This window comes from Sus scrofa, chromosome 14, assembly GCF_054392235.1.
Source record: "Sus scrofa isolate SSC_HxYL_T2T_F1_AM1 chromosome 14, Sscrofa_HxYL_maternal_Yorkshire_Landrace_v2.0, whole genome shotgun sequence".
NCBI lineage: Eukaryota > Metazoa > Chordata > Mammalia > Artiodactyla > Suidae > Sus > Sus scrofa.
Window position 1 is genome coordinate 114,710,310 of NC_139396.1, and position 1,000,467 is coordinate 115,710,776.

At 35.8% G+C, this 1,000,467-nt stretch overlaps 1 protein-coding gene and 2 pseudogenes across 9 annotated transcripts; 1 reads left to right on the forward strand and 2 right to left on the reverse strand.

Moving 5' to 3' along the window:
- Positions 1-76,654: 76,654 nt before the first annotated feature.
- LOC146396952 (small ribosomal subunit protein uS2B pseudogene) lies at positions 76,655-77,443 on the reverse strand (annotated as a pseudogene).
- LOC146396953 (uncharacterized) lies at positions 77,197-943,944 on the forward strand. 9 transcript variants are annotated; one of them, XM_084996669.1, is made up of 5 exons: positions 77,197-77,712; positions 115,663-115,735; positions 740,309-740,379; positions 839,116-839,165; positions 940,539-942,599. In XM_084996669.1, the coding sequence occupies exons 1-5, from the start codon at positions 77,571-77,573 to the stop codon at positions 940,698-940,700; spliced, it is 498 nt and encodes a 165-aa protein (XP_084852795.1). In that variant the 5' UTR covers positions 77,197-77,570; the 3' UTR covers positions 940,701-942,599. The 9 variants fall into 9 exon arrangements, 2 of the variants coding, with proteins under 2 accessions (XP_084852795.1, XP_084852796.1); XR_014827582.1 differs by lacking the exons at positions 77,197-77,712; positions 740,309-740,379; positions 839,116-839,165; positions 940,539-942,599 and adding exons at positions 84,155-84,973; positions 117,620-117,752; positions 171,471-171,516; positions 319,371-320,618; XM_084996670.1 differs by lacking the exon at positions 839,116-839,165 and having other exon boundaries at positions 940,539-943,944.
- Positions 745,064-745,614, reverse strand: LOC100154981 (nucleophosmin pseudogene; annotated as a pseudogene).
- Positions 943,945-1,000,467: the final 56,523 nt, after the last annotated feature.

Sequence of the window (1,000,467 nt, forward strand, 5' to 3'; positions counted from 1 at the left end):
GTGTGCAATGTAATGATTTGATATACATATATTTTGTGAAATGATCACTGCAGTAATGTTAATTAACATCTCCCATAGTTACCTCTTTTTTTCTGGTAGTGAGAACATTTAATATCTATTCATAGCAAATTTCAAGTATACAATACAGTTTTTTTTTTTCTTTTTAAGGCCACACATGTGGCATATGGAAGTTCCCAGGCTAGGGGTCAAATTGGAGTTGCAGCTGCTGGCCTATGCCACAGCCATAACACAATGTCCAATCCTATACCGCAGCTCATGGCAACACCAGATACATAACCCACTGAGCAAGGTCAGAGATCAAACCTGCACCTTCATGGATACTAGTCAGGTTTGTTACCGCTGAGCCACCATAAGAACTCCAATACAGTATTATTAACAGTAATTTATAGTTAAAAATGAAAGTGGAAGAACTAAAAGCAGTGAAAAACAATGCAGTGGTTATTGTTGTGGGAAACTCGTGAAGTTAAAACTATACTCAGATGCCTAGTGAGAGACTGCTATGTAGAATTATGATTTTCAGTAAATTTTTGTAAACTGTGGCATAGGAATACCAAATTCTGTAATGGCAACAGACCTGTGGTGCTCTTGCCATGTCTGCTCAGAACCTCTCGTATCCTTTGTACATTCCTTCCCTGGCTTTTGTGTGCTTGCTTCTGTTGCCCACACCTGTGATTCTCTTTGGAGGGGCTGTGCCTTGCTTGCAGAAATGCCTGGGAATCAAAATGCATACGGGGTGAGCTTTAGCCAGTGACTGACTGGGTGCCCAGTCAGTACCAAAGCCTGGCAAGCTTACCTCGAATCAGTACAAAGTCTGGGACATAACTTATGCTTCTGAGTTCAGCATCAGGCTGAAGCTACCTTCTGGGGCGCTTTGCCTGAAATCTCTTCCTTGCTTGTCTTCTACTTTCCTGTTCTACTTCTCCCATTCCCTTACTGGTTACTGTTGGAAAAACTTCCTAAATGAGTATTTGCACACAAGTTCTTCTCAGTTCAGGGTCAGCTTTGAAGGAAACTAATTGAGGACCTTTTTGTAGCTGACCTAGCAGGCTACAAGCAAGTGTCCTGTGGTTTTCTATAAAAATGAAAACTTGTACTTTGCTATAGAAGCTCTCACAGATATCCTGAGACTATGAACCATAACATATGCCATTAACTGCCTTGATTTAAAAGCAAATGAGTAGTAAGTGAATCCATGTTTTTTTTCCTTGGGGCTTATGATCTCTAGCAGGCACCTCAGGCTGTTTGAAACTGAGCATAAATCCTAGGCATTCAGTGCTCCATCAACCCCAGATAAAGGTTTTAATTTGCTCCTTTAGGGTTATGCACTCATTTGTGACATTTGCTTTTCTTTGAGTGTCTGCTTATGATATTGGTTAAATATAAGATTGTGAAATTAGTTCTCTAAAGTCAAATTAAAAAACATTTCAAGGTTTTATTTTCTAGAAAGTGAGTTTTGATAGAACAACATCTCAGACAAATGAAGTCCAGTTGCACTGTCAGGCCATTCTTCTTCCAGATTCTCCTCATATTTCTTTGAAAAGCAATGGACCCAGCATAATGAAGTTTCACGAGACTCCTAAAATAACCTTTCCCCTGAGCCTTATGCATCTAGGCATCCAAGTAATGCAGTGTTTCCACACTGTGGAGAATCTTCCACACTTTGAGTGATGTTGCCATTTGTTGGAGTTCTCAGCAGTGCAGCTCTTCCACCCAGTTGCACCCAATTTCACTGATCAGTAGCTCTGGCTTAGCTTCACACTCATATATTCAATAATTCAGTTGGCAGGTGCAGAGCAGACACATCTACAAAGGAATTGCAACATCTTGGAAGAAGGAGGAAAATACATACTGTTTACTCTCTTGAATTCTGACATTTAATTTGGATACAGAGGATCAAGAGTTCCAGCATATTCTGGCACCAGAAATATTTATTTTTTGAAAAGATGAGTTTGTTTTTTGTGCTTTTGCTTGCAAAATGGTTTTAATCTGTAGATTCCTCTAAAATACCAGGGCTATCTGTAAGTTGTTCAGATGTGGCCAGTCACTGGGCCATGGAGTAGGGCTGATCAAACATGGGAACAGACCAGAATTTGAAAACAAGTGAGCATGTCTCCTCAAAGAAGCATCTTTCTGAAATGGCACTCATGCTTGGCAGCTGTGATCATGCAGAAACGGGTTCTTTGAAATGTATTTTGAGAAAAATTGTAAAGATAGTGCAGAGAGTTCCCCTTCACTCAGCTTCTCCTAATGTGAACACCTTGTATAACCAACTATATTTGTCAAAACTAAGATATTAACATGGGTAAAATACTTATAACTAAATGTAGACTTTATTTGGATTTCCTCCTTTTCTGTGATGGTTCCGAGATCTAATCTAGGATCCCACACTGCATTTGATCATTTTGTCTCCTTAGTCCATACAGATATTTAAAAAAATTGGCTTTTCAGAAGATGTACTTGTAAAGCTGTACATTTGTGGAGCCAGACTGCCTGGTTCCAGTCATGGTTCTGCTATTAAGTAGCTGGGTAATTTTTAAGCAAGTTATCACACTTGTTGTGCCTGATCTGTAGCTTGGAGATATTTGTAATACACATCTGTATCTGAGGACACTGATCTTATTAACGTCATACGATATTGTGGGAACTGATCAAGTGAGATCATGCAAAAGAGCTTAAAAGAGTGCCAAGGTGTTCCTGTTGCAGCTCAGTGGGTTAAGAACCCAACCAGTATCCATGAGGATGCAGGTTCAATCCCTCGCCTTGCTCAGTGGATTAAGGATCTGCTGTTGCCAAAAGCTGTGGCGTTGGCTTCAGGTGCAGCTCTGATTCAACCCCTGGCCTGGGAACTTCCATATGCTGCAGGTACAGTCCTAAAAAGAAAACAAAAACAAAAACAGTGCCAAGCCCATGGTAAGTGCTCAGTACACTGTAATTGTTATTTTTATGGTTATTAGTCTCATCCTAAGTACACACCTATGTAAACAAAATTAATATATTAATTCTTTCCTTGTGTGGTCACGGATTATTCTTTTAAAAATATTTTCTTGGATAATACATGCACATAGTCAACAATATTCCACCAATACTCGAGGATGTAGCATAAAACTCTCCTTCTTATCCTTGTTTCCATCCCGCCCCCTCTACCCTCTGCTGCCCTACCAGATAATAACTGTTATAACTTCTTGTGCACCTTCCAGAGATGTTCTATATATAGAGATATATTTGTTTGAATGCATCTAGAACTTTGAAAAATGCGGCGAATACTAAAGGCTGCCGATTAGCCAAAGGGAAAAATTAGGTTTAGTCTCATTTGTATTTTGACTACACATTATATTAGTTGTACTTTACTGAGCACTTGCTGGGTGGTGGGCATTCTGCTGTTTCTTTACTCTCTATCAATGTATTACTTCGCTTAATGCCACAAAAATAAAATTAGTACCTGTGTAGCATCCGCATTTTATAGATGAAGAAATTGAGGGCTAGGAAAGATGACCAGCTTCCTCAAAGTAGCTCAGCTAATAAGTAGAAATTTAGAGGGCAGGTAAGAAAGTTTTAGGAAAAAAATTAGAACCCAAATACATTGAATTTTTTCCTTTGAATTCCTTCTTTTATTTGTTTATTTTTGTATTTTTAGGGCCGTGCCCTTAGCATATGGAGGTTCCCAGGCTAGGGTTCAATCGGAGCTGTAGCTTCTGGCCTACACCACAGCCCCAGCAACGCCAGATCCGAGCTGTGTCTGTGCCCTCCACCACAGCTCATGGCAACATGGGATCCTTAACCCACTGAGCAAGGCCAGGGATTGAACCTGCAATCGCATGGATGCTAGTCAGATTCATTTCCTCTGAGCCACGACGGGAACTCTTGAATTCCTTCTTTTATTTTACCTTTCCTTCCCGTCCCTCTTTACATGCCACCATCTTCATCTGCTGGAAACAAGTCAGAGTCTGAACTCTTTGCCTAGGCTCCACTTCAGTTCACCCTGCACCCGCTTCCGTGTTTTGCTCTTTCTAAAATTCATTTTCATCAACCACTTGTTTGCTCAAAAAGCCTCATTAGCTCCACACCTCCTAGACAATCCATGTGTCTTGGCTTACTAAGGCCTGCCTTTATCTGGAGTTACTCGAGCCATCTGGTTTCATTGCCCATTGTGAGCCTAGTCATGCAGAGTAGTCCTCAATAACGCCCATAGAATTGAGTAATTGATAAGCCTAACTTCTAAAAGCTAGTCAGTAATTTCTTTAGGGACACATCTTGAAATAAAAACAACTTAAAAAATTGTCCTTCATAGAGAATGAGGGATTTTCTTTTTTAACAATTTCAATTTCCAATGTTTGTGATTTGAATAGTGCAAAATTACATTTTCTGTGACCTATATTCTTTGGAACTACAGGTTAATTATTGGCTGAAAATTTGGGAAGGTGAAAAGGCAGTTATAAATTTTAATTTCTTTTTCCAGGGAGCCAGAGTTTGAGACACAGCAGTATTCCTAGTCAGACAATACAAAGCTTTGTTTAAACTGGAACACACTCCAATACCTTGAGCTTGCCTTGGAAGAAAGGGCCTGGCATGAAGGTACAATTACTTGATAGTCTAGAGAATGGAAACGCATCATAAAGCCAATTTGTAGGATTTGCAAAGGACTCGCTGCTGATACAGACTTTAAATGTTGCCCTACTCCAGAGGAATCATGACACCGCTTGGCTATGGCATTGCCTGTTGAGATACTGGCAAGGGGTGTTAGCATAATTTGGCAGAATGCAGTGCATTGTGGGAAGAACAGATTGCCTTGGCCTGGCGAGTTGTCTCCTGTCCAACAAGCTGCTGTGCTCTGCTTGCTAATAATAAGGCCCGCCCAGGCCATTTCTATGAGAGTGAGCGAAGGCCCTAGAAAGCTGCTGTATGTCTTGCTTATCTATTTATCCCCAGTGCCAACCACATTTCCTGGCACAGAGTAGGCACTGAGGAAATGTTTGTTTGGTGAATAGGTGATGCAGGTACTATTTGTCCATGAAGGGGCCTTTGGATATCAGCTTTTTCCAAGCCTAATGGACTTGGCTCATGGACTGCTGCAAATTTTCTAGCAATAGAGAATTTCTATTCTCTATTGTACATTGGGAGTTTCTGATCCATGAAGCTCCTTAATGACATCCAGAGACCTATGGGATTAGAAATAATAACACAGGACATGCTAGTGATGTACACGAAAGTATGTTTGAGCACGTGCTATTACCTGCATGTCATGGATCTGTCATTGAAAGGATACTTCTGAGCAGAAGGCCCAATAAACTTCATGCCTACTTTAATCTCTGACATTTTCTTTTTGTCCTCCTGAACTTGTTGGGAAAACCGAGGCAGTATGGCCTCTTGTAAGAAATGTTAATAACATTTCTTACTTGTTGTCTTGAGGTCAGGCTTGAATATTCAGGACCTAGGAGAAACTACTGACAGTTAATACTGAGAGGACTTCAAATGAGTAGAGAAATACATTAGTAGAGTGGGGCTACATAGAGGTGGGGGTAGTTTGTGTTTAGCAGTGATCTTTGTTTTCCCTGTTCTGCTAGCCTCAGTGGTATTTGTAGTAAATATTGCAGTGTACCCCCCAGGATGCCCTTTATTTATTTTAAAAACTTTATTGCACTATAGTTGATTTACAACATTCTGTTAGTTTTCAGGTGTACAGCAAAGCAAATCAGTCATATACATATATATGTGTGTATATATATATACACACACACACATATATATCTCCACTCTTTTTCAGATTCTTTTCCTGTCTAGGTTATTATAGGCTGTTGAGTAGAGTTCCCTATGCTATATAGTAGGTCCTTGTTACTTATCTATTCTATATATAGTAATGTGTATATGTCAACCCAAAACTCCCAATTTATCTGCCCCCCTCACATTTCCACCTTGACAAACGTAAGTTTGACTTTAAGATCTGTGAGTCTGTTGCTGTTTTGTAAATAAGTTATTTTGTATCATTTAAAAAATTAGATTCCACATGTAAGTGATATCTTATGACAGTTGTCTTTCTCTATCTAACTCACTTCACTTATTATGATCATATCTAGCTTCATCTGTGTTGCTGCAAAGGGCATTATTTAATTTTTTTATGAATGACATTCCATTGTACATATGTGTCACATCTTCTTTATCCATTCCTTTGTCAGTGGACATCTAGGTTGCTTCCATGTCTTGGCTAAATTCTGCTGCACATTGAGGTGCACGTATCTTTTCAAATTAAGGTTTTCTCCAGATATATGCACAGGAATGGGATTTCTAGATGGTATAGTAGTTCTATATTTAGTTTTTTTGAGGACCCTCCATAATGTTTTCCACAGTGGTTATACCAATTTACTTTCCCACCAACAGTATAAGGGTTCCATTTTCTCCACACCTTCTCCAGCATTTACTATTTATAGACTTTTTGATGATAGCCATTCTGACGGGTGTGAGGTGATACTTCACTGTAGTTTTGATTTGCATTTCTCTAATAATTAGAATTATTATGAGGATCTTTTCATGTGCTTTTTGTCCATCCCTCTGTCTTTGGAGAAATGTCTATTTAGATGTTCTGCCCATTTTTTGATTGGGTTGTTGACATGTTTATATATTTTGGAAATTAATCCCTTGTTGATCACTTCATTTGCAAATATTTTCTCCCATCATATGAGTTTTCTTTTCTTTTCTTTCTTTTTTTTTTTTTATTTTCCCACTGTACAGCAAGGGGGTCAGGTTATCCTTACATGTATACATTACAATTACATTTTTCCCCCCACCCTTTCTTCTGTTGTAACATGAGTATCTAGACAAAGTTCTCAATGCTATTCAGCAGGATCTCCTTGTAAATCTATTCTAAGTTGTGTCTGATAAGCCGAAGCTCCCGATCCCTCCCACTCCCTCTCCCTCCCATCAGGCAGCCACAAGTCTCTTCTCCAAGTCCATGATTTTCTTTTCTGAGGAGATGTTCATTTGTGCTGGATATTAGATTCCAGTTAAAAGTGATATTCTTTTCTTTTTGTTTGTGGTTTTCTTTGCTGTGTAAAAGTTTTTAAGTTTAATTATGTCCCATTTATTTATTTTGTTTTTATTTTCATTACTTAAAAGGTGGATTGAAACAGATATTACTATCTCAGAGAGTTTTCTGCCTATGTTTTCCTGTAAGAGTTTTATAGAATCTGGCCTTACATTTGTGTCTTCATCCATTTTTGAGTTTAATTTTGTGTATGGTGTCAGAGAATGCTCTAATTTAATTCTTTTACATGCAGCTGTCCAGTTATTTCCAGCACTACTTATTGAAGAGACTGTCTTTTCTCCATTCTCCCTTGTATATTCTTGCCTCCTTTGTTATAAATTAGTTAGCCATAGGTGCATGGGTTTATCTCTGGAGTTTCTTTTCTTTTCTTTTTGTCTTTTTATGACTGCACACACAGCATATGGAGGTTCCCAGGGTAGGGGTCGAATTGGAGCTGTAGCCTTCACCTTATGTCGCAGCCATAGCAATGCCAGATCTGAGCTGCATCTGTGACCTACATGTTACAGCAATGCCAGATCCTTAACCCCCTGAGCAAGGCTAGGGATTGAACCTGCATCCTCATGGATTCCATTCAGATTCATTTCTGCTAAGCCATGAGGGGAACTCCCTATCTCAGGACTTTCTATCCTGTTTTGTTGATCTATATTTCTGTTTTTGTGATAGTACCATATTGTTTGTTGAGTGTAGCTCTGTAGTATAGTCTGAAGTCAGGGAGTCTGATTCCTTTAGTTCCATTTTTCTTTTTCAAGATTGCTCTGGGTATTCAGGGTCTTTTGTGTTTCTATACAAATTTAATTTTTTCTCTGTCTGGGAAAAGCATCTTAAGACCTGGAAACCAGCGATTTCAGAACAGTCCATGAGCCATTCTACCGATCCCAGCTAATCCGGATTCAGACCGGCCCCCATCTTGAATCGGTTCTTTCCAATCCTGTTGCTGTTGGTCCTGAAGTCTTGTTTTTTATAAGCGGACAAGACTGGTGTCTTATCTGAGGTCAGCAACCAAGGGCTGGACTCCTGAGACTCCAGCTTTTACCCTGCAGGGCGTGTCCCCATACAGAGATAGTTACACGACCCCTTAAATTTTGCTGGTATGTTGTGCTGTTTGACCTTACACTCTTAAACCTCTCAGAATTTACCAATGTCAGTGAATTTAATAAAAATAGTGTTCTACCCATAAAAAAAATTTAATTTTTTTTTCTAGTTCTGTGAAAAATGCCATTGGTAATTTGGTAGAGATTGCATTGACTCAGTAGGTTGCCTTGGGTAGTATGGTCATTTTGACAATATTGAGTCTTCAAATCTAAGAACATGGCATATCTTTCTAGAACCCTCTTTATGACAGAGGCATTTATGCCCATTCACTGATGGCTCGTAGCTGAGTCCTTCTCTGAAAATTGCCCTTAGGTGAAGAAAGCTGCCTTGCCAAGTTCACAACCCCTCACGCCTAGAGGCAGCTTCAATCAGTGACTGTTTGAAGCTGGATACAAAAGCCTGGTCCTTTAGCGTTGGTTGTAAGGCTAATGCCTCTGTTGCAACTGCATTGCTGTTTATGCTACCTCTGTCCAATCTTGCCTTTCTCATCCTGTTTTTGAAGACAATCTTTATAATCCTCTTGCATGCCAATTTCAGAGTTGAAGAGGCTGTTTTCTGGAGAACCTGGGAGAAGTGCTCATTTCCTTCCCTTTGATACCCTGGTATAGGATGCATTTCCATTTTTTTTCTGTATCAAAACTTGTCTTTAGAATACAGTCCAATAATTTCTTCATGCTAAAAAGTAAATTTAAATGTAATAATCCACTCCTTCTTCATTTTAAGGGATGCCTGACACTTAGGACAAAGGAGTAAATGGACCTTTATGGGATTTCAGGCAACTGAGTCGGGGACTATTTCCAGGTGCCTAAAAGAAGGCACCACTCAAGTGCCTCTGAAATGCTAGCCCACAGGTAGGCTCTTGGTGGTGAGGCTGCTTCCTTTTGGAGCCAGCAGCTCACTGTGGCCCTGCATTTGGCTCTCTGCATCTCAGAACAACAGCCCTATCCTTGGCACATTAGAAGAGAGAAACTCAGTTTTTTTTTTTTTTTCCCTATCAGCAGTCCCTTGACCTTCACCTGGGCACTGTCCAAATTTCCTGCCTCTAAATTTGAGTATTTTCAAGGAAGCAAAAAGCAAATAGTTCAAGTTAACCAATATATCTTGAACAGCTCAACCATTTCTTTTATTGGGTCAGCTTCCAGATTTCCCACGCATTATTCATTACTTTTTCTTTTTCAGTGGCACTCTGAAGTGCTTCATGCTCTCTATTCTCACAGTTAAAAGTTATCCATTAGTGATTCATTAGCATTATGTGATAGGGGCTGTGTCACTGTCACTTCTCCATCCCTGGTTCCCGGCCATTATGCTGGCATAGAAGCAGTTGTTCCGTAGCGGTTTGAACAGTTAAGTAAATCAATGAGCACCTCCTAGTGCAAGACACTCTAAAATACAACAGGGGATAAAAGTGATACAAATAGCTAAGACTCCTGACGTACTAATTTAGCTGTAACCTTGAACAAGCATGACAGATGCGAGGCAATTATAAAGGACCTTGACTTTTGCTTTTCTCTATCCCTCTAAGTCATTGGTTATGCTTAGGTAAGACAAGTAATTAAACTATCCATTCCTTATTATTGTAAAACTGGTGAGCTTGATTTAACATTGAGGCTTCTCTTGCCCCAGCTCAGGGATGACAGAGAGGGGAAATTTGCAGTTAGAGAAGGATGTGTGGTGGCTCCCTCTCATTCCTCATCTAACGCTTTTCTTTTTCCTTCAGCCATCTTGCTAGCCACAGTTTTTGAATCTCCAGTGTTGGCATGTCCAGAAGAGAAAGGGGAACAAGATGTTTTTACTGGAACAATATTTAGCAGGAATTGTGCATTTGGGTAAAGCAGGTGAGTAATTTGACTCTTTGTAGACTAATTTCCTGCCAACCTTTGGCTCCCTGTCCTACCTCCAAGAACTGGGACCTCCTGTCTATAGTTCCCTTGTTGTGGGGGGGGGGTGTGTTCTGTTTAGCCTGTTGCTAATCCTTCCTAGACTTGGCCATTTAATGGTACTTTCAGCTTCTCTCTGCTGAGGTCTATTTATCATTCCAGGTGACTGTCTAAGACAATCCAGTATTGGTTGGTTCTCTGGTTCTCTCTCTTGACTCACTTCTCATTCAAGAAAACTCCCTTTTATACCCACAAAGACCCTGAAACTCTGACAGACACAACCTCCTTTCCTTTGATGCATCTGTCATCAGCTCCTGGCAAGTCCAGATGCTAGGGCTCATAGTTCTCAGATGAGTGGCTTACACTGTCCACGGTGTTCTCCAAATGTGGGGCACACAGCGTCTCTCTGCATGGTCTCCCTGAAGCCTTCCACAGCTATCTTGAGGGAACAAGACAGGCACCCTGTTTCTTTCCCTTGACATGCCAACTATCCATTCCCCAAACTCTCTGTACTCATTGCCTTCCTTTTAATTTCTCCGAACATGTTAATAGCTGGAGATGGATGGTCAGCCGAGTGCTGCAAACTGATTTTCTTCCAGCTCCTTTTTGTAATTCCTGTGTGGTGTTTTTAACTTTGGAACATGGCCTCTACTATCTTTATGTATCAACCCAAACTGAGAAAGAGAAATGCCATTTTTAATCCCGTTTTAATAGTCTGTTTTTCTATGTGCCAGGTACTGACCTCAGATTTCCATGCATTAATTCTTTCAAATACAGAAAATCTACGTATGAAGAAATAAGGGATAAGGAAGGTAAGTAATCTGCCAAATTTCACCCAACTAGCAAGTAGCAGAGCCAAAATTTAAACCTGACCACTTGAATCTGAAGCTGCTGCTGTGAATCACTGTCCCGCCTCCTCTCATAAATGAAGCTCAGAGCAGACCCTTGGGAAATGTACAGGCTGGTGGGGAGGAGGTGAAGAAGAATTAAATAATTGTAGGACATGACATAACAAAATAGCCTAGAAAGAAAATTCTAGGCAGGTTCAAAGGAGAAAAATAACGCATCCAATTTGGGAAATAAGTCTTCATGGAGGACATAGGCCTTTAAAAGTGAACAGATACACCTGAAACTAGCACAAAATTGTAAATCAATTATACCTCTATACAATAGTGAATAGAACTCTGCTACTGGTTGAAATGGCAGGAAAAGGATTTCTGGCCATGGCCAAATGAGAATAAAGCAGGAAGTAGCTGTGGGACCAGTGAGAACCTAGTTTGACTGAAGATACAGAAAATGGCTAGGGGAGCTAGGGACAATGAGATGAAAAACTTTGCAGCTGGAATGTCAGGGTGATGATTTTATCTCATTTAAAGGGTCATGGGGAGTAAGCAAAGGGAGGTGGGAAGAGATGCAAGAGACATTGTAGAAACAGGTGAGAGGACTAGGCATTTGATGGGATGTAGGAGAGACGGGAGAGGAGGATTCGAAACGCTGGGTAACTGGGCAAGTGAGTTATCCTGAGGGAAATGGAGATGGAAGGAGGAGGGCCCCCCTTCCTCCTTTTTTAAATTTTGTAAAACATGTTGAATTGAGATTTTGGATGAAGCTAATGGTGCATATATGCTAAGCAGAGTATGAAACATGTATGATTTCATTTAATCCTACAAACAAAATCTTATCATGCAGATCTTATCAGAAGATCTGCTTTTTTTCCCTCATTTTGTCTTTCTCACCCATCAGATTCCCTGAAAGAGGCACTTTCTTAACATTCAGCCTGAGACTCTAGCCCAATGTCAGGCACATGATATGTCCTTAATAAACATCAAAACAAATGAACATCTGAAGTTATAATTTCTGGAAATATACTGTGTGCTCTACTCCCCTCAATTCCCCCCCTCATCCTGGGAACATACAAAGGTGAGTGAGTTATTTGGGCAGCAGCCCCACTGGGAGAAACACAGTTGACTCACTTCTGGTGGCACCTGTGTTAGTAGGAACTGCTAAGCTTCAGACAGAATGATAAGCCTTAGAAGAAGGACATCTTTTGATCTGGCCAGTCATTATTAGAGCTGCCGCTTTGGCAGGGAGATCATAATCACGGGTCACATGGAGAGGAGGGGGACTCAACTGTCCTGAAATTATCTAGAGCACCCAGGTATTGCTGAGGGTGTCCTGGGTGAGAATCTGACAAAAATGGATCCATTTTCCATGAGGCTTCCTGAAAGTTGTCTGTGTTCACCCAGAGGCTGTAGAAAGTTAGTTTATTGGGATTTGTCTGTTTGTTGAGTTTTCTTTTAGTTCCTTGCAGTCTAGAGAACTGGGGCTAACCTACCTGGATATGATCTAGGTTGATTTTTTTGGGTAGCCTCTGTATATGGACTCGTAGGTTTTTCTGAGCAGTGTACTATCATTACTGTAGAAAAATCTTCTAAGCCCTGAGCATATTGATGGCACTGATGGGTTGCCACAGATCCATCTGCACAGTCTCACTTGTCTTTCCCACAACCGTCAGTCCTTATTTTACGAGATGTGCTGGGAGTCAATGGTGCAGTCCAAGCCAGGGTACAGAATTTTATTTATACTGTTCCAGAATTAAATTATACTGAGATTCACCCAGGTTGTTCCAACTTAGTAACTGACAGTACAATTCCTTTAATTGTTCAGATTAAAAACTTTGGAGTTGTCCTTGCCTCCCCTCTTTATCTTACCTTACTTACGTTAAGCCCTTTGGCAAATCCTATTAGCTCTTCTTCAGAGTATGTTCATAATCTTGCCATCTCTAACCTACTGCAACCTATGATTGACCCTTGCTTGAATCGTTCCAGTGTCTTCTCAGTTGCTGTCCCATTTTCCATATGGATTGTACTGTTTGGGTTGTTTTCCACACAAACTCCAGAGAGATCCTTTTATTTTTCATTTTATTAAAAATTTATTATAGTTGATTTACAATGTTCTATCAATTTCTGCTCTACAGCAAAATAAGCCAGTTTTCATATATATGTTTGAAAAATATATACATATATATGTATATAACACACATATACACATTCTTTTTCTCATATTATTTTCTATCATATTCTATCACAAATTATTGAATATAGTTCCCTGTGCTATACAGCAGAACCAGAGATATCCTTTTAATATTCAGTTAAATCATTTTGTTAATTTATTCTAAATCTCCCGAGGGCTTCCCATCCCCCTTAGTTCGCCATGTGTATGGCTATTGTGACCAAGTGATTTGACCACTCTAGGATGAGAATGAACAATTGTGCCTTGGCATCCTGCCTGGCTTTTTGCTGGGGAAAAAAAAGTCAGTAGATCCTGGGAGTTCCTGTTATGGCTCAGTGGTTAACAAACTTGACTAGTATCCATAAGGACTTGGGTTCCATCCCTGGCCTTGCTCAGTGGGTTAAGGATCTGGCGTTGCTGTGAGTTGTGGTGTGGGCTGCAAACGTGGCTCGGATCCCATGTTGCTGTGGCTGTGGTGTAGGCTGGCAGCTACAGCTCTGATTGGACTGTTAGCCTGGGAACCTCCATATGCCACAGAAACGGCCCTAGAAAAGGCAACAAGACCAAAAAAAAAAAAAAAAAAAATGTAGAACTGGAGGCTGTCATTTCAATGTTGGGACCCTAGATGGCACTCTGGGACCATGCAAGATTTTCCCTGACTTGCTGCTTTTGTGGGGCACAGATATTGCAAGTCATTTCAGGTTGAAACCTTTCAGTAAGTAGCCTGGACTAAAACTGACTAAGAAGACTGAATTTTGTTAAGAATTTTAAAAATATATCTTTTAAGGGAACAAACTATAGCTTGGAAAAAATAAACTGGATAAGTTCTGAATTCTCTAAGAGAAACGCTGACATTTCTATTTGAGAGTATAGGAAGCTGGGGGTGTCAGGGATGGGTGTGGTGGGAGAAGTATCTGGGGGCTCAGACTCCAAGTAGGGGCTTGTGTGCACAGCTGAGGGGTGTCTGAGTAGAGGCTTTGGTATTTGAGAAAAGAGTCTGAAAAGTTTTATCTAAATAGGTCATATTTACAAAATGTCTTATTCTTTCTTTTGAGGCTGAAGACAAGAGCTCATTAACTAAGAATTCAGATATTGGAGGTAGTGGTCAGAAGATTGCATGTGTTTAGGTGAATTTTAAGGGTGGAAGAAGCCAGTTTTTCCCCGTCAGGTTGTGGGAGTTAAATTTTGTGTGTGTATGTGCGTGTGTGAGAGAGAGAGAGAGGGAGAGGGAGAGGGAGAGGGAAAGGTTTTCTTATGATTCCAGGTGTAGCAGGAATAAGGAGAGCAGGTCCAGCTATTCCTGGAAGGTACCCCACCCCAGCCCTCACTTAAGGGGGTAGCTGTTTCCTGAAGGATCCCTTTGGGCTTCTCCTGGGACTGATGTTCTGGGTAGCAGAGTCAGAGGAGAAGGCTGCCACATTGAAAGCTCTGGGAAGACCCAGCAAGGAGTTATTTATTTATTTTTTTTAGTCTTTTTTTTTTTTTTTTTTTTCCTTTTAGGGCTGCACCCATGGCATATGGAGGGTTCCAGGCTAGGGGTCCAGTCAGAGCTGTATCTGCTGGCCTATACCACAGCCACAGCAATGCCAGATCTGAGCCACATCTGTGACCTACACCCGGCTGGCGGCAACACCCGATTCTTAACCCACTGAGTGAGGCCAGGGATTGAACCCACATCCTCATGGATACTAGTTGGGTTCGTTAACCACTGAGTCATGATGGGAACTCCCCAGCAAGGAGTTATGACAGTGTATCCTCATGGTCTATGTTCTTCCTGATCTGCACATGGCATTGCTGGCTATTGGAGCCTAGAGGGGCAGGTGAAATCGTAGTTTCTTATCATGCACTGAAGAGTATCCAGGGGACTCAGGATAGAAACAGAGCCTGAGAGGGAAGGCTCAGAAAGTTCCCTCTGGGGCATCCCCTTTTCCCTTACTGAAATAAGGATTGGGTTCCAGCTCCACAGCTCAGGGGGTGACACTGGGCAAGTTAAGGAGCTTTATACAGCTCAGTCTCTTCATCGGAACAAATCTGAAAAAATCTGAAAAAGCTGAAGAAATGCACTGAACAGCGTTAAACAGGGAAGGAAGACTTAGTTTGAGGCTATGGCAATAGAGGAGAACTCCACTGTCCTGAGACAAAATGCAGGCTGAGCTAATGGAAAAGTACAAGAATATGATAAGGGCAGGCTGGTCCAGGTGACTGAGCCATCTCATCTGTGTTTACTAATTGGTGCTTATAGAAATTAGGCTCCTACCCTCCCACAGAGGCTGGGAGATGAGGGTGCTTTGATTACATTTCACGGGGATGATTCCCAGGTCCTTGAGAGGTGACTGACCTCTCAGAGGGGAGAAAAAGACTCTATAATGAAAAATTTTCTAAAATAAACCTCAGAAAAGAGGTTAGGGGCCTAGAGGAAAGAAGAAACCTGTTTCAGGTTTCCTCAAACTCAGGGGATGTTGAGGTCATCTTGGTCTGCACAATAGGTGTAATAATAGTATATTATATAATAATAACATACCAATCTCATAGGCATTTTGTAGGGATTAAACAGGATGAGGCTTGCAATGCATGGACGGAGGACCTGCCTGGTAGGGCAAATGGAAGCTGTTACGCTGATAGTTATTAGGATTTTGAGTGACAGAATTGCTTACTTTAGTTCTTCTGAAGACCTTTTCCATACATAATTTGTAAAAGAAAGTACCAAAAAAAAAAAAACTTTGTTTTCTAAAAGCTACTGTACATAAATAAGATATTTTATATGTGTATGCATTCATGAAAAAAAAAGCTAGAGATTATTTTGGAACTAAAAGACAGACGAACCTCTTTTTAGAGCCCAAATTCTACAACAGTGAAGGCCAACACTTTTATATACAATCTGCTACATAAGAGAGTAACATCTGAGGACCTATTTATTTTTTACTAGCTTGTCTTCTGTCCAGAAGGTCAAAACCCATAAAATAAACGAAGTCAGTCTCTTGACTCATTGCTCTGCATGACTTGCTGAGATTTCAAAGCTGCAGTTTTGCTTGTAGAGTCCCTACTTTCTTAAAAGTTAGGGGACATTTCTTGTTTTATCTTGGACTTGCAAGAGAGAAGTTCTTTCTAAACAGTGTTTGACAAGAGCTACTAACTGTGCAGAAACCATGTACCTAATCCTTTTTTCCACCATTAGAAGGAGACCAAAATGATTTAGTATCTGTGTTGATATCTTTTAAAGGGGCTCCCTTGGAATTGAGGGTTTCAGAAGCCAAGGACCAGCACTTTTTGGGTTGTTCTGTAATATGACAGAGGAGAGTCTGGGTGAAGGACCTCTGAGAGGTCACAGTACAACTCAGACATCTGGAGAGAGGCTCTGAATCTTCCTAAAAGTGATCTTTTTTTCTAATAAAAATGTGAGGGTGTTTGGCTCTTTTTAATGGAAGAAAAAGATGTCAGATTAAAAAATGTTTAAGTCTAAATTCTTCTAATTTCTTTCCCTCCCTTGAGTTAAATCCACCTGCTTTCTACCATAAATCCGAAGCACTGATATAATGTACTTACTCTGATTCCAAATGAATAAACACAAATTTTATTGCTGTAAGTAATCTCTTTTGGTTTTCAAAATCCTCTCAGAAGAAAAATATCATTTAGGCTTGCTGTACCTTTTAATCCTTATTTTACAGAGAACTGCTCAGGTCATGCGTTTATTTGTATACGGATCTTAGGACCACATAGGCAGTCTAAGTACCCTGGTGCCATTCTAACGTCTTCTGAATGGCTCCAGATCAGAAGAATTTAGTCCTGTTCATCCTAATGTAGACCATCCTTCCTGACAGCATCTTTGTGGGCTCCCTGCCTCCTCCTAAGCAAGCAATGTGATGGATGCCAGGTGATGCCTCAACGTCCTTCAGTTTGCTCTTCAAATTATATGGCCCTGACCTTCTTTATGTGACTATGTAACTTTTAGTTTTGGGACATTTTATATTGTGCCAGTCTTGCAAAAGAACAGAGACTTTTTTTCTTTTTACAGCTGCACCCCCAGCATAAGGAAGTTCTCAGGGCTAGGGGTCAAATGAGAGCTACAGCTGCCTATGCTACAGCCACAGCAACACTGGATCTGAGCTGCCCCTGCAAACTATGCAACAGCTTGGGGCAACACCGGATCCTTAACCTACTGAGTGGGGTCAGGGATTAAACCTGCCTCCTCAAAGAGATGTCAGATCCTTAACCCACTGAACCACAGTGGGAACTCAGACTCCTTAAATAGGGGTCTTGGGCACAGAATTTCTTTCTGAAAGAAGTAAATGTACATAGACAATTTGAGTCTCCCTGAAGAAAGTAAAAATGTGAGAAAGATAAACACTCTGGTAATAGTAGCTAGTTCCTATTTTAAGTAAAGCAACTTTTATTGTATTATGTTAGCTCAGACTGAGAACTGCTACAGTGGACCAAAACCCATGTTCCATTGAACCCAGCCCTGAAACCCAAGTATTCATGGACACATTTTGGGGAAGTCTACCTTTTTAAGCAAATTTAACGGGAGGTTAAGTTATGGCTCTGAAGATGGCACTCAAGCCCATGGATTTGAAATCTCAAGTATTAAAAGGAGGTAGCAAGATAGGAACTAATAGCACAGCCAAGAAGTGACAAGAGGTAGGAGCGGCGAGAGGTTTCTGGAGTCTGGATGATGAGGCAGGTTGGTGACCTGAAATAAATAGGCAGCCAGATATTTCTCCAGCAAAGATGGGTTTATTTGGGATCAGCATAATATTGCAGTCAGCAGGGATCTGCAACCATGGAGACCAAGTGGAAGTTCCCACTTTGTAAGGAAAGGAGGATGCTTTCCTAGAGGGGAGAAGGAAGCTGGGAGGACTGTAGTAGACAAAGAATCTGTGGCTTTTCTTTTGCCGAGTTTTTGTCAGAAAGCAGCCTTCTTCCTCCTGGGTTCTCCGCCATTGCAGGGTGCGAGAGCTCCCCCTTCTGGTCTCCATACTTTAGTTAATTAAGATTCCGGTTTAATATTTTTTTTACAGACATCACCAAGTTCAGTTTGAAATGGAGCCCTCAGGGACCAGTTTGCACTTAGCAGCGCTTGTTCCTCAGGCTATTATGAAATACCAGCCTGTCTGCTGATGTCATGAATTTCAGCAGGTGACACCCTGGCCCTATATTTTACCAACAACATTTAGACTTGAGGCATCCCCACTCTATCCCTGTACTGCTGCTCCATTCCTCTGTGTTGCATTCTGGGAAATCCCTTTAGCTCTGTCTTCCAGAAGCATTAATTTTCTCTTAAAACCTGTCTAGCCCACTATTTAACCATTACATTAACTTAAAAAAAATTCAATGACTCATTTCTAGAATTTCTTTCTCCCTCCTACAAATACATTTAGAAAAAAATAATGTTATGCTTTTAGCTTTTGAATGTATTCCTTTGCTTCTTTAGATTGTTCTGTATTTGCCACATCAGGTGTGAATTCTCCCATTTATTGTACAGTTGGCTGTCTTTTGTGCTGGTAGATTTCCTCTTGTTCTTTTTAGTGTTTATGAGCCCATCTTCAGAGGGAATTTTCTTTTGCAAGAGTCCAATGGGTACTTTGGATGGATGGTAGAGATCATTTTTACATTAGTTTCTCCACTTGGGTTTTCATACTTTGTGGGCAGCAAAAAGGTGGTGAGAATTTGGGCTCCACTCCTACACACAGGGCCAATTTGGTGTTTTGCATTCTCAGGATTTACTCTTCATCAAAAGCTTAGGAAGCTCCACTTAAGACCTTGAACTGGGGACAGATTGTTTTAGTTACTGGTCTGTGGAGGGATAATTCCTTTTTAACTCCCTAGTTTCTTCAGGAAGCAATTTCAGCTCCTCACCAAGAATGGGCCTGTAATTTTTAAAAACAGTCCTTAACTGGTGGCTAAAACACTAGTTCGTAGAGAGTCTGTCAGTTGATATTGAATGTTAAGAGTGAAATTCTAAGAATTCTCATTAACAAAAAAAGGTCTTTTTCCTCCCGATGAGAAGAATTTGCTTCTGGGTGAGGTAGTCAAGGCCCATGGAAGCAAGAGGAATCGTCAAGGTGCATGAGGGGTCTGCCTGACCTGCCTGGGCTCTCACCACATGCTCATTTTCCTTGTGCTGTTAACGTCTGATTCCTCTGCGACTGAGGGGATCATTAATAAAGCTACCACAGCCCCAGACTCCCAGTGCTCCATGCCACCTGTGAAGTTTTAAAGTAGAAAACGAGGCCCTGCTATCCTAGTAGAATGGTGCTGGGACACCAGTGGGCAGTTGGAGAAATCTGACTGTGCTTTGTCACAAGAAAGATGGCCTTCCTGGAGACCCAACTTATGCAGAGGCACACAATTAGCTGGCTAATTTTGAGTCCATGGTTCTTGTTATTAGACCTGCCTTTTTGGACACTTACAGGACTAATTTTCTCAAGAATGGAAAAACTTGGCAGGCAATGACATAGGATAGCATATCTGCTTTTCTTTCTTGACTCTCAACTCACTCCAGGAAGAAAATGTGTTGATGTTAAAGGTAAATTTTTCTGCATAAGGATGTTCCCTATTATTAAAAGGCTTCTGAGGGGGATAAATCACAATAATTCACATTTCTGTTAAATCAAGAATTGCCAATTTAGGAGTTCCTGTCATAGCACAGTGGGAACGAATATGACTTGGAATCGTGAGGTTGTGGGTTCGAGTCCTAGCCTTGCTCAGTGCATTAAGAATCTGGTGTTGCCATGAGCCGTGGTGTAGGTCACAGATGCAGCTCAGATCCCGTGTTGCTGTGTCTGTACCATAGGCCGGTAGCTAAGCTCCAATTCGACCCCTAGCCTGGGAACCTCCATATGCTGCAGGTTCAGCCCTAAAAAGACAAAAAAAAGAATTGCCAATTTAGATAAGCTATTCCTTAGCCGTGTGACCCTCTCCAATTAAAACTGTATCTGTCTGGGTAGGGCTAAAACTTCCCAAAACTTAATTTATTGATAAAAATTAACAAAATGAATGGTCGTAATTTAATCTAAGTTAATAAATTAATCTAATTTTGCATGATGCTTTTAATGACCATAAGCAATGACTTGTTATTTGGGGGTTAAAGTTGATGAGGCAAATATTTTCTAAGTTCTTACTGACTATTAAAATCACATTATAATATTAATGTAACTTGTTTATTTCATTTCTTCTTGGCATAAATATACAGTTAATTTTGTTAACTGTGTTCTAAAAACTATGCTAATACATGTAAAAGTTCCCAATTTATTTACTATAATTATTTTATAGATATTTACTTGGAAACACTTTCCCATTTTGTAGGTAGTGGCAAACACATTTCTCTGGGCCAAGGGAGGTAGAAATAATAATTTGTAGGGGCTCAAAATCAACTCTTTGTGAAACACAGCATTTTTTCATGGAAAGGCTTTGCTTCCGGTAAATCGTATTAGGATTGTCAAGAGCAAACATTTACTGGAAGCACATTAATAAAGCATGTCATTCACAACTGCAGTAGAATTTTAATTGAGTTCTGCAGCATTCGAGAAGGGAGGTATTTGGCCAAACCACTGCACCTCTCCACTTTATTCTCCCACTGATGTCCTCATCCTCCACTAATAAGTCTTTTATCTTCTATAGTCATTCAGGACAAATCATTTGCACAATTAACCCAAACCCACTTAATTAATGTCTGTGTGGTACAGCCTTTTTTCCTAAGCCGTCTTTGGAAACTCTTTTAGAGGTCTATAAGTGTGGTTTTGATAATATATGAGTAAAGTCATTTCTTTTTCTGCCTTTGCTTTTGTAGCTGAAGAAATAGATGTTAGTGCATTAGATGGCTGAAGATCTTGACAGAATGGCATTTATTAATAATACTTATTAAATTATTTGCTGCACAGTGATCTGATAGACCAGTTCCTGACTATTTTTACAGTAAAATAAATTTTCTACCCCAAGGACAAATCCTTACTATAAACTTAGATTAAATTCACTTGAGGAGGTAGGAAAATCATGCTCTGTGTCCCTCTATAAAGGTGATGTTCAAAAATTCTATTAAATTTATAGAACTTATTAAAATGCGGATTCTAGGAAAGAGATTCAATAAATCTAGGATGGAGCCAGAGAATCTGTATTTGAAAAAGAAAGAAGAATCTGTGGTGATTCTTATGTAGATGGTCCTTAGAACTTAATAAAAGAAGCACCATATCTAAAATTTCCTGATTTTATAGTGGATTTTTGTCAATAGGCAAGTTGTTTAACTTGTTGCCTTTGATGAATTTTAATATTACTTATTAAATCTGGTCATTTGATCCTGATCTTTTTTCTGAGTCTCAGTGTTTTTTTTAAAAAATATCAGGTTTTAATCACTCAGACCCCCAAATTCCCAAGTTGTAGTTGCTGCTATATAATTGCGTAATTAAAAACAGAAACAAAAAAACAAACTTACTAGATACAGTAGAGTGAGTCCTGTCTGTTTTAAAGTTGGTTAAGAAATGATATTCAGGAAAACAAAAAAGTTTCAATATAGCTGGTGGGAAGAGGCGGACATGCTGAAAAACAAACCCAGCCTGCTAATTATGCATTAAGTGAGAGCCTCCAATCCACAGTGCACATGTAACATCAAAGTTCTCAACTAAAATGGTTTCTTATTAGCATTTAAGTAAGATTTTTATCTAGTTCTATCACAGTCAGAGGCTGAAACCAAAGCAGTTTAATAAGCACCTCATCACTGAAGGTCAGACCCCTAACAGAGCCTTAATTAGCATGTGGAATATCTTACCATTTGAAGAGGATATGCCAAAGGAAAACCCCCTCCCCCCCAACGTGCCCTTTCTTTCTCTTTTTGATACCAGTTTGCTCATGTGCCCGAAAGAGGGCATTAAATATCTTGCAACTGAAACAACATACATTGGCTTCCTGTAATTTTTAGATGTTTTCTTTGTTCACAGTTTCTCTGCTCTTAGAATTGTGTCATGGTGGGAATGATGACAAGAGAAGCCACTACTACCATGAAAGTGAAACCAATTTCAGATTTCTCCTGGCAGCCGTATATAGTAACTGCACTTAGAAAGCCTAAGGAAATTATGTGAGTTTGTAGGCACATGTTGGTTTTAAGTCACAAGGTTCAACAAATGGACTGGAGACGGCAAAGGCTATTTTGAGTGTCTTTTATTTCTGAAAGCTCATTTTAATAATCTGGCATAGCTTTGCTTGATTTAATTTTCAGGGTCCTTTTGGTTGTTCACGGTTGACTTCAAATGTTATTGGAGGGGTCCTGAAATTGCTCTGATCCAAGACATTTCACAAGTGGCCTGTCAAGGGCCCTGAAACCCTTCAATTATCAGATGAGCTGACCTCTTCATCTTTCACAGATGTTTGCAGATAGAAGGCCCCTGGTGGTACTGCTAATAGTTACCTGTTTGATATTAGACAAGCTACTTAACTTCTCTGGCTTTCATTCTTTCCATGAATAAAATAAATGGATTGGATTTAAGGCTCTCTAGGATCCTTTCAACTCAAACAATCTATTTATCTTGGAGTTTTAAATTTTTTATTTAATGTGTCTTGTTGAATTTTCTAATTTTTTCCCTTACCTTGAACTCAGATGCAATTATTTGATAATTTCAATTTAACAAATTCAATTCAAAGTAGGAGAATTTAATCATAGAGCTACAATGTACAGGAAAAATAAACAAATATCCCTAGAGATCAGCTCAATATTCTATAAGGTTTTTATATCAATTATAATCATTCTCCTTGGGTCTTCATGGATAGTCCTGATTTCTAATATACTACTCCATTGCTCATATAAACTGAGGGCTAAGAACTAATGGGCTGTGGCCATAAGCAGATATTTTATGTGTTTTGTTTGTCCCATAAAATGTTTACAATTTCAGTTATGAGTTAGGGCAAATGGTCTCCAGTTTGCCAAGATCCTGTCTTTATTGTTTCTATCAAGTCAATTTCATTCATTTATTTGCTTCCCTGGCATCATGAAAACATTTAAATTTTCAGCCTCTGTTAAACTACAGAAAAACTCTATCTTATGGACTAGTACTTTTCAGTAGAACTTACTGGATTGATGAAGATGTGTTATATCTTTGTTGTTTAATACAGTAGCCATCAGCCATATGTGGGCTTTGAGCATTCAAAATGTGGCTAGTGTGACTGAAGACTAAAATCTTTAATGTTATTTAATTTGAACTGATTTAAATTTCCGTTTAAATAGGCACATTAAAAAGACTTGCATGTGAGTATTAGACAATGCCATACCTATACTTGTTGTTCAGATTATCTACTTCTGTGCAAGAAACCACCCACGCTTATTTTGATCATGGATTCAGTGGGTCAGGAATTCAGATAGGGCAGCACAGATGGCTCGTTGAAGCTGGGAAGTTGCAAATGATGGGCGACTCAGCTTGGGCTGGAATCATCTGGAAATTGGTTTTCTAGTATCTGGTGCATAAGCTGGGGTGACTTGCAGTCTTGGGTTCAGCTTGGACTTTCAACCACATCATAGTGCCTAGATTTTAAGAGGAAGTGTCCAGGCAACAAGTGTTCCTTGAGAAAAACGGGGAAGCTATGTGGCCTTTTCCGCCTAGTTTCAGGAGTCTTTCAATGTCCCCTCTGTCTGCCTCATTCTATTGCTTATGAGCAAGGAGCCAAGGTCAGCCAGGACTTAATGGGAGAAGGGAGGACTCCACCATTTTTTTTTTTTGAATTCCACCTCTTGATGCAAGAGTGACGAGATCACAATACAGAAGAGCACCTGGGTTGGGTGGATAATGTGACCATCTCTGAAAATACAGTCTGCCTCTATCTGCCCTGAAGTTACAACAGTGCACATCCCTCCCACATTTAAAACACAATTGTCCTTCCCCAAACTCTGGTGTTTCTTCCTATTATGGCATAGCTCAAAGTCTGGGACTTTATTATCTAAATCAGCTCAGGTGCATGTGTGACTCCTTGGTATTCCTAGTACTGCTTCTGTGGCTTTTGGCTCCCTGCCCCAGTCTCTTAGTTTTGCCTTTTGAGTCATCCGATTTTCTCTATAAAAATTAAGCTGTGTTTGTAGCCGAAATGTTTTCTCAGCCTGATTGCTTCCTACAGAATTTTTTGGGTTCAGAAATCTCTCCTTGTTTTGCACTATCCCCGTATCATTCATTTTGAGCTATGGTGCTTATATGCATACACATCTTAAAAATTTTGTGGATTCTATGACTTTATGGGAATTCATTAAAAGCCATAACTGGCCTTGCTCTGTTGGTTAAGGGTCATTGCCGTGAGCTGTGGTATAGGTCGAAGTTTTGGTTCAGATCCTGTGTTGCTGTGGTTGTGGTGGAGGCCAGCTGCTGTAGGTCTGATTTGACTCCTAGCTTGGGAATTTCCATATGCCACAAGTGCGGCCTTAAAAAAGGCAAAACAAACAAACAAACAAACCCCCCCCCCATAAATTCCATAGGCCAAAAATTTGTATAGGGCACAGTGAGCATGGTTTGTCTCTTCTCTGTGATGTCCAGGGTCTCAGCCAGGCAGACTTGAAATGGCTAGAGTCCGGAATCACTTTAGAGGCATCTGTGTTTACATGTTTTGGCACTTAGGCTGAGTGGGCTTGAAGGCAGGACTCAGCTGAATCTATGAACTGTAGTACAGAACATTGGCTCTCCATGTAGCTTGGGATTTTACAACAGGGCTGCTAAATTATGAGACAATGTGTCCAGGGATGGATCATCCAGAGAGCTAATGCTACAAGAGAATTGGGTGGTAGTTGCATGAACTTTTTGAAACAGACTGAAAAGTCACCCAGCATTACCTCCGTGCATTTTACTGATAACTGGTGAGTGAGTAAAACCAGCCCATGTTCAAGGAGAGGGAGATGAGATTTTACTTTGGAATAAAGGAATAGCAAGTTCACATTGCAGAAGAGCATATAAGAGAAAAAATATTGTTGAGCCATCTTTTGGGAAAAATAGCAATCCATACTGTGTAAAATCCTTTATCAAATGATGTATGGAAAGGAGAGTTTTCTGAAAACTTCTGTCATGATAATTTCAGCTTAGGACAGCAAACACTTTGGACATAGGACCTTTGAGTTATTGCTGTTTAGCTAGTTATATGAGGAAACCCATCAGCCAGAGACCACCAGGGACTCACCTGTGGTCAAACAAAATTAGGTTTGTTTAACTTACTGCAGCCAGGAAGAGGCATATAGAGGAACTGTTGGGCATAAGAAGGAGTTGAGAGGAATGTCTCGAATGTGGGCTTGTGCTAGGTAATTTTAAGTCAGATTTAAGGGAAGTGGCTGCCGTCAGGGAGTGAGAGAGTATTTTGGTAGGCTTTATCTGGAGGTGGAGGGAGTAAAGTGCTGTCACTGTTCATTGTTGAAGAAGCAGCAGTCACCCTTGTGAACAGCACAAGGGATGTTCAGAGATTTGTGACTTCAGGGAGTCCTTCTCTGTCAGGTTTCAGACACAATCACAGGGAAGCCTTAGCTCTGTCTTGTTGGACTGCCTCACTCACTGTGTAGTCTTGCCCAATTTTTGTTTATATTCTGCAAAACTTGTTTGTTTTCTTGGGAACATTAAGGTCTAGCTATCATGTACTGGGGCTATTTTTTACTTTCTCACAAGAGAAAGTGATCTTTAAATGAATAGCCTGAGGTATAAATAAACCAATTAGAAATTACTCTCTAGTTGTAATTAATTCACTTTGGTGAAGATGAACCAAGAAGCAGTGGGATCACTTTCTATCATTATACATTATGTAACCCATAAATCAAATTGCTTTCCATTTTCTGAGCCTGGGTGTTGAGTGCCTATTTTTCCTTCGATTTCTTGTGTGTTAGTTAGGGAGGAGAACAAATGAACTTGCTACTGCTAAAAGAGTTAAGTATTTTGGGGAAGTTGAAACCTGGTACAGGATTTTAGGCTATGGTGAGATGCTGCAGGGAGTCCAAAGCTGTGCCATCTTTTCGGTCCTTTAGAAACTGAGGGATGATAGAAGAATTCTGGAGTATTACTGCATCAGATTTACTGGACAGGGGTTAAATCTTAGAAAATAAGAACATATAGCAAACCTTGCTGGGAGTCTAGTAGGCTTGCTTGCCTTCTCAGGATGTGGTCTGTACAGCAAACGCTTTCACTCTTTTGATCCTTCTCATATTTGTGGTTGGAACATTAAAGTTACTACCCAAGAACTAGGATCCCATATGAAAAAAATTATGCATCAATTAAAAATAGGAGTTCCTGTTGTGGCTCAGTATGCCTTGTGAGAATGTGGGTTCGATCCCTGGCCTCTCTCGGTGGGTGGGTTAAGGATCTGGTGTAGCCACAAGCTGTGGTGTAGGTTGAAAATGCGGATAGGGATCCAGCATTTCTGTTGCTATGGTGTAGGCCAGCAGTTGTAGCTCTGATTCAAACCCTAGCCTGAGAATGTCCATATACTGCAATTGTGGCCCTAAAAAGAAAAAAAGATGACATTTAGGTCCTCAAAGGAATGCTCGTTCATCACACTGCAGAGCCTATTTTCAGATAGTGCTGTGAACATGGGGTTGATTTGAGACTGAATGAGGTCAGCCTGACACAGCAGAAATTCCTAGGAGCCCAAGGGCAAAGGATGTGCTAACACTAGCCTGCTGCCTTGTGGGAATACCGGTTGTTGCTCTAATGTTGCCTGGAAACAAAACTCCTGTTTGCTTCCCAATTCCCATTTCTCAGTACAGAGCTGGCTCTGTATGGATAGAAAAAACAGTGGTGAGGAAGGAAGTAAATCACTGCTTCCCATTTCCCTTGTCGCCTGCAAATCTCCCCAGTATCAGCTCTCTCAGTCCCTCTTTCATCGATTTCCTTGTTCCTTCCGCAGGACCCAGGCCTGCTGTTCCTCTGATCTAACTGTGGCTTAAGAAGCCCGGGATACCTGAAGTCTTATTTTCCTTTGATATGTAAATTAACCTGCTTCTCAACTACCTGCAGATCCGCTGTTAGTACCCATGTGCTCAGAATTGAAAAGAAGGAAGAGCGTGGGAGGATCCACAGGAAGAATATTTCTTTCTCCTCATATAGTCTTATACAGCTGTGCAGTAATCAGAAAGTTGGGTGCTTCTTAGAGCAAAAGATAAGAGAAGGCAGGGCAGAAACTGATCAGAGGCACCAAACTGCACTGAAGGAGAAGAGAGTGGTCCCCAGGTATACAGAATATGATGGTAGGGATGGGGAGATGGGATGAGCTCCAACTGCTGCTCTCTGCCATCTACTCCCTAGATCGCTTGTTTCACTCCCAGACACAACTCACTAGCCTCACCAAGCCCCGTCACTAGGCCACAGCATAACTTGGAGGTAGGAAAATACCAGGATGGGCAAGAGTGGTGGGGTGGGGCAGTTGATTTCGAGTATCCCTGGTAAGGAATCCTAAGGCTCTGATAAGAGCCTGTGGCCAGCCTCTCACTGCCTAGAAGTTTAGCTTCAGAAGATTAGCACACTGTCCCAAGTAGGTAGAAGTCTCAAGATGCCTTCTCTTTGCCCTTATCCCCCTCCCAAGGATTTCTGTTGCCTGGCTAGTCAGTCTAACATTAACCTAAGTACAGCTGTGGAAAGATTTTCCAGATGTAATTACAGTTCCGAATTTTTTGACCTCAAAAATAGGGAGAAAATCCAGGCAGGCCAGGTTTTTTTTTTTTTTTTTGGTCTTTTCTAGGGATGCGCCTGTGGCATATGGAGGTTTCCAGGCTAGGGGTCTAATTGGAGCTGTAGCTGCTGGCCTACAGCAACACGTCTATGGCCTACATCACAGCTCACAGCAACGCCGGATCCTTAATCCACTGAGTGAGGCCGGGGATCGAACCCGCAAACTCATCATTCCTAGTCGGATTCGTTAATCACTGAGCCATGATGGGAACTCCAGGGCCAGTTCTAATTACACAGGTCCTTTAGAAGAAGGGGAAGTCAAAGAAATTCCAAATCAAGAAGAGTTTGATTTGGTGCTGATAGAGAATGGAAGGGGCCATGTGAGAGGAATGTGGGCAGCTTCTGGAATTTGAAAATGGCTCTGACACTGGTCAAGGAAAAGAGGACCTCAGTCCTACAACTGCTAGGAGCAGAATTCTACCAAAAACCTGAACGAGCTTGGAAGCAGGTTCTTGTCCAGAGTCTCTGGAAAGGCATGCAGCTCTGTGATACCTTGGTTTCAGCCCTGTGAGACTCTGAGCAGAGATTCCAGTCATATGGCGCCTGACTTCCGATTGACAGAGCTGTGAGCTATTTTTGTTGCTTTAACCTGCTACATCTGTAATAACTTTTTACACAGCAATAGAAAACTAATATAAGACCTGATATTTACAGTGACTTTCCTATAATACACAAGGGGATTGTAAAAAGGCAGAATTGAGGAAAACATGGTTTCTTTTAAAGGTATGTACTCTCCTTGTTGGCAATGGTTTAAATTCAATATTTAACACCAATGAAGTGTCTCTCACACACACGCACACAAAAAACAAATAGAGAAAACCCTACTTCTCTGTAAAATATGTTGAATTACATGTTTACACTGCTCTGCCCATGTTGTTAAGGCAACAAGAACATTGTCCCTGTTTTTAAGCAGATTCTTAATAGAATTCTTTTATTCATACAGAGAAACTCTAGTAGAAGGGAGTGGTTAGGAGCTCAGGTGCACTAGGATTGGTACCATCTTATAGAGGTATGGTGAGAATTAAAGGACATAGTGAGTTCTAAATAAATATTACCTGTCATCATCATGGCATCATCATCCTGAGTCTCTATGGCCAGAGGAAATGCAAAATTTAGAAGAATCCCTGGAGTTCCCGTCATGACTCAGTGGTTAACGAATCCAAATAGGAACCATGAGGTTGCGGGTTCGGTCCCTGGCCTTGTTCAGTGGGTTAAGGATCCAGTGTTGCCGTGAGCTGTGGTGTAGGTCGCAGATGCGGCTTGGATCCCGAGTTGCTATGGCTCTGGTGTAGGCCAGTGGCTACAGCTCCGATTCGACCCCTAGCCTGGGAACCTCCATGTGCCGCAGGAGCAGCCGTAGAAAAGGCAAAAAGAAAAAAGAAAAAAAAAAAAAAGAAAGAAAAATCCCTGACTAAATATCAGAAGGGGAGACCTTCTTTTTCTTGTCAGACCCCAAATCAAATAATGTTTCTTTCTGTAAATTAGTATTCAAAGGGAGACCTCAGTCAAAGGAGGTTTTCAAAATTAATTAGTAATCACACATAAACTCAATTATTTTGTTAGATCTTTAATTGTAAGGTTTTGTTCCTTGAAATATTTCCTTTTTTAAAAAATCAATATATAGTTGATTTACAGTATTAGTTTCGGGTTGTAACATAGTCTTTCAAAAGGTCAAACTTATCTCCATCCTCTATCCCTTTACCCCTAAACTTAACTTTTTTTTGTGTAACCTGGTCACTGCTTCTCTGGGGCCAAGGATTACCTGACTCCTGGTTTTATACCCAAGATGACTGCTATTTAGCTACAACTGTTTATCTCTCACTATATGCACTGAGGGGCAGGCTTAATAGAATGTTGCAAAGCAGCAAAAAGTAAAAAAAAAAAAAATTCTCATAATACGGCACATGTGTAAAGAATAAAGAACTTTTGATCATTTCATTCTCTTTTAATTTATTTATATTATCTCTGGGAAAGGACCAGCCTAAGCCCTGTATTCTTGGTGACAGTTTATCAGGCACATATAATTTCCGGGTGAAGGAAGGATTGTCACATAGAAAATGGCAAGTCTCTTTTTGCAGAGACAAGACTGCCCAAGCTTTCCTGGGATACCAAGGAAAGTCAAATCCAAAGTAGATGAACTTTGACCTTATTTTCCAAGGATTTGTACAAATTCCCATGGTTTCTGGTTTGCTTTTGTAGTTGAAAGTTTATTTTATAATCTCCAGTGGACATTGTTTGTTACTGTCCCATGTACATTCAACTGGACATTAGCCAAAGGGTGGAACAATTAATTATCCATACCCCTGCAGTGTCACTCTAGGCAAAACGTGATGTCAGGTACTTTCGAGTTAATGAAGGAAGCTAGAGATGAGGCCCTGCCTTCAATCCGTCGGTCCGCAGATATTTATCAACCACCTTTCTGCCTAACAGACAAGGTTAAAGTTGTTTTTTCTCATGAAGCTTACAGTTAAGCAGGGTCAAGACAGATATTAAGCAATGATGTGATGTGGGAGAGTGTTGTGATTCTTTTTTTTTTTGTCTTTTTTTTTTTGCTATTTCTTGGGCCGCTCCCACAGCATATGGAGGTTCCCAGGCTAGGGGTAGAATCGGAGCTGTAGCTGCCAGCCTACACCAGAGCCACAGCAACTCAGGACCCGAGCTGCGTCTGCAACCTACACCACAGCTCACGGCAACGCCAGATCATTAACCCACTGAGCAAGGCCAGGGATCGAACCCGCAACCTCATGGTTCCTAGTCGGATTCGTTAACCACTGCGCCACGACGGGAACTCCAGAGTGTTGTGATTCTTCAGGAGAGTTCAGGGAACCTTTCAGCATCCCTCATTCCCCTAGGAAGAGCAAGAATATTTATTTTTTTTTCAATTTTATTTTCCTTATAGTTGATTTACAATGTTGTGTCAATTTCTGCTTTTCAGCAAAGTGACCCAGGCATATATATATATATTCTTCTTCTCCTATTATCTTCCATGATGTCCTATCCCAAGTGACTGGATATAGTTCCCTGTGCTATACAGTAGGACCTCGTTGCTTATCCATTCTAACTGTAATAGTTTGCATCTACTAACCCTGAACTCCCATTCCATCCATCTCCCTTGCTCCCACCCCCTTAGCAACCACAAGTCTGTTCCCCACGTCTGTGAGTCTGTTTCTGTTTTGTGGATAGCTTCATTTGTGTCATCCTTTATATTCCACACATAAGTGATATCACACGGTGTTTGTCTTTCTCTTTCTGACTTTCTTTAAAGCAGAGATTGTGATTGCTGACACCAAAGCTGATTTTTGCCAGCATATAGGTGCTGTTGGATCCACGCTGTTTGCCTGTACAGGATTTTAAGTTTGATTTAGTTAATAATTTTTTAAAATGCAAACATTCATGTAACATTCCAGATTTCTACTTCCACTTGAAAAAATGGAATTTCTGGGCAGCACTGGGCCTGCTTTCCTACTATTTTCCTATTGTTAGAGCTGTGTAATGCCCTACAAATGCTTCCTGTGCTCTCCATTGTGCCATAGTCCTGCCAATCACTATTGTGTTTCTAATGCTGAAGCTGAGGGTCCTGTGCCATTTATCATCTCACACCTGGGTGATACATTCACTCATTTACATGACTGGCCTGGCTCCCATGTTCATTTGGCTTTGCCCAAACCTGACTGCCACAGGAAAATTTTATCCTGTGTAAAGTTTATAGTACATACTCAATGAGCTTTAATGGAACAGAAGTGTCTGGGAATCAGAGTAAACAAAGCAGTGGTAGAAATGAGTTACATTTTGGATAATTTCACAGAAGAAATGATGTTGTTTAATAGCATTTCAGATGAGGCTTGTGCCTGGCTTCTTAAGATGAGAGGATAAACTGCTCTTTATGAAAGGTTATTTGTTCAAAATCTCAGGGTTGTCAGTTGAATACAAGTCATATTTATGGTTAACTAGAAGTTAACTAGAAGAGGTTTTTCAAGATGTGTATGTCCAGCAAATGCCTCCTGAGATTTTTTTTCTTTCTTTCTTGAGATTTGGATTCATCTGGTCTGGAATGAAGACACCAAATTAGTATTGGGTGAGAGTATTCTCATGTGTACTGGACTCCTGCTTTGAAAACTAAGGTAGAGCATCCTAGGAGATCAAAGTAAGCAGAGGGGAAGGTTAAGACTTTGAAATTCATGGGTTAGCCTGTGAAATTCATGGGTAGCATGTTGAACTAAAAACGACAACAAACCCCCAGCAGCAACAACCACTATAGTTACTGTGTGCCAGGGATTCTTCCAAATCTCCACATATAAGAAGCTCATTTAGTCTTTACCATAACCCTATAGTGGTTGAGTAAATTTCTTAGGTCAGAAAGCTGAGGCAGGATTCAGCCCAGGCAGTCTGGTTCCTGAGTCTTTCCTGACCATTATGCTGTCCTGAGTTCATGGATAAGGTGTAACAGGATCTGAAGACAATGGCCAAGTGTGAAGATGAGGGAGTTACCTCTGTCTGTGGGACTGTCGGATGGCTTACAGTGAGGAAGACTGAAGAGGCAGTAAGATTTAATGTGGTCCTTTGGGTTAGGTCTTACCATCTTGCCACCTTGCCACCTGGGACTTAACCATAACCTTTTGAGGGTTTGGCAATCACCTACCAAACTGCTCATTGTTTAATAATAAATGAGCATGACTTTAAAGTATATTTCCTGTGCTCATCTATGTCATGGAGATCATTAATTGCCTTTAATTATGCTTATAATGAATTATCTTAAAATAAGACCATCAGTCACTTCTGATTTTAACAACTTACTCCAAACCCACTTTAAGATGAATATTGACTTGGAGTTACTGTTGTGGCGCAGTGGTTAATGAATCTGACTAGGAACCATGGGGTTGCGGGTTTGATCCCTGGCCTTGCTCAGTGGGTTAAGGATCTGGCATTGCCGTGAGCTGTGGTGTAGGTTGCAGATGCTGCTCAGATCCTGCGTTGCTGTGGCTCTGGCGTAGGCCGGCGGCTACAGCTCCAATTAGACCCCTAGCCTGGGAACCTCCATATGCTGCAGGAGCAGCCCTAGAAAAGGCAAAAAGACAAAAAAAAAAAAAAAAAAAAAAAAGGTGACTATTGACTTGAAGGAAATCTTCCATGGCCTCATCTTTCAACTTTCTTTCTTTATTGTTGGAAATGTACACCACTGAAAATTTCTTACTTTACTTGGCAAGGGTGGAGTTGGCTGAGGGTTCCCTTTCTGCCTTCAGATTCTTCTCACTGGGCAGAGTGGTTCATAGTTATAGGTCATCTCTGAATCAAGGCTAGCCCCTAATTTCTCCCCCAGCATCCTCCATTGAAACAGCTACTTAGCCAGCCGAGTTTCAGAGCTCCTTTTTGCTTGATTGTTTCTGGTGCCTGAAGCTATTAATCATCAGGGGGAAAATGTCAATTTCATTAGAGAAAACAGTTCTACAACAGCAATATTCTGGTCTCAAAGCAGTAAATACAATGCATTTGGGTGTATTCGTGTGAAAATATTTCAAACCAAATTGATCATAGGTTTTGCAAAGAATTTTCAGGATATTCTCTCTTGCCATAGAATAAGGTACAGGGATAGATTTTAAAATAAAGATACATATTATTCTTTTCATAAGTAGAGCCCTGGGGACTGTTCTTGCCAAAGGATCTCTTTTCAGTTTAAAGAGCCAAAGTAGTAACACCAGATGGGAATACTTCCCTCTCTGATTTTCCTATTTCAACTCTACTTTAAAGTAACAGTGACTGAGACTGTTACTGGGGAGTTACACTAAATGATCTACCTGCATGAAATGCAGCCAAATTGGGAGTTCTTTTGTGATGCAGCAGTTCAAGGATTCGGCATTGTCACTGCAGTGGCTTGGGTCACTGCTGGGGTGTGAGTTCAATCCCTGGTCTGGGAATTTCCATATGCCATGAGCAAGGCCAAAAAAAAAAAATTGACATGACTAATTCCCAGCCTCTTATTATTTTCCCTCTATTTCCCCTACCCCTTGAAATGAAAATGAAGCCATGAAGTAAATTGATAGAGGGGAATTTTGATCCCTGTTCTCATTTCTCCATTCAACATGACTATGCATTATAAAAAATAACTACATTAATAATGTGAATAAGATGGTAAGAGTTTTTTTTTTTCACTTTTATGGAGGTGTACTTGACAAATAAAATTTCAATATGTTTAACGTGTACATACAATGTAATGATTTGATAGACATATACATTGTGAAAGGATTCCCACAATTAAGAAAATTAATATATCTGTCACCTCACATATTTGCTTTTGTTTTAGGGGGCTGTAAGAATACTTAAGTGCTACTTTCTTAGCAAATTTCGGTTACACACGGTAGTGTTATAAACTATGGTCACCATGTCATATATTAGATCCTCAGACCTTATTTATCTTATAACTGAAAGTTTGTACCCTTTGACCAACTTCTTCCCATTCCCCTCATCCCCTCATTTCCCTTATCCTCCAATCCCTGACAATCACCATTCTACTCTGTTCTGTGAGTTTGCTTTTTTTTTTTTTTTGGCCATCCTGTGGCATATGGAGTTCCCAGGCCAGGGACCATATCCTACCTGCACCTGCAACCAAAGCTGCAGCTGCGGCAACACTGGATCCTCAACCCTTAATGCTGGGCTGGGGATCAAACCTATGTCTCAGTGCTCCCAAGATGCCACTGATCCCATTGCTCCATAGTAGGATCTCTGAATTCACTTTTTTGATTCCGCATAATGGTGACACCATGCAGTATTTTTCTTTAAGAGAACAATTAAAATTATTTTTCCATCCCATATTTACTGGATAACTGTACTTGCCAAGTGTTGTGCTAACACAGATATAACCATAGTGTGGAAGGACTAATATTTACTTACGAATTTTTTTCGTAATTCCCTGTATTCTTATTAAAGGGCCATAAAGTACAGTGTTTAATCTTTTGGGTTTAGTGGTCCTATCTACACTGGAATCGTAGCTATGACACTTAGTTTTTGTGACCTTAGGCAAGTCACTTGACTGTTAAGTCTCTATAAAATGAGGATCTGAGGATTTTAAAAGAAACTAGGATATAGAGTTGTTATGAACATTGAGTAAAACGATGCACCTAAAGTGTTTAGTTCTGTGCTTGGTGTTTACTAAATACTTTATAAATGAGAGTTATTAGTATAACATTTTTCTACTACCAGTAACACTGTACCCACAGCTGCTTCTCTGAGTGGGTATAACAAAAAAGTGCACAGCAAATTCCATTAGTTAATGGGAGTTAATTAATGGAGAAGTATTGCAGCTAAATTAACAAAGAAATTTGTAACTTTTAAGAAAGAAGTATAGATTTGTATCTTTAAAATTCTCATGTTGGCCAGAAATGTGCTAACGCAATCTTTTAAGAGAGTTTCTGTTCTAAGAGTAGGTAACAATAATGAAAATTAGTATGTCAAAGCCAATTAAAGAGTATTCTTTCTACTTACTGAGACCCATGCATAGTATGAGAACTATGAATAATAGAAAAAACTACCATTCAGACTCTTGGAAGTAAATCTCTGACCAGGAATCTGGATAGAACAATAGCAAAGGTTTACCCATAAGTGGAGTTTCCACTGTAGCTCAGTAGGTTAAGCCCAACTGGTATCCATGAGAGTGTGGGTTCTATCCCTGGCCTCACTCAGTGGGTTAAGGATCTGGCATTGCTGCAAGCTGAGCGTAGGTCACAGATGTGGCTTGGATCTGGTGTTGCTGTGGCTGTGGCTGTGGCTGGCAACTGCAACTCTGACTTGACCTTAACCTGGGAACTTCCATATACTGTGAATGTGGCTGTAAAAAGAAAAAAAAGTTTACCCATAAGAAATCAAAGCCCTCTGGAGTTCCCGTTGTGGCGCAGTGGTTAACGAATCCGACTAGGAACCATGAGGTTGCGGGTTTGATCCCTGGCCTCGCTCAGTGGGTTAAGGATCTGGCATTGTTGTGAGCTGTGGTGTAGGTCGCAGATGAGGCTCGGATCCTGCATTGCGGTGGCTCTGGTGTAGGCTGGCAGCTACAGCTCCGATTAGACCCCTAGCCTGGGAATCTCCATATGCCGCGGGAGCAGCCCAAGAAATGGCAAAAAGACAAGAGCAAGTTGAGTCTTGCTGATAGTATTAATTTACTTATTTTTAATTTTTATTTTTCATAGATAGCACTAAGGTAAATGTTGCCCAGGCTTTTATGAATTATAAATTTGGATTTTGTGAGGCAAATAAATAGATATTAGAAAAGAAGGTGTAGTGAGGAAGTGTAATAATAAAATGTGTAAATCACATGCCAAAATTATGTAACAAGTAAATACAGTAATGTGAGTTATACCTGTGTAAGTACATGTGTTTAAGCTGATTTATTTGCTCAACATTTTAGCTTTTATAATCTAAAAATTAGATTTTACTTTTTTATGCTTTCTTGTTTATATATTTATGTTTATTTCATAAATATTTGTTTTCTTAAGAAAATAATATATAAATGTTTACTCAAACATCCAGCACAAAATATATCACTTTAAACAAAATATTTGCACATTATTGAATTTAAATTGGCAAATATTTCAGAGCTAACTATTAATGTCATGATAATATTTATTTTGATGTCACATAAATTTCAGTCTGTAACTCAGTGTAAAATTGGTTAGTATTTTAATGCTAACCAGTTTTGTCATAAGTGTTTTTGTATGAATACCCTATACCCTGTTTGTTTATTAATATTAGGCAATCATTCTCAAAATACATGCAAGACTCAAGGCTTCAGGAATAATGGCAAAAACAAATACACATCATCTAGTATATAAAGGCAGAGGATTCTAGATACTTAGAAATTTCACTGATTATGCAGAAAGAGTTAATTGGCAGGCCTGACTAGTATCCTTTTAAAGGCCTGTTTACAGTGTTGACTCTTGGTTGGTAACTGGGAACTTTGATTTTGAGAGGGTTCCCATCACCCTAATGAAGTGGCTCACTGTGATTAAACTGTGAAAACAACAGGGTTTATGTCAAACATCTGCTTTTCTCTGGGAGTCTGAAATTTTGGGTATGTGCTTGGCAGTGGGTGCCTATGCAATCAGCCTCCAGTAAAAACCTTGGCACTGAGGAGTTCCTATTGTGGCTCAGTGGTAATGAACCTGACTAATATCCATGAGGATGCAGGTTTGATCCCTGGCCTCGCTCAGTGGGTCGGGGATCTGGCGTTGCTGTAGACTGTGGTGTAGGTAGTAGACGAGGCTCGGATCCTGTGTTGCTGTGGCTGTGGTGTAGGCCGGCAGCTGCAGCACCGATTTGACCTCTGGCTTGGGAACTTCCATATGCCTCAGATATGGCCCTACAAAGAGAAAAAAAAAAAAAAAAAAAATCCCTTGGCATTGAGTCTCTAATGAGCATCCTTGGCAGTCAATGTTCCACATGTTTTTCTCCAAATAACTGTTGAAGGATTAGGCATATCCGAATGACTTCACTAGGAGGAGGCCCTTGGGAGCTTGAAAACTTGGAACTAATTTTCTCTGAACTTTCTCCCGTGTACCTTTTCCCTTTGCTGATTTTGCTTTGGGTCCTCTCAGTCATAAATCTTAGCTATATGTTTGACTCTGTACTCTGTTTTGTGAGGCTTCCTAGTAAATTCTTGAAACTGGGGTAGTCTTGGGGGACCTCTGATGCTATGCTTTTTAGGGCTGCACTCATGGCATATGGAAATTACCAGGCTAGGGGTCCAATCGGAGCTGCAACTGTGGGCCTACATCACAGCCACAACAACACGGGATCTGAGCCTTGTCTGTGAACTACACTACAGCTCACGGCAATGTCAGATCCTTGACCCACTGAGCGAAGCCAGGGATTGAACCCACATCTTCATGGATACTAGTTGGATTCATTTCCACTGTGCCACAATGGGAATTCCTGATTCAATATATTTTTTAATGCAATTGAATCTGGTCCTTCAATGTTATGTCTTTATCATGCAACAAAAATACAATATTTACTTAATATTCAGTTAGTTTCATTTTTTAGTTAATAAAACCTAAAATTTAGGCTTAAACTGGGCTCTGACATGTACCTGTGGTTATGCTGGAATAGGTATGACCCCAGAGTTGGTTCAGCCACTCCTTTTTTTTTTTCTTTTTAAAGCCACATCTGATGCATGTGAAGGTTCTTGGGCTAGGGGTCAAATTGCAGCTACAGCTGAAGATGCCACAGCTACAGCAACACCAGATCCAAGACACATCTTTGACCTACACCACACCTTGTGGCCATGCTGGATCCTTAACTCACTGGGTGAGGCCCCAGGGACTGAACCCACATCCCCATGGATACTATGTTGGGTTCTTTACCCACTGAGCCACAATTGGAGCTCCAGCTCTTGATGTATGTTAAGACAGAAAGGAAAGTTTAGGATTTCTGCAATGCAAGTTTTATACAAACTAGTGTATATTCAAATCTTTAAGCAAGTTATAAAACTGAAGCCTTTCAGTACTCTTTTTGTTGTACTAAATGATGAATCTACAAACATTTCTTTGCAGTTTCCATTTATTCTGTTTTCCCTTAAACTGTTGTGTTCACTCATTTATTCATTCATTCTCTCCCTCAACAAAAATTGATTAGACAGACACCTATTTGGAATAGGCACTGTCCTTGGCACTGATGGTTCATGGTGAACAGAACAGAACACAGGTTGCTAGTGGAGAAGAAAAGTGTACGATGAATATGTGAATGTTACAGAATTTGAAAAATAATCAATGTTTTGGCAGAGTTTAGTCTCAAGAAAGTGCAGGATTCCCAGAGAAGTTAATCAGTATAGAAATGGTGGTTACCCTGTGTGGTGGGCTAAATGCCAGCCCCCTAAATGGTTGGATATACTATGTTTATGGCCAAGATTCAACATTTTAAAATGTGATCTTGAGAGTTCCCGTCGTGGCGCAGTGGTTAATGAATCTGACTAGGAACCATGAGTTTGCGGGTTCGATCCCTGCCCTTGCTCAGTGGGTTAACGATCCAGCATTGCTGTGAGCTGTGGTGTAGGTCACAGACGTGGCTCGGATCCCGCGTTGCTGTGGCTCTGGCGTAGGCTGGCAGCTACAGCTCCGATTAGGTCCCTGGCCTGGGAACCTCCCATATGCCGCAGGAGCGGCCCAAGAAATGGCAAAAAGACAAAAAGACAAAAAAAAAAAAAAATGTGGTCTTTCCTCCTAGACAATTTTATGCTATATCTAGAAAGAAAGTTGAGTGTGTGTTGGGTGGTATTTTAAGTATTTTAAATTAAAAAATAGAGGAGTTCCTGTGGTGGCGCAGTGGTTAATGAATCCGACTAGGAACCTTGAGGTTTCAGGTTCGGTCCCTGCCCTTGCTCAGTGGGTTAACGATCCGGCATTGCCGTGAGCTGTGGTGTAGGTTGCAGACGCGGCTCGGATCCCGCATTGCTGTGGCTCTGGCGTAGGCCAGTGGCTACAGCTCCGATTGGACCCCTAGCCTGGGAACCTCCATATGCCATGGGAGCAGCCCAAGAAATAGCAAAAAGACAAAAAAAAAAAAAAAAAAAAAAAAAAAGACAAAAAATAGAGGGAGTTCCCTTTGTGGCTCAGTGGTGACCAACCCAACTAGTATCCATGAGGATACTGGTTCAATCTCTGGCCTCACAGTGGGTTAAGGGTCTGGCATTGGCGTGGCTGTGGCGTAGGACTGCAGCTGCCACTCTGATTGGATCCTTAGCCTGGGAGCTTCCATATGCTGCACGTGTAGCAACACCCCCACCCCCCCAACCAAAAGTAAAAGACAAAATACATTCTGATACTGCACAAACAACAATCCTTAACCATTTTTCTTTAGCCAAAATCTCAATCTGAGTAGATTATAATGAGTTTTAATAGGTTGTAAAAAATTCTCTCTATGTACTAAAATGTTACAGTTTTAAAAGCATATAAATAGGAAAAATAGCCATAAAATATATAAAAAATGTTTATCCTTACTTATAATCAGAGGAATGAAAATGAGAACATGAATTACCCTACCTTCCTAATCGGCATATTGAGCAGTTGATAATATGGGCTGAATAGATCTTTTCTGTAGTAATAGAGTTGGAAAATCCTTTCATACACTGTTGGTTTGAATGAAAATTATTACAACATTTTTGGAGGGTCCTTTGAAAGTTTTAAATAAAATCAATACTGATATACCTTTTGATCTAGATATTTCTGCTGTTTGTACTCCCTCCCACTCCACCAAAATGGTTTACCATTCTTTTTTCTGCCAAGCTTCATTCTGTGCTTACTGTATGGTAGATTGTATTATTGTATTGTTATATAGTAGTAATATATTATTGTTGTATTATATGCTGTCTTCACTCTAAGAGGATTTTATATCCTCATTGGTTACTAAGTGATTTGCTGTGCTTTTCTCAATAGGAAAAAAAAAATGTGTACTTGCTACCCCAGGCATGGCAGGGGTATATGACTTGGTTTAGCCATTGTGATATGGATGGAAGTAATAAATGCCATGACCGAGCAGATGCTTCAAGAGTCATTGTGCGGTTTCATTATTTCTATTACTTCTCTGTGCCAGCAGATGAAAATGAGGCTGTTCCTTTAGTCTGAGTCCTTGTAAAGAAGGCATGGAGCAGAACTAAAGCCAACTCTCAGGTATCATGCCTCTGAACCAAAATAAATGTGAGGTAAGCCATTGAAAATTTTGGTTAATTGTTCACCATAGCATTGTAATCTAGCAGAAACAAATAGGAGCTCCATATTCACTTCTTCCACAAAGTGTTTAGTTGTTTTCCCTGGCTTGTGTTTGTTTTTCCTTTTCCAAAGTCTGCAAAGAATTTAAAATCTACAATACAAGTCTTTTAAAGTGTGCATTTTTCTGATATTGATTTACAATTAGTCATTGCTTTTCCCAGGTATACCATAAATTCTTTGAAACCCTGTGCCATGTCTTATACTTTTGCTTTTTCTGGTTCTGGGAACATAGTAGTTACTGAATAAACACTCTTCAGCCAGCTCATCTACAGATGGTTATTGAGGGCCTATACTATGCCAGCCACTGTTGCTTTATCAACTGCTACAAATGATAATTAAGGACATTTTTTCTGTCCATGCTGGCAAAGAATATTCATCTGTCCCCCTAAGGGAGTAGTTGTTTTCAGAAAGATTTTGCTTCCTGGATGATTAGTTCACAGAGGCCCTTGTAATGACTGACATCTCTACATAACTCATGTTCTCACCCATGAAGGGCCTGAGGAAAGCCTTTAAAAATTACTCAACTCAAAGTGGTTTCATTGCCACTAGAGATAGATGAAGATGTGGCCCTCTTAAGCTTAGACCAGCAACAAGATTGTTTATCCTTACAGTGAAGTATAAGACAATTATTTGCTATGTTTAGATGTTCCTGAGTAAGAGATTACTTTATAAGAAATTGCTAGTTTAAAGTGAAGAGAGCAGAGGCAAGAAGGCAGAAAAACAATGATTATTAGTTCAAACTTTCTGAAAACAACTCGTGTGTTCCCTGCAGCATCAGTGTCTAGCTTGCCTCTCAGGCATAGGGTTTATTTATAGATTTAAATGATTTCTTAACAAGGAATACATTAAGCTATTGTAATGTAATGTATTGTAATGCATTTGTGCTACTTATTTGAGCTCTAGAGTATATATTATCTACTTATTTGAGATCCAGTTTCTTATATATATATTTTCTTTTTTGTCTACATCCATGGCATAATGGAAGTTCCCAGGCCAGTGATCAAATCTGAGCTGCATCTGCGACCTATGCTGCAACTTCGGCAATGCCAGATCTTTGACCCACTGTGCCAGGCCAGGGATCGAATCCGCTATGTCACAGAGACAACACTTGGTCCTTAACCCTCTGTGCCACAGTGGGAACTCCACATTTTGCTTTCTTATATGGTGAAGTAAAACTAATGTCATCTCTCTCATATTGAAAGGAAGGGAGCTCCTTGAAACCCATAAAACAGCTTCTGATGACTTAATATTGGAGGCCCTTCTGGAATATTGTGTGACTGTCAGGCAGGATCCTAGTAAAGGAGGAGGGGCACCACTGTCACCTCCTTGAAATGAGATTGAATGGCATTAATCTGAGAACAGTGGTTGTCTAGGATAAATACACCACACAAGAGTAGGCAGAAAAATACAGCTATAAATTTTCTATTTTTGCTGAATAGCTATAACAAGTGTATGACATCTGTATTATTTCTGTACTGGCATCTCATAGTATTTTGATCTTTAGATAAATGTCATTGAATTATTGCAGTTAACCTTGTGAGGTTTTTTGAGGCTAACAGGCCAAAGTAATGTGCATTGATAGGTGGCATTAGCCAAGGTTAAACAGTTATTACTGTTAGGTGGCATGTGGACCATTGTAATATTTGGCAAAAGTAGGAAGTGCTAATTTTCTAGAGGGAATGTCAGTGGGGTGGAAGTCTTCCCAATTCCATAATGGACTATGTAAAACAATTCTGGAAAAGCTTTTCATCTCTTCATACTCAGTGTCTTTGTCATCACACATTGGTATAGTTCTATCTGGGAAGTTTTTCATTTTTAGGTGAAAATGTCTAGCAAAATTCAGAGAATCTCACACTTCTAAGGTTATAATGGACTAGAAGATTGCTGCTCCAACCATTATTTTATTTTTATTTTTATTTTTTATTTTTTGTCTTTTGTCTTTACAGGGCCGCACCCGTGGCATATGGAGGTTCCCAAGGTAGGGGTCTAATTGGAGCTGTTGTTGCTGGCCTACACCAGAGCCGCAGCAGTGCCAGATCCGAGCTGCATCTGAGACCTACACTACAGCTCATGGCAATGCCAGATCCTTAACCCACTGAGTGAGGCCAGCGATCAACCTGCAACCTCATGATTCCTAGTTGGATTCGTTTCTACTGCGCCACAATGGGAACTCCCATTTTTTTTATTCATGAAAAAATATTTCCTGGAGTCATTAAGTACTTTATCTGAATTTAGATTTGGTGTAAAAGTTGTGATTAAAATATTAATATTGAAGTTCTTGTGGTGGCGCACTGGTAACAAATCTGACAAGTATCCATGGGGATGCAGTATTTTTTTTTTTTTTTTTGTCTTTTTGCCTTTTCTATGGCTGCTCTTGCGGCACACGGAGGTTCCCAGGCTAGGGGTCTAATCAGAGCTGTAGCCGCTGGCCTACACCAGAGCCACAGCAACTCGGGATCCAAGCCGCATCTGCGACCTACACCACAGCTCACAGCAACCCCGGATCCTTAACCCACTGAGCAAGGGCAGGGACCGAACCCTCAACCTCATGGTTCCTAGTCGGATTCGTTAACCACTGCGCCACGACGGGAACTCCATGAAGAGTCTTTATCAAGGAATGGAGGTCATTACCAAACCAAGGATCAGACACTGTCTTTTTACCTTTTATGTTCAGGCTGCTAGTACAATGTTTCTTAATATTCAGGTGAGTGAATCCTGTGAATCACCTGATTTAGGAACACATCCTCCTTGTCCCTTCTTGACAACCTTGCACAAACTTCTCATGGCCTGTTTTATTTGAGTCTTAAAATGAGTGTGAAGTGATATTTCCAAGAAAATGAATCTGGAGTTACTAGATGTTGGCCACTCCCATTTATATGACAAGTTAAGAAAATGAGAATCAGTGCTTTATAAAACAGGTCATGGCCCTCTGCTAGAGTTACAAACACCTTGCATGATGCTGCAGTGGTTTCTTTGCCTAGAAATGTGAAATAATGGGCTCCTGGAAAAGGAGGTATAGCAATCCCCTCTTATTCATGGTTTTGCTTTCTGTGGTTTCGGTTATCTGTGGCCAACCATGGTCAAAAAATATTAAATGGAAGTTTCTGTTGTGGCTCAGCAGTAATGAACCTGACTAGTATCCATGAGGATGAGGGTTTGATCTCTGGGCTTGCTCAGTGGGTTAAGGATCTGGCATTGCTGTGAGTTGTGGTATAGTTTGCCGATGCAGCTCATATTCTGTGTGGCTATGGCTGTGGCTATGACTGTGGTGTAGCCCGACAACTGCAGCTCCGATTTCACCCCTAGCCTGAGAACTTCCATATGCCACAGGTGTGGCCCTGAGGGCAAAAAAAAAAAAAAAATTCCACTATATATGTATATGAAAATTCCACTATATATGTATAATGATTAAATTCCATAAATAAATAAATAATTCATAAGTTTTAAATTGCACTTTAAATGCACTTTAAGTTTGAAAGTTCTAAGTAGTATGATGAAATCTCTCATCATCCCTCTCTGTCCTGTCTTGGATCCCCAACCATAGACATCATCTGCCATTGGCATCCAGCTGTGGACATCATCATGACTCAGTGATCCAGGACCACCCCAAGCAGATGATCCTCCCTCTGACATATTATCAGAAGGTTGGTAGTAGCCTAATGCTATATTCCAATGCCTACATCATTCAGCTCACCTCGTCTCATCACCTAGGCCTTTTATCTCAAATCATTACAAGGAGGGTGAGAACAGTATAATGAGATATTTTGAGAGAGAGACCACATTCACGTAACTTTTATTATAGTATATTTTTGTAATTGTTCTATTTTATTATTATTGTTAATCTCTTCCTATGTTTACATATTTATATATTATGTATTATATATATTTGTGTGTATGTAATTATAATCTACTTTATAAATTAAACTTATCATATATATATGGATGTATAAGAAAAGACGCAGTATTGTCCATGGTTTTGGGCATCTAGTGGGGGTCTTGGAGCATATCCCCCTGAGGATAAGGGGGGGATTACTATGATTTACTCGAATTTAAATTCTCTATTGTTTATCTCTGGAAATAATCACAATGGAATCAAATTCAGTTGGGCTGTGTTACTTGTGGGTGAAATAACACCCTTGTTTAAAGGAAATTATGATAAATTCTATTAGCGAGTGTATTGGATATTGTGGATTAAAGATAAATGGAGAATGAATATTTGCATCAGAAAAAGTATGGCATTAATGCATGGTTGCCAGAGCATAAGTCTGTCTTTCTGAAAACAGTCAACTTACCATTTGGAGAAGTGTGCTCTTAGACACATATCTCACATATCTCATTCTCTCTCAATATTCTCATTTTAAAAATGAAAGTGATGATTTTACCTGTGCTGTTCTCTTATTGTCAAGATTAAATGAACATATATATGTAGAACAAGTAACGGATTGATATATAGTAAAGAATTGATCAATATTAGCCCTTTTTTAGTTCTTATTATAAGTGCCCACTTTGGTCTGCTTGGTGCCGTGGTGGTAGAAATAGTATTAAATTGTGAATTGCTGGGGCTGGCTTCCCGTCCTTGTTCTACCACTAAAATGCTGTGTTGCTGTCAGCAAATCACTTGCCCTGCTTGGACCTTGATTAGGTTTTGTCTTGTTTTGTTTTTGCATGAGTAAATAGATATCTAAATTTATTCTCTAATTTTTTCCAGCTATAAATTTTTTGATTTTATATAACCCAACATTGTGATTGCGAGGACAACTTCATATATATTCCCTACTGACTTTGAATATTGAAGACTACACATTATGACAAAGAGCATAGATCAGTTAAGAGCAGTGCTTAGAACAGTGCTTTTCATACTTTGAATCAGCTAGGGGAATTCTAGGGGATTGTTACAATGTAGATTCCTGTTTTATAGGCCTAGGGTCAGTGGGTCCATGACTGCATTTCTATGTTCCCAGATAACTTGAGAAAGGATAAAGGTCATAGGTCTTCTCCCTTTGGCTTCTATGTTTGAACATCAAGCTCTCCTGTGAAATTGAACTTTAATGTTCTCCTATTCATATCTATTTGTGGCCAGAACAGTTTGGAAGAAAATATAGGAAAAATAATTGAGGAGTTCCCTGTGGCTCAATTGGTTAAAGATCTGGCATTGTTACTGATGTAATTCTGGTTACAGCTGTGGCTTGGGTTTGACCCCTGGCCCAGGAACTTTTTCATGCTGCAGGTGCATCCAAAAAAAAAAAAAAAGGGAAAAACAATTGAGATAAATCAATATGTTATAATATGTTCGTAGTATAATACCAGTTCATAACATCCATTCGAAAAGTAAAACAGCAGCTCTGGAGGAGCTACTTGACAAATGATGACATTTTTAGAACTAAAATCAGATAAAAATTATTGGATAGATGTTAGAGTCCCAGTTTCCTTTTTTTCCTCCCCTTTGGGTCTTAAGGATCAAAATATCTGTGTAATGGACAAGTGAAATTATCTTGAATATAAATGAGCACCAAAAGATTATAGGACCGGAGCAATTGAACTGTCTTAATTTATTTCTCACTAAAAGTATTTTTGCTGCCAGCTTTAACCCCGGCAAAGTTTTATGATCAGACATTGTCATAAAATTCACTTTTCAGTTAAGAACTGTGGATAATTTTGCCCTAGAAAGAATTTTGCACAAAACTTATTTTCTTTAAACTGTCAATGTGAGTGTCATGGAGAAGAAAAAGGCTTGGGGGATAAAATGAAATTAAACTTCTCATAACTCTCTGGCTCTCAAGTTTCAGAGGGCTGGAGATGAGCCAATGTGAGGTGGGCAGAAAGGAGGAGACATCTCACAAAATACCAGATTGTAAATGGAGAAGATCCCCATCTGCTTCGGGTTAGGAATTTCCTTTTCATTTTTCAGATCCTTTGACTTCTCCAAGTTCTTAGTATCTTTTATGATGGGGTATGGAGAATGCATGTTGATAACTAAAAGCATCAGCCAGTTGTCTTTCTCTTTCTGTTGGTCAGACTTTGAAGTTGTGAAGAATAAGATAGTAAAAACTAGCTTGGAGAAAAATGCTGGATTAGGTGTTCATAACAGCTGGTAGCTGATGATCTATTGGTTGAGAAACTGAGCTTTCTACAATTAGGCAGATAAAGCTTTCAAAGGAAAAGTTGAACAACAAAAATGAGTGGGAGGTTTTGCTGTCTTTAATTCCAAATGTCCATAGCTATGGAAACTGTGTGGGGAAATATCTGAAAAAAAAGTACTGTATCTGACTATATATATTTATGTATTTTAAATGAATTTTATATTTATAAATATACTTATATATTTATAGAATATTTATATGTATTTGTATATTTATAGAATATTTATAGTCAAAGAATATAGAACACAGAGGTCTTCTTGAAATGCACTTCATTTTTTTGCATGTAAATTTTTACTTTAGAAAGCACTTCCTTTATAAATCCTCTGATATAACTAGGAATTCTTTTATCTCACACACACACACACACACACACACACACACACACACACACACACGTCAATGAGATTGATTATTTTAATACTTGCTTTCCTTGCAGGAGGAAATACCTGTTCTTGATATTTTCTACTTTTCTTGGAAATTGATGACTTTTTGAACAGTGACCTGAGTCCAAGTATCAGTAGGGGAGTTTAATCTCAAGCTCTTGATATTTTGCAATGGTTGTTAGCTTGGCCTTAATGTTAAAAATTCGTAGATTATGATACTCAGATATATTCAGCTCTGATAGTGTTTTTGCTAATGTCTTACTGCTGGATTTAGCAGGTAAATGCCTAAGATGAGAACACTAGTTTCTACTTCATTCTCTTTCCTTTCTCACCAGGTTTTAAAGTCTTGGTTAGCCAACACTCTCAATCCTTCAACTCCACCAGGTTGTTTTGGTTTTAACTCTGTCTTGGGAATGCCATCAGGCTTAGATAGATAAATCAAGGTTTTTTTTTTTTTCCAATTGGAATGGCTGAAAATGATTTGACTGAATCCCTTTAGAAAGCTGGGCTTGCTCTGTGGGTCATCTGGAGGTATATGTCCACTTGAGGTTAAGTCAAGGGTCCTGTTACTTAAAGGGCTGATGGTTACTTTGGACATGACCCAGAGTGGATGTAACTTCTGTGGATGCTTTGAACTAGCTCTGACCTCTGACCTAGATACAGTTTTAGGATTGTGCTGACATAGAAAAAATAGTTCTGAATCACCTAGGCCACAACAGGCCAATTTGCTGCCCTGTTCAGCAAGAGCACATTCTTCAGTTCCTGTCCCCTGGTTGTGACTTCAAGGGCCTTATTACTTCTCTACATCTTATGTTAATACAGTGAGTTCTTATTGATGGGGGAGGGGGTGTAGGGGTGGTCTTAGCAATATTCAGAGTGTTGGAATACTAGTTAGTAAGGAATTGATAAAAGTGTAGCAAGTTTTCATATATTTCATATTAATTCTTGAATGCATTATTTTGGAGATGTTCATAGGGAGTAGAATCATAGAGTCTAAAGGATTTCTTGTGTAGCTTCTCATCTAGTCACAGAATATCTTCTCTTGCATTCCCGTTGAAAGATAAGTGGTTGTTAGTGAAAGGAAAACCATCCCACTCTTACATACAAATTATTGAGCATAGAGTTAGACCACCATCTAACAAGTGCCATCTCTGTGCCAGATGTTGTGTTAGGTACTGGTAATGTCTAAATGAATCAGACTTTTTTCCTATCCTCAAGAGATTACTTTTTTGGTGTGTGTTTTAGTGCTTTAAAATTCCTTTCAGGGAACCCATAAAATTTAGGGTTGCCCATATGTTTCTTTGCTACATGTTTGTAAATTTGTCCTAAGTTATGCAATAAATAAGTTTCCAACTAGACTATTGGTCAGTACTGTTTACTTCTTGTGTACCAGCTCAATATTACTGGTTATAATTTCAGAAAGAGGTATGTGGTATTTTTTTTTCTTTTTCTATCTATACCAGAAGCCCACATGTTGAACATAAAGGGTGTACTTTTTTGGCTTATACTTCACTTCCAGTACATTTGAACTAACACTGAAAAAAATTCAGGAAAGTTGGATTGTGGTGATGATTATACAACTCTATGAATGTATCTGTAAAGATAATTTAAGTGGATGGATTGTATATTATATGAATTATATTCAATAAACCTCTTACGTATCTACATTTACTGTTTCTCTTGAAAAATCCAAACTCTCTGGCAATCCTGGACCTTAATGCTGACATGGTGACCAGCAGCAGGAACCAAGCAGCTTCTGCTTTTTTTTTTTTTTTTTTTTTTTTTCGGTCTAAAGTCAGGAATGAATTATCCCTTTACCGATCACACCCAGGAATACAACTGCATCTAATGGTAGAATTCAGTGGGTGTTCCTGGAGTAAATCAATGAATGAGGTTTGATTCTCCTGCCTCCATCATTCTTTCTCTTTCTTCAGCAGTTTCTGCTTTTTAGGTGCAACATGAATTCCCTCATGCAGACCAACTATTCTACTAGCCCCACAAAAAATAGTTGAATCTTGGATTCTCTTAAGTGACCAATAATTCTCAATGCAAAGCAGCTTTGCCATGATCCTTGCAGCCAGAAGAGGAGAGGGTCTGGGACCCTAAAAATTAGCTTATGCAATCTAGGGTCCTTCCAGCAAAGATTAAGCTCATTGAGTTCCCTTGCCAAGAGCAGTTCTCAGGAATACATACAACAATGGGAGAGGTGGAGGCGTCCCTTTCTGCTGGGTCTGTTGTCTGACATTTGACTACCCACAACTGACCACTCAGCAGAATATGTAGGCCAGGCAGCTCCATTCAGAACGAATTGGCACCACATGTTGAATGGCATGCCATGGGGTGGTCCCTATTGGTTTCATCCTCAATCCTCATGAATTTGATTCGGTCCTTTAGAGAAGTACTTTCAAAACTGTTCCCCTCAGAACTTTAGAGTCTTTTTTTTTTTGTCTTTTTGCCATTTCTAGGGCCGCTCCCGTGGCATATGGAAGTTCCCAGGCTAGGGGTCGAATTGGAGCTGTAGCCGCCAGCCTACACCACAGCCACAGTAACACGGGATCCGAGCAGAGTCTGCGACCTACACCATAGCTCATGGCAATGCCAGATCCTTAACCCACTGAGCAAAGCCAGGGATCAAACCCACAACTTCATGGTTCCTAGTTGGATTCATTAACCACTGAGCCACGACAGGAACTCCAGAACTTTAGAGTCTTAAGAAAAAAATTTTCCATGGTTACATGTTTTGGAGGAATGCTGGGAACAATATTCACTCTCCATATTAGCAAAACACATTAGCGTATCAATGGCCTTCAGAATGTTGTCAGTAAAAGGATCTATTTCATTTTGTTCTTTCCCAACTAAGACTGATCTGGGAAGTTTACCCAGTAATCCTAGCCCCAGTCTCCTAGGTCACATAATCTTGTGAAAGATTGATGGATCATGCTCTACAACATTGCCACAGAATGTTGTTTGGATATTGATTAGATGTACAGTGTTTTAGTCATCGACCACTATCCAACTGAGGTTAGCCTGGGAATGAAGGCAGAGGTAAGGTTTGGGGAGATAACAGGTTCATCATCATTTATGAAGCTTTTAAAAGAGAGAGAAAAATCTCTTTTCAGTAGGACTTTAAGTCACTGTGATTGGAGGTAAAGCCATAACAGGATATGATTTCTCACATGAGCATTATGGTGGTCAAAATCTTTTTTTTGGTTCTTTGAGAATAGAGAACATACTTTCTCTCTCAGAACTTCTACAAGAGTCCAAGTGCAGATTTTCTGTACAGGGAACATTTAAGAAAAGTATTTTTTGGGGGGGGGGACCTAGTTTGAACCTGCCAGTTTGGTAGAAAGGTAGAGAAAGAGATAGTGGGAGATTTGGAGACTGATAAGAGAGGAATAACTTTTAAGACACCTCCACTGTAGTTGTTTTACATATATATATATTCATATATATAATCATTTCTTTGTGGAAAATTCAGAAAAACATAAAGAAGAAAGAAAAAAATGACAGAGGCAACCAGTAAATAACACTTTGATGCATTTCCTTTCCAATATATATTGAGCATAATGTAAAACAAGTTCTGGCCTAGCTCTGCTTGCTGTTGTGAGCATTTCTCTGTCAATAAAAATCCTTCATGAACATAATTTTTTTTTTGTCTTTTTAGGCCACACCAGCAGCATGTGGAGGTTCCCAAGGTAGGGGTTGAATCGGAGCTGTAGCTGCTGGCCTATACCACAGCCAATGCGGAATCTGAGCTGCATCTGTGAGCTACACCACAGCTCATGGCAACGCCAGACCCTTAACCCAGTGAGCAAAACCAGGGATCAAACCTGTGTCCTTGCAGATGCTAGTCAGATTTGTTTCCTCTGAACCACTGTGGGAAGTCTGCCAAGACCAGCTCAGCAGGTGAGGGCTGAAGAACGGGTGCTGTGAAACTTAAGAAAAGGTTAACATAAAACAAGACACAGAGACATTTAACTTAGTCAAAAGTGGGAATGAGGAAACTCAAGGTCTCAGGGGCCAAGAGCCCCACCTCAAGAAACCACACTGCTTTTATTGTGCTCTTTAGGATTACCTCAAGTGAGGAGGGGGCTGCAGGTGCAGAATTTTTTAAGTCATGTAGCTGGTAGCTGGTTAAGCTTTTACTCTGACCTTTAGGCATTTAACAATCATTAGCATTGAGGAAGCCTGGTGTCAGCTATCTATGCATAGCAACTAGAGAATTACCATTGTGCTTCTGCAGGTTGTGTGCCTATCTTTGGCAACCCTGCCTGCCTAGGTTTGCACCTTGTTCTCCTTGCTGATGCATATCCTGCTAACGACCCCTCATAAACCCCTTGGGGCCATGAGGTTCATCTTCCTCTTATTCTTAACAGGACGTATCATGCTGTGCAAACGGCATGCCATCTGCACAGGTCCAGCATGCCTAGATCAACACATTATGTCCTCATTCAGCTGATTACATAAATAACTTATGCCTTTTGGTCTTTGTTCTTAAGCTTAAGTTATTTACCAGCACTGTGACTGTTTTTCAAGCAGGAATATAGGGTAAAAGTAAAGCAGGACAAGATGGAGTTTTCAGCATAGAAAATATAAGCAGAGAGGCTAAGAAAAATTGTAGAAACATGTCTCTCAACAGAACTCCGTGAACATATTTTTTAATGGCTACATTATATTCTATCTTTCAGATCTATTACAATTTTTAAAAATTTTTATTTAGATTATTCAATTAAAATATCCATATGTTTCTGGAAAGAACTCTAACCCAAGATATTAGTGGAAAAAAATGTCAAAATAGATCATATGAGATTGCATGGATGCAGAAGGGTAAATGGCCTGCTTAAGTTTCCACCAGAGCTAAAAGCAGAACCAAAGTCTCTTGTTCTGTGTCTGGTGCTCAGCTCAGTGTCCTCAGCTCCAACCCCTGCTGCTAACACCCTATCCTATACATCTGAGACTGTCATTTGGGGACTATTGTTTGATGGGTGATCTAGCCTGCAGCAAGGGGAGCATAAATGAGAAAATTGCTGTCAAAATGGAGCCTGTCCCTGGGGTGTTGCTTTCCCTGCTTTGAACCCTGGGAGACATGGTGGAGACCACAGGCAGGGAGGTCATGCTGCTAGCCTCTCTCAGTGAGAAATGAAGAGGCGGAAAAAAGGCCCTGGAACAATTACCACTCTTAATTGCTTTGAAATGGACAAAAAGCTTTTCGCGGGGTGATCCACAACCGAAAACCATCCATTTAGTTTATAAATGAAACAGAGGAAGATAGACATTCCCATTTCTTAGGTAATCAGTGAAGATTGCTTTCAGGAGGGTAAAGTAAACTGCTGAGCAATGGGATAGAATGGGAGGCTCAACCCTGACCAGAAGCGAGAGTGACAGATTTGTGCCGTGATGACATAATCCTTTTTCTTTCCAGGGTTATCATCTGCATCTTTCCCTCTTTCGAAACCAATCATGACTCAGCAAGATGTGGTTTTGGAGGCCAAAAGAACACAGAAAATAGTGATTGGTTTATTATTTGTCTGTTATCTATTCATTTGTCTTTATCTCCTTTCAGGAGAAAAAAAATATACAGCTCGTTACAAAAATTAAGAGAACTCTTCCATGGTGGCCAATTTATCCCTTATTAGAATTTTTGAGATTTGAATCATTTCCTCATTGATCAGGATGATAAAATGATGGTTTTTGAAAATTCTGTGTCCTGAGAGAAAAAATAGACTTCAAACTATAGTAAAATTTGTCTTTATGACTGCCAATATTCATATAAAAGAACATCTGTATGTATGGAAACTGTGTTAAGTTATACCCACAAAGCCCACCAGAGATGCAGGTTGGACTTGCCTTGAAGTCTCTTTGGATTGTCCCAGATCCAAGAGTGAGCACTTGAATGTTGATTAGGCTTTATGGGAAGGGGCCTCTTTTTGACAGGGCTCTTTCAAAGGCTGCTGTAGGAACTGAAGGTATTCTTTTCGTAAAAGCAGAGAGGCAATACCCTTGAGGCCATCACAGAGCTTGATTTCTGTGTATCATCCTTGGTGGGCTTGGGGGATGCTCACGTTGCTCACGTTGTGTGCCAGTGCCTGGGCTGTCTCCAGAGCCTGAGTAATGCTTTCTTTTATGTCCCATGTGAAAGCTTGTCCTGAGGGGGAAACAGTGCATCATTATCATCTATATCTTCTCTGTTCTCATGACCATCGCTGATATTACCGTCATTGTTAGTTATCTATACTTCGTCAAAGTGTAATTCTTAAAACATTAGAATCTCATACAGAAGGTAAGCATAGATCAACTTTTATTTACTGCATTAATGAAGATAGTAGTAGCATGACGGAATGGCTTCAAAAGAAAAATCAGAGAAACCAAGGTTTTATTTTTGGTTTTTTAGCTGGTAGAAATGAAAAAAGAATGCCAAGATCAGAATGCCAAATTAGAAACAAAACTGCTTCATGTCTCACAGGGGAATAAAACCATAAGCGCTGGCATTTTCTTCTCTACTAAACAGAAAGTAAGATAATCAGATGTAGTTTCCTGTGGCTGCCGTAACAAATTACCACAAACATGGCTTCGAACAGCAGAAACTTATCATGATAGTTCTTGAGGTTAGAAGTCTGAAATCAAGGTGTTGGCTAAGCCATGCTCCCTCCAAAGGGTCTAGGGAAGCATCCTTTCTTGCCTTTTCCTGGGCAAGGCAAGTTAGTGCTTGACTCTAGGAGCAATCCTTGCTATTCCTTGGCTTGCGATAACATAATTCCAATTTCTGCATCATTTGCACATAGCCTCTTCCCTCTTTATCTCTGCGTCATCTCCTCTTGGAAAAACACTAGTCACTCTAAATCCAGGATGACTTAGTCTTGGGATCCTTAACTAATAACATCTGCAAGGAACTTATTTCCCAATAAGGTCACATTCTGATGTTCCAAGTAGACATGAATTTTGGGGGGAACACTATTCAACCAACTACGCATACCTTAACAGTTTTTTTAAGTTGTGAGATACTTGCATGCTGGTTATGCCAATGTACTTACAGTTGCCTACAAAGTCAGATGACTCTGAGGCTGATGCATTTCAACATGCCCCTAAAAGGAGAGTAGAAGTTCACATAATTATCTTTTAATCCTCCCTCCCCCTAAGTTTGGAGAATTTTTCTAAATTCTAATTTCTTTTTTTTTTGTTTTTTTAAGTTTTTAATTTTTAAATTTTTTGTTATTATTATTTTTTAATAGTTATTTCACCAATACAATTTTTTCCCTACTGTACAGCATGGTGACCCAGTTACTCATACATGTACACATTCTATTTTCTCATATTATCATGCTCCATCATAAGTGACTAGACATAGTTCCCAGTGCTACACAGCAGGATCTCATTGCTAATCCATTCCAAAAGCAATAGTTTACATCTATATCCCCAAGCTCCCAATCCATCCCACTCCCTTCCCCTCCCCCTTGGCAACCACAAGTCTATTCTCCAAGGCCATGATTTTCTTTTCTGTAGAAAGGTTCATTTGTGCCTTATATCAGGTTCCAGATATAAGTGATATCATATGGTATTTGTCTTTCTTGTTTTGACTTACTTCACTCAGGATGAGAATCTCTAGTTTCATCCATGTTGCTGCAAATGGCATTATTTCCTTCTTTTTTATGGCTGAGTAGTATTCCATTGTGTATATATACCACATCTTCCTAATCCAATCATCTGTTGATGGACATTTGGGTTGTTTCTGTGTTTTGGCTATTGTGAATAGAGCTGTAGGGAGTTCCCGTTGTGGCGCAGTGGGTAACGAATCCAACTAGGAACCATGAGGTTGCAGGTTTGATCCCTGGCCTTGCTCAGTGGGTTAACGATCTGGTGTTGCCATGAGCTGTGGTGTAGGTTGCAGATGTGGCTCGGATCCCTCATTGCTGTGGCTCTGGCATAGGCTGGCACTACAGCTCTGATTAGACCCCTAGCCTGGGAACCTCCATATGCCACGGGAGCAGCCCAAGAAATGGCAAAAAAAAAAAAAAAAAAAAATAGAGCTGTAATGAACATGTGGGTGCATGTGTCTTTTTTAAGGAAAGTTTTGTCTGGAATATATGCCCAAGAGTGGGATTGCTGGGTCATATGGTAGTTCTATGTATAGATTTCTAAGGTACCTCCATACTGTTCTCCTTAGTGGTTGTACCAGCTTACATTCCCACCAACAATGCAGGAGGGTTCCCTTTTCTCCACACCCCCTCCAGCATTTGTTATTTGTGGATTTACTAATGATGGCCATTCTGACAGATATGAGGTGGAACTTTTATAAAAAATGTCTACCCTGTGCCAAACACTATCATGCATGATATCTATATATTATCTCATTTGATCCTCATACTTTCCCAAGTAGGTTATGGTATTTGCATTTTCACAGATGAAGATAACTGAGGCACAGAGAAGTCAAGTTACCTGCTTCAGGCTAGTAAATGACAGTTTTAAAAATTTGAACAACCCTAGAGCCTATTACTCTTTTAGCTACTTGTTCCTTCTTTAAGTCAGGTTAAATAAAATTTAACATCTTCTGCCTCTCATAGAAGGCAAATGACTATAAATGATTAGTAAATCCTCCTGAAGTGTGATGTTATTTCTGAGATAACATCTCATTGAAAGTTATCAGAGTGCATGACTCTTTGAAAATACTTTCCTTAGATCAAGGCAGTTCCAAGAATACCCCAAAGAAATATTAATTGAATTGCTTTCGCTTTTATTGCCTTTAAAAAATATGCAGATAATACTGAACTAACAGAGTTTTTTTCTGAAGATTATTTAATAACTGCTATTTGCTCCAGCCACATTTAAGTAACACACAATAATAGAAAGCCATACATGTGATATTCATTTGGATAATAATGCATCCTGATCTGTAAGGATAATGCACATTTTAGTATGTGTTTTAATTTGGAAGATTAAATTTGCATTATCTTCAGAATGTGTTTTTTATTGGTAGCCTCGGTGAGGACATTTTTCTTATCTTTTGTAAAGATGAGCTCACTGAAAATCAGTGATAGCTTAAATTGTAGTTTAGGTTGAAATAAGAAGTTAATTAGGATGGTAGCTCCTTGGGAGAGTAATAATAAAGTGTTAGTACTAGAGCAAATAATAACTCCAGGAAATCACAGACTTCACTTCAATAATTGTGGGAAAACTACAAAAGACAATGGTGTAGGGGAAAGGACAGTGAAACAGGAGCTGTGCTATGCCAGAAACTACCTATGTGACCTTGGCAAAGCACTCATATTTTCTGAGGCTCACTCCTCTTTAAACACAATGTGAATGACCAGGTTTTTAAGCTATGCTGAATATATTCCCATTGAACTGTATCCATTATGTTTTGAAGTGTGTACAGACGTAAACATTTGCCCACTTGCAAGGATGTTTATTTTTCTATTTCTTTTCTTTTGTTGGGTCTTTTTATGGAGGTTCCCTGGCTAGGGGTCAAATTGGAGCTGTAACTGCTGGCCTAAGCCACAGCCATAGCAACATCAGAGCTGAGATGCATCTCGATCTACACCACAGCTCATGGCAGCGCTGGATCCTTAACCCACTGAGCGAGGCCAGGTATCAAACCTGCATCTTCATGGACACTCGTCAGATTCGTTTCTGCCGAGCAGCAACAGGAAGTCCACAACTACTCCATGGAGTAGTTTGAATTACTGTTCTTTCTTAGAAATCCAAATTTGTTCATGTTAACTCCTTTGTTTTCATATTATGCATGTGATCTACATGGATTTGCTTACATTTTAACACAGGTAGGAACTGAAAGATAGTAGCTGCCAAAAAGGGCACTGGTTTTATTGGTGAAGAGTAGAGACATCTTAGAGACTTCCTCCAGTAATATACACTGCAGCTTATTGTATAGTCACCTGAAAGGTAGGTCACTCCACCCTTTTACAGCTGAGGTAAGTTTGAGTGCAGCAAATGCTCTTTGTGCCCTGCTCACTTGCTCTTGGTTGTTATCCTTGCAGGCAGGCTGGACCTCAGTTACCGGCAGCATCTGTATCTCATTGCTTGAAGACTTTTCCTAGCAGGTATAGGCTACGGATCTGTGTAATGGCAATCCAAAATTGCCTAAGAAGTAATGTCTTGGAGTTCCCGTTGTGGCTCAGTGGTTAATGAACCCAACTACCTTGCTCAGTGGGTTAAGGATACAGTGTTGCCGTAAACTGTGGTGTAGGTTGCAGACACAGCTGGGATCCTGTGTTGCTGTGGCTGTGGCATAGGCTGGCAGCTATAAGTTCTGGTTTGACCCCTAGCCTAGGAACCTCCATATGGACCTAGAAAATGACAAAAAAAAAAAAAAAAAAAAAAAAAAAGTAGTGTCTCCCAGGTATGGCCTTCACCCAAAGACTGTTGGAAGTTGGTATAGAAATACTGCAGCTCTCCTATCCCCCAGCTCTCCTATCCCCCATGTGGGCAACTTAAGGCACCTCTTCTGCAGAGGCTTTTAGAGTACCCCTATGGTATAAGCTATAATTACCAACTGTGGGTGACTTCCCTTGTCACTGCTCCACTCACCTACCATTATTTCTTTTTTTCTTAAATTTAGTAAATCTATTTTCTTTTCTTTTCTTTTTTTAAAAAATTTAATTTCTTTTTGGCTGTGCCTGAGGCATGTGGAAGTTCCTGGGCCAGGGATCAAACCCAAACCACAGCATGACAACACAGAATTCTTAACTGCTAGGCCACCAGGGAACTCCTGTGATTTTTATTTTATATTGGGAGTGTACTTGATTCACAATGTTGTGTTCATTTCAGGTGTACAGTGAAGTGATTCAGTTATACATATACACAAGTCCATTCTTTTTTCAGATTCTTTTCCCATGTAGGTTATTAAAGAATATTGAGCAGAGTTCCCTGTGCTGTATGGTAGTCCTTGTTGATTATAAGTTTTACATATAGCAATGTGTATATGCTAATCCCAAACTCCTAATTTATCCCCCCATCCCATGCTTTCCCTTTGGTAACCATAACTTTGTTTTCAAAGTCTGTGAGTCTGTTTCTGTTTCCTAAATAAGTTCATTTGCAACATTTTTTTAGATTCCACATATAAGTGACATCATATGACATTTGTCTTTCTCTGTCTGACTTACTTCACTTAGTATGATAATTGCTAGGTCCATCGAAGTTGCTGAAAATGGCATTATTTCATTCTTTTTTTCATTGCTGAGTAATTTTCAACAGCATATGTGTGTGTGTGTATATATATATACCACATCATTTTATCCTTTCCTCTGTTGATGGACATTGAGGTTGCTTCCATGTCTTGGCTCTTGTAAATAGTGCTATTGTAAATAGTGTTGCAGTGAACATTAGGATGCCTTTGAATTATGGTTTTCTCTGCATATATGCCGAGGAGTGGGATTGCTGGGTCACACGTTAGTTCCAGTTTTAGTTTTTTAAGGAACATGCATACTGTTCTCCATAGTGGTTGTACCAATTTACATTCCTACCAATTGTGTAGGAGGGTTCCCTTCTCCCCATACCCTATTCAACATTTATTGTTTGTAGACTTTTTGATGATGGCCATTCTGACAGGTGTGAGGTGATACTTGATTGTGGTTTTTTTTTTTTCCTTTTTCTTTTTAGGGCTGCACCTCCAGCACGTGGAAGTTCCCAGGCTAGGGGTCGAATCAGAGCTGCAGCCACCAGCCTATGCTGCAGCCACAGTGAAGCAAGATCTGAGCTGCATCTGTGCCCAATGTTGCAACTCATGGCAAATGACAGATCCTTAACCCACTGATCGAGGCTATGGATAGAACCCACATCCTCATGGGTACTAGTCAGGTTCTTAACCTGCTGAGCCACAATGGGAACTCCTCTTCATTGTAGTTTTGATTTGCATTTCTCTAATAATTACTGATTTTGATCATCTTTTCATGTGTTTTTTTGGCCATCTATTTGTCATCTTCAGAGAAATGTCTATTTAGATCTTTGGCCCACTTTTTTATTAGGTTTGTCTTTTTTTGGTATAGAGCTAAATGAGCTATTTGTATATTTTGGAGCTTAATCCCTTGGCTTTATTTGCAAATATTTTCTCCTATTCTATAGGTTGGCTTTTTGTCTTGTTTATAGTTTCTTTGCTGTGCAAAAGTTTTCAAGTTTCTTAGGTTCCATTTGTTTATTTTTAATTTTCATTACTCTAAGATGTAGGACAAAAGTGTTCTGCCTATGTTTTCCTCTAAGAGTTTTATAATATCCAGCCTTCAGTTAGATCTTTAATCCATTCTGAGTTTATTTTTGTGTATGGTGTTAGAGAATGTTCAAATCTCATTCTTTTACTTGTAGTTGTCCAGTTTTCCCAGCACCACTCATTGAAGATACTGTCTTTTCTCCATTGTATATTCTTTGTCATAGATTAATTGACTGTAAGTTTGTGGATTTATTTCTGGGCTTTCCATCTCGTTCAGTTGATTTCTGTTTCTGTTTCTGTGCCAGTACCATATCGTTTTGATGAGCATAGCTTTTTCATATAGTCTGAAGACAGGGAGCCTGATTCCTTCAGCTCCTTTTTTATTTCCCAGGATTGCTTTGGCTATTTGGGGTCTTTTTTATTTCCATACAAATTAAAAAAATTTTTGTTCTAATTCTGTGAAAAATGTCATTGGTAATTTGATAGAGATTGCACTGAATCTGTAGATTGCCTTGCCTACTGCTGTTTCATGAGATTTTCTTCCAAATGAACTACTTGCTCAGAGTCTACTTTTGAGGAAACTTAGACAAAGACGTAGAGGCTCAGAGAGCTAAAATACCAGGTGAAGGTCACACAACTGGTTGGCAGAGTTGGGATCCAAACACAAGTCTGTTGTGCTTAATTCCTTGTGAATGATTGCTTATTTTATTCTATATAAAATAAAACATTATCTTCTGATTTCCAGTGGCACCATAGATGTTACATCTATAGCACATGTAGGTATAATTTCTTTCACATAGTTTACATATAATATAAACATATAAGTTTATATGTAAGTATTGGTCTTATAGAAGGAAGTTGAGTGTAGAGTTTAGGACCCTGAACTCTGCCATCTAATGGCTGTTGTTTGCATTCTGCTCAGCATTTAACAAACTCATTTTGCACTAGTGAATCTCTGTATGCCTCTACTTTTCCTCATGGGTAAAATGGGAATAAAAATTAGAAGGTTACTGGGAAGATTAATTAAAGTATTCATTATGCTCTACCAATGCCCTACCAGGAATGTTCAGCACAGTCCTTGGCACATCCTAAATCCACCAGAACTGTTAGCTACTGCTAATCCTATCATTGTAATTATACTAATCATCCTGCTTTATCTTCAAGCTCTCCTGAGTAATAGTGTATATGTTATCATTCCCTTTGTCTAGAAGGGGAAACTGAGATTAAAATAAATCAAGAAGTTTAAGTGAGAGGGTAGATTGTAGAGCAGTTATTGAGATACTTCTTAACTAGTCATTTTAATAGGCTCATACTTTTGACATCTGTTTCTTTTCAATTAATAAGACTATTTTGAATCTGAACATGGATAAAGCTAGTAGAAATTTGAGCTAAACAAATGATGAAGTGAATAACCTGAAGCAAATCTCAAGATTTTGGGGCCATATTTGCCTTTGAATAGCTACCAGTGGTTCTACCTGGAGGTGTCCATCTAAACTCCTATAGTTCCTATCTTAAGAATCTATGGACAGTCCCCAGCAACTCCCTTGTAATGGACTGAATATGTCCCTCAAAAGCCATACATTGAAATCCTACCCCTGGTGTGATGGTTCTGGCATCCTTGGATGCCTTTAAGGTTAGATGAAATCAGGAGAGTGGAGCCCTTGTGAATGGAATTAGCACCCTTATAACAGTCACCTGAGTGCTTGCTTCCTTTTTCTGCTCTCCACTCTGTGAGGACACATCAACAGGTTGGTAGCCTGCAATCCGAAAGAGGGTCCTTACTGTGCAGACACTTCCTATCTCCAAAATTGTGAGAAATAAATTTCTGTTGTTTATAAGCCACCCAGTTTATGGTCTTTTGTTATAGCAGCCTGAGCTGACAAGACATTCCCCCAAAGCAGGAAACTCCCTGATACAAAGGTTCTTAATCTGGGGCTTATCGGTTCACTGAGAAATTATAAGGAATTATAAACTTTATTCTCATGAGAGACATTGTAGCTTTCCTCAGCTTCTTAAAGGGTTCTGCGATCTCCCCAAGGTTAAGAAAAACTGCTTTAGGCTATGATGCTTTATTGGAATTGGCACAAAACTGTTATCCTCATGGTAGATTGTGATGACCAACCTTGTTTTTATCCATGTTTCTCATATTCCACAGTATCAGACAAGTCAGGGAATATTAGAGCTGGAGTGACCACTGATACCATCTCAACCCCAAATCTATCACATTAAAAAGCAGGAGACTATGGCCCCAAATTACTATAAGACAATCTGAATATAATGGTTTATTTTATTTTAAAAAAATGTCATTTTTTTTTTTTTTTTTTTTAGCTTTAGTTACAGTTCAAGTCTATCCGATCACAGTGTGACTGTCATTTCAGTCCACTGGGTTCTGTTGAATTGTAGACTTAAAATTATATTCTAAACTTTTTTAGTCCAAATGCAAACTCTTCTGCCCCAAATAAAATTTACTCCGTACTTTTCACGTAAGATTTTAGGACTTTGAACATTTTTCATTTAGCCAAAAATGGTCATGTTTCTTCCATTTAGATATTTGTTTTAGAAAAGTTTACAGGCCTAAAAAAAAGGTAAAAGTCACATTTTTGAATTCTTCTTCCTCTTCGTTGTCCCCAGCAAATTTACATATTATAATCAAAGCCAAGATGATGAAGGGAATTTGAATGAAGAACATTGCTTTACAAGAAACTGTTTCAAGAATACACCATTTTCACAGAGTTAAAAACATTTTTAAATGTACATAATTAAAACATGCTTGTTCTTATTAAATGAACAACATGTTTTGTCCAAGTTATCTGTAATTCACACTAAAACTGTGCAATGTGGGCTTTATTTTTTCCATTTTATAAATAGTGAAACTGGCTGCACTTAAGCAACTTGGCAAGGTTAATGAGTTATAAATGCCAGAGGTAGGATTTGAACCCAGGCATGACTGCTCCTTCTACTCTATCACACTGCTTTCTTCCCCTCAGGAAGGAAGGAAAGGGCTGTTTCCAGAGGTTGCTATATGAGATTTTCCTAACAGAAGTTAGGCTTTACTGAGAAATTACTTATCCTAAGTTTTATTACCTCTTTGAGATACATCAGTTATTTTTTCAGATGCAGATTGAATTGAATTCATTTAAATGATCAAAATGTATTATAGTGAAACAATGATACTATAATTTGTGAAGATTGGAAAATTCAATTTAGACACATAAAAAATTCAAACACTGATGGTAATTTAATGTAAAGACAAATATAAAGCAAAGAGAAAATTTTAGAACCTGAATTTCCTGTGAGGTAGGGCATATTTGAAAGTGAAATAAGAACAGTCTGAATTTAAGAGACATGGATGAGGTCCCCACACTTAGTAGGCTGTATGAGGTCAGTGAGATCAACTGTCAAATAAAAATGAAAATACCAATCAATTGTTTTATATAAACATTTAACCAAAATGGAATTATGATTGGGTGAGTCACAGGGTTTTACATATTCAATCAACAAATGTTCATTACTACTCTGTACTAGCCTCTGAGGATTTCGTGGTAAATAGGAGAGAAGGAGCGACACTGTGCTCATTGAGAACTTCCGTTCCTGGGTGGGGATACCAGTGGCTGGATAATGAGGTACAGTCCTGTGTGCTATGTATTAATGACAGCAGAGTGTTGTATGCCATGGAAATAGATGGGAGGCTATTGAATCCAGATTGGTTAAGTTGGGAAGTCAGTCAGGTGAATAGGGGCCAAATGTGTAAAGGAATCATCCAATGAGAAGGAATGGCATTGATTAGTCCTCTAGAAAAAAAATATAGCATGACATATTAAAGTACAAAAAGAGGGGCAGTATGGCTAGACTGAAGAGCGAGAGTAGGATAGGGTATCTTTGTCGGAAAAGCGGCAACATATCAGGGCAATTTTAAGACATTTGTGTCCCTAGGCACTTTTACCTTTTACCTCGAAGATCTTATTTCACACTATATCGGCACATATCCCATGTTAACTATATTTCATCAAAAAGTCATAAGCATTGTATTGAATAACAATTGAATAGTTGACAAAATGTGCTGGGAGCCGAATTTCAAGAATGGAATCCACCTGATGACAAAGTCCAGGGGACTCTGAAGAATGTTATGTTCTGTGGAAATTTCATGAAATATTTGCTAAATTTGATATCAATTCTGTTATATATATATATATATTTTTTTTTTTCTTTTTTTCTTTTTGCCATTTCTTGAGCCACTCCCGCAGCATATGGAGGTTCCCAGGCTAGGGGTCTAATCGGAGCTATAGCCGCCAGCCTATGCCGGAGCCATAGCAACGTGGGATCTGAATCGCGTCTGTGACCTACACCACAACTCATGGCAACACCAGATCTTTAACCCACTGAGCAAGGGCAGGGATCGAACCCGCATCCTCCTGGTTCCTAGTCGGATTCATTAACCACTGAGCCATGACAGGAACTCCCTGTTTTATATTTTGAAGCCAGCTTTCTATTCAGCTTTTAAACCTTTCCACAGAAACTTAAGGAAATTGGGGATTCCAGGTACCACATCCATTGGAGCCATTGGATGGAACCATATGACTGACGAAGGACCAGAAAGAAAAAGTCTTGCAATGATGTTAAACCATTTTTGTCATGGGGCAATGGGAAACCACATCAAGCTTTCAGCAGTGGAGAAACATTTCAGAATTGCAGTTTAGAAACAGCATTCTGGCTGCAGTTATAGAGTGCGTTGAAGGGGAGTACAAGGAATGTATCAGAGTGGGGATCGGAATGAGGATGTTGGAAGCTTGCTGCAAAGCTTGCTTGCTTGAAGTTATGAGAAAGAGCAGAATTTTAACTCTGCAGGATAGCAGTCAGATGAGGTACTAGTGATTTAGACTGAAAAGAAAGCTTTTCTTTGGTCCTCGAACAAAAGTCCTTATCATCGGACTTTTTGGTGGGGTCATGCATTAGACCTGATACACCTTGTAAATGTCAGAATGAGATGAATAAAAAAAGCTGACTGAACAATGGTTTGCAGCTCTATGGCCAGTGGACCCATGGGTCCATTTGAATGTGTCTGTAGGCAGATGATTGCCTTCAGGACTTCAGAAGTGCATTAATGGAGATCACTTAGTGGGGATCTGAATCCTAAAATGTCCATGTTTATTAAGAGGTAAATGCTTTTTCTTTTCATTCTTCTATTGTAACCTAACATAACAGGTAACATCCCAGGCACACGGCTATAGTGCATGGCACTCTCTCACCTGTGTTAATGCTCCCTGCTCATTTATGTGACTCTGCCAGGAGGCTGTTTGTCTTTGTGGCAGGCCCAAAAGAGCTGCTTTCCTCTTTCTTTCTTTCTTTCTTTCTTTCTTTCTTTCTTTCTTTCTTTCTTTCTTTCTTTCTTTCTTTCTTAGATCAAATCTATCTGGAATTTAAGAGTCACAAGAGAGCTTGTGTGCCTTGCTTTTTACTTTGTGTAAATGGGTGTTGGTTATGAAGGATGGCAGTGTATGCCACCCCCAAATTTGCCACTTTGGCATAAGGATTATTTTGAGCTAAAGGCATTTAAAAAAAAATAGCAGAAGTAAAAAGGGCATTCTAATTGCTCCTTTTATTCCTACAAATAGGACAAATAAACTCCTGAGTGAAAGATCTCCTCCTTGAACAGAAGAAATAAACATTCTTTGATGGGGTCAAATCTCTGAGAATTCTGTACAAACAATCATTTAAAATAATTCTTATCTTCATTTGGCCTCTGCATAAATTTTAGTTACTTTTCCATGATTGCTTTTCTTTGTTCGACCTGATATAAAATATGTAGGGTTCACTATTCTTTGGATCTTCTTTTCAGTCTGAGGGCTTTTATGTCACATAAAATTTGTATAAATGTGTATTTTTCCTCCTGTTAATCTGTTTTACGTCAGATTAATTCTCAGGCTCAGCCGAAAAAACCCTGAGCGTGTAGAGGTAAAAACTTGCTTCTCCTACAGTTACATACTATGTTTATATTTTTTATTTCCAATTTTTCAGGAAATAACAACTTCTAGGATGCAAATAATTATATAACTGCCTGAGACTCAGAGGAAATTGTAACCAAACTCATTTCAAGATGTGTTTATTGAGTGCGTAGCCCTATGTTTCAAACAATATTAGAAAAAAAATAATTTCATAACTTGCTCCCTGCCCTATTGACAATTTTGATTTGGGAGAAGTTGAGAGTTAGACCTAAAAAAGAGAAAAATTGATAAATATTTTATTAACAACCTTGACACTGAAGAGCTTTTGGAAATAGGTTTTTGTTTTTGTTTTTTCTGAAAGTAGAAGTTTATTTGGTAGCATCTATTTATTGTAACAATACTTTTTTTTATATGTGATTAATGAAAATAGTGAATTTTATTTTATTTTATTTTTATTTATTTATTTATTTTTTGTCTTTGTACCCGCAGCATATGGAGGTTCCCAGGCTAGGGGTCTAATCAGAGCTGTAGCCGCCGGCTTACGCCAGAGCCACAGCAATGCAGGATCCGAGCCGCATCTGCAACCTACACCACAGCTCATGGCAACGCTGGATCCTTAACCCACTGATCAAGGGCAGGGATCGAACCTGCAACCTCATGGTTCCTAGTCAGATTTGTTAACCACTAAGACATGACGGGAACTCCAAAAATAGTGAATTTTAAATTATCCCTAAATTGTATTTAATTTTTAGGAAAATGGAAAATATATATAAGAAAATGGGTATAATACATATGCATACCAAGTATTTCCAAACAAATATACAAACCATCCCAACAAACAAAAGCACGGAAAAACAGTATACCACTTTTTGTGGTTAGTATACATATTGAGCTCAACTTCCTGTGTACCCTTATGTGTGAAGGTGACCCAGAGCAAGTTAAATGGTTATTCTGGGAGGTTTAGTTTTGTTATTCGTAAAACAGGAGCAACATATCTTAATGCTCCTTTTAACTCTGTGATTGGAAATACAATCCCAATGATCCTGTCAGTCACTAGAGTAGAAAAAAGGAAATGCTCTTATGTTATCTATTACTTAATAAGGCAGGAAAATATTCTCCACATTTAAGAGAAAATTTAAGTAACTGGGGTTAAAATAGCCCAAGCCCCCCAATCATATGTTTAGTGCTTATGATCCAGGAAATTCAACTAAGCAATTTGATATATTGATATTTTTACTGAATTTATCATAAAATCAATTCCTTCTGGACTTTCTTTCTTATCTTAAATAACTTATATAAGTCAGATAATCAGAAATAGTCAGCCATCATTTCTTGAAGTGTCTCCTTATCCACTTGCCTAGAAGGTAGAGTGTGGGAAGCTGTGGGAAATTAAATTGGAAAAGAAATTTCAGGCCATTTTATGAAGGGTAAGAAAGTGTAGGTAAGAATTTTATTCTGTAGGCAATGGGGAGTCTTTGAAGGTTTCTTAGCAGGACAGTAACTTGTTCTGAACTCTAGAAGATTAATTTGACATTGGTGTCTACAATTCACTGGATGGGGAAGAGACAGGAGTTGGATATTTACGTTAATAGTCCAGATGCAAGGCAATAAGTATCTGAACAAGGATGGTGGCTGTGGGAAAGGAGAGGAGGGAAGGTAGCAGGAAACATCACATGGGGTGATTGAATAGGGTGGATTCGCTAATTAGATATGAGAAATATAGGAGGGACAGGAGTCAGTCGTTACCTGGCTAGGGACATAAAAATGGCGTCTACACTGGAAAGGGAACAGGAAATAGTCAGGAGATTTAAAAACTCTGTGAAACTAGAAGCTTTAAGAAAAAAGTATTTTCCTAACTTAACTTCTATTAGCAGGTCCAGAAAAGTTATATCTCAGGGTAATAATAATAACAACAATGAACTGTCAGGGAAATGCCGTGTCGGGTGAGTATACAGCGTATCATGTATGAGTCTTACAACGTCTTGTGAAAGTAGAGATGGTTATTTTAATTTTACAGATTAAGAAGCAAAGCTCTAAGATGTAAAGAAAATTTCCCTAGCATTATCCAGCTTATTAGTGACTAAACAATAACTAAAATGCAGATCTGTCTGATTTAAAGATCAGTACTCTTTCCATATGCTATGTGGCCTCTCTTGTGCTTGAAAAAACTTATGGATTCATTACCTCTAGTTTAAAAAAAATTGTGCTGATGGAGTGATCTATGCTAAATTAGCATTTTTCTCATATTATGACAAATTCTGCTAAGTCACTCATATTAAAAATGGTATAGCATATATTACATAGACTTATTTTAATGTTTTGCCATATTTGTCTCAGATTTTTTTTTCCTTAAGAATTAGATCCGAGAGTAGGACAAGATGGTGGAAGAGTAGGGGGACACGCTCGCCCTCTCCCACAAACACAACAAAAAAAACACATCTACAGGATAAATGACTCGCACAGAACAGCAACCAATTGCTGGCAGAAGAACCTAAACTCCAATAACGGCAAGAAGTTCATGACATTACTAGGTAAAACAAGAAAAAAGAGGAGAGTGAGAGAAGATGAATCCAAGCTGGACGGGTGCTCCTGAAAGGGAACTGTGGAGGAGAAAGGGATCCTGCACCCTGGAAAGTCACCTACTCGGGGGAAAGATCAAACGAACTGGAGGCATCTCCAGATGCAGAGAAGAATGTAGCAGTAAGTTGGAGTTCTGAGAATCAGATCGAGAACCGAACGGACCATCTGAACTACGGGCACAGTCACCAAAAATTGAGACACCTGGGTGGGGCCCGGGCACCAACACCTCGGCTTTGGAGGTTAGTCCCTGGGAAAGGGCTGGGGGGGGGGGCGGGGTGGAGCAGAGACTGCTTGGGAGGTCTAGAAACTGGTCTGTCAAGTTTGATGGGGCAGAGACTGCCTGGGAGACTAGAAAACAAAGCTGTCACAGAGGAAGGGAGAAATACTCTAGGGGCGGGGAAGTGGAAAGACACATCAGAGGGAACCTGGGAGAAGAGCCTAGTCTGCGCCCATGCTGGGGAGGGGAGAGAAGAAGGGGTGGGTCCCCATAGAATACTCCCCATGCCACAGCAAGCTTACTGGCCCACTAGCTAGCAGAAAGCTGTGCATCCCAGTGCATCCCCTCCCCCCACCCCCACCCCATACCCACTCGCCAGACCTGGGGCTGCCTGCCACCCAGAAGGGCTGGCCTCAACAATTGCCTGAAGCCTACCACCGCAGGGGCTGTCCCTGCACAGGTCTGCTTGCTCTTTGGAGGGGCTACATCCCCGCAGAGCAGCACCAAACACCACCAGCCCCCGAGAAAAAGCCTGAAGCCCAGAAAAGCTAGAACAAGCCTAGCCAGGCTGTGAAAAGATCTGCCAAATTCTCGGACAGTCTTTTAGAGTTGGCCTGCCCTGGGGAAGAGACTTTTGGGTTGGCAGTGGCCCAGCTATCTACCAAAGCCCTCAGGGGGTGCTGAGCTCTGGCGGATCAGCTGCATAGGACTGCCAGCTCCAGGCAGGACACCCTGCAGCCCAGAAAAGCTACAACAAGCCTGGCCAGACTGTGAAAAGATCTGCCTACATTCTCAGGCCGTCCTTCTGAGTTGGGCTGCCCTAGGGAAGAGCCTCCTGGGTTCTCAGTGACCCAGATAGCTGCTCCAGCCCTCAGGGGGTGCTGCACTCCTGAGGAACAGCTGCCCAACACCGCCAAACCCCTGCAAGAACCCCACAGCCTAAAAACACCAGAGCAAGCTCTGCATGACCAAGTGAAATCTGCTACCATCGTGGTGTGCACCTGCCAGTCCTGTTTGCCCTCAGGAAGTCCTCCTTTGCTTCAAAGAAACACTGTTAGCCCCATCAACACTCCAGAAAAGCCACACTGCCTCAAAAAAGATTGACCAACAATGCCAGCCCTCAGGAAATATTCCACGGCAGTGACAAGGCAAACACTGCCCGATCACGGAGAGTACAACTCCCTTAGGAGAAAGAAAACAACAAGCAAGATGAAGAAGCTGAGAAACCACCCCCAGTCAAACCAACAGGAGAACTCACCTAAAACAGTCAACAATGAAACAGATCTCTGCAGTCAGACAGACCTGGAGTTCAAAAGAGAAATAGTGAAGATACTGAAGGAATTAAGAGAAGATATGAACAGTAATACAGATACCCTCAGAAAGGAACTAGAAAATATAAGAAGGAGCCAAGAAAAACTAGAAAATTCATTTGCAGAAATACAAACAGAACTAAGGGCAGTAAAAACCAGAATGAACAATGCAGAAGAATGAATCAGTGATATGGAAGATAGAATAATGGAAATCACCCAATCAGGTCAGCAGACAGAAAACCAAATCAAAAAACTGGAAAGCAATATAAGAGACCTATGGGATAATATAAAGTGGGCCAATCTATGCATAATAGGAATTCCAGAAGGAGTAGAAAAAGATAAGGGGATGGAAAATATATTTGAAGAAATTATTGCTGGAAACTTCCCAAATCTAAAGGATACTGAGTTCAAGACACAGGAAGCACAGAGGGCCACAAACAAGTTGAACCCAAATAGACCCACACCAAGACACATCATAATAAAAATGGCAAAAGTTAGTGATAAAGAGAGGATCCTCAAGGCAGCAAGAGAAAAGCAGAATGTTACCTACAAGGGAACCCCCATAAGAATATCAGCTGATTTCTCTACAGAAACACTACAGGCCAGGAGGGAATGGCAAGAGATATTTAAAGTGCTAAAAGGAAAAAATATGCAACCTAGAATACTCTATCCAGCAAGAATATCATTTAAAATAGAAGGGGAAATAAAATTTTTTTCCAACAAACAAAACCTAAAAGAATACAGCAACACAAAACCCAGGTTAAAGAAATATTGAAAGGGCTTCTCTAAACCAAAAAGAAAGGAAGGAAAGGGAAGAAAAAAGAAAAGAAAAAAAAAAAGAAGAAGAGGAAGAACTAGGACTGAAGAAAACACAATCAGAGAGCAGTCACTCAAATAAGCCAGCATACAGATTTAATCATGAACATGCTTCAAACAAAATAAAATTAAAAAGAAAAAATAAAAAAGAGTCATCAAAATCATAAAATGTGGGCAAGGGATATTAGGAAATAAATAACCATTTTTGTTTGTTTGTTTGTATGTTTCTCTTCTTAATTTTAATATAGTAATGAAGTGTTTGAACCTACAGGTCCATCAGGCTGAAACACGCAATTATAGGAAGGGGTTAGCATACTTAAAAAATAGCGCAACCACAAGCCAAAAGCAAATATTGCATTTGCAAAAAATGAAAAAAAAAACAAACAAAAAAAAAACAAACAAACCAAAACACTCAAGCAGATAATAACAGGAGACCATCCAACCAAAAAAAAAAAAAAAAAAAAAAAAAGGAAGAATGGAGAACCATAGAATCAACTGGAACACGAAGTTCAAAATGGCAATAAGTAACCTATCACTTATCACCTTAAATGTCAATGGACTGAATGCCCCAATCAAAAGACACAGAGTGGCTGAGTGGATAAAAAGGCAAAAATCTTCAATATGCTGCCTACAAGAAACTCACCTTAGGACAAAGGATACATATAGATTGAAAGTGAAAGGGTGGGGAAAAATATTTCACGCCAATAGACATGACAGAAAAGCAGGAGTCACAACAATCATATCAGACAAAATAGACTTTAAAACAAAAGACATAAAGAAAGACAAAGAAGGACACTATTTAATGATTAAGGGATCCATCCAAGGAGAGGATGTTACTATCATCAACATATATGCCCCAAATATAGGAGCACACAGATACATACAACAAATATTAACAGACATAAAGGGAGATATTGATGAGAATACAATCATAGTAGGAGACCTAAATACCCCCCTCACATCAATGGACAGATCCTCTAGACAGAAAACCAATAAAGCAACAGAGATCCTAAAGGAAACAATAGAAAAGTCAGACTTAATTGATATCTTCAGGACACTACATCCAAAAAAAGCAGAATATACATTCTTCTCAAATGCTCATGGAACATTCTCAAGAATCGACCACATATTGGGACACAAAGCTAACCTCAATAAATTTAGGAGCATAGAAATTATCTCAAGTATCTTCTCTGACCACAATGCCATGAAATTAGAAACCAACCATGGGAAAAGGAAAGAGAAAAAACCTACTACATGGAGACTAAACAACATGCTACTAAAAAACCAATGGGTCAATGAGGAAATCAAGAAGGAAATTAAAAACTACCTTGAAACAAATGATAATGAAGACACAACCTCTCAAAATCCATGGGATGCTGCGAAAGCAGTGCTCAGAGGGAAATTTATAGCAATCCAGGCCTTTCTCAAAAAAAGGAGAAAGATCCCAAATTGACAACTTAACCCTCCACCTAAATGAATTAGAAAAAGAAGAACAAAAAAGACCTAAAGTCAGCAGAAGGAAGGAAATTATAAAGATCAAAGAAGAAATCAATAAAATAGAGACTCAAAAAACAATAGAGAAAATTAATAAAACCAAGAGCTGGTTCTTTGAAAAGGTGAACAAAATTGACAAACCCCTGGCCAGACTCACTAAAAGGAGGAGAGAATGAACCCAAATAAACAAAATTAGAAATGAAAAAGGAGAAATCACAACGGATACTGCAGAAATACAAAAAACCATAAGAGAATACTATGAACAACTATATGGCAACAAGTTTGACAATCTGGAAGAAATGGACAATTTTCTAGAATCTTACAGCCTGCCAAAACTGAATCAAGTAGAAACAGACCAACTGAACAGACCGATCACTAGAAATGAAATTGAAGAGGTCATAAAATCACTCCCTACAAATAAAAGTCCAGGACCAGATGGCTTCACAGCTGAATTCTATCAAACATATAAAGAGGAATTGGTGCCCATCCTCCTTAAACTCTTTCAAAAGGTTGAAGAAGAAAGAATACTCCCAAAGACATTCTATGAGGCCACCATCACCCTCATTCCAAAACCAGGCAGAGATACCACCAAAAAAGAAAACTATCGCCCAATATCATTGATGAATATAGATGCAAAAATTCTCAACAAAATCTTAGCCAACCGAATCCAACAACATACCAAAAAAATTATACACCATGACCAGGTAGGGTTCATCCCAGGTTCACAAGGATGGTTCAACATACGCAAATCAATCAACATCATACACCACATTAACAAAAAAAAAGTCAAAAATCATATGATCATCTCAACAGATGCAGAAAAGGCATTTGACAAAGTCCAACATCCATTCATGATCAAGACCCTCGCCAAAGTGGGTATAGAGGGAACATTCCTGAAGATAATCAAAGCCATTTATGATAAACCCACAGCAAATATAATCCTCAATGGGGAAAAACTGAAAGCCTTCTCACTCAAATCTGGAACAAGACAGGGATGCCCACTCTCACCACTGCTCTTCAACATCGTTTTGGAAGTCTTAGCCACAGCAATTAGACAAACAAAAGAAATAAAAGGCATCCATATAGGAAGAGAAGAGAGAAAACTGTTACTGTATGCAGATGACATGATACTATACATAGAAAACCCTAAGGACTCAACCCCAAAACTCCTTGAACTGATTAATAAATTCAGCAAAGTGGCAGGATATAAGATTAACATTCAGAAGTCAGTTGCATTTCTGTATACTAAAAATGAAATATTACAAAAGGAATACAAAAAGATGATACCTTTTAAAATTGTACCTCACAAAATCAAATACCTTGGAATGCACCTTACCAAGGAGGTAAAGGACCTACATGCTGAGAACTATAAAACTTTAATCAAAGAAATCAAAGAAGAGGTAAAGAAATGGAAAGATATTCCATGTTCCTGGATTGGAAAAATCAATATGGTAAAAATGGCCATACTACCCAAAGCAATCTACAGATTCAATGCAATCCCTATCAAATTACCCTTGACATTTTTCACAGAACTAGAACAAACAATCCAAACATTTATATGGAACCACAAAAGACTCAGAATCACCAAAGCAATCCTGAGAGACAAAAACCAAGCAGGAGGCATAACTCTCCCAGACTTCAAGAAATACTACAAAGCCACAGTCATCAAAACAGCATGGTACTGGTACCAAAACAGACAGACAGACCAATGGAATAGAATAGAGAACCCAGAAATAAACCCTGACACCTATGGTCAGATAATCTTTGACAAGGGAGGCAAGAACATAAAATGGGAAAAAGAAAGTCTATTCAGCAAGCATTGCTGGGGAACCTGGACAGCTGCATGCAAAGCAATGAAACTAGAACACACCCTCACACCATGCACAAAAATAAACTCCAAATGGCTGAAAGACTTAAATATACGACAGGACACCATCAAACTCCTAGAAGAAAACATAAGCAAAACACTCTCGGACGTCAACATCATGAATATTTTCTCAGGGCAGTCTCCCAAAGCAATAGAAATTAGAGCAAAAATAAACCCATGGGACCTCATCAAACTGAAAAGCTTTTGCACAGCAAAGGAAACCAAAAAGAAAACAAAAAGACAACTTACAGAATGGGAGAAAACAGTTTCAAATGATGCAACTGACAAGGGCTTAATCTCTAGAATATATAAACAACTTATACAACTCAACAGCAAAACAGCCAATCAATGAATGGAAAAATGGGCAAAAGACCTGAATAGACTGTTCTCCAAGGAAGATATACAGATGGCCAGCAAACACATGAAAAAATGCTCAACATCGCTGATTATAAGAGAAATGCAAATCAAAACTACCATGAGATACCACCTCACACCAGTCAGAATGGCCATCATTCGTAAGTCCAGAAATAACAAGTGCTGGAGGGGCTGTGGAGAAAAGGGAACCCTCTTGAACTGTTGGTGGCAATGTAAACTGGTACAGCAACTATGGAGAACAGTTTGGAGATACCTTAGAAATCTATACATAGAACTTCCATATGACCCTGCAATCCCACTCTTGGGCATCTATCCGGACAAAGCTCTACTTAAAAGAGACATATGCACCCGCATGTTCATTGCAGCACTATTCACAATAGCCAGGACATGGAAACAACCCAAATGTCCATCAACGGATGACTGGATTTGGAAGAAGTGGTATATATACACAATGGAATACTACTCAGCCATAAAAAGGAATGACATAATGCCATTTGCAGCAACATGGATGGAACTAGAGAATCTCATACCGAGTGAAATGAGCCAGAAAGACAAAGACAAATACCATATGATATAACTGGAATCTAATATCCAGCACAAATGAACATCTCCTCAGAAAAGAAAATCATGGATTTGGAGAAGAGACTTGTGGCTGCCTGATGGGAGGGGGAGGGAGTGGGAGGGATCGGGCGCTTGGGGTTATCAGACACAACTTAGAATAGATTTACAAAGAGATCCTGCTGAGTAGCATTGAGAACTTTGTCTAGATACTCATGTTGCAACAGAACAAAGGGAGGGGAAAAAAAAGTAATGGTAATGTATACATGTAAGTATAACTTGATCCCCTTGCTGTACAGTGGGAAAATAAAAATAAAATAAATTAAAAAAAAATTAGATCCAACATAAGTCTTTCAGTCTGGTTTTTCAGTTTTTCCTTGCAAATACCCAGCAAATAGTTTCATTATTCTTAGTTTACTGTGACAATACTGAAGCTCTAGTGATAAAGTAACTTGCTCAAAGCCAGAGCTGGTTTGGCACAAAAGGGCATCTTTTTTATACTACCCCAAACTGTTTTGGAAATCTATTAAAAGCCTAGAAATGAATAAATATTTCACATTTCAAAGAGGAAAATTTGGATCCAGAAACTAAAGCATGTAAGCTTATGTTGATCCAGACATTTAAATTGATTATTCAATTGTTTATGAAAAGCTATAAAAGAAAGAACCATTAAAAGTCAACATCGGCTTCTTAAAGGTATTGCTAAACCTAATTTCATAAAGTCAGTGTCATAGGTTGGTTAAAGAGATAAATACTGTAGATATACTTTGATTACATATTATACAATTATGGACAAGATAATAACATACAGATTTACTTTGGATAGAATTGACTTAATTTATACTCAGACAGCATAGCAATTAAAGTTCAGTGTCTTCCTAAAAGAAGTGAAGATGGATCCATCTCTAGTGCTGGATCCCATAAGTCTAGTCTGGTTCTCTTTACAACTTTAATATATATTAGTAATTCTCAATGTTTTTATACTTGCGGCACACTTTCAAATCTAGAATTTTTGATAGTGTGATTTAAATAATTGACAGCCAGTAGTTATTGGGCTTTTTCTTGATCACTCTTTTCTCCTAGTTCCTGGTTAGAGTAGACTTATTGAATAGAACTGTTGTTGAATATTTGGGCTGCTTTTCACTTTCATATGCATACAGGAGGCAACATTTTTGTATGTTTTGGTTCGCTGGTGCTTGCTTGATATTCCTTATGTTTGAGTGCTACTTGAAAAAGTGTATGTGCTTTATCAGTTCTGACCTCTTAGCTCAGTGCTCCATATGACAGATAGGTATACAGAACTACTTTTTTCAGCCTGTTAATTGCAAAAGCAAATTTTTAGTGACCAACATTTTTGGTAGCACACTTACGAAAACTTCATAGTACGTTGTAGCAAAACTCATTGATTGAGAACTACTGACCTATGAAGTGGTGAAAGTCACAGAATAGTTTTGTGCATTTATAGATAGCAGAAGATAACAGGACTACTTAAAATTCTTTAGTGAGAGGAGCAAATTCTGTTTTTTGTTTTTTTGTTTTTGTCTTTTGTCTTTTTAGGGCCACACCCTTGGCATAGGGAGGTTCCCAGGCTAGGGGTCTAATCAGAGCTGTAGCTGCTGGCCTACACCACAGCCACAGCAATGCCAGATCTGAGCTGCGTCTGTGACCTACACCACAGCTTACAGCAATGCAGGATCCTCAACCCACCGAGCGAGGTAAGGGATTGAAACTGCAACCTCGTGGTTCCTAGTCGGATTCATTTCTACTGAGCCACAACGGGAACTCTGAATTCTGGGTTCTCATAAGATGCATACACACATACACACACCGAGCAAAATTTAAATAATTTAGATACTGTCTGGGTTATAAGCTAGTTATGTGAAAAAATTGCCTATTAAAATATAGTGTGGTATAAATTTCTATTATTGGAGGAAGTCTCAATCAAGTGATAAAGAAATCTCATGTGCTGTAAGGATAACCTGACCCCTTGCTGTACAGTGGGAAAATAAAAAAAAAAAAAAGAAATCTCATATGCCATAGGGTTTGCTCTTGGGCATGCACTTTCTTTGAAATTTCAGGAAGCCGAAGATACATCTGGATGAAAGAGCCACAAATGCAAGCCACATATGTGGTTTTAAATTTTCTAGCAACCATATTAAAAAAAGTAAAGAGATGAAATGAACTTTAATAATGTATTTTACTTAATGTAATATATTCAAAATACTATTTCAACATGTAATCCATTAAAATATTAATGAGATATTTTACAAATTTTGTACTAAGTGTTCCAAATCTGGGTGATTTTTTTTTTTTTAAGAAACTTTATTTTCCATCAACCTGTTTCCATTTTAAGATTTTGTGGAAGAATAGCTTAAAACAACTCAGTGGTTCCTACCCATTCAGTGGCCTGAGCAGTGGGAGCTACAGACTAGTTTTCAGTGGCAGGCTGAGCACTCCAGTCTTCAGTAGGGAACTGCTGGATGGGCACAGAGGGCACTTGCATGCCTTTGGACCAGTCTGCTGCTTTAGGTTGAGTAGTGGTGAACTCATGAGATGGAGTAGTCCGTTTACCCTGAAGTTCCTCCTCAGCTGCTGCATGCTCTTCCTTTTCAGTCTCTTTAGGATATCTGCAGCAGTAGAGATCAGGCATGACCTCCTGTGGTGTTCATAGGAGATGGTGCCATGCAAGTGCAGATCTTCCTGGGCCAGCACCCACCACATCAGACCCACTGAGTGAGTTCCCTTGTTGTTGCATTAGATGGCAATGTCCACATAATACAGAGGAGAGTCTGTATTACACAGAGCAGTTGGGGGTAGGTTAATATAAGAGGCCTCTGTGAGAGGCTGGTAATCAGCCCTGAGATCAGTAAACACCAGAAGTCTTGGCTCCCAGAATGCTACCCGGATCTGGTTAGTGAAGTTTCCGGGAGTGAAATGGCCAGCAATAGAAGTGGCTCTAGTGGCAGTAGCAAACTTCAGCACAGCTTGGTGGCTAGTATTCCTTGAAGATATGACACTGACATCAGCTGGGTTTTCAATGACAACAATGGCACGAACTGCCAACAGAAGGTTCTCCCAGGTTCTCTTCAGATTTATGATGTAGATGCCATCACTTTTCCTTTTGTAGCTGTATTGTTCCATTTGGAAGTCTAGGTTGGTGCCACCTAAGTGGGTTCCTGCTGCAAGGAATTTGAGGACATCCTCCTACTTCATTTGCAGGACCTCAAACATCCGGACATTGTGAAAGTTTCTCTTTAAGTTACAGTGGGAATCCAGAACAACACTGTATGGACCTGTCAAGGAAAGCCTGGAAAGTTGGTGTGCATTTAATACTTACAGGACATCTCAATTTTGACCAGTTATATTTTAAGTATTCAGTAACTATCTTGAAGCCAGTGCAGACTGTCAACAGAAAGAAAAATGCACAAGGTAAGAGCTTTGAGTTTCACTTTTATTCAGGGAGCTTACTGAGGACCATAGCCTGGGAAGAAGCTGGCTCTGATAGCTCTGAGGAACTGTTCTGAAGAGGTAAGGAAGGGGCCAGTTATATGAGATTATTATGGCTGTGTCAACTTAAAAAAATGCACAACCTGAAAGCTGAGAAATAAGTTTTATTTGGGGCAAAATTAGGTCTTAAACTGGGAGACAGCATCTCAGTTAGCCCTGAGAAACTGCTCTGAGGAGATGAGGGGTGAGCTAGGATATATAGGAATTTTTGCAACAAAGGGAGGGTAGTAAGACCAAAAGATATATACAAAACCAGATTTACAGAAAACCGATTTCTATGGGAAGATGTAAAGGTCTGGGCTTATTGGAATCACTCCTTTGATATGCACCTCACCTACCCAGCCAGTATTCTTTGTTTCTTTCCTGTGTTCCCTCGGGACTCATCTTTGAGAGTGACTGCACTCACAGATGACTGTGACATCTTTTTGTTTATAAAAAGAATAGCCCAGGCAGAGGTATTTCAGAGGCAGGGGAAAATAATACCGGTGTATATGTGGTAAAGGTGAAGGGGGAGGCACGTGCAGCCATGCACATATTTTACAAAGTTTGCTGCTGGTCTCATGAAGGTTACTACTAGCCGTGACGACCAGATATCACCATGAGGGGTTTTAGTGTTTTTCTAGCTATGAAGAGATGCAAGAAGTGTGCTCATAAAATATTCTTCTAAAAACATCTATCTGAAGACCTGTTCTTCCAGTTTTCCCAGAGCAGAGAGTGCCTCACTCCTGGTCTGCACCCTGAGATCTGCTCGGGGGTGCTGTGGGTTGGCAGCAGCTCATGCTTTAATCTATATAGAGGCTGATAGCAAGTGTCAAACTTCAGTTCACAGCTAGGAAATACATATAGTCAAGCATACATCTTGATAAAAAATGATTGCTAATCACAAAGAATAGATCTCTCAAGGTAATGATTTTAGTGCTTTTCTATTTATGGGAAGATGCAAGAATTTGAGGTCATCGAAATTCTTCGTGAAATATGCCTCTTAATTATCTAGGGGCCTGTTTATCCAAAGCACAGGAAACATCCTATTTTTCCACTTTGGTTTCCCCTCAAGGTGCATTGACATAGGCTACTGCAGTAGCTTATGACTTAACCCTAACATAGTTGGATGAAGCAACTTTGTTTTTTTCTATCCACACTGCTGTACTGAACAGAATGTTTGAATGGTTGTCATATGGAAAGGAAATCTCTTTCTTGAAATCTCTCCTTATTTAGGAGAACTGACATCAATGGATAAAAATTTGGGAAAACAAATTTGACTCAATTTTCAATATGAGCTGAGTTGGGTAAAAATGAATGGCTCAGTGTGTGGCATTGAGTTCTGGTTGAACTTGGCTGAAGCAAAGACTCTCTCAAGAGTATGTCAGAGGGGATTCCTACAGTGGATAGAATATTAGAAAAGATGAATTTAAAGTAGGATAAAATGGAGTTCCCATTGTGGCACAGTGGAAATGAATCTGACTAGTAACCATGAGGTTGTGGGTTTGATCCCTGGCCTCGCTCAGTGGGTTAAGGATATGGTGTTGCTGTGACCTGTGGTATAGGTCGCTGATGTGGCCAGAATCCTATGTTGCTGTGGCTGTGGTGTAGGTCAGCAGCTGTAGCTCCAATTCGACCCCTAGCCTGGAACCTCCATAAGCCTTGCGTTCAGCCCTAAAAAGCAAAAAAAAAAAAAAAAAAAAAAAAAAAGTAGGATAAAATCATGACTCTCATGCAAATATAAAATGGACATGTCAAAATTTTCACCTACCACTTAATTATTGAGGGAATTTATAATACTATAAGTTGTTCAGTACTGCATATTTATAGTCAAGTTAGGAATACTGAAATAAATTAACAAATGGATACGAAACTTACAAAACTGGTTAGTATCTAGATAGTGACAATTGCATCCCACCAGATACTATTTGCATTTCTGAAGAGAGGAATTATTTTCATTACTCTCAGTTTTCTGCAATTAACCTCTATTTCCCCAGAATTATAAAATAGCCCATAGAGTGACAAAATAGTCCATAAGAGGCAGAGATAATTCAAATGGAAGAATTAGGCAGGCAACTACTAACTTTCACTATTTTTTCTTACAGAAAGAGTGATATGAAAAGTGGTGGTGGTCTGAAAGGTGGTAGCTAATGTAGGGGTGGGTAAAGAAAGCATGACAAACTACATCCTAATGTAGACTGATAGAGTTCATATGAATTTGAATCAGATTTCTGTCTGCTTCTTCCATGTATAGTATGATGTGTTTTTTCTATGATTCAAAGTGAAATATTTAGAACCCGAACTTCTCCTACTCATTGGAGAGTGCTATGATCTTCTTTCCTTACAGCTCTACTTTACGTAGATCAAGATTTGAGAGTGAAGGGGTGTAGGATTTGCTGCCCCCAAATATGCCTTTTTGGTATAAGGACTATTTTAAACTGTTACTTTAAGGAAGCAGCAGACATTGGAGAAGCTCTGAAAACTGAGTCTAAGAGGCACATACATTTATGGAGTTTCTCTTGTGGCGCAGTGGGTTAAGGATCTAGCATTGTCCCTGGCCCAGGAATTTCTACATGCTGTGGGCATGGGTGAGAGAGAGAGAGAGAGAGAGAGAGAGAGAGAGAGAGAGAGAGAGAGAGATGTTTATAAGGGAAATCTCTATGGCTAAGGATGTCTCCCTCACTGTACCACAAACCTCTAGAATCTCTTACCCATGGGGAAGGCACTGACTTAAATCTACAGAACAACTATACCCTTGTTACCTGTTACTGTGCTTTTCCTGGTAACCTCCCATTAATAGATCTTCCCCCACCCTCCCAACATCTTTATTAGGGTGGCTTGGGCTAGTCAGTTTTTCTGGGCATCTCCCAAGTATACAGGAGGCATACATGTTATTAAACTTGAGTTGTATTTTGGGAGACGAGGTAAATAAACATATAAGTCTTAATCAGCTCAAAATTTCTCAAATCAAGAATTGTACAAGTTTCAGAAGAAAGTGAGGAATAGAAACACAAAGAACAAACTGCTCATTAATAATAAATGTTTATAAATCGCCCACCCAGATCACAAGGCCAAGCAACTAGGGAATAGAACTGCAGATATTCTGTAGGATAAATGAGTATAAGAAGAACAAAGAAAGCAGAATAAGTAAAAAATTTTAAGTACATTTCAGTAAATGTGGCTTTTATTTACTTATTTGTAAAATTTTATTGAAGTATAGTTGATTTACAATATTGTATTAATTTCTGCTATACAGCAAAGTGATTCAGCCATATATACACACATGCATTTCCATATAGGCTATCAGATAATATTGAGTAGATTTCCCTGTGCTACACTGCAGGTCCTCATTGATTATTCATTCCATATACAAAAGTGTTCATCAAATCCCAAATCCACCCATATCCCACCTTCCTCTTTGGTAGCCATGGATTTGTTTTCAAAGTCTGTGAGTCTGTTTCTGTTTTGTAAGTTCATTTGTATCATTTTTTAAAAATTCCACATTTAAATGATGTAATATTTGCCTTTGTTTGACTGCACTTATTATGATAATCTCTGAGTCTATCCATGTTGCTGCAAATGGCCTTATTTTGTTCTTTTTATGTCTGAATACCATTCCATTGCATATATGTACTATATCCTCTTTATCCAGTCCTCTGCTGAAGGACATTTAGGTTGCTGCCATGTTTTGGCTATTGTTAATAGTGTTGCAGTGAACACTGGGGTGCATGTATCTCTTTGAATTATGGTTTTCTCTGGATATATGCTGAGAAGTGGGATCATTGGATCATATGTAGTTCTATTTCTGATGTGAGGTGATTCCTCATTGTCATTCTGATTTGCATTTCTCTAATAATTAGCAGGGTTGAGCAATTTTTTATGTACTTTTGGGCCATCTGTATGAACACGATTTTTAATATATGAAAATGGAAACTCTACATGAAATTTGGATATGTTGAGGGTAATTGTTGACACCACTTCACTAGTCTTAGTAGTGAAAGAAGAATGCCAAAATCTTTAATATAAATTATGATTTTATAGAATCTCGCTAATTACATTTATGTAAATATGATGATAGGAACTTTATCTATGGATATGTTTTTCCTGAGAGTTATAAAACCATTTTTTTTTTTTTTTTTGTCTTTTTGCTATTTCTTTGGGCCGCTCCCGCGGCATATGGAGGTTCCCAGGCTAGGGGTCTAATCGGAGCTGTAGCCACTGGCCTACACCAGAGCCAGAGCAATGCTGGATCTGAGCCGTGTCTGCAACCTACACCACAGCTCAGGGCAACGCCGGATCGTTAACCCACTGAGCAAGGGCAGGGACCGAACCCGCAACCTCATGGTTCCTAGATGGATTCGTTAACCACTGCGCCACGACGGGAACTCCTTATAAAACCATTTAATGTCCTGGTTTAAATTCAAAATTTTACTGACAGTTTCTCACTTTCTTGGGAATCACTTTGCTTAAACTTCACTAAGCACCTGTAAAGGACAATGGGACCCCAGTAAACACTCTGGAATAAGGAGACAGCGTTCTTCATTCTTTCTTTACTTGTATAACTTAATGAGATTTATAGAACTCTCATGTATTACAAAATGCACTTAGGCAGGCAATTTTAAAGAAGGATAGTTTGGTTTCTGAGTCTTACTTTTTTATTTAAAATCAGGGAATAAAATGCAGGGAGAAGAGTTCCTCTTGGGCAATGAATTGAGAATCTGACTGCTCGGGTTGCTGCAGAGGCTTAGGTTCAGTCCCACTTTGGTTCAGTGGGTTAAAGGATCCAGCATTGCCTCAGCTGTGGCATAGATTATAGCTGTGGCTTGGATTCAATCCCTGGCCCTGGAACTTCCATATGCTGCAGGTGTGGCCATAAAAACAATGCAGGTAGGAACTAAAAATATATGTTTATTAAGAGAATTACAGTTTTTAAGGTTTTATTTCATTTTATTTCTACCATTATATTATGGCATCACTGATGGACACAGCGAATAGTATAATGGTGTTGACATGTAGGCATAATTTCCCTAAGGGCTGGGTACCACCTCAAACCAAAATTCAATAGGATATTGAATCTTCTAAAGTGGAACTATTTCATGGAAGGTGACAGTGCTGTTGTCTCTAGTGATTTTTAGGATGTTCATTCAGTAGGAAGCTAGGACCGTAAACTCTGCCTCTATTTACACACCCAGAATTTACCTTTTAATTCCATTTTTTTTTTAACCGTTAGCTCCTTAGTTCAAACTATTCTCATTTCCCTCTTAGATTAGCCTAATCAGTCCCTAATTAGATTGCCTCCTGCATGCCTCCCTACAGTCTGTTATCTACACAATACCTGGAATATCACCTGTATAAAACCACCAGTGGCTTCTTTCCATTGCATTTGGAATTATTCCAGACTCATCCTAGCCTCTCCCTTCTCGATCCTTGTTCCATTGTGCTCCAGTCATTCTGTCATACTGTCCTTGTTTTGGTTGCTCGGGCACACTGACTGCATTTCTACCTTAGGAATTTTGCACTGGGATGTTCTTCCTCTGATCTTCAGCTGGCTGGTTCTTTGTCATTCCTGTCTCAGTTTAAAATGCAAATTCCTCAGGGACCCTTTCCTTTACTAACCTGTCTGAGGCAGTCTGCCACACTTTCTGCTAAATTTCTGCCCAGCCTGAATGTTTTCTGAAAAAAAAAATTGGTATGTGTTTTTAAGATAGTACATATATATTTATATAATTTACATGTAAATTATATCTATATCACCTCTCTCTGCAATGTATATATAGTTTTCTTTTAGTGTGACTCTACACCATTTCCTCATAACCTTTGTGGACAGGTCTTGTTCACCCCTGTGACTACAGTATCTAGAAAAGGATCAGAGACATGCAGATTCTCCATAAATATTGAATCAATGGGAGGATAAAAGTATCAAATTTTAACATCATATAGGCTTGAGGTAAATTCCCCTTCCTTCCTGTATGATATTAGTCAAATCACTCAGCTCCACTAATAGTTTTCACATTATTAAATGTAGAAAATAACCATACCTACAAATGCCTGTAAAAACTGGTGATTTGTTTCTCTCTTTCTCTCTCCCCCACACACCCCTACTCCTCGTCTCTCTCTTCCCATCTCCTCTTTTCCCCCTCCAAAACAGGGAAGCTGCTCTGGGAAGATACACAGGCTCACTGTGTAGGTAGATATCCAGGTGTCTCTTGTCAGCGGGCAAAGGAGTTCGCGGGAGATCTGGTTTTAGGGGAATTAGCAACTCTTGATTAGTTGCAGGATGAACCCAGGCAGCCCTATGTATTTCCAACAAGCCCCCGCCTGTGGCCGGTTTACTCCTACAGTCCGGAACACAGGGATATATCCCAAGAAGCCTTGGGGCTGAGTCAGAGCCTTTTGCGCCTGCGTATCGTCCTTGGCCTCAGCACACCTACCTCAGTCTCTCGGACCACTCGGCCTGGCAGCTCCAGCCAGTCAATCTCTCTGGGTCAGCAGTTGCCTGCAGTGCAGGGTGGAAGCAGTCAGACCATATATGGCCCTGTTGTCCTTCTAGGACTTGGACCCATCTGGCAGTCTTGTCATCCCCTTCAGCCCTGGTTAGGCCTGTGACAAGTTCAGAAATCTGGTGAATTCTGGCTTAAGGGGACTTAGCAACTCTCGCCTGGAGTGTGTTGGATGCAGAGAGTTGGTGTGTCTCCCAGGACTCCTGAACTGTGTCCTGGACTGTCCCTGCACGCTTGGATTTGGGACTCTTCTCGAGGAGCCTGGAAGCAGAGTGACTCAGTCTGTGTCCCTGAAGTTCACTCTGCTCACCTAACCTCAGGTACCAGGACCTCTAGCTCTAAGTGGACATGGGCTGCCCATGCCCAGCAGGCCATCCTCCTGGCCCAGCGGTTCCTGGGGTTATACTCTTGATACAGAATAGTGAAGGTTGTTTGAGCCAGACCACTTTGGCCCTGTTCTGGGAAGATACACAGGCCCTTGGTGGGTGACAGTTTCCAGGTGCCTCTCAGCACTGGCCTGGAGGACAAGGCTAAGGAGTTTCCATGATGTCTGCCTTCATGGGAAGTAGCAGCTTTGTTTAGCAGCAGGAAGGGCCCTGGCAGCCTCACTTGTCTCCCAGAAGTCTCCATCTTTGCCACGTCTGCCTGTCCATGGCCCAGACTCAGAGACTGATCCTAAGGAGCCTGTATGCCGAGTCAGCAAGGTAAGTGTGTGCGCGTTTCACTCCTGGGCATCTGTCCAGTCATCACAGTCTCTTGACTCACTTAGCCTGTTGGATAATTACCCCTGTGGTTAACCACCAGGCCGTGTTCCTGAGGTTAGTGCTTTCCCTGCAGGGTGCAGTTGATGAGGTTTGAATGGTGTTAACATCAGATATCCTGTGGTGCTTTTGTCCTTATGAGAATTGGGCTGACTTTTTTTTTAATGACTTTATTTTTTTTAGAACAGTTTTAGATTCATAGTAAAACTGAGTGGAAAATACAGAGTTCCCGTCTACCCTTTACCCCCACACAAACACAACCTCTGCTATTTGTAAAATGGTAGACTTGTGCATAAAAATTCTGAGCAACACGGTATTGCATCATTAGAGGAAATATCATACTATGAAAATCAAATGAAATTCTGTGATGATGAAGTTGAACAGAGAAAAAATAAAAAAGAAATATGAGCAAGACTAAAGGGCTATTTAAATAGAAGTACTAGATGAGAACACATGAGGGTGATGAATTTGTCCATGCTTTTCCAGCTGCAAGTACCTTTCTTTTCATTTGCTTAATTAAGCCCTACCATAACCTAGAGGGTAGGGTGCCAGGAGCATATGATGACTACTACAGCTGCTCATGCTCTGAGGGCTTAGTCCTGGGTCATTGCTGGCATGCCACAAATATGTCACTGGTAACAAAAGAAAATACTTGAGATTTATGATTTATGAGAGTGACCTCACTTTAACTGCTGTCTTGTAAACAGTGTGGTTCTTTTAATAATAGAGGGTGTTTTAGATAGAGGTCATCTAGAGGTAGTGACATTATCTCCATGTTAATAGGTAGAAAGCCATCAGCATCACCAAAGCAAGATCAGCTGAGTACAATAGAAATTAATGAAAGTCAAATCAGGTGTGAATGGTGAAGTGTGCAGATGAATTTGGACTAAAAAGTTGGGTTAAGTCAGGGCAGGAGGGTTGCTATTGGGTAATTTGAATAAGACAGGACTTAGTGAACTACTTGGTTGATAGGAGTGAGAATACCCACAGGAACCCAGACCATCTGAGACACTGGAAGACGTAAGGGTGTTGTCATCTGGATGTTGGCAGAAGGAAAGTAGACGAACAATGCCACACGAGGCCTGACAGTATGTTGTACAGTTCCCAAAGGGCAGCTTTAGTAACTAAGACATGTTCAAATGATGTATTGGAATGTGGTACTTAGTAATCAACCAGTACATAACATACTCTGGGAGAGATGTTTCAGCCTTTTCAGGATTTAGTCATTAGGACAAAAGATGGGCTTTTTTTGGGTTGGTTTGTTCTTGGAGCTCATCAAATTTGACTCAATAAGCAGAACCACTACCTTAAAGAAGGAACTTCCTTAAGAGGTGAATAGAAGTTGAGCTTTTTAAATTATTGGGAATGTGCTCATGGGAATGGCATATGTTTGGATCTGAAACACTAGATAAAGTTGAGAGGATTAGTAAGGTGAGGTGGGGTTGAGGGAATAAATTTATCTTATAGAAGGAACATTTTGTTAATGTTTGAATTGAACCTTTTTTTTTGTCTTTGTCTTCCTAGGGCTGTACCCGCAGCATATGGAGGTTCTCCAGGCTAGGGGTCGAATCTGAGCTGCAGCTGGTGGCCTATGCCACAGCCACATCCAAGCCATGTCTGCGACCTAGGCCATAGATCACAACAAGGCCAGGGATCAAACCTGTGTCCTCATGGATGCTAGTCAGATTGGTTTCTGCTGAGCCACAATGGGAACTCCTGAATAGAACTCTTAAAGTTGATACTTAAAACAATTGAGAGACATCTCTGATAGACTGGTTCAAATTAATTATTACAGTCAAAGTGAGACGCTGTATAGTCCACCTTTTCAAATTAAAAGTATTTTCCTCTTTGGTCTTACTACACATAAAAGCGAATAAAGAACTCTATATAAAAATGTAATATATAAATACTACATGGCATTGTGTAAGACACTGAGCAAATAAGGTAGTGGCTTACAGTTTTTCCAACTTGTTAGGCTTAATCTTGTGTAACTACTAATTTTTTCAAACCACATGACAGCTAATCAGTTGGAGGCATAAGAGAGGATAGCAGAACCCAGTGATAACACTTTTCTCTTGAACAGTGTAACACAGCTTTCACTTCAGCATTATTGCCCTTCTGCCATGTGTAAAACAGAGGCTTTCATTCTTAAATCTTTTAATTACCCTGCTCTTTAAGCATACTTTCCACAAAACAGCAAATGTTTGGTTCATAAGAACTGCCTCTTTATGATGAACATCTGTGGCTTTTAATATAAGAATTTCTTAATGAGGCTTTTGCCTGTGTACTTTTATTTTAAAATTGACCTACCCTAATATGATCACTTGATCTGGTCTTAAAATTGTAGCTTTTATTCAAAAACTTTTCACAATACTAATACTTTAAATTTTCTCCTTATCTTTTCAGAACATAGTTTCTTTGTGTATCATTAATAAATTGCTTTTTATTCAGTAATGGGTAGAAAATACTTAACTTTTGTTCCACCTCATGTTTCTAATAATTGGTAAGATAACATCAGGATAGGATATTTCAAAATTGGTATAATACAAGCTTATATCCTTAAGATCAGGTTAGGGTGTTTCAAAATTGGTATAATCACAAGCTTATATCCTTAATGAACTTTCAGTTTATATCTATACATCCCTGGAAAGACTTTTATTATGTTGACACGTTCAGTATTTGTACTTCTTCATTTTATATCTATATACATCTATATATTCTATTCATTTAAAATATATATTTCATGACATTTTCAACATCACATTTCCTCATATTAAACTGTTGTAAAAGTTTTTCATTGGTAATATTTTAACAGATACTTAAACCTATTTTATCAAACATGGAGCATAAATTATTAGTTATTTAAACATTTAATGCAATAAACCGCTGCATCTATATTTAAGAGGTTTTTTGGGAAGGCCAGTGTTATGCGAAATAACTTGCACCTGTGCTATCAATCAGGCACGTTTCTTGTTTACCTGCAGAGATTGGAGGAGCAGGTGATTACATGACCTGGAGACCCCAATGCAGGCTCATTTACTTCCTTCATCCAGACAAATGATTACAGGCTTCATCAATCTTTTAAGGAACTACAGAGAAAAGTTTTAAAATCATGGTCCTTCATGCATGAAAAACCTGAGTGTTTTCTGCATCATATATTTCAGTTTTGTAGAGAATATTAATGTGATGGTAAAGAAGAATTATAAATTGGCAGTAAAATGAAGTTATTTCCAACAATTTTAACTTAAATTGAACTCTAGGGTGGTCGTAGGGGCTTGACTTTTTTTTTCATGGTTATGGCTAGTATTGTCTCATCACTTAGAACAAAAATTGGAATATGAGACAATACAGGGAGGGTAAGAAAGTAATGGATGTGAAGGAGATGGGAACAGCTGTTAAATTGGGATTTATCTGGAGTCCTGTCAGATGTGACGCTTCCAGTCTTTCCTCTTCTTTTCTCTGGCTATCATCTACACATATTTAGGAATTGACTTCATGGCACCCCTCCCATGACCTTCAGGACTGGGTTAGGGTTTGCGATTATATAAAATCATAAACATTTTGTATTTCCCCAACCTACATGGCTTTTCATACTGAAATGTTGTATTATAATTTCTTCCTTTCCAGATGTATTTTTCCTTAGACGGGAATTGTATCTTACTAGTGCTAAATTCATGGTGGTTGTGTCATAACTGATAAATGAATGGTTATCATTGAGCCTGGAAGAATGGATTGGACTGAACTGCATTGCAGTATATTTGGCTTTAAAGAAGGGTAACATGGGAGGGAAAAGGAAATGTGGCTGGATATTCAAAGTCAGAACATTTGGAAAAGAATTATTTCTGCTTTTGTATTATAGAGTGGTGGAACGTATATTCTTGACTAGTTCAGGATTTGTGTTCTAATTTGGGTACTTCAATGGTATCTACATCTGTGTGCTATTGGCAAGCTTCCTAATCTCTCTGGACATCAGTTTCTGTATTTGTGAAAAGAAGGCCCTTAACTTGATTTCCAGGATTTCTTTGCAGCACATATACTGTTGCATGAATAGCAACTCGATATCAGTAACAGGGCTAGTGAGCCTCTTCTTGAGGTGAGGGTGGGTGTTGCTTGATTTGTCAAATGTCAATAAACTCTGGTGGAAGCAGATAACATTGAGAACCTTGATTATTTGTGGTGAAAGGAATGTTGATTATTCCATATTACTGCCAGAGATTCAGAAATAGGAATTGTGATTAAATTGCTCCTGTATCACACAGACCTAAAGAGAAAGAGGGAATGAATTACAGACCAGGCCGAAATGGAGTTACTGTTTACTGTAGACAAACACCATTTGACAAATAGGAGTTAAATTAGGATAACTGCTACTGTAGCAAAGCAATCCAATTAAAAAAAAAATTACTGCTAAAAAACAAATATAGTCCTTTGTCATTAGAATGAATTTCATCGATGGTCAAGTCTCATAGTTGTCCCTAAGTTTCCGTGGTTTGTCATCCATGTATTTAATCAACCGTAGATTGTAAACATTGCAATAGTGCATAATCTGCAGTTAACTGAATCCAAGGATGTGTGAAACCTGCAGATACTGTGGGCCACTATGTTATTTTCATTCCCTTACAATCGTCCCGGAATGGTATAGGGAAGTTACCTTCACTCAGTCATTCAGGGAATTGGGTTCCTTTCAAGTTAGTGTGCTATTCTAGGGTCATCTATTTGGATTAAAGCTGGGTTGCTATGAATTCTTGGTTTCAACTGAGGCATTTGTGGAGTGCAGTTTGGGAGAAATGAATGCAGGCAAGCACAAGTGCAATGGTTTAACGTCAAGTCCTGGAAATGGTACATCTTGTTACATTGCAATTTAAATCATCATTGTATTAAAAAAAATCCATCAAATTACAAATGCATAATTTCATGGTCAAATATGTTCATAGCATATCCATATAGGAGAAGGCTATGTAGCTCCTACAATGCTTTTGCAAAAGAATAATCAGTGAAAATGTATTACTATGTGGATAAGTAAAGCAAAGAGATTAGAAAAATTTCAGAATGTTAGTATTCTTTTTTGAGGCCTAAAAAATTTTATTTTGTGTAGACTTTTTATTAAAGCCATCTAGTTTTTTTTTTTCCTCAAATATTTTGTTAGTTGCTATGTCTTAAATCACAGACAATGGTATAGCAGTGGAGTTTCTCATTTCTCTGCTTACTTTTATGAATTTGTCAAGAAATAAAACTGGTTTTAATCCACTAGTCAGATCTGATGTATTGCGTGGAGCACTAAGCATGGAAAAAGAAGATCGTACTTTGAATTTTGACTCTGATGCTTGACAGCTACCCATTTTCTTCCTTCCTCCTCCTCCTCCTTTTTTTTTTTTTTTTTTTTTTTTTTTTTTTTTTTTTTTTTTGCTTTTTAGGGCCCCACTTGCGGCATATGGAAATTCCTGGGCTAGGGATTGAATTGGAGCTGTAGCCACCGGCCTACGCTATAGCTCACAATAGTACTGGGTCCCCAACCCACTGAGAGGGGCCAGGGGATCAAACTGCGTGCTCATGGATACCAGTCCGGTTCGTTTCTGTTGCACCACAATATGAACTTCAGGCCATGCATTTCCTTGGAAAAATTCCTTAACCTCACCAATTGTCCATTTTCACATCAGGTCAATGGAGCTCAAAGAATCCACCCTATCAAGTTGTTAAGATCACCAAGTAAAATCATAGGTATGAAAGAATGTTATAAAAGGTTAATCACTGTATTAGGTATTGAAACTGCTAGAAATTAAACTGAGATTTAGCAGATATTTAAATGGCAATTGACTGTGTGAATCTGGCTTATTTGCGTTGGCTTACATGCCCTAATTAATAAGGCAAAGTTACTCTGCTAGATTGAAATAACAAGATAACTTGTTGAGATGGGCTGACAGTGGGACTCTTTAAAGCTCCTGTAATATCATTGTTGTGTCAATTTCTAAAGAAATGGTTAATGGTCCTAGAGTTCACTTTAATTTTTTTTTGTGTGTGTGTGTGCCTGTCTTTTTTGTCTTTGGGCCATACCTGCAGCCTACGGAGGATCCCAGGCTAGGGGTCGGAGCTATAGAGTATTTGCGTTTTCATTATTTCAGAAAGTTCCCCTGTGCCTTCTTCCAGTTGGTATCCTAATATTATCATAGTTGACTTATTTGAACTTCATAAAAATGGAATCACACAAGATGTACTTGTGTCTTCTCTTTTTTTCGTGTTTTATTTTGTTTTTTTTTACTCAACGAATTTATTACATTTAGTTGTACAATGATCATCACAATCCAACTTTATAGGATTTCCATCCCACAACCCCAGCACATCCCCCACAACCCTGAACTGTCTCCTTTGGAAAACATAAATTTTTCAAAGTCTGTGAGTCAGTATCTGTTCTGCAAAAAAGTTCATTGTGTCCTTTTTTCAGATCACACATGTCAGTGAAAGCATTTGATGTTGGTGTCTCCTTGGATGACTGACTTCACTTACTATGATAATTTCTAAGTCCACGATGTTGCTAAAAATGCCAATATTTTGTTCCTTTTAATGGCTGAGTAATACTCCACTGTGTATATATGTACCACTACTTCTTCATCTACTCCTCTGTCCCAGTGGACATTTAGGTTGTTTCCATGTCTTGGCTATTGAAAATAGTGCTGCAATGAACATTGGAGTACATGTGTCTTTGCGAGTCATGGTTTTCTCTGGATAGATGCCCAGGAGTGGGATTGCTAGATCAAATGGTAGTTCTATGTTTAGTTTTCTTAGGAATCTCCATACTGTTTTCCACGGTGGTTGCACCAATGTACAATCCCACCAACAATGTAATAGGGTTCCTTTTTATCCACACCCTCTTCAGCACTTATTGTTTGTAGACTTTTTGATGGCCATTCTGGCTGGTGTAAGGTGGTACCTCATAGTGGTTTTGATTTGCATTTCCCTAATAATGAGTGACACTGAACATCTTTTCATGTATTTTTTGGCTATCTCTATGTCTTCTTTGGAGAAATCGTCTGTTTAGCTCTTCTTCCCCATTTTTGGATGGGGTTGTTTGTTTTTTCGGTATTGAGCTGCAGAAGGTGTTTATAAATTTTGGAGATGAATCCCTTGTCAGTTGATTCACTTGCAAAGATTTTCTCCCATTCTGTGGGTTGTCTTTTCATTTTGTTTAGGGCTCATCCATGAATTTAGCTCTTTGAAAATATCGAAAAATTGATAAACCCTTAGCCAGTGCTTAGCCAGAGTTATTAAGAAAAAGAGAGCACTCAAATCAATAAAATTAGAAATTAAAAAGGAGAAGTAACAATGGACATCACAGAAATACAAAGGATCATAAGAGACTGCTATATGCAACTATATGCCAATAAAACTATGTTGAATAGTAGTGGCGAGAGCAGACATCTTTGTTTGGTTCCTGATCTCAATAGGAATTCTTTCAGCTTTTCACCATTGAGAATGATGTTAGCTGTGGGTTTGTCATACATGGCCTTTTATTAAGTTGAAGTAGGTTCCCACTATGCCCACTTTCTGAAAGGTTTTTATCAGAAATGGGTGTTGGATTTTGTCAAAGGCTTTTTATGCATCTATTGAGAGGATCATATGGTTTTTATTCTTCAGTTTGTTAATGTGGTGTATCACACTGATTGATTTGTGGATATTGAAGAACCCTTGCCTCCCTAGGATAAATCCCACTTGATCATGATGTATAGTCCTTTTCATGTATTGTTGGATATGGTTTGCTAGTATTTTGTTGAGGATTTTTGCATCTATGTTCATCAGTAAAATTGGCCTGTAGTTTCTTTTTTAGTGGTTATCTCTTTGGTATCAGGGTGATGGTGGCCTCAGAGAATGAGTTTGGAAGTGTCCCTTCCTCTGCAATTTTTTGGAATAGTTTCAGAAGGAGAGGTGTTAGCTCTTCTCTAAATGTTTGATAGAATTCGCCTGTGAAGCCATCTGGTCCTGGACTTTTGTTTGTTGGAAGTTTTTTAATCAGTTTCAATTTCAGAACTTGTGATTGGTCCATTCATCTTTTCTATTTCATCTTGGTTTAGTCTTGGAAGATTGTACTTTTCTAAGAATTTGTCCATTTCTTCTAGGTTTTTCATTTTATTGGCCTATAGTTGCATATAGTAGTCTCTTCTGATCCTTTGTATTTCTGTGATGTCTGCTGTTACTTCTCCTTTTTCATTTCTAATTTTATTGATTTGAGTGTTCTCTTTTTCTTGATAACTCTGGGCTAAGGATTTATCAACTTGTTGATCTTTTCAAAGAACCAGCTTTTCATTTGATTGATCTTTTCTATGGTTTTCTTTGTTTCTATTTCATTGATTTCTGCTCTGATCTTTATGATTTCTTTGCTTCTACTTATTTTAGGTCTTGTCTGTTCTCTCTTGAGCTGCTTTAGATATAAAGTTAGTTTATTTGAGCTTTTTCATGTTTCCTGAGGTGGGCTTGCATTGCTATAAACTTTCCTCTGAGAACGGCTTTTGCTGCATCCTCTGAGAACGGCTTTTGCTGCATCCTCTGAGAACGGCTTTTGCTGCATCCTCTGAGAACGGCTTTTGCTGCATCCTCTGAGAACGGCTTTTGCTGCATCCTCTGAGAACGGCTTTTGCTGCATCCTCTGAGAACGGCTTTTGCTGCATCCCATAGGTTTTGGAGTGTCGTATCTTTGTTATTTGCTTCTAGGTATTTTTTAATTTCCTTTTTGATTTCTTCAGTGATCCATTGGTTGTTTAGTAGCATGTTGTTTAGTCTCCACATATTTGCATTTTTTGCAGTTTTTTTCTTATTGTTGATTTCCAGTCATATAGTGCTGTGGTCAGTAAAAGATGCTAGATATGCGTTCACTTTTCTTAAAGTTACTGAGGTTGGATTTGTAGCCCAGGATGTGATCAATCTTAGAGAATGTTCCATGTGCACTTGAGAAGAATGTGTATTCTGTTGCTTTTGGATGGAATATCCCATAAATATTAAGTCCATCTGGTTTAATGCTTCATTCAAGGCCTGTGTTTTCTTACTGATTTTCTGTCTGGATGATCTGTCCATTGCTGTAAGTGGGGTGTTAAAGTCCCCCACTATGATTGTGTTATTGTCGATTTGTCCTTTTAAGGTTGTTAGCAGTTGCCTTATATATTGTGGTGAACCTATGTTGGGTGCATAGTTACTTAAAATTTTTATATCTTTTTCTTGGATTTATCCTTTGATCATTTTGTAGGGACCTTCCTGTCCCTTAAGAGATTCTTCATTTTAAAGTCTATTTTTGTCTGACATGAGTATTGTTACTACAGCTTTCTTTTGATTCCCATTTGCATGGAATAATTTATTCCATCCTCTCACTTTCAATTTGTATGTGTCCCTAGAAATGAAGTGGTTCTCTTGAACACAGTGTATGTATGAATCTTGTTTTTGTATCCATTCAGCCAGTCTGTGTCTTTTGGGTTGGGAATTTAGTCCATTAACATTCATATCAAGCTAATTATTGATATGTATGTTCTTATTGCCATTTAATTAATTGCTTTGGATTTTTTTTGTTGCTCTTTTTTCTTCCCTTCTCTTGTTCTGTCCTCTTGTGGTTTGATGACTATCTTTAGTGTTGTATTTGAGTTGATTTTTCTTATTTGTTTGTGTATCAATTGTAGACTTCTGGCTTGAAGTTATTCTGAAGTTTTGATTTAAGAGTCTATATGTGTATATGAGATTCTTTTAAGTTGTTGGTCTCTTAATTGCAAGTGCATCTCCAGTATTCTGCATTTGTACACACCTCTTTTCAAGATTTCTGATTTTGGTGGCATAATTGTGCATGGGTGATTTTGTATCTTTACTGTATATGTACCTTTACTGGAGAGCCTTGTCATTTATGGTATTTTTGTTTCTGGTGGTGGCCTTTTCTTTTCTGTCTGGAGAAGTTCCTTTAGTATTTGCTGTAAAGCTGGTTTAGTGTTGCTGAATTCCCTTAGCTTTTGCTTATCTTTGATTTCTCATTCAAATCTGAATGAGAGCCTCTCTGGGCAAAGTAATCTTGGTTGGAGGTTTTTCCCTTTCATCATGTTAAGTATATCATGCCACTCCCTTCTGGCCTGCAGATTTTCTGCTGAAAAATCTGCCTAGAAGCTTATTGGGGTCCCCTTGTATGTTATTTGTTTCTTTTCCGTAGCTGCTTTCAATATTTTCTGTCTTTAATTTTGGTTAGTTTGGTTAATATGTGTCTCAGGGTGTTCCTCCTTGGGTTTATTTTTTATGGTACTTTTTGTGCTTCCTGGATTTGAGTGAGTGGTTCCTTTCCCATGTTAGGGATGTTTTTGGCTATTATTTCTTGGAATATTTTTTCTGCCCCCATTCTCTCTCTTCTCCTTCTGGCACCCCTATAATACAGATGTTGGTGCATTTAATGTTGTCCCAGAGTTCTCTGAGACTCTCATTTGTTTTTAATCTTTTTTCTCGTTACTGTTTTGCATCCGTAATTTCCACTAATCTGTCCTCCACCTCGCTTATTCATTCTTCTGCCTCCTGTGTTCTGCTGTTGGCTGCTTCTAATGAATTCTTTATTTCAAAGATTAATTGACCAAAGGTTTCTGGATTTATTTCTGTGTTCTCTATTCTGTTCCATTGGTCTGTCTGTCTGTCTTGGTACGAGTGCCATACTGTCTTGATGACTGTGGCTTTGTAATACTGCCTGAAGTCTGGGAGATAGATGCTTCCTGCTTAGTTTTTGTTCTTCAGTGTTGCTCTGGCATTTCTGGGTCTTTTGTGGTTCCATATAAATTTTTGGATTGTTTGTTCTAGTTCTGTAAAAAATGTCATGGGTAATTTGATAGGGATTGCATTGAATCTGTAGATTGCTTTGGGTAGTATGGCCATTTTTACAATATTTTTCCAACCCAGGAGCATGGAATATCTTTGCATTTCTTTACATCTTTTTTTTTTTGGTCTTTTTTGCCTTTTCTGGGGCTGCTCCCATGGTATATGGAGGTTCCCAGGCTAGGGGTCTAATCAGAGCTGTAGCCACTGGCCTACACCACAGCCACAGCAACACAGGATCCTAGCCATGTCTGTGACCTACATCACAGCTCATGGCAGTGCCAGATCCTTAACCCACTGAGCAAGGCCAGGTATTGAACCCACAACCTCATGGTTCCTATTCGGATTCATTAAACACTGTGCCATGACGGGAACTCCTCTTTAAATCTTCTTTAATTTCCTTAATGAATGTTTTATAGTTCTCAGCATATAAGTCCTTTACCTCCTTGGTCAGATGTATTGCCAGGTATTTGATTTTTTGAGGTGCAATTTTAAAAGGTATTTTTGTATTCCTTTTCTAAAGTTTCATTGCTAGTATACAGAAATGTGACTGATTTCTTAATGTTAATCTTATGTCCTGCTACTTTGCTGAATTTATTGATCAGTTCAAGTAGTTTTTGGGTTGAGTCCTTAGGGTTTTCTATATATAGTATAATGTTGTCTGCATACAGTGACAGTTTTACCTCTTTGTTTCCTATTTGGATGCCTTTTATTTCTTTTGTTTGTCTGATTGCTGTGGCTAGGACTTCCAATATTATGTTGAATAAAAGTGGTGAGAGTGGGCATGCTTGTCTTTTTCCAGATTTTAATGGAAAGGCTTTGAGCTTTTTCCATTGAGTACTATATTTGCTGTGGGTTTGTCATAAATGGCTTTGTTAAGGAATGTCCCTCTATACCCACTTTGGTGAGAGTTTTTATCATGAATGGATGTTGCTTTGTCAAATGCTTTTTCTGCATCTATTGAGATGATCATGTGGCTTTTGATTTTTCTTTTGTTAATGTGGTGTATGACGTTCATTGCTTTGTGTATGTTGACCCATCCTTGTGAACCTGAGATGAATCCTACCTGGTTGTGGTGCACAATCTTTTTGGTATGTTATTGGATTCAGTTGGCTAAGATTTTGTTGAGCATTTTTGCGTCTGTATTCATCAAAGATAATGGCCAATAGTTCTCTTTTTTGGTGGTATCTTTGGTTTTGGAATTAGCGTGATGGTGGCATCATAGAATGTCTTGGGGAGTGTTCCTTCTTCAACCTTTTGGAAAGTTTAAGGAGGATGGGCACCAGATCCTCTTTGTATGTTTGGTTGGATTCTCCTGTGAAGCCATCTGGTCCTGGACTTTTATTTGTAGGGAGGGTTTTTATGACATATTCAATTTCGTTTCTAGTGATCTGTTCAGTTAATCTATTTCTTCTTGATTCAGTTTTGGCAGGCTGTAGGTCTCTAGAAAATGTCCATTTCTTCCAGGTTGTCGAATTTGGTGGCATATAGTTGTTGATAGTATTCTCTTAGGGTTTTTGGTATTTCTGTAGTATCTATTGTGACTTAACCTTTTTTATTGTTTTGTTTATTTGGGTTTTTTCTTTCATCGTCTTGGTGAGTCTAGCCAGAGTTTTGTCTATTAGGTTTACCTTTTCAAAGAACCAGCTCTTGGTTTGATTTTGTCTATTGTTTTTTAAATCTCTATTTGATTGATTTCCTCTTTGATGATTATGATTTCCTTCCTTCTATTGACTTTAGGTTTTGCTTGTTCTTTTTCTAATTCATTCAGGTGGTGGGTTAAGTTGTCGATTTGACATTTTTCTTTTTTTGAGGAATACCTGTATTGCTATGAACTTCCCTCTAAGCACTGCTTTTGCAGAACCCCATAGATTTTGTTATTGTATTTTGCATCTCTTCTTGTTTAAGTTTGATATCTTGTATCTCTGTGCTCAGTGTTTCCTGCAAGTTATCCATCTTTGCCTCCAGTTTATTTCCAATGTCTTGCATCATCTTCAGCATCAACAGTCTAAAGTCTTTATCCTGGAGGCCAAGAATCTGCTGATCACTTAGCTGATTTTCTGGGGTTTTTTCTTTCTCCCTCAACTGAGTTATAGTTCTGCCTTTTCATTTTTATAGGTTTTTGGTGTGGTGACCTTTTTACAGATAATGGAGTTGTAGCCTCTCTTCTGGTGTCTGCCCCCCTTGTGGTTGAGGTTGGTATGGGGCCTTGCTGTAGGCTTCCTGTTAGGAGGGACTGATGCCTGCTCACTGGTAGGTGGAGCTGATTCCTGTCCCTCTGGTGGGTGGGGCTTTGTCTCTGGGTGAGATTAGAGGTGGCTGGGGGGGTCTTTAGGCACCTGGTTTACTGAGGGGCAGGGCTGTGATCCCACCTGGATTGTTGTTTGGCCTGAGGCTTCTCAGCACTAATGGGTGGGGCCAGATTTTCCCCAAATGACCACCTCTAGAGAAAGGCATACTGCTGAATATTCTCAAGAGCTTTGCTCCCAGTGACCTTCCCTCACAGCAAGCCACATTCACTGCTTGTTTTCCTAGGAGGTGCTCCAAGAACTGCAGTCAGTTTTGACCCAGATTCCTATGGAGACTTTGCTTTGCCCTGGGATCCAGTACACGTGAAAGTCTTTGTTTGCCTTTTAAAATGGGGTCTCTGTTTCCCCCAATCTTGTGGAGCTCCTGTGCACAAGCCCCACTGGCCTTCAATGCCAGATGCTCCGGGAGCTCTTTGTCCCAGTGCCGGATCACCACAAGTGGGAGTTTGATGTGGGGCTCAGAACTCTCACCTCTGTAAGTGAGTCTCTGTGAAAGAGTTACTTTGCAGTCTGTGGGGCTTCCCACCCAGGAGGTATGGGGTTGCCTATATTGTGTAATCACCCCTCCTACCTCTTGATGTGGCCTCCTCTTCGTTTTCTGGGTTAGGATATCTTTTTGAGAGTTTCTGGTCCATTTGGTTGTAAATTTTGTTGTTTTTAGAAGTTGAACTCCAGTTCTTCTATTCTGCCATCTTAATCCCATCTCCCTCTTCTTCTGAATAACAAAATATGTTTGTTATTCATTGATGGTTTTATAAAACTGTCATTTATTCATTGTTATCTTCGATGATAGAAGTCATATCGGTATTATGTCTGTTTTCCTATTGAGATATCAATGTTTTAAAAATTTTCTCTATTGAACATACATTTATGTGGATAATCAAAATTCAATAAACATATTAAGAAGTGAGGACTTTGTAATGACCCAGAAGAAGTTAAATTTGCTCATATTCAACTTCAGTTTTGATTCTGATAGAATTAGTGATCTCTTTGGTCGGTAGCCAGTTAGACTTCTGGTCTCTCAAAGAGAATAACCTAGTAAACTTGGCATGTAGAAAGAAATAATAATTTTGACTTCAGTCCTCTTTGGATAATATAAGAGCTGTAGTCATAGTAAAGCAAATGTATATTATAACATTTTTGTATAAAGTCTTATCACAAAGCCCATAAAACTACATAAATGTCTTGCTTCTCCAAATCAGTGAAGCAAAATTTCTGATGAGGGCAGCATTTAAAACTTAAGCCCTTTTTTTTCCCTATGTCAATGACTCAGTTGGTTAAAAAATTCAACTAAGTTTATTATTTAGCTGCCCTGAGTTTATTCCAGATTACTTTTGGTTAAACCAGTTTAAACAAGAGAGCCAACTTTTCATTATAGGAAATGGTCACTTTTCCCTGATAATTGGATATTTACTTTAGAGGCCATTTTTCTACATGATTCTGACAATTAGGCCATTTTAACTCCTATTTTTATATTTTAATTAAGTTGAGTTTATTTTCACTTATAAGCCAAAATTAAAAAGATTTTTAAAAAGATAAGCCTTGGCATCACCATTAGTATTAGTATTCCCATTTATTGTGGGGTTGTGACACAGGTGTTAGGAGTATATGTAGAAATATGTCAGTCACCTAGAAAATGAATAATCTTATCTGTACAGTTACTGATTGGCTCTTCTCTAGTTAAAGGAAACTATTCTTTAATTTGTGGGTGTAACAGGAAGGTTTGTTGTGGGTTCTGTCTTGCCCATGTAACCCCTGGAATGTCCTTACTGTTGTTGGGCATTAGTTGTGGTTGACCTCTAGTAGCACTGATCACCAGCCAGAGGTCTGAGTCATTACTTAACTACTTTAGGCAAGTGCCTGTTTTTTGCCAGATCCAGGAGATGCGGAAGGCCAGCCTTTCCTATATTTTTAGTTCCTCATTACTTACTCTCACGGCACTGCTTTTAGGATGCGCTCAATCTTGGCTTTAGTCTTGTCTCAGTGTTTGCATAAATCTGCTTATGGCATAGCCTTTGGGAAATTGAGTAACTGCATATGGATTTTTAACATTATGCAAATGTTGATGACATGTGCACACGTGAGGGCTTTGAAGGATATGGGAGGCCTCTCATATTTAATCACACATTTCAGTTGGGTGTTAAGAAAGAAAACACAGTATAGAACACCCTCCAGAATTATTGGTCATAGTAAGAGAGATAATGGGCCTTTTTTTAATCATTATTCTTCAGCCATAGACAAACTGCATGATATGTAAGAAATTTCAGAACTGCCTTATGATATTCAAATTATTTGGACTAACTGAAATTAGATGTTAAAAACAACAGAGAAATAGCTTTAATACTGTTCTTTGCGGTTAAACATTACTTACATAGCTATGAACTAATTGGTTTACTCATACAAGAATAGACTTAGGAACAATCAATACTAGCCTTAGAGAAAATAGTTCATTTTACCAGAACTTGCTCAAGCTTCTTATGAGGGCATATATTTGTTGCATAATACTTGGTCGATCCTCTTAGTATTCTACTCCAGGAAAAATGGTAAAATGGGTATATATGCAACGAAAGCTGAACTGTGAAAATTCGGAGACAGTTTTATTATCTTGAAACCTAAGCTCATATCTTCATTTCCATATTTTTCTGTTTGAGCTCTAAGAAGATTTTTTTCCCCCAACTTTTGTTTGTAACATCAAGGGCCTACAAATATATTAGAAATAAAAATAAATTAGGGTCTTAAATTTGCCTCTGAGAATAGTCCACATCTTCTGCAAGCAGTGCACAAATCTTTGATTTGGGGATTGCATCAGTATAATTGTAACATCATTAATAGTTAGGGTTCTCTGGAGAAACAGAACCAATAGGAGATCTGTATCATGTCTCTATATATCTATATCTCTCTAGTTATGTACCCCCTCCTCTATAAATAAAGAACTGGCTTATGTGATAATGGAGGTGGTCAAGTCTCAAGGACCTTAGGATGAATCAGCAAGTTGGAGACGCAGGAAAGCTGATCATTTAGTTCTACATCCAAGCCTGAAGACCTGAGAATCAAGAGAGGCAGTGGTATAGTTCCTGCTTAGAGACTGGCAGGCTTGAGACCCAGGAACAGCCAATGTTTCAGTTCAAATCTATAGGTAGGAAAAAAGTTTGTCTCAGTTTGAAGGCAGTCAGTTAAAAGGAATTCTGTTGCTCGGGAGAGAGTCAGCCTTTTTATTCTGTTCAGGCCTTCGACTGATTGAATGAAGCCCACTCACATTAAGGAGGGAAATCTGCATTTCTCAGTCTACCAACTTAAATGTTAATCTTAACCAAAAACACCCTCACAGAAACATCCTGAATAATCTTGACCAAATATCTGGGTACCTCACAAGCCAAAGTGATACACAAAATTAATCGGCATCATCACCATCAACATTTGGTAGGAGGTGAAGAGGAGATATTAGAGGAAAAGAATTTAAGAACTTAGTACTTTCAGCAGCAGCAGCAGCAAACAGTAGAGGCAGAATTGATAGGTTTTGCTTCTTCCACTGACTGTGGATGGAAGTGAGCATCGACTTAGTGTTGCAAATGTGTGGTTTAAAGGGCTGCAGAAGCAATTACTTGGTGAATGTGCTGAGGCTTTTTTTCTTTTCTCTTTAATGCTAGACTTTAAAAATCAGACCATTTTTCACAACATTTAATGAAATACTATAATACTTGTATAGCACCAGGGGACCCATACAAAGTGCCACCAGTGATGTTGGAAGTGATCCCCAGAAGCAGAAGGAGAGTCATGATGTTAGAAGTTGAACTGTTAGAGATGTACCATAGATTGAGATCTGCAGTTAGCATTTTAAGATAAATGAATTCAGCCTAAGGACCATGGTGTGCTTAAAACAACAAAAAACAGTAAATTCATGAAGATGTTACTGCAGCTATCCAACAGATGTGAAAACCTTACACTTGTGAAACCCTTTTTTTTTTTTTTTTTTTTTTTTTTAAGGGCTGCACCTGTGGCACATGGAGGTTCCCAGGCTAGGGGTCCAGTCAGAACTATAGCTCTGGCCTACACCACAGCTACAGCAATGTGGGATCTGAGCTGCATCTTCAACCTACACCACAGCTCACGGCAACAACAAATCCTTAAACCAATGAGTGAGGCCAGGGATCGAACTCACAACCTCATGGTTACTAGTCCGATTCCTTTCAGCTGCACCTCGATGGGAACTCCCAATGAAAATGCAGCTTAGCTTTTATGTAGATAAAGGAATGCTCTAAGAAAGGCATACCTGTAGACTGTAATGTGATAAAAAGTGAAGCATGACATTGTAGCTTAAAGTAAAAAGAAAGCAGAGGATCCAAATCTGGAGAATTGAATGTAAGCAAATGGTGGTTGCTAGTAGAGGTTTGGCTTAAAAAATGTCAAGATATTGGGAGAAGCAGCTTATGCCAACCAAGAGGTAGCAGATGAGTTCCCAGATGCCATTAAGAAAATCATTGAAAAAGCATATATGCCTAAATAAGTTTTTTTTTTTTTTTTTTTTTTTTTTTTTTTTTTTTTTTACATGCAGATGAAAGTGCTTCTTCTGGAAAAAAATGCCATAAAGAACATTTATTACTAAGGAGGAGATGCGAGCACCAGAATTTAAGGCAGGAAAGGATAGGGTGACTTAAGAGTAGTTTAATGAATCATCTGAAGCGATGGCCCCTAGAAGCCATGTGAGGGACACAGTTTATTTAAGCAAATATTTTTCAAAACTTGTGCACCTCCATCAAATCTGATAAATGTATCTGACTCATTGAAGCAGCAGATACTTCTCTCCTCTCCAGTAGGCATCACCTTTGCTGAAACACATGAATGTTTTCTCTCCTTTGAACTCTATTTCCTCTTCAGTGGAATCTTGATGTCACTGAAGCAGTTGAGGCATATCTTTGGCTTCCTCTGCTGTTGTGAAATTTATGTGTGAATTTGAGGGCTCAGATTCTTAATGTGGCTATTAAAAAAATCCCATTAAACTACATGAAGGAGGAAGAAAAATGAGTTGATAAGTTTAACACGTCAGTATGACATACTGCATGAAAACTTTATCAATAAAATAAGAATCTATCAGCATTTTGTTCTTTGGTAAGAAAGAAGGGGGAAAAAAAAAGGTCCCTAGTCCTTGTTTGGCACCCTCTACATACCATTTTTTTTTTTTTTGTATGTGAATCTTAAATACTTTAATGGAATTATTTTTTAATGCAAAGAGTTTTTAAAAATGAAAATGCCATATTAGGGAGTTCCCATTGTGGCACAGTGAAAACGAATCTGACTAGTATCCATGAGGATGCAGGTTTGATCCCTGGCCTCGCTCAGTGGGTCTGGGATCCGGCATTGCCATGAGCTATGGTGTAGGTCACAGCCCATGTGGCTGTGTCTGTGGCATAGGCCGGCAGCTGTAGCTCCAATTTGATCCCTGTCTTGGGAACTTTTAGGTGTGGACCTAAAAGAGCCAAAAAGAAAAAAAAAAGCAAAAAAAATTGTTCATATTAGCATTAATATGATGTAGGAAATGAAGGCTGGATGAAATTACTTCATAAGGTCTTTTAGTTGGAAGCATTTATGCTCCAGGCAAGTGGGGCTGTAGCCTTACTAAATCTTGGGGATTCTGGGAAACGTATACCAGAAGTTCCATGTAGTGAAACTCACTTTTCAGGGGAGTGAGTATGGCTTTTATAGTACTAAGATTGAAAAAATAATAGCCCCCCTATTTGGAATGTTTCTTCTGAGTATTTATTATGTACCAAGTGCTGTGCTATTTGTTTTTCATGTGATCCTCACAAGAAACACAAATATGATATTTAAGTGCTTATTAGTTTTTTCTTAAATTATAGGTTCTATTTCACTTTCAGTGATCTGTCTATTCAAGTTATCTGTTCTTGATTCAACTTTGGACTGTATGTTTCTAGAAACATGTCCATTTTTTCTGGTTGTCCAATTTGTTGTCATATAACTATCATATTCTGTATTTTTTAATTCATGTAATATTAGCTGTTACTTAGCATCTTTCATTTTATTTGGGTCCTCACTTTTCTTGGTGAGTTTAGCTAGAGGTTTGTTGATTTCATTTACCCTTTCAAAAACTCAGCTCTTAGCTTTATTTATTTTGTATCTTTTTTCCTTTTTCAGAAGGATAGGTATCAGCTCTTTTCTAAATGTTTGATAGAATTCGCCTGTGAAGCCATCTGGTCCTGGACTTTTGTTTGTTGGAAGTTTTTTAATCAGTTTCAATTTCAGAACTTGTGATTGGTCCATTCATCTTTTCTATTTCATCTTGGTTTAGTCTTGGAAGATTGTACTTTTCTAAGAATTTGTCCATTTCTTCTAGGTTTTTCATTTTATTGGCCTATAGTTGCATATAGTAGTCTCTTCTGATCCTTTGTATTTCTGTGATGTCCGCTGTTACTTCTCCTTTTTCATTTCTAATTTTATTGATTTGAGTGTTCTCTTTTTCTTGATAACTCTGGGCTAAGGATTTATCAACTTGTCGATCTTTTCAAAGAACCAGCTTTTCGTTTGATTGATCTTTTCTATGGTTTTCTTTGTTTCTATTTCATTGATTTCTGCTCTGATCTTTGATTTCTTTGCTTCTACTTATTTTAGGTCTTGCCTCTTCTTCCTCTCGAGCTGCTTTAGATGTAATATTTATTTTGTATCTTTAAAAATATCTTATTTCCTCTCTTTTTTTTTTTTGGTCTTTCTGCTCTTTTCTAGGGCTGCTCCCATGGCATATGGAGGTTCCCAGACTAGGGGGTCTAATCAGAGCTGTAGCTGCTGGCCTATGCCACAGCCACAGAAACGCAGGATCTGAGCTGCCTCTGCAACCCACACCACAGCTCACAGCAATGCCCAGATCTTAACCCACTGAGCGAGGCCAGGGATTGAACCTGCAACCTCATGGTTCCTAGTCGGATTCATTAACCATTGTGCCATGATGGGAATTCCCCTCTCATCTTTACTGTTTCCTTCCTTCTGCTGATTTTAGGTTATGGTTGTTCTTTCTTCTAATTATTTTAGGTGGTAGGTTGTTGTTTGAGATTTTTCTTTTGAGGAAGGCCTGTATTACTATGAACTTCCCTCTTATAATTGCCTTGGTTTCAGCCCATAGATTTTATTTATATGGTTGGGTTTTCACTGTCATTTGTCTCCAGGTATTTTTGCTTTTTATTTATTTTATTTTTTTTATGTATTTTTTTAGGGCCACACCTGTGGCATATGGAGATTCCCAGGCTAGGAGTCAAATCAGGGGCTGTAGCTGCTGGTCTATGCCAGAGCCACAGCAACACCAGATCTGAGCCACCTCTGCATCTATACCACAGCTCATGACAATGCTGGATCATTAACCCACTGAGTGAGGGCGGGGGTCAAACCTGCAACCTCATGGTTACTAGTTGGATTCATTTCTGCTGTGCCATGACGGGAACTTCTGCTTCTGGGTATTTTTAATTTCCTCTTTGATTTCACATTGGCCCATTAGTTTTTGAGTAGCTTGTTGTTTAGCCTCCATTGTTGTCTTTTTTCTTGTGGTTGATTTCCAGTGTCATGCTGTTGTCAGAAAAGCTGCTTGAAATAATTTTCACCTTTTAAATGATGCTTGTTTTGTGTCATAGTATGTGGTCTACCCTAGACAATATTCCTTGTGTACTTGAAAGGAATGTATTTTGGTTTTTTCGTTGGGGGGATGTGATGTCCTGAAGATAGCAATTAAATCTAATTGTTGTATGTGTCAGTTAGAATTTCTGATGCCTTACTGATTTCTGTCTGGAAGATCTGATCATTGATATCAGTGAGGTGCTTTAGTTTCCTATTAGTGAATTCCCATTAATTTCTTGCTATATGTCTGTTAATATTTTATGTATTTTGGTGCTCCTATGTGAATGATTGGATTGATCTTTTTATCACTATATAGTGTCTTTCTTTATCTTACTGTATGGCCTGTATTTTAAAGTCTTTTTTTTTTTTCTTCCGATATGCATATTGGTACCCTCACTTTCTTGTCATTTTCATTTGCATGAAATACCTTTTCCATCCTCTCACTGTTTTCCTTTTTATGGCTGTATCTGTGGCATATGGAAGTTCCTAGTGTAGGGGTCGAACTGGAACTGCACCTGCCAGCCCACGCCATGGCTATAGCAACTCAGGATCTGAGCTGCATCTGTGACTTATGCCACAACTTGTGGCAATGCCAGATTCTTAACCCACTAAGTGAGGCCAAGGATCAAGCCTGTATCCTCACAGACACTATGTTGGGTTCTTAAGCTGCTAAGAAGCAATGGGAACTCTCATCCTCTCACTTTCTTGTTTTTTTTTTTTTTTTTAGGGCCACACCTGTGGCATATGGAAATTCTTGGGCTGTGGGTCAAATTGGAGCTGCAAATGCCAGCCTACACCACAATCACAGTAATGCAAGATCTGAGCCACGTCTGTGACCCACTCCACAGCTCATGGCAACACCAGATCAACCCACTGAGTGAGGCCAGGTATCAAACCCATGTCCTCATGGATACTAATCAGGTTCTTAACCTGTGGAGCCACAATGGGAACTCCCATCCTCTCACTTTGAATTAATGTGCGTCCTTCACCTTAAAATGTGTCTCTTGTAGTAGCATATAGTAGGCTCTTGTTTTGTTATCTAATCTGTCACTTTGTCTTTTGATTGAGGCATTTTGTTCATTGACATTTAAAGTAATTAGTGACTGATAGGTTTTTATTACTTTAAACCTTGTTTTCCAGTTGATTTTGTATTTCTTCTTTGTTCTTTTTCCATTTTTACTTTTGTGGTGTGAAGGTTTTCCTTTGTATTATGCTGAGTTTTATTCTTTTTGGTTTTTGTGAGTCTATCACATGTTTTTGTGTTACCTTGGTTTTCAAGTACATTAACAGATTAGTAGAAATAGTAGTCATATAAGCTCAAACACATTCTGAAATACCTACATTTTTATACTCCCCTCCTTCACATTTTGTGATTTTGATGTCCCATTTTACATCTTCTTTTGTTTTTTTTTTTTTTTTTTTTGCTGTTCACTGTAGTTGTAATTTGCTTTCACAATTTTTTTTTTTTTTTTGGTCTTTTCTAGGGTCGCAACCATGGCATATGGAGGTTCCCAGGCTAGGGACCTAATTGGAGCTGTAGCTGCTGGCCTATACCACAGCCACAGCAACACCAAATCTGAGCCACATCCCATGGCAATGCCGGATCCTTAACCCACTGAGCGAGGCCAGGAATTGAACCTGCAACATCATGGTTCCTAGTCAGATTCATTTCCACTGCGCCACTACAGGAACTCTAATTTTTTTTTTTTTTTTTAATTTGTACTGGCATAAGTGATCTACAATCCTTTTATATCTTTGCCTTTGCCATCATGATTTTCTTTTTCCTATACATTCTTGCTTCTTTTCTATTTGGAGAAGAGCTTTTAATATTTTTAGGATAGGTTTTATATTGCTATATTCTTTTAGTTTTTGCTTGTCTGAGAAGTTCTTTCTCCTTTGCTAAATGATGATGTTGCTGGGTAGAGTATCCTAGGTTGAAGGTTTTTTCCCTTTCAGGACTTTGAATAAATATTGCCACTCCCTTTTGACCTGCAGTATTTCCATAGAGAAATCAGCTGAGAGCCTTATGGGGGTTCCCCTTTGACTGACTCTTTTTTCCTCTGGTGTTTTTTGAATCCTCTCTTTAACTTTTGCCATTTTAATCATGATATGTCCTGTTTAGGTCTGTTTGGGTTCATCTTGTTTGGGACCCCCTGTATTTCTCGTATTTCAATATCTTTTTTTTTCCTGTTTGGGAAGTTTTCAGTTATAATATGTTCAAATATTTTTTTGATCCTCTTTGCTCTGTCTTCTCTTTTTTGGAACCCTATTATGTGTAGATTGACATGCTTTGTATTATCCTATAGGTCTCATGTGTTGGTTTCATTTTTTCCCCCCATTTGTCTTTCTGTCTGCTGTTCTGATTGGCTGATTGCTGCTACTCTATCTTCCAGAACACTTAATCATTCTTCTTCACTTAATTTTCTATTTATTTACTTAGTAGCTAGTTTTCATCTTCTTAAGTGAGTTGTCTAATTTTCATTGGCTCCTCTTGATAATTTCTAGTTTCTTGTTAAAGTGATCTGCATTTCAACTGATAGTCCTAATATCTTCAGCATTTTTTTTTCTTTTTTTACTTTTAGGGCTACATCTGGGGCATATGGAGGTTCCCAGTCTAGGGGTTAAATTGGAGGTACAGCTCCCAGCCTATGCCAGAGCCACCACAATGCCAGGTCCAAGCTGCATCTGTGACCTACACCACACTCATGGCAATGCTGAATCCTCAATCCACTGAGTGAGGCTAGGGATCAAACCTGTGTCCTCATGGTTCCTAGTTGGATTAATTTCTGCTGAGCCATGATGGGAACCCCTCTTCAGCATTTTTATTGCCTCCCTTTTTGGGATCTGTTTGACTATAGAGTTAGGTGATTTTTCTTACTCTTTTAATTGGGAGTGGTTCTTCTGCTTTTTCATTTTACTTAGGTTTCTCTGACACTATGAATTTAAGAGAAACAGTTGTCTACTGTGATTTTGAAGGGCTGTTTTTATGTTGAAGCATTTCCATGTCCCTTGTGGGAATCCAGTATTTTCAGTTCAAGGGCTTTTTTGGGTATGGATGCCTGCCGTGTCTTTGCTCAGGGTGTGCTGTTACCGTTTTGATAGGCAGTGTAATTGGTGTTGTGGTGACCAGAGCCTGCACTGAATATTGAGTGGGACTTCTTTGCTCTTGGGTTATCACAGTTCTGTTGGGGATAGGTTCTGCTCCCCAATTGTTGGAGTCTAAGCTGACAGATCTGGTTCTAAGCTGCAGTGTGGGGTAGGCAGGACTAGAGTGCTCCTGTTGGGAGAAAAGCCACACCTCCCAAAAGCTGGCCAGCAGGACATGTGCTCTGTGAACTCCCCTACCACCCACGAACACCTGACAAGGCCTGCTGCTGCTGGACCTGCCTCAGCTGTGGGAATGCTGCCTATTGGCTTGGATGTCCCTCAGGTGCTGTTGCTGGAGTAAACCTCCTGAAGTTTTGCCCTGCACCCACTGTGGGAATGTTGATAAGCAGCTCAGATTTCAGTCCTGCCTCCACATTGTGGGCAACCTGCCAGCACTTGAGCACTCTCAGAACTTGGAGTGGTAGAGCTGCACCTTCTCTGAGCAGGCTGAGAATGTGAGTATTAGGGTTAGGCCATGCCCCTCCCTTCCTGTATACATTGACAATGGGGCATCTATGATGACCCAGGCTATGTCCTGAATGCACACCCCTAGTTGTAACATGAATCACACTCCAGGCCTTTTAGTCTGTTTCTGTATAACCAAACCAAATCTTCTTCCTGGGTGTGTCCACTGAAACCTGAGTTTTAGCCTCCAGCTGCTGCACATACCAGCCAGCATGTGTCTTGTGGTGGGAAGTACAGTGACATGACAGGGACCATCTGTGCTGGTCTATCTCTGTCCTGCCTGCCACAAACCAGCTGTTGCACTCTACTGTTTGCCTCTGAAGCTCCCCATCTGTCTCAGATGGTGAAGGAGGTTTCTAGTGGGAGAGAGCCTTTCTTCTTTCACAGCTCCCTTTCAGGGGCATGGATTCCCATCCTGATTTTTTTCCCCCCTTTCATCCTCCCAGGTTATTTGGTGATCTTTCTTGCAGCTTGGATTGTGTGAGATCTTCTGCCAGTGTTCAATAGGTATTCTGTATTTTTTAGTGTATTTGTGGGAGGATGTGAACGCACATCCTCTTCTTCCACCACCTTGATCTCCTAGCTGAACTTGTTTCTGAAAATACAACATTTTTGCCTTGCAGATAATGTGGATAATACCAGCCTCCATATATAGGAGGAATTTAACTGCTAAAATGAACCATATAGGCATGGTGATAGCAATCATTTCGTGTTTCAAAATTGATTTCATCTTAAGGATGTGAGACCTTGCAGTATTATCACCATTTATTCATTTCCATCATAAAAGACATTATTCAAGGAGTTTTTCAGCAATTTTAAGGGAGATTATTTTTATTTCATCCTATCTGGTTTTTGCTTCCCCCCCCCCCCACAATCAATAAATAGAATGTATTTTCTCTCCCTATCTTTCTGTTTATATTTCTTATGGAAAAAGAGTTGTGTTCCTGTTAATGTTAGATAAGGTGTCCTTTGTCAAAATACTAAACTTATCCACATAGGCTAGTGATTCTTAACCAGGGACAATTTGAAAATTTAGGGTGAGTGATTCTTAAGGCCCTATGTAATCCTGACATTCCATGAGAACCACCATTTCATATGCTGAAAACATTTTCATGCAAATCAAACGTAGACCTTGCATTTGAAGGTGACAGAATTTTCCATGCATTTTAATGATCATTTAAAGAACTCAATCCAGATGGCAGAAAGGATGATATTTTTTTTCCCTAGAAAAGCTGGATTTTTTTATAATGATATATATTAAACAGGAGGGAAACAGATGTTATTGCAATATAGTTTCTTTCATGAAAATGAGACACATGTATTTCTTGTTGCTTGCAAAAAGTATGAGGAGATGACTAAATTCTTTCTTGCAAATAGATACCAAACGGAAATTTATGTCAGAGAATTTGCTTCTTATTTTCATCTTTTTGAATGCTGACACTATTGTGTTGCTATGGAGAAATCGTGAAAGAACAATATGAGCAAACAATAGGGGTGAATAACAGTCCTTTTTTATTATTAAATAGCCAAGTGTTTATTGAAAACTGCCTTTGAATTTTTAATCTGAAGTAAGGAGCTTTTTAAAATGATTCCTTCAAACAAAACTTTTCATTTTTTTTTAAACTGCAATTAATATGCCACTAACACTAAATGATTCTCTTTAAAATTTCAGAGGTCCTTAGAAGCACCTGACAAAGTATTGTCTTGATTGCCCCTGTTATGGTGTGATAAGACACTAACAAAGATACTATATCACAATGCCAAAGACACACACATGGGTTTTCTGCTGACTGTCTAATCTAAGGAAAACAATGCACCTCTCTAGAAGAATTCATTAATAAACCACCACATCAGCCTTTCAGAGATCATTTGACAGCTAAAAGCTAAAATTAGAAAGGTCACATGATACAACTTTATAGCCAAAATTCATATCATGCATTACTGATGCTGACATCATTGGTTAGTTGTGAGATGAATAGTCATAGGCACAGGTACACATGGAGAAGGTTGTTTTGCCCTCTGTAAGATTTTACTCATGAAAATACATTGCTGAGCAGGAGGATAATTTTATTCTTGGTAAAGTAAATTGAAAGATTTTTGAGTTAAGATAAGAGAATGAATACATAATGCTATTTTTTTTTTTTGTCTTTTTGCCATTTCTTGGGCTGCTCTCGTGGCACATGGAGGTTCCCAGGCTAGGGTTCTAATTGGGACTGTAGCCACTGGCCTACACCAGAGCCACAGCAACATGAGATCCCAGCCACACCTGCAACCTACACCACAGCTCACAGCAACGCCGGATCCTTAACCCACTGAGCAAGGGCAGGGACTGAACCCGCAACCTCATGGTTCCTAGTTGGATTCATTAACCACTGTACCACGATGGGAACTCTATAATGCTATTTGTTTATCATCAGCAACTAACTAGAAAGAGGCTTCTAAGTATATGAACATGAGCTCATCCTAAAGAACATGTTACTTTCCTCAGGAAGGCATCTCAAGGTCCTGGATGATTGTTGGACAAATTCTTAGATTCAATAGAATACGCTTCCTTCTAAAATGTTGGATTCATTTCTTGAACACTGACCTAAAATAAACTTCTCATTTAATAGCCTTAAATCAGATAAGGAAAACTTTGTTTTGTATGCACTTCAAATTAAATATTGGTATAAGAACATTCTACCTTTGGGCAATAATTTACCTTTGTGGTCATTATAAATCTATATTGCTCTGTAAGATTTCTCCTTTGAGATTGCACATTATGGCGCACATAAGACTTTTCAGTGAGTTTCTTTACTTCTTTTCCTCCCTCCCCCCTCCCTTCTTGAGAATATTGGGAGTTTGGAACTGAAAGGGAGTTTAGGATTGTGAAGCCCTGTCCTTATTTCTGATGTGAATAAACAAGAGTGAGGAGGATGGAGCTGCATGTCTCAGGTCACACACCCAGCAAATAATACTTATGAGCTTCAGGCTTGACAAAAATGTATGGGGCCAGTCTTAGGATGCATAAATTTGTTCTTAAGCAAGTTCATTCTGATGGGATTTGCTCTTAGTTTTCCCAGTGCTTTTAACTTTGACATAGGTTCTTTCGGTTGCTTTTCCTTTTTGTCTTAAAAACTTACTCTTCTGAGTCCCCTCACCTGTATTGGAAATGTAATTTAGATCCAGATTGCCTAGAAATAAATGGTTGCTCTGCCGCCTACTAGCTGTGTGACCTAGTGCAAATTACCAAACCTCTCTGTGTCTGTTTCCTCATATGAAAAATCAAAATAATGATAGATATGAGGACTGTATAGACTATTTCATATAAAGTACAGAATACTTAATATAAAGCATTGAGTATAGATTTTGTTCATAGTAAATAACTGGCAGTGGTAACTATAACTGCTTATTATCACTTTCAATGTGGTATCTTATAGGTATCTCAGATTCCCTATTTTCTGTTTGAAATTTGTGTTTTCTACATTTCCAAATTGGGTTGGTAGACAAATGTGGTATACATAGGAAATGAGAACTCTTGCTCTTTCTCAGTTCTCTGCCAATGACCCGCCAGTCACTTAATGAATAGATATTGTTGATTCTAGATTAATAAATGTTTCATCTATCCTCACCTCTGCAATGGTAATACTACCGTCTCATCCAGATCTTCATTGCTTTTTCATTTTAGTTTTTAGAATATAACTTTTAAATGTATTAAATATGTAAAATAAAAATTTTTGTTACAAAGATAGGTTGCTCATAGAAACCACAAACCATCAATTCAAGATATCTGAAATCAATTTTACAATGAAACAAAAACTGATTTGATATTCACATAGAACAACAGACAAAGCTATAAACAAGGCCAATGTACAAAATAAAATTCATCAAATACAGGCTTTGAACCTATTGCCTAGGATGTGTCGTATTTCTTCCCACTTAGAAAGTACAAAGCCTCAACTCAAGGTTCACACTTGCCTTGGTCACCTGTAATAATCCTGTTTATTTTTCACTGTCCCCATGAGCATTGACATGGGCGACAGTCTCTATGGCTACTTGCCTCTCCTATGTTGCAACTCTTCCTTCTGCTCCATTCCAAGTACTGACACATAAATTCCCACATGCTGTCTTTGAAAACATACAAATTTCTTTTGTTTGCTTCTACTGATAAATTCCTCACCATACTTCTACTGATATATAAATTCCCAAAAGGGTAACTACTTATTTTCCTTAAAAAAAAATCACCAAAATAAAGGAATGCTTGAGGTTGCTTCAGTGTTCACGTTTGCTTTTCCAGATTTTTTTTACTATTTTGATGAGCCTTATTTTATAAAAATATATATAGCATTGTCACAAAGTCAGGTTTAGAAATAAACTACCCAAATAATTAAGCATTTACATTTTTTCTCAAAAATGAGGGCTATAAATACTGCTTCTGTGTCTGAGTTTGAACTTGTACTTTCCAATAATCTCCTATAAAAAGAATTTAAGTCACTGGACAGGTGAAGTAAGCTTAACCTTGTTTTTCAAGTTTTGAAATTCCCCATGGGAGATAAACTGCTGTTAGTGGCTGCAAAACTCCGTAAATAGTATTACCTAAAAAAACACTAAAATAGTTTTTCAAGTGTTTCCTGTACTTCCCTATACAGCATCTGTAGGTCTTACAGCACTTTGGCACAGTTTAAGGCAAAGTTCAGAATAAGTAGAAGACAGATACTTTGTGCATAGTTTTATTTCCTTAATGTTGCTTTATGTTAAGACATTGTTTCTCTGAGAGAAGTCTTTAAAAGTGACATGATCCTTTTTCACTAAAAATGAAAAAAGATCAGTTAACTAAAGACTATTACACTATACATGTAGAGATAAGAGAAAATACTAAAGATGAAAAGAAATGACTTCAAGCAGACTCTAGAGATGTGTTCAATAAGAAAAGCTTTGGGGGTATTTTATTGTATCTGTTGTACAGAAAACATGTTTCTCTTTTCACCTTTAGATTTTAGATGCCAGCCTCACAGTAGGGAGGAGTTTTTGAGGAAGACAAAGGCAAGGCCAAGAGTCTCAAACCGTTGGCCCTGTGCAGCAAAAAGCAGTTTAGTTAAATCTTACTCCTTTCCTTCACGCATTGTTTCACTGAAAGCTCTTAAAATCAAACAGCATTTTTTTTTTTTTCCTTCTTGTCAAAATCTAGTACTGACATGACTGAAAAAGTATTGGGAAAACCCAAGCATTGGATATATACAGAGTGAAACATGATGGGGTACTATAACCAAGGTATATGGTTAGGCAGCTGATGACCAAGTCTTCTACCAGATTGCTTTCCACATGAGGAATTTAATATTTTTCTAGCTTTGGGAGTTCCTGTTATGGCTCAGTGGTAACAAACCTGACTAGGATACATGAGGAGGCAGATTCAATCCCTGGCCTCACTCAGTGGGTTAAGGATCTGGCGTTGCCATGAGCTGTGGTGTAGGTTGCAGATGCTGCTCATATCCCGTGTTATTGTGGCTGTGGTATAGGCCAGCAGCCTCTAGCATGGGGATTTGCATTTGCCGTGGGTGTGGCCCTAAAAAGCAAAAAAAAAAAAAAAAAAATTCCAGCTTTAATCAGATATAAATGACACATAATACTGTGTAACTTTAAGGTGTACAATGTGTTGATTTGATACTTACATATTGTGAAATGATTACCATTACAACATTGACTAACACTTCCATTGCATCACATGATTACATTTTTTTGTGTCGAATATTTAAGGTCTACTCTCTTAGCAACTTTCATGAATATGATTCAGTTTGAAATATTTAAAAAATTTCAGCTTCATTGAGGTATAATTGATGGATAAGATTATAATTTATTTAAAGCATACATCACTGTGTTTATAATACAGTATTATTAACTACAATCATTATGCTTGACATTATATCCCCAGAACTTGTTTATCTAATAACTGAAAGTTTGCACCATTTGACCAACATCTCCTCACATTCCCTACGCATCCTCTCGTATCTACCATTCTAATCTCTGCTTTACTGAACTTGGCTTTTTTTAGGTTCTTATAAGTGACATCATACAATATTTATTTTTAATTGCATACAGCAATGCAATGGGTTTTATTCGCTCTGTGGGTTGATTTTTTTTTAACAGAAAAATTTGTGAGAAATTTCTTGTCATGCTTTGAATTTGACAATATTCAATACATTGGTAAAAAACTCCCCCCCTCCCAAACAATTTCTTGAACTTCAGATGTTTTAGAGAGGATTTTGAGCTTTGCTATTTTTTTTTTTTTTTTTTTTTTTTTTTGTCTCACAGAATGCTTTGGCTTTTCACATACTTTAAGAAGAGAAAGCTGGGAGTTTCAAAAGCATACTTGTCTGTGGTTCATGTAAGTAATGTCTTGAGAATGCGCCTTTGGTCTTTGCATTTTTGGACCACAGAGCTAAAAGTATAGAATCATCATAAAAATTATAAATACCACTGGAATGAAAATGTGGGCCTTCTGGATGTGTCTATTACAACTTCTTACCTGTTACATTTCTGTAACTAAAGGATTTTTGGATTATAAGATTTCATGTTTTTAGGTAGTTTTGAATTACATTATTTTCCATTTCTTTGACCTCAGATTTTAGTTACACTGTCCTCTACTTTGGAATCTTAAACTTCTATTTGAATTAATTCCATCCTGGACTTCTGGGGGACTATTATAACTTGGTGTACGTAGTATCATCAATGTCTGACTCATACGACTTATGTGCAAAGCAGGTCCATGAGGTGTTAAATAGCCTGTTTCTATGTAACAGTCATGTTGATCTAGAAGAATTAAAAACTTAATGTTGGAGAAATCTTATTTCTTCAAATAAGCTCCCCTAGTGTAAACTGCAGGGAGCTTGTGTGAAGAAAATTAATTTTAAGAATTTATATAAGGTTGAATGACTGTATCTTAGGAGAAAATTGCAGAGTTGGTGCTCAGTAGGCTGGTGGGGATGAACAAAGGCATAAATTTTGGAGGTCATGACAGATAACTCCAGAGTTTATAGATTTGAAGAGTCTGAGAGGATTCTGTATAATCTGCTTACCTCCTGTGCTTATTTTAGCTGAGATGCAGACAGAGGTGGGCCATGGGACTTCACCTGTTCAGTGGTTAGGACGAAGACCTGCTATAGAAACAGCGGGTTCATTTCTATTTAAGGTCTAACATTTAACAAAGAATAATAACTACTAGATGTTTTAAGTCCAAATAAATATAATTTTAATGAATTATTCTTATGGTAATTCAGGTTTAATTGCACCAAATTTCTTAAGATCCTGTTGAAATATTCTTTTTTTAATTTTTATTTATTTTAAATGATTTTAATGTTTTCCATTATAATTGGTTTACAGTGTTCTATCAACTTTCTACTTTACAGCAAGGTGACCCAGTCACACATACAAATATATATGCTTTTTCTCACATATCCTCCATCATGCTCCATCATAAGTGACTAGATACAGTTCCCAGTGTGGTTGCAAAGGGGGAGCAGGAGGGAGTGGGATGGACTGGGAATTTGGGGTTAATAGATGCAAACTATTGCATTCAGAATGAAATACTCTTAATGTAATGCTAACTAGGGATAGGAGACTGAAAGGTACCAGAGGAATGAATTGTTGGAGGTTTTGAGATAGTAGATGAACTGCTGGACCTGTGGATATCAAGGCTTGGTGTATTTGATGATGGATTTGTTGGCTTGAAATGTTTGGCTAAGGATTAGATGTAAGGATTTAGATGTACAATAAGTTTGAAATTTTCTAGATTTGTTGAGAGTGTGTGGAATTAACCAGAGATACCTACCCAAGTTGCTGTTGTGCCTGTTGAGCTGCAAGCTAATGTAAGGCCTAATGAAGGTAGACTCGCCCTGTGAGCTGTTCATAACAGGTGGAAGCACACTGTGTATGTACAAAGATACAGGAGCATTATGACCAGTGTAGCTACTGAGTCTAAAGTAACCATGTGATTACATTTGGAAAAGGTTAGGTGTACATTTTGTGCCTAAGTGAAATTGAAAATGTGGTACCAGGTGTACTGGAAAATAAAAAAAAAAAACTAAAAAAAAAACCAAAAAACTTTAGCATTGGGGAACTTGAGTCAGTGCTACCTGTATTTCCTACTCAAATAGTTCATTATTGGATTGATCAGTTTGAAGTTGCTCTTCACTGATGCAGTTTATCTTATACTAGCTGCTTAAGTGCTCTTTACTTAAAAATCCTAACTTGTCTCCCTCCTTTGGTGTAGCCTCCTTAAACTCATGCTTCATACCCAAGAAAAGTGATTTCTTCAAAGACAGAAATGTGGTCGTATAACTGCCCTGCTTTACTCCATTGTTCTCTTGCTGCCCAAGAACATTGTCCTCATTCTGCAGGATGAGGTAGGAAGCCCAGTTTCTGACTTTGGTTTACCTCTGAATTCTTCTTTTCTACTGTGGTCCTATCATGATAAGATGATAAATATATAACATTTGATACATGTTAAAAATGAATTTGATTAAAAAATAGGAAAAATAATATATTATCTTGGGTAAACATCACAGTTCTTAGAAACAGTAATTTGAAAGCTGGATACTTTTGAAAACTATGTAAGGTCAATCCTCATTATATGTGTGTGTATTAGCTATTATTAAGCAGTTTATTACAAAATGTCTAAACCAAAAAAAAAGAATAGGATTGATTTGAAGCCTAGATAGAAAATAACAGGAAAAACTAATTTGGGAAAATATTATTCACCTTAGAGTCCAAACAAATTTGGTTTTGACTAAAGAGCAACACATTTACTCCTAATTTTTGATTGAGGAATTATGTAATATGACTACTGGACAAAGATAGTTCCATTACTTTGGCCACCGTCATCAGTGACTTAGGAGGTTTTTCTAATTTAAACCTTTCTTTTTAAAGAGCTTCATAATTCTACTTGCGAATAATTTATTTTCATTTACTGACTGCATTTACAGGTGATTGAAATCTGGAGATTAAATATCAGTGTTTGGCTGGCCTATATAAATTGTGTCATCTGCATAAAACTTAGCAACATAGAGATGATAAACAATTCTATATTTAAAATGTTGATGTTTTGATATGACCTATGATGGCAGTCCCCCTTTATTGAGCTTCATCTAGGTGGCAGTTTCATTAAAACGTATAAATGCTGCATTTTCCACCTAGGAAAGTGCAAGTTTTAGGACTGTGCTCCATTCTCATTAAAATGTTTAAAATAACTCTGTGCTGTGAACCCTAGGCAGTAACACCAGAAGCTGATAGGGAAGCATGAGTTCATCCACAATGTCTAAGTTTCTTTTATAAATTGCTTTGGAAGACATTCAATGCCATATGATATAGTCAATTTTTCTCTGAATGTGAAAATACTAAGTTGAAGTAAATGCTCTTTTAAAATTTTGATATTAAATTGCTGAACTGCCTCCTATAGAGTTTGTGCTGGTACTCACTATGTGTATGAGACTATGTCTTTACCCATAACCTTATAAAGTCTGACTTAGAAATTATCAATAGTTCAAATCTTTGCTAATCTGGTAAGTGAAAAATATAATCCTGTTTTAATTTTAATTTTTCTAATCACTAGTGAAGCCAACAAAACTTTGAAGAAAAGTCATATTTATTGACTTTTTAGGTGTACAGTTTGATGTATTTTGTAAAATGTATACAGTTGTATACAACCAACGCCACAATCAAGATAGAGAACATCTTCACTATTTTGCACCTTTGTATCCAATTTTCTGCCTCCTCTCCAGTCACTGGCAACCTTTGACCCACAGTGCTTACAAAGATCTTGAGAGAAATAAAGTGTAGCATGTCGGGGTCATCAAAATGGATTTCCTTTCTCTTTGTGATCTTATCAAGTCTTGATTACCTTAGCAGCTTTGTGGTGTTTTGGGAATTTTGTATTTCACCTAGGTTTTCTAATGGTTTCTTGGTGAATTTGTCTGATACTATATAGGGCATGCTTTGTTATCAGGTTAGTTCCCTACTCCTAGTGCCAATTTTTGTATTAAGACATGTTTTGGTGTGATTAGAAACACTCTCTAGATTGAAGGGCTTATCACAACAAATAAAAATTTATTTCTCCCCATGGCTACATGTCTGTCGTGGGTTGCATGGAAAGTTAGTCTGCTACCCATGCTTGCTCAGGCATCCCAGGCAATAGAGGCCCTTCCAACTTTGGAGTTATATTTTTTTTGGAATGCAAGTCTTCCTTACTTGTCATCATGGGAATAAGAGATTTATTTAGGCTCTTATCTCTACTTTTCTATGTTTTAGCCAATACTTCTGTTCATGGCCTATTACCACAGCTAGTTACCTGGTAGTATCTGAAAAAAGGGTGGCTAATATACTCTTGTCCTCTTGGAGGGAGAAGAAAACTGACAGCTACCATGGAAACTGATGTTTACTGAGAGTTTACCATATGCCATGCATAGGAGACTCATGTATTATTTCTGTTCTTAAAAGAATCGTATGGAATAGACATTAATAATCTACTTTTTAACATGAGAAACTGAGGATTATGCCTTTTTGGTGTTTGTCTGTATCAAAACACCACCAGTTTTGGTACAATCAAGATTTGAATCCAGGGTGTCTCCGATTTGAAAGTCGGTTCTTTTCCCACCAGGAAATAAATTATTCATGTAATAAATATTTACTGACTTACATAAATACGTTATAGTAGATGGCATAGTCTTAGTTTCTTTTCAGAAAATACTACTGCTGCTGGAAAACTTCCTCTTTAGTGAAAAATGTCAACAAAGAATCTGTCGTCTGTCATCTATGACATGAACTACTAGCTCATGGGAACTGAATTCTGGAACGAGTTACTTGTTTTCAAAATTTACCCTGATGTCTGTCACTGTGGAAGATAAAACCACTTTTTGTAGAAAGATTTTATAGACTTAAAAGGTAGGAGCTGTAAAATATAAGCAAAATAGACATGCTCTGTGGGTAACTGTGACATATTTCATATTAGATTTTCAATATAAATAGTACCATAGAGCAGCAAACTATGACTGGCACATTACATGTTTTTAATCATTAAAAGACGGGAGGTTTTGGTCTCAGAGAAATTAACCTTGGAAGAAGATACATTGTGCCTAGTGCTATACATTTTGAGTAAAGTAGGAAATTGTGTCTGAGGAAAACCTGACCCGGAGAAATCATACCTCGTTTTCTCGGGTGTATGGGAGAGATGTGTCCTGACAGTGGAAAAGAAGGTAATTTTGGAGGCTGTACTGCTGCTGCTTAAACATTTCTTACTTATGTGGAAGATTACTTGTTATTGTGGCAAACTCTGAAATACAAAATTATGATGTAGAGTAGATGTGCATTTGTTGGGGTGGAGGGAGTGTCTACCATGAGCCAGAGGTGGTGCCAAGTATTCTACATACAGTTTCTTATACGAAATGGGAGTGTCGAAAAAATGAGTCCAATACTACAAATCATTTTTACCATTACGCAAACCAATGATGTCAGCAACTACAGGATTGTGGAAAATTTAGGATTAAGAAAGTTGAGGGGAGTTGTTTTGGAATTTAATAAAATGTCAAAAGAGTTCTTGGGGAGGAAAAATTGGAAATCAATGTTGCTCTGACCCCTCTAGGCCAGCAAGAAAAAGATGAGTATTTTGGAGTTAACTAGCCTGTTGAGAATGGGAGTCTGTGATTTTCAAGAGATTATATAACCATGTATTTACCCAAAATCTTTGCAAATATTACCTCCTTAGATGGCTGTGATTTTCTTGATAATTTTGTGATCCCATTGCTTCCTTTTGGTTCTTTACACTGGTTGCAGCAGAGGACTGCTGTCAATAAGACCATAATTTGTCTTTTGAACCAAACTTGCATTACAGTTCTCTTTGCTTGACACCAGCTATCGATTGCAACCTGAAGTGTTCACCCCTTCTTTTCTAAGTTCATTGCTTTCTGTTGTTAACGAGGCTAAATTCCATTCCGTTCCTTGTGCACAACGCTCAGTGACATACTAAACACTGGGTTTTTCTTCATAATATTGTATTATGCAATTACCTGACCTATACTGTTCAGTCATTAATGGATTACACATGTAGAGAAAGTGTAAAGTTCACTGTGAATTATTTTAATTGAAATGTAGTTGATTTACAGTATTATATTTCAGGTGTACAACTTAGTGATTCCCTAGCTTACCACATTATGCATGATACAAAATTTTTATAATATTAGTGACCACAATCCTTGTGCTATACTTACTTGATAACTGGTAATTTGTATCTCTTAATCCACTTCACCTATTTTGCACAACCCCCTCTACCTGGAAATGAATAGTTTGTTTTCTGTATCTGTTTCTGTCCTGTTAAGTTTGTTTGCACTTTTTGCCTTTTTTTTTTTTTTCTTCCCCCTAGGTTATACCTGAGGCATATGGAAGTTTTCAGGCTAGGGGTCGAATTGGAGCTGCAGCTGCTGGCCTATGTCAAAGTCACAGCAATGCCAGATTTGAGCCATGTCTGTGATCCACACTGTGGCTCACGGCAATGCCAGATCCTTAACCCACCGAGCAGGGCTAGGGATTGAATCCACATCCTCATGATCACTAGTAAGGTGTGTTACTGCTGAGCTGCAATGGGGACTCCTGCTGTTTTTTTTTTTTTTTTTAAGATTCCACATAAAAGTGAAAGCATACAGTATTAACTTTCTCTGTCTTACATCTCTTAGCATAATACCTTCCAGGTCTGTTCATGTTGTTGCAATAGCAAGGTTTTTTTCTTAGTTACGGCTGAGCAATATTCTGTCGTGTGTGTATGTATAGGTATACAAACAGATACTCCATATCATCTTTATCCATTTATCAGTGGATACTTAGATGCCTCCATATCTTGGCTGTATTATAAATAATACTAAGGTGAATATTGGTATGAATATATCTTTTCAAAGTAATGTTTTCATTTGCTTTTCTTTTTTCTTTTTTTGCTTTTTCCAGCCACACCCACAGCATATGGAAGTTCCCAAGCTAGGGGTTGAATTAAAGCTACAGCATCTGAACTGCATCTGCAATTTATACTACAGCTCAAGACAATGCTGGATTCCTTACCCACTGAGCGAGGCCAGGGATTAAACCTGCATCCTCATGAATATTAGATTTGTTTCTGCTGTGCCACAATGGGAACTCCCTCATTTTCTGTGAATAAATGTTCAGAAGTAGAATTGCTAGATCAAAAGGTAGTTTTTTGAGGAACTTCCACACTGTTTTCCATAGTGACTATACCAATTTACATTCCCATCAACAGTGTATGATAGTATTTTCTCAACATCCTCACAGCACTTACTTTTTTCTTTCTTTTTTAATTTGGCCACACCCATGACATATGGAAGTGCCTGGGCCAGGGATTGAACCTGAGTTGCAGCTGTGACCTACACCACAGCTGTGGAAATGCTGGATCCTTAATACACTATGCCAGACCAGGGATTGAACCTGTGCCTCAGCAGTGATCTGAGCTGCGGAAGAGATGATGCTGGATCCTTAACCTGCTGTGCCGCAGTGGGAACTCCCTATTTGATGTCTTTTTGATGACAATCATTCTGACAGGTGTGAAGTAATACTGTGTGGTTTTGATTGGCATTTCTATGATGGTTATGATAGTTGCAGTTTCCTTAGTCCTGTCTTTCCATAGCAAAACATTGGAATAGCAGTCATTTTACAGATTTATTAAAGTGAAAGTACACCTTGAGAGAGAGAGAGAACTCATGTGTGTGAAGGTTAAAAAGAGAGCCTGACTCATTTTACCATTTGTTTTTATACACCCCCCCAACCCTGAGGTGGACCTGAGTGGAGACACAGTTTCTCCTGCTCCAGCCCCCTACAATGTGCATGGGTGCTGAGTGTTGTTTTACATACGTATGGGTCATATTTGATTTGATTTGTTTCAGTCGGGATACCTTATTTGCATGGGCAACATTCCTCCCTACCAGGCTGTTCTTGGAGGGGGAGAGAGCATTACAATGAGACGTGGCCAGAGGCTTTTGGGTTAATCTCGTTGAAGCCTGTAATAGTGATGTTCAGCATCTTTTATGTGCCTGTGGGCCATTTGCAGATCTTCTTTGGAAAAATGCCTACTTGGATCCTCTGCCCATTTTTAAATTGGATTGTTTTTTTGATACTGAATTATATGATTTTTTAATATATATTTTGGATATTAACCTCTTATCGAATGATAATTTATGAGTATCTTCTTCCATTCAGTAGGTTACTTCTTTGAGATAGTTTCCTTGGCTGGGCAAAAGGTTTTTAGTTTGATGTGGTCTTACTTATTTTTTTTTCTTTTTGTTTTTGTTTTTTTTTTTGGCTTTTTGCTACTTCTTGGGCCGCTCCCGCGGCATATGGAGGTTCCCAGGCTAGGTGTCCAATTGGAGCTGTAGCCACCGGCCTACGCCAGAGCCACAGCAACGCAGGATCCGAGCCGTGTCTGCAACCTACACCACAGCTCAGGGCAATGCCGGATCGTTAACCCACTGAGCAAGGGCAGGGACCAAACCCGCAACCTCATGGTTCCTAGTCGGATTCGTTAACCACTGCGCCACGACGGGAACTCCTTATTTTTGTTTCTTTAGCCTGAGAAGATAGATGCAAAGAATATTGCTAAGACCCATGTCAAAAAAGTATACTGCCTGTTTTGGGTCTTACATTTAAGTCTTTAATCCATTTTGAGTTAATTTTAGTATGTAGTAAGAAGAGATGTTCTGGCTTCACTTTTTCACTTGCAGCTGTCCAGTTTTTCCAGTATTGCTTACTGAAGAGATTGTCTTTTCCACATTGTATATACTGGCCTCCTTTGTCACAGATTAATTGACAATTATGCATGGGCTTATTTCTGGGCTTTATATTATGTTTTATTGATCTATGTGTCTGTTGTTATATAAGTACCTTACTGTTTTGATCATTGTAACTTTGTAGTATAATTTAAAGTCAGAGACTATGAGCTTTGTTCTTTTTTTCTCAATATTGCATTGGCTCTTGGAAAATTGTATTTGGGGTCTTCTGTGTTTCCATATGAATTTTAGGATTACCTGTTCTAGTTCTGTGAAAAGTGCCATGGGTATTTTGATAGGGATTGCATCAAATCTGTTGATTGTTTTGGGTAGTGTGGACGTTTTACCAATATTAATTTTTCTAATCCATGGATATGAAATTTTTTCCAGTTCTTCATATTACTTGCAATTTCCTTCAGTGTTTCATAGTTTTCAGAGGATAGGTCTCTCACTTCCTTGATTAAGTTTATTTTTTGATTATTCATTTTGATTTGATTACTAATGAGCTTTTAAAATCATTTCTAATACTTTGCTATTAGTTTATAGAAATGGCAGAGATTTCTGCATTAATTTTTCATCCTGTAACTAAACGGAATTCATTTATTCTACTAATTTTTTTAGAGGGCATTTTTAAGGGTTTCCTGTTTATATTATGTCCAACTTGTGAGTATAATGGTTCATACCATTCATTTATTGTTGTATTTCTGAGATATTGGTTGATACTTCTTTCATTTTATTTTTTATCTGGGCCCTTTTTCTTTTTTCCTTGATTGAATCTAGCTAAAGGATTATCATTTTTTTTAATCTTAAAAAACTAGCTCTTTGTTTTATTGACTTTTTTTTCCCTGTTGCATTTATTTTCTCTATTCTTTATTTCCTTTCTCTATTAACTTTGGGCTTTTTTCTAAAACCTTTTAGGTTTTTTTTTTTTTTTTTTTTTGTGTGTGTGTGTGTGTGTGTGTGTGTGTGTGTGTGTGTGTGTGTGTGTGTCTTTTTTGTCTTTTTAGGTTTGCACCCACAGCATATGGAGTTTCCAAGGCTAGGGGCCCAATTGGACCTGTATCTGGCCGGCCTATGCCAGAGCCACAGCAACGTGGGATCTGAGCCACATCTGCAGCCTAAACAAACGACAGTTCACAGTCAAGCTGGATCCTTAAACCACTGTGCCAGGCCAGGGATCAAACCTGCCTCCGTATGGATGCCAGTCAGGTTCTCTAATTGCTGAGCCATGATGGGAACTCCTGGGTATGTCTTTTGATTATATTTATTCCATTTACATTTAAAATAATTACTGATATTTATTGCTTTTTTTTTACTTTTTTCTGGTCATTTTTATAATCTCCCCTAGTTTTTTCTTTGTATGTCTTCCATTGTGGTTTGGTTTTCTTTAGCATTATGTTTGGGTTCCTTTCCTTTTGTTTTTTGGTATCTATCGTTATGTTTTCAGTTTGTGGTTACATGAGGGTAAATATATAATTTTTTAAGTCCTTGTAATTTCAAACTCAATCAAAAAGCTCTTTTTTTTTGTCCCCCAAAGTATACATAAATATTTATGTATGTATAAATATATATATTTGTATGTGCTTATATAAAATACTCATATATACTTTTTTTTTTTTAATGGCATATGGATGTTCCTGGGTGGGGATTGATTCCTAGGCACAGAGGCAAGCTATGAGCAGCTACAGCAATGCTGGATCTTTTAACCCACTGCACTGGGCGGGGATTAAACCTGTGTCTCTGTCCCTACACCACAGCTCACGGCAACGCCGGATCGTTAACCCACTGAGCAAGGGCAGGGACCGAACCCTCAACCTCATGGTTCCTAGTCGGAGTTTTTAACCACTGCGCCACAACGGGAACTCCCGGACTGGATTTTTAACCCATGATGCCACAATGGGAACTCCTGATGTTATTTTACATCTTTTAATTTTGTGTGTCTCTTAACTACTTATTTTGGTTAGAGTTGACTTTATAGCTTTGTTCTTTTAATCTTCATACTAGCTTATTAAGTTTTGATTTACTGCCTTTACTGCATATTTGCTTTTACTCATAAGTTCTTAAAAAATTCTTTTTTTTAATTTAAAGTTTGTTTACTTATTTATTTATTTTGTCTTTTTGCCTTTTCTAGGGCCACTCCTGTGGCACATGGAGGTTCCCAGGCTAGGGGTCTAATCGGAGCTATAGCCGCCAGCTCACGCCAGAGCCACAGCAACGTGGGGCCTGAGCCGCGTCTGCGACCTACACCACAGCTCACAGCAACGCCAGATCCTTAACCCACTGAGCAAGGCCAGGGATTGAACCTGCAACCTCATGGTTCCTAGTCAGATTCGTTAACCACTGCACCATGATGGGAACTCCTAAAGTTTTACGTATTTTTTTGTCAGCTACACCTGCAGCACTTGGAAGTTCAGAGGTCAGCGATCAAATCTGAGCCAGAGCTACAACCTGTACCAGAGCTGCAAAATGATAATATTCTAGATTTTATGTCACTGGATCCTTACCCACTATATTTAACCAGGGATCAAACTGGTACCCCAAGAGACAAGCTGGAGTATTAACAGAGACAAGCTGGATTATTAACCCACTGTGCCACAGCAGGAACTTCATAAAAATATATTCTTAGCTTAAATAGTCTCTTCTTTTGCTTAGGTAAGACCATTTGACACTTCTTATATGTCCATTTAGTGGTGATGACTCTTAGTTTTTGTTTGGGAAACTCTTTATGTCTTCAATTTTGAATGACAACCCTTGTTGGGTAGAGTATTCCTTGTTGCATATTTTCCTATGAGCACTTAATGTATATCATGCTGTTCTCTCTGGCCTGTAAAGTTCCTGCTAAAAAAATCAGCTAATAGCCTAATGGGGTTCTTTTGCATGTGACTTTTTTTTTTTCCTCTCTTGATGCCTTTAAAATTCTCCGTCCATCTTTAAATTTTGCCACTTTAATTATGACAGGTCTTGGTGTTGATCTCTCTTGGTTCATTGTATTTGGGACTCTTGTGATTCACGAACTTGGGTATCTGTTTCCTTCTTCGGGGTAGGGTTTTCATCCATTATTTCATCAAGTGTGTTTTTCTTTTTCTCTCTCCTCATTCTGGGGGTCGTGTACTGTGAATATTATTACCCTTAATGTTGTCTCAGAGGTCCCTTAAATTGTCCTTTTTTTTAAATAGCAGCATTTATGGCATATGGAAGTTCCCAGGCCAGGGTTTGAATTGGAGTTATAGCTGCTGCCCCACACCTGTGACCCACAGCACAGCTCACAGCAATGCTGGATCACCAATCCACTGAGCAAGGCCAGGAATTGAACCTGCAACCTCATGATGCTAGTAGTGTTCATTACCACTGAACCATGACGGGAACTCTGTGCAGTTGGTGTCTTAACCCACTGTGCCATAGAAGAAACTCCAAACTATCCTCATTTTTTAAAAAAATTCTTTCTCTGTCTTCCAGGTTGCTTATTCACTCTTCTGTATCACTTAATCTACTGTTTATTTCCTCTAGTGTCTTTTTCATTTCAGTTACTGTATTCTTTAGCAATGACTTTTAAAATATTTTCAAATTATTAAAGTTCTCAATGTGTTCCTCCATCCTTCTCATGAGTTTTGGTGAGCATTTTTATGACCATGGCTTTGAGCTCTTTGGCAGGTAAACTATTGACCCCTGTTTCATTAGGGGTTTTTGTGAAGTTCTATCCTGTTATTTTATTTGGAACACATCCCTGTCTTCTCAATTTGTGTAACTCTGTGTTTGTCTCTATGAATTAGTTGAAACAGTTAGCCCTTCCACTCTTAAAGGCATATTTTTGAATAGAGGTGTGTATGTGCAGACCTTGTATGGCTAGTGGATTTAGTGGGAGGATTAGCACTGAAGAGGGCGGAGGCCAGGGCTTTTTTTTCCAGGGCATGCCAGGGACTACTGCCTAGATGAGGGTAGGGACTGAAGCATGGTGGGAGCCATTTCTGTGGTGGGGGGGGCAGGGTATGGAGCCCTGTGTGGGCTTGGCATGGTATAGTTTTCAAATGACTATTTAAAATATTTCTTCGTAAAATATTTTCTAATTTAAAACTTGAATTTAAAAAGGGCACATCTTGTGTTCATATATATATTTTTAAGGAATAGCAGGAGAGATTTTACTCTGATTGTAACAGAAAGATGTATTGGGTTATGCTGCAGGGACATTCCCAATGGCTTAAAACAACAGGGTTTATTTCTTGTCCATACAACATGTTCATCATGGTTCAAAGGGAGCGCCCCTCAATGCTATTTGTACTTTAGAATTCAGATTATTGTAGCTGTTACCATCCTTAATCTTAGGAATTGTCATGGCAGGAAAAAAGAAATGTCGATTTTATTTATTAGTTTTTAAAGCTTCTTTTGGAGATGACAGATATCACTCCTCATATTTTGTTGGACAAAGCAAATTATTTGGCTATAATTTATTTCATGTGGGGAAAGAAATTATAATCCTACCATGTTCCCTGAAGAGGAGAGCTTGAATATTTGTGACAATTCTAGTAACTCTGATAATAATTACGTATACATTTTGTTTTCTACATTTTAAGACTGGCTTTTCTGAGCAAGATGCAATTTTGAGTCCTTTTTGTCTAGGTTATTCGCATCGCCTAATTTTATGGAATGGTTATTTTTGTAACTTGTTGAAGGATCTGTGTATGAATTCATAAGTCAGAATAGTCCTTATTCAAGTACCATTAGTAAAATCTGCTGATTTGTCAGATCTGTCCATTTTAGGCATAAAAACCTTGACATATAATGATCATTGGGTTAATCTATTTTTTCCTACAACATTTTACTGTGGAAAAATTTCAAACATATTAAAATTGAAATTTAATTGTGAGAAAATATTTATCCATCAGTTAGACTCAACCATTAACACTTTTTTACACATATTTTATCATGTAGCTACTGTCCATCCCTCTATCTATGATCTTTTTTTTGGATGAATTTCAAAGTAAGTTGCAGAAATTAATACATTTTCTTCTAAATACAACAGCATGTTTACCATAAACTAGATTTCTATACTTACAGTCTTTTTTTATCATGCACAAATCATAAATATACCATCCAGTGACAAGTTGACAAGTGCAACACTTGTGTATATCAAAGTATGTGTATATTTATGATCATTTTGGATCATTTTGGATCATTTTGGATCATTTTGGATCATTTATGATCATTTATGGATCATTTTGTTTTTCAGCAGAAATTATAACAGCCTTATAAATTAACTATTTCAATAAAATTTAATAAAATCTCAATAAAAATTAAAAAAAATAAGTTAAACCCCAGACATGGGGGGTAAGAAAGGCCTTTCAGGATATCAAACATTACCATCATGCTTTAAACTTAGCTCTTGTTCCTTCCCAGTCATCATTTTTACTCTCTGCCTTACTCTGAGCCAAGCATCTTTCTGATTTTTTCCATTAAAAACTTAGTTTCACCTGGCTTAGCATATCATGTAAATAGAATTACATAGTATGTACTCTTTTGTTAGAGGTTTCTGAAGTTTTTTAGATTCACTTGCTCTATTGTGTATATTCGTGTTTATTTCTCTTTATTGCCTAGCAGTATTGTGCTGAATACTACATTCTCCTATTCATGCACCTCTGGGTCCTTTCTAGCTTTTGGCTATTATGAATAAAGCTGCTAAGAATTTTCCTGTGTAAGTGTTTGTGGACATGTTCTCATTTCTTAAGAAAATATTTAAGATGAGAACTGTCAAATCATAGTTTAGGGGTATTTTTTTTTGTGTGTGTGAAATTGCTAGAACTTAAAAAAAGAAACTTGTATCATATTGAGACTTCATTAGCAAAACTATGGACATTATTTCTCCATATTCTAGCTACCGTTTAATGTTATCTTTTTAATTCCAGCCATTCTGATAGGTGTAAATAGATACCTCATAATGGTTTTAATTTGCAGTTCCCTGGGTACTAATTCTTTAGGCACTTCCTCATCATGGTTTTAATTTGCATTTCCCTGGACACTAATGCATTAAGCATTTCCTTATGTGCTTATGGGCATTCATATACCATCTTTAGAAAATCTTTTGCTAATACAGGATTTACTGTCTCTTAATTATTTTTCATTATGATTGATTTATAATATTCTATTTCTGCTGTATAGCAAAGCGACCCAGTTATATATATCTATACATTCTTTTTTTTTTCACATTATCCTCCATCATGCTCCATCATGAGTGATTAGATAGAAATCTTGTGCTACACAGCAGGATCTCATTGCTTATCCATTCCAAATTCAATAGTTCTCATCTACTAACCCCTAACTCCCAGGCCATCCCACTTCCTTCCCCTATCTCTTGGCAACTACAAGTCTTATAGGAATACTTAGTATCTTCTGGATACCAGTTTGTCAGATATGTTTTGCAAATAGTTTATTTCAATCTATAATTTACCAATTTAATGTCTTAATGATAGCTTGGAAGAGCAAAATATTTTAATTTTGATGAAAGTTTATCTTTTTATATTTCTGCCTAAGAGCATTTAACAACTCCCATGACACAAAGATATTCTTGTATGTTTTCTTCTCTAACTTCTATATATTTAGCTTCTAGAATTAAGCCTGAGGTATACCTCAGGTGAATTTTTGTGAATGGTAGAAGGTGGGGGATAGAGCATCACTGTATTTTTTCATATGGCTATCTAGTTGTTCAACACTTTGTTGAAAAAAATGTTCTTTGCCATCTGGTTTGCTTTGATTTTTTTTTGATTATCAAATTACAGCATAAGCATGAATATTTCTGGGTTTTCTGCTCTTCCATTGATGTATTTTTCAGTCTTTATGCCAATAGAACATCATCTGAACATTCTAGCTTTAGAGTAATTTAAAGTTAAGTAGCCTAAGTTCTTCAACCTTGCTCTTGTTTTTTTCGAAATCCTTTGGATTTTCTAGTTTTTTTTTTTGGCCATTCTCTATAAATTGTAGAATACACTTGTCAATTTCTGCATAATAGTTTGCTAGGAATATGATAGGTATTGAACATAAAAATCAGCTTGGGGAGAATTGACATCTAAACAAAATATCATGGATATTTTGAACCATGAACATGGTTTCTTTCCATTCATTTAAATTCCTTAGCATGTTCTAGATGGTGATTTATTTGATTGGTCTCTGACTTTTAGTAGTATAGTTATTAGTTCACTTGAACCTTAGCTGGGTGGCTTGAAAGATGCTCATTCTTCTGAGGGTCACTGAAGAGTGGATGAAATAGAATTTTGGGCTCCTTCTCTCTAGTTCTTCCTTTTCCACTTACAGGCATGTTGCCTTTGGTTCTTTAGGCAAGAAAGACAGTAGGTTTTTCTATTAGGATTTTAGCTACCATACATGGTGTTGACAGGACCCACTTGCAACTACAAGCTCTAAAAGCAGGGAATTGACCCCAATGATGGTCCCTTTTTCAAATATCAGCTCTGCTAAAGAATGTGTCTACTTGCCTTAGCTCTCTGATAGGTTGGTGTAATTTTTTTTTTCTGTCTAGAGTTTATAGTTTTTATCTGTGAGAGTGTCACTCCCAGGAGTTTACTCAATCATCGCTGAGAGTAGAACCCAGTTAATTTACTTTGGACATCTGATTTTTAGCAATTCATAAGGGATTCTTTTTTATTGTTTTTATTTTTTTTAATTGTTATTTCCTCAATAAAATTTTTTTTTCCTCCAGTACGGTATGGTGACCCTGTTACACATACATGTATACGTTCTTTTTTTCTCACATTGTCATGCTCCATCATAAGTGACTAGACATAGTTCCCAGTGCTGCACAGCAGGATCTCATTGCTATTCCCTTCCAAAGGCAATAGTTCACATCTATTGACCCCAAGCCCCAATCCACCAGTGGGACCTAATCAAACTGACAAGCTTTTCCACAGCAAAGGAAATGAAAAATAAAAAGACAGCTTAACAGAATGGGAGAAAATAGTTTCAAATGATGCAACTGACAAGGGCTTACTCTGTAAAATATACAAACAACTTCTACAACGCAACAGCAAAAAAGCCAACAACCCAATTGAAAAATGGGTAAAAGACCTGAATAGACATTTTCCCAAAGAAGATACACAGATGAAAAGCACAAGCACATGAAAAAAATGCTCAACATAACTGATTATTAGAGAAACACAAATCAAAATTACGATGAGGTACCACCTCACGCCAGTTAGAATGGCCATCATTATTAAGTCCACAAATAACAAATGCTGGAGAGGGTGTATAGAAAAGGGAACCCTCCTGCACTGTTGGTGGGAATGTAAGCTGATACAACCACTATTGAGAACAGTATGGAGGTACCTTAGAAATCTATAGTTCTACCATATCACCCAGCAGTCCCACTCTTGGGCATATATCCGACAAAACTTTCCTTTAAAAAGACACATGCACCCTCATGTTCATTGCAGCATTATTCACAATAGCCAAGACGTGGAAAAAAACCTAAATATCCATCAAGAGATGAATGGATTAAGTGATGTGTGTGGTAACACACACACACACACACACACACACACACACACACACACAATGGAATACTGTTCAGCCATAAAAAGAACAAAATAATGCCATTTGCAGCAACATGAATGGAACTAGAGAGTCTTATACTGAGTGAAGTAAGTCAGAAAGAGAAAGACAAATACCATATGATATCACTTATATCTAGAATCTAACATAGGGTACAAATGAACTTTATCACAGAAAAGAAAATAATGGACTTGGAGAATAGACTCATAAGGGATGCTTTAATTTAGGATTTTAATGTAAAAAAATTACTAGTGAATCATTAGAAATTCTATAATAACTATGCATAGCGTACTTAGTCTTTAATTTTTTTTTTTGTCTTTTTAGGGCAGCACCCATGGCACATGGATGTTCCCAGGCTAGGAGTCCAATCAGAGATGTATCTTCTGACCTATACCACAGCCACAGTAGTGCCAGATCCAAGCCTCATTTGTGGCCTACACCACAGCTGGTGGCAATGTCTGATGCTTAACACACTGGGCGAAGTCAGGGATCAATATATATACTAGTCGGGTTTGTTAACTGCTGAGCCGTAACAGGAACTCTCGTCTTTAATTTTGATACATAGATGCATATAATCATAACATGCAGTCTAATCCTTTCTCACTTTCATAACCCAGTGAAAACCTTACAGCTGAGGGTGGCTATAGGAAAGACCTCTGTGTTTATCTTAATCTTCTTACTTCATTTTCCTGAATCTGCACTTAATACATTGTTCATTCTTCATCTTACCTATACTATTTCATATACTGATTCAAGATTTTTATCATTAATTAAAAAATTTGTTTCTCCATATGCAATTGTGCAAAGGTTGCACCTAGGTACCAAGCCTTAAACAATATTTATGGGGTGTATCGCCCTTTTAAAAATTAATTGGAATTTAAGATTTTTAAAACTAGCACATAGTACAACACAACTGTTGTTTCTTTCCTGTATGTTTTCTCTTCTTTGTATTTTTTGCCTCTCTTTATTCCTGACTCCATTACATTCCTTTACATACTGGTAGAAAGAAATCGGAATTTAGATTGAAAATCACCTCAGAATGGCTCCTATCGTATTCCTTTGATCATCAACTCTAACACTTTGTACGTCATAAAATCAAATACCTTTCTTGACTGCACATGTTTCAGGAAGTTTATATTCTCCATTATGAATAAATTACATTTATTCCTAAACAAGTATCTTTTTCTATTTCAAAAAACATTTAATTAAGGTAACTTTTAAGATCATTTCTTGAACCCTCAACCCCAGAAATTGTGATGCAGTAGATCATGGATGAGGCTCTGGTATCTGAGTTTTCATAAGGTTACTACTACTGTCATGATGACAGCATCTTAGGTCAAACTATCTGGTGTACTTACTCTAACACATGAGTGGACAGGTGCCACTATGTTCCTGGTGTAGATGGAAAAATTGACATAGGCAAGGAGCACAATGAAGAGTTAAAGAGCTTAGAGTTAGCAAATTCCATGTCTGCTAGTAATGGCTTCAGTTTCTGCCTCTGTAAAATTGAGGTTTTTTTTTTTTTTATCAAGCCTTTGAAAGAATTAAATAATTTAGTTGCTAGTTTTTAAAATATCCAAACTAAAATTAAGTTCAATAAATGTTAGAAGAAGCAGAAATGTATTTTTATGCTTTGGATCATCTTTTAAGGCTCTGTTTGCTGAAATCTCTTTTGGAAACTCTGACTGATGGCCATTTTAGTTCTTTTTCTTGAGTCAAACCTAGTGGCAGGAATTTCACTGAAGGGAAAAGTGCTGGCTCTTACAACATGACCCTTAAGTGGGTTTATCTACTAACAGTATTCTACGTGTAGCAGCAGAGACTCAAAAATGTTAGTTCAGCAAGTGCATACTTCCTAAATTAAAAAAAGAAACAACCTGTACCATTCTCCTGGTTTTTGTTATACTAGTAAGCCTCTTTGTGTAGGAGTCACCCTATTAGAAGAAAGAGATGAAGGCTCCAGTATTGTTGGTAGTACTCAGTGAGACAGAAAAACATCTTCATAAGGAGAGTAATTTTTTTTTTTTTTTGGGGAATCTATTTAGGGCTGCACCCACAGCATATGGAAGTTCCCAGGCTAGGGCTTGAATTGGAGCTGTGGCTGCCAGCCTACACCACAGCCCCAGCAACATGGGATCCAAGCCACGTCTGTGACCTACACTGCAGCTCATGGCAATACCGGATCCAAACCCACTGAGCGAGGCCAGGGATTGAACCCGTGTCCTTGTGGATCCTGGTTGGGTTTGTTAACTGCTGAGCCATCATGGGAACTCCCAAGTAACTGATTTTTAACAATTGAGTGCTATAGGCACTTTAATAGTGATTTGCTAGAAATGGATGATGTTTATACATAATATGTCTCATGGAATTATGGAGGGACCTCTCCCATAATAACTTGTGAACTTCTCTTGGAAGTCTTGAATATACAGAACGAAGCTCTCATTTTGGCCCTTATATCTCCTGGAGGCTTCTTCTATAATGGTGTCCTCTGTTTTCACAACTTCAAGCTCTGTAGAAGATACTATGCTTCTGGTTAACACCAATTCCACTCTTAGACTATTCCTCTTTATTTCTTGGACATGTTTAAATGCCTGGAGAGAAATCTTAGCAGTAAGGCAATCCCTACAGTCTTTTTTAAAAAAAACTTACGATTTTTATTTTTTCCATTGCAGTTGATTCACCATGTTCTGTCAGTTTATACTGTATAGCAAAGTGACCCAGTCATATATATATATATTCTTTTTCTCACATTTTCCTCCATCATGTTCCATCACAAGTGACTGGATATAGTTCTCTGTACTACACAGCATATTTTATTGCTTATCCATTCCAAATAGCAATAGTTGTGCATCTGTTAACCCCAAATGCCCAGTATATCCCACTCTCCCCACCCTTGGTAACCACAAGTCTGTTCTCCAAGCCCATGGGTTTTTTTTGTGGGGAAAGCTTCATTTGTGCCGTGTATTAGATTCCAGATATAGGTGATATCATATGGTATTTGTCTTTCTCTTTCTGACTTAATTCACTCAGTAGGAGACTCTCTAGTTCCATCTATGTTGCTGTAAATGGCATTATTTTGTTCTTTTTTATGGCTGAATAGTATTTCATTATATATATATAAATATATATCTAAATAACATCTTATTCTATTCATATATATATAATCACATCTTATTCTATTCTCATATATAATCACATCTTATTCTATTCATATATATATATAATCACATCTTATTCTATTCATATATATATAATCACATCTTATTCTATTCATATATATATCACATCTTATTCTCTCTCTCTCATATATATATATCTCACATCTTCTTATATTCATCTGTTGATGGACATTAAGTTTGCTTCCATGTCTTGGCTATTGTGAACAGTGCTGCAATGAACATAGGGGTGCATGTATCTTTTTTCAAGGAAGGTATTGTCTGGGTATATGCCCAGGAGTGGGATTGCTGGGTCATATGGTAGTTCTATATTTAGTTTTCTGAGGTACCACCACATAATTTTCTATCGTTGTTGTACCAGCTTACATTCCCAACAACAGTGCAGGAGGGTTCCCTTTTCTCTGCACCCTCTCCAGCATTTGTTATTTGTTGATTTGTTAATGATGGCCATTCTGACTGGTGTGAGGTGGTATCTCAAGGTAGTTTTGATTTGCATTTCTCTAAAAATCAATGATGTTGAACATTTTTTCATGTGCTTGTTGGCAATCTGTGTATTTTCTTTGGAGAAATGTCTATTCAGGCCTTTTGCCCAATTTTTTTCAATTGGATTGCTGTGTTTGTTTTTTTTTTTTTTTTTTTTTTTTTTTTGCTGTTGTATATTTTAGGGATTGTCTTGAGTTCTTGTTTCTTGCTCTACCTTTTACTGAGCCTTGATTCTTTATGCTATTCCCCAGTTGAAGAGCTACTAGAAATTGCAGTATTTGTTGAACACTTGCTATGTCCCAGACACTGTACTCAGTGCTTTGCATTGCTTCATATAAAGCTCTCAACCTATGAGGTTTTATTATTATCTTCATATAATATGAAGACTATTACTTTGGAAGCATCCTTTGAAGCAGTGGTATATATGTGCAGTTATTTTCCGAGAGCAGAGACAATTCCTCTGGAAAACAATTAAGGGAAACCTAATAAGTAGTGACAGTCAAAATGCCCTTTTATTTTTTTGTGAACTTCCTAATACATCAGTGAGGAAATGTATAGTCCAGGATGAAAGCTGTTATCTTCATGAGCCAGTGGCAGGCTTATTTGTTTCATTTGGGAAAAATTGACAAAGTAGCAGACAGTCTGGCTCTATAATGTGGCATTAACTCAGAAAATGCAATGACTTTATATCACCTGTACCTTTTTATAATAGTGTATGGAAAATGGGCTGTCATTTTTGATATATGGGACATTATCACTATGCTGTACAATGGTTGTGTGATTTACAGTAATGTAATTTTACTTTTCAATAGTTTTATAAAGAATCATTTGACTTCTGGGCTGGTGCTAATTAGAATGGAGCTATATTGGAAATTATTTTGCAGTCAATTTGTGTATTATATGTCAAAATGGTGTTACAGATTCTGAAAAAAATTCCAATATCACTCCTTTGAAAGGGTTTTATTTGAAATGTTGTTAATGGTGTAATTTTAGTGGAAAGGATATTAATGCATGTTTTTAAGGAGATTATATTTTAAAGGCATTGTGACATTTGAAAAGCTTCAGTACTTTACCAAATAACTTTAAATTTTGTTTTTTTCTTAAAGTTTCCAGATCACCTCTTAGCAAGTTCTATCTAGATGATGTGGCACCTCTCTTTAGAATATATGGGCACTTAACATCCTTTACTTGAAGCTTTCAAGTCCCCATTGAAAATCTGAGGCCACAGGAAAAGTCTGATTTAATGTCTTGTCTTGACTTGTACATTAAAGCTCAGTAGTTTGAATTTGATAGGCATGTTTACAATTTAAAATGCTTTTGTATATTTTGGTCTTGATTTTGTATTAAAAATATTAAATTCAAACTTCTCAAGCTGTGGTTATTTAGAATATTTTAAAATATGAAATAATAACATGAGCATAGCTTTAAGAGTTAAGTAGTTCTAAAAAAAAATATCAAGAACTTTGTATCTTCCCCACACAGCCCTGGTCCTCTGTGATAAGTTTTTAAAAATTCTTTTGCTATTTCCTTTGGTACTTAACTCCATATTTGTAAATATTCCTTTATATATTCCTCTTTTGATTTATTCTAGATATGTCTACTACTAATTGTAGACATGTTTCTCTACTCTCATTGCAGGGAGTAATTAGGTTGAATATAGGAAATTGCTGATATTTGACCATTTTTTTACCTATACAAATTGCAATGTTATGTAGTTAAACATAATGATAATTGCCTAGTATTTTCTTTTATTTTTTTGAGGCTGCCTCCTACATCCTATAATACATAAAATATTGTGGGAAAAATTTTAATAGTTAAAACTTCTATATTAGTTCTTTTTTTTTTTTTTTTTTTTTTTTTGTCTTTTGTCTTTTTTTTTTTGTTGTTGTTGTTGTTGTTGTTGCTATTTCTTGGGCCGCTCCGGCGGCATATGGAGGTTCCCAGGCTAGGGGTTGAATCGGAGCTGTAGCCACCGGCCTACGCCAGAGCCACAGCAACATGGGATCCGAGCCGCGTCTGCAACCTACACCACAGCTCAGGGCAACGCCGGATCGTTAACCCACTGAGCAAGGGCAGGGATCGAACCCGCAACCTCATGGTTCCTAGTCGGATTCGTTAACCACTGCGCCACGACGGGAACTCCTCTATATTAGTTCTATGTTTTCTTTTCCTGGAGACCACGCTCTAGGAATTCTGCATCTTCCTCTCTAGTCTGGAATTCTTTTTTTCTTCATTTTGTTTTCTGGGACTTATCTCCCAAGAGGAGTGCACAGGAAATAGATTATTTAAGCCATTTGCACCTCTGAAATACCTTCATTCTGTAAAGGAAAATTTGGCTGGAAATAGAACAACTTCAGGAATTTTAAGGTTCCCCCCGCCACCGTTTTCCAACTTTTCTCCAGAGATGTCTGGTTTCATTCTTATTCCTGGTGTCAGGTAGCTTTTGTTTTCTCTTGAAGCTTTAACATTTTTCCTTTTATTCCTTTCTGGACTTCTGAAGTTTCATAGTGATGCCCTTTGTTGCAAATAGCATTCTTGCTCATTATTTTGGGCACTTATTTGCTCATTTAAATCTGAAGACTCATTGATAGTGAATTTCTTCAATTATTTATTTGATTATATACAATTCCCCCATTTCTTACTTGTTTTACTTTTTAATCATTAGGCAAATATTTTGGAGTACTGGTGCTTTTGCTGTGATGGTCAGGTATTGTAAAAAGTATCCCTTCTTATCCTATTTGATCATCCAACTTGCACTTTCTGATTCAAAGAGTTTTATTCATAATACTCAAATATGCTAGGCTCAGATTTACTGATGCTATTTCTCTAATCTAGAGGATTTTATCAGCTCTCAAATTCTCATAATAAGTCAATATTAATATATACTAATCATTGGGCTTCTCTCTGTGGTGCTTTGGGTTAGGAATCTGACTGCAGCAGCTTGGGTTTGATCCTGGTCTTGAATAGTGGATTACAGGATCTGGTGTTGCCATAGCTATGCCGAAGTTTGCAGCTGTGGCTCAGATTCATTCCTGGCTAGGGCACTTAAATATGCTGCAGGTACAGCTGTATGTATGAATAGATGGGAGGGGATTAGATCAAACACTGAAGTGAAGACATTTAGCTTTTACAGGGGCTGGGCAACTGCCCAGCATAACCGATGTGTCCATTGTCAGGATAGCAGATTTATGTGAGGTGTAGTGATAGGAAGAATGGAGATTATCTTCTGGTTGTTTCTATGTTCTCCATGAACTAGGAACTAGAGTCACCAGCTGGGGATGATATATGGAAAGAGATGTTGGAAGTTTGAGAAGAAGATGAGATAATATTCTAGGAGAGTAGAAGTATGAATGACTAGAGAGATGGATATTGCTGGACAGCACCAAGAATCTATTTGGGGTCAGTGGTCATTTACAGTGAGAAGAGTCAGCCATGTCCTTCTCTAGACATATTCAGCAGTGTGTCATGAAGGGGGAGTTGACCTAAATTTAACCAAAGCTAGAGTTGGTAAAGAGATTCTGAGACGGTACGTAAAGGTGGGGTTATAAACAATTAACCATGAGTTTAAGTTGGTAAAAGTAAGAACATGAAAGAGTGAAGGGCAGATAAAGGTGGGAAGATTACTGGGGAAATAGTCCTGAGGGGGTTGATGAATAATTGGAATTGGGTACTAGAATGATGATTTGAATGATTGGAGAATAGGGTCAAACAGTAGGATGTTTAAAATTGGTGTTATACACATACATGTATGTGTAACTGGGTCACCATGCTTTACAGTCGAAAAAAATTGTATTGGGGAAATAACTATTAAAAACATAGTAAGTAAAAAAAAAAAATCGGTGTTACAGATGAAGTGAAGTTACTAGTAATGACAAGTTCTGCAAAGAGCTTTCCAATCAAAGAGACACAGATTGGTCACAGTTTTGCTCCTGTGATTAATCCAAGAATCTGAAGATTCTAAAAGTTGGCTAAATCTGAAGTGGCCAGTGTCCCCAGGGCTAAGGGCAGCCTCCTTCTCTTCTTACTATGATTTGCCATACAATGACCTTCTTGGCATGCATGACATGAAAATAATTGGAATGCACTGGTCAAGTGCTTGAGATAATGAGGGAGATGGGATTACTAGAGAAGAGGAGATCAAAGAACTGAGAGGCCTTGGTTTTGGAAAAATAATTCTATGGGCTTAGAAATGGTAAAGAATTACGTTAGAAGCACTGTTTGAGAAAATAACTTGAGTTCCCATAATGAACCTGACCAGGATCTATGAGAACACAGGTGTGATCCCTGGCCTAGATCAGTGGGTTAAGGATCTGGTGTTGCCGTGAGCTGTGGTGTAGCTCAGAGTGGTTTGAATCCCACTTTTGCTGTGGCTGTGGTGTAGACCGGCAGCTACAGATTTGATTCGACCCCTAGCCTGGGAACTTCCATGTGCTGTGGGTGCAGCCCTAAAAAGACGAAAAAAGGTAACTGAGTTGCAAGAATGGAAATCTTCAGGAAGTGAGAGGGAGCAAGTCAGTTACTTGCAGGTGCCTAAGGGATAGTGATGGCAAATCCTGATGACATGAGGTTAAAAGCTTGGGGATTTTCATGAGTGGAAGAAATGGCCTGGACCTAGCAAAGAAGAGAAAATTATCCATATCATGAGAGGGCTGCAGGGTCTTGGGGAGTCAGAGTCTTTTTGTAACAAAAATGTTGAAAAAACAACATTTTTGCTGGACCTTGCTTTCTAAAATGTACTTTGGAGAAGTGTGGACATAAAGTTAGAAAAGGGAGTGGGCAGAGCCATATGGATTTAGAATCCAAGGGTAAGGGATTGTTTGAGTCTTGGACTTTTTTTGGTGAGGAACAAACATGGGTAAAGCACATTATGAAATTATCATTAGGAGTTCACATTGTGGCTCAGTGGGTTAACGTGACTGCTATCCATAAGATGCAGGTTTGCACTGGCCTTGCTCGGTGGGTTAGAGAATCTGGCTTTGGTAAGAGCTGTGGTGTAGGTTGCAGATGTGGCTTGGATCTTGCCTCACTATGGCGTAGGCTGGCAGCTGCAGCTCTGATTTGACCCTTAGCCTGGGAACTTTGATATGCTGCAGATGGGGCCCTAAAAAGAAAAAAAAAATATGACTGTGCTCTTTAGATAGTGGAGGTGAGTCTGCAGATATTCAGAGTTGAAATGGTGGGATATTTGCCAGAAACAACTGCCAAACATCCATTTCTCTTCTTAAACACAAACAACTCCTGGTCTCTTCCCATTTTTGACTTTGCTGCTCCAGGGCCTGGCTCCTGTTTAAAGTTAAAAACAAACAAACAAAGAAAAAGTGTTCTTTGCTTTTCCTATCTAATTGCAAGGAAAGAAGGGTCTTGTGTGTGAAGTATTAGTGACATCATAATCTTACTGTTGTGGAAAGCTTGAGATAGATCCCCAATAGAAGGTATGTTCCATAGGGCAGAGATACCTGTCCATTTAACTCATTGCTCAATTCTCACCATCTTGAAGGGCCTGACACATAATGTAGACAATTTGTTTATGTTTGTTGAATGAGTAAACAGATGAATGGATGGATGAATGAACAAAGGAAAGATAGGAGATGCCAGATACACATATGGTTGTAGGGTCTGGTTTCAGAGGAGAGAGGTCATTGCTGGAGATACAAATACATCCTCTTCTAGGAAATTTGAGAGTATGATGATGTTGGTGATGACACAGAAATAATTGTTAATATTTTTGTATATAGCCTTTCTATGTGTATATACTGGAAAAGATAATCATACTTTACATAGTTGGTAACATTTTGTTTACAGTTAATATTTGATGACTATCACTATCACTGCATATTAGTTTGTATTACTTGAAATGATGGCATGTTATCATATACCTCTAGCATAGTTCATTCAATATCTATTTTAAAAAAATTAAATTCTGTTGGGTTTTTATTTTTATTTTTGCGTTTTAGGGCCGCACCAGTGGCATATGGAAGCTACCAGGCTAGGGGTCGTCGAATCAGAGCTGTAGCTGCCAGCCTATGCCACAGCCACAGCAATACTGGATCTCAGTTGCGTCTGCATCCTACACCACAGCTCATGGCAATGCTGGATCCTTAACTCACCGAGTGAGGCCAAGGATTGAACCTGCATCCTAATAGATCCTAGTTGGGTTCGTTGACTGCTGAGCCACTATGGGAACTCCCTCTGTTGGATTATTAAATTTAGCTTCCTACTAGCTAAATTTTGTGCATATTTTAAATTATTTCCTTAGAATAAGTTTTTGTAGAGGTGGAAATAATGAGTCAAACATGATCAAAACTGCATATATGAAAGGCTTAATGAGCATTTTCCCTTAAACAATGTGTGAGAGTGCTTTCTTTTCCAACACCAAAAATTATCTTTTTTCCCCTTTAATACCATTTTCTTTTCCAACAAGTCTCTGTTGCTTTGAAAACTTTAAATGATACTACTTTAAATGAGGATAATTTGGGGGAGGAAATTTATTTTTTACTAAAGTATGAAAAGCTTTTATTACTATGCTCACCTGTAATAGGTTAATGAAAGTGTATAAGTAGGGGACACATGAATTAGCTGTTTCCAAATTATCTGATGTTAAATTTTTTAGACAAGAAACTGTATCATGTCAATACAAACATTCACTATCACACTAATTCAATCAAAGCAGCTATTTTATTCTCTGTAAAGTCAGACTGATTAAAAAGTCTCTCGTATATGCTTCGAGATCTATAAATAGACGAAAAAAATGCAGAGAGGAACTAACATAAAACAGGAAAATATTTAAGTAAACATAAGTTGGGAAAATTATAGAAATAATGGATTTTCATATAAGTTCCTTGGAAATATTTACAAAAATTTTTCACTCATGAGTCCTAATATTTTATCTCACATTTTATATTTAAATAAGAAACATTTCCTCTGGGGCTAATAACAAAACTAAGTTAATGTCTTCACATTAGGTTTTTATTCTTTCTTCATATTCTGAATCCCCTCTTCTTGAGAAAAGTACCCACCTGTGATTCTGAAGAGTCATACTCTCACTTTCAAACAGGTCAGTGCTGTAAATGTTAATCCCATGACTGGAGATGCTGTGCAAGGCAATAAAGTCCTCCTGTTTCGTAAACAGTGAAATGCGAAACTTGAGTGCTTATGACAGCCGGAGGCATTTACTGCTGAGTGACAGTTCTACTGCTCTGGAAATACTGCACAAGCAAACAAAGTAGGATTATTAGACCAAGGATAAGATTTTTCTTCACTTTTAAACAATTTTGTTAGAAAATTTGAAGAAAAACACTAGAAGACATAAAACCGGTAAGAAATAGAGTTTATTATACCAAAGATGAGGGTGAGATGTGTCTTTGATTAGGATATCAGAGGCAGGAATTCAGATCCACCCTGAGAGGAACAGGAAGGGTCACACAAACCAATGGTACAGCTAGAAGCAGTCTCGGATGCCTAGCAAAAATCAGACATGGGTGAGAACCAAAGAGCAAATGCTATGTGTACAACAGAACACAACATCAGACTGCACTTTAAAACATATGTATTGAGGAGTTCCTATCATGGCTCAGTGGTTAACAAAGCTGACTAGCATCCATGAGGATGCAGGTTGGATCCCTGGTCTCACTTAGTGGGTTAAGGATCCTGTATGGCTGTGGCATAGCTGGTAGTTGCAGCTCTGATTCAACACCCAGCCTGGGAACCTCCATATACTGTGGGTGTGGCCCTTAAAAAAAAAAGGCAAAAAAAACATACGTACGTTTCCTTTTTAAAAATTTAATACATGCTTCCTGAGAAAAAGATAAAAATAGATGAAAGATTTTTAGAAATTCCCTGCAATTCTGCTGCTCGGACTTTTCCATTTTGATGTATATCTTTCCTGTGTTTAGAAGCACAGGCTTTTAAAACTCTTTAAAATTAAAAATACTTCTTTTTTAATATAATGAAACAATCCAGAAATTTCTGTGGTAAAGAGTTAAGTCCTTCAGTTCCCTAAATTTCTCTTCTCAGAATGAAGCACTGTTAAATTTTATTTGTATTTTTCTAGTCTTGGTCCATGCACATTGTACCCACTACTCATCTATTTATAAAAAATACATGCATGTTTTATATATATAGGATATATATGGTATATGTAGTATATATTATCTACTGTATATAGTATATACATACAGTGTATATTATCTACTATATATAGTATATATATACAGTGTATATTGTATATATTATATAATTTTATAAATGTTTATGTTTGACATAACTACAATCATATTACTTATTAAAGTTGTAAATCTTATCTCTAGAGTTGAAAACATAAGCCCTGATTACCCTTTTAGACCTGTTGTGGTTCTCAGTCCTTTCTGAAGAAACATTTTTCCTCTCAACTATTCTAGGACCTTGGTCTGTATTTATTCCATTTCTCCCTTTATCTCTCAGTTAATAAGCTCTATTTACTTTGTTCTTTTGACAGGTGATAGGTAATCTAATTATAAATTTGTATTTCTTGTGGATCACACAAAGATAAATTGTTTGTGTCTCATCATGTGTCAATGCATACACCATTTGCAATGCAGTTGACCCAGAGAAACAATTATTGCTGTTACAGTTCATTTACAGTGTAAGAGGTATCATTTCAGAGCTGATAGTCTTTTAGAGAGGTAGATAATCATATACATATAAATTCTTTTCAGATCCTAACAAAACTAAAAAAATGAATCATACTTAGTTTTCTATAAAATATTTCTAGTTTTCCTTCATAAGAAAACATTCTCTATAGTCCTCATCATTCAATTCTACAGTTTAGAAAATGAAGAATATGCTCTTTCATATCACTGAGTTTTGTTGACTTTTTTTTTTTTCCTGCTTTTTAGGGCTGCCCCCACGGCATATGGAGGTTGACAGCCTAGGTATCAAATCAGAGCTATAGACACTGGCCTACGCCATAGCCACAGTCACAACAGTGTCAGATCCAAGCCACATCTGTGGCCTACAGCACAGCTAGATCCTTAACCCACTGACTGAGGCCAGGAATTGAACCTGCATCCTCATGGATACAAGTCAGATTCATTTCTGCTGAACCATGATGGAAACTCCTTGTTGACTTATAAAGTGCAATATATAGTATAATATAGAGTAGATAAATAGGGCCTGTTAAGTGATTTTTTTTTCCGCTATAATTTATTTTGGGTGAAAATTTCTCCACTGATGACAGAAGATTCTGAAATAATTTATTCATACCCACATAAAAAGACTGACTTTTGAAATAATGTCTCATGGAAACTTTATTGACATTTTTACCAATATATTATTTATGACATGGTGGAAGGTTTTTTGTTTTAATTATCATGTTTTGAGGTGAGAGAATAGCAATTATGTTCTCCAAAGCACAGTAGAATTGGGAATGATCAAATGAAGTTACATAAAATTTACTTGTTTCGGTAGCTTTTTTTATATATTAATTATTTTTTCTCCATGGGCATGATCATATTACTAACATTATTTTCTTTTTTCATGGTTGTGTTAACTTTTATTAAAGACATATGACATAAAAATATTGACAGGATATACAATATTTATCTGTTATGTTCACTTAAAAACCATCTTTAGGACATATCTCAACAAACTTCCCAAACTTTTTAGTTAACATTGAGCTTTGCCTTCTCTGGAAAAAAAAAATTTAAACTGCATTTATAATTTTTAAAATCTAGTTTGGTACTTGATTATATACTACAATGTTTTAGCTGCTAGTTCTTATTTGCTTCTAAAGTCCATGAGAGCAGAAATTGCCAATTCCTTCCAGGGTATTTTCTGTAGTGAGGTTTGAGTGGCTGGACAACAGCAAACGTGAGTACAACAGCCAGTTTAGTTCCTTTGACACAGATGTAACTTGGTTTGTGTTTTAAACAGGGAGGACTACTGTAAAGAAATGTGTGCATTCCCATTTCTCAAAAATATCTTCGAATTCATTTTTTGTTTTTTCATACATTTGGATATAGGAAATAGTGATTTCACTGTCCTACTTACTACAAAAATCAGAACAGTAACACAGCTGATTTTTGGCTTCAGTGTAAGGACAAACACCAGGGAGTAGTAGGAATTGGCTATGTGGAGAATACCACAAGAGAAGGAAGCTGAGTATGCCAAATATATAGATTATTCAAGCAAAGAAAGAAATGTAGATTTATTTGGGAGTTATCCCCCCCGCTTTTTTTTGGTATACCTGTGGCATGTGGAAGTTCCTGAGCCAGGGATTGAACCTGTGCCACAGCAGCGACCTGAGCCACTGCAGCAACAGGGCTGGATTCTTAACCCATTGCACCATAAGGGAAATCCCTGAATTTTTTATCTTATCAAGTAGTTTTTAAAAATTTAAAGGTAATGCACGTCAAGAATATATGGGCCATATAATACATCTGTAGCCATACCACCCACCAATTTACTAACTCCGGTCTATAATACACAACAAAGCAAAGTGCTCATTAATCTGGTTTACAGGATGTGTTCATGATGCGTAACCAGCTTTTCTCTTAGATACTAAGCTTATGCTTCAGCTTTAAATAAATGGCTAAGGATTGCTTCTGAGCCTTGTGGCTAAGACAAAGTAAAAAATGGCTAAGTAGTCATTAATCAAAGGATATGTTAATTTAATTGATATCAGTGCAGTGGGACTTTGAAATGACCTTGTGATAATTACTTCTTAATCAACTATAACTTGTGCTTCTTAATTTAAATATTTCAGCTTTATGTGATGTTTGTATACTGAAAAAATGTGTTATTCTTCATAAAAGGTGACTAACAATGATGTTTCTAGGGTTAGTCTATCAATAAGCTATTGAGTAGAGTTAGAAGTTTAGGAATTGATGACAGTTCCAGGTGTCTAGTGGAGTATTGTTGTACACTTTTACCATTTTTTAAAAATACTAAGATATAGTTTATATACAATACTGTTCACACATATAGATGTTCAGGTCGATATCTGTGTTACCACTAAACCACTTAATATATAGGACATGTCCATGTGCCCAGAAACTTCCCTGTGTCCTTTTGAAGTCAGTGTCTTCTATTCCCACTTCCCCCAGAAAATCACTGATTTGATTTCCAGCACTAAAGATTAATTTTGCATGTTCTTTATTGTCATATAAATGGAATCTTTGGATAGCACTTTTAAAAATAATTTTTAACCTTTTTGCTTGGCTTAATGTCTGTGAGATTATCCGTGTTGGTGCTTTTGTTAGTAGTTCCTTTTATTTTTTGTCTTTTTGTCTTTTTAGGGCCACACCAACAGCATATGGAGGTTCCCAGGCTCGGGGTCATTATCAGAGCTACAGCTGCAAGCCTATGCCACAGCCACAGCAATGTGGGATCCTTAACCCACTGAGTTAGGCCAAGGATCAAGCCTGCGTCCTCATGGATACTAGTTGGGTTCATTAACCTCTAAGCCTTGATGGGAACTCCAAGTAGTTGATTTCTTTTATTGCAGGGTGGTACTATATTGTGTGAATATACAAAAACAGATTAATGCATGCTCCTGTTGAAGACATTTTCATTCTTTCCAATTACTGGTATGATAGACAAGATTGCAGTGAACATCTGTGTAGAAGTCTTTGTATAAACATATTTTAATACATTTTGAAGAAAAGCAGGCATACTCTAGGTACTATGGGTTTGGTTCCATAGCACCACAATAAAGGAATATCACAAGGAGTCACATGATTTTTTTGTTTCTAGTGTGTAGTGAAATTGTTTATACTGTAATCTGTTAAATGTACAATGAAATTGTGTCTAAATGAACAATATGTGCTTTAGTTAAAAAATACTTTATTGCTAAAAATGGTATCTATCATTTGAGGCTTCAGCAATCAATCTTTTTGTGGGTGGAGGGGCCTGTCTTGATGTTGATAATTCACTGAGTGATGAGGATGGTGGTTCCTGAAGGGTTGAGGGGCCTGTGGAAATTTCTTAAATTACGACAACAATAATGTTTTTCACATTGACTACTTTTACTGACAATTTCTCTGTAGCATGCAATACTATTTGATACTGTTTAACCCACCATAGACTATCTTTCAAAACTGGGGTCAGTCTTCTCAAAACCTGCCACTGCTTTATCAAATAAGATTATGTCATATTCTAAATCCTTTGTTGTCATTTTAACAAACCTCACAGCTTCCTCACCAGCAGTAGATTCCATCTCAAGAAACTACTTTCTTTGTTCATTCATATGAAGCAATTCCTCATCCCTTAAAATTTTATCATGAGGTTGCAGCAAATGAGTAACATTTTCAGGCTGCACTTCTATTTCTCCTGGTTTCCACCATATTTGCAGTTAGTTTCTCCACTGATGTCTTAAACTCCTCAAAAGTCATCCAGGGGGGTTGGAATCAACTTTTCCACACTCCTGTTAATGATATTTTGACCTCTTCCCTTGAGTCACAGATGTTTCTAACGGCATCTGGAATGTGAATTATTTCCAGAAAATTTTAGATCAACTTTGCCCAGATCCATAGAGGAATTACTGTCTATGGTAGCTATAGCTTTATGAAATGTATTTTTAAAATAATATTACTTGAAAGTTGAAAGGCCTGCTTGATCCATGTACTGCTGAAAGGATGTTGTGTTAGCAGGCTTGAAAACAGCATTACTCTCACTGTATATTTCTCTTGGGTGACCAGGTGTGTTATCAGTGAGCAGTAACATTTTTAAAGGAATTTTTTTTTTTTTTCTGAGTGGTATGTCTCAACAGTGGGCTTAAAATATTCAGTGAACTGTATTGTAAACAGATGTGCTGTCATCTAGGCTTTGTTAGAGCACAGGCACAGTAGATGTAGCAAAATTCTTAAGGACACTAGGATTTTTATAATGGTAAATGTTTTTTTTTCTTTGAGTCTTCAGCTGCATTATCCCCTAACAAGAGAGTCAGCCTGTGCTTTGAAGCTTCAAAACCAGGCATTGACTTGTCTCCAGTTTTGAAAGTCCTAGATGGCATCTTCTTCCAATATAATGCCGTTTTGTCTATATCAAAAATCTGTGGTGTATTGTAGCTACTTTCATTAATGATCTTGGCTAGATCTTCTGGATAACTTACTGCAGCTTCTACATCAGCACTTGGTGGATGCTTCACCTTGTGCTTTCATGCTGTGGAGATGGCTTCTTTCTTTAAAACTCATAAACCAGATTCTGCTAACTTCAGACTCTTCTGCAGCTCTCTCGCCTTTCATAGTCTTCATAGGATTGAGAGTTAGGGCCTTGCTTTGGATTAGGCTTTTGCTTAAGGAAATGCTGCTGGCTGGTTTGATCATCTATCCAGACCACTAAAGCTTTCTCCATTTTAGCAATAAGCTGTTTTGCTTTCTTATTTGTATGTTCCCTGGAGTAGCACTTTTAATTTCCTTCAAGAGCTTGAACTTTGCATTCACAACTTGGCTAACTATTTTGTGCAAGAGGTGAAGCTTTTGGCCTGTTTCACCTTTCATGATGCTTTCCTCCCTAATCATTTCTAGCTTTTGATTTTAAAGTGTGTGACTCTTCCTTTTATTTGGCACTTAGAGGCCATTGTATGGTTATTAATTAGCATAATTTCAGTGTTTCTATGTCTTAAGAAATAGGTCAGCCCAAGGAGAGGGAGATGGGGTAACAGGCAGTTAGACCACATGCATTTATAGATTAAGGTTGCTATGTTATATGAACACAGTTCATGGTGCTCCCCCCAAATTGCAATAGCAATATCCAAGAGCACTGATCATAGATCACCATAACAAATAGAATAATAATGAGAAAGTTTGAAAATACTGCAGATGTTTACCAAAATGTGACATAAGGTGTGAAATAAGCAAATGCTGTTGGAAAAATAATGCGTACAGATCTGCTTGAGGCAGGGTTGTGTGAACTGAAGTTTGGTACTTGGTATCAGCCTTTATATGGAGTAGAACATGAGCCACTGCAGCTGACAACCCGCAGCACCCCCTGAGTGGAGCTCAGGGTGGAGACAGGAGTGAGGCACTCTGTGCTCTGGGAAAACTGGAAGAATGGGCCCTCAGATGCTTTCAGAAGATTTTATGAGCCCAATTCCTGCATCTCCTCATATCTGGAAAAACACTAAAATCTGTCAATGATGACTGATGTCTGTGACTAGTAGTAACCTTCACAAGACCAGCAGAAAACTTCTGTAAAATGTGTGCATGGCAGCCTGCACCTCCCCCTTCACCTTTATGACTTATATCTTGATATTCCCCCTTTCCTCTTTGGGCAGTAGTTAGTGGGCAGAATGAAAGATGTCATGGTCTCCTGTGAGAACAGCTACTCTCAAGGGTGAGCCATTGAGCCCCAAGGGAACTCAGGAAAGCATATCAAAGGAGGGATTCCAGTAAGCCCACATCATCCCATAGAGGTGGTTTTCTGTAAATTTTCTGTAAATCTGGTTATCTGTAAATCTTTTTTTCTACTACCTCCCCATTCTTGCGAAAACTTGTATATCCTAGCTTCCCCCCATCTCCTCAGAGTGGTTTCTCAGGGCTACCCGAGATGCTGTCTCATGGGCTTAAGTCCTAATTTCACCCCAAATAAAACTTAACTCTCAATTTTCAGGTTTTTTTTTTTTTGTTTTTTTTTGTTTTTTTTTTTTTTAGCCGACAGTTATGGTGACCACACAAGGGACCAGAGAATTTTCTTCTTCACCTGAACCCTTTGAGGAAATGGAACCTTGAGGCCAGCAGAGACCCCCTTATGCCTGTCCATCTCCTCAGGGAGTCCAGATGAATTTGACTGAGTCTCTCCTGTATCTCGGATCTCCAATATTGGTTGATGATCCTGAATTTTTATTTAATGTATAACAGGTACCTTCCCCCCTTAGGTGAAAAAGACTGGGGTGGGGGCTGGTTGAAGATAGCAGGGGGGATACATCCTCAGCAGAGATGCTGGGGGAAACTAGCCAGGGAATACCCCCTCAGTGGGGAATACTGAGGAGAAGGAATACCTTCTCAGCAGAAACGCTGGGGGGAAACCTGGCCAGGGGATGCTCCCTCAGTGGGGAATACTGAGGGACGGAACGCCTCCTCAGCAGAGAAGCTTGGAGGAAGCTGGCTGGGGAATACCTCTTCTGTGGAGATGCTGAGAAGCTTGGTTGGGAGATACCAGTGACTATACCCCACCAGTGGAGACAGCAGGGGAGGCTCAGTTGAAAGATTTCATGGTTGGCTAAGTTAAGAGACTGAGGGGTCTGGGCTATGTGGTCAGGTAAGAGTGATCTAATGCTTTTCCTCAATTTGGCTGCCATAATAGAATTTGTTAGGATAAGGTGAAGATACTAGATGAGAGCCTTTGCTCTGAAGAAAAGGGACAAGACTCCCCTGGCCCGTTACGATTTTCTCAGGTGACTGAGAAATTTAATGGGAGTGGTAGAGGCAGAGTCCTAACGCTATTCAGTGGTCACATAGCACTCATTAATTAATATCTGCTGAACTGGGGACATAGGTAAGAACTGGCCATTCCATGATCTGAGCACCCATGGTGTCCTAAATGCCACTGAGAGAGCTGAAGCAACTCTGGGCTAAAACCTAGAGAAATTAAGCTCTCAAGCAGCACACTGCCACACCAGACAATGTCACTAGTAAACTTCATCCCTGACAAATTCAACTTTAGAATGGGAAATAAAGTCTCAAAGAGAAAAATGATTCAGCCAGATTTATATACTTAGAAAACTTATACTTGCAAGTATCTACTTAATTGAGTATTAGTAAAAAATTGCTCGAAAATAACTAAAATGTGCTCTTTTATTGCATATGCAGTTATTAGAGAAAGCTAGCTTGGAGAAAATTATTTTTCAGGATTCATGACCCTAGTGGGATATCCCCTCTTTGTCTTGACTGATACCCAACCACTTGGGGTACTTGAGGACCAGCTTGCCCACGGACAGACAAGACCCAATGGCCACAACTGGGACCCTTAGGTCCCTGATCTCTTCTTTTTTTTTTTTTTTTGCCATTTCTTGGTCCGCTCCTGCGGCATATGGAGGTTCCCAGGCTAGGGGTTGAATTGGAGCTGTAGCCACTGGCCTACGCCAGAACCACAGCAACGCGGGATCAAAGCTGCGTCCGCAACCTACACCACAGCTCACGGCAACGCTGGATCGTTAACCCGCTGAGCAAGGCCAGGGACTGAACCCGCAACCTCATGGTTCCTAGCTGGATCCGTTAACCACTGCACCACGACGGGAACTCCCCTGATCTCTTCTTGATGTGGACAGCTGGCCAGAGTGCCCTGACCTGGTAAGGGACAAGAGAACTTGTTGACCTTTTTCCTTTCCCTTCTATCAAGCTGGCCACTTTTCCTCCCTTTGAAACCTTTGAAGACCCAAAATATTTCCGTGTATCTGTTTATTGGTACTCAGATCTGAAGGTTCTGTGTCCCTGTAGGTTTTCTGAAAGACAACAATCTTGAATTTAAGTCAGTGTCTGATTAGGATGGCCATGTTTGTGATTAGTACTCTATGTTCTGTATTGTCATTTGTGATGGCCATTGTGCCTTGTGAAAGAGGAGATTCTGGTTTGGTTCCACTGTGGAGCTCTCTGGGACAAATTCTGTATGACTAGGAAGAGGCTAGACTAAGAAAAAGATGATATTTTATTTTAACCTTTATGGTTACAATAGTCTTTAGACTCCAGAGAAAGTTGATTTGGGTGAGACTCTTGAAATTTCATGTCTTTTTTAATTTTTATTTATTTATTTTTTCCCACTGTACAGCAAGGGGATCAAGTTATCCTTACATGTATACATTACAATTACATTTTTTCCCCCACCCTTTGTTCTGTTGCAACATGAGCATCTATACAAAATTCTCAATGCTATTCAGCAGGATCTCCTTGTAAATCTATTCTAAATTGTGTCTGATAAGCCCAAGCTCCTGATCCCTCCCACTCCCTCCCCCTTCCATCAGGCAGCCACAAGTCTTTTCTCCAAGTCCATGATTTTTTTTTCTGAGGAGATGTTCATTTGTGCTGGATATTAGATTCTGAAACTGGTTCTTTTTTTGCATATACAATTTTTTTTTTAAAGCAAGCTTAAGAAAGTTCTTTTCACAATTTCTGACCTTGAGGGAACAAGTCCTGCTAGGAGAATGGGCTTCCTGTCCCTGAGCCTTGAGACCAGGGCTCTCAGGAATGCTTCCTATCCAGAAAAAAATCTCTAATTCCTGAGACTGAAGGAAAAAAATGGGAAAGAAGTCTTTTTAAAACTTATTCCAACTGTTATTTTAAACTAGTGAGTTTTACTTGTGATATCTAACTTGTGACTAAGCTTAGAAAATGAATTTATGATATCTCTGGTTGTGTCTGTGTTTTTATGTGCATTATATATGTCTTAACTTTTGGATAGTATTATCAGAAACAATTTGTAAGTGAGCTCTACTTGATTGGCTTAAAGGAAATTAAGTGCTGATGTAAATTCTCAAAAATACAGAAGGTAACTGGCCAGAACTTAAACTTATTGTGAACTGGGAAATATTCAGTATTAAATTAATACCTGGTATTAAAATTAAACTTTGTTGATATAATTAACATAGACATGACTTTAGAGTTATCAACATTAAGTATAACATCTTTATTGTACCTAGGTTTATAGAAATAAGATCTTATTATATCTGTTGCAAAATTAGAAACAAGAAAAATAACTTGGCATGATGAAATCCTTATAAGTAAATTAAATGTGAGATAAAAGCTTTTGGGTAAACTTTCAGAAATAATTATATCTTAAAAATGTCTACTTAAGAATGATCTCTCCAGATATTGGTAATGTGCAAACTAGAATTGTGCTAAATTGTTAAATGATCAAAAATTTTTTTTGAATATCTAGGTCATTCCCAAATACAATAAGAAACTGAGATATTAATTACTAAACAGAGAAACTGAAGGCATTAAGGATGGTTCTATGCCACCCTGAGATACTCTCCACAAAACAAGCAAACAAAAAACACACTTGCTTTAGAAAAGTAGGGTATGTGTTTTCAGTAAAGAAGGAATGAGGAATAGAATTCCATTTTATCAAGGGAAAAGAATAGTAAGTCTGTCCTATAGCTAGCTTGTTGTTTGGAATGGAAAATAGGGAACAAACTAATGGATACAGAAAGTGTAGAAAGGTTTGTAGGAAGAGGACACAGAAGAGTTGTGCATTGTCAGGACTAGGTTTAGAATAAATTTAGTTGAGTAAATTTTAAAAATAAGCTGGTGCAAAACTTAAATTTGGCTTTTCTCTGTTAAGAGAACTAGGTTTTCTTGGAATGCTATTTTGGATAAAATATTTTATGAGGTCCTTTGCCTTTAAGTGATCTGTATTTGCTTTTGAGATCTCTTGTAACTTTGGTTAAGAGAAAAGCATCCACAGTGACCTATGATTTTATCTGACCAATTAAAACAAAACTTGATTTTTGATGAAATTCCTTTTTAAACTCTAGTAAGTTGTTTTGACTTCAGCTAACTTTAGAATGCTTCAGAGAGGCATCTCAAGAAATGTTAATTAGGATTATATGGTATGTTAAAATACAGAGAGCATTATTAATAAGTGATAGCCTCCTCAGATTATACAGTATGGTCACAAAAGTAACCAAGCTTCTTTGTCAATTGTAATTGTAATTGAATTTAAATGTGCCTTAAAGTCTTAACATTATAGACAGTTAATGGTTTTACTCTGCTGCCTTTGCAAAAATGCTTCCTCTTCAAGATCTATAGGAAGAACTTTTTGAACTATATAAGTTTCTGACTTTCAGACCATAATGCTGAACTGGGTAAGAAAGAATTCTAAAAGAAAATCTGATGGTGGTTCCATAAACAATTAAAAAGGATTGGTTACATTGGACTGAGTGAACTGGTGAATATGGTTATAACTTTATGGTTTCTATCTGAAATAGTATTGGCTTTTAATCTGTGTCATCCAGGCTTAAATAAACCCTTCCACTTAAGCTAATTATGACTTATAGTAATTAGATAAATTATATCTTTGTAAGCAGAAGTGAAACATTTCTCTCTTTCCTCCATCTGATCCCACCAAAGCCTGGAAACCTTTAAGTTTCCAGCAGCTTTATGGGATAAATTAGGAGGGCCACCTTGAAGTAGCCTGCAGAAATCTCAAGGTATTTTGGGTTTTTGAAAAGGGAGGAATTCACTTGGATCTTTAAGACAAAATTTCTGGCCAGCACTTGGCATGACTTTCCCAGCTCTGAGATGCCTTTTTAAAGCTTAATCTGAGATTCCTTATAAGAAGTTCTAGCAAAGCCAATTTTTAGAAAATCCTATATGATCGATTATATTTACATAAATTATCAGGCCAAGTTTGTTTATACCAGAGTTAATGAGCAAATGAATTAGTCTTGGTTTGGCTATATTTGATAAAATGAGAGTAATTTTAGAGAGAAAGACATGTTTCAATGGACGACTGTTAAAATCTGTTAATCTAATTCTGTTAATTGTGGTCAGGATTCACAAAGACTTACTTCCTAGATAGTTCTTTGCTATTATGTTATATTGCTGAAAAGTTTAACTGAGCTTCTAAAAGGACAGTCTAAGATTGTTTCTAAGGTTTATCTCAGTGATCTGTTTGTGGATGAAGTCAGATGCCTCAGAACCTGCGACAAGGAGACTATGCACACTGAAAAGGACATAATATAAAAGGACTATTTCCAAGCCAAAAAAGAAAGGCCCTCACCAGGTGCTCCTAACTACCTCATGGGCAACAAGCAAAACCAAAGGGAATTGACTCTTGGATTCATATTCGCTTGCTTAAAAAAAAGAAAAGCCCCTGGACTGGACTGGACTGGACTGGACTGCTGGACCTCAAAATCATTTTAAAGCAATGCTCACTTAGAAGAGAAACTACACTAGGATGAGAAGAAGATGACATAAGAAGTAGACAGCTGGCCCAAGATGCTGGACCTGACTTGTATGATGACTTATAATGTTTTCCTGATGTTTTGAACTTTTGCATATGAATGAAAAGTTTTTCCATCAGGAGCACGATATTATGCTATTTTAAAATCAATCCAAATTGTTGGGTTTGTGGCAGTTACCTGTATTCAGTACTTCTAAGTTACCTTGGTGGATTTCTCCCCTCCAAGTTTCTGATTGGATAGCCCTTAGTAAATTTTATTTTAGAAGAAAGAAAAAAGAAAATTCAGTTCTATACAGGCCACTATTGATATTACTAGATGAGATTTTTCTCACTTGGCCAATTAATGATACCTGCTCTGACTCTGACCATTAGGGTCATTCAAACTCATTCAGAACAATGAGCTAAGTCTCAAAACTGTAAACTCCGGTTATTAGAAAGGAACCTCCCACACTTGTGGGATTGATTTATATGCTTAAAACAAGGCTATATGGACATTTAAGGTTAAAGGCTTCTTTATGTTGAGAACAATTAATCATACTAAGGTCAGCCTAGTGACATTAAACAATTAGGTTGGGTGTCTTATAAACAGTTCCTAAATATTACTACTTTTTAAGGATAGTGGCTGGTATGCAACAGACTGGGTCAAATAACTGGACAGTCACTGGGTTGCACCCAAGGGAACTCAGTAAATCTGTAGTAATACTTTATGGCCTGGTTTTGACCAGGATGGATAGGAAGATGTGCTCCAGGATTCTCTTATACGCAAGGCCACATACATAACAATCTAAAGATGACCCCAACCAGTCTACCATTGGTTCAAGCCCAAAGGTCAGAAGATTTATATTAAGCCAGCCAGTATGATAATTTAGCAGCTATTTTTGTGTACCTTCAATAGGATTGGAATGTATAATTAGTATATCAAAACCTTAATGAAATTCACTGAACAGAGTTTAAATAACGGTAACCAGACTACTAACCTACTAAATTCTGAGGTCCTATACTGCTTAAGTGACCTGTTACCTAGTCTTGACAATATTCTCGAACTGGTTTGGTGCAAGAAGCTCTTGGCTTAACTATTTACTTATAACTCATGTTATTAGCTATGTTTATATTTTGCCCATTTTATAGGACTATTGTTTCTTATAGTACCAAATGTGTAACTGAGCCTCCGACAAAATGACTAGGAGACTTGAAGCAGTTGATCAAATATATAGTTCTTTAGCAGATCAATGATCATAATAGTGTAACTCTAAATATGGGAAGATGCAATAAGAGGGACTACTTTCCTGGACCAGCAGACTAGTAAGACAGGTGGTCCAGAGTCTCTTAGCTACTGTCAGTAAGGCCTAGTCCCGTGAAAGCACATTGAGTGGCCTACTAATGAAATCTTTGCCAGATCTGGGAATGAGCCTTCCTAGCACCATGGAACAAAATAGTCATGAAATGCCCCCCAAAACTATGGCCAGATTCATAACCATGGGGGAGCACTGTGAACTAAAGTTTGGCACTTGCCATTAGCCTCTACATGGAGTAGAACATGAGCCACTGCAGCTGACAACCCGCAGCACCCCCTGAGTGGAGCTCAGGGTGGAGACAGGAGTGAGGCACTCTGTGCTCTGGGAAAACTGGAAGAATGGGCCCTCAGATGCTTTCAGGAGAAGATTTTATGAGCCCAATTCCTGCATCTCCTCATATTTAGAAAAACACTAAAATCTGTCAATGATGACTGATGTCTGTGACTAGTAGTAACCTTCACAAGACCAGCAGAAAACTTCTGTAAAATGTGTGCATGGCAGCCTGCACCTCCCCCTTCACCTTTATGACTTATATCTTGATATTCCCCCTTTCCTCTTTGGGGGAGTATTTCAGAGCTGTCTGAAATACTACCTCCTGAGCAGCAGTTAGTGGGCAAAATGAAAGATGTCATGGTCTCCTGTGAGAACAGCTACTCTCAAGGGTGAGCTATTGAGCCCCAAGGGAACTCAGGAAAGCATATCAAAGGAGGGATTCCAGTAAGCCCACATCATCCCATAGAGGTGGTTTTCTGTAAATTTTCTGTAAATCTGGTTATCTGTAAATCTTTTTTTCTACTACCTCCCCATTCTTGCAAAAACTTGTATATCCTAGCTTTCCCCCCTATCTCCTCAGAGTGGTTTCTCAGGGCTACTCGAGATGCTGTCTCATGGGCTTAAGTCCTAATTTCACCCCAAATAAAACTTAACTCTCAACTTTAAGATTATATATATATTTTTTAGTCAACAGTTGCCACATATTTTCCATTTATTAAAAAACTCAGTGTCTCTGAAGCACATTAAAGTTAAGTGCAATAAAATAAGCTATTCGTGTAACCAGAAGTGTAACTGCTAGATGATATGGAATGTGTCTTTAATTTTATAATTGAGAAACTCTTAAGCTCTTTTTTTTTTTTCCTCACTCCAACTACAATATGAGAGCTTTGGTTGCTCCACCAACAGCTTTGGTACTAATGATGGTTGTCAGAACCATCAGTCTTTTTAATTTCAATCATTCTAAAGGGTATGTAGCCATATCTTGTTTTGCTTTTAACTTTAACTGCTGAAGACTACTGATGTTTAGCATCTTTTCATGTGCTTAATTGTAGCTCTTCTGTGTTGATGATGTGTATGGTTATGTCCTTTGACCTATTTTCATCGTTTTTTTTTTTTTTTTTAAATTGTTGAGCCTTGATATATCCTGTATATAAGCCTTTGTTAAATACATGTCAGGAACTTCTTCCCAGTCTGTAGCTTGCCTTTTTACTTTTTTCTGTTGGTATATTTGTAAGAAGGTAAGGTTTTAATTATGGTAGATCTCTGAAAATATTGTCTTCCCCAATCCATGGACATGGTAAATTTTTTTTATTCACACCTTTAATTTTCTTCATCAGTGTTTAATATTTAATGGTTTCATACAGAGGTACAGAAGATATTATGGTGGGGTAGGTGTGAGGGAAAATTTTGAGTGAACATTTACCTTGTTAGATGTGACACAGGTAACAAAAATGTGTAAAGATAAGACTTTATTTGGTAAAGAAGTTTGTGATAAAAGTATGAGATTTGATCCGTAAAATAATTATAAGGGCAAGTGAGCCATTCTTCATTTGTCTTGTAGCTGAGTTGTAATGAAAATATGAGTAGTAAGCATTTAGCAGTTGGCAAAGAAAACTGCTGTTTGCTGAAAAAATATTTCTGAGCAAGAAAGTGGAACCAGTATACCTAGGCACTGAATATCTGTTGACTCTATGAGGCTGGGGAAGAGCTTGAGAACTGCTGATGATAATAGCTTGAGTAGTTCAGACGAGCAAGGTAGGCAAGATAAATACTTTTGGCCTTTTGGTTTTAATCCAATTAAGAAAGTTAAAGCCTGCTCCTATCTCGTCCATATGATAAGCAGTTCCTGCCACTCCCCTTGATCCAAGGCAGTTTTGGCATAGCTTTGGCTGGTTTCCTTATCTCACATTCCTGGTAATGTTATTGGATGAGACCTCAAGTGTATTGCAAGGGAGATGTGACAGTTCCAGGCTGAGAGAGAATTGTGCTGTTCATGGTATTTGAAATGTCTTTATAGAGTTATTACATATAAAGCTATGAACTCCTATGGGAATATATATATTTTTTTTGTCTGTTTTTTTATCTTTTCTGGGACCACACCCATGGAATATGGAGGTTCCCAGGCTACAGGTCTAATTGGAGCTGCAGCTGCTGGCCTTAGCCACAGCAAAGCCAGATCTGAGCTGTGTCTGTGACCTATGCCACAGCTCACGGCAATGCCAGAGCCTTAACCCACTGAACAAAGTCAGGGATCGAACCCGCAACCTCATTTTTCCTAGTCCGATTCGTTAACCACTGAGCCACAATGGGAACTCCGAGAATATTTTTATATATTGTGTTCTTGCCCACGAAAGTTAATTTACCTGGTAGATTTGCATCTTCCTTTTTTATTCTTTATTTCCTGTTTTTTTGTTTTTTTGTTTTTTCCCCTGTCTTAACACTTTAGCAATCAGGGACCAAGTTAGTGCTGAACGATAGAGATGAAAGAGCAGTTTATTTTTAATAAATACCCATTATAAATGAGGAGCATGATTTAAAGATAAACTTGATTCAGCTATAGTTGTAAATAACTCCAATTGTTTAAGATAGGAAGCCTTAAATGCTATTCCAAGACAAAGCCATGGAAAACCTGTTTGAGACCCCATTAAATTAAAAAATATGAAGAACATGTTATAAGAAAATATGATTCCAGCTTAAACTGGTTACATACACCCTAAGTCAAGCCTGGAAATTAAAACAAACAAAATACCAGGGTGGATCTTAATGTAGGTAATATTGAAATGTTGAGTGAGATGCTTTACAAAGATACACAGGTGTGCTTTCCAGGTATTGTAGAATTGCATTTGGATTGTCTCTAATATATTACAAATAGCCCATTTCAATTTTCTCTTGTCTCCTCACAAGTTATAATCAGTTTAAATGTTGTTGACACCAGATACCCTCAGAAAGGAAAACGTATTTATTGGGTGTTAAGGAGAAAATGGGAAGGAGTGTAGCAGCAAATCATCCATAACCCTATTCTTATATCCTGATCCCAAGTAGGGTGTTTCTTAGGAAGGGATTTTTTTCCTCAAGATACTTGTGACTTACATCCTGTAGAAGGCCCTTCTTGGTTTCTCCTGGGACCTTATTATTTGACTGGTTTTCATAAGCTATTAAGGTTGAGCAGGGTCTCAAATAATCTGAAAACACAGATGCTTCCTCAAAGCATGAAACTCCTCTTCTCCCCTGTCAGGTAGAGTCCAGTCTCTTCCTGATTGGTCCTCCCTTCTTAAGACCAATACCTGGAAAATGAGCTTATTTCACTCCCTTTATATGAAAGATTCAGTCAGAGTGGTTCACAAGCTCACGTATGAAATTGTTTCTCAAACTAGGTCTCAAATTTCTTCATCTCACAATCTTTGATTCATTGTTTGTTATAGGCCTAAGACACTGAGTTTCTAAATCCTAAACAATATTTTTTGGCTGTTTCTTCCAAGGGGCAAAACAAACAAAATCCCATATCAGCTCTGTTTGAAAATTTCCATATCTGGTGGAGGAACCAACTTTATTTTCACCCCAACTTCGTAATTTAGAATTTAAAGAAATAGTCTCTGACAGGAAAAAGCACATAAATACGAGAAAACTTGATTTAGAAAGTGGTTGATATCTGTGAGGTTTTAAACATCCTGATTCTGGGCGAGAATTATAAAATGTTACTACTAAGAAGAATCTAAAAAATCTGAAGCCCAGATGATGAAATGATTTCCCCAAGATCACCTATTAAATATTCATGGAGGAGTGATGATACTGCTTGTCTCTAGAATTGATGCTGAGGTTTATTGAGATCATACATATCAAGTGCTTGACTCAGTGTCTGGCACATAGTATGTGCGTATAAATATTATGATCCTATTACAGTTCATGAAATCACATTATTACCAAAAAAGTCAGTATATTACAATGATACTAATGGGCCTATTTGTGTACTGACTTCCTATTAATAGTAATGGGTTTAAGTTTGTTTGCATAAAGTATCCAGCTCATTGTTCCCTACAGTTAGGAAAACACTTAGTAGAAATAAGAAAGGCTCCTAAAGCAGTGTGAGTTAACAGCTATTGCAAACAGCTTGCAAATCTCAGGGGCTTAACAAAATATAATTTTATTTTTGACTCACAATCTACAGTACGTTTTCCTCCAGACAGTTATTTAGTGACTGGGCTCCTTTCATATAGGGTCGCCACCATTCTTTAAAGTCTTGGAATTCTGCACTGGGTCCTCTGCATATGGCTAACCATGGAAAGTCATACAAGAAGTTTTAGGGGTGTCGACTAGAAATGGCATATCAGTTTGTCTACAGTCTACTGAAGAGATAAATTGAAAATCAAATTCTACAGGTTATAACTCAAATCTCCAAGTTCATTAATTAAATGTATCACTAAAATAATCCATATAAAATATTCATTATTTCCATTTAGGAAGTTAATGCTTATGGGGACCATATTCGAATGCTATTCACAGTTCAATTTCTACTTAATTAAAAACTTGGAAAATTAAAAATGTATGCAATGTGATTTCCGAACACCCATCAATTTGCAATGCTCAAGTGTAGAATTGCCATTTTTGGGATATAGGCCCTGGAGGAAAAGGAAATTGGATTTGTTGATCATATGGCATTGACTCTGCAACAGCCAAGGTACAGAGTACATCACACTGACTCAGATGGGAAAAAAATAACCCAATGCTTTCCAAAGCATTAGGTCATTTTTGCCTTACAACATCACAGGGACATGAGTATATATTATCACATAAAGAAACTAGATATAAGTGGTTTTGTGATGCTGTTTCATTTGGTTTAAATACTTAATTCAGAAAAAATTCTTCCTGAGTTTTTCATATTTGCAAAATGAAAATTTTAATCTCACCTTCATGTTTTTTAGAGGCTGCTTAAGAGACTTCATAAATCCAATTATTTTGCTGAATAGTTCTAACTGCCTTTGTAGATAATAATTTATTTTTACTTCCTGAATAAAAATTCAGTTTGGTTAGCATAATGTCACATTTATCAGAATCTTATTACCTAAATGAATGCTTAAAATGACTTAAGGATTTAAAAATTCTACCTTTAATTAATTCATAATATCTTCCTTGAGGAATCTTCCCAAAATGGCAATACCATGCTTCATCTTCTCTAGTTGATGGATTTAGGCATATTCATTGCATAATTTTTTAATTTTCTAAATTTTTAATTGAAAATTATCCTATGAATAGCATGTGTATTTGGTACTCACAAACATGAATTTCCTAAATGACAATCATGAATATATTTATGTGGATTATCTCAGTGATTCTTTTAATTAGTAAACTTGGAAACTTCTGAGCAGAAACCAGTAGAATTAAATTTAAACTTTATCTCCCATTCTTTTACTTCAAGGAATTTGATTCTATCATGTGTTTATTTATAGGACCTTTATGAAAAACAGATATGAGCTAGTTAACAATCCAAACTGACAAAGCTGACTTTTAATTAAAAAGTAAGTATATTTTTCATATCAGTATGTACATATTTGTACATTAGAAATAGCATTTATTTCTAAAGCTAATTAAAATTTCGTACTGAAATCTTGCCAAAAGTTTTCATTTCATATTAAACTTCTGCTTCTCCAACCACCTATTTTTCTTTCCACATATGTTGTCCTGAGTCTCTAATGCTTCGGAGTGTGCTTTGCAATTATGTTCCTTAAAATTTCTTTAAGGATATTCTGTCATGTGACTTCTGTGTTTTTGTTACCCCGTAAGATTGGGAAGAGGAAATACAACAATTAGGGATGATAGAAACACTGTTTCTTTTGGTCCTTTTAAAATCTAGATCTGGAAGTTCATCAAGGTTAAGAAGACATCCACCACATTATATAAATCTTACTTATGTTAAATTGAATTTTTGAATAGGGGTGGAAAGTTTCCCAAAGAAGGTGGTAGTTGGTTAGTTCACATGTGGTAGTTAGGTCACCTGAGATGAGGGTCTGAGTGCCTTATGAATGGATTAATATCCAGAAGTTTAAATCTCCCACAATTTATGTGTTACAGCTTCATTCCTAGCTCCCAAATTCTGGAAGAGGGATTGATTGGCCCCATTTAAGTCTGGAGTTGGGGTCGATCCAAGATTGGTTATCAGGGGAAATCATGGGGAAGAGAGAAATGGTTTTGAAAGGGGGGAAGAGGAGAGAATCAGTGCAGATTGATAGACAGGAGTCCATAGAAGAGCAGGGATATTCGTGGTGGTCAAAGTCCTGACTTCCAGAGAGGTGCAGAGGCCTTGTCCCCCTCCTCAACTTTGGTTCTCTGAGGCAGCCAGATTTTTATGATTAATATTTTCTGTTTTAGCTCATTCAAGATGGATGCTTGTTATTTGCAGCAAAAATCCTGTATAATTTAGTATCTATCTCATTTTCAAAATCAATAGAATAACTTTTTGGAATAGGATCTGCTTGATGCCAACATAAAATATTTTATTTCTGAATAAAGCCTTGGAATCTACCACAGCTCTCAATGGATTACCTCTTTTATCCTCATAAAGTTTCAGGAAAAAACCTTGAGTCTAGATAAATCTGCTAAAATATACGCATCTACAGAGAGATCTGGTAGTTCTGTTTTACCCATTTGTCATTGATGGAGGGTATGACTTGCTATTAAGCAAGGGTATGCTGTATTTTGCTGACTATACAATTGAAAGAAATACCTCCAGACATAAAGAATATGTTCTAAGTATATTTGGACACCAGTATCTTTTATAAAATACCGCTTAGTGTCTGTTGTAGTTGTAAATCAAGAGGAGCCTGGACTCATACTTTGTGATAAACAGCTATATGGAATGAATTTATTTTCTTAAGCCTTACCCTTTATATAGTGCAGAAATTCTTTGATCTTCCTACAGGATAAATTGTTTTCCTCTGAATATCAGTAGTAGAAAATAGACTTTCATTGCCTCTGATGGAGACTGGAATTCACAATTGTGGAAAGTAGGGCATTTGCCTAGGTAGCTCATTTCCACTTAAAACTTAATTTGTAGTCTCATGTTCCAAACCTGCATACATGATAATGCTGTTTCTGTGAACACAATAAGAGAGACTGGATTTTGTGTTAATCATCATCTTGCTTATAGGCACAGAGAAAAGGGAACAATCAGAATTATTGACCTATAGGAATTCCTGTCATGGCTCAGTAGAAATGAATCTGACTAGTATCCATGAGGACACGGGTTTGATTCCTGGCCTCACTCAGTGGGTTAAGGATCTGGTATTGCCGTGAGCTGTGGTGTAGGTTGTAGACATGGCTTGGATCTGGAGTTGCTGTGGCTGTGGTGCAGGCTTGTGGCTGCAGATCCAATTTGAGCCCTAGCTTGGGAACCTCCATATGCCATAGGTGCAGCCCTAAAAAGACAAAAAATTAAAAAAAAAAAAGACATAGGGAAAAGTTGTGTTACTGGTGTTTGGTCAAGAACTAAGCCTTAGAAAGCTATACTCTTCACAGCCCTTTTTGCTTGTATTTTTTCCATAATTCCCTTGGTTTTCTTTCAGATTCTTATACTCTAAAAGAATTTATACATATGTTTCAAAGCTCTTAATATTTTCTACTGATTATTAAGTTATTTTAGTGACATAATTTTTTTGGCATCTAAGAGATCTTATGAAAAATTGTAATTTTAAAATCCCATCAAGTATTTATGTTTGAAGCTGAACTGAATTACATACAGCTAATTTTAAAGAAATAATCCCAGCAACTCTCTGCAAAAGTGATCTTGAGATGAAACTTAAAGGTGCAAATTAAATGGATTTTGGTTTTTCTCAGCTGTTGCTTCTTGTAAAAAATTGTTGACAGTTTGAGACAATAAATGTTCACTTCATCAAATGATGATAAACGTTCTGGGTACTAACGTTTTTTTCCTTCAATTTTTCTCCTGAAAGATTAGATGTTTATATGTTCCCTTTGGTCTGCTCTTAAGTTTTGAATTTGTTGCTTTTAGTCGCAAGAGGACAGGAGCCAAGAGTATAATGAACATATATAGACTTGAAAAAATCTCCAGTTTTATTTTATTTTACTTTTTTATGTGTTTTTACCTTTTCTTGAGCTGCTTCTGAGGCATATGGAGGTTCCCAGGCTAGGGGTCTAATCGGAGCTGTAGCCACCGGCCTACGCCAGAGCCACAGCAACGTGGGATCTGAGCCGTGTCTGCGACCCACACCCCATAGCTCATGGCAATGCCGGAGCCTTAACCCACTGAGCAAGGGCAGGGATCGAACCTGCAACCTCATGGTTCCTAGTTGGATTCATTAACCACTGTGCCATGCCAGGAACTCCAAAAAATCTCCAGTTTTAAATTGTACTGTTTTAGGATGGTGTTCCCTGCTTTCTGCCAAGACATTTTTGCAAAATATGTGGTTGGAGAAATATTTGTGGTTGGAGAAGTATTTTAATCAAATATTATCACCTTGATTTTTAATTGATAGTGGTACCTATTGTTTTAGAACCTGAGGGATAAAGTGGATGACATAAAAAATAGATTTTTAGGACTCAACAAGACTGCCTACAATATATTGTTACAGAAGAGGGAAGACCTGGAATAAGTGAACTATGAATATTTTCATACTTTAGGATCCCTGTCCCACTTGTTTTTCCTTGTGAGTGGATATTTAGCCATTTTAGCAAATCTTGTTCCATTGAAGCCATGAGGGAAGGGTTGGAAAGATAATGCAGTGGGTTCTTAGAATATGGGGCTTATAGTCGTCTCTGTTTATGTGACTGAACATAAACATTGAATTGGATGGTGATATTTTCAAAACAAGATTGTTAAAATAAGCCCAGCTATTCAAGGGACGGATTATTCTGGTCTCTTCAGTCAGTTAGAACAAATGTTAGACTGCAATGAATTCACACAAAATCTTATATTCTCATGTGAACATATTTTATAGTAGGGTAATTTTTTCTTTTAATACACATCTATTTAAAATAAGACACACGATTAAATGCCATACTGCTGAAACTAGATTTTGTTTATTTCATATGGCCGAATTAGGTATCAATTAAGTTTGGCTGTTGTTATTAGTGTTAAGGTCTAAAACTAAATTTTAGTCACCATACTTAGCAGAATGAAACATGATGTCCTCTTTAACTAGAGATCAGTTCTAATTAAGAGAAAATTCATTCAGGATCTATTTCTATTCACTGGTATGCCATTTTGATTTCTGATTTATAATGAATGCCATTTCACTATGCAAAAGGAATGGACATGAACAAAGATATGAACAATATGAAAAGAAATAACCATTATGAGTGAAAACCTAGGTAAATGTTGCTTGTAATGATTGCCTTTCCTTAACATACTCAATAGAATGTAAACTTCCTAAAGATAGGACTTTGCCTTGTTTAATAGGAATTAATAGAACTTAGAGCAGTACTTGGCACACGTAGATGCTTAGAGAAGATTACATAAATGAAAGTCTATTTATAAAACTGATAATGAGTTCCCATTTTCCAAAGGTATTAAAATAGCCTGTATATTGAATTTCTGAATAGTTAAAACCACTAAAATATTTATCAAAATACTTATATAAAGAACCCTTATAAAGTATCAAAAATCTTTAATAGTTAAAAGTAACTCTTACATGAATGTAATAACTAAGAATAGTAATAACTGTTTAAAATATAACCTGTGGATTTTAATTCTTGAGTTAGGAAAGAAAATTAAATCTGAACCATACAAATTTGTAAATGATGAACAATGCACTCATTTTTATTTGAGTTAAAAATAACAGGAGTTCCCATTGTGGCTCAGCAGGTTAAGAACCCAACTGGTATCCATGAGGATGTGGGTTCAATCCCCAGCCTCACTCAGTGGGTTAAGGATCTCGTGTTGCTGTGAGCTGTGGTGTAGGTTGCAGATGTGGCTTGGATATGGTGGTGTTTGTGGCATAGGCCAGCAGCTGCATCTCCGATTTGACTCCTAGCCTGGGAACTTTCATATGCCAAAGGTGCAACCCTAAAAAGACTAAATAACATATCTAAGGCAAATTAGTGACCACATCTCTGTTAATAGAATTCATTATCAGCAAACTGGCACATTCTAGCTTTAGTCAGTTTTTAAACCACTAATACTAGTATAACTCACCATCTTAATTGAGGTTTTAATTAAATCTTAATCCAGAAATTACTACTATATCATATTTATAATTGTCCACAAACATTTCTTTAATGTTCACTTTTAGTGATGGATAGCTAGGGCATGAACTTATGTCTGACATATTTTTTCATTACTTCAAACTTTATTGAATGATATCTTATACCTGGTTTTAAATGAATGTATAAAAATGCATATAAAATAATGCCAGTCATGCCAGTCAATGAGATGAGTGGTGTTGGGATTTAAAATTTTGAATTGGTTATAAATTTTTCATTTTTCTTTGTAGAATACAAGATGTGCTTGATATTGGCAGAGCACTGTAGTTTAAAAAAATGTAAAAAACTCTGGTCACCAGCTTATAACATTTCTCCAAAGTCATAGCTAGAGCTGTCACTTAGGATTGGCATGGTATGGAGAATTTTGAGATAAACCTGGGGAACTTGGGCTTTGGTTGGTCAAGAAACAGTGGGAAACTAGATGACCACTTAAGAATAAATAAGGAAAAAAATCTGCTCACTGTCATCCTTGGCAGTCAGTGTTTGTGGATGACAATTTATTTCTCTGTTATTCAGCATTCAGTGGGATCATTACAGGGCCAAAGCTCACAGTCTTCCTTGATGGGTCATTACAGACTTTATATTCCCTATACCCCATGTTCATCAGTCCCTCTGTTTGGAACTAGAATTTGCTAGATTATTCCTTGTGTGCAAAGATGGGGACATATTTGTTAGAACAATGTACAGATTCATGAGAGCATTTATTGCCAGATGGTAGAGTTGTGACAGAAAGGGTAGTGCTTCCATGCATAAAAAGGAAATCCAGTGAAATGTCCTTGGAATCCTCTTCACATTCAGGGGATTGACTAAAACAACAGAAAACTCATATACCACTTTGTGGGAACTGACGGAAGAGTGAACAGATGCTCACATTCAAAGCTATCTCTTATAAGTTCTGGCTCTGGGAGTACGGATGGGCCAAGAAAGAGCGAGCCAGTGTTGTGGAAGCCAGGGAGAAAATTCTCTCTTTCCTTCTAACAGCCCCAGGAAGAAAATGCATTATTTATACTTCTGTTTTTACATATTCAGAATCAATTCATTGGTTCGTATTTTTCTATTGTTGGACCCCTTTTAGCAACTATGGTGTCAGTGATGGGAGGCTGGGAGATTTTTACATTGTGTTCTAAGGCAATATAAATGCATTATTTCTTTTGTAGAAACATCTTTTAGGGAAGGTATTAATTTTAAATGTAATAGATGAGTAAACTGAAGCTTAGAATAGTGACACAAATTGCCGAAGTCAGAAGAGGGCAGAAGAGCCAGGAAGTCATGACTGGTTATAAACCGAGTACTGCTGAGGAGTGATACATCTGGCTTCACTATGGAATCTGAACACCAAGCTCTTGGGACCTTGGGCAAGGTTCATAACTTCTTGAAACATCATTTCTTCATTTCTTCACCTATTAAATGAAAACAATAAAAGTTCTTAAAGAGTTGGGGTAAAGGTAAAATGGAACAAGATATGATGTCATGGAAGGTTGTTAAAAGGACAAAGTTAGGAATCAAAGCCATGTGCATGTTTTAGGATATAATTCTACTTCCCATTGTGGTTGGAGGACTTAGATAAATCTGATACACTAAGGAGAACCCCCCCCTTTTTTTTTCATCTTTTTGCCTTTTTCTAAGGCTGCACCCGTGGCATATGGAGGTTCCCAGGCTAGGGGTCCAATCGGAGCTATAGCTGCCAGCCTAGCCAGAGCCATAGCAACGTGGGATTCGAGCCGCGTCTGCAACCTACACCACAGCCCACGGCAACGCCAGAGCCTTAACCCACTGAGCAAGGCCAGGGATCAAACCCACAACTTCATGGTTCCTAGTTGGATTCGTTAACCACTGAGCCACGACGGGAACTCCAGAGAACCCTTTTGATCTATGCATCTCTACTTTTGCTGATGCCACACAGTCTTGGTTACCATAGCTATACAGCAAAACCTAATATTGGTTAGAGGGATACTTCATGCTTCTTTTTGTCCCCATCAAGATTGTTTTAGCTCTTCTAGGGAAAGTTACTTTCCACATACATTTTAGAATTAGCTCATCTAGCTCTAAAAAACCAAACAGAACAAAATCAAAGAACAAAAAAACTCACTGAGATTTGGATGAAATTGTGTTATACTCTCATCAATTTGGAGAGAATTGGTAACTTTATTATGTTGGGTCATCCAATCCATGGACATGTGATGTCTCAGCATTTATTTTGGTCTGATTTTATTTTATTTATTTTTTTTTGTCTTTTTGCCTTTTCTAGGGCTGCTCTCATGGCATTTGGAGATTCCCAGGCTAAGGGTCTAATTGGAGCCTTAGCCACCAGCCTGCATCAGAGCCACAGCAATGCGGGATCCAAGCCACGTCTGCAACCTACACCACAGCTCAGGACAACGCCGGATCCTTAATCCACTGAGCAAGGGCAGGGACCGAACCCACAACCTCATGATTTCTAGTTGGATTCTTTAACCACTGCGCCACGACGGGAACTCCTGATTTGATTTTTTTAAATCCTTTTTTTTTGGTAATTTTCAGTGTACTGTACTACGCATATCTTTTCATATTTTGTTATACATATAAGCATTTCATTTTCTTTGGTATTGAATAGTAGATGGTATTGAATTTTTAATTTTTGGCATCCACGTGTTTATTTTTTGTGTATTTATATTGTATTTTGCAAACTTGCTGAACTCATTTATTAGTCCAAGAAGTTATTTTTGTAGAGTCCCTGGAATTTGCTGCATAGGCAATCATGTTGTCTGCAATTAGGAACAGTTTTATTTCTTCCTTTTCTGTGTGTGTGTGTGTGTGTGTGTGTGTGTGTGTGTGTGTGTGTGTTATTTCTTTTATTTCAGTGGCTGGAATTTATAGTACTATGTTGAAAAGAATGGTGATATAAACATTTATTATGAGAAAATCAGTTTCTTGGTATCAGTACCTAAAAATAATAGTAAGTTATTGGCTTACCTTGAAATGTATTTTCATCCATGAATGATTGCCTAGCTCATCATAAACATTTAGAAAGTTAGCTACCATCATCATATTTATTTTTTCATATTGTTTCTGTAACTTTAAAAATCTCTTCAATAATTTTAATGATATTCTATTAATTCATAAAATTGTTATTTCAAGTTTTGGAAAACACTGATGCATGCTTATTTTGTCCCATGGTGGGTTGTTTCTTTGTGTGTTTTAATAATTCTATATTAGCCCATTTTAAACACAGAAAAATGTTCTTCCTTGAAGAAGAAAAATATGGCAAGTTTGGGGAAAGCATTCTTCTGGAATGGTTTTGAATTTGCTTTTGTCAGGTGCCTTAGATACGTTACTTGCCTTTCCCCAATTTTTAAAATATGTCAGTGGCTCAATATTTCTGTCTCATCTGTGCATAGTAAATTTGGACTTTAAATCTGTGGGAGACAATTCTCAAGTGAGAATTGTTTTTTTCCTTCCATATTCAGGACAGACTGAACCTTAGTTTTGGTTTGCCCAGAAGAAGACCCTAAGGTAAGGATTCAAATAAGTAGTTTATTTGGGAACCTAACCAAGGAGAATGGTCAAATAGACAAAGAGAAAAGGACACCCAACAAATGTTGCTTGACAATTGTAAACGATACTGTGTTTTTATTTTCAATTCCTTCAATTCCATGCTCACTTTTAGTATATAGAATCAAGTTACCATTGTGGGGCAACTAGAGCACAGTCCTGCTAGGGATAATGTGAACCTCTCCTAGAAGGAAGGCTAATGAGACGTTTATATACCCACACCCCACCTGCCATTGGTCAGGACACTTCTGAGGGACATTGTTTCCAATAGTTCAAGCCTGCCTTGTTGATGCACCAAGCCAAAAGACCATACTAGTTCCTCAATTACTTTTTATTATAATCTGAGATATTTGATGTTGCAGTCTGGAGACATGGACAGGGCATTGAAGGCAGCTGGAAAAGTTTCCTTGTCATTTCCCTGGGTCAGTGAGTTGATTAAATGGAGTGTTTCTTGTGCTGGACTTGTAGCCCTTTGAGGGCCCAGCTATCTATACAGGGCTAAGCTCTAACCCCTACCTAATGTGGGCCTGGGGCCTGCTCTCCTGTCCTGTGGGGCAGTTGTTAAACCCTACACCTCTAGCCGATGTCAGCGCCGATAATTCCCCAGTGCTACCACACCATCGTCATGCATGCCCACTGCTCTGGTTTTCAGCTTCCTTTTGGCTTTTAGCATCTGGAAATTTCTTTTCTTTTTTTTTTTTGTTTTGCTGACATAGATCATGTTGCTAGAATTTGAGGACCACTCATTTTTTGAATAGCTACATGGAATAATGATGGATGGAGTCACGCTTATTCAAACCATTTACTTGATGATGAACACTTACTTCTTTTGTCTAGGTTTTTGTTTGTTTTGCACTATAAACATCCAGTTGTTATAAACCTTTCTTGACATATACCCTTAGTGCTTTATCTATGGGATAGTGTCCCAGAAATAACAGTCCAGAGGTTTTAATTAATTCTTTATTGCATTTCAAAAAAACTATAACATTTTATATTTCCACCAGCAATGCATCCTGGTGGAAAGATTTACATCTTACAAATACCAGTAAGAAATTAAAATTTTTTTCTCAGAACATCAATACTTCAATTACCTAGCTCCTCATCAAAGAAAATAATTTTGCCATTCACTTAAACAGAAAAATTGTGTAACAGCAATAAAATCAGAGCGCAAGTATTGAACAATAAATCTGCAAATTTGGTGTCTAGCAAACCAGGAAAGTTGAGGCTAAATGAACTATGATGTATACTTGGACCAGTGAAAAGAAAGAATAAATCCTCACTTGCAAGTAAAACTAACTCCATCTAAGGAAAGTTATTACTGCTCAGCTCCTTGGATAATGAGGGGTCATTCAGGTGCTTGGTATGAATCCTTAGGGAGCCATAACATGGGGTAATGGCTGCCTGGAGACATCAGTATGGTAATTAGGACATGCTCAGGTAATCAGATGAAATAACTGCTTCCTTGAGTTTAAAAAATGCTGTATTTTCAAATGTGTAGTCTTAAAGTTATCTTGGGGATACTTGAGTTCACAGTTTTCTGGCACTGTTGTCTGCAAAGACCTCTCTAAAACCAGCCTGGTTTATCTGTTAAAATGAGCTTCTATTTCTGACACATTCCAACTGGTGAAGCTCTCCCAAGATTTGTGTGGCTCTGGCTTCTGCATTTGCACAATGTTTCTGTGCAAACTGAGAAATTTTTAGAAGAGAAAGATTAACTCTGATGACAGTATTTTGGTTCAATTAAAATACCATTCCCCTAAATTTTTCTTCCTACAAAAGAAACAGATTGAAATTTAGCTATGATGTCATTATTTAGGGCTTTTAAATTCAGAATATGTAATTTTAAAAGCAGTAATTGCACTGAAATTTATTTTGAAATTATTTATAGACAGAATATTGGGTAAAATATCAATAATATAAAGCTGATAAAGGAAATATTTAACACTACCAGAGAAAATCATTTTTGAACAGTAGAAGAACAATATTTACTGTAAATTACATCCCAGTGAAAAACATGCTAACATAATTGTGGATCTTTTCCTACATTATACTTGGTAAGCTTCTTTCTAGTTTTTGTGAGTGCATAAAATTTAAGAAAAACATTCTTTTAGATATAAACTCCATTTTATTGGTTAAATGACTTTTCATGAATCAATTCTAGTGATTCATGTGTGCAGTTTTATTCACTTATTTCTATTTACTTTTTGTGTTCAGAAAGTGTTAGAAGTAAGTTTTGGCTTACAGAACAATATTCTACATATGTCCAGAGAGTTCTTATAATTCATCTTTTTTTTTTTTTTTTCTTATGTAAGACTAGAGAGGAAGGTCTAGAGATGGAGGTCTAGTCAGGAGAAAGATCTTAAATCTTTAGATGGCCTAATTTCTCTTGAAAAAAAGGTGTGGATTCGTTTATTTAATTTAATTGATTGTAGGGAGGAGGCAAATTCCAATGATTTTTAGTTTATAGACATTATCTTCTTTAGGGTTATCTTAATCCATTTGCCTTGGTTCAAGTTCAGCCTTCACTAAGGAATTGTCTTGTTAACTGTACTAGCAAACAAGTTTTCTATTCACTAAGTTTCTATAGTAATTACTTTGTGTATTTTTCAGTGTATATCATGTAGGGAATTGTATTATAACTCTTCATGCAGACTCCTTGAAATAAAGAGTCTTTAGTAAGTATTTTTGTACTCATTCAAACCAATGCAATTAGCATGAGATTTTGCACATAGTTAAAAAAAAAAAGCATGATGGTTGAAATGACCCAGATGATATTAATGGGGGGGGGGAAGGGTGAGATGGGAGGGGCCCATGTTTGGGGCCTTACTCATGAGAAGAAATAACTGACAGAAAGCTCCAGAATAAGAAAACATGTCACACATATGGATTATGCATCTTATAATAGTAAGTTATTAACGATAGTAATTAAGAAGGTGACATTTGAGCAAATTCCTATATGTCTTAAGGGAGTGGAACATATGGATATCTGTACTTGACTCATCTGGTTAACAGAGCCATTTATTGTCAGTTGAAGTTTTAGGGACAAACTATTATGTGCATCCTTCCCTACTTCCTCCAGACTATTGGGAGAGACAAAAATCAAGCAGCTAATTGTCAATGAGTGGAAGATTAAAACTGAGGCAAGTGTTGTGAAGGAATGTTGATGATGCCTTAATGATGCTTTAAGATTGTTTGAGAGACCTTGACCTAATTTTACAAAGTAGGTCCAGGAAGATTCCCTTGAGGAGATAGTATCTGAGCCAAGATTTGAAGGATGAGTAGAAGTGCATTAGAGAGATTTGCAGAGATTTGTGGGTAGGGTACAGAGGTAAAATGTATTCCAGTTGAAAGAAAATCTTGGCCAAAGAACAACTTGGCCAGTGGGGATTGAGTTAAGACTGAGGTGAGGAGAAACTGAAAGAAGGTGGCATGTATGTGGAGGCCAAGGAACAACGTGATATGAAATGAGATTCATGATGGTAGATGGAGGCCAGGGCAGGCAGGCTCCCTGTTTTTATTGTTAGGTATGTATTTTGAAAATGTTTAATGTTCTATTTTCTTATTTTCACTTCACTTGTGATATAGGTGGGCAGAATGCCTACAGTTGACAGATGAAAGGAATCTGAGATTCAAATGATGTTCCGAGGCCTCACAAAAATCTGTTAATGAAGTTGCTGAAAACAACCAAATAACTGGAGTTTTGGTTCGAGATTTTTGCCCCCAGGCTATGGTGAATATTAAATTTGCTCTTGGTGTCTTTCTGTTCCTTCTGTCCATGATCATGGTCATGATAGTTGATTTTGCATCTAAAAAACTTAGCATATTTGTAAAGTTAGTATAGTTCTTAGCTGTCTGAAGATTTCAAAATCTGGTCTTTTTTCTTTGGTCTGGTGCTTCTAGCTTAATGTTAAACCTTTAAAAGAGAAAATTATAACATGTTGCATATTTACAAATTCATTATGAAATACCTCACAATCAGTTTTTATAGTACTCCATTTTAAGTTGTGATGCTATTTATTTATTATTTTTTTCAAATTTTTTATTATCTCATAGAATGTATCTTCTTTTTTTTTGTCTTTTTGCTATTTCTTGGGCCGCTCCTGTGGCACATGGAGGTTCTCAGGCTAGGGGTCTAATCGGAGCTGCAGCCACCAGCCTACGCCAGAGCCACAGCAACGCGGGATCCGAGCCGCGTCTGCAACCTACACCACAGCTCACGGCAATGCCGGATCGTCAACCCACTGAGCAAGGGCAGGGACCGAACCCACAACCTCATGGTTCCTAGTCGGATTCGTTAACCACTGCACCATGACGGCAACTCCATGTGATGCTATTTATAATACAGCTGTTAATACTCTTTAAGTATCAGGAGCTTTGGGTTTTTATATCCTTTACCTCAGAATTATTCCCTTTATATTGATTTATGCAAATGTGCCATTGACCTTAACTTGAATGTATGCTACAAATTTGTAGAAATGCAAAATGTATTTAAGAACTGATAGAAACATCTGGAGACAGACTATGAAAGGATTCAACAAAACCAACTATTCAACCCAATAATTTCTTTTTTTTTAATTTTATTTTCCCACTGTACAGCAAGGGGATCAAGTTATATACATTACATTTTTTTTCCTACCCTTTGTTCTATTGCAATATGCGTATCTAGACATAGTTCTCAATGCTACTCAGCAGGATATCCTTGTAAATCTATTCCAAGTTGTGTCTGATAAGCCCAAGCTCCCTATCCCTCCCACTCCCTCCCTCTCCCATCAGCCAGCCACAAGTCTATTTTCCAAGTCCATGACTGTCTTTTCTGTGGAGATGTTCATTTGCACTGGATATTAGATTCCAGTTATAAGTGATATCATATGGTATTTGTCTTTGTCTTTCTGGCTCATTTCACTCAGAGATTTTCTAGTTCCATCCATGTTGCTGCAAATGGCATTATGTCATTCTTTTTTATGGCTGAGTAGTATTCCATCATGTATATATACCACTTCTTCCAAATCCAATCATCTGTTGATGGACATTTGGGTTGTTTCCATGTCCTGGCTATTGTGAATAGTGCTGCAATGAACATGCGGGTGCATGTGTCTCTTTTAAGTAGCGTTTTGTCCGGATAGATGCCCAAGAGTGGGATTGCAGGGTCATATGGAAGTTCTATGTATAGATTTCTAAGGTATCTCCAAACTGTTCTCCATAGTAGCTGTACCAGTTTACATTCCCACCAACAGTGCAGGAGGGTTCCCTTTTCTCCACACCCCCTCCAGCACTTGTTATTTGTGGACTTCAACCCAATAATTTCTTATTGTAGATAAAAATTATCCTGAAAACTATTTACCTGAGAAAAATTTCCTATTGGATTCCAACTTAACATAGGAGTTATCTTTGTGTGGCTTGTTTAGAAGAATTTCTTATCCCCTTACTAGCAACTAGCTATTCTGTTTAACATTGTTCAAAAATTATGTGCATTCATATAACACAATTACAGACTTACCTATAATGAATTTACAGTCTCTTTAAAAAGTTACTATTCATAAAAAGAGATACAATAATAACTGCCATAATATGTGACTTTACTATATTATATTTTCAGCTATGTGTTTCTCTGTTTAAAATGAGGTTGATGAAAATTCTTTCAGTAACACAATTTGTAAACATTGCATGAAAAAAAGAATCTCTGACCCTCTTTTGTTTCATCATTTCAATCTCTTAGAGGATGCTTCATAAATACTTTTTATTCCCTTTTGCTTTTGAATTGTGCATTTTTTCTACCACTACTGAATGGACATTTAATCTGATGCCTTAAATTCTGATATACAACTCCATTGCTTCTCCTAAGTGAACCCTGGCAATATTCTATAAAAATGGTTCTGTTGCTTCAGACTTCTTAGAATATCTGTTGTTATCTATATATACTGTAGTTACACGAGTCTATAGGAAGCATGAAGCCCAAAGATACACAATGACTGTACAACATGAAAAGGGAACTGAGAAAATAAAGGAAAATCCTGGTAGGAGACAAGAATGTAGGCCCCTGGGCATATTTGAAGTTTCTGTTCCTTAGGAAGGCTGGTAAGCATAGTGTATCATGTGTCATGATTGTTTCAGTGTTAGCAGAGGAATTTTGGAAATTTAAGGATAATTAAAGCAGCTGAAAAGTTGGAATCACATGTCTTTTCATAGAGCTATAGAAATAGTGTTATGGGGAAAAAGAAGGAGGAAAAGAAGAAAAGATGAGCATTACATGTTGCTAGAATGACCGATATGGTGGAGTATTTATTTAATAAATGACCTCAACTCTCTCCAGGGTCTTATGGCACTGAAAAGCTTATATTCGGTATTTGTTTTGTCCACTATCACATCTATTTGTCTTTATGATCTCATTCTCAAAAGAGATGAGAGGACCCAGAACATCCTGTATGAAATTCACATATGTCTCTGGTTATGAGAAATATTTCAGCTATTCTAGGGAGGCTTTCATGAGACCTGGTATAAATGAAGTGGCATTCTTCATCCCAGGTTACAGAACTCTAATATTATCCATCTAGCATATCTGTCTAGATAATGGATCCTATTGCCTAGATAATGGGTCCTATTGCACTCCACAAGTTGTAACAGAAAATAAAGGCAATATTCTCCTTTAGGATTCTTCCAGTATTCTTACCTTCTGATTTAAAAAAAAATCTGTAGAAAAGCACTTTGAAAGTTGTAGGGAAGGGATAACTTTGCTCTTTGATACTATGGCTTAAAATTGTGTTCTTTGATACCATGGCTTAAAATTGTGTTTATCAGGAAATCTAATACTTTTAGGATATGCAATTCTTATATTGTGAAACTGTAAAACAATTTGGAGAAAGGTATAATCATAAGTAAACTCCAATTATAGAAAACTACAAAATGATTACAAGTTTTTAATATTCAATGAAAATTGCTACTGCTGTTCATTTTCCAGATATTTGAGTGCTTTCTTCTCTTTGGAACAGAGGATGCAGAGGGATCCAAGAAGTGACCTTAAAAAATGTTGCTGAGGATGCATTCAAGGAGGGTAGCATTGTAGGTGGGTGTCTGGAAATAGTGCCCAACATAGAGATTTCTATGCTAGTGATTCAAAGCAGTGTTTTCAAGAGAAACCTGAAAGGGAGGGAGGAAGCAGGAGAGAAACTAGCCAGGGAGGTATTTTCAGTTGAAATCTGGCTGTGGTGTGTCCTGTGGTGAGTTCTCAACTGTAAAGAGAGTTGGGCTTTTATACCCCTCACACCAGTCACTGGCTACTGAATGTAACGGAGGGTGATCACAACGTTGCCTATGATTTCAGGCAAGGCAACTTCCATTATCCAAAGTTACACCTTCAGAGAAGGTTGCAGGAAAAATAGTAAGAGTGGCAGTAGAATAATGGAGAAAGAGGAATTATAAGAACCTGTGCATGGCACCAACAGTGTTATTATAACTGACAAAGGATGGGGAAGATCCTTTATATGGAAGCATATAAAGCAGCTTAGATTTGAGAAAAGAAAAGTGATAGAGAAATATACTTCATCTCATTAGCGGTAGTGATTTGAAGGTTGAGTGAGGCAGTGAGTGTAATAATGCATTTGCCAGAGCACCTCTTCCCAGTGCATGACCAGACATAGTCTGGATGACCACCCTTCAGATATGCTTGCCTGGAAAGTAGGGGAACCTGCCAATCTATAAGGTCCTTGTCAACTCTTGGGTTTTATAAATTTGCAGACACATAAACCCATGTGTCTGGCATACCAGTTAGCAAAATTTCTATATGCCACTATTTCTGAGTAGTATGCTAGAATTAATAATTATATTTACAGTTTCAGTGAAATGATAATGCTCTATCATTGTTAGCCATCTTGAATTTTCCTGGAATTTTGGTTCAACAGATTGTCAAATAACTTTAGTCTCCAGTGGAAGGTAAATAATTTTTGGAACAAGCCAAGAACCATACACAAAGTGGGACTGAGTTTTGTTAAATACAGTGGATCCTGAATTAGTTTCTTTGGGGTGAGTCAGCTTCATTCTGCTGTGACCAGGTACCTGTAGAAGCTATGGAATCTATCCATCTTGGGCAGACATTTTTCTTTGGAAAGGAAATGGCAATTTCTCATTTCTTCCTGTAGTATGATTTTCTCATAAGGCTGGTAGCCTCCTAAGCCATTGTTTTGAAGTCAGCAGTTAGGCCTGTGGCTTTTTTTTTTCTTTTTAAGGCTGCACTTATGGCATATGGAATTTCTCAGGCTAGGGGTTGAATCAGAGATGCAACTGCTGACAAACACCACAGTCATACTGGATCCAAGCCACATCTGCAACCTATACTGCAACTTGTGGCGACACCTGATCCTTAACCCACTGAGCAAGGCCAGGGGTCAAACCTTCATCCTCATGAATACTAGCTGGGTTCTCAACCTGCTGAGCCACAGTGGGAGCCTCAGTTTGTGGATTTTTAATGTGATAGGAATCATTCAGATCTTGAGAGATCACCCTTTGGGTGGCCCAGCTCTGTGATGTGGCTTTTAAATTCCATCCTGGAAACCTAGCCATGGTCTCTTATCTCAGTCACGTAATAATTTTGTTAAGTGCTGTAATGCCCTTTCTGTTAAAATCAGCTAGAAGGCATTTTATTTTCAGTGGTTGAACCCTGACAGATGAACTTTATTTATTTTGCTTTTTAGGACCATATCTGTGGAATATGGAAGTTCCCAGGCTATGGGTCAAATCAGAACTATAGCTGAGGCCTAGGCAACAGCCACAGCAATGCTGTATTCGAGCTGCTTTTGCGATCTAAGCTGCAGCTTTCGGCAGTGCTGGATCCTTAACCCATTGAGACCAGGGATTGAACCTGCATTAAATGGAGACTGCATCGGATCTTTAACCTGTTGGACCACAAGGGAACTCTGTGATCAACTTTTAAATTGCAATTTAGTGATTACTAGATGTAGGATGTAGAGGGGGGTTCTTTTAGCTCAAGGGTTGAGAAACATTATTTTCTCTTTGACAGAGATGTATTTATGTATTAGACTTTATACCTCAGGGTAAAAATGTTTTATTAATTTTACTGATGGAGTTCCCCTGTGGCACAGTGGGTTAAGGATCTGACATTGTTACTGTATCTGCTTGGGTTGCTACTGTGGTGTGGGATCAATTCCTGCCTCAGGAAATTCCACATGCTGCAGGATTTCAAAAAAAGGCTTGTGGACTAGGGAGTTTGCATTGTGGCTCAGCGGTAATGAACCCAACTAGGATCCTTGAGAATGCAGGTTTGCTCCCTGGCCTCTTTCAGTGGGTTAAGGATCCTCATTGCTGTGAGCTGTGGCATAGGCTGGGCATCCAGTGTTGCTGTGGCTGTGGGTAGGCCGTCAGCTGTAGCTCTAATTTGACCCCTAGCCTGGGAACCTCCATATGCTGTGGGTGCAGCCCTAAAAAGCAAACACAACAACAAAAAAGTTTACTAACTTAAGTATGATAGAAAAATTTCCCACATTGTGCAAAAGGTGAAAGTTATTTGCAATAATTGCTTAAAATAGTTACTATTTTTCACAATAAAGAATCTTTGGAAATGTAAAAAGTTGCTCTAAGTCTGCTTTTGGTGCTCCAGGCAACGTCTATCTTGCCTTAACAAATCTCTAGTTTGGAAAGACAAATTATAAATTAGTTGGTTCCTGTGTAACATAATGAGCATCAACCAGAGGTTTTTCACACAAGTATACAAATATCTTTTACTAACTACTTTGTGACTTGATAATTTTAAATTCTGCATAGATTCAAATACTTAGATTTCTGTTTCTTCATGAAAATTAGCACTCATGCTAAGACTCCCCCCCCCCCCCCATAGCAGTATGTGACATTATAGCCTCTGCAATTCAATTTGGAAAGGGACATTGTAACTTGCTAGTGAATTATTTATTTCCACTGAGTCACCCAAAGTATTGTAGTCTCAGTAATAAGATGAAAATAACTCTAGAGAGAATACTTTTAATATGTTAAAAATTTCCATGTTGTTTTAAAATGGATAATTTGATTTTGAAACAAAGCAAAGCTTTAAGCAAAGTCTTTCTCTTTTTAATGAAATAGGGCAACGAGTAGAGAGAATGTTGAAGGTTCTTGATTAAAGGTTAAGGAATGATTTGCAGTCTTGAAATGTGACACATACTTCATGTCCTTAGAGAATGCCACATAAAATTACAATAACAAAAATGTGTCAGTGTGTTTGGTGTGATAGTGCCAGTGACTTGATTTCATTTCAGTAGCAGAAGGTTTCTTATCTCTTGGGGGGATGATATGCTTATTTTTGTACTGCAGATCTTCAAAACTTGTCTTTTCTTCATGCTTCTGAAGGGTTGTCAACAGTCACTCACCCAGCTAGGGAACCAGAGTTGTCTCTGTTCTCTGATAGATGGAAACAACTTGCCCAAGGGCAAAAGTGCTATTAAACAACTAATATTATCTCAGAAATAAACCTAGTGCCTGAAGCATTGAATCCTAGACCATGTCTGTAGGAATTAGATGTAATGATTGATGTTGTATCACACAGCTGATTTACTTGTGCTGTTTGGAGATAGTGTTTGGAAATTAATTCACTGAATGGCCTGGTGAGTTTATTGTCAAAGTCAAGGCAATTAGTGAGCAGCATTTTTATCATTTTATTTATCATATGTATGTGCATATCAATTTAGTGCTTGCTAGCAAAGGACTTAGAAAACAGGTTTTTCTTGTTCTCTTTTGGCTCCTTTAATTGAATTGATTTCTATCAACAGTGACTTACTGAAACAATTTTAAAAATTAAATATCACTTTCTTGATAGTAAAGATGGCAATAATTATACTAGAGGAAATACCATTTTAATTAATTAGAATATTTTATATTTTTCCAGGTACTTTGAGTTTTTCTTTCTTCTCTATAATAACTCTGAGATGGGCAAGATATCATTGCCTCTATTATAGACATGATGAGAAAATTGAAGTCTAGCAAGATTTATTAGATTTTGCCAAGTCCTGTGACAGAAAAATGGGAAGGAGAAATAATCTAAACAATGAGATTTCAAAAGCTACATTTCTATCTACCACTAATTGTTTAACTTACTGAGTTTCACTCTGATAAAAAAAAACATACACAACTTTAAATTCATGGAGAGGAAATAAAAAACGAGGTACACTGATGCTCTGAGATTATGCCTACTTGGGGAGGGAACATGCCTTAGTCAGTTCAGGCTGCCTTAAAAATTATCACTGTATGGGTGACTTGAACAAATCTTCATCTCAGTTTTGGAGGCTGAGAAAACCAACATCAAGATGCCCTCTTAGGGGTGTTTACATGGCAGCCTCCTTGCATCCTCAAATTACAGAGAGAGGATTTTGGTCTTTACTTTTTCTTAGAAGGATACTAATTACATCATGAGGCCCCCCAGCTTCATAATCTCATCTAAACCTGATGATCTCTCAAAGGTAGCTCTACCTCCAAATACCATCACATTAGGGATTAGGACTTGAACATATGCATTTTTGTGGGCAGGGGGAACACAAGCATTCAGTTCATAGCAGAGTATATTTCAGTCAGTGTGTCACTGATGCTGATCAGAGCACATTCTTAGGTACAGGTAACTGAGAACCAAATAAATACTGGGAATCAGGGATATTCATCAACCTGTGAATCCTTATGGTTTCCCACACCACAGGTGATTCTGCTGACCAGAGAAATCTGGGAATACACATGGCTTTTTGTCACAACATTTCAGTTACAATGAAGTTTAAATAGGAAGCTCCCTATACAATGCCCAGAGAAGGATCGGTAGTTTAAAGAAGCAGTAGTGGCTCAAGAAGATGTCTTGAATTTGATAAGTGGCCTTATGTTCCCAACACTGAGCCTTTTTGCTCTCTGAAAACTTTGGTTCTGATTGATACTCTGGCTCTTAAGAATTTCAGTCAACCATGCTTGGACATGCCACTCTACCAGCTTGAGCCACAGAACCAAACTCCTGGTACATTTGACTTGACCACTTTCAATTACATCAGTGGTGGGGAGAATTTTTTCAGGGGCATCCTCACGTCATACATGCAGGAGGATGATACACACTGTCAGACCTAGGACTATCTATAGTGTCAGGCACCTATGCAGGTGTAATAGATATGTCAATGGCAAGGGGCATAGTTCAACACAGTCATGAACATCAGGATTGGCCATTGCAGTGGAATGAGGCTATATCTGTATGTGTAGGAAGGGTGAAAAAGAGGACTGCTGTAGGTAAGCCTCTCAGCCATTCATCGAGCCTCAGTCAGGCTGAAGGGAAACAGCATATATAAGGGTGGCAGGGTCCAAGTCCAAAGGTCATTAATGTTCTAGGAGTATGTCCAAAGGAGAGGAAATGAAAGAAATTTAAAAGCTTTGTTTTTAGCTCTAGACTGGAAAGTCACATGGCCTGGAGTCTACTGCATGTCCTAGGCTGTCTGTACTATTGGCATCTCAAACTTAACACATAATATATCCTAGCATGCCATTCTCATTCCTGAGGTCCTCTGTTGCAGGGGAAAAGCAGAAGCCTTTATCCAAGTGCCAGAGTCCTGGGTGCAGCAGCCTTCTTATATTTTTTCTATACCAGTAATGACAAGCCCAATTCATATTTGCTTGTATCTCATAAACTTCCTTTTCCCCATAGTGAATCCAGAGAAGGCAGCTCTAGTGATAACTCTTACCTAGTGCTTACCATATGTTAAACTGTTCTAAGGAATTTACATGTGGGACCTCATTTGATTTCATACAACAATTTTATGAAGCATTTTAAAAAAATTATCATTAACTTTTTGTCAGTGAGGAAAGTAAGACACAGAAAGGTTAAGTAACTGGCCTGAGGTCAGCTGGAATTACAGCCCAGGTACTCCATCTCCACAATCTATGCTCTTCAACATTGCACTGTATTGCTTCCTAATTCTATTACACTGCTAAGATGTTAATAGGTATTGCCTATTAACCTGAAAGGGTTTTGTGGGGGAATAAGTTTAGAAGTGTTGACTTCATTATGCTGATATGTGGACTCTTAATCTATGGTGGGAGTGGGTCAGTTTAGTGGAATATCTCCAGGAACCAGGATTCTGCAAAACACATTTCAAGAAAAACTGATGCTAGTTATTAAAGCAGTCAGCTTTTGCATCCTGGTATATTCTTGCCAGAAAGAGGTTTTATAAATAGGCTGAAATGTTGCTTTTTGTGGCAGAAAGCACAAATTGGTTATTAAATCTAACTTAATTGCTTATGCTAATGATCGAAGAAGATTCTTTCGGAATCAGAACTAGAATTGCATTCACTCGACTAGAAATTCTCTCATTTCCAACATTATCTGTGGAGAGACCTCCATCTCTCAAGAACCGACTTGAAGGCTTTCTCTCCTTAAAGCTTTCCTTTTCTCCTCAGTCTGAAGCCTTCACTTGCCCACGTTTGAAGTAGAGTGACTTGAATTCATCACTTCATGTTAAAACTTTTTTGTGTGCTACCTGACAGAGTAGTAATTTTTATGCATTTTTTTAACTCTTCTATTATATCATAAGCTCTGCAAATCAGAAAGCATGTTTACACCTCACAGTAAATTCCTACATCTGTGGCAGTGGAATCTGTGTTTTATTCAGTGAGTATGAACATATTTTTAATGTTGACTTGAAAATTACTTTAGATGGTCATTTACTTTCAAGTATACATCTAATTTTATTATATTTTGTTATTAGTGATTAAAGTTTAAAAAATAATGACTTATCTGTCAGTCACAGGCATGAAACTATTGCCCATTTTCTCTGATGGTGCTTGCTATTCTTGAACATATCACTTGCATGTATAATTTTTTGTAGTTTTGATTATAATAGAGATTTACTTTTTTATATTTTTAAAGATTTTATTTTTTAGAGTAGTTTATGTTCACACCAAAATTTAGAGGAATGGGCAGAAATTTCCCATAAACTCCCTGCCCTCAGTCCCTCAGCTGTACCTCAACTAGTGGTACCTTTGTTAAAATTGATGAACCTATGTTGACACATCAAACCATATTTATTAGCTGCATCGGGTTTCATTCAATAGATATTCCATAATTTAAGTCTTCTACTAATATTAGACACCCAAGTTCTGCCTCTTTTTCCTATTATTAACAAAAAATCAAATCTATGTGATTATAACCTATGCTAATAATAGTTGGAATATTCATGACTGGGAGACAGAGTGGTCAATGCTAGATTAAATTATAGAAGCTCTTTTCTAAAAATATTTTTGCTTAATTTAGTAAAAATATAGAAAAGAAAGTTAATGGAAGAAATTCCATAATGGCAAAATATGCTGACTGAAATAAGAAAAAAATCATTTAGCAGTTGATTTTTTTTTGCTTAAATATTTGAATTAAAAATGGAAAAAGGTTTTTTTAATAATTCTGTTTTATGTAGAGATATATAGGTTGAAAAAAGGTCATGGGGCTTAAGTCACAGAAACAGTAAATAAGAAATCTAAAACACCAAAAAAACCAAAAAAAAAAAAAAAAAGAAAGAAAACCCACTGGATCCAGACAATAATGAATTGTTGGGTAAAATAGCATCTAAACACACACACACACACACACTGAGTGTGAACTCAGAAGCAAAGAAAATAGTTGCTCTCACATGTTGGTCTTGCCTCTGTACAGTACAGGAGACTTTCCTAGGAGAAACAGCCTTGCCATCCAAAGTGTCTCTTTACCGTATAAGAGAGGACAGAGTAAGGAAGGGCTCTGATGAGTTGATGTGGTTCTGCCAATTCCAGAAGAGGCTGGATTGACCTCACCCACTATTTGTCTCTTGGTTTTTCTTCCTCTTCTTTCATGCCTTACTCTCCTTCCCCCCCATATTTTCCTTATTTCCTTCTTGTCTTTCTTCCTCTATTGAGGGCCTACTGTGTGCTGACCCTCTTCTAGAAGCTGGAGATGCAGCAAAGAACAAGACAGCACATAACCCTGGTCTTAGGGATCTTACGTTCATGAAGGGAGTCATAAAATAGACAAATGCATATACAAAAAAATGGAATATTTCATATCTTGATGATGAAAATGGAATAGGTGATCTGCTAGTGATTGATGGAGGGTATGTGTGTATCATCTTTTGAGTAATCTGAAGAGGCACTTTGGGGAACTAAAGATGAATTAGGACCTGCAGAGTACTCATAAAACACATTGATAATGAGATTATAGGTAAAGTTTTCCTGGCAGAGGAAATAGCAAATACAAAGACCCAGGAATGATTGTGGTGGTTGAAGAAGCCCAGTGTGACAGGAAAACAATGAATCATGCTTGAAGAGAAGCAAGTCAACAACCAGCTGCTTTCTGGGATGGGAAAAATAGAGAACTCTGTAGGAATCAGTGGCTATCAAGGCATACATTCATTCTAAGACTCAATAGGAGAGTTTTAAAGAACTTGAGGTGGTTAATGGAAGCATCAGAGAAGAACATAGTTTTGCCATTCTTTAAATGTGTGCCATGGAGACTCCTCCTTCTCATTGGACAAAATGTATATTCTCAAGCTGAATTAGGTTACATGTTAACAGACACTTGAAAAGTTTGATGCCTAAAGTGTTACATTTGTCAAGCCAGAATGAACAGACAGAATAATGCTTATAAAACATAATTGTTCACTAGGAAATAATTCCTTGATGACACAGTTGATATTTAATTTAACAGGCTAATTGCAACATAACTCAGGCTTACATATTAGAAAGTCAATTTACCATCCAATTTGTGAAAGCAAAAACAAACAAAAAAAAGTCAGTATCTGATTATAGGATGAGCAAAACATGAACAAATGAGGTTGTGGAGCTGCCTTATTTTCAGAAATTCGGCAAGGAAAACTCAAAGAGAATATTTTCATGGGTGAAGCTCATAAAAGTAAAATCCTCAAAAAGTATGAGGATTAAAATGTATCACATTTTATATAAATGTTTGAGCCAATCTATGAAAGAACATTAAATCTTCAAGTTCCCTCATATTTTTGAAGAAAAACACGCTGGTGTTCATGGAAAATGAACAGATAGAATTACTATCCCACTGGGAAATCTTTCAGTTGAATTTCATGTAATTTTCTTCAAGCTTTGACATAACTTGAATTAACTATAAACTGTATGTAACTTGAAACACAAATTTGTGTATCTCTTGTAACTTGTCATGTATCACTTTATTTGGAACCACTTGAGCAGGTTGCAATATTTTCGAAGATAGAGAGTACATTTTCTGTTTCTTTATCATGTTCTGTAGACTTTGGACCCAAGATAATATGACAAACTTGGTAAGCCATCATGATTTTTACCGGGTTTTCTGTAGATTTTGGTTAGGACACTGACAGGAAGTAGATAGGCCTTGGAAAACTAGCCCTGGAACTGAAACTGGCCCTTAGCCTGTTTTTGTAAATAGTTTTTCTGGAACACAGCTTTACCTTTTTGTTGACTTTTCTATAGGTGCTTTGCTGCTACAACAGTAAAGTAGATGTGACAAAAACTACATGGGCCTCAAAATCTAATGTATATGGCTCTTCATAGGAAAGACTGGCAGATCCCTGAACAGTTTCTATTTGTGCCTTGGTGTGATTAAAAAAAAAAAAAAGGTACCCACATGTCCAGTTAGGTTTAAAGATTTAATTTTTACATTTGCTTTTATTTTGGCATAAGACATGATATAAAAATCTTTACGTTACATCCCTACATGATGGTTTGCTCCATGTCAGTACTTGGGTGGCCCATCTGTTCATTGCTAATTTGAAATATCACATTTATTGTATATCCACGGCCTCCATTAGATTATTAATATGCATTGAGATTTTACTCTGATAAAGCATTTGCTAAGCACTTTATCAGTGTAGTTTTATTTATTATACACAATAATTCCATGATGTGTGTATTTTTATCATTCCCAATTACAGACAAAGAAACCGGGGTTTACAGATGTTAATGTAACCTTCCCACATTCTCATGGTTAGAAAGTTGTGGAGAAAGCAAATTTTATAAAATGAAAAGCGATGAAAGTGGCAAATTTTGAATGAAATTTGAATATATATATATATATATATATATAACATTATTATATATATTTCTTGGCTTTCTGCTTTAACTATATAATACATGCTACAAAGCTCTGTTCTAAGCATGTTATAAACATTAATCTGTCTAAACCTCAAAACAACCTAGTGAGCTATTATCATAGTCAATATTTTGGCAGTCAGAAATTGAGGCAAAGAGATGGGGTAGTTTTATGAAGGGCATCCATATAAGAGCGTCAGACCTAGGATTAAACCCAGGGATACTTGATTTAGCCTCCCTGCTTCTGTTCCTTTGATTTAATCTGGTAATCACAGGAGTGTGTGTATTTAATTTTTTTTTTTAAATGAGCAGCTGCTGACCTGTAAGGACAGCAGCAACTCAAGAGGAAGATAGAATTTTTAACATAATTATGTAAGTAGAAATCCCAATAAAATCACTTAAATCAAGTGGTAATAATAGTAATAACAAAAAAGACTTGCTCTCTCTTCTTCAACACACCAGGTAATGAAATGTGGGCTCCTTGATTTAGAGAGGCATATTTGTGTGATAAAAATCTTGTGGAAACAAGAACTGACGTGAGTGGCAAATCCTGATAATAGTCTGAAACCTGTATAAAGCTCTATCATAAAAGAGTTCAACACTTTTCAAGCATTAAATATATTTTCAGGATTTCCTGTTATGGCTCAGCAGAAATGAATCTGGCTAGTATCCATGAGGATGCAGGTTCAATCCCTGGCCTTGCTCATTGGGTAAAGGATCTGGCATTGCAGTGAGCTGTTGTGTAGGTCACAGATATGGTTCAGATCTGGCGTCACTGTGACTGTGGCGCAGGCCTTTGGCTACAGCTCCAATTTCACCCCTGGCCTGGGAACCTCCATATGCCTTGGGTGTGTCCCTAAAAATAAAAAAGAAAAAAAATTTCAGTAAAATCAGCTTTATTTTTCCTCCCCCTTTATTAAATTTTAAAATTTGGTTTGAAAGGAGCATCTCTTATTTACCTCAACTTACCTGAAACATTTCTTAGGAGGGATGTTTATTTGACATCCCTCTTATTTGAACTGTCCTCTTCATTTAAGCTTGCTTGTGTCAGATACAATGAAACATTACCAGAAGAGTCATCTGTATTCTGTGAAGCTGGCTTGATTAACCATTGAGTCATTTATTTCAGGCTCCTGTGTCTGAGGGCAGCGGTGTCTCTTCTGGCTCTGTGTGCCTTAGCAGTTATTGTATTAGGAAGAGCACCACTCTGGGATTCAGAACTGTTTCCTGGGAGCAAACCAAGTGGAGTAGAATGACATATATTTATGTTTCCTAATTGGTTACACTTTTTTTTAGTAGGACTTAAGATTTTCCCAGGAAGGTGTTGGTATTGGCCATATCCAAACCATATCCACAGTCAGGTCAAAGTTCATGTCATGAGAAGATAACCTAGGGGAAATTATTAAGGGAAAAATTTGGACATGCCGCATCTTGGAGAGCATGTTCAGCTTGTCATTTGTGACTTTGGACTTTCTGAGAGCCAAAATCTAAATCAGTTTTAAATAGTTGGTCTCTCTTAAAATGGGGTTTGAAGAAGATGTTTTACTGTGTTTCTGGCCGGGGACTAGCTTGAAAAGAATTTCATTTGCTAACCCTGCAAGACTAGTTATTGGCATGAATGGCCTCTGGATAGACGGAGCCAACATCCTGATCAGATGTCAGAGCTTCAGTTTCTGAAATGCTGAACCTTTCTTTGTTCCTAGAAGATGAGAATGTTAATTTTTCAGAAGTTATTCAATATTAGGTCTCCAACCATGAAATGAACAACGAATGAGTGATCATACTTAAAATAGCCAGATCCCACATCATTATTTACATTTTTATGTCTATTAATTTTTTATGCCTTCAGATAATTGGAAATAGATAAAAATGGTGGGATTTTTAAAGTTAAAAGGGCTTAAAATCCTAAAATTAGATTTGTTTATTTCTATACCAGTACTACACATTCATTGGACAGATGCTAAAAATTTCTATCACTATGTCAGATGATCATATTAGAATCATAGCCCTGTAGAATTAATGCTAATGAAACCTAAAACTCATGGGAGAATACAAGGAGGGAGAGTCATCAGTAAGTTAATTGTTTTTTTGTAAACTTCTAAAAATGTCTTTAAAATGCAAGACCTCACTGTGGCTCATCAGTTCAAAGATAATCTTTGTTTTAAGTAATAGCATATAATTCTACTTGTTTTGTACTCTTTAGTGGAGCATTTGTTAGTTTATCATGCAACCCAAGAGAATATTTGTGTCTGGGGGACTGATAGAGATGCTAGTGCCAATATGCTTATACTTTATTCAGAACCACATCAGTGCAGCAAACTCAGAGTAATCAGAAAGTTTGATCATGCATAGTAAGAATTCATAGCATTTTAGTCACCACACCAAAAACAGATATGTGATGCATACTGATGAAGTGATTTGTGATAGATCTTTTTTCAACATTTGTATACCAGAGCAAGGGAACCTGAAAGCCAGATCACTAAATGACACTGGGTTTTGTTTTCTCTGTTCGGTGTACATGTTCATTTGGAGGAGAAAGAGTTTTGCCACTGACTAGCTGCTTAATAGCTTTGTGAACTTGGATGACTTGCAGAATCATGGAATCTTCTGGATAAATAAAGGGATTATAATATTTATCTTGCTAGTCTACTAATAAAATCCTTGAATCTCCTCTTCAGCATGGAGACAAAGTAGCTGTTGAGCTTCTGTTTGACTCCTTCCAGTCATGGGAGGTCAGTACCACCCAGGGAAACTTGGCCATTTTCAGGCAACTCTTAAGTAATAGTAAATTCTCCAAACACTGTGTTCTTTTGTGTTCAGTTACACAAATGTAAATGGATATAATGACTACTGCCTTTCTTACCCCACATACTTGTAAGGATAAAATGAGATGATACTTCTAGAAAATGTAGTGGAGTGAGCTCTATCTGAAGGTATCATTCTTATTACTCTAAGTGTGCTACACTGAGCAATTATGCATACCTACTTGTTCTCCCTCCTGGGGAAAGATTATACTTCCTTGTCCTGATGACATTAGGCTTGTCCATGTGACTTCTCTGACTAAAGAAATATGATTAGACATCTATGCAAAAAGTTTAAGAGCCAGCCCATGGCCTTAAGGCCTTTTCCCTCTGCTGTACCCGTTAATATTCACAAAGAAGGCTGCTCTAAAGCCTGGATCCTAGAGTGAAAATGCCATAGGGCAGGGTCACAGCCTATATGCTGCTCTATGAGTTAGAAATAAATCTTGGTTATTGTGAGCCACGGAGATATTGGAGTCATTTGTCATTTCAGTCTGTGCTAGGTGTTATGATTGGTGTATTCTTTTTACCCCTTCTGAATTACAAGTTATATTGTAATTGTGAACTTGCCACACTTGTGGAGCTCTACTGACATCACAGAGCTTTCTTGTAGTAGCCACTTTTAGAAAACAGGGATGTGCTCTAAAACTGACCAGGTAAGAATTTGAATGCATTATGGAGTAAAGTAGGCTGTTATTGGGTACTGAAAGACTTGTGACTTGATACTTTTTCCATGAAGATTCTAAGTTATGCATTTATGTCTTTGTAAATCGGGAACTAGGAGTATTTTTATCTTAACTCAGGATTTCTCAAAGATTTTATTTCATTATTTCCACTCTAGCCTTTTTAGAAATTTTTTCCTAGTTACCCCCATGATATTTTAGTGCCACAGATACATTGTATGTTTATGTTCTCTAGTGAAACATTGTTTTCATTTATCATACATGCAAATTGTATGTATATTTGTGCTTTATAATGAAAAAGATTTTTTTTTTCTTTGTTTGCCATCACTGAGACTGGAAGCTCTACCTAAATAATGGTAGAGCCATATTGGGAAAGGCCAGTTTCTGAGGGACATCTCACAAGGTCAAATCCCAAGTAGAGCAGAGTGAGCAGAGGTTTTTTTTTTTTTTTTTTTCCTCCTGAAAAATGCTTTATTATAAAGCATTTTTGAGAGGTAATATGCAACATATTTTGTAAAAAAGGGAAAAAAGTTGTAAATTATCAGTTTTGCAGTGTCAAAGTTGAGTGGGTGGGAGCAGCATTGACTGTGGTACAATAGAGGAGAATACAGAATGACAAAATCTATTTATACAGCAAATCTTTACTGTATTACCTTACCTTTGCATTATTTCATTTACTTCTCTGGAAAATTGCTTTAACACTATTATAAAATTAATTTTATAGAGGAAGAAACTTTGACTTAAAGTTATGAATGTGCCAAGGCTATGAAGTGGGGAGGGGCTGAGTCAGGATATGCAGACATGTCTAACACTTTAACTCCTTCCCCTTTGCTAGAAGGTGACGCTACTCCCTAGAGTCAAAAAGAGGTTTATCTGGGAATGAGCTCACTGCTGATAAGGCAAGGAAGACATAGAAGGATTAGTGTTGTTATTTTAAGTTTCATCTTCTTAGAGGATTCTACTTCACTGTCTTCTGAGTAATTCAATAATAACTGTATATCTGGTATATTGTCAAAGATAAATGTACCTTGTTTGAAGACTGAGTCCTATTAGAAATCATATGAGATATATATCCATTATGTACTTTATATTTGTTTTGTAGTGTGCATGATTTCTATGGTTAAAATCAATCCCATAAATTCTCCCCATCCTACTTTATCAGGGACAAAGAAATATTGGGTCCAGTCCTTCTCTGTGTCACCACACTTGTTTTAGCTGCATTATGTGATTTTCCCCATTCCAGGCTGGCCCTCATACTTAGGTTATCCCCGTGTCCTCAGTATGACAGTCTTAGGGCCCATTATAATTGTGGACTACTCTGTTAATTTTTATATTTCTAATCAATTCTTGCCATATAGAAGGGATTCAATGAATATTTGTTAAATGAACAGATGAATGATTAACCTGTAGACAACCACTGAAATTCCAGGGCTATTGCTAAAATGGAAGTTACTGCCTTCTTATAAATACAAGCAGTAATGTCAGCAGCATTGGTGAGTAGCCAATTTATCTTCTTTGATCAGTTCAATGGGTCATAAACTTTAGATGTTAATATATTTTTAGGTTTCTGCTGTAAGTTGGTAGACCGAATACATGCATTTGAAACCCCAGTGGAATGATAGTAAGGAATTACAAAACATGGTAAAACCTTTACCAGTAAAAGGATCAATAGTGGAATGAGATGTCAACAGAACTTACGAAAGAGAAAAGGCTTATGAAGGCACATTAGTGGCTAAAACAGAGCCGAAAATAGGCACAGCGATGTTACATGAGAACTGATTTTTCCAGAGAGCCAGTGGTGTGGTGGAGCCAGGTCTCACTGACCTGGATTGTGATCATCTCCTCCCAACGGTGACTTCAGAGATAGCATGTTGTTAGCTTGAAATTGGCTATACTGGGAGTACAGATTGGGACTTTCCCCCCGCCTCCTCATTAGCTGACTGATAAATATCTGTCAACACAGCATTTTAAGGAACCCCATAGAAAATCCAAGCTTTGGATAATCTGGTCCAAATGGTAGGAATGAGGGTGGGTTTAAAAAAAAAAAAAAAAGCTTAGGATTATTAAAGGTTGAGGCCATCTGTGACAATCAGTTCTTGGTCTTTTAACCCTGTTGCTGCCTGTACTTGGTATTTACCTCAGTGCCAAACCCTAGAGGGTTCTTTTCTAAAGAAGTGGTGTTCAAACCTTAGCCTGTCTCATAATCACCCTAGAGCCCTGTTCAACCCCAAGATGACTGGGCCTCACTTTCGGAGTTTCTCATTTAGTAGTTTGGGAGTAAACAGAAGAATTTATAGCTTAACAAGGTCCCGGTGCTGCTGCTGCTGGTGGTCTGGGGACTACACTGAGAACCAGTGTTCTGAAGAAATTAAAGGAGAACTTTAGGGTGGATATTGGCATTGTGGGAGTCCTTTTCGTTTAACATGTGGGCTTGTGGGGACAGTCTATCGACTGGCTTTCCACTCTGAATCCTAAAGTTAGCCTCCCAGAAGAAAAACCCCTTCCATTAGAGACAGACCAAATTCTCCTTGCCCCAGGCCTATTGAGGAAAAACAAAGCCATTTATTCCATAGCTTCCTAGTATTGATCTTACCTTTCCTACTGGGATCAATCATTATATAGACAGGACAGTGCAACTTAGCTTTATTAGTTTTCAATGTTATAATCCACCTTTTGTCAAAATATAGATAATGTAATTAAGCTTACAAAATGAAATGTATATGCTATTAATGTTAACAGTGTAAAAATAGAGAAAAGGGCAGAAACTGGGATATGAAATTTGGGAATACAGGTGGGAAAGAAAGAATTTTATATTTTACTTAGTGAACAAATTGAGTTTTTTTTTTTGTTGTTTTTTTTTTTGTTTTTTTTTTGTCTTTTAGGGGCTGCACTCATGGCATATGGAGGTTCCAGGCCTACACCACACCCATAGCAATGCAGGAATTGAGTAATGACGCCATGACTCCACAGCTGGCAATGCTGGATTTTTAACACACTGAGTGAAACCAAGGATGGAACCTGCATCCTCATGGATAGTATTTGGGTTCATTAACTACTGAGCCATGGTGGGAACTCCTGAGTGATTATTTAAAGTTGATAAAATTTCTCTTTTAATTGGGACAGCCTGGCAGAATGTTATAGAAACAGGTACTTCATTTTTCTCTTATTTAAGATAAAACATAGAGGAATGCATAGGCCATCTGAAGTATATTATTAGTAACTACCCATGGTATTAAAACAATAATTTTTGCCAGGAATCTACTGATAGAAGGTAGAGATCCCCATTCATTTTACTTTTTTGTCAATAATAAGAAGCTGGACTAGAACTACTCTGGTATAGAAGATTCTGGAGGAACTTGGAGAAACTTCATTGAATTTCCTATATAAGTAATGAAACTTTGCTTATGTTATTAAATTTTTTTTGGTCTTTTATTGCTTTTTAGGACTGTACCTGTGTCATATGGAGGTTTACAGGCTAGGGGTCCAATTGGAACTGTAGCCGCCAGCCTACGCCACAGCCACAGCAATGTGGGATCCCAGCTGAGACTGTGACCTACACCACAGCTCATGGCAATACCAGATCCTTAACCCACTGAGTGAGGCAAGGGATCAAACTCATGTCCTCATGGATGCTAGTTGGGTTTTCTAACTGCTGAGCCACAACAGGAACTCCCAGGTTATTAATTTTTTTATGGATTCTTTTCAAGAAATTTGTTTTTCTTTCTAATTTTAGATGACATTAAATATATACAAATATCAGTCATTGAATTTCATTGCACTTGACTTTATTGAAGCAATAAACTATGTCCATTCTCAGAAAGAATGAGTGTTAGCTCATTGTAGTTTTGACTTGCATTTCTCTAATAATTAGTGTTGTTGAGCATCTTTTCATGTGTTCTTTTGGCCATCTGTATGTCTTCTTTGGAGAAATGTCTGTTTAGATCTGCCCATTTTTTGATTTTTTTTTTTATATAAAGCTCCATGAGATGTTTGCATATTTTGGAGATGAATCCTTTCTTAAATGCTTCATTTGCAAAGATCTTCTCCCATTTTGTGGGTTGTCTTTTTCATTTTTTTTAATGGTTTCCTCTGCAGTGCAGAAGTTTTTAAGTTTAATTAGGTCCCATTTACTTATTTTTGTTTTTTATTATTTTAGAAGGTGGATCAGGAGGTCCCATCATGGCTCAGTGGTTAACGAATCCGACTGGGAACCATGAGGTTGCGGGTTCAATCCCTGGCCTTGCGCAGTGGGTTAACGATCCGGCGTTGCCGTGAGCTGTGGTGTAGGTTGCAGACATGGCTCAGATCCTGCATTGCTGTGGCTCTGGCGTAGGCCGGTGGCTGCAGCTCTGATTTGACCCCTAGCCTGGGAACCTCCACATGCTGCAGGAGTGGCCCAAGAAATAGCAAAAATACAAAAAAAAAAAAAAGAAAGGTGGATCAAATAAGATATTGCTGTGATTTATGTCAAAGTGCATTCTGCCTACATTTTCCTCTAGGAGTTTGATGGTATCTGGCCTTATTTTTAGATCTTTAATCCATTTTGAGTTTATTTGTGTGTATGGGATAGGGAATGTTCTAATTTCATTTTTTTACATGTAACTTTCCAGTTTTCCCAGCACCACTTATTGAAGAGACTGTATTTCCTCCATTGTATGTTCTTGCCTTCTTTTTCATAGATTAGTTAACCATAGGCGCTTCAGTTTATTTCTGGGTTTTCTATCCTGTTTCACTGATTTATATTTCTGTTTCTGTACCAGTACTGTACTGTTTTGATGACTGTAGCTTTGTAGAATAGTCTGAAGTTAGGAAGCTTGATTTCTCAAGTTCTGTTTTTCAACATTAGCTTTGGCTATTTAGGGTCCTTCGTGTTTCCACACAAATTTTAAAATATTTTGTTGTAGTTCCATGAAAAACGTCATTGGTAATTTAATAGGGATTGCATTGAATCTGTAGATTACCTTGGGTAGTACAGCCATTTTGACAGTACTCACTCTTCCAATCTGAGAACATTGTGGTATATCTTTCCATCTATTTGTGAAATCTTTGATTTCTTTCAACAGCATCTTACAGTTTCATGCTCCTTACTGAATGAAAAATAACATTCTCCTTGTCTCCATAAATGCTTCTTCCAAAATTAAGACAATATCCTCAAAAAGATCTGGGGAAGTTGAAGGCATAGAATACTTCATATATAGAGTGGTTTGATAAGACAGCAACAGAAAACTATGAATTACTTTTTAAAAAAATTTTTTTTGTAGTGTAGTTGATTTACAATGTTGTCAGTTTCAAGTGTACAGCAAAGTGAATCATATATATATATATGTATGCTTGGGGTGTGTGTATATATATATATCTCCAGTCTTTTTCAGATTTTTCTGTCCTTCAGATTTAGGCTATCACAAATTATTGGACATATTTTCCTGAGCCATATAGTAGGTCCTTGTTAGCAATTGATTTTGTATATTGTAAAACTGTCGATTACTTTTTGAACTAGATTTGTATGTGGGCTTACAAATCTAGTTCAACCTCTCATTCCCAATTTTTAAAATTAAAAAAAATTAATAGATGATTTCCAAGGACTCTTTTGATTCTAAAATTTAGAATTTGCCAAGAAATTACATAGTCGTTAGTGGGAATGATTCTGAAATACATAGATTTGTTTATTAGTAGAAGCTATAGAAATACACTTGATTCATCTTCTGTCTAGTTTTTCAGTTCATAAAGGCAGCCATGGTTATTTTAATTTATAATTAGCTCTTTCCAGCATTTACTAAACCTTTTGCAAGTTAGTCCCTTGATCAATGTTGTTTAATATGCATTCAGACCCTTAGGAGATGGCTTTAGTAACCTGGTGAATCATTGTATTATGTATTTACTTTAGTACTAAGAGACCCACAAGGACTCAAAAAGGAAGAGCTATTCTCTAGTCCCCTCTCTATTTCTAAGGAAGTGGGGATTAAGATGAAAGGTGGTAGAATTGCAGAATGAAATTGAAGTGGTGACCTGAATAGTTATATTGAAGGTTAGGTAATAAGGTTTCAGATATAGGTTTAGTTGGATGAAAGCACTGACAGCTGTAGTGCTCTAGCTATTGAGAGAAAAGGCTTGTGGAAAAGCCTGTTGGGAATCAAAATATGAGAGCAATACCCTTCTTGTGTCTCTGTATTCCTTTGATCTTCACCCCATTATTGTTAGTTCCAGAGCAAAGAATTCCCCTGGCTCATTCCATTCCTGGGAAATAACTGAGTATACTAATTCTTGAAAATAGGGCTTCCAAGTTCAGTGACCCTTTTTGTTCTTTTGGCCTTTATTTTAAAATAAATAACTGGAGATGGAAGCAAACCACTCATGATTTATTTTAAGAAACTATCATATAATGATTACAAGGAAGGGAAGATTTGCAATAGCTAACATAATTATGAATTACATGGCAGAAGAAAATTTCTGGTGAGAGCAGACCAGAAATTAGATTTGCCCTGACACAGAATGCCATCAAAATGTGCAGTGGCATTTTTACATGTCATAAAGGTGATTACTGTGTACCAAAGCTCTGGAAAGGTTAGACCTCAGATGCTGTCTTGAAGATGAAGAAAATTAGCATTGACAGCAGATAGGCTGGGTTTAAACTCAAATATTTAAGTGTTGAGGGAATTTTGTTTTGAGAGAAGATTACATGCAATGTAATTATGATGGAGAAATTCATTGGGAATGAGTAGGAGAGAACATGTTTTGTGATAGCAGTTCAATATGTAGGGCAATGATATAGACCATAACACATAAATCATCATAAACAGTAAAGGTATTGAAAGACTAGCTCTGTTTGAAAAAGTAAATTTTAAAGAGTAATTACGTCGGACCAAAAAAACGAATGCTGTATGTCTGCTTATGCATTTTCATGTCCACTGATTTAGTCCCATAAGAACATCAAAGTAAAGGCTAATATATATATGAACTTAATATAATCCAAAATGCACTGGCAACTAAAGTGAAAATTAAGACTATATCAAAACCAGTTTTTTGAAAACAGCAAATTTGGAGACTCTATGCTACCTGATTTCAGGACTTAGAAAGTTGCAGTAAACAAAATAGTGTTGTATCATCATGTGGGTAGATATAGAGATCAGTGGAACAGATAGAGATGTCTATAAAATATCTAAACATATTTGGCAATTGATTTTCATCTAAGGTGACAATTAAATTGGGATGGCATAGCCTTATCAAAAATGGTGTTAGGGAGTTCCCGTCGTGGCGCAGTGGTTAACGAATCTGACTAGGAACCATGAGGTTGCGGGTTTGATACCTGCCCTTGCTCGGTGGTTAAGGATCCGGCGTTGCCATGAGCTGTGGTGTAGGTCGCAGACGCGGCTCGGATCCCGCGTTGCTGTGGCTCTGGCGTAGGCCGGTGGCTACAGCTCTGATTTGACCCCTAGCCTGGGAACCTCCATATGCCACGGGAGCAGCCCAAGAAATGGCAAAAAAAGACAAAAAAAAAAAAAAATGGTGTTAGGACAATTGGATATCCAAATTGGGAAAAAAAAAATGCCATCATCTCTTGCCATGTGCAGTATGCAAACAATAAGCCAGAAAAAGATCATAGACATAAATGAATATAAAAGCAAAAATTAAAAATCTTCTCGAAGAAAGAAAATCTTGCTGACCTGTGATAGGCAAAGCTAGCATAAAAACAAAAACTCTAAAACAAAAAAGAAAATAGGATTGCATCTAAATTAAAAACTTCTGCTTTTTCTAATGACAAGAAAATAGGCAAGCCACAGACAGGGAGAGGCCTTACGTGTGTGGATGTTTATATGTGTGAAAAGATTTAGATCCAGAACATATAAGGAACACAACTCAGTAAGATGAATAACCTAAAAAATTCAATTTAAAGGGAGGCTTAAGTTTTGAAGAGATACCTGATGAAAGAAGATAAATAAATGGCTAGTCAATACATAACTAATGGTGTTGAACATCTTTTTATCAGGCAAATGCAAATTAAAAACACAATGGGATACCATGAGACACACCACTAGAATGTCTGCAATAAAAAAAAGTACCAAGAATTTGGTGAGAGAGTGGAGTAGCTGAAACTTTACAATATTACTTTTGGAAATTTAAAATAGTAAACCACTTTAAAAAAAATTTGACTGTTATAATGTTAAATACATAATTACCATATGACTCAACAATCTTACTCATTGAGTACTTACCCAAGAGAAAAGAAGGCATATGTCTTCATAAATATTTATGTGTGTATGCTCATAGCAGTTTTATTTGTGACAGCTCCAAATTGGAAGTATCTAAGTTTTCACCAACAGAATAAACTGGTATATTCAGGGAATGGAATATTGTTCAGTAATAAAAAGGAATAAGCAAATGATATACACAAAGTGTGGGTGAATGTTAGCAAAATTGTGATGCTAACATGTTAATATGACTGGGCCATATTTTTTTTGTTAATATAAGAGTATTTGACAAACTAGTCTTTGGTCAAACATTTGGTCCAACATTCTGTATGTTTTTATGAGGGTGGTTAAATCATTGGAGTTTGATTAAAGCAGCCCCCCCCCCTCCCCCGCCCAAGTGTGAGTTAGACTCACCTAACCATTTGGAGGCCTTAAAAGAACAAAAACTGACCTCCCCTGAGCAATAATGTTTCCTACCAGCAGGCAGCCTTCACACCTGAACTGCAATACTGGGTCTTCCCTGGCTTTCCAGCCTGCTGGCCTACCCTACAGATTTTGGATTTGTCAGCCTCCATAATTAATTACAGTTCTCACAGGAAGATAAGTCTCTTTCTCTCCCTCCATATACACATCCTATTGGTTCTGCTTTTCTGGAGAACCTTGAATAATACAATTAGGCTTAGCAAGAGAAGGTATATGTGAAAGGCATATACATTATATAATTTTATTTTTTTATGAAACTGTAGAAAAGACAAATTTAATCTCAAGTGATGTAGCAAATTAGAGGTTTCTTGGAGATGGAGCTGGGAAAGAATTGACTGGAATGAGACACAGAGTAACACTTGGGAAATATTTTAAATTTTGATGGCAATTTCGATGCCTACACTGGTATATAAATTTGTCAAATTCATCAAGAGGTATGCTTAAAATGGGCCCATTTATTGTATGCAAATTATACCTAATGTAAAATTGATTTGAAAAATACAAAGCCTAGAAGTAGGGAGTTTTTGCACAGGCTCAGGGCTATTTTACTGGGACATAAATGGAGGCATTTCTAGGTGGTGAAGAATGGAGGATGGGATTCTTTGGTATCATATAGAAGGAAGGCACTGAAGTAATCTCAGGGCTTTAAGGCTAGTAATGGGAAAGACATCTCAAAGTTGAGCCCATGCAGGTGGTAGAAAATCACTGGAGAAATTATATAAATATAATTCAATGAAGCCGAGAGATCTTAGATATTTTTGATAAGGAGCTTTCAGAAAAACTGTGGAACTCAGATTAAATCTGGACTCAACATCAATCCATAGATCTGCTCTAACAGTTCTGCTGGGGAACTTCTGAAAAATATGTAAATCTTACAGAGCTTTCGACCTAATGTTTTGAGATCATAGGTGAAGACTAGAAATTTTTATTAAAGTATAGTTGATTTACAATATTGTGCAAATTTCTGCTGTATAGCAGTGACCCAGTCATATGTGTGTTTGTGTATATATATACACATACATACGTGCATGTGTATATAGATACACGTGTGTGTACACGTGTGTGTACAGGCGCGTGTGTATGCACGTGCACAGGTGTGTACATGTGATTGTGTACAGGTGAGTGTGCACACGCGTGTGTACAGGTGTATGTGCCTGTACGTGTACTGGCGTGTGTACATGCCTGTGTGTACACGTGTGTAAACGTGTGTGTATAAGTGTGCACACACTTGTGTATGCGTGTGTACAAGTATATGCATATGCGTGTGTGTACATGCGTGTGCCCATGTGAGTATACACGAGTGTGTAACACGGGAGTGTGTACACATGTGTTCAGGTGAGTACAAACACCTGTGTAGGTGTCTGTACACGCCTGAGTGCACATGTGTACACGTGTGTGTACGTGTGCGTGTGTACATGTGTGTTGTGAGTACGTACGTGTGTACATGTGCGTGTACATGTGCGTGTACACGTGTGTGTCTACACACGTGAGTGGTCGTGTGTGTACACACGTGAGTGTACACGTGTATTTGTGTGTACACGTGTGTGCAGGTGTGTGTATTCGTGTTTGTGTGTACTCATTTGTGTGTATGTGTGTGTATTCGTGTTTGTGTGTACACATTTGTGTGTACGTGTGTGTACCCGTGTGAGTGTACACGTGTACACTGAGTGTGTATACATGAGTGTGTACACGTGTGTACACACACGAGTTTGTGTATATAAACGAGTGTGTATATACATGTGTGCGTGTGTATATACACATGTGTATATACGTGTGTGTATATATATACATATGCGTGCATGTGTTTAAACACATACATATATTCTTTTTCTCATATTATTTTCCGTCATGTTCTATCCTAAGAGTTTGGATAGGAATTGGAAAAAAAATCATTTTCTGGTGATTCTTATGAGCATCCAGGCTCTTCCTAGGCAATTCATAAATAATAGGAAGTTCCTGATGACCGGTAACATGTGACAGGAGAGTAAGGAGATGGCTACATAAGTTCAAACTGTCAGAAGAGACTGACCTTCAATTTCCTGAGTTAAAAGGGAGACTTAGAAAATGCAACTCAAAACCCCAGAACTTTCCCTGGTTACATTGTATTTTTTTTGGTTTAATATTGAACTGAGTTTGAGGAGGCTCTGCTGACTAAACTAGAATTTATTTTTTGTGATGCAATTCCAGGTAAAACCAAATCAGGTAGATGTGAGAAATGTAAACAAAATTAAGGAGCCAATTCTAAGAGTCCTATGAGCTGATTTCATCAAAACTCTAAAAAGTAGTCTGTCAAATACTCTTATATTAACAAAAAATGAGCTTTAAAAAAGTAATAACACCATTCGTAGATTTTCATCTATTTGAGCACCTTGATATAACTAAAATTTACCAGGAACGATTGCATGTCATTAAATACACTGATAAGTTAAAATGCAATCCTGAGAACTCATCATATTTGGGGTGAAAAATGATTGACATACCTTTTAACTTTAATCTCCATGGAAAATAATGCAAGTAAGATAATTTAGATGAAGAGGAATACAGGAACAATTTTCTTGTTAAAGAACACAGCCATGTTACAAACCTCAGTTGTAAGAAGGCAGTTTTAAAACACTTTAATATAATTGGCTTTATATCTTTGTGGAGTGAAGGGTAAAATATCCTTAACATCAGAAAACAGATTTTTAAGATTGCTAGACTATTTTAGCTATAATTTAAGAGCTTTCCCTTTATATATTTTTAGCTTGAAATCTCAGCCTTTGAAGTCTGAAGTTTTCTATAGACAATGAAATTGGGTTTATAAATCTATTTCTACAAAGTCACTGAAGTCTGGAAACTGCTTTTAAGGGCTAATGTCAGAGTTAATTTTGGATTTTGCTATAGACAATCAACTGCTCAATATCTAAGGAGCATGTAACATACTGGCGTCACAAAGTACAGAAGAAATAGAAATTCTATAATCTAAGTGGGAACAGGTGTTATTGGTTGTCTTTTCTACACCCCATATTTTTTTTCTAGCGTGCCTTTTACAGGGAAACTGCAACTTCTACTTTAAGACCTCTTGTGATAAGAAATTCACTGCTTCACAATACTATCTGATTGTTAGAGAGCTTCCATGAATTAAGATTCTCCTTATGTAGAGCATTTCTTTAAATTCTACAAATTGACTCTAGTTCTATAAAATACCATAGGAAATAGATTTCTCCATTTTTACCAGTTAATATCAGGAAAAGTATATTGTTGTCCATGAGTTCTACAGTCCCTTGGCTTGGAAAAGTTCTTGTTGCTGTATCCTTTTATGGAGTCTTTCTTCTTACCTACAGCATAAAATTTCTAATGTCTTATCATGGCAAGGGCCCTAATCATCTAATTTATGCTTATTTTTTAAAAAATTCATCTCTTGGGGTTGTTGGCCTTACCTCCTCTGACCCACAAGATTACATTTATTTATTTATTTAGCTTTTTAGGGCTGCACCTGTAGCATATGGAGGTTCTCAGGCTAGGGGTCCAATTTAGAGCTGTAGCAGCAGGCCTATGCTACAGCAACATGGAATCTGAGCCACGTCTGTGACTTACACCACAGCTTATGGCAATGCCAGATCCTTTAACCCACGGAGAGAGGCTAGGGATTGAACCTGTGTCCTCACGGATGCTAGTCAGATTTAACTGCTGAGCCATGACGGGAATGCCTACATTTATTTTTTAATTGATATATAATTAACTTAAAATATTAACTTCAGATGTACAACAAAGTGATTCAACATTTTAAACATCATAAAATGATCACCATGATAATTTTAGTTACGATCTGTAACTATACAAAACTATTATAATATTATTGACTATTCCCTATGCTGTATATTACATGCATGTTATGTATTTCAGGTCTGGAAGTTTGTACCTCTTAATCTCCTTCACCTGTTTGACTAATCCCCTCAACTCCCTCCCCTCTGGCAACCATAAGTTTGTATCTGGGGCTTTGTGTCTGTTTTGTTATGTTTGTTTTGTTTTGTTAGATTCCACACATGTGATATCATACAGTATTTGTGATAACATACAATACATGTGATATCATATGGTATCATACATATTTACCACTTAGCATAATACCCTTTAGATACATCTATGTTGTTGCAAATGGCAAGGTTTCATTATTTTTTGTGGCTCAATAATAATCCACTGTGTGTGTTCGTAAGACTGTGTTTGTATATATAAGCATACCACATGTTTTTTTAAATTTTTTTTTGAAGTATAGTTGATTTACAATGTGTTAATTTCTGTTATTAGCAAAGGGATTCAGGTATATGTGTGTGTGAATATATATATATACACACACACTCTTTTCCATTATGGTTTATTGCAGGATATTGAATATAGTTCCTGTGCTAAACAGGAGAAAATTTTGTTGTTTATACCACATACTATTATTATTTCTATTGTTTTTGCTCTTTAGGACTGTACCTGTGACATACGGAAGTTCCTGGGCTAGGGGTTGAATCAGAGCTGCAGCTGCCAGCCTATGCCACAGCCATAGCCATGTCAGATGCATTTGAGATCTATAACACAGCTCGTGGCAACACTGGATCCTCAACCCACTGAGCAAGGCCAGGGGTCAAACCCACACCCTCATGGATACTAGCTGGGTTTGTTACTGCTGAGCCACAATGGGAACTCCTACCAAATATTCTTTATCCATTTATCTATTGATAGACACTAAGTTTGCTTCAGTATTTTGGCTATTGTAAATTATATTGCCTTTTTGAACTACTGGTATTTTTTTTCTTTGAAAAAATTCTCAGAAGTGGAATTGCTAGATTGTATGGTAGTTCTATTTTTAATCTTTTGAGGAAACTTCATACTGTTTTTCACAGTGGTTGAAGTAATTTGCATTCCTACCAGTGCATGAGGGTTGCTCTTTCTCTACAACCCACCAACTCTTATGGTTTATTTTCTTTTTGGTAATAGCTATTCTGCCAGTGGTTAGGTGAAGGCTCTTTGTGGTTTTGCTTTGCATTTCCCTGATGGTTAGTTATGTTGAGTATCTTTTCAAATGTCTACTGGCCATCTGTATGTCATCTTTGGAAGAAGGCCTATTCATGTTTTCTGCCCAGTTCTTACAGGTTGTTTGTTTTCTTGATATTGAGCTGTATGACTTTTTTATATATTTTGGATAATAATGCTTTATCAGATACATTGTTTTCAAATACCTACCTCCATTCAGTAGGTTGCCTTTTCATTTTGTTGATAGTTCCCTTGCTGTGCAAAAGCTTTTTAGTTAGATGTAGTCCCATTTGTTTGTTTTTGCTTTTGTTTTCTTTGTAGGAGGAGACATTAAAAAAAAATATTGCCAAGACTGATGTCAAAATGTTCACTGGTGATGTTTTCTTGTGGAAGTCTTAAGGTTTCAGGTTTTACATTTAAATCTTGAATCCATCTGGGGTTTTGTATATGGCATGAGAATGTAGTTCATTTTGATTCTTAAGCATGTAGCTGTCCAGTTTCCCCGGCACCATTTATTGAAGAGGCTGTCTTTCCCTAATGGTATATTCTTGCCTCAATTATTGTAGATTAAATGACCATAAAAGTAGGGTTTCATTTCTGGGCTCTAAATGATTCCATTGGTGTAAATATTTTTGTACCTGTACCACACTTTTTTGATTACTGTAGTTTTGTAGTATAGTTTGAAATGGAGAAGCTGATATTTCCATTTTTGTTCTTATTTCTCAAGATTGTTTTGGCTATTCAGGGTCTTCTGTGTTTCCATACAAATTTTAGAATTAGGTGTTCTAGTTCTGAGAGTAATGCCATTAGGGTTTTCATAGTAAATCTGTTGATGGTTCTTGGTAGTGTGGTTATTTAAAAATCATTTCTTCCAGTCCACATGCATGCTACATCATTCCATTTGTGTTTTGTTCATCAGTATCTTACAATTTTCGGAGTACAGGTGTTTTTAACTTCCTTTGTTAGATTTATTTCTAGGTATTTTATTGTTTTTTGATGCAGTTGTGAATGGGATTTTTTCTTTTTTTTGGTCCTTTTTAGGACTATACCTGTGGCATATGGAGGTTCCCAGGCTAGGGGTCTAATGGGAGCTGTAGTTGCTGGCCTACACCAGAGCTACAGCAACACGGGATCTGAGCCACATCTGCGACCTACACCACAGCTCATGGCAATGCTGGATCTTTAACTCACTGAGCGAGGCCAGAGATTGAACTAGCAACCTCCTGGTTCCTAGTTGGATTCGTTTTCACTGTGCCATGACAGGAACTTCGGGATTGTTTTCTTAATTTGTCTTTCTGATACTTCATTGTTAGTTTATGGAAATGCAGCAAATGTCTGTATACTATTTTGGTATCCTGCAATCTTGATGAATTCATTTACATTCTAATAGTTTTTTCTTTTGATTGCATCTTTGGAATTTTCTATGAATGGTATCATGTCATCTGCAAACAGTCACAGTTTTACTTTTTCCTTTCCAGCTTATCATCTTTTTTTTTTTTGTCTGATTGCTATGGATAGGACTTCCAATACTATGTTGAATAAAAGTGGTGAGAATGGGCATCCTTCCCTCATTCCTGATGTTAGAAGAAATGCTTTCAGCTTTTTCCTGTAGAATATGTGTGGGCAATAGGTTTGTCATATATAGCCTTTATGATATTGAGGTAAATTCCCTCTTTACCCACTTTGTTGAGAGTTTTTATCATAAATGGGTGTTGAATTTTGTTCAAACGTTCTCTGCATATATTGAGATTATGTGATTTTTTATTCTTTGATTTGTTAATGCATCATGTCATATTGATAGTTTTGTGGATATTGAACCAACCTTTTCTCTGTTAAATCCCACTTAATCATAGTGTGTGAGCCTTTAATGTGTTGTTGAATTCAGTTTGCTAGTATCTTGTTGAAGGTTTTTGCGTCTATGTTTTTCATGGATATTGTGGTTTCTTTGTCTGGTTTTTGGTATCAAGGTGACTGTGGCCTTATATAAAGCATTCTGAAGTGTTCCTTCCACAGCAAAAGTTTTGGAAGACTTTGAGGAGAGATGTTAACTCCTCTTTAAATATTTAGTAGAATTCAAGGTACTGGAATTTGTTTCAACAAAGTGTCCTGAACTCTTTTTCAGTTCTTCAGCAACTGATTCAATTTTATTACTGGAAATTGGTCTGTGAATATTTTTTTATTTCTTCCTGAATGAATCTCGAAAGAATGTATGTTTCTAGGAATTTATCCATTTCTTGTAGAGTGTCCTTTTAATTAGCTTATAATTATAGTATTTTCTTATGTTCTTTTGTATTTGTCAGTTGTAACTTTTTCATTTTTATATATTTGGGACCTTTCTCTCTCTCTGTCTTTGCTTTTTAGGGTCCCACCCTTGGCATATGGAGGTTCCAGGCTAGTGGTTGAATCAGAGCTACAGCTGCCAGCCTATACCACAGCCACAGCAATGCAGGATCTGAGCCCATCTGTGACCTACCTCACAGCTCATGGCAACACCAATCCTTAACCCACTGAGTGAGGCCAGGGATCAAACTCACAACCTCATGGTTACTAGTCAGATTTGTTGCTGCTGTGCCACAATGGGAAATCCCACTTTTTTTCTTGATAAATCTGGATAAGGGTTTATCAATTTTGTTTATCTTTCCAAAGAACCAGCTCTTAGTTTCATTGATCTCTATTTTCTAAGTCTTTGTCATTTCTGATCTGGCCTTTATTATTTTTGTTCTTCTACTATCATTGGTTTGTGTGTGTGTGTATGGTTCTTTTTTAGTTCTTGTAGGTGTGAAGACAAATGGTTTAAGATTTTTGTTTTTGGAGGTATGCTTGTATCACTATGAACTTCCATCCTAGGACTGCTGTTGCTACATTCCGTAGGTTTTGGATCATTGTGTTTTTGTTTTCATTTTTGTGTTTTTTAAATTTTTTTGGCGATCCAGTGGCTGTTTAGTAGAATATTATTTAGCTTCCACATGTTTGTCCTCTAGCAGGAGACAAACCTAGAAGACATGGCTTGAACCAGAACAGTGTATAAGCTAGAAAGCTCATAGTGTACTTGATCAGAGTCCAAGCAGATAATGGCACTTTATCGGTATTTGACTATATGCGAAGCAGGTACTGTGTGGTGCATTGCACACTGAGGGGTGAGCAAGGGAGTCACAACCTCTGCCCTTAGATTGTTGACTGTTGATTTGGAGGACCTTTACAAAACCGGCAATTCTGACCCTCCATGAAGAGCTGTGATGGTGGAAGTCTAGAATACTGGGAAAACACGTAAGGATACCCAGGCTACTGCTCCTAGGCATTCAGTTCCAGGGGTGCTTCTTTCTTAGTACCCTTAAATCTCAGGCTGACTTTCCCTTTCCTGTGACTGTTGAAGACTTTCCTACCAGGGTTCTGACAATCTGTCTTTATCCATTCTAGTCACAGATTGCTTTGTTCGACCAGGTAACAAAACTGCTGCTCTCTGCTGCTTAGCAATCCTGTTATTTATGTCACGTTCACTCCCTAATGCATCACCTGAGTGGCTGCTCCAGTCCTGTCCCTTCTGATCAACCTCAAATCTCTTCACCCTCAGCACATGACCTTGTCTCATTTTCATGAGCAGATTGTGGTCATTGAGTGAGAACTCCCTCATTCCTTCCCCCCTTGTTAGATATCTGCCAAAACACCATTCTCACTGTGTCATTATTTCTGTGTTTTTGTTTATACATACTTCTTTTCTCCTGATTTACAGAAAAAGCTAACATTCCTTCGGAGCTGATCTCCTCTGTGATTTCATCTTTCCTTAACCAGAACTCCTTCTGTTTCCCTCCCTCTCTTTGGCAGTTTCATTTCCTCCCTCTGTACACAGGTTTTTTTCTGGTATCATAAGTGTTAGACTCAGTCTAAATCTACCTTCCTTACCCACTATCCATTTTCCAGTATCCATAATTGTCGGAAATTTCTGGTTACATCAAGATGCTAATACTGTGCTGTTGAAGAGAGAGGATTTCCCTTTACTATTCAAAGATGTGTTTCGCTGATCATACAATCAAACTGATGTGGGACAGATTAACAGGAGAAAAACCAAATGTATACCTTTGAGAACTCCACATACATGTGAAGTTCAAAGACAGGTAAAACAAGGTATATGTTCCATTTTGAGCTAAGGGATGGGATAGGGGCCCGGGGCTTCCAAGGTCAGTAGGGTAATTCACAGGACAATAAGTAAAAGCAGGTGTTCGGTAATTAGATGTTTGCCCTGCTATACAGATGGGTCATCAGATAAAAATTTGTCTCTGGCAATGATTCTCTCTGGCAGAGTCCCCCAATTTGATTTCTTATAAGTAGTTAATGGAGGGAAGAAGTTTTCTTGAATCTGCAGGGTCTCAGTTGACTTTAGCTGAAAATAATTCACATGCCAAAGTGGCACGTTTTGGGAGGCTCATTCTGAACCCTTTCCGTGCTTTGCACATGATGAGCAACCAGGTGTAAATGTGGTTAGTGAGAATTAAGTCTTTATTCACTTGACCATGGTGCTGTCAAGAGGCAAAAAGAGAGGTGCTGTTTCTCCAATATTCTAATTTCCCCCATGGAAGACACCTGGAGCGGGTCAGATGGAAGTAGTACAGATAAGGAAATGATTTCACAGCCTCCAAACAAGAGGCTCCTGTGTTTTTATGAAGCCTTGGTCTTGAAATAGAAGGAAAGGGATAGGAGTGGAAAAGTACAGAATCAGAGGGGAGAAAATTTCCTTAGCCAAGGTCCACTCCCCCATACGGCCATCTGGGCTAGGGCTGCAGATGGCCACCTGGGCTAGGGCTGCAGGTATGCATATGAGTGCCCCCACTTTCCCAGTCCTTGACTCCAGCTTCTTCCAGAAGACTGCAGTGAGGGAACAAGTAAATTTTAAAATTGGCCAAAGAGTACTTGAAAAGTTAGGAATAATCAGCAATTTAAGAATTTTATAAAAAATTGGTTGTTTAGATATTAAATTGGTTAATATCATCAGTCATTACCTGTTCCATCATCAGAAATTAGTTTGCATTTCTACTGGGCAAAAATCTTAACTTTTGCCTTTCAGACTTTATTAAATTGCTCTGACGATAACAATCAAGTGTAGCACTACATTAGGGGGGAAAATCCCAGTAACTTTTTTAAACTGTTCTAAAGTTTCAGGTTCTGACATTATGAAATGTGATTATTCTAGCCTACCCCACAAGGTTGTTGTTTTAAATGGGATATACTGTATGTTAAGCCCGTACAAATTATGTAGTGATGAGTCAGATGCCAGGTGCTATTGTTATCATTAGATTGTCATTATTCCTCCTCCATAACCTTTGCAGTCTGACACTTCTGCACTATTCAACTGAAATGTTATATTGGAAGGAATATTCCATAGGTAAGTTAATTGGCCTACTTTGGGATATCACTATTACTGTTTTTCCCCCTAGCATTTGACCTGATTTACTGTCTCTTATTTCTTGAAACTTTCTCTTTCTTTGGTACCTTTTTCCTAATTCTACTCCCTTCTCACTTAGTTGTTTGTCTTGATTCACGTTCCTTTTAAATATGAGAACCCGTGCAGTGCTTCAACTGTCTTCATCTCACTCTCTCCAGGCTTTCCTAGTTTACTCATAATTCTAGTCTTCCCTTTTAACATAAAGTACAGATATATTTTCAATTCTACTTATACATTTTATCAGCATTTTGCACCAAACACATCCTACTAAAATACTTTCTGGCCTGATTATTATTAATTTTTGAGAAGCAACCCATATCCTAAGACTGTTAGGCTTGAAACTCTTCACTGTAACTTTGGGCTTATTCTTCTCCTTTATTTGCTATATTTAATCAATTCTCCAAACTTTTTGACTTTTGCCTTAAAATGCCACTCACATTGTGGTAGATTGCTACTTTGGCCTCAAAAGAACTATGCCTCTTACATTTATGCCTTTTTTAGATGGGGTCAGTGTACCCTAGAATGCAGGCATTGTCTGTAGAAAATTTAAAAATAATGATAAAATCAACTGAGGGTTGGTCTGCTTTCTGTTCTTACCATCTATGTCATTGATCACATTTGTTTCCCTACTGAGGTGGACTCCTCCCATTGATTCCCCCTGGGAATACACCTTCCTGTGTCTACTCTGGGTTTACATTGGCAAGCATGGTACATTCTAGGCACCTGCACACTAGAGATTGCATTATTGAAACAGTTGCTTTTGGGATGCTCCCTCTCATCACTGAGCCATCATGCCGTAGGAAGCCCAAGCCACACAGTGATGCCATGTGGAAGGCAACTGAGGAGTTCTGGTCCACAGTTGCACTGTTACCAGAGTGTAGGTTCTAGCCTCATGGCAGAAAGAATTCAGAGACAAGACATGGAGATCAGGAAAGCAGAGTGAGGATTTCTTAAGTGATGGTATGCTCTCGAGGGGAGAGCGTGCAGACTCAGGTGAGTAGCTGCCCTGGGTTTATTTGGCAAGCTGGCTAAGTGGAATGTAGAAATAAAGAGGTTACAAAAAAAAAAAAAAAAAGGAGGACTTCCCGTTGTGGTGCAGCAGAAAAGAATCTGACTAGGAACCATGGGGTTGCGGGTTCGGTCCCTAGCTTCACTCAGCAGGTTAAGGATCTGGCGTTGCCATGATCTGTGCTGTAGATCACAGACACAGCTTGGATCTGGCGTTGCGTGGCTCTGGCATAGGCTGGCAGCTATAGCTCTGATTAGACCCCTAACCTGGGAACCTCCATATGCTGCAGATGTAGCCCTAAAAACAAAAAGACAAAAAAAAAAAAAAAAAGAGGTGGAATATTCATTGGAGAGAGAGGCGCTTGGGGCCATGTTGCCTGATTTTCACCCCAGCTCCACCTTCCTGAGAGGAGAAGGGAGTTTTGTTCTTGCTTATTTAGTCTTGGTTGGAAGTATCATGGCATCAGTGAATGATGGGGACTTCTTATCCACAAGGATAATTTCATTGGAATGAGGGCATAATGAGCAAAGGGTTACATTTGGGAGATTCTGCCTTTTCCTACCTTTCTTTGCCTCCCAGACACTTATCAACCCATAATGTGTGGTTTCCTATCCATCCAGAGGGTTCTGCTTTTCTTTGTCTTCCGAAAGACCCCTGTTGTTAACAAGATATTTGGTTTCCTGAATTTGACCCATGCCCCCCTCCCCCTGTTTCTCTGCTCATATCTAACTATCTGCCTGTTCTAATACCACCTGAGCTCCCAGTGTCTTAAAAATCTAATAAAGTATCTTACTTTATCTAGTTACATTACAGACCTAGTAGTGTCCTCAAATTATGTATCCCCAAAATAGTGCCTATATAAAAATCAGAAACAACATAAAAGAACTGATACAATCATGTTCTGAGAAATATAACTGGTTTCTTGCATTTGTCCCATGTTCCCCCTTCTCTGCTCATATCTCTCTTCCTGTTCTAATACCATCAATATCCCAATAGAACTCCATATTTCCCCTTGTTAATAAAAAAGAAATCCAACTCTTGCTTTTAGCCATGAGGGAGTAAGAATATTTGAAATTATTGTTTCATCAGAAACAAATACAAAACTAAAACACCTATATAAACATTTTCAGGCATTAAAAAGCAAGCAGCATGACTGTGATCTCTGAGAAGGAGGAAAATGAGTTTATCGCTACATAAACTAGACTTTCTACCTAGAGGTAATTTCCAGATTGTGAAGGAGAAAGAACCTCAGCATTAAAACAGAATTCTGGGAGGCCAAGGCAGAATTTTGAGAGCATAATGCCCAACAGGAGAGAACACATAAAGAAAGAATGACAAACTCCTGTGGGGATCTCTTTAAGACTTTAGCTGAATACAAATCTGAGAATGCATACGATAAAACTTTGAGGTTAGGAAAGAACAAATTCCATGGAAAGAATTACCAAGAAGCCAAAAGCTGTATAAGTCCCAGGTTTCACATAGGGCTGAGATCATTCAAATTCTCATCAGCCAAAGTGAAGAAATCTTATTGAATATGTGAGGTATTCAATAGAGATAGCCGAAGTGTTATGACTTAGAAGTGGAATTAATAAAAGAGTAAAGTCTTGTATTGAACATCCTAAAAGAAATTAAAAAATAAGACCTGAAATGTTCAAACTGATCTGCAATAACTTAACTGATCTCTAGAAAGTCTACACTTTAAAGAAATATACACAAAATATAACATGCAACAATATAAAGTGTCTATCATTCAAGGAAAAATTTCTAGATATATAAAGAAGCAGAAACTATGGCCCATAACCTTAAGAAAAAGCAATAAAACATGTGGAAATTCAGAGATAATAGCATAATAAAAAGAAAATATCGACTATTTTAAGTATGCTCCGTATACTCAAAAATGTGAACAAAAACATGAATATAATGAAAAAATAAATGGAAAATATCAATAAGAACCAAATGAAATTTCTAGAGATGAAAGGTACAGTATCCAAAGTGAAATTTCTTTGGCTAAAATTAATAGCAGATTTGACCCTGTAGAAGGAAATCAATTACTTTGGATGCATAACAATAGAAATGATCCAGAATGAAAACCAGAATGTAATAGAATTTCGAAGAAATGCAGAGCCTTGCTGAGTTATGAGAAATTATCAAGCAGTCTCACATATGTATAATTGAAGTCCCAGAATGAGTGGGGGAGGGGAAATTATTCTGATAAATAAAGGCTGAAAAACTTCCAGAAATATACAGCTTAATTAACTCCAAGCAGGACAAACACAACATTAAGGCACACCATCAAATTTCTGAAATCTGATGATGAAAGGAAAAAAATCTTAAAAGTAGCTGGAAAAAAAAGTACATGCATAGAAAAAATATGTTATGACAGATTCCATTTCAGATATTAGGTAAGCCATTGGACAACAGGATGATTTAAAGAGCTGAAGGAAAAAAATCAAGTTCTGAGAGTTAGATATTGCAGTACAGCGTAGTAGGTGGACAGGGGGAGGTAGCTCCATAAAATAACAGCCTAATAGGCCTAAGAGTAAATTTCGTCCTTCTCAATCTTCATTTCTTTTCAAGGTCTAAAGCCAGGTTGAGATAGGGAATAGCTGGAGTATAAGTCAGAAAGTGTCCTGGTTCTGTTAGATCCGGGTTCCTCAGTCCAACAATACTTATCCATATATTAAATAATTGTTACGACTGTTTCCCAATTTTTCCATGATTTGTTTTATATAAGCTGGCTTTGGCTCTTTGCTTTGTAGGCTTAGTTTGCTAACAAAGACTGTTCTCTTTTTTGAAAATATTTTTATTTTTGAATCTTCTGACAAATTAAAATACATAAAAGTAAAATGAATGATATAAAAAACACAGTGTAAGCTTCTTGGGGATGAGTCTGTTGTTCTCCACTTATTCACATCACTAAGAAGGATGGATAGCATATTGTAGGTACACAAATATTTGTTTTGAATGAATAAATAAAAGTAAGTACTGTAGTTCTACAATCCAGAATAACATTAATATTTTACTATGTTTATTACTATAGTTTCTTAAGGAAGATAAAAGCATTACAAATGAATGTAAAATTTCTTTTAACAACCACACTTGGTTTTAAATTCACTTCCATCTACTTCTTGAGGCAATCTTATAATAAACCTATTGTTTTCTCTTCTGGTCATTATTCCCTTGCAGATAGCTAGACAGACAGATACAGAGAAGTATAACTATACATAGATGTATATTGAAGCACATGCAAACATGGTATCTATCTATTATTATTAATATCCATCTAAATCTCCATAAATACTATTTAAAGCACTGCACAGTTTAGGGAAAGCCATTCACATCATGCTCATGTGAAAATCATTGCTTTTACACCAGACATACTGTTCTGTTTATACTTGTTAAATGTTACCTTTTTTACATAATTCATGCCTTTTCATTGCTATGTAGTATTTCATCAAATAAATAGGTCATATTTATGATTCCCTGAGTTTCTTATGCTTCTATATTCCAAAAAAAAAAAAGCTGTATTTTTATCTTGTACAAGGTTCTGTGTAAAAATTTCTTGAAGTATCTCTTACTAGAGATGAAACTGATGGGTCATAGGATATGTTCCTTTTCAATTTTATTAGACTTTGTAGAACTACTCTCCAACTCACAATAAAGTTGCACCATTTTAGTGTCCCACTATCCGTATATGATAAAATGACTTTCCATATATCCTTGCCAGTACTTACAAGGCCCAAATGTTAATTTTTGCCAACATGAAAAATGAGAACTGTTGTCTCATTATTGTTTTAATCTAATCCTTTAATAATAATGAGGTTGCGGATGTTTTCCAAGGTTTAATTCTTCCTTTTGGGAATTACCTACCTGTCCTGTCTTTTGCCCTTTGTGGCATCGCTTTGCATTTTGAATTCTCTTTAGAATAAGACAAAGTTCTTGTTAGATAGTGGTAATAACTAAATATTTGTTCCTAAAATTAGGGAAATGTGTTTTCTTTGTCTTTAAAAAAATTGTTTTTATTTCCTCCTTTGTTTCTCTGTGTTGTTTTAAAGATTATTTTTTTTTGAAGCTATCCTGTTATTTTATTTTATTATTATTATTATTATTTTTTTTTAAATTTTATTTTCCCACTGTACAGCAAGGGGGTCAGGTTATCCTTACATGTATACATTACAATTACAGTTTTTCCCCCACCATTTCTTCTGTTGCAACATGAGTATCTAGACATAGTTCTCAATGCTATTCAGCGGGATCTCCTTGTAAATCTATTCTAGGTTGTGACTGATAAGCCCAAGCTCCCGATCCCTCCCACTCCCTCCCCCTCCCATCAGGCAACCACAAGTCTCTTCTCCAAGTCCATGATTTTCTTTTCTGAGGAGATGTTCATTTGTGCTGGATATTAGATTCCAGTTATAAGTGATATCATATGGTATTTGTCTTTGTCTTTCTGACTCATTTCACTCAGTATGAGATTCTCTAGTTCCATCCATGTTGCTGCAAATGGCATTATGTCATTCTTTTTTACGGCTGAGTAGTATTCCATCGTGTATATATACCACATCTTCCGAATCCAATCCTCTGTCGATGGACATTTGGATTGTTTCCATGTCCTGGCTATTGTGAATAGTGCTGCAATGAACATGCGGGTGCATGTGTCTCTTTTAAGTAGAGCTTTGTCCGGATAGATGCCCAAGAGTGGGATTGCAGGGTCATATGGAAGTTCTATGTATAGATTTCTAAGGTATCTCCAAACTGTTCTCCATAGTGGCTGTACCAGTTGACATTCCCACCAACAGTGGAGGAGGGTTCCCTTTTCTCCACAGCCCCTCCAGCACTTGTTATTTGTGGATTTATTAATGATGGCCATTCTGACTGGTGTGAGGTGGTATCTCATGGTAGTTTTGATTTGCATTTCTCTTATAATCAGCGATGTTGAGCATTTTTTCATGTGTTTGCTGGCCATCTGTATATCTTCTTTGGAGAACAGTCTATTCAGGTCTTTTGTCCATTTTTCCATTGATTGATTGGCTTTTTTGCTGTTGAGTTGTATAAGTTGCTTATATATTCTAGAGATTAAGCCCTTGTCAGTTGCATCATTTGAAACTATTTTCTCCCATTCTGTAAGTTGTCTTTTTGTTTTCTTTTTGGTTTCCTTTGCTGTGCAAAAGCTTGTCAGTTTGATGAGGTCCCATGGGTTTATTTTTGCTCTAATTTCTATTGCTTTGGGAGACTGACCTGAGAAAATATTCATGATGTTGATGTCAGAGAGTGTTTTGCCTATGTTTTCTTCTAGGAGTTTGATGGTGTCCTGTCGTATATTTAAGTCTTTCAGCCATTTGGAGTTTATTTTTGTGCATGGTGTGAGGGTGTGTTCTAGTTTCATTGATTTGCATGCAGCTGTCCAGGTTTCCCAGCAATGCTTGCTGAATAGACTTTCTTTTTCCCATGTTATGTTCTTGCCTCCCTTGTCAAAGATTAATTGACCATAGGTGTCAGGGTTAATTTCCGGATTCTCTATTCTGTTCCATTGGTCTGTCTGTCTGTTTTGATACCAGTACCACACTGTTTTGATGACTGTGGCTTTGTAGTATTTCTTGCAGTCTGGGAGAGTTATGCCTCCTGCTTGGTTTTTGTTTCTCAGGATTGCTTTGGCGATTCTGGGTCTTTTGTTGTTCCATATAAATGTTTGGATTGTTTGTTGTAGTTCTGTGAACAATGTCATGGGTAATTTGATAGGGATTGCATTGAATCTGTAGATTGCTTTGGGTAGGATGGCCATTTTCACAATATTGATTTTTCCAATCCAGGAACATTGAATATCTTTCCATTTCTTTACATCTTCTTTGATTTCTTTGATTAAGGTTTTATAGTTCTCGGCATATAGGTCCTTTACCTCTTTGGTCAGGTGTATTCCGAGGTATTTGGTTTTGTGTGGTACAATTTTAAAAGGTATCGTATTTTTGTATTCCTTTTCTAATGTTTCATTGCTGGTATACAGAAATGCAACTGACTTCTGAATGTTAATCTTATATCCTGCCACTTTGCTGAATTTATTAATCAGTTCAAGGAGTTTTGGGGTTGAGTCCTTAGGGTTTTCTAGGTATAGAATCATGTCATCTGCATACAGTGACAGTTTGATCTCTTCTCTTCCTATATGGATGCCTTTGATTTCTTTTGTTTGTCTAATTGCTGTGGCTAAGACTTCCAAAACGATGTTGAAGAGCAGTGGTGAGAGTGGGCATCCCTGTCTTGTTCCAGATTTGAGTGAGAAGGCTTTCAGTTTTTCCCCATTGAGGATTATATTTGCTGTGGGTTTATCATAAATGGCTTTGATTATATTCAGGAATGTTCCCTCTATACCCACTTTGGCGAGGGTCTTGATCATGAATGGATGTTGAACTTTGTCAAATGCTTTTTCTGCATCTATTGAGATGATCATATGATTTTTGACTTTTTTTTTGTTAATGTGGTGTATGATGTTGATTGATTTGCGTATGTTGAACCATCCTTGTGAACCTGGGATGAACCCAACCTGGTCATGGTGTATAATTTTTTTGATATGTTGTTGGATTCGGTTGGCTAAGATTTTGTTGAGAATTTTTGCATCTATATTCATCAATGATATTGGCCGATAGTTTTCTTTTTTGGTGGTATCTCTGCCTGGTTTTGGAATGAGGGTGATGGTGGCCTCATAGAATGTCTTTGGGAGTATTCCTTCTTCTTCAACCTTTTGAAAGAGTTTAAGGAGGATGGGCACCAATTCCTATTTATATGTTTGATAGAATTCACCTGTGAAGCCATCTGGTCCTGGACTTTTATTTGTAGGGAGTGATTTTATGACCTCTTCAATTTCATTTCTAGTGATCGGTCTGTTCAGTTGGTCTGTTTCTGCTTGATTCAGTTTTGGCAGGCTGTAAGATTCTAGAAAATTGTCCATTTCTTCCAGATTGTCAAACTTATCGCCATATAGTTGTTCATAGTATTCTCTTATGGTTTTTTGTATTTCTGCTGTATCCGTTGTGATTTCTCCTTTTTCATTTATAATTTTGGTGATTTGGGTTCTTTCTCTCCTCTTTTTAGTGAGTCTGGCCAGGGGTTTATCAATTTTGTTCACCTTTTCAAAGAACCAGCTCTTGGTTTTATTAATTTTCTCTATTGTTTTTTGAGTCTCTATTTTATTGATTTCTTCTTTGATCTTTATAATTTCCTTCCTTCTGCTGACTTTAGGACTTTTTTGTTCTTCTTTTTCTAATTCATTTAGGTGGAGGGTTAAGTTGTCAATTTGGGATCTTTCTTCTTTTTTGAGAAAGGCCTGGATTGCTATAAATTTCCCTCTAAGCACTGTTTTCGCAGCATCCCATAGATTTTGAGAGGTTGTGTTTTCATTATCATTTGTTTCAAGGTAGTTTTTAATTTCCTTCTTGATTTCCTCATTGACCCATTGGTTTTTTAGTAGCATGTTGTTGAGTCTCCATGGAGTAGGTTTTTTCTCTTTCCTTTTCCCATGGTTGGTTTCTAATTTCATGGCATTGTGGTCAGAGAAGATACTTGAGATAATTTCTATGCTCCTAAATTTATTGAGATTCGCTTTATGTCCCAATATGTGGTCTATTCTTGAGAATGTTCCATGAGCATTTGAGAAGAATGTGTATTCTGCTTTTTTTGGATGTAGTGTCCTGAAGTTATCAATTAAGTCTAACTTTTCTATTGTTTCCTTTAGGATCTCTGTTGCTTTATTGGTTTTCTGTCTAGAGGATCTGTCCATTGATGTGAGGGGGGTATTTAGGTCTCCTACTATGATTGTATTCTCATCAATATCTCCCTTTATGTCTGTTAATATTTGTTGTATGTATCTGGGTGCTCCTATGTTTGGGGCATATATGTTGATGATAGTAACATCCTCTCCTTGGATGGATCCCTTAATCATTAAATAGTGTCCTTCTTTGTCTTTCTTTATGTCTTTTGTTTTAAAGTCTATTTTGTCTGATATGAGCGTTGCGACTCCTGCTTTTCTGTCATGTCTATTGGCATGAAATACTTTTCCCCAGCCTTTCACTTTCAATCTATATGTATCTTTTGTCCTAAGGTGAGTTTCCTGTAGGCAGCATATTGAAGGTTTTTGCCTTTTTATCCACTCAGCCATTCTGTGTCTTTTGATTGGGGCATTCAATCCATTGACATTTAAGGTGATAATTGATAGATGATTATTTATTGCCATTTGATCCTCGTGTTCCAGTTGATTCTATGGTTCTCCATTCTTCTTTTTTTTTTTTTTTTTGGTTGGATGGTCTCCTGTTATTATCTGCTTGAGTGTATTTTTTTTTTTTTCATTTTTTGCAAATGCAATATTTGGTTTTGGCTTGTGGTTGCCCTGTTTTTTAAGTATGCTAACCCCTTCCCATAATTGTGTGTTTTAGCCTGATGGTCCTGTAAGTTCAAACACTTCATTATTATATTAAAATTAAGAAGTGAGACATACATACAAACAAAAAGGATTATTTACCTCCTAACATCCCTTGCCCACATTTTATGGTTTTGATGACTCTTTTATTTTTTTCTTTTTAATTTTATTTTGTTTGAAGCATGTTCATGATTAAATCTGTATGCTGGCTTATTTGAGTGACTGCTCTCTGATTACGGTTTCCTCAGTCCTAGTTCTTCCTCTTCTTCTTCTTCTTTTTTTTTTTTTTTCTTTTCTTTTTTCTTCCCTTTCCTTCCTTTCTTTTTGGTTTAGAGAAGCCCTTTCAATATTTCCTTTAACCTGGGTTTTGTGTTGCTGTATTCTTTAAGTTTTTGTTTGTTGGGAAAAATTTTTATTTCCCCTTCTATTTTAAATGATATTCTTGCTGGATAAAGTATTCTAGGTTGCATATTTTTTCCTTTTAGCACTTTAAATATCTCTTGCCATTCCCTCCTGGCCTGTAGTGTTTCTGTAGAGAAATCAGCTGATATTCTTATGGGGGTTCCCTTGTAGGTAACATTCTGTTTTTCTCTTGCTGCCTTTAGGATCCTCTCTTTATCACTAACTTTTGCCATTTTTATTATGATGTGTCTTGGTGTGGGTCTGTTTGGGTTCAGTTTGTTTGGGGCCCTCTGTGCTTCTTGTATCTTGAATCCAGTATCCTTTAGATTTGGGAAGTTTCCAGCGATAATTTCTTCAAATATATTTTCCATCCCCTTATCTTTTTCTACTCCTTCTGGAATTCCTATTATGCGTAGATTGGCCCGTTTTATATTATCCCATAGGTCTCTTATATTGCTTTCCAGTTTTTTGATTCGGTTTTCTGTCTGTTGACCAGATTGAGTGATTTCCATTATTCTATCTTCCATATCACTGATTCGTTCTTCTGCATTATTCATTCTGGTTTTTACTGCCCCTAGTTCAGTTTGCATCTCTGCAAATGAATGTTCTAGTTTTTCTTGGCTCCTCCTTATATTTTCTAGCTCCTTTCTGAGGGTATCTGCATTACTGTTCATATCTTCTCTTAATTCCTTCAGTATTTTCAGTATTTCTCTTTTGAATTCTAGGTCTGTCTGACTGCAGAGATCTGTTTCATTGTTGACTGTTTTAGGTGAGTTCTCCTGTTGGTTTGACTGGGGGTGGTTTCTCAGCTTCTTCATCTTGCTTGTTGTCTTCTTTCTCCTGAGGGAGTTGTACTCTCCGTTATCGGGTAGTGTTTGCCTTGTCACTGCCGTGGAATATTTCCTGAGGGCTGTCGTTGTTGGTCAATCTTTTTTGAGGCAGTGTGGCTTTTCTGGAGTGTTGATGGAACTAACAGTGTTTCTTTGAAGCAAAGGAGGACTTCCTGAGGGCAGACAGGATTGAGAGGTCCACCCCACGATGGTAGCAGATTTCACTTGGTTCTCAGCACCCCCTGGGGTCTTGGGCGGGTAGCAGGGCCCTTGGAGACTCAAGAGGCTCCTCCCCAGGGCAGCCCGATTCAGAAAGACCGTCTGAGATCTTTTCCCAAGTCGGCCAGGCTTGTTGCAGCTTTTCTGGGCTGCAGGGGGTCCTGCCTGGAGCTGGCAGTCCTATGCACCTGGTTCACTAGGTCTCAGCACCCCTTGGGGTCTTGGGCGGGTAGCAGGGCCCTTGGAGACCCAAGAGGCTCCTCCCCAGGGCAGCCCGATTCAGAAAGACCGTCTGAGATCTTTTCCCGATTCGGCCAGGCTTGTTGCAGCTTTTCTGGGCTGCAGGGGGTTAAAGATTATTTTTAAAGCAGTTTTAGGAAAACTGGAAATTTTCACAGGAAAATTGAGAGGAAGGTACAGAGATTTTTAATGTAACTACTGTACCCCCATAGTCAACATCACTGACCAGAGTGGTATATTGTTATAATTCTATTCTGTTTTCTCAATCCTGAATATGGTAGGAGGTTGTATGGTTTAATATGCAAGAGCCATGTTTTGGAGTTTGGGTCTTGGCTCTTCCACTCAATTACCAGACTTTCTTAAATTTGGATTATAATTAGTAGCTCATAAAGTCCAAGGTATTAACTTGAGAAAATAAATATAAAGCGCAGTGACTGTAAAACAAAATGCTTAATCATCATCATCATAATATAATTCCTTTTTATTTCCACACCCTTCATCCCAAATTGCATATGTAAATAAACATTGCTTTGGCCTGATGAGTTGTCCTGTTAAATTTTCTCATTAAATGTTACATTAAAACCTCATCCAGTTACCTGGAGGGCCTGCTAGTATGCTTAATCTACAACTAAGTAAATTTTTCTTTCTTGGAAAACTTGTTTTAGTTTTCCAGTTTACCTTAAAAATCTAAACCAACCAAAATAAGTGCTGCAGCTGGAGGTGACAACATTTCTTAGTATTCTTTTAAACTTAACATATTGAAATTTTCTCTTTACATTACAATCTTAGCCACAAACAAATGGGGGCTTGAGCCTGACAGGCGTAATGCCTCAGGCTAGTTTGCAGGGAGCTTTGAGGAAAAGTAAAACTATTACATGCTGACACATCTATCCTTCAAATTTTGCTGAATTATCTCTTTTCTTGAGAATAATAGTCACATTTTTATACTATGAATTGGTTTCTAGTCTAGTGGCCTTTTACACTAGAAACTCAAAGTAATGACAATAAGCTTTTCCTTGAGAATTTAAATGTGCAAACACATGTGGACAGTAGGGGTCACATTTGTCTTAGATTACCATCAAAAAATGTGCACATGATTTGTTTGTTTTGGCATTGTTTTTAGATTTTTAAGAATCATAGCTGTAAGAGCGGAGTTTGGTTTTAAAAATGCTGTCTTTGGCCATGTTAAGAGGCTTAAAATTTTGTATTTTCCCCATTCTGCATATTTGCATAATTGTCTTCAACATTCCAACAGAGAAGCTTTCATTCTTGGACAGCTAAGTTTTAAATAATGGTATTCTTTTAATCTTTGTCAAACCAAATAGGGATTTTCATTAGGGACTTTGAAATTTTCTAATCAAAGTTCCTGAAAACATTTTTTTTTAAATAAATGAGTTTCATATTTTAGTGTGGTAAAAATCATTTCTTCTACTTTGAAGAAATGAATGAGGTTGCATTAAAGCTGTAGTTGCTAGAAAGTTATTATCATCATTTGCTATTAGCCAGTGATTTGTTAGAATAGAAATGTTTACCCAAGTTTCTGTCCCATTTACTATAATACATCATGAGAGCTTATACAGCACATTATATACTTAGTTCATAACTTTTGATTCAAAAATATTCATAGGAGATCAATGTACTAGGTAAACACAGGGACCTACTATTTATTGTAAACTAAAAGAGAACAACAAAATACTCGTGAACATATGCAGTGTTTGCAATTCATATTGCCAGTCAGAGTGAAAATTAGTACAACTTCTTGAAAGACTTACTTTTGGTAGTACCTATCAAAGTTGATCATACTCATACTTAGCCACTTAGCCACTCTACCCTTCAAAGTATATAGCACAAAAATTCATCAACATTGTTACACTTCAGTATAAAGTTAAAAACACAAAGAGGTTAATGATGAATTTGTTCTAATAAAGAATGTTTGGGTGGTGTCTGTTCGGCAATATATTGATAACATTTTCTCACATTTCAGCACATGATCCTTAATTTGCATGTTCACAGTCATATCTTTGCCAGGGTACTTTCTGTTGCCAATACTAAGGGGAAGTTGCTAATTTGAACTAAACTTATAGAAGACTGATGAATATATTAAGGTTGATGTGTCATTTTACCATGAGTAATATTCATTTTTTTATCCAGCAGAATATTCAAGGCCCTTGTTCAGGTAAATTTTTTTTTTTAAACTGAGAACAGAGTGTTCTACAAACATATTTGATCTGGAGGGAATCTCAGAGATTACCTGGTTTAGTTTCTCTTCTTGTCTTCTCTTCCCCCCAAACAGAAGCTTTATAGAGAGGTTAAGGATTTTTAATCAAGACTGTACAAGATTGGTTAGGTGTCAAATTTTCCAGGTTGCTAACATTAGTCTGTAATTCTTTTAAATCCCACTAGGTAGAAGAGAGGTGGCTAGGCTGTGAGGTGGAATAGAGACCCAAAGTAGAGTTAATCCCCATTATTGATGCTAAAGAAAGCAGTGATTTCCTAGTTTTGTAGGTAGGTCATGACCTAAATTTGATGCAGGCGATTCTTCGGTATAGCATATACACTGGGAGGTGCATTTTCAGTTTTCTGAATTGAACCATTCATAACAGCCACACAGTAGTATACCCAGATATTTAGATTTATGTCCTCTCATCCAATACACTACAACACCTGGTTGACCAAACATGGCCATCTGCTTCAAACTGATCCAATAACATGCCTTTCCTGGGAATGTAATTGGGAAGGCTGAGATGAAAGACGATGTTAGGTAAAGTCTAGTGCTGGAATCCTGATAAGCTGAAGCCACATATAAGAAGAATTTAGGAAACAACAGTGTCAGTAAAAAGAGGGAGGAAAAAATAGGAGAAGGGAGATGTTCTGAAGACAGGAGAGACAAAGAAGGATAGAAGTAGAGGCTAAGTGGTACCTATCCCTAGCTAAGTTTCCTATTGCTCAGTAATACCTAATTTCACCTTTTCGTGTGACATCAGTGAAATCTGACATCTTTGAGCAGCTTGCATGGATCTCTACTATATGCAGGCAAAGCAAGTTTGATCTGAAAAATCATTTTACTATTTGAGTCCTTTAATTTCATACTGTAAATAACTCCTCCATTTCCCTCTGAGTTGTGTTTTCCTTATCTTTCTCCAAAATAAAACTGAACAGGAAACCCCTGAAAAACCCTACCTTATCCATTTTTTATTTAGGGGAAAATACTTTTCTCTCATAGACTTGCTCAGTTAGAATTACCTCATAACATTACCACAGGATAGTGGAAACTATCTGAAGCATTCCTGAGTCTTTGATGAACTAGTTGTGTATTAGAAAGGCTTGAATTGCCTCTGGAACTGAACACTCCATCAACAACTTGCCTTCTTTTATCTGTTGCAAAATCACCTTTCAGTTGAATGAACAACTTGAAAATCTGGAGAACAGACTATTACTGAAAGTCGGGTCCAGCTGCTTGCTGCTTAAAAGCCAACACTCATGAGGCACAGTTGATAGAAAGGAAAGTTTGCTTTATTTCAGAAGCTGGCAACCAGGGGAGAGGACAGACTTGTGTCCAAAGGCCAACTATGTCCCTTGAGAACCAGTGGGCAAGCATTTTTAAAGGGGTATTTCAGAGGTGTATAAGTAGGGGACTACATGCAGAAACAGCACAGTTCGCTCTGTCATCTTGAAATGGGCCATGTGGTGGTCTGACCAGAGTAATCTTGACTGTTTTGAGTACAATTAATATTCAGATCCAAGGTTGTTCTCATTTCTCTGAGGCCAGTTCTTAGAATTACGGCAGGTTATGTCATGGCTGCAGTCTGGTCATTATGTAGTTAACTTCGTCCACCTGGTGGGGTTTCAGTAGCTACAAGACAGCTCAGAGTATTACCTATATCCCTAGAGGAGGAACTAAATGTCCTTGATTTTGTTTAATGACTAAACTGTTATTTTGCTGTGATTGATTCCCTTTGTGTCTGCATGTTCTCATTTTCTGATTAAATTTACTCTCTGACTAAAGGTTTTCCACAGAAAAAAGGCAGCCAGGGGCATGGCGAGGGTTCTGTCCTGGGAGGGCCCCATAGGATCCTGCTCCATTTTAAGACAAGTTATCCTTAATGGCTTTCTTTTCCATCTTCATCAATCCATTGTCATTAAGGGGGAGGTGGGTAGTGGATCTTGACAGAGATGCTGAAATGAGCATTTTCTATTACAAAGAAAAGTCTGTGTAAACTCCATTCTAGAGCAGCATTCACAAAAACAACTTTCTTACTAAGTTTCTGGAGCTTCTGTCAGGATAATGAACCATCATAAATCTTTTTAACTGGGAAGAAAATTTATGTATTTAACTAGTTGAAAACTCAACAAGATATAAGGAATGCCTTTCAATTAAAATATGTCTTGTAAACATTCACTTGAAATGTTATAAATATCTATATTTATAAATTTGCTTAAAAATTATAAACATTAATTTTAAGACCCCTCTCAATTGACCCAAAATCATTTTACCTGGGAAATACCACACATGACCTATTTAGTAAAAGTTGACTTGCTTGCTGCTTTCTGAAAAAAGTATTCTTGTTTTTGTAAAGTTTTTAGCATATTTATAAAAAAAAACACATAGGAAAGGGATTTTTGCCAGGATATGCATTAATTGGAATCTTACTATAGACTTATAGTAGATTTGGAAAGACCAAGAAACAATTTAATTAAGCCTTTAGGTTCTTAGAAAGAAAGAGCCTTCTTGGGAAGATTAGTTCTGGAGCACTGTGTGCCCAAGTCATCAGCTCTGCCACATCTAATTTAGGGTACATCCTGGATTAATGCTCATATCTTTATTCCTTTATTTACTGAAAGAAAATAATCATCTACAAGTCTCATCCTCATTAAATTACAGTCAATACCTACAGATCAAGGACTACCTTCAGGTAGCTTCAATCAGGCAAAACATAAGCAGCTTCTGTCTGAGGCATATGATAACTCAGCAGATCTGCACACCAGTGCTGTTCATGACTACATGTGTATGCTTAACTCTGAGCACTTGCTCAGAATTGACCTCTCATGTTTTAACAATAAATTCCAAGATTGGATTTCTTCTGGATCCTATGATATATTTAAACTTTTCCTTCTCTTCTTATTTCAAAGGCTAGCTAGGTCTTCCTGACTGGCTGTCTCTCTGGCACTTTGTACTACAGTTGAGGCACCAAGGAGGAGGAATTAGATTTCAAATGTCGATTTCCACACATATCATTCCTTAGACTGTTACTTAGTCTTTTAGGTCTTAGTTTCTTCTGTGAAATAGGAAGACTGAGAACTATATAGCATAAGTGCTTTAAGAACTAGGTAAACCATATATATGTAAAATACAGATAAAGTATCTGAAAATTCTAGACATATGTTATGGATCTTAGAAAACAGTGGCAAATTATTATGTCTAAAAATGTACATTATGTCTAAAATGTGATATCTTAATTGCTTTATTCTGATATTGCTAGTATGAGAAAGTTGGCTTTGGATTCTCAGGGTGTCTATTATTGTTATTATTTAACCATAATTAAAACACATGGCCAGATTTTCACATTTCCTAAGGAACAAATACAGCAGCATTGAAAATGTTATGTACAAAGTACATCTCCTGCTTGAGGCCCTGATTTAAATAATTACTTTAGGTTTTATGGAATATTCAAGACTAATTGTATAGAATAAGGTTATAATATGAGATATAAAATACTGGCTCAGCATCTGAACTCATTTTTTCCCCCTAAAATAATAGTTATAAGTACACAATGGAAGTGAAAAATGATACTAGGAGGAACATCACAGCCCTGTGGTCTCTGTTCTTTCATAAAAAAGCATCTGCTTTTTATGCCCCCAGAATCACATCTCCTAGTTGCTGAGTGCTGAAAATCTATCTTTTGGGGGGAGAAAAGAGAAATTAAGATTGAAAGTCTATTAGTAAAAAGGGAATGTACTTTAAGTTTATTTAAATTATGAAATGCCAAGAAAATCAATTTGCATTAATATAAAGCCACTTGGTCCTCACAGGGCTTTGACCGGAGTATAATTTAGTTTGTTTCTACACATATGCTAGCAACCCTACACATATGCCAGGCCCAGGACTGTAACTATTGATAAAGTGATTTAAGAGAAGAGATGTGCAGCCTAGCCAAGTTCTCAGAATTTGTTGTCTAAAGAGAGGTCTGAGACTTAGGAGAGAAGAGAAATGGTCATTCTATTTACCACCTTCCTTTGCTTAGAGAATTAGGATCCTAAATGTATATGTCATAGTGTCTTAGAAAGAACATAGTGTCCCAGCTAAAGGAGTCTGGAGGATAATGTTCTGAGCTCATCTCTGCTGCTAGTCAAACTGTACAACTTTGGACACTAGGATTATAGGTAGGTGATACTACCACAACCTAATTTTATTTGCTTTGTATTACTGTACTTTGCAGATACTGTGCTTTTTACAAGTTGAAATGCTGTGCTACCCATGTGTCAAGGCACGTCTGTTGGCATCATTTTTCCAACAGGATTTGCTCCCTTTATGTCTCTGTGTCACATGTTGGTTATTCCTGTAATATTCGAAACTTCCATTGTATTATATTTATTATGGTGATCTGTGATCAGGGGTGTTTGATGTTACCTCTGTGATTCACTCAAGGCTCAGACGTTGGTTAGCATTTTTTACCAGTAAAGTATTTTAAATTAAGGTATTATATTTTTAGACATAATGTACATTTTTTTAGACGTAACATCATAGACTACAGGATCATCTAAACTTTCATACATTGAGAAACCACAAAAGTTGTGTGATTCATTCTATTGTGACACTTGCTTTTTTGCAGTGGTCTGGAACTGAACTGCAATATTTCTGAGGTATGCCTCTATTGATATTTGTGTTGCTGAGAAAATGAGGTTTTCACTTACCTAGTTGCATTGTCAGAACCTTGAGAATACATTTAGATTGGATCCCTAGCTCACATTACTGTTACGGGTTGAATTACTTCTTCCACAAATTCACATGGTAAAATCCCAATTCCAATACCTTATGATGGACTTCATTTGAAGTTAGGATCTTTACAGAGATAATGAAGTTAAAATGAGAGTCTTAGGGCTTTAATCTAGTGTAACACATGTTCTTATAAAAAGAAAATATGGATACAAACATGATGAGAATGTCATGTGAACATGAAGATCACCATCTACAAGCCAAGGAGAGAGGTCTAGAATAGCATCTCCCTCACAGCTCTCAAAAGACCATCCCCACAAACATTTTGATTTTGGACTTGTAGCCTTCAGAATTTTGACACAATAAATTTCTATTATGCACGCCACTTGGATTGTGGTACTTTGCTTTGAGAGCCGTACTAAACTAATACAATTATTTATTAGCGGTGTGACTTGGAAATTTTTTTTTTTTAAACCTGAGTTCTTCCCATTGCAGAATGGGAATGGTAAAGACAGTGTTTAAAAGAATAAGTTCTGAGGTGAGTTCTTACGTTCATATTTCCAACCATACCGCTTAATAGATGTGTAGCCTTGAGCAAGTTGCTTAACCTCACTCTGCCTTAAGTGTTTTTACTTACGTTTATCTTATGAAATGAAGATAGTAATAGTACATGATAATTGAATGAGTTCACATGTATAAAGCATATAGGACTGTATCTGGTACTTGCTAAGTACTCAATGTCAGCTAATATTGGTCACTTGGAGAGTAAGTTAAATGGTATATATAAAATACTGCATAGTGCCTGATGCTTAATAGAGTCCTAGTAAATGCTTATTATATTAGTTTCTTCCTACTAATTACTAATCATCTTAAGTGCTCCTAATATCAATGAAAAGAATTCAGGAGTTCTCATCATGGCTCAGCCAAAATGAATCTGACTAGCATCCATGAGGATGCAGGTTGATCCCGGGCCTTGCTCAGTGGGTTAAGGATCTGGTGTGGCTGTGAGCTGTGCTGTAGGTTGCAGATATGGCTCATAGCTGACATTGCTATGGCTGTGGTGTAGGCCAGCAGCTATAGCTCCGATTGGACCCCTAGCTTGGGAACCTCCATATGCTGTGGGTGTGACCCTAAAAAGACAAATAAATAGATACAAAATAACAAGAATTCAGGAGTCTCAATAAATGTTTGAATAATTAAAATTATAAAATAGTAATTCATTATGAATAATTAGATATTAATAAAAACCTTAATGTAGAATTTTAATTATTTATCATATTGCCTATAAGACTTGGAAAGCTGCCATACTTTCATTCATATTCATACTTTGAAGATTTTATTAATGTCCTTTTGTTTTTATGTGTTTCTTTAAATAAATGTGTCATGGTTTTAAAATTGTCCTTCAGTAGAGCTAGACCAGGATTTTCTAGAAATAATATTTCACTTAGAAAGAATATCTTCAATATTATGCTATATATGAGGATGCTGGTTTCTTTTGCCTTTTTTCATTTCCCCTAAGATAGTGTTAAAATCAGAAATATATCTTTAGTAGCAGTATTTGATTAATTTAAGATTAAAAAACTTAATGATTCATTAAAACGATAGTCCCTGTGGATAAGACAAAATTCTTAGTGAATCGCGTATCAAAAAGAAGTCACTTTTGAACTGATTCAAAAGAGAACAAATGAAGATAGTTCATGGTGACTCACAAAGTATTTTTTTCTCAGTCATATCTCACTTAAGGAATCAGAACTTTTTGTTAAGAGAGAAACTTCTTAAAATTGAGGCATTTATAATTCAAAGTTACACCAAGTGGATTGCAGAATAGTCTACTGACTCTTAAGTAGGTCACAGGTGTAATTGTTGAACACAAGAAAAGCAAACACTCACTGACTGCATAGTGAATATATTTTGTTATACTGTGGTGAGAAGCCATTCCATAGTAGAGAAGAGATGTGCTTTCCTAGTTTTTTTGTTTTTTCAAGTGAGGTATATCAGTCAAGGTCCCAGGTGGAATATAAACGCCTTACTCAAAGAGATATCTGAAGAATTTGAGGGGCTGTTTATAGAGATGTGGGCAGTAGTAAGGAAACCAGCAAGAAACATAGGCTGGTAAAAGTGAGAAGCTCTTAGCATGTCTAGGCATAAAATGACAAGGACAGGGATCAGTTACTTGAACACACAGGAAATGAAGCTCTGACAAGAGTTATGGCTTTAGACTAGAGGAAAGAGTCACTGCCAGACAGCATCCTGCCGGAAAGGGAGTAGGGGGAATAAATTCCTTGACATATTTATGTTTCTATCTTCTGATCCCCTGCAAAGCCTCCCGGTGGTTGAAAGCCAGAGAGCAAGGGAGCTTAGTGACAAAACTTGCAAATTAGCCTCCTGAGACACAAATAGGGCACAGAATGGCTGAAAATGGTTCTGAAAGACAATTTAAGATAAAATGCAGGCAGAAGTTTTGTTATTCTAAGTTAAAACTTATTCTAAATAAGCAATTCAGTTACATGTTGATTAAAATAGCAACAATCATTTCTCAAATAATCAAATGCAGTATTGAATTCATTCTATAATACTCCATAATAACATTGATCCATAAAAATAATATTTGGTATCTTCTGTTGAAATGTTTTCTTCCTGCTGATGGGCTATTAAACATAAGTGAAATATTTGTCATAATCCAGTGCTTTACTGATTATGCAACTGAATATTCAGTCATTTGCCCCTAGAAGTTTATTGATATCAGGCATAACCTTATATATTCCTTGTATTGAAGATAAAAATGATGCTTTGTTGGAGGGTGAGACTGATGTGCTGCTGGGTGACTGATTGAGCATTAATCCTGCTATGATTACTTCCGTTTTCTTAGTCATCACATCAAATAAGCACTCTAGTCTTGGTGGTTTGATATTTAACTGCTGGGAGCACTTAAAAGCTAAGCCGACCATATGCTGGGTAATTAATAGTGTAACTGGAGTCCTGATGCCAGTGTTTCAACTGCAGCACAACGATGAGAAATCTTGGGCAAGTACCTTAACATTTTAAAGTTTATTTTTCCAAGTTATAAAATATACTCAATAATATTATCCAAATAATAAGATGATTATAAATGTTAAACAAAATATAACTGTAAAAATATTTAACAATGGTACATGAAATAATAATCCTGAGAAAAATTTCATTTTCCATTTAGACAAAATCTGTGACAAATATAATTAATCTGGGTTAATATCAGGCCTACATTCTGCAGAAAAGTGAACTCACTAATGTGAGACTATATGCACAATGGAAAACATGCCATATTCTTGAGGCAGCATGAGATGTGGCAGGAGTAAAGAGATAGACAAATTATAGAAACAAGAAAAGGAAGCAAAGATAAAATCTCCAAAATCTAGTTATAGTCACTTTCATATTCAGAAGCTGAATCAATTGATCACTCCATGAAAGGGTAGAAGTGATATTTTTCATTATAATATAAGTATTTTTTAAGTATTTAAGATTAGACTAAGTGGAATACTTCTCAAAACAGGCCACAAGATGGCCTGGGAAATAAGAATTAATTTGAAAATATTTCTTCCTCTAGACATAGAAAACCTGCATCCTAGTATTACTTCTATAATTACTTGAATGGGTCACTTCTCTGAAAGTTGGATAGAAGCAACGTTGGTCAAAATATCTTGCAGAAAAATTTGAGTCAAAATATCTTCCAGAAAAATTGGAATCATTAGTTAAACAAGTTTGAGAGTGCATTCTGAATCCTCTTCTCAGAAATTTCTACAGTATGGGTATTCATTAAAAATTCAGAGAAACTCTGTAACATGGGGGAAAAGAAAATAAGAAAGGAAATGTAGTTCAATTTTATTTAACCTTATTTTAAATTTATTCATACATGAGATCCATTGTCCATATTTTCCATTTTTCCCCATATTCCATTAATCTTATAAATTGCTAGTCAAGAAATACTTTATTAGAGGACTTTTGTCCTCCTACAAATCTTGGATTCTAATTCTTGAACTCTGTTTTATGCTATAGTAACCACATGATAATTGTTAGAAAACCCAATTGATTAAATATCTCACCTCATTTCTGTAAGGGCTAAGGGACAGGAGAATCCTGGATAATGTCTCTTCTGCCCGAGATCCAAAGGAAAATAGAAAGTTAATTAAATCTAATTCCCTGAAGTAAAATCGCCTTTTTTGTTGTTCTGTACTATACAAAGTGAAATTCCGTGTGACAGACTAGAAATGATGGGATATATATGTGAAACCAACAGAATGCATCTCAGAACTTAGTAAAGTGAAGCTTCTTCTGTCTCAGCTTAGAAAGAATTCAGTGAAACACACAGTGACAGGTAAGGGAAGAGTGTATTAGTAAAGGATGCTTGTGAGAAATACAAGCAGGCAGGCAAAGGAGTGCTATGCCCCAGAGGACTTAGTGGGCTATAGTTTTATAATCAAAGGAAAAGGGTGGATGGAAGAGAAGACCACATTCTTCCTTATTCTTGAGTAGATATTAAATTTCCATCATAAGCTCCTTCTCCAAGTCCAGCATGGCATAATGGAAATGAGTAAAAAGGGGGTAACATATATCGAAATATGGTAAATCATCTTAGGAGCTCACTGAATACTTAAATCTATACTGAGTATTTGCCATGTTGTTTTTTAAATCTACTTATTAAATCCTAGTGAAGTAAAGCTATTTTACTAGTACAAGCATATGAATTAAAAGTATAAAAGTTGAAGGCATGAGAGAATTTTTGACACTTACTATGAACTTGTAAACAGATGTATTTCCTACTCATTCTAGAATAATATTCATCTTCAGGGACTATAGTATAAATTATTTCAGCTACTAACTGATCCTGTAATTGGACCCAAGTACTCAGTGTATGGAAATAGGTTTAAGTCACTGGACTCTCCGCTACCAAGCTCCAGAAGCAGCTGCCAGAGCATACCTTAATATTTCTTCAGCTTCACTCCATACCACATTTTTGTTTCCATTGGTTGTCATCTCATCACCTAGAGCAGATGAGGTGTTCTTGACTTATTAAAAAGGTAAAATAAATCAAAAGTAATAGCTACTTCTGGGTGCTAATGATAATGAAACAATGTTAGTTATCTTTTATTGAGCACTTCCTGTTTTAGACACTATACTTATATGTATAACCTTGAATTGTTGCAGCAAGCTGTGAAGAAGGCAATATTATTTACAGACCCATAGAAATTGAAGCGCTTGTTCAAAATTGAGCATGTTTCATGTAAATTTGCAAAGAATGACTGGTTTGCTCTTTTTGGCAGAATATTCTACAAATGCCAGTTATACCAATTTGGTGTATAGTGTTGTTCACATCCTTAATATTATACTCATTTTATGACTAATGGTTCTTTCAATTACTAAGAAGGGGGTATTGAAATATTCACCTATTAAATGTTGAATGGTCTATTCAGTTCTGTAAGTTTTTGCTTGATATATTTTGGAGCTCAGCTAACAGGTCCATATACCTTTAAAATTTTTATATTTTCTCGATGTACTGATCATTTATCATTATGAAATTATTATTTGTTTCTAGGAATGTTGCTCAAAGTCTAGTCTAGTATTAGTGCAATACCTCCGGTTTTTTATAATTAAAACATTTTCAGGTTTTTCCTCCATTCATTTACTTTCCACCTGTTTATGTATATTCCTGTAGACAACAAATGGTTGAATCTTACGTATTCTGTTTGACAGTCTCTGCCTTTTGATTAGAGTATTTTATCCATTCATATTTAATATAATTATTGCTATGTTTGGATTTGCATTTGCCACCTTATTATTTTTTCTGTTTCATGTCATTATATTCCTCTTCTTTTGATGACTTTTTTTTTTGTTTCATGAATATTCTTTGTACCGTCTTTCCTCTATTGATTTTAAGCTGTATTTTTAGAGTTGTTTGTTTAGTGATTGCTCTAGAGATTATAATACACAATCTTAGCAGGATTTCTTCTGGGTAACACTAATGTAATCCTGGTAAAATGTAGCAACTTTGCTCCAATATAGCTCCATTTCTTGTTTTTTTTTTTGTGCTAATATTAACATATATTATACTTAGGTACGTTGTAAAACTATTCTAGTAGTACTATAATTGTTGCTTTTTACAAACATGGTTTCTAGAGAGGCTAAGAGGAGAAAAGAGAAAATACATACATATATGTATATTTATATAATGTCTTAGTTCAGTCTTCTATAACAGAGTACCATGAATGGGTGGCTTTTCAATATTGAACGTTTATTTCTAACCATTCCGGAAGCTGAGAAATCCCAGATCAAGGCACTGTCAGATTTATTGTTTGGTAAGGGTTTGCTTCCTGGTTCATGGACATCTATCTTTGTGCTGTGTTTCCACACAGTGGAAGAAGCATGAGAGCTCTCTGGAATCTCTTTACTAAGGGAACTTATCTGATTCATTAGGGCTTCAAACTCATGGCTTAATCACCTCTTCAAGGCATCACTTCCCTAATTCTATGACATTGGGTGTTAGAATCTAAACATGAATTTGGGGAGTGGATACTGTCCATAACACATAGTGTTTTATATTTAATCACCTATTTTCCATTTCTTATGCTCTTCATTTCTTCCTGTGTGTTTAAGTTGCTGTTTTGTGTCATTTTCTTTCAGCCTGGAAGGCTGTCTTTAGTCTTTCTTACAAGGCAGTTCTGCTGGAAATGAAGCTTCTTACTTTTTATTTATGTATGACTGTCTTTGTTTCACCTTCATTTTTGAAGGATAGTTATACATCGTTGACAGTTTTTTCTTTTTCTTTTTTCACTCCAGCACTTTGAATGCCATTCCTCTGTCTTCCAGCCTCCTGGAAAAGTCAGCCATTAATCATTTTTTTTTGTTCCCTGGTGTGTTTTGAGTCATTTTTCTCTTGCTGCTTTTAAGAATTTTCTCTCTTGTTTTCAGTCGCTTGACCATGTGATATGCCCAAGTGTGTATCTTTTTGTGTTTATCTTTTAGGTTCCTTGAAATTTTTGCATGTATAATCACAATAAAAAAATAAAATCTGGGAAATATCCAGCCATTATTTCTTTAAACAATTTCTCTTCTTTTTTCCCTTCATTCTGTGACTACACTTATATGTGACTACACATATATTTTGGTACATTTGAATTTGTCCCACAATTTCCTGATACTTTGTTCAATTTTATTCAAACTTTTTTTACTTTGTTTTTCAGATTGGAAATTTTCTTTGGATGTATCTGAATGAGTATAAAGTTACTAAGTAAATTTGAGAATGGAGATATCTTTTTCTTTTAATTTCTTCTCATCTCATCCTTCTCATCTGGCATCAACTTGTTATTCTAAAGAATGCTGGCAAAGCCCTATGAATTTCTGTATATTAAATAAGTGTAGGCAGCAAAAACACATCTGCTCTCAAAGCCAAATGGAGGGAAGGGAGTAGATAGGCTAATCAGTTTAGCACTGGATCAAAATTTGTATACTCCATGCAGGAAAACCAAAGCCCCACAGTTAATGTGACCCATCTTCTTGAGATGGAAATTAGTAACTTTTTAAAGTAAATCCTTGTGTGTGTGTATTTGGTTCAGGAGGAGATGAACCTATTTCTATATCAGGTAGCTGATTAAAGTGTTCCTTTCCAAACCACAGAATAATTACCCTGGAAGGCATCTGATAAATGCAACTTTTTTTTTGGATATCATATTATCTTCCTTGTGATTCACTTACCTGTAATCTGTAAATGAGGATAATAGTGGGTACCTCATAGAGATATTGTAAGAATTAAATAAATTAATATATTTAAATATTTTAGAAAAGTGGCACATAGCAAGCACTTCTTCTGTGTTAGCCATTATGATAATTTTGTAATATTTCTGTGGTATTTAGAACCTCCAGAACCAAATGAAATGGCACTCCAGGTTGTTTCTTAATGTAGCCCTGGGTCAATCTAACTTGTGTTGCCTTGATGGGAGGATTGTTACAAGTGATTTGAAAAATCACCAGGACAATGTATGAAATTGATACACTGAGACCTTAAATAGTGTCTCTACATGGTGATAGGTAAGTCAGTAATTAAGGTCATATTTCATTTCATTTATTTTCAAAAGAAAACACTCAAGTCAATCATGTGAGTGTTGTAAACATTGCCTTCATCTGCCATCCTGGTTTCTAAATGCACCTGTGTGATGCAATGTTAACAGTAATGAATTTTGTGTTGTTATCTGCTATTTCTATTCCAGTATCCCTTTCCCTACTTGTAACAGTTGAATTTAAGTAGAACTGAATTAAGTTTAATCATCTTTGGTATCCGGGGTCAATGATACAGATAACGTTAAAACAAATGGACAGAAATGTTTGGCAAAATGACCGAGGGCCATTATGATATATTTTTTACCTGTCACTAGAAAATATAAAGCACCTTGATGAAACCAATATCTACTTTAAAAACACTGAATTTATGGATCTTTTTGTAAAATTTGCATCTAAAAAAATCAGTATAAATTCCTTTAACTAGAAAGCCCTAAATAACTAATTAGAGCAGTTGAAGTGGGTTTCAGTTTCCCACAGAGGGCTTAATCAACCTTTATGCATAATGAACACCCAGTAAAGTATAATCTGTATGTGAAAAGGGCATGAGAAAGAAACTATCCCCAGAGATAGAACTGGCTCTTCACAGAGAAGTGCAGAACCAACAAATCTGTTTCAGCAGTTCTGTTAAACTGAATGTAATTCTGAAGTTACTTTAGTACATTCAAGCCATAGATGGTGAAAATATGCAACATTTCCAAATTAACTGCCTGTGATTGCGACCTCTGACTTGGTTTACAAGTTGCTACCTCCAATTTCTTTCATTGTGCTTAGTGTTGCTCAGATGGGAATGTTGTACTGATACAAGCTGCTGAGGACTAATTTTGCTCTTTATTTATTTAAAAAAGTATTTCTTCAGTGTTGCGAAAGTACAGAGGATAAAGTAGGTAACAAGGGCTTGCCCTTGACCTCACAGAGCTCCTGAGTGGCTCTGGCTCATTTGCTTTAAAGAGGGCTGCAGTTCCCATTGTGGCTTGGAGGTAATGAACCCAACTAATATCCATGAGGACAGGGGTTCAATTTCTGGCCTTGCTCAGTGGGTTAAGGATCTGGTGTTACTGTGAGCTGTGGTGTAGGTCACAGACACAGCTTGGATCTGGTATGGCTGTGGCTGTGGTGTAGGCCGGCAGCTGTAGCTCTGATTTGACCCCTTGCCTGGTAACTTCCATATACTGCAGTGTGGCCCTAAAAAGACATAAATAAATAAGTTGATGAATAAATAGGGCTGCATTTTGGATATGCTGGTGCTGCCTCATTTTCATTTCCTTATGTCTACCATTCATATTCCCTGAACAAATTGCTGTGTTATTTTGCTTTGGGTTATGATTCACATTGTCTTTACCATTTAAAGCCAGTATTTATTGAGCTCTATTCTGTGGAAGGCACTGTGTCAAGTACCTTGGAGGGCTCATCTCATCTAGTTCTTACAAAAGGTGCTATTATCTTTGTTCAATAGGAAATTAAATAGGACATTACTCCAGGTTATACAGGTCTCATCTAGAGGTGCTGACACTACTATGGCAGTCCCACTCTAGAACTTAACACTTAGCCACTGTGATAAACTCTCTCATACTCACTTTATTTTCTTATTTTTTCTAGTAATGCCTAGTTGGGAAAGCTAGGTAAATAAGGGGTTGAATAGAGGAAATGTGCTAATTAGTCTTTTTGAATTATGAAGAGAAAATATCAAAATACACTTCTTAGATCTTCCTCCCTGGAGTTTCTGATCAGCCAGCCCTTTGCTGGGAGGAGGGACATGAAATGCAATCTGAAAAGACTGCCCAGGAATTTTTCTTCATCCTCTTTGATAGAGAACCATCAGGTAAAAGTAATATTTGCTGCATCCTAGGCAGAATACTTCCTACTTTACTCTTCCAGGCATCTGATTTCCAGATGGACTCTTGGCTGGTTTCTGACGTTGATCATTCTTTTTTGTTTTGGGTGTCTGGCTCTGTTTCTCAGCCCTACATGAAGTGGGAGCACTACAGTTTCAGTTTGGTCCCTGTCTCCCTTGAGCTGCTCCCAAAGAGGTTGCAGGCCGTGAGGTTGGGCTCCTTTGTGACTTTTTTCTGCTCACAGTATAAAAACAGTCTTTTTCCACTTTCAATATTCCTTCTCTTGGGGCCTTAAGTAAGTTTTAATACAGAGTCAGTAACTGCAGCACAATAGATTTAGGGCAAATGGGTTGTAGAGAAAAGGTCCTAGAAGATATGTAATTAGAAGTCAATTCCTAATTGGTGTTTTTCAAGTGACCTCTGAGCCATGTGAACATTTGATGGGAACATAGTAAAAAGAATTATTTGCTGACTTTGAAAATTGTGTAATTTCCTGAAACTATTTAATTAAACGCAGTAAGGGTTTATTCAGTTCTTATACATATGACACTTTTATAGGCATTACAGATAATATCAAAGTGAGTGAGATGTGCAAACACTGCTCTTGGGAAGCCTAGAAGGGGAGTTCCCATTGTGGTGCAGTGGAAATGAACCTGACTAGTATCCATGAGAACATGGATTTGATCCCTGGCCTTGCTCAGTGTTTTAAGGATCTGGTGTTGCTGTGAGCTGTGGTGTAGTTTGCAGACACAGCTTGGTCCTGCATTGCTGTGGCTGTGGTGTTAGGCCAGCAGGTGTAGTTCTGATTTAACCCCTAGCCTGAGATCTTCCATGTGCTGCAGGTGCAGCCCAAAAAAGAAAGAGCCTAACAGGAAGAAGACAAGTGCAACTAACAATTATAAAAACATGAGAACTATGGCAGGCATTTAAAGCAATGCCTATGGAATTCATGGAGACTCTTAACTTTTTAAGTTGTAGATACGTTGGAATTCAGAGCAGAGGTACCACATGCATTACAGGTAAGATTCATGGGAAAAATGTTTGAACCCCTAGGAAGTGGAGAGGGATTGGAAAGAACTGCAGAGGAGAAGCTGGAGAGGAAGGGAAGGGGCCAGTACATGTAGTATATTCAATGTTATCTATCTTTGAGTTCAAACCAAATAATGTGTTTCATTTGTGGAGTAGTGAATCTGATAGGAACTAGATCCTTTTAATTTTCAGTGATCTAGACTCAAGGGCACTGATGGACTCTTGGCTATTTACGGTATTGACTGAATATGTTTCCCTGAGAGTGACAGAAACATACCCTCTTTTTATGTATTGTTCAGCAAGTCTGGGTAGCTCATACCAGTCTAAGTGCAAAATGGCTATCAAGAGAATCAGAACTCTAGTTTCCATTAGTCAGCACTTATTTATTTTGACACCAAAAGAGGGAAAGATAGATCCTACCATTAAATGAATGCCCTTATGACTAATTGACATGATCAACTTGTAGTAGTCTAAAAGCTATTTTTTTGAGTCAAATATGAGAATCAGCAGCACAAGTGTAGTTATTATGCCTATATACCATTCTTTAAAATTCACCAGCCCTACTAAAAACACTACCACCATATAATTGTTTTCCAGTCCATCCTCTCCTCTTCACTTGATCTCCTAACTCATATTCTGTTATTGCAACCTTAAAAAAGAGGCTAAATTGGTTAATCTTTTGCATGAAACAAAAATCTTCCTAAAATTTCCTTCCTATTCCTTTACCTAAGGCTTGTGTTACCCCAATCTTGCCATTTATTTATGCCCCCTAGCTACTTTTTCTCAAGGAGATGGTACATTACTCTTGAGTAAAGAGTGAAATTTAGGTTTTTATTCAAATATCAGGAATCCAGGATTCTTTTGGATCAGTAACTTTGAAATGATTGCAAGTACATAAATGAAGTTTATTGGTGCTTTAAAAAATATAAGCTGACAAAAGGAACATGCAATTACTTACCACAAACTATGCCATGAATTATGTTTATGAATCCATCCATATATTCAACAGACTTTTACTGAAGTTGCTGTAACTCATTTCTAGGAATACAAAGGTGAACACCAGTAATAGCTGATCTACTTTACATATTCCCCATAACTTACAGTGTCATATTCACAAGAAAATAATTATACTATTCAGAATGTATCAGTTAGCTTGGTTTCTTTAGAACTTTAGTAATTAGCCACTTAGGGGACAATGAATTTTACACTGGCTGATACTGATTCCAACTACAAAAGCAACTCATAGATGAGAAAAATCTGTGGCTTCCGATAACTAGGGAAGGATTGTCAGAGAAGCTGGAACTGTATAGGAGCCTTGAAAGATGATTAGTCAGAGAGAGATGTCCTTTCAACTATGGGAAGGTTGAGAAATAAATTCCCTTCCTCCAGTGCCCAGGCTATTTTCCGTTTCTGTACCTTTGGTTTCATTATGATGGACTATGAAAGGCAGGATCAGTTTGAAGCCAACAATTTTGGCTTTAGGATTCTTCCTTGTGGCAACATTGACAAATTGTTCATTTGGCCTTTTACTTCTATGAATCAGGTGAACAAAAGAAACTTAAAGAAATCATTTCATCGAAAGGGTGTCCTACAATCCATTTATCATTTATGTGTGAAATGATAAGATGCTCCCTGAAGGCAGGGACTATTTTTATTGACTTGAGGTTTTTTTGCTTATTTTTTTGTCTATAGTCTACATTCAATGTATGGTAGGTATTCAATAAATAATGAAGATACTGGGTAGAGATAATTCCTCATTGCTTCTTAGTAGGTAATTCTATCTAGGTCCAGTAGAGTGGGAATGAGAAAACTATGAACCCGCAAAAACTGATTATGTTGATTAATAAAAGGACGGAGTGCTACAAAATTGTTTTCTAAAATCATAGACTTTAGAAACAGCATAGTCAGAAACTTTGCTGTTGGAAAACACTATCAATAAGAATGGAATAGCTCATTTTTTATAGAGAATCAGAGTCACTTTGAGACAACCTGAATTACTAACCCATGTTTAGAGCTATGTGGATAAGAAGTTTCTAAATAAAACAACCTAAATTTATCTTAACGTTGTAGTTTCCAAGGAAACAGAACGTTAAGTCTACTTTGCAGTTGGACAGAATGTAAACCTCTTTACCTCAAGCCCTTGTTTTACTTTGAGCCTATCACAACTTGATTTCATTTGAATTTTAATGAAACTCTACCCTCACCTGGAGTGTTAGAGTAACCCTGCTTCTTCCTTTGTTTGATGACTCATACACTATTGCTTTGAAGTGCCCTCCTTTGTTACAGCAAGAAGGTAAACCTGTCTTTGTTAGACTGTAAATTTGTTCCTATGGTTGTCTTTATGAGAGTGGCATTATCAAACTTCAATACTTTATATCATGATTTTAGGGAAAAAGGAGACTATTTTTCTCCACCTGCTCAATAGTATTTGTTTCAAAGATTATTGATCTTTGTGCAGCAATTTTTGTTTCAAAAATACAAACACTGCCTCTAATGGAGGAGGTTATTTCCTGTAAACTAGAGGAGATTTTGGGTAAATGGCTCATTATAAAAGCATGCAAAATATAGTATAAAGTTGTGGTCATTCCAAAGCTTAGAAAATTTCTCACTGCCACAGAGCAGAGCTTTTGTCTACTTTTGTTCGGTGGTGTAACCCAAGCACTGAAAAATGGCATGTACTTTGTTCTCAATGTTTATTGAAAGATACACACGTACTCAATCAAAGTTTCACTGTGAAGGGCTAGAAGAATTAAGGTAATCATATAATTTTAGTCTTGAAGAAACAAAATAAAAGCAATTTTTTTTTGTATCACTTTGTTCCTACCTTTTATAACCTGATCTATGAGTCTTTACCCCTATTGACACTGTCCTTATTTACTGTGCCTTCTGGGTTATAATAATTTAATTACTTACACAGTAAAATCAAACTCTCAGGTTATCAAAAGATCTGACTTAACTTTATATTCATATACTGTTGCTCTCTCATTAGAACAAGGCATTGATTTTTTTTTTTTTAATCTCAACTTGTGACAGTGATGGCTCCCCAAGTACTCGTGAGCTTCCCTGACATTTATCTTCCTTTTGGGGCTCAATGACTAGTTTTAGTGCATGGACTTGGGAACAAGTAGCATGGGTCATGGCCAGATAAAGAAAGTTCGATGCTGTTGTACCACCTCTTCTCTTCCTAAGTGATGAGCTTGGAGGCCTCATGTTCTAAATAGGACAAATCAAGATAGGTAGGGGGAAACTTGCCTATATCAGAATTGACATAAGGGGTATGAGTGATAAGACTTTACTGTGCTAACACATTGGAATGATTATTATTGTGTATATGTGAGTGTGTCATTCTGAATGATAACAACTTCTATGTTCAGGATCTTTCTCCAATCTGGGGTACCCACATTTCTACATCTCTATCAGAAGTCTTCTATTTCTCATGGTCCAAAAATAGTTCTACCAATTTTAAGAAGCCTGGCTAATTGCTTCACATCAAAGGGGAAGATTGATCTGTTCTCCCTCTGATGACCCATTGCACATGGGTCTGTAAAATTTTTTCAGAATGAACTGCTAGTGGACTAGAAACAATGGTCTGGGTTGTTTATCTCTTTTGGTATAGTTGTACCTTGTCCTCTAGCTTCATCATGAGTTCCTACACCTTTTACTGCATTGCGATGCCCATAGTCCTAGGACAAAATGCTTACAAGCTCCTTCTGGTGATTAATCATATGATAGATTTTTATCCTCTGAACATTATAACAATGAATTTTTATTAGAAATGTCCAATATGTTGAGGCACGTAGGTATTTTTCTCAGAAGAGTTTTTAATAATACTTGCCCCTTTCTAAAGCTATTTTAATCTAATTTGAGTAAATTGAATTTGACTTAAGGAATTATGCTAAGTGGTTACAAAGGACATTAGCCATTGCTTCTCTGAGGTGGTAATTTAAATGATAATCTAGTGGTAATCACCAAGGAAAACTGCATACCTTCAGCAGAACTCAAGGTTCCACTCCTTGGCCATGCTGACTCCAGTACCTGTTGAGGCTATCCTCTTCCTCACACTGGATATACAAACTGTTACTGAAGCAAACTCGCATCTGCTCTCCTGTGTACAGTAAAGCTAATCTCCTGATAGCAGGTTGTGTACAGCATTTATTGCAGGGTGCTGAGCATAGTTCAGGGCAGCTAGTGCTCAAAACACTGGAACTCCCTGTTGGTTTCCAGGAAAGCAATTTTTTTTTTTTTTTTTTTAAGGGCTGTACCTGGAGCATATGGAAGTTCCCAGGCTAGGGGTCAAATTGGAGTTTTAGCTGCCCGGCCTACACCACAGCCACAGTAATGCCAGTTCCAAGCCACATCTGCGACCTATAGCACAGCTCACTGCAACACTGGATTCTTAACCCACTGAGGCCAGGGATCAAACTTATAGGAAAGCATTTTAGAAGACATGGTGGGGGGAAGGGTGAGGGTATATAATCAGCTTATGCGCAATTCTATGCTTGGTTGATGCTGAGGTGACAGGGAAGTGTCACATTATCAATCCTTAGGCTCCAGTAAGTTTGGGGGCTCTGTTCTCATCATCATCAAGCAGTTAATTTCTTCCATTTGGTGGGGGTTTTAGCATCTTCAAAACAACTCCGGAAATGTGGATCAGGTACTGTTATACAGGTCCTTCAGATGGGAGTTAATCAGAGGATGTGGAGGAAAGGGTCTGTTCCCGGAAGTCCCCATAGGGTCCTGCTCTATTGCAAAACCTCCCTCTGGCACTGGGACTGTCCACGTTTGCCCCTAACCATTTTCAGCTCATACGTTACTCTGTAACTATTCTGTATGCTCTGCCAAGGACATTGTAGAGGATAACATTATCTAGTCCTAGGGTAAGTTTTTCTCTTAAACTATAGAGATGTTGTAGTAACAGTGACTAGTTGGGGAATTATTAACGTTAAATAAGCTCTTTGCCCTAGATGTAAATGTTGAGATGTGAAGCCCTTTTGAACATTTTTCTGTTGAAGAGCTCAGTCTGGTTTGCCGTCAGTCTCACCTGGCCTTTTTAGGCTAATTGAGCTGATATGGTTGTTGTTTTTAAATGTTCTTTTCTGAATAGATCAGAAACTTTTATAATTGACTCAACAGAAGCCTTTTTATCTCATTTCACATGGAAATAAGTTGAAAGTGAATAGGGATCTTCCTTTCCAAAACTTTGGCTTACATCATGAGTATAAAACAAGATAAGACTGTGTCTCACTTCTACCCATTTAGCGCATAATGTTTTTTGTTTCTAAGGCAGACAAAACACCAGTGGAGTTCTGTGATAGCCCTTTCAAGGTCAACATGTCTATAGCTGACCAATAATGAGCTTTTCCCTGAGCACATCTGAAAACATGAATCTTTTTCCAGATTGAATTGTAGAGACTCAGTTAATTGGAGGTTTATTTCATTTTATACCCTTGCTGTGAAAGTCAGGTTTAAGTCAAACTTGATTTGAAATGCTCTAGGGAAGCTGGCTATATAAAGAGACTCTAGGTTAATGCTTTTATAGTTTGGAGAATCACCATTACATCAATTAGGAGTTTTATAAACTGGCTTCTGAAAGCAAGGACTGCCTGCAGTGTGTTACTAAGACTTCTGGGACCATTGCATTTCTTTGTTGTACTTATTCTGATATTCATGGACTGACGTAAAATACATACGGTCCCTCTGTCCTCAGATTTTCCCTATTGTTTTCCAGATCTACAAGTCATTATTTTGTTACGAAGTTTGCCAGAATGTTTTGATAATGATATTGACCATTGGGAGAATTTTTGCCATTATGAAATCAAAATTTCTTATAAGGAAATTTTTATAATGAAAATTATAAAACATTTTAAAGTATAAGGTTAGATTCTATATGTGGCCTTGGATGCCAGTCTTGCTGTGGGATTCCAAATTACTGCTATTTAAGTGATTTTGCATTAAGAAGGGAGAAAAGTAGAAGAATTTTTTAAAAAATATGTGTATTATCCCCACACTGTGTTCATAAATTGTAACTGGATTAAATTTGTCTTTACCATCAATTCCACAAAATAATTCCAGGGAACATTGTCATTTCAGGTGGAATTTGTATTCTGAAGCTCATGTTGTCCCACTGTAGTGGACTAGTAACATTGTTGGTAAACTGAGCAGAGTAAATGTTACAGGCAGTGGCCAGTGGGCCAGAGTCGAGGGCAGTGAAAGAATTTACCCAAGTCAGGTCAGAGTAAAGAAAAGGCAAACTTATTGAGTGCACTGCGAAAGAGCAGAGGGCAGGGCAAGAAGATGAGAGCTGGTTGCCCCAAGACAACGGTTTGGGATCATTTTCTAGCGGAGCTGGCTTTGGGAAGCCTTCTCTCAATTCCTGCCATGCAAACATAGAACTGAACATGGCAGTTTTATTAGCTGATATTCGAGACCATTCATATGTCAGTTGGAGGTCTACCCAAAATGGCTTTTGTTGTATAAGATGGTTTCCATAGGAGAGATCAGGCAAACAATTATATTGCTTAGAATAATGCCTAGTTCATAGTAAACTCTCAATATGTTTATATCGAAAGAATGACTGAAGTTACCTGAGATCAACATCTATTAAGATACAAAACAATGTCAGGACTTAGAGTCTCTCTGCTTCATAAGTCCTTTCCAGTACATTCACAGTCTTTAAGCTCAAACCTCATGAGCTATTAATTGTCTCTTTTGGATTTTTGGTAGTTTAAGGAAAATGTTAATTTCTTCTTAACTACTCTGACCAAATTAAGGGACAGTTGATGATAACATAAAGAAAGACTAAAGTATACATAGCATGAAAACTATGAAATCTGCTACTGACTCAAGCCTGTTAAACACATCAAAAGAAAAAAGGTTTTACTTACATAAGCAAAAATTAGAAGCAAAGGTTTATTTATCTTAGGTTTCAGATAGTACTGGTAAAGAAAGTACAGCTTGAGTAATATTGGGGAGCAGAATTTACCATCTCAAATATGTCTCTTTGGCATATGAATTGTTTTAAGCTGGTTATTTTCTGAGAAACAGCAGACATGGAAAGGCTCTGAAAACCAAGTAGGAGTTGCTCTTTTGTAAGAAACCTTTATATTCGTAAGGGTGTTCCAGGAAAAGAAGGATGAGCAACTCTCTCTAGAAACATTTATTAATGGAGAAGGCAATGACTTAAATTTATATCACAATTACTTTTGTTTACTGTGCTTTTCCTGGTCATTTCCCATAACTAACTGTCTCTACCCTCAGCATTCTCTTGTCTTTTTTTTTTTTTTTTTTTTTTTTTTTTTTTTGTCTTTTTGACTTTTCTAGGGCTGTACCTGCGGAATATGGAGGTTCCCAGGCTAGGGGTCTAATCGGAGCTGTAGCTGCTGGCGCAGGGCCACAGCAACGCAGGATCTGAGCCGTGCCATAGCTCATGGCAATGTCGGATCCTTAACCCACTGAGCAAGGTCAGGGATCGAACCCGCAACCTCATGGTTCCTAGTCGGATTCGTTAACCACTGCGCCACGACAGGAATTCCTCTACTTTGTCTTTAGTTAATGGTGTTTAAGGTGAGAATTTCACCATTTTGGAGAGTTACTCAGTTTTCCTGGGTCTCTACCCCACAAAAATACTAAAATTTTAATTTCCTCCTGTTAATCTGTCTCAGGGCAATTTAATTTTTAGACCAGCCAGAAGAAACTAAAAGGGGAGAGGGAAATTTCTTCATCCCCAACAGTAACATAGATGAACAGGAAGAATTAGGACCGTGGGTCTTCTTATCATTTTTAAGGAAGCATTTGAAGAGAGATTGCGTTACTATTACTGACTTGGATGCAAATGGAATTCATAGCATCCAGCACATCCAGACAGCTGAAGTGGTGAAAATGTTTCCTTTCGAGGAAAACTAATTGTGCAGAGAATATCTTTAAGGAAATTCCAAATAAGAGCTTTCATTGGCTAGTTGGCTCTTAAAGTGGCTCAGCACAGATATGTCATTCAGCATGCACTTAGTAATTATCAGCAGTTACTACTATTAAATGGGAGAAAGGATGAAGCAATGGTTCCTCTTGATTGCCTTGTCAACCTCTATAGAACTTTCTCTTCAGATCCTTTTCTATAATTGTCTAATAGTGCCTGGAACCTTTCATTTTCCCTTGCTCAGCCATATTTGTTGTACTATCTTTCCTAGTAGATGGAGAGCTAATTGGGTGAAGAAACATTTTTTTTCTCTTCTCACCATGGACCCAAGTTTGGTGCTGTCAAACAATAATTAATATCCAGGTTGCAAAGAACAAAGAGCTTTATCTGGGGCCTTAGGAATTTCCATTTGGGAGACACAGATTTAGGTAAACCTGAAATAGTGTTCTGGGAAAGAGAAAGAGGCTCTTATAAACGCAAATGCCACTAGGATGTTAAAATTGTCTTGCAAGAAGTATGATGGGCTCTATGGATGAAAACATTGATCAGTTGATCTAAGAAAGAATTGGAAAACTTTATCTGAGCCAAATTGAGGATTATAACCCAGGAACAGCTTCTCAGAAAACCCCAAGTACTGTTCCTCCCCTTAGAGATCAAAGCATTGTTCCATGAGTTTGAGACAGAGGGATGCAGATGAAATGATGTATTATTGACAGTGTACACAATCCAGATCTATAGTACACCGTACTGGATCACTGCAAAATTAAGAAGGTTATATCCTAAGGAGTTGTGACCCTTCATAAGATTAAGAAGGAATGTTATCTCCTAAGGAGGTCTGGTTAATGCAGATGCATACCACACACTAAATGGGAGGAAGAAGGTCCAAGTGGGCAAAGAAAAATTGTTTAAATTTTTCTCATCTTGCCATAAAGTATGAGTTTTATTTCATCAGCTCTGATGCAAAAAGGAACTATTTGCCCTTAAGATATATCTTAAGGGCTGTCATGAGTTATTTAGTGTAGGGATCCAATAAATATCTTCAGTTTTTGGAACATAATGCAATTATACATGTGTTCTGGATGATTAAGACAACACATGGCCAAAAGTTCAGGTTCCATCTGGGCTGAGACATGCATAAGTCTCACTTCCTCAGTGGCCTGCCAGTTCCATTTTAGAGAGCTCTCTTAGCAGTACTGACTCCATTTTAATTTTTTTCCCGACAATACATTTCATGTAGTTTTAAGGCAGGGGAAAGAAGGAAGAGACAGACATATAAAGTAAGGAGAAAGTGATACTGTCATATAATGACTTCAATATATTGAATTTTTGACATATCTCAAGTTCTTCACAACCACTGTCTGATTTAATCCTGTCAATAATTTGGTGATGTAGGCATTATTAGCTCTATTTTATTGATGAGAAAGTTGACACTTGAAGAGGATAAATAATTTGCTAAAGTTGTATAATTAATACATTGCAACTTTTTCACTCCAAGAATCTGTTTCATCCAGTATTCATTGCTACCTCTAAGGAAGAAAGAAAGCAAAGAGAAAGAGTGAAGGAGGGAAAGAAAAAACTTTGAGGGAAGGAAGACAAGAAGAAATAAGAAGTCAAAAAAGAAGGAATGATGGGAGGATATTTGTTTTGGACCTGGTCAATAATTAGGAATATGCTTTGACTTGCAAGAAGCTATGGTAGTTTCTGTTTATGCTTTTGCATATGGACATGAGAAAGATATATTGTCAGATAACACTGCAATTGTAGGGTATAGGTGGATTCTTTAAACATGGCCTTGAAGAAATCCAGTTTCAATGAATTTTGTGGCATATTTCTCTCTGGGAGAGAAGATGACTTCCATGTAAGCAAACCAAAACTTAAGAGTTACATCAAACCTGTCATTTTTAACTGGGCCAGGACCATATGGCCTTGGATAAAGGGTAACACATTGTCTTTAACTAGCAAAAGAGTTTAAATCAGGATATTGGCCTTTTTAATAGCTTAATAGTAGTTAGTCTCTGGTTGAGAGTCAGAACAATACTCAATTTGTTATCAGAATCTAAAAAATCCCTATTTCACATTGTTTGCTGTCATAAGATGATTTATTGTTTTAATTTTCAGTACGTTTAAGATACTAAGAAATGTTCTTCAGGAAGACCTCATGTAGGGTTTTGTTCATACTATGTATAACCTTATTACGGCGTGAGGATATTTACTTTGTAAGATAAACAAAGCTAGTGCTTTTTGGAGTAGACAGTTGTTTCCATAACTCTTTAAGGGGAGCAGAATTTGTCATTCTAAAATATGCATTTTTGATAGGATTATTTTTAAGAACAGCAGACATTGGAAATGATCTGAAAACTGAGTAGAAGCTATACTTTGTAAGAGATAATTACTTTTATGAACGATTCTCCTTTTATAAGGTGTCTCTCTCTTTGTACCAGGAAGAAAAGGATGGTTCTAAATCTCTGGAAACTCTTTCCAGTGGGGGAAAAAAAAAAAAAAAAAGCAAGGGTTTAAATCTACATGACAACCTTACTTTTGTTTACTCTTCTTTCCTGGTAACTTCTCCTGGCTGACTCCCCACCTCCAACTTCTTGTGGCTTTATCTGGAGATAGAATTTAAGGTGATGGCTTTGGCCACTTGAGAGAGCTGCTCTTGATATAGGAGATTGTTTTTCTCTTGCTAATCTGTCTCATATCAATTTAATTATTAGACCAGAAAAGAACATAGAAGGGAAGAAGGAAACACATCTCTACCCTTATACACATAAGCAAAATAAAAAACTGCTGGTCATAAATGAAGTGAATGAACTGGTGACAAGGTGGTGGTAGTGATTTTATAGGGCAGGCACAGAGATCCAGACCTTCAGGTTCAAGTGCTCCCGGGGCCATCTGCTGCTTGTGTGACTGGGAAAGTTACTTAGCCCCTCTGTGCCTTCTAACTTTCTTCATCTGTAAAATAGGGATAATGTTGGTGTTTGTTTCATACAATGATTGTGAGGCGTAAATAAAATGTATGTGTCATTTAGGCAAGTGCTTAACACAAAATAGGTTCTGTATAAGGACTTGTTATTGTTACTGTTATCTGAGCAGTATTGAGGTGTGGGTAGCCACTCTGAAACCTGGAGATCATGGGGAAAACTGAAGAGCAGAATGAGAAGGTAATAAACACAAATATTGAGTTACATATCTTTTGTGGAAGAGGAAGATTATGAGTTTCACAATAAATTTAAGTCCTAGCTCTTGAAACACATACACACTGTTTCTATTGACAGACACAAAGGAAAAAAATTAAAAGATGTATTAAAAAATCAAAAAATAATGGTTTAAAGAGATCTTAAAAAATATTTCCTAAACAGAGAATAATTTGAAAGTAAGATCAAGTGGCTTCTAATAGAGGACAAAATTGTATATATTTTCATATCTTGTAGATATTGGTAAAGCTTTATTTCTCTGTAGATTTTGACATAATATCTACTCTTGGGACATTAGGATGTTTTATTTTTTCATTTGCACTCTTCACTGTTGTCATCTTCCTGAAAAAGGGAAGCTTCCCAGAGGGTTTCTTTTAGGCCTCTGCTCAGATAAATGAACATTTTCGCTTTCTTTGAAAAAACAAAAAAACAAAATGGATACAAATGATCACAAATTTAACAAGTGTGTGGAGCTGGGTAGAGAAAAGGAGGAAGAAATAAAGGAGACAAGAGCTAACTTTAAAAGAAATAATTGAATATGTACATGATGCAACAGAAATTATTTCCTTGGCCCCTGAGGAGTATTTGAGTGAATTGAGAATAGCAGAGACTAAAAATAGCTTTGAAAGTTAACAGGCCACTGGGTAAAATAAATACTTCAGATATCAATTAAAGCAGCAAGAGGATGAATTATGTGTTAACCAAGTGAAATTTGCCTTGAATGAAAGGCTCTGAAGGTAATTAAAGTGAAATTAAAGCCTGCTGTTTGAAGAGTGGTAGTGACCTTTATTATTTCAGAAAAGTAAGAGAGGAATTTAAATAAACAGCTTGATTTGAGATTTAATGTTAATTTTAGCATGACCTTTGTTAGAGTCTGTGTCTGAAATAGCTTCATATGGAAAGGAGGGCCTTTGAATGGGCACAGCATTGAACTATCAAAGAGGAGGGAGGTATAAGAAACAAGTCGACTGGTAACTGGAAAGGAGAAGCAGTAGGGTGTAATTAATGGAAGAATTAAGAGTGGAAGAGGAAAAGAATGGCCAAATTTTACTATGACCTAAAAGTAGGCAAACCCACATTCCTTGTGAAGTCTTGACTTTTTACTGCCCTCTTCTCCCCAAGCTTAGCCACACCCATACTTTCTGGCTAATTTAATAGTTCAGGAAAGTAAAATTATTTGTTAACTGATTCCTACTGGCGGTGAGAAAGAAATTTCCATCTCCCCTTTTAGGTTCTTCTGGCTGGTAGAACTAAATTCACAGAATAATATGAGAAAATTAAAAGTTTAATAACATGTATGCATGAGGGAAACCCAGAAAAACAGTAAGTCACCAAAATGGCCAAAGCTCTCATATTAAATATCATCTTCAGCTGAAGACAAAAAGAGGATGTTGAGGGTGGAGAGAGTCACTTGTGGGAGGTGACTGGGAAAAGTACAATAGACAAGGGTAAGGCTGTTTTGCAGGCTTAAGTCATTGCCTTCTCCATTAATAAGAGTTCTAGAGATTTGGTCATTTTCCTCTTCCTAGTACAGAGGGGGAGACCTCCTTACAAATGGGCAATCTTACTTGTAAATGTAAATGTTTATTATAAAATGTAAGTTCTGCTTGGTTTACAGTTTCTCCCATGTCTTCAGTTTCTTAGAAAATACAACTTAAATAATACACCAGAAAGATATATTTTGGGGTGGCAAATTCTGTTCCCCTACACCAGCAGCTGACGTTTTAGAATTGGAAGTGGATCTTTAGTTCCAAATCCAATTCTAGCAAGTGTTTTTTGTGTTAACAATGACATTGAGGGAGTTTTTGTTGTGGCCTAGCAGTAATGAACCTAACCAGCATCCATGAAAATGCAGGTTTGATCCCTGGCCTTTTTCAGTGGGTTAAAGAGCTGGCATTACAGTGAGCTGTGGTAGGGGTTGTAGATGTGGCTTGGATCCTGTGTTGCTGTGGCATAGGCCAGCAGTTGCACCTCTGATTTGACCCCTAGCCTGGGGACCTCCATATGCCGCAGGTGTAGCCCTAAAAAGAAAAAAAAAAAAAAGAAAGAAAAAATGACATTGAGAAAGAAAAGCATATTTGAAAGGGCCAGACTACTAGGCTCCTGGGAAGCCCACTTAGCAATGTTCTTAAGAACACCATTAAGTGAGAAGACTGAAGAGAAGTTAATTGAAGTTAGTTGAAGTTACTAAAGTTTTAAAAAAGTAAACCATAGCTCTCCAGATAGATTAATTAAATAGCTGATGTCCAATGTTTGAAATAGTTATGTTTACAAAAACCTTGGATGTTGCAATCTTGAGATTATCTATGAAAAAAACAAACAAGGAATCAATAGTCAATCTAAAGAAGCAATAGAGAATTTTGAGTCAACCTGAGGATTATAACCAGTCTTTCAGAAAACTCTGAGAACTCTTCTACCCATAGATAAGTTTTTGACAAAGGGTTACACATCAAAGTAATATATTGATAGTTTATATAGTCTAACAGGGTGAGTATTGGGTCACTGTGACCCTTAGAAGATTAAGAAAGGAATATTATCTCTAGAAGGCTTACCTTAGCAGCAAGTAGGCATTGTATCTTTTAAGGGGACCTAGTTAATGTGTAACGTAGATGCACAATGCACACTAAAGGGGCGGGGTTAGTGGCTCAAACAGCAGAGAAAATTGGTTAAATTTTTTCTTGTCCTGACTTGAAATAATTTTAACTCATCAGTTTTACCCTTTTTGATAATTAATCTTTTGTTAAAAAGCATTAGGTGAAAAAGTATTAGGTCCCTTAATGCCAGGGTGATTGCTTACCTGCCCTTGGTCATCATGTTCCTGAAGTCAGGTCTTAATAGTCTTTTTTTTTTGTAGGGGGGAGGGCATTTGCTAGTAGGATGTCTAGCAAGGACTAGCAGTCAATTTTAAATTGTTCACTAAGACTTATACCAGCTTTACCTTACATGTGAATTGTACATGTTAATTATTTTATGCAGACTATAGATGTGACTGGTAGTCTAAAGCTGTTCAAATGTAATTATCTTAGTAGGAGTAGGTGGTATGCAGCCTGAAAGACAGGAAACAATCACTATGTAATTACACAAAATGTCATCAAAATTTGCTGATAGGAGTAAGAAAATCATGAGCAAAGATTTAAGCCAGGAATCCTCTAAACCAAACCATTCCCCTAATATTTTCACTAAATTGGGAAAAGGATCATTCAGAGCAGAAATATGATTTTTTTTTCATATGCATTACAAGGCAGGTTACATTAAGGTATAAAAATGGAACATTCTGTATATATTACTGCACAAGTTCTCTCTTGGGAAGCTGTTAGAATATTGAGGGGCATGCAATTGTCTAGGATGGCTTTTCTCATCATGGAGACTTCTGAATTTAGCAAGCTAATGACTTAATTACTATCATTCAAGTCTTGATGAATAACTTTTGTTAAAGCCTCTGTGTGAGTAATGACATCATTCCAAGTGAAGAAACAAATATCATGGCCAAATGATCATACCATTGGAAAACTTATTAAACCCAGCATGCCTATATTAAAAGCCTATTGGCAGAGGCTACCCATAAGTGACCTTGAGCCAAGGGAAAATAATTGTACATCTTCCTAATCAACCTGGGGGAAGCCAAGGCCATAAATTTATTCCACAGATCCACTGGGTTCCATTAGGAGCTACCCAGTATATCTCTGTTCATCCTAACCAGTCAGTTCCAAACCAGTCACTGGTCCTCAAAAATATAGAATTTTGACAATTTTCAAATGGTGTCCATCCTAATCTACAAGTGTTGAGGTTGATTATTATTATTTAGGGCCACACCCATGGCATATGGATGTTCCCAGGCTAGGGGGTTGAATCAGAGATCCAGCAGCCCACCTATACCACAGCTTACCACAACACAGGATCCTTAACCCACCGAGTGAGGCCAGGGATCAAACACACGTCCTCATGGATACTAGTTGGGTTCATTACTTCTGAGCCACAATGGAACTCCAGATTGATTATTTTTGATATGATTGGTTTGTTTCCAGCAGACAGGGGCCTCATATTTAGGTGACCATACCCCAATGTCAGCTTAAAAAACCCATTCCATAACTGGGAAGTAATGCTACCAAAGAGACTGGTGGTTATGTTTTTAATTGAACTGCTACATGTTGCTCTGATACTGGGACTGAGTAACTCTGAGTGAAAAGGAGTGTTTATGGCCAGTTTCGGAACAGATGTCATTAATTGGCCAGGTGATAGGGTCCCATTTAGTGGTATAGTGGTGGCTTGCACAGTTCTAGAATTTTTTTCTCTAACATAAAAGCCCTAAGGGCTATCCAGTCTGAACTCTGAAGAGGTAAAATCCATCAAGGAATCAAGAAGTGCTGCATGTAGGTAATTGGCAACAAACCTAGCAATTGGACTGATTTTTGAAACTTGTGTATGATTGAGCCCAAGAAAGAAATAGATCTGGTTCATAAGCAAAAGTTTGAGCAATTGTCAAAGCAATTTGTATACAGGTCTGGTCCAGCATATTGAGTCAGCTGTCTACTTTAGATGTCATCTTTTTGTCCTGGTCTGATAATTTTGGTTTTAGTTAGTAGAAGTTGGGTGTCAGAAACCAGAGTTTTAGTCCATTCAGAAGGGAAGGCCTTTTTGAGCTGAGAGATATGAATCCAAATGCTTACTCCTTTAAGTTTTGCAGCACAGGGATTTGTTAATAAGACCTGATATGGCTCTTTGCAACATGGCTATAAAGGATCCTTTATCTGATGTCTTTTCCAATAGACAAAATCTTTAGACCATAATCCATGGTCCTTAAGGTCTTTGCCTCCTAAGCTCAATGTGAGAAAAATTAGTTACCAGCTTTTTACTTTTAGTGCTTTAATAAGTCCTTGGCAAAATGTGATACATCATCCTTAAGTTCATGCATTCATCTCAGCACATAATTTGCCCAGTGATTATTTCAAAAGGAGACAACTGATGCTTAGAAAAAGAGGGGACCTGAGATTGAGAAGCTCCAATGGGAGATCTTTTGGCAGTTAAAAATGAAAAACCTCTGAGATTTTTGCCAGTTGATTTCTGATAGTACCATAAGTTCTTTCTATCAATCCCAAAGATTGGGGGAAAACAAGTACAGTGAAAGTGCTGCATTATTGGTCAGCTATCACAAATGAATTTAATTATGTGTTAAATATATTTATATCCTTGACATAGTGGCATTTGGACAAAGTCCAAGTGTCATAGCTCAAAAGGTCCTTAGGAAGGAGAAAGTGACCTCAAGATCCATAAAGCAGCTTTCTGGGATTATATATATAATTTATAATAAATACAAATAATATATTAATTGGGTAAATTCCTTGGGACTTGCTGTAGAAGAGGGTTTCCAAATACATTGTTTTTCCCATAAAATCTTTTTTTTTCAGAACCCTAATGTGTTAGGGAGTACATGTATTGGAATAAAGGTAATTTAGCCCCATAGGTATCTTATTTGGTCCAAACTATATTTGTGATGTGGGATTAAAGGATTCTTTTTTTTTTTGGTCTTTTTGCCTTTTCTAGGGCTCCTCCCTCGGCATATGGAGGTTCCTAGGCTAGGGATCCAATCAGAACTGTAGCTGCCGGCCTACACCACAGCCATAGCAATGCGGGATAAGAGCTGCATCTGCAACCTACACCATAGCTCATGGCAATGCTGGATCCTTAACCCACTGAGTAAGGCCAGGGACTTAACTCTCAACCTCATGGTGCCTAGTCGGATTCGTTAACCACTGTGCCACGACGGGAACTCCTAAAGAATTCTTTCTTGCATATATATATATATTTTTTCATCTTCTGGGCTAATTCTTGAGACTTTATAAGAAATTTCTTAATATTTACATTGGGGTCAAGTTTAAGTAGCAGGCATTCTTAAAGCTGAATGGGAACAGAACTTAAAGCAGCTTGTTTGGTTGCTGAATCAGCAAACTGATTCCCTTTAACCTCTATTAATCAGATTAGGAATGTTGATATATTTTGATAATGGGTAATGGGGTAATTTTATGGAGTCTAATAACTCTGAAACTAGTTTCCCATTTTTTATGAATTGTCCTGAGGAAGTAAGAAATTCTGTTTTCTTGCAAAGCATTCCAAAATCATGAGCCACTCTGAAAGCATAGTGGACATCAGTGTGCATATTTTCTATTTAATCTTTGGCTAGCTTACAAACTCTGATTTTAGCAATTAATTCAGCTTGTGTAGACTTTGCTTCTTGTAAGAACTTTCAGTTATGTCCATGGTGGATGTTATTGTGTATGTAGATCAGAAATGTCCCTGTTCATTCTTTAAGATTCATCTGTAAACCAGATTAAGTCAGCATTATCAATAGGAATTTCTTGTAAATCTCTCTAGGAGTAAGAAGATAATCAGTTAGTAAAATGTAGTTGTGGCTGTTTTCTTCCTTGGTGCTGGAAGCAAAATTGTGGGGTTAAGATTATTATTATTATTTTTTTTGTCTTTTTGCCTTTTCTAGAGCTGCTCCCGCGGCATATGGAGGTTCCCAGGCTAGGGGTCTAATCAGAGCTGTAGCTGCTGGCCTATACCAGAGCCACAGCAACATGGGATCCAAACCGAGTCTGCAACTTACACCACAGCTCACGGCAATGCCAGATCCTTAACCCACTGAGCAAGGGCAGGGACTGAACCCGCAACCTCATGGTTCCTAGTCAGATTTGTTAACCACTGCGCCACGACGGGAACTCCGGTGTCCAGTTATTTTCTGATTGAGTGTTTTCATTTTTTGTGAATGTAATGTTTTGTTTTGATTTGTGCTTTCCCTGTTTTTTCAGTATGTTAACACCAGCCTGATAGTCCAGTAGGTTTAAACACTTCATTACCATAATAAAGAGAAAAAAAAGAAAAAAAAGAAAAAAAAAATCTATTTCCTTACTTCCCTTGCCCAAATTTTATGATTTTGATGTCTTTTTTTAATTTAATTTTAAACATCTTCATGACTAGATCTGTGTATGTAATCTTGCCTTACTCTAAATCTTAGACTTGTGGCAGTCTCTTTTAAAATGCCCAGGGTGTTTGCAGTGAAAGGAGGTGTGGTTGTTTGGAGACTAACTAGAATTTGGGCCAGTTGGTCTTGATGGGCTGCTGAACGTTTGTAGCTGCAAGTTCATAACCTTGGCAACTCTTTCTTTTCTTCCTTTCTATAAGGTTTTGGAGAGCTTACCAGCAAGAGTGACAAATGTATTGGTATACATAATAGCCTGATCACATTTATGTCTTTTAACAAGTCATACCAATTCTTTATCTATTCCTTCTAGGAAAATGGAATAATGGAATTTAAAACTGGATTGTTCTGATGGTTGAAGAAAAACTCTAGGTCTATGCCAGAATGTTGTATGAATGTCTCTTAAAATCTGTTAAAATAATGAAAAATACTCTTTACTGATCTTTGTTTACATAGATAGACTTTTACCCTGTTTATTCTCTTTGGGAAGATTTTTGGAATAGCCTGATGTAAATTCGGGACAATTTCTTTACATTTCTGTGAATTGCAGCCTCATATTTATGAAAATCTTCCATAGGCACCTTCCACCTATCTCGCAGAGCCATTCTTTTGCTTTAATTTAAGAGACTAATAAATGTACAGGGTGGTACAAGTCTAAATATCCAGGCTCATAAGTTCTTACTATAAGATCAAATCCAGGATCCTGTGGGGAATCTGGAAAAATCCTTAGTTAAGTTCTTAGTCCAAGGGGAATAGGTCTGAGTAGGTTCTTCCTTAAAGGAGCAGCTATTATTTTAGGGCTGTTTTTATCCTTTTCCTTAGACTCAATGAGTTCTTTCAAAACTGGAGGTGGAAGAGCAGGTCAGGATTGGGGAGGTCAAAAAGAAGAGGCTGTGAAGGAGCTGATGGAGGAAGAGAGAAAGGAGGAGAAGCAGTGGTTTCTGAGGTCTTTTCTAATTTAGCCACAATTTCTAGTAATTTTCCATTTGTTTCTTACAATGAAGCCATTTATCAACATTCCTTCATTTTGAGGCTTTCTGGTACCAACTAAAATATGCCTCCCCTTCTGCCTGTTTTATCTTATAGCCGGCTTTGTCTAATTCAGCATGCATGTAAATTGATTGAGGTAAATCAAAAGTGCCCCATTTTGGCCATGACAAGGACAAGTTATTTTTGGTCAGACCTTCACATTTAGTTAAATACTTGCAAGTATTGGTCCATAAGTATCACACATAAATCCAGCTGGGGTTCCTATGTGTTGCTGTCTGTCAGGGAGCTTGGTGACCTTGAGGTACAATTTTCTATTTTTAATTTAGTATTCAAACTCAGATATGAGATAAGCTGAACAACTTTTCTGGGGACAGTGTGGTGGATTGGATATGTGCTGCTTTTGAGTCTAGCTCTCCAAGGAGCTGCCCTTGGATTGGTTATCTTGATTTCTCTGACAGTCTGAAACAGTCTTGGGTGCTTGGAGCACAAAGTTATCTGTCTCTGTCATGATCTCTGGAGGAGCAGTATTTCCTTAATGGCTGCAATGGGGGTGTCCTGTGTAGAACTACCGCAGGTCACAAGGGCTAATCCTCAGATCCTTCTGCAAGGTCCTCAGTTGCCTGAAGTCACCCTGTGACTGGAAGGAGCTGGTGTTTCTTGTTCTTCGGAGCTTAATAATTGTCTCTCATTTCACTACCAAATGGTTTGCTCAGACCATTATCAACTTTTTTTTTTTCTTCAATTTAAGCCAAATATAACAAAATCCAGCCACCTGTGTTTTCCTGGGTCTCCTGCCTAGACCTCCTAAATCCTAGTCTAGGAAATTCACTGATGCCTCTTAAGACTGAGTCTTAAGTAAAACAGCTTGAATAAAAATTTTAAGATAGTCAAACAATGAGATCTGGCTGTCAGGAAAGCTCACTGGAACACCTGAGAGATAATACAAAGCCAGTGGATCTCAAAGGGCCCATGCTGATACCAAGCACTGGTGTGAGGCATCCTCCATCTGTTCTTTGGCTATGCCATGTAAATGTAAATGAAAAAATAATTAACCTATAGTCAATATAAGAGAGTTTTACCTGAGCCAACCTGAGGATTCCAATCTGGGAGATAGTTTTTCAGAAAGGTCTGAGGACTCTTTGATCTGTTAGAGATCAAAGCACAATTACATGAGTTTCTCAAACAAAGGATTAAACATCAAAGTAGTACACTGACAGTTTACATGGTCCAACAGAGTGAGTAGTGGGTCATAGCGACCCCTCCAGGATTAATAAAGGAATGTTATCTCTGAAGGAATAACCTTGTTGGTGAGTAGTAATGCTGTCTTCTAAGGGGATGAAGGGGATCTGGTTAATGTATCATGCAGACGCACAATGCACACTAATGGGGAGGAAATAGCAGCTCAAATGGCAGAAAATAGTATGTTAATTTTTTTCTTTTCATGCCTTAATTTTATTTAATCAAGATTTAGGTAGATTTTGGAGTTGAGAAGTCTGTGTTTGAGGCTGGGATATTTCATTTGTTTTTCACATGCACCTACCTGGTATGAAGACATGAGCACTGTCTTTAGAAAGAACAAAAGAAAACTGTCCTTTTTTTCCTGCCACTTTTTTTCTCTCAATTAGTATAATTCTTGTCTCCTAAAGAGTGACTTATCTGATGACTTTTTAATCTGACCCAATTTCTTTCAAAGGCAGTTTTATCATAGAAGTCTCTAATTATGGACAGAGTAGATAGCCTCTATATAGTGCTATTTGAAGGCTGTACAAGGCTTTGTCTTTCCCTAATTTCTTATCTTTAAGTCTATAAAGGGAACCAAGTGCCTTCACTTTCGGGAAAAAATTTTAAGCATTAAAATTTTTGCTATGGGTTTGTCAGTACAAATAATGATATTTTCATCCTGTTAGTTTTATAATGCATGTGCATTGTCATGAGGAAGAATGGCCTTGAGACTGCTGAAGCTTTTTCCTATTAGAAAATAAATGCTTTATGCATCATGTTTACTTCATCTTGGGAGAAATAGAGAAGCTAACTCTAAAAGAATGGATAGTATAAATCCTATTGGATTAGAGTAGGCAGGGAGGAGAATCCATGGTAAAACGAATAAAATAAGCCCAAGGAAAATCCCCCCAGTGAGAGCTCTGGGCTAGAGTATTTGGGGTGTAAGATCCATAATTGATGACTTTCTATAACATCACTTTTTTTCATTTTTAAAATTGTTATTGAAGTATAGTTGATTTACAATGTTGTGATAATTTCTGCAATACAACAAAGTGATTCAGTTATACACACATCCATTCTTTTCCTGATTCTTTCCTATATAGACCATCACAGACTGTCGGGTAGGGTCTCCTGTGCCATAGGGGTCCCTGTTGGAAAATCTTCATATACCACAGTGTGCACATGCCAATCCCAACCCTCCATTCCGTCTCCCCCTGCCCCCAACCTGTTCCTTTTAGTAACTATAAATTTTCAGAGTCTGAGAGTCTGTTTCTTTTCTTCAAATAAGTTCATTTGTATCTTTTTTAAGATTCCACATATAAGTGATATCATAAGATGTTTGTCTATATATGAGATCTGAGAAGGAAGGGCTAATGATAAAGATGGTTATAAAAACAAATAGCTAGTAGTTCCCATTGTGTCTCAGCAGGTTATGAACCTGACTAGTATCGATGAAGACAGAGGTTTGATCCCTGGCCTCATTCAGTAGGGTAAGGATCCAGTGTTGCTGTAAAGTATGGCATAGGTTGCAGATGGAGCTTGGATCTGGTGTTCATGTGGCTGTGGTATAGGCCAGCAGATGCAGCTCTGATTTAACCCCTAGCCTGGGAACTTTCATATGTTGAAGGTGCAACCATAAAAAGAAAAATAAAGCAATCAAATAGTTAGTGGTCAGTGATTATGAGTTGTGTTCTCTCCTGAGGATTTCATATTCAGAGATGAATAATATGTGATCCTTGATTTTAAGAACTTGCTATATATTGGATAGGCATGTGCTTAAAACAGCATAGAAATGCACAAAATGTGAAAAATGCTATACATCTAGGGGGAACACAGTTCTAAGGAATGTTAGGAGAGAGCTCAACCACTGTTTATAGGGCAATCAGGGAGGTCTTCACAGAGAAAGTACACTTTCTCTAAGTACAAGATTCGTTTAAATCTTGAAGGGTAGACAGTAGTTTATCATGCAAAGGAGAGACATTTCTTGTGGGGACATAGAAAAACCAGAAGGTCGTCAGGAAATAATGAATTATATTGTATGATGGAGAATAGAGTTCATGGATAGGAGTTGTAGCAAAAATGTTAGAGATAACAGGGCTTGGCACTGGCACTGGACTTGGAATAATGCCTATTTCCACCTCACAGACTCAAAATACTCCAGCTTCATGAGGTGCTCATATAAATACACAGCAAGTGTTTGTCTTGGTACATGGAAACTGCTCAAGTCCCAATTTAAAAAAATTTAAGAGCCAGATATAATAGGATCAAACAAATTCTGAGTAACAACACAGAACAAAGCTGAAGAATATTTATAGGAATATAAAAATACCTAGTGCCCAACAGGGTAAAATTCAGGATGTTTGGCATCCAATCAAAAATAACCATGCATATATGCAAAGAGGCAGAAAAATACTACCCATATTGAGGCGATAAGCTGACATATTACAACCAACGCAGACTGACATAGATTTTAGAATTAGCAGAGTGGGAGATTAAAAGTTATTACAAATGTATCCCATACTTCAAAATGTTAAGTGGAGATAAAGGCTATGTGAGAAATACCTAAACTGAATTTCTCAAGATGAAAACTGCAATGTTGGAGATAAAAAACGGCAGGTTTAGATATATAGCTATCACCAAGAACTGATGAATGGACTTCAAGTTTTAGGAATAGAAATTATCCCAGATGAAGCACAGGGGAAGAGAGCAGAGAATGTATTTATTTCTTAATAAATCAGCACAACCTTGATATCCTAAGAAGAACAAAAATTTATTCTCATAAATTCTGAAAGTCAGAAATAAAAAAGTCAGTTTCACTGGGTGAAATCAAGGTGGTAGCAGGGCTGTACTCTATGGAAGATTTAGAAAGGAACCCACTTCCTTGCCTTTTCCAGCTTCTAGAGCTGCATTCCTTGCATTCTTTACCCTATGGTTCCTTACTTGCTCCTCAGATCCAACTACACAGTGTCTTGCTTCAGTGGTCATATTACCTTTTTCCATGTTAAGTCTACCTCTCTCATCCTCTCAGGAGGGAGGATTGCATTTAGGGTTCACCAAGAAAATCCAAAATAATCTCCCCATTTCAAGATCCTTAATAGCTCTGCAAAATCTGTTTTGCCATATAAGGCCCTTTTCACAGGTGCCAGGAATTAGGGCCTCCATGTCTTTGGGAGCAGTTACTCAGCTTATCACAGGAACTCAAAATAAAGAACAGAGAATAGAGTTGTGAGACAACTTCAAGGGACACGATACACCTATCTATATTTAGAGTTCTTGCATGAGAGAAGAGAAAGTATGAAAGGAAAACATGGAAGAAATAACAAGCAATGTTTTCCAAATAATAAGTAATTATTTTCAAATGAACTCACAAATTTATAGAAACGCTGTGATTCCAAAGCAGAAGAACATGAACAAAACTACACTAAGACACATCACACTCAAATAGTTCAATCCAGAGACATTTTTTTCTTTTAAATTTAGGCTAAAAAGACAGGATATCAGGGAAACTAAGGGTGTGGTAGACTTCTTGTTGCAAACAATATGTGAGAAAACGATACAATATTTTTAAAGTATTAAAAGAAAAAATTCAACTTAGAATTACATGTCCAGTAAAAAATCTTTTAAAAAAATGATTTAGTAAAGATTTTTTAGGCATACAAAAGCAAAAAATTATTCATCATCAGCACACCTATACTACAAAAAGTATGATAGGAAATATTTCAGAAAAATGATAAAATTATGGATTACATAAAAGAACAAAGAGCAATGGAAATTGAAGCTACCTGTGTAAATATGTTAGACTTTTTCTTTACAAATTTCTTCAAAGGATAATACTGTTTAAAAAATATAGCATTGTGCTGGGATTTATAACATTCATAAAAGCGAAATGTATGATAATAGCACGAAGTTAGGAAGAACTGGAAGCATAGTATTATAAGATTCATATACTACACATGAAGTGGCATAATACCACTTAAAAGTTAGCAGTGATAAGTTAAAGATGTATACCATGAGCTGTAAAAGCAACATTTACGTGAAGAAAGAAAAAGCTATCTCTAATTACCAACAGAGGAAAAAAGCTATAAAAAATTTCAGTTAATCCAATAGATGGCAGGAAAAAAGGGATAAGATTAGAAGGGATAATTAGAAAACAATAACAAGGTCATAGATTTAAATATAATCATCTGAAAAATGTCAGTAAATTACTTGGTCTAGATATACCTGTTTATAAATGAAGACTGTTAGATTAGATAAAAAAGTAAGACACAACTTAATACTGCTTAGAATAAATGTACATCAAATATAAAGAAGCAAATAGATTAAAAGTGAAAGGATAGAATACCACGCTAACACTTGTATCAGTATAAGGATGCAGTGCTATATTTATGTCACACAAAGTAGATTTCAGAGAAAATAATAGTAGAGGCAAAGATATCATTCCATAATAAGAAAAAGGTCAATTTATCAGGAGGTTATAATGTGACAAAGTGTTCTTGCACCAAATAATACAGCTTTCAAATACATGAAACAAAAAACAGCAAGAACTACACAAATTCACAGTTACAGTTGAATATTTAAGTACCATTATTTCAATAATTGATAAGCCAAGGACACAGAAAATCAGTAAGAATGTAGCAGACAGAAAATTAGTAAAAATATAACATGATCAGTCCAGTTGACCTAAATTATGGTTAAAGAATATGCCGTTCAATAACATAAGAATACATATTGAAAAATGTTTAAATGAATCATTTACAAAGATAGACCATATTCTGGGTTATAAAATAAATTTCAATAAACTTAAAATGGGAATTCCTTCTGTGGCACAGTGGGTTAATGATCCAGCTTGTTTCCGTGGACATGCGATTTCAATCCCCCGTCTGGAGCAGTGGGTTAAGGATCTGGCATTGCTACAGCTGTGGTGTAGTTTTCAGCCCTGGCTCAGATTTGATCCCTAGCCTGGGAATTTCAACAAGCCATGGGTGCAGTCAAAAAAGAAAAAACAAACAATCCCCCTGCCAAAACCCATACAATGTATGTTATTTCACACTGGTATAATTACATTAGAGATTGTTAACAGAAAGATATCTGGGAAAACTTCAATATTTGCAACTAAATAAAACACTTGTATATAATAACCCAGGGGACAAAGAAATAAAAATAAATTAGAAAATACTTTAAACTGAATGAGAATTAAGTCACCTTATCAAAATATATGGGATATGATTAAGTCCTACTGAAGGAAAACTTATAGCCCTAAAAACCTCAACTAGAAAGAAGAAAAGCATCATCAATTACCTTATCTTATAGATTAGTAAACTAGAAAAAATATAAATTAAACCTCAAATTAGTAGAATAAAGAAAATAACAAAGATGAGAATAAAAATCTAGGAAATTGAAAGCAGAAACATATCAATACAACTCAAAGCTGATGCTTTGAGAAGACCAGTAACACTGACAAACCTTTAACATGACTGGTATGAAAAAAAGAAAACACAAATTACCCGTAGCAGGAATGAGAGACATGATACCACTAGAGATCCTAAAGGAATAGAAAGGACATTAAGGGAATAGTATGGATAACTTTATGCCAATGAATTTAACAACTTAGATAACATGAAAAAATACCTTGTATGACACAAATTACCAAAGTTCACACAGAGCTAGATAATCTGTATAGTTTTCTATTACAGAAATTGAAACTGTAGTTTAAAAACTTCCCTACAAAGGGGCACCCATCCCAGATAGCTTCACTAATGAGTTATACCAAATATTTAATTAAGAAATGATGCCAGTATTACAAAAGTACTACAGAAAAGAGAAGAGACTATTCCCACTCATTAAGCCAGCATTACCCGGACACAAAATCAGCTAATGACAGTACAATAAAACTATAAACTAATATTCCTCATAAATTAAATGCAAAGTTCTAAAGAATATTTTTACAAATTGAATCCATCAAAATATAAAAAGGATACTACATGGTTATCAACTATTATTTATTCAGATCTTCCTTGACTTATGACAGGGATATATCCCAATAAACACATCCTAAATTGAAAATATTGTAAGTCAAAAATGCGTTTAATACACTTCCTGAACATCACAGCTTAGCTTAGTGTCCCTTAAATGTGCTCAGAGCACTCACGTTAGCCTACATTGGGCAAAGTCATCTAACGCAAGCCGTGTTTTATAATAAAGTGTCGAATATCTCATGTAAATTATCGAGTAATGTACTGAAAGTAAAAAAATAATAGTCATATGGGTCCAGAATGGTTGTCAGTGTATTGGTTGTTCATCCTTGTGATTGCATAGCTGACTGGGAGCTGGGCTGGCTGCTGCTGCCCACCCTACCAGGGTATCATACTGTATATTTCTACATGGGGGAAAAAACCAAAATAGAAAATTTGAAATATGATTTCTACTGAATACATATCACTTTTGCACCATTATAAAGTAAAAAAAATTGTAAATTGAACCATCATAAGCTAAGGACCTTCTGTACAGGAATGCAAGATTTGTTTAACATTTGAAAAATCAATCAATGTAATTCATGTATAATAAATAAGGAAAGAGTGTTATTATCTCAATAGATGTAGAAGAAGCATTTGAGAAAAATCCATTATTCATTTTTTTAAAAAACACATCAACAAACTAAGAGTATAAGGAGTTTATTCAAGCTGACAAATGGTATGTATTGAAAACTCATAGGTAGCAATACCATGTGGTGAAACATGGGTGCTGTACCTCTAAGATAAAGTACAAGACAAGGCTGTTCACTCTTAGCATTTCTGTTCAGTATTGTACTGGAGGTTCTTGATAGCAATGAGGGCAGAAAAAGAAAATATTCAAATGGAAAAGAAATACATAAAATTGAAATTGTCTTTATTCATACATGACATGATCAACTGTACAGCAAATTTGGGGATATATACAAAAAAGGATTTGAGAACTTAGAAGTGAGTTTACCAAGGTCACAAGATAAAAGATTGATGTAAAAATTTCTCTGTTAACAATGACTAATTAGAAATTGAAATAAAACTAGTATTTACAGTAGCATAAAATATGAAAAATCTGAAAAAGTAAGTCATATGAAAATTACAAGACATTTTTGAGAGATATTGAGAAATATATCGTTTATAGTTCAGAAGATTTATTATAATTAACATTTCAAATCTGCCCAAATTGATGTGTAGATTAAAAACAACTTCAATAAAAATTCCATGATGAAATATTAAGAAATGTAAATTAAAACCACAATGTGATACCATCACATACCTGTAAGTCTACAATGAAAAAGATTGACTGTACCAAATATAAAGGATGTGAAGAAACTGGAACTCTGTTACACTTGGGGGCGGAATCCACTCAATGAAATAGTGCAATCACTTTGGGAAACTGGCAGTTTCTTAAGAAGTTAAATGCATATCTATCATGAGATCAAGGATTTCCATTCCTAAGAACATATGCTTATACAAATACTGTTACACAATGTTGTTACTATTTGTAATAGTGAAAAACTGGAAACAACCCACATTTCCTTCAGGAGATGAATGGATAAACTGTGATATATCACACAATTGAATACTATTCAGCAAGAAGTTATGACTTCTATATCTTATGCTACAACATGAAAAGTTCTCAAAATATGTTGAGTGAAAGAAGCCCATACCAACAAACAGCACATAATATCTGAATACATTTTTTTTTTTTTGGTGAAAATAAAGTATATGCAAACTAATATTTAGGGATTTATAGCAGATCATTGGTTGCTTGGGAATGCTGGGAATAAGAAGGGGTAGAATAAAGGGATTATTTAGGAGTAAAAGGAAATTTTCAGTGGTAATAGATATGTTTATCACATTGATAGTGGTCATGATTTTATAGTGTTTGCATATCTTAAAACTTACCACAATGTATATGCTAAATATGTGTACTTGATTGTATGTTTACGAGTTAACTAAATAATGCCGCTTTTTTTTAAAAGAATCTTCTGGGATGGAAAAAATAATTACGCTTAAGTCTGTGCCAGTCCTTTGTTTTTTAAAGAAATTAAAACATCTCTATTTGTAAACCTTTCTATAATTATAGGTGCACAAGATACAAGGAAACTTATCTATGCATAAATTTGAATTTCTGCTAATCCTGTGCCTGAAACACAAGTATACTTTTTTTTTTTTTTTAAGCAGTTTGAATAGATTTAATGGCATGGGATCAAACCATATAAATTAATCACACAGCTACCATTTTTGTAGGCAAAATGAGGAAATATTGGCAATTTCACATGATTTGAACTAAACATTTTAAACTTTTTTGGAAAATAAAAAAATGGTATTGTTTTGAATTTCGAAGTTTTTTTTTTTTTTTTTTTTTATTATTTTCCCACTGTACAGCAAGGGGGTCAGGTCATCCTTAGATGTATACATTGCAGTTACAGTTTTTTCCCCCACCCTTTCTTCTGTTGCGACATGAGTATCTAGACATAGTTCTCAATGCTATTCAGCAGGATCTCCTTATAAATCTATTCTAGGTTGTGTCTGATAAGCCCAAGCTCCCGATCCCTCCCACTCCCTCCCCCTCCCATCAGGCAACCACAAGTCTCTTCTCCAAGTCCATGATTTTCTTTTCTGTGGAGATGTTCATTTGTGCTGGATATTAGATTCCAGTTATAAGTGATATCATATGGTATTTGTCTTTGTCTTTCTGGCTCATTTCACTCAGGATGAGATTCTCTAGTTCCATCCATGTTGCTGCAAATGGCATTATGTCATCCTTTTTTATGGCTGAGTAGTATTCCATTGTGTATATATACCACATCTTCCGAATCCAATCATCTGTCGATGGACATTTGTATTGTTTCCATGTCCTGACTATTGTGAATAGTGCTGCAATGAACATGCGGGTGCATGTGTCTCTTTTAAGCAGAGCCCTGTCCGGACAGATGCCCAAGAGTGGGACTGCAGGGTCATATGGAAGTTCTATGTATAGATTTCTAAGGTATCTCCAAACTGTTCTCCATAGTGGCTGTACCAGTTTACATTCCCACCAACAGTGCAGGAGGGTTCCCTTTTCTCCACAGCCCCTCCAGCACTTGTTATTTGTGGATTTATTAATGATGGCCATTCTGACTGGTGTGAGGTGGTATCTCATGGTAGTTTTGATTTGCATTTCTCTTATAATCAAGGATGTTGAGCATTTTTTCATGTGTTTGCTGGCCATCTGTGTATCTTCTTTGGAGAAATATCTATTCAGGTCTTTTGCCCATTTTTCCATTGATTGATTGGCTTTTTTGCTGTTGGGTTGTATAAGTTGTTTATATATTCTAGAGATTAAGCCCTTGTCCGTTGCATCATTTGAAACTATTTTCTCCCATTCTGTAAGTTGTCACAAGTATACTTTTTAAAAATGAAACAAAATAGAGGTGAAAACAGAAGTCAGGGATGTAAGGTGTGCTAATTCAAAATGTAATTTTTACATTTAGGTAAATATATTTCTTTTAGTATATGTACAGAATTGAAAATTGACTAGGCCATTAGGGAGAACACATGAAGACCATTTACTAGAGGTGGAATGTAAAAGCAAGGTGGCAAAGGATCAGTGATGTATGAACATAACCTAGTTCAGTAAGAAAAGTGAATTTAAAGATCTCAAGCATCTACTTTGCTAAATAATTTTTCAGCATAAAATTAGCTCTATGGGCCGAAAATTGCCTAAAAAGATATATAAAACTAATTCATAGGAAAAGCTAAAAAAGCAATTAATCCCTTCCTTCTTAGCTTAAGATTATTTCTTATCACTTTTATTTGACCTGATGTGGTTTAAAAAAATCCTTATAAATGGATTTTCATCCATTCTCACTTTAGTCACTTCCTTCAAGAATCTGTCCCTTAAATTTATCATCTTTGATGTCAGTAAAATTATGATCTTCAGTATATTTAATCAAACATCCCATCCACAGATGTTTTTAGACCTGTTTTGATATTTAGACTTTCCTGATGTCATCTATTCCATTGATCAACATCACTGAGGCTCCCAAGAGCTTCTGTTTCTCTTTGGCTACCTTCCTTTTGGCTCTTTCTCTATGTGAATATATGCGTACATTCTCTTCCTTTCTCTGAGTAAAATTAAGCATAGTAAATGTCAAATAGGGACTTGACTTGGAAGTTTAGTAAAAATTTTTAGTAGGAAGAGGATAAAAAGATTAATACAAATTAGCTTAAGATTCCTCTGCCATCAGTTATTTGAAATTTGCTTTTTTTCTAATGAGCTAGATTTGTAATTGGTCTTCATTTTTAGTGACTATGCAGATTCCCTTGAGAAATCATTTCTTTTTGTTAATAAACGGATCTGTCTTTTTTTTTTTTTTTTGGTTTTATGTCTTTTTAGGGATGAATGCATAGCATATCAAGGTTCCCAGGCTATGGATGGAATTGCAGCTGTAGCTGCCAGCCTATGCCACAGCAGCGCAGGATCTGAGCCTCATCTCTGACCTACACCATAGCTCACGGCAACACCAGATCCTTAACCCACTGAGCAAGGCCAGGGATCAAACCTGCATCCTCATGGATGCTACTCAGGTTCCTTACCACTGAGTCATGACAGGAGCTCCCAGATCTGTCTCTTAAAACTTTCTGCATTGTACTTAGAGAGCATGATCTCATCTGAGAAAGTCGTATTTGCTTCCTGACAAGGTGATTATCCTGTGATGCTTTTGCTTTGTGCTAACAAAAATATAGGCAGTAGCTTGGGGGTGGGTGTGAGGAAGGACATGGCAAAACGTGGTCTGTGAAACATTATTTATTCATTATTTTTACCAGCAAAATATCTGATATAGCCATTTTAGATTGGGTCAAATATTATTCAGGAGGGCTGGTAAATGTAATTGGTATTGCCATAAAAAGGCAAGGACTAAAGTGAATCAGTCTTTTCCAAACTGGTTGGGTTTTTTTTTGTCAGTCCCCATGGCATGCAGAAGACATACTGTCTAATTATACAATTTAAATTGTAGATTTGAAACAAGTGTTTGAATTTTTAGCATTCCCACCAAATAAACATATTTATATATTAGAGACAATAAGTATTAAGTGTCTCTGCTCTACATTATCTGGGTAACTATCTCACCTTTCCATTTTATAGAAGCATATCTCTTAACTGAATTAATGACCACATAGTTCGCTTGTATTCTGGTCATTCTCACAGAAGCCTCTGCTGGCCTATGCCACAGCCACAGCCATGCCACATCCGAGCCGTTTCTGAGACCCACACCACAGCTCATGGCAATGCTGGATCCTTGACCCACTGAGAGAGGCCAGGGATCAAACCTGAGTCCTCATAGTTACTAGTCAGATTCATTACTGCTGAGCCATGATGGGAACTCCTCACTTTTCACTTCGATGGCCTGATGATACTGTTTTCCTATTCGGGGAGATGAATGGGTATGGAAAAAACTAGGTGATTGAGGTTAAAAAGAAAGTAAACAAAATATACATTCTAGTTCAGATTAAGTAAACTGATTAATGATAGGCACTTAATAGACATTTGTTAAATACATTAAATAAAAATATTAATATTTATGTATTTTTCAAAATCAAATTAGCATCTTCATTTTATAAGATATTTTCAGGATAAAGCTTAAGTGTGAATAATACCCTGCAATCTATAAAATCTAGGAGGATTGGTGAAAAAAAGAAAGACCTTTCCTTTCTACAATATAAGCAATATAATAAAAAAATTAATTAGGCACCTTCTAGATGCCAAGCACATTTCTAAGAGCCAGTTTGCCTACGAACCTTATGAGAAAGGTATTATGATTATCCACAGTCTACAGATGAGGAAACTGATGTACAGAGAAATTGGGTTACTCATAAAAATGGTCAGTCGCAGAGCTTCTCCAGTGTTTGTATTCTTAATAGTAACATTTATTTCAAATATAATTGATTTGTTAATATTGTGCATCCTTTATGAAATTAGCATATATTTTCTTTCTTTCAATAAATAGTAAACACTTATTTTGCCTCAGGAACTGCATGAAGTCTCGAAGCTGCAGTGCTAAACACAGAGTAGTTTGTGTCTTCATACAGCTCACAATTGAGTAAAGAAATTAAAATTTGAGCCCTTACTTAGTCATGTTACCTCTAGACGTGATCATTGATGGCTCAAAAAGTATACCGTTTCTAGGGATCAGTGTTGCAAGGTAGCTTTCTCCTCCCTGTCCAATCTTACTTATTCTCTAAAACTTTGACCTAGTATTTAGACAATTCCAGTCTTTTTTAAACATGAATTTATTATAAATTTCACTTATCTGGTACTTCTTTGTATTGTGTCAACGTTGTCTTAAATTGTTATCTGAAGGTTTTATGCATGAATAACTTTTTTACTCCCATCGGCTGTAGGTTTTTTTGGAAAGAAGGATGATAATTGAATGCTTCTTCAGTGTTCTCCCTCTACATATCAGAATAAATACTAGAAATTAGGTTGTATTGATGGTGACATTTGAGGTTTTTTAATTTTGGCAAATATTCTTTAGATTGAATAGAATCATAATTATTTTCAGTGGAGGACTTCTTAAAGTGCTATGTATAACAATATGAGAGCAAATGTAATTTTAAAGGTTTAATTTACTGTGATGATTATCATCCAAGGTGTATTAACATGCCTTCTAAGAAACACTAATGCATATATTTAAAGCCTGGGTTCTCATAAAGATTAAATTGTGGAGATAAATATCTTGTACAGTTTGGCTATTGAGATTTAGTTTGTAAGTGAAATATTTAGATCTCAGTAAGGCCAAAGACATCCTGTCTTGTATACAGAGTGACAGATAAGAAAATCAAGTAAGGTACTGAAAAATAGTTGTAATGAAACAAATATCTGAAAAACTAAAAACTTCTGAATTATGTAAGGAGGAAATAAAATGTCTCTTTGATGTTAAAGACTCCAACAAAAGTAGCCTCCTCTTGTAGTTTGGTCAGCCTGCTACTTTGAATTGTTTCCAAAACGAATAGGTGCAATATATTTGTTTTTATGTTGTGCTATGTGAACAGAAGGCAGAGAGGCAGGTGGCCTTGTGGTTACTATGTAAGTGACTGCTTAGACCCTGGGCTCAATTTCCATCCTGCCTCACTTTGTTTAAGATTACTGCTGAGAAGAATATAAGAATTTGGTTTAATTGGGGACCCACTCAGGGCTTTGAGATTAGACCGCATGAGTCTTAATGAAAAGCACACTGCTTGTGTAGCTTGCATTAGAATAGCCTTAAATTGACAAAAGTTAACCTTGTGTTCTAGCCAAACAATACTTATATATTTTTGTTTTTACTAGAAAATCACATCACATCTGATGCATCTGCCCAGCAGGGACCTATTTAAACTTTGATTTAATCTAGCAGTAAAATATCCCATCTATAAAGTGTAGATCAAAAGATAGGGGCAGATTTCAGACTTGGCAGTACCTGTAGTATAGTCCCAGAGATGCAGTAATTAGAAAGCTTATCAGAGTAGATCAAGGGGACATTCTTGGATATCGACCTGGTAATGGACTTTTTGAAAATATGACAGCATCAAAGGGGTTGAAAGATCTATGTTAAATCTAAGTTTTTAGGCATTGTGTGTTGAGATTGTACTTCATAAATAAGGCCCTTTGTAAAGTAAGTTTCCCTCCCTGATGAATGGTGTGGAAAAAAGAAGAGTGTGAGACATAAGGGATTAATAAATTTTAGACGAAAAAAGAAACATCAACATCAGATTAGAACAAAAACATTTTAAATCTCATGGTTTGGAGATCTAAAATGCCTTTTTTTTTTTTTTTTTTTTTTTTTTTTTGGTCTTTGGGCCGCTCCCACGGCATATGGAGGTTCCCAGGCTAGGGGTCTAATCAGAGCTGTAGCCGCCGGCCTACGCCAGAACCACAGCTACGTGGGATCCGAGCCGCATCTGCAACCTACACCACAGCTCACGGCAATGCCGGATCGTTAACCCACTGAGCAAGGGCAGGGACCGAACCCGCAACCTCATGGTTCCTAGTTGGATTCGTTAACCACTGCGCCATGGCGGGAACTCCTAAAATGCTTTTTATCAAAAGCTTACTGTATAATTTATAGTTTGTTGTATATATATTTGTATTTTGTTTAGCCATGCTTTTTATATTCTTTTAGGTAGCTTTAGGTTTTATTTTTTGTATGTATATGTTTGTGTTTGATATTATGAATCAGGGTTAATTTCAGCTACAAGCAACTAAAAACCTATCATATCAAGAGCTAAAAATTATGTTTTTCATTCTTACATATATGTAATGTGTGCAGAAGTAGTCTAAGACTGGAGCAGAGAGTGCATAATCATCAGGGACCCAACACAAAACTCTTATCACTTGGTTATTTTCAAAGCATTGCTATTGCTTCCTGGGCCAAGAGGGCTGTACAAGATCCAGCCTTCATACCACAGTTCAGCATGTGAGGACACAGGGAGGGCGAGGGATGGGGGGGTTGTAGTCTCCTCTTCTATCCAGGAAGTCACATTGTCCAGTTTTCTCAGCAAAGAGACTCCCTTTTCTCCATTGTCTATTCTTGCCTCTTTTGTTGTAGATGGATGGACTATAGGTGTGTGGGTTTATTCCTGGGTTCTCTATTTTGTTCCATTGATCTCTGTGTCTGTTTCTATGTCAATACCACACTATTTTGATTATTGTAGCTTTGTAGTATAGTGTGAATCCAGAAGTCTCATACTTCCAACTTCGTTCTTTTTTCTCAAGATTACTTTGGCAATTCAGGGTCTTCTGTGGTTCATTATAAATTTTAGGATACTTTAGTTATATGAAAAATGTCGTGAGTAATTTGATAGAGATTGCATTAAATTGGTAGATTGTTTTGGTAGTATGGATATTTTAAGAATTTTAATTTTTCTAATCCCAAAACACAACAATATCTTTCTATTTCTTGTATCATTTTCAAAACCCTTCATCAATATTTTATAGTTTACAGTGTACACTTTTTTTACCTCCTTGGTTAAGTTTATTCCTAGGTAGTTAATTCTTTTTGATGTGTTTTGAAATAGAATTGCTTTTCTCAATAGTTCATTATTCCTGTATAGAAAGCAGTAGGCTTCTGAATGTTAATCTTCCATCCTGAAACTTTACCGAATTCATTTATTCTGATAGTTTTTTAGTGGAGACTTCAGGGTTTTCTATATGTAGTTCCATGTCATCTGATAACAGTGACAGTTTTGCTTCTTCCCTTCCAACATGGATGAATTTTATTACTTTTTCATGTGTGATTATTGTGGCAAAGACTTCCAATACTACGTTAAATAAAAATGGTGAGAATAGGCATCATTATCTTGTTTCTGATTTTAAAAGAAAGGCTTTTGGCTTTTTACTATTGACTGTGATGTTAGCTGAAGGTTTGTTTTAGAGTCTATTTTTCTGGCATTAATATTGCTACCCCAAATTCTTATCATTTCTGTTTGTATGAAGTATCTTTTTCTATCTCCTCATTGTATGTGTGTGTAAGTCTATGTTTCTTTAGCTGTGAAGTGAATCTCTTTTAAGTAGCATACAGAAGGGTCTTTTTTTTTTTTTTAATCTGCCTGTATCTTTTGATTGCAACATTTAGTCCAATGGTATTGAAAGCAGTTACTGGTTGGTGTGTGTTTATTGTCATTATTATTATTTTCTGGTGATTTTTTCATAGTTCTCCATTTATTTCTTCTTCATTTTGTTTCTTGAGTCTTGGTAATTTTTTTTTTTTTTTTTTTGTCTTTTTGCTATTTCTTGGGCCACTCCCATGGCATATGGAGGTTCCCAGGCTAGGGGTCGAATTGGAGCTGTAGCCACTGGCCTACGCCAGAGCCACAGCAACGCGGGATCCGAGCCGCATCTGCAACCTACACCACAGCTCACGGCAATGCTGGATCGTTAACCCGCTGAGCAAGGCCAGGGACTGAACCCGCAACCTCATGGTTCCTAGCTGGATTCGTTAACCACTGTGCCACGACGGGAACTCCCCAGTAATTTTTTTTTTAGTGGTATGCTTGTGTTCTTTTTCTGTAGTTTTTGTGTATCTATTGTAGATTTTTGATTTGTGGCTATGATGGGGTTCATATATTTTGATCTATACTTTATTTAAGATGGTAGACATTTAAGTTGAAAATCTTCCTAAAAGATCACAATTTTTTACTCTTCTCCTCTGCATGTGTGTTTGTAATGTCATACTTTACATCTTCATATTTTTCCCTTCACAGTTTGTTGTACTTATACTTGCTTTTACATTACATTTTGTCTTTTAATAACTTCACACTATCTTATTTAAGTGGTTGATTCTCAACATTTAATATATATTTGCTTTTTACTAATGACATTTTTCCTATGCTATATATTCTTACTTGATGTTATAGCCATTTCCTTTCCACTTAGAGAAGACCCTTTATCATTTATTTTAGGGCAGATTAGGTATTGATTAACTTTTAGTTTTTGCTTGTCTGAGAAATGCATTATTTCTCTTTGAATTCTAAATGATAATTTTGCTGAGTAGAGTATTTTAGTTTGCAGATTTTTTTCCCCTCAGGACTTTGATTCTATCCTCCCACTCACTTTTGTCCTTGAAAGTTTCTATGAAAAAATCAGCTGATAGTCCTTTTGTGAGTTTCCTTGTATCTCTTTGTTTTTTCTCTTGCTGCTTTTAGAATTCTCTCTTTAACTTTTTCCATTTAAATTAAGATATCTCCTGGTGAGGGTCTATTTGCATTCATCTTGTTTGAGACTCTGCTTCCCATGCTCGGATATCTGTTTCCTTCAGATTTTAGAAGTTTTCATCCATAATTTCAGCAAATCCATTTTTGACTCCTTTTTATATTTTTTTCCTTTTGGGACAACTCCTATAATGCAAATGTTGCTATGTTTTATGTTATTCCAGAGAACTGTTAAACTGTTTTCATTATTTAAAATTTGTTTTTCTTTTTTGCTAATTTGATTGAGTGATTTCCATTATACTGTCTTCCGAGTCACTTATATATTCTTCGTATCTTCTAGTCTATCATTAAGTCCTTCTAGTGTGTTTTTCATTTCAGTTGTTGTATTCTGTTCTGACTGCTTCTTTTTTCTATTTTCCGGTTTCTTGTTAAAAATACTCACTATTGGAGTTCCCGTTGTGGCTCAGTGGTTAATGAATCTGACTAGGAACCATGAGGTTGCGGGTTCAATCCCTGGCCTTGCTCAGTGGGTTAAGGATTCAGCATTTCCGTGAGCTGTGGTGTAGGTTGCAGATGTGGCTTGGATCCCGAGTTGCTGTGGCTCTGGTGTAGGCCTGGGAAGCTCCATATGCCACAGGAGCTGCCCTAGAAAAGGCAAAAAGACAAAAAAAAAATACTCACTATATTCATGTATTTTCTTCCTTATTTCATTTAGCATTCTTATTACTAATGCTTTGAACTCTTTATCTGGTAAGTTGTTTATTTCTGTTTCAGTTATTGTTTCTTCATGGATTTTTCTCTTGCTCTTTCACTTGAGACAGATTCCTTTGTCTTATTTTTCTTATCTTTCTCTGTCTTTATGAAATTAGGTAAAACAGTTAGCTATGGCTGTCATGAAGGTCATAATTTTTCATGACCAAGCATTCATGCTCCTTATATTGGAGCATCCCTATAAGGTCTGTTTGTGCCCAGTGGCTTTGGTGGGAGAGTCATATTTAACATGAACTCAAATCACATCTTTCCTCAAGTAGTGCTGGCAGCTATCATCTTTGTAGGAGGTGGAGCTACAGATGGAAGAGTTAGGACTGGTGCCACCTATAAAATAGGGGTTCTCCTAAGTTTAGTTGCTGTCACTGCTCTATCAGGGCAGGGTAAGGTCCTAAGTTGCTGAAACAGAAGCTCTGAGGTTGAGATTCAAGCTGGCTTAGTTCCTTTTAAGTGTGTACTCCTCCTCCCAGTACTGGCACCCTTGCCCCAGAGGGAAGCAGTGCCGGACCAGGAGGGGCCCATTTGAGCTCTCATAGTATAATGGGGTGTGGGCAGCTGTCGTCGTTCATGACAATCAAAATGTAGGCTGAGTCTGGAGATCAGCTTAAGAAAAATCCGGAGATGGCTAATGCTGTGAGAAGCAAGAGCCCAAAGCAAACTCAGGGTCTGTCTTTTATTAGGATTGTGAACAAAGGCTATGTGCAGAAGTGTGAGAAGCAGAACTTTCAGAAGATTATAGATACTATTTGTTAAACCAGCACAGGCAGCTTCAAGGCCATCCCCTGGTGAGAAGACCACTAGCAACAAAGTCACGAGAGCATTTATCTAGGACATAATGCAGATACTTGCAGAACAGCAAAGAGATTGCATTAGCCCCTTGTTTTATCTTAGCAAGGCAGAGTCTGTTCTGTCTTAATGTATCCCTCTTGGCATTCCAAGAGGGAGTCATGATTTTTCATGACCAAGTATTCAAGGTCATTGGGTCTACTTTTTTCCACCCACAGGCATCAGTGGTCCAGTTACAGCCAGAGGTTGAGTTCCTTTTTATGTACCACCTGTACAAATGTCAGCAATGGCTGCCCATACCCACCTTAGATGGCACTTCAGTCTCTTGTCCCTCATGGTTGAACTGTCCTCTTGGCCTCCATTGCCCCCATCCTGTTGTGGAGCTGTGCTGGAGGGCAGGCAGAGCCCATGTGGGCTCTCAGTGTGTTTTAGGGTACAGGCTATGTTGGATCAACTGCAGCCAGATTTGGGGGCTGTTTCTGTTGTGCAGTCTGTGTAAACACCAGTAATGGTTGTTCCCTCCCTGCTCAGATGCTGCTTCATTCTGAGATACACTGCCTCTCTCAGCTGAGTTCTTTCCTTGGTTTGGCAGCCTTCCCTCAGCTGTGAAGCTGTAATGTGGGGTAAGCAGGGCTGGAGCATTTGTTCATTTCAGGCTGAGGCATGCACCCAGGTGGTTGCTGGAAGGCAGTCAGCTACCTGTGTTGACTTAATTTGCCTTCTCTGCCCTACTTCAGGAGCAAACAAGCACAAGTGACTTCTCCCAAGTGGAGTCCAGACTTCCCACAGCTGTGCTTCTAGTCCTACCAGCCCTGCAGCCAGCCAAGGGGAGTCATCTTCCCTGTGTTAGACCCCAGGACTGGGGCACCTAGTATGTGGCTTGAACCACTCACTCCCAGGAAAGATCTTAGACCATGTAATCTTTTTCCTCTGAGGCACAACTCCTGCCTAATTGCTTTTCTTCCCTTCCTACCCGTGTGTGGATCTTTCTTTCAGCCTTGGCTGTACAGGACTCTTTCTGGGAGTGTCCAGTTATTTTTCTTTAAGAATTGTTCTACATGTAGATGTATTTTTGATGTTTCTGTGGCAGAGAGGTGATTTCCACTACCTCCTATGCCACCATTTTGATCTACCCCCCATTTTTATGATTTGCTAGATTTATACTTGCATTTCTTACAAACAAAAAATTCAACTGAGATTTTAAGGCTTCCTAGTAATAGCATTGTTGAAATTTATATAGTTGCAATATATAAAGGGATTCTAATAAAACAATGAATTAAATACCATTTCAGGCATACTATTAAAAAACCTGTAGCAAGCACTTAAGTGATAAACTTGAAAACTGCATGCTAAGCTAAAGTTTGGCTTTGAAAAATAAACTTGAGACATCAAAATTTCAGGAAAACAGCACTTTTCTCTTAATGAAAAATAATAAAGATGACAATTTGTGGCAAAAGAATATAAAAGTGCTTTACCCTACTGGACCTCTTTCAACATAGACATCTACTTTGCCAATTAAGAAAACCCAAATGAGATAGAGAATAATTAACTATAAACTATATTAATATGAACTAAAATCTATACTTTCTGTAAAATTAAGTAAGAAAGTGAGAAAAATATTAATGTAATATATAATACAAATGTGACTTCCTGTCTTTGCAGAGTTACTACATTACAGTTGGTTACCTTAGGGAAATGGGTGATGGGATTTTAAAAGCTAGAGAGTAAATTGACAGCCTTGTAATTTTTGAGAGTACTACTCAAGTGGCAGCAATTATTTTAATAAATTATTGTGAAATATGTGGAACCTTGTTGGTACTTGTGTTTTATCATTTGTGTATAAATGCACTGTTTGTCATTTGTAAAGGTGTTCTTTTTATCCAGCCTCAGCCATAGTAACACGTCTGTACTATCTTACCTGTCCTGACTCTGATGGTTTCAGAGTAACATACAAAGTGAGGGCTTTTGGGGACTTTCTCATAGACTGCAATACATCTTGAAAAATAAAAAGAGGATCCCACTAAACTTTATCCATGAGTATCACATTTTTTCAGGAATAGCCAGCTTTTAGGTGTATAAGTCAACTGCTTACAAATTGTATAAACTTTTATTTTACAGACTTAGTAAAATAATTGAACTAGAGTTCGTAGTTACATTGGTCTGTGGATACCATACATCAAATCATCACAGTGATGTAATATTTTCATACTTGAAACTATAGCCTAACTTTCACTTTCAGCTTTATTTTCTTATTCCAAAGAAATCTTACCTTATGTCTACCCTACAAATTTGACAGTGAGTTTTAGGACAAAACAATGGTACTTTCTCTTATAACTTGATAGAACATTGAATTGCTATTTGCTGAGCCCTTACCATGTACTTGACATGATAAATAAAACACTAGAATTGGAATATTGAAAGCTACTGATTCTTATTCTAATTTTCTAATTAGAAATTGAGATCTAAAGTCAGTAGTTTTTAATTTGGGGTTAATAGATAAAAACTATTGCCTTTGGAATGGATAAGCAATGAGATCCTACTGTGTAGAACTGGGGACTATATCTAGTCACTTATGATGGAGCATGATGGAGGATAATGTGAGAAAAAGAATGTATATGTACGTGTGACTTAGTCACTTTGCTGTATAGTAGAAAATTGACAGAACATTGTAAATTAGCTATAGTGGAAAAAATAAAAATCATTTTTTTTAAAAAGAAATTGAGATTATTAAAGTTAGGTAATTTCCCCAAGGTGGGAAATGAGAAAATTCTACTTTGAATCCAGATCTGTCTGACATTGTAGACCCATGTAACTTTTTAAACTGAGAACGTTTTAGATTAGAGAATACTTCTGAACATTCCTTAACAGTTAAAATGTTTGAGACCTGGTAGCATGAGTTGGAATTCAATTACCCAACAAGGTTCCTTCTGAGGAGATGAAATTTTATTTCATTATATTTCTCCTAATTTATTTGTTTCCAGTTATAGTTTATCATCAAGAAACTGGGTCAAGGTCCTGTTGTTTTATATGCTATCCCATTCATTACCCAAGTAATCTAAATCCAGATGGTCTATTTATAATTTAATGGAAAGAGTGGACTCTATATTGTGGGAGGGAGTTGAGCCCTGGATCATGATGAATTATAGAACACAAACTTACCAGGGCTTTTCTGGGATGACCCATTCAGGCTCAGTCAGGATACCAGCTTCTCATACCTGAGTGTAATCATCAACCCCAGTCTTGCTTGTTATTGTTAGGAATGATACATAATACTTCCCTGGGATGGGGCGTCCAGATTGTTTTGAAGATTGTAGTCATTGAAGGTCGTATTATAGCAGCTGATGAAGCTAGATGCAATCATATTTTGATCCAAATATACCAGATCAAGAACTTGAGATTATAGAGGCCTGTTGGTTCTGCTTGGACATATTGGTGCCGTTGATCTGTGGCAGGGCCATAGGGGCTTCTGAATGGTTCAAGAGTAGATTCTGTGGTGGTGTTGGATGCGTTTGGTGCCTCCTGCCCTGTGATAACCTTGTAACTTGGAATAAGGTAAAGTCTAAGGCTTGTGAGTAAGGATGCATAAAAACTTAGTATCTTCTTAACTTCTTGGTAATTTTGAGTGCCTGGTGATTTACTCAAGCTTAATTGCATAGGAAAAGGCTATTCTATATCTTTTACAAATCTTCACTGCTGCCTGCTTGCAGGAGGCAGGATGGTGGAGTGGAAAGAATACAGCATCTGGATTATGCTAATCTCAGGATCCAGAATATGGAATGTGGACGGCATTTGGTTTTGGACCAGTCACCTGACCACTTTTTTTTTTTTTTGTCTTTACCATTTCTTGGGCCACTCCTGTGGTATATGGAGGTTCCCAGGCTAGGGATTTAATTAGAGCTGCAGCCGCCGGCCTATGCCAGAGCCACAGCAATGTGGGATCCAAGCCGAGTCTGCAACCTACACCACAGCTCACAGCAACGCCGGATCCTTTAACACACTGAGCAAGGCCAAGGATCTAACCTGCAACCTCATGATTCCTAGTCGGATTCATTAACTACTGAGCCACAATGGCTCACTGATTTCTTCCACCTGACCACTCTTAAGACAATTTTCTCAATTACAGATTTATCACAATAACAAATACATTAATAGGGTTCTTGTGAGGGTGTAATAAAAAATCAGATAAAAGTACTCTATAAATTGAAAGGAATTGTTTGAAGTCTAGCTGCCTCAGAGCCTTTTTTTGGAAAGGGATTAGGAATAAAAATCCAATAGAAAATATATTGATGCCAATAATTAGTTTCTGTGTTTTTCTGCAGATGATGCTGATAGGGATGATGCTGCAAGGGGCAATCTTGGAACATTTGCAATAGTAAATGACATGCAAGGTAACTGCATTGGATGCAGACTAAAGAAAGTCCACAGATAAAAACATGTTTTTTTCTGGAGTTCCCATCGTGGCGCAGTGGTTAACGAATCCGACTAGGAACCATGAGGTTGCGGGTTCGGTCCCTGCCCTTGCTCAGTGGGTTAACGATCCGGCGTTGCCCTGAGCTGTGGTGTAGGTTGCAGACGCGGCTCGGATCCCGTGTTGCTGTGGCTCTGGCGTAGGCCGGTGGCTACAGCTCCGATTAGACCCCTAGCCTGGGAACCTCCATATGCCGCAGGAGCGGCCCAAGAAATAGCAACAACAACAAAAAAGACAAAAAGACAAAAAAAAAAAACAAAACAAAACAAAAAAAAAACATGTTTTTTTCTTATTCTCAATATAGTCAACAATAATTAAAGGCTATAGCAACTATGAATTTCCTACACATAAATCTCTCTCCACAACTTCAAGAAGAAATTCTTGCATACCTCTTGAGGCAGTCTTGTAGGTTAATATGATGGGGTAGAAAATAATGTGAGGTATACTGTCTATATACTGAAAATTGCTATTTAGCCCTGCAGCACATGGAAACGGCTGGATTTATTGTCAGAGGGTTTGGTGTGTGTGATTGGAATTTTCTGACAAAATACGTGGGATACATGATACATAAGTTCATTTCAGAGGACTCTGGGGGTAGTAGAGGCATACAGGGCTGCTGAGGTGAAGCACTCTTTGACCCTGGCAGCTGAAGCTGTTACCTAGCCAAAAGACATTTTCTTTTTATTGGGTGAGAGTCATGCATACTATTGTGTCAAAGTGAAGTCCCAGAATTTGCCATTATTGTCACATCCTGAAAGCTGTATGCTTTCCTACTAGTAAGTTCAAATAGGAGCCAATATCCACATCCCTCAGAATAAATGGAAATATTTATTAGTGTAGGAACATCTAGACTTGACATTTAAGAAATTTCAACAGAATGTAATGTGAGGAGATGAATCTTTGCAGCAAGCTCTGATTTCTTCAAGTCACCTGTTTACTCTAAAATATGAAGTCACTGAGGCAGACATGTTGATCAGCTGAGGCTGACCTTGTGAACAAGCTGCTTTGCACGTAGGCAAACTCATGCAGCATGCTCTAAGATACAGAGCAGTGCAGATGAAGCTATATTTGCCCTGTGGGGTAGAAATAACAAATGTGCCATTTAAAATAAGTTTTTTTATTAAGTAGAAAATTATGTAAGATAATATTAATTATTAAAAAGAGAAAATGATTATAATACTACAAGTACATTTTTTATACGGTTGCTGTTTTCCTTTTTTTTTCCCCTTGGGTTTTATTTATTTATTTATTTATTTATTTGCTTTTTAGGGCTGCATCCATGGCACATGGAGGTTCCCAGGCTAGGGGTCTAATTGGAGCTACAGTTGCTGGTCTACGCTATAGCCACAACAATGTGGGATCCAAGCAATGTCTATGATATACACCATAGCTCATGGCAATGCTGATCCTTAACTCATTGAGTAAGGCCAGGATCAAACCTGCAACCTCATGATTCCTAGTTGGATATGTTTCTGCTGTGCCACGATGGGAACTCCATCTATAAGTACTTTAATGTTGCTAATGAAATTTAAAATATTTGCAGATCATTATGAATTATTTTCTTGAACAATGCAGGGCAATAGAGCCAATTAGTAGTGATGCTATTAATAGGTGGCACATACTGAACTCAGACTATATGGCAGACTCTGTCCTAAGTGCTTTACTGACTTTATCTTATAATGTATGTTAAGGCTTTGAGAAGTTATATTACTTGCCTGTGATAACTAATTCAGTAAGTGTTGTTTTGGAACTCACGCTGGTCAAATTCCAAAGGCCACACTTGGTGACAATACTGCATTACCTCCTTTGCATCACATACTTTCTTCTTTGGCTTTATAAGCAAGGTGCTATATAGAGGAGTACAAAGCATTGAGGATATACTCACAAACACTGAGTGATGTTTGTAAATGTAGACAGGATCAGATGTCTTTCACTTAGAGATTGTGCTTTAGAATAATGACTCAAAGCTAGTCTGCATTTTCCTCCACTGATTTTTCCCCCAAGCCAGTGTGGTCAGAGGAAGGGTATGTTTAGCCTATGGCATATGGAGGTTCCCAGGCTAGGGATTGAATTGGAGCTGTAGCTGCTGGCCTACCCCTCAGCCACAGCAACACCAGATCCGAGCCGCATCTGTGACCTATACCACAGCTCTTGGCAACACCGGATCCTTAACCCACTGACCAAGGCCAAGGATTGAACCCGCATCCTCATGGATACTAGTCAGGTTCGTTAACCACCGAGCCTTGATGGAACTCCAAATGTCTAGTAATTCCCTTTCCACACTTGTCATACCTGAAACCAAAGTTGATAGCTGCTTTTAGCCTAGGCAAGCCTGTTGAGTTCAGTTCCAGGTGCTGTATTCTTATGTGCTTCTCCCTTCGTTAGGAAATTTCATTCCTTACAGCTTCTACTCATCCATACCCTTTACATTATTGCACATTATGACCAATCCATGGTTCTTTATCAGTCCATGGTGATGTTTTTCCTATCTCAATTCTTATTTCCAGACAGCATGCCCTCATGCCTCTAAATCTTCAGTTAATGACATTCTTATATCTTTAAAAAAGGAAAAAGTCCTGAAACTTCAGGGACATTGTCTTCATTTGTGTATCTTGGCAACAGTCCTTGTATACTCCCAGGTATACTGTAAGGTAAAATGAAGACTTGTTGGTGCATTTTTCTTTTTCAAATTGTTTTCATTTGAATGAATGTTTATTTTAAAAATTGACTTCTAAGTGGCTTCTGTCTGGCTCTGGGTGATTTAGGCATAAGTTTTGTGTGACATCCCAAGATCTCATTCAAGACAAAGATTGCAACATCCTGAAAACTAAGGTAGTTTGTATTAAGAAATGTCTTCTAAATGGATGCAATTTAAATCTTATATACTTCCTTTCCTATTTTCTCTTACAAAATATGTTTGTATATATTTGCGTGTTAGGATAACCCTTGTTCCTTTCATTTTACCCCCTACAAACAGTTCATGGTATTTTGTTCATAAATTGCCATTCCCCAGGAAGAGATTACGGATTTGAAATGAAGAGCTCTTATAGAGATCATCTTATTGAAAAAATGATTTCCTCTTTTTTATCATGATTCTCCAGCTCCATCTACATTAAACATTTGCAGTTGTTCTGATGTTGATACATATGTCTGCTGTAACTTTTCAAGAAAACCAGATCTGCTAAGCCAAAAAGTCCCCAGTTACTCATGACACAGTACTGGTAAAGTAGTCAGATTTGTATTGTGGTTGATGAAACATTTCCATTTTTTTAATTTCCTGGCCTGGGCATCTTTTTCAAATCATCATATAGTCATTTACTTAGAGCTTCCTATGAATCATGTGCTTTTCTAGGATCTGGGGCTACAATAATTCAAATATAAAAAGGTCCCTGCCATCAAAGAACTTATATTTCAGCTGAAGCAGATAGGCAATTAATGACGGTAACAAAAAATATAATAAATCTCTATACCTTCTTTAGCACAATTCTGAAATCAAAAACTTCTGGATATAAAGTTTCCTTCTAACTTATCTCCTGACCTAAATTAATGAAAGACTGTTTATAATCTTTATTCCTAACAATTAGAGTGGATATTCATATGTTTTACTATAGGAGTATTAATGTGCTTGATTTGATATGGACAATGTAACAGAAGAAAAATACATGCACTGCACTGCTTTTCTAAAATTAGAAAGGATGTGAATTCCTAAAGATATTTGACTCTAAGAGTTTCAGATAAGTGAGTGTGACCTGTATAATATGGGTAGTGATAAATCCTATGAATAGAATAAAGTAGGGAAAAGTGGTAGAAGTGCCGGAAAAGGCTCTTCCCTATTTTGAAGTTCAGTTCATTGAGTCCTTGTTGTTTTCACTGATCTCTTTAAAATAAGATTTACTTTTATTAAGCATATTTGTTCTTCAGAGAGAACTTTGGCTTGTTGCATCCCACGGCGTCTTACTCAAAAGCAGAATCTTGATACATGCTTCTTGCAAAATGTCACAGATGTAGAAAGGTTAAATATCTTCAAATTCAACCACTTGACTCTAACAACTGTCTACATATATATGTGTTTAAGTGTTCATTTTAGAACACTACACCCAGGAGAGTGTTAATTCAAAATATTATTGTCTTTTTCTCATTAGTACTCTAATGAAAAAATACAGGGGTGACAAAATGTATCTAATTTCACTCTTATTCCTGGAATAGTATTTCAATCCCTCAGTAGGTGTCCGGTAACTTGTGATGGATCTCCTGGGTAATATGGCTAAGTCTGTTTTTTCCCTCTCTACTCATGATTGAATAACATCTTGAATTTTGTATTACTTTATATTTATAAATAACTTTTAAAATTTATACTGAAGATGGTTTTATTTTAAAATAATATCTTCTGGAAGTTTCCATCATAGTTCAGCAGAAACCAATCTGACTAGAATCCATGAGGATGCAGGTTCGATCCCTGCCTCATTCAGCAGGTTAAGAATCCAGCGTTGCTGTCAGCTGTGGTATAGGTTGCAGATGCGGCTTGGATCCGGCATGGTTGTGGCTGTGGCTGGCAGCTACAGCATCAATTCAACCCTTAGCATGGGAACTTTCATATCCCATGAGTGCAGCTCTAAAAAACAAAACAAAACAATATAAAAAAAGATGTCCAGAATACATGTCTGATATAATTTCTTTCTAATTTAAATATATTTGTCTTAATAGATAGAATAAACTTAAAAGTCAGATTGGCTATAAATTGATTTTTTACTTAGTTTTAAAGCATATATTGATTGACAAGTTGGTGATAAAATAAAGGTAGTTTTAACTATTGTTTTGGGTTGTGTTCATAATAAAATATCTTTTTCTTGCCTCTAGGAAAACTAGAAGCAAAAATTACTTCTAATTCCCAGATGGTATATTTTTAACATTCATTGAAATCAAGAACAACAAACTGACATGCCGTAGTTGTCTACCTGTCAGGCCTGTATAAGTGTATTCATAGTTCATGTGAATCTGCTTATGTGTTGAAACAATAGTTTGTATTGTGCTGATTCAAGTAAAGCTTTTATAGGATTGTGAGGCATTCTGATATAGAAGAAAGGAGAAAAGAGGACACTGGGTTTTGGTTCTGACTCTGTCACTAATTATGCGAGTAAGTTTGTGCAAATCTCTCACCTCACCAGACTTCAGCTTCTTTATTGGCTAAATGACAAGTTTGGAATAGACAACTTTTGAAGCTCCTTTTAGTCTAAAAATGTTATAATTTTATAAGACATGTGCCCAGGTGTGCCTAAAAAGCACATTTTTTCCCTGGCGATTCAATTTAAATTGCACCTCTCCTGCCTGATACCAGACACTGTAATTTTGGTTTACACTTGCTAGATTTTATCTAGTGGCATTTAAACCCAATTATTTAATGATTGCCCCTTCTTTGGCATTCATTGTAACTTGAGTGGCATCTAAATTGCCATAGTGTCAGCTGGGGTTACCTGATCACCTATTTGTGTCTGCCCATAATGGCATTGCTAAAGTGTACACAATTTCCCTTCTGGCTCACAGGCATTACAGCCTGCCACAGCAATGTTCTCTATAGTATCTGAATTCCATTCTTTATAGTCCAGGTTACACCCCATGTAGCTACTGCTATTATTGTCAAGGATAGTTGCAGATAATCTTTGCTCCTTCCTTCTACCTTCCCTCCCTTCCTTCTCTTTTGCTCTGTGTCCCATGCTGCCCCCCATAGCTAATACCTGTAACTTTCCCAGAGGCATTAAAAAATAGAAGCTGCTCTTTCATGAAGCCAAATGGAGAACTTTGTGTGCTGCCTGGACCAGTCACATTTATATATACCTCATTTTCATATCTTTCACCATGGAGACACAGTAAAAAGTACCTGATCCTGGGTTTGGAAAGCAGGGTAAAGTCCTCTCCACTCTCAGATCCTCAAACCCATCTAGAGTTGTATTGCAGCCCTACCAAGAGCATAGCTAGGGGGTGGGCCAATGAACCTCTGCTTGGGGAGTCTGTCAAGTCTGATTTCCTTGTTCCCTCTTCAACTTTACTTTCTTTCCTTGAAGGACATTTGTCTAATCATGGAAAGGGAGGAGGGTGTAGAAACAAGATCACATTTAATTCTATTAATAAACCAGGACTTTGGGTCCATAATGTGAAAATGTTTGTAACTCAGAAGTCTTTGTGTTCTCAAGAATATTAGCACGGGCATCAAAATTCTATCTTAAAACTCAGTACTGAGCATTGACTCATATATTACTCAGTATATAGTATATTTTTGCAGTAAAGATAATTTCCTGAGAGTGGAGTGTTTTCACTTTTTAAACCATTGGTGGCTTTGAGTCCTGTGAAAAAGGTACATATTTTTACATACAAGTTCATATTGAAAATGTAGTCTCCACGTAATTTTTAACATTTTATACTTTTGTCTCAGTTTTTACAGTGTAAGGTATTTTAATAAATGATTCTTTTTTTAGGCTAACATAATATACAAGGTATATCTGAGGTTACTTTGATGTTCTCAATAAATACGGTCTTTTATTTTTACAGCCCTGAACAGGGGTGGAAAATTGTGAAGTTACTTCATTTTCAATATCCCTGGAAATAGATACTTTACAGATTCTTTACCATATGAAATTAAATTATTTGGGGCTAAAATTTTACTTTTCAGAGAAAAAATGTCAGTGATATTAGAAAAATGACAAAGTAGGCAGCTCTAACCTCTTATAAACCAACACAAAAATATTGAAGAAGTAGAAACTGTCAGTCAACTTTATTAGAACTCAGGAAAAAAAAGTTTATTGCAACCAAGCTAATACCTAATCAAGAAAAAGGGAACTTAAAAATGGTAGGTAAGTTTTCTAGAGATTTTACTTGCCCTTGTCTCTCCCTCACCCTCTCTCTCCTCCTCTCTCTGTCTCTCTTGCTCTTGCTCTTTTTTGCCTCCTGGCATTCAAGGAAGTCTCTATGAAAACATGAGCTTACTAGCTAAATACAAACTAATGAACAGAGTCTTAAATGACCATACACAGGAAGAAATAAGTCTCTGCAAAAATAACATGGAAAAGCCTCTAAAGAGTGGGTTACCATAGCCCTCAACAATCAATGGAACAGCAAACCATGAATAAGAGGGAGAATATGATTTTTAAAAATTGTGGTATATGTGTAACATAAAATTTGCTATTTAAACCATTTTAAGTGTACAATTCAGTGGCATCTATTACATTAGCTTTGTTGTGCAAATATCACCATAATCTCCAAATGTTTTTCCTCACACCAAACAGAATCACTGTATCCATTAGCAATAACTCCCTATTCCCACCTCACCCCAGCCCTTGATAAGCTATAATCAACTTTTTGTAACTATGAACTTGCTTTTTCTAGATATTTCCTATATGTGGAATCATTCATATCGGTTTTATTTCTGGCATTTGACTTAATATAATATTTTCAAAGTTTATCTTTGTAGCTTGTATTGAAATTCAGTCCTTTTTAATGGCTATTAAGTTGTGTTTATATCTCATCTTAAAAAATTCATTCATCTGTTGATGAATGCTTGTATTATTTTTATCTGTTGGCTATTGTAAACAATACTGCAGTGAACACTGGCCTTACAACTATTTGTTTGAGTTCATGTTTTCAATTCATGGAGTATGTACCTAAAAGTGGAATCGCTGGGTGACATTGTAATTCAATGTTTAGTTTTTTGAGGAACGGCCAGAATGTTTTCTATAGCAGCTATGCCACTTAGCATCTCCACCAGCAATGAGGGTTTCACCTTTTCTACATTCTTGCCAACACTTTATTTTCCTTTTTTTAAAAAAAAATTATGGCCATATTTGTTGTTGTGAAATTGTATCTCATTATAGTTTTTATTTGTAGCTTTCTAATGATGAATAATTTTGAGGATCTGTCCAAGTGCTAGCTGGCCATTTATATATCATCTTTAGCAAAGTGTTTATTCAGGGCCTCTGCCCATTTTTAACTTGATGTTTTTGACTGTTTATTGTTGAGTTTTAAGCAGTTGTCTTAAATATGCTCAAAGAGCTAAAGGGGAACATGGGCAAATAATTAAAGAATATTAGGAAAATTATCTATGAATAAAATGATAGTATCAGTAAAGAGATAAATACTACAGAAAGGAACCAAACAAAAATTCTGGAACTGAAAAGTACAATAACAAAAAATTCCTTAGAGAGGTTTAAGAGAAGATTTGAGCAAGTAGAAAACAGAATCAGCAAACTTGAATATAGGATGACTGAGATTATCTAGTCTGATAAACAAAAAAGAAATAAAAATTGAAAAAAGTGAACAGAGCATATGGGGTTGTGGAACATCATGACATAGACTAACATATTCTTTTTTAAAAAAATTTTTAAAACTTTTATTTATTTTTTTCCCACTGTACAGCATGGGGATCAAGTTACTCTTACATGTATACATTTCCCCCCCACCCCAACCTTTGTTCTGTTGCAATATGAGTATCTAGACATAGTTCTCAATGCTGGTCAGCAGGATCTCCTTGTAAATCTATTCTAAGTTGTATCTGATAACCCCAAGCTCTCTATCCCTCCCATCCCCTCCCTCTCCCGTTGGGCAGCCACAAGTCTATTCCCCAAGTCCATGATTTTCTTTTCTGTGGAGATGTTCATTTGTGCTAGGTATTAGATTCCAGTTATAAGTGATATCATATGGTATTTGTCTTTGTCTTTCTGACTCATTTCACTCAGTATGAGAGTCTCTAGTTCCATCCATGATGCTGCAAATGGCATTATGTCATTCTTTTTTATGGCTGAGTAGTATTCCATTGTGTATATATACCACCTCTTCCGAATCCAGTCATCTGTTGATGGACATTTGGGTTGTTTCCATGTCCTGACTATTGTGAATAGAGCTGCAATGAACATGTGGGTGCATGTGTCTCTTTTAAGTAGCGTTTTGTCTGGATATATGCCCAAGAGTGGGATTGCAGGGTCATATGGAAATTCTATGCATAGATTTCTAAGGTATCTCCAAAGTGTTCTCCATAGTGGCTGTACCAGTTTCCATTCCCACCAACAGTGCAGGAGGGCTCCCTTTTCTCCACAGCCCCTCCAGCACTTGTTATTTGTGGATTTATTAATGATGGCCATTCTGACTGGTGTGAGGTGATATCTCATGGTAGTTTTGATTTGCATTTCTCTAATAAACAGGGATGTTGAGCATTTTTTCATGTGTTTGCTGGCCATCTGTATATCTTCCTTGGAGAATAGTCTATTCAGGTCTTTTGCCCATTTTTCCATTGGTTGATTGGCTTTTTTGCTGTTGAGTTGTATAAGTTGCTTATATATTCTAGAGATTAAGCCCTTGTCCGTTGCATCATTTGAAACTATCTTCTCCCATTCTGAAAGTTGTCTTTTTGTTTTCTTTTTGGTTTCCTTTGCTGTGCAAAAGCTTTTCAGTTTGATTAGGTCCCATGGGTTTATTTTTGCTCTAATTTCGATTGCGTTGGGAGACTGACCTGAGAAAATATTCCTGATGTTGATGTCAGAGAGTGTTTTGCCTCTGTTCTCTTCTAAGAGTTCATGGTGTCCTGTCGTATATTTAAGTCTTTCAGCCATTTTGAGTTTATTTTTTGTGCATGGTGTGAGGGTGTGCTCTAATTTCATTGCTTTGCATGCAGCTGTCCAAGTTTCTAAGCAGTGCTTGCTGAATAGACTTTATTTCTCCCATATTATGCCCTTGCCTCCTTTGTCAAGGATTAATTGACCATAGGTGTCAGGGTTTATTTCTGGGTTCTCTATTCTGTTCCATTGGTCTGTCTGTCTGTTTTGGTACCAGTACCACACTGTTTTGATGACTGTGGCTTTATAGTATTTCTTGAAGTCTAGGAAAGTTATGCCTCCTGCTTGGTTTTTGTTTCTCAGGATTGCTTTGGCGATTCTGGGTCTTTTGTGGTTCCATATAAATGTTTGGATTGTTTGTTGTAGTTCTGTGAAAAATGTCATGGGTAATTTGATAGGGATTGCATTGAATCTGTAGATTGCTTTGGGTAGTATGGCCATTTTTACAACATTGATTTTCCCAATCCAGGAACATGGAATATCTTTCCATTTCTTTACATCTTCTTTGATTTCTTTGATTAAAATTTTATAGTTCTCAGAATCTAAGTCCTTTACCTCCTTGGTCAGGTGTTTTCCAAGGTATTTGATTTTGTGGGATGCAGTTTTAAAAGGTATTGTATTTTTGTATTCCTTTTCTAATATTTCATTGCTGGTATACAGAAATGCAACTGACTTCTGAATGTTAGTATTACATCCTGCTACTTTGCTGAATTTATTAATCAGTTCAAGTAGTGTTTGGGTTGAGTCCTTAGGGTTTTCTATGTATAGTATCATGTCATCTGCATACAGTGACAGTTTGATCTCTTCTCTTCCTATATGGATGCCTTTTATTTCTTTTGTTTGTCTAACTGCTATGGCTAGGACTTCCAAAACTATGTAGAAGAGCAGTGGTGAGAGTGGGCATCCCTGTCTTGTTCCAGATTTGAGTGAGAAGGCTTTCAGTTTTTCTCCATTGAGTATTATATTTGCTGTGGGTTTGTCATAAATGGCTTTGATTATGTTCAGGAATGTTCCCTCTATACCCACTTTGGTGAGAGTTTTTATCATGAATGGATGTTGGACTTTGTCAAATGCTTTTTCTGCATCTATTGAGATGATCATATGATTTTGACTTTTTTTTTTGTTAATGTGGTGTATGATGTTGATTGATTTGTGTATGTTGAACCATCCTTGTGAACCTGGGATGAACCCTACCTTGTCATGGTATAAGATTTTTTTGATATGTTGTTGGATTCGGTTGGCTAAGATTTTGTTGATAATATAGACTAACAAATTCATAATGAGAGTCCTGGAGAGAGAAGTGAGGGAAATAGGAAGATTATTTGATGAAATAATGGCCTCAAACTTCCCAAATCTGATGAAATATAGGAATATACAAATCCAAAAATCTCAGTGACCTCTAAATTCAAAGAGAACTACATCAAGACATAGTATAATTGAACTGTTGACTGCCTAAAACAAAGTATCCTCACAGCATCTGGAGAAAAATGGTTTATCATGTTCAAAGGATCCTCAATAAGATTAAGAACTAATTTCTCACCAGAAAGCATGGAGGCCAGAAGGCAGTAGGTTGACATGTTTAAAGCTATATGAAGAAAAAAAGCTATCCAGTAAAGATAACCACATAGGAAGATATGTAAAAGCTAGCATTACTGTGTTTTGGTTTGTAATTACATAATTTTTATTTTCTATGATTTGAAAGAAAAATGCATAAAAATAATCATAAATTTTTGCTATTTTGCACATGTATAAAGCTGTACATAAATGGTTAAATGATGTTTTACATTATGTATTTTTACTACAATAAAAAATGCAAAAACACACCACAAAATATGAGACTAAGGAGCTCCCGTTGTGGTTCAGTGGGTTACAAACCCCACTAGTATCCATGAGGATGTAGATTCGATCCCTGGCATCAGTGGGTTAAAGGTCCAGCATTGCCATGAGCAATGGTGTAGATTGCAAATGTGGCTCAGATCCTGGGTGCTGTGGCTGTGGTATAGGCTGGCAGCTGCAGCTTCAATCTGACCCCTTAGCCTGGGAAGTTCTGTATGACACAGGTGTGTGGATCTCAAAGAAAAAAAAAGAGAGACTGTGTTTTTAGTACATCAATCTAACAAACAACTCATACTCAGAATATATTAAACACTCCTATGACTTCATAAAAAAGAAAACATACAACCTAATTTTTGGAAAATGAGTCAAGACTTGAATAAACACTTCACAGAAGAAGAAAGGTCATTAAGTACAGAAGGAGGTCATTAGGTACAGAGGAAAGGTCATTAAGTACATTAAGCTCAGCATCATTAGTCATCAGAGAAATTCAAAGTAAAACTGTAACTAGATACCATACCATTTAATATACAGAACATCAGCTAAAAATGAAAAGAAATGAAAATCAAATTTGGTAAGGATGAGGAGCAACTGGAGATTTTATACATTGCTGTTGGGAGTAGAAAGTGAGAAAAGGAGTTCCCGTCGTGGCGCAGTGGTTAACGAATCCGACTAGGAACCATGAGGTTGCGGGTTCGGTCCCTGCCCTTGCTCAGTGGGTTAACGATCCGGCGTTGCCCTGAGCTGTGGTGTAGGTTGCAGACGCGGCTCGGATCCCGTGTTGCTGTGGCTCTGGCGTAGGCCGGTGGCTACAGCTCCGATTAGACCCCTAGCCTGGGAACCTCCATATGCCGCAGGAGCGGCCCAAGAAATAGCAACAACAAAAGACCAAAAAAAAAAAAAAAAAAAGAAAGTGAGAAAAACAGCAACAGCAAAGGAGAACTTTTTTGGCATTTCTAGTAATGAAAAACATATACTTACTTATGATTTAGCAACCATACTCTTAAATTATTAGCCAAGGAAAATAAAAACATAAATCACACCCACACAATGCGCAAAAATATTCATAGTGGCCTTATAATAGCACACCCTACAAATGAGATTTCATCAACATTAGAATGGCTAAGCAAACTTGGGTATGTTTATATAATAGAATATTCAACCATGAGATTGGACATGCTGTTGGCATGTATAAAAGCATTGAGAAACTTCAAAAATATCATGTTGAACAAAAAAGCCAAATGCAAAGTTTAATAATTATGACAGTTTATGTGAAATTTAAGCACAGGCAAAACTAATACATAGTGAGAGAAAATGCCTTTGGATAGAGGAAGACTTAAAAGGAACACAAAAAACATTGGAGTGGTGTAAATGTGCTATGTCTTGATTATGGTGATGTACAATGATTTTTCATGTGTATATGATGGGTGAATAAATGTCAGCAAATGGTGGGTAAAAATTGCTCAAAATGTGTAATATCCAGGAATTTTAAGCTAAAAATAAGGATAGAATATTGCTGAAGTATGTGTAATATCTTTGACAGTCCAATGATTTATCTTACTATATATAGGATAATTCATTAATGAGTTAATGTACTATGTGAACCAGACAAGTATGGTGAAAAATGTGTTAATTAATACTTTGTAAAATTTAAAAAAAACAGACTTTAAAAATCTATCATCATTAAGTGTAGATAAACCCCTCATAAATCAGATGTAATGAAATGCTGTATTTCAGACTTCCAACTTTGAAAAGCATAGGAGGACCTATTTGGTGAACTATGACCATGGTGGGAAAGAGAAGCCATAGCAGGGGTCACTGATAGTAATTTAATAAAGCCTTTACTTTGCATTAGGAAAATCTGACCTTTAGTCAGATGCTTTTAAGAGTAAGACAAATTGATTTTTCTGATAAATGTAGAACCTGGCTACTGGTTTCCCGTTTAATTTTTCACATTAAGTGACAGAAACTCTAAAAGCAAAATGAGCTACATGAATTCAAATAATGGAAATAATACTTATTTAGAAACTTAAGTTGATATCGAAATACCCATGGATTAAATATTTGAACACCTATAAGGTAAGAAAATGCAGAAGACCAGAAACTAGCTCAGAAAGAAACACAAAGGCAGAGGGACATTTTGTGTCTAAATATTTTAATTTCCTATGGAGAATGGAATATTTAGAAGTGAATGTAACTGCAGTAATGGTTTCTTGGTCATGTCCTTTCAGAGCAAGAGCTCAGTCACCAAAGTTTTCAAAATGAAAAGAATTAGGTTTTGAGCATTTGAACTCCAATTATATTCCAGTGGGATCTCTCTATAACATATGTTTTTGTGAAGTGATTGGAAATAAACTTTGAAGGCAGAATCTATCTTTGGGTTACCAGAAAATGACATGTTTCTTCCTGTGCAGAACCAGCGATGGTGGTAACCAGGGTTTCTCAAGGAAAAACAGTGAAAATATTATAAGGATAGCAAAATTAGCAAGAACGCAAGCACTATAAGCAGTGTGTGTGTGTGTGTGTGTGTGTGTGTGTGTGTGTGTTATTCTCATGGTCACCAAACTTGACCAACCTTGTAGTTTAATGATTACAGAATTTGGAAATCATTATAGTAAAAGAAAGAGTCAAAATAGGTCCTTTTGTGGACATCCTCAACAATATTGAAGGTTTTTTTTTTTTTAAATTACTCAAGACTTTCCTAATATAATGATGTTGACTGGAGATTTAATTTACAGTAAGCAATTTGGTCTCAGAATAATGCCTTATTACCCAGTGGCATGGGAAAATAATTTTTTTGTCTTAAGAGCCGCACCTGCAGCATATGGAGGTTTCCAGGCTAGGGGTCTAATTGGAGCTACAGCTGCGGGTCTATGCCACAGCCACAGCAACACCAGATCCGAGCTATGTCTGCAACCTATACTACAGCTCATGGCAATGCTGGATCCTCAGTCCACTGACCGAGGCCAGGGATCAAACCCGCAACCTCATGGTTCCTAGTCGGATTTGTTTTTTCTGTGCCATGACAGGAACTCCAAGAATGTTACTGAAATAAGGGATCAAAAAGTTCAACTCAAATATTTTAAGCAAAAAGACAAAAAAGTAAATAAATAAATAAAAAGAAAAAGAAAAATAGTTTAAAAAAATATTTTAAGCTACTGTGCATTTTGTAAAGCTATTTACCTCTGAGCCTAAATTTCCTGAATTGTGGAATAAAAAAGAGCAGCACCTCATATGACTACTGCGTTTGGCATGTATATATATGTGTGTGTGTGTATATAATTTATATATATGTATAATTCTTAATATATTGTCTAGTGTTATATCAGTTATTGTTGCATAACACGAAAAATTTATCCATACACAATAGTCATATATTGCCACAGCTTATCACAAGGCCAAGGGGTCAGGTGATCTCAGCTGGGCTCACTCATGTATTTGTAGTCTTTGATGGGGGTCCACTGATCTGAGACAGTCTTTACTTGAGTAGTGTGGACATTTGTTTATATTTCACATGTTTCTCTTCTTCAGAAGGTACATTCTCAGTACATTCTCATGGCAATGGCAAAGGCACAAGAGAGCAAGCAGAAACAAAATGTCTTTGAGTCTTAGGCTTGGAATGGGCATGCTGCCTTCTCAGAGGCATTTCATTGGCAAGTTACATGGAAGACAAAATACAAAGATTAGGAAAATAGGCACCATCTCCTTACTGAGAGGAACTAAAAAGTCTGGACAAAAGGGTATGGATACAGTATTTTAAAAAAGAAGGAGTTGGTGTTCCTGTCATGGCTCAGTGGTTAACGAACCTGACTAATATCCATGAGGATGTGGGTTCAATCCCAGGCCTTCCACAGTGGGTTAAGAATTGGTGTTGCCATGAGCCGAGGTGTAGTTTGCAGATGCAGCTCAGGTCCTGCATTGCTGTGGCTGTGGAGTAGGTCGATCCTTAGCCTGGGAAACTCCATATGCCATGGGTGTGGTCCTAAAAAGACAAAAAGACAAAAAAATAAAAATAAAAAAGGGGGAGTAGAAGGAAAAAAAAAAAAAAACAGACTCAAGATGGAGCCACTTGCTTCTAGGAAAGAAAACCAAGGTTTAATTGCAGTTCTAAGCTCTCCCAGGAACTGAATTTCTGGATTTTTTTCTCAGTCAGGACTAATGAAGCAACTTGGCCTGAAATCTTTTCTATCATTTTTCTAATAATATCTTGGTCCACTTCCATTTTGTATAGTTCCACAGAGCCCCTCTCTCTTAGATGAGCTGTTGAATCACTCAAAAAAGCCACTTAGATCTTCAAATTTACTCAATTTAATTTTGTTTTTTAACAACAGGGAGATAAAAAGAAACGGGGCCATTAAGGCAGTCAATCTCCCATAGTTAGAGAAAGTCATCTGGAATTGGTAGTTATTCTTCCTGCAGAAAATGGGTACTCGGTAAAGTCTACTGTTGATGAAGACAAATTTGGCAAATTGTTTAAACATTTTTCTATATTTCTATGAAAATTTATTCTTTTATTTGGTCTTTATTTTCAGAAATTATACATATATATTTTTCCTAGCGAATATTTGGTTCAATGTATGAGAGAAAACTTGCAAACTCCCTGGAAATGCATATCAAAATGACAATAAGATATCATTTCACACTCACTAGAATGGTCATAATCAGAATGACCAACAGTAATAAGTGTTGGTGAGGATGTGGAGAAATTTGAACTCTCATATATAGTTGCTAGCAATGTAAAATTGTGCATATGCTTTGAAAAATGTTTAGCAATTCCTTAAAAGTTAAGTATAGGATAACAATATGACTCAGTGTTTTATTTTCCTGTTGCTGTTGCAACAAATTACCACAAACTTGGTAGCTTTAAGAATACGAATTTATTATCTTACCATTCTGCAGATCAGAATTCTCAGTGGTCTAAAATCTAGGTTTTGGCAAGTCCGCATTTCTTATAGAGACTCTAGGGAAGAATCCATTTCCTTGAATTTTCCAGTTTTTAAAAACCGACTGCATTCTTTGGCTTATGCCTAACCCTGCACCCCCACACACACCATTTTCAAAGCAAGCAATATCAGATTGAGTCCTTTTCACCTTTTCTGCCTTCTTTTCCCACTTTTATGAACCCTTGTGATTATGTAAGACTAACTTGGGTATTCCACGATAATCTCCCTATCTTCAGGTCAAATTATTAGCAACCTTAATTTCATGTACAAGCTTAATTTTCCTTTTCCATTTATCCTAACAAATTCATAGCTTTGGGGGATTAAGAAATGGGTGTAATTGGCAGACCGGTACTATGCCTACTACAATTACAGTTGCACTCCTGGGTGCATGCTCAAGAATTGATAATATACATCTGTATAAAAACTTAAAATGCAAACGTTCATGCTAGCATTACTCAGCCAAAGAGTGGAGGGAACCCAACTGTCCATCTACTGAGGAATGAATAAACAACAAGAGAGATATCATCAAAGTAGTGTGATCTTCACATGAAGAAAAAAACTCATATTCAGTGACAGAATGCTTCATGGAAGAGGTTAAATTTAAGCTGAACCATGGAGGAAGTGTAAGAAACAGAATATTTTTTCTTAAACTAGATAAAATTTTTTATTATAAAGTGTTATCATTTAAATTACTACTTCACCAAGACTTTCTGCAGAAATATGGTAGTCATTCAATTTCAGTAGACATTTGTTTGCTCCAAGAGAGTAGTCTACTATTTTTCTCATCAATCAGCTATGGTATGTTTTCCATGGTCAGGATGTATGAGATGCTACATCAAGCCATAGCTGGTTCTGTTCATGAAAAGCATAATAATTATTCCTTTAGGATTTAAAAATGAGGAGGATTGGTAAGCTATTAAAGAAAACATTCACGGAATGTATTCTTCAAACATAATGTGCATTCCATATTTAGATGACAATTTGTTTGCAAAAGCTTGTGGGTCTGACAGATGCAGCTGCGTATTTAATATCGACCTCTTTTTCTTTCTGCTCCTTTATCCTTTCCCAACTAAGCAATAAGGTTATTCTCCTTATCTATGGGGACTGAATGCAGATTAGTTTATCCATTACCCCTTATATTTTTGCTTTTTTTTTTTTTTTTGTCTTTTTGCCATTTCTAGGGCAGCTCCTGCGGCATATGGAGGTTCCCAGGCTAGGGGTCCAATTGGAGCTGTAGCTGTTGGCCTATGCTGGAGCCACAGCAACGTGGGATCTGACCCGCATCTGCAGCCTACACCACAGCCCATGGCAACGCCAGATCCTTAACCCACTGAGCAAGGCCAGGGATCGAACCCACAACCCCATGGTTCCTAGTCGGATTCGTTCACCACTGAGCCATGATGCGAACTCCTATTTTCGCTGTTTTGAATGGTTCAGTTTTATTCAATTGTGTTGGTTCTGTAGCAATTTAAAACATTTCTGAAACTTTTGATTCAAATGAGAAAATCATTCAAGTGATCATCGTCTTTGATATAAACTTGGTAATCATGAGTATATGTTCCTTTCCTGTATCCTAAAATATAATGTAGATATAAGACAGACCTAAGCCTGAATTTATATACCAGAAGTTGGTAGTGATTTCATTCTTTTGTTCTCTTTCTTCAATGGTGTTTGAAATTTTTGCTATTTGGTAAAAACTTCAAAAAGCAGGCTCTTTAAAAATAGAATTGGAGTGGCAAAAAGAGACAAGTTACTTGACAATAAGGCAAGTAGTAGAGATCTGAAGTGATTCATTGGTGGCCTTTTTTCCTTCTGGAAGGGAAACTTACTTCTGGCAGATTACCTAACCCTGCAGAAAATGCAGATGATGTGTTTGGAATTCAAATGAGTTTCCCCAAAATTCATCACTGAGGTTAGTTGAAGACATGCCTCATCAGTATTCATTGCCTCTATCTTGAGATGAAAGAAGAGAAGAAGCTCCTCGGGTAGAGAGAAAATAGAAGACTTTATTTGACAGCAAAAGCTGCCATCATTTACTCAAATCCAACTCCATTGACTTCAGTCAGCTTTAACCTCTCAGCAGGAAGAACTTGGCTGCAGGATAGAAACTTGAACTTCACTAATAGTATTACAAGGGGATCAAGGCTTTCATAATGAGTTTAATAACTTGGATGCAAAAAGAGTCATTGGACACCAGAGGGCCTTAAAAAAATGTTATTGGTTTGGTGAATTTTATCATAATTCGAAATGGTATGTTTCTGGAAATGGAAAGTTTGAAACCAAATGCATATATTCATATCTATATATATACATATATAGTTGTTGGACCTTGAAAGTAAATGAGTCTATCACAGTGTTATATAAGTAGTTTCCATTTATGTGAAGAATTGGGGTGTTTGGTTCTCCATGTAAAGAATGTGAGTTATAGCAGACTTAGTTATGAAAATCACAAAATTCTTAAACTCAACTCATCCTTGCTTCTTTTCCTCTCTCTTCCCCATTAAAAAAAAAAAGAGTGAATAATAATTATGTCTTTTTAAGGTCTTCTTGTGTCAAGTAGTGAGCTACTCAGTTTTACATGCCTTGTCTCAATATTTCCTACTATAGTCACTTCATGTGGGAAACTCAAGGCAAGAAAAGTGACTTTTCAGATCACATACTTAGAGTGATGGAATATAGGAAATTGAACTCAGGTCAGTTTGAAATCATGATTTTGATGAATCTGTTGACTGAGGCCACTTAATCCCTTCTTTCTCTTCTGCGTTGTGTGTGTGTGTTTGTGTGTATGTATGTGTGTATGAGCCAGTTCTTTTTTCTTGGTACCCAAGTTTACCTAAAAGAGCAGCATCTACACTACCAGGTATAGCTCTGCAGCTGAAATTATCTGTAAGTATGGTAGGTGATTTGAGAAAAACTAGACCCATGTCCAGCACCTGAGTACTGTGAGAAGCAGAGCATGGCCCTTGTCCACTAGGCCCCCTACTTCCTGGTCATTCTCCACTCCATGCAAGGAGTTATGCTACATTGTAGCATATAGTACAGTTACAGAGGAACTCTGCAAACTGGTCATATTAGAAGACATTTTTATATTATTACTATTATCCTATGAGTGTATTTTATTCCTCATATTGTACATATAGTTGAAAATATTAAGTACTTTTTAAGAAATAACTAGTCTTCTCTAGAATAACTAGTCTTCTCTCTCTATATATATATGTATATGTGTGTGTGTGTGTATTTTGATTTTTGCTTTTAGGGCCAAATGTGTGGCATGTGGAAGTTCCCTTGCTAGGAGTCAAATCAGAGCTGCACCTGCCAGCCTACACCATAGCCATAGCAACGTGGGATATGAGCCACATCTGCGACTTACAGCACAGCTTATGGCAATGCTGGATCCTCAACCCATTGAGCAAAGCCATAGATTGAACCCACGCCCTCATGGACATTAGTTGGGTTCATTTCCATTGTGCTGCAATGGGAACTCCCTCTAGATATTCTAAAGTGCTAAAAGTAGTGGTAGCAAAGTAACACATTGTGTAAATATTCCTTTATTGAAATTCATGTGAAATATTGTCTTTTGGAAATGGAATGGCTAAACCACCTCTTTCTGCAATCCTTGCATTTACATTCTGGTTTCACAAGGAAGGGACTATATGCCAGTCTGGTTATGGCTAGGCAGGGTTAACTATAATTCTGTGCCTTTTATTTTACTTTGTGTAAATAGCCTATTTAATGGATGAATGAGTCCTAATTTTATGTCTAGACTTACTAGATGTTAAAGAGGTTGCCAGTGAATAGAAGAATTAGTAGACCAATGCATTTTGTAAATTTTGTGTTACATTTTATAGGAAAGGCTATCTTCTGCAAATGACTTGTGGAAGTAAAATCTTTAAAATTACCTCCTATCAAATCAGTTATTGAGACCCATGAATCCTAGTAGGCTTTAATCTGGTTTTCTTAAAGAACTTGGACTTTGGAATTATCTTGCTTGAGTTAGAGTCTTTGTTTAACAACTAGCTTTAAGCTCTCCAAGTCTCTTGTTTTCTCATCTACAAAATAAGGTAATATCATCTGCCTCTGAATTACTCTGAGTGTTAAAGTAGCTTATAAATAGAAAGACTTAGAATGGTCATTAGCTTATGTTAATTTCTCTGTATCTGTAATCTATTTTTATGGTTTCTCTATGGCCAGAGTATAGCATGCTTTTAGAAGACTAGGAGAAATTCAGGCTGAAAAATAGGCAGAGGCTCAGTTAAGAAGAGGCTCACTACACTGTAAAGACTTAGGATCAAATTCTCCATGTAAAAGGGTATAATGGAAGGATCTGCTTAAGATCAGGAGTGCCTGGTAAGTCTCATGGCAAATCTTTATCAACAGATCAAACATAAGTCTACTCTGGTTGTCTAAGAAGGCCATGATGTCCTAAATGAGATCGTAGAAATGCAGGGTTAGTAGTAGAGTAGAATGAATCTTAAGAGACATGAATGTGATATATTGAATGCAGGTGTTGAGTTAAGGGAGAGAGATTTAGGAAGAACTCCCTTTTTCTTGTTTGGATAACTAAGTAGATACAAGTGCTACAAATAGTGAATGCAACACAAAAATTTGTTTTGGTGGAGGGATTATGGCTAGTATAAGTTTGATTATGTTAAATATGATACCTAAAAACTTTCAAGTAGACATAGACATACACAGTTGGAGGTAAGGGCTGGAACTGGATGTTAGGCTGAAGTTACTAATTGGGATTCATCAGAGATATGATGGTAGTTGAAGAATGGATGAGACCGCTGAGCTAACGAGAAAGAAAAAAAATGCAGGTCAGGGAAGGAGTTGCAAGAAATTCTGCAGAGAGGAAGTAAGATAGTAACTGAAATGATCAACTGGATTAGGTAACAGAGATGTGACTTATTTTCTTGGTGTGTGTTGGGCCAGCAGAATAAAATGGACAGAAAGTAGATTGTAGCTTTTGGAGAGGAGCAAGAAGAGAGGGACTGGTAACAGAAATGTAGACTAGTATTTTTAAAGCAGTTTAACAAGTGAGAGGGAGAGAATAGCCATTAGTGAAAGAAATCTCACAGTTGAAGGATGTACTTATATTGTTAGTTTTAAGCATTTAAGATGAGGAAAGCATGTTCATAGGCTAAGGGAGGGGAGACTAGAAAAGATGAATTTACAGAATTGGGGGCTGGTTTTTTTTTTTTATCATATATCTAATAGTTAAGGAATCCATTTTCTTTTCTTCCAGAGTCATCCACTCATTTCCCTCTTTCAGATATTTTTCCATTCTCCTTTAGTCTTTTTGTTGTTGTCGTTGTTTGTTTCTTAACTCTTCTTGTTCCTGAACTTATGCTTCCTCTGGTACTTATATTCTGCACCTATTTGTGGACATGTCCATTTATTTGGACATTTCCATTTCCCTCCCCTGGTATTTTAGGGATTTTGTAAGATTACCATGGCCATTTTGGTGAATTATTTCTGCCTATGTGACTTTCTAGATAAGACTGATTGGTGATTGTTGGATAATACTGGTGTTTTATTCAGGTAACGCTTGGTATGATTTATCCCATATAGTCAATGGTTGAACTCAATCCTTTGACCTAAGGAGAAAAATGGGTCCAAGACAGGTGAAGTTAAGATTAGGTATGTTTGCATAGAGTGGTCTTAACACTATTTAAATACATTTTTGAAAGAAAAGACGCAATGAGAGATATATGCCATTTTCTGCCTCAATTGCACAGGTTAGAAAAAGACAAAACTTTCACAAATAACGTGAAACAGAAACCTTAACATCAGAAATTGTTTAACAATTCAATGACACTCCTTTCACTTTCAGATTATCATTCTGGGAGGAATATGACTGTCTTTTAAGCTATGAAACGCTTAAATAATCAGGGGAAATCAAAAGCTCTAAGTGGAAACCCATTTTATGAGTGCTTCAGAAAGTGATCAAAAAATGTTTTTAATATGGTCTTGTCCCTGAGACTGCTGCCTCCTGATGTAGATGGAAGTCTAACTTTTTTCTCTCTGGGCCATTGTGCTTCTTACTGAGTCTACTAAGTACATTTTACTGCTCTGCAGCAACAAAGGAATTGGAGGACATTGTCTTAGAACAGCCAACCCATAACTATCAGAGCCACCAGCATTGGATGATTACAAAGGATCCCTAAGAAAACACATTGTTTAGAGGAAATTCACTTTCAACTATAGGGTGTATCTCCCAGTAGCCAGCTCACATTAGACTATTGTGGGATATTTTGGGTTAGCTGGAGAGGCATGCCTTTAACACAAACAAAAAGCGTACTACTAACAGAAAAACAACTTGGAAAATTGTCTTGGGCTTTGGATTCACAGGCTTCGAATTCACATATGCCTAATTTCCAACATGGACTTTGACTCACACTTGCTATGTGGCCCAGGAAATTTTACCCAACCTTCTTGTGCTGTAGTTTCCTTACCTACATATAAGACTATAAAATCTATCTTATAGGGCTATAATGAAGGTTATTATCTAGTATACATTAGGATCCTGTTACTGTTTCTGACTTTCCTATTATTTCTCTGAAGTTATTCAGGGAAGTAAGTGTGTGGGGAGAGGAAAGTATTGCTTGGGTCAGAAAGCAGATTTAATCTACAACTATTACTAAACAAGATAGTGAGCTACATGCACACCAAAAAGAGCTGTGTTAGTTTTTTCATTAGCTCTTACTGTAGCCTAATTCTACATGGTAATCTTTGTGTGCTTATACCATTATTTGGATATTCTGACATTATAGGGCTCATTTTTCTCATGTAGTTTTGGTTGAGCTAAAGATAACTTGGCCATGACCTCTCTAGGAAGTATTATCACATTAATTCCTTGGACTTGGTGTCAAGACATATTTGTCCTAGGAATAGGATTGTGTCTATCCTCCCCAAATCAAATGCTGGAACCAATCAAATCAAATCCTTCTAACACTCAAGCCTTTAAACCAGAGACCTATTTATTGGTCTTGGACCTATTAATTGCCTTTTGTAGAAACTATTTATGAACAATAACCATGTCCTCCCAAGTGCCATAAATGAATGAATATATAAAGCATAGGGGTTCACTGTGGAGTAGCCTTGGTGTGCTGAAGGCACTGAGGGCCTCTGGTTGGTGAGATCTCAGTTGTAATAGGCTTGTGGTCCACATTCCTGGATAATCTGGAGGAATAATGAACTAGATTTATATTCCAGAGAAGTGGGAGGGAAGTCAGGAGAGAGCCAGGAAGAGAAAAAAATCGAGTATGGGGAGTAGTTAAAACCCAACCACAGAAAGTAGGCTTTAGGAAGCAAGTTGTGCTGTTGGCTGTGAGGATTCTGCCTCCCAACTAAGGGGACTTCGACTGGACTCTGCTTGAACTTAAAGGAGGCTTGTTCCAAGGGCTCAGCCAATTGTATGGATCATGTACTAGGTAAGCTAGGTGAGCACTAGATATTAAATTAATATTTTAATTCAACTCAATCTTCTACTGTATGGAAGAGTGCTTGTGTGTTTCCCAAGGTACAGAGGAGAGGCAAATACCTTATCATGTGCTCTCTCCCTTCTGTACCTAGGGAGAAATGAGAGGCTCTGCTTTTGACACTGGAAATAGTGTATAAATCCATTCTGGATGGAAAACCCTGTGAACTTATCTTCATTCTAGCTCTGACATATTCCAAAGACCTTGCTGATAACCTCCAAATCCTTAGCTTTCTCAATGCCAACCTACACCTTGAAACTTCAAATATAAATCTATTTGCCTAAATCCTATTCACCAAAATCTAATTTATCAATTGAACAATTTATGAATGACCTATCAGCTATACCTATTTGCTTGTTTCCTTAAACATTTATAAAATTTAAATATTGTTTGGCTTTTGAAGCTTTTGAGGTTCTTTATATGATTTAGTTATCTTGCTCTCATTTTATCTTGCTAATAGCCCTTTAAGGATTATGGCATATCTTTCTCTACCATATCCTTACATTCAAACTTGGCGAGAAAAATATATACATATACTTCCCCATGATGGTTTGTGGGTGGGCATAAAATATTTAACCCCCCCAAATTAGTTTATAAGCTATTGATATTGATGATATAATTGAGAGACAACTATGCTTTTAATGTGTTGTAGAATTATTTATTGATTGAATGTAATTTAAGAAAGGAAAAACAGTGCATTTATCTATAACAAATACATATTTAACTCCTGTTTTGTCCATCAGAAGGAGTAAGAAATATAGACATAATTATGAGGTAAAAACAGTTCAAAATTAACTTTTACGAAGAGAAAAATAAATTCAATAATTCAATAAGGCAGTGGAGTAAAAAAATGTATCCACTTAGTGATTCTTCACATCTGATTTAGTATAGTTTAAGTGGATAGCACCATTTCACATAAGCATAAAAAATTCTAGAGTGGTTATACTCTAAAGTGAAAGGTTTTCAGAGAAATTTCTGAAAGCAAGGGAATTTTCATGTGATATCCTTCATGAGGTCCTTGCGAAATTCAGCAACCAACTTATTCTATCAGTACAAAAGGCCAATTTTCTTCTTTTATTGACTTTAATGATAAGGCAAGTATATCTTTAATGATAAGCATGTCTATAAAATGGCATGTTTTCTTTCCATTTAGAAGACAATACTGCCATTTTTGATTATCAAGGTAAGAGTGGCATTGAATTTTTCCTAAGTCTTGGACTTTGGCTATCTCTGCAGAGTTCTAACATTTATTTCATTGATTTCCCATTTGTGCTGACTGCATATACTTCTATGAGTTGTTTGAGTATCTTTCTCCATTGGTCTTGAGTCAAGATATAAGAAGGCTTTTGATTGCTTCACTTAATTTAAACTTGGCATCTTGAAGAGAATTTCTTCCTATACGCATATATTCATACTCTGTTGTCTTCTTGCTGAATTGTTTCACTGTTACTAACAGACTCCAGGGACTTTTCTCATCTTTTTCATTTCTATTGCTCTACTTTACAACTGTACAATCCCTTAGATGTTTTATATTCATAACTCAGTATCCAGCATTTTGAATTTTAATGGTATATTTATGCTTTGCTTATTTCTCCTATCTCCTGAAGAGTGTCTCTTGAAGAGTTACAGATATGGTCATAAAATCCAATAAAGATGCATTTGTCAAACTGATTTATTTTCCAAACTTTGTCTCTGTTAAACTCATAAAAGAAACCAGATTTCAGCAGATATTTGACTACTGTAGTAGAAATGATAAGAAGTGTAAGAGTCATCCAGGCACAGATATTAAAAAGAGCCACATGAGAAAAGGCTCTGTCATTTATACTAAATTATTCTCTCTCAAAAGACAAGGCAATTGCTTAAGTAGAAAAATTAATCATAAAGCATGTTAAATCATCGGGCGTGATAAAAGTTGGTTTTCATGATTCATGATAAATTAATTTGGAGAACTAGAAGGTATAACTAAATAGACTTGTGAGAACTCACAACTGGGTAAGTTCATTTTATTTTCAGATTCAGCACACCAGACAAATGCTTTCCCAAAAAAAGGTCTTAATTTTATGTGGTCATTATTATAAAACTTGCATTTTAATATTAGGCATCCTCAACCTCATGGTGAGATTTTATGTAACACTTGGTAAATAAATAGATGAATCTGGGCAAAAACCTCAGAATAAAAGAGTTTGTCCTGAATTTTCTATCCCTTTTCCTGTACTGTAGTTTTACACATTTAATGCCCTTTTTTCTTGTCCCTGGCTATCTCATATAATAGAGTAACAATAATAATAGTAAAATTATATCACCCTGGTTCGGCTGTCAGAAGCAAAAATAGCTGGAAATACCAGGCTCAAAATTTTCCTTACTAGTTCAGAGGGGTAACCAAATGTCCTCAGGTGTGCTTGGAATCAACTGCGACTATCAATTTTTTTTTCCCGCTTCATATTATTTCTCTTTTCCTTTGACACTCAAGATGTAATCCATTCATGCTGTGGTCACTGTGTTCACTTCCAGTGGATAATTTTTCCTGTTGTGTCTCTTTCATCACCGTATTGGCTCCAGGTTAGGACAGCTACGAGGATTTTCAGTTTATGGAACTGATTAACTATTTGGTCATGCTCCATTTCTTTTCCTAACCCACATTCCCCTGTGCTTTTCTCCTTCCGTGTTGAAGATACTTGAAGACACACCTCATTGACACAGTCTGTCCTCTCACTCCTTTTCTTTAGGACTCTTACAAATCACTTTGGGCTGGACCAAAAGATAATCTGAGTGTCTCAATAAAGATTTGACCTCTCTCATCAATCCTTTGACATTTTCCCTAAAGCAAGCCTTCTGCATATTTTCTCCCTTTACTCTCAGGTAGCCTATTGGGTCTTTTTTTTAAGAGGCTTAGTAGAGACTATATTATCTAATAGATAAGAGGTGAATGACCTGAGGACTAGTCAGCCATTAGCCCTAATGTATCCAATTGTTAGCAATAAGGTTAAGTCTGTTTCTTTCTTGGTGTTCAAATAGATTATAAGGCAAATCTATAAGCAAAGATCATGCCTGAAACATCTGATTTTACCATAGATAATAAAGCTTAATTCTGTAGTCCTTCATTGTGTAGATGTTGTCAAGTTAAAAACCAGAATTCTTTGCTTGCTTCTGAAATATTTCCAGGAGTTTTGTATGCATATAATTGCTACCCCCGCTTCACATATTATCATCTTGTGAAAAACAAGGCTACTTTTCATAAACATCTGTTTTCCCCCAATACAAATCCTTTGAAATTCATGCTTATCTTTTCATCTGGCAAACTTAGACCTAATTCCAGTTAAGACAGAATTGTAGTAAATCTTCCTCTTTGAAAACTGCTTGGCTGTTTTAGTAAAATCTCAAATCATGACGATGTTGTTAATAACATTTTGCTGATAAGAAAATGAGAGACAGGGAGAGATTGAATCATCTGGGAATACAGAAATTCTAGAGCAAAATTTGGACAGAAAATAATATTACTGACTCCCTGGAAACCTTTTTTATTTGGCTCATTTACTTATCTACTAAGCAGTGAAATATCCTAATATATAAAAAAAAATTCATAAATCAAGATTTTTAGTCTTCCAATATTTTGTTACAATGTAAAAAATACAGAGGGGAAAAAACATTATCTTTGTAAAAATACTATGATATGAAGATGATTTAGACATTATTCGTTTATAGTCATTGTAAAGAGGTGCTTTTTTGAGTCTACATTGTGAACCCTTTTTGGAGCTAATATTATATGTCAAGATCACATTCATTCAGATTCTTGCAGCATCAGCAGATAGAGTCAGGAAAATATCTCAGGAAGTTTTTGGAATGAATATATATATATATGTAAAATCATCTAAATTTATCCTGTAATCAAATATATATTGAGGACCTACTATGTGCAGATTTTATTCTTCGTGTTTGGTACCAGGAAAATGTGTGCCTAAAAATGCAGTGCTGGGGAAAATGTGTACTTCATCCTTTCAAAATGAGGAAAATAAGCAGAGTTTTCAGTGTGTCTTGAAAGTGAGTTTTGCCTAAATTTTTTTTTTTTTGTTCCTTTCTGGGTTCCTTTTGATTTTGCTTTTCTCATTTATAAGCTTATCTTCAAACAATTGATTAAAATACTTCCTACTTCTATTCTGAATGTTGCCCTTTGTACCATATCAGAAAATATTTGAACTTACTTTGCTTTTCCAGGGTTTTATATCTCAATTGTCAATTCCCAACTATTTGATTCTTGTTGCTCTGACTTATGATTTCAATTTTCCTCCTTTTATTAGCTTTGTTTCAGATTATCTATTCTCTCTCAGCTTTTGTTCTTTTTTTGATGAATATTTCTTTGAAACTTCCCTGAGATCAAGGCAGTAACACTTGATAGCGCAGAGACTGGTTAGAAGTCTATTTCGTTTTGAAAAATAGCCATTTCTAGAGAATGTTGTTCATAAAAGCAACTTCTGTTCTTTAGCAGATTTTTTTTTCAGTTTTTGCATTAAGTATATTTTAGGAGCTCATGGTACTTCATAATAAACTATAAGCACTCATTTATTTTCTTTTTCTGGAGGGAAAGACCCGTTAAAATGGTTTCTAGATCCCAGAATAAAAGTCAATTATTTTATGTTCAAATGTAAAAAAAAAATTGTTTGATTTCCCTTTAATCTGTTGAAAAGAAATTTTGAAGTTTCTTAAAAAAAATTGACTTCACTAAATTGTATATTAAAGGAATAGGCATAATTGATATTATTTTGGGAAACACTTTAAAAGGGGCCTAAGAAAGGGGAAGATCAATGACAAGACACACTAATTTTCTCATAAATCTCCAAATAGTAGTAATCATTGGTAAGATACTTTCTTTGAAAATGTTTAAAAATTTATTGAGTGACTTGTTCAGAAGCAAATAGCTAACTTTTACATACGTTGGAAACTAACATATCAGCTAAAGTTCTTATAATTGCAAATTTTTAATGCCATATAAAAAAATAGCATATAGGAATGCCCATCGTGGTACAGTGGAGACAAATCTGAGTAGGATTCATGAAGACGCAGGTTTGATCCCTGGCCTCGTTTAGTGGGTTAAGGATCTGGTGTTGCTGTGAGCTGTGGTGTAGGCTGACAGCTGTAGCTCTGATTTGACCCCTAGCTTGGGAAATTCCATATGCCACGAATGTGGCCCTAAAAAAGCAAAAAAAAAAAAAAAAAAAAGCATATAAAATGTATCTAGATTCCTTGTACTTAATGTGTATTCTCCTTAAGATTATATATCTTCATATTTATTAGATATTTTAAAATTTATATATGTATATATTTTAAGTGATCATCATGAAACTATCAGCACATGTATATTTATCTTTTTGAGTTCTTGTAAGATGAATAAGATTGGTATTCCAATTTATTCTGTTCTTAATTTTTTTCACTGTCATTGCCCTTCTTTTGACTACCAAAAATAGAATTATAATACAAATATTAATATTCAAGTAAAATTCATGAAAATGGTTTAACTGTATCTGGAAGACTGGAAATCACACACTCGTTTTCTTAAATTCCTCCTTTCCACACAACTCATCATGGCTTAATGACTTTCATTTAAATGAATTCTTCTTCAAAAATCTCTCTTTTGGTTTCCCTGGTACCTTTCTAATTGCAGAGAGTATGTCTAGTTTTGAAGCTGGGTTTATAGGGGGATACAAAGGACTTCGGCATGGGGTTAGTCCAGAGAGACTCGATGTTTTTGCTCCAGTTTCTTGCCTCTGTTCAGGGTTGTCCCAATCTCCTGAATGAGGTTCGCAGTCACATTCTTGAAGTTCACTTCTTCTAAAAAGGCCATTGGTGGCCTGCAGTCTCATTTGTCCTGCTCTTCCACATCTCCTCTGGGAATCAGCATGTCTCCTGAAGACCCAAGGCTTGCTCCTTTGGGAGCTGCTTTAGTCAGTGCCTTTATGCTGACCTTGTCCATACCTGACAATTCGAGCCAATGCCTAAGCATTTCCCTCCCTCTAATTAACTATGACTGTGTATACATCTCCTCCTGAGAGTGCCTCTAATTTTAACTTTACTTACTATGGAATATTTTCTATACTGAATGTTGAACACTTACATCTGGATCAATACACACTACTTATTCTACCTTAGAATCAATTGCTTGAAAACAGTCTTCAATCCTGCATGAAAATTGTTGGGTTACTGTATAAGATTTTAGACAAAATTTGTGGAATATATTTTTCTTCCTCCACTGAAAAAAAATAGGGACATATTCTGTAACTTTAGCTTATAAATTGGGAATACATGAGACAGGAGGGAAAATAGTTACCATCTATAAGGAAAATTGTAATCTTTCAGTGGGTAAGAACCTTTTTTATTGAAGATCTCAGTGTGATTAAGCAATACCTTATGTACTACTTTGAGTAGCAAAAAATAAACAAGGAGTACGGGCTAAAAATGAAACACAACACTGAAAGACAAGGATGAACATGACGAGAGAAGTACAGGCCTAATAAAAATATTGGAAAATGTGCCATAACTTTCATATGCCTTAAATCTGGCCTCTTTGTGGGCTTTATGACTTAAAATTATTGAGAGATAAGTAAAGTGGTGTACTTTCCACTCCCAGGTCATTTTATTTTTTTAATTTTTAATTTTTTTTGGTCTTTTTAAGTTTCCCAGGCTATAGGTTGAATCAGAGCTGTAGCTGCTGGCCTACGCCACAGCAACACCAGATCTGAGCTACATCTGCCACCTACACCACAGCTCATGGCAAAGGCGGATCCTTAACCCACTAAGCAAGGCCAGGGATTGAACCTGAATCCTCATGGGCACTAGTCAGATTTATCTCCACTGAGCTATTATGGGAACTCCCTGAGGTCATTTGAAACATAGTTTATCAAATGAATAGAAAATTTTGGTATTTATATCAATAATGAAAATGTACAGGCAATAAAATGCTATAATTGTTTCAACCTTGGTTTTTTAAAGCTCTTTGTCTTAAGTGATTTCATTCAATTCTCAGTTGTTGGCAGTAGACAGAACAAGTATTATTGCAATTTTGCAATTGGTGAAACTGAAACTTAGAAGTGAAATGGTCTTCTATTAGGCAAGTGGATGCTAGAGTCCACTAAATTTAACCCTCTAAACTTAGTGGCTTGAGTACAACTAAAGATCTAGAAACTTTTACTATTTTTATTTTTTGCATATCAGTGTGGGCTTTACCCTTGAATGAAACCATCTCAGAAACTAACCCTGCTGCTGTGAGAGACTGCATTCTGGGCTGTGGAATAAGCTAAGCTGTTTAATCAGATACTCGGACTTGGTGGGAGGAAGGAGGATGTGAGTAATGCCCTCAAAGTTCTGTATTTCTGCTACTTGCAGGAAAGATGAGTTGGTGTTGATGCAGATACCAAAATCTTAAGACTTCTGGCCCTCTAGCAAATACACAAAGAACTAAGAAACAACCAACAACCTGAGTCCTCTCTCTGCAGTAAGATGGGAGCTGGTTCTGAGCTCAACATTTTATCGATGTTGGAATCCTCTCTTACTCAGCTATTATGTCACTGAAGGTGGCATTGATGGGAAAGGGCTATCTGTGTATAAACTGAACAAGCTGGCCTCATTGATACCTACAAGTCCTATGTCAGAACAGAGCATTCATAATAGCGGAAGGGAGCTGCTTCCTTCCCCCTGTTCCTCCCGCTTAACATGAACTATGAGTTTGTGCCTTGGTTACTCTAGAATTTCAAATAGATATGGAAAGAGCCTCAACCATCAAAGTAATAATGCAGTTAACAGGTTTTATCTTCCAACTCCTGGGTCTTCAGGTTTTGGGGACATTCTTTCTATGCTGCATGTTTGTATCAGACTTCTGGAATCCTTGTTCCAGCAGCAATGTAAGCAACAATAGAGTGAAAAAGTAGTACAGTCTAACGTTCTGGTCTCTTCTCTGCAAAGCAGTATTACTTACCCCTGATCCCACTTGGGCTGGGTAAGCACACTTGCAGTTCTTTTGCTAATCCTGATCAAAGAATAAATGGACTCACCTCATCAGTGGAATATGAATTTAGCATTATTTATCATGCATATTGTATCAACTCTGAATCTATTTTGCATTGCAGCAAATATACAGAACATTAATTATATAGTAAATATAAGTTTACTTAGCTGATAGGCACAGCTCTTTACAAGTTTCATAAGAATCATGTTACAACTGAATGTGAGAACATTTGAATCTTTGAGGATGTATATATCATTTTCTTGTCAATTTTATTTTTTGACAAAATAACTATGACTCTTAATAGGTATAATTATACATCTTTCCTTCAAAATGGAAAGGTTCTGGGTTGTTCTTTATGGTGCTTTTATAAGGTATTATTTTGACAAGTGTTATAGATCTATCTCTTTGTAAGAGTTTTTATGATTCTGGTATCTATTTTGATGACTTTAGTTATTTTTTATTTAAACTATCTAGGACAGATTGAATAGTGAATAATAAGTATTTGTTAATATCTACCAATTTTTGGAAGTCAAAAATGATTTTTTTTGGTCAAATAGAAGAATCATTTCAAATTGAATCATATTGAAGGTAAAAGGAATAACTTGAGAGATTATTGCTACTCAAATAAGTTATTTTTATTTGGAATTAACTTGGGATTGCTACCTCAATTGCATCAGTTGTTATGTCATAATTGATCTATTATTAATACATATATCGAACTTTATATTTGTACATACACTTGAGATAAATAAGTGTGATTTAAATGTTTTTCTCTATCAAAATTATCATATTCAATTGACAAAAATTTCCTTGAACTGTTGAGCCACATTCTGACCACATTTCAAAGTATTTGAATGGATATTATTTCCTAATTTATAAACCTTCAAGTGATTCAAAGAATAAAAACTGGGTCAAGAGAAAATACATAGTATAGTTTAAGAATTTAAGGTCAAGGGACTCAGATGAACTTGAATATTGTTGATGGATTTTTACTATTCTTATTTGGCTGGAGGTAGTTTTCTGAAATACTGAAAGAAAAGATAAGCTTGGATCATGAAAATCTCAAATGTAGGACTACAAATTTCTCTTTCAACTGGGTAGTTCCATTCCATGAAAACTATTGTTAAAAGTAAAAAAAAAAATTAGTATAGCAATTATGACCTGTGTTTTTACTGCAATTGCAGTGTGTCTCTATTACATTTAGGTCCACTTTGAAAAACAAACCGATAGGGGATGTTGAAGGTAAAACTTGCTTGTTCCCCACAATTGTAAACCCAGACCTGAAACAAGGACTTCCTATTCTCTAACTTGGCAACTTTTCTATCTATTTTGAGTTGCAGTTTCAAAGTCATTAATTGAATTCCACTAAGTGATTTAGAGACAGGGGTTTCCAGGAGAGGTGTTTCTGCTTGTATTCTTAGAGTTGCAGTAAAGCCTAGTGGTTAAAAGCTTGAGCTTTGAAGTAAAAAATCTTGGATTTTAATCCTGACTAGCCATATGATATTGGATAATCTAGAAAGGCCTTGGTCTCTTTACCTGTAAAATGAGAAAAAGACAAATAATAATTACAAGGAAAAGAGAAAGATTAGAATGAATCTTGCTGAGTTGGCTTAGAATTGCAGTTACCAGTGTGTGTGTGTGTGTGTGTGTGTGTGTACACATACATATATACATCAAAAAGGATAGGAGTGGGATCATTGGAAAAGTTTGAATAAGATTTAGAGAGTAGGTAATAATATTGTACCAACATTAATTTCTTGATTTTGATAATTGTACTGTGGTTATATAAGATGTCATCTCTTAGCCCAATGTTTCAATGTACAGTCTATACTTTAGACTCACAGTTTAGCTCATAAATCATAAATAGGATTATCCCTTTGATTTCTGAGGAATAGATTTATCTGCTATATTCCACAAGCATTATGCATAAATTTGAGCACTTCATAAAAAGGATTTGGTAGGTAAATTTAAGAAAGAAGAGTTGAGTCATAAGCAAGTCTGGACCTAGGAAAAAAAGATAAATTAGATGATGTTTGTCATTGATATTCCAATATTCATTCTCCATTCCATTTCTATCTCTAGGACCTTTCTTCCCACTCTCTTCCTCATACTTGTTTTCAAAGTTACCTAAGCCAACTTATTCTTTTGTCTTTTGTCCTTTTAGGGCCACACCTGGGCCGTATGGAGGTTCCCAGGCTAGGGTTTAATTGGAGCTGTAGTCGCCCGCCTACGCCACAGCAATGCCAGATCTGAGCCACATCTGCGACCTACACCACAGTTCACAGCAACGCTGGATCCTTAACCCACTGAGCGAGGCCAGGGATCGAACCTGCAACCTCATGGTTCCTAGTCGGATTTGTTTCTGCTGTGCCACAACAGGAACTCCCAACTTATTCTTGAGATGATCCAATAGCAGTAGTACAAAATAGTAGACAATATTATTTCCCTGAAAACCTCACCCAGGGAATTTGCTATTTTAGACTTCTTTCTCAATAAGGAGTTCCAAATTGCATATTGTGTTTTGAAAATTTCAGATTTTCTGCCCAGCAAGGGAAGAGAAATTTTCTTTTCTTTTTCTGTTTCATCTGCATTCAACACTTAAGCCCACTGCTTAGTACCTTGGCATTTGGGCTATGCTTGTTCAGAGCTGCTTCCAACTGGATATATTAGGTGTGTAACACAATGATGTCAACGGAAAGAAACATGCGTTCATTCACAAAGGGAAATAGAAAAATAATTTTATTTTTACACAAAATGGCTTAGATTTATTGGGGCTTAGTATTCTATTTCTAATTAAGAGTTTTGTATCAAGTAAAACCTGCAAGGTATCAACACTTAAGTACCATGAAACATGTGCATTTTCCACATATATTTCTAATGTCCTTTACTTTCAGATCTAATTCACATTTCAGACTTTGGTCATCCATGAATTATGATTTGATAACAAGTGATTCTGTAACTTTTAATCATAAAAATAAGTGCAGAGAATGTTATAACTATGCAAGATAACACAAAAGGTGGTGACACACTTAGATGATAGGCTAATGGTAAGGAACTGCTCTAAGTAGTTTTTTATTCATGAATTTTCTTGAAGAGTGGGATAGAGTGGCAACATTTCTAAAGATTTATAGTGCGGCTATGTCCATGGAGAGAGGAAATAAAATTCCTATTCTGAAGTTTTTACCCATACATTATGGATATTCATTAAGAAAAATTCTCAAGAACATATATTTGATTTTATAGGATTAAAATACCATTTTTTCCAGCAAGCAAAAACCCCTTTATTATAATGTAAAACAAAGTATGCCAATTTTATAAGCTACAAAAGTAGAAAATAAATTAGGAGAAATTCAGTGTTTTCTACAAATACTAATTTTGAATGAGTTTCAAAAATTCAGTGTTCTTTTATATAAGCTCTTCAAAAATCTTCACATAAAATACAGTAAAAAGAGATAGAAGCTTAATCAGCCAACTGTAAATAGCTAAATTTCATAAAGGAGGGAAAATAAAATTGCAAACTGTCATATTTGAGATGTGTGCAGAATTTTTACATGCAAATATATAAATATATATTCATCATTTAAGTTCATGTTTTAACTACTAAAAAACAGCAAATCATCCACTGTCTACAGAAGCGTAGGGAAAAATAAATATTTAATGAAAAGTCTGGCCATTTTCTAAGTCTAAAAATCAAAAGCATTTTTAGTATTCAATTTTGAAAAAGCATTCATTTATGGGCACTAAAATTCCAAAGTCTAAATCTTCATTTATTCAAAGAGAAAAAATTAAATTGAGGATGTCCACTTGATTGCAGGTATTAGTTATTGGCAGTAGACTCTTCCACTCATATTATGCTTTATGAAACTGCCATCTAAGTCCACTTTCTGGTCGGGGGAGTCCAGATGTAGATATTTGTTTTTCTGTTTTTTCCTTTTTTTTTTTTTTTTTTTTTTGTCTTTTTGCGATTTCTTGGGCCGCTCCCTCGGCATATGGAGGTTCCCAGGCTAGGGGTCTAATCGGAGCTGTAAGCTGCCAGCCTACGCCAGAGCCACAGCAACGTGGGATCCGAGCCGTGTCTGTGACCTACACCACAGCTCACAGCAATGCCGGATCGTTAACCCACTGAGCAAGGGCAGGGATCGAACCTGCAACCTCATGGTTCCTAGTTGGATTCGTTAACCACTGCGCCACGATGGGAACTCCCATTTTTTCCTTTTTCTTTCTCTCTTCCTTCCACAGACCGAACATCCAAAATGCCCTGAGATGTAGCATTGTTTTGTCTTCTCTCTGCAGCCTCTGCAAGCTTTGCTCTTTTTTATTCCAGGTCCAGTGATGGAGATGCCACTTCCATGGGACAGGGAAAATACAATCCCTTGGGGACTGTGGCTGAGTGCCCCTTTCTGGGTTGGCTCCAGACTGGGCCTTACCTAAAATAACATTTTGAACATTAACTTGGAGCTTTTCTTTCTCTATTCGTAATATTGTGTCTTCAAAGAAAAGAACTGGTTGAGATAATGTTCCATAGCTTTATTAAGAATGATGAACACAATGACAAAAGCAAAAATAACTTGCGACTCTATAACATCATAATCCGCATCATATTTTCACAGAATAGCCCTTTGAGGTAGTTACACTGAGTTATAAATAACCTTATTTTATGTGTAAAGAATCTGAGGCTCAGGGAGAGTAAGTAACCTACCTCAATTCTTAGAGCTTATAGAAAAATAGAGCTAAACCTGGAATCCAAGTATTTTGTTACTTAACATTCCCAGTAGTTTTAATAAACAGAATTCTCTACTTGTGTCAGTGACAACAGAGATTTAGAAAGTGGCATTGCAAGTATGTACTAAAAATGAAATCAGTAGTCTATGGCAATTATAGCTAGAAGCTGATGAAGTAATAAAGAACTGATAAAGGAATTAAGACATAGGACAGATTGAAAGTTGCTTTTCTTGTAAACACTTTGTCCATAACATACCAAAGAAAGAAGTAGGCATAAGAAATTAACCTTGGGCATCTCCTGATGGAAGAGGAGTCTGTGTTTGGGCAAGATTGTTATTCCCAGAAAGTGAATTCTGATAGTGACTTGGAGTTAGGAAAAGGAATATGACTTTTGTAGTTTTTCATCTGTTTATGGGGGAATGCTTTATAATTTTGACAACTGATTAATTTCATGTGATTCATTTAAACTATAATATCTTTAGCACTAGTTGTAATACTAGAAATGATTAGCTAGGATTCTTGCTAACATTACCTCATTTCATCAATATAACCTTCTGAGGAAGCTGCAGTGTCTGTATCTTCCTGGTGAAGAAACTGGTTTTTAGGAAGGTTCATTTTTTTTTTTTTTCTTGAGATCACCCAGTCTATAGTAGATGATGAGGCTTGGATACATCCAAATGGGAAAATTTCATTTACTCAACCATTTAGAAAACATTCATTGAGAGCATACTGTATTCCAAGCTTCACTTAGGATTCTGGGGTCACATCATTGAACATGTCACATAAGTTCTCTGAATTCAAGGAGGTTATGTCATGTTTGGGGTAAATAGGTAATAAACATGTAAAAAAATATGCTTTGAGGTTTTGATTCATTCTATACTTTTTCTCCTATATTTTTATAAGTAATTAGCAAGGAGTTAGTGCTTTAGGTAAGAAAGAGAAAGCTTCTCTGAAGAATTTTAGATTTAAGCTAAGACCTGCAAACTGAAAAGGAGCCCACCACATGAACTGATGATAGAAGTGAAAAGTGTGAGCAAAGGCTTTAGGATTAGCTGGCCTTGGTGTGATTGAAGACAAGAGGAGGTCAGTGCCACTGTGGTATATGAGGGAAGTGGGGAGTGGTGTGAAATGGGGTAGGAAAGGTAGGCAGTGGTTAAACCATGGAATAGAGAAACTTGGAATTTTTTCTAAAAACTCTTTCAAAATGGAAAACCTAGAGGATGAAGGGAACAACAAATGAGAGTAATTTCAGAACTAAGCAACCAAGGCAAAAACTCTTTCGAGGGGATGGGATTTTGGCCACAAATGTTCTCCCACATTATTCAGGTATCCTTTCTATTGAAGTGTTCTTATCTCTGCTGGGTTGTATGGAGATGAACTTAGATGAGCCAGCTGAGTCTTTCTTCATCCTGAATATATCAGACAAATACTCTAGAATGAGAAATAGAAGGGAAACTCTTAGGCCATTCTTTGTACCCTAAATCTGAGAGGATAATTGGCTAATGGGGAAAAGGACTTTAAATGTCTTTGAGTAAGTGAAATAAGAGGATAACTCTATTTAATTTGAAGAAGGATGAATAATCATCTTTGGATTCTTTTGGCAATGGTTCAAATGATGAATTTTTTGTCTTTTTAGGGCCACACACATGGCATATGGAGGCTCCCAGGCTAGGGGTCTAATTGCAGTACAGCTGCTGGCCTATGCCACAGCCATAGCAATGCCAGATCTGAGCTGCGTCTGTGACCTACACCACAGTGCACTGCAACACCAGATCCTTAACCCACTGAGTGAGGCCAGGGATAGAACACGCAAACCTCATGGTTCCTAGTCGGAATTGTTTCTGCTGCACCACAATGGGAACTCCATCAAATGACAAAAATTTTGTTTTAAATGAGGAAATACTGTGTTAGAGTGGGAAAATATTACTTGGAAATAGTATTTAATTTCCTTTTTGTTTTATTATCTTGCATTTTTGAGTTCATATTTGGACAAGCTTGCAGTTGTTATAGCCAGAATGAGTTTTCACATAAGAAGCAAAGGGATAACATGCTATTTTTCAGATGATTTCTCTTTTTATATAACTCAGAGATAAGTGTGAGTTCACGTTTCTCTAATAAATTATATGTGTGAAAAGTGAACGGTGTTAAAACTTGATAATGAGATATACTTCCTTTATTGTATTTTAATGTTGTTAAAGCTGCTTTACCATAAAATGAATTTCCATAGCCTGTCCCAGAAATGAAGCTTCTGCAACTTAAGTCATATGATCTCTACTAAGCACAGTGGCACCGCAAAAATGAAAAGCTTGATTAATGTCACTCATTAAATATGAATGTGGTATATATACACCATGAAATACTACTCAGCCAGAAAAAGAGTGACATAATGCCATTTGCAGCAACATGGATGGAACTAGAGACGCTCATACTGACAGTGAAGTAAGTCAGAAAGAGAAAGATAAATACCATATAATATCACTTAGATCCAGAATCTAATATAAGGCACAAATGAACCTTTTCACAGAAAAGAAAATCATGGACTTGGAGAATAGACTAATGGTTGCCAAGGGGGAGGGAAAGGGAGTGTAATGGATGCAATGCTTGGGGTTAATACATACAAACTATTGCTTTTGGAACGGATTAGCAATGACATCCTGATGTGTAGCACTGGGAACTATGTCTAGTCACTCATGATGGAGCATGATAATGTGCGAAAATAGAATGTGTACATGTATGTGTAATAGGGTCACCATGCTATATAGTAGAAAAAAATTGTATTGGGGAAATAACTATTAAAAAATAATAATAACAAAAAATAAAAAATTAAAAAAAAGTGAATGTGCCACTTTATCCAAAGACATAGTGATTACGGCTAAGCCTAAAGATACATTTGTCTTACTTATCTCAGGAAAATTTTTGATGCTTGGAAATGGGAAAACAGATAATTGTGAGTCTTTTCAATGTCTTTTCTAGTATACTTTTCTGGACTTTGTGATTCTTTAGGGGTCTGCCTTTCATAGTCTCTGACTGAACTATTTTACAACTCTGAGTATTTTGGAAAATTGGTAGTAACAGATATTTCTTGTCCATTGAAATACAACTGAATTTTGTCCATTGGAAATGCAGTTTATTCCCTGCCTCAAATGCAGCAGAAAAGACCAATTGTGTATCCATTAGTAAATCCACTTTTGACTTCTCTTGTGAAAGAGGGTTTTGCATCTATTGTTTCCTTTATTGATTATGGGCTAAGTAAAATAATTGACAAATGCTCATTGTGTATTTGTATGAGAATCATGATTTTACCTCTTTTCAAAATATATTTTTAAAATTTCCCCTACAAAATGAAAGTGAACAATATAATTCCTTGAAGGGAAATTGTTTTGTTTGTTTTGTTTCTTTTATATGTGTGTGTCTTCCTAGGCCCTGAAAGCAGACATTGTTGACTTTCTTTAAATCTTTTTTTTAATATAATGATTTTTATTTTTTTCCATTATAGCTGGTTTACAGTATTCTGTCAATTTTCTACTGTACAGCATGGTGACCCAGTTACACATACATGCATACATTCTTTTTTCTCACATTATCATGTTCCATCATAAGTGACCAGACATAGTTCCCAGTGCTACACAGCAGGATCTCATTGCTAATCCATTCCAAAGGCAATAATCTGCATCTATTAACCCCAAGCATTGCATCCATTACACTCCCTTTCCCTCCCCCTTGGCAACCACATGTCTATTCTCCAAGTCCATAATTTTCTTTTCTGTGGAAAGATTCATTTGTGCTGTATAATAGATTCCAAATATAAGTGATATTATATGGTATTTGTCTTTCTCATTCTGACTTACTTCACTGTCAGTATGAGCGTCTCTAGTTCCATCCATGTTGCTGCAAATGGCATTATGTCATCCTTTTTTTGTGGCTGAGTAGTATTCCGTTGTGTATACATACCACATTTCCTAATCCAATTATCTGTCGATGGACCTTTGGGTTGTTTCCATGTCTTGACTATTGTGAATAGTGCTGCAGTGAACATGTGGGTGCATGTATCTTTTTCAAGGAAAGTTTTGTCCAGATATATGCCCAAGAATGCGATTGTTCCATGCTCCTGGGTTGGAAAAATTAATATGGTAAAAATGGCCATACTACCCAAAGCAATATACAGATTCAGTGCAATCCCTATCAAATTACGTATGACATTTTTCACAGAACTAGAGCAAGCAATCCAAAACTTTACATGGGACCATAAAAGACCCAGAGTTGCCAAAGCAATTCTGAGGAACAAAAACCAAGCAGGAGGCATAACGCTCCCAGACTTCAGGCAATATCACAAAGCCACAGTCATCAAGACAGTGTGGTACTGGTACCAAAACAGACAGACCGACCAATGGAACAGAATAGAGAATCCACAAATAAACCCTGACACCTATGGTCAATTAATCTTTGACAAGGGAGGCAAGAACATAAAATGGGAAAAAGAAAGTCTATTCAGCAAGCATTGCTGGGAAAACTGGACAGCTGCATGCAAATCACTGAAAGTAGAACACACCCTTACCATGCACCAAAATAAACTCAAAATGGCTTAAAGACTTAAATATAAGACAAGATACCGTCAAACTCCTAGAAGAGAACATAGGCAAAACATTCTCTGACATCAACCTTATGAATATTTTCTCAGGTCAGTCTCCCAAAGCAACAGAAAAAAGAGCAAAAATAAACCAATGGGACCTAATCAAACAGACAAGCTTTTGCACAGCAAAGGAAACCAAAAAGACAACAAAAAGACGATTTACATAATTGGAGAAAATAGTTTCCAATGATGCAACCAGCAAGGGCTTAATCTCTAAAATATACAAGTAACTTATACAACTCAACAGCAAAAAAGCCAACAACCCAATGGAAAAATGGGCAAAAGACCTGAAAAGACATTTCTCCAAGGAAGATATATAGCACATCAAAAAAAAAAAAAAATGCTCAACAAGCACATGAAAAAATGCTCAACATCCCTGTTTATTAGAGAAATGCAAATCAAAACTACCATGAGATAGCACTTCACACCAGTCAGAATGGCCATCATTCATAAGTCCACAAATAACAAGTGCTGGAGAGGTTGTGGAGGAAAGGGAACCCTCCTGCACTGTTGGTGGGAATGTAAGCTGGTACAGCCACTATGGGGAACAGTATGGAGGTATCTTAGAAAATTACACATAGAACTACCATATGACTTTCTTTAAATCTTAAATGCTTCAAAAGGTAATTGAAATATCCCCTAAGGAAGATATAATGTGATTTTTTTAAAGTCATTTTGTTTGCAGGGTAAATGCAATATTAAATACTTTATTGTTGGAGTTAGCGTCGTGGTGCAGTGTTTAACGAATCCGACTAGGAACCATGAGGTTGTGGGTTCAATCACTGGCCTTGCTCAGTAGGTTAAGGATCTGGGGTTGCCCAGAGGTGTGGTGTAGGTTGCAGATGCGGCTCGGATCCCACGTTGCTGTGGCTTTGGTGTAGACTGGCAGCAGCAGCTCCGATTGGACCCCTAGCCTGGGAACCTCCATATGCCGCAGGAGCGGCCCTAGGAAAGGCAAAAAGACAATAAATAAATAAATAAATAATTGTTATGGCAAAAATGATTTCGTCCATACACTTGTATTTTCGTGTTTTCAGAGCCCACTCATCTGACTGTATGACTGATGAGAGGACGAGGACCATTTATATCCTCTTGTGCTTTCTTCTGAATTACTTTATCTATCAAGCAAAATGATATAGATGGTGAAGTTCGGTTATGGCCACTGTTCTTTCCCCCTTTTCAAAAATCTTCCTGGAAGTGCCTCCCTCACAGGTGCTGATAACCCACATATCTCACTGAGAATTTCCTGGCACTGTACTCTAGAAATAAATCCAATGTGTCAGAAATTAACTTTAGGTTGTGTTTGGCTCTCAGTAGTCCCCCTATATTATTCCTTGTGTTTGTGGCTATAAATATCATGTGATACTAGTTTCCTTATGAACTATATGGCCATGAATATGGCCTTATGCTAACATTTTGTGAGGTCTATATATTTTAATTGGTAGTCCTAGAAACTTAATAGATTACAGATCTCATGGTGGAATTTCAGGCAAACTACCAGGCTGAGAAGAGAGAAGCAGTTCTCAGTATACTTTCCTGATTACACCCCATTGGTGTCAGCTTATTCTATTTGCTTATGATACTCTTCCACCCAAATGTCACCTTCTGGTTGTGCTGATGACTGAATCAAATCATTTAACTATAACCTGATCAGGCCAGTTTAAAAAAGGAGAGGAGGAAGGATATTTTGAAAGCCTTTTCCATAATTTATTTTAAAAAATGTTTAGTCTCCTCTGTTTTAAAATAATGAACTCTGGTATAGGTGGTTTTTCTTTGTTTTTTTGGCACCCTTAAAATAGTGAATGCTAGTAGTTGCCCATATATTTTTAGGGAGCTTGCTAAAAGACTCTACGAGTCTTTATGTACATATAGGTTTTGCTGCTGTTGTTGTTGTTTGTGTGTGTGTGTGTGTGTGTGTGTGTGTTTTGGCTTTTTGGCTTTTTAGGGCCATACCTGCAATATATGGAAATTCTCAGGTTAGAGGTTAAATCAGACCTGGAGCTGCCAGCCTATACCACAACAATGCCACATTTGAGCCACATCTGCCATCTCTTCCACAGGTCATGGCAATGCCAGATCCTTAACCCACTGAGCGAGGTCAGGGATGAAACCTGTGTCCTCATGGATACTAATTGGGTTTGTTACCACTAGCCACAATGGGAACTCCTTATGTGCATATAGTTATGAACCTACTGATAGACACAAGTAAACAAGCCAAAAATAGAAACTAAAAGCCTCAGTAGATTTGTCAAAAAAATTAGCTAATTTTGAAATCATATGAAATGTGTATTTGATGAATATGCTTCAAGAATGTGGAAAGGAAGACATGGCTGCTCACTCCCTCATCCATTTACTTCCTTATCTTCTTGTTCTTTGAGGCATTTGGTATTGACAGGGCAGAGTGCTCCCATGACAAGAAGAGCTCTCATGAAAAATGATGGAAACATGTATGGAATGTGTGGGAAGCAGCACAACAAATACTGTAGTTACACGGTTAAATTGAACTGAATAATGTGCGACACATTTGGAGTGGTGGGCAATTGGGTCTAGTTATTATTGGATTCAGAAACATAGTTTTTTTCATTAAGAAAATTAATTTAATGGACCATTTAGAAAGAATCATGTAGAACTTTGGTTTAAAATTTTAAATAAGTTAGAAAGTTAGGTTTCCTTATAGGTATTGAGATTATGAGGATAAATACAAATGAAAGAAGCTTAATTCTCTCAACTGAAAATAAGGGAAGAAACTCCCCACTTCCTCTTCCTCCCTTTTCCTAGAGCATTTCCTTTAGAAGGCATGTCATTGTAAGGTCTTTCTGTCTTTGAACTCTATATCAATCATTTTAAAGCTAAATAAGTGATAAACAAGAACTACTGTACAGCACAGAGTATAGCACAGGGAACTGAATTTAATATCTTTTAATAACTGATAGTGGAAGAGAAGGTAAAATATACTTATGTATAAAAATATATATATTTCAGTCACTTTACACCTGAAACTAATAGAACATTGTAAATCATCAATATTTCAGTATTTTTTTAAAAGCTAAATATACTCCTTAATAGCTTTATCCAGGACTGTCTTTCTCAAGGACCTGGGAACCATCCTTTTGAGGTGTAATTGTCATGGAATTAGTGACCTATCTCTCGGTTTATGTAGGAGCTTCCTAATTTTGGTGGGTACGTACATCCAAGTTAAAAAACTTTCTCTTTCCCAAAGATATGAGAAGTTTATTTTTTCTATCAGTGAAGCCAGTTAACAAACACAAATGACCCCCCCAGTTATCAGGTGAATTTAGGTAGGATGAACCATGCGTGATGAATGGTGCTGTCAAGAACTCTTACTGGAGGACAAGTTATGATTTACCTTGAGATCATGTTTATACCTGGATTGTGTCTGTTTGGGTGGGATTGACTTTGGTGTGCATTTCACTCTAGTTTAATGCTTATTTAATAAAAAATGTTTTTGTTCTCTTCTACATTTGTGGAGATATTTTCTGGGTTGGGAGATTGGTTTTTAATTCTATTTCTCCAACAGTGTTTTGGATAAAAGACTTTAAAGTGTATACTAATAATGGTTACTATTTATTTGGCATTTAACACTCTTCGATTCTAGATGTTTCATGGGCAGGATTTGTAAGGTCACTCAGCTATTAAGTTAGGAAACCAAGCTTTGAAGAAGGAAGAAATCAACATCACAATTTCACTGGTATCTGTACTGCCTTCTTACGTAAAACTCAAGTAGGTTCTAGCTCAACGTTTTAGTCAGAATTCTCGTTAAGATGGTTGCTACTCTATTAGGTTATTTAGGCATAATGTAATGATTTGAATTTCCATTTTCCTTTACTTTTCAAGACCATCTGCTTCAGTGAATTACTTTGATTTGTTAGTCAAAATTTGGGGCTACAAGTAGCTCCTTATTATATAGCACTTAGCATCTGTATCAGCCCTTAAATTGGTGAGAAAATGATGAAAGTATTGATAAAATCCCCAGTTACCTTCATTTGAATGTAAATTTTACAAATCTAATTCTCTGCTAGGCTCCTGAAATCTTTTAGTTTTTTTTTTTTTTTTTTCATTTTTAGTGTGCATGTAATAGCTGACTTTAATTTCCTTTTGGTGAATATTTTCTTCTGGAAAAAATTTTCAAAACTTGTGTTTTTGGGTGGGTTTTAGGAAAAACCAGATCCCAAGAATTGCTGCATTGTGTAGTAGGCTTGGATTTAGATGTTCTTGGATATGTGTTAATGAGGGTTCAGACCACTGGTAGAGTCCTGACTTAGGTGAGAATAACAAGACCACCCTACCTCCAGTGGGGTACTGCCTTGAGGGTGGGGTATTTGAAAATGCCAATTGCTACCTGTAGAGTTTATTTTCCACCTTTGCAAGTTGTTCTGTATGGAGGGAATTGGCATGAATGAGGTGATTTCTGAATTCTTATTTAGTGGGGGGACAATAATCCAGGAGCAAAGAAGAAAGAGATGTATATAGAATCTTAAAAATTGCAATTTGGGAGACGCAGATTTGTATAAAACCAAAAGAGTATTACGGGAAGGGAAAGAGGGGCTTATAAAGGCAAAAGCCACAAAGATGTGTTCTGACATAAGAAGGAGCATATTTGTACTTAAGGGATGGCTGTCATGAGTTGTTTCAGGTTGCAGGCCTGTTAAATATCTTCTGGCAGATTCTTCCTCAGGACAGTAAGTGGCCCAAAGGTCAGATTCTATCCAGGCAGAGGCATGGCTCAGTCACTTTTCCTAGGTGACATCCCAGCTGGATTTTAGAGTTCTCTTAGTAAAACAAACTCCATTTGGATTTTCCTTTCACATTAGTAATGGTTGTGCTGGGGAATGGTGGTGGTTGAGCTATACTCATATAGAAAGAGAACTGTAAAAGTCAATTTCTCAAGACACCAAAAGTACAGCCAATAAAATAATCAAGTGGGACTACATTAAACTAAAGCGCTTCTTCACAGCCAAGGAAACAATCAACACATTGAAGAGGCAACCTACCGAATGAGAGAAAATATTCACAAACCCTATATCTGATAAGGGGTTAATATACAAACGATTGCACCCTTTGATCTACATCACCCTGTATCTCCCTCCCCCTAGTCCCTGCGAACCATTTTTCTATTCTCTGGTCCACCACACTGTAAATTCCAAGGACAGAGATTACGAATGTCTTTTTCAATGAAACTTTTTTTTTTTTTTTTTGCCTTTTTGCCATTTCTTGGGCCACTCCCATGGCATATGGAGATTCCCAGGCTAGGGGTCGAATCGAAGCTATAGCAGCTGGCCTACACCAGAGCCACAGCAACACGGGATCCGAGCCACATCTGCAACCTACACCACAGCTCATGGAAACGCCGGATCCTTAACCCACTGAACAAGGCCAGGGATCAAACCTGCAACCTCATGGTTCCTAGTTGGATTCGTTAACCACTGAGCCACAATGGGAACTCCAATGAAACATTGTTAAAACTGATGTAAAGTAAAATACTAAATAAGAACCAAAGTTTGACTTGGTATTTAGCCAAAATCTAAGATTTGGCTTCAGTTTTGGCCACAGACTTAGGAAGACTGAAATACTGAATGACTTTCCTGACATACCTGGTCTTGCAAATGATAGACAGTAAAGAAATCAGGTAGTTTAACCTCAAACTTAATCAGCATAGCATTTCCAATGTGAACAAGTTGTGTCATTGGGATTTATTATTAATCTGAGTATTCATTTCAAATGTAGGGAAGTAGCCAGTATATATATATATAGGACTAAAAATTCCCTTGTGTCCTTTATATGTTGAAATTCTATGTGTGTTAGAGTAAAATCTATTTTATCATTGCAGTAATATAGTTCTGCAATAAGTGATGATTGTGAAAATTGGACATTTTTTATCCAGAATGAATATTAATAACTTTCAAACAGTTGCACACAGATAAATATACTTCAGTATGAATATCAAGAGAAAGTGTGTTAGGTACTTACTTTTATGAAACATATTCCTTTGAAATAACAATACTTACACAAATTTAAATAATATAGCAGAAAAAATAATTTATATACGATCATAAATTTTTGACATTGCATGCGATACTAGTATTTTAACAACAAACATGTGACATTTAAGAAATTCATTTCCTTTTTCATTAGTTAATTAAGTTGTGAGTCATGAGTCTTTGGCCTGGGTGTAGAGAAGTAGTCACTTAATTGATGGTGTTATATGTCTTGTTAATGACTTAGATTTTATTCTAAAGGGAATAAGGAGTCCTTGAAGGGTTTAAACAGAGGAGTGATGTGAAAAGACCCAAATTTTGTATTAATCCCTTTTGCTTCAGTATGGAGGACAAGTTCAGTCTAAGGAAAGATTCTGGTTCATGAATTATTAGATTATGCTATAGTTCAGGTAAGAAATGGTGAGAACGGTTGCACTGGAATGATATTTAGGAGGTAAAATTAACATGCTTTGGTCTTTAATTTCACTTAAGATAAAATGATAAATATGATCTCAGATTCTGACTTGCATGAAAAGGTGTATAGTAATTTTATTAATTGAGATTTGATTCAAATTAGGAGAATCTGGTATACAGCAATCTGAAGTTTTGTGTTTGGATTTGTTGTATGAGGTATTAGTAGAAAGCCAATGACCATGTTTAGGAATAAGTTTTATTTGTGAATGTAGAGCTTGTAAAATGTTCAGAATGTAGATAGACATATGTATTGGAGAATTGTCAACATATTATTTAGATAATGTATGAGAGTCACATTTTTAAGTTTTTTGAAAATTATACTTTCAGTATAAATTGACCGTATCTACTTCTTTAACTTTTCTTCATAAGCAGGTTACTCTCTCCAGGGTATACATTTTCTTTTTTTTTTGGTCTTCTTTTTGTCTTTTCTAGGGCTGCTCCCTTGGCATATGGAGGTTCCCAGGCTATGGTTCGCATCAGAGCTGTAGCCACCAGCCCACACCAGAGCCACATCAATGCAGGATCCGAGCCGCATCTGCGGCCTACACCACTGCTCACAGTGACACCAGATTCTTAACCCATTGAGCAAGGACAGGGATCGAACCTGCAACCTTATGGTTCCTAGTCGGATTCGTTAACCACTGCCCCACAATGGGAACTCGCAGGGTATACATTTTCCTTCAGATAAATTAATATCTATGATTGAAATACAGTTTAGCCTGTGGGCATATGAAACATTCTTTCACTTTACTCTGAATATGGATTTGAATAGTTTAATTCACAAACCTTTATTTTCTCATCCAAGTTACCTTAAAATCTGCTCTTTTCTACCTAAAATGAGGGTATAAATATGAGACACTCGTGATTGAGTTAATGTAAGCTATTTAGAGACTGATTCAGTAGATCTGAACTGGGACTCAAGAAGCTGAATTTTTTTTTTTTTTGTGCTTTCATATGTTTATTAGCCATTCAGATTTTTCTCTTCCATCAAAACCTATTCATATTCGTTTTTTTTAAATCTTTTATTTATGCATATATTTTTTTCTACCATATAGCATGGTGACTCAGTTACACTTACAGTATACATTCTTTTTTCTCATATTACATGTTCCATCATAAGTGACTAGACAGAGTTTCCAGTGCTACACACCAGTATTCCATTGCTAATCCATCCCAAAGGCAACATTCTGCATCTTTTTACCCCAAGCTCCAGTCCCTCCCACTCCCTCCCCTTCCCTCTGGCAGCCACAAGTCTATTCTCCAAGTCCACAATTTTCTTTTTGTGGAAAGGTTCCTTTGTGCTGTATGTTAGATTCCAGATATAAGTGATATCATATGGTATTTGTCTCTCTGACTTACTTCACTCTCAGGATGAGAGTCTCTAGTTCCATCCATGTTGCTGCAAATGGCATTATTTTGTTCTTTTTTATGGCTGAGTAGTATTCCATTGTGTATATATACCACATCTTCCTAATCCAATCATTTTAATAAAGATCTGGAAATTCTTTGCATACCTAGCCTGGGTACATAAAAGGTACTGCTTGTCTACTAACTTGTCCGAACCGTGGCTGTCATTTATAGAATGATATCCAGAGTAGTTATTTTGTCCCAGTACAGTTAAAGTAATAATCACTGCATTGGATCACAAGCTATGTCTGGGTCACATGGTTTCATAGCTTCAAGTTTGAAGAGGCCAGGATTTAAACTATATTGTTATATATGGGCAAATTTGCAGTCTAGCTGGTGATCTGAGGTTGGTTTTCATATATCTGCACTGGGTAAGGGGTATAAATAGTGATGTGATTTTTGTAACAGGTTGACTGTTAGTGTCTAGATGTCACAGCCATGTGGGAGGCTGTAGTATCAATACACAGATAAAACTCAGGTTTATTCTGCTTAAGTTATGAAGGACCAGGATGAGGCAATGGTTTCACCCAGGGCCACAATCAGCAGGTGGTTCTTTACTTGATCCCAGGACAGTGACTGCTAGCCTTACCTCCTAGAATTTAAGCAGCTTTCAGAATATGAATGACTAGGGTCTAATAAGTTCCTATGCTCTACAAAGCAAGGCAGGGTTTTCTGGATAAAGAGCATTGTCCTGGAAAGTCAGGTTCTTCTGGACGGTCCTCCTGCTTAATAATCTCCCAGTATCTCCAGCTTCTACAGTTGCCTCATAGTGCTTTTTTGAGTAAGCTATTCCTTAATAAGAATTTATAATCTCATTTCCATGAAATGTAAACTAGAGTATTATACTAGTCATTACTTAAAAAATAAAATCTTCTCATCTTTTTTGACTATTTTTAGAACTAAAAGAAAAAGTCATAACTTTGAATATATGGCCTTAATATTTGTGGAAAACATGACATGGAATTTGTTCTAGCTTGGACTTAAACCAGTAAAATAAAAGCTATTTATTTAAAATAAAATACTTCTTGCACAAGTGTAGAAAAAATGTTATGATGGAAAACTGAGAGATATATAATCTAGAAGTGGGATTGAATGAGTTCAAATTTTCTTTGAATCCAATTTTTCATTTATATTTCCATGATCTTAAAACGTTTCTCCTTCTTTATGTTTGCATTATCCTATTAATAAGCTGGGTTTTTAACTTTATGCATACCCTTCCAAAGCATGTCCAAAGCATTGTTTTCTTACTTTATTTTTGGACTATCCTTACTGACCAAGTGATCTAATTAGGGAAAATAATAGGCCTTAACTTAGCTAAGGTTGTTTTTCCCCCTTTGATTAATACTGGTCTTCCACACCCAGTTCAAAAAATTTCTGTGTTCTCAAATTTTTTTGTTGTTTTGTTTTCCTTTTGAGTTATCATACTTTTTTTTTTTAATGGCCACACCCATAGCATATGGAAGTTCCTGAGCCAGGGATTGAATTTGAGTGCAGGTGCACCTGTATCACATCTGCCGCAATGCCATATCCTTTAACCCACTGGCCCAGGCTAGGGATCAAACCTGAGCCTCCATGAAAACCTGAGGCCTGGCAGTCAGATTCTTAACCCACTGTGCTACAGCAGGGACTTCTTGAGTTATCATACCCTTGATTTGACTAAATTATTAAGTTTCTGGATATATTCTGCCCTGATCCTTTATTTTTTTTGAAGTGGTCAAATGGTTGAAAACTGAGGGGAAAAAAGAGTGGAGAGAGGTGGATAACATACCAGTCACTAATACTTTATTATTCAGCTTTACCCCTGCTATTCTGTCTCTGCATCACATAGTCAACTTTTCGTTGGCTGGATCTGCTAGTATCCATGGGTCCTTTGTGTTTGCTCTAGACTTCTGATTTACACTGTACATGAAATCATTACCCATTTTCACTGCTTGTTAACAACTTTTGTTGGTTGCATCTTGAAAACAGACATGGTCTATATGTTGAGGCTACAATAGAAATTCCAGCAGGGAAAATAAATATTACGACCTGAGTCAGAACAGTGGGTCTTTCTGGTCTACTCTGTCTCTACCATGAAAGTGTTTTAAAAAGAAGACCTATTCTTTACCTATCATTTTTACCTCACCAGGCCAGGAATGAACCCTAAATAACAACCTATTAGTAGGTATTTAATAAACATTGAATACTTATTCATTTCATTCATTCCATAGCTGCTTACACACTAGGGGCTCAGTATGGCTTCCTGGTTAAGTGTATAAGCTTTGGTGTCAAGTTGCCTGGGTCCAAATCCTTTCTCTATCACTTATAATCTATATAACTTGAGTGATTTAGTTAAACAGTCTTTGTTTCTTAGAAGTATTATAGGTACCTTAGGATACATACTTATATTTGTAATATCTAGATCATGGAATAATTCAAAATATGTTCACTTTTATATTTTGCACTAAAGATCATGCTAGAAAATGTGAGATATCTAAAGTTCCTTCAGAAGAAATTACGTCTACCTCCAGTAGTTTATAGTTTGAGAAAGAAATGTGCATCAATAATATATGTAATCTAAATGTGGCTGGCAGCCTTGGTTTTTACTTCTTGCCTATCTTAGAGTTTGATTCTCCTTTTTGCTGCATCTGTCCTTCCTCTTACCACAAAACAATTTGAAAGGCATTGGTAGTTAATGTAAATTTTACTAAAGTTACTATTAGGAGATGGTGAAGAAGTTTACATGGCACATTGTAAATTCGCTAGCTAGCCATTTGTCCTCTGTCTTAAGTTTGTTTTTAGTGTGTAAATGCTGAGTCCTCACTTTGTGAGTTTGCTTTTTTTCTGAGGAGTGTTTCCAAATTCTATTCCAGGATGATTAGTTTTTTGTCCATCCTGCATACTCTACTCAACAAATTAGTAAGTAGCACTCTTAGAAATTAGCAAATATTATCATCTCTTGTTCCACAAATTAGCATTATCTATGGTTCTGCAAATGCATTGCCTAGGGTTGTCAGTTCATTCAGTCCAGATATGACAAAGTAAAAAAGCATTAAATCAAAGTGAAGAAATAAGTACTGTGTGGCTTCCTAAATAGAAGAGTTCAGAAATATCTGAACAGGGATGCTGATGTCTTTCTGGGAGTGAATGACAATTCACCTTAAGTTTGGAAAATGAGTATGATTTGGTGATATGAAAATGGATGGGTAGGGAATGGGAAATGAGAGCAGAGAGACACGGTATTTAAGATGGAAGGAACTGAAAGGGTGTGGAAGCAGAATGAAATGCTGTGCTATATATATAAGCATCAGTGTGCTATTTAACTAAGTACCACGTTATACAATACAAGCTTGCCTCACAGTAGAGAAATAATATCTGCTAACTCATTCTGAGAAATTAATTCTGGAAAAGAGTATCCTAGCACATCATGCCAAGTGTCTTTCAAATTTCATATTTATAGCAACTATGTAAGGTTGCTCCAGCTAGTAGTTTTACAGTGGAAAAAATTTAGTTTTTAATTTTCCATAGATTGCACAGCTAGTAATATTAGCAGGATGAACTTAAACTCAATTTTTCTTTTTAAATCTTCTTCACCAATTTTTAGATGAAATATTTTGCCTTTTCACTTCTTGGGTAGAAAGTCTGAAATTTTAATTATCCTCCCACTTGTGGGTCACCCACCTGGGGGTATGGGTCTGGACTGTATCATGATTATGCTCCTCCGACCTATCTCATTGTGGTTCCTTCTTTATATCTTTGGTCATGGATCTTTTCTTTTAGTTGTCTGGTCTTTCTCATCAATGGTTGTACTGTAAATAGTTGCCATGTTGGTCTGTCCTTGGGCCGAGTCTCCCAACCACACCATCTTGACCACACTTTCTGTCATAGAAAAGTCATGTTTACACCATACTGTATTCTGTTTAGTATGCAATAACATTATGTATTAAAAATGAATGCACACACTGTAATTATAAATACTTTATTGTTAAAAATGCTAACCATCATCTGGACCTTCAACAGGTTGTAAATTTTTTTAATGGTGAAGTGTCTTGCCTCAGTGTTGGTGACTGCAGACTGATTAGAGTAGTTGCCGCTGAAGATGAGGGATTGACTTTGGCATTTTCTTTTTTTTTCATTTTTAAAAATTTTATTGAAGTATAGTTGATTTAATTTCCACTGAACAGCAAAGTAATTCAATTATACATATGGGCATGTCCATTTTTTTCAGATTCTTTCCCCATATATTTAGTGGAATTCTCTACTATACAGCAGGACTCTGTTGACCACCCATTCTATATCCAATAGTGTACATAGGTGGCATTTTCTTAGAGTAAGACTACAATGAATTTTTGCTGCATCGATTGGCTCTTTCTTTCATAAACTCTTTGTAGTTTGCAATGCTATTTGATAGCATTTTACCCACCATAGAATTTTTGAAAAACAAAAACTGGAGTCAGTTCTCTCGAACTCTGTCAGTATTTTAGCAACAAAAGGAATACAGTGATTGGAGCCCAAGTAACTTTAGGTGGTACTGCAAAGGTAAGACCCTATAAGTCATGTTAAGGAAGTTGGGCTTGGACAAAACTACTTGAACTGATTCATAAATTCAGCAAAGTAGCAGGATATAAGATTAACATTCAGAAGTCAGTTGCATTTCTGTATACCAGCAATGAAATATTAGAAAAGGAATACAAAAGTATAATACCTTTTAAAATTGTACCTCACAAAATCAAATACCTCGGAATACACCTGACCAAGGAGGTAAAGGACCTATATGCCAAGAACTATAAAACTTTAATCAAAGAAATCAAAGAAGATGTAAAGAAATGGAAAGATATTCCATGTTCCTGGATTGGGAAAATCAATATTGTAAAAATGGCCATCCTACCCAAAGCAATCTACAGATTCAATGCAATCCCTATCAAATTACCCATGACACTTTTCACAGAACTAGAACAAACAATCCAAACATTTATATAGAACCACAAAAGACCCAGAATCGCCAAAGCAATCCTGAGAGACAAAAACCAAGCAGGAGGCATAACTCTCCCAGACTTCAAGAAATACTACAAAGCCACAGTCATCAAAACAGTGTGGTACTGGTATCAAAACAGACAGACAGACCAATGGAACAGAAAAGAGAATCCGGAAATAAACCCTGACACCTATGGTCAATTCATCTTTGACAAGGGAGGCAAGAACATAAAATGGGAAAAAGAAAGTCTATTCAGCAAGCATTGCTGGGGAACCTTCACAGCTGCATGCAAATCAATGAAACTAGAACACACCCTCACACCATGCACAAAAATAAACTCCAAATGGCTTAAAGACTTAAATATACGACAGGACACCATCAAACTCCTAGAAGAAAACATAGGCAAAACACTCTCTGACATCAACATCATGAATATTTTCTCAGGTCAGTCTCCCAAAGCAATAGAAATTAGAGCAAAAATAAACCCATGGGACCTCATCAAACTGAAAAGCTTTTGCACAGCAAAGGAAACCAAAAAGAAAACAAAAAGACAACTTACAGAATGGGAGAAAACAGTTTCAAATGATGCAACTGACAAGGGCTTAATCTCTAGAATATATAAACAACTTATACAACTCAACAGCAAAACAGCCAATCAATGAATGGAAAAATGGGCAAAAGACCTGAATAGACTGTTCTCCAAAGAAGATATACAGATGGCCAACAAACACATGAAAAAATGCTCAACATCGTTGATTATAAGAGAAATGCAAACCAAAACTACCATGAGATATCACCTCACAGCCAGTCAGAATGGCCATCATTAATAAATCCACAAATAACAGGTGCTGGAGGGGCTGTGGAGAAAAGGGAGCCCTCCTGCACTGTTGGTGGGAATGGAAACTGGTACAGCCACTGTGGAGAACAGTTTGGAGATACCTTAGAAATCTATACATAGAACTTCCATATGACCCCGCAATCCCACTCTTGGGCATCTATCTGGACAAAACTCTACTTAAAAGAGACACGTGCACCGGCATGTTCATTGCAGCACTATTCACAATAGCCAGGACATGGAAACAACCCAAATGTCCATCGACAGATGATTGGATTCGGAAGATGTGGTCTATATACACAATGGAATACTACTCAGCCATAAAAAGAATGACATAATGCCATTTGCAGCAACATGGATGGAACTAGAGACTCTCATACTGAGTGAAATGAGTCAGAATGACAAAGACAAATACCATATGATATCACTCATAACTCAAATCTAATATCCAGCACAAATGAACATCTCCTTAGAAAAGAAAATCATGGACTTGGAGAAGAGACTTGTGGCTGCCTGATGGGAGGGGGAGGGGGAGAGAGTGGGAGGGATTGGGATCTTGGGCTTATCAGACACAACTTAGAATAGATTTACAAGGAGATCCTGCTGAATAGCATTGAGAACTTTGTCTAGATACTCATGTTGCAACAGAAGAAAGGGTGGGGGAAAAATGTAATTGTAATGTATACATGTAAGGATAACCTGATCCCCTTGCTGTACAGTGGGAAAATAAAAAAAAATTATTAAAAAAAAAGAAAAAGAAATGAGGTACATGTATACAATGGAGTACTACTCAGCCGTAAAAAGTGAAACAATGCCATTCACAGCAACATGAATGCATCTAGAGATCATCATACTAATTGAAGTTAGAAAGATAAACAAAAATACAATATCAATTGTACTTAAAACATAAAATATGACCAATTTGAACCTATCTGCAAAATAGAAACAGACTCACAGAGAACAGACTTGTGATTGCCAAGGGGGAGGGTGTTGGAAGAGGGGTGGAGTGGGAGGTTGGGGTTAGAATATGTAAGCTATAATACGTGGAGGGGATAAACCTCCTGTATAGCACAGAGAACTATATACAATGTCCTAAGAAAAACCATAATGGAAAATAAAAATTTTTAAAAACAAAAACAAACAAAAAAACAAAACAAAACAAAAACAAAACAAAACAAAAAAAGAAAAGTTGGGCTTGAACTTCAGAAGGCTCTGGGATTTTAAGCAGGGCAGTCACTTGGAGAGCCTGTATTCTAGGATCATGCACCTGCAGAATTAATGGAGAAAGGTCTTTTGGGAAATGAAAATGTTTTGTTTGGATTCTCCCTTCTTTCATTGTAAAGGATTCGGGCTATGGAAAATAGTCCTAGGGTTTTTTATGTTACAATACTTGAATTTATGTGAGTACAATTACTTGTAGCAGCCAGGAGTGAAAAATAACGAAGAAAGATATTCCAGAGTACACTGTAGATCAGTCTGGGAAAATCAAGTTCAGTTGACAAGTCTGAAAAGCAGATGGGAAGAACTTTACAACCACCAAAAATGACAACTGGAAATAAAAGTCAGGAGCATAAAGGAAGCTTGAACCTTGAAGAAGATTGATTACAAAAATAAGGGGTCACATGGGATGTGTTACTGTCACCTGTAAGCTGTGTGAATGGCCTTGGCTAGGTTAAAGGAATAGGGTCGGGTCTGGATATGTGAATTAGAGAAGAATGGGACACAATTTGGAGGAGTATGCCATGATTACAACAGTGGACATACTCTTAAGCAAAATTGGCAGGTATTAGCAGGTGAGGGTGATAATCCTGTGATTGTAAAACTAAGGAAATAATGTGGCTTACATTCCCGGAGAAGGTCATGATATAAGGCAGGTCAAAATACAGTCAATTTATTGCCAAGACCAGCTCAGCAGGATGGGGCTGAAGCAAGGGTGCTGTGGAACTTAAGGAAAGAAAGTTAACATAAAAAAAGACACAGACATTTATCTTAAGTAAAGGTGGGAACCGGGGGACTCAAGGTCTCAGGGACCAAGAGCCCTGCCTCAAGAAACCACACTGCTTTTATTGTGCTCTTGAGGATTCCCTCAAGTGAAAAGGGGGTTGTAGGTGCAGGATATAAGGTTTTTTTCATTATTATTTTATAAGTTCTTTTATTATTTTAAAAGTCACTTAGCTGGTAGATGGTTAAACTTTTACTCTAACTTTAAGCATTTAAGAATTATTAGCATTTGAGTTAGCTATCTATGCGTAGCATTTCAGAGAATCCTCACTGTGCTTGTGCAAATGGCATGCCTATTTGCAGCAAACCTGTGTGCCTAGGTTTGCACCTTGGTTCTCTTTGCTAATGCATATTCTGCTAACGACCACTCATAAACCACTTGGCCATGAGGTTCCTCTTTCTCTTATTCTTTAGAGGACATATCAGGCTTGTGCAAATCGTGTGCCAATCTGCACAGGTCCGGTGTGCCTAGACCAATGTATTATGTCCTCATTCAGCTGACCCCACGAATAACATGCCTTTAGGTCTTTGTTCTTAAGCTTAAGTCATTTACCATCACCATGACTGTTTCTCAAGCAGGAAGACGGGACAAAGTAAGGAAGGACAAGATGGAGTTTTCAGCAAAGAGGCTAAGAAGATATTATAAAAACATGTCTTGCAACAATTTATAAATTTCTTACTTATAATACAAAGGACAATGCAGTATCATAACATCAGTTACATGCTTAGTCACATATGTAAATTGGCTTAAGGATGAAAAGTGACAAACTCCAAATAGATTACCAGTAATAATAATAACCAACAGCATGTTGCTTTTTCAACTTTCATTCAGCAGCAGAATGGGGGAAAAACTGCATTTGACGCTGTATGTACCAAAGATGAGACCTATGGGCCACACATAATAACATAATGATACTTTACATCTATGTTAAGCCTTTCACACCAGCAGCACAAATGAATTCATAGTGGCAGCGCCATTACCTCCAATTTGCAGAGCAGAGGGATCTGTGCAACTGGCTGAGAGAACAGATAGTTTTTATGACTTGCCCTGGATAGTGACTGCTTTGATTAATTTCGAGGATGAATTCCTTTCAAACCTGTGGATTGTCCTTATGACCCAGGTTCATTTTCTTCCTCCTGAAATTCTTCTCATCAGTTAACATACTGAGGGGCATTGAAATTGGTTTTGGACCCCTTAGCATCTGCATTTGTTGACTAAGTTATACACACAGAAGAGAACATATGTATACACATGTATGTATATATGTATGCATGCGTTTATACATGTATGCATATATTTATTGAGATTGTAATGGACGTATCATATAATTTGTCAGTTTAAAGTATAGAGATCATGAGTTACCATTGTGGCTCAGTGGAAACAAATCTGACTAGCATCCATGAGGACGCAGGTCCGATCCCTGGCCTCACTCAGTGGGTTAAGGATCCAGCATTGAGTGAGCTGTGGTGTGGGTTGCAGATGCCGCTTGGATCTCGCATTGCTGTGGCTGTGATATAGGCCAGCAGCTATAGCACCGATTCGACCCCTAGCCTGGGAACCTCCATCTGCTGTGGGTGCAGCCCTAAAAAGCAAAATAAATAAATAATAATAAGATAGAGTTCTATGGTTTTAAGTATATTCACTTATTTGTGAAACTATCAGAATATGGTTACTTTTGAAATTGCCTTTAATTTTTTTCATATTTTGGAGTATGGGAACTGGATATAAATCTGAAAAAGTAAAAATTAACAAAAGTGACAATAGTAATTATAGTCTGAGTCTGGTACTTTAAAATATTCACCTCATTTAAACATTCAACCACTCCATGGGGTGGGTTCTTACTCAATTTAATATTAAAAAATGCTGATGCAAAAAGGTAAAATACTATGTCTGAGGTTAAAATTATCATCAAAGTCAAGGTCAAGTTCCTTATCCTGCTACATCAAGGAATGTATTCACTTAATGTAATATGATGACTCATTCTTCAGAATTTATTGATCTAATATTTGCATCAATGTAATGCTTTCTGACTTCAATTATTACTGTGTGCATTTCTTGTCCAATTGATCATATAAGGTTGTTTTGAGTGATAGCTACACTGCTTCTACTTCTACACATTATCTAAAATGCTTCATTTTATTTAGACTTTATTTCTAATAACAAACATCCTTCTCAAAGTACAGAGTTTTACCCAGAAAATTAGAGATGAGGTAAGTTGAGCAGATGAGAATGGACCATCTGGGGTAAAGCCCTAAAGTACGGAGAGCAGTTTGTGAGTTATGAGACAGTCAGCTTCATATAGCAAGGAAGGCATGTGTTCAAGACCGTGTTGTCATCACAAAATTATCATGACAATGATAGCCTATGACCACATCAGCATGTAGCATCACATTATCTTCTCACTAAGCCTGGAAAAGAAAATTTGCATGTATGTTCCTTAGCATCATACTTATTTGATACCATAATACCTATTTGATATTATAGTCAGTACTTTTGTTTGGCTCTTCTGTCTCTGCCATACTTCATTTACTGAAACTTCCACTCATATATTGTCCCAACTCATACACAGTAAAAATCTCTTTCTGATAGTTAAGGCATGAATGAAAGGTACAGCGGCTTGATCAGGGTGATGCTCTAAGGATACTATGGTCATGATGATGGAAAATGAAAAAAATATTATTTTATATGATGTATGAAAATGATATCAGTTTAATATTAGTTTGAAAATGAAGTTATAGCTTGTTACATTGTTTTGATTTAGTCATAATATTTGGTTAATTTTGAATTTACTATATTGTGAAAGATCTAAGATGTTATCTAATACATCTAGAAGAAGCCAGACTTTAAAATGTTAAGAAACACTGGTCTTCTGAATACTCTGATCTCAGGAGAATAGAGTGTTTCACTGTGCAAGATACTGGGATGAGAGAAGGTAAGTAACATTTTAGTAGCTACTCTATCTTTCACTAGCAATCTTCTTTTCTCATTCCCAATCCTTTAGATCTTGTCATTTTTAGGCCCTGGAAATAACTTCAAGTACTTTGCACCAGTGATGATTGCACTTTCTTTGTTCAATCAGATGTGTCAGCATTTGTTTGATAATACTGAGACATCTGAGAACAGGAACATATACTATTAAAGCTCATATCATGAGTAGCCTGAAAATTAGATATGTCTAAGTATACACAGAAGAAGTCTTACGGTCCATATCTTTGAAGGTTAAGGATATTCTTGCAAAGACATTTATTTTTTAAGGAAAACGAAATATATTGGCTTGAGGTAATGCAGATGAGCCACTGCAATAGAGAAATGATCATTTAAAATACAACAATGTATATTAAACAGATATTATTTCAGATATGCAAACTCCTTAAAAAAACTTCTGCCAGGAAAAAAAGAAAATATAAAGAAGACAGGGTTTACTTCACCAGAATCTCTTTTTGATATTTGGAGCATGTGATTGTACTGTTTGAGCAAAGTGTGTTTGGGAGGGGGATGCTCCTCATTTCAGGGAGGGGGCTGCTGGAGCTCACTGAAAAGAAAAGAGGTTGGGTAGTAGAGGGAGAACTGAGTGTTGAGAGCAGGGTACCAGCCCAAGAGCCTGAGGGTCCAAAGAGTTAACCTCAGGAGCAGAAGTGCACCACAGCTGTATGGACGTCAGAGCTCTGCACACTGAGCACAGAGAGAGAAGGCGCGGTAGAGACTTTTACACCTTAAGAGTGGCAGGTGATAACCTCCCTACTCCTGGAGTAAAGGAGTCCATGCAATAGTATCAGCAGGAGTGGAAAGCAGGGGAAGACAATAGAGATGGACACATCATAGCTCTCAGTCAGTAAAAGACCACAGAAAGAATTTTGCTATGCAAAGAAATGGCAGTGGCAGTAAGAAAAAAAGGTAGATGGATCATTCATTCATTTGGATGAGAAAAATTAGAGTAAGCTATTATGCTGAGAGGAATAATCCAGTCAAGATGGAAAATCTTTTGATGCAGCATTGCAAGGTCAGAGGGAATGGGAACTAAGGCACAAGGGTGGAGGCTGGTGTTAGGTAGGAGCATCAACATTTCTTCTGTTATAGCTGGAAGGAAGGCAGAGCAACGTGAACACTTGGGAGAGAGGCCCTTGTTGGGAGGAGAGTTCCCACAATCCTGTGAGTGGTAGTCTAGACCTGGAAAATGAAATTTAGTCACTGTTGTGAGATTTCCATTCATTTATTGAAGAACATTCTGTACTAGGCATTTTACTGGTTGCTGAATACTATGTAATAGTGAATGAGTTAAAGACTGGAGTAGATTGGCAAAAAGTTTTCACAGAACAATCATATCTAAAAATTGTAGTGGTGAATGATTTTTTACAATATACTATTTAGGGGAAATTTTAGTTTAACAGGTTTTTTGTGACTAATATTGCTAAATAAGCCAGGGATGCAAAAGATGAAACACAGGAATTATAATAAAAGATTCATGAAAAAGGCAAGTAGCTTTATTGCCGAGGGACATTATCATTTTAATTGTATCTCTAATTTTTTCACTATTAGTGTTTTAAATATCACTCCTTAAAAGAGAACCATGATAAATAGCTTTTGAAAGCTGTGCAAATACAAATTTAGGTGCTAAAGGTGTCAGAACTTTTAGTTGAATATGGGATGGGGGAGGTAAAGATCAATGTGGAATATTTGTATCTATGTTTCTGTCTATGTCTATAAAAACATCCTTTCCTGCAGCAACCTCCAACTGTCTTAATTTCAGTCTCCTGTGCTCTTTTTATTCCCCAGCTTTATTGAGGTATAATTGACAAATAAAATTGTAAGATATTTGAAGTGTACATTGTACTTTTTTGATACACCTGTACATTGTGAAAGGATTTCCACTATTACCTCACATATTTATTTTCTTTTGCCATAACATTCAACTTCTACTCTTTGCAGATTTCAATTATAAAATAGTGTTATTAACTGTAGTCACTGTTTTAATTAGCTCCCCAGACGTTATTCATCTGAGAAGTCTCCTGTGCTCTTAACTTTATTTTTTGTTGGCTATGTTAGTTTCACCTCAAATATTGAATTACAACCAACCAAGCAAACAAAACAAACAAAAATACCAGTTGTATAAGGTCCTAAGTACAGACTTCTAGTTCCTTTATCCCCTTATTATTACTACTATTATTATTTGGCCACACATGAGGCATACAGAAGTTCCAGGGCCAGGGAGGGAACCTGTGCCACAGCTGTAACCATAACCACAGCAGTGACATTGGCTGGATCCTTAGTCTCTTGAGCCACAAAGTAGGTCCTCTGGCTTTATTATATTAAGAATACTTTTCAGAAGCAAAACATGGGAGTTATTTGTCAGATTGTTTTTTGTTTTTTCCTAACCATGTTTTCCCTCTACAACCACATATAAAGCCAACATGTCAGATAGTAGACACCTTTTCTATCTCAAGTTGGCATGAGTATGTGTGTGTCCATCCATTTATGAGTTTACCTGGGCAGGCTGATTCTGGTTGGACTTTATCCTAGTCAGAGTCTTAATACTGCTCCATGTTTCCCACTATAAGTCAGAACTGGGAGAATTAAGATTAGGCTCGGAGTTCCTGTCGTGGCTCAGTGTTTAACGAATCTGACTAGGAACCATGAGGTTGCAGGTTCATTCCTGGCTTTGCTCAGTGGGTTAAGGATCCGGCGTTGCCGTGAGCTGTGGTGTAGGTTGCAGACGTGGCTTGGATCCCATGTTGCTGTGGCTCTGGTGTAGGCCAGCAGCTACAGCTCCGATTGGACCCCTAGCCTGGGAACCTCCATATGCCGTGGGTGCGGCCCTAGAGAAGGCAAAAAGACAAAAAAAAAAAAAAAAAAAAAAGAGTTAAGCTTAATTAAGTTTCCTCTCCTTTGTTAAATGAAGGCACAGATTTTTCTGCAGGTCGCTGAGCATATGGTAAATTTTCTTCTGAGGCAGTCCAGCCCTGAGGGCAAATTTTAGTTTTCTCTTTGAATATCACTCTGGCTTCTGTTATGGTGGTACTATACAGATGTATTCTTGATTTTATAATAATTTTGGTTTTAATGGCATTTTGTAAGATTTGCAACTCATTAGCTCAGTACCATCAGTACTTTTAGCATGAAGTTCAATCTGTTCAATGTTGCTTCAGGTTGTGACTGAATTATGACCAAAGAAAGATGTATACTTTTCATTAGTAAATTTGGAAGGTGTATCCAAGTAATCTTGGCTTCAACTTTGTTGTTAAAATTTATTGGGTGATTGTTAAGCATCTGCTATTAAATGGTACTGTAAATGTACCATCAGTGTTGTTTTGCTTTTCCTTATTGACACTAGTTTCATGACACAATACAATATAAAAAAATGGTGTGCTTATTACTTTAAGACACAGTATGATTGGAAAAAGAGATAAGACTAATCTATTTTTAAGAGCTGAATAACTCAAACATCATAAAAATTTTCAAGGTAGTCACTCACATTCACATTTTATTCACCAAGAAACTGAACTATGGAGAGCATAAGTGGATTGCCCAAGTCTCATTCTGAGTAGTTAGTAATGTTGGAACTTAAAATTCGTCTTTCTGATTCTACCTTTATATCCTTTTACACTTTACTGTACTTGAATTTTTTAAAAAATTTTGATCTATTTTATTTTCAGCGAATTGTCTGCCAAAAGATTTATCTTTGTTATAGGATGGAAATAGAGTTCAGAGATACTATCCTAACCTTATGTCCCATGTACCAAATTGGAGGTAAAAGAAGACTACTGCTTATTTTAATGATCTGATCTGTGATGCCATACTTAAAAAAAATTAGTTGATTTATAATGTGCCAATTTCTACTGTACAGTGAAGTGCCTCAGACTTATGTGTTATGTGTGTATTGTTTGTCATCATGGTCTATCTCAGGAAATTAGATATAGTTCCCTGTGTTATAGAATAGGACCTTATTGTCTGTCCATTCTAAATGTATTAGGTTGCATCTTCAAACCCCAAACTCCCAGTCCCTCCTACATTCAACGCCCTTCCCTTTGGTAACTATAAGTCTGCTCTCCATGTCTGTGAGTCTATTTCTGTTTTGTAGATAGGTTAATTTGTGCCATATTTTAGATTCCACATGTAAGTGATATTATATTGTATTTGGCTTTTTTTGCTGATTTACTTCACTTAGTATGAGAATCTCCAGTTATATCCATGTTGCTGCAGATGGCATTATTTCATTTTTTTATGGCTACATTGTATACATGTAGCACATCTTCTTCATCCATTCATCTCTCAATGGACATTTAAGTTATTTCCATGTCTTGGCTATTGTGAATAGTGCTGCAATGAACATAGGGGTGCTTATGTTTTTTTGAATTATAGTTTTATCCAGTTATATGCCCAGGAGTAGGATTGCTGGATCATATGGTAGTTCTATATTTAGTTCTCTGAGGAACCTCCATACTCTTTCTCCATAGTAGTTATACCAATTTACATTACCACCAACAGTGTAGGGAGGGTTCCCATTTCTCTATACCATCTCCAGCATTTGTTATTTATAGACTTATTAATTAAGTCTATTCTGACTGGTGTGAGGTGGTATACTTCACTGCAATTTTGATTTGCATTTCTCTAACGATTAGTGGTGTTGAGCATCTTTTCATGTGCCTACTTGCCATCCTTATGTCATCTTTGGAGAAACGTCTATTCAAGTCTTCTGGCAATTTTTTGATTGAGTCGTTTTTTTATTGTTGAGTTTCATGCATGTTTTGTATATTTTGGGGATGATGCCCTTGTTTTTTGCATCATTTGCAACTATTTTCTCCCATTCTATAACTTGTTTTTCTTTTTTTATGGTTTCATTTGCTCTGCAAAAGCTTACATGTTTTGTTAGGTATCATTTATTTATATTTTTGTTTTCATTTATATTCCCTTGGGAGACTGACCTAAGAGAACATTTGTATGGTTTATGTCTGAGGATATTTTGCCTATCTTCTCTTCTAGGAGTTTTATGGTGTAGGAGTTTTATGGTATCATGTCTTATATTTAAGTCTTTAAACCATTTTGAGTTTATTTTTGTGCATAATGTGAGGGTGTGTTCTAGTTTCATTGATTTACATGCATCTGTTCAGTTCTCCCAGCACCACTTGTTGAAGAGACTATCTTTTCCCCATTTTATATTCTTGCCTCCTTTGTCAAAGTTTAATTGATCATAGGTTTCTGGGTTAATTTATGGGCTCTCTATTCTGTTCCATTTACCCACATGTATCAATACCTCACCGTTTTTTTTTTTTTTTTTTTTTCACTGTTCCCCCCCCACTGCACAAATCTTTAATACCACACTGTTTTTTTTTTTTTTTTTTTTTTGGTCTTTTGTTGTTGTTGTTATTGTTGTTGCTATTTCTTGGGCCGCTCCCTCGGCATTATTGTTGTTGTTGCTATTTCTTGGGCCACTCCCGTGGCATATGGAGGTTCCCAGGCTAGGGGTTGAATCGGAGCTGTAGCCACCGGCCTACGCCAGAGCCACAGCAACACGCGATCCGAGCCACGTCTGCAACCTACACCACAGCTCACGGCAACGCCGGATCGTGAACCCACTGAGCATGGGCAGGGACTGAACCCGCAACCTCATGGTTCCTAGTCGGATTCGTTAACCACTGTGCCACGACGGGAACTCCACCACACTGTTTTGATTACTGTAGCTTTGCAATAGTCTTAAGTCTGGGAGAATGATGCCTCCTTCTTTGCTTTTTTTTTTTTTCCCTGAGGATTGCTTTGGCAATTCTGGATATTTTATGGTTCCATATAAATTTTTGGATTGTTTTTTCTAGTTCTGTGAAAAATGTCATGAGTAATTTAATAGGGATCACATTATATCTGTAGATTGATTTGGGTAGTATGGCCATTTTAACAATATTAATCTTCCAGCCCAGGAGTGTGGGATACCTTTCCATGTTTTTGAATCCTTTCTAATTTTTGTTGCTAATACTTTATAGTTTTTATTGTGTAAGTCTTTCACCTCCTTGATCAGGTTTATTCCTAGGCAGTTTGTCTTTTTTTGGATGTTATTTTACAGGGTATTTTTTTTATTATGTTCTTTTTTCTAATATTTCATTATTAGCATTAATGTACTGAACTGCAACCAATTTATAAATGAATCATGTATCCTGCTACTTTGCTGAATTTGTTTATCAGTTTGAGTAGTTTTTGTATGAAGTCTTTTGGGTTTTCTATATATAGTATCAGGTCATCTGCACAGAGTGACAATTTTACCTCTCCTCTTACAATTTGGACACCTTTTATTTCTTTTGTTTGTCTGATTATTGCTGTGGCTAGAACTTCCAATGCTATGTTGAATAAAAGTAGTAAGAGTGTCATCCTTCGTCTTGTTCCAGATTTAAGCAGGAAGGCTTTCAGTTTTTCTCTGTTGAATGACTCCATACTTACTTTTAACTTCACCCTGGGAGAACATGCTCTTATTAAGGGTAGATCCTCTTGGGTAATACTGCTCCACACTTTCCTGACTCCAGTATTTCACTTCTGAATGCTCTATTGGTGTAGGCTCTCATACCTGTCACCTTATGAATATTTTCTTCTAAAAGTTCCTCTGGTCAAGCCTTTAGCCAGAGAGTTGGCTGATGAAGTTAGAAAATAAACAGGAACCCTTTCTAACTACTCCAACCCCACTGTCAGAGCTTCTCAGAAATTACTTGTAAGAGATAATATTGATGTAACTTAAGTGTCCTTCATTGGAGAAAACTTGAGGATGGAATTCTGAGGAACTGTGTCATTGCTAGTGGAAACAGTGTCTGGTGTCAGTGGCTTTTGAAACAGTAGGAAAGGAAAAAAGGAGGAAATGTCTCTTTATCCAACCTGTAAACTTTGGTTACCTGAAAGATGTGGGAATGAAGGGGTTGAGGAACACTTACTTCCTAAAAATTATATATCATTGTGTTATCTGAAACTGAATGGAAACATGCAATTTTTTTGGCTGTGGCATGTGAAAGTTCCCAGACCATGGATTGAAACCTGAGCCACTGTAGTGACAATAGCAGATACTTAACCAGCTGCACCATAAGGGAACTCATAAAACATGCATTTTTAATTAAGTGAAATTAGGTTTTAAAACAACTGAACATGTTTCAGACTCAGCCAAGGTGGATGCAACACTGTAGGCATGACATCCCCAATGACACAGCTCTATATATCATAGTCAGAACACTTCAGAAAGCCCTGAGCTTGCCAGAAGGGCCAAGGTGGAGAAGAGAGCTTGGCAGCCCCAGTCAGACCCTGAGCCTGTAGCAGTCTCCTGGGTTCTGATGCTTCCTCCCCCATGGGTCTTGGTGGAGGAGGCATCTCTGTCCTTTCCTGCATAATGGTCCCGTTTTGGACTATCTTAAGCTGTCAGAGAAGTTCTATCACACTGAATTCTGAAAGAGAAGGTGGTTTGGATGTTAAGAGTCTTGGTTTTACCAGGAGACTCTGGTTCTTAAGCAAAGATTTCCACTGTTTCTCAAGTCGTACCAGAAACAAATAAGCAAACTTAGGGAAGAGGAGGTCTGTGCCATATTAAAACCAATATTTTTAATAGTTGTATGTATTGTATTATGTGACTTTAATAGTCTCTTTACACATACTGGCATTTAAAAATTTTAAGAAATTAAATGTTGTTTACTCTTAAATATGAAACTTGATTTAAGGAAGTTATTTCTTTAGAAAACAAGAGTTAACAAAAAAAAACCCCTCACATTTATTGAGTTGTGGGTTAAATTTTCCCCTAATCTTAGAAACTCACAGTATACCCATAGTTTAGACCATTTCTGGCTATTTATTGGCCTATAAGTATAATCTAATATTCCATGTATTCAGTATTTTAATACTGATTCAAAAGTAGCTAAGCTTTAAAACATGCAGGTATTTTAGTAGTTCCCATTGTGGCTCAGTGGGTTATGGACCTGACTACTATCCATGAGGATGGGGGTTCAGTCCCTGGCCTCACTCAGAGGGTTAAAATATCCGGTGTTGCCATGAGCTATGGCCTCGGTCCCAGACATGGCTCAGATCCTGCATTGCTATGGCTGCTGTGTAGGCTGGCAAGTTGCAGTTCTGATTTGACTCCTAGCCTGGGAACTTCCATATGCCACAGGTGTGGCCCTAAAAACAAAACAAAGCAAAACAAAAAACATGCTGATATTTTTAAAGAAAGTATAAATTTTTATCCTGAGTAATAGTTTTTAATTTAGAAACAAAGGGGAAATTAGAAAGTACAAAAATTTCAACTGAGAAAAATAAGTAATATCTTTGCCCCAACTTCCAGAAACATAAATAATTTGTTTCTAATTAAATATATTACCATATTAACTGGAGCACCTTTGACAACACAATGCTGAGGACGGGTTACACTGCAATTAAACCTGGCAATATGTTTTTAACAGATATTTTAATATGTTAGGCCTTGGTAATTGGCAATTAATGCTTTTAAAATGTACTTTAATTTTGTTGGTGTAACAAGTATGGAAGCTAAAGGTCAACTGTCTCATTAAGTAAGATCCTTTGAGAAGCTAGTAGTTGCTGGTTACTAACAATTAAAAAGCTTTTCTATTAAGAAAGAGAACCTTGATGTTACTGGGCTTTGGGATGTAAAGTGATTTTTTCCTCTCCTGAAGCAAGTACCAGTGAGTGGATGTGTGACTCTGTGTTTAGATTTGAGGCTGCTCTGTTATCAGTGTCAGACAGCTGGGACAGCAGGGAAAATGTCAGGCCTATCAGCTGTATCCTGTGGGAAGAAGTGGCAGCCAAAGCAGTTCAATCACAGCCATGTAAAATACTGTGCAGACTGGAGTGAGGGATGAAAGTGATTCTGGCTAATTCACTGAATATTGCTCTTGATGTGGTTTTAATAAAATACAGAGACAGCTGCAGCTACTGCAAAGTGGGTAGGTAAAGGCTGCATGAGCAACTTGGTGATGCTTTAGGAGAGGTGATTCAGAAAAGTGTTAGAATTTAGGAGTTAAAAGGTGAGCCACAGTTTGTTAATCCATTCACCTATTAAAGGCCATTTGAGTGATTTAGACATTGATTCTCATCTTCAGGTAACTTCTTTATGTTCATTTTAGGCTTCTGAGGGTTCATGGGACTCTCCATACCTCTGAGATTATTGATACACTCAGTTATTTCCATATCTCTTGCTCTATAAGGCCATTGGGAGTAAGGAACAGTGCTTCCATTTCACTTATTTTATTATGATTGTTGCACAATCACCTTGGTGGGGAATGGCCACACTTGGGGCTTTTCTATAAGGCTGCAGGATTCCCCTATTAAATCCAGTCAAGAGTGCCATTAGATTCGGTGTTTGGACTGTTGCATACCTGTCTGTAAATTAGAGAATAAATCTCCATGTCTAACCACAAGCCTGGAAGTTGAGGCCCAGGATGAGGAAGGACCCTGGAATATGACCTCATTCTTCCTTTCTTTTCCGTCTATTCTCTGTAATAAAAAGATGTAAGAGGAGAACTTTGGATTTTCTATCCCTGTATTTCATTTTCTTCTTTAGATTCCAGGGGTATAATAATACATCATAATAGAATCCTCTAGTCTGTCTCTATAAAAAGAGGATGTAGTGGAATTAAATGTCTTTCAAGTCTCTTGCCTTGATGAGGGTTCAAAAATTTTATATTGGATATCAGAAACAATGTTAATTCTGTCTCTCTGCATTCTGGTTTGAGCAACTCTGTTACTAATCCTGTTCTTCATAGATATGTGCCTCTTGATCACTGGGGAAAAGATTTAAGTACGTGAAAGTAGAGGAATAAAGCGTATTCACATGTTTTAAGATATTCTTGTAATGTAAACATATGTCCATAATTTTTTGTGTGTATAAGGACTTTAAATAGGCATACATTGAAAAGAATTTGAAATTCTATTAAATGGAGAAAGGTTGAGTGATTTTACTACATCCATGTTAAGGATTATAGTTCGTCTATTAAAAAGAATGATGTAGAACTACATGTATAGAAAATGGGCCTGTTGTAGAAAAAATATGTGAATTATGATTCCATTAAGATTTTTTTTAAACTCCCATGTAAGTGTATAGATATTTTTGTTTGTAAAAACATAGAAAAACCATGGAATAAAACCCTCCTCAGCCTATTAACTTTCATTACAGGAGAGGTATGGGATTAAAGTGGTTGAGGAATAGGAATGACCTTCTAGAAATTTCTGTGTAACATTAAATGGAAGTATACATTGCTAATGAAGTGAAATTAAGTTTTAAAACAAAAAAATGGCTGGATGGGCATTGCTATGGAATGAATTGCCACCCCCACTTTTCATATTTTCATATGTTGAAATCCTTACCACTAATGAGATGGTATTTGAGAGAAGCCTTTGGGAGATAATTAGGTTTAGGTGAGGTCATGAGGATGAGGCCATCAGGATGGGGTTAGTATCTTTATAAGAAGCAACCTCAGAGAACTCTCTCTGCCATGGAAGGACATACCAAGAAGAAAGCAATCAGAAAACCAGAAAGAGCCCTCATTGGGAAACTGAATTGGCCAGCAGCCTGTTCTTAGACTTCTCAGCCTGCAGAACTCTGAGAAATAAGTTCCTCTTATTTAAGCCCATCCTGTCCATGGTATTTTGTTACAGTAAATTGGAGCAGACTATGAAAGATTTTAGTTTTGAGAAGTGGGGATGGTGCTGTAACAGATAGCTAAACATGTGGAAATAACTTTGGAACTGGGTAATGAAGAGTTTTGAGGTTTTTGCTAGTAATATGGATATTAGGGGTGATTCTGGTAAAATCTCAGGGTGAAGTGAGGAACATGTTACAAAGAATGGTTGTCAATAAATTGACTAAGAACTTGGCTAGATTGTATTCATGTTCTGGTATTTTGTAGAAGGTAGAATTTCTAGGCAATGAAATTGGACATTTAGCTGAGATTTCTAAGCAAAGTGTTGAAGGAATGCCTTGGCTCCTCCTGCTTATAGTAAAATGTGAGAGGAAAGAAATGAGTTGAAGAAGGAATTTTTCATTTTTTAAAATATTTTTTATTGGACAATAGTTAAATTAGAAAGTTTTGTTAGTTTCCAAAGAAGGAATTTTTAAGCAACAAGGAACCAGAACTGAACACTTTGGAAAATATTCAGTCTGTTTATACTGCAAAAACAATAATGTGTGCCTAGAAGAAAACACCAAGGAACTATCAGTTGATAAACAGATTATGGGATTATAAAACAGATTGTGGGATTATAGTCTTCCAGATGTGTGTCAGGGGTAATGCCTAAGTTTCAACAGGCCAGATGGGGGTCATTTGGAGCCATAGTGATGAGGCCACCTGGAGACTTGGAAGCTTGACCCTTGCCTTAAGTAGAGCATACAGGGTGCAACCCTTGCTCCAGTGGGACTGGAAGGCAGAACATAGAATCCAAGAGTATTATTCTTAAGCCTTTAGATTTAGGGGAATTTGTCTTACTATGTTTTGGACTTGCCTGAGACCTATCTCTTCTTCCTTCTTTTCTATTTATCCTTTTTGGAATAAAATACCTATCTTACGTCTATTCTAGCATTGCATGTAGGAAGCACATAATGTGTCTGCTTTCACAGGTTCACACTTGGAAAGGAATTTTGCCTCACAATGAATCATACCTCAAGTCTCATTCATTCTGTAAGATTTAGATTTTATTTAGATGAGACTTTAAACTTTATAGAACTGATGCTAGAGTGAGTTAAAAGTTTTGCAGATGTTTGGATGGAATGAATACGTTTTCTGTGTGAGAAGGATGTGAATTTTGAGGGAACAGAAATGGAATGCTAGGGACAGAAATGTGTTCCCCAAATTTTGTGTGTTGAAGTCCGGACCCATACTGTGACAGTACTTGAGGAAGAGGGCTTTGGAAGGTAATTAGATTGAGGTGAGGTCATGAGGTTGAAGCTGTCATGATGAGGTTAGTGCCCTTATAGGAGAGATGCCAAAGGGCTAGCTACCTCACTCTTTCTCTCCCCCGCCCCCTACGTATTCCTCTTTCCCCAGCCATGTGGGGACATGATAAGAAGGCAACCATCTTAAGCCAGGAAAACAGCCCTCACTGGGAACCTAATCAGCCAGTATTTTATCTTGTACCTTTCAGCTTCCAGTTGTGAGAAATAAATTCCTTTTGTTTAAGCATTCTGTCTGTTACTTTGTTATGGTAGCTGAGCAGACTAAGACAGGTATACAAAAATATTAAATTGTATTTTTCTATTGATTATCTGGGGCTTCTGTTTTATTTTAAAATATTTATTTCTGCTTTCATATATTCTCTAAATATCATGCAGTATATATGAATCATAACACATTTTATCATATTCTATGAACATGTTTTCTTTTTAATAAAATGAAATTAATTGCATATATTATTATCCAAGTTCTTCAGGGAGAATGGTCACAGAACCACTTGGTGGCGGTATTAGGGATAAAAATGTGAGAACCCAATCCTATTTCAGTGCACTTTCCATCATAACATGCTTTTTCATAAAAAATTTATATGTGTCATTTTTCAGTAGCAGGAGGATTTCAGTGATGTTGTTTAAAGGCAATATATTCTAGAATAAATACGTAAAATATATGAAGTTTAAGCAGTAAGTTACTTTCATAAAATAACAACAAACTCCTAAATAAGCCTTTGAAATCCAAATGTTTAGGGAGTCTAAATATATAAGCATTACATTTCAAATCAATGTGTTATCATTTGGCTAATTATCTACAATATTGTGTATTTATATATATATTTGTATATTATTAGGATTATGAATAGAAAGAAATGGAATGGTACAGGAAGTTCTTGTCAGCTATGTAAAAGGAGAACCTAAACTGTATGTCTACTTTCTGATTTTTAGAAGATTAACAAATAACCTTCCTATTCTCTCAGTCTAAGCTTTAATTATGGGACTGCTTTATATCACTGTGTTTTCTAGTTATTTGCTTTACAAAATTATAAATAATGTTTATACTTCCATGCATATAAAGTTTTGGGAATCAAATCGAGATATCTATGTACCTAAGTGAGTCCAAACTCACCATTCTTTGTCGTAAATAGTAATTGTCAGAAATCAGTCAATTCTGTCTTGAATGTTGAGATACCCCTAAATTACTTTCATGGATGTAGTAGAAAGTAATAGTGTCAATTTCTGGGACCACAGATGGACATTTGAAGGAACAGTGATAAAGAAACAACAGGAGAAAACAGGAGTTGGAATGGTTAGAGGAACAATGTCAGTCTAGTGCAGAGTTTAAGGGTAAAATCTGTGGAGCCAGCTTGCCAGAGTTGGAAGCCTGTTTCTACTGCCTATATTGAATGCATGACAAGGGGAATTTACTTAATTTTTCAGTATGGTTCCTTCTTCTATAAAATGGGGATAGTAATTATAATGCCTACCTCCTATATAAATGAGGACAATTCCAAAGTTCTGAAAAATTCTATAGTATACTTTTTTTCTCATGAGTTTCATATTAGTTTAGTGGGCAATATAATTGGACTGAAATGTACAATCATATTTCTTTCATTTGCTCTTATGCAGAGGTTTCATTACCTTTCCTTTTTTTCCCCCTTGGTAACTGAGTTTGATTGCACTGGGAAAATGTAAACAAGTGTTAGCTCTCCTGCTACACCCCCACCACTGTGTTATACTGAAAAAGAGTAAAGGAAACATTGGTTATAATCGATAATGCATAATATGGAGTTACTGCCCAAGTGTGACCATTTTAAGTCTCTTGGATATCTTTTATAAATGCACTATCTAACTGAAATTGTCTAATTAGAGAATATGAACTGGGAAATGATGCGGGGAGCCGAGAAAATACAAGAAACCGAGGAAGGGAGCTTGCCTGAATGGTGCAGTTCCGAGGACAAGCTCCTAATCAGGAAAAGGGGCCTGTCTGAATGGTACAATTCTGAGGGCAGGTTCCTAAACAAGGGGATGGCTGCCTGCATGGCACAATTCCGAGAACAGGCCCCAGAAGACAATAAGGCTCGCCTGCTGACATAGGTGAAAAACTAAATTTTCCAGGAAATAATTTCCATTTTGTGTTGCTTAGTGGGGATTGTTCCATGGATAACTTAGTCTTTTCTGTTATTCACTTGCTATTCAGTTTTCCTCAGTCTTTCCTGATCATTTACTTATTATTCTTATTTCCCATTCTTATTTTTCCTGTGGTGATTTGTGATTTAACAATATTACAACAATAATATAATAAGACTTTCATCCTGAAGGACTTTCCCCTATTTAAATCCAACTTAGTTAAAACATAGTGTTTATCTATTAATTAGTTATACAGTAAACTTTAGAGTTAGGATTTTAATGAGGTTCATAGAAGTTAGACATATATTATTCTTGACCAAAAGACACCTAGCTATGAGATATAGAAGCTTTTAAGTGATATCTAGTCAAGTTGGTTTATATTTTCTTACACTGTCTCCCTGCCATAACGCTTTACAGATAAGCACCAGTCTAAAAACAAGATTTATGAATGCCAAATTCTTGTGTCTGTGAACTCTTCAAATTGTAAAGACTGTCTGGCCATGGGATGATTTGTACTGTCTCCTCCTTTCCACATGATGTATTGTACCTAATTGCCCTTAAATTGTACTCACTAAGTTTAGTTAAGATAGAGATCTTTAAACATGATGTATTGTGCCTAATTGCCCCTAAATTGTACCCACTAAGTTTAGTTAAAACAACGATCTTAAAACATGATGTATGGCTGCTATACCATTTAATAGTTGACCAATGTACTTTTAACACTGTGATGTAATCTGTAGCAAAAAGCTGTCTATATAATCAGCCACTTATGCCAATAAAATTTGAGCAGTCCAACTCCCTGAAAGAAGGGACAAAGAGGCTGTCTCCGTAATTGTACATTCGCCGACGCGGCATCCCTCTCCTATCAGGAAAAAGCGTATACTACCTGGCCGCCAGAGCGGGCCTCTGGCAAAATAGGACCTAATATAAAGAGGGGAAAAAAAACTGATCCTGTGGAAAAATCAAAACAAAATAAAAAGTAATTCAGATTCCAGTTGTGTGTTGAATAAGTGGACTTAACAACTAGGAAGTGAACCTCAACTACTGCCAATAAATGGGTCACAAAATATACTTGAATATACTGTAAAGGACTATTTTATTTTTGTCTTTTTAGGGCCCACCTGCAGCATATGGAAATCCCTAGGCTAGGGGTTGAATTGGAGTTGCAGCTGCCAGGCTATGCCACAGCCACAGCAATGGCCAGATCCAAGCTGCCTCTGCGAACTACACCACAGCTCATGGCAATGCTGGCTCCTTAACACACTGAACAAGGTCAGGGATCAAACCTGAGTCCTCATGGAAACTAGTTGGGCTCATCACTGCTGAGCCACAACCGAATTCCTGAGGACTGAATTTTGAATGTGAGTGTGAATATTCAAAATACTAGGAGCAGAAATTTCAGAAGCTTTGTGATGAAAAATTTATGGCTTAAAAGTTGCTTCTGATCATAAAGCTGTAGATTTTATTAGCACACTTGTTAAGATAACATCTAATAAGATTCTGAACAAAATTTATAGTGCCAGTGCAGCAGAGTTCTAGAGAGACAACAGCAGAGATAGGTGAGAGATAATTATGAGGTTTTAGGGACACTGAGCATAGATTCATTGTTAACAGATATGCTGGTGCTGTCAGCATATACAAGGTAAAGTTGATAGTGACTGGAAGAAAACCTACATCTAAATGTTTAAAAGCACTTGCAGTTTGTCTGAACTTGAGTATCCAGGACATATTTTTTATGTATTCAATTACTACTAATTATTAGTATAAGATCACTGTAAGCAAGCTTAGTTGGGAAAAAATGTAAAATTTTATGTTTTCTAAATGATCTGCCCATACCCCTTCTGAAGTTTTATGGGAACTAATGTTTTCAGAAATTACTTTTCTTTCATGTGACAGGAGAAACACAGACTTGAGAATAAGGAATTAGAGAATCCTTAAAGAGTAATATAAAAACTTCTGAGGAGAAATAAAAACAAAAACAAAAGGAGTTACTTGTTCTAGTTACCACAGAATTAGGAACTAAGACTCCCTGAAAGATTCCAGCCTTAAGGATGACATTCCTGAAGTTGTTTATGCTTGAAAAATTTGTATCATGTTGATAATGTTGATGAATTTATATTAATCCTATTAACACATTTTTGGATTAAAATAAATTTTAGAAAAATCCTCTAAAGACTGAAATTGCTGAGAATACAAAAATAGTGGGAGACTTTAACATCCCACTCATATCATTGGACAGATCCTCTAGACAGAAAATCAATATGGCAACAGAGATCCTAAAGCACACAAGAGAAAAATTAGATTTTATTGACATTTTCAGGATATTACATCCAGAAAAATCAGAATATACATTCTTTTCAAGTGCACATGGCACATTCTCAAAGATTGACCACATACTGGGGCACAAAACTAACCTCAACAAATTTAAGAGTATAGATTATTATTAAAAGTATCTTCTCTGACCACAATGGCATGAATTTAGAAATCAACCACAGTAAAAGAAATGAGAAAAAACTAACTACATGGAGACTACATAGCATGCTGCTAAAAAACCAATGGGTCAATGAGGAAATCAAAAGAGAAATTAAAGAATACCTCAAGACAAATGATAATGAAAACTCAACCATTCAAAACCTATGGGATGCTGCCAAAGCAGTGCTTAGAGGGAAGTTCATATTGATACAGGCCTTCCTCAAAAAAAGAAGAAAAATCTCGAATCAACAATTAAACCCACCATCTAAAAGAATTAGAAAAAGCACAAAACCTAAAGTCAGCAGAAAGAAGGAAATCATAAAGATCAGAGATGAAATCAATAGGGATTCAAAAAACAATAGAAAAAAAATCAATAAATCAAAGAGCTGTTTCTCTGAAAGAGTAAAGAAAATTGAGAAAAGCCTCTGGCCAGACTCACCAAGAAGAGGAGAAGAAGAACTCAAACAAAATAAGAAATGAAAAAGGAGAAGTCACAATGGATACTACATAAATAGAAAAAAACATGAGAGAACACTATGAATAATTATATGCCAACAAATTTGACAACTTAGAAGAAATGGACCACTTTCAAGAGACTGACAGCCCACCAAAACTGAATCAAGAAGAAATAGATTAACTGAACATACTGATCACTAGAAATGAAATTGAATATGTAATAAAAATATTACCTACAAACAAAAGTCCAGGACCAGATGGCTTCACAGGTGAATTCTACCAAACATATAAAGAAGAACTTATGACCATCCTTCTTAAACTTTTCCAAAAGTTTGTAGAAGAAGGAACACTCCCAAAGACATTCGATGATGCCACCATCACCCAAATACCAAAACCAGACAAAGATACTATCAAAATAGAAAATTATAGGCCAATGTCTTTGATGAATATAGACACAAAAATTCTCAACAAAATTTTAGCCAACCTAATCCAACAACATATAAAAAAGATGATACACCATGAGCAAGTGGGATTCATCACAGGTTCACAAGGATGGTTCAACATACACAAATCAATCAACATCATATACCACATTAACAAAAGGGAAATTAAAAACCACATGATCATCTTAACAGATGCATAAAAAAGTATTTGACAAAGTTCAACATCCATTCACAATAAAAACTCTTACCAAAGTGGGTATAGAGGGAACATAACATAATAAAAACCATTTATGATAAACCCACAGCCAATATAACATTCACTGGAGAAAAGCTGAAAGCCTTCCCGACTAAATCTGGAACAAGACAAGGATGCCCCCTCTCACCGCTTTTATTCAACATAGTGTTAGAAGTTCTAACCACAGTAATCTGATAAACAAAAGAAATGTATCCGAATTGGAAGAGAAGAGGTAAAATCATCACTCCATGAAGATAATGTAATGCTCCATATTGAAACACCTAAGGACTCCATATAAAAACTATTTGAACTGATCAATGAATTCAGCAAAGTAGCAGGATACAAGATTAACATTCAGAAATCAGTTGCTTTTCTGTATACTAATGAAGCATTAGAAAAGGAATATAGGGAGTTCCCATCGTGGAGCAGTGGTTAACGAATCCGACTAGGAACCATGAGGTTGCGGGTTTGATCCCTGCCCTTGCTCAGTGTGTTAACGATCCGGTGTTGCTGTGAGCTGTGGTGTAGGTCACAGACATGGCTCGGGGCTCGGATCCCTTGTTACTGTGGCTCTGGCGTAGGCTGGCAGCTACAGCTCTGATTAGATCCCTAGCCTGGGAACCTCCATATGCCACGGGAGCAGCCCAAGAAATGACAAAAAGACAAAAAGACAAAAAAAAAAAAAAGAAAAGGAATATAAAAATACAATATCTTTTAAAATCTCACCCCCAAAAATTAAATACCTAGGATTAAACCCGACCAAGGATATGAAGGACATATGCTGAGAACTATAAAATATTAATCAAGGAAATTAAAGAAGATATAAATAAATGGAAAGATATTCTATGCTCCTGGGTTGGGAAAACTAATATTTTAAAAATGGCCATACTACCCAAAGCAATCTACAGATTCAGTGCAATCCCTGTCAAATTACCCATGATACTTTTCACAGAACTAGAACAAACAATCCAGAAATTTATATGGAACCATAAAAGACCCAGATTTCCAAAGCAATCCTAAGGAACAAAAACCAAGCAGGAGGCATAACTCTTCCACACTTCAGAGAATATTAAAAAGCTACAGTAGTTAAGACAGCATGGTACTGGTACCAAAACAGACAGACAGACCAATAGAACAGAAGAGATAACCAAGAAATAAACCCTGACATCTATGGTCAATTAATCTTCCACAAAGGAGGCGAGAATATAAAATGGGAACAAGACAGTCTCTTCAGCAAATGGTGCTGGAAAAACTGGGTGGCTGCATGTAAATCAGTGAAACTAGAATACACCTTCACACCATGCACAAAAATAAACTCAAAATGGCTGAAAGATTTAAATGGAAGACAAGACACTATCAAACTCCTAGAAGAGAACATAGGCAAAACATTCTCTGACATCAGCCTTACAAATGTTTTCTCAGGTCAGTCCCCCAAGGCAACAGAAATAAAAACAAAAATAAACCAATGGGACCTAATCAAACTGACAAGCTTTTGCACAACAAAGGAAACCATAAAAAAAGAAAATCAAAAAAACAACTTACGGAATTGGAGAAAAGAGTTTCAAATGATGCAGCTGACAAGGGCTCAATCTCTATACAAACAACTTATACAACTCAACAACAAAAAAACCAACAACCTATTTGAAAAATGGGTGGAAGACCTGAATAGACATTTCTCCAAAGAAGATATACAGATGGCCAATAGGCACTTGAAAAAATGCTAAGATTATTAGAGAAATGCAAATCAAAACTACCTCACACCAGTCAGAATGGCCATCATTAACAAGTCAACAGATAACAAATGCTGGCAAGGGTGAGTAGAAAAGGGAACCCTCCTACACTGTTGGTGAGAATGTCAATTGGTACAACCACTGTGGAAAACAGTGTGGAGGTATCTCAGAAAACTAAATATAGAACCTACCACATGACCCAGCAATTCCACTCCTGAGCATATAACTGTACAAAACTATAATTCAAAAAGATACATGCACCTCTATGTTCACTGCAGCACTATTTACAATAGTAGAGACATGGAAACAACCTAAATGTCCATCCACAGATGAACGGATTAAGAAGATGTTGATATATATATACACAATGGAATAGTTCACAGCCATGAAAAAGAACAACGTAATGCCATTTGCAACAACATGGATGGAACTGGAGATTCTTATACTGAATGAAGTGACGTCAGAAAGAGAAGGACAAATACCATATGATATCACTTATATCTGGAATCTAATATACAGCACAAATGAATCTTTCTACAGAAAAGAAACAAATTTATGGACTTGGAGAACAGGCTTGTGTTTGCTGAGGGGGAGGGAAGGGAGTGGGATGGACTGGGAGTCTGGGGTTAGTAGATGCAAACTATTGTATTTGGAATGGGTAAGCAATGAGATCCTGCTGTATAGCATAGGGAACTATATTCAGTCACTTGTGATGGAACATGATGGAGGATAATGTGAGAAAAAATGTATGTATGTATGACTGGGTCACTTTTCTTTATGAAAGAAATTGACAGAACAATATAAATCACCTATAATAGAAAAAATAAAAACCTAAATATGAAAAAAATATTTGAAGGATATTTTGTAACTAATAAGAAAAGCATTATGTCAAACATTTTACCTAAACCAGCAGTTGGTGCACAGAAAGAATAGCTGAATCAGAGAAAAAAAGTTGCTTATCACCACAACGATTTGTCATGAGTCCAGATAGTAGTGAATACCTGTGTCAGAAGACAGATATTAGAAGTGTTATTAAATCATCAGAGCTCCTTTAAGACTAGAGATACTGTATAAAGACCATGTTGTACTCATAAAATATTTCTATTATTGAGAAACCTAGCTATGTTTGCCTTTCTTTTTATATCCACAGGATACTTATAAGTATCCTTTAATAAAAGTACACGCTTTTGTATGTCTTTCTTGCAAACAAAGATATTTTGATTTTACAAAAATAAATGTCAGTTCAACATTCATTTGGTAGGAAATGGCAAATTGTTATATCATTTCATTATGTATTATTCTCAATTTGCTATATTGACTTTCCCAAATGTTGTTTTTTATTATGATCAAATTGACATAATCAGTTCATGACATATAAAACTCATCTCGGTCTATATTTGCTATGACTTTGTTTTGAGGCCAGATTATAGAAAAATTATTATTTTCAACAGGTAATATTTATGCAATTATAAATTATTGTAAAATAGAATCAGTTAAATTTACAAGGCACTTAGGTGTTTTTAAATGTGCCTGAAGATAAATTTAGAGTCATAATATATAAATGTTTCTAAATAATAGCCAACAATATGTTCTTGTCTATAGATTGCATAATTCAGCATCTTCTCTGTCTTACGTGAAATATAATCTTTTCTGAAAAACTATATGATTTTTATTTTTTTCTGTATTGTGAAACTGAGTTCTTGTCAAAAACTAATCTGGCTTTGTTTGATAAATCATAACTTAGAGGTAATCATTCTCAATTAGCATATGGGTAGTGTTATGCAGAAATATATTGCATTTAAATAAATGCTCCCTTTTATGTGGCTGACATAATCCTGTATCTCTACATTTAAGATGAGGCTGAACCCTGATTTTAAAGGCTTGTCTTTTTTTCTAGCAAAATGAATTGTATTTAAATGCAAATTTGATTTTATGAAGCTTAGGAATTATAATTTTTAGACAGAGAAATTTGAAAAAGGTAATGAAATGACTGCTACAAAGAGCAGGAATAATATTTCAAGTCTTAATTAAAAAGAGAATATGTTAGCTGTTCAGAGGGTGTCACAGTTATGACAAATTCAGAAATAAGTTAATTGTAATACGAAAAAAGAAAAGACATGTTATTGTCAAATTTATGTGAAAGGAAGAAATGAGCTGATTCAGAGTTAGTGAGGAAAACCCGTTGATGGAAATTTAAAACGATCGCTAATAACACTATTCATTATTTTACAAATTTCTCAAGTCTGGAACTCTGTAAGATAAGATGACTTACCTTTATTTATAAGGTTAAAATGATTTTTTATTAATGATAGGAACTAACTATACCAAGCATAAGGTCTCTATCTGCCTGTTTATCACTTACATGAGAAAATCTAGAGAAAATATTCAAAGGAAGTTCATACTGCCAATAATTGGAGCTAGCAAGGGTGTGAATTACAGAGGAAATACTTCTGTGTTTCTGTAGAGTTGAGACTATTGGGATAAATTTTGCTGAAATCTCAGGATGCTGGTCTAAGAGCAAGACTTGGGGAATTAATTTACAATTGTAGAGATAGCAGGAGAACTCCATACAGGTTTTCTTGACTCTAGAGGTATATGCTTACTTTTCAAAGCAAAGCAAGTCTCAGGACTTTGGAGACACTTCTAGGTCAGAAGAGCTAGAGATACTGGACTTATCTGGTCCTTTGAAGTATATATTTACATCCCAGTAGTTTAGTGTGAGATCTCAGGATCCTTCTAATCCAGTCTCCAAAGAACAAATGGAAAGGAAGAAGAGGGAACTGCTTCTTTTTCCGGTAGATAAGCAGATAAAATCCAATTTTCTCCATTCTTTATCTGTAATAGAGACTTTGAAATTTGTCTGTGTAGGATATCTTACCTGGCTTTCATTGCATAACCCTCGGGATAATAATTGGGGTGTGGGGAAATATGTAGTCATTATTTACTTTTTAAGTGAATAATAATCTGATTTTGATTCGGAACACCATTAGTAAGGGTGGACACTAAAACCCTAACAAAGACAAGTAAAGACAGATCAAAATAAAATAAACGTTAACTAATATCTAGATAAGAGTCAGCAAGATTGATAAAATTTTACACTTCTGAAAATCCTTTCCAAAATTTGTATATCATACAACTTTATATCAGAACATCAGGATATTTATAGGTGATACAAATTACTAATATTTACCTATAACTTAAATGGATTCTCATTTTATAATCTGTTGTAATCATTAAAGATAATAAATAGAATCCTACTGAAGTGATTTCTTTATTAGCTCCTATAGTTGTAATTCATATTCTGGAGTTGTAATTTCACCTTAATTAAGAATAATTACAGTATCATCTATACGATGATGTTTTCAGTTCGTGAAGATTTTGTATCATAATATTTAGTTTCTTAAAACTGGGAAAGCTGTAGTTAGCCACTCTTCACTTATCTTTTAGTATTTATTTTCATAAATAGTAGAGCCAGTGTAGATCCTACCATAAAACAATACTCAATAAAGCAATACCTCTAATACTTGACCTTTATCACTTGGCTTCTTACTGACTTAATGCTTTTTGGCAACTAAAAAAAACCTATAATTTGAAAGTCTGACCCCTGTGGACTGGGCATTAGAAAAGTGTAGTTTGCTGTTTTCATGAAATCAGAGGAATCAATTTAAAATGAAATTTTAGAAAGTTCAAACTGATGTTGGTTTAAGTGCTACAGAAATGTTTGTTTGTTTGTTTTTTTCATTGAAATAACTGCTATGTGATGGAATTGAATAGGATTTTAAAGACCACACAGTTAAGACCTTGTTTCAGTTTTCATTCCTGTGCTAAGAAATCCTGCTTTAAAAATATTTAATATTAATCTAAAATGTATAACTTTAAAGCATTCATATTGACCACAACATAAAGTTACTTAAGAAACATACCAATGTACTTCATAGGAAGTGACTGTTTCTGCTGAATAAAGAATATTCAAAAGTCCTGCATATATATTCACTGACAGTACTGTCCTATATCCTGTAGCATTTTATATTATAGGGATATTAATGTATATTTTTGCATTTATGAGAAACAAAGTTAGAGCCAACAGCTGGTGCCTCATAATTTCAACTTTCAAGATAGTGATATTGTATGGCACAGGATTTAATCACTCTTCCTGTAATTGAAGCTTTTCCCCTCTGTGCTCTTTCTGTTATAAAAAGATCTACAGACTCTGCATTTACTAAGGCTGCTGAGAAACATTACAGATTAACAGAGAGATGCAATGAATAGCATTCCTGTGGAAGATTTAGAGGAGCATCTTTGAATGATCATATTTCTCGATGTCCTAACTTGGCACTGTTGGAAATGCATAACTGAAATTGCACCATTTCTCTGAGCTTAAGACCCTGAATATTTTTGCCAGTGTGGTGAGGCTTTTTTTCTAAGAAAAGTTGGATTGAGACTTTTGGTTTAAAATGGTGGTTTGAACAGACATATTAATACCTTTTCCTCATAAAACCCCACTAAAACTGATAGACAAGGATTTTTAAGATGCCAATTTTGACAATGATAAGGGGAGTATGAAAAGAGAGAATAGCAATAAAAATTTAGGAATTCAGGAGTTCCCATCATGGCTCAGTGGTTAATGAACCTGTCTAGTATCCATGAAGACATGGGTTCGATTCCTGGTCTCGCTCAGTGAGTTAAGGATCCGACATTGCTGTGAGCTATGGTGTAGGTTGTAGATGTGGCTGAGATTCGGCATTGCTGTGGCTGTGGTGTAGGTCAGCAGCTACAGCTCTGATTTGACCCCTAGCCTGGGAACCTCCATATGCCATGGGTATGGCCCTAAACAGACGAAAAAAAAATTGGAAATTCAGATATAAGATGATGGGGGTGATTGATTTAGCATGTCCAAAAAAGCTGAATGGTAACCTAGCAGACAGTGAGGTCAAATTGTGAACCTTATGGAATGCCCAAAAGGCCTAGGAACTGGTAGCATTCAGGACCTCTTTAAGGGATAGATGAAGGTAGGTCTAATAAGAGAAGGATATTTTTTAGGTCTGTTTACAAAGTACCTGGATCCATATCTTCTCACTACTCTGAAACTTGAATGATTGCCACCTCATATCCTGGCAGAGTTCCTGACAATTTGTTATCGATACTTATCTGAAGAGCATGACCAGAAAGTCTTAATGCTCAAGGACAGAAAGCAAAATGGAAGGTACACGGTACATACTGAAAGTGGTGATAAAGTTTACATGGTGAATATGGAAAGCCTCTGTCCTTGCTCATTTGATTTCTAGAAAACTGGAAGCAAAGCTTATATCATCCGGATAGAAGAAGAAAATAACTTTGTGTGGGCATATCTCATCATCCCAAGAAGAAAAGACTTAACAATGTTCAATATTTAGATGGGAGTTCTCCAGTGGATCAGAATATTTCAGAAAAGCTCATAATGAATACACCTCACCCATGGACACAGAAACCCTGATCTAGCTTTTTTTTTTTTCTTTTTAGGACTGTACTTGCGTCATATGGACGTTCACAGGCTAGAGGTCGAATCGGAGTTGCAGGTGCTGGCCACAGCAATGTGGAATCTGAGTGATTCTCAGTCAAAACTTCATCTTCATAGATACTAGTTGGGTTTGTAATCTGCTGAACCACAACGGGAACTTCTGATCCTAGTTTTAACTGATCCAATCCTATAAAAGTAGGTATCCAAAGATTACCAGACATTTGAAAAATTACTCAAATATGGAAGGCCAAGAAAATGCCCCCTCCCTCCCCAATTCTGAAATCAAATTTGAACATAGTGCATTTGGGAGGAGAAAGTTGAAAAGTGCAGGGAGGAGGGGAAGGAGGGAGAGGGAGAAAGGGAGGGAGGCAGAGAGAGAGATGCTGAGAAATTGAAAGAAAGAGAAGGAAGAAAACATCGGGCTTGGGTTGGTGCATTTACTCATTTTGCAGGTTGTCAGGGACAAGGAAAAGCTGTCAGTCCCATAAAGGTATGTCTCTTGTTGGATTTCTTGGTCATTGCAGGGCCTTTCAATGACTCATTGGATGATATATGCAGGGGTGGTAAGGAGAGTTACCCTTCTTATGCTCATGTGTAGGAGAGTCTGTCATTGGAGAGACATGGCCTTTTAGCATTTGCATCAAGAGATAACAGGGTATGCAGAGGTGCTGAGATAGTGAAACCATAGAGACTATGCCTTATAGAGTCATCACTGTATTAAACTTACAGGGTAGTTGTATAATTTGGGGGATCTCTTCTTATCCCTGACTTCCAGATGAACGTACCCATGTTTTGGTCATCCTTGGATAAACACTCTCTGTGCTGGTATGCGTGTATGCACATGTGCACACAGAAACAATTGCATGTGCAAGTTTTTCAGAAGGAATTCACTCAGTAGTTAATCACAAATAAAGAATTCTGTTTCAGGTCATTTTATTGCCATGGGTCTCCTATTTTTAAGGGAATAAGTGGGGCTGGTTCTTGTGAGCATCCAGTGACCACATATCTTAAAGACTGGCTGGTTTGCACAAATGAATTTTCCCTCCTTTGGGGTTGGTGGTTGTCCTCTGGACTCTCAATTCACTTCTAGAAAGTGATGGTGGATGCTTGACAAGATAAACATCTGGCCTCACTAACTCTCACAGAAATGAGGGGAAATGCTGAGAGAGCACACACACACTAAATGTGCTGGAACAGCATTTGTCAGGGAAAATTCATGGAGACAGGAGTAGTAGCAGGTGTGTGAATATCCTGTTGCTCATTGCATTTTAGGGCACTGCCAAGAATTCAGGCTGTTCTAGAAATCAGACTTGGCAAAAGGCCCTCTCATAGTTTGTCCATGGAATTTTAAGTTACATACTTAGGGAAGAACCAGCCTCTCTGGTGTGATTAGTGACTAAGAAATAATAATGGTATTATGTCATAGCAGAGTCTTGGGGTTCACCCCTATCATGACAGATTTCTGGCTGCCCTCGGTGCTAAGGGGTAGATGAAGACTAAAGTTACTATTACAATCAGAAGAACTTTCGGCGATCCCCTAGATGGAATATACCTATTATCTTTGTCCTGTTTTATATGATAATTTATTTCTAGGTACAAACATTATACCATATAAGTACCATGCTGACTTATCTCACTCTGGAATGAATATAAATGAGGATATTTGAACCACATTAGGAACATGAGGGTGAGTTAAAAGATGGTAATAGGGGAACCACTGGTCTCCACTCTTGTCTTTGTATGGACAGAGCCTATGGATACATTCCAAAGAAGAAGATCCTTGCCTAGTAAGAGGGAAACACTGAATTCACTGGAGGCCAGATGTAGGTAAACACTATCCTGCACTTGGATTTCTCCAGAACAGCTATTAAGCCCTTCCCAAATTCTTTGCGGCAATTTTCATGGGTGATGCAAGTTATCTGGGAGAAAGTATCCGGGCATTCTCTACTTCTAGAATGATAAAGATCATTGGAGGATACTTGGGAGAAATATTAAAGGTTCTCAAAAAACTTTTCTCAACCTTCCTGCTGCTTCTGTGGATGGTAGCATTATTAATACTTGCCATACTGTGTAGTATATGCCTTCTGGCTGTCCATAAAAATGGTCTTATCCCATTTTTCTCAGGAGAAATGATCTGCCTGTGAGGGTGGTTATCAGGCACTGCTGCAAACCTATAGTTTCTCCTTTGGCAAATTCAGTTCAAATTCATAGCTCTTAGGAGATTGGTAAATTGTGGTATTTTGCTCAGAGAACACATTTTGTGATCAGGGTAGTGAACTAAGAGATTAGGGTTAATTTGCTCAACAGTGATTGCACTAAAGGATGGCTTCCTAGAGAAGGAATTAATTGGTAAAGCTCCACGGAAACTGGTTAAAGTCTAATAATCCATGTCGACCATAGAATGTGGACCTAACTTAGTTCCAGATCATTCCAGTGAAGGTATATCAGTTAGTTATGGCTGTTTAACAAACTATCCCAAGGCTTAGTGGCTTAAAGCAACCACCATTTATATTCCTCACAAATTTTTAGCTTGCCATTTCTGCTGATCTTGACTGAGATTAACTGGTCTTGGCAATATCCCCTCACATGTTTTGGGTCCTGCTGGCTGTTAGATTGTCTAAGTGACCTCAGCATTTTGCCTTTCTTATACGTCTGGCAGGCTTGCACATTATTGTGGTGATTGCAGATACAGTAGAGAACAAGCACTATGTTAGCAAATGGAACTGCACATGCACTTTTCAATTATCTAATTACAGTACATGTGATAACATCTCATTTGTCAAAGCAAATCATAGGCTGATCTCATAGTCATAAAGTGAGGGACCTAGAAAGGGAATGGATGTGGGGATGACATTAACATCATCAGTTTACCACAGTCTATCCTTTGTTCAAAATTATAGGCCTCCCAAATACAAAATACATTCATTTCTTTCAAAGGCCCCATGAAATCTTATTCAGTCATAGCAACAGGCTAAGAGTCCAGTATTTTATGATGTACTTTAAGTCAGCATGTGTTTTTCCTAATTCAGAGATTTAACAACTTGATCAATACCACATACACCTAATATATGGGTTAGTTTGGGGCAGTATAATAATAAGAGACATAATCATTTAAAAAGGAAAAGGAAGAAAATCATGTAGCAGACATTCGTTCATCGTAATTCTAAAATCTGTCTGGGGCAAATACTGCTAGGTCTCCCTACTCGGCTAGAGACTGTTCCTTGATTGAACCCACTTCTGCTATTTGGCAGTGGCTCATCAGTCCCTTACTCTCCACATCTCTTTGCTTCACCCTCCAGGTTGTATTTTGTTTTGTGTGCTCCTTGATCTCTTTTGAATAGAGCATCATGCCCTCATGAGTGGTTTTCTTGGCCTGTTTCCTGCCTGTAGAAAGTTGGTACCAGGTTAGAAATGGAGAAGAAGAGTTGCTAAAAGTTTAATCTTGTTCTCCAATATCACACAGAGTCAATGTGATGTTTTTACACAGTTTTAAAAATATGAAGTCAAATATACTGTTGTTACCTATTACACACAACAATGATTCTAGGAAATAATCTACTCTTTTTGGTTTGTTGATTCTAAGATCATATTTTATCTTAAGTAGTTTCATGGATAGAAGAACAAAACAACCATTGCCTCAGGTGATTCTGTTACCATGGGAACAGGCTTCTGCCAATGAAGTATATTATGTAGCAACATTATTTTTTCGCATATGGGTTTCCTCCCACCCAAGGTACTATCCTTTCAGTTTTGAAAGAGGGAACTTGAGAATAATATGGAACTGTGTTAATTGCTATTTTTTGTTGACATTTGTTGCATCACTTGTATTAATTACATTTCTCAACTATATTTTATCACCAAGGAACTTTTTAACTATTTTAAATACCCTTAAAAAGAATGACAATTGTTCACAGGCCTTCAGTATCTCCATAAGGACTAATTTTGTGCATAATGTGTTGTAAAGAAAAGGCCTATTATGTACACAATAAATGTTTGTAATTTCAAGGCTTAAAATTTTCTCATTTTAAGCATTCTCATGTTTCACACTAAAATGCAGTAAATATTATGGCATTTTAATGCACGTTAGTGTAGTTATTTCAGATTCATGAATTATTCTTCTCATTTTAACCATGTATATTAAGTGATCTTCTCTAAGTCCATGCTATTTTTTTTATATTCCTTTTCCTCTATGGTTTGCAGATTATGAAAACCAGTGACTTATCTCTCTGGGATGATTAGGTGGCATAAATAGTACTTAAATTTCTTAGAGAAGGGCTGTCATTAGTGTATTCTGTAATTATTATTTTAGTAATATCTGTTGATTTAAACTAATATAACTTAATTGCTCCCCAAATCTCAGGCAAGAAAATCATTTGAGGAAATATGCATGTAAATGAGCTATTTCAACTCTGCAATAAGCATAATAAGAGTAAGTAATTATATTTACTCTAAAATTTTAAATAGGGAGGAAGTACGCAGATTTTAATAGTTGGTAGCTATATAATCACCCATTATCTTTACAGGAAAAAGAAATTAAGAGGTATGGGAACAGGAGAATAAAGTAATAAAAAATTAACAGATTAAAACAAAAAAAACCCACCCCAGATTAAAATTTCTATGCCAGGTCTTTATTTGAAGATGTGGGAAAAACTTTATCTCTTGCTTTTCATACTTACTTTCCTTCTTTCTTCACTTTCTTCCTTCCCAGCACCCTCCCTCCCACTTTATTTCCTCCTTTTCTCCAGTATGCAATAAGTAGCTATATCATTGATGACACATAAGCATGATGAAATTGATTTGAAGATGTCATGAGAAGCAATACCCAAATAACTTCTTTAGTTCTAGCATAATGACTGAAAAGAGAAAAGAGAATATAACACAAAGCAGAATTTTCATTTAGCTGCAATAATTACAACTCCACTAAGCTCCAGGGACAAGGGCTTACACTTTTTCGTATAATTCTCAGGAACTGGTTCAGCACCTTGCTTGTGGTAAGCTATCAAAAAATCATTTTTAATGAGAAAGTATTTATTTCTAGAAAAAGTGACATTTATTACTACAGCACTTTAAGTCTTCCACATGTAACACAAATGGAAAGTGTGATATAAAAATTAATGATCCCTGAAAGTATATCTATAAATAAAAAAAATTGAAAAAAATGATAATAGATCCCAAACTTAGTCCATTAACCATGTTATTTCTCTTGACCTCAAATTTCTTCCATGTAAGACAAAAGGGTGAGCTAAAATGTTTTTAGCTTTATGGATTTAAAAATATGTTTAAAAGCTGAAAATTTATTTGCTTTTTATTATAATTTTGTTGCATTTCTTTTTATATAATTCATTGTACAATTATGGAATGCCAACTCTGTGCCAGATATTGTATGAAACTCCAGGATAGGAAAGTGAATAAGATAAGTTTTCCTTAAGAGTTTATAATCTAGTTGGAGAGATAAAGAATAAATTTATTATTCTAGTAAAATAACTATGATTAAAGATTCACAAATGAGTGCTTCTATTCCCACTGGATGTTTTTGTCTGTTCAGGCCTTTGTAACAAAATACCATAGACTAGATGGCTTATAAGGAACAGAAATGTATTCCTTATAGTTCTGGGGCTGAGACATCCAAGATCAAGGTAACTGTAGATTCCCTGTCTGGTGAGGGTCTACTTTCTAGTTTGTAGATAGCCATGTCCTCACATGGCAGAAAGGCAAAGGAAACTCTCTGGATTCTGTTTTAAGGACACTAATTCCATTCATGAGATCTCTTCCTTTCTGACCTAATCACTTCCCAAAGGCCCCACCTCCCAATACCATCCATCAGGTATTAGGATTTAACATGAATTTTGGGGGACATAACATTTAGTTGACTGCAGTAGAGAAAACTGAATGGAAAATTGAGAACTAATTTCTAGAAGAGATACTGAATATACAGACTTCTAAAAGACGGTAATCTTTCTTCATGGACGTGGTAGGAGAGGGATTTTAAGATGTAAGGAGTGAAGCATTAAAGGGCAAGCATATGTAATGGTATGTTATCATTATGATAGGAGAACTAAAACATTTTATTCACCCATTTTTTTCCTTTCACTAAACTAATAATTTTAGTGTTTCTCAAGAAAACATCTGGGAAGGTACTCAGGACATTTCCTGGAGGATTTTTCTTTACCATATTAATAAGGTCATATTTTAAGTTATAAGGAGATGTTTTTTGGGGGGGGTAGGATCTTGGGAGAAAGAATGTGTTGAATAAAGGATAGAATTCAGTAAACCAGTTGGGGAAGTGTAACTGACACATTATTCACCTTATTCTTAGAGCTGTTTTTCATACTTTAGTTTTCTACTCAACTATTCTCTTTTAGGACCTTTATTTTTTAAATTAAAAAAAAATGAAGTATAGTTGATTTACAGTATTGTGTTAGCTTCAGGTGTACAACAAAGTCATTCAGATGTGTGTGTGTGTGTATATGCATGTTCAAAAGAATATATACTAGTAATATTTTTCTCCATCATAGGTTATTATAAGATATTGAATATGGTTCCCTGTGCTATACAGTGAATCCCTATTTACCCATTTTATGTGTAATAGTGTATATGTATTAATCCCATACTTCTAATTTATCCTGCTTCCACCCTTTTCCCCTTTGGTAACTGTAAATTTGTTTTCCATGTCTGTGAATCTACTTCTGTTTTTCAATATAAGTTCATTTGTATTATTTTTAAAAATAGCACGTAAAAGTGATATAATGTTTGTTTTTCTCTATCTGACTTCATTTAGTATGATAATCTCTAGGTCCATCCATGTTGCTGCAGATGGCAGTATTTCATTGTGTTTTATGGCTGAATAAAAATTGTGTGTGTGTTGGATAGTTAAGTTTTTTCCATGTCTTGTCTATTATAAATAGTGCTATAGTGCTGCTCTGAACATTGGGGTGCATGTGTATTTTCAAATTAGAATATTTTTCTTTTTTGGATATATGCCAAGGAGTGGGATTGCTGGATCATATGATAACTCTATTTTTCATTTTCAAAGGAGCCTCCATACTTCTTTAATGTTTTCTGTAGTGGCTGCACCAGTTTACATTCCTACCAGTAGTGTGGAAGGGTTCCCTTTTGTTCATACCTTTTCCAATATTTATTATTTGTAGACTTTTTGGTTTTGGCCATTCTTGTTTGTGTGAGATGGTACCTCATAGTAGTTTCAATTTGCTTTTCTCTAGTAATTAGCAATATTAAGCATGTTTTCATGTGCCTGTTGGACATCTATATCTTCTTTGGAGGAGTGTCTGTTTAGGTTTTCTGCCCAATTTTGATTGGGTTATTTTATTTTTTTGTATATTGAGCTGTATAAACTGTTCATATATCTTGGAAATTAGTCCCTTGTTTGGTACGTCATTTATAAATATTTTCTCTCATTCTGTAGGTTATCTTTTTGTTTAGTTTATGGTTTCCTTTGCTGTGCAGAAGCTTGTAAGTTTGATTAGGTCCTATTTCTTTATTTTTTATTTTATTTCTTTTGCCTTGGGAGACTCATCTAAGAAGATATTGCTATAATTTGTCAAACAATGTTTTGTCTATGTTTTCTTCTAGGAGTTTTATGATGTCGAGTATCTTATATTTAAATGTTGAAGCCATTTTGAAACACATTTTTGTGTATGGTGTGAAGGAGTGCTCTAACTCCATTTATACACAATGCCCAGCTTTCCCAACACAACTGGCTGAAGCAACTGTCTTTTCTCCATTGTATGTTGCCTCTGTTGAAGTTTAATTGACTGTAGGTATATTGGTTTATTTCTGGGCTCCCTATTCTGTTCCATTTATCTTTATGTCTATTTTTGTGCCAATATCACACCGTTTTGATTACTATATCTTTGGAATATTGTTTGAAATCTGGGAAGATTATGCCTCCTGCTTTATTCTTTTTCACTTTGACAATTCAAGACATTTTGTGGTTCCATGTAAATTTTATGATTATTTCTTCTAGTTCTGTGAAAAATGTCATGAGTAATTTGATAGGGATTACATTAAATTCATAGATTGCTTTGGGTAGTATGGACATTTTAACAATTTTAATTCTTTCAAACCAAGAACATGTGATATCTTTACATTTCTATGAGCCATCTTTCCTTTAACAATGTTTTATAGTTATAGCATGTAAGTATTTCACCTCCTTGGTCAGGTTTATTCTTAAGTATATTTTTCTGATGCAATTTTAAAAGGGAATTTTTTCCCCTTTCTAATATGTCATTATTAGTGTAAACAAATGGAACAGATTTCTGTATGTTAATCTTGTATCCTGCTACCATGCTGAATTTATTTATCCATTCTAATAGTTTTTGTGTGGAGTCTTTAGAAATGTCATCCCTATAAAATGGCAATTTTACATCTTCCATTCCAATTTGGATACCTTTTATTTGTTTTTCTTGTCCAATTGCTACGGCTAGAACTTCCAATACTATGTTGAATAGAAGTGATGTGAGTGAACCTCCTTGTCTTATTCTAGATTTTACCAGCAAGGCTTTCAGCTTTTCACCATTAAGTATTATGTTTGCTGTGGGTTTGTCAGAAATGGCTTTTATAATGTTGAGACATGTTTCTTCTATGCCCACTTTGATAAATTTTCATCATGAATGAAATGTTGAATGTTGTTAAATGCTTTCTGAATCTATTAAGATGATCACGTTGTTTTCTTTTGTCGATGTGTATCACATTGACTGATTTGTGGATGTTGATCTATCCTGTGACCATGGAATGAATCCAGCTTGATCATGCTATATGATCCTTTTTATGTGTTGTTGGATTTGGTCTGCTAATATTTAGGACCTTTCTTAAAAAATATTTCTGAGAAACTGTGGCCTACTTAAAAGTATTATTGTTGAAACAGGATAAGGTACGGTCACTGCTCTTATATGGCCACTGGTGTTTATTTCTTGACTAGGGTCATTGATTTGAGAGCATGCAATATCATGGTACTGAATAAGCTGTGAAGATAACTGATGAGCAATGAAACAATGGAAAGTGTGTGCTCAAACCAACTCTTTTTTTTTTAAATGAGGTATAATTGACATATAACATTATATTAATTTCAGAATGTACAACTTAATGATTCAGTATTTGTAAATACTGTGAAGTCTATTTAATATCTGTCACCATATATAATTCAATATTTTTTTCTTGTGATGACAGCTTTTAAGATTTATTCTCTTAGTAACTTTCAAATATGCAATACAGTATTATTAACTAGAGTCACCATGCTATACATTACACATCCAGGACTTATGTATTGTTTAATCGGAAGTTTGTGTCTTTGGACTCTCTTCACCCATTTTGCCCATCCCCCCAAACCATACCTGTGGAAACCAACAAACTGTTTTCTGTATCTCTGAACTTGGGAAGCTCCCACAGAGCTCTACTTTTGAAGTGAAGTGAGGCCATGGATTTTCTGAGTCTTCTACTGATGTGAACAAGATTAAGATGTTTGTGAACAAGAAGAAAGGAGTGTGTGGGTACTCTGAAGGAAATACCAGAGATAAATGAAACTCTCTTTTTAATAAGGTGATAGAGCTAAACAATCAATCAGTTAAACAATCATTAGCATACTTATTGCTTTATATTTGAAGGAATAGGATAATGTAAAGAAATGTTTAAAAAAAATCACAGAAATATATGGGGAAAACCAACCCATCATGGCTGAATTAAAAGAAAATGTCGTCTAAACAATAATCTCGATGGTCAAAATTGTTTGTAAAGCTGAAGTTGAAAAATTAGAGTTCAAATACTCTCCTTTTCTTAGTGATTCTGTAATTGTAAGGTCCTAGATAACATATGGGAAAAGTGAAGTATGTTTTAAAGCTGCAACAGATATTAGTAAAAATCTGTAAGTTATATGTTGAAAATGATGTAATAACAATTATAATATAAATCAGAAGAATGCAAATTTTGTGTTTTATATCAGCTACTTGTTTAGAAATGATTTTCTGAGATTTCTCTTATTCAAGTACAGTCACTGAGTAGCTATTTGGAAGTATAATTAAATTTGAGCCTCATCCAAATGTCAAAAAGGCTCTTATGGGGAAACAGAATCCTGGTAGTGTCATGAGAATATGCACTAAAAAATGAAGACCGTGTCACTGTGACTCCAGAATCCTTCTGAGCACTAAGTTATACCTTCTTATGAATTTTACTAATACAGGTCAGTCTTCTCATGACATACAGCTAAAAAATTCTAAATATGTAGAGAAATCTCTTTGGAGGTCCCCACTGTTTATATTAAATATCCACATGGATGACTCGCACATTCATTTTCTATCCTAAACCAGTACATATGATTTGCTACAATGAACTGTTCATCAGGGAAACACCACAAGATCAATCTGTTGTGGAATGGCACTTTTTTTTTATCATTCAGTATGGTTGTAAATGAACTGTAACATCTCTGATATTTTTTCTGAACCATTGTACATTTGTCATCAATGAATTTAGTTGCCTCATTTTGCTAAAATGCTGAACACTGTCTGAATGTTTTTTGATAGGGTTGGTGTATTTAGTGTCAAGTCTGAAATCGACCATAAGAACTATTTAATAAAGTAGTTACTAAACCTTATGGAGTTCCACACCCCTCTAGACCCCTCTGCTTCAGCATATAACATTTACATAAAACCCTGCTTGTATTTTGAAGTTAAAATTCCAAAGAAAACTACCTTGACTGATACATGGAGTGTCTGAGGACAAATGAAGTTACACTAGTTTAGAATACACTCCTAATCAATCTTAGCCTTAGGGGCATAACTCTTATAACTTGATTTCAGAATAGATGTCCTTGACATTACCAGGTAACCTCTAAAAGGTCAAATGCCAGTTGTCTTAACCTCTTATCACAGGGCTCATGAGACCCTGTTTGCATTGCTATGCCTTCATAGACTTTGCATCAAGCATTTATCAGTGTTTGTTCTAGTCTCTAAAGTCTATTGTTAGACAGTGGTCCCATCAATTAGTTGACCATTTTCTCACACTACCATAGTTTCATCTTTCTTTGGTCCATTTGTGATATGGGCTCTGTGTCCAATAATGCATAATTAGATATAATTGAAAACTATTTTCACAGTCTGCATGATATATTTAAACAGTGTACATTCAGTTTTAAACATATCTAAGGAAAAATAAATGAAGGAATTAACCCAGGGGAAAAATGCATCTTTAGTGTGAGTTAGTTGTTAAAGTTTCAAATTTTGCTTATTTTTAATTTGGGTTTCTGCAATTGGATTTAAATGGATAGCATTGTAGATTCACAAGATCTTTCTCTTGAAAAGATAAACTGTTTCTTGATCTTTCTATTATTTATTTTATTTTAAAAGACTAACATTTGTCTCTACATTTTTAAACATAGAAATTCCTCAGATTTTTATTTTTTTTATTTTTTATTTTTTATTTTGTCTTTTTGCCATTTTCTTGGGCCGCTCTTGCGGCATATGGAGTTCCCAGGCTAGGGGTCCAATCGGAGCTGTAGCCACTGGCCTACGCCAGAGCCACAGCAACGCAGGATCCTAGCTGTGTCTGCAACCTACACCACAGCTCACGGCAACGCCGGATCATTAACCCACTGAGCAAGGGCAGGGATCGAACCTGAAACCTCATGGTTCCTAGTCAGATTCGTTAACCACTGTGCCACTATGGGAACTCCAAATTCCTCAGATTTTTGAGTAAATTGTCATCACTGAGTGTGCTCTATAAGCAAGCTTAACAGAAGAGGCACACATAATACCCGACTTTCCTGATAAGTTCTTTTTCTTTGGCTTTTAAAAGAAACTCTATATGCTTATGTGGAATCATGCATAGCCAGGTTTATGTGACTAAATATAGTACTTGGTTTGAATTGATAAAGTTCTGTGGGCTGTAACAAAAAGGACAGAATTTCTAAATAGTTTGAATTTGGTCCTCATATTTTTTTAATTTATTTTATTTTATTTATTTTTGCACTTTTGCCTTTTCTGGGGCCATTCCCACGGCATATGGAGGTTCCCAGGCTGGAGGTCTAATTGGAGCTGTAGCCACTGGCCTATGTATGCCACAGTCACAGCAACATGGGATCTGAGTCATATTTTTGACCCACACGACAGCTCACAGCAATGCCGGATCCTTAACCTGCTGAGCAAGGTAAGGGATCAAACCCGCAACCTCATGGTTCCTAGTCGGATTCATTAACCACTGAGCCATGACAGGAACTCTGGTCCTTATATTTTTTGACCATGATTTTATTCTATTTTAAGTTATTTGTATTGGATTTCAAATAATAGTGGGAATAGAGATGAAACAGCGCAAATGGCCAATTTGTGGATTAGAAAAGATATTTTTAAAAAGCTCCTGAAAATATAAAGTTTCTTCTTGAAACTAAAAGCAACTGCTGCATAGAAAAAGACTTTCAACATTTTCTATTAAACGACTATTGTTTAAAATACCGTACATGTCAAATCTAAAGAAAAAATGCCCACTTGGATATTCTGAACTAAAGTATACATGGCACTAATCTTATTTCCATTTCAAATTCCAATCTGAATGGAATTAAGAGGTAGAGATTATTTGGAGGTGGGTAGACATCTCCTTGGCCACTTTCTTTGAGTTTAGTAAAATAGCTATCCTGAAGGGTACAAATCATGCATGCGCACATCTTCAAACCAGTCAATGAGGGAAAGAATGAGTTAGAACTCTATATTTTGGAAGCTAGATTTGTTAAGCCAATGGCCATGTACATTTTGAAAGCTAAATAAATTCCACTTACATTGGTTTAGATCTCATTACTTTAACTGTACATGGCTATGGGTTGGAGAGACCAAGGAAATAAAATAACCCACTATCAAGCATGAGTTCCATTAGCCAGGTGTTGTGGTAACTGCATTGTATGCAGCATCTCATTTAATTTTCCTAACAAATTCAAGAGATAGATACTATTGTTATTCTCATCTCATAGCTAAGGAAACAAAGGTTTTGAAGGGCAAATAATTTTTTTAAGGTAACTAGTGGAGCCAGATGTTGAATTATAACTGGACCTCACAGTATATTATGTTAATAACTCTACACCCTCATTTAGGGAAAGCACATTTCAGAGCTTAAGTGAATTCCTAAAGATCCCATAGCTCACTGGCTGGGGGAATGGGGGCCTGTGTCCAAGTCAAGTCAAAAGAAGTAAAATCAGAGATTTACTGAGAAGTGTTTTCTTAAGATGATGACATAACATTTAAATGGATCAGAGTAGGGCTCCAGTTTGTGGAGCTGGGCAAACTGCCAGCTCCTCAATGATCAATTCCTTTGATGGAAATGCTTACAAAACGTCCTTATTACAAAGACTCAAAAACTGTGCCAGCACAGCCTTACATATACTACCTGTAGGTGGTGCCATCTACCTTCAAGAAATGTTGCGTCTGACTACAGGCAAAAATGTCTAAACTCTAAGCTGGGTGTTTAGAGCCACCCTTGACCACTTTGCATCCTTTAGTCATTTCTTGTCTCACTCTATCTCTGTAGTACTCTTGTATCTTTCCTTCTTCTAACAAAATCAGAATCTAATAAATAAGAAAACTAACTGACATAAGGCTTTGAATTGGTAAGTGCTTATATTTTCTTTATTTGATCCCTACACCAACCATTTGAGAGCCGTTTATCTCACCAACTTCAAAATGAGTTAAATGAAAGCTCTGAATGCTGAAGTGCTCACAAACCTGCAGCGATAGAAGCAGGACTTGAACTCAGGCCTACTGACCTAAATACCAGTTTGCTTGCTATGTTCTTTCTGGGTAAGATGATCACGTATCCTGTTTTGAACTGGCCAGTCATTATTTATGTCTGTTGCCTTGGCATGCTTATTATTAGTGCCCCTTTTCATATTCAGAGTGTCAAAATTTGAATGATAGTCACTTTGTCGACTATTGAAATCAGTCATAAATTTCCTCTCCCCTACAGGTATCAAACTATAAGCCCTCTATCTCTCTGGTTTAGTGAAACTTTTCACATTATCAGGCATCAGTGAATAGGTAAGGAATGCTTGTTATTTCTTTGCAGATTTGTGAGTGTTTACATTTGAAGCTAAAGATGGAGAGACTGGCATCTTTTGCACTTCCTGAGATCCAGCTGGGCCTGGTACCTGCTTCATACTGCTGTGATCTAAGTGCAGTTGTGTTACTGTGTTAGGATTCTGGCTGTTCAAATCACAAAACTTCCACTCAAAGACTGTTTGAACCAACAAAGAAATTGAATTGTTCACATAACTGTGAATTTCTAAGGAAGTGATCTTTGGACACAGGGGCCATCAGAGCTTCAGTGTTTCTTTCTCCATTTGTCTCTCTATATCCCTCTGTCTGCCTTTCTCCATCTCTTGCCTCTATGTGTTTCCCCATATGACCATTTCTCAGAAATGAACCTTCATTGAGAAGATAAAGCAAGTCACCAGTCACTCTGTGACTGCATTTCTACCTATGGCATTAGCTGAAGCATTGAGACTGGTTTTCATTGGATTGACTTGGATTGTATGCCTCTTCCTGAGCCAGTCGTTGTAGTCAATTGTGTGGAATATTTTAATTACATAGATGTGGCATCATGTGCCCATCCGTTTCTGGAGCTATATAGTATGATTTGTCAGAGCACTGATGAAGGGTGAAGATGAGTGCTTCCCTAAAAGAAGACAAGAGTGAAGAATGGGCAATAGGTGGTGGACCAAATAACACCACAAAACAAACACAAGTTGTTCACTGTTCTGCTGCTTTGCTTAATTAAAGAAAATGAAATGAATGAGGTAGAGGTGTTACAATTAGAGGTGCTTTATTTTGTTATTTTTCTGCAAGTGGTATTAGTGAGTCTGCGTCATGGTCTGTTTAACTCTAGGAGGGAAAATGAGATATCCCAGTGCTTCCTCAAACTTAAAGAATACTACTTCAGGCCTTTTATTTTAAAGATGCAGTTGTGTGTGTGTGTGGGGGGGGGGACTAGTTTCATACTGCTGCTGAAACACATTATCACAAAGTTAGTTTCATGTAACATGAACTTAATATCTTAGAGTCCTGAAAATCAGACACACAAAACCAGCTTTATAGGCCTAAAATCAAGTGTCAGCAGGTCTGTGTTCCTTCTGGGAGCTCTAGGAGAGGAGCTTTCTTGCCTTTTCCAGCTTCTAGAGGCTGACTGCTTTCTTTAACTCCTGACACGTTCCTTCATTTTCAGATTGTATCACTCCAGCCTCTGCCTTTATCATGTGAATAGGTGAATATTTTCTGACTTTCTTTGGCCCACTTGCTCTCCTCTTGTTAGGGCCCTTGTGATTACATTGGCCCTGTCCGGATTGCCTACCTAGATAATCAGGGAAAGTATCTTCAGTGTCATTTTTGCGATGTAAGGTAACACATGCACAAGTGCCAGGGGTAAGATGTAGGTATCTTTGAAGGAGCCATTGTTATGTTTGCTAGAGAATACTTCCCTGAATTTGATCAGGCTTGGCATTCTCTCTTAGAAATGGTTCAACTCTCACTCTCTAGATCTATGAACTGAGGCTTTGGTAAATAAACATTCTGCCTGTTACCCAGACCAGGCCAGATTTACCATGTTTAGACACATGCAGTGGGTTAGCAAATGTAAGCTATTGTATGTAGAATGAATAAACAACAAGGTCCTACTGCATAGCACAGGGAACTATACTTAGTATCCTAGGATAAACAATAATGGAAAAGAATATACTAAAATGTTTATTTATAACTGAATCACTTTGCTTTACAGACGAAATTAACATAGCATTTTAAGTCAGCCATATTTCAATAAAAATATTTTTTAGAAAGGGCTGTTTAGAGTTCATGCTGTTGATGCAAAAGAGGGGGAATTCCTTAACCTAATGCCTATGTTAGATTTGAATGAAACACATGACAGCAGCAAAACTCTGTTGTTTGCTTGTATTCTGGAGAAATTCCCAGAATAATCAAATGAACATATGGTGGATGAATGACATATAATGCATTTATATATTTATATATAAAGAACTTTTATTGAATGCCTATGATACGTTAGCCACTAAATTATTCATTAGTTTGTAAAGTATCCCTTAGCCCCACAGTAGAGTTTTTCTTTATCTTTGCTGAGACACATGCATAGAGAAAACTGGTTAATATGGCAAATATTCTTAATTGGAGGTGGACAGGTGAACAATGAAAGAGCTTTACCAATGTGCCAACAGACTCCTAAGGTCTGAATGGGATCTGAAGAATATATACTTAAAAATTGTTTTCAGTGATTTTTGGACACATACAACCCTGGTTAAAACTGGACATTTTATTCTAAGGCAATCCAGTTGGAATAGCTCCAAAGTCCCTTGGGCTTTTCCCAATCTTGTATTCCTTCACTAGGAGCATAAAACTAAAGAGATACCTGGGTAATGATGCAATGAGAGGTTAGGATGCTTTTGATTGTTTCAGTTCTCAGGGGCTTGGAGGGAATCTTGGCTTGGTTAGTCAAAAGACTAAGGAATGTGCAAATGGGCAAAAGTAGCTAATGTTTTATTTTCTTAGAATAAATTCAAGGAGTTCATTTCTGTTGCAGTTTTAAATTTGAATGCAATATATTTCTTTACTGCTTTTATAATTATGGCTATTTGTATGTTAGTCGGACAGTTACTATGAAAAGTGATTAAAATATCACTTTTGGTCAGGGATGTCACAAAAACCTTTCATTAGGATCAAAATATTCTGCTTTTCTACCACCTTCTTTCTCTTCCTTTTTAATTGAAAAGTAATAGAAACCCAACTGAGTCTTTTTTTTAGGCAAAAAGGGAATGTAATGACTTAAGTAACCTGGATAGAAGTGGAACAGTCCTTAACCACCACCAGATATAGGACTCAAAAATGCTCTCTTCCTCTTTGTTCTTTCTCTCTCCCCTCATATGTAGTCTTCTGGGTAGTAAAGAATGTGGCTTTGGCCAAAGAAAATGTCTGGCCTTTGCCCTTGGTTTCCAGGAAACAATAACTGGGCTCTTGGAATATTGTGCTTGATAGGAATATATTTGTTGGTCTGAGGGCTTTGGGTCATATAGATAGTACTAAAAATGTGATTTCGGGTGGGGGCTGGCCATGCCAGGATGATTGACACTCTTGAGTTAGGGTAATCTGATGATGAGTCCTCAGTCTACCTGGAGAGTGAAATCAGCAACATGGGCAGTCAAACATGCTTATATCAGGCAGCTCCAATAAAAACTCTGAATACTGAAGCTGAGATGAGCTTCCTTGGTTGGTAGTACTCCATGTGTATTGTTACTTATCAATGACAGGGAAAATAATGAAAGCATCCTGATTCTAAGGGAGAGGACAACAGAAACTCTACATTTGTAACCTTCCTGATTCTGTTCTGCGTGTGTCTTCCTTTAGCTGATGTTAATCTGCATTCTTTTCCTGTAATAAACTGTAACTGAGAATAATAGCTGTAAGTGAGTCCTGTGAAATCTCAAACATGTGGGTGGTTTAGGAACCTCTAGAATTTGCAAGTGGTGGAAGAAGTGAGTATAGTCTTTTAGCACACTGTGCCTTCTAACTTGGGGGTGTTGGCCAAGTCTGCTAAGCCCTACACTTTTTGTAGCCTCTCACCTCTCTGCTGTAGGCAAGTTATTCTTAAGTGAGGAGAAGAAATGGATGCAGACAACTCTAGAGTTGCATTATTATGGTTAAGTAGTCTCAGAGCCAAGAGAGAAAGAGTTTTCTCAGGTTCAGTACATAAAAATATGAGGTAAGGGGTCTGAATGGCCTTATTTGAGACATTAGCCCAAACTCTGGAATAATGACCATGGTTGATGAGTATGACAATATGATTAGAAGCCTCAGCAGAATGACATGAATATAGGTAGTGTGGGAAAAGTAGTTCCCCAAAAGAAATGAGTGAAATATGTGTGTGTTGGGGGAATCAGGGGTGGAGCTTGGGAATGGTTTCAAAACTGTCTGAATAGGAAAAGGAGATTGGGTAGAATAAAATAACCCATGTTTTTAATCCCTTTCCGGTGCATTAAATCTCAAATAGGGTTTTGCTCAGTAGCCTCTCCACCCAAGGTTAGGTTTCTGCAAAGTTTAGTAAAATTAGGTTTTACTGATCTGTGAAATCATGTCTCTGAGGGTCTGGGGAATTCACAGAAAAATATTGGCTTAATTATGAACACATACACACCCCTTAGTGACAACAGAATATAGTAGCCTGATACTTTATACAGTAATGTTCAGAATATGCCTATCTCAGGGATTTATTTTGGTTAATAGTTTGAATCAATCACCAAAATAGTCAGTGGATATTGTTACTGTTACAACTGTTTCTTTATGATACTGAACATTTATGATGTACTTTGATTACCATGCTACAGAAGTAGAAAGCACCTGGGAACTTGAGGTGTTCTCTTCCTAACCTCTTCTTCCTCTTCTTCTCCATCATTTTATTCTGCCCTATTTTATAAGAACTAAAAAAATACAAATTTCATGATTAATCAAAACAGTTTAATTCAAATAGCTGGTAGAGCAAAAGTAATATTTCATATTTTTTTTAACTAAGAAATTTAGAAACACAAAAATGTGACCTGCATCCTGTTTTTGCATACTTTTTTACATTTAAAGCTTCCCAAAACTGAGATTTTTTTAAAAATTGATATCAGAGAAAATTTGCTAGCCATTATGTCTCATTTAAAATAATAAAACAGAGTAATCTAGAAATGTTTAAATCTCATTTTTAAGGTTATTATTATTCTACCTGCACTTGTAAGAAGCTTAAAAAGAAATCACAAATTGGATTTCTCAAGATGCCCAAAAAGGATATGATTGTTTATGATTAAATACAAATCTATTAATAGAGTATGTGGGGCTTTCTTACGCAGTTAGAAATTAGTTGAAATGGAAGTATTTCTGGGAACAAGGTGAAATGATTACAGCAAGATAATACGATTACTGCAGTGAAACTTGGTTGAAGTTCATTGTAAAGACATTCTGCTGCAAAAAGTTGAAAAAATTACTCAACAGCACAACACAATACATCGAGTTAAGCCATTGTATTCAGTGATACACATTAAGGGGGTTGATTTTCTGAGATAAGGGAGGAGAGTTTTCTTTAAAGTTATTTGCAAATTATGAGGGAAATAAATTTATTTAAAATCGCTTCTGTAGTGTACTGGGACATTTGTCTGTGAACTGACAGTAATTATTTCCAGATTATATTGAGGCATTCATGAAGACCTTGAGTGATTTTCTCCTTGGTTTGTTCTTCTCATTGTAATTTTTCTCCAGTAAGCATAGGTCACAGAGTTATTGGTTTTTCTGTTGTATTCAAAGTTGGGTCTTATTCTCTAGAAATTGGTTAGATCAAGTGTATTAGAGTACTGGTTGCCATAATTAAAGTAAGGAGTAATGTATATGTAATTGGCAGAATAATGTAGAAACCAATTTTTGGCAGAATAATGTAGAAACCAATTTTTCTAAGTCCAGGTCTGTGAAACACATCCTATTTTTCTGTAAGTGTATGTGTGTTTCTGTAAATGTGTTTCTATACAATCATAAAGGCAAATTGCAAAATTTATGCCAAACAAGTTTTATAAATTCCTGAATGTTTATTTGCCCTTGTTCAAAAAGGAATCAATTATATGGAAGCCAGTAGGCTACACAGTCTTTAACAAAATCTGTTAAGCTTAGAGAGAAACAAATATTTTTAAGATGTGTTCCCTGAAGAAGTCTGGCTATCTAATTTTTCCATATGTGAACACTAGGCTTTATGGTCTATACACAGTATTGACACCTTTTCATGTTAATATTTGAAAAGTGTCCTGGGGTTTTAAGAATATGTGAAAAGAGCTTGTGAAAGTAATTATACCCATCTTTTTTAGTGATAATTATATATATTTTAAAAGTTAGATTTATATGTTCTGACACATTGTGGATATATAATACATTTTGTCATGTCTCAGTTATCCTTCACTTAAAATGGGGTGATAATCAGTATGATTTAGGAAATAATTCCAAAGTGAACTAGATACATCTTTTGTCCTCTATGAATTCCATGTTGTCACATTCAGTACTTCTTAGGTGTCCATGTCTATCTGCTAGTCCTTTAATTAGAGGTGAAAATTTTGTTTACAATTGCATAAATTACCTACAGATATTTCCTATAGTAAATTTTTCTTTTAGTACAACTTTGAAATGAATTTATAAAAAAGGCTTTTGCAATATACTATTCCAGTATAATTTTCAAAATTCTGCATGTCTTCTCTTGTGTTGACCTCAAGCAGAAGATTTAGTTCTTTACCTGCCTCTGTGCTTTTGGCCACCTGGGTTTTCTCTGCCCTGATCAGCATCCTCTGCCCACAGGGTTGATGATAGTCCTAGTTGAAAACCTTCTTTTGTGGGATAAATTCATTTCCTTTTGAAGTTATCACCAAAAATATTTCATCATGATACTTCCTCTGTATTTTTATTAAACATTTCAGCAGCTAAGGCTCATTATAATCTTAAATACATCAGGCTCATATTGGATGCAAGTTTTGAGGGCTAGGGAATGAGAAGAGTAATATCATCCTTTAATGCAAAAAATAGTACCATGAATTTTTCATTACCCAATTCAATCCTGAGCTTTGGTCATACAAATAAAAAATTTTCGTTAACTGCATTCACAGTACAGAGACTTATGGATAAGTTATTAAGGGTTTTAATTTTCTAAGCCTGCAATAAGAGACTAGGTAGCTTAAACAACAGAAACTTATTTTCTCATAATTCTGGAGGCTGTATATCGAAGGTGAAAGTGTCTATAGTATTGGTTTCTTTCAAGACTTACCTCCTTAATGTAGATGACATCTTCTCCATTTTTGTTTGTTCACATTGTCATTTCTTCAAACTAGTTTTTGGTCCAAATTTTCTCTTGGGTAAGGACACCAGTCATTTTGTATTTGGGTTCACCCTTGTGACATCATTTCAACTTAGCTATGCCTTTAAGGACCCTATCGCCAAATATAATCATACTTTGAGATGAGGCGGTCTGGAGATTAGGATTTAACATTTTAATTTTGGGGGAACACAATTTAGCCTATAATGTTAAGGTATTCAGAAAATTTACAGGGTGGAAAAGCAATATGATGAAGAGTCCGGCAAGAAGGGTGATGATTTCATGTACTTATTTTTTCACCCTCAATGATGGCTGTCCATATATCTTTACCTGTACCAGTGAGCAACAATAACATGATAAGAAGGGCAAACACAATCTTGACCAATAAGGAAAATACGAATGGCTGATACATGTTTTTAATATAAGGTTTTTTTAAATGACAGCAACTGTGGTATATGGAAGTTCCCGGGCCAGGAACTGAATCCAAGCTGCAGCTATGACCTACACCACTGCTGTGGCAACATCAGATCTGGGCTGGGGATCAAACCTGCACCTCCACAGCCACACGAGCCACTGAAGTGATATTCTGAACCTGCTGCACCACAGCAGGAACTCTCCCCTAAATGTGTTTTTGGTAGGAAATCCATGTAATTTATTGTCCTAAAAGGAAGACATTGCTATAGATGTTTAGGATCCTGTAAATAGGGATAAACTGGGACTTTCCTGGAAAAATGTGTCTTGTCCCAGTTTATCCCCATTTCCAGGATCCTAAACATCTACAGTAATGTCTTCCTTAGGACAATGAATTACATGGATTTCCTACCTAAAACACAATTATATGCTTACCTTAGTTTCAGGGGACCAGTGAATTTTCTGAAATGGTTTAAACACATTTTTTTTCTTCTTTTTTTGCATGTGCATTTAGGGATCAGTAGAGAGCACCCAGTTATATAACTTTTAAAAGGAGTCTGTTTTCCAAGAAATGTTAGGAACCCCTGGTTCCATCTACTCTGTGACTAAGAAATGGAAGAATATTGCAGCACCACAGAAAGTCACTCAGGAAATACGAATGACTTGGGCAAAGAAGGTGTGTAAATGATTGATTTATGAACACATTTATATGTGAGCATATAAATTATGGAGATATTCTCATTATTTTATCAGTTCTTTTTGGATATCCAGTTTATCAGTTACTGAAATTTCATTAGTTCAATTATGGATGGATTTTTAAAAATCTCAAGTGATAAATAAAGCTCTTGTTTTTTTGATCCACTCATACCTTATATAAATTCTAACAATAATGGTAATTTAGCTAATGGGTCAAGAATTAAATAGAGTTGGTTTAAACTGCCTCTGTATTTCTTAACTATTTGTGTAATTTAGGGCAAGCCATTCATTCATTCTAAGCCTCAGTTTATATATCTGTGAATTGGGGAGGGGGTAAATAACCTTGTCATATGATTTTAGTGAAGAACAAATGACATAATGCATAGAAGCTGCACTGAGGATAGTGATTATACTTTTGTAGGTTCATTGAAATATTAGATATTAAAAATATTGCTATGAATGTTATTCAATTTTCTTAGTTCTTCTGAAAATAGAGGGATTGTTTCTGTTAATCAAGGATCTTCATTGTCTGGTAACTGTTTCATTTGGCTGAGTGTCTCAAAATCCAGATAATTTATCTAATTTTAGAACACAAATAAAATTTTAGAATTTTCAGTCAAATGGAGAGTTCTGATATCAACAACTGGATGATGACATCTGGATACTACCATTTAACTTTTTTCCTCTGGCATTTTTCTCCTCCCCCACCCCCCAAGTTAAAAATTCTATTAGTAATACTCCAAAGTGCTTGCTATTTCATTTATGTAGTCACTGTATATTTTGTCCAAGTTATAATTTTAAACTATTAAAGAGATAATATGTTGCTCCCTAGGAATTTATTAACATTATTATAGCCTTGTAGATAATTTTAAGTCTGTTGAAATATTTATGAATGCTAAGTGAGAGAAGGAATCTTAAATGAATTAATTTCTCCCCTGTTTATAAAAGAGGCATAAATTCATTGCATAAAATTTAAATAAAAGTGGTGACAAAATAGAAATCCTCCTAATCCCATATTTAGAGAACCAGTTTTTCTGGTTCCCCTATATAATTAAATGTAGAATATAGGAAGTTAAGAAAATTAAGTTGTCCTATATTGTCCTTCATGCCATTGGACGAGGTTAAGAAAGGATCAGCTCTAAAGTGATGGAGAACAAGGATTTCATGAGGTTTTATATGATTCCCACCTTCCCAGTTCTCCTCCACCTAAGATCTCTTGCTGGTACGAGTAACTTGCTGCATTTTATGACCTTTAGCACCATGTACATGTCCCGCAGCCTCTAAACCAGACCTTTTAAGAATGTCATGCTAAACCCTAAAAATCATTCATCCGAATACCATATATGGAAAAAATGCAGTATTCACCTTTCATATTGTCTACAGCCTGTTTATAGAAGTGTTGTAACTGATTTTAAGGTCTCATGTGTGCTTTTTAAGAGAGGAATTCTGGTTAATGAATTGGAACAGTAAATAGTAAAGCCAAGTCTTTATTTTGCCAGATATCCCAATGAGCATTGAATAGGAGAGGAAAATTTTGGAAACTTTATAGCCCCTTTCATTGCACCCCTTTTTGTATCTTATTATTAGACCTCTGCTTGAATATTGATAGTATGATTAAATTTATGTCTTCATAATAAGCACTGCTAATGCCTTTTCTGAAATCAGTGAGAAATGTAGGAGAATGATTTATGCTTAACATATTGGGTCAAAAACATTACAGCAATATTAGACAATGGTATAAGATGGATACACGTTGATGTTAACATGTATCAGGAAAGCTTTTGCAAGTTAATTTGTCTATATTAGACCCATGACTGTGACAATTACCAGATCATTTCTTTCCAAAACTCCAATCTAATGTTTATCTGATCAAGGTCAATAGCTTATATTCTAAATCAAAGCTGAAATAATTTAATGTCAATCATTATTTTCACTACTTATATAACATCTCTGATAATGCATCACAACTATACAACTGACTCATAGAAATCACCTGAGAATATATTTTACATACAAAAGCTTAGGGAATTAGTAAGTTGCAAAAGCAGCTTATGCACACACCTTTTGGATTTTTGCCTCCAAACTTGAAATTACAACATCTTTTAAAACTTAAGATCTCATGGGTTTGATGTTATATTATGAAAACAATTTAAATTTAAACTTAAGTGGGCTTGGCATTTACTTACAGAGCAAACATGTAATTTAAAATGATAATTTTTCAAAAAAGTTTCATTTCAAATTTTAACAAGGCCTTTATTTGACGCTTTCAAATTAAGCAATACCTCCTGAACCTTCCACTACTTAACCTTTTATAGCATTCACTAGTACACTCGTAATTAGTTGTTGTACTTATATCTTCCTTAATAGATGGTAAGAATCATGAGGGAAGAATTATTTAAAAAGCATGCCTATTCTATTATTCTGCATCTTATTATCTTACTCCTTATTCTGCATCCACAGTGACTAGCATAGCGTGTAAATACATAGCAACTGTTCAAAGGACTGTGTTGACTAGAAATTAATGTCCTACTACTATTCTGTCATATTAATTTAAATATCTCAAAGACACTAACAGCTTAACTTAAGATGGAAACAATAAGCTCCCAAGCTTCATGTGATGCCCTACTTTCCGCAATGGACTTCTACATTCCTCCTCTATGTGGATAGTGGCACCACATGTCCAGGAACCCGGGTATCATTCTTTATGCCTTGATCCATTTCTCCTACAGCTTATTAATTTTATTTCTTAAGCATGTTGAGACTCCTTCCATGTCTTTATCTCACTGCCACTACTCTTCCCAGGCCCCTTCACCTCTTACCTAACAGTCTTCTGACTGAATTTATCGGTATTTTTCCTCTGTCTTCCCAACCTTAGCCAGATGGATCTTTTTAAGAAAATGCAAATATAATAATTTCACCACATTGTTTAAAAACTTGTTTAGAGGCTGCCTATCTGATGGGGTTTTATGCTTAATCTCCTAAATGTGACTCATAAATTGTTTCTCAACCTAGTCCCTGCTTCTCTCCTTAGCTTAATTGCTTAGTAGATTACTCCTACTTGAGTTCACAGGCTGAAGTAATATGCTATAAACCTAGAGATTTGGGAGATGTTGGATAACACACTGTTCCCTTTGCCTTCACTCATGTTTGTCTATTAATTAATATCATTTCTTGGAAGTCCCCACTGTGGCTCAGTGGGTTAAGGACATGATATTGTCTCTGTGAGGGTATGGGTTCAATCCCTGGCTTTGCTCAGTGGTTTAAGGATTTGGCATTTCTGTAAGCTGTGGCCTAAGTCACAGATGTGGCTATTGTTAATAGAAGCATTTCGGCCTTTTCGGTGTTGGAGTGTATCTCATTTTATCAGTTGTGGGTCAGAAGGAGAAAGAACCAAGTATCTTGTGCATCCTGGAACTATCTCAATGGTGAGAGTTTAGGAATTCAAAAGGGATGGATCTAAGATTTAGAAGGACCAGTTGAAGTGCTTTTGGCCAAGTCATACGGAGTTCTCTCTACCAGTTTTACCAATTGAGTCCTAGTAATGCTTTTAGTGCATTTGACTAAACCAGAGGATTGAATCACACTGGAAGTGCTGTAAAACTGGCCAAATAGTGTGGACTTGTTGAAGGACCTGACCAGTAAAATAGGTCCAATAGTGACCATCTGTCACTTTGAAATTCCAGAGAAGTTCCCCAGGTAAGAATAATGTTTTCCAAAAGGACTTCAGCCACAGAAAAGTCAGTAGCCTCTCTGTAAGGGTAGGTTTCAGTCCAGTGTAGAAGCATATAGATTGTGAACAAACAACATTTATTTGTTTGAGATGTAAGAATTTGTATGAAATCCATATGCCAGACCTCGACTAGTCCATTAGGTGATTTAAAATGTCTGGGGGCAGTTTCAACAGACTTCCTTCAGTTGTACTTAGGACAAGTGGGACAAATGAGGTAGGTACTTTTTGTACTCTTGTTAATGTTTCCTATCAATATTGATTCATAAATGCTCTCATTTTGTCAGTAGACCAATGATTTAATACATGTACCATTGGGAGGAGTGGGAATTTTAGAGGCTTCAGTAGGACTATGTTATTATTTGGTCCAGATCAGAACTTTTATCTTTTATTAAACCAACAATTGTTCAATAGCCAGTTTTCCCCCCCTGGGGCCAATTGTTGGGTTTCCGTAGCCAGTTTTTCTAAGTTATCATTTGGAGAAATATCCCATTGGACCATAATAGAGGCTTGGCTAGTGCCGGTCTCTTTAAGGGAAGCAATCCTTGCAGAAATGTCAGCAAGGTGATTTTCCTTAGATTCCAGAGAGTCAAGTTAAGAATTTCCTAGAATCTTAATAGTAGTTAAAGTGGCAGGTAGAATATCATATTCAGTAATTCCTAAACATAGTGACCAGTTTAAATTTTATTTCCATTGGAAGTAATGAAGCCACTTTATTTTCACAACACTGCAGAATCATGAGCTACTCTGAAAGCGTTTCTACTGCCAATATAAATATTGATAGTTTTGTCTTTGGCTAAAGTGCAAGCCCATATGACAGCATATAGTTCAGCCTGTTGGGGCCAAGCAACCATTGGTAAAGATGATGCCTCAATAACATCAAAAGGAGTTGTAATAGCATACCCAACACAATATCTGCCATTGTTGCCTTTTAAAAAAGAACCATCACTGAACCGTGAGATGTCAGTGTTACATAAAGAATTTTCTGCAGATCATCATGAGGACTCAAGAGGTAACACCCAGCATTAAATGGTTTTGGGGTGAGAGTTTATGAATTCAAAAGGGATGGATCTAAGATGTAGAAGGATCAGTTGAAGTGCTTTTGGCTAAGGTCATATGGAGGCCCCTCTACCAGTTTTACCAGTTGAGTCCTCATATGCTGTCAGTATATAGCACTTTGTTGGCGATGGAGGGTAGACAAGTAATGTGGTTAATGCTATTACAATGTAAAAGAGTTATGAGGAGTAGTTAACAAAAGATTTTCAACTATATTCTAGTAAAAATTAAATATATTGGCAATAAATAGACAAAAATATTTTCATAGATGAGGAAACTGCCTGAGAAATGTTGATTGTGATGAGAATACAGGACAACTTCTACTGCATGAGGTATAAAAATAATTAAAAGGTATCCCACTGTGCTTATCCCAGTAACCTTAACCAAAAGGGCAGTGGCAGTAATGACTCTAAGGCAAAAGGGGAATCCCTATGCTTCAGGGTCCAGTTGTGGCTGTAATACCCCATGGGTTGATGGCAATCTCTGTATTTCTTTTGGTTGAGTACCCAAGGGTATTCCATTTCTTTTCATTAAAAAGGAAATCTGATATTTGGGATGCCCAAGATCAGGTGGCTTTATCACAGCCTCTTTGTAGCCCTTAAAAGCTATGTTATATGCTGCTTCACATAAAATTGGGTTGGGGTTTTTACTTTGAAGTAAAACATGCAGAGGTTTTCCCATGAGAGAGAAATTTGGAATCCAGTTTTGTCAATGACCAAATAGCCCAAGAAAACCTTGCAGATGGCACTCAGTTTTGGGTTTTTGGAAACTGAAGACATGATGATATCTAGGATCTGGATCTAGGTGTAGCCCTTTTTCTGATATCAGATGTCCTACATATTGCATCTGAGTTTGGGCAAACTGCAGTTTATCTTTGGCGACTTTATGTCCCTTTAAGGCTAAAATCTTTAGCAAGTGGATGTCCTTTTATTTGAGGGGGCTTGAGAAGGAGAGCAAAGAAGCAAATCATTCACATAGTGCAACAAAGTAGAACTCCTAAGGGAACTTTATGTCATCCGGATAACCCTTCAGAATTCCTGAGAAATAAGGACTCTCAGCAAACCCGGAGGCATTACTCTCTAGAGGAATTGTTTTTCTTCCCAAGTGAAGGTAAAAAGTTATTGGCTAGCTTCACCCACTGGGTTACTAAAGAATGCACCACATGAATCAGTAACGATTTACTTCCAGTGGTAAAGGATGTCTGTAATGTCTGAGTGTTAGGAACAACAGGACGCTGAAGGAAAACAGTGTTGTTTCTTACTCAGAGGTCCTGGACAAACCTCCACCCTCAGCCCTTAGATATTCTCACTAATAAAATAGAAGTATTAAAGGGACAAGTACAAGGGGTGATAAGGTCCTGAGGCTTGTAATCTTCTATTATGGGCTTTATGCCTTGAAGAACTTATTCATTAAGAAGATATTCATTAATTTTGGAAAGGGGCTTTGAGGTATCTTTTTGAATCTTGATGGGAGGCGGGCTGTAGGTGTTTCTAATATCAGTTGGAGATTTTGCCCATAAGGAGGATGACAGCTAATTCAATAGGGACAAAATATCAGTATTTCTAGGTTTAGCTTTAGTACCGTCAGAAATAAAACAAATAAAAGATGTCAGAGGACCATTTAATTCATCTGGTTGGCTACTTTGATGACTAATGTCAAATTCTAGAGTTATTTCCCCCTTTTGGGAGAGAGAAATGCTGGCATAACACTCCTCAAAGAAGTCTCAGCGTAATAATTGTGATAGAGATGGAGGAACTGAAGAGAAAAAGATGTGTATCTCCCAAAGGACATAAACAAAAAGAAATAGATTTGGAGACAGAAACCTCTTGAGGCTCATCAGAGATCCCTACTATTTGAGCTGTCTTAGGACTCCAAGGAAGGGTCTGCTTTGTAATAGGGGGATTGACCACAGGGAGTGTGGCTCTGGTGTCAGGACTGGAGGGGATCATCCTCAACCTGGAGAGATGTTTCTCCAAGCCAATTAAGAGGGAGGATTGGGAAGAGCTCCTGTACTTCCTTAGAGTTCCTACATTAGAATTAGGAGGATGTTGGAAAGGCTGGTTAGAGGGCTAACAGTACCTAACAGTAACAATCTATTTTTCAATGTCCTGGCATTTTTCAGTATTTGTAGAAACCAGGAGAGTTTTTGTTTTACTAAGGAGTTGATGATTAAAATTTTTGACTATTTTCCTTTTAGATAACTCACCTGGAGTGCGAGAGAGCTGGTTTTCCAGATGTAGTTAATCTGGAGTGGACATAGTTTCCCACTCTACCTTGGTTCTTTTTACCAGAAGGCAGAGGTCCTGGTTCATCCCAGTCATAAATGCTGGGTGAAGAGACACCCAGGTAGAATGAATATCTGAATGAAAACCAGAATTTTCTTTAAAACTAATCTGAAGTTGGTTGTAACATTCATGAACATGCCTATCAAATTTTTGGGTGCAAGCTTGAATTTTGCTCCAGTCAATAGGCTGTAGAAAAGACCTAAAGATTGCTTGAGGAAATTACCTGCCATTTACCTGAGCCTAATCATGTAATAAATTAGTGAGCTGGTCTTCTACTTGCAATTTTAGAGACCTTTCAGAATTTTCCCAATTAATGATCTTCATCCAGTGCTGGGCTGGCCCTTATTGAAAAGCACATGAACTGCCTTATATAGGATATGAACTAGCTCATAGATATTTGCATAACTGTATTAAATTACTTAGCAAATCTGTGAGGATATCTGTTTACTTTGGAAAAATCTTTGACTATGGCACAAAGTTCAGCTTTAGTCCATAAGAAATTAAGGATTTAGCCTCTGGATCCTCAGAAGGCTTACATGTAAAGGGACAAGTTCTGATGAATTCAGAAGAAAAGGAAATGGGGAGAGTTTTAGAGAAAAAGAGAAGTTCTGCAAGAGAATTAGTATGAGGAGACTGAGGGTACAAAGGAGGTTTAGGGGACAGGGAAAGAGAAAGAAGGAATTGGAGGTAGAGCCTGAGACAAGCCAAAGAAGAGCCTGATCTTCAGGAGACATTTGATATTTTTTAAATTGTTTGCCTCAGTTAATCTTAAAATCTTATTTTGCAGAAACAATTTTAGGTTTTTGATGACGTTGGGAAGTCTCGTTAAAATACCAATCAAAACAGGTATACTGTTCATTTCTGGAAATTTTAGAGCTATTGTAATCTAATTCAGGTTGGAAAAAATTAGGTTTGGGGCTTTCAAAAGTTCCTTATTATGGCATTGTTAGTCTAAACTGACTTGGCCACAAGGTCCATTTAGTTAGAAATGTGTATGAGGAATAGCTCTGGTTTTTAGACTTAAAATTAGCCAGAGTCCCTGTAAGGGGGCATCCTCAAAATATTTAGATAACTGGGATCCCACTTCTTAGAGACTTTCCTCTAGTGTAAATGAATGCTTTTCAAACAGCTCAATATAGCTTACAGTTCAAACAGCTTGAAACTCAAATAACCTGCAGGTCTAGTACCAGCAAGTTCTAAAGGAACAGCTTCATCCCAGAGGAGCCAGGCTGAAGGCTTCTCAACCAGTTTCCATAGAATAACCCTATTCCAAAGGAATGGGCCTAAGACTGAAAAAAAAACCACAATTTAAGTGAAACAACTTCTATTCCTGAAGGAATGGGTTGAAGGCTTTTCAGCCAGTTTCAGCTAAAACAGTCTGATCTCAAAATCAGACATGAGTGCCAACTGAGCACTTGCACACAGAGCAAGGCCTCAACCAGAAAGGATGAAACCATAAAATCCATCCCAAATAAAGTGTAGAGAGCTTCAAAAGCAAAGAGGGCATAAGCTCTCATAAGATACCAGAGAAAGACATACCCTCAAACTCGAGAGAGAAAAGCAGTGACTTACAATGGACTCAGCTGTGGGTACCAAACCTATTTATTCATCAGATGCAGAGCACTTGGGGATCTTCTCTGTTCCGTTTGTGGGACACCAAAATGTTGACCTAACACAAACCAACTACCAGTTATTTCTCTGACTACCAGTTTATTTAGGATCAGCAGGGAACGGTAATTAGGGGGTCTGCTGCCACAGTGAGCCATGTGCAAGTCCCCACATGGTACAGGAAGGAGAATGCTTTTGGAGAGGGGGAAAATGTGGGAGGGCTTCTTAGTAAAGAAAGAAGGTGTGACTTTCTATTGGCTGAGTCCTTGCCAAGAAAGGAGTCTTTATTTTTCATATTGGGCCCTGCTTGCTCCTTCTTCTCTTCTCCCAGATCGATTTAATGAAGGTTTCTGTTGATCAGTTTTTTTACATTTGACACCAGATGGGAGATAGACATGGAAGTCAGATATTTGGAATTGAAAATATATGTCTTGCTTGATAAAGACGAGGTTTGAAAATACAGTTCAATATGTTAGCTAAGTGGCTTTATTTTCTGGAATTAAATTTCTTCTGTAATCATAAGGACTTACATATGGAAGTTCCCAGGCTAGGGGTTGAATCAGAGCTGTAGCTGCCGGCCTACGCCACAGCCACAGCAACACCAGATCCGAGCTGAGTCTGTGATCTACACAACAGCAGTGACAGATCCTTAACCCACTAAACAAGGCCAGGGATCCAACCCACGTCCTCATGCATACTAGTCGGGTTCGATACCACTGAGCCATAATGGGAACTCCTGTGCTTTGTATATTTTAAAATAAAGGATATATCTCAATTATTCTTCCAAACTTTAAAGACTAAGTTGGGAGTTTATTTTGTTTCCATTCATTGTAATTACTGTCTTGGATTTGATGTTACAATGTTTTAATTTTGAATGATTTGTCTTTTTTCTTGTCCCTTTGAAATTTATTTACCTTTTGTGCATTTTTGTGTGTATTTTGTTTCTTCCTCTAGGTTTTTCTTTTCTTTCTGATTCGGAGGGTATATTCTTTATTTTAATGTTTTAGTGCTTACCTGAGAATTTTTACCATTGTATTAGTTTACTAGGTCTGCCATGACAATATTCCACAAACCAGGTGGCTCAAACAACAGATATTTTCTGACAGTTCTGGAGGCTGAAAAGTCCAAGATCAAGGTCCTGAAAGAGTTTAGTTCCTGCTGAGCGTCTCTTTCTTACTTGTTTGCAGAGAACCATCCTCTCTCTGTATCCTCACTTGGCTTTTCCTGCAATGTGTGCCTGGGGACAGTGTGCTTAGGTCATTGTGGGAGAGGGAGAGAGAGAAAGAAAAGAGAAATTTATTTTCCTTTAATTCTGTGATCTTATGTTGCAAGCTTTTTTTTTTTTTGGTGTGTGTCTGTGTGTAAATTTTACCTGTGAGGATCCTAGGATACTAAATTGGGGATTCTTTCCTTCAGAGAAGATTTGTATATGCATCTAGTCAGAGCCAGTCTGCAGGTGTGTCTAAACCCAGTTCTTTACAGCTCCGTAAGTTCTCTGTTCACTATTGGTTAAAAATAGAAAGTAGTACTTAAGTTTTAAATTTGATACAGGCTTTTAACTTTTTGCATAAATACAGTTTGCCATTATTTTCAGTTATGTCACATTCTACTTTTAACCATATTTCACATGTCTGTGAAAGCAAAAGCCTTTTTAATACCAGGTAACAGAGTTTGACTCAAGCAGACAGCAGTTCTAACAGTTGTCATTCTCTGATGACTGGTGGCTTCTTGAAATGCTATGAGGTGAGGTTTCTATTCCATCTTTCAAAGAACACTTAATACTGCAAAAAATGAGCAAAAATCTTTGCTGCTTTAAGAAAGGAGACACATTGTAAATGATTCTGGAATAGTCATGGCCTCAAAGGACTTAAGGAAGAATGATATTAAAATCAGAGATGTGAAATTGAGAGACTTGGGTGATGTCCCAGCTGTGTGAGTACTAAGCTGTGTGGGTTAATTTCCAATACTGATAAAATATGGCTTCTGATATGATAATATAATACATGGCATCTAACATCCCTGCCAGCACTAGTGTTCCTTGATCAGGGAAAGAGGCATTTGCATCTGATACACAAATCACTGTTTAAAAATCTTACTGATAACTCAAAACTCTAAGGAGATTTTTTGTTGTTGTTATTTCTTTTGGCCTCACACCTGTGGCATGTGGACATTTCCAGGCCAGGGATTGAACCTGAGCCACAGCAGTGACAAAACTGAATCCCTAATCACCAGCCTACCAGGGAACCCCAGAGAGTGAGGGCTATGTTAAAACATTGATTCCTGGAGTTCTCGTTGTGGCTCAGTGGTTAACGAATCCGACCAGGAGCCATGAGGTTGAGGATTTGATCCCTGGCCTTGCTCAGTGGGTTAAGGATCTGGCGTTGCTGTGAGCTGTGGTGTAGGTTGCAGACGTGGCTCGGATCCTGCGTTGCTGTGGCTCTGGCATAGGCTGGTGGCTGCGGCTCTAATTAGACCCCTAGCCTGGGAACCTCCATATGCCACAGGAACGGCCCTAGAAAAGGCAAAAAGACAAAAATTGATTCCTATTTTCATCCCTAAGGAAACAGATTCATTTGCTCAGGGTTTTGGCCTTGGAATCTCTATTTATAAAATATCTCCAGAGTTGAACCAGATTATATCATGTAGATCTAATTCAAACCACAATGAGATGAGTAAAACCTAGAGAAATGGGTTAATACTGTTACTCAGAGAAACAATTATTTTTAATTATAAAGGTAGAAAATGTGAGTTATAAAACACTTAGGAAGTACAGGAAGTATAGCAAAAACTCTTAAAATTATTCATAACACCACTGATTAGAGCAAATCACATTTTTTATGTTTATCTTTTTTTTTTTCTTTTTGCCTTTTTCTGGGGCCACTCCAGTGGCATATGGAGGTTCCCACGCTAGGGGTACAATCAGAGCCATAGCTTCCAGCCTACACCACAGCCACAGCAATGCAGGATCCAAGCCGCTTCTGCAACCTACACCATAGCTCACGGCAACACAGGATCCTTACCCACTGAGCAAGGCCAGGGATTGAATCTGCAACCTCATGGTTCCTAGTTGGATTTTTTAACCACTGAGCCATGACGGGAACTCCTGTGTGTTTATCTTTAATGTTTTTGGGTACATATATATGTGTACATTCATATCCTGAATATAAAAATTATCTGTCCATCTGATTAGATTTATGTCACATCTATCTTGCTGTTTTATTTAATTATTTTTAATTTAAATTTAGATATCATGAGTATTTCCCATGTCATTAAAAATTATTTGAATTCTTTGAACATACAGTTTTGTCACCTGATTTCATTTTTGTTTATGGAAGATATAATTAATTTAACTGGTACTGTTCATCATTTAATTTCTGATTTCTCACAATTACAAACAAAAGTCTGAAATAAATATCCTCGTGTGTATATGTTAGTTCCTACTTTATTATTTCCTCAGTGTAGAGCATTAACTATGGAATTACTAGATCAATGTACTAATTTACTACACTAAATTAAAGGGATAATGTGAAATGTGTTCAAAGATTGAGCAGAGGTTAGAATTGCCATGAAGACTAGAAAGATAAGAATTAATTGGTTCAAAATTGTCCAGGAAACAACGTAAGTCTTACTTACTAAACCTTGATTTGTCTTATTATAAACAAGGTTATATTGATTGCATGGATACAGTATAACTAGATGAGAAGAGAGAAACTGTATGTAGTAACATGAGGTTTCCTGGTGCCTTTTGCCTCTGTAGTGCTTTCCACAGTTGGTTGAACTCAGTGTCCAAGATGACAAAACCTAGGCTAACACTAATTTTGAAAAAAACTTGTCAGTGTTTTCTGAGAGAGAATAGTACAAACTCTGGTAGTATATTTGGTATGTTTAGATATATATAGTTCAAGCTATGTCAATGAAAATCATTAAAACGAATCTCATAGAAGACCATAACTCTTTATTTCTGATAAGTTTTGAAGCCTTACTGTTTATCTCTGCTGTGAATTATCTGAAACCTTTTATATTTCATTTCTTTTCTTAATATTTACTTATACTCACATTAATCTTATAGCTGTTTGTTGATTGATATATTGATCAGCTTTGGCTCTTAGATTAAGTTTGTGGCTCTCTGGAGGAAGGGAAGAATGGTGCACTCTACCTGTCGCAGAATTTGCTTCCTCTTGGAAGTTTCCCTATCTCTCTCTTTCCTTGTCTCTCCTCACCCTCGTATACAGACATATATATGCATGTGTGAAGTCATGTATACACACACATGCCGACACATGCACACACACACACACACATTGTTTCCAGTATATTAAAACCTCAAAATGGTTGGGAAAGACCAAGCTGATGAATTGAAAACTAATGTCTCTTAATCCTATCTTACTGCAACAGACTTAGAATTAGAGCAATTGAATAAAGCAATCCTGTCATTAAAATGACAGTATGTGGGCACAATATAAAGTACATTCAAAATGATGATTATAAACCAATTTATTTAAGTGGATATCTCTTATAGACACTGACTGAAACAGAGGAGTTAGTTTAACTGGAAAACTGAACCATCTGGTTGGAAGAATGTAAAATTTTAAAGGATAGTCAAATCAACCATGAAAGATAGGCTGGCAGATTAAAATTTGCCCCATATTGTTTCCTGAGTAAAAGTTTCAGGCTTATTCTGGGCTGAACACATGTCTATATTTCACTTGCTAGGTAGATACAAGCAAAGAGGGTGCCTTGGATGGGTCATTCATTTTCAACCTTGTTGAGTTATAACTGGCCAGGCTCAGTTGATTGAACACTGAAAATCTTCTTTTTGAGATGTTGAAATTATGGAACCAGAGGGCTTTCATTAATCTTCAGCTCAGCTTGTCAGATAGCACTGCTGACGTATCATTTGCCACAAAGCAGCTTTGCTGTTCAAAATTGTGAGTTGTCTCCACGTTCCTTCTTTTCTTCAACTTCTCTGCAAACCTACTTGACAGAAAAAGAGGATACACTGTCTTTTATAAAAAGGTTAGTTTGTTACCTTTAACTACAGGTATACATTGGAGATACTGTGCGTTTGGTTCCATAGCACCACAATAAACGAATATTGAAAAAGTGAGTCACATAGATTTTTTTGGTTTTGCAGTACATCTAAAAGTTATGTGTCTGCTACAGTCTATTAAGTGTGCAATAGCATTATGTCTAAAAAACAATGCACATACCTTAACTTAAAAATACTTTGTGGGTATTCCTGTTGTGGCTCAATGGGTTAAGAACCTGACTGGTATCCATGAGGTTATTGGTTCAATCTTGAGCCTTGCTCAGTGGGTTAAGGATCTGGGTTTGCTGGGAACTGCAGCATAAGTCACAGATATGGCTAGGATCTGTGTTGCTGTGGTGCAGGCTGGCAGCTGTAGCTACTATTCGACCCCTAGTTTGGGAACTTCCATATGCTTTCTTCCCTAAAAAGAAAAAAAAAATACTTCATTGCTAAAAAATGCTAAGCATCGTCTGATTCATAATCTTTTTGCAATAGTAAGATTAATGATAACTAATCACAGATCATCATAGAAAGTATAATAAAAAATGTTTGAAATTTGAGAATTACAGAAATGTGTCATAGAGACACGAAGCGAGTAAGTGCTGTTGGAAGTACGGCACCAGTAGAATTGCTCAATGTTGGGTTGCAGCAAACCTTCAATTTGTAAAAAATGCAGTGTCTGTGAAGCACAGTAAAGTGAAGTGCTCCAAAACAAGACATGACTGTAATTCCTTCACTCTTCTATTTGGTGGGTAAAGAGGTATAATTTAAGGTTCAATTCTTGGCTAATGGACTTACAGACCCAGGATAACTTTCTCATTTCAGAGTCTAAATTAAAGTCCGTAGAATTTAGGTGATTTGCTTAAGGAAAAATAGCTAATTTGTGACAGAGCTGGAACCCAAGTCTTCCTATTCCTAGTCTAGGGTCATTTTGTTTTATCATAATGACACTTCTTTAGTGAACTTACTGCAAAGTACAGGGCAGGTGTAGTGCAATTCACAAGATCAAACACAATCATTGGATAACAGTGAATGCCAGTGGCTACTGACATCATCTTAATTCAAATAAATGACCCAATGATAAAATGTCATAAACTCTAGTATCTCATTTCCAGTAACACAGCAAAAAGAATTTGAAGCAGCTTTTCTATTGACAATAGCTCACATTTTATAAATATAAATATGTTATAGATATAATATGGCATATATATATTTATTTTGTTAGTCTGCTATTTTTTTATTACTCAGATGAATTTAGCACATCTGTAGTTGCATAATGATCATAAGAATCCAATTTTCCATCCCATAGCCCAAGCACATCCCCCCCCTCCAAACTCTCTCTTTTGGAGACCAAAAGTTTTTCAATGTCTGCAAGTCAGCATCTGTTCTGCAAAGAAGTTCAGTCTGTCCTTTTTTCAAATTCCACATGTCAGTGAAAGCATTTGATGGTGGTTTCTCATTGTGTGGATGACTTCACTTAGCATGATAGTTTCTAGGTCCATCCATGTTGCTAAAAATGCCGGTATTTCATTCCTTTTAATGGCTGAGTAATATGGCATATATATTTTTCATAAATCTTAGAGGATATACAGCCAGGTTATGTAATCATGTTCTTGTTTCTTTAAAACCTCCTTTAACCTAAAATACCTTACTCAGGCAGTTCCACTCTGCTTACCCCATGTAATTACCTCTAATTTCCAAGCAAAGACCCCCTAGGCTTACCCTTCCTGTCACTTATAGGGTTTTGAGGTCCAGCAGCTCCTGTATCCATAAAAAGAAAGACCAAGGCAAAATATTTTCCTAAATTAAAGAAAATGTAAAATCTTTTTGAGAAAACTTTATATATTTCCCTTACCTTGTACGAAACAATCATAGGCTCCATTTCAATGTACTACTAATGAAAAAAACAGTGCCTAATGGTTAGGGGCTTAAAACTCTGAGCAAGAAATTTAACGATTTTCTCATCATTGTGGTTTTTCTAAGTTGTCAATCTAGTTCAAATTTATTAATATCTTTTATGTATTTGACTTTTTATAAAAGGCTTTAAAATCTGCTTATAAGTCAAAGTTCTAAGTAGTTTATCAATGAAGTTTAACATGAATATTTTTCTAGTAGAGGTGTTGTACTTTTATATATTGTGTGATTAAGTCTTTTGATAAGCCCCAAAACCACTTCACCTTGGTAAATTAAGTACTTGGAGAAATACATTAAGTCTCTCAGGGCTCATGAAGTTACCACCTAATTGAGCAAATGAGCACTGCAGTCAATAGGATTTATAAATGATCAGGTTGCTGAACGTATCCCTTGTCAAGAATGAACGCTCACAGAATGACTTGGATATTGAGAAAAAGAAAGATTACAATTGTTTTGCTTATTAATATAATTGTTCTAATGTAAGGTAACAATTCTACATGTGAATGAGTGAACCCAAATAATAGGTATTAATATGCCCAATGCCCAATCACACGGAGCCATATTCCTAACATATGGAAGTACTCTGTTCTCTTACTTCCTCTTCTCTAAGCCCTTTTAGTGGTCTCGATTCCTCACTCAGCCTGCCCACACTCATGGATACTTAGTTGATTTTAATCATACTTTACATCTTGGCATCAAATTAGCCATGGCTCCATCAGGAAAACAGCCATAGTCACTTTCTGTCCTGGCACCTTCTGCCAGTAAAGGATGGATGCCCCTTTATGTGCTCCTTCAGCACTCAATTATAGCTCTTACCACGCTATTATAATTGCCTCTTAGATAATGGTAAGTGGTAGGATATAAGTACCACTGTCTCCCCTAAACTCAAACTCCATGAATACAGGGACCACATCATCTGTCTACTCTTGCATTCCTATCGCCAAGAACAATGAGTCAGATATAGTTATATGCAATATGTAATGATTATTTAGTGCATAATTGAATTATTGACATATTGTTTCTTAGGACAATTGTTGACAGTGTATCAACTTTATGAGGTAAAAAATGAATTCATTGAATCCTAATGAAAACCTTTAAAATATTTTCTAAATTGTGTTTTTTTAAAGGAAGTAATTTGTCAGTACCATAAAAATATGATTTAGTGTCTCTGAAGGCTCTTAAATACCAAATGTATGTTCCTCACAGTTAACTGGTTATCTTGAATTGCTTGCCATTTCAAAGAACTGAATGGGAATTTGATGAAACTAACAAATGAACTAAAAGACCAATTCAAAGGAAAGCGTCTGAAAGGGGCTCAACCTCTTGATTCAAAAGAATAAATTTCAGTCCCAGCTTTGTTATGTTGTTCATGAAATGTTAACCAACTACATTACGCCACTAGAGTCTTAAGCCTACTTCTACTAGATTAGTTGCAGAAAATATAAGGGAAATATTAACCTTGTCCCAAAAGAAGTAAAATGGACCCAAATAACATGTATGGATTGCTTAAAGTTAGCACGTAAATAAATTGGATACCAAAATATTATCATAGACGTGATAGCAGTCTTATTTAATTACTATAAGGGGGTAACTTATTACTTTAAAAAGAATAAATTAACAATGGAAATTTTTGGATGCTGATGTTCACAAATTCTTAGTAAAGGCTAATGAATGCATGTTCTAGTATCTATTAATTAGAATTCTGTTCAGAAAATTAGGCACATGAGGTAGCATTATCATGGGTATTTTTATCACCTCATTATTCATTCAGTTATTTATTAAAAATATTTGCCGAGTGCTTATTATGTATTGGGTACTGATTACAACAGTGCTTCAATAGGTTTATTTCCTCACTCTTACAGGGCTTTCATTCTAAATAGGAAGGAGAGAGGGAGGCAATAGAAAGCTCATTAAAGGAGCAAGGTGATTTCAAAAAGTGATATGTACTATGAAGTTAACAAAGCAAGATGCTGTGAAAAAGTAAAAAGCAGGTGCAAGTACTCTTTGTTTCTGAGAAAAGTATGTCTGACAAGGTGGGTGGGGTTTGTGGAGATAACTGAGTGACAACAAGAAGCAGACATGGAGATGTGGTTTTCTCGGCAGAGCTAAAAGCCGGATTAAAGGCTCTAAGTCTAAAAGGATCTTTGCGTGTATGAGAAACAAAATTAAAGGTAATGTATCTGTATATAGTGACAAAGGCTGCAAAAAAGTCAGCAGGAAATAGGTCAGTACGGATTTGGATTTTATTCTAAGCAGTGGGAAGTTATTGGATGCTGTTAGTGTGTTGCATTGTTGTTGTTGCGTTAATGGTGCTTATTTTACACACTTGGACCCCAGCTACCAAGGGTTGAGTCCATCATAAATTTAGTAATTAGTTTAAAATATCTCTCTTGATTAATTTATTAATCACCATTCTTCTCCAACCTCTATTCCCACTTTTCTCACCTTAAGTCTCCACTCGGGTTCTCTGGTCAAGATGTTTTTGTTTGTTTGTTTGCCTTTTTTTGGGAGGGGCAGCACACCTGTGGCATATGGAAGGCCCCAGGCTAGGGGTCCAATCAGAGCAGCAGTGCCAGCCTATACCACAGTCACAGCAATGTGGGATCCTAGCTGCATCTGTGACCTACACCATAGCTCATGGCAATGCCAGGTCCTTAACCCACTGGGCGAGGCCAGGGATTGAACCTGAATCCTCATGATACTGGTCAGGTTTGTAACCTGCTAAGGCAATATGGGAACTCCAGGGTGGTTTTTATCAAACAACATCAGCTATTCAGAAATATGTAAAAACCATGAGAATAGCTCAATGATTGTGGGAATTGAAACATATCTGTGTAAAAGAATGAAAAGAGAAGCCAAGAGTGGGAGAAAATATTTACAAACTACTTTTCTTAAAAAGCGTTTTTAACTAGAATATATGAAGAATTTTTAAGACTAAACAGTAATTAAAAAAATCCAAATTTAAAAATGGTCAAAAGACTTGAATAGGCACTTCACAAAAGAAGATTTTAGATGAAAAACAAGCATATGTAAAGATGTTTAATATCATTAATATACAGACCTGTGCAAGTTAAAAATACCTTGAGATACTATTACAAACCTGTAAGAATGTCTCTGTAAAACTGACTGTGTCAAATACTGGTGAGGATGGGAAACTATTCAAACACCCAAATACTGCAGGTAGAATTGTCAAATGGCATATGCACTTTGAAAACGGTTTGATAGTTTCTTACTAAATGTACTCCTATGAACTGAAATCTTTCCAAAAGAAATGGAAACTTATGTTCATCCAAGAACCTCTCTGCAAATGGTTATGGAAGCTTTATGCATGATCACCAAAAATTGGAAACAAAATCAGATGTCCTTCAGCCAACATTGAGATTGTCAATGCCCTTTAGCCAAAGATGACAAGGAGCACATCTGTAGTTGAAAAAGTTTGGTATTATTTAAGGAACACACTTCTTGGAACCCAGAAGTGACCCAGATATTGGTTTCTAAATACTATTTTACAATTTAAAAAATAGGACTGGTTGGCTTTAGGACTACAGCATGGAAAATACAAGATGGTTCTGGAGCATCTTGTGGTAACAGAATATAAGGAAGAGCTTAAAAAATGAGTATATTAAAAGGACTCCAGGACTAATATTCAAGAGCTCTTGGAGTTCCCGTCGTGGCACAGGAATCCAACTAGGAACCATGAGGTTGCGGGTTCGGTCCCTGCCCTTGCTCAGTGGGTTAACGATCTGGCGTTGCCGTGAGCTGTGGTGTAGGTTGCAGACACGGCTCAGATCCCGCATTGCTGTGGCTCTGGTGTAGGCTGGCAGCTACAGCTCCTATTAGACCCCTAGCCTGGGAACCTCCATATGCTGTGGGAGCGGCCCAAGAAATAGCAAAAAGACAGAAAAAAAAAAAAAAAAACCTCTTTATTGTCAAAGCTAAAACTTGTACAATAAAATAAGTATAGTAGTAGATTATAAAGCAAAGAATAAAATATTAAACATCCATGAGTGTTAACAAACTCAGGTTCAGCTCCTTGCCACTCAAAAGTCTTGAGAGGTGAGTGTTGGTTGGAAAAGAAAAGGTTGCTTTCTTTAGGAGATCAGCAATAAAAGAAAGTGGACCTGTGTCCAAAAACCAGCTCCCCAGATTCTGCTCAACCGTGAAAAGTTTTTAAAGACAAAACAAAACAAAACAAAAAACCCCAAAACAAAAAAACCAAAGAGGAACTAATCTCAGTTAATTACTGAGACAAGGGATCAGATTCTTTGCCATTTTCCATTGTGTGCAGACTTGCTAACTCCTAATGATCTTTCTTCAGATGTTATCTTGTTGCTGCTGTTTGCTTGCGGGTTTACTGAAGGGGAAGCTGGGGAAAAGATCTAGTCATCTGTTAATTATTCTTTATTCCTACTTCTTTAAGAAGAGAGTCAAAATGTTAGATAAGGCATTGTGTGATCAGAAGGTTTGAAAGATATGCTAGGGCCAGATGTTAGTGGAACATAGGGCACCAGGTATAAAGGTTAAGTTAAAATAAAGCTTGGTGAAATCTACTATCCTTTAGCTTTTAGGGGCCACTTACAGATGCCCATGGTAAGATATCATTCCCTTTCTGTGGGATCAGGGACAAAGGTCCTTCTGTAGCTGCTTCAGGCTGTGAAAGGGTGACCAGGGTCTTCGAGTGAAAAGTGTCAACATGAGTCTGTATCATCTCTTTGTTGACAGTTTCAGTTGCTCACTTACATGTATGGATAGAACAAGCCACAATTATTTTAATGCCCACAAAGGTAATAGATTATTATGAGCAGTAATGTTAACCCCACTCTTTTGAGACCAATTTTTAGAATTGCACCAGCCATAGATTCAGTACTGCTCATGATGGAGCAGCTTTTATCATTTTGTCAAAGTCGAGCCATCATGAAGTTAGCTTTTTTCCCTCTTGCGGCAGTTATAGTATCGGTAAAACAAGTCAGGAATGTGCATTATATACTTTATGTCCTTTAGGGAGGAACTAAAGACATTATGACTCTATTGTCCTAATCATTAACTGCTTAAGCCTGCTCTCTTGTGAGTCCAGGAAGGCCTGGGAGACTTCAACTTTTCTACAGAAAAGAGACAGGCTACATAGAGGGGACTTTATACTTGGGAAGGCCCTGCAGGGTTCTGCTTCATTTCATAAGTACATACAAATAACTGAATAAGTGATGGAGAATAGAAAAAAATTATTTGTGAAAAATTCCAATTAATAAAATGTAATGAGAAAAATTTAAAAAATCATTGTTATAACACCACAATAATAATGGCCAAACGCAAGACCTATGGAGGGATGCTAAAAGAGCAAGTGGATGTTAAAGCATAAACAAGATGTGTGTATAGTTTCAGATTTTCTCCCCTGAAATGTTTAGTAATTATAAATGGAAAAATAGTAAATTTCCACAGGAGAATTCTGCCAGTCACCGCTATAGACAAATGATTGAGGTTAATATCTCCAATAATAAATGTTAACATCATGTACCTCTTGATATGATAACTCATGACATCTGTGTTATCCTTCCAAATAATGCAAAATATCTTGAGAAATGATGAGAACACATCAGACAGACAAGCCTGAATTGAGGGACTTTCTGCAAAGAAATGTCCCAGTGCTCTTCAAAAATGTAAAAGACATGAAAGGCTGAGGAACTGTCACATAATGGAGAAGATCAAGGAGACAAGTAAATGCAGTGTGGAATCTTGGAACAGAAAAAGATGTAAGTGGAAAAGTGGTAAAATTGAAATAAATTCCACACTTTGCTGAAGAGTATGGTATTGAGGTTAATTTTGATAGTTGTACTATAGCTTTGCATTTTTTCTATACATCCAGAGAAGGTTAATGTGTGTGTATGTGATTGTATCTATATACACCCACACACCAAGATTCCTAGAGCCAAGGTGATAGGAAGTGAATATAACTTGTCCAGAGTGAAAGAGGAGGGGTCTCCAACAGGTAGTTATGAAACTAACAGCACTAACATCCTGAACCTAGCCAGAACACAGATTGGCACTTGAACCCATGTGCTGGGACTTGAACCCAGCTTACCCCAGATTGGGACTTAAACCAATATGATTCACTCACCCTGTGTCTGGACTCACTGAGGTTCAGGTTCTTCATGTCTCCATGCAGAAGGAATTCGGCAAGAGACAAAGTGATAGACAAGAAATAGGTTTATTAAGATAGGACACTTGTGAGAGATGCAAGTGGGCAGACACAGAAGCTCTGCCCTGAGGATCCTGTGGGCCACAGTTTTATCCTCCAAGGGGAGTTGGGGTTGGAAAACTCTGCCTCTTCCTTTCTGGGAGTAGCAGCTCCTCCTTGGTATCCAGTATAGGGTATATTCCAATGAGCAGAAGGGCCATCTTCAAACTCCTGCCCTTGGTCTGAATCTGAATGCAGGCCTCCATCCCATCTTCCACCCAATAACCTGAGGTAATTCTTGTACTTCCACTAGTCAAGCAAGCCTGCCTTGTTCTGATAGCTTTTTTGAGCAATTTATTAACTTATAGTGATCTCCCGAAGTCCCCTAGATTTCCCTCTCTATCTGTGATCCTCTACTGGGACTTCTAAAACTACCTGTGCCTACTCCATCCCTATCAGTTATTAGTAGCTAATGGCAGCTAACATTTCTAAGCACTTCTACTATATGCCACATACTTTTAATACTTCATTGTATTCAGACTTACTTCATATGATTCTGGAGTCAGTATAAGTAACTGCCAACACTGGTGACCTGAATTAATAAGGATTCTGTAGAAACCCACAGATTTCCTTTGACCAGGGTTCACAGAGACATCTCGTTCTGTGTTTTCTTTCAGAATTCACACTTAGGTAGATTATTTATCCTCTGTAGCTGTTTTGGCTCCTGTTAGCCACTATACAAGTTCATAGCATATATGTAGCATTAAAAGATTCTGAAATTCTTCATGAGATTATATTTGTTTAGTATAGTATTAAATTATGAATCTATAATATCAATTGTGATAGTCAGATACAGAACATATAATCCTAGAATCAGTATGCTGAATCCTAGAGGACGTCTAAAAGGCAGGACATTATGAAGCAAAACATTGTAAACAGTGCTGAAATTAATCTCTGAAGAATTGTGTATGTTCAGCAGCCTTCTCCATATACAATGAAATATGAAAGATATAAAATTTCTGAAGTCAGTGCTCATTTTTGTTTACACCTGGCATAATTTTACTTAAATAGTTTTAGGTAAAATAGTATATTTCCATGCTTGTCTACTTGAGGTCTTTTCTGGGTCTCCAAGACAGGTTAATATGTGTGATTTATCTGTTTTTGCTTTGGGTCCTTACTACCAAATCTAAGTCTTTTGAGTGAACATTAGCTCAGAGTACAGATTTTTAGTATTGATTATTTTACAATTGATTTCTCTTGAAGCATTTGCTTCCCTCCATTAAACATGTCCCCTGGCAATTTAAACTCAGAATATTAGTTTTAATCATTAAACGTCCCTAAATAAGTAGAATACTGATGCTTTGCAAAATGTTTGTTCAATTTCTTGGAATAGGTTTTTTTTTCCTCTCTATTCAGTGTTTAGGCGTTGGTAAATATCTTTATATTCTTTTGGCTTTTGTATGAAAAAACTGAGGAAAAAGTGACTGATTTTTATTTTATTTCTCATACTATACTGGTAATCTGACCTCTGTTTAAATATTTCAGAACATATAATTTTGTTATTTAACTTGTCATCCCTGTTGTATATTCTGATGACTCTAGCATAGTGGGGAATAGTAATGGCAAGTGAAGTTCATCTATAGAATGAGCATTAGCTCTTAGGGAGTGACAGCCTCATTAAGGTTCAAGAGACAAAGGGTGGCAAGTTTCACTGTGATATATGTTGTGGTTGGTAAGACCAAACTGGCAACTTACATGTAGTAGCCATTCATGAAAGGGTCCAGAATTTTTATATTTTTATATTGAATATCTCACTTCTATATTATTTAAACAGTACTGGAATGTTACGGTCTAAATATGTCAATTTTGCATTGTAAATTTGAAATTTGAGACTTATAATAACACCAAGAAAACTACTGTGCTGGGGAAAAAAGTGAGTCAAAGAAATGCTGAGTCAGTGGTCTGAGTTAGTCTTTGAACCATGTTTGCAAGCTAAGTCCAGAAAAATAATAGGAAAAAAAAATGTCAAAGTGAACCAGCACCTGAATATTCTCTACCAGTCTCTAAGAACGAGGTGTGTCAACTACCTTCTCCTGATGGTACTCTGTCTCTATCTGATCCCAGCTGATTCCACTCTTCTTCCTTATGAAGAGTGATTCTTTTATCTCTTAGAGTCTCCTCATCAGCACTGATGTTAGGTCTTCCTACCACAGACTCTAGTTATTCTGTTGTTCAATGTGTGAAGGACAGTATGAATCTATATGACTTGAACCAAGATAGTGCAGACATCACTAACTCTCAGGTGGAAATTCTTAGTATAATTAATGGGAAAGGAACTAGGGAAATATAGTTTGCTGTGTCATTTCTTTTCATTTGTTTTCTTTTATGATAATATGTTCCTGTTGCACAACAAGGTGAATATAGTTAATGCTGCTGAACTGTACACTTATAATGGTATATATTGTTACTTACATTTTGCCAAAATTAAAATTAGAAGAAAACACTTTATAATTGCTGATGTTCTCATTTTAGAAATGTGACCTTTAGTGAACTCATCAATAAATCTTACCTAGAAGCTTTCAGATGATAAATATAAGAGGGTTGGTTTATTTGAGAGTTCCCAGGTGCCTCAGTGGGTTAAGGATATAGTGTTTTCACTGCTGTGGTTTGAGTTGCTGTTGTGGCATGGTTTGATCCCTGTCCCGAGAACTTCTGCATGCCATAGTGTGGCCAAAAAGGGGGTGTGGAGTAAGTGGAAAACAGGAAGTATTTAAATATTAGAAGCACCTCAGAGAAATTTCAATCTTTAATAAGTCAAACCTAGAAAATTATGGAATCTGTTCTGTACATTAAAAGTAGTTTATTTTCAGTTCATGTTTCTTATTATTTTATCTCCATTATAATCAAGTTGTGTTTGAACATTAGCTAAAGAGTTATGAACTGCCTTTAAGTTCTCAGATTCTCAGGTTAGCATCTAGTTTTAACAAGGTTGTGAGATTAGGAAGTGCTTATGAATATACAATAATGGGATCAACACAGATTGTTGGTTAACCACCTAGACTCTTAGTTCAAGCAGGCTTGATTTTAATCCTGGGGACACTATTTACCAGCTTTGTGACCTTGGACATTACTTATCTCACTAAGGCTCAATTTCCTCATATGTTATATAAACTCAATTTTTAGAACTATAAGAGAAAAATTTCACTGGGCAATGTTAAGCAGGGAAGAATATTCAAGGCTATTACAATAAGGGAGAGAGACCAAACAAATAGCCAGAAGGTTGTTAAGAGCTGAGGGGCAGAACATAAGCCACCTGTGTTTGCTAATTAGCCCTATAAAAGGAAGAGTGAAAATTATTTTTTAATTGAAATATTGATAGTTTATAAATTTTGTATTTCAGGTGTGCAAGTAGTGATTCAATATTTTGTACTATAGATTATATTCCATTTAAAGTTATTATAAAATATTGGCTATATTCCTATGCTGTACATTATATCATTGTATCTTATTCGTTTTATACATAGCAGTTTGTACCCCTATCTTACCTCTCCCCACTGGTATCCATTAGTTTATTCTATTTTTATGCAAGTCTCTCTCTGTTCTGTTATATTCACTTTTCTGCTTTATTTTTCAGATTACACAGATAAATTCAAAATATGGAATATTTGTCTTTCTCTGACTTATTTCACTAAGCATAATACCCTTCACTTTCATCCTTGTTGCTGCAAATTGCAAAATTTAATTCTTTTTTATGGCTGAGTAATATTCCATTGCATAGGTATACCACATCTTTGTCTATTCATCTGTTGATGGATAATTAGGTTGCTTCCATATCTTGGCTATTATAAGTCATGCTGCTATGAACATTGGGGGCATACACCTTTTCAAATTAGTGTTTTTGTTTTCTCTGTATGTATGTTCAGGTGTGGAATTGCTGGGCTTATGGTAATTCTAACTTTAGTTGTTTTGAGTAACCTCCATAGTGTTTTCATAGTGGTTGCACCAAATTATATCTCCACTAATAGTGTAACATGGTCCACTCTCCTCTACATCCTTGCCAACATTAGTTATTTTGTATCTTAGTATCATTGAGGTTTTGATTTGCATTTGCCTTATGATTTGGGATGTTGAGCTTCTTTTCATATGCCTGATAGCCATCTGTATGTTGTCCTTGGAAAAATGTCTGTTCAAGTCTTCTTCCCATTTTTTACTCAGGTTATTTGGTTCTTTTTGGTATTGAGATGTTGAAACTGGTTGTGTGTTGTGAATATTAACCATATTCATGTCACTTGCAAATATTTTCTCCCGTTCAGTGGGTTATCTTTGGTTTTGTTGATGATTTCCTTTGTTGTGAAAAGCACAAAAATTAGGTTTAGTTAGGTCCCATTTGTTGATACTTTTGTTTCCTTTTTCTGATGAGACAGATATTAAAAAAATTGACATATGTCAAAGAATGTACTGATTGTGTTTTCTTTTAGGAGTTTATTATTTAGGCTTACATTTTAGGTCTTTAATCCATTTTGAATTTACTTTGTTATAATATAAGAAGATATTTTACTTTTTAACATGTAGCCATCCAGTTTCCCCAGCACCACTTATTGAAGAGACTGTCTTTTGGCCATTGTATGTTCTGGCCTCCTTTTTCATAGATTAATTGATCATGTGTTTATAGGATTATTTTGGGGCCTCTATTCTGTTTCATTGATCTATACATCTCTTTTTGTGCCAGCATAATTTTTTAATTACTATAGAGTTATAGTCAGGGACTGCGGAACTGCCAGCTATGTTCTGTATTTCTCAAGATTGCTTTGGCTATTTGGGATAATTTTTGTTCCGTATCAGTTTTAAATTTCTTTCTTTCTGGTTTTGAGAAAAATATGGGTATTTCTATAGGGATAGAATTAAATCTATAGATTGTTTTGAGTGCTATGGACATTTTGGTGATACTAATTCTTCCAGTCCATGAACACAGAATATCTTTCCATTTATTTGTATCATCTTCAATTTCCTTTATCAGTGTCTTATAGTTTTCAGAAGTATAGTTCTTTTACTTCCCTGGTTAAATTTATTTCTAGGTATTTTATTCCTTTTTGAAACAGTTGTATATTAAATTATTTTCTTGCTTTCTATTTTGAGTAGTTAATTATTATTTTATAGAAATACAGTACATTTCTGTATATTAGCCTTCTGTGCTGCCACTTTACTAAATTTATTTCTTAGTACTAATGAAACTACTCAGTAAAGTGGAAGGATACAAGATTTATATACAGAAACATTCCCTCTATACCCGTTGAGATTTTTTCTTTTTTTTTTTTGGCTTTTTTTGTCTTTTTCCAGGGCCATAACTGTGGCATATGGAGAGTCCCAGGCTAGAGTCTAATCAGAGCTGTAGCCACTGGCCTATGCCAGAGCCATAGCAATGCAGGATTCGAGCCACGACTGTGACCAACCTACACCACAGCTCATGGCAATGCCAGATCCTTGACCCACTGAGTGAGGCCAGGGATTGAACCTATAACCTCATGGTTCCTACTCAGATTCATTAACCACTGAGGCACAACAGGAACTCCCGGTCAAGAGTTTTTAATCATGCATGAGTGATGAATTCTATTAAATATATTTTATTAAATACATGAGATGATCACATGACATTTATCTTTCCTTTTATTAATGTGGTATATCATATTGATTTGTTTGTGAATATTGAACCTGCCCTGGAATAGATTTACTTGATCATGGTGTATAATCCTTACTATAGATTGGTGAAGTTGATGTGCTAGCATTTTGCTAATATTTTGTTGTTTAGGATATTTGCATCTCCACCCAAGAAAGATATTGACCTGTAATTTTTTTTTTTTAGTGTCTATGTCTTGTTTTGTGTTAGATTAATAATGGCTTCATAGAGTAAATAATAGTTTACCTTCATCATTAATTTTTTTGGAGTATTTAAAAAGGATAGTTATTAGCTTTTTTTATATGTTTGTTAGAATTTTCCCATGAAGCTATCTGGTCTTGGACTTTTGTTTGTTAGTAATTTTTTGATGACTGATTCAATTTCAATACTAGTGATTAGATTATTCAGATTACTTTTTCTTGATTCATTTTTGGAAGATTATATGTTTCTAGGAATTTATCCATTTCTTGTTGCTTTGTTGACATATGACTATTTGTGGTATTCTCTTATGATTGTATGTTTGTATATCTATAATATGCGTTGTAATTTCTCCTGTTTCATTTCTTATTTTTATTTTTTTGGCTCTTTCCTTAATGGCTAAAGTCTTATCAGTTTCATTTATATTTTCAAAAAAAATCCAGATCTTGGTTTTATTGATCTTTTCTACTGTTTTTTGTCTGTTTTTGTTTTTTTGGTTTGTTATTATTTTTTGGTCTGTTTCTTTGTTTCTATTTTACTTATTTCCTCTCCGAAGTTATTATTTCCTTCTCACTTTGGGCTTTGTTCTTTTGCTACTTCCTTCAGATGGTAGGTTAAGTTGTTTATTTGGTTTCTGTTTGTTTGTTTCTTGAGCTAGGTCTGCATAAATTCCATCTAAAACTGCTCTTGCCCTGTTCTATAGTTTTTGGGATAGTTTTTTTTTTTTTTTTTTTTTGGTCTCAAGTTATTTTTTGGTTTCCTCTTTAATTTCTTCATTGCCTTACTGGCTTTTTAGTAGCATGTTTTTTAGTCTCGATGTGTTTTACCCATTTTTTTTTCTTGTAATTGATTTTGAGTTTCATACCATTGTGTCTAGAAAAGATACTTGATATAATTTCTATCCTCTTAAATTTATTGAGATTTGTATTGCAGCCTAGCATGTTGTTTATCCTGGAGAAAGTTCCATGTGCACTTAAAAAGAATGTGTATTCTGCTGTTTTGGGATGTGATGACCTCCACATATTTGTTAACGTTTTGTATTATTTAAGAACATGGTTGCCTTATTGATTTTCTGTCTCAGTGATTTTTTTCATTAAATTGGGTGTTAATATCTCCTACTATTTATTATTTTCAATTTCTTCTTCAGTTTCTCTTAATATTTACTTAGGTGCCCTACATTAGATGCCTATATGTTTACTAATGTTATATCTTCTTTCACTGATCCCTTTATCATTATATAATGCCCTTTTTCTTTTTTTATAAACTTTGTTTTAAAGTCTGCTTTATATGTCTATTGCTATGCCAATTTTTTTGTTACCATTTGCTTGGAATATCTTTTTTATCTCCTCACTCTCAGTCTCTGTGTATCTTTAGCTCTGAAATAAGTTTGGTAGGCAGTGTGTAGTTTTGTCTTTTTTTAAAATTATGCTTTTATTCTTTTTAGGGCTGTGCTTGGAGCATATGGAAGTTCCTGGGCTAGGGGCCAAATCAGAGCTGCATCTGCAACCTATGCTGCAGCTTGCAGCAATGATGGATCCTTGAGCCACTGAGTGAGGTCAGGGATCAAACCTACATCCTCATAAATATGAGTTGGGTTCTTGACCTGTTGAGCCACAATGGGAACTCTAGGTCATTTTTTTTTTAAATCCAATCAACACTCCTATATCTTTTTATGTGAGTTTAGTTTATTGGTATTTAAAATGATTATTGATAGTTGTTGTTATTCTGTTATTTCTCATTGTTTTTGTTGTTCTCCTTTTTTCCCCTTGTAAACCATTCCATGGAGGTTTGATGATTTTCCTTAGTGTTATACTTGTGTTTCTTTCTCTCTAACTTTTTTGTATTTACTGTCGGGTTTTGATTTGTGGTTATGTGGGGTTTACATATATTGACTTTATATACTTGTTTTAAACTAATAGTCATTTAAATTGAGAAATATTCTAAAGTCTATATTTTCTTACTTCTCTGTTGTATGATTTGTGTTTGTGATGTTATATTTTACATCTTCTTGTCTATCCCTACAACTGTTTATTGCAGTTACAGCTGATTTTACATTTTTTTTAAATTTTGAGTATTATTTTAGCTTATTTAATGATTGATCTACAACTTTTACTCTATACTGCTTTACTAGTGGGATTTTTTCTTTCCCATAAATTCTTCTTATTGTATCTTTTTCTTTTTCACTAAAAGAAGACCCTGTAATACTTCCTGTTAGATCATTTTGGTGTTGATGATGAACACTTAGGGTTTGCTTGCCTAAGAAGCTCTTTATCTATTTTAATTCTGAATGATCACCTTGCTGGGTAGAGTATCCTAGTTTGTCTTTAAATATATGATGCTATTTCCTTCTTGTCTGCAAAGTTTCTGTAGAAACTGCAAATGATATGGTTATAGGGATTCCCTTGTACGTGACTCTTTTTGTCTTGCTGCCTTAGAGCTCTCTTTATCTTTAAATTTTCCATTTTAATTATGTCTTGGTGTGTGTCGCTTTAGCACCCTCTCTGATTTTTATACCTGGATATCTATTCCCTTCTTAAGCTTTGGAAATTTTTCAACCATAATTTTATTAAGTACATTTTCTAATCACTTTCTTTTCTCTTTCTGGATACTCTATCATTCAAATGTTTGTATGATTGACATTGTTCTGAGGCCCCTTAAATTATCCTAATTTTTTAAATTTGTTTTTCTTTTGCCGTTTTGTTTGGGTAATTTCCATTATTTTGTCTTCCAGATCACTTATGTGTTCTTCTGTATTACCTATTCTGCTGTTAATTACTTCTAGTGCATTTTTCATTTCAGTTATTTTATTCTTCAACTTTGGTTGTTTTTTATATTTTTTTGGTTCCTTGTTACAGCTCTAATCGTGTTCTTTAAATCTTTTCCTAAGTTTTATTTAGTGTTCTTATTACTATTGCTTTGAACTATTTATCTAATAAATTACTTATCTCTGTTTCACGATGTTTTTTTTGTGTTGTTTGTTTACTTTTTATTTTTTAATTATTTTTGCTTTTTTTTTACTTTTTAGTGGCACACCTGTGGCATATGGAAGTTCTCAGGCTAGGGGTTGAATCAAAGCTACAGCCACCAGCCTACACTGCAGCCACAGCAACATGGGATCTGAGCCACGTCTGCAACCTACACCACAGTAATGGCAGATCCCTGACCCACTTAGTGAGGCCAGAGATTGAACCTGCATCCTCATGGTTACTAGTCAGATTTGATTCCACTGCACCACAATGCGAACTCTTTGAAGGGGCGTTTTTATGTGGGTACATACATGGGCAAACTGCCCTTGCCCAGGGACTTTGGTGGGAGACCTAGTTCTGAAATAAGTCCAGGTAATATCCTGCCCTGGGGTGTGCTGGCAGTAACCACCTTGGTGGAAGAAAGGTCTGGAGATGGAAAGGCTATAGCCAGAGCCATGTATGAGCTGCAGCTTCTCCCATGTACAGTGGCAGTCAGTGCCCTGTTAGGTGCAAGTCAGGGCTCAAGGGACTAGAGCTGAACCCCCAAGGGTGTTGGGTTTCTCCCATGTATGCTATGGTAGTCCTTGCTTTAATTTGGGTAGTGGCAGTGGCATGTGGCACATTTTCGCCATGGTGAGCACCCTTGGTTAGAGGTTGAGTCTGAAGAGAAGGTGTTAATACCTCACTCTTGATCTGGTTTCACACCTGGTAGCAATATTGGTCTCTGTCCTGGAGCTAATTTCCCTCTTCCTAAATAAGGGCTGATGTATGTGCACTGCCAAATGCTACCTCTGTCTTAGAGTCACTGCTGGGTCCAAGATGGCTTTGTTCCTTCTAAGTGTCTGCACTTTCCTTGACAACAAAAGCCTCCACTGGTTTTCAGAAAGGCTAAGCTGACTTCGTCATGGTGCCAGACCCTAGGGCTGGGACACCTGATAATGTGGCTTGAACCCATTGTTCCCCAGGGAGGATCCCCAGGCTTGCATTATCCCCTCCTCTTCTGTGTCCCCTGTAGGGCCCAACCAGATTGCTTCTCCTGACTTCCTAACATTCTCAGTGTGGATCTTTCTTTGGAGCCTTGGCTGTAGAAAAGCCTATTTGCCAGTCTCCAGGTTTTCAGTGAGAGTTACTTTGCACGTAGTTGTATTTTTTATATGTTTATTGGGGGAATTGAGCTCAATGTCCTCTTACTCTGCCATCTTGAACTCCCTTGGAAAAGTTAACTTTCTTTCTTGTATGTTAATGACAAGAGGTAGTTGTACAACTTAGAGCAAGGTGCCAACTGAATTTACACTCTTACCCATCACAAATATGGGGAAATAGGGATGTCTAGAGTCAGGAAGAAACCTGTTTAAAGTTTAGTCAAGATGAGGGAACATTAAAGCTGTTTTGGTCAGAACATTGTTTATATGATCTCAAAGCCTTCTGACTTATTCCATCTACTCTTGGTTCTAAAGTTGTCCTCAGGAGTAACACTGAGCCAGTTTATATGTCAAACTTACTTGAATCTTTTGCTCAAGGCTTGTTTGAATTGAGCTAAAATGAAACCTATTTTAGGAATTCAGTTGGCAAACTGGAATGTTTTCTTTAGGGCTTTTGCTGCTGGATTGCTCAAAAGAGGTAAATAGGAAATTCATTTTGAAATCAAACTAAGTACGTGTGGAATAAACTAAGTAGAAATTGTTTTGTTTTCAGTGAGTTATACTATGAAATATTTAACCATATTTAGATAAGAAAACTATAACAACAATCTACAAAACACTTATATTGGCAAACTCTTGATATCTCTATCTTTGAGCAAGAATGAGCAGGAATAATTCACTTGAGTTAGTGAACAGACATAGTAAACTAGAGTCACCCGTGAAATATTCCCAATTCCTTTTTCATTCACCTAATGCTTACTCATTAAACGCCTATTCTGTGTGCACACACACGTGTGTGTGTGTATGTGTATGTATGTGTCTGTATATATATGTATATACTGGGAACAAAGATGAACAAACTAAGGTATATTGTATATTGGTCCTTTATTTACTAGTTCTATGACAATAAACAAATACTTAACATTGTAAACCTTCTTTATGTACAAACTATGTATATCAATACCTTTTATAGGCTGAATCATGTCCCCCTCAAATTTATATGTAGAAGTCCTAACCTTCCGTACCTCAGAATGTTACTGTACTTGAAGATATAACCTTAAAAAAGGTAATTGAAGTAAAATGAGGCCATGTGGGTGTCCTTTAATCCAATATGACATGCCCTCAAAAGAAGAGATTAGGACACAGACACACACCAGAGGGAACTTAATGTGAAAATACCAGAGGAAGACAGGCATCTACAAGCAAAGAAAGAGGTCTCAGAAGAACCCAACTCTTCCAACACCTTGACCTCAGACTTGGCCATCATTATGGTGAGAAAATACATTTCTTTCTTTTAAGTTACCCAATTTGTGGTATTTTATTATGACAGCCCTAGTAAACTAATAGAACACCTTAAAGAATAACAGGGCCATTAAATGAGAAAATGTGTGTGAAGAATATGTTTAAAGTCTTAAAACCAGTCTCATACTTCTGTTTTCCTTCAACCTAGACTATTCCCTCTGGTCAGATAATCTTAAGGCATAAATTCCACCTTTCATATATTCCTCTATTTAAATAATTTTAAAGGCTCTCTTATCTGTCTCAGTGAATTCTTTATCAGGTCTTTTATAAGCTAATAATAGTAATGGTCCCTGATATTCCCTCCCACTCCATACACACATCCAATCTTGTCTATTATTGCTATTTTTATTGCATGTCACTTCCCTAAGTATACCCCCACACTTCCACAGCTTCATGCTTTTGCTTATTTCATTTTATTTCTCTGTCATTTAACCTCCCTTCAGAATTGAGCTTCTTTCTATTACTTAAAGTTCAATACAAATGCCGTATCTGAACAATTCAAGATTCTGACAATGAGCTGATTGTCTCCCATGTATATCCTGAATATATCAGTTTGTATAGATATCCTTTAATTCAGTTTTCTCTGTTGGCTTAATATTTTCTCTCATCCTAGTACTTAGATGAATAGGGTACTTTTTGATGTAAGAATATATGACTCATTTTATCTTAGAATCTTCTTCAGAGACTAGCCCAGCATATTGCAAACAGCATATTAAACTTTAGATTTTCTTTCAGCTTGAATCAAACCCTTTGATTTGTGCATGTTGGTGTGGAGAGAATAAATAAATAAAGTTTAAAATTATGATAATCATTGTGATTGAGATTTTGCTAGATGTTGCCAATTCCCACTTACTTTCACTAACAAATGGACACATAATCAGAATCATTCAGCTTGTTTTCAAGACATGGATTCAACTGTTTCCATAAATGGGCACCAACACACTGCATGGATCACTATGTTAAAACGTGTTTTTCTATTATGCAAGTAAATAAAGTAAAGATCATTGAAAGTAATTAAGAGCAGATAATAACTTTAATTATTTTCTATTCTCCATGCAATATTTTAAGTATGTCTATTGGTGAAGAAATCTAGTAATCATTTCCATATTTATGACTGCTTAATTAGAGGAAGAGTCATGTTAAAGAACAGTGTAAAATATATTTAATATCCATGTTATACCAAAAAAGAAAAAAGACCACATACTCTGATATAGACACACAACTTTTGGGGATTTTTAATTTTAATCAGTCCTTACTTTGTTGAGTGTGCCTGGGCATAGTTAAAAGTACACTACTTTCTCATTTTCCACTTTATGATTTTAATTTTTTTTTAATTAAGTACTCCTGGCTATCAAACAACACTTTAAATTTATTTCTCAATGAAAAGTGTTAGTGATACTGTAAATAACATTAAGTATTTGCCTGATTGCAACTCCTGTATGGCTGTAGAATTTGGCCTCTAGTTTCAGGAAAATTTGATATGGCTATTATCCTGGGAATATATAGCTTGAAATATAACTTATATTTCTGGAGCCCATGACATTATTAGATCTTGAAAAAGAGTTGTTATCATAACCAATAAGAATGTAGCTTTTCTAATTTATGGTTTTAAACTAATCTGTTTTACACATTGTAGAATCATATAAAATCCAATAGAAGTGAATGTATTCTCAAATTTTCCCCAACAGAATATATTCCAAGTGACAGTATTCTCTCATTACTGAGTTAGGATAAATTTGGCACTATAGTTTACTTTGTCACTGATCTTTAGCTTCAGTGGATTGCTGGGGGCCTTCCCTAGTTTAGTTGTATTTTTTTCTGTGAAAATTTGCCAAACTTGTTTCATTGGTTTTGTGTCACTTTCACAACAACCTCATGAGGGGATTTCTGTAATATATAAATGAAATAAAAATTATTTATCAAAGCTTAGAAGATTAATCTGAGAGAAAGAATGTGTAGAAATGAACACTGTGGCTCTAATAGGAAAATGAAAAAGTATTACAGTGCAATCTGATGATATCTATGTAATTAAGAAATTTTTTTATCAACCATACTTTAAAAAAACAATCTTTTGGATCTAATAGTTCTAAGTTTTTAGTAAAAACTTTCATGAAAAACAAACCCATAATGATAAATATGTAAAATTAGATTGCTTTTTTTTTGTATTTTACCTTAGTTTATTTTTTATTTTTTTTACTTTTATTTTATTTTATTTTTTAATTTTTTTATTACTCAAATGAGTTTATCACATCTGTAGTTGTATAATGATCATAACAATCTGATTTCACAGGATTTCCATCCAGCAGCCCAGGCACATCCCCCCACCCCCCAAACTGTCTCCTCCGGAGACCATAAGTTTTTCAATGTCGGTGAGTCAGCATCTGTTCTGCAAAGAAGTTCCGTCTGTCCTTTTCTCAGAGTCCAAATGTCAGTGAAAGCATTTGATGTTGGTGTCTCATTGTATAGCTGACTTCACTTAGCATGATAATTTCTAGGTCCATCCATGTTGCAAAAAATGCTGGTATTTCGTTCTTTTAATGTCTGAGTAATATTCCATCATGTATATGTACCACTTCTTCTTGATACACAGCTCTGTCAATGGACATTTAGGTTGTTTCCATGTTTTGGCTATTGTAAATAGTGCTGCAACGAACATTGGAGTACATGTGTCTTTGCGAGTCATGGTCTCCTCTGGATAGATGCCCAGGAGTGGGATTGCTGGATCAAACGGTAGTTCTATGTTTAGTTTTCTGAGGAATCTCCATACTGCTTTCCACAGTGGTTGCACCAATTTACAATCCCACCAACAGTGTACTAGTGTTACTTTTTCTCCACACCCTCTCCAGCACTTATTGTTTGTAGACATTTTGATGATGACCATTCTGCTGTGTAAGGTGGTATCTCAGAGTGGTTTTGATTTGCATCTCTCTAATAAGTGATGTTTAACATCTTTTCATGTGTCTTTTGGCCATCTATATGTCTTCTTTGGAGACTTGTCTGTTTAGATCTTCTGCCCATTTTTGGATGGGGTTGTTTGTTTTTTTGGTATGGAGCTGTAGAAGGTGTTTATAAATTTTGGAGATGAATCCCTTGTCAGTTGTTTCACTTGCAAAGATTTTCTCCCATACTGTGTGTTGTCTTTTTGTGTTGTTTAGGGTTTCCTTTGCTGTGCAGAAACTTTGAAGTTGGAGTAGGTCCCATTTGTTTGTTTTTGTTGTTAATCCTCTGATAGGTGGATCTGAGAAGATGTTGCTGTCGTTAATGTCAGAGAGTGTTTGGCCTATGTTTTCCTCTAAGAGTTTGATAGTATCTGGTCTTATATCTAGGTCTTTAATCCATTTTGAGTTTATTTTTGTGAATGGTGTTAGGGAATATTCTAATTTCATTCTTTCACATGTGGCTGTGCAGTTTTCCCAGCACCACTTACTGAAGGGGCTGTCTTTTCTCCATTGTATATTCTTGCCTCCTTTGTCATAGATGAATTGGCTGTAGGTGCGTGGGTTTAATCCTGGGCTTTCTATCCTGTTCCACTGATCTGTATTTCTGTCTTTGTGCCAGTACCATACAGTTTTGATAATTGTTGCTCTGTAGTATAGTCTGAAGTCCGGGAGCCTGATTCCTCCAGCTCCATTTTTCTTTTTCAGGATGTCTTTGGCTATTCTGGGTCTTTTGTACTTCCAAACAAACTTTAAAATATTTTGTTTGAGTTCTGTGAAAAATGTCCTTGGTAATTTGTCTTTGATATGAGCCAGGGTGGACTACTATGCTATGTAAAAATTTGTTGTATGGTTTGGGGTGATTTTGAGTCTGGTGAAAATGGAATTTTTCTAAAAGTAAGCTCAAGAATATTACATTGGTATTTATCTAGAGAAGAATATAAACATGGAGAATAATTACCAAAACCATTAGCCGCTGTTACCTTATGGGATGAATGTGGAAATTTTACCTTATGTATTAAGTAGTTTTGTCATGTCAGTTATGTATTATAACCATTGCTTCTGCAGTCATAAAAACATGAAGTTAAAAGAGAGAAATGTTGCCTTAAGATAACATACATTTGGGAGATTAGACCCACATTCTAAAAATAGATCTTCCAGACTCAGAGCTGTTTTCTTTCTATTCTTTCTAAAATTACCAAAATTGTCTAAAAATGGATTTAAATATTCAGAACCCAATCTTCCTTATGGTATAAGAAACTACCATGCTCCCTCAATATTTATTCTTCTCTTTGAAATATTTAGCTGTGAAATAAGTAGACTCCTTGCTAGGTATGTGATCACGCAGTTATTGCCTGTATTTCTTAGCCTTTTGTAGCTGTCTCTGGCTATTTAACAAAATTATGTTCAATGTAAACTAAGTTCATTGTAAGGTAAAAGGAAGGAAGTAAAGTTGATGCCAGTTATCTCCTGGGACAATGATCCTTTTTACCACAACTGGGAAGAATAATAAAGGGAACAGCTAACTTGAATCAAGTTAAAGAGGCTACTTGTTGGGAGTGGCAGACTTGATTTGCTAGGCTGGGTCCCCGAATGACATTACATGGCAGAACTGCCTATCTCTCTTAGGCTTTAAACCTACTATTGTATTATATAAAGTCTCTGAAACTTTTGTGTTTTAAGTATTTTTTAAAAATTAAATGCCTTTCAATGTGCTATTTTTTAATATAAATTGCAGGGGAAAGCAAATATTTATTAAATTTTATTGGGGTAGAGTTAATTTATAGTGTTGTATTAGCATCATGTTTACAGCAGAGTGGATCAGTTATATGTATATCCATTCTTCCTTCCCCCCTCATAGGTTATTATAGAATGTTGAGTAAACCTCCCTGTGCTGTACAGTAGGTCCTTGTTAGTTATCTATTTTATATAACATATAGTGTGTATATGTTAATCACTTCCTCCCAATTTACTCCCCCTTCACTGTGGGGGATATTCTTTTTTTAAAGAGCATCTCAGTTTATACGCTAATTAATACAGTAATGAAGCAGAGCCTACAAAGGAGAGCATAGGAAAATGCATTTTTTTTTTTTTTGGAAAAAGTCTTAGTTGATTTTTATGGTTAATCAAAAACCATGCTGCAGGTTTTGAGTGCATTCACCCAATACTGAATAAATGGATGGCTATATTCATAGTCCAGGGGTAGCTTATTTTTTAATCATTATAATACAGACAACTCTAAGGTAAGATAAAATTTTATAACATAAATTAAAAATTAATACACATGCACATATATATTCTAAAACTTTAATTGTGAATTTGAATCTAACTTCTTTCCAGACTTAGTATAATAAATGTTAAGAAAATACCAGATCAAGGTATTTTTTTGCCTTTTTTTAAAAAAATTACAAGAGTAAAAGTGTTAAGCCATCAGAAAATAACAGAAGAATTGCAAATGGCTAGAAAAAGATAATACATCATATATCCAGCCTCCTACTTTTTAGGGATACTGACCTCTTAGAATGGAGTGTTAATTATAACAAAATGTTACATCATTTATTTCAACATCAGTGTCAAGCACTGGTGAGCAGATTACTGCTAATCTCAAGCATGGGACACTGCAGCTTGCACTGTGATATGTTTCATGCATGCTTAGGCTTTATATCAGGAGACAAGCATATAAGGCAGGAATGAATCCCCAATAGGTTTATGCAGTTGGCTGCCAAAAAGGCTGAAAAGTAGCTACTGCAACATAATTTTGACAAACTTAAACTTAATTATAATTCTTTAAACCATAGCAGTTTAGAAGAGTTGAGATGATAAAACTGATATTTTATTAAGGATTTCTTAATGAGAGGGACTTTGCTATATATTTTATGTATTATTGTGTAACACTCGCATGTAATCTTCCCTCTGGGGAAAATTGTGCCCCTATTTTTACATGTAAAGATATTCAGGCTTATCAGAGTGATGAAGTGGCCCCCAAACTATTAAGCCTTTCAGCCAAGTTCTGTCTAATTCCATATGTGGTCTTTTCACTATCCAGACTGATTCTCTAGCAGTATGGGATTATAGGATGGTGATCCCAGCTCTGTATTCCAAAACAGCAGCAGGAAGTTTTATCTGAGCCAGGAAAGGGAAAAAAGCAAGGAAGAAGAAAAAATCATAAACCACAGAAACTAAAAGTAATGTGTGCATGTTTGTTTTATACTTTTTGTTCTATTTCTTTTTTCTTTAATTATTCTTGAGATAAAAATTGTATATATTTACAACATACTGTTTTGATATACATTAACAGAGTGAAATGATACAGACAAGCTAATTAACATGTGTATCTCTTAACGTAGTAACCATTTTACTCTTTTTTTTGTGTAGGAACAAGTGAAATCTACTCTCTTATCAAATTTCCAGTATTCAGTAGATTACTATAGTCATCATGCTGTACGCTAGACCTCTGGACTTACTCATTCTACCTAACTGCAACTTTGTACTCTTTGACTAACATCTCCCAATATTCCTCACCTCTGACTTTGGAAACCGTTAAACCATCTGCTTCCATGTGTTTAATAGATTCTACATATAAGTGAGATTATGCAGGTTTATTGTCTGTATCTGGATTATTTCACATAACATAAAATCATCCAGGGAGGCAGAGCAATATGGCATAGGAGTAAGAGGTTGTGCACACCTTCTCCCACAAACACATCAAAAAACCACATCTACATGTAAAACTACTCACACAGAACATCAACTGAATGCTGGCAGAAGAACTTAAACCTCCAAAAAGGGCAATAAACTCTTGACATAACTGGGTAGAACACAATAAAAAAAAGAGAAAAGGAATAAGAACAGGACTAGCATTCCTAAGAGGGAGCTGTGAAGGAGAAAAGGAACCCACCTCCTGGGAAGCCACCTAACTGATGAAAGACTGGCTGAGTTGGAGGGACCTCAAAGTCACTGAGAAAATTGCAGCATCTGGACTGAGAACAGCAAAGGAGAGTGAGAGCAACACTGATCATCTGAACCACCACCCAGGACACCACATCCTGAGACGCTTAGGTGGGGGCTGGGTGCTGAGACTGAGGCTTGGGAGGTCAGTCCCGGGGAGAGAACTGGGGATGGCATGAGGGGCTAAGGAGCAGTGCACCATGGGCTAAGGACGGGAATGCCATGGTAGAGGGAACCCAGGAGAAGGTCGGACCTGCAGGAGAGGCAAGGTGCCATTGTTGGGGAGGGGAGAGGAGGAGGAGTGGCCGCCATAGGAAACTCCCTGTGCTGGAGCATGTGCATGCCCACAGGCTTAGAGGGTGGGGTGACTCTGCGAAGGCTATGAGTGGTGAAAATCCTCTTGCTCATTTAAGGGAGATTAGATGCTTCTTGTGCAGGCTACTGGTGGCCAGGCACCTATTGTGTGGGCTAAGGGCATGAGGGGGCTAAGTGTGATGTGGTGCCTCTTGCACTATCCACAGGTGGCAGGGGCAGACTGCAGCAGTCATCACAGAGGCCAGAGGGAGGCGTGGCTTGCTACCACCAGGGGCCTGTGAGTGGACTCCACCAGCCACCGCAGTCACCTCAGGGGTTGCCAAAAAAGAAAAAAAGAGGTCATTGCAACCAAGCACCATACACTGTTGCTCTCACACCCCTGGGAACACACCCACCCTGCAGCTGCCACTGCCAAACACTCTGGGTGACCCCCTGATACTTGGTCACTGTCCCTTCCCAAGACCTTACAACTAGGAGCAACTGGTGCAGCACCTCCTGTGTGGGCTAAGTGGAACAGGGTGCTTCTTGCGTGTTCTGCAGGAGGTAGGGGCAGGGGCAAGTTATCCCTGACTCCACAGGTGGGTGTGGCCCAGTGCCATTGGAGATATCTGGACAAAAATCACTTGCAGCCCCATTCACCTAAAGGGCACCACAGAGGAGGGCATTGGGACCGAACACCACCTGTTAGTGCTCTCGCACCCCTGGGAACACACCTGCCCTGCTGTTGCCATGGCCAAATGTTCCAGACAGTACCCACACACCTGATGTCTGTCATTTCCCAGGATCCTGCAACTAGGACCACCCTTTACACCACCTAATATGTGGGCTAAGTGAGACGTGTTTCTTCATGCATGGTCTACAGGTGGTGGGAGCAAACCACTGCAGTTATCACTGACTCTAGAGATGGTTCTGGTCTGCTACCAATAGGGGCCCCTGAACAGGCACCACCTGTCGTTCTAATCATCTCAGAGAAGGGCATTGTAATCAAACAAAAGCTGTTGTTGCTCTCATTGCCCTGGGAACTCATGCACCCTGCTGTAGCTACTGCCATATGCTCTGGTCACCTTGAAGATCTGCCTAGAGCTTATTACTACTTCTCAGGGCTCTGCAACTAGGAATAGCCTGTGTCACCTTCCTGCAGGTCCTTGCTGCTATTGAGAGACCACCAACCAGGCACTGACTGCTGGCCCTACCCATTGCCTCCTTCTCCCTGAAAACACACTGAGCATCCTGGAAACAACAGCCTGCTCACACCCAAGAAAGAGACAGAAAATATTCAAACTCCCACACCAAAAATAAATAGTAACCCTCCAAAAAATACAAAGGGGTATTCTTGCATAGATGTAGCCTTACAAGACTACAGTTGGGCTTCCCCATAGTCACAGAAAAAGAAAAGCACAAGCAAGATGAAGAAGCACAGAAACCATTCCCAGTTAAAGGAACAGGAGAATTCACCTAAAGCAGACAACAACGAAACAGATCTCTGAAGTCAGACATTGAGTTCAAAAGGGAGGTATTAAAAATACTGAAGGAATTAAGAGAGGATAAGAACAGTAATGCAGATTGCTTTGGAAAGGAACTAGAAAATATAAGGAGGATCTGAGAAAAACTAGAAAATTCATTTGCAGAGATACAAACTGAGCTTAAGGCAATAAAGAGCAGAATGAATAATGCAGAGAAATGAATTAGTGACATGGAAGATACAATAATGGAAATCAACCAATCAGGACAGCAGACAGAAAACCAGATAAAGAAACATGAAAGCAATATAAGAGACCTATGAGATGATATCAAGCAGGCCAATCAACACATATGAGGAATTCCAGAATGAAAAGAAGAAAGGGGATTGAAAATATATTTGAAGAAATTATAGATGAAAACTTTCCAAATCTAAAGGATACTGATATTAACATACAGGAGGCACAGAGGGCCCCAAACAAGCTGAACCCAAACAGGCCCACACCAAGACATATTATAATAAAAATGGCAAAAGTTAAAGAGAGGATTCTAAAGGCAGCAAGAGAAAAGCAAAGCATTAATTATAAGGGAACCCCCATAAGGCTATCAGCTGATTTCTCTACAGAAACACTACAGGCCAGGAGGGAGTGGCAAGATATATCTAAAGTGCTGAAAGGAAAAAAATTTGCAACCTAAACTACTCTATCCAGCAAGGATATCATTTAAAATAGAAGGAGAAATAAAGAATTTTTCCAAGAAACAAAAGCTAAAAGAGTACAGCAGTACTAAACCCATTCTAAAAGAAATACTGAAAGGGTTTCTCTAAATTAAAAAAGAGAAAAAAAGAAAAAAACGAGAAAAAAAAAGAAAAAGAATTAGGATGGAGGAAACCACAACTGGAAAGCAATCACTTAAATAAGCCAGCATACAGATCTAAACATTAAGATATTAAAAACAGGGCAACCACAAATCAAAACCAAACATTACATTCACAAAAATGGAAAAGCAAAGTATTCGAGCATAAAATAAATGGAAACCATCTAACCAAAAAAAGAGGAGAAACATAGAATCATCTGGAAAACAAGGTTTAAAATGGCAATAAATATGTATCTATCAATAATCACCTTAAATGTTAATGGACTAAATCCTCCAATCAAAAGAAACAGAGTGGCAGATTGGATAAAAAAGCAAAAACCTTCAATCTCTCGCCTACAAGTCACCTTAGAGCAAAGGAAACATATAAATTGAAAGTGAGGGTGTGGGAAAAGATACTTCATGTCAATGGACATGACAGGAAAGTAGGAGTTGTAGTACTCATATCAGACAAAATAGACTTTAAAACAAAGGCCATATCATAGAGAAAGACAAAGAAGGACACTTTAATGGTTAAATGATCCTTTCAAGAGGAGGACATTACAATTGTCAATATATATGCTCCTAATATAGGAGCACCCAGATACCTACAACAAATACTAACAGACATAAAAGGAGAAATTTGTGGGAATACAATCATAGTAGAAGACTTTAACACCCCACGCACATCAATGGACAGATCCTCTAGAAAGAAAATCAATAAGGCAACAAATTCTAAAGTAAGCAATAGAAAAGTTAGACTTAATCGATATTTTCAGGACATAACATCCAGAAAAATCAGAATATACATTCTTCTCAAGTGCTTCTGGGAAAATTGATCACATCCTGGGGCACAAAGCAAACCTCAACAAATATAAGAGTATAGAAATTATTTCAAGTATCTTCTCTGATGACAATGTCATGAAACTAGAAGTCAACCACAAAAAAGTGGAAAAAAAAACCTACTACATGGAAACTACACACCATGCTACTAAAAAAACAGTGGGTAAAATAGGAAATCAAGAAAGAAATTAAAAAGTTGAGACAAATGATAATGAAGACACATCCACTGAAAATCTATGGGATGCTACAAAAGCAGTGCTCAGAGGGAAGTTCATAGCAATAAAGGCCTTCCTCAAAAAAGAAGAAAAATTTCAAATTGACAACTTAACCCACCACCTAAATGAATTAGAAAAAGAATAATCAAAACCTAAAGTCCATAGAAGGAAGGAAATCATAAAGATCAAAGAGGAAATCAATAAAATAGAGATTAGAAAACAATAGAAGAAAACAATAAAACCAAGAGATTGTTCTTTGAAAAGGTAAACACAATTCACAAACCTCTTGCTTTTTCTCTCCTCCTCACCAAGAAGAGGAGAGAAAAACCCAAGTAAACAAAATCAGAAATGAAAAAGGAGAAGTCACAACAGATACTATAAAAAATACAAGAAAATCATGAGAGAATACTATGAACAATTGTATGCAAACAAATTTGACAACCTGGAAGAAATGGACAACTTTCTAGACACTTACAGCCTGCCAAAACTGAATCAAGAAGAAATAGGAGTTTCCGTCATGGCGCAGTGGTTAACTAATCCGACTAAGAACCATGAGGTTGAGGGTTCGATCCCTGCCCTTGCTCAGTGGGTTAACGATCTGGCGTTGCTGTGAGCTGTGGTGTGGGCTGCAGATGTGGCTAGGATCCTGCGTTGCTGTGGCTCTGGCGTAGGCCGGTGGCTATGGGTCCCATGAGACCCCTAGCCTGGGAACCTCCATATGCTGTGGGAGCGGCTTAAGAAATAGCAAAAAAAGACCAAAAAAAAAAAAAAAAAAAAAAAAAGAAGAAGAAATAGATCGATCAACTAAACAGACTGATCACTAGAAAGGAAATTGAATATGTCATAAAAACACTCCCTAGCAATAAAAGTCCAGGACCAGATGGCTTCACAGGTGAATTCTACCAAACATACAATGATGAACTGGTGCCCATCCTCCTCAAACTTTTTCAAAAATTTGAAGACAAAGGAACACTCCCAAAGACATTCTATGATGCCACCATCACCCTCATTCCAAAACCAGACAAAGATACAACCAAAAAAGAAAGCTATCTACCAATGTCTTTGATGAATTTAGACACAAAAATTCTCAACAAAATTTTAGCCATCTGAATCCAACAACATATCAAAAAGATTATACACCATGACGAAGTGGGATTCATCCCAGGTGCACAAGGATGGTTCAACATATGCAAATCAATTAACATCATACACCACATTAACAAAAGAGAAGTCAAAAACCACATGATCATCTCAATAGATGCTGAAAAAGCATTTGACAAAGCCCAACATACATTCATGATAAAAACTTTTACCAAAGTAGGTATTGAGGGAACATACCTTAACATAATCAAAGCCAAATGACAAACCCACAGCAGATATAATACTCAATGGAGAAAAGCTGAAAGCCTTTCCACTAAAATCTGGAATAAGACAAGCATGTCCACTCTCACCACTGTTATTCAACATAGTACTAGAAGTCCTAGCCACAGCCATCAGGCAAACAATAGAAATAAAATGCATCTTAACAGGAAGAGAAGAGGTAAAACTTTCACTGTATGAAGATGACATGATACTATATATAGAAAACCCTAAGGATTCAACACAAAACCTATTTGAACTGATCAACAAATTCAGCAAAGTAGCAGGATATAAGATTAACATTCAGAAATCAGTTGCATTTCTGTATACTAACAATGAAATTTTAGAAAAGGAGTACAAAAATACAATACCTTTTAAAATTTCACCCCACAAAATCAAATACCTTGGAATACACCTGCTCTAGGAGGTAGAGAACCTATATGCTGAGAACCATAAAACATTAATCAAGGAAATTAAAGAAGATGTAAAGAAATGGAAAGACATTCCATGCTCCTGGGTTGGAAAAATTAATATTTTAAAAATGGCCATACTACCCAAAGCAATCTACAGATTCAATGCAATCCTTATCCAATTACCCATGACATTTTTCACAGAACTAGAACAAACAATCTAAAACTTTATATGGAACAACAAAAGACCCAGAATTGCCAAAGCAATTCTGAAGAACAAAAACCAAGCAGGAGGCATAACTCTTCCAGACTTCAGGCAATATTACAAAGCCACAGTCATCAAAACAGTGTGGTACTGGTACCAAAACAGACCAATGGAACAGAATAGAGAATCCACAAATAAACCCAGACACCTATGGTCAATTAATCCTTGACAAAGGAGGCAAGAACATAAAATTGGAAAAAGTCTTTTCAGCAAGTATTGCTGGGAAGCCTGGACAGGGGCATGCAAATCAATGAAACTAAAACACACCCTCACACCATGCACCAAAATAAATTCAAAATGGCTTAAATATTTAAATGGAAGACAAGACACTATCATACTCCTGGAAGAGAACATAGGCAAAACATTCTCTGATATCAACCTTATGAATATTTTCTTAGGTCAGTCTCCCAAAGGAACAAAAATAAAAGCAAAAATAAACCAGTAGGACCTAATCAAACTGACAAACTTTTGCATAGCAAAGGAAACCAAAAAGAAAGCAAAAAGACAGCTTACAGAATGGGAGAAAATAGTTTCAAATGATGCAACTGACAGGGGCTGAATCTCTAGAATATACAAGCAACTTGTACAACTCAACAGCAAAAAAGCCAACAACCCAATGGAAAAATGGGCAAAAGACCTGGATAAACAGTTTTCCAAGGAAGATATACAGATCATCAACATGCAGATGAAACAATGCTCAACATCCCTGATTATTAGAGAAATGCACATCAAAACTCCCACGAGATACCACCTCACACCAGTCAGAATGGCCATGATTCAGAAGTCCACAAATAACAAGTGCTGGAGAGGGTGTGGAGAAAAGGGAACCTTCCTGCACTGTTGGTGGGAATGTAAGCTGATACAACCACTATGGAGATCAATATGGAGATAACTTAGAAAACTATACGTAGAGCTACCATATGACCCAGCAATCCCACTCTTGGGCATATATCTGGACAAAACTTTCCTTGAAGAAGACGCAGGCACCTGCATATTCATTGCAGCACTATTCACAATAGCCAAGACATGGAAACAATCCAAATATTCATTAATAGACAATTGGATTAGGAAGATGTGCTATATACACACAATGAAATACTGCTCAGCCATAAAAAAACAAAATAATGTCATTTTCAGCAACATGGAACTAGAGACTCTCATACTGAATGCAATAAGTCAGAATGAGAAAGACAAATGCCATATGATATCACATATCTGGACTCTAATAAAAGGCACAAATGAGCCTTTCTACAGAAAAGAAAATCATGGCCTTGGAGAATAGACTTGTGGTTGCCGAGGGGGAGGGGGAGGGAGTGGGGTGGATTGGGAGCTTGGGGATAATAGATACAAACTATTGCCTTTGGAATGGATTAGTAATGAGATCTTGCTGTGTAGCAATGGGAACTATGTCTAGTCACTTATGATGGAGCATGAGGATGTGCAAAAATAGAATGTGTACATGTATGTGTAACTGGGTCACCATGCTGTACAGTAGGTAAAAAGTTGTATTGGGGAAATAACTATTAAAAAATAATTAAAATCATCCAGGTTCATCCATGTTGTCATAAATTTCAGAATCTCCTTCTATTTTAATGTGGAATAATATTCCATTATATTAACTTAAAAACATCATAATGTATTTACCCATTCATTTGTTAATAGACTCTTCAGTAGTTTCCATGTTTTAGCTATTGTGAATAATGCCACAGTCAACAAAGGAGAGCAGGTATCTCTTTGAAGTACTGATTTCATTTCCTTTGCGTATATACTCAGAAGAGCAATTGCTGGATCTTACGGTAATTCTGTTATTAGTTTTTGATGAGGCTGCAATACTGTTTTCCATAATGGTTGTATCAATTTACATTTTATTACACTTTAGCAATAGTGTAAAGTGTTTTCTTTTCTCCACATCTTCACCCATACATTGTCTTTTATCATTTGATAATAATTGTCCTAATATGTATGAGATGATATCTTTTTGTTTTGATTTGCATTTCCATGATGTTTAGTAATGTTGAGCACATTTTCATGTACTTGTTGGTCATTTGTATATCTTTGGTAAAATGTCTAGCCAGGATCTTTTTCCTTTTCTTTTCTTTTCTTTTTTTTATTACTCATTCAGCTTCTCAGAGGATTACTAATTATTTGCCCCATCATCTCCTAGATGCAGGTTGATAAGCCCAAAACTTGGGTGGCAGCTGAGGATATGTGTAGTAAACTCCTTCCAGGGAGAAACTAGGAGCTGGCTTATCTCCCCTCTTGTTCTGTGCTGAGGGTGAGGGATAGCCATGGGAAGTGCTAACACTCAGTTTCAAACTGCCGCTTTGTTCTCTGCAGCTCTGGAAGGCTCTGAATGTTGAGTTCTGTCAGCTCCCTAAGCTGTGTGACTTGGGAGCCAGGCTCTGGGGTGGTAGTTGTAAAAGCTGGGACATTAGACTTGTAGTCTAAACACTTTGGTCCCCAGGGGGATCCCTCCCAGTTGTAAGTTGCTGTTCTGGGAGTAGGATTTATGACCTGTGTGTCTCAAATTTTATTACCCTCTTTGATGTGGGTATTTTGTCATTCATTATATGTGTAGAAGTCTATAATCCAAAATTTGGATTTCTCTCAGAGGGAATTGATCCATTTTTAACTGGTTATTCAGTGTGTCCGTGAGGGGAAAGGAATTATTCTATCTTGCTGTATTATTGATATTAACTCTAGAAGTAATAGCTTCTGAGAATATTGGATAAAACATTTTTGAAATGATTTTAAATAATCAAGACTTGTTAAGTGCTGTTAATCTCTAGGTATGTAGAAATAGTTAAATACTGTTAACAATTCTTCAGGATTGCCAAAAAGTCTAAATAAGAAAGATTTCTACTAGGAAGGATTAAAATACAGTTTAAAACATACAATTGCTCAGTATGAAATACCTGGAAAATGTGTTCCCTAGTGTGGCTGGCTCAGTGCTTTTATTCCACAGGGTATGGTATGTTCTCTTTGGAATTAAAATTCTACTTAAACTGCTTCCCTTTCATGAAGTTCTGTAGAGATGAGGTGGTGAGTAATTTAAACTTATGCTTTGTTCTTATAGATGGAAGCAGTTTCCCATACAGTTAACTTCAGGTCTTTAGACTTCCAAATATGAACACATTTATTCCTGACTTCTCCTTCTCTCTCTTCCTCTTCTCCTTCCTTCCTCATTCTTTCCTCCTTCCTTCTCTTTTCTTTTTCCTTCCTCTCTTGCCTTCTTCTAGTCTTACATAAAAATACCAGTATTATTCTGGTTTTTGGCCTTAAAAACTATGCACAAAAATTGAAATATACTGACCCATTGCATGTGCTGTTTTATTTTTATTTATTTTTTTGTCTTTTTGTCTTTTCAGGGCTGTACCCATGGCATATGGAGGTTCCCAGGCTAGGGGTCTAATCAGAGCTACAGCTGCCAGTCTACACCACAGCCACAGCAATGCCAGTTCTGAGCCGTGTCTGCAACCTATACCACAGCTCATGGCAATGCTGGATCCTTACCCCACTAAGCAAGACCAGGGATTGAACCTGTAACCTCATGGTTCCTAGTGGGATTCATCTCCACTACGCCACAATGGGAACTCCTGTTTTATTTTTAATTTGCTTAGCCATTCTTTAAAATATTTTGAAGGTGAAGGTTATATTATTAGTCAGACATCTATGGTCATTCAAATGTTGATGTGATGTACCTTCATCACCAGTGTCATTGATGTTCATTTTCATTTGGAACTGCGGTTGCTAGAATCTAGGAGGAAATAGATTCAGAATTGTGGCATAATGTGAGCAGTTTTTACTAGCAATCAATTTTTTAAGAACAGATACTGGATTTTATGAGGAATTTATAATTTCTATTTTGTTCATTAAAAAGGTAGACTTGAGGAATGAAATGGGAACCATCTTTTCCTTATTTTATTTATCTCATCTGGATTTCATTAAGAGTTTGCAAAGACCTAAAAATGTCAGTTACTTCACTTCCTCCCAATGCGGTATTGAAGATCTTACCATTACTTGTGCTTTTGATCTGGTTAGTATTAAAGACTTTGAGGATATGCAGTATAACCTCTTTCTTGAGGAAAAATGTGTATTTAATGTTTGAATTTGGACTTAATCTTTAAATTTTCTGCTTAAGGATATGATCATTTCATTAGTAACTATTTATAGAATCTGTATGTGTGTCCAGAGCTGTGAACATAGCAGAGAAATAAAAGATATGGACTCAAATAAGTAGACATGATGTGCATCATTAATGACAATTCACAGTTGTAAAAAGTGAGACTCATAAAATATTAACACTTCCATATAAGAATAGGTGGACCCAAGATTTAAACTTATGTTTGCTGGATTGTAGTTCTTTATTCTATTATAAGTATTGTCTCTTAGGAGAGAGATAATTAAGTGTTAAGACAAAAAAACTTGATGTTAACTTTAATTATAACTGTCGTTCTATTACACTGTGCAGTTCTTGCAGAATCTATGTCTAGATACCTTGTCATGTTTAGGGTCAGTAAAACTACTTAGCTGAGTATAATGATAGATTTTCAAATACCACAAAGATGATTTATTTGATACTTTTTGGTTCTGATCTAATTTTTTGCAACATTTATTCAATAGGTGACCACAACCAATGTATAAGGCTAATGGGGGTTATTATAAATTATGACTTCTTCTTAATGACTTTTAGGATAAGAAATCTGGAAAAATCTTGCTTTTAAGGTACAAATCAGTAACAGCTGAAATTCTTCTTTCTTGAATTCATTTTTAATCTTTATCTGGCTATATTTTCAGAAATTCCTATAATATTAATATCTTATAGCTAAGGCAGGACAAATTCTTGTTAAATAAGTGCTCGTTTCTGGGAGGGATAGTACTTAAAATAATGTTGTGGAAAAAAAACTATTAAAAGGATTTTTGACTAATGGCATCAGGTTGAAATGGGAAGTAGATGTGAGTGCCTAATACTTGGATTGCATATGGCTGGGCAGGAGATGGACTGGGCCTGTGAACATATGGGGAGGGGTTTAGAAATGTGCAGAACAGTGTCTCATCTTTATGGATTAACTTAAACAAAATAAACTTGGGAGGCAAATACTTTTTTCTAGCGTTAAAAAGGGATCCTAAATAAAACATAAACAGTACCTAAATAGAATATATTGTATTTACAGAGTTAATGATTTTGGGGTCGCCTGTGGAGTTTAGAGTTTAGAACTGACAACTGCACACAAATAAATTCATACTTTCCTTTAAATGGAGTTGCAAGTTTAGTTTACGGTATTAGAAATCAGGATAGTGATTGTCATTGCAGATACAGTATCTAAAAGAGGGCATGAGAGAGTTTTCTGATCCTGTAGTGCTCTTATTCTTGATCTGAGTGCTGTATTCACTTTGCGAAAATAACATGCCTTTCTGTATATATGTTATGTATATCAATAACAATTTTAAATAAGACGACAAAGAATTCCCATTGTGGTTCAGTGGTTAATGAACCCGTCTGGCATCCATGAAGATGCGAGTTCGATCCCTGGCCTCGCTCAGTGGGTTTAGGATCTGGCATTGCCATGAGCTGTGGTGTAGGTAGCAGATGCAGCTTGGATCCCAAGTTGCTGTGACATTGGTGTAGGCCGGCGGCTACAGCTCCAATTTGACCCCTAGCTTGGGATCCTCCATATGCCATGGGCAAGGCCCTCAAAAAGGAAAAAAGACAAAAAGAAATAAGAACAAAATTTAATTTTCTTAGAAATGTATTTTGCTTGTCTTTCCAATCAAAATTCCTTATTTTTACCAAAAATGTTTTCAAACTTTAATGGGTACATTCATAATGTGTTAGAAGGAGCATAGATTTGGTTTTATTTGAATCTTAGTAGCTCTAATTTTTTTTTAAAGATTAAAAGGAATTATTCTCAAGATTAAAACACTGTTAAAAATTGCTTGGGAATGGGAACCATAAGATCTGAGTTCTAGTCTCATTTTTACTATTAAATTATTATGAGGGTCCATTTCCCTGTTTGTCAGATGAGGATGGTAAGCCTTGTCCTGCAACACAGAGCCTTTTTTATGAAGCTCAAATGAGATACTATGTCTAAAAATATTTCATAATCTAAAGGAAAACAAATGCAAAGTGAATTTGTTTCTTAGTCAAAATAAAATCGACAGTTTTCATATTTTTTTAAAAAAATGGACTTAGATACATTTAAAAATAATATTGCTAGTGACTTCTGTTATAAAAAATTCAAGGTGCTACATTTCTGTGGGTTCATGTAGTGTGTAAGATCTATGTCTTACTAGCTTTGCATTCACTGTGCTCTCTTACCTTATGATTCTGTGGTAATGGAAGATTAAGCTGACTGGTGAAAAAAACAAGAGAACTTTTCCTTTTCTACTTTGTTGTCCTATATATAGCCACAACCTCCTGTATATATATTAAACAAAACTAAAATGATTTCTGAGGCTTTTAAATGGTAACTCCCTCTGCTTTGCCAAAGAGTGTGAATATTTTCTTTCACCCATTATATTACGCCAGTGTCTTATGCTGTTTTATCAACCTGTTCGAAATTCATTTTTGACCCAGTGAAGGAATATTAATTCTTCTCCTCTTTTTGCCATTTGGTGGAAATATGTTTTGCTTAAATATATTCCTTACTCAAGACTTTTATTCTAAATAAAGATGATAATTTGCACTAGAGGAAATAACAAGCACAAAAAAATCAGGGAATTTTGAAAAATATTTTGGGAAGACTAAGCAAATTTTGTGCAATGGAAATCAGTCTACTTCAGTTAAAAATGACTCTCCCTCTCTGTCTTTCTCCTTAATACATGGTCTTACTCTCTTTCTCTCTTTTTTTAGAGCGCTTCATATATATAGCAAGCTAAAACAAATCCTTCTCTTCCTTCACTTGCTTACACATTGCCTATTTTATAACAACTAACAAAGTTGTCTGATGACATAGCTATGGTGTGCTCAGATGCAAAATGGGACATTGCATTATGCCAAGTCAACAAAAATCATATTAAAAGGATTGATGAATAGAACATCAAAGTTTTTCTAAGAAGCTTCCTTTTGAAATATGAGGGTAGGTATGGTTTGCCTACCAATTTGACAGAAAATAAAGGCAATAAAAGCAACCAAGTTTTATCTTTTTTTTTTTTTTGTCTTTTTATCTTTTCTAGGGCCATACCCATGGCACATGGAGATTCCCAGGCTAGGGGTCTAATCAGAGCTGTAGCTGCTGGCCTACACCAGAGCCACAGCAATGCCAGATCCAAGCTGCATCTGCAACCTACACCACAACTCACAGCAACTTCAGATCATTAACCCACTGAGCAAGGCCAGGGGTTGAACCCGCAACCTCATGGTTCCTAGTCGGATTCCTTAACCCCTGAGCCATGACAGGAACTCCTGTTTTATTGTTTTTAATATGAGTCGAACTTGGAATATCTGTATTAAATTGTGTTGGGAATTGAATATTATGAGGGCCCAAGAATAAACAAAGCAAAATAAATAAGATTGAAAGAGTTATCTTTCATCTGGATAATAGAAATTTTACTATTAAACTATTTCTACTGATAGAAAATTAGTATAAAAATACTACTTTGAAAATTAGGAACACTGGGACACTTAATTGTTTACTTTTTCCTTTACTTTGTAATTATTTATAAATTTTTTTATTACAGTATATTTGATTTACAGTGTTGACCAATCTTTGCTGTGCAGCAAAGTGACACAGTCATATGTATACATTCCCTTTCTTATATTATCTTCCATCATGCTCTATCCTAAGAGACTGGATATATTATAGTTCCCTGGGCTATACAGTAGGACCTCATTGCTTTCTATTCTAAATGTAATAGTTTGCATCTATTTACTCCAAACTCCATGTCCATGCCACTCCCTCCCCTCTCCCCCTAGGCAACCACATGTCTCTTCTCTATGTTATGCGTCTCTTTCTGTTTTGTAGATAGGTTCATTTGTGCCATATTTTACATTTCACATGTAAGCAATATCATATGATATTTGTCTTTCTCTTTCTGACTTATTTCATTTAGTATGAGAGCCTAGTTGCACCACGTTGCTGCAAATGGCATGATTTTGTAATTTTTTATGGCTGAGTAGTATTACTTTATATATATGTACCACCTCTTAATCCATTCATCTGTCTATGGACATGTAGGTTGTTTCCATGTCTTGGCTATTGTGAGTCATGATGCTATAAACATATAGGTGCACATATCTTTTAGAATTGTAGTTTTGTTGGGATATGTCCTTTATATGCCCAGTAGTGGTATTTTTGGGTCATATAGTAGTTCTATATTTAGTTTTCTGAGGAACATACATACTGTTTTCTGTAGTGGTTATACCAATTTACATTCCCACTGACAGTATAGTAGGGTTTCCTTTTCTCCACACCCTCTCCAACATTTGTTATTTGTAGATATTTTAATGACAAGCCATTCTGACCCATGTGAGGTGATAACTCATGGTAGTTTTGATTTGTGTTTCTCTAATAATAAACGATGTTGAGCATTTTTTCATGTGCCTACTGGCCATCCAAATATCTTCTTTGGAGAAATGTCTGTTTAGGTCTTCTATTCATTCTTTGACAGGGTGTTATTGTTGTTCACTTGTGTAAGTTATATGAGTTGTTTCCATATTTTGTTGGTTGAATCATGTGGTTGATGTCAGAATGTTTTGACTGTTCTCTTCTGGGAGATTTATGGTGTTTTGTCTTATGTTTAATTCTTTAAGCCATTTTGAGGTTATTTTTGTGCAATGGTGTGTTCTAGTTTCATTAATTTACATGCAGCTGTCTGGTTTTGCTGACACACAATTTGCTGAAGTGACTTCTTCCCCCATTTTATATTCTCACCTCCTTCGTCAAAGATTAATTGACTGAAGTTATCTGGGTTTATTTCTGGGCTCTCTATTCTGTTCCGTTGATATATATGTCTATTTTTGTACCAATACCACACTTTTGTTTACTGTAGCTTTGTAATACTGTCTGAGGTCTGGGAGAGTTATGCCTTCTGCTTTTTTTGCTCCCGCTCAGGATTACTTTGGTAATTATGGGTCTTTTATAGTTCAATATAAATTTTTAAATTATTTGTTCTGGTTCTGGGAAAAATTTCCTGGTGATTTGATAGGGGTTGCATTGAATCTATAGATTTCTTTGGGTAGTATGGCCATTTTAACAACATTAATTCAAGCCCAGGAACATGAGATATCTGGATATCTTTCCATTTCTTTGAATCCTGTTTAAGTTCCTTGATTAAAGTTTTATAGTTTTCAGCATATAAGTCTTTCATCTCCTTGGTCAGGTTTATTCCTAGGTATTTATTTTTTATGATGTGATTTTAAAAGGTATTACTTTTTAAATAATCCTTTTCTAATATTTCATTTTTGGTATACAGAAATGCAACTAATTTCTTAATGTTAATCTTGTGCATTTTGCTGAATTTGTTGATCAGTTCAAGCAGTTTTTGTATGATTTTTTTCCTTTAGATCACACAGTTAGTACATGATAGTGGTGGAATTCAGGTAATAGTTTATCTATTTTCTTTACAACCGTCTCTCTCCCCTGCATTATGATAATACTTTTTACTTAGTATAATGCTTTTACATCTTTAAAACTTAGTGCTTGCAATGATGATATAAAACTTAAACATATGATTTATTGAAAGATAATGAGAATTCAGAAAATACTGAAAGTTCTACTAAAATATACTTTGAAAATGTTACAATCCTGAATCATACAACTACAAATGAATACATTTCAAGATTTAATTTAATTAAGCAGTAAAGCTTTAGTAAAATGGTAAAGTTAATCCCAAGAATATTTGAGGAAATGGTTATTTATAGAAATAAATGTAAAGAATATTCAAGAGAGGAATCAAGATGGTACAGTAAGGGAATCCATGAACACATCAAATATACATCTATATGTGGAACAGTTCTCTTGAAACTTAACTCGAGGCTGGCAGAAAGACTCCTATACAACCAAGATTACTATGAGAAAGAGCCACATGGAATCAGGAAGAGAAGAGACGTGATCAGGTGGGGACCTGACCTGTGCCCCTGGGAGTGGACTCACAGGAAAATGGAGATTAAGCTGGCAGGGCCCCCCACCTCCCCACCCCAGGGATCAAGCAGTTTAAGATACATATTGAGTGCCTCAGCCATGGAATTTGACAAAGAGAAGACAAGCCTCCTTTGTGGTTGGAGGGCCAGTGGGACTAACAAGAGGGCTGCAGGAAGCCTGGACTCCACTTTTGAGGCAGGCACAAATGCTTGTTTACTCCACAATGCTTACTTTCTCCCAAAGCAGAGCAGAGACAGTGGACTGAAATTGAAACTGAGACCTCTGTGCATACCCTCAGCCTGAATAAAACAAATGATCCATCACCATTAGCTTCACTTTATAGCTCTACACTGGAGCAAGGGCTGCCATGACAAACAAAAAACATGGCTAATCATGAGACACTGAGGCAGCTTAAAACCCAAGTAGCATCTGAAAACGGAAAGGATCATCATTACTGGTAATTACACAGGCAGTGCATTAGAGGAAATTGGATCTCTGATGACAATCACACCTGTACAGGCCAACCACAACCCTTGCTGGATACCATCACCAGCCCCTCTTGCTCCAGCATTGCTCTCCTGTGGGACAAGGGTAGTAATAGGGGGAAGAACAAGTATTTAAAGGGAGCTGAGAAAGTTATGAAAAGACCCTCAGGGCTTCTTCTGGTCCAGCAACTTGGGACCTGATCCAACCCTAATAGGGCAGTGATAGACATTGAGAAGGGGGAAAGTGTAGCCTCTGGTCTGATCCATTTCACATGCAATTCCACTCTCTCCAAGGCAATAGCTGCTAGCACATTCTGAGGGAAGACTTAAGTTCATGTCAAATCCAGCTCTCTGATTCACAGCCACTGGGCACACAGAGACTATACAGAAACACTCACATATAAAGATCCCCCTTCAAGACTGCCATAGTTAACTTTTACCTGATTGCATAGAGATAGAAAAATATAAGGAAAATGAGAAGACAGGAATTTGTCCCAACTGAAAGAGCAAGAGAGAACACCTGGGAGAAAAAAAAAAAGTAAAATGGAAATAAACAATTTACCAGATAATTCTAAGCATTGGAATAAGAATTCTAACTGGATAAGGGAAAAGAATAGATGAACACAGAACTTTAATAAGGAATTTGAAAATATAAAAAAAGAACCAGTCAGAACCAATACAATACAAAGAATACAAGAACAATACAATACAAAGAATACAATAGCTGAAATAAAAAACACACTAGAAGGAATTAACAGTGGACTAGGTGATACAGAAGAATACATAAATTATCTGGAAGATAGAATAATAGAAATTATCCAATCAGAATCAGAAAAAGAAAAAAAACAAAAACAAAAGTGGTCTAAGGGATCTTTGGAATAACATTAAATTTACCAACATTTACATTATTGGGATTCTAAAAGGAGAAGAGAGAGAGAAGGGGGTAAAAAATGTATTTAATGAAATTATGACTGAAAATTTCCCAAGCCTGAAGAAGGAGATATATTTCCAGTTATAGGAAGCACAGAGAGAGGGTCCAAAACAAGATGAAACCCACAGACCCACACCGAGATATATCATAATTAAAATGGCAATAGTTAAAGGTAGAATTCCAAAGCAAGAGAAAAACAAAGAGTCATATAAAAGGTAGCTTCCGTAATGCTATCTGCTGATTTCTCTGCAGAAACTTTGTAGGCCAGGAGGGAGCAAATGATATACTTGACTGCATAAAGGGAAAAACCTGCAATCTAGGATGTTCTACCTGGTAAGATCATTATTTAGGTTTGAAGGAAAGATAAAGAACTTCTCTGACAAGCCAACACTAAAAGAGTTCATGAATACTAAACCAACACTAAAAGAAATATTAATGGATTTTATCTAAGTAAAAAAGGAAAAGCTATAGTAAGAAGTAGACATCTTTAGGTAAGGTAAAAATCCCACTAGTAAAAGCTGAGGATCAACCTCTTATTTAAGGGTTGTACTTATTCTCTAGTACAAAGAAAAAAAGACAAAAATTGTAAAATAGAGAATAACCAGAGTAATCAGTAAAGGAATAAACACGAAGGTGTAAAATATGACATTAGAAACACAAAGTGTGGGGGAAGGCAGTAAAAGTGTAAATTTTTTTTAGAAACAATTTAAACTTAAAGGACTACCTGTTTAGAATAAATAGTTAACAGTTATAGATCAACATATATAAACTCCTTGGTGACCACAAATCAAAAACCTGTAACAGAACACAAAAAACGAGAGAAAGAAACACAAGCAAACCACTAAAGAAAATCATTAAAGCATAAGGGAAGTAACTAAAAGAAGAAAAGAAGAGGAAAAACTAAAAAAAAAAAGGAAACAAGTAATAAATGGCAATAAGCACATACCTCTCAATACTTACTTTAAATTCAATGGACTAAGTGCTCCAAACAAAAGACATAGGGTAGCTGACTGGATTAAAAAATCTCTATTTATATGCTGCTTACAAAAGGCTCACCTCTTAGCATTGTGTTGCAAGCATTTCTTCAGTCCATGCTGTGTTTCAGTGGAACATTTCAGACTATTCTGTGAGGAAGATCAGGGGAAATGCTGTTTATATATTGGAGATGAGTAAAATGAAACATATAAAGTATAATTTCCTAGTGACTGGTAGAAGCAGAAAATCCAAGTATCCTGGTTGTTAACCTTAATTTCATTGCACTTGGCTATGTAGTTTGATCCCCCCCCACTTGTAGATGTCTTAAATATTTCAACTTAAAATGATATCATTAATATTAGTATTTCTTGATTTGATGAATTTTCTAGTGAAAATTCTTCTTCATATAAATATATTAAATTGTAGTGATTTTAATCTCATTAGAGAGATTAGGGGACAGCGATATAAAATATACCTTTTAGTTCCAGAATTCTTTATGCTATGTTTGACTGTTTAAATTGCATTCTCTTTTCTCTGTTGGTGAGTTTATGGTTTTTAATTAAATGGGTTAATGCCTGAATGGAGATTTAAATGGCCATTAATTATTATGATAGCTTTTCAGTCTACTCAGTGGGAGGTATTTCCCTAGGAATGTAAGAGAAAACAAAAACATTGTCATATTTCCTGTCCTCATTTAAGATTTCACATTTATACATAGTTAGTACACATAATACCAAGAAATCAACTTAAATACTTTACAATGAAGGGGAAATATGTTGCAGTATTCAGTTTGAGGTTTCTGAGATTTTAATGACATCTCATAAGTTGTTTTCTAGGGACTTTCTCTTCCTAGTCACCTAATCCCCCGACACTGAAAAGTAATGTTTATAAGTAAGGTTGTCATTACTTTTCAATTCTTAACCAAAGGAAAATCTTCAGGAACTGAGATTAAGGCACTCTTTATAATGAAGAGTTAAGATAAAACTGCAGTTGAGTCATGGGGTTGCCTGAAAATTATTTCAGAATAATCATTAACTCTTCAAATGCAGTGAGAAACACTGTGTCCAAATATAAATGGATTCCCAAGAATAGCTAATAGTTGCTTTTTTAAGGCCAAATGTACCTTTCGGCCAGTTTTCTTTCAAAATTTTACCTCTGGGTGTATTGTCAGCATTTTTTATCAAAATTGTGCTAAGTCAGCCAGTAGCTAGTATGACAGATTTTGATTCTCATAACAGCATGGTTCAGTTGATCTCCCAGATGGCCCAAAGCAACGTTGTACTGGTTTGGTGATAATAATTTCTATAGTCTGAAGTTATGTGTGTGTGTGTCATCTTCTAGCATTTATTTTCTTCCAAATTTCCATAGTAGTTTATAATAGTAGGAAAAGCAAAATGAATGAAACAAATTGAGTAAAGTTCATTGATATCAATAACTATTATTTTTATTAAATTAATTATTCTTTCCTGCTTCAAATATACCATCTGCTTAAATCACCTTCCAAAATCCTGAGTAAACTGATAATCACTCATCTAAAGAAAACGAATAGCTTACCCAAATTTCAAGAGATCCAAGGAATGTGAATATGATAATTTACACTTTCCTCCATCAGATTTAGAATCCTTCTTGGCAGGTGTAAGAAATAATGATAGGTCACATATATTTTTATATTGCATCTAATAACTGTTAAGCACTGTATGTTGAAATTCTCATATAATCCTCACCATAAACTAATGAATGGATACTATTTTTTTCTCATCATATTTTATTGCTAAGAAAATAGAGATTTTCAGATTTTTTTTTTAAGGTATCTTGTTTATGTCACACCTGACACTGTGCAGACTTGAAAATAGGCAGTGAGGCAACTCGTGCATTCCCAAAATGGCCAAAGTGATATTTCTGGTAGCATTTAACCTTTTGAAAATTGTGCTATTCCTCATCAAGAGGTAGAGATCAACTGTTACCCTTGCTAGAAAACTTGGGGGCTTGTGATTGCTCTATTTAAGAGTGGGACTGACAGAAATAATGTTTTGAACACCTGAGGCTAGATTATAGAAAACATACTTTCCTTTGTCCCTTTTTGTGTCAGGACAGTCACCCTAGGAACCCAGCCTCCTTGGAGGAAATTCAAAGCCACATGGAGAGACCACATAATAGGTTTTCTGGCTGACAGCCACAGCTAAGGATTCCGTTGACAGCCAGCATCAACCTTGAGAGTTAGCAGGCTTGTACTGAGTGAGCAAGTTATCAAATGATACCAGCCTTTTGACATTAACTCACCTCCTGTCTTTTGGTCTTTTCATAGGAGGTTCTGTGTATCATCGAGCAAAGACAATTATACCCAATATGCTGGTTTGTTTTCTGGCCTAAAGATCCCATGAGCCTAATAAAGGTTTGATTAAGCTTTGGAGTAATTTGTGGAATAGTCCTAGTAGATGGAATAGGCAATCTAATTTCAAGCCAACATTTTAAAATACGAGAAAATACTTTTTCTATCAAGGAAAATGAGGCATAAGCTATCTTATATCTCCAGTTTTTAAAGATTCAGAATATTCCCTCAAGCATAGAAATTATATATACACTTACAGCCTGTGGATTCCTGCCTCCTCCCATAGACACTATATGACTTCTAATTCCTTCAGGATCAAGAGCAGGAAGAGAGATAAAAGCAAACCAGGACCAAGGAAAAATCATTTAATGTAGTTGAATCTTTTGTCTTTTTTTGTCTGTCACAATATCTGAGTGGGCAGATTTCCAAACACTGACTCTTTCTCATTGGAAGGTTTAATGGATTCTTTAGAGAGTTCCAACTTCCCTACAAAGTGGAATCTTTTGCATTATACATTTATCTGCACAGGTGGTACAGTATCCCATTGGTTATTATAACCCCTTGAGCTTTCTCTTTGCCTATCAACACACCATTCTCTTTCTGCCTGAGTTACCTTGAAACCAAGCAGGACCCTGTTGGGCTTCTCGGCACAAGTCTTTCTGTGTCCCCCATTTCTTTTATTTCTTTTTTTTTTCTTTTTTTTTTTTTTTTTATGGAGCTTCAGTCTCCATAACCTTAGCTGAATTCCAAAGGGCAGATTGCTAATCAGGGAAAGGGAGGGGATGCAGAGACAAAGGAGGAACAGTCAAGAAACAATAATGCAGTGCAGACTGGGGCAGGGTTCTGGTTCCTCTTCAAGGAATATACATAACAATATATTTGAGTTCTTCTGCAGAATTAAAACCCTCAACAAATGAAAACAAATGGAGGATCCCAGAACCAGTCCTGGGGCCAATAGACACCAACATTGAAGAAGAATGAAAGCGTGCATCTACCCATATCCTTATCTGTGGCCCTATTTTCTACTCCCAAACTATAAAACCACTTCCTACTCTTTCCCAAGGGAGGGCACAGTCTTTAGGTCATTAGCCTGCTGTGGCCTCCTTTGCCTGGCAAAGCAATAAAGCTATTTTTTCCCCCTTTACCAAAAACTCTCCCTCTGCATTTCTATTTAGCACTGGTAGACAGAGGCCAAGTTTCACAAAAACCTCACCCCACCACAAAGAATTCTCAGACAGGATTTTTTACGATTTAGTTCAAGAGATAGTACAACTTGCATTGTGTATGATTATCGGTTTAAGATGTATGAATTTTTGTCTCATGTCCCATGAATTTCAGGGTGCTTCAAATTTCCTTAACTGAAAAATTAGCAGTATTGGGCACTCTTAGTCTATATATGACAATTTTCACATCAACAATCATTTGGTCAGAGGTCAAGGTGCCATTCTTCCTTCTTACAGATAATTCCTTTTCTTCAAGTGATTTAACTGAAGCCCCCCTTTCTAAAAAGAGACATTAGAGGATCCCTCTCATCTCATGAAAAAACACAAACGTATTCAGTCATAAGAGGGAGCAGGGCATATGCAATGCATCTTCTGTGGCAGATGACTGTATTTAAAGAAAATTCCTAGTGAATTATTGTGATCTGTGGGAGAGGGTTAGAAAAAGGATTCCCAGACTCATAGTGAGGTGAAGAGAGAGAAGAATTTATTGACATAAGAGACACTGTTAGCACAGCAGGATGAACTCCTGATAATCAGGGAGAACTGACCCTAAGCATGTGGTCATGTAATTTTTCATAGCCTAGGGAGAGAGGAGAGGTCTTTTAATACACCTCTTGACCTGCTGATTGGTTGAGGAAACAAGGGTCTTACAATACACTTGCTGGTTGATTGGAGGTGTATAAGGCTCCTATGGGGTGGGATGAGGCGTAGGCCACATATATATCTAGTAGGGAATAGGGAGAAGTAGGCTGAGTTTCTCAAGATGGGGGGGAGGGAGCATTACAGTGAGATGGGTGGGAAGATAAGGGTCTGATAATTCTTGTCTTGGCCAAAGGCTTTGAGTTCTGTCTCCTCGGAGAGGCCTTGAAGTCCCACATGAATCTTAAGATTTTTCTCTTTTGGACTGAAGATGGATAATGAGCTAAGTGTTGAGATTCTGGTTTGTGCTAATCTTAGCAAGAACATTATATAGAACAGAAGAGCTTTGGAATCTGTAGTTTGGGGCTTTAGTTAAGAGCCAAAATCAATAGGTAGGAAAAAAAATCCCATTTTTAACATATTGAAATCTTATTGTATGTAGATAAACTAACCAAACCTTTCTATATTTTGAATTTCTTTAGCGTGAAAATAGAATTTTGATGCTTTTTGTGTTTCATCCCCTGCCCCAAGGGATTAAATTTTTTTTTTTTTTTTTTTTTTTTTTATCTTGGAAACAGCTCAGCCACTACTACTTGCAAGAATATGAAGAAAATAACTTGTCAGGAGAGCATGAGTTTTCTCCTGGGCATTGACAAAAAGATAGACACAACCTGAAAGTTGATAGTTATATTTTATTTGGTAGACAAAACTGAGGACTTAGGCCCAGGAGGCATCATCTCAAGTAACCTTGCAAAAACTGCTCTGAGAAGGTAAGGGGAAAGCTAGGATATATAGGAGTTTTGCATCAAAGGGAGGTAGTAGGAACAAAAGATTACTGCTAATAAGAGAAAACTAGATATCTCAAGTTAAGGAATTAAGCATTTTTCTACATATGGGCAAATGCAAAGTTTTGGGTTCACTGAAATCAGTCCTTTGATATGCACCTCACTATGTGGTCCAGTATCCTGTGTTTTTACATCCCAAGTTTCCCTAATGGCTCACCTTTGGGAGTGGCTGCAGTCTGATGGATGCTAGATGGCAGGTATTTATTTCCTTCCTGAGTTCTCACAGGGCTCACTCTGTTACCCTTGGATGTGGCTGCAACCTCTGAGGACTGTGATATCTTTTGTTTTCTGATATGACAAACAATATTTTATTTCTCTTGGGTATCTGTAGTTAACTTATAGAAGTAACTGTTGATGAAATAGAAAAATGAGTTTGGGACAATATTAATGACAATCTTTACTGTAAAATCCCAAATATCTTTTGAGACTTCTATTTGAAAATAATTTCAAACTTATGCTTCTGCAGTTGTAACTTTCTTATGCCTATCTCCACTTTGTAACAGAACAGGACCCTATGGGGCCTTCCAAGGGGCAGGCCCTTTCTGCTTAGTTCCTTTCTGAAGTACCTAGATAACAGTATCTAAAACACATTTCCTGATTGGTTTTATAAATGTGAAACCCATCCACTCCCAACAAAATGGAAGATGTTAACCACTTGATGACCATGGGGACAAAGCCCCCAGTCCTCCTAGAGCCTAAGGATCGATTATGTTAACCCTTGTGACACCTCCCTTTTAGCTCACCACCAGCAAATCAGAGAATTGTGCATGAGCTAATCACTGGCCCTGCAACCCTCTCCTTCACCTGGCTTTTAAGAATGCTTTACAAAACCAGTTTGAGGAGTTAGGGATTTTTTTTAGGGGCATGAGCCACCCATCTCCTTGCATGGCCAGCAATAAACTTTTCTCTGATCCAAACTCAAATGTTTCAGTTAGGTCTTATTGTGCTTCAGGCACAAACTTGCACTAACATCTTTTACCAGTTTCATTTTTAAATTTTAGACCCATTTTGCATTATTATTTTTGCTTTATCATTATCTGTCATATTTTATTTATCATCTATGTATCTCTATCTATGGTGGGAATAATTCTAAAGATCTTCTCTTTCCAGCCCCCAGATTCTGTTTTTTGGTCATTCAATCAAACATTAATATAGGTACTGCTGGGAAGAGAATTTGCAGATGTGATTAAACTTCCAAGACAGTTAACCTTAAGATACAGATTTTATCCTGGTGGGTCTTATATAATCACATGAGCCTTTTAGTGTGGTTGAAGAAGGGATCAGAGAGATTCAAAATGTGAGGATTCTATCTGTCATTATGGGTTTGAAAAAGGATCATGTACAAGGAAATCAAGTGGCTTTAAAGAACTGAGTTTCCTAGCTGACAGCCAGGGAGGAGTGGACTTCAGCTTAATATATAAAAAACTTACAGTACCCTCGCTATATATACTCTTATTTTTCTGAATCACTTGAGAATAAACTGTAAATATTACATCCCCTAGATATGCTATTGGATAGTTCTGAAGAATAAGGTTTCTCTCTTAGGTAAGAACATATTTATAAACTTAAGCAAATTTATCTTTGATGTAATACTTATATCAAATCTGTTACTCATATTTCAGTTTTTTACCTAATAATGTCCTTGGTAGCATTTTTTGTTATCCTACTGACAACCCAGACTCAGATGGGGTATTACACTTAGTTATCAAGTCTCTTTTAATCTAGAGTATATTCTAAAAAATTTCTTTTGTTTTATTAAATTGTTACTTTTGAATAATAGAGTCATCTTATTAAATAAAGTGACCTTCATTTGGGTTTTTTTTTTGATGTTTTCTCATAATTAGATTTATGTTTTACATTCCTGGATAGAACATGCTGGTTCTAACTAAGTGATGCCACATAGTCTTCAGGGTATCACATCTGAAGTCTTACAATTTCAGTCTGCCCCTCACTGGTGATATTAATTTTGCTCATCTTATCAAAGTATTGCCCTTGACAAAATATAGTTACTAATTTTTCCTTTGCAGCTAATATGCAATTTGTCAGGAGAATTTAGAACCATGCAAATATTGTACCAAAATTTTCCATGTTTGGCATCTGTTGATGATGCAGATAGGAAATAACAATTATGTTGATAGTCGCAAAGTGATGATTTTCCAGCTCCAGAACTCTGTTCATACTTAATAGTTAGCCTTGGTACTATAAGGAGCAGCCCTGTTTCCTTTCTATCCTATTTACTTATTTTGTATCCTTTATTCTTGGTATAGATTCATGTCTTTCTGCCCTTTTTTTTTGTATCTATATCTTATGATTTATTATACTTATTTATGGAGGAAGAGCTTAAATTGTTTGAGACTTGACCAGTGGGAGCCCATTTCTGGCTGGCTTCTGTGTCCTTGGAACATGCCCTATCATTTTTTTGAGTTCTTTACTTTCTTACATAGTAAGATGATCAGACTCAACTTGTGTATACTCTGACTCAGCCTGGGGTCAGCACTTTCTCCAAAAATACAATGGAACCTTAGTTATTTTAACTTGAGGAATTATACAAATGAAATTACTATATAAGAATATTAATCATTAAATAGAATTTGAATTAGAGTGCATTATGGATAGGATGGGAAGACAGGTTATGGGACTAGAAAACTTTATTATTAGTTTTTTTCTTTTCTGTAGATCTCAGTAAAATGCTAGAGTGAATTTTATTTCAGAAGATATGGTCCAACTGTCTCTTTTCCTTCTCTCCTTTTGTTCTTTATAGAAAGCGCACTTCATGGCCTTACTCTGGTAATTTCTCACAAAAATTTGATACAAGAACATATCTTTGACATCTCCGTTAAGCTATACACAGAGTCAAGATAAAGATTTAAAGACAAATATTTCTAAATAATCATAGGGTTAGCAGTTTGAAGAGAAGAGCTTTATGAGGGCAGTAAGTTCTTACTAAATCAGAGGTGTAATGTGCATACTAAAAATAGCAAAGAGTTCTGACTGATGGATCTGGGTGTACAACCCTGTGTGCTAGGACTGAAACATGGTTTTATATGGAAGTCAGTGCTCAGGAGATAATATTGAAAATTGCTATTGCATGAGGTTTTGAGAAAAGCCAATAGAGTTTGAGGAGTTGCTTATACTTAGAAATGGAAGTTGAAGCTGAATTAGAGGGATACTAATAGCATTTTAAGCCATCTTCTGCTTTTGATGATTAAAGTAAGCTTCCTGATGTTTATCTCATGGTTAGGCTTATAAGTATGATGCCTATTTCCACACCCTTAGGGCTTTTCCCACTGTTGAATGGGAGGCACAAACTATATTGTAAGTATCAGTTGGTGTTTTTTTTTTCTATTTTTTGGCTGCACCTGTGGCATATAGAAGTTCTCAGTGATTGAATCTGAGCTGCATCTGGGTAACACCAAATCCTTAACCAACTGCACAGGGCCAGGGATCAAACCGGCAATGCCACAGAGAGAAACTGGATCATTAATCCACTTACCACAGTGGGAACTCCCAATTCTTTTCTTTTTTTTTTTTTTTTTTTTTTTCCCTTTCTCTCTCTTGGCCACCCCTTGACACATGGAGTTCCTATGCCAGGGATCAGATCTGAGCCATGTTTCAACCTTAATCACAGCTGCGGCAGCACTGGATCTTTTAACCAACTGTGTGGGGCCAGGAATTGAACCTGTCTCCTGGTGCTGCAGAGATGCTGCTGATCTGTTGTGTCTTAACAAGAACTCTGGGAAGTCCCTGTTTTTAAGTTTAGAAGGAACTAGAGAAGAACAAATAAAGGGCTATCTAATTTATGATCATGGAGAAGTTATTTTGTAGAGAGACAATGGAACTTCTAAGCACCATTTCTAGTGAGCATAGTAAACTGGGATTAGGATTAGATGTAAAGCAGACAAGGAATTAATATCTTCTCCAAAGATCCATAAGGATATAGAGACATGAAATTGGTATCAAATTCTAGCCTTCAGAAGCTGCATGCAAAAGATAGAATGCCAATAATACTTGTAATTACTAAATGGTTTAACTGCAAAATCAAACATTTTAATTTATGTTAAACCACTTAACCCTTAACCATATGAAGCAGAAACTATGATTATCCCTGTCTTAAAGATGAGAAAACAGGAATTCCTGTGGTGGCTCAGCAAGTTAAGTACCCAATATTGTCTTCATGAGGATGTGGGTTGGATCTCTGGCCTTGCTCAGTGGGTTTAGATCTGGTGTTGCTGCAAGCTGTGACATAGGTAGCAAATGGTGCTTGGATCTGGTGTTGCTGCAAGCTGTGACATAGGTAGCAAATGGTGCTTGGATCCAGTGTTGCCATGGCTGTTCTATGCCTGGGAACTTCCATATGTCACAGGCATAGCTGAAAAAAGAAAAAAAAAAATGATGAGGGAATGGACACAGAATGGTTAAGTATTTTTCCTCAAGTATTTTTTGTAACTGAGGATTAGTATCAGAGACAAACAGACTATTTTCTAAGTGCGTGTAGTCTTTGAACTTACTGTTGGAAAACTCATTTCATAAATTAATAAGGGAACTATCCACACCTGGATAGTTTGAGTTAAAATCCAAACTTAGTTAAGTCTAACTTTGAACTACTTTATCATTTTAACTTGTTAAAATCACATACATATTTTAAACAGTGGTTCTCCAGTGATTCATCTTGTAACTCTAAATCAAGGATTAAAAACTCAAAATTTTAATGGATACATTAAAATGGAAAAAAGAAAATGGAAAAAAGAAAATGGAAAAAAGAAATAACTATGAAAGAGAACTGGAGCTATGGATAGGGTATTTGTCATTCAGCTATAGCTGGGAAAAAAAATCTTTTGACAGCATATTTAGGTGCAAATCTGAAGGAAAATCAGAAGATTGCTACTTTCCTAATTAGTGATAAACCATTTGATATAGAAAATTTAAAAATAGAACTAAAAATAATGGTGAGTGTTAGCGTTCAATTCTTAAAATAGAACTATAAGTTTGGAATCTGAAACATAATACATGGTGTGAGAGTAACTAGAGGATGTGAATGTTTAAAAAAAAAAAAGGGGGCAGGCACTATGCCCAGAAATAAAGATAATTAGCATGAAAATGAATCTTCAAATCTGAACTGGAAATTGACTTTCTCTTGAAAAACAAGAAGGGACAAGATCTCACAACATAGCAAATAATTAAACTTTGAAAATGATTTTTTTTTCATATCTGCATTTAAAACAAGCAAATAAAACACAAAACTGTTAAGTTTATAGTCAAATCTAGAGTATGAATAACAGCTTAAAACATCACAGACTTTGTATTCATATTCATAATCATTAGTTAGGTGTACATGGTACTGTGATGTTTACTTTTGAACTGGAGCAAGCTTAGTAACTGGTAATCAGTGAATGTATTAATAATGGTAATAATACCTATCATCTATTGAATGTTTTCTCTCCACACAGAATCTGTATACTTCATCTCATGGATGAGGTCCTCTTCCTGAGAATTAGTCATTTTATTAAGCTTCTCATCCTCACACAGATGGTTAATGAGAAAACCTACTCTCAACTCCAAAGAGTTTTTTTAAACACTACATACTTTTGAAATGATTCATCCTCCCTTTTGAAATGATTCATCCTCTAGAAAAAATATGTATGCATGTACTATATGTGTGTGTTTATGTAAACATAGAAAGAAAGAGTGAATGACTTTGCAGGTATATGGATTTTAGACACTCATAAGGAAGGAGACATGTAAGCTTGAAAACGGTTTTGTGTTTGTATTACCTGAGCTCATGGCTAAAAGTGTCATAAAGAAAACTGTTACTCATTCAATTCTTATTTTATCTGGTGTGGTAACAACAGAGAATAAGAATTTGCTAGTACTTATCCAGAGAAAGTATTTCTTTTGACATGCTTTTTTTTTTTTAAACCACAGCTAGCAATAGGTCCAACTCAAGTGAGTATATTTATCTAGGATTTTTTGTAATTGAGGATTAGTATCAGAGACAAACAGACTATTTTCTAAGTGCATGTAGTCTTTGAACTTACTGTTGGAAAACTCATTTCATAAATTAATAAGGGAATTCGTATTTCTTTGTGCCCAAAATGATGTCCAGAAATATCAAGAGCAGTACTGCTGGAAGGGTGGTCATGACTGCTGTGATCTGTGAAATGTTTATCAATGGCCCATAGAATGGGTTCAGAAAGCAAGACTTAACATTTGGAAACTATTATTGAAATTAACATTGCTATGATGTAGAGGCATGTGATCATATTTATAGTAATTTATTTTATTATATTTTCCAAAGTATTAGTCCAGCAGTTGAAATTTTAAAACAACAGAATAAATAGGTCCTTGATTGTAGAGTTTGTAAAGTAATAATATATAAAATAGAAAATTAAGTCCAAACTAAGGGCTCTTAGTTTTGGACTTAGATTGCAGAATATTTTTTAAATTATATCTCTGTTTGTCACTTAAATTTTTTGGATGAATGTCTTATTTTCAATTTTTCTCCAATTATCTTTATGTATATAGAAAATAAGATTCTTACTTCCTATTGGCCAAATATTTTTGGCCTCTTCTCAATTTGTCTGAGAAAAATCAATTTTTATTTCAATATTAAAAAAGAGTCATGGTTACCCATGCTTCAATGCTTCTTCTAAATCTAATTCAAAGTCTGAATTATAGTGTCAAGAGATCAGAGAACTGGTTCTTGTCTAATTCACAAGCTTTTTTGCAATTTAGAACTTAGGAAACATCAAGGACACAAAGTTCACTGAGAAAATTAACCAATGTCTTGTGAATAAAGCATGGACATTAAGCAAACCACAATATCAAACTGAGTTAGACAGTTGGCAAGAGAGGGAAATCAATAGCGCTTGGCATATTGATGAGAAATGCTGACTGATTTGTGGTGTAATTCTGAGACTTAGACATCAGTTACTGTAGTTTTTCATTTTTATTATATAATGCTTACGATTTTTTCTTCAAAAGCTTTACTTGATCATCATACAAAAACTTAAAATTACAGAAAGTTGTAATTACTAAAATGAAAATTTTATGTATTCTTACCACACAAGACAGCTGTTCACAATATTGTATCCAGTCTTACACAGATATTTTTGTCAGTTGGTGTTATTTACGTAAATGAATTTTGGTATTATTTTTATATTTATTTTTTATTGTGGTTGATTTACAATGTTCAATTTTTGTTGTACAGCAAAGTGACCCAATCACAAACAGTTCCTTGTGCTGTACAGTAGGAACCCATTGCCCATCCATTACAAATGTTACAGTTTGTATCCATCAACTGCAAACTCCCTAACCATCCCACTCCCTCCCTGCAGGCAACCACAAGTCTGCTCTCCATGTCCGTGATCTGTTTCTGTTTTGTAGATAGGATTATTTGTGTCATATTTTAGATTCCACATATAAGTTATGTCATGTGGTATTTGTCTTTTTTTGACTTCACGTAGTATGAGAATCTTAAGTTCCAGCTATGTTGCTGAAAATAGCATTATTTTGTTATTTTTTTTTTTGGCTGAGTAGTATTCCATTGTATATATATACCACATGTTCTTTATCCATTCATCTGTCGATGGACAGGCTGTTTCCATGTCTTGGCTACTGTGAACATTGCTGTGATGAACATAGGGGTGCATTTTTTTTTTTCTTTTGCCAGTGCAGGGATGGTTTTACTTTTTAATTTTTTTTAATAATTTTTATTTTTTCCATTTGTTTCTTTTTCAATGAAAATTTTGTCCAGATATATGCCCAGGAATGGGATTAGTGGATCATATGGCAGTTTTATATTTAGTTTTCTGCAGAACCTCCATGCTGTTTTCCATAGTGATTGTGCCAATTTACATTCCCACCAACAGTTAAGGAGGGTTCCCTTTTCTCCAGCATTTGCTATTTGTAAACTTGTTAGTGATGGTCATTCTGACCAGTGTGAGGTGGTATGTTATTGTAGTTTTGATTTGCATTTCTCAAATAATTAGTGATGTTGAGCATTTTTTCATATGACTATTGGCTACTGATATGTCTTCTTTGGAGAAATGTCTACTTAGGTTTTCTGCTCATTTTCCAATTAGGTTGTTTGCTTTTTGTTGTTGAATTGTATGAGTTGTCTGAATATTTTGCAGATTGAGCCCTTGTTGGTCCCATCATTTGCAAAGATTTTCTTCCATTTTGTAAATTGTCTTTTCCTTTTGTTTACAGTTTCTTTTGCTGTGCAAAAACTATTGAGTTTAATTATGTACCATTGGCTTGTTTTTGTTTTTATTGTCATTATTCTAGGAGGTGGATTAAACAAGATGTTGCTGTGATTTATGTAGAAGAGAGTTTCACCTATGTTTTCCTCTAGAAGTTTTATCGTACCTGGCCTTAATGTTTAGATCTTAAATCCATTTTGAGTTTATTTTTGTGTATGTTGTCAGAGAGGTTCTAATTTCATTTTTCACATGTAGCTTTCCAGTTTTCTTAGCACCACTTATGAAGAGACTATCTTTCTTCCTGTGTATGTTCTTGCCTCCTTTGTCATAGATTAGTTGACCATTGGTACTTGGGTTTATTTCTGGGCTTTCTATCCTGTTCGATTTATCTGTGTTTATATTTTTGTGCCAGTACTGTATTGTTTGCATAACTATAGCTTTGTATTATTGTCTGAAGTCAGAGATCCTGATTCTTCCATTTCCATTTTTGTTTTTCAATATTGCTGTGGCTATTTGGGGTCTCTTGTGTTTCCATACAAATTTTAAAATATAGTCTGTTCTAGTTCTCTGAAGAATGTTCTTGGTAATTTGATAGAGATTGCATTGAATTTGTAGATTGCCTTGGGTAGTATAGTCATTTTGAAGGAATTGATTCTTCTAATCCAAGGACATGATATATCTTTCCATCTGTTTGTGTCGTATTTGGCTTCTTTCATCAGCATCTTATAGTTTTCAGAGTATAGTTTTCTTTTGTCTCTTTAGGTAGGTTTATTCCTAGGTATTTTATTCTTTTGGCTGTGAAGGTAAGTGGGATCATGTCTCCGATTTCTCTTCCTGATCTTTCATCGCTAGTATATAGAAATCAATTTCTGTGTATTGATATTATATCCTGCAACTAAGGCATTGATTAGTTCTAACAGTTTTCTGGTAGTCTCTTTAGGGCTTTCCAAATATAGTATCATGTCATCTGCAAACAGTAATAGTTTTACCTGTTCTTTTCCAGTTTGGATTCTTTTTCTTTTTCTTCTCTGATTGCCATTGCTAGGACTTCCAAAACTATGTTGAATAGTAGTGTGGTTAAAGTGGTCATCTTTGTCTTATTCCTTATCTTAGTGGAAATATTTTCAGTTTTTCACTATTAAAAATGATGTTAGCTATGTGTTTGTCATATATGTCTTTTATTTTGTTAAGGTAGGTTACCTCTATGCCCACTTTCTGGAGAGCTTTTATCAGGAATGTGTGTTGAATTTTGTCAAAAGCTTTTTCTGCAAAATTTGAGATATCATACAGTGTTTTAGTTTGTTGATGTGGTATTATCACACTGATTTATTTGTGGTTATTGAAGAATCCTTGCACCCCTGGGGTAAATCCCACTTGACCATGGTGTATGATCCTTTTAATATTCAGTTTGCTGATATGTTGCTGAGGATTTTTGTTCATCAGTGGTATTGTTCTATAATTTTCTTTTTTTGTGGTATCCTTGTCTGGTTTCGGATCAGGGTGATAGTGCCATGGAATGAGGTTTGGAGTGTTCCTTCCTCTGCTATTTTTTTTGGAAGAGTTTCAAAAGAACAGGTGTTAACACTTAAGTATTTGATAGAATTCACCTGTGTAGCCATCAGGTCCTGGATTTTTGTTTTTTTGAAGTTTTTAAATCACATTTTCAATTTCAGTACTTGTGATTGCTCTAGTCCTATTTTCAATTTCTTCCTGGTTCAGTATTTGTAGGTTGTATCTTTGTAAGAGTCTGTCCATTTCTTCTGGGCTGTCCATTTTATTGGCATATAGTTGCTTTTAGTAGTCTATTATTACCTTTGTGTGGAGTCAGTTGTAATTTCTCCTTTTTTCATTTTTGATTTTATTGATTTGAGCCCTCTTTTTTTTTCTTGATGAGTCTGGCTAAAGGTTTATCAGTGTTGTTGATATTTTCAAAGAACTAACTTTTGGTTTTATTGATCTTCTCTATTGTTTTATTTGTCTCTATTTCATTTATTTCTGCTCTGGTCTTCATGGTTTCTTTCCTTGTACTAGTTTTGGTATTTTTCTGTTCTGTCTTCTCTAGTTGCTTTAGGTGTAAATTTAGGTTATTTATTTGAGTTTTTTTCTTGTTTCCTCAGATAAGATTGTACTGCTAAAGACTTCTCTCTCAGAACTGATTTTGCCATGTCCCATAGGTTTTAGATTGTTGTATCATCATTGTCATTTGTTTCTAAATATCTTTTGATTTCCTCTTTGATTTCTACAATGATCCGTTGGTTGTTCAGTAGAATATTGTTTAGCTTCCAGGAGTTTGTGATTTTTTTTTTGCTGGTTTATCCTTGTAGCTGATTTCTAGTCTCAGAGCATTGTGGTTAGACAGATGCTTGCAATAATTTCAACTTTTTAAAATTTACCAAGGTTTGATCTTTGGCCAAAGATATGATCTATCCTGGAGAATGTTCTGTGTGCACTTGAGAAGAATGTATGTTCTGCTGCTTTGGGATGGAATGTTCTATAAATATAAGTTAAATATATCTGTTCTATGGTCATTCAAGGCCTGTGTTTCCCTGTTGATTTTCTCTCTTGAGCATCTGCCCATTGATGTAGTGGCAGTGTTAAAATCCCCCACCGCCCCACTATTGTATTTCTGTTGATTTCTCCTTTTATGGCTGTCAGCAATTGCCGTATATATTGAGGTGCTCCTATGGTAGGTGCATATGTATTTACAATTGTTACATCTTCTTCTTGGATAGGTCCTTTGATCATTATGTACCAGCCTTAGAAGCAATACCAAGTAGTTGTTCAGTGAGCCACAAGGGAAGTCCTTGATAATATTTTTAACCTGCTATCATGTGGTCATTTTTTCTTCATGTCACTTAAAATTCTTCAAAAACACGACTTTAAAGATTTGCATAGTATTTCATAGTATATTTACCAATTTTCTCATTGTTGAACATTTAGTTTCTATTGTTGGAGCAAACAATATTTTTATATGTACATATTAGTCTGCATTTTTGTTTACCTTTATTACTGATTTCTAAAACAGTGCCATTTTATTAAATTGTTTTTATTTCCTATTAGAACATTTCATTTTATTTATATTTTGAAACCCATATTTTTCTTTTTTTTTCATGTATGTATAAGTCCTAGTTTAGTTCATTGCAAAATAGACATAAAGTCTTTCAATTAAATTTTTAAAATTAAAATTCTACTTTCATATAATGATGTAAAATGTAATACATAAATTCATATTAAAATATTTAACTAATTCTTCTGTCTACAACAAAGCCTCCTCCCAAATATGTGAAACTTCAAATGGTTTCTGGTTTTAATTTCTTGTGATTACCACTCTAATACTTAATGACATTTGTTTATATTCACTTGTTGATCTGGGAACATTGGGTGTTTTCTATGAGATATGAAGTCTTCTCTCTGTTATGGCCCACCTTTCCCCACCTACTACTTTTATTTTTTGACAGTTATATTGTTATTCTTGATTTTTTATTGATTATCTCTGTAATTCTATACAATAAAATTAGGCCATTTTTCTTGTGCCCTCTACAGTGGCTAGTTTCATAACTCCTGATTATGTGATAATGGATATTTGCCCTTGTAATTATATGACATTATTTTTCATTTAAAAATTTCTACCATCTGTCTTTTGTATTTTTAATTTTACATTCTCAGAGAAGAAGAGGCTAATGTCCTATTCTGTATGCACAAATTAAGTTTTCTGATATCTTTCTGTGATATTGAAGCCATAAGATGTCATAGAGACTACTAATTATTCTAGTAGTATAAGAGAATTAAGAGTTTAGATGCATGTAAGAAAATATAAAAGATATTCAAGGAGAGCCAACATATGGGAGTTCCAGAAAGAGAATGCTGAGAAGATGGGTCCGTGGAAAGGATCAAAGTGACAAGGAGGGAAATATTAATAGCTGAAGATGACAGGAGTCTGCAGTTTTTTTTTCAAAGTTAAGGTTCTAGACCTTTAATATGTCTCTTAGAAGTTTAGAATAATTTTGTCAATTTGTGGAAAAAAAAATAGCCTGCCAGGATACTGATTGAGATTTCTTTGAAACTATAGATTGATTTGAAGAGAACTGCCTTCTTAACAATATTGAAGTTTTTTTTTTTTTTCCCATGAACATGATATTTCCATTTATCTAGGTCATCTTAAATTCATCTTAGAAAAGTTTTGGAGTTTTCAGCATACACATATTTCACATCTTATGGAAGATCCATCCTTAAGTATTTGATATTTTTGGTACTATTGTAATTGATATTTATAAATTTCCATAAGTCTGATTCTAGAGCATAGAAATAGTATTGATTTTAGAATATAGGTCTTGAAATCTGTAACCCTGTTAAAATGATCAGTTTTAGAATTTAACTCATGGATTCCATAGGATTTTCTTCACTGAAAACTGTGTTATCTTTAAAGATAACTTTATATCTTTCTTTCCAGTTTTGATGCTTTTTGTCTTTTTTTCTTATCTTATTGCACTGCCAAGAACATTCAGTACAGTGTTGTACAGAAATGGTGAAAGTAGACATCTTTGTCTTATTCCTGATATTAGTGGCAAAAAATTCTCTATCATCAGTAAGCACAATGTTAGGTATAGAATTTTTGTAGATGCTTTTATTGGGCCTAGGAAGTTCTCTCCTATTTCTTTCTGAGAATTTATTTGTTTTTTAAACTAGAAATAAACTTTAGAATTTTAAATTATTTTTTACAATTATGAGATTATTATTTTTAAAACTATAAACTTTTTGATAATTTTTCTATTGGATGGAAATTTGCATGAAATCTGCAAGTTAATATGTATCTTCACTGTGTCCAAGCTCTCACAAAATCTAATAAATTCAAAGACATGTCCATTGTTGTGGAAAATAGCAAAGGAAAAATTGCCCCAAAGTTAAACAGGCAGGGAAAACTATTCAAATCTATTGCAATATTATATAGAAAGCCAGAACTAAAGTCTGAACTTAGCTCCACTGAAACAAAAGGCAGGAGGGTTTTCAATCACTGAAGTGAATGAGTGGAAAAATACTGGAGGATGTTAGCAGAGAGATTAAGCAATTGAATATGTCTTACACATTGAGTCATTCCCAAGTTTTCAACTGTTTTTCTTTCTCAGTAAGCCTTCTGTTTTTACTAATTGACATGCGTTGAAGTTAGGCTCCCACCTCCTACAGGGACTGGGAGAAAGAGTCTCTATCTTCCTTGATGACTACATTTCAAAGGAATGGCTCCCAGATCCATAAGAAAGTCATGCTTGGATCAGAAAACTGGCCAGAGGCTTTTGTAAAGCTGAGAAAAAAGTTACAGTTACAAGGCTTTCTGAAGTAAATGCTTTAGGAAAAGGGACGTCAGGGGCCTCAAGTTCAGAAGTTAGTCAATCTGAGAGGAACATTAAGGTCATCTTGGTTGATACTATATATTCCTTGGTTAGGCTTGTTAAACAGTGCTCTTGTGTGACTCTGAAAGGGCATACTGTACTCCTTTTTGATTGTGGAGAAGTTTTGGATGGGTTTTCTTAGTCATGCATATTTCAGTAAATACATAAGTTGGGAGATAATTATGTCTTTAGCCAGAGTGGTGGCAGTCATGGTGATCATGACACGCAGTTAAATTTTTTAAAGTATTTTTTAAAATTAACATTTAAAAAAATTAAAAGGTAAGCATATAAAACGTGCTGATTGAACAAAAGTAGAATATTAGAGAAAAAGGAGTCAGTAGTGACACTGAATCTTTTTTATCTGAGCAGTGTGAAAAGTGGAGTTTTCATTAATTTTGTTTTTATAGAGTTGGTCATGAGATTAGCAATCAAACTATGTCTTGTCTTATGTATGATCTGTGACTTTTTTCCCCTACAATATGTATGTTGCTTCCCCAGCCTTTCATAACTGACTCATAGCCTTTCATAAAGAACCTGCTCTTGTGATTTCTTATCAGTGAAATCATTCCTGTTACCCCACCCTGATAATGATGACAACACCAATATTGATATTGTTAGTGTTGTTTCTAAAGTTTTGGTGGTTACACTCTGCACTTGGTACTATACTAAGGCCTTTACATTAACTGCCTAATGCAATCCTTATAAAAACAATGATATATTATTACTATTTATTTTTGCAAATGAGAAAACTAAGGCTTAAAGATATTTTCACTCTTAGAGAAGAGGACACAAATCTAGAATGATATTAATTAAGTTCTGTTTAACTCCAGAGGCCAACCTCTTAGACTTTTACAATGACTTATTAATTACAATTATTGATGGATTATTATTTGTTCTGAAGCCTATGTTTGGTTTCCCTGAAGTGATTGCATTTATAATTTAAATAATCCTGCATCCATTCTTTCTTTTTCCCATTTACACCTGTGGTTACTTTTGCTATACACTACTCAATTGTTTTTGCTTTATGGTTCTCTACTGACCCATATTTGAAAGGGAGATAGTTTCTTTATTCCAAATAATGTATCAAGTGGATTTTTTAAAGGGTTGTATTTACTTGACAGTTTTTCTATCCATACACATTGTTCATTACCTAATTATTTATTTATTGACAATACATTTTTATAATGAGAATAACATACACTGTATTGGAGAATTAGAGCTAGGAGGAACTTGAACATACTTCTACCCAAAGGAAAATTCCCTGCACTGCCTCCCTGACAAAGCATTGCTTGACTTGTGATTAATTATCATAGTAAAGGAGAAAACAGAATACTTCAATGCATTCAGTTTTAATATTGAATGAATATATGTGTTTAGCGTTATCCATGATACTTGAAATTTTCCTCTTTGTACCTTTTCAACTATTGCTTCTAGCTCTACCCTTTTAAAAAATAAAAATAAATTTAAGACACACACTAAGCCACATGCTCAAACACTTAAAGATGCTCTTTCTCTTTCTCTGAAAGTCTCTTTCTTCAGGCTAACTTCACTCATTTCCCTCATATACTCTGTGACACCCTTCCTCCTCTCTCCCAATGGGTTTTAATTGTTTTTCCCCACCAACAGGCCAATGAAATACTCACTGCTATAGGCTATTATATTAATAGCAAACAGGCCAATAGATAAATGCCATCTGGATAATGACCTAGTTCCTAAATCATTTATCCTTCCCGGTATTGATTCCAATCAGTACATTATGGATTTATGAACACTTGGTTTATTGACACTAATCACTTGTAGACAATGTCCCTGAAATACTCAAGATGTTTGTCTACATAGTAGTCTCTGTACAATTTTTTGACAAATTTCTGTCCTTTCCCTTTTGATCTTTATCTCTTCTGTTTATCTTAAACACTCCTTATTTCTTTCGATACAGTTTTTCAAATTAATGACATTAGCATGAGGTGATCTTATATCTTGGTCAGCCTGAAAAGGGAATTGTAAAGTTTAGTTTTAGCTGAAACTTCTACTATGTACACAGTTGATTCTCATTATTTGCCATTATTTGCCATAGTGACACTCTAGAAAATTACCATTGTCACTGAATTATTAAATACTGAACTTTTGCTCTAAGGAAAATACAGGGTTAAATTCCTGCAAGCCTCTGGTTATGACATTTTTATCAACTAAAACTCTATTTATGTTAGATATGTTTGCTTGACAACAATGTCCTTTTAAAACAAGTTAGTCTCTTCATCTTTGAAAACCTGCTCCTCCATAAAATACTCTTCCATGTATTTTTAAGATTCCTCCAAAGACTCTTGACTTGTGGAACTTGCCTCACCTGCAAGTTTAACTTTTTTTCATGCTGGTATTGCCTTTTGAAATGTACAAGGCAGGCAGAACTAACTGAAAACTAACATTTTTCTGTTTCTGGGTAATGTGACTGTAAATTTCTCTGACTTTGAGCTTCAAAACAGTAACATCCACTACACTTTAAAAAATGGGTCATCATCTCATGAATCCTCAAATTTAGCTACTTTTATCTTTTCTACAGCTTTATCATGTATTATAGATGTTGCTTTAGCACATTCTACAGTGGTCTTATGTTCAGATTGATGCTTCTCTCCTTGATTTTTTTATAGATCCACCTTATTGTTGATTCATTAGCATTGAGCTTATAGCCAATAGCACTATAACTCATGCATGAATGAAGCTTATCTAACAAGTGCATTTTCCCCACAAGGTATCACAGCTTTGCACTCAAGAACACTACACAGCACTTCTGTTTTATACTTGGGAGGATGTTAAATTACCCAATGAAATTATTAATTACATCACCAAGAAAAATTTCAAAAATGGCAATAAATAGACTTTGAAAAGGATACGTGTTTACAGCATGAGAGCTGAAACAAGATGTCAGAGCTTTGCTTTGATTTCAGGTGGGAGTGTGTGTCCAGCAACTCAGGTTTTTTGCCTCCCTGTACATGTCCATGAATAACTGTCAATTGCCCAACTATTGATTTGGAGGTTACAAATAAATCTTAGTGAGTAGGCCAGTCTGTAAATATGGAATTTACAAATAATGAGGATCAACTGTATTAGAGTCAAAGGACATGAATCTTCAGGATGAAAGAGTCCACCAAATGTCCAGTGTAAAACCCTATGTGTTGATAGATTCATTGTGTATTTTTAAAACATTAAGCTTAAGAGAAGATTGCTGGATTATATCCTCTGCCTTGCAGACTCAAAGACAAGTTTTCTCAGGCTCATTTACTGGTTGCTTTTATTGAATCTTTTTTTTTTAAATATTGTTCTGTCATTTTTTGTTTGTTTAGAAATGTATTCACCTTCCACTTCTACTGGTTTTCTTCTCATGCTCTTCTTTATTAGAAGTTTATGTATTTATGTGCTTTTTATTATCATTTTAGGAGACTCAGAGTAGAGAAGAAAAACGCATATGTTCAGTTTTCCATTTTTCACTGAAATCTCAGGGACTGAGAAACTAGTGTGCTCTGTATAAGCAGAAAGTAGATAAGTTTCTGGAGATTGGATGTGGAAGGGTAGTAAAACCATTTGAAACACTTGAAATGTGTGTTACAGGGAGATCAGGTAAACTGCCTGAGATGGGGAAGAGGCCACTGACATGAGTTATATTTCAGAATGCAGGTTTGGAAGTGGTAGATGGAAACTTATGGAAGAGTGGCTCTAACTTAATATTTGTTGACCTATCCCCTAGGATCCTGAAAATACTTTTTTAAAATATGTAGATATGATATGAAATCCTAATCAACTTTTTATAGTGGCATACATTGTGTGTTTTTGTAGAATGAAACCCTGTATTTGTACTGATAGCTTTTATTTGACTGATGCTAAATTTATTTTTAAGTTTATTAGATCTATGCATCCTATAGACTATAGATGAGAAAGACCTCCAAACTGTTACAGCCCTCAAGTCCATGATTTAATGCTGGCTGAAATGAAGACATAAATTATCCATTGAATCATTATTTTCCCACCAAGAAATAAAAGAGTTAAAGCTTTGTACTTTGTCAACTTGTCATCTAGATAATGGAAGAGGAGGCTGAGCTTGAATAAATATGATGGGAGGGATACATTGATTCAGGTTCTTAGAGATGTGGTTGTAAGAGACATTTACACATTTAATTAATATTCAGGAAAGAAAGCCAGAAAAGGGCCTCAGGTAAAATTAATGGCTTTGAAATCTCTGACAGCAGAAAAAGCCATTAACGATTAGGCTCAAAAACAAAATAACAACCTGCTATACACTTTCTTATTTTGGATGGTAGAACAAATGTACTAGGAAAAGAAAAACCATAAGGAACCTTTTTATTTTGACAGAAATCAAATATCATTATTTGCCAGTTGTATGACACTTGTGATAGCGAAGTTTCTTTTCAGAAGTTGGAGTTAAATGCATCTGTATTTATATTGTTGAGTACTTAACCAGTGATGTGTTCCCAAGATGTTACTTTTATCTTGATTTTATATTATCCTGTATCACTTGATTACTGGCTTATGCTATAATCTCATGTATATAATAATATGCCTTCAAAATTTATACATGCATAGATTATAAGATATTAAAGGATACATAAGATACATGAATGTAAAGAAAATTCTGAGTCAGAGATGGTGGTATTACCTTGTTCTGAAGAGGTGATTTTACTTTTCAGTAGGTTCAGGAATGGGGAAATTTATTAAATTAATTTATTATTTAAACAAAAATTCTAAGGCGACAAATATGTACAAACCCAGGAGTCTTAAAAGTTTCAGAAGAAGTGTGTACAGAATGTGTTAGTGAAGAATCTCTTATTAAAATACATTAATGGTTACAAAAACAGCGAAAGGAAATTATTGTATAGTTGAATGAACAATATTACCTACATGGAGTTTTGTAAAGAATTTATGCTCACTGAAAGTTTTATTAAACATGGACATTTTTGCCAGTTCTCAGTTAGCTAAAGACATTGTTTTGGAAAGTGATCACTGGGGGTTCCCTTGGTGGCCTAACAGTTAAGGATTCTTTGGGGAGGGTTCAATACCTGGCCCAGGAACTTCTGCATGCTGCAGGTATGGCCAAAAAAAAAAAAAAGAAAATTGACTATGGAAAGAGGGTAGCCACTTATGGTGAACATTCAAAGATAAGCAATTAAAGAGAAGCAAAAGTTAAAAAGGGAGAGAAAGTGAGAGAGGAGGAGATGTGAGAGCATATAGCAGTCAGAAAAGAAAGTTATCTATGTTCCTATCTTTCCCTGTCACCATTGTCATTCATTCCTTAGGCCTTGAGTTCCATGACATTTTTTCTATTGAATACTATTTTTCTCCTAGAAGCAAAACAGCTGTATACCAACCTCAAAAGATAGAATTACATGAAGTATTGAATGTAGAAACATATTGAACAGAAAAATGTAGTGTTAATGAAATGATACATTATTATAAAGGGAGCCATTTTACTGCTTGGAAGTTTTTAGTTAGTAAATCCAATTATACTTCTTGCTTGTACATAAATTGTTATGAAAAAATGGCTCAGATTGAAATGTTCTTCTTACTCAACTTTGATACCACGTCCACAGAGTCTATGACATGAGGCATTACTGGGGTCAAATGGACCTTGCGGGTCAAATTTTAGCCTTTAGAGTTATTCACCTTTTTTTTTTAATAGTTATTTTCTGAATACAATTTTTTTTTCTACTGTACAGCATGGTGACCCAGTTATACATACATGTACACATTCTATTTTTGCACATTATCATGCTCCATCATAAGTGACTAGACATAGTTCCCAGTGCTACACAGCAGGATCTCATTGCTAATCCACTTCAAAGGCAATAGTTTGTATCTATTAACCCCAAGCTCCCCATTCATCCCACTCCTTCCCCCTTGGCAACCACAAGTCTATTCTCCAAGTCCATGATTTTCTTTGGAAAGTTTCGTTTGTGCCTTATATTAGATTCCAGATATAAGTGATGTCATATTCATCTTTTTTATGGGCAATTATGCCTCCATTGAAAATCACTTGCATGTCAGCCTTGACTGGTGCAAGTCATAATCAGCATTATGATGCAAATACAGTGTGTTTGTTCTCCACGAGAAGACAAAGAGGTTAATTCAGAAAATGGTTACACAATTCTTCTAGCTTTCTCAGTATATTTTATTTTATTTTTTTTACATAGTGCAGACTCTGCAAGGCGAAGGTAAAGAGCAATCTTACAGGGCTACAGAATGGTTCATTTGAGATCCATCTAATCATGTGATGTGTAGTTATGCTCTTGTGAGCTTGGTAGATAAGAACCCTTCTCTCAAGTTCTCATAGATTTTTCAGGGAGATAGACAATAAATAAGGAAATAAATAATTTTGATAGTACTTATCTCTAAGAAGAAAATAAGTCAGTGCTCAGTAGCAGTAGGGAAATGTCTGGTTTGGTTAGGATGGTCTGGGAATGTGTGTGCCAATTTAGATACTCAGGGAACAACCCCTTAGGGTAGGTAGGGTGGGAGGCATTGGAGCTGAGGACAATGATGACGCCAGTCAGATGTCTGGTAGAGAGTGAAAATATCCAAAGGCAAAGGAGATTGGCATATCTGAATGAAAAAAGAAAGGATGGTTTTATAATCTAGAAGAAATTTTTAGACTCTTGGCAAAGAGGACAAATTCAGTGGATAACTTAGTAAAATTTATAAAATACCACATTTTGTCACAGAAAATATCACTTGATTTTTTTCTTTAGAATGCATTCTTTACATGTATTTCTTGGTATGTTTTCACTTTTTTATTTTTGGTCTTATTGTCTTTTAAGGCCACATCCGTGACATATGGAGGTTCCCAGGCTTGGGGTCCAATTGGAGCTGCAGCTGCCAGGCTACACCAGAGGCACAGCAATGTGGGATCTGAGCCACATCTGCAACCTACACCACAGCTCACAGCAACGCCAGATCCTTGTCCCACTGAGCGAGGCCAGGGATCGAACCCACATCCTTGTAGATGCTAGTCTTGTTTGCTGTTGAGCCATGACAGGAACTCCCTCACTATTTTATGGTCACTGTGCATATTAACATTGCTGCAGTACTGCTTTAAAGGATATTGTAATTATCCTGTTCAACTATAAAAGCTACATTATATTCTTAACTGTTCTTGTCCATGTCCATGGATGATACCTTCTGTCTATTTACCATGTGTCTTTTGAATAGCCATGGAATTGTTGTGAAAATAAGAAAGGAAAAACAAAAACTTATCACAGTGATAGCTTTTGTTTTTCTTTTTTCTTTTTTGTCTTTTTAGGGTTGCACCTCCAGCATATGAAAGTTCCCAGGCTACGGCTTGAATCTGAGCCATAGATGCCGGCCTATACCATGGCCACAGCAACTTCAGATCCAAGCCACATCTGCAACCTATACTACAGCTCATGGCAATTCAGGATCCTTAACCCACTGAGAGAGGCCAGGAATCAAACCTGCAACCTCATCGTTACTAGTTAACCCACTGAGCCACAGTGGAACTCTGATAGTTTTCTGAATGGCTATGTTAAGTAGGTTATTTTGGGTTTATGTGTGTGTGTGTGTAGGAAAACACAGGAAGATTTTTTTTTAAATCTTGAAAGAAACTGTGACTTCTACTGTTCTGACTTTTTTCTTTTCCTTTCTTTCTTTCTTTCTTTTCTTTTTTTTTTTTTTTTTTTGTCTTTTTGCCTTTTCTAGGGCTGCTCCCATGGCATATGGAGGTTCCTAGGCTAGGGGTCAAATTGGAGCTGTAGCCGCTGGCCTACGCCAGAGCCACAGCAACATGGGATCCAAGCCACGTCTGCAACCTACACCACAGCTCATGGGCAATGCTGGATCCTTAACCCACTGTGCAAGGCCAGGGATCGAACCTGCAACCTCATGGTTCCTAGTAGGATTTGTTAGCCACTGAGCCATGATGGGAACTACTGTTCTGACTTTAAACGAGTCATCTTTTCTGGTTTTAGATTGTATAGCTGGAGTTCCTGTTGTGGTGCAGCAGAAATGAATCTGACTAGGAACCATAAAGTTGAAGGTTTGATCCCTGGCCTCATTATTCCCTAGCCTGGGAACCTCCATATGCTGCGAGTGTGGCCCTAAAAAGACAATAGATAGATAGATAGATAGATAGATAGATAGATAGATAGATTGATTGATTGTATAGCCCTCTTCTTCCCATAGACTTAGAGCACTAATACATACACATATATAGCCTCAGACCACAGTAGTATGTATATAAATATATTTCCTATTTGTATGAAGCACAGAGAACAAAGGAGAAGTATTGGAAGAAGTATTTAACAGAAATCTAGTGGGAAAAATTGGATTAATGAACCTTCTTTAAATACGCAATGCTTTCCAAATATTCCCTTTTGGTGTGGTCAGCATTTTAGATTTTTTGGTTTTTGTTTTGTTTTTTAAATTTTATAGTTGAGAAGTTCTCAATTTCACACATACATAAACAAGCACATCCCACCCACAAAGGAATGTTGGTATTCAGCATGCAAAATTACACATTAAAATTATAGGTGGTTAAGTCCAAGCAGATGGTTGCACAGCATTTACATCTTTGATTAAATTTTATTTTGACTTATTAATGAAACTATAAAATTCCTTAATGCAGCATATTCACAAAAAGCCAAAGCAGAGAAGATTATTAGCTGGGCTCCTACTATACAGGCCATAAAATTAACAAGTAAACATAGAAAACATAACTGTCAAATTATTTATGGGCTTCTTTTTTGCATAAATACTTTTAAGGCTGCCTATATATCCAGGTAGATTTGGTAGCAGATGGAGTGAAGCAATCCAATTAGAAAATATGGGAACAGTTCCTCAAGACTCAGATTATTTAGCAGATGTGTATTATGGTGTGTAGGGCCATGAGGGTCAGTGTGGGCTGTCACTCACTTAGAGCACAGTGAGCTGAGGGGGAACGTGTGGATATTGGAATTTAGGAACAAATGAAGGTTTGGAGTAAGTATTAATAAGACTAAGGCTAAAGCCTATATGATTACCATTTTCTGGAAGAGCTAGAACTCCAGAAATTTGAGAAAGAGTTCAAGGGAAAAAACAATAAGAGTCATTAGTTTTATTTATTTATTTTTATTTATTTTTAATTGTTATTTCCCCAATACAATTTTTTTTTCTACTGTACAGCATGGTGACCCAGTTACACATACATGTATACATTCTATTTTCTCACATTATCATGCTCCATCATAAGTGACTGGACATAATTCCCAGTGCTACTCAGCAGGATCTCATGGCTTATCCATTCCAAAGACAGCAGTCTGCATCTATTAACCCTAAGCTCCCAAGCCACCCCACTCTCTCCCCCTCCTCCTTGGCAACCACAAGTCTATTCTCCAAATCCATGATCTTTTTTGTGGAAAGAGTCATTTGTGCTGTATATTCTTATTGTTATTATTATTATTGTCTTTTGTCGTTTTTAGGGCCGTATCCACGGCATATGGCATATGGAGGTTCCCAGGCTAGGGGTCTAATTGGAGAAGTAGCCGCTGGTCTATGCCATGGCCACAGCAATGCCAGATCCGAGTCACGTGTGTGACCTACACCACAGCTCATGGCAATGCTGAATCCTTAACCCAGTGAGTGAGGCCGGGGATTGAACCTAAAATCTCATGATTCCTAGTTGGATTCATTTCACTGCACCACAATGGGAATTTCTGTGCTGTGTATTAGAGTCCAGATATGTGATATCATATGGTATTTGTCTTTCCTTCTGCCTTATTTCACTCAGGATGAGAGTCTCTAGTTCCATCCATGTTGCCGCAAATGACATCATTTCATTCTTTTTTATGGCTGAGTATTATTCCATTGTGTATAGATACCACCTCTTCCTAATCCAATCATCTGTCAATGGACATTTGGGGTGTTTCCTTATCTTGACTATTGTGAATAGAGCTGCAATGAACATGCAGGTACATGTGTCTTTTTCAAGGAAAGTTTTGTCTGGATATATGCCCAAGAGTGGGATTGCTGGGTCATATGGTAGTTCTATGTATAGATTTCTAAGGTAACTCCATACTGTTCTCCATAGTGTTATATCAGCTTACATTCCCACCAACAGTGCAGGAGGGTTCCGTTTTCTCTATACCCCACAAGCACTTGTTATTTGTGGACTTCTTTTTTTTTTTTTTTTTTTTTTTGTCTTTTTGCTATTTCTTGGGCCGCTCCAATGGCATATGGAGGTTCCCAGGCTAGGGGTTGAATTGGAGCTGTAGCCACCGGTCTATGCCACAGCCACAGCAACGCGGGATCCGAGCCGCGTCTCCAACCTACAACACAGCTCACAGCAACACCGGATCGTTAACCCACTGAGCAAGGGGAGGGACCGAACCCGCAACCTCATGGTTCCTAGTCGGATTCGTTAACCACTGCACCACGATGGGAACTCCTATTTGTGGACTTCTTAATGATGGCCATTCTGACTGATGTGAGGTGGTATCTTGCAGGAGTTTTGATGTGCATTTCTCTAATAATCGGTGATGCTGAGCATTTTTTCATGTGCTTCTTGGCCATATGTATATCTTCCTTGGAAAAATGTCTATTCAGGCCTTTTGCCCATCTTTCCATTGGGTTGTTGGCTTTTTTGCTGTTGAGTTGTGTATTTCTAGAGATTAAGCCCTTGTCAGCTGCATCATTTGAAACTATTTTCTTCCATTCTGTAAGTTGTCTGTTTTCTTTTTGGTTTCATTTTATTGTTTTAAATATTTCGTAGTCCTGGGGTTGGGTTGGAATTTAGGCCTGTAGGGGAAAAGGAATCAGCAACTCATTCAGGTGAGGAAAGGGAATTTTGACCTATAGGTCCTCTGATAAGTCTTGCAAGCAAGGGTGGGATCTAGTGTCAGAGTATAGATGCCTTTGGGCCTGTTTGTGTGGAAGGTGAAAGGAAAGCCATTTCTGAAAGCCAGAAGGAAGCCAAGTGCTAACTGACTGGCAAGAAGGCGAGAAAGAGGAGACCTGATATTCTGTACATCTAGTTCCTGACTAATAGGCCTATTTCTCTTCCTTTCTACTAAAAGAGTGTCTCTAGCATGTCCTTCTCCCCCTCCTCCTTTTTAAAGAGCAACTGCTTTCCCTTCATTAGGGAAACTAATGAACTGCCAGAGAACATACATTTTAAACACATCTTTAGAATCCTCTTCTGCTCTTAAAAAAAGATGCATGGGGAGTTCCCGTCGTGGCGCAGTGGTTAACGAATCCGACTAGGAACCATGAGGTTGCGGGTTCGGTCCCTGCCCTTGCTCAGTGGGTGACGATCCGGCGTTGCCGTGAGCTGTGGTGTAGGTTGCAGACGCGGCTCGGATCCCGCGTTGCTGTGGCTCTGGCGTAGGCCGGTGGCTACAGCTCTGATTCAACCCCTAGCCTGGGAACCTCCATATGCCGCGGGAGCGGCCCAAGAAATAGCAACAACAACAACAAAAAGACAAAAGACAAAAAAAAAGATGCATGTTTTTCTCCTATAAGTCCATGTTGTGTTTTAAACAAATATTTCAAATTGGGGAAGGAGGGAATAATCTTTCATATGATTTTAAAGAAGGTCAATAATGAAGAAAAAAATAAGCTCCATATGTTAATTACATCATTTGCTCTTCTTGGCTCTATGATCCCTACAGAACTTGCCTTATCACCTCCCAACCCAACTTTAGTACAGAAGAGTACTCTCAGTGGAAGAAGAAAACACTTGCTATGCTTGATTTTCTACTCAGTGCAGGCAGATTCATGTCTTCTCTGATTTGGGCAGCACTTATTATATCTCTTGTCTATGCACATCTTTGATACCTCACTTGATTAAGTTGGAACTCATATTTGATTTACATTTGTATCATTTCGCCAAGCACACATGATGTCTTTTAGGTAGTTTGTACGGGTAAATTTTTTAAACAGTTTGATTTCCAAACTCTTAACTTGCTTCAATCCCACTGTGAAGCGGCCAGATGATTTATCCTATACTACGAAAGCCTAAAACTTTGTATATTAGAACACTAGAAATGGCAGCGAATGTGATTAGTTCAGTTCCACAGCATTGCTAGCACAGTGCTGACCAACACAACATGTTGGTACATAATATTTAATTTAGAAAACTTCTTGGGAATTGCATGGCAGTGCTAAAGAGGTACACACATCCAAAATAGTCTCACAATTATTTGGATTATCTAAAATTATATGTTAGTTATATTTTGGAGAAATTTATGCCAGACAACTGTGAAAAGTGTTTTATATAATTTAAACAATACTTAATCATAGTTCAGTTAATTTTTCTTATATAACTTCATGTGTATAGCATATAGGTGAGTTTTTTTGTTTTGTGTTCGTATGTTGATTTTCTGAATCTGGAAGGAAAAATAAGGACTTTTTAGCATGAATATGAATATTTCTCCTTCAATTTAAGGAACATTAAAAATATACATTTAATTTTATACTGTAGTCAAAGTAAATGGCAGAATCTTTGAGTATCTAAAATTAATATATGTAAGTATAGTGCATATATTTGGATTCATATATAACTAAATAATAAAAATTTTAAAAATTGAAAATATTTTATTGTTGATGTTCATGCTCTAATAATATCCATTAGTATGCCTGTGAATCAAAATGACACTATTGGCTTTCTTTTGAAATTTAGTTCTGAATGAATAAATTTACATTGTGAATCTCATTTTCTAAGATAATGCAAGATACTTAGGAAATTGATAAATAAAATTATGAATCACACAAAGAAATCATTAGACTTGAAAGGATTTTGTCAAGAAATAACTCCTATGAGAATTTTAGTGCTCTTAGACTGAAATTGCCTTACAATAAAGCAATGTAATTTACTTATTTTATATGCATTAAATATGTATATTAGCCTGTAAAATGTATACTATATTTATAATTTGGAAATTTATCTGAATTTGAAAATTATTTACAACTAAAATGATTTATTCCAATGTAGTATAACATTATTATGTGAGAGATTTAAAACAGAATGAATGACACATTTTTTCATTAGGGTCAAGGCCCTGACCCTACATAGAGATTGCTGTTGATAAGCCATAGTAAAACCAAATAGATTACAATTTTAACTTGGTATAATTCAGAAAAATTAGAATAGATTTTTGCCTTAATAGACGCATCTGTTTAGATTTTTGCTTATGAACACCTCAAGCCCTTTTTGAAGTAGTTTAATCAAAATATTAAATCTATGAGAACTGCGATGTCTCATCAAACCCATAGACTGAAATGTGGCTGGGGTTTACAAACAGTTATATCCAATGATACGTGCACTGTTGAAAATCTCTCCTCTCCATATTAGCTCACTCCTTTCTCTTTTTCTACAATTCTGCCATTTTCCTTTCTCAGTTCTACACAACAGAACATATGATAGCTGATAGATCCTAAGGTTAATATTTTATGTCAGCCACTAGGAAGAGAGTAGTTATCATCCCTTGGAATGAATTGATTGTCCAGCTATGCCAGATACTCACCTCTGACCAATATGTTTTGGTCTGAAGTTGGATCATACTAAACCATAGCCATTCCAGCTACCATGTAATGATATGGAGGGGGAAAGTTCCCAAAGGAAGTAGGAGTGATGTCAGGCAATTCCATAGATTTCTGATAAAATAATCACTTCAAATCTCAGCATCGTTCCATATCTTTCATTTCAAATATAAAACATCACAAAATATACACTCATGTGTTGCAAGAGACGCTGAGATAGTGATCATTGTGCGGATGTTCTAAGAGAACTCCCTTAAGATAAAAACCTGTGGAAGGAAAGGGCCTTTTTCTATTCTTAAAAATCTTGGGTTCATGTTTTCAGTTCAAAATAATTATGTCCATTATTTCTTCAAGGTAACTACCACTAATTTTCTCCATTTTTTTTTTTTTTTTTTTGGAACTACTTTTATCATCTTTTTTTTTTTTTTCCAGTTTTTTTTTTCCAGCCACACCTGTGGCATATGGAAGTTCCTGAGCTAGGAGTTGAATGAGCTGCATCTGCAGGCCTCTTCCACAGCCTCAGCAACACCAAATCCAAGCTGCATTTGCAAACTATGCTGCAGCTTGCAACAACACTGGATTCTTAACACACCGAGTGAGGCCAGGGATTCAACTGCATTCTCATGGACACTACGTTGGGTTATTAACCTGCTAAGCACAGTGGGAACTCCAAGGAGATACTTATAAACATGTATTTTTGCTTTGAACTCTCACAAAGTCTTCACGTTTCTGAAGTATGTTTAAATTTACTAATTTAATTTCCAACTATATTTAATCAGCCACTTAATTCATTCTTTGAATTTTTAATTTTAATAACTATAGCTGGTCTTTGTTTTTCAAGCTAATATTTTATATTTGAAACAGTTCTCTTCACGGTGACTGTTCCTTCTCTTATTACTTTCATTAGTTTTTACTTTCTTATTTTTTAATTGATAATTACTGTAAGATGGTTTTAGTTTTTCAGGTTCTTGTATGTGCTAATTCTCTAGTTCACTTCTTTGTTTTATTTGTTAACTTTAATATTAGACAGGTTTTGTGTACTCCTTATAATTTTGTGTCTTCAACATTTTAATATTCCTTTCCTACACACTGTTCATTGATTCCTTACTACTTCTGCTCTAACATTTATTGATTTCATAGTTCGTAGACACACTGTTTTATACAAAGTCTAAACTCTGTTTACTAGTCTGTTTCAGCCATAAGGCAGTATCTCTCCAAGCTTGGGCTTTAACATTCATTTTTTAGTCGTATTTTAGGTTCCATTGTCTTGGGAGATATCTTGATTTTGGCTGCTGCTTATCATTCTAAACTTTCAGTTTTAGTTCAGTCATATAGAAATTATTTTTGAGCTTATTTCTTTTGAGCAGGATGATATATTTATTGTTGATTATATCTTTTGTTTTGCTTTTATTTGCTTTAGCAGCAGGATTTCTTATAGCAGCTTATTCTGGGATTATTATATTGCTTGAATTGTGTTTCTTTGAGAACTCTCTAATTTGCCAGTATCTCATGTAGTTTTTTAAGTGTATATATTTTTCTGTGCTAATAATAAAAGAGCAGTGCAACATAAGGATGATGACTCTGAACATATGGTTACATTGTGACTATTGGCAAGGGCTGTTATATGTTTTGGATTTATCCAAACACTGGCGTAGTCTTTAAACTATTCAAAAACTTGAGACAAATATTTTAGAGATTGAATTTTAATTTTAATTTTTTTTTTTTTTTTTAGGGCCACACACTCTGCACATGAAGGTGCCCAGGCTAAGGGTCGGAGCTATAGTTACTAGCCTATGCCATAGCCACTAGCCTATGCCATGGCCACAGCAACACCAGATTTGAGATGTGTCACAGCGTTCCTGTGAGCTGTGGTGTAGGTTGCAGATGTGGCTGTGGCTATGGCTGTGGCATAGGCTGGCAGCTGTAGCTCCAATTCCACCCCTAGCTAGCCTGGGAACCTCCATATGTTGTGGGTGTGGCCCTAAAAGGCAATAAAATGAAATAAAATAAAATATTTATTGTTTTGCAGAAGATTTAACCATTCATTTTTAGCACCTCTCCACTTCCCAGAAAAATTGCTTAAGTAGAGGGTCCTTGGCTCTTGGCTGTTAGGCAACTAATGTTTCCCAATAATTCCTGATTTAAAAATTAAACCAGTTTTCATTGGTTCCAGTTTCTATAATAAGGGCTTTAAATTTGTTTTCCAGAATTAAAAAAACAAATACTGGGATTGAGGATATTCTTTATCTGGTATATGTGAAAGTTAATTGATTGTGGACTAAAATGTAAAAACCATTGTTAACACACAGGCCTAAAAACAGATGATGCAAAGAATTTGTCTCATAGACTATAGTTTGCCAACCCCTACTTTATAGCAATTGGAAAAACCCTGTAGGCTGTAGTTTGTGGACTCTTGAGTTAAGCTACGAAAGACTTTCTACTTGTAAAGATTTATAAAAGGATGAGGTGGAGGACAAAGAGAAGAAGAGTATGTGACTGATATCCTAGATAACTGGTAAGGCCTGATACATTTATTCTGTTGTTCATTATAGAAAAAAATTTACCAGGCCCTGCTCTAGGGCATAGGTATATTTTCTGTTTCTCTGTAGGTTGAATTGGATTTGTTTAGGCCATGTTGAATGATGTGGTGAGTTTTGCTGTAGTCTTTTGGAGAGGTGCTGTTTATTGTTTCATTAGGCGATAACTTGGTTGGACTTTTAACTGTAAATTATATGCTTTGGGCAACACCTCAAAAATGAATTCAGTTTAATTTAACTGGTTACTGGAGTTCCCGTCGTGGCGCAGTGGTTAACGAATCCGACTAGGAACCATGAGGTTGCGGGTTCGGTCCCTCCCCTTGCTCAGTGGGTTAACGATCCGGCGTTGCTGTGAGCTGTGGTGCAGGTTGGAGACGTGGCTCGGATCCCGTGTTGCTGTGGCTCTGGTGTAGGCCAGTGGCTACAGCTCTGATTCGACCCCTAGCCTGGGAACCTCCATATGCCGCGGGAGTGGCCCAAAGAAATAGCAAAAAGACAAAAAAAAAAAAAAATTAACTGGATACTAGCCCCTGCTTTTAATTTTCTTGGTGAGCAAAGGTTTGTAATGATTCTGTGCAAAATTTGGGGCTCTTTGATTAATTTTTTTTTCTGGAATTCTCCCTTCACTTTTCAGCCACTGAAGGGTTGACTTAAACACTGACCTTGGTTTTTTCATACCAGTATTTGTATTTCTCCATCTGACTTCTTTCACTTAGCATACTCAACTTTCATCCACCTTATTTTAAGTAACAAGATTTCCTTCATTCACATAGTTGAATAATATTTCTTTCTATATAACTCACTTCTTTCTATCCATTCATCCATTGATGATGTTGTTTCCATATCTTGGCTATTGTGAGTAATGCTGTGATGAATATGGTAGTGTGATAGTTCTTCAAGATTCTGATTTAAATTTCTTTGGCTATATACCCAGTAGTAGGATTGCTGGATCATGTAGTACTTCTGTTTTAATTTTGAAGCTCCTTCATACTGTTTTCCATAATGGTCGTACCAGTTTACATTCCCACCAACAATCCAAGAGGGTTTCCTTTTCTCCACATAATGGACACTTGTTATCACTCATCTTCTATTAATAGCTATTAACTGGTGTGAGGTGATATGTCATTGTGATTTTGATTTGTGTTTTCCTGATGATTAGTGTTGTTGAACACCTTTTCATGTACCTGTTGGTAATTTGCATGTCTTCTTTGGGAAACTGTCTCTTCAGTTTCTCTGGCTAATTTTGTAACTGGGTTGTTAGTATACTTGCTATTCAGTTGTATGTGTTCTTTATATATTTGGGATATTAACGTCTTATCAGATAAATGATTTGTAAATACTTTCTCCCATTCCATACTTTGCCTTTTGATTTTGTTGTTTATTTTTCTGTGCAGAAGTGTCTTATTTTGATGTAGTTCTATGTATTATTTTTGTTTTTGTTGCTTGTACTTGTGCTGTCATACCAAGGAAATCTTTCCTGAGACTAATATCAAGGAGCTTTTACTTTATGTTTTCTTCCAGGAATTTTACAGTTTCAGGCCTTAAATTTAAGTTTTTAATTCATTCACTTTTGTGACTGACATAAAATTGGGAGTCCAGTTTTGTTCCTCTGTTATGTGGTTAGTTTTCTGAACACTATATTGAAGAGTCTATTCTATCCTCATTGAGTATTACTGGCTACATTTTCAAATGTTAGTTGGCAAAAGATGTAGGGATATTTACGGGTTTTCAATTTGTTCTATTGGGCTATTTGGTCTATGTGTCTATTTTTATGGTGGTACCATATTATTATGATTACTATGGCTTTGTAGTATAGTTTGAAATCAGGAAGTTGATGCCTTTGGCTTTGTTCTTTCTCTGGATTGCTTTGATGATTTGGTGTCTTTTGTGGCTCTATGCTACTTTTAAAATTGTTTTCCTCTATTTCTATAAAAATACCCTTGGAATTTTGATATGGATTATATTAAATCTACAGATGGTATTGGGTAATATGGACATTTTAACAATATCATTTTTTCTGATTCATGAACATGGGATATCTTTCCATTCATGGTGCCTTCATTTTCTTTTATCATCATCTCATCATTTTTAGAGTGTAGACCTTTACTGGTGCCTTCATTTTCTTTTATCATCATCTCATTATTTTTAGAGTGTAGACCTTTACTTCCTTGGTGAGATTTATTCCCAAGAATTTCTATTGTTTTTGATGCTATTTAAATGGGAGTGTTTTCCTTATTTATTCTTCAGTTATTTTGTTGCTAGTCCTTTTTTAAAGTTTTGATTCTTCTCCAAAATATGTCTTTTGTCATTCTCAGGACTTTCAGGTAGTTGTTTTAAAAATCATAATTCACAGTTCTTAATAGTCATTAATTGTAGAGTAATTGGTTCAGTAGAATTGTTTTGTGCCATACTAGAAGTGGAAAATAATTTAGTTTTTTCTTTATCTGCTGTATTCATATATACATTCTTTTATCTTGATTTCGTCTTCTTTTTTGTCCTGCATACATACCATTGCTGATTATCTTTAGCTATGACATCTCCTGTGGGTTAGGTGTTTTTATGATGACAATATGCCCTGATTTGCCTATGACAATCATATTGTATTCTTGTTCTGATATAGCTACCAGTTGTCCCTACTTTTACTTCTAAATTTCTTGGTCCATGGGTACGATTTGTGGTCACACTAATCATCATTATACACTGCCCTTGAGGGCTGCTACTACTTGAAAGTGTTTACAAGTGGAAATTACCCATCCCAAGATGCAGCAGGTTACTGTGTGGTACTATTTAGCAACAGCGATGCTCTTCCTTTGAAGTTGAGGTTGAATGAAATTATTGACTTCTTACTGCTTGTAATTATAGGTTTTCTATTCCCCTCTAAATTAAGAAAGGTGTAGTGAAGATGTATGAGGAATTCACTTTTTTTGGAATTCCTGTCATGGCGCAGTGGAAACGAGTATGACTAGGAACCATGAGGTTGCAGGTTCAATCCCTGGCCTTGCTCAGTGGGTTAAGGATCAGGCATTGCTGTGAGCTGTGGTGTAGGTCACAGATGCAGCTTGGATCCTGCATTGATGTGGCTGTGGTGTAGGCCAGCAACTATAGCTCTGATTTGATCCCTAGCCTGGTAACCTCCATATGCTGAAAGTGTGGCCCTAAAAAAAAAAAAAAAAGAATTCACTTTTTCTTTGAAATTATTTGTTTCTAAATAGTCTAAAAAATTATTCTTGAGAAGACATAATTTTATCACTTCAGATATATGTTTTTATAAAATAGAAGTGTATATTGCTCTGATTGTGATGTATACCTTATCATTTATATTTCTCCAGACTTAAGTTTTTCAAAAACAATAATTATTCTCATCTTTCACTCAATATTTTAACTTTAAATTATAGGTTATGCTATTTTCAAGATTTCTGTTTTTTTCTTCCTATCTTTATTATAAATGGGAATGAGAGTTTGAACATACTTGTCAGAAAATTTAAAAGCCATTAATGAACTGAATCCCAAGGTAAATAGTGGTAGGCTTACATATCATGTATTAAAGAATAAAGAAGAGCTGGTGGTTTATACTTGATATTAGCTTTCAGGCTGGTAAGATTTTTTCCTATATGCGTATTTTAAGCAATTAAACTTTGATATCAGATAGATTTGGGTCAAAAATCTGAGCTCTGCCACTTTGTAACTAAGTAATTTGTGGGAATTAATTTCTCAGAGTTTCAGATTCATTCTTTCGAAAGGTTATTGTGAGAACTGAATATGTTGAAATATACTGTGTCAATCATAGTACTTTTTATATAGTAATTTTTAAGGAATGGAAACTTAATTTCTCAATGTATGTTTTAATAAGAATATAAAAGATGGAATACCTGGAATGTCTGTTCATAGCATTATTTTCCCAGAAGTCCCCAATGAATACTCTGCTTTCTTGAAACAAAATGAAAATATAACTTATTTAAAAGTAATTTATAATGACAGAATATTATTTATTTCAAGTCATGAGGAAAAGGGATAAAATAATTATGTCTAGAAGAGTTTTAATTTTCTTAAAGCAACAGCTCAACATATTAAAAAAAGAAAACATATGTATGCAATGATATTAGGTATTCTAAGAAGATACCAAGGGAAAGGTTTAGTTATCAATGAAGACAGTTGGACTGAAGAATCAGTGTTGACATTGTTACAGCATCTACTGCTTATAATGTAAAATGGTGTTTGTCAGAAAACTTATTGCCAGATTTTAGAAGACATTGAGTTTACAAGTGTCCTGCTGGGGAAATGGTAAATTACAAAGAGAATTTGATATTTCCTTAATCTTGTCTTAAATCATCAGCTTCCATCTCCTCATGGAGTCTTACTTGATCAGATTTGTAGGAACTTAAACACAAGCTGGTCAGAAAACCGATTTGCATATAATGAGAATTTTGGTTTAATTATTAAAATGTTTTATAAATGTTTAATAATAAAACATATTACTCAAAACAATATTTTGTCTGACATAATTTTAAGGACTGAAGGTGAAAGCCCAATAAATTAGATTTGTGACCTGATTAAAGAATTTTTTTTGTCTTTTTGCTATTTCTTGGGCCGATCCCGCGGCATGTGGAGGTTCCCACGCTAGGGGTCTAATCGGAGCTGTAGCCATCTGCCTACGCCAGAGCCACAGCAACGCGGGATATGAGCCGCGCCTGCAATCTACACCATAGCTCATGGCAATGCCGGATCCTTAACCCATTGAGCAAGGGCAGGGACTGAACCTGAAACTTCATGGTTCCTAGTTGGATTCGTTAACCACTGCACCACAACAGGATCTCCCATGGTTAAAGAATTTTAAACAATAACTCTATCTCCAAAATATCACAGCTAGAGAATTTCAAAAGAGCCATTAACAACCTGAATCTCAAGATAAATGGCAGTAGGTTTATATATTGTGCATTAACTAAAGAATAACTGGCAGTTATTATTAGAGCCCCAAATGCCTAAATTTGAAATGTACATGATAATAATAGCTATTGCCCAAAGAGCTTTATACTGGCTTATGTTGTTATTGTATCTATATTTTCTAGAAGTTTCAAGTTACAATGCTTGTTCATGTTTAAATGTTTGTTAATCATTTACTGATTAGTATATTATTACATTACACTCTAATATAGACCTATATTTGTTCTCTGTGGGAAAAAGTCATAGTGCCTATTATAAAAACATAATTTCAAACAATTATGAGAATAAAAAAGATGGTTTGACTAACTTAGATGAGAAATTACTTTTGCTTATTTGAATGCCATTGCAGTTAAATCAGGGCAAACTGCCTGTCAACATAGGTACTACTTGCTAGGCAAAAGGTGCCATAACTTTACGTGCTTATGGTGGCTAAATACTGGCCTCTAATGTATGTCCATATAAGATGACTGAGTAGGAAAACCTAGAGCTCACCATGGGAACACCAAAATTATAGCTATTTACAGAGCAATTGTTGATGAGAAAGACCAGAGAACTATCAGAAAAGATTTTCTACAAATAATGAAATGAAGAAGAAACAACAAGACACATAGGAGGGGTGGAGACAAGATATAGTTAAGATCCATACTGACCCATAAATGGGAGGATAATTACAATTGCAGAGACTCTCCCTAAGGAATGAGGGGTCTGAGCCCCATGATGGGCTCCCCAGTGCAGATTTCCTGTTCTAGAAAGATGGACCCCCCAGGATATTTGGCTGTGAAGGCTACTGGGGCTACTTCGGGGAAGGTCAGAGGGCTGTGGAAAATAGAGACTCCATTCTTAGAGGACACATACACAATTTAGTATGCTCTGGGACCCAGGGCAGAAGCAGTCATTTGAAAGAAGCCTGGGTCAGACCCAGCTGCCCATCTTGGAGAACCTCCCAGGGAGGCAGGTGGCAATTGGATACCACCCTGGGGACATAAATACTGGCAGAAGCCACTTTTGGGAACTTCTTCTACTATGAGGACTCTGTGCTGTGAGGCACCATTTTGGAGTCCTCCCCCTAGCTTATTAGCACTGGGACTTATATAGACATTCTATCCAAAAGTTGCGAAATACCTATTATTTTCAAGTGAACATGGTACATTTTCCAGGATAGATTATGTGCTAAGGCATAAACAAGTCTTAGTCAATTTTAGTAAATTGTATTCATATTAAGCATTTTTTTTCCTACCACTATAAGGCTAGAAGTCAAATACAGAAGAAAAAAAAAAAAAGGTAAAGAACAAAAACATGTGTAGGCTAAACAGCATGCTACTAAACAACCCATATTTTGCTGAAGAAATTAAAGAAAAAATCTGAAAACACCTGGAGACGATTGAAAGCAAAACCACATGATACAAATCTATAGGAATCAGCAAAAGCAATTCTAAGAAGGAAGTTTATAGCAATACAAGCCTATGCAAGGGTAAACAAGAAAAATCTTATACCTAAAGGAACTAGGAAAAAAATAAGTGAACTGACAAAACCCATAGCTAGAGGGAAAGAAATCATGAAGATTGGAGCAGAAACACATGAAATAGGGTCTACAAAAAGATTATTGAAACTAAGAGCTTGTTCTTTGAAAGGATAAACACTGATAAACTTGGTAAAATTGGTAAAATAAAAATCGATAAACTATTAGCTAGACTCATCAAGAAAAAAAGAGAGAGGACCTAATTCCAAAGATCAGGACAAGCCTAGAATTGCAGGTGGTCCCTAGAAGCCAGATAAGCAAGGAAATGCATTCTCTCCTAAGGTCTCCAGAAGGAGGCCACCTCTGCTGGCCTGCTGATTTTAGGCTCTGGCTTTCAGAATTGTAAGAGCATAAATCATTATTGTGTTGATCCACTTCGTTTATATTAATTTGTTATGCTGTATTTGGAAACTGCCACAGTGATGAACAACCTTTCCCATCCCAATGCAGGTCTTGAGGTTGCATAGTGGAATCTGAAACATCCAATATTGCTGTGCTTGAATATGGAATATCAAATTTAATAAATACCTCTTGGTTTGTGGGGGCATTTAGAAGATAAAAATTATTAAGAGAATGAGTTAAAACATGGAGTAAAATGAGGTTCAAAAGGTTTGATATATCACTAAAAGCCCTAACTAAAATTTAAAATCTAGGAACCACATTCTCATTTTTGAAAACAATTCAACTTGTGTAACTTGATACCAACTTACTTTATATCAATGTAGGCAATGCAAAGCATTTTCTACAGTTACCACTTAATCCAAATCCTGATGCTTTTTATAAATAGGCTTTAATGATCTCATTTTACCATCTATAGTATTTACAAGGCCTCCCTCATTCTAGATATTGCACTTGAAGGTGTCTTGGCACTTCATGATTTGTGTGCCATCCCACATGTCACAAATAATAAAAAAAATTCAATGCTTATTACTTTAGACAAGAGCCAACTAATAATTATGGCCCATAAAATTAGAATGTATTAAGTATCGGCAAATGATTTTGATGTCACAAATATATCACTTGACAAGTTTTGGAATTTGTGGCTTTTCTTCATTAGTTTCTTGTCTAGGATATTAAATCTCAGGGACTCTTCACAGCAACTGCAACCTTAAGCCTCAGCAATGCTAGGAAAATCACTACCAGTATGGTTCAGATATAACTTTTTAATATGTAAACAAGCAGTCATTTGTAATGCATTGAAACATTTAGAGCTTTTTAGTTGAAACAAAAGTTTGTCCTCTATAGTTAAAGGGAATTTTTTTTTTTTATGTTTTACATTTCTGTATTTTTTAAATAAGCAAAATTTAATCATTTCAAATGGACAAAATAAGTCCTGGAAAATGTGACTTTTTAATGTAATGATCATGATTCAAAATTCAGAACTAATACTTTTATTTGTATTTGGTTATTGTTTATATCATCTTTTTGTGATGTTAGAGAGTTGGGTGATTTTAGACACAATTTCTTTTAGTTTGAAGACATCTTCCCACATTGTTTCTATTTCTATTCTGTTAATACTGAGTGTTCACTAGTAATTTTGAAGAGTTAACAGGTCGTTAGGTTAAGTTTTTATAATTTTAACAGTGAAGAGTATCAATTTCCTTCATTTTGTGTCTAGGTTATCAAAAGTGAATATTACTGTTTGAAGAGTATAGAGTCTTTAAAAGAGTTGTTTACATTAAAGATATTTAACATGGTAGGAACAGTTTTTTGAAGATAGAATATTAACTTTCAATTTTGCAGAATAAAAATAGAAGAAATGCTCAATAATTTCACCCTTAGCATGACTACTTAATTGTTGTATGTTTCTCCTAAAGCCTTTCCATACGCAGAAGACTATTTCTCCCACAGAAACAGACACACAGACACACACAGTTTTGTATCCTGCTTTATCCTATGTAATACAATATATATTAAAAGGGTATTTCCATGGTCCCTCTTACTTCTCATTAAGTATTACTAATATATAGTATTTAACCTTGGGATAAAAATATTGCTTTTTAAAAATATTTATTGAGGTCCCTTGTCTAACTTATTTTCCTAATCTTCCCTGATATTCCAAAGGCTTCAGCATGCCCCCCTAAACTACTAGCTGTCATTAACAAAATGCTCTGTATTGGAGTTCCCATCATGGCTCAGCGTTTAATGAACCCAACTAGTATTCACGAGGATGTGGGTTCGATCGCTGGCCTCACTCATTGGGTTAAGGATATGGTGTTGCCGTGAGCTGTGGTGTAGGTTGCAGACTTGGCTCAGATATGGCCTGGTTGTGGTGTAGGGTGGCAGCTACAGCTCCAACTCAACACCTAGGCTGGGAACTTCCTTGGATGTGGCCCTTAAAAGCCAAAAAAAAAAAAAAAAAAAAAAAGAAAAAAGCGAGAGTTATATTCAACTTTCTTACAATTCCACATTTTCACCTAGGTAGAATTAAATGGAGGCTAAAAAAATAAATACACTCTTCACCTTAGTATTTTTTTTTTCTTCTTTAATCTTTTAAAATTAAAATATAGTTAATTTACAGTGTTTCTTCAGTTTCTTTTGTGCAGCAAAATGACCCAATCACACGAAGTTCCCTGTGATGAACTGTAGGCGCCCATTGCCCAGTCATTACAAATGTTACAATTTGCATCTACCAACCCTAAACTCCCCATCCATCCCACTCCCTCCTCCCTCCTCCTGGCAACTACAAGTCTGCTCTCCATATCTGTGATCTGTTTGTTTTGTGATAGGATCATCTCGTGCCATATTTTAGATTCCAATACATGTGATGTCATTCGGTATTTCTCTTTCTGACTTCCTTCACTTAGTATGAGAATCTCTAGCTCCATCCATGTTGCTGCAAATGACATTATTCTTTTTTACAGCAGAGTAGTATTACATTGTGTATATGTACCACATATTCTTAATCTATTCATCTATCCATAGACATTTATGTTGTTTCCATGTCTTGACTATTGTGAATAGGGCTGCAATGAATATAGGGGTGCATGTATCTTTTTCAATGAACGTTTTGTCCAGACAAATGCCCAGGAGTTGGACTGCTGGATGATATGGTAGTTCTATACTGAGTTTTCTGAGGTATATATATACTGTTTTCCATAGTGGTTGTACCAAGTTACATTCCCAGCAGTAGTGCAGGAGGCCCTTTTCTTCATACCCTCTCTAAAATTTGTTATTTGTTGACTTGTTAATGATGGCCATTCTGACTGATGTGAGTGTGTACCTCATTGTAGTTTGGATTTGCATTTCTATAATAATTAGTAATGTTGAGCATTTTTTTCATGTGCCTGTTGGCTATCCATATGTCTTTTTCAGATAAATGTCTATTTAGATCCTCTGCCCATTTTTTAAGTTGGGTTTTTTGGTGTTTTATTTTGTTGAATTGTATAAGTTGTTTCTATAATTTACAGATTAAGCCCTTGTCAGTTGCATCATTTGTAAAGATTTTCTCCCATTCTGTGTGTTGTCTTTTTGCTTTTTTTTTTTTAATGATTTCCTTTGTTGTGCAAACATTTCTAAGTTTAGGTCCCTGGATTTATTTTAGTTTTTATTGACTTTAATCCAGAAGGTGGATCAAACAAGATGTGCTGTGATTTATGTCGAAGAGCATTCTGCTTATGTTTTCCTCTAGGAATTTTATAGTGTCTGGCCTTATATTTAGGTCTTTAAATATCACAAAGTTACAGTTATCAAACAATATGGTACTGTCACAAAAACAGAAATATAGATCAATGGAACAGGATAGAAAGCCTAGAAATAACTGCAAGCAACTATGGTCAACTAATCTATGACAAAGGAGGCAAGAAAGTACAGTGGAAGAAAGATAGTCTCTTCAATAAGCAGTGCTGGGAAAACTGGAAAGCTACGTGAAAAAGGATGAAATTAGAACACCATCTGACACCATACACAAAAGTAAACGCAAAATAGATTAAAGACCTAAATATATGATCACCTTAGATTTAACATCACTGAAATCGAGAGATCCTTCAGTGCTATTTGTTTATCCTAACAATTTTCCCTATTGCTGTTCTTTTTCATACATGGAAACAATTCTTTTATATCTCATCCTGCTTTTGCAAATCATCTTGCCTTCCTGTTTCCTCCCAGTGACAACTAACTTTTTATTTCACTGAGCAAATAGAAGCAAACAAGAGAATTTCTCCATCATACTGCCAAAACCTGCATGATGGCTAACAACAAAACAAGTGCTTGACACACCTACTCAAGAATGTTCCTGTTGACTGTATCTCTTCTCTCTTTTAATTCATGTTTTCCCCTCTTCACTGAATCATTCCTATCAAAATACCATTAGTAGTAACTTACTGAGTTCTCCTCCTCAATCAATGAATACTTTCAGGTTTGGTAACAATTCTAGCTGCTAATGACTAACCTGAGGCTAGTTGGGTCCATAGAAATGAGGACACTGAGCATCTCTGTTTTATTTTGCTTTTTAGGGCTGCATATGTGGCATATGGAAGTTCCCAGAATAGGGGTCTAATTGGAGCTGCAGCTGCCAGTCTGCACCACAACTCAAGGCATCGCAAGATACTTAATCGACTAAGTGAGGCCAGGGATCAAGCTTGAATCCTTATGAACACTAGTCAGGTTCATTACCACCAAGCCATACAGGAACTCCAGCTCCTCTACTCTGAGATTAAACAACATTAGAAGAAATCTGTAGCAATGTTTTCTTCTTTATTTCAAATACCTATTTCCTCTGCCCAGTTCATGTTCAGTGTCATCACATAACTGGAGAAGATATTAAACCTTGTCATAGACTTAAATGTATAACATGTTCATGATTTCAAAACAAAACAAAACAAAATACGGAGTTTCTGTTGTGGCGCAGTGGAAACGAATCCAACTACGAGCCACTGGGTTGCAAGTTTGATCCCTGGCCTCACTCAGTGGGTTAAGGATCCAGTATTGCCTTCCCTGAGCTGCCACGTAGGTCACAGATGAGGCTTGGATCTGGTGTTGCTGTGGCTGTGGCATAGGCTGGCAGCTGTAGCTCCAATTTGACCCCTAGCCCAGGAACCTATGTCGCGGGTGCGGCCCTAAAAAGACAGACAAAAACAAAACCAGATTCACCTCCAAATGCTAGACATTTAATAAGCTTCTCTATGTGACAAGACATTCCTCTCTATGAGGTAGGAATTAGCTTTTACTTCCTTTTTGTGCCCATGAGGGAGCTGAGACTTGATGAAGTTGTAAAGCGTCCTATTGCTAGTGATAGCAAAGCCATGATTATAACTAAGAACCATTTGATTCCAAATCCAGGCTATTTCCCAAAGGGACTTTTCCTTTGCAAGAGAAGTCCTTATATACATTTTCAAATATTATTGACTTGCTCAACTGTTTATAATATATCTGACCCATTCCTTATAGGCCAAGGACCAGAGTTGAATTGAGAATCTTTTCCAAGTACCAACAAGTATAGCTATGGAAATGAACGTTTGATGTGACATAGGGATAGAAGAATTGGATTCCTAAAAAAAAGTTAAACAGTGGAAAGAAGAGAGAACCATTTGGGCTTCCATGTTTGGAAGAATTCAAAATTGGGACAATGGCAGTGTCAGAGGACAAGACTAAGTCAAATATTCTCTAAAGTACTTTATTTGCTCCCTAGGAATAAGGATGTTGAAAAAAATCAGAGCTCCCGGTTTACAATAAACTATATCAAATTCCTTTTTACATGATTATACATTGCTTGAGGTTTTATATAATTTATTATCCAATTTTGAACCATTTTGAAAGTGAAAAGAATAAGGGCAAATATGAAGTCCTATTAGGTGTTTGGCCTGTGAGTTGATAATTGTTGAAACTACATGAAGTGGTTTTTCTTATGTTTTTGAAGCTTTCAATAGTAAAATTAAAAGCTTTTGATAATATTTTCAAATACTGGGATGAAATTATATAATATAGAAATATGCATAAATACGCTTATAAGTATTGGCCTATGCTTTTATTATTTAAGCACTATATTCAAACAACACAAATACTTGTTTTAGGGATAGCTTGAGAAAATAAATCCAAATAACACACTTAATGTGACAGTATTCACACCTTGAAAATATTGAAACTGATGCATTTGTTACTTGATACCAATATTATTGGCCACAGTCCTAATATGATCTATAAAAAAGAGGGATTTGTCTGTTTCTCATAGTGAATCAAATAGGCAATTAACTGAAAAACTGGTCTTTTTGTACAGACCGAATTCAAAGCAAGTGAAAGGCACAGATTATGACTCAGCACCAAACCTTATTACAATTATATTTTTAGGGAAAGAAATAGAGTACATGCATGTCTTTTTGGAGTAGTGAATGAATATCAGCTTCTGTAGAAAAACTTGATGTTTTATTATTTGATTCTTCTAAGCCTGATGACAGAATTTACCAAGTGTCAATCAGATGACTAATTTCATAGTTTATTCCCTGCTCTGCTCAGAGACCTCTAATTCAGTACCTTTTCCAGCCATTTCACTTAGCAGGATCCCTTGATTTAGACTTAATATAATATTCATTATTATATTTTGTTCAAACACCTCATATGGTACCTGGAATAGAGTATTTGCTCAGCAACTATTTTTTGAATGTCTGATGAGCATTTTTTTACTTTGTTAATATTCACTCCCTACTATATTTGATAGGAAATAATTGGGTAAATTAAGGTATAACAAGCTGATAATTTCAGGTATCAAACTATTTTAGTGCAACTAATCTCATGTAAAAAATGAACCACTTACACTGGAATTTGGCTAATTGAGAGAAAATTTGGAGGGAGGTTTTAGTATTTTCTAGAAATCTTTTATTAAGATTATTGGATAACTTTCAAAGTATGATGCTTAAGTTTAAGAACAACCTCTGGAAAATAATGGCCTTGGTCTTCTGGATTACCTATAAAACAAAGAGGTGGAACTCTTCTGGGTAAAGCTAATTTGATTGCATACATGTCATATTATATACACATTATAGTCACAAAGTTTCCCACTGCTCTACATGGGGTGGATATACCTAAGAATAATAAAAGTTAGCTAGCTGAGATAGTTTTTTGAATGTGTTTTCCTCTCAATGTGTTAAATAATTGTTTTCTTGAAAACAGCATACATTGTATTTATATAGCATTTGAGGTATATATTGCCTGTGGTTTTATTAAGCAGTAAATGAGAAAGATAGTTTGATTTTGATTCACCAAAAAATTGCTTCAGAGACATTAACCAAAGACACAGCATTTCTTTATTTTTATTCCCCTAGGCAGTGAAGTTGTGGGCAGCACAAAGTAAAATGAATGACAGTGCTGTACAATATAGCTGAAGTAAGAGGTACATAATTGCAATTCAGATAGAAAACATTTTCCCGAAGTGTCATTGCCTCCACAATTGATATCTACCATTTCTGAAATTATCCTACAGTTTTATCTACTGATGGGCTATGATCAAATTCAGAGAAATGTGTGGTTAAGAGTTGAAAAGATACTAAAAAAATGAATCAGTCTTGTTTTGATTTGCAAGTCTATATAAAGTCAATAATTCAAAAGATTCTCTTTCCCTGTATTTTCTACCATTCCATAGATAAAGGATAGTTTTGATGAAATTGTTTTAATTACATAAAGTTATTTCAAGGCATGTGACTAAATCAAAAACTGGAATTGTGACATCTGGGATAAGATTCCAGATGTCACTTATATTGAGCAGGTTGCAACGTCCCTGAGCCATCCTCTAAGAGGGCAGCTGAGGTTTTGACCACCTGCTGTGCTGTAGAGGATAGGAAAACCACAGGGGAAAAACCTGGAATGGGGGTAAAATTTGCTAATTCAGTAGAAGCAAACTCCCAGGTAAACAACAAATCAGAGAAAGAGATGCTGAGTCTTTGAAACTTTTCTATAGTTTGGATCTACGTAATGTTCATGAGGCCATTTTCTTTGATTTAGTAAATGTAGCCTAATTAGAAAAATGAACATTTTATCACTCCCTTAGGATTAACTTCTCTGCTATGTTTTCTGATGGAAAGTGTACTTCTTATATTTCTGTGGGGTTTAAATGTTTCTAAAGTTAACTATGATGTAACACTTGTAGAAAAGCAGATAAGCTATTGTTTTCTCCATATTATAGATATGACGAACCTAAAGCTCAGAGATGTTAAGGGGTTTGTTCAGTAATTGACAGCTAAAAATGGCAAAATCATGTCCTCTGACACTCTCATTTCACTTGTTTACTTATCCATTCATTTAATACACATTAACTTTAATTATACATACATATTTACATAAAACAGTTTTTGTTCCAGGCTGTACGTGAAATATTGTGCATGTAATAATAAGGTGGGAGATGCAGACAATCAACCTAATTAGAGAAATAAATAATTATAACTCACAACAAATGTAATGAATTATAGAACAGTAGATGAAGAACTTCCTAAATAAGTGACTTTGATGCAGAAAGTAGATATAGACAAGAGAGGATGGATCATGTATTCCAGGCATATAGAACATTTGTGAAGTCTTCAGACCTGAACCTCTGTATTGTAGCTCAGTGCCACAATCAGAATGCTGTGTGTGGGAGGGTGTGTGGGTGGGTCAGGGCCTCTATTACAGGTCATGCCTTCTGAAAACTGCACTGTCTAGCAAGATCTTTAGTAAAGTTTATGTGTGAGTAAAAAATGGGATGGATAGGAAAGGGAGAGAAGAGAATGTATTTGGTGCCATTTATGTTCATGGTTAGAGAACTTAGTCATCAAGGATTTCTACTCCACTCTGCTAGCCCTGAGACTGTGGCAACTCAGTTACCTAGTGAGAAGAGAAAGGGTCTATATCAACAAAGACCCACATAGAACAGGGCCTTCTTGCAAAATGGAACACTCAGTGAGTACTCTTGTAGGGTGATAGGTGATATTCCTGGCGCTTTTCCAGAAGTCTTATAATTTCACATTATTTTTTTTCAAGACGGTATCCAGCCATCAAGGAGACCTGTAAGAATTTCTTTAAATCACTGAAAACATGTATAAATTCTTTGAAGGTCAATGTCTAACCACTTGTTTCATTAACATTTAAATCTGAGTGTGTGTGTATGTGTGTGTGTGTGTACATAGGTAGACAGAATAATGCCCCCTCCTCCAGAGATGTTTCCATTCTTGTCTTTAGAACTTGTTAATATATAATATTACATGGCAAGGGGAAACTAGTTTTGTTAATCAGTTGACCTCAAGATCAGAAAGTTATTCTGTATTATCTAGATGTGTCCAATATAATCATAAGCATTCATAAAATAAAAGAGAGAGACAGGATTGTTAATGACAATGTTATGTAATAAAAAGAGTAATAGCCATTGCTGGTTTTGAAGATGAAAGGAGTCCCCTAGAATCTAGGACAAAGAAAAAAAATGAATTCCTATTACAGCTTTTCAAAGTAACACAGCCCTGCTAACGTCTTGATTTTAACTAAGTGAACACATTTCCAAATTTTAATCTTGAAAACTATAAGATAATAAATTTGTTGTTTTAAAGCCACCAAGTTTTTGCTAATTTGTTAGAGCTAAGCAAAGCTGTTAATTGCATGATGTTAGGGGATAGAACAAATGCACAATTTACCTCATGGTAGAATTTTAGTTTTCAAACAGCCTATCAAATCTGGTGATTAAAAAAGGGATCTGGATAATTCTAGAGAAAGGGCTTGACATTTTCTCTGAGTGTATTCAAGGGAAAAGAACAAAGAGTTACATATGCTAACAGGTAATTGCTGAAGAAGCTTGAACTGGAGTTGGTCCCTCATCTGGAATTTTCTGTCTTTGTTCTTCCTCTTCCTCTTAATACAGATTTTTCTTGTCTGCTGCACAAGCATTTACTCATCTTCAAAGCTCAAGGCTCCAGACTTTTATAGTGAATGGTTTAGGAAGATAGGAAGCTAGAATTTGGGCATCATGCTAGAAAGGCTTCACTCTTCTTCACCTGCTCTGTGCTCTGGAAGTTGTGCTTCACAGGCTGCAATTATGGGTCCGGTTTAATTTCTCTGTTTATATTGGGTTCAGATAATGGTGGGCACTGTAAAGAGAACAGAGGCATTTGTATCCCTTTCCTCTCTATACTACTTCTGTGTGGTAGTGCAGTGTCTGAACTTCAATAGTTAGTTAAACTTGAACTGGCTTATCTGGAATACAAATTAGACCTCTTGAAGACTTAAGGAAACAAGCATACAGATGCAAAATTAGTTTTTCCAAAGCAATGGAAATGTGTTAAATTGCTCTCTATCACTAATATATATTTTCAGTAGAGGTTCTATAATTTTACATTTTAGTCACAAAATCTCCTGAAAAAAATCCCTATTGTATCAATTGTATTAAAAATGTGCTTTGCAAAAATGCCATAGAGAAATTATTTCACGCTTTATTTATTTCTTTATTTTTATTTTTTATTTTTATTTATTTATTTTTAATTTATTTTTTCCACTGTACAGCATGGGGACCAAGTTACACTTACATGTACACATTTTTTTCCTCCCTTTGTTCTGTTGCGATATAAGTATCTAGACATAGTTCTCAATGCTACTCAGCAGGATCTCATTGTAAATCCATTCCAAGAGCAATAGTTTGCATCTGATAACCCCATGCTCCTGATCCCTTCCACTCCCTCCCTCTCCCATTGGGCAGCCACAAGTCTATTCTCCAAGTCCATGATTTTCTTTTCCGTGGAAATGTTCATTTGTGCTGTATATTAGATTCCAGTTGTAAGTGATATCATATGGTATTTGTCTTTGTCTTTCTGACTCATTTCACTCAGTATGAGAGTCTCTAGTTCCATCCATGTTGCTGCAAATGGCATTATGTCATTCTTTTTTATGGCCGAGTAGTATTCCATTGTGTATATATACCACCTCTTCCGAATCCAATCATCTGTTGATGGACATTTGGGTTGTTTCCATGTCTTGGCTATTGTGAAGAGTGCTTCATGAACATGCGGGTGCATGTGTCTCTTTTAAGTAGAGTTTTGTCTGGATATATGCCCAAGAGTGGGATTGCAGGGTTATATAGAAGTTCTATGTATAGATGTCTAAGGTATCTCCAAACTGTTCTCCATAGTGGCTGTACCAGTTTATATTCCCACCACCAGTGCAAGAGGGTTCCCTTTTCTCCACAACTTCTCCAGCACTTGTTATTTGTGGCCTTATTAATGATGGCCCTTCTGACTGGTGTGAGGTGGTATCTCATGGTAGTTTTGATTTGCATTTCTCTAATAATCAGTGATGCTGAGCATTTTTTTGTGTGCTTTTTGGCCGAGTGCTTGTGTATCTTCCTTGGGGAAGTGTCTATTCAGGTCTTTTGCCCATTTTTCCATTGGGTTGTTGGCTTTTTTGCCACTGAGTTGTATAAGTTGCTTGTATATTCTCGCTAGAAGCCCTTGTCTGTTGCTTAATTTGAAACTATTTTGTCCCATTCAGTAAGTTGTCTTTTTGTTTTCTTTTTGATTTCCTTTGCTGTGCAAAAGCTTGTCAGTTTGATTAGGTCTCACTGGCTTATTTTTGCTCTTATTTCTGTTGCTCTGGGAGACTGACCTAAGAAAATATTCATAAGGTTAATGTCAGAGAGTGTTTTGCCTATGTTCTCTTCTAGGAGTTTGATGGTGTCTTGTCTTATATTTAAGTCTTTCAGCCATTTGGAGTTTATTTTGGTGCATGGTGTGAGGGTGTGCTCTAATTTCATTGCTTTGCATGCAGCTGTCCAAATTTCCAAGCAGTGCTTGCTGAGTAGACTTTATTTCTCCCATATTATGCTCTTGCCTCCTTTGTCAAGGATTAATTGACCATAGGTGTCAGGGTTTATTTCTGGGTTCTCTATTCTATTCCATTGGTCTGTCTGTCTGTTTTGGTACCAGTACCACACTGTTTTGATGACTGTGGCTTTGTAATGTTGCTTGAAGTCTGGGAGAGTTATGCCCCCTGCTTGGTTTTTTTTTCTCAGATTGCTTTGGCAATTCTGGGTCTTTTGTGGTTTCATATAAATTTTTGGATTGTTTGTTCCTATTCTGTGAAAAATGTCATGGGTAATTTGATAGGGATTGCATTGAATCTGTAGATTGCTTTGGTTAATATGGCCATTTTTACCGTATTGATTTTTCCAATCCACGAACATGGATTATCTTTCCATGTCTTTACATCTTCTTTAATTTATTTGATTAAAGTTTTATAGTTCTCAGCATATAAGTCCTTCACCTCTTTGGTCAGGTGTATTCTGAGGTATTTGATTTTGTGAGGTGCAATTTTAAAAGGTATTGTATTTTTGTATTCCTTTTCTAATATTTCATTGTTGGTATACAGAAATGAGACTGACTTCTGAATGTTAATCTTATATCCTGCTACTTTGCTGAATTTATTAATCAGTTCAAGTAGTTTTGGGGTTGAGTCCTTCAGGTTTTCTATGTATAGTATCATGTCATCTGCATACAGTGACAGTTTTCTCTCTTCTCTTCCTATATGGATGCCTTTTATTTCTTTTGTTTGTCTAATTGCTGTGGCTAGGACTTCCAAAACGATGTTGAAGAGCAGTGGTGAGAGTGGGCATCCCTGTCTTGTTGCAGATTTGAGTGAGAAGGCTTTCAGTTTTTCTCCATTGAATATTATATTTGCTGTGGGTTTGTCATAAATGGCTTTGATTATATTCAGGAATGTCCTCTCTATACCCACTTTGGCGAGAGTTTTTATCATGAATGGATGTTGGACTTTGTCAAATGCTTTTTCTGCATCTATTGAGATGATCATGTGGTTTTTGGCTTTTCTTTTGTTAATGTGGTGTATGACGTTGATTGATTTCCGTATGTCGAACCATCCTTGTGCACCTGGGATGAACCCAACCTGGTCATGGTGTATGATCTTTTTGATATGTTGTTGGTTTCAGTTGGCTAAGATCTTGTTGAGAGTTTTTGTGTCTATATTCATCAAAGATATTGGCCTATAGTTTTCTTTTTTGGTGTTATCTTTGTCTGGTTTTGGAATTAGGGTGATGGTGGCATGATAGAATGTCTTTCAGAGTGTTCCTTCTTCTTCAACCTTTTGAAAAAGTTTAAGGAGGATGGGCACCAGATCCTCTTTATATGATTGGTAGAATTCGCCTGTGAAGCCTGGTCCTGGGCTTTTATTTGTAGGGAGTGTTTTTATGACCTCTTCAATTTCATTTCTAGTGATTGGTCTGTTCACTTGGTCTGTTTCTTCTTGATTCAGTTTTGGCAGGCTGTAAGATTCTAGAAAATTGTCCATTTCTTCCAGATTGTCAAACTTGTTGCCATATAGTTTTTCATAGTATTCTCTTATGGTTTTTTGTATTTCTGCAGTATCCATTGTGATTTCTCCTTTTTCATTTCTAATTTTGTTTGTTTGGGTTCTTTCTCTCCTCTTCTTAGTGAGTCTAGCCACAGGTTTGTCAATTTTGTTTATGTTTTTAAAGAACCAGCTCTTGGTTTTATTAATTATCTCTATTGTTTTTTGAATCTCTATTTTATTGATTTCCTCTTTGATCTTTATAATTTCCTTCCTTCTGCTGACTTTAGGTCTTTTTTGTTCTTCTTTTTCTAATTCATTTAGGTGGAGGGTTAAGTTGTCAATTTGGGATCTTTCTTCTTTTTTGAGAAAGGCCTGTATCGCTATGAATTTCCCTCTGAGCACTGCTTTTGTGGCATCCCATATATTTTGAGTGATTGTGTCTTCATTATCATTTGTCTCAAGGTATTTTTTAATTTCCTTCTTGATTTCCTCATTGACCCATTGCTTTTTTAGTAGCATGTTGTTTAGTCTCTATGTAGTATGTTTTTTCTCATTTCTTTTCCGTGGTTGATTTCTAGTTTCATGGCATTGTGTCAGAGAAGATACTTGAAATGATTTCTATGCTCCTAAATTAGTTGAGGTTAGCTTTGTGTCCTAATATGTGATTGATTCTTGAGAATGTTCCATGGGCACTTGAGAAGAATGTGTATTCTGCTTTTTTTGGATGTAGTGTCCTGAAGATATCAATTAAGTCTAACTTTTCTATTGTTTCCTTTAGGATCTCTGTTGCTTTATTGGTTTTCTGTCTAGAGGATCTGTCCATTGATGTGCGTGTGGTATAAAGACTCCCACTATGACTGTATTCCCATCAATTTCTCCCTTTATGTCTGTTAATATTTTTTGTATGTATCTGGATGCTCCTGAATTTGGGGCATATATGTTGATAATAGTACTACCCTCTTCTTGAATGGATCCCTTATCATTAAATAGTGTCCTTCTTTGTCTTTCTTTATATCTTTTGTTTTAAAGTCTATTTTGTCTGATATGAGTATTGCAATTCCTGCTTTCCTGTGATGTCTATTGGCATGAAATATTTTTCCCATCCCTTCACTTTCAATCTATATGTATCCTTTGTCCTAAGGTGAGTTTCTTGTAGGCAGCAGATTGAAGGTTTTTGCTTTTTTATCCACTCAGCCATTCTGTCTTTTGATTGGAGCATTCAGTCCATTTACATTTAGGGTGATAATTGATAGATGGTTATTTATTGCCATTTTAAACCTCATGCTCCAGTTGATTCTATGATTCTCCATTCTTACTTTCTGTTTTTGGTTGGATGGTGTCCAATTATTTTCTGCTTGAGTGTTTTTATTTTCATTTTTTGTGGATGCAGTGTTTGGTTTTGATTTGTGGTTGCCCTGTTTATGTATGCTAACCCCTTCCTATAATTGTGTGTGTTTAGCCTGATAGTCCTGTAGGTTCAAACACTTCATTACTATACTAAAATTAAGAAGAGAAACAAAAGAAAAAAAAGAGAGAGAAAAAGAAAAAAAATTTAAAAAATTATATTTATTTCCTTACTTCCCTTGCCCACATTTTATGATTTTGATGTCTCTTTTTTTCTTTTTAATTTTATTTTGTTTTAAACATGTTCATGATTAAATCTGTATGCTGGCTTATTTGAGTGACTGATCTCTGATTGTGGTTTCCTCAATCCTAGTTCTTCCTCTTTTTTTTTTTCCTTTCTCTCCTTTCTTTCTTTTTGGTTTAGAGAAGACCTTTCAAGATTTCTTTTAGCCTGGGTTTTGTATTGCTGTATTCTTTTAGGTTTTGTTTGTTGGAAAAAAATTTTTTCCCCTCTGTTTTAAATGATATCCTTGCTGGATAGAGTATTCTAGGTTGCATATTCTTTCCTTTTAGCACATTAAATATCTCTTGCCATTCCCTCCTGGCCTGTAGACTTTCTGTAGAGAAATCAGCTGATAATCTTATGGGGGTTCCCTTGTAGGTAACATTCTGTTTTTCTCTTGCTGCCTTTAGGATACTCTCTTTATTATTAACTTTTGCCATTTTTATTATAATGTGTCTTGTGTGGGTCCATTTGGGTTCAACTTGTTTGGGACCCTCTGTGCTTCCTGTATCTTAAACTCAGTATCCTTTAGTTTCCAGCGATAATTTCTTCAAATATATTTTTCATCCCCTTATCCTTTTCTACTCCTTCTGGAATTCCTATTATGCGTATATTGGCCCACTTTATATTATCCCATAGGTCTCTTTTATTGCTTTCATGTTTTTCATTTGGTTTTCTGTCTGCTGTCCTGCTTGGGTGATTTCCATTATTCTATCTTCCACATCACTAATTCATTCTTCTGCATTATTCCTTCTAGTTTTTACTGCCCTTAGCTCAGTTTGTATCTCTGCAAATGAATTTTCTAGTTTTTCTTGGGTCCTCATTATATTTTCTAGTTTCTTTCTGAGGGTGTCTGCATTACTGTTCATATCTTCTCTTAATTCCTTCAGTATTTTCACTATTTCCTTTTTGAAATCCAAGTCTGTCAGACTGCAGAGGTCTATTTCATTGTTGACTGCTTTAGGTGAGTTTTCCTGTTGGTTTAACTGGGGGTGGTTTCTTAGCTTCTTCATCTTGCTTGTTATTTTCTTTTTCTTGGTGGAGTTTTACTCCCTGTGACCAGGTAGGGTTTGCCTTGGCACTGCTGTGGAATGTTGCCCAAGGACTGGTGTTGGTCCGTCTGCTTTGAGGCAGCATGGCTTTTCCTGAGGGTGGGTGGGGCTGACAGGGTCTCTCTGAAGCAAAGGAGGACTTCCTGAGGGCAGTCAGGTCTGGGAGGTCTGCACTGTGATGGGAACAGATTTCACATGGCCAGGCAGAGCTTGCTCTGGTGTTTCTGGGCTCTGGGGCACTTCCAGGGGTCTGGCGGTGCTGGACAGCTGTTCCATGGAAGTGTAGCACTCCCTGAAGTGAGGAGTGGCTAGCTGGGGCACTGAGAAACCAAGGGGCTCTTCCCCAGGGCAGCTGGAACTGGCAGGACTGCCCCACAATGGAAGCAGAATTTGCATGCCCAGGCTGAGCTTGCTCTAGCTTTTCTGGGCTGTGGGGCTCTCCTAGGGGGCTGGTGGTGCTGGGCAGCTGCTCCATGGGAGTGCAGCATCCCCCCACTCCCCCCGCCTCCCTGCCTAGGGTGGGTGCGGCTAGCCCAGCCGCTGAGAACCCAAGGGCCTCTTCCCAGGGCTGCTGGAACTGGCAGGATGGCTCTGCAATGGAAGCAGATTTTGCCCAGCTGGGCAGAGCTTGCTCTATCTTTTCTGGGCTGTGGGTCTTTTCCAGGGGCTGGCGGTGCTGGGCCTGCTCCAAGGGGGTGTAGTCCCTCCAGAGGGCAGGCAGGCCAGGGCAGGGGAAGCCCCTGTGGTGGTTGGCTTCCTGCAAATGGTGAGGCCAGCCCTCCGGGATGGCAGGCAGCCTCAGGTCAGGTGTGCGTGGGTGCGTGCCGGGTAGGGGGAGGGGGGATGCACTGGGAAGCACAGCTTTCTGCAAGCTAATGGGCAAGAGAGCTCACTGTGGCACAGGGAGTATTCTATGGTGGCCCACCCCTCCTTCACTCCCCTCCCCAACACTGGCACCTTGTCTCTCCTGCAGATCCAGCTCTTCTCCCAGGTTCCCTCCCATGTGGCTTTCCACTCCCCAGCCCTTAGCGGATTGCTCCCTCCATCCACAGTGCTCCACTTCCTAGTCTCCCAGGCAGTCTCTGCCCTGTCAACCCTATGGACCACTTCCCAGTCCCCCAGGAAGGCTCTGCCGCCAGCCCAACTGACTGGTTCCTAGGCAGTCTCCCACCCCAGCCAGCTCCTGGGGACTAACCTCCAGAGCTGAGGTCTCGGTGCCCAGCCCCCACCCAAGCATCTCAGTTTTTTGTGACTGTGCCAGTAGTTCAGATGATCTGTTCGGTTCTTACTCTGCTTTTCAGATCTCAGACTTACTGCGGCATTCTTCTCAGCATCTGGAGATCCCTCCACTTTGGTTGATCTTTCCACAATTAGGTGACTTTCCAGGGTGTGGGATCCCTTTCTCTTCCACAGTTCCCTTTTGGGAGAACCCGTCCAGCCCCGATTCCCCTTCTCTCACTCTCCTCTTTTCTCTTGTTTTACCCAGTTATGTCATGAGATTCTTGTTGCTATTGGAGTTTAAGTTCTTCTGCCAGCAATTAATTGCTGTTCTGTGCGAGTTGTTTAACATGTAGATATGGTGTCTTTTTTTGCTGTGTTTGTGGGAGGGGGTGAGCATGTCCTCCTACTCTTCCACCATCTTGCCTTTATTTCACGCTTTAATCTGACAAATTATACAAAGCCACCATCCTTAGCCTTTTGCTGGTTTCTTCAATATTGAAACAAGACTGATGGCCTATAGGATTTATTATGAAATACTTTATGGAATGGAAAATTAGAATTACATGCTTAATAATCTTAATATTTAATGTCTTTATTAATAACTACATGTGTTGCTTTGTTTTTTTATGGGGCAATATGATTTTTCCACTGCCTGTAGTAACTGTTCTTATACTATTGAAATAAATGACTCTGATTTTTACAGAAGCAATTAAAAAGTACCCTGAATATTTGTATATCTGTAAAAGGCAACTAGTTCACTGTGGGATAATCCTTGGAAACTGATACAGGGTTTTGTTTTTTGTGGGTGGTTTTTGTTTTGTTTTTTGAGGGTTCAGTGAAGTATTTACCTCAGAAGGAGTAAACACTATATCACTTTAAAAATGTAACATTATAACAGCGGTAGTCTCTTCCAGTGTGTTCTAGTTCATTTGCTCTGCTCCTGCCCACAAACTTTCCCCTTTCTTTTGTTCTCTCATCTTCCCAATTCTCCCTCCCCCTCTCCCTCTTTGTCTCATCTTTGTCTCAATATCCATCTCCCTCTCTTCTTTTTTTTCCTTCTGGCTTTTTCTTTCTTGCAATAATTTTTCTTCTTAGAACTATTTCATCTTGAAACTTTCACTAATGAACTTTTGATACACTTCTTTGAATATCATAAGAAAGTTTCAACTGCAATCTTATATGCAGGCTTCATTAAGACGTTGTTAGACTGTTATCAATTTTCAACTGATTATAATTTGTTTATCATCACACTAGTAACTACTTTTCTCTCTGAGTTGCAATCATTCATCCATGTTTTATAATTTGGAACAGCTCAACTTACAAAATCATTGAGCAGAGTATGTTTTAGGTTGTCATGCAAGGATTTATTTCCTCATATAAAGATGAAAGAAAAGTGCTTTACAGATGCTGATTCTATTGAAAACTGGAGTTTTAGTACAGCTTGTATGTTGTGTTATGTGTGTGCCAGTTATTTTAGCTGTAAAGAATGCATTATTGAGACTGCATTGATCTAAGAGATTTATTAATCATTTTGTAGTCCTACTTCTCTTAGCTTGCTATGAAGTTCTGCTTAATATTTAATTTAAGTGCTTATGACATGGTAAGTCTAACAGTTACTCAGCAAACTAAGGGCTGGAGAGATTTAATTTAGCTTCTTAATGACTCATAGGGAATCATTCATCTGATTTTCTTATTTAGACTGTGTACTCTTCAGTTTTCTATTCCGCATATTTAGCCCAGGAGACATTATATTTCTCCAGTCCTTCAATGGAAAAAAACAAATAAACAAACAAACAAACAAACAAAAACCCTGAAAGTAAAATATCACTGTTTATCCTGATTATCTATGTTTCATAAAGTTGCATTCAAAATAGTATTTGTGTATACTTAAATGTTTTTATTCAAATACATTGAGACAAAATTTTCATAAAATAAATAAGTATGCAGTTTGATGAATTTTGACAAATATAAACAAACTTATTAAACCACCACCAAAATTAAGATTAAGGACATTTTCATCATCTTGAGATAGTCCCTCTTGCAGGTACCTTTGCAAGTACCTTTGCAGGTACTTCCCCGCAGCCACTGCCCAGGTAACCACTGATCTGCTTTCTATTAATTAGATTACCTCTGCCTAATCTCAGATTTCATAGTAATGAAATCAGTATATCTGCATTCATGTAGTTGTATGTATGAGCATAAATTATTTGTTCTTTTAAATTTATAAATAGTATTCCATTGTATGAATGATTCACCTGTGGATGAAATTTTGAGTTCCTTCCAACTCGGAAGTATTATATGTAAAACTTCTCCAAACATTTTTGTAGAAGTTCTTATATGGGCACATATTTTTATTTCTCCTGTGTAAATGCCTAAGGATAGAATGAATGGTTTATGTAAGTGACTGTGTAATTTCATTAAAAAAACCTGAGGAATCATTTCCAAAGAAGTTGTACCATTTTATATTCTCACCTACAATGCATGAGAGTTCTGGGAGCTTCATATCACTGAAACATGTGTTTGTCTTTCAAATTCTAGTTACTCCAGCTGTTTCTACTGATATCCTATTTTATTTTATTTTAATTTTTTTTGTCCTTTTTAGGGCCGCACCTGTGTCATATGGAGGTTCCCAGGCTAGGGGTCCAATTAGAGCTGCAGCCACCAGCCTACGCCAGAGCCACAGCAACGCAAGATCTGAGCCACATCTGCAACCTACACCACAGCTCATGGCAATGCTGGATCCTTAACCCACTGAGCAAGGCTAGGGATCAAAAGCATGGTTCCTAGTCAGATTCGTTAACCACCGTGCCACAACGGGAACTGCTGTTTCTCTGTTTTGAATATCGCTTCACTTCGATTTCTAACTTAACTCCAAGTGCTCAGAAATAAGACTGTATTTTAAAAAATTCTTTGGAATTTGTTAAAACTTTCTTTATGCCTTGGACTATGACTTAGTGCATATGGTCCCACTTACAAAGAATGTGTATTCAGCAATTGTAAATATAATGTTCTATAAATATCAGCTAGGTCAGTTTTATTGATGGCGTTATTAAAATATTCCTATTCTTGTTTTTATCTTTTTAATCAACTTCCAAGAATGGATCACTAAATTCTCCAACTATGATTGTGGATTTTTTCATTTCTTCATTCCTATTTTCATTCTCTTATTCGCTGTGTCACAACAAGGATCCTTAGCTCTTATCGATAGTTTGCTGCTTGATTTCACTTTTAAATGACCCTTTTATCTCTTGTAATGTTCTTTTTCTTTAAACTTACTGATATTAATATAGGCCACCTTTCCTTCTATTAGAGTTTGCCTGGAGTGTCTTTTCTAAATCTTTTATCTTCCATTCTTTTAAAAGTATTGCATTATTTTACCTGTGTTTTTATACTCAGAGTTTTTATTGTAAAAACGTATTGACAATGTTGTCTTGTTTTTTAAATTATCTCTCAATATCTGCCTTTTAGTTGGAGCTTTTAATATAATAAATGTGATATAACTATTCATTTGTTTTAAGTCTACCACCTTGCTATTTGTGTTCTGTTTGTCCCATAAATCCATTTAACCTCTGTTCTATCTCTTTTGCAATTGTTGTCATACATTTTACTTAAATATCTGTTACAGACATGCGAACACATTACCAAAACTTTTTCTTTAAAAATAATTTTATATAGTATTTCAGAAAGCAAAATATTTATATTTAACCATATCTACTATTTTATCATCTTTCCTCTAGATATGAATTTCCATCTGATATTAGTTCCCTTTTGCCTGTAGATCTTCATTTAGTGTTATTGCTGGTATGATTTTGCTGCAAAGCTTTTTCTCTCCATTTGATCATACTCAGGAATTTCTGAAATCTACTTAGATTTTTTCAGCCTTTCAGTTGTTTATTTCTTATGGATTTAATCACATTCTTGAATTACTCTATAAAAATTCTGCCAAAGAATTTCAGAGAAATTTCTGTGCAAATACTGGGGGTTACCAGTATTGTTTCCTTTATGGAGGGGGTTCCCTATTCATTTACGAGCTCTTCTGGCAGTCCCATATTCTGACCTCTAACTCCATAGATAACTAAGACTACTTCTGTCTGCAGGTAAATGCATATATTCTCCAGAGCAACTTTTTTTTTTCTTTTCTTTTTTTTTTCAGTGGCTATCCCTTTAAACTCTGGGGCCAGTTGGATGATGCTTGAATACCAAATCTGGCAGCTACCTGTTAGTGGGGCTGTGTCAGGCAATCACTTAACCGTTCTGAATCTTATTCTCTCTTTTGTGAAATAAAGCAAATAGGATCTCCAGGATGAGTTGATTTTAGGATTCAAGATTGTCAGACATATATGCATATGTTTGCATATGTATTTACATATTTCCCCTTGAAACAGCAGTTTAGGATTTATTAATTCAGTGTTCACAGTGATTTTATAGAACATTACTACTGGGAACATCAAGAATCAAATGTATACTTAGGATTTATACTGATTATCAGCAGGATGTTTATATTATATAAACAAAGCTGCCATTAACAAAAGAAGAAATCTGTTGATACTTTTCCTTATTTTAAAGGACACTTTCTGGTAATAACACATATTTTCCTATATATCCTATAGCCTAGTACACAGTCACATCATTATACCTAACTGTGAGTAATATCTGAAAATACAGTTTTTTACCTCAACTAGAAATGGGCTATTTGTTTGAGAAGGGAAAAATAAGAGCTAGGATAATTAGAAGCAAATGAGAGTCTATGCCATATAGGCAGTGATAATAATAATTCAATGGAAGTAAAATACGTAAAACTTACTCTTGTAGAAGAATGTGAATCCAACTGAGAAAACAAAACTATCATGTGCAGATCATCGAGAACACTTAAAATATGCTTAAAGTATGGGTTTTAAGAGGCAAAGAAGCAAAAGAGAAAAGAGGCACCCCAGACAAGAGTCAGAAAATAGAATAGGCAGTAAATAAGTATTTATTGAGTATGTGAAAGAATAAGTGTATAATTAAATATTCCATTCAAGGAATAATCAGAATATCACTGCTAAAAGAAAGAGTATTTAGCACTCTTTTATACAAGTGACATCATAAGATCAACTTAATGTTACCTAAATATTTTATAAATCAGGGGAACATTGGATATCTTGATATGTAATCTCTGAATATCCTATACCCTAAAACTAATCAAACTCTAAAAGTTTATCTTATCCTCTCATTTTTAGCCTAATAAACAACTGTCATCCCCGTTTTATAACCAAGGCTCTTTCCCATATGTTTGCTATCTTTGGGAAATCTTAATAAGTCGTGGCAGAATTTAGAGACAGGACTGATTTCTTTCAGTGAATAATTTTTCCATTTTATTGCTTATAAATATGTTTAATACTTTTGGGGATTTGGGTAATAATTTATGCATAAAAAGCAATTTTAAAAATGTTTGTGCCCCCTCCTTTCTCAAAAGTGATAAAGGTGAAGTGTTTTAAGTATCTTAGGGAATTCTCAAAATTAGTAAGAAAAGTTCCAAGTGAAAATACTTTCCTTTTCCCCAAATAGCATTCTTCCTAATGTTACCACATCAGGTCCAGCTGCTCACTGTTCAAAATTTAATACTCGAGAGAGGCAAATGTGGTAGAAGTTGCTTTTAATCACAATGCCAGCAATCTGGGTCAGTGGTGGACTCAGAGTCCCCCAAAACCACCTCTGAGGATTCTGCTTGGCCATGAAATTTTTTAAAGGGGAAAAAGGAAGTAATCTCAGTTAATCATTGAGATGGAGGTCAGAGTTTTTGCCATCCCCCACTGTGTGAAGGCTTGTGTGCTGGCTTGTTGACTTGTGATTTTTCTTTAGATGCTATCTTGTTCACATATTTTTTTTTTTTCAAGATTACTGAAGGGGAAGCTAGGGAAAAGATTCGTACAGCTCTTAATTACTTATTCTTCATTTCTATTTCTTTGATCCACAGAAAGAACCTACAAATTAGACAAGATATTGTGTGATCAAAAGATTTGAAAGGTGTGCTACCACTGAGATTAATAGAGCATGGGGGTGTCTGATTGAAGGCTAGTAACAAGACAAAGGGGCCCCTGCTTCAAGAGCTCTTTCCTGAATAAGGCTCTTTCCTACCAAAACATTTATTTATCCCCACTTGTCAGAATATCAGTCCATTTCTGTGGGATTGTGGGTGAAGGTTTAGCTTCTGTAACTCCTTCTTGCTGATGTAGGGTGCCATATTCTCAGACTAGAAGATGTCAACATGGGTCTGTAGTAGCTCTTGGCTGACAACTGTACTTTCCTTTTACATATATGGGCAGAAAAATCATTTATTTTGATGCCCACAAATATATAGATTACTATGAGCAATAGTATTCCTTCCATTCCTTTATGGCCAGTTCTTGGAATTGTGCTGCCATAGATTCAGCACTGCTCATGTTGGAGCAGTTTATGTCATGACTGCAGTCTGCTCATTATGCAGTTAGCTTTTCATCTCTGGTGGGAGTTATAGTATCTGTAAAGCAACTCAGTAATGTGCATCAGATTATATCCCAGTACACCTGTGAATCTATTGTCCTAATCATTAAGCTGCCTGAGCCTGCTCTTTTGTGACTCAGGGAGGCCTAGGAATCTTCAGCTTTTTCTACAAACTAGAGGCAGGAGACATGAAGGGAACTTTGTTATTGTAAGTGCAGTGTTCTGCCCAATTCCACTGACAAAGCTTATAGACATGGTATCTCCAGAAAGAAGTCCAACCCGCCGTGTGGGAAGATAATAAAAAGAATAAAGTCACTTTAAAAACTGAACAATTTCAAGAGTTCCTATTATGGCTCAGTGGTAATGAACTTGACTAGTATCCGTGAGGATGTGGGTTTGATCCCTGGCCTGGCTCAGTGGGTTAAGGATCTGGCATTGCTGTGAGCTGCGGTATAAATCGCAAACTTGGCTTTGATCTAGTATTGCTGTGGCTGCAGCTGGAACTTCCATATGCCATGGGTGCAGCCCTAAAAAGCAAAAAAAAAAAAAAAAAAAAAAAGGACGTTTTAATCTTTTGTTCCGTCTATGAGGGAGGTAAATATTGGCATAGGTGGCATGCAGTGTGAAAGCTTTGGAAGGAAAAAAGATATATTATGAGTAGAATTAGAATTTAATAGATGATTCTTTTTGTCTCTGTCTATTCTTTTAGGAAGATGACAAAATAATAGGTGTTCTGCTAGATTACTAGATAAAGAGCAACTTGTAGAGATAGAAAAATAATACACCGTAGGTAGTGTTTTTATTTTTGACAATTTTCCCATTTGCATATGAACTCTTCTGCATAGTTAGGTCATTTGTGGTGTTCTTTTGTGCCAATGACATTTAAAAAAAAAATGACTAATGATTATAGTGTTACTTGAAGTACCAAGAATTGGTTTGTTGCCTGAGTTTTGCAACGATTTAATAGGAACAATTTCTTTTAAGTACAGAAAACAAAAATGGTTTTGTAAGAAGGTGAAAATTAGAGGTACTGATAAATCTATTTGCGATTGTATTGCTAGAGGGCAAACTTTTTAGCAAACAACTTTGTACCATATGGCCGAAAGTTCTATAGCAAATGCACTAGAGAGTTTCTAGTGTGTTTCTAATTGCATTCTCTATGTATCACTGAATTTACAAAGGGGAGTCTCTGTCAGAGTGGCAGAAAAAAAATTAGTATAATGGACTTCTAAGTTGTTAGCCTAAAATACTTTCTTTTAAGGTCATTGAGCTTCTTTCTGTCATTTTTACTTGAAGAAACTTTATATGGTGGAGATGAAGAAGGTAAATCAGATCATCCAAAATCATCTGCCAGGCAAAGGGAGATTCAGGACTAGTATCCTTGTGACCATCAATCCAGACCTGAATCTCTGGCAAGGTGTTTTAAAGAATGCCAAGGTCAAAATCTATTCAAATGAAGAAGGAAAAGACAAGATCAAAGGTGTGGTTAAAAGCATTGTTCTCCCATTATTTAGCAGCAAATTTTGATTGGTATAGAAATAGTTCATTCTCTTCCTTGTTGTCTGAGTTTCAAAATGGTTTGTGTGTGTGTGTGTGTGTGTGTGTGTGTGTGTGTGTGTGTGTGCTCTTTTGCTCTTTTCAGATCACTACCTTCTTTATAGGGTTTCTAGTAACCAAGCAATCTGCATCTAAGGCAGGCTTAGAGATAGAATGTGATTATATGTAAAATAATATGGGTAATCAAGAATGATTAAATGATGGAACCAATTGGATTTTCTTTGATTTTTCTGCTTAGGCCTTCAGATTTTAGTTTACAACTGATTTTTATTAGTCTTTAAAAATCCCATAAATCTGAGTAGCACTTTTCTAATCTGTTCCAGGATCTGCACTATCTCCTGCCACTGATTTTTAATTTTGTATTCTCATTTATGTATATGTAGGTATGCATATGAAGAATAGCATGTATATGTATAAAGTGTATATATTCATTTATTTATACTTATTAAAATCTGTACAAATATTTTGTTGAACAATGCATAAAATACATATAGCTCTGAAAAATATGAATTTCTTAAGTGAAAGTCTTTTTAAAAAATTTGTCTATGTATTTTAAGCATCTAAATTGAGTTACAAATAGAAGATGTTTAGTAGATATTTAGATAACCCTACATATATGCATATGCCTTTCATGCTTTTTATGTCTATATTTTAATTCTATAATAAAAGAAGATAGATTCATCAAGGATCTTTTTTTAGCTATAATCAGCTTCAAATATTGGAAAGCACATAATTACATTAGTAAATAATTTAACTAGTTCTCATGGATTTTAATACAGATACATTTCTTTCCTCAGAGATGAAAATATTCTCAGCCTATTTCTTGATTCATTTTGGAATAATTGCTTTCACTTTGTAAACCTAAATTGTTTCTTTGAGGAGAGAGAATATTAAATGTGTTGTTCATTTAGTTTTTAAATTTGTAATTTAAAAAGTACTTTATTTTCCTTAGAATTGCTGTTCCACAGGAAATAAATGCTGCACATGAATGCACATATACATAAATGCGTGTAGATACTTGTCTTCTGCACAATTGAATATTTTATTCAGTGTTTTAGTAAAACAAGGGGATAAAAAATAGTGGAAAATTGTTAATGAAAATTACCCCCCCCAATGCTAATATTGATGGTTAGATATGTTAACATCTTTCTGTGTTTCATCTTTCTGGACAGGACAATAAGATAAAGGATTTAATTTATCTATAAATTTATATATAATATAAAACTAAATTATACCCCCAGAGACCATTAAAAAAAAAGGCAATATAATGGTGGTAGAAGAATTAAAATTCAAATAGCCAATAACTAAACAAAGGAAAAAGAATGTGATCTCTAGGTGTATGATTAAATAATGGTGGGTAATAGATGAATCAAATTGATAAAGTATAGACTTAAAAATCATAATAAACTACTATTTTTTAACCAGTATTATTCAGTAGATATTAAGACACACTAGTGGGATCATTACTCTTAGACTAAATATGTATATGAATTGTACATACTGAGTTTATTCCCTTCACTTGGATGGGTTGTGCCCACATATTTATGCCAATTGCCATGAGATTCCTTGTAACAAAAATAATGTGAAAAAACACAGACTTTTTTCTTGTATAATGAATACAATGATAATACCAACAGTATTGTGCATTAAGTAGTTACCATGTTAGGTAGAATGCTTATCTATTTACAGCCAACATTTCACTTGATTTTTACAATAATTCTATGAAATGGATAAAATTATTATCACTGTTTTACAGAGGAAAAATAGAGAACTCGATTAAACCTCCAAAATCCCACTGCTAGAAGGAGTAGTGCCCATCAGAATCTCCCCATGTAATTATGCACATTGTGTGTCCAGGGCCTAAAAACAGGACACAGCTTGCACAACTATATGGAAATTTACTTCATAAGAGTCTGGGAATTTTAAACTCTAGGTACAAAGGAAATAAATTCCATTATATGATAATATTGTATATTCCTGATAGAACTAAATCTGAGTTGGATATTTAAGGCTTGGAGTTTTAGCTGCATTGAAAGCATATGTGGCAGAAAGGTTGGTGAAATAAAAAAAACAGTCTGTATAGGTAGTAAATCTTGGGTCTTAGTTTAGAAATTGCTTTGTTAATTATGCTCCTCCTGATTCCTCGGTGTCTGGATTAGTACCTTTTATTGCTTTCATAAGAGGATAAGAGGCAGTGTTTTTCTACCATAGCCTACATCACTCACTCTTAATGGAATTTCCTGCCTGTGTGTCACCTCCAGCTGATTATAGTTTCTGTAAAGAACAGGGAACTAATGAGGCTTTTTGCCCAGAACCTGGAGAAAGAGAGAAATGGACTAGAGAAAGACAATGTGTCGAAGATCATGAATAAATATTTCTGAATTTTAACTGAGTTGTAATGGTATCAGGAACAACTAGAAGGAAATATTACCCTACCCAGTCACAGAATGAACTTCATATTTTAGCACACATCATTTTCCTTTTTAGATTTTCTTCAGTGAAAGGCATATTAAGGTAAAATTAATTTTGGGGTGGGATAAAGTAACATTTTTAATGTTAAGACACTTCTAAAAAAGTCTTTGGGACACATCACTGAAAACATTCTCTAACATCAGCCTTACAAATGTTTTCTTAGGTAAGTCTCCCAAGGCAACAGAAATAAAAGCAAAAATAAACCAATGTGACCTAATCAAACTAACAAGCCTTTGTACAGCAAAGGAAACCATAAAAAAAAGACAACCTACAGAATGGGAGAAAATAGTTTTGAATGATGCAATTGACAAGGGCTTAATCTCTAAAATATACGAACGACTTAAACAACTCAACAACAACAACAAAAAACCCAACAACCCAATTGAAAAATGGACAGAAGGCCTGAGTAGACATTTCTCCAAAGAATATATACAGATGGTCAACAAGCACATGAAAAAATGCTCAGCATCACTGATTATTAAAGAATTGCAAATCAAAATACTATGAGGTACCACCTCACACCAGTCAGAATGGCCAACATTAATAAGTCCACAAATAACAAATGCTAGAGAGGGTGTGGAGAAAATGGAACCCTCCTGCACTGTTGGTGGGAATGTAAATTGGTATAACACTGTGGAAAATAGGATAGAGGTACCTCAGAAAAGTAAATACAGAACTATCACATGACCCAGCAATGCCACTCCTGTGCATATATCCAGACAAAACTTTCACTGAAAAAGATACATGCACCCGTATGTTCATTGCAACACTATTCACAATAGCCATGTCATGGAAACAACCTAAATGTCCATCAACAGATGAATGGATTAAGAAGATGTGGTATATATACGCAATGAAATACTATTCAACTATAAAAAGGAACAAAATGCAATTTGCAGTAACATGGATGGAACTAGAGACTCTCATACTGAGTGAAATAAGTTAGAAAGAGAAAGACAAATACCACATGATGCCTCTTATATCTGGAATCTAATGTGTGGCGCAAATGAAATTTTCCACAGAAAAGAAACTCATGGACTTGGAGAACAGACTTCTTGCCGAGGGGGAGGGGGAGGGATGGACTGGGAATATAGGGTTAATAGATGCAAACTATTGCCTTTGTAATGGATAAGCAATAAGATGCTCTGTATAACGCTGGGAATTATATCTAGTCACTTGTGATGGAGCATGATGGAGGATAATGTGAGAAAAAGAATGTGTATATATGTGACTGGATCACTTTGCTGTAGAGTAGAAAATTGACAGAACACTGTAAACCAGCTATAATGGAAAAAACAAAAATCATTAAAAATGAATTTCTTTATAAAATGTCTTAATGATTCTCTTTCTGAAAGTCTGCCAGATTTGATAAAAGTGACTAAAATAGGGATAATATATTGGTGAAACTGCAATGGGGAAAATGTTTAGCTGGAAAAACATAGATTCATATCTCTATTTCACAAAACATTAAAATAAAATTATTTTAAAAATTTAGAATGAAAAAGAAAATAGGAAAAGAGACCTAACAGAACAGAGAGAAGGAGTTGATAACTCAAAGATGGAAAATAAATATAGCTGTAGTAGCATGCTTACTAGACTAGAGGACACCAAAATCTAAATATTTGAATTGGGCAAAACAAGAAAAAGCTAGTTGGTTTGTGAAGAAAAATAGAAACTTAGGAATTGGCAGTAGGGAAATCTGAAGGATGTTAGGTCTCTAGTCTTCAGAAATACCCAACCCCTGTAACCAGGTAACTTCTCTATTCCAGCAAAACATGAAGGGCTTATTTTCAGAAGGTGTTCTAGCCTCAAGACATCAATGTCAGCTGAGGTACTAAATAAGGGACCAAGCTACAAATAAGAAAATCATGTCAAAGTCAACAGCATTATCTGGGAATTTGTTAAAAATGCAATTTAAAACTCTAAGACCTACTGAATCAGAAACTCTGAGGGTAGATGCCAGCAACCTAAGTTTTAACAAACCTTTTAAGTGATTCTGATATACTCTAACATTTGAAAATCACTAATACAAACACACCATCACTAGTTGAGCTCACATTCTGAAAAATGCCAAAAGATCTTGTACTAATGAAAGAAGGGAATGTAATCATACTTTTTAAAAAAGCTTTTACTCAGTGTTTGGAGAAAAGGAGCTTTTACATTTAAAAATGTTTGCATTTATTATTCTTCTCTAAGTATAAGGATTCCTGAAAGCTATAACAGATGCCAGTTGTTAATAGATTTTCTTTTATTTAGAGGTACTTGAGAAAACTTTTAGGGATGAGTATGTTCATTATTTTTGTTGGGGCTTTTGAGGGTTTCAAAGCTGTATACGTATTATAAAACTGACCATATTGTGCATTTTAAATATGTACATTTTTTTTGTATCAGTTATACCTCAGTAAAGCTGTTTGAAAAAGGAGAAGTGTGGCTTCTTTTTAAGGGCTGAATAATATTCCATTATCTATTTTCTTTAACCATTTATCTGTTGATGGACATTTATGCTGCGTCCACATCTTGGCTATTGCAAATAATATGCAGTCAATATGAGAGTACAGATGTTCCTTCAGAATTCTGATTTCAGGTCCTGGATAAATACCCATAAATTGGAATTCCTGGGATAGTATAATAGCCTCTATTTTTAATTTTTAAAGGAAGCTCCATACTGATTTCTGTTGCAGATGGATCATTTTACATTTTCACCAACAGTACACCAGGGTTTCCAGTTTCTTCATATCCCTATGAATAACTGTTAATTTTTAAAATAATGACCATCCTAAGAGGCATGAGGTAATATTTCCTGGTTTTGATTTGCATTTCCCTGATAATTAGTGATGTTAAACACATTTTAATATACCTGTTGACTGTTTATATGAGCTTTGAGCACACTATGCTAAGTGAAATAAGCTAGTCACAGAAAGACAAATGTAGATGATTCCACTTATACAGGATCTAAAAGAGTCAAACCTATAGAAGCAGAAAGCAGCAAGAAAGGCAGGGTTGGGGGAAAACTACTGCACCACAAAGCAGCATGAATGATTCTAAGAATTCTTATTTTTATAATATTAAAAAATCACATTCCAGTTATTATGGATGACTCGCATTTGTGCTTATAAAAATATGTATTTCAAGAGAAGATTAAACAATAATATTACATAGGATTTTTAGTAATTTAAAATGATAAATTATGAGAAGTTTGTGAAATCTCAAGGCAAAGCAACCTATGCTGGAGGTTTTAGTTTCTCATTTACCATGCGAGCATATGTTTGGCTTGACTCTCTTTTGATTCCTATCAACAATCAACAGTTGATTAGTTTTAAGTATATCAATAAGATGGTAAGTGATTTTTTTTTTACATTGATGATTATGTATCAGTTGAAGACAAAATTCCTTAGTGGTTTAGCGGTACAATAAGGAATAAGTCTCCAAGAAAATAACAAACATCTGTAGGATTATTGAATGAAACACTATTAAAATTCATACCAAAATGAATTTTTAGATTTTCATTAGGTGTGATGTCTGATTACTAGCAAATTAAGCCTTTAGATAATTTAATACTATTTTGCCTAACATTCTACAGCCATATACTTCTTTTGATTGGAAATACTGAAGAAAAATAGGAAAAAAAAAAACTAACCATAATCAATCATGAGGCTTAATATTTCTATTATGATTCACAATAACAGTGATTTTGATAAAAAGCAACATCAATCACATTAATGTCTTTAATGTGGATTTTCTTGATATGAATCTAATTTGTAAGTGTATTTTAGTTTTATATATGTGAAAGAGTTTTAAGCTTAGGACATTTTACTTAGATGTAAAAATTAAACTGGAATTCCCGTCATGGCTCAGTGGTTAACAAATCTGACTAGGAACCATGAGGTTGTGGGTTTGATCCCTGGCCTTGCTCAGTGGGTTAAAGATCCAGCATTGCCGTGAGCTGTGGTGTAGGTCTCAGACGCGGCTCGGATCCCATGTTGCTGTGGCTCTGGCGTAGGCCAGCAGCTACAGCTCCAATTGGACCCCTAGCCTGGGAATCTCCATATGCTGTGGGAGCGGCCCTAGAGAACGCAAAAAGACAAAAAAAAAAAAAAAAAAAAAAATTAAACCTAGGAAGAGGTGTTTAGCCATATTACTAGCCCATGGTATTAAAAATAAAATAACAGTACCAAAACTTAGAAGGATTTTAACCAGGAATTAATTTTAAATTTGGTTAATATACAAATTTTAATCAGGTAATAACTTGTTTTGGACATTTCAAGACATAAACAAATCAAACATCTAAAAATATTTACATTATACCAACAAAAATCCAGTATCCCAATAATTTCAAATAACCAGTTTATAGGAATATAATACACAAAAAATTAGTATTTCAAGAAACATAATTGTCCTCAATATTTTTTTCAATTGGTAGTGTGTGTTTTTTAGAACAAAGTACAATCTAATTTACAGTAAATAAAATGCACATGTTTAAGTGTATAGCTCAATAAATTTTATCTTTAGTAGTCTAGTTTTTTTTGTTCAGTTTTATTGTGATATAACTGACATACAATACTGTGTAAGTTTAAAGTGTACAGCATAATGATTTGACTTACATGTGTATCATGAAGTGGTTATTACAATAATTTTAATAAATATCCATCTCATATAAATACAAAATTTTAAAAATAGAAATTTTTTTTTCCTTGTGAGAACTCTTAGGATTTGTCTCTTAACAACTTTCATATATAACATACAGAAGTGTTAATTATTTTCATCGTTATAAATTACATCCTCAGTACTTATTTATCTTATAGCTAGAGGTTTGTACTTTTTGACTGCCTTCATCCAATTCCCAAACCCCCAACCTCTGCCTGTGGTAACCAGGAAACTGATCTCTATGAACTTGTTTGTTTTGGAAGTATAGTTGACTTACAACACTATGTTAGTTCCTGTTACACAAGTTAGTGACTTAGTATTTCTGTAAGTTTCAAATGGTCACCACCATAAGTCTACCTACTATCTGTCATCATAGTGAAATACTATACAGTTGTTGGCTATATTGCCCACACTCTCCATTTAATATCCAGGACTCATTTATTTTGAATTAGAAATTTGTACGTCTTAATCTCACCTATTTCTTTCTTCTCCCCACCCTACCTCCCTTTGGCAGTAGAACTCTTTGTTTTCTGTATCTATAACTCTCTTTCTATTTGCTTATGTTGTTCATTTCCCCCCCCCAGATCTCACATGTAAGTGAAATCATACAGTATTTGTCTTTCTCTGTTGAACTTATTTTACTTAGCATAATACCCTCTAAGTCCATTTATGTTGTTACAATGGTGAGATTTCATTCTTTTTTTTTTTCTTTTTTTCTTTTGTCTTTTTGTCTTTTCACGGCTGCACCTGCAGCATATGGAGGTTCCCAGGCTAAGGGTAGAATCGGAGCTACAGCTGCCAGCCTACGCCAGAGCCACAGCAATGCCAGATCTGAGCCACATCTGAGACCTACACCACAGCTCACGACACCGGATCCTTAACCCACTGAGCAAGGCCAGGGATTGAACCCACAATTTCATGGCTCCTAATCACATTTGTTTCTGCTGCGCCACAACGGGAACTCCAGATTTCATTCTTTTTATAGCTGAGTAATATTCCATTTTGTGTGTGTGTGTGTGTGTGTGTGCGTGCGCGCACATGCATATGTTTGTGTGTATGCTGCATCTGCTTTATCCATTCATATATTGATGGATACTTTTAGGTTGCTTCCATATATTGACTATGTGAATGTTGCTGTAATAAACATAGGGTTGCATATATCTTTTCAAATTAGTGGTTTCATTCTCTTTGTACATATAATCAGGAGTATAATTGCTAGATTATATGGTAGTTCCCTTTTTAATTTATTGAGGAGTATCCATACTGTTTTCATAGTTCCTGCACTAATTTACATTCCCACCTAGAGTGTGAGGCTTTTTTCTACTTCCTTCTTAACACTTGTTATTTATTGTCTTTTTGGTATTAGCCATTCTGCCAGGTGTAAGGTAATAGCTCCATGTGATTTTTTTACATTTCCCCTATGATTAGTGATGTTGAGTATTTTTTATATGTCTTTTGGTTATGTATGTCTTCTTCAGAAAAACTCAGATCCTCTGTTTAATTGGGATGTTTATTTTTGATAGTGAGTTAGATATATCATTTGCAAGGGTCTCCCATGTAACAGGTGGTCTTTTGTTGTTGTTGATACTTTCCTTCACTGTGAAAAAACTTTTTAGTTTGATATAGTCCCATGTGTTTATTTTTGCTATTATTCTTTAGCATTTCCAAAACAATATTGTCAAGACTTATGCCAAAGAGCATATTGCCTATGTTTCCTTACAGAAGTTTTATGTTTGTAGGTCTTATATTTAAATCTTTCATCTATTTTGAATATGTTTTTTGCTAGTCTTGTCTTTCTTATCAATAGTTCCTTTGTAAATGGTTGTAATTTTGGTGTGACTATGGGAGAAGGTAAGCTGAAAATATTCTTTCTCTGCCATTTTGGTCACTTCTCTAACTCAGTGAGTTTTAACAAAAATGTACATTCTGGTAACCATCAACAAACACAGAAAAACTTTTGTCACCTCACAATTTGTTCCCTTTTACTTCTTCTCAGTCAATCCTATCCTGTAGTTAAACATAGAGATCTTCCTAAAATATATAGTATCTTTACCTGAAAATTCCAGCAAAGCAGAGTGCTAGATAACATCAAATAAAACTCTGTCTCTCTTTGTTATATAGGTCACACAAGAGCAATAAGGTTTTTCAACAGTAAATGTTAAACCTCTAGAAGGGTATTTCTTCTTAATTGTTGTTTTAATGAAACTACTACAATTCAGAAATTAAGTTTATTTTCCTAGGTGGCATTGAAAAATGTTAGAAAATTTTGAAAGGTAATGAAATTATTAACTTTAAACAAATCAGGATCTCATGCTGACCCAGAGTTTGAGGCCATTAACATAATAGCCATCTGTGAGGTTCATGTAAGAAGGCTCAAAATGTCTCTCTTTCTACAAATATTCTGAAATTGGTGGTAAAGTGCATATGGATGCAGATTTTTAGCTACTGAGAGCACAGAGGACATGTTTAATTGTGTGATACAGAAGATATCAATGTGATAGAATCTCTTTTTTCTTTGCAAATTAAAGGTGTCCTTTTCCTCTTTGCAGGAAAATAAAATCACCAAAAAATGCAGTGGGTGCAGGAAGTCTTTATTAGGAAAAGCTCTCCTCCAGCCTGGCTAAGGGAGGAGACAGGAAGAGTCTTACAGATCACGTAGGGTATGGATAGATCCTCCAGGAAGTCTGTTTGAGGAGAGTGATATGAAGAGATGTGAATCGAGGCCTGCCTCATCATGGAGTTGAAACCACAAGGTTTTGAATCCTGAACTAGTACTATATCTTAGCAGGATTCTATTGAGGAATGTGGCAGACATGGAACTGTGCTGCTCAGATCTCCCTTTAGGAAAGTACTTGCTACCTACCTGTAAGGAGCTCTGGTTAGATGAGAGCCTCATTTGTGAGGTCATTAATTGTTTGCCTCAGCTTTTGAGCTGAAGTTATGGTCTCCAAGAGGTGACCTAAAGCCAATGACTGAGCCATGTAGGATTTTGCTAACAAACTCCCCACTGGGCTGACAGAGTTCAGCAGGTCTGAATTGTAGTCTAATGGCAGCCCCAGCCCAGTCCTGCTTTCTTTCCTAGCTGTTGTTACTTCCTAATAAACCAATTGCATTTTATTCTGTTTCTGTTCCTGCTCCCCAGAGATTCCAACTGGTTAAAGGAGCTCCGAAGAGAAATGATTCTCCTTGAAACCATAGGGTGAAGCAAATTTCGAGTGACTTAAAAACAGGGAATTCTAGTAGTGCAAAATTATATATGAAAAGGTCAAAAAAGTGGGCTCTGAAAACTTCCCTTTCATCATATATGTACTCACCAGAGTGTAGTGTCTAGTGCTTGGCTCTCCTAGATCCTGTGAAATATTCTAGGATATGAAGGGCAAGAGGGAAACCAAGTGTTTAGATACAATATCCATGAATAATCCCCAGTAAATGATGTTCATGTTTTAATATGTTAGCCTATAATTCATCCTGTGGCTCAAAATCCAATAATTCTTAAAATTTTTTTGTGACTTTTATTATATTTTGGATTAAGTATTCTTCCAGATCAGTTATCTAACCTGATCAGTTATCTTATTTAGTCTCTTTCTAACGACTAAATTTATATCTAGTTCCATATCCATAAATATGCATTTATGTTTTTGTCTGGCTTGTTTTGCTACTGTTAATTATTATTGATATGAATCTGATTTCTAAGTGAGCAACCTAAAGAAAGAGAAATTCATATTCATACATAGTACATATAAACCCTCCAATTTACAATACAATTGAAATGCTGCTGTGGATGATAAATCCCTGTAGGATTGAAATCTATCAGTACTTGACTAGTAGGTGGGTAATGCAATTTGTTTCAAATAGTCACAAAAATATTCAGAGCCAAAGAATTGAATAGACCTAACATAAAGGAATTACTACCACAAAAGAGACATTTAATCATACAATTTAATTAATTACAAGGGAGGTTATGGTCAGGTACATTGTGTTTTATAATTTCTTGTAGAATAAATAAAATTAAGGAAATTAAGGGATTATAATGTACAATGTTCATAATGTTTTACTAAATAGTGAATTTAATTTTCTCTTTAAATAGGCAATTAAAGCTAAATATTAAATATATTTAATATTGTCCCAAGTAAGCCAGATTTGATCATGTTACATTATAAGGTAGATGAAAGAAATCAGTCTTGCCTGATAGGGAATATATTACAAAGGTTAAAATTATTTAGCAAGTTTTACTCATGGACAAGAGATTTGAAATTGCTCATTCAAGAAGATATTGGTCAAAACACTGCAGAAATCTCACAGGAATGAAATAATGTACTTTTCACTCTTCCGCTTATCTCTTCCTCACATTTACATGTTACTTGGAATATATTACCTTATGTTATTATTTGTATTTTAATATATAATTCTGTCTTGAAAATTATAGCAATGTCCTGTTGGGATGGCGAATACGTCAGCCATCAGGGCTTAGTAAAGTGCCCTCTATTCTTAACAGAGAATTTTAAAAGTTTTGGGGTTTGTGATGATTATAGTTAATTTGATTGTTTTTGTTATGGCAAAAAGTATTATTAAATTTTAGGTAAACCCATTCTAACATGAGGTAGCTTATGAGAACTATGGAGGAACAGATCTCATTCTAAATAGCACTGTAAAACTTGTGGCCAGTTTCAGTGACTGGATGTTTATTCACGTCAGTTCCTACTACAGTTTTTAAGGTACAACATATGTCCATTCAATTCTTTAAATAATCTTTATAACTGAATTTTGTTAATCACTCTTAGTCACTAATCATTGTGCCAGGCTCAGGTGATTAAAAAATCATCCATTTTTTTCTGCCTCAAGTTGCTGACAAATACTTCATAAGTGGGAGCAGGGTGAAAAAATAAATGCCATAATTAATGTACAGGGCAGAAACGAAAGAGTAAATAAGGAAGACATGCAAATGCTATTGCCAGAACGGTAGCAAATGCAACCCAGACAGACAGGTTTTTAGCGGTGCTAGAGAGCAGCTAGCCCAGAGTTGTAAAAGAGGATGTTCCAGGAAGGGCTTCAGTTATCAGTCAAGTGAAAAACTAAAAAGGTTATCTGGTGGGTTTATTAAGATAACTTTTAGAGCTCTGTCACAGAGCTTTGGGATTGAATTAGAAATGTGTACCTTGAAAACCTAACATAGGAAAAATTGGCACTTTAACTTCTGTGAATATGAAAAATTTTGTAAATGGAATCTATAAATAGTATACTCCATGTATTGAGATTCCTGAGGAGGCTCAATGCGTAGTACTTCTTTTCCTCACCAGAGTTTGTAACCAAATAAGTGAAAAATCAATTGAGCAGACAAAATTCAAATCATCACCAGATATTTAACTAGGTGCTTTCATATTTCAAGTTGCTTTTCAGTAGTAATATAAGAATTAAACATCCTGGTTCATCCAGTCCCAGGCAGCCTCTGTGTGTGTGTGTGTGTGTGTGTGAGTGTATATATATATAAAATAGATTTAACTTTCTTAGAGGAATTTTAGGTTCATAGCAAAGTTGAAAGGAAGGTATAGAGATTGCTAACATACCCCCTGCCTCCTCACATGCATAGCTTAAGTTATTATCAACATCCCCCAATAGAGTGGTACATTTGTTACAATCGATGGTAACACTGACACATCATAATCACCTAAAACCATGGTTTACATAAGGGTTCACTTTTGGTGTTTTATATTCTTTGGGTTTAGAATAAATGCATAATGACATATTTCTCCCATAACTGCACCATACGGAGCAGTTTTACTGTGCTAAAAATCCTCTGTGCTCTGCTTAGTCATCCTGCAATATTTTTTAGAAGGTTTAAAATAACTTAGCATACAACCAGCAATTTTACTCTAGGAATATATTCAAGAAAAATGAAAATATGTGTCCAAACAATAACATATATCTTAATACTCATAAACAATAATATTCATAATGGTTATATACCAGAAACCAAATGTCCATAAATGATGAATGAATAAATGAAATATGGATTATTCACCATGTGATGGAAGTACTATTCACCAGTCAATAATCTGCAAATACATGTTATAATATAGATGCTAGGTGAAAGATACTTTTGTTAGATTATTTTTTCTATGGTTCACCCATATCTATGAATGTCTTGCAAATGAGATGTTAGTTATTCTTTGTTCTAGACTGTTGGAAACAAGATGGGGAAAGAAAGAATGCCTAACTTCCATAAGTACGTTTCCAGAACACTTTCATAAGTGATGTGACAATTGAAGTAAATTAGGAAGCTGAGTATGTATTTTTAGAAAGGGTTGTGAGATGTCAGGTCATAATATATAAAAGACATCAAAATCATTGGGGGGAGGGTGCATGCCAGTTGTTGCCTTAATCTCAGCATAGAGGGAGCATGGGAGAAAGTTGGAAAACAAGGATAAATGAAATATTTCCATTACTGGGCATTCAGGAGAAGTGGTCAGCTGTTGAGTCAGGACTTGGGGGTTTTTGGGAGAGGGAAAATTAATTCTCTCTTGGTCTGAGGTCTACTTGGCCTGGACTCAGAAACTGGCATCTTCTGCATTGAATATAGATACTGGCAGTAATCTAGACACAGAGGCAGCCCGGAGTGAAGCCAGGCTTTCACATACTTGGGTCTGGAATTACACAGAGAGTTGAGTTATGCTTCATTTGTTTCATCATCTTCATTGTTAGAAATTGTCAGTTCAAAATAACAAAATACTTCTATATAACAAAATAATAATAGCAAATTAAAGCAAAAATATAAACTAAAGTTAAAGGGCAAATGACAAACTGGAACTATTTTCAAGATAAATTCAATGAATTTAATTTTCTTAATCTATAAGAAGAAAAATAGACTAATTAGAATAAAAATGAATAAAATACACAAAAAGAATATATTAATATACATATAAAACTAAAATAAATGGCAAATAGTCATGTAAAATAATTCTCAACCTAAGTTAAAAAACTGTAAATTAAAAGTTAATTTTTTCCCCATAAGATGAACAAAGTTGGAAATCTGAAATTTTAAGAAAACAAATTTCATTTTGAAAGAGTGTAAGTTCATGTCAACCCTTGGGAAGCAATTTAAAAATATTTACTGGAGTTAAAAATCTGCATTTTCCTGAACCTAACTAGTCCACTTCTTTTAACTTACAAAAAACCACACAAATTCCCAAATGTACACATTTACAAATAATTTTTGTTAACATGTTTATAATGCAGAATAGCTGAAACCAACAGATGATGAAACCATTCAAATTCAGATACATTAATTTTTTTTTTCTGAGATAGGAAAAATTTCAAGATATTTGTGATTAACAAAAGCAAACTGTAAAAGAAATTCTGAAACATAATTCTACCAATTATGTAGAATGGCTTAGAGGATACCAAAGAAACTTTGTACATTTTTTACTTTTGACCTTTTGACCCTAAAATAAGCAGAGGCTTAATTACAGTTTGGCTTTGTTAACTTCATTGCTGATTTTTTTTTTACGAGTGTGTATTATTTTAATTTTAATACAGTGTTAATATTAACAATAAGATGCTATGAGGTCTCTGCTGTGCTGTGATGAATTCAAGGAAGGAAGTAGAGAAGGCTTGGAGAAAAAGTAGGCAAGATATGAATGTTTCCTTTCTGAGGTCCCAGTTTTGTTCTGAGCAGTTTTCATAAGCAGAGAACTGTTGTGGTTAGCAGAAAAGTGGTCTCACCTCAGTTAGTATCAGGGAACACAGGCATCAAAGTATGCTGTGGTGTGAACACCTGCACACTTTTCTTCTGAAGGCCGTCTGAGGCAAACAGACTGTACACTATTGAGTAATAATGCATCAATAGAGCTGTTACACTTCACACCTCAATAGGAGGCTGTGATTAGACTTCACATTCCTATCTGCTTGCTAATTCTTTAAACATAGGCAAATATTTCCCCAGGGATAGTGGGAGATGGCAAAAAGTAACAGTGGAGGCCTCGGTAAGGAGTTTATCCAGATAGTGAAGTTTACTCCCAACAAATTTAATTGATTTAACATTATTCTCCCAAATTCAAAATGGAATAAGAGAAATAAATTAATAAATAGGGAAATAACATTTTGAAATTTAGTTGAATTTGTTTAATTTTAACATCGGATATTAAGTGTATGTATATATTATTGTAAGACTATTAACAGTGAGTGTTTATATGACAGCAATTAAAAACTCATATAGTGTTTATTATTTGTAATAACAAACTTTTGTAATGCATTGGGAATTTTTGTAATGCATTGGGAGGGTACAGGGCATCAGATAAAACAATTTAAAAGTATCAATGTGGACAAAATACAAATGACTGACAATAGCAGGCAAGGATATGCAGCAACTACAATTTTTAAACACTTTTGGTGGAAATGTAATTTGGTATGACCACTTTGAAGAAATAATTGGCGATATCTACTAAAGCTGAGCACACATACTCCCTATGACCACAAAATCCCAATTGTGGTTCTTACTCAATTGAATGAGTATAGAATGAAGTCTAAAATAATATTTATGGCAGGATTATTTGTAACAGCCACAGAATGGAAATCTGACAGTTAGTCTTACTAAATGGATAAACAGTATTTCAGTAAATAGTCCAATGCTATATAACATCGAAACAAAAAAAATGATTGGTACATTATTACAACATAGATGAATCTTAACAGACTTTTTTTTTGATGGTAGTGTTTTTATTTATTTATTTTTACTTTATTTATTTTGTACACAATGAATTTATCATATCTGTAGTTGTATAATGTCATACAATCTGATTTCACAGGATTTCCATCCCATAGCCCAAGCACATCCCCCCACCCCCAAACTGTCTCCTCAGGAGACCATAAGTTTTTCAATGTCTGTGAGTCAGCATCTGTTCTGCAAAGAAGTTCAGTCTGTCCTTTTCTAAGATTCCACATGTCAGTGAAAGCATATGATGTTGGTGTCTCATTGTATGGCTAACTTCACTTAGCATGATAGTTTCCAGGTCCATCCATGTTGCTAAGAATGCTGGTTTCTTTCATTCTTTTTAATGTCTGAGTAATATTCCATTGTGTATATGTACTGCATCTTCTGGATCCACTCCTCTGTCGATGGACATTAAGTTGTTTCCATGTCTTGGCTATTGTAAATAGTGCTGCAGTGAACATCGAAGTACATGTGTCTTTTCAAGTCATGGTTTTGTCTGGATAGATGCCCAGGAGTGGGATTGCTGGATCAAATGGTAGTTCTATGTTTAGTTTTCTGAGGAATCTCCATACTGCTTTCCACAGTGGTTGCACCAATTTACAATCCCACCAACAGTGTAATAGGGTTCCTCTCTCTCCACACCCTCTCCAGCACTTATTGTTTGTAGACTTTTGGATGATGGCCATTCTGGCTGGTGGAAGGTGCTACCTCATCGTGGTTTTGATTTGCATCTCTCTAATAGTGAGTGATGTTGAACATCTTTTCGTGTGTCTTTTGGCTATCTGTATGTCTTCTTTGGAGAATTGTCTGTTTATATCTTCTGCCCATTTTTGGATGGGGTTGTTTGTTTTTTTGGTATGGAGCTGTGGAAGGTGTTTATAAATCTTGGAGATTAATCCCTTGTCAGTTGATTCACATGCAAAGATTTTCTCCCATTCTATGGGTTGTCTTTTCGTTTTGTTTAGAGTTTCCTTTGCTGTGCAGAAACTTTTCAGTTTGATTAGGTCCCACTTGTTTACTTTTGTTTTTATTGTCAATACTCTTAAAGAGGTGGATCTGAGAAGATGTTGCTGTCGTTTATGTCAGAGAGTGTTTGGCCTATGTTTTCCTCTAAGAGTTTGATAGTGTCTGGTCTTATATCTAGGTCTTTAATCCATTTGGAGTTGATTTTTGTGTATGGTGTTAGGGAGTGTTCTAATTTCATTCTTTTCCACGTGGCTGTCCAGTTTTCCCAGCACCACTTATTGAGCAAGCTGTCCTTTCTCCATTGTATATCCTTGCCTCCTTACAGCCTTAATATGAGTAGAATAAACTAGACTATATACTGTTACGTTATTCTCTTTACATACAGTTTAAAATATTCCAAAATGTTTAATACTAAAAATAAGTATAGTGGATATGTTTTGGGAAAAGAGGCATAATTAGCAGGAGGGACATAGGAAGATTTGGGGGGTTAATAGTGATGATTTTTTATTGATTATTTGTTTTTCTGCTTTAATCAAACTCTGAAATTATGGTTTCTGCATGAGTCTATCTGTATATTCTGTTTCAGTAAAAACTATATTTAAAAGTTATAACATTGTATGGGAAAATTGCACTAGGTTCATAATCAAAGATTAATTTAAATGTTATTTACTTAATGTATACCATTTGAAAGATGTGTACCTACTTCTAAACAATTGATATACTATTCTATTCTTAATTTAATGAAACTAGAAAATGATAATGGAAAAGTTGTTATAAATAAGCAGGAAACACTACCGTCCAGGCATTCAAGCATTTGGGCAATGTACTCAGTAGCTAATATCCTAAGAAATAAAGCATATATTAAGTGGAGAAAATTGCAAACCTGAATTTATTAAATATTTTTCTTAGATATACATTGCAACCTCTTAAATATGTTTTTCAAACAATGCATCTCTGTAGACGGAGTCAGAGGACTTTGACAGGATTCTGATTATTGAATTTACCTAAGTATCCAGTGCCTTTACAGAATATGTATCTTTAATTATATCATATCAAAAATATAGCTATAAGCTCTGAAACTAGAGAGAGCTATATTCAAATCTTGCCTCCCAGGTGGTAAAATTGTTAACATGTGGGGAACTGCCTTTTAGAAAACTGAAAGGGAATATGAAGTCGATGACAAAAGTCACATATTCTTTGTAACAGAGGAGATAATAATAATATATTAACTCATATATAGTTAATAATATATTAAAATATTTGATTTTGTTCATTTGATTTCCTATCTTTTTTTTAAAATATGGACCTGCCACATGGTAGAAATTTAGAAACACATTTCTTATAGTTTCTATTTCTAGAACAGCTCATTCAACTAACAGTAGGTCTCAAAAATATGAGGTGTAGTTTTTAATATCTAGTTAAGTAGTAAAGATATTTTCTCCTATATTGTATAGCAAAATCTTTCTTGTCTCATTAGTTGTATTTGTGTAAAACTCACTGACTCTTGGGTGAATTTGCCCCCAAGTTGCTCCCTCCTTTCTTAATATAAGCTGATTTTCCATTTGAGTGCTAATGCAAGTAGCATTTTCAGAGCCTTTTCCTAAGTGCCTACACATAAGTGTTTTAAAATGAATGAGAAATTTTGCTTTTTCCAAGAACAGATGTTTTTTATTTTTATTTTCCATTTTTTCAATGATTCTGAGAAGCTGTTTCCATCTTAATAATGTAAAAATAATGTCCATATCAATTACACGCTTAAAGAAATTCTTTTCCCACTGGTTGTGCCATTTTCTGCACCAGAGGAGAATTGGTTGAACAACATAGAACTTTTGTGTTTGATATATGGGGCCATTAGATCTTGATGAACTGCAAACAAACACTTTTTTTTTTTCTCTCCTGAGTTATATACTTCTTTAGTACAAATGTGATTATTGTTTAACCTTTGAGACTTTTGAGGAGAGACTATTAATATGTAAATTTTAACTTTTTGTACTTAATATAACAAAATAGCCAAGGTACCTTAAAGAGCACTTGGGGGAAAGGAAAATTTATAACCATATATTTGATGTGGGTTCAAACAATAATAACATTCATTAAAAACAAATGTACCTTTTCTTTTCAAGTCAGTTCCATGCAAAGGTGGTAGATTTACACAGTGTGTCCTCTAAAGCCCTATCTTCAGTATTACCAGGAATCCCATTATTATGATTTGCTATTTATTGCCTAGCTTTTATTTCTTCTTTGAGCTATTCCAAATTCAAATTTAGATATTAACTCTAATATATTTTAATATATTTTGAAAGTATATATGAGGCAGTGTTTTCACAAGAATTTGTGATAAATAGACCAGAAGATAGTGATCTAATTGTACTGTTTTAAGTATACTTAAAATATGCTGGTATAAAATTGTCAACAAATAAAGGATAAGATAAAACCAGCATTCAGACCTGTAGTGGGCCACATTCTAAGATTCCGGCTCCTGCCACCAAATTTCTGGCTGTTATGCCCAGAACTGTGATTGTAATGGGATATCAGGCCCAATATTATGATACCTTGTGTAGGAAAAGGAATTTTTGAAGACATAATGGTTATTTATCATCAGCTATTTTAAGATTATTCAGATGGTCCTAGGGTGAGCCACAAGTCTCTTTAAAACTGGAGTGTTTCTGGAGTTCCAGTTGTGGCTCAATAGGTTATAAACCCAACTAGGATCCATGAGGACACGGGTTCTATCCCTGGCCTCGGTCAATGAGTCAAAGGTCTGGTGTTGCCCCTGGAGCTGTGTTATAGTGGCCCTGAAAAGCAAAAAAAAAAAAAAAAAAAAAAAAACCCTTAAAAACAAACAAACAAAAAAACTCGAGTGTTTTCTTCATCTGGTAATCTGGTATCAGAAATCAGAGGTGGTCTTAGCACAAGAAGAATTCCATATGCCATTGCTGGCTCTCAGATGGAGGGGGCTCTGGAGCTATGACCTGAGAGGAGCCTCAAGGAGCATAGAGGGGATAGAGGCCAATAGCTTGGAAAAAATGGGATCTCAAGTCTTAGAACCTGAAGGAACTGAATTCTGCCCAGAACCTGCATCAGTTTGGAAGCAAATTTTTAACCTCCATTGAGAGCACAGCCTGATTGATTATCATGATTTGGGTTTTGTGATATAAGCAAAGAACCTAGTCAAGTCCTGGACATCTGATCTATAGAACGCTGGGCATGAAATGGTTTTGTGTGTTTTTGTTTTTTATCTTTTTTTATTTTGATATAACTGTAAATTTATGTTCATTTGTGAGAAATAATACAGAGAAATCCTGTGTTTGCTTTTACCAAGAAGGGTAATGTCTTAGAAAACTATACAATTTCATAACCAGGATGCTGAAAATGATCAATCAATTGATCTTCAAATTTCCCTAGTTTTACTTATACTTGTTTATCTACCACAGTAAACTTTAGCATATTTCCATTGCTAGGAGAATCCTCAGGCTGCTCTTCTGTAACCGCACCCACCTCTTTCCTGCAAGCCACACTCCCTAACCCTTGGCAATCACTATAATTTTGTAATTTTTGAGAATGTTACATAAATACAATCATAGACTGTATGACCTTTTGGGATTGGCTTTTTTTCTCTCAATATACTTTCCTTGAGATTCACCCAAGCTGTTGTAGGTAAAGTTTCTTTTTATTGCTAAGTAGTATTCTATGGTATGGATGTACAGTTTGTTTAACTAATACCCAGTGAAGGACATCTGGGATATTTCCAGTATTTTTTTTTTCTTTTTTTTCATGGCTGCCCCTGTGGAATAGGGAAGTTCCCAGGCGAGGGGTCGAATCAGAGCTACATGTGCCAGCCTACACCATGGCCACAGCAATGCCAGGTCCCAGCTGTGTCTGTGATCTACAACACAGCTCATAGCAATGCCAGAAGCTTAACCCACTCAGAAAAGCCAGGGAATGAACCCCCATCCTCATGGATATTAGTCATGTTCGTTACTGCTGAGCCACAACGGGAACATCAATTTCCAGTTTTTTACTTACAAATAAAACTGCTACATTTGTTTATAGGTTTTTGTGTTCCTATAAGTGGATCAGTTCCTGTGGCTGATGTATTACTGCAGATTGGATGATTTAAGACATTAGAAATGTGTTCTCTTTTGGTTCTGGATGCCAGAAATCTGATATCAGTATCATTGGTGTCACCAGATCTGGACTCCCTGCAGAGACTCAAGGGAAGAATATATTCCTTGCCTCTTCCAGTTTCTGGTGTCTGTCCATATATTCTTTGATTTGTAACTGTCACTCCAATCTCTACTGTGTGGTTACATTTCTTCTTCTTTGTCTCAAATTTATTTTTAGGGTTGCACTTGCAGCATATGGAAGTTCCCAGGCTAGGGGTCGAATTGGAGCTACAGCTGCTGGCCTACACCGTAGCCACAGCAATGTGGGATCCGAGCCGCATCTGTACCTACACCACAGCTCATAGCAATGCTGGATCCTTAACCACTGAGAGAGGCCAGGGATTGAACCTTCACCCTCATGGATCCTGGTAAGGTTTGTTTACCACTGAATCACAAAGGGAATTCCTCAAAATTTTTAACTGAGTCAAACCTACAAAGATTCATTTTCCAAGTAAGGTAACATTTACAAATTTCAGGGATTTGGGTGTAAATATGTTTGGATGGGGAAGGTGGGATTTTTTTTCAGCAGGCTCTACAGTAAAGTTTTCATGTCTCTAACATAAATGCTCAAGGGTGCAATTTCTATGTCTCATAGTAATTGCATGTTTAGTTTTACATAAAACTGCCAAAGTTTTGCCCAAAATGACTATTTAATTTTATATTGCTGCCAGTAATATAAGAGTGGTTCAGATTCTCTGCATTTTATATTGTTAAGCTATGAAGTTTGTGGTAATTTGTTATACAATAACATTAAACTAATAAATTATCTTAACCAAATTAGTATTTAGAGTGAGGAATATATTTTTCACTTTTTCATATGTCCAAGCTATCAAAAATGTTAGATTAAAAATATAGAGAACAGGAGTTCCAATTGTGGCCCAGTAAAAATGAATCTGACTAGTATCCATGAGGACGCAGGTTTTACCCCTGGCCTCCCTCAGTGGATTAAGGATCCGGCATTACCGTGAGCTGTGATTTAGTTTGCAGATGCGGCTCAGATCCCATGTTGATATGGCTGTGGTGTAGGCCAGTGGCTACATCTCTGGTTCGACCTCTAGCCTGGGAACCTCCATATGCCATGAATGCAGCGAAAAGAAAAAAAAAAAGTAGAGAACTACTTGGTGTTCCTTTTTAAAGCATAAAACCAGGGGTAGCTCTAACAGTTAAGCAAGATGATCGTTATGGAAAATATTTATCACTATTTTTTTATTTAAAAATTTTTAAAATTTATTATTATTTGTATTTAGGGCCAAATCCATGGCATATGGATATTCCTGGGCTAGGGGTCAAATGGGAGCTGCAGCTGCCAGCCTATAACACAGCCACAGCAACCCTGGATCCAAGCCTTGTGTGCAACCTACACCACAGCTCAAGGCAACTCCAGATCCTTAACCCACTGAATGAGGCCAGGGATTGAACCTGTGTCCTCATGGGTACTGGTCAGGTTCATTACTGCTGAACCATAGTGGGAACTCCTGCTTAAGAGATTTGATTAGTTAAGTTGATCAACATGATTCCTGCAGAAGACTGGGACATAGATCAAAAGAATGAATGTAGCCTTGGGACAAGACTGTAATGGCATACTCTCCCTGTCCCAGATGGGAGCAAAGTTCTCTTTTTTGCTTGAAAGAAGGAATTTCTAGATCAGTAGACTATTTGCAATTTTCAGAGGCTGCATTGATCACTTGTAGTAAAAAGACCATGTTGGACACTGTAGCTAGAATTGGAGCCACCACTTAGATAAGTCTTCAATAGTCAGCCATTATTCATGTTGATTCATCTCATATTTGCAGGATTCACAGTGGTCAGTTAAACAATAATAGGATGGGATCAATAATCATATAGGCTTAAGTCTTTGAGGGTTTTTCTTAACTGTCTTTCCACAAAGGGGTACAGTATTTTAACTTCGTTTCAGAGTGGTCAGGTAGCATTTCTTGGGCTTCTTTCTACTTGACCTTATGATGCCTCTTATTCCACAGTTCAGTGAACCCATCTTAGGGTTCTTCCAGTGCTTAAGAAAATCTGCCCTGATTATACATTCAGAAACTAGGGAAGTAACAAATGGTTGACCCACTGAACTCATTGTAAATATGAAATGGACTGGTATTTCGTTTATCATCTGGTGGCTGACATGGGGATTATTGTGATGCTCTGTATCACCCAGAACAGGGTCAATATATCAACAGTCAGTAAGTCATCTTGTTGTGGACCTTTCCCCAATATAGTTATTCTTGAAATGTTCATCATAGATTCTTTTGAGGAAGGATTGGTAAAATAGATATGACATGTTCTTGCCAATATAGTTACTTACTTTTTTTTTTTTTTTTTTTGCTTTTTAGGGCCTCACCTGTGGCATATGGGTGTTCCCAGGCCAGGGATTGAATCAGAGCTACAGCTGTTGACCTACACCACAGTCACAGCAACACCAGATCTGAGCCAAGTCTGCGACTTACACTACAGCTCACTGCAATACCAGATCCTTAACCCACTGATAGAGGCCAGAGATTGAACCTACATACTCATGGATCCTAGTCAGGTTTGTTAACCGCTGAGCCACAAAGGGAACTCCCCAATATAGTTACTCCTGAAAAGCTCATAGATTCTTTTGAGGAAGGATTGGTTAAATAGAGCTTACGTATTCATGCTATGAAATTATATGTTACTTTTTCAAGAAAACAATTTCGTATTGTTCAAGAGACACCTTTTAATCCACTGTCATTGAGTCTGAGATCTGATTCACATCTGGAAACTGGGTAAAGGCTTATTGTCAGCCTTCTGCCCAGCTGCATTTTATTACATGAATTAAGCAACAGCCTTAATGGATGCCCAATTATATCACTTCATGTTCTAATACCCTTTACAACAGATTGCTACATGTCAGGGCTCCCTAGTTGCCATTTTGGTCTTATTGCTTATTATGATAATTATTTCCTCCTTGCCTCTGATGACTAATTACCAACAACTGGCCACTGCTATGCTGGAGTCTTATCATCGCCAAATGACACCAGAGATTCTAGTTCCACAATAACATCTCTTATTATCAAGACTAATTTATAAATGGCAACCACAATTGAGATTTCATCACTGTCATTTCTCTTTTTTATTAATGTATTTGTTAATCCCTGTGAGTATTTGGAACTCAATCCTCTGGAGTGTCTGGGAAATAATGTAAAGCTCATCTCTGATTTTCCCCAACCAATGAGGTAGAAAACTTGGACATTTATCCATTAATTCCTATTTGATTTCGGTTAAGTGTTGGGCAGTGGTAAATGTTTAATAATCAGCCCCTGAACAAACAGTCCTGATTTTCAGAGTCTGTCTTTTGTGTTGGAACCACTCTTACCATGGCTAATTTCACACTCCAACATGATGTCACCGAGTGTGGAGTTGGGAGGAGTTGTTGACTAGCACACTGTTATATGGAATCTTCACACTACTAATAGAAATAAGACATTAAAAGTCTCAAAAGCATAGATAATGGTAAAATATAAAATTATTAGGAAATGATGGTTTTTCAGCATATTTTAGTCTTGTGGTTAATATAATTTATTTAATTGTAAGTTTATACAATTTAGTTTTTGATAACGTTGTGTCTATGAACCTGGCTGTAAAATCCCGAAAAAAATTAATGACAAGCATTTTGTACGCTGTTACACATGACAGGATCACACCACTGCTCCTGTAGATGAGAGCTTCTCAGTATCTTTGCTCTGACCTGCACACAAAACCCAAGCAATTCCTTTAGTCAGGGAAAGGAGTCATTAGAGATTTGTAGGTAGTTGTGATAAGAAATCAATACCATACCTGGGAGTGGTAAGTGCCAACGATCTGTGGGGCACTGAAAGCATCTGCTGCTGCATTACTTGTCCTTAAAATTCATGAAAATGTGCATGGATAGGATTTGAAATGTTTTACATATAACTGAGAAGGGGGTTCTTATTTGTTGCATACCAACAATGTGTTAAATGGCCTTAATCTTCACTATACATATGTGTAGGCTGCTATCCACCATCCAAAAGGCAAGGAATATTCTCTGTCTCTGATCGTTAACTAGCTGAACAAATGTTTTAACCCACGTTTTTCTGACCCTGAGGATTGAACTATTTATTTCAGGCTAGATTCATGTGGAATTGTTTTAATTATATCACACACGTAGGATAAAGATTAATTTTTGTTTTAAGTCCTCAGTACCACAGATTAACTAGGGAATAAGAAATAGGTATCTTACCTAGATTCCTTGATGGGAAGTCTTTATATCATAAGATTAGCTCAAGTTGCTAACTGACAATAAAATAAAATTGAATTTTGCCAGGAAAATCTCTCCCTTTCCATCTCAGCATTCTACCCATCTATCCAGTAAAAGGCAAAGATTTTCCAAGAAGAAAGAGTCTTCATGAGATGTTTATTTGTAGGTATGGAATGCAGTGGTTTTGGCAAGAAAATATCTGAAGAAAAATGAAAATTAAACAAAATCATCTCATTCAAATAACATAGTTCTAAGTAGTTCACAACCTTGGGAAGAAAGAAGCCTCAGAGCTTTCCTTTATAAATTACTATCACCTCAGAAAAAATGCCTGATTAAGTGATAGAAAGAAATGGTAAATAGAAACATCTTATAATAATGTTACTTGTTCTGAAGTTGCATGGCCTACACTCAGTTCTTCATAGTTATCTCCATTTCCCCTTTCAAAGTTAATAAAAGTTTCTGTTGACTCAGCATTGCTTTGAAGTGATTAGAAATATAGAAAGGCAGTGATGCCAAAAAAAAAGGAAATAAAAGATATTAAGCCAGTATTTTATAGTTTAGACCAAGGCTTGGAACATGTTTTCTAAAAAGGGCCAGATGGTAAATATTTTACACTTTGCAGGTCATAATGTCCCCTTGGCATAGTCCAAAGGTAGCCACAGACAAAGGTAAATGAATGAACATGGATGTGTTGCAGTGAACTTTATTTATTAAAAAAAAAAAAAAAGGAGTTACCATCGTGGCACAGTGGTTAACAAATTCAACTAGGAACCATGAGGTTGTGGGTTTGATCCCTGGCCTCACTCAGTGGATTAAGGATCTGGTGTTGCCATGAGCTGTGGTGTAGGTTGCAGATGCAGCTCAGATCTGTCATTGCTGTGGCTGTGGTGTGGGCTGGCAGATGTAGCTCTGATTAGACCCCTAGCCTGGGAACCTCCATATGCCGCAAGTGCGGCCCTAGAAAAGATGAAAAAAAAAGACAAAAAAAAAGTATCCTGAATGTGGCATTCAGGATATAGTTTTCAGACCTCTGGTTTATGCTAAGTTCCTGATTATTTTGGGTTTTTTAAAATGAAACAAAGATGTGAATAATGGATTCATTGTTTATTTTTTTGTTGTTTTATTAAATATTGGTTTGGTGCTCAATATGTGACAGGTGTTGTTCTGGGCACCAGTGATGCAGTGGTGAATTGTAAGTCCTTTTCTCAGTGAACTATTTGAGTGAAAGTCCCTTAAGCAAATAAATAAACAAAAATATAGAATATTATGTCAGGTGTTGCTTTAAAAAATAGGTAAGTAGATAAAAGGAAAGAAGTTTAAAATTAGATATTTGGTCTGGAAAAAATGCAAAGTGATACATTGCTGAATAAAGTGAGGTGGAATGCCAATTAAATGACTGGAAGAGAGTAGTTTCCTGGAAGGGAGACGCCTTTGGGACCAAGACCCTGGGAGCAGAGATCGCTGATTGTGTCCTTGGTGTAGTGGGAAGTCCATGATGGTTGGAGCAGATGAAATAAGAAGAGAGGATGCAGAAAAAAATGTCTGAATTGAAGGCAAGGCCCAGATCCCTGAATTGCAAGAAGATAGTTCTTTCCATTCTCTTCTTGCTTTTCACCTGCACTAATAAAACCATACCAACCATTGTAACAATTTACCACTCCTGACTTTGATGTGATCTCAAAACAAGGGCCTAGATAACGATTCCCTTCCTTCTCTTTCTCCTTCTTCCATAACTCATCCTTCCTTCCCCTCTGATGTTTGTAAGAAAGGCTTAGACAAGGCTAATTGTGTTCAAAGTAGCAAGGAATAGTCAGATTCTAAATGTAGTTTGCGCGTAGGGCAAATTGGATGTTTTGATAAGTTGTATGTAGCGTGTAAGACAGAGAATGGTGAAAAGTGATTCTAATTTTTTTTGACCCGATGAATTGATAAGAGTTCTCATTTACTGAGATAAAGAGCAATGTGAGATAAACATATCTGGGGCAGAGATTAAATGTCATTTTTTGACTCCTATAGGATGTCAAGGTGGCAGTTTGTTTTAAAGCCCGAAGTTTGGGAGAGAGGTTGCAAATATAACTTTGGAGCATCTATCTATAGATATCATTTAAATACATGAGGATGCATAAGATTGCCAAAGGAGAGTGTAGGTAGAAAAAAAAAATCAAAACAAAACTAAGGGCAGAGGATAGAATGGATCATTCCATTACTTGAATGTTGGGGAGACAAGAAGGAAGCAGCAAGTAGAAGAATGAAGAGTGGCAAGCAAGGTAGGTGGCAGTGATACTCTGCAAACACTAGTCCTAAGCACAATGAGGTTAGTGAATAAACCTGTCAGTTCTATTCTCTCTGCATGTGCAGATGCAGAATAAACTGAGAGTTGGATTTAAATGTCCCCCCCCCCAATTAAAGCATAATGAAGAAAGCAGGATGGTGGATGGGGATTGGTATGCATCCAGGTAGTTTGTCATGTATAATGCTGAATATAATATTCCAGCAGAGTTAAGATGTGATATAAGAATATGAGGGGATATGAGAGAGAGTGAAAAAGTAGTTTGAGCAATGAATGATAGGTCTCAGTGTAGCCAAAGAAGTGTTGCAGTTGGAGTAGTACGGAGAGTGAGCCAAGATGATAAAAAGTTGTGTCAGAAGATGGAGTATATGAAAATAAAATTGAGGATAGAGTATATTTGTTTTTTAGGAAAAACATGTTCAAGTGTGTTGCAGTGAACTAGTATAATGATATATATAACATAATCAACTAGCATTCATTCATGGTTTTTGTATTCTGTCCAGTCCAACCATATAGGATTCTACTTTCACTGCCGGAGCTCAGGTATGTTCATATAACTTGCACTGGTCAAAGAAACAACACCGAAAGGGTCATTCCCCTGTTGGATGTGTTAAAAAATAGCTTTTTCCATTCTTCATTCTCTTTACTCAATTTGTAGTTGTGGATATACTGAAATGATCATAAATAGTGTAACAAATGAAATGTAATAAAAACACATGGTCTTCTGTAATTCAGAGCAGGTGGTAGCTCTGAGCCAAAGATGGACAGAACTTGACCACAAGACAAGGTTAAATCTTTACAAAATTAAAGCATCCTGGAGTATTCAGTAACCATGTAGAAGTCATTTACCCTAGAGAACTTTGTGGACTCACAGTATTTTGATGATTTTTTTATCATTTATTTATACATTACATATGTTATTTCTACTGTACAGCATGGTGACCCAGTTACACATACATGTATACATTCTTTTTTCTCACATTATGTGTTCCACCATAAGTGACTAGACATAGTTCCCAGTGCTACACAGCAGGATCCCATTGCTGATCCATCCCAAAGGCAACATTCTGCATCTATTTACCCCAAGCTCCCAGTCCCTCCCACTCCCTCCCCTTCCTCCTTGGCAACCACAAGACTATCCGCCAAGCCCATGATTTTCTTTTCTGTGGAAAGATTCCTTTGTGCCGTATATTGGATTCCAGATATAAGTGATATCAAATGGTATGTGTCTTTCTTGTTCTGACTTACTGCACTTAGTATGAGAGTCTCTAGTTCCATCCTTGATGCCACAAATGGCATTATTTTGTTCCTTTTTATGGGCGAATAATATTCCATTGCGTATATATACCACCTCTTCCGAATCCAATCATCTATCACTGGACATTTGGGTTGATTCCATGTCTTGGCTATTGTGAATAGTGCTGCAATGAACATGCGGGTACATGTGTCTTTTTTAAGTAGAATTTTGTCCAGATATATGCCCAGGAGTGAGATTACTGGGTCACGTGGTAGTTCTACGTCTAGTTTTCTAATGTACCTCCATATTGTTCTCCATAGTGGTTGTACCAGCTTACATTCCCACCAACAGTGCAGGAGGTTACCCTTTTCTCCACACCCCCTTCAGCATTTGTTATTTGTGGACTTATTTTTTTATTTTTATTTTTCCACTGTATAGCATGGGGACCAAGTTACACTACATGTATACATACTTTTTCCTCCCATTGTTGTGTCGTGATGTAAGTATCTAGACATAGTTCTCAATACTACACAGAAGGATCTTATTGTAAATCCATTCCAAGAGCAATAGTTTGCATCCCTTAAGCCCAAGCTAATGATGGCCATTCTGACTGGTGTGAGGTGGTAAGTCATGGTTGTTTTGATTTGCATTTCTCTAATAATCAGGGATATTGAGCATTGTTTCAAGTGCTTGTTGGCCATCTGTATATCTTCCTTGGGGAAATGTCTATTCAGGTCTTTTACCCATTTTTCCATTGGGTTGTTGGCTTTTTTGCTGTTGAGTTGTATAAGTTGCTTATATATTTTAGAGATAAGGCCCTTGTCAGTCACATCATTTGAAACTATTTTCTCCCATTCTGTATGTTGTCTTTTTGTTTTCTTTTTGGTTTCCTTTGCTCTGCAAAACTTGTCCTTTTGATTAGGTCCCATTGGTTTATTATTGCTCTTATTTCTATTGCTTTGGGAGACTGACCTGAGAAAACATTTGTAAGGCTGATGTCAGAGAGTGTTTTGCTTATGTTCTCTCCCAGGAGTTTGATGGTGGCTTGTCTTATATTTAAGTCTTTCAGCCATTTTGAGTTTATTTTGGTGCATTGTATGAGGGTGTGTTCGAGTTTCTTTGATTTGCATGCAGCTGTTCAGGTTCCCAGCAATACTTGCTGAAGAGACTGTCTTTTTCCCATTTTATATTCTTGCCTCCTTTGTCAAAGATTAATTGACCATAGGTGTCAGGGTTTATTTCTGGGTTCTCTATTCTGTTCCATTGGTCTGTCTGTTTGTTTTGGTACCAGTACCACACTGTCTTGATGACTGTGGCTTTGTAATATTGCCTGAAGTCTGGGAAAGTTATGCCTCCTGCTTGGTTTTTGTTCCTCGGATTGCTGTGGCAATTCTGGGTCTTTTATGGTTCCATGTAAATTTTTTAATTGTTTGTTCCTATTCTGTGAAAAATGTCATGGGTAATTTCATAGGGATTGTATTGAATCTGTAGATTGCTTTGTGTAGCATTGCCATTTTTACAATATTTTTCCAACCCAGGAGCATGGAATATCTTTGCATTTCTTTACGTCTTCTTTAATTTCCTTGATGAATGTATAGTTCTCAGCATATAAGTAGTTTACCTCCTAGGTCGGGTGTATTCCCAGGTATTTGATTTTAAAAGGTATTGTATTTTTGTATTCCTTTTCTAATATTTCATTATTAATATACAGTACTGTGACTGATTTCTCTATGTTAATCTTATATCCTGCTACTTTGCTGAATTTTTTGATCAGTTCAAGTAGGTTTTGGGTTGAGTTCTTAGAATTTTCTATATATAGTATCATGTCATCTTCATACCGTGAGAGTTTTACCTCTTTTCCTATTTGGATGCCTTTTATTTATTTATTTTTTGTTTGTCTGATGGCTGTGGCTAGGACTTCCAGTACTATGTTGAATAGCAGTGGTGAGCGTGGGCATTCCTGTCTTGTTCCAGACTTTAGTGAAAAGGCTTTCAGCTTTTCTCCATTGAGTATTATATTTGCTGTGGGTTTGTCATAAATGGCAATGATTATGTTAAGATATGTTCCCTCTATACCCACTTTAGTAAGAGTTTTTATCATGAATGTATGTTGGGCTTTGTCAAATGCTTTTTCTGCATCTATTGAGATGATCATGTGGTTTTTGAGTTTTCTTTTGTTAATGTGGTGTATGACGTTGATTGATTTGCGTATGCTGAACAATGAACCTGGGCTGAATCCCACATGGTCATGTTGTACAATGTCTTTGATACTTTGTTGGATTTGGTTGGCTAAAATTCTGTTGAGAATTTTTGCATCCATATTCATCAAAGATATTGGCCTATAGTTATTTCTTTTGGTGGTATCTTTGTCTGGTTTTAGAATTAGGGTGATGGTGGCATCATAGAATGTCTTTCAGAGTGTTCCTTCTTCTTCAACCTTTTGAAAAAGTTTAAGGAGGATGGGTATAAATTCTTCTTTGTATGTTTGGTAGAATTCACCTGTGAAGCCATCTGGTCCTGGGCTTTTGTTTGTAGGGAGTGTTTTTATGACATATTCAATTTCATTTCTAGTGATCAGTCTGTTTAGTTGATCTATTTCTTCTTGATTCAGTTTTGGCAGGCTGTAAGTCTCTAGAAAGATGTCTATTTCTTCTAGGTTGTCAAATTTGTTGGCATACAATTGTTCATAGTACTCTCTCATGGTTTTTTGTATTTCTGTAGTATCAGTTGTGACTTCCCCTTTTTCATTTCTGATTTTGTTTATTTGGGGTTTTTCTCTCATCGTCTTGATGAGTCTAACCAGAGGTCTGTCAATTTTGGGTAACTTTTCAAAGAACCAGCTCTTGGTTTTATTGATTTCTTCTATTGTTTTTCTGAATCTGTATTTTATTGATTTCCTCTTTGATCTTTATGATTTCCTTCCTTCTGCTGACTTTTGGTTTTGTTTGTTCTTTTTCTAATTCATTTAGGTGGTGGGTTAAGTTGTCAATTTGAGATTTTTCTTCTTTTTTGAGGAAGGCCTATATTGCTAGAACTTCCCTCTGAGCACTGCTTTTGCAGCATCCCATAGATTTTGAGTGGTTGTGTATTCATTATCATTTGTCTTGAGGTATTTTTAAATTTCCTTCTTGATTTCCTTATTGATCCATTGGTTTTTTAGTAGCATGGTGTATAGTTTCCATGTAGTAGGTTTTTTTTTTTTTTCACTTATTTTTTGTGGTTAACTTCTAGTTTCATGCCATGTTGTCAGAGAAGATACTTGAAATAATTTCTATACTCTTAAATTTGTTGAGGTTAGCTTTGTGCCCCAATATGTGAGCAATTCTTGAGAATGTTCCATATGCACTTGAGAGAATGTATATTCTGATTTTTTTGGATTTAATGTCTTGAAAATGCCGATTAAGTCTAATGTTTCTCTTTTGTCATTTAGGATCTCTGTTGCCTTACTGATTTTCTGTCTAGAGGATCTGTCCATTGATGTGAGTGTGGTGTTAATGTTTCCTACTATGATTGTATTCTCATCAATTTCTCCTGTTAGTATTTGTTGTAGGTATCTGGGTGCTCCTATATTAGGGGCATATATATTGATGATTGTAATATCCTCTTCTTGAAAGGATCATTTAACCATTAAATAGTGACCTTCTTTGCCTTTCTTTATGACCTTTGTTTTAAAGTCTGTTTTGTCTGATATGAGTAATGCAACTCCTGCTTTCCTTTCTGGTCCATTGGCATGAAACATCTTTTCCCATCCCCTCATTTTCAATCTAAAAGTGTCCTTTGCCCTAAGGTGAGTTTCTTGTAGACAGCAGATTGAAGGTTTTTGCTTTTTATCCAATCTGCCACTCTGTGTCTTTTGATTGGAGCATTCAGTCCATGGACATTTAAAGTGATTATTGATAGATATGTATTTATTGCCATTTTAAACCTTATTTTCCAGTTGATTCTATGTTTCTCTTTTCTTCCTTTCTTTTTTTTTTGGTTGGATGATGTCCATTTATTTTATGTTTGAATACTTTTCCATTTTTGTGAATGTAATGTTTGGTTTTGATTTGTGGTTGCCCTGTTTTTTAGGTATGTTAACCCCTTCCTATATATGCTTGCTATAGTCTGATAATCATATAGGCTCAAACACATCCTTAAAAAGAAATGAAAAATTATTTAATTTTTCTTACTTCTCTTTCCCACATTGTATGAATTTGATGTCTTTTTTTTTCTTTTTCTTTTAATATCTTCATGTTTAAATCTGTATGCTGGCTTATTTAAGTGACTGCTTTCAATTGTGGTTTCCTCCATCCTAGATTTTCCTCTTTTTTTTTTTTTTTTTTAATTTAGAGAAGCCCTTTCACTAGTTCTTTTAGAATATGTTTTGTATTGTTGTACTCTTTTAGCTTTTGTTTGTTGTAGAAATTCTTTATCTCCCCTTCTATTTTAAACGATATTCTTGTGGGATAGATTATTCTAGGTTGCAAATTTTTTCCTTTCAGCACTTAAATATATCTTGCCACTCCCTCCTGCCCTGTAGTGTTTCTGCAGAGAAATCAGCTGATAGCCTTATTGGAGTTCCTTTATAATTAACACTTGGCTTTTCTCTTACTGCCTTTAGAATCCTCTCTTTTAACTTTTATATTATTTTTTTAAATAATATATCTTGGTTTGGGCCTGTTTAGGTTCAATTTGTTTGGAGCCCTCTGTGCTTTCTGTGTCTTGATATCAGTATCCTTTATATTTGGAAAGTTTTCAGCCATAATTTCTTCAAATATATTTTCAATCCCCTTTTCTTTTTCTTTTCCTTCTGGAATTCCTATCATGTGTAGATTGGCCCACTTTATATTATCCCATGGGTCTCTTATATTGCTTTCATGTTTCTTCATTTGGCTTTCTGTCTGCTTTCCTGTTTTGGTTATTTCCATTATTCTACCTTCCATGTCACTAATTCATTCCTCTGCATCATTAATTCTGGTCTTTATTGCCTTTAGCTCGGTTTTATCTCTGCAAATGAATTTTCTAGTTTTTCTTGGCTCCTCCTTATATTTTTCTAGTTCCTTTCTGAGGGAATCTGCATTACTGTTCATATCCTCTCTTGATTCCTTTAGTATTTTCACTATTTCCCTTTTTAACTCCAAGTCTGTCAGACTGCAGCAGTCTGTTTCATAGTTGACTGCTTTAGGTGAGTTCTCCTGTTGTTTTAATTGGGAGTGGTTTCTGAGCTTCTTCATCTTGCTTATTTTTTTGTTTTTCCCTGCGAATTTGGGGAAGCCAAATTGTAGTCTTAAAAGTCTATTTCTATGCAAGAATACCCCTTTGTATTTTTGGGAGGGTACCTTTTTTTTTTTTCTTTTTTTTTTTTTTTTTTTTGGTGTGGGAGTTTCAATATTTGCTGTCTATTTCTTTGGTGTGAGCAGTCTGTTATCCCCAGGATGGCCAGTGTGTTTTCAGGGAGAAGGAGGCAATGGTAGGGCCAGCATTCAGTGCCTGATCATTGGGCTCTCAACAGAAGCAGAGACCTGCAGGAAGGTGGCATAGGTTACTCCTATTTGCAAGGCCCTGGGAAGTGGTAATGAGCTCTAGAAGGATCTGCAAGGTGACCAGAGAATTTGGCTGTAGCTTCAGCAGGGTGCAACTCACAGTATTTTGCAGGGGTGAGAAATAAACTTTTCTCAAGGTTAAGCCACTGACAGTTTGGGGATCTCTGTTACCACAGCATAATATAGGGTATCTGGCTCACTCCAAAGGTATGCTTATGGAAGTAAATGGCTGTGGTATGTTGGATGACATTGTTACTGAACAATAGGAGATCAGGGGAGGAAGAATCAAATTATCGAAGAGTCGTCTGTATGAAAATTTAAGTCACCACACTTTATCACAGGATACTTTTAATGAGAATGACAGTGAGCCAAGAGCTAAAATCCACGAGGAATAAGGATAAATAATTTGAAGATCTTAAATGACTGCAACGAGCAAGTGAAAATACATGGTATAGAGTGAGGAATGAAATCCAGAACTAAGAGATTCATGGAGAAAAAGGAAATATTCCAGAAGGAGCTTTACAAAGAACTATTGAGATCTGGCTGTTTTAAATGATTAAATACAGGAAGATCTGATTTTTTTTTTTACTTTAAAAAAATTTTAAACACCTTTATTAAAGTATAATTTATATACAATAAAATGCACAGATTTTAAGTATACATTTCAATGATTTCTGACAAACATAGATATATCATGTAACTACTAACCCAGTCAAGCTACAGAATATTTCTACTACCACAGAAAGTTTTCTTGAACCCTTTTATAGACAATCTCCCCACTGTATCCCACCCTAGACAATCAGTGATCTAATATCTATAGTCACATAGATCTTATTTAAAAATATCTTTACATTCTTCAAATAAAAACATGTATGGAAACATTTCTCCTTTTCTCAAACTTTAAGTCTCTAGATATTTTAAAATGAACCCTTTTACTAACACTCTGACCATGGAAATTATATAAAATATATTAAGAATAGACATGTTCTGGAATATCTATCCTGCTAGGGTTATGTGGAATTAATATTATAATGCTGTCATATAATTTACAAGTAATGGACTTTATCAATTTTGCTCTTAGTTTTTTTTTTTTATTCACAATTCAGTTCCAATATTTGCCTTTGCTATTAATAAAGAAATGCAAACTTGTTCAACTTTTGGAATCATGCAGTGTGTCTAAATTTATTTTACATGAATTTCCATATATTTCATTTTTCTTTATGAGTCACATGCTTGACTAATTTAAACTTTTGGCTGTTTTACAACAAAGAATATAAATGGTTCAGGCAGTAATGTTTAACGTTTTTGTAAATTTTGTTCTGTTGCTTGATTTATTGGCAAATTTAGGAACATGAAGAGTAGTTATGAGTTAATACTGAGAATCTACATCATAGCATAAACCATCCTTATTACCGTATATTTAAACCTCTACAATATTTGAGATATGTTTTAAATCACACATTTAAAGAGTAAATGTTAAATGTATTTCAGTGGTTGGAGTGAGGAGGGATCTTTTTGTCTTGAATTTTTATTAGATGTCAGATTTCCTTTAAGCCCCAAAATAACTAATATCTTTGATTTTGAATGGAGATAACAAATTACTTTAAAGATTCTTTTTTTAAAAAAAAAAAACTATGCAGGTTTACTGCATCATTAACAAGTTCACATAATTAAAGAAACTGAAAATGCTCAGTACAGAGTACCATGGATTCTGTAGAGAAAATAGTAGAAGCTAATTGAATTACTGACATTTTTACTGATAATTTTTTTGTGGTCAACTTTTAAAATCCCTGTTCTGTAATTTAATTACTTCTGTTTATTTCTATACTTGGTTTTTGGCTATTCCTTTTGGCAGAAACATATGTTGTAGTTTACATTTGATATTCTTTCTGTTATTTAAATATGAGAAAATAAAGATGTTAAATATGAAATACTACTTTGGAAAATACCATAAATTTTAGAACTTGGGAGAACTGTGAACTCTGGAACAATGAAGACCTGCTGTTTTTCTTTTTTATAGTTCAAATGTCCATACTTGCCAGATTTTGTTACATTGTGTCCCATAGAATTCACACTTTATTATACCTTTAAGCATGAATCCATTCTTGCTTTGTCATTTTTAGAAATAAAGGAAACTGGTGTTATATGATTTCTCTATTTGATTTATACCTAAAGACTAAATTTCTTTGATCTAATGTTTATAGCATAATACAAAAAGTTTGTTAATTTTTCAAAACTAAGTGATATCCTTAATTTTACTAATTAGAAGGAGGCAGTGGGGAGTTCTGTGGTACAGTGGAGTTAAGGATCTGACATTGTCACTGCCATGGCTTGGGTCACTGCTGTGGCGCAGGTTTGATCCCTGGCCTGGGAACTTCCATATATCACAGGTACAGCTAGAAAAAAACAAAAAAAGAGCAAAGGATAGTAATTTCCTTAATACCTATCATCAGGCTTTGCCTGGTTTTCAGCTCTAATAAGAGTGCTTATTTTCAATAAGCAAAGTATTCAATGTGTGCTATGTGATATGTACTATCCTTTCATTCAATCCTTATGACAGTCTTGTGACCTAGAATTTATTACCATTTATTCTGTTAAACTGTGACTTAGTGAATTTAAGTAACTTGCTAAAAAAATTGCACACCTAGGACATGGAGATGCTGAAACACAATTATGGGTCCATTTCCAAAGGTGACGTCCTAACCACTAACCAAAATATAATATTTTCCAAAATATAATATTCAGATGATTTACAAAGCTCTATAAAAATAATATTGGTGGTCAGTTTGGGTGATGGACCAGAACCTGCATGTTTATAAAGCCATCATAAAAAATTCTGGCATGCCTAACTTAAGAATTTTTACAATGACTTTTACAAATGACCTTGCTCTCTCAGCTGTTGAGTGTGGTTTCCATCTTTGATAATCTTCCTTTCTCTCCTCTCTAGACCCAATCCTTAGCAGAAACACAAGAAATTAGGAATTAGGGCCCTACACTGATTAGCACCAAATCAGCAATGAGTCTACCCTGATATGTGTCTTCTGCTAGAGCTCAGTGAACTTCTGTCTTGTATCCTTTAGAGCACAGGGAATTGGACCCTACCCCACCCTCATTTTTTTTTTTTTTTTTTTTTGTCTTTTTGCTGTTTCTTGGGCCGCTCCTGCGGCATATGGAGGTTCCCAGGCTAGGGGTCGAATCGGAGCTGTAGCTGCCGGCCTACACCAGAACCACAGCAACGTGGGATCCGAGCCGCGTCTGCAACCTCATTTTTGAACTCAACTCTGAATAGGCATGACCAGAAATGATCTACTTCCTGTCAGACACTGATGATGCTACCCTATGTGAACTGTGACCTGTTTACTTGCAGATGCCTCTCTGACAAATTCTACCCACCTTTGGGTTAGAGTTACCATCTACCATGGGTCACAAAAATCTCTGTATTTATTACATGATGTTGCTGGATTGGAACTTGTTTACATAAATTTCAGCTGAGTATGAAGCATTCCACATGATGCTCTCCAGGGAGCAGACTTATTTTCAGGGCTGTACCAGTGACTGCATGAGCCACAGCCTGAAATATGGCCTGTATCATTTAAAAACAAAAACAGTAATCCTATCATATAGGAATATATCATATAAGCCAATAGTCTTAGCAAGGGAATTTGGTATATCCAGCAAGGTTAATCTATGCCCAGTAAATGAAACTTAGCAGTGTTTTTTGTTTATTTGTTTTTGTTGTTTTTAAATTGTAACATTTTCTTTTTGGTATTTTTTATTGAAGTGTAGTTGATTTATTATATTTGTTTTAGGTATGCAACAGTGATTTGAAATTTTTGTAGATGATACTACATTTAAAGTTATTATAAAATAATGAATATATTTATCTGTGATGTACATTATGTCCTTGTTTATTTCTTTTATACATAGTAATCTCTTAAGTAGCCCTATCTTGTCCCTCCCCACTTCCCTCTCCCCACTGGTAACAACTAGTTGTTTGTTATCTATATTTGTGAGTCTGTTTGTGATTTGTTATATACATCCTTTTATTTTATTTATTTATATTCCACATATAAGTGATAACATAGAGTGTCTTTCTCTGACATATCTCACTAAGCATAATACCCTATAGGTCCATCCACATTGTTGGAAATCACAGAATTTTATTTTTTATAGATGATTATCTATAAAATATATATCTATATCTATATGTCTATATGGACATAGATATATCTTCTTTATCCATTCATCTGCTGATGGATACTTAGGGTGATTCATATCATAGCTATTGTAAATATTGCTGCTATGAACACTGGGGTGTCTTTATGTTTTCAAATTAATGTTTTTGTATTTTTGGATAGATAAACAGGAGTGGAATTGCTGGATTATATGGTAGTTCAACTTTTAGTTTGGAAGAACTAAAAGGAAAAAGGTTTTCCTTTTTGAAGGAAGGATCCAATTTACAATACCACCAAGGGTATTCTAAGGTTCCCTTTTCTCCAACTCCATATCAACATTTGATATGTGCAGACTTTTTGATGATAGCCATTTTGACAGGTGTGCAGTGATGTCTCATCATGGTTTTGACTTGCATTTCTCTGATGATTAATGATGTTGAACATTTTTTCATGTGCCTATTGGCCATCTGTATATCTTTTCGGAAATATGTCTGTCCAAGTATTCAGCCTATTTCTTGATTGTGTTGATTAGTTTTTTGATATGAGTTGTAAGAACTGTTTATATATTTTGGATATTAATCCCTCATTAGTCATATTATTAGCAAATATTTTCTTCATTCAGTACATTTTGTTTTGTCAATGGTTTCTTTTGCCATGAAAAAAAGTTTTAAAGTTTAATTGGATTTAATTTAATCCATTTGAGTAGATTTTTGTATATGAGGAGAGAAATGTTCTAATTTAATTCTTCTACATGTAACTATCCAGTTTTCACAAAACCACATATTGAAGAGACTATCCTTATTCCATTGAATATTTTTGTTTCCTTTGTCATATATTAACTAACCGTAAAGTTTTGGGTTTATTTTTAGGCTCTATATTCTGTTCTGTTGCTCTGTGAGTCTGTTTTTGTGCCAGTACCATGCTATTTTGATTACAGTAGCTTTATAGTATAGTCTGAAACCTAGGAGTATGATAACTACAGTTTTTTTTTTCCCCCCCTCAAGATTGATTTGGCAATTTGCAGTCTATATGAATTTTAGGATTATTTGTTTCAACTTCTTGAAAATTGTCATATAGGTATTTTGATAGGGATTGCATTAAATCCATAGATTGCTTTGGGTCATATGTATATTTTAATAATATTAATTTGTCCATTCCAAGAACATAGGACATATTTCCATTTCTTTGTACCCTCAATTTTCTTTATGTTTTATTGTTTTAAGAGTAAAAGTCTTTCACCTCCTTGGTTGAATTTATTCGTAGGTATTTTATTCTTTTGACTTTTTTTTTTTTTTTTTTTTTTTTTTTTCGTTTTTAGGACCTCACATGTGGAATATGGAAGTTCCCAGACTAGGGGTTTTATCAGAGGTGCAGCTGCCAGCTTAATCCATAGCCACAGAAACACCATATCTGAACCAAATATGCCACTTACACTGCAGTTTGTGGCAATGCCAGATCCTTAACCCACTGAGCATGGCCAGGATTGAACCCACATCCTCACATACACTAATCGTGTTCCTAACCCACTGAGTCAGAACAGGAACTCCCTCTTTTGATGCAGTTTTAAATGAGATTATTTTCTTTCTTTTTCATAAGTTGTTAGTGTATAGAAAAGCAACAGATTTCTATGTACTAATCTTACATCCTAAAGCTGAATTCTTTCATTAGTTCTAATAGTTTTTTTGGTGAAGACTTTTTCTCTATATATGTAGTATTATGTCACTTGCAATTAGGGACACTTTGACTTCTTCCCTTCCAATTTGGTTGCCTTTTATTTCTTTTACTTGTCTGATTGCTGTGGCTAGTCCTTCTAATACTATGTTAAATAGAAGTGGTGATGGTGGGCATTTTTGTCTTATTTTTGATTTTAAAGTAAAGGCTTTTAGCTTTTCACCCTTGAACATGACATTAGCTGTGGGTTTGTCATCAGTGGCCTTTATTATGTTGAGATATGTTACCTTTGTACAAACTTTGATGAGTTGTTGTAATGAATGGTTATTGAATTTTATCAAATGCTTTTTATGCATCTATTGATATAATCATGTAATTTTTATCCTTCTTTTCATTAATGTTCTGTTTCATATTGATTTATTTGTGAATGCTGAACCACTATTGGATTCCTGGAATAAATCCCACTAGAGCATGGTGTTTTATCCTTTTGCTTTATTGTTGAATTCCCTTTGCTAATATTTTGTTGAGGATTTTTATACTTATATTTATCAGAGATACTGACATATAACTTCTGTTTTTTGTTAGTGTTAGTGTGTGGTTTTGACATTAGGCTAAAGTTAGCCTTGTATAATGAATTTAGGAATGTTCCATCCTCTTCAGTTTTTGGAGTAGTTTGAAAAGTATAGGTGTTAGCTTGTCTTTGTGTATTTGATAGAACTGCATGTGAAGCTGTATGGTCCTGGAGTTTTGTTTTTTGAGAGTTTTATTTAAATTATTACAAATTCATTTTCAACAGTAATGAACTATATGGTATGTACATTTTCCTGATTCTGTCTTGGCAGTATGTATATTTCTAGAAATTTATCCATTTCTTCTAGGTTGTCCAATTTGTTGGCATAAAACTGTTTGTAGTATTCTCTTAAAACTTTTTTGTATCTATCTGATATGTGTTGCCATTTTTCTTTCATATCTTATTTTGTTCATTTGGTTCCTGTCTCTTTTCTTCTTGATACTTAGAGGTTTGTCAGTTTTGTTTATCTTTTCAAAAAATCAACTCTGTTAAATTGATCTTTTATATTTTGGGATATTGATTTTATTTATTTATTGTCTAATTTGATTATTTTCTTCTTTCTGCTAATGCTAGGCATTGTTTTTTCTTCCTTTTCTAATCCCTTTACATTGAAGGTTAGGTTGTTTATTTGAGATTTTTCTTTCCTAAGATAGGTCTGTATTGCTAAAAACTTCCATCCTAGAAAAGCTTTTGCTGCATTCCACAGATTTTGGAATATTGCGTTTTCATTTTCATTTGTCTTGACATGTCTTGATTTCCTTTTTGATTTCTTCATTGATCCAATGGTTTTTCTGGTAGCATGTTGTTTAGTCTCCACACTTTTGTGCTTTTCCTATTTTTTATCTGGTAATGATTCCTTGTTTCATATCATGTGATTGGGAAAAAAATGCTTGATATAATTTCTATCCTGTTAAATTTGTTGAGACTTGTTCATGGCCTGGCATGTGATCTGTCCTAGAGAATGTTCCATGTGCATTTGGAACAAATATGTATATTGTTGTTTGGGGATGGAGTATATCATAGATATCTATTAAATCCAACTGGTATATTGCATCATTTAAAACTACTCTTGCCTTGTTGACTCTCTGTCTGGTCTGTCTGTTGATGTAAGAGGGGTATTAAAGTTTCCCTATTATTATTTTATTATTGTCACTTTATCCTTTATGTCTGCTAATATTTGCTATATATATTTAGGTGCTCTTGTATTATGTGTACATAGGAGCAATGTTTGAGTGACATAAATATTTTTTTCTGGAACCAAGACCAAGTGGAATATTACAGGATATTTGTTTATCTACTTACCTTTTTAAGCAAATGTTATTTGATATAAACATAACACATATGCATCCTTAGATACTATCCCAGATATTCAACATTCCTTATAGTCTCTGCTTTGGAGATTGCATAATTACACCATATGCATTATAATGTGCTGTTCCCAAGAACTCTGTGAAACACCTATTAAAAAGACATTAGCTAAAAAAAAAAAAAAAAAAAAAAGTTTTCCTTCCTAGAATTTAATTCAAGAGGGAAAAATGACTTGAAATCTAAACTATTTTCACCATTAGATACAGTGGAAAATTTTCAGCCTTACAGACTCTAAAGTAAGACTTAGATATTTACTGATTGCTGTCTTTCAAATAACCAGAAATTCCATGGGTATTAATGTTAATTGATCACCATTTTCTTTTCAATCTTTTCACCATCTGTTTCTGTCATGTATTGTCTTTCCTCTCACAGCCTTCTGCTATTATGTATGTCTCTCTCTCTCTTTTTTGGCTTCATTAACATTGGCTCTCAAACCTTGTTAATAGAATGAATAAAACATATCAAGGAACCCCATAAGCCAGTTCAATATTTTAGTCCTGATGATCACTGAGATTGAATTAATAAGCATGACTTTTGTGAATAATTTATAAACCAAGAATGAATTTATAAACCAAGACCATTAATTGGTTTTGAGTTCTGGTAGGTTTTTAAATCACTATCTATGACTGGTAGTTATATAAAGAAAGGGGAACTCACTGGTACATTATTGAATAATTCTCTAGCAGCAGTTGAGAAAGAGGAACTGAGTGAATGACTTTCTTTGGTGCAGCAGCCTATAGTGATAAAACTTAGAACAAATGGATAGAGAGTTTCTGAGGAAGTTCATAATATTTCCCCCTACTTTCTTGTTAAGGATATATCAAAACACAGAGAAGGATGGGAGAAGTTTGGGGGTTATAGCCTCTTGATTAAGGAGTTACTGCCTCTTTTCTTCATCTTCTTCTGCCCCATACATGAAACTTTTTCTGGGAGCCTGGTTAAGGTGAACAAAAAAAAAAAATCAAAGATAGGAAACTATCTCTGTCTTTATTATTATTATTATTATGTAGTTGTAATCACTTTGATTTAAAAGTCTTGCTGTAAATTAAATTGGAATGATTATCTTTAGTAAATTATCTTTATGTGATTTTTCAGGGTGGATGAAATTAAAACCAATATAAAAATAAAGCAATAGTATATTAGGCTGAGTAATGGCCTCCACAACAATGTCCACACATAATCCCTGGAACCTGTGAATAGGTTACATTACATGGGGAAAGGGACTTTCCATATTTAATTAAAAGGTCCTTAAATGAGGCAGTTATCTTACATTTTTGAGATGGACCCAATCTAATCACAGAAATATAAAACTTTGGATAGAATCAAAGAAGGAATGAGAAAACTCCAAGCTTAAGGGTTTGTAGGACCTTGGATAGTCCTGTGAGATAGAGGGGTCATAGGTAAAGTCTGAAGAGAGACCTTTATGAACTCATGGAAAGTATGAAAATGAGTGAAGATTGTCTCTAGAGTAAGATTGGCCCCTGGTTGATAGACACTCAGGGAGCAAGGGCCTCATTGTTGTGATTGTAAGGAACTAAATTAGGCTAATGATTTGAATAGGCTCAGGGTTTGATTCTATCCTAGAGTTTCCAGCAAGGACCACAGCCCTGCCAATACTTTGATTTTAGCCTGGTGAGAATTATGTCAGACTTCTAACCTAGAAAGCTATGAGGTAATAAGCAAGTTTTGTTTTAAGCTGTGGTAATGTGTTATGGCAACAATAGAAACTAATCCAGATAGTGAGTTAATATAAGTTTGCAACTTGAGCAAATTATTTACCTTCCCTGTCCCTTTGCTTCCTCATTTGTAAAATTGGCTTATTAAGGGTATGTAACTCATTTGACTGTTGTCCTATATGATTGTTAGGTCCATATACATCATTAAGTCTAGATATATAGGAAGAGACATAACGCCAAAGGAGTTAACAGAGCACAGTAAAATAAACGGAAGTAAAAATTCATGCCTATGTTAAATGATAATGTCTTAAATTGAATTCAGATAAAAGAGGGAGCATGCATTTACAGACAGTGGTCAGAAATTATGTGAGATATTTATTACTTATACTCTCTTAATATTTGAAACTAAATTAAAAATTGGATAGCATTTTGTTACCTAGATAGAGTTGTGCCACATGCTTAGGTATTAGTCATTGAGAATTCTTCCAAAGTATTCAATCACCCACTTTTTGGGAGGCATTTAAGTTACATAAAATAATATATAAGGTAAATTTTAGTGATATTATTTCAGCTTAATATAATTTTATTGTCAGTGAATCAGCCACAATGCTCATATTTTTTCCTAAATAGATATATACAGAGCCAGCCTGAGTGTAGGCAGCATTTTACAGACTGGAAGTACTGTATGTCAAAGTAGTTCTAGGCCTTTTTATCTGGGCGTTAAATTCCACTACATAGTAGGATTTTTATGCTTAACATATTTCCAGTTAGTTAATGATATATATATATATCTATCATTAATGATAGATATATATGTGAATTATTGCTTAGTTCATCAATTCACACAAATTTATGTAGAAGGCTTGGTTGATACAGCCATGAAGAGAAGCCCTAAAGATGTTATCTTTAGGCAAATTGGCTTAGTCATTTCAAAAATTTTTAGATTTAAATAATATTAATGTTTAATTGTTTACTTAAAACCACTGATAAGTCAATTGGATTGTCAAGTATCTATATATGTGTGTATATATATATATATATATAATGTTATATCTAATATAATTATATATTTAATCTATTTATATGTATACACACATATATAAACCCCTGAAAGGTCATCTATGAGATACACACACACACACACACACACACACACACATATATAAAACTTCTGGCCTCTTGGAATGCCTACTCTTAGAAAAGTCAGCCTCCATGTAAGAAATCTTTCTACCCTAAGATATCAGGCTGTGAGGAACTCCAAGCTAGCTATGTGGAGAGGCCATAGAGAGAGCAAGATGCCTGGTCAGCCAGAGCTAGTGCAAACATTCCAGGCCAGGTATTAGACATGTGAGTGAAGAAGCTATTATGGAATTTTAGAGCAAAAGACATAACTGAAGATGTGCAGAAGAAGTGAGGAAACTAAGCAACAGACAAAACTGTGGTTATGAGACATAATACACTAGTTAAGTGGTCTCAGCCATCTGCAGTCACCTTTGAGCCACCTTAACTGAACCCCCAGACTTTATGGAGCAGAGATGAGCCATATTTGCTGTGCTTTGACTAAATTATTGATTGATAAAATTGAGGGCATGATTAAGTGGTTATTTTATGCTAAAAATTTTAACATGGTTGTTTCATAGCCAAAGAGAACCAGAACAGAATAGACACATGAAAGACCACAGGGCCTATGAGGACAAGATTCCAATCATGCCATGATAATGGACTTGAAGAAAAAATAATATATCATCAAGTGGGTTGGAATTCAGGGCAGAAATTCTGCACCACTTGGGGAACACAATCTCTAGATGCAGAAAATGAGGCATGCATCCAGTTAGTAATTAAATATTAAAAAATTAGCTGTATTTTGTGAAACTGTGCCCAGAAGTATGGCAAAATTTTTTACATTCATTTCTTTGTTTTGCACAAATACCTTATTCTAGGTCATATAGCTAGTAACCATGTGAGCCAAGATTCAGATATGGTATACCTGGCTTTAAATGCAGTTTAAGTTTCATTATGTCCTGTAGTTTCACTTGCAGTTAAGTGGCAGCATAGTGGAGGAGAAAAATAAGTTCTTGACTCTCTAGACCCAGTGAGATTCAGGTTTTCTTCAAGAACTTTAGACATCATGTCTGTGGTAGCTCCCTCACTTCTTGATCTGCTTAAGACCATAAAAATAATTGCATCCCTGTTTTAAATTAATACAGTATCTAGTTTAATAAAAGTGCGTAAATGGAGGGCATCAGTGACACCTGGTGGCTAGGGCTGCAGAAGGTGAATGCTACTCAGAAGATAGTGTATTACTTTGAGAAGACTAGATTCTTAATTTCCAATGCAAATAGCTAAAGCCTGGGTTTGTAAAAATCTAGAAATGCTTCAGTCTTATGTCTTTCACTTTAATTCTATCACATACACACTGAAATTCTTCCTCAACCACAACTATGGGTGTTTGAAATTCATCTAACAAGTAAGATTAATGGACTTCAATTAAAGAATTGTTTCTAGTTTGGCAAATTACTCATAATATACCAGTTTCAAGATAAAAAATTTTTGAGCCTCTCTTCCCTCATTTGTCAAAAGAAGGTAAGCATACCATATCACAAATTAGTAGAGCAATTTGTATTAAACTCTGATATCATCATATCATTTTCTCCCTTCTTTCTATTTCTACTTACAGAATCATAATTCCTTCCAAAAAATAGAGCTTTATGTCAAATTCCATACTTATATGTATGTGTGACTGGGTCACCTTGCTGTACAGTAGAAAAATGACTGAACACTGTAAACCAGCTATAATGGAAAAAATAAAAATCATTATACAAATAAAATTTAAAAAAATTATTCCCTGAATGATCAAGTCCTTGTTAAGATATATTTTTCTAGATCAAAGAGAGTCTCAATTTTGGATGTAATGTTTAACTAATCATATGGTTTTAATTTTGATTTTATTGACTTATTAAAAGAAAAAGTTAAAATAGCAACCACCTGACACATAGGTCAAAAGTTATCAAATGTTATTATCAAAAGGTATTGATTTTTTAGGTACAACAAAATATCAGGTATGTCATATAGACAATAACATAAACTTGGATAACCTCAAAAGAATATCATGATTTTTCTTAAAATCCATATATTCTTCCCAACATTGTCTAGTCATTAATGTTCTGTGTATATCTAAAAGAAATAAACGAGTGCTCCAAGGACAAGGGTCATATAAATGTATAGTGTTTGTGTGAGTTTTGTGAATTCTGTACTCCTGGAAGGCTGCTATTCAAAATGACATCGTGCTACTTATTTGCAGTCATTAAAAACATGGAATACAGTTATGCCTGCAATTGCTGCCAAGTGAAGGCAGATCTTAAAGGTAACTCCTAAGAGATGTCAGGCAGCAGGAGATATTTGGTATTAACCCCAACATTAGAGCTTGTATTGTTAGCAGACACCGTTTGTGTTAGAAATTAGGATTAAATTATCATTTATAAACAGAGGGTTGTGAACGAATTATACATCCCTGCTTTTAGTCATTTTGGGATTCTCTTAATGCTGTTTGGGCCTGAGAAACATAATTGTTTCCTAGTTACAAATAACAAGTACCTAATTAGCAGGCAAGGAGAATATGTCATCCTAAGCATCTATAATGATAGAGGACAAGCTCTTGTTCATAAATTCATACATGGGGGGGTAAGCCTTTTGTATAGACTTGTAGACTCCGACAGAGAAGCTTTTTTTCAGGTGGTCTCATACACAGTTATCAAAACATTTAGTACTTTGGTTACACATTTTTTCAATATTAAATTACACATGTTGAAAATGGTATAAGGTAGAACACATTATGTCAGCAAATGTTGGTATGTTGATTATGGGCCAGATTCTGTTCTTAAAGGAAAGAAAAAACTGAATTTGAAGGACTACCTGTTTAAAATAAGGAGTTATAGTTATGTCAATATATATGATCCCTATGTTAAATATAAGTTAAAAACCTACAATAGACATGCAAAAACTAGAAAGAGACACAAGCATCCCACCAAAGGAAATTATTAAAACAAGGGCAGAAACAAAAAAGGGGGAGGGAAGGTTGGACAATAATACTTATTTGTTTCATACTTTGTATACTTTGTTTCTCCAGTTATTTTCTTTGGGGAAAATTGACTTTTAATTTGTTAAGCAAACTAAGGAATGGGTTTGCTTTCTTTTTAAATAACATATTTTAAATAATACACATTGGGATATCTGGAGATTGTGGGGCTTCAATCATTGATGCTTTCTTGTTATGTGAGGTCTCAGAGGCAGTGTCCTATAAATACAGCAAGATGAGTCCATATCAAAGCATTAGGCGACCCAGATTCTAGGCTTGAGGTTGATTGTCTAACATACTGGTTTTAGCAATTAACTCCTCCACCTTTCTTCTTCTACCCATAACTACTCCTGAGAGCTAAGTTTACTCATCCATTAAATGAAATTATTAGACAGGACACATCTGAGGACAGTCCTATTTTGAACAGCAGATGAGTTATTCAAATAAATTGTCCTTGCAAATTGAAGTGAAGAACAACATCATATATTTAATTTATGTCTCTTTCTTCAGTGAATACCATGCTGTATAAGGTCCTTTTTGGTGTATCGAGAGCCTACTACACAGTTGTCAACTTAATAATACTAGCACTGGAAACAATGAGGATAAGAAGTCACAAAGGCTCAAACACCACTAGTTCTCTCTTTCTCTGTTTCTTTTTTGCTCCCTTTTTTCTTTCTCTTTTCTTTTAAAAAATGAATTATTTCTCCTGAAACTAAAGTGAACGCTCAATTTCCCATTCTCTAGCAAAAAAAAAAAAAAAAAAAAAAAAAAAAAGTGAAAAGATGACCAGGACCCAGAACAAATATACAAATTTTCTTTCCTTTTTTGCCATGGGGCTCCCATGGTTATCCATTTAAAAAGAATTGTGAACTCTTAGAAAGAATGGTTCTCTTTTTGAAATCTCTCAAAGTCCACCATATCCTTTTGCCTAGTATACTTCTTTGCAACAAAATCAATGGTTTTGTTGACCTATTTTTTTTATTAGATTGATAATCACAATTGATGATAACAATGCTTAAGGTGGGAAAGAGTGCAATAGCTTTCAGAATAAAACTTTTAAAATATTAGAAGCAGATTTTAATTAGATGCATATGTGAATCAAATTTGACTTTTTAATTTGTTTTTCTCTGTTGGTTTTCCTTGATCTAATATGATGTGACATGCCAATAAGCCAATCATACAGGAGGCTTGAAAACACTTTTAGAACTACCACATTTTCTTGCATAGCTTTGAAGCAAAAACTTTTCTTCTTTACAACCTGCTAACAGCACTAACAATTTCACTTAAGTGGAATAAGTACAACGATTGCCTACAGGAATAACAGAATGTTAGGATATAGGAACAGTTTTTCAAACAAAATATAAACTACTACTTTCAACAAAAAACTCATGAAATAGTTTTATACAAATACAACGCAATTTTCTCAATTTCATTGGATGCTGTTTATCCAGAATGTGAAATAAGAAGAAATTTTACATGAGCAGTATTTTTTTTAATGTTCTAGCAGTGAGTTTTACTCATCATATCGATTAACTGTAAGTCTGGAAATCTTTGAGTTGCTTTAAGAAACTTATATAGAATGAGAAGAAAAGTGTGAAATAGATTTAGCTGCATTTCTGGGTTAAGTGTATTTATTGAATGTCAACCTTGCAGTAAGTAACAACTTTAAGATAGTGTTTAAATCAATAAGATAGACACTTATTGATTATCTTCTCTGAACAAAGCAAAGTGCTGGGTGTTTTGGAACCACCAAATTAAACCAGATAATCCATCTTACAAGTTGCCTTTATTATATCAGAGAGAATTAATGAATGCACAATTCTTTTATATATTTTACTTTATTAATTATTTGAAATAGTCTTAACTATTACAAAATTGACAAGTTAAATATTGGTAAATTATTTTTCTGATGATGAAAAAAATCTTTAAACTATCATTTAAAGCAAATTTTAATCATGTCTCAAAGTAACCAAATTTAGATGACTATTGTTTTTAGAATTATAGACTTCACGATGCATACTGAAGGCATTTTACAACACAATCACAAACTACTTATTTTCTGTCTCTTGAGATATCTATCCTATGTATACTCCAGATACATTAGCATTTCACTTTTCTATTCCCTGAGTACTTTCTTGCCTTGGTGCCTTTGCTTGTTAAGTTTCCAGTTCCTGAGATGTCCCTACCGTCTGGTAAAATCCAGTCAATTTCAAGAGTACCTTCATGAAGGTTTTATGATGTTACAGATTTCCTTCCTCAAAATGCCAATAATGTTTTTCTTGAAATCTGTCCTAGGGCATTTATTTTGTAAAGTTAAAGCACTTTGTCCTTTTTGCTTATTTGTTTGCTTAATTATGGTTATCCTAGTAGGTGTGAAGTTGTATCTCCTTGTGGTTTTGATTTGCATTTCCTGAAAGACTATAAACCTGAGAGGTTCCCCCTTCCCTTCTTTTCGAAGTATTCAGCTTCTGAGTAGAAACTTACATGTAATTTTTCAGGCCTGGCCATGGGCAATTATGAGGCTTTGCCTGATCTTATGGTGAGAAGTTGCCCACTCTACCCCAGGCTTGGTACACAGTCAGGGCATTACAATTTCTGAAGAGAGTTTCAGTCAAAACCTCAGAGCCCTCTTGTCAGCCATGCTTGTACATATATCTGCATTTCTATCCTAGGCATTTTCATTTGGAGGTATCTTTAATCGTGACTGTCAGGAGATACCTTCCTTAGGTACCTCTGCCAAAACTTTCTTTTTGGTTGGGGGACTTGAAGGCAGTCTTCTTCCACTCAGACCCAGTACTCACAATCTTCCCACCCTTGGGCCTTTTACATCACTGCTCCCTGGCCCCAGCCCTGCCCTCCTGGTTCATAAAATCATAAGAGCCTTTTTTTCAGAGCTCCTTTATGGTCCTTTACCAGCATACTGTTCCATGGAGGGAAATAGAACAGAGAGGAGAATCAGCACTATCTTCGGCTTAGCCTTTTGCTTATATAATTTCAGGAAATGATTAAAGACTTGACTGTCGTGTCATAGTGCAGCAGAAATGAATCCAACTAGGAACCATGAGGTTGTGGGTTCCACAGCAGCGAGGGAGGGTTCCATCCCTTGCTCAGTGGGTTAAGGATCTAACGTTGCCATGAGCTATGGTGTAGTTCGCAGATACGGCTTGGATCTGGCATTCCTGTTGCTCTGGCATAGGCGGCAGCTATAGCTCTGTTTGGAACCCTAGCACGGGAACCTCCAAGTGCCGTGGGTATGGCCCTGAAAAAAAAGGACAAAAAGGAAAAAAAAAAGGCTTGACTTATTTTGGCCTTTTACTTTAACAGCTTACTCCAATATCTGGTAACTTGGTACTCTTCACCTCAGGTGAGCCCTTGACACTTTTTACCTTTCTTTTCTTGAGTCTTCAAATATTCAGTAAGTGGCCACTATGTATCAAGCACTTCGTTTCCAAGTGATTTCAAGGAACTAAGTAGAAACACTCAAACAAATCCAAGTTTTTAGGTTAGAAGAATGAGCACTCTGACTGATAATGCAATGAGAATAAAGAACAGAATCAAATGAATCAAAACAATGAACAAAGATACCATCCTGGCTAATAAAACTGAGATATGAAGAAAGAAAAGATCCTAGGAAGATTCTAGGAAAAGTGACTTTCATATCCAATAAACAATATAAGCAAGGGTATAGGTCATGAAACAGCGTTATGACTATCAAAAACATAAACTAATTGCAATAGATTAAAATAGAGTTCTCTTCAAGATTGGTGGACATGAGCCTAGAGAGAATAGTAGAGAAGATCATCATTGTCCATTTGAAATAAACAATAATCTATGAATGGACTATTTTTAAGTATTTAAAAATTTTAAATATTGGGATATAATTCACATAACATAAAACACATCACTTTAACAATTTTAAAAAGTATAATTCATTGGATTTTAGTGTTCACAATGTTGTACAACCATAAGACTATCCAATGTCCTATCTTCACACCCTAAAGAGAAACTTCACACCATCCAAATACTCCCTCCTGCATTCCCTGGAAAACATTAATCTACTTCCTACTGGTATGGATTTTTCTGTTCTGGACATTTAATATAAATGGAATCATACAATTTGATGTCTTTTGTGATTGCCTTCTTTTTCATTTAACACACTATTTTCAAGGTTCACCCTTATCGTGCATATATTTATATTTGATTACTTTTAAAGGTTCTCTTGTATTCCATTTTATAGATATCACACATTTTGTTTATCCGTTCATCAGTTGATGGGCATTTAAATTGCTTCCACTTTTTTGTATTACTACAAATCATGCTACTGTGAACATTTGTATATAAGTTTTTGTGTGAACAGATGTTTTTCAGTTCTCTTGGGAGTGAAAGTGCTGGGTTATAGAATAACTCTATACTGGACTTTTTGAGAAACTCTCAAAATGTTTTCCACAGCAGTTGTACCATTTTACATTCCCACCAGCAATACATGAGTGTTTCAGTTTTTCCTCTTCTTCATTAACACTTACTATTTCCCATTAAAAAATTATAGTCAGCCTATAGGTGTAAAGTTCTATCAGATTGTAGTTTTAATTAGTATTTCCCTAATGAATAATGAGGTTGAACTTTTTTTTCAAGTACATATTAGTCTTTGGACAAATGTCTATTCCAACTCTTTGTCAAATTTTCTTATTAAAAATAATAATTATTTTTTGTTACTTGTGTTTTTAATATTGAGTTTTGAAAGTTGGCTTTGTATATATATTTTTTAATTTTATTTTCCCACTATACAGCAAGGGGATCAAGTTATCCTTACATGTATACATTACATTTTTTTCCCCACCCTTTGTTCTGTTGCAACATGAGTATCTAGACATAGTTCTCAATGCTACTCAGCAGGATCTCCTTGTAAATTTATTCTAAGTTGTGTTTGATAACCCCAAGCTCCAATCCCTCCTACTCCCTCCCCCTCCCATCAGGCAGCCACAAGTCTCTTCTCCAAGACCATGATTTTCTTTTCTGAGGAGGTGTTCATTTGTGCTGGATATTAGATTCCAGTTATAAGTGATATCATATGGTATTTGTCTTTGTCTTTCTGACTTATTTCACTCAGTATGAGAGTCTCTAGTTCCACCCATGTTGCTGCAAATAGCATTATGTCATTCTTTTTTATGGCTGAGTAGTATTCCATTGTGTATATATACCACCTCTTCCAAATCCAATCATCTGTTGATGGACATTTGGATTGTTTCCATGTCCTGGCTATTGTGAATAGTGCTGCAATGAACATGCGGGTGCATGTGTCTCTTTTAAGTAGCGTTTTGTCTGGATATATGCCCAAGAGTGGGATTGCAGGGTCATATCGAAGTTCTATGTATAGATTTCTAAGGTATCTCCAAACTGTTCTCCATAGTGGCTGACCAGTTTACATTCCCACCAACAGTGCAAGAGGGTTCCCTTTTCTCCACAGCCCCTCCAGCACTTGTTACTTGTGGACTTATTAATGATGGCCATTCTGACTGGTGTGAGGTGGTATCTTATGGTAGTTTTGATTTGCATTTCTCTTATGATCAGCGATGTTGAGCATTTTTTCAGGTGTTTGCTGCTCATCTGTGTATCTTCCTTGGAGAACAGTCTATTCAGGTCTTTTGTCCATTTTTCCATTGATTGATTGGCTTTTTTGCTGTTGGGGGCTTTGTATATTTTTGATAGTAGTCCCTTATCAGATAAATTATTTTTTCCATTCAGTGGATTGTATTTTGATTCTCTTAATAGTAGCTTTAGACACACTAAACTTCTTAATTATGTTGTCCAGTTTACTTGTTTTCTTTCTTTTGATGCTTGTGATCCAGTGTCATAGCTAAGAAACCATTGCCTAATCTAAATTTATGAAGTTTTACATCTATGATTCTTTGTAAGAGTTCTTAGCTCTTAGAATTAGGTTTTTTGAAATACTTTTTCAGTTAACTTTTGTATATCACATGAAGTAGGGGTTCAAATTAATTTTTTTTCTGCATATTGTTATCCAGTTGTTACAGTACCACCTGTTGTAAAGTCTATTATTTCTACAATTAGAGAGAGGGGAGAGAAATTGAGATTGATTAATTTTAGGGACTGATAAATGCCATGATCTGCTGTCTGTAAGCAAGAGACCAAGGAAAGCCAGTGGTGTAATTCCAGCTTGAATTAGAAGGCCTTATATTCACCTTATAGGGGAGCTGATGATGTAAATCTTAGTCCAAGGGCAGGAGACCAGTGTCCCAACTTAGCAGACATTTGAAGGGAAGGAATCATCCCTTTTCTGTTTTTGTTCTGATCAAACCCTCAGTGGAGTTGATACTACCTACACACATTGGGGAAGGCAATCTGTTTATACTGAGCCCATCAATTAATTGCTTATCTCATATGAAAATATTCTTACATACACACCATAAATAATGTTTAAATCTGGGCCTCCATCGCCTAGACAGGTTGACACATAAAAATAGCGATCATGAGTCCGTCCCTTGCTAACTCGGCACACATAGGCATCTCTTTAAATCATACTTAGTCTCCAAATAAAGATGATATTAATGTCTTAATTCCTCTTAACATGATAAACCCATCATGCATATAACCAACCTCTTCCCGCAAAGAAGCAAATTCTTGGGTTATGTTTACTCTTTCTCTTGATATCCTATAACTGGGTCAAGTCTGGGAATTGATTGAAGGACTGGGACTCTCTATTTTTATGATTTGAGTTAGACTTTTGTTTACTTGTCCTAGAACTTTCCTGCTTATACAGATCAAGTAAGAATTGAGTGGACTTACCTATGTCACTTCTAGATGCACCATAGGTAGCCAACACCAGGTCTGCATGCATCCTGTCTTGATTACTGCATTGACTCTGCTGCCCATTAAGGTAACTTGTCCACCTCACCTTTGGTGGTTGAGTGCAAGTACCTGGCCCTGCCATCCTGGGATCCAGTTAGTTCCATTGCGTTTAAATTTTTCAGTTGAGTAGCTTGTTCCCACGGTTAAGGCCTGGTATACCGAGAAAAGAAATCACAGAGCTTTTTAAGGATGTTGGCGCTTCCCTCACAAACATTCTTTTCAAAGTATTGGTGAAAGGTGTGTCTTCTGGACCCTCTCACTGAGGGTGAGTAGGTCTTAATTATTCCACTCTAACATTTGAATCTTCTTAAGCCTTTGAATCTCTTTATTCATCTTAAACCAAGGGAAATTGGATATTTCCCATCTCCATGGGCCTTCTTTTGATCTGTGTTTCAACCAACCAACTAAAATGTATGAGCCCTTTTTTAACTGCCCTAGTGGCAATTCTAATCCAGAATTTCTGCTTTGTAATGCCTTATCAATGAATTTGACCTGATCCAACTTTATATTCATTCTAACTTATCCCACATCCTTAATATTATTGCTCACACATGTTCCCAAAATTCTTGCCTGTGTAAATTAGAAAACTCAAGTAATATTTTTTTAGTGTATGATTCTCATGGATCATACTTTGTATCTCACCTTTACGGCCCTGCCAATTTAGTCTAGTTATATAGGTCTAGAAACAAAGAAATTCCTGATAGATGGGTCCTGAGGACAATCAGAATTGTCTGCATGGCTATTGCCTCAATAGAAGCTATTTCCTGAGTGATGGAAGAAAAGAATGAGCTCAGGATTACAGCTGTATCTATGCATATGACAGAATCTCATTCTTTTAATTATGTAGTTTTATAGCAAGTTTGAAATTGAGAAGTGTGAATCCTCCAGCTTTGTTCTTTTTCACCATTGCTTTGGCCATCCCTGGGTCCTTTGCATTTTCGTGTACAAATTAGTGTCAGCTTGAACATTTCAGCAAAATAAGCAATTTGGATTTTGATAGGGATTATATTTGACATATTGATCAATTTAAGGAGGATTACCCTCTTAACGATGTTAAAATTCCCAGTCCATGAACACTGCTATCTTTCTATTTATTTAGATCTTTCATTTTAAAAATAGTATTTGGTAGTTTTCAGTGTACAGGTCTTACATGCTCCTTATTAAATGCATCCTAAATATTTTGCAGTTATATATTGAAAAGTTACATTGAAAGTACCTTATCTGTTATTTAGAAAATTTACTCTGGCAAAGAGATGGTATCCAAATTCTAGGGCTAAGATTGGAGATAGGATGATCATTTAGACATTTATTGTACATAGGAAAGAAATAATGTGACATGATTAGGTAATGTAAATAAACTGCTAATAGTATAGTCTTTTAAAAATAAATCAGTGTATTTTATTATATTTATGGTTGTATAAGCATCATCACAAACTAATTTTAGAACATTTCCATCCCAACACCTAGTCCACCCCTCCCTCCACCCCACCTATCCCTTTTGGTAACCATAAGTTTTTCAAAGTCTGTAAGTCTGTTTCTGTTCTGAAAATAAGTTCATTTGTATCATTTTTAAATTTTTTAACGTTTTTATTTTATTTTTTTATATAATGGTTTTATTGTTTTCCATTGTAGCTAGTTTACAATGTTCTGCCAATTCTCTATGTACAGCATGGTGAGCCAGTTACACATGTATGAATACAGTTTTTTTTCTCACATTATCACTCTCCATCATAAGCGACCAGACATAGTTCCCAGTGCTACACAGCAGGATCTCATTGATAATCCATTCCAAAGGCAATAGTCTGAATCTATTAACCCCAAGCACCCATACATCTCACTTCCTCCCCCTGCCCCTTGGCAACCACACGTCTCTTCTCCAAGTCCATCATTTTCTTTTCTGTAGAAAGTTTCATTTAGGCCATATATTAGGTTACAGATATAAGTGATATCATATGGTATTTGTCTTTGTCTTTCTGACTTATTTCACTCAGTATGAGAGTCTCTAGTTCCATCCATGTTGCTGCAAATGGCATTATGTCATTCTTTTTTATGGCTGAGTAGTATTCCATTGTGCATATATACCACATCTTCCTAATCCAGTCATCTGTCAATGGACATTTAGGTTGTTTCTATGTCTAGGCTATTGTGAATAGTGCTGCAATGAACATGTAGGTGCATATGTCTTTTTTAAGGTAAATTTTGTCTGGATATATGCCCAAGAGTGGGATTGCTGGGTCATATGGCAGTTCTATGCATAATTTTCTAAGACATCTCCATACTATTCTCCATAGTGGCTGTACCAGTTTACATTCCCAGAAACAGTGCAAGAGGGTTCCTTTTCTCTACACCCCTCTAGCATGTGTAATTTGTGGACTTAGTAATGATGGCCATTCTGACTGGTGTGAGGTGGTATCTCATGGTAATTTTTATTTGCATTTCTCTAATAATCAGTGATGTTGAGCATTGTTTAATGTGCTTGTTGGCCATCTTCTTGTCTTTCTTGGAGAAATGTCTATTCAGGTCTTTTGCCCATTTTTTAATTGGGTTTTTGGCTTTTTTGCTGTTGTATAAGATGTTTGTATATTCTAGATATTAAGCCCTTGTCAGTTGCATCATTTGAAACTGTTTTCTCCCATTCTGTAAGTTGTCTTTTTGTTTTCTTTTGGGTTTCCTTTGCTGTGCAAAAGCTTTTCAGTTTGATTAGGTCCCATTGTCTATTTTTGCTCTTATTTCTGTTGCCCTGGGAGACTGACCTGAGAAAACATTTGTAAGGCTGTTGTTAGAGAGTGTTTTGCCTATGTTCTCTTCCAGGAGTTTGATGGTGGCTTGTCTTATATTTAAATCTTTCAGCCATTTTGAGTTTATTTTTGTGCATGATGTGAGGGTGTTTTCTAGTTTCATTGATTTGCCATGCAGCTGTCCACGTTTCCTAGCAATACTTGGTGAAAATATTGTCTTTTTCCCATTTTATGTTCTTGCCTCCTTTGTTAAAGATTAATTGACCATAGGTGTCAGGGTTTATTTCTGGGTTTTCTATTCTGTTCCATTGGTCTGTCTGTCTCTTTTGGTACCAGTACCACACTGTCTTGATGACTATGGCTTTGTAATGTTGACTGACGTCTGGGAGACAGATGCATCCTGCTTGGTTTTTGTTCCTCAGATTGCTTTGGCAATTCTGGGTCTTTTGTGCTTCTATGTAAATTTTTGGGGCATTTGTTCTCATTATGTGAAAAATGTCATGGGCAATTGGGTAGGGGTTGCATTGAATCTTGCTTTGGGTAGCATGACCATTTTTACAATATTAATTTTTCCAACCCAGGAGCATGGAATATCTTTCCCTTTCTTTGCATCTTCTTTAATTTACTTGATGAATGTTTTATATTTCTTAGAATATAAGTCCTTTACCTCCTTGGTCAGGTGTATTCCCAGGTAGTGTTTGATTTTATGGGATACAATTTTAAAAGGTATTGTATTTTTGTATTCCTTTTCTAATATTTTTAGTGTACAGAAATGTGACTGATTTATGAATGTTATTTTTATATCCTGCTACTTTACTGATTTGTTGATCACTTCAAGAAGATTTGGGGTTGAGTCCTTAGGGTTTTCTGTATGTAGTATCATGTCATCTGTATACCTCTTCTCTTCCTATGTGGATGCCTTTTATTTCTTTTGTTTGTCTGATGACTGTGTCTAGTCATCAGTTTTACCTCTTCTCTTCCTATGTGGATGCCTTTTATTTCTTTTGTTTGTCTGATGACTGTGCCTAGGACTTCCAGTACTATGTTGAACAACAGTGGTAAGAGTGGGCATCCTTGTCTTGTTCCAGATTTTAGTGGAAAGCCTTTCAGCTTTTCTCCCTTGAGTATTATATTTGCTGTGGCTTTGTCATAAGTGGCTTTAATTATGTTAAGATATGTTCCCTCTATTCCCACTTTGGTAAGAGTTTTATCATGAATGGATGTTGGACTTTGTCAAATGCTTTTTCTGCATCTATTGCAATGATCATGTGGTTTTTGACTTTTGTTAATGTGGTGTATGATGTTGATTGATTTGCATATGTTGAACTATCCTTGTGAACCTGGGATGAATCCCACCTGGTTGTGGTGTATGATCTTTTTTGCATCTTGTTAGATTTGGTTGGCTACTTTTTTGAGGATTTTTGTGTCTATTTTCATCAAAGATATTGGCCTATAGTTTTCAGTTTTGGTGGTATCTTTGTCTGGTTTTGGAATTAGAGTGATGGTGGCATCATAGATTGTCTTTCAGAGTGTTCCTTCTTCTTCAACCTTTTGGAAAAGTTTAAGGAGGATGGGTATAAATTCCTCTATGTATGTTTGGTAGATTTTACTTGTGAAGCCATCTGGTCCTGAACTTTTATTTATAGGGAGTGTTTTTCTGACATGTTCAATTTCATTTCTAGTGATCGTTATGTTCAGTTGATCTATTTCTTCTTGATTCAGTTTTGGCAGGCTGCAAGACTCTAGAAAGTTGTCCATTTCTTCTAGGTTGTCAAATTTGTTAGCAAACAGTTGTTCATGGTATTCTTTCATGGTTTCTCTGTATTTCTGTAGTATCCATTGTGACTTCTCCTTTTTCATTTCTGATTTTATTTATTTGGATTTTTCCTCTCCCCTACTTAGTGAATATAGCCAGAGGTTTGTCAATTTTGTTTACCTTTTCAAAAAACCAGCTCTTGGTTTTATTGCTTTTTTTCTATTGTTTTTTGAATCTCTTATTGATTTCCTCTTTGATATTTATTTTTTCATTCCTTCTGCTGATTTTAGGTTTTGTTTGTTTTTCTCTTTCTAAATCATTTAGGTGGTGGCTTAAGTTATTGATTTGAGATTTTTCTTCTTTTTTGAGGAAGGCCTGTATAGCTATGAATTTCCCTCTGAGCACTGCTTTTGCAGCATCCCATAGATTTTGAGTGGTTGTGTCTTTATTATCATTTGTCTCGAGGTATTTTTTAATTTCTATTTTGTTTTCCTCATTGACCCATTTGTTTTTTTATTGCATGATGTTTACTCTCCATGTAGTCATTTTTTTCTCATTTCTTTTCCTGTCGTTGACTTCTAGTTTCATACCATTATGGTCGGAGAAGATATTTGAAATAATTTCTACACTCTTAAATTTGTTGAGGTTAGCTTTGTTCCCCAGTATTGATCAATTCTTGAGAATGTTACATGTGCACTTGAGAAGAATGTATATTCTGATTTCTTTGGATGTAATGTCCTGAAAATGTCGATTAAGTCTAACTTTCTTTTGTTCCCTTTAGGGTCTCTGTTGTTTCTTGATTTTCTGTCTAGAGGATCTGTCCATTGTTGTGAGTGTGGTGTTAAAATCTCCTACTATGATTGTATTCCCATTGATTTTTCCTTTTGTGTGTTAGTATTTGTTGTAGGTATCTGGGTGCTCCTATATTAGGGCATATGTATCATTTTTTTTAGATCACATGTAAGTGATATTATATAATATTTTTCTCCCACTGTCTAATTTCACTTAGTATGGTAATTTCTAGGTTAATAGTATGGTTTTCAGTAAATATGAATTATCTTTAGATTTGTTTAATAGTTTGATGTAATGTGAGTAGACATAGGGAAGAAAAATGTTATGAAGGATACAGGCTTGATTTGGAAACCTAGTCTCCTTATTCATAGAATGAATTGATGAGAATAAGCAAATAAAGTAGAAAATTATGACTTTTATCATGAGGCATAGTGAATTTAGAGTGCTTGTGGGACACTTGAATAGAGGTGTTTGGGAAAAAGATAAATACACAGATCCAGGCTAGATTGTGTATTCTGGCTCTGAATAATATGTAAGTGTTGAGAGGGCAGTGAAAAGTATAATCCAACCTTTGCCTGTAGTGCTCAGCCACTGACCCTGGCACAAGGCTCTGTTTAACTGCAGGGGAGTTAACTTCCCTACTTTATCCATCTACAACTGGTACCACTTGTAAATTTCTATAAAGTTTCTATATATAGGAGTGGTGAGGATGTTTAAATGAAAGGCTATGGCTGGAAATAAACATGAAAAAACACTGATGTTTGTCATTTTTCATGACAGAGTCTTTGGAACTGTGCTTACACTGTCACAGGTTTTGGAGTTGCACAGCTCTGTATTCACTCAAGCAGAACAGATTAGTCAATCCTTTTTAAATTTAGGCTGCTGGTTTATAATGTGGGATAATGACTATTGAACACATTGTGGCTTTGAGAATAAACAATATAATGTATGTAATGTTCTTAATAGAGATCTTAGAGAATATAAGTGCCCAGTATATATGTATAAGTATATAAAATACAGTATATGTAGGAGTTCCCATTGAAGCTTCATGGTAATGAACACAACTAGTATTCATGAGGACACAGGTTCTGTCCCTGGCCCCACTCAGTGGGTTAAGGATTGAGCATTGCCATGTGCTGTCATGTAGGTTACAGAAGCAGCTCAGAGCCCATATTGCTGTGGCTGTGGTACTAGCCAGCAGCTGCAGCTCCAATTCAACCCCTATCCTGGGAACTTCCATATGCTACAGGGTGTGGCCTTAAAAAAATAAAAAAAATATATAGTATATATAAATAACCTAGTTCTCTAATTAAATACTAACCTAGGCATTGCTGTGAAGGTATTTTGTGGATGTAATTAAGTTGATAATGTGTGTATGTGTTCATGTGTGTTTGTGTGAGAGAAAGAGGGAGAGGTCTAATTAGTTGAAAGTCTTTAAAAGCATAAACTGAAGCCTCCCAGAATTCTGCTTTAAGACTGTAACATTAGGAATTCCCACTGTGGAACAGTGGGTTAAGAATCTGACTGAAGCAGCTTGGGTTGCTGCTGAGTCTTGGATTTTATCCCCAGCTTTATGTGCAGTGGGCTAAAAGATCCTGTGTAGCTGTGTATATATATACACATACACACACACACAGTTTCTGGGGAACTCTGATTAATGCATCCTGGTCTTTTTTTTTTTTTCCTCTCACAGGAGAAGTGTATTTCCACTGGTAATCTCTCCTTTATTTTTGTTCCCAGTTATAAATAACTGAGCATGAACATTAAATTTACCCTACCCCTAAAAATCATATAAATTCTCTTTCATATTATTTTGATTCTTTATATGTACATGTGACTATAAAATTGTCCTTGATGTATATTCCTCAAATGTTATTTTTAAGGAAGTTTATTGATAGGCCCATTTTGGTGTCTTATTTGGGTTATAATTAAGAATTTAAAGAGATTTGCAAAAATATTCTACATTACTCTTCTTTCAAAAATTTTTTTGGTCTTTTTAGGGCCACAGACATGGCATATGAAGGTTCCCAGGCTAGAGGTTGATAGGAGCTGTAGCTTCCAGCCTACACACACCACAGCTCATGGCAATGCCAGATTCTTAACCAACTGAGCAAGGCCAAGGATGAAACCTGCATCCTCCTGGATACTAGTTGGGTTCATTAACCACTTTGCCACAACAGGTACTCCTCCAATTAATCTTCATGTGTGAGTCTCCTCCCACTTCATTTCCTGGACTCAGAAATGATTTTTATTCTCAGTGATAGCCATAGATATTCCAAAATTCTTAGCATCAAATTAGTTTATTAGTATTTATTTAAACATATGCTACTTTCATATGTACACACACAATTATAGAACATCCCCCAGTTCCCACTATACATCCAAAATTATTACATTTGTCTTATAAGTTAGTAGAAAAGGCACTGTTATGGAGATGCTTATAAGCTCAATTAGGATCAGGATTATGTCTTCATTGTTCATCATTAAAGTCTTAGGAATAATTATAATTTCCATTAAATCATTTTTTTAAAGAACGAATATAAGAAAGTGTAAAGATTCAGAAATCTCAAAAGTTAACTTTTATGCAAGTATTTTAATATTCCTGTCATCTTATTTCTTCATTTTATGTCCTTGAAAGTCCTAAGCATTAATTTCTTTTTTGTGTTTAGACAAGAATGTGTTCTCATTACATTTGTCTCCTAGAATTTTGAATTAATCTGAAATGTTACTATTGATTTGTTCTTTTAATAGTTACAGTTTTAAAAAATTGCAGTTATTGGGAGTCAAAAAGGCATGGGTTGGGTGATCATACTTATTTTAATTTGGATTTCAATATAAGTTGGAGTTTTAATAAATTATTCTCCTAGGGGATTTTTAAATGAATACCTATACTCTTATTGTAGATATAATTTGCCTTAATATTTGCTATGCATTCAGAGTTCAGATATTTCACATTCCACCCTTAAATACAAGACATTATAATTGCATTCATAATTTTGGAAGAATATTTACCTATCTATGAGATGAGATTCTTGAAAATTCCTATGGGTATTGTGTGGTGACAAAAGCAGTTCTTTTACCTGTTATTGACAAAATTATTAACTTTTGAAACTATTGGGGCAATTTATAGCCTACTTGATATTTAAAAGTTCAGAGGGATATTTTCATTTATACAACACAATTTCCTAGATTTGAAAATTCTATGCATTGATTTTAAATATTCATGTATACAAGTTGAGGAACCCTGGCTTTTCCTACCACACAGTAAATCTGGAATTCATGGCATCAATTAATGTGGCATATAAAATAGACTGGTATCTAAGAAGTACCCTAGCAGCTTGATAGGGATCTTGACTAAAACAGACAAATACTCAAAATGAGAATTACTATAAAAGCAGCAATACTTAAATGATAATTATTATTTATTTATACACATCAGCTCAATTCCCCATAAAAATCTGAATTTTAAAAACAATTTATACATACATATATATTCTGATTTTGTCATTAGAATCATTGGATCAATTCATTTCTAGCTCAATTGGTTTATTCCAAAATTATGATTAAAATTATGCAGATTTCCAAATGATTTAGTCAATAAGTTTTCATAGTGACATACATGATATTTTAATGAAAATTATAGTAGAGCATTTGTGGATAAACCTTCTCAAAATCAATATAATTTTTACCCTATTACCCTGAACTCTGTATAGAGTTGAGGATAATGTATGGTAAGTTCAAGTGTTACATCTAAGAAAACTATTCTTTTACAAAGAGCTAACTTATTCCATTGCTCTCCTTAATCAACAACAATACTAAAGATTAATATTGTGGAGCAAATTAGGCTTAGTTCTTTATTTTTTAAGTTCTTAGTTCTTTAGTATTTTAAGCATAATTATGATTTTTAAATAATGGTCCTGTATTCCACTTAATTTATATACAGATTTATAAATGTATATAAAGCATTAGGATCATTTCTCAAAAATATTAAATGACAAAATTATTTTAATAATTAATTTATAGAAAAATCACAGAACCATGGAAGAACAGTTGCTTTGGCTACAGACTTTTTTGATTTAATTTGAACAAATATTGCTATAGAAGTTATGAATGCCATTGAAGGTGATTAGATCAGTTCCTACAGTTAGATTGCCAGATCCTGAATTGGAGCAAAGAAATGAACTCCATCTACTCTAAGCTAAAAAATGTGAAAAGGAAAAGCATTATATTGGTAAGGAGTCTCTTTAAAGAATGAACATATTAGAAGCTAATAACAATTCATTATATGTAGCAGATGGGACTGGATAATTATTCTTCTAACATTTGTGTAAAATTATTGCATACTCTTAAGTTAAAGAGATAAGCTATTCACCATGGAGGCAAAATGTGCCCTCAAATAGTCTCTTACTTAATTCATTTCTACCAAAAGATATAATCCCTACATATAATGGAAACATTTTAGAAAAAAATTCTGTTTACAAATACTAATTATTATTATCAAAATACATGTCCTTTGGAGACTATTAAAACAACAATTAATTGGAGAAGGGATTACATTATCTGTTGAATCAATCAAAATGGAGGCACCCAGAAAACTAAATATAGAACTACCATATGACCCAGCAATTCTACTCTTAGGCATATATCCAGGCAAAATTTTTATTGAAAAAGATACATGCACCTGTATGTTCATTGGAGCACTATTCACAATATCCAAGCCATGGAAACAACCTAAGTGTCCATCAATAGATGAATGGATTAAGAAGATGTGAAATATATACATACTGGAATACCACTCAGCCATAAAAAGAACAAAGTAATGCCATTTGCCGCAGCATGGATGGAACTAGAGACTCATACTAAGTGAAGTAAGTCAGAAAGAGAAAGGCAAATACTGTATGATATCACTTATATCTGGAATCTAATATATGGCACAGATGAAATTTTCCACAGAAAAGAAACTCATGGACTTGGAGAACAGACTTGTGGTTGCCAAGGGGGAAGGGGAGGGAGTGGGATGGACTGGAATCTGGAGTTAATAGATGGAAACTATTGGCTTTGGAATGGATAAGCAATGAGATCCTGCTGTATAGCACTGGGATCTATGTCTAGCTACTTATGATGGAGCATGATGGAGGATAATGTGACAAAAAGAATGTATACATGTATGTGTGACTAGATCACTTTGCTGTAGAGTAAAAAATTGACAGAACACTGTAAACCAGCTATAATGGAAAAAATAAAAATCATTAAAAAATGGCTTTGGCTATTTCATATAAACTTTGGAGAAATTAAAAAAAAATAGCAGAATGGGTTAGAAAGCAGTCCTGAGGGAAGTAGTGGTGCAGTGAAATAAACCACAGACTTAGTATGTGATAGACGTAATTGTGTCCCAGCCTCAATACTGACCTATTGTGGTACCTTGGACATGAAAACTGTGCTGAGTTACAGCTTTTTCACTTGGCAGGGGAGGATAATAACATATACCTTGCAAAGTGGTTTGAGTGTTAAATGAAAAGACACAGGTCATGCACCTAGAAGAGTGCTTTAAAGCAAAAGAATCTAATAGAGTTCCTCCTTATTTGGAGTCAAATTTGCTTCCCTCTAACTTTGTCTCATTGGTCTCTTTCTGTGCTCTGAAGCACTCAGTAGGAGTTGAGTATTTGAAGACAGTTGTGACCTCCAAACCCACTATCAAGTCCTCTCTGTCCACAGACAAGCATTTCCTAAAGGAGGGTAAACCATTGGCTGTAGGGAATTTCTTAAGAAGACACTAGGAAGGAGACACTTAGGAAGTGAAATAGGTGCAATGATAACAAAACAGCAAGAACTAGAGAGTCTGGGAACTCAACTCCATGATGGTCTTTGGGAACTCAACTCCATGATGGTCTTTGGGTTACTGGTGGTAATATGAGGAGAACATATGTTTGGAAGGACTAACCTAAGTTATATGCTTTATGTTATATCAGGTGCAAAACAAACTCTCCCACTTAACATTTTCTCCAATGCCTCCTATTTAGACTTTTGATAAAATCTTTGAAGCCATTCATCCTATTTATATAATTTCCTTGTATTTTTGCTGCTCTGTGTGCCAATAGCTCATAAATCCTTTTATTTTGTAACTTTGGTATTACCTGTAATAAATGAGAGTTTTCTCTTTTCCTTGGAATTAAAAGAAGAGAAAAAAGTACTTTTCTTATTTGGCTGACAGGTTAGTTTAACATGGTGATTTGGTTATGGCATTCAGTAGGTGAGTAAAGAGCAATGATATGGACATGTTTAAGCATTGTCCAGTTATTCTATAGTTAGGCCAGAGCTGCTGGGAAAAAAAGCTTGGACAATCTGCAATGCCTGATTGTCTTTTACTAATAAAAGATATTTTTGGAGGAAATTTTATATTTTCTACAGTTAGCATCATCTTGTTGAACTTCCTGTAGTTTTAGACACTCATATTAGAAAGCAAAATTGATTTCTGTGCTTTGAATGGCTTCCAAAAAGTTAAAGCACAAAACTCATGCTGAACATTTTTAACCTAGGTCATCCTTTTCTGTATTATGAGAGCAAGTCAGTTAGTACTACTTCTTTGGAAAGTTAGATTTCGGACAGAAAAACATAACATTAAAAAGAAAACCTTAAAGTGCTACGATTAAATAAGTTTGGACACATTTAAATGGAAAGAGAAGGCAGGGGAAAATCACCCTTTTGAAAAATTTTAAAGATGTCATAAATCTTTCTGAGAGAACATTTTATATAGCATATTCCTTAATTTTTAAGTAAAAAAAGAACCCTTCTTTTTTCTTGGAGGAACATCTGTTTATCTAAACCCATAGAATAAAATTTGGGATCTCTTCCATGGAGAAGTGATGTGGTGAAGTGAGGGGTCATGGATGTGAAATCAGAAAGGAAAGAGTTTGGTGGACTCTTACCTCTGTTTCTTTCAAGCTGTATGCTAGAGCCATATATATATATATATTTAATTTGTCTATGTTATCTATGTAAAAGATGTGCTTTTAAGATTATTTGAGTTAGGTGTACAGAGCAGCTTCAAACATAAAACAGACACAGAAAATCATAGCAATTTTTATTAACGATAGTAAAAGAAAATGTATCCAAGGTATGATGCAAATATTTATACACGTATTTTTCCTGAAACAATATGCAAAGTTTTTAGAAGGAATAAACACTAAACTACTCCTAGGAATTTTTTTTCAAAAAGACAAAAATTTGTTGGATGGAGGCTCAAAGTTTACAAAATCATTAGAAAGTTTTACATAATGTAAACAGATTATCTCATCAAATCTTGAAATACTAGAACAACTGAATATCCACAGAAACTTGAGAAACTTAATTTTAGCATAAGTCAGTATATGATATTACCTACCATATCCAATACAGTGTTAAATTTTGTGATAGATATGAAGTATAATTTATGATTCATACTGCTGAAGTAGTTACAATCTAGTCCAGAGGAAAACCACAAGGAAAAATACAAAAGAGTGTATAAGTATTTGCTAAATTGTATAGTGCAGATTACAGTTGTGCTGGCATATTGTTCCACTTTTTTTATGGAGTGTAGTTGATTTAAAATATTGTGTTGAAACTGTGTGTACAGCAGTGATGCAGGGTTTTTTTTTTTTCAAACTATATTCCATTATAGGTTATTATAAGATGTTGAATATAATTCCCTGTGCTGTACAGAAAATTCTTGTTGCTTATTCATTCTATGTATAGTAGTTCATTAATTCAATACTCTTAATTTTTCCTTCCCCTAAGCAACTATAAATTTGTTTTCTGTTTGTTTCTGTTTGTATGTAGATTTGTTTTTATTATATTTTAGATTACTCATATAAGTGATAGCGTATAGTATTTATTTCTATCTGACTTACTTCAGTAAGTATATTCTCTAGGTCCATCCATGTTGCTGCAAATGGCAATATTTCATTCTTTTTTATGGGTGAGTATATATACACTTTTTAAAGCCAGTCATCTATGGATGGGCATGTGGCTTGTTTCCATGTCTTGGCTATTGTAATTTGTTCTGCTATTAACATTGGAGTGGGTACATATTTTTGAGTTTTATTTTTTTCCAGATATGTACTCAGGAGTGGGATTGCTGGATTATGTAATGGCTCAACTTTTAATTTATTAATGAACCTCCATACTGATGTCCATAGTGGCTGCACCAATTTACATTACCACCAACAGTGTACAAAGTTTCTCCTTTCTCTGAACTCATTCTAGCATTTTTTACTTGCAGATTTTTTGATGATAGCAATTCTGACTAGTGTGAGGTGATACTGCATTGTGTTTTTGATTTGAATTTATGTAATATTTAGCAATGTTGAGCATCTTTTTATGTTCTTGTTGGCCATTTTTATGTCCTCTTTAGAAAAAAATGTCTATTCTAGTCTTCTGCTCATTTTTTGATGGGTTGTTTCAGGTTTTTGTTGGTTTGTTTGCTTGTTTTTAGACTTGTAAGAGCTGCTTGTATATTTTGAATGTTAACATCTTGTCAATTGAATCATTTGCAGGTATTTTCTCATATTTGATAGGTTGTCTTTGTATTTTGTTGATGGTTCCCTTTGCTGTTCAAAAGATTTTGTTTGATTAGGTCCCATTTGTTTATGTTTGCCTTTATTTCTTTTATCCTGGGAGACCAATCTAAGAAAATGTTTTGCCTGTGTATTTTTCTAGGAGTTTTATGGTATCATTTCCTATATATAGGTCTTTAAATCATTTTGAGTTTATTTTTGTATATGGTGTGAAGGTATGTTCAAATCACATTGATTTTACATGTGCTGTACAGCTTTCCCAGTACCACTTATTGAAGAGACCATCTTTTTTTCTGTATTCTTGTCTCCTTTGTCAAAGATTAATTGACCATAGTTATGTGGGTTTATTTCTGGGCTCTCTATTCTCTTCCATTGATATATATATATCTGTTTTTGTGCCAATACCATGCTATTTTATTTATATAGCTTTATAGTATAGTATAGCAGGGTTATACCTCCAACTGTGTTCTTTTTCCCCAGGATTGCTTTGGCAATTTTGTGTGTTCTGTGGTTCCATATAAATTTTAGGATAATTTGTTCTACTTCTATGAAAAATGTCATGGGTATTTTGATAGGGATTTCATTAAATCCATAGGGTGCTTTAAATATGTAGGTTGTTAGTCTTCCAGTCCAAGGGCATAGAATATCTTTTCATTGCTTTGAATCATCTTTTGTTTCCTTTATCAGTATTTTATAGTTTTATACCTTTCACCTCTTTGGTTAGGTTTATTTCTAGTTATTTTCTGACATGACTTTAAATATCTTTTTTTTTTTTTTACTTTTTCTGATATTTCATTATTAGAGAGACTACTGCTTTTTAATATTTCACTAGTAAAGAGATAAATCTGATATTTATATCTCAATCTTGTGCTCTGCTACTTTAGTAATTCATTTATTACTTCTAATAGTTTTGGGGTAGTAAATTTAGTGTTCTCTATGTAGTGTTAGTTTTACTTCTTTCTTTCCAATTTGGATACCTTCTATTTCTTTTTCTTATCTGTCTGCTGTGGCTAGGACTTCCAGTACTACATTGAATAAAAGTGGTGAGAGTAGGTATCCAAGTCTTGTTGGTGAATTTAGTAGAAAGATTTTCAGTTTTTAACTCGAGTATTATGTTGACTGTGGGTTTAAGTAATCTTTATTATGTTTTCTGAGGAACCTCCATACTACTTTCCATAGTGGCTGTGCCAGTTTACATTCACACCAGCATTCCCTTTTCTCCATACCCTCTCCAGCAATTGCTATTTTTAGACTTGTTACTGATGGCCATTCTGATCAGTGTGAGGTGTATCTCATTGTAGTTTTGATTTACATTTCTCTAATAATTAGTGATATCTGGCATCTTTTCATGTGCTTATTAGCCATCCACAAGTCTGCTTTGGAGAAATATCTATTTAGGTCTTTGACCCATTTTTCAATTGGGTTTTTTGGGTTTTTTTTGTTATTGAACTGTGTGAGTCATTTGTATATTTGGCAGATTAAGCCCTTATTGGTTGCATCATTTGCAAACATTTTATCCCATTCTGTGTGTTGTCTTTTCCTTTTGTTTGTGGTTTCTTTTACTGTGCAAAAACTGTTGAGTTTAATTAGGTCGCATTGGCTTATTTTTGTTTTTGTCATCATTATTCTAGGAGGTGGATCAAACAAGATGTTGCTGTGATTTATGTCAAAGAGTATTTTGCCTATGGTTTCCTCTAGAAGTTTTATAATTTCTGGCCTTAATGTTTAGGTCTTAAATTCATTTTGAGTTTATTTTTGTGTATGTTGTTAGAGAATGTTCTAATTTCATTCCTAACATGTAGCGGTTCAGTTTTCCCAGCACCACTTACTGCAGAGACGCTCCTCCAATGTATGTTCTTGCCTCCCTTGTCATAGATGAGTTGACCATAGGTGCTTGGGTTTATTTCTGGTCTTTCTAGCTGGTTCCATTTATCTCTATTTCTGTTTTTGTGCCAGTACTATGCTGTTTCTTGTTGACTCATTTGGCAAGCTGTATGGACAACCTAAAAGAAATGGACAAGTTCTAGAAACTAATATAATTCTTGGCATGTAACAATTCATACTATTCTTTCATGATTTAGGAAAATTTTCATGAAATTTACATATAAATACATTCTCTAATTTGAAGAAAATTTTGTGACTGAAAACTTGAAATAAATACCATTGAACTATATTATTGCTGCAACATAAAGATTATTTTCTTTCCAGTCTTCTGAAATATATTTTTTGTTCATTGAAGTACAAATATCACAACAAAAATATGTTCCATGATTAAGACAATAGATAATCACAATTACGGTTAAAATTCTGAGCTCAAATCAAAGTAGTTTGGAGTTCCCGTCATGGCATAGAAGAAATGAATCTGACTAGGAACAATGAGGTTGCAGGTTTCATCCCTGGCCTCACTCAGTGGGTTAAGGATCTGGCCTTGCTGTGAGCTATGGTATAGGTCACAGATGTGGCTCAGATCCTGGGTTGATGTGGCTGTGGTGTAGGCCAGCAACTACAGCTCCGATTATACTCCTAGCCTGGGAACTTCCATATGCCATGGGTGCAGCCCTAAAAATACAAAAGACAAAAAAAAAAAAAAAAAAAAAAAAAAAAGGTGGTCTGATCACACATTTGTGAAATGTGTATTCCTTTAACCTTTTATTAAGAAAATTAATCACCCTCTACCCAATAAAGGTGATAACTGTTTTTAGAATTCTCATGAGAGTTTTAAATTTTACAACTGCTTGAATTTCATTTCATGTATTTTCCTGTCAGAGGTAAATACTTTCCCAGGGTACTAACTCCAATAATACTATAATGCTTAACTAAATAAATTTACCAGAAAAATAGAATCTAAACTGAAATGTAAATACCTTAATTGTTAAATCATTCCTAGCATCAGACTGTTTAGACATTAAAAAAAATTATAGTTGATTTACAATGTTCTGTCAATTACTGCTGTATAGCAAAGTGACCCAGTTTTATATACATAGACATTATTTTTCTCAAGTTATCTTTTATCATGTTCTCTCACAAGTGATTGGCTATAGTTCCCTGTGTTTAGGCATTTTTTATTATTTATTGATTTATTTATTTTAATTTTTAATTTGTTTGTGTGTTTTTAGGGCCATACCCATGGCATACGGAAGTTCCCAGGCTAAGAGTTGAATCGGAGTTGTAGCTACTGGCCTACTCCAGAGACACAGCAATGTAGGATCTGAGCCCCATCTGCAACTTGCACCACAGCTCACAGCAATGCTGGATCCCTAACCCTCTGAGCAAGGCCAGGGATGGAACCTGTATCCTCATGGATGCTAGCAGGTTTGTTAACCACTGAGCCATGAGGGGAACTCCTGTTGAAACATTTTTAAAAAGGCTGGGTTTTTTTTATTGTCTCAATTAAGGCTTATAGATATTTCACGTGTTTTCTTTATCTTCTAGGAGTGGTACCAACCTCTTCCTTTTAAAGGGAGAATTAAGGACAAACCTCTACTTGAATCTCACTTTTTCTAAAGCAAAGTGCATTTTTTATTTTTTTTGATGGAGTCAGGTATTTGAATCTTCTAGTAGAAATTTAGATATGGAAAATAATTATTTTCATAATAAAATAAATTATTGTGCTAGGTGATGTTTCATGTTAATAAAATTATATTATCATTCTAAATTTTAACAAAATTCATTTTCTCCAGTAAAGTGCAATGGTGAAATAATCCAAAGCACAAACTAAAAAAAGGTTCATTGTTTTTATTTGTTTCTGTGAATTAAAAGTTCCAAGAAACTTTTTGATATTACTAATGGCTAAAATAAATTCTTTCTTTCTTACAGCTGTATTTGCACACATTTAACTACAAAGACAGAAAAAAGAGGCCAATAAACAATGAATACATATATTTGAGACCCCCCACATATATAATTGAGAGTCTATTTTTAAATATAAGCTATTCAAATTGAAAATAAACAATTATGTTTATTTATTGCATAAATCATCATATTATTCTGCTGCAAATATTTACAGTTTATATAAAAGCAGAGTTATATGTTCAGTTAGAGAAGAAAAAACATATCTACCTCATAGATTGTAATAAATATTTGAATTAAACTACTTGTATTTCATTAAATATGCATTTTTATGTCATACTACTAAGACAGCATCTGTCTGAGAATATTGTATAGTTCAAGTATGCGATTGGATATTCAGTCATTTTAAAAATATTATTGCAAGGTTGATTTCAGAGTTGAGAGAGGAGAGTTAGAGAACCACAGTACTAAGGATTTATGATCCCAAACCTGGATTCATTGTCTCTCTGAAGTGTTGAGATATTTCCTCAGAGCATGTCATGGAGTATGGGAGGCTAATAGTGATTCAGATTATACTTAAGGTAAGTTTGTGAAGTTTTCACACTCCAAAAGGTGAAAATTACTCACACTACAATTGTATGTTAGAAAATATTACCCTCTTGAAAGAAGGTAAAACAACATTCTATCCAGAAACAGTACTTTAGAGGCCTTTCTTCAATCACAAAATCCAATAAATGTAATTATTAAGGTAATATATACAATATTTGTTTCCTTTTTGTTTATTTTCAAAGAAAACAATTTGTGACAATATTTTGAGAAGAAAAATGTCTATGTGTAGAAGGTCAGCTTTGACAATATCAGGGGCAGAAAAGTTCAGTTATACTCATTGATAACATTTTCTTAATGGGTGCCCTCTCATTTCAAAAAATCTTTGGTGTTATCAATGTTTTAATGTTAGTTATTATAACTAGTATGTAGTGGTTTCTAGTCGTGATTTTAATTTGTAATTCCCCAGTAACTGATATTGAGTAATTTTTCATGTCCTTATTTGCTGCTCATGTATTTCCTTTGGTAGAGTGTTTATATTTTTGCCCATTTAATGTATTTTTTGTTGTGTTTTGAGAGTTTTTAATATATTCTGGATGCAATTTCTTTATTTTTTATTATTTTCTTAATTGATGTGTAATTGATTTACAATATCATGTTAGTTTTGGGTATACACTGGAGTAATTCAGTACTTTTGCAAGTTATCTTCCTTTATAGGTTGTTAAAAAATAATGAGTATAATTTCCCTGTGCTATAACTATATCCTTGTGCTTTATCTTATACATGTTTCTCTTAATCCCATAGTGTTAATTTCTCCCTTCTCTCTCTCCACTCCCTTCTCTCTCCACTCTCTCCATAGAAAGTCTATGTCTGTGAGTCTGTTTCTATTTTGCATATATATTCATTTGTATCATTTTTTAGATTCCAGCCATATGTGATATAGACAGTATTTGTCTTTCCTGATTTGTCTCTAGGCCCATACTTCATACTTTTAAGCTGAGTAATATTTCACTGTCTATATTACAGTTTCCTTTTTGAATATATCATTTCCAAACACTTTATCCCAGTCTGTGGCTTTTCATTTTCCTAGCAGTATCTTTCCAAAAAAATTTCCAGCTGATGAATTTTGTCAGTATTTTCTCTTATGGACTGCATCTGTTATTATTGCTAAGAAGCTTTGCCTAATCCAGTATTACAAAGGTTTGTTGTTGTTCCTACCTTTTCTCTTACAAATTTATTTTGGGTTAATATTTGCATATGACACAATGTATGGATTAAATTCTATTCAATATAGATGGCAAGGTGTGACCACTGTGTCTTGTATCGGATCTTAGGGGAAAGCATTTCATTAAGTATGCTAGCTGTAGGATTTTTTAGATGTGTTTTATTAGCTGAGAATATTTGTTTCTATCCTGATTTGCTGAAGATTTTTCTTTTTCTTTTTTTTTGTCAGGAATGAATGTTGGATATTGTCAAATGCCTTTTCTGAATCCATTAAGATGATCATTTTTTTTCAAATTTAGCTTAAAAAATAGTTATTTGCCAAAAATACGGTGAATTGTTTGAACTGGTTATCAAACTAGCTTTATATTCCTTGAATAAACCAAACTTGGTAATTATGTATTATCCTTTTACTATAATGTTGATTTCTATTTGCCCAATGTTAATTTAGAATTTTTTCATGTGTTCTTAAGATATTTTGCCTGTAATATTTTTTTCTTGTAATGTCTTTCTCAGGTTTTGCTATCAGGGTGATGCTGATATCATTTAATAAAATACAAATTATTCCTTCTTTTCTAATTTTCTGCAGTAGTTAGTGTGGAGTAGTATCATTTTTTTCCTAAAGAGACATATGTGTCTATTAATATTATTTATTTCCTGCTGAATGAGTTTTAATGGTTTGCCCCTTTGAAGGAATTTGTCCATTTTATTTGAGTCATTTAATCTGTTGACAAAACATTGTGTAGAGGCATTATATTATTATTCATTTAATATATCTACAACTTTTACTGTTGCCATGTCCCTTATGCTTGATTTTGATGTGATCAGTCAGGCTAGAAATATATCATTTCTACTGACCTTCTCCATATATATGTGTGTGTATATTGTGTGTGCATGTGTATGTAAGTGGGTAATAGATCCCACATATATCGCACAAGTTCATGAGTTGGAATGTGAGATCATTGAGTTGGAACCTTTCTTCTTTTAAAAAAAAATTGGCATTTATTGCTATTAATACCCCCTTGGGATATCCAAATTTTTGATACGTTGTATTTTTATTGTCATTCATCTCAAAATACTTTTTAGATTGTTTCTTGGACCATGAGCTATTTATGTTTGTTTCTAAATATTTGGCTATTTTCTATGTATCTTTCTGTTATTAATTTCTAGCTTAATTTGGTTGAGGATCAGCTAATGAACTTTGTATGAATTGAAACTTTTAAAATGTATTGATACTCTGTTATGAGTCAACATAATGTCTATCATGTAAATGTTTCCTGAGAATTTGGGAAAAAAATGTATGCTAGACAATTGGGTAAAGTATTACTTAATATCAGTTACACTAAATTGGTTGTTAATGTTCAAATATTACATATATTACTAATCTGTTATAAAATTTACCTTACAGTTATTGATAGAGAAGTATTGAAATAATCAGATATAACTCTTGATTGATCTCCTAGCAGTTTTATCAGTTTTACCTCATCTTTTTAGGGGTCTCTTGTTAGATACATAAGTATTTATGGGTCCTTCTGATGAATTGATCTATTTATATTTCATTTGACTTTCCTCATCTACATAATATTTTGGCTCCATACTCTGCTATGTCTGATATTAATACAGCCACCACTCTATCTATGGATTACTATTGGCACGTGTCAATTTTTTCACCATTTTTTTTCGACTCTTTGGTCTCTATGCATTTGAACTGTGTTCTTTGTAAGGCAAGATGTAATTTTTTTATAAAAAATGCAATCTTACAATTCATGCCTTCTGTTAGGACTACTGAAACTATTTACATTCAGTGGTTATATGGTTTAAATCCATCATCTTGCCACTTACTTGCTATATACCTCATGTGTTCTTTGTTCTCTTTCCCCTTTTTCTGTTTCTCTCTCTCTCTCTCTCTTTTTTTGGGGGGGTGGTTGGTATATATTTATTGATTTATCTTCCAATTATAGATCAAATTTTCCTATTTCTTTCTTTTTTTTTTTTCCCACTGTACAGCAAGGGGGTCAGGTTATCCTTACATGTATACATAACAATTACATTTTTTCCCCCACCATTTGTTCTGTTGCAACATGAGTATCTAGACATAGTTCTCAATGCTATTCAGCAGGATCTCCTTGTAAATCTATTCTAAGTTGTGTCTGATAAGCCCAAGCTCCCGATCCCTCCCACTCCCTCCCCCTCCCATCAGGCAGCCACAAGTCTATTTTCCAAGTCCATGATTTTCTTTTCTGAGGAAATGTTCATTTGTGCTGGATATTAGATTCCAGTTATAAGTGATATCATATGGTATTTGTCTTTGTCTTTCTGGCTCATTTCACTCAGGATGAGATTCTCTAGTTCCATCCATGTTGCTGCAAATGGCATTATGTCATTCTTTTTTATGGCTGAGTAGTATTCCATTATGTATATATACCACCTCTTCCGAATCCAATCATCTGTCGATGGACATTTGGGTTGTTTCCATGTCCTGGCTATTGTGAATAGTGCTGCAATGAACATGCGGGTGCACGTGTCTCTTTTCTCTTCATGCCTAGTGATCTTTTGTTGGAAGTCTGACATTGTGAATTATATTTCGTTGAGTGTTGGATATGTTTGCATTCACAGATATAGCTTTAATTTATCTTCTGGGAACTAGTTAATTTGCTTGCAAAGAGTTTGAGTCTTTTAGGTCTTGATTTTAGGTTTGTCATGCATAATGAGAACAGTGATCAATCTTGATCTAATTTTTGCCCACTACTCAGGCAAGATTCTTCTATATATTCTAAACAATGCACTATGAATTACACATTTTTTTCCAGTATAACAGGAGATAATAGATGTTATTCACCAGCAGGGGAAAATGGTCAAGTACATTACTTCTAATTGTTTTTAGTGAACTTTTCTCCAGGTTTCAGTAGGTTTTCACATGCATTCACTAATCAATACTCACCTGAATACTCAGCAGAGACCCTCTGCAGATCTCTCTGGATGTTAACAGTATACTCTCTGGCACTCTCTGCTGAAAGCTCTAGCTATAGTAGTCTCCCCAGCCTCTCATACTCAAGGAATATGGATTCTACTTGGATTCCACTTGGGTTCTGCCTCTCTGTAATGTGCTCTAGAAATCCTCTGAAGGCAGTAGGCTGAGGCAATTACAACTATTACTTGGTTTGTTTCCTATCTCTTAGGAATCATTGTCTTTCATTGTCTGATGTCTAGAGCCCTTCCAATCACTGTTTCATATTCCTTATTTTTTGAGTTATTTTAGAAGAGAGAGTAAATTCGGATTTATTATTCCATCTTGGATGGGAGGGGAACTTATTCCTTTAAAAATTAGGAAATCGTGATTAAAGAAATTAAACAATATATCAAACCTCCCTGATTATACTATAATCATCAGAGTAGAAATTTCAATAAAAATAAAAACATTCTAACACTAAAATCAAAATGAGACTGATGATGTCAAATTAGTTTAAAGATGTGTTATTGACTTCAGTTCTGGTTTACTTTAGCCATCCCATATTGATTTTCCCATGGAATCAAGAGAAGAAGATTCTCCCATGAAATAGAACTTCATCCACTGGCCCATTGATATAATGATGGTACACTTTAAGCCAAAAATAATCTTATTATTAATAGCTTTTAGATATACTATTCAGTCAGTTTTAGATCAAATTTTCATATTGGCTTGGTAGAATGGGTATTGAATTATCAGGAAGAACAATACAACTGAGGGTACCCTCCATAGTTTTTCTGCTTGATAGAGCTATGAAGAAGGATATTGTCTGTCATTTTCAGTTTGCCTTCAGATGTGGTTAAAGCATACTCCATTACATTACAGCAGAAACAATAGGAGAAATTCCAGTACCATAGTTAAGAAATACATGGATACAGAGGGGCAAAAGTAGTAGAGATTCCAAGACTATATGTATCCACAGTGTATGAGATGACCATAGGAAAGAACATGTATCCAAGATAACCTGTGATGGAGGCATAGGATGAAGAGTTACCTCTGGTCACACATAGAGCTTGAAAATTTTGAGAGCCAAGTAAGTGATGTCAAGGAAGCAATAGGAATTCCCTTAAGGTGCAGTCGGTTAAGCATCTGGTGTTTCACTGCAGTGGCCTGAGTCACTGCTGTAGCGCAGGTTCAGTCCATGGCCTGGGAGTTTCCACATGCTATAGGAATGGCCAACTAAAGAAAGAAAAAAGAAATTTAAAAAAGAACTCATTAGTAGTGACAAGAACCTGAAGATTAGGCAAGATTCCTTCTAATATGAACCCACTTTAAATTTCCTTCTTGAGTCAAAAAAAAAATTATGAGAAGGTTTGGCTTGTTTCCTTATGAAAATATTTTCCATAAGAGTAGGGGTCATGTTGTATAATTCAAAGTTATGTCATAGCTTTTGGCAGAGTGCGACCATATAAGCACTCTTGGATTTAATTGCTTAGCTGAATGAGCAAGTAAGGCTTTATGAATACAATATGAAAATTAGAGTAATCCACACCTCAGGAATAATTCTAAACCCCAAGAATAGGAATGATATTTGGAAAAAATTTTGGGTCAATCATTTTCATTTTATAAGTATTAAAACTGAATATTTGGATGATTCAGATTCTGGTTTTACATTGTCAATATTCTTAGGGCTTTTGCATTTGTGTATGTGATAAAGATTTTCAGAGACAAAAGTATAATTTTAAGAGAAGGACGTACTTCAGTTACAGTTAATTAGTTTGCCATTTAATTCCCATATTAAAAAGCAATTTTTACTGACAAATACTACAGATTATGACTAAAACAATTAATTACATTATAATCACTTTTAAGTTTGTGCAATTAAAATTGCTACTGTGATTATAGCTATTTTGGTTTTTATACTTGAGTTGTATCATAAAGTTTAATTCTTCATAGTCTAGTCTAAGGCCACATATTTAAAAGTTATAACTATTTTTTAAAGTTGTTTTCCCTAAGTAGAAATTACCTAATTGAAGCTAAAATTATTCATCTGTTTTAAGATCATCTTAGCATAACAACTTTTTAGTAAATCAGTGATTTCTTTCAACTGAAAAAAGTATTTGTCTTTGCTTCATATGCTAAAGCACATATGAAAACTATTTCCCTGTATATATTAAGTACTCTACAAAAGAGATCAGCAAATTACAACCTTTCAGACAAATGCCTTCCTAAATAAAAATTTGGGGGGCCCTCCTTTTTTTCTAAATACAGTACCCCTCTGCCTTATCCACCCATATTAAACTGTGGTACAAAAATATTAAATGGAAAATTCCAGAAGAAAACAATTTTTAAATTTTAAATTGCAAGATGTTCTGAATATCATGATGAAACCTGCCACATTCCTACACCATCCTGTCCAGGATGTGTATCACTGTGTTTGTGTTCAAGTAGCCTGTATTAATAATAAAGGTCCCAAAGAACAAGAGTAGTGATGCTGACAATTCGGATTCTCTTACTGCATCTAATTTTTAAGTTAAACTTTATCATAGGTATGCATGTGTAGGAAAATACATAGTATGTAGGGTTTGGTACTATCTGCTGTTTGAGGCATCCATTGAGGGGTCTTGGAATGCATCCACCTTGGACAGGGGGGATTACAGTAAAGATAATTTGGAACACAGTCTTGCCCATTTATTTACTTATCATCCATGGTTGTTTTCATGTTAAAAAAGCAGATCTGAGCCTCTGTGGCAGATTGTATGATCAGCAAAGACTAAAAAGATTATTTAGCACTTAAAAAAAAAAATTGTTGATCCCTGTACAACACAGTGGGAAAACAGGAAGAATATGACTTCTCCTTGTAAAGGTTGTCTTGATAAAAAAGTACTGTTTTTCATATTAATTCAGTTTTCAGAGATTAAAAGCATTTAATGTTTCTTTCCTGGAGAATCAGTTCATCTTTGTACCTACCATGCTCTCAACTGAGTCTCTAAACTAACGGTATTATGATACTTTGTGTGGGAAAAGGGAATTTGAAGATGTAATTCAGTTTATTGATGATCAGCCTTTTCAATATTATTCAGGTAAGCCTAGTGTGAGCCATCAAGTCTCTTTAAAACTAGAATGTTTCTTGGGTTCCCACTGCAGTTCATCAGAAACTAACCCGACTAGTATCCATGAGGATGCAGGTGAGATTCCTGGCCCCACTCAGTGGGCAAAGGATACAGCATTGACATGAGCTGTGGTGTAGGTTGCAGACGTGGCTTGGATCTGGTGTGGCTGTGGCTGTGACCTAGGCTGGCAGCTGTAGCTCCAATTCAACCCATGGCCCAGGAACTTCCATATGCTGCAGGTATGGCCCTAAAAATAAATAAAAAAACAGACAAACAAAAATAGCAGTTTATGATTGTGAAAGTAAATGAAGGAAACCTCATTTAAAATGGAACCTAGAGGGCCAGAATAGAAGCTCTTTTTTTAAAATTATTTTTATTTTTTCCATTATAGCTAGTTTACAGTGTTCTGTCAATTTTCTACCGTACAGCAAAGTGACCCAGCCACACATATATATCATTTTTTCCCATATTATCCTCCATCATGTTCCATCACAGGTGGCTCGATACAGTTCCCAGTGCTATACAGCATGATCTCATTGCTTATCCATTCCCAAGGCAAGCTGCTAAGTGCTATCACCCACCATTATTTGCAAACTTTACAGAAGGATCTTCTTTACATACCTTGGCAAAGAGGAAAGTAGATTTCTTCCTTGCCTATCAAAGCCCAGCCAAGGAGAAAATGCTGAAGCTCATCCACTAAGCAGTTACCATCACTCTGAACTCTTGCTCTCCTCCAGTGGACTTTTGTGAAAAATTACCCCTCCCAACTTCCTTCTCTTCCCAATATAGGCAAGCCCCTTCTCTTTGTTCTCAAGGCTAACCTTTAGTTTTTGCTATAGTATGCTCATCCTGAATTGCAGTTTGTCATATTTCTGAAGGAAACTCTTTTTGCTAGTGAAATAACCTGCTATTTTATTTTTAAACTTGAAATTACATGGTGTCCAGAACGGGGCCCTAGAGATGACTCCGCAACAACTCTGAGGCTGGTAGGCAAACAGATGTTGGTGCTCACAGAGCCCAAGAGATCAGTGCTCTCTTGCCAACCCTGAGGTTTGAAAGTAAATTTTCTCCTGGATCCAAGTTTAATTCTCTTTGCATTTTGAGCTCTCTAATTTTATCCAGAATCTGCCTAAAGTCTTTATCCACAGAATGGGAAAAAACCTTTGCAAATTATGTAACTGATAAAAGTTTAATCTCCAAAATATATAAACAACTCATACAACTCAACAACAACAACAACAACAACAACAAAAATGAAAAACCTGATCAAAAAATGGGCAAAAGACCTAATAGACATTTCTCAAAAGAAGACATATAGATGGCCAGCAGGCACATGAAAAAATGCTCAACATCACCAATTATTAGAGAAATGTGAAGGCTTTATCCTTTTTTAGTGAGTATTCATTTGTTTTTCTGAACCTCTCATTTTGAATAATGGGATATAAATCTTCTAGACTCTCCCAGGAGGGTCCTCCTTCTGGAACCAATGCTGGTGTTATGTTTAAAAACTATCATCTCTCTTCATGTGAATTTTTAACTAAATAGGTCAATTTGACCAAACATAATTTGGAATTTAAGTGGCTATTTTGAGGAACTTATGACCTTCCCAAATTTGTTTTCCTCAGAACCAGATTAGGAAGCCGTAGCTTTAAAACAAAAACAAAAAAACAATAACAATAACTATATGGGATATTTATTTTAATTGGTATCTTGAGGTTTCCAAATGTATTCAGGATTCTGGTCACCTTACAAAATACAATTTCCAAATTAACTGAGGCAAACACACATGTGAAAGAAAAATTTAAAATGTTTGAGGCCTCTTCCTACCCTTCCCCATCCTCTTTGTCCCAGGTACCATCTTTCTCATCTCTTCCATCTACTTGTTATGGGACCAAATCTGGGTCCACTTGCCCTCCTGAAGTGAAACCCATCTATTGACACTTAGTTGTGGTGAAGGAAAGTGCAGTGTTTATTGCAGGTGCCTAGCAAAGATTATGGACAGCTAAATTCCATTCTTTAGGATGAATGGGTATCAAGGAAGGAATTCTAAGGCAATGCAAGTCAGCTCATGTGCAGTTTTCTTATTGGTTGATGGTGAGACAACAAGATGACATCACAGAGGTTAATATCAAGACTCAGGCTCCACTCAGCTGGTCTTAGGGCTGTGTGCTCAAGTCATCATGAAGTTAACTTCTAATATCTGGTGGGGCTTTTAGTATCTGTAAAACTACTCAGGAATGTGCATTGTTATTTGTTTCTTTCAGAGAGGAACTAAAAATTTTTCTCTATGACTGATTTATTGTTCAAGCTGTTACCAGTTCTCCTGGCTCAGCTTCTATTTTGTTGTTGTAACTATATGTTCACATTCTTTTCAATTCTTGAGCCAGGCTTTTGTGACTTAGGAGAGGCTGCCTGGGAGGCTAAAGCTTTTCTACAAAAAAGAGGCAGCAGAGGACATGAGGGGGACTGTTCTGGGAAGGCCCCATAGGGTCCTGCTCAGTTGCATAATTTGTCTCCAGCCACAGAGCAGCCATCTTCTCCTGGGGTCCCGCCCCTGGCCATAGCTTTCTCTTTCCTTCCTGTACTCACTCCACCTTCTTTGTCCCTTTTGCTTCCTCATTCTAAATCTCTCACTGAACTTCAAATTTGCTTCAAGTCTATCCTCTTTTCCTGAACCTATTAAACCTTGCCCCTTTAAGTCAGATCCTCTGGGAATCCAGATACTAAACCTCGAATTTTTTACATTCCTTGGACTAAAGCAAAGAGCCATGGTCAAATATTTTCCCAAAGTAACTGAGGACCCTCACAGAGCTGGAGTGGAATTTAATATAGTCATTCAAACATGTCAATCTGGTTTTTCTGATTTAGATCAGATAGTCCATATGCTTGTCAGTGAAGAGCAGGCTCAACACTGGATGAAAACTGCTATTTTGGAAAGTCTTAAAAGACTTATAACCAGGAGAATACCTGGTTGACTTACTGTATGATCAGGCTCCTGCAACTGCTAAACACCTTCACCAGGCAGTTCCTAGGGCTTTTGCAAAACCTGTCACTTGGAGTAAAATTCACATTTAAACTCAGTCCGGTGAGCTCATGTGTGAATATTATAACTGGCTTGAAATAGTCTTTACATTTTTTTTTCTTTTAAATGTTGAGTCCACTTGGTAACCTCATAACTCTGTTGGTTAATAGGCTAAACCAGGATCATTCTTTCCTTGTTAAAATAACCAGGAAGGGTGGCATGGGTAATTATGTCCATTCTGATTTAGTTAATTTAATTAACTAACCAGTTTGCCCATGACCAATGACTCAATTAAAGGGAAATCCCCTGAGGTCCTTAATTTTCAACTCCCAACTGGTGGAAACCCCTAAACAAAACCAAAATACTTTAGCATCTGCCATTATTACAAAAAGCAGGGCATTGGAAGAAAGACTATCACAAGTTTAAGCCTTCTAGTTGCCTTTAGTTTTCTGATGCATCTTTCCAATGCTCTCCTAATACCTATGATGGGACTCTGAGGAACCAGAGTAGTTTTGCCCAATCCTTTCTCATAATCAACTGGGAGAATTTACTCTACAGGTTGGGAATGAATCTCTCTCTCTTCTTAATAACATTGGAGCTATACTCTAGGTGCTGAAACCCACTGTTATTAAACAGCCCCTACTTTGAAACACTAAAATGATTCAAATAGTGGGAGTCTCAAACTTTAATGAGTTCCTGTCCCTAAACTACCCCCCTTTTTTTAAGGCCCTCTAAGAGATACTCACCCTTTGCTACTTAGTTCCTCTGTCCTGCCTGTTGATTTGGCCGAGATATCTTAGAAAAATGTCATACTGGAATTTCTTTCTCCTAAAAGGGAAAAATGATTCTAGAATTCACCAGCAGCACTCCAAATAGCCAGTTGGGTGAATCAAATGATCCTTCAGCATCTTTTATTTGCTCTGTCTCTGAGAATGCTAAAGTAAATTCTAAAGGCACCAATCATTTGTCCCTATTGGGTCAGCTACATCCTTCCTTATGGGCAGAATTCTCAAATGACATTGGCGGAATCCACAGTGCACCTCCTATTACAATCCAAATCGACCCTTCAAAGCCTCTCCCAGAATCAGTCAATACCTTTAAGTAAAGAGACCCTCCAGGGCATTAATCCAATAATAGAAGACTGTAAGACCCAAGGCCTCATTATCCACAGCATTAGTCCCTGCAACTCCTCTGTTTTATATTTAAAAAAAAGAAAGGCTGTGGATGGAGATTTGTCCAGGATCTCCAGGCTAATAAACAATATTAGTTATCCCTTGTACTAATATTGTTTATTATGTAATTTCCAATTCTCATATTTTATTAGCCCCCATTGCAACTAAAAGCACATATTTTCACTGCAGTTGATTGATGTCTCCCTGTCTTTAGCATCCCTGTGTATAAAACCAGCCAGTGTCTCTTTGCTTACATTTGAGAAAAACAGTTCACCTGGACAGCAATGCCTCAGGGTTTTACTGAATGTTCTTACTTTTCACAAGCTTTAAAAGTGGACTTAGGTACTAGAAATTTTCCTGAAGTTTCTACTTTACCCCAATATATAGATAACTTGCTCCTCTCCTCCCCTCCCAAGCCTCCTCACAGGAAGATAGCATCCCACTATTAAAACTTTTAGCCTTAGAAGGATATAAATTCTCTAAGAAGAAGTAATAATTTGTTTGAATTCAGGTTCAATATTTAGGGCATCTGATCTCAAAGTAAGGACTATCCCTACAAAGGATAGGCTTCATGGCATTCTGAATTTCCAAAAACCAAATGACAACTCAGATTTTCTTGGTTGTCTGTGGTCAGAACTGGATTCCAAACCTTTCTCTCATGGCACAGACTTTATATGCCTTGTTAGAGAATACTAAACATGACTATATTATTTGGAAAGATGAGGATAACTTAGGCTAAAGTTGATAAATTCCCCTGCCCGTAGACACCGTAACTACCAGCTTCCCTTTTTCATTTTTGTATATGAAAAGGAAAGAAATGCCCTTGCCTTCCCAAAACATGGGAACCTCCATGGACCCATAGGATATTATAACTAAAAGCTAGACCCTGGCAGGAGCTAAAAACAAATGAGTTACAGGTAAGAGCAAGGGGTTTCCAACATCATGAATAGATGAGTTTCTGGTAACAGAACCAACAATCATAAAATTTTCCTCTTTTTCTTTCTTTCTTTTCTTTTTTTTTTTTTGTCCTTTGTCTTTTTAGGGCCACACCTACAGCATATGGAGGTTCCCAGGCTAGGGGTCAAATCAGAGCTATAGCCTCTGGCCTACACCATAGCCACAGCAACACAGGATCAAAGCTGCATCTGCGACCTACACCATAGCTCATGGCAATGCCAGATACTTAACCCATTGAGCGAGGCCAGGGATTGAGCCTGTGTCCTCATGGATGCTAGTGAGATTCATTTCCACTGAGCCTTGGAGAGAACTCCAGTTTCCCTCTTTTTCAAGTAATCAGGAAACATAGATAAGAGCATTATCTTTCCAAGAGAGGGGGGAAATATGAAAAGGAGCAAGGGAAAAATGTCTCCTGATCACTATGTAGTTCAAGAGGAATTTCCTATGTAGAAACAATCCTTTCTCATATAATTTCAACTGCAGAAGAAGCAGTAGCTCGTCTATAAGGGGAAGTTTCAGACTGTGAGGAAACATACAAACTATGATTAAAATGTTTTTATATCCATGTGTTGGGAGTAACTGTATGAAATCCATTTGCAAACTTCAAATGGTCCATTGGGCAATTAAAAGCATTGGAGGGTGGTGCAGATACATTTGCCAAGATTATATTTTGGATAGGCTTGGCAAGCAAAGTAGGTGCTTTTTGGAAATCTACTGATTTTTCCCACCATCACTGGTCCATAAAACTTATTTTATTATCAGACCAATGATTACATGCATGCGCAGTAATCAGTAATGGGAATTTTAGTGTTTCTGATAGGTTTGGATTGTTATTTGGTCCAAAAGAGAATTTTTCCCTTTCATCAAGCCAATAGTTATTAGAATTACAGTATCAGTTTTCCTTTTCTGGTACCAATTGTTGGACATGTACAGTTAATTTTCTCTGGATTATCATTTAAGGGGAGTATCCCTTTGGACCATGACGGAGGTTTTGTTATTGGTCCCTTGAAGAAAATCTCTCTTGGCAGAATTATCAGTGAGGTGGTTTCCTTCAGCTTCCAGGGAGTCAAGTTTGGAATGCCCAGGCTCTTAATAATAGCCAAAGCAGCTGGTAGAAATATGACATCTTAAAGTTTTGGATATAAGAGAAATTTTAAATTTTATCTCCACTGGAAGTTAAAGAAGCTATGTTGTTTATACAACATTACAATATAGCCACTCCAAAGGCATATCTACCCTACCATCAGTATAAATGTTGCCAGTTTTTCTCTGGCCTAGACAGGCCGGTATGATTGCATATAGCTCAGCTTGTTGGGTTGAAGTAGCCAAATTCTACTCAATTATTTCAAAAGGAGTTTTAATTACACGGCCAGCATAATATTTGCCTTTTTCATCTTTCAAATAAGAACCATCAGTGAACCATGAGAAGTCAGCATTATTCAAAGGATTTTCCTATAAATCATCCTAAGAGGTCAAAAGGTGACCTGTCAGAATCAAACAGTCATGAGCAGCCTCATCTGGAGAGGAGAGAAGAAGGATGCTGAGGTTAAAGTTACTGCCATGAGAACAAGTTACAGGAAGAACAGTTAGCAAGAGAATCTTATAAGATGTGAGGTGACTGGACAAAATGTGTTATGATGAGACTTTAGAACGACTTTTACTGCCTGAGTTACAAAGGATGCTAAAGGGGATCCTGTGACTATTTCTTTGATAGCCTTAACTAAAAGTATAGTAGCAGGAATGACTCTGAGGCTAGAAGGATTTTAACTACTGGAAAAGATCCCCAGAAGGACTCTCTTCACTGCAAAAGCTCCTGGTAGGTACTGCTAACCAATGCCTATGCTGCCAAAGTTGAAGGCACAGCCCCTTGAATTCACATGCAACATCTAAAGGCAGCACCAAAGCTTGACTGGACCTGCACACCAATTGATAACATAGAACTGATGCAGATGGTGGTTGAAGGAGACTACTTTCCCAAGATGACTGGACCAAGCCTTGTTTCCCTTGTGAATTTTCACCTTTTTTTTTTCCCTTTGCCCTCTCTTGGAAAGATAATGTTCTTGTCTATGTTTCCCAAGCCCTTGAAAAAGAGAAAAACCTTTCTAATTGTTGGATCTGTCACCAGAAACTCTGATCTTTTCATGATGTTAGGAACCCCTTGCTCTTACCTGTAACTCATTTATTTTAAGTTCCAAATGCCCTCTTAACCTTCCCTCTTGCTCAGATATGACCTCAGCAATTTCTAATGCATATGCTTTTTCTAAACATTGGGACATGACAACCAGGAGAGGTCCTTTGTGGCATAGAAGGACAAAACCACCAAACATGGAAAGCCTTATCCTTGATCAGCTATTCTTTTAGACAAAGAATTAAAAGGTCTTGATCAAAGCCCGGGGGTGGTGGTGGTAGTGTAAATGGGAAAACAAAGGAAACTTCATTTAAAATGGAACTTGGAAGACTAGAATGGGAAGCTTTCACTTGCCATTATTTACAGACTCCACAAGAAGAACCTTCTTTGTATACCTCTTTACACACCAAAGAGGAAAGACAATTTCCTCCTCACCTAGCAACATCCCAGCCAATGAAAAAATGCCGTGGCTCAGCTAGTAAGAAGTCTTCACCACCCCAAACTTTCCTTCTCCTCCAGTGGGCTTTCATTCAGAATTACCCTTCCCACTTCCCTCCTTTCCCCAGTATAGGCAAGCCCCTCTTCTTTGTTCTCTAGACTGGTCTATAGTTTTTATTATAGCATTCTTGTTCCAAACTACAACTCTCTGCTATTTCTTTTTTTTTTTAATTCTCTGTTATTTATAAATAAAATTTTGCTAATAAAATAACTGGCTATATTATTTTTAATTTTTTATATAATGATTTTTATTTTTTTCATTATAGCTGTTTTACAGTGTTCTGTCAATTTTCTATTTTCTTTTTAAATTCAGGGCTGTTTAATAATGTATCAAGAAGACTTAGCTGCTACGGCCAATTAATGTGGCCACAAATTCTTTGCCACATCATCCTTTGAGAGTGAGATCTCTCTCCCCTTCTCTTTTATGTGGAAAGAATCTGTGATTCATTTGACAAACAGAATATGAAAGAAGGGACTGGCAGTTTCTGAACCCAGCCCTTAAGAAATGACAGCTTCTACTTTTGGTCTTGGAATACTTATATTTGAGGCCCTAAACCATGATCTAAGAGTGAATATTATAGGACTCTCATGCTGGGAGAAAGTTGTGTCACCTGTAAAGGCCCTGGAGGATGAGGTAAAATGGAAGAGAGAGAGACAATCTAACGTAGAGAATTATGCTCCAAGCTCCCACTTTTACAACTTCCATCACTGTCTTTGTCCCTTAAGGAGCAGGAGCTTTAGGTTTTACATTTGCATATTGCTAACAAATCTTTGCTAGTTAGACTGATGAAAGATTAACAATTTTCCTTCCTGAAAAAGTAAACAGGTAGTCTGTTGTATCTACTTCCTCAGTAAGTGTATGACTTTGTTAATAAACATAATAAAAAGTTAAAGATAGTATTTTAAAAATGAAACAAATTGAAATAGTAATTAAATTTGGGTATTGCAATGTTGGTATGATAACATTTTTTGAATGTATAATATCTGTTTTAAATTTTATTGAAATATAGTTGATTTACAATGCTGTGTTAGTTTCTGCTGTACAGCAAAGTGATTCAGTTATACATACACATATATCTATTCTTTTTCAGATTCTTTTCCCACATAGGTTATCACAGGATACTGAATAGAGTTTCCCGTGCTATACAGCAGGTCCACATCGACCATCCATTCCATGTACAATAGCGTGCATATGCCAATCCCAAATTCCCAATCCATCCCACCCCATTTTTCCCCTTTGGTAAATATGAGTTTGTTTTTGAAGTCTGTGAGTCTGTTTGTTCTGCAAACAAGCTCATTTGCATCCTTTATTTCTCTCAGATTCCACATATAAGTGGTATCATATAATGTTTGTCTTTGACTTCACCTATTATGATAATCTCTGAGTCCATTCATGTGGATGCAAATGGCATTGTGTTATTCCTTTTTATGGCTGAGTAATATTTCATAGTATATATGTACCACATCATCTTTATCCATTCCTCTGTTGATAGACATTTAGGTTTCTTCCATATCTTGTCTATTGTAAATACTGTTTTAATGAACATTGAGGTTCATGTATCTTTTCAAATTATGGTTTTATCTGGATAGATGCCTGGGAATTGGATTGCTGACTCACACGGTAGTTCTATATTTAGTTTTTTAAGGAACCTTCACACTGTTCTCCTTAGTGGTTGTACCAATTTACACTTCCTCTAACAGCATAGGAGTGTTTCCTTTTCTCCACACCCTCTCCATCATTTATTGTTTGTAGACTTTTTGATGAAGGCCTTTCTGACTGGTGTGAGATGATACTTCATTGTAGTTTTGATTTTCATTTCCTAATAATTAGCATTGCTCAACATCTTTTCATGTAGTTTTCGGCCAGTTGAATGTCTTCTTTGGAGAAATATCTATTTAAGTCTTCCACCAATTTTTTGATGAGATTTAAAAATTTTTTTTTTGATACTGAGCTGCATGAGCTGTTTGTGTATTTGGGGGATTAATACTTTGTTGGTTGCTTTGTTTGCAAACATTTTTTTCCATTTTCCATCTTGTGGGTTGTCTTTGAATGTTGTTTATGGTTTTCTTTGCTGTGCAAAAGCTTTAAAGTTTAATTAGATCCCATTTGTTATTTTTGCTTTTATTTTCATTACTCTAGGAGGTGGATCCAAAAAGATATTGCTGCTATTTACATCACAGAGTGTTCTGCTTGTGTTTTCCTCTAAGAGTTTTACAGTATCTGGTTTTACATTGGTGTATTTAATCCATTTTGAGTTTATTTTTGTGTATGGTAATAGAGAATATTCCAATTGCATTCTTTTACATGCAGCAGTCCATTTTTCCCAGTGCCACTTATTGAAGAGGCTGTTTTTTCCATTGTATGTTCTTACCTCTTTGCCATAGATTAATTGACCATAAATGTGTGCGTTTATTTCTGGGCTTTCTATCCTGTTCCATTGATCTAAATTGATAATATTCTTTATTATCAATGAAATGTACCTATACATATCAATTAAGTTTAACTCTCTCACCTTTTTAGGACCAAGGTATATTTCACTTCAGCAGTACTTTGCAGATGAGTAGAGAGAACATATACAGTGCTCTGGTAAACCAAATTTTTCACCAGTTCATATACCCTAGGCCTATCACTTTATCCTTTCTTATAAGTAGTAATGTTATGACTATTTTCTCAAGGGACTGCTAGGGAATTTTCCGTTATAATGGTCTAAATTCCAATCAATTCCCCTAAATATCTCAGATTTCACATAAAATGCCATTCATAAGCCCTTATCTTTTTCATTCTTAACATTTAACAAAATGATAAACAATAGGGAGAATGTTTATAGCTAAAGAGTGTCCTAGATTCTTTCTTTAAGGGCCCTGTCTGCAAATACAGTCACTTTGTGAGGTACTAGGGTTCAAAATATGATTTTGAGAGAGATATACTTGAGCCATGACATTAAGTATACATGTTTATTCATTTTGTAACACTTCCAGAGTAATTGTAATACCTTAAGACATGGAATAGATTGCAGTGCTCTACTCTGTTAAATTATTTCTGATAATTTTAAGATTATTGCATCAACTTTGTATAAAACTTCAGTTTCCTGCCTTACTCCCAGAAGTTGCTTCTCACAGGCTACATTTGTATTGCCTTTAGGAACAGGCTACTTTTCATACTAGTGGAGATCTGGAAATACCTTTAAAATTATATGTAAACTAAGTATTATTTAATAGTACTTTGATGAATAGTCAAATATTTTCTTTGAAAAATTTTCATTTGTATTTGTATTATGGCTGTTATATCATCTGTCTAGCCTAGGCAAAAACTCATTCATTTATTTTGATAACTGCCAAGGCTTTTATCATTGTTCCAAGTACATTGGTTTGTTGGCTAAAAGATATAAAAATTACACAATTACAGGTAGGCATTTTCAAGACAGGCTTACTAACTTTTGCTTATATTGTGATGATGTGTGCTTTGTTTTTAATTCCTCAGAATCTAAAGGAATTATCATCATTTAGCTTTTAGGGAGTTCAAAAATGGCTAATTAATATCCTCAACCTAATTAGTATGAAAATATTGGAATGAGATAATAAAAAATTTTTATCGATTAGACATTAAGTTAATAAATGTTATCATGTGACAACAATGACATCTGACATTTAAAATGGAGTAAAATTGTATTGGACTATATTTCAAAATATGTAGCACACACTGTATACAATATGAATAAAGGAGCCTAGTATAAGATGGCATATAGGAATTAGGGGTTTTTGAGCATGAGCCACCCCTTCTACTTGGCTGGCCTTGAAATAAACTTTGCTCCAGAAGACCCAGCATATAGAAAAATATATATATACATATATGATAAAATACGTATCAATGAAAGAGAAAAAGCCCTACATCAAATACTCATGCACATTGATTGCTGAAGATTGAAAAGATGACAATTTTTATTTTAATTAATATACATATAATAATACCTGTAATAATTTAAATATCTGAAATGTGTTTGCACCATAAGTTTTCTTTCACTTATAAATTAGGGTACATTAATTATAAAATCAAATGAAATCACTTACAACGAATAGCCCAAAACAAATAATCATATATGGTGACTTTCAAAATTGTTATCAAGAAACCAAATATAGGGTATGTGTACAAATATACACCTATACATATATGTGAACATATATATACATAGCATACTTAGGAAAGACTTTGCCTTATGACATGCTCATATGAAAATTAAATATATATGGTTTGTTACTCAGTAAACTGAGTGTGGAAAATTCTAATTTCATCTCTTGGCACTTTGAGGAAGAGGGTGAAAAAGATGCCAAGCTTAAGCGATGTGACGTTAAATTTAACCTTAAAGTTATTCTAATGTGATGCAATTGAAAGGAATTTGATTTTTGTTATATCATGGCCATTTTATCATTGTTGATCATTTTAGAATTGATAGATGATATATACTAGATCTATCCAAGAATGTCAGCAAAGATCTAAAGAGAAAACAAAATTCCGTAAAGCAAAAGATTATTATGAGGTATAAATAAGAAGGGGAAATAGCACAAAATGTCAATTGGATTTTGAGATTTGTATAAAAAGCCATCAAGCTGTGGGTGTCCATGTAACTTGTCATTTGTGCTTACACTGATTAATTGTAAGATAAGTAAAATGTGAGCCTTTTAAGTACGGAAAGGAAAATGCTATTAACCTTCTACAGACTGAATTTTAAAAAGCTGTTTCTAAATGTGTAAATCTTGCTGAAATTAAAGGACAGAAAGTATATTTACACATCTTTTTATTTTTTAAGAGCTAATGATTCTAATCTGACCCAAATCCATTTTATGACTTGGGAGACAGCAGTGCATATATGACCCTGCCATATAAATACAGTGATACTCAGTGATTGGGTGGATGTACAGTGGCAGTTCCTAAAAGAAAGAAGGGTTTATTATACAAAGAAGTAAAATAATTGAATGTGGTACTATTTTCTAAAAATAGCCATTCAGAGAATCTTTTTATGAATAATAACTCATGTTGCAACAGAACAAAGGGTAGGGGAAAAATGTAATTGTAATGTATACATGTAAGGATAACCTGACCCCCTTGCTGTACAGTGGGAAAATAAAAAAATTATATAAAAAAATAAAAAAATATTAACTGTCCAATATTTATCACTTTATAATACAAGAAGCCAACCTCCTCCGTAAAATATGTATCTTCCACTTTCCTACTTCTCTCATTATCTTCATAAAAAGTACATTTGTTATTATGGACAAGGACCCACATATTAGAGTTCTTATATAGAATATAAATACACTTGAGTTAGGGGGGAACAGACATAGAATTAAGCAAAAGCCAAAACATAAATCAAAATGTGGAAGAAAAACTATATAGGTTGGCTTAAGCAAGTGAAGAATATTGGAGGGTGTTAAGACCTAGGAAAAATATCTACAGGGAAAGTACAGTGAAGAATGTTTATATTAGAGCCTACTTTCCTCGAATTGAATAATTAAAAATCAAGAACCTCCTTGTGATACATGGTGATGAGTCCTTAGAAGTTAATGTATCTTTTAGAGGTCAGGCTAATTTTTAGATGACAAATAATAAAACAGTCGAAAAACATAATATTTCTGTAACCAATGAGATTATGGCCAAAATGAAAAAATACAATCTAAAAAATCAAAAGATGTATTTAAATTTGTTTTAAATTACTGCTTTATTCATACTAGATTATGATTTGCCAGGCACTAATTGGAATACACATCTAGTGGCTGCAGCAGTGGTTCATTATGCCATATGCTGAGAGATCTATTTTCTATTTTAATGAAGCCCAAATTTTTGGTAAAGCTACTATCTCTAGTGAGTTTAATAAAAATGTGACATGTATTAGTGTAGAAAACACTTTCATGCTCAAAATCCCCATGTGAATCTGTCTTCCTTCTACCTTCTGACTAGAATGCCCAGATGATAAGGGAAAATAATTTTGTCCTTGGAGTCTGAGTTCACTGTCCAGAAATATTTCCAACATATTTAGGGATAATCATTCTTTTGTGCTTTTACATGTCACATTATATTACCCCCACTCCAGTAATCTTCACATAGCACTATGTATATATATATATATTTTTTTTTTCTTTTTCATTATATTGCATGTCCTATGAAGGAAGATTTTGTTCATTTTGCATTCTTATGTTTTATGCCTGACATATAATGAAAGCTTGAAAACTGTAGACGAAACAGCTGGGTAAGATTATAGATTCTTGCCTAAAAATTTTGAGTTTGAAATAGATGATCTATTATTTTTTCAGCTCTGTTTTGCCTTTCTGTGTTTCATACTTGATGTAGTGCATGAAAAATGTTTACTGCAGTGCCTGACACACAGTAAATGCATTAAATAATCAAATTCACATTATTAAGTCTCTGCTTTAAGTAATTCTCCATCCTTTTCCTTTAAACACTCAGTTCTTCTTACCATTACTGAAATATGAACCTTCACTTTACAGATAGCATCCTGACCTCCAAGCATAGACAGGTAATTAGCATTTTTAAGTAAGAGTTAAGCTCTTAGAATGAAGTTGGTACAAAGCTATCAAACTCTCTTTGGAAGACTTTCCTCCTTCCCTCCCCCAAAATATATCTCGTGGCTTGTATATATTTGCAGTGTAATAAAAGAGAAACACAGGGTTTTCTATAATAAATATAACATGCTAAATTAATATAAAACAAAGACAAATTAATTCTGCCTGGCCCACAAAGAAGGACATTGCAGAGTAAGATTTTAGTAAATCCTCGAAAGATGACTAACAAGTGAATAAATAATGTTTAAGCAAGAAGAGCAGTGGCAAGACATTTCATGGATTAAATATAAAATCATAATAGAATCTGAATCATAAAATCATGAGGGAGGTGGAGGACAGGGTGTGAGGGACACAAAGCCTCCAAAGTTGAAAAGGACCTTAGTGCAAGAGTGTTAAATGCTAAGAAATAGTCTATTTGGGGAAAGATTACATGAAGAGATCTGTTAGTTAGAATAGTAAGTAAAGGGAAAAAACTAATTTCTGGAGGAAGAAAATGGTTGCGTATCTGTGGTAATATGTATAATATAATAGGTACAGGTAATCATGAGGATAGAACAGAGTAGAGTGATCTGAGAACCATATTACAGAGTACTTCAAAATTTAGAGGTGGCATAGTCCAGAAGAAAGCCCTTATTTAAGACATCTTTTGCCAATTTGGGGTACCAAAATACCCTAAGTTTCAAAAATTAAAAAAATTCACCACAAACTGTTATACTCATGATTTATGGTTGTGACATGGAAAGGGTTTGGATTAAAATTGGCCAGGGAAAGAGACTCATGGGGCAGAATACAGGAGGTTCCAAACATAGAGCTTCCAGGTTCCTTCCCTCAAGCAGTCGTGGAAACTGCTAATTTCTCCCAGCAATAGTGTGTGACAATACATACAGCGTATTGCCATGTGGAGAAGCTCATCTGAGTTTAGTGGCCCCATTGCACAGGCAGACTGACAGCTGTGTGGTTGATCTCATTCTAGATCCTTTCCTTGCAGAGACTAAACTGTCACCACATGACCCCAAACCCCACCACAAATCACAATATTAGACTTTTTAGCATGGCCAGAATTTACCCTAAGCAAAGGCCCTTCTATCACGCCTTAGAGATTGTGGGAGCAGAAGCTGAGGGTAAAAGCCAGACGTTTCTGTGGGAAAGGATAAATTCTTTACTATAGAAGTATCAAAAGGATTTAGTTTTAGCAGTGGATAACTGAATATTTGAATAGTGGAAGGATAACTGAATAATCCAACAGAATGTTTTGTTCCTAGCTTCTATAAAACACTAGTTACCTTACACAACATTTGAAAACAAGTAGAAGGCAAATCTAAGAGATCTTTGAAGTAGAGTTTATAAGGCAGTTTTAATGTTTACTACAGTCCAACATTTGTGAAGATTTACAACATTGAGTCGGTGATTCTTGTTGAATAGGGAATATGAGTGGCAAAATAGGAAAGTAAAACCAATGGGAGAGAGATAGAGCACGAGAGCAAGGGTGTTGGGCTGGAGAATAATTGAATATAGTCACCGCTATAAAATAGAAACCAGTTGTCTTATCTCTCTTATGACATGACATACGTTATTAATATTCAGAGCAGTTGCACCGTTAATGATAATAATAGTACAGTCTTCTAATTCATCTATGTCTAATAGCAAATAGTGCAAATGTATTACTCTGCCCTACACATGTAAACAAGTGCAATCATTTTTCAATCATAAAGAGATCCTCTGTATTCTTTGATAAAAGAGATATTTAAACAAATGTACATTGCCACCAATTTTCAGATTTGAGTCCAGTTACTTTAAATGTATCATATTTAGCTAGCAAGCTTAATTCTTACTTCTAAAGTGCTATGACAGTATTTGAATACATACTGGAAAAAAAGATATGGCAATATCAAGTAAAGCATTATCAAGTTAATTAAAGGCTGGATGAACTAGTAGATAAATATTACTTTAATATTAAGATAAATGGATAGGTAAAAAAGAAAAACAGCAGTGTTCTTTGAAATGTATTATAAGATAAACAATCAACTACTATTTATTATTAATGCACTTCATGACATTAAAATCTTTCTCTGGAGAATATGCAAATATAAGACTTTAAACTTTTAAAGATATTAAATTATGAGTAGCAAGTCTTGTTAATAAACACGAACAAGAGATAAGTAAAGATTGTTTATAAATAAATTAAATGATTCAAGACTAGATGAGATGCAAGCATTATCTAAACAGTCCATTGGAAAATTCATTCCCTTTTCTTTCTAATAATGTGGAACAATTTCTCTGCAATCTCTCACTGACGTTGCCCTGGGCCCTTCTGATTAGATCTGAAGCCCTCCCTATCCTAACGAATCTCTATTGTTGCTCCTCACATTCCTATCCATCAAATCAGTGTCATAATTTGGTAGCATTAAAAAGCATCCGTAAATCTCTCATAAATAAAATATTTCACTTTATTTCACTGGTCTTTTATATCTTCTTTTATATCAACTTTATTGAGAGAGGGTTTTCCATTTTAATTGTATAGTTCAATTGGTCTTGGTAAATGTATGTCCTTATGTTACCTCCACCACAGTAAAAATATAGAATATTTCCATTACTATGAAAAGTTTTTTCCTGTCCCCTTGTGGTCAATTTCTGCTCCCAGATCCAGGCCCCAAGCAACTGTTGAATTACTTCTCTTATTGCAGATTAGTTTCTTTATTTATTTTTAACTAGGTATTATTGATTTATAATACTGTGCCAATTTCTGCTGTATAGCAAAGTGACACAGTCGTATATACATTCCTGTATATTCATTTTATTTTATTATCTTCCATTATGGTCTATAATAAGAGATTGGATATAGTTCCCTGTGCTATACAGTAGGACCTCATTGCTTATCCACTAAAAATGTAATAGTTTTCTTACTAACCAAACTCCCAGTCCATCCCACTCCCTCCCCTCTTCCCCCTTGGCAACCACAAGTTTGTGCTCTATGTCTGTGAATCTGTTTCTGTTTCGTAAATAGGTTCATTTGTGCCAATTTTAGACTCTACATGTAAGTGATATCATATGGTATTTGTCTTTCTCTTTCTGACTTACTTCACTTAGTATGATAATTTCTAGTTGCATCCATGTTGCTGCAAATGGCATAATTTCATTCTTTTTTTGGCTGTATAGTGTTTCATTGTATATATGTACCACCTGTATTACTTTTTTAATTTCTTAAATTTCATATAAATGGAATCATAGAATATATTCCTTCATTATTAGCCTCTTACTTTTTAATGTTATCAAATGCATCATGTAGTTTACTCTTTTGATTTATTACTGAATGATATTGTATTGTAAGAATATTGCAAATTATGTCAGTTTTTAAAATTTTAGCACATTATAGAGGTATCTCATGAATTTTAATTTGAATTTTCCTGACTAAAATGATCTTGAGCATTTTCTCATATGTTTAAAGGCCATTGGAATATTATCTTTTGTAATGTATTTTTAAAATATTGCTCATTTAAAGGTTATTTGCCTAATTAATGAGATATAATTATTCTTTTAAAAATATTGGAATATAATTGACTTACAATGTGTTAGTTTCAGGTGTACAGTAAACTGAATCAGTTTTACATGAACCTATATCTGTTCTTTTTCAGATTCTTTTCCCATATAGGTTATTACAGAATATTGAGTAGATTTCACTTTGCTATATACGTAGATCCTCGTGAGTTATCTATTTTGTATATAATAACATGTATATGTTAATCTCAACCTCCTAATTTATCCCTTCCCTCAACATTTCTCCTTTGGTAATCATAAGTTTGGTTTTGAAATCTTTGAACCTGTTTCTGTTTTGTGAATAAGTTCTTTTTTTATCATTTTTCATTAGATTCCACATATGTGATAGCATATGATATTTGTCTTTTGCTAACTTCATTTAGTATGAGAATCTCTAGATTCATCCATATTGCTGCAAATGGCAGCATTTCATTCTTTTTTGTGGCTGAGTAATATTCTATTGTATATATGTACTACATCTTTTTTCCTCTGTCAGTGGACATTTAGGTTGTTTCCATGTCTTGGCTATTGTAAATAGTGCTGCAATGAATATTGGGGTGCATGTGTCTTTTTCAATTATGTAGGTTTCTCTGGATAGATACCCAGGAGTGGGATCACTGGATCATATGGAAATTCTATATATAGCATTTTGAGGAGCCTTTTTACTGTTCTCCATAGTGGTTGTACCAATTTATGTTCTTTATATATTTTATCTAAATACATGTCTTCTGCCAGATATAAATCTTGCAAATATTTTCTCCCAGTCTGTAACATGCCTTTGATTTTCTTAACAGTTTTTTCAAAGAACAGAAGGCTTTTTTAATTCTAGTGAAGTCCAATTTATAATTTCTAATCTTATGGCCCCAAGAAATCTTTGCCCATCCCAAGGTCAGTAGGATTTTCTTCTTGAATTTTATACTTTCAGTATTTATTTATTTATTTATCTATTTATTTATTTTTTAATGGCTGCATTTGTGGCATATGGAAGTTCCTAGGCTAGGGGCTGAATCAGAGCTGCACCTGCAGGCTATGCCCCAGCTGCAGCAATATCTGCTCTCAGACAAAACTGCAACCTACGCCATAGTTTGCAGCAATGCCAGAGCCTTAACCTACCAAGAGATGCCAGGGATCCAACTAGCATCCTCATAGAGACTACGTCGCATCTTTAACCTGCTGAGCCACAATGGGAATTCTATGTTTAGGTTTATGATATATGTTGAGATGAGTTTCATGTAGTGGGTAAAAAAAGCTTCTTTTTATTTTTTCAATGTGGATATTCACTTGTTCCAGCACCAGCATTTTCCTTCATTGGTTCATCAAACCCTAATTATCAAATTATGATATGAAGAAAATCACATGGCCTCTGCACCTGAAGTAGATTGCATTTTAGATGAATCTGAATATTTATTAATGGACAGTAAGCATGCCTAATCTTTTCTCCAGAGAGAGACAGTATCTCTGTTGCGTAAAGCTTTTTTATACAAAGAAAGTCCTACAGTATTTTTACTGACAAAAAATACAGAAATCTGAGAGAGACAAGAAAATTGTCTTCCTTGACTTTCTTTTCCTTCTTAGTTTCTTGTGTTTTCAGTTTGCTGAGCTTCTTGATCTAAATTCATATTTTTTCACAAAATTTGGAAATGTTGGCCATTGTTGTTTCCACTTTTTTTTTTCTCTTGTTACCTTATCTTTCTTTCATGAACTACATTTATGCATCTTGGGGCCACATAATGTTCTCCCATCACCACCGCTTTAATTGTTTTCCATTATTGTTTCTGTTTCATTTTGGGTAATTTGTATTGTAATGTCTTTAAATTCACTAATATTTTCTTTTGCAGTGTAAAGAACAAATGGTAGGGGAATTGTTATAAATTTAAAAATTTCAAGAAAATAGTGTTCCATATCATACACATTTTTGGGCTAATATTTGAAATTTGGGTATGTACTAGATATTTTACACTACATTATTGTTGTTTTGTTTTGTTTTTGAGGAAATAACAAGATGAGATTACATAGTATCATGTCCTGATTTTTATGCATGGAAGTTGAATTAGTTTGGGATAAAGTATCTGCGCTTAATCATCTTATTCAGAGAACAACAAGATAGATACCTAGATAGATACCTAGATAGATAAAGCAAATATTATTGAATCTAGGCAGATACATGCATATGCAGAATATTACTTATTCACTTTTTCTACTTGAGAATTATTAAAATTAAAAAAAAATAAAAATAATGTTGAAAAAATAACTTAGATTCTACCTTATTGGGATATATAAAATAATATATTTCATGTAGGTTTAAGGATATTCCCTCCAAGTGTTGAAGAGTGGAGGAGCAGCCTGTACAAGAAATTTAGACAATTCTATTGGAAAACATTTCAGAGCTTAGAAAGGTAAAACTGAAGTATAAGGTTTAGAGGTTTCTATTCAGGAAAATCACTTGTAGAAATAACATTGGATTATGTGTCCTTCAGAATAGGGCATGAATATATTAAGTCTACAACTGAGTCAGGGTCTTTTCAGGTCTGGGTTTATTAGCATTACTACAAGAAGTATATCTTCATGCATACTATACATTCATTTTTTTAAACTATCGCCATGTGCTGTTCCTATTTTCACTGAATCTGCAGTATATTTAATCACCAAGTTTTGCTTCCCCCAAAATATAGGTATGGACTTTCCTTACATTCTCTTAGGACTGGGAAAGAATCGTCCATTAATCTACTATACTGTAAAGTGTGAATGATTTTATGCAGCTTTACTTACTGCTAAAATCCTTGTGCAAGCAAGTATTACTGGATGCCCACTGAAATTCTTGTCAAAATTTCACAGTTTATTTCTTTCTGATGCCCTCTGTTGATCTTGCAATTGTGTATTTCCCTGAGATTGCAAAATTTCAGAAACTTGCCCTGCTTTGTGTAAATGAATGAGAGGATTTGCAGTTATTCTGACCCTTTGTCATTAGAAGAAAAAAATTCTCTGTGCCATGTTGTAAATAGAAGAGTGTGTGTTTCACTCTTTTAGAAGTTGGAAATATTTTTTTAAGAATTCCCTCTATCTCATTTAATTGAGAAAAAAAGTGTTGAAACATTTGTTTTACACATGTTTCTAACTCCTTTCGTGCTACAGGGCAGAGTGGAATAGATAACAACATCAAGAAGATTTGAGATCTGCCATCCAGCAGATTTCAAAACATTTTCTATCTGACCATTTCCCATCTGAAAGGTAAAGCTTTCAGTTTCACAAAATTCAAGTTCAAATAAATCAAGATTTCTCCAAAAATGTTTTATACATCAAGAAGCAATACAAAAACATTTATTATATATGTGACTTCATTTATTAGACAATTTCATTAAAGTCTCATTCACCTCTAAAATTGTGACTTCATGTAAGTACTATTTTAAAGCAGAAAATCAAGTGACACAGAATGAAGAAATATGCTTCAGTGTACTTCTTAGACAAAATTAGAGCTTAAAATGCAGAAGCAAAGTTTTAAAGCCTTATCTCCACACTGCATGTCTTTTTTTATTTTATTTTTTTAAATTTTATCTTTTGTCTTTTTAGGGCTGCACCCATTCCATATGGAGGTTCCCAGGCTAGGGGTCCAGTCAGAGCTGTAGCTGCTGGCCTATGCCACAGCCACAGCAACGCAGGATCCGAGCTGCATCTGCAACCTACACCACAGGGCACAGCAAGGCCCGATCCTTAACCTACCAAGTGAGGCCAGGGATTGAACATGAATCCTCATGGATACTAACTGGGTTCGTTAACTACTAAGCCATGATGGGAACTCCAACACACTGCATCTCTTTAAAAAGATAACAGAAAACAGCCATACAAAATGCTTCTATCACAAAACTGACTAATACGTCAATTACAACCATTATTAAAGGAACAGAGCACAGGGCAAAGGCTTCCCAGCCTCTTTCCTTTTTACTGTTCTTTCTGTCTTGCTTTGAATTCTGAGGTAAGAAGAAAAGAGTAACTTTCCAATTTTGTAAAACCACAAAATAGTCGTCGTGATTCACAATATAGTAGTGCTCTTAAAAAAAATTAGCACTTCATGGACAATGGGGAAGAAATCAATACATGTGTCAATATACAAAGACCTAGGGTTAAAGCTCCCAATTGAAAGGTGCGGAATCTTTTTAAGCACTTTAGAATTTCCTCTCAGTAGAACATTGCCTAGATATTACTATTGATTTTCTAAAAGAGGGTTTTAGAAGCCTGATGGTCTGGAATACAAGTCTCTAATTTTCCTTAATTCATGCTAGATTTCTTTTCTTCCTCTTTCCACTGTACTTCTAGTTTATTGACTTCCCATTTTATTCCTTCACCCTCTTGAAGGAGGGCTTGACCCTCTGACAGAATGAAGGACCTGAAAGAATACCCAATTAGAATACTAAGCAACAGTCTACAGTGTTTTTTTCCAGTCCCCAGACATTCACGCATGCTCCTAGGAGAGTAATTTCTGTGGTTTCTTTTCCTGTAACAGTGTTGACAGGCAAATAAGGCATGAGAATACACAAAAAAGCTTTGTTAATTTGAAAAGACTATTCAAATATGTGCAAGAAATAACTGAAGAACATTGCATCATGCATAGAAACTCTGCATAATTTATTTTACTAACTTCTAGGTCTGTCCACTATGATCTCATCCTTGGTCCACCTCACAGATTCCCCTCAAATTCCTGACCTTCAATCAGGGTAGAGTTAGCTAAAGCACAAACTGCTAATTACTCCTTTCTAAATGGATCCACCTATTACTTATCACATCATAATATCATTAGTATTTGGAAAGAGCCCTGTAACCTAAACATTTGGAAGTGGTGCTTGTGCAGTTTGGTATTTGTTCAGAACATTTTTCACCTTGGCTGGTCTCCTGCTGTAACCTTAGCCTACCTCACAGTTATGACTAGAAATATACATATACATGTAATGTGGTCTTACAATCTTGATTCTGAAAGTCGCCTGTGTAAATTTTTCCTCTTTATCTTACTGATTAATGCACCTTAACATAAAACTGAAAACATTTGCAGACACTCATATAACATGATTTGTATGCACAGTTTGGAAGGATTTTTATAGACATAAAATTTTAATTTATAATTGTGTATTTTAATAGGGAAGGAAACTTCATTTTCCTTTACCTTTCTGAGTTCTTAGCTGAGACCCCTATAATGAAAGACAGATTAACAAGAGGAAAACAAACAAAAGTTTATTAATATGTATATCTCATGTGTACATTGGGATACCCAGGAAAAATGAGTAACTAAAAGATGTGGCACTAGAATTCAGGAATAAATACCATCTTAATAGGGAAAGGGATGGAGGGATGTTGGTCCTTTAGGGAAGATTTTTTTTTGCTTTTAAATCTTTTGTCTTTTTACGGCCGCACCGGTGGTATATGGAGGGTCTTAGGCTAGGTGTCAAATTGGAGCTGCAGCTGCCAGACTACACCACAGCCACAACAATGCTGGATGTGAGCCATGTTTGTGACCTACCCCACAGCTCACAGCAATGCCAGATCCTTAACCAACTGAGCAAGGCCAGGGATTGAACCCTCATCCTTGTAGATAGTAGTCTGGTTTGTTAACTACTGAGCGAAAATGGGAATTCCATTAGGGAAGATTAAATAACTTTTAAGGGGAATTCCTATTGTGGTGCAGTGGAAAAAAATATGACTAGTTTCCATGAGGATGTGGGTTTGATTCCTGGCCTTGCTCAGTGGGTCAGATCTGGCGTTGCTTTGAGCCGTGGTGTAGATTACAGATGTAGCTTGAATCTTGCGTCGCTGTGGCTAAAGTGTAGGCTGGCAGCTATAGCTCTGATTCGACCCCTAATATGGGAACCTTCATATGCTATCCTAAAAACCAAAAAAAAAAAAAAAAAAGACTTTTAGGAAAGATGAGTGGGTTTTTAGAATAATGGATGGGAAATAGTCTGTGACAAAGTTTTTTTGGGGTGTGGTGTCTACTTCCAGACCATTCTCCTATGATAGGAATCAATCTTCCCTGGTTGATGAAACTCCTGGCTAGAGGAACTATGATAATTGAGTTCTGTTTGAAGAATCTGTCTTTAGCTAAGTAAGAGGAGTTTAGAAAAAGCATTCACTGTTTCTCAGGTGCCTAGGGCTCAAAATAATTTATTTGCCAATGTGGCAGATTTTGGGGTAGAATATTCTACTATCATTTAGTGTACATATACATTTTATAACATAGTAGTATTTCAGTTTGAATCATAAAGATCTATAATTCATATTTAGTTTCTCTGAAACCAACTTAAAATTAAAAATATGGGAGTTCCCATTGTGGCTCAGTGGGTTAAGAACCTGCCATAGTCTCCCTAAGGTTCCAGGTTTGACGCCTGGCTTTGCTCAGTGGGTTAATGATCTGGTGTTGCAGCAAGCTGTGGCATAGGTCACACCCCAGTTTCTGTGGGAGATATTTATCCTTCCAAAGATATTGGGAAGTAGAGGCACTATCTTTTGCTTAGATTTCAAAGAAAGAGCTCCTAGGTTTTTGTGATAGGGGCTAATTTTGCTTTAAAAAATAATTAAATGACAGAATTTACTGTTGCAATTTTCCTTTTCTAAAAAACTTTTTTACTGTTATTTCCCTAATACAATTTCTTTTCTACTGTACAGCATGGTGACTCAGTTATACATACATGTATATATTCTTTTTTCTCACATTATCATGCTCCATCATAAGTGCCTAGACATAGTTCTCAGTGCTACAAAGCAAGATCTCATTGCTAATCCATTCCAAAAGCAATAGATTTCATCTATTAATACCAAGCTCTCAATCCATCCCACTCCCTCCCCCTCCCCCTTGACAGTCACAAGTCTATTCTCCAAGTCCACGATTTTCTTTTCTGTGGAAAGGTTCATTTGTGCCTTATATTAGATTCCAGATATAAGTGATATCCTATGCTATTTGTCTTTCTTTCTGACTTGACCTCACTTAGTATGAGAGTCTCTGGTTCCATCCATGTTGCTGCAAATGACATTATTTTGTTCTACTATTTCATTGTGTATATACATATACCACCTCTTCCTAATCCAATGGACGTTTGGGTTGTTTCCATGTCTTGGCTATCATGAATAGTGCTCTAATGAACATACAGATACATGTGTCTTTTTCCAGGCAAATTTTGTCTGGATATATGCCCAAGAGTGAGATTGCTGGGTCATGTGGCAGTTCTATGTATAGTTTTCTAAGGTACCTCCATACTTTTCTCCATAGTGGCTGTATCAGCTTACATTCCCACCAACAGTGCAGGAAGATTCCCTTTTTCCACAACCCTTCCACCATTTGTTATTTGTGGACTTCTTAGTGATGGGCATTCTGACTGGTGTGAGGTGGTATCTCATGGGCATTTTCATGTGCATTTCTCTAATAATCAGGGATGTTGAGCATTTTTTCACGTGCTTGTTGGCCAGCTGCACATCTTCCTTGGAGAAATGTCTATTCATGTCTTTTGCCCATTTTTCCATTGGATTGTTGGCTTTTTTGATGTTGAGTTGTACAGGTTGCTTGTATATTCCAGAGATTAAGCCCTTGTCAGTCACATCATTTTAAAGCATTTTCTCCCATTCTGTAAGCTGTATTTTTGTTTTCTTTTTGGTTTCCTTTACTGTGCAAAAGCTTGTCAGTTTGATCAGGTCCCATTGGTTTTTTTTTTCTTTTATTTCTGTTGCTTTGGGAAACTGACCTGAGAAAACATTTGTAAAGTTGATGTCAGAGAATGTTTTGCCTATGTTCTCTTCTAGGAGTATGATGGTGTCTTGTCTTATGTTTAAGTTTTTCAGCCATTTTGAGTTTATTTTGGTGTATGGTGTGAGGGTGTGTTCTAGTTTCATTGATTTGCATGCCACTGTCCAGGTTTCCCAGCAATACTTGCTGAAAATACTGTCTTTTTCCCATTTTATGTTCGTGCCCCCTTTGTTAAAGATTAATTGACCATAGGTGTCAGGGTTTATTTCTGGGTTCTCTGTTCTGTTCCATTGGTCTGTCTGTCTGTTTTGGTACCAGTACCACACTGTCTTGATGACTATGGCTTTGTAATATTGCCTGAGGTCTGGGAGCATTATGCCTCCTGCTTGGTTTTGGTTCCTCAGAAGTACTTTGGCAATTCTGGGTCTTTTGTCATTCCATATAAATTTTTGGATTGTTTGTTCTAGTTCTGTGAAAAATGTTATGGGTAATTTGGTAGAGATTGCATTGAATCTGTAGATTGCTTTGGGTAGTATGGCTGTTTGAGGAAATCAAGGAGGGAATTAAAAAATACCTCAAGACAAATGATAATGAAGACACAACCACTCAGAATCTATGGGTTGCCACAAAAGCAGTGCTCAGAGGGAAATTCATAGCAATACAGGCCTTCCTCAAAAAGGAAGAAAAAAATCTCAAATCAACAACTTAACCCACCAACTAAATGAATTATAAAAAGAACAACAAACAAAATGTAAAGTTAGCAGAAGGAAGGAAATCATAAATATCAAAGAGGAAATCAATAAAATAGAGATTCAAAAAAAACAATAGAAAAAAAGCAATAAAAACAAGAGCCGGTACTTTGAAAAGGTAAACAAATTTGACAAGCCTCTGGCTAGACTCACCAAGAAGAGGAGAGAAAAACCCAAATAAACAAAATCAGAAATGAAAAAGGAGAGGTCACAATGGATACTACAGAAATAGAAAAAACCATGAGCGAATACTATGAACCATTGTATGCTAACAAATTTGACAATGTAGAAAAACTGGACAACTCTCTAGAGACTTACAGCCTGCCTAAACTGAATCAAGAAGAAATAGATCAACTTAATAGACCAATCATTGGAAACCAAATTGAATATGTCATAAAAACACTCCCTACAAATAAAAGTCCAGGACCAGACGGCTTCACAAGTGAATTCTACCAAACATACAAAGAGGAATTTATACCCATCCTCCTTAAATGTTTTCAAAAGTTTGAAGAAGAAGGAACACTCTGAAAGACATTCTATGATGCCACCATTACCCTAATGCTAAAACCAGACAAAGATACCATGAAAAATGAAAGTTATAAGCCAATATCTTTGATGAAGATGCAAAAATTTCTCAACAAAATTTTAGCCATCCAAATGCAACAACTTACAAAAAAGATCATATACCACGACCAAGTGGGATTAATCCCAGGTTCACAAGGATGGTTCAACATATGCGAAGCAATCAATGTCATATACCACATTAACACAAGAAAATAAGAAACCACATGATCATCTCAATAGATGCAGAAAAAGCATTTGACAAAGCCCAACTTTCATGATAAAAACTCTTACTAAAGTGGGTATAGAGGGAACATACCTTAACATAATCATTGCCATTTTTGACAAACCCACATCAAATATAATACTCAATGGAGAAAACCTGAAAGCCTTTCCACTAAAATCTGTCTTGAGAAACAAGGATGCCCACCCTCACTACTGCTCTTCAACATAGTACTGGAAGTCCTAGCCACAGCAATCAGACAAACAAAGAAATAAAACCCATCCAAATTGGAAGAGAAGAGGTAAAACTGACATTTAATTAAATGATTAAATGATTACCTTGTGGGAAAATACTTAATGCTATAATAATATTTTTCATAGGTAACTCATATGACAGAATTTTAGTAATAGAACAAACTTTGATAATGCTTATTACTTTTATTGATGTGAAAGCTGTTGTATGTAAAGGCAAAGGCACAGAAACTGCAGTGAATAACTGCAAAGCTAGAACCAGTTTCCAGTCTCTCAATTTATAATCCAGTGCTAACTCCAGAACCTGAATATCCATAGCTGAAATAACTCTAGGAATGTTGGAAAATTATTTCCTTTTTCTCCAATTTTTACATGTGCAAGGAAATAGTAAAGTGATCTTGATACCTAATATAAAATATTTCCTTTCCATAGTTTTTAATTTAAAATTATAGGAATGAAATTATACCAATTTCTAAAAACTCCATCCTTCCATTTGTCACCAAAATTCATCGTAACATTTTCCCCCAAGGTAATTTTATAACAGCTATTCAGACCATAAGTGTTATGTTCAGTTTACATAAATTACTTGAAGTGCCTTGAGAATTTTTAAAAGAAAATGTGAAGGGCACTTGGAAATGCGTTTTGTACAATTGAGTCTGGAAAGTCTGAGAATAATAATGTTGATAATTCCTAATATTAAATTAACAAAACAAAATATAGTAGCTAAAAATAGTTGGTAGTAAGACCAACTGAAACTTAAGCTTGCAGACTCAACTGCAAAAATTAGCTTAAAAATTATCGCTAATGTTAAAGCCGCTTTGGAAGACAGCTTGGTGCTTTCTTAAAACACTAAACATACTCTTTCTGTGCAATCTGGTAATAACACTCCTTAGTATTTAACTGAAAGAGTTGAAAATGTATTTTCACACAAAAGCCTGCACATAGATAATTATAGCAGATTTAGTCATAATTGTCAAAACTAGTATGTAACCAAGATGTTCGTCACCAGTGAATGAATAAATAAACTGTGGAACATAGCGACAAAGAAAAAGTACTCAGTGTTAAAAAGCAATGAGCTTTCAAACCATGAAAATACGAAGAAACTTAAATATTAAGTTAAAGAAATCAATCTATGGTTTAAACTATATAACATTCTAGAAAAGGCAAAAGTATAGAGATAATAATAAAAAGAAAATGTTGCCAGGGGTTTTGGAGCTAGGAGATGAACAGGTGGAGCACAGAGGATTTTTAGGGTAATGAAAATAGTCTGTGTGATACTCCAATGATGGATACATATTGTAACACATTGGTTCAAGCCTACTATACTCTTGGTTCAATACCAAGCCTGAGCCATAGTAGACGTTAGGCGGCTATGATGTGTTAGTAGAGGTTCATTGATTATAACAAAAGTACCATCTGATGAGGGATGTTGATAATGGTAGAGGATAGGAGACATGTGGGAAATCTCTGTACTTTCCTCTTAATTTTGCTGGGAACCTAAGCTTCTCTTAAAATACATATTAATTAATAAATTAAAATCATTATTGGACTCACGTCTTACACAAATTTTAGTTTTATGTAGCATTCGATTACTCAAATGAGATCCTATATAGAAATTTTAATGTATGTAAATACTATTAGAAAAAAGTCATTTCTGAGGTTTCCTCTGATGTGTAATATAGTATAATCAATAACTTTCCAGACTGATTTTTATTCTGTATTGTATTGTTTTTAGTTATCGACAAATAAATAAATTAGCTATTTACTTTCTTGTATCTGGGCCAGTAGAGTGATTTATGTAACACTCTCGAGTCAAAGGCAAGGGGTTTTTTAAACTATCATTGACATGGTCATAAGATGAATCTGAACAATTTATTATCCTGGGTAAACTACAGAAGCAATGGCTAACTGTACTAGTGTGTTTTCTCTTACCATTATTTATCACTACTATTAATTACTTATATAAAGCTGCGTATAGACTATAAAATTTCTCTGTGAAATGTAGACTGTTAGATCCAAAAAGGACTTTGTAATAAGATCTAGTTTAACCCTTTCTCCTTATCAATGAGAAAACAGAGACCCAGAATGAAGACATGACTTGAAACTTATAGAGGTTCTACAAGGCAGAACTGTCTGCCAAAACCATGTTACCTGGATCCCAAAACTATGTTCTAATTTATTTCCCTCCCAAATTTAGTTCATTTTTTCTCCACCAGCTTTAAATAAAATATCAGAAACAAGACCACATTGTTCTTGCCACCTATTGCATAAATGTAGGATAATTTTTGCTCAAGATCTAAATATTAACTTATGTAAAATCACTGCAAATTAAAAAATAATTAGTTCATTTAAATGCAACATGGCTATATTTCTAGAAAAAAATCTTATATAGTATAAAGAAATTAATTTCATGCTTCTTTTATACATATTCCCATAGGATTTTTTCAGATAAACTCTCTTGTTTTTTGAAAGAATCAAAGCTAATTAGGAGTTAGTTGTGGCTCAGCAGTAATGAACCCAACTAGTACACATGAAGTTGTGGGTTCAATCCCTGGCCCGGCTTAGTGGGTTAAGGTGTTGCCGTGAGGTGTGGTGTAGGTTGCAGATGTGGCTCAGATATTGCATTGCTCTGGCTAGGCTGGCAGCTGCAGCTCTGATTTAACACTTAGCCTGGGAACTTCCATATGCTGCAGGTGCAACCCTAAAAAATAAATAAATAAATAAAAAATAAAAGGCTAATTATGTCAGTTAATTAGTGGATTTTCTGGGTCTATGTGATAAGAAAAACGAATGTGGTGACTAATTTAAGCAGTTTTGCTTTGCTTAATGAAAGTAAATGAAAGTGATAGAATGTGGCCAGGATTGCTAAAATTCTCAGTTTTTATGATTTAAGTACCTGTTTAAAAGGCCCATGAAGGAGGACATGTGCCTCTAACTTCTCTTTATGACCAAGTATCTGGTTAAGTGTCTAGGACAGTGTAAAGACTAATTAATTTTGTTCAAAAAATCAGTTAGCCCTAAAATATATTTATTACTAGGTTTGGATCCAAGTACTATTTAAGAGAATATTTGAGGAGTGGCCAAGGTAGTAGTGTAGGGAGACCCTGAGCTCTTCTCCTCCCATGGTTACACCAAAATTAGAACAATTTACAGAGCAATTATCAGAGCATGACCTGAAGACCAAAAGAAAAAAAAAAAACTTCTATAGCTAAAGATATAAAGAAGGAACCATAAGGAGTTCCCATTGTGGGTGTTTAATTTTGTCAAATGATTTTCATTATCAATTGATATTACCATATGGTTCTCTTTTTTAGCCTTGTATATAGTGGATTATATTGATTGATTTATGGATGTTGAACCAGTCTTGCATACCTAGAATAAATTCCACTTGATGGGGATATATATTGTTTTTTATACATTGGATTTGATTTAGTTATTGGAGTTCCTGTCGTGGCTCAGTGGTTAACGAATCTGACTAGGAACCATGAGGTTGTGGGTTCAATCCCTGGCCTTGCTCAGTGGGTTAAAGATCCGGTGTTGCCGTGTGCTGTGGTTTAGGTTGCAGACACGGCTCAGATCCCTTGTTGCTGTGGCTCTGGCGTAGGTCGGCAGCTACAGCTCTGGTTAGACCCCTAGCCTGGGAACCTCCATATGCCGCGGGAGTGGCCCAAGAAATGGCAAAAAAAAAAAAAGAGAAAGATTTAGTTATTCCTTAAGTTTTTTGTATCTTCATGAAAGACTTTAGCTTCAATCCATCTCATTCTTTTTGGTCGCCTCTATTGATCTTGGGCTTTCCTAGTACTCCTCTGTAGAGAGAGCCTATATCTTGCAGTTATTGCAGTTGTAACCCACTGTTTTTACAAGATTTTTAAGTAATTTTTGTAGTGGTAAAATATGGGAGAGAGGGAGCATTCAGTACTTTTATGATTAAATGTGGAGCTCTGAAATGTGGCATTTATGTGTGACTCTCAGAATTTAGCTTGTTTTCTCTTCAAGTAAAATAAAAAGAATAGATGGTGCTGTATTGATGAGAATGCACTTCTGCATTTGGGATATACTTTGGTAAAGACTTTTCCTTGGAATGTAGGCTTTTTATAGAAAGAATGTTCTGGACATGTTTCACAGTGAATACTCTTTTCCTATTCCTACTAGAGCTCTAAAATGATCCTTCTTGGATCTTAAAGGTAATAACCTGGTGAGTAAATCTCATGGATGTGTGGAGAACTTGCTGAGAGTGCAGTCCCTGGGAGTTTCTCACTCTCACAAAAGTCCACATTCAGCCTCCAGCAATTCATTAAAATTACCATTTAAGTGTTATTTTTTTTGTTGTTATTTGTTTGTTTGTTTTTGCCAATTTATGTCTCCAGTGACTTCTGCTCTGGGTAAGGAGATACTGGCTGAGATTCCCTAGATTCCTGTCTTTCCAGGTTTTGTCGTGGCAGTGTGCACTGCAACTTTAGTTCTTTAATGGTCTAAGAAATGTGAGATGTGTGAGATGAAAGAAAGGAACTTAAGGTAACTTTAGTTTGGGACTTGAGAAACTGGATGAAACTTCTACTGAAATGGGGAGCTGACAATGATTAACAGGGAGGAGAGATGGCCAGGGGTGTGTTGAGACATGTTAATTTGAGATGTCTGTTATACATCCATGTGAAGACATTGGGTACGTAATGGAGAATGTAAGTCTGAAATTCAAGGAAGAGGATAGAGCTGGAAATATTAATTTAGTAACCATAAGTTTAGAAATAGCTTCAGAAAAAATTCAAGAAGGAAGCCATCTTTGAAGAATATAGAAACAATGTTAAAATAAATTGTGCCCTTCTCTTGAATGAAAAAAAAAAGTCTCATCAAGGTAGCAGAAAGTGTTTAATGTGCAGGATTCTATAGTAAAAAACAAACGGAAAGCTATAAACCTCAAAGTATAACTCAATGCTGTTTAAAGGGTTTCAGGAAGAATTTTTTTCCCTCTAGTGAGTATATGCTATCTAACTTCTTCCACAAAGAACATATTCTAGAGAACATCATTTCTACTCAATTATATTAGACTAGAAGAAAGGGCAAACAGGGAATTGAAATGCATGCACTTTAGAAAAGGCACATAAAGCAGAACAATTTTTTAACTTTAAAAGAGCAATTCTCATCTGCGGCACTAATGTTTATTCAATAATTTCCATTTTTACCACCTGCAATATTGAGGTCACATTATTTGAAAAGATTAGGAAATAAAGGATAATGTAATATCAAGAGACTAAGTGTATCTATTGAAACCAGAAGAGGAAGCAGAGAAATGCAAAAAGGACCTTTAAAAGTCATTTTCTTTCTCTGCATTTAAACAAAATAGAATTCATCCTTTCTAAGAGTTCTTTGGTTTGGTCCAGAAATCTGAAGTAATTCTAAGTTCTAGGAGGTTCAAGTTGCCATAATTTCTGACGTGGTCCTTTGATTTTTCTGCTATGTCTGGAATTATCTTGATTCTCTAGACCAGATATTTTTCTTGCCTGTATAATTATCCACAGTGTGTCTAGGTCAATTTAAGTGAGTTTAAGAACAGGGAAAAATATTATTTCTGACTAGAAGGAGCAGCCATAGGAGATGAGATTTCCAGGATTTGGCATCTGTGATGGATAAAGGGTAAGTGATCTGAAGAGTTCTAATATTATTTTGGTTCACTTTAAATAACGTGAAATGATTCAAGCTTTTTGTGTATTTGGCATATATAAATATCCATGCAAATCAAGGATCAGAAATAAACTGGGAATTAGCTATCTCTGCATTTCCCTTTACACTTTAGGTACAGTGGATGGCATTAGTATGCACTAGCTGAAATATTATAGCATCTTATTGAAGTAAGTAGTGTTTATTATTAAATAAAAAGGTTAACATCAGTAGAATATTTATTTTTCAGACTGTAAAGCTGTCATATATTTTCCAGCAGGATTTAACTCCTTCATTCTTAATTTTTTTGAAAAAAATATTAAGTAATTTAACATTCCTTTATATCATCTTAACAGTGTTAAATCTGGGGTGGAGTGGATGTTATTCCCCCCAAAGGGCTCCATCTTTGCTATCTTTTGGTCACTCTTTGAAACCCAGTTATGATCAGTAGATTTTAACAGTTTATGGCTTCCTGTATTAGCACTGGAATGGTTGGTTGTGAATATTAAAACCTGTTACTATTTTCCCTCAGTATTAATTGCTATGTATTTGATTAGAAGATATGGCTAGAAAAAATGTGAATGATCACTTAATCCAAAGACAATTATAAGAAGTTTTCTCTCCTGTTGGTTTACCTTCACCTCAGAACTATAAGAATATTGCGGTACATAGTGAATAGTTGTCTATAATATTTCTACCAGTTGTTTCAGTAGCATTGGTCTTGGCATTTCTTGGCACTATGATCCTCGGTTCTTGGTGATGTCTTATTGTTTGTGAGTTTTATAAATATTAATATAGATGTGTATCAGTATCAAGTAATTCTTTTCTCAAATCCCTGTACTTCTGATTTTTATTCGTCTTTTAAACCTGGTTTTTTTTTCTTGCTGAGTAGCAAAGAACTTTTATTTTCCTCTAAACCTAAAAAATATGGACACTGCGTTTCAATTAACTCTATTGCATATAGTTTTTTGCTGAAAACTTTATCTGTAAACACAATTGCCTTGTTAAGTTTTGTTGTAAACTGACTTACTGTAAGATGCACTGTTGATATGCTTTCTGATGTGTGTTTGTTTGATAAGGGTGATAAAATAAAGCTTAAAAATAAAAGGAAAAAAACAATGTGAAATGAGGAAAACCCAAACTTATGGTTATACACCGTTGTGCTGCAAGTCCTGGAATCTTAACTTGTACAAAGAGAATCAGCCCTGGATGGGTATTCACCAGCTGCTTCACAATTCCACCCACATTTCTGCAAAAATCCATGTAGAGTACGCAGGTAGAAGAGAAAAAGGAGAAAATTATAAAGACATGCACTTAGTTTGTCTTGCTACAGCCTAATGGTTTTCTGTGAGAATTACTTTTGGGAATGATTATGACAGATATACAGTATTCCTAAGGTTGTGGTTCAGAGGCATGCTCTGTACAGATCCAGAATATTTTGCTCCTTACATTCCATTTTGTGATTTTTTTAAAAAAACTTTCCTTTTGTTTATAGTTTGCTGATTGTAAATTTTAAATGATTTTTACTATTTTTCATTTTTTTAGATATGATGAAGCTAGATTCTGCAATTTTATATGAACTTTCCAAATTCTGACTATAACTCACAGTGAAAATACCTTTAACACCATTCAAACACTTACCCCGCTCCCAATTTAACTAATCATTTTCTGCTTTGCCGCTAGGAGCAGAAATCAATAATACACTATGAGATGGAATTTAACTATCCAGTCAGTGACGTCCTTTTTAGTCCTGAGTCTAAAACTGTGGAACAGAATACTCATCCCTTCTCCCTTTCCCCATGAGGAGGAATTCAGTGTTAATCAGAAGATATACATAGGGGAGCCATTCTAGAGACACCATGTCTTCATTTCCAAAGACATATGTAGCTTGTTCATGGAAAAATTAAGTAACTTCCCTCTGAATGTACTTAATGAGAATTTTTCTAAGCCAGTGCCCCGTGTGCTAGTCATGGTTCTCCAGAGAAACAGAATCAATAGGAAACTGCTCATGTGCTTATGGAAGCTGAGAAATCCCCATCTGCCTTTAAACTGGAGAATCAGGAAAGACGGTGGTATAATTCAGTTGAGTCTGAAAGCCTAAGAACTAGGGTAGCCAATGTCCCAAGACAGAGGACTAAATTTGCCCTTCTTCCCTCTTTTTGTTCTTTTCAGTCCCTCAATAAATAGATTGAATGATGCCCACCTGCATTGGTGAGAGCATTCTTCTCTACTAAGTTTACTGATTCAAATGCTAGTCTCTTCCAGATACACCCTTACAAACACAGCCAGAAATAATGTTTTACCAAATATTTAGGCATCACTTATCCCAGGCAGGTTGACACATAAAATTAGTCAACATACCCTCCAACTTTGATTATATAAGGGAGTATCCTATTACATAGTGCTTAGATCCTTTCGTGGAAATAAAAACAGATAAGTAACTTTTTTTTTTTTTTTTTTTTTTTTTTTGTCTTTTTTCCATTTCTTGGGCCACTCCCGCAGCACATGGAGTTTCCCAGGCTAGGGGTTGAATAGAGCTGTAGCTGCTGGCCTATACCAGAGCCACAGCAATGCGGGATCCGAGCCTGTCTGCAACCTATACCACAGCTCACGGCAATGTCGGATCCTTAACTCACTGAGCAAGGTCAGGGATTGAACCTTCAACCTCATGGTTCCTAGTTGGATTCGTTAACCACTGAGCCACAACGGGAACTCCAAGATAAGCAATTTGGAGTTAGTACTTCTTTCTTGTTTCTCCAAAACTTGTGATACCTGTATCTAAAAGTCCATACTTAAGTTCCTCTTGTGGTGGTATGGCACAATGTGATATTTATGGCATACACCATAATAAGTCTTCTTTCTCTGCATTCTACAATGTCTTATTTTAAAGAAAGCAAACACGCCTTGCATAAAATAAATCTTTGACAGCTATACAAAGTATATTTTCTTCACCTACTCTTCTGACAACTTATTTGCATGCCAATAAATGGATTTAGTCTGGTGATAGAGGGATAAGCTTTCCTTCTCTATAACCTTCCTCTTCTCTAAGATTTTATACTTAATTACACATTTATTGAGTCTTTTATTTCATTTGAAAGGCAATGGATAGATGCCATCAATCCTAATCAAATTAAAATTAGGCTACAATGTAATTAAACCAGTTTGGAAATGGTTGCCTATCGAAGATGTTTTGTGTAATGGGAACAGTAATAAATAGTCTATTCTGAATATGAACACTCCGAAAGGGATGAATTACAAGCATTTTGACAAAGCATTCTTTTATTCATAGGATCCATTCACAGGATCCTCATTAATCACCTAGCAAACAATGTCATTGACAATTTAATAGGAATGTTTAACAGATATTTAGGTGAAAATTATTGAATCATTTGTATGCTGCTTTTTGTGTGCACTATGCTAATTTCACAAGGTGCGTGAATGTCTATGAAAAGAATGTCTTTATAATTTAAAATTCTGGCAGTTCCTTTATTATGAGCCTTTCATCAATGGCCCATTTGTAGTGTGCATAGATCAGACCGGTGTGCTAATGTCTCCTTTAACTAATTTGGGGCAAATGAATAATTAAATTCCCTGTTCAGCTACATCTCCCCCAAAGAAGGTAAATGTACATTTCAATTTATCTCCTGAAAATCCCTTTAACCTGAAACTCACAAATACATATAAGTATATGAAAATTTTCTCCCATAGCTTTTTGCTTGCATTTAATTCGCTCTCTGGAAATTATTTTTGGTATTTTTTATCTTCCCAAATAATATTTGAGCTTACTGAATATACTTGCCATTCCTTAATTTTCATGTGGTTATCTGTATATTCACTGGTAGCTATTAAGTATTGGATAATAAATATATATTGAATAAATTATTCAGGCAGTAAATATGAAAAAACTAGATTTTATTTACTTGCTCAGTCACAAAATTCACTGAAAATAGCTTAAAAATTTTCCCCATATCAGCTGCAAAAAAAGAAAACCCAAAGAATAAATGGAAAGGAAAGTAAAATGATGGGTTTATCAACTCTATGTCAATCTTTATTAGTTTTTATTTTTAATCTGTAAGCATTAACCCAAATAATGTATTCTAAATTACTTGGATACACCCCCCCTCTTATTTTGGTTAATTTTATTTATCCTATAAGTATATGAATACTTTATATGGTTTTAAAATATAGAACTGTACCAAAATGTGCACTCTGAGAAGTGTCACAGTCTTGCCCTACTCTTTTTTTCTCTATTGTCCCAACTCTCCATTTGACTATCCAGCGGGTAATCAATCTTGTTAATTTCTGAGTTATTTTTCCTGTGTGTGTGCGTACATATGTATGTATTTTCTCTTTATATTTACACAAAAAGAGCATCGTGCAGATGTTTCTTCCATTTTGCATTTTTCATTTAACAATATAGCCTGGAAATCATGCCTTATTAGCTTTTAAAGATCTTCTTTACTTTACAGCAGGGCATTACTGCATTTTGTGAATGTACCAAATCCTTTTCAGTTTTTAATCTATATTTGAACATTTAAGGTGTAAACTATAGTTTTAAGTGATAAAATTCAATGCTCCGAATAACTTTGTGAGATGTGTTTTTATATTATAAGAATTAGATTTTCATGGTAAATTTCTAAATGGTGGTCAGAAGCTAAGCTTATATGTATATTTATTAGATAATCCAAAATGTTCCTTCACAAATGTTTTCAATTATTATCACCAACAGAAATATATGACAGTGCTTTTAATCCCTCAGCTTCACCGACAGTTTTTTGTAACTATTTTAAATTGAAGTATCCTTAATTTACCATGCTATGTTAGTTTCAGATGTACAGCAAAGTGACTCATTTATATATATATGTATGTGTGTATATATATATATATATAAGGTATATATGTGGATAATATATAACTCATTTACATAAATATATATTTATGTAAATAGGTTCGTCTGTATCATGTTTTTTGGACTCCGCATATTCCACATGTAAATGATATATTTATCTTTCTCTGGCTTACTTAATATGATAATCTCTAGGTCCATCTATATTGTTGCAAATGGCATTATTTCATTCTTTTTATTTCTGAGTAATATTCCATTGTGTACACACACACACACCCCACATCTTCTTTATCCACTTATCTGTCAGTGGACTTTTAGATTCCTTCCATGTCTTGGAATGCTGCAGTGAACATTGAGGTTCATGTATATTTTCAAATTAAAGTTTTCTCTAGATATATGTACAGGAATAGTATTCCAAGATCATATAGTAACTACATTTCTGCTTTTTTTTTTTTTTTAAGAACCTCAATGCTTTCCTTCCATAGTGGCTGCACCAATTTGCATTCCCACTAATGAATAAAGAAGAGAACCTTTTCCTCCATACCTTCTTCAGCATTTATTACTTGTAGACGTTTTAATCATGTCCATTCTGACCAGTATGAAGTGATACCTCACTGTAGTTTTGAATAGCATCACTTTAATAATTAGTGATGTTGAGCATCTTTTCATGTGCCTTTTGGCCATCAGTCTGTCTGTTTAGATTTTTCTTCCCATTTTTTAATTGGATTGCTTGATTTGATTTGATTTTTTTAAAATTTCTATTGTACAGCAAAGTGACCCAGACATACACAGTTCCCTATGCTACACAGTAGGACCCTATTGCCCATCCATTCCAAATACGAAAGTGTGCATCCACCAATCCCAAACTCCCTGTCCATCTCAATCCCTTCCCCCTTCCCCGGGGGCAACCATAAGTCTGCTCTCCATGGTGGTGATCTGTCTCTGTTTTGTAAATAGGATCATTTTTGCCACATTTTAGACTCCACATTGTAAGTGATATCATTTGATATTTGCTTCTCTTTCTGATTTACCTCACTTAGTATGATAATCTATAGTTGCAAATGGCATTATTTTGTCTTTTTTATGGCTGAGTAGTATTGCATTGTATATATGTACCACTTCATCCTAATCCATTCATCTATTTATGGACATTTATGTTGTTTCCATGTCTTGGCTGCTGTGAATAGTGCTGTGACGAACATAGGAGTGCATGTACTTTTTTGAATGAATGTTTTCCAGATGTGTGCCCAAGAGTGGAATTGCAACTCAAAACTTTTGCACAGCAAAGGAAACCATTAAAAAAATGAAAAGACAATCCACAGAATGAGAGAAAATCTTTGCAAATGATACAACAGACAAGGGCCTAATCTCTAAAATATACAAACAACTCATGTAACTCAACAACAACAACAAAAAACAAATACCCAATTGAATAATGGGTAGAAGAACTAAATAGATATGTCTCCAAAAAAGACACACGGGTGGCCAACAGGCACATGAAAAAATGCTCAACATCACTAATTATTAGAGAAATGCAAATCAGAACTGCAATGAAATTCCACCTCACATGGGTCAGAATGGCCATTATTAATAAGTCAACAAATAACAAATGCTGGAGAGGGTGTGGAGAAAAGGGAACTCTCCTTCACTTTTGGTGGGAATGTAAATTGGTACAGCCACTATGGTAAAGAGTATGGAGGTACCTCAGAAAACTAACTATAGAACTAACACACTTTTTAAAATAAGCTGTTTGTGCTGTTCATATATTTTGGAAATTAATCCCTTGTGAATCACATCACTTGCAAATATTTTCTTCCAGACTCTAGGTTGTCTTTTCATTTTGTTTATGGTTTCTTTGGCTGTGCAAAAACTTTTGAGTTTAATTAGGTTCAATTTACTAAGCTTTTATTTACATTATTCTGGGAGATGGATCCAAAAAGATATTGCTATGACATATCAAACAATGTTCTGCCTGTGTTTTCCTCTAGGAGTTTTATAGTATCCAGTCCTATGTTTAGGTCTTTAATCCATTTTGAATTTATATATGACCTTTATTATATTTTGGTGTATTCCCTCTGTGCCCACTTTTTGAAGCGTTTTTTATCATCAGTGGATGGTGGGTTTGATCAAAACCTTTTTCTGCGTCTATAGAGATGATCATAGGATGTTTATTCTTCAGTTTGTTAATGTGGTGTATCACATTGATTTGTGGATGTTGAAAAAGCCTTTCATCCCTATGATAAATCCCACTTGACCATAGTGTATGATCCTTTTAATATATTGTTGTATTTGGTTTGCTAGTATTTTGTTTTTGATTTTTGTTTTTGTACTTAGCAGTGATATTGGCCTGTAATCTGCTTTTATGTAATATCTTTGTCTGGTTTTTATATCAGGGTGATGCTAGCCTCATAGAATGATTCCAGAAGTGTTCTTTTCTCTGAAATATTTTGAATAATTTGAGAAAAATAGGTGGTAATACTTTTTTATGTTTTGGTAGAATACACCTGTGCAGTCCTGCATTTTGTTTGTTGGGAATTTTTAAATTATTGATTCACTTTCACTACTAGAAATTGATCAGTTCATATTTTCTATTTCTTTCTAGTTTAGTCTTTCTGAGAATACATACATTTCTTCTAAGTTGTCCCTTTTATAGGCATGTAGTTACTCATAGTAGTCTCTTAATATATTTCTGAAGTGTTGTTTTTAACTTTTTTTTCATTTATTGTTTCATTGACTGGGGTCTTCTTTTTTTCCTGATGAGTATGATGAAAGGTTTATTAATTTTGTTTATCTTTTCAAAGAACTAGCTTTAGTTGAATTAATCTTTTCTATTGTTTTCCTAGTCTCAATTTCATTTATTTTTCTCTGATTGTTATGATTTATTTTCTTCTACTAACTTTGGGATTTGTTTGTTCCTCTTTTTATAGTTCCTTTAGGATTAAGAGTAGGTTGTTTATGTGAGGTTTTTCTTGTTTCCTGAGATAAAGCTGTATCACTTTAAACTTCCCTCTTTGGTCTAATTTTGCTGGCTCCAATATATTTTGGATCATTATGTATTTGTTTTAATTTTTCTCCAGGTATGTTTTAAGTCTTCTTTGATTTTTTTCAGTGATCTCTTGGTTGTTTAGTAGCATAATGTTTAGCTTTCATGTGTTTATGTTTTTAACAATTTTTTTCTTATAGTTAGATTTTGTTCTCACAGAATCATAGTCAGAAAAGATGTTTGATATGATTTCAATTTTTTAAAATTTACTGAAACTTATTTTGTGGCCTACTATGTGATATATCTTGGAGAATGTTGCATGTGCACTTGAAAAACTATGTATTCTGCCACTTTTAGATGGACTATTCTATATATGTCTATCAAGTCCATAAGATCTAATGTGTCCTTTAAGGCAACTGTTTCCTGATTTCCATCTGGATGATATATCCATTGATGTCAGTGGGGTGTTAAAGTCCTCTATTATTATTATGTTGATTTCTCTATATGTGTTAATATTTGCTTTATGTGTTTAGGTGCTCCAAATTTTGGTGCATGTGTATTTACAATTGTTATTATTTGAGTCCTTGATTATGATTTAATGTTCTTTTTTGCTTTTTGTTGCAGTCATTGTTTTAAAGTTATGTCTGATATAAGAATTGCTGTCCTGACTTCCTTTTCATTTCTGTTTGCATGGGAATCCTTTTTCCATTTCTTCACTTTCAGTATTTGTGTATCATTAGATTTGAAGTTAGTGTCTTATAGACAGTGTATGTATATGGGTATTCATCTAAGCTATGTCTCTTGATAGAGTTTTTCGTCCCTTAGCATTTAAAGTAATTATTGATAGGTATGTACTTATTACCATTTTGTTAATTGTTTGGGGTTTTTTTTTTTTTTTTTTTATTTTTTTTTTTTATTTATTTTTTTTTTTGTCTTTTGTCTTTGTTGTTGTTGTTGTTGTTGTTGCTATTTCTTGGGCCGCTCCCGCGGCATATGGAGGTTCCCAGGCTAGGGGTCTAATCGGAGCTGTAGCCACTGGCCTACACCAGAGCCACAGCAACGCGGGATCCGAGCCGCATCTGCAACCTACACCACAGCTCACGGCAACGCCGGATCGTTAACCCACTGAGCAAGGGCAGGGACCGAACCGGCAACCTCATGGTTCCTAGTCGGATTCATTAACCACTGCGCCACGATGGGAACTCCTGGGGGTTGTTTTTATTCTTTTTTGTTCCTTTCTTCTTTTGTTGCTCTCTTCCCTTATGATTTGATGACTAACTTTAGTGTTATGTTTTAGATTCCTTTCTTTTTTCTGTGTGTGTGTCATAATTTTTTGGTTTGTGATTACTGTGAAGGGTATATGTGTGTGTGTGCACAGGTGGATAGATAGATGACTGTTTTGAGTTTCTGATCTTAATTTCAAACACATTTTAACAACCCGGCATTTTAATTCCTTTTCCACCCATGTGTACTGTTTTGATGTTATATTTTATGCCTTTCTGTTTTGTGTATCTCTTGACTACTTTTACAGGGTATAGATAATTTGACTGCTTTTTTCTTTTCAAAAGAAAAAATGTATAGTTACTACATTTACTATATATTTGCCTTTACTAATTATTTTTTTTTTCCTTTTGTAATTGTTGTGTTTCTGCTTGTGGCCTTCTCTTTTTCACTTAGAGAAATCCCTTTAACTTTTTTTGTAAAGCTGATTTGATAGTGTTAAATTCTAGCTTTTGCTTTTCTATAAATTTTGGATTTTTTGTTTTGTTTTGTTTTGGGTCATGCTCATGTCGTGGAAATTCCCAGGCGAGGGATTGAACCCACATGACAAAAACATCCCAAGCTGCTGCAGTGACAATACAGGATCATTTACCCACTGCACCACAAGGGAACTCTGGAATTTTTGATTTCTCCATCAATGTGAATGAAATACTTGCTGTTTATAGCATTCTTGGTTTTTGGTTTTCCTCTTTTATCAATTAAATATATCATGCCACTTCCTTCTTGCCTGAAGAGTTTCTGCTGAAAAGTCAGCTGATAGCTTCATGAAAGTTTCCTTGTGTAATAACTTGTTGCTTTTCTCTTGATGCTTTTAGTATTCTTTTTATCTTTTATTCTTGACATTTTCATTGCGATGTGTCTTGGTGTTTCCCTCCTGGGTTGATCCTATTTGGGACTTTCTGTGCTTCCTGGACCTGAATGTGTGTTTCCTTTCCCAAGTTAGGGTATTTTTCAGCTGTTATAACTTCAAATATATTCTCTGCCCCTTTTTCTCTCTCTTCTCCTTCTAGAACCCCCATAATGCAAATATTGATAAGCTGGATGTTGTCTCAGGTTAAGGCCCTTAACCTGACCTCTTTTTTTAAATTCTTTTTTTTTTTTTTTCTGTTCAGCTTAACCAATTTCTATTACTCTTTCTTCCATATCCTTCATATATTTTTCTGGACCATCTCCTTTACTGTTGATTCCTTGTAGCGTATTTTTTATTTCAATTATTGTATTTTCCATCTCTTTTGTTCTTTTTTGTACTGCCTTTTTCTTAAAAAACTTCTAACTTCTCACTCTGTTTATCCATTTTTCTCTCAAATTCTTTGAACATCTTAATGAGTATTACCTTGAAATCTTTATCAGTTAGATTGCTCATATTTCTGCTTCACTTATTCTTCTGGGTTTTTATATTTTTTAATTTGTTTAGAACCTTTTCCTTTGTTGCCTCTTTTGGTCTAATCTGCTCTTTGTTTCTATGTATTTGGTAGGTTAGCTTTATTTCTTGACCTTGGAGAAGTGGTCTTTTGCAGGAGACATCCTATATATCCCAGTAGCATGCTCTCTTCTTATTACCAGAGGTATATGCTATAGGGTTCCTCCCTATTTTTGTTGTTTGAGTCCTTCTGTTTTGGTGGGGTGACTACTATAGGTGGTCTGGTATGTGTATCTTTCCTCTGGTCCATTTGGTTGCCAGGCCCTTCCTTGAACAGAGGCAGCTGGCCACCAGTGCACTGGGCAAGGTCACAAGACTATTAGCTGCAGGATCCCAGGGTGTCCTGGGATGGCCTGAGACTTGTGTTGGCCCACTGGTGGGCAGTTCTGGTTTCTGGAGTAGATGGTTGTGGGTCCAGAGTCCCATGTCTCATTGATCTACTTGCGCTCATCGCTAGATTCTTACATAACTGTCTGCATTGTCTGGGGAGTCCTGAAACTGGTGTTGGCTCACTGATGGGTAAGGTAAGGGCCCTTGGGGCCATAGGACTTGTTCCATCCTGCTGGTGGGTGGGCTTCATTTTGATATGGCAAACTCTGGCACTGTGGTGGTCTTGGGTCTGATGTCTTCCTGCTGGGGGTAGTTATATCAGGGTCCCAGAAGTGCTAGGGCTAGTGTCCACCTGCTAGCTGATGGGTGGAGCTGTGTGCTGGGGTATCTGTCTGCAGGGCCTGGGGGTTTACACAATTGATGTTTCACCCTGTTCATGGGCAGGGTTGAGGTCGAGAGAGGTCCTAGTACTGCCTCACTAGTTAACAGATCCTGGTCCTCGGGTCAGGGATCCTGGGGCTAGTGCCAGTGCACTGGTGTGTGAGGGGACCTCTGGGGGGAACATGTCTGGGTCCCAGGATGGTTGTGAGCTCAGGGAGTCTGAAGACAGTGGGCCTGCTGGTGGGGCTGTATCTCTGTTTGACTGGTTAGTTGGTTTGAGGCATACTGGTGCTGGTCCTGATATGCTTGTAGGAAAAGCTGGATCTCAGTGCTAATAAGCCAAAGAAGTTTTCTAAAATGCCACTTGCCAGCACCAGTGTCCTCATGGTAGAATGAGCTCCCCTGAAATGTCTGTTGTTAGGGTCTGCATCCCCAGGGCAAGCCTAGCTTCCTCCTACCTAACTGAGAGGATATCCAAGATCAGGAGTTTGGTTTGACCAAGGTTTCTTTAAAATTATTGCTTCTTCCCTGGGTCCAAGTGCATGCGAGATTTGGTGCGTGCCCTTTAGGAATAGAGTCTATTTTCCACATTCTCCTGGTTCTCCTAAAAGTAAGCCCCATTGGCCATCAAAGCCAAATGTTCTGGGTACCTGTCATCCTAGTGCAGGATCCCTGGGCTGGAGTGCCTAATAGGGGGCATGGACCTTCTGCTTCTTGGAGAGAAACTCTGAAACCTCTGCATTTATAATTATCCTGTTTGCAGGTCACCCATCCATCGATGAGTCTTGACTATACCACATATCTGCCCTTTTTATCTTATAGTTTGTTCCTTATATCTTTAGTTGTAGTTTTTTGTTTTTTTGTTTTTTTTGCTAGATTTTTGGTTTTTCTCATCAGTGGTTTCTCTGAAAATAATATTAATTTTGGCAGAGTTGCCACCGTGGTGCAGTGGAAACAAATCCGACCAGGAACCATGAGGTTGCAGGTTCGATCCCTGGCCCCGGTCAGTAGGTTAAGGATCCAGTGTGGCTGTGGGTTAAGGATCTGGCATTGCTGTGGCTCTGGCATAGGCCAGCAGTAACAGCTCTGATTAGACCCCCAGCCTGGGAACCTCCATGTGCCATGGGTGTGGTCTTAAAAAGACAAAAAAAGACAAATACAAATTAATTTTAGTGTGCTCACTAGAGGAGGTGAGCTCAGAGGTCTTCCTACTCTGCGTTCTTGGCCACTCCCTGCAACAAAATATTCTTAAATTATGTATTTTTTTTTTTTTTAGATATAATGCTACTACACTTTTAATAGACTAAGGTATATTGTAAACATAACTTTTTTTTAATTACTCAGATGAATTTATCACATCTGTAGTTGTATAATGATCATAACAATCTGATTTCACAGGATTTCCATCCCACAGCCCAGGCACATCCCCCCACCCCCCAAACTGTCTCCTCCGGAGACCATAAGTTTTTCAAAGTCTGTGAGTCAGCATCTGTTCTGCAAAGAAGCTCATTTTGTCCTTTTTTCAGATTTCACATGTCAGTGAAAGCATTGGATGTTGGTGTCTCATTGTATGGCTGACTTCACTTAGCATGGTAGTTTCTAGGTCCATCCATGTTGCAAAAAATGCTGGTATTTCGTTCTTTTTAATGGCTGAGTAATATTCCAACATGTATATGTACCACTTCTTCTTGATACACAGCTCTGTCAATGGACATTTAGGTTGTTTCCATGTCTTGGCTATTGTAAATAGTGCTGCAATGAACATCGGAGTACATGTGTCTTTGCGAGTCATGGTTTTCTCTGGATAGATGCCCAGGAGTGGGATTGCTGGATCAAATGATAGTTCTATGTTTAGTTTTCTGAGACATCTCCATACTGCTTTCCACAGTGGTTGCACCAATTTACAATCCCACCAACAGTGTACTAGTGTTCCTATTTCTCCACACCCTCTCCAGCACTTATTGTTTGCAGACTTTTTGAAGATGGCCATTCTGGCTGGTGTAAGGTGGTACCTCATAGTGGTTTTGATTTGCATTTCCCTAATAATGAGAATGTTTAACATCCTTTCATGTGTCTTTTGGCCATCTGTATGTCTTTGGAGAACTGCCTGTTTATATCTTCTGCCCATTTTTGGATGGGGTTGTTTGTTTTTTTGGTATGGAGCTGCAGAAGGTGTTTATAAATTTTGGAGATGAATCCCTTGTCCGTCGATTCACTTGCAAAGATTTTCTCCCATTCTGTGTGCTGTCTTTTCGTTTTATTTAGGGTTTCCTTTGCTGTGCAGAAACTTTGAAGTTTGATTAGGTCCCATTTGTTTATTTTTCTTTTTATTGTCAATACTCTGATAGGTGGATCTGAGAAGATGTTGCTGTCGTTTATGTCAGAGAATGTTTGGCCTATGTTTTCCTCTAAGAGTTTGATAGTGTCTGGTCTTGTATCTAGGTCTTTAATACATTTGGAGTTGTTTTTTGTGCATGGTGTTAGGGAGTGTTCTCATTTCATTCTTTTCCATGTGGCTGTCCAGTTTTCCCAGCACCACTTATTGAACAAGCTGTCCTTTCTCCATTGTATATTCTTGCCTCCTTTGTCACAGATGAGTTGGCTATAGGTGCGTGGGTTTAATTCTGGGCTTTCTATCCTGTTCCACTGATCTATATTTCTATCTTTGTGCCAGTACCATGCAGTTTTGATGACTGTTGCTTCTAACTGAAGAATAAAAACCATATGATCCTCTCAATGGATGCAGAAAAAGCCTTTGACAAAATCCAACACCTATTTCTGATAAAAACCCTTCAGAAAGTGGGCATAACGGGAACCTACCTCAACATGATAAAGGCCATATATGACAAACCCACATTGAACATCAGTCTCAATGGTGAAAAGCTGAAAGAATTCCTGCTGAGATCAGGAACAAGACAAGGATGTCCGCTCTCACCACTACTCTTCAACATAGTTCTGGAAGTCCTAGTCACAGCAATCAGATAAGTAAAAGAAATAAAAGGAATCCAAATTGGAAAGGAAGAGGTAAAACTATCGCTATTTGCAGATGACATGATACTATACCTAGAGAATCCTAAAGACTCGACCAGAAAACTGTTAGAGCTTATCCACGAATTTGGCAAAGTCGCAGGATACAAAATTAATACACAGAAATCGACGTCATTTCTATACGCTAACAGTGAAAGAGAAATTAGGGAAGCAATCCTGTTTACCATCACATCCAAAAGAATAAAATACCTAGGAGTAAACCTACCTAAAGAAACAAAAGACCTATACTCTGAAAACTACAAGCCACTGATGAAAGAAATCAAAGATGACACAAATAGATGGAAAGACATACCATGCTCTTGGATTGGAAGAGTTAATATTATCAAAATGACTATACTACCTAGGGCAATCTACAGATTCAATGCAGTCCCTATCAACTTACCAAGGACATTTTTCACAGAACTCGAACAAAATATTTTAAAGTTTGTGTGGAAGCACAAAAGACCCAGAATAGCCAAAGACATCCTGAAAAAGAAAAATGGAGCTGGAGGAATCAGGCTCCCGGACTTCAGACTATACTACAAAGTAAACATAACTTTTATATGCAAATGGAAACTAAAAATTTGCGTGACACACTTTTTTGTAATCATCACTTTATTGCAGCAGTCTGAATTTGAACCCTCAATATATCTGAGGTATACCTTAGTTGAAATTATACATTATGTGGCCTTTTAATATTGGCTTCTTTCATTTAGTAATATGCAATAAAGTTTCTTCCATACCTTTGATGGCTTGATAACTCACTTATTGTTAAATGAAGTATCATGGGAGTTCCCTTCATGGCTCAGTGGTTAATGAATCCAAGTGGAAACCATGAGGTTGGGGGTTCGATCCCTGGCCTTGCTCAGCGGGTTAAGGATCTGGTGTTGCCATGAGCTGTGGTGTAGGGTGCAGATGCGGCTCGGATCCCGCATTGCTGTGGCTCTCGTGTAGGCCGGAGGCTATAGCTCTAATTCGACCCCTAGCCTGGGAACCTCCATATGTTGTGGGAGCAGGCCAAGAAATGGCAAAAAGACAAAATAAATTAATTAATTAATTAAGTAACATTCCATTGTCTGGATGTTCTAATCTGTCCAGTTAACTACCAAAAGACAAGTTTTGGCAATTATGAATAAACCTGCTATAAATAGCTGTGTGTGAATTTTTGTGTGGACATAGGCTTTCTACTCCTTTGTTGAAATACTAGGGTGTGTAATTGTTGGATTGTATGGTAAAGGTATGCTTCATTTTGTAGGAAACTGCAAAACTGTTTTCCAAAGTAGCTGTTCCATTTTTCATTCCTACCAGCAGTGAAAGAGGGTTTCTGTTGCTCCATATGCTTACAAGCACCTATTAATTTTTAAAGAATAAAATATTTTATTATCCAAATGGCTTCCTGTGGATATTTATTTTCTAAAACTGATTATCATTTAGAGTTAATTTGCAAAAGTATGTAATATAATAATAAGGTTTGGTTTGTGGATTTTTCAAAAATTGTGTGAATTACCCAGTATCATTTGCCATACTGAATAGATCCAAAGAACACATTATGAGTCCATTTATATTCAAATTTAGAGCTTTTCCAAATATGAAATATTCATGTTGCAAACAAATACTCTTTGGGAAGACTAAGTTTTAATACATTATCTCTTTTAGTTGGGCAATGAAACTTGCATGATCTGATAACTCTACATATGAATTAATGGCTATAAATATATTAATGTGAAATATGAGTTATTGTATGCATGTTAGAGTTGCAGTTGCATTAAATAAATGAAAGTCACTACGTGATTAGAAGTTCAATTAATCTTTTGAAGTATACTGCTTATGTTATCATTATCAGTTAACTTTTTTTATTAGTATCATAATCTCTGATTAATTATTTATCTGTTTTTACCATCCTGGTGAAATGTTGTGGATTTCTTTTCCTAATCTAAGAAAGTACTGTATTTTCTCATATGCCATCCTATGTTGATCTTCCATTTTACCACCTTGAGAAAGCAAAACTGAAAAATATGTAGTTTATATCTGGAAACTTTCAGTATTTTCCAACATTAGTAAAGATATGTAGATCCATTTTCCCCAAAATTAAAGTGTTTGAAACACTCAGAGCTATTTACAAAGATAGATGTGATACTTCCCTCAAGATTGAATAAATAATATTTCCCAACGATGAACATATATGTATTTCCCATAATTAGAGAATGGTTAGTCTTGTCCTTCTATAGCTATGTAATTAAGAAAGCTTCTTTTACTTTTGTAAAGGAAGTAGTTTGGTTTTCTGGCCATTTACTCTTATTGATGCTGAGCTTTAAGGAAAGATCCTGGATTTAAAATTGTTAGATCTAATAGACTCATTGTCTAGTAAGAAACTGTTCTAAGTAGCAGTTTTACAGAGTCCTGAAGTTAGATTCTTTCTTCATTATTGGAATATGCTTATGAGGTTATTAACTTTGATTAATTCAATTCCACTATTTAACTACAATTATAGTTGCCAGAGAATGGGATTTAAAATAGAAGATTGTGTAGGGCAAACAGGCGTATTTAGCTTTTTTTTATTTGTTAGTTGGAAATATCATTATACACTACATAATTTTCAGAAGGATTAATTTAGATAATATTCTTAATGTGACAGGCATGTTGAGAAATAAATGGGAGTGACTTTCATTGCCATTCTAAATTTCAAGATCACCATTGTAATTTGTTTTTAGGGATTGCTCTGTAAAAAGTTTAGCCTTTATGATAAAGCAAGCAAGATGTCTAGATCATTATTTATCCCTAGTAATATATTTGTAATGTATTAACATATATGTAATACATAGTCTTTGTGTATATAGCCATGTCTGCTTCTATGCTATAGAAAGTAACTTCAGGAGTTTCTGCCAGTGGCGCAGTGGTTACCGAATCCGACTAGGAACCATGAGGTTGCGGGTTTGATCCCCAACCTTACTCAGTGGGTTAAAGATCTGGCGTTGCTGTGAGCTGTGGTGTAGGCTGCAGACGCGGCTTGGATCCTGCATTGCTGTGGCTCTGGTGTAGGCCGGTGTCTACAGCTCTGATTCAACCCCTAGCCTGGGAAACTCCATATGCCGCGGGAGCGGCCCAAGTAATGGCAAAAAGACAAAAAAAAAAAAAAAAAGAAAGGAAGGAAGGAAGTAACTTTAAGCACATCTTTTTTTTTTTTTTTTTTTTTTGGGTGGAATCGAGGCATAACTATAAATAATGTCTACAAATAAAAGTAGAGCTCTAAATAATTAAATATTCATTACTTACAGTTCACGACAACTTTTTGGTTTCTGCTCCCAAAACTACCACTATTGTTTTCCAACTTTTAATGATCAGACATCTTCATAGAGAATTTAGCTTGTGAGGAAGAAAAGCTCTTGCAAATGTGTACCTGTGGTGTACTTAGGACAGGCAAGTACACTTAAGTGTTTTTAAATCAGAAAGTCTGCTGGCTGCCAAGAAACCTGGGCTTTAATATGTGAGGCAGGTAACTTTCTCCATGTGCAATTCTTTGAGGGCAAGATGGCCTGAGAGGTCTTTTTTGTCTATTAAACGAGTATCTTAGGAGTAGTTTTTTCTGGTCCTGTTCAACCACCTTAAAGAGTTCACTTCCATTAGGTAAAGTGGCTTCTAAATAAAAGAAACATTGGGGAGAATAGTTAGTAGTGTTGGAATAGTCTCAGAACAGCTTTCATTTTCTCACTGTTCATCTTCCCCAGTTTTTGGTAAGCTTCTCCTATTTTCCACCCTATTGCCTCTCACCTCTTTCATTTTCCAACCCTGTTTCAGTTTAGCATCTTGATACATAAATTGATGACATGTATGATTGAGATATTGTCTTTCCTCTATGGTATGTCATTGTTAAGGACTAATTAGTCATATGCGATTCTTCCATTAAGCAGATCAGGGCATTAACGGCAGCTGGGTAAGGCTGCCTCAAAACCTATGTTGGGCTTTGGATCCTTAAAAAAAAAGTTTCCCTTTCAGACCAGCTTGTAATGTGCCACCCACCAAAATACCTCTTCCTCCTCTTTTATCACATGCAAGCGTTCCATAAAGACTTTATGAAAGGAAAGGTAAAAAATATATAAATTTCTAAATAAAAATATGTTAAAAAGTTAAATATTTATACATGTATTAAATCATTTTGTTGTATACCTAAAACAAATATGTTATATGTAAATTATATGTTAATTTAAATGGAAGTATTAAAAATATTAAATCTGCACATTCCCATTGCGGCTCAGCAGATTAAGAACCCGACTAGAATCCATAAGGATGTGGGTTCAATTCCTGGCTTCACTCAGTGCAAGCTGCATTGTAGGTCACAGATGTGCCTTGGATCTTGTATTGCTGTGGCTGTGGTGTAGACCAGCAGCTGTAGCTCTGATTTGACCTATAGCCTGGGTACTTCCATATGCCACAGGTGCGCCCCTAAGAAAATAAAATAAAAATTAAATCTAAAAAAAATTAAAGCCAATGAAAAACATTAGACATCTCTGCTAACATATCTTTTTTTTTTGCTCAGATTTAGGGGAAAATTTTTACTATCACCATAGCAGTATGAACAATAGTAGAAAATGATTCATATAATTTAAAGCCACTTTCCTACAGACAAAGGAGTTTCACACATTTTTCTCATATGACCCCTATATGTTGTCTTTTGAGATACATAAATCTGTTCTCACTTTATATTTCATAGGAGGGAATCAAGATTCAGAAAGATTCAGAAAAAAAAAAAGACTTGTCAGTGACAGACAACACATAATGAGATTTGAGTCTAGGTTTTCTAAATTCAGCAGTGTGAATTTTTACCTTCACTAAATTATCCCTCCACAAATGAAGGCAGAACTCTGCTTCTTGGGATTTGATAAAGACTTCAGTTAAAGTATAAACAACCATTTATCTAAATTTGGTTGACATGACCTTAGGCTTTCAATCTTTTTATCACTCAAGAACAACCACATTCCAGAGCACAAAATAAATCATGGCAAGAGACTGGGTTATAACATTCCAGGTTCACAGATAACAAAGGCTAGACCTGTTATGGTTTCCTATGTTTCTTGCTTCAACCTGGCGTTTAGTTCCTGGGGACCAGGACTGGACTGTCCTCCTGATTACAGGTATTGACCAAGACTGGCATATCTACCTGATCTGATCCTTTCTATAATGGCACCAGCCCAGTTTGCATATAGACATGCCCTATGGCCCTGTTGTTTTTGAACTCGTATAAGTTTTCTTGGGTGACAGCACCATTATTTGGTCAGCTCTGATTCTAGCCTCAGGCTATTCCAGCTAATATTTTATCCCAAATTTCTTATAGTCAAGCCTAATGACTTCTAAAAAATATTTATTTTAAATTCTTAGTTACACGTTACTCTTCTATATAAGGAATTTTGGTGAGACATAGTTGTTATTTTGTTCCTCAAAAAAGGTATATTCAATCATATTTTAAATGCATTGAGAAATTTAAGGTCATTTGTTAATCTCATGACACCCTTTTGGTTTTGTTTGTTTTAGTAACTCATTGTCTCAAAATTACATCCAAGAAAAGAAAATTAGATTTTCAGGTTAATTTTTAAATTTACATTTCAAAATATGATGTCCGTCCTCAGATATTCCTGTGGTTCATGCCTCAGTCAGATGGCTGTATTCAGTTACTAAGGCCTCATGTTATTTCATTTTAAAGATATCAGGCTTTGAGATTTTTAAAATAAGGGATTATGTTTAAACCAGGGGTCATCAAACCATTTATGTAGCGGGCCTGCTAGCCAATATTGAAGGCTTTGAAAGCCTTAAGTCTCTGTTAGTTTGGTGACTTAACTCTACCAATACTGCTGGAAAACAGCCAGCAGGTTGGCTGTGTTCCAACAAAATTTTATTCACAAAAACATGTGGTGCACTAGATTTGGCAGGTTTTATTTGGCTACCCCAATTTAAACAGTTGTATACTTTGTGAAAAGTTGATTTCACTAAGCATTAGGAAGCGTAAAAACTGAGATAACATACCTAAGAAACTAAGTTTAAAAAATATTTTAGCAAACAAATCAACCTATTCTAGTGGCAAATGATTCTCTTCTTTTTTTTTTTTTCTATTTAAAGTTATCATATAATTCATTTGGAAGTTTAGAAGTTGTCATGAATATAAATTTCCTATTTATGATGCTCAGGATTTGAGTCAATTAGGGGGTATCGTTCACTCATCTTCTGCCCTAAGACAAGGATACAGAATTGCACTTATTCCGTTCATCTGCTCCAGAGTTTAACACGGAATCCACTCTGCCTCTCAAGATGATTTAGGGGCAGAAAAACCCTAAAAAATATGTGGGGTAATTGAATTTTGGATTTCATTCTATCCTCTTTTCCTCTCTTCATCTAATGCTTTTTATTGCATGAGTCTTTCCTCCCAGTACATGTTCCCCTGTGAAAATAAAACCCATGCCCTCCTGAGGCATTCTGCCAATGTCTGGGAAACATCTCTTTCTGTAGTTCCTTTGTATGTTTTAAAACTTTACTTTGCAACACCAATTTGTTGAGGTGAGTTTTCCAGTAGGGAAGTTAGTTATGTGATAAGTAGATATCTTATTTGCATTTTAATAAGGGATTCCTTAAGTTTCAAAGTTTGGTTGAGGAAATTAGTCTCTGTTCATTGGCTTTTATAGGACCGTGAAGAGAAGGATGTGAAGGTGATTCCTCACAAACAACATGATTTTGCCAGTGTCCTATTTTATTTACATTTTATGACAGTCCTATTTAGGTGGTTGTTTGAAATCAAACCAATTTCCAAAGTTCCCCTTTCTACAACTCCATTTCACAGGTAGAGAAGGGTGTAGGATACTCATCTAAAATCAGTTTATTTATTAACTATTGTATTTTTCTGTCCATTTTATAAATGCATGAACTATTGATTATTTGCATGGACTCTGTCTAGATTCCAGTTTGATTTAATTCCCAGAAATCTCTTTCTTTTTTATTGACATGTTTCTGAAAGAATATGTGAATGATGACAATAAGAAATGAGGTAAAGGATAGATGTCTTTCTCAGGCCTTCCGGGAAACCTAAAGGGAAATAGCCAGAAGAGGGTGCTGACATCAGTTCCTGTGCCACTTAGACTTATGCAGAACATTTAGGAAGATAAATATCAGAGTAGGGCATAGAAAATTGAGGACTTGCCAGTAGAGAGAATGAGATTTCTGAATTTTGTGTATCTGCATTTATATCAGGAAGACTGACCCAATATAAGACTCAGAATCTGAAATTATGGTCAGAGAGTCAGTGCAGAGATAATGATGAGTGGCTATGGACTGGCACTAAGCAGGGGTCACTACTCTAGTGACCTCTACCTAAGGGCTAATGAACACCTAGTGAAGGAGGATTTGTAGGTAACGTAATACCACCATCTCACTATAGTTCTGTCTCCATGCTCTCTAATTCCTAGAACCAGCAAAATCCTTAACCTAAATTATGATAGTATTTGATTTACATATATTGATGATTCTTAAGTATCCACCGACCATTTGAATCAAAACTACTGTGGTTTATATTTAAAATACACATGCTTGGAGTTTCCATCCTGGCACAGTGGTTAGCGAATCCAACTAGGGTTAAGGCTCAGTGGGTTAAGGATCCGGGTTTGCCATGGGCTATGGTATGGGTCGCAGATGCAGCTCGGATCTTGCATTGCTGTGGCTCTGGCGTAGACCGGTGGCTATAGCTCCAATTAGACCCCTAGCCTGGGAACCTCCATATGCCATGGGAGTGGCTCAAGAAAAGGCAGAAAGACAAAAAAATAAAAATAAATAAAATACACATGCTTGCACTCCAGCAAGACATTAGACATTCTGAATTAGAATCTTTGGCATTGTAGCTCATATAACCTGCATTTAAACATGTGTGCCAGGTGATTCTTAGGCATACTAAAATTGGCAAATCACTGACATATCACTTCATTAAATCCTTAGAATCGGTATGTGAAATAAGCTATTATCTTCATTTTACTGATGGAAAGTTTAAGATTTAGAGAGATAATATAATTACTACTATTCTATTAGTGAGAACCAGTGCTAGTATTGAATATAGGACTGCCTACAAAAACAACCCAAAACACTGTGACATAATGGATGCTATGCAAATTGTATGCTACTTAGATTCCAAATTACAAAAACGCATACTTATTTGAACATAAAGATCATGAATTTAAAAGCTAATTTTAACTTAATCATTTGCATATTTTCTGTTTACATTTCACATCAGTATGGCTGCATTCCTTATAAGCAATCCTTTTGATGACCTAATAAATTTCAAGTTAAATATATCCAATCAGGTATAACTAAACAGAGATTCTTAAAGAGATCCAATTGACAAAGACTCTTGACTCTAAGGCACATATTTCTCATACTTAAAAAAGAGAGTCAGAGGTTGATTCTTTGATGTATATAAATCCGCAGAGAACAAAGCTTTCCATCTACTTCTACCATCTTTAAATTTGTCAGGTACAGAGGGATGACCAGTAACTCTGTGGAAAGACATAGAATTAGTCTTAGAGTCAGCCGCTTAATGCTGCTGCCAGAACGCCAACACAGCTGACAAAACAATGTTGGAGAAAACAGATACTTCCTTGCTTTCATTGGATGGAATGTCAAGTGGCAGTTGTACTCTTAAGCCAGAAATTTAACAGGCTCTACCTCTTCCAATTTGTTCACGTTGATACTGGGCAAATGGCACTAGGCAAGAAATTCTGTATTCCAGGCAATGCAAATGATAAGAGATGCCGTTTGTAAACTTGGATTTAGGTTCCAAAATATAAGGTTGGAAGCACTTAACTGGCAATCCATTGGAGGCATGAAACAGGAAATATGTTCATATCATAAAATCTCCACCTCTCCGTCACAGAAGGCAGAGGTTTCAAACAAGGGAATAATTTCCTTTGTATCTCTCTGGTGTAGAAATAAATCTTAGTTATGGAAGACAGAAGTTTTCAGAAAGTGATTTTTTTTTAACTCCCCTAGCCAAAGTGAAATAGTGAGAATGCTTTTATTTAGGATAAGTAAAATAATCTTCAATGAAGTATTCTTGATGGCTTGCACTCATTTTACTTGCTTTGTTTCTGATTTTGGGGGCTGCTAAGGAAATACTCTGTTTATGTGTAAAAACACCTTGCTGGCAGGAGAAAATTAAATAGGGAGAAGAAGTTTTTTGGTTAAGCCTAATAATCATTGACTGCAACATAAACTGAAATTAAAAAGATTAAGCAAAGAAGGAAAATAGCCCTTCAGTATTAGTAACCATCAGGCATATAGATTTGTGTTCATATGAATGCTGATTACAGAAGTGAGCTTTTCTGCAGTCATGGAAGGGAACATAGCTGGAATGAATCATTTCCATGCAGTAGGTATTTTGCAAATTAAACCATTTCTCTTCTTAATAATTGCACAGATTTAACTATATAGCATCTAATGTTTAATCTCTATTTCATTAAATCTTTATCTCAAGCTGAGTTCCTTTTGTTAGTGAGTGTTCTTGTGGAGACATCTGCCCACTGCACTGATTGAAATAGAGAGCACTGACAGACAAAATAAGAATATATAAAAGTTAAAAGGTGGATAGAAAAAAACAGGATAAATATCCCCATGGAACAGAAACTAAAAGATATAAAATGCTAAAGCCACAGTTTTCTCTTTAATCTACAATAGGGAGAAGCTGACTTTTCAACTGTGGAGTTTTATTATAAATATAAGCAGTAATCTCTGATTTTCAAGTCCTCTATTCACATATAGGAGAGCCTCCTATAAGGTCCTATAGAGTAAAGTTGTCTTTCTACACTGAATAACTGACTAAACTTACTACCTGCAATGGAGTTTCAGGCTCACAGCTTGAAACACCAGCCAGTAAAACTTCCAAACAGTGGCTTGGACTACATCCCTCTTGGATCATATATTAAAAAGCTGTTTTTTTAAAAAACAATATCCAGAGCTGGCTATATAATTTGCAGGGGCTAGTGTAAAATGAAGATTTGAGCCCCTACTTCAAAACACAAAGAAAAATGTGTCATTAAATGTACTGAAATATAAATCTTTTCATTTGTCTTTGAGCTCTTATTTTATTTTTTGCTATTTAGTGTCCTAATTTAAGAAAAATTAAAATATATATTTTTGGAATATATTTTAATATTCATCTTTATATTGCACAATACCAGTTTAAACTGTAAATATAGAAGCAATTAACTCATACACAGAATAATCAAAGTGACACAGCTCATATTTCATAGTATGTACACGCATATATATTTTACCACCAATAGTGGAAACACTACACAAGGCTAACTCAACTGTTATATTTAGCCTAGCAATATGCACATATTCTACTCATACTCTCAACCTTTACTTACTAATGAGTAATAAACAATTAAAAGAAAAAGTAATTATGAGTCGCCTTATCTTTCCTTTCTAATATCTTCATTTTTAGTGTAAGCAGTTGGCTAATACAGAGAAAGAATGTGACGGGTTTCATGGTTGCGTATGTTTCTTAGAACTCATTTATCTTTTCATTTGAAGCAAGTTCTGGTTGGAACAAAAGGTGTGGTATGTCAGGATTGTTAGCTGGTTTGCTTACATATAACACATGTACTTTGTACTCATTTTGAATTTGCTAGCACAGACACTCACTTTGGCATCACTGTAATTCTGTGCTCACGGGGCATCACAAAATCTGCATAAGAACTCAACATCAAAAAAAAAATAAACAAACAATCCAATTAAAATTGGTAGAAGACTTGAATAGACCTTTTTTTTTTTTTTCCCCCAATGAAGAAGTAAAGATAGCCAACTGGCACATAAAAAGGTGCTCAACATCATTAATAATCAAATGTGCAAACCAAAACTACAAGGAGATATCACCTCACATCTATCAGAATAACTATCATCAAAAAGAACACAAATAACAAATGTTGGTGAGGATGTGAAGAAAAGGGAATTCTTGTACACTGCTGGTGGGAATGTAAATTGGCGCAGCCACTATGGAGAAAAGTATGGAGATTCCTCAAAAAAACTAAAAATAGACCTACCATATGATTGAGCAGTTCCATTCCTGGGTATGTAGCCAAAGGAAATGAAAACACTACTCAAAAAAGATTAATATACCCCCAATATTCATAGCAGCATTATTTACGATAGCTAAGATATGGAAGCAACAGAAATGTCCATCAAAAGATGAATGGATAAAAAGTAGTTGTGTGTATATACAATGGATACTACTCAGCCATAAACAAAGACTGAAAATTTGCTCTTTGCAACTTCATGGATGGACTTGGAGGGTATTACGCTTGGTGAAATCAGAAAGAGAAAGACAAATACTGTATGATATTACTTATATGTGAAATTTATATAAAACAAGTGAATATAAAACTAGTGAATATAACAAGAAAGAAACAGACTCACATATATAGAGAACAAACTAGTGGTTACCAGTGGGCAGAGGAAAGGAGGGAAGGGCAATTTAGGAGTAGGGTATTAAGAGGTACCAAGTATTATATATAAAATAAGCTACAAGGATATATTGTATAGCACAGGGAATATAGAAAAAAATTATAGTAACTATAAATAGCATATTACCTTTAAAATTGTGGATCATTTTGTTTTACACCTGAAACATATAATAATATAAATCAACTACATTTCAATAAGAATAAAAACATGCAATATAATAATGGCCAGAAGACCTGGAGGAACCTTCACTGTTAACAGCTATAGCTTTACCCTTCTGGTGATGGATAGACAGCAAAATAGGAGGTGGATGAGAACGACTTTTTATATGCTTGTGTACTGATTAAATGTTTAAAACGTGAGGGGAAAAATAAAAAGAATGGACAGCAAGGAACAGGGACGTGCATATTGCACCTCTCTCTTTTCACATATATAATCCACTGTCCCTTCAGATTCCCTGATAAAACACAGGTTCAAAGATAAAATTATTAAGAACTTAAAGACTGAGCAACCAAGCATTCAACTGAGGAAGGGGCCCTTCTGACCGAGTGGCCCTTCTCAATTTAAGTTGCTTGCCCAAGAAGCTCACCTTGCCACTAGGGCACTGGGATAGGCTTCCTGAGCCTTCAGTGTAAGATGGTCTGGACAGTGAGCCTCTGGAGGCAGGTGGAGGAATCTTCAGAACAATTAATCAATGGGGAAAGCTGACCATCAGGATCAATATAATGTGTGGGAACCAAAAATACCAAACACGAGAGAACAAAAAGATAACTTATGCAATAATATTCTGGAGATTGATTCACTGTAGAAAGTGGAAATAATAGTGAAAATTTGAAATAAATTTGAGACAATTTTATTTAAGCTCAGAAATTAGAAGAAACCATTCTGTGAATAAACAGAAATAAGAAATTACAAAATAAAAAATAGAGCAGTAAAACAAGGATAGAAGAATACAAAAGCCTAAACTATTAGAAATCATCAAAATGCAAAATAAAATCATTTTGAAAAATTCAGCTATTACATAAAGTAACACCAGAATAGAAATAATCTAAGCATAAATTTCTAAATAGGATTAAAATACTGAGAAATACGCCTGATTGAAGGACTATGTGTATAAATACACATCTCAAAAATTGACATAATTTATCACACTGTTTTAGAATGATATTTTCATGAGTTGGTATATAACCATATTTCCAGTTGAGTTTTGACAGCTTTGATAATGACAGTGTCCAAGTCATTGTGTAAAGAAAGAAATTGCCCAGCATGAGTTCATTTTGACAGAGAATGTACTTTTAAAAGTCAAATTTGTTGTGAATAAGGGAAAGGGTATATGAAATATCTAATGCTTTCTTTCAGTTTTAATTTAATACATAATTATAGGTTTATTTAATAATATCCAGCCATAATTCACCTTAATCATGTGGTTCTCAAAATGTAATCCTGTTGTGAAAAATGTATCTCCACAAACTATGTATGCATTAAAATATTTCCTGTCATTAACTGTTTTTACTAACAAAATAATTCTTGTAGTGATGCATAACTTGCAAATCTCCATATCTTGTTTAAAGTGGGGCACCTTTTGTAAGGATGAATAACAGCTAGTGATGATGATGTACACTGACCGGTGTGTTTATAGGGCATCTGTATATTTATAGGGCCATCTTTTCCTCTCCATGCTTGTACCATCTGGAAATTAAATAAATGTAGCTCTCTGGGGACCACATTCGGAGTCCCAGTCTCTTTCTAAGCTCTCTGGGGACCACATTGGGAGTCTCAATCTCTTTCTAAGCATTGTGGAGATACATCCATCCATAATTTCAGAAAACAACCAATCAGACCCAAGATAATATATCACCTATCATTTGTAAAACTTGCTGAAGACATTTGATCTTTCTCCATGAGACTCCAAGCAGGAGGTTACTGGAACTGACTCATCTATGCCCAGAGGTTGTAGTCCTGACTCCACATGACAGCGTCTTGCAAAGCTGCAATGTGATTTTTGTGGAGGATAGCATGGAATGTGATTTTTAACTGATGATATGTTGGTCAGTATGTTTCTACCTCAGTTCGAAAGACAACAGAGATCCTATTATTGTCTCCACCTATAAAAATTTTCAGTTGCTTTACACGCCCATCATAATGAGGGTGAAATTCTATTTTGGGTTGCAGATAAGGACAAGGCTTCTAATCTTCTCTTCTAGATGCTGCTGACTTTACATGAACATGTGTCTCTTAATACTTACAATCTATAAATTCTCATTTTCGATGTGTATTTCTTCACAAAATTCCAAATCTCTTGGTTGACATTTGAAAAGCCTTGTTTGCAGAATGTTTACTTTCATTTATTTCCTGCTTAATTCACATATGCTTCTTGGCTTTCTAGTAGAGTTATTCTTTTTTTATATTTTTGTCAAAAACCTTTATGAAATGTGGCTGAAACTTTGAGTGCTTACAAGTTTATGGCACATAATTGGCCCTCAATATTTGTCAAATGAATATTTGTCAAAAGAATATTAAGTGAAGAATTCCAAGCCAAAGAAGTTCCAAGCTAACGAGATTACAATGTTTCCTTAAATCAGAAAATCACTGACATTATAAATGGCAGGTTTTTAATTTTTCTTTTCTACTCAGACATTCTTAGAAGTGGATTTTTCCTGTACCATTAGGGTGGTGTACTGCCCTGGTCTCAAGATGACTTCTCAGTTCCCAGTATCACAAAGAGGCCAAAGCCAGGAAAGAGAGTTTCCTTCCACACTTTTCTGTAAGTAAATGAAAATCCTAGAATGTCTCTTCCTCATACATATTTATTTATTTATTTATTATTTGTCTTTTTGCCATTTCTTGGGCCTCTCCTGCGGCATATGGACGTTCCCAGGCTAGGGGTCGAATAGGAGCTGTAGCCACCAGCCTACACCACAGCCACAGCAATGGGGGATCCGAGCCTGTCTGAGACCTACACCACAGCTCATGGCAATGCTGGATCCTTAACCCACTGAGCAAGGCCAGGGATCAAACCGGCAACCTCATGGTCCCTAGTCGGATTCATTAACCACTGAGCCATGATGGGAACTCCATTTTTTTTTTCTTTTGTCTTTTTAGGGCCTCATCCATGGCATATGGAAGTTCCCAGGCTAGGAGTCCAATCAGAGCTACAGCTTCTGGCCTACACCACAGCCACAGCCATGCCAGATCCGAGCCATGCCTGAGATCTACACCACAGCTCACTGCAACACCACATCCTTAACCCACTGATCAAGGCCAGGGATTGAACCCATGTCCTCATGGGTATTAGTCGGTTTCATTACTGCTGAGTCACAGCAGGAACTCCCTCTTCCTCATACATATTTCTGTTACTATCTCTTTAGCCAGAAGCCCATGCATAAACTAATCATCATTAAGATGAATTGCATTATAATATATAATTTTAGACTTTTTATTAACTTGTTTTCAAATAATTGGTGTAACATGAAGTTGCAAAAATGCTATTAGTTTGGTAGTGTCATATAAACGGAATCATATTGTCGATAACCTTTGCTGTTTTTTCCCACTTGGCATAATGCCACTGGTACCATTCCGAGCAGTTGTATATATATCAGTGGTACTTGTTTATTCCTTTTTACTGCTGAGTAACATTCTGTGACATGAATGTACTGCACTTTGCTTAGTCATTCACCTGTTGAAGGACACGTGTGTTGTTTCTAGTGTTTGGTTATTACAAACAAATTTGTGAACAGGGTTTTGTATGGATGGGTAAAACCTAGTGACAAATGCTTGTTTGGGGGTAAGCATGTAGAGAATTCCTGTAATTTGCTGTTATGGGAGCACCTAGAAAGAGTCCTCAGTTTCACAAAGCAGAGTAGAAGGTGACATCCTAAAGGGAAATGATGATGATTCATAATGACAGTAAGGCCAAAGGATAAGTAATTCAACTTGAGCTGAATATTCTTGCTGGGCAAATTGGAATAGGTGATTAGCAGCCTGTAATGGGTGGTTTTTTAGCATATTTCGGAAAAGAGTCTGACTTTGTTTTACCTTTTCAGCTTACCTTATAAGGCTCTACATTATTTGTTTCTTTTACTACTTATCAGACAAGGAAAGCACAAATATAATCAAAGCCATCCCTAGGGAGGCAGATGGCACCTATGCTTTGTACCAGCAGGATTCTTCAAGTAGCTTATAAGCCAATTCTGTTATATAATTATTTTTTAGATTTGAGCTGGACCTTTTAATAGAGCTCTAATTTTAAGCTTCATTTAAATCCTCTTCTGTTGGTTCCCTTAATGCTTACATCAAGGCACCTTTGATTTACTACTGCCCTGTGCCTGTGTGAATGTTAGACAACACAGGTAAGATGCTGAGCATTATTTAAAAGTGTCCTCTTGTGTGTGAATGCACAATCATTAGGAATGAGATAGTGCAGAGATGCTACTCAGTGAAGAGGTGATTTTTACATGAAGAAAATCAACAACTTCTTAAAGTCTGTGTCGCCAAAATGATCACATTCAATGAAATTAAATGTTAAAGAGAACATTTAGGCTCAAACTATAGCATCAAAGACAAAATGAAATTTTTTTCTGAAAATTGACATTACAAAATAAATGCAGTTACTCAACTGAATGGATTAAAATATTCATTTATGTTGTTGTTGTTTTCCTTAGTTAATTTGCATGTTTAAAAATTCCTTCATCTTAATAATATAAAATGCATTTTATAGAGTGTGTCATATTTGTAAAAGATCATTTGCTTTTCCATTCAGTTTAATGTCAATATTTCAGTTGAATACTGGGTAACATGGTACCTTGTTGTGGTAAATATGATTTTTGCTTTATTTGTATAGATGTATATTTGCCAAAAATGTAGATCCCTAGCAGGCATACTTGGTAAACTTTCTCCTTTAACCTCTGGCATCTCATCAATCACCAAAACCAGATAGTGCTGCCTCATAAATATTCTTCAAGCTCAGCCATTTCTTTCCGTTTGCACTTATAACACCTTTCTACAATCCACAATTATTTCTCACCAGAACTACTGGAAGTCTCCAAACTAATTGCTGATGATGTGAAAAATTGCCCTGCTGTCAGGTAGGCTGTTGTGGGAGGAGTTTATTTAAAATTGAATACAAACCACAACTTTAAAACATCGCTATGCATCACAAAGAAATAAACTGTATCAAACTAGGGCATGCAAGACACATTAAACACAAACTCTATTTATTCCCCCTGTATTAATGATAAAACAGCAGCCAAACTAATCTAGCAATGATTTGGCATGCAGTCTTAGGTTCTAAATCTAAGAACACTGACAGTTCCAGCATGTTAGTTTACAAATTCCTGACAAGCTCTGCTCAAACTCTCCTGTGACTAACTGTACTTTCAAAATTCTCTAATTTTACTTTCTTAAACTCACCCCTTTAGACAAGCTTATGGCTCTGAAGGCTGCTTTCCATTTTGCTGAAATGAGCTGATAAAATGGCCTTTACTTTGCTTCCAATATGCCCCTGTTAGTCTTTCATTAGTGGGCTGGTATAAATAGAAATACAACAAAATTTGGCAAGATCCTCTTTGGACCAGAACCGTTGACTTAGTAATAGTTTGCAGATCTGAGAGTACATGAGTTTTTATTCCTTGAGGCTACCATGACTTTGACTATGAGTTCCTGTGGTTGACTGAACTATAAATATGAATAAGGTAAAAAAAAATAGTTAACAGCGGGAAAAAAATAATAAAATAAAATAGTTAACAACTATTGACACATACACTTGACACATACAAAACTCTGTCCTAGGGACTTCACATATATGATATCATTTAATCCTCACTCCATGAGGCAGATACTACAACAAATTCTGTTTTATAAAAAGAGAGACTGAAGCACAGAGAAATTAAGTAACTTGCTCAAGGTCATAAATTATTTTGTCTTTTATTCTCAAGAAAAGCAATTTGCGTAATGCCCTGAACACAAGATTTATACTTTTAGAAATTATGTCTTACTTCACCTATTAGTACAATAATTGTTATTTATCAGAGTATTTCATACATGGCAGAGAAACAGAAACTAAAAGGAACAGATAGCTCTTGTAAAAAAAAAAAAAGAAAACATTTTTCTGCTCTGAACACATTGAGAAAATGGAATTTTGAAGAGTAATAGTTGGACAGAAATATGGGTGGATGGATTAATAATCAAAAGTCATCTTTTTTTTTTCCCTTTGGTCTGTGTATAACATATCTGAGTGTCCAAATATTTAAAGTATTCTTCCTGAGAGGCACAAAGTGTTTGTGGATAGTAAATAATCACTAGCCTTTAATCACAACCATTGATGGTTACATGGAGATTTTACACATTGAAAACATAGTACAAAATCTGATTTGGTTTCTTTTTTGTTGTCTTTTTGCTGTTTCTTTGGGCCGCTCCCGCAGCACATGGAGATTCCCAGGCTAGGGGTCGAATTGGAGCTGCAGCCACTGGCCTACGCCAGAGCCACAGCAACGCGGGATCCGAGCTGCATCTGCAACCTACACCACAGCTCACGGCAACGCCAGATCCTTAACCCACTGAGCAAGGGCAGGGATCGAACCCGCAACCTCATGGTTCCTAGTTGGATTCGTTAACCACTGCGCCACGATGGGAACTCCTGATTTGGTGTCTTATTTCATTGTCCTTTTATTTTTCCTTCTCTCCATTCATCTTTTAAATCATTTTTTTTTCTCTTATGTGCACTTTTCCATCAATTGCTACTACGTTTTTTTTCTTACTAGAGTATCATGTAAAATTGAATTTCTTGACCGTTCCATGTTACTGAATAGTTAGGTTAGATTGTATTTTAAAATATTTTTGGTGGTTATTATTGGATTTAGATGTATAACATATTGTATCCTTGATCAAAATCAGTTTGAAAAACAGAGTAGTAAAATGTTCATAATTAGCTTTTCCTTTGCAGAACATTATCTGTGTCTATGTTGTAGGCACAGTAGTCCAGGTATACATTTTCTTCTTTTTTTAAATTTTTAAAAATTATAGTCGATTTACAATGTCTCAATTTCAGATATACATTTTCATTTATTTGATCTTGAATAAAAACTGTCAATAATTGAGCAATGTGAGAATAACACAAGAGGGTGAACTATACTCAAACTGAAAAATATATAAAAAGAGTATAGCCTCTTAAGTTTTTATATGTCCTGGTTCCAAGCATTCAGCCCTTTATAGATTGAAGGCTATTGCTTGGGGACTGTGCCTGCCCATTGCAGAGCACTAACTTATTCCCCCCTGCCCCACCCCAAAGTGGATTTTATTTTCTTTTGTGCATCATCAGCACATTTTAGAAGTTCTGATGGTACATTTTATAGTGGAAATTTACAGTAGAATTTAATTTAAGTTTTAGTTCTTAGGTTGCCTAGCAGTGCTAGTTGGAGTTTTATTATTATTTTCAAAAATGAATTACTGTTTGAAAATAGAAAATATCTAAAACAACTTATTTCAGGAGAATGGCATTGGAGAGAGAGTAGAAAAGAAAGTAGAAAATAGTAATTCAAAGTAATTTGCTTTTCCTTTTTTTTGTTTTTTGTTTCATTTTCATTTCTGAAACAAAGATTGTCTGTGGATATTGGACAAATAGCAGGGTAGAATTCAGGTACTAAGTCTCTATAAGTAAATCAGACCATGTTATTTTTAACTTTTCCTTTGTTCATTTACTAAGGGAACTACATATACTATCTTACTTTCCAAGGTTTGGGAAAATTTATTTTTAACTTAATTTTTACATGCTAAAGTTATTAAGATTCAAATTTAATGACAATAAAAAGTAAGAATATGGTTCTCTAAAAAATAATATAGAAGAAAAAAAAAACATGTAGTATAACATGATCAAATTACCCTTAATGATGAGGACAAAATATGTGTCTCCACACCAGGATAATAAATTAACATTATATGCCTTTATTCTCAGAATAAAGTATAGGGAATGATTCTTGTTATGGGAACTTGAGACCCAGGAAAAAAAGGAGATTTATTGATTCTGTATTTACAAGTAGTTGAATATGTTGTATGAATTAATGGCCTTCTAAAGAAATCTCTCTGGTCATGGTCTAAAATCTCTCCTGGCAAACAAACCAGAGAGCTGTGATATTCGTGGTAGTCCAGGAGTAGAGAAGTAGAGCTAGTTTTTCCTGAGCTCAGCAGGGGATCCATATTTGCTGCACTTATCACTGTCATTTTCTGCAAGAATTGACTGTAAGTTGTCCTCGGATTGTTCATCAAGCATGAAGCCTCCCACAGCCAGAGATTTAGCCACTTTGAACCTTCCTAAAAGAAAATAAAGTCCCTAGTAATTACATGTTTGCTGTTATAGTGATAAAACCCATGAAAGATTGGATTTCAGTTGAAAAAGACAGTGGTTAAAACTTGGGCTTACTCACATGCATAACCACACACAAATTTATATATCATGTCAAAGTATCATTTTCATTATTTAGTTATATCTAAACTCTGGAAATAGGCATAAGGAATAGGTTAAATCTTAGTTATTCTGTGCAAAAAATCTTTTATATTTGAAGGAAAAAAATGAAAGAGTAAGAAAGCTGAGAAAGACAATAATAGTTATTTAATTTAAGGGTCTTCAGCACCAAAGAACCTGCTTTTTTTATGAAATATCACATGTGTGTGGATATGCATATTGTTTTATGCCAAATTCTCTGAAAGATGTATAACCCACAAAGGATAAGGAGACTTGGTGACTTCATGACACAATGAAGACACTTAAGGTCCAGATAGGCCAGGGCCTTGCCCAGGGTGATATAGGCCTCTCACTGAAGTCCAGTGCACTTTCAACTGAGCTAACACAGCTGTCTTTGTCTTCCCACTTGGTACTGAATTATACACCCCTTCAGCTCTTAGTCGTAGTGAGTTGCCTAGTCTGCATCACCATCCTTTTATTTTTTATTCATTTTAAACTAGGGATTACCACATTGGCCGCACTGATTAACATCTTCCCACCTGGACTCTGCACTGAGCTTGAAATCTGAGACAATGTACAGCAAATCTGTTTTTTGAGTTGCATGTATGGAAAGAGTTTTTATGAACCATTTGATTTAGCTCTTCTTTTGTGCAGTATGCTTTATAGGAACATTTTATGAGCATGTCAGTAGCCACCTTGGCCTGATAAATGCTTTCAGTAGGCAGAGTACATGATGAATTTTCAGCATTCATGATCTTATTCTGTAAATAGCACTGTTGAAATTAGGTATACAATGAGATTTTTAACCTCAAGATGTTGTTGTTGTGATTGCTTTCATTTCATCATTATAAAATTCAGGTACAGATATATTTTATGTTGTTTTTCAAATGATGGCTATATGGGATTATTATTCATTTCTAGAAAAAAATATATACATATGTTGATGTCTATCAGCTCTGTAGATTTATTCACTTCTATATATTTTATCTGTAAAGATTCATAGAGAGGTAATTTAGCACCTGATCTCAACCCATTTTAATCTATCTTCCTATATATGTCTCTGTGTGTGTACATGCTCACGTGTGTGTGCACAGGTCAGATATGTTTTAATCTAGATGTGTATGGCAGGCTGTGGGAAATGCCAGTGATATCTCCGTGAAAGTTTTTGCATTAAGGAGTGTAAAAGAACAAATAGGTGAGAGAAAGATTGGAGCACAGCATGGGATCTGTCTTTGTGACTGGTAGATGGACAATTCAGTAAGAATTTTGCTGACCATAACTGTGTTGTTTTCTATTTTCTTTCTTTTTTTTTTTTATTTTATTTTCCCACTGTACAGCAAGGGGGTCAGGTTATCCTTACATGTATACATTACAATTACAGTTTTTCCCCCACCATTTCTTCTGTTGCAACATGAGTATCTAGACATAGTTCTCAATGCTATTCAGCGGGATCTCCTTGTAAATCTATTCTAGGTTGTGTCTGATAAGCCCAAGCTCCCGATCCCTCCCACTCCCTCCCCCTCCCATCAGGCAACCACAAGTCTCTTCTCCAAGTCCATGATTTTCTCTTCTGAGGAGATGTTCATTTGTGCTGGATATTAGATTCCAGTTATAAGTGATATCATATGGTATTTGTCTTTGTCTTTCTGGCTCATTTCACTCAGTATGAGATTCTCTAGTTCCATCCATGTTGCTGCAAATGGCATGATGTCATCCTTTTTTATGGCTGAGTAGTATTCCATTGTGTATATATACCACATCTTCCGAATCCAATCATCTGTTTTCTATTTTCTTGATTTAAGTTGTATATATCTTAAGTTTTATACATTTTGGGATGAAATGCCCAGGGCTTGTGATATCATACTCCTCGGGAAACAATGCTGTCAATGGATTAATCTTAGTTTTTTTTTTTTTTTTTCTTGTTTTATTTTTCATGACAAATGTTCAAGGCTCATAAGTCTGCAGTTGAGAATGTCCAAGGTTTTCTTTGCACCTAGTCATAATTATTAGGAAAAGTTGTATAATATATATGCCTCCCCCCCCCAATATGAATATCTGCTAGCCTCTATGGATTAAAATCTTCACATCTCATTGTAATGTGATTAGTTTGCCCTTCTCACCCCTGCCTCTACACTCCTAGAAGATTTGCTAACCCTGATTGCAGGAGTTCGTGGATTCCAGATCCAGAACTTGAAAGGAGATTTTTGACTGCTGATAACAGGGACAAAGTTTAGAGATTTTGTGGAAATAGCATTTGTATATGTGTTTTCTCACATGCTGATGAGTTAAAAGGGATATGGAATCTAAAGAGTGGTTTGGGCAAGCCCTTCTCCAGGCTAATCGGTACATTTTCTCATTCTATTGCTTAAATTTTTGAGCTGAATTTTCTTCTGGTCCTACCTTGCTGTCCTATCAGATTAGTGGAATAGGACAGCTGAGTGAAAGCGTAGGTTAAAATGGTCAAAGAATGTTATTCATTCTGTGTGGTTTCTGTATCTTAGGACTATGTTTAACCTGAACAAATTGAGGTCTCTTGTATTTAGGAATCTGGTGGTGGGTTTTTTCTTTTTTAAATCTATACATTTAAAAATGTTAATTGGTACTTGTTTGGACCAAGACTTACATTTCTAGGATCAAAAAAAAATGTATAAAATTGTGTAATACAGTGCTCATCTGAGTATATCAACATATTTGATTTTTAAATCCCTAATACATTTATAACTGAAATTACCCCAAAATTAGTTTCCATAAGGAAATCAAATAAAATTTTTTCATGTAATTACAAACAAACTTGTTAAAGTCCCTGATGATGAAGGTTCTTTTACATGTAGTTTTGCTATGAATGTTAAAGTTTGAAAGCAACGTTGTAGGACATAACTTTGATGTGTGACATCTCTCAAAGTCATCCATAATCCAGCTAACTGTAAGATGGAGACAGTAAACTTTCCATGACATTTTCCTATGGGGCATATTCTTTTCAATATTTCATAAATGATTTATTATGCATGTAATTCTAAATTTTTAAAGTCAAATTATTTTTCCTTTCTGGCCAAATTTATTACTGTTGAATGTGGTTATAGTTTGCACAGTAAATAGTTCATTTTATTTCAACTTCAGTAGCTTTAAAATATTTTTTTCATTTAGAGGAAAGTAAATATTTCTAGTTTTGTGTTCTTAAAGTCCCAACTGGAACATGAATTTGATTTCAATATATGCCATATGGAATTTTTCAATTTAGTTATTATTTTAGTCAAAGTTATACATTTATGCACTTTAAAGTGTCAAATCGTTCCTGTGCTTTTTTCCCCAGCCCATTTCCTATTGCACAGATGCAAACACTTTCAACTATATTAGCTGATTCTTTCAAGATCTCTCTATATCTCTAAATAACATGCTTATATTGCTATTTCTTAGTTTGTTATTAATAGGCTTTATCTATTGGCTTCCCACCATGGAAAATGAGAATTTAGCTTTCTTTCATCTTCTGGCCCCTAGTACACACGTGCACACTTTTGAGCTCCCATCCTCTTGAAATAGTATAATTTTGATTAAATGAATATTCATGTTTATATTATGACTAAATGAAAGCATTCAGAGCTCAGTTATGCACTGTACAAGGGTTGCTTTTTCCTTCCAGTTTTTTGTTTACTCTTGTGTTAATAATGGCCTGTTTTCATTTACCTAAGTTTTAAGGGGTTTTTTTGTTTGTTTGTTTGGTACCTAATACTAATTGACTACTCCCCAGTTGTATAATGTACCTCTTAAAATTTGCAGGAATTTTATGTATTCCACAAATTTTATCTTCTTCAAGAAACCTCTCCTGGAGTTTTCTAACCAAATCTCACTAGAAAAAGGACTGAGGATGCTATTTTTTAACAGCAAAATTGTTGAAGTGTTCTTTAATGGAAACTCCAGAATCTTGCTTGTTTTGTGCTTCCTGCAGTGGGGGACCCTGTGGACTGGTGCCTGATTCACATCAGGAAAAGCAAAATCACCCTGTGCCAGAGGACTGTTGGGGCATTAACTGCTCACCAACAATGGCAGCACAAGGAATGTTTGCCACATATTGTACCAGGATGGGCCATGCAAGAAACTAGAAACTTAAGTCTTTTTTTCTCCAAGGGACTATTAGAATCTAAGTCTTAAATATTATGATATATATTATGGTACGAAAGGTGTTAGGGGAAGGTTTCTGCTTGCTTGCTTTATTTTGATTTTAATGATCTTAGCTTTGCCTATTTTAAAAAAGGAGGAAATAGAAGCAGTTCTGAAAGTGATTCCACTCTTTTCTACCTACTCTAGGGCTGTATACAATTGTCAGTTCTCTTTCCAAATTTCATAGGAAAATTCTGCACCCTCAGGGCATTTTGGATTTTCTGAGGCCAGAATGAAGGAGTGACCAGGGCTTTTTGCTCCCTTGTCTCATTTCTGCATTTCTGCTAAACATAACAAGACGTTTGGGGACTATATAAGATGGTGTTGTTCAAGCACAACTGAATTACATTTTATTTCCAAAGGTCCTATTAAAACTTGCTTATTGAAATTAATCCTACTTCTTACCTTGCCTTTTAAGGTCTCATTAGAAGGGTTCCATCACCTTCCCAGAAAGATCAATTCAGTAAGAGTTTTTGAAAGTTGTTTTGCCTAAATTGGTCCTCTAATGTTCTAACCTTTGTTTTCCCAATTTCTAGGCCTGTCTTTGACTCTGTACTTTGGGTGCTTACATTTATCTTCAGACTTTACAATTTATTGTTTCACTAATGCTTTTGTAATTAAATTCTAAATTAAATTTTTATAATGGAGGTGTACTTACGAGCTGGTCAGTTTTTATAAAAAGAAAAATTTTGGAAAATCCTGCTTGGAGAGTCTTGATTTTAGTGTTTTTTCCAGTCCTTAAAACTTTTCAGGGGAGTTCCCGTTGTGCCTCAGTGGAAATGAATCTGACTAGTATCCACGGAGGATGCAGGATCGATCCCTGGCCTTGTTCAGTGAATTAAGGATCTGGCGTTTGCCATGAGCTGTGGTGTAGGTTGCAGTTGCGGCTCGGATCTCACTTTGCTGTGGCTGTAGTGTAGGCCAATGGCTATAGTTCTGATGGGACTGCTAACCTGGGAACCTCCATGTGCCACAGGTGCACCCCTAAAAAGACAAACAAACAAAAAACTTTTCAGTAAATTTAAAACTATTTTGAAGAAAAAAGACAACAAAAAATTTTCACCTCCTAGAAAATAATATTTTGAAATGGACTGGGGTCTGAAGTAATAATCTGATTTTGGGGGTTTTGCTCTAACAATAAATTTCCATGGAGTAGAAAGAGAGAGCACTCCTATCTTGAGTGGGAATTATGATTTTTTCTGCCCCCTTTCATTTTATGGTGTATTTTTAAAATGAGTTTGGAGTGGATAGAAATTCCTTCTATCTTGATCAATTGGTTATGAAAGCTGGAGGTTTACTGCAACTTATTTGACTAAGACTCTGAATTTTCTATTTGAAAATAAATGGTAAACCCTAGTCTACCTGAGTCCCTAGCTCATAGTAGATGCAAATAAATGTTTGTTGAATAAATATTATATACAAAGTCCTTATCCCTGTATCTTGACCCTCATAAATATTAAATAAAGGTAGATGGTATTATTATCTATTTTAAAAGATTTTCAAAATGTGGTATTTGTATGCAATGGACTGTTATTCAGGAAATCCTGCCATTTGCAAGAACATGGATGAAACTGGAAGGCATTAGGCAAAGTGAGAGAAACCAGACAATGACAAATACTGCATGGTATTACTTAGAAGTAGAATCTAAAAAACTTGTACTCAGAGAAAGAGATGGTGGTTGCCAGGGGCTGGGGGTTGGGGAAAATAGAAGTTGGTCAAAGAGCTCAAAGTTTTAACTAAATTCTAGAGATCTAATGTACAACATGGTTTTCATAGTTAATAATACTGTTTGTATACTTAAAATATACTGAGTAGAGGTTAATTTTTCTTACTACACACATGAATGGTAACTACATGAGATGATGGATGTGTTAATTAGCTTTATTGTGGTAATCATTTCACAATGTATACATTATACATTAATATATACAATCTTATTTGTCAATTATACATCAATAAAGCAAGGGAAATGTAAAAATATCCAAACTATTAATAAATGTTCTCTGTAATGAGATACTCAACTGGATTAACTATCTGATTAATTATGTTAAGGTATTTGAACCCTATTTTGTTAAGTTAACTTATAGAACAGAATAGGAAGTAGGTCAACTGCAAGTCTCTGTGTGGTAATGACCTTGCCTTATTCATTTTTTCCCATCACAGTGCATAAGATTGTACCTGGAATACAAAAGATACTCAGTGTATGTTTATTGACTGAAGAATTGCAGTGTTAAGGTGTGTTTGTGTGGGTGTGTGCATACAAATGTGTGCTGTACTTCACTGACAAGAAGATAAAGCCTGAGCTTGAGAAAAAATGTTATAAGCACTTTCAGTTTCCCTTATCTGTAGCCATTATTCAACTGGGAGAGATCCTATGCCATTTAGTCATTTTAAGTGTTTTTTATTGCCATTGTGCACCCAGCACCCCAAGTCGTCTGTAGTCTTTATATCAATAGATGACCAAAAGGGAATTGGAATCATTTTACTAAGATTTGAATATTCCAGAACAAACAAGAACACTGAAAACAAGATTCTCAGACCATCTAGAAAATTGCCATGCATCTCATATTTGATCCTTCTTTATTTTGAGTGTTTAATTTGGAGGTTATTGATACACAGAGGTTTGCAAATCTCAGACAGTTGTTGGCATATCCCCTTGCACCTCACAATATGTTCATCAGCAGTGATGCACTTGACACTTATGAGTTCTGACAATGTTATAGAACCTGAGATAGGGTTCCACTCTTAACATTGTGTGTCCTATAGTGTGTATAGGAGACTGGAGACAAGTCTGAACCTGATCTCACAGCATAAGATTTCAATTGCCATTGTTTTTATTTCCTGCTTTTAAAATCATTCATTTATTTATTTGTTTGCCCTTTCTAAAATATCTCCAGAGCTACAGAAAGCCCCAAACAATTAAGCTAATAGACAATCATCTTATTTTCCATTATTTCACCTAAATAGAATTACTTAGAATAATCCTGCAAGGCAATTCGCATTGACAGTTGGCTTTGCTCCTTTCACTTGGACAGCTTTTTTGAAAAGAATTGGTGGTGGTTGATTGTTTACAGTTTCAAGGACAGAGTCATCCACTAGATTGTTTAGAAGTAGGGAGAATTATAGGTTTGAGAAATCCTGTCCACTTATAAAAGTTCTTCCTGGCACCTTGTGAGATAATTTATTAAAGGTATTTTGGTTTTAGTATAAAATATTCATCCAGATGAAATCACATCTCAGCTTCTCAAATAGCTATTTATACATAAGAAAATTGGCAAATCTCAAACCCACTGTTCCATATTTGAGGCCTTTTTTTTTTTTTTTTTTTTTTTTTTTGCTTAAGGCCATACAAATTATGAACAAGATGTAAATCCAGGATCTTATAATGGTCAGTAAACCAACTATTGCAAGCTATTTTCTCCTTTGATGAGACTTTTTGTATATAATTTTCCCTTACATTTTAATGTTTCTTTTCAATTCATATTAATATTAAATGAATAAATAGAAAGTTGTGTGGAAATACCTTTTTAATAAGGAAGAGAAATACTTAATTCCTAGATTTTCCTGAGGCAGTTGTTCAAAATAAAGTAGTTATGCATACTCAGTGGTTTTCAAAAATTAGATTTTTTTTGGTTGCCCTTACATTTGATTCCAGGTTCTTATCTGACATCTTCCCATTTGAAAAGTACCAATCTTTTCAGCTCCCATTTTTCTGTCTTTATAGATACATTTGATGCTTACAGGGTAAAACACAAGCATGGGTCAAATGGAGGAAACACTGCCTATTTATTCAGAAAGCCTGAGTTAGAGCGAGAGAGGCTAATATCACTATTCTGGGCTATTTCCCTGAGTCTAATTTCATAAGCCATCAACACTGTGAAAGGGGAAGTGAATTTGAATATCTGTCATGTGTGAGTGTGTCATGTGAAAGTAGGATAAAGTACTGGTAAATAATGTCAGCTTGTCTTAGAAAAGATAGATTGATAAAAGACAGATTAATATTATTGTTAGAAAAAGTGGAGTCTACCCAGAGAGAGGCAGAATTTTATTCTTTCAGTATTTACTAATACTTTTAATTTGTTTTCTTAATTTTCTTTGGAAAATTACTAAGACAAAGCTTACATAGCAATGTGGTAGTGAACTCAGGGATAAATTTGAATATGTACAAAATTTGGGATGAGATGCATGTAACTATGCTTAACTGCAGTGGGGTAAATAATCCTAGAATTAGTGTCATTGACTCTAAAGTACAGAAGGGAATACCCTTAGGTACATTTTCCAAGACCATAAAATAGACTGCTGCATGTATCAGCCAAATAAAAATAAGCTCTTGATGCTCATGGTGATTTTTCAATAGATGATTAGGCCAAATATAATGTCAACTTTAATTTTACCAAGTGAGAGCCTTGTTTGAATGAAGTATTGGCTAGCTCTATGTTCCATTCCACATGAATATTCTTGAAAAGATTGTCTGGAACAAAAGGTCATTTGGTGCCCCTGCTCTCAAGAAATACAGAAATGCTAAAGATCCAACAAGGAAATGTCTCCTAATATACTTGAGATCAAAATTAGGCAGATTTCATCATAGTGCATATATCTGGGGGAGCTTTTGACCATACTGGCATGCCAAGCCCTTTTCTCAGTATAGGATCCGTTTTTTTCGCTTTCCTTTGTCTGCATTGCCCTTTCCCACCTCTGAGTATCTGGACCTTCTCACTATTCAGATCTCAGGTAAAATGTCAACTTCAAGAACTTGCAAACCTGTCTGAAATAGTCAATTAATTTTTTTCTACTTTGTACCATACTTCCATGTTTATTCCTTTAAAAATACTTATCACATTCTAGAATAACATTTTCTTTAACTCTTTGTTTATTTGCACTAATATGCACATTGAAATATGAACTCTGAATGCAAAGGTTTGGTCATCCTTGTCCCCATAGTATCTCTGTTGCCTGGACATAGGATACTAACAAGGACACATCCATTTATTAAAAGATTGTTGAAGTAATCGGAATAAATTTCAATCAAAATAGAGAGAAAATTGTGATTATAAATTGGATAATGTGCCCCAAAGAGGTAACCTAGGCATATTTGGAACACACGATATTACAAAATACTTTTTAAAATTCAGGACATAGCAAAAACTATTCTCTTTAACAATTATCACAAGTTTTCCACAAAGACTCATGAATGTGGAATCCCTCTAAGGCTATCAGATATTTTTCTGTAGAAACTTCACAGGCCAGAAGGGAGAGCATGATACACTCAAAATGCTGAAAAGGAAAAACGTTCAAGCTACCCAGAAAGACTATCATTTAGAATTGAAGGAGAGGTAAAGAAACTTCTCAGTCAGGCAAAAATTGAAAGAGTTTATCAATATTAAACCTAACCTAAAAGAAATGTAAAAGGTTCTTTTCTAAGTAGAATATAAATAAGAATCTCTAGGAAATGGTAAATCTGACAAGGAAAGGCAAATATATAGTAAGGGCTGAGGATCAGCTACTTAAATAAGCTAATACAAATGTTAAAAAAAGTGATAAAAGCAATTATAACTATAATAAACAGTTAAGGGATAAACATGAAGATGTAAAATCAAAAACGCAAAATGTGTGAGAGAGGAGTAAAAAATGTACATCTGTTAGAATGTGCTTGAACTTATATTACTACCAGTTTAAATCAGTGGATACAGTTGTAGTTCAACATATATGAACCCCATAATAATTACAAATCAAAAATCTATGATCGATACACAAAACCTAGAAGGAAAGAGCACAAATATACTACTAGAGAAAATAATACAATCACAAGGAAAGAAGCGAAAAGAATAAATGAACAGATAACTGCAAAAAAAAAAAAACAGGAAAGCAAGTAATGAAATGACAATAAATACATATCTATCAATAATTACTTTAAATGTCAATGGTCACAATCAAAAGAGATAGAGTGGCTGATTGGTTAAAAAAATAAATAAAGCAAGAACCAGCTCTGTTACTTACAAGAGACTCACTTTTGAGCTAAAGACACCCACAGATTGAAAGAAAGGGAATGGAAAAAAATGTGTAAGAGGAAATGACATGAAAGAAGTGGTAGCAATACTTAGACAAAACAGAGTTTAAAACAAAAGCTGTAGCAAAAAACAAAGAAGGGCCTTGTATGATGATGAAGGAATCAATACAAGAAGAAGATATTGTACTCATTAATACGTATTCAGCCAATAGAGGAGTGTGTGTATGTATAGTGTGTGTGTATTCAAATATTAATAGGTTTAAAGGGAGAAATTAATAACAATGCAATAATAATAAGGGAATTTAAGTCCCACTTCCATCAATGAACAGATCACCCAGACAGAAAATCAGTAAAACAATAATGGTCTTAAATGACACACTACACAGGTTAGACTTCATAGACAGGACATTCCATCCAAAAATACACATTCAAGTGCACATGGAACGTTCTCCATGATAGAGCACATTCTGGGCCATGAAAGAAGTCTCAACAAATTTAAGAGGATAATACTTTCAGCAGGCATTTTTTTTCTGACACACAACAGCATGAAACTAGAAATCAGTACAGAAGGAAAAATGGGAAAAGCATGAAAAAGTGGAGATTAACATGTTATTAAAAAAAACCAATGGGAATCAAAGTGAAAATGAGAAAATACCTTGAGACAAATGAAAATGGAAACAACTTTCCAAAATCTATGGGATGCAGCAAAAGAAGTTCTAAGAGGGAAATATAATGACAAAGGTCTTCCTTAAGTAACAAGAAAAATCTAAAATAAACAACTTAACCTATCACTTAAAGAATTAGAAAAAGAAGAAGAAACAAAGCCAAAGTTAGTAGAAGAAAATAATATAGATCAGAGAAGAAATAAAATAGAACCCCCCCTCAAAACACACACACACACACAACAAACTGGACAACGTAGAAAAAAATGGACACATTTCTTTAAAAATATAGCCTACCAACACTGAGTCAACAAGAAAACAATTTGAACAGATGGATCACTAAAAGTGAAATTGAATCTGTGAGTAAAAGAACTCCCAGCAAATAAAATTTGTTTTTCCTTAATATCTTTTCATTTAGCAATGGTATTTTAATGAAAAATTACTAGGCCATCTATCAAAATATACATGTGCCTGTATAACAGGATACTCTAATGAAAATGAACAAGCTAGAGCTACATGTAGCAACATGGATAAGTCACATAAACAAAATACGAGTCAAAGAAGCCAAAAGAAGAGTTCCCATCATGGCTTGGTGGTAACAAATCCGATTAGTATCCATGAGGATGCTCAGTGGGTTAAGGATCCAGCATTGCCATGAGCTGTTTGTGTGTAGGTCACAGATGTGGCTTGGATCCTGAGTTGCTATGGCTGTGGCAGAGGCCAGCATCTAAAGCTCTGATTCAGACCCTAGCCTGGGAACTTCCACATGCCAGAGGTTCCGCCCTAAAAAGCAAAAAAAAAAAAAAAAAAAAAAAAATGCCAATAGAGATCACATTGCATGATTCCACTATTTTCTCAAAGATGGGAGAAGCTAATTTTGGTTTTAGAAGCCAGGATCGTAATTAACTGAAAAGTTGATAGGGAACAGTGAATAAAAGGGGCTATGAGAGGGCTTTTGGAGACCTCCAATAATTCATTTTACACGTGTCATTTTGAGTTATCCTATTGAGAAATATACATACGGGTTGTAATTTTTTTAATATGTATGTTATATTTCAATGTAAAAACTGTAGAAAATGTATTTAAATTAGTCACTTAAAATTTTAGAACATATGTTTGTGATATGAAAACAAGCATTTTGTGAGACAGTAACTGAGTATTACATTCTCACTATTATTATATCCCGTCTATAGAAGTAAAGTATTATCATATAAATTTAAGTGGTTTCAATTGGCTTGATTTTTTTTTTAGTGTCTTTTTAGGGCCGTACCCAAGGCATATGGAAGTTCCCAGGCTAGGGGTCAAATTGAAGCTGTAGCTTCTGGCCAACACCACAGCCACAGCAATGTGGGATCTGACCTGTGTCTGAGACCTGTACCACAGCTCATGGCAACACCAGATCCTTAACCCACTGAGCAAGATCAGGGATTGAACCTGCATCCTCATGAATACTAGTCAGATTCGTTTCTTCTGAGCCATGGCAGAAACTCTGGCTTGATTTTTTAAGAGTAATTTATTATTAATTTACCATGTTCTAAATGTTTTTAATGAGCCAGGTAATATGCTGGGAGTTATGTAAGTCAGTAGCAAAGGCATTCAGTTAAAATTAAAAGAAAAAACAATTTTCTTGTAATTATTTTATGTCCATTTTAGGGGAGTGTTGTGTGTATTTTGACAGCATGTTTCTTATTAGACTATCTTCATTTCTTTCAATCTTTTTTCTCTTTTCTGTTCCACATCAGTGATTTCTACTAGTCTGTCTTCCACCTTGCTTATTTGTTCTTCTGCCTCCTGTATTCTGCTTTTGGCTGCTTCTAATGGTTTTTTTTTTATTTCAGTTATTGTATTTTGCCTCTCTGCTTGCTTAATCCTTAAATCTTGTATTTCTTTGCTCACTGTTTCTTGTAATTTATCAATTTTTGCCTCTAGTTTATTTCCAAGATCTTTAATCATCTTCACTATCATCAGTCTAAAGTATTTTTCATGGAGGCTGATAATCTCCAGATCACTTAGCTAATTTTCTGGGTTATTTTCTTGCTTCCTTATCCGAGCAATAATTCTCTGTCTTTTCATTTTGTCTAGATTTTTGGTGTGGTCTCCTTTTTGAAGGCAATAGAGTTGTAGCCTCTCTTACTTCTGATGTCTGTTCCCCTTGTGGCTGAAGTTGGTACTGGGGCTTTCTGATGGGAGAGACTGGTGCCTGCCAACTGGTAGATGGAGTTGATTCTTATCCCTCTGGTGGGTGAGGCTTTGTCTCTGGGTTAGATTAGAGGTGGCTGTGTGCCTTTGGGGGTCTTTAGGCACTGTTTGCTGATAGGGCTGTGATCCCATCTGGATTACTGTTTCTCTGAGGCTTCTCGGCACTAATGGGTGGGGCCAGATTTTTCAAAATGGCTACCTCTAGAGGAGCACATGCTGATAATTATTCCCCAGACCTTTCCCTCCAAAATCCTTCTTCCACAACCAAGCCAGAGTCATCCCATTTTCCCAGGAGATTCTCCAAAAACTGCCATCAGATCTGCCCCAGATTCCTATGGAGTCTCTGCTTTGCCCTGGGACCCAGTGCACATGAAAACCTGTGTGCGCCTTTCAAGAATAGGGTCTCCATTTCCCCCACTCATGTGGAGGTCCTGTGCACAAGCCCCACTGGCCCTCAATGCCAGATGCTCTGGGGGTTCCTTCTCCCAATACCAGATGCCTGGGTACCTGATCTGGGGCTCAGAACTCTCACTCCCATAGGTGGGTCTCTGTGATACAGTAATTTTCCAATCTGTGGGTCACCCACCCAGCAGGTATGGTGTTGCATATATCATGAAATCACCCCTCCTACCATCTTGATGTGGCCTCCTCTTTGTCTTCTGGAGTAGGATATCTTTTTTGTAGTTTTCAGTCTATTTGGTTGAAGGTTTTTGAGCAGTTGGTTGTAATTTTGTTGCTTTTATGAGAGAAGGTGAGCTCCAGTCCTCTACTCTGTCATCTAGCATGTTTATTTCTAGGAAAATACTCATATTATTTCTTTTAGTGAAAACCCTCAGGTAAAAACATGTAGTGATTTTTTTTTTAGCTATGTAAAAATAATTTCAGACTATAGAATTGTAAACTATCCTATTAAGCTATCAAAGGTCAAGAACCAATTCACTACTTAATATATATTCACTTTTGAGAGAACTAAAAGACCAGAGTGTACTACTCCCTTTATACACAAGAGCTTATTTTCTTGATTGACTTTATCCATTGCAATTATATTTCTAAAAAGTCATATATGAATTTTCTATTTCCAAATGGATGATAAAGAGCTTAATATGAAAGCTCAGTGCTTCACATCTAGAAAATCAGCATTTCACTTCTAAATCTTTTTTTTTTTTAAGTATAAGAGGTTTGGGTAAATCACATATCATTTAAATAATTATATTTTGAGATACTATATTTGTGTTAGTTATCCTGTGAGAAAAAACACCACATAAAACATGTGACAGGCAGAATAATGGCTCTTTAATATGTCTACATCTTAACCATAAGAACCTATGAATATGGCACTTCACATGGCAAGAGGGATTTGGCAGATGTAATTAAGTAACTTGACAATATTTAGTAAGTGGGCCCCATGTAATCATGAGTTTTTAAAATATGAGAACCTTTCCCATTTATGGTCAGAAAAAGATATGACTACTAAAAAAAAAAAAAGGGAAAGAGTGGATGTGGCTGGCTTAGATGGTGGAAAGGTCATAAGTGAAGGAATGTGGGCAATATCTAGAAGTTTGGAAAAATAAGAGAAGAGTTTCCAGAAAGTAAGACAGCCTTTTGACACACTAATTTTAGCCTCGTGTCCCCATTTTGGACCTCTCAATCTGTACAGTAATAAATTTGTGTTGTTTTAGGCCTCTAAGTATGTGGTATTTGTTACAGCAACAGAAAAAAAAAAAAGAAGAAAAGTTTGAGCAGTATGTCCAAAACAGTTAACTGGGTGAATTTTAAAGATAACATGTAGACAATTCTTAATTCAGGAGTAAAAACACATTTAAATTTTGACTTTCTATAATTCACTCACACACGTATACACTCTTATATAATCTCCCTTAGACAAAAACCTAGGGACAGTAAAAATTTTTTAAATATATATTTTATTCTTTTTTAATATTTTCATGTAATTCTTTTCAATATGGAATATTTCAAATATAAAAATCCTATATTTAAAACCTATGATTGAGTCATTAACATCTTAAACTCAAATGACGAGCATTTTTATTCTTTTTTTTCTATTAATAGCTTATGCATTAGCATTTGAGTTTTAGTTAAAGCCAATATCTTATTTAAATATAGTTTCACAAGGAAAGCTTATTCACACAAAAATATTAAGTGACTTTACTAAACAAGGAGTATCCTAAAATATCTACCAATTTGAATAACATATAATTTATTATGTATGTCAATAAATTTCTTCATCATGTCGAAGGAAATCCCATTGGATTCATAATCTCTATGCCATGTTGCCATTTTCCTTATAGTGAATAAGTGTAAGGCGTTTGAGAATGAGTTGGGATAGCTGGGTTCACCTAACTCTCTGTGACTTTAGTCAACTCCATAAGCCTCCCTGTTATTTACATCAATCACCTGTAATAGGATTCTTAGCCTACATAATATTTAAATTTAATTTCAACCTGAAAAAGTGTAATTGCACCTTTTGTTTATAACAGTTGACATAATTTTAGATTCATAGTCTCAACCTGAGGAGATTATCTCTTTAGGAGACATTTAATATCTGGAGACAGTTTTGATTGTCATTACTGGATGTGTATGTGGCGTGTATGAGTGTGTGGACCAGGGAGTAGAGGGAAAGAAGGGTTGTAGTTACACTAGCATGTAATGGGTTGAGTTCAGGGATACTGCTAAATAAACTACAATTCACAGGACACAGCATAGAATAATACAGCCCAAAATGTCCATAGTCCTGATCTTATGAAATCTTGCTGAGAGAAACAAAGTGTTCAACGTTTTTTGTAAAAGGGAAGGGTTTTTTCCTACTGGTAAAACTGACGCAATTTGCAAATACAGTTGGGTTTAATGCAAACTAACAAACATCTCTCTTGCAACAAGAAGAATGATACTTGAAAGTATTTCACTTTGCCATTTTAATTACTGAAAGTGAATTAGCATGCTGGGGAAAATTCGCTTAAATTTCTGGATATTTTAGGAGTTACTGCTGTGGTACAACAGGACTGACTGCTCACTGCAGAGGCATGGGTTCAATCCCCACCTGCCACAGTGGGTTAAAATATCCAGTGTTCCTGCAGCTGCAGTGTAGGTCACAGCTGCAGCTCAGGTTCAGTTCCTGGCCTGGGAACTTCCATATGCCACCACTGTGGCCATCAAAAAAAATAAAATCTGGATATTTTAGAAATCAGCCAAGACTTAAGACTCCATGAAGAAATTCAGGACCCAGTGTGAATGTAAATGAATCATGTGGCCTCTCATTTACCCCTGAGTTCTTGCCTGAAATTGTTTATCATTATTGTATTCAGAAATAATATTGATTAATTACATCAGTAAGAGTCTATTATGACAAAGTTATCAACTTTTTACAGTTTTTCCTATGTTTTAGCATTGTTAGTAAAGTATCATTGCAGGTTAGAAATTCAGAATTAAGGTGTAAATGAAAATTTAGTTTAACATGATTTAGGAAGATAGAAACTGTAAAAAAAATTCAAAGCTCTGAATCCCTTTCTGAACTTCAGTCTTCAGATTCAGTGAGTAAAAAAGCAGCCTGAGCTAAAAATTAGCTCTTTATAATTATTTTGTAGTCAGAAATTTATTATCTCATCATTGCCTGGATGTCACTCTTCTTTTAAGATATACAGTGTTAGAACGGTGAAAAAAAAAAGATGAATGTCACTACATGGGTCTTGAATCTGCTGTTGGTGGTATGAAGGAGAACAGTCAATAAATATAGACATATACAGATTATACAATATTGGAGATAATAGTAAGTCCTACAACAGGTAAGGAGGATTGGGTATGCTGGTGGGTGCAGAATGCAAGGTTATTGAGAGCAATCAGGATAGCCCTTGTGGAAATCCCAGAGTTCGAGCAAAATTTTGAAGAATAAGAGCATGCAAAGATACCTGGAGTAAGGCAATGGAGCAGCCTGACCCTGAGAGAAGAGTGTAAACAGTGTTTTGAAGGAACATCAAAGAGTCAGCTTTGAAAGAGAAAAGTACATTAGATAACTGAGGGCAGAATGTACCAGTAGGCAAGATATATAGGGTTCAACAGGCATTTAAAAATTATTTTCTTAGTATCAAGGAATATATATCCGTCTTAAAATAAGGGAAAAAGGAAAATATTTTGGGTTTATGGAACTTTGAGATATCAGGTTCAGCTGGATCCCAGGGCTCAAATTTTGTCATCTGTTTTTACTTCTTTCTGTTTCCCTTTCTATGATGAAAGTAATCTCTGCTTTTGTTAGATTGTGTTATAAAGCTTGAAGATGGCCACTAGCAGTGGGGTGGATACCAGTTTAAAACTTCCATAAAAAATAATTTACTCCTAGTGATAGTATATCAATACAACATAAGTACTTCAATTGATGTGGCTTGTCATTTTCCCATTCCTTGAATCACTCACTATGGGCAATGCCATGTAGTACTACAACTTGGCAAGACCAGATCACATAATAACTCCTGCATCCTGGGTGAGATGCTGAGACTGATATCCACAAGAACTACATGCAATTATGTAGATGAGTTTCCACAATAAAAGACATGTTGGGAATATCAAATGAATCTATCAATCTATACTTCAATTTCCCAGTCAATATAGTGAAATCACATATGTCTTTGGATTCCAGATCTTGACTTCTTCCATCTGTAAGGACATTGTTATTGATAAATGTGTAAACCCCTAATAATCCTTAGAGTTTTACTTTTTGATATGGCTGACTAGCTAGATATCTTCTTCATTCTACAACATTTCATGATCTCATGAGTCCATGTCCTTTCTGAAGTTATATGCACAACTGATGAGTATGCTTTTTCCAAATAGAAATTCTCAGCTAAGAGAGTGTAAATAGAAATAGCTGGACTTCCATGTGGCTCACAATATAACTACTCGGCGTTGTTTCTACAGTGGCTGTGGCACGACGCCTGGCTGAGAAACTTCCATATGCCACAGATGTGGCCACTTGTTAAAAAAAATAGCACTAGTTCTCTTCCTAAACTTTCAAACAAGTAGTCAGAATTGCATTCTCTACACCTGCAATAGAAATCCAAGTGTAGAATTAAATCCTTAGCAGTTAAGATATGGAAGACATAGCATCTTTGAAAAAGTACTTCAAATTCCTAACCTTGAAATAAAATCGCACATGATAATGAGTTTGCTGATATCATTACCTATCTCTCATAAGACACAGTCTTTTTTTTTTGTGTGTGTATACCAATATTTTTAATTTTTTTATTATTTTTTCTTTATTTTATTTTCCCACTGTACAGCAAGGGGATCAAGTTATCCTTACATGTATACATTACATTTTTTCCCCCACCCTTTGTTCTGTTGCAACATGAGTATCTAGACAAAGTTCTCAATGCTACTCAGCAGGATCTCCTTGTAAATCTATTCTAAATTGTGTCTGATAAGCCCAAGCTCCTGATCCCTCCCATTCCCTCCCTCTCCCATCAGGCAGCCACAAGTCTGTTTTCCAAGTCCGTGATTTTCTTTTCTGTGGAGATGTTCATTTGTGCTAGGTATTAGATTCCAGTTATAAGTGATATCATATGGTATTTGTCTTTGGCTTTCTGGCTCATTTCACTCAGTATGAGGGTCTCTAGTTCCATCCATGCTGCTGCAAATGGCATTATGTCATTCTTTTTTATGGCTGAGTAGTATTCCATTGTGTATATATACCACCTCTTCTGAATCCAATCATCTGTCGATGGACATTTGGGTTGTTTCCATGTCCTGGCTATTGTGAATAGTGCTGCAATGAACATGCGGGTGCATGTGTCTCTTTTAAGTAGAGTTTTGTCTGGATAGATGCCCAAGAGTGGGATTGCAGGGTCATATGGAAGTTCTATGTATAGATTTCTAAGGTATTTCCAAACTGTTCTCCATAGTGGCTGTACCAGTTTACATTCCCACCAACAGTGCAGGAGGGTTCCCTTTTCTCCACAACAAGACACAGTCTTTTATCATCTGATGATGGGCTATTAAATGGCCAAGTATAATAGTCATATGAATCAAAGAAAGAGTCTTAAGCAGATGGGCTATGGAAACCTGCAATAATTCAGCTTTTCAAGTACATGCCTGGGTACTGTTGTCTTTAGATTGATGGCTTTAGCACAAGGAGAATTTAGAGCATAAGCCTTAGTAACCCCCTGGATATGACCCGAGATGAATAAGAGCAATGTGAATTCAGCCCCATGGTATTGTTACAATTAGACATGTTGACTTCCTAGAGGGATTATTGGGAAAATATCCAATAGAATTTTCCTTTAGACAATAGATGGTTGTGGAAAATAATTTCTCTTAAACAAGTTTATAATATCTCATCTAAATAAGAAATTTTGGTCCCTGCTTTGTACTGTTTTGTCTATGTAAAGTGGTAAGAATAATTCTTGGCATATGCAGTGATGCCAATAAATATTAGATAAACAAATTAAACAAATAATACAAACATAAAGCTAAGTTTGATTTTGGATAAGTCACATAAATTCTCTGAGCAGAAATATTTATGTTTGTAAAACATTGACAGTGAGATATACTACCTAATTTCCTTATATTACAGGTCTATTATGTATATCTCATGTGATTAAGTGTGTGAAAATAGTTGAAAACTGGTACAATGCTCTAATGAGACTTCTTCACATTTTTCTACTTGTGTGTGAGTGTATATAAAATTAGAATTATAGGTATTTGTTTCTTTAATTGTGTCCCAATTCACTTCTATCTTCTTTTCCCATGGAATAGTATCAGATGTAGTTATAAAAGAATGTATACGTGTATAACTGGGTCACCATGCTGTACAGTAAAAAAAAAATAATGTATTGGGGAAATTAAAAAAAAAAGATGTAGTTATGAGTTGCTAAGTTTTGAGATAGTTGTTATATAGTGATAGGTAACCAAAACATGATTTTCAGGTCTGAAATGATTTTAAAATTTTACTTTTTAAATAAAACTATACTTTGTATTTCAGCTATTAATATTTCTTGATTGTTACTTTGATATATACAGATATGCCATACCCTTATTATATCTCTCAAGTGTTTTTCACTCTATTGAGGTTTTTTCTCATAGACACAAAAGGAGAAACATATGTGTAGCATAAAAAGCAATTCTACAAATTAGAAATATGATTATATTTTAATCATTCCACCTGAAGTTTAAGTAATTTAAAATTAACCAAAAAAGCATATGTTAGGTGTTCTGATTATCAATATGTCATACTCAAAATAATTCTTATTAGATCCCTGCTGTAAAGAGATAGAATAAACTATGAAATACAAATAATAAATACTTTGTTACCAATAATTATGTGAAAGGGGAGAAAGGCAAAAAGCAATTTAGAACTCTATAATTTGAAATCTGTAAACATCATTAAAGTCTCATTACATGACGATTTAAATTATTCGTACATGATTTCTTCCTTTGCAGTTAATAACCCCTTTGGATTTTCAAAAATGGTCATAACTCTAAGATGTTCACCATAATAAGAATTGCAAATCTGAGGATTGTTCCAGACTGAGCAGGCAGACTGTTATGAAGCTGTTTCTCATCTTAAAGAATGGGGCACCAGGACACATCCTTTCTGTTTAAGTTCAGGAAATTAAAAAAAAAAATCATTTGAATCTCCCTCTACCATTTGAAATAAAGTTTCAGTTGTTCAGCTAACTCTGGCTTTTGAGATTTGCAACATTTCAGGCCAAGTATGTATTTAAGTTTGAGTTGCTTCTAAAAAGGACCATTTTGTTTACATGAAAACTTTTTACAAGTAGGCTAACTCTAACTATTTTTAGCATAAAGATAGCTAAGAGGATGTGAAAAGCCCTCTAGTTTATACAGAGAACAAAGAGGCCAGTTAATTAATCTCAAGATATGATCCAGCCACCAGTCAGTGATTTATTTTATTAATAATTACTATAATTTTTATTTTGATCATCAAATTATGCTAATTATAGAATTAAAACAATCTAGAGACTACACTTATTTTCTTTTTTTTTTGAGCACTCTTTTTAGAAGTTATAAAATTGATATTTTATTCTGATATTATATATTTTCATTAACTAGATATTGATAATACCACAGATGTAGTGATTTATGATTTAAGCTTTGGCTAAATAATACACACACTTAAAATATTTTAGCATGATTTACTAGTTTATGTTAGAATAATCTCCAGTTTTTCTTTGCTGTCTTATATTGCATAAGGGTTATTAGATAAAACAATCAACGGCTATTATTATCTTCTTTTTATATGACTCTTTTAAGACCAACTGCTATACCTGACTGGAGGAAAAGTATATTTTTAAGTACACATAGTTTATATGGTTAAAAGCAGTGTTATGTTGTATGAGAATAAGCCCATAGGTAAACATTTTATCCAAAGAAATTGAGGTAAAATTATTGGTCTAATTCTAGTATAAAGTGTACAGCACATAGAAGGAATGAAGGAGAATAAAAAGAGGGAGAAGAAAAGAGAGAAGAGAAAAGAAGATGAAGAGAGAAAAGGAAAAGAGGGGCCAGGGGAGGTATGGAAGAGAGGAGAAGGGGCAGAGACAGGGAAGGGAGAGAGAGGTAAGTCACAGGGGAAGGGAAAGTCTGCAAACATCATATAGAAAACAAAATTTATCCTCATTAGTCAAACCTTAAATCATTCCTTTCTTACAAAAATGTATTTGTATAACATTCTGTTCAACAGCATACCAGAGCCTGGTTTCTCTTGAAAAGCACTTCCTTAGTTAGACTTAACCACATGCTTTGGTCACTATCCTCTAAACCACCTCACATTTTTTTCCCAAACCCAGGTACAGCAGAATTGAAAACAAACAAACAAAAAAAATCCATGATTAATGCAAAAAGAGGACAGTTATAGCTAAATCCAGAATCGTTTAATAAAACTTAACCTTTCTCAAACGTTTATGATTTTTCTGAGACTCCTTCTACTTAATGACCTTGTGCCTCTACTTGCTTGCACTATATTTAGGGGTGTTCAGGATTTCCCCAACACCACTTCTCACATTTTCTTTCATAAGCATGAAATATTTACTAGTGTTATGTGTGTTTCTGCATGTGGATATGTTTAAGTAGTAAATTTTATAGAATACTTTTATAGTATATGTTAACCCAATTTTAAAGATTTTAAAACAAAAATATCAAAATAATACTTTGTGTTTAAGAATTAGTACTTACTCCTTTAGGTAAGTTTGCTTTTCTTTTGATTGCTTAATTTAAGACATATGTAAAAGTTACATCTAAATAAAACCTCAGGATTTGTCATAATAATTATATTGAATTAAGACCTAAGGGACCTACCGCCTGAGAGAAATGCAAGCCAAATGTCTACAAAGCAAAGATGAGAGATAATCACTGTGTCATCAGAATGCTGAGGGTACAGGAGGCTTCATAAACCATCCAAAAGTGTTGTCAGTGTCTGCCCATAGCTGCTGTATGATTGCAAAATCTTTTTTATTTAAATAGTGATATCATGGTGTGAGATAAATGAGTCTAGGGCAGGGAAACCTTCTTCTTGGGGATTTTGAATCCTTAAGTACTAGAGTAGGAGAAGCAAAAAATATTTTCTACATGTCATTTTGAAGTGTAAAATCAGTTGAATTTTTTTTTTTTTTTTTTTTTGCTATTTCTTGGGCGGCTCCTGCTGCATGTGGAGATTCCCAGGCTAGGAGTCCAATCGGAGCTGTAGCCACTGGCCTACACCAGAGCCACAGCAACACGGGATCCGAGCCTCGTCTGCAACCTACACCGCAGCTCACGGTAACGCCGGATCCTTAACCCACTGAGCAAGGGCAGGGACCAAACCCGCAACCTCATGGTTCCTGGTCAGATTCGTTAACCACTGCGCCACTACAGGAACTCAAAATCAGTTGAATTTTAAATAATATAAAGCTTAGAAATGAACAGAAGGAGAATAATGCATGCCTTGCCTTAGAATATATACCATGCAAGAAAGTAATTGGAAAACATCGCTATTCATCGTGATCTAAAAGCATATATAGTCTCATCTCCCTCAGAATCAGGAAGTTTCTTTCATTCACTACTACTAGACAGATGTCTGCAAAACTCATGATGACAGCATTTATACAACAGCAAGGAAATTTATGAGGAATTTTAAGGAAAAAAATGAGGCATCAGTGAAGATAACTTACCACCATTCTAAGGGATGTACCTATTGGTGATCCAGTCTTTTTTTTTTTTTTTTTTTTTTTTTTACAGTGGTGATAAGGAAAATAGTTTAAGCCACATCTTGATTGGCCAAATTAAGGGTTTAAGGCAGAGGCAAAAGGGAGATATTGAATATTTTTTAGTGAGTACTGATGTAGAGAGATCTGAAGAGAAGATATGTGCAAGTAACATGACAGTAGTGAAGAGGGGTGGCTTTGGGAGCTGAGAATGACAGAGCAAAGCAGGGACAACAGCAGCAAGGAGGACTCCATGATTATTGAGATTAGTTATGCTGATGATTCTCAAATAAGAACAGAGACACCAAAGTATTATGAGGGGACAAAACACACATTTAGGAGGATATGGACACTACTAAGAAGGCTTCCAGACTGCTGACTTTGGTAACAGTCAAATCCACCAAGAGAGGGGAATGTAGGCAGAGCAGCAGTTTTGAAGAGATGACCTGAGGAAGTCAGGTTTCAAAAAATTGATGTTAACATCCCTGTGGAACACTCAGAACCCAGCCCATCAGGGAATTTGGATATTTTGAGCAAAGGAGAGACAAGAGATTAGCACTTTAACACTATTTGCTAAAGCTGCGAAGAAATACATTTTGTAAAAGCCAAAAAAAAAAAAAAAAAAAAGAAAAAAAAGAAAGATCTTGGTTTGGTTTGATGATCATTAGGGGGAGCCCCAGCACTTTTAATGCTTCTTTAGTGTATATCCAGATGAGAAATCTTGCCACAGTTTCAGGAAAAAAAATGTTCTTTTACACACAAAGTTAGCGTTTTATAAAAATTGGCTGCACATGAGTGACTCATATGTGTCTGCAGGGTTTGTGAGATGGGCTCCAAATGTATTTTTCAAATTGCTAGTGGTGCCTACTTTTTCTTTTCCAGGATATATAATGGCAAGTAAGTGCCTTGAAAACATTAAATATACTACATATTTCTCAAAATACCATGGGGCCTCTCAGATATAAATCAAAGAACAACAAAAAAAATCTTGAATGCCGTCACATCTCTACCTTCTCCAACATAAAGGAAATGCATCACAGAGTTAAAAAAAAAAAAATGCCCTCTCCATTGTTTTGTCCTGGAATTGTTCAGATTTGAGGGCACCATAGTTAGCTTACCAACACTTCATTTATCCTCATATCCAACCTATAGCTTTGACATGAGTTTCTACATTTTTGGCCACTAAAATTATATAAAAGCATGTGCTGTAGTGATATGAAACTTGAGCCTTTTGCTCTGTTTTACCTGGAGGCAAAAGGGTCAGTTTCCACCTGGATTATTGCCAGTCCCAGTAGTACAATTGTGTACTGAGGAACACATGAGCTGCCTCATGGTCTCCTACACCATTAACAACCCCTTTGATATGCTGGTGATGAAATCTAATGAGTAGAATCAAAGTCTTGGCCGGTTGCCAAACAGTGTGCATATTGGAAAGAGCCATGAATGGAAAGTCAGCAGGATGCAGTGAATCTGGGCACAGTGCAAGGGGACAGCCAAAAAGCTCAGGGAGAAGAACATTGTGGTGTGTAACAGAGTCTCCTCAGATCCAAGCTCTGCTTTTCTGATCATGTGTCAGGAGACGGTCAGAAAGGAGATTCTGAGTTAAAAGAACATAGATTAGCCTTTGATTACTCCTTTCAAAGAAGAAAATGCTGGGAGAAGTGGATTCCTAGGAGGTTGGCAACTTTACAAGTTCTATTAGACTCAAGAAGCACAGCCAGGTTATGACTGCTGTTCCTATAATAGAAACCCGTTGCCTTCTTCTAGGTCTTAAGAGATATTTTTACTTGAAAATTAATGTATTTGTTTGCTAAGGCTGCTATAGCAAAATAACACAGGCTGGATGGCTTAAAAAAAAAAAACAACAACAAAAAACAAAACGAAACAGAAGTTTATTTTCTTAAAGCTTTAGAAGCTAGAAGTCTAAGATCAAGGTGTTGCAGTTTTAGGTCTCCTGAGGGGTCTATCCTTGGCTTGCAGATGGTCATCTTTTTGCTGTGTCTTCATATGGCCATTTCTCTATGCACGAACATGCCTGATTTGTGTCCAAGTAATTTCTTCTTATAACAACACCTGTCAGAATGGAGTAGAGCCCTCTTAAATGACCTCATTTAATCTTAATTATCTCTTAAATTCCTTGTCTCCAAATTCAGTCATATTCTGGAGTTCCCTGGTAGCCTAGCAGGTAAAGATCTGGTGGTGTCACTGCTGTGGCATAGGTTCAGTCCCTGGGCCAGGAACTGTATGGCGAGGACAAAACGAACAAAATCCAAAAACAAATACAGTCACGTTCTAGGTAGTAGAGGTTGTAGAGTCAACAACACAGCATGGCAAAGGAAAGCTTACTTTCTTTCCACATATGAAAGTATATGGTGGCAAAGTTAATGATCCAAAAATATTAATAATTTGAGTATGTTGTTATTTTTATTCTGATTATTAAAATATATTTCTTATTTATAAATATTAACATATTTATTTTGAAAATAGAATTATAGAACAAAAGAAACGAGACTATCTTACTTCCCTTGAAAGACTATTTTTAATTTTGTTTTTAGCAAACTTGGTCTTTCTTCTTGTACAAGTGTGATACAAGCACAAAGACATTGAAAAATGGGGCATTTAGAGAAGGCTGGGGATTGATGAATTTGGGGCAAATAAATTGTGCTTACATCATTATAAAACAAAATTTAAATGAAATTTTAATCCTTTAATTGTAGACAGTTTGGTTTGTGTATTATTTTAAAAACATTTACTGTTTAAACAGGAACTTAATATACTCCTAGGATCATACAATTCATTAAGCATCATACCAATCAATTATATGAATATTATTTATTTATTTGTAAATGTCTTTCTATACTTGTCATTGGATTAGAAACCAGCGTAAGACCTTGGGCTATAAATCAGGAGCATTGAATTTGTTTGTACCTACACCTGGCAGACTTCATGCAAGTTATTTAACATCGTTAATCCTGAATTTCACTAAGCAAAATGCTTTAACTGTAAAATTTTGAAAACATGTGGTGCTTCACACCTACATTATTGGTGTTATAATGATCATTACATTTTTTATAAGAACAAGTTCTTTTTATCATATTGTACTTTTCATATCATTTGTTCAAACAAAATTATTTTTAATATTCAATATATGATATATATGAACACACATGGCATATATACCATATGCATATACATATATTTTCCAATATATATGTTATATATACATATATACATGTGTGTGCATATATATATATATAGACACATTTGCTAAATATGGATCTAAAGAGTATTCCATTTCTTATTCTTTAGGGCTCCATCTCCTTTAGACTTGGAGTCTAAAGAAGAGATGATCATGATAACAAAAAACAAAGGCATATTAACTCCTTTCATTGAATTTGCTTTTTAGTACACTTACCTATTTTGTGCTTAAAAGAGATATCATTTTCCTATGAGATTAAATTAATTGAGACACAGAGAGATTAATAATTTACCTGTAATAACAGTATTAGTCAAAGCAAGATTCAAAGTCTCTTACTTTCAGTCATAGGCTGTTTCTATTGAACCATAAAAATTTCCCTGGTGGTGATAAGGATATTCAAATACTTGTTTAATAAATGTTGCTCACCTTTGTGAATTACATCTATGTTAGCAGAACCCTTGAAAATAAAGGGAAAAAAAGGAATAAGACAAAACACACAGGTGCTATTAAGAGAGCACCTAAAGAAATGACAAGAGAACAGCAAATATTTTTCTCAGTGTTTTAAAAAAATCCTCTCAATATTTTTTTCCCAAATAACAATGGACTCAGAAGAAAACTAGAAAATTAAATGAGACACACAAGAGATTCTTATTCTCTATTCCTCAAAATATATAGAAATTCTAGGTAAAAGAATCATTCATCTGACTCTAAAACAATTTGTTTTCATTTTTAAATCAATCAATAAACTCAGAACAGTGAACAAAGATTCATAAGACATGAAGAGATTATGAGGAAAAGGTGGCTAAAAGAAAGGGGATTTAAATACATGAGGAAAATGCATTTTTCTATATCACAGTCTCTGACCTTGAATCAACCACTAACATATCTTATAAAATCTCTAATTAAAATTTCTTGGGCTTCCTTAAATTTAATTCACTTGTACTTAATTAAGAGCTTTCATAACCTGAGAGAAAAATATTTGATACTAAATTTGTGTCCATAGTTAGGGAAATATGACTATATATTTTCTTTCAGTTTTAATTAAATGTGTGATTTAAATAGATCTGTTTAATTCAGTGAGGGAAATTACCCATCCAAAAGAGTTTTATCATATGTACTAAATAGTGCAAAAAATGTTTCCCTGAAGTCTGTCTTTGCAATTTACCCATACATTTGCTATTTGTATACAGTACAGCCTTGTGAGAGCTTTTCTATTATTAAATGAACATCTCACAAAATGATATAATCCATCCCTCTAATTAGATTATAATGAAGACAATGATTAGGGCTGGTATTTGTATCCTACATAGCCCTAGGTATAGTCTTAGCATGAAGGATTAAGACACTCATTTAACAAAGTTCATTATTTGTTATATGGAAGGCTAACAATTTTACAAAGTCAAACTGTGTTTATTATTCTTTTTTTTTTTTTTTTTTTTTTTTTTTGTCTTTTTGCCATTTCTTGGGCCGCTCCTGCGGCATATGGAGGTTCCCAGGCTAGGGATCTAATTGGAGCTGTAGCTGCCAGCCTACGCCAGAGCCACAGCAACGCAGGATCCAAGCCGCGTCTGCGACCTACACCACAGCTCACGGCAATGCCCGGATCGTTAACCCACTGAGCAAAGGCAGGGATCGAACCTGCAACCTCATGGTTCCTAGTCAGATTCGTTAACCACTGCGCCACGACGGGAACTCCTGTGTTTATTATTCTTGAAAGATCAAAACTGCGAAAAGAAAAACCAAATATTTTTTAATATTGGACTTGTTAATATTATTTTAGGTAGGGAAAGAAAGGCAACTACAAAAGCTGAAATTCCTAGTTTAAAAAAATTATTGGAGTATAGTTGATTTACAATGTATAAATTTCATAGATATAGCAAAGTGAATCAGTTTATATGTTTGTATATGTAAAAATAAAAACCCATATGGGTAATTACAGAATATTGAGTAGATTTCCCTGAATATCAGTAGGTCCTTGTGAGTTGTCTATTTTATATATAATAAATATATATGTCAATCCTATTCCCCTAATTTATCCCTGTCCCTGGTGTTCCCCTTTGGTAACCATAAGTTTGATTTTGAAATCTCTTGAGTTTGTTTTTATTCTGTAAATAAGTTCATTTGTATCATTTCATTAGATTCCACATATATATAATATCATATGAAATTTGTCTTTCTCTGCCTGATCTTTCCTTATTTAGTATAATAACCTCTAGGTCCATCCATCTTGCTTCAAATGGCACTATTTTGTATTTTTTATGGCTGAGTAACATTCCATTGTATATATGTACCACATCTTTATCCATTCTACTGTTGCTGGACATTTAGGTTGCTTCCATGTCTTGGTTGTTGTAAATAGTGCTTCAGTGAACACTTGGATGCATGTAGCTTTTCAAATTATGTTTTTCTTTGGATATATGACCAGGAGTGGGATTGCTGTAATATTATACAAAGTGCTAGTAAATGAAATAGATAGGAAACTGGCTTTCATGAATCCCCTCTCTTTGTGCATGTTTGAGAGTAGGGGAAGAAAATAATTATTTAAAGAAACATATAAAAGATATATGTCTTTATGAGACAAATATAAATATATTTATATATGTATCATTTATATGCATACATGTATATAATCATACATATGATTATAAATTATGGTAAGTGTTATAAGTTCATTTCTATCTTATATATGAACAAGGAAGAATCAACTTTACAGAGGATTGTCAGAAAACAATGCTATTTAAGTTGTAGCTGGGTGCTGCTGACAGGATTGCAAGTGCTTGCCATGATTAAAATTGTATATTTCACAGTACATTCTGCTTTTTGTTGAGACATCAGGTTGGTATGAAGCAAAATTAGAAACTCTAACTATATTTTAAGAAGCTATCATAATCACCCATTGACAAAGCCTTGGTAACACAAAAATATGGAGATATAAGAAGAAAATGGATGTATAGTATTTTTAGAGTGTTTTGGAGACCCCACCCCCAAAAATTCAAATAACCACCAAATGATTTTTCTCTGTGGCTTCTCAATACATTTTGATTTTTTAAATATTAGTCTATGAAAAAATAAATATAATAAATAAAATTTACTCAATTGTAGCATTAGTTAAAATAAAACATGTAATGGATTAGTTTATAAATGCCAGAAAAACTTAGTAAAATATGTAATCCAGAGCCAATAATTTAGATAGTTGTATCTCACAAAGTCACATAATACTGACATTGAATTCCAATGTCATTGAGTAGATAGAACAACTACTTCAATTCAAACTCCAACCTCAAACTTCTTTTCCTCAACCTCTCACCTTCTTTCAGTTTGCTGCAACTTTGTGTTTTTTAAAAGTATAGTTGATTTATAGTCAATTTTTGCTGTACAGCAAAGTGACCTGGCTATATATATATATATATATATACACACACACACATATATATATATACATATATGTATATATTTTTTTCTCATACTGTCTTCCATCATGTTCTATACAAAGAGGTTGGCTATAGATCTCTGTGTTGTACAGCAGGACCTCATTGCTTAACCATTCTAAATGCAATGATTTTCATCTACCAACCCCAAACTTTCTGTCCATCCCACTCCCTACTGCTTCCTCCTTGGCAACGGCAAGTCTGTTCTCCGTGTCTATGAGTCTTTTTCTGTTTTGAAGATAGGTTCATTTGTGCCATATTTTAGATTCTACATATAAGTGATATCATACAGTATTTATCGTTCTCTTTTTGACTTCACTCGATGTAAGAATCTCTAGTTGCATCCATGTCACTGCAAATGACATTACTTTGTTCTTTTTATGACCAAGTAGTATTCCATTGTCTATACGTATCTTTATATTTTAATAATTATATCAGAAACACTTTCTATTTATCATTATCTGATAGATACTTTATAGAATAATACTGCCTTGTCCAAAGAGAACAACAGTTCTTGTTGGTTTATTGAACCTGAAATCCTCTTAAAAGGAGCAGAGAAAAATGAAGCATGGATGATATTTTCATAGCAAGCACCAAGTCAGATTCTTTTCTTATACTAAGTTTGTGGTTCTTTTATACCCTTGGCCCTCTAATTGTACCCTTATCCTACAGTGGGAAACAGAATAAAGATAACAGCTAGATCACACAGTTATTTTGGAAAAAGAGTATTAACTGTGCTAGCTCAGACTACTGGAGGGTTTTGGTCTCTTAAACATAGGTGCCAAACCAAATTCAGGTAACCACTCCTTACTCTGTCACGCTACTGATAACAGAATAAGTGTCTACTTACTTTTCTGTTTAAAAACCATGGTAACCCAAAAAGAAAGAGCAAAGAAATTAGAGTTGTGAGAAAAATGCTTTATTCTCTCTCCAAATCCAAATCCTGGTGGAGATTTTCCTTTCTACATCTCTTATAACATGAATAAATAGGCTGAGGGATTGTGCCTGAATGTCTCTTCTGAGACCAGTCAGTAAGTTTAAATAAATATTGCACTAACTCTAAGCATAATCTGTGAAATTAAAATCTGAAGAAAAATTTAATGTTTATTTTAAAAGTTACAAGCTCCCATTCTAATGACATTGCCTATTGTTGCCTGAGTAAACCCACAGAGCTTGTCAAATATTCTTTTCTTTAAAAAATCTAAGCGCCTACTTAAAACATGGTAAAATTTTTTTTTTAAGTGAGACCTTAGTCATAATGAAAACAAAATAATCTATCAATACAATGGTGAACTAATCTCTTTATTGCAGAGTCATCAGTCACGCTGGGCTGCATTTATTACTCTGATAGTAAGATTATCAGAAATTTGAATGGTTAGTAAATCACTTGGCTTGCAGAGCCCACTGCTCATAAAATATAAGAAGTAAGTAAAATTTTTTAAAAATACATTGAAATGGGCAGACAGCCTGCAGATGATTTTGATCGTCAGTAATGTTTATAACATTTATTATCTGCTAATGGGTTCAGTAGTAGAAGTATCCTATTACTGTTGAAACAGCTTGGAGCATGTAATATGTACTCACAGTGTTATGCAGCTTGTCGTGGAGGCATTTAGACAATAAAATATTCTTGATTAATGTACTCTCCTTTCTTACTCTACCTTTCACCATGAAATATTCATAGTGTGTCTTGAAGCATGTACAAATTCATTTTATAAAATACAGATGTGTCCATTTGCTAAATGATATTTAAAGCTTTTGGTGAGATTTTTATAATGATTTCAGCTCTCTAGATTCATTTTTTTCCTTACAAAAAGGACAATTCTTGGCGTTTTTATAATTTTAAATTAAAACTCTATCTCAAGGAAGTTCCCTTGTGGCACAGTGGGTGAAGGATCTGGCATTGCCACAGCTGCAGTGCAAGTTACAACTGCAGTGTGAGTTTGATCCTTGGCCTGGGAACTTCCACATACCACAAGTGTGGCAAAAAACAGACAAAAACAAACCGTCTATCTCAGAATTGCATTTGCTCTTCAGGCAAACTATATATACTATCATAAGAAGTAGCGTGTTACATTACAAAGATATAGCTTCTGTTCATTCAAATGTGTACTAAGGTTTCTCTAGAACACAAAGACTTATAAGAATTATGTCTGCTGAACTAACTAGTCATAGTTGGCTTATCCATAGGGAAGGTATCTTTGGTAGTCTCTTGCAGAAGTCCATGGAGAGCCACTCTAAAATTCCTTAATGTAACTTGAGGTTGATCATTCTGATAGAATGGGAGAGGCAAACTGTGAATAAAATTCTCACACCAGTTTCAGATTTGTGGTAACTTTTATAGAGACCTAGAAGGGGCCAAAGGATTTGTGTTGGCACTAATTGATAAGGTATATAAAACCAGAATAAAACATTTTATCTTCCTTCCCTCAGTAGGTGGTATTATCTATGGAGGAGATCTCCTAGCCCTTTCTACATGAATATCTTCCAATCAGAGCCGTAGCTGCTGGCCCACAACACAGCCACAGCAATGCCATATCCGAGCCGTGTCTGCAACCTACACCACAGCTCATGGCAATGCTGGATCCTTAACCACTGACCAAGGCCAGGGATTGAACCCACAACGTCATGGTTCCTAGTTGGATTAGTTTCTGCTGCACCATAATGGGAACTCCAATATGGTCATTTTTATATCTAGCAATGAACACATTTAGGAAAGCAAAAGAAATTTAATCAATGAATACTTTGGATTCTTTTCTCTCATCATTGGAAAAAAATATTTTTTTTTCCTGATAAAACTTGACTAATATGTTACCTTCCTGGTAACAGTGAAAAAATTAAAAGTTGTACCAATTTTAGCCACTAACCTGCAAACCTTAATGCATCATTTTATGGTGGTGGTATTAGGGAAATGGTCATTTTACACATTACTTGTTTGTCCATCTCCACCTGGAGAGTCCAATGTAGCAAGAGTGCAGATACTTGATTTTTCATAGAGTTGTAAAGATATACCAGTGGTCAGTGTAGATGTTCCTCTCTCTCATATTATGCCTGTATGCAGTGAGTCTCACAGGATATTACTTGTCTGTTTGAAATGGCCACACCCCTCACTTACTTTCTAAAATGGCTCTTTGAAGTTTACTTTTAAGAGCTTGAGGTGTACAGAAAGGAAAGGACGTTCTGCAAAAGCCACTGTGTTTAAGGAAGAAATTAACTGCCATGAGCTTGTTCAAAGAAAGAGAAGGATTTGTGAAGTAGAATACACATAGATATCAAAATGTATAACAGGATATGACACCAAAAGCATAAGCCACAAACCAAAAATAGATAATTTGGACTTCATCAGAATTTAAAATTTTTATATCTCAAAGGATGTTACCAAAAAAAGTGAAAATACAACCTACAGAAAATATTTGCTAGTGAAAAATATGTTAAGGGTTTAGTATCCAAACTGAAGAACGCTTGTTACTCAACCACAAAAATCAAACAGTCCAATTAAAAAATAGGCCAATTAAGAAAATAGGCAATGGACTTGAATATAATGTGTCCAAAGAAGATATATAAATGGCCAATAAGCATGTGAAAAGATGCTAATTATCACTAGTCATGAGGGAAATGCAAAACAAAGCCACAATGAGATACCACTTCACACACATTAGGATGACTACTGTCAAAAAAAGAACAAGTGTTGGTAAGAATTTAGAGAAATTAGAATACTAGTGCATTGCTGGTGAGAATGTAAAATGATGCAGTCACTGTGGAAAACAGTATGATGGCTCATCAGAGAATTAAACATAGCATTACCATATGATCCAGTAATTCTGTTTTCATGTATAAACCCAAAAAAATTGAAAGCAGGAATTCAGATATTTTTATACCAATATTCACAGCAGCATTATTCAAAATAGCCAAAAGGTGGAAATAACCCAAATACCCCTTGGCAAATGAATGGATAAACAAAAAGTGGTATATACATAAAATAATATCCAGCTTTAAAAAGAAATGAAATTCTGATATATGCTACATTGTGGAAGGACCTTGATAACATTCTGCAAAGTGAAACAAGATAGAAACAAAAGGACAAATATATGATTCCATTTAGAAGAGGTACAGAAATAAGCAGATTCATAGAGACATAAAGCATAATCATAATAGAGATTATGGGGTCTGAGCAGGAGGGAGAATGGGAAATTACTGCTTAATGGTTACAGAGTTTCTGTTTGAGATGATGAAAAACTCTGGAAATTGGTAGTGGTGATGGCTGCACAGTAATGTGAATGTTCTAAATTGAGTACCTAACAATGGTTAAAATGGTAAATTTTGTTATGTATGTTTCATTGCAATAAAAAAATCGAAATGCATACCAAGGTCCATGTTGTTTTACACTGTCCTTTATATCCTTGGCATTTGAAACATCTACTTGCCTTCAAGTTCTATAGATACAAATTTTGATATTTTAGTAATCAATTACTGTAGGTTCCTTGATCTTCTTTGATCAGTTCATTTTTGCACCTATTTATAGCTTCAGATTATATCATTTCATTAAATTCTGGGCCAATTATTTAATCTGAGAGATTAAAGTAAATGTAAATTCATAAATGGTGTGAATTTTATTCAAATTTCCACAATTTTATACAATCTAATATTCTGTTTATTTTTGCTGTATAATACACAGATGTATACTTTGCTTTAAGGTATATTTGTTATTTTTGGAGAAAGATTGCCTAAACCAGGAGAATATAATTTAGAATTTTCAATGTACTTTCGCTTGTTATTTTATTAATATTTGACAAAAGTTACATGATGAAAAACAGACTTTTTTATAAATTAACTCAAACTTCTTTAGAGGAACATAGATTGTGTATGTCATTACCATTAATTAAAAGGTTAACTTGCTTTCAAATTGGAAATTTAAAGAGGAAGAAACAGGGCACTAGGTCTTATATTCTGACACTGACTTGCCCTGTAATATCTAATGGATGTTTTAACCTGTCTGATCTTTTTTGTCATTGGCAAATCAAAAGTCATTGGACTAGATAACTTATGAGGTCACCTAAATGAATAAACATTGCTGTGCTCCAGTAATGTTTGATTAGCCAAGGAGTAGGCTAGATTTGGTCAATGAGCTATAGTTTGCTAACTCTTGATTCAGAAGATAGATATTTTGGAGACAATATAATATGATAGAATTTCAAAGAGCATGGTGGAAATTGTTTTTAAATAAAACAGAATTAGAAATGATTAAAAATTGGCATTCTTTTATTTTTTCCTTTAGATGTTGAACTATTTAAATAAGAAATATCACAAAATAGGGCTGTATTATACTTTAATTTCTGGTAGAGTTCTTGAAAATCTTTTATGCACGAAGTTTGGGTGTATGTATAAAGAATACATGCATAACTAAAATATTTGGCATTCAATTTTGGCAAATGAACATCTCATTTCTATTCAGTGGGAACAAATAGAATATTTTAAAAATGTAGATTAGCTGGACTAAATCTAAGAGTTCTGTGTGCAAACTATTTTTCAACTGTTATAGTTCTTTTCTCCATCTAAGGCACATTTTATCACTTTAAGCAATAACATCAAGCAGGGATATTTACTATGAGTCAGACTGTATTAGGAAATTTACATATATCATTTAATTAACACAGTAATAACACTACAAAGTTTGTGATAATATATTTATTTTGCAAATGAGGAAATTGTGTTTCTAATGGCCCAGTTAATAAGTGTATGTGTGTGTATGCATGTTTATATATATATACACAGTCAGTTTCAAAACTAGGTTTGTGTAATTTCAATGTCCATGCTCTTATATTATATTATACATATCTCAAGCTCATCATTATTTCTCCTTCAGATATCCCCAGTCTCCTTTTTTGTCTTAGTTGATCAAATATGAAATGTTGAGAAATAAGTATATCAATACCTGACCACGTTTTCACAACAGACAGACAAAACAATACTTGATTTAACTCAAGTGATTCACAGATAGAAATCCTTCTCCTTTTTTATTAAAATTCTAGATATTCATTAGGTATTGGCAACATCCTTTTTATCAAGCATCTTCCCTTGATGATGAAGACTATATTGGATTTTCCTTTGCTCCTCTCACTCTAACCAGCTTTTCACTTGTGATCTCTGGTATCACCTCCCAAGTAAGCTACCTGGACAATGTCTTTGCCGCAGCTACATTCTTGGGAGAAAACCTGTTATTGAACCATGTGCAGCCAAGACAATCTGCTGACACCAGGTGGTGGTGGAAAAAATTACAGCAGTTATTGCAAGATACCAAGCAACAAGTACCAGGCAACTAATGCTCAAAAGAACTGATGGCTGTCAAGGAAGGTGTTTTAAAGACAAGGTGAGGGAGAGGATCCTGGGGAGCAATGATCAGCTTGTGCACAGTTCTCTGATTGGTGGGTGGTGAGGTAACCAGGTGAGGGCCCATGAGTTAACATTATCAATCTTTAGGCTCCAGGTGGTTTGGGGGCTACATGCTCATGGTTACCTTGGCTCATACTATGAAATATATATTAGACTGTACCTTTAAGATAGAACTGGGGGTCCTTAGGGTGGACTTATTTCTTTAAAGGCCTGGCTCTCCTATCCCTGTTTCTGCATTCCTTATCATTTCCAATAATAACTGCTAGGACTTGTTCCTTTCTCTCTCTTCTCATGGAGGTTCTAGGAGGCCACAGATTGTTTTCTAGTCATCAGTAAGCAGGGGACACATTGGGGGTCCTTTCACCAGGAAGGCCTCTATATAGGTCTTCTAGATTTCAAACCAAGTCAAGACACTGCTTTTATGTAGATCCCTCCTACCACCCCCAAACCATAGACTGCCTCAGAAGTCCCTCCTAAATACCTATACTTTTAAGATAAAATCCTTAGATTAATAAACATAAAGAAAAAAAAAAAAGACGGAGTTTCCATCCTGGCTCAGTGGTTAATGAATCTGACTAGGAACCATGAGGTTGTGGGTTCTTTCCCTGGCCTCGCTCAGTGGGTTAAGGATCCGGCGTTGCCATGAGCTGTGGTGTAGGTTGCAGATGCGGCTTGGATCCCGCATTGCTGTGGCTGTGGCATAGGCCGACAGCTACAACTCCGATTAGACCCTAGCTAGGAACCTCCATATGCCTCAGGTGTGGACCTAGAAAAGACACACACACACAAAAAAGATTAATAAACATTTTAATTTTAATTTTACATAGGGGTTGATTACTTCTACTACTGCTATAATTTTATTGGTTTCCTTTTTTTTTTTTTCGACATTTTACTGTATATAGTGACTACACAGTACATTTGAGCACTTCTTATACTTCCTACCCTTGATCTTTCATCTGTCTTTGCTTTGGACTTTCCAAATAATCAATGAGGCATATAAGGGCCGGGGCACACCTTGAACATTTTTTTCTACTTCTAGTATTTAATACTAACAAAATAACTGCAGGGCATAAGACACTAAATTGGTGGTGTTTGTTTCATGGTTCTCTAGAAAGCTGCATACTCCTTTCCAATGAAGCACATATTTTTCAACTGAGAATTAAAGCAGGAAGTTTCTCTTCATGCCATATGTAGTTGAAAATTCTCCTTAGTAATCATGACATGACACAGAATGATGTTCAGAACAAAATATATTCCTGAAAAGAGTGGGTACAGCAAAACACATCCATTTCTACTGACAAGTTGGCTGAGAGGCAGTCACTATTTTGCACAGTGTTGTGGTAGGAAGCAGAGTTTCACGGAAGTTAATTGATTTAAATCTCAGTACTTAATGCATTAGTAGAGACATAAGTAAAGTCTAAGAGTTCACTTTTTATTGCCCTGAAGCAACAATTGTACATGAAAGTTGTGTGTAAATCAAAGAAGGAAAAAGCAAGCAGATTCCTAGTATGCCAGCAAATAAAGGTAAATCTTTGTACACATCAAGTTGTCACAAATGAAAGTGCATGAAGAATGCAAAGCCTTTGCCTCATGAATGTGTGAGGGAGCTTGTTTAGTGAGCGTATAAACTCACCTATCTTCAGACAATGGCAGTCAGGTAAGATGTCACAATGTGATGAAAGTAGATAATTCACAGACATCAAGAGAATTGCTAGTATATAAAATAATTAAAATATAAAGTTTGCAAACTTGGTTATTATTTTTTTTTGAACTTGGTTAGTTTTGCTTTTAGTAATTTAATGCTTAAATGTTTTACTCCCAATTTCAAATATTCAAACTGCCCAACTGGCAAAAAAGAATGAAAAGCATAGCCTGATATAGGTCTGTCAGAATTTGCTACATTTACTCTAGCTTTCAATTTTAAGACAAGTTTTTACTCAACAAACTGTAAAAAAACAAGAATCTGAAGAGTTCAAATATACTTTTATAAATAGGATGTATCTGAATTTTGTTTCAGACATTTAGGGAATTAATACAAATTTATTTTATAATCAGCAAACTAAGGAGTGATTAGAAAATGTTTTCTTAGCCATTCCTTCTCCCATTACACATATGAAAAATAACAGTCACATGAGCAAGCATCTTTATAGGCATTATTCTGCCACAAATTTTAAATGAATGTCAGTAATTACGATGGACTATGACCTTCTGCATAGCTAAGATTGGCTAGAGTGTCAACCCTTTATTTCTGCTGAAGAAGGCAATTTGGAAGTTAGGAGAATAAACAATTCATATAGCGTTTTTTTTTTTTTTTCCGTTATTAACCCATTCTGTTTTGCATGCATCCAAATTGATACTACTGTACTATGAAACATGCTAATATAGAGAATGATCATTTGAGAATTAATGCTTGATAAAATGTGTCATGGAATTTTCTTATTAATAAGGGGAGAACAAGGATAATTCCACACCCTTGTAGTTAAATGTAAAGCTACATTTTTTAAAATACAGAAAAATAAGTGCTGTAATTAAAATGGTAAAAAAGTACAGTATTTTCATAACCCTTTGTCATTGATAATTAAAAAGAAAAAAGGTATCTATTGTAGATTGTGATAAGAAAGGATTAGGTAATTTCCAGGCTTTTTAATTAAGTATTAAAAGCCATTTTAGTTTGTTGCAAAACATGTTAATTCTTTGAAAGTGCAGTCACAGGAGCAAAAAATATTTAAGAAAAATAAGTCACAAGTCCCGCAGAACAAAGGAAGACAAAAGGGATAGACAAATCAATATCATAATTTGTTTGAGCCACTATTTTGTGATAGCATAAACTACAACAGAGTGTATACATTTCTTCCTCTTCTCATTCAGTTGTGGTCTTATGTTTTTATATTTGCATCATGCATAGGATATAGCATTCACATTTTCATATAGATACCTATCAATGTATATATTATTCATTTATCTAATTGGACAATATTTTATGAGGTATCTGGTCCATTTTATCTAGACTGTGTACTCTTTTCAAAGTTATATTAAGAGTAACAATGACATCAACAATTCAATTACCTTATATATACAAATTCATGTAATCTGCATACATTTTGGAGAGTTTTATTATTTTTCTGATTTTTCAGATTAAGAAACTGCAGCACAAGATGTTTAAGCAACTACTTCACAGTCATAAGCAGCTAAGAATTAGTGCAACAGGGAATACAAACCTAGCTAGTCTGGCTTCAAAGTCCATGCTCAACCGCCTTAGAATCTTACTTAGGAGAAAGTACACGAACATGGAAAATGATTAACCTGTAGTAAAATATTTAATTAAAAAATTAAAAAAAAAGCCTAAGAATGATAGTATGGGGACATTTAAACAGTAGATCTACTCAATAGTAAATTTTATATTTCTTAACTTAGAAATGCATCGTTGCTTCTTGTTCTCTAAGGTGACTTTTTCTTTTGTAATTCTACAATTCTATTAAAGGAAAACCTTTCACAATGTATACATAAATCAACACAACATGTACTTTAAATGCTTTATAATTTTATATAGCAATTGTACTTTGAAGCTGAGATTCAAAGAAGGTTCAAAATACGCAAATAAGTAAACACGATACACCATATTAGCAAACTATAGGATGAAAATCATGTTTCTCTCAATAGATGCAGAAAAAAGACTTTGACAAAATTACATCAGTGAGCGTAGATCAATAATAACATCTGCTAAAGTCAGTCCTCACTTACTGAGTTTCTTGTGATGCTGGGGCTTCTCTCAGCTGTGGATTTCTCATTAAATATTGAGTAAATGTAAAATATTTTGGACCCTCTCACAGAACATCTTAAATGTCCTCTTTTACTCCATTCTTCCAGGAGCTGCCAGGGCAAGTATTGCACTTCTACCTTACCTTATGTAGGCCATTGTTCTTCCCAAATTTCTAGGATTATCTGTTTGGCATGTTGGAATCATTCTGTGGGGTCTTTTGCCAGAGTATTAAATCCTGTGTTGCTAGAGAGTGCTCTCATCTCACTAAATTCTTCCTTAAACAGTGTATATATATATATATATTTCTTCTCTTGAGCCAATATGTCCAAGATGTAGTCCCATGTATACGTTTACTAGTTCCTACAGCTTCTTCAAGGTACAGTTCCTAATTGACCTGGTGGCCAGGAGGCAAGGTTAAGGGAAAATTAGTGAAAAGTTCATTTTGTGTGGCTTGGAAGGGCTGTCTGCACCATCCTCAACCAAGGAAGAAGCAATGACCCTAACCAAGGATCCCTTTGGGATTCCTGTGTATATTGGGAAGTGCAAGGATTTAAGGTTTTCAATTTCATCAACCCTAACCCATAGGCAAGTGCCCTTTTCTTTCCTATTTGGGAGCTCTGATTAGCATAGCAGATATGCTTAGGTTGATAATTTAATTTTCTCCTGAACAAATTCTGCTCCTTTTATGTTAAAATCCTGGGCCTGATCTTCAGCTTTCTCTGTCCATCTGCTGCTGGATATGAGAGCCTTTTTATCCATTCTAAAGGAAGCACTATTGTGTTCACACTTCAGTTTTAATTGATGTCTTATCAACCCTAGCCTTTCATTTGATTTCTGCAGAGCATCACTTGCCCCCAGAACTATCCAGTTTTATTGCCACTACAGTTATAGTTTTCCTCCTATGTCTTAAGTGCCTTATATCTTTTACTTCCAGTTGCATTTTTTTTTCTACTAGTACACTGTAGAGTTCACAGCCAGATGAAATTTTACCAGTTATACTGCTACTTGTGCCAGAAATTACCCGGGCTCCATCTACCACTAACAGGGTTCTTTATCCTCATCCAGATGACACATGATTCAGCTCAGCATCAGAATCACATTTTAGCATCTATTTTCTTTGATTACTGCTGGTACAAATTCATAGGGGTTGGCTTACCTGGGAAGTAAACGCAGAGATGGAGATTTGCATACAGGGAACTCATTTAAAAGTGTTCCCAGGATTTGCACCTGTGAAGAAAAGGAAGCAAGCAAGACTGTGAAGATGGGGAATTTGGCTGAAGTTGCAACAGTGCCACAACTCCGTGGAGGTAATATGAAGCTAGAAAGTCTCTTTATAGTCTCCTGTTGGGGGATGAACGGAGCTTTCAAACCCCTGTATTGCCCAGTGGTCACTGTAATGAAAACAGTAGTTTATTAGAGAAAAGGAGAAAATTTTCTTACCACCACTTTTTTTTTTCTTTTTAGACAAACACACTTACCTCTAAATTTTCTAATAACTAAGACTGCATGATTCTATAAAATGAAATGCAATACTAGCTTAAGGAAAAAGATATCATTGTATATAGTCACTAAAAATAAATATGTAGGAGTTGCCCTCCTGGCTCAATGGTTAACAAACGTGACTAGTATCCATGAGGACGTGGGTTTAATCCCTGGCCTTGCTCAGTGGGTTAAGGATCCGGCATCGCCAAGAGCTGTGGTGTAGGTCACAGATGTGACTCAGATCCTGGGTGGCTGTGGCTGTGGCAGAGGCCAGTGGCTACAGCTCCGATTGGACCTCTAGTTTGGGAGGTCCATATGCTGTGGATGTGGTCCTAAAAAGACAAAAGACAAAATATGTATATGGACATAGTTAAAATTTCTAGTTATATATCTAGAAGAAAATATTTCTGAATTTTGTTAGTCTTTAAAACAACTCAGACTAAGATTTTTTAATAAAAATATAGAAGTTAATATTTGAACATCTAAACTTTTCCTATAGATAGTTTTATAAAAAATATTATGAAGTTGCTCTAAAATTACTGATCTGCTTTAAATTGTAGTAACAAATATACATTGCTCAAGATAGAAGACATTGAATTATAGACACAAGGATATTCCATGATACCAAAATGTACTTCTAGAGATAAATTTAAGACAGTGTTACCAGTACTTTTTATTTTTAAAATTGCTGATTACATATTAAATATTTTGGGGGTCACAATTAAGTGATTACAATTTTATAAAAAAATTACTTGATTTCAACACTAATCACATTAAGTCAAATAAAGTATAACACTTTCTGAAGTAAAATTGATACCTGTTTATACCTGTGGGTCTGTGGGAGATTTCAACTCTTTAAGAATAGTAAATTATAGTTACTACTAATGAACTTTTTTAGGTTAGTTTATATAAAAGCAGGATAAAGGGAATACCTCTACTTATAGTTTGATTATAGCAGTAACTGTCAAAATACCTGATGTTCAGTATTTCTATTAATACTAACTTTACTTCATTGTAACAAGTAAGACATTTCATTCTTACAAGGCTAAATCACATAACTTGCCCTTCAATTGCCAAAACCATATCACTTATAATTTTTGAAAATTATTCTGAATTATTTCAAAAAGTTGCTTATACTCTACTATAGTATATTTTGCCAAATCAATATCTCACATTACCTAAAAATTAAAGGGACAAATACCTGTTCATATATGAAATGGTGTTCGGTCAGTCAGGAATTGCCACTGTATAAGAGTAGGATTCACTTTGCCATATAAGTGTAAAGCTACTGTAATTTTGATATTATATCATGTTAACTTAAAGTCATATGATATGCTGGCATTTACTGACATATTAAATGTTAAATGTTATCTCTTTAGGGAACTCACTTTTCTTCAAGCAGTGATATCCCATTCTAGAATTTTTCTTTTATATTTTTATTTATTTATTTATTTATTTATTTAAAAGTCTAGAAAGGTCATTTACTATATATATATATATATATATATATATATATATATATAGTAATGATTTTTATTTTTTTCCATTATAGCTCTTTTACAGTGTTGTGTCAATATTATACTGTATAGAAAGGTGACCCAGTCACACATACATACACTCTTTTCTCTCCTATTATCATGGTCCATCATAAGTGACAAGACATAAGTCCTAGTGCTATACAGCAGGATCTCATTACTTATCCATTCCAAAGGCAATAGTCTACATCTATTAAGCCCAAATTCCCAGTCCATCCCACTCCCTCCACCTCCCCCTCCCCCTTGGCAACCACAAGTCTCCAAGTCCATGATTTTCTTTTCTGTGGAAAGGTTCATTTGTGCATTAGATTCCAGATATAAGTGATATCATATGGTATTTGTCTTTCTCTTTCTGACTTACTTCACTCAGGATGAGAGTCTCTAGTTCCATCCATGTTGCTGCAAATAGCATTATTTCATTCTTTTTTATGGCTGAGTAGTGTTCCATTGTATATATATATATCACATCTCCCTAATCCAATCATCTGTTGATGGACATTTGGGTTGTTTCCATGTCTTGGCTTTTTCAAGAAAAGTTTTGTCTGGATATATGCCCAAGAGTAGGATTGCTGGATCATATGTTAGTTCTATATTTAGTTTTCTGAGATACCTCCTTACTGTTCTCCATAGTGGTTGTACCAATTTACATTCCCACCAACAGTGCAGGACAGTTCTGTTTTCTCTGCACCCTCTCCATTTGTTATTTGTGGACTTATTAATGATGGCCATTCTAACTGGTGTGAGGTTGTACCTCATGGTAGTTTTAATTTACATTTCTGTAATAATCAGGGATGTTGAGCATTGTTTCAAGTGCTTGTTGACCATCTTATATCTTCCTTGGAAAAATGTCTGTTCAGGTCTTTTGCCCATTTGTCCATTGGGTTGTTGGCTTTTTTGCTGTGGAGTTGTATATGTTGTTGGTATATTTTAGAGGTTAAACCCTTGTCAGTTGCATCATTTGAAACTATTTTTCCCATTCTGTATGTTGTCTTTTTTTTTTTTTTATGGTTTCCTTTGCTTTGCAAAAGCTTGCAAGTTTGATTAGGTCCCATTGGTTTATTTTGGCCTTAATTTCTGTTGCTTTGGGAGACTGACCTGAGAAAACATTTGTAAGGCTGTTGTCAGAGAATGTTTTGCCTAAGTTCTCTTCCAGGAGTTTGATGGTGTCTTGTCTTATGTTTAAGTCTTTCATCCATTTTGAGTTTATTTTTGTGCATTTTGTGAGGGTGTGTTCCAGTTTCAATGATTTACATGCAGCTGTGCAGTTTTCACCGCATCGCTTCCTGAAAAGACTGTCTTTTTCCCATTTTATATCCTTGCCTCCTTTGTTGAAGATTAATTGATGTAGTTGTCAGGGTTTATTTCTGGGTTATCTATTCTGTTCTATTGGTCTGTTTGTCTGTTTTGGTACCAGTACTACACTGTCTTCTGTCTTGATGACTGAGGCTTTGTTATATTGCCTGAAGTCTGGGAGAGTTATGCTTCCTGCTTGTTTTTTTGTTTGTTTGTTTGTTTTCCCCACAGGTTTGCTTTGGCAATTCTGGGTGTTTGGTGGTTCCAAATAAATTTTTGGATTCTTTATTCTAGTTCTGTGAAAAATGTCATGGGTAATTTGATAGGGATTGCAGTGAATCTGTAGATTGCTTTGCTTTATATAACCGTTTTAATGATATTAATTCTTTGAATCCATTAGCATGGAATATCTTTCCATTTCTTTGCATCCTCTTTAATTTCCTTGATTAATGTTTTGTGGTTCTCAGCATACAAGTCTTTCACTTCTTGGTCAGGTGTATTCCCAGGTATTTGATTTTTTGGGGTGCAATTTTAAAAGGTATTGTATTTTTGTATTCCTTTTCTAATATCTCATTGATAGTATACAGAAATGCAACTGATTTCTGAATGTTAATCTTATATCCTGCTTCTTTGCTGAATTTGTTGATCAGTTCAAGTAGGTTTTGGGTTGAGTCCTTAGGGTCTTCTATATACACTATCATTATCTGCATAGAGTGATATTTTTACCTCTTCTCTTTCAATTTGGATATCTTTTATTTCTTTTGTTTGTCTTATTGCTGTGGCTAGGACCTCTGATACTGTGTTGAATAAAAGTGGTGAGGGTACACATCTTTGTCTTGTTCCAGATTTTAGTGGGAAGGCTTTCAGCCATTCTCCGTTGAGTGTTATATTTGCTGTGGGTTTGTCATAAATGGCTTTGATTATGTTAAGGTATGTCCCCTCTGTACCCACTTTAGTAAGAGTTTTTTTATGAATGGATGAGTGGACTTTGTCAAATGCTTTTTCTACATCTATTGAGATGATCATATGGTTTTTGACTTTTCTTTTGCTAATGTGGTGTATGACATTGATTTGCAAATGATGAGCTATCCTTGTGAAGGTGGGATAAATCCCATTTCGTCATGGTGTATGATCTTTTTTATGTGTTTTCAGATTCAGTTGGATAAAATTTTGTTGAGAATTTTTGCGTCTATAATCATCAAAGATATTGGCCTATAGTTTTCTTTTTTGGTGGTATCTTTGCCTGGTTTTGGTATGAGAGTGATGGTGGCATCATAGAATGTCTTTGGGAGTGTTCCTTCTTTAAACTTTTGAAAAAGTTTAAGGAGAATGGGTATAATTTCCTTTTTGTATGTTTGGTAGAATTCACCTGTGAAGCCATCTGGTTCTGGACTTTTTTTTGTAGGGAGTGTTTTTATGATGTATTCAATTTCATTTCTAGTGATTGGTCTGTTCAGTTGATCTCTTTCTTCTGAGATTCAGCTTTGGCAGGCAGTAAGTCTCTAGAAAGTTGTCCCTTTTTTCTAGGTTGTCAAATTTGTTGGCATATAATTGTTCATAGTATTCTCTTATGGTTTTTCATATTTCTGCAGTATCTGTTGTGATGTCTAATTTTTCATTTCTTATTTTGTTTATTTGAGTTCTTCCTCTCCTCTTCTGGTGAGTCTGGTCAGAGGTTTGTCAATTTTGTTTACCATTTCAAAGAACCATCTCTTGATTTGATTGGTTTTTTTCTATTGTTTTTTGAATCTCTATTTTATTGATTTCCTCTTTGATCCTTATAATTTCCTTCTTTTTCCTTGTTCTTCTTTTTCTAATTCATTTAGGTGGTGGGTTAAGTTATTGATTCAAGATTTTTCTTCTTTTTTGAGGAAGGCCTGTATAGCTATGAACTTCCCTCTGAGCACTTCTTTTGCAGAATCCCATAGATTTTGAGTGGTTGTGTCTTCATTATAATTTTCTGCAGGTATATTTTTATTTTCCTTCTTGATTTCCTCATGACCCATTGATTTTTTAGTAGCATGTTGTTTAGTCTTCATGTAGTAATTTTTTTATCATGTCTTTTCCTGTGGTTGATTTCTAGTTTCATGCCATTGTGGTCAGAGAAGATCTTGTAAAAATTTCTATACTCTTAAATTTGTTGAGGTTAGCTTTGTGCCCCAGTATGATCCTTGAGAATGTTCCATGTATACTTGAGAAGAATGTATATTCTGATTTTTTTGGATGTAATGTCCTGGAAATGTTGATTAAGTCTAACTTTTCTATTGTGTCCTTTAGGATCTCTGTTACTTTATTGATTTTCTGTCTAGGGGATCTGTCCATTGATGTGAGTGTGGTGTTAAAGTCTCCTATTATTATTGTATTCCCATCAATTTTTCCTTTTATGTCTGTTAGTATTTGTTGTAGGTATCTTGGTGATCCCTTATTAGGGGCATATATATTGACGTTTATAGTATCCTCTTCTTGAATGGATTCTTTTGCCATTAAATAGTGTCCTTTGTTGTCTTTCTTTATGGCCTTCATTTTAAAGTCTATTTTGTCTCATATGATTATTGCAACTCCTACTTTCCTGTCTTGTCCATTGACATGAAATATCTTTTCCCATCTGCCAAGGCCAGCTCAGCAGGTGAGGGCTGAAGAATGGGTGCTGTGAAACTTAAGAAAGGGTTAACATAAAACAAGACACAGACATTTATCTTAATTAAAGTTGGGAACTGGGAGACTCAAGGTCTCAGGGACCAAGAGCACCACCTCAAGAAACCACAGCATTTTTATTGTGCACTTTAGGATTATGTCAAGTGAGGAGGGGGTTGTGCAGGATATTATTCTTTTATTATTTTTAAAGTCACATAGCTGGTAGCTGGTTAAGCTTTTATTCCAACCAATCATTAGCTCTGAGGAAGCATGGTGTCAGCTGTCTATGCATAGTATCTAGAAAATCATCATTGTGCTTCTGAAGACTGGTGTGCCTATCTGAGGCAACCCAGCATGCCTAGGTTTGCACCTCGTTCTCCTTGCAGATACATGTCTTGCTAATGAAGCCTCATAAACACTCTGGGGCTATGAGACTCCTCTTTCTCTTATTTTAACAGGACATATCATACTGTGCAAATGGCATGCCTATCTGCACAGGTCTGGCATGCCTAGACCAATGCACTATGTCCTCATTCAGCTACCACATAAATAACTTATGCCTTTTGGTCTTTGTTCTTAAGGTTAAGTTATTTGCCAGCACTGCAACTGTTTTTCAAGCAGGACTATGGGGTAAAGGTAAAGGAGGACAAAATGGAGTTTTCAGCATAAAAAATAGATGCAGAGAGGCTAAGAAAAGATTGCGGAAACATACCTCCCGACATCCGTCCCCTCACTTTCAGTCTATATGTGTTCTTTGCCCTAAGGTAAGTCTCTTGTAGACAGCAGATTGAAGGTTTTTGCTTTTTTAGCCAATCTGCCACTTTGTGTCTTTTGATTGGTACATTCAGTCCACTGACATTTAAGGTAATTATTGATAAATATGTGTCTTTGCCATTTCAAACCTTGTTTTCAGTTTATTCTGTGTTTCTCCTTTCATTTTTTGGTTGGATGATTTCCATTTATTATATGCTTGTGTACTTTTCTCTTTAGTTTTTGTAAATATAACATTTGGTTTTGATTTGTGGTTACCCTGTTTTTAAGTACTTTAACCCCTTCCTGTATCTCCTTGCTTTAGCCTGATAGTCATATAGGCTCAAACACATTATTTAAATTTTAAAAAATTCTATATTTTCTTATTTTCCTTCCCCAACTCCATGATTTTGAAGTCAATTTTTAACATCTTCATGTTTGGGGTTTTTCTTTGTTGTTCCTTGTGTTTATCATCAATTTTACAGTGGGTTTTTTTTTTTCCTCTTTTAGATCTGTATGCTGGCTTATTTAAGTGATTTCTTTCCAGTTGTGGTTTCCTCCACCTATTTCTTCTCACATTTTTTTTTAATTTAAAGAAGCCCTTTCAATATTTCTTTTAGAATGAGTTTAGTGTTGCTGTACTCTTTTAGCTTTTTTTTTGTTGTTGGAGAAATTCTTTATTTCCCTTCTATTTTAAATGATACTCTTTCTGGATAGAGTATTCTAGGCTGCAAATTTTTTCCTTTCAGCACTTTAAATATATCTTGCCACTCCCTTCTGGCCTGTAGTGTTTCTGTAGAGAAATCAGCTGATAGTCTTATGGGGATTCCCTTATAATGAACACTTTGTTATTTTCTTGCTGCTTTTAGAATCCTCTCTTTAACTTTTGCCATTTTTATTATGTCTTGCCGTGGTCCTATTTGAGTTCAATTTGTTTGGGGCCCTCTGTGCTTCCTGTATCTTGATATCAGTATCCTTTAGATTTGGAAAGTTTTCAGCCATAATTTCTTCAAATATATTTTCATTCCCCTTTTATTTTTCTTCTCCTTATGGAATTCCTATTGTGCATAGATTGGCCCCCTTTATATTATCACATAGATCCCTTATATTGCTTTCATGTTTTTTTTTTTTTTTAATTTGATTTTCTCTCTGCTGTCCTAATTGGGTGATTTCCATTATTCTATCTTCTAAGTTATTAATTTGTTCCTCTGCATTATTCATTCTGCTCTTTGGTGGCTTTAGCTCAGTTTGCATCTCTGCAAATGAATTTTCTAATTTTTCTGTGTTCCTCATATTTTCTAGTTCCTTTCTAAAGTAATCTTCATTACTTTTCATATCCATTTTTAATTCCTTTATATTCAACCTTATTTCCTTCTTTCGCTATCTCCCTTTGGAACTCAAAGTCTGTCAGGCTGCAGAGGTCTGTTTCATTGTTTGCTGCTTCAGATGAATTCTTCTGTTCTTTTAAATGAAAATAGTTCCTGAGCTTCTTTATCTTGCTTATATTTTCCTTTTTCTGTGAGTTTGGGGAAGCCAAACTGTAGTCTTGGAGGGCTATTTTTATGTAAGAGCACCCCTTTGTATTTTGTGGGGGATTACTATTTATTTTTGGCATGGGATTTTGCATATTTGCTGTCTCTTTCTTTGGTGTGAGCTGGCTGTTTCTCCCAGGGTGGCTGAGTGTGTTTCCAAAGAGAAGGAGGCAATGAGTAGGGCTAGTAGTCAGTGCCTGGTTTCTGGGCTCTTAACAGCAGCAAGGATATGCAGGAAGGTAGTGCAGGCTACTCCTAGTTGCAGGGTCGTAGGATGTGGTAATGAGCCTTAGGCAGATTTACAAGGTGCCCAGAGCATTTGGCAGTGGAAGTGGCAGTGTGTATGAGTTCCCAGGGGAGTGAGAGCAACAACAGGTAGTTGTTGCTCCTCTGAGGTTATTGGGGCCACAAGTGGTGCCTGTTCAGGAACCCCTAGTGGTAGTGGGCCATGCCCACTGCTGGAGTCAGTGATGACTGTGGTGGTTTACTCCCACCACCTGTAGACCATGCAAGAAGCACCCTGTCCTGATTAGCCCACACAGGAGGTGCTGCACAGTCTGGTCCTAGTTGCAGGATCTTGGGAAGTGACAGTGATCAAGCGTGTGGGCACTCCCTAGAGCATTTGGTAGTGGCAGCAGCAGGTCAGGTATGCTCCCAAGAGAACAAGAGCAACAACAGGTGGTGTTCAGTGGCAATAGCCTCCTCTGTGGTGCCCTCTGAGGTAGTTGAGGCTGAAAGTTGTTCCTGTTTAGGGACCCCCAATGGCAGTGGGACATGCCCACCTCAGAAGTCAGAGATAACTATGATAGTTTGCCTCCACCACCTGTAGACCACTCAAGTAACACCCTGTCCCACTTAGCCCACATAGGAGGTGCTGCACAAGGTGCTCCTACTTGCAGGGTCCTGGGAAGTGACAGTGACCAAGCATCTGGGCACTGCTTGGAGCATTTGGCAGTGGCAGCAGCTGGGAAGGTGTGTTCCTAGGGGTGCCAGAGCAACAACAGGTGGTGTTTGGTCACAGTGCTCTCCTCTGTGGGGCCCTCTGAGGTGACTGGGGTGACAGGTGGTGCTTGTTCATGGACCCCTAATGTGGCAAGCCATGCCCACCTCTGAAGTCAGAGATAACCATGGTGGTTTGCTCTTGCCACTTCTAGACTATGAAAGAAGCACTTCATCCTGTTTAACCCATGCAGGAGGTACTGAACCAGCTGCTTCCAGTTGCAGGGTCTTGGGAAGGGACAGTGATCAAGCATCTGGGTGCTGCCCAGAGGTTTGGCCGTGGCAGCAGCAGGGCAGCTGTGTTCTCAGGGGAGTGAGAGCAGCAACAGGTGGTGCTCAGTTGCTGACTCCTGAAGTGACTGGGGATGCAGGTGGAGCCTACTCACAGGCCCTCAGTGATGGCAGCCCATGACTCCTTCTGGCTTTGAGATGATCTGAGCAGTCCACCCCTGCAGCCTGTAGATCACACAAGATGCACCACATTGTCCCTAGCCCCCTCTGCCCTATCCCACACAAGAGGTGCCTAGTCACCTCTCATAGCCCATACAAGAAGTGCATGGTCTCCTGTAGCCTGAGCAAGTGGCTTCTTGCCACCTATAGCCTGCACCAGAGCTTCCTGCAATTTTAGAGCCTTTGTACACTGGGAGATTCCTATGTCAGTCTGGCCCTCTTGCTCTCACTCTCCCCAACAATGGCACCTTGCTTCTCCTGCAGGCCCAGACCTCCTCCCTGGTTCCCTCTGCCATGGTATTCTACTCCCCAGACCATAGCACACCACTCCTCCCACCCTGTGGTACACAGCTCCTTAGCCCCTGAGGCTGTCCACACACAGCCAACCCTAGTCCTCTTCCCGGAGCTGACCTCCAAAGCCTGCATCTCAGTGCCCAGCCCCCACCTGAGCATCTCAGGTTGTGGTCTCTGGGGTGGTGGTGCAGGTGATCTGTGTGACTCTTACTCTACTTTGCCCTCCTCAGTCCAGCTGCTGCACTTTTCTTGGTGACTTTGAGGTCTTTCCATCTCGGCTGATTGCCCCATTGGTTAGGTGGCTTTCCAGGGTATGGGGTCCTTTTCTCTTTCACAGTTCCCTCTCAGGAATGCTAGTCCAGTCCTGATTCCTTTTCTCACTCTATTCTTTCTTTCCTTTTGTTCTACCCAGTTATGTAAAGAGTTTCTTGCCCTTTTTGGAAGTTTAAGTTCTTCAGTTAGTGTTCAGTAGGTGTTCTGTGTGAATTGTTTTACATGTAGACGTATTTTTTTGATGTGTTTGTGGGAGAAGGTGAGTGCCACATCTTACTCCTCTGCCATCTTGATCTTTCCTCCCATTTTAGAACTTTTAAATGGAGGTCATCAACTTGATTCAAAACATACTCATATTTATTTTTGTTAAGATTGAAATTCAGGAGTTCCCGTCGTGGCGCAGTGGTTAACGAATCCGACTAGGAACCATGAGGTCGCGGGTTCGGTCCCTGCCTTTGCTCAGTGGGTTAATGATCCGGCGTTGCCGTGACCTGTGGTGTAGGTTGCAGACGCGGCTCGGATCCCGCGTTGCTGTGGCTCTGGCGTAGGCCGGTGGCTACAGCTCCGATTAGACCCCTAGCCTGGGAACCTCCATATGCCGCGGAAGCAGCCCAAGAGATAGCAACAACAACAAAAAGACAAAATAAATAAATAAATAAAGAAGAAATTTAAAAAAAAAAAAAAAAAAAAAGATTGAAATTCAAATTTAATATTTGTTTTAGAATTTGAAGAACACTGGAATAATCTGTTGTCCCCCAAACATCATCAATTTTGAAAATGTTCATGAAAGTGAAAAACAGAAATAATATCACTAGAGAAGTGACATTTGGAAGGATGTCTTTTATCCCACTTCAAAAAAGGTAGTCACAAAGATCATTTTTTAGCTTTTCCAAAGTCCCTGTAAATGACAGCAAAGAAGGCTCTGCTTTCACCCTAACCATGAATAAAAAGAGAAGAGTCAGTTCCAAAGAACCTGGAGGACACACCAAAACCTCCCAAGAGCCCCACTGAGAAAACAGGTGGCCAGGTAGACTTATAGTGAGAAAATTTGTAAAAATATTTAACTTTAAAAAAATATATACCAATCCCTTACTTTCAGAATAACTTTGTAGAAGCTTAAAGACAGTAAGTAGAAAACCTTTCAGAGGGAAAAATTATAACCACCACTACTACAACCAAAGGAATACATGTGATTATTTAGCATAACTAAGATGAGTCGTTTTCATACAATGGAAGCTTTGCAGTTATAAATCTGTTCAATACAAGTTCCATGTACTTTCCCTGGTTGTAGTGGTAATTGTAATATTAATAGCTTCCTTTGGTATATACTACTGAACAGGAAATCATTAGTCTTCTCAAGGATTTCTTAATGTTAGTGATATTATCTATATTTTACAGATAAAGAGGTTTATGCTTTAACAGGTTATCAGTTGCTCAAGGGTCAAATTCAAGAAGAATTTAAGGCCAATTAGAACCTAGATTTGGATACAGAGTACACATCAATCCACTTGTTTTCCTCCTTTAAAAGTGTTTTGAATCAGCTTCTATTTTTATTCAATGCAGTGTTGTGAATGTATTTATAGTGTTAATTACTCCTATAACCATATTGAGGGTTATTTATCTCCTAACTAGATGGTCTAAGATTTATGCTTTGACTTCTTGTGATTTTCTGAATGCACTATGGCTTTTAAAGGCTTTGAAATGTACTGTCAAGAGTAAATCTGGTTTGGAGTTCCCATCGTGGCTCAGTGGTTGACAAATCCGACTAGGAACCATGAGGTTGCGGGTTTGATCCCTGACTCTGCTCAGTGGGTTAAGGATCTGGTGTCACCAGGAGCTGTGGTGTAGGTCACAGACACGGCTTGGATCCTGCGTTACTGTGGCTCTGGCATAAGACAGAAGCTACAGCTCCGATTAGACCCCTAGCCTGGGAACCTCCATATGCCATGGATGTGGCCCTAGAAAAGGCAAAAAGACAAAAAAAAAAAAGAAAAAAAAGTAAACCTGGCTTCAGTTTAACCTAATATTTTCCAAGACTGATAAAAGTATATTTCTTTCTGTATATTATATATAATATATATTCTTTATTTGCATTTTATAATATATGTATATAATATATATTATTATATATATTATAAAGAATCACAGAATCATTTGCTATTTTTGTTTAATTCTCTCTCTCCCATCTTTCTGTCTATTCTGTGAAAATGAACATTCAACTACACATTGAGAGAGGTTTTTCTCATATGTTGGCATCACCAATTGCTTAGTTCTAATGCCAAAGAAAGACTCTATCAAAGTATGAGCTTAAGATAATGAGTTATAAAGGAATATTATCATAACCACACATTTTAATTTTATTACTTCCAGTATGACTTGAGAAGGAGGAAAAAACAGATGTTAAAACTATTTGTAGAAAATTACTTTGCAGTTTTCTGGAAACCATAGCTTACAAATTTATGTTGTCCTTAAGATAATTTCTGTGACAGATTATCTCTTCTGGGTGGCCATAGATACAAAAACAGATTTATTCCACCTGTTTATTACCCTGGCAGTTTCTAAACAGAATTTTGTTTTAACTTTCATTTGCGATCTCCCTAGGCTTTACTTGATTTGCTAATGCCCTGTATGAATAAGATAATCTAATTAAACATATAGGATCATAAAGTTATAAAATATAAAACTGAAGGAAACAACTTGAAGACTATTTCATTGAACCTTAAGACTTTTAGTGAGTTAGTAAGAGTGTGTGTGTGTGTCTGTGTGTGTGTGTGTGTGTGTGTGTGTGTAGCTTAATGAGTTAAATTGATCATTTAGTTTTCTTAGACTTGACAACCAGTGTCCTAAACATTACTATGCCAACTCAGCATCACTACTGGGAAACACCAAGGCCAACCCGTAAAGTCAAATGTAAATCTGTTTGGAAACACATTTTTGTTTAAATTTACCTCACAAATGGTATACTGGAGATGAAAACACTGTCCAAAGTGTAAACTATTATATATATATATTGATTAATTTTTCACTCCATAAACATTTTATTTTCTGGAATAAAATGGCCTAGTATTAATTGCAGTGGCATATGATGTGAATTTTTCCAGGTTATTTGTCTTTTAATAAGCTGATTAGTGACATTCCATTTGGTAAATCTGGGCAGGTAAACAGTATGATACAGGGATGTAACCAGAACCCCAGGTCTTTTTTTCAACAAGCTTCCTCTGTGTCTTGCATTAAATGAAAATGTCATTTGCTCTTTATATTTCATATCTCTCCTCTGTTTTCCATCATGTAGAATTATTTTTACTTCACACTTAAGGAAATGCTTGTCACATTTTTATCTTTTTTCCCTTTTTATAGCTTTCATGCTAATAAAAAATTGGTTTTCCTTATTGAGCAAAATATTTTCATGAACAAACTACAGTGACATGGTTGCCAACCCAGTTTAATGGTTCACATTAAAAATAATCATTTCTTTACGTTCATAGAAGTTCTTTCAATAAACCAATACTTGCACCCTATGCCATCAGTATACTGGTAAACTGAAAGGGCAGAGCCTGGAATAAATTTCAATTCCTGATCAAAGAAGAATAAATAAGGATTAAAATAATAGATTGATTCATTTGGTGACAGAATGTTTTTAAATGCTTTTGAGAGAGACACTGTCTCCTCTCTGCAAATATCAAAATAACTAATTGCTGCTTCTTGACAAAGAGTATTGCTTACAAAATCGTTAGGAAGGTTACTCATTTAAGGAGCCCTCATACTTTTCCTTTCAGTCTTTCTCTTCATCTTATTTCCCTCCTCCATATGAAGCCTATATGATGCCATATTCCAGCCATCACAAGCTAAAAGACACAAAGGCCAGGCATTTAATAAAGGGCTTGAGGACATACTGTGCTTCTGTATGTGTGTGTGTGTGATGTATGAGCGCTAATTCTTAAGTGCATGTGCTTTTTAAGCAGTGATTGATTCCTTAAGTACTATTAGTTGTTTCCATAATTAATTGTGTCTTCTAGAAATACCATAGAGATTAAATTTTATTTGGAATCTCTTAATTTCTAAAGGTCATTTTCTGTTATGGGCTGAGTTATGCCCCCTTCAACAACCCCCAGTTTGTATGTTGAAGTTTTAACCCCTACAGTCACCGAAAGTGACTGTAGTTTGAGATGAGACTTTTAAAAAGGTATACATGGAAAATGAGACCATAGGGATGGGCCCTAATCCAGTATGACTGGTGTTCATAAAAGAGGAGATTAGGCCACAGACATTTCACAGACCGAGAGGTGACCATAGAAGGACACAGCGTTAGTTCAGCCACTTCCAAACCAAGGAAGAGAGGCATTGGCAGAAATAAAACCTGCCAATATCTTGATCTCATATTTCTAGCCTCTAAAATTCTAAGAAAATAAATTTCTATTGTTTAAGCCACATTTTCTGTGATATTTTGCTATGGTGGCCCTAGGTAACTCATGCAGTCTCCTTTTCAGAATATTTTCCTGGTCAGATAAAGCATGTTGAAGTGTCACATTTTGCCCAGAGCCTACTAAATTTTACCTCTGCTCTATTTCCTCATTGAGTCACAGTTTACCAAACTAGCTTATAATTTGGTGTTAATTGGTCAAAACATGAAGTTTTAACACTTTTTAATTGTTTTTTTTAATTAAAGTATGGTTGATTTACAATGTTTCTTCCATTTATGTTGTACAGCAGAGTGACCCAGTCACACACAATTCCCTCTCCTACACAGTAGGAGCCCATTTTTTAATTAAATGTTTTAGTTTAATATAATTGTAGATTCAGGGACAGATGTGAGAAATAATGCAGAGAAATCCTATGTATACTTTACTGAGTTTCCTCCAATGATAACAACGCAATAAATGTCACACTGGGATATTGGCATTAATAAACACATATACAGAACATTTTCATCACCACTTTTCCATCCATTATGTTGCTCTTTTATAATCATACCTGCTGCCCTCCCATCTTCATTCTCTTCTGAAACACTGAAACCATTAGTGTGTTTTCCAATTCTGTAATTTTCTTATTTTGAGAATGATAAATCAGTGGAATCATGCCATATATAAATTTTGGGGATTGGTTTTCACTTAGTATATTTTCTTGGTGATTCATCAAAGTTTTTATGTATATCATTAGTGGATATTTTTATGTTGCTGAGTAGTATTTTATGTTATGATGTATTTTAATTTGCATAACCATCAAGTTGTTGAAGAACAACTAGGTTATTTCCAGTTTTTATTTATTATGGGTAGAATTTCTATAAATAATCAAGTGTAGATTTTTATGTTAATGTAAGTCTTCATTTCACTGCAGCAAATGCCCAGGGATACAACTGCTGGGTGGGATAGTAGTTGCATATATAGTTATTTAATCTGGCAAACTATTTTTCCAGAATGGCCAAACCATATTATATTCTCATCAGCAGTGTATGAGTGATCTAATTTCTCCGCATCCTTGCTAGCATTTTGATGTCATCACTATTTGTATTTTAGCCATTCTAATAGGTATTAGTGATATCACATTATGGATTTATTTTGCATTTCCCTTTTGCCTAATGGTATTGAAATCTTTTCATGAGCTTCTTGCTATCTGCATATATTCTTTGGTGAAATCTCTTTTTGTATCTTTTGCCCATTTTCTAATTAGGCTGTTTTTTGTTTTTACTATTGAGTTTCAAGAGTTCTTTATATATCATAAATATCCATCCTTTGTCAGATGAATATTTTGCAAATATTCACTCTCCCTCTGTTGCTTATCTTTACATTTTCTTCAAAAGCTCTTTCACAAAGCAAAATATTTTTTGTTAATTTTGATGAAGTCCAATATGTCATTTTTCCTTTTATGTACTGTGCTTTTGATATTAAATCTAAGAGCTTTTTGCTTCACCCTGATCCCAAAGATTTTCTTTATGTTTTTTGTCAAAATTTTATAGTTTTATATTTTACAGTTAAATCATTGATCCATTTTGATTTAGTTTTTGTGAAATATGTGAGATTTAGGTTGAGATTTTTTGTTTTATTTAGTTTATTTATTATCTATGTAAGGCAGTTGCCTCAGCACTCTCTGTTGAAAAGACATTCAAATTTTTTAAATCCCTCAAAGGACTACTATTGCAACTTGGTCAAAAATTAGTTGGGCATACTTTAATGGACCATTTCTGAGTTCTCTATTCATTGATCTACCTGTTTATTCCTCTGTAAATATCACAAAATCTTACATTCTGTACTATATAATAAATACTGAAATTTAGTGTTGAAAACAGATATTCTTACCTTTGTTTCTGGTCATGGAGAGGAATGTTCAGTCTTTCACCATTAAGTTTATTGTTAGCTTTTGATTTTTGGAGATACTATTTCAACATGAAATAGGCTATAAAAGGAAGATTGAGAGATGGCAGTGGAGAGTGACAGATTCACCAGCAAACTCAGTAGAATATTTCAATAAATTATATAGAATATAATTCTAGAAATAGATACTTTCAATATAAATAATTATGGAAATAACCTCTATGTTTAAGTAGTTCTATAAAGGAAGGAATTGTTTATATACTCACATTTTACTATATTTTATTATATACATTTTCCATTACATATTAAACATTATTAAGCCCAGCTATCTTTTAGAACTTATCCTTTAATAGTATTTACTTTATCCCTCAATTTTTACAATTACGGTGTTTGTACTCTAATTTATTCGTTCAATTTATAACCATAAAGATAACTTCTAATCATACATAAGTACTAGAATAAGAACAATGAAGTTGAGGGCTTTATGTAAAGGAGTATTGAAATTCTAGGTAATAGTATCCTGTGGTAAATGGATTTCCATTTTTCATATTTATTTTCTACTTTGAGTACTTCATAACTCACAACCCCCCCAAAAAAGAGTTGAAACATGATTTTAAGCTCTAAATATCTGAACATTTCAAGTAATTGTTTTTATTTTATCAATTCTTTAAAAATAGCAAAACTCACTGTACTTAAATCTATTACTACCTTTGTTTTATGTCTAATTATAAAAAATAACCAAAACTTCAAATTATTCATTATTTTTTTAATTTGGAAATTTGTCTAATTCTCAATTAGTCCTAAATACCTTCCTATAAACAGTTAAAACTAGGTATTTAGAGAGGTGTGCCCCAAATGTCAGAATAAGAAGAGCCAAAATACCAAAAAAACAAAAATTTTATAAACACTATCATGCTAATAACAATCCTATTAATACATTTAGCCTAAGGGCATAAAAGTATGTATTAACTAAATGTATTAATAGTCATAAGTACATATTAGTAAAAGGTAAAATATCAGGTATGGGACAAACTCTTTTAAGATTTATGAATGTAAAACTGTCAAGTACTTTTGACATAGAAAAATTATTTTGATAGAATAATAAAATAACTCAACATTTTTATATATTAGAAGATGACATGAGTCCTCTTCTTTCAGTTCTCTGAATACTATTTTATTTAGCCTCCGAGTCAATGTTGAATCATAATTTAAATGCCCCATCTACTTCCTGATTTTAATGAAAATATTTTATAATGTTAACATGTAGTATAGTATGTGTATTTCTACTTAATTTGAAATTTTTCTAGTAATGCTATAATCTTTATCAATCATTTCTAATATATATTGTTATAATACTTTACGTTCTGTTATTTATCATATAACTGTTTGTATTGATTAATTTGTTTAGTTTTGTATCACTGGAATAAACCAATTTGGTCATAAATTATTCATATATACTCTCAGTTTTTTAGTAGCTAATATCTTTTTTTAGAATATTTTTATTTATACTTAGTAACTCTCCTTTCTTAGTGATACATTTATCAATATCACATAGTGAATTAATCCTGGATATAGTCTCACTTAGCCAAAATAATGTATTTTTAGAGAATCTGATGCCATAACTGGTCTAATTTTTTTGAAAAAAGTCTGCACAGTGATACAGAAGATGAAATATATGATATAAAGTGAATATTGTCATTAGAGAGAGCTAGTGTTTTGAGTAGCAGAAAGAGGTAGCATTTAGTTCTAACAGTGCGTGGATCATTCATTTAGAACCATACTGTACATTCGCTTCTAAATAAATGTTGAGAGCTAGTCATTTCTGAGGAAGTCGGCCAGGAAAAAAATAGTGACATGTGAGCACAAGGGGAGATTGTCCTTGTCCTACTTTAAGTTTGAGATTTATCTGCATTGTTTTTGTATCCTTCTGCCAAATTTTTGTACTCTGAGGTGCACTCTGACTCTAGTTATTCAGGGTCAAAATTTGCCTAGTTAGAAGTAAAGGAAGTAGCCAGTCAGCATCTAAATATATCACTCTTGAATGATTTGCTTAAGCAGAAGAGAGACTAAGAAAATTTATGCCAACTGGAAATTTGCCATGAAGGTTCTCAAGTGTTCTAAATACCAGTGTTAATTAAATTTTAAGTAAGGAAATTGCATTAACTGTGTTAGATTGTAAGGACACTGTTCAGTCCAAGCTACAGCAGTAATTTTTTAACTTTGACCCAAGTGACTCATTAGAATTCATGACATTTTAAAAAAATTGCTTAATTTTCCCCTGCAAGTTCATAGAAATATTATCTGGATAATTATCTAAATTATATCAGATGACAAGAGTAACATAAGGGAGAGAAGTTCATTGAGAGATTAGGGAGAAATAATTAATTGTAGATTAGAATAGCTAGATGTATATTTTTAAAAGATCATCATGGGGTAAGTTCTCCCCTTGGAGATAATTTATCCCAGGTCACATATATCCTGACACCAGAGTGGGCTGACTGAAATACTCATATTCACCTTCAATGAACGAGGTTTAAGTGGAAGGAGAATAATTTTGAGTTGACCTGTAGTATAATATAATTTAAAATATAATTTTAGGGAAAACAGCAACAACAGATTACTTATTAAACTCACATATTAAACAACATGGAATAAATACATTAACCAAAATAAAAGAAAATAATAAACAGTCAAAAGGCTGCTCTAAGCAACCAAGACTTGTCATGACCTATCCAAGCACCTATCCTTACACTTATGCTCACCAAAGTATATTGAGACTGACCAACATATACTGTTTACTGAGCCTGAGTAAACAGGTGGTTCCAATTAATGCTAAGTGATCTTTCTTTTATAAGTAAACCAAAATTGGTATAAAACAGATTATAAAAGAACAGGCTGACATTGAAGCAAAACTATTAAGAATTTATGTCCCACAAAATGAAGTTAGAAATGTTATTTTTCCACAGTAACAAAAAACTAAGGTGTCTAAAAAAGAGGTTTTAAGTCAAAGTATGATGAAAATTAATCAGTGACTGTCTTTAGATATAAAAAATATACCTCTTGTTTTTCTTTGCCTCTGTGTAAGTCTTTGAAACAAGAAAAAAAATTGGGAATTTGTATTTCAATTTACTCCACCTGTTCTAGACATAACATTGTGATCATTTTATACTAAAATATCAAATACTTATTTTATATATCTAAAATTAATATAATATTGTAAGTCAATTATATTTTAATTTTGAAAACACTCAAGATCACAAAGAACCAAAATGATCCTAGGAAAAAAACTGCCAGATTTCTTCTGATTACCATTCAATAAATACAAATTTATAAACCAATGAAACCCTACAGAATGACCCATCATCACTCCTATACTGGAAGCAAATATTCAAAAAAAATCTCAAAGACATAAAGAATGAAGCTATATCTAGCAAATATATTTAGAGAGCATGATTATATTACAAGTCTGTGTATCTTACAGTTATTTTAAAACATGACTGCAAATTCTTGTGAGTCCTCCATTGAACTATGATGTCTATTCTATGGAAAAAAGAGTGACGTTTCTTCAAAGAGTTAAAATTAGAACTACCATATGATCAACCATTTCTGCTTCTGGATATTTAACTGAAGAAAAAAACATACTAAATTAAAAAGATATATGTACGCCTTTACTCGTTGTAGCATTGTTTACAATATCCACAATATAGAAGAAACCAAAGTGTCCATAGATAGGTGAATGGATAAAGAAGGTGTTGAAATAATATTCCATACAATGAAATGTTACTCAGCCATAAAAACAGTGAAATCTTGTCATTCGTGATAACTAAATGAACCAGAAGTGAAATTAGTCAGAGAAAGACAAATACTGTTCGATTTCATCTATATGTGAAATTAAAAAACCAAAACAAGCAAACAAATAAACAAAACAGAAACAAAGTCATCGATACAAAGAACAAACATGTGCTTTCCAGAGGGGAGGATGGTAGAAGGAATGGGTGAAATAGGTGAATGTGATTAAGAGGTACAAACTTCCAGTTATAAAATAATTCAGTTCACAGGGATATAATCTGTAGCACAGTGTATATAGCCAACAGTATTGAAATTACTTTGTTTAATGACAGTAACAAGACATTGTGGTGATCATTTTGTAATACATAAAAAAATTGAATCACTATTTTGTACACCTCACACTAATACATTGCTGTATGTCAATTATAATTCAGTTTTAAAAAAGAAGGCATTGTGGTACTGATATAAGGATAGGCATATTTCAATGGAAGAAAGTTAAAGGCCCAGAAATATACCCTTACATTTATAATCTATTGAAATTCACCAGGGTGCCAAGACAATTTAATATGGAAAGAGTAACTGTTTTAATAAATGGTGCTGGGACAATTGGGTTTGAAAATACAAAAGAATGGATTTTGAGCCCTATATGTTTGTATATACAAAACCTAGCTAAATATGAATCATAGACCTAAATTAAAGATCTATATATGCTTAGAAAATATAGGGATAAATCTTCACAACTACAGATTAGGCAATGATTTCCTAGATACACCTAAAGGACAAGCAATAAAAAAATTTATAAATTGGACATCATCAAAATTTAAAACTTTTGAGTTTTAAATTACACAAGCAAGTAAAAAGACAGCACAAAGAATGGGAAAAAATATTTGCAAATTGTATATATGATAAGGGACTTGTATCCAGAATATATAAAAAACTCTTAGCAAACAATTAAAAAATGGGCAAAGGATTTGAATAGACTTTTATCCAGAAGAGATACACGCATGGCCAATAAGCACATGAAAAGATACTCGAGATCTTTAATCATTAGAAAAATGCAAATAAAATACAGTGAGATATTACTTCATATCTTTGAGGTTGACTATAATAAAGATAAATAGCAAGTGTTAGCAAGGATGTAGAGATACTGGAACCTGTATTCACTGCTGGTCAGAATACAGAATAACTGCATTGGGAAACTGTTAGCTAGTTCTTCAAAATGTTAAGGATAGATTTGCCAGCTTACCCAGGAACTTTACACCTCCATATCCACTCAACAAGACATATATCCACATACAAACACACACACACGAGATATGCAAATTGTCATAATGCCATTATTCCTAATAGCTAAGAAGGGGGAAAAGCCCAAATGTCCATCAACTGATGAATGGATAAACAAAGTGGGTGTAAACCCATATAATAAAATTTTATTTAGTCATAAAAAGGAATAAAGTGCTAATACATGCTATGACATAGATGAACCTTAAAAAGGTTATATTCAGTGAAAGAAGTAAAAAGTGAAAGTACAGACATGATTCCATTTATTTGAAATGTCTGGAATAGGCAAATATACAGAGAATACTGGCAGAGGCTGGAAGTATAAAGGAAGGGGTTAAGCAGGACTGCTAATAGATGTGATCATTCCTTTGAGGGTAATGAAAATGCTCTAAAATTAGATTATGGTAAACATTGCATAACTCTAAAAATAATCTGAAAGCCACTGGCTTGTACACTTTAAACAGTTGAATTTTATGGTATATTAATACATCTCAATAAAGCTGTTAAATATAAAAGTGAGCCCTTGGACCTATATTGGTTAGGAGTACAGAGCTCTTGTGTCCTGGTGTTTTCTGTATGAGTCCTGGCTCTACTGCTTTTCAGCTATGAAACCCTGGACAAATTAGTTAAATGTGCTAAACCTCAGTTTTCTCAACTATATGGGAATGTTGTAAGGATTAAACAAGAACATGTCACAGTGCTGAAAAATCACCAGGCATTTTGTTTGACAGGCCCTCATTTCTGATTCATTACAATCCTTTAAATAAAGTGAGCCTTATGAAAATCTCAACAATGAAAAAGAAATATAATGTATATGCCCTTCCCTTTTAGTCTGGGACAACTTTAATCAACAGAATGCTGCAGAGGAGTTCCTACTGTGGCTCAGTGTTAATGAAACTGACTAGTATCCATGAGGGCATGGGTTTAATCCCCGGCCTCGCTCAGTGGGTTAAGGATTTGGTGTCATCGTGAGCTGTGGTGTAGGTCACAGACACAGCTTGGATCCTGCGATGCTGTGGCTGTGGTGTAGGTCTGCAGCTGTAGCTCCAATTTGACCCCTAACTTGGGAACCTCCATATGCTGCAGATGTGGCCCTAAAAAATGAAAAAACTATGCAGCAGAAATCATCTCAATGACTTTTAAGAATAGGTCAGAAAAGATCATGCAATTTCTTTGGAGTTTTTAATCTCTAAAGGAAGGGATCTGCCATGTAAGAAATGTGAAGTCTCCTAGAACAGCCACGCTAGAGAGGCCATGTGTAGGTGATCTTGTAGACCATTCAAGAGCTGGCATCCGCCGCCAACCACATGAGAGAGCTATCTATCATGGGTATTGAGCCCTTGGAGCCTTCAGTTGACAGCATCCATGGCCAACACCTGACTACAACCACATGATAGATTCCAAGCAAGAACTGCTCAAATTCCTGACACAAAATTATATGCAAAATAAAATACTTACTTAAATTTGTTAGTTTCAGGGTAATGTGTGATGCAACAATAATACACAAGATAAAATTTAATACTTAGAAGTAGAATATTTCCATTAAAAACAAACTAAATTCTAAAATGCGTGGCATTGAATGTAGGACTAGTTAGCAGAAGAGAACTGGGAAAGTGTCTAGGGGGGTTATAGCAGAAGCATTAAGCCTGTGTGTAGGCTGTTGGTGAGGGTTTTTAATGAAACTGTGGATTTTATTGGAATTTGGTGGAAAGGCAGCCCTTTTTATGCTGTGGTGATAAGTCTGGAAACATTTTTGTCTCGGGAACCTAGGAAATGGGAATCATACCCAAGAAATTCCAGGCTGTAATTCAGATTTCCATACAGAGTGATCGAATTGCCACTAGTCTCCTTATAACTGCCTATTTATTCTAAAACACTGGAAGGGTTGAACTAAAATATGAATGCTCTGGATTTTGAGCAGAATTTAGAGAAAAATAAAGCACTAGGACTGGCAGGATTCACGAATAAAACTATTCCTCAACCCCAATTTTTCTTAAGAGAATACCTTCAAAATAGGAAAAGAAAGAGGCTGATTACCAGTATCAAAGCCATGTCATTGTCAGATTAAAACCATCTTGGAAAAGATGAAACCGGTGTGACTGTGAAATGATTTGTCAATAACTAAAATGATTTAAAGTCATGCCTCATTGACTCTTTCAAACTTGCAAAGGGCCTCGATGTGCATTTTTTGGCTATGGAATTAACTAATTAAATTGTTTTCATGCAAAAGGTTCACCATAGTTAATGTGTACAATTTGATTAGTTTGGACATATGCAGACACTAATACCATCACTAATATCAAAGTGATATTTAATACTTCCCAAAATTTCCTTGTCTTTTGTGTGTGTGTGTGTGTGTGTTAAGAGCACTTAACATGAAATCTACCCTCTTAAAAATTTTTGAGGTGCTCAGTATCATATAGCTAACTATAAGAAATATATTGTGCATTCATTTAACATAGCTGAAACTATACACCCACAAACAACCCCCCATATCCACCATTCCCAATTTTTGGAAACCATTAATCTATTCTCTTCTTTCAATTATTTTAGATACTTCATATAAATGGAAACATGCAGTATTTCACTTTCTGTGGCTAGTTTATTTCATTTAGCATGCTGTCCTTCAAGCTCATCCATATTGTTACAAAAGTCAAGGCTTCCTTTTCTTTTAAGGGTGAATACTATTCCATTGTATATATGTATATGCCATTTTTTCTTTATCTATTCATTGGTCAGTGTACATGGGTTGTTTCCATATCTCAGCTATTGTGAAAAATACTTCAATAAACATGGGAGTAGAGATAGTTCTTTGAGATCCTTATCTGAATTATTTTGTATATATATCCATAAATGGGATTGCAGGATATTTGGTAATTCTATTTTTTTAGGAATTTTCATACTGTTTTCTATGTGTATGGCACCATTTTACCTTCCCACCAACAGAGTACAAGAGTTGCAGTTTCTCCACAATTTTGTCAACATATTATTTTTTATGATAGGTATCCTACCAGGTGTGAGATAAAATCTCATTATAGTTTTCATCTGCATATCCTTGATAATTAATGAAATTGATCATTTTTTCGTATAACTGTTGGCCATTTGTATGTCTTCCTCGGAAAAATGTCTATTCAAGTCCTTTGCTTATTTTTTATTTGAGAATTTTTTCTACTTTTTGAGTTGTAGGGGTTCCCTATATATTTTGATATTATGTATATGGTGTAAGGTATGTGTCCAATATTGGTTTTTTTGCATGTGGGTGTCCAGTTATCCTAATATTATTTGTGGAAGAGACTATCCATTCCCCACTAAGTAATCTTGGCATCCTTGACAAAGAGACATATCCATTTCCATGCATGGATCTATTCCTAGGTGCTCTATCCTGTTCCATTGGTCTATATGTCTATCTTTATGCTAGTACCATACTTTTTAAATTATTGTAGCTTTGTAATATTTTTTGAAATTAGTAGAGAAATACTTCCAATTTTGTTCTACTTTCTTAAAATTTCTTTGGCTATTTTGAGTCTTTTGTGGTTTTATATGAATTTTATTATTGTTTTTCTATTTACATAAAAACATTGAAATTTTGATATGGCTAGAATTGAGTCTGTAAAGTGCTTTGGTTAGTATAAACATTTTAACAATATTAATTCTTCCAGTTCACAAACACAATATGCCTTTCCATTTACTTGTTTCCTCTAATTTCCTTCAGCTGTATTTGCAATTTTCACTATACAAATATTTCACCTCTTTAGCAAAGTTATTCCTCAAGTATTCCTCAAGTTATTCCTCAAAGTTATTCCTCAAGTATTTTATTCTTGTGGATGCCATTGTGAGATTATTTTAAAATTTCCTTTTTAGATGGTTTGTTGTTATTGTACAGAATTGCACTTGATTTTTGTACTTTGATTTTGTAAACTGCAACTTTATTGAATTCATTGATTAATTTTAAGGTTTTTTTTTGGGTGTGGAGTCTTCAGGGTTTTCTATATATAATATACCATCTCCAAATAGAGGTAGTTTTATGTCTTTCTTTTCAATTTGTATGATTTTTTTCTTTTTCTTGACTAGTTACTTTGTTTATGATTGCCAGTACATTGAATAGAAGTTATAAGATTGGGCATCCTTGTCTTGTCCATGGTTTTAGAAGAAAAACTTTCAATTTTTCACTGATTTCTGTAGGCTTATCATATATGGCCTTTATCATGTTGAGATATATTCCCTCTACACCCAGTTTGTTGGAAGCTTTTATCAAGAAAGGGTGTTGATTTTGTCAAATGATTTTTCTGCATCTGTTGTTATTTTGTGATTTTTGTCTTTCATTCCTTTAATGTGGTATATTTCATCAATTTGATTTGTATATACTAAACCATTTTTCATGTTGTGGGGATAAATTATAGTGTATGATACTTTTAATATAATGGTGAATTAAGTTTTCTAGTATTTTATTGAAGATTTTTGCATCTTTTTGCATATTGGTCTGCACTTTTCTTTTCTTGTAGTCTTCGGCTTTGAGATCAGTGTAATCCTGGCCCCATAAAATGATTTTGAAAGTGTTCCTTCTTGTTCAGTTTTTTGGAAGAGTTTAAGAAGAATTGGCATTAATTCTTCTTTAAATGTATGATACAATTCATTATTGAAACCATCTGTCCTGGACTTTTGGGAGCAGTTTTTGATTACTGATTAAATATTCTTATTCATTATTATTCTGCTCAAGGTTTTTATTTCTTCATGATTCTATCATGGTAGATTGTATGTCCCTAGGAATGTATTTCCCTAGGTTATTAAATTTGTTGCTGTATAAATGTTTATAGTATCCTTTTATGCTCCTTTTTATTTCTGTGACATCAGTTGTAATGTTTCCTCTTTGATTAGGCAAGTAGCAGGCTGAGAAGGCTTGTCATCTACAAATAGGAAAAAGGAAGATGACACAAAAGTGAGCACAGGAGCCCAGAAAGCAGAAAGATTCATGGCAAATAATTCTAAGGGAGAAGTATTGGACTGTGAACAAGAAGCTGATCATATTTGCCTGGTGGGATTTCAGAATTTCTATACCAATTACTGTGTGCCTACCACTTTCCCCTTTACTAAATGGGAATATTCATTGCTACTGTGCTCTTTGACTTATCATTGAATGCGAAGTGGTTTAGGGGCAAGGGTAGGAAAAATATGTCTAGTTAATAAGTATTTAGATTGAGAGAAATCATTCCCAAGAAACTGAACTTGCAAAGCCTCACTAAAATATGAATGTGAATCAGATGCAAAAACCTGGACCTTGAGCCGAAGACTGATACCATAATAGATGACATGTTAGATATTGAAAAGATGTGGGTGTATTTTCTAATAATTCCTCTTACTGCAGACAACTACTTTCTAATATTTTCCTATAGTTTTGTTTTACTGATGTTAGACATTATACAAAAATCATACAATATCTATTATTTTGTATTTGGGTTCCTCATATTTTAAAGATTTATTTTTGTTCTTGCATATATTAGTAGCTTGCAGTTTTGGTGGCTGAGTAGAATTTCATTTTATGACAATGTTACATTGTGTGTCAACTATTCTGCTCTTGAGGAACATTTGATTACAAAGAGAACTCCTAGGAACACTCTTTACAAGTTCTCATGTGAACGTGTGCTTACATTTGTTTGGTATATACTTAGGAATTGTTGGGTCACAGGATAGGCAATAGTTTGAATTTAAAAGAAATGAACAAAACTTCCCCCCAGGTGACTGTTCATTTTATGCTCCTGGCAGCACTGTATGAGAATTTCAGGAGTTGCATATTCTTACCAACATTTGATCTTGCTACTGACTTTAATTTTTGCTATTCTAGTAAGCATATAGTAGTATTTCATTATGATTTTAATTTACATTTTCCTATTGCTTATGTGTTTACTCTCTTGCATCTATCCTGATTTATAAATTTAATTTTTTTTCTGAGAACCTGCCCTCTCATAGCAGCAGGAATCATGCCTACTTTGTATTCCCATTTGTCCATACACTTGACACTGCCATAAGAGTTATTTGCTGAATGACCAAAGGAAAGTTTAAAGTAAAATTGCTAGAAGAGTCCTTTTGCTTTTTAAAAATATATATACATTCATCCTGGATTCAGAGATCTTAATGTCAAATTCCACTTTTGCTAGCTTGCAAACATGGACGATTAGGCAAAACACTTATCTTACATTGATTCAATATTCTCATATTTACAATGGTTATAATTCCCATAACTACCTTATTTTTTTACTATAAAAATAATGTACACGTTTTGAGCAGTGACTAAAATTTATTTAGCACTTAATATTAAGTTGTTTTAAAAATGTATGTATATTTTACGTACTAATTCTTAATGGGGGGCAATGAATGAACAAGAGTGCTTAATTTTAGATATCTTCCAGGCTCAGAATTAAGTTCATAAGGATTGCAAAGCTGCCTTTCACTTTCTTAGCTCCCACTGTATAGCATTTGTACCATGGCTGTCAGTTCTCTTGCTGTTACTGCTGCCAGGATTCTCATTTTCCACTCATCAATATTCACAATAATTCTTTTTTTGTCTTTTTTTTTTTTAGGGCTGCACTTGCGGCATATGGAGGTTCCCAGGCTAGGGGTTGAATCGGAACTTAGCTGCTGGCCTACACCACAGCCATAGTAACACAGGATCCGAGCCATATGTGAGACCTACACCACAGCTCACAACAATGGTGGATCCTTGACCCACTCTTTGTGTATGCGTGTGTGCAAGCGTAAACAAATAAATGGGTCTGAGTGAGGTCAGGGATTGAAGCTGCATCCTCATGGATGCTAGTCAGATTCATTTCCGCTGAGCCATGACAGAAACTCCCAATATTCGCAATAATTCTGATATGGCCTTGAGGTATTTTCTCCTTCTGACACTTTCTTGATAGCCATTTATTCTCCATCAGTTTAATGCACACTAATTGTTGCATGATTCCAATTTTATCACATCACCTGCCTCATCAAATCACTGCTATCATTAGGAGTAATTTTTTTTAGCTTGTTAGTAATTTTACTGTATTGATGACATGATGAAATAATATTTTGAACATAGTAGGTTAAATAAAATGTAATGGTAATATTAATTTAACCTATTCATTTTACTTTTATTTTACATAATGAATGTGGCTACTAGGAAATTTATTATGTATGTGCCTTGTACCATATATCTATTGGGCAGCACTGTTTAGACAACCTAGCCAGCTATGGCTTCTACAGAACTGATTGGGTGAGGTTATTATATTTTGTTTTTACCTTTTTATCCCTTTTAACCATTTCTTCAATGCCCTGCACCCTATCTTTGGCAAGTACTAATCTCTTCCCTCTATATATGAGTTTTTTTTTTTGTTTTCTTTTGTTATGTTTGTTTGTTTCTTTGTTTTGTTTTTAGATTCACATATAAGATGGATCATATGGTATTTGTCTTTTTTTGTGCCAGATATATTATTAGCATAATGCCTTCATGCAGATGTGAATAGTGAGATTTTATTCTTTTTTATGATTGAATGATATTTAGCTTCTTTATCCAGTCATCTATCAATGAACGCTTAGGGATTTTGCATATTTGGCTGTTGTAAATACTGCTGCTATGAACATGGGAGTGCATATATCTTTTCAATAGCATTTTAATTTTTGGTTAAATACCTGGAGGTGGAATTGATGGGTCATATGTTAGTTCTATTTTTAATTTTTCAAGGAACCTGCATAATGCTTTCTATGGTGGCTATACCAGTTTCATTCTTATGTACTAGTAGTATACAGGGTTTCTTTTGTCCACACAATCAACAACATATCTTTTCCATAATAGCTATTCTAGTAATCATGAAATAATATCTCATTGTAGTTTTGATGTGCATTTTCCTGATGACTAATGATGTTGAATGTCTTTTCATATATCTTTTAGCCATCTGTAAGTCTTTGGGAATACGTTTGTCCAGATCTTTGCCCATTTTGTAATCAGATTGTTTGTTTGTTTGTTTTTTGCTATTGAGTTGTATGACTTCTTCATGTATTTTAGAGATAAACCCTTCATCAGATATACGATTTACAAATATTTTCTTCCATTTAGTAGATGCCTATTTATTTTGTTTGATTTTCTTTGCTGTGTAGAAGCTTTGTAATTTGATATACTCCCACTGTTTATTTTTGGTTTTGTTGCTTTTGCTTTTGGTGTCAGATTGAAAAAAATCACTGCCAAAACTTATGTCAAGAAGCTTACTACCTATGTTTTCTTCAGGGAGTTTTATTTGTTTTAGATCTTATGTTCCAGTCTTTAATCAATTTTGAGCTGATTTTTGTGCATGGTGTAGATTGTGGTCCAGTTTCATTCTTTTGCAAGTGGCTGTCCAGTTTACTCAACACAGAAATGCAAAGTATCACAAGAGACTACTGTGAAAAATTGTATGCTAACAAATTGGATAATCTAGAAAATATGGATAAATTCTTACAAACATACAACCTAACTGAGTCATGAAGAAATATAAAATCTGAAAAGACAAATTACTAGTAAAAAGATTGAGTCAGTAATCAAAAACTCCCAATAAATCAGTGTCCAGTGTTAGATGGCTTCACTGTTTAATCCTCTCAAACACTGAATGAAGAATTACTACCAATCCTTCTCAAACTTTTCCAAAGAACAGAAGAGAAAACTTCCAAACTCATTTTACGAGTACAGCTTTTTTACTTTGACATCAATCCAGAAAAAGTTACCACAAGAAAAGAAATTTATAGGACTATATCCTTAATGAAAAGAAATGTAAAAATCTTCAATAAAATATGAAAACACTGAATTCCACAATACCTTAAAACGATCATATTCATGATCAAGTGATATTTATCTCAAGTATGTAAGTCTGGTTCTTCAGCCACAAATCAGTCAATATGATACACTACATAAGCAAAGTGAAGAATAAAAATTACACGATCATGTTAATAGATGCAGACAAAGCATTTGACAAAATTCAATCTCCATTTATGATAAAAACTGAAAAAAGTGGGTATAAAAGGAACATATCTCAACATAAGACAAAAGTTGTCTCTTATTTCTGATTTTCTTTATTTTGATCCTTTCTCTCTCTCTCTCTCTCTTTCATTTTTTGATGAGCCTAGCTAAAGATTTGTCAATTTTATCTTTTAAAATAACTACCTCTTTCATTGATCTTTTCCATCACCTTTTTAGTCTCTAGTCAATTTATTTCTACTGCAATTTTTGTTATTTTCTTCCTTCTAATAACTTTGGGTTTTGTTCTCTTCTTACTAGTTCCTTAAAGTATAAAGTTGGATAAATTAGTTATCCTCCTAGGTTTTTTTCCTGAGTTTTTTATCTTATTCTTCCATTTGGAACATACTCATTTATTTCTCCATTTTCTTGACTGTGTGTTGGTTTCTCTGCAGTACATGAAAAGACAATCTCTTTCAGTCTTTCAGTCTTGAAGGAGTGGCCTTTTGTAGGAAATGAAACCCTACCCTAGCTCTTAGCTATCTTTCAATACTTTGCGCTTGTCCAAGAAGCCTATTACATTTTTAATATCTCCCAACTATATATATATGTGTATATATATATATATATATATATATATATATATATATTTGCATATGTATGTAGATATGCTATATTGTATATATGCTGTCTGAAGGTCTGACATCCAATCAGCCTGACTCTAGATGCTGAGATCCTTTCCTTTGGAACATGTTAGGTTTTGGCACATAGTTAACTACTGGCATCCACCAGTCTCTGTCCCCAGAGAGCATTCCAGCAAGCTTCTAGAAGTATGTATTAAATTAGATGCCTGCCCCACCAGCTGGCACTTTAATATAAGCAGATAAGATTCCTTTACTTTAATCTAGATGAGATCAGCTGCCTCTGAGCTGGCCTCTCCTTCCTAGTTCCGAGAGTCTGGTTGCAAAGGTGTTTAACAGCCATTTGTCAGACTTCAAGTTGTGAGCTCTGTTGTTTTTCAAAAGCAGATATTTTGGGAATTCTCAGGTGTGGGTCTTAAAAGTTGAGGTGCCTTGCTGAGACCAGCTCAGCAGGATGGGGCTGAAGAACAGGTGCTGTGAAACTTAAGGAAAAAAGTTAACATAAAACAAGACACAGAGACATTTATCTTAAGTAAAGGTGGGAACGGGGGCAGGGAGGGGGGGAACTCAAGGTCTCAGGGACCAAGAACACCACCTCAAGAAACCACACTGCTTTTATTGTGTTCTTTAGGATTACGTCAAGTGAGAAGGGGGTTGTAGGTGCAGGATATAGGCTTTTTAAGTTATTTTAAAAGTCACATAGCTGGTTGCTGATTATTAAGCTTTTATTCTGACCTTTAGACATTTAACAATCATTAGCATCTGAGGAAGCTTGGCATCAGCTATCTATGCATAGCATCTAAAGAATCACCATTGTGTTTCTGAAGATGGCATGCCTATCTGCAGCAACCCTGCCTGCCTAGGTTTGCACCTTGGTTCTCCTTGCTAATGCATATCCTGCTAATGAGCCCTCATAAACCCCTTGGGGCCATGAGGCTCCTCTTTCTTTTATTCTTAAGAGGATGTATCATGCTGTGCAAACCACGTGCCAGTCTGCACAGGTCCAGAGTGCCTAGACCAATGCATTAAGTCCTCATTCAGCTGACCCTATGAATAACTTATGCCTTTAGGTCTTTGTTCTTAAGCTTAAGTCATTTACCAGCACTGCAACTGTTTTCCAGTCAGGAAGATGGGGTAAAGTAAAGCAGGACAAGATGGAGTTTTCAGCAAAGAGGCTAAGAAAATATTGTAGAAACATGTCTCGTGACAGTGCCTGACATAAATTCAAATTCTTTACTCTCATGGAGTAACTATTCTGATTGCAGGTCACTGTGTAGGGGAGGGGGGAGTTTATGAAGAAATCACATCCCAACCTCTCCTAGCCATCTCAGTGTGGTTTTCTTCTTATTTGCCTGGTGTAATCATCACTCAGCCAGCCATTAGGTCCTTTTAAGAAGAAAGCATTCTATATGTACCTATAGACTAACTGTATTCCATGGGAAGAGGTGAGTTCAGGATCCTATGTTGCCATGTTGAACTATTCTTGACTATTATCAATGGGAACAACTTATATGCAAAAAGCACAGAAAATATTCTTTGTCTTTCTAAAACTTTGTGTTTCTTTTCATTAAAGCAAAATATTTTATTCTCAAGTCCATTTAGTCTTGAATTTAAATGTTTACCTTCTAGCTATTAACATCATTTGCCTTGCGTTCTGAAGTGAAATGGATTCCTTAGATGGTCTTATATTTAAAAATGCAAATGGATGAGAAAACTGGGAGAAATTTAGAAATAAAACATTTACGAACATTGTTACACCATTATCAGCATTTTATAGATATTTCTTCAAAAGCATAGGGCCCTGACAAGACCAGCTTACCATTTTCTTCAACAGTTCTTACCCATCTGTATGAATTGTTTCCACTCAATAAAGCCTCCATTGTCAATGCTAGCTCTCAAATGCTACATGTCAGTGCCACCTCGTTCTGGATCTTAGAAACAATTTGCTCAGCAGTCAAGTACCTATTTGGCTTTCAGACCAGTAAGGGGCATCATTAATTTGCACTGAGAATTCAGCTGGATGCAAGAAAGTGTACCCTAGAATTATCCAAGTGAAGCTATGTGGGTTTTAATTTCTTCTGCTGATCTTAATACAAGAAGCTTAACCAATGACTTGACAAGTAGCCTATATACATAGATCCTGAGGATCTATTTAGTGTGGTTACATTTGGTGAACAAATTGGTACATTATAAATGTATTACCACATTTCCCTTGAAATGACCATTGATAATCTATGCTAATTTGTTTAGTTTATTTTGTTTAGTTTTATTAAAAATGAATTTTCCAGAATCCTGAATAATTGTTTCTGAAATTTGGAGTTTTGTCATTACCTTTGGGGAGAGGATCTGAAGACTTTCTAATTAAATCATTCTAGTATTTCCACCTAGTCTGTTTACTTTTAATGTAATTACTGATTTATTTGAGATTAGATATGCCATGTTGCATTTCTACGTTTGCCTCTTCCATGTTTATTTTTATCTTCTTTGCTATTTTTAGATTGTTTGTATATTTTGTCCTCTATTAGCTCATTAGTAATATATTCTTTCACCATTGTCTTATTTATCCTAGAAATTACAACTTGCTTTCTTGATCTATTACTGTCCAATATAAGGTCATTATTTCATAATTTACCTCATGTGGCATTGATTTTAAAGTACCATACTTGTATTAATGCTTTCCTGCCTTATGTGCTACAGTTAGCATGTGTTACATAGATAGATAGATTAGATTAATTTCACAAGATATTATTGTTCTTTTACAAAACTGATTACCCACATATTAAGCCATTTCTTTCTTTTTTGCCTTTTTTGTATTTTTATGGCCAAACCTGCGGCATATGGAGATTCCCAGGCTAGGGGTCTAACCAGAGCTACAGCTGCTGGCTTGTGCCGCAGCAACACCAGATCCAAGTCACTTCTGCAACCTACACCAGAGCTCACAGCAACACTGGATCCTTAACCAACTGAGTGAGGCCAGGGATCAGACCTGCAACCTCATGGTTCCTAGCTGGATTCCTTTCCACTGTGCCATGATGGGAACTGCAACCATTTCTTTTCTTATTTTTCTTTTCTGCATCCTAGAATTGCTATGTATAGTTATCGTTTTTCTTCCCCCCCAAAAAGGCACATTAGTACTTCCTTGAATAAGTTCTTTTGGTGACAAACTGTATTTTTCTCTAAGTGTCTTTTTTTTTCTTACTCTTAAAAAATGTTACTAACTGGTTATAAAATTCTAGTTTGATGTTTATTGTCTTTCAAACATGCCACTGTTTTGTCTTCTGTTTCTGTCCACTCTGGCGAGAATTCAGCACTCAGCTTTGCTGTTACTCTTGAAGCCATTACATTCATTTTCTTTTATTCTTTTCAGTACTTTTTCCTTTTCTTTAGCTTTTGTCAATGTTCCATGAGTTTTCCAGTATGTCTTTGATTGAAGTTTATAGCAACCTGTGGGGTGTTAGTCTTTATTCAGTTTCTCTTAAAATTTTTTCCTTTTTTCTCTTCAATTTTTTTCCTACCTCTTTTCTCTTCATTTTTACATACTCAGGTTTTACCAATATTGATTTTTTTCCAATATGCCCCATATTGATCTTATATTATTTTTTATAACTTCCTGGGGCTTTTTGTTGTTGTTGTTTTCTTTTATCTTTTAGTTCACCTATATCCTTTTCAATTTTGTCTAATTAGAAATTAAGATATTGCATTCTTAATTTTAGTTTTTGCATATTCATTTTTACAATTTCAATATGGTTTATCTTTTTATTGTTGCCAATTATTTTTATTTTATTTTTTGTCTTTTGTCTTTTTAGGGCCTCACCCGCAGCATATGGAGGTTCCCAGGCTTGGGGTCCAATCAGAGCTGTAGCCACCAGCCTACGCCACAGCCCCAGCAACATGGGATCTGAGCCGTGTCTGCAACCTACACCACAACTCACAGCAACACCAGATCCTTAACCCACTGAGCAGGGCCAGGGGTCAAACCCACATACTCATAGATGCCAGTCGGGTTCACTAACTGCTGAGCCACTACCATGAGGAACTCCTACTTTTTAAATTTTATTCAAATGTGATTGATTTATAGTCTTGTATTTCTGCTATACAGCAAAGTGATTGAGGTACACACATATATATATACATTCTTTATCATATTCTTTTCCATTATGGTTTATCACAGAATAATGAATATGGTTCCCTGTGCTATACAGTAAGAACTTATTGTTTATCCATTCTGTATATAACAGTTTGCATCTGATAATCTTTAACTCACAATTTATCCCTAACCCATCTCCCCTCTCTCTTGGCAACCATAAGTCTATTCTCTGTGTCTGTGTGTCTGTTTTATAAATAAGTTCAAGCATTTATAAATAAGTTCAAGCATTTTATAAATAAGTTTTATAAATAAGTTCAAGCATTTATAAATAAGTTCAAGCATTTCAAGCATTTTAGATTCCACTTGTAAGAGATATCATATGGTATTTGTCTTTCTCTTTTTGACTACCTTCACTTAGAATGATAATCTCTAGGTCCATCCATGTTTTTGCAAATGGAATTATTTCAATCTTTTTATGTATGTGTAATGTTCTATTAATAAATGTATCACATAATCTTTACGCTGTTGATGGAGTGATGTCTTGGCTATTTTGGATAGTGCTGCTATGAACTTAGGGCTGCACATATCTTTTTGAATTATAATTTTGTCTGGAAATATGCCCAAGAGAGGAACTGATGGATCATATGGCATGTAATTGCCAATTATTTTATTAATTATTTATTTTTTTTTTTTTGGCTTCCCCATGGCATATGGAGTTCCTGGGCCAGGGATTACATCTGAGCTGTAGTTTGCAACCTATAGGGATTGAACCTGAATCCTGGAGCTGTAGAGACACTAGAGATCCCACTGTGCCACAGTGGGAACTCAATCAATTATTTTAAAATATTTTTAACATGAATCATGTTTATTTCCTGGTTAGTGTCTGATAATTACATAAGCTATATGACGTATTGATCTCTTTTTAATTGACGTATTTCTCCCTCTACTCTTGTTTTCTTATTATGTTGTCATACTTTGATTTATTCCTGGTTCTTTGGCCTTGGTTTCTTTACACTGTAATGGAAAGTGGTAGAGTTAATTTGAGGCTCTGATAATATCTTATTTTTGTTCTGCCCTGCTTGTTGGCTAGTGGAAGATTGTCTTAATGCACTTATTCATCAAATTGATTCAAATGTGGCATTGGTTTTTCTGAAGGCTAGCCTATATCCAGGAAGATTTACGTAACATACAGTTTTCTGAATTTGCCAGGAATATGGCTAGTTATAATTTTCTATTTATTTCCTGACTGACAATTATCTTCATACCAGCTTTGCTCACATATTTGAATTCTGCTTTCCTCAGACACAGAAATTTCAGTTCACTGCTGCTGAACAGTGATTTTTAGTTTTCAAAAAAAATCTTTCATATACTGAAATTTGATGATAAAAAGAAAAAAACTAAGACTTATGCTTGCAATAGTAGAACGGTGTTAATTTGTCTATTTTCTCACCTTGTATAATTTTAAGCTTTTACCAAAGTTGTTTCATAACTCCCTCAAAGGCTTCCCCCTTCAAATATTTTCGTAAGATATATTTTGCTATTTCTTTACTTATCCATTTGATCAACCTAAAATAACGATTTTCTTTAACATTTCAAATTTTAAGATTAAAAAATTCTTTTTAATTTTTTCCTGTGGTTAGCCTTTGATTTTCAAAATATGATTTAATTTTTTTATCTCTAGCATCACACAACAGTGTCTTATCTAACTTTGCTCTTACTCCTGTGTGCATATATATCATCAGTATTCCTTTTTAACCTCCAACTTATCAACTGGCTTTTTCTGAGATATTCAAACTGATAATATGAGTTCTTAATATTTTTCTTCTTATTTTTCATAATAAATCTCATTTTTTTTCTATTTTACATTTTCCTCTACATGGAAAATGATTATTCATTTAATGTACATTTATTATGTGTTATATAACATATATAATTTGTTATATGTTATATATCTATAATATAATAAATAATATACTAATATATAATATATATATTAATGTAAATATCTTAATTAGGAGAACAGAAAATTTTAATCAAATTGATATTTTAATGACATTTTTATGGATATACCTTCTCTATACTCTGTTTTCTTTTTCTTTTATTATTATTGTTAAATCGTTTATTTGAAAAATAAAAAGAAAGCAACAATCGTGGATATGCAAATAAATGGAAACACTAGTAACATAGTAACAAATTTTCTTTGATAGTAAATTTAATTGTACAAACAAAAAGCTTGACTAATAAAGGTATTCATGTTTCTTTTCACAGTGCTGCTTACAGTAAAGGCAATCATTCCTACCCTACCCTTTTCTGGACTTTAGATACTTCTTTATATTTTGGTAAGTCATATTATTCATTTTGTCCTAAAAAGAATCAGAATCTTCTAGGTTGTAGTCATGTTTTTCCAAAATTCTCTTTTCCAAGAATGGATTGTCAAATAGAGATTATAATAAGGAATTGCTTTTAGCAAAAACCTATCATAAAAGATAAGAAAAAAATAAAAATTTGCAGGCTATTGTGAGTTAGCTGAAGATGGCAACTCTGTACTAGGCCTTCTGCTGGGTCCTGGTATAGGATTCTTAGCAAAACAGATTCTATCTCTACATTTCCCCTAGATTCACAAAGCTTGTAGACAGGTGAGCAAGACACCAAGGTAGCAGAAGTTAAAAATAACTAAATGTCTTTGTAAAATTTGAAGTAAATATTCTGACTAATGATTATTTCCTATATTTATTATGATTAATTTTGTACATTTAATTGTTTCTTAACCTAAATTAGTTTTATATGTTATACATATATTCTGTATTCTGCTGTAAAATAGTTTAAAAATAATCTTCAAGTGTTCTCAACCTTGGCACTAGTGACATTTTACATTGGATAATTCTTTCCTGTGGGGAGCTGTCCAAAGCATTGTCGTAGATACTGAGCAACATCCCTGGCTTCTATCTACTAGATGCCAGTGGTATTCTTCAGTTGTGGCATCTAAACATGTCTCCAGACATTGCCACATCTTCCCTGAAGTGCAAAATTGCCCCCAGTGAGAATCAATTATCTACAGGAGTTCTACAGATAGGCTCATAATATATTAAAGGCAACCATGTTCACATTTCTTTGGAGGTTCTTTTAGTCAGCTAGTAATTTGAGAGCTGGCTATCAGAAGGTCAGAGTCTAGATCTGTTGCTGAAGACAGAGCCTGAAGACATATTTGTTTTAACCTTGTCAGCCAGGGAGTGGTTTTGATGGTGGACACCAGAGGAACTGACCCCAGGGTGATCACCTTAGTATGGAATACATAAGGTCGAGAATTAGGAAGTGAATGGTTGCTCTAAGTGAGAATAGTAAACATTATACTTAATGTAACACTGTCTTATTGAAAATTATTTCCTCATAAAATATTATGTCAAAATTACTTCCACATAATAAAATTAAAAACAGCAAAAGTTTTTATTTTTATTTTTTAAAAGTTTTTAAAACATAGGAACAATTTAAGTCTATAAGATAAGAAGAACAGATAATGATAAGCTACATAGCCAATTTTGGCTCTCTGTCTATTAAGTCTACCAGTATTTCTTTGTGACTTTGATTTATGTTTTTCACTTACTGGGAAGAATATGGCCTAAAAGCTGAATTGAAGTGAACTCATGTTGCTTAGAAATTGGTAAAGATTACTTTACATCAATATTCATTTCAAAGCATTAATTCAGCACCAACAGAATGCTTTATAATTGCTACCTATATATTCAAAACTATAACATGGTTCAAGATCCCAACACGAAAAAAAATTCCCAATGGTATATTATTTTTCTATCTCTTTTTATAAGTGTGGGCTGCTAGCATTATTATTATTATTAGCATTTGGTGACAAGGTAGGAATTGGGGAATTTTAAGGGTTATTGAGCACCATGAGGAAATTTTCATCTCAGTACATGGGCAATTAGGATGTGGAAAATTTAAGCTTAATGGGAGTTGTGTGGCTAATCTGGAAATTTTCACAATGTAACAGCACAAAGTTATGTAGTGCAGGTGTTTAATTGTTGATGTAACTAAAACCAGAACTTAATTAATTAAAAGATCAATGTACAAAAACTTATCACTGGCTTGAAAAGGTAGAAAGGTTTAGAAAATAAAATTTTGGGTTATATTTGGCACAGATGAAATTATTTTTATTAAAAGAACCAGAAGAATCTATCAACTAAATCATAGCTGTATCTAACATATTGAATTTGGTTGTAGGTACAGCTCTTTAGTTCTTTTTAGTAACACAGGGAAAGTTTCTAAAGCTTTATTTAGTAATATATGATTCAGTTTCCTTATTAATTTTTACTCTTGTGAATTATATAGAGTAATAACAAGCTATTTACAAATATGTTTTCTAGGATCCAAAACATTAAACCTGTTTTTTATTATTCAAATACTTATTCAAAGGCTAGGGAGATACAAGGGGATTAAAACATGTTCAATGAGGGAAGGCAAATGCACAAGTAATAGAAAGCCAAGTATGAGGATCACTGAGTAACAGCTTTCAAAAAAGTGCTTTAGGACATTAAGAGGTTGCTTCCAGCCTGGAAGGGGGCATGAGCAAGTGGCAAATCAGGAATGGGGATTGAGATTAAAGTAGAAGACTTCAGTCTGGATTGTTGATGATACTCAACATGAACTATATTTGTCACTCCTTTTCCTCTCTCCCCATCTTTGGGCCTAATTTACCAGTAGTGCCAGGACTGTTCATTGTGCTTTTTCTATACCTGATTGCATTTTTGCTTTAATGTCTTCTACAGAACTAGGTCCTTTAGATGTTTTCGGAGTTTTTTCCTGTTTTTTGAAAAATTTTTGACCTTTTGATCTTGGTGTCAACAGTTTTGAGTCTTTCCATTCTTGTTTGATTTTTGTGCATTTTTGGTTGAAATATCTCTTAGCGATTTATTTTTTATTTCCCCAACACATTATTTTTTTTTCTGCTGTACACCATGGTGAGCCAGTTATATATACATGTATAAATACTTTTTCCTCACATTATCATGCTCCGTCATAAGTGACTAAACATAGTTCCCAGTGCTGCACAGCAGGATTTCATTGCTAATTCAATCCAAAGGCAATACTCTGCATCTATTAGCCCCAAGTTCCCAATCCATCCCGCTCCCTCTCTCTCCCCCTCAGCAACCACAAGTCTATTCTCTAAGTCCATGATTTTCTTTTCTGTGGAAAGGTTCATTTGTGCTGTATGTTAGATTCCAGATATAAGTGATATCATATGGTATTTGTCTTTCTCTTTCTGACTGACTTCACTCAGGATGAGAGTCTCTAGTTCCATCCATGTTGCTGCAAATGGCATTATTTTTTCTTTTTATGGCTGAGTAGTATTCCAGTGTGTATATATACCACTTCTTCCTAATCCAATCATCTGCTGATGGACATTTGGATTGTTTCCATGTCCTGGCTATTGTGAATAGTGCTGCAATGAACATGTGGGTGCATGTGTCTTTTTCCAGGAAAGTTGTGTCCAAATATACGCCCAATTGCTGGGTGATATGGTAGTTCTATGTATAGTTTTCTAAGGTACCTCCATACTGTTCTCCATAGTGGTTGTACAAGCTTACATTCCCAAAAACAGTGCAGGAGGGTTCCCTTTTCTCCACACCCCCTCCAGCATTTGTTATGTGTGGACTTATGAATCATGGCCATTCTGACTGGTGTGAGGTGGTATCTCATGGGCATTTTCATGTGCATTTCTGTAATAATCAGCGATGTTGAGCACTTCTTCCTGTGCTTGTTGGCCATTCTGTATATTTTCTTTGGAGAAATATCTATTCAGGTCTTTTGCCCATTTTTTCATTTGGTTGTTGGATTTTTTGATGTTTAGTTGTATAAGTTACTTGTATATTCTAAAGATTAAGCCCTTGTCAGTTGCATCATTTGATATGATTTCTCCCATTCTGTAAGTTGTCTCTTTGGTTTCTTTTTGGTTTCCTTTGCTGTGCAAAACCTTGTCAGTTTGATGAGGTTCTATTGGTTTATTTTGGCTTTTATTCCTGTTGCTTTCAGAGACTGAGCTGAGAAAACATTTGTAAGGTTGATGTCAGAGAATGTTTTGCCTATGTTCTCTTCCAGGAGTTTGATGGTGTCTTATCTTCCATTTAAATATTTAAGCCATTTTAGTTTATTTTTGTGCATTGTGTGAGGGTATGTTCTAGTTTCATTGATTTGCATGCCACTGTCCAGGTTTCCCAGCAATATTTGCTGAATAGACTGTCTTTTTCCCATTTCATATTCTTGCCTCTTTGTTGAATAACAGTGGTGAGAGTGTACATCCTTGACTTGGTCCAGATTTTAGTGGGACGGCTTTCCGGTTTTCTCCATTGAGTATTATATTTGCTGTGGGTTTGTCATAAATGGCTTTTATTATGTTAAGGAATGTTCCCTCTATACCCACTTTGGTAAGAGTTTTTTTATCATGAATGGATGTTGGAGTTTGTCAAATGCTTTTTCTGCGTCTATTGAGATGATCATGTGGTTTTTGAGTTTTCTTTTGTTAATGTGGTGTATGACGTTGATTGATTTGCATATGCTGAACAATGCTTGTGAACCTGGGATGAATCCCACATGGTCATGTTGTACAATGTTTTTGATACTTTGTTGGATTTGGTTGGCTAAAATTCTGTTGAGAATTTTTGCATCCATATTCATCAAAGATATTGGCCTATAGTTTTCTTTTTTGGTGGTGTCTTTGGTTTTGGAATGAGGGTGATGGTGGCATGATAGAATGTCTTTGGGAGTGTTCCTTCTTCAAACTTTTGAAAAAGTTTAAGGAGGATGAGTATAAATTTCTCTTTGTATGTTTGGTAGAATTCACCTGTGAAGCCATCTGGTCCTGGACTTTTTTTTGTAGGGAGTGTTTTTATGACATATTCAATTTCATTTCTAGTGATCTGTCTGTTCAGTTGAACTATTTCTTCGTGATTCAGTTTTGGTAGTCTGTACATGTCTGGAGAGTTGTCCTTATTGATTTCTTTACTGAAGTTTTTCTTACACTTCCTCATCATCAAAGTCACCATCATCACATCTTCATCATCGCCATCATCTTCATCATCATCTTCATTTTCCTTAGCAACAAGTTTTACTTTTTTTCCCTGGAAACTTGATACCCCCTCCAGTGGGAGAACACTTTCCAGATATGCTCAGAAGTTTCATATCCTCCTTCTCTTCATCTTCTGACTCTGCATCTTCCTCCACAGCTACTAAGTGCTGTTCACTAATATGCACAGGCCCTGAACCACACTTCAACCTTTACACTGCAGGTGGTGTTATTTCAAAGCCTCCAAGGGAAACCATTGGCTGTACAGACATTTTCAACACTTCCAGTGTTACTTTAATTGGAATGCCTTCATAATTCATTGTCTCTGCTTCAACAAAGTGCAGTTTATCCTGTGCACTAGACCCTAAACTGACCATTCTTAAAGATAACAGATACACATTTTCATCATTATCCACCTTAAAATGATAATCTTTATACACCTTTAGTTCACAACTGAAAAGATATTTCTGAGGCTCACGTTCATATCCATTGAATCTTCCATGGTTTGGTGGCATGCATTTAAGTGGGAGAGTAGGCAGAGAAAAACGACTACCCAGGGAACAGCTGCACAAAATGGAATCACACCAGGGAAACAAACTTTCTTAATTAATGCCCTCAGTACACATAGGGGTATGCTTCAGCAAGAGCCAGAAACACAACTTCTTAAAATGTTTAGGCTACACTTTGTAGTTATCCAAGCATTATTGCCATTAAGAAAAAAAAATCTAAGTGAATATGCATATATCAACAAGTAATCTATTACTGCATTTGGCTTCTCTAAATAGACACTTTTTTTTTCTGTCTTTTGTCTTTTTAGGGCTGCACCCCTGGCATATAGAGGTTCCCAGGCTAGGGGTCAAATCGGTGCTGTAGCTGCTGGCCTCTGCCACAGACACAGCAACATGGGATCTCAGCTATGTCTGTGATCCACACCACAGCTTTTGGCAATACTAGATTGTTAACCAAATGAGTGGGGCCAGGGATAGAACCTGCAACCTCATGGTTCCTAGTTGGACTCATTTCCAGTGTGCTGTGAGGGGAACTCCCTAAATAGACACTTTTATTCAGTTGCCATTTGGTAATTTCTTGCTTAAATACCTCCTAAGTAAATGCCATGCCTGAATGCATTGCCTGTATTTTCCTATGATGCCAATGGTTGAAACTTTGCTTTTAGAATTTTAGACGTTATATCAATGTTTTGTGTCATTATTTGGTACTTTTTAAAAGAGCATGTGTGGATCACATGATTTGTAGATTATACAATCTTTATTGGATATGTGCGATTCCAGTTAGTGAGAAAAAGCTAACCTGGTTATTCTTTCAGATGCTTGCACTGTGAAAATTCCTCTGAGTATGGATCAAATAGGATCATTTCCATAGTAGATTACTTACAGAGTGTTGAATACATAAATGTCCTCTTACAAGCCCTCTTAAATTCACTGAACCCCTATTTCCTAGTCTATAATACAGTAATATTAATATATAAAATAGGTAGGGTTAAGGGAGACAAAGCATGAACTATGTAGCCTCTTAAACCAAGTCAGTAAATGCTGGACCCTCTTCTCCTTTTCCTCATAGTTTAGCATAAGAAGAACTGGGATGAAATCAAGGGCTCTTAAACATATACTTTTTAGTGTCCCAAACTGAGAGACCCTGATTTGACACTTTGGGGTTTATTCACATTGTCTCTGGATGAGAAATTGAGGAATGTTACCTTGATAGTGAGATGCTGTTTTTTTAAAGACATACTAGATGACTATTTTGTATATCTGATGTGTAGCTAAACAAAAGTCCAGTACTCTGGGTGTTCTACTAATAGCAAATTAAAATAGATATTTAAAAAATTCATTTGATACGGACCCATTGTTTTCCAGAACAATTTACATTCTGATCTTATTTTTCTATTTGGTTGATTTTTTTCCTTTATATCCTTGTTTCTAACACCTCTTTTTCAATTAACCAAAACCAACTCACTTTTGCACAGAATCTTATGTATCTCAAAGACATTATTTTTTCAAACTTAACCAAATATTAGAAAAGGACTAAATTATGTTTCTAAATTTTTATATGTAGCGATGTCCAAAAATTTGTTTCCAAAAATATATAAATAAGGGAATATTTACTTTATGCTCCTTAAAATACACTTTTGTTATTCAAAGAAATAGTTTAGGCAAAGCAGTGTCTCAACTAGGAATTATTAATTAAACCATGCAAAATATATTTAGGTCACAGAGCAGCTATGGCTTTTTGTAGAATCACAAACACATATACACAAAGTGAAGACAATTTAAATAATTATCCAAAAGTATTTTATGGAAACATTCCATTATTATTATATTTTTAAAAAACCATTCATTTCTACTAATTTACACTGCTCTGCCTTTGCTTTTTCACTTGCACAGGTAAATCTTATTGTATGAAAATAACAAATTTTATGTGTAATCTTTGGAATTAGTTTTTTTCATTAGTATCTTTTTTTATTAAGGTAGAGTTGATTTACAATGTTTCTTCAATTTCTGTTGTACAGCAAAGTGACTCAATCACACACAGTTCCCTGTGCCATACAGTAAGTCTCCGTTGCCCATTTATCCAAATGTAACAGTTTGCATCCCCAAACCCCAAACTCTTCAGCCACCCACTCCTTTCCCCTTCCCCCTTGGGAACCACAAGTCTATTCTCCTTAGCCATGATCTGTTTCTGTTTTGTAGATAGGATTATCAGTGCCATATTTTATATTCCACAGATAAGTGATATAATATAACATTTATCTTTCTCTTTCTGGCTTACTTCACTTAGTGTGAGACTCTCTAGTTCCATATATGTTGCTGCAAATGGAATGAGTTTGCCATTTTTATGGCTGAGTAGTATTCCATTGTGTATATGTACTATAACTTCTTAATCCATTCATCATCAGGATAAATTCATTAAATAAAAATATCAAGGACAAGAATTTCAATAAGATATAGTCGTCTATTAACAAGATATACAGTTGAGTTAAATGTTTGTAAAATTTTATTCATTTTAAAAAATTTTTTATAAATACCACACCATTCTGAATATATGAATACTAGTGATTTCTTGCTTTCAGAAATTATTTTAGACACTTTGTCGTTCAACTCATTTGTGATCCTTGACACTCAATACCTACACTATCTATGATAGCAGTATTATAAAAAGACAACCTTGAACCTAGATGAATAGAGTACTCAAAAGAACTGTTCATGAGAGACTGGAAAAGATTAAATATTTGACACATGGGTACTTAATGGTGCTAAAAAAATAACTTAAATTTTTTTTAAATTTTGAAGTAGTTTTTATTGGGTTACATTTATTTTCAAAGACTGAGTAATTTTATACTCTGCCTGTCCATAAGGTTAGTGTACACACACATGCATGTGTGCTGTACATCATCCTTTTATGTATTATTAAGAAATTCAGCTTCTTTGAAGCAAAATATCCTGAAAAGGAAATAAAAGTAGTTTTTTGCCCATTCATACCACAGTACTCATAAAGTCTAAACAAAATAGATGTTTTAATGAAAGTTAAATGTATCTACAAATTGCATTTTTGTACATTTCTGGATTGGCCTCTTACTCATAAGAAAAATGTTTATCAAAATATCACATAAATGCTGACTATGCCCTAAGTTGTGTGTTCTTCTTGCATATTAAGAGAGCTCAGTGACCACATAAATTTTAGTTTATGTTTACCACAAAATTTTTCTCTACTGTATGTACTTTATAAAGCCTAAGAAACACTTTATATTTTGACTTTTAAAAAATATATGCAATGCCCTTAATGTCATTATACATCAGTTTCAGATTTTCTGAAGTAAAGATAATAAATTTAGACAAGGACAAAAATTAGATACATATTTACTCATCAATCTATTAGTTCTATCTGTAAAAGATTCTGTATAAAGTCTTAATCGCTCATTTAGAGTCAAGGCTTTCTACTCACCACGCTTGTTCCTTAAATTACTATTTTTCTCTCTGTACAACACTTAGGAGAAAGGAACATTTGGGATTACTTAACATGTGAGGAATTAAAGTATGTTTTAATTATTTTTCTTTTAAATATAAGTATACACCACTTTTTCTAAACCTACAATTTAAAAAAAAAAAGGCTCAGGGCATTTGTGATTTTATTATCCCTTCTATCTAATTTTCTTAAAGCAGTTTTATTTTTATTCTCTGTTCCTGTTACAGAAGCTAAATTCCAGAGTTTCTTGGAGTGTATTTATTGCTGGAAAATGAGTTCAAGCTTAAAAAAGTATCATTGACTATCTTTTTTAAAAGATTTGTTTAATTACTTATTGTGATGCTATTTGCATTTCATAAAATTCACCCTTTGAAAATGGAAATTTCAGTGGCTTTTAGTCTATTTATAAAATGTGCAAATATTACTATTATCTAATTGCAAAACATTTTCATTACTTCAAAAGGAAACTCTGTCTCAGTCAGTGGTCACTCTCAATTTTTCCCTTCTTAGCCCTTGACAACCACTAACTTAATTTCTGTCACTAAGTATTTGTCTATTCTGAATCTTTTATATAATTTGATTGGTACAATATATAACACTTGTTCCTGGGTTCTTACACCTCAGAGTTCATCAATGTTATATGTTGGATCAGTGCTTCATTCATCTTATATTTCCCATTCTACCTATCAATGCAAAATTTTATCAAACCATTGATAGTTATTCAGTTTATTTACACATTTTGGATTTTTGAATAATGATGCTGTGAAATCCATGTACAAATTTAGACCTGTACTTTCACCTCTCTTTGATATACGTGTAGGAGAGAGATTGCAGGGTCACATGTTAATTCAAGGTTTAATTTTGGAGAAACTGCTAACCTGTTTTTCAAAGTAGCCATTTCATTTTAAATTCCAGTAGGCAATGCAGGAGAGTTCCCCTTTCTCCACATCCATGCTTATATTTTTATGTTTTGTCTTTGTGATTATAGCCATCCTAGTGGGTGTGAAGTGGTATCTCACTGTGGGTTTGATTTGCATTTCCCTAGTGATTAATGATGTTGAACATCTTTTCTTGTGCTGTCAATTTATATATCTTCTCTTGATAAATGTTTATTAAAAATTTTTGCTCATATTTTCCAGTTGCTCATTTTTTAAATTGGGTTATCTGTTATGTAAGGTTGAATTATAAGTATTTTTACTTTTTAAAAATTTTTACACAATTTTAAAAGTTACCATTTACAGTTATTGCAAAATATTGGCCATATTCCTTGCATTGTACAACACATCCTTGAGACTATCTTGCAATCAATTGTTTATGCCTCCCACTCTCCCACCATTATATTTCTTCTCCCTGCCTCTCCCCACTGGTAACCACTAGTTTGTTCTGTATATCTATGAGTCTGCTTCTTTTTTTGTTATATTCACTAGTTTGTTGTATTTTTTAGAATTCACATACAATTGGTATTATATAGTATTTTTCTTTCTCTATGTGACTTATTTCACTTAGCATAATGTTACTGCAAATGGAAAGATTTTGATTTTTATGGCTGAGTAATATTCCATTGTATATGGATTCCACATCTTTATCCATTCATCTGTTAATGGATGCTTAGCTTGCTTCCATATCTTGGTTATTGTAAATAATGCTGCAGTGAATATTGGTGTGCATATATCTTTTTGAAATAGTGGGGGGGTTTTGGATATATACGCAGGAGTGGAAATGTTGAATTACATGTTAATTCTATTTTTAGTTTTCTGAGAAATCTGCATACTGTTTTCCACATTGGGTGAACAAATTTACATTCCTACCAACAGTGCACAAGGGTTTCTTTTTCTTCAAATCCTCACCAACCTGTGTTATTTGAGTTCTTTGTAATAATGACAGCAATTTTGACAGGTGTGAGGTAATAAATCTCATTGTGGTTTTGATTTGCATTTTCCTGTTGTTTAGTGATGCAGAGCACATTTATGTGCCTATTGGAATCTGAATTTCCTCATCGGAAAAATGTTTATCCAGTACTTCTGCCCATTTTTTAATTGGGTTGTTTGTTTTCTGATAGTTGAGTTGAATGAGCTGTTAATATATATTGAATATTAATACCTTACATATCATATCATTTGCAAATATTTTCTCCCATTCAGTAAGTTGTCTTTTCACTTTGCAAGGGTTTTCTTTGCTGTGCAAAAGCTTTTGTTTAATTAGGTTTCATTCATTTATTGTAGCTTTTATTGTCTTTATAAGACATAGTCCCAAAAATATTGCTGTAATTTATGTCGAAGAGTATTCTGCCTGTGTTTTCCCCTAGAAGTTTTATAATATCTGGTCTTATATTTATGTCATTAATTAATTTTCAGTTTATTTTTCTATATAGTATTAGAGAATGTTCTTATTTCATTCTTTTACATGTAGCTATCTAGTTTTTCCAAGTATTGAAGGGACCATGTTTTCTCCATTATTATATTCTTGCCTCTTTTTTGTAGATTAATTGACCATAAGTGCATGGGTTTATCTCTAGACTTTCTATCCTATTCCTCTAATCATATTTCTGTTTTTTTGTGCTAGTTCCATAATATTTTGATGTCTGCAGCTTTGTAGTATAGCTTGAAGTCAAGGATCCAGATTCCTCCAGCTGTTCTTTCTCAAGATTGTTTTGGCTATTCAGGGTTTTTTTGTTACCATATAAATTTTAAAATTATTTGTTCTAGTTCTATGAAAAATTCCATTGTTGTTTTTATAGGGATTGCATTGAATCTGTAGATATCCTTAGATTATGTGGTCATTTTAAGAATATTGACTCTTTCAGTCCAATAACACAGTAAATCCTCCCATCCATTTATGTTGTCTTCACAACTTAGGGGCTTTTTACATCTTTTCTTAACTCATGACCACTCAATAGGCACCATCCTTACACATGTGTATCACATTCTAAATTACCAGAAATATGCATGTCATGGCCCTAGAAATAAGGGAACTACCAAGATGGAACACAAAAATTTAAATGGCTACTGGTTTCCCTGCTGATTCTTGTCAAAGGGCTAGCCTATACATAGTCAGTGAAAATTCTATGTGGCCTAGAAGAGTGACTGTTGCAGAATTAAACTTGAACAGAAACATAAAGGAATTACAGAACTAAATGCTAGAGTTCTGAGTTATCAACAGATAGAAATGCTTTGGACATTCAGATGAGACCCCAGAAAATTCATTCCTTAGAATTGAATATTACAACTTAGATCATAGGACTAAGTAATAAAAACAAAACAGAGCTTCTTTAACAAAAAATAAAATTAACTTGTTAGGAAAAGCCATATGATAATATCTAAACTGCCTGTCACAACAAGATTGAATAGCTTTTAACGAAGATAACAGACATGCTACAACTTATCATTCACAATAGCAAGTGTACAGTAAAAAAACTAAGTATGGGAAGAAACATAAAAATATAATCATTATTCAAGGAAAATTAAAGTCTATAAAACAAATTCAGAGATTACTTGAATGTGGAAATTAACTGACAAATATATTAAAGCACCTATTATTATTTTGTTTGAGAATTGGAAAAAAAGCTGAAAATAATGAGTCATAACAAAAGAATCAACTGAAAATTATAGAACCAAAATATGTGATATCTGAAATGAAAATATTCACTAGATGGCCTTGGATAAATTGGAGATCATAGTAGAATGATCCCAAGAATTTAGATATCATTAGAAATTAACCAATCTGAAGAAAAAAGAGGCAAAAAGAACAGAATAATAATGAGTGACTGATATGTGTAATTGGATTTTCAGAAGATTGTAAAGGACATAAAGAAATAACACATATCATTTCCAATTTGGGTGAGAAAAAAAATCAATCCTTGGATTCATGAAACTCAGCAAACCATGAGAAAAATTAACACAAATATTACTGTGGTATTCAGCTTTCTTAAAACTTAAAAGAAAAAAAAATCTTAAATGGCAAACAAAAAAAAAATCTTTGCATGAAAGGGAATGAAGAGATTATTGCTTTTTCATCCCAAATAATGAATGTCAGAAAACGACAAAATGGTATTTTTAAAGTATTTTAGGAAAAGAAAAACCTGCCAGTCCAGAATGCTAAGTGTTCAGTGGATATCTTTTTTTTAAAGAGTGAATTTTAAACATTTTTAGAAAAATAACAGCTTAAAGAGTCTATTGCCAGCACACTTGCATTACGGGAACAAATGGATGTCCCTTATGTTGAAGAAAAATAAAGCTGGATAGTAACTCAGATCTATAGAAGAGGATGAAATGTATCAAGTATGTTAATATGTGAGTAAACATAAAAAACTATTTTTTTTCTCTTTGTTCCTACATAATACAACTGAATATTTAAGTCAACTGATACTGCATTTTAACTATAATAACATAAGCAGAATTAAAAAACATATGACACCAATAAGACAGAGGACATGATTCACTAAATAGAATTAGTTTCTTGTGAATTTCTTGTATTATAAATAAAATGGAACAATAAATATTCTGTTTATTAATAGATAAGTTGATTCTTTGTAATCACTAAAAACATGTAGTTCAAAATGTACTTTATTAGTAAATGGAAAGCAGGAGAAAAAAGCAAATAAGAGAGCTGAGAAAATGTAAAAAAAAAAAAAAAGAGGTGATAGACTGAGAGCCATATTTTTTTTTTTTTTTTTTTTTTTTTTTGTCTTTTTGCCTTTTCTAGAGCCGCTCCCACGGCATATGGAGGTTCCCAGGCTAGGGGTCCAATTGGAGCTGTAGCCACCGGCCTATGCCAGAGCCACAGCAACACCAGATCCGAGCCATGTCTGAGACCTACACTACAGCTGAAGGCAATGCTGGATCCTTAACCCACTGAGCAAGGCCAGGGATCGAACCCGCAACCTCATGGTTCCTAGTCGGATTCGTTAACCACTGCGCCACGATGGGAACTCCAGACTGAGAGCCATATTAATAATTATATTAACTATTTAATTATAGTAATGAATTATAAGCCATTAAAGAAAATAGGAATACACAAGACTATATTCATATAAATGGAAAAATTCATAAATAAACTATGGGGAAAAGGGAAATATTTATCTTACAATAAAATTATAAATAATAAATATATGTGAATGATGGGGAAAATTAACAATGGATCCTAAAATGAGTGTATGAAAGTTTGATACAGAACAGATTTACATAAACTGAAAGATTTACATAAACTTTTCACAATTATTAATTTCCTATGAGTGAACTTCCTCTTCTGTATCTTAATTTTTGTTTACATTTGTTGAAACTCATGAAATTGTCTGCATATTTCTCTGTATTTAAATTGTATTTCCCTAAAAAGCAAACAATATCAACAACAATCAAAAGATAAATAATAATTGTTAATATTGGTCAGTGCCAATGAACCTTTTATATACATAATTTTACAATTTAAAACCTTTCATTATTAGTTTGGCTTTGAATTTGACTAATTTCTAAATTACCTTTTAGCTCTGAAATTAGTATATTATTTATTTATATAGAAAATGTAAAAATAAGACTACTAATATATAATATATAGCATAAAAATTTACTAGAAGATTTACTATTATTGTTAACTAAAATCCACAGTATTAATAGTTCATGTCAAAGATTTGGTTGTGAGGATACTGAAAAGCACTGTGTTTTTGCAGGCCTGATAATTAGTCTTATTTATTTAGACTTGGACCTTTGCAAATATACTTTGATATTAGAATCTATACATGAATTACTTTCCACATATGAAAATCTCCAAGTCTGAGCTTTGCATGCTGAAATACTGAGAGGAAAAGTTCTGCTATAATAAAAATAAAAGAGTAAAAAAGTAATAAACATAGTAAAGATTTAATATTTTATCATCATGGCCCTGCATACTTACTTAGTCTGGTTGGCATTGCAACTTTGTAGTAGGCCAAGACTTCTATAAAGTTTACTATATTTATGAGCTCCATAGGAGTTTAGGAAACAAAAAACAAAAAGAAAAGAAGGAGGAATTTTAGATGGCACCAAAAGGCCAAGTTATTAGATATATCCTGAATGGTGTGGATCAGATTATATGCTATTATAGGGAAATACGTACTTTCTATGACTTGAGTTAAAATATTTTCCACTAAAATATAGTAGAGAAACAGAGAAATTTTATGAGATAATTCATCAATCATAGTGAATATGACATCAAGTACTCAGGCCTTTGGAAAATTTTTCTTCTCAGTGATTTGATCAAACTTTAACTTTCTGAAGTAATTTTAAAACAGGTGTTTTCAAATGAGAATTTCAAAATCTAGTATGTTTGGTAAAAACAGCATTTTGTGCTTTTTCCCTTTCAAAACATTTCAATCTTATCTTTTTTTTTTTTTTTTTTTTTTTTTTTTTTGTCTTTTTGCTATTTCTTTGGGCCGCTCCTGCGGCATATGGAGGTTCCCAGGCTAGGGGTCGAATCGGAGCTGCAGCCACTGGCCTATGCCAGAGCCACAGCAACGCGGGATCCAAGCCGCGTCTGTGACCTACACCACAGCTCACGGCAACGCCGGATCGTTAACCCACTGAGCAAGGGTAGGGACCGAACCCGCAACCTCATGGTTCCTAGTCGGATTTGTTAACCACTGCGCCACGATGGGAACTCCTCAATCTTATCTTAATAACTAAAAAGTAGCATCCAGTTCTGTTTGTCCCAGAGGGGCCTCAATCTGGCATTGCTGTGGCTGTGGTATAGGCCAGGAGCTGCAGCTCTGATTTCACCAATAGCCTGGGAACTTACATATGCCAAAGGTGCAGTCCTAAAAAGAAAAAAAAAAAGAATCTATGAGTTCCCCTAAGGCCTAGCAGTGTCACAAAGTCACCAGTGGGTCCTCTGGTCAGTGGTATGTTTGTTTGTCATAGCTGTGGCTCAGGTTGCATCCCTGGCCTGGGAACTTCCACATGCCATGGATGCAACCAAAAAAAAAAAAAAACCACCAAAAACAAAATCATCTATACACTATTAACTTTATCGCCCTTTATTTAACTTTCCAACATTTTTTTGTGTGTGTATGTCTCTTTTAGGGCCCCAACTGGGATATATGGAAGGTCCCAGGCTAGGCGCTGTTTCAGAGTTACAGCTGCCAGCCTGAGCCACAGCCACAGCCACAGCAATGCTGGATCCTTAACCCAATGAGCAAAGTCAGGGATCGAACCCGCATCTTCATGGATCCTAGTAGGTTCACTACTGCTGAGACATGATGGAAATTCCCTCCAACATTTTTTTATAACCAGAAATGTCAATAATAACATTCTGAAATTAATGATAAGCTAAATATTCAAATCCATTCTTTCATAGATGAGGTTACCTAAATGCAAGTCTATGTTCTCACAAGGAATTTATGTTTTACCCATCTGGAAATTCTTACTATACTAGGGAAAATACAGGAACATCAGTGGGCCCACTTGCCAGTGGTATGTTTGTTTGACTATCATTAGGTTATCATCAGAAGATGGTGTATTTATATGTAGGATTCCTGCTATTTCCTCAGTCTCTAGTGGTTTTTGCTTTTTTGTCTTTTGGGGGCCACAGGCTAGGGGTCGAATCGGAGCCATAGCTGCTGGCCTACACCATAGCCACAGCAACACCAGATCTGAGCGTGACCTACACCACAACTCACAGCAATGCTGGATCCTTAACCCACTGAGTGAGGCCAGGGATCAAACCCTCAATCCCATGGTTCCTAGTCAGATTTGTTTCCACTGCACCACGACAGGAACTCCTCTCATGGTTTTTAATGGCGATAATATGCAGTACATCATGTAGAGTGTGTAAGGGTAATCACAGATAAGCATTAAGAATTCAGTAATTTGAAGAAGTATAGTTTTTAATTCTTTTAACTAAAACATGTTTTGAAACTTTTTATTGCTGGATGATCACAGAGGAGAAAAGTGTTGTCTGTATTATTCCTTTAAATCTGTTTAAAAATAATTGTCCTGCAAAAAAGATATAATAAAGAGTTTTTCTTTCTCAAATTAGAATAGGGAGGAAAGTGTCAGTGAGTAAAATGAATTTCATTTAAGTGAATAAGAATGAATTTTTTTTAACAAATATTAATCAAAGGAAAAAATTTCTTTCTGGTCAGGGAACACAAACTCCTAAACTCCCTAATAATATCTGCACTAATTTACTTGCATATTTGTTCATCACTTTATTTGTTATGTTTACTTATCTACATAAAATTTTTTTTTATTTCTTCAGTTCTTCTTTTTTTTTGTTTATTTCCCAAATACATTTTTTTCCTACTGTATAGCATGGTGACACAGTTACACATACATGTATACATTCTTTTTTCTCACATTATCATGCTCCATCATAAGTGATCAGACATAGTTCCCATAGTCCCCAGTGCTACACAGCAGGATCTCATTGCTAATCCATTCCAAAGGCAATAGTCTGCATCTATTAATCCCAAACTCAATCTATCTCACTCCCTCCCCCTCCTCCTCCCCCTCAGCAACCATAAGTCCATTCTCCAAGTCATTCTCATCTACATAAATCTGGATGCTCATGGATGGAGAGCTGCACAGCTAGGTTAATTCATTTTGAACAGTGCCATAGAGGCATTTTTTTGCAGATAGGTATTCGGCAAATTTTTTTTTTTTTTAATGTGGCACTCAGTATTTTAATGCTTTGTTGTTGTCTTTCAGAAATTTGAGTCACACCATTTAAGGTGATTTGGACTTATTTCTTATGTTATATACATAGTAAAATCCATATATAAAGTAATAGTTATTGTAAAATATTCTTTGCTACTAAGAATAGATTTTTTTATGTAGCAATTTATAGTTACCTTTAAATAAAAATCTCATCAAGGTATATATTTAAGTCAAAAGAAATATGTAGAGCCATTGTTAAAAAGTGGTTTTAAATTGACCATTAAATTAAGTATATTGACTTAAGAAACTTTGACCTTTTCCATTTTTTTAACTAACAGGAGACTGTAGTCATTTAAAGTTGAAATATTAGAAGGTGACATTAAAATTAAACAGAAAGCAGTGAAGCAGGATCTTTAAAAAGCAAGCTCTGCATTTCAACAGCTACTGAGCATATAACCAATGTATAGCTCCAGATAATATTTAACATTTCAAATGAAATATCCCTCCTAAGATAAAGCTATGTATTTCATCTCCCATTTTTCCCCTTCACCTGGAAATAAATATAAATATGCAAATACATACATTCATGTATGTATAATGCACAGGTATAGACTGATATCTATTAAGACCTGATGAGAAAAGCAAATCCATGTAACCCCTACCCAGAGTAAAATGTAGAGCATTACCAATAACGTTGAATCTTCCTGAATGTCCCTCCACAAGTTTACCACTTTGCTTCCAGAGGTTAACCACTATTACAAACTTTGCATTAGTAATTGGTTTGCACATTAAATGCTTTGTTATATTAGAATTTATTGCTAAATACTTTCATTAATTTATCTGCTTTTGATCTTAATATGAAAAGAAACATAGTTTATACATTTCTCTGTGAGTTCATTTATTTTTGCTCAAAATTATATATATTCCATTCAACAATGTTGATGCTTGTAGCTTGTACCACTGATGGATACACAATTTTCTTCCAGTGTTCTTTAGTTTTCCTACTATAAAATACTACTTAGAGCAGTTTTATCCATGTTTTTAATTTCTTGTTCTAAAGTTTATTACTCATAGTCACAAAGTGATGTCAAAAATATTCCAAAGTGGTTATACATATATTCACTAAAATGTTAATTAAAATGAAAATTTTAATGAATAAACATTAGATAATAAAATAAATAAATTAGTAAACTGTAAAATAGATTTGATATGAAAAAGAATTCAGTTCAAGTGTTAAAGAGATGAAATGATATTAATGAGAAGGTTCAACATGCCTGTGATAAAATTGCAGAAATAAAAAATTAGATGGAATAAAGAAATGTAAAATTCAAATAGATAATAGTTGAGGTTCTCACATATTGATGAAAGACATAATTCCTCAGATTCAATAAGAGAGAAAAAGTCCTGAGTTCTTATCATAAGCAAAAAATAATAGTCCAGCAAGACGCATATGGAGAATCTGCAAACCATCAAATAGAAAGTAATCTTAGTTAGAAAAAAGAAAGATAACATACTAGGAGGAAGCAGTTAGGAACAATTAGATATCGAAGACATTGTAATAATGCTTTCAGAGTGCTGAGAAAGAATAACAGCTTACCCAGAATTCTGTACTGATTCTAGTCATCATTACTTTATAAGGATAAAATAAAAGCATTCTGAAAAAAACGAACAGAAAGACAGAGAAATTTTTGCTAAATAAAGTAATAGAAAATTTCTTCCTCAAGAAAGAAGAAAAAATAAACAGTGGCAATGAAATTAGTAACATGGATATGTCTGTAGAAGACGTAATTTTTAAAAAATGACAGGAAATCCCATTATGGCTCAGCAGGTTAACAACCTGACATAGTGTCCGGGAGGATGTGGGTTCAATCTCTGGCCTCCCTCAATGGGTTAGGATCCAGCATTGCCCTGAGCTGTGGTGTGGTTCATAGATGTGACTACATGGATCTGGTATTACTATGGCTGTGGCACAGGCCTGCAGCTACAGCTCCAACCTGACCCCTAGCCTAGGAACTTTATGGCTGCAGGTGCAGCCATAGAAAGAAAAATAAATAAAAAATTTTTAAATATTTAAAAATGATAAATAACACTTATGGGTAATTTAAATATAAGGTACAATTAATTATGGACAACACCAAATGCATGAAAAGGAAAGAAAAAAAAGTGGAATTAGAATTTTTAAAAACTTTTTTGTGAAAGATATCAATAAGAAAATGAGAAGGTAAGACAAACATAGGGGAAAATATTTTCAAACATATATCTGATAAGGAACTTATATCTAAAATATACAAAGAACTTTAAAAACTCAACAGTAAGAGGAGTTCCCGTCGTGGTGCAGTGGTTAATGAATCCGACTAGGAACCATGAGGTTGCGGGTTTGATCTCTGCCCTTGCTCAGTGGGTTGACGATCCGGCGTTGCCGTGAGCTGTGGTGTAGGTTGCAGACGCGGCTCGGATCCCGTGTTGCTGTGGCTCTGGTGTAGGCTGGTGGCTACAGCTCCAATTAGACCCCTAGCCTGGGAACCTCCATATGCCACGGGAGTGGCCCAAGAAATGGCAAAAAGACAAAAAAAAAAACTCAACAATAAGAAAAAACCCTGCTGGTTAAAGATATGAAGTAGGAGGATCTTGAACTCACATCCTTCCATGAGCACACCAAAATACAACTACTTATAGAGCAACTGCCTTTGAGAACAACCTGAAAAATGGCAGCAGAGATCCTCCACAAATAAAGATGCAAAGGAGACAAAACAAATGGACTATAACTCAAGTGAAAAATGTTAGGTTAAAAATAAAGAGGGAGTTACATGAGAATACAGGTTCAATCCCTGACCTTACTCAGTGTATCTGGTGTTGCTGTGAGCCGGGGTGTAGGCCAGCAGCTACAACTCCAAATAGACCTCTGGCCTGGAAATTTCCATATGCCATGGGTGTGTCCCTAAAAAGCCCAAAAAAATTAAAAAAATAAAAATAAATGAAATTAACATCTTGCTAGTCTTTTACATTAGAAAACCCATCCATTTCTATTTATATGACTACATACTCTGTTATACGAATATGTACAGTTAAATGTATATGTGTACGTAATATATGTACATGTATAATGTGATGTATATATAATGTACATTTATGTACATATTCTAAACACATTAAGTTGACGTGTATGTATGAATACTTACACACATATATACACATATGCTTTAGTTTTTACTGATAGATATTGAATGTCTAAAAAATTTACAGGCAAACAGTAGGTACTACATACATATACATATATTTTGAGTGAATAAATCAGAGAAGGGGAATAAGAGTTTTGGAAATCCTCAAAGTCATATTTCACTTTTTCTATATATACTTCTCATTTTTTTTTTTTGCCTTTACACAATAAGGAAAGGTTCATGTTATTTACACAATGAAACAAAATATAAAAAGAATAAATTTTTAAAACACATAATGGAAATTATTTATCATACAAAAGCAAAATGAAAATAACCAATGATAACATAGAAAGATATGTTTCAAACATATTTTTAAAAAGTTTTAAACACTTCTTAGGAGTATAAGTATCTTCTTAGGAGTATAAGTATCTTCTTTGGAGATTTTTTTACTTAAATAGAAATGCATTTTTCCCATGTTATGTAATTTATATTGTAAAAATGTTATTCTGGCTTAATCATTCTATAAATCCCATGGGATACTAATTCTTTACTTCACTGGAAATAATAGATATGGGAAATTAGTACATAAAAATTAAGAATTAATGAAATCAGAAGTTCCATTCATGGCTCAGTGGTTAACCAACCCAACTAGGATCCATGAGAATGTGGTTCCATCCCTGGCCTTGCTCAGTGGGTTAAGGATCTGGCATTGCCTTGAGCTATGGTATAGGTCGCAGACATGGCTCAAATCTGGCTTTGCTATAGCTGTAGCATAGGCCAGCAGTTGCAGCTCCAATTCACCCCCTAGCCTGGGAACTTCCATATGCCATGGGAAATCACACACACACACATAAAAGAATTAATGAAATCAAGTGGCCCTACATAGAAGATTGCATAACGTATTAGCAAATAATAAGAGCAAAATTCTGAAACTCTGTTTAATGTAACACACTTTCATGAAAGAAGACCAAATATATGTAAGTGTATGTAAACATAGATATGTATAAATATGCATGAAAATGTATCTGTTTAAATATTATGTGAGCCTGGAGAAATGTATGAAAGGATAAATACCAGATCTAATTGATTATTTAAATCAGCTGAGTGTTTGAGAAAATAGTCAATCAGAGAAGAAGAAATGTATACTCGAAAAAAGTAACATGCATGATAAGCTAATACAAATCCTCTTAAGAGATAATTTTAAAAAGAAAAACAGGAGTTCCCGTTATGGTGCAGTGGAAATGAATCTGACTAGTATTCCTGAGCATGCAGGTTTGATCTCTGGCCTTGCTCAGAGGGTTGGAATCTGGCATTGCTGTGGCTGTGGCTGTGGCCTAGGTCTGCAGCTACAGCTCAGATTTGACCCCTAGCCTGGGAACCTTCATATGCTGTTGGGTGTGGCCCAGAAAAGTGAAAAAAAGAAAAACAAAAAACATTCATTATTAAAAATTACATATTCTTGACTAAAATCTGCAGAGAAATGCAAATCAAAACTACCATGAGATACCACCTCACACCAGTCAGAATGGCCATCCCTAAGAAGGCCACAAATAAGAAATGCTGGAGAGGGTGTGGAGAAAAGGGAACCCTCCTGCACTGTTGGTGGGAATGTGAGCTGGTACCACCACTATGGAGAACAGTATGGAGGTACCTTAGAAAACTATACATAGAACTACCATATGACCCAGAAATCCCACTCTTGGGCATATATCTGGACAAAAATTTCCTTTAAAAAGACACATGCACCCGCATGTTCATTGCAGCACTCTTCACAATAGCCAAGACATGGAATCAACCCAAAAGTCCATCAACAGATAATTGGATTAGGGAGATGTGGTATATATACACAATGGAATACTACTCCACCATAAAAAAGCATGAAATAATGCTATTTGCAGCAAAATGGATGGAACTAGAGACTCTCATACTGAGTGAAGTTAAGTCGGAAAGAGAAAGACAAATACCATATGATATCACTTGTATCTGGAGTCTAATATATGGCACAAAGAAACTTTTCCACCGAAAAGAAAATGATGGACTTGGAGAACAGACTTGTGGTTGGCAGGGGCGGGGGGAGTGGGAGGGACTGGGATCTTGGGGTAAATAGATGCAGAATATAGCCTTCAGGATGGATTAGCAATGGGATCCTGCTATGTAGCACTGAGAACTCTGTCTAGTCACTTATGATGGAACACTTAATGTGAGGAAAAAGAATGTATACATGTACATGTAATTGGATCACCATGCTGTACGGTAGAAAAAATACGTATATAGGAGTTCCCGTCGTGGCGCAGTGGTTAACGAATCCGACTAGGATCCATGAGGTTGCGGGTTCGGTCCCTGCCCTTGCTCAGTGGGTTAACGAATCCGGCGTTGCCGTGAGCTGTGGTGTAGGTTGCAGATGCGGCTCGGATCCCGCGTTGCTGTGGCTCTGGTGTAGGCCTGTGGCTACAGCTCCGATTCAACCCCTAGCCTGGGAATCTCCATATGCCATGGGAGCCGCCCAAAGAAATAGCAACAACAACAACAACAAAAGACAAAAAAAAAAAAAAAAAAAAAAAAAAAAAAAAGTATATAAATAAATGATAAAAAAGAAAAAAGATATTTTCCTTTGATTATAAAAAAATAAAATCTGCAGAGTTTATATATATTAAATGTTTTAAAATCTGAGCTAAAATTTGCATTTGTAAATTAACAGCATGCAGAATAAATAAGGGTTATTGTGATATGTTATATAATACCAGAGAAGGGAGCAATGGAATTTTATTGTTAAGTGAAAAATAACTCCAAGGTGCAGAATATTGTATGTGTTATGATTCATTTATCTAAGAAAAATATTTGTCACCTTTGTGACAGAATGGGAATGAGTTAATTGGAACAAGATAATTTGTGTTAATTTTTTCATACCCAAGACTAATTTTAAATTATTTATGATGTTCATATATTTTATAAACTTTATTATATTTTATTTTATTTTTGTCTTTTTTTTTAGAGCCTCACCCATGACATGTGGAGGTTCCCAGACTAGGGGTTGAATTGGTGCTGTAGCCACTGGCCTATGCCACAGCCACAGCAATGCCAGATTTGAGCCACGTCTGTGACCTACACCACAACTCACTCATGGCAACACTGATCCTTAACACACTGAGTGAGTCCAGGGCTCAAACCTGCTTCCTCATGGATGCTAGTCAGATTTATTTCTGCTGAACCAAGATGGGAATGCCTATTCTATACATTTTAAAAGGAAAAAAAATTTGCATTATGAAAAATATAGCCTTGGTATTAAGTTTAAGGGCTAGAAAAAACCTTTTCTCATTGATACTAACAAATTAAAGCTGTAAGAATGCAAATTTTTTTCTTAGGTTAAATTAATCTTTTATATTTTGAATAGTAAAAGGATATATGGAATATTTTATTATATTTACTCTAACTTTTTTCTCTTAGAGAACAAAAAGCAAAATTAAATTGAAACGTGCATGTGTAAAGCCCTGCCCAGTGAAAATCTTTAGACCAACATACAGGGATCTCCATTTCTGGACTTGGGTTAACTCGAATGCCACATGCATTGCAGTTTTCATCAGACTATTGTCTCCTGCATCATATTGTACATATATACCCATTTAATTTTACTTGTTATTTCTCTAATTTTAAAATTCTCTTCTCCTTTTCTACCTGCTAAAATGCTAATCAGCTATTAGAGCCCCACTTTCCTAATTACTCTTTGACTCTCTGAGCCTCTGGTAATTGCTCCCTCCCTTGTGCACTCACACACTCAGATATATCTTCTATTATGGATAATTGTGCATATTTCAGTCTCCAGGACTACAACCTATCTTATTTGGGGCATAGGTTACATCTTACTTATTACTGAATCTCTCTCTGCTCCTAGAAAAAGACCTTTACATATCAGATGTTAGATTGACCTGAAAGTAATTATGAGATGTTCTCACTTCAGCATGTCCCACAGCACTGATCTTACAAGAAGATTTGTGATGATGTGTGGTGATTTTCTCAAGTTTCTTAATGCCACCACGTCACAGATAAAATGAAAGTTATGATCGGCTCTTATGCAGTAATTCAAAGTGTTTGAAAATAATCTCCAAATGTGTATAATTTGCAATGTAATATCAAAAGTGATTAATTGGAAATATACCCTGTAAAAATGTTCAGATAGCACTCTGTTAATAGTTTTTACTCTAATGAGATACTAAAGTTTTATTTCATCTGTGCTACTGTGTACCATTTCTCAAAATTTTTTATTTTCTGACACCAATTTTTACTGTTATATAACTCTTTAAATTGTGCCATAGAATAAAAATCCCTGTACTTTTTTTATTGGATAGGGAAAGAAGAAGAGAAAGACAGTTGCCTGGAGAATAGAGACTATAGTTTGTGCTATAATCTTTGGTTTAAGAATCCAGACCTGGAACATGGAGTCAACTTAATGGGAGGAGAAGGGTGATCCAGGTCTTGGGGTGAGAAATGAAGAGAAGTTCTGGTGTAACATACAAACTACATGCCATGTTAATACTAGAAGATGATATGTCATACCCTAAATTGATTCATTAAAAAAGTGATTGAAATTCATTATGTACCAGGCTTCAGAGATATTGCAAAAAAGACTTCAAAAATCTCTTCTCATCTCTTTAGATATAGTCACATCAACTTTCTATTCCTCGCTGTCATAAATGACATGAAAAACTCAGAATATGATAAAAGAACATAATGGTCTCATAGTCAAGCCAAACTTAGGAGTTGGATATGGTAAAGAGATGTGAATAGTTTACTACAATGTCATCATCTTTACTGAAAAAAATAAAGGCTCAAATATGTGAAGCAGCATTTTTGAGTTAGTAACATAATTTTCATATGAGATGGACCACTCATATATATAATTTATTACATGAAGGATTAAGATCTCCATTAATATACACATCAAGAATTCCTTATAGTAAGTATATTTTTATGTATCTTACTACATATAAATTTTTTTTTCCTAGAATAAGTCTGACTTGGTGTGATTCACAATTCTACTCCAGGTTATCATGTAGTGTACTTGTATCTCTTGAACCTCTTCCCAAATTGCACTTCATATGTATATACACTTGAGAAAATAGCAAATATATACTATGATGGTGTGAATGAATGAGTTTATACATATAAGGCAGTTGGCTAAGTAATTGGAATATGGGAATGATTAACAAATATTAATTGTAAAAAAAAGACAGGATGTATTTCAGAGCTCCTGCTGCAGCTCTGGGTTAAGAGCCCAACTAGTATCCATGAGGATGTGGGTTTGCTCTCTGGCCTTGTTCAGTGGCTAAGGATCTGGCATTTCAGCAAGCTGCAGAGTAGGTCACAGAGATGGCTTAGATCCCACATTTCTGTGGCTGTGGTGTAGGCTGGCAGCTGCAGCTCCCATTTGACTCCTAGCCTGGGAACTTCCATGTGCAGCGGGTTCAGCCTTAAAAAAAAAAAAAAAAAAAAAAAAAAAAAAGATAGGATGTATTTAATCAAAAAATGAGACTATTGTGAATTCACCCTTTGTATGTTTAAAATAGATAATAATTATAGATTTTGGAAATTAGAGAAATTTAAGGCTAATTTAATGTCTTCTCCCTGAATTTGCAAACACAGGATAGAAATAAAACAAATTACATAAGGCAATTATAATTAAACTAGCAATTATTCTTGACTCCCAAAGAAGAAAGACATATTGATTTATTTTCATAGTTAATCATATTTCATCTCTTGTGAAGATTAACTTTCTTTTCTAACTGAAAATCACATATGGGGCATTCTTATTGCCAAGAAAAATAAGTTCCCTTTATCACCTATGGTATGATTGAAAGGTTATCAGGACAGAGAATTTAAGCATTCTATGATACATTCATGGTCTCATTTTACATAGGAGAAAATATGTCATGTAATTATTGAATTACGCAAATAAAATATAACTGCACTTGAAGTATCTACCATTAGAATTGTTTCAAATTTGAATGTAAGTCAGTTTAAGTTCCCATTAAAGTAGATGCGTAAGAATTCCATGTGGAAATAGTGATTTGTGATCATCAATCATTCTGAAATACCTGAGAAAGTCTCCTTTCTGAAGTGTGATATTTACATACTGTCCATACACTGGAAAGAATGTATGTTATTCTAGTGGTGAGATGATAGAACACATACTGGCTTATTTTATAAACTTTACGTTTCCTTTTCTAGCTCTTATTTATAGCTTCAATTACAGGAATTTTTTCATCTTTTTTCCCTAAAATAAACTCTACATTTAAAAATATTAATCTATATACAGCATTTACAATTTTTTTTGTATTTATGAGAACTGTAATTGTACATGATGTATTTGACATTATTCCTAAAAGATGATTAAAAGGAGAAGATCCACTGGGGAAGATGCTCAAGAATAAATAAAATCAAATAGAACACAAATAATTCAATAACGTAAAGGGAAATATTATCATTTTATTCTATTTAAGGGTAGCTGAGATCAGGTCAGGAATATAATCATAACAAAGTGTGTTTTAATTTAAACTCCTGTCAACCCCTTTCTTGTACAATGATATCCTCTAACCATACAAATTACCACTGCTTTCTTCCTAGGAAGAAATTTCATGGCATTGTCATCTAAAAGGGAAAATATCTTTCTATCAATATGTTGGAAGGGATTTGGCAAGACTCATGAAAAGCAAAGATGACTTGAAAATAGTTAGTCAACTTAAAAACAGTTGTCTCAGGTTTACCCAAAGTTCAGTACCTTTTCTAAAAGGATACATTTCTAGATAGAGGGCAAATGTTCTCGTTACAGAGCACTCACTGCCAATATGTCCTTCATAAAGCAACTGTAGGAAACCATATTCTGTATCCTCTGGTAAGCTATATGTAAACATTATTAAACTGATAGAAAGCCCAACATTATTGACATTTTCCTTGTTTATGAATATTTACATGGTCATTATAGGTGTATACAACTCTACAATGATGTAAATAGTACTGGATAGATTATTTGGAACATAATGCACACAACTTGCTAAAAGAGAGCGTATCTATTTATTCTAGATAACTTTGCAAATTTTTAATTGATGGGTCACTATGAGTAGATTTGTAGCTATTATTAAATGACAAACATCTTCCTTATTTCTTGTTCTCACCAGCTTGACCCTCTTTGATTAACATTTAATGAATGCACAAAAAAACTATGTTATTGAGAAGTTGGTCTTGAATATTATGGGATCCAAAGTTCTCTCCTCCCTAGGAACACTGATGCATCTGCTGAAGCCTTTATCTAATAGGGATCTTTTAGTAATATTTTATCCAGGAAAGATATACTTTAAAAAAAGCCTGTCTCTGGTGAGTCATTTCTTATGTAAGTAATCATTGTAGTAAGCAAAGTTCTAGAGACAATGAAACAAAATAGGAGATTGTAACTTTATTCTTTAAAGAAAGTCTAAATACTAGACAGCTTAACAAGGCATCTGATTTAGAATCTTTATTTTTTATTTTTTTGGTACCTAGTCCTGACTTGTGTATTCTAGCTAAATTTGTCTACTTTAGTAAAGAGCAAGAGTTAATTGATTGGGTATTTATGTGAAATATAAATGTGCATAATGTTCATATGTGTGTTTGTGTGTCTTTGTTGTACTTTTGTATGTGTATTTCTTGATATGAGGCACCATTCCCAATCTTAAATTTTCCCAAATACGTTTTAGTTTTAACTAACATAGTTACGTTAACTTTTAAAAAACAACATGCCATTAGTAATTTATAAACTTCATGAAGGCAGGCGATTTATCTTCTACACAACCTATAAATACTAGGAGGACAGGGAGAAATACACAGCATAACCTGTTAACATTGATTGATGATCCTGTTTTCACACAGAAGGTGGAAAGTTAGAGAGAAGAGATGGTATTGAAAATTCATCTTTGTAATATAAGGTACACTTTCTTCTCTTGGTAGTGTAATCTTTATTCTCTTCCTCTGCTGCCATTTTCCCCCATAATTAACAAAGTTTTATGCTGGAGGTTGGTGTGGAAGATACAACAGTGTTCATTCTACCTTGTTCTCTGGAAACCTACTAGTGGTTTCATAAGTACATTTCTGTAGAGTGGTAGAAATTAAATAGAGAGTTAGATAGGTAGATAGGTAGGTAGATAGAAGAAAGAGAATTATATATTGCTTCAAGAAATTCTGTGAAATTCCACTTCCTATTTGAGCTAATAAACAAATCTGTAATTGTGCAAAACAATTATTTATCACTGAAGTGAGTATGTTGCTGGAGTTCTGCCTCTGCCTGCCAGGGCTGAATTGAAACACAGAGACAGGGGTAAAGGAGAAAAAAAAAATAGCTTTATTGCTTTGCCAGGCAATGGCGGGTCACAGTAGGCTCATACCTTGAAGACTGCCCCCCCCCCTTAGAAAGAATTACAAGGAGTTTTATAGTAAAAGGAGAAAAACAGGTTTTTGAATAGGAATCAGGATTGGGACAAACATGCATTCTTCTTTCTTCAGAGGAATCTTGGTCATCAAAGCTGGAGTCAGGAGATCTTGGCCTGATCATGATGGTGGTCTTCTGGGTTATTGCCTAGAATAACAGTACTTGTGAAAAGGGCATATTGATCAGAGATTAGAACAAACTAGGAGAGTTCCTGAAAAACATCATGTGCTAATAATCTTTAACCCACAGGCAGTTATGCTCAGGGTGCCTAATCTTTAGCTTTTGGATGATTGTGTTTCAGGTGTAACCAAGTCAGGGAGAAGGACAAGGAAGGACTGTAAACTGTTCAGTTTCAAAGTATTCATTTCTAAAAGAAGTGTAAGGAATATAATTTTTCTCTCAAGTATGAGGTGCCTTCCTCAAGTCCACATAAGAATTTGAATAATCAATTAAATAAAATTTTGAATATCTTGAGAATTTAATAATGAGAATTAAGGTATTCTTTATTTAAAAAAGAAAAGTGAAGAAAAATAGAATATCAAACTATGCACTCATGAACCCAAATTTTGTTGTTTTGTGTTTGTGTTACCTTTTATATGTGAAATATTTATTGTGGGGGAAAAAAAACTTTTAAATGAAACCATTTAACAAAAATTTTATTCTGAATCATTATTGAAGAAAGATATGGAATATATAATATTTAAGTGTACATTTTGTTGTATATATACTTATATATACACATATTTAGGTCACAATTGTAGGCTCATTGTTTTTAAAAAGAAATGTGAATGTATTGTAATCATATGAAAAATTTGTAATAACATGTTTAGATAATGTTTTTAAGTTTGTCAACAAATAAAAATATAGGCACAACCTAGAAGTTGAGAGTTAGGTTTTATTCCATGAACTAAACTGAGGATTTAAACTCAGGAGGAGCCCATCTAAAGTAAACCTGAGAAAACTGCTCAAAGGATACAAGGGGGGAGCTAGGATTCATGGGAGTTTTGCAACAGAGAGCAGGTGGTGGGAACAAAAGATTACTGTTAATAAAAGAAAACTCAAGGTATTTAGTACTTTCTGTTTGTGGGAAAATGCAAGAGTCAGGGCTCACTGAAATCATTCCTTTAATATGCACTTCAGTTACTAGGGGACAGAATCCTATGTTTTTACTTCCTCAGGGCTCACCATCAGAATGGCTGCAGTCTGATAGCTGTTAGATGGTTGGTATTTTTCTTCCTGAGTTCCCTCAGGGCTCACTGGCTTGGAGGTGGCCAAAATCACTGATGATTGTGACATCATTTGTTTACTGACATAACAGATAATATTTTACTTCCCATCTATGTTTCAGAATGCTTCTAATATAGAATTACTTTGTTTTGCAATACCCTTTTATTCTGTAATACTAAGTTGAACTTTAGTTTGATTTTTCACCTTGTAACTTTGCAATTAGTTGTTTTTGAGTAACTAATTTATCAGATAATTAGTAACTAATGTTTTTGTGATTTTGTTGTTTGTTTGTCAACTGAAATATGATATCCTTCAGATTGTAGCTGCATCCCTAACAATAGTCTTAATTTATCACTGGGGTATGCCATAGTCCCTTCTAAAATCCAAAAATACTACTGACTTCTACTTGATGGAGAAAGCTTTACCATAACATTGTGCTTTCTTTTTTTGCTTTGCTTTGCCTCTACTGATTGGGAATTTCTTTCCTTATACATTGCCACATTCCACTATTTGTAGCCCAGCATTTCTGCCATTTCCTGAGAAAGATTTTCATAATTCCATCCAATCTTCATATCTCTCACTATATATTTACATGTTCACTTAAAAAAATTACAGTTATCTTCCTTTGCTTTTTTTCAACTTTCTGTGCCTTTGTCAGCAGAAACTGCATTTCATCCATCATTTGTGTCTTTTACATTTAGCAAAGCCACAGGCAGAAAGCTAATGCTTAATTACTATGTATGTGTATGTGAATGAAAATGTCTCATATTGGTCCAAATTTCCATGTCCCATAGCAAAACAACCCCTTTTATGATGGACTTGCTATCCATTGAATTTCTTAATTACATTCATTCAGTTCTTTCTCTGGTCTAGGGCTTTGCATATCTCCAATATATTGATTTACCTATAATAAAATATGGAAATTCATTATGATAATAAACCCTAGGACACTGTTGTCTAACAATTTAATTATCTTATAAAAGGTAATCAAATATAAATTACTTCTTTTAACGTATTTTTGAATTCTTAATGGAAACAAATATTATTTTTAATAAAGAAGTCTATGTTCAGGGAAAAAATGTGTGTCCCTGTGGAAGGTGGTCATTTAGGGCTGCTGAGAACACTGTTCAGATCACAAGAAATCTTTTTAATCTCAGGAAGCTATTTAATAGTACAGTGACCCTAAAGAAGTTAAGTAACCTCTTCTTTTATCCAAAGCAAAGCAATTGGATTTAATACTCCCTAGTGGTCCTCCCATTTCAAATATTATATGCCAACAAAGCTGTCCTTTTGTTACTATCAGAGTCCATTTCAACAACTTTATGGTAACCTTTCTAGTATTTAATTTATTCCATTCTCTACTAAAGATAAGATTTTCCTTAGCTGATTTTTATAGCTAGAAAGATAAAAAAATATGATCTTGTATAAAGTCTGACAAATTCAAACCTGTTTTGACTGGCTGTTTCTGGGTCTAAGAAGTATAAACATTTTTGTGGGTGCTCAGTTTCTTAAAACTCAAGAAAGCAACAATAATGTATTAAGTTCACAGTAGTTTTATAGAGTTATTGCTTTTCTTTAGGTCTGTGATTGATTAAGTAAGCAATAGCCATGCCATTGCATTGAGTACAATTTTTAAATCTAGGCACACATGAATTCCTATTTTAGAACGTACAGTTAGGGAAGTGGAGGGAAAGCAGTGAGGATACAAAATGATCATGGCCCTGCTCACTTGAGACCTTGTATTATATATAAATCAGTCCAGAGTAGGAGGTGGGGCATTTGAAGATGAAGAGGCTTTTAGAGACACAGTTTCTTCTTTGTCGTCTTTACATTTAGAAAAGATTAACCCTTTGGATATTTTGTAAGGATCTATGATTTATTGAATTTTGTTAAAAAAGTTGAAAGCTTTTATAAAACATGATATTCCTTTATTTTTACATGAATAATTTCTTAATGGTGTAGTTATGTTCCCGAAGAGAAGGTTCTTGACTAGCCACAGAATTCAGAAATGGGACGGAAATTGAGACAGAAAAATGAGGACTTACTTAAGTGAGAAATACACCTCTCAAAGAGAGGCAAGCAGAGAGGTGAGCAGCTGTCCTGCATTTCTCTGGCATGCCAATTATAAAGGGCATCCAGTTGCATGGGTGGAATATTCATTGGGAAGGAGGTGCTTGGGGATCACATATACCTTAGTTTTCATTCCAGCTCTACCTTCCAAAGGGAGAAGGAATTTTTGCCTTATTTTCCTTTGATTGGAAGTGTCATGGCATTAGTGCATGATGGGTAATTTTTAATCTGCATAGCTAATTTTATTATAATTTTACTATAATAAGGGCATAATGGACAACAGGTTACATTCAGATGCTGGAGAATGGAGCCCTTTGCCACTTTTCTTTGTCTGCCCACGGACCCAACTCTTTGCATGCTGGCTCCATGCCCCTCTTCTCTGCTTATATCTATCTATCTGCTATAACAGTTATTTGTACTTGAATTATCTTCCTTTCCAAAATGTTAAATCTTAAAAGATCAGGGATTTGTTCTTGGTTATGTTGTTAAGCACAGTAAACAATTCATATGAGATGCTTAATACTTAATTGAATTAGTTGAATTAATACCATAAAATCCACTGATTGCCATTGTTCCTGAATGCTGAATTGTCTTTGTTTTTCCCATTAGTCTCAGAGTTCAGAAGCCATCTGGGGTTGGGGGAAAGATAATCTCAACTTTGTTCATTGTAGGAAAGATTCCTTTCCTAGTGATTTTTGAATGTAGAACTATTAAGTGTGTTATTGGAATTGCAAGTATTTTCAATAGTCATATACTAAGCATTCCGTTTAAAATTTAGTTTTCTTTTGTGTTTGGTTTTATTTCAGTTATGAGTCACTAGATATGTTTGAATGGTCTTTACAATTTTAATTCACCTAAAAATGTGGTATTGTTGCTATTTTGATTGTTGATGTTTCTGCTGTGATTTTGTTTTTGACTAAGCTACATATTAGCCCAAATTGTTTTTAAGCAAATGTTAATTGATATGAAAATATGTATTTCATCTGCACACAATAATGGAGGTCAGATTATTTCTCTTTTTTTAGAAAAAAAATACTTCTTTTTTTGAAAAAATAACTTCAGTTATCAAAAATTTTGTTATTATATAATTACATATTGGCACTCTGAAAAGTGTATAACCATAGCATGCAAGAAAATTTGAGGAGGAAGTGTGAGTTAAGGAAAAGTATAACTTAGCACAGAAAATTCTTGATGAACTTAATACTACATCTAAACTTGCATAAGTAAGTTATTTCAGTTAGGCACTATACTACATTTTTTAGAAAAATGGGTGAGGAGTTTGTGGATACTGAAAACAAATCATGCGAACAGCATCTTCTTTCAAAGAGCTCATATTATAACAGTATCAACAAATATGTAAGACATCAAAATATTGATATAATTTCTACAATTGTGATTAACAATTACTATGGTGGGCAATGTAGAAGAAAAGAGATTATTCTTGGTTCCAGATTTTCGGCCCATAATTCTAATAGCAAGTATTAGTTCATATTGACATCTTTTTTTTCTTCATGTCCTGGGACAAGAATATTCATAATGTACAATTAAATGTAATGAGATACCTCACTTAAGAGGAACACATGAGTCTGAATCGAGAATTTTGATGAAAATCTGTTTGGCTAAATTTGCCTTGAAGTTTTATTGTTATATAAAACATCTTAAAATCTTAGTTTTCTAATACCCATGAATGAATAACTGTAAATATTAAAAATCACTTTGTAGGGAGTTCCCGTCGTGGCACAGTGGTTAACGAATCCGACTAGGAACCATGAGGTTGCAGGTTCGGTCCCTGCCCTTGCTCAGTGGGTTAACGATCTGGCGTTGCCGTGAGCTGTGGTGTAGGTTGCAGATGCGGCTCAGATCCCGCATTGCTGTGGCTCTGGCGTAGGCCGGTGGCTACAGCTCCGATTCAACCCCTAGCCTGGGAACCTCCATATGCCGCGGGAGCGGCCCAAGAAATAGAAACAATAACAACAACAACAAAAAAGACAAAAGACAAAAAAAAAAAAAAAAAAAATCACTTTGTATATAAATCTGTGTATAATAAATTAGGTAAAATTATGCAAAATATAATGCATCTCATTTAATTAAAACAATATTATTCTGAACCACATTTCTTTTTCTAGCTTTTTCTAGTTTTGGTGAAGTATGCTCTCTGAAACTTATGTTCATTCTACTGTCCAGAAGTGTGGAGACTTTGTTTTTCACTTTGCCTAATATTATTTAAGTTCTTCATACCATCAACTATCACATTACTCATATGTTTATTGCGAAAGGGATATTTTTCTAATAAGAGTTTAAAGAAAGTCATGACGTTTATAAATTCCAAAATGAATTTCTTCCATCTTATTTTGCTAATTATTTCATTGATTAGTGCAACAAATACCATTTTAACAAATAATATATTTTGTTGACAGATATAGAGATTATTTAATAATGTTAAGTTATGCATGAGTGCATCTTGAGTGACAGATATAAAAAATTATCAATTCATATTCTTAAGTACATATACATCAGAAGTTTTACACCATCCAATATTTTATTTCAAATTTGATTATATGTTTTTTTAAAACAATGTCTCTATCAATCTACACAGACCACCTAATTTTGCCAGAGGGGAAATGCAAATCACATATGGCTGCAATCTAATATTACCTACACATTACTCATGGAAAAGTATAACACTTTAAATTTTATAAAGTTGGAGAGGCTATGATTCCAGGAGCATTATTATGTTCTCTAATATATAATGAACATGATTTCAATAAATATCACAAATGAAATTTATGTCTTCGTATCATCAATATTTAATGTTATTTTTTTAATATTTGATGACAAAGGAGAAGTCACAATGGATACTACAGAAATACAAAAAACCATGATAGAATACTATCAACAATTATATGCCAACAAATTTGACAACCTAGAAGAAAAGGACAAATTTCTAGAGACTTACAGCCTGCCAAAACTGAATCAAGAAGAAATAGATCAACTGAACAGACTAATCACTAGAAATGAAATTACATCATAAAAATACTCCATACAAATAAAGGTCCAGGACCAGATGGCTTCACAGGTGAATTGTACCAAACATACAAAGAGGAATTTATACCTATCCTTCTTAAACTTTTTCAAAAGGTGGAAGAAGAAGGAACATTCCCAAAGACATTCTATGATACCACCATCAACCTCATTCCAAAACCATACAAAGACACCACCAAAAGAGAAAAGTATAGGCCAATATATGATGAATATAGATGCAAAAATTCTCAACAAAATTTTAGCCAACTAAATCCAACAACATATCAAAAAGATCATACACCATGACCAGGTGGGATTAATCCCAGGTGTACAAGGATGGCTCATCATATGCAAATCAATCAACATCATACACCACATTAACAAAAGAAAACTCAAAAACCACATGATCATCTCAATAGATGTGGAAAAAGCATTTGACAAAGTCCAACATCCATTCATGATAAAAAACTCTTCCAAAGTGGGTATAGAGGGAACATTCCTTAGCATAATAAAAGCCATTTATGACAAACCCACAGCAAATATAATACTCAGTGGAGAAAACATGAAAGCTTTCCCACTAAAATCTGGAATAAGTTAAGGACGTCCACTCTCACCACTGTTATTCAACATAATATTGGAAGTTCTAGCCACAGCAATCAGACAAACAAAAGAAATAAAAGACATCCAAGTAGCAAGAGAAGAGGTAAAATTGTTACTGTATGACGATGACATGATAGTATATATAGAAAACCCTAAGGATTCAACCCAAAACCTGCTTGAATTGATCAACAAATTCATCAACATAGCAGGATATAAGATTAACATTCAAAAATTAGTCATATTTTGTATACTAACAATGAAATAGTAGAGAAGGAATGCAAAAATACAATACCCTTTAAAATTGCATCCTATAAAATCAAATACCTGGGAGTAAAGTAAACCTGACCAAGAAGGTAAAGGACTTATATGCTGAGAACTATAAAACATTCATCAAGGAAACTAAAGAAGATGTAGAGAAATGGAAATATATTCCATGCTCCTGGGTTGGAAAAATTAATATTGTAAAAATGGCCATACTACCCAAAACAATCTGCAGATTCAGAGCAATCCCTATCAAATTACCCATGACATTTTTCACAGAACAAACAATCCAAAAATTTATATGGAACCATAAAAGACCCAGAATTGCCAAAGCAATTCTGAAGAACAAAGACCAAACAGGAGGCATAACTCTTTCAGACTTCAGACAACTTTACAAAGCCACAGTCATCAAGACAGTGTGGTACTGGTACCAAAACAGAGAGACAGACTAATGGAACAGAATAGAGAACCCAGAAATAAACCTAGACACCTATGGTCAATAAATCTTTGACAAAGAGGGCAAGGATATAAAATGTGTAAAAGACAGTGTTTTCAGCAAATATTGCTGGGAAACGTGGACAGCTGCATGCAAATTAATGAAACTAGAACACACCCTCACACAATGCACCAAAATAAACTCAAAATGGCTTAAATATTTAAATGGAAGACAAGACACCATCAAACTCCTGGAAGAGAACATAGGCAAAAGATTCTCTGACATCATTTTACAAATGTTTTCTAAGGTCAGTCTCCCAAGGCAACATAAATTAAAGCCAAAATAAACCAGTGGGACCTCATCAAACTGACAAGCTTTTGCACAGCAAAGGAAACCAAAAAGAAACCAAAAAGACAACTTACAGAATGGGACAAAATAGTTTCCAATCATGCAAATGACAAGGGCTTAATCTAAAATATACAAGCAAATTATGCAACTCGAGAGCAAAAAACCCAAAAACCCAATGGAAAAATGGGCAAAAGACCTGGATAGACATTTGTCCAAGGAAGATATACAGATGGCCAACAAGCACATGAAAAAATGCTCAACATCCCTGATTATTAGAGAAAAGCAAATCAAAACTCCCATGAGATACCACCTTACACCACTCAGAATGGCCATCATTAAGAAGTCCACAAATAAGAAATGCTGGAAGGGTTGTGGGAAAAAGGGGAACCTTCCTGCACTGTTGGTGGGAATATAAAATGGTACAACCATTATGGAGAACAGTATGGAGGTACCTTAGAAACTATACATAGAACTACCATATGCCCTAGCAATCCCACTCTTGTGTGTATATCTGGACAAAACTCTCCTGGAAAAAAACATATGCCCTGCATGTTCATTGCAGCACTATTCACAATAGCCAAGACATGGAATAAACTGAAATGTCCCTCAACAGATAATTGGATTAAGGAGAAGTGGCATATATACACAATGGAATACTACTCAGCAATAAAAAAGAACAAAATAATGCCATTTGCAGCAACACGGATGAAACTAGAGACTCTCACACTGAGTGAAGTTAAGTCAGAAAGAGAAAGACAAATACCATATGATATCACTTATATCTGGAATATAATATACAGCACAAAGAAACCTTTCCACAGAAAAGAAAATGATGGACTTGGAGAATAGACTTGTGGTTTCAAAGGGGATGGGGAGGGAGTGGGTTGGTTGGGAGTTTGGGGTTAATGGATGCAAAATATTGCTTTTGGAATGGCTTAGGAATGGGATCCTTCTGTGTAGCACTGGGAACCATGTCTAGTCACTTATGATGTAGCATGATAATGTGAGAAAAAAGAATGTATGCATGTATGTGTAACTGGGTCACCATGCTGTACAGTAGAAAAAAATTGTATTGGGGAAGTAATAAAAAAAAATTTGTTGACAAAGATGATTGTCCTTTTGGCTGGATGTATTTTTTAATGAAAAGATAAATCTGTACAGAAGTAAATATTAAAAGTAAACTGGGGAGTTCCCATCTTGTCATAGTGGTTAAGAAATCTGATTAGGAACCATGAGGTTGAGGGTTCTATACCAGGCCTCGCTCAGTGGGTTAAGGATCTGGCATTGCCTCTGAGCTCTGGTGTAGGTCACAGACACAGCTTGGATCCCATGTTGCTGTGGCTCTGGCATAGGCTGGCGGCTACAGCTCCAATTAGCCCCCTAGCCTGGGAACCTCCATATTCTGTGGGTGTGACCCTAGAAAAGCCAAAAATGGTAAATTAGGGATTTTTAGAACATTTTACAATATGCCATAATTCTGAGTACTTCTTAAAAGTTTACTCAACAAGCATTTATTAATACATGATATGTACACAACTAATATGGGAGAAGGTATATATACATGACTTGTTTTCTTTATGAAATTCATGGAATAGCAGGGCAAATGGGATGGAAAAATAATTATAAAAAGAAACATAAACTCAATAATGAGGATACAAAGAAATATGTGTGAGAGTACAAAGGGAAGACAATTATTCCAAAGCAGGTTAGTGTACACTTATGGAGAAAGTGGCTTTTGAGGTGAGTGTTGAAAATATTTACTAGATGCAGAAGTAAAAGGACATCCCAAACAAATGGAACTGTCTGTATGTTTCTAAAGGGATTGAATAAGAGTACAGTGGATATGAATATTTATGAGGATAGAGTATATTATTTGGATAAATTTGGCTTGAAATTCTTACTAAGAGAGCTAAAAGGAGATTAAAAAGAAAGAGGCTCATATTCAAGTCTGTTACTCACAGAAGGCTGAGCAGTGTAAATGAGTTTGATATATAAAGATGGTATTTAAATTCTTAGAAATTCATATCAAAAACTGGCATGAGGCCAGAAAGAGTAAGACTCACTTATGGAATTACAGTTGTTGTAACCAAGTTTTATTACTTATTTCACAGGCTGTTGTTACCATAACCTTTTAATTTATCTATCTGCCTTAAACTTCAGGACTTTCCAGTTTGTCATGGATACTATCAATCGATTTATCTTTCTAACACATACACATAACACATGCAAATGTTTGCTTTAATCCTCTGCTCAAAAATCTTCTCCAACTTTTCACTGCCTATTATGTCACAGTAAAATCTTTTAGCTTTACATATCAAAGACCTTTTTTTTTCTTTCTGAGTTTCTGCTGTATCTTGTGAATTCACTTATCAAGTTACTCTTATGATACCCCAGTGATGGGAAAGGGGCCTATCACAAAATTTCTACACAAAGTAACCTTCCCTGCACTCTAAATCACATTACTTATTTCTCTTTCATTGGGACTTCAGAAGCCTGTTTGCAAACCCTAAAAGTATAGGGTAGTGCCCACAGTTTTTTTGTATCCATATATTTATTTTTATTATAAAGAACAATCTTTTGTACTTAAATTTGTTAAATAGTACCATCATTTATGTTGTATAGTGATTTGATTTGAAATCTGTAGTACAATTATTTCAAAGTTGATTTGTTATACTGAAACTCTATGTGTGTATGTATGTGTATATATATATATTTTTTCCAAATTCCCCTTGGGAATTGATAATTGGAGAAGTCTGATCAATTTATAAACTAAATGGGAGAATGTATGAGGTAGCTATGGTAATAATTCAATATGGTCTGGTTATATTTCCATTTTTTCATTTTTACTCTGCTTTCTTTCCCAGTGAACTTGTTTAGTTTTGTAATCTTAAATATCATCACTCCATCAATAGTTTTACATTTGGCCCTGACCTCTACTCTGAACTAGCGACTTAGCAAACAGCTAACTTTACATCTCCATTTTGATAATTCGTAGATATTTCACAGTCAATTTTACTAAAACAGGATTTCCTAGCCCTAGCTCCTTCATCAAGCTTTTTCCCTCTAGTTTTCTTCATTTTAGGAAATTACCAATCATACATCCTATTTCTGGGGTCCATTTCCCACATCCCACCCATCAGCAGACCTATTCATTTAATTTCAAAATTTATCTCACATCTGTTCGTTTCTCTCCATCTCTTTGGAAACTTTCCTATTACAGTATCTCACTTGGAATGTTTACCTCCAAAGGAGACTGAATCTTACTCCTTCTCACTCTTACCCTACTACAACAGCCTCCTGGTTGTCTCCTGGCTCCCACTCTCACTTCCACATGATCTATATTTAAAGCAGTCTAAGTAATCATCCTTGCTACCTCTATCCTCAGCTCTTTCATTCTTTGACTGCTCAGTATGCGCCAGTCATTTATGTTCTGTAAACATATCAAGTTCTTTCTTATTTCAGGCAAATGATGTTCTGTTGACTATTAGCTGGCAGAACATTTCTCTTCTTTAGCCACCAACACAAACATTATGTCCTCTGAAATGCCTTCCTCACCATCATTTCTAAAGTAGCCTCTTTTTTGCCCTCAGTTGGCACACTGAGTTGGTATATTATTTTTCTGAATGTCTTCCATTTGCCTGTCCAGATCCCCTCTCATTTTTCTCCACCTTGCCTTTTTCTTGGAGAAGCTCACATGCATAAAATATATCATTAAGCTTCATTGACCTTTGGGTTCTGATTGCCTTCATCTTGTGAAGAGTTCTTCTGGCAGGAAGTCGGAGTGATAAATGAGAGAAAAACCAGGGAATTTACAATTTCCACCAGTAACCCTTCTCACTTCTTGTCTCTTTAGGCCTAGGTTGGTAACAACTCACTTATTCTTAACCTGCAAGACATTATACCATCCCTTGTTATTCCACTAAACTCAAACATTCATAAACAGTCCTTTCGTGGAAACAAAAAAATTAGCAAGCAAACAAACATTATTTTGTTTGAATTATCTAGTATGAGTCTGCTTATCTAATTCAAGTGTGCACTTGTTTTTTTTCAGGGGACTCTGTTATTTTCTCGATTTCCCAAAACATGGTAATATATGTAATAATGTTTTTCATTTATTGGTTTACTATTTATTCTGCTTACTAAATATAAACTCTGCAAGGGCAAGGAACTTTCCTTTTTTGTTTATTGATTTTTTTTTCAGTTTCCAGAATAGTGTGTATAAAAAAGCAGATACCAAATAAATTTTTAATAAATGACTGAAGAATAAAAATTAGAATATCTATTATGTTAACAAAGAGAGTTTAAATGGAAGAATTTAAGTTAAAATTAAAGTTGTTATATCCAACAAGTTTTATTTTATATACTTAATGTGGAGGGGTATTCCAGTGACTCCAGATTTATCTTCAAACAGTTGAGGATAATTTGAATGAGGTAGAAAACAAAATCAGATGTTTACTTTTTATGATACTAAACAGGCAAGTATTTTAAAAGAAATTAAATTTTAGCAGCAAATTTCAGTTTTATGCAGATTTGCTAGCATTATATAAGCATGTAATGTAAGCATCTGTGAGTGGTTGCCAAGTCCTCTGTTTTCTGTTACCAGACAAGTGGAGGTAATAGGTAACACTCAGCCACTGACTTTTTAATTATTTTGACCAGGCCACCTCTGGAAAAAAAAATGAAATAACAATTGCTCCCATACATAGTTTTGATTTACTAGAAGTGAGTTGTTGTAAACAATAAGTGACAAGAACAGAATAGGTTCAGTAAGAAGATGTACTGGGTCTTATTATTTTTAATCCTTTTTGTGTGTGTTACTAGGACAAATAGTTTTCTGACAAGTGGTATACTTTCTATACTCTGACTGACAGCCTAATCTCCAGGGAGAGCCTAAGCTTTTCACTAGATCAAAGTCATGCCTTTCACACTCAGTGGATGCTGAACTCATGACAAACAGTGGTTGACACTGGGAGATAGCGCAGGGTGTCCAGACTTCTGCCACAGTGAGGAAATCAGAGATGAAAGCACACAGCATTCTTATGACAATCTTGGAGGCAGTTCCTCATTGTCCACCTTCATGGACTAAAGTCTTCCTTGTTAAAGGAGAAAACCAAATTCCCATGTCTTGAATCCTAAGTTTCATATTCAATCTGATTGGTGTCTCTTCATTTCAATATAATCATTATATCTCTTCATTTAAAAATAAAAACAATTAAATATTGAGTGCTTCATATTTTGTAAGAATTAAAAAGATTTTTTATTCCTGAACAAATCTATTGTTTTAAAAGAATATTTACTGGCACAGAAAAATTCTCTTGATATTTTCTTCATAAGGAAAAATAGTCTATAAAACAAATAGATTCAATTTGTATGATATATAATATGAAATATTATATAATTTTATCTATATATCTTGTATAATGCATATAACATATAAACAGAAATATGAGTATGTATTATATATTTCTAGGTTATAAGATTATATTTTCTATTTTCACCATTTTTGTTCAAATATAATGTCAAATTTTCCTAAAATTCATACTCATATTTCCTAATCCAAAATATAAAACTGTTCTCAGGTGGCTATTGGGTGAGAAAGCTGAACCAAAACCACTTGATGTAGGTCCCCAGAATTTTGTCCCTTTGGAGAAAGAATTTGGCAAAGAGACTGAGGGTAGTGAGGCAACTAGGTGTTTATTTAAAGAGAGAAGAGAAGGATAGGTGCAGAGAAAGCACAGGCATAGGCAGGCCTGGGGCGGGGGAGAGAGAGAGAAAGACAGACAGAAAGAGCGAGAGAGGAAGAGAGGGGAAGAGACAGACAACACTTGCTTTGGAGGTCATTAAAATCACTTGTATGGGAGCAGTCCTTCCGGTCTTCCTCTAGCCAGTCATCTTGCTTCATGTGGCTTTGACCTGACTAAGGACTCTGCCCTCAGGATGGATTTTAGCACGAGGGTCTCTGGCAAGATGACAGGATGTACTTTGGTCTGGTGCCCCTCCTTTATCTGACTTCTGAGGAAACTTTCTGTGAGTGTGCAGTTCCAGAGATCTCCTTGTCCTCCAGAATGAGAAATAGGTGGTCTCTATCTTTTATGCTAGCAGGATGCAGCTTTTACCCTGAAGTTATCTGTCCACAGGGGAACAAATTACAGTTGCTTAGCCTGGGACCCTTCCATCTCCTGCTTCAGTACTATATTTTCATATATTTATTATATAGGTATTACATGTATTATATATATAGTATATGTTTATATTGTTTTATTAAATGTATTTTACATCATATGTGATAGAAGAAAAGAAGTATAATGTTAAGAGGATAACATGATTAATATGGAAAAAAATTGTAGTAATCAATAAAATAGTTTCCACCTGGTAAAGTTGAGCAATAAAGACATAACTTTTAACATATAGTCACTTATTCATCTCTGTACAGTGTCTAGAATTGAACCAGTCTTGGAAGTATACAACATGTCTGTCAAATAAATAAACTAAGGTAGAATTCACAAGTAAATTGACAATTTCATAGAATAAAATTACAAAATTCAGATGTTATTCAAACTTTCATGGGTGGAAAAAATACTAAGGCTTAAACAATTTAACAAATAGGCAAACAGTGACCTTTAGATACCAATAAACAATCTTAGTTTTTGATGCTTCTGAATTCTTAGTAGAGTCATGAATTAATTTAGCAAAGTCATACTAATAGTAATGAAGATAAGAACTAGAAACTACTTCTCTATATTTCTAGCCCTATTAATCTGTCTTTAAATATTTAATACTTCCACATCCCAGGTAATTACCATATAATAGAAAAGGGAATTAGTAGGGAATTATTCAAGATTATTTTAGTGAAGTTAAGAAAGTATAACCATCTGGATGAGCCTTGGGATCATTTGAATGTAATGGAAATCCCAGCAACTAAGATTCTACTGCCAGACCCACAGCTGAGTCTGAGATCTGGAATACCCTTTTCAAAGCTCAGTTTCACATCTAGATGACAGCTAAAAAATCCAGTCTTCAGTGACATTCCATGTGTACTTGAAGCCATGCGTATTCTTGACCATATGTCATTTTACATTCTTATGTGTTGGAAATATCTTATGGAGACTCACCACCATTTCCAAATCAATTTTAATACACACATTAAAATTCAACAGACAAGGCCTACTCTGCTTTAGGTTTTCTATTAGGTGATGAGAACACAATAATAAAAAAGATATTGTCCTTGGGTTCAAAGCCTATAGTTCATCAAAAGAAATAGAATTTTATCATAATGAATTTAGTGATATAATGAAACAGGGTAGTTACAGAGTGGCATAGATATGATTGTAAGATAGTATTTATTTGCACTTGATGGGTTTAAAAAATATATTAACTAAATTTTTAGGAGTGATTTTTTGAGACAAAGATACATCAAGACAGATAAAGAGAAGTTCATGACTGCATTTGTTTATGTGTGTTTGTTCTTCAAAATATTTTTTTAAATATTCATGATCCATAATCACATGTACTCGATGAAAGTAAAATCAGTTACAATTTGTGAGTAGAATTTTCTAACATTTCTATTTTCTACTTGTCAACATTGGCAGTGTTTGTATAAACATTGATATCACCACAATTTTTGAGGAGCATCTTAACAATCTTATTTTTATTCACCTCAGATTCAAAAGTGCTACTAATGAAAATAGCAGTGATATAACCTCTCATATATGTTTGCATTCTTGAGTCCAAGCTGGTGACACTGTGATGACATATAGCACTAATAACTGATTAAAGTGACTTCTCTCCTCGTCCCAGTGCTTACTGATGTGTGACACTTGGCAATATATTATTAAACCCCATTGTACTGATGATGTGCTGGGATAGAATGTCACTAGAGAGTCCTTCCTGGAGTGATATATTTCTCCTTCACAGGGACATGAAATTCCAAGGATGCACATTTAGAGGCAGTCTATATGCCTATTTAAAGAGTAAAATCAACTTTCAAAATATCTTAATATTTCAAAGATTGCAATGGGTGTGTTATGGCTGGAAACCTAGGCAATCCAAGCTCATAATCATGCATTCTGGAAGTATTGTGAATCTATGAAAAGGAGAAAATTCCTTCTGAGAAAAGAAACTTGTAAAAGGCAGGCATGCTAAAGGATGGTTTACAAAATGAAGTGTGATTATGGACCTGGAAATTGATAGAAAAAGTTCATATGAAATTTAAAAAAGAAAAACAAAAACAAACAATTGAAAAACTCTGTTCGACTATACGATCAGCAAGGAGATAGAAATGATAAAGCTGAATGCCTGTGGTTTTTACCCCATATATTTAAATGCCTGACTATACCTAGCACAGGAAAACAAATGTCTCAGATTCCTGTCTAATATCCGAAGACAGGGTAATAGGTGATATTTGTTTGTATATTATAGACAGTGGTGCTAGACCTATTTAAGGGGACTTCCCAGAATGTAGATTAAATTGATCATTAATCTACTGATAAATCCATATTTATCAGTTCCCCAATTTTCAAAGTGAGGCTAAAATAGCCTTGTAAAATAATGGAAGGGGTTTATAAAATGCCTCTTTAGCTATCTACTTCTACATACATGAGAAAAATAAAATTTTAAATGCTTACCTAAAACTTTTCCTATCTTAATTATCTAAAGTATTCTGAATTTTGGGTTAACACATATGAGTAAGGTTCAAAAAAACCAATATTTATTCAGATATGTTATTTTTCTATCACTACATGTTTTTAAATTATTTCTAATTGAGAATTCAATTATATATTAGTATCTTCAAAGACACAATTCTCTAAAATTACATTTTTTGCACCATCTGTTCTTTTGTTTCATGTTTTCAAAAGACACCTCTAAATGACCATCAACTGCAGCAATGTTTCATTAAATGAGGAATATATTCCCAAGTATGGGCAAGTACAGGAGAAGGAAAAATGCATGTATTTAGTTTCAATTTAAACCAACAGTACAATAGTTTTTTATTGTTTAAAATGGCCCAATAGTTTTTAATTGTCTACTGAAATTTGTTGTTTCTTTCTTTTTTTTTTTTTTTTTTTTTTGTCTTTTTGCCATTTCTTGGGCCGCTCCGGGGGCATATGGGATGTTCCCAGGCTAGGGGTCCAATCGGAGCTGTAGCCGCTGGCCTATGCCAGAGCCACAGCAACGCGGGATCCGAGCCGCGTCTGCGACCTGCACCACAGCTCATGGCAACGCCGGATCGTTAACCCACTGAGCAAGGGCAGGGATTGAACCCGCAACCTCATGGTTCCTAGTCGGATTTGTTAACCACTGCGCCACAACGGGAACTCCGACTTTCTCTATTCTTAATTCCAGTCCTAAAACTGCACCTATAAGTCACGAAATAGAAACTTTGGTTCAAACATAGAGCAGAGTAATATTCTAATAAGAACAACATTCAAACAATTTAAAACTAGCGTAGAGATGTCTCAAGTCTGTTTCTTTTAATTAGGCAGTAATCAGACTATCAAAGTGTGAACCTTTATGAATGCCACTCAGATTGTGTAAAAACAATTTGGGGCAATTCTCATTTGTTGCATCTAGAATGGGAATTCAGAATGAATAAAATAATAGCAGTAATTAAAATGTATTGAATTCTCTAAAACTAACCATTGTGTTCTCTGGCATGTCTAGCACATACTATTTCTTTCTAAGGTGTGTGTCTATACCTACACTTGTATATATGCTGAGTTAATTTAGAGATGACAAGCCATCACTGTCAGGATTTCCTAGGGAAAACAAATATGCATATTTGCACTTTTTTTCTCTTGTGAACTTCCACTTTCAGTTACTGCTTTTTATGTAGATTGCTAAGTACACAAGAGGTTCTGCAGTATCTGATAATCATTTGCAGCTAGTGAGAAATTTAAAAGCCATCATTTTCCTCTAAATTTGAGAAATTAATCTTGTCTGCCTATTCTGAGGGTTGTCACCTCTGAAATATTAAAATACCCACTCACTTCTGTCAGAGACCATGTATTATTTTATAAAAGCATTACAACAGTTGTAAAGCTGTAACTACAGGTTGAAATCCATTTTAATGTGACATTTATGTGGACAGCTATAGATTCTGCTCAAAATTTATAAAGGGCCCAGAATTGTAGGTATGGGGATAGGATTTAAGGAGGTGTGGAGGCATAGAGGCAAATACCATAAAAAGAATGAAAATATGGAATCAGCTACAGAAGTTGTCTGTATCTTAGTTCTTTAGCTGTACAAAGATAATCTTTAAAGACCCAAGCAAAGTATGATTTTATTTTTACTAAATATCAAGCCAATCATCTTTTAAAAATAGTTTTATAATTTACTTAGGTCCACAGTATACTTTTAAATTAGTAATATTTCAACGTCAAAATTACAATTAATTTTAACTGCTTTGATAAGTGCTTTTTCTTTTCTTTTCTTTCTTTTTTTTTTTTTTTTTTTTTTTGTCTTTTTGCCATTTCTTGGGTCGCTCCTGCGGCATATGGAGGTTCCCAGGCTAGGGGTCTAATCGGAGCTGTAGCCGCCAGCCAACGCCAGAGCCACAGCAACGCGGGATCCGAGCCGCGTCTGCGACCTACACCACAGCTCAGGGCAATGCCGGATCATTAACCCACTGAGCAAGAGCAGGGACTGAACACCCAACCTCATGGTTCCTAGTCGGATTCGTTAACCACTGTGCCACGACGGGAACTCCGATAAGTGCTTTTTAAACTATTTTATGTTTGCATATTTTGAGCACTTGTCTATTAGATTTTAATCTTTAGAAGAAGGTAGGGAGTTCCCGTCGTGGCACAGTGGTTAACGAATCCAACTGGGAACCATGAGGTTGCGGGTTCGGTCCCTGCCCTTGCTCAGTGGGTTAACGATCCGGCGTTGCCATGAGCTGTGGTGCAGGTCGCAGACGCAGCTCGGATCCCGCGTTGCTGTGGCTCTGGCGTAGGCTGGCGGCTACAGCTCCGATTGGACCCCTAGCCTGGGAACCTCCATATGCCGCAGGAGCGACCCAAGAAATGGCAAAAAGACAAAACAACAACAACAAAAAAAAAAAAAAAAACAGAAAAAGGTAATTGTGTGAGCAGACTTCATATATGTAATCAGTTTGCCACCATTCCCCTTTATCTCAACTTGAAGCAGTCTACTCTAAAGCAGTAGTAAATATTTATGAATGTTGTTCTTTTTCAAAAATAATTGGAAGAGATAGCCACTTCATTCAGACTTCATTAGCCCTGAAGGTTTAACTTTTTTTTTTTTTTTTTTTTTCTGTATCCTGTGTCATATGGAGGCTCCCAGGCTAGGGGTAGAATTGGAGCTGTAGCTGCCTACCTATGCTACAGCCGCAGCAACACAGGATCCTGGACCCACTGAGTGAGGCCAGGACCACTGAACCACAGGAACTCCTAACTTATTTTTAAGAGAATTCTAGCTTTATGATTAATATCTGGCTGGCACATCCTTAACAGCTGAATTGTTTGTTGGGGGTGGGAGTTTTTAGATAAAATAGACAATATTCTTAATTCCATATTGTACAATGTAGTATACATATATTTGTAGATTAGATAGATGATAGCTCTTATATTATATTTCTTAGTTTCTTAGGATCACCTTGTAAATTTTTTTTCTGTCATTAAAATTCCTTCTGTATTTCTGAGACAAAATGACTAAACTGGTAAAAGGGAATCCATATCTGATTCTCACGTACCAAGGTGTTGTTAGAAGAATTTTTTTTTTTTTTTTAAGTTCTTATGAAAAGCCAAAGGCAGAACCCGCAGCAAACAGTTCTGTGAAATGTGGAATATCAACCCTTATGCAAGGGTCCATTTTACAAACTCCATAGTTTACCAAGTTGAAAACATTGTTTATAAAGGTAACCAAAGATAAAGTGTCTTTATCATCCTCTTTAAGCTGTTTCTTTTTCATAATTATGACTTTTGTGGCTTTCCTGCACTGCTAGTGATTTTAATCAGCATTGAGATAGGAGAGACCTGTAAAAAAAGAAAAGCAAGGCTTCAGAGAATTATGCCACTTACTAACCATTAAACGAGTCCCAGCCCTTGACAAAAGATGCACCTCTGTTTGCCAAGACTGCTTCTCTCTAGTTTGTCATTGATGTTAATGTGTTTTCCATTGCTAAGAGAACGTCTTCCATCAGATTTCAGACTCCTAGATGATAACACTAGCTTATAAACTCACAAGAATGTAATTATGGCTGATTAACTGTAAAGAGGTCTTATTTCAAAGAAAATACTTTCCAGTTTACAAATGGTCCCAAGGGTTTTTCTTTCAGTACATGACATTTCCATCTATGGCTTTATGGATAAAATAAAGTTCACTACTACCTGTTAACATAGTTAACTTATGTGATTTTGCCTCAGTGTTTATGTAGCAAATAGATTCATGTCAGCAATAATTTCCTTCAGAGATCTAACGCTATAAAGGCTCTTAATAGTTCTCAGTTGTGAGAAACTGAGCAATATTTTATACAACCAAATAATCATGGAGCACTTAGTTCTTAATGCTATAAAAGAAAACAAAAATGTTTTATAGCTGATGCACCAATGATAATGATTTGCACTTTCTGACATGGCCTAATTTCATTATTTTATGAGACTGACGAAATTGATAAACTCTTGGTCAGATTGATCAGTAAGAAAGGGAAGAAGAACAAATTATGTATCATAAATAAAGATGTCACTATAGATTTGTCGTATTGGTCTTAACCTATTGATGGTAATCTTCTCAGCAAGGAATGCCTGTGGCACTCATCTGGGATATATTGCTGAATGGGGGAAGATATTTGCAAAGATATATTTAATAAGGGAATAAATATCCAAAAAATAACAAAAAACTCATACAACTCAACATCAGAAAACAACCCAATTAAAACATAGGCAGAGGACCCAAATAAATATTGTTTGAAGGAAGACATGCAAAGGACCAATAGGCACCCAAAAAATGCTCAGCATCATTAATAATTAGGGAAACACACATCAAAACCATAATGAGCTATCACATAAAACCTGTCAGATAATGTCCATTATCAAAGAGACAGGAAATAACAAGCATTGGCAAAGATGTCATACATTGTTGGTTGGAATGTAAATTAGTGCAGTCATTATGGAAAACAGTACGGATATCCCTCAGATAATTAAAAATAGAACTACCACGTGATTCAGTGATTCCAGTTTTGGGTAGTTTTTCAAAGAAAAAAAACCCCTGGAGTTCCCGTCGTGGCGCAGTGGTTAATGAATCCGACTAAGAACCATGAGGTTGCGGGATGGGTCCCTGCGCTTGCTCAGTGGGTTAATGATCTGGCGTTGCCCTGAGCTGTGGTGTAGGTCGCAGACGCGGCTTGGATCCCGCGTTGCTGTGGCTCTGGCATAGGCTGGCAGCTACAGCTCCGATTGGACCCCTAGCCTGGGAACCTCCATATGCCGCAGGAGCGGCCCAAAGAAATAGCAAAAAGACAAAAAAAAAAAAAAACCAAAAAACCAAAAGCACTAATTGGCAAATATATGTTTCCATTGTATTCCATAATTCCTTATGTTCATTGTAGCATTATTTACAATTGGAAAATACATGTTTCCATTGTATTCCATAATTCCTTATGTTCATTGTAGCATCGTTTACAATAATCAAGATTTGGAAGGAATCTAAAGGCTATTGACAGGTGAATGGGTAAAGAATATTCAGTATAAACAAGGCCCTACTATATAGCACAGGAAACTATTTTCAGTATCCTATGATAAACCACAATGGAAAGAAATATATGTGTATAACTGATTCACTTTTCTGTACAGTAGAAATTAGCACAACATTGTAAATCAACTTTATTTCAATAAAATTTGTAAAAAAAGAATATATGGTATATATACAAACACACATATACATGATGGAATATTATTGAGCCATAAAAAATAATGAAATCTTACCACTTGCAAAAATATAGATGGGCCTAGAGGGTGTATGCTCAATGAAATATGTCATATGGTGAAAGAAAAATAGTTATGATTATCACTTATATGTAGAAACAAAAAACAAAACAAGCAAATATCAAAACAAAACTAGCAAGTGGAGGTATAATCACAGGCTCTCCCAGGTTGGCAAGTGAGTAAAAGCAACAGCCTTTTCAAAAGATAGCACAATACCCATTAAGCCAGATTTGGAAGATATTTCATTGGGGTTTCAATTTAAGATGAATGGCCTGAGTACCTTTAAAGAGCCAAGGTTTAGGAGGGGAGTCTTTGCTTTCTAAGGCTGGAAACTGCTGCTTGGTTTGTTTTGTGACTTATTCTTTATGCTATTCATCATATAGAGCATATCATCACTTATAATATTGTTGAATTTTTTTAAAACCACTGGGAGGGAACTAAACAAATAACACAGAATTTCACTTGGAAGATCTCGAGCAAACAAATTTATAGCTATTATAAAATATTTGCTTTTGAATTTTATCCAAAAGTATTTTTTCCCTGAGATTGTTCTTCTGGCAAAACTTAGGCTCCCTAGCCTTCTTCCTTTTTATTTCTTTAAAATTTTTCATACAAATTAGCTAGAGTAATTTTTTTTTCTTAAAAACCTGAGTCATAGAGATTTTGGAGTGTTTTGTTTGTTTGTTTGTTTGTTTGTTTGTTTTTTGTCTTAGGGACATACCCACGGCACATGGCGTTTCCCAGTCTAGGGGTCTAATTGGAGCTATAGCCGCTGGCCTATGCCACAGCCACAGCAGTGCCAGATCCAAGCCACATCTGCGACCTACACCACAGCTCACAGCAACGCTGGATCCTTAACCCACTGAGCAAGGCCAGGAATCGAACCTGCAACATCATGGTTCTTAGTCGGAATCATTTCCACTGTGCCACGACAGGAACTCCAAAATTTTGGAGTTTTACTTGGAAGTGATTTATTGAAGAATCACAGATTTCTCTTTTCAAGAACATTTTAGTACCATTTTCTATCACTCAGTATAAATAATACTTATAGGTAAATGGTATATTTAAGGAATTTTTTCTGATTTTTATTCTGAAACATGTTCTAAAAACATAAATTCAATGTAAAATTAAGAAAACTTAGTGCATACATTATATATATGCACATATACATATATAATTTTAAGTCAAAACCAAAAAGCATCATTTTTAACTTAACTTCCTCATGTGTTTTTATATTTGATACGATTACCCATAGTCTCCATCCAGAATCTATGATAAATAATTCTTTTAGGAGGGCAGATTCCACAATCTTTATTACTGAGAAGGAATCAAAACATCCTCTATCAATTTCAATGCTATTGAAGTGGAACTGAGCAGCTTAGAAAGAAACATTAATTTTGACACTCTTTCTTCCCAAGGCTAGAAGCTCAAAGTAGAATGGATTTCTAAGCATGTAGACTCAATCCTGAAATTTTTCTATCTTAAATAAACTATTTTTCTACCTCCACTTTTCCCATGCATTTTAGGCAAGCTCTTTCAAGCCTTATCAGACTATTCTGAATGTTTGACAATATGTGAGGTCATAAATATAAAACCAGTAGTTGGAATCCATTCACATTTTCCAGATCAGTTTTTGTAAATGAGGTTTCTGTTCTACATCAGCAGAAGAAACATCAGGGATGCTTATTAAAAAGGAAGTTTTCCAGAGCCACTAAATAAACATCTAGCATTTAAAACTTGAGAATTTGCATTTTAAGTAAAGTTTTCAGGAAATCCTAATCCTTAAAGTTTAAGATGCTCTTTAGAAGCATATAGAACACAAATGAAAATGAGAAATTATATTTCCTGTTTCATAGTATGTCATGGATGTAATTAACCTTATGTCATGATGGATACTCAGTCTTTGCTGTCCATTCAATTTCATAATTCATTCCAAAAGGAAATCATCAGGCATTTGAAATGAATCAAAGACCAACTCATTTTCTCTCAGTTGCTTAGATTTGTGAATGTCCCTTCAGAGTTATTTCAACAACTTAAATATATTAATATTAGGAAGGACTTCTGAGGTTCTAATTATATCTCCCGTGTAACAGTAATATTTGCAAAAGCATATACTGGAAGATGCTTAAAAATAGTTGAATATGAACAGATTTATTGTTGAAAAAATGAACTGCCAACTCTTTTTTTCAGACAATCATTAATTAAAAGTGTTATCTTTTTTATTAGAAAATAACTTTGGAAGTTCTACTAATTAAATTTCTTCTTAAACTTGTCAAGAATTAAAGACCTAGGTCAAAAAAATATATGGTAGCTATAATTACCATTCCTACACTTACCATTTTTAGTAAGGCAGGGTTTTTCCCTTGCATTTGCAAACAGACTGTAATTATTCTTGTTGGTTTTAAATATATTACTCTCTGAGAAACTGCAGTTTGCCCCTGGACCAAGTTGTTTTTTTAATTCTAACTAAAGACCTTGAAAGGGATTTTTCCTGACTCAATTTAAACAACATATCTTCAAAATTTTCTCCCCATCTATCTCTAATCATATCTGAACAGAATTAATTTTTTTTGCATAGTCAAGATACTCTTGATTATTTTGATTATTTTAAGTTACCAAATGTGAGAAAATAGATTGTATGTTATATTGGCTTAATCATTGTGCTACATATTAACAGATTGTGTCAGTGATAAAATAATTCCAAACTTTGGGCAGTACAAGGCAACTGCTATTATTTGGATATGAACCGCTGGATAAAGTCTAATTTATTACGTGTCAGCCTGTGGAATATTACTGTACATAAATAATGATCACGAATGAATGTGGCTAAAAAATTTCTGTACTACTTAAAGGGGTTAACAAAATGATACAAAATGATACTAACAAAATGATACTAACATTGTCTTTTAGAATTCCCGAGTTTAGCCATATATATATGGTTTTAGCCATATATGTAAAACATAGGTGTTAAGCTATCTCCACAAGTTTTTAAATGACAAAACCTAAATAGGACAATTATGAGGCTCTTTATCCTAAAGTTTATAAGGGTAAAAACATTCATTTTCTTTTAAAGAATGTGATTGTATATATTAATGTCAAATAACAAAGTAGCTCTACAAATTCTCTTTTTTCATATCTCAAGTCAGTTATATTTCCCTTCCTCTCTTGCTAAATTCCCTTGGCAAGATAAGAAGGTGAAAGGACTTCTACAGGGCTCATTCATAATCTGTGTGTTTTCAGTATTATTGGATAAATAAAATAATCTACTTTTTAATATAAACATTGACATTCAATTATTTTTCACATTGTATACCTCATTCATAATCATGCAGAATACAGGGAAAGTCCTGAAAAGTAAATATGTTGGTTAGTTTGGAGATAACAGGTTGTTTTTATTACATTATTTAAAAATTTTCTTGGATTATAGTTGACTTACAATTTTGTTTTAGTTTCAGGTGTACAGCAAAGTGAGTCAGTTATATATAAAATACATAATCCATTCTTTTACATATTCTTTTCCTGTATAGGTTATGATACAGTATTGAGAATATTTTCCTTTGCTATACATTAGGTCCTTTTTACTTATCTGTTGATATATAGTAGTATGTATATGTTATTTGTTATTTCTAACCTCCTAATTTATCCCTCCCCAACTTTTTCTGTTTGGTAACCATAAGTTTGTTTTCCAAATTTGTGAGTCTGTTTCTGTTTTGTGAATAAGTCCTTTCGTATTATTATTAGATTCCACATGTAAGTGGTATCATATATTTGTTTATTTGACCTTCTTCACTTAATATGATAATTTTGAAGTCCATCCATTATTGCTGCAAATGGCATTATTTCACTCTTTTTCACGCCTGAGTAATATTCCATTGTATATATACCACATCTTCTTATCTATTCCTCTGTTGATGGACACTTAGGTTGCCAAGTCTTAGCTATTGTATATGGTGCTGCAGTGAACATTGGACTGCATGTATGTTTTCCAATTATGGTTTCTCTAGATATATGCCCATGAGTGGGATTGCTGAAACATGTGGTAGTTCTATGTATGGTTTTCGAAGGAGTCTCCATACTGTTTTTCATAGTTCTTGCACCAATTTACATTTCCAGCAACATTGTAGGAGGGTTCCCTTTTCTCCATAGCCTCTGCAGCATTTACTGTTTGTAGAAGTTTGGCTAATGGCCATTCTGACTTGTGTGAGGTGATACCTCATTGTAGTTTTGATTTGCGTTTCTCTAATACTTAGTAATGATGTGTATCTTTTCATGGGCTTTTTAGCCATCTATAGGTCTTCTCTGGAGAAATGTATTTAGGTCTTATTCCCATTTTTTGATTGAGTTGTTTGGATTTTTTGATATAGAGCTATATTTTGGAGATCAATCCTTTGTAAGTTGCTCCATTTGCAAAGATTTTCCCCCATTGTGTGGATTGCCTTTCATTTTGTTTATGGTTTCCTTTGCTGTGTAAAAGCTTTTAAGTTTAATTAGGTTACATTTGTTTATTTTTATTTTCATTATTCTAAGAGGTAAATCAAAAAAGATACCACTGTGATTTATGTCACAGTATATTCTGCCTATATTTTCCTCCAGGAGTTTTATAGTATCCAGTCTTATTTTTAGGTCTTTAATCCATTTTGAGTTTATTTTTGTGTATAGTGTAAGGGAATGTTGTAATTTTATCTTTTACATGTAGCTTTATCATTTTCCCAGCACCACTTATTGAAAAAACTGTCTTTTCTCCTTTGTATATTCTTGCTCTTTCATCATAGATTACTTTACCATGGGTGTGAGGACTTATTTCTGGGCCTTCTATCTTGTTTCAATGAACAGTATATCTGGTTTTGGTCCAGTACCATACTGTTCTGATTACTGCAGCTTTGCTTATTCTGAAGTCAGGCAGCCTGTTTTCACCAGTTCCTTTTTTCTTTCTCAGGATTGCTCTAGCTATTTGAGATCTTTTGTGTTTCCATACAAGTTAAAAAAATGTTCTAGGTTCTGTGAAAAATACCATTGCTAATTTAATAAGGATTGCACTGATCTGTAGATTTCCTTGGGTATTATAGTCATTTTTGACAGTATTAATTCTTCCAATCCAAAAGAATGGTGTATTACCTCTTTCTATATCTGTGTCATCTTCAATTTCTTATTAGTGTCTTATAGTTTTCAGAGTACAGATCTTTTAGGCCTCTTTATGTAGGTTTAATCCTATTTATTTTATTCTCTTTAACATAATGATACATGGGATTATTTCCTTAATTTCTTTTTCTGATCTTTTGTTGTTAATGTATAGGAATGAAACAGATTTATGTGTATTAATTTTATATCCTTCAAATTTACTGAATTTATTGATGAGCTCTAGTAGTTTTCTGGTAGCATATTTAGGATATCATGCCATCTGCAAATAGTGGCGGTTTTACTTCTTTTCCAATTTGGATTCCTTTTATTTCTTTTTTTTTTTCTTTTTTTTTTTTTTTTTTTTTTGTCTTTTTGCCTTTTCTAGGGCTGCTTCCACGGCATATGGAGGTTCCCAGGCTAGGGGTATAATTGGAGCTGTAGCCACCGGCCTACGCCAGAGCCACAGCAAAGCGGGATCCAAGCCGCATCTGCAACCTACACCACAGCTCACGGCAATGCTGGATCCTTAACTCACTGAGCAAGGGCAGGGATCGAACCCACAACCTCATGGTTCCTAGTCAGATTCATTAACCACTGCACCACGATGGGAACTCCCCTTTTATTTCTTTTTCTTCTCTGATTGTCATAGTTAGGACTTCCAAAACTATATCAAATAAAAGTGATGAGAGTGGACAGCCTTGTCTTGCTCCTGATCTTAGCAGAAATGCTTTTCACCATTGAAGATGATGTTAGCTGTGGTTTGTCACAGATGGCTATCATTAGGTTGAGATAGGTTTCAACCTGTGCCTACTTTCTGGAGAGTTGTTATCAAAAATTGGTGTTAAATGTTGTCAAAAGCTTTTTCTGCACCTATTGAGATGACTATCTTGTTTTTATTCTTCAGTTTGTTAACGTGGTGTGTCACATTGACAGATTTGTAGATATCCCTTGCTTCCTTAGGATAAAGTCCCACTTGATCATGGTATATGATCCTTTTAATGTATTATTGTATTTCCTTTGCTAAGAATTTGTTGAGGTTTTTGCATTTATGTTCATCAATAATATTGGCTTGTAATGTGTGTGTGTGTGGTGTCTTTGATTTTGGTATAGAGGTGATGGTGGCCCCATAGAATTAGCTTGGGAGTATTCCTTCCTCTCCAAATTTTTTTGGAAGAATTTTAGAAGGATAGGTGTTAATTCTTCTCTAAATGTTTGATAGACTTTGCCTGTGAAGCCACCCATTCCTGGACTTTTGTCTTTTGAAAAATTTTTCATCACGGTTTCAATTTCAGTGCTTGTGACTTGTTTATTTATATTTTCTTTCATTTTCTTTGTTTTTTTTTTTAATTAGCTGCACCCATGGCATTTGAAAGTTCCTGGCCATGGACTGAACTTGAGCCACAGTTGTGACCTATGCCACAGCTGTGGCAACACCAGATACTTTAGCCATGCACTCGGCTGGGGATTGAACATGTGCCTCTGCAGTGTCCAGAGGTGCTGCAGTCAGATTCATAACCACTGCATCATAGCAGGAACTCCCTATTCATATTTTCCATTTCTTCCTAGTTTTGTCTTGGAAGGTTGTACCTAAGAATTTGTCCATTTCTTCTAGGTTTTCCATTTTATTGGCATGTAGTTGCTTATAGTAGTCTTTCATGATCTTTTGTATTTCTGTCTTGTCAGTTGTATTTGATCCTTTTTTATTTATGATTTCATTGATATGAACCCTATCCCTTTTTTTCTTGATGAGTCTCATAAAGGTTTATCAATTTTGTTAATCTTTTCAAATAACCACCTTTTAGTTTCATTGATCTTTTCTATTGTCTTCTCCATCTTTATGTCATTTTTTTCACCTCTGATCTTTATGATCAGAGAAAACTTTGGGTTTTGTTTGTTCCTATTTCTCTAGTTGCTTTAGCTGTTAGGTTAGGTTGTTTGAGATCTTTCTTGTTTCCTGAGGTAAGATTGTCCCATCGATATAAACTTTCCTCTTAAAACTGCTTTTGCTGTGTTCCATAGGTTTTGGATCACCCTTATTTCATTTTCATTTGTCTCTAGGTGTTTTTCTTGTGTTTTAAGAAAAAATGTGCTCTGGTTTTATTTATTGATATTTTAGTGTAGCAGCTCAATAAATAAAATCTGCAAATATCCTATCATAAAATTCCAATAACTCTGGCTTTGGGCAGGAGATGTGGGTTTGAAAGTCTAACAATGAATCCAACCATCCAGAAAAACAGAGAAGCCATTTCTGCAATCTTTATTAAAATATGCTGAATCATTTGTTTGCCTGTGTTAGCTAAGTATGTGATTCTCATATTGACCTTTAAAATTTTAAATTTGTAAATATGTACCTCAAAATTTTTAATAAAAATGTTTAATTATACACACTGTAATAGAATATTTGTGTAATATTTTCTACGTTAGTAATAAACACAATAAAATAACCAAAATGTATTTTAAGGTTTTTTCACAATAAATGCAACAGGAATTCTAGAAATTTAAACTTCTTTAGAGCACAACTTCGGACCTTTGAACATAAGGCTTTTAATAACTTTAGGTAACATGGTTTCTATATAGATAAATGGAAATAGTTTTCTTGCTCCAATATCATTACCAATTGATTTTCTCTTTCAAATTTTAATTCCAATGCTGTTTTACAGAAGTATGCTTTATTTGGAGAAAGATTTTGGCTTGAAAAGAGAAAATCATTTGGAATTCATTAAGTTTCTTATGATAAATCAGCAGCATATCAAGGATAATTTAATCATGAGTCAGCTAGCCTCCATATTCTCTCTTCGAGATGTGATAGTTCAGCAGCAAATAATCTTTACCTTTGATTGGATCTCAATCTTGGCATAATAAAAAGAAAGCCAACTTTCTTCTTGGATCAGCCAACACTCTGACCATGCTCTGACCTTATCTGTTTATGTATATGTAGCTCCATTTCTTTTTGTTTGTTTGTTTGTTTTTTTGTGTGTGTCTTTTTGCCTTTTCTAGGGCCACTCCCGCAGAATATGGAGGTTCCCAGGCTAGGGGTCTAATTGGAGCTGTAGCCACCAGCCTACACCAGAGCCACAGCAACATGGGATCCAAGCCGTGTCTGCAACCTACACCACAGCTCACGGCAATGCCAGATCTTTAACCCACTTAGCAAGGCCAGGGATCGAACCCACAACCTCATTGTTCCAAGTCAGATTCGTTAACCCTGCACCATGACAGGAACTCCTGTAGTGCCATTTCTATGTAGTGCCATTTCTATGTAGTGCTTCATTCTATATAGAATTAACCTGATAAAAACAATATCAAAAAGGCTTGCTAAAATACTTGGTTTAAAAATACCAATATGTAATACTAGTTCCCACTACTTTTCCCATAAATAGCATGCATAGATATTAGCTATATTAAACTAAATTGTTTCAGCATTTAAATCTGTATACCACATAATCATGATATAAAATTAGTAAACATTTATTCTAAATTGAATATTCATTTAAGTTCAGCTTCAATCAGTTTTATTAATTTTATGATTCACCTGTTGATTCCAGACTTTTTGATTATATGAGCCAGTCTGTGTTTCCATTTATTTTTATAAATACTATGTTTATAAATTTGTGTTTGTCAAAGGGACATTTCTCTACATGAATAATAGAACACTGAATTAGTTTTTTAATGCCTTGTAATTTCCTCTTAGAAAGTATAACTCCTATAACTCCACCCAGCTTTACAAAATATTAGTGATTCATATATTCTTTAATTTTATTAAATCAAGCATTCTATTATTAATGTAAATAAATTTTTTTCTTATCTCAAAAAAGGAAGAACAGGGTGACAAATATGCAGACATTTTATTATCATTTAATATATTATATGTCAGAAAAGTGGCATATCATAGAAGGGAAGGATTCATGGAAGCTCTTACTAAAGAGTACCTGAAAGAAAGTACATACTTTTTCAGACCAAAAACAAGGATACTGAATTTAGATAAAGGAAAGTATATATTTTGAAGTATTGTATAAAACAATATTGCACAAATAATTAAACAGTAATGAAACTGTATAGTCAATGCTGATTAGTTTCTTCATTCAATACTACTCTTATTCTATACCTCTGTTTGTATATTCACAGACAGACATGGACATTCACAAGTAGTATAAAAGTTTTTAAATTTCTTTAGTGAAGGCAGTAAGGAGTAAAGTTGAATCACTCTAATAATTATCATTGCTCCTCATTATATATATATATATAAAATTAAAAAGTCAACAAGCAAATAAGTTGTTAGCTATGCTCCAGAATGAGGATATAGAAAGACTTGTTATATATTTGACACTTTGACAACATAAGTTTGTACTCCACTGTATATGTTATACATAAATATATATGTATATACATATACAATGGATCATGTAGTACTATGGTTCATATTTATTGAAAGAAAATTCATGTATAAGTGGACCTGCTCAGTACGAACCTTTGTTATTCATTCAAATGTCAATATATATACTCATTTCCTATCTTTCTTTTTAAAAGAACTTAAAGAAAAACCAGTGATTGAATTAAAAAAGTCACATGCACTATAATAAAATTTAACACACAGGGACCATATAAGAGAGTGACATAACTTACTAGCATAGGTTACTTTTGAATCCTGTATTTTCCAGCAAGTAAATACGCAAACATGATTAATTATAGGATCCATGGTGTCCATAAAAAAAAGGTTTCTCAGGAGAAGCAAAACTATTCTGCCCCCTTACTAATATCTAAAAGAATATCCTCCCTAATGTCCTATAGAATGCTAAGTAATGTAATGAACAATATGTGTATTATACAATGCTATGTAGTATAATGTAAATTACTTGCCTTGGATGCAGAAGCTGGAGTTGAGAGACTCTTTACCATAGCACTGTTCAATATATGCCTTCATTAATACAATAAAGCCTAGTTCCTTAAAGCTGAACCAAGACATTTGCTAAAAAGTATTTTCTGAGCACAGAGTTATCATGGCCTGGCATAAGGCAAGAATTAATATAAAACTATCCACAGAGAAACAGAGTGCATCCCATATCAGATGATCTTTTTAGTAGTACATGCTCCCTGACCTAACTTATTAAGCAGTGAAGAGTTTGAAGTTAGAGTCTGTATCCAGTAGCTTGGATTATTATCTATTCCAGTTTCCCAATTAAGAGTAGAACAACATCTTTTTGCAATTTCCTAAACTAGAGGTGGATTTGACATTTTCTTATGAAAATGAATGCATTTGCCAAAAAAAGAGGTTTTGAAAAGGAAAGAAGTTTGAACTGAGGGCCAGAATGCCTAAAGTTATTGACAAAAAGCTGTTATCGTTTAACGTATTATAACCATCCTATTAAGATGACCTCAATCGAGATTATTAAAGTATTCAAATGGTTAATAAGTTGTACATCATATATTAATTTGTACTTTTTAATTTTCACACTAATATAAATTTCTAGCAGATTAGAAATATACAAAATATTAAAGCCCATTTAACAATTACATTATAGCAAGGAAGACATTCCCAGGGAAGGAAAACAGTCCCCAGGAAGCATCCACTCTAGTGATAGTTATTATTATTCAGTACTTGTTAAAAATACTTGATAGCATATCCAGAAATCAAGATTGAAGGTGCTTCAAATATCTTAAATGATAAAGTAGGTAAAATTATTGAAAACATTTTTTTATTTTAATTTTAACATATTTTTTACCTCAACAATTAGCCCTCAATATTTAGTACTAAAGTATACATTCTCTGCCTTGAATGATTTATTCTTGTATAACTGGAAGATGTAGAATAAAGATATTTCTATTCTGTGATATATTTTTTTATGTTGATGCTTGATAACTTACTGCTAGTCTCAAAGTATGTGAATGATAGAATTAATTGGCAATACAGATCTGTACTTATGCAAACACTGATGATACATTTCCCTCTCAACAGTACTATATCTCAAACTATTCTGACAACTCTTCAATTGCTCTTACATTTACCCCTGGTTATATCTGTATAACATGAGGTAAAGGAAGATCTGGTAAGGTGGAGCCACGAAGATAACTAATCTGAATGCTCAAGGCCTGGAGAAATATTTTTTTAGATGCAAAAATATTTAGATATGTCTTCACAATGATAAAGTGTGCCAGATAAATTTGTGCCCTTACTTTCACCCAAATGTATTTTTTTCAGAAGAATGTGTTCCACTCTTGGTAAATCTAAGTTCCTTTGTTTGTTCTGTGATAGACAGACTCCAATATGGCACCCAGATCCTGCTAAATGTGCATATCCTGCTAAATGTGCACATGTTTGCATGTGTGTATGTGTGTCATTGTTGGAAAGAGAGCTTTCTAGTACATTTCTGAATTATTTATGCAAGCAGCAGTTTACTATTATCAGTACTAGTTCTTATTCCGTCATCTTAGATGTATAAAAGTGATATTGATAACTGTAGTTAAAGAAATATAATGTAGACATAAAGGAACCAGTGAACTAATCCATTTTCTCTGGCTAACTTGTTGATAATGAGATTTAATTACAATAACATATTCTTAAAACAAATTTACAGTTTATTTAAAACTAAGTATTCAGGTTATTTTGCCATAAACAAAAAAAATGAGAAATTATTTTTTCTTCTGAATTTAATATTTAAAGAAGATTCATTAAGTATTAACTCACTGGAAATGCTGAAAATATTAAAATGTGGGGGTTCTAGGAAACTTTTTCTGAATAAGATAAGTTCTGTAGAGCTTGCCACCAGAAAAAAAAATGTAAAGGCATACATAACTCCATATTGATTTTCAAAGTACTTGTGTCCAGTATTTTTCTCTCTTAACTATTATTCTTACAAACTCAGGGCACCAAATACTTATATAGACCTTGAAATCATCATTGTTCTTCAACATGAATAATAACCTTTATGTGTTTATCCTTTACATGCATATTTTATTTTGTATATCTACATAATAGGGATTATTTTGTCCTCTCATTACTATCTTTATTCTGATCTAGCTTGTGACTTTTGATGTGACCAAACTGTACTCTAATAAAAAGCCAATATTAAATTAATACTCACCATAGCAACTTCAGGTACATAGAATAGTGCTGAATGAAAAGAATTAGACAATGAAAAAACCCACTCACTTGGACATTCAACATCAAAATATCTTTTATATAACAGTTTAAATAAACTCAATTTCTATGAATTATCTTATTTCATATGCTAATCTGTATGAGGTAAAAACAGGCGGCTGAACTGCTAATATCTTTGACACATTATTATGCTTTTATGACTCTTGTTATTAATATAGATAGTTGACCAAATAACTTGCATAATTTATCTTTTCAGCTGGCCTTTTAGGCTATATTTGATAAAAGATAACTGTTTTAGAAGGAACATAATTTTTATTTCACTCTTTAGGGGAGGGAATACATACCAAGGATATTCAACACTGAAATATTAAAGATAATAGATATCATTCTAAAAGCCCAGCATTTCAGAAAAAGAAGGGTTCCCAATATTCTCCAAGAATAGAAAATAATTATTTTAAACACTGGTAGCCAACCAAAAAAAAATGTGTGGATGAAGCTTTGAACTAGATCTGATATTCTCTCCAACAGGTTACAAGTCACCAAAAGTTTTAATATTCATTAATTTTATGGAGTGGAGAGATTGTATTTTTAAATTAACATTCAAAGGTTATTTATTATGGTATTAAACAAGCATGCTCTGGGGAGCCTCTCTGGTACAATCTCCTCTCCCCTTTGGTTTCTTATCTTTTATTTTCATATAATTGTTTGTGAACCACCATCAGAATTTACATTCTTCAACAACCTTTCAGTGCATTCATCCTATCTTTAGTCACTTCTCTCTTCATTAGATGTAGATTCCTTAGTCCACTGTGTTGACATCTTCTTGCCATTTTTGGCCCTTTTCCTTGTGTTTGTATTGCAAATCCCCTTTCCTGAATCCTGGATGAATAGGATTTGCTTTGCTTACACCACTTTGGCCTAAATAGGATATGATCAGGATGCAGTCATCATCCGGGTCCTTCCAAAACACACTATTGCCCTATATCTATGTTTGTCTTTATATTTTGACATTCATATTAATTTGGAAAAAATTCAAACTGACAAAAATGTTATAAAAATCATATAATCTTTTCCATGTTTTTCACCAAGGTTTATCAATTGTCAACATATTTTTTTATTATTCAATGAATTTATCACATCAGTAGTTGTATAATGATCATCAAAATCCAATTTCCATCCCACAAACCAAGCACATCCCCTCAACCCCAAACTGTCTCCTCTGGAGACCAAAAGAGTTTCAATGTCTGTGAGTCAACATCTGTTCTGCAAAGAAGTTCAGTCTGTCCCTTTTTCAGATTCCACATGTCAGTGAATGCATTTGATGTTGGTGTCTCATTGTATGGCTGATTTCATCTAGCATGATAATTTCTAGGTCCATCCATGTTGCTAAAAATGCCAGTATTTCATTCCTTTTAATGACTGAGTAATATATATGTACCACATCTTGTTGATCCACTCCTCTGCCGATGGACACTTAGGTTGTTTCTATGTCTTGGCTATTGTAAATAGTGCTGCAATGAACATTGGAGTACATGTGTCTTTGCGAGTCATGGTTTTCTCTGGATAGATGCCCAGGAGTGGGATTGCTGGATCAAATGGTAGTTCTATGTTTAGTTTTCTGAGGAATCTCCATACTGCTTTCCACAGTGGTTGCACCAATTTACAATCCCACCAACAGTGTCATAGGGTTCCTTTTTCTCCTCACATTTTCCAGCACTTATTGTTTGTAGATTTTTTGATGATGGCCATTCTGGCTGGTGTAAGGTGGTACCTCATCGTGGTTTTGATTTGCATTTCTCTAATAATGAGTGATGTTGAACATCTTTTCATGTGTTTTTTGGCCATCTGTATGTCTTCTTTGGAGAATTGTCTGTTTAGATCATCTGCCCATTTTTTGATGGGGTTGTTTATTTTTTTTGGTATGGAGCTGCAGAAGGTGTTTATAAATTTTGGAGATTAATCCCTTGTCAGTTGATTCACTTGCAAAGATTTTCTCCCACTCTGTGGGTGGTCTTTTCATTTTGTTTAGGGTTTCCTTTGCTGTACAGAAACTTTTAAGTTTAATTAGGTCCCATTTGTTTATTTTTGTTTTTATTGTCATTACTCAAAGAGGTGGATCTGAGAAGATGTTGCTGTCATTTATGTCAGAGAGTGTTTGGACTATGTTTTCCTCTAAGAGTTTGATAGTATCTGGTCTTATATCTAGGTCTTTAATCCATTTGGAGTTGATTTTTGTGTATGGTGTTAGGGAGTGTTGTAATTTCATTCTTTTCCATGTGGCTGTCCAGTTTTCCCAGCACCACTGATTGAACAGGCTGTCTTTTCTCCATTGTATATTCTTGCCTCCTTTGTCATACATTAGTTGGCTATAGGTGTGTGGGTTGAATTCTGTCCTCTCTGTCCTATTCCACTGATCTATATGTATGTCTTTGTGCCAGTAGCATACGGTTTTGATGACTGTTGCATTGTAGTATAGTCTGAAGTCCGGGAGCCTGTTTCCTCCAGCCCCATTTTCCTTTCTCAGGATGTCTTTGGCTATTCTGGGTCTTTTGTGCTTCCACACAAACTTTAAAATATTTTGTTCGAGTTCTGTGAAAAATGTCCTTGGTATTTTGATAGGGATTGCATTGAATCTGTAGATTGCCTTAGGTAGTATAGTCATTTTGATAATATTAGCTCTTCCAATCCAAGAATATGGTATGTCTTTCCATCTATTTGTGTCATCTTTGATTTCTTTCATCAGTGTCTTATAGTTTTCAGAGTACAGGTCTTTTGTCTCTTTAGGTAGGTTTACTCCTAGGTATTTTACTCTTTTGGATGTGATGGTAAACAGGATTGCTTCCCTAATTTCTCTTTCACTGTTAGTGTATAGAAATGACGTCGATTTCTGTGTATTAATTTTGTATCCTGCGACTTTGCCAAATTCGTGGATGAGCTCTAACAGTTTTCTGGTCGAGTCTTTAGGATTCTCTAGGTATAGTATCATGTCATCTTCAAATAGCAATAGTTTTACTTCTTCCTTTCCAATTTGGATTGCTTTTATTTTTTTTACTTCTCTGATGGCCGTGGCTAGGACTTCCAAAACTAAGTTGAAGAGTAGTGGTAAAAGCAGACATCCTTGTCTTGTTCCTGATCTCAGGGAGAATTCTTTCAGCTTTTCACCATTGAGAATGATGTTTGCTGTGGGTTTGTCATATATGGCCTATATCATGTTGAGGTAGGTTCCCGTTATGCCCACTTTCTGAAAGGTTTTTATCAGAAATGGGTGTTGGATTTTGTCAAAGGCTTTTCCCACATCTATTGAGAGGATCATATGGTTTTTATTCTTCAGTTTGTTAATGTGGTGTATCACACTGATGGATTTGCAGATATTGAAGAATGCTTGCATCCCTGGCATAAATCCCACTTGTTCATGATGTACAATCCTTTTAATGTATTGTTGGTTGCGGTTTGCTAGTATTTTGTTGAGGATTTTTGCATTGATGTTCATCAGTGAAATTGGCCTCTAGTTTTCTTTTTTTGTGGTATCTTTGTCTGGTTTTGGTGTCAGGGTGATGGTGGCCTCATGGAATGAGTTTGGGAGTATCCCTTCCTCTGCAATTTTTTGGAATAGTTTCAGAAGGAGAGGTGTTAGCTCTTCTTTAAATGTTTGATAGAATTCGCCTGTGAAGCCATCTAGTCCTGGACTTTTGTTTATTGGAAGTTTTTTTTTATCACAGTTTCAATTTCAGTACTTGTGATGGGTCCATTCATCTTTTCTATTTAATCTTGGTTTAGTCTTGGAAGATTGTACTTTTCTAAGAATGTGTCCATTTCTTCTAGGTTTTCCATTTTATTGGCGTATGGTTTCATATAGTAGTCTCTTCTGATCCTTTGTATTTCTGTGATGTCCATTGTTACTTCTTTTTCATTTCTAATTTGATTGATTTGTGTCCTCTCTCTTTTTTCCTTGATAAGTCTGGCTAAGGGTTTATCAATTTTGTTGATCTTTTCAAAGAACCAGCTTTTTGTTTCATTCATCTTTTCTATGGTTTTCTTCATTTCTATTTCATTGATTTCTGCTCTGATCTTTATGATTTCTTTCCTTCTACTAACTTTAGGTCTTGTCTGTTCTCTCTGGAGCTGCTTTAGATGTAAAGTTAGCTTGTTTATTGAGCTTTTTCTTATTTCCTGAGGAATTGTCAACATTTTTATTCCTCCCTCTTCATATACCTTTCTCTGCATTTGTTTAAAACAATGAGTTCATGACATATATCATTTACCCTCTAACTAAATCTGCGGATAACTTTATAAGTATTATCCAATATTATCCAACAATTTTATATTCAGTCAAATTTTATTTTGGTGTATAAAAAAGGGATGCTGTTATTTAAAAGCATAACCATCAAACACTAAATAAAAAAGGAAATTGATAAACTAATTAATGAAAAATTATTCTCCCACCATTTGCTTGTTCATATACTGGTCATTTTCTCCTTTGTTTCATTACTTTGTCTACTGGTTCATGTTTTTGATCAATGTTACTAAGTGTTGCAAGTTTTACTAAATTTGGAAAATTGTAAGAATGAAAAATTTTAAAATCTTACTTAAAGTAAGCCTCTAAAATGGACTAGGTGAAAGTCAAAAATTGAAATTTCACAAAGAAGGTGATATTTTTAGCAAAAATGCCTTAAAATTGGTAGTTTTGTAAATTAAATTATCACAAACTTGGTGTCTGAAATTAAGATTTTCATTACTTCCTAGGCCTACAAGCAAGATGTCTGTCACATATATCACTGGGCTAAAATGAAGATGGTGGCAGGACTGCATTCTTTCTAGGAAGAATCTATTTTCTTGTCTTTTTCAGATTCTAGGGGCCTCACGGTCCCTTCCTCTATCTCTAAGCCCAGCAATGTTGGATCTCTATGAACATTCTTCCTTCATCACATTTCCCTTTGAACTCTTCTACCTCCATATTTTATTTTTAAGGACTCGAGATTATATAGGATCCTCCCAGAATATCTAGTATAATCTATTTTAAGGTGAGTTGATTAGCAACCTTGACTCTACCTGCAATGTTAATTTTCCTTTGTCAGATAACATAACATATTCATAGGTCTGAGAATTAGAATATGGAGCTATATCTATATATCCCAAATCATTATATTTGTATATCCTTACATATTTAGCATTACTTGTACATTTAATATTCACTTTCTATATTACATCATGCTATATGACTAATTTTAATTCCTTACTTAAAGATAAGTAGGCTTCAACTGGATTTTATATCAAAATGTTTGAAAACCATTTTAAAAGTTAATTGATTTAATAGTTGCTAGTAGTTTAAAAGGTTTCCTCTGATGATATAATTTTTAAATATTACATATTTTTAGGAAGTCCCTGGTGGCCTAGCAGTTAAAGATCTGGCATTGCAACTGCTGTGATGTTCCATCCCTGGCCTAGGAACTTCCACATGCCAGGGTGTAGCCAAAAAAAAAAAAAAAAAAAAAAAAAAACACACATACAGTTAATTTTTTTTCTTCTAATTTATAAATTCTTGAGGTCCCTCCCTAGTTCTAGTACTATTCTGTCTTTTAAGTTCTATGACAAGCTAAATCTATTATTTCGAATTCAGCATACTGAGAGTAAGACTGTAAAGTCTTTGGAGCAAGACAAGGAATTATATTCTATCTAGCATATCACCTAGCTACACAATAGATACATAATTATTGAACTGCACACCATACCCAAAAAAGTTCAATATACCATTTTAACTTTTACAAACAATAGGAAATAATGATCTAACTCAAGTTCCAGAATTATAAAGAGAACACATTTCCAAAATATGTTTTTATATGTTCCTGATTATTGGAGAACTATGTATGTAGAAATTAATTTAAAAATTAAATGACTTTATATTCATATAATGTTAAAGACATACCAGAAGGTATTTATGTTTATGAAAACACAAGCATGAATAATTTCTTAAAACATTATCTTAAAACTTTGCTTTGCTTATATAGGGTAATAATTTTATATATTTAACAGTACCATGTACATTGTAGGGTCCTAGGTGACTGGGCATAATGCAGATAAATAAAACAGTAAATAGTTCAAGAATTTTGGGGAGTTCCCATGTGGCTTAGTAGGTTGTGAAACTGACTAGTGTCAACGGATGTGGGTTTGATCCCTGGCCTCACTCAGTGGGTTAAGGATCCAGCATTGCCATTAGCTGTGGTGTACTTCACAGATTTGGCTTGGATTCTGCATTACTGTGGCTGTGGTGTAGGCTGAGAGCTGCAACTCTGATTCAACCCCTAGCCTGGAAATTTCCATATGCCACAGGCACAGCCCTAAAAATCAGAAAAAAAAAAAAAATTGTTTCATGAGAAAAAAAAAATGCATCTGAGTTCAGCCAGAATCCTTCATATATGTAAAAAGAGATTTGAGGGATTTGGCCCTGTTCAGTTTTGGCAGCTATTGTCCTAATATTGTAAGGGGTTGTCGTAGGACAGACACCACCCCAATGTCCTCTGCCTGCCTTCTATGTTCTCAGTCCCTCTCCCAATGTCCCCATCCCAGTGTCCTCTGCCTTCCTTTAAAGAAAAATTTTAGCCAAAGAATACATTTAATCAGAGAAGTGAAAAAATACAGAAGCAAAGAAAAGCAGTCAAATAGGACAAAATAATAATAGTTTAGTCATTAAAGTCAAGGACATTTAGTTCCTTCTCAATGGCTATAGATAATATTCTGAGCTACAACCTTTGAGTTGTTTTGTAAATAGTGAAACCCCCACCAGGGGGAAAAAGTTAAACTTGGGGACCAAGCTGTAGCCATTACATAAACTACCACAATTTTGAGAATTGCCATCAAGAAAATGGAAACAGACCGACTCTGGAACTGAAGGGTAACTGCACTAAAAAAAATCAAGATGATGCTGATCAGACCATCCCATGACCAATTTCAAGAAGACTGTCAGAGCTGACTGTGCTGTTCTTCATGCAGTCCCTTCTTCCATCTATACACCTCTGAAACCCCCTTTAAAAGCTCTTCCCCCATCAACAGCAGGGAGCTGGCCCTTGGGCATGAATCTGCCTTCTCCCCAGGTTGCCAGCTCCCTGAATAAAGCAAACTTTCCTTTGTACCAACACTTGCCTCTTCAGTATTTGCTTTAGAGTGGCAAGCAGCTGGGCCTGAGTTTGATTACAGATTTTGGCACCCAGAGTGGGGCTGTGCTCTCAGTGTCTGACACCTTGGGATTTGCTGAGGAGTAGAGTCATTGGCCATAGCAGCGCACCAGGATTGTCATGACAAGCCAGACGCTCAGGCTAGGTGGTCTCTAGAAAGGGATTTGGGGTGGTGTTCCCAGCAACTACCAAAAATATTTGTTTGGGTCATCCTCCCTGTTTCTATTCTGCTCAGCACTGGCTGCCAACTTTTGCTTTCCGTTGATGGAAATGGAAACAATATTATAAAACCAATGACTTTTTTCTACCTTGGAAGCCTAAATGTCATATACAGGCCTAAACAAAGATACTTTTACTCTAGAGAATTGATATTCACAGAATCCAACTTGTAAACAGAAGATAATGAGTAACAAATATACTGACATTTTATAGACTAGTAAAAATTTACTGATATGTGACTCTTAGAGAAGGTACAGGTACTTTGGACATTCCACTAGATAAACATGAAGAAGAATTATCACATTACCGTCTTTTATTTTAGGAAACACTAAATTCTAGCTGATTTTATTTGAACAGTCAAACTAGAAAAAAGATAAAATGTCACCAACAGATCACAAAAAATGTTTTTAAAACAAATTTCATTTCTATAGGAAAGAATCAGTATTACACTTTTCTTCACACAGTATGTCCCTGCTTTTTGATTTTATCTAGTCTGCCGTATAACTATTTTACTGTTACCTATGTAAATATACCTGATTAAAATGGCAAGAAAGAGAATCATAGTGTTGTATATGTATATTTTCTTATGAAGACTATAGTATTAAACTTGATAAGAAGTTTAAATTTAATGTCTGCAAAGTTCTTTGGCTGATCCTGCTTTTGTTTATTTATTTGAGCATGAAAGTGTACAACAGAAGAAGGTTGAGCTGTTGATGGGGAAATGCTAACACACCTAAGAAGATTATTCTCAAAGCTACATATTAAAGCTTTAAGACCTTTTTATGATCTTTATTCTGCACATGACTGAGTAAAGCTTTTAAGACTAAAATTCCTTTAGGTGTCTTAATGGTTAGGGACTAATTTATTTGACAACCCAGCCACTCAATGTGGCAATGTGGGTAGGCTTCATCTTAGCATATATCTTGGGATACAGAACTCCAACGAACTAGGAACATGTGTTGTAAACTGGAGCAGTTTAACAGAGCATTTAATGATTATTTGGTTGAAAATCTCTATAAAGGGAACAAGAAATTCACACGCCAGGCTGCAATGTTCTTTCTTCTAAACATTTAAATGAAGTGATTAAGGGTTCATTTGCTTTTTATGTCTGCCATTTCACCATTTCAGTTTTACACACTGACTTTTACAGTGACTGACCCTGATTCAGAAAACAGATGTACTTTAAGTGCATTTTGTAAAGAAAAATGGGAAAAGTAATGTACTGAATATAAATGCTAGAGATAAGATTAATAGATTAGCTAGAAAAATAGACTGCAGACATGTACAGCAAAGTATTAACAGTCAAAAACATAATGCACTGGTGACAGAAGGACAAATACTGCACGATTCAAGTTACCTGATGTACTTAATTAATGAAACTCTTAGAAAGAATTGAATGGTGGTTGCCAGACGCTGGGGGACAAGAGCAGAAATGGAGTTGCTAATCAATATATACCAAATTCTAGTTATATAGGATAAGTTCTGATGTACAGCATTGTGCCTTTAGGAAATGATACTGTATTGTACACATAAAAATCTGTTAAGATGGTAGAATTCATATATAGAAATTTAAGTATATAGAGTACTTGGAGATATACATATATATATTTATATAATATATACATATGTACATGTATACCTATAATTGTTTATTTTTTCTTCCAAGAATATTAGAAACTATATTTTCAGTTGTGTTTAATGTTCAAAGAAAACTCTTGAGTTTCTGAATCAAATGTATGATGTACAACAATGCCTTCTAATAAATTTTAGAGCAACAGGACATTTTTAAAAACAAAACAAATGTATTAATATAAAAGTGATATAATTCTAATTTTAAATTATTTACTATTCTTGTGAGCTATAGGCAATGAAACAGGTAGAGAAATCTACAGAAGGATTCTCCCTAAAGTACCTTCATTTGTGTTTTATAATCCTCAGAGTTAAAAATCAAATGAAAGTTTCCATGAGTTTTTTCTTAATCAGAAACTAGATCTCAAATATTAAAACCAAGAGAGACGCTCTTAAAAATAATGCTAAGCATGAATAGAAGGAACAAATTATTGGAGCATATTTGAAGAGATGGTCAAATATGATCAGGAAGAGGTGGGTACCCTTCCAAGGCTGAGCCACTGGCCTACACCAGAGCCATGGCAACATGGGATCCAAGCTGCGTCAGCAACCTACACCACAGCTCAAGGCAATGCTGAATCCTTAACCCATTGAGTGAGTCCAGGGATTGAACCCGCAACCTCATGGTTCCTAGTCAGATTCGTTAACCACTGAGCCATGACGGGAACTCCAAGGCTGAGTCTTAAGAGCATATGCGGCAAGTGCCTGAAGGCTTTACCATACCCAGTCCCTCTCCTGCTATTAAAGAGCAGAGTCATTTTTGCATTCCTAGATCCAACTGCCTCATGGCCTGGTTTTACAGAATAGAATTTCTGTAAAATTCTATCTTAAAAATATAACAAATATAAAAATAATATTTTAAAAATATTCTGTTTTTTACAGAATAGAATTTCTATTGGACATCTTGGCTGCCCCCTTAGAGCCAGGATGAGGCCCATCTTCAGAACTGGCCCATGTCCTTTATTATAACAGGAAAAGAATTCAGAATAGCACACTTTTTTTATTATTGATCATAGAAGATTCTGCATCTTTTAGTGTGAGGGACAAAATAGAACTATTTTGTCTTAGAGGTCTTTTTATTGGAAGCTTTCAGTTAATGTAACTTGGAGGAGTTGGTTCACAGTGTCTACCTGTTAATCATTAAAATCTGTTGGTTTAGTTCTTTAATATGCGTCTGGGGTTGACAGCTTACATCTTATTTCCAGAAACAGCACTATCTTTAGCATAAGCAGGATGGAATAATAGGCATGTTCTCTAATTTACTCTGAGTTTTACAGGAGCTTCTTATTTTTACATAAATGTTCAACCATTTCTTGAGTTTTCTGTGTGTATGTTTTAACTATCTCTGATAGGTTCAGCTTTATCTTCTCCCAAAATTTCCTTGCCACTGTCAGTTATTGTAGAAGAGTCATTAGTTTCTGTTCCCCGTGTGTACTTCATTTCTCTACCTTAGAGCTGAAGACTTGTATACATTTCACACTTGAAATTCATTATTCTTATGCTAGTAACATATAGGAAATTTCTCCATCTTGAAAATATGACAAAATTTTTAACAAATTTTGTCATATTTTCACAGCTTTCTGGTTTTCTAATCTATGTATTTTTTTATTTTAGATTAAACAACAAATATTATACTAGAATTTGCCATGTATTTTCAAATCTTCTTGTGGTATCTTTAAGCCCCCAAACTCAATCAGAATGAGTTTTTTGTTTTTTTTTTTAATCCTAGGTTGCTTTTTTTTTTTTTTTGCTTTCATTAATCATTCAGAATCTGACACTCTAAGAATGTTCTATATTCTTTTGAGATAATTTCAAACTTGTCAATCAACTGTCAGTATCTTTCACATTCTCTCTGGGAATTTCCTAGTAGATCAGTAATTTCATTTGGTACACTTCCTATTTGTACATTTTCTAAGCTCAGCAAGACTGCTGAAAGCAGTGGTGTCCACTTTACACTATTACAGTAACAGGGATCCCATATTCTTTAGTTCCACTTCCTTTGTTGTTTGCTTTCTTTTATTACTTCATGAATAGCTTCTTAGGATCTTTATGTTTTGGCAAACATTCACTCATGTTCTTCTACTTCCTCCTGACACTGAATTCAAATCAATATCATATATTCAGTTAATAAATTATTTTGATTATATATGCTATATAAGAAAGCAGCCTAAAACTTAGAATCTTAAAAAAATAATCATTTTATTATCTTTCATGACTTTTGTAGGTCAAAAATTTGGAAAGAGATCAAATGAGCTGCTCAGATTCAAGGTCTCATGTGATTTTAGTTGAGTAGTGACTGGATGGGAAATAACAGGGGACTGGAGCAGCTGGATACTAGTTAGGCATGTCTCTTCATGTTGTCTTGAGGTCATTCCATATAGTTTCTCCACATGACTAGTTTGGGCTTCTTCTCAGCATGGCAGCCTCAGGGAAGTTGTGCTTTCTACATGGTAGCTGGCTTTCTCAGGGTTATTGTTCCAAGAGAATCAGACAGCAGGTATATTAGCTTCAGAATTCAGTCATGGCATTACTAATGCCATACTATATTGGTTGAGGGAGTTACTGAGTCTATTCAGGTACAAAATTAGAGGACATAAACAGCACTCAGTGGGAAAAATTTCAAAGTCTCTTTGTAAAACAATATGTACAATGGGATACATTTTTGGAAACATCTCCGGAAAATTCATTTGGCCAGAAGTTTTAGTCAAAATGTAGGAACTCTTTTATTTAATATACTCTTAAATTTACATTAATCAAAAATTAAGATATTCTAAATGAATAAATATTATGGACTGAATTGTATCCCCACCTCCCATTTAGGTGTAGAAGCCCTCACCCTCAATATGACCTTATTTGGAGATGGGTGTTTAAGCAGGTAATAAATGTTAAATGAGATCGTATTGTTGTGGAAACCGCAAAAACTGTGGCAGTGGAATGAGAAAAACAGCACTTGGAGATATGGAAAAGCAAGGTTTATTCAGTACCGGTGTGGGCTCAGAGGACTCACCTCCAGAGTCTGAGCACCAGGTCTTTGTTCTTAGCAACTTGTATACATTACAAGGTCTTGATTTTCCCATGTAAGCATCCTGGACCTCCTCTCTTCCCCAAGCAGATAGTGTTCGTCCCTAAGAAACTGAGCAAGCAAGGTTACAGAAGTGGAACTGATAAGCAATGCTGGGTACATGATTAGCAGGGCTGATGGCTTGGACACAGGACACACAGTTGCTACATTATTACAAGAAGGGTGGAATGAGGCCAGCATAGCTGGAAGGGTTTGCAGCTGCCTTTTTAGCCAAAGGGGGTTGTTCTTTAGTTAAAACTCTTATTTCAAATGTGTCCTAATGTGAGAAAATAAATTTCTGTTTAAGTTACCCAGTCTGTGGTGTCTTATTACGGCAGCCTAAGCTAACTAATACAAGCACAGGGCAGGGCATAATTGTTTTTTTTAGTTTAAAAGATGGAAAATAGGTCTTTTTATGTCACTCTCTTATAGTTCACAATGTCGTTTATCAAATAAAGTTTTCTGAAGTCCTACAATAAATAGATATGTTCAATTGTATTTAATTCCATTTAATCCAGTGATTCCCAAATCCATCTATACACAGTAGCCACCTTTTTTGTGATGCTTCTGTTGAGTCATGTGTAATAGTGTAGTTTTCTGCAGTATGTCATTTTAATAAAAATTTAAGATAGTTCATATGTATTAGACTTTCAAGAAAATGCAGTCTACTCCTGAAATACCTCTTTCTTAGTTACTTGCTTGATGAAAACATCCAAGTGGTGGTCGCATTAATTTATACCATTTAGTTTTACCCCAGGACTTTCACATATGTTGTGGGAAAGTGAATTAAAGAGATGCATTAGTAAAGAATCAATATATACTTTTAATTTCTATTCAAAAGACATTTATTGCTTATTATCAGCTACTAAATATGTATTATATGGAGAAATTAACATATTCAATGATTTCATAGCTAGAAGAGGAAGAGAACTATTTAAAAATATTTAAGAGCTATATAGCACCATGGGTTTAGCTCTCGGAGTAATGATAATAATTAGAGTAGGCATTTATTGGAAACATACTGTGTTCCAAGTATAGTGTTAAGCACCTCAAAGTATATCATCCATTTAAAAGTCAGTATGGTAAAGATACTATTATGATCCTTTTACCCTGAGTTAAGAAGCTGAAGTTAAAAGAAGTCAAGCAATTTGCCTGATAAGTAATATACTTCTAATAATCAGCAGAGTGAGGCTGAGGAGGAGATACTTTGATTTTTATTTTATTTTTTGAGTGAGCATGTTTTTGCAGAATAAGGCTCTGCTCAGAGAGGAAGAAGTGTTAATAGTATAGTGAGGGAGTGTAAAGAAATGAGCCGTTTGAAGACTGTATGACTCTCAACAGTTTCAGTTGGGTAAAGAGAGGGCCCCAGTCACAGCATTCTTAAGACTGTTCATCTGAGCTACAACAAAGGAAAGAACAAGTACTAAAAAACCCTCTTTTTCTGTTAAAAAATTATATATATATATATATATACATATATATATTATTGACCAGTAGTTCTCAGCAAGTGTTGTTTAGCTCCATAATATACATTTTTGAAGTATTTTAAGTTAGTTCAAAAATTGTTTGACATTACTGGGATTTACTGTGTAGGGACTAGAGACATTAGGTAACTGGCAAGGAAGTCCCACACAAAAGAATTGTCCTGAGTCAGGGGCATTTCAGAAGTTCCCTGAGATATTCATTTAGGGGGAGTATTAGTTTAAAAGCATACAAAATAAAACTTCATTATACATATAAACAGGATTTGTTTTTCTCAGGTTTACTACACATTAGAATTTTACAATTAAAATACTTAAAGATAAATCAACAGAGATTACACTTTAATTTGGTGAAAACCAGAGTCAGAAACGCACCAAATGTCTCATATAATGGCAACACTGAATATTTTGTCTGGTTACCAATATACTCCATATGTCTGTATTTGTGGCTCTTAACACCAGATATGATTTCATGTATAGAATAAACATCTGACTACTTTGTTACGGCTTCTACAGTTGGTATCTATATGTAAACATGCAAACTTTACATGTTAACATATTAATTTTCTCATTTCTTTTTAGGTTAAGTTTTGGGCATTGCAGCTAATTTAAAAATATGAATATAGATGATTTCACTATTCTTAATTCAATTTAGGGTTATAAAGGGGGAGGGGTATGTGTGTATGTGTACCTGTGCACATGCGCACGCGAAAGGCAGCATTAGATATTAGAGTGGAGAACCACGGATATTGCCTTAGCAGAGATTAAATATGTAAGATAGAATTTATACATTCTTTTTTTCTCCATGAGTTTGCTATGAATCTAATACTTCTCACTTTTCCAAATTTTCTTCCTCTCATAGGTACCAGGTTTACTTCTAGCCATCAAAATGTAAACAAGAATTGCTAGATAAGATTTCTGAAAAAGCTTTTTGACAAGGGAATGAATCTGTTCATGTTCTGCTTTTGTCTTTTTACTCTGCTGCTTTGTCTTCTTTCTGCCTGGAATTGTACTTAGAGATTCAGCAAAAATATGACAAGTCTAATGTAGAAAAAGCATGTGATAATAGTAATGGGGCAGAGAAAGGAGAAGGGATATCAGTTCACAATAATATCATAGAATCACTATCCCTCTTATCTTGATATCTTAAGTGAAGCCAATAGGAATTACTTTTTTCAGTTACTGTTGGTGGACTTTCTGTTGCTCATAATTTAATATAGTTTCAATTGATACAGAATTAGGGCTTGGCAGTAACGTACTGCAACAGAACTTAAAGTGTAGAGCTGCAGTGGTTGAAAAGGATGGGTGGTAAAGACACAGATATCACCATCTAGAATACTATGCAGATTGCATAAGCAGTTCCTTGTGACATATTCTGATTATTAAGTGCTGGGAAAATAAGAATTCAGAATGTGGATTTACTTTTGGAATTTTTGCTGACTTTGAAAAAGGAAATAGTGATGTCAGATCTTAACTATCTACTTTACTAGCCCAGAGAGAAGAAAACTTCACTTGCTAAGGGAAGAATAGTCTCATGGACTAGAGAATGACATACACTCTCATGTATATAAATTTACATAATTTTAAGCTTGCATGGTATAAAAAAATGATTGTTTCTAAACACCAAACAACAATATCCATAAAGTGTCAGAGCAGCAGCCTTAACAGGTGATTAAATTATAACTAGAAATGTTTTCCACAAAATGTTTCACTAAGAACTTTCTGACAAATAATAAGCTACTAGCAAAGATCAGATCAAATGTTCCATTAGAGCCAAGTCTCTGAATTTCTTCAAGGCAGTGTCATTATTTTAAGGATAGGGTCTTGGGGAAAACACAACCACCATTAGTTTAAAACAAATATCAAAACTGACCTCTTTATCTAAGCCAAAACCTGTGAAAAGAAATTATCCACAAAAATGTTTTTGTTGAAGAATCCTTAGAATGACCAAAAATACCTTGTCACTGTCCAATGACATTCAGTCTTCCATTAGCAGAGACTCCTGATTAAGTGATATTTCTGATAGAATATTTCAGTGTCCCAAATTGACTTTCATATAAAGCAATAACATAACTCTGGCCAAAGACGTAATAGGGAAAAAACGATTTGTTCAGGGTCTCATAAATTTTTTTAAGGATGTGGACACTGCTGGCACTTTTTTCTCCCCTTTATGCCCCTTTGCCTTTTAGTTCCTTCTTCCCAGATCACAGATGTGATGGCTAGAGGAGCAGCAGCCTCCTTGTAAACTTGAGGAGAAGAGCCATTAACATGATGACATAACGTAACAACAAATAAGCCAGGATCCCTGAAGATATTGTGCAGTCACTGTGCTCTCTGGACTGCCAGCCTCGTAATCTTCTGTTAATTGAGAAAGAGAAAGCTATTACTTAGTTAAGCCAGCATTTGCGGGGTTTCTGATTATTCAGAAACTCATTCTTTTTTTTTGGGGGGGGGTCTTTTTAGGCTCGCACCCACAGCATATGGAGGTACCCGGGCTAGGGGTCCAATTAGAGCTGTAGCCTCTGGCCTGCACCACAGCCACTGCAATGCAGGATCCAAGCTGTGTCTGTGAACTACACCACAGCTCATGGCAACACTGGATCCTTAACCCACTGAGGGAGGCCAGGGATCAAACCTGCGTCCTCATAGATATTAGAGTCATTTCCACTGACCTGCGATGGGAAATCCCAGAAACTCTTTTTTTTTTTTTTTTTTTTTTTTTTTTTTTTTTTTTTTTTTTTTGTCATTTGTCTTTTTAGGGCTGCACCCGCAGCATATAGAGGTTCCCAGACCAAGGGTCCAATCAAAGCTGTACCTGTAGGCCTACACCACAGCCACAGCAATTCGGGATCTAAGCCTCATCTGTGACCTACACCACAGCTCAAATCAAGGCAATGCCAGATCTTTAACCCACTGAGTGGGGCCAGGGATCAAACCTGCATCCTCATGGAGACTAGTCAGGTTCATTAACCCCTGAGCCATGACAGGAACTCCCAGAAACTCATTCTTAACTAATGCATTAATGAATCTAGAAAAGCCATTCCTTGAATGAAAATCAGGTCCAGGTAGTCATTCAAGCAGTTTATTGAGTGCTCATCCATTGGCTATACTCTGATAAGAGCTGACCTTAGAAAATACTGAGCAAGACCCACAGAGTCTCTGGTTCATTGGTAGCTGCAGTTAGCGCAGTTTTCCGACAGTTTGATAGAGTTTTCAGCCTGCAATAGAAGGTAGTGCTACACACAAGGATACTTTCTATTCAGTCATAAAGGAGGAAGTTAAATAGAATTAGTTACTCAAGACTTGGCCAAAGAATTGGGCAAGGGCAAGAACCATAGAAAACATGTATTCTGCTAAATTTTTTAGTGATTCTTTTATTTTTTTTATTTTTTTGTGATTCTTTTATAATGTTGGGAGATTATATGAATTTAAAAATATTTGCACAATGTTAAATCATATGTATGCTTAAATGATTTATGAGTCAAGTGAAAACATCCCTACTGGTTATTCCTTGTTTTTGAATCTATGAACTATGTGTTATTATTCCATAATTTTCTCAAGTTCTCCCTGAGGTCCTTACACACTTTGCTGTTAGTTTATCTCTTTGTCTTTAGTGACCTTTTTTTTTTTTAACTATGATGAAACTTTGAGGTATTACTTCAAGATTTGACATTCTAGGCAGACCTAATTTTCTGCCAAGTGTATTTTCAAATATCTCTTTCTCTACCTGAGTTGTATTGCTCCACCACTTCTGCCTCAAAGAAAATTAAATTAGATATATGTTTCTTGTGGGTAAAGTAAGAGCCATCACTATGTAAAGCAAACCTTGTGTGTGACAGTGAGCATAATCCCAGCTAACATATATTTGCAAATTTGGATATTAACAATTAAGTGTGCTTAAAAGACTTCTTGAAGTAAGGTAAATATAATAGAATGAGATAAATTCAAGAATAATGTTGTAATATAGAGTAGACAGGTCATATCTATATACTTTGAAAACTGAGAAATTAAGGCACATTTGCCATAGAACAAAGCTCTTAATAAATCCTTAAGAACTTATATTTCACTTATCACTTCCAGGGAGTCTGACTTGTATGAAGGATAAGTCTGGTTAAGTCCTTTTTTATTAAATTGAGTAGCAAAAAAAAAAAAAAGAAAGAAAAAAAACACTTGCAAAATGTTTATTAGCTAATCTTTTTAACATTAGTGAGATCGCAGAATATAAATCAATTGATTAAAATGTGTAAAACTTTAGAAGGATGCACTTATAAATAAAAGTCAATAAATATCCCAAACAGCTCTTTCTTGACATAAATCATTCTATCACATCTGGAGAAAATGAAAATATATACCATCTATTAGCAATGTCTTCACGAATAATTTAGCCTAGTAATAGTCAAGGAATGATTTCAACCATATATTAGTTAAGACATAATAAATTTGTTCATACAGTTTCTAGCCCCCTTTCAGATATTCTTCATTGCTTATCTTCCCCACAATAGTGTTTGTTCCTGAGACTCTTCATTCATTATTAGGAAAATCACTCAATAGAATTTTGAACTGTTTCACGTAGATGCTATTCACTTTGGGTAAGTCAGACTCATTGTCTTAGTTTCTCCATCCCTGCTTCTCAAATTGGAGTTTTAATACTTATAGGGATATGAGTTATAGTAAGAAATCAAACCATAGGAAACTCAAATGCTTATTAATTTTAAACAAATTATTATTACAAATAAAAAGGCATAACGTTCTATGACTTTATGCATTAAGTTGACAAAAGAAACCAATGGATTGTTAAGGAAAATTTTCGCATCCTGATCCAAGATAGAAAGGGACATTATTTCTTACAACCTACCTTTATATTAACTTACTAACATAATTTCAGATTTCTTTTACTTATTTACTGTCTCATTTAGGAATTCCAAAGGTTAATTTAAAGGATATTTGCTCTTTTTAATTCCTTCTTGAGCTATTTAATACATTTTCAGAGCAGAGGGATCTACAAAGTGCTTCACTTTTAGATGACTTTTCCTCTCAGCTGAAAGTACCATTAATACGTTAGAACCTTTGCTCCTATGTCAATGTTACCTATTATTAACTGAAACAACTTAAAGAGTCCATACCTAACATGTTTGTCCACAAATATTTACCTAGAAGGCAAGTGAATGATCGATATTCTCTTCATCCTTCATTTACCGAACATGGATAAATGGGAAATAGCTGGGATATGAGAACACATCCCTGGCAGCACTGACTCAGTGTATCAGGGAACTGAAAGTGCTTGTAGATGAATATGTATTAAGATATATATTAAATGTGGACCAGTATCCTAACACTGGACAAATGAATGACCAAAGATATGAGTAAAGGGGCTGTCTATTGTATATAAGATTATATTCACAGTACTTCTGAGTGTCATTGGAATCTATACATCATTATCAGAAATTCTAAACCTGAAAATAAACTTAGGTAGTAATTTTGATTTTACTCCAATTTCCAGGAGGCATCCCTGCCAGATAAATAATGTCAAATAGATTGTAAGTGGAGAGACTGTCTGTAACTGGAGAGACTTTTTAACTTGTCATTTCCAGTGTCTGGCACGTTAACAAACAATAAATCTTTGTTAATGGTGACAGGATGTATCTACTAATGTAAATAATAGCTGTTGGGGTCACAGTCATGTGTGAGCTGTGGCAGAATTTTCCTTTTTTTTTTTTTTTTCATGAGACTCAAAGGTAAATTAGTTATTCAACAATCTTGATTGAATGAAGTGAGGTAGCCACACCTCCTCAATGGAATATTTTCCTCCAGTAATTGACTCAGTTTATTATAATTCTATTTACTATTTATGTTACAAAAGTGAATAACCACACTGAGAAAGTCACTGGACAAGATAGGCCTGAATGTCCAGCCTTTAGTCACTTATCAATCACAAATAATATTTGCTGAATCTGTTTCTATCTTACAGTTTTCTGCTGAGCATTGAAAGGGTCAAATGACAATTCAGTGAAATTCTATAACATGGAAAAAGTCAACAGCATATAGTCTAGTATCATTTTTCAGAGAACACATGGGGCCCTGAAATTCTGAAACCTAATTCCTGTAACAAATCTTGTAAAAGGAGGAGAAACCCCAAAAACATAAATCAAGCCCTCTACCACTATCTACAGCAAAAGGAACCATAGCAGCTTAGTTTGAGTTACAAAGTTAGGATTGTAACCTCTAATTCCCAGTTTTATCTCAGGACTGAGTTTAGTTCCCTTCAAATAAAGAATTTTATGTGGATAATTTTTCAGTAAGCTTCGTGGTACCCAAATGTTATTGTTTTAAAGTTTGATTTAAAAAAAAAGTCTCTGAGATTTAATATATCTTAAAATATATTAAATTTGCCTGCAGAAAAATAGCTGATTCCTTATATAAACTACCATTCATATGCAAAATTTTCCAATTATCCCATTAGTATCTTTTACAGCATTTCTCCCTAGCTATACATTGAATTTAGTAATTTTTAAACTTGAATAATCTTCAGTCCCTATTTGTCTTTCATAATATTGATAATTTTGAAGAGTCTGACACAGTTTTTCTGTAGAATGCCCCTCAGATTATTTTTTTCTGATATTTTCTGATAATTAGATTTGATCATGCATTTTTAGCATTAATATCACATAATTAAAACTGTATCCTTTTCAGCAGATCACATTGGGAGGCATATGTAGTCAGTATAATCACGTTTTGTTGATGTTAAATACATTTACGTGCTTTTACCCATTCTAGAATTTCATATAAATTGAACCATGAAGTATATATCTTTGGTGCCTAGCTTCTTCCTATGTATATCTAATAAACATGTTTATTATAAGTATTTACAGTTTTGCATATTTCAATATTTTTTTTCTTTTTATTGCTAAGTAATAACCTCCAAAATCAAGGTTGGTATTTTTTTCTGTAAAAGCAGTACAGTAGTATCTGAGGTTTTGCTGGCCATACACTGGTCTCTTTCATTATGTAATCATTTTTTAAAATCTTTTTTAACCTTTTAAATATATAAAGACCATTTTGTCATTCAAGCTATATAAACAGAAACTTCAGGCCAGATTTGTCCAGTTGTCTGTAATTTGCCAACCCTTACTCTAAGTGAATTTGTGACAGTCTTTTATCATTCAGTTTGAGGTTTTGATTTTTTTGTTTGCTTTGAGCCATTATGAAGAAAATTACATGGAAAATTCTATAGAAATCTTTCTATGGATTTGTTTTCTTATTGGGGTAAGAAACACATAAAATTTATCAATTTAACCAGTGTAAGTGTATGATTCAGTAGCATTAGGGACATTCACAAAGTTGTACAACCATCACCACTAAACATTTCCAGAACTTGTTCATCATACCAAATAGAAACTCTGTACCCATTAAATAATAACTCCCCATCTCCCTCTGTACATATGTTTTTATTTCCCTTGTATAAAACCTAGGTATGGAATTGCTGGGTCTTAGGGCAGATATGTGTTTTAATTTTATGAGGAATTGCTAAAAATTCTCCAAAATGGTTCTATCATTATATCCCTATTCCAAAGACAATGCATAGGGGTTGTAATTGCTTCACATTCTTATCAACATCTGATACTGTCAGTCCTTCCAAAATTTCATCATTCTATTGGTCATTCTATGACCCAGGTTTCTCTCTATCTTCATCTGCCACCCCCACATGTTCCCCTTGCATGCTAAAAAGCTGGCCCATACAACTTCTCTTCAGAGTGTGTAAAGGAGAAAGAGGATATGAAAGTCAAGCAGGTTCTTGTGAGAATGTTATTCAGAAAATGCATCTATCTCTTCCACTCCCAGTCCACAGGGCAGACTTAGGTTGCTAGGCCACAGGTGGCAATAAGAGAAGCAGCAAAATGCGACTTTTTATTTGGGCACCACTTTTGCTTTTATAATCCCAGAATTATAAAGAAAAAAAGAGAAGAATGGATATCTAGAGATAATTAACATGCCCTTTTATACACTTGAAACTTGTTACAGGTAGCCTTATTTCATCTTTCCTTTTCTAATGTTAACCTAAGTTTTCTAGGTAGGAACAAACTGATGTTGTCCTATTCATTTAAAAACCAAAAAAGAATGAATAGAAATGCTGTAAAATTTGGTTGTGATGATTGTTGTACACCTATAAGTGTAATAAAATTTATTAATTAAAAAAGAATGATTTAATATATTTCATATTTATGTATGATCCAAGATATTATTTCTCTATCAAAAAAAAAGAGAAAAAGTAAGGAAAAATTACCCCTGTCTACTGATTCTGAATAAAAAAATATTAATGCTAATGGGGACTGTCAACAAGACCCAACTAAGTAATAACCGTTTTCCCCACAGTGCTTTCTAGTGAGCAATGATACTCTTTTATTTGGACATTTTTAGGTATGCGGAACTGAATTTCTTATAAGACAAGTTAATAAAAAGTGGATCTGGAAGCCAATATTCTCAATGTTAATAACAAGTGGATCTGGAAGCCAATATTCTCAATGATTTAATCTTCATTAGTGTCAAATGAGAATTCTATTTCCTTTTTTTTTTTTTTTAATGTAAAACCAAGTTCTCATTTTGGCCCTTTCCAAATAACTAAGAATTTGGTGTGTAGTCTTGGACTTTTAAAAAATTATCTTGGATTGATATTTTTTAAATATTTATTTACTTTTTTGGGGGGTGCACCTGTGGCATATGGAGGTTCCCAGGTTGGAGCTGCAGCTGCTGGCCTATGCCACAGCCAACAGCAATGTTGGACCTGAGCAGCATCTACCACCTAAACCACAGCTCACAGCAGTGCAGAATCCTTAACCTACTGAGAAAGGCCAGGGATCAAAGCTCCATCCGAATGGATATTAGTTGGTTTCTTCATCAGAGCCACAATGAAACTCTCAATATATATTTTTTTAATTTGTAGGAAAATTGTTATGTTCATTATTTTGAATTAAATGACACTAGTGAATAAAAATATTTATGTTCAATAATAATTTGCTTAGTTTTAGCTTTCCCATGATCTAAAATACAAACTGTTATACTCCAGTAAAGTTTAGTAAAACTTAAAATGAAATAGTAATTGCTGAGCCAAAATCAAGTGTATGTTTTCCTTTAAAGTAAGTCACCTTTGAATGTTGCATTAAAAATTTCAGATATCTGGAGTACTATCTGATCAATAAATATTATTGAAATTATTCATTTAATACCTTAGAGGATTGAGTGTAACCCACAAATTGCCTAATCTGGAACTAGTATAAAGCTTAACTATTTCATTGCATTCTTGTTGGATCTGAGGTTACATGTAAATTCTCGATATATATGCAAAGCATTTTAACTCATTCTAAAATATACATCATTTTTTTGCTGACTTACTTTAGAGGCATTAGGTAGCTGGCTAAAATAGAACACAGTTCACAGGTTTAAAGAATTCTTTCCAGATTTCAGGATTTTCTAGAAAAACATGTACATAGCCAACATACCTTCTCTGATGAATTTGTTTTATATTTTAGCAACCAAAGTTACTTTCTGAAAAGTAAGTGCTGATTTAATCATATATATCACTATCAAAATAATTTTTTGTATATTTATATTTAGTAATTTCACTATTTATATTTAGTAATTCCAATTACCACAGTAGCTTGAGAAATAATCTTTCCATATTTCATATCAATTAGTTTCTATTTTAAGGATAAATGTACATTATTAAGGATGCCAAATAAGCTATAAAAAACACTTGGTATGGGAATCTCTGTATATGTATCATATCTTCTTAATCCATTTATCTGTTGATGGACATTTAGGTTGTTTCCAGGTCTTTGCTATTGTGAATAGTGCTGCAGTGAACATAGGGGTACCTCTATCTTTTTGAGTGAAAGTTTTGTATACATACATGCCTAAGAGTGGGATTGCTGGGTCATATTATAGTTCTATATTTAGTTTTCTGAGGTACTTCCATTCTGTTTTCCATAGTGATTGCACCAGTTTACATTCCCACCAACAGTGCAGGAGGGTTCCCTTTTCTCCACACCCTCTCCAGCATTTGTTACTGTGGACTTATTAATGATAACCACTCTGACTGGTATGAGGTGGTACCTCATTATAGTTTTGATTTGCAGTCCTCTAATAATTAATGATGTTGAGCATTTTCTCATGTGCCTATAGGCCATCTGTATGTCTTCTTTGGAGAAAATTCTATTTAAGCCTCAGTTGGGTTATTTGTTTGTCTTGCTGTTGAATTGTCAGAGTTGTCTGTATATTTTAGCGATTAAGCCCTTGTCAGTTTCATCATTTGAAACTATTTTCTCCCATTCCATAGATTGTCTTTTTGGGTTTTTTTATGGTTTCCTTTGCTGTTCAAAACCTTGTCAGTTTGATTAGGTTCTGTTTATTTTTGCTTTTATTTCTGTTACCTTGGGAGACTGACCTAAGAAAACATTTGTAAAGTTAATGTCAGAGAAGGGTTTGCCTATGTTCTCTTCCAGGAGTTTGATGGTGTCTTGTCTTATGTTTAAGTCTTTCAGCCATTTGAGTTTATTTTTGTGCATGGTGTGAGGGTGTGTTCTAATTTCATTGATTTACATGCAGCTGTCCAGTTTTCCCAGTACTGCATGCTAAAGAGACTGTCTTTTCCCCATTTTATGTTCTTGCCTCCTTTGTTGAATATTAGTTGACCATAGGTGTCTGAGTTTATTTCCGGTTTCTCTATTCTGTTCCATCAGTGTGTAGGTCTGATTTTTGTACCAGTACCACACTGTCTTGATTACTGTAGCTTTGTAATATTTTCTGAAGTCTAGAAGAGTTATGCCTTCTGTTTCTTTTTGTTCCTTAGGATTGTTTTGGAAATTCTGGGTCTTTTATGGTTCCATATAAATTTTTGGATTGTTTTAGTTCTTTGAAAAATGTCATGGGTAATTTGATATGTATTGCATTGAATCTGTAGATTTCTTTGGTTAGTATAACCATTATAATGATACTAATTCTTTGAATCCATGAGCATGGAGTATCTTTCCATTTTTTTAAACCCTCTTTAATTTCCTTGATTAATGTTTTATAGTTCTCAGCATATAAATCTTTTAGCTCCTTGCTCAGGCTTATTCCCAGGTATTTGATTTTTTTTGGGGGGGTGCAATTTTAAAGGGTTTTATATTTTTAACTCCTTTTCTAATATTTGTTAGTATACAGAAATGCAACTGATTTCTGAAAGTTAATCTTGTATTCTGCTACTATGCTGAATTCATTGTTCAGTTTGAATACTTTTTATATGGAGTCTTTAGGTTTTCTGTATCTAGCATCATCTCATCTGCATATAGTGACAATTTTACCTTTTTTCTTCCAATTAGGATACATTTTATTTCTTTTGTTTGTCTGATTGCTGTGGCTAGGGATTCCATTATGCTGAATAAAAATGATGAAAGTTGTCATAATGTCTTAGTCTATATTTTAGCAGAAAGGTTTTCAGCTTTTCTCCGTTGAGTGTTATATTGGCTGTAGGTTTGTCATAAATGGCTTTATGTTATGTCCACTCTTACCCACTTTGGTAAGAATTTTTATCATGAATGGATGTTGTATTTTGTCAAATACTTTTTCCACATCTCTTGAGATGATCATGTGATTTTTTGACTTTTCTTTTGTTAATGTGGTGTATGCCATTGATTGATTTGCATTTGTTGAACCATCCTTGTGAATTTGGGATGAATCCCACTTGGTCATGGTGTATGATCTTTTTATAAGTTGTTGGGAGTCAGTTGACTAAAATTTTGTTGAGAATTTTTGAATCAATATTCATCAAAGATATTGGCCTATAATTTTCTTTTTTGGTAGTATTTGCTTTGGGTGTTAGGGTGACGGTGGCTTCATACAATGTCTTTGGGATTATTCCTTCTTTTGGAAAAATTTAAGGAGGATGGGTATAAGTTCTTTGTATGTTTGGTATAAGTTTCCTATGAAGCCATCTGGTCCTGGATTTTTGTTGGTAGGGAGTATTTTTATTATATATTCATTTCACTTCTAGTAATGGGATAAGTTTAAATGATCTACCTCTTCTTGATTCAGTTTTGATAAGCTGTATAGCTCAAGAGAGTCATCTATTTATTCTAGGTTGTCAAATTATTTGGCATATAATTGTTTGTAGTATTTTTTTACTTTTTTTGTATTTCTGCAGTATTCATGGAGATTTTTCCTTTTTTATTTTATTTAGTTGAGTTCTTTTTCTTTTCTTCTTGATGAGTCTGGCCAGGGGTTTGTCATTTTTTTTAACCCTCTCAAAGAACCAGCTCTTGGTTTCATTGATTTTTTATATTATTTTTTTTGAATCTCTATTTATTGATATCCTCTCTGATCTTTATGATTTACTTCCTTATGATGACTTTAGGTTTTGTTTATTTGCTTTTTTTCTAATTCTTTTAGGTCACAAGTTAAATTGTTGCTTTGACATTTTTCTTTTTAGAGGAAGGCCTGTATTAGTATGAATTTCCCTCTAAGCACTGTTTTTGCAGATTCCATAGATTTTTGAATTGTGTTTTAATTATCCTTTGTCTTGAGGCATTTTTTAAATTTATCTTTTGATTTCCTTGATGACCCATTGTTTTTTATTAGTCGCGTGTTGTTTAATTTCCTTCTAGTCATTTTTTTTCCATTTCTTTTCCTGTGGTTGATTTCTAGTTTCATGCCATGGTGGTCAGAGGGTATTTTTGAAATAAATTACATACCCTTAAATTTGTTAGTTCTGTACCTAATATATGGTCAATCCTTGAGAATATTTCATGTGCACTTGAAAAGAATGTATATTCTGCATTTTTTGGATCTAATATCCTGAAAATACTAAATCTAACATTTCTCTTGTGTCATTTAGGATCCCTGTTGCCTTACTGATTTTAGCTCTAGAGTATCTGTCCATTTATATGAGTGGGGTATTAAAATCTCCTACCATTATTGTGTTCCCAACAGTTTTTCCTTTTATATTTGTTAGTATTTGTTGTATGTATTTGGGTGTTCCCATATTAGGGTCATATATATTGAGTGTAATATCCTCCTCTTGAATTGATCCTTTTATCATTCAGTAGTGTCCTTCTTTGTCTTTCTGGCTCTGGTGCACTGTTCTCTATCCCCTCATGCTCTCTCCACATAGCCAACACTAGTCCTCTCCCCAGAACTGACCTCTGCAGCTTGAGCCTCAGTGCCCAGCCTCTGCCTGAACATTTCAGGCTGTGTTGTCCAGGGGTGGTGGTACCAATGATTTGTGCAGCTCTGTCTCTGCTTAGCCCTCCTCACTCAGGCTGCTGTGCTTTTCTCTGAGACTTTGAGGTTCCTCCACCATGGCTTATCTCCCCATTAGTTAGGTGGCCTCCCAGGGTGTGGGTTAATTTCTTCCTTCACAGCTCCCTCTCAGGAGTGTTGGTCCTATCCTTTTTTGTTGTTGTTGTTCTTTATTTTTTTTTCCTTTTGTTCTATCCAGTTATGTGGAAGGTTTCTTGCCCTTTTTTGAATATAAGGTATCTGTCTGCCAGCGTTCAATAGATGTTCTGTGCAAATTGTTCTACACATATTTTTTTTTTGATGTTTTTGCAGGAGGTGAGAGCCATGTCTTACTCCTCCACCATCTTGATCCTGATCCCCTAAAATCTCTTAATGAAAAAAAATTAGACCATAAAATCTACTGATGATTACAGTTTTATTTATTCCTTTTCAGCTCTATACCATTGTTTAGTTTTTTTATTTTATTTTATTTTATTTTATTTTCCCACTGTACAGCAAGGGGGTCAGGTTATCCTTACATGTATACATTGCAATTACAGTTTTTCCCCCACCCTTTCTTCTGTTGCAACATGAGTATCTAGACATAGTTCTCAATGCTACTCAGCAGGATCTCCTTGTAAATCTATTCTAGGTTGTGTCTGATAAGCCCAAGCTCCCGATCTCTCCCACTCCCTCCCCCTCCCATCAGGCAACCACAAGTCTCTTCTCCAAGTCCATGATTTTCTTTTCTGAGGAGATGTTCATTTGTGCTGGATATTAGATTCCAGTTATAAGTGATATCATATGGTATTTGCCTTTGTCTTTCTGGCTCATTTCACTCAGGATGAGAGTCTCTAGTTCCATCCATGTTGCTGCAAATGGCATTATGTCATTCTTTTTTATGGCTGAGTAGTATTCCATTGTGTATATATACCACTTCTTCCTAATCCAATCATCTGTCGATGGACATTTGGATTGTTTCCATGTCCTGGCTATTGTGGATAGTGCTGCAATGAACATGCAGGTGCAAGTGTCTCTTTTAAGTAGAGCTTTGTCCGGATAGATGCCCAAGAGTGGGATTGCAGGGTCATATGGAAGTTCTAGGTATAGATTTCTAAGGTATCTCCAACTGTTCTCCACAGTGGCTGTACCAGTTTACATTCCCACCAGCAGTGCAGGAGGGTTCCCTTTTCTCCACACCCCCTCCAGCACTTGTTATTTGTGGATTTATTAATGATGGCCATTCTGACTGGTGTGAGGTGGTATCTCATGGTAGTTTTGATTTGCATTTCTCTTATAATCAGCGATGTTGAGCATTTTTTCATGTGTTTGTTGGCCATCTGTATATTTTCTTTGGAGAAATATCTATTCAGGTCTTTTGCCCATTTTTCCATTGATTGATTGGTTTTTTTGCTGTTGAGTTGTATAAGTTGCTTATATATTCTAGAGATTAAGCCCTTGTCAGTTGCATCATTTGAAACTATTTTCTCCCATTCTGTAAGTTGTCTTTTTGTTTTCTTTTGGGTTTCCTTTGCTGTGCAAAAGCTTTTCAGTTTGATGAGGTCCCATGGGTTTATTTTTGCTCTAATTTCTATTGCTTTGGGAGACTGACCTGAGAAAATATTCATGATGTTGATGTCAGAGAGTGTTTTGCCTATGTTTTCTTCTAGGAGTTTGATGGTATCCTGTCGTATATTTAAGTCTTTCAGCCATTTGGAGTTTATTTTTGTGCATGGTGTGAGGGCGTGTTCTAGTTTCATTGCTTTGCATGCAGCTGTCCAGGTTTCCCAGAAATGCTTGCTGAATAGACTTTCCTTTTCCCATTTGATGTTCTTGCCTCCCTTGTCAAAGATTAATTGACCATAGGTGTCAGGGTTTATTTCTGGATTCTCTATTCTGTTCCATTGTTCTGTCTGTCTGTTTTGATACCAGTACCACACTGTTTTGATGACTGTGGCTTTGTAGTATTTCTTGAAGTCTGGGAGAGTTATGCCTCCTGCTTGGTTTTTGTTTCTCAGGATTGCTTTGGCGATTCTGGGTCTTTTGTTGTTCCATATAAATGTTTGGATTGTTTGTTCTAATTCTGTGAAAAATGTCATGGGTAATTTGATAGGGATTGCATTGAATCTGTAGATTACTTTGGGTAGTATGGCCATTTTCACAATATTGACTTTTCCAATCCAGGAACATGGAATATCTTTCCATTTCTTTACATCTTCTTTGATTTCTTTGATTAAAGTTTTATAGTTCTCAGCATATAGGTCCTTTACCTCTTTGGTCAGGTGTATTCCGAGGTATTTGATTTTGTGAGGTACAATTTTAAAAGGTATCGTATTTTTGTATTCCTTTTCTAATGTGTCATTGCTGGTATACAGAAATGCAACTGACTTCTGAATGTTAATCTTATATCCTGCCACTTTGCTGAATTTATTGATCAGTTCAAGGAGTTTTTGGGTTGAGTCCTTAGGGTTTTCTAGGTATAGTATCATGTCATCTGCAAACAGTGACAGTTTGATCTCTTCTCTTCATATATGGATGCCTTTTATTTCTTTTGTTTGTCTAATTGCTGTGGCTAAGACTTCCAAAACGATGTTGAAGAGCAGTGGTGAGAGTGGGCATCCCTGTCTTGTTCCAGATTTGAGTGAGAAGGCTTTCAGTTTTTCCCCATTGAGTATTATATTTGCTGTGGGTTTATCATTGTTTAGTTTTGATTGTCTTTTGGTTAGCTTAATTATGAGCTAGTAACTCATGTTAAATAATATGGCCATTTTGTCCTGGTTCCTGATTTTTAAAGGTTTCATTAATTTTTATGGTACTCTTAACAGATTTCTTTTTTGGTTAAGACCCAGTAATAGATCCCTTTCAAAATAGCTGTAGAAGTTGAAACAGCATTTATTTTACAGGGAAATGCTTTTCTCTAGGAGAGAAAGTGCATAAACATAGTTTTGAGTATGACAGTTATTAGAACAGAATCATATATATTACAGAATGAGGTTCCATAGATTTCCATGTTAATCCAGATGTTTTAGTATTTTGAAATTGTTTAGGATTGAGGATAATATCTAATCAGTATAACATGTTTCTTAAAAACCTACTGTGTGCTAGTTATGATAATATAACAATGCTTACTGTCAAGAATTGGAAAATAAATATAAGGACAGTTTAGCATGAAGTAAACTTTCTACTGAATAAGTAGAACATCCTAAAATTATTTCATTTTTGAATTATGTGAGATCATTTGTGGGATTATATTTCCATCCAGAAAGAGAATTTGTTGCTGACATTTATTTCCCAGGGCTTCAGCTTTACCTTCATTCTCTCTGAATTAATTTCTCAAAACATTTTCATGTTCAGTTGATTACTGAATCAGTGAGGTGGAAGGAATCATAAGAAAGAGGCCCAGAGAGATTAAAAGACATGCTCAATTTAAACAACTACTTAGTACTAAGAGCGTTGTGTATTTTTTATTTCCCCATAATGCCCTTCCTTCTGATGTATCTATAATAATTTGTTGAAGGATTGCTATGTACCAGATGTATAGGAAGTTTTTATTCTCACAATCCCCACAATAGAGCTATATACTTTAACAAAAATTTACATATGAGTGGACAGTATAGAATTTACACACATATTGCCCAAATTCACTGAAATTCTCCATGGGATGGGGATCCAGGCTGTCCGAGTTTAACACTATCATTTTTGCCAGCTCTGTAGAACTGCCTACTCTGCATGAATAGGGAACATTTCTGTATTTAATACATATATAAATAACAACTCAGAAGAGGATTTGTAAACAGTTTCCATTCAGATTTGTAAGGAAGGAACTGATATTGATGAATTAAACAATGCCTGAATGTTGATTTTGGCCAGAAAAAGGATTGGTATACAGGATAGATTGAAGATTTCACATTCACACCACTTCATTCCAGTTATGAAAATTTCAAAGAAACACTATCATTAGCTTTTATTCACAGTGTATTTTTTTACATAATGTTTTTAGAACACATTGATTTAAGAATAACATATCCATAGTCTGGATAGAAGAGCTGGAGCTCTGTTAAGACTTCTATCAGGTATGGGTGGGAGTTAGGAAAGATCCCACGAGCTTTATAATAAACTCTGTTCATAAAATTAACTCCTGGCCAGAATGAGGGCCTTGATAAAGATATGCTAAAAAATTTCCCATGAATATTTAAATATAATTTTCCTCTACTGAATTATCTTTTTATATTTGATATAGATGATGCATTTACAATTATATCTCTGCTATATTAGACTCTCCATTAAAAGAACCTCCATTTATTCTGATTACTATGCTTCCTTCTCTCATCTGATTGCCTTTGCCCAGATTTTTTCATGACATCCACCTTAAGTGACACATTCTCACCATGCTTTTACATCGCTGGATAAATAATCTCCCATCTTCATTCTTCCGATGAAACATATTATTAATAACAGATGTATCAAATTACAGATCAGTATATTAGGCATAGATTAGACAGACAGAATGGAATATAAATTTACAGGTTCATTTCAGAAATTAAACTTCCTTTTTCACTGCTACAGATGATTACTCCTTAAGCCTGTGCTACCTGTGAAATATATATGTGTGTGTGTGTGTATATATATATATATATATATATATATGCATATATGTATATGTTTTGCCCTTCTGTTCTTGACGCAGAGCTCCCAAAACCCTGGTGCAAGGGTGCTAAGAGAAAGTTTGTTCTAATACTTGGTCTTTAACTCCAATTCCTGATGCAGAAATCCTGAAAAATATTTTAACTCCCTATTTCATAAGAGCACAAGGGGCATCTTGTGTTCTAATACTCGGTCTTTGATCAAGGTTCTTGACACAGACCACTTCAATCTCTTGGAATTTCCTATGAGATATCAGTGTATTGTATTTTAATGAGGTGACTCGGTGGGCTTAGGGGCTGGTCTTCAGAAAGACCAAGTGATGATTAGAAGTTTGGAAATTTTGGCTCCACTCAACATTCTTCAGAAAAGGGAAGAAAGGCTGGAAATTGAGGTAATTATCAGTCATGCCTATATGATGAGGCTTTAATAAAAATCCTGAAATTATGGGACCTGGAGAGCTTCTGGGATGGTGAGGACATCTACAGAGTGGGAGAGTGATGTACTCCAACTTCATGGGAACCAATCTGCAGTGCTTGGGCCCCTTCAAGGCCTTGCTTTATGTATCTCTTCACCTGGCTGTTCATCTACACCCTTTGTCATGTAATAAAGCAGTAAACATAAGTGTTTCCTGTGTTCAGTGAGCTGTTCTAGCAAATAATGAAACCCAAGGAGGGACAATGAGAACCACCAATTTGTTTTGAGTTGAACAGAACTAACCTAGGGAATGACTTCTTGGGATTGACATTTTAAACTCATGAAGCTGAACCCTTCATCTGTGAAGTATGTGTTAACTCTAGTTAATGTGAACGTTAAACTGAATTGCAGGACACCCAGCTAGGGTCACAGAAAACTTCTTGGTATAGGTGAAAACCCCACACATCTGGTGTCACAAGTGGTGTCACCGTGCTAGTAGTGTAAGGGTAAGAAAGAAACACACAGAAGTGGGTTTTCCTCACATACTACCTTAGTAAATAAATTTACTTTGTAAGGTAAGCTTACAAAGATCACCTTTACTATCATTTACTTATGTGTTGGTTTGTTTGCTATCAACCACCAACCTTTCTGTGACATTGTTTTATTTCATTTGCCTACAATCATAATCATTAGCTCCTCAATTCACTGATTATTAGCTCTTCTGAAAAGCAATCCTGGGGATATCCCCCCATGTCTATCCTTTGCATACAGGACTTCTAAATAAATATGATAAGGCTGAATGAAATTTAACATTAGAAGGAAAAAATATAACAAAGCATACATATACATAGATAGTTTTTTCTTAATATGTTTATTTTTCAACCCCCTAAAATGGTTTGCAGACAACACTAACCAGGTCTTTGGTGCCTACCTGTTTTATGTTGTACCCTTTTCAGCCTTTTTAAGGATTTCTGTACACATTACTATATTTCTTGAAGTCTCTCAGATTCCTTGGGTTGTTTAAAAAAGATAATGATTATTTCTATTATAAATGACATTATTCATAAATGCTAATATCTATTTCTATAATTAGGAAATTTAAAATTGTATCTCAATTTCCTTTTGTGGTATTGCTTTTATTTGAATAAAGAGAACAATTATACAATGCATTTTCCAATCTCAATTTCAAAAGAACACTTGGCTAATTAAAATTTTTTAACTGTAAGCAGAACAATACTATGCTTCTTAATTTATGTGGGAAATCATATTTAAACTCTTACTTTATTAGTCTATTATATTATAGAGATGATTCTGGGAACAAAAAATAATGTAGGTGTCAGTAAGTTTTAACTCTGGGGGGCATTTATTAAGTCAGTGTGGAAAGTGCCTCTGCATGTAAATTATTGTCATTGTCAAGTGAATTCAATAATGTGAACAAAAGATAATAAAAGTGAACTTCTTTTTAGCTGATCTAAGACCTTCTTACATCTGTAGGACTGATGTGTCCATTCTTTTGCTATTTGTTTTTATTGGCTATCCATCATAGTCACAGTCCACACTCAAGGGAAGACAATTATAGAAGTCACTTAAACCAGGGGGCAGGAATCTTGGAGAAGCCATTTCAGAATTCTGTTTACCTTGGCCTAAAACTGAATCTGGAGTCCATGAAACATCTCTTTTTATTTTTTAAAGACTTAGAGCCTTATTAAAATCTGATAGACAAAATAATTTAAATATATCCATCAATTTTGCCCTTTTTGATAGAAAATGCAAGAAATATCCTGCAATTCTATCAATTCAAAACCTATTATTCAGAGAAGTCCAGATCATCAAGAAGCAATTACAAATTTAGTTTCTAAGTTATATTTTTTATTACAGTATTTTCTTGTCATATATTTTAATTATGTTTTATCTCATGACTCAGATTTTACTTCTGCCATTTTAGTATTCTTAAGAAAATATTTAGATGAAAGTTTGCATTTAATTTCAAATAATGACCAGTCTCAAACCATTTAACTTCCCCGCATAAAGAAATCTAGCTTAGGAATTCCCTTTGTGGCTCAGTGATAACAAACCCAACTAGTATCCATGAGGATGAGGGTTTGATCCCTGGCTTTACTCAGTGGGTTAAAGATCCAGTATTGCCTTGTGCTGAAGTGTAGGTTGTAAATGTGGCTCAGAACTGGCATTGCTGTGGAGTGATCTGGCATTTCTGTGGATTAAGCTGACACCTACAGCTCCAATTCTACCCCTTGGCTGGGAACTTCCATATGCCCCAAGTGTCGCCCTAAAAAGAAAAAAAGAAAAGAATTATAGCTAGTTCCTAGACTTAAAATAATAAGCATATCATAAAAACAAAAATGGATACCCAAAGAATTTTTTACTTATTTTTAATGAAACTATGACACAGCAGGAATACAGATGAAATGAGAATGAAATTGAGGATTCTATAAGCATTATATTAATATTACTGAAAATATTAGCTATAAGGTGTTAACTTAAAACATTATGTTAATGCTACCATTTTAGTCATTTGCTACAATTTTAGTAGAATTTGTTATAAACTAGGAAACACTGCAGTTTAATATTTCATTATTGACAAGCCAAAGAACAGTTTGGCATATATTGTAGTGTATCTAGAAACAGAAGAGAAAATATGCGGTCAAGGAAATTATTATACATACATCATAAATATGATGATAAAATATCACCAGGATTTAATAGTTATTCTATTGAGAATGCAATCTGATGTTACTGCTTCCTTCCATAATGCTATCGTACAAAATTTAAATCCCTAAATGTATATATATGAATATAGATGTATGTGGATATGGATGGAATCCATCCATATACATGGATTCATGAATATATATATATATATGAATTAATATATGTATACATAAATGAATATATATACTCATTAATTCATGGTATTAAATATAAAGGAAAATATCAATTTTAATCTGTTTTATAAATATTTCTTCACCTAATTACTGATGTGCACAATTTGAGATTTTCATATAAATATGGAGGCCTTCTTTGTGAAGCACCACTGTGGTACAGAAGAGACAAAGTGATAAATTCACAGTCCTCATGTCACTCTAGACCTCAAATCTATCTAATATACTGTTAGAAAGTACAGTAAAACTGAGTTTTATAGTTACAGAGTAGTCAAATTTCACTCTCAAGTTCTTTGAGGAAAGGCAAGAGATAAGATTAAGGACAATCCAGTCAGTTTTTTTACTTTGAATACAAAATTCACAACAATTAAATAAACAATGTTAATGGACCTAAAATACTTATATAATGCTGGAAGATATTAGAAACAAACGAAAAAGATCAACTGTGTTGATTGATTGGTCATTAGATGTTAAAGGATTTATAAATCAATTCTGTGCAAGCATTAAAGACTGTTTTGCATAGTGTTAAGTTTTGCATTTATTTTTGTATATTTTGAAGATATCTCGAAAGAGGCCAGTTTTAGATTAACAAAAAAATGGTGGTGTTGTACCCTTCATTCCTTAAAAATTAGGAAGCTTTTGGACTGGCAAGTGAGAACCTAAGCTTGTTTTTTAATCTAATTATACCATCTATTTCATGCAAGAGTAAGGTGACATTTGCCAAATACCTTATGAAGATTAGCTTTAGGATTTTGTTTCAATAAATTTAAACAACTGAAATTGTACGGAAAATTTTTCTATTTGATATTCAAGGAAATGTGTGTGTGACTGAACAATGCAGGGAATTTACATGAGGGAAATATTGCAACACATTATTTTGTTGTAAAACTTACCATCATTTTGCAGGTATCAACTACATTAATATCTCCTCAGAAATACGTTGCAGTTCATATCTGGTAAAGTATACTTGAAAACATATAATTGGTGTTTTTGTTCAAAACCAGTACTTTAAAATTCCTAGCTAGATTCCTTTATACTGAAATTGTCAAAAACAGATGTTCAAAAGGCATCACACTTAAAAATGTTTTTTCATTCCTTGAGCATCCAGGCAGATCACTTCCATTCAGACATGAAAGCATGTATGTTGTGTATTGCTATAATTGGCATATTACTTTAACTGCATTGAAGCTAAGTATCTACATGTATATTTTGATGCCATGCCTTTTGAATATCTGTTTTTGGATTGTAGAGACAGGCAAAAAAACTAAAAGACTAATTTCTTTTTAATCTTGCAATTTATACTTTCTCTTCTTCCCTTAAGATTCCTGTGCTGCTGTAACATGAGTATTTTGTGACTGCCTTTGTGATATCACTATACCAACATAGAGCAACTTGATCAGAAATGCTAAAATAAACAAGGCCCAATATTTTAACATTTCGAAATATAATAGAGCAGGCTTCTTCTAGTCCTGAGAATTTTTAATTAAGTCTTTTAAATTATACAATCTTTTGGCCTCTTTTTATGAGTAGTCTTTCTTCTAGGAACACAATTCCAATACATATTTTGATAAACACTGTCACTGTGTTTGGTACTGCCCAAGCATAAACAAGAGTAACAAATATTTGCTTTCTAGCTAAGTATTCTAGAAATGCTAAAAATACGTAACTTTTAGAGCACTCATGATTAACTGGTAATGATTTCTAGGTAGAATTTTCCTTCATAAGGAATGAAGTGATATATTTCTAAGAGTCTTCATTGTGGCTCAGGGGTAATGAACTGGACTAGTATCCATGAGGACACAGGTTCAATCCCTGGTCCTGCTCATTGGGTTAAGGATCCAGCACTGCTGTGATCTGTGGTGTAGGTCACAGACATGTTCCATATCTGGCGTTGCTATGTCTGTGGCATAGGCCAGCAGCTATAGCCCTGATTTGACCCCTAGCCTGGGAACATGCATATACTGCAGGTGTAGTCCTGAAAAGAAAAAAAAAAAAAAAAGAATAAAAAAATACTAATTAAAAAACTATGACTTATTTCTGGATATGTCTATGTGGAAAATTTAAGTTTAGTTGACAACTATTTAGTTCAAAATACAACACATTATCTAGGTCCAGCTTATAAGAAATAACTCACATATCCCCCCTTAACCCTCCATTAGGCACCCATCAGAGCTAGTAGCAGAAGTTTCCTTTGGTGATACTGTTTTGAAAACATCACCAAACACTTTACTTCATTGCAGATTTTAAGGTATAATTCTTTTTTTTTTTTCTTTTTTTTTTTTGTGTTTTAGGGCTGCACCAGTGGCATATGGAGGGCGGTTCCCAAGCTAGGGTTTGAATTGGAGTTGTAGCCTCCGGCCTACGCCAAAGTCACAGAAACGCCAGATCCAAGCCATGTCTGCAACCTACACCACAGCTCACGGCAACGCTGGATCCATAACCTACTGAGTGAAGCCAGGGACTGAACCCACAACCTCACGATTCCTAATCAGATTTGTTTCCGCTGTGCCACGACAGAAACTCCATTCTTTTTAAAAAAATTTATTAAATTATAATTGATTTACAGTGTTAAATTCTGCTGTACAACGAAGCAACTCAAACATTTATATATGCATAAATATTCCATGCCATTATGGTGTATCCAAGCATACTGAATATATTTCCTTGCGCTATATAGTAGGACTTTGTTGTTTATCTATTCTATACGTAACAGTTTGCATCTACTAACCCCAAACTCCCAGTCTATCCCTCCCACACTCCCCCCATGGTAACCACAAGTCTGTTCTCCATGTCTGAGTCTATTTCACATATAGGTAAAATTTGTGCTATATTTTAGATTCCATGTATAAGTGACATCATATGACATTTGTATTTCAGACATTACTTAGTATGATAATTTTTAGTTGCATCCACGTTGCTGTGGATGGCATTATTTCATTCTTTTATGGCTGAGTAGTATTCCATTGTGTATGTGTACCACATATTCTTTATACATGCAACTGTTGATGGACATTTAAGTTGTTTCCATGTCTTGGCTACTGTAAATAGTGCTGCTATAAACATAAGGGTGAATGTATCTTTTAAATTATAGTTTTGTCCAAATATATGCCCACAAGTGGGATCCTGGGTCACATAGCAATTCTTAGTTTTCTGAGGAAACTCCGTACTGTTTTCCATTGTGGCTGCACTAACTTACATTCCTATCATCAGTGTAGGAGGGTTCCCATTTCTCCATACCCTCTGCAGCATTTGTTATTTATAGACTTTTTAATGATGGCCTTTCTGACTGGTGGTGCCTCATGTTGGTTTGGTTTGCATTTCTTTAATCATTAGCGATGTTGAGTACCTTTTCATGTAAGCATTAATTATGTGCAATAAACTATTCCAGTACATCCTGTAAACACAGAGAACACCATGCATATGAGACTATGAGAATGTTTATTTTAATTCTTATATTGACTGCTTTGTAAAGAACACAAATTTGCTATAAGCTTAATACTATATATTATATGTTTCTTTCATTATGAGAATAATTTCCATAATGAAAACAAGTTAAAACTTTTAACTTGTTGGATGCACAGGAAAAAGATTGGAGATGTGTTAATGAACTTAACAAAAGTTCAGTAAACAACACATGTAATTACCTTGTAAGAAAATGCTGCTTAATTAAAACAGTCATTCTATTAGCATACACACCTGCTGCTTATAGGACTAATTTCTTCCCAAAATAACTAAATTCCTAAGCATGACTCTTCCTCTAGTTCATCTCCTGGGGAAACCTCCATCTCAATTTTCTGCCTTAGTCTTATTTGTGCTGATACCTCTCATCGTAATTTTGACAGTATATAATAGGATGAGAAAGATTTTGTAATGAAATGTCCCTGTAGACTTCACAGATGTGCATTTCACTCTCGAAGGCAGGGAACTAAAAATCTCTCAGCAGTATTTGCTTTAAGAACTCAAAGCATAATCTCAGGGTTGTAGTCAAAACCAGGGGAGTATCATGTCCGCATATTGCTCTTTTTAGAACAACATTATGAGGAAATTTTTTATTCAAAGAATCTATAAGCTATATTCTGGAAATGCTTGGTTTTTTAAAAGTTGTTTTTGTATTTTAATTAAAATTTTTAATTTATTTAAACTAAAATAATTCATCCATTTCTCCTACCCCTTATCTTTTGCCTTTTGCAACCACCAGTATGTTTTGTTTTCCAGAATTCACATATAAGAGAGATCATTGAGTATTTGTCTGTTGACTTATTTCACTTAGCTAAATGTCTTTGAAGCCTAAACTTGTTGAAAATGGCAAGATTTCATTCTTTTTTATGGCTTAATATTTCATCATGATATATATAATCCATTTCTTTATCCATTCATCTACGAATTTACACTTAGTTTGTTTCATTTAAAGAGGTTACTTTTCCCAAATATATCCAATAATATGTCTATCCACTCCCCTCAAAAAATATTCAAAAGTAGTTAAATAAAAATATAGAGTACTTCACATCATTTACTATGTGCAGTACTCTATATAATGATTTTTGGTCTGTGTGTTTTTGTTTTGTCTAAAATGACTAAAATTATTTTAATTTTCGACATGAGAGTAAAAATCTCTAATCCACTTTGGCCATTTAAAACCAGCCCAAGGAGAAATGCTGTTAACAAATTTATTATGATAATACATTTAAAAAGAATACTTAGTATTTTTAATATCATAAAATGATAAAACTAAAATATATAAGTTCACTTTCAAGATATCTTTGGTTTCTTGAAAAATAAGACTATATATAATAAGTTGTTATACATTCATATAGAACATTCATATCATTGACATGTTGGAATATTCTTGGTATATGAACATGTACCAAGAAACTAAAAATGAAAAATGAGAGCATTCCAACACTACATGAACTTGAAGTTATCACCATCAATAAGTATTTGTGTGTGATCCTATCCTCAAGAAAATGATGTATCTCCACACATTTTTTTATATATATCTTTCAAATAGCACATACACATGTATGTCTGTCATTTAATGCCTACACTGTATTTCATCATGGGCTTGTGTTTCAAATATTTGTGTTTCTTGTTCAAATATTTCCCTACTAATGGGCATTTGGTTGTCCATCTGTGTTTACTATTAGATGCAATGAGTTTTTTTTTGGTGTGTTTATGGTGGGGAAAGGGAGTTTGACTTTCAGTATAATAAAAACTTCTCTTACTGTATCTGTGGTTAGTTATACTAACTAACTAGGTCATACTACTGAGGTTAGTGTTGTCAAAGGGAATATATATGTTGAATTTCAGTAGATATTGCTTAGTTTTATACATTGAATCAATGTATGTTCCCTAAGACAATGTATGAAAGTGATTATTTTCTCATATTTCACCATTATTAAATATCAACTCTTATTCAAAAATTTTTGACCTGATTGTTCAAAAATAGCATCTCATTTTCTTTTAACTTGCTCAGTATTTTTGATACCTTTTAAATTATCTTAAACAGTAACTTTTAAATTTTTATCATTCATACTTTTCTGATATTGACAGCTTCTAATTACTTCAGGGAACATCTTATTTTTTTATTATAATTCAGTAATTGTACTTGTACTTTAACTTAAATTAGCTTAATCCTCAAAATCAATTTTGGAAGTGTCATCCTAATTCCTATATCATAGATAAAGCATTTAAGGCACAGAGCTTGAGTGACTTGCTTAAGGCTATGTTGCCAAGTTATTAAGATTGTCGGGATACAAAATTAGGCAGCCTGATGCCAGATACTATGCTCTTATCCTCTACTTTGTGAACTGTCTTATAGAAGGCAAGGATGGCTCTCAAGTGGTGCATTTATTTCCAATAAATAAGATTAGCTCTGAGAATTGTAATAAAATGTTTTCTACTAAATTAAATTTTATAGATAATAAGCAGGCATCAACATGAAATACAGATATATTCTTTGATTAGAATAAAAGATTGCTAAGAAAAAAATCAGATGCATACTTTAACATTTTTGTAAATGTAGTAGATGTTAAATGCTAATGGGGAATGGAGGAATGTCATTTAATTCAGCTCTGAATTTCAGAGAAAATTTCTTGGAGGAGATGGTGCTTTGGAAAAATCTTTATATTTGAGTGGAGTATTAATGAAGCCACAAAGTTAAAAGAGTGAAGGAAATGTGAATGGAATTTAATGGTGTACAGATGGCATATTGCCAGTTTGGTGCAAAGAAGATACATACCTCAAGATGAGAAATAAGGGGAGATGAACAGGAGTTATTGAGTTGACTATATAGCAGAGAATGCTGCTCCTCACCAATATTCATGTGCTCTTCTACATATACTCTCCTTTTCATGACCAAGGCACTTAAGATTCTGTTCATACACCATCTTTTCTTTTCTTGCTAAGGCCATGACCATACATACTATGGCTGCAGCTTTGTGGGTCACATGGTTTATGGTGAACTCTTAGCCATTTTTCGTTTTATTATCACCATATTCTCCTCTTTAAGTTCACAAAATTTCTAAGACTTGTTTACTAGGTTAGAGTTTTAAGCTCCCCCTTCCCAGTTTACCATATATCTGACTTATTTTATCAAACATCACTTTCTCAGGAGGCTTTTGGTAATACCTATCTAAAATGGCATCTTTCTCTTACTGTCTATTATTTCAGTGTCTTATGTTCTTCAAAGCAAATATTGCAATATAAAATGTAATTCTATGTATTTATTTGTAGCCATTAAGTTCTAATATTCAGATAATTTGCTTGATCAATATTTTTTGTTTTTTGTCTTTTTGCTATTTCTTTGGGCCGCTCCTGCAGCATATGGAGGTTCCCAGGCTAGGGGTCGAATGGGAGCTGTAGCCACTGTCCTACACCAGAGCCACAGCAATGCGGGATCCGAGCCGCATCTGCAACCTACACCACAGCTCACGGCAACCCCGGATCGTTAACCCACTGAGCAAGGGCAGGGACCGAACCCACAACCTCATGGTTCCTAGTCGGATTCGTTAACCACTGCACCACGACGGGAACTCCTTGATCAATATTTGTTTAATGAGTTAATACTTTAAAATTCAAAACAACCCAATGAGAAGTGCATTTTTAATACTATTCATGTTTACAAAACTGAAAATATCTAATGTATACAATTTGATGAGTTTAGATATGTGTGTACACACTTGAAACCATCACAGTTAAAATTATAGGCATATCCATTACCTCCGAAATTATGTTTGTGTCCCTTTTCTTCTGTGGTGACAAAACAACATGACATCTTCCCTTTTCTTTTGTGGTAAGAAAACAACATGAGATCTACCCTTTTAAATTTTTAAGTTCATCATACCGTACTGATAATTATAAGCACCATGTTGTACAGATCTCTAGAACTTGCTCATCTTGCATGAAACTTTACACCAATTCAACAACCTCTATTTCCTTCTCCCCACTTTATACCAATTCAACAACCCCTATTTCCTTCTCCCCTAGCCATGGCAACCACTCTTCTATTTTTCGCTTACACAGATTAATGGATACAGAAAATATGGTATATAAATACACTGGAACCTTATTCAGTCTTAAAAATAAGTAAATCCTGTCAACATGGATGGACTTGGAGGACATTGTGCTAAGTGAAATAAGCCAGTCACAGAATGACAAATACTGCAAGATTCTACTTATTTGAGATATCTAAAATAATCAAACTCATAGACTATAACTTACTCAAGTTCATAAAGCTAGTGACTGGAAAAGGTGTAATTCAAACACATATCTGTAACTCCAGATTCCAAGCATTAATTAGATTCCAAGCATTAATTAGGTCATGTTTGGGATAAAAACAACCTTCTCTAGCAACTAAGCACTGAAATGACACTTACTAGCTATTTCTAACCTGATCTTACCCCTGATCTGGAAGTCAATTCTGGAGGGTAGGACATTATGCCTTCCTAGTTAAGTAAACTCATGAAATTCAGTCCCTATTATTTTGAGTGCCAGTTTGAGTCACGTATGTGCTTTTGATGACACTGCCTCTCCTTTTGCTAAGTACTGAGTTCAGAGTGACCAGTTTATTTCCTCAGTCATCATTAACCTAGGCAGACTTGATCTGCAGGTAGCACTGATAGATATGCTTGTCACAATAATTATCCACCCATGTGTTATAGTAGCACAAATTGGGAGAAGTATTTTTTTCCCACTAAAACTCTAGTGAATTTTTTAGACATGCCTTATTATTATTTCAGGTTGTAAATCATAACACCAAAAAATCTGACAAAGTACATTTTAAAACCACACCAAAATATATAGTTTAGGTAAGTACAAAGACACATTTCCCCTTAATCCTATCAAGGGCAGAATTTTCAAATATACCTCATCCACAGCTTCTATTGGCATGTATGTATATGACATAAGAAAACCAGGTAATTTTATGAGTATCACATGAAATTATCCATTCTTCAAATTATCCATTTGACTATTTGACTAAAATTCTATTTGTTTAAGTGTTTACTGGCTATATTTCATAGCAGTGTTCTAATAAGGTTAATGAGGAAATAAATGAGAGTAACTGATTTAAAAATTTTCAATTCCAAATAATACTGTTTCAAAACTGTAGTATCCATAGAGGCAGAATTGCAATGGATAACACACTCAAGAGTCTTGAATTTCTCAATTGTGATGGTAATTATCTTTATTATATTGGACAATTAATGACCATTGTCTGTCCCAAATGCTTTTGCTGTAAACTGAACTTATACAGATATATTGATCTTTAGTGTAAAATTAAGTAATGCATTTTTAACACTCCCCCAATATTGTTGATGACCACAGATTTTATGGAATTTTCCAAATCTTTGTTCCTATATCAGTATTTCCTGTACTTTTACTCAAGGAAGATCCTGGTTACTTATTTTCTCATTAATGTTCTTCATTAGAAGATATATTTCTTAAAAGTTGTCTCCTGTACAGTAGTTTATTGCCTTAGTGTCTGATCTATGGCATTTATTAATGAAAAAAATTCTTCTCTCTTATCATGCTATAGTAATCAAATACAGTTCTGATATAAAATATTAACTTAGTATAAAGGGCACAAGTATGGTTACAAAATAACTTGTGGCTGTTATATTTTTCTTTTCTTTTTTTTTAAATAAGATAGGTAAAATTGAGCTTACCGACACTACTTTTAATAGTGATCACTGACCCAGACATATACCAGCCAATGATTTATAACATTGCCTCTGATCACCTCTCATCACACCCTTTCTGTTTCCATATATTCACCAGATACCAAAACAATTTCCTTAAAGTAGTATCCAATATATTAGAAAAAAGATTTTCCCCCATCATATGCTACCTTCTAAATGTTTATGAAAACATTTCAAGAAGAACTTATCTAAAAGCATATATTCACAATCACATAAAGCCAATGAAGCGAACAATAAGGCTGTGAAAATCTCATATAACTCAAAAGCAGAGGGTCTGTATTAGTTTTCTGATAGGGCTATAACAAACTTCATGGCTTAGGTGAACATAAATGTATTATCTTACAGTTCCAGAGGTGAGAAACTTGAAATGGGTGTACTTGGGCTACAATCAAGGTGTCAGTATGCTTGCTCTCCTTTCTGGGGACTCTAGAGAAGAATCCGTATTCTTTTAAAAATTTTATTAGGGTAAAGTTGACTTACAAGCTTGTATTAGTTTCAGATATACAGCAAAGGGAATCAATTATATATATACATGTATTTATTCTTTTTCAGATTCTTTTCCCATTTAGGTTGTTACACAGTATTAAGCAGATTTTCCTGTGCTATACACTAGGTTCTTGTTATATATCTATTTTTTGAATACTAGTGTGTATATGTTAATCCCAACTTTATCCCTTCCCCCAACATTTCCCCTGTGGTTAAGCATAAGTTTGTTTTTGGAATCTTTTGAGTATGTTTTGGTTTGTGAATAAGTTCTTTGGATCATTCTTTTATAGATTCCACATATACATGATATATGATATTCGTCTTATGTCTAATTACATGGAGTATGATAATCTTTAGGTCCATCCACATTGCTGCAAATGGCACTATTTTGTTGTTTTAAATGGCCAAGTATTATATGTATGCACCACAACTTTATCCATTCTTCTGCTGATGGACATTTAGGTCACTTCCTTATCTTGGCTATTGTAAATAGTGCTATAATTGACACTGGGGTGCATGTATATTTTCCATTCTGATTTTTCCAGATATGTCCAAGAATAGGATTGCTGAGTCATATGGTAGTTCTATATTTAGTTTTTTAATGAACCTCCATACTGTTCTCCATAGTTATTGCACCAATTTACATTCCTACTGACAGCCAAAGAGGGTTCCCTTTTTTCCACACTCTTCCCAGTATTTATTGTTTGTAGACTTTTCTATGATGGCCATTTTGACTGGTCAACTCTGTAGTTTAATTTGCATTTCTATAATAATTAGTGATGTTGAGCATCTTTCCGTGTGTTTTTTGTCCATCTGAATGTCTTCTTTAGAGAACTATTTAGATCCACCCATTCTTTAATTTTGTTTTTTTTTTTTTTTTGATATACAGCTGTATGAGATGTTTGTATATTTTGGAGGGTAACCCCTTGTCTTTTGCTTCATTTGCAAATATTTTCTGCTATTCTGTAGGTTACCTTTTTTATGGTTTTATGTGAAAAAGCTTGTAAGTTTAATTAGGTCCCATTTTTTAAAAAAAATTGTTTTTACTTTCACTACTCTAGGAGGTGGATCAAAAAAGATATTGCTGTGATTTATGTCAAAGAGTGTTCTACATACATTTTTCTCGAGTACTTTTATTAGGTCTTTAATCCATTTTGAATTTATTTTTGTGTAGGGTGTTAAGAGAATGTTCTAATTTAATTCTTTGACATGTAGCTGTCCAGTTTTCCCAGCTTACTTTTTGAAGAGACCATCTTTTATCTATTGTATATTATTGCCTCCTTTGTCAGAAATTAATAAATCACAGGTGCATAGGTTTATTTCTGGGGTTCTATCCTGTTCTATTGGACAATATTTCTGGTTTTTTGCCAATACCATACTGTTTTGATGATGTTAGCCTTGTGGTATAGTTATGAACTTTAGGGAGGCTGATTCTTCTAGTTCCATTTTTCTTTCTCAAGATTGTTTTGGCTATTTGTGGTCTTTTGTGTCCATATATAAATTTTAAAATTTTGCTGTAGTTCTGTGAAAAATGCCATTTGAATTTAATAGGGATTGTGCTGACTCTGTAGATCACCTTGGGTAGTATGGTCATGTTGAAATATTGATTCTTCCAATTCAAGAACATGGTATATTTTTCTGTTTGTGTTACGTTCAGTTTCTTTCATTAGAATAATTCTCCATGTATTTTTTTAATATATATTTGTGGGAAGAGGTGAGCTTCACTGTCATCTTGATCATTCTCCTCTGTAAATTATTTTTAGACCACTATCCAGTCATCTGTTCTTCTTAAAGCTGGGTTGCCTACAGTAGCAACTTCTCCCACCCCTCCAAGAACCTGTATTTCCTTGCCCTTTCCACCTTCTAAAAGCTACTCATAATTCTTGGCTAGTCGTTGCTTTGCATCCTCAAGGCCAGCAAGGACCAGTTGAATTTTTTCCCTTAACATCACTCTGACACTGACTCTTCTTCAGAACTCTTATACATTTAATTACCTTTATGATACATTGCATCCACCTAGATAATTCAGAATAATCTCCCAATTTTAAAGTCATATAGTTATCAGCCTTTTTGCCCCCAAAATGTTAATTATTCCCTTCCATGAAGCATCACATGTTCACAAGTTCTGAGGATTAGAACCTGTGAATATCATCTTTGAAGAGAGATTATTCTGCTTAACAAAAAGTTATAAACCACACTTTATTACAGATAGGGATTTTGTCATCAAGAGAAATATTTTCTGGGTGCAACTTTTTAAAATTTTTATTTATTTATTGTTTTGTCTTTCAGGGCCACGCCCACAGCATATGGAGGTTCCCAGGCTAGGGTCTAATCGGAGCTGTAGCCACCAGCTACGCCAGAGCCACAGCAATGCCAGATCTGAGCTGCATCTGCAACCTACACCACAGCTCATGGCAATGCTGGATCCTTAACCCCTGAGCAAGGCAAGGGATTGAACCCACAACCTCATGGTTGCTAGTTGGCTTCCTTTCTGCTGCACCATGACAGGAACTCCAGGGGTGCAACTTTTTTATGAATGAATCACTTTATGAATGTTACATTTAAGAAATTAAAATGAGTTTATTTCCCCATTTTGGAAATTAGGAAATTGCGTGTATACATTTTTTCCACCCTTTGTTCTCTTGCGATGAATCAGCAGGACTAGTTCATTCAGTGAAAGTTTTAGAAAAGTGTTTAGATTAAAATAATCTTGGCAACCAACCTTAAAGTCAGCTTTCTATAAATATCAAATGTTGAAGATTTGGGTTCTAAGGGAAGTTAGTTCAAACAGAAAAAGGCAGCCAAACTATATAAAACAAAAATAAACAACTTTAAAACTTAAGAATGTTTCACAATCACATTTGTTATTGGAAAGACTCCTTACATGTGATAAAATATATGTCACAAATTTCGATGATTACTTTACTCATGGAAAAGTTACTAAAATCTATATTGTGATTTTACACACCAAAGGGAGAAAATATCCCTCAAAAGCAAAATATATACCAAAATGTTGTTTTGAATTAATGAATTTTAAAATATATATACATTTTTAAAATGTTCATGTAAAATTATGGTACTAATCAGATGTTCTTCACCTACAGAGTATAGATATTAAACCTAAGTTAGTGATATTACAAACAGCATAAGAATTCCAACATGTAAATGGATGGTGCTTATTCTAGAATTCCTATTACTGATGACCTTCACCATACACTCAAAAACATCCTCCTGTTTGGAAGAAAATACAGTGGATGTACCTGATACAAGTCTTTCTCCTAAATAGTACCATATTTCCAGAGCTTCCATGTTAACAAATTAAGGTGACTGGCTGGTGCTGACATGACAAGGATAGTAGTCAGACTGTTATCCACATAACTACAAACTAGCCTGGTCTTTCAACAGTCAAATAAAATGACTGGATTTTTCACCAATAAGATTCTAAAGTTTCTTTTTTTTTTAAGAAAACTAATCCAGTGGCACACAATTCCATTATTAGAGCTTTGAAAAATGTTACATTTAAGAAATTAAAATTAGTTTATTTCCCCATTTTGGAGATTAGGAAATTACGTGTATACATTTTTTTCCACCCTTTGTTCTGTTGCGATATAAGTATCTAGACATAGTTCTAAATGCACGATTAGGAAATTAAATGCCAGAAAGGTAAAGACAGAATTACACAGACAGAGGTAGAACCCGGAATTTACACATTACTTGATACAGAATCTGTGTCTCTCAATGCAAACTATACATTTAGGAAACCACTATCCTGATGAGATCAAAGAAGGTCCAGGCAACCAAAAGTCAGACAAGTTTTATATGCAATTTAACAATTATTTTTTTTCCTTAGAGCTACATTTATCCAATTGAAATTAACCAAACAATACAATTATCAATCAAAAATCACACCAATTAAAAATTAAAAGGTAATAAAAGTGTAATTTTTCATTGGGAGAATAAACTCTTAAATGTATCATCCAGGCTTTCTGCCATGAAGACAAATTATCTAAATTCTAAAAGCACAAAATCTGTTTCCACAATGTATATTTTTAATTCAATCTCAGTATAGTCATGAAGCAGTCCAATATTCAGAAGATCTAGGATATAATAATGGAGAAACGGTTTCTGACTAGCAGGGCATCCAATAAAGAAGCATATATGTCTGTGCTACAGGAAATTCTTGCATTCAGAATAGTATTGTTTAAGAATGCCTGATGCTGGAACAATATTCAACTGAATCTTAAATAGTAGCACTGTAAAAGAGTCTAAGCTGTAAATGTAAGTTCTTCTGTTTAATTACTTTTCCATAACTGTCATGTGCTTAGACATTCTCACTCTGAATATAATTTTGTGCATTTATTTTCAGTATTTCTGTCAAGGCCTATTCAAATGCCTTTTCCCCATATCTCTACATGATGCAAGTGAGGGCATAATTTTATTTTTCATTTGAAGATGTTTTGTGTAAAGTCTATAACATGCAAAGATATAGATAGACTCTTTTTTAGCATTTTTCATCTCATAATTTGGGTTTTGCTTAAGTTTGTATTAATTTTTAGTACTGGGAGAAATAATGTCTGAAAACCACTATTCCTCATGGGTATTTCCTTTTTCTATTATTTGTTTTCTTAATCATTGGTTATTTATTCTAAAAATATATTTTTATCTTTTTGTTTATATAATTCAAAATTTATATATAAGGAATGCCTTATAGTCTGTACAAGTACTCAATACTTTTAAATATTTTTTTCTATTTCCTTTTTCATACATAAGTATTAGAAAATTTCAGGCAGGCCAATACTTCACCTATGAATATTTCAGAGTAGATTTCTAAGAAAAATACTTGCCCATAATAGACCACAATTATCAAAAACTACATTGACATGACTATTCTATAATTCTAAGTATATATTCAAATTCAGCAATTTTCCCAATAATGCTCTTCCTTTTTAGTTTTTATCCATATCAGTTATCACACATTGTATTTATTTGGTCTCAATATAAACAATCTAGAACAACTCCAAGGCCTTTCATTGTCTTTCAAAGCCACTTTGTAGAATGGTTTCAGTGTGAGTTTTTCTGATAACTCCTCATGAGACTTAATTAATGCATTTTTAACAGGAATATTATAGAAACAGTGTTATTTCACTGCCAGTCTTCATATCAAAGAGCACATGATGTAAGTCTGTTTCATCACCACTGATGTACGCTTTATCAATTAGTTGACATAGTAATCCAGATTTCTAAATTATATAATTACTATTTTGCTTTTTATAAGTACTTTTTGAGGATATGCTGTGTATTTATGCAAATATATTTTATTCACCAAACTTAAATACTATAATTTTAGATATATTGAGGATTCTTGTTGAATTCAATTTTTTTTTGTCTTTTCGCCTTTTCTAGGGCTGCTCTGGTGGCATATGGAGATTCCCAGGCTAGGGATCTAATCGGAGCCGTAGCCGTAGCCACTGGCCTACACCACAGCCACAGCAACGAGGGCTCTGATCCGCGTCTGCAACCTACACCACAGCTCACAGCAACGCCAGATCCTTAACCCACTGAGCAAGGCCAGGGACCGAACCCACAATCTCATGGTTCCTAGTCAGATTTGTTAACCACTGCTCCACAATGGGAACTCTGGATTCAATTATTAATATAATTGCAAAATGGAATTTTCTAAGATTTTTATTCCACTAAATTTTATTAGTTACAATTCTACTATAAGGAGGAACATTCTCTAATTTTTAATTAATTTAGCATATCAATATGGACTCATGATTGTAATTTTATTCAATGGATTATAATCCATTAATATTATAACTTTGATGCTAAATTTTTATCAAACTTCAACAGTGGGGTGTCTTTCAACTTACTCCTGTTTATTTCTCTCATGTCATCACATTTCTTAACCCACTTCTTAAATTTATGGTCCAACAACATAGTCCTTTTAGTGGGAGAACATATTAAGAACCAAGATCTGAAATCAGAAGTATTAATATCTTAAAATGTCAACATTACCCAAAGCCATGTATAGATATAATTCAATCCTTATGACAATTCCAATGTCATCTTTCACAGAAATAGAAGACACAATGCTAAAATTTGTATGAAACTACAAAAGACTCCAAACAGCCATCACAATCTTTATGAAGAACAAAGCTGAAGGCATCATACCTCCTGATTATCATGATATATTACAAAGCTGCAGTAATTAGAACTATATGATACTCAAAAAAAAAAAAAAAAGAGAGAGAGAGAGAGAGAAGGAGAGATGCATAGACCAATGGAACAGGAATGAGAGCCTGCTAATAAACCCATGAACATGCGATCATCTAATATTTGACAAGGCGACCAAGAATTGTCAGTGGGGAAAATGCTAGTCTCTTCAATAAATGGTATTGGTAAAACAGGGAGGGAACCACATGCGGAAAAGTAATACTAGGTCCTTATCTTATACCACTAATAAAAATTAACATGAAATGGATTAAAGATTTAAGGATAAAAAATGAAAATGTAAAATTCTCAACATTGGCCTTAGCACTGATTTTTTAAATATTACATCAAAAATGTAAGACACAAAAATAAACAGGAGTTTCCATTATGGCTCAGTGGTAATGAACCTAACTAGTATCCATGGGGATGAAGGTTCCATCCCTGGCCTTGCTCAGTTGGTTAAGGATCTGATGTTGCCATGAGCTATAGTGTAGGTCACAGGTGTGGCTCAGATCCAACATTGCTTTGGCTGTGGTGTAGGCTGGCAGCTGCAGCTCCAATTTTATTGCTAGCCTGGGAACTTTCACATATCACAGGTGTGGCCCTAAAAACAAAATACAATAAATAAAATAAATAAATTAGACTAGATCAAATAAAACTTCTGCTTATCAAAGGAAACAGTCAACAAAATAAAAAGTCAACTTAAAGAATGGGAAAAATATTTGCAAATTATCCATCTGATGAGGAGTTAATATCTAAAATATATAAGGAGTTCACATAGTTCAACAGCAATATAACCACTTAAAAAATGAGCAAAGAACCTGAACAGACTTATTTCCAAAGAAGATATAAAAATGGGTCAACAGGTTCAGTAATAGGTACTCAATATTGCTAATCATCAGAAAAATGCAAATCAAAATCAAAATGAGATATTACCTCATATCTGTTAAGAGTCACTATTACCAAAAAGACAAGCAATAACAAGAGCCAACAAAGATATCCTAATACTCTATCAGAGAGAATGTAAAGTGGTGTAGTCAGTAGGGAAACAGAATAGAAGCTTCTCAAAAAATTAAAAACAGAACTACCATATAATCTAGCAATTCCACTTCTGGGTATGTATCTGAAGAAAATGAAATCACTCCCTTGAAGAGATATATGTTCCCTCATGTTCATTACAGCATTATTTACAACACCTCAGACAGTGAAACAACCTAAGTGTCCATGAAAAAATAAATACATAATGATAGGTGTGGTATGTGTGTGTATTATTCAGACATAAAAAAGAAAACCCTGCCATTTGTGAATGACATAAATATGTTGAAGAACTTTGAAGGCATTATGTTTAATGAAGTCCAACAGAGGAAGGCAAATACTATATAACCTAACTTATAAGTGGAATCTAAAAAGAAATGTACTGGAAAACAGAGTAGATTGGTGGTTGCCAGGGCTGGGGGATAAGGAACTGAGGCAAATGTGTAAAAGATACAAATTCCCAATTATAAGATTAATATGTTCAGGATACAAAAAGTGCACTATAGTAACTAGAGTTAACAATATTAGAACACACTCTCATGCCATCCACAAAAAAAAAAAAAAACAACTCAAAATGGCTGAAAGACTTAAATATAAGACAAGACACCACCAAACTCCTGGAAGAGAATATAGTTAAAACATTCTCTGACATCAACCTTACAGATATTTTCTCAGGTCAGTGTCTGAAAGCAACAGAAATAAAAGCCAAAATAAACCAATAGAACCTCATCAAACTGACAAGTTTTGCACAGAAAAGGACACCAAAAAGAATACAAAAAGACAACTTACAGAATGGGAGAAAATAGTTTCAAATGATGCAACTGACAAGGGCTTAATCTCTAAAATATACCAACAACTTATACAACTCCACAGCAAAAAAGCCAACAACCCAATGGAAAGATGGGCAAAGGCCTGAATAGACAGTTCTCCAAGGAAGATATACAGATGGCCAACGAGCACATGAAAAAAATGCTCAACATCCCTGATTATAAGAGAAATGCAAATCAAAACTACCATGAGATACCACCTCACACCAGTCAGAATGGCCATCATTAAGTGCACAAATAACAAATGCTGGAGGGGGTGTGGAGAAAAGGGAAACCTCCTGCACTGCTGGTGGGAATGTAAGCTGGTACAACCACTATGGAGAACAGTATGGAGGTACCTTAGAAAACTATACATAGAACTACCATATGACTCAGCAATCCCACTATTGGGCATATATCAGGACAAAACTTTCATTGAAAAAGACACATGCACCCACATGTTCATTGTAGCATTAGTCACAGTAGCCAAGACATGGAAACAACCCAAATGCCCATTGACAGATGATTGGATTAGGAAGATGTGCTACATATACACAATGAAATACTACTCAGCCATAAAAAAGAATGAAATAGTGCCATTTGCAGCAACATGGGTGGAACTAGAGACTCTCATACTGAGTGCAGTAAGTCAGAACGAGAAAGACACATACCATATGATATCACTTATATCTGGAATCTAATATATGGCACAAATGAACCTTTCCACAGAAAAGAAAATCATGTACTTAGAGAATAGATTTGTGATTGCCAAGGGGGAGGGAGTGGGATGGATTGGGAGCTTGCTGATAATAGATGCAGACTATTGCCTTTGAAATGGATTAGCGATGAGATCCTGCTGTGTTGCACTGGGAACTATATCTAGTCACACTTATGATGGAGCATGACAATGTGAAAAAAAGAATGTATACATGTGTAAATGGGTCACCATGCTATACAGTATAAAACTGACAGAACACTGTAAACCAGCTATAATGGAAAAAAATAATCATTATTTTAAAAAGGCAATATTATACTTGAAAATTGCTTTGTGAGTAAATCTTCAAATTTCTCACCACAGAGAGTTCCCATTGTGGCTCAATGGTTAATGAATCCAACTAGGAACCATGAGGTTGCAGGTTTGCTCTCTGGCCTTGCACATTGGGTTAAGGATCCGGCATTGTCGTGCGCTGTGGTGTAGGTCGCAGATATGGCTCAGATCCTGCATTGCTGTGGCTCTGGCGTAGGCAGCAGCTATAGCTCTGATTAGACCCCTAGCTTGGGAATCTCCATATGCTGTGGGAGCAGCACTAGAAAAGGCAAAAAGACAAAAAAAATATTCTCACCACAAAAAGACAAGTATGTGAAGTTATGGATGTTATAATCATTTTGCAATATATACATATATCAAATTATTGCAATGTACATCTTTATTTACAGTGTTATATGTCAACTGTATCTTGTTTAAACTGGGAAAAAATGTAGCTCCAATTTTTCTCATAATACTTACTCACTTGCTAAATTATGAAATATATCATAGTTTTAGATTTGCTAACCTATGCCAATTAAAAATAGCTAAAATTCCATAATTGTGTATTTTCTTTCTGTACTTGAACTGAAGGTATCCAATTTATATGTGTGCATACTATATATATATATATATATATATATGAATATTGTATATGTTACTATCTTCAGGATCAACTCATTTTTTTAAAACATTGTGTAACTACTTGTTGAATACAACTGTACCACATTAGGTATCACTTGACCAACTGAAGGTGAAACTTGGAAAAGAGATTTTAATGTAACTTAAAAAAGTCTTTTTAAAAAAGATGACTTTCATCTTCCCTGCAGCTTGCTAAGAGAGGCAAGATACATGGGGAAAGGAAGTACAACTTTTATTTTATTGGTGATTAATCTGTCCATTTGAAGTTTAATGTCTCAAATAAATTGTGTTTGCATAAAAATTAAGGTATCACTCCATATGATCTGTGGCCCTTTTATCTCATTGTAGAGAGAAATGGAAATTCTCTATATAAGCTTCGTTTCAGTGAAAGCCTACTGAAAACAATCTTTTCCTTCACTCTTTACCAAATGGCAGCGATAGACCACATTTTGAACCAACTGATGCACTTTAGAGATGACCTGTTGCTTTCACAAGGATTCTCATTTTCATACTCCAAATAGCAAGTATCAAGAGCTAGAGGAAGTTCCACAGAGGCCTCATTAATCAGGCTGTGCTTGACAGTCTTCAGACATGAATCCCTGAATAGAAAACAGGTATCTGTCATGCAATATTTCATCCTACACCCTCAGTAACTTGAAATTTTCATGGTCGGTTATATAACTGGCATGCTGAGCTTAAGCTAATGTGTTTTCCATCCCAATGGCACAGCTGTTTTGTTCCTCCTGCATTAAGCACTGAGCAGGTGGTGTTTTCTAATCATTTATGTTCATTCCGTCTGCCGTCGTGAGCAAGAGAGATCATGGATGTGCTCAGCAGCTCTTATAGTTAAATGGTGATGAATTGAACAGTGAGAGTCTGCTTTCACCACAGAAGCATCGAATTTGAAAACCATGGCAACAGAAGTGTGGAGGTTGGGCTGGACCCTGTCCTCTGTCATCCCAAAGTAATTCAACACCATCTAGCAGCCATTTGTCTTGGCTCTGGTTATTGCTGAGAAATGAATTGGAGCATAGAATCAGTAGAAGTGGCAGAGTATTTTCTTTGGTTAAAAGAACAAAGTCTATCAATGATAATTTACAAATACTTAATTTTTAAACATTCATTAGGAAGGTGCAAATAATGATAATACACTCTCATAGTATCTTCATTGGTAGTCAGAGCTTTATGCATAAACAAAGATACAGACTTTCTCATCCAATCACATCAACTAAAAGTTGCTTTTTTATTCCCTAATTTCCATTTCAAGTAAAATTAAGAAACAAATAGACCTCACACTTAATGAAAAAGTATTGAATACCAGATCTTGTGAGACTTTTCAATATGTAATTATGGAGAATATAAGCTCACATCAGTTTGAATTCTGAATCCTAATTGCAGGCTGATGTCTACATACAAAGAAAAATGTGTCTGAACATCACTCTGAATGAAGTCAACCTTGCCAGATACATCCATAAAAATGCAAAAAGATTATCACCTTTCCGATTTTTATTTTGTTTCTCACTCTCTGCCAAACTAAATGTGCCAATTCAAATTGACTTATTCCTATTGAATGGGAGAAGAATGTACCACCCCAAAATGTGTTTCTTTGGCATACTGATTATTTTGAGCTGGTTAATTTTAAGAAACAGCAGACACAGGTGAAGCTCTGAAAAGTGATTAGAAGTTGGATTTTGTAGGAGATATTTACATGTATAAGAGAAATGTTCATTTGTAAAGTTGTCTACCTCTCTGTACCTGAAAAGATGACTTTGAATCGCTATAAACTCTTATTAGCAGAGAAAGGAACAGTCTAAATATGAAAAACAACCTTACTCTTGTTTACAGTGATTTTCTTGGTAAACTTTCATAACTGGCCTTCCCTTCACCTGACCAACATCTTTATCTTTAGCTGGAGATGGTATGTAAGGTGATTGCTTGGGCCTTTTGATAGTTTTCCTGGGTATCTCCCATTTATACAGGGGGTGTATATATTATCAAGTGTCTGTTTTTCTCCTGTCATTCTGTGTCAAGGATAGAGGGAAAATTATTTTTCCTCCTCTATGCTATTAGTGAAGACTTATTAAAGGGGAACTATTATAAATAAGACTATCTAAGAGACTGACCCATGGGTGCTGAAGATAATCTAATACAAATAAGAATTCAACTATGGGCCAGGGAAAAGACAAAGAAAAAAGCTGTAGAAGTAATATGGAAATAAGGGAAATGGTAAGTCCAAAAATGGGAAAGTGAGTGGGAAAATGTGAGGGTACATGGTAAAGAAATGTAGGGAACCAAATTCTATGGCACTGTCTAAAGAAAATTCCAAAAGAATAAACAAGTAGAAGGATTCAGGAGCAGTAAACTTTTGTATTAATCAATTAGGTTTCATTTATTTATTCTTTCATTATTCATTCATTCTATAAAAGGATGAGTTTTTTGATGTATCAAGGTCCTAAATCTACATATGCCATTTGTGACTCTATTGATGACTAGTATTAAAATAAAACTGAGGGCAGGTGGGATCAAGATGATGGTGGACTAAGACATGGAACTCACCTTCTCCCACAAACACATAAAAAAAAAAATCTACATGTAGAATGATGGGCACAAAACATCTACAGAACATGGCAGAAGACCGTAAACCTCAAAAAAGGACATGAAAACCTCCACATAACTGGTAGAATAAATGAAAAAAGAGAGAGAAGAAAAAATAAAAGGAATCAGGATGGGAACAGCACTCCTGAGAGGGAGCTGTGAAAGAGGAAAGGAACCCACATCCTGGGAGGCCACCATCCAGGAGGGAGAACCTCAAAGCCCCAGAGAAAAGTGCAACAGCCAGACTGAGGAGGGCAAAGAAATAAGAGATCTACACAGGCCATTGGTACCACCACCCTTGGACCCACAGCCTGAAATACTCAGGTAGGAGCTTGGTGCTTAGACTCAGGATTTGGAAGTCAGCTCTGGGGATAGAACCAGGGATGACTGTGTAAAGACAGCCTGAGGGGCTATGGAGTGGTGTGCCACAGGGTAGGGAGTGGAGAGCCACAGCCATGGGAGCATGGGAGGAGGAATGGGCCCATAGGAGAAGCAAGGTGCCATTGTTGGGAAGGGTGAAAGTAGGATGGGCGGGAGCACCATAAGAGTATTTATCCCAGTGTATCCACAGGCTCTCAGGCAAGAGTAGGGTGGCTATTGCATGGGCCATGGGCCATAGGCTTTAGGGGCAAACCTACACAGGCATCTCAGACTCCAAATTTGGTCATGGCCTGCCACCACTAGGGGTTTGTGAACAGGCACCACCTATGGTCCCGGTCATCTCTGGGGTCAAAGCAGAGGATGGCACTGTAACTGAGCACCACTTATTGCCACTGCCAAAGGCTCTGGGCACTTTCTACACCAGCCTGAATGTCTCTTCCACATCCTAGAGCCCTGCAACCAGGAGCAGCCTATGCCACCTCCTAGCAGATCCTCACCACTGCCAAGGGCCTAGCAGCCAGACACTGGCTACTAGCCTTGCCCTTTGCCTCCATCTTCCTGCAAGCAACACAGGCTTTATACCAAAACACTATCAATGGGATAACAACATGAACACACTGAGGAAAGAAACAGCAAATGCCAAAACCAAAAGCAGCTTCCATGCAAAAAAGAGAAGAAAAGAAAATTATAATATGCCCACACAAACTACCCAGATGTGTTCTTGCATATAAATGGACTTCCAAGATACAGTAGTTGGCTTCCCTAAACTCACAGAATAAGAAAAATAAAAGCAAAATGAAGAAATTCAGGAAACACTCCCTGTTAAAAGAACCGAATTCCCATGAAGGAGCAGCAATGAAATAGACGTTTGCAGAGTAATAGACACCAAGTTCAAAAAGGAGATAGTGAAAATTCTGGAGGATTTAAGAGTGTATATGAAGTAATTCAGAGCAGATATGAACAGTAATTCAGAGTACTTTAGAAAGGCACTAGAAAGTATAAGGAGGAGCCAAGAAAAATTAGAAAATTTATTCACAGAGTTGCAAGCTGAGTTAAAGGCATTGAAGAGCAAAATCAATAATGCAGAGGAATGAAGAAGTGAATTGGAAGATATAAAAATGGAAATCACATGGGATAATATACAGTGGGCCAATCTATGAATAGCAGGTGTTCCAGAAGGTGAAGAAAAAGAAAAGAGGGATTGAAAATATATTTGAAGAAATCATAGCTAAAACTTTCCAAAACTGAAGGAAATAGATATCAAGATACAGGAAGTACAGAGAGCCCCAAACAAAGCTGAATCCCAACAGACCCACATCAAGACGTATTACAGTAAAAATGGCAAAAATCAAAGGATAGGATTTTGAAGGCAGCAAAAGAAAAACAGAGAGTAAATTATAAGGGAAACCCTATAAGGCTATCAGCTGATTTCTCTACAGAAACATTATAGGCAAGAAGAGAATGGCAAGATATATTTAAAGTTCTAAAAGGAAAAAAAATTGTAGTCTGGAACACTCTATACAGTAAGATTATTATTTAAAATAGGACATATAAATAATTTGCCTAACAAACAAAAACTAAAACAATACATCAATACAAACCCATTCTAAAGAAATATTGAAAGGTCTCCTCCAAATAGAAAAGAGTAAAAAGATATAGGAGGGAAGAACTCACATCTGGAAATTAATAACTTAAATAAGGCAGTAAATAGATCTAAAAGAAAAAAACTATTTGTAAAAGTGAAAATAAATACAAGGAATAGCAAAAGGATAAACATGAAGATGTAAAGAAGGACATCAAAATCATAACATGGGAAAGTAAGAAAATCTAGATTTTTTTTTTAAGAATGTGTTTCAGCCTATAATGACTATCCGGCTATAGCAAGCAGATATAGGAAGGGGTTAATATACTTGAAAAACAGGGCAACCATACATAAAAACCATCGGTACATTCAGAAAATGAAGAGGACAGAAGAATAAAATAAAAGGAAGTCATCTAAACAAATAAACAAAAACGAACAGAGAAACATAGAACCGACTGGAAAACAAGGTTTAAAATTGCAATAAATACATATTTGTCAATAATTACCTTAATTGTCAATGGACTGAATGCTCCAATGGAAAGACAGAGTGGCAGACTGGATACAAGAACAAGAGCCTACAATATGCTGCCAAAAGAAACTTAACCTAGGGCAAAGGACACATATATATTGAAAGTGAGGGGATGGAAAAATATTTCACATGAGTGGAAATGACAGGAAAGCAAAGAGTTGCAAAAAATACATCAGACAAAATAGACATCAGACAAAATAGGCCTTAAGGAAATACAAAGAAGGATACTATTTAATGGTAAAAGGATCCAGAAGAGGATATTATACTCATCAATATGCATGCCCCTAATATAGGAGCACCCAAATGCATACAATATAAAAGGAGACATAAAAGGAGAAAATAATGGGAATACAATAATAGCAGGAGACTTTAACACCCAACTCACATTAATGGATAGATCCTCTAGACAGAAAGTAAGGCAACAGAGATCCTAAATGACACAGTAGAATGGTTAGACTTAATTGACATTTTCAGGATATTTCATCCAAAAAAAAATCAGAATACGCATTATTTTCAAGAGCACATGCAACATTCTCAAGGACTGACCACATACTGGGGTACAAAGCTACCTCAACCAAATATCTTATCTGACCACCATGGCAAGAAACTAGAAAACAACTACAGGAAAACAAAATAAGAAAAAACTAATTACATGGACACTAAACAACACACTACTAAAAAAAATTATGTCAAAAAAGGAAATCAAAAGGGAAATTAAAAAAAAATGCATCAAGAAGGAGTTCCTGTCATACTCAGAAGTAACAAACCCAACTAGTATCCATGAAGACTTTGGTTCGATCCCTGTCATTGCTCAGTGGGTTAACAATCATGAGCTGTGGTGTAGGCTGCAGATGTAGCTTAGATCCAGCATTGCTGTAGCTGTGGTATAGGCCAGCAGCTGCAACTCCAATTCAGTCCCTAGCCTGGGAACTACCATATGCCACAGGTAGGACCCTAAAAAAGACCAAAAAAATATACATCTTAAGACAAATGACACTGAAAGCACAACCAATTTATATCTGTTGGTTGCCACAAAAGCAGTTCTTAAAAGGAAGTTCAGGGCCCTTCAAAATTCAGGCCTTCTTCAAAAAAGAGTAAAAATCTCAAATCAACAACCTAACCTACCACCTCAAAGAATTAGAAAAAGAACAATCAAAACCTAAAGTCAGCAGAAGAAAGGAAATCATAAAGATCAGAGAGGAAATCAGTAAAATAGAGAGTTAAAAATTAGAAAAATAAAATAACACCAAGAGCTGCTTCATTTAAAGGGCAAATGAAGGGTAACTCTGTCCATACTTACCAAGAAGAGAGAACCCAAATAAACAAAATAAGATATGAAAAAGGAGAAATCTCAATGGATACTGCAGAAGTACAAAAACAAAAAAATTAGGTAATCTTATGAACAATTATATGCCAACAAATTTGACAACCTAGAAGAAATGGACAACTTTCTAGAGACATTCAGCCCACCAAAAGTGAATCAAAAAGAAATAGATCAATTGAACAGACCACCCACTAGAAATGAAATTGAATATGTAATAAAAATACTCCCTACAAACAAAAGTCCCCGAGCAGATGGCTTCCCAGGCAAATTCTACCAAACATATGAAGACCTTATACACATCCTTCTTAAACTTTTTCAAAAGATTGAATAAAGGACACTCCCAAAGACATTCTATAAAGTCACCATTACCCTAATACCAAAACTGGACAAAGATACTACACAAAAAGAAAATTATAGGCCAATATCTATAACTAATATAGACACAAAAATTCCCAACAAAATTTTAGCCAACCAAATCCAAGAACACATAAAAATGTTCATATACCATGACCAAGTGGTTTTCATCTCAAGTTCACAAGGATGGTTCAACATATGCAAATCAACCAATGTCATACACCACAATAAAAAAAAAAGAAATGTTGGGAGTTCCCATTGTGGCACAGTGGAAATGAATCCAACTAGTAACCATGAAGATGTGGGTTTGATCCCTGGCCTTGCTCAGTGGGTTAAGGATCTGGTGTTGCCGTGGTCTTTGGTATAGGTTGAAGACCCGGCTCAGATCCTGTGTTGCTGTGGCTGTGGTGTAGGCCTGCAGATGTAGCTCTGATTCAACCCGTAGTCTGGGAACTTACATACACCATGGGTGCAGCCCTAAAAAGCAAAACAAACAAACAGAAATCTAAACATCCACATGATCATCTCAATAGATGCAGAAAAAGCAATTGACAAAATCCACCATCCATTTATGATAAAAACTCTTACCAAAGTGGGTACAAGGGGAGCATACTTTAACCTAATAAAAGCCATTTATGGCAAACCCACAGCCAATATAATATTCCACAGAGAAAAGCTAAAATCTTTCCAAAGAAAATCTGGAAATAGACAAGGATGCCTACTCTCACCACTTTTATTTGACATATTATTGGAAGTCCTAGCCATAGCAATCAGACAAAAAAAAAAAAAGAAAAATATCTAAATTGGAAGAGAAGAGGTAAAATTGTCCCTATATACAGATGACATGGTACTAAATATAAAAACCCTAAGGACTCCACACAAAAAGTACTCAAACTGATTAATTAATTCAGTAAAGTGGCAATATACAAGATTAATATTTAGAATTTGGTTGAATTTCTGTACACTAAAAATGAAATATTAGAAAAGGAATATAAAAATACAGTAACTTTTAAAATCCCAAGCCCCCAAATTAAATACCTAGGAATGAACCTGCCTGAGGAGGTGAAAGATTTATATGTGAGGACTATAAAATGTCAATCAAGGAAATTAAAGAGTGCTCAGAGAAATAGAAATATATCCCACCCTCCAGGATTGGAATAATTAATATCATTAAAATTGCCATACTACCCAAAGTAATCTACAGATTTAATGTGATCCCTATCAAAATACTCATAACATTTTTCACAGAACCAGAAGAAACAATCCAAAAATTCATATTAAGGTTGCCATGTGGCACAGTGGAAACAATTCCAACTAATATCCATGAATATGTGTGTTAAATTCCTGGTCCCACTCACTGGATTAAGGATCCAGCATTGCTGTGAGCTCTGGTGTAGGTGTAGATGTAGCTTAGATGGATCTGACTTTGCTGTGGCTATGGTGTAGGCCTGCAGCCATAGCTCTGATTCGACCCCTATCCTGGGAACTTGCATATGCCACACCTGCAGCCCCCCAAAAAATATGGAACCCACCCAGAATTGCCAGAATAATCCTGAGTGGAAAAAAAAAAAAAAAAACGAGCAGGAGACATAACTCTGCCAGACTTCAGAAATACTACAAAGTTACTATAATCAAGACAGTGTGGCACTGGTACAAAAACTGATATATGGACCAACGGAACAGAATAGAGAGCCCAGAAATAAGCCCAGACACCTATGGTCAATTAATCTTCGACAAAGGAGGCAAAAATGTGACATGGGAAAAAGATAGTTTCTTCAGTAAGTGGTGCTGGGAAAACTGTATAGCCACATGTAAATCAGTGAAACTAGAACACACCCTCACACCATGCACAAAAACAAATTCAAAGTGGCCCAAAGACTTAAATGTAAGACAAGATACCATAAAACTCCTAGAAGAGAACACAGGGAAACATTCTCTGACATCAACCATAGGAATGTTTTCTTAGGTTAGTCTCCCAAGGCAATAGAAATAAAAACAAAAATAAACCCATGGGACCTAATCAGTTACACTTTTGCACAGAAAAGGAAACCATAAAAAAAGAAAAGAAACAAAACAAAAAACGAAAAGACAACCTATGGAATGGGAGAAAATAGCTGCAAATGATGCAACCAAAAAGGGCTTAATCTCCAAAATATATAAGCAATACATTCAACTCAACAGCAAAAAAAACAAAAAACAAAAAACAAAAAACGAATAACCCAATTGAAAAATGGGCAGAAGACCTAAAGAGACATTTCTCCAAAGAAGATGTACAGGCAGCCAAGAGGCACATGAAAAAATTCTCAACATCACTAATTATTAGAGATATACAAATGCAAACTACAATGAGGTACCACCTCATACTAGTCAGAATGGCTATCATTACTAAGACTGTAAATAACAAATGCTGGAGAGGTTGTGAAGAAAAGAGAAACCTCATGCACTGTTGGTGGGAATGTAAATTAGTACAACCACTATGGAAACAGTATGGCGGTTCCTCAGAAAACTATGTATAAAACCACAATATGATCCAGCAATCCACCTCCTGAGGACAAAACTTTCATTCAATGAGATAATGCACCCCTGTTTTCATTTCAGCAGTATTCACAATAGACACAACATGGAAACAACCTAAATGTATGGTATATTTACACAATGGAATACTACTCAGGCATAAAATAGAACAAAATGATGCCATTTGCAGCAACATAAATGAAACAAGAGATTCTCATACTAAGTGAAGTCAAAGTGAAAGACAGATACCATGATATCACTTATATGTGGAATCTAAAATATGGCACAGATGAACCCATGTACAGAACATAAACAGACTCACAGACACAGAGATCAGATTTGTGGTTGTCAAGGGGGATTGGGAGGGGAAGGGTAGGGAGTGGGATGCACCAGGAGTTTGATGTTAAGAGATGCAAACTGTTACATTTGGAATGGACAGACAATGCAGTCCTGCTGTATAGCACAGGGAACTGTGTCCAGTCACTTGTGATGAAGCATGAGAAAAGATAATGAGAAAGTGTGTGTATTGATGTACTGGGCCACTTTGCTGAACAGCAGAAATTGACAGAACAATATATATCAACTATAATAAAATTTTAAAAAATAATAAAATTGAAATAAATGTATGCTATTATGCTGAATAGATAAGGGCTTTAATTTTATATCTACCTTTGTCTTTTTCAGTTCTCACCACGAATCCACAGAGATACATTTTCCTGAAGGCTATAGAATCAGTCTTACCTACATAATCATCTATTTCAGTGTTTCTATCTGAATACCTTTTATTGGCAGAATACCATAACCTGACATCCACAGGACAGAAAAGGAATAATTTAAAAGTGATTGTGATGCCCTTTTGTGGCAGCATGGGTGGAACTGGAGATTCTCATGCTTAATGAAGTGGGTCAGAAGAGAAGGACAAACTCTATATGATATCACTTATATGTGGAGTCTAAAATATGACACAAATGATCTATCTACAAAGCAGAAACAGATCATGGACACAGAGGGCAGACTTGTGTTTGCCAGAGTGGAGGAAGAAGAGAGGGAAGCAGATGGAAAGCTTGATGTTGGTAGATGCAGACTGTTACATTTAGAATGGATGGGTGATGGGGTGTCCTGCTGTACAGCACAAGGAACTGCGTCTGGTCCCTTGGGTTAGAAGATAATGGAAAATGAAAACAAATAAATAAAAAAAATAAAGGTAACTTTTTCCAAGGTCAAAAAAAAAAATAGTGAATGTATCTTATATGTCTCTACATAAACCATCATCATTTTAAGGTTTCGATAAAAGGCCAGGCTGTGAATCATGGTTTTTAAGAACTCAGTCTCAAAGCTGAGCCACCTAAAAGCGATGAATATTAGAAAAGTCAGCATTCAAAGTTTTAATCTCTAAAAGTGGCCAGAAAATACCACAGGCTTCATAGAATTATGGTAAAGGAGGAATGATTTCCTAGTAAAGTTTGCAGTGCAGTGCCTGGACCATAGCTCTTTTCAAACACAACTTAGGTACTAGGATTATATTATTCTGAGTGCCAGAAACTGAAGGATGTCTAAGAAGTTAACATGTTATTAACAAGGGCAATCTGAAATAGTTTGATAATTTTTTCTAAGTTTTCTAAACTGGGATTTCACATCATTTTGAATTTAAAAAAAAATAAAATGAGAAGAGACCAACCTGTATAATTTACTAATTTGCAAAGTATACATGAATACCATTACACTAATATATTTTTCTATATTGACAATAAAAGTCATTAAAATAATATAAATAATAATGGTCAAGGACTTATAAATAAAGTCACTATGGAAGCTATCTTCCAGAGGCAAATTGATAACCATGCTATTTTATCTGACTGAGAAATAATTAGTTTTGTTGGTTCCCTAAGAGTTACTGTGGTTAAAGAAAACTACTGGCAGCAACACATGTTGGGTAGATATTGATTGAGCACAAGACCACAAAGTCTTTGACTTATGGAATGTAGAGACGCTATGAAGGAAACAGAGACATGTTCATCTTCTGAGAAATATTTCCTCACCTTCCTGACAGGACTGTGTTCTTTCTGTTTTAACCAGGGCTTGATCATTATAGCACTTTTCAGGGCTTGATCGTTATAACAGCACTTCTTTTCACTTATCTATAAACTCCTATTAGACTTAAGCTCCTTGGAGGATAAATCATTTTCTTTTGTTTCCTTGGTACCTGGCATAGCATTTAAAAAATAGGTGATTTTTTAAATATTCTGTTGAATATAATATCTATGAACAAGACATAGTCACTACACTGTCATGATTTGCTAAAGAATGTCAAGCTTCCCAGAATTTTGACTGTCATATGCCCAACCATTTCAATTATTTTAAACATAGAGGTAGGTAAGTAAAACTCTCTAACACAGTTATAATTTCATATGCATTAAATCAAGGTAAAGCTGATGGTCTTACAGCATATTTTATGTTACAATTAACTTATTTCCTACAGCTGAACTTAGAGATAAAAGAGAGGCAGTTTTCTACTTAGGAATGCAGGCACTTTACACTCCAGGGCTCTCATCAACATTTTTCATGCAACACTGACCATGTTAAGGGTAAGCCTGAGATTAGGCGTGCAACTGTGTTAACAATGAGAATGAAATATTAAGGGTATTAGGTATCAACTGAAAAGCTATTCAGGCTTCACCAAAGGGACAATTTATATAAGACAATCTTCCTGAAATGCAAATGATGTTTTCTAGCAACCTGTAGGACAAACGAGATCCAGTAAAGGCAGCTAACTAAGCCATGCTTAATTTATTTTAATTTCTGAAAGAATGTGCATTTGGATGGAGAGTATAAATCGATGGGTGATACAGAAAATAGACCTGAAAATGATGAAAATAAAGTTCACCTTACAGTTATTAGATGAATGCTGGACCTTAAACAACCAGATTTTAGGATGGGTGGCCTTAAACAAGTATATAACACTTCAGTGTGCTTTTCCAAGTTCAATGATTTATTTGCCCTTGTTACTAAAGGCAGTCCATGAGAGATTTAATCAAAAATACATTTTCAAAAGGCAACTGTGATATCAATAAAGAAAATCTAAACATTGTGGATAGCATTTTTATACAGATAATGCTAAGGTATTTTATATGAGAAATCACTAAGTTCCCATGATGTATTTCCATGCATTTATCATCTGTAAGAGATGCTTAAGAGAATGGAATAAAGTGAAATAAATCTATTCTTTCAGTGACATAGCAAATTAGTTGGGAAAAAAACCAAACAAATTATAAATATACATATTTAAATGTTGAAAAGACCTCTGAAAGGTCAGAGGGAGAGAATTAGGAAAAGTTGTCTTGAAAAGCAGATTATTTTAAAGACTAATACGAGCACAGCACAGGTTAGAGGAGGAAAAAAAGGCAAAGGCATTTGAGAGTAAAATCAAAGGCAAGAGAGCACAACAAATCTGTTTTGTCTGGAGGTCAATGACTTCCAGTGGGTTGCATGTGTTGCTCAAAGGATTAGGGTAGCGTGGTAATTATGGAACACAGCTCCTAAATAAAGCTGGTTAAAATCTCTGTGCCATATGTTTTTAGATATATGATTAAAATAACGAAGGAAATTTTCTGAGATAATATTTTTAATAGCTAACCCATTGAATACATACTTTTTATATATCTATCATTTCATGTAATCCTCAAAACTATACAAGGTAGATGACATTATTATCTTCATTTTGTGCAAGAGGAAATGGAGCAAGAGGAGTTGGAAATGGAGCAAGAGAAGTTGAATAACTAGCTCATGTTACACAGGTAGTTATACAGTGAGAGTTCAAACCCAGTCTGGTTCCAGAAGGCATTTTCATGATTTTAAGCCATTTTTTCCTTTTAAGAGAGCTGTTCCAGAAGTCTGTTTGCTTTTAACAGTAACAGATCATATCCCAACAAAATAAGACCAACTTAAAGCTAAAAACAAGCCATTTTCAGTACAATATGAAGAAATGCATGAAGAAATGTTACCCTCTTCACCTCTAAAGATCCTAAATCACTATTGGTAAATTCTTTGGTCTCTTCACATAATTATAGATTATGCATTTATATTCAGAGCCATTGAATTGAAAATAAGTCTTGATTTTGTTCAAGTGAGACACAAAGTAGAATAAATACATAACTTACAAATTATCTTCCAAATAGTACCCATTCTCTCCCAACACTCAGATACATATAACTTAAACCTAAAAATGGTTATAAAATATAGCCTGTAAAAGAATAATTTTCTAGTAGAAAGCCTCCATGTATGAAAGAATGAGATTAATAGTTTCGAAGTGGAAGAAAGGAAAACACTTTGGTTTTTCATGTCTTAAAATATATACTGTTATACAAGTAAGAGCTTCCTGACATCTCTAAGATATACAATTTCAAAGAAATTCTAGAGAAATGCAGACCTAATTCTCATCATTTACCATATAATTAGAGGTTTTATATCAAAGGGATGAGTGTATTTTTATACAAGTAGTTATGAGAGTTTAATGTGGTAGAATCTCATTTTCTTTGTGTTTAGGATTCTGCTTATTAATTTGGTCTTCTACAACTTTCAAAATGTTCTATTTCACTTGCTATAGTCCTTTTTAATGATAGAATGGTTTTATAAAGTTTTTATCTTCCTCTATTTTCATTATTTTATTCTAAGACCATAAGTAGCATATTCATATTTTGTTTCTATATTAATCTTTTCTTCAATCTCATTGTTTTATATATATATATATTTATATATATTTTTGTCTTTTTGCTATTTCTTGGGCCGCTCCTGCGGCATTTTATAACTACTTGTATAAAAATACACTCCTGAGGTTCCCAGGCTAGGGGTCGAATCGGAGCTGCAGCCACCAACCTACGCCAGAGCCACAGCAATGGGGGATCCGAGCCGCATCTGTAACCTACACCACAGCTCACAGCAATGCCGGATCGTCAACCCACCAAGCAAGGGCAGGGACTGAACCCGCAACCTCATGGTTCCCAGTTGGATTCGTTAACCTCTGCGCCACCACGGGAACTCCTAGTTTTTTATATTTTAAAAATATCTGCATACCAAAATCTATATGAATTTTCTATTGCTATTCTACCAAATTACTATAAACTGTTTAAGACAATACAAATTGATTTTTTCACATTTTCTGCAGATAAGACATTAGAGTGGTCTCAATTGAGTCCCCTTCTTAGCATCTAACAATACGGAAATCATGGTGTCACCAGGACTGCAGTTCATGCTGGAAGCTATAGGTAAGAATCTGCTTCCAAGCTCATTTGGGTGGTTGGTTAAATCAAGCCCCTTGTATTTGTAGGACCAAGGTCTTCATTTCTTTGTTAACTATAAGCTGGTAGTTATGTTTTGCTCTTAAAGGCTTGCATTCCTTCTTAGGCTTTACATGTGGCCTTCTCCAATATGAGCAAGTCAAGGCCAATTCATTTTAATTCTCTTTGACTTCAATTTCTGTCAAATCTCTCTCACTAAAGGAAGATATTAGTCAAACATGGGAATGGTTTATGTTTTAGACTTACCTGACAAAAAATCTATAAGTATATAAGAGGAATTAATGATATGAACTATATTAATCTAATTATGATGTGTAGAACACTAGACTGAAAAATGGCAGTATCCATACATTTTTAGCTATATGTGAAATGTTCATGAAGATAGACAAGTGTCAATGGATTTTGAGTTTAGGGAGATAAAGAAAATGCAATGTTTTCAAGAAACTAGAGAACTTTATGTGCTTTTTAGAAGGATGAAAATGTTTAAAATCAAGATTATTTTCCACTTAATGTAGGTGAACTAACTTTAAAATCTCAACGTAATCGTAAAGAAGGATATGATATGATTAGAAGAAATATACAAATTTCATTTTAAAATATTATAATTCAGATAAGATTACATAGAAAATATGGGTAGCACTGTATATATTACAGGAATTAAATTTATAATAAAAAATATTTCCATGGAGTTCCCTTTTTACCTCAGCAGTTAATGAACCTGACTAGGATCCATGAGGATGTGGGTTCTATTCCTGGCCTTGCTCAGTGGGCTAAGGATCCATCATTCCCAGGAGCTGTGGTGTAGGTCACAGATATGGCTCAGATCCCATGTTGCTGTGGCTGTGGTGTAGGTTGGCAGATGTAGCTCTGATTCGACCCCTAGCCTGGGAACCTCCATGTGCCATGGGGGCAGCCCTACAAGCAAACTGGAATGATATATTCCCGTTCTCTTATATGAGAATATGAGTCTCCTAGGCAAGTTAATTTAAGTAGTGTGTATATTTTATCAATTACATTTAGAGTAATAATAAGCAATTAACCACCAAATATTTGATAAATGAGTAAAGGAGGGAACTCACCTCAACTGTGAGTTATTCTAAGGAATACCAAGGAATAATCATCCACAGGCATGAGCTCCCCTGGAGGCTTCCAGTTTGGAAAAGTCTGGCCCCATCTATTAGACCTGAGAAGCTTCAGGGTAAACAGAAAACAGGTGTGAAATCCCACCCATTAGCAAACAGGAGAACAAAAGTCCTCCCAGGCACATTGCTGCCTCTAATCAAATCCAGAGAGAAAAGCCCACCCACCAGAGGGACAATATTCACCTCCGCCTACGTGTGGTCACAAACAAGTCCCTCCCATCAGAAAGCCTGTAACAAGCCCCTGCATCAACTTCCCCACAAGAGGGCAGACACCAGAAGCAAGGAAGCCACAACCCTCTAGCCTGCAGAAAGGAGACCTCACAGAAAGCTAGAGGAAATGAAACAGCAGAGAAATATGAGCCAGATTGAACAAGACAAACACTGCCAACACACAAACAGCTAAGTGAACTCAAGATAAACAACCTCATGAAAAAGACTTTAGAATAATAACAAAGACGACCCAAGATTTCAGGGGAAAAAAATGAGGAAAAGATCAAAAATTACAAGACACACTGAATGAAGAAATAGATTTAAAGGTTAAACAAACAGATGCAAAATACAATAACTGAAATTAAAAATTCATTAGAAGGAATGAATAGTAAAAGACATGAGGCAGAAGAACAAATAAGCAAGACAGAAGACAGACTGGTGGAAATCAATGACATGGAGCAGAATGAAGAAAACAGAATTAAAAGAAATGAGGACAGTCTAAAGAGAATTCTAGGACCACTTTAAATGCACCAAAATTCACAATAATGGTGCCTGAGACAGAGAAATGAGAGATAAAGGGCCAGAGAAAATATTTGAAGGGATAATAGCCTAAAATATCCCATGATGGGAAAGGAATCACTCACTCAAATCCTGGAAGGAAAACAAACACCATATAGAATTAAGCCAAGGAGGAACACCCTGAGACACATACTAATAAAACTGACAAAAGTTAAAAACAAAGAGAAAATATTGAAAGAAGCTAGGGAAAACAACAAATAACATACAAGGGTATCCCCATAAGGTTATCAGCTGATTTTTCAGGAGAAACTCTGCAGGCCAGAAGGGGGTAGTGTGGTATACTTAAACTAGTAAAAGGGAAAAAAATCTCCAACTAATAACACTCTCATTCAGAAGGCTGAATGAAAGGGAAAAAACTTCCAACTAATAACACTCTCATCCAGAAGGCTCTCATTCAGATTTGAAGGAGAAATCAAAAGCTTAAAAGACAAGCAAAAGTTAAGAGAATTCAGCACCACTAAACCAGATTTACAACAAATACTAAAGGAACGTTTCTGGGTGGAAAAAGAAAAGGTCACAACTAGAAATAAGTAAATCACAAATTAGGAGTTCCCACTTGTCTCAGTGTCTCCATAGTCTCCATGAAGATGTGGGTTCTCTCCCAGGCCTCACTCAGTGAGTTAAGGATCTAGCACTGCCACAAGCTGCAGTGTAGGTTGTAGATATGGCCAGATCTAACCCAAACAGCCAAAAGACCCACAACAGCTAAGGCAATCCCAAGAAAGAAAAATGGAGCTAGAGGAATGAGATTATACTACAAAACTACAGTCATAAAAACAGTATGGTCCTGGTGCAAAACCAGAAATACAGGTCAATGGAAAAAGAGAGAAATCCCAGAAATAAACCCATGCACAAATGGTCGACTAATCTATGACAAAGGAGCAAGAATGTACATGGGAGAAAAGAAAGTCTCTTCAATAAGTGATGCTGGGAAAATAGGACAACTACATGAAACAGAGTGAAATTAGAATATTCTATAACACCATACACAAAAAAAACCACAAAATTAATTAAATATCTAAATACAAGACCAGATACTATAAATCTGTTAGAGGTAAAAATAGGCAGAACACTCCCTGACATCAACTGCAAGAACATCTTCTCAGATCTACCTCTTACCATAATTAAAATAAAAGCAAAGATAAACAAACTTAAACTTAAGTTTTTTTTCACAGTAAACCATAAACAAAATGAACAGGCAACGCACAGAATGGACGAAGTATCTTCAAATGAAGTGACCAAAAAGAAATTAATCTCCAAAATACAGATCTATACAGACATTGCTCCAAAGACATACAGATGCTACATGAAAAGATGCTCAACATCACAAATTATTAGATGTACATATAAACTACTATGAGGTACCACCTTATACCAGTCAGAGTGTCATCATCAAAAAGTCTATAAATAATAAGTACTGGAGAGGGTACAGAGAAATGGGAACCCTCTGACACTGTTGGTGGAATGTAAAATGGTATAGCCACTAGGAAAACAGTATGGTGTTTCCTCAAAAACTAAAAATAGAACTACCATATGATCCAGCAATCTCACTCCTGGGCATTTATCTGGAGAAAACCATAATTTGAAAAGATACATGAATCCCAATGTTTATTGCAGCACTATTTACAATAGTGAAGACAAGGAAACAGCCTAAATGTCCATTCATAGAGGAAATGATGTAGAGGATATGGTACATATATACAATGGAATACTACTCAGCCAAAAAAGAATGAAATAAATGTCATTTGCAGCAACGTGGATAGACCTAGAAATTACCATAGTTAGTCGCACAGTGAACAAAAAACATCATATAAGATCACTTATATGTGTAATCTAAAAAAAGGATTAAAATGAAATTATTTACAGAATAGAAAGAGAATTATAGACCTTGAAAACAAACTTATGGTTTCCAGTGGGGACAGATGGCTGGGGGCATGTACTGGGGGTTTCAGATTGAAGGAGAATGGATGTGTGTATACATATAAGTGAATCACCTTGGTGTACAGCAGAAATTATAACAACACTGTAAATCAACTATACCTCAATAAAACCATAAAAAACTCAATGAATCAAAATAATAAAAACCATAACTACTACTTGAATCTAGCAAGGTTAGAGAATACAGTCAGTCAGAGAGGCAATCTATTTAAATTGGAAACTTAAAATCACAGTTAAAATAGCAAAGTAATATAAAGCTAAAATGCTCCAAAAGCATGAGAAAACAATGGAGAATTTAGATATAAACTAGAAAGCTGGAAATCCACAAGTACAGTATAGGTTTTACTTCTGTAATCTTTGCTTAAGTAGTGCTGATAACTGTTGGGATCCAGTTAAAGGCACCCCACTTTTTTTTTCCATTTTGATCAGGGATATTCAGAATTCCATTCTAAAACCATCTATCAGCTGAATTACAGTGACCCACTCAGACTTTATTACAGTTTAACAGATCTGAAAACTCATCTCAAAGTAATCAGAAGGGAAAATTTCCCCTTTCTGTGACAATGAATTATTTTATTTTACTGGACACAACGAGGCTACTCACCTTTCTTGTTCAATTTCTACAGATAACAAACTCTAGTCATGTCCAGATTGGAATTAGTTTGGAGCCAAAAGCTAACTGATTACTAATCAGCCAGAATATTGGCTCCAAAAAAATCTCAAGTATTTCCAAATAAGTTAATAGTTATTTTATAGTAAATTTCTCTGGTGCTCATTTGATCAGAAGGTGCCAAGTAAATCAAGATTCTAAATCCACTGTGTGAGAAGTAATGGTATTATGTCTATCTTGCAATCTACCAGATTAATCATTTAGGTAAAGAGCAAAACAATTTATAATTCTTAACAGGGTAAATATCTTTTAACCACTCCCTATAATTTCTCTAGAATATTATGTGCTAGATGTTCTCCATCTAGATTTTTAAACACATAAAAATTTGCATTCTTTAAATACTTAAACATGTTACATCCTATGTGGATGTATTAATTAGATCACCATTTGCACAGAATAAACAATATTAAAATATTATTAAACAAATTCCAAAGGCAGGGGAAATATGTGTCAGCACCTACTTAATATAATTAGTAACTTAAAATGAAGGTTTCAATGAGAGCTTCATTTTATTCATTTAAAAAAGAAAGGGACTCTGCCTACCACTTTTGGGTACATTCAAGAAGAGATATTGATTTGCTAGTACATTAGGCAAACATTTCTCTGAAGTCTTTTTATCCTTTCAGAGGAGCAAAATTCATTATTTATTTATTGTTCTTATATAGATTGCAGGTGTACAGCATTATACTTTGTTGTTTGCATACACTGCAGAGTGATAATAGCAAGCCTAGTTAAGTCTTGTTACCATTCAACACCAATGTTACCAATTGTAATTGACCCTCTGTACCCACCCATTCCCCAGCCTATTTCCCCTCTGGTCACCACTTTACCCTTCTGTCTCTATCTCTTCAGGAAAAGAGAAGAAACACAGACAGACACACACAGAAAAACTCTTACCTACTTTAAGCATATCCATTTGGGAAAACACATAATACTATTTTAATAGCTTGCATTAGTTTTCTGTTCCTGTGTAATAAGTTACCACAAATTAAGCAGCTTAAAACACTGTTGTCTCGGAGTTCCCATCGTGGCTCAGTGGTTAATGAATCTGACTAGGAACCATGAGGTTGCAGGTTCGATCCCTGGCCTTGCTCAGTGGGTTAGGGATCTGACACTGCCATGAGGTGTGGTGTGGGTCGCAGACTTGGATCCCATGTTGGCTCTGGCTCTGGCGTAGGCCGGCAGCTATAGCTCCGACTCGACCCCTAGCCTGGGACCCTCCATATGCTGTGGGAGTGGACCAAGAAAAGACAAAAAACAAAAACAAAAAAACCCACTATTTTCTCCTAGTTTTTATGAGTCAACAATCCTGGCAAAAGTTCTCTGAGTCTTTTCTCAATGTCACAAAGTATAATTACGGTATTGACCAGGGTTGAAATCTCATCTGAGGCTTGGTGGGTGACCTCTTCCAAATTCATGTAGGATATTGGCAGAATTCAGTTCTTTTCTGTTGTAGGACTGTGGCTGTAGCCTAAGGAGCCACCTGACTCTACAGGTAGTTAATAGCATGCCTATTTGCTTTCATCCTAGTGCTGAGTAGGAGAGCAATCTTTCAGTTTCTTTTAAAGGACTCATCTGATTAGGCCAAGCCAACCCAGGATTATCTCCTTTTTGATCAACCCATAGTTAACTGGTTAATGAGACAAGATGGCAGGGTAGAAGGACCTGAGTTCATTTCCTCTCAGGAAAACACAAAAATCACAACTAACTGCTAAGCAACCACTGACCAAAAAAAAAAAAAAAAATTGTAACCTACCAAAAAAAAAAAAAAAAATAGTCTCCATCCAAAGACACAGAAGAAGCCACACAAGATGGTGGTAGTGGTACTTTCAAATACCAGTGAGCAAGCCACAGATTAAAATGTAATTATAATCACAGAGGTTCTCCTACAGGAGAGGGAGTTCCAAGCCCCATATCATGCTCACTAGCCTGGGGCTTTTGCATCAGAAGGATGAGGCCCCAGAGCATTTGGCTTTGAAGACCAGTGGGGCTTGAGTGAAGTTCAACAGAACTGGGGGAAATGGACTCCATTTTTGGATGATGCATGCAAGGTTTCACATGCAATGGTACCAAGGGCAAGCAGTGAGTCAATAGGAACCTGGGCCAGATCTACCCGCGGGTTGGAAGGTCTCTTGGGGAGAGTTAGGGTCAGTTGTAGTTCATGGTGTTCAAAAAATAGCCAGAAGATTTAAAGAAAAAGATTGAACAATACAATAACTAAAGTGAAAAATACACTAGAAAGAGTCAATAGAAGAATAAATGAGGCAGAAGGATGGGAAAGTGAGCTGGAAGACACAATGGTGGAAATCATGGCCACAGAAAAGAATGAAGAGTAAAGAATTAAAAGAAATAAGGACCATTTAAGAGACTACTCAGTCAACATTAATTGCACCAATGTTTGCATTATAGGTGTCTCAGAAGGAGAAGAGGGAAAGAACCAGAGAAAGTATTTTAAGAGATAATAGCCAAATGCTTCCCTAATATGGGAAATGAAATGCTCAAGCCAGGATGCTCAGAGAGTTCCATACAGAATAAACCCAAGGAGAAACTTCCCAAGACACATACTAGTCAAACTGACAAAAATCTAAAGACAAAGAGAAAATATTTACAGCAACAAGGGAAAAGTAACAAATAGTCCTAAGGTTATTAGCTGATTTTTCAGCAGAAAATTTACAGACCAGAAGGGAGTGTCATCATATATTTAAAATGATGAACGGGAAAAACCGACAACAAAAAATACTCTACCCTGCAAGGTTCTCATTGATTTTCAACACAGAAATCAAAAGCTTTACAGACAAGCAAAAGCTAAGAGAATTCGGCAGCACCTAACTACTTTTACAACAAATGTTAAGGAACTTCTCTAGGTATAAAAGGCCACAACTATGAGCAAGAAAAGTAAGAATGGGAAGCTTACCAGTAAATGTAAACATATAGAAAATGTGGTAAATTATCCAAACACAAATATCATATCAAAACCAGCAATTTTGAGAAGAGGATAATACAGTGTAGGATAATGGAAATAAACCACCAACTTAAAACAATCTTGTGTAGGAGTTCCCACTGTGGTTCAGTGGGTTAAGAAACTGAGTAGTATCCATGAGGATTTGGGTTTGATCGCTGGCCTCGCTCAGTGGGTTAAGGATCCATCATTGCCACCAGCTGAGGTACAGGTTGCAGATGTGGCTCAAATCAGGTGTTGCTGTGGTTCCAATTCAACCCCTAGCCTGGGAACTACCACATGCAGCCTTAAAAATACAAGATAAAAAAACCAAAAATCCCAAAATCTTGTGTGTGTATTTATATGTATATATGTTGTGTCTCTCTCTCATGAGGAAGAACATGAGAGACTGCTATATCAAACATCATGGTAACCACAAACCAAAAATCTGCAATTGAACCTACACAAAAAGAAAAAGAGATCCAAGCACAACACCAATTGATAGTCATCAAATCAAAAGAGAAAAGAACCGAAGAGGAAGAAGACCTCCCCAAACAAATCCAAAACAATTAACAAGACAGCAGTAAGAAGATACTAACAATAATTACCTTAAATATAAATGGATTAAATACCCTAACCAAAAAACACACTAGTTGAATGGATACGAAGACTATAGATATAGTCATAATATCTACAAGAGACCCACTTTAGATCTAGAGACACACACAGACTGAATGTGAGAGGATGGAAAAAGTTATGCCATGCAAATGGAAATCAAAGAAGGCTAGAGTAGCATTTCTCACATCAGACAAAATAGACTTTAAAACAAAGATGGTTACAAAAGAAATAACATACATATAATGTTCAAAGGATCAATCTAAGAAGATATGACAATTGTAAATATACATGAACCCAACAGAAGAGCATCCCAATATATAAGGCAACTCCTATAGCCATAAAAGGAGAAATGAACAGTAACACAATAATAGTGAGGATTTTAATACTCCAATTATATCAATGGACAGATCATCTAGACAGAAAATCAATGAAGAAACACAGGCCTTAAATGATGCATTATACCAGATTAACTTAATTGGTATTTATAGAATACTCCATCCAAAAGCAGCAGAATACATATTCTTCTCAAGTCCACATGGAATATTCTCCAGTGTGGATCAAATCTTGGGTCACAAATCAAGCCTCAGTAAATTTAAGATAATTGAAATCATATCAAACATTTTTTCTGACCACAAGATTAGAAATCAAACACAAGAAAAAAAGCTGCAAAACCCACAAACGTATAAAGGCTGAACGATATGATACTAAACAATCAATGGATGACTGAAGAAATCAAAGGGGAAATCAAAATATACCTAGAGATAAATGACAACAAAGATATGATCCAAGACCTATGTGACAAGCAAGCAGTTATAAGAGGGAAGTTTATAGCAATACAAACCTCAGGAAATAAGAAAAATCTCGAACAACCTAACTTTACATCAAAGGCAACTAGTGAAAGAAAAACAAAACCCAAAGTGAGTAGAAGGAAAGAAATCATAGAGATCAGAGGAGAAATAAATGAAATAGAGAAGAAAATTTAAAAAAATCAGTGAAACTAAAATATGATACTTTGAAAATATTAACAAAAGTTTATAAATCTTTAGTTGGACTCATCAAGGAAAAAAGGGAGAGAGCCCAAAGCAATGAAATTAGAAATTAAACAGAAGTTATAATAGATGTTCCCAAAACACAAAGGATCATGAGACTACTATGAGCAACTATATGCCAATAAAATAGACAACCTAGAAGAAATGGACAAATTCTTAGAAAGGTACAATCTTCTAAGACTGAACTAGGAAGAAATAGAAAAGATGAACAGACCAATCATAAATACTGAAATTGAAACTGATTTAAAAACATCAAAAAAAAAAAATCCAGGACCAGATGGCTTCATAGGTGAAGACTATCAAATACTTAGAGAAGAGTTAACACCTATCCTTCTGAAACTCTTCCAAAAAACTGCAGAAGGAAAACTCCCAGATTAATTCTATATGACCACCATCACCCTAATATCAGAATCAGATAAAGATACCACAATATAGAAAGCTATGGCCCAATATCATTGATAAACATATGCACAAAAATCCTCAACGAATTATTAGTGAAACAAATACAACAATACATTAAAAGGATCATATACCATGATCAAGTGTGATTTATCCAAGGAAACAAGGATTTTTTCAATGTCTGCAAATCAGTATGATACACCACATTAACAAATTTAAGAATTAAAAACCATATAATAATGGATGTACACAAAGCCTTTCAAAAATTTCAACAACTTTTTTTTCTTTTTCTTTTTTTTTTTCTCTTTTTGTCTTTTTGCCATTTCTTGGGCTGCTACCACAGCATATGGAGGCTCCCAGGCTAGGGGTCTAATTGGAGCTGTAGCCACCGGCCTATGCCACAGCCACAGAAATGTGGGATCCAAGCCGCATCTGTGACCTACACCACAGCTCACAGCAATGCCAGATCCTTAACCCACTGAGAAAGGCCAGGGATCAAACCAGCAACCTCATGGTTCCTAGTCGGATTCGTTAAACACTGAGACACGACAGGAGCTCCTCAACACCCATTTTTGATTAAAAAAAAAACCCTCCAGAAAGTGGGCATGGGGGAACCAACCACAATGTAATAAAGGCCAAGGCCATGTATGACAAATCCATAGCTAACATCATTCTCAATGGTGAAAAGCTGAAAGATTTCCCACTCAGATCAGGAACAAGACAAGGATGTCTACTCTTTCCACTTTTACTCAGTAGAGTTTTGGAAGCCCTAGCCATGGCAATCAGAGAATAAAAAGAAAGAAAAGGAATTCAAATTGGATGGGAAGAAATGAAATTATAACTATTTGCAGATAACATGAAAATCCCTATACATAGAAAATCCTAAAGCTATTAGCAGAAAACTCTCAGAGCTCATCAATGAATTTGGTAAAGTTTCAGGATTCAAAGTTAATACACAGAAATCTATTACATTTCTATATACTAACAGTGAAATATCAGAAAGAGAAAATAAGAAAATCTGATTTGCCATCACACCAAAAAGAATAAAGTATCTAGAAATAAACCGACCTAAGGAGGCAAAAGACTTGTACTCTTATAAACTTTAATACCCTTTGGGAAAAAAATCAGAGATGACACAAGCATGGAAAGTTATACCATGCTTAGTATATCTTCCATTGTCTGGAAGAATCAATATTGTCAACAGGACTATACTACCCAAGGCAATCAAACCCAAATAGCATTTTTCACAGAACTAGAATATAAAATATCTATCTATCCATCTATCATCTATATAAATTTGTACAGAAACACAAAAGATTCTAAATAGCCATGTCAATTTTGAAAAAGAAAAAGGGAGCTGGAGTATCTGGCTTCTTAAGATTATACTATAAATCTATAGTAATCAAAACATTTTGGTACTAGCAGAAAAACAGAAATATTGTTCAATGGAACAAGATAGAAAGCCCAGAAATAAACCCACACATCTACGGTCAATTAATCTAGGACAAAGTTGGCAAGAATATACAATGGAGAAAATATAGTCTCTTCAATAAGTGGTACTGGAAAGCTATATACAAAAGAATGAAATTGGAACACTCTATAACACCATACATAAAATAAGCAAATGGGAAAGCATACACACTGGTAATTATTAAAGAACTGAAAATTCTAACTACAATGAGGTATCATCTCATACCAATCAGAATGGCCATCATCCAAGTGTCAAATAATAAATTCTTGAGAGAGTGTGCAGAAAAGTGAGCCCTCCTACACTGTTGGTGGGAATGTAAATTGGTACAACTGCTATGGAGAACAGTATGGAGTTTCTTTCAAAACCTTAATATAAAATTACTGTATAATCCATCAATTCCAGTCCTGGACATAATTCAAAAAGGTACATGCACACCAATGTCATTACAGCACTATTTCCAATAGTTAAGACATGGAAGCAACCTGAATTCCATCAACAGAGGAATGGATAAAGAAGATGTAGTACATAAATACAATGGAATTTTACTCAGCCATGAAAAAGAATGAATAATGCCATTTTTAGCAACACAGATGGACTTAGAGATTATCATACTAAGAGAAGTATCACTTATATGAGGCATGTAATAAAAAAACTGATACAAATGAATGTATTTACAAAATAGAAATAGACTCAGAGTTGGGAAACAAACTTATGGTTACTAATGGGGAAAGGTGGGGGGAGGGATAAATTTGCATATTTTGCATTAATCTATATACACTATTATATATAAAATAGATAATCAACAAGTACCTACTATATAGCACAGCAAACTCTACTCAATATTATGTAATAATCTGGAAAAGAAATCTGAAAAAAGAATGGATATATGTACATGTATAATAGAATCACCTGGCTATACACCTGAAAGTAACACAATATTATAAATCAATTCCATTTCAATTACATCTGCAGATTAAATCTTTGTCACACAACCTAATCCTAAAACTGATACACATGACATTCATGGGTCCTGCCAACACTCAGTTGGGAGCGAGAACTATACAAGGCATAAAAAAGAAGGGGTAGGGAAATCAGGGGACCATCTTAGAGTTCTTCTTACAAAAGAAGACTATTTTGCCATATATAAAAAATAAAGTCCTGTAATCATTTATGTCTTCTAGGGCATATGAATGATTGAACAAACTCACATCAAAATTAAAGCAACCTGCATTTTCCTAAGGTGCTAGCCACGTGTGTAGGTGCTCTGCTCAGATCACTTGGTAGTAATTTGCCTGATCTTGACCTGTTCCCTTATCTCCTCTCACCACTTTCTGGAGTTTCTTAATTACTTTTCCTGATTTCCATTTTTTACCTGTTTATGACTCTTGCCTATAACAATCTACATTTTATCCATCTTTTATTCTCCTCTCTCATAGCAAAGTTTCAGAACTAAGAAGACTCCATGTGCCAGAGTTTGTGGTACTAGTGTTCAAGGACATATTTAAAAAAAGAAAAAAGAAAAAAAAGGGAAAAAAAAGTGCCCAAGCCTGTTCTTATTCCGATGTAAAGCTGGAAAAACACATATTTAACCTCTCAATTGATTGGGCAGTTAGAATTGGCCATGTGATACAGTTCTGCTCGATGAGACTCAAAAGGAAGTCTGCCAAAAGGCTTTTGGAAAATAATACACTGTCTCTGATTTCATTTCTGGCATTGTAAATCTCTGTTAACTACACAGGACCCTGGGGTAAAGAGCATGAAGAAATTTAGCAAACAAGCACAGAAGAGCATATGGATAAAAAAAGACTAGGTCCTGGGTCCTTTTGATACTGTTGGACAGCCAAATGAAAACCAAACATTTACAAAGTTCTTTTAATGGGAGAAGATAATTTTTTAACTGAGGGATTGTGTAACAGAAGGAGCCCATCACCCAGCCTTTATGAGGAAAGGGTTTTGCATCCTTAAACCAAAAGAAATAGCATCTAATGTGATCCTTTAAGCCTTTCAGTTTTAGCACTTTTTTTCTCTTTCCTTGCACAGAAAATCTCACCAAAAAGTTGGGTGGATGGTGGGAGATGCCAGTGCAATTTGACATTTTATCCAGAACCACTCCCACTCCTTGCTTCCAGTCTGTAAATTTTGGTCCTTAATTATGGTCCATATAACTGTGCTCCTTCACATTATGGAATTTTTCTCTCTGAAAAGTTTCAAGACTTGTTATGCTTCCATCCAAATTGGCTTATACAACAAATATCAGTATTTGTCTGAAATTTTATAATAGAGTTTAAGCTCATTCATTTGAAATTGTGGTCTCTGATTCTGTGATTATATACCTTCTGATTTTTGTAATTAATAAGGCTGTTTTCTGGTTAGAGCGTAAGAAAAAACAATTGGCAATATCACCCAATGACAAATGTCACATTTTCAAAGTAATTGATCCACAGAGGTAAGCATTTGTAAGATTATACTCAATATTTTTCATGGATGACATTTAATTGACTAAAGAAATACAAATCATGCCTGCATTTATGGATGAATTGCTTTCTAAAATGAGGGTTCACATTGCCTGAGACTTAAATGAAATGACAAGAGGGCAGTATAAATCAAACATTTAAATTATATAAGATACTTACCAACTATGTAATATTGGTATAAGTGAGTATTTTGATTTTTTTGTTTTTATTTTAGGACTTCACCTGTGGCATATAGAAGTTCCTAGGCTAGGGGTCGAATCGGAGCTATAGCTGTCAGCCTACACCACAGCAACACCAGATCTGAGCTGCATCTGAGACCTACACTGTAGCTTGCAGCAATGCTAGATCCTTAACCCACTGAACAAGACCAGGGATTGAACGCTGGTCAAGGATATTAGTTGAATTCTCAACCTGATCAGCCACAATGGGAATTCCTAAATGAGTATTTTGAACATAATTTGATCAAGAGAGGAAGAAACTGCACCAAATAACTAAGAAAAAATTAGAGACATGTCTTGTGATTTCTAATTAGAAAGATGGATCCATTAAGCTATTAGGAACATGAAAATCCCAATAACAGAAAAACGGGATCAAGAAAGGGCATTGGTGTGATCCAATTTCAAGGAAGCTAAGATACATAATTTTTTCATATATTTATTTGAAAACACAAATTACTTTTCTTCAAAAAACTTTCCCAAATAGTTTTCTGATGAAAAAAATGCTATCCCAACATATAGGTATGTTTTTTGTTTAATGAAGTATAGTTGATGTAAAATGCTATATAAGTTATAGGTGTACAATATAGCGATTCACACTTTTTAAAAGCTACACTCCCTTTATAGTTATAAAATATTGGGCACATTCCCTCTGTTGTACAATATATTTATATAGCCTTTTTTTGGGGGGGGGGGTTTAGGGCGGTTCTTGTGGCATATGCAAGTTCCCACGCTAGGGTTGAATTGTGGCTGCAGCTGCTAGCTATGCCACAGCCACAACAATGCAGTACCCAAGCTGTATCTGCAACCTACACCACAGCTCACAGCAATACCGGATTCTTAACCCACTGAGCCAGGCTAGGGATCAAATCCTCATCCTTGAGGATTCTAGTCAGGTTTGTAATCCACTGAGCTACAACAGGATCTCCCTCATATACCTTATTTTATTTTATTTTTATTTTTATTATTTTTTTTGTCTTCTTGCCTTTTGTGGGGCCGTTCCTGTGGTTTATGGAGGTTCCTAGGCTAGGGGTCTAATTGGAGCTATAGCTGCTGGCCTTCACCAGAGCCACAGCAAAGCGGGACCTGAGCCACGTCTGCGACCTACACCACAGCTCAGGCAACGCTGGATCCTTAACCTACTGAGCAAGGCCAGGGATCGAACCCACAACCTCATGGTTCCTTGTCGGATTCGTTAACACTGAGCCATGATGGGAATGTGCCCTCATATAGCTTATTTTATATCTAATAGTTTATACTTCTCAATACCCTACCATTTTATTGGCCCTTCTGCCTTCCCTCTCCCTGCTAGTAACCATGAATTTATTCTCCATATCAGAGTCTGCTGCTTTTTTTTTTCACCAGTTTGTTGTATTTATTACAAATCACGTGAATGATATCATGTAGTATTTTTCTTTAACTTATTTAGCATAATGCCCTCCAAGTCCACCCATGTTTCTGCAAATGACAAAAGGTCATTCTTTTTATGGCTGAGTAGTATTTCAGTGTGAGTGAGTGAGTAAGTGTGTGTGTGTATGTGTGTAATACATTGTCTTCAGCCATTTATCTGTTATGGACACTTAGGTTGTTTCTATATCTTGGCAATTGTAAATAATGCTGCTATGAACATTGGTGTACATGTATCTTTTTGAATTAGTGTTTTGTTTTTCTACTCCTATATCCCAGGAGTGGAATTGCCAGGTCTTATAATAGGTAGTTCTTTTTTTTTGAGACACCCCAAACCATTTCCCACAGTGTCTGACCCAATATATATCCCCACCACCAATGTTCACATCCTTGCCAACATATGTTACTTGTATTCTTTTCAATGACAGAAACTCTGACAGGGGTGAGGTTATCTCTCATTGCGGTTTTGATTTGCATTTTCCTGATGATCAATGATATTGAGCATCTTTTCATGTGCCTATTGGTCATCTGCATTTCTTCTTTGCCAAAATGTCTCTTCGGGTATTGTGCCCATTTTTTGATGAAGTAGTTGATGTTTTTTAATGTTAAGTTGTATGAGCTGTTGATATATACATTGGATTAACATTTTATCAGTTATATTAAGATAATACTATACTTTCTCCCATTCAGTAGCTTGTCTTCTCATTTTGTCAATGATTTCCTCTGCTTTGGAAAAGTTTTTAAAAGTTTAGCTTGTAGACTCAACAGGGAGTCTGTTTCACATGTCTGCCATCTTCTTCCTGAGACTATAAGGCTACATGAAGATATAATTAAATGAGAAAGAGTGTTGGAGTTCCCTTCGTGGTGTAGCGGAAACAAATCCAACTAGGAACCATGAGGTTGCAGATTCCATCCCTGACCTCACTCAGTGGGGTAAGGATCCGGCGTTGCCGTGAGTTGTGGTGTATGTCACAGACGTGGCTTGGATCTGGCATTGCTGTGGCTGTGGCGTAGGCCAATGGCTACAGCTCCGACTAGACCCCTAGCCTGGGAACCTCCGTATGCCATGTGCGAAGCCCTAAAAAGACAAAAAAAAAGAATACTATGTATTACGTATTATGTAAATACATAATGTTTTATAATGTGTTTTCAAAAAGGGCAGTTATATAGAATTTTTTTTCTCTCTCTGTATCTAAGAAAAAAAGCAGGATAAAAGAAAATAAAAGAGGATAAAGTCATAAGAGTAGTACTACTTTAGATAGGACATTTATTAGGAAATTTCTCTCCTAGGATATGATAACTGAATATAAATGTGAATAGTATAAAAGAAATATATCTAGGGGGACGGGCTTTTCAGGTGGAGAAAATAGGAAGTGAGAAAGGCCTGAAGTGAAAAGCAGCTTCCCATGTTTGAGCATGTGTTCTCAAATTGCGGTCCTTAGACTAGCACCACATCACCAACATCATGGAACCTGTTAGGCAAATTTTTGTCCTCTACCTTAAACCTACTAAACCAAAAACACTGGAAATGGAGCTCTGCAATCTGTACCCTAGGTGATCCTAATGTTATCTAATGTTTGAGGAGTATTGTGTTTGAAGAATAACAGTAAACAAACCTGCTGAGGCATGACAGGTGAATGGGAAAGTTTAAAGAAGTGAAGCCTGAGTTAAATAATGGAGGATTTTGCAAGGCCTTCTAAGGACTTCGGATTTTACGAATAATAGATCTTTCTCCAATCATACTATAATAGTGTATCCACTATATAAATATAAGTTTATTCATAAATGGCTACACACATAGTGTGTATGTATTATATATTATTATTATTATTATTATTCTACATAATTTGGTAAATTAAACATTATAATGATGACTCTTTGCATAATTTGCCAATATACTATGTCTGATGAGTTTATGATAAATACCATGATAAAAATTCTATATAAAGTGTTGCATTGTAAGGAAAGCATTGATTGATCCAAGTTCCCTGATGTGATATTTAAAATGAGTTAATATGTAATACAAAAACTTATATCATGGATACACGCAAACTGACCATGGATAAATATTTGTGCATGCATATTCAACCTAAGAAAGTAAATTACATCCTTAGACCTGGCAAGGGATTTGTGTACTTTAATAAGCACATTAAACAGTTTTAATGAGCACATGAGCCCTGGGGACTTTAGCTTATAACAAACAATTTTAATTGGAACTTAAATTATCCAGTGCCAAAGCAACTGTATCTCTTATATTATTGGACTTGCTGACTGCCTTCAGATGCAACTACTGTTTTCCTAAATTTCTAAGCCAGAGCTAGTAGCTTATAATTTTATAATGACAATTTAATTCCTAAAGTACACCAACAATGAGCATCTCCAAGGAAAGAGAGTAAATGAACACTGAAGCCACAATGACAGTGTGAGAAATGATTTATCCAAGTTCCAAGAGAAGAAAATGATTTGGGGTTTTGTTGGTTTTGAACCAAATGCCAGAAATTACTAAAAAGGTACCATAGCAACTCTTCAAATCATGTCTCAAATTCCAGTCTCTCATATCCTACATGCTTACAAGCACAAGTGTCCCATTCTGCCAAGGAAAGACATGCCCATTAACACCATGCTTACGATCCTCTTTGGGGCAGTATCTATACCACTTGATCAAAAATCATTTTGTTGGAGTTCCCGTCGTGGCGCAGTGGTTAACGAATCCGACTAGGAACCATGAGGTTGCGGGTTCGATCCCTGCCCCTGCTCAGTGGGTTAACGATCTGGTGTTGCCGTGAGCTGTGGTGTAGGTTGCAGACGTGGCTCGCATCCCACGTTGCTGTGGCTCTGGTGTAGGCTGGCGGCTACAGCTCCGATTAGACCCCTAGCCTGGGAACCTCCATATGCCACGGGAGTGGCCCAAAAAAATAGCAAAAAGACAAAAAAAAATCATTTTGTTAAATAAATGTACTATGGAGACACATACCAAAAAAGTATTTAATACAAATAGTCAATAGTGTTGATCCCCTCACACACACAGGTTCCAAAACTGCAGGTGCCTAAACCACAGTTTGGTTGACTCTGCAGTGAGATGGAACCTGGAGCTTCATGGGCAGATTACACACCTCTATTTTATATAAGGGACTTGATTATCTGTAGATTTTTGAATTCATCTATTAGAAAAGAGGTCTGAATCACTCATCTAACTTTCCACATTAAGAAACTATAAAAAGTAGATCAAATTAAATCCCAAGCAAGCATAAAATATAGCCAATATTTTATAATAACTATAAATGGAATATAGAAATAAAAAATTGGAATTACTATGTTGTACACCTGAAATTTATATAATATTGTACATCAACTATACCTCAATAAAATAAGAATTAGAGCATAAATTATGAATTGTTAACAGGAACTAGAGAAAAACAAACCCAAATGTTGGCTCTTTGAAATATCAACAAAATTAATAAGCTTCTAGGAAGGCTAACTTTGGAAAAAAGCGAGAGGACACTAGTTACTAACATTAGAAATGAAAGAGGGGACAACACCACAGATTCATGGGAATCAAAACAATAATAAAAGAATTCTATGGAAAACTCTAAGCACAAATACTTAATAACCCAGACAAAATGGATCATACTTTCAAAGACACAATCCACTAAACTCACACAAGAAGAAATCAATGATCTTAATAGAACTACATTTATTACATAAATTAAATAAATAATAACCTTCCAAAACATAAAGGACCAGATTAGATGGGTTCACTGGTGAATTCTACCAACCATTTAAGGGAGAAACTATACCAATTATCTACAGTCTGTTTCAGAGGATAGAAAGAGAGGAGATACTCTCTAACTTATTCCATTAGGTCAGCATTATTCCAATACCAAGACTCGACAAAGACACTACAAGAAAACTATAGACCAGTATCTTGCATACACATAAATGTCAAAATCCTCAACCAAGAATTTTCAAATCAAATAAAAGAAAATACAAAAAATTATACACGACGACTAAGTGGAATTTATCGCAGGCATGAAAGGCTGGTTCAAGACTTGAAAATTGATTAATGTAATCTAGCAAATCAATAAGCTAAAAAAGAAAATCACATGATCATAATAATAGAAGCAGAAAAAGCATTTTACAAAATCCAATACCAATTCATAATAAAAATTAGGAGCCTGGAAATAGAGAGAAACATTAATTTGATAAAAACTCTTTAAAAAATTATAGGTAACATCATATTTAATGGCCGGCAACTCAAAGCTTTCCCACTGAGATCATGTACAAGGCTAGGATGTTTCCTGTCACCTCTCCTTTTCAATATCAGATTGAAAGTCCTTGCTAATGCAAGAAAAGGGGTGGTGGTGGTATGCACAGATTGGGAAGAAAGACAAAACTACCTTTGTTTGCAAAAGACATGATCATTTATGTATAAAAGTCAAATAAAGAACAAAATTCTGGAATAAAAAAAGTGATTATAGCAAGGTTTCAAGATACAAGGTTAATATATAAAAATCAGTTTCTTTCCTACATATACCAACAATGTAGCAGTGGAATTTGAAATTTAAAACATAATTCCATTTACATTAGCACCACAAAATGAAATACTTAGCTATAAATCTAAAAAATAGTTTAAGATCTATATAAAGGAAACTATAAAACTCTGATGAACAAAATCAAAGAAATAATAAATAAATGGAGAGATAGTCCATGTTCATGGATAGGAAGACTCAGTATTATCCTGATGTCAGTTCAGTTATGGATTTTAAAGTTTATTATGAAGAGGCAAATGACCCTGAATATCCAACACAATACTGAATGAGAAAAAGGTAGAGGATTTATGTAACCCAACTTTAAGATTTTCTATAAAGCTATAATAACAAAGACAGTGTTGTATTGGTGAAGGAATGGACAAATAGATCAATGGGACAAAACAGCCCAGAAATATCTCCATAAAATAGTCAACTGATCTTTGACAAAGAACCAAAGGCATGCAATGGAGTAAAGACAGTCTTCTCAACAAATGATGATGAAACAACTGGGCATACACATGGAAATAAAAAAAGAATCTAAACACAGACCTTACTTCCTTTGCAAAAATTAACTCAAAATGAATATTAGACCTAAATGTAAAATGAAAAGCTATTAAGCTTCTAGACGTTAATATAGGAGAAAAGAGATTACCTCAAAGATATACTCCATGAAAGAAATAATTGATAAGATGTACTTCATTAAAATTAAAAACTTTTTTCTGTGAAAGACAATGTCAAGAGAATTAGAAGAGAAGCCAGACTGAGAAAATTTTTGCAAAATATTCACCTTTTATCCAAAATGGATAAAGAACTCTTAAAATACAACAAGAAAACAGACCAGTTAAAATGGGCCAATGACCTAGTGGACACTTCATCAAAGATAAACTGATGGCAAATAAACATATGACAAGATTTCCCACCACACGTGTCACAGGAAAGCACAAATTAAAACAATGAGATACTACTACTACACACCTATTAAAAGGCCAAAATCCAGAACACTGACTACAAATGCTGATGAGGATCAGAAGATCAGGAAATTTCATACATGGTGGGGAAAACAGTCACTTTGGAAAACTAGCTCTTATAAAACTAAACATACTCTCTTCATATACTATCGCAGTTGCATACCTTGCTGTTTACTCAAAGCAATGAAAACTTATGTTCACACAAAAACCTGCATATGTTTATAGAAGCATTATTCATAACTGCCAAAATTTGGAAAAAGCCAATACTGTCATTCAGTAGGTAAATGGATAAATATGCTTTAATATATACAGACAATGGAATATTATTCAGCACTAAAAAGAAATGAGTTATCTAGCCATGAAAAGACATGGAGAAAACTTACATGCAGTATTACTAATCTGAAAAAGCTACAGTTTGTACAGTTCCAACTATATGATATTCTGGAAAAACAAAACTATGGAGACAAAAAAAGTATCAGTGGTTGCCAGGGGTTGGGGTGTAAGGGGACATATGAATAAGCAGGGCATAGAGGATTTTTAAGTTAGTTTAAATAAACTTTATGTACTCTTATGACAATGGTGATACATCACTATACATTTGTCCTAACTCATAGAATGACTTACACTAAGAGTGAACCCTAAGGTAACTATGGATTTTGGATGGTTATGATGTGTCAATATAGGTTCATTGGTAACTTGCTTGGTAACTAGCGTACCACTATGTTGACTGAGGTTTATAATGGGAAAGGCTATGCATGTTTTAGGGCAGAGGGTGTATGGAAAAATCTGTCTACTTCCCTCTCAATTTTGTTGCAGACCTAATAAAACTTCTCTAAAAATTTATTTAAAGATTAAAAATCAGTGAGTTCCCATTGTGGCTTAGCAGTAATGAGTCCTACCAGCATCCAAGAGGATTCAGGTTTGATCCCTGGACTCGCTCAGTGGGTTAAAGGATCTGGCATTGCCATGAGCCGTGGTTTAAGTCACAGACATAGCTTGGATCCAATGTTGCTGTGGCTGTGGCTACGGTTCTGATTTGCCCCCTAGTTTTGGAGTTTCCGTATGCCGTGGGTGCAGCCCTAAAATGACCAAAAACAAAAAAAAAATCCAAAAATAAAAAAAATAAAATTTTAATTATAGTTCATTTACAGTGTTTTTTCCATTTCTGCTGTACAGCATAGTGATCCAGTCATACATACATATACATTCTTTTTTTCATACTATCTTCCATTACATTCTATCCTCAGAGATTGGATATACTTCTCCATGCTGTACAGTAGGACCCCATTGCTCATCCATTCAAATGTGGCACAAATGATCCTATCTAGAAAACAAAAACAGATCATAGACATTGAGAGTAGACTTGTGGTTTCCAGTGGTTGGGGGGGGGGGAAGTGGGAGGGATGGGAGTTTGGGGCTGGTAGATGAAAAAATAATTTTATTTGGTTTTTAGAAGACAAGCAATTAACATTGAAATTTAAAAATATTGTACATAATAACATCAAAAATATGAAATACATTGGGATATATCTGACAAAAATTGTGGTATTTCTACAGTGAAAGCTATAAACACAGTATAGAGAAATTGTTAAGAAGTAGAATCATCTTGAAGAAAATGTTAATTAGTTCTTTTCATATGCATCTATAAATTCTATGTAATACCAATCATAATCCCAACATTCATATTTGTAGAAATTGAAAAGCAATTTTAAAACTCATATAGAAATGTAGAGGACACAGAATAGCCCAACCAACAATCATAAAAAAATATAAAAATATTGTAGGACTCATAATGCTTGATTTTAAGATTTAATAAAAAGCTATGGTAATCAAGACTTGTGATATTGGAATATATAGGTAAATGGAATAATGGAACAGAAATAGACTCATATATGTGGATAATTCAATTTCAACAAAGTGAAAAGGAAATTTAGTGAAGAAAGGATAATCTTTTCAACAAATAATGCTGGAACAACTCTTTATGTAAAAAAAATAAACTTCAATCAAATTATCACACTATACACAAAAATCAACTAAAAAATGGGTCATACAGCCAAATATAAAGCATAAAGCTATACATTTTCTAACATATGGAAAAATTTTAAAAGGGCTTATATTAAGTAAAGATTTTTAGATATGTGTCATCCATACAAAAAAAATTAATAAATTTTACTTGCATCCAAGAATGAAAAGACCATCCAGAGTGTGGGAAAAAAATTTTCAAATCATGCATCTAATAAAAATCACATAACCCATAGATATAAAGAATATTTAGGAGTTCCAATTGTGGCTCAGTGGTAACAAACCTGGCTGGAATCCATGAAGACGCAGGTTTGATCCCTGACTTCGCTCAGTGGGTTAGGGATCAGTGTGTAGGCTGCAGTATAGGATCTGGTGTAGGATCTGGTGTTGCTGTGGCTGTGGCATAGGCCGGGAGCCACAGCTCCAATTCAACCCCTAGCCTAGGAACTTCCATATGCCATAAGTGTAGCCCTAGAAAAATACAAAAAAGTAAAAATAAAGAGTATTTAAAACTCAAAAATAAGAAAACAAATAACCTGCAAAAAATAAGGAAAGATTTTGAGCAAATTTCTAACCAAAGAAGGCATATGAAGGCATGAAAGAATATATTCAACATTGCAAGTGATTAGAAAAATGCAAATTAAAGTCCTGATAATGTAACTCTTCATACCTAGTAAGAGGTGAAAGAGAGAGAGATAGGAAAAGAAAAGTAATAAAGAGAAAAAGTATCAAAACAAACCTGATCATATCTCACGCCTACTAGCTGAGGAGAAATCAGGTCTCACCATTCACTACTGCTGGGAATTCACTCTCCTTGGGAATGTAAAATGTTACAATTGCTTTGAATAACAGTTTGGTAATTACTTAAAAAATTAAGTATAGACATACCATATGATGCAGTCATTCCACTCCTAAATATTTATTGAAAAGAAGTGAAAGCACATATTCATACAAATATTGTATGTTAATAACAGCTTCATGTGTGACAGCCAAAAACTGTCAAAAACCGAAATGCCCATCATCATTGAGCAGTTAAATGTACAGTGGAGTAATATGCATCTAGTCAAAGGGATGAACTGACAGTGTCCACAATGTGGACTACCCTGAGTAAAAGAAGCCAGAAAAAAAAATCATATGATTCCATTTTTAAAATAAGGATAGAAAATGTAGTATAGAAAGCAGATCAGTGGCTATCTGGGAACGAGGACAACAGGTTGGAGGAAGGGATTACACTCGGGCACAAGGAAACTTTTAGGGGCGATAAGTATGTTCATTACCTTGACTGTGGTTATGATTTTCCAAATGTATACTTATGACCAAAACTGTCATACTGTACATTTTAAATATATACAGTCTATTGAATATCAATTTATACCTCCATAAAGTTGTTAAATTATATAATAAAAGAATAAGTCAGAAAGGAAGCCTCTTTTATGAAGTTATCCTAAGATTTGTTCTCCAAGGGTTGTAGTTTAGCAAAGTTTCACTGTAGAATATAACAAAATCTTAATTTGAAAACATACTTGCATCCCAAAGTTTATTGCAGCTCTATTTACAATAACGAAAACATGGAAGCAACATAAATGTTCATCAACAGAGGAATGGATAAAGAACATGTGATAACACACACATACTATGGAATATTATTTAGCCATAAAAAACAATGAAATAATTGCATTTGCAGTAACATGGGTGGACCTAGAGATTATCACAGTCAGTGAAGTAAGCCAGACAGAGAAAGAGAAATATCAAATTATATCACTTATATATGGAATATAATAAAAATGATACAGAAGAACTTATTTATAAAATAGAGTCAAACTCACAGATTTTGAAAGCCAAAGGGGAAACCATGGGGGGCAGGCATAAACTGAGAGATTGGGGTTAAAATATACCCACTACTGGATATATAACTAAAAAGGACCTGCTATATAGCACAGGGAAAACTATTCGATATTCTGTAATAACCTATATGGAAAAAATAATGGACATATGCATATGCATAACTGTTTCATTTTGCTGTATACCTGAAACTAATACAATATTGTAAGTCAACTATACTCCTATAAAATTTGGAAAAAAATACATAAACAAATATAAACCCTTGTTCTTTAATTACAGAAAGTTTTACTATACACTTATTTATAGAAAGTTTGTACAATCCCTGCTTACATGAGTTGATCTTTAAAAAACCATTGTATTAATTTTGGTATATTAACTCAAATATACCAAAATTTGTGTCCAACCAAACTTGTGTCTAACCAAACTTCTGGGTTCATGCTAGTTTTCAAAATTTTCTAATAAATAGTTGTTGTTTTTTTTTAGTGGATAAAATTTAACACATTCATATCTGAGTGCAATCCCTCCCTTGTGAAAAAATTTAATTATTTACATTTAAAATACTTATTTTAATATGTGCTCTTGCCTAAGCACTTTGAAAATTAATCCTCTAAAGACTTCTCTTTACATAAATTTCTCTCCTGTGTTTTTGATAAATATTATTATATAGTAGAATGAGATAAAGGGGAAACATGCACTTAACCCATACGCTTTATTATTAAAAACAGGCACTGTAAGATAAATTTACTCCTGTGCCAGGTGGATGGGGGATAGAGCTTTGCAATGAATTCTGCTGGTTTCCAGTTTTTCATCAAGGTAATAAGAATGATCCAGACTGGTCATATCCTGACATTCATTAAGGCATGTTTTATTAATGCTTGGATTTGCTGTGCCTTGACTGTATGAAACTTTGTTCCGGACTCTCCTTTGCTCTATTATAGGGTTCATCCAATTCTCTTCTGACTTCTGTCATCAGTGATCAGGGAAGGATGTACTATAAGTGATCTCTTTCTCACATTATCTGTATTTCTGTCTTTTGTCTGTATGTCTCTCTCTCTACTCTACCTATAAGCAAGAGGTAAAGTTAGCTTCTACTGCACATTTTCCTCCAATTTAAGGTAGAAGAATAAAAGTTTCCATTTTGGTTTCACATCTTATCCATGTCTTCCAATGCAATTTTTACCAGAAAAAACAAACAAACAAACAAACACTGTATTAGGCACTTTACATTCCCTTATAAAACAAACATTCATTTTCTTCTTTGATTTCTGTTCTTTGTGTATATACTTTTATTTGTAACAATTTCAAAGGCCATAGCAGAAAGTCTTAAATTTTTAACAGGGTATGATAAATCAAATATAGTCATTAATATGGACATACAATGACCTATATGAATTAAGGAGAAAATATATATATATTTTTTGCTGTGCCTAGCTCTATGGTATACATTATACCTACATTGGATTTTACTTCATTAACTTTGTTAGGCTGATAAACATATACTTCAGAATTCCCTTCTCAATACCATTCCATGTAAAAGCTAGCCAAAAGAGGAACTTGTACAAGGTTTTAAAGAGGACATTAAGCAGCAATTATTATTTTGTGAAGGCCTTTGTGTTCAGAAAGTGGAGGACTGATGCAAATATGCCAGCAGGTTTCAGCTTGCTCTAGCTCTCTCTTTTCCCATATCCACTTCCTTCTGATGACTTTCCCTGAAAGGCCTACAACCAGCTACATTAACAGAATCCTCAGAAATGCAGGAGCAGTCACTACATGGAAGCGATTGCCTCCCCTAAACCTCTCCAAAACTTCCTCCAGGACCCCACCACTGCAGCCAAAAGTCCACAGTTCTCAGATTCCCCCAGTAACATCAATCTTGGATCCAACCAAACTTTTGGGTTCATGCTAGTTAGTGTCTCCTCTGATCCTGACTTCCTCTTTTAGACCTTTACTTGAAGAGTAAGGTCTTATATTAATCACTACATAAGGTAATTAAGACATAGTGTTTGGAAACAGCAACAATTATTTTGTTTACAGATCTGAAATTTGAACACATTCCATTGGAATGACTCATCTCTGCTGTGCAAAAATATCTGGGCCTCAATTAGAATAACTCAAATGTCTACGGTTTGGAATAGTTGGTGCCTGGCCATTCACTTCTCTCCTTTCTTGTAATCTCCAATCCCTCCATGTAGTATCTTTCACTGCCAGTCAAACCTCCAAGAGCAAGTATTCTAAAGAGAGGAAGTGGAAGTCACCGATATCTTTAAGGACAGGGCCTCAAAAACAGAACAACATCACCTTTCCCTGTTTTAGTGGACAAAGCAGTTCCAGAGCAGATCCACATTCAGGAGGAGAGACATAAATCCAAACACAATGAAAGCAGTATCTTGAGAATTTGTGGCCATTTTTAACCTGCCACAGTTCATAACAGTGGCTCTGCTTCAGCAGAGTTTACAGGAGAGTTCATGAAAGAGTCAACAATCAAATTCTGTAGATTTAGGAACCCATTTTGAGAAACATGCAAAATATATGCCTGGGAATACGCTGTTTATGTTTACATATATTTTCATGTCATGAAAATCAATGAAATCTACACATTAGTATTTTTTAGAGATTAAAACACTGAGGGTCAAAAAATTAACTCATTCTTAGTCAATTAGTCAGTAAAAGAGTTAGAGTTTAAATCCATCCCCATCAGGCAGCAAAACTCTGCATTCAGTCATTCAGCGCCAACTTCTCCACCCTCAGTATCTGCTATGTAGCAGCATATCATTTTCTGAATAATCAGGATGCTTTATTCTTCATAGAGCAGGGAATTATAGGTATATAGGATATCCTCTGAAAATAAACGTACATCAGTTTCTTTCCTTGGAGAAGATTAGCCAGAGGTCATTTGGTCATTTCCTCTTAGTCTCAAACAAAGGTTTTTCATGTCTTTGGGAAGAGTAGATGCCTGGCTTAATATCTCCCAATCCTTTGGATCCCAGCGCTTCCCCTCCCCTTGTAAATCCACTTGGGATAACTGGCTTCCCACTTGAGGAAACTGTGAATGAAGCTGTACAATGAAGTCATTTAGAACACAAAGTTCAATGAATTTGATACCTTAATCATTTAGTAGCAAAAACTTTATCAACCTTCTAGGCTTCCCTCAGTGAAAGGCAGATAATGATAGAATTAACTCAATAGCATTGTGCAGTATTAATTTTAATTGTTAAGGTTTTTATAGACTCCTTTGAATATACGGACAGAGAGATGAGTTCTCTCATCTTTGCTTAACAAATCACTGGTAAGAGGCAAATATTACCATGATTTACTTATTCTAAATTTTGGGGTAAATATTGGGAGAGACATCTATAGTGACTGCTCTACTGATATTTCAGTGCACTAAGCTTAATGCAAGGTGCCTTATACATTATAAGGTCTTTGATCAAAGTTTGAAATGTTATTACGCAGCAGCCATTACAGAATTATATCAGCATTGATGGAATTAGACAGCAAGAGAATACAATTCACTTTTTTTAAAGAATGGATAAACTGAGGAAGATGGAGCTCACTCCTATGCAGTTTTACCACTTTGACTAATGTTCTATATCAGTCTCAAATGTTTAAACTGGTTATTTATTTGTGTCACACAAGGATGTTGAGTATTTTTCAAGTTTTTATTTTTCTGAAAATTTTTATCTAAAGTATTAAGATACTATCTTGTCTTCTTTTTGTCTTAAACTCCCTTTTTTTTAAATCCATTTATGGGTTGCCAAATAACATGTGAATTCAAAGCAAACAGCTAAAGAGGAAAAGCTATTTTTTTTCTTTGAATTCTTCATTGAATTCAGTTATAATTGGGGCTAATTTTCAAGGGGCTAGTATTTGCCCTTGAGTAACTACAAAGCAGAAGTTGGACTACTAAACTGTGTGTAAAAACAGCTTAATAACTAATGATTACAAAGTGATTTCTGCCAATTTATTCATTTGGAATTAGAATCTTTGAAACTTTCCTACTACTGTTGGAGTTAAACTTCTAAGAAGATACTGTCTGGTCTTGGCCTTTCTTTTCCATATCCTGAAATTAATTCTATAAAACAATGACATTTGCAGCAAGAACTGCTAAGACTGGGAATAAACCCTGTCTAGTACATGCCAAGGTAATTTCACATGATTTATAACTGGAGTTTAGCAAAGAAAAATTTTACTTTGTAATTTTCCCCTTAATTTTCCCATCAAAAAACAATTATGTGGCTTAATATCTCTAAACAGTAAACATTAAGAAGTTTTAAGACAGTTGAAAGACATGTTGCTTCACCTAGAAGCTGAAGATCATAGAGGTCATAGAACTTGACCCCTGAGCTTAGCCAGTTCTCTCATTAGCCATAAGCATGCTCAGAAAGTGTGAATCATTTTAGCGCACACCATTAGCCCTTTGGCACATTTTAACATCTGGGTGCTTAGGAGAAAGAAAATACAAATCAATGTGTCACTAATTTTTATACTTGCATATATATAGGCAATATAAAAGTGACAACATAGAGGTAATTCTTGGTGATTAAAAATCATGTGCTCCATATTAAGAAGCTGATATTTATTTATTTATTTATTTATTTTCGCTTTTTAGGGCCACTTCCACGGCATGTGGAAGTTCCCAGTCTAGGATTTGAATCGTAGCTACATCTGCCGGCCTATGCCACAACCACAGCAACTTGGGATCTGAGCTGTGTCTGCAGCCTATACCTCTGCTCATTGCAGAGCCATATTCCTGACCCACGGTGAGGTCAGGGATCTAACCTGCAGCCTCATGATACTAGTTGGATCCCTTTCCACTGAGCCATGACAAGAACTCCCATAAGCTGATATTTAAATTCCTCCTATTTATAGTATATTTAAAGCTTTGCAATGTTTATATTTAAAACTGTCAGAATCACTTGCATTTCATTATGTTTCTTTAAATTTCTATACCATCAAGCATTTGTTCAAAGAGAGAATAAATCTGAGAAGATACCCGATAAGAAACTAAAAGCTAATTTTTTTCCTTAAGAGCAATTTGGAGAAAAAGACGAGACTGAAAAAAAAAAAAATCTGGTATTTCACAGCTTAAGTGAAACATATGTCAAATAACACTGTCTTCTCCAAAAACATGTTTTGTGTCTAAAGTAATTCTCTTAAGTTTAAAGTTTAAAGGATACTTCAGATGTAACTGTAGATGGTTAATGGTAAACAAAAACCTGCACTGGAAATTTTTTGGAATTAAAAAAAAAAAACACACGAAATTTGCCATACCTACAAGAATCAAATTCAATATTTGTCTATTCTTTGTCTACACTGATTATTTAGTGATAAGTTCATTGTTTAACTGAGTAATAAAAATTAGGCATTATTATCTTACCGGGGGGAGTACTTTATAAAATATAGTCTGAACAACAATGTATTTTAAGTTCAAGTGACATGTTTTATATTTTCATTAATACCAAATCCCTGCTTAAAGGGAGATTCACAATTCTGATATTACTTTACCTTTCTTTCATTAAAAAGAGAAGTTATATACCTTTTGTTTTCTATTTTCTATAGAGAACGGAATGACATTAAAAAAAAAAAAAATCCACAATCCCTTACTAGCTGCATGGGAAAAATCCTAATCACTGTGCACCTCGTGTTGAATAACTATAAACTGGAAATAACAGCATAATCCTCTAGAGTTTATTGGATGAATAAGATGAAATACGTCCAAAGATAAAGTGGTTAGGACAGTTTATGGAACAAAATAATCATCAAATAACAGTTAACTATTATTTTTATTACGTTATCCTCTTAAAGATTTTCAGACTTATTTTAGTACCATATACAGAAATTCCTTTCCTGAGCACTGTCTTTTTATCACAAAGTGTACAAAATGTGTATGATGATATTTGCCTGATTATAAGAAATCTTAGAGCCAGGTTGGCGCCCAAATCCCCCAAACACATTTGTACAAATCAAGATAAGCTAGGTTATTTTATGGTAGCAAAAATATTTCTGCAGAACCTATAAACCATAAGTTGTTCCAATATTTGAGACTTCATTGATGTTACGATTCTCTTATGTATTGGAGTTAACTCATATTATATCTCCAGCCAACTATCACCATTTCTTCCCAATTTCAAGTTCAGTGGAATAATGTTGGGAGATTGCAATCAAGTCTTTTACACCTTGGATATCACTAAATAATACTAGGACTTTTTTTCTTGTTTCAAAAAGCCAGTTGCTGCACATTTACCAGCACACTTTATTTACTTTAATAAGCACTTTCTTGAATGTCCTTACAAAGTAAGAACATGGAAATTCATACACAGGCTTTTAACTGCCTCCAACTAGAATTTGATGAGTCAAAGTAGAGAGGATTATGGAGGTATTAGTTTAGATAGAGTAGGGAAGGCCTCTTGGAAAGGGACCTATTTAAATAAAGGAAGTAAGCCATTTGGCCAAAGGAAAAAAGCCAATGCAAAGGCTCAAAGTTGTGTTTGAGAAATAGCAAGAAAGTAGGCTGGCTTGACTGAAGAAAATTAGTTGGAGAGTAGTAAGAGATGAGGTCAGAGAAGCATCCAAGAGTCAGTTCATGCAGAGCCTTGTAGGTCAAACTAAAACATCTGGACTTTAAGTGAAATGAAGATTTACTTGATGGTGTTGAGAAGGGAATGATTATGTTTTCAAATTTTAGCAGAGTCATTTTTAGCTGTCCTTTTCAAGAATGATGTCTGCATTTCTGGATTGAGCAATGGGTGGATGGTTAAGTTTAATTTCCTGAGCAACAAACACTGGAGGAAGAGCAGAGTGTGGAGGGCGGAGGTGAAGGGAATTCACAGCTTGGTTCTTTATAACTGTCAGACTAGGATTTGAGTATTATACAGAAATAGGAAACTAGATATGTTGACATATTTTATTCATGTACATTGGCCTACTTTGGTTTGAGCAATATATGGTGATGAGAATAGAAACTAAAAGATGTGAAACATTTGTGCAAAGGGGAGGATTTGTATGCAGTATATTTAAGGCAGTTTCCCACAATGACCTTCACAGAAAAGAGAAAAGACTGAAACCAATAATCTGGGAAACTCAGTGGCTCTGAGGCCATTCAATCAGAAATAGACTATTTCAGATATGTCCCTAATAAGTACACAGAATGATTCACCCTGTTAAAGAATGCTTCCATGCCTGAGGTCCAGTTTTGCCTCTGACTAGTATACTTTTCCTGATCCACCTAAAAAAATGTATTCATTCATTAAAAAAAAATCTTTGGAGTTCCCGTCGTGGCGCAGTGGTTAACGAATCCGACTAGGAACCATGAGGTTGCGGGTTCGGTCCCTGCCCTTGCTCAGTGGGTTAACGATCCGGCGTTGCCGTGAGCTGTGGTATAGGTTGCAGACGCGGCTAGGATCCCGCGTTGCTGTGGCTCTGGCGTAGGCTGGTGGCTACAGCTCCGATTCAACCCCTAGCCTGGGAACCTCCATATGCCGCGGGAGTGGCCCAAGAAATAGCAACAACAACAACAACAACAAAAAAAAAAAGACAAAAAAAAAAAATCTTTAAGGTAACATCTATGCATTCCATTTACAGAATTTTATTTATGAAATTAAAAAATACTGTTTTGCTCTTTATACTTTCTTTTTTAAATTATTTCTTTTTTTATGTTATTTCCCCCAACACAATTTTTTTTTCCACTGTACAGCATAGGGGCCCATATACACATATCAAAATGGCTTAAAGACTTAAATATAAGACAAGACACCATCAAACTCCTGGAAGAGAACATAGGTAAAACATTCTCTGACATCAACCTTATGAATATTTTCTCATGTCAGTCTCCCAAAGCAACAGAAATATTCTTTCTATTTGATTCAGATCTATCTCTCTATGATTCTTTATTTCGAAGTAAAAAACAGGAATAATGGATAGTGGAGTTGCTTTTTTATCAGTCAGTTTGAACATAACCAAATAATTATGTAAGCTGAGATTAATGAATTAATTCTAAGTGCTTCAAATGCTGTATTATTCCTGAAATTAACTCCATAAAATGATTAGTACTAACAGTACTTTGTGATATATACTATAATGCAGGCATGAGATTAAACTTGTCATACATCACATAGGTAGTATATGTAGAATCCTAATTTGAACTCAGGAAATCTGACAATAACACTCATTTCTTAGCTATGAGAATGTAATGCTTTACTCTATGCTATACTGAGTTGCACAGCAGAGATAGTTTCTAAGTGTCATATATTATGAACTCTGGAAACATTAAAAAAAAAACCTATTAAGTCATTTTTTTCACAGGTTATTAGTCCATAAATTGCCACCCCAGCCTTCTGGCAGTAGAATGTATTTTCTGACCTCACAACAAGTAGTTGATTCTTCTATTAAAGTGACTCTTCTTGACTTTTGATAATATTTTGCACACTCATTCTTATAACTTTGTCCATGGTGGGCTTCACTCATTTTCTAAAATTCATGTTGTCCTTTTACATTCTTGCTATCTTTCTTTAGTTTGAGTAATGAACAAGTCATGGCCTGAACAAGGCTTGGTACTATCAGCTCTATATTGGTGTTGCTAGGCACTGAGCTAAAGCTAGGCTTTGGTATTCTATTAAATATAAACAAGTTCACAGAACACCAACTCAAACAAGGCCATTCTGTGATCAAGATGGATCAAAAAATGAAAGCATTCTCTAATCACTGTCCAAAGCATAAAAATAAACAAATATCCCCTTATACCTGTTAATATCAGTAACTGTTGGCTCCTTTACCAATTGCATTTTAGCCTAGCTTCAGTCCACCAAATATTTAGATTTCTTCAAGATCCAATCATGGACTTAACCCCACATCCTGACAGTATCCAATCCAAATCAAAGACCTACTTTCTTGAACCCTCCCCCACAAATCACCTAAGTTCAAATTTAAAAACAAGTACTTTCTAATATCTTTTCAATGATATTATATATTCTTTACCATTACAATGAATCAATAAATTCAGTTTTGGTCAGTTAGAGATGTGCTACAGGTCATCTGAACCTTGAGGACATTAATGAGCGTCTGTATATGTTTGTAATCTATTTACATAGAGCAGCATCTGTAATTCTTAACTCTAAAATCTACAATCTCCAAAGTGATATAAAACCTTTCCTAAAGTACTACACATTCATACAAATTCATACACTCTGGTCCTTGCACATTAACCTTCATGCAATTATCTAATTTCTACCAAAGCCATTTCTGGACAAAATGGAGGATTTACCTCAGTTTTTGGTGAAGTTCAGGGGTTCCCACTACCCCTTCTAGTTGAATAAATCAGTAGAATGACTCGCAAAACTCAGAAAAGCTTGTGCTTAATGATTACAGCTTTATAATAAAAGATACAAATCAGGACCAGCCAAATGAAGAGAAACACAGGGTTTGGTTTGAAAGAGTACAAAACATGAAGCTTCTATGTCCTAAGGACAGGTTATTTCAGGTGTTCAGAATTTTTCTTTCTTTTTTTTTTGGTCTTTTTGTCTTTTGCCATTTCTTGGGCTGCTCCCGCGGCATATGGAGGTTCTCAGGCTAGGGGTCTAATCGGAGCTGTAGCCGCCAGCCTATGCCAGAGCCACAGCAATGCAGGATCTGAGCCGCGTCTGCAACCTATACCACAGCTCACAGCAACGCCGGATTGTCAACCCATTGAGCAAAGTCAGGGAATCGAACCGCAACCTCATGGTTCCTAGTTGGATTCATTAACCACTGCGCCATAACGGAAACTCCAGGTGTCCGGAATTTTTATTGGATTTTATTATTTAGGCAAGATAGACTGAATCATTGATCACATGATTGAACTCAATTTCCAGTCCTTCTCCCCTACCCAAAGATAAGAGTGAGATCACCCAGCTTAATGCTGCAACACTTTAATCACATGGTTGGTCTTTGCAGCATGGCCAGCCCCCATGTTGAGTCATTTCATTAACGTAAGTCCTGTATGAACCTGTCATAAGTAACAAAATTTTCCTATTACTCAGGAAATTCCAAGGATTTTGAGGATACATCCTAGGAACCAGGGACGAAGTTTAGCCAAATGTTTTATTAGTCATATGTTTTATTATACAACATTGGGATAACACATTTAGCCAAAAATATGCACTTCAAAGTGTTTTCAATTTGTATGTTATCTGCCTTTAAAAGTGCCAATGTTCCAAGTGAATATATTAGTTATGCATCATTTGAAATACTTTTACTTGTTTTTCCTTATGATCTCCTCAGCCCATCTGCAAAATGGTAGCCAGTGTTTCTCAACTGATTTTGAATGATAAAACTGAATGTCTGCCATGTAGCCAGACCAGGGAATGTAAGGGAGAATTTATAAAAGACATCTATGTCTGATAAAGGCTATTCTAGTCTCTGTACAACAAACACACTTCTGGATCCTCAAATTCTGAGTGGAATACAGACATAACTGAATTTTAAGACAGTTTTCTATATATCCATGATGTATATCGTATAGATATATTCTAACTTCATTAGTTATTTACAAGGTTCCAAGCATAGTGTTAAAATTTTTATATGTAATTCATATATTTCTTATAAAAATTTAACAGGTTTAAGTCATATTAGAACCTATTAGTGGATAAGAACACTGAGGCTAAATGTTTTTCTGTGTAAAATGCGAAAAAAAAACCCAGGAAGTAACAAAGGATTAGAATCCAAGTTCTCATTAAAAATATAACTTGTTTTAGAATTTTTGCATAGAAAAGGAAAGTGCTGAATATACAGAAACATTTCAAGCAAAGTGCAAATATAAAAATATTTCCCAAGTTAAAGGTGTTTTCACTGATTTTATTTCTCCTTTCTTCTTTGGGTATAATTTGAATGGGACAGCAGCATAAGAAAGGAAGGAAGCAGTAAAAGTCACATTTCCTTGAAAAATGTTTCAACACAAATTCTCTGAACTCTAAACCAGTATTAGCTTAGTCTAGTCATTAAGCATATCCTTTTAACTAACCACAACTGGGCTAATTAAGTAAAGGTAAAAATACTTTTGTAAATGAAGTACCCAGGATGTAGAAATAGATATCCCCATCACTTGATAGTTGTCCTAGACCACTGGGATCCACAATAGGAGTCAGGTGTAGCTACTTCATTGCCTTTCTGATTCAGTGCCTGAATAATCAGTCAGGAATACTTTAACAGAAAAATACCTATGAAATGCTTATACCCATCAGACCCTCCTGGTTCTTCAGCCATGTTCAATATCAGCAAAGCCGTAGCCTTACTCAGGGAGAAGGAAGCCGCCATCTCTGTGCTTAGGTAGCTGAACCTTATCTACACCTACAACTTTAAAGCCTTATAAAAAGCCCATATATCTTCAGTCCTACCCTCAGCTTTGGTTTAATCCTTTTGCATGAGTGGTTCTGATACTCAGCTTCAGACCAGCACTATAATCACAGAGTTATTTCTACACAACTGACTGCAGTACATCTGTAAAAATATCCAGAGATGAAAATCCCAAAGATTTAACTGTTTTAACTTTGCCAATCTCCTGGGCAACATAGTTAATGACCCTGATCTAAAGCACATTTCTTCGATTTTAGCTCTGCTGAGGCCTTTGGTTACAAGCGATAGAAATCCTCTGAAATTAATTTATGTAAAGGTATTATTTATCATTTGGATGGAGATGGCTTTGAATCCAAGAATGAGAATCCAAGATTCTCAACTGAATCTGAAAACTGGGAATCTGCTGGAGGAAATGGAAGAAGCTGTTTAAATTTCTCATACATGGGTCAGTATTTTTTTTCCTCTCACCTCTGCTTTATTTCATATCTTTTTCAATTCATGTCTTTGGCTTATAATGGCCCAATAATGCTACTAGACCTAATGCTAAATAATATGTGCATAGCTAATTATTTGCTTCCTTTTGAGTCAGATTTCAGCCCAGTCACCTGTGGCCAAGAAGTATTACATCACACAGTATAGACATGCCTCAGAGAAGAGGTTTTTGCATGAGTTGTCTGTCTTCCAAAGCATCTCTAAAATTGTAATAGTGTAAAAAAGTGATGACCTGGAGATTACTTAAGGGCCATTATTAGGTAGTATAAAGAAAGTATCTCCCAGACACTTATTCAACTTTATTTCCATCAACGACATCTACTACTGGAGTTCCTGTCGTGGCACAATGGAAACGAATCTGACTACCATCCATGAGGATGCGGGTTTGATCCCTGGCCATGCTCAGCACGTTAACGGTCCAGTGTTGCCGTGAGTTGTGGTGCAGGTTGGCAGCTGCAGCTCTAATTCGAGCCCTAGCCTGTAAACCTCCATGTGCTATGGGTGTGGCTCTAAAAATGACAAAAAAAAATGACATCTACTACATCCACTTGTTTTGTAAGACTTCCTCATAATATTTTATTTGAAAAATGGATTCTTTCTCTTGTTTTTTTAATATCTATTTTATTGATTTCCTCTTTGGTCTATGATTTTCTTCCTTCTGGTAATGTTAGGTTTTGTTTTCTCTTCTTTTCCTAATTCATTTAGGTATTGGGTTAAGTTGTCAATTTGAGATTTTTCTTCTGACATCAACTGTATGAATATTTTTCTCAGGTCAGTCTCCCAAAGCAACAGAAATAAGAGCAAAAATAAACCAATGGGACCTAATCAAACTGGTAAGATTTTGCACAGCGAAGGAAACCAAAAAGAAAACAAAAAGACAACTTACAGAATGGGAGAAAATAATTTCAGGTGATGCAATTGACGAGGGCTTAATCTCTAGAATATACAAGCAACTTGTACAACTCAACAGCAAAAAAGCCAACAACCCAATGGAAAAATGGGCAAAAGACCTGAATAGACATTTCTCCAAGAAAGATATACAGATGGCCAACAAGCACATGAAAAAATGCTCAACAGCACTGATTATTAGAGAAATGCAAATCAAAACTACCACAAGATATTCCCTCACACCAGTCAGAATGGCTATCATTAATAAGTCCACAAATAACAAATGCTGGAGGGGGTGTGGAGAAAAGGGAATCCTTCTGCACTGTTGGTGGGAATGTAAGCTGGTACAACCACTATGGAAAACAGTATGGAGGTACCTTAGAAAGCTATACATAGAACTACCATATGACCCAGCAATCCCACTCTTGGGCATATATCAGGACAAAACTTTCCTTAAAAAAAACACATGCACCCACATGTTCATTGCAGCACTATTCACAATAGCCAAGACATGGAAACAACCCAAATGTCCACTCACTAACAGATCATTAGATTAGGAAGAAGTGGTATATATACACAATGGAATAATACTCGGTCATAAAAAAGAATGAAATAATGCCATTTGCAGCAACATGGATGGAACTAGAGACTCTCATCCTGAGTGAAATAAGTCAGAAAGAGAAAGACAAATACCATAGCGTATCACTTATATCTGAAATCTAATATAGGGCGCAAAGGAACCTTTCCACAGAAAAGAAAATGATGGACTTGGAGAAAAGACTTGTGGTTGCCAAGGGGGAGGGGGAGGAAGTGGGGTGATTGGGGAGCTTTGGGTTAATAGATAAAAAATATTTCCTTTAGAATGGATTAGCAATGAGATCCTGCTGTTTAGCACTGGGGACTATGTCTAATCACTTATGATAAAACATGATCATGTGAGAAAATAGAATGTGTACTTCTATGTGTAGCTGGGTCACCATGCTATATGGTAGAAAAAAATTGTATTGGGGAAATAACTATTAAAAATAATATTAAAAGGATCCATTCAAGAAAAAAATAAAAATGGATTTTGACACAAAAGAAATAAAATCACCATCTATCAAAAATTTGATTTCTTTCCCCTTAACTTGATTCTATCTTTTACAATGTTTAAACCATATTGACACATTAAAGTGTACCTGGAAAAAACTTATTAATAGAAATCTCTTAATGAGCATTATAAAGTGAAACCTTAATTACTTAAGAATACAAATTCAATAGATCTGCCATTGAAATCTGCCCAAGGAGACAAGTGCATATCCAATTAAAAATGATCATGATAATATTTCATTTCCAGTATTACAAATATGCATTTTAAATTTAGCAGTATCAAAAATGTATACACTCAACTATCTCATCACAGAAATTTGAAATATATATTTACATATGATTTATTAACACATGGTTATATTCTTTTCAATGTTACTATAGGTATGTATCTACATATTCTAAGTCAAATAATATTGAATGTAAGATTGAATGTAAAACCAATAAGCCCCATTTATATTTTAGTATAAAGCAATCTGATTCAGGGATATAAGTGGGAGAAATAAATTCAAAGAAACATAGAAAAGTACATGAAATATAAGCATAGTTACCTGGAGAACAATTTCACTGCTGTATTTTTTCCATTACCTGTAATATTGTTGGGTATATAGGACAACTACAGAGGACACACAAGTGTTCAGCTCTTATAGACTAACTTACTTTCTTCATATTTCTTTTTCAAAATTGTTTATCATTTCTACTTCCTTTGCATTTCAATGTAGATTTTAGAATAATGTTCTCTATACCTACAAAAAAATCTTACTAATTTTGATAGGAATTACATTTATTGTGTGTATTAATTTAGGGAGAGTTAGCATCTTTTATATATTGATTTGTCTAGCCCATGAACACAGTATATCTCTCTATTTATTTAGATCTTTTTTTTTTAAATCAGTGTTCTGCAGTTTTCAGCATCCAACTCCTGTCCATGTTTTATTAGACTTACATCTAAATATTCCATTACACACTGGTTATATGGCTTTAATTTTTAAAAAAATAATGAAAATACCCTGTGCTGGCAAGAATGCAGAGAAACTAGATCACTCATAAATTGCTGGTGGGAGGGTAGAGTTGTATAGCCACTCTGGAAAACTGCTTTCCAATTTCTTAAGAAAATGAAATATGCAAATACATATAATCCAGAAATTATATTCCTGGGCATTTATCCCCAAGAAATAAATATTCTTGTTCACACAAAAACCTGTACATGGAAGTTTACATCAGTTTTATTCATAAAAGTCAAAGTGTGGAGTCAACCTGGATACCCTTTGACATATAACATACTACAGTGAACTACAACTTAACAGCTCAGAAGTTAAAACATGAACAAAACAAATTACTGATACATTCAACAAATGGATGAATTTTCTGAAAATTATGCTGAATGAAAAAGCCACTGATAAAGAATCATATAGTACATAATTCCATTTATATAGCATTCTTGAAATAACTAAATTATAGAAATGGAGATGACATTAGTGGTAGTCAGAGTTGGGAGGAGGTAATTGAGAGGACATGACCACTGCCAGTTGACCAGAGCTGGCCAGCAAATCAGAGGATTCCCCCTCTTCCCCTGTCCTTAGAATATACATTCTGTCTACCATTCTCACAGTAGGAACTGGTCAAAAGACACAGCATTGAGAGAGGATGGTGTTGTTGAGACCATAGGGACAGTGCACATGAGTGGACCCAGTTAAGACTTCTACATAAAGTTTAAAGATTCTAGTGGCCTAGTGTAGAGACATACTTATTTTGCAACCACCTAAGACAAGGCCCATTAGTGAGTCCCCTTCTTATTAAACCTGCCACCTACTAATCAGGAGTAGTCTGCCTCTTTCCTCAGTGTCTCCCTGTTCTCTGTGCAAGGGCCAGCTTATGAACCAACATATGGGTCAAGAGAGTGGGAGGGAAATGGGTATGGCTATGAAAGAAAAACAAGCAATTTTCATGGTGATAAAAATACTGTATCTTGACTGTATCAATGCCAATATCCTGCTGTGATATTGTGCAAAAGTAGTACTGCAAGGTATTTTCCTATTGGGAGAAACTAGTTAAAGGCTACAAAATCTGTTTCTTTTTTTTCTTAAAATGGCATGTGAATCTACAATTGCCTTTAAATAAAAAGTTTAATTAAATAAATGTGCCAATGAAAAAAGGAGAGAAGACACCAAAATGTATAATGTATCAACAATAAAAAAATTTAAAAAAACAAAATGTATAATGTGAATAGAGAGTTAATATATTAAAATATGCAAGTTTCAAAAATAGAATTTTAAAAAGCAGCAAATGACCAATAATGTCGGATGCAAAATCAGTAAAGACAGGGGTTGTTTTCATGGTATTGATTCTGTATTACAAGGTGTAGTCCAATAATCAAACCCAACTATACACTGTAGAAATATTGCTTTAAATACTGAACAAATTAAAGAATTGCAGATGCCTCAGGCAAGTTGTATTTGACTAAGGAGACTTCTAAAACACTGTTTTAATGAAAATGAGTAGGGTGTTAGTGACATCATACATTTAAGAAGAGAATAGTAAGTGAAGAATAAGAAGTTGGGAATCATGACTGTCTTTTCTATGGAAATGTTCCTTTGTGCAATATATTATATTCCGGATATTTTATATCATATGGTATTTGTCTTTCTCTTTCTGACTTATTTCACTCAGGATGAGAGTCTCTAGTTCCATCCATGTTGCTGCAAATGGCATTATTTCATTCTTTTTTATGACCGAGTATTATTCCATTGTGTATATATACCACTTCTTCCTAATCTAATGATCTGTTAGTGAGTGGACATTTGGGTTGTTTCCATGTCTTGGCTATTGTGAATAGTGCTGCAATGAACATGTGGGTGCATGTGTTTTTTTTAAGGAAAGTTTTGTCCTGATATATGCCCAAGAGTGGGATTGCTGGGTCATATGGTAGTTCTATGTATAGCTTTCTAAGGTACCTCCATACTGTTTTCCATAGTGGTTGTACCAGCTTACATTCCCACCAACAGTGCAGAAGGATTCCCTTTTCTCCACACCCCCTCCAGCATTTGTTATTTGTGGACTTATTAATGATAGCCATTCTGACTGGTGTGAGGGAATATCTTGTGGTAGTTTTGATTTGCATTTCTCTAATAATCAGTGCACTTGGAACTCTGTCTAGTCACTTATGATGGAACATGTATTATGAGAAAAAAGAATGTATACATGTGAGTGTAACTGAGTCACCATGTTGTACCATAGAAAAAAAGGTAAGATAAATAAAAGATAAAAAAAATAAATTGGGAATCAAACTAAATTCAAGAAGGTGTTGGAGTCGTGAAGATGGGGGAATAGAAGGACTGGAGCTCAACTTCTCTCCTAAAAACAACAAAAATTCACAACAAAAGACTGAGCACACTTCACCAAAATGTACCGGAAACCTTAAAAAAGATACCCTACTCCAGAATAAAAAGAGGAGGCCACATCAAGAGGTAGGATGGGCAATTTCACGATATAAACAACACCATACCTTCTGGGTGGGAAACTCCACAGACTGGAAACTAACTGGTTCACAGAGACTCACCTACAGGAGTGAGAGTTCTGAGCCCCACATCAAATTCTCACGTGTGGGGATCTGGCACAGGGAGAAAGAGCCCCGGAACATCTGGCATTGAAGCCCAGTGGGGCTTGTGCGCAAGAGCTCCATGGGACTGGGGGAAACGGTGACCCCATTCTTAAAAGGTGCACACAGACTCACGTGCACTGAGTCCCAGGGCAAAGCAAAGTCTGCAAGGGAATCTGGGTCAAACCTGACCACAGTTCTTGGAGGACATCCTGGGAAAACAGGGGTGAATGTGGCTTGTTGTGAGGGAAGGACATTGAAAGCAAAGCTCTCGGGAATATTCAGCAGCCTTACCTTTCTCTGAAGGTGGCCATTTTGGGAAAATCTGGCCCCACCTGTCAGTCAGTGCTGAGAAGTCCCAGGGCAAAAAACAAACCAGGTGGGATCACAGCCCCACCCCTCAGTAAACAGGCTACCTAAGACCCTTCAGGCACACAGCTGCCTCTAATCCCATCCAGAGACTAAGCCCCACCCACTAGAGGGATTAGAATCGGCTCCTCCTACCAGGGGCAGACATCAGCCCCTCCCATCAGGAAGCCTACACCAAGCCCCCATACTGACTTAAGCCACGGGGGGCAGACATCAGAAGTAAGAGAGGCTACAACTCTATTATCTGTAAGAAGGTCACCACACCAAAAACTTATAAAAATGAAAAGACAGAGAACTATAACTCAGATGAGGGAGAAAGAAAACACCCCAGAAAATCAGCTAAGTGATCAGGAGATTCTCAGCCTTCAGGAAAAAGACTTTAGATTGTTGATGCTGAAGAAGATGCAAGACATTGGAAATAAACTGGAGGCAAATATGGACAACTTACAGGAAACACTGACCAAAGAGATACAAGATATAAAACTTAAGCAAGAAGAGATGCAAAATACAGTAACTGAAATAAAAAATTCACTAGAAGCAGCTAACAGTAGAATACAGGAGGCAGAAGAACGAAAAAGCGAGGTGGAGGACAGATTAGCAGAAATTACGGCTGCAGAACAGAAGAGAGAAAAAAGATTGAAAACAAATGAAGAGAGTCTCAGAGAACTCTGGGACAACGTGAAACGCACCAACATCCATATTATAGGGGTGCCAGAAGGAGAAGAGAGAGAGAAGGGGACAGAAAAAATATTCCAAGAGGTAATAGCTGAAAACTTCCCTAACATGGGGAAGGAATCACTCACTCAAATCCAGGAAGCACAATGAGTACCATATAAAATAAACCCAAGGAGGAGCACCCCGAGACACATGCTAATCAAACTGACCAAAATTAAAGACAAAGAGAAAATCTTGAAAGCAGCTAGGGAAAAGAAACAAATAACATACAAGGGAACCCCAATAAGGTTATCAGCAGATTTTTCAACAGAAACTCTGCAGGCCAGAAGGGAGTGGCATGATATACTCAACATGATGAAAGGAAAAAACCTCCAACCAAGATTACTCTACCCAGCAAGGCTCTCATTCAGATTTGAAAGAGAAATCAAAACCTTCACAGATAAGCAAAAGCTGAGAGAAATCAGAAACACTAAACCAGCCTTACAACAAATACTAATAGAACTTCTATAGGCAGAAAAGAACAAGAGAAGAAGGAAAGGAAAAATAGCAGCAAAAACAAATCCAAAGTAATTAATAAAATGGTAATAAGAACATACATATCAATAATTACCTTAAATGTGAATGGACTAAATGCCCCAACCAAAAGACATAGACTGGCTGAATGGATACAAAAACAAGACCCATATATATGCTGTCTTCAAGAGACCCACTTCACTTCTAGGGACACATACAAATTGAAAGTGAGAGGATGGAAGAAAATATTTCATGCCAACAGGGATCAAAGGAAAGCTGGAGTAGCAATACACATATCAGACAAAATAGACTTTAAAATGAAGAATATTTTCAGGGACAAAAAAGGACATTACATAATGATCAAAGGATCGATCCAAGAAGATGTTATAACAATTTTAAATATCTACGCACCCAACACAGGTTCACCACAATATATAAGGCAACTGCTAACAACCTTAAAAGGAGAAATTGACAATAACACAATCATAGTGGGGGACTTTAACACCCCACTTACAGCAATAGACAGATCAACCAGACAGAAAATCAATAAGGAAACACAGGCCCTGAATGAAGCATTAAACCAGATGGACTTAATAGATATTTATAGGACATTTCATCCAAAAGCAACAGAATACACATTCTTCTCAAATGCACATGGAACATTCTCTAAGATTGACCACATCCTGGGCTACAAATCCAACCTCAGTAACTTTAAGAAAATTGAAATCATATCAAGTATCTTTTCCGACCACAATGCTATACGACTGGAAATCAACAACAAGAAAAAAACTGCAAAAAACACAAACACGTGGAGGTTAAACAACATGCTACTAAATAACCAATGGATCACTGAAGAAATCAAGAGGAAATTAAAAAATACCTAGATGCAAATGACAACAAAGATATGACACTCCAAAACCTATGGGATGCTGCAAAAGCCATTCTAAGAGGAAAGTTTATAGCAATACAAGCCCACCTCAGGAAAAAAGAAAATGTTCAATTAACAAACTAACTTTACATCTAAAGCAGCTCGAGAGAGAAGAACAGACAAGACCTAAAGTTAGTAGAAGGAAAGAAATCATAAAGATCAGAGCAGAAATCAATGAAATAGAAACAAAGAAAACCACAGAAGAGATCAATGAAATGAAAAGCTGGTTCATTGAAAAGATCAACAAAATTGATAAACCCCTAGCCAGACTTATCAAGAAAAAGAGAGAGAGGACTCAAATCAATCAAATTAGAAATGAAAAAGAAGTAACAAGGGACATCACAGAAATACAAAGGATCAGAAGAGACTACTATATGAAAGTATATGCCAATAAAATGGAAAACCTAGAAGAAATGGACACATTCTTAAAAAAGTACAATCTTCCAAGACTAAACCAAGATGAAATAGAAAAGATGAATGGACCCATCACAAGAACTGAAATTAAAACTGTGATTAAAAAACTTCCAACAAATAAAACTCCAGGACCAGACGGCTTCACAGGCAAATTCTATCAAACATTTAGAGAAGAGCTAATACCTATCCTTCAGAAACTATTTCAAAAAATTGCAAAGGGACACTCCCAAACTCATTCTATGAGGCCACCGTCACCCTGGTACCAAAACCAGACAAAGACTCCACAATAAAAGAAAACTACAGACAAATTTCAATGATGAACATCAATGCAAAAATCCTCAACAAAGTACTAGCAAACCAGATCCAACAATACATTAAAAGGATTGTACATCATGAACAAGTGGGATTTATCCCAGGGATGCAAGGGTTCTTCAATATCTGCAAATCCATCAGTGTGATACACCACATTAACAAACTGAAGAATAAAAACCATATGATCCTCTCAATAGACGTGGAAAAAGCCTTTGACAAAATCCAACACCCATTTCTGATAAAAACCCTTCAGAAAGTGGGCATAACGGGAACCTACCTCAACATGATATAGGCCATATATGACAAACCCACAGCAAACATCATTCTCAATGGTGAAAAGCTGAAAGGATTCCCGCTGAGATGAGGAACAAGACAAGGATGTCCACTCTTGCCACTACTCTTCAACATAGTTCTGGAAGTAAAAGAAATAAAAGGAATCCAAATTGGAAAGGAAGAAGTAAAACTATTGCTATTTGCAGATGACATAATATACCTAGAGAATCCTAAAGACTCAACCAGAAAACTGTTAGAGCTTATCCACGAATTTGGCAAAGTTGCAGGATACAAAATTAATACACAGAAATCGACAGCGTTTCTATATACTACCAATGAAAAAGCAGAAAAGGAAATTAGGGAAGCAATCACATTTACCATCACATCCAAAAGAATAAAATACCTACGAGTAAACCTACCTAAAGAAACAAAAGACCTGTACTCTGAAAACTACAAGCCACTGATGAAAGAAATCAAAGATGACACAAACAGATGGAAAGATATACCATGCTCGTGGATTGGAAGAGTCAATATTATCAAAATGACTATACTACCCAAGGCAATCTACAGATTCAATGCAATCCCTATCAAATTACCAAGGACATTATTCACAGAACTCAAATAAAAAATTTTAAAGTTTGTTTGAAAGTACAAAAGACCCAGAATAGCCAAAGACATCCTGAAAAAGAAAAATGGAGCTGGAGGAATCAGGCTGCTGGACTTCAGACTATACTGCAAAGCAATACTCATCAAAACTGCATGGTACTGGCACAAAGATAGAAATATAGATCAGTGGAACAGGATAGAAAGCCCAGAATTCAACCCATGCACTTACAGCCAACTAATCTATGACAAAGGAAGCAAGACTATACAATGGAGAAAGGACAGCTTGTTCAATAAGTGGTGCTGGGAAAACTGGACAGCCACATGGAAAAGAATGAAATTAGAACACTCCCTAACACCATACTCAAAAATAAACTCAAAATGGATTAAAGACCTAGATATAAGACCAGACACTATAAAACTCTTAGAGGAAAACATAGGCCAAACACTCTCTGACATAAACGACAGCAACATCTTCTCAGATCTACCTATCAGAGTATTGACAATAAAAAGAAAAATAAACAAATTGGACCTAATCAAACTTCAAAGTTTCTGCACAGCAAAGGAAACCCTAAACAACACAAAAAGACAACCCACAGAATGGGAGAAAATCTTTGCAAGTGAATCGACGGACAAGGGATTCATCTCCAAAATTTATAAACACCTTCTGCAGCTCCATACCAAAAAAACAAACAACCCCATCCAAAAATGGGCACAAGATCTAAACAGACAATTCTCCAAAGACATACAGATGGACGAGAAACACATGAAAAGATGTTCAACATCACTCATTATTAGAGAAATGCAAATCAAAACCACTCTGAGGTACCACCTTACACCAGCCAGAATGGCCATCACCCAAAAGTCTACAAACAATAAGTGCTGGAGAGGGTGTGGAGAAATAGGAACACTAGTACACTGTTGGTGGGATTGTAAATTGGTGCAACCACTGTGGAAAGCAGTATGGAGATTCCTCAGAAAACTAAACATAGAACTATCATTTGATCCAGCAATCCCACTCCTGGGCATCTATCCAGACAAAACCACGACTCACAAAAACACATGTACTCCAATGTTCATTGCAGCACTCTTTTCAATAGCCAAGACATGGAAACAACCTAAATGTCCATCAACAGAGGAGTGGATCCAGAAGATGCAGTACATATACACAATGGAATATTACTCAGCCACAAAAAGAACGAAATACCAGCATTTTTAGCAACATGGATGGACCTAGAAACTATCATGCTAAGTGAAGTCAGCCATACAATGAGACACCAACATCAAATGCTTTCACTGACATGTGGAATCTGAGAAAAGGACAGACGGAACTTCTTTGCAGAACAGATGCTGACTCACAGACATTGAAAAACTTATGGTCTCCGGAGGAAACAGTTTGGGGGGTGGGGGGATGTGCTTGGGCTGTGGGATGGCAATCCTGTGAAATCAGATTGTTATGATCATTATACAACTACAGATGTGATAAATTCATTTGAGTAATAAAAAAATGAAAAAAAAATTCAAGAAGGTGTCACTATGAAGAGTGGGATAGAAATAAATTTGCTGAAAGAAAACAGGGTTTGAAAATGTTTTGATAAAAACATTTTAAATGTCTTCTCTATATTAATGTATACTTTTTAATCTGGTGTCAATAGGAAAGTAAGCAGTAATTTGAATATTTTAAAGATGAAATTATAAACTTGACACTCATCATCTTACTATTTGCCTACTTTAAAGGTAATGAGAAGACGTACATTCAGAGAAGTTATATAATACAGTCACAGCCACTCGCCTACTGTGTGGCAGTATAAATACCTATTGTAGGATCCAGAACACACAGGGGGCTCCATAAATGTTAAAAAAATCAAAGTAGAAAGACTGAATGGCAGAGAGAAAGTGTAATAAAGATTCTAACAAACCTATTTCTTATTAAATAGGCCATGCCTTTTCTTCTATGTCACACTTTGTGTCATGATAAAATCTTTTCATGAAGGGAAATAAAATCCTTCCGAAGTATCCAATAACATAGCTTAAAGTAAATGAAAACAAGATCAAAACCAATACTTTTTTCTAAACTTTGTCTGTACCTATGATATGCTAATATATGAGGAATAGGCATTCTGAAATCAATTTTTTTTACACACATTTCCTTCTAGCATCAGTTAATCAACAGGTTAAATTTTATACCATAAGCTGCAATTTATATACATATAGCTAATTGTGTGAACCTTAAGTCCATTCCACAGTTGATCGACTAGAGTCTAAATTTAGAATAAGATCAACAGCTTTGTGAAAAGAGGGAAACCTGAGTCACAACAACTCACTGTTACTCATTAAATATTATATTGAACATGTGATGACTATAGAAAGCAAGATAAAAGATAATCAGTTTTATGGTCCTATGTATTATGCTACACTTTTTCATCTTGTATAACTCATACAGTTATTTTACATCAGTTTACAGCTTATAATCTTAAAATTATAACTATTGCATAATTAAATATAACTAGCTCATCTCATTTAACTCTCATTACTTTGACATTTTCTAAACTCATAGTCCTTTTTGAATTATCTTAGTTTTGCAGGTCATTAGATATCTATGGATCCATTTTAGAAGTTGCAAAAACCATTACTTTTATATCCTCTTTTCTTTAATAACATCTCTGAAGCTCAAAACTTAGTTTCAAACTTTTAAGATATTTCAGCATTGATGTTGATCTATTAATTTGAGCCTAAGCAATGTTTTCCTCTCCTTGAATTAAACCTTGAATTAAATAAAGCCATGAGAAAAAAGAAGTGTCAGTATACTCACATATCAAAATAGATGGTTAAAAATGCACTATATAGTGAGGCTTACCATTTAATAGTATCTTCATGTCTGTGCCCTAGAAGGACTCACTGACTTTATTATTCTTCCCTGAAAATCACTGGACAAAATATTCAGACAATATTGGCTTCACAAAGTGACTTAGGGAAGAAGGAATACAGATATCATTAAAAGCAGAGACCTTATCATCAAAAATTTGTGTTCCTGAAAGAAAGCACTCAGGGCTGAAATTTCATTTTTGATTTTAGCAGATAAACCATCCACCTGTCCTCCTCCCAATGCATAATGATGGAGTCCCAGGCACAATTCCTCCAGTTAAGCCTTTCTGTCATTTACAGAAAGCTAATAAAAGCCTCTGTACTGCAGAACCTAATATTGATGTTTACATTAAGCTGAAAACTATCAAATATTGCAAGATGGTAGTGCATGTAAACTCTGTCTAGAGCTGAGCAGACTCACCAAAAAAACCTGGTCTGTCCTTTTGAATGCTTTTCATGTGAAAACCTTATCAGAGTTCACTCACATCTATCATGTTACAAAGCAATTTATTGTTTGGTCTGTTGGCTTTAAACAAGTGAGCATACCACTGCACTTTAAGGCTAGAGTTTCACATCTGCTATTTTAACTCACTAATATTAATTGTCTTCCAAATCTACCATTTACAGTGTCCTTGAATTAGTCTTTATTGAAACATTTGTAGAGCCATTTATGTTGTCTTCTTTATTTTCAATCTGGTAACGTCAGCTCTGCTGCTCTAAATAACTAAATATCTATTTCAGAAATTGCCTGTTACTCTGTTATATCCAAATATCCCCTTACAATGCTCCTCACCCATGCAGCTGAACAGTTACCAAAAAACCCCACAAAATAACACTAACTTGTCTCACTTTAAATTTATAACCCCGTGAACAGTCTGAATTATTTCCAGAAGTCACATTGTATTTATCCAGTTCATTCACTCTTCTACTTTCCCAGATGTCTTTCCCAAATGTTCTCATTTTTCTCCTAAAATCTCAACATCTTTCCTACTCTTTGTTTTTAATATACTTGATTCTTAATTATTGATAAAATTAAGACAAATTTTATTAAATACAATTTACAATGTTTCTTCAATTTCAGCTGTACAGAAATGTGAGCCTGTCATACATATAAATACACACACACACATATATATATATACACATATCTTTTTTTATACTATCTTCCATCATGTTCTAACTGAAGAAATTAGACATAGTTTCCTGTGCAAAACAGTAGGACCCCATTGCTTATCCATTCCAAATGTAACAGTTTGCATCTAGCAACCCCAAACTCTCCATCCATTCCATTCTCTACCACCTGCCAACCAACAGTCTGATCTCCATGGCCATGATCTGTTTTTATTTTATAAATAGAATCATGTGTACCATTGTTTTAGATTCCACAAATAAGTGATATCATATGATATTTGTCTTTCTCTTTCTGACTCACTTCATTTAGTATGATAATCTCTAATTGCATCCATGTTGCTGCAAATGGCATTATTTTGTTCTTTTTATGGCTCCAAGTCATATTCCACTGCATACATGTACCATATCTTCTTCATCCATTCATTTATCAGTGGACATTTAGGTTGTTTCCATGTCTTGGCTATTGTGAATAGTGCTGCAATTAACATAGGAGTGCATAAATCTTTTTGAATGAAAGTTTTGTCCAGATATATGCCTAGGAGTGGAACTGCTAGATCATGCAGTAGTTCTATATTTAGTTTACTGAGGAATTCCCAACTGTGTTCCATAGTGGTTGTACCAATTTACATTCCCACCTTTTTTCTGCACCCTCTCCAGCATTTGTTATTTGTGGACTTATTAATGATGGCCATTCTGACCAGTGTGAGGTGGTACCTCAAGGTAATTTTCATTTGCATTTATCCAGTAATTAGTGATATTGAGCATTTTTTCATGTGCATAATGTCCATCCATTTATCTTCTTCAGAGAAATATCTGTTTAGGTCTTCTGCCCATTTTTTGATTGGGTTGTTTGATTTTTTGGTGTTGAGTTGTATGAGTTCTTTGTATATTTTGGAGATCAGGCCCTTGTCAGTTGCATTATTTGAAACTAGTTTCTCCCATTCTCTGAGTTTTTTTTTTTTTAATGCCCTCCTTTGCTGTGTAAAAGTTTTTGAGTTTAATTTGGTCCCATTGGTTTTATTTTTGTTTTTATAAGATGTTGCTGTGATCTATATCAAAATGTGTTGTGCCTATGTTTTCTTCTAGGAGTGTTATATTATCTGATGTCCATTTTTATCACTGTTATCCAACAGTTTTGGAAGTCCTAGCAATGACAGTAAGAGAAGAAAAAAAAAGGAATCCAAATTGGAAAAGAAGAAAAACTGTCACTGTTTGCAGATGACATGATACTATACCTATAAAATCCTAAAGACACTATAAGAAAACTCTTAGAATTCAATGAATTTGGTAAAGCTGCAGGATACAAAATTACTACACAGAAATCAACTGCATTTCTATATGCTAACAATGAAAGATAAGAAGGAGAAATTAGAGAAAGCATCCCATTTACCATTGCATCAAAAAGAATAAATTATTTAGGAATAAACTTTTCTAAAGAGACAAAAGACCTGTACTCTGAAAACTATAAGATGCCAATGAAAGACATCAAAGATAATACAAACAGATGGAAATATATACCATGCTTTTGGACTGGAAGAATCAGTATTATCAAAATGACTACACCACCCAAGGCAATCTACATATTAAATGCAATCCATATCAAATTACCAAGGATATTCCTCACAGAACTAGAACAAAAAAAATTTAAAATCTGTATGGAAATGTGAAAGACCCTGAATAGCTGGAGAAATAGTCAAAAAGAAAAACTAAACTGGATGAATCAGACTTCTTGACTTTGGACTCTACTACAAAGCTATGGTCATCAAAACGTTATTGCACTGGTATAAAAACAGAAGTGTAGATTAGCAGAACAGGACAAAGAGCCCAGAAGTGAACCCAAGTACCTATGGTCAACTAATCTATGTCAAAGGAAGCTACAACATACAGAGGAAGAACGATAGTCTCTTCAATAGATGGTGCTGGGAAAACTGGACAGCTATATATAAAAGAATGAAATTAGAACACCACACACAAAAATCAACTGAAAATGGATTAAAGACCTAAAAAGAACTTTACACTCATCACCACACCTACCCATATACTAGCATCTCTACTAATAATTTCTCCTTCCTAACTGTTCTCATGAATTATGTGTGTGTGTGTTACCCCCAAAGCCAATTATTTCCCTTGTGTTATTGATCCCATTTCCATTTGCTACTGAAAGGTATTGCATTAATACTTCACTTTCTTCCCATTATTATACTATTAATTATTATCTTCCTTTCCAGAATATACTTATCAGTTTACAAGAGTACTATTATTTCTCCCATTAAAAAAAGGCACATTAAAGGTATGATTACAAAATTACTTCCTGGAATTCCTGTTGTGGATCAGTGGTAACAAACCTGACTACTATCCATGAGGTGGTGCATTTGATCCCTGACGCTTCTCAGTAGGTTAAGGATCAAGTATTGCTGTGAGCTGCAGTGTAGGTCACACATGCAGCTTTGATCTGGCATTGCTGTGGCTGTTGTGTAGGCCAGCAGCTGCAGCTCCAATTCAACCCCTACCCTGGTAACTTCCATATGCCACAGGTGCGGCCCTTACAAAAATAAAAACCCAAAATGGCTTTCAAATTAAATAGCTGTGGACATAAATCCTAGCCCAATGCAAGCCCAATTACAAGAAGATGAATTTAGACAGACTATTTATTTTTCCAAGAATCAATCAATCTATGTCTAAAAGGCCAGTGATAATTGTCTTACAATGTTGTTGTGATGTTGAAATGAGATCATATAAAAAGTGCCTTTTATAGAATTGTGCAACAAAAAGATGTTTAATAGATTGTAGATGCTGTTGTTTGGGTGGCAGGAGTTGGATGGGGGGAGGCACACTTTCTCAAATGACACTTTTTCACTAGCTATCAAACTTTTGATGCTTCCCTTCCAGCCAATTTCCCATGCCATGTTATCTTCACCATTTTCAGTGTTTCTCATATTTTTCTCTTAAACTCAAAGCATTTATGTTTTTCTTCAAGACTCCACTAAAAGAGCTTTTTCCAAATCTCCAATGTGCTTATTGCAAAAACAGCTTTGCTCAGGTCACCAGGGTATTTTATTTTGCTAAAAGCATTGATTAGCTCTCAGTCCTCCAGTAACTTGCATTACTGGAACACTTGATAAACTCCTTCTATGTTAATATACTTTTCTTCTTTGGGCCTTAAAGTACTCACAGCTATGTAAATTATACGTGATACATCTACAAGGGGGAGCTGTTTACCTTGTAGTCACTGGATATTTACATACTTATTTTCTTTTTTGAGCAGATAGCAGTAAGCATCATTATAAAAAGATTGTTTTCTGATATCCCCCCAAAATGGCCATTTGTCTTAGCTGAAGCAAGATACCTCACCTTGGTATTCCTCCCTCATGGGCTACTCCTTCTGCCTCCTCTGGGAGGTTCTTATTTTCCCTCTAACCAGTTAATGTTGGATTATTCTAGGGCTAAGCCTCATCTCTTTTGTACTTATATTATGACTTAAAAAGCTATATGACAAAGACTGTTATATCTCCATCACAGACTTCTCTTTTAAATTCCAGACATCTATATATAATTGCCTACTATATTTCCAATTATATATCTATTTTAATACAATTGATCTTGAACAATATGGTTGAACTGAGCAGATCCTGTTACATGCAGATTTTTTTTTCAATAAATATGCACTACAGTACTACAAAATCCACAGTGGGTTGAATCTGAGAAAGCAAAATGGCAGATAAGTTTATATGACATATTGTACATTTATGCATGGATTTCTGACTACACAGGCTTCAGTGCTCTTAATCCCCATTATTCAAGTCAACCATCTACATGTCCAATGTTAACATGCTTAACACTAAACTCCAGGTCTTCATCACCACCCAGACTTGATTCCCCTAGTCTTCCCAACTGCAGTTGATGATAGCAACTCCAACTTTCATTTTACTGAGGCCAAAAATGTCCTGTCATCTTTCAGTCATTTATTTATTATTTTTTTTTTTTATTTTCCCACTGTACAGCAAGGGGATCAAGTTATCCTTACGTGTATACATTACAATTACATTTTTTCCCCACCGTTTGTTCTGTTGCAACATGAGTATCTAGACAAAGTTCTCAATGCTACTCAGCAGGATCTCCTTGTAAATACATTCTAAGTTGTGTCTGATAAGCCCAAGCTCCAAATCCCTCCCACTCCCTCCCCCTCCCATCAAGCAGTCATTTATTTTTTTTTTACTCATGCTACATCCAAATCTGAGGAAATATCCAGAATATATCCAGAATCCACTGTTCTTCTTATCTCCTTTATTTATGAACTTACTACCTGGTAAAGCCCCCATTATTCCTTATCTGAATTTTATCATCTTCTAATTAATCTCCCTGTTTCCTTCCCTTGATTTTTTTTTTTCTAGAACAACATGGTTTTATTATTATTATGTAAGATTACAATTCTTTTTTTTTTTCCCACTGCACAGCAAGGGGGTCAGGTTATCCTTACATGTATACATTACAATTACAGTTTTTCCCCCACCCTTTCTTCTGTTGCAACAGGAGTATCTAGACAAAGTTCTCAATGCTATTCAGCAGGATCTCCTTGTAAATCTATTCTAAGTTGTGTCTGATAAGCCCAAGCTCCTGATCCCTCCCACTCCCTCCCCCTCCCCCTCCCATCAGGCAACCACAAGTCTCTTCTCCAAGTCCATGCTTTTCTTTTCTGAGGAGATGTTCATTTGTGCTGGATATTAGATTCCAGTTATAAGTGATATCATATGGTATTTGTCTTTGTCTTTCTGGCTCATTTCACTCAGTATGAGATTCTCTAGTTCCATCCATGTTGCTGCAAATGGCATTATGTCATCCTTTTTTATGGCTGAGTAGTATTCCATTGTGTATATATACCACTTCTTCCGAATCCAATCCTCTGTCGATGGACATTTGGATTGTTTCCATGTCCTGGCTATTGTGAATAATGCTGCAATGAACATGCGGGTGCACGTGTCTCTTTTAAGTAGAGCTTTGTCTGGATATATGCCCAAGAGTGGGATTGCAGGGTCATATGGAAGTTCTATGTATAGATTTCTAAGGTATCTCCAAACTGTTCTCCATAGTGGCTGTACCAGTTTACATTCCCACCAGCAATGCAGGAGGGTTCCCTTTACTCCACAGCCCCTCCAGCACTTGTTATTTGTGGATTTATTAATGATGGCCATTCTGACTGGTGTGAGGTGGTATCTCATGGTAGTTTTGATTTGCATTTCTCTTATAATCAGCGATGTTGAGCATTTTTTCAAATATAATCCTCAATGGGGAAAAACTGAAAGCCTTCTCACTAAAATCTGGAACAAGACAGGGATGCCCACTCTCACCACTGCTCTTCAACATAGTTTTGGAAGTCCTAGCCACAGCAATTACACAAACAAAAGAAATAAAAGGCATCCATATAGGAAGAGAAGAGATCAAACTGTCACTGTATGCAGATGACATGATACTATACATAGAAAACCCTAAGGACTCAACCCCAAAACTCCTTGAACTGATCAATAAATTCAGCAAAGTGGCAGGATATAAGATTAACATTCGGAAGTCAGTTGCATTTCTGAATACCAGCAATGAAACATTAGAAAAGGAATACAAAAATACGATACCTTTTAAAATTGTACCTCACAAAATCAAATACCTCGGAATACACCTGACCAAGGAGGTAAAGGACCTATATGCCGAGAACTATAAAACTTTAATCAAAGAAATCAAAGAAGATGTAAAGAAATGGAAAGATATTCCATGTTCCTGGATTGGGAAAATCAATATTGTAAAAATGGCCATACTACCCAAAGCAATCTACAGATTCAATGCAATCCCTATCAAATTACCCTTGACATTTTTCACAGAACTAGAACAAACAATCCAAACATTTATATGGGACAACTAAAGACCCAGAATCGCCAAAGCAATCCTGAGAAACAAAAACCAAGCAGGAGGCATAACTCTCCCAGACTTCAAGAAATACTACAAAGCCACAGTCATCAAAACAGTGTGGTACTGGTATCAAAACAGACAGACAGACCAATGGAACAGAATAGAGAATCCGGAAATAAACCCTGACACCTATGGTCAATTAATCTTTGACAAGGGAGGCAAGAACATCAAATGGGAAAAGGAAAGTCTATTCAGCAAGCATTTCTGGGAAACCTGGACAGCTGCATGCAAAGCAATGAAACTAGAACACACCCTCACACCATGCACAAAAATAAACTCCAAATGGCTGAAAGACTTAAATATACGACAGGACACCATCAAACTCCTAGAAGAAAACATAGGCAAAACACTCTCTGACATCAACATCATGAATATTTTCTCAGGTCAGTCTCCCAAAGCAATAGAAATTAGAGCAAAAATAAACCCATGGGACCTCATCAAACTGAAAAGCTTTTGCACAGCAAAGGAAACCCAAAAGAAAACAAAAAGACAACTTACAGAATGGGAGAAAACAGTTTCAAATGATGCAACTTCCCTTGATTTTTAATGTATGATTTCAGCCTAGAAACCAGAAGGATCAAACTAGGTAATGTTTATTTTTAAAACTGTCCCTGGCTCCTCATCTCACTAAAGAAAAATAGAAAATCCTCATAATGCCCTGTGCTAGGTCGTATACAATCTGACACCCTGTATCATTTCCATTGTGTACAATGCCCCTCAATATTTTCAGCTCCACTCCTGCTGCTGGCTGGCTTGCTGTACAGTCAGGGTTGTTTCTGCCTCAAGGACATTGTGCAGGTAGTCTTTCCTGACCAGGACAATCTCTGCACAAATATCTGCAGGGCCACCTCCAACTGTAAAATCCAGAGTTGCTGAAAAGGCTAGAATATTGATTTCCTTCCTCTCTTACAGAGAGTGCACAAACAAGTAAACTAAATGCAACTAGTCAGAGGTACAAACAGAATGCTCACTTGAGAGCTAGTGACAAAGTATGTGAAGGACACGTAGTTGTGATTCTCTTGGCAGTTTCAATGGAACTACCAGTCCTATGTCATGACTGGGGACACTTTTTCCTCACCATGTAGCCTTGAATGTAATTCTCTAGCACTTAAAATGATCCAATGAGCTGCTCAATATCCCTAATTCCTTTTTTTATTTAACTTAGTGTTGTAGGTAGTTTCAAATAAGGGCTCCCTAATTTATTATCCCTGCCAGTATTCACAACTTGTCTTGTTTCCTTCTCTTGAATTTGATCTGTCTCTATAAGTGATTTATAACTGATGGAACGTGGTGCAAGTAATGCTGTGTGGCAACTAAGCCTGGGTTTGAATAGGCCTGTGTCTTCTACTTATGGTGCATGGAATGCTGACTCTGCGAAAAACTAGTTAGTATGTAAAGGGTTAGCTGAGACTAACTGAGCTGAGTTAGTCTCAGCTACCTGAGACTACCATGTTATGAGGAAGCTTAAACTAGTCATATGGACCCTCAGGTATCCACCTCTCACAATAGTTCCAGCGTCCCTTATTGGATGTTAACCTTAGTTGCTATCTAACTTCAGCTGCATGATCCCGCAAAAGAAACTGTCAACAGAACCTAGTTAACCAAATAATCATGAAGAATAATAAATCTATTAAGTCACTAAGTTTTGTGTCGTTGTACAACAACAGATAACTGGAACACCTAGCTCCTTGTGAAAAGAATCCTCATTGATAAAATATTCATAATAGACAAAGTCTTGAAGTGAGACAATACACAAAAATATTTTTGATTTAGCAATTACAATTTTAAATATACCTATCATTTGATTTAGAGGGTCCATTTCTGTGAACATATGCTATTAAAAAATCCATCATGGGTAGGCAGAGAGGTAGATAGACAGATGGTAGATTAAGAGATACATGATAGAGACAGCTATATATAGATGCAGATTTATGAAAAACACAGGTTGCTGATTGAAGCATTGTTAGTGGTGTCAAAAAAAACAGTAGCTAATAAAAATAATTCTAAATATATCACATTCAATTTTGAGGGTTTCAGTAACTCTATTCTGCAGTGAAAAAAACATATTGCAGAGAAATATTAATAGTTCAATAGCATGTTTTAAAAACTGAGGCATAGTATTCATTCTGTAAAATGTACAGATTTTAAGTGTGGAGTTTGGCAAATATATACTACTGTGTAATCTAAGCACAATCAGGATATGGTAAAATTTCAGTCCAAGTAAAAATTTCCCTCATATACCTTTTCTAATAATCCCCCATGCCAGAGCTAACTGCTGTTCTGGTTTCTGTCATCATAGATTAAAGTATCATATAAATGAAATTTAAGTGGAAACTCTTTTGTCTTGCTTTCTTTTCATTTATGTAATTATTTTGTATCTTTATATTGCTGATTATTATTCCATTCTATTCATATGCCAACATTTGTTTATTTTTCTTCTTTGAAAGGGCATTGGTATGTCGTTCCTTTTAATGGCTGAGTAATATTCCATCATGTATATGTACCACGTCTTCTTTATCTACTGTCTGTCGATGAACATTTAGATTGTTTCCATGTCTTGGCTATTGAAAAGAGTGCCGCAATGAACATTGGAGTACATGTGTCTTTGCGAGTCATGGTCTTCTCTGGATAGATGCCCAGGAGTGGGATTGCTGGATCAAACGGTAGTTCTATGTTTAGTTTTCTGAGGAATCTCCATATTGCTTTCCACAGTGGTTGCACCAATTTACAATCCCACCAACAGTGTACTAGTGTTCCTATTTCTCCACACCCTCTCCAGCACTGATTGTTTGCACACTTTCTGGCAACATGGATGTACCTAGAAATTATCGTGCTAAATGAAGTCAGCCATACAATGAGACACTGACATCAAATGCTTTCACTGACATGTGGAATCTGAATAAAGGACATGATGAACTTCTTTGCAGAGCAGATACTGACTCACAGACTTTGAAAAACTTATGGTTTCCAAAGTAGACAGTTCGGGGGGTGGGGGGATGTGCTGGGGTTGTGGGATGGAAATCCTATAAAATTGGATTGTGATGATCATCGTACAACTATAAATGTAATAAATTCACTGAGTGATACAAAAATTTAAAAGAAAATAAAATTAAAAAATAAAAGGGTATTGGGGTTGTTTTCAGTTTTCAATTATGTATAAAATGACTATAAAATTCTTACATATGTCATTTTGATGACATGTCCTTTTATTCCTCTTTGTAAAAATACCTAAGGGTCACAGGGTACATATATGTTTAACTTTGTAGGTAAATGCTAACCAGTTTTCCAAAGTTTCTGTATCACTTTACACATCCTTTAAGAATGTCTGAGAAATTCAGTTGCTACCCATACTTACCAGGACCTGGATTTCTTGTGTTTTTTTTTTAAATGTTCACCTTAATAAAGTTTTGAAATTTTATTTCACCTTCATTTTAATGTGCATCAGCTGATGATTAATTATATCAAAATATTATTCATATATTTCATATATTGGGGCACTTGTGTAATTTCTTCTTTTTTTTTTTTTTGTTTTTTTAGGTCTGCACCTGCAGCCTATAGAAGGTCCCAGGCTAGGGGCCAAATCAGAGCTCCAGCTGCCGGCCTATGCCACAGCAACAGCAATGCCCGATCTGAGCCGCATCTGCAAACTACACCACAGCTCACAGCTCATACCATTACTGGATCCTTAACCCCCTAAGCAAGGCCAGGGATCAAAACTACATCCTCATGGATATTAGTTGGGTTCATTATCGCTGAGCCACAATGGGAACTTCTGTATATATTCTTTATTGTAGCATCAGTTCAAGCATTTTCCCCTTCCCTTTCCATTGGAATATGTAGCCCCTCCGTTGTCATTATATAAGTACCACAATGAGAAACTTTAGCATAGGAATTAATTTGAGTCACTATTTGAAAGGAAGAATGACTTAGAAGTTTTCCTGGACTTGAAACCCTACTCTTGATCAAATATGCTTCAAATTGCCTTAAATTTTCACATTAAAATGAGGATATTTGAGTCTTCTTTTGAAGATGAAGGGGAGCAGAATATATCACCACAAAATATGCCTTGGGCATATTTATTATCTTCAGCTGATTATTTTTAAGAAGCAGCAAACATAGGAGAGTGACATTTTTACATTTATAAGGGAAACCTCTATTATTTATAAGGGTGTCTCCCTCTCTACACCAGGAAGAGGGACAGGGCTAAATTTCTAGAAACTCTTATCAATGGAGAAGGCAACCAAATGAAATCTGCATAATAACCATATCTTTGTTTACTGTGCTTTAGCCAGGTAACCTCCCATAACTGGATTCCCTCCCCTTCAACAGCTTCATTTTTCTTTAATTGATGATGGTATGTAAGGTGGTGGCTTGGACTATTTGGGGGAATTACTCAGTTTTGGGAGTGGTAATTTCTCATGTATTCAGAACCTATCCAAAATTTCCCTTGTTAATTTTTTTTTTTTTTATGGGGAGGGTATGTCTCAGCCAAGAACCTAGGGTAGAGGAAAAATGATTTTTCTTCCCCTACAAAGATTATTTCAGTTAAGCTATAAGATAGATTGGCAATTACAAGCAACAAATGCAAAGACTTTCTTATCACCCAAAAGAACTTTGACCATCAGTTTACTTCGAGGTGTACCTATAAGTTGGGACTACAAACTATAAATGTGTTAACAGGTTTAACCTTATCACATTTTTGGAGTAACACTGGGAATCTTATCACTGTGATATTTATTTATTTATTTATTTATTTTTGGTCTTTTGTCTTTTTGTTGTTGTTGTTGCTATTTCTTGGGCCGCTCCTGCGGCATATGGAGGTTCCCAGGCTAGGGGTTGAATCGGCGCTGTAGCCACCGGCCTACGCCAGAGCCACAGCAACGCAGGATCCGAGCCGCGTCTGCAACCTACACCACAGCTCACGGCAACGCCGGATCGTTAACCCACTGAGCAAGGGCAGGGACCGAACCCGCAACCTCATGGTTCCTAGTCGGATTCGTTAACCACTGCGCCACGACGGGAACTCCATCACTGTGATATTTAATATAATCCAGAGGTACCGGCAAATAAAAGCTATTATTTTTATGAATAGAAGTTCATCACCCAGTTAGGGAGGAAAAAATTTTCCTCTACCCTTCCTTCTAGGTTCTTCTGGTTGGTCTAAGAATTAAAATGACATGGAAAAGATTAACAGGAAAAAAAATCAAACAGAAGTTTAATAGCATATATGAGAGAAACCTAGGAAAACTGAGTAACTTGCCAAAATAGCTGAAACCCTCAACTTAAATGCCATCTTTAGCTAATTAAAAAGAGAGTGTTTGGGGTAGTGGTTTGGGGCTTCAAAGGCAATTTGAAGGAGGAAGGTAATTCACATGAAGATGTAAAGGCAAATGTTTGGTAAACAAGTGTTTACTGGGCCAGAGGGATACCATGGGACACAGAGAGGAATTTTAACAAACTTTACCAGGCTCCTCCCTGCACACCATAGCTAATTTATACTACTTCTCCCTGCGGTAGGTCCTCTATCTACATTATTTTCTACAGGGGTAAAACCAAAGTTTCTGAGTGTTTTGGGCTTTGATTTTTTTTCAGCTTGAAATAGTCCACATGCCAAATAAAAATTCTGGGTGGGTAAGTTTTGCTTCCCTACAACCCTTGTACACAGAAGCATTTACTGTTCCTGCTAGATGTATAGTTCAAAAATGAGCAGGATGTATATCTTAGAAGTGAGAGAAAAAAAAAACTGTAGAAAAAAAAACTATTGATGTAAGCTAAAACAGGTAATATGTAACAATGTCTACTATAGAATAAGGATTTCATTTTTGAATTGATTTAATGGCTGGATGATTACTTACTTATAATATTCATAAGCATTTTCTGAATTATTTAATAAGGGAAATTTTTTTGTTGTCTTTTTAGGGCCACAGATGCAGCCTATGGAGGTTCCCAGGTAAGGGGGTGAACTGGATCTGTAGGTGCCAGCCTATGCCACAGCCACAGCAATGCAGGATCTAAGCTGCATCTGTGACCTACAGCACAGCTCACAGCAATGCTGGATCCTTAACTCACTGAGCAAGACCAGGGATTGAACCCACATCCTCCTAGATAATAGTTAGGTTCGTTAACCAGAGCCACAATGGGAACTCCCCAGTAAGGGAAATATTTACTGAGCTCTTAAATGGCTAAAAGCAACTCCTTAAAAATTTGGAACTACTTACTTTACATTTTGTCAGCTCTCGACTGCTGTACAAATGATATGGGATATAAGCATTGACTTTTTTTTTTTTTTTTTGTCTTTTTGCTATTTCTTGGGCCGCTCCCGCGGCATATGGAGTTTCCCAGGCTAGGGGTCCAATCGGAGCTGTAGCTGCCAGCCTATGCCAGAGCCACAGCAACTCGGGATCTGAGCCGCGTCTGCAACCTGCACTACAGCTCACGGCAACGCCGGATCGTTAACCCGCTGAGCAAGGGCAGGGATCGAACCCACAACCTCATGGTTCCTAGTCAGATTCATTAACCACTGCGCCACGACAGGAACTCCGACTTTTTTAAAATTTAAAATAAAAGCATTTGCGTTCTCATTTGGCATTACTTGGTGTAATTTCTATTTCCAAACTCAGAATTGCTGAAATATTTTGTTTCAAGCTATCTTTATATTTCATAAGCTATTTCACTTTGAGAACATAAATTTAGTTAAAAAGGTAAAGATAAAGCAAGAGGCAAATATTTGCAACTTGATTAATCTGTTTGCCCATCTGAATTGCTAATCACAGAGTTAAATAGTTTTAAAAATAAAATAGTAAGAATAAGCAATCTGAAACAATTCTTCCTGAGGGCTGATAGTATCAATGGGAGAAAAGAAGGAAAGTAAAGTATGAAGGGGGAAAAAAGGAAGGGGAAGTGCTTGGAGAAGTAGAGAGAGAAGGCAGTGCTTTGCACAGTGACCTTTGTTTCCAGATGCCAAATGATAGCCAAAATGCCATGGGTAGTGATCCCACTCCTGAGCACATACCGGAAAAGAGGAAAACTCTAATTCAAAAAGATACATGCACCCCAGTGTTCACAGCAGCACTGTTTACAATAGCCAACCCATGGAAGCAACCTAAACATACATCATTCATCCTCAGACAAATGGATAAAGAAGATGTGGTACATGTGTATGTGTGTGTGTGTGTGTGTGTGTGTGTGTGTGTATGATGTGTGTATATATATGTGTGTGTGTATATATACACACTTATGCACACATATACACACAGAGGAATACTACTCAGCCATAAAAAAGAATGAAATAATGCCATTTGCAGCAACATGGATGGATCTAGAGACTATTAAACTAAATGAAGTCAGAAAAAGATAAATCACTTATATGTGGAATCTTTAAAAAACATGATGCCAATGAATCTATTTGCAAATTGAAACAGACTCACAGACTCAGAAAAAAGACTTATGGTTACCAAAAAGGAAATGAGGGGCTGTGGGGGGGAATAATAATTTAGGGTTTGGGGATTAACCTATATACACTACTGTATATATAAATAATAAACAAGGATCTAATGTGTAGAATAAGGAATTACATTCAATATCCTATAATAACCTATATGGGAAAAGAATTTGAAATATATATTCAGTTGTGTACATGTAACTGAATCACTTTGCTATAAATATGAAACAATGTAAACCAATTTATACTTCAATAAAATTAAAAAATTGGGAGTTCCCATTGTGGCTCAGTGGGTTAAGGACCTGACATTAGTTTCCATGAGGATGCTTATTTGATCCCTGGCCTAGCTCAGTTGGTTAAGGATCCTGTGTTTCCACGAGCTGCAGTATAGTTCACAGATGTGGCTTGGATTCAGTGTTGCCGTAGTTGTGGTGTGGTCTTCACCTGCAGATCCAATTTGACCCCAAACCTGGGAACTTCCATAAAGTGCAGGTGTGGTTGTAAAAAGAAGAAAAAGATACATTCATATACTCAAAAAAAAAAAAAATATCGCTGGTATTTTTAGTTTGCCTCAGTTATCAAAAGGTTTTTTTGCTGCTTTTTTTCCCTCACATTAAATTTCAGTTCAACTGACCTTTTGAATTTTAATTTTATTTTTAATCTCTCTCACCTATAAAAATCTATCACCCTTCTCAGATTTTTTCTAAAACAAGCAAAAAACAAACATACAAAAACACCAAAAAAACTCAAAAATTAACCACTAAATAATTGAATTTTCTAGGTATTTGCTCTATGTGGCTAATCTATCCAGTCTCAGAATTAGGCTCAGGACCAATTACTCTAAGATGGAGTAATTCATAGCAGATCCTCATACCATAAACAACTTTATGGGTAGATTATATAAATGACAAAATAATAATATTAAAAATCTCTTTAGAGATATCAAAGAGTATGGTACTAAAATTACTGGGAAAAAGGTAGTATACAACATAAGCTCCATTTTCATTCCGACTTTTCCCTGAGGACATTTTTCAAATAAATATGTCCAGGGTATCAAGCAATAGGGACAGTCTCACTAAATGGAAAAATACAAATTGAAGTTCAAGGATACTAGGAGGGGCAAAGTTGGTAGTGGTGTAAATTACTAAATTAGGAGGGACCACATAGAAAGATCCCCTATTGTGCATGATTTTCCTCAGGATCTCGGTTAAAGCCTAAGCTACACAGGCAAAGAATGGATCCTGAGAATGGTAGGAGGAAACAGCTGTGGGGAGACCATGAGCGCAATAAGAGTTCAAAGGTAGCACACATCATATGGATTATGCTTTAATGTCTTTCCGCTAAAAATCAACAGCAACGCAATAGCTGGAAAATTTGCAAGCACTTGGAAATCAAGCAGTACTTTTCTAAGTAATCTACAGGTCTGCAATAATCAAGCAAAAAATACACAGGGAATGGAGTTAAGCATTAGTCAAAAAACATAACATTCACATAATTCAGTTAAAACAGTGTGTAGAAGGAAAATATGGGTTTGAATGCAAAAAGAAAATATTTTAAAATGAATAATCCACATAACCATCTCAAGAGCTATGAACAGAACAAAATTATTCCCCTAAAAGAGACATTAAAAAGCAAAGAAGGGAATAAGTAGAAATCAAGAGAAAAATGTCAATACATAGAAGATGCTTAATAGAAATGATTAATAAAATTGGTAAATTTCTAGCAAATCTGATCGAGAAAGAGAAATAACCAATATCAAGAAAGAGGAAACTTTATAACCTCTCATAAAGATATTATGATGTGAAGCAGTATTATAAATCATTATAAACCAATAAATTTGATAACACAAAAATAAATTATTTAAATACATAATTTTATGAATTTACACAAAACACAAGGAAATGTCTGGAGTGGCCTTTATCTTTTAAAGAAATTAAGTTTGTAATTAAACTAAACACCAACTGAACTGTAACAGCAGATAGTTTCATTGGTAACTTCTGTCAGACACTTAATAATGTAATAAAAGCAAGCTTACACAAACTCTTTCAGAAAACAGAGAAGGAAGAAATATTTTGTGATGCCAACATAGCATTGATATCAAAACCTGCTACAGCATTTCAAGAAAATTACAGATCGATATTCTCAGACACTTAGACACACAACTCTTAAAGTCAGTATTAGAAAATTAAATCCAGGATGATATAAAACTACTAATATCTTGTGACCAAGTGGGTTTTATTTCACTACTACAACTGAACAGTGACTTTTTGTAATGCAATATAAATGAAAAATATACAAAAATCAACTGATTCTATATATTATTAATGACTGGAAATGCAATAAAAACATAATACTATTGGAAATCACATCATAACATATAATATCCAGGAAATGTTTAACATAGATTGTGCAAGGATTGATCAGAAAAAAAAAAGACAAAACTAATGTTTAAACATTGAGGTCTATTCTAAATGTCCCTTTCTCATATAGGTCTTCTCCATTTCCCTCATTTTATTCTACAAGTTAAGCTAATTTATGAAATATTTCTATATTGTATGTGTGTGTGTGTATATATATATAATTGAATATATAAATGAATAAGACAAGAATGTATTCATTTTCTTAATTCATTCATTTTCTTAATGAATTAAATGATCTATCTCTGTTGTCATTTTATAAATCTTGTTTCAACTTAGAGACCACAGGGATGAAAAGTTAGAATATGTCCTGGTCATTAAAGACCAGAGTGATGAAAAATTAGAATATGTCCTCTGTGTGTGTGTATAGTTTGTGTGTATACACACAAATGTATATAATTATATGCGACACAAGTCAAGGATATTTTAGTTTTTAAAATATAGAAATCCTAATTCACAATAGTTTAAGAATAGATGGACTTTATTGATACACTTGTCATTTAACTCAAAGTCCAGGGATGGTGCTATTTCTACTGTTAGATCTAAGCGTTTAAACAATGTCTCAACCTCTCTCAACACAGACTTTCTATCCCTCAATTTTTAGCTCTACTTTCCTTATTATGTCTCACTGAAGAGCATTTTCTTTCATGCCTTTTGAAGAATTCCCATTTTCAGAATCTCAAGGTTCAAAATCCATGGGTTGAATGTCTAGGTTACAGCAAAAAGACTCCAAATGCTTTCTATCCTGTTTTCTTGGCTTAAAGTTCATAAATATAGATGAAGCCTATCATGTGAAAAAGCAGGAAGAAATGCTATACAGATAGAAAAAGTAGATATTCATCACAGAGTTAACTAAACACCAGGAGTAGAAGGTCAATATCTGTAGAACTTTCATTTTTTTTTTTTTTTTCAGGGATTAATCCCCTGTAGGTAACATGGTTCTTGACAAAAGCTAATGGTCAATACTTGCTAAATGATTACAGGTGAATCCCACATGTCTTTCAGTCATTTCTTAGTCATTGTTAAATTGCTTTCCTCACTTTCATTTGTAAATTTTGTTAATTTGGACTTCAGTGATACCTGTCCTTTTAAATTGCACAAACAGAAAAGTACATTAGACTCTTCTTGATAGAAAAATATAAAAATCAGGATATATTCTAATTTTTCATCACTGTGGTCTTTAAGTTGTAAACAAGATTTATAAAATGACAAAGGAGCTAAATCATTTAATTCATTAAGAAAATCAATACATTCTTGTCTTATTCATTCATAGCAATAGACATCTTCACCAAAGATTACCTTCTTTATAACCCAAATCTAAAATACCCTACCCATACTATATACTTTCTCCATCTTATTTTTAGTGAATTAGTTAAAAACCTACGCCTTTGATTTATCATTTTTTAGATCCCCAACACCGTACTTCCGCATTTCCTTTGGTGCCCACAGCACATTGTACATAACCCTAGTTATATATATCCACTCTGTCGTGTATATTGCATCTCTCCCTCGCAAGAGAAAAAAATCTGTAATTGTTTAAGGAGTCACTTATTTTAACACATTTCAACAGCTAAGAGTTCTTCCACATGTTCTACCTATTAGGTATTTTGCCAAACAACAGGAATGTTAAAGATATATGACCTTCCACCAAGGAAGAGCTTGGGCTACAAATTATACTTTGTTGCTATTTAATATCCAGTATTCTTTGCTCATGGTTAGCTTTCATTTCAAAGGGAAACATCTTAAAATGTTGGCTCCAGCTTCTTCTTTACCAGGGTCTTTATTTTATCTTTACATATTTTATTTTTACCTAGTATAATTTTGCGCCTTCCAGACAGTCTTTTATTCAACTAAAATTTTAAAAATAAAAGAGCCAAGAAATACCTATTACCTCTGTAGATAAGTCATCATTTTGAAAAGTAATTATATCCTCAGACTTTCATCATGTCACATCAGGGTTATTATAATAATTCTCTAACTTCTGTTCCTCCCTAAAGTTTTTCCTCTTCCAATCTGTTTCTTAGGATGCTTGTCAAATTAACATTAAAATTTGGCTGAAGTCAAATTTTGCCATCTTTCTACTTAAAAAAATGCCCAAGTTGTTCCTGCTTTCTGGAATGCTATAGTTTCTACTTTAAAAAAGTCTTAACCCTTATCCCAACTCCTCTGGGCTCTTTCCTTTATGGATAACATTGGCAAATCTGTCCTGAGATCCTGTGGCCTCAAGTATCTTTGAGAGCAGCTGGTTTGCACATTGTGTATATTGCCACATATTGTTTCATTTTACTTGTCATAACTTTTTAACTAAGTTGAATGCTTGCTGATACCTGTATTGTGATGACTTTCTCCCACAGTGTTGAGTAGATAAAGAACCTTCCAAAACTGATGTACTCAAGGAAAAGTCAGTGCTATCATTAATAATGAGAGAAGTGGCCTGGAAAGGATTTAGCATTTTTATGTTATGAAAACACATAGTTTGTCAATATATTTAATTTCATCTCATCTATCTTTCTGTCTTAGATTTCAAGGTGACAAAAAGATGTGTTTTAATTTTATTTAATATTTTAATTTTTTTTGTTCTTTTTTTGCCTTTTCAGGGCTGCACCTGTGAGCCACAACAATGCAGTATCCGAACTACATCTGTGACCTACACCACTGTTCACAGCAATGCTGGATCATTAAAGATCCAGTGGGTTAAACCACTGAGCAAGGCCAGGGGTGGAACCCGCATCCTCATGGATACTAATCGGGGTTGTTAATCGCTGACCATGACAGGAACTCCTGTTTTAATTTTATAACACATGATCCCATACACATGTGATCATTTGGACAAAGAAAAATTGAACTGTGAATCCATGGATCAGTAACTCTTAAGAAAATAAAAACATGAAACAAATTATCATGGGTACTTCAGAAATGCAATGGTATTTTTTTTCTTAGGCAGTTGATGGATATTTCACATTAAAGGAGAATAAAAGACCACAAAGGATCATTATTTTCACTTTTACAATATATCTAATTACGTAAAATTATCTGATTCATGAGAGAGAATAAAAAGTAAAAATTAGGAGTCCCCGTTGTGGCTCAGCAGAAATGAATCCGACTAGTATCCATGAGGAAGCAGGTTAGATCCCTGGACTTTCTCAGTGCATCGGGAATCCGGCATTGTATAGGGTGTAGAAGCAGCTCAGATCCCACATTGCTGTGGCTGCAGCATAGGCCAGCAGCTGCAGCTCTGGTTAGACCCCCTAATCTGAGAAGTTCCATATGCCACTGATACAGCCCTAAAAAGCAAAAAAGAAAAAAAAAAGTAAAAATTATAGTTTTAACTAAGTCTGTCATGAAGTAATGAGCCTTATATATGTTATACTCTTTGTAGAATTAAATGAACACCACATGGAGTGTGGTTAGTATAGTACTTAAAGCACTTAAGTTGTAGACTTTTATTTGAATCCTGACCCTACCTCATAATACATATTTATTATAAGGAAGTCGTATACTCTCACTGATTTTCAATTCTCACACACAGTTTGGAATAATAATATTTATCTCAGAAAGCTGTAGTGAGATTTAAAGTAAACAGTACATGGTAAAGTGCTCATCACGGTGCCTGACACATTTTAGTAACCCAGAAAATGGGAAAATCAATATTTTCATTTGGCTTGCAGTTTGAAACCTTCTCCTAAAGCACTTATTTGTAATAAAGGGTGGGTCCCTCTCTATTGTGAAGCTTGTTTTAACAATGCCCAGTTTTGGGACACCACAGGACTGATGTTAAAAGGAGGGAAATGCCAGGAGAGTTTCTGAAATTCAAACACAGATTTGATGATTAAAGCTAGTCTTAATTATTAAAAAAAAATATTAAAACCTTATTGATTTGTGGCTGCCCTTGGGAACAGGGTATTAACTGGAACGGAGCATGAGATAAATTTGAGGGCATTTATAATGGTTCATTTGTTGATCAGGGATATTACATTGTTTTGATCAGTTTGTAAAAATAAGCTATACATATGTGTTATGTCCATTCCTACGTATGCATATCATATATAATTAAAATGTCCTTCATTCATTGTTTGATTTGTTATTCAGCAAATAATGTACTTATTTTTCAAGTAAAAATTTTTCATTTGCTTATTGTGTCACTGAGAAACATAAATCCAGTAATAATTTATTTTTGAGTTGAATAATCATTTTTCAAAATTAGTATTATACTTGCATTGATCAAGTGTATACTAATTGAAATTGCAACCATGTACTTTTAATGGTAATGGAATGGATTTTTAAATTAGAGACTTATGGACATTTTAGAATATTAAATTTCAACATGTATACATAGTATTTGTTAGGGAATTATGGTAAGGTAATCAGTATAAGATCTAAAAGCATTAGAAAAGTCACATTATGAAAAAAAAAATCCACGAAGTGGATATATGAGTTTGTAGATATAAAACATGTATTTTACAAGTCAGATTAACTATATCAAAACATTATTTTTGTGATTTTCAGAGTAGAGCCTAAATTTTTGTAATAAGATTTTCTTTAGATAGGCCAGCTTGTCAAATATTTTATTTACTTCCTTTGATAGTTATATACTCTTTGCCTTAATTTCAACAAAATCATTTATCTCAATTAATTCTATATTAAAAATTATAATTTAATTTGGAGTTGATCATTGCATTCCTATAACACTTCAGCTTTGGCTCCCTTCCAAGATTGAATTCCATGAAGGCTACAGGTTTTAAGAGTTTTCTGACACAATAAATGTGCATCACACACAATGAGCTGACAGCTTTCTTCAATCATAACAAACTGGAATTACTCCATTCTTGGCTATCAGGCATGCCCATTTTATGCAACAACTATGATTTTTCCCTACACACGGAACTGGGCTACGGTCTTATCCTTTTAATGTAGTAAGTTGATATCCTAACATATTACTCTTACAAATTTCTAAAAACAACAAAAACTTCATAATTTACAGACTCTATTTACCTCTTCTGAAAGGGGTTCTCTTTGAGTGTACACAGAATTATTCATTATGTGATACAAACTTAAAGATAGTTATCATAAAAAATGAAATATCAGCTAATGAAGTTGGTAATGAAATTTGGAACTATCAAGTGTTTATATTTTATAGTAATTTGAATTAAATGACTTTGATGATGCTAACATGATTTAGGCATACTTATTCTCAACATAACAAAGTTTTTGCATGATTAGTTTGTTTTACCAACTAAGCAATTCTATTAGAATGTGTATACTTCATTATCATTATTATAATTCAGCAAAAAGCTCTTAGATCATAAAAATCAGGTTTATTTCAAAAACTAAAATTTATCAGCATAACTATATGCCTAGTAAGTACCCGCATTGTTTCCTTTATTCCCTTACCTATTTACTTAAGAAGTTACACCATTTATTATTGTAATTGTTTTTTAATGTTTCCATTCAGTTAGACTGAGTTACTTGCAAGAGATTTCTGCATCTTATTCTTCTTTGACTTTTCAGATTCTCTCAGTGTCTAAGTTTGGTGTTCTTTAAACATTTTCTTTATGAATACAAGAATAAATGAATGAATGGAATATAAAATGTAAATTTTATCCAAATCTCATCTCTTCTCTGCATGCTCATTGTCTTGGACATTATAAAATACAGAGTAGTCACCTTCTGCTAATCAATAATGTAATTTCACTTTTAAGAATCAAAGAAAATGCTGACATAAAATCAAAGCACCCCAGGTCATATGTTGTTATTGCCAATTACTAATAAATTCTAAGTTAATTTTAAGGAATTCTCCAATATGAAATGTTGCTTTTGAGAGGACAGAAAGTGGTTTGTTTTATGAATAAGTATAGATTAAAGTCTGCAAGAAATATTCATGAAATCATGAAATCTGGGAAGGCATTAACAGAATAACATGGATTTTTTTTTTTATTTTGGGTTGGAAAGCTATTGGGACTACATTGCACATGAATAAAATTGATTTGATAATTGCTCAATGTACACTTGGTTTGGGGTGAATACTGTGAGGATCAGGATTCACGAAATTACAGTTCATTATTTTTAAGATTTGGAAATAAGGTCAAGAGAAATAAAAGGGCTTTAAGAAGATCAGAGTCTTCTAAAACAGAAGGCATCACATAAGCCTAGGCTTACTTCCTATTTTCTTTCTACTACACCATTCTTCACTATTTTATAATAAAATTCCTCGGGTCAAAAACCTACAATTTTAAGAAACATTTTACAACTTTTTTGATGTATAAAATATATGCTACAATGTGTATAAAAGGCATTGATCCTAAGTGTGCAATGCAAATGATTTTTACATATGTTTACAAATTACATATGTATAAATTATATATATTTATATTTTATATATTTTATATACATATATGTATCTGTGTAATTCTTACATATCAAGATAATGAATGATTCCAACACTTACACTTTTTCAAGCAAATAAAAGACAACGCTGACACAGTGTGGTAAGTGGAACCACAATTTCAATAGTGTAAAATGAGAAGTTTTCATTATTTTTGGAGTTAGCCCATGAAATGGTGGATGACCTGTATATATAGCTAACTGGCCCAGTGTTTGGAGATGTGGTGGCAGGATCAAAATCTGTCCTTGGCTATATTCCAAATTGGCAACATCTGCTACTTATCATCTACACTGCCTTAAATACCAATGTGTATAATTCTGGGTCCCATGACTGGTTAGATTTCTAGGAGCGTGTATAAGAATTACAGAGCCTTCCAGTTAGTTGGTGCTATTGGGACTGTTCTGCAGAGACTGGGCCAGAAGAAGAGTGATGGATGTGAAATTTCATTCTCAATCTCCTTGTTTTCCGTACTGGAGTTTCTTGCCACTGTCTGCTCTTTCCATTCTGACCCAGTGTGCCTTTCACATCATTCAATCCCACCTTGCAGAACAAGCCCCTACTTGAGGAAAGGAGGCTGGACAGAGGATGGGCCTTGTTGCTAATTACATTATAACTTAGAGTACATGAAAGAGATAATGCCATTGCAAGGTTTTTATTTTCTACCTCAAAATACTTAAAAACATGAGAGGATCTGGTTTTACCATCAGTCTTTAATGAGAATATCTGCTTTTTCCCTGAAAATGAATTTTTTAGACTCTAAAATTATCCCATCTTCCTATTATACACATACGCATACACAGCACTCATGCACTTTGTCTCTTTCATGTGTAAAACTACAGCTTTGCACGTATCTATCTATAGATCTATATCCACCTACATCTCTTCCTCTGTGTGTGTGTGTGTGTGTGTGTATGTATATATACATGGAAAATTTCTAGAGTGATGAGGAATATTTTTGTCCCTGCTACTGTTATTATTCCCTTATAGGTTATAGATACTGGCAACTAATACTAATACAGGTTACCTTGTGACACAGGTAAGTAGGTCAGTGTGATTTAGGCTTCATAAATTCTCATCTCCATGGCATCTTTTATTTTGTGGTTAGTTTGTCTCTCAGCCTAGGGCTTTGTGTCCATGGTAATACATTTTCATAGGTTTGTGAACACAGTAAACATGGTAACACAGTCTTTGACATATAGTAAGTAGTGACAGTCTGTCTTCTGCCCAAACCTCTTATCTTCTCTGGAGAGCGGGGAGGTGGATTGTGCCTTGGGAAACTCAGTTTCACCTGAAAACATCTAAAACTCATTTTTAAATATATGGCGAGTTGATTCTCTATCTTTGTGCTTTTTAGTGACAGAATACACTGATAAAAAATCCTTGGTTTCGTTAAGCACATATCATTACCTTGAGGTAATAGGACTGTTTTCAAAAACCTCCTTATTGGGATATGTTATCCAAGTGGACAAATCATTAAATAAGGCAGGATCTTACTCTACTGTACATCTCCCAATCTACTCATCACAGAAGGAGGAGAGGATTAGAATGATCCAGGCAAGATGCAAAGTTTAAAATATTAGTACCATGTAGCTACATGAATGGGGGTGATACATACTAGGATAATATTAAAGTATGACACTGAGGGAGAGTGCCTTGCTACAAAGTGCACATTTTCAAGATTTTTTAAGAAATTCAGACCCCAAATTCCAATATTATAGAGATGGTTTTCTGTTCTAATGTGATTCACTGAGAATGCATCATAATCATACCTATGTCTTTATATCTCTTTGACTTAATGATTTTTTCCCAACAAATAATAACTATGAATTTTATTTTATTTTATCTATGTATTTATTTTTATGGCTGCACCTGCAGCATATGGAATTTCACAGCCCAGGGATTGAATTTGATCCCCAGTTGAGGCATGGGTTTCAACACTGGATTCTTTAACACACTGTGCTGCACCAGGGATAAAACCTGCACCTCTGCGGTTGGATTCTTAAGCCTTGTGCCACAGCAGGAACCTGACTTCATGTTCTGAAAAGTATTGTTACTTTTGTATCACCTTACATGTCAACATAAACATGTATTTAAATAATCTATGGAATAAGGAAAATATAAATAATCATCTTCAGGAAAGTAGACAGTTTTGTGGCTGGATTTTTATTCTATTTACTTCTTTGGCATTTAAAACCATACAAAAGGATGCAGATAAACCAACAATACCCCCCAGTTATTCTAAATGTCAAATTTTTGGTTATTAAAAGCTGAAACTGGGTCTGTATTGACCTTTTCAAGTAAATTGTGATTTCCCTTCAAGAAAGCATTCGTGCATGTTGTATAGTACCATAGAAGTAGAAGCCACAAACCCATTTATCTACTGCTGTCTAAATCACTGCCCAGTGAAAAGAAGCAGTAAATGCAACCATAGTCCAATCACTGTCAAAAAATGCCTTAACAGATAAAACATGAAATATGGACAGTCTTAAATTCAGTGATTATATTTTTTATAGAGTTGACTGGTAGGACTTGGCATCCTTATTGGCTCAAATTCCTGTCAAAGTTCTTATATACATTTCATTCCTGCCACTTTAAAAGACAGCTAAAAATATGCAACGTCTTTATTTCTTTTTCAGCTCCCCCATAGTATATGGAAGTTCCAAGGCCAGGTATCAAATCCAAGCCAAAGCTGAAACCTACACCACTGCTGCAGCAATGCCAGATCCTTACCCACTGCACTGGGCGAGGGATTGAACTGGTGCATCCACAGAGACAAGCCATACCATCAACCCACTGCATCACAGTGGGAATTCCTGCTGTGTCTTAAACATATGCACCATGAGCAAAAAAGAGAGTCTCCAGTCTGTTTGCTAATTATTGGCATAAAGAACTAAAGATTAAAATATCAAACCTGTCTTTCCATCTCAGTTATTAATTCACCCATACATAAGTTGCATCATGATGAAGTAAAACCACAGAATAAAATGCAATAATAAACATCAATAATTCATTTTTAAGCTTCCAAAATGTGTGCATTGTTATATCAATTTGAGTCTAAAAATAATACCAAGAGATGAGAGGGCTTGGTTATATTATTATTACTTTGTCAAAAGGATGTCAAGTCTACTCTTCCCTGTCAAAATGATGTCACATAATGTAAGAGACACAGGTTTGGATATTTGCCATTCAGAGCCTTAATTTCTTTCTGATATCAAATTATTAGACTCTTCAGTCTACTTCTGTTCAGATTGAATATAATTCTTGAGGATTTCAGGTCAAATCCTCAAGTAGGATTGATATAAAACTCCTACTTTTGATATAAAAAGTAGGCGTTTAGGAGTTCCCATCGTGGCACAGCAGAAACTAATCCGACTAGGAACTGTGAGGTTGGGGGGTCCATCCCTGGCCTCACTCAGTGGGTTAAGGATCTGGCATTGCCATGAGCTGTAGTGTAGGTTGCAAACTTGGCTCAGATCTGGTGTTGCTGTAGCTGTGGCGTAGGCCAGCAACTGTAGTTCTAATTGGACCCCTAGCTTGGGAACCTCCATATGCCATGGGTGTGGCCCTAAAAAGAAAAAAAAAGTAGGAGTTTAAGTCTTTTATATGAGGAAAAACTAGATGGAAGAGAAATAGCCTAGGGCAATTCTGTGGAACCACATATGAAAATAAAATGCTTTTATGTAAGCATAGAAATGTTTAGTTTTGAAATATAACATATTCAGTCTCAAGAAAAATGGAGAGAAAGAATTTTCAAAAATTTTATGCCTTAACTGCCAGTTCACTCTAGTTCTGATTGTCTTCTAGAAGTTTCCTTAAAATGTTTTCTACCTCCTCAATTCTTTTGTCCTATCATTCAATAAGTCACATCAATATGAGTTTTTTGCAAGTTTATATTCAGATATATCTCCACATTATTTCCAATAATCAATCATGGTCAGGGATTTATATATCACCCTTACATGTCTGTGATAGTCTCCAAACTTATCGTCTTGCAACTGGTGGCTCCTTTTGTGCAGAATATTCTGCTTCCACTGCCAGATTAATCTTCCTACTAGATGACCTTCAGAGTACCACTACTCATTCCAAAGACATCATCTTAATTATTTAGAAGAAAAAAATAAAACATGTTTTTGTTCTTAGAATCTTCCACAATTTGACAGCAAATTAACTTTCTTCCTTTACTTCCAGATACTCCCTGAAACTTCTCTTTTACTTTGTCAGTTTAGTACACTAGATGTTCCTATAACGAATATAGACACTTTGTGCCTTTCCAGGATACCTTCTCTTATTCAGATAAATGAAACCAACTTTACATGGACAATCCATTTCATAAAGTTCAGGTATGATCTTCCTCTATCACCACTTAAGAGATGAGTCTATAACTCAATCTAAGCCACAATATTATATCATTCAGATCACAATCATTAGTTCAGTGATAGACAAATTACAGAATCAATTTTATAAATGTTTAATATATGAACATTGTGTATATGTATATAGCTGCATTTCTTCATGCAACTTAGGCAGAGCCTTTCTGAAGATAAAGCCAGTGAATGGAAGAAGCTGGATCTCAGAAAAGAGAGAGAGTCCTAATCATGTTGTATTCTCCCTTGATTTAGCAATGACCTAATTCATAACTGTGTGATCCAAAACATTTCTTTAAATTAGTTTTAGTATTTATCAATTGTAAAAACAAATGTTTTAGGTTAATATTTCTTCCAGCCTCATGTATTGTATCTTTACTCACACTCTTCCCCTTTGCAAGGAAAGTATTCCCTTGCCTATACCAAAAGAAACACAAGTATCCTTGAAGATCCAGATAATCTTTGTGCTGCAAACAAATTTTCCTGACCATCACTTTCTCACAGAAATATATTCATCCTTGTATCTATCAATTTAACTCATTAACTCTTGAAATAATTTATATGTTCAACAGCTGTATTTTACAATTAGATAGCTTATATTCCCAACTATATATCAAGCTATTTAATGGAACAAACAGTGTCTTATGCTTTTTTTAAAATTCAATACAGTATCTAAAGTAGTGCTTTGAAATGATATCTATTATTCTCAAAGACTAATGTCTAAATCTACACTAATTGCTAAAGAAGGATGGTCTGATTTGATTTCTTCTTAGAAACATAATTATCCCTCTTTATTCACATGGGACCACTCATTTCTATAATTTAGGCTTTCATAGTCATTAGAGCATATCAGCTAGAGATAATACATTTAACATTTGAAATGACTTCCATACAATTATTTTATAGAATACTATCACAGTTATAAAGTTTTCTTTTCATTATTAATCTCTCTCAAGGTCATTCAAATTAATAGCTAGCAAGATTTAGTTTGATGATGATCACATTCAAAAAAGACAGGTTTTAATAATTATATTCTAAGTATATTGAAAAATAAAAACTTATTTTACTGATTACACTAATATGCATATACTATACCATAAAAAAATATGTAATATTTTACTTAATAGTATTGTGATTGTTGAAAACATCTGCCACATTCAAAATATAGGAAAAAAAATTGGGCTTAAAAGTCCAAAGCAATAAAATGACTAGCTAAAACCATAGTTTGAGAAAAATTTTAGGCCCTAGAATGTGCATGTGAGCATATGAATGACCATTTCCCTCCTTTATTGGCAACTTGAATAAAAATGAGTGCAAAAGGCAGTCATGAAGATTTTTTAATCCCCTCCTGAAACCACACAAGCCTCCTCATTCACCATTCCAGTCCAGATAGATGGTAGAATCTAATAGTACAATGAAATTACACTATATGATACTTAAGGAAAAGTTGCCTAACTCCCCTTCTCACCAGATTGCCACTCTTAAATTCATCCTAATAGAACTCGTTGGGTTGCCACTAATTAATTACTTAATAAATATTTGTGGAATTCCATGATAATGATGGGATAAAGGAAATTAAGGAAGAAATGATAGAAGAAGAAAGGGTAGTAGGAGTATATTGTGAAGAAAATACAAACTTGATACTGATTAGAGACAAGATGACAGAGAAGAAGCACTCAAGATCAACTCATCTCATGAAAACACAAAAATTACAAATAATTGCTCAACAACTATCAAAAAATAGACTGGAAACTACCAAAAAAGATATCCCACACCTAAGACAAAGAAGCCACATTGTGACAGAAGAAGGGGCACTTTCACAAGATAAGCAATCTTATACCTGCCAGATAGATGATCCACAGACTGGAAAATAACTATACCACAGAGGCTGTCCCAAAGGATTGAAGTTCTGAACTCTATGTCAGGTATCCCAGCCTGAGGGCCTGTCATTGGGAGGAAGAGCTCCTGAAGCATTTGGCATTGAAAGCCAGTGGGGCTTATGTGCAGGAGCTCCAAAGGACTGGGGGAAATAGAGATCATGTGCTGTGGGCTACAGGGAAAAGCAAAGTTTCCATAAGAATATAGGTAAGTCTTACTCTGTGAGACTTGGAGGGTCTCCTTAGAAAGTAGGAAGTGGCAGTGGTTCACTGTGGGGGTATAACATTGAAGGAGTAGGTCATAGGGAATTATCAGCATGAGCTTCCGCTGGAGGCTGCCATTTTGGAAAAATCAGGCTCTACCCATCAGAGCTGAGAAGCCTCAGGCCAAACAATAAGCAGGGTGTGAACAAAGCACCACCCATCAACAAAGGCTAAGTACTCCCAGGCCAACAGATGCCTCTAATCACACCCAGCAACAAAGGCACACCTAGTGACAAAACCCTACCCAAGCGAGGGACAAGATTCAGCTCTACCTTCCAGTGGGCAGGCACTGGATCCTTACATCAGGAAGCCTGACACAAGAACCTTATCAATTTCACACACAGGGGTCAGACAACTGAAGCAAGAGAAGCTACAACCATGTATCCTACAAAAAGGATACCACACAGAAAGCTAGTCAAAACAAAACAGCAGAGAAATAAAAGTCAGATGAATGAACAAGACAAAACCCCAGAACAGTTAAGTGAAGGAGAGATAAGCAATCTACATGAAAAAGACTTTAGAAAAAGACTTCCTACTTTACATACAAACTGAAAGTGAGAATATGGAATAAGATATTTCATGCAAATTCAAATCAAAAAAGAGCTGGAGTAGGAATGCTCATATCAGACAAAATAGACTTCAAATTAAAGAATGTTACAAGAGATAAAAAGGACATTACATAATGATAAAAAGATCAATCCAAGAAGAAGACATAACAGTTGTAAATATATATGCACCCTACATAGGAGCACCTCAATATATAAGGCAACTGCTAACAACCATAAAAGGAGAAATAGACAATAACGCAATAATAATGGGGGAACTTTAACTCCCTTTCTACAGCAATGGAAAGACAGACAGAAAATCAACAAGGAAATACAGTCCTTAAATGATGCATGAGATTAGGGGAACTAAGTAGGTATTTTTAATAGGTATTTATAGAGCATTCCATTTAAAAGCAGAATAGGCATTCTTCTCAGGCACACATGGTACTTTACCATAGAGTACATTCTGGGCCACAAATCAAGCCCCAATAAATTTAAGACAATTGAAAACATATCAAGCATCTTTTCCAACCACAACACAAAAAGACTGGAATCAACTACAAGAAAAAAACTGCAAAAAAAAAAAAAAATGTGCAGACTAAACAATATGCTCCTAAATAACCAATGGATCACTGAAGATATCAAAGAGGAAGTCAAACATGATCTACAGACAAATGTAAGACACATCTACCTAAAATCTATTGGATGCAGCAAAAACATTTCTAAGAGGGAAGTTTATAGCAATACAAATCTACCTCAGGAAACGAGAAAAATCTCAAATAAAGAAACTAACTTTACACCTAGAGCAACTAAAGAAAGAAGAACAGATAAAACCTAAAGTTAGTAGACAGAAAGAAATCATAAATATGAGAGCAGAAATAAATTAAACAGAAATGAAGAAAACAATAGAGAAATAAAAGCTGGTTTTTTGGAAAGATCAATAAAGTTGATCAACCCTTAGCCAGGCACATCAAGGAAAAAAAATAGGGAGCAAATGAATAAAATCAAAAATGAAAAAGAAGTTACAACAGAAATCCAAGAAATACAAAGGGTCATAAGAGACTACTACAAGCAGCTATATGCCAATAAATTGCACATCATAGAAGAAATGGACAAATTCTTAGAAAAGCACAATCTTCTAAGACTGAACCAGGAAGAAATAGAAAGGATGAATGGACCAAGCACAAGTACTGAAATTGAAACTCTGATTAAAAAACTTACAATGAACCAAAGGCCAGGAACAGAAGGCTTCACAAGCAAATTACATCAAACATTTAGAAAAGAGTTAACACCTATCCCCTTCTGAAATTCTTTCACAAAACTGCAGAGGAAAGAACAATACAAAGATCATTCTAGGAGGCCACCATAAACATGATACCAAAACCTAGGTACCACAAAAAAATTACAAGCCAATATTACTGATAAACATGGATATGAAAAATCTTCAACAGTTACTATCAAACTAATCACAACAAAACATTGAAAGGATCATGCATCATGATCAAGTGGGATTTATCCCAGGGATGCAAAGACTTTTCAAAACCCCAGATCAATCAATGTGATACACCATATTAACAAATTGAAGAATAAAAACCATATGATCATCCCAGTAGATGCAGGAAAAGCCTTTGAAAAAATCCAACACCCATTTATGATTAAAAAAACAAAAACAAAACTACAGAAAGTGGGGATAGAAGGAACCCACATCAACATAATAAAAGCCATGTATGACAAGCCCACTTCTAATATCATTCTCAATGGTGAATAGCCAAAACCATTTCCACAAAGATCAGGAACAAGACATGTTCACTCTTGCTGCTTTTATTCAACATAGTTTTGGAAGTCCTAGCCATTGCAAAAGATAAAAAAGAAAAGAAAAGAAAAGCAACCTAAACTGGAAAAGAAGTAAAATTATCACTGTTTACAGATGACATGATACTATATATGACAAAAATCTTAAAAACACTACCAGAAAACTGTTAGTGTAAACCAAGGAATTTAGTAAATTTCAGGATACAAAGTTAATACACATAAACCTATTGTATTTCTATGTATTAACAAAGAAAGATCAGAAGGAAAAATTAGGGAAAAAATTCATTTACTATTGCATCAAAAGGAAATAAAATATCAAGAGTTCCCACTGTGGCTCTGCAGGGTAAGTACCCAACATTGTCTCTGAGGATGCAGGTTAGATCCCTGGCCTCATTCACTGGATTAAGGATCCACTGTTGACACATGCTGCAGGTTGCAGGTGCAGCACAAATCTGGTGTTGCCATGTCTGTGGCATAGGCTACAGCAGCAGCTCTGATTTAACCCCTGGCCTGAGATACCATATACCACAGCTGTGGCCATAAAAAGAAAAAAAAAAAAAGAATAAAATACCTGTGAATAAACCTACCTAAAGAGACAAAAGACCTTTTCTGAAAACACTGATCAAAGACATTGAAGATGATATAAGCAGATGGAATTATATACCATGCCCTTCATTTGGAAGAATCAATATTGTGAAAATGACTGTATTACCTAAGGCAATCCACAAATACAATGCAATCCCTATCAAGTTACCAATGGCATTTTCCATAAAACTAGAACCAAAAAAAATTTTTAATTTGTATGGAAACACAAAAGGCCCCATACCACCAAAGCAATTTTGAGAAAGAAAAACAGAGCTGGAAGAATCAGGCTCCCTGACTTCAGACAATAAATGTTATAGTCATAAAAACAGTATGACACTGGCACAAAAACAGAAATACAGACAAATTAAACATGATAGAAAGCCCAGAAGTAAACCCACACACTTATGGTCAACTAAGCTACAAAAAAAGGAGACAAGAATAGAAAATGGAGAAAAGCTAAATCTCTTCAAAAAGTGGTGCTGGGAAAACTGGAGAGCTACATGCAAAAGCATACAAATAGAACACTCTAACACCATACACAAAAATAACCTCAAGAATAACTAAGACCTAAATAAGACCAGATACTATAAAACTCTTAGAGGAAAACATAGGCAGAACTCTCCCTGATCTAAACCACAGCAATATTTTCTCAGATATTTACTCTCTACCTCCTAGAGTAATGAAAATAAAACCAAAAATAAACAAATGGGGCCTAATTAAACTTAAACGTGTCTGTGCAGCAAAGTAAACCATAAAAAAGACAACCCATAGAATGGGAGAGAATATTTCCAAATGAAATGACTGATAAGCAATTAATCTCCAACATATATAAACAATACATATATAAAAATAAACAACACAATCAGAAAATGGGCAGAAGACTTAAATAGGCATTTCTCCAAAGACATACAGATGTCCAAAAAGCACATTACAGCAGCCAGAATGGGCATGATCAAAAAGTCTACAAAAGTTGATAGGCTGTGGAGAAAAGGGAATCCCCTTAGACTGCTGGTGTGAATATAAGTTGGTACAATCATTATGGAGAACAGTATGGCATTTCCTAAAAAAAAAAAAAAAAAAAAAAGAGAGAGAGAGAGAGAAAGAAAAAAAACTAAAAGCAGAACTACTAATAAGATCCAGCACTCTCACTCTTGGGCATTCATCTGGAGAAAACCATAATTTGAAAAGATACTGTACCCCAAATATTCACTGCAGCAATACTTGCAATAGCCAAGATATGGAAGCAAACTAAATGCCCACTGACAGACAAATGGATAAAAATGTGGTACATATATATATTTCATAAAACAGAATGAAATAATGGTGTTTTTAGAAACATGGATGGATCCAGATATGATAATACTGAATGAATTAAGTCAGAGAGTGAAAGACAAATATTATATGATAACACTTATAGGTGAAATCTTAAAAAAAATGATACAAATGAACTTATTTAGAATACTGAAACAGCCTCACACACTTTGAAAACAAATATATGGTTTCCAAAGGGGACATGGGTGGAAGTTGGGATGGACTGAGGGTTTGGGATTGGCATATGAACACTGAGGTATACGGAATGACTGACCAAATGGGACTTGCTGTACAACAGAGGGAACTCTACCTAATATTCTCTAATAATCCATATGGGAAAATAATCTGAAAAAGAATGGATGTGTGATATGTGTAAGTAAACCGCTGTTGTACAGCAGAAATGATCGCAACAGTGTAAATCAAGTATATTTCAATAAAATTTTAAAAAATTAAAAATAAAATACAAAGGTCACAAGATAAAATGTGAAAAAATTCCTCACCTTTTTTTTTTAATTCTGTATTTCATTCTGTGACAGATATTGTTTATCAAACCTATTTCTTCCTCCTCCTGGGAATGTTGGAGACTATATTTCTTAGCATTACTTGATGTTAGATGTTAGCATGTGCCTAGTTTATAGATAATTAAATGTGAGCAGAAGTAATGTTTGCCCCTTACAGGCTTGGCCCAGTAAAACCAATGAAACAAATAAAAAAACCCTTAATATCACTTCCTCAAGTTTTCCACTCATTGTATCTACATGACAAAGTAGAGCATGATACATATGAAAGTTACTAGAAAAAAGTAAATTGAAAATCAAATCATCTTTTTGCTTTTATACTTCTTTTAATATTCCTGGTAAAATTAAGGTGTATTTTTTCTAGGTTAGTGTAAAACTGATCTGGAAACAGTGTCCATTAGCACATTATGAAGGGAGAATATGAGATCAGAAAAACAAATGAGCAATCAAAAAGGCTCTTTATCCTCACTACTTTATTGCTTTCTTAGCTCAGGACAAGTCAAAAAAGGTTCATTGAAAACTCTAAGAAACTACTGAGTTGAACTGAATCTTTCTCTGTCACGTAGACAATTGTACATATATGCAAAATTGTACAAAAACCTTATACACGTTCAAAGCTACAATGATAATGCAGAGAAAATCTGCATACTACATTATTATTTGGAACAAGCTGCCATCCTATTGTTTTGTGGATGTTACTTCCACAGAGCATTGGTTTTGTTTAGAGAGATTTGTGTCAGAGATCCTACATCTAATGAAAGAAATCTGCATCCTATTTGGGGGCTTACAGCTACTTTTATCAAAAGAAAAATGCACGCTGTTAGTGAAGATGTTTTGGAGTTTGTTTTTTCATTTATTATTTTAGCAAATACTTATTGTACACCTTCCATGTGGTAAAACACATGGAGAGCACTGCAGATATCACAGTAAAATAAAAATAACCAAGGAGATTATTCTTGTAGAATTTATACTGTGAATTGAAATATGACTTCTGAAAATGGACAAGATGTAAATAACCATGCCTGAAAATGAAAGTGTGAGCTCTTAGGCAATATCAGACAATGATATAGGCACCGCATTGCTATCCAAAAAGTCATTACACATTTACACTGAAGGGTCCTTTTTATTTTTACCTCTGGACAGCCAATCCTAGTAGAAGTAGTGCTAGGATGGAAACAAATATTTTGTAATTTAAACAGATCACATTTTACTAAGTCTTAATCTGTATGCATTTGTTCATTTATAAGTACAGTAGAGGCCCTAGTTTACAACAAAAGCTGGTTGATTTGGTTAGTGGAGCAATAGTATGTCAGGATTCTAGAGAGAAACTTTTCAGTTTAAGAGAATTTGGAAGTTTTTCAGAAGGAATTGTAGGTATTGTGTCATCAGAGAAGGCAGTGACATGAAAGCCATTTAAGAAAGCTTGCAGTGGATAGTGGGATTAAGATGGCAGAGGACTAAGATGTGGCACTCACCTTCTCCCACACATCACAAAAAAACATCTACTTGTCAAACTTTTACACAGAACATCTACTGAACACTGGCAGAACACCTTAGACCTCTATAGGCTAGAAACCCTATACAAAACTGGATAGAAGGCCACTGACAGAGAGACTGGCTGAGAAGATGGGGGACCTCAAAGTCTCAGAGAAAAGCACAGCAGCCATACTGAGGAAGGCAAAGCAGAGAGAGAGTTGCACAGACCTTTGATTCCATGGCCTGGGACACCAAAGACTGAGACACTTAAGTGGGGGCTGGGAACTGAGACTCTGGCTTCAGAGGTCAGTTACAGGAGAGAACTAGGGTTGGCTGTGTGGAGAGAGAATGAAGGGGCTATGGAGTTAAACATGGGCTGAGCAGAGATACATCAAATTATCACTTAAAATAGGAGATGACTTCCTGTTGTGGTGCAGTGGAAACGAATCCAACTAAGAACCATGAGACTGTGAGTTAGATCCCTGGCCTCACTCAGTAAGTTAAGGATGCAGCATTGCCGTGAGCTGTGGTGTAGGTCACAGACGTGGCTCAGATCTGGCATTGCTGTGGCTCTGGTCAAGGCTGGCAGCTACAGCTCCAATCTGACCTATAGCCTGGGAACCTCCACATGCCCTGGGTACAGCCCTAAAAAGAAAAAAAATTAAAAAATAAAAAAATAATAAAGGAGACATAAAGAATTTCTCCAACAAGCAAAAACTAAAATAATATAGCAACGCTAAATCCATTCTACCATTCTAAAAGAAACACTGGACGTTCCCATTGTGGCTCAGTGGTAATAAACCCAACAAGTCTCCAGGAGGATCCTGGTACAATCCCTGGCCTCACTCAGTGGTATAAGGCTTTGGCATTGCAGTGAGCTGTGGTGGAAGGTCACAGACATAGCTCAGATCCCATGTTTCTGTGGCTGTGGCATAGGACAGTAGCTACAGCTGTGATTTGACCACTAGCCTGGAACTTCCATATGCAGCAGGTACAGTCCTAAAAATACAAAAATAAAAAAATAAAAAATACTTAAAGGACTCCTCTACATAGGAAAAAAGAAAAAAAGGATAGATGAAATCATGATTAGAAAGTAATCCCTTCAATAAGCCACTGATAAAGGTCAAAAAAAAAAAAAAAAACCTGTTTGTGGGATTGATGACATGCACACAAGGAACAGCCAAAAGATAAGCATGAAGATGTAAAAAAGGACATCAAATCATATAATGTGGGGAAGGAAAGTAAGAAAATCTAGATATTTTTGCTTTTTTAAAAGAATGTATTTGAGCCTATATGACTATCGGGTTAAAGCAAGCATATATAGGAAGGGGTTAACATACTTGAAAAACTGGGAAAGCACAAGTCAGAACCAAACAGTACAAGCAATACATTACCAACAACTAAAAAGGACACAAACATAAAAGCATAAAATAAAAGAAAATGCTCCAATCGAAAAAAGAAAGAAATGAAAGAGAAACATAGCATCAAACCTTAGAGAACAAGGTTTAAAATGGCAATGAATACACATTTCTCCATAATTAACTTAAATGTCAATGGACTTACAATCAAAAGACACAGAGTGGCAGATTAGATTAAAAAAAGCAAAAGCCTACAATATGCTATCTACAAGACTCACCTTAGGGCAAAGGACACATATAAATTGAAAGTGAGAGGATAGAGAAAGATATGTCAAAGATAGGAAAGTGGGAGTTTCAATACTTTTATCAGACAAAATAGACTTTAAAATGAAGTCCATAAAAAAGGACACTATTTAATGATAAAAGGATACATTCAAGAAGAGGATATTGGAGTTCCCACTGTGGTGCAGCAGAAACCAATCCAACTAGGAACCATGAGATTGTGGGTTCAATCCCTGGCCTTGCTCAGTGGGTTAAGGATCTGGCATTGCTGTGACCTGTGGTGTAGTTTGCAGACATGGCTCAGATTTGGTGTTGCTGTGGCACTGGCATAGGCAGCAGCTATGGCTCCAATTAGACCCCTAGCCTGGGAATCTCCACATGCAATGGGTGCAGCCCTAAAAAGGACAAAAGACAAAAAAAAAAAAAATCAATCTTTAATATATATGCCCCTAATATAGGAGCATCCAAATAATACAACAAACACAGACATAAAAGGAGAAATTGATAGGAATACAATCATAGTAGGAGACTTTAACACCCCACTCACATCAATGGACGGATCTTCTAGACAGAAAATCAGTAAGGCAACAGAGATCCTAAATGACACAATAGAAAAGTTAGACTTAACATTTCCAGGACATTACATCCAAAAAAATCAGAATATGCATTTTTTTCAAGTGCACATGGAACATTCTCTAGAATTGACCACATACTTGGGGATAAAGCTAACCTAAACAAATTTAGAGTGCAGAAATTATTTCAAGTATCTTCTCTAACCAAAATGACATGTAACTAGAAATCAACCACAGTAAAACAAATGAGAAAAAAACAACTACATGGAGACTAAATGTTATGCTACTAAAAAGCCAATGGGTCAATGAGGAAATCAAAAGGGTAAAAAAATACCTCAAGACAAATGATAATGAAAACACACAATTAAAAATCTATGGGACGCCTCAAAAGTTGTGCTTAGAGGGAAGTTCATAGCAATACAGGCCTTCTGCAAAAAAGAAGAAAATATTAAATCTACTACTTAAACCACCACCTAAAAGAATTAGAATAAGAAGAACAAACAAAACCTAAAGTCAGCAGAACAGTCAGAAACATAAAGATTAAAGAGGAAATCAATAAAATAGAATTTTGAAAAAAAATAGAAAAAAATAAATAAAACAAAGGTCTGGTTCTCTGAAAGGGTAAACAAAACTGAGAAACCTCTGGCCAGACTCACCAAGAAGAGGAAAGAATTCAAACAAAATAAGAAATGAAAAAAAAATAAATCTCAATGGATGCTCAATGGAAATACAAAAAAAAAAAAAACCCTATAAGAGAATACTATGAACAATTATATGCCAAAAAATTTGACAACATGGAAGAAATGGACAACTTTCTAGAGACATATAGCCTTCCAAAACTGAATCAAGAAGAAACAGATCAAGTGAACAGACTGATCACTAGAAATGAAATTGAATATAATAAAAACAATACATAGAAACAAGTTTAAGCCCAGGACCAGAGGGCTTCACAGGTGAACTCTACCAAACATACATGGAAGAATTTATACTCTTCTAAAACTTATATCCTTCTAAAACTTTTTGAAAAAGCTGAAGAAGCGACATTCCCAAAAACATTGTATGAACCATCATCACCCTACAAGGTAAACTAAAGACACCAGCAAAAAGGAAAATTATAGGCCAATATCTTTGATGAATAAAGATGAAAGAATTCTCAAAAAAATTTTGGCTAACTAAATTCGACAATATAAAAAAATCATACACCACAACCAAGTGGGATTCATGCCAGCTTCACAAGGATGGTTTAACATATATGAATTAATCAATGTCATACACCTAATTAACAAAAGAAATGTCAAAATCCACAAGATAATCTCAGTAAATTCAGGAGACGCATTGACAAAATCCAACATCCATTCATGATAGAAAAAAAAAAAAACTCTTCCCAAAGTGGGTATAGAGGGAACATAGCTTAACATAATAAAAACCATTTTTGATAAACCCACAGCAAATATAATACTCAAAAGAGAAAAGCTGAAAGCCTTCCCACTAAAATCCAGAATAAGACAAGGATGCCCACTCTCACTGCTTTCATTCAGTATAGTATTGGAAGTCCTAGCCATAGCAATTAGACAAACAAAGGAAATAAAATATATCCAATCTGAAAGAGAAGAGGTAAATCTGTCACTGTATGCAGATGACATGATATTATATATAGAAAACCTGAAGGACGCCACACACAAACTACTCAAACTGATCAACAAATTCATTAAAGTAGCAGGATACTAGATGAACATTCAGAAAGCCAGTTGTATTTCTATATACTAACAAAGAAATATGAGAAAAGGAATACAGAAATACAATATTGTTTAAAATTGCACCCACAAGAGTTCCCATCATGGCTCAGTGGTTAATGAATCCAATTACGAACCTTGAGGTTGTGGGTTTAATCCCTGGCCTTGCTCAGTGGGTTAAGGATCTGGCATTGCCATGAGCTGTGGTGTAGGTCACAGATGTGGCTCAGATCTGGCATTGCTGTGGCTACAGCTCCAATTGGACCCCTCGCCTGGAAACCTCCATATGCAGCAGATGCAGCCCTAGAAAAAAACAACAAAAAAAAAGAGCCTCTCAATAAAATTGCACCCACAAAAGTTAAATACCTAGGAACAAACCTGACCAAGGAGATGAAGGACTTATATGCTGAGAATTCTAAAACATTAATCAAGGAAATTAAAGAGGGTTGAAAGAAATGGAAAGATATTCCATGCTCCTGAATTAGAAGAATTAATATTGTTAAAATGGCCATACTACCCAAAGCAATCTGCAGATTCAAGAAATCCCTAACAAATTACCCATAACATTTTGCATAGAACTACAACAAACAATCCAAAAATTTACATGGAACCATAAAAGACCCAGAATTTCCCAAGTAACCCTGAGGTGGGGTTGGGGAAGAAAGCATGATTCTCCCAGCCTTCAAACAATATTACAATATTACAAAGCTATAGTAATCAAGACATTGTGATACTGGTACCAAAAAAGACATACAGACCAATGGAACAGAATTGAGAATGCAGAAATAAACCAGAAACCTATGGTCAATTAATCTTTGACTAAAGAGGAAAGAATAACATTGTGGGAAAAAGACAGTCTCTTCAATAAGTGGTGCTGGGAAAACTGGACAACTGCATGTAAATCAATCAAACTAGAACACACCCTCACACCACGCACACAAATAAACTGAAAATGGCTTAAAGACTTAAACATAAGACAAGACACCATCAAACTTCTAGAAGAGAACATAGGCAAAATATTCTCTGACATCAACCATACAAATGTTTTCTTAGGTCAGTCTTCCAAGGCAACAGAAATACAAACAACAATAACCAATGGGGTGTAATATATGAACAATTTATACAACTCAACAACAACAACAAAAATAACCACCCAATTGAAAAATGGGCAGAAGACCTGAATAGACATTTTTTCAAAGAAGACATATGGAAGGGCAACAGGCATATGAAAAAAATGTTCAATATCAGAAATGCAAATCAAATATACAATGAGGTACCACCTCTCACCAGTCAGAATGGCTAAGATTAACAAGTCAACAAATAACAAATGCTGGAGAGGGTGTGGAGAAAATGGTACCCTCCTTCACTGCTGGTAGGAATGTAAATTGGTACAACTACTGTGGAAAACAGTATGGAGGTAGCTCAGAAATCTAAATATGGAATTACGATATAACTTAACAATCCCATTCCTGGGCATGTATCTGAACAAAACATTCATTCAAAACTATACGTGCACCCCTATGTTCATCACAGCATTATTCACAATAGCCAAGACATGGAAAGAATCTAAATATCCATCAGCAGATAAATGGATTACTTAGATGTAGTATGTATACACTATGGAATACTACTCAGGGATAAAAAGAAGAACAAAATAATGCCATCTGCAGCAACATGGATGGAACTAGGGAGTCTCACACTAAGTGAAGTAGGTCAGAGAGAGAAAGACAAATACCATATATTATCACTTATATCTCAAATCTGATATATGGAACAAATGATTCTATCTATAGAAAAGAAAACTCATAGACTTAGAAAACTAACTTGTGGTTTCCACGGGGAAAGGGGAGGGAGTTGGCTGGAATGGGATCTTGGGGTTAATAGTTGTGAACTATTACATTTGGAGTGGATAAGCAATAACATCCTGCTGTATAGCACAGGGAACTATATCTAGTCACTTGTGGATCAAGGATAATGTGAGAAAAGGAACGTATATATAGATGTATGATTGAGTCAATTTGCTGTACACCAGAAATTAACAGAACATTGTAAATAAACTATAATACAAAAAATAAAAAAATAAACAAATGGGAACTAATCAAACTTACAAACTTTTGCACATCAAATGAGAACAATAAAAAAAGACAACCTACAGAATTGGACAAAATAGCTGCAAAATATGCAACTGCCAGGTTTTAATCTCCAAAATGTACAAAGAACTCATACAACACAATAACAACAACAACAAAAAAAGACCCAATTGAAAAATGGGCAGAAGACCTGAATAGACATTTCTCTAAAGGAAACATATGGATGGCCAATAGACACATGAAAAAAATGCTCAACATCACTAATTATTAGAGAAATGCAAAGCAAAACTACAATGAGGTACCACCTCACACTGGTGAGAATGGCTATCATTAATAAGTCAACAAATAACAGATGCTGGATAGGGTGTAGAGAAAAGGGAGCCCTCCTATACTGCTGGTGGGAATACAAATTTGTACAACCATTATGGAAAATAGTATGGAGGTTCCTCAGAAAACTAAATATAGAACTACCATGTGATCCACCAATCCCATTCCTTGGCATATATCTGGACAAAACTTTCATTCAAAAAGATATATGCACCCCCATGTTTATTGCAGCTCTATTCACAAAAGTCAAGACACGGAAGCAACCTAAAAGTCCATCAAAAGATGGATGGATTAAGAAGATGTGGTACATGTATGCAATGGAGTACTACTCAGCTATAAAAAGGACAAAATAATACCATTTGCAGCAACATGGATGGAACTAGAGATTCTCATACTAAGTGAAGTCAGGACGAGAAATGCAAACACTGTATTATATCACTTATATATGGAATCTAAAATATGGCACAGATGAACCTATCTACAGAACAGGAAAAGACTCACAGACATGGAGATCAGACTTGTGGTTTCCAAGGGGACGAGGGAGGGACAGGATGGAATGGGAGTTTGGGGTTAGGAGATGAAAGCTGTTACATTTAGAATGGATAAGCAATGAGGGCCTGCTGTATAGTTCAGGGAGCTATTCCCAATCACTCGTGATAGAACATGACAGAAGAAAGAATGTATAGAAGAGAAAAAGAATGTATATATGTATGACTGGGTCACATGCTGTACAGAAGAAATTGAAATAGCATTGTAAATCATCTATAATAAAAATGTTAAAAAAAAAAAGTGTGCACTGGATTGTGAAGAGAAAATAGAGTGCATCTGAAATTATGTGGTGCTTGGAATCAGAACTACCAAACCTATCCTGGACACCAAACAGGAAAGATCTATATGATCAAAAATCCTCTCTGGAAATTATTTTCCACAATTTAAGTATCGAAGTAATATTTTATGGTATTTATAGTTTGCCAAAAATAGTAACAAATCACATCAAAACTCAGGTCTCTTCCTCAAGACACAGGAAGTTCAGTGTTGCTAATTGCATGGCAATGCCTGGTGAGCTTTCTTGAGGAAGGAGAAATATCCCCCTCCACCATTCTTGAGTTCCTGTGGCTGGGCTAGTAATAAAATTGACACAAGACAGGTTCACTGGAGAAAAATAAACAAATTTTAATTCACGCTTGTGGAATTTGCATAGAAATGGAAACTAAGAAGTGGTCAAAGAAGGCAGTTTTAAAACTTTTTAGCCAAACAATAAATTTGTGAGAAAATGACAGGACAAAGAAATTTAGGATCTGGGTTCTTACTTACCATGGAATTTAAAGTTTGGACTTGGGGTAGTAAATTAAAGTTAACAGAATTTGCTTTTATATGCTTTTTGGCCTGAGTTCCTTCTCTCTAGCAATAGGAGTGTCCTCCCTCAAGACTCAGGAATTAACCTTTCATGTTAGATTCACTTCCTGCTTTTAAGAAGACAGAGAAGAGTGTCAAAGTGTCCCTCTTACACTGACCATTTTTTTAAGTAACTTTAATTAAAAGTATTCCATTGTGGCATATACTGGGGCAAGCTGCCCTGGGTAAAAATCACTACTTCCTAATAGTTGAACTATCTTAAATAAGTGACTTAGTATTTCTAAGTGTAATTTTCTACATCATAAAATGGTATATAATTTTCAGGTCCTTTAAGAAATGTTTATAAGGATTATTGATTTGAGTCCTCTCTCTTTTTTTCTTGATAAGTCTGGCTAAGGGTTTATCAATTTTGTTGATCTTTTCAAAGAACCAGCTTTTCGTTTCATTGATCTTTTCTATGGTTTTCTTTGTTTCTATTTCATTGATTTCTGCTCTGATCTTTATGATTTCTTTCCTTCTACTAACTTTAGGTCTTGTCTGTTCTTCTCTCTCAAGCTGCTTTAGATGTAAAGTTAACTTGTTTATTTGAGCTTTTTCTTGTTTCCTGAGGTGGGCTTGTATTGCTATAAACTTTCCTCTTAGAATGGCTTTTGCTGCATCCCATAGGTTTTGGAGTGTCATATCTTTGTTGTCATTTGCTTCGAGGTATTTTTTAATTTCCTCTTTGATTTCTTCAGTGATCCATTGGTTGTTTCGTAGCATGTTGTTTAGCCTCCATGTGTTTGTTTTTTTGCAGATTTTTTCTTGTTGTTGATTTCCTGTAGTAGAGCATTGTGGTCAGAGAAGATGCTTGATATGATTACAATTTTCTTTCTTTCTTTTTCTTTTTTTTTTTTGTCTTTTTGCCTTTACTAGGGCCGCTCCTGTGGCATATGGAGGTTCCCAGGCTATGGGTTCAATCAGAGCTGTAGCCACTGGCCTATGCCACAGCCACAGCAATGCAGGATCTGAGCTGCATCTGTGACCTACACCACAGCTATGGCAATGCCAGATCCTTAACCCACTGAGCAAGGCCAGGGATCAAACCTGCAACCTCATGGTTCCTAATCAGGTTTGTTAACCACTGTGCCACAACAGGAACTCCAGATTTCAATTTTCTTAAAGTTACTGAGGTTTGATTTGTAGCTCAGGATGTGATCAATCTTAGAGAATGTTCCATGTGCACCTGAGAAGGTGTATTCTGTTGCTTTTGGATGGAATGTCCTGTAAATATCTATTAAATCCATCTGGTTTAATGCTTCATTCAGGGCCTGTGTTCCCTTATTGATTTTCTGTCTGGATGATCTGTCCATTGATGTAAGAGGGGTGTTAAAGTCTCCATTATTGTGTTGTCGATTTGTCCTTTTAAGGTTGTTAGCAGTTGCCTTATATATTGTGGTGAACCTATGCTGGGTGTGTAGATATTTAAAATTGTTACATCATCTTCTTGGATTTATCCTTTGATCATTATGTAATGACCTTCTTTGTCCCTTAAAATATTCTTCATTTTAAAGTCTATTTTGTCTGATATGAGTATTGTTACTCCAGCTTTCTTTTGATTCCCATTTGCCTGGAATAATTTATTCCATCCTCTTACTTTAAATATGTATGTGTCCTTAGAAGTGAAGTGGGTCTCTTGAAGACAGCATATATATGGGTCTTGTTTTTGTATCCATTCAGTCAGTGCATGTCTTTTGGTTGTAGCGTTTAGTCTATTAACATTTAAGGTAATTATTGATACATATGTTCTTATTGGCATTTTATTAATTGCTTTGGATTTGTTTTTGTTGCTCTTTTTTTTTCTTCTCGTGTTCTCTCCTCTTGTGACCTGATGACTATCTTTAGTGTTGTATTTGAGTTGATTTTTCTTATTTGTTCATGTATCAATTGTAGATTTTTGGTTTGCAGTTATTCTGGAGTTTTGATATATGAGTCTATATATATACAACTTTGTTTTAAGTTGTTGGTGTCTTAATTGCAAGTGCATCTCCAGAGTCCTGCATTTGTACCCTCTACTTCTCATGATTTCTGATTTTGGTGGCATAATTGTGTATGGATGATTTCATATCTTTATTGTATATATAATTTTACTGGTGAGCCTTGTCATTTGTGGTATTTTTGTTTCTGGTTGTGGCCTTTTCTGTCTAGAGAAGTTCCTTTAGTATTTGTTGTAAGGCTGGTTTAGTGTTGCTGAATTCTCTTCTGCTTATCTGTGAAGCTTTTGATTTCTCTTTCAGATCTGAATGAGAGCCTTGCTGGGTAAAGTAATCTTGGTTGGAGGCTTCTTCCTTTCATCGCATTAAGTATATCATGCCACTCCCTTCTGGCCTGCAGAGTTTCTGCTGAAAAATCTGGTGATAACCTTATCAGGGTTCCCTTGTATATTATTTGTTGCTTTTCCCTAGCTGCTTTCAATATTTTCTCTTTGTCTTTAATTTGGGGCAGTTTGAGTAATATGTGTCTCAGGGTATTCCTCCTTGGTTTTATTTTATATGGTACTCATTGCGCTTCCTGGATTTGAGTGAGTGGTTCCTTTCCCATCTTAGGGAAGTTTTTGGCTATTACCTCTTGGAATATTTTTTTGTCTCCTTCTCTCTCTCTCTTCTCCTTCTGGCACCACTATAATATGGATGTTGGTGCATTTAACATCGTCCCAGAGTTCTCTGAGACTCTCTTCATTTGTTTTAAATATTTTTTCTCTTTTCTGTTCCACACCCATGGTTTCCACTAATCTGTCCTCCACTTCACTTATTCATTCTTCTGCCTCCTGTGTTCTGCTGTTGGCTGTTGCTAATAAATTTTTTATTTCAGTTATTATATTTTGAATCTCTTCTTGCTTAAGTTTTATATCTTGTATCTCTTTGTTCAGTATTTCCTGTAAATTATTGCTCTTTGCTTCTAGTTTATTTCCAATGTCTTGCATCATCTTCAGCATCAACAGTCTAAAGTCTTTTTCCTGGAGGCCAAGAATCTCCTGATCACTAAGCTGTTTTTCTGCGTGATCTCCCTCATCTGAGTTATAGCTCTCTGTCTTTTCATTTATGGCATTCCTATATACTAACAATGAAAGATCAGAAAGAGAAAATAGGGAGGCAATTCCATTTACCATCACATCCAAAAGAATAAAATACCCAGGAGTAAACCTACCTAAAGAGACAAAAGACCTGTCCTCTGAAAACTGTAAGACATTGATGAAATAAATCAAAGATGATGCAAATAGATGGAAAGACATACCATGCTCTTGGATTGGAAGAGTTAATATTATCAAAATAACTATACTACCCAAGGCAATATACAGATTCAATGCAATCCCTATCAAATTACCAAGGACATTCTTCACAGAACTTGAATAAAATATTTTAAAATTTGTTTAGAAGCACAAAAGACCCAGAATAGCCAAAGACATCCTGAGAAAGAAAAATGGAGCTGGAGGAAACAGGCTCCCTGACTTCAGACTATACTACAATGCAACAGTCATCAAAACCGTATGCTACTGGCACAAGGACAGAGAGGACAGAATTCAACCCATACACCTACAGCCAACTGATCTATGACAAAGGAGGCAAGACTATACAATGGAGAAAAGACAGCCTGTTCAATCAGTGGTGCTGGGAAAACTGGACAGCCATGTGGAAAAGAATGAAATTAGAACACTCCCTAATACCATACTCAAAAATAAACTCAAAATGGATTAAAGACCTTCATATAAGTCAAGATACTATAAAACTCTTAGATGAAAACATAGTCCAAACAGTCTCCAACATAATGATAGCAACATCTTCTCAGATCCACCTCTTAGAGTACTGACAATGAAAACAAATGGGTCTTCATTAAACTTAAAAGTTTCTGCACAGCAAAGGAAACCCTAAACAACACAAAAGGACATCACACAGAATGGAAGAAAATCTTTGCAAATGAATCAACTGACAAGGGATTCATCTCCAAAATTTATAAACACCTCCTGCAGCTCCATACCAAAAAAAAAAAAAAAAAAAATCAAAAAACGGGCAGAAGATCTAAACAGACAGTTCTCCAAAGAAGACATACAGATGGCCAAAAACTCATGAAAAGATGTTCAACGTCATTCATCTTCACAGAAATGCAAATCAAAACCACTCTGAGAAACCACCTTACACCAGCCAGAATGGCCATCTTCAAAAAGTCTCCAAACAATAAATGCTGTAGACGGTGTGGAGAAATAGGAACCCTATGACACTGTTGGTGGGATTGTAAATTGGTGCAACCACTGTGGAAAGCAGTATGGAGATTCCTCAGAAAACTAAACATAGAACCACCATTTGATCCAGCAATCCCACTCCTGGGCATCTATCCAGAGAAAACCATGACTCACAAAGACACATATACTCCAGTGTTCATTGCAGCACTCTTTTCAATAGCCAAGACATGGAAACAACCTAAATGTCCATCAACAGAGGAGTGGATCAAGAAGATGTGGTACCTCTACACGATGGAGTATTACTCAGCCATTAAAAGGAGCAAAATACCAGCATTTTTAGCAACATGGATGGACCTAGAAATTATCATGGTAAGTGAAGTCAGTCATACAATGAGACACCAATATCAAATGTTGTCACTGACATGCAGAATTTGAAAAAAGGACAGACTGAACTTATTTACAGAACAGATACTGACTCACAAACTTGGAAAAACTTATGGTTTCCAAAGGAGATAGTTTGGAGGGTAGGGGGATGTGCTGGGTTGTGGGATGGAAATCCTATAAAATTGGATTGTGATGATCATTGTACAACTATAAATGTACTAAATTCATTGAGTAATAGAAAAATAAAAAAGTTTATAAGGATTAAGTGAAATAATAAAGAGAATAGCATGTTTCAAGTGTTCAGAAATGATGCTTTTATGATTATTTACCTTTTTGGATTGTGAGTAGGGAATTAATGGAAAGATATAGAAAAGTACATTAAAACTGAAGTCATTTTAGAAATGCTATGTATTATTATGCAATTTTGTTACTAAAAATCAAAGCACAAAATTATTAAGTCAGGTTTGACTCTCTGAGACACACCTATATTACTTAAAATGATTCTAAATTAGTATTCCCTATTACCTAGAAATTATCTTATTCTTTAGCTTCTGGGTTCATAAGACTTCCCTGAATGATTTATTAATTTTGATGTAGAATTTTTAAGGTATTTATTATTTCTCTTTAGATTTGCAGGTAACATTAGAGTGGTTTGCTGATTAGAGAAAGTAATGAGTTTCAGTTTGCTGCAAATGAAACTTGAAAGCTTCAGTGATTACAAATTTCTTACTAAAATTGCTTTTATTTCAGAGGCTAAGGTAGAATATTATTGAAGATTAAATTTGCTGAAACTCCTTAACAACAGCCTAATGATTTACAATGGACTGGGGAAATAAATATGCAATCCTTGAATACTGTTTAAGTCCATTGTTCTTGGAATTGCAGAACTTTGATACTGGAAAGGGCTTTAAAGAGTTGTTTAAAAGGACTTTCTTTTAGCTTACTGACCAGAAAGCAGAGGCCAAGAAAGGCTGTGTGATTTGATAGGGCCCACAAGTTATTATGAATAAAGCTGAGATGAGAACTAAGATGAGACATCTCCCTGTATTACACAAAAGAAATTAAATCATAGAGACAAACTTGGGGCACTGAAACAAATAGAATCCAATCAGAAAATAAAATCTGTGAAAGAAAATATAGAAGGAAACAATTTTTCAGAGTACAAATAATAGAAATTATTGAGTAATTTTTTCTTAATATATATTGAATATATTTAATTTTACTACTCAATATTGAATATATTGAATTTTATTACTATTATATACTTTGTTGTCTTAACAAATGTCTTGTAACTCACTACTATAAGTCCATTAGTAAAAAAAAAAAAATTAGAGGTGTGTTTTAATAAACAATATTGCCTCTCCCAAAAAAAGAGAAATTTCCAAGTCCATCTACAATGGGTGAAAATAATTCATCAATTGTAATAATGTATTTTCCATGAAGTAGGACATAAATAGTATGAATTTGCCTACATATTTTAGTTTCTTAGGAATTCATGAATGAGTGCTCGGTAAGCAGAAGTCATCTGTGTCACTTCCTGCCTGAAATGGTTATGAAGTTCATGTACTTTTCCTCACTCCTACTCTTGTCACCATCTTCTATGTGAAAGAAAAGGCCTCAGAGAGCCTATACAAGGCCAGAATCCACATATAAGAGTGTCTGAGCCCTTGAATGGCCAATGAATGATAAAAATAAACATTGATTTTGTCAATTCACGTTGAATTGGAGGTTAGCCCACTAAAAAAAAAAAACAAAAAAAAACACACACTAGCATGACCTTGAGTGATAGTGTTTCAAATCGAGTATCACATATTCTTTTTTTTTTTTTTTTTTTTTTTTTTTTGTCTTTTCGCTATTTCTTGGGCCGCTCCCGTGGCATATGGAGGTTCCCAGGCTAGGGGTCGAATTGGAGCTGTAGCCACCGGGCCACGCCAGAGCCACAGCAACACGGGATCCGAGCCGCGTCTGCAACCTACACCACAGCTCAGGCGACGCTGGATCATTAACCCACTGAGCAAGCGCAGGGACCGAACCCGCAACCTCGTGGTTCCTAGTCGGATTCCTTAACCACTGCGCCACGACGGGAACTCCTAAATCGAGTATCACATATTCTAATAACACATGTTATTTTTAGATAATACCATTCTCCAGTTACTGAAAATATTTTATTAAGCACTTGGGCATGGTCCTACTTAATACCTATGTCTAGGTTACATTTATTTTGTTTCTCCTACTTACAATTGCTCAAAATATTTCTTCATTACACATGCAATCACATTCTTGGGATTGCAGATGTCTACATATACAAACAATTGCAAGCAAATTCACAGCTAAGAAGAAAATAGATAGGAAAACTATTGACTCACAAACCTTGCTCTTTTTGAGCCCTTCATTTTTTTAGGCACCATCTAACCTTCATTTGTTAGAATCTGTACATATCAGTGAACCTTTCATAATGAACCTTTATTCAAGACTGCCAACAGAAAGCCTTGGGATACAGGCACATCAGATTATGAGACCCTGGATTGAAAACAAGGGAATTAAATAGAATAATATACTGAACACTCAAACACCCTCCACCAGCCTCCATTTATTATTCTGTTCAACTGTCAGTAGCTGATCATGTGTCTCAGCTCAGAAGACAGACGATCCATACCTGAAAAATGTGAGTAATGCCAGAGAAAACATCTCCTGATGCTGATAGGTGGGTGTCTAAGAAATATTCATTATTTACCACTTCATTTTCCTGATTTAGGCAATATATAAAATAATTTCAAATAAGCATTTAGTGTCTCATTCTTAAATATGATTAAGTGAATTATCCTGTATGAATCCAGAAGGAACAATAAAAAGGGAACAAAACTTCAAAATACATTATTATTTCTAAACTTCTGAGAGATAATAGGAGAAATTCCATCTTTAACATAAGAAAATGATGCTAGAATATGTGCAATTTAAAAAAATGTAAATTAAAAATTATACCAGTTAAATGTAAAATAATAATAAAAAATCTTAGAAGATAAATTCTAGAAATTTCCCAAAGGAGAAGAGATTAAAATACTAGACAAAAAAGAATAGAGATACCCAGTATCTGAAAAATAAAAACTTCTAAAAGAGAGAAAAGAAAGTGGAGAGGATAAAATTGACAGCACAAGAAAATGTTCCAGAATGAGAGATAAAAGAATTCATGAATTTGGCAGAGGGTAATCTCTGCCTTACATAATAGTTAATGAAAATCTTCATTGAAAAACATAACTGAATGATTCATTTACGTGACCTCAAGAGTTATTACATTACAGATTGCTTAGAATGGAAATAACACTTTTAAAATGGAGATTTTCTTATGCCAATAATATGAAAAGAAAATCAAAAAAGGAACAGAATTGTGTTAGATTTATTAAAGAGCGGAAGAAAAGCAAAAGACAAAGTGGCCCAATGCAGTGTGGTATGTGATTAGGTACTGGAATAAAAAAGAAAGAGTAACAAAAAATAAACTGTTGTGGACACTTTAGGGACAATTAGGGAAATCTGAAAATGAACTCTATCAAGTAATATCAACATATATAAAATATGAAAGTGGTATTATGATTATGGAGAACAATCTCTGATTATTAGGGGATGCTATAAAAATACTTACAGGACAGTGTCATGGTATCTGCAACTTACTTTCAAATGGTTTAGAAAAAAAAAAAGAGGAAGCGTTCTCATATACAAAGAAGTCACCTATACATAAAGTAGAAATTATCACTGGTTAATTACACCAGCAAACATGAAGACCATTCTCCAAGTTCCCACTGTGGCTCAGTGGGTTAAAAACCCGACATAGTGTCTGTGAAAATGCGGGTTTGATCTCTGGCCTTGCTCAGTGGGTTAAGGATCCTCCATTACCACAAGCTATGGCTCAGATCCAGTGTTGCCGTGATTGTGGTGTAAGCCAGCAGCTGCAGCTCCAATTTGACCCCTAGCCTGTGACCATAAAAAAAATAAAAAAGCACCAAAATGTTGATTGTATTTTATTTTATTTTTTAGATTTTTGTGGTCAGGCACTAGTACTGTGTGATAAACATAAAAACTCTGATAAACCCAACTCTACTGTCCTTGAATATTCCACCTTCCAAGAAAGACCACAAAACCAAATATAGGCTGTTTTAGCCTATATTTTATCTCTACTGTCCTTCATGTTCAGAAATGTTTTCTATGTCTTGCTTTGCGGTTTTTAACTTGGATTAACAGAGGACATTTTCTGAAGAAAATAAAATGTTTAGATTAACTGGACTAATGTCCTAGGGCTGCCATAACTAAAAAGATGGCTTAAAACAACAAAAAATATTTTTTTCCTAGTTCTAGAGGTTAGAAGTCTGAAATCAAGGTGCTGCTTCTCCCTGAGGTCTTTGAATCTATTCAAGCCTCTCTTCTAGTGACAGACATTGGCATTCTCTGGCTTGGAAATGTAATATTCCAAACTTTGCCTAAATCTTCACATGACATTCTGATTCTCTGTATTCTCATTGCCACTTTCTTTGAGGACACAAATTATACTGGATTAGGTGTCTGCCCTACTTACCTAGTTATCTTTGCATCTATCTTATTTCCAAATAAGGTCACATCTGAGGTTAGAACTTCAACATATTTTTTGTTTTTTGACACATGATTCAATACTTAATAGTAACCAATTTTTCTGAACAGGCTGACTGGAATATAAAATTTATACACACACTTCTCTGTTTTCGCCTTACAATTCTAAATACTGATTCACAACTGAAAAACATGAGGAGGTATGAGATTTTATGCATGAAAAATGCATATATTTATACATAGATACAGATATAGGCTTTGATATAAATAGATACAAATATAGATTTATAGGTAGAGATACAGATATTTAGCAAGGAGGAGGATTAAAAACCTAGACTACACTAAGCAATGTTTTCAAATTAATGTTATATTTCTTCATGATCCAGATTCAAATACAAAAAGATTATACACTGGTGTCTTTCTCAATAATGAGTCTATTCCTCTTGTGACTTACATAGTCATTTTCAGTGAGAATTTGTGGCTTAGTGAAGACCAAAATATAAAACAAATCTAATCTCCAATGACCAGGAATGGTAATAAAAATCAAAAGATATATGACCTAAAATTTCCCTGTGTATCCTAAACACCATACAATTTAATTTGCCCTCTTTGAAATACTGTATTACCCAAAATAGATCAAAGTCTGTCAATTCAACTATTTATAGTTTATTACTGGATCTAGGTTTTGCAATTCCTCCTCAAAGAGAAATCTTAATGCCTTAGGAAGTCATACTCAATCCAGGTAATACATGAAAGAGTGAAGTCTGATACATGAGACGTAAAACAGTATGACCTTCTTTCCTTTAACTCTCTCTCCCTTGACCACCATCCTCCACCAAAATATTAATAAGGGTAAGATCTGTATGTCTATTTCTTTTTGTAAATTGTTTAATAGAACTCATTATTACTGTTAATTTTGAGCCAGGAAGACTCAATTTCCTGTTTATTTATCACACTTTGATTTCTCCTACCTCCCTAATTCCTGCACTAGTAAGAAAGAATGTCACAGTGGAACCAACAATACTTGGGAATTTTATAGGAAATTTAAATTTCAATGATCTAGAGCTTTAGTTGCCTAGTATTGTTATATTATTTATTCCAAAACAAAATTTAGGCTTTCATTTATAGATATTGTCATCAGGCAGCAGTTCCAATTTAGCTAAAGAACATATTCATTTCCTACTCATCTTTTACAGTTTCTAAGATGCACTGTGATTGTTCCATTAAATTTTTGTAGGTCATGCTAAAGAATGCTTTTAATGTACTTGTGAAAGATATCTAGATAGTTTTGTCAATATAAAATATAACTCATAAAATAACTCCTATTTTTTAAAAAAAGTATTGTTCGAGATCTATGGGTATATAAAGCCTGATTTCTTCTTTCACCTTGTTTAAGGGAGACCATATGAAGACAGACATTGCAGCTAATAGTATTTATTCTAGAACTCCAAGAAAGCTGTATAGCTGGTGGCAGGCAATAATAAAGCTGGTTTTTGAAAAGATAAAACTGAGAAATGCAAATCAAAACTACAATGAGTTACCACCTCGCACCAGTCAGAATGGCTATCACTAAAAGGTCTAAAAATGATAAATGAAGAAGAGGGCATGGAGAAAAGGGACCCTTCCAACACCATTGGTGTGAATATAAACTGGTACAAACACTACGGAGAATAGTATGGAGGCTCTTTAAAAACATATGCATACATATATATATGTGTGTGTGTGTGTGTGTATGCATATATATGTGTGTGTATCACTCCTGAGCATATATCAGAGAAAACCATAATCCACAATTATACATGCACCCCAATGTTCATTGCAGCACTACTTATGATAGCCAAGACATGAAAAAGAGGAATGAATAAAGAAGTTGTGATCAATATATGTAACGGAACATTGCTCAGCCTTGAAAAAGAGTGAAATAATGCCATTTATAGCAACTTGGATGGACCTATAGATTATCATACTAAGTGAAGTAAGTCAAAAAGACAAATATCGGAGTTCCCGTTGTGGCTCAGTGGTTAATGAATCTAACTAGGAACCAAGAGGTTGCAGGTTCAGTCCCTGGCATCACTCAGTGGGTTAACAATCCAGCGTTGAAATGAGCTGTGGCTTAGGTCACAGACACGGCTTGGATTCTGCATTGCTGTGGCTCTGGCATAGGCTGGTGTAGGCTGTAGCTCTGGCTACAGCTCTGATTATACCCCTATCGTGGGATATGCTGTGGGTGCAGCCCTAGAAAAGATAAAAAAAAAAAAAAAAGACAAATATTGACTGCTACCACTTATATGTGGAAACTAATAAAATGGTACAAAATAACTTATCCACATTAACAAAAGTCAAAAAACACAGGATCATCTCAATAGATGCAGAAAAAGCATTCGACAAAATCCAACATCCATTCATGATAAAAAAAAAAAAATTCTTACCAAAGTGGGTATAGAGGGAACATACCTTAACACAATAAAAGCTATTTTTTGACAAACTCACAGACAATATAATACTCAGCAGAGAAAAGCTGAAAGCCTTCCTGCTAAAATCCACAAGTCAAGAATGCCCACTATCACCACTTTTATGCAACATAGCATTGGAAGTCCTAGCCACAGCAGTCAGACAAATGAAAGAAATAAAAGGTGTCCAAATTGGAAGAGAAGATATAAAAATGTTACTCTATGCAGATGACATGATACTACATTTAGAAACCCTAAGAACTCCATACAAAATCTACTTGAACTGATCAATGAATTCAGCAAAGTTGCAGGATAGAAGATTAACATTTGGAAACCTGTTCCATTTCTGTATACTAACAATGAAATATTAGAAAAGGAATAGAAAAATACTTTTAAAATCATACCCCCCCAAAATTAAATAACTAGGAATAAACCTGACCAAGGAAGTAAAATACATATAGGCTTACATGTATAAAACATTAATCAAGGAAATTAAAGAGGATTCAAAGAAATGGAAAGCTATTCCATGCTCATTAATTCAAATAATTAATATCGTTAAAATGGCCATGTTACCCAAAGCAATCAACAGATTCAATGAAATCCCTATCAAATTACCCATGGCATTTTTCATAGAACTAGAACAAACAGTCTAAAAATATTTATATGGAACCATAAAAGACCCAGAATTGCCAAAGCAATCCTGAGGGGAAAAAAAAAAAAAAACAAGAACAAGCAGGAGACATAACTTTTCAAAACTTCAGACAATATTACAAAGTTACAATAATCAAGATGGTGTGGTACTGGTACCAAAACAGATATATAGACAAATCGATCAGAATAGAGAACCTAGAAATAAATGCAGAAAGCTCTGGCCAATTAGTATTTGGTAAATATTAATATGGGTAAACATCTCTTCAGCAAGTGGTGCTGGGAAAACTGGACAGCCTCATGTAAGTCAGTGAAACTAGAACACACCCTCACACCATGCACAAAAATAAACTCAAAATGGCTTAAAGAGTTAAGCATAATGCAAGATACCACCAAACTCCTAGAAGAGAACATATGCAAAACATTTTCTGACATCAACCATACAAATGTTTTCTTAGGTCAGTCACCCAAGACAATAGAAATAAAACAAAAATAAATCAATGGGATCTAATCAAACTGAGAAGTTTTGCACAGCAAAGGAAACCATAAAAACTCTAAAAAGACAACCTGTGGAATGGGAGAAAATAGTTTCAAACAATGCAACTGACAAAGGCTTTATCTCCAAAATATACAAATGACTCATACAATTCAACAGCAAAAAACAAACAAACAAACAAACAAAAAATTGAAGAATGTGCAGAAGATCTGAATGGACATTGCTCCAAAGAAGACATACAGATGGCCAACAGGCACATGAAAAAATGCTTAATATCACTAATTATTAGAGAAATGAAAATCAAAACTACAATGAGGAACCACTTCACACCAGTCAGAATGGCCATCATTAAGAACTTACAGATAACAAATGCTGGAGAAGGTGTGAAGAAAAAGGAACCCTCCTACACTATTGGTGGGAATGTACTTTGGTAAAACCACTATGGGAAAGAGTATGGAGGTACTTCAGAAAACTAAATATAGAAGTACCATATGTTCCAGTTAATCCCTCTCCTGGGCATATATTTAGATAAAACTTTCATTGAAAAAGACACATGTACCCCTATGTTCATCTCAGCATTATTCACAATAGTAAAGACATGGAGAAAAACCTAAATGTCTACTGACAGATGAATAGATTAAGAAGATGTGGTACATATATACAATGGAATACTATTCAGCCATAAAAAAGATTAAAATAATGCCATTTGCAGCAACATGAATGGAACTAGGGATTCTCACACTAAGTGAAGTAAGTCAGAAAGAGAAAGACAAATACCATATGATATCACTTATACCTGGAATCTAATATATGGCACAAATAAACCATCTACAGAAAATAAACTCAGTTACATGGAGAACAGATGTGTTGTTGCCAAGGGGGAGAGGGAGGGAGTGATATGAATTGGAGTTTGGGGTTAACAGATGCAAACCATAGCATTTTCAATGGATAAGCAATGAGATCCTTCTCTATAGCACAGGGAACTCTGTCTAATCACTTGTGATGGAACATGATAGAGGCAAATGTGAGAAAAAGAATGTGTGTATATATACATACACACACATACATATGTATAACTAAGTCACCTTACTGTATAGCATAAATGTACAAAACATTTTAAATCAACTATAATAATAAACAAACAAAATAGAAACAGACTCAGATGTCAAAATCAAACTTACAGTTACCAAAAAAGGGAAGGTGTATGTCTGTGTGTGGGCGGGATGAATTAGGAGATTGGGATCAACATATAGACACTACTGTATATAAAAGAGCTTAGTAACAAGGATTTACTGTATAGCAAAGGGAAATCTACTCAATACTCTCTAATAACCTGAAAAAGAATGGATGTATGTATGTTTAAATGATTCAATTTGCTGTATTCCTGAAACATAATATTTTAAGTCAACTATACTTCAATAATTCTTTTCAAATTGCTAACAAACAAGGAACTACTGTATCACACAGGGAACTATAATTTTCTAATAACCTATAAGGGGCAAGAACCTGGAGAAAAGATATGTTTGTATATGTAACTGAATCACTTTGCTGTATACCTGAAACACAACATTGCAAATCAACTATACTTCAATAAAAATACTATGTTCTCACTATGGGAAAAAAAACTATGCAATAAATGCTAGGAGGGTGTGGAGAAAAGGTAACCCTCCTATACTGTTGGTGGGAATGCAAATTGATGCAGCCACTATGGAGAACATTGGGGGTGCCTTAAAAAACCTAAAAGTAGAGTTTTCATATATATGTAATCCTTCCATCTCACTCCTGGACATATACTGGAGAAAACTATAATTCAAAATACATACACCCTAATGCTCACTGCAGCACTATTTACTATAGCCAAGACATGAAAGCAACCTAAAATCCACTGACAGATAAATGGATAAAGAAGATGTGGTGTGTATATATGCAATGAAATATTACTCAGCCATAAAAAAGAATGAAATAATGCCATGTGCATGAACATAAATGGACCTAAATATTGTTATACTAAGTGAAGTAAGCCAGATGGAGAAAAACAATTATAATATGATATCACTTATATTTGGAAACTGAAAAAAGATGCAGGAGTTCCCATCATGGCTCAGCAGAAATGAATCTGACTAGCATCCGTGAGGACGCAGACTCTATCCTTCACCTTACTCAGTGGGTTAAGGATCTGGCGTTGCCGTGAGCTGTGGTGTAGGCTGCAGGTGTGGCTTGGATCTGACGTTGCTGTGGCAACGTCCCTCTAGCCTGGGAACCTCTATATGCTGCAGGTGTGACCTTAAAAAAAGACAAAAAAAAAATTTTTAAAAAGATGCAGATAAACTTATTTAGAAAACAGTCTCATAGACACTGAAATCAAACTTATGGTTATTAGGGGAGAAAAGGAGGGAGGGATAAATTAGGATGTTGAGATTAACATATACACATTATTATACATAAAATAGATAATCAACAAAGACCTACTATATAGCACAAAGAACTATATTCAATATTTTGTAATAACCTATAAGGGAAAAGAACCTGAAAAATAATATATAGATGTAGTTATGTGTATAAATGAATAACTGTATTATACACCTGAAACTAACACAACATTGTATACCAACTGTACTTCATTAAAAAAAGATTAGTTAATTGCTATAAAATTTCCAAAATGTATTAAAGTTATTAGCCTATGGATTGAAAAAGTTCTGAAACTCCCAATAATAAACACAAAGACACTAAGCACAATCTAAGCACATTTTACTCAAATTGCTGAAAACCAGGCAAAGAGAAAAATCTTAAAAGCAGCTGAAAAAAGATATTTTGTATAGAGACTTTTTTAAATGATAAAAACAAAGAAAAAGATTAGCTGACTACTCATGATGCTAGACATGACGGGTAGCAAAATCAAGATAAGACATTCTTATGTTGTGGAGGGGTAAAAAACCATCACAAAATACTCTAATGAATATATTTTTCAAAAATGAAAGTGAAATAAAGACATTTTTAGAGAGACAAATTTGAAAGAACTTTTCTCTAGTAAACCTATATTACAAGAAAAGCTTAAAGTAGTAAATTAAAATGGTAAGAGATCTTTGGAATATCTGAGAAGTAAAATCAGAAATTATTAAAAGTATTTGACAAATCAAGAATTTATATTGTAACATCTAGTATCATCACCAAGACTAGATTTTAAAGGTATAAAACTTCCAAGAGATAGAGAAATAAAAATGAAATAAACATTCAATCCAAACAAAAGTAAAAATAAAGGGAAAAAAAGCAGGAAATAGAGAAATACTTAGGAGTAGTGTATTTAATTTCTACCACATCGGCAATTATTATGCATATAAATCAACCTACTCCAGTTGAAAGATAAAATGGAAAAAATAGATTAAAATGATATAAGCACTGTCAAAGAGATTCATCTTAAGAAATTGAAAGGATGGAAATATACGTATACCATGCAGAAGTTAACAAAAATAAGATTGGAAAATCTGTATAAATATCACAAAGTATCAGAGTAGATGTTGAGGGGGAAAGCACTGCTAGAGATAAAAGCAGGCAGTGAAAAATGACAAAATATTCAAATGCTTTCTTCATTCACTCTCCCACCCCATCTCCAGCTAAGGTGATGCTATTAAGCTTTGAAACCTAATTATAGCATGCTCTCTCAAGAACAACCTTCCACATTTCTAAAAAATTAGAAATTTCACAATAACAGCACATATCAACTTGGTATTCACACTTCTCTCATTTATCAAGATAATTTTCAACAGTGTGCACTCAGATAGTAATGAAACAAAACCCACACTTTGGCTGTGATATCTGTTTTTAACAGAGAAGACATTAAGTTATGACATTGATTTTTCGTGTCATACCAAAATGTGGTTCAAATTCCTTCTGTACTACTCAAACCTGTGTGTGACCCAGACAAGTTACTCAACCCCCTAAATCTCAGTTTCATGATCTGTAAAATGGGGGAACACTTTGTTATGCTTAATTTCATGCATCAACTTGACTAAGCCCAAATAGCTGGTAAAATATTATTTCTGGGTATGTCTGAGATATCTCCTGAAGATATGTAGAATTTGAATCAGTAGACAGCAGTATCTCACCAATGCTAATGGGCATCATTCGGGTAGAACAAGAAGAGGGGGAAAGGGTGAATTCACTCTCTGTTTGGGTTGAGACAGACATGTTTTTCTGCCTGAGGTATCGGTAACTCCTGGTTCTTGGCCTTTTAGATTCAGACTGGTACTTATACTGCTTGCCCTACATTCTCAGCCTCTACTGAGTTACAACCCCCGTTTTCCTTTTCTTCAACCTTCAGACAGCAGGTTATGGGACTACCCAGCCAAATTCTATAATAAAGCTCCTCTATCTATATATCCTATTTGTTCTGTTTCTTTTGAGAACACTAACATGCACTCGGATTTCTTTGAAGATTGCTTGAAAACCATATAGCAGAGTGCTTAGTACATAAAAAATATTTAGAAGAAACATTCGGAATTTGGGAGATATTGCCTTTTTAATCCTAGGACTACAAAGGCCACACTCACTCTCCTGAAGAGGAAGTATTATCCACTACATAAAACTTCTGGTCTACATTCTCTAGAATCTCAAAAAAAGTATTAGGGCTACAGCCTCACCTGTCTGGGGGTGGAAATGCTTCAATTCATAGACCTTAGGAAGGAATTTTATCCAGACTACTTTACCTTAATCATATAAATCATAATACGGCATTTTCATTTAAAATTTGTTTCATAAAAAAACTGTGATTTTCTCTCTAAAAATCATATACAACAAAATGGTATATGGAAGGGGCCCAGTAAAGACTAGGGACTCTTTTTGGTTTTATTCTCTTTCTTACCAAAGGACAAAATACTGATAGATTATTATTTTATTGACACTAAAATTTTCCTGCAGTATACTATATTGACAAAAGTGTTAAAACTCATCAGCTTGTTTTCTTCCTGCTTGACATAGTTTAATAGGATTTTTAGTGTTACCTGAAGAATCTGAGTCTTCGGATTCACACATAAATCTCGCATCAGCAGAAGGAGCCAAAGATATGCCTCAACTGCTTCAATGATCATCAAGATTCCACTGAGGAAGTAACAGAGCTCAAAGGAGAGAAGCATTCATGTATTAGCAAAGGTGATGCCTGCTGGAGAGGTGAGAAGTATCTGCTGCTTCAATGAGTCAGATACATTTACCGGACTTGATGGCGGTGCACAAGCTTTGAAAAAAACATTGCTTATATAAACTGTGTCCTTCACATGGCTCCTAATGGCTTTCCCTTTAGATAATATCCCTCTTACATGCAAAGTTCAGCACCTATATTCAGTCCAATTTTCAGACCTTGGTGGAGAGGTTATATAACTGCCTTCTATGCATGAGAAAATATGGTTTACTCCACACTGGCCTGCCAACCCTTCAAGGGCTAAATCAGTATAGGTTTATAGAGTGCAGAAGCTGTACCTAGAACAGGTGACATGTGTAGGGAAACTGAATTTAATGATATCAAATGAATAGAAAAGCTTTGCATAAATATACAGTGCCTAAAAGGAAAGCCAAGGAGTGGACATTACTATCCTAATTTGCATACAATAGCTTTGAACGCAGGGATGCAGTATTGCTAAGTTTGTGTAAAGTAAGAGAATGGATGGAAAAATTGTTTTCTTAGTCTACACACTTCTAATATTCATTCTGTATCATATAACCTGAAAGGCTCAAACTCATTTTCAGGTGGAACCTAAATTCTAACAGAAAGCAAATTAGAAAGCAATTAATTTAACCAACTGATATTTTCTGAGAAAACATTACTGACACATACTGCAGTTATCAGGCCATAATATTTTTTTACAGAAAATAATTCTGTAACATGCCTGTAGATTTTCTCACTGTTATACATAAAAATCCCTGTTTATTCCCAAATGAGAAAATACCAAAAATGCCAACAATAGAAAACAGAATTTTTTTTTTCACTAAAGGACTTTATCGGTTGATTTTAACCCAGGAATTCAATCATAACTTTTGTCATGCTGCACACTCACAGACACACATTTTGTAGCACATGTACACTCTTGAAACATTTCACCCTCCCCCTCCTTTTTTGCCATAGCCACAAACTCTCTCATGATTCCTTTAATTGGCTCTGTTGTAAATCTGTGAAGTCATGTACAACATCTGGACACAGTTTTTTTCCAGCAGGAATTTATTGTTCTGGGCTTGATAATTTTTACAGCTTTTTCTAAAACAACAATGGCATCTTTAATGATGTAATCTTTCCAGATTTTCATGATGTCTTCTCTATCGGGATTCTCTTCCATAGACAATCCTTTCCTTTCCGTAGAGTACTGTGTGTAATAAGACTTAAAGATTCTTATGACTCTCTGATCTAGAGGCTGACTAAAGACACTGTGTTTGGGGGCAAGAAGATCACTTCAGTGTATCAGTGCTGAACTCATAGGGTTCCAGGTGGCCAGGGGTACTGTCCAATATCAAAAAAAAAAAAAACCTTAAAAAGGAAGTCCCTTACTGGCATGGTACTTCTTGACCGGGAACAAAGCATCATTGGAACAAATTCAGAAATGATGCAGGGCTTTTTGCGTGAGCCAAAAACTAGTGGTTGGTTTTTCTTTTTCCTTCAAGGCTCAGGGGTTAGTTAGCAGCTTTATATATAGGAGCAGTCCTGATTACAAACCCAAATGCATTTGCAACAAGAGTTAGCCTATCTCTCCATGATTTAAACCCTGGTGCTTGTTTCTCTTCCTTACTAATAAATGTCCTCTGTGGCATTTTTTTCCAGAATAGGGCACTTTCTTCTGGATTTATAAACCTGTTCAGGACGTCCTGCTGTAACATGGCAGGTTAATGATCTGGTGTTGTCTCTGCAGAAGTGTGGGTTTGATCCCTGACCTGGTGCAATGGGTTAATTATCCAGCATTGCTGAGGCTGTGGTGTAGGTTGCAGCTGCAGGTCAGATTTGATCCCTTGCCTGGGAACTTCCATGTGCCATGGGTGTGATCAAAAAACGAAAAAGTAAATAACTGTTCGGGCAGATGTTCTTTCTCAGTGATTTTCTTAATGACATCTAAGAACTCATCTCCTGCCTCTTGGTCTGCAGAAGTCACTTCTCCTGCTATCATGATGTTTTTCAAGCCAAACCTCTTTCTAAAATTATCAAACTACCCTTCACTTGCATTAAATTCTCCAGCTTTAGATCCTCCACCTTCCTTTTGCTTTAAGCTACCATATAATGACTTTTCCCTTTTTCTTGAATCACATTAATGTCTATAGTTATGCCTTTCTCATAGCATTTCTACATCCACATAAAAGCTAAGCCGCATTTTCAATACAAGCTAAAAAACAATTTTATAAAATGTGTAAGGTTTTCACACCTGTTGGCATAGCTGCAGCAACAGCTTCATAAATTCACTTTTCTTTTCTTTTTTTTCTTACAATGGTCCTTACACTGGATTCATTTATCTTGAAACAGTGGTAACTGCATCTGTAGATCTCAAATTGTGGTACATCTCAAACAATTCAACTTCTTGTAACATCATGACCTTTTTCTGCTTCTTGGGAACACTTCCAGTATCACTAGTGGCACTTTGTATGGATCCCATGGTGTTATTTGAGGTTTATAGTATTGAACTAAACATGATGAAAAATATGTGAGATCTGCAAGAGATCACTTTTTACTATGATATACAATTTACTCCAGAGGCAAACTACTTACAGATAAGATTAGCATCACATGGCGTTTTAAGTGAATAGTTGCAACACTTTGAACTCACCACAATAGCAACAGGAGGTGGCTACAAATTACAATAATACAGTAGGTACTACAATAAATTTTATGCAGTTATAATTTAATACTTCATCTTTCTATTTGTTTACATTTCTCTCAACTGCAAGGGGCACCGTGTATGGTCTGTGTGTGCACATAAATTTTAACTTTTATAATAAATTTGTATGATTTTATGTCAGTAAAGGATAAAATAGGCTAGTATCTACCTATATTTTATGTACTTATAATATAGCTTTTTCTTAATTTTTTAAAATATTTCTAGATACATAGTTCATCTGTGAGTTTTTTCAAATTTTAACAAAAATCCAAAATATTTTCCCATACAATTTTATTAAAAAATCTGCATATAAGTGGACTCACAAATATTAACTGTATACCAATTTAAATCTAAAACTTGTGAAATAATATCTATTTGCTATACTATATGATTACTAATATAATACAATTTACTCTTTTAAAATATAATGGCCAGGTTTTAAGGAAAAAAGCCTCAACACAATCACCAGCAAATTGTTTCTGCAGCCCCTAAATTGCACATTTGCAACAATAAGTCTATGCTCACTGCCAACTACAGTTGGTGGAAAAAGTAAAATATATTAGTTCTGACTCTATTGTTTCCTGTTGCTGCTGATGATATTGGCACTAAGTTCTTGTGAAATCCTTTTCCTGCAATATCTCCTCTTTACTACCATCATGTTGATGGTGATTATGCTGACTAATTTTATGTATCAACCTGATTGGCCATGGGGTATCCAGATATTTGGTCAAGATTATTCTGGATGTTTCTGTGAGGGTGTTTTTGGATAAGATTAATATTTAAATTGGTAGCCTGAATAATGCAGATTGTCGTCAATGCAGTGGGCCTCGATCAGTTTAAGGTCTGAATAAAATAAAAAGGCTTGACTCTCCTTCAAGTAACACAGAATTCCTCTTACCTGACTGCCTTCAAACTGGGGATTAATTTTTTTCCTGCCTGTGGTTTTCAAGAGAAACATTAGCTGTTCCTGGGTCTCAAGCCTGCCAGTCTTTGAGCGGGAAATACACCCTTGCCTTTCTTGGTTCTCAGGCTTTCAGACTTGGACCAGAACTAAACCAACAATTCCACTGGTTCTGCAACTTGCCAATTCATCCTGCAGCCCCTAAGACTTGCCCACCTTCATTATCAGCCAAGTCAGTTCTTTATAATAAATCCACATATATGATATTTACAGAGAAAGGGGAGATATGTAGAGATGGAGAGATACATATATAGAGAGATATAGATATACATCTCCTATTGGTTCTGTTTCTCTGGAGAACCCTAACTAATATAGTGGTGTTACAATTATATTGATTCAATCTCCAAACCAAAGATTTGTGTGCTGCTTACGGAAGATGAGGACTATTTTCAGAAGCAAATATAAGACCCAAATTTTTCTTTCTAATATATTTACAGGCCCTTGATGTTTCCCACAAACATTTGGGGAAATTTTGCCCTTAAACCTCAAACAAAAAAACATAGCCGTAGAGACAGAATGTGAGTTTCAAGATAAAATTGTCTCTAAATTTCCACCTGAAATTCAGCTTTTGTTGCACCTACACCCATTTTACCATTTTTCTTGGAGTACAACAGTAGAAGGATCAGGCAAGCATTGTGTAACAAATATGTGCCTTCACAAGAAATTTCAGCAAGTTGTGGTACAATGAACTGTTTTCTCTAAGCCTGGTAGTGATTTTTCCTAAGTCTATTCTGTTATTAAGTAAACCAATTAGTTAATAGGTATAAATGTTAACTGCAAAGAACAGTATTAAAGCTATTTTTCTCCAGCAGGTTTTTTTAAAAAAGGAATTATGGCTATTCCAAATTATTTGAATATCATAAGACAGTTCTGAGATTTCTTGTATGTTTTGTAGTTTGTCTATTACTAAGTAATAATAATAAAAGAGGCCCATTATCTCTCTCACTATGACCAGTAACTCTGGAGTGTGTTTTATGCTGTGTTTTCTTTCTAAAACCAAACTAAAATGTGTGCATAAACATGAAAGGCTTCCCATATCCTTCACAGCCCTTACAATGTATACGTGTCATCAATAACATTTGCATTATGTTACTATTCATTGCAGTTACTCCATTTCCCAAAAGCCAAGCCATAGGCAGACTTACGCAAATACTGAGACAAGACTAATGCCAAGATTTAGTGCATCCCAAAAGCAGTGCTACTGAGACTAAGGAAGTGAGGAGCCAAAAATATAGTAAAGGTATCTCCTGGATCTGGCAAAGAACAGTCAGTTTCTAAAGAGGTCTGAGTCATTAGGACCTCTGGATGGTAATTAGTGATACTAGTGGTAAAACACAGCCAATGCCCAGTGACAGTAAGGACATTCCATGGATTACATGGGCAAGACAGAATCTGCAACAAACTTCCAGTTACACCCACAGGTTATAGGATGGTTTCCTTTAACTAGAGAAGAGCGAGTAAGTAAATGGGTTACAGATCATATTATCTTACTTACAAAGTGATTTATTTATATGTTTCTACATATACCCCTAATGAACATATATCACAACCTGGCAATAAATGAGAATACTTATGGTTATATCAAGGATTCTCTTTTTTAAAAATCTCTTTTTAATTTTGGTTTATAAATGAAAATGAACTTGTACTGACTGGTTAAAAAATAAAAATGAGTTAAAATGGCTTCTTATCATAATCATGTAGAAAAATGGCCTCTAAAAGTAAAATATGCTATTATCGGAGAAAAGGTAAGCATTTCCCATAATGAAAAGTTTGCTCCCTTTTTTAACTTGGTCGTGACCAAAAGTAATCTGGAATCATACTCAGGGCAGACAAATAATGAATAGCTAAAATTTTTAACCAATTGAGCCATTTAGATAAGGAAAAAAAAGGGCTTATCTTTTAAATGCTGCACTCATTTCAGATATTTTGCTTCACTGATTTGGAGAAGTAAGACATTTATGTGCTTTTATGGACTTTGTGATTGGACTTTATACAAAAATGTTTCAATATGCATTTGCTTTACTATGACAATAGCTCTTGTATCAAAGAGGACCATGTATGTATGAAAGAGGACCATAAGTCAAAATTATCATTTCTTTCTGCATACCAAGTTTTCTGGGTTACTTTCTTTGAGACACCATAAGTCTACCTGGCTATTGACCAAAGAGATCACTAATTCTATCAGAATCAAAACTGAAGTTGAGAATGGGAAAATTTAACTTCTGCTGAGTCATTACAAAGTCCTAACTTGTTAATGTTTATGGAATTTGATTATCCAAATGTATATTCAATGGAGAAGGTTGAGAAAACATGGATATTTAAATAGAAAAAGTAAGACACAAAATCAATATGACTTAAATTCTACCAAGGATAATGCTGAATAAATGACAGGTTTATAAAACCATATAGGTTAATTACCAAAATATTTTGCTAAGCAGAAAAAGCTAGGCACAAAAAGTATACACTGTATGATTCCATTTTTATGAAGTTCAAGTGATTAAAATCATTTATTATGATAAGAATAATCATGGTGGCTGCATATGGGGATACTGACTCAAAGAAGGCACAGGGGAACTTTCTGAAGTAATGAAGATAGATATATTCTGGATTTTTAGAAGATGTGGGTTACATGGTTATATGCATTTGCAAATCTTATCAAACTTCATACTTTATGTCTGTGTGATTCGTTACATGTGAATTATATTTTAATTAAAAACATGCTGTTAAGGATCCTCCAAGAGGGCCAAATAATTTAACATCATTTTATTCTGTCATGTTATTTATAAACTTTCTCTAAAAGCTTACCTTAAAATTATACATAGAAAAGCTTTATCAGAATACCATTAATCTTTCTCTTAACAGGGAACTTTTAGGACCACTAGCCATTTCTGTGAAGGTGATGCAATGATGTTACCACTAAACCAGTTCTCTTGGAGTTACTTGAATCTAGCAGAATAAATTTATTGATTGCCATATTACAGTTAATCAGGGCATGTGAGCCAATATGAATGAGCCAAATGCACACAGAGTCAACTGCTATTTAAATATCTTCTAAATCTAAATTTAATTTCTGATGGTTTTAGTACCAATACTTAACAGGTATTGTTATCTTAATGTTCCTAACAACTTGATAAGGTAGGTACTTTCAGCCCCATCAACCTGACCAAAAAATGGGCAATCAGTGAGGATAAGGAATTTTTCTGAGAAAATGTATAGCTATAAAATATCAGAGTCAAGATTCGAAGTGAGGTCTTCACTTTCCATGCCTAGTGCTCCATCCAACACACCAGATCTGACTAGCAGATGAAATAAGGTTATGTATTGACAAATTCATAAAAGCAAGAAATGAGAAACTCTCTGCTACTATAGGGTTAAGATGGTTGTCATATCTTAAATCATGGATTAATAAAATATCTAAAAAAACTTTTAGATGACTTTACTAAGTATATAGAAAATAAAATAGTTTAAGCCTCAAAAAAAAAAAACACTAACATGTTGAACTTTATTTTCCTAATCTCTTTGCCTTACTTATTCAAACCACTTTTATAAAAATTAGTTATGTTATTATATAACATTTTTCATATTCTGCTAGTTTAAATTAAATACATATGGTATACTCTTTTCCATCCTATTAACTATTTTTTATAAAAGCATTTTAAGAGCTATATAGCATTTTATTGTATGAGTATACTATAAAAATATTTAACCATGGAATTGTATATTTGCCATTTGATGATGGGTGGTTTTTTTAAAAATAAGATGATTCAAATCGCATCTTTAAAGCATATGCAATTTCACTTCTAAACATGGAAAATCATAGAATTTGTAGATATTTTAAGTTATCTACTAAACTCAATTCTTCCCTTCTTCCTAGAAACCAGAAAGTTAGGGACTAACTGCATTCCTCAATTCCTCTTGCTTCTAAGTATAGAATACAATCAAAGAATATGTGCCACTTCCAAGCCTTGACTTTAAACCATTGCACTTGTGCTTGCTTGCATTCATTCCTCCCCAACCACATCCCACATATGCCTCAAGTGAAACCAAGAATTGACAGAACACTGTAAACCAGCTATAACAGAAAAAAATAAAAATCGTTATATAAAAAATAAATAAAGTGGAAATTTTAAAACCAAAACAAAAAAGAATTCACTGCAACCCAGCTTTAATCAAACAGATGATGACATACCTTAGAATTGTGCCCTGACTTGAAAGGAGCCCTGTTCCCTGAATGATCGAGTGGAATCTAACTTGCCCATGCTATACCAGGATAATTGTGAGGCAAAGAGAGTAACATGCAGTGGCCCTTGGTATCTTCTGCAGGTTCTGCATCCTTGGATTAAACCAACCATAGATTATGTACTATTACTATGTTTGCAATATGAAGTTAATTGAATCCATAGATAAAGGACCACAAATACTTAAAGAAAACTATGAGACTTCAGCATCTACGGATTTTGCAATATGCAATATTGAGGGAGGACTGTATTTCTTCTTTAAACAGTGACTTTTTTATTGTATTTTTTATTACAATAGCAATTACCCTAATTCATCTTCAACTTCTCCAGTGGTGGTTTATCTCAATAGTAACTGCATTTTAGCTTGGTCTGTAATTTACTGCATACTAGAACTTCTTCCTAAAGTCTTTAAATCTATGTGATTCTAGAGTAACTCAATCATAATTTCCATTTCTGAATTTCTGGAAATGATATGTAATAGGCAACATTCCTTTCACCACAAATAAGCAAGGTTCTCAATGTTACCTACTTCCACTAGAGTTTGTCAACATTTGACAAAACAAGGCATTACTGATCCTGACTTGAAGAAGAGGCTCACTCGCCCTGCCACTGATATCGTTTCTATTCATATAATAATAGTATATGTGCACAAAGAAATCCTGGTAAGTTAAGGGCCTTCCTTTAACTACTAAAAAAACTGAGAGGTTAGGAGCTTGCCAACAGGGCATAGATATAGATGCCATTGAAGTGCCAGAATGAGAACTCAAATCCTGATCCAGCTAAGAATACCTGCCACTACTCTGTAATACAAAAGCATAAAGAAGAAAAATTCTTTTTTTTTTTTTTGGTCTTTTTGCCATTTCTTGGGCCACTTGTGTGGCATATGGAGGTTTCCAGGCTAGGGGTCGAATTGGAGCTGTAGCCACCGGCCTACACCAGAGCCACAGCAACGCAGGATCCAAGCCATGTCTGCAACCTATACCACAGCTCACGGAAACACCGGATCCTTAACCCACTGAGGATAGAACCTGCAAACTCATGGTTCCCAGTCGGATTTGTTAATCACTGAGCCATGACGGGAACTCCGAAAAATTCTTCCCCAAATGTTCTAACTTTGAATATCCAGCCACATTACCTCTTCCCCAATGTTACCCTTCTTTAAAGCCAAATACACTGCAGTCTAGTGCACGCAGTCCAATCAGTTCTTCCAGGCTGAGTGATAACCATTCACTGATCAAGCTACACAACCACCATGAATTTAGCACTAGTGAGCCAGATATTATTCCTGTCTAAGGAAAGATACATCTGGAAAGCAAGAAGCAATAAAACATTCTGAGTGTGAAGAGCCATGTAGGTTGGGGGAAATACAAATGTTTATGGTTTCATATAATCACAAAGTCTAACCCAGTCTTGAAAGACATGGAAGCCTACCTGGAAGGAGTGCCAACAAGTTGATTCCTAAATATGTGTAGATGATAGCCAGAGAAAGAGGAGGAAAGACTGGAAGCATCACATATGACAGGACTCCAGATGAATCCCAGTTTAACAGCTGTCCCCATCTCCTCTACATCCATTACTTTCTTACCCTCCCCATATTTTCTCATATTCCAATTTCTATTCTACTTGGTGAGATAATACTGGTCATAACCATAACAAAAGCAAAACCACTCAAACAAAACAGACTTGAATTTAAGCTAAAATTGTTGGAAATAACTTCATTTTACTGCCAATTGACAATCCTTCTTTACCATCACATTAATAATCTCTATAAAACTGAGATATATGATGCTGAAAATATTCAGGTTTTTCATGCATAAACGACCATGATTTTGAAACTTTTCTCTACAGGCCCTTAAAAGATTGATGAAGCCTGTAATCATTTGTCTGGATGGAGGAGGTAAATGAGCCTGCAGTGAGGTCTCAGGGTCATGTAATCACCTGCTCCTCCAATCTCTGCTGTTAAACAAAGAACGTTCCTGATTGATAGCACAGGTGCAAGTTGTTTCACATAACACTGGCCTTCCCCAAAAACCTCTTAAAGATACGGAGGTCTGTTGCATTTTATTAAATGTTTAAATAACTATGAAAATGATTTATGTTCCATATTTAATAATGAAACATAAATCATATAAGCATATAAAAATTACAGATTTAAATATCTGCCAAAATATTAACAATAACATTTTAGAACAGTTTAATATAAGGAAATATTGTATTAAATATCATGGAATGTATATTTTAAGTGAATAGGAGATCTATACATAAAATGATGATGTACAAAATATCTAATCTGTCAACATAAAGATGTCTTCTTTTCAAGGGTTTATAGACATATACTGAAAATTCAATAATATATAATCATGTGATTACCTCATGTCAGGTTAGAAAGTTTCAAAACAGGTATAATCTTAAAGATTATTAGAAACATGAGATGCAGAAAAATTAAATATTTTATACCCATTACTAAATAAAGAAAAATTTATTAATGATGAACACCAGAGAAAGAGTTATGAAAAGATATGGAGAAAATTAAAAGAAAAAGTAGGGAGTTCCCTTCGTGGCCCACAGAGGTTGATGAACCCAATTAATATCCATGAGGATGCAGGTTCAATCCCTGGCCTCACACAGTGGGTTGGGGATATGGCTTTGCCATGAGCTGTGGTGTACATTGCAGACACAGCTTGGATCCCGCATTGCTCTGGCTGTGGTGTAGGCCGGCAGCTGTAGCTCTGATTCGACCCCTAGCCTAGGAATAGGTAAATATGCATTTTATTTATTTAAATAAAGAAAGAAAAGAAAAAGTAAGTATGTGTTATTATGAAGTTATTTAATTAAAGTTAAAATGTAAGACCAGATCATGTGATCGCATAAGGTAGTTAAATTTTAAAATAAACCTTACACAATGCAAAGCCTCATTAAGCAGTCCTTATATTAAAAGCCATATGTATACTATTGTAAGATGCAGTTCATAAAAACCAAACATTCCCTGTTTTGTGGGAGACAGTATGCTTAAAGAGCAGGATAATTAAAATATTTCTTAAAAATGAAAGCCTCCATTTTACAAATAGCAGAAGGGCAATAATGGTGCTTTTTCCATCACTGTTGTGAAGTGAAAGCTTTGTTCCATTGTTCTCAAGAGAAAGTGAATGTTCATCAGTGGGTCCTGCTATCCTCTCTTCTGCCTCCAATTGATTAGCTATCACATGATTTGGAAGAATTAGTTACACAGGTTTAAGCATAGCAATTTGGGAAAAAAGTCACTACCTTACTTCCTCAGTGTTCTTATATAATACTATGTAATATTTATATGAATATATATAAAAAATTCTTTATTCGCTTATGTATATATTAAGACCAAAGAGGAAAATACTTTTAATTTGGAAAGGGGGACTGTATAGCATTTCACCTTGACTGTAATAATTACTTTGACCCAATCTATCAGAGATGTCTCTCAATTGTTAAGCATCAACTTCAAAAGTTCAGTTCAAACAGTAACAAAATTTTCCTCCTATAAGATAAATTTATTCTTTCAACCGCACCTCACCTTACTAAGTCTTTCAATTTTATCTAGTGTTTTAGATCCAAACAAATGTCATCCCCCTGAGCACATTCCCAATAAATTTGAAAAACTCAACTCCTATTCACCTCCCAAGGAAGTTCCTTATTTACTTTAAGGCAGTGGTTCCAGTTACAAACCAAGCCCAAAAGGCACATCTTTTGCTCTAATGACTATATTCTAAGAAGGCTAAAACATCTCACCCAGAGTACCTTATGTATTGGTTGATTACTAAGCATCGTGTTCCAGCACATCATTTGAACAAGTCTTTCTCTTTTTTTATGTATTATATCCCCAAATTTTTAATATTTTGTTATTATTATTTTTAAGTTATTTCCCCAGTACAATTTTTTTCTACTGTACAACAATGTGTAACCCAGTTACACATACATGTACACATTCTATTTTCGCACATTATCATGCTCCATCATAAGTGACTAGACATAGTTCCCAGTGCTACATATCAGGATCTCATTGCTAATCCACTCCAAAAGCAATAACTTGCATCTATTAACTCCAAGCTCCCAATCCATCCCACTCCCTCCCCCTTGGCAACCACAAGTCTATTCTCCAAGCCCGTGATTTTCTTTTCTGTGGAAAGGTTCATTTGTGCCTTAGATTCCAGATATAAGTGATATCATACGGTATTTGTCTTTCTCTTTCTGACTTACTTCACTCGATATGAGTCTCTAGTTCCATCCATGTTGCTGCAAATGGCATTATTTTGTTCTTTTTTATGGCTGAGTAGTACTCAATTGTGTATTAATACCAATAAGCTGCCCTTTGGGAATTGTACAGTTTGTTGTCAGGCTTAGTGTGGTGGTGTTCGTCTACTTTCTGTTTGTCAACATCAACCAGATGATAATACCCTTACCTGTTCCAGTGTATCAGATGGTCTAGGTTCCTGTGGTTATTCTTATTCCTATCAACCAAATAGTTCAATAAATCCTGTCTTATTCTCATTACCTAATACCAACCCTTCTCCTCCAACTTAACCCAACTTTTAGTCCAAATTCAACAGCACACTTAACTATTCACACCTTACTTGACTCTTCCATTAGTCTCAGAGCACCCAGATTGTGCTCAGCTGTGTACTCCATCTTGTGCACCTAATCTTGCTTTAGTGATGCTGATACTTTTTTGCCTAGTAACATGTTAATGAGCAGAGCCCCCTGCTGGCTCATGTTGGACATGTATTAACAAGAAAAAAAACATGTCAAGCCAATGAGAGGTTTCTTGGTCCAGCATAACATTGCCAATTTTGTCTAACATAAAAATTAAAATAAATGTAAAGGATGCAATTAGACACCTTTATATATCTAACAGGATCTGTAATTAGTTACAATTAAGGGGGTCCTTTTAGCATAAGGCAGTAAGCTGAAATTCAGTTCCCATCTATTTAATTTTAATAGAAATAGATTAATATTTCTCATTTCAATTGAAAAAAAACTGATTTGTACTCAAAACCTTCATAATTTCTGCTAAATTAATAGTGTAAGAAATCAAAGTCAGTATTTTTATTCCATTACATCTGTAAAGACTGCAACTCTACAAACACACAACCTCGGGAACATTCACTTTAGGGCTTTAGTCATACATTTGATATTAAACTAGCTATACATTAGCTTAGATTGCAGATTATAATTAGTTACAGATTATAATTTAGTACAATTTTGGGATTATTGGGAATCTGTCTACTAAAATAATAATATTGTAAATGTTATTAATAAAATTCTGACATTATTCACTTATTTTTAGTAAACAATGAAAAACGCCATGATCAAACTACTCAGTGATCAAACTGATCAAACTCTTTAGAGCAACATACGTAACCTTTGACTAAATACTGAAACCTGAAAATATCTACCAGAAGATATTTAGTCAAAATATGAACTATAGCTTATTAGTGCTATTTAATAGTTCCATAATTTACCTTTTGATTATGAGAGACATAATTTTAAAAAGTACTTGCAGCTAGAAAAGCATAGCCAAATGCATTAGAGTGCTAATAAAATTCAAACATATTTTTACTTTTTTTTTTTTTTGTCTTTTTGCCTTTTCTTGAGCTGCTCCCACGGCATATGGAGGTTCCCAGGCTAGGGGTCGAATCGGAGCTATAGCCGCCGGCCTACACCAGAGCCACAGCAACGTGGGATCCGAGCCACGTCTGCAACCTACACCACAGCTCACGGCAACGCCGGACCCTTAACCCACTGAGCAAGGCCAGGGATTGAACCCGCAGCCTCATTGTTCCTACTCAGATTCGTTAACCACTGTGCCACAACGGGAACTCCCCATATTTTTCCTATTTTATATTTTTCCGCTTTGATTCAAAGTGTTTACATCCAGTACTTGTAAATAGTCCTTCAATGTCTTCAGACATAGAGACTTGTGGTTGATACGGAGGAAAGGATCTGGGGGAGGGATGGATTAATTTAGGATCAGCAGATGCAAACTATTATATACAGAATGGATAAACAATGAGGTCCTTCCGTATAGCACAGGGAACTATATTTAATATCCTGTGATAAACCATAATGGAAAAAAATTTAAAAGTATGTATGTGTGTTTAATGAAATCACTTTGCTGTACAGCAAAAACACATTGTAAATCATCTGTATTTCAATAAAAAAAATTTTAAAATAGTACTTTGGTGCATTGCTCTTCTTTTCTATTTTATTGTATCAACTTAGTCATCACAGAATTTCATTTGATTTTTATAGTATGATATTTCCTCTAATGACACAATAGTTTCCTATAGTTTCTTAGGATTTTTATGCAAATTTCTACCATATTTACAAATGTAAACAAAAAATAGTGGAAGAGGTTGTGCTTCTGTGGGGGTAAGCTTATATTGGGAACTCTGCTTTTCACTTAGTTACACTGTGAATCTAAAATAAGTTTTTTTTTTTTTTTTTTTAAATCAGTCCGGAGTTCCTGTCATGGGGCAACAGAAGAGAATCTGACTAGGAACCACGATCCCTGGCCTCACTCAGTGGGTTAAAGATCTGGTGTTGCTGTGAGCTGTGGCACACGGTCACAGACGCAGCTCGGATCTGGTATTGCTGTGGCATAGGCCAGAAGCTGTAGCTCCAACTAGACCCCTAGCCTGGGAACTTCCATATGCCATGAGTGCGGACCTAAAAAGAAAAAAAAAAAAAAATTCAGACCAAGTCCTTAAGGACAGAAGTATCATAGGAGGTCTGAATTTATCACCATTCAATCTTCATCAATTGCACCCTTAGGGGAAGCACTAACCTCAGGAACACAGCCTGGTATGTGACCACAGGGGTGATTATCCAACAGGCCAAGAGAGTCAAGAGAGTGTGATGACTGGGCAGGAGCCCAGAAGTGAAATCCACGCACACTTACCTTGCTGACTCAGTGTCCAGGCTCCCTGGGATCAGTCTCTGAGTCTAGGCCATGGAGGGACAGAACTGGCACAGGTGGAAACTTCTGGGAAACAAATCAGACTGCCAGGATCCTTCCTGCTGCTAAAGAGAGTTGCTAATTCCCCTGAAGGCAGACATCATGGGAACTCCTTTGCCTTGTCCTCTAGTCCAGGGCTGAGGAGCCCACTGATGAGGGATACTTGGGAGCTATTGCCCACAAGGACCTGTGTATCTTCCCAGAATAGGGCCAAAGTTTTCTGGCTCAAACGATCTATATCAGGCATGCAGTACCAGGAACTGCTGGTCCAGGAGGATGGCCTACTGGTCGTGGGTAGCCCATGTCCATGCAGAGCTAGAAGTCCTGGTACCTAGGTTTAGGTGAGCAGAGCAAATTTCAGGGGCAAAAGCTGAGTCACTCTGCTTCCAGGTTCCTGGTGTTCTAGGTCCCATGTCCAAGTGTGCAGGGACGATCCCAGACACAGGTCAGGTGTCCTGGACACAATGGCTGTCTACATTCAACACGCTCCAGGAGAGAGTGGCTAATTCCCCTGAATCCAGAATTTATGGGATTTCTGAAGTCACTACAGGCCTGACCAGGGCTGCAGGGGATAGCAGACAAAGGAAATCAAAACTGCTAGATGGGTCCAAGTCCCACAAGGACAGTAGGGCCATACGTGGTCTGAATGCTTCCATCCTTCACTGCAGTTGACCAGCTGGACTGAGAGACGCCAAGATGCCTCTAACAGATTAAGTGGTCCCAAAGACTGATGTAGATAGGTGCACTGAGGCCAAGGACGCTACGCAGGCGCAAAGGGCTCGGACTCAGCCTCAAGGCTTCCTGGGATAATTCCCCGAGTTCCGAACACTTAGGAATAAACTGGCCACAGGTGGGGACAGAGACTCATAGGGCTGCCTGGGTTCATCGTGCAACTAATCAAGAGTTGCTAATTCCCCTGAAGCCAGATCTCCTGGGAACTCCTTTGCCCACTGATGAGAGACATCTGGAGATCTACATACACAGTGGGCCTTTTAATTTTCCCTTAACAAAACGCCAAGTAGTCTGGCTCGAAAGAGTTTCACTGTTTCCAGAAAGAAAAAAGAAGAAAGGAGAGAGAGGAAGAAAGAAAAACAAAAAACATCAGTGTTCTACAGGCCATCTGAATCTTTACTGTATTATGATAACCCAGATAACCTGAGGGGACTATGGCTACTAAAATAAGGGTGGATATGGAAGTTCTCCTTGTGGCTCAGTGGTAATGAGCCTGACTCTCATCCATGAGGATGTGGGTTTGATCCCTGGCCTCATTCAGTGGGTTAAGGATCTGGTGTTGCTGTAAGCCATGGTGTAGCTTGCAGAACTCCTTGGATCCCATGCTGCTGTGGCTGTGGCATAGGCCAGCAGCTGTTGCTCCGATTTGACCCCTAGCCAGGGAACTTCCACATGCCTCAGGTGCAGCCCTAAAAAAGCAAGAGAAAAAATAAATAAATAAAATAAAGATGGATATGGTATGGGTACTAAAAGTCAAAATAACAGTTATAATTTACTATATTTTAAAAAATTTTATAGAGGTAGTAGATGATGATTCTAAAGATAGACATGATTAGTTTCTCCACTTAATAATATCAAAACAATATTAGTGAACCCACTGCAGCAACATGGGTGGACCTAGATATTATCATACTGAGGGAAGTAAGACAGATAAAGACAAATATCATCTAACAGTGCTTATATGTGGAATATAATAAATGATATGAATTATTGACAGAATAGAAAGAGACTCATAGACAGAAAATAAATTTATGGTTACCAAAGGGGAAAAAGGGGTGGGGAGAGGGATAAATCAGGAGGTTGGGATTTACATATATACACTACTATATGTTAAAATAGATAACCAACACAGACCTACTGTATGGCACAGGGAACTCTACTCAATACTTTGTGATAACCTATAAAAGAATCTGAAAAGGAATACATATATACGCCTATATGTATATATGTGTGTGTGTGTATAACTAAATCATTGTGCTGTACACCTGAAACTAACGTGATACTGTAAATCGACTAGACTTCAATAAAAGCTTAAAAATAAAAATTGGTTCTCAAAATTAGATTATCTAGAAAAAATTCTAGACATGAAAAACAAATTAAGGATAAGAGTAGAGTGAGGTGGGAGTGGAGTAGATGAGCAGGGATGCTGCTATAAAAGGTCAACCTAACCAATACATGTGCTGATATAATTGTCCTTACCTTGATTCTGTGTTGTGATGGTAGTGGTGGTTATATGAATATATATATATATATATATATATATATATATATATATATATAAAAGTATCAAAATAAAGACAGACATATAAGAGTTCTCATTGAGGCTCAGCGGGTTAAGGACCCGACATTGCTTCAGTAAGGTTGGGGTTTGATCCCTGGCCTCACTCAGTGGGTTATGGATCCGGTGTTGCCTCTAGCTGCAGCGTAGCTTACAGATGCAGCTCTGACTCATCCCCTGGCCTGGGAACTTCCATATGTTGCAGGTGCTGCCATAATAAGAAAAAGAAAAAAAGACAGACATATAAATGAATACAGTAAAACTGGGGAAATCCAAGTAAGATCAGTGGATGGTATCAATCTTAATATCTTGTTTGTGCTATCATTTTATAAACTCTACTTGGAAAACTGAGAAAAGAGTATATAGGTTTTCTCTGTATTATTGATTACATCTGCATGTGGATCTACAATTATCTCTATAAAATTGCAACTAAAGTTACCATACTCTTTTAAATGTGATATTATAGTTAATTTATGATCCATTTTAAGATTACTTGAATATACAAATATCCAAGCTTTTTAAAATAATTATACCTAGTCACTATAATCGTTCCATCATAGATCAGATACCTAATAGCAACTTAGACAAAT

Coding starts and splice junctions, on each gene's coding strand:
- LOC146396953 (XM_084996669.1), top strand. CDS start 77,571: ATGGACCTGTCAAGGAAAGCCTGGAAAGTTGGTGTGCATTTAATACTT. Junction 77,713..115,662: donor CAGAAAGAAAAATGCACAAG/GTAAGAGCTTTG, acceptor TTTGTCTCACAG/AATGCTTTGGCTTTTCACAT. Junction 740,380..839,115: donor AGATACTTCTTTATATTTTG/GTAAGTCATATT, acceptor ATCATTTTGCAG/GTATCAACTACATTAATATC.